Source organism: Tauraco erythrolophus, chromosome 1 (genome assembly GCF_009769465.1).
Source record: "Tauraco erythrolophus isolate bTauEry1 chromosome 1, bTauEry1.pri, whole genome shotgun sequence".
NCBI lineage: Eukaryota > Metazoa > Chordata > Aves > Musophagiformes > Musophagidae > Tauraco > Tauraco erythrolophus.
In genome coordinates, this window is record NC_141465.1 from 109,501,741 (window position 1) to 110,655,173 (window position 1,153,433).

At 38.9% G+C, this 1,153,433-nt stretch overlaps 4 protein-coding genes across 17 annotated transcripts; 3 read left to right on the top strand and 1 right to left on the bottom strand.

Annotated features, from left to right (window-relative positions):
* Nucleotides 1-1,718: 1,718 nt before the first annotated feature.
* CCDC169 (coiled-coil domain containing 169) lies at nt 1,719-32,027 on the top strand. The gene is made up of 8 exons (XM_086612754.1): nt 1,719-1,795; nt 8,039-8,121; nt 8,574-8,684; nt 8,782-8,822; nt 24,352-24,450; nt 24,655-24,708; nt 28,542-28,618; nt 31,925-32,027. The coding sequence occupies exons 1-8, from the start codon at nt 1,719-1,721 to the stop codon at nt 32,025-32,027; spliced, it is 645 nt and encodes a 214-aa protein (XP_086468880.1).
* A 51,440-nt stretch (nt 32,028-83,467) lies between these two features.
* On the top strand, nt 83,468-343,787 carry DCLK1 (doublecortin like kinase 1). 7 transcript variants are annotated; one of them, XM_086612776.1, is made up of 17 exons: nt 83,468-83,843; nt 95,209-95,555; nt 220,241-220,340; nt 264,400-264,516; nt 279,032-279,126; nt 296,734-296,818; nt 298,177-298,285; nt 303,205-303,262; nt 304,038-304,157; nt 309,970-310,116; nt 315,977-316,110; nt 316,796-316,873; nt 317,519-317,615; nt 320,605-320,685; nt 328,053-328,166; nt 334,092-334,165; nt 343,623-343,680. In XM_086612776.1, the coding sequence occupies exons 1-17, from the start codon at nt 83,468-83,470 to the stop codon at nt 343,678-343,680; spliced, it is 2,190 nt and encodes a 729-aa protein (XP_086468902.1). The 7 variants fall into 7 exon arrangements, with proteins under 7 accessions (XP_086468902.1, XP_086468893.1, XP_086468911.1 ...); XM_086612767.1 differs by lacking the exon at nt 334,092-334,165 and having other exon boundaries at nt 343,623-343,787; XM_086612785.1 differs by lacking the exons at nt 296,734-296,818; nt 298,177-298,285; nt 303,205-303,262; ... (7 more) ...; nt 334,092-334,165; nt 343,623-343,680 and adding exons at nt 267,887-267,895; nt 279,734-279,736; nt 285,136-285,192.
* An 81,924-nt stretch (nt 343,788-425,711) lies between these two features.
* On the bottom strand, nt 425,712-956,981 carry NBEA (neurobeachin). 8 transcript variants are annotated; one of them, XM_086612827.1, is made up of 60 exons: nt 956,691-956,981; nt 861,730-861,961; nt 855,306-855,406; nt 854,956-855,051; nt 851,046-851,167; nt 841,034-841,160; nt 832,717-832,836; nt 827,460-827,606; nt 820,084-820,281; nt 819,530-819,663; nt 807,194-807,302; nt 804,623-804,775; nt 803,713-803,881; nt 793,929-794,008; nt 793,226-793,288; nt 793,020-793,117; nt 791,070-791,162; nt 787,915-788,023; nt 785,841-785,922; nt 785,512-785,635; nt 784,995-785,187; nt 783,704-784,723; nt 778,594-778,811; nt 776,928-777,081; nt 769,541-769,564; nt 766,715-766,895; nt 765,473-765,603; nt 764,096-764,203; nt 761,050-761,218; nt 759,546-759,641; nt 745,479-745,917; nt 733,806-733,960; nt 729,516-729,642; nt 723,741-723,868; nt 703,749-703,810; nt 690,401-690,465; nt 676,631-676,739; nt 672,506-672,672; nt 629,841-629,965; nt 609,440-609,583; nt 594,400-594,536; nt 538,006-538,123; nt 537,029-537,131; nt 529,543-529,658; nt 518,152-518,264; nt 504,950-505,090; nt 498,036-498,155; nt 487,075-487,227; nt 477,652-477,819; nt 453,843-453,905; nt 453,422-453,511; nt 452,058-452,099; nt 451,736-451,928; nt 448,551-448,622; nt 446,259-446,414; nt 445,193-445,363; nt 434,893-434,994; nt 430,672-430,868; nt 429,796-429,947; nt 425,712-425,802 (listed from the first exon to the last, which is right to left on the bottom strand). In XM_086612827.1, exons 1-60 carry the CDS (start codon nt 956,979-956,981, stop codon nt 425,712-425,714), a joined length of 8,961 nt encoding a protein of 2,986 aa, XP_086468953.1. The 8 variants fall into 8 exon arrangements, with proteins under 8 accessions (XP_086468953.1, XP_086468962.1, XP_086468977.1 ...); XM_086612836.1 differs by lacking the exon at nt 452,058-452,099 and adding an exon at nt 606,292-606,324; XM_086612851.1 differs by lacking the exon at nt 452,058-452,099 and having other exon boundaries at nt 769,556-769,564.
* MAB21L1 (mab-21 like 1) lies at nt 590,646-591,725 on the top strand. The gene has a single exon (XM_009985662.2). It carries the CDS (start codon nt 590,646-590,648, stop codon nt 591,723-591,725), a length of 1,080 nt encoding a protein of 359 aa, XP_009983964.2.
* Nucleotides 956,982-1,153,433: the final 196,452 nt, after the last annotated feature.

Sequence of the window (1,153,433 nt, forward strand, 5' to 3'; positions counted from 1 at the left end):
ACCTTAAAAAGGTAGCATTCAGTAAATCCTGAAGGCAAAATGAGCAGCTAAATTTAAATGTAGTTACAGTGCAGCACTCTTCTAAATTTGTTTCTTGATTAAAGTATTTCAGACAATTTTGAATTCAATTCACACCTCGAGTGATAATTCACTGATTAGATGATGGCATCAATTATAATTTGAGACTGTCAAAAATCACCTCCTGCCCTAATATGTATCAGGTAAGTGAATTAAAATGACTTTTTCTTCTTATGATCAAGCTTCTCACTCTCCATCCTATTGTTCTACCCCCAGACACTAGATCCTGCTGGATTAGTGACCCTGCTGTTGCAGTATCAGTAAGATGATAGATTGGCCCATTCTAGTGTCACAAACTACCATTTAGGATTAAAGTTCACAAAATTTCCAGGCCAACTTCGGATGGCAATGCTGATTCATGCTTCATCGAAGTAATGTATTAACATAACCCTGGTTTTAAATTTTGAAAGCAGTGGCTCTGTTAACACAACAAACTGGAGGGCTATTGCATTTGTCTTGCTGCTCATGCAACAGAATTACTTCAGAGCAACCAAGAAGCTACACCATTTGCTTTTTCATAGTATACCAGTAAAGCAAAATTACAGCCCATCTCCTTTCTGAGAAAGTGAACAGATGGTTTCTCTAGTGAGCACTAGGTCCCATGAAATGGTGAGTTCATCTACGAGCACACTAATCCCTCCCAGGTTCACCCTGGCCCTTGCATCAACTCTGGTGCTTTTCTGAGCAGCTGTTGAGCCATTTCAGTTCACTAACCAGTAGAAACTACAAGAATTTTCCCTGAGGAAAGCTTTCTAGGTTTCATGAGCTGTATTGGCTCATTGAAGATTTACACCAATGTCAGAGCTGGCACTGAAGCAGCCGGAGAAGGCAACAGGGACAGCCTGACAGAGGTGATGCCGCTCTTGGCAGCATTAAGCTGTTAAATTAATTCAACCCACTCTGTAAAGCTTTACCTTGACAAAGCCATGAACAGATCTGAAATTCCTTGTTTGAAAATGCAGCATCAAACATTTGTAAGGATGAATCGAGACCATTGCACAATCACTAAAATATCAGCCAGTATATATTGACTAATTATTGGCTCGATCAGTGATGATCAAGACCAATTACTCTAAGCTTTTCAGTCTTAAGTTAGGTTCTTGCAAACTAGTTCATGCTTAGCACAGATCACAATTAGCAAGCGTGCTAAAATTCAGGCTAGGCACTATTTTAAAGACCAGGCACTGCCATGCTGTGCCTGCTGTCACATGTGGGTCAAAGCATTTATTTAAAACTGTGCTACTTCCCCTCCATAAGAAGCATTAAAAAAACCCAACCAAACAAAAAAACCCCAAATCTGCCCATATTTGTGTTTCCCCAAGTCATGAAAAGCTGAGCACACCAACGGTGAAGACGCCGCCGGCTGCCAGGCGGCCGTTCGCGCCCGGCCCCCATCTTCCCGTCTCCGCTCCCCCTGGGCAGCAAGCGAGCCGCGGCGGCTGCGGAGACCGCGGTCGCCTGCCCCGAGGGGTGACCGGGCCGCGGGCCGGGACCACCGCCCGCCCCCGACCACGCCGCGACCGCGGCCGCTGCCGGGCGGGCGGCGCCGCGCCGCTCCCTCTGCCTTCCTGCGGGGAAGGAACTCGGAGCGTTACCCCGCGCAACGGGACGCGGACGCCGCGTCGGGGGCGGAAGGCGCCATGGGGGAACGCGGCGTCCGCCGGGCAGCAGACCCCGAGCGCCTAGCGCTGGAGCTGGGGCGGGAGAGGCGGGAGAAGTGAGTGCCCGGAGGGATACACGGCGCTGGCACCGCGGCCCACCACTGGCCGTGAGGGCGCTGCTGCCGCCTCCCTGCGGCAAAATGGCGGCTGCCGCCTCGGCCGGGTGCTGCGGCTGATGCGGCGGGTGGGGAGCGGCCGGGGGGGCTGTCCGGCTGCCAGGGGGTCCCGCAGCGCCGCTCGGCTGTGCGGGGGACACGGCGGGGAGTGGTGCGGCAGCGCGGGGCACAGGGCGTGGGGGGCAGTAGGAACAGGCGCCCGAGGGTCGGGGGCTGGCGCGAGAAGCCTGAAGAAGTAGGAGAAGTAATTTTAGCCCAAAGTGAGTCTGATACTGAACAGACGTGGACAATAGGACTGGGCGTCGTGGTTTGTTTAACCTCAGTAGGCAGCTAAGCACTGCAGGGCCGCTCCCTCACTCCCATCCCGGTGGCATGGGGGAGAGAACCAGAAGGGTAAAAGTGAGAAAATCTGTGGGTTGAGGTAAAGACAGTTTAATAAGGGGAAAAAAAGGTAAAAGGAAACAAGAAAAGCAAGTCATGCAAAAAAACCCCAGTTGGTCACCCCCGGCTGACCTATACCCATGCCCAGGCAACATCAGCCTCGGCAAACTCCACTCCCCCAGGTTTATTGCTGGAGATGACATTACATGGTACAGAATATCCCTTTGGTTAGTTGGGGTTGGCTGTCCCAGCTGTATCCCCTCCCAGCTTCTTGGGCACCCCCAGCTTGCTTGCTGGTGGGGTGGTGTGAGAAGCAGAAAAGGCCTTGGCTCTGTGTAAGCATGGTTCAGCAGTGACTAAAGCCCCAGTATGTTATCAACAGCGATTTCATCACAAATCCAAACACAGCACCATATAAGCTACTGTGAAGCAAACTTAACTGTATCCCAGCCAAAGCCAGTACACTGGGATTGGCAGCTATGTTGGGGTAAGAACAGAAAGACCTCATGTGGATGCATTCCTGTTGGGGAGAAGAATAATCAAATGGACAACGAGGTGCTCTTTAAACACGCTTCTTTCCATAGGGTTGAATAAAACTGAAAAGCTGGATTTCACAGTCCTCTACTATCACTAAATATCTCTGAAACCTACATGGAAGGTACCATATCTCTCTAGTGCAGTTTGCAGAGAAGATGAGCTACTGGTACTGCTACCAGTTAGTCCCGTTGCTTATGCAGCAGATGTTTCAGTGCTCTGACGATTATTGATGCTCATGCAGTGGTTAGGTCCTAGGTTGGTTTTGGGTTGTTTTTTTTTTTCCTAGTTTGCTCAGGAAGTTACACGTTTTTCCCTGTGTTAAAGAATATGATTGCCTTTTGCATATTAGTAAATTGAAAGTTAGAAAATGTCAGAAGCTCCTGTGGTGCCTTAAGTCAGACTCTTAATATTTACACTTACGTACCGTTTTCTAACATTCAGTTCATACTGATTTTTCCCCTGAACGATGTTTCTTTGAGTGTCTAGGCTGCAGATTCTTTTCAAACTAGTCCCACACTTGTGGACTTTATAAAATGTTTATTCACTAATGGAAAGGGGGAAGCCAATACTAACAGAGTCAAAATGGTTAGGCAGCTTCTGTGTTCAAAATGGCACAAAAAGGAGCTTGGACATGCTTGCACCAATGTTTAAGCAAATGTCCTTTTACTAGTGTGTCAACGTAAAACATTGTTCTCTGCATACACCAACTCATTTACCTGACACGCGATCCTAATATTACAGGTGTTCAGGTAAAACACAGAATGGTGTTGGCTTTATTTCACTGCTCTGATTTATTTCGTTTTAATTAATGAAGACATGGATTCTTTATGTACCTTAAATTCTTGCTAATATCCCTGAGAATCTTCTGCAAGACTGGGCCCAAAGCCTAGGACACATTGTGACGTGGTGACTTACTTACCAATGAAAGGCAAATATATATTTAATAAAAACCTTTATTGTGGTGGTGTGACAGTAAAAGACTTGCTCCTCCAGGTGGATTCTACAACTGTTTGCTGTGCATATCCTAAGTGTGCAAATAGACAATACCATTATTGCCTGTTTCACAGAAGTTGTTTATTCAACCTAGCTTAATGACCAGGGTTGTTAAACATCTACGCTAAACCAGTGGCATATGCAGTCAATGAAGCAGAAAGGCTCTTGGAAGGTGTGATTCATCTGACCTACTTTGGCTGGCTGTTTTAGCACAAGATGACTCACACCCCAGGAGGTCCCTGTTTCTCTCTCCATTGGGAATAAGCGAGCTGAGGATGACTGGCTTGAAGATAGATATCTGCATTCCTTCACAGCCGTCTCGCCCTTGTCGTCTTTTTACTGGCTTGTTGGATTATCGTGCCATTTAGGCAGTTTGCTAACAGCCCACCTACCACTCTCATTTAACACTCCTGGAGAAGAGATTTTTGCTTCAAAGAGTAAATTGAATCATCTGTGTCAGTAAGGGGTCTGTACCTAAAGTACCTGCTGGTTCTTAATGATTGTGGATGTAATACAGTGAAATCTTTCAAAGGCTTTAATGAAGGTCAGCTTAAATCTCACTCTGAATTACTGTAATTGAGATTCATTCCAGGTTTTGATTGGGAAACGTCATGGCAAATGTTTCTGAGAGAGAGAAGGCATATAATACAGCAGTATGCTTCTTAATAGACAAATAGGTCTTAAAGCCCTATATTTATGCATGTCAGCTACTTACTAGTGTTCATGGAGTTGTGTGTTAATTCAGCTTGTGAGATTCCTGCTTCTGTGCCTTTCCTGGCAAGGAAAGCTGCAGTATTTTCCCAGCACACTGCTGCCAGCAAGTGTCAGAAGTCTGTAGCTTTCGATGTTGTATATGCTCTTCCTTGTGGTGCCTTTTGCACGCGCAGTATTGCTTCTGCTTTGTTCATAGATTCCAAAGGCATCTATGTATTTCGTCTTCTACAGGAATCAGTAGAGGTGTTCCATGTTATAGAACCAATGCTCTAGAACTGGTGATTTGCCTTGAGCTGCTCCTGTAATGTTTCACTGGTTTCTGTCTCTACTATGGAAAATGGCTCCAGGCAGGCTTTTGCCTGGTACATGTACCAGATATCCAGATCTGGATAGCAAAACGTGCAGGAAAATGGCTTTCATCCTAAGTGGCTGTCACTTTCAAGTAAAAGAACACCTGTAAATTGTCTTAAAAAGAAACTCAGCAATTTTTTCTTTTGTCATTTCAATCACAGCCTTTTTATCTGAACTGCACTTTTTTCTTCTTCAGAAGAGGTTTCTTGTTATGTTTAGTATGCAAGGACATAGTTAAGTTCCCCTGATGACTTAAAATGTGGACTTCCAGGATTTATAGGCTTTCTTCTGTGATGACTATAAATTGCCCATTGACATGGAAAAGATTCAGAGGTCTTGAATATGTCTAATTATGTTTAACACGTGTGAGGTTGTAGGTAAAATCCCACCACAGTCCCTCTAAGTACAGACCACGTCTTTGTTTGGGCAGGCAGCTATACACAGCTGCATTAAATTCACAGTACATGACGTGACCGTCACTTCCTGTCACAATTAGAAATAACTCCAGAAGCACAAAATGCTCCAATACATTAAAAAGCTGAAGTAGTTACCAAGTTGGTCAAAGTGATTTATTTCTACATCTCTTCTCTGTCAGTGCAGGGACTGTAATTTACTGCGTATACACTGATGAAAATAGAGAGGTTCTACCCTGGCAGCTTTCTGGGTGCTATTGTAGTATTGAATGTTTAATAATAATTAGATTTTTTTAAAAACTGGCTTCAATTGCCAAATGAAAGTAAGACTTTCTGTCAGTGTAGCAATTACAGTCTGACACCTGACAATTTATCATTTCTGTATGCATTTTCATCAGGATAAAATAGAATTGGAAGTTGGCTGGCGGTTTTGCTGATGGCGCAGAAGGAATAATAAAATCTAATGTAAGGAATGTTGTATATAGTCTTGGAATTGTAACAAAAACTGAAAACACTTGTTTTAAAGAATTCAGTCTTCCTATGTTATCCCTATGCATCCATCCAAGTACCTAGTTAGGATTTGTTTGAAAAGGAAAACAATTTCATTTTGGTATAGCGCAGCTCTAGTTACAGCTTTGACTGTGCCTAATTTTCAGTGTTATTTCCTTCCAAAAATTCCGTTTTAACACTCACTGTTATCCTAATTTCCTCTTGTCCAAGCCCTAAGAGGTTGACAGAAATCTGCTTTACAGAAGCCTTATCTATTTGCATTGGAATGGTACCAACAATGTAGTAAGATTTGTCTTTCTTCTTCCTAGCCATCTGCCTCTCTCATTTGGAGTGGGAGCAAACAGGCAGCAGCAAGCAGAATTCCTTTGGTTTTCCTTCATCTAAGCATTTTGACTCATGTGCTTCAAGTCCGTCTTGTGCTGGAGCTTTCACCACACCCGTTTTGTCTCCAACAGGTTACCAGTACTTTCATTATTTCTTTGCCTATGTCGCCCCTCCGATTGAATGTCAGTAGGGACAAAAAGAGCAATGGAGCAAGCAGGGATTGGAAGACCCAGCTCTTCTGTGCCATTTGAGATGTCTGTCTTATTGTGCTCCGGTGTGTTTCTTGCACTGAAAACTTACTTGAATTGAGTTAAATCACTCTTCTTTACGTTTCTTTGCTATTTCAGCTCTTCAGCCCTCCTTATTGCAGGCATACCTCTTGTATTTCTTATGATCCGTTGGTTTGCTTCTGCTTCTGCAGCTTTCAGTTGAAATGTTTCAAGCCATGGAAAAGAAAGGTCACCAACTGAATGTGAGCATGAGGAGTGCAGCAGGTGATACATACCATTTCTTAGTGATCAGCTCTGTCATCAGAGCTTAGATTTCTCATAGGCTAATTATTTATTTCTTGAAGAGCACATCTCATTATGAACATGTTCATAGAATCATAGAATCATAGAATGGCATAGGCTGGAAGGGACCTCAGAGATCATCCAGTCCAACCTCCCTGTCATGGGCAGGGACGCCTCTCAACTAGACCAAGCCACTCTTTAAAAAACACACAACATCCAAAAGTAGGACAGCACAATGATTTTCTCTCTTGCAAGTTTTAATGAACTAGGCTAAGGTTTAAAAGACGTCTATTGTCATATTAGTATTGTAAAGCATATTCCAAAGGGCCTTATTTGCAGTGTTGCGTTCTCAGTTCTTTTGAAGTATTTCAATTTGGGCACTGAAAAATGGAGGCACCCAGGAACCATTGGTTGTTTTTCGAAATCTTGGCCTTCTAGACTTAACTTTAAAGGACAAAACTACAAACTGTTCTTGTGTTGTGGTGCGTTGCGTTTTGTTTGCACCTGTGCTGGTGTAGGCTGACTTCCTGAGGTCTCACAGGCAGGAGTGTTTCTCCATAGGCATCTCCAAAAAGAAGCAGGCTGTTGGCATAAGTATGGTCAATACTTCAGTTAACAGTAATTTCCTCATGGCGTGATTGAGATCATCTGATTCGTTGTAGCACACTAAACTGCTGTCTTGCCACTTACAAGGGTGAGAGTCATTCTGCACATCGTGTGATGCACACTGTCATCTATCAGTCCTCTGCTAGCTTCTGCTTCTGGTCATGCCTTCTAAGGCAGAAAGAGTCCAGTTTCCATGGTGCTTGTCAGCTGTCTGGCTACCCAGCTAGTATACAGGAGTCATCAGTGGCCAAAACATTTTTTCCCACAAAATTAAGTTTTAAGTGACTGAAAAAAATGGTGACTTTAGCGTCTGTAATTTTTGTAATACTCATCTTACTTTAATCACTGTCTTTCTTTTCTCGTATACTCGTAATACGTGGTATGCTCTGATTGTTACTGTTGTGGGTACAATTTAGTAAATGACTGTTAATCATTGAGCAGTGAATCAAAATGAAGAACTGATTCAGAATTTCAAATAACACATCTCAGGCATATTCTTGTTTCGAAAAGGTATTTCTCGGGCATCTTCCTTTAGATGAAAAATTAAGACCAGTGTCTCCTCTACATTTGTGTGATTCTGATGATCTGCTAGAGCGTTATTAAATTTTATGAAATGTCTGTCTTTTTTTTTTCATGGAATTAATTTTATTCACAAGGTAGAAATACTTCTGTTGTTTTTAAGACACTATAGTATCTATAGAGAAAAAATATAAAAAACCATGGCCAAGATGATGTAATTACATAGGAAAGATGCTTAATCTGAAAATATATTCTTTTTTTTCTTTATTATTTTAATAAGATAAATGCAATAGCCAATTTATTGACTTCTCTATATACTACAGGCAAATGCTTGAAATCTCAGTATTTGAACTGAGAAGCACGGTAACAGAGCTAGAAAAAAGACTTAGCAGTGTTGAAGATGAAGGTAAGTGAATTGCAACAGTCTCTTGCTAATTGATTAGGAAACACAGAAAATTAATTCCTTTGGATAGGCCCTACAGAGATAAACATTTTTGTTTAGAAATTTAAGTTTTCCCTTTTCAAACATGACTGTTACAGGTGTGGTGTTGCAAATGTGAAATTAAGAAATACTACATGCTGCATGTTAGCCTTTTTTGTTAATTATTAATGAAACTATGAATAACATGAATTTGTAGAGTTGGTTAATGTTCCGGCCACAGTAAGCCCAGTGAAAAATTTCCTTAATTTATATTTTCAAGCTCTTTTATATGCAAAAATTCTCATTATGAGGATTACTAACTGAAGACTTTCTCAGTCTCCAGAAAAAAGTGAGAACAGTTTGAAAAAATGCTAACTTTTACTTGAAATGGCATGGATTAATCTGGGAAACAGATTAACCCTGTATTTCTTTTTAAGGTAATGAATGGAAAACCAGATATGAGACACAAGTAGAATTGAACAAACAGCTAGAAAGGCAAATAATTATTCTTCAAGAGAAGATGGAGCTTATTCGTGGCAATCCAGCAGGTAGAAATGGGTGGGGTATTCATCACTGTTTTTCAATAGAATTATTGATTATAAGTTGAAATTATATCAATGGGCCAAATTTTCTGCTTATTTGTAGATAAATTGTCCATTGTTCGCACCTTTGATCAAATGCCTGTGGTGAGTTTATTTGGTTAACAAAAAATTGCAGTATAATTGAAGAACTTGTATAATCTTTGATTTTTCATCACAAAAATACCAGCAACCTGATCCAGAAACCAAAACAACCAGTCCTGCTTACTTTCTTACTTTTTTATTGTTTCAAATATGCAGTTGCTTGTAAATTTATTAAGTATAGAGTAAAATCGTTAAGTAGGAGGTACGTAAGACCTGCATGTTGGGAAGAATCATGTAGTGAAATTCTTGACTTGAGTGAAGGTTGTGTGATTGGACCTGCAGTAAGACATAGGACTGTCGTGGTTTAGCTCAACCGACAACTAACACCACCCAGCTGCTTGCTCACCCTCCCCTGGTGACTGGGGAGGACTTGGCCCAGGAAATCCATGTCTGTCTTGTACTGGGAAGCCCCGAACTGGACCCAGCACTTTGGATATGTCTCACTAAGGAGCAGAGACAGTTCATCTCCGTCAACTTGTTGGCAACGTTCTTCCTAATGGAGCCCAGGTGGCCACTGGCCTTCTTTGCAGCAAGAGTGCATTGCTGGCTTGTGGTCATTCAACAGGACCCCAAGGTTGTTCTTTGCCAAGCTCCTTCCCAGCCAGTCAGCCCCCAGTATACACTGGTGCCTGGGGTTATTTCTCCCCAGGGGCAGGACTTCGCATTTGCCCCTGTTGAACCGAACTTCATGTAATTCTTCTCTGCCTGTTTCTCAAGCCTGTTGAGGCCCCTCTGGTGCATCAGTCACTAGTTCCAGTTTTCTATCAACTGTGATAACACAGATGAATATTTACAGTTACATTTTTCATAATATAGTTACAGGAAAATTCCTCATTGTACCATAAATACATCATTTTTGCACACTGAAGGAAGTTTCTGGTTTAATTTTGAAAATTTTGAAAATTTGCACTTGTATTTCACCTGTATTTCAACAAAGCATAGAACATTTTCTGTGATCTCGAGGAGAAAATCGCAAGAGAAACCAGCAAATATTTTTACCATTTAGTCATCTAGAGTAGTAGAAGTGAAAACAATTTTAAATTTAGGACTGTTTTTTCCATAGTCTGTCATCTACTGGAATCTTTTATTTTGAGACCTTTTCTGCTTTTTACCCACTTTTAGAGACAAGGTAGATAAAGATGTGGTAATGTCTTGTAACATAAGCAGGAATAATGAACACTATGAGGCAGGGCTCTTTTATGATTTTTATTCCAGTTGCTTATGCTTACAGAAGTGTTTCCATCATCTTACTTTTTTGTGCTTCAGATTCTGAAGATTAATGGGAATTTACTGAGCCTAGAGGAGACTGCATGCCCTCTTAGTGGGAGTGATTATCTGTTGCAAGCAGGGTGTGAATAATGAACTGTTCTTTCTGATCTGATCCATGAATTTCAGATAGTAAACATTCTTGCCAGTTTTAGTACTGTCCTAGAGATCATGGTGTTTTCTAGGTTGACAGGATGGGTTTTTTTAAACAGTAAATTAAAATAGAACAAAATCCCATCCGACTTTCCTGTTTCACAGAGTTGATCTGAAAATACAACTGAGATTATATTTGAAGAAAAGTCTTGAAGGCAGAACATGGATGTCGAAAATTTACCATAGAGTCTTCTTCAGACAATGTTGTTCCTTTCGACTTGTAAAGCACAGACTGGCATGCGTGCTGACAGCATCAGAAGTGTTTATTTCCATCCAATTGCTAGTGCTCTCTTAACCAATCCACTTACACCTTGCCAGGCGCTCGAAGAGTCCTTACCAGTGAGATAATCTCCTTTGCCAGCAGCTGTGTTGCACCAATCCAGTATGTTTTTAATCCCTACTAAATACTGCCTTGCCTCCTCACGGATGAGCTGTGGTTCTGAGAGGTTTGATTACTTTTCCCACAAAGGAAAGAATGACAGCACAACTGAAAGATTCGTACTGCAAGAAGGAATCTAGAACTAGAGAGTTTGGATCATTCTAGATTTACTTAGTGACACCTAGGGAAGTCTGGAGCACATGTACCATGTGCAGTTTTAAGTATTTCCTCCAGCTTTCCAGCTTAGAATGAATACATTTTTCTGTTTGCTAGACAGATGAGAAAAAAAAGTGCTTAGGGATCTAGTGGAATATTTCCTTTTTCCTTGTTTTGATTTTCAGGAGATGGAAAAAGGGAAAGAACATGAATGTATTTTGTGGGCTTTGCTGTTTTGTGGGGTTTTTTTTGGTTTTTTTTTTCACTGAAGCTACTCTTTTCAATTTTAGGAGACAAAATACTGGTAAAAAAAATACACAGATCATTTTGTAGTGTTTAAGCATATAGATTTATCCAAATCCTTTTTATATTTTGAAGAGTTGTTCAGGGGAGTATGGGGGAATATTTAGCTTCTCCACAGATGAGAATGAAGAGCAGATGTGGTGAGTGGGTGTAGAAAAATGAGAGCTTTGCAGCCAGTCATCAATCTACATTTGCTCAAAGTAAAAATGCTGAGAGTGGGCATACATAAAATCGTGTACGTGTGTGTTAAATCAAAAGTACACTATGATATTCAGCTTTCAACTTCCAGTTGCATATGAAGCTCTGTGGAAAGATAGCAAAATGATTCTTCCAAGATGATACAATTCCTAGAATATGGCAATAATAGACAGTAGATTTTGTTTTGAGCAACGTATTTAGAAAATTAAATAGTATTTGAAGTCTTTTTAACCTGTGTTCCCAAGGAAGTTAGAATTATACAGTTAGAGTAATTAGAAGGACCTCTAATAATTCTTAACCTCCTAAGCAATTTCAGCTGTATTTAACAGAGGAGATATCTCAAAGATACTAAAGAGATTTATCTCACTCAGCTAGTCATTTAAGGTCCTACCATAGTCAATAAAAGGAGAAAAACATGTCCATAGAGTAATTCATCCCATTTAGAGATAGGTAGCATAAAATATTTTCTTGGTATCAAGCACTGTAGAGAATATAAAAAAAGATTAGTCATTAGGGACCCCAGCAGTCAGCAAGCTATAAAAACCTCAATGAAAGAGAAGGATACAAATGCAAATTCTGGAGTGATGAACAAGGAAGCACAGAGGATTTTCTGTGTTGATAAATTGCGATAATCGTTGCAGATGGCTTGCACTATTTTTGCTTTAGAATTAGAATTGTACTGATGAATGATTCCTTGCTATTAAAAACACCCCTAAACCATTTAAATATACAATTATCATTCTGAAGTCCTTATAGTGACTTGAGATAATCCTTTTTTTTTGTTTAAAAAAATCATGATGGTGTCACATGACAGTAAATGCAGAACGAGTACCTTGAACACAAAAATTTTTACAGCCAGGGTTCAGAAAATCATTTTTGTGTGCTGAGGATGGATTAAAAATAACCTAAACAGTGACAAGCACAAAGGAGTTCCAACAGTGTGAACTGTTCAGTCAGTAATTTTCTTTATGTCCCAATGAATAATACGAGTGTCATACAGTACTTCAGAAATAACTACTGAAGGAGTGCCTTCTCTCTAAAGTATAACATGATGTGAATTTTACTTGCCCCTCTTAAACACACTGCATTCGTTTGTTCAGATTTTTTCATTAAATGATTTTTGGTGAAATACATGCTTTCTGCTAAGCATAATTTCCTATATAAGCAGAAAGAAAATTATTCCTTTCTCTCTCACCATTTCTGCAAGAAAGAATCCCTAGATAGCAGCTTTAGTATGCAAATACTGAAAAGCATAGCGCAAAATCAGTTCAGCAGAGCACACTCCTGATAGCATTGCCTTAGCAACATTCTAGTTAAGATTAGCCAAGGAACCAAGGTTTCTGTGATAAATCACCGTTTTCTGGAATGTCCAGCACCACAGCTGAGAAAATTCTGACATTAAGGGCCAGATATTTGCTTTGCAAAGCTGCCTCTCTGAGAGCACAGCGACCACAGAACTGAGACCCTCACACAACCGCTTCAGGGTTTTTGCTGTCGGTTTTAAATGTGTGGCAGTGTCACACTGGAGAAGGCGTTGGCAACAGAACAGGAGGGGAATCTTGGTTTTATGAAAACACGGAATGAATTATTTGTATTTCAGTAGGTGTTGGTAACTGCCTATAGGGAACATCTGCACTTTATAATGGCACAGGAAATGTTGACAATTCTCCTAGCAAGTCGCTGGTATATGAACCTTGTTGCTTTTGCTGGATTGAGTCACCAGTAGCTCTATGGGAAGAAGAAATCTGGTATCCTATCTTTTTGTGAAACTTGGAAGTATTTTGGAGAAAGTTCTGTAGTCTGGTCTGACTGCCCTAAGCTGTTTCCTGCCTCTTCACAGCCTACCCCTTCCTACTCCTTTCATCTGACCTCGGACAAGTATTTTGGATGCCTCCAAGAAACATTTTTCATTTGCATTTTTTCCTTTCCTTGTCATGTTGGTATTAGCTGTTTCTCCTGGTGGCCTTGTACAAACCAGCAGACTATTTTACTCAAATCACTTTGTAGTATTCCCAGAGGCAAAGTACACCTTGTATTTCAAAGAAAACAATCAGGAAAAAATCTCACAGTCAAGGGACATTATTAGCTGGCTCTTCTCAAGAATTCCTTGGCAATTGACTGGGACACTGGGATATTTTCCAGAGAAAATGTACAAGGAAGCACTTTCCAGCCTTTTTCAGGCCTACCAGGAGAGATACTAAATGAGATGTTTCAGAGTCAGCAACAACTTGTTCTGTCATTCTGAAATGCAGCAATGGAGGTCTCTGTTTTAACTCCTTTCTCCCCGTGTCAGTAGATGACCTCTATGAGCAGTGCTGTGGAGACCACTGACGTGAGGATTTAGAGTAGCAGTGTCCCACACCTGTTACACTGAAAGAGCCTGAACTTTCCAACAAATTTCCAGGCTGATTTCTTTACCCTGGCCATTGCCAATGTCTGGTGTGAACAGGACACACTGCATTTAAACTGCAAGAGGATAGATTTAGGTTAGATACAAGGAAGAAATTTTTTACAATGAGTGTGGTGAGGCACTGGAACAGGTTGCCCAGGGAAGTTGTGGATGCCCCATCCCTGGAAGTGTTCAAGGCCAGGCTGGATGAGACTTTGAGTGATCTGATCTAGTGGAAAGTGTCTCTGCCTATGGCTGGGAAGTTGGAACTCGATGATGGAGCTGCTGGAGTGGGTCCAGAGGAGGGCCACAAAGATGATCCGAGGGCTGGAGCACCTCTCCTATGAAGACAGGCTGAGAGAGTTGGGGCTGTTCAGCCTGGAGAAGAGGAGGCTCCGGGATGATCTTATTGCAGCCTTCCAGTACTTAAAGGGGGCCTACAGGAAAGCTGGAGAGGGACTTTGTACAAGGGCATGTAGTGATAGGACAAGGGGCAATGGCTCTAAACTGAAAGAGGGGAGATTTAGATTAGATCTAAGGAAGAAATTCTTCACTTAGAGGGTGGTGAGGCACTGGAACAGGTTTCCCAGAGAAGTTGTAGATGCCCCATCCCTGTTAATGTTCAAGGCCAGGTTGGATGAGGCTTTGGGCAACCTGGTGTAGTGGAGGGTTTCCCTGCCCATGGCAGGGGGTTTGGAACTAGATGATCTTTAGGTCCCTTTCAACTCTAACCATTCTATGATTCTATGATTCTGTGATCTTTAAGGTCCCTTCCAACCCAAACCATTCTGTGATTGTACGTGGTTCAGCTCCCGGTTTGGTTTCGACTGTAGAGATGCTGCCAACCACGAGGGGGCGCGTGGCATTTAGGGAAGCGCAGGGAGCCTTCCCCCACCTGTGCGGAAGCCCTCCCGGGGTCCAGCGTGTATATCTCGAGGGCATGTTGTATGTAGAAATACGCTATGCTAAATAATTTTTATGTATCATTTTTTCAGTAATACAAGATTAGTGAGTTTATGGATATCGACTTGAAATCAAATTCCATTAGAGTAAAACTAAAGATGTAATATTGCTTTTTGCTCTTGATGAGTTGGAAATGATATGTTAAAAGATTCAGCTAAATCAGCTGATGAACATCAGCTCCTAGTGTTGGAGGGAAAGGAGTTTATTTTCTAAACAAAACTTTGTTTGATTTAAAATGTCAAGTAGAACGGATTGCAAAGGCTTCTTGTGTTGTCATGTTCTTTTTCTACATGACTGCCAGATGCATTGCTTCTGTTCTAAATCATGGAGAAAAGTTAAAGAAGATTAAAGCTGAAGAAAATCACCATAAGGATCAATAGTCTACATGAGCTGGGCTCTGATAAAAGCAAGTTGGAGCCCCTTGATGATGTCATGGAGATTGATAGAAATTGTCACCTCTGTTGCCACTGATAACAGAGCAAGGAAAAATCCAGAATGAAAGCAACTTGCGTGGGTGGCCTTAAAATTCAGCTGCAGTATCATTCTGTATAATTTCATTTTCTGGCAAGTGTTAAGCCAAATATGTAACTTCAGTCGAATGAAAAAGAAACTGTGTGAAAAAAAGAAGAACTGGAGAATTGGTGTTCCCTTTGTGCAACTCTGGGCTTTGGTCACTGCTAGACACAAGACTTAATGTATCACTGCTCTGAGAGTGAATCTTGCTAAGCCCTGCAAAATTCCATTACATAAAGAAAGTATTCATTTAAAATCTCAATGTGTCTTTTAGCTTGCCAGCTTGCTCAGAGTGGTTTGACATGGACGACTTATTGAAAACTAAGGATCTTAAATTCAGGTTAAATCCCTTAGTCAGCTTATGTCTCCTTTTCAGGAATACATTGTCCAGCTATTCAAGGCTTAGTAGAACCTGTAATGAACTTAAAAAAAAACATTTCAATATTCAGTTAAAACACTTCTAAAAAGCTTTTTCAGAATTTACCTTACTGGTTAATCTTGGAGTTTGGTTGGCATTTTCTCTTTCTGGAGTGCTGCAGAGCTGGGAGGCTCCTTCTGGTTCTCTTAAGCTGCCACTTGTCTTTGCTTTGTATTGAGGCTTTTCTGTGCTCCAAGAACTCTGCTGCAAGTCTGCGTTACTGTAGGCTTTCAACTCTGTCTTCTGTGAGCTTTTGCTTTTGTCTTGTTTTACTGTATTAAGCCCTAAGCTGATCATACAATTGTAAGCATCAAGAATTGGATCTGTTTCAGTGAGGTTTCTTTCTGCTTGCTTCCCACAGAATTCAGGAAAGGCAAATCCAGTCCTTAATGGTTTGGCTGAGCTCATATGCTGGTGTTTCTCACTTCTTGATTTGTATTGTTGTGCAGCAGCTAAAGACTTCAGATATATAAGGTCTCAGCTAGTTCTTCAATTACTGCCTTGAAAGTAGGGGTAGGAGGTAATTTATAACCAATCCTGCCTAAAGTGGGTCTCTAGAACCCGTTTGAGGTTTCATCATTTAAAGTTTTCTTGTGTCTGTTTCTGAAATTGCATTTTGTAGTGTTTGGGATTTGAACAGGTCTTTTAGTTGAGTAGGAACATAGAATCATAGAATCATAGAATGGTTAGGGCTGGAAGGGACCTTCAAAGGTCATCTAGTCCAACCCCCCTGCAAGGAACACGGATATCTCCAACTAGATCAGGTTGCTCAGGGCCTTGTCCAACCGGGCCTTGAACGTCTCCAGGGATGGAGCATCCACCACCTCTCTGGGCAACCTGTTCCAGTGTTCTACCACTCTCATAGTAAAAAATTTTTTCCTAATATCCAACCTGAACCTACCTCCCTCTATTTTAAAACCATTACCCCTTGTCCTATCATAACTGGCCCTCCTGAACAGCCTCTCCCCATCTTTCCTGTAGGCCCCCTTGAGGTACTGGAAGACCGCTATAAGGTCACCCCGGAGCCTCCTCTTCTCCAGGCTGAACAGCCCCAACTCTTTCAGCCTGTCCTCATAGGAAAGGTGCTCCAGCCCTCTTATCATCTTCGTGGCCCTCCTCTGGACCCTCTCCAACTGGTCCATGTCCTTCTTATGTTGGGGACTCCAGAACTGGACGCAGTACTCCAAGTGAGGTCTCACGAGGGCAGAGTAGAGGGGGAGAATCACCTCCCTCGACCTGCTGGCCACGCTCCTCTTGATGCAGCCCAGGACGCGGTTGGCCTTCTGGGCCGCAAGAGCACATTGCCGGCTCATATTGAGCTTCTCGTCCACCAGTACTCCCAAGTCCTTCTCCTCAGGGCTGCTCTCGATCCAATCACCACCCAGTCTGTATTTGTGCCTGGGATTGCCACGACCCAGATGTAGGACCTTGCATTTGGCCTGGTTAAACTTCATGAGGTTGGTACGGGCCCACCTCTCCAGCCTGTCAAGGTCCCTCTGGATGGCATCCCTCCCTTCCAGCGTGTCGACGGCACCACACAGCTTGGTGTCATCGGCGAACTTGCTGAGGGTGCACTCCATGCCACTGTCCACGTCACCGACAAAGATGTTGAAGAGGGCCGGGCCCAACACGGACCCCTGAGGGACGCCACTTGTGACCGGTCTCCACTTGGACATTGAGCCGTTGACCACTACTCTCTGAGTGCGGCCATTGAGCCAATTCCTTATCCACCGAGTGGTCCATCCATCAAACCCATGACTCTCTAATTTAGAGAGAAGAATGTCGTGCGGGACAGTGTCAAAAGCTTTGCACAAGTCCAGGTAGATGACATCCATTGGTCGACCCTTGTCCACCGATGCTGTCACCCCATCGTAAAAGGCCACCAAGTTGGTCAGGCACGATCTGCCTTTGGTGAAGCCATGTTGGCTGTCACCCACCACCTCCTTGCTCTCCATGTGCCTTAGCGTGGTTCCCAGGAGAATCTGCTCCATGACCTTGCCAGGCACAGAGGTGAGGCTGACCGGTCTGTAGTTGCCCGGGTCCTCCTTGTTCCCCTTTTTAAAAATGGGGGTTATGTTCCCTCTCTTCCAGTCATCGGGGACCTCGCCAGACCACCACGACTTCTCGAATACAATAGCCAGTGGCTTGGCAACTTCATCCGCCAGTTCCTCTATGTCTCTAGATTCCAGTAAGACCTTCAGTATTGCCATACTGAGCTCTACCTCATCAATTAGGTGTGTGGACCAAGGAATGGAATTCAGAAGGCTGAGTTAGCTGCCTAAGTTTCCTGGGTATTAACTGGAAGAAAGGCAGCCAGATTGAGATTCACAACAGAGCGTGTAATAGAGATGGAAAACCAATGGGAAGTTGATAAGAAAAACCCAAGAATTGTGTCTAAAGTCCTGCCTCCTTTCCAGAAGTAGGAATGACCTTGCAGCCTTTCTCACTTGTTCCTTCTCCATCCATGTTAATTTTGCATTTCTATTTGATTAATAGCCTGGCTTCAAAAATTATCTCAGCACTAGTTAAGTATGATGGCAAGGGCACTCTCAGGATCTGAGATGCTATGAACTCAAGCTCTTAGGATGGAAGAAGACTAAAATGTATCTCATCTAATTTCTTTGTGGGTTAACTATAAGGCTGTTAGATAGAAGAGGATTCTTTTTTCGTGTCATATGGGTGGAGAATGCTTTTCAGGTTGCATCCCGTTAGGGAGATGACTACCAGGAAGCTTTGCTTTGAGACTCCATAAAGGCTTTCAGCAGCAAACTAAGCAGCTTGCTTAAGCTTGTGCTTATGGACAACCACGATAGCAACAGCTCAGATGCCTACCTAAGTTATATGACAAAACCAGATGTGAAGAATGTAAGACATTGCATAGATTGCTTTTTTAGCATTAGGATGTTAAATTCTACCTGAAGTGCAACTTAAACTCAAGTCCCTTTAAGATTTTGTGCTTTGCTTCCCAATCTGTAAATTAGGAGTAATTCATAACTTACTTATTTCACAGAAGAATTGTAAGCATAGGTTTGTTACAAATTGTGAGGCACTCAAATACTATAGGGATGGTAACTGTATACTTTAGTCACATTCTCAACCTGTTTCTGTCTGCTTGCTCATCAGAAGCGGTGTAGTGCACCATTGGTTTGTTTGCAGTTGGATATCATCCTTGTTCCAGAGCTGAATGAATGCCCAGGCATCTGCACTGGACCAGCTGCATTGGCAGGAAAAAAACAGACAGTGCTTCTGAAAAGATTAAATAAAAAAAGATCTAAAAGTAGTCTACTTCGTAGGTGAAAGAACTCAAAGAAATTAGACGAGTACCATCACTGAGGGGATATCGAATTGCTCTGCTGTGACTAACAGCTGCAACACCAAGTCTTGCTGTCTTACCTAACACTGATGGACAATCTAGTGAGGAAATAAATAGTGGGCTGTGGATTTACATAGAACAAATCTGGAGAGCAGCACAAATTTCTGTATTTACTGTATTTAAGCTTACTGTGATGGTACAAAAGATGTTGTAGGTGATACAAAGCTTACTGTGATGGTACAAAAGATGTTGTAGGTGATACAAAATACACCATACAAAATATACTGTCACGTGGTTATAATCTTTAATGCGAAGTCAGATCAAGAAGGCAAAAAAAATTATTTTCCCAGCTTGACAGTGCTGAGGCCTTCTCTATCTGTCTTGTTTAATGGTGTACAGATGCTGATGTTGCAATGAAGCAGCACATGACCCTAGTGGAATTTAGCCAAATCTTCTCTTTAATCTGCAGCTTGCTTTTTCTCCTTGAATCGGCTAACGTTGACTGTATTGACTGTAAGAGCCTTCTGTATTAGGACAAATATTTCATCTGCATCCAAGGTACTTCTGCTTTAACTAGGAAATAACCAAAAAACCCCAATTCTTTTCATGTTTTCAGTGTGTCTGTTATAACAGATTAAAGTTAGTAACAGTTCGGTCATGTGCAAAATATTCTTGAAAGGTATAGTTCTTCTGGTTTTTGGTTTTTTTTTTTTTTTTGAACAGCGGGAGGGGTTATTCTCTCTTGGCAGTATGTTTAAAAAATACTGTGCCTTTTGCCATGCAGCTGCAAAATCTTGACTTTAATGGAAATCATTGCTAGGTAAATCTCAGTAACAGCCGGAAATGTTTCTGTCAAAAATAAAATTTGGAGCCAAGTAAGTAATGTGTTGTACAGAAGATTATGAAAAAGAATAAAAGATGCAACGATCTGCAGATACTAAAAAGGAGAAGATTGTCTGATATTTCAAACAGGCAGAGGTAGGAGGTAGATGTATGTTTGGTGGTTATCTGTTAGAAACTATTGGTAGGGCTATCACTTTGTACATCCAGAAAATAGAATGGCTTGATGATGTTATGGACCGAAGATGAAAATACTCTTATAAGAATGACATAATCTTTCATGTAATGACAAATGGCATTTTCAAGTTCACTCTGGAACAGACAAAAGAAGACTGTGCTAGGCTGGATTGCTGCCCATAAAAATGGAATCTGAACTGATCTGATGAAGGTACTGACCAAAAGATGGAAGACTCAGTTGTAACAATAAAATGAAGGTCACAGAATCACATAATTGTTGAGGCTGGAAGGGACCTCTGGAGGTCATCTAGTCCAGCCCCACTGCTCAAGTAGGGCCACCTAGAGCCAGTTGTCCAGGATCATGTCTAGATGTTTTTTTAATATCTCTAAGGAAGGAGACCCCACAACCTCCCTGGGCAACCTATTCCAGTGCTTGGTCACTCTCACAGTAAAAAAGTGTTTCCTGATGTTCAGAGGGAACCTCCTGTGTTTCAGCTTGTGCCCATTGCCTCATGTCCTGTCATGAGGGACCCTGGGCACCACTAAAAACAGCCTGGCTGCGTCTTCTTTGCACCCTCCCTCCAGGTAGTTAGATACATTAATAAGATCCCCCCTAGCCTGCTCTTCTCTAGGCTGAACGCTCCCAGCTCTTTCAGCCTTTCCTCATGTGAGAGATGCTTCAGTCTCTTAATCATGTTCATGGCACTTTGTTAGACTCTCTCCAGTATGTCCGTGTCTCTCTTGTATTGGGGAGCTGTCGTGATTTAACCCCAGCCAGCAACTAAGCACTACACAGCCGCTCTCTCTCCCCTCTGGAGGGATCGGGGAGAGAATAAGAAGGGTAAAAGTGAGAAAACTCATGGGTTGAGATAAAGACAGTTTAATACATAAAGCAAAAGCCCCGCGTGCAAGCAAAGCAAAACAAGGAAATCATTCGCTACTTCCCATCGGCAGACAGGTGTTCAGCCGTCTCCAGGAAAGCAGAGCTTCTTCACATGTAACAGCTACTTGAAAAAAAACAGCATCACCCCAAATGTCCCCCCTTCCTTCTTCTTCCCCAGCTTTATATGCTGAGCATGATGTCATATGGTATGGAATATCCCTTTGGTCAGTTGGAGTCAGCTGTCCCAGCTGTGTCCCCTCCCAACCTCTTGTGCACCCCCAGCCTGCTCGCTGGTGGGGTGATGTGAGCAGAAAAGGCCTTGACTCTGTGTAAGCACTGCTCAGCAATAACCAAAACATCCTTGTGTTATCAACACTGTTCTCAGCACAAATCCAAAACACAGCCCCATACTAGCTACCATGAAGAAAATTAACTGTATCGCAGCCAAAGCCAGCACAGGATCCCAGAACTGGACACAGCACTCCAGATGTCGACTCACCCTGAGCAGAGGGGAGAATCACCTCCCTTGACCTCCTGGCAATGCTTTGCCTAATGCAGCCCAGGATAACATTGGCCTTCTTTACAGCAAGGGCACATTGCTGGCTCATGGTCAACTTGGTGTCCACCACACTCGCAGGTCCCTTTCTGCCATGCTGCTTTCCAGCTGGATAGCCTCCAGCATGTATCAGTTCATGGGATTTTTACTCCCCAGGTGCAGGACTTTGCACTTCTTGTTCAACTTTATGAGGTTCCTGTCAGCCCATTTCTCCAGCCTGTTGAGGTCCCTCTGTATGGCAGCACAACCGTCTGGTGTATCAGCCACTCCTCCCAGTTTGGTGTCGTCTGTAACCTTCCTGATGGGATACTCTGCTCCATCATCTAGATCATTAATGAAGATGTTAAACAGGACTAGACTCAGTATTGATCACTTAAGGGTTAAATCCCAAATTAGATTCGGGATTTTCTTACCATTGGCAAGCATTCATAAACTCTCTGAGAAATAGACCATACATGGATACTGGCCTTCTGGATCTGAGGTTTGTATGATAAATAGGGAAAAATTTCCATGAAAAAAGAAGGGGAAAATATTTGGAGTTATGTTATCTTCCTTTCTGTGTTTACCAGGAAAATCAAACAAAATCAAACAAACAAAGCATTAAGGTCATAAGAAGAAATAACTGATTATTAAGGCAGTGGTCAAGTAGTCAGTACAGAAAGTGAAAGGTTTCAGCTATACTGACTAGGAAGATGTTTGAGTTAGAAATAAAAAGAAAAAAAAGTTCTGAAACAAAAACTTATTTTGCACATGAGTCCTAAGCAGACAAATGGAACAACCTGACTAGCCTGAAATTGATAATGAAAACATGATGGGATAACAAGTATTAAAGGTATGCACTTGGCAGGAAAGATCAAAACAGAAATAGATGTGGTATGTAGCAGATGTGGGAGACTTTTACATTAATGTTGTTTGTTCTTTCTTCATCATCTGTTTGGATTAATTCATCTTGAGGATAGATAAAAAAACAAATTTTAATCACAATAATATTGGGAAATAATATTGAAATATGTATTGAAACAATATGACTTACTTAAGTATTAGGATGCCAATATTTTCTACACCAATATTTTGATCTACATTTTACATGTAGATGTCTACCTCTTGGCTAGATCTTTAATTCCTACTACGGGCAGTGCAGGTCTCATTAATAGAGTCAGCTGAGTATAGAGAGTTGTAACTAGATTTGTCTAAGTAGGCATTTTCAGTGAAATAGTTGTGTAAACAAAGAGACTTGTAGATGTTTCAGTGCAGAGTAGCCCACTGCTGCTCTAGAAGAACATGTGTCTCCTGTAACACACGTGTTATATCTGCCACACGTGGACATCTTGGACACTCTAGGGCATCTCAGATGGCAACTGAGTTGAGCTCTTTAGCTGCTCAGCTGAATTAATCGCTGCGCATCATCGATGGTATTGACTATGACTCTTAGTAGGAGCTTAGTTCATATATGGACACTCAAATGTAGATATGCTCACCTCAAACTGAATTCCAAATGTAGATATAAATATAAAATTTGGATGGATGCATTTGGATATAATATTATTATGTGTCTTCCAGAAATTGTATCATACGTGATACTTGTAAACAATTACTAAAAACTAAGTGCTAGTAATAATGATGAGGCACAGATCTCAGTGGTCATGATAGTTAACACATTTTATCAGAAAATACTGGATAAAAAAGGAGGAAATGCAGTTTTAGATTTTGAAAATCTAGAAGAACATTGCAGAAAAGCCAGTCAAAAAAGATCAAGTGATGATGAATTCATTCGCTTTAAATTAAACATGTATATATTGCCTAGGTTTTCAGTAAAGGCAGGAACAATAAAATGCAGGATGAAGGAAGAAATAGCTGATGTCAGCAAGTGCTTAGAAGAGGAAATTACAATAACCAAATCCTAAGGAAAACTCAAGGAGCTGGGTAAGCTCAAATTGATGGAAATAGGTAATCCATACCTTAGGATTCTGGAAGAACTGGCTTGCTACATCACTGATCTGGTAGCAAGTGGTTTTAATAAAGCTGTGGATGATGACATTGTGTGAGTTGGAGAAAGGCAAATATTTTTTTTTTTCATATTAAGATAGAGAAAGAGAGAAATAATTGTTGCAAAACCAGACTGAAATATGTATTTATTAAAAGTGGCTCATGGTGGGAAAACCTGTTGACATTAAAATCATAGAATCATAGAATGGTTTAGGTTGAAAGGGACCTTGAAGATCGTCTAGTTCCAACCCCCCTGCCATGGGCAGGGACACCCTCCACTACAACAGGTTGCTCAAAACCTCATCCAACCTGGCCTCGAACACCTACAGGGATCGGCATTAAGACTGTCTCTACTGGATGGAGTGGATGAATTTATGAAAGGCATCATGAGAAGCAGTGTCCTGTGTTAGAAATGGAGAAGGACCTTCTTGGCTATGTGTTCTACTTCCAGTACATGGCAAGCAAAGAACTGGCCAGTGCCAGTAACCAAAAATGGACTCTATCACTGTTACTCTAGTTCATCTCAATTGCAGAGAAGGTGGATGGCTACACACCTAAGACAGACAGTCTCCCCACAAAATACTGCTTTCTAGTCAAGTTGTTATGAGTTACCTTTGACATCCCATGTACCTCTTCAGCCAGTCAAGCAGCTCTCTTTGCAAATGGATGTGCAGGTGAGATCTGAAATCCTCCTTCTACTAAAAAGGAGCCATCACAGTGAACTTTGGTTAGAAGTAAGGAGCGATTCTGGGTGGTCACCACAAGGTGACTTGGCTGACCTGTCAGGGAGTAGCAGTGTGGAAAACCGTATCCGTATCATTTTAACACAGTGGAAATGCGTAGTGCGTAACTGATAATTGCAGCATATGGTTAATTGCTTTTGTCTCTGCAGTGTGCCAGACAGAACCACGTGAACAAAAAGCACACGAGAGGCAAACAGAATGACAAACTTCATAATGCTTGAAGATTAAGGACTATGTTGATGATATCTGAATATGGAATGGAAATATTTGTAATTTGTTATTTGCTATAACCACAGGGTTCCTTAAAGGAGATTCTTAAACAACTAGAAGAAGAGAAGAAGAGTCTCCAGAATCAGCTAAAAGACTATGAACTTAGACTGGAACAAGAAGCAAAGGTTTGCAGTCACTGTGTGCCTCTAATCTATAAAAGCCGTTTTGTTGTCTGGCAAACAGACAATGTGTGTAGAGCATACAATAGAATAGTTCCACAAAATATGTCACTGGAAAAAAGCTCTGCTGTGTGTTTATTCCTTCCTGTATCATTCAACTTTTAAAATATTTTGCTTAATGGTAGCCTGTATCCCTTATTTTAACTGTAGGCTTACCACAAAGCTAATGATGAGCGGCGCATGTACCTCTCAGAGATCTTACAGGTAAGAAAGATATGTGACTCAATAACTTTAAAAAATCACTATGCTTTCTTAAAATAGCAACAGCATCCGCTAATGTCATTAGGTCAAAAAGTCTTTTATCGCTTCGTTCATCTACCAAATCTGTTATAAAAGCTGCTTTTTAAAGATTTTAAAAGCTAGAAATTGAAAGATTACTACAGTTTATTTATTTTTAAATACTTTTTTTAAAATATCAGTTGAAGTTTCCTTGTTCCCAGGGATAGTCAAAGTGCTCTTAACTGAGAAAACTGAAGCAATTTTCTGATGCTTGCCCATCCATCAGTTGCAAGACTGCTATGCTCCTTTAATGTTTCGGTTGAAAAGAACAGAACCAAGTTATTCGCAGTAGTGACATCCACCTTAAGTAGCAATTCCTCTTTTTTGTATTCCTCCTGTTTCTTTTAAAGACAAACTAGCCAGCCAACTCAGAATGACAATACAGCACATACTTCAGTTAAATTTATTAGATAAGGGATAAGATACCTTGTTTTGGTGAAATCAGAGATTAAATTTTATTGCTGCAAATTATGTAATACGTAAAAGTTGACACTACAAACTGGAGGAACCTGTAAAGGAACCTGTAAAGATTTCTAGTACTTCTTATTCTGAAAGAACTCTTAATTCCTGAATAATATAAAAGTAATAGCTTAGTGTCATACTCAAGAATGACTGTCACTGAATCCCTGTCATAGCTAACTGGGATGAAAGGCTGTAATTAGCAGTGTTTCCATGTGTTTGCGCAGTGGGCAACTGATTCTCTTGCATGGTTCATTGCTGCTTTGGGAAATCTGAAAGAATTGCTTAAACTAACTTTCCAGCATGAAACCAATAAAGAACTCAGAAAATGTCCATGATAACTGTGAATATCTTTGCATTAACAATGAAACTGGGAGCTGCTGGAGGAAGAAGGTAGGAAATAAAAGGTGATTTTATTGCTGAACATGCTAGCAAGAGGAGTCCCCATGTTCAGCTGCCTAGAAAAGCACTTAAACATGCATAAAGCATTATTTGAAGTGGGGGGTATATTCACTGGCATGTTGCTTAATTGAGGCATAAGGGACTAGGATTTTGCCACTGACGCTCAAGGTAGTTAGTGCATTATATTTTCAGTAATCAATTATTTGCCCTCATGATTTCAGGATCATATGTGAGCAAAATAACGATCTTCAGATTAATCTCCCTACCTTTAGTTTTCTGAATGTTAAACAGGCAATCTAAAGTAGTTGTAGAGGGATCCTCTGTAATTTACGGGGGGAGAAGCATGTTTAAGGCCCAAGCCATCACACCTGTTTTAAGTCGAGATGAAATGAATTTCCCAGGGACTTGTCTGTCTCTCTTCCTGAGCTATAAGCAGAGCCTAGGTGAGTAGTTTAGATTAGACATCTACCTTTTATGCTGTTAATCTGAACATGGCAGTCAACCTAATCATGGTTGACCCTTGGCTGCAAAAGAATCAGTGGCTCATCTGGTCCTTTCAGGTCCTGTTCTGCTGTGACTTTGATTTTATTGTTGCTTTTATATTCTTTTAAAATCTACATGTGTATGCCCTCCCTTTTAACAGTTCATTTTAACAATAGAGGCAGAAGTAAACTTACATTCAGTCCAGAGTCTTTCAGATGTATTTAAAATTTCACTGTTCTAGAGCCTGCACAGTAATGTTGGCAGCAGTTGAGTTAGAAGGATTCACCCATAGGCTAATATTTTCCATACATTTCAAAGTAAATATACTACAGGATATTGTTATCCTGTGACAATAATATATTCCAGTGACACTCTCTTAATTATAGAGAATGGAAATAATGTCATTTTAGGCCTTTTTTTCTTCATTATGCTGGTGCTTTTCTACAGCTCACAGTAAAAAAAAATACAGCGAAAGCTTTTACTGATACGCGTTAAAATATCTCAGATGTTTTGAGTTTTTTTCTGCTTTGTTTTGGATCCCTCCTGAAGCCTGCGGCAGAAGCAAAAGAGTTGCTTCTGAGCAGCCGTTTCTTTTATTTACCTTTTTTATTATCAAGTGCTTTTCTGTTTTTTTTACAAAATATATGTATCTTCTGAGTGCTTTTGTGTTTGTCTTGTCTGGATCCTTAGGATATAGTCAATTTTAAATGATAGTTTTAAAATAAATTAAAGATTTCACAAACTTGAGAACTCATGCTAGAGGCACCGATGGTTTATAGTGTATTCTTGTTTGCTTTTTTTGTTTTGTTTTCAATCTGAAAAAATGTTGGTTTGGGATTTGGACTCCACAGATCCCAAAGCACTTTCTGGTGGTATTCAGGAATCGGTTTGAGAAGCAGGCAAAGAAGAACGATAGCAGATGTTTGAAAGGGCCTTTCTTTCAGGCCAGATTTTTACCACAAACTTTTACTAGCATAGTAGAGACTGACTTGTGATTGGGATTTCTTTGCAGAAAAAGCCCACAATTATAAATAGATACAGCTGGAGAGCTGCTTGTGCAACAACAGCTCATTTTACTTTGGATAGGCCTAGAGTAAACTGTACCAGCAAAAACAATGCTATGGGTAATAATCATATATACTGGCACTCTATATTCATATAAACTGAAAAAACAGTGAAGGCAATCGTAGCATAGGTCTTGCCTCCTGTGTCAAAGAATCACATCTGCTCAGAAAGATGATAAATTATACTAGCCATCATCTTCGGTACCTGAGTTCCTTGAGGGCAAAAAATTTCTTGCCTTCAAGGAAGAAAATCTGTGCAGATCCTATTGCATTATGGAAAGACTCTGTTTTAGTTATAGCTGACTTTGGAATTCCTGACTTTTGGGTCAGGAATACTTGCCTAGTGCATTGCATACATGGAAGCCCAGTAGAAACCATTGTCTTATTAGCCCTGAGACATGCTGCTTTTCAGTACCGGAATTTTTTCTCGCAAATATAAGATGTTTTCACACATGCTATAAAATGTAATGTTGTAATGTAATGTAAGGTAATAATCCAAACCTTGAGCCTTGTCTAGGTAGCCCCAAAATCTAGCTCTAGGCTTTCAGAAAGATTTCACTGGCCTAGTGTAGCTGATACAGCATTTATCATGATTATCATATATTTCTTACATGTTCCTGATGGATCTGTTTAAAGGGGCTGAGAAAATTCCCTTCACTTACACTAGACACCCAAGTGTGCACAGCAGCCAGACAAGCCCTAGACTTTCTGCGTTTTCTGGTTTTCTGTCCATGCTGTCCCTCTGAGAAGTAGTTCTAGTAAAGGCAGCTGGATGAGCGAGCAAGTTCTGGGTGAGGAGAGAATCCTGTGAGCTAAGAAACAGGAGAATCAACTGATTTAATCCTGCTCAGATTCTGTTAAATGCAATTTCAAAGGTAACAACTGTTTTTTTTTTCACAATGTCGAGTAATGTACACTTCCAGAGTAGGCAGAGATTTCCATACTGTGTTAATTTTTTTAAAGTAGTTCCTATTCTTAATTAATAGTTTAATCATAAAAAAAAAGTACATGTAAGTCACTGTAATTTGTTTTGTTTCCCATTCAGGGAAGTATGTTATAACACTGATTCATGGAAAATGTGGAGTTATAGGCAGTATGACCAAAAATATGCTGATTGAAATTACATATTCTCTGATTGTCCAGCTTAATAAATAATGGTATTTTTGCACCACAAGGGATTTTGGCATGTGCTCAATTCCCCAAATCAACAAGACATCAGTATAAAATGTGCTTAAAGTACTTATGGCAGTAAGACCATACTGGGTCAAAATTTGCTTGGAAAAATTTTACTTCCTTAACTGTGATTTGGGTTAGAATGTAACTTGTTTTGTAAAAATTTGGCTATTGCAGACCTCAGCTATGCTTAAAATTACTGAAAGGCAAAAACCAGATGCTCTGACAGGCAAGAGAGAAAATCAGATACTGAGGTAAATTTTTTTTATCTTCCCTCTGTTTTCTGGTTTATTATTTTTTGCTAACAGTATGTTTTGAATATTGCAACTGTCTTTTTGTGGTAAATATCACTGAGCATAATCCTACTGACAAAGTATTAATCTTAAGATAATTTTTGATACTACTTTCTGATCAGTTTTATTTAGTAATAAGTATGCTGAAATATTGAAAAAATATATATTTAAGTGGCATTTTTGAAATCTTATAATACTTCTGATGTTCTTCCCTTTCAACCTGTGTTTAAAATGGATCATTTATTTCTATATTACTGCAGAGCTGGGAGCAACAAGTATACCCTTTAGTCCATTAAGAGTAATTAAATTAAATAATGCCTTGCTTGGTTCTTTTTAGCCAATAGAGATTTTAAGGCTTTTTGTGGATGATAATGTGAGTGATTTTAGATGACAACATACAAAGGCTTCAGTGTTTAACAGATTTCTGTTTAGTTATATGGAGTTGAAATTTAAATTTGAAAAGACCCCACCTTCTCTGAGCTATATAGAAATAAAATGAAATTCTGATGAAGCTTGTGAGAAAGCTTGAAATTAGAGGTTTGTTTTTTAATGGAACTAAAACATTGAGAGTGTAAAGTACGAAGAATATAAGGAATCACATCAAAAGTGTGTTGGACCCAGTATCTTGCCTCCAGTGACCATAAACAGATGCCTACAAAAGTGTGTAAGCAGATGTAGTATTTTATTTTGGAACTCTCCCAAATACTTTGTATTTGGAGACTTCCTGAGCTAGTATGGTTTCTGTGTATTTAGTATCTCACAGCAAATAATCTTCCATGAACCCACTTACCTATATCATTAAAATGAGCGTACATGATGCATATTGGAAACATCTGAAAATGTAATGAGTAAGTTATAAGCATGAAATTGTGTAGACGTATTTCTTTACCAGCTTTATCCTTTCATTCTGTGTAAGCATAGAATCACAGGATTTCATAAATTGGAAGAGTGGATCTTCATGCTCCAGGAGAACATATTAGTAGAATATGAATTACTGTAGTACAATATAAATTAAAATCTATAACTGAAGTCTCTTAATACAGAAAAAGCACTATATGAGTCTGAGGTACCCCATATATAGACAGTGTGTTGCTTCTGGCCCCAGTGATGTTTAACATAGCTCAGGTGGAAAAGGTCAGGAAGCTAGAACTAGGAGAATTCACTGTCTCTGCTTGAAGATTAAATAGCATCAGCCAGATATTAAGATTTGCTGAGAGTTAGCACTGATCTGCAATTATGTTGAAGTTTTTTCAACATTTATTTTAGTAGACCATTACTTACCCTGAAATTATATGACAGTGTGCTTCTGTAATTTTCTTTCTATCAAACAAAAGAAAATAAAGTGTAAACGAAAAAGTGTCCCGTAATTGCTGGTCTCAAAAGATGCATAGTGTAACAAAAGATCCCCTTTCAACACATTTTCCCTCAGAGGATTTTTTTTAAAACTTTTCAACGTCCCTTACGCATGGGAAAGGAATTGTTCATTTTTTAAATTGTCCTCAGTAGCAAAGGACCTAGTTGCAAAGCATGGACTTTTATAACAGTGACTTATAACTTTCAGGTCAAACTTTATTCTTATTTGGCAACATGGCGATAAGAATGGGGATTTGGCATAGTTTTTGTTTTAAGGAAATACTAGAATCTAAGTAAGAACCCTTTGATCATCACAAGGTTAACACAGCCATTGTTATATTATTCCTTTTAATTATATTTATAGCCTGAAGGTTGTTCGTTCATGCTGACATTAATGAGAAATAGTTTAATTCAAATAAGAGAAGACCTGCAAGATTGAAAATAAATGTTCTTGAGAATAATTTGAAAATTTTCTTTTCAGAGTTCTTATCTCACTTCTGTTGGACTTTCAGAAAACACCTGCCTTCATTGGATTTCAAGCTATACTAAGAAACTATGCTTAGTGTTTGTTTTAGCTATAGGTACAGGTATGGAAAGCCCAAACTGTGTATTAAAGCAACACTGAAACGTTTTTGAGTAGTAATTGTGAACACTACTCATTGATGCATTCAGTCTCCTGGCCATCCAAACATAGAAGCCAAGTTCAATAGAAGTCCTTTTTATGATATTTCACAAGGCAAGAAGAAGATAGACAAGCTGACGATTGTGAACAACACGGATGTCTTGATGACTCATGTCTCTGATGCAATCTGAGCAGCCAATTTAATGTCATTCTGAGCTCTGATTATTATACCGAGGCATATGGCAGGGCTTATTAGCTCAGTTTCCACAGTGCCCGGGTTGCAGCTGCCTGGCTTCTAAGTCCCTAAGTCCAGCTGGTTTTGAGTGGAAAGCGGTTTTGCTGCCTGCAGAATTCCACATAGATTACGCTGTCTGCTTGGTCCAGCTTTACAGTGATCTACAGATAAAATGGATTGGTTTTGAGTAATAAATTGGTTTGAATTTGAATAATCAATTGATTATTGAGCAAACTAGGGCCTTGGGTTCTGATCTTTGAAGCTCTGAGTAGAAGTAGCTCCATATCTCTATGGGGGCAGGTCTCCCTTCAAGACCATGACTATTTGTTAGATCTGGAACAAAGGATGTATCAGCCTCAAGAAGACTAGAGAGGCCCAAGGACAACTTTGTTGACTGTTTGCCCAGAAATTTGAAACATGCAGAGATCATGCCATCACAGCTCCTACCGCATAACAAAGTATTTCTCTGGCTATCATCATGAATATAATGATATTATGTTGTGATACCCCTGGAGATTTGTTTAGATTCCCACTGATTTCTCTTAGAAGATCAAGATGAAAACAGCTCTAGTAGATTTTGAGTAGTCGGTATATGTATCTATGATGAGCACCACTTCAGAAGTTTGCTGGCAGTGTCTCCTATGTAAGATCATGGGCTCAAGAGCATGAGTCTCCAGAGTGGAATACCTGCAAAGAAGTGTAACTACATCTACGTGAAGTGTTTTTCCATTTCCTAATGGGGATTATGTAACCAATGAAAATGTCTCCTTAGCCAGTTATCATTGTCTTAGTACAAATGTTTAGTATTCTGGTCATGTTCTTCAAAAGCCACAGGAAGCAGTCAGGAATCATGAGATGAGAATTGAGTTTGTATGCAGAATAATTAGGTGCTCTGCTAGCCTGCAAACCCAGGAATATGCTTTTTTTTTCCTCTCTCAGGTTTATTAATTCACAGTACTAATCAGTTATGCAAATATAAAAAGCATGCAGATTTCTAGCAGTTAAAGCCTACAAGGAATGTGACACTTGAGGACTAACTTCAGCCATTTTGTTTCAGAGGCAGATACAGTGTTCCAGGAAACCTGAAGATGGTTAATCCTCAAAAAGGACCGATTAAAAAGACTGTAGGAGTGAAGCAGCTTCCGAAACTAAAGCACTGATTTAATATTAATGCCAAGAACTTCCAATTGCTTTTTAAAAAATTTGATTTCACTGAAAGTTTCTAAATTGAATATGAATGTGTTTGTGCCTTATTATAACACCAAAGCCAAATTGGCCTGTTTTCTTGGCAGCCTTAATGTGAGCATTCCTCTGCCTAACGGAATTGTTCTTCTAGTCGCCATCTTTGTTCTGGTGATCTCCGACCCTTTCCATTCCATTCCCATGGTTCTTATCAGTGATTCTGAGTGCCAGGGAGTTGGAAGCCTTGGAGAACATTTAATGTCTTTATACAGTAGGTAGATCCTTGAACTCTTTGACTGCACAGCAACCATTGAAAACAAAAAAGGCTCTAACACTTTTGACTGCTCAGCCAAGAAGAAGAAAAAGGCAGACTGATGTAACCTGAAATACTATCTCACCACCTAAAACAGTAAATCTCAGATAAAATTCCATCCAAGGGCATCCCCATTCAGTACAGGCAGCAAAGAAAGTCTCTCAAGTAGTCTGATGTTGGTACAGCTGAACATGCCTTTCATTTGGCTTTTAAAAAGACCAACAGCATAGTTTACTAGCCAGTCTGATTTCTTACATGATACCATACAGTAGAGTTCCCTTACAGTATAAAGTCGTTTTATATTCATGAGCTTTCTTACTCTAGCAGAGAAGATAAAACACCTCCAAATCTAACGTTTTAAAAGCTGGCTTGCCACAGGTCCTGTGTTGACCACCGCTTTCTTTCTGCATGGTTTAGAAGCACAGCACCATTTCCAGCTACTTTAGGCACAAGTAAAGAGCAGAAACAAAAGAAAAATTGAGCAGCACTTATGAAGGATTTTTCAGAGCCTATCTTGTGGAGGGGTTGTTTCTTTTAAACACTATGTTTCCTGATACTGGTATGTTGCTATTTGAAATTTGAACTCACAGATGAACCTTTGTATCCACAGTCCGGGTTCCGTAAAAATCTCTATGCATTCTTCAGTGGCACTGATCGATGTATTTTTAGGGTCCAAAATAGCGCCAGTCTTTAAATTCATCTCTGCAAAGAAAGTAGAGCTACTTTGTGTTTTCATTCTTAAGCATGCAATTATTGTTTCAGTTTTATTACCTACATTTTAGTCACTAAATTTCAGAAGAATTTTTTTTTTTAAGTGGCAACAGGGAAAATGTTTTGGTAATGAAGCTTCAAGCCTCTGGGTTACATCTTAAAAGCTCTTGGCAGAGCAAATGTGATTGATTGGCTGCCCTTTATTGTTTTTAAGAGCATCCCTAGCTCTTTGCAGTATCTAATAAAGCTTTTTGCCTCTTTAAGAGCAGTACTGTCTTACTGGCAGTATTAAAGTGAGGCTGTAATTAAACTCATACAAAAAGATTGATGATGTCATTCTAAAATGCAGAGAAAGAAGATCTGCAGTATTGTACAGCATAGTAAGTATGGAAATCCCCCTTTTTTTTTCTTCTACATAGTATGAGGTTACAGATATGTCTAATGTTAACCATGATGCACCTGGTATCATTCTTCGATAAGCAGGGTGGTCTGCCTGGCCAGTTTCTTCCCCACAGTCACAGCTGAAAGCATAGCACAGCAGATTAGGTCAGCACTCTTCTGTTCCTGTTTTTCACATGGAAAATTTCCAAGTTTTGATTGTGTTGGCATTTGTCATTGTGGAGAAGGAGAGGGGGAAAAATCACCATAATGGTCCTATTGGCATAAAAGACAAGGGACATCTGCAGCGGTGAAGAATATCCAGTTCTTGGATTCACGCAGCAGACAGTTACTACTGCTTTCTCTGAGCCGAATGTTAGTCAAGGCTCTCAAGTCTAGTCCCTGTAGCACCTCAAAATAACTGGAAATATTGCACAAATATGGCAGAATGGCATTTATTCACAGCAGAAGACTTGGACACTTTCCTTATGGGTAGTCCTCACTGAGGACTTAAAAAGAGGCTTTTTTTTTGAAGCCTAAAAAGAGACATTTATGGGTACAGTTTGGTACAGTGACAAACGATAGGAGGAGCAGGCTATGTCCTACTTAGTCCCTGTTTCAGTTTGCCGGGAACAAGCTGAGGATTTCAAACTCAGGATTTCAAACTCAGTAGTATGATAATTAAGCCCTAAAACATGTGTTTGACCATTCTAATTGTGTGTCCAGCTGTAATATTTGCTGTGCAAAATGATTGTAGTTCTGTACTCTTACTCTTTAAATTACTGGGCCTTTCATTTTCCTCCTGCTTTTCTGAAAAGGGCACCCTGATGATTAAGTTTGATGACTCAAGTTTCTTTGCAACAGTAAAAAAGTAGTTTTTGGTTTCAAGAGCGTTGTGTTATTTCTTTGGACCTGAATAAAACCTTTACACTGCTAGATTTCCCAAACCATGTTAGAATTTCTTGTTTGGTTTGGTTTGGTGGGTTTGGATGGATGAGTGTTTTGAAATTCCTGGATTTATCTTCCATGCACTTTTCTCACTACTATTATGCTGTGCTGTGAAATGGGGTTTGTTTACACTTGCAGCAATGAACATTTACATGTCTTTACATAATATCTTCCGTATTAATATTTCAGTGCATTTAGGAGTAATTCTTCAAAGCACGGTATGTACTGTTATTCTCACTTTAGGCACAGAAGACTGAATCACAGAGCTAGGTTTATTTAAAGGAAAGATGGAAGCACAGTGTTGTCTGTTTTTTCCCCTGATTTCATGACAGAGTGATCTTTTTACCATTAGAAGGTAAATTCTATCTCCTCTAAAAATCTCTGTGCATCATATTCTAAACAGTGGACAAATCTAAAGACAAAAATGGGAAATTGAATTGCCGACAGTTGTGGTCAGTGAGTGAATGGAGTGAAACGTCAGAGGAAGATAGGATTAAAGCTGAAGGTTTGAATCTGGCCAAACTTCTTCCTGCAGCACAGAATGTAATTGGGATTCCAGATGCACTAGTTGTACTGTGTAAGTGCCTTTAATTGATGGACCAAGAAATTTGATATCCTAACTCTTGGGACTTCAGAGTATGCTTCCCTGACGTGGTTACTCATGTAACTCCACTATTTCAGATGAGTCATGATTTGAAAGTAACTATGACATTTTAAGTATTTACCCGTATTGTTGCTGGAAAATGTGAATTGAAAAACTCAAATGCTGGTAAGCAAACATTCTTATTTCCCAAAATACTTTTTTTTTTTTTAAGTCTCATGATTTAAGAGGGTATTGAGTCAAGATTTTTCTTTTTAATAAATCAATATAGCACCACTGTATTCCTCTATGACAGAATAAAATTAAAATGTTTACTGAATAGGCGTTGACTGTGTGGTTGATTATTATGTAATTATGCAGAGTAAACACAGACTCCAGAGAACCTGGGTGATCAGCTTCCTCATATTCAGGATACTATTAACAATAAGCAAGATATTTCGTTGCTTAAATATTTTGTTTAATGGGTTCTCCAGGTAAATAACTGACAAGGTGGTACAGTTCACAGCTTCCCTGATTCCTATGATATTCCATCTCCACTGGTAAAGATGAGATGCATAATTTAGTCTCAACACATTTCCAGAAGCAGAAGATGCTGTGCAGGCTGTTTTAGAAATGAGATGCAGACAAGTAGCAACCAAATAAATAAATAAATAAATAAATAAATAAATAAATAAATAAAATGAACCTTTATGTTATTAAGCTTGCAGTTGCTGCCAGACTGGTGTCAAACATAAACAGTGATAACGCTGGTTGGAAGCAGAAGTAAAGCATGTGGATGAAAATCACGGCTAATTGCAACAGATTTATTATTTTCCATGCAAGTGTCACCCTAATGGCAGACAGTTCTAGACCGCATAATGAGGCAGTATGACGTTTAACTTGGCCGGTCACTTTAACCCTCTCTTCCAAAGATAGAAACACTGAATGTAGTTCCTTTTAGGTTACAGCTTGGAATCCAGTTCTCCTGTACTTCACTAATCTGTCCCGTAAATTATTGACTAAGAACCACATAGAGCCCCAATGAGTCTCTCACATCTACAGGAGCAGCACGCGGATGGGACCAGGCTTTCCCTATGGTTCTGTGCGCAAACCGGTGAGACTCTCCACAGAAAGGGCTCAAACTGGGCTGTGCTGCCCTTTCAGTAAGAACCACCAACAGCTGAGCTACTGGATGGATTTAACTCCTGAATCTGTTCTGGGTGCTGCCTGTCACACAGGTGGCTTCCACCACAGTCGCTGTTCTCCATGTGTCATGCTTTGATATGTTTTGATTCTCCCTCATGAGAAAACTTGTGGAGTCTCGACAGTCTTTTTAAGAGGATGCTGCCACCTACACAGAACGTGCCATGGAACAGGCAAGAACTAGCTGGCTCAGCTGTTCCCTTGCCATTATTTTATAGAAATTTCCCATGGCGCTTGTGACTCTCTTTACCAAGCTCTCAGACATCCTTCCCGTGACCAGAGATGTTGGCACGTCACCTGATAGCAACGGGAACAGAGATGTATGCCTGGTGGAAGAAACACGGTAACAGGAGTTGCACTCTGTCCACCCACTGTATAGAGCTGAGGACTGAGAAGGATGGCAGTCTGCTCCCCATAGCATGGAATCGTTTTGAGCATCTCCCATTTTCCCTCTAGAAAGGCAGATCATTTGAGGGGGACTACCCCTGGCTGACGTTCTTTTGCCCATTATAACCAGGGACAAAACAGGGCTGAGAACACCATACTGGCTTGTTGCAGATGAGTCAGTGCACCTCACTAGGAGAGGCTAAACAGTGGCTTATGCTCGTGCCGGAGGTACTTGAGCAGTCCCTAACTCAGAGTTAGAGCTGGGCTTCCAGGTATAGGCAATGCAGTTTCTTCGAATTTTGCAGCTAGGAGTGATCTCTTGCTGCGGCCTGGCCCGTGCTTGAGGATTGCCGCTAATCCGTAAGGATTCCATATCAAAGACTTCCTTGGTGCTGTCTTCCCTGATGTAAGCGGCAGAGCTTCATTTCCAGGCTGGTAAAGGTTCTGCACTCTGGTTCCCACGTAACTTCCTCACCCCTCCGTTTGTTGCCTGGGAGAAGATAAGTCTACTTCACGAACCCATCTGTAAAGCGGGGAGAATAGTAGGTTTCTGGTGCTGAAAAGTGATACGAAGATAAATACACCAGCGCTGGAAGGAAGCCAACTGGTAAAATCATGATAGGCCTAAGTAAGCCTGACCTAAATCGAATGGGTTTTCTTTTGCCTTACAATGAAAATAGATAACATTGGTGCTGAAACTGAACAGCTGTGGCTGCTGCATCTTACTGAAAGAATTACCAGTAAAGATTCATGCCGGGGTATTTCCCAATGAACCCAGCTCAGCCGTGTCACCAGTTGCTGTGCAAATCCTGTAAAAAATGTCAGCCATGAAAAGAGAAGGACCCCTGTGAGGCGTGGCTGAGGACATGACTTGCTTCCCCACTCCTCTCTACTACAGGCACTTCCTCCTGCAGCTGTCTGATCCCTCTTCACAACCAGCATGTGTCTTGTGGGGCTGAGGAATGACGTGGTGTAACGGAGCAATGCAAGCTGCGGGGCTGAGGAGTCGCGCACAGCTGAAGGGTTATTTTGGGGGAAGGATGAACCAACAAGGGTGTGCCCCCTTGACCCGTCCTGTGCTGATTAGGAATAAGATACTGAGACATCTTAGAAAAAAGAGCAGAAGAGGAAAAGAAAGAAATACAAGGTTGAGAATCATCTGTCCCAGGCTTAAAAGTCATACGTCTAAGTTTGAGCTGATCACTGTATACTCCATGTGTAGTCAATGGAAAGAAATATATGCCTTCGGAGAGCAGTTCCTCTCAATCTAACAAAGATGCTTAAAATGGATCAGATGACACATCTACTGGATTTCTCTCCACTGGCTAGAAAGAGAATATGGGATGACAAATTCAGAATAACCTGTCTAACATGTAGCTAGGTAGGTTGAATCCTATTCTTGAAAACGTCTTTATTTTTCTTTCTCTGGTTAGAGAGAGTGACACCCCAGTAGAGAGTCTGAGCCAAGAAGAAATACTGAGCTGCAATTCGACTCTCCCTTGGGTTGGTCTTTCCCTTTTGCAGCAGCCCAGCACACAACAGAGGACTTGTTCTTTAAGCACCGTGTTTACAAGGCCCACGGATCTGTTCCCATTGTTGCATCAGCACTTACAAGGGCAAATTACCTTATTTTTTCCTTCCCTTTGAAGAGATTTGGCAAGCTCCATGCTCTTTTCAAAGCAAAGCAACAAGTTGCTGAATTATTCTAAAAAGCCTTCCCTAAAGCCTGTGGACCTCCAATATACAGGTGGGAAAATATAGCCCGTAGATCCATTTGCTTCGGACCTTAGAAGAAATCTGATGCAATTGTGACGGGAATCAACAGCCTAGAGATCAATACTTTTTTGTGTGTTCCTGTCTCTTAAAAAGCTGAGCGAGGACTTTACTAATGGCAAGTCAAACTATTGGCTGGGCAAAAGTGTTCTTGGGGGATTAAAATAGTTTGCAAGCCCTGCCAGGCCTGTGGTGGCTGACAACATAACTTCATTAGTGTAATACATTTCTAGGGCAAGGATAATTTGTCCAAATACACTTAAAATTTTTGGGTAAAATCATCTGTCTTGCTTTAGACTACCATCAGAAGTCATCTCTCAGGCTAAGTCTCTCACCAGCATCGAAACGGCGAGGATGGACGCTGCTCCTACACCACTGCAGCCGTCCTGGCTAAGAGGGATGTGAGAACCATGCTCTCCTTTGAGGAGAGGAGTGGGAGGCCATATGTCTGTGCTGTGTTTTCCGCTCTGGACATCTGCAGTGAAGCACAACTTACTGAGTTGTACTGTGCTGATGATGTGGTCATGACTTGGCTGATGTTTCTTAATTTGTATGAACACCTGTCCAGTGGCTGGTGTTTCTGAGTGCACCAGCAGACATGCTAAACTGGACAATTTTAGCATTCAATTAGAATTGAATTCCTAACAATCTGAATCAACAAAATTCTTGCTGGAGACCAAAGAAATGCCTCTTTCCAATCCAGTCAAAATTAGACGGCCAAAAGCTTGTTATTACAAAAACACACTCAAGTTCCTTGGCCAGATCAGTGGCTGGGCCATCCTGGGCTGTGCCTGACCCTGGTTCCTCTCACTGGTCCCGATCCTCAACCCTACTTGTGGGTAGATGCCCTGTCCTGGCCTCGGCTCTCCCCATCTCCAGGGAGGTGCCCAATGCCTGGGGCTGGGGCTGCCCCTGGTGCCCGTGGTTGCCCCGCTCCTGGCTGGGGCACTGGGACGAGCCCTGCCTGCCCTGTCCTGTCCTGTGCTGCCCTGCCTGCCCTGTCCTTCCTACCCTGCCCTGCCCTGCCTTGCCAGCCCAGGGATCCCCTGCAGGTCCCAGCCCTCCATAGCTGAGGTCACTGGCTTCTGCCAGTCCTGTCAGATTTGCATTTGTTGATGGCAATGACATAAATAACAACTCACCAAAATGCAGGAGTGATTTACTTTAAGCACTTTAGCACCTGCTGTTGCTCATTAAGGGATTACCATGCCCCAGATTGTTACTGGCAGTCCAGGGTTTACAGTTTTAGCACATGGCACGTGTGTACGAGTTACCTTACAGTGATGGGTTCATGCACTTTGTCCTGCCCCTGGCCTTTGGCTTAAGATCTCACACATAACTTGAAGCCACACATTTTGGAGGTGGGACGATTAGGAGAAAATTCAACAATTATAGCAACATGCATGCTTTTAATGTTAGATATCAGTGTTTGACAGTATCACACGATTCAGAACAGTAGGTGTCACGTTTTGAGGTCAAAAGACCAGTCTATCAGCTCCCAAGTCAGGCGAGACCCTTGGGTCCGACTCCCCCTGCCCTCTCTTGGCAGCTCAGTAGGTCGGAGGTGATTCGTCTGACTTATCGTGGGATCCGTCACTAATAGACAAACAGGAGGTAATTTGGCCAGTATACCAGCTCCCAAGTTAGGCGAGACCCTTGGGCCCGACTCCCCCTGCCTTCTCTTGGCAGCTCAGTGAGTCGGAGGGTGATTCGCCCACTTATTAGGGATCGTCACTAGTAATACTATGGGCCAACTCCTTATAATAATTCAAAAGTTTCCGGAAACATGTATATATATTTTATTTGTGACAGAATACAGGTTCGAGGATAGCCGGTGATAGTGACTGACTACAAAAACAACTTTAATTGAAATACTGCAGTGATAATATAAAACGATTACTGATCAGTGATAATATTAAATAGCTAGCAAGATGTTAGTAAGTAATTAAGTAAGTGCACATAACACAGAGTTCTTACCCAATAGGCGTCCCTATGGGGGGGAGAAGAGAGGTTCAGCCCGTCGACTGATCCCAGGCATTCCGATGGGGGGCTTCTCCCTAACATCCCCTTTGTTTGCCGCTATTTTATACCTTTTTTCATATCTTTTAGGTGGAGCTCGAGTGACTCTAGTCATACATAACTTTTATTAGGATTGGTGAAAATTTCTCTTGTGAGGGGTGTTCACGAATTAGGATTGGTGTAAATTGCTCGTTTGAGGGGTGGTCACAGCTCGGAGGCGGGTGGAGGTGTGACTTAGTAGCTGAAGGACACAATTTCGCCATCACTGCTGAGGCAGCGGTTGTGATTCACTTTCCTCAACGGCATTTTTATGGTTATCTTTACCAGGCGCCTCTCATCCCTGATAACAGGGATGAGCCGTGATACCTCCGTACCACTCTACTCCCCATTTCAAGGGTACTGCGTGGGCCTTGTTCGTTGTTTCTTGTCCCCGATAACAGGGATGAGCCATGATACCTTCGTATCACTCTACTCCCCATTTCAAGGATATTGAGGCCTTGTTTGTTCCTGAGAGCAGCAGCTGTGCTTCATGTCAGAGCTGCTCTAATATTAGCTGAATTCTGGGGAACAATATTCTCCCATTCCCCTCCAATTTCAGTCATTTTCCCACAGTAGGGCATTCTCCATTGTTGGCTTATTTCATCACTATGTGGACACCATTGCAATTAGCATTTCTTGGAAAGGCTAAGAAGGAGAGAGGTGGAAGAGATATCAATGTGTGTTAAAGTGAGATGTGAACCTGTGCTAAAGCAAGATGTGAACCTGTGCAAAAGCCTCTGCAGAGATCTGACACTTCACACTGTCCCTCTGGACTGGTGTTCAGTGGAGAGATTTATGGCAGTTTTCATGGCAGATATTCCAAAAACCTTGGCAAAAATACCTGTCTTGCTCCTCCTAGCAGTCTCCTCTGCCTACTTAATGGCTTTAATTGCTTGTTCTTGTGTCTCTGGTATCTGCAGCACACACTTTCTCACTGTAGCATTTCACAGTGCTGCAAACTTCCGTTCCTTCATCTTGTTTTATTAAAGTCAGTCACCTGCAAGTCTGAGCCATAGTAGAGTTCAATTATTATTTCCTGGCCTGGTAATTTCACAGCATCATCTGTTTCCTAATGCCGGAGCTGGCCGCAGTGGTGCCTGCTATACCCTTTTGAACTATCTGTCCTCTCTTCTCTTGCCATCAAAACTTTAACTGGAAATTACATGAAATGTACTGCTTAGGACAGCTCTGTGGACTGCTTGTCTGGTCTCAGGGAAATATCATTTAGAAGCAGTGCCCATGGCAGTTACGGAGGAGAAAATAAGGAATGGTCTGTGCTCAAAGATCCAGAAAATGGAAAAAAGAACATACTAACACTACAGAGGACAAACAGCACCCTGCTGCTTTCCCAGGAAAAGCTGCTCTGATGATGTGCAAAAAGACCACCCCACCAACAAGAACAAAAAAAAATCTCAAACCCAGAAACAAACTCCCTTCCAAAATCTAAATAATGCATTTATGCAATGAGAGACCAAACTGGTCCATATGAGCTTTGGCTTGAGTTATTTTGAGGGAAAGTTCAACTTTTCTATGAAAACATTGTAGAATCAAACTTCATATAAACTTAAATTTAGAACAAGCATTGGTACAAAGCAGAGACAGAGGAGGAAGGTTACTCTATAAAAGTCTTTGAAAGGTTTACTTAAGAAATACCTTTGAGGGACTATTTTGAATCTAAAACTGTGCTCAGGGGCAAGGAAGATACTTCGGCTACAGAAGAAAAAAGGCTTGCTGAGGGTATAATTTGTTTACTTGCAGAGATAAAGCTTAACAAGTTTAATGGGCTGTTAAATTCTCATATAAAGAAAAAAGAGAGAGAAATGTTCTAAAGTAAACCTGTGTTTTTGGCTTTCCTTTCGAGCTGTGGAGTGTAAGCATAGCTGAGGTACTTACCCAATATATCTCTGCAAAGACTGTCTAACAGTATTCAATGGATTCCTGGGCCCTTAAAAAGAGGATGAAACAAAAAATAATACAGAATGTGTTAAGGTTTATGTTAAGAGCCAGATTTTCAAAGAATTTTACAAAGTTAATTCAAAGAGGGTCCAAATTATACACAGCTTGAACGTTAGTCTCCAGAAAGGGAATCTGCCACTGATGGTCTCTGTACATTAAATGGAGAAAGTTAGAAATCGAAGGGTGAGATTTGCAGCGCTCAGATGCTGAATGGGGGCAAGCCTAAGCCAGCCAGCCAGTAGCCCAATTGTCAGAATGATGACCAGGAACAGTGGGGAGCTCCCATCAACTGCTTTATCTTACCCACACCAAGTATGGGAGCTATTTCTGGGGAGAGCTCCCATTTTGGTTACTGATGACTTCATGCAGCTTAACCAGAAAATTCTGTGCACTACGCCATTTCAGATCCCTCAAACAGGGAACAGTTTGGAACAGTTCAACCTTTTGATGGTTTCCTGTTATTTATGCTGTTTTCTACAGTATAGAAATAAATGCCTCACTGATGTCATTGCATATACACGGAAACATACATGTTTTCCACAGTCATCCGGAATTCATCAGTGTTTGACAAACAGAAAATGCTTTGCTGGACTGGTTAAATAAAATCGTTTTTTATTATTATTATTTTTTAAATAGCACTTTATGTTATGAAATATATGTGTGTACAAGAAGACTAAGAGTAATCATAACCAAGTGAAAAAGTCTCCTTAATAAGGAATGATGAAGAGATTTTGTGTAACCTTTTCACCCTCTCCCTGGCAAATCAACAGTTCTAGCATGTCTGCCTCTGGGAGCAATGCTCTTACCCAGTCAGTTCTTTCTCTTTGTTGTTGCCTGTGAAGCATGACTTTAAATATAACAGGTCAGTCTCCCTCTTCTGCTTTTTCACTGACCTTAAACACAGCTTATTTTAAAGAGCCTGAAGTTGTGATTTTGACAATTTTCACAAAGCACTGATATCAAAAGTCTTCTGTCTATGAGCTGATTAGTCAAGCTGGTGGCTCTCAGGAAGCTTCATTTTAGGCTTCTTCAGTGTGTGCAGAAATACCGTTAGATTTTCTCTCCAAGTATGACACTGTTATCAAATAAGCCCTTTCTTTTTGTATGCATCTCGTCCTGCGGTTTTAATCCAAGACTGTGGTGAAAGCATTAAAGGCAGCAATGTCATAGTTGAATGGTAAAGTTACTTTGAGGCACCTGGCTCCAAACTGGGTAGTGGCATCACAAACCTGAGAAATGCAGATGGTTTTTGAGAAAAGCTGCTTGAGTTTTCTGGTAGAAAAGGTAGGAAATTGAAGTCAGCCTAGATGACATATGGCATGTTTAGGATTGCAGCTTCCCTGGAATAAGGACACTATTTGCTATGGAAAAAAAATGAAAACACACTACCAAATATTGATGCTTATTGGTCTGATAGATGTATTTTACTTCAACAAAATAACCCCAAAACCAAATCTGTGGGAAATGCTCCATACCAAAGGTTTTTAATGTCTTTTAATGATTTGTATTCTATTTTCGAGTCTTGATTTTGCCTTTGAATGTCCAGATAGAAGGCACCATTTCAGCTGCTGAAAGTGGTGTTTTCAGCATGGAGAAATACAGGTATTGCATTCTGTGAGTACCTGTCGCTGTCACCATTACCAGTGTTCCCGGAGCCATAGGGTTTGGCGGGGAGCACACGTTCATTATGCGTGCCCACTTGGAGGAGATTTTGCACCGTATGAGAAAACTTGAGGCTAATGTATGACCAACCACAAAAATCTGCAATACCTGTAATTTTGTTCTCAGGTGACAGTTACCTAACTGAAAGAGGATTTTCTTGCTTTTGTAATATGAGGATTTTCTTCTTTTTGCTGTATCTGTACCTTTAGCTATCAGATACCTTCTTCAAGGGTGGTGGGTGGAAATTGCAGGCAAGCCGTACAGCTCCGTGGACAACATCCCGTTCATCTGAGCTGAGCTCTTGGGAAAACATTTTTGAAAGGAGAAGTGATTCAGCTAAGAATAGATGATTACTTTAAATTTGCTTTCTAAAGGCCATTAAGTAATCAAATAAGCTCCTTTGATTGGGAGGAAGGCTCAGCAAACCTACGTAGCACTGGGTCAGCATGTGTACTGGTGAACACAGCGGAGGGAGCTCCACATGGTTGAGTGGAAAGTTCCCAGTGATGGCCACACTTCGTTAACTTCAGGGTAAGGCACATCATCAGGTGAATATTGAACACTCCTTGTTTTGGGGTGCAGTACCTCTTGAGGTCATTCTGCAGGTCGTGATCTAGCCTAGATGGCTTGCTGCATCGGCAAGGCTCTGCAATACTATGAAGGTACTCACCTCTAAGGCTTCATTTTACTTAGATGATTCTGAATAGGCAATGATGTTATAATTAGGACACTCAGCTGGGCTGTAGGAGATGATGATACGGTGACTCAGTTTCTCACTTGCCTGTGGGATAACAACTGTTTCCTGTGGGTGTTGTAAGCACTGTAATTCTGTCATGTTCTAGAGGGGTCTCCATCTCAACATGACAGGCATCACCAGTGAAAACCTGCAGACGAGTCTATGCCTTCTAACTCAGAAAGATGAAACAAAAAAATTGAATGAATGGTGGAAATTGTGCATGCTTGCATTTTTTCTACAACAAAAAAGGGGATTATTTGAGTTTATTGGTTGCCCACCCAGCAAGATGTTATACTCAGATTTCTACAAGGACTACTTTTCTGTAGGCTGTTCAGGCCGTGGGCTGCTTCTGCAGCACAGCAGAGCCCTGAGCCTGTTCCTTTGTGACAGAAATTTCTACCAGTCTAGACCAAGTGAGTGAGAGAAACAGTGTCAAGTTAATCAGTATTCTTCATTCTGCCTTTCTGAAGACTAAACCTCCAATGGGTAAAACAGACCAGTCCACCTTTGCAAGCAAAAGGATGGCCACAAGTGGAAATCCATAGTGTTTTCTGCAGTGTGCCACAGGTGTAATTTTTGAATTAATGGCTTCAAAACCTGTCACGTTCTGCTTCAGAAATTGATGGAGGAAAGGGACCTTTTATCTTCCTTTTTTTTTACTGGCATGAGAACAGGACAAAATCTGCTGTTTTGTCCTAACTGAGATTGGTACAGAACATCTATTATGACTGAATCATTGCCAAACAGCTTTGAGTTAGAGAGACAAGCCTGAATGAAACTGTTGACTGTACTGGGAATATTTTCAGCTCCCTCCTCTTGACTGGCTCCCCTGCTCTGCCTTTCTCCATAGCTTTTCAAGGAAAAAATGGGGTATTTGGTTAAGATTTCAAATTTCATACAGGTAGATGCAGTGATGGAAACCTCTTCATATTGACTAATGTGAGACAAACATGAAAAATCAAAATACAGACACTGCATGTTAAAACTGATTGGGAGCAAACAGAAAGTGGTAATAATAATATGTAAAGTGACTTCACTTTTAAGTGGTTCTTCACTTGAAGAACTTTTAAAGTAAGAATTTATGCCTTATAGCTTAGCTGTAGCTGCTTTCAGTTTAAATTCTGCAGGCTTCTCATTCTATGCACAGAGATCCACCCACAAGAAACAGCTTGCAGACTCAGACCTTTAGCTGGAAGAGTTAGCTGACTTATGTCAATCAACTCGCCTGTATAGACTTTCCCTACCCTCTTCTTAAAATAGCAGTAGCTAGTTGAAAATTTATTTTCATGGGAGTGGGGAGGTGATAGGAATAATAAAATGAATTCATAAGCCTAGCTGTGCATCATGAAATACATATCTTGATTCTTATGTGTATTAGCCGTTCACGTACGGTGTGTGATTGCAGAGTTCACAGCAAATGCCATTCAAATGGATTTTGACATTTAAAGGTCAAGTAGCACCAGCATTCATTGAGAGAGCATCATAAAAAAAAATAAAAAAGGAAAAGTGAGCTTCAGAAAGAGAAATTAAGAGAATGATAGTGTGATAACTTGCCATTTTGCTTGCAAGTTGAAGATCAGTAGGGAAAGTTTGTCTTGCCTTTCACTATGAAATGCAGTTCTAAAAGTGGCATCTAAAGATAAGCCTTTTGCTGAAAAAAAGGCTACAGCACCTACCTGTTAGACATCAAATAGCTGAGGCACTTTGAAAAGCAGAGGAGGCAACAAAAATATTATATGATATAGCTCTGCTTTTGCTGCCTTCTGCTTCCGTCTGAAGAGCTGGCAAGTGAACTAACCTTGCCTATGGTCTGTGCTTTCCTCCATCTCTTCACTTCTGTTCTTTTCTTTGAAAATTATGATTTTTTTCATCAGACAGAAAACTGGTAGTTTTAGGAGAATGTGGTTATTAAGCAAGGAGAAATGACTGAGTTGTAAAGGGCCTTTTTTTCAGCTTAAAACTCACTGAGTTCTTCTGGCAGAGGGGACTGGATATGCACGCAGTGCTGCCATTTGCACAACATAAGGGAAAATGAAACATTTTTTTCTAAGCTCTTGTTGTTACAGCACTTTTATAATAGCCGTAGTCAGAGCAAAAACCTTCAAGAAGAAATGTAAACATTTTTCTAAATTTGCTCTGTTGCATAAGAACCGAAAGGTGAAACCAACTTCTCCCTCATTCCAGAACAAAAATAGACCAAAAGTACAAAGAGGAGATTAAACTTTTCTTGAAGTCCATTTGTGATGAACACAGAGGTGTCATTTCTCACCTTCATGCTCTCCATGTTTTTATGTCTGTAAGACACTATTTGACATCTACTTTTCCACACCATCCAGCTCACCTGAGAATCTGCCTTTGACACACATCGTTTAAATGAATCTTTAAGCTGGATTTTTAAAAGGCTGACATTCAGCTAGATGGGAAGAAAACCTGCATGACTGTAGTGATAGTACACACTCTTTCTCCCTTAACTTTTGGAAGGATGAAAGGAGAGGCCTGTCTTCTTTCAATGCATTTTCAAACTTCCAGTAATGAGTTAGCAGGAAACGTGTCCCCGCGAACAGAACACCATGACTGCCACTGCAGAGTTCCTTACAGAACTGCCATGTAAATCATGAAACTTTACCACGTGTGGGCAGGGAAAAGAGCCCCTTAAATGATTTCAAATAGGCAAGGCTTCTAGGAAAAAAAAGTAAAATCACGGTGAAAGGTCTCCAACTGTTAGATTATGATTTGTCACTGCACGCAGAATGAAGGATAAAGTATTTGCAAGCCCATAATTCATATGGCTGTTGTTTTTATGAAGTCTCTAAATGCTAGTTTTATAACACCATTATTTAATAATGAAAATAGTAAAAAGCAAACGCTACAGATGAATGTTTCAATGGTAGTGTCTGCTTTGTAGAAGACATAGAAGAGAAAGCAATGCATTTAAGTTGATTTAATGTGGAAAAAATTGCATCATGCTGAGTAGGAGAAAAAGCAGTAAAATTCAGGGAAGCAAAGTAAAAGAGAAGCAACAAGCAACTCTTCTAGAGGGTAAATGTCTACTTTTTTTTAAACAGTGGACTCACTTTGCTTTCTGATGCATCTCTTCAATTTTAAGAGTTATGCCTGTATGAATTAAAGAAAATATTACCAATATGTAATTAATCCAAATGTTGTAAAGTACAACTTCTATGAACATTAGTTTTCAAGGAACATAACAGTTTCGTCTATGAGCTCTTCCACTGTGGTGCAAAGCCAAGAGCACTTGAAGTGAAATGGGATTGTGTTCCTTGGGAAGAGCTTGTGCTGCTTTTCTCCTACCAGAAGAAACCAAGATTAATGCATTAAGCAACTACTGCAACACAGCTTGCTTTCAAGGCGAATATACATTCTTCTAATTATTTTAACTAAAGAACAAATTAAGTTATTATCATGAACAGATGTTTGATCTCCTGCAGTAAATAAAAGTGGAGAAATGATGTTCTATTAATTCTTCAGGCACTATCTGGTTATACAAGGTATATTCAAAATGGGATTTCTCAGGCATCCTGAAATCCTAGGGTGCTTTACAGTATTGTACACCCTGCCTAAAACTACTTTCCTTTGCTTAACTGATTTTTTTCCCCCCATATTCACATTGCAAAATCACTTCAAAGCAGTGAAAGGACTCTTAAAGAACATCTAATATCTGGATGTCCATCACCACCAGCCCATGTTACGGCACAGAGGTATTCCTGACAGATGTAGGTCCTTCAAGATCTCTGTCTCAGTCGTTCATCTTCACTGCTGAGTGTCAATACACCAGGTGTATGTAACATGCACAAGAAGAGGATCTTGACAAGTATATAACCTGTCCCTTGTCAGGAGTAGTTTTTCTTAGTGTCATAATAGCCTGGGTCATTGGTCTTCTGTGTGCTCTTTGTGTGGCTATACATGTTGTTACAAAGCAACAAGTATATGTCGACCTATCATAGATGGTCTCTGAGACCAAGTCCCTTGGCACCCTGCTATGAGTTACTTGGAAGTACTCCCGTGAGCAGCTCTGACAATTGTATATTTATGTGTGTGCAGTGCTTTGCTCTCTAGAAACTAGGGCCAGACTTCTGTCTCAGGATTATCTATCACCTTCTCTAACAAGATGGAACACGCTCTAGAATACGGCTCTCAGACATCTAGTAGAAACGACCGTGCAAAAGCCACCGAGAGAGATTTTTCACTCATCGAGCTGCCAAAGGCACTCGCTGTGTGCCAACAAGAGAGGCAGTGCAAGACTGCAGCAAATCAATACCCCAGTCAAAGAAATGTTGATAGCTTGCAATCATGAGACTCAAACCAGATTTGACTTAAGTGGTGTTTTCCTTTCCATCCAAGAATGAGCAGAAAGAATCTAGATGATCTTTAAGGTCTCTTCCAACCCAAACCATTCTATAATAAAATTCAAAGATGCTTTGAGCACTGGTCTGGGCTTTCAGTTGGGCCTGAGGATCCTGCTGAGAACCTTGGCAGGACTGATTTATAGGCAATGGATGGGTGTCTTTTTTTAATTTACATGGATGCCTATCTTCGCTTTCCCATCAGCTCAGCCAGCCAGCCTGCAGCTGAGCTCAGTGGGAATACGGAAACAGGAGTTAAGCAGTTGTAACTGAAAAGACCACAAGTTACTCTTTCCTCTGCTTGCAGGTGAGTGCAGGTTGCACTGATCCAGTTCTTTGTTCCAGAATTCCATTTCCCTCAATGACTGTCTTAATTTCAGCCCTCACCCCTCCATTTCACAGGCAGCTTTTAAAGCACACAGAAGTACAAAGCAGAATCTTCTTGTTTCTCCATATTTGTAAATTGAGCTTTACTAAGACAGAAGTTTTCAAGAGTGAAGGCACTCTGCAACTGCAGCATGACACAGTTGTCATGGATATGCCAAAATCTGACTGGTCAGGATTTTGTTTGTTTGTTTGTTTGAGAGGGTTTTTTTTGTTGTATTTTTTGGTTGGTTGGTTGGTTGGTTAGTTGGGTTTTTTTCTTTGTTGGTTTGTTTTTTTCTTTGCAATTGTAAGCAGAGATGCATCATACTCATCATGTGGGCTGAGGGAGATCAGTGTATGGTTCAGAATATGGAGAGAACATTATGTCATACTGGTGCAAAGTCTGCTCATCACTCAAAGGCAAACATCTTGCTGGTCTGAATCTAGTGATTCTCGACTCTTGCTAAGTTTCTGCAGCAATGTAAGCCAGTGAGAAGAAAGACTACTTGGGACAAGCGTCTGGAAAGAGTGAAGAAAAGGAAAAATGGGAAGAGAAAACTGTTTATGCATGTACAAGAAGAGTGGAGGAGTTCTGGGTTAACTATATTCATGTGCTGTCAAATTCCCAGCTGCCAGGCCACAGTGACCTGCACTATAAGCACTGAAAAAGACAAGTAACTATTCAGTATTTTGTTGTGCTATAGACTTTTCCTGACTAAATCCTGTTGCGTGAATTCATGTTTCAAATGTTACTTTGGAAATTCTAGAAATCTTAGAAAGTTAAAATATTTGTTGTTTGGCAATTTTTTTGAGGTTTTCCCATATTTTAGAAATAATCAGCTTATAAGAGACATGATCTGTCCTCAAATTAGGAGAACTGTCTTAAGATTCCCTGTCAAGACAAGAAAGAGAGACAGTTCCTCCTAGAAACTGATTCCGTTTTGAGGCAAATGCATTTTTCACTGAAATTTCTCTCTTACCTTTAACTACAGAGAAACTCAGTTGAGTGCCCGAAGTTAATGGTCATAAATCTGTGTAAGGATGTTGTGGGTTAGGCTGAATCCCACATACAGCTGCTCACTGTCCCTCCCCCACCCCCAGGAATGAGGGAGAGAATTAAAGGAGAAATGGGAAACCCATGGGTTGAGATAAGAACAATTTAATACAGATGATTTAATACACAGTGTAGATGCTCACCACCCCCTCGTATGTGAAGCCCATCTCGTCCCGAAGGCGCAATCCCGGACGAACGCGAGGCCCCGAAATAGAGAGGGGCAGAGAGAGAGAGAGAGTACTCCGAGAGTGGGAGTACTGGGAGAGAGAGAGAGAAAAAAAAGGCAACAGAGCAAAAGCGCAGTAAGCGCAAAAGAGCAAAAGCAGCAAAAGAGCCAAAGCGCAAAAGCCCTTCTTCCCGGCTGACCCTCACTTTTATACTGGGCATGACGCTGCATGATATGGAATACTAATTGGCCAGTTTGGCCCTCAATCTTAAGTTCCACCACAAATCACAAGGGGAATCATGTCCCCCTTGTCCCAACTATACTCCCCTCTTATCCCTCCATGCTTCTGCACTCCGGCACACTGAAAAGTCCTTGGAGTTTCACGTCCAACCACAAACATCAACTTGCTATCAGCATTCTTCTCAGAGCGAGCCTCTGAGTAAAACCAAAACATGGAGCTCTTCTAGCTGTTAAAAAGAAGAGCTAACACTGTCCCAGCTAAAACTAGGACAGGATCTGTGGAATGAAAGGATATGTGGAAGGCAAAAGATACAGGGAAAGCAAAGGCTGTGTAGCTACCTGGCCTGGAAGGACATTTGTTTTGGGGGAAATCTGGTTAATCGTTACTCAGCATGAAAAACAAGGGCAAGACACATAAGAATCATAGAAGGTTAGAGTTGGAAGGAACCTCAGAGATCATCTAGTTCCAACCCCCCTGCCTTGGACAGGGACACCCTCCACTACATCAGGTTGCTCAAAGCCTCATCCAACCTGGCATTGAACACTGCCAGGGATGAGGCATCTACAGCTTCTAAGGACGACATGTTCCAGTGCCTCACCACCCTCAGAGGGAAAAATTTCTTCCTTAGATCTAATTGAAATCTCCCCTCTTTCAGTTTAAAGCCATTGCCCCTTGTCCTATCACTACATGCCCTTGCAAAAAGTCCCTCTCCAGCTTTCTCGTAGGCCCCTTTAAGTACTGGAAGGCTGCAATAAGATCACCCTGGAGCCTTCTCTTCTCCAGGCTGAACAGCCCCAACTCTCTCAGCCTGTCTTCATAGCAGAGGTGCTCCAGCCCTCGGATCATCTTCATGACCCTCCTCTGGACTCGTTCCAGCAGCTCCATATCCTTGTGTTGGGGACTCCAGAGCTGAATGCAGGATTCCAGGTGGGGTCTCTCGAGAGCAGAGTAGAGGGGCAGAATCACCTCCCTCGACCTGCTGGCCATGCTTCTTTGGATGCAGTCCAGGACACAGTTGGCTTTCTGGGCTGCAAGCGCACATTGCTGGCTCATGTTGAGCTTCTTATCCACCAGCACTCCCAAGTCCTTTTCCTCAGGGCTGCTCTCAATCCATTCTCTGCCCAGCCTGTGCTTATGCTTGGGATTGCCTCGACCCACGTGCAGGACCTTGCACTTGACCTTGTTGAACTTCATGAGGTTCTCACAGTAATAAAGTAATAAAGAGGTAATAAAGAAGTAATAAAGAAGTAATAAACCTCACCCAGATACACGAACCATGAGGAATAGGAGGAAACAGAGACAATCCTGAAGACCAGAGCACTCAGATCACTGATGGATGGACCACTGCAGGAACCACTCAAGGCCTTGAGGAGGTTCCACCAGTGGAAGTGTGGAGTGGTAAGAAGTGATGGAGTGGTAAGAAGAGGTGGGGAACAGGTTTACCATGGGTTTCATGGGGAAGAGCAAATTTATTTGGGGATATCTGAGGGGACTGTGGGATTGTGTAAAACTGTTTATGGGACACTTGAAGGGAATTGCGGAAAAGTGTGAAACTTATTGTGAGATGTTTAGGGGAAGGGACAAAGGGAAGGAAAGGAGGGGCCGAGATGGATGTGGAAGGAACAACTATGTCAAAATGGAGAGGAGGGGTGGATAATAGGGGCCAGATATGTATAAATAAGTTGTTGGTCATATCCTTGTCTGGCCAAGACTTGCAGCTGATCAGTGCGTTCTGTCCTGTCCTCTTATTAAACCTATTCATAACTATTTTCCCAGCTGAGCGTGCTCTCTGTTCTGTTTTCATATGTGTGAGTGTGTGTGTGAGACATCAGGGAACTACGAGGCAGAACAGGGTGAGAGGTCTGGGAGCCAGTTACTGGAGAGACCATAGGTCTGGGGCCAGGCACCGGGAGCCCAGGGCAATCAGAGCTGGCTACTGGAGAGACCATAGGTCCAGGTTGGTGTTTTTGTGAGTGTGGGTGAGAGCTCTACTGGCAAACTTTGAGCCTGAGCCTAGTTAGCTGGCAGGTAAGAACAGGATCAGAGCATTTGTGTTGTTCATGTGTATGTGAGAGCTGTTTGTGGTGGGTGTGGGTGTGTGTGCGCAGCAGGGACACTGCTCGGCCTGGCTGCTTGCTGGCCCCGAGGTCGGGGACCACAGCAGCCTGGCTGCAGGGGACAGGGACTGGCACTCCTCAGTCCTGAAGTCCACCAGATTCAGCTTCCATCTAGCAACCACAGCCCAGATGTCTACAGGCAGGCAAGCCCCAGGAATGGACTCATATAACGCAAGGGTTCTTAGGAGAAGGTGAGGTAATGTTCTGCACAGGTTAGCCTGTCCCCACCAGAGTTGATGCCATGCTACAGTATGCACGGAATGGACTATGGCCGTACTTTCTAGAGTAGTGTAGAGTTTTCTCTGAATTATTTAACAACAGGAAATCAGTAGAAGTGAAACAATAAACAAAAGGTAACAAAAACACAGTCTCTGTCCTGAGGCTTGATCTAGGCACAAAAACATAAGCATTAGTAAAAGGTTACAAGATCATTTAATTCCACTTCTGGTGCTGCCAGCAATTCTTGGCATTTGAAAATGCCTCAGCAGTGTCTCTCAAGGACCTTACTTCTCCCTTTGCACTCCTCAGGGAATACCTCTTCTCACTAACCTTTAAAGGGTCTTACATCTTTACCCAGTTAATGTTTTGAAGCACTGTAGAACACTGTTTGAAATACACATGTGTATAAAGAAAGAGTTTATCAGGGTAAAGCAAGTTTTTCAATTTGCTAAATTAAATTCTTAAATATTATCATATAAATGTGTTACATTAAATGTCTGACTATCTGGGCAGGATAGAATATTATGGGTTTTATTTTACTCAGTTTATATATGGCATTAGCAACCTAAATATAAACTGTGAGCCAGATTTAAAAATGTATTGAATTTTCATTAAAGTAATGGCAACTATGTGCCTAAGTTAATCTTAAGTATAAATTACTATTCAGGTAACCTTTTTTTTCAGTTGAGGTTTATCTAAATTAAGAAGCTCAGGACTTATCTCTTGACATCTTTTAATGTACTGAGTGGGAATTAAGTGTGTGGGTTTCCATCACCTTGATTACCCTTGCCATCAGCAGGAGAAACTGTGCTGCAAGTAATAACAGCAATAATAAGATCATTTCCTTTTTTTTTTTTCTATCATTTCAGGCAGAGCACTGTCAGTTTGCAGAGGAGTAAAATTCATGCCAATGAAAAGATTAAAGGCTGTGTAGACTACCATCATTTGTGGTCCATGGAAAACTCGAAAGCAATATATTCTATTGGTGATATCAGCATAACTGGGATAAAAATATGAGTAACATCTTGTTTTCCTGAAATGGCTGTAGCTACTCATGCCTATAGGCAGTAAACAAAGCTATCACAAAGGAGAACAGACATCAGGCTCATAAGGAAGAATGCCTGCTTTCAGCATGAATATGCCTGATCTAAGAAGTTTCAAAAAATAATTGAGAAAATTTGTTCAGCCCTATATTTCCTCCCAAAATGAAATAACTTTACAGCTGCCATGTCAAAGCAAAATGGTGAGTCTGAAGCTAAACTAAAGAAATGTATCTGAGTTACTGGCCTTCTACTAGTTGAAAATACTTGTCTCATGGAGAGCACGAAGGGTTATTTATTAGACTCATCAGTTTCATTCAGACATTACTCAGTGGTGAGTAGAATGCAGCCCTGCAGGTTTGCAATGCTTCCAAGAACCTTCTGAAGGAAAATACCTTTTCATTGCTTTTCTTTTTATTTTTTTTTAAATCCATGAAAAATTCAGTTCATTTAGGATTGTATATAATTTGACTTAGGGATTTATAAGAATCTCAGGAACCTCACAAAGTTTAAAAAAAGCAAATGTAAACTTGAGCCTCTGGAATAGAAAAACCCCAAGCACCAACACAGGCTGGGAACAATAGCTGGAAAGCAGCTTTGCAGCAAAGGATGCAGGGGCTCTGTTGACCAAGAGCCCACAGTGCACCCCTGTGTCAAAGGAGGCCATCAGCCTCCTGAGCTGCATCAGCCTGCACGTCCAGGGAAGTAATTCTTATTAATTTGGCACTTCTGAGACTGTGTCTAGAGTACTGTGTCCATTTTTGGGCTCCATAGTACAAGAAGGACATGGACATGGTGGACTCGGAGAAAAGAGGAACCCTGTAGGATGGAATCCATCTCACTTTTCCTATCCTGAAAGTCAGTGTGGAATTCAGATGTCCACCATATCTTTGTATGAAGCTTACCTAGATCTCTTTATAGAAGGTTTTCTCGCTGTCAGGGTTTGGGCTTTTTGAAGGAAACCCAGGGCTCTACCCCGTTTAATTTATCTTGAAGAATTAATCACACTAAAAATGACACTCATCCTCAATGCACCAGCTCATACTGAAGTTCAGAATTTCTTGCCTTCGTCACTGCTTTGTGTCCTTTGCTTTGGCCCATTCATTGCATGCTGGCCATCTATTTACTGTCACAGAGTCCTCCTTCAGTTCTAACAGCTGTTGCCCTGTTTCTTCAATTAACTTCTATTCTGGACTTAGCTCTTCAGCTTCTCTAAATCAGGATAGTACCATTTGATTACAAAAGCCATGTGATTACAGCGAAGGCGGACTATCCAGGCTTTTTTCCTCCCTCTTCCTTTCACTGCTGAAGACTTTCACACGCTAGTTACATGTGCGAAGATTCTGACATTTCCATGAGCTAATCAGAATATGCATAAGGAGACTCAGAGGATTTTCTTCTCTTTACAAATGTTTAAGTGACACAGTCATGTTGGGGTGTTTGATTCTAGGGAATAGAAAAGAGTAGCTGAAACAGTAGTTTATTTCTCACACTCTGAAATGTTATAATAATTATTTTCTGTTTAAAAATAATCAAGAATTCCTGCTGTCATAGGGTGAAGTCAGTCGTTAATTATTTACATTTTCTTCTTTATTCAGCTATTCTTTCTACATAATTAAAAATTCCTTCCCATCCAACAAGAGGTCTGCATTCCAGCAGAGTTTGTCTCCTAGAGGGAAAGGATTTTTTTTGTTATTGCTGGTTTTTAGTCATCTCCTGCTGATATTCTGTTGTCCAGTCAAAACAGAATGAATTTGCAAGAGGCTTCCAGCAGCAGAAAAGTCTCTGAAGCTTTGCTGTAAATTAATGCATACAATGTACTGGACAACAATTGAGCTCACAGTACTGGAATATAAAATCATAGTAACAAGCCACTAATCAGTTCGAGACACTAAGTCCAACACTGATTTGAAACAATTTCATGTAGTTCTTGTGCGTTGTCGAAGTGAGAAGTGGATGTAATAAAGAGGCTAACACAATTAATTTATAAAAGTATATAAATGATGACACAGAAGTTTTAAATGAGTGATAAATATTTGGTCAGATTTCATTTTACTGTGGTGAAAGCCTTGTCTGTTTTCTCTGAGAATATTGTGGAATGCCTAAAAGCAATGACGTATTTAAAATGACTTAGTATCCAAATGAAGAATTTTTGAAAAAAATACGTTTCCTAATAGTTTAACTCCCTTGATTGCCTGTGGACTGCCAGTGCTGATGTGAGGAATCGGCAGTTTCACGCACAGGTAGATATGGATTCATCTAGAAGTCACTGAAATGTAATAGGAAAATAGTCTACAAATATGTACAGTGTTGTCACTACTGAAGTCTGTGGAAATCATCATGTAAATTGGAAGAGCACTGAAGACAATCTAGATTCTGGTTGGAATGCAGGATGGAAGGCTAATCTGAACATTACCTGCATTTTAAAATCAATTTAATTAAATTTCTCAACACAGTTGAATGAACAAACTTTTTTTTTTTTCTAGTATATAAATAAGGCAGTTTGGCAATAACAGTCAGAAACGTGATGTGGGAGTCTTATATATGCAGCATGCTTACGCATCTATCATGTTCCAAGGAATGTGGATCCAATACCATTTGGTAAATCTATCCCTTGTGACATTTTGATTGGTTTTTTTTTTTTGATCTTTTTTTGCTGCAATATTGTAGACCACAGTCAGAGATATCAAAATTTATTCTGATGTCTCCTACATGGAGTCTTTATCAGAAAAGAGAATTAGCAGGATGTTCTCAAAGAGCTGCTTCTGAATGGGTGGCCAATCTGAAATAGCGAAGAGGACATAATCTCTATTATCTTATGTATTATCGTGAGCCTTTTTATTCAAATGAAGTTTGTTGTCTAGTATATTCTGTATTATCTTTCTGTCTTTCTGCTTCACAAAGCTTTTTACATATTTCTCATTCTTTTTTTCTTGTGTGAAGAATATGCTGTACACAATCACTGCTGTGCTGGAAGTTCTTCTTAAAAATTAAGATTTTTGTACTTTGTGGCCAATTCAGACAACTAACTTGTTACACTAAATACTAATTTTAAATTGTTTTATACAACAAAAACATTTGGAATACACAAATGCTTTTCAAATATTAATTAGTTGTCAAATTACTTTTGTCAGTGTTAGACTGTAAGCTTGAAATTATATGTTACACAGCCAAACATGTTAAGGATATTAGACAAACACAACAGGCCAAATTCAGACAGATGACGCTCAACCAGGTTGTTGTGTATGGCTCAGTAAGCTTTTACTGTCTAATACTTAAAATATATTATCTAACAATGCTACTCTATTCATTTTTTTTGTGAATCTTCCTTTTCAAATGTGAAATTGTTCTTTTCTCTGTGGGCTCCACATTACCATAGATCTGAGTTATTGAGAGACAAAGCTAAGTTTTTTTAAGGATAACTACAGTATAGGAATGCATGTTAATTATTAAGAAATGTAGGGGATCTGCTAATCTAAATTACAGCCTATCTTTTATCCAAACCTGGTAGCAGCTACAAAAGAGCTTTTATCTTGGGCCACCTAATTTACTCCACTTTTTTTACAATGCTGGATTAATCCAAAATATTATTTTATTGGTGTTACATCTGGTCACAAGGTTGGAGATCAAATACTATCACATACAACTTAAATCCTCAGTACTCTACTTTATTCCTGAAGCATTCTCGATCCTGGAACTGTGCCTGAAACTGTTGAATAACCCAGTAAAGAAATCATTTAGTCTTTTTTTTTTTTTTTTTTTGGTTTTCATAGAATCATAGAATCATAGAATCGTTAGGGCTGGAAGGGACCTTCAAAGGCCATCTAGTCCAACCCCCCTGCAAGGAACAGGGATATCTCCAACTAGATCAGGTTGTTCAGGGCCTCATCCAACTGGGCCTTGAACGTCTCCAGGGATGGAGCATCCACCACCTCTCTGGGCAACCTGTTCCAGTGTTGTACAACTCTCATGGTAAAAAATTTTTTCCTAATATCCAACCTGAATCTACCTCCCTCTATTTTAAAACCATTACCCCTTGTCCTATCACAACTGGCCCTCCTGAACAGCCTCTCCCCATCTTTCTTGTAGGCCCCCTTGAGGTACTGGAAGACCGCTATAAGGTCACCCCGGAGCCTCCTCTTCTCCAGGCTGAACAGCCCCAGCTCTTTCAGCCTGTCCTCATAGGAAAGGTGCTCCAGCCCAGTTTTGTTTTGTTTGTTTTTTTTTTTTTTGCTATAGTGAAAGTCTAGCATTAACAAGCAACTCTAAATTATTTTTTAAATTATTCAAGCACAGCTTCATTTATCTGAGATTTAATCTATGGAAACTGCAATTTTCAAGCAGTTCATAATAGCACAGAAGTTCACAAGGCGCTACATAGCGTGTAAAAATCCCCCAGATTTCTTTAAATGTTGTTTTATATAAATATTGCTTAATCTAATGGAACTTATTTTAGAGCTCTACTGGAACAAATCAATTACCTACTGAAAGTTTTTCTGGTATCTAGCATACTAAATCCATCAATTTCAGTTTCTAAAATAGACCATATTTTATAGTGCTCTAATAGTTTCTGAAGATTTCTGGAGTAACTACAGCAGAACTTCCCTTTATAAAACAAATGATTTTTATTCTCTGGTGGGGTCTTCTGCTAAAATAGTCAATTTGATAATAAGAGCTTCTATAAGGAAATAAATTCTCAGTAACTTTGAAATTTGTAAACTAAATTTGCTCCGTAAGGACTCGATTCACCACAGATTTATCTAATTGGTAAAATATGAACAATTAGGACCAACTTTTAATAAGATTACAGTTCTTTTATGCCAGGAAACATTAATATTTAAATGCTCCTGACCCTGAAGGATTTTTTTTTTGTTTAACTTTTTTATTTCTTTTTTTTTTTATATACTGTGAAATAGAGTATCAAAGAACACAGTCATGTTTCTGCACCTGTGGTATGCAGTTAAAAGCATCTTGGTACTTTTTTTCTGTAATCTATTCTGTCTCTATGAGTTCCTTGACTATGCTGCTTGTTTTTTCACAGGTCACAATGTTTTTTCTTTAGTCAATTTTCTCCTCTCGTTGAGTATGTGGAGGAGAGCAAGAAATTCTGATCCCAGCAACCCCCTATGCAGCAGCATTTTAAACACCAAAGGCACCCAAAGCTGACTAACATCCTTTTTCTTTGCATGCGTGCAATGCTTTCACAGTGTATCCATGATGCCTTATGTCTCTGCCTTGTCTGATATCCGGTGTATCAGCCTTCACAAGGAGGTGTACCCCAGCATGTCTCATACCTAAAGCCTACAGAGGTCTAGAAACTTAGAATGAAATTCATTTCACCTAACTTTGCGACTAGTTCCCCACATGCATTTTATGGGAAGTGCAGATGCATGTCAGCTCTGGGACCCTCAACATAAAAAGGATATGGAGATGTTGGAGCAGGTCCAGAGGACGGCCACGAAGATGATCCAAGGGTTGGAGCACCTCTCCTATGAAGACAGGCTGAGAGAGTTGGGACTGTTCAGCCTGGAGAAGAAAAGGCTCCGGGGTCATCTTCTAGCCGCCTTCCAGTACTTAAAGGGGGCCTACAAGAAAGCTGGAGAGGGACTTTGTACAAGGGCATGTAGTGACAGAACAAGGGGCAATGGCTTTATGTCGGGGGAGTTCCTGGCTACTACAATAGAAAGCACCTGTGCCTTGTTAGGACAGGTGCTGTGAGTCACGTTGGTCAACCGGAAACCACGTGACTCATGGAGGTTTAAAGGTGGGGCACTCCCAGGAGGGAGTGGGGCAGTTCCCTCCTGGAGAGTGGAGTGATAGGAGCTCCTGGAGAGCAGCATCTTGAAGCTCTCTGTTGAAAGCCTTTAGTTGTGACAAGGACCTTTGGAGTGAGTCTGACAAAGCCTTCTGATATACGAGGAAGATCACAACAACCTTCTGGGTTGTGATCCCCGAAGATTGAGACACCAGTAGTCCGCAACAATTGGTGACCCCGACGTGATTCGTCGGAACAAGAACTACTGGAACTACAGAACGAAGCTTGAGAGCGGTAGGAGCTGCGGACTGACCAGTTCTGACTTAGACACCTGGAACAAGGTGAGCCACTGGGAGTGAACATGGGTCAGAATCTTGTAAAGGAAAGCCAGACCTTCACCTTTCTCAAATCTGCAGGAATGGCTGCGGGGCTCAGTATAAGTAATGAGGATTTATATTACCTACTCAACTGGGCAGCGGGACATGAAGATCTAGTCAACCTCACCTCTACCTTTAACCTAGAACTTTGGAAAAGGTTGGGGGATAAGTTACTCTATGAAGCTGTGGTTAAGCAAAAGGGCCGGACCGACCTGCTGCGTACATGGGAGGCCCTAGATAATATAATTCAAAAGGGGTCAGCAGAAGAGGAGGAAGAGGAATCAACAGATTATGTATCTGCAAGCGAGGGGTATGAAGGGAACAACGAACTATCTGAAGGAAGACTAACCCCAGACAGCGTGGACAGCGAGTTAGACGTATCCTCGCTGTTCACAGAGATCAATAAAGTTGTGGGGACTATGCAGGGACTCTACCCCACCCTGCAGGAAATAGTGGAGCGTCCCCCACCCTTTGCCCCAGCAACCCCCCCTTCCTCCTCAGGATGTGTTATGCCTACGGCTCTGCCATTTGAGCAATTGGCCCCACCCTTGGCAACTTCATATCCCGCGGTATCTGGTTATCCGGCCCAGGTACATTTGGCGCAGCCAGCACTAGTGCGCCAGGCCGTGACAATGCTCCAAGGAGTATCTCAGCAGCTAGCAGCTGTAGTGGAGATACTGCATCAGGCTATGACCCCCCCTGTAGCAAAAGAAATCTCCAAAACAAGTGACAGCCCAGCTGAGGAGTTACCACCGAGGGAAAAGTCACTAGAATCTGTCTGTTTATTAAATCCAAACCCCTTGGGAACCCCTACAGTGACAGTTCAACACCGTGACCCGGTCTGTTTTTGGAACGAAATAAAAATGAAAGCAATAGAGGCTGGGGATTGGGACTTGGCTCAAGTCTTGGGGCTGCCAGTCAATAACGAAAAATTATCCATGATGGAAATAGGGGAAAGGCCAAATGTATTCCCTGTGGAATTGACCCTCCCGGGTTCTAACCAGCCCAATCAATACCTGGGCTGGTCATGGAAAGTCGTACGAGACATACAAAAAGCGGTAGCACAGTATGGGCCAAACTCCCCAGCAGTAACACAATTATTACGATTACTAAACTTGGAAATATTGGTGCCGTATGACTTTCAACATCTAGCTCAGATTATGTTCCAGCCGGTACAACGCTCCATTTTTATGAGCACATGGAGGCAGTTGGCTGACCGTCAGGCACTACAAAATATACAGTTACCCCAAGGTGACCCATGTTATGCCGTAGGTGCAGATGTCCTGATGGGAACGGGTCAGGTATTTAGTAATCCGGCGGTACAGGCCCAATGGCATCCCCAAGTTCTTGGGCAAATCAAACAAATAGGAATGCAGGCCCTCATGCGGACCATAGAAATGGCGAAACCCCAAGCGAGGTATTCTACAATTAAACAAGGAATCAAGGAGCCTTTCTTACAATTTGTAGAAAGATTGCAAGGGGCTATAGAAAAACAAGTTTATGACGGCAATCTACGGGCCCTGTTGACAAAACAACTCGCAAGGGATAACGCCAACGCTGACTGCCGAAGAGCTATTGAAGTACTCCCAGGGGACCCCTCCCTAGAGGAGATGGTCATTGCATGTGCTAAGGTCGGGTCTGTGGAACATGAAATGACCACGCTAGCAACCACCTTGATGGCCTCAGATAATAAACTGAAGTGTTATAAGTGCGGGAGAATAGGTCATCTCGCAAAAAACTGCAAATCCAATGGCCGGCCGAGGAGCAGCAGAAAGAGAAAGTATGCACAGATGTCTTATACTCCAGGCAAGCCCTTTGCGGGAACACTGCAACAACCGCAAACTAATCCGGAAAAGACCCCTGAAGGAATGTTGCGGCAGCCGCAGATTAAGCAGCCAGAACAACCAGGGTGGATGTATCCAACCTCATCAGAACAGTGGATATATCCACCACCGACATGGTATGACAGGAAAACATAAGAATGACTCCCCCACGGTTTTGTTCCAAGGCATCTGACAAATGGCGATGAAAAATGGAACTGGAACATTGGAAAGCCCTAAAGGCTACCAGGTGTTTGTTTCTTTTTTTCAAAAAAAAGAAAGGGGGAATTGTCGGGGGAGTTCCTGGCTACTACAATAGAAAGCACCTGTGCCTTGTTAGGACAGGTGCTGTGAGTCACGTTGGTCAACCGGAAACCACGTGACTCATGGAGGTTTAAAGGTGGGGCACTCCCAGGAGGGAGTGGGGCAGTTCCCTCCTGGAGACTGGAGTGATAGGAGCCCCTGGAGAGCAGCATCTTGAAGCTCTCTGTTGAAAGCCTTTAGTTGTGACAAGGACCTTTGGAGTGAGTCTGACAAAGCCTTCTGATATACGAGGAAGATCACAACAACCTTCTGGGTTGTGATCCCCGAAGATTGAGACACCAGTAGTCCGCAACAGCTTTAAACTGAAAGAGGGTAGATTTTGCTTAGAGATAAGGAAGAAATTTTTTCCAATGAGAGTGGTGAAACACTGGAACAAGTTATCCAGAGGCGTTGTAGATGCCCCATCCGTGGAAGTGTTCAAGGCCAGATTGGATGAGGCTTTGAGCAACCTGGTGTAGTGGAAGGTGTCCCTGCTGGTGGCAGAGGGGTTGGAACTAGATGATGTTTTAAGGTCCCTTCAACCCAAATCATTCTGTGACTCTATGATTCTATACGAAAGGGTTCTGATGCTAGGGTACAAACAACTTTTTAAGCATCTTCTTAATATATAACTACTCTTCTTAGGTCTCTGGAGGATGTTTTCCTATAACTTTGAATGAAATCAAGGGAAGATCTCCCAACAACAAGCTCACACATTTTTGTGCTTCTTACATCTACTTCTATTAATAAATTATTTTTTTTACTTCTTAAACCAAGATAAAATATTTTCTCTTGTAATTACACAGTTGGTGAAGCTGAAACCAAGAAGCCATGTGCTGTTTAGGTGATGAATTCCAAACAACGTGACTGATGTTAAAAGAAAGATGCAGGAATTAATTTAGAACAAGACATTGAGTTTGATTTCTTTGAAACTGTATTTCTTGTTAAAAGTCAGTCTTAGCCTGTGATAACAGGAGATGGCAAAATAATTTTTAAAGGCATTTATTTTTAATATTAAATAGAGACTGTCAGAGACTGTTAGACAAAAAAGAATTTTATATGGCAGCAGTTCAATGTCTGAGGAAAAGCAATACGATTCATATTGTCACTTCACAGGTGACTTGTTTATATTTTTTGCGAGACCTATTAGACTCTCTGAGTGGTTAATGGGGAATTGCGTATTCATAAGCTATTCTCAAGGGGTACTTCATCACTGCCAAATGCCTTAGTCCCTCAATTGTCTTCTGGCTCTTGGCTCCCTGATCATCAGTACTGTATACATTAGTTCAGCAGTAGGCACTATTTTAGATTGAAACATTGAGTTTCCCACAAAATAAAATCTATGTACGGCTCTGAGGATAATTCAGTCCAAAAACCATTCTCCAAAGATGTATATATAAGCCTGCACGAGCTCTAACTTCTGCATTACATTCTTCCAACCCACTCTCAGTAGGCTTTGCAGCCTCAAGCAACTTTACATGTCTCCCCAAAAACACGTAATACATGCCTTCTGTTTCATGCTGTAAAAATATTGCTCTTGACAGGCTGAAACAAGACTGTCATATTTTTTCAGACAGTTTCAACTAGGCAATACAAGATATTAAAAAACAATTATCTCTAAGCACTCAGGACACCGTGCAGGTCCTTGAGGAGAAATCCCAGGGCTAGTGTGGATGCAGATAGCTTGTTTGAGCAGAGGAACTCCCGACATGGCCATGAGCCGTTCTCCATCATGTAGTGTGGGGCCAGGGCTCTCCCTGTAGTGCATGCATTTAGCAATGAAGGTACAGCCAAAGAAACTAAGCTTTACCAATTTTTCAGGCAGAGGATGGCAAAACTCACAGTTGTGTTAGTGGCAATAAACTACGAACAGCGGAATTTCCACCTTACCCTTCTGCACAAAATATGCATGCTTTGGTCCCACCCATATTTTGTGTAAGTCTTTTGTACCTTGCTGAGGTATCCCAACAGTCTAAATACCTAACTTTGGCATACACTTCTGCATATACATTACTAATGCAAATGGTTAGCTTCATTGAGTCATAGAATCATAGAATGGTTTGGGTTGGAAGGGACCTCAAAGATCATCTAGTTCCAACCCCCCTGCCATGGGCAGAGAAATCCTCCGCTACACCAGGTTGCCCAAAGCCTCATCCAACCTGGCCTTGAACGCTTCCAGGGATGGGGCATCTACAACTTCTCTGGGCAACCTGTTCCAGTGCCTCACCACCCTCAGAGGGAAGAAGTTCATCCTTATATCTATCTAAATCTGCCCTCTTTCAGTTTAAAGCCATTGCCCCTTGTCCTATTGCTACATACCCTTGTAAAAAGTCCCTCTCCATCAGTCTCAGGGATTAATCATGTTCTTAGGTGTTTTTGCACTGGGTCCCAAACTGAGTTAAGTAAGCGAGACAACTTCATATAGGTCTACTCCACCATGACCTCTAAATAAAAATATCTGCAGTCCAGTGACTTCAAAGACCATTAGTCAGCCTCTTGTGTACATTATACTAACTTATAACAAAATGGATAGCTTTTAGACCTGGGGAAAGTTTCCAGTCATAAACTACATTTTGTTATATCCATCCCCAGCTTTCATTCATATGTCAAAGATCAACTGTTCCTGCAGCCCTTGAAAGGATTAACAATTTTGCTACTGTTAGCAATGCACTGAATCAGGATGAGATTTTCTTTAATACAAATGTGTAAATCTAAGACGAACAGCTGAACACAGCTTTTCATCCTGCAAACTTGGCTATGCTTTAGTGAAGCTGAGTTCATTCATGAGAGCTTTTCTCACAGTTTTCAGCAGCACATGTAATCTTTCCTTAGGTAATTACACTTTACTTCTTCATTCCCTAACACTTTCTTAAAACTACTAGGCACGCACAGTATTTTGTGTTATTTCTAAACAAAGTAAAATTCCATGATTCTTACAGTTTAATTAAAAGAAGAGATTTAAGTGAGTGCTTAAGTGTTTTGATTTCTAGGGGCCTTAAGTATACACTTCAATTAGCATATACGTAAATACACAGTCTTTCCATCACTAGCTGAAGATGAAATATCAATATCTGTATTTACTGAGGAATTTACATCTTCAGTCTGATGATAACTTTTTTCTACTGCGGTCAAAATAAAACATGAAACATTAAACATGAACATAAAACATTAAACATAAAACATATCTCCTCACCTCTTTTTCAAAACCAATCTTAGAAAGAAAATATTCAGAAAAGTTATTTAGAAGATACTTCATAGCAATCTTTAATGTAAAGTGCAGAGAAATCCCTCTAGTCTTTGCAATTTCATAACCGAGGCCCGTAACAACAATCCTTTGCGGTGGAGTGGAGACTTTATTTCATTTCCTACTTAATTGTCATTTGGCCCTTGTGGGTAAAATGAGATAATATTTAGAGCCTGTCATCACTGTTCTTTATTTTATTGTGTGATGACCTGTGTCTGCAAAGAAGGCAGCAGATACCCTTTGAGCCTGCCATCAGGATACAGAGGAATCCCGCATTGACATATTCTACCTGGATGACAGAAGCAAAGGAGACAATTAGTCAATATCTGAGGACCACAGAGGCACAGCAGGGTCATGGACAAGCTGAAGGATTAAAGCTTTATGAGGATCCAGGGTGGTAACTAAGCTAAGAAGTTGCTGTCTGTCATTACTTGAGACAGACCTGGTATCATGATTCTGTATCAAGTCCTTTAACTCAGAACTGTGTCACCAGAAGGGTAAAGGGTTTGCCTTCTGCTGGTTGTGCCAAGACACAACTTTGTTCCCTCTGCTAAATCTTGGGCGTTTTGTCTCAACAGCGTTTCCAGAGCACTTAGTAGGGACAGACAGAGACAAATGTGCAGACAGACATATCCCCTTTTCCTGTTATCACACAGTACTAAGTTTGACAGGCTACTGGTCGGAATAACAGCTAAAGCCAGTTTCCAATCATTAGTATAATAGAACTGTTGACTTTGTAAATGCCTCAATAGTCTACACATAACCTAATAATTGCAACACTAAGAACTCCCTGATTACAGTCTAAACTCTGACTAAGAAGAAAAAGGATATCTTATAACCAGTGGCCCATTACATTCCCCCTCAGTTTTTAAGGATTATTTATACACCATTTGTACTACAGTCACAGGTAAAGGGCCACCACTGTACCTTCTCTCCACTGCACTCTACTGAATCATACCATAAACAGCAGTCTTTTCTTTAACAACGTTGAGACAGGAAGCGTATGCTTGCAAGTATTGCACAAATCACACCATGGCAAACATTTCCAAATGAAAACCTGAGAAACCAATGGGCTGTACCTCTCAAAGAGCAGGTATGTTATATATGTTATAGGTTTAACCCTGGCTCCCTACCTGCAGGTAGATTTATGATTGCTTGGGATAGGCTAAATTCCCTTTAAGAATGCTGCCACGTATTTATAATTTTTTAAAAAACAAGGCAATTCGATTTCCTACATTTTAGGTCATTCTTGTATCCAAGGAAAAAAAAAAGATGATACATAAGAAACTCATAAGAAAAAGAGGAAAGAGAGGAGGATATACAAGAGAATCTGTACAAACACTAAACAGTTAACCTCCCTTGTCTTATTCTGCAGTGTGTCTGATGTGTGTACATGGGTGTACATATATATCCTTTTATTTTCCTGTTTTTCTCTCGTTATCACTGATTCTCCCCAAAGTATGTCGTCTTCTATCTGGCTTGTAGGCAATGCCTTGTCTTTTGTCTTTATATAACCATTCTCCCCTTCAGTTTTCAACACAGCAGCCTGTTTCTTCCTCTCAACTCCCACGTGGCAATCACTTCTCTTTGCCATATAGATATGTAGTCCCTCAACTCTCAGCACATACATATATCTAATGTTTCTTAAACTTGGGAATACACCTGTTCTGCTTTTGTTCTACTGGCTTCTACTTGTGGGAAAATGCGCTGGGACTCCTTAGGTACCTAAGGGAGAGTAGCAAGTATTTTAAGCTATTTTGTCTTATAATAAAGTAATCAGATACATTATTTGTTTAGCACGTCATCACATAAACTTGCTCTACTTACAGTTTGGAAGACATACCACACCTTAACACCTTATTGTTTTAAGTTGGCACATTGTGAAATGTGAGTGGGACTGACCAAACACGGGCAGTAACTAGTGCTCTTTAAAACCTGTAATCACAATTTTCATTTTATCTTGCACATAGCTGTGAGAGCATATGGTGGCAGATACATATGAGAGCATATATTCCCACTGATAAGACCAGTGACTTTTTACATGCAGCATGCATTTTAAAGATCTATCTTTATCTTGTTTCCTCTTTTTCTTCATCCAGCTTTGGGCTTGTTTTATCTTTTCTCACCCAGCTTTGTAGCTCCTCTCTAGTTTGAGAATGAAAAAGTGTGAACATCACAAACTCTGCAGGGAGTTCAGGAAAATCTCTACTACAACAGTTTCCTGGAGTTTTCATGGCTTCTTACACAGACAGAACCACAGAAAAGATGTTCAATCTAGGGAAATTCTTCCAGCTTTGTACTATACAGTATGTAGCAGTGGGGAAGCTGAAGGACTCACTATGTATATCCAGCAGCAATGAAGCAATCACTGTTTAGTGAGAAAGGAGGAAAATGCATTTTTTATCCCAGATGCTCAAGTATTCATCTTACTATGGAGTTCAGCCTTAGTTTGTTTAGGGACACTTCAGCTCCCTTGCAAAATACAACTATCAACTTCTAACAGTATTATCTTATCTCATAAGCCTGCTAAAAGCACATACTTTGCTATAGATACATTTTTCAAAACTATTCACACAATGGAAAAGTAATTACTATGATGATTTTTGCTTTCTTTCTAATCCATCTTTGCCCTTTCCTTCCATTTCCGTCTTGCTCCCTCTATTCTTTTGCCAATGGAAAGGGGAGAAAACAGAAGACAACAATACTTATGGGTATCTCCTGGGTGAAGATATTCACTGTTTGCTGGGCTATTTCTGTATCCAGCATCATCAGGCATCAGATAAAATATGGGATCTCTGGAAACCACAGTCTAGGAATTACATCTTCGAGTAACTTGTAGGTAATAATAGGGTTATGCTCCCGCATTCTATCTGCCTGTAAATGTAACATAACTTCAGCAAGCAAGAGGACTGCATTGATTATTCTGTAGTCCTGCTTTCCTTCTGGAATATGAAGTAGCATAAGAAAACAATTTTCCTGCTAAATTATGGATGTTTGGGGAATATGCTGAGCTGCCCAAGGAACAGGCAGGCATTGCATAAATGAACGTGCCTGGTAGACACTTGCCAAGGCAGATGTTTTCTGCACTGGTTTTGCTTTGTTTTCTAAGGATACGAAACTCAGAAAGTTCAGTGAGGTTCAATTCAAAATTAGCTCCTCTAAAGTATGGAGCAAGTACTGGCAATCTGATCACCTACTTTTTGTTGTTGGAACTTTCAACGTGTTTTTGGCAGTGCTAAGGTGGAGACCATCCGTTCTCTCCCAGAGGCTCTTCAGACTCTCTCGATGATCACCGCCAGCCTGCTGCGCTTGGTGAGCAAGCCACATCCATCAGCTGCCCCCTGATCATTTACAGCCACTGGAAACTGTGATCAAATTAGACAAGAGGAGAGAGCTCAAGTAGGTTGAATTTCTTAAAATGTTATGAAATTAGACAGCTTGGGTTTTGGAACTAGATGATCTTTAAGGTCTCCTTCCAACCCAAACCATTCTATGATTCTATGAAAGAAAGGGTATTTGTGTCCATGCTGAGGAAAAGGTTAAGAAGCTCATTCACCATTGGATGTCAAATAATCAATATAGGCAAGATGTGCTACTGACTGAACTCCATTCGTTCTGCTGCTCTAGGAGCAATTTTTTCAGCATCTTTCTTAAGTGTGAGGGTACTTTCTGCATCTGATGATAAATTGTGTTTAATCGCTTTTACATTATCGGTGACTTTCACCTAAGTAAGTGATTATCACGGTATTGCACAATGGATTTATCAATTTTTCTACTTTTATTCCCTTTTGCAGGTTTGATACAGTGTTTTACTAAAAAAATACATCTAGGTTCTTTACTAAGAATGTGAATTTAAATAATCTCTGGCTGATACTTTTATTTTGCTTTTGAGGGATTTTATTTTTTGCACCTTTTGTTTCTCAAAGCATATTTAAATAGCTCAACTAACACAGGAAGCAGGTAAAAATGTCGTAATTCCTCAACACTGCTATCTATCTAGTTCTGTTGTGTACCAGCTTACATAATCCTCAAATCTAAGAGGTTAAAACTGGTACTAATACTCTTTGTAACATATGTAAGATATTTTAAATAGCAAACTAGTAATGCTAAAGGCCATTATACATATTTAAGTACTTAAGAATAAAGAAAAGGTTTTTATCCAAAAGAGAAGCTGACCAGTTTTACATCCGTTCAGTTTTCAGTAAAAGGCTTTAGACCACTGCCAGACAGTAGAGGAAAGTTATGCTAACTTTAAGAAGGAAGCTAGGACAGAGCAAATATTCACATATTAAATTAAAAGAATCATAGCTAAATCATCTGAAACTAATACATACACAGGATACTGAGGTTGCATATTTTTCTCTGCTATGTGCATGAAATAATAATTTATATTAAGTTACTTGCCATCTTAAAATGATTGAACCTCATGTTTTCTGCATGGTTTAGTACTTTCAAAGTGGGACAAGTAATTATCTCTTACATAATAAACCATCTGCATGGATATAATTAAACATTTGCTCAGTCATATTTGATATTAAACCAGAAAAAGAATGTGGTTAAATAGTATTTATCATGCAAAAGACGCCAAAATCAGCTGAAAATCCATCTATAGCATCCTGGTTAGTTGCTAAGCTTTTGAAGGGGTCTTCAATAGATCTCAAATGTGATGCTGCATAACTCAGGTTGACATGGTAACGTGCATAGTAAGGAAAATCTCAGCTTTATTAGCAACTTCATTTTAATTCCCTCCCTTTTTCATATGCTCCCCTCAGTTTCTGGAGTAAATGTATCTTAAGAGTCTCTGATTGTAACTCATAATTATTTGGCATAATTGAAATGGTATGCTAGTCTTTTATTTTGCAGGCAGCAGAATAGTAACAGGTCTATGAGATGAATCCCTAGCAGCATTTTTTAATGACCATGCTAAATTTAGTACTGTTCTGAGAGAGATTATGTGTATTGCTTGGTTAATGGGATGCTTGCTATATTAGGACTGATCTGGCAGCACTCTGCCAGAGGAAATAGGCAGAAAAGGAGAAATTTTCTCTACATACCTACTCTAACAAACCTATAAGCTGTTAGGGGTCAACGACCAGGGTCAGAGGCCCTGAAGACTCTTGCTGAGCAGACAAGACCAGAAGGGCCAAAGCTTGAGGAGACAGGCTGAAGGGATGACAGCAGGGTATAAAAGGACCTGTAAGACAGAGGCAAGAGTAAATCTGCAAGAACAAAATGGAGAGATAGTCAACACTTTGGGGATATTTGGATAGAACTGAGGCTTCACAGGTGACCATCACAAAATTGTAGGCCTTTAAGAAATATAAGCAGATTTTTAGATAGTTTTAAAAGAATTCTCTCTAAAAGCTTTGTTTCTTCTGCAAAGTAAATCGTACTTTAATGAGGATTCACATCTTGATACATTCCTTAATTATCATCTTCTGTGCATGAGAGTGCACTACAGATTGGTGTATGGTGTGGGATGTGTCTGGCACCTTATAGCATGTGATTGAGAGGAGGAAGGGAGGGAAGGAACTGCAGAGCTAGGATACCATCTGAGGAACATGACAGAGCAGGAAAGCAAAGTGCTATGCTGAATGAATGCATGAGATACAGACAGAGATAAAGAGGAGAGGCAGGATCTGTTTCACTGCGTGACACTTGGCAGATATACTGGATACAGAGTCTCAAAGGTACTCAAACTCATCCAACCTTTTGGGTAAGTCATGGATGAAATAGAGTACTTCAGCTCCAACACTGATTGATTGAGGGACAGGAGAACTGCAAGATTCCACAGAGGATAAATAAAGGCAGACTTGGAGTGACCAAAATAAAAACTTAGCTGAAGCTTTCCCTGCAGCCATTGCCTTGTTCACTCTTCAACCACCAGAATAACTTACCACTTAGAAAAGTGAGATGTTATCATCACACTAGACAGCAGTGTTATGGAGTGAGAAATAAGTGTTTGTCACCTGGGTTTACAGGGGAACCTTGATTTGCCATGGAAATACTGACATCACTGTGAGAGATCCCTGACAAAGGAAATCTAATCAAGGAATTAGAAATACTTGAAAAGAAACCTGACATATGAAATAACAGAAAAGATCTTCCCCTTCTCTGATAACTGTATAATTACCAAGATTGAAAAATGATTGAAAATAGTTTCCATGAGAGCTTCCGGGTCTATGGTAGCTCCACGTCTACTTACCGTCTGATTCTTTCCACAATGGCATTCCAGAGCATCAAAAAACCCAATCATTTTTTGAACTGACACAAATTTTTTGAACTGACTGGTTTTCTGTTGTTCAGATAATTCTAAATGTAATAACTCTGATAAAATGAAACTGAGCAAACAAACCAAGAATAGTTGTTTGGAGGCAGTTTCCCCTAGGCTTACACCATCCAAAAGGGAAGAAAGAAAAGAGAAATTTTAATACCACTATCTACTGCAATATCATCAGTTAATTGTTAAGCTTAAAAAATGCTGGTTTTCCACATGGATTTGCTTTACTGAAGCTTCACACACTTAAACCATGCATGATTTAAGGTTCTTTATTTTAAACCTATAAAGAAGTGTAATTCTGCAAAACAACCCTTCATAAATTTTCAAGGGATTTGTTACACTAAACTTTCCTATGCTAAAGCAAAATGAATTAGTTCTTCAAAACAGGAGACTCTGAATTCCACTTTCATGGCAAATTAGGTTTTGCTTTGTTACCATTTAAGAGCATGTGGATTAACTTACTTAATACTACTTTCCTTCCTGTCAACAATGGTTTGAATGTAATCTTCATATTTGTGTTTGAGTTCTTTCTGGCTATTAACAGTAACAGCCTCTTTTTATCAAAATTCATGTTTAAGACTATGTGTGAATGTATTTCAGGTTGACTGCATCTAAATTTTCAAAATGTAACCACATGGACAAGCAGAAAAAGAGATACCTGGTGAGGCAAAACTGCCAGCTACCTTATTCTCTTCTAGGCCTCATTAGTTTCCCTACAAAAATATAGTTACTGTATAGGTAACATCGGTCCTATTTTTTATGAAAGAACTGAGCTGACAATCCACAGAGTTTTAAAATTACAGAAAACATCTATCTACCCCAGCCCAGAGTTCTTGCCTTACATTTTCTAACGAATTAAGTCTAAATAGCCACTCTTAAAGATACTTAATCATTCCAGAACATTGTCATTTAGACTGGCTGAAGAGTTTTCAAGGTCAAGTTTTTGATGAACTTTGGGGCAGTCCTAGTTTGGTGCAGTAGAACTGCAGAGACCTAGAACTGACCAAAACGGTAGTGTGTTGGCCAGATTTCAGTTCTGTATTCAGGCTTCTAAAGTCTGAGTCCAGTTTTAGGCACTTAAGTTCTTTATTTGGAGGAAGGGGAGAAGACTGCCAGTTATGTTTTCTTGCCTTCTCCATTTACTAACTGTTTGGTTTATCTCAAAGAGAGTCTCTAAATTCCATTCTTTTTCCTTTGTGTACACTATTTTGGTTATCTGTGTGTCCCTGACACAATTTGTGATGACTGTGGGAATATCACACTTTGATCTGATTTTACCTTGAGCCATGTTACCACAAGAAAGTCACAGCAACTCTTACAGTGTCAGTGCTAATTAAAACAGTCTACTGCTCTATCAGACATAAAACTATTACTGCCCGTAGATTTACCTTCATTTTTCTTTAGCAGAAAGGTTTTTTAGGATTCATATCTGTAATCATTTTGTCTTTTACCTGATTAACCTTACGGAGTGCACAAACTTCAGGTGGCTAAGTGTATCTGAATTAGCATCAACAGAGACATTATTAAAAAGTATTTCTCTAGACCTTATATTTTCAATAATTTGGAGATAAATTATTTGCTACTCAGCACCTTAAAACAATACTTATTATTTATCTGTGCACTAATGCTATTAGACAGTCAGGTTGAAATCTTTAAGATCACCATGATAGTCTAGAGGTTGAATCTTTAAATTACTAAGAATTGGACTTCCAGCTGTAATGTAGACATTAATCTTCAATTAAATGTCATGAAATCAATTCTACTTGCTGTTGTGCTTAGCCACATGGTGGTTAAGCAAAAAGGACCTCCAGTAAAGGAGCTTTTTCAGGCCACATAAGCAGCAGATCAGGATCTCTCCATAGTACACAACCTGCACGAGGAGAGAAATGGCGGTCTAGTCAAAGCAACGCCTGGTGTCTTACACCCCTAACCTGCGAATGAACTGTAGGAGAGGATGGCATCCAAATGCTCACTCGGAAAAGATATATGCTGCCCAAAGGACCTGATTCTGGTTGCGACAGGACGTGTGGAACCCAGCAGATGCTGCTTGAGGAACTCATATGGCCAGTGCATCACAAAAAATGGCCTCTAGAAGGTGAAAAAGCTACTCTATATAGTCTAAATCTGAGACACCTCCCAAGTCCCTAAAGTCTTCCCACTGCACTTCTCCTCTTTGAATGACCTGAGATTTTCCCTGTTGTTTCCTGTTTACTGCCTGCACACATTCTTTAGTGATTTGGGACACACTGGCTGATTATTTTCCTGAGAATGAGGTAAGGTCTATCCCTCCCTTTCCTCACAAAAACCTGCCTCAGCTACTGTGACATTCCAACCCTCTTCTGACTGACAAGACACGCATGGCAGAAAATTATTTGGAGATTTACTTCAAAAGTGCTAATAGTTGGTGCAGAATTCCACCTTCTAAATTCTTTTAGGAAGCAGGCTCTTTTTAAAAATAATATTTGTAAAAATTGTGTCCCAAGCCTAGCCCTCTAAACTATTTTTAAAACACTGGTAAATGAAACTATCATACATGCCGTTCTTTGTTCAAAAAAACTGCATACGTTTGTGCATTTGTGTTGATAAAACATTCCAGCCCTCTCTCAAAACGAAAAAGATGCTCCTCAAATCCTCAGCTCAGAGCATGTGAATACTACTGAGACTGAGTCGAGGTTATTGTGAACATCCATGTTCTAAATTATTTAAAACGCTTCTGCCAAAGGTTAGCAGTCAGCAAAGAATATCAATTTACTTGAATTAGTTTGAACCAAAGACCAGCAAAAATTCAGATCCTGCACTTCAGAATTATTCTAATTCAGCTTCTTGGCAGTCTGGAAACGAGAAGATTATAGTAACAGTTTACTCAGATCTATATCTTACTATACTGCATGATGGTAGAGAATATTTTGGATATGGAGAGAGATGTTTCACGGGTAGGATTTGGCCTGCCACCCGGATAGTGAATTGATAATCCCAAGTGACAGGATTTTAGGTTCAGTTTGTTAACCAATACGGGCAAGCAAATCAAATCAGACAAACAGCTCTTTAAACATACCCCTAATAAAACCGGAAATAATAGTATCTGAAACATCTCAATAATATCTGAAAGAAAAGTAATTAAGAGACATAAGTCTGAAAAACCATGCTGGAGGTCTTCTGTTGACTTTGTTAAAATATCCATGGAGTATCAAAAAGTGAAATACCATAATTTTCCAATATAAAACGTGTTCACTTTACAATGGGACCTCTTTCCAGTGGGCAAACACGTAAAAATAACTTTAAGAATGCTTTATCCAACAACCAGTATGTAATCATATCTGCTGTATGCAAAGAGAGTTAAGTCCTGGTCTATAGTCAGCTTTTAAAAGGATGAATTTTTTTAAGAAATCAGTTATAAGAAAATAAAAAAGATAAACCAGAATCTCTAACTGTGAGTGATTTTACCAGATTCAAAAATCCATTTGTGCAGTTAGAGAGGATATTGTCTTTTTGTTAAAAATATCCTCACTGAAGAGAAATACAGCAGGACAGATTATATAGCAAAAACTTTTTATTTACGCATTATTGTAAGTCTGGCCAAGAGTAATATCAACAACAGACACTTGAGAAATCATCAGTGAGAAATTTTACAGCCAGAAATACTAAAGACAAAGAGGAATTGAAAAAAAAAAATCATTGTGAACAAAATTAATCCTAGCAAAATCATAGGTCTGTTATTAGAAGCAAACAGTTGAAATCGTCAATAACAACGCAGAATAGATTGAAGCATTCAGTGAATATTTCCGCATAATGCAGTCCCATCCCAGTCACGAATGCCATATGGTTTTGCTTAAGATAATATACAAATAATTTCTAAAACACTGCTAGTTTAATTCTAAAAAGAATTTACCACTGGGCTGCCTGAGCAATTAATGTTGCTATTTAAGACATTAAAGAATACTGAAGAAGTATTAAAAACCTGGATAAAGCCAGGTTTACATTTGGACAACATAAAAAATATGACCTTGATTATATAATTCTAGCTATGCTGGAATCAGTAGCAGGTAAAATAGCTGAAGGCCTGATACCTGCTGTAATCAATACAGGAAATGGTTGTGTAATTAGTGCCAATGAGCATGTCAGATTGGGTAGATCTCTGGGTGAGACTGCCGAATATGATTGATAAAGGTGACTGCATCGACATATGCGTCTGTAAAGCAACAGACATACAGTAGCACATCAATCTCATTAAGCGATTGGCGTTATACAAAATCAGCGTAACACATAATAATTAATTAAAAACTGGCTAAATGACAGATCTCCCAAAGTAACTATAAGCAGCTAATCATTATCCCTCGGGTAATTCTGGAGGAATTCGCAGATTTCTGTTCTTTTTCATAGGCGAGTTTTTCCCAAGGTGTTCCTGGTGCCCGGACCCCACTGCCCCACCCCACTCCCTGGCAGTGCCCAGCTGGCTGCTGCAGCTCCAGTTGCTCAGGTCCCTGCTGGGAGCTGGCACAGGCTGTCTGCTGAAACGGGCACATGCGACCGTGCTCGCACCAACTCCCTTGGCCTGGCCTGGCATCCTGAGAGCCGAGTGCCTCCCTGGCACACCCTTGACACTGCTGCCTGGGGGGATTGAGCCCTGCATTTTAGAAAACGCTGTCCTCTGCTACTACATACATTTATGAGTGATCTGAAGGAATATTTAACAGCATTAATAGCAAAGTTTGCAGACGACACAAAATGCATAAAGCACTAAATAATGCAAAGAAAAAACAGTTTTTTTCCGTAGGGAAATTGACATCCTTTAGTAAGCCAGGACCATTTGAACGTGCTTTTTGAGACAGCTGAATGCAAGGTCATTCAGCAGGAACAAAGAATGTAGGTCATGTTTAGAAGACTGGAGACTGTGTCCTGGAAAGCAGTGACTCTGAAAAGGATTTAGGGGTCACAGTGGTTAGCCAACTAAAGAGAAGCTCCCAGAACAATGTTCCAAGGCATTTGGTACAGCCTTCAGATACAGGAGTGTTGAGTAGTGACATAACTATATCCAATTCTACTGTACACTTTTGACTAAGGTGCTTAAAAATTAGAAATGTTCAGAAAAGCAAGTTGGAACACTGTTAAATCTGAAAAACCTGATTAACAATAAGAGAGATGAGCAGTCCAAGTTCTTTACCTTATCCAAAGGGGAATCAAGAAGTGACTGTATCGTGGTTTATAAGGATGTGTTACAGAGGGCTCAGGAAACACACAATATTCCAAAGTCTGTCCAAAAAGGAACGACAATTTTTTATTAGCAAAACAGTACACTCTTTCAACCGGGCAACTATATAACTCTTGAAACAATTTACACAATCTTTGTTTCTATTTAGAATTACATTGTTTTAATTTAGGTTGTGGACAAACACATGAAAAAGGTAAATCATTTTTTGAAGTGCTTTAAACAGCAAAGCACGCAAGCGTGCACCACAAAGGCAAACAAACTGTACGGTGTTGTGTTGTGTCTTCATGTTAACCACAAAACTGTAAGTGAACAAAATAACACATTTTGAAAGATACTTTCCTCTTAGGTTTATACTTTAGTATTGATTTATATTTTAATCTATTATTTTGAACTTTTTTTAGAAAACATGATCAGAGTGAAGATCTTTCTTGAACATCTGTGAAATATTTTGCATGCTTAGGCTAGACGTAAATAATACATGTCATAGAGATGTAAACACCAATGGGAGAAATAAATTATGTACATGAACACAGGGGACTATAGCTAAAGTAATGAGCTGAAACTTCCATTAACCTGATAGTCAGAAAAAATTCCTTATAACTGGATGAATTCAACTTCGAAGAGATGTCTCCTTTGGGAAGCAGAAGCTCTATTACCTGATATATTTAAAATGAACTGGACAAAACAGCTCTGGAGAATGTTGAAGAACAATCCTTCATCAGGACCATGATAGTCTTTTCCATCTCTAACCTTTGTGATCTCCTGTTTTTTCTTATCATTTAAGACTGCTATGACTATTTTATTTGATTGTTGACTTAGAAAAGAAGTGGTTTAAAAACCAGAATTTTATTACATGATTACCAGAATTCTTTTAAAATTAGCCTCTATTCTCCCATCAAGTATACCAACATTACCAATATCATTGTATCTGTTATGTCTAAACACAGACCAAGAGATTTTGAAAAACAATAGACTACAAAGCAGTATAGCTGGTGAAATATTCAATGTGGAGGAACTTGCACCTGACCTCAGCACCACATTGACCATAGGGGAAGAATTAAGTGTTGTAGAACAAGATCTACAAAAACTAAGCCAGGTGATAAGAGTGTGTTGAGGACAGAGTTGTGCTTTGAATTCTGAATCTCTTTGATGTTCAGGGATTTCAACGATATCACTCCTTCGAGCAGAGACTTTCCTGAAGGTTTTAGGTGCTCATTTCTCTTTCAAAAACTAAGGAAACAAGTGTAGCCAGAAGACTCCTGCCTCTGCTCTATACTTTAGTGATTAAAGAACTCCTCTGGGATGATGAAGACACAGCAACAATTAACTTTTCTCCTTCAGGGAATCTCCTGTCTCCTAAAAGCCTGCCTGTGGACTATTCTAAGGGAATAGGAGGGCTCCATCCGCTTCTTTTGAGCCTCTTACAATTTTTGTAGACTGAAGGCTTCGTTTGCCTTCAGACAGATTAAGCAGGAGCCTCTATTCTGATTAGAGGTCTGTCACTGGGAGAAGGGCATCCTGGGCTTAAGTCCTTGCTCCACTGATTGTTTCTGGATTTATGGATATAAAACACATAAATGGTCTGTAATATAGACACAGAAAGCCATCTTTTGTCCTTCTCAACTGAGTGCCATAACCATGAGGTTACAGACTAATTCCCTCTCTCTGATCTAATGCATTTTTAATTCTTTCAGAGTACGAAGTAGAGCAGCTTCAACAGAGGGGACAGACTGTGTTTTCTTCCCTTCCATGTCCCCCTGGAGCATGGGCTGTTTACCTGACAAGCAGAAGAGAGTTGAAGTCTTTGTTGCACAAAGGAAAGCAAACCAGGTCCTTCACATCAAGAATGTTTTACCCACTGTGATTTTTATATTAAAATGAAAAATAACCAAGCCTTTGAGGACAAAGCATCCATTACGGCTGAATGTTTGTGTGGAGGTTGACTTAGTAAACGTGTCCCAAGACCTGGGAGGCTCAGGTGTATAGAGGAACAAGTCAGTCAGATGAAGCCTGAGATGTCTTTGGGCAAATAAGTCTGGGAGATTTAAGCATAAAAACTGTAGCATCTATGGAGGTTAGTCACCTCCAAGGTCAACTGTAACTAAGTGAGTGGTGTGAGGCAGCCTGGCTCCGGTTTTGGTACCTGAATTCCATGTCGATCCCACCTTCAGCACCCAAGCCCTGCCACGGGGCTTTGGGGACTGGGTGGGCTTTCCCTACTTTGGGACCGGGTGACCTAATGGAAACACCCAGTGACACATTCGGTAAAAATACTTCTAAAGGCGTTTTTTTCGGACGTCGGTTCAGAGCCAGCACCTGCCCTCTGCCAGGCACGGCCCTGCCCGGTGCAGGCAGGCCCCGACCGGGTCCATCTCACCGCCCGGGGCTCTCCGGGGCGGCGGGAGGCGGCGGGCAGGCAGCGGCCCGCGGTGCGGCCAAAAGTTCCATCACGGGGAGCGCAACCGATCGTCCCAGCGAGGCTTCTCCTCCGCGCCCCCCCGCCTGGGGCCGACACGGGGCGCAGACGGACGGCGGGTGCGAGGGGTGCCCGCTGCCCTCCGGGAGCGCTGCCCAGGGCGGCTCCGGCGGCCGCCCCGCAGCGCCGAGGGAAGCGCCGGTCCGCAGAGGGAGATAGCGGGGGAAACGGCGGCGGCACCGCCCTCTGGAGGGAGCGCCAGGGAGAGGCTGGTGTGGAGAGCCGCATCTCAATGAGGGCCGGGCTAATGCAAATCACTGCGATCGGCAGCAGCAGAAGAAAGGCGAAGCAGCTGCAGCCCGCGCTCCCCAGCAGCGCGCTCCGGCCGGGGGAGGCGTAACAAAGGCAGCGGAGCCGCTTTCTGCGGCAGCTCCTGCGATTAGAGCCGGGTGGTCGCCGGGGGGGGAGGGGGGGAGCTGCCGCTCTCTGGCCGCTTCCTCTTTCGAGCCGCCGCCTTCCCTCCGCGCCGCGCCGCGCCGGCAGCTCCGCGGGAGAAGGTGCTCGCCGTGCTGCGGAGAGCAGGTAAAAGCGCGGGGGGCTGCGGCAGCGCGGGGCCTCTGGGGCGCGGCCGGCGGGCGCCCGCCGCGGCGCGGTGCACCTGTGCCCATTGTGTGGGGCGGCGGCCCCCGCCGAGCGCCGCGGCGCGTTCCCCGGGCCGCTCCGGCGGGTGCCGGTGCCGGTGCCAGCTGCGGGAGCGCGGGGGGCCCCGGCAGCCCCGGGCAGCGCGCTCGGTGCTTCCCCCCGTGCGCCCGCCGGCGGACGCACCTCGGTTTTGGCACCGTGAGGTTCGCGCTGCGCTACCCGCCCGCAGCGGGGCTGAGGTGCTCGGTGCCGCCTTCCACGGGGTGCTCGTGTTTCAAACACGGTTCCCCTACACCGGCAGAATAAACCCCCCTTTTTTTTTTTTTTTTTTTTTTTTTTTTTCGCGAAGCCGCCGCCGCATGTATCTACGCTTTCCCCCCCTCCAGTGACTTAGGAGTCAGGCTGCTGTTGAGTCTCTGAATGGTCTTCGCTGGGTCCCAGTCACATCGCTGCACGATGCATTTTTTTTTTTTTTAATCAGCATGTATGATTATTTTATGTAATCGCTCACCCACACCTGCATTATAAATAATTCTTTAACGGACGTATAGGGTGTGAAGTGTTGGGCATGGTGGTTTTCCAGGGGTGTGTCCTTTCCTTTTTCTATATCTGTATGTATATCAGTATATGTTTATGCACACATAGAAACATCTGATCAGATCAAATTGTTTAGGATTTCTTTGTCTGCTCTGACCTTGTGGTTTGAATATGCTTTTCTGTAAATAGCAGGACTGTGGTGTTGAAGGGGAGCTCTATTTCTGTTTTAAAGGGCGTAATTGGGAATTACAGCCATTATTGATTAAAGCATAAGTGTGCAGAAGAAAGGACAGTGACTCGCACTTCTTCCTCCCTCCATCCAAAACTAGTAGAGCTGAAAGTGTCTTTAAAAAGTATATCTTCATGTGAACTTGTTTTTCCTTTTTTTCTTTTGTGTGTGTGTGTGTTTGAGATGGTTTGAGCAAATGAAACAGCAGACCTAAGAAAAATCCATTTTTCTTGGCACAGGCATTGCTTTTGAGATACAGTTGCTGAATTGCGAGTTCTGAGGTTTTTTAAATCTGCATAACAGGTTCTCATTGGAATTATAAATTAAGTAAACCAACGGACATAATATTTTTAACATGGAAGCGCTGGTGGTATAATCTTGATCCTAAACTGTGGCCACTAAGTGATATTTTCTATGTAACCTATAGAGAAGTGTCAGTGAAATGCTGCAGCAAATGTTCTTGTTCTTTTCACTGAAGTGGGATGTGTGTTTGTATGTATACTGAGGAGGAAAAACATAGATTAATCTTTTTCTTTTATGTGTATATATACATATATACATGCATATATACTGCACCATAGGTATGTTGGATGCCTTTAAAGTATTTACAAATATAAATCTTGCATATATACATAAGCACATGATCCTGTGCCAATGTAACAAAATAAATTGTGAGCTGTAACCAAAGCAGGGTAGATAATTTCCACCAAGGCTCCGCACTGGCAGTGCTTGGCCTTAGGTGCTTGTTCTGGTCAAGCATGTGAACTGCTCTGAGAAGTTGCTGAGCCCATCCCCTACAGCTTTGCAGCATCAGGGGCCAGCTGTATAACCATTGGTTTAATGCAACTTAACTTCTGTAAGCTAAAGAGCATCCATAAGTCTTTCTGTATTTTCTCCTACTGTTTTACAGTTGGTCTGAATATATGTATTTTTTATTTTTTTTTTAATGGTTGCACAATTATGAGTGGTTGAAACAAAGCTTGTGCTTGCTGTTTTTTTTTTTCTTTCTATTGGAAATCAATGAGAGAGACCACTTCTAAATTAGGTCTGTGTATCTGTGCTATAAATAAACTTACTGTGCTTTGCTGTTTTGCAGACAACTGCAAATCTGGATGGCTCCTAAATTAAAATAAATGTATTTTGAACCTAATGGGTTTTGATCATTCTAAATTATTTTTTTTGATATTTTTATTTCTTTTATTTGTGAGGATTAATGTGCAATTTGTAGTATTTAGTCTCATGTTGGTCATGAAAAGGAATGGAAGTATCTACCTCCTTGATTTCATTTCAGAACACATGAACTTCCATTTATGTGAGCTATATTAAACAACTGGGATCATTTTGTGCAGAGCTGACAAGTTTTTGTCACTGTCAAACATGGGAGACACCAATTGCTAATTTGCCCATTGGCACTGAGTTTATCACTCCTTCCGTGGTAGTTTTGTAGGCAAAGAAGCTGTCAGCCTTAGTCAATTTGAATAATAGACCTAGGATATTAATAATACGTCCTGCAAATGTTACAGAGCACTAAAGCAGCTTGCTCACTTAAAAATACTAGTTTCCTATCTCACTCTAGTCTTTTTTTTTTTTTAAATTTCACGACATTTGAGCACTTCTGTTGGTTCAGAGTATGCAAAGTATTTGCGCAAGGACAACTGAAGTATGTTATTACAAAGCTTAGTCTGTAGGGAAACCAGTGGTTGGAACAGGCAAGGGCTTTTGAACACTGGGTTGACCCACTACGTGGTAGTCCTGATTCTCATCATCAACCTGCGACATCTGTTTCTCTGAGAAGTTCTTAATTGCTTACTTGTTGACAACTAGTTGCCCTTCTGAAATGGCACCTCTTGAGATCATAGTTGGAACAGTTTAGTGGGGATGAACAGGCTAGAAGGCAGACTGGACTCAAATAGCACCTGAATATAACATGAGAAAAAGTAGAAAGTTGATGCGTTTGTGCATTTTTTTTCCAGTAGCTCAACCTTGTCACCTCATTTTCAGAGTTCCTACTGAATTTGAACAAACACTTTTTAATGTCTGCATATTCCTAGGAGTTGGTTTCATAAGTGGCATTTCTATGGTATGTAAAAGCCTAACGTATAAACTAGGTTTTATGGCATGGCAAGAGATAACTCTCTGTAAACGTGCTCTCATTTAACACTGTACAATGAACATGTGAATGTAGCATAGTTTCATTCAAACATTTTTCCCAACCTGGAAAGTAGTCTTCTAAGTGCCATGTATGGAACATGAAGTCTCCAAGTGAACTCCCTTAAAGTGTGTAAGTTTCTTAAACTTTTTCTCTTCTCTTGTACATCCCTTAGGTTGAACTTCAAGATGTCCTTTGGGAGAGATATGGAGCTGGAGCATTTTGATGAGCGTGATAAAGCGCAACGATATGGCAGAGGGTCCCGGGTAAATGGTTTGCCCAGCCCTACCCACAGTGCCCACTGCAGCTTTTACCGAACCCGTACTCTACAGACCCTGAGTTCTGAGAAAAAAGCCAAGAAAGTCCGTTTCTATCGTAATGGAGACCGGTATTTCAAAGGGATTGTATATGCCATCTCCCCTGACCGGTTTAGATCCTTTGAAGCTCTTCTGGCTGATCTGACCCGAACTCTGTCTGACAATGTGAATCTGCCCCAGGGAGTGAGAACAATCTACACGATTGATGGTTCCAAGAAGATTTCCTCCTTGGACCAGCTAGTAGAAGGTCAGCAGTAAGATTTGGAGATGTAAAGTTATGTATGAGTCAGTGTTTGTTTGCCTAATCTGTTAAGTCTTCTGCAAATAAGTAGTAGTATTGTTTTTCTTATTGATAAAGAAAGGATGTTCAATTCACTAGAACTGTATCTTAAATTGTGTCATGAAATGTTGTTGCCTTGCTACTTATTTCCCTCTTGTTTAAAGTATCTGTCCTTTCCCCTTCTGTTAACCTAGTTTTGATAGTTCTAGATCTTGGAGATAGCATCTGCTGCTTCTTTTGAACTTGCATATTGAAAAATGCCAATGAGAGTCTAGTCAGTTAAACTTGACAAGGTCCATAGTGCTGATGGAACCTACATGAAATTCAGTCTGATGGATTTTTTTTTTTTTTTAAAAGTCTATCTGTACCTAGTGAAGAGCTCCAACTCTTCCCTACTAGTAAATACGCCTTAAGTAAAATACTCTCCTCTCACGAAGTGGCATAAATGTAGATAACCTGTTAAAAGAATAATGTTGTAGCCATAGTTCAGCTGGGGTAGATGGTAAATGTTTATCCTGATAGCATTTCCATTTTCCTCTTCCCCAGTCCATTGTCATCCTAACGTTGTTTTTAAATAAGGCTGATGTACCTGCAATATAAAGCATTACCAGTGATTTGGTTAGAACTGACGGGTTTTGGTCACTGTCAAACATTGGAGATGCTAGTTGCTAATTTGCCCATCAACACAGAATTTATCACTCCTTCAGTGATAAACTGTAAAGTTTAAATGCAAGTGCTTGACTGTGTTCAAAGAAAATAAAGGTGGAACAATTTTTTCCTTGTGCTTTCATCCTGTCACTGGCTCCACTGGGGCAAACCTGTAAAGCACGGACCTATAGCCACTGGGAAGGCAATTTAGAGTTGTAACAGATTGTAATTTCTTTATGATTTTCATTTTTAGCACTGGGTGAGAGAACTTGCAGTATCAGGATGTAATGAGAGGATCAGAAGGCGGCTAATGTGGGGAGAGAAGAAGAAAAGGGTAATGCCAAATAAAGTTCCTGAAAGAGGAGCGCATCTTTGCATAGCCAGTGTTCAGCCACCATTGAGTTGTCTACTTTAGATATCATAGCAGAGGAAAGCTTTTTAAGGAGAAGGTTTGAGAAGAGGATATTCTTGATAATCCTCCTTGCATATAAAGGATGGTAGGAGACAACATGGAGATGCTCAAAAAGAAAATTGAAGTGATGGGATTGTCTGTGTAAGTAAAGGTTTTTGGGGTTAGAACTATAAGTTTAATGAAATGGAAAGGAAACTGGACTTAAGATCAATGTTATGAATTCCAGGGCAGAGTTAGAACTGTATTTGTCAGGACAGTATTTAATTGCTGGAGAAAATCAATTTCTGAGAGGAAAGGCCAATGTTAATCAACATCTGTTTAAAAGCAGTGTTTGTGCATTTCTTCTCAGTAGCAGTGTAAATAATTGTGCTTGTTTGATTGGTATGCTCATCAAAGAGCAAGTATCATTGATGTTAGTGTTGATGTGCAGAGTCTTGTGCTGTTAGTAAGAACCAACTTTTGAAAAGAAAGAAGCAAATGCAGAAATAAATTCAGCAACCTCTGAGATTGGTTTGTTTTGGCATCCTAGAGAAGAAAAATACTAGTTATAAATCAGTCAGTCAAAATGAATGACAGTACAAGAGCATAAGTTATTTTAAAGGGCTTTGGGATTTCTTTTCATTCTATGGGACTTTATTACCTTTTCGATGGATACATCCTCCCTTCCTGTGCATACTTCAAGTTGGACAGTCTTATTGTGCCTTTAGCACTGTGGGATTTACAGAAGTTAGCCTTTGTGTGCAAGTCGAGAGCTACATCCTTGTTGCACCTGATAGGGGGCTTCTGTCTATTTGTATAAAACTGCAAGATGGGTTATTTTTTTTTTTCTGTTCACATATTATTAAGCTCAGTGATGGTTTTTATGTAAGCCCCTTCCACTCTTTCCTGTACAAATTTATTAGAGTTTGGCTAGTCTAGTACAGCTTTAATTAGCTTGAAGCTGTGCTTTGTGTTTAAATAGCTGGAAAATCACTTGATTTTTGCCTCTTGCCAAATGACATTTTTGCTCAAACTATTGAAATACGAAGTAGTGCTTTTGTCATGGTGAGATTATTCCCTTACTGTATGAATTAATTTCATGAGTCTGTTACAAATTTAAATGATTTTTTTTTCTTTTTTTTTCTTCTTCCTTTTTTTTTGGTGGGCATTGATTTTGGTCATTGCATTGTAAGGTAAATGTGCAAGGCCTTGGTTTGGTGTTGTTTTTTTGACCTTATGACTATGAGGAAGTTACTGTACTCTTACCTTCCCATACGGTACGTGAAGACAGAGAAGCAACTAGCTCCTGGGGGAAATAAGACAGCAGCTACTGTCTTTCATCCCAGAGCTAAATATATAGAACTGCATGAAAGATAGTCCCAAAGGAACAAAGATTGTAAAGGAGCTGTTTTGCTTCAGTAATATTTAGATCTGTCCTGCATACAATTCGGAGCTGGCTTGGGTGTATGCTGATGCTATAGGTTATTTTGAGGTGCATGGACACATCTTCCCTTTATTTGAAACTAATGACTTCCCTGGGGTGTGGGGTTTTGTGGGTGTTGGTTTTTTTTTTTTTGTTTGTTTGTTTGTTTCTTTAAAGACTTAAGGCGTATGAGATTTGTTGGAATTTGATAAGGAGAAATATATACTATTGTAAGAAGTTTCCTGTACTCTGTACCTTCTCTTTTCCTGTCACCTTAGATGAAGGAAAGAATGCAATGGATTCGGGTTACCTTCTCTGTGTCAGACTTGATGTTCAGGACCCTCTTACCTTTAATGAATGGTTTCCAAATGTGACATGACTTTATTCCCTAGGTATGACGTGTAATCAAAGCATGTAGAAACAACAAAGATGAAGTTGCTCTTAAGGCTAAATTGTCTAGCTGGAAACAAAGTCTCGAGAGTACTAAATGCCTTTTGCTTTTCCAACAGTGTACTATCTTTAAAGCTGAAGGTAGAAGTGGACTACCATTGAACATTGTAACAAGAACAGTGATAGATTGGAATGAGCAGAATAACTCTGAAAGGGTGTTGTTTACAGTTTTTATTCCTGGGGTCCTGCTGTGTGGAACAAAGAGCACAGAATCAATCCATAGCCAAAACTGCATCCCTTTCTCATTAATTCTTATTATAATATTGCCTCAGAGTCTTGGGTATGAACCAGAATCAATTGTTTCAGGTTTCCACAATACCTACCACAAAAGATGAACCCTGCAGCACAGAACTGGCAGTCAAAGACAAACCAAAAAACCCCAAACCACAAGATAGATGAGAGAGTACTCAGAAACAATGTCACATGCCAATACTGGGTGCACTGCCAAACTATTTTAAAGGTTTGTATGCATGTGTGCATGTTTGGTGTAGGCACAACAGCAAAAACAGTGTTAAGGAATAATCTGAAAAAGAAAAATTATTATCTATCAGGGATTATCTTGGAGTGGCAATCCTTGTTGAAGAAGCAGTTTGAAAGAGCACAGATATAATCATTTTAAAATCTGGTAGTGGCTGTAACTGGCTCATAACTCTTGGGAGATGTGAACCTCACTGCAGTGGCAGGAGAGATGATGGGTCACATGAGGACTGGGGGAAGGCTCTTGCGAGTGGAGGAGACCAATTTGTGTTCGATGCAGCAGAGAAGCTGTGGAAGGTTCAAAAGGCACTGTCTCCTTGCTGAAGTGATGGGCTGTAACCAAGTTCCTGCCTTTTTTTTTTTTTTTCTATGTGGGTTTTGCTAATCCCACTGTAACCTCATTCCTCTTATTTCAACTTTTGCCTCTCCTACCTGCTACTATGGCTTCTTCCTTGACTCTGCCACTTGCTCCAACAGTGCTGGTGAGAAGCCCATCCAAGCCAGACTGTAGGAATTGATTGACATGGTCTCTGATGCACTCTGGAGCTAATGTTTTTTCTTCTAAGTCGTGCCTACCTCAGCAGCTGGGAATTGATGGGCTGGAAAGATTCATATGCATATGTAATATGCTACCAAAATAATAATAGTAAAGTATCTGTTTAAATGTTTGTAGAGCTGAATCTATGTGGACATTTGTTTATAGGATTGAATTTACACTGGCTATTTACCATGGACTTGATCCAGGGCTATCAAAGTTAGTGAAACTTGGACTGGATCCCGTGGCAGAAATGCCTGCAATCCTTATATTGTTTAATAAACAAACAGCTGAATAATCCTGTTGCATAACATTGTGGAGGGTTGTTCTGGCACTGTTTATTTGGTTATTTTATTTCCTGATTTTTGAGAAGATTAATCCATTCGCCAGTTGATTCATTATGTCTTCCTTAACATCCACTTGAAAGGTTCCATGGTTTCTTATTCTGGATGCTTTCCAGTTATTTTTTTTTAAGTGCGTACAATGCCTGTCTTGCTTTGTGGAAATTTGGAGGGGCAGAGGGGAAGGAAGTATGTCTTTATTTTTTCACTTGGCTCTTGATGAGGGAAAACGAGAATATTTAGTCTGATCTGAGCAGAAAGAGTGATGTGTGAAAAAAGTCTTTTAAAAGTTCTGAGGAGATGTGATTTAAAGTTTCTGGTGCATCTGTTTGCTAGTGAACGTGGGTAGGTCAAATTTATTTCCTGTAGACGCTCTCTCCCTTTTGCACTGTTGCATTTTTTTTCAGACACTGCAGAAAGACAAGGCAGCAGTAATGTAGTTTAAGTAGGTTATTGCTCTATTAACTAACACGTTTGGGAGCTATCAAGTAGTAACTTATTTGGTTCAGGTCATCTTCTTTTTGCAATCTGCTCTGCGTGGTGAGGGACAGTCAGAATTCTTTGTCCTTTCCCCTGAGAGATTGCTCTTCTGCCATTTGCATGTACAAAAGCAAAGGGTGGAGGTGAAGAAGGGCAGGTGTGCCTGTTGCATGGGGTGCCGGGGGTGCCAGTCCCTTCCCCATTCTCTCAACCTGTTTATTGCACCGTCTGTTGGGGAAACGGACCGCGATGAATGACTGCTCGCCAGGATGCTTCACCACCAAAGTGTGTAATTACTGCAGTTTCTTCATCTCTGGTGGGCTCGTAAATTAACTTTTTCCTTGAACGTACTCTCTTACGAGAAATCAACACTATTTTCAATAAATTGGCAGTCCTGCTGCCTCACAAAGAGGGGTTATTTGTTCCCTCTGCTTGCACGATTCAAACACATCCTCTGTTCCTTCTCCAGGGTGTTCACCTAAGACCAGCTGGCTTCTTCATGAAGCCGTTTTAAGCCAAGTCACCTTTAGAACAGAACAGCAACGCAAATAATCCTTTTTAAGAGATAATGCCTTGATCATTCTTATAGTGAGAACATCAGCAAGCTGAAGGAAGGAAACTGACTGCTAATACCAATATGCCAAAGAGGGAATCAAACACTTGCATCAGGAAAGCTCCAGTACTTACTGGCAGTGATTCAATGTCTCGTTTGCAGCCACTTTGTATGCAGATATCATTTTGTAAATTATATTTTTGTAATACATGAAGCATGTAATGAAATTCTGTCGTGACCTGTAAGAACTATCCTTCAGTATTACATGGCTCTAGTGATTCACCTGCATTGAATTTTAACAGATGAGTAACTGCTAGTAGTAGGTTTTTGTTTTTCTCTCTTTTTTTCCTTTTCTTTCCTTTTCTTTTTTTTTTTGTGTTAGCATAAATCATGTTTTAGAATCTGTCCTTCTACATGATTAGCTTTCTGATTAGCTTCTCAATACTAAGATTCATTTTAATTTTTCCACATGGAATTTCCTGAAGTGTTGAGCACTGCACGACTTAAATTGTAGGATTACTGGTTCAAAACTGGCAAACAAGCGTTATGTATCTTTTTTTTTTGAAGGGTTAAGGTGGTGCATGTTTCATTTGCACTGCTGCTATGAAGAGGCAGGAGGGCTGTCAGGAAAGGAATGCTTTCTAATGTTTAGTGACAACTATTTTCCTAGATGTCAAATGTCCCAGAACAGCTGTGTCCCCCCCTTTCTTTTTGTAATGGTTATTGATACTGTAATCAAGAGTCAAAACTTCATTAGTGACAGCTGACTGTGCTGTGAAATGCTCATTCCTCTCTTGGGGAGCTGCAGTCTAATAGACACTTTAAGTGGGCTGTCTTTTCTGTGCTTTTATTTAATCCAGCATCTCCAAAGATTCCTCCTTCAGCATGTGTTTTGTTACAAATCTAGTGTTTGGAGATTGTCACTTTCTTACTCCGGCTCTCAGTTAGTCAAAGCTGATGTTTGTGGGCTGTATTTGTGCTTAGGCCTGACCCTGAGTAAGAGCTGATGGTGCCCAGTGAGGTTACCCCGGAGGTGTATTTTCCTGGTGCTCTGGAACTGGAGAAACCAACTTGCTGCTGGTATTGCTTACCTGCAGATCACAGCTTCTGTCTCCCCTCAGGTTCGAGTCACAAGGGTGAAGCAGTCATAGCCAAAGGTTACTAAAAATAAAAAGGGAAAAAAGGACAATTGTGCCACCACCTGATAGTTTTGGTGAGGAAGCGATTAAGGCAGAAGGTGGATTTATTGGACTAGTAAGTCATGCCCCTTTTCAAACTTCTTTGCAGTCTTCTCTCCGGAAGGTAACTGTAAAAGAAGAGAGAATGAAAATCTGGGTGAAAGCTTTTTATCCTTTCCTTTGAGATTTCCTCTGTATATGAACACCACGGGCACTACAGGATTAGCCTAGACATAGAAATTTTTGGCTGCTGTCAGGGTGGGTCCCACGTTCAGGAAACTTAACCTTGTATTTGAGTTTCTAGTGTTTCGAGTAGTTAAATTTGCTGGATGTCACCATAAAACAAGAGTTTACTGATCTTAAGATCAGATAAAAGATACTTCTAGGGCATAGGGATTTTGTCCATTTTAGTTTTTATTCTTACAGGCCTGGCCCTTGGAATCACTGCGAATGAGAACTGCAGTCCCTGGTTAACATCCCTGAAGGTTCCTAAGCCCCAGCACTTCACTTGAAGTATCAACAGTCTTAAATAGCAGCATTATGGGAGAGATGTCTGTATTTCTGTTTTCCTATATGAAATACCTCTTACTAAAGATATTTCATCTTAGAAGGCCTTGGATACTCTACCTCCAAGATACTCTGTAGCTAAATATGAGCCTTTCAAGGGAAAAAAAGTATATCTTGGTGCAAATATTTTATTGATGTAATATAGTACTGTTGGAAATGAAGAAAGGGAAAACAGTCTGATGTTAAATCAATCCCATAGCTTCAGTGATTGTATTGTTTTTTTTATGGTAATTTACACAAAATTAGTTTTGTAATGAAGGGCTGACTTGTGCTGTTAAACACTATGAGGAACCCAGCTGACCTTTAAGTATGGCTGATATTAAAAATCATGTGGAATGCTGTTCTTTCAAGAAGGGGAACCAAAATAGTTCTGAATAAATCGAATGTAAATGTTCTGGGTACAACATGTGCGGCCATTTGTTTATACACCTACCCTTTGAGAAGTGAGTTTTAATAAGAAGACTTGTTTTTGAAGAAATAATCATTATTTAATTCAAATAAACTGAACAATTTCACTAGCACCGAACCTGAAAATCTGATTTTTACTCTCTGCTCCCCGCCTCTCCCCTCCCACCCCCCCCCAAAAAAAAAAAATGTTGCTGATGGATTTTAAGTCTTACGGCAAACACAAGTGGAGACAAGCATAAATTTAGTTTAAAAACTTCTAAAATAGCCTTCTGCAAAGTATTTGCATATTTATTGTATTGAGTGCAGTCCTATTCATAGTAGGATCTTTTTTATTTTTTTTCCTTACAAAACACTATTACTGTTTTTTAAAACTTGTTAATTTTATGGATATGGTGTCGTGGGTGCATTCTGACCTTGCAGTAATTGAGTAGCTAGCGCTAGAAATATTGTACAGGGACATGAATAAAAGAGAATATGTACTGTTTGATCACTCTTGTATCGTTACTGTGGCTAAGCATTTCTGTTCTTATATTACCATATATCTCTATATCTCCCTCAATCTCCCTCATATATATAGAATGGATAAAAAAGAAGAGCTTACCTTTGTCTCTTGTAAGGTTGGTGTAAAAATTCCATCTCAGATTCCTTTCTTAACACTTTAGATGTTACTGCAAAGTGCATAATAACTTGAATTTACATCATGACTAGTAAGTATTGGAATGTCTTAAATCATCTCCCACTCTCTTTTTTATTCTGCTTTAAAAGAATACCTTTTTTTTAAAAAAAAAAAAGAAGGAAAACCAAAAATCTTTTTATGATTCTTACTTGATCTTATGCTGTCATTGCATTTACAGAATCATAGAATCATTTAGGTTGGAGAAGACCCTTAAGATCATCAAGTCCAACTGTAAACCTAACACTGCCAAGTCCCCCACTAAACCAACCTGTCTGATATGTAGTCTGCATCCATCCTGCCCCCATGGACCCTTTAAAAGTGTGTAGTAGAGCTGATTTTCAGAAGACATAGAACACTCTAATTTACTCTTTAATTTACTTTAGTTTGAGGTCGACCGTGTCTCTGATCAGTCCCATGGCTTTCTGGGCCATTTGTTCTGTATCCGCTGCTGTCTTTAGTCTCCTACACAGAAGGTGAGTCCTTCCAGTGCAGGAGTTTGAGTTGTTCTCTACATCTGTGCAACCCTCAGCACAGGAATGTCATGGCCAGGGGAATTCTAGGAAATATCATCTCATTAGTAAATGAATATATAACTTTGCATACATTTAGAAACAATTTGTAAGCAGTTAAGTTTGTAAGTGAAATCAGAAAAAATAGCACTATTTAGGTTGGAAGAGGCCCTGAAGATCATCAAGTCCAACTGTTAACCCAGCACTGCCAAGTCCACCACTAAACCATGTCCCTAAGCACCACATCTACATGTCTTTCAAATACCTCCAGGGGTGATGACAACCACTTCCCTGGGCAGCCTGTTCCAATGCTTGATAACCCTTCCGGTGAAGAAATTTTTCCCAATATCCAGTTTAAACCTGCCGTGGTGCAACTTGAGGCCATGTCATCTTCTCCTGTTGCTTGTTACTTGGGAGAAGAGACCAACACCCATCTTTCTACAACGTCTTTTCAGGTAGTTGTAGAGAGCAATAAGGTCTCCTCTCAGCCTCTTTTTCTCTAGACTAAACAATCTCAGTTCCCTCAGCTGTTCCTCATAAGACTTGTGCTCCAGACCCTTCACCAGCTTCCTTGCCCTTCTTTGGACATGTCCCAGCACATCAGTGTTTTTCTTGTAGTGAGGGACCCAAAACTGAACACAGTATTCGAGGTGCAGCCTCACCGGTGCCAAGTACAGAGGGTTGATCCCTTCCCTAGTGTTGCTGGCTGCATTATTTCTGATACAAGCCAGGATGCCATTGGCCTTCTTGTCCACCTGGGCTCACCGCTGGCTCATGTTCAAACAGCTGTCGACCAACACCCCCAGGTCCTTTTCCTCTGGGAAGCTCTCTAGCCACTCTTCCCCAAGGCTGTAGCATTGCATGCGGTTGTTGTGACCCAAGTGCAGGACCGGCACTTGGCCTTGTTGAACCTCATGCAACTGGCCTCGGCCCATTGATCCAGCCTGTCCAGATCGCTCTGTAGAGCCTTCCTACCCTCAAGCAGATCAACACTCCCACCCAACTTGATGTCATCTGTTGTTACCTTTTCTGCTCAGTGGTCCATCTCCACATGTTGCTCTGACTTCTTTGTCTTCTTTAGGAGTCCTTCCACTGCCTTGCTGATAGTCATTGTACAGTGTGTTACTATCTCACCTTTGGAGCATCATTGCAAAAGACTTGAACCTCTGTTGCACCCCGGGCCTCATGTCCCAGTGGATCCCCCACTCATTTCTAACTGTGGTGACTCTGCGTATCTGCCAGCATTCCTTGTGTGCTGTATTGTCTGTGGGACTGAGTGCCCTGAAAGCTTAAAATTTGTGTCCAGAATTAAAATTTAAATACCTCTTTTTCTTTTAATAATGGAACTATGGGTCCTCTTTCCTTAGAGTAGGGATCATTAGGAAAATCTTTGGCTCTTATGTGCTTTTTTGCACAGGAGGTACATCACTGAGATTTCTTCTGGTTTTGTTTTAAAACCTTGGGCTAAACTGCTAACATGAAGACCTCTATGCTGTTAGCATATGCTCAGGTACCGAACCCAGAAGAATTAAAACATCTCAGATGTTTTTGTAGTACTGTTCAGGATAGGATTTTGCATTATTTGTAAGGGATTTTAACTGCAGGCTGCCAGAAGGTGTGGTCTTGCTGGATCTGGTATTGTTTTCTTTGATGTTTTGTTGTTTTTTTTTTCATCCAGAGGATGATCTACATCAGCTTGTTGTTGCAAAATTAGTATTCTTTGTTATGTTCGACCAGATCCCTGAGTTGATCCAACTCACCCAGTGCAACTGGCAGTGCAGTCATCCAGTCGGGCTCAAGGGAGAGGTTGGGAGCACTCAAGCAGGTGCCCCCTTCACAGCAGCCTGCAGCTGCACTGGATTAAGGTGTTAATCAACAGGGATGTGCTGATGTTTTCTGGCTGTCTTCTAGTTCCCCAGGAATTGTGTGGGTGTGGTATTTGTGAAAATATTTTATTGTAGATAAGGCTCCAATAGAAATATCAGCTATAGTCCACTATTTTTTTTTTTAAGTATGGTAAATTTGTTGTGAGGAGAACTCTGTAATTGCTACTCTTTGCCTTCCTGTCCCCTCTGTATTATATATTGGATCAGTAGAATAATACAGTGAGATTTCTTGCCTATACATGTCCTGGGTTTATACTACTTAAAACTTTAAATAATCAAATGTTAACAAATCTCCTATGACACTTTCATCCACCTTTTATAGAAAGTTATTTGTAACCTATAGTTTTTGATAATGTTTCATATTATTTCCTCTGAAGTGTTTGGGACCTGCTGTTTTGTTAGGAGTGGGCTATTCAAGCATGAAGGCTGGGGACTACTGTGATAATGTGCTGGGGCTGGGCAGCTGATTAGATATGAACACTACTTACTGACAGCAGCAATCCCCACTGCAGATGGTGTTTTGTGAAAAGAAAACTGCTGCTTTTGCGGATTTTGTAACAGCGTTTTCTGAATGGTTAGCTGACGAGTGATCTTTAAAAGATATGTTATAGCATCTGAGAAGGGAAGAGATCAATACTTTATGTAGATCTTTTACTGTAGATAAATAGTGATAAGAAAAATGCTTAATAACTTGAGAAGGATTTGGTTTGGTATTTTTCTGTTGTTGGTTGGTTTTTGGGTTTGTTTGTTTTTTTTCCCCTGCCACCCCATCCAATCTGACTTGCTGGTCTGGTGCTTTTGTTTCTGCAGGGGAAAGTTATGTATGTGGTTCCATAGAACCCTTCAAGAAACTGGAGTACACGAAGAATGTAAACCCAAACTGGTCAGTGAATGTTAAGACAACTTCTACTTCTCGTTCAGTGCCGTCTCTTGCCACTGCTAAAGGAGGTACTCCAGATGCAAAGGAGAATAAGGATTTCATTAGGCCTAAACTAGTCACTATCATCAGGAGCGGAGTGAAACCACGGAAAGCAGTCCGGATTCTGCTCAACAAGAAGACAGCACATTCATTTGAACAAGTTCTTACTGATATAACCGATGCCATCAAGCTGGATTCAGGGGTGGTTAAACGCTTATACACACTAGATGGAAAACAGGTAAGAATTTTCATGATGATCATTCTCAATGTGAAGAAAATAAAATGTTCCAAACAGAAACGAATAGTGCATTAGTAAAAAATTTCTTTTTCTCTAGAACATAGAACCAGGCCTTCCACTGCTTGTAGTGTACCTAAGATCTATGAGCAGTTCGGGAACCTATTATAAAGCATTGCTTGGCCTCAGTGATGATCTTGCCATTTATGATAAATAATAGCTCTAAATCTGTCAGTCGAAAGCGTGATGCGGTTTTGGCTTTGCATGCCGGAAACGTAGGATGAAGGATGTAATTTTAAAGAAGCTCATTCTGTTAACTTGTTTCAGCTTTTTCTCGCAGCAGTTTTATGAGTCATTGTACTTGCCTTTCCATAAACTGTAAGAACAAACAGTGAGGACGCATTACACCATGATAAATGCAGGCCCACTGCTGTCCAGAGTGACCAAAAGATGAAAATTACTGCAACTAGAATGGACTATGAAGAACGTGCAAGCTTAGAAAATGAGTGAGCTTTTTCTCTTTTGCAGGAAAACAGGAAGGGTTATGTGTGGTGCCCACATTTATTGAGGAGTCTCTTACAGATTACATGTTGTTTCTTTTATGAAATACGTTCAAGCAGTGTCTCTTTTTTGCTGACATTAAACTGCAGAAGGGTGAGATTTTTGGGAGGCTTTTTATTGAACTTGGGGATGGAGGGACAAGAAAAAAATATTACGGAGTAATCCTACTTCTTTTTTGTCTTTCACTTTATTTGTAATTTATCTATGGACATGTATTAATTATAGCAAAACTGGAGAAGCTGTTGACCTGGTGAAGGGCAAGACTAATTTCAGCCATGACCTGAATTGATTTAGAGCAATGGTGACTCTAGAGAAATAAGGCAGATTCTTGCATTTACAGATCTAACTCATTAAACTGAAAAAACGATAGAGGTATAAAATGTGGATAGAAAGATGAGTGAGCAGTCTCCCTGAGAATCCAGAAGCTGCTAGAGACCAAATTTTTTCTGCTGTAATATAGCTGTGTTTTACAGATTCTAGGCCCAATGACTCACAGATACACAGCTATCAGGAAATGCTGCAAATATGCTCGATACAGGTAAATACTCAGTCAACTAGATCTGGTGGTGATCCTAACATATCTGCAGTTGCTGGGGTTAATATGCAGGCATAGCTCTGGAAACAGCTACAGCAATACCCTCTGATCTCAGAGAGGGCTGGTTAATGGACAAGCTGCTTATTCAGAGCACTGGTTCAAATCGAGGCCAAGTATGGCTTGACCAGAAGTCCCTTCCATCTGGTGTTTTGTATCAGTAACCCCTGACACCAGCAGTTCAGTTCCTGATGACTGCATATGTGCCTGTAATGATCCCATTACTGTGACTTCCTTGGGAACTTTGACCTGGAGCAAAAATGTGGATGTGAAGTTCTTTTTGCCTGTAGCAAAGGTAAAGTATGTGTCTAGGGAAACTCTCAGCTCCTGTCCTTCTTGCCTTACCTCATGCTCCAGACAGCATTAAGGCTAGTAAATTTGAGGAAGGAGTCAGGATTTTAAAGCTGCAGAAGTGAGTGGTGGTCTCTGCTGTGACCTTGGCAGAAGATACTCTGACTATTCCAGTTCCTGCAAACCCTTTCAATAAAAAATGATACATACTGTTTTGTATTGTATATGTAAATAAACTTGTGGTTTAGCTATCAAGAAGTGCAGCCTGGAAGGATGTCAATGTGGCCTCTTGTCTCCTGGATATTGTGCTCACTTCTATTTTTATTTTTTTAAATTCCAAACTCCCCTTTAATGGTTGCTCTTAAAATGAAAAAATACCTTTACACCTGTTTTAGAGTTCTAATTGCTAGAAGTGAATAGAACTATCCTACTACTGGAGGAAAGGGAAGACTAGGCTTTCCTGGTCCTGATGTTATCAAAATTCAGTTGTCAAGTCATGGGATTTGAGATGAGCCTAAATCAGTGCTGTGCTGTACTGGGACACTTGTTACCTACCTTGTAGCCTGAAAGCCTTGTATCTAAAGGCTCTCCCAGGGGACTGGTGTCCACATATGTTCACTCCTTCCCATTCTAGCTGTTCATTTGAAATTGCATAGCTGGTTGCCTAAGGCTACTGATAAGGGCAGGATTTGGGGGAAGGTGTGTGTGTCCCCTGCCAGTGTAACAGAGACTTTGCTCGCTGCGTGTACAAAGCAGCTTTGCTGACAGAAAGGGAAATGAATGCTCCCGCGCTCAGCAGGAGCAGCCTGTTGCTCACCCCTGCGTGGGGAAGTCATTGATTTCCTGTGCTGCTAGGCGATTGCTGCTCCATTTTTCTCTGCCAAAAGCCTGATCTCCCAGATGGCGTTGGGGGCATGATGATGGATTTCTTTATTACTGAACTCAAGCTGCGAATGATTACTGGGAGGAAATCCATGGTAAATCCAAAATTTTTCCAGCAGCGTTAATAGTTGGGAACTTCTACTGTGACTCCTGTTGGAGCTTGGAAGGTTCTGGAAAGCCTGTGTTCAGTGGTTAAATCTAACAAATCTGTGATTAAGTCTTTCATCACTAACTTAAAAAAGCGGTAAAATCTTAAAGCTCTGAGCCAAGAGAAAGTAATTTACTGTAAGGATAAGAGAAGAAAGCTCTCCTAGGATTATTCCTTGGGAATGTAACTTGGAAGAAAGTCTATTCTGTACAGTCATCTGTTGTGAGTTATTTTATGAGGCCAACACTGGAATTGCCCATCCATGGCAAAAATTGACATGAGTCCCATGTATCGTTAGTGCAGATGGGCAATGAGGTATGTATGCTGTTGTTGGGTACTATCATTAGATGCCTCAGGCTAATCAAAAGAGAGTAGTAGGAGTCAGAGTCTTAACTGGGCATCCGGGTTAGGTGGTTGTCCCATACTGACACTACACATTGAGGAAATGAGCTTAATTAAGTTTGTTAAGCAGGTCCAACAGCCTGGTTAGTTGGGATGTTTTCATTGGTATCTCTAAAAGACATTAATAAATACTGTGCTCAGTTAAAAGGAATTTAAATGGTGGCCTATAAAATTTGATGACAATGTAAATGGCTTGTCTTGAGGAGACAGGTAGGGCTTGGACAGTTAGTATCTGAGGAAAGTTACGATTACTAGGAAGAAAGCTCTTCCATGATGTCCAGTTACTTCCCCCATCCCAAGAATTCCCTCTTAGTTTCGGAAAATTCAGTAATTTTTGGTACCCTTGATGCTTTGTAGGTGATCCTGAGAACTCCAAGGAGCTTGATCGAGTAGGTGTGTTATAGTAGCCCTTTCCATTTTTTTAATGCTGGAATAGCAGAAGAAATGGAGGGAAACAAACCCCAAGAAAACAAACCCCAACAAAATTAACTGTTCTTGTCTCATTGGGTCAGTGCCAGTTCAGGGACTGAAACTTGATATTTTCCAGTATTGGGTAGATGTTTACTTTGGATTTCATGCATTTTAATTACATTCTCTTAAAAGGTATTTCTTCTTGTACAAACAGGGTGTCTAGTGGATTATTTGCATTTCCTTATAACTCATGTCAGTATAACTTGTGTCAGAATCTGTATTTGGCCTTCAAGGTTTCTGAAACTTTAAAATATAATTTGATTTGCACAAAAAGGGGCACAACATAGAACTGCAATCTGATTGTAGAATCATAGACTCATAGAATGGTTAGGGTTGGAAGGGACCTCAAAGATCATCTAGTTCCAACCCCCCTGCCATGGGCAGGGACACCTTCCACTACAACAGGTTGCTCAGAGCCTCATTCAACCTGACCTTGAACACTTCCAGGGATGGGGCATCCACAACTTCCCTAGGCAACCTGTTCCAGTACCTCACCACCCTCACAGTGAAGAATTTCTTCCTTATATCTAATCGAAATCTCCCCTCTTTCAGTTTAAAGCCATTGCCCCTTGTCTTATTACTATATACCCTTGTAAAAAGTCCCTCTCCAGCTTTCCTGTAGGCCCCCTTTAAGGCTGCAATAAGATCATTCTGGAGCCTTCTCTTCTCCAGGCTGAACAGCCCCAACTCTCTCAGCCTGTCACGAGCCATTGGTGGCCTGCATTTAGCACACTCTTGCAGTTCCATTATTAATGATTCCTCAAAGCAGGATAGGTTTCATACCATGTCTAGAATAGTATATGCGTATTTTTATGGATATACTCATTTTTTCGTCTGGTACAAGGACCTGGTGCTGTTTGTATTCTGGAGGAAGAGATAGAATCACTTCTCTGTAAGATACTGATGGTTTTGAAGAAGATGGTGGGACTCTCAGAGGCGTTTAACAGTCTTAGGAGCTCAGGCCAAAATTAAAACCTATCCAGGTAGAGGTCTTGAAGTGTTTTCCTTGCCAGATTTGCTTTGTAAGGAAAATAAAACCAGAATGAGTAGGTTTAATGGCTGCCTGTAGGAATTCAGATCACGAGGGCATGCACTTACTGTGAGTATTACTCATATATTTGTAGATTAAAAGGTTGTTTAAGTGCATCAAAAGATATTGCTAGTATTGACCCTTAATATTCTCAGGTACTTGTGTAGAGAAAAAATGCTTTCTCATAGCTAAAATATGTCTTGCTTTACTGTAGCTACACCATTTCAGTTTGGATTTTAACCTTACCTTAGCAGAAGGTGTAATTTTTAATTCGATGTGCATTAGAATATGATTTTTGTAAAAGGCAGCGTGTGGACACACAATGCAAACATCAAGGGTGCAAGCTTCCTGTGGAGACAGAGTCTGGTTACTGTGTTGCAAGCTCAGTTCTCTAATTTCTGTGCACTGATTCACTTCTAGAATAACACCAAAAACTAAAATGGGAGAATACTAATGAAGGTCACATATAACAGCAAACAGTTGTCAAGCAGTGCCATTTTTAAAAGTGTTATGGTGTGTGTGTTTGTACAAGGTATTTACAACTGCATGTTTAGACAAAGACTAAAGTTTGGACAAAAGTGCTTTATCGCCTTGTAAGTCCTCCATTTGCTTTTGGAAGGACAAACATCTGGTTTATAATGGGACCTACTTGTTTGAACAGGTGGTTTGTTTAGCTTAACTAGATGCAATCATGCAAATTATTTTCCAGTTTATGCCTTATACTGTGGATTTGACTCCAGACAGCTAAGTGGTCAGTGGTAGAGATACCAGAATAAAAGTCACTATCTGATTTTTTTTTTAATATATTGTTTCGAATCAAATAACCTTTACAAATGTGAAATACAGCTACTGTTACTTAAAGACATAACCTTACAGAAGTGTGTGTGAGAGGCGAAGAGTGGAATGGGAGTGAGTCCCTCAATAACCTTGCTATAAGCCATTAAAATAGCTCGTAAAAAATTGTGGCTACAAGGAAGGAGAACATCACAGTCCTGGAAAGCTTCTTCTCTGACTGTGTATGGCTTTGATTTCTATTGGAATCCCATTCTAAAGGTGGTATCTTATGATAAAAACTCCCTTTCCTGTGGATTGCTCTCTATGAAGGCACCTAATATCTTCATTTTTAGTAAAGAATTAATACTACTGTTTTAAGAAAGCACTCTCTCAAGAAAAAGAAAGCACCTATTTGTTCCTACACCTAAACCGAACATGTGCTTTTTTTATTGTTTTATGCTTAAGAAGTGGAAAACATTTGATAACAATGTCTGTGTTCTACAGTAAATTCTTGGCCAAATCTACCTTTTTGTAAGATGGATTAAAGATCTCAAATGTCTTTCTCTAGACCTGGATTGTCCTTGGTACAGAAAAGCCTCCATAAAGCAAGGTAGGTATCATTCATGAAAAGTCATTCTCTACTTAGCATTTGTGTAGAGTATGTTATACAGCAATCGAGACAAAATTAATGTTAAATAAAATAAGATTTATGTGCAGCAAGTGACTCATTCTGTGTATGCTCTGTAATTTTGATTCACAACAGTGTTTGTAATCAGTTCCATTCTTAATACAGAAGGCACGTTTAATTTTAAGGGTGACTGGTTGTGCATGTTCTTTTTATTTGTTCTTCAGTTGTAGTTACAATGCACTTGAGAGCCACGCAACTTAAAATTATTCCTAGTTTGAAAAATGTGGACAGTAAGTGCTCTTTTGTCTTCTGTATGACCTCTCTTGAGTGCAGTAATTTTAACTTCTCTGGTTTTTGAAAGCTTCAGAGCTGCCTGCCAGCCAGAGGCACACAGAGGAGGTGTTGATTGACCAGAGAACCATGGTGAATTCTCTGTGACGTGTAGCTGTGCAGATACTAATTGGGAGCAAACATTAAGTAAGATGACTTCTGCAGATCACACAAGCATTTTAACAGGGAAGCAACAGCTAGGGAAACTTGTGCTTATGTTTTTGAGGTGGTACTTTAATATTTCACTACCACCTGGGGACCTGAAGCCAATTGTGCTTACGCTGTACAAGATATTCCTTCCTCAAGGGCTTCTAATGCGGAGGCTAGATGGCCTTACCCCTCAGAAAATACCTGTGCTGCTTAATTTTAGGCATAAGGTTTAGGGCCCTGTCTGGGAGATGCTGACAGACCACCATGTTATGTAGCTGTGAGAAACACTTTTCAAGAACAAAGAGCATCTCTCTAGCTTTTAATGCATCTCCCTTTCCCTCTTTCTTGCCTGCAGTATATTTAATCAAAAACCCTTCTTTCTCTGGAAGATGTATCGTTTCTGGCTTTGGTGTTTTGAAACTGATTTTGAGGAAGGACTTAAAAAAAGAGGATTTTTCTCAATACTGGGGAAAAGGCCCCTTCGTGAAGACATGATAGATAGAAAAAAAAAAAAATCAGTGACTGAAAATCTCAGCAGGTGGTGATGGGCTCTGGGGTCTTGGAAGATTCTTACGATTCCTATTGAGAGAAGTGGACTACCATTACAAATTATACTGTACTTTAATAAGAAAAGCATCAAAATCTGGTTCAAAATAATTCAAAGACATGCTAGGGTAGACAGTTAGCTGGCAGTTGATGTTTTCCTGGTATTAGAGGATAGCTGTGATTGGTCCTTGAACCCTTGTGACTCTGGATAGGCTGTTTTGATGTCACGTTATGACATTGACTAACAGTTTTTATTGTTACTCAAATAAAGTCTTCTGTAAAGGAACGAACAGAAGCCCATTCCTAATTGAAAGCAGTATGTTTGTTTGTTCATTTGTCTAGGGTCAGTTCCTATAAAGCTGAGACTGACTACTGTGTTACTCAGTCTCTAAAAGCTCTCTCACAATAAGAGTTTCCAGGGTTGCTAACTGGCATCCCTTAGGAACTGTAGGCTGACTGTGAAAATTAAGAAGATGCCATCTTTTGCGACCTTTGGATTGACTTTCATGCTGTGCAAAAGAAAAGCTGTTATTAATTGAATAAGACTGAAAACTTGCGTATCTGCTTCAGTATATTTTAAATATCACATAAGTTGATCTTACTGTCTTATAAGGATATACAGCTACTCATGAGAGAGTTTATGTACTATCAGAAGACTTTTTTAAGGAAGAGTAATTTCTAATTCTTCAAAGGTTGAGTATTGTGCTTTGTAAGTGTGAGGAAGGGTGCCTCAGTGGGAAGGAGGTGATGTGGTCGTTCAAAACTATCAGCTACTAGAATAAGTGTCCTTTTCCTCTGCATCTGAACTTTGCTTCATTGCTTTAAATGTACTATAGAACTGTCATGGTTTGATGTGGAGGGGGGGGTGGTTCTGATGGCAGGAGAGGGATTTTGCTCCCTGCGACCTCCCCGGTTTTGGATCCGGGTTAGGCTTAGTTCTGGCCACCGGATCAGACTGCCATCCCCCTCGGGGTTGAGCCAATAGGGCGCCTCTGCGAATTGCCCTATTTAAGTCAGGACAAGGGAACCGGAAAAGGTGCTTCGCCCAGGATCGACCAGAGAAGGGAGGAGGGCACTGCCCCCGCTCCCTGGCTCCCGGCCGGGCGGCTGCCTGCGTCGGGCCGGCGCTGCCCACGGAGGATGGCGGCGGCGGAGCCAGCTGGGGAACTCGGGGGCACCCCACTCCCGGGGTGCCCACTGGGCTGAGTTCACCTGGAGAGGACTGAGATCTGAGAGAAACAGCTGCATCGACAGCAGGTCAGTGAGGATGGAGCGGGAGGAGGTGTGCCAGAGCCGAGTTTCCCCTGCGGCTGATGGTGAGATAGCAGGCTGCCCCCCTGCAACCAGGACGGCCTCGGTGGAGCAGCGACCCACTCGCAGCCCGTGGGGAGAAGATGCCTGAGCCTGAGGATGGTCGTGTTGGGGGCACGGCAAGGCAGAAAGGCATCTGGAGTCTTCGTGACGACCCACGCCGGAGCGAGTGGCTACAGCTCCCTAAGTACCCGAGACTGTGGTAAAGCCCACACCGGAGCAATCTGTGGGGAAGGATTGTTTCCAGTGGGCTGGACTCACGTTGGAGAAATTTGTGGATTTTTCCTCGTGGGTAGGGGATCCATTGGAGCAGGGGAAAAGGGTGTAAGGACTCCTTCTCCTTTAAGAAAGAAGCAGCAGTAACAGCACGGAATGAACTGACCTGCACTCCCCCAGTCCCTGCCCCCTGTGCTGCTGGGGGGAGGAGGTAGAGCCGGGAGGAAAAGGAAGGTGGGGGGGGGGAAGGTGTCGGTTTTAAGATCTGGTTTTGTTTCTTTCTGTCCTCTCAAGTAATCGGTTTTTATTTCCCTTTGTCCTTCTAAGTAATCATTAATAAACTGTTTTGCTTTGAGAAAAGCGCTGCCTGTTTTGCCCAGGACCATGGTTGGTGGGTGCTCCCTCTGTTCTTGCCTCAACCCTCAGTCCTTTTGGTTTTTTTTTCTCTCCTCTCTACTTTATTGGAGAAGGAGAGACTGTGTGAGTTTTAGTTGCTGGATCAGCCTAAAACCACGACAAGAACTAAGAAGAGCTTCTCATTCAGTTAAGTTCTGCTTTGTTGATTGCTGACTTCTTGTGGAGGGGAGAGGAAGAGCAAATGGAAACATCCCCAGCTGTATGGTCTTGGTGTTGATGGTTTTGGGTGTGGTTTTTGCTTATTTGTTTGGTGGAAGAGGACTTGGAAAAGTGCTTGCAGATTTCTCTGATGATGCCGTATGACTGTTTTGTGGAGATAGCCGTGAGATTACTGGTCATCACTGAAAAGAGTTTCCACTGCTCAGTAACACACAGTCCTCAGGACCAGATAGGTTCTCTGTCAACAGCTGAAATATTTTTATGATGCTTTCAGATAGTAGTCATCCTGAGCTTTCTCTGTTCTGCTCCCCCATCCTGGTAAGACACGATATTTCATGACTTTCACTGAATGAGTGAAGCTCAACAGTTTGAAGGCTTTACAGTGTGTATTGTCAAACTGTCGTGTTCACTGGCATGATTTTATGTTTACTCTCTGAAGCTGTTATTGTTAGCAATATTTATTTTAATTGGCATTAAGTAAGTGTGGTGTGTGTATTTCCTTTCTGTGAAGTGGTAAGATGTAGTAAGACTGATACAAAGAGTAATGAATCTTAGGTTTGCTGGGTTGTTTCTTTTCCTTCTAAAACTAGTTGTTACAAGAGGATTAAGAATTTCCAGCCATTTAGCAGAATTCTAAGCATCATTAAAAGAAAAAACATCTTCCTCTCATAGTATTTTGCACATGTGTGTGTTTCCCAATACATTAAATTATACTGTTCATAGGAAAAATTCTTACTACTGTATGCAACTTATTAGAATTTCAATATTTTCTTCTTAATGTAAGCACTTTAGTATAATTCTATCCGTGGATTGGTGGGCCTTGAATCTTTGCAACACAGGGAAAATTCTGGCAATCTCTCTTTTGAAAAAGTTGGATTAATAAACTGAAGACTGATAACTCTTTTTAATCAAACTCAAGTTTGATTAAAAGTAAAAACAACTACCTGAGACGTAGTGCAAGTATGCCCTTGATTACTTATTTCTTTCCATTACATTTCTCTTCAAGACGTTTTAGCCAATCTGTTGTGTAGAAGAAAGTTCTTCCTTGAAAAATGAATATTGAGAGAGCAAACTACCTAAACATTCTGTAACTAGATATGTTTCTCTGTGAAACCTAATCCTTTCATTTTTGTCTACCTGTTTATAGGAACAACAGTTTTTGAAACACCACAAAAAGTAATTGATACTGGCAAAATAGTCCTAAAATTACTGATGGTGCAGGAAATGGTAGTGACAGCCCCATTTCGTACCTTGTTTTTCTAATTAAGCTTTTATGAACCCAGTTTCTTTTCTGAAACTGCAATCAGCTGTGAAGCATCTTAACTTATTTTCAATACTTGCCATCTTTTAAAGCCATGCACTTTGCTGTCTCTTGCAATGAGTAGCAAGAAACACAAGTGTCTTTTGATATTCTACCTATTTGGTCTAGAATTGCCTCTTGTGGTTCTTTTTCTGTAGAAAGTGAGTCTAGGGCAATGACATACTTCTCAGGTGCTCATCAGGTTAATCAAGATGAATCTAGGTCTCTACTGCTAGAAGCATTCTTTCTTAAGTGAACCCTACTGTGTATAGAAGTTGGAGATGCAATTCTGTTTCCTTACTCTGTGTGACTGAGGATTTTGGCTGTAAATTTCAGTAAAAGTGGGACTGAAACTTAGAGGATGTTCAGGGACAACAATATTAAGTACTACTAAATCAGTGATACACAATATATTCTGCCTCTTTACCCTTCCATCCCTCTTTAAGCTTGAAACTAATTTGTTCAATCCTGTAGGAAGTATTGACTTAATCTCTTCTGAATCTGTGTCCCCACTACTGCGTGCCAATTCATGGGGGCAGAATGTCCAGACTCAATCAGATTTAGGAACTAATACAATTACCAGTAGGTTAAAATATTTCCATTGTACTGAATGAAGACGGTAGTGCTCTGAAAACGGCTTAGACTTTTATATAAATAAATCAAGCTCTTTTGAGACTGTTTTCCCGGTGTCACTGATTAGCGATATGTGACAAGATGTATATCACGTCGTTTATTCTTAAATTTTATTAAGTACTTTCTGTTATGTTTTCTCTTAAAAACCTTTTTAAGTAGGTCAGACCACCTGCTACAAGGAGGTGTGTTTGCTTGAGAAGGCTGCTGAGGAGGGAATCAAGCTTCTTCCATAGGACTGAATTCTTGAAGTCATAGATAGAAGAGCAAAGAAGTCTTTGGGGACTTGAAGCATGCAGGGCAGGGTATGGTACTTTATACATAGATAAAAATCAGAACAGATGGTGTGAAATTATCAGAAATAAGAGAGTTTAAGTTTAGAAGGCAAGACAGAAGATTGTAGTATGCTTCTGCTGGAACCAGCAAAGCATTCTAGGGTTTTGAATTCAGAGTTGGATATTACTGAAAATAAAACTCATATTAAGTAGTTAAGGCTGATGGCCTCTCCCAAATCGGTTGTTTTGGTGGATTTGGTTTTCCATTAAATGTTGGATCTCAGAAACTTTTTTTTTTTTTTTAAATAAAACTCCTCTGAGCTTTAATAGCTTAACACTGTAAGAGACATTTACTCATTGAGTGAATGGACAGTGAAATCTCAGTTTGAATTGCTTTTCATTATCTTTTTGGCTTGGTTTAAGCAATGATTTTCTCAAAGCTGCCAGACACTAGGGGAAGATTGGGGGCGTCTTGTAGAATAGCCACGGTAGAGTGCCTTTGATTAAAACATTGCCTGAAATGCACATGCTGACTTTTAAAATAGAAGAATGTTTGCTATTTAAAATACTTTCACCTGCCTTTCCTTGCAGCCAGGTTATATGTCTGTTTTGCATTAATTTGAATTGCAAACTGCAGCAGCTGCTATATAGCATGCATCTAAAAGCTAAACCTTTGACACTCTCTTTATTCTAGTTGTCCCTGAAATATCCTATGTCTCATGTTCCCTTTCTTGGTTTCTTATCTGCCTCTGAATCATGTGTCTGTTTCTGAAGGCCTAGGAGACTCCTTCATTTTCTTTTGAGTTTTTAACTACTCTTGTGTATTTCAGGATTATCTCCTTTTTTGATTTCTAGTCGCAACTCCTGTTCATTTAAAATCTAGCAAATTCTGACAAATGACGCTTCCTGTGGAGTTTGTTCTGTGTGTGAAATGGTCTCCTGAGCACAACATCTAGATTCTATAGTCCAGTCTTTTGTTCTGTTTGTATATCTTGTATGCTTATAGTGAAGATTTCTTTAACCTTCTGCTGTTTCTCCATGTATGAAATCTGTGTTTGCCTCTTACGCCCACACAAAATCTGAGTTAAAGCTAATGCAGTATATGGAGTGTTTAAGTGGCATACGTACATGCTTCTTGAGAGGAAATAACTTTGAGAAGGAGATGAGTGTAACATGCATGCGTTGTGGGAATTTATCCTGGCACACTAGGCACTGATAATGAGAAACTCTGTGTTCACGTGAGAAGAAACTCATGCATGCCATAATTCTGTCTTGGTGCTTGAGAATAAAAGTTTAAAAATATAGAAGCTCATGATCATGAAAAAGTCCACGTATGACAATGTCGATTCTGTTTTCTGTGAAAAAGAAGGCTACAGACTTTAAGAGGAGAAAAATGGATATTTGGATGTTTCGGTTTCTAAACCAGAACACATCTGTTCTGGGGCAGATAGAGGAGCGTTGCAAATACTCTGGAGGCATCTGTTTAAATAGAGTGTGATCTTGATGAATTGGGAACACGGACTGCAATCAGTGTAAAATTTAATAAGGCAAATATGAAGCAGTTAATGTAGGAAAGAATAATCAAATGGCCTATCAGAAATAGAGGAACAGAAACCAGATGAGAGTGCAGTCAGCATGATATGTGAAGGTTTTTAACGCAAGAAGTGTTGAACGTTTCTTTTCTATGAGATGGTGGAAAAACATATGTATATAGGAGAATATGACATAAAAGTAAGAAGTGTTTAGTGGATGTGCAGTTGATTAGGATCTTTGTGAAAGCAGTTGCTGATATTTGTTTTTTTCATCAGGTATAGGCAAACTAAAATTTGTGTACCTTATGTAAAGACAATTGGACTAATATTAGCATTGATTGCTCTCAGTGTGGTGAGCAGAGGTTGAGAGAGACATAGTATGTAAAGGGATGAAATAGGAAGAACAGAACTATTCTATCTGGCTGAGAATCAGGAACATTGATACTTGAACATTTCACCTTTTTTTTGGTTAAATTTAGTAACAAATAAACTAGAGATGAACATTCAGTATGGACATGCCAAGCCAATAGATAAAGTCTGTCTGGGGCTCCAGTTCTATAATGCAAGACTGAAAGAAAATAAAACCTTTTATCATAGAGTCATAGAATCATAGAATGGTTAGGGCTGGAAGGGACCTTCAAAGGTCATCTAGTCCAACCCCCCTGCAAGGAACAGGGATATCTCCAACTAGATCAGGTTGCTCAGGGCCTCGTCCAACCTGGCCTTGAACATCTCCAGGGATGGAGCATCCACAACCTCTCTGGGCAACCTGTTCCAGTGTTCTACAACTCTCATGGTAAAAAATTTTTTCCTAATATCCAACCTGAATCTACCTCCCTCTATTTTAAAACCATTACCCCTTGTCCTATCACAACAGGCCCTCCTGAACAGCCTCTCCCCATCTTTCCTGTAGGCCCCCTTGAGGTACTGGAAGACCGCTATAAGGTCACCCCGGAGCCTCCTCTTCTCCAGGCTGAACAGCCCCAACTCTTTCAGCCTGTCCTCATAGGAAAGGTGCTCCAGCCCTCTTATCATCTTCGTGGCCCTCCTCTGGACCCTCTCCAACTGGTCCATGTCCTTCTTGTGTTGGGGGCTCCAGAACTGGATGCAGTACTCCAGGTGAGGTCTCACGAGGGCAGAGTAGAGGGGAAGAATCACCTCCCTCGACCTGCTGGCCACGCTCCTCTTGATGCAGCCCAGGACGCGGTTGGCCTTCTGGGCTGCAAGAGCACATGTAGTTGTGTATAAGTACTACAGCAGTTAATAAAATGTCAGAAGTTTTCAGTTAAAGTATTTGTCAAAATGAATACATTTACCCAATAACTTTTGTTTTTGACAAAAGCTATTCAGTTGAATGTTTTTTTTAATCAGACAATTTCATTTAGAGATGAGCAAAAAATAATGCAGTGAAGCTAAAATTCATTTTAAAACATTTACTAAATTTTAAATGTGGGACTGAAGGAGCAAATGAGTATAGATCTGTAGGAGTCATTATAGATTAATAGTATTTGTAGGAATAACATCTTCCTAAAAAATGCTTTCAACCAAAATTGTATTGCCACTTTATTTAAATCTGGTTTAAGCAGCAGTATTTAAATGTGGGGTCCTGGTATATAGCATGTTGTGTTTTATACTTTGTTTGTGGGGGGAGGGAGGTGATGAGAACAAAAGGGTGAGACTTTCCTTTCCTCTGGCACGTCTTCAATGACAGTGTAGGAGGAGTAGCTTTTAAATGTGGCATCCCTGTAAAAAAACAAACCCTTCTATCTGCAGATGGAGGAGGGCTGTCCTAGAAAAGAAAATTAAGCTCTGGTTTCTCTTGTGCTGAGTCCAAGTGAATGCCAGTCATCTTTCACAGCATACAGTAGGAACTGCTCTCTTAAATGTTACAGAAGGAGGAGGAGAGGAACAACTGAATGTCACATTGTACCTCTGTGGGAAGAGGAAAGCTTTGACAGTGCTTCTTTTACAGGCAAATAATCAGAAGGATCACTGAAATAAGAGGCAGATGCTCTGAAAAATGACCTATATTGTGGCTATACTGGTTGAAGCTCTTCACCACTGCCTCCAGTTCCTCCCCTGGGTAGGGGAGGTTTCTCCCTTGCCTTTAGTATCAAACTGTGGCATCTTGTCCTGCTGCAGCATTGGAACAGGAACGTTACGTTGTTGGGTAGTTGTTAAGCTTAACATTTTTTTTTTTTTTTTAAGCAGCCTGTCATGACTTAATGTCATTCTAAAATCCTGAAATGACAGGCAGCCTTAGAGCTCCAAATTTTATCTCCCAAAAGAATCTAGGTATAGTGTGGGGGAAGTTCTTATATCCCAAATCAATGGTAGTCTGTCTGTACAGTGAGTGTTTCCATTCTTTAGGAACAAAGCTTCACTGAAAACGTGTACTAACTTTCCTTAGCTTTTATTCTGTATTATTTTAGATTACTCCCTGGAAATAAGTCTTTAAACTTTGTACAAAAAACTCCAAGCAGATCAGAAAAGGTGAGAAGTCATTTTCATCATGTCAAGTAGAGCTAGAACAGTTGTCTGATGTGCGGTGGGTGTGTGCTGCATTAGAAAGAATAAAGACGCTACTTCTGCCTGCAGTCTTAATCAAAGTTAGGCAGAAAATGCTGGATAGCAGTTAAATGGGAGGCTTATGCAAAATAAGACTGAGACATTTTGCCTTCAGTAAGGTGTACATAATTCCTTTTTAAATTAGTAGTTAATCACTTAGAGATGTAGAGAAGGAGAGGATGATTATTTAGCAGTGGACATGAAAAATGAGCATGAGTCTGGATAATCTGCCCTCCATGAGGGAGATACAGACTGAAGTTGAGGGGACAATATAAAGTTGTCATTGATGTTAGTAGACTGGAACGGTGAGGCTAAACACAGCACAGAAGAAACAGCAAGGAGAGAGGAGTTAGTGGAATGCAGCGCAGAGCTACTGGAGAGACATGAAAAGATCACTTAGACCCTTTACACAGGAGCCTGTGTTACATGTAGGTCAGGAAAAGGAACTGATTTACAATCCTGTGAAACTCTTACGGGAGCCCTGGGAGTAGAAGTGTTATCAGTAGGCACTGCAGAGGGAGAAACAGCTGTCTCCTGGCAAATTCCAAATAATGCATCCCAAAGAAGGAAGAGAAGGACCCTAGAAGGGTAGATGCTCCTCCATTTCCAAAAATGTAACAAGTAATTTAGAGAGTCTTCTGCCATCTACACAAGCTACGATGTACCCAAGTATTTATGTTAGATTTTTAGCAAGTCTGAAAAAATTTTGATTGCAGACGTATCTCAAGAGTTAGTTTGGTAACATTGTAGCTGAAGCTAAGTAAGGACTTTCCAAATAAAAATTTTAGCAGACAAAAGACTTAGTAGCCTTAGTAGCCTGACTTTGTTTTGTCTTGTTAGTGAAACCATAATTTGGGGGTTTCTTCCCTTTAGGTAAGAAATACTTTTCTTTATGACTTAAAAGTCTTCTGTAGGCTTCATGTTCTCAAACTTCCTTTCTCAGAAAAGATTTAAGTGCAGTGAATAATACCATTCTGAGTCAACTGGCTAATTCTAACAAGTTTCAAGTATTGTGACACATCCTGCAATGGAATAATAAACTAAATTAACCTGGGTTTTTTTTGGTACTGCTCTCATTCATAAAATATCATACCCTGTGAAAACTCTCTTCAGACATCTTATTTCATTCACTTCTAAATTGTATGGAGGAGAACCATCAGCTACTTACTAACATTGCAAAACAGCTGGGCAAACTATACTCTTCCTAGTTTTTTCCCTTCCTGTGTAGGGAAGATGGTGTGTGGGAAGGAGTGGGGAGGCAAAGGGGATCTTGGCTTGGGGGTGTTTTTTCCTTCCCCCAGTAAGCATAAAGTGATTTTCTGAGTGAGGATATGATCAATCTACATCAAAAAGAGAAGATTTTTTTTTTGTTTCTTTCTTTTATGACCCTGCATAATTCAGGTTTCATTCCTTCTAGAGATGCCTGCAGAAATCTTTGCTACTCAGTAATTTGCCCATCTGGGAAGGGCAGATTGGAGCTCTTTTATGTGCCTGTGTGTATACACCCGCAATCCAGCACTCACATTGCTTCTCTTGAGAACAAATAAGGAGTTATAATATTTTTTTTAATATTTTATAATATAGTCCTTGCTTGGACTAGTCCTTAACTTTTCATATATGGGATAGCGTATACAGCTGTCTTTGGAGAAGAGAACATTACTAGAAAGTTTGGAGTGGTTCTTTGCTTATCTTGCTCCATCACCTATAAATGCAAGCAATCTGCCACTTGCTTAAAAATATTTGTTAAAATCTTTTCAAGCTGTGGAAAAAATTCTCACCAACAGAGTCATTATTTTAACGCTGCTGCTGATCTTGAGCGCTATTGAAGTGTGTTGCTTTCATATAAAAATGTGAAAGTCCTTACTTTCAGAGGTACTGGGGAAATGTTTGTTATTGCTTATGTTTCAGAATGACAAAGGATCCTTAATCCAATGGATGTTTTAGGATGAGGAATGAAGGAACTGTTAAGATAAGCAGTAAACTGTGTATTCTTGATTTAACATATATTACGACAGCTACCTTGTTCCAAAAGGTTAATAGTTTGATAAGAAATTGGAGTTCTAAACCTTTCTGTGGATAAACTGAATTCGTGTAGGCATCGAAGAATGGATTTGTCACTCACCGTTTTCAAAGTACAATGCTGTCAGATATCCAGGTGAAGTTTTATTGACTTTTTTGATTTTATTGATTGATTTTTGATTTATTAAGTCAAGAAGACTAAAGACCAGACTATATATTCAGCAGAAGAGAATTAGGACTGCCTAGTGCAGACTGTATCTTAACCTACCTCTTTGAAGAGTGGGAACATGCAACAATGTGAAACAACAGCTGAGATGCTAATAAAGACTTCTTACACTTCGGGACACAGTCTGTAAAGAGAAAAGAATTTGTGCCACCCACCTGTTTTGGCTGTTTGCTAAGGTGAAAGTGCCTCTTACTCTTCTAAGGCATCTGAACAGCCAAATAGTTGAAGTATAAAACCACTTCTGAGATAGCTGGATAAGTTTCTTACATTTCTGTTGAGTGAATTTAATCTGCAGTCACAGATCTTCTGCTGTTTGGTGTCGAGGTAAAAGAACTTAAATTCCTTGTGTCTTGTTTTTATATTCCTGGGTTTCTCTAAGGCTAAGTCAAAAGTTACTGTACCTCTGTTAAAGCTCCATAATAGTGAGATCTCCACAGGCAGTTTGGTACACCAACCCTTCAAGCTATAGAGGTTAAATTTTAACCTCTACTTACTTTTAAAACTCTCTGCAGAAGCTGTATGCAGTAGTATTTGTTAGGTTGTTAGAGTGAGTCTGTCTGTGGTGGGAAATCGGCAACATGTTGGTGTGTAACGCAATGCACTGGAGAAACTTCTTACAAGCACCCTATAGCTCAGAAATTGTTTCACTATTGCATTAAAATTAATGGACTCTGTGCAGAATTTGTTTGTTTACATAGCAGGTAAGATATTAAACTAAGGGAACTCAGGGAATTGTTCAGTTGGGATGCATGTTTTTTTTTCCTTTTATAATTCACAATAACTGATTGATGTGCAGTGTTTCTGCAGAGCAGCTGCTTTCCTTTAGCTCTGCTGGGTTTTACACACCTGACAATCTGAGTGATAATCACCAGTGAGAATACTGGTTTTCACAGTTCATTGAATAGCTGAAGGTGAGTACAGTTGTATGACTGATTTCTTTGAGTTGTCAAAAGTTTCCAGAGGAGACTGGGAATTCTGTCCTTGCATTTTCTTTTAAAGTTGCTGATGTGTTCAGTTCCAGTCTAGTTTCCCATGGAAATAAAGTGTCTGGACTATTTATTTCAATCCTTGCCTAATAAATTTTGAACCTATTAGTCTGCTGAGGTCAGATCTGAAAGAGCAATAGTAATTTTGAAGCAGTTCCACTGACTTTATGGAACTTTACGGCTAAGTAAAACAGGCTTGAGTTGATGCCCTTGGTGCTGCAAGTGGGCCTTGCCCCATGTGGAAGTGAAGCACTCAGGACTCTTCTCACTGATACCATGTTGGGCAGAAGCCAGCTGGTCACATAGCACAGAGCACTGACCAGTCAGCCAGTAAACAAATAGTTATTGCCTAACTCTGACTCTGTGGAGGTGTCATGGTGAATTGGAGAGCACTGAGGTTAACATGGCAGGAGGAGAATCCAGCCTGTGTCCCTTGGTGGGAACCTTCCATCAGTGAGTCTGTCTGAGCAAATGTACTTTGGCTCTCTTCATCTCTGTTTCTCTCAAGTATATCATGCTGAGGAGTCAAGCTGCCTGGCTAGGCAGCTGAACCTACTAGCTTTCTCTTTGAAGGGAGGATTTGTTTTTAGATTGGTTTCCTTTCCTGGGAAATGCAGCATGTGGTGAGGTTTTTTTTTCTCCCTCCTTGTTCACTGATAAAGATGTATGCCTTGAGCGTGCTTTCCACAAATGCACATATTCAAAATGTAAATGTGGTTAAAATGCATTCAGGAGATGATTGTCTCTGGCATCTCTCTAATCACTAAAGAAGATAAAACATTTCTATTAATAAATATTTATTAATGAAAAAGAAACTTGAATATACATTCTTTAACTCAAGTGAGCTACAGTGCACACAATTGTTCCACCTCTTTGCTATGTGAACACTTGCTTTATCCAGCTTGCAAATGTTCCAGGCGCACACCCCTAGACAATTTCTCTGTGCCTCTTACCCTCAGCCCTTCTCTTCACTGAAAGAGAAAAAAACACTGGCTGAAATGGGAAGCATTCCTCTTCAACCGCAGTATAAATCTTCAGGTGTATTTGCCAGCTTGAACTGAAGGGAGAAGGGGGGTACTTGCTGCTGATGCAATGAAACATTAGCTTTCTGTAAACCAGGCTTTACAGAAATAATGAAAATTACAGTTAGTAATTTAGTTTTGTTTTGTTTTTTTTTTTTTTTTTTTTACAATGAGAATGCTGTAGGAAGTAATACAGAACATAGCCACCCTCTTTAGGGTTGCCTTTACAGTCGCTTTGTTTCAGAATTTTTATAAATTAGTCTTTCCTGTTTCCGTGGCAACTCAGTTGTCTGCATGGGTTGCCAAGGAACAGCTTCTGCCGCACAAAGGACAGGGACACTGCTACAGAGTGATTTCATTCTTGGCACTAATAGGCAGTGGAAGCATAAGCTTGATATTCGATGGAGTATGGCCTCCATATTGAATGTTAGCAGGAACTTTATTTTTTTTAAGTGTAATTCTGGTGTTAGCTTCTCTTTGTAATTCAGCCATCACAAACCTCCCGTTACACGCAACTACAGGACTACTGTGGAAAGGTGTAATAGTTGCATAGACATAAAATACTGGAAAATGCATGTTTTCGGGGCAGCTTAACCAAGTATACAATAAATTGTGCTACACTGTGGTTAAAAAAAGTGTTTTTACAGTGTGAGATAAGAAAGTCTCAATTCTGTGACTTGCAGAGAGCAATTAGATGTTTTCATTCTACATATCCCAACACAGATAGGATTAAAAGTAAGCACTATTAGGATCACTGTTGGACACATGGCTCCCTAGGCTCTCTGGAATTCTAAAAGAATTTTTGTATTTGACCTCTGGTAAAACTACAATCTGGATTTCCATCTGATCTTTCTTTTAAGAAGCACAAACTGACACCTGTCATCAGTTCGTCAGTTGTCTAAAATGAATGCAGATAGAAGGAGCATATTGTGAGTCATGATTCTGTGTTAGTGTAAAATTTTATTTTTGAGGCTGCCTTGCAGCCGTCAGCTTTACGGCTGTGAATTTCTGAGTGCGTGGTCTCAAAGTAGCTAAGGAATTCATTTGGAATTTGTTACAACATAATGTACGTATTTTCAAAGGAGGATATTAATATGCTTTTTGGTTTTATAAATGGTGATCAGGACAAAATATTGTACATCGCACGTAGACATACTAATAAATCCACTTTTGTGAAAGTAGAAGAGTGAGAGAATTGGACTCTTCCTCAGAGGCTGGTGTAGACACAGAAATAGGATCTTTTGATCTTAGTATAGAGTATGTAGCTCAGATTTAGTCTACCTCCTCTCATTGATTGCCTAATGAAGTGCCATTACTATACAGTGTTACATGAGTGCTACTCATCAGTGTTTTTTAAATCAATTAGTATTTGGAATAGCTGCAAGGAGGGTGAAGTGAGTACTGTATAATACAGAGTAGTTCGTTATATGCAGAAATGCAGATGCTCCTGTGAAAGAGAAAAGCTATTGCATAGTACTGTCTGCCCACAGGTGTGTAAGAAAAGAGGCCAAGAATAGTTCTTTTCTCCTGTAGCTAAAATACCAGAAGGAGTTTGCAATTCCAATGCAGCTGACAGAGTACAAGGAGAAGCTGAGTGATGAGAAATTTGATAGTATCTCTAGTTCTATGGCTTAGGCAAAAAGCTACATTACCTGGAGCCACCTTGCTTTCGTAGGCACTGAGCAGGGTATAACCTCTTAAGGTAAGTGTGTCCAAAAAGCACTGTTATTACTGTTCAGTTTTTGGACACTTTTTAAAGCCCTTTGTCACCCAGTACTAGCCCTGCTTAAGTGAACTGGCATGCCTGCAGGCTAACTCACAGGAGTTCTTTTGAACTTGATTTAGCTTGGTTTAGAAATGCTTTGGCCTTGGAAAACTGGAGTTCAGTCTCTGAAGCGAGCCAGTGCCTCTGCATGGTATTCCCAGCTTGATGGATTACTGAGTGAAATGCAGTTTCATCTCTGCCTGTTGTTATCACCTTTATTACTGAATTTATTTTTGTATTTATATTGTAAGTGGAGAAGTGCTCAAACCTTTCCTGTGTTGTTGTAATAAAAATAATATGTTGTTTCATAGTGAGGACGTTTGTAAGGAAAGCTATAGCACAGTCTGCACAGATAAACCTGCTGGAAATCAGTGTGAGCAGTAACTTGATTTACATTGATGATTGAAAAGCTAGAGGCCAGATTTCAAACATTGTATTGCACCTTAAGCAAAGCAATTATATTTTGCAAGTTAGGAATAAAGCAGTGAGTATGGTGGTGGTATTTCGTAGTGCAAAACAGAGGCCCTTCGACCCCTTTTTGCTCCTAGTTAGCTGTAATCTGAAAGCTTTGAACAGAGAAGATAGAACATACTGGAAAATAAAGGAATGAGTTACCTATCTTTTAATGAATGCCATAAATAGCAGCCTATCCTTTGTACTTGTTCTCTCTTTCAGATGCTGTATTCCATGATACAAGCCCTGCAATATTCTTTAAAAACCATTTAGAGATTATTAAATGGGGAACATTGAATTCTCTTTCTGTATAATGCACTTAAAATAATTTGCAGTTGCCCAAATAGCTTTACAAGTCACTCGAGGCATGATTTACTTAAAAATTATAAGAATCAATTAGATACTAAAACATACTTAATGTTAAAGCTATAGCACAGACTGATAAAAGCCATCCAACTAGATTAAGTATTTGACCTAAACTTGTCCTTTTGAACCAGATGCAGGGCAGCACTCAGGCTTTAGCCTGGGTAGATACTCTGAACTGTACCAATGTTCTAATCTCTGACCGAATAGGTTGGTTGCAGGGTCTCTGGTCACAGTTTAAATATTTATTAAATAAAAATGTTTTTCATACGTACCATTTACAAGGGAGAAAAGGACATTGCAATGTAACTGAGCACTACTTCCTCAGTTATTAATAGACCTTTATTTAAATGAGATCAGTCATCCAGATTGTATAGAACTTGGCCAAACTGTTTTTTTTTTCCTCCTCTTATATAACAGACTTTAAAATCCTGATTTGATACAGCAAATCCACACAAATATTTTATGCAAAGTGAATGTCCTGTATTCCATCTCTCTCTATTGCCTACCCTGCCAAAATCAAATGAACTGTCAAATGCAGGGTTTCTTACTTTTGCTAACTCCGTAACGGCCAAAAAGAATGTATTCTAGAAGAGGGCTTGAGTAGGGGAACTCTTTATGGACAGTTTGGTGCAGCTTTGGTGAGATGGCGTTGCCCAATAACTTGCTTACATTGCCTGGTGTGCTCACATCGGCAGGGCTTGCTTCCCAGCTTGGCTGTGGCTCTGCAGCTGTCAGCACAAAAGCTGCATGAGCCAGCCCTATCCTGCACGCTCTTCCAGGCCTTGATACTATTTAAAGGAGTTTTCTTTCTTTGATCCTGGGTTGGAGAGCGTTTGTGTTTACCAGTCCATGTTACTAGTAATTCAGTCTCCGAGGAAGGAGGTGAATGATGGCTTTAAGGTGTTTGTGCTGCCTAATGTAGCTTTCAGTCACCCCAGTCTGAGCTAAAAACCAGCCTCTTTTTATATTGCCTCCAAAGTATCCAGAAAGAGACATTAAATTTAAACATGACTATTTCACAGCGCATCTTAAAATTCACATAACTAAAGCTTAGCTGCAGTCTGTGCCATGTGTTGGAGCTGGACTGTGAGAAAATTCTGTAAGCGTACTAATACTGCCGTAAGAAAGGGATTCAGCTGGCCAAGTAAATAACTTCTAGAAATCTCTTCCAATAGATTTCCTTGCAAGGGTAATTCAGAAGAATGTTATCACAGAATTGAGACTTTTCTGAAACATCATTAAAACTCAGTGGGTGACTGGAATTTCTGTTTAGTAAGTTGTCAGTAGTTACTGTCTAAATAGTGATCTAAGTAATATGCCATTGAAAGAAAATTACTTTAATGCTATATTGCTATTGATTTTATAAAGATATTGACACCAGCTGTGTGATATGGAGGAGTCTATGCACTTAATAGGTTGTTGACCTTTTTTAGCTTTTAATGATTAGTGAAATCAGGCTTTGTGTTAGAGAAAGCAAGGATGGAATATTGGGTTTTATCCTGTTTTGTTTCGCTCCTGAAAAGGGACTCTCCGCTTGGGGCTGAGGTTCTACATCCATTCTTTAGTCATTAGTCATTGTCTGACTCCAGAGCAGCTCTGCTTTTCAGGAAAACTGTTTTGTTTGTTCCTTTTTTTTTTTTTTTTTTTTTTCTTCTCCTCAGACTACTGTTGGAGCGAGTCCAGAGGAGGGCCATGAGATGATCTGAGGGCTGGAGCACCTCTCCTGTGAAGACAGGCTGAGAGAGTTGGGGCTGTTCAGCCTGGAGAAGAGAAGGCTCCGGAGTGATCTTATAGCAGCTTTCCAATACTTAAAGGGGACCTACAGGAAAGCTGGAGAGGAACTTTTTACAAGGGCATATAGTGATAAGACAAAGGGCAACGGCTTTAAACTGAAAGAGGGTAGATTTCGATTAGATATAAGGAAGAAATTCTTCCCTCTGAGGGTGGTGAGGCACTGGAACAGGTTCCCTAGAGAAGTTGTGGATGCTCCGTTCCTGGAAGCGTTCAAGGCCAGGTTGGATGAGGTGTTGAGCAACCTGGTGTAGTGGAGGATTTCCCTGCCCATGGCAGGGGGGTTGGAACTAGATGATCTTTGAGGTCCCTTCCAACCCAAACCATTCTATGATTCTATGATGCTTCTTCAAAAATTAGGTAAGCTTTGGTGGCAAAATGCATGGCTTCTGTGTTTCTGCATGAGTTGCTGAAAGTCTCATGAACCATCCTTAGATTTTATTTTTTAAATATTTTTTTTCTTTGTGAGAGTCTGTTCTGTGTGCTACCTTGTTATTTAAAGCTCTGCAAAGTTGTGTCGAACTTCTTTAGATATTCTGTACAGAAGGACTTTCTATAAGCTCCTTAAAACTAGCCTGCCCAATGAATGCATATAGGTAAATGTTAGTCTTGCTGATTTTAAGTGTCACGTAGTTACATTGATTTTCCTTTGCCTGTTGCTCATTTTCCTGCCATTTTAAACAACATCTGAAAGTTTGGTTGCATTAAGCTAAATTTCTTATTCAGATTGACAGAGACAATTTGTGGTAAAGTGGGATGCCCTTGACAAGCTAAGGAACAGGAAGACATAAATTTTTTTCCTTACTATAAACTTGTGCAATTTTTGCCTTGAGGGCTTTTTTTTTTCCTGTGTACTTTGTGAGGCCTTAATGGCTTTGACTCATTAGTGACACAAGCTACATCTAATATTAGTGACCTTTGAAATATAGGAGAATATACTTCCCAGTGTTCAAAGTCATCTTAAAGGGATCATAGATTCATAGAATGGTTTGGGTTGGAAGGGACCTTAAAGATCATCTAGTTCCAACCCCCCTGCCATGGGCAGGGACACCTTCCACTACACCAGGTTGCTTAAAGCCTGATCCAGCCTGGCCTTGAACACTTCCAGGAATGGGGCATCCACAACTTCTTGGGACAACCTCTTCCAGTGTTTTACCACCTTCACTGTAAAAAATTTCTTCCTTATATCTAGTCGAAATCTACCTTCTTTCAGTTTAAAGTCATTGCCCCTTGTCTTATCACTATATGCCCTTGTAAAAAGCCCCTCTCCAGCTTTCCTGTAGGCTCCCTTTAAGTACTGGAAGGCTGCAATAAGATCACTCCAGAGCATCTCTTCTGCAGGCTGAACAGCCTCAACTCTCTCAGCCTGTCTCCATAGCAGAGGTGCTCCAGCCCTCGGATCGTCTTTGTAGCCCTCCTCTGGACCTGCACCAGCAGCTCCATGTCCTTCTTGCACTGGGGACTCCAGAGCTGAACGTGGTATTCCAGGTGGGGTCTCACGAGAGAAGAGTAGAGGGGCAGAATCACCTCCCTCAACCTGCTGGCTATGCTTCTTGGGATGCAGCCCAGGATAGAGTTGGCTTTCTGGGCTGCAAGTGCACATTGCCGGCTCATGTTGAGCTTCTCATCAACCAGCACTCCGAAATCCTTTTCCTCAGGGCTGCTCTCAATCCATTCTTTGCCCTGGCCTGTACTTGTGCTTGGGATTGCCCCGACCCATGTGCAGGACCTTACACTTGGCCTTGTTGAACTTCATGAGGTTCTCACAGGCCCAGCTCTCCAGCCTGTCAAGGTCCCTCTGGATGGCATCCCTTCCCTCCAGTGTGTCCACTGCATCACGCAGGTTGGTGTTGTCAGCAAACTTGCTGAGGATGCACTTGATCCCACTGTCCATGTCACCAACAAAGATGTTAAATAGCACCAGCCCCACTACTGACCCTTGAGGAACACCACTTGTCACTTGTCTCCACTTGGGCATTGAGCTGTTGACAGCGACTCTTTGAGTGTGACCATCCAGCCAATTCCTTATCCACCAAGTGGTCCATCCATCAAATCCATATCTCTCATGTGGGACAATGTCAAATGCTTAGCACAAGTCCAGGTAGATGACATCTGTTGCTCCTCCCGTATCGAGCAATGCTGTAACTCCATTATAGAAGGCCATAGAAGGATTAAATCTAGTTTAGCTCAACTTCCAGGGTTTATTAAAGCATATGTGTGGGGAAAAGCTCCAGGGCAGGGTATCATACAGCTGGATGTATGTTCCAAGCTGGAACTTCTAGAGTGCCCACAAACCTGCTGCTTTGGCTGATGGAGCAGCAGATGATATTGATAGTTTTCTTGCCCTCTTTGAAAGCAAGCAAAGAAGGGTTGCAGAAATTGCAAGACTTCAGAGATATTTGCTTTCTTTTGAACATGCATAGTCTTGGCTGTATTTTCACTGCAGTGGCAAGAGCCCATCCTGTGATTTGAAAGTGAAATTAAATTTACTGATCACAGCTGTTTTCAAGGGGAAATCTTGCATGAAATGCGTGTTTCAGGCAAAATGCTCCTTTTATCATTCATCTTTGTTTCTTAAGTTGATGGATTTTTTTTTTTTTTTAACTATGGTTTTAAATTTGAGGAGGAAGCCAGCCTGGTACACTGTAGCTCAGGTTGCTGAAGTGCAGCAGCAGCAGGATAGTCCCAGGGGCTGTGCTGAGCAGTCTTCATAGGTGCAGCTGAAAGAGCTGAAGCCAGCTGCAGGGGCTTCTGGAGCAGGATGAGTTTCTGATTCTGTTCACCATCAGCAAATGGCAGCTTTGGAAGGGTGACATTGGCTCAGGCCAGACGCCCAGTGTCAGAGGGCAGTGAACAGGACGTTCTGAACAAGCTGAATGTCCATTGGCAAAGGTGTCTGCCACTGCCCCTGGTGCTCAGGGTAGTCATCCTTAGAGATGTGGTTTTTTTTGTATAGCTTCAGTAAGCTCAACTACATAGGTTATGTGTATATCTTTAGAGTTTGAATTGGATTTTATTTATTTAGTTGGTTTACAGTTTCTTGGTTGCTGATATTAGAAAGGGGGAGCATTATAATCTCTTGCTTTGTGTATTGAACGTTAGTCATCATGTTTCTACATGAGACTGATCAGTTTTTTTACCTAGGGAAGATCTCTTTACAATAACTCAGCCTTGATTTGCCTTTGATCTATGTAGCGACACATAATGCTTCTCTTGATGGTTTTCTCGTGATTGCTGTACAATATTTTGAGAATTCTTCTGCTGTGAATCATTATTTGGCAGGTACTGGAGAACTGCAGGATCTAGCTGAAAACTGACAACTTCTCCACATCCTGCTGATCTTGGCAGTATTGCAGAACAGTGGTGGTCTCTTGTAGTTATGACTTTTGAGTCTTGTGTCATACGTTAGATGAGCTTTTAATCTTGGGTTTGGGCTTATTGTCAGAAAAAGTATTTGGATTGAATAAAGTGTCTGCGCACTGTATTAACGTATGTCTCTTGTTATAATGGTCCCTCAGGTACAATTCCAGGACAAGAAGCTGTTTATGTTAGCATAGCTGCTTTCTCAGCATTCAAACTAGGGACTATATCAATCTCTTTATTCCAAGCACTTGAAAATGAAAGACCGAATGATCACAATCAGCTTACAAACTGGTATGCTTATTTCAAAAATAATAAAAAAAGAAACTTCCACTTCCTTCTCCTGCCACCCCCTGCCTTTTTCTTTCCCCACCAGATGCTCTTCCAGACTTTCAGATGGGGATAGTTAACAGTTCTCTGGTACTGCGCACTGTATGCTGAAATCTAGATTGAACAAGTATTGCATAATTGCCTGAAACCAGAAGCGGGTGCTTTAGGGAAATTACAAAATATTGCATGATTCCTGATTAAAATTGTGCATTGACATTTGGGAGGAGTTAGATTCCCCAAAGTCCAAGTCAGGATTATGATATGGAAAGCAAAGCATCCTGCCTGTGCAGTGCAAAGATGAAAACCATATGTAATTCTGCAGTGCCTTGAAATAATAGTGAGAACATGTGAGACTGCAGTAGAGTTTAAAATGTGTGTAAGTAAACACGATGCATTCTTCCCTCTCCTGCTGGTAGATTACCCCTTGATGCAATGTCACTTGTTAAAGCAATTTTCAATTTTATGAAGCTTCTTTGTCCTTCAGCCCAAGTAATTATTTTCTGTTGACTTTATTTCCAAGCTTATCGCTTGTTCCCAGGACGTCTCTAAATTTTTCTTCTAGAGCAAGAAAGTTAATTTCCAGTCAGAAACAAACTATTGGAGATTCCAGAGGTCTTTGAAACAGTAACTTTAGGATACCCCAGAAGCAAACGCTAGTCAGGCGATACAGCGTTTGCAAACAGATTTGGTGGCAAATGCAGGAGACATCAAACCTTCTAGTTAGTGGCCCATAAGCTAATGGTTAGGCTTCTTTGTTGAGCAGCAGAGTGGAATTTGTGAGACTCCTGCAGCTACTTTTCAGAAACATCTCTATGCTCTTGGCAAGGTTTTTAAAGGTGTTTATGTGTACTTAGCTGCCTGCAACTAGTATTCATCTGAAAGCCTTATTAGATGCTTAACAGCATCGTTATCCACCGAAATACCTTTTAAACTTTTCATCTTTTTCAGAAGGATCACAGACTTTGCTGGGATGGGTCTTTTAAACTTAGCTCTAATTCTCCGGTTTCTCAGCCTGTGCTAAGACATGTAATGTCAGGTAGAAAGTACGTATAAGCAAAACCAGACACAGTTTTGGGAACTACGTGTTGTTGTTTTTTGTTTTTTTTTTCCCAAGATGTACTTCACAGAGAAGCTTGGGCAAGTATGTGATCTGCAAGTCTCAAAAGAAACTGTCAAATAGTTATTTCAGTGAGCTGTATAAAGGCTCCCCTTCCCTTTTGAAACTCAGAATGATTTTTAAGATGCTTATGTTCAGTGTCAGAGAGAGATGGGAATTTTTTATTACTAGCTCAAGCGAGTGTGATATAATTAACATGTTTTGTCCAGATCAAATCTCCAGAGCTTTGCTGTCGACAGAGCAGCATCCTAGAAAGCAGTTTCCTGTTTGGCTGCGATTCTGTTAGCAGTGCTGCCAAAAGATGCAGTTGTGTTTCCCCTTTTCTCTTCTGTGCCAGTGCCAGGACTCGGAGGTGGCTGACTGGGATCCCAAAAGCACTAATCCCAGTATGAACTGGGGGATGGGTAGAAAGTCCCACAGCTGGCCAGAGGCGGAGGGAAGGGTAGGATGTGACTAGTCATATGACAGCAGCACTGACATGCGCTGGCTGCAGTTGGTGTTGAAACCACATCCTAGCAGATAGCTGCTGGAATATATTTATGTTCATTTCAGAAGTCTGTAATGTGGTCAAATTCAAGAGGGTTTTCACAAGAATTTATAAAGACATGAACTTGGCTGTAGCTTCCTAAGTAAGTGACGAATCTGTGCTCCAGGTTGATGCAAACGCAGACCCACTGTCAGTGAAGGAAAAGTTGATATGTGAACTATTACAGGAGCTTGACCTTTACAAATCAAAGGCCCAGACAATATCCACCTGAAGATGTTAAGAGAGCTGGTTGATGTTGTTGCAAAGCTGCTCTCCATAATCTTTGAGAAGTCAGGAGGTGTCCCAGAAGACTGGAAGAAGGCTAATGTCACCTTCATCTACAACAAGGACTTAAAGGAGGATCCGGGAAACTAGAGGCCCATCAGTCTTACTTCAGTCCCTGGGAAAGTTATGGAACAAATACTCCTGAGGACTATCACAAGTCAAATGAAGCACATGATTGGGAAAAGCCAGCATGGATTCACCAACAGCAAATTGTGCTTGACAAACCTGATCGCCTTCTATGACAAAGTAACTGTTGTGATTTCACCCCAGCTGGCAACTAAGCACCTCTTAGTGAGCCTCTTGCTCACTCCTCCCTGGTGAGATAGGGGAGAGAATCAGAAGAGTAAAAATGAGAAAACTCATGAGTTGAGATAAAGACAGTTTAACAGGTAAAGTAAAAGCCACACACACAAGCAAAGAAAACCAAGGAATTAATTCACTGCTTCCCATCAGCAGGCAGGTGTTCAGCCATCTCCAGGAAAGCAGGGCTTCATCATGTGTGATGATTACTTGGGAAGACAAAATGCCATAACTCTGAATGTCTCCCACTTCCTCCTTCTTTATGCTGAATGTGACTTCATACCGTATGGAATATCCATTCAGTCAGTTGAGTTCAGCAGTCCTAGCTCTTTCCCTTCCCAACTTCTTGTGCACCCTCAGCCTACTCGCTGGTGGAGTGGTGTGAGAAGCAGAAAAGGCCTTGACTCTGTGTAAGCACTGCTCAACAGTAACTAAAACATCTCTGGATTATCAACACTGTTCTCAGTACAAATCCAAAACACAGCCCTATAGTAGCTACTATGAAGAAAGTTAACTCTGTCTCAGCCAAAACCAGCGCAGTAACCTGCTCGGTTAATGTGGGGTGAGCGATGAAGATTGTCTACCTGGATTTCTCCAAGATTTTTGATTAGGTTTCCCACAGCCTCTTCTTAGAGAAACTGATGCGTTGTGGTCTAAATGAGTGGTCTGTGCAGTGGATGGGGGACTGGCTGTGACAGGCCATACCTAGAGGGTGGTGATAAATAGCTCCTTTTCAAACAGGCAACCTGTCACAGGTGGGGTCCCCAGAGATTGATATTGGGCCTAACACTGTTTAATATCTTTATAAGTGATCTGAGTGATGGGATCAAGTGTACCCTGATGAAGTTTGCTGCTAATACCAAACTGAGTGAGCAAGTGTACACTTCAGAGGGGAAAGCCACCCTGCAGGAAGACCTGGATAGGCTGGAAGAGTGGGCTAACAAGAACCTTATGAAGTTCAACAAGGACAAGTGTAAGGTCTTGTGCCTGGGAAAACATAATCCAGGAGTGCAGCATAGGTTCAGATCTACCTGGCTGGGAAGCAGCTCTGTGGAAAGGGACCTAGGGATCCTGGTGGACAACAAGCTAAATATGCGTGAACACTGTGCTGCTGCAGCAAAGAAAGCGCAACAGAATGCTGAGTTGCATCAAGAAGGGCACCACCAGCAGAGACAAAGGAGTCATTATCTCACTCTACTTAGTGTTTGTCAGGCCATACCTGTAATACTGTGTTCAGTTTTGATCCTTGTTATACAAAGAAGACGTGGACAGGCTGGAGAGGGTCCAGAGAAGGGCCACAAAGATGATCAAAGGACTGGGAAGCCTGACATATGAGGAAAGGGTGAGAGAGCTGAGTTTGTTCAGCCTTGAGAAAAGAAGGCTTAGGGGAGACCTTATCACCATGTTTCGGTGTTTAAAGAGTGGCTACAAAGAAGATGGAGACTCCCTTTTGACAAGGAATCACATGGAAAAGATGAGGGGTAATGGGTACAAGTTACTCCTGGGGACATTCTGATTAGACACAGAGGAAAATTGTTCACAATGAGAATCATCAGCCATTGGAATGATCTCCCCAGGGAAGTGGTGAATTCCCCAACATTGGACACTTTAAAGATTCAGCTGGACAGAGTGCTGGGTCATCTTGGCTAGACTGGGCTTTTGCCAAGAAGGGTTGGACCAGATGATCCTTGAGTTCCCTTCCAACCTGGTATTCTATGATTCCGTTATTCAGATTATGGAATTATAAGAACTTCTCATTGAAAGTAGTGTTCAAAGATTTTTAAGATGAAGAAATCTCTTCATGTCAGAGCTGTAGTTAATGAGGCTTCCCATGTCAGGGTGATGTGAGACTGCTACATGGCATGGAAAGTTTTATTCCAGGTATATCATACCTTGCCAAATTTTGGAGAAGAACATTTTCATTTTTAGGAGTGGGTTAATATCATCGTTCCATATAAAAAGGAGAAACCAAGGCGGGGGAAAAGGCAGGGGGAAGGACAGGGTTCTGGTCAGAACATAGTATTAATTGATCTCTTAGCCTTGATAGTGCATCACATACCACTTCTGAGCTCACCTCCATGTGTGGAGGGTGAGCAGACTTTGTGTGCTGGGAGAGAGACATGCCTCCAACTCCATTCCCTTCAACTGCAAATTCTGAGAGGGGAGTTCCCATGTGACTGGTAATGCTCAGGATACAGTGAAGTCATGCGGGTTTTGCCTTTTATATAAAAGTTCCTTGTTTTCTTTTCATCAGTCTTCAAAAATTCTTAGCTTATTCATCTGTTTGCCACTTTGTGCCTCAGGGGACAGGACTTCAATTTAGAGATACTGTTTACATGACCAAAACAAGTAAAGGTTATTCAGCAACCTCTTTTTGTTAACTGAGTGCCCCTTTCAGCTTCTGAAATGAAGATGATGTGTGAGGTGAAGCATTGTAATGGAGTAGCCAGTAACATTCTTTTTAGAAGATGATGTTTTAGTGGCAGGAATATTACTCGAAGATGAGCATAGTTGTGATCCCGTGTCTAGATAATGCAGTGTTCAAGTGATGAACAAGGAGGAAATCTCTTTTATGGCTTCACAGAAATCCCGTGTGGAAAGTTCTTAAATCGTGTGCATTTAATGGTGCTTAAAGCTCAGGGAGCTTGCAGCCTGTTGGAGTAATTCTTTTTGCTTAGACAGCAAAACGAGTGGCTGCCTTGGGCCACAGAGCTGGCGGATGGCAAGATTGGTGGGGTATGCTTCGAGTCACGAGTTACTGTAGGCATACACTGATAGGACTTCACATGAGCAGTTCCTTTCGTTGTTAACTTTTTATCTTACTTGATCACCCCGACTTGCTGCAACACACGGGATTTTAAGGCCATATAAAACCCATTTCTCTGTTGCTGATGTAGGGTACTGAAAAATGCATTGTGTGTTGCCTTTTGGGGTAAAACCATCTCGATCCAATATAATCACAAGAGTTAATTACAAAATACTTTAAAAGTTATAGCCTTTTGTCCCCTGAGGAGAAAGATAGTATCTGCCAGGATCATTTTCATTTAGATGTTTTGGTCTTCCCAGGGGTAAAAAAGTCTATTTGGTCTTCTTGTTTTGTTTTTAAACTTAAAATGTTCTGAAGAGCTGGGTTTCATGGCTCTGTGCGGGATGTTTAGCTTTGAAGTCAGGAGTAATGGCTGGTTTTATGATTGTTTTAAAAATGCAAAATAATAACAATCATGAACTCCTTCACTTTTCAGTTTTATGAAAACAAATATTTTAAGTAAATTTTACTTTTTTCTGTTTTGAAAGTAAGAAAAGACAAAGTAAAAGGGAAAGCTAGTTTTCTGTGGTTGATGAACTTGGACTGTAACAGAAAAACCACTGACTTTGGCCTCTTCAGGGATCTCCTCGCTAGAGTACAATGGGATGAGGCCCTGGAGGGAAGAGGGGCCCAAGAAAGCTGGATAATATTCAAGGATCACCTCCTCCAAGCTCAGGAGCGGTGCATCCCAACAAAGAGAAAGTCAGGTAGGAACACCAGGAGGCCCGCATGGATGAACAAGGAGCTCCTGGACCAACTCGGGCACAAAAAGAAGGCCTATAGGGTGTGGAAGCAAGGACAGGTAGCCTGGGAAGAATACAGAGCGATTGTCCGAGCAACCAGAGATCAGGTTAGGAAAGCTAAAGCCCTGATAAAGCTAAATCTGGCCAGGGACATCAAGGGCAACAAGAAAAACTTCTATAGATGTGTCAGTGATAAAAAGAGATCTAGGGAAGATGTAGGCCCTCTCCGGAAGGAAACAGGGGACCTGGCTACCCGGGATATGAAGAAGGCTGAGGTTCTCAATGATTTTTTTGCCTCAGTCTTCACTGGCAAGAGCTCCAGCGGCACAGCCCAAATCACGGAAGGCAAAGGCCTGTATTTATGCTTGGGATTGCCCCGACCCACGTGCAGGACGTTGCACTTGGCCTTGTTGAACTTCATGAGGTTCACATGGGCCCACCTCTCCAGCCTGTCAAGGTCTCTCTGGATGGCATCCCTTCCCTCCAGTGTGTCCACCGCACCACGCAGCTTGGTGTTGTCAGCAAACTTGCTGAGGGTGCACTCGATCCCACTGTCCATGTTGCTGACAAAGGTATTAAAATAGCACTGGCCCCAATACTGACCCGTGCGGAACACCACTCATCACTGGTTTCCACTTGGACACGAAGCCATTGACCACAACTAGACCATCCAGCCAATTCCTTATCCACTGAATGTTCCATCCATCAAATCCATGTCTCTCCAATTTAGAGACAAGGATGTCGTGTGGGACAGTATCAAATTCTTTGGACAAGTCCAGGTAGACAATGTCAGTTGCTCTTCCCCTATCCATCAATGCTGTAACCTCATCATAGAAGGCCACCAAATTAGTCAGGCAGGATTTGCCCTTAGTGAAGCCATGTTGGCTGTCACCAATCACCTCCTTATTTTCCATGTGCCTTTGCATAGTCGCCAGGAGGATCTGCTCCATGATCTTGCTGGGCACAGAGGTGAGACTGACTGGCCTGTAGTTCCCTGGGTTTTGCTTTTTTCCCCTTTTGAAGAATGGGGGCTATGTTTCCCCTTTTCCAGTCGGTGAGAACTTCACTGGACTGCCATTACTTCTCAAATGGCATGCTGCTGACAAGCATGAGTTCACCATGGTTTTGGTATTACAAAATCCCCATGTTTCCTTCCTTCAGCTTATTTATTACTTTTGAAAAGGTTTTGCTGTTTCTAATGCTGCTTGTGGCCCAAAACTTGCTTTACCAGGTATTTTGTTGTCTTTGAAACTCAAGACAAAAAATTAAACATGTTTTCCTGTATGAGTGAGCAGGACTAGTTAAAGCAGAACCAGAGAATGAAATGACTGGAGCACCTCTATGAGTCTCATCAGTGAAGGGTAAGGTACATTAACAACGACTGCATGTGTCTGCAGGTACCATATATGATAGTCAGAAAAAGTTCTTTCAAGATAGGAGCTCTTAACTACCATTTTTCAGTACACTCATTTTTCAACAAAATTTTTCTAAGGAGTTCAGAAAAAATATTGTATCAGAGCCCAAATGATGGGGCTCTAATTAGCTATTGTGTTTTCTTCCTGTTACAGATTTTTATCTCCTTCTGGAGTGCATTGTATTTGGAGTATGTTTGGAGTCTGTTTGTACTGGAGAAGTTAAGTTTTTGGGATGTGGACTGTGACTTGCTCCAAAACTGAAATGTGAATGGAGACACAATCAAGAGAGCATGATCTCATGTTGTTTTTTGTTTACTAGGTTATGATGTTTTCTAAACAAAGAAAATTCCCATTTGATTTCAGTTAATAATCCTCTTTGAGTAGAGAACTGAATCAATCGAGAATCATCAGTTACTTAGATGTATAGCAGAGCTGAGTAAATCTTTAGGTAATTTTTTGAACTGGTACTTTGTTAATGCTTTGTGCCAATCTGCTGTTGTGGAAAAACACTTTTGAGCAGAAACTCCTGGGGTGAAGGGCAGTGGCACAGCTGTGACAGGCCAGCTCGGGCGGGAATGGCAGTTCTTGGGCTATCTGCTCTGCCTGTATACCAGCTGGCAGAAGGCTGGTGCATCTGCTCATCCCATTAGCAGCTGCCCTTCTGGGTCAAGAGCTTTTTAATATAGAACTACAGTGCATGCAGCCTTCGTGTAGAGTTACCTGAGCTAGCAAACCATAGGGGTTTCTGCTTCTTGCTGTTTGTATGTGTGGCATTGAAACGTAAAGGGGAAAAAAAAGAGCTGAAACTAGATCCCATGCTGCTCTTCTAATTCTTAAGTAAGACGTGCTAGTCCTATGAATGTAGAGTGATTTTGCTGTTTCCACTTGCTGCATTTCTGTAGCACTGAGACATAGCCCTTAGCAAATCACTCAGGACGTCATAATATGGCTGTGTTGTAATATCACCAGTTGGTACTCTGAAACCTCAGCTGTACCTAAAGTGTCTGCAAAAATACAGAAAACGATCTCTGTTGAAGTTGAAGCGAAGTGTTCTTTTTAGAGCTGTAAAAGTGAAGGCATTGGGGATTGGGTCCTGTCTTTGTACTTTGGCGTTTAATTGATGTTCTTTTGGTACAGCTGCACACCTAGCTGAAGGAGACTAACTCCTGCAGTCCTGGGCAAGAGAGAGAGGACTGTTCAGAGCAAGAATTAACCAAAGTGCTGTTAATCTTCCTGACTTTTAGAATAGAATTTACAATCTTGTTTTGGATTTTGAAGTTTTCTAAATCAGAAAGGGTAAAATTAAAGTGACAGTGAATAGTATTGTCTACTGTATCAGAAGGTGGAGAGAAAGGATCCTCTGAATTAGAGAGGACAGAAGAAGCTTATGTACAAAGCAAGTGCTGCAGTGGAAGAGAGTGTGTGTGGTTTTGACAAACAGATGAGAGAAAAGGATCAGTTAATAATGAAACAATGAACTGAAGAAATAGTTGAAACAATGCAGGAGTTGAGAGAAACTTTCTCAAAGATTGATACCAGTGAACAAAAGTCACAGCTGTGTGTGATATTTGGCTGAGGTAAGAAGTGAAAAGGAGCAAAAGGCAGGATCTAGATAGTGTTGGATCTTTAAGGTAAGAGTATGGTGCTGGATCAAGCTCAGTATCTGTTGGATGACTGAATTTCTAGAAGGATGCTGGAGAAGACAATGCACCGCTGCCCTCTTCTATAGAATAAGATTACTTTCTTGCTGATGCTTGACAGGATCTAGCTGTCTGGAAGCACCCACCTTCACCCAGGAAAGGGATATTTCTGTTTTGATTGAGGGTCATTTTCCCCTCTCATGACTAGACTTATCTTTTTCTGTTTCAAAGATAACCTAAGTTCAGCCTACAATCAGGAACACGCTCTCTCTGGTGAGAACTATCTCATTGAAGAGGGACAGCTCCTACACTGTCTTGCCACACACCTTAGCAATGATCATTGGAGCTATTTCAAAGGAAAAGTTCCTTCATAATCATCCTTCATAAGAAAAGGCTGTTGAAACTCCTGTTCTGTTTGGATTCCCCTTATTTCTAAACTCCCTGACAAAGTTCTACGTAATACCAGATTTTTAACTTGATTTGTTAATTCCTAGAGTACTCTAGAGCATAGGGTGGTGTCTAGACATTGTTGACTTAAAAGCAGCAAACTCCCCGATAAGATTCTGAATATATGCTTCTTTGTGGTATTTGACTTGTTTTGCTTATTAAGGTGAAGTTACTGATTTGGGGGAGAGTATCACAGTGCTAGTGGGGGTAGCAAGTTAATTCACTTAAATTTCTATTTTGTTTCCTCTTTCTAAACAGGGAACTTAAGATTATTTAATTCTGCCATGGATATTACCCTATGTTTTCATACATACATTTTTTGTGCTTGATTCTTTATAATGGTTAATGGCCTGGAATTTTTATGAAGCTATGTATGTATTTATTCAGCAAGGAGATCATTAAGAACTTAAATTCAGCTCCCAGGATCTGTAGGCTGAGGACTGACATATGCCAGAAGCCTAAGGAGAATGGAAACAGAAGCTAAGGCAGCCCAGCCATGAATGGGAAAGGAAGGAGACCATGCACAGCTGTGGGCCTTCATCTTCGGGTGAGATTAATTTGCCTCACTTCAGATGTTTGTAGCTTAGTCTCCTCTGTTTAAGCTAATTGTCTAGACTATTGTAATAGCCGGTGAAAAGACACAGGTGTTTCTAAGGCATGACTCATGATCTTCTGTAAGATGAGATGAACTGGACTTGCAAAAGAGGATTGTTTCTTTGTGAAATGGAGCTTGAGGAAAACAGAGAACGCATAGACGTCTGCATCATGGAAAGCCACAGTGAGGGCAGAACATCACCATGGCACTGGAGGACATGCCTGGTACTGGATGCTGCTAGAAGCAAAAGGAAGAGAAGAGGCTGGGACTCTTGGCTATCTGGGGATCCACCCCAAAACCAATGGCATAGTAGAGCTCTCAGAGGAGCATAGCTTATCTGAGAAACTGTTGGTTTCTGGTTTTTGAGAGTGTTTTTTTTTTTTAATCCCATTTGGATATGAGGGAGTTATATAACAACCATGTCAGCACACCCACAGCAGCAGAGTGGTGACACAGTTACAGGGTGAGAAGAGCAAACTGAGGATGCGGTTTGCCCAGGAATTTTAAACAAAATGGGCTGTTCGGGGGTGTTTAATTGCAGTGTTGGCAGCTCTAATTTTTCTGTCCTTAATTTGATGGTAGTCATTGTCTGTCTTAAAAATGTTGCTTCAGAACTCTTGCAGCTTTGTGTGAGAATCTGTATTGCTTTTTTTTCTTCTAAGCTGGCTATCCGTCTACAAAAGCAAGATATTATGCTTCAGAAGAAATTACAGAAATGTGATCCACAGCATTTTATCCACATACCATTTTTTCTTAACCATTGAAGATCTTCCATTTGCTTTTTACGTTAGGAAGTTTGGGGCCGCTTTTGTAGATTTTGGGCACATTGATTTGACAGTGTTATAAGAAATTTTTGATTTAATTACTTAGGCAGAAGTAATCTGAATAGTTTATTTTTTTGCCATGTATAGGGTACCGTTTTGACAGACTTTTGAGCAGACGACTCAAACCCAAGTATAACAGAAGAGAGTACAGATTGGGGATGGCTTGCATTTTTTTGGTACCATAAAAAAAACTGAAAAAGTTTTATCTTTCAATGGAAGAATAACAGCTAGTAGAGTGGAAGTGTAGGTTATTTCAGAGTTTCAGTTTTTATTCACTGTGACTGTATGTATCTCAAAAGAGTAATTGGCAAGAGAATTAGATTTTCTGGTAGTTTTTCTGGCCTATGAACATCTAATTACATTTGCTAACCTCCAGTAAAAAACAATTGTCAGAACAGAGGACATGTTGATGTAATTATTTTCACTGTTTATCTTGTGATAGGAAATGCGTACAGACAGATCAATATAACAATCCCTATTAAATGTTTCTGTTCTGTTAGACTTGGGCTAATGCAAATGCTCTTCTGAAATTATTCTGCTGATAGTTTTGGAAGTTTCACTGGTTGTAGTGAAAGAGCTAAAAGTAGGGAGGGGAGATCTGCTAAGAGCTAAATTATGCTCCATTTTTGCCTGGTGAGTATCAGAGAAGGTACTCTGGTAACCCAGCCTTTCTGGAGAAAGCTTTCCTTCAAATAGTTCTGAGTGTCTGTCAGGCCTCAGATACTCTAGAGGGTAAAAAGAGATTTCATAGATTTCTAGGTTGGAAAAGACCTTAGAGATCATCGAGTCCGACCATCCCTTATCCCCATTAAACCATATCGCTAAGTAGATCATCCACCCTATTCTTAAACACATCCAGGGATGGGGACTCAACCACCTCCCTGGGCAGCCTATTCCAGTGGCTGAAAACCCTTTCAGAGAAGAAATACTTCCTAACATCCAACCTGAATCTCCCCTGACTAAGCTTATACCCATTTCCTCTTGTTCTGTCACCCAACACTAATGTAAAGAGCCCTTCCCCCACCTCCCCACCATCCCTTCTCAAGTATTTGTAGGCTGTAATCAGGTCTCCCCTCAGCCTCCTCTTCTCCAGGCTAAACAGCCCCAACTCCCTCAGCCGCTCCTCATAAGTTTTATTTTCCAGCCCCTTGACCAGTTTAGTTGCCCTTCTTTGGACTCGCTCCAGGAGCTCAATATCTCTCTTAAAGCGAGGGGCCCGAAACTGGACACAATATTCCAGGTGCGGCCTCACCAGTGCCGAGTAAAGTGTTGTTAAGCTGATAATTCTTGCTTTCAGCTTTATTAGGGAATGATATCCATGGACCATAAAATTGTGTCTTCTTTGTCCTTCTGAAAGTCTGTTAAGTGTTTATTGACATTTCTTTCCTAATGATTCCTGACACTTTATTTCCTATTTTAACTGCTTGCTGAGCAGGGGGCTGATATTTTCATGCAGCTGTCTATCATAGCTACCAAGATCTCACTGCTAACAGGTGATAGTTACTCAACCTCACAATTTTCTTTCTGAAGTTAGGATTCTTTTTCCTATGTGCATTATTTGTGATTTAGCTACACTGAATGTTACCTGCCATTTTATTGTCTGTTCAGACCTTTTTCATAAAGTCTTTGTTTTCTGAAGTTTGCCTTTTCATTTATTATCTTCAGTAACTTGGTATCTTTGGTGGATGTTGTCAGTGCACTCCTCACCACTCTATCTGTAGCAGGAAGGCTGTATGTCTTATATGTTTCAGCACAGATCCCTCCAGAACTCTGCTGGTGACGGCAAGAATTGGAAACATGAGTAGCAGTAAGTGGTCAATCTTTCAATCATTCACCTGTGCAAGAAGAACCTTTGCTCTCTTGCATACTTATCATCCTTAAAAGCCTTAATGAAGTCTTTCGAAATTTGAAGGAGGACTGTATTAGCCTTCTCCACTGGCTGGTGGATAGAACTCCAGTAGGCTTGTAAGTCAGGTCATCTCATTACAAGAGTCATGCTGACTCTTCCCAACTGGATCATATTTATCCAGATATCTCCTAATTCTGTTCTTCATTGCAGTTTTTGTTAGTATGTACAGCACGGATCTCAGGCTTAAGGTCTTGCCTGCAGTCTCTTAAAAGTCTGTCAATTTTGCCACCACACAGTCCTGTACTACCAAGATACTTTTAATTGAGAGGTTACTACTGTTGTGTTAGTAATTCACCAATTTCATGCTTGAGTTCCTTTAGAATTCCTGGGTTGAGTGCCCTCTGGTCCTGGTGACTTGTTAAGGTTTGTCTTGTTGGTTCCTGCTGTATCTGCTCGTACAGTCAGTGCAATTTCAAACACATTCTTGGAGTCTTCTATAAAGAGAGGGGTCCAAGTAGGGGAATCCTGAGAAATAGCGTTGCCATATTGTAGCAATAATGTGGCAGAATTCAGTGAGACTTTATAGGAGTGAAAAATGATTTTATTTTAGTACAAAACTGGTTTCATTCCACACTCTCACACCTGTGTACTTACAAGCACCAAGATACTTCTGTCCACACAGTTTAGCATTGAGGCACCAAGATGTGGGTATCCAAGTTGTTGGTCCAGGATTCCTTGCAGTGATGTGAAAGACAAGGGACTGCAGCTGTTGAGTTCTCATTGAAACTTCTGGATCCTTAGTTTGTCTGGCATGTGGTTAGTCTCCATCTGATTGGTGGTTAGTCTTTCCATCCTTTCTCTCCTCTGCATCATTACAAGTTAGTTGCAGTCCCTTATTTTAGACTTCTTTTCCTGATTTGCGTATCTTGAAATACTACATGTAAATGTGCTGCAGTCTTTCTGGCGTGCTAATCTAGGTGCCATTAACCAATGCCGCTCTTATATTCCCTCTTCTGCTGTTTTTCCTGGTGTTTCTGTGCTCAAATGTTACCATTTATTCTCCATTCATGTGAGTTAATATTTCTATCACAGTTCTTTCGAGAGGCTCCCCAGCGTCTTGTCCTGTTACCATCACTGCAGTGAATCTGTTTGGTGTATTCTCTGTAATGCCTTTATCTTCCGAATGTTCCTGTACTACTCTGATCATGAGTTGCCTCCCAGAGTTTCTGGTAGGCTTCCTGTTCCTGATGTGCTTGAAGAAAGATTTATCATGAGTCTCTGCTAGTTGTTCATCAGATTTTTTGTTTTGACTCTCTTGCTGTGCTTTTACATTTAATTTGCCAGAGTTTATGATCTGTTGAGCTATTTTTTTCTATTTGGGCTTGACTTCAGCTTTTTTGAGGGTAAGATCACTGCTACACTATTGTTCTAACCATTCTGGTTTCCTTTCTTCCTTTTTCAGGTTTTAATTAATAGGAAATATGTACCGGCCTTGTCTTTCTGGTCTTATCACCATTAATAATCTCCACAGTGCCTGCAAAGATTTAAATTCTTTATCTGGCTCTTTTGGATTCTCTTAACAAGAATTCCTTACTTCTCATGCTTGCAGTCTCTGAAGCTGTGTGTGACTGTAGGTTTATTTTTCACCTCCACTGCTCCTGCTGGGAAGCTATTGCATGCAGGATTTTTCAAAATCTTGTAGCTGAAAAGTCACTCTATATTTAGGACCAAATCAAGGGTTGCATTTTCTTTTGTGGGCTTCCTACCCAGCTGCTCTGTGAAACAGTCACTGATTTAATGCAAGAAAAATGTCACATCCTGATATGATGGGATGCTTGTGATCTACATTGAAAGGAAGGAAGCTGAAGTGTCCCATAAAAATACTCCACTTTCATCATATCACAGTAAGTGTTGCTGTTCTGATTAGGTGGTAGTAATGACCAAATACTTTCCTCTTTCAGCCTGGAATCCAGTCCATGAGGACACTGCTTTAATTGTGGAAACGATAGGTTTAAATATTTGAAATAAGAGGAACTGAACATACTTGTAAATCAAAGTTGTACTTTATTTAGCATCATCATAGAATGGTTTGGGTCAGAAAGGACCTTTAAAGATCCTCTAGTCCAACGTCCCTGCCATGGACATGGACGTCTTTCACTAGGTCAGGTTGCTCAAAGCCCCATCCAACCTGACTTTGAACACTTCCAGGGATGGGGCACCCACAGCTTTTCTGGGCAACCTGTTCCAGTGTCTTATCACTCTCATTATAAAAATTTTCTTCCTTGTGTCCAGTCTAAACCTATCCTCTTTCAGTTTAAAGCTGCTTCTCCCCGTTCTATCACTACAGGCCCTAGTAAAAAGTCTCTGTCTTTTTTATTAGTCCCCTTTCAGTATTGAAAGGCCGCAATAAGGTCTTCCTGGAGTCTTCTCTTCTCCAGGCTGAAAAGCCCCAACCCTCTCAGCCTATCTTCATAGGAGAAGTGTTCCAGCCCTCTAACCATTTTTGTGGCCATCCTGTGGACTCACTGTAACAGATCATGTCTTTCTTGTGCTGGGGACCCCAGAGCTGAATACAGTACTCCACCTGGGGTCTCACGAGAGCAGAGGGGCAGAATCCCCTTCCTCAACCTGCTGGCCACTGAAGTCAAGTAAAAGGAATCATTTTTATGACTGAAGTGCTGACTAAGTACGTTTTACTTAAGGAAAAACAAGGACAGTGAAGAGGAGAAATTCTTCCTCAGTGTATTAAAGACGCCTTTACTTAATCCACTAGGTAGTGTTGAAAGCCTCTGAAGGTATAATGAAGAATAAAAAGGGGTGCTAGTTCTCTTTAGATTCCTCAAGTAGGCTATTTCTCATCCATGTGTCTTCCCAAGTACAGGGCATAGTATTCAGGGGAACTACTCTGGCAACTTCCAGAACATAGTATTGTAACATGCGCAGTCTAGCAAAATTTCAGCACTTCTTTTGATGAATAGTGCTGAAAGCAACTCATGATGAATGTCTTCTGTATTTGCTTCTGACTAAAAGGAAGGAACGGGTGGAAGAGGGTGGTGAATTGGATGAAAGTGGCTGTTAAGCAATGGCCTGGAAAGCATACTTCAGAAAATCAAAGAATTTGTCGAAGTCTGAGGACAGAAGATTTAGTGGTTTCTTACAAACATGCTGTAAGGGCACAAGTACAAGCTGTTTCTTTGGGAAGAATAGATAGCCATAATTGCCACTGCATAATTACAAGTTATTCATTAGTCTGAAACTGAAGGAGCCATGCAAAAAGGGGGTCCTAGGTCAGCTTTTGAACATGTCATTTAAAAGAACAGTACTCATGTGTAGAGACGTTATTAGAAGGGCTTGGTACAAAACAAGACAGAGCTGGCAAAGATGCAGCAGGAAAACATTCTGTAAATATATTAGTAGCAATACTAAAGATCACTTAACAAAGATCTTGTCTGTTAGGCAGAAAGGCTAGAAAGTTACCAACAGATGTTGCTAAAGAGGTTGTTAGCACCATTTTTACTCTACTGATCAGGATTAACCAAGCGGACAGGCACTGGGGCTAAGATGTCGGAACACAGCCTAGTATACATGCACGGATGCTAAAGGTCGGGTTCCTTTCCTAAATACTCTTGTGGATAGAAAGTTTAGGCAAATGAGTTGATGCTGTTAGGGACCTTACTTGAGGATGAACAGAAGATAACTGAAATTCTAGAAAACTTAGTGCCTGTTTCTAAAGGGAAGAGGGGGTGGAAGTATAGAACAGAACTACAGGCCAGGCAGATTAATTCCTGGAAAAGGACTGAAAGGAACATTTTATAAGCATTTGAAAGAAAGTGAGATGGTAAGCAACAATCACCATAGATTTGTCAAAGACAAGTCATTTCGAATCAGTTTGTCTTCCTTCTGTGACAGAGCAACATGCCTGGTGGATATGGGAGAAGTAGATTTGATATATCTTGACTGTAGGAAAGCTTTCAACACTTTCCTAGCGCTTCTATGAACAGGGTGTAAAAATACTATCTAGTTGAAGCTTTGTACAAAGTAGACTTAGAACCAAATTCAGTGTTTGATTATGCTTGTTTGTTTTTAGCTGCAGAGAAATTCCCAGTTTTTGCAGTAACCTGTCCCAAGTCTGCTACTAGATAGTATTAATGCTCTGAACAACAAGAACTTTTAATTAAGATTGGTCCTGCAAATTGTATCAGAGATGGAAGCTATGTTAGAGAACAGATTTAAAATTGAAGGTTTCTTTTTTTGACATCGTAAAAGCTAAGTGCATAGGTGGGAAGAATAATCAAATACCACGTGGGAATTAGTTGATAGCTAAGCAAGTGTGAATAAAAGAATTTTGAGGTTGTATTTGATTCCAGCTGAACAATAACTGGGAATGACATCTTGTTGGAAAACATTGCCATTGGCTGTATAAGCAGGCTGGTTATTTGCAGCACTGGTCTGGCTCAAAAACTATCGAGTAAGGAGTGAAATGAGTTGTGCCCTGCATAGTGCATCAGATTTCAGAGAAAATGTTTGACTGGTTGGAGACAAGCCAAGAGCTTGGCTTGCAAGAGCACCAAGAATCAGCTCTAGAAAACATCCATGACATGGCCCATGGCTGTGTCAGTCTGTGTCTGCAGTTCTTGTTCATGTTACTGAACTCCCTATGATAGTGTTGACTGTGAGTTACAGTAAATCTTGTATATAATCATGGTTTTTGTTTGTCCTTTCCATGTAATCTTCATAAAACCACATTAAAAAGGGGGGGGGAAAGTCCTTATTCTGAAAAGGTCTTTACTGAGATTGCAAATCTAGTACTTAAAAATTCAGAAAGGCTGTTTCTCATGCACATAAGTGTGTTCAGTCTCCATGTGTGACCACAGGCTGTCTTTTAGTTAGGCACTTGCATATCATTTTCCTCGTATAGGTTTCTTGTCTCATTTACTGCATGTCATGAGTGCACACAAAACCAGCAAATGTGTGAGGTTATCCTTATCATGCTTGCTATTGCCAATGCTTGGTTTGGTGCAGTCCAGTCTTTTGAAGGTTTGGTATTTTTTTAACTCAAGTGGTTATACTTGTATAGGATGCATCATGGATCACTTCTGTCAGCTTACTGCAAGGCAGTAAAATGAGTTTGAGTGGTTTAATATCCAACTGTTTATGTTCTCATTGTGTGGTTTTACTATCAGAAGATACTTAAGGAACTATTGCTTTAATATAGTCAAGAAGATGGAATTACCTGTATTTTATTGCTTGTCATAGTTTTCCATGATAGCTGGTGGTATATATATCAGTTAAGCTATCTCAATGGCCATATTAAAACCAGAATGTTCACCACTTGCAGAAGACAAATTTACTGTGGTAGCTTTTGTTCTTCCTATCCACGTCATAAATAATATCTCATTACTGTGGTGTAAGGAAATTCATTTAGTTATACACTATGCTGATAAAAAGATGATTACAGTGATGTATGTGAACTCGTAGGTGAGCAAGGCCTTGTTCTGATCTTTCTTCAGCTAATGTAACTCCAGTGTAACTGGAAAGAAGTCTTGGTCTGTATTTTGTATATAGAAATGGATAACATTTGTAAGAGGCACTTACACTGTGTGCGCAAGGGTGGGGGCCATATATTTTTGGAAGATGACTTCCTTGAACTACATGTTTTGAACTCTCTGTTTCAGTCTGAATCCCTGCGGAAGAGAGAATTTTCTGTTATCTTGTAAGTGAATGATTTATACTTGCACTGTGCCGTTCAGCCTAGGGAATCTTAAAGTGCCTAAAGAAATGCAGAGTATCAGACTTGCAGATTACCATGAAAGCATACTAGTCTGAATGAAAATTGAGAATAACTGCTTTGTAGTGCAGAGCTCTGCTGGATGGCCATATTTTTAAAAAAAAATACCAAAATACTAGCAAATCTGTTTCCTCTTTTACCCCTTATATGTCAGCCAGTTTCAAACAGGAGCTGTGCAGTGAGAGGATGTAATTGCTTGTCAGAAGGGATAGATGAGTTTAGGGAATACCTTCCCTGTGAAACCTTTGTTAAGTAACTTAAAGATTTCTGACTGTTAAACTGAAATCCCCAATTTCAGCCATCTTCTGTATGAAATCCACAGACCGAAAAGCTCAGAAGTGGCGGTGGTCACAGCCGTGCATGTCTTCTCTCCAATATTTCTCTCTAAGCTTCCAGGGGCTTGTACTAATGAAAGCTCCTGGCGTGTCTGCAATGCAGTCTGGAGTGTGACTGCAGCTCCTTAGGTACACTGAGCTAGCTGTAAGCCATACTGACCTAGCATTAAGCCAAGTGGAGGCTGTGCTCTAGCCACAACAGCACAGATTTAAACCACTCCTTGCAGCAACCTCTGCTTTTCTTCCTTCCTAGTAAACTGCCTCTGGTGCGGGGGACTGGAGGCAGCGAATAGGTTTGGACCCCTATCTTAGCAATGGGAATAGAGTGAGGATGCAATGGAGAAACTCCCACACAGTCTCTGTTGGCAAAAAGAATTAGAAATTCTTGTATATTAAAGTTTCCTTTCATTCCTCTTCTCCCTAAACTTATCTCTCCGCAAACATGCTTAAACTTTCTAATGGCTAAATACTGAGCTTCATTTATTCACGCAGATTGTGCATGAAGGCATTTAAAATGAGCCTGTCAGCTGAGCAGCCTCTGATAAAAAGAACTGTGGCTGTTCTTGTAGAGTAGCTTCGTAGATGGTCCTGCAATAAACATCAGCTGAACAGAAGAGGATAGCGTTTGAGTCAATTATGTTGCTTGATTTTGTCAGCTGGCATATGGTATTTGTGGTCCTTAAATTGGTTTAAAACATAGATCTCCTGCTGTGCTGATAGCTAAATCAGATTATTCAATGATCTGGCTTTTCCTGTAAGATACCAGAATTAAACAAGGCAGCATATTTATTACGACATGCACCAGCACCGCATCAGTGCATCCTTTAATGAGGAATTTGTGAAACCAGCTTTGTGGGATTAGAGTGCTGGAGGTGAGGCTTGGCTGTTCCAATGTGCCTGGCATTTACAAGGAGGTAATAAAAGATGTCTTACGTGCTACCCTAGATTTTACTGCAGCTTCACTCTGAAGCAATAGCAAATATCTGCTTACCAGCTACCGAAGAACAACTTAGTAATCCTTATGCAATATTAGACACGAAACTATGGGCTGCAACATTTGAATTCCCTGCAGTGTTCATAAAGAAAATGATGACTAAGTTCAGCTCTGGTCTCAAAAATTTGCAGATAGACATGGAAAACACGGCACATTTGCAATTCAGAACTTGCTTCAGATTCTTTTTCCTCTATATTATGTTGTGTTTCTCCAGTTATAAATTCATTGAAACTTTGTCTTTTTCTCATGTGTGGTAGATATTTAGGTGGTATCCATCATCCTCTACACCTTAGAGATGAGGGATACAACAGAAGTTTAGCTGCATAGATCGAAACTTTACAATGAATGGTCGGTCTCATGATTTGCTGAACAGTCTTAACCCATTCAAGACAAAAGTAGTAAATCTCAAATGTGGGAAGTAAAAGGATTTAACCAAAGAAAATCCTGTTTTCCAAATCAGCTATTGATTATGCCCATTCACAATATTTAGTTGATAGTTTAAATTCTTTTAGTGTTAGGGGAGAGCTGCGTGGCATTCTTCCCACTTGGTAAACCTAATGCATATCCACAATGGTTTTGGAGACGTTGGACTTACAGGTCTTGACAGGGCATGTGTATTGCATTTGTACAGAAGAATGATGAGTCTCTGCTTGCATGGGATTAAATGCTCATTCACAGTACTGTTGTTTTGTGCATGTATGACAGCTTCGGTATTGCTGGGGAGCAGTGCAGGTGTAGGTACCCAGTGGCATTACAGGCTTGAGGGATTGCAAGAAGGCTTCAGGTTAAGCTGCTGCAGCAGCTGCCAGGGCAATGAATCCAGCCTTTGCCCTAAAGACCCTTTTCTAACACTTGCAAGTTTCCCTGAGGAATTGAAGCTGTCTGGAACATAACCAAATGAATTCTCCTGGGCGCCCAGATCCAGCTTCTGTACTGTAGGCTGAACAGAATAGAGTCCATGTGATTCTTCCAGACTGTTTCTGTGTAATATCTAAAGCTTGTAGTGCTGTGAGCAGAAAGATTTGCAAATGCTAGTTGCACAAAAGTATAAACGAGATAGAGGAAGCTGATAGTAATGTTGATTTTAGTGTAAAATATCTGTGTATGCTCTGTGTGCCTGATAACTTCTGACTATTTTTGCTGTTTTGTGAGAATTTTTTTCAGGCTTGGCCTTGGTTGATGATCATCAGCACTGGAGCTCTATATCAGTTATGTGCTCAAGCTAAAACACTATGGCATTTGTTCCCTTTTGCAGTGCCTCTAACTTGTTTAAAAGTAATCCAGGAAGCAATTGGTTCTTCTCAAGGTTTGTACCGTGCTTCTGTGTGTGTTAGCACCAAGAAGTTATGACTGAATCTCTTCTTTTGATTCTGTAGTTCAGAGACAGACATGAAATTTTATTTCTTCAGTGTGTGCATAACTGCAAGCTAATTCTTACTTTTATTAAAGAATGGGATCTGAAAAGCGCATCTGATGTTGATTGTAGCTCTCTTTCTTATCAGATACTTCAAAAACTTGATTCCCTCTTCTAATACGAATAAAACGTTTTCCATAGTTGGTCATACCAGTTAGGGGACTTGCCCTGTGCTGGACTCATTGTCAGAGGGGAAGGTGTAGGAAATAACTTCCCTCCCAAATGTAGTTCTCAAAACCCCAAAAATACTCTGCACCTCACCTTCTAGAGTTTCTGGATAGGAGAGGAGAAAATCCAATAATGCAGTGGTTGGGACATTTGCTAGAGGTGCAGGTTTCTCAGGGTGAAGTCTGCTGTAGTTGACTGACACCAGTAATGGCTGTGCCACATCCCTGTTAGGAACTCACCACAGAGTACTTGTTTTCTCTGTTGAAACTCTCCCACTGCGTTGCTCAGATCTCAGCTCCAAGCGCCTTGCCTCTGCAAGGAGCGTGTTCTCTAGATAAGCAAGTGCTTCACCCAGCAGGTGCAGACGCGTTGTGTCCAAGCCCAGTGGGCAGCTCGAGTTAATAAGCCCTGCTGGATTGCTGCTGGCTCTGGCATGAAGCATGGTGCGGAGAGATGAAAAAAAACTGAAAAATGAGACTCTGCAAAAATACATTGAGACTCTTGGCGGAGGATTTTGTAGTCTAATCTGATATCTATTAACTGAAACTGTTTCATTTTAAATGAACAGGAAAATCGATGATCACCAAGGCTCCTTTCCTGGTTGGGAGTTTGTTAATGTGCAGACTGTTACTGAAAGGGAACCTAAACAGAATCAAAGTGGGTACTTTTCACTTGCATCCATGTGTGATTCCCAGGTGCATGCAGGATTTGGCCTATGAACGTAACTCCTTAATTCCAAGTGTTTGACAGCGATTAAAATATTTGGAACAAGGGAGGAAGGTTAGCAAACACTCTGTACCTTCAAAACACATCAGGCTGAAGAACTGTGAACTAGCTAATCTGTAATGTGTTAAGTCTTTTTAAGTCTTGTATAAATACGACAATAAACTTATTTCATAATTTTCCCTGGTTGTATCTGTGTTTGCGTGTATATTTTTTTCTCCTGAAAACATTGTATTACAGGAAATGGAAATGCTATTCCTGAAATTGCTGTTACAATCTCAATAAATATAAAGACCTTCTGATAATCACAAGTAAAAACAAAAGGAGAAATTTAATAACAAAAGAAGACTTGCTGATAGAAGGAATAGCATATATTCCTGTACTGTGATTACAAAGAAGAAAGCAAATTTGTGTGGCTTTAAGTCAGCCTCGGAGCCAAACACCATCCATTTACATTTATAAATGCTGTATATCAGATGCAACGCATCCAAATGTCTGCTTTCCCATTTCTTTTCTTTGCCATTCTGTAGAAGTAAGATCCAATTTTCAAAGGACAAATGTTTTTTTCCTGAAAATCAGCAAAAGGGTCTTAGTTACTCTGACATCTGTTCGAGGTACTTGAATCTATCCCCATACTGTTCACTGTGGCTGGTAACATACTCAAGTTATTCACAGTGCAATGGTGCATTTGCACAGATATCATACGTTGAGGACTTGTGGATATGGTTTAGGAACACGGTTTAGGGACCCTGACAGTGCAGGGTGAATGGTTGGACTCGATGATCTTGAGAGTCTCTTCCAACCAAATGATTCTATGATTCTATGATTAACTGGGCAATGCTCTAATAATGTAATGCAATTGCCATTCCCAGAGTGGCATGTTATGCTCCATAGGGTTGGCATTTTTCATACATTGATGATGTTACAAACAATCGACCAAACTAAATAAATAAGCTAAATTAGTTTAATGTTTGTTTCTTCAATTCAGATCTTATTAAAAGGTCTTATTTCTTTGGCTGATATCAAAACATTTACAAGTTAATTTTGTTTCTGTGCCAGAGTTTGTTTTCAATGGCTCAGACATGGATATGTTTTTCCTGGGAACAGCTTGTAATTCCTTATCGCTTTCCCACTTTTCTGGCTGAAATATTTCAGTTAAATTTTTCAAATAGACTTTCCAGATGTGGGCTGGAGAGCATGATGTGCCCAGCCTGCAATTGCTATCCTTTCTGGCCCTGATTTTTCAGCATTTGCAACGTCTTATCAATTTAAAGGAATGAGAACCTCAGAAGAACAAGGTCTGTGTGTCTTGTCTGGGAACACCAGAAGTGACATTTGCAACAAGCTTTTTGTGGTCTAGGATAAAAAGTGGTTAAGGAGAAAGAGTGGAAAAATTAATATGTAATCCTCTCTCAGAAAAATCCTTGCAGTCTAGGGGGGTGTTGATGGTTGTTGGAGCAGGTTATGGAAGTTCAGTTTTCTTGGTGGAAAAAAAGACTGGTGGCCAACCCCCAGCACTGCAGAGGTGCTGTTTGTGCTTCTCAATAACCTTCCTACTCCTCTGAACCTTCTGAGATTTCACAGGCGCTTAGCATACAAAGTATCTTGGACCAAACCCACCTTCTGAATGCTGTTTCTTTTGAAACCATTCAAGGCTAAGTGTTGGCCAAAGTTCTACCAGAGTCACCTGTTCCCTTATTAAATAAGCCAAGAGGAGGCCCTGTGGGGAGCCAGGCCTCTCACATGGGTGTTGGGAGTGGGGCGTTTTGCATGGTTCACTCTGGTTTGGGGGATAGGAATACAAGTGTCAAGTTTTTCTTTCCAGGCAGCTTAATATATCCTCTCAGCAGCTGTTCATATTAGTGTAGTCTTCATTTTCAGACACATCTTTGATTGCTTGTGTCATAACAGAAACAAAACCTAAACCACCCAGAATATCTTAATTTACTCTGGAAGACTTCTGCTGTGGTTCATGCTTTCCACACTTGCTATCTAAACTACAGTAAAACCACACTTTAACTGTTTTTCCAGTTGTTGAAGGAGGCTTCCTGCTTTCATTTAATAATATTGTGTTGAGTACTTCTTCTTTGTGTTTGCTTGTAGGAGTCTTAATGAACTAATTTTCAGGATAGTCTGAGTTGACAGGACTCCTTTTAATTCCCTAGAGCAGTGTGTTAAATATTCAGATTTCCTGATTGCTTTCATTATGCTGGCTTTAGTGATTGTACAGAATTATTCTAATATTCCTGATATGAGGAAGTAAAATTGCACAAAAGCAAAGCAAGTGACTGGGTGATACAGTAGGAAACAGACATCTTTTGTGGAAATTATCTTACTGCAGCCAACGTTGCCATTAAACTAATATGTGCCTCTAGTCTTGACGGTTCTATGCATTCAGATATGCTTAGGCAGCAATGAGTGCCTAAACATCACTTCATTAAAAGTGGGAGTCAAAAGGCCAAAGCCAGCCTTCAAAAGAGCATGGATTTGGGATGAATTCATCAGGAAGCAGGGTATTTTGAAAACTATATTTCCTCTGCTGTAGATACTATTGTGCTGCAATTATTAAAAAGAAATACGTATTGATATTACCTTCTTGGATTCAAAGTACCTCAGAAAAAAAATTAAGAAATACTGATATTTTTATATGACATTTATATGACAAAAATACAGATATTTTTGTCCTGCTTTTGATGCTTTCATTTTCAAGGATATGTTAGCATACTATGTTTTGTGTAATGTAGTGAATGTTTTAGAGAAGAGAGAAATTGCTCTGACTTTTGAGGTAGGACTGCAGCATTTTAGCTGCTTGTCTACGCATCTGCCTTTTGGCCATAGCATTTAGCTTAAAATAGTCTGTCACAGGGGTGAAATGAGTTATCATGTCTGATTATCTGTCCCATTCTCTCTCATTTCCATGTGTGTCAACATGCCAAACTTGCTAGTCACTGTGAAGTTGTTCTGCATGACTTTATTGTGATAACTTCAATTTTCTTTCCCTTCTTTCTCATATTCTCAGTGTTTGCTTGCTAGGTCATGCATTTTAAGCATCAGTCCCACCAGCACTGAGACTGAACTGCTCAAGGAAGCAGCAATTAATTTTTTGTATGAATTACTCATCTGAAAGAGTTTAATATTGAGAGGACTTGACTTGTAAGTTGTAGACTCTTTGGCTTCAGATCCTAAGTCAAAATGGCCCAATGCGATTCAGTCCTTGGTTTCCTCAATTTCTGAGTCAGTTCTGAAAATGTGCATTAGAAGACTATGGTAATACTTCCTCTGGCCTTTTATTTTGTAGCTATTATGTGCACTGCTAATCATGTAAAAAAACAGTATAGTAATAAAAAAGAAATACGGTAGGAGATCTCAATTTTATCAAGGAAAAATTTGTATTGTGTCATAGTGTGTCTATTTTGTGATACATGAAAGTTGTTACTTGCTACATTTATGTAATTTATTGTTGACAAACTTTTGCTTATCTGCTGATAGGGAGGGAACTCACCAAGACAGTATAGGTGTCAAAAAGAAATCTTTTATGGGGTTCATAAAGCTCAAGTTGCTACCCCCATTTCATAAATTTACCTTGAGTGTGTTAGCCAGGAAGGGTGAGTTCTGCCCTTGGAATAAAACACAACAGTATTCTGGGTTGTTATCAGATTTTGACTTCCTAGATGATCCTAATCAGCTTGAGATACAATTGATTAAACATAGCATACAGACACATTTATGCTCTTTCCTCCCTGAAACAACTTCATCTGGAGTTATCAGTTTTGCCTTGGAAGTCAGTGGCTTTTGTCTAGGAAAACAGAAGCTTTATCTAATCTCAGCTTCAGGAGTAGATTTTAGCTCACCATGTTTGGTTTCTCCAAACTGCGAATCTGCAAGTCCTTCCCACGCCCAGATCTGCACTCGCAGATATGTGAAAATCAAAGGGCATAATCTGGTAGAAATTCTGCTGTCATTATAGCATACAGAAGATGATGACAGTTTTGGCTGAAGTACGTTTTTCTAACAGGCAGCAACTGGCTTTTAGTATTAAAAGTAAGCCTGTGAATAAAATTCAAGCTATTCACAATGTGTTATCACAAGAGTATTTTTCAGCAACATTTGTCTTTTAGGCACTGGCTGGAGTGATTCATTGCTAATGATAAACATTTTGCCTCTATTGCCGAATCCATTGTTTTAATTCTAAAAGTGAATCAATGAGAACAGAGCTTTCTATTTACAGCTTGCCCAGCTCAGGTTAATGAGCCAAAACAAAAATATACACGGTATTGGCTGTGAAATAATAGGTCATTTGCTTTGAACAGAAAGCACTCTTCTCGGAAGCAAGGGAGTTGTTAGGGCTAATCAGATACTTTTTTCGTTATAGAAAAGTCTTCATATAATTTTAAGTCTCAGAGACAGGTATATACTAATTCAGGAATGAAATGAAAAACAGACACAAGCTATGTATTTTGGAGGACAGTGTATGCTCCATACTCTGTCCTTATTTGCCTCATTAAAAAAAAAAAAAAAAAAAAAAGAAGAGTCTTATACTGTTGTCCTTTTGCTTTCCAATGCCTGCTAGTTTTAGGAAACGAGAACAATAGTATCTTCCTTGGGTTACAATTCTGAATCTCTTACTCTGACCATCCGAACATGTTGCATAACATTGCTTTTTTGGTTTGTGGTGGGGTTTTTTGTGTGTGGTTGGTTTTTTTTTAGTTGGTTGGGTGATCCTTCACCAGTCACTTTTGAGACACTGTGTTTCAAACTGCTTGCAGCTGGCTTTGGATGTCCCATCGTTGAAAGTGTTCAAGGTCAGGATGGAACTTTGAGCAACCTGATCTAGTGAAAGATGTCCCTGCCCATGGCAGGGAGGGCTGGACTAGATGATCTTTAAAGGTCCTTTCCAACCCAATACATTCTATGACTTATTTGAAATATATAGCACCCATCCATTCGTGGCAGTTTGTGTGAACTTGTCATCTCAGTTTAACATTCAGTACTTCTGTTACTACAGAAGTTTTTCAAAATGATCTTAGGTTGACCTTCTTTCTTAGGGGACATTATAGACCATTACTTCTGTTTGCCAGTACTTTCCCATTTAGATACACATGAAGCATTTTAACAGGAGTTGCCGTCTTTTCCCTGATACCTCTGCTCAAAGGGCATTATCTATAGCTTTGTGCTCTCCTTGAGGCTGCCCTCTTCATGGGGTTAGGGAGTTGAAACTAAAAGTGAGAAAAGCAAATGCATGCTGAATAATTCTGCACACAACAAATACGTCAGCAACTGTATTTCTCCTACGTCTTGGTCCAAGTAAGGCAGTTTATGCAGAGAAGTTTGTTCTCCATTATGGCTATTACCACAGTGAAGAGCTAGTCTCTGCTGGAGGTTGCATTGCGAAACAGGGGGAGGGAAGGAGAAAGACATAGGAAGAGGGGAGTATGTGTGTGGAGTTACTGTTACATTTCTGGGTCATGTATCTAAGTGACTACACCTGAAATATCAGTGATTAGCTTACATTAAACTTTGGAGGAAAAAAGTTCATGTCAGTACCTCCAAAAAGGTCTTGTAGTAAGTTGTGTTACCTTGCCATTAGTAAGACTGGAGAGAATTATTCACTTTCTCCTCATTCATCTTTTTCAGACTTCAGCCAGGAAATGAACTGCAAACATGATTTTCACGTCGGCAGCAGTTTTTAAAATAGCTGCCTTTTCCATCGTCTTTTGATTTTAAAAGAAATCAGTCTTTGAGATGTCTTAGATGCTTTTTTTGTAAAAAAAAATTAAAAAAAAAAAATATTCAGCATTATAAATAGTGCTCCAGTATGAGTCAATGCTTTGGTATCTGCCTTTTATCAGATCCTTACCTTGCTTGGAGAAAAGCAAAACTGAATTTACTGTGTTGTGGATGCCAAATGTTGCAGACTTGGTACCAAGGGCGGAGCACTTCCAGGTGAATTTTTAGCAGCCCCATATAATAACAAAAGAGTTTTTAACTGAAAGTTAATTTCAAGGACTGCTTAATAGAGTTATATGAAAATGAAGAGATGAAGGTGTCTCATGGGATCCTTACCAATAAGCTTCTCGTGGTGGTGTGAGCTGTGCAGTCGATAAGAGGCAGAGGACTGTAAGGGCAGGGGGACTTCTGGAGTGAACGTACGACGTAATTACGTAATGTAATCTGTGATGCTACTGGTTTTCTCTTTGTGGTTTTATGGATGAGTCGTCAGTTGCAAGCGTAAAAATCAGATGCTTGCCTTTAAAAAAAAAGCTCCTGGTCTTCAGTTTTTCAATCTAGTTCTATCCCAGCACAGATGATTTGCATTTCTGTGCATGACCAAAGCACCACAGGCATACCGAACTGTAAATTAGTAACAAAAGCACAACATGGTTATAGTAACTGACATTTAGATTTTCCTTGCTCTTGAGGACACTAATATCTGGGCTAGAAAATCATGGTCCTTCGTGTTAGCTGGCTTTCTAATGATCTGTGTTGTGCTTTGCAAAGTGAAACAGCTTCATTATGGGTTTAAGTGCTGCTGCCCAGAACAGTTTGGCTGGATATTTAGAGCACTTTCCTGAGGAAAGGGAAATATTTCCTTTAACCGTTAGAATATTGCTTGTCTACTGCCTTTGATGATTATAAAGAAGTACTCTTGTTTCTTTTCCCTATTGCAAGGCTTTGCTTGTGGATGAATGCTTTGAGTGAAGCATTGAAGATTGACAGAGGTGGTATTTAAGGTACATCCCTCCTTCCCCCCCAGTTCTTCATGTTTCCTGTTAATTGCTCAGATACTTCATTGAGTGCTTTTAGTCATTTCAGACCCTGTTCCTGAGAGATCTGTTGAAGTACTGTAGAGACATCACATAGAGACTTCCAACTCTTTCCACTCTGGAAGATAAGTGCCTCATTAGTCTTGGCCAAGGTTTTGCTTTTCTTGAGTACACCTGAGGTTATTTCTGTATTCACAATTTTTGCCTGCCTGCTAGGAGCTTTCTTCTTGCGTGCAGTTTTCACTCCCCTCACCACATCAATAATTCTTTGTTTCCTTTACCCCTAAACGTGTAATCACCAAAAAATCACTGAAGTCAAACCTGGCTGGTTCTGAGATATTAGAAGCCCAGCACAGGTCTTGGAAATACTGAAAGGATAGTATTTTTGTGACTTGTCCATGAAGTGCTTATGTATCCAGCAACATACAAGTTTATAGTTCCTACCTGCCAGTTCAATATCTGGAAAAAATAAATTGTTGCAACTAGGCAGTGTACACTTGGAAGTGTATTTCTGTTCGTAAAAGTTAGAAGTATTTTTGCTACATTGTAATTACACTATTATATTTTGGATCTTAGAATCATAGAATCATGGAATGGTTAGGGCTGGAAGGGACCTTCAAAGGTCATCTAGTCCAACCCCCCTGCAAGGAACAGGGACATCTCCAACTAGATCAGGTTGCTCAGGGCCTCATCCAACCTGGCCTTGAACGTCTCCAGGGATGGAGCATCCACCACCTCTCTGGGCAACCTGTTCCAGTGTTCTACAACTCTCATGGTAAAAATTTTTTTCCTAATATCCAATCTGAGTCTACTTCCCTCTATTTTAAAACCATTACCCCTTGTCCTATCACAACAGGCCCTCCTGAACAGCCTCTCCCCATCTTTCTTGTAGGCCCCCTTGAGGTACTGGAAGACCGCTATAAGGTCACCCCGGAGCCTCCTCTTCTCCAGGCTGAACAGCCCCAACTCTTTCAGCCTGTCCTCATAGGAAAGGTGCTCCAGCCCTCTTATCATCTTCGTGGCCCTCCTCTGGACCCTCTCCAACTGGTCCATGTCCTTCTTATGTTGGGGGCTCCAGAACTGGACGCAGTACTCCAGGTGAGGTCTCACGAGGGCAGAGTAGAGGGGGAGAGTCACCTCCCTCGACCTGCTGGCCATGATCCTCTTGATGCAGCCCAGGATGCGATTGGCTTTCTGGGCCAATCTTGATCTCCTCCATGGAAATTTTCAGCAAAGATTTATACTGGAAGTATACGAACCATCCCAAAGTTGAGACATATCTAATATATTGCTCTGGTTTTCCATTTAAGGAAGATGTGTCATAATAACAAATGAATACCACAAAAATGTTAGATTTTCTCTGTTCCTCTGAGTATGCCTGACCTTTATTTGGTGCATACTTTTGTAATTGTGCAGCATTGAAATAATGTATTTTGGGTTTTGTATTCCATGTTAGTAATATCAAATAATCACGATATTAAAGTAAAGGGGGGAGGGGGGGGGAATAAGTTGGAGGTAATTAACTGCCATTTACGTTTGTGACCCTTATGAAACTACTCCTGCTTTCACAGTTTGCAGTGCTTTATTTCCTCTTGTGGAAACTCTTGCTGTTTGCAGAAAGTAGGAGCTGGAAACCTGGAAAAGCTGATTATATCCCACAAATTCATCCAGTACCATCTAACCAGCTCTGATCCAACACCTACGTACCTATGTCATCTTTTCTTCCCAGGAAAAAAATTGCTACTGCAGTTGAGTGCTGCTCAATTCTTCTGCTGCACTTTGGAGCTCTGAAGCTGAGTGCAGAGTGCGAGCTGCATTCTTTCCCTTCTCAGACATACCGTGTGGAGGAACATAACATCACAAGATACTTACCTTCTGTCCTGAAAAAATAAAAAGAAAGGGGAGACATATCCACTCACATTTCAGAAGTTAGTTCTAAATGTTTCTTTTTTTCACCTTCTGTAACCAAAAAGTTCCTCTTCCCTTTAGAGGAGGGAAGAACTATGCCTACTTCTCAACTCTGATTTTCTGCTGTAGGGTCAGAAGTGGTGAAGTTGGTTGGTCAGTCAGTGGGAGGATTTTATTGGCAAGAACTTAAATCATGTATTTGGTCTGGAGCTTCTCACATTACTACGGGACTAGGTCCACTGGGACCTGAAATGGCAGCACCCATAAGGGACTGCAGCACTGCTCATTCCTGAGTATTTACATGAACTCACGAAGATGTTGCCTGGAAACATACTGTCATTTTATTCTGTAGACATACTGTCAAAGACACACAGTTTATCTACTTCCATCGAGGACTATGCTGTAGAAATATGGCAGTTCTTGCAATAATGAGTCATCTGAAAAGCTGACCAGGAATGAGATGAAGCTTGCTGCTGATTGCCAGCCAGCTGTCGGCTCACTGAGCCTCGAGCAAGGATGAGCAAGGTGGGTCCCAGGGTGTAAGCACGCTGCATGCCCAGACAGACCTTGGTCATGGGGTGGCATCAAGTAAAACTTTTTGGTGTCATTTCTAATTTCCCAGCTCTTATTCTGGATCTTTCTGCTTCGTACCTGTCCAGAACTTTGAGGGCTAGAGTAAATATTTAAATAAAATTAAGGTACTCTTAATTTCTGAGACTGGTACTTTTGAATACAAGTAGTCTCTAGTACCAGCTTATATTGTTTTACCTGCTGTAAGGAGTGGTGCAAAGCTGGAATACTCATCACACAGTTGTTATTCCAGCTGAAGGACAGTCTAACAACCGTGTCATAACTTGCACGCTGTTTGTTGCAGTCAATATATTGTATGCTGTCTGCTTAAACATAGGTTGCATGATCTGCAGTCCCTAAACAAACCTTGTGCCTGTGCAGATCAGAGGTGTGTGAGGCTGATTAGCAAATTGGACTCTCTCTATATTTCTACTTCTGAGCTTAAACAGTCCAACAATTTGTCCTGAATTTCTCACCAAGTGAGTGTATTTTAAAATGCATCCCCAATCTTGTAACCTTCCTTTCTGTGTCATTGGAAGCATTTCTTTTTCCAAAGCCCAGGTCCATTAGTCAGTTTGCCTAGCAGGTCATGAAGAGCCATTATTACTTTAAAACTTCGTTGCCTTTTCACTGAGAAGTCATATGTCATTGTCAGTACTGTGCTTTATTGGGCCTGTGATCAGACATGAATGCAAATTTACTGGGACACTTAGCGAAGGGGTAAGAGAAGGTTTCAGTGTGGATAAAAGCAAGAAGTCAAACATTTATGAAGTTGCTCAATGACACTGTTTTCTCCTAAACTGGAGAGCTGTCGCTTTCTATATGTGAAATTTTTTAATGTGCAAAAGGCAGATGTGGGTATAAGGAGAGTGGGAAGACATTTTAAGATACTTTGATCAAAATCTAGCAGGCAGAGAATTCTTTCACAATTGATGTTTAATTTGTGTTTACTGGTAGATATATATTTGTGCATTAATTGAAACCAGATCTGAATGCAGCTATATAAATTTTCTGTATATTTGCAGAAATTAAATGTTTTGCTAAGGAAAAGAGCAACACAGATTGAAGTTTTGCTTGTCTCAGCCACCTGCTGTGCCTCATTTGAAAAGGCCAGGAGATAGCATAGCTTCACTGGTTGACAGTCTTTGAAGAGGTACTTCCATTTGAAGTCTCTAGTGGTTTGTTTGTTTGTTTGTTTTCTTTTGTTTGAAGGTAGGAGATAACACCAGTAGACTAATATTTTATGAACACATGAAAAAGTCAGTTAATGGGATTTTCTGGTTTGAGATTATTGTTTTACAAAAACCAGATATATCGGTATCCTACTTGTTCACTATAGGCTAGAGACTCAAGGATTAATGTACAAGAAACTTGAGATGCTGAATAGGATACAACGGTGTTGGCCTCACATGAATTACAAACAGGGACTATTTTCCTTATGTTCTAGCAAGCAAAGGGAGGTACAGAGGTAGAATAGAATAAAGGAAGGGGTGATTCATCTTACCTAACACTAACTGTCTAAAGTTCAGTGCCTAGTCTAAGCTAATTGTTTAGAGATAAGTAGATATTTCCACAGGGCAAATCGGTTCCTCTTGAAATACGCTGATACGACTGATGCAATGAATTACCCTTTCAGGTCTGTTGTCCTGCATTAACTATGCTCTGTCTTCAAATGACAAGCTAAACCCTTCCTTGACTTGCGTGATAAATTTAAAGTCACAGTCTTTTAACTTCTAAGCATTTTATTCTTTAAAAACGACCTTCACCATGCCCCCCTCAAACCCCAAAATACCCTGCCCCACCCTCTTCTGTAAGGTCTTACAAGCAGTGAAAATACTAAGAAAATCTTAAAATCTATGGTTCTATTGTTGTTTAAGCTCGGAGGAACTGGATGCTTAAAATGGCACGTTGGTCCTCTAGCAGTGTGTAGTCTGAGTCTTATTTCTATCTCTTTATTCGGTGATAGGATTTTTGTTTTGTTTAGGGGTAGGAGAGCTGGGGAGAGAGAGGACAAGGCATCTCCCTAGGCAGAGGTGAAATGCAATGCTGGCTCACTGCATGCTCTTAAGTCACTTTTTTAGTCACATTCTTTAGCTTCATCCAGAAGTCTTAGTCTCCCTATTTTTTCTCAAGGACAAAGATGAGTTTTCAGCCTACATCATGATGAGCTGCAAAACTGGCACAAAGACCTTGAGCAGTTTACCTGCTGTGGCAATACTTTCTCCATTTTCCTGATGCTAGAGAGGTTTCATAATTATCACCAAACCAAGCTCATGCATTAGTTGTCTACAAAACAGTATTTGTCATGAGCAAGGGTTTTCAGAGCCCACTAAGCCTGCAGACTGTTACCTGACCCTACCATCTCCTTTTCTTTGTAGGGTGCAAGTCTTGGGGTCTGTATAGCTGCCTTATCCAACTGCTTGAATAATTAATCTGCACCACCTGCATGGAAAAATGCAGTTATCTCCTAAGGTGCCATCTTATAGCAACCTCCCCAAGAGCGGCACCTTTCTGAGAAGATCTCATCCATACTGTGCACACAGTCAAGGTTGCAGATTATGAGTTCCCCAAACAAGTCTGCTGCTGCTGCTTTGCTTGTGGCAAAAGGTTATCCGGAGGCTAATACAAGGGTACCAGGAAATTGCTTCTTAAAGCTTGTCAACTCAGTATGAATAATTGCATGGAGAGCTTTGGGTTGGAAGGTCTGGAGGTAAATTTGATGATGCTGCTGCATCCCTTGAGGTAAAGCTCGCAGCCATGCTGGAGGCCAGGAAAGATAAAAGGAAGCTCGTACAGAATCAATTATCACGATACAGTCATCTCATATACACATACTTGTACATCTTGTACAATCATCATTGTACATCTTCATCACAGATCAAGTTCGTGTCACAGACTGACTTTAGTGATCTGAAAGTATTAAACAGGAAAAATGGGCAGGAGAATTGATTATTAATTATGACAATTATGCGTATTATTTTGACTGCTTATGTGGTGATAACAAGACTGTTTGGAACATGGTAGGAAATAAATAGTGAATTAAAATATAGAAATAATTTCAAGAGAGTATTTCTGAGATAGATTTGTGTAGTGAAGGAATAGGAATGAAGAGCTGTTTCCAAAGAGCAGTATTGAGGATTAAGGCAAGGGGCTCTGCTGGATGTCTGGGACATCCTGGGTCATCTAAGCCCTAAGAAAGGGGATGAGCTGGAAGCAAGCTCCAAGCATTATGTGCTTAACCTTTTTTCCTCTGCTTTTTAAGTGCTTTTGGGGAGAATGAACATGAGTTGATGTTCGTTTAATGAGTTGATTTAGAATGAAGTTGTCATTTTGAACTGTTTAATCAGTCACTGGTAGCAGCTAAGCAAGTATTACAGTTAAGCTTGTCATAGATTCCCTCAAGAACTGTAGAGGTGCAAGGTGGTACCTACAAAGATGTGAAGGCAGAAGAAATTGTCTTTGAGGAGGTTATTGGCAAGGCAGTTCTTATTAGAAGTATGACATCTAAACTATAGATTCACACATAATCCCCAGCAGCAGTAAGAAAAGAACATGGATGCATAATTCTGTGAACCCTCGTGGCATCCATGTTGCCACTGATGGTATCACAATATATGGGTTAATTTCTCCTAAGGTGAAATTTGTTTCTCCATCTTCCCCCTTGCCCTGCCTGCTGGGCTATGGGATATATTTGAAAGATGGACACAAGTGACTCTGCTCCTGAATTTAATGCAAGATCTCCTGAAACAGAAGAGACAAGGCAGTGTTTTATTTTTCTCTTTTTATTTTTGTGAAAAAAATGTCTTCTAGCAAAGATGACCTTGAGTGCTTTTGAAAATTCTTCTCTTACATGCTAATGTGGAATTCTGCGTCCCTTATTCAAATCTCAGTGTGTTTGATGTAGTACAGATAATTAAATATATGTAATATTGCAAGGATTTTACGTCAGTCAGCGGAATGGCTCTTCATAAGTTAATCTTGTATATCAGTGCCTGTATGTATCACATTGTCTACACATTGAAATAAACCACTATTTCATTAAATATGACTTCTTTGTCAGTATGATATTTTTCAAACAGTCATCTGAATGCATATTTTACTTTTTTTTATTGGTGAAAATTATGCAATTTCTAGAGTTGAATGAGAAAGACCATGAACCTGCCAAGTAATCTTTTTTTTCCTGTGTGCACAAATCATAAAGTTGTTCCCCTCAGCAGCTGCCATTTGGTTCATCTGTGTGTGTGCATCTTGAACAACAGTCTGCAATATTGAAATGTTTAAGTGAAGACTGTGGCTCTACCTTGCATGAATGGGGGATTTAAAACCCATCATCGTATGATTTTACTCCCTTCCAGGTATCAGAGTGCTGAATGACTAGCCATATCCAGGGCTGTGGTTGTTCTGTCCTAAATCCAACACCCCTCCTTCCAAAAAAAGCCACCCTGAAGCCCTATAAATACACAAATGGTGGAAGCTACCTTGTGCAGGGAGGAACCTTCTTGTTTTGCATGGACAAAGCATCTATTGACAGAATAGCAGCAGTTCCTGTAATACTGTAGAGACTGACAAACAGTGTAGTTGTTTAATGATGGGAACAATTCTGAAGCTGTTGGCTAACGTGTCTTCTGTCCTTATTACATTTTGAGCAGTTTAGTTTCCATGGCAACTGTTCATGTAGCATACAGATGTGCTTAAAGCTATGGGAAGACATTTCCCAATAAATCCTGAATTTAGTGACAAAACATAAAGGGCTAACTTCCATCCTTCTTTCCAACATCTGCAGAGAATCCAAGATTTCCTGTGAGCCAGCAGTGTGTCACATTAATACAGAGGATTACCAGAGGAGTGATTGGGATGAATATCTAAGTGAGGCACGGTATTTACTGATGGAAAAAATATACTTTTGATTAGATCTCTTTATTGGGAGGACTAGAAAGTGAACAATGAAGAGGTCATAACCTTTGGTTTTAAGGCATTGTTATGGTGAGGTTTTGTCTTGGTCTTGATTTTGTCTTCCTGTTGGAAAGAGAAGATGGGATTATTGTAGAGCAGCTATTGTAGAGCAGCACGTTGTGAACACAGTACACAGCGCCATGGAAGATGCAGAACTTGCTGATGGTGCTTTTGCCAGACCTGTATTTCTCATTCAAGTAGGTCAGCTTCTGAACTAACTGGGGCTGCTTCCTTGAGGGAGGAGAATAAGGCAAATAAGCATCCTCAAACTGTTGAGTTGATGCACTGTTACCATAATGGCTTTAGTTCAAAACTGCAATGAAATACAAAATAAGTACTATTTTCAGTGCCTTGTGAACCAAGAGTAGGACTTTGTCCATAACAGGGCACAGTAGTTGTCTATTAAAGAAAAAATGAGGGGAAATTGTCCATGGGTGCAGAGATCAAAAGATCAGAAAGATCTGTTGTGGTCACCTACCCTGATCTACCATGTAAAGCAGAACAAAGGGGTTTACTGTTCTCATTTTGACTCCCAGGCTTGTAGCTATATTTGAATACCATCCACTATAGCATAAACACTGATATTTAAAAAGTTCCCAGTGATTGAAAAATCCACCATAACCCTTGGTAGTTACTATAAGTGGCTTAGTATTTTCCTTTGTTGAGAAATGTGGTGCACATTTTGATCTGAATTTATCCGGCTCCAACTTCCAGTAATTTGCCTTATTTAGGTCTTTGTCGGCTAGACACAAATTCTTGGATAATTAAGTTTGTTTCATGTGTAGCTGCTTAGTCTGTAGTCCTTTTTACCTTCTCTTTGACAAGGTGAATTGCTAGTTCTCCTTGAATGTTGTAGTAAAGAAGTATGTTCTGATCCCTCAGTTGTTCTACTGGCCATTCTCTAAACTTTCCAACTTACTGCTGCTCTCCTAGAGCAGACAATGTTCCAGGAAGAGCTGTGTTAGCTCAGAACACAGAAATAGCATTTCCTCTACACCACTACTTGAGATACTGTTTTGTACATCCAAACGCTCTGTTTGCTGATTTTGATCTGAACATTACAGCAGGCACTAGTGTTTACCAGTTCACCTATCAGAGGTAGCATTCCTCATTTAAAGCAAGGATATCAAATTTGTTTAATGAGACCTGTTTTCCATAAATCTGTCTCAGTTGTCATTCATTATATTTTCTTCGTTTAATTGATTGAACCCCATGTCAGCTACTGTATTATTTTGCCAGAACCCAGTGTTTGATCAATATGACTTTTTAATTATCCAGATAACCCTGTTCAGCTCCCTTGAATGTTGGACTGGACCCTTTTCCCAATCTTTCTGTGCTTTGTATTGCTTCAGAGCATCTCACTCAGCCCCTTTTACAAGTCCTAAGTGTAAGGTATCCCTAAATGTACTGATTCAAAACCCATACTGGAGCAGTTGTCATTTAGCATCTTCCTTTGACAATAATGGCAGGGGCATTATTTTGTCCTATATGATGAAATATTTCAGCCTATATCCTGTTTTATACCACTTAGCTAGTTAACAGCTCACTTGAAAAAAAATTTCTGTTTTGCTTTCTTTCTGCATTGGCATTGGGAAGTGATCTCGTATAAATTCACTTTTTCATTCCTTCTTTATGATGTCGTCTGTGTTTCCATGCTGTGCCAGGCTACTAGATAGCAAACTGACTTATTTCTTAACCCTATTGTGCTACTAGTTTGTAAACCTGCTTGTCAGGAAATTCTTCTGTGGTTCTTGTAATGTTAGTTCTCATCCTTTCAAACCTTAATTGTCTTCTAGTTTATAGCTGCCAGCCAGTACTGCTTTTTGGTTACTGGCCAGCGGCATACTGAGCATAGAAGAGGAGGGAAAGCCTCCAGTCTGTCTCCAACAAAGCTATTTGCTACTCCCCAGCTCTGGATATCTCTCCACAATATTACTGACAAAGCTTTGCGGCTCTCATCCACTCCTCTGCTCAAGCCAAAAGAGACGAGAAACTGGTGACTATTCAGTCTCTGAGCATAGTGACCAGTAATCAATAAGAGTACAGAATCCCAGGGATGGTTTTGGTATCTATATTGTAATTGTACCAAATATATATTTGAGAAAACCAGTTACTAAAGAGATATTCCTCAAGGAAAACATTTCCCAGGTAACTGGAGGTATGCATAAACAAAATGGGATACTTGCTTTGCTTCCATCCAGTATAGGAGCACTTTCCTCTTCTGAACAGTTCCAAATTCCACAAGAATTCCTGTACATCAGGAATTATCAGACTGTGTTATTTTTGCTTCTGTCTAAAAACTTCACGAATGTATATAGGAAGATGTTTTTTAAATTTTTCTATATCAGTTTGTTACACAAATGTTTGCTAATGGAATGAAAACTGTATTTAAGAAGGTTCAGGAATATTAAGAAACCTGTTAGCAGTTGTACCGACTGCATCGTTTTACACTAATGAGAGGTAATATTTATGGAATTACTCCTTCTATTGAAGAGCTCATTGAGAAAAATAAATGGCTTTGGTTATGGTGGAATGTTTGCTTTCAAGAGGGATAGTTTTAGTGTTTTTCCTCAGAATATATTTGTACCATGCTGAGTGAAGTGTAAAGTAAAACCTAATTCCTAACTTTGGAAGAATTGTATGTCGGTTATGATTAAGTCTCACAAGAAATCCCAAAAGCTTGCATAATTGAAGAGGTAATGCTCAGAATATTAAGAGCAAGTAGAAGAGTGGTAAGGGAACTTCACGTCTCACCTGTCTTCTAATGCAATCAGTACTGAATACTGTGATAGATTCAAGTTAAAACTTGTAAAGTAGAAACAAGGCTTCCTAAATTATATGTTGAGATTGTTTGAAATGTTTAGAAAGTGATGAACTTCAAGAGTATTTCACTATCATGTTTCACTTTGCTGTGAAGATTACATGGCTATGTAAATTAATCTCTTGCCCCTGTTCATCTCCTCAACTTCTGTAAGCTGATGATTCAGGGTTGTTCAGTGGTGTCACTGGAACAATCTTGTTTACATATGTGGTACATATATGTACCCTGTGGTACATATGTTTTACAAAACCAAAGAGTCAATCCTTTTAAAATACATACTTTTCTGGATTTTCTTGAAAGAAATCTTAGTTTTGCTGCAAATGAGATGTGGACAATTTTAAGTTCAAGGAACAAGAAAAATGCTGTTGAAGAGGCGGAGAGTTTGCATTAAGTTGTTATTTTTGTGGTGATATTTTCCAAGACTCTTCCAGTTCATATTTGTGAAGAATTTTTCTACTGTAAATACAAGTAAGTACCCTTTGGAATGGATCACGACGGCCACTTGCAGACTCAAGCTTCAAGCCTGTAACTGATCACGAGGAATTTTTGTTCTGTGGGAGATTCTAGATGTCAGAATTTTGTGCTTAATTGGGAAAAAATATCAATCTCATTTGAGGATGGAGCACTTCAAAAACATTGGCATTGTTTTTGTTTAAAATATTGATGAAATGCCTGTGTTCTCACAAAACGTTTTAATTAAACCAAATCCTCATTTCCCAATGAGAAAAATTCCAATGTTTTTCGGTTTGTTTTACACAAACGCACAAAGCACTGAGTTAAAATCCACTTGTTACAGTAGGAATTAATTTTTGCATGCATGACAGAATTGGATTTTGGGTACTTAATGAGAATCTCTTTATCATGCATAAAAATTAAACCTTTCTGTTGCAAAGTGGTGGGCTTGCAAAACTGATATGACCAGGTTAGCGTTTTGCTATCTGTTTTGCATCTCTATCTTCAGTCCTTTATCAAACTGAACAAGATAACCCAGCCCCTTTGGTTGGGAATCTCACGCTGATGTCATGAGTTTTCCTGAAAACAAACACCAATGTGTTTTGTTAAGTCTTAAGCAAGTGGTGCTGAGGGACTAGGTCAGCAAAGCCCTGTTTGGAGCTGCATAAGTAGGCAGAGGAGTAGGTCACACCATTAGACTTTTGATGCAGCAAGGATACGGAGAGAGAAACGCAATCACTTGGTGTTGGTTTTGGAGCGTGTTTTTGCTGAAGGCACCACTTCAGCAGGCATCCTCAGCAGACGAATTCAGAGTTGTGCCTGCTATGTTTACAGACTAAAAAAATGCATTCTTTTTTTTCTTCTGGCTGTTAAAATTTGAGGCTGAACCCAGCCATCCTGAGAGCTGGGAGAGGCGCAGCGAGTTCGGCACATCCGTGTCCCTGTAGCCATACTGTCCCCTGAAGCACGGAGTGGTGTGCTCGGGTCTGGTTTGGCTCAGTGTTTGCACTGAAGTTGCTGCCTTGCATTCTAGCTGTAGGATCTCTTTGCTCTTTGCAGGGATCAGCAATACTCGGGTTTGATTATAATTGTGTTTACAAGGTAACAGTCAGCAACAGTTTTCTATTAGGTGAAGGGGAACTGTTCGGGAAGTTCAAAGCAGCTTTAGGCTTCAGTTTTTACTATTCCAATGAAAATGAAATTGAACAACTAGGATTTTATAACATGAATGCAAACCGTGCTACCGTTCTACTTTAGTATGTAACCATTGTAGCTAACCCAGTCTAGTCATGTTATCCAGTATAATAAAATCCATACCAGAACAGCTTCCTGAAAAAATTTTGCCAGGGAACAGTTTCAGTGCCAGGAGCGCACTATTTCTCCCAGCTGAAGAGTTATTCAAGTGGTGGGAGCCTCTGCTTCTGTTCATTGAAGCCCTTTCTGAAGGCAGAAATTTTTCATTATCCTACTCCTTTGTAGCTATTCAAAGATGTTTCTGCCTGCATATGTTTACCACATCTACTGGAAAAACCTAATACTTCCGAGCATCAAACAGCTACTTCCTGTGCTCTTCTCCAGGCCACAGAAGGAACAAGACTATGGAATTGGAACTGAAAATTGTCAGTGTTCAAGAACAATCTCCAGCAATGATTTGCCATTAAATGCAGATCAATTTACTTTATTATGATTGCAAACTGCTATTGAGGACATTCTTTAAACCTCCCTTGCCTGTGTAGTAAGAGGACCATATGGTGGCTTGTTTCCTGTGTAGTTACGAAGACTTGATAATTTTGTTTTCGAGCTACGTCTTAACACTTTAGTTTTGCAAACTTTCAAAAAAAAAAAAAAAGAAAAAGGCAAAAAAAAATAGACTAGACCACCCAGTGGACTAGTTTTTAATTAGACTAGGTTAAACAGATGTATTCAGAAATAAAAATGTACCTTTTGATGACAAAACAAGCATTTACTGGTGTATTATTCTAATTTTTTACATTAAAAGATGTTTATTTGCATGTTGATTTTGCTGTGTAATGATAAAATCCGTCTCTTCCACCTGCATGTATGTATCAGAGCTTGGGCTATGCAAAGGCTACACCACCTTTGCATTGTTTCACTGGAATTTTTTTTCCTTATCACCATGCTCTTTGATGAGTTAAACCTTCTCTGAAATTACTTTTCATATACGCATAGTGGTGGTAATTTATTTTTTTTTTTGTTATACTGCTCTTAAATCTTAGAAACAATGTGTCATATTGCAAGGTTTAGATTTTTGGAGTCTTGGAAAGAATACAAGACTATTGGGCAGTTTTTTAAAGGAAGGCATATGGAGTGATGGTGTGAAGTGCTATAAAAGAGAGTATTCTTCCACACTTGTATGCCAAGTAGCTGCTACTATTGATTTATTAATGTGTTGCTGTGATTCAGTGCTGTCTTTTGGAAAATCAAACTGTGGCTTAGAGGTGCTTCTAGAGATCTCCACAATTTAGCTTGTCAAAGGCTATAAGGCAGTTTTCTCTCGAAATCAAAACTAGTTATCTCTTTTCTTTGAAGACGTGTAGGATTTGAAGGGACTGGTATTCTGGGTTTAGACCAGAAGCAGAACGTTTCCTTAGGCAGGAATTTTGGAGATGTACAGGGCTGGGAACAGCACCCAGATTGGACACGTAGCTCTTCTTCTACCACACGAGTGGCAGTGCTTTGGACTGAGCCGAAATGCAGGCAGTGTGGCTGCAGAATAATCATAATTAGAAGCTCTTTGGAACAGAACTGCAGCTCTGTGTTAATCCTTCGCACTTCTTAATATTCTTGTCAGCTTCAGTGAACACTGCTGCAGATTAGCCCTGCTGCAGCTTTCTGCACTGGCAGCGTCTGCTTTTCGTGCTGGTATTCAGAGTCTTGCCTTGGTAAAAAACATAGGTCATTTGTGTATGTAGTGCTTAGAGAGACGTTATGGAAGGCCACCGTCTGCGAAAGTCTTACAGACCTCACATTTGATGGACTAGTTTAACAGATAGCCATCCAGCATACCTCAACACCAAAGGTGAGGATTTGGGGTTAATGGTGTTACCTAAGTTGATCAGTAGTCATTACTCCAATGTCTTTCATATGTAAATCCACTGCATTTCGTTTTCTGTTTAAAAGAAAAAAAAAACTGAAAAAAAAACCCTGTCACATTTTTATCATTGTTTTGTGAACTCAATGGATTAAGTTTTCCTAGGTATCATTTCTGGCATATAAGGTTGTCTTTTTAGACTTCAGATCTGCTGCAGTTGCAGCTGTGAAAGTGATGGGTATGGCTGCATCCTGAGTTACTCAGTGGATTGCAATAGTTGATCATTGCAATCAGAGTTGATCAGAGGGCTGGAGCACCTCTGCTATGAAGACAGGCTGAGACAGTTGGGGCTGTTCAGCCTGGAGAAGAGAAGGCTCCATAGTGATCGTATAGCAGCTTTCCAGTACCTAAAGGGGGCCTACAGGAAAGCTGGAGAGGGACTTTTTACAAGGGTGTGTAGTGATAGGACAAGGGGCAATGGCTTTAAACTGAAAGAGGGCAGATTTAGGTTAGATATAAGAAAGAAATTCTTTACATTGAGGGTGGTGAGGTACTGGAACAGGTTGCCCAGAGAAGTTGTGGATGCCTCATCCCTGGAGGTGTTCAAGGCCAGGTTGGATGAGGCTTTGGGCAAGCTGGTGTAGTGGAGGATTTCTCTGCCCATGGCAGGGGGGTTAGAACTAGATGATCTTTAAGGTCCCTTCCAACCCTAACCATTCTATGATTCTATGATTCTGTGATCATCAGCTGCCCTTGTGCATCAGTTTTGAGACAGTGCTGTGGTTTACAGCTTTGAACTCTTCCATTTCATTGTTCTGACTGGACAGCGTTAAGTAGGAAAGTCCTGGTAGACTGTTAGTTGTTCAAGTGTATGAAAAGTGTGGCGTCTGCTAAAACACCTTTTTTATTTTTACCTTGTCACATGATATCTGTTTGTATTAGTGGTCACTGTTGATTCCCCTAGAAAAAACATAATTTGAGATGACCAGAAATAATAGTATTTTTCAAGTATCCATGAGCTGGAGCTGACTAGTATACTTTGCAGCACTTTTTTGTAGGACTTCTTCCCAAGAGCTAAGCATTTTGAATTGATTTTGAAAGGTGCTATTAGAAGGTAATGACTAGTGGAAGTTCCAAGTAAAATGAAAGTTTCAGTTATTCAGGCTACTTGTAGGAGGCAAAGCTGTGGAGGAGGGATGGTTGTATTGGTAATTAGTATTTTTTGGAAGAATGTATAAAAATAGATAAAATGCTTTACAAAGGTACATACGGTGAATTTTGTAGCATTTGAGAGAAACATAGGCTGTACACACTGATGCTTTATGTAAATGTAAGCTTCAACTTTAATCCTGAAAATGCAGAGATTCTTACAAAATGATAGTGGGAGATACACAGCATTAGAGAGAAAAATAAATAGGATATGGAACTCAGAGTGGTTAAGACTAAGGGGAATCTTGCCTTAAAACTTCCCCAAATTGCTGGGAACCAGTGGCTGAGAGGGTCATTTGAGTAACATCCGAAGGACAAGACACACTTAATGAAAGATCAAAAAAAGAAGGAAGCTTAGGGGAGAGACAGAACGGGAAGGATTCTGTGCGGAGATGCTGACAAGTTTTAGGTAGAAGTGAGCAGGTAACAGGGGAACAAGGACACTGGAAGAAGGTCTTTAATATGCGTTTTTCTTTGAGATAATACAGTAAGCCAAGCTGAAGACCTTCACCTCTGTGATATTTCTGTGTGCAGAGGATTTGTCTCTGAGGTGGCAAGTTCTTAAGGAATGGATGTACAGCTAATGAAGGCTAAAACAGTTTAGTTTGGATTCCAGAAGTCAGAAGTTCAGACCAGGCCAAGATTAAATTAAAGCTAAGCCTGGAGTATTTTAAAGAGTTTTAGATTATGTGAGTTTGGATCATTAGGAGGAGGTTCTATACCAACAACTACGCTGAGGAAATAGATTATTTTCACTGTAGAGATGTTTCAATACCATCACCTTTGAACCTACAGTAAAGAATGGCAACAGGCAATGAAAAAAACCTTTCAAAATAAAATTATTGGCCTCTGTACTGTTTAAAAAAAGAAAATTAACCATTCCTGACTCCAGTCTGCCTTTATTTTAAAATCAGAGAACAGTTTAGGTTGGAAGGGACTTTTAAAGGTCATCTAGTCCAACCCTGCTGCCGTGAGCAGGAACACCTTCCACTAGATCAGGTTGCTCAGAGCCTCACCCAACCTGACCTTGAATGTTTCCAGGGATGGGGCATCTACCACCTCTCTGGGCAACCTGACCCAGTGTTTCACCGCCCTCATTTTAAAAAATTTCTTCCTTATATCTAGTCTAAATCTACCCTCTTTCAGTTTAAAACCATTATCCCTTGTCCTATCGCAATAGGCCCTTCTGAAAGTCTTTCTTCATCTTTCTTATAGATTCCCTTTAGGTACTGAAAGGCTGCAGTAATGTCTCCCTGGATTTTCTTTGTTTTCTCCCTGTTTTACAGTTTTCTTCAACAGAAATGTCATCCTCCACATCTTTTTGTAGGTCCTAGTGCTTTTGCAGGTTTTTTGAATGTACAATATGTTTCCAGGAAGGGATGACCCATCCTTCTCGGTGCTGTTAGCCAAATAAAAATTATTTTTATTGATTTTCTAAGACATTCCCAAAGTTTTTTATCAATGTGTAGCTTGTCTGCATTGGCCGCCTTCTTTATGAGATAAAGCTTGTTATTAATATTCCTCTGTCTATGCATGTCCTTGGATTGGTTTTGAGATAGATGATACCTTAGGTGGTTTCATCTGTTTTTTGACACATCCTGATGTTCTTTCTAGAAACACATGAAGAACATTTACTAAGCTATTGATGATTTCAGTTTACTGCTTCAAGCAGTGTTCGTTCGTGTTCTGTGGAGCACTGATGAAAAGTCAGTCTATGGCAAGGTGAGAACAGCTTCCTGGCTTTAATGAAATATAGCAGTATGAGTCCAGGTCTTGTTTTCAGTTTTCCTCATGCCATACAAGATCAAGAAACATTTCCTATAAAAAGTGTCTGCCTATAGAAAGTAGTGCTGTAGAGAAAGCACTGGACTGGACAAAATATGGGAAACTTCTCAGCACATACTTCCTTAACAAATCAGTTCATCTCTCTTTCTGTTTCCTAAGTGACATATTATTTATATAAAAAGTAAGCTGTACAGACCAGGGGCTGTCTGATATATTTCTATGAGAATTTAAAATACTGTCATAATATAAAAACAATTAATGAATTTTGGGTACAATGCTATTCTAGATTTGGGATTTTTTGCCTTTTCTTCTATATAGTCTTGTTGCCCTGATCTGACACGTGAAATGAATGTAAATTGTTATCAAGTAGTATTTAGGAATGTTATTGTCTGATCAGATTCCATTTTTATAAAGCATAATGGAGATAGATTATTTAGAACTACTTTTTATAGTGGTCAGCTTAAATCTTTACTGAAGTGCACAACCCTGAGTGCTTTTTTCAGGACTGTCCGGAGTGGGACAGAATATATTAGGGCTTCTGACCATGACTTACCTTCTCCCCTCTGCAACCTTCTCTGGAACAAATCTGGCCCTTCGTTTAGCATAGGATGGCTCTCCATCACTGTGCTCCTCTTAGGCTGGGTCAGGGGCTGCAGTGTTGCCCATGAAAATCTTCTGTAAGCAGAGTTGTGGGCTAAAACTGAAGTTATGAGAAAATAAAAACCTATTGTGAAGTGTAATTCCTGACTAAAACCCCTAGTTTTCTGTGTTAAATAGGTTCTGTTCTGGCATTCGGCTTTGAAATGTGTGGGTATCATAAGGACTTTCCTCATAGTTTGAATTGTACAGAGTTGATTGCACTGTTCCTGCTGAAGTATGACATCTGCAACTTGTATCTAAGGTTGTGCAGACGTTGTGATCAGTGCTCAAAGTATCAGTTCTGTTAAGGGTGTCTGTTAAAGCTGCTCTTGGCCATCACGCTTATGAGGTCTACAAACGTAAACTTTGGAAAAATTTTGTCTCTGTTCTTTCTGAAACCAAATAAAATCACAATTAAAAGCAGTCAGCTGATAGCTACTGTTGAATGTTATAGTCTGTAGAGTTAAAAAATTTATTCTAACTTTTCCTAGTATGTAAAAATCCAAAGTAAAACAGGCACTGAGATGTCACCATGACAGCTGACAGGTCGCACAGTCTCAGGTCACTCTCTTTGCTCAGGTCATTAGCGCTGTAATTAACACCTGTGTTTATAGGCTTTTCTCTTGCCTGAAGCTCTGATGTGCTCCGCTGTCACACTCAAATACATAGAATATATAAATCTAAATGTTAATGGAATTCAATAATTTTGTGAGCCCGTCTTTTGACTGCGGTGTTCTTCTGATGTTACTGGGTCTGTCTAGCTGAGTTACTGTGCCTTGTTCTGCTCAATGAAGAAGTTCAACACAAAATGTCACTTCTGCTTCCTACGTCTTTCCTTCCCCTGGAACTGAAATAAATGCTGCAGTATAATGTGTTTCATTTACATAAACACTGTTCTTCATCTGGTTAATTTTACTTCCCTTCTTGACTTCCTACTGATGTCTTCACCAGTTTCTGTCTCCAGGTAGAAGTATTTGTGACCTCCACTTTTTATCCATAAGGTCGTTAATTATGGCCTAACATCTAAGAAGCAGGAATGCAACTAGAATAATTGCTTGTCTGCATTATTGTGGAAAGGTCTTGAAATGTATGCCAACCTAATTTAAACGCGTAGCAAATAGGTTCTGTGTGCGATGTTGCAGACACACAATTACTTGGCATACTGCAGCAGCTTAGTGATATGATGTTGGAGCTTGGTTTAATTTCAACTAGAGCATTATTATCCTGGATCATGCTGATATGCCAATTGTCTTGCATTCCAAGTGACAGCAGCTGAATGCTTTTGAAATACAAGGACGATGCTCTAATGCGAAAGGATTTTTCTATGCAATTCTAGCACAAAGTAACTTGTAGATGTCAATAGGATGATGAGAGATGTACATTTAATTTCAGAGTTTTTTTAAACCACATTAAATCTACTTTTCATGTAAATTCCCTTAGGATCATACAGTGCATTTCAGCACAGGGACTTTTGGTAACCATCCAGAAATTCAAAATCAGGGTTCAGTGTTGCTACTGTTCTCTAAATTCTCATGGGGTAAAAAATATGTGTGGACCACCCTACTACTCATAAATATACCACTGTGTACCTGCCCAGGTCTATTAGCTGGGATGCAGGTGTCGAATATATTGATAGGTGTTTAGGAAAGAGTAACTTACATTCCAGGAATCAAAGGGAGATTAAACTATATGTTGACTGTGCAAAGTGTGGTGGCTACTTGCTCCATCTGTGCACTTCAGAAGAGTTGATCTGAATTTGGCATACCGTGTACACTGTGGCATCTTGCAGGATGTCACATTGCTTGTGGTGACTCAAAGACTAATCTTACTAGCAGTAGAATGGTCTTTATTTTCTGTTTTAAAAAAGTTGTTCTTACTGACTCCATATGAATTTTATTTATAATTACAGAACTTTACAAATTTGGAGATAAATACAAATAATGTGCTATTATGGTTTTTTTAGTTCATAACATGCTACATTTTGAAAATCGTCATTGGAATAAACCAGCAAGTAAAAAAAATGATAAGCAACAAAATAATAAATACTAATTTAAAAGTTAAAAGAAAACAGGTGACCTGTGAATCCACTGGATTAATCCAGGTGATGGCAGCAGTTTCAACTAGAATTAGGACTGGAGTAAAAGGAAGTGGAAAAAAATTTCCCATTAGTAAGATTTGGGAGGCAAAGCTGCATTGCTCACGTATTCTGAACGTAACAACTTGTAAGATGTCATAGGGCTGTTTTACAGACAGAAAGGATGATAAATTTGAGACACTTAAAATTGCTGTAGGAGTGAAAAAAATCAGGAGAATCTGTGAATCCTCTGTCTTTGTTTAGGAACACCTGCATTTCTGAAAGCACATACCTACTTTTGTTTTGGGTTTGGAATGTCAAGTGTTCCTAAGGATTGAAACATTTAAGGAGATAATTGGGGTATAGCGAGAAGGACATGAATCATAAACAAGGGAGGCAGAAATTGCCAACAAATAGAGAGAATGCCAGCATCATCATATGGAATTTTACTTGGACCAGCAATATCGTATGGAATTTTACTTGGTCAATTTAGGAATCCCAGTGTAGAACACAGGAAAAATGCTGTTGCTTAAAGCAGGAAAAGCATACTACCATATCAGTGAGTTTATATTCTTGGAGTGTTTCTCTTCTTTGAGCATTGATGGGAAAATGTAGTATTTTGGTGCTATTGAGTAAGGAAGAAGGATTTGCCTGCATTAAAGGACTGCCCTTCAGCAGGTTTTTTTTTTACAAGATTTTTGTGTTAGGTTTTACAGCTGAGTGAAGCCATTTCAGTAGGTAGTTGTTTCAGTTATGAAGGAATGGTCCTCCTGGATGTGCAAGTTCTGTCACAGAGACAATTAATATACTTCAGAATACACTTGGCAGAACTTCAGAATCAGTACTGACTTTTAATTTCTTTTTCACTTTTGCATCAGCTCTTGTAATGAGAGCGATATGAGTTGATAAACCTATATTTCTTTATGTAGCCTGCAGCTTTCAAAGCTGTAGCTGTTGTAAAGTTCATCACAGAACTGACCCAAGCATCTCTGGAAAGAGACTGTATCGTGAGGGTCATGGTTTCTCATGGGAGACATAGTTCATCCTGAGAGGCAAAGGTGCATGTGTAGGGCAGCTTTTTCAGCAAGACATGGCCAACAGAGGACATTGCTGTAGTGAGATCAGATGGCAACACGATACTGTGCCTCAAGACTGAAATACAAAAATGACTTTGAAGCCTTGTGCTGTAAGAAGTACATATTAAGGCCATCACGTATCTGAAGTGTTTCTTGGTAGGACAACCAGTTACCAGGGACAAAAGCTCTCAAGTACTTCAAACTGTGAAGGTAATTGGGTACTGCAGGTACAGACAGGGCATAAGTTGGCATTAAGTGTTGAAATGGTGGCCAGGGTGAAGCATGCTGGGAGGCTTCCTTGTCGCTCTAATAGTGATGCCTAGGACACTTGATACAACTCCCTTTTCCTCTTTTCCTGTTTCAAAACCAATAAATGTTTCTTTCATGCTGCTACTATTGTGAGTGACACATGAGCTTCCTCTTCATATGAGGACTGTAGCCTTTTCTTTCCACACAAAATGAGAACAATTCAAGTCTGTTCCCTGAGAAATCATCTCTACAAAACTCTGGGCAAACATGAAATGTGAGCTTCCTGTTGGCAGCAGATGCTTTGTTACTTGGGGCTTGTGCAGTTTCTTTCCAGTTTTGCCTCACAAGAAGACTTACTGCCTTCATTTTCACTAGTACACATACCCTTGACTAAGATAAAATGCCACTGTGTTGTTTTCTGATACCAAATCTGTGTACCTGGTATTATTTAAATAACCCTTATAAAATACTACCTCGGTGAGTCCTCTTTTTAATGAACCACTGAAGCACTATTAAGCTTTTCTGTCTGATTAAAAAAAAAAAAAGTAGATGAAAAAACAATGCATTTTTATTTCTTCTACAGCACATTTTACAAGCAATTCTAAATGGTGTTTACAAACATTGCACTACTGCTCCTTGATGCAACAGATTGTTAAGAGGATACAGTGATGTGTAGAGGATGGGTGGGGACAAGGAAGAGATCCTTTGAGAGTTTGGCAAGAGTAATTTCAGTGGACATCAAGAAGCAAAACTGAAAGTGGAGTAAGCATGAAGATGGGGATGGGAATTCCAAGACTGAACACAATAAGCAAATGCTTCCTGCCTTTGAACTTGGAAGAGGGCAGAAAATGGAGCAGTAGTTGCAGAGGCAAGAGAAACCAGGGCGTCAGATTTTATTTTCCTTCTCTTCTTTTGCTCTTTCTGGATTGCTCACTTCAGATCATGAAACCAAAATCTTCTGTTCTCATGAGGTTTCTCTTTGTCTTGCTCTCTGTCTAAACTCCTGCCTTTGACAGGAGTTTATCCATAATGGATCCATCTCAGAACCACCTGGCCTTGAAGCAGGTAGGCAGTGGTAGCTGGTCACCTCCATTTCCCTGTTCCTGCTTTCTCCAGTAGACCCCCCCAGCCTCCTCACTCTTTCTTTTCCATTAAACAGCTTGAGAACTTTCTCTATTTAACCTTTACCTTGGTTAATTTTTTTCTTCAGCAAAATGGCAATTCATTTGACTTTTGCACATTGTCCAATTTCTCTGTGACTATATCTGTCCTTTCTGATTGTCCTGATTCACCTTGTTATCCTCTATCACTCTTCTGCCTCTTATCCTGTTACTCAGCTTCTCTGTACCTTGAAGTCCAGCACTGTCAACTCGCTGCTGTTTTTAATTCTCATTCCAGTGGTTATCCTGTAAGGGCAATTTGTTTCATCTTTTTCCCATTTAAAACTCCTTGTTCAGTATTAATTAAAAAGTAATGTAATGCTCTGAGTCATATGACAGGCCTGGTTTTGGCTATAAAATTACTTTATCTGGATCTTTGTTATTTAGTAGATCTGAGCATTCTTTTTGATCCAAGGTGGTGGTAGAGCAATTCAGTTTTTAAACTTAAATGTGAGTGTGATTAAAGTGGCTATGTATAGATATAAGTGGTAGCAACTAGTTGTGGTATTCCAGCTAGATACGAAAAAAAAAAAAAAATCGAATGTTTCTGTGATAGTGTTTGAAATATACCATTACTCAGATACATGCCCTGTGCCAGCCATATTACTTGTAAGCAATAAATCAGCTTATCTTCAAACAAATTAAATCTGACAGCTGGCCTTTCATCACTGCCTATCAAATGAACATGTCAGACTGTTCAACTCATTAAGCTCCTGCTTAAGACAAAATCCAGTCTGGGTTTCATATGAAGCGAGGTCACGGTAGCCTTTTAGCATCCGTTCTTTAAGAAAGTTCCTAAGGGTTCTCCTCTTAGGAAGACAGATTTGAAATCTCCTTCCCACTCAACCCAAATCCTTTAACCCTGTGGAGAAATTTGTGGGGCTCTCAGAATACTTTGGTGGTAGTGACAACAGGGAAGTTCAAGCGCATGGCTTTGGAAAGATGTGTGTGTTCTTGCTGTTGTCCAGATACACAACTGTAGTATTATTATGCTATTTAAAGAAAAGTTGAAAATGAATTACTTTGGAAGCCAACCTCTGATTGCTGAACACAGAACAACTTAGACTGAAGTGTTCTAAGTTGCAGTACCTGTTACCTAGACACTGGGTAATAGCATATGTATCAATTGCCCCCTTTCTGTGGGCAAATGAATTTAGCTTCTGCAGATGTGAAGAGAAAGCAAAGAGCCCAAAAGAAAGTATTTCTAAGGAATGGTCTGGTTATAAAGATTTTTCAGCTGAACTGTGTTGCATGTGGGTCAAGCAGTATTGAATTTATTGTGCTAGGTTTTGGACAATACACAGTAAAGTCTCTTCCCAAACCATTTATAAACTAAACTGAAATGCAGACTGATGAGCTAAAGAAGTAGAGTGTAGACAGAGCTGCTGAGTCTTTTGCTATGCAAATAAGACTTTCAGAACTGAATCTTATCTCACTCTTCCCGGCACTGTTTTGTGGTCTTTATTTGACCCTTTTGCTTTCACTTGACTCGACCTTTATCACAGGCTTGAGATCTCATGTGTGAGAAGATGCCCAAGAGGTCTACAGGTAAATCTGGAGGATAAAAACATGTAGAATTTTAGCAGGCAAAGAGTAGACTTGAACACAATATAATACCGCTTTTATTCCTGGCAGAAGCCCTGTGTTAGCTCAAGTAAATACAATGTCATTGGTCCAAAAATAGAGGTAAGCAGAAATAAAAAAAAACAACAACAACACAACAACAACAAAAAGCCTGCCATTATTTGATATTTGGGAAGCTTGTTTCCTTGTCCAACATTTAAAAAGTCTTAAGTTATTTGGAAATTATAGCTCATAAATCAACAGGTTTAGGTTATTTTTTTTTGTTATGACTGTGCCATTTATTGTACATGAAATACCCAATATGAATTGCCTTTAAGTTTTTTTACCTCCTCCAAGTTCAGGTTTCTTTTCAAAGTTCATTTTTGTGGAGCTGTATGTGTCAGCCAAGAAACAACGATCTGAGTTATATTCAGATGGTTGTAGTAATAGTTGGATAAGTAAGGGAGCATCATGGAAAGAAAAGGTCTGAATGAAAAACCGAGGAACAGATGGTGGGAGTAAGATCAGATTCATAATTAAGTTCCAGAAGGTTCTGTGCTAAGACTTGTCGTGTTCATCTTGCTCATAAATATCTGGGAAGAGGGATCAGTGTTGCGTTGACAACGTGTTTCCTTTTGGGAAAGTCAATGCTAAAGCTTATGGCAAAGACTCGCCTGGATATCCCTTAATATTAAACAACTGGCCTGAAAGTAAGTAGAAACGTAACGTCTTGTCAGCAGGTGAAAAGTGATACACCTGACCAGGCATTCAATAATTTTTAAATCAGCTGTTTCTGTTAAGGAAAAAGATCTTGACGTTGAAATAGATTGTATTTTGAAAGCTTCAGCATCAGTACTCAGCAGTGGTCAAGGATGCAAATGAGATGTTAAAAGTAGTTTGGAGATAAAACAGCTGATGCTGCTGATGCCCACAGCACCATAGTGGCATGGCCACTTCTCATGTTGTGCATGCAGTCTTGCTTTTTGTCTGATGTACAGAGAAGAGTAGAGAATATGGAAAAAAGACCTGAAACTTTTTCCAAGACTAAAACTTTTTAGCATGGAGAGGAAAGCCAACAAAAGGGAAATGGAGTTGAGGTCCATACAATCATGAATAATGTAGGAAAGTTAAATAAGGAGCTACTGTTTGCTGTTTCTTATCACATGAAAGCACAAATATAATGAGCAATGTGTGATAGATGTCAAACAGAAATAGGAAATAGCTTTTACATTAAATTCCAAAGTCTATTGTAATTTCTCATAGAAAAACGTAAACCATTAAAAATGTTAGTAGATTCTAAACTCTCTGTACTGTTAATGCAGTGAGTTAAACTAACATGACAAGAGGACAGATAACTTTCATTCTGAGCTAGCACAATTGATCATGGTTTTCACTTCCTTCTTAGTTTCCATCTCAACTTTAAATTAAAATGCTTATGACCGTAATACGCAGATCTTACATGATGCTTGTTATTTAAGCTGAAGACATACTTGAAAAGTCCTGAAAGTTACAGTTGTATGTATTAGCAAGTGTGTGTGGGGAGGGTTAAAAGTCCATTTTGTATTTACAGATAAGGCTAGAAATTTTGTTTGAATGTAAAGCTACTTTCTTTCAGAGGCTGGACTCTTGCTCTAGGGTTACCAGTTTCAGAGTCAGCAAAATCAAATAGGTTTAGACTGATTCTTCAGTGATGATACCAGTCTCTCAGAGAGATTAGTATTTCTCAATAGCTTCACATGGCATTAGAAATATGTTTTTTAATTGAGTTTGGGTGTTCTGAGGGAAAAAAGAAAAGTTCCCACTCTTCTCACGTTGTTGCAGGCATGCTGGCTTAGAGGATGCTGCTGTCATTTACACACCCTGTGTGGCACAGAATGATGAATCAAAGCCCTTGGGTCTATTCTTTCCATTTCTTTTAAAGATGAGTTGTAAAAGGGGAACATGCAGGGGTATTTGAGAACGTAGTCCAAATGTAGAAATAGACTCTGGCTTTACAAACTATGCCAAGTGTACTGCGTTTATAATAGTCCTCTTAAGAAATGTAATCAATATTTTCTAAACCTGCTTGTTCTAAATCTTGTTCTAAATAGAAAAAATAGCTTCTGTACAAAAGGAAGAACATACTGCATCCTATCCTCTTTATATCCAAAAAGTTTGTATTGTTGAGAAGAATAAGAATGTAAAATCAATTTGTTTTTGAGAACTTGTGTCTGCTCTCCACGTGGAAGCTGAAGATCAGCAAACAAAAAGGTTGTCTTTGTTACAGATAACATGATCTTTATGGATGAGATGACCAAAAAACCCACAATAGACTGATTTAGAGGTAGACTTTTCTCTGCACAACAAAACTGAGAGTATCAAGAGATCGTATATAATGACTCAGAAAAGTGCCTAAGTAATTTTCGTCAATACAAGAATATACTCAAGCAGAACTCACAAATTTCTATCTAGGCTTTGGATTTCTGTGACTTTGCAAACATTCTTATCTGTGCTGGTTAAAAGATATGCCATAAATAAATTAGGTTTTGGCAGCATAAGAGCGAGAAGAATATTAGTTCTCCCAGAAGTGGGGAATTGTATTCAGTTTTTATGTGCATGCTATAGTAATGTGGGAGAGAGATACTTGAAAGGGCTCCAACGGGGTCAGTGGCCTGTTGAGTCAGTCTCCCTTTTCCAAGGCAGGACAAACTCTTGGCATATGTTTGTATAGAACTTCAACTCCCAAGGGATTCTGCAACTTTTCTATGGAATCTTTTTCAGTATTTTACTGTTCTTGCCATCAAAAAGTTTTTCCTAAAGATTAAACTAAATCTTACTTGCTTATAATTAAATTTTTTCCTGTCTTAGCAACATATCCCATGTTGTAGTCCTTTCTATATACAAATGCTTATGACCAAGTAATTTTTTTCCTCCAGACTAAACAACTCTAGTTTGCTCTTTTTTTTTTTTTTTTTTTTTTTTTGTATGTCATATTTTGTATGTTTTCCTGTGCTCTTTGTCTTTCTTGGACTCTATGGCATCACCTGTCACTGGGACTCTGTTGTCCATAACAATGAATCATTTGAAGGCTCCCTGGAATGCTTTTTGGTCTGAGCTAACTAGCACATTCCAACATTAGGGAAATGTTCGATCTGCTTGTATAGATGTCACCTGAGGGTCCAGAGTAGCACTGCAGAAATCTATAAAACATGATTTGCAAGGCACTTCTTACATATCATGGCTATCCTTGTTGCTCACAAATCTCATCAGCAATAACTTTATTGTATTTATTTTGGAGTCACTGACTGAAAAAAAGTACTGTTAAACATCATCAAGCCCAGTGCCAGTCCCTATGGGTCCCTGCTGGAAATGCTGCCTTTTCAAGGTGATTTCCCAGTTGCAGCTACTGTTTGAGAACTGTTATTCAGCCACCTTAATCCAGTTACTATGTGCTGTGCTGATATTGAGTAACACTAATTTTTGAAGCAGAATGTCATACAATAACAACTTGGATGTCTCATCTGAGTTTGTCTATTGCATCTATACAGTTACCTTTATCAATGAAATTGTTATTTTGTTGAAGAATAAAACCAGGTTTATTTGACAAGATAGATTTTCCACAGAATTGCATTGACCAACACTTACATTCTTATCTTCTAATTCTTTATTTCTCAAATGTATTACATTTATCAAGACTGGTGTCAGGCTAAGTAGAGTGTATCTGCCAGTCTTACCTGAAATGACCTTTTGTTATTGATACACTTTCAGTCTTTAAAAGATTCTTTAGCAGCCAAAGATTTATATATCAAAAAGATAGACTGTTTTTTAGCTAATCTTTTCTAGATTTTTGGATGATACTTACTTCCGATTTTAAAAGTTTTGCTTTTGTAGTAGATACATTCTGATAGTCTCTTCAGTTATCAAGGGGCTGGAGCACATTCTATCATGACTTCATGCAGTAAATTTTCTGGCACTTCCCAGCTGCAAGACAGACAAACCTTTTCTGCATCTTTGTTAACAACTTTGCAATCCTGATCCACAGGGAACCTGTACTACTGCTTTTGTTATTAATTTGCTTGAATGTTTTCAGTATCCTGAGTCCTTGGAGGTAAGAATTTTCCTTTTTTGTACTTCCTTACTGGTTTTCTGTTTTTCACAGCTTTTACCATGATACTATTTATTACTCTCTTTTCCATTTATGTGAGTTGATGAAAGATACCTTAAACTCCTTTTGTTTAACCATCAAATCAAGCCAAGCCATGGGTTTTGGACAACTAAATTCTAGTTGCGATACTTTTTTCCAATCCGTTATGCCTATAGTTACGGAAGAAATAAATATGTAGTCATTCCAAGCTGGGGAGCACCTTCTTTTGGAGCTGCGAGCGTGTGCTTATGCTTTCAGTTCAGACTCATTTCTGTTCCTCAGTAATTTTCAGATTGTGACTGTTCCATCAGAGGTAATGCTCTTATATTGCCAGTTTATTGTTCTTTATCCAGAAGACAAATTTAGTATTCAATAATTTGTTTTTTATTGGAAGATTATTGAGTAGAATGTTTTAAAAATAGATGCAGTGAAATGCTGTTGGTTTCACGAGAAGTCAGGCGTACATTTCCTATCTTGAAGTGTGAGAAACTGAAAGCTTAGTCACTGTGCAGTGCTGGAAAAGAGTGTTGTTCATTCTAGTGGAAGGGAAGAAGAAGAAAATGGCAATTGAGATAAAGTCTGATTTGGTACTGATCTCCAGGGAATAAATGTTTGGGTGGCTGGCGAGGCAGACGCACAAAGGGGCAAACGAGGTTGAGCTGCACTAAAATGTCAGATGTACCTAGAGAGGTCTTGAGTAAGAATGGCACTTTTTGGCATTTTAACTGCTCTTCTGGAAGGAATATTGCAGAGGGGAAAAAATGAGAATGAAAATGCTTTTCAATAACACTTTCATGCCTGCGTTTATGTTTACTACTCATATCTCATATTTTTTAATTTGCTTTTCTGTATGGAAGTATCATTTAAACAAATATTTTTAGTAGGGTTCATCAGAAGCTAGAATTAAGGATGCGATTAGATTACTTAATAAAACTGAACTTCTAGCTTCCCTGTGCTTGGAAATGTTTGTTGAATTGGAAAAAAGCATAGACCTCAGAACTAGGATGTATCATGAACACAGTGAAAAAAGAAGAGTGCAAAGAAAATTGACTAAACCTCTTTTAAGGTATAGATGATTGAGGCCCTCACAACAGACTTCTGCTTCTTAATTTAAAGTAGCACAGATACATAGGAAGTTCCTCTTGCCAGTGTATAAAATAGGCTTGCTTCTTGTATGTGAAAGCAGTCAGGCCTGTAACATCTATGTGTCTTCTTACCAAGCTGTTTATTGGCAGACTAAAGTGTGGAAAATCACGACTCTCTTCCTTAAGATGGTTGGATGACATGGTTACCTTGGAAAGTGGGAATTTTATGGCAGTGTTTCACAAGTCAAGCATTTGAAAACTAGCAAATAAGCTCCCTAATCCTCCAAAGGCCTGTGAAGGGGAAGAAGGAAGGAGGAGTCCTTCGGGAGCTGGAAGGGCACAACACAGGCTTCTGCTGTGGAGCCCTGGTCCCACGGGCCAGTTCTCAGTGCTGCTCTGTGAGTCTTTCCACATGAACTGTAATGGGATGTGTCTGTCCTTCACAGACACCAACTCAACACCTTCTAGGAATTGTGGAAGGACAGAGAATTACCAACATTTAAGTAGTTTAGCATGCCCTCACCCAGCAAAGCAATGTGTATTCTGCTGGAACAGTGGCTCACTGACAGCTACTGCAAATCCTCAGATGCTCCCTGCCTCTTTCAGACACACAGTAGTCATTGGGTATACTAAAATCAGCAAATTTATGTGTTTTGAATTTATCATTTTCCATATACATAATGATGTGTAGGAGATCTTATCTGGCTTTGTCTTCCATATCCTACTTTATTAACAGTATTGTGGTCACGGTGGAAAAAACCAACTATGCATGATCAGCAAAATTCTTCCAAATGCAGCTGCCTCCATCCCCATCCACAGTTTTCCCACTGCGTGAAGATTAAAATTGACACAAAGATTTCATTTTGCTCTTGTTTCTTTTAAAGGATACCTTCTGGAAAATACTATTTTGACATGCATGTAAGAGCCTTAGTGTTTGCGCTGCTGTCACAAGAGCACACAGTAGAGATTTCCACGCTAGTTTTAAATTAACAAACTAATATTGCAAGCAGTTTCTCTACAGCAGCACAAGACTCAATATGGACCACTCTATCTTGCCAGGCAGTGACTGTTTCCACAGGGGAGCACGTCCTTACTTGCCGCAGCAGACAGACAGTTGTGATTCTTTCTGCCATGGACTCCTAGCAATTCTTTTTTACCTTATTGTGGTATCACATCTGGCAGAGCTAAAGAAATAAAGAAGTTATTTTGAAGCAAAAGAGTGAGCATACAGAAATTAAAACAGCCCTAAGTTCACATTCAATCAGTTAAGATCCAAGTCTTATGCTTAATTGTATCAAAATAACATCACACTTCTCTATCAATGTATCAAGAAGTAGCTGGAAGCCTTACTGATAATGAAGCGGAAATGCATAAGAAATACCTACTGCATGTGCTCTATTTTGTTCTAGATTGTCTCTCTAGCTATTTTAAACCTCATTATGACTGGAAAATTACCTTGCATATCAGTATGCACTGCAAGACCTGAAAGGATTTGTGAATAGAAAATGGCAGTCAAGTTCCATCGCAATCAGCGATGGCTGTTTTTAGGCCAGCTGAGTACTACTTCTCAAAGGTTTTCTACGGTTAAAATGTGATTGCTATCAGTGTGATAGAAGCAGCTTGCCGAAAGAAGTGAAATTTCTTCTGATATTGCTTGAAAAAGGCTTAAAATGCTCCTGCGCTAGAAGTCTGAGCAGAATTTTGTGTCAGGTCATTAAACTCTGTCCAAGTATAACTTAGTGAAATGACCTCTTCTCTCACCATTTATATTACTTTCTAAAAGGAGCAAAATCTTCACAAGAAACAGAACTATTGCCCTGAATATCCATCTCTTTGGGAAGTGTTGGAATTTGATAATATCCCTAACATCCCTCTCTTTAGGAAGTACTTGGAGTTTGATAATGAACCTAGAGGCAGTATTTTCTGAATAGTTACCCCTTCTGTAAGAGATGAGTAGCGCTCTAGATGCTTTCCAGGCCTGAAGATCTTCTGAGGCACCTACTTGGTCTGAGAACTGCAACTCATTCCTACAAGGCAGAGGAAACTGCAGCATTTGTGTTTCTCTCCTGAAGCCTCCAGGTGCCTCATGCAGTCAAACAGTAACCGCATCTGGAAGGGCACGTTGGGAGGCTTGTTTTATAATCCAGCAATACAGGGAAAATGGAGACACTGTCAGAAGATCAAGACCCCAGAGAGGGCTAAGTGGCATTCACTTATGAGGTAGATTTCAGTGGAAGATGCTTGGCAATTAATTTTTCTGGTTTCTGATGTAGAGGAGGAGCAAAGACTGGAGCTGTGTAGAATTGAGAGTACTCATTATTAAAGCATTGGTTTTTAGATGGGTTGCATCCCATAGTAAGGAATTACCCTTTGAAGAGGGACTTCTGACAAATGCAGTCTCTTGATTGTGGTGGGTTCCTTAGCTAACAGCCGCCCCTCTCATTTCCAGAGACATGTTGCCTAGTCGTCACTACAAAACTAGTTTTTCTTTCCTTTACTCTGCAGGGATTTCTTTTTGCGAAGGTAACTTGAACTCAAAATGTGATTACCATGTCTCTTTGTCCTGTCAAGAGACTCCTATACGGATAAATTTTTGGAGGTTCCTCCATCAGCACACAAAAAGTGACACTTGCATTTCTCTCTTTAGGGGTGGAGGCTTATTGCACTGAATGGTTCCTGCACAGTTCTTGACAGATACAGTGCTCTATACATGGCACTGTCTATCAATGTCTCTTCACTTCTTCCAAGAAGCTACTGTATGAACTAGGTGAAGGTAACTCCTGTCTCTCACTGACTAGCCTCTAATCCCATGTCTTCATGGGTAGAGAAGGAACATTTCAGGTGGTGTCTCCTGCTCTCTGCAGTCAGTATTACATGAAATTCCTGTGCTCTCAGCTAGCAGCTTCCCTCTTTGTATTACATGTTTCCAGAGCAGCCATACAGCACTTGTCCAAGAAACAACATGATAAAGCCTGTGGCTTTCCACTTTATCTTTCTGGTGCAGGGGAATTGCCTACTACGCTGCAGAAACTGCTTCTGCCTTTGAGGTCACTTGATAATTTATTTGAAAGGACTTAAAACGTTCACTGCATTGGCCCCATCCAAGCAAAGAGCAAGCATTTATAATTTACTTCTTTAGACTCTCTTTTTTCATGATGGTTGCACTTACTTTACTATGAGACCAAAAGGTTCGGTCCTGCCACTCCGTCCTAGTCAGTGTTACAGTACTTTGATCTGGATTAGCCCGGTTGCAGTTCCAGCCGTGACTGTTTCTGATGGCTTGGTTCCTCTCACTGTCCTGTCTTTGTGATCTTGAAAATTTGGAATTGGTGGGATCTCATAAGGATGTGTCCTAGACATGCTAATGCAGTGAAGGAGCTGATGGCTTTTCCCACAGGCCAAAATGTTCAAGTGGTGCAAGTTTTGAAGCCACTGAGAAGTCCTAGGCTAGTTTAGGGCTTTATTTGAGCAAAGCAAAATGCTTTTTATATGCTACATTTCAGTTTTCAGTAAATTGTGAATTAGTAGAATAATCAACTCTATTATTATATGTATAACAATAGATATAAAAAATCCTTTTAAACTATTATATGTATTATTATATGTATAACTGTAGATACGATAAATTCTATTAATCTGTTATTAGTAGAATAATCAGTTTGTGGAATAATAATAAAAACTCAAGCTGTGGTGCAGGTAGTTGTGGTAATATAGAGGAAGTCTTAAGATACAGTTGCTACTCTCTCTCAAACACACATGAACATGTTTATATTATTCTTTCATCCCCCTGCCTTTGTCTCCGTATCATGGCTTACATCAGAATAATAGTCTGCAAAACTTACATAAGAAAGTGGAGTAGAACTGTCCTGTCACTTAGAAACTTTTGAAATGTTAGTAACATTCAAGAGAAAATAAGTAATTTCTTTAGTCTTTTAGTTGACTTCTTTAGTCAACCATAGGTCAGTCCTGACAGTAAGATCCAGGTGGGTAATCACTGGGAAAAGCTACCAAACCCAAAGTCCTCATCCAGAAAGATCTTGGATTTAGCATCCTTTTGTGCTTTTGAACAGCGGTCTTTCAGCCTTTATCCCTTTCTACTTCACTCCTTGACCTTATTGCTCCTGTCCTTTGCCCTATCCCAGTACTGCACCCCCCAGCACTGGGCTCCAGGCAGTTTTACAGATAAAAGCAATTCCTGATGTTTGCTTAGGTTAGTGATGCCGTTTTAACAACATCCCTTTATGAATCTATCTGAATGTTTTGCAGTGCAGAATGAATGTTGCTCACCAGCCTGGGCTGCGGCACCAGGGACGCTGTTGCATCCTCCGCAGCCAGGAGGAAATGGCCTGCCTCTTGTGGGCAGGATAGGTACCTTGAGTTGAGTAGTTAATTAGTAGTTCATTAGCTCAACTCAGTCCAGCTGGATAAGAATGATTGGTGCCATAATTCCCCCTTTTTGTTTTAGTATTTTTTGTTTTCACAAAGGCTTTAAGGGTGAGCAGAGATCCGGCCCATTCATCCAACTCCAGCACGCTTCCCTCCCGCGAATACCACGTCGGGGCTTGCGGCTTTACCTTCTTCTCCGAAGGACTCTCGCTCGAGCTCCCGGCTCCAGCTCTGGCTCCGGCTTTTTTGGCTCGGGCTCCTTTGCAGCCAGGGCTCTCGGCTCGGCGAGAGAGTCGGGGCTTCCCAGGGCTTTCCAGGGTCTCATCGATGTATCACGTCGGGGTCACCAGTTGTTGCTCACCAGCCTGGGCTGCAGCACCAGGGACACTGTTGCATCTTCCGCAGCCAGGAGGAAATGGCCTGCCTCTTGTAGGCAGGATAGGTACCTTGAGTTGAGTAGTTAATTAGTAGTTCATTAGCTCAACTCAGTCCAGCTGGATAAGAATGATTGGTGCCATAAATGAACTGGCAAATACATAGGGAAAAGAAAGACCGGAAACCTGGCCTATGTCACAGGCTCCTGTTTTCTCTGATGGTGGAAAAGTGGGAAGATGAGAGGAAGGGGACCTGTGTGCCACACATTTAAATGGCTGCAGGCAAGGCTGAAGCTCTGACAGTGCATGACAGTTGCTGGAAGGCAGCAGGCAGTAGGACAGCAGCTCTGCTTTGAGCTTGTGGACTGAGTGTGGTTCTCAAAGGGAGCTGAGAATCAGGTGGGGGGACAAGAGCTTGGTTTTGATGAAGGAAAAATGCTGTCTAAAGGAAATGAGATCATGGAAAGGGACTGAGGATTCTGCATGTTGGACTTAAATGTTTGAGCCTGATTGCTTATCAGGACACTGCAATCCTAAGATTAAAAAAAAAAAAAAGAAAAAAAGCATATTTCTTTCTCTTGTGATATGATTATCTTCAATTTGGTGATAAGGTGACTTTGCTTTGAATAAGTTAAGCTACTAGTTCTGCCCCTGTGCCTGTCTTCCTTCCTTCTACCCTGCAGTGTCAGAGATCAGCCTCGCGGACGGTAACTGTTTTCCTGCTGAGCTCTTCCAGTGTCAATGGGCATGGGCTGCTATACAAAACACAGGTTTGGCCATGGAGGGAGGAAGAGTTGGAAGGAAAATTTCCCGTCTCTGCATGACTCAGACCCTGTGGTGGACAGTGCACAGACTTCAGGGTTTTGTTGTAGCAAACAGGGAAAGAGATAATGCAAAGATTATTGGGCATTCATTGGGGCTGCAGCATGATGGGGAAAACTGAACTGCAAATGGCTGAAGGGCTAAGTGTTAAATCTAGACTTCTAGTGTAATTTGCATACGTGTTTGAACTATTTACCATGGGCTTCATCACTCATTCCTGTTCTTTGTGCTCCATCTTCAATCTCATCATCTGGCCATCCATGAGATACCATAGCCATCGTTCTCCTCATGCCAGGCAGCCAGAGCTTGAGTTCTGTTGCAGTACGGAAGCTGGCTGTGGTGTGTCAGCTGTCTTACAGGCATCCTACCTAACCGTGGCTTCTCAATTTTCCTTCCAATAGGCCTGGAAGGAGATTGGCATTTAAGTTATGCTGCTGCATTCAAAAAACATAATGCTGTCCAAGGTCCTTAGAGCATGTTGGAAAGGGATCCTTTTTTGAACTTTGTATGTATTGAGCTTTTTTTAATGAACAAAATTACCTGAATGGCTGTGTATTACATAGCCATTTTTTCTTCTCTTTACTGTGTGTGATGCTGAGTCTTACTGCTATTAATAGTTCATGTATAAATGCATTAATGTGTTAGAACGACTATTTGTTTAATACTCACAAAATCGCTTCAGAGACGTTGGCAGGCATTATCCCCGTTTTACAGAGGGAACAGAAACACAGAGGGATGAAATACAGTGTCTCGAATATCCTCTGATTGTGGATAGCCAGGGTGGTGTGTCTGTACCCTGGCTCCCGACTATGCAGCCCTTTTTAACAGCCTCTTTAGCAGCTCAGCTTCATTGTGTTCAGCAGCCTCAGCCGCGACTCCCCCCCCTCCTTCCCCTGCAGTCTCGTTTCCTTTAATACATACCTGCTAACTTTTCCAGCGAACGAAGAAAGGTCCTACAGACAATAGCTTTCTTCATTATCCTTCTCCAAAGGACGCTTGCTGAGGGGATGAGGTAGTGTATGACCATGTAATTAAAGACGGTGTATAATGTCCATTCCTCAGCAGGGGACTATGGGGAGCACAGCAGCCGCAGCCCCCGGCTCCCATTCTAGTGCTGCAGTAGCATCTGGTGGTTGGAGAGGCAATTGCACATGCAAAAATGGGGCTTTTCGTTTCTTGTGCCGTGAAGCTGGGAGGGACACATCCTCCCTAATGTTGCTTTGCACTTTCTGGCACTAGAAATTGCCTCGTGAAAGCAGTGCATGAGAAAAAGAGATTGTCCAATTCTGGTATGCTTCTACAAGATGCACATTTGAATAGTGCGCACCCACCTTGAAATCTGAGCAAATTGGAGTTTTCACTGGGAGAGAAATGAGGCTTTTCTTTGACCTTGGTGTAGTCCCTGCTGCAAAGGATGGAAGGGCTAAATCTTCTGTATAAAGCACTTGAGTCGTTTGAGTTTTCTCCTAGCTGGTAACAGAACCGTCTGAACAGCTGCTGCTGAAGATCTCCCTGCTGTTTTCTGGGACTGACACTGGTGTGAAAAATGTCAAATGGTTTAAGATCTCAACGTGATTGTCAAAGATGGTGATCTATAATACCATCTATACATAATGCAGCCAGCTTTATAGATTACATAAATTCTCCCTTCTGCAGAGAAGAAATTAGGAAAAGCAGGTTTCATGAGACAATAATAAGATCTCTTTCAGAAGAGAAATAATAATTTAAAATCAAAGCCATTCTTCCTTGCAGTGGTGCTTTGTCTGTTCTGATTACAGTTCATCATCAAGCAGGTTAGAAGCTGTAAAAGATTATATCTGTGTTCTGAAAATGACCGGTGATCTGTTTAGCTATAGAGCTTGGCTTCCAAGCTGACAAAACACTGTAGCCAAAAGCTGTGTGCTTGGCCCCACTTAATGCCTGGTGAATATGGACTGCGTGAGTGAGGGATTGTGATTACACCCACAGGAATGTCACAGGCTCTGAGCTTCCCTCCTCTGGCTCTCCATGGGGCTTCTCCCACCACAAGATGACAGGAGGGTTTCAAGTCTAGTCCTTCGAGAGGCTTCAGAACTAGTGGCTCTATAGATAGTCCCAACCTTCCCATCCTGTTGCAGCTTCTTCCATAACTTTCAGGTGAGAGATCCCTGAATCCTTTACTTGCTGGCAGGTTGTGGGGGATCACCCCTAGTACTCAGGCCAGGAAAGAAAGCAAAAAAGTAGTTGAGCTGCACTGACATGATCATTAGATTGGAATACTAGGGAAGAAATGCTGCAGTGTGATTCTCAAATGAGCATTTCCTGGTTTCAGTATATTTCTCCTGTTTTTATAAGTTGGGGAGGATCTTCACAAAGACATAGTTGAGTCTCTCCCATTTTTTCTGCCAAGCAGATGTTGGTAGAAGGCTTTGATTGCAATGGCCCGTAGTTTTGATACACTGCATACTGAGTTTTACTTCAGGCTGTGGCAGGATGACTTCTCAATGGTGTGACACAGCTGCTCTGGGCTGTCCTCTCTGCCTTGTTTGGGCCACATTGTATAGAGGCTTGCTGCTTTCTGTTACCCGTGCTTGGCTGAAGCAGAGGGAGTAAGTCTATTTCTGCCTCCACAAGGGGACTTCGACTCAAGTAAATAGGAGTTTCCATGCTTGAAATGCTGTTTTCTGCCCTAGGATCACAGTATTGTACAACTTAACAATAAAAACTGTGTTCTGTGGACTTTAATTATTTCCTAATAGGTAAAGGGATGTTAGTGCCAACTTTATTTTAAGATCATGTGTTCTTGCTTTAATATTACATCATTGTACAAAGGCCAAATAGTTTTCATTGATAAACTTTTTAGATGTTATTCTAGGTTTAAAGCAGAAGATGTAGGTTCTTCTTCAGTGCTCAAGAAAAATTAACTTCCTTCTCTGCATTATGCTTTTTACTGAACGCTCTCCAAACTCAGGACACTTTGTAAATGTATGAAAAAATATATCTGTACTGTAACACATTGATTAAACTGGAACAAATCACATGGTGACTCCTAGAAGGTCAGACTGAAATTGAGCTTGGAACAGAACCTAGACAAGTGCATTCCTAGGCCTAGGGGTTAAATCTATATGGCCCAAATGCTATAAGGGTATGAACCTTTATTCCCTGTTAGGACTCAGTGCATTAATTAGTCTGTTATGGCTGCTGATTAGTCCTTCCTGCATTTCAACTTCCAGTCCTGGACTTTTAGAACTGTGATTTTCAAACTTTGCTGTCACCTCAAAAATGACCAGTTATATAAACGTATAGCTTCTTGTTTTCCCATGGATATTGTCTAACCGTGCAGATTTTTTAATGCTGTAAGGTATTTGAAAAAGTAGTAAATAGATGATTATATTCATTAAATGAAATGGAAACTGCAGATTTCAAAGAGTCAAGTGTATTGTGCATGACAGCGTCTGACTGAAGGAGGCTGTCAGACAGCAAGGCTTTCTTCTGCACCAGGTGAAGCGGGGTGGCCGCAGTGACTTTTCAGCTGAAGGACCATGTGTGTTTGCTTATTAGTGGATTCAGACTGTCTCATGCTGTCTGCCTACACAGTTACTTCTCCATAACCAATTGAAAAAGGTAAAGGCTGTAGCAGGTAGGCACACAGGGGCAAGTTTATTTGAATATATAATATATAATATATAATCATATGATTCTATGAATGCATGTGAGAGCAAGCAAAGAGAAGTTATAGGTTAAACAAGGATTTGCAAATACAACACTTAATAACATCACATTGTCTTTCAAAAGGTCCAGCATGCTCTGCAGTGGGTTCACAGGAGTCATTTTAACTCCAGTAAATATCATCACCAAAAGTGTAAGTCTTTTGTGTGTTTATCTTAGGAAGTTACAAGAAGTACTACATCACATTGTATCTGGAACACCTTCTTCCATCCTAGGGTTTCTTGTTTTTCTTCTTAAGAGAAAAGAGAGTGTGTTTCACTCCACTGGTCATCCAGCTCGATGCTGGAATCCTGACCGTGCTGCAGTGAAAGGTTTCCATGGCTTTGTCTATCTGCCTGTTGCTTTTATTTTCTCAGAAAGTTACAATTTGTTCTTGTGAGTGAGAACATGCTGTTGTGGTTATTATAGATCTGTGCTCAGAGGCAAATGAAGAGCATGATGAAGAGAGAGCGCTTCCCGTTTCCTGCCAAATAAGAAAAGAGTTAGGTCTAAGAGACAAATCCATTTGCTGACAGCTCGTGTCTCAAACGTCTCACTTCAAATCTTAGGCAGCTCCAGACCTTAACTACTGTGAATTGCAATAATGGACAGATTCAATTGCAACTTCTACTTTGAGTTCAGAGTGGAAAAACTCCTTACGTTAAATGTGGTGAATCAAATACTCAGAGGTTGCAAAGGCTGAGCAGTGGTTTCCTCTTCTGCCCCTCTCCCCCATCCCTGTCTGCAACAAGAAGAAAAGACCCTGGCAAGTTAGTGTTTCTGCAGAAAAGGTCATTTAATAGACGTGCTACTCCATGTGAAACAACCTGCACAAGAAGAGCTCAGCACTTTGTCTAGACTGTCTGCATATTTCTTGACATGAATAAGAGTTGGCCTTTGTTGCTTGCTTCATCTCATCCTTATGTTATGCTTGAATAACACCTCATCTGTGAGATACGAAGAGACTTTATGGAGATGGCTGTTTGTGCAGTGGAGCGTGTGGTCATTTCAGCTTCATGGTAATCTGAGGAAGTAGGTAAGATAGTAGTAGTATGAAAATGGCATGTGGCTTTAGTGGAAACAATCAGCTGCTGTTCATTGTCCCCTTTCCACGTAACAAAGTAATCTCTGTTCATCATTTCTCATTAGCCTTCGACCTCTTGTCACACTGGTATTAAGCCTATTACGTGAATGCAATGTGTTCTGTAAACTCAGGTCAGTTCTTAATGGACAATAATTCAAATGATGAGACGCGTAATTGGTAATAACTTGCACTAATTGACATGCTTTTCCCAGGACAACTCCAGTGCTCCAGTGCAGGAGCATGGATGTTATTAACCAGGGCAAGTGTGAAGGACGTCCCACTTTTATATGTCCTGTTTTGTTTCTCTGGATCAGATGCGCGATAACTTTCATCCAGACAAAAAAATGTCTTTCAGGTCATGTACATATAAAAATCTGAAACCTCAAAACCAGCCAGAGAATTCCTGCCTACCTTAATTATATTAAATTTGAATGCTGATACAGGCAATGACAGATAATGAGCAGGCACTAAAAGTTAAGTGACACTGCACTGCGTGTGTCTGCCATGTCTTTCAAGCACTGGTCACAGACTCCTTCCTTCCAAGCAGGCTAATCTTAGGCCAGCATTTAAGAAAGAGTGTTTTATATTCTTTGAATTACCAGAAATTTGAAGCCCGCATATATGAAAGGGCAGAAGATAGAAAATTTCTTTCAGAAGGTGCTTCTTGTAGCAATAACAGTGCATTGACTTTTTTTTTTCCTCTTTCTAGCCCAGGATTTAAGGTTGAAAAAATGTCTTAAGATAATGGACTGCACTGATATTGTATGTTAATATAATTGGCTATCTTAAAACTGTACTGCCTTTGATTTATTTAAATAGAGAAGAATAAATATTTCTCTAAGTCAAGCAGACAAAGGCAGACATTTATTCTCACAGAGTGGAAAGCTCTCATGAGATTTAAAGTCTTTTTTAAAAAATAACTGCAACAACTGCGAAGATTTTTAGTTATGGGAAGACCAAAAATATTTTTCTTCTTCTCTTTCTTAAAGTCCCTCAAAACTGCTGACGACCATAAGTCACTTATCAGCCAATGATAAAAGAAAGACATTTTCTTAATAGAAATCAGATACTAGTTCTATGTTCAAGAACAGTGAAAAAGCATGAAAATTTACAGGTTTCTAATAAGCTATTGAGACAAATTTTTGATGATTTATGTTTGTACCTTTTCTTGAGTTTCTGAAAAGCATTTGGTGTTGTTCTTATGGTGTAAAACAAAGTTGAATGTTACCTACTGATTTTTCCTCCTGAAAGTCCCCTGCCTGCCTATTTAAAATGTGTCTTAATTCTCATACTTCACATAGGCATGGTATTAATTGAGGGGAAAATTTTTGTAGGCCTTTAGGACAGCTTTTAAGACCGTTATTTTAATCCCAGGGAGTTCTGTTCATTTTGTATGGTGGCAAATGCACTTTCTTCTAGACTACACGCACAGATCTTCGTCTGCTGTAATGCTCTGGGTTTCAGCCATTTCCTTACTGCAAATGAATAATGAATAAGCTGTGGTTTGAAAGCTAATGGTTCAAGATGAAATCAGAAGCTCATTGCAACATGGATGATATTCATTTGTCATCTCCATGGAAACATCTATTTGTCAAGACACTGCAGCTAAGACTGTAAAAAGAAAGTAAGCAGTTGTTGGAATGCAAGGCTTTCACCGAGAAGCAGATTCAGCAGACAAACGATAGGATTACACAGGAACGCAGCATCGTTTTTGAAACAGGATTTTTTTTTGAAGAATACATGAATCTTTACCCTCAAAGGATATGGATTTTGTTGTGTTTTGAAAAGGTGAAAAATACCAGTAAAATGAGGAACAGGAAGCATAGATATCCTGGGAGTTCTCATTCTCACCTCTTGTGGGCCGTGTGCCTGAGAGCACGTGGTAATTTTGAGAGCTACAGATTTGCACGGCCCTCTTGCATCCAAAGCGTGGCTGCATGGCCCCTGTGTATGATACACCATCTGTAAACTTAACTGGATTTAACAGTTAGTGCTGTTGAGCAACAGCAAGAATTTTCTATTAGTGAGGTAAATTTATGATAGAGCAAACGTATTTAAAAGTTTTCCTTAATTGAGTTTGGGTTAAATCCTTTATTTCTGTTAGTGGGAAATCAAGTGCAGTAGGTATCATTCCTCAGGACTGGGCTCCTTGTTTCTTCTCTCATACAGGTTATTCTTTTGTTGTTTAAATAGTTACAATAGTGCAACCCTCAATCCTGAAACACTGTTTAATATGCCATTCCATGAAAAGCCTGAGTTTTTTTGGTTTTACAGATGTAATGCAATAGCCTCAGTATTTTTTTTTCTTTCAGTACTCTTAAGACAGGTTTAACTGCGTGCCTGCAGGTAAGCTCAGAGAACATCAAAGACTTTTTTTCCAACTTTTGTGTATGGTGTATTTCAGCTTTTTGAAGCAGAGAAGAGCTTTCCCCAGCTGGTGCTGCTCCCTTCTAGGAATGCTGTGTGCCCTTCCTGGGGCAGGTGATGCAGGAGGGAAAACTGCCTTTTATCCCCCCTCCAGAGTTTAAGACTGGTGTTTCCATATCTGGATGAAATAGTTACCACTCCTCAGGGATAGTTCAGGTTCTGGGAGTGAGATTAATCAAGACAGGTAGTTTTGCAATTTGATGTCCAGGTGAGGAGTTTGTTTGTGGGGCATAGGCAAAACTGAGAGGGATTGGTGGTGGTGAGGACTGTCTCCTGTAAATTATGGACACACAATCTGTTCTGTTATTTATTTCTGTTCCACTTTTTTTTTTTTTTTTTTTGTGGAAGTGACTTACACTGAGGTTGGGGTTTTATTTTTTGCATTTTTAAAGGAATGAGCTATTTTGGAGCATGCTCATAGATCCCTGTCAGGGATTTTTGCTTCTAAACCTATATTAAGGGCTGCTTGTTATTCTTTAGAATTAGTTTCAAAAATCAGTTATGAACAAAAACCTGATCAGAAATTTTGACTTACTTTTGCAGAATACTTACCGGATATGTGGCCATTCAACAAATGATGTTTACGTTTACTTCCAGCGTGTTAGTGTTCCTCGTGACATAGGGAAGCATTTTTATGTTGGTACAAATGGTGCAATTTACTGGTTAAGCACAGTATGTATGACAGTATGTACACCAGAATTGATATCCCTGGCCTTGATGATGATGTTCTCCTGTAGTGCCTCTTGTCCCATGTTACTATAGAGATGGAAGATGCTTCAGCAGGACCTGATCATTAGCTCCAATTGTCAAACATGTAGCCTCTCCTGTTACTTCCCAAGGGCAGAATATTCTTTCACTTTCCAAGAGTCAAAAAACAGGAGATGAAGAGTAATCAGAGAGACAACAGGGTGGCAATAAGGCAATTGGAGCAGTGGATATTAATGGTGAAAAGAGTGAGAGGGAGAGAGTGATGACAGGAGAAAGTGAACTGAAGGAAAAAAATCACGGAATCACCGAACGGTTGAGGCTGGCAGGGACCTGTGGAGGTCATCTGGTCCAACCCCCTAATTCAAGCAGGGTCACCTAGAGCAGGCTGCCCAGAACTGTGTCCAGATGGCTTTTGAGTATCTCAGAGGCTGCTCAGCCTCCCTGGGCAACCTGTGCCGCTGCTCGGTCACCCTCACATGAAAATCTGTTTCCTGATGTTCAGAAAAAATGGGAGAAAGTGTGAAAAACAAATTTCACGCTAGGAGCACTAGCTTGGGTGATTGCTCACAGGCAAGCACAGCTTTAAGAAAAACTGACTGAAATGTCAGAAAGGGAGAAAGGCTTCCTCCTGGGTACAAACAATAGATTTTTCACCTTTAAAAAAAAACAAAAGTCACTGGTCTTGAAGTTCTGCAATGAGAGCTCCCTTGAGGATGTAGGAGAGTTCATTTATGATCCTACCCCCCCACTCCCCACCCCCCACCCCCTTTTATTTCTCAATTTATGTGCTTTTTTTTCCCCTTACCCTGCCTGGATATAAAGATGCCGAGTACGAAGCCGTAAGCGCTTTGCTAGAAAGTGTAAAACAATGTGAAAAAAAAAAAAAAAAAAAAGCCAAAGCCAGTGGATGCTCGACGCTCGCCGCAGAGGGTGGGCAGAGGAGCGGCGCCGGGGCTCGGCGGAGCCGCAGCTCCCCCGTGTGTGCGAGCGGGAGGCGGCAGCGGCGCCGGGCCGGGCCTGACCGGGCTGGGGGCTCCGCTCCGCGCCGCGCCGCGCCGGGCCGGACTGGGGGCTCCGCTCCTCTCCGCTCCGCTCCGCGCCGCGCCGGGCCGGACTGGGCCGGGCTGGGGGCTCCGCTCCTCTCCGCTCCGCTCCGGGCCGCGCCGGGCCGGGCCGGGCCGAGCATCCGCCGCCGTTCCTCTCCAGCCGCTCTCGTACGGCACGTCTGTGCGCCTGCATTTCCTGAGCGTGCTATCAACGGGCATCACTGCTTCCACAGAAATACTCACATTTAACAGCGCTAATTTTAATGTAAAAAATAAACTTACGTAAAATCAGGATATACCAAGCAAGTTTGGAGCTGCTGGAGCGGGTCCAGAGGAGGGCCACGAAGATGATCCGAGGGCTGGAGCACCTCTGCTATGAAGACAGGCTGAGAGAGTTGGGGCTGTTCAGCCTGGAGAAGAGAAGGCTCCGGGGTGATCTTATTGCAGCTTTCCAGTACCTAAAGGGGGCCTACAGGAAAGCCGAAGGGGGACTTTTTCCAACGGCATGTAGTGATAGGACAAGGGGCAATGGCTTTAAACTGAAAGAGGGCAGATTTAGATTAGATATAAGGAAGAAATTTTTCACTCAGAGGGTGGTGAGGCACTGGAACAGGTTGCCCAGAGAAGTTGTGGATGCCCCATCCCTGTAAATGTTCAAGGCGAGGTTGGATGAGGCTTTGGGCAACCTGGTGTAGTGGAAGGTGTCCCTGCCCGTGGCAGGGGGGTTGGAACTAAATGATCTTTGAGGTCCCTTCCAACCCTAACCATTCTATGATTCTATGAAGTTTGTCATATGTTGCGGAGCTCAAGTATGCAGAGTGTTCGAAGTCTGCACTGGATTATTAAAATTGAATGAAGATCTCTGGAGCCACTGCAGATCGACAAGGGACTATTCAGCGTCATTTAGGAGCTGTATCCATTTCTCTGAATATTCATGGCTGGTTAGGAGCAAAGGTGAGGCTGCTGCTTGCAGTCAGGTTGACAGTTCATTTTCAAGAGTGAATTCATTCTGAAGTGGCCGCTAATGAACTCAGTAAGGTAGGCAATTATCTTTGCACAGGAAATATTTTGAAAGATGCCCCAGATAGTAACTTGAAGCTTTATGTTATTCTGAGCCTTCGAGTTCGTTGAGTCTTTGTGCCCTTCCAAACAGTGGGTGTTTTTTCCCCTCTCGAATATTTTTCCAGCAACTTTTGAGTTACTTGAAAGAAATTAATACATTACTTGTGTGATCAAATTTCTATTTGCAGAAGCAAGTTCTAATGTAGTCTGGAGGATCTTTAGATATATCTTACGGATCTCTATTAGTGCTCTTTTATTTTCCGTTATTGTGTCTTTATTTTGTCCCTCTCCTGCACCGATTTGCAGTTTTGACACAGTCAGGGATGCCAAGTAAATGTATTTATGAAGGTTAACTAGTAAGGCTGGTTTTTGCTGAGTCTCTAAGGTACGCCTGTCAGCAGTGAGATACCTTTTGAAGGTAATTCAAAGCACTTTAGTTTTGCTCCTGCTCTGAACCACCTTTTTTAAAACGTGCCTCTTTCCATCAAAGAACTTTCTGTTCATAAAATTAACTCTTGTGAATACATTCCGTGCATAATAGCAGAAGAAAAGAAACACAATTTATTATAATTTAGTTTTAAAGTCATATTAATACCTACGCTGTGCCCAAATCGTATGTTACCAAGTAAAAAGACCTACAAAACACCTTTTTGATCCCTAACACTGGCCGTATATGGATGCATCACTGGTGGTGCTAAACTCTCTGTCTCCTACTGCAAGCTTATTCTGGGTCCTTGTAGGTTATTTCTATACCAAGTTACTTCCCTGAAGTAGACAAAAGGAATTTTGTATGCTTTCAGGATCATTTTTACTATAAGAAGGGAAAACATGCCCACAGCCTCTTGGCTTCTGCAGAAAAGGGTTATACTAAAGGCTAATCATCTTGAAGAAAAGGCAAAGTAACTACCTCTATAAAAATGCAGAGGGATGGAAAGAAGTATCCGATGATTGAAAGAGTTAACTTGATTTTCAGTGATAAGGAAAGCTCAAGTGAGGGTTGGCTGTTTGAGGTATTTTTGGCTGAATCTGTTGGCTGTTACAAATTTGCTAGAAAATTGTAATTATGTAGTTAATGCAAAACAAATGCATCTCATATACATTGCTGCCTAACACACATTGAGAAGAGTAACTATGCAGTGTCCTTGAACAGTTATGCACTTGGCAGCACTCTGCAAGCATGGTTGCGAAACTGATTTTTCTATGTTAATATTCCCTTTCTGTGTTCATATTCCCCTTTTCCAGGTTTTCCTTTAAGCAACAAAAAGACTTAAACTTGGGATTCCATTGTCAAGTTGTTACTGCAGCATCTCTTAAGAAAGAAAAGCAGCTCATATTTTTTCTGAAGCATTACCTGCGCTTACTGAAAGTAATTAACAACACTTCCAAACTAATGAAGCCAGTCTGAGTAATTGGAACCTTGCTGTTAATATAAGGGGGAGCGCTTATCCTTTGTCACGTGCCTAATGTTTGTGAATATCATTCAAGGACTCCTTGAAGAGTCCCATGACTAAGACTGGCTCATAATTGTTTCCGTATGCATCAGAGTGTGTCACCATCTGTGGGTGTGTAGTCGGTCCCTTCTTGCAGCTTTTGTCTGACTTGGTAGTTATTTTTTTCTTAATTCTGCGTAAATGACCCAGCTTTGACAGTTAGTGTGTCTGTAGCTCCGTCTTTGCTCTCAGGTGGTTAAGATATTTAGCTTTGCTTCTGAGCTGGCAACCCAGTTCTTTCAGTTTCTCCATTGCCAAAAAAAAACCCCACAACCCCCCCCCAAAAAAACCCAAAACCCAACAACAACAAAACCATATGCAAGCACCGGAGAGAGATTCAGACTGTGACACTTCACAGACATACCTAAACTTAGGACAGAGAACCAGTTTGGACAACACTTCATCTGTTGGGTTTTTTTCTTATAGGCCAGACATTTTCTGGTTCATTATGTTGTCCGTACAAATTGTATCCTAGGATCTTTACATCTGTTGATATTGATACATACAGGATGTGTAGAGAAACGTATGGATTTAAATCGGTTTCCTGAGTTGTTTTGAATGCCAACACTGAACTTGGGTGCAGTGTGGAGATCAGCTGTCCTCCTGGGGATCTGGCCCTTTGTGCTGCAGAAAAGCATCAGCGAGTGAAAAGGAAATTCAGACACACAGCAGGGCATTATCACAGGTGAAATTGCTTTTGGTGCAAATTTCCCTTCCCAACATGGTGCTGGTTTCTGTTATTCTGTCTTTCTTTCTTGAACATATCTGCACCGAGCAGCCTCCTGAATAGCAAATGCACTAAATTCTCCTACGTTTTGTGGCCTGACTTCTTTCATATCCCAAGCACGAATACAGACTGGGCAGAGAATGGATTGAGAGTGTTTTCTCAAATCTGGGGTTCATTTGCCTGGTGTGCAATGCAACAGTCCACGCACTGAGCCGAGATACTGCTTTATTACAAAGTTGTGCAAGTTTGGGTGCCTGTCCCAAGAAAGCACACACCTTCTAAAATTCAGTAAATATTTATACAGTATGTATTAGCATATTTGCATATTTGTTCTTCTCTTAAACAACTGGTTAATTTTCTCTCACTTTACATGTAAATTACTTCATGTGCTCAGTCCTTTTCCTCCACCCCTTTTTTTTGGGTCTGGGGTGTTTTTAGGGTAGGTGGTCCCTGACTTGATGGTCGCGATCTCTCCCTGCCGCAACTGCCTTTCCCCCATTTATTACTGTTTCTCGTTTACTTAATTTTCATGGTGTTCTTCCAAACTCATTAACTTTTCTCATAACAATGTTTTCCCTATCAGTCTTTGAAGTCCTTACGTTGGCTCCTTCTTTCATCATTAACAGCCAGATGTTTCGTACTCGCAAGGACATGTGTCCTCCTCGACATATTTTTCTAAGGCTCCTTCATTATCCTTCATTATCTATAAAGAAACAATGTCTAGTACATTTTTGCATCAAGCAACTTGTCAATTACACTTTTAACTCTTTCATGGCTAGACAACAAGAGCAGCCCGGAGGAGAGGGACTTGAGCATGTTGGTTGATGAGAAGCTGAACATGAGCTGGCAATGTGCGCTGGCAGCCCAGAAAGCCAACCGTATCCTGGGCTGTATCAAAAGAAGCGTGGCCAGCAGGTCGAGGAAGGTGATTCTGCCCCTCTACTCTGCTCTCGTGAGACCCCACCTGGAGTACTGCCTTCAGCTCTGGGATCTCCAACATAAGAAGGACATGGAGCTGTTGGAGCAGGTCCAGAGGAGGGCCACGAAGATGATCCAAGGGCTGGAGCACCTCTCCTATGAATACAGGCTGAGAGAGTTGAGGCTGTTCAGCCTGGAGAAGAGAAGGCTCCAGGGTGATCTTATAGCAGCTTTCCAGTACTTAAAGGGGGCCGACAGGAAAGCTGGAGAGGGACTTTTTACAAGGGCATGTAGTGATAAGACAAGGGATAATGACTTTAAATGGAAAGAGGGTAGATTTTGATTAGATCTAAGGAAGAAATTCTTCCCTCTGAGGGTGGTGAAACACTGAAACAGGTTGCCCAGAGGAGTTGTAGATGCCCAATCACTGGAGGTGTTCAAGGCCAGGTTGGATGAGGCTTTGGGCAACCTGGTGTAGTGGAAGATGTCCCTGCCCATGGCAGGGGGGTTGGAGCTGGATGAATCTTTAAGGTCCCTTCCAACCCAAACCATTCTATGAGTCTATGTTTCTTTATCGCATCATTTGTGAGACCTCACCTGGAGTATTGCGTCCAGTTCTGGAGCCCCCAGCATAAGAAGGACATGGACCAGTTGGAGAGGGTCCAGAGGAGGGCCACGAAGATGATAAGAGGGCTGGAGCACCTTTCCTATGAGGACAGGCTGAAAGAGCTGGGGCTGTTCAGCCTGGAGAAGAGGAGGCTCCGGGGTGACCTTATAGCGGTCTTCCAGTACCTCAAGGGGGCCTACAGGAAAGATGGGGAGAGGCTGTTCAGGAGGACCTGTTGTGATTAGGACAAGGGGTAATGGTTTTAAAATAGAGGGAGGTAGATTCAGATTGGATATTAGGAAAAAATTTTTTACCATGAGAGTTGTGGAACACTGGAACAGATTGCCCAGAGAGGTGGTGGATGCTCCATCCCTAGAGATGTTCAATGCCAGGTTGGACGAGGCCCTGAGCAACCTGATCTAGTTGGAGATATCCCTGTTCCTTGCAGGGGGGTTGGACTAGATGACCTTTGAAGGTCCCTTCCAGCCCTAACCATTCTATGATTCTATGATCATTTCCTAAAGGATGTAGGATCTCATAGAGAAAGGATTTTTAGATGAAGCCTATTAAGTTGGAGTTTACAATAGGTAGTAGATATAAGTTGAAAGACTGTAAAGTTGTGTAAGAAACAGTCAAAGTGCTGAATGGTTTTCCAGACTTTTGCCTCCAGTTCTACAAGTTATTTGAGGCTGCAGTGCCTCAGCACAGATTGCTTAATCTTTTTGATGTCATTTGTATTTTGAGTCAGTTCTTTTTCAAATGTTTGTTAAATTGCATATCATTTGAGCATCTGGCAAATATTTTTGATACAACTATTGCATGTAAGCAGTGCTGCACTGCCAGCAGAGATGTGCATCTGCATCAGGGTGTCAGTTTGACATATCTTATTATGTCAAAAAGACTCAAAACACTTCCAAATTCCTTTGGCACTTATTACATCTCCGCGTTTCCTCTAAGCTATGCTACAGCTTAAAATAAGTCACCCTAAAGGTGCACAGATGAGGATGAACTTACTAGTAATTAAGCGTGAATGCAACGCTCTTTGCTTGTGGAATCTATAAATACACAGCTGTCAGGTCAGTGATGAATGCGAGAGGGTTGTATGGCAGCCAAATATTTTCCTTTGCATTTTCTTAGGCAACAGTATGTTTTAATGATATTGGTATTGGTACAGGTATATTCTAATTATTTTAATCTCAAAATTAACAACTCTGTATATCTATTCTTAATAAAATTACCTCCTTTCACAGTTTGGAGCTGAAATTAAGATTACATTTTAAATATTAAAAAAAGTTTTCCTAGCAAAATAGAAGGGTTTAAAGGAATTGTGTCCTATGTCATTGTGCTAGAACTTTCTGATGTGCTTTAGAAAGCTCCTTTTCACCTCCCATTGATACATTAATTTATTCTGTGTTTTACTGGCCTGGATTTATTTGAAACTTTAACTGACTCTGTTGGTTTTGTTTAGCTACCTATCAGCAGGTTTCCTTTTAATTCTGAAATCTTTGAGTCGTCAGTTGTGACTTTCACTGCTTGTAAAATCTACTTTCCAAGCGTCAATCTTGAGTTTTTTTCTTGCTTTCATCCTGTGATGTTGGCTTTAGTACTGATGGTTCATGTCATATTAAAGGATTTGTATACTCTGCTCATTTTTTTGCTTACTGGATTTCTTAATGCCCCAGAACTTGCTGTACTGAAAGACTCACAGAATAAAGCAAAAGACTGTGTTCCAGTAAGAAACATTTGCATGAGAAAGCAATCTCCACGTTCAGCGTGCTTCAGAAATCTTAACAGTTGTAACCAGCCCACCTGCCTAGTGGAGACACTGTTCTGACTGAGGTGTCGCTTCCACAGAGCTGGGCTTAAAATTCCAGATTTTTGTGATTATAGCTTGGGTCTGCCCTTTCTTCATCCTTATGCTTTTGAACTCTTTCACGTTGTAAATTTTTGTAAGTTAAATTCTCTCTGCACGTTTCCTACCTTTTGCTGCTCTGTCCTAAGGAGCCAAAGCCCGGTAAGAACGGCTTTCCAGTTACGAGAATCACTCCATCAGAGTCCAGTTACAGATTACACAAATAGATCCTGTTTATGTTGCTTAGTAATTTTTCTGAAGGACACAGTCTCTGTTAATGGAAATATTTTGAATTTATAGCATTTACTAGTGAGATAAATTCTCTGATTAATTTCCCAAGAAATGCTCTTGGGGAAGTATATAATTTGAACAGTGGTTTTCCAAATAAATACTTATATATTCCTGTTAATGTTTATTTAACGTGTTCTCTATCCATCTTGGTAACATCTGTTGTAATAATAGAAACTATTGCCAAATAGTTTCAAGAGTGATTGTGATGAGATAGCATGCATCTGAATGTCTGTTTGGATTGGACATTAGATTTATTGTCTGTATTCTTCATTTAGAAGAAAGAGAATCTCTCAATTTTCACTTTTCTTGAGCATAAAGAGCTTTAATATTTGAATCATTCGATCTGGATATTGAAAGGATTACTATTATTGTTCAGCCCAACTGACCCTCAGGAATTTGAGGAAGGTGTTTAGCCGTTTGAGGTTTTGCATTTTCTGCTATTTTATTGCCCTTATTTTTACATGAAATGCTACATTATCAGCATACTTGTGTTGGTTTTGTACTGGTTCCAGCTGCAGTGTGCAATGACTTGTTGAAACCTTGACATCTGTTTTCCCTTTTCCTCCTTTTTTTTTAGAAGTCAACCATGTCGCTCTTTTTCAGCGTTGCATGCTGAGCCCCAACTTCGCGTGTGTATCTAGCCAAAAGGCATCATACATCTCTGTTATGTTCCAGACAGTATACGACAGAGTGCTGTCCTGCATGCTTTTTATTGATGATTATGCCTGAAAGAAGTGCAGTTTATAACGTTATCACCAGTCTGCCATTAGTCAGTAAGCTAACATGAAAATGGCTTGTCATGGACGTTAAGGTGATGCCTGCATTGTAGCACTGGGATTTTGGAATTAAAATGCTTTCAGAGAAGGAAAAATAAGCCTCCCATCTCTAAATGTGTTTGGGTAGCTGTATGTTATTGCACAGTCCATCTGCTACTTGAATCGCTGTTGAAATCCATTTCTGCTGCAGCCACCAGGCGTGATAGGTTCGGTTCAGATATTACTAAGTCTTACAAATTCCATGTTTCTGCCTGCTTCTGCAGTGCACGCTCCCTCTCTCACAAGAATGAGAAAGTCAGAAATATTCCCATATTTGACAAAGGCATACTGTGAAGCAGATTGTTCTGAATATAAAGACCAGTCCAAATGAAAGGAAACCTTTGTTTCTAGGGGGCTTCCCAGAAGCTGCCTGCTTGAATGCCACCAGGTAGGCCCAATGACATGGTAGTCTCTATCTTAGATGCTTTCATAATGGTGTGTAGACTATAACTTTGACCTTTTTGTGTATCAGTTAGTGATGAATATAATACAAATTCTGTTATAGAGGAATCTGCGGTATCTAAAGCAAAATTACAAATAGAAAATTTCTGCGGGAGATGAGTGAGGACACCTGACACGATCAATGTGATCAAACAAGTGAACCTTTATCTGCATACACTCAGCGTGCTTTATAGCTTTCTAAACAAGACTTGGCAATCTATGATTGGTTACAATACAAACAATAGCCCACCCCTGAGTATGATTGGTTGCATCCCGGAAGCAACGTCATCATGGTGTCGAATTCCCTTTCTGCATCCAGGCACGTGCTCCCAGGAAAGGTTGGATTGTTCACATGTCTGTTGATTCTCAGGTATCCTTCCACACATCTCCCTTCTTGTTTTTGAACAATCCAGACTTGTTTTACAACCCGTTCAATCATTTTCGTGAGCAAGTGTAACAGACAAATTATTAAGCATACAAGCAACCCCCACACCTGCAATATACCAAACAGCAAGAAACATAAAACCAGTTTACATATTAACATGAAATCTTATTATGAGTCTTTTGAACCATTTCTTGTCAGTAACCAGTATGTATCTGTGGGAAGAAGCCACATTCTAGTTTGCTTCGGGTATATATGGTTTTACCCACTTCGCCGGAACCCACAGTGGTCCGTTTCCTGTAAGTAAACACATATATCCTCTGCCTGTTACTTTTAATTCTACTGGTCCTTCCCACTTCCCTGTTTTTGAATCTTTATAGAGTCATCAGATGATGGCACACAGGCACGGAAAGGCACTAGTTGAGCAATTTTACTGCCCTTTGGAATAAAAACAGGTGGAGTTAACGTATATACCATGACCTTAATAATCCCTGTGTAGTCTGCATCAATAACTCCTGGTAATACAAAAATACCTTGACGTGATGTAGATGAGCGACCAATTAATAAGGCTGATAACCCTTCACCTAATGGTCCTTTTACATTTGTATCTATTACTACTACTTTGTCAGATACGAGCGTCGAATCTACTGTGGTTTCCACATCCACTCCGGCACTTCCTGTGGTGGCGGCACGGAGGGAACAAATTCCTGACTTGATACTGGTGTTGCTCCCTGATTTACTATCATCGCGCGCGGGGCTGGCGCACTCGGTTTCCAGTTTCCCTGCTTCCGGCACTCATTGGTATTATGATTATCCCTTTTGCAATTTTTGCACCATTTCTTGCTACTATATTGCTGCTGTTGTTGTGGCTGTTTACATTGATTTCTGTAATGGCCTGATTTCCCACAATTAAAGCATTTCTTTTGCTTAGCTCCTCCCCCTTTTTGTTCTAATAGAGGACGAACAGCACTATATACTGCAGCAGCAACTAAAGATGCAGGACCGGTGGTGCGTTCCATAACTTCTAACATATCTGCCACTTGGGCATCTCTAGGCAATGTGCTCAAGACCCTTTTTGCTTTATCATTGGCATTCTCAAATGCAAACATTTTAAAGACTTGTTCCTTCATTGTCTCGTCCAAATCAGGATGACTTCGAACAGCCTGATGTAAACGATCAATAAAGGAAGGAAAACTTTCCTGGGGGCCTTGTTTAGTATTTGCAAAAGAATATACTTTTCCTGGTTCTCTAATTGAAATCATTGCTTGATAAGCTAATTGTTGTGACAACTGCAATACTTCTCCCAGAAACCCTTGCTGTAATGCCGTATTTGAAAAAGGACCTTGACCCATCAGCATTTGTGCTTGAACGCCATATAGAGGATCTCCCTGCTGCCGAGGTCGTGCAGCTTCACGTTCACATAGTTGTTGCCAGGCCCTGGAAAACAAAAGCTGCTGAGAAGGGGACAAAAGAATATTAGCAACTTGTTGAGAATCATGTGGTATCAGCACATCTGCTGTGAAAATAAATTGCAACAGTTGTTGAGTATAACTGGATTGAAGCCCATATTGCGATACCGCAGAACGCGCCTTTTCTAAAATTTTCCAGTCAAAAGGTTCCCATTTTCTATTTCCCCCATGGTCTGTGATAATGGGAAAGGCAGATGGTAGAAAATTTCCTTCGATTAAGGCTTCACGAATAACTCCCTTCCATCTTCTGCTTCTTTCTTCTTCATCCGGTGGCGCAAAGGGTGGTGGTGCAGTCGGCACTGGCGGTGATAACGACGTAGCAAAAGGATTAGGTGTATTGTGGAGATTCTTCCTCTCGTTGGCATCTGTCGTTTTTAATTCCGATAATTTGTCCATAACTTGCTGCAAGACTTCTTCAGATAGTTCCTTTTTCTGTTGTTCTCCCAAAGAAATCGGTGCGGACAAAGGTTCCTCCACTGGGTGGAGCTCTCGGCGGGGTGGTGGGAGGTCAGGGTAGAGGCGGTACTTAGGCCGGCAGGACCGTCCGCCTGTTCCCCCGCCCCTTTGTAGTTCTTCCGCCTTCTCTTCCGAGTCCCCTTTTTCTGCCCACGTGCTGCCGCCATCTTGGCGCATGCTGTCGCCATTTTGGCTGCCGCCATTTCGGCGCAGTTCTAAGCACGTGGTCCCTGAATTCGCAGTTTCTACTTTGATAGCAGAAGGTAATGGTGGTGTTACAGGCACAGAAATTCGCGTAGAAAAGATAGAGGAAGTGTTTGGTAAAGAATCAATAGGAGAGGGGGTAAAGGGAGCAAAAGCAGCAGCAGCGACAGTTCGTTCGACTTCCATGGTATGCAACGTTTCTTTAATTAACTTCCACAGGGTAGCATATTTATTCGCCTCCTTCGCGCTCGCTCCCCCCGAACTGATATCATCCCATAGCTCTCTGCCTATGGCTTCCCACGTAGCGAGTTCAAAAACGACTCCTACTGAGGGGATTAATTCTTTGTTCCATGCCCACATTAACAGCCCTTTAAGAGCCGAGGATTCATATTTAAGTCCTCTCACAGAGAGCATGTGTTGGAGCAGATTTAGGACAGCCTCTTGTTGCTTATCCAACCCCATCTGTCTCCCCGACCGCTCACCTCTTCTAGGCGAGATTCCAGCGTCGATCCAGCGACTAAACAGGTGCACCTTTTTCCACTTAGTGACTGGGCAGGTCACTGCTCATTCCGCCGGGGCAGCGGATCATTCGGTCGGCCTTCCACCCTCTTCCTCGCCAAGTCTTGCAACTTTGCTGTGAGGAATCTGAGGGTCCCTGTTCGGGCGCCAATTGCGGGAGATGAGTGAGGACACCTGACACGATCAATGTGATCAAACAAGTGAACCTTTATCTGCATACACTCAGCGTGCTTTATAGCTTTCTAAACAAGACTTGGCAATCTATGATTGGTTACAATACAAACAATAGCCCACCCCTGAGTATGATTGGTTGCATCCCGGAAGCAACGTCATCATGGTGTCGAATTCCCTTTCTGCATCCAGGCACGTGCTCCCAGGAAAGGTTGGATTGTTCACATGTCTGTTGATTCTCAGGTATCCTTCCACAAATTTCCATCTGGATTTGCATCCAGACAACTAGTAAGTTTTATTCAGACTAGTTCCCAGATAAACGATATCTCCCACAGCCTCCAAGGGAAGACCCTGTGATCTCCTAGTGTCTCAAAAAACAATTGCAGCTTGCTGCCACAATTCCCAGCTGGGAAGGTAAAGAGCAGCATCTGGCCAGCCAAGCAGAGCAGGACCCAGCTTATAGCTTCCTGCTGAGCAGAACTTCACAAAAATAAGCAGACTTCTAGAAAAATATATAGTGGACTGTGGTGAAAAATTAAGTGCTTCTACTCTAAGAGTTAAGTAAGGGACTCATACTTGCCTTATAGCATGTGTTTGATAAATCTCTTAATTGAAAATAGAAATAACAGTATTGCACGCTTTCAGGTAAAATGATGGGAGTGCCTTTGGCTGAAAAACTGTATTGAATTCAAGAAGAAATTGCAATCGCAAGGCTTTACTGATCTGCAAGTATTTGGAAAAAGCAGATTTTGAGAAAAATTGATCATGTGCAGCCTGTTTTTGAGATTTATGAATAAAATCCAAGTTTGCAAGGTTTTGGGGAAAATGCATTAAAACTACTTCAGAAATAGCAAATACACTGATTGCCTTTTGAGGAAATGGGCTAATATAATGCATTTATTAAACACAGTGAGCATGACTGAGTACAATGTTCACTTTCATCTAGCACTAGAAGCTTACTCTCAAAAATATTTTTATCTGTACTTTAAAAAGACATTTCCTTCTAACCTCCAAACCTATAATTATAATTCCCAGAAATTGGCACCTGACTGCATTTTTCTTTTAAGTGAATTCATTTCACCTTGCTGGTCTCTGCCCCCTCATTTACCTGCTCCAAGTAACTAAAAGGATAGGATTAAATCATCAACTAAAGTCTGTCATGAAATGTGAACAATGGAAATTCATGATTGATTGGTCTTGCTTATTTTAGAAACCATACACACAGACATGAGAATCTAGTCCAGTGCTCTGCTGTAATTGTAAAAATAACAGATCTGTGGGTCTTAATTTCTGAAGATATGTGGTACGGTATTCTAAAATGTAATATTATCCCAACCAATGAAAAAAACCCACATTTTCACTTGTAACATGATTGATGACGGAAAAGCCACTCGAATTTTCTACTATGTGGCCTTCAAATTGTAGGTTTTTCGTTCATAAGACATTTTGTCATACAAAGGCCTGCTTCAGCCAACGAGCTCTCAAGTGTCACTGCTTTTTGAAGAACACATTGACAAGTGCTTAAGACGGTTTAAGAGACTGCTGTGAAGCCAGCCACTTTTATTCAAGTCCAGTTGCAGGAGTACAATGATTTGAATGGCAAATATGTAGAAGTAAACACCATCTTGACATAGAAGATATTAGCCATACTGGTGTAAGTGGATGAACAATCTTCCATAGGGTCCATCACTCATTAGATCATGGGCAATGTATTCTGTGCTGAATTTTTCTATTTCTGAGTATTTAACAGTAGAATTCAGTAATAATAATGAAATAAATAGCTCACAAGGGCATGGTACAGCATTTATTTTTTTTCAGTGAAGGACAACTTGTATAGCTGCATAAACTGTTTCCCTTGTACATACATGTTCTGAAATTCAGATACTTTTCAAAAGAAGTCCACAGAGTTGTGAGAAATAGTACCATATTTTTCCTGGTAATAACTTGTATTATGTTCCAGTTCTATTTACCTAGTCTTTGAAAATATTTCGGTACCTCTGACAAGGCTTTGCTCAAAGGCCTAAATGAAAAGAGATTTTATCTTGCTTAGCCATCACAAATTAGAGTAATGTTAATTTCCTGGTTCTTAAGATTGTGTGAGTACACTATTTACTCCTAAAATAGTTGCCACCTGTTCATACAAAAATACAGGAGGCCTGCTGGAGTCCGCACTTTGTGTGTTTGACCACTAAATGGTAGTGTTGTATTGCAGCTGAAACAGGAAAATACATGAATACGGCAGAGAAAAAAAATTAATCCAGCTGTAGTTGAACTCTGCTGTCAAAAACTCAACTGTTTTTCCATTGTCTCATTAATTATATCTCCAGCTGTTATTCAACTATTCTCTCAATGTTTGATTGTACTGAAAAAAACATCCTCTGTTTAACGATAATTTGTTTTAAGTGTGTGAGGAGTTTTTTTCCTTTCTGCCCCTTTACAAGCTTTGTTCTGCTGTTTGGATTGTCCATCACAAGCATGCTGATCTGTTGTGCTATTGCCGTGGGATTAACAGGAGTGTATTTTATGGTGACTGGCAGGATTCAGTTTCCTTTGATGCAAAATAAGGTTGTAGTTGACGTGGCCAAGTGATTTGTGATTTCAGAGAAATGTTTAGCAGACCTATGTGTTTGACTTCTGTAAGCAAGATTGTCTGGGCTCTGGGGCTGCAAAGTTATCTCCCTTTGAATTGTGGTGTAGGAATATCCACTGCGTGTTTGACAGGGAAAAACAATGTATGGAGATGCATTTGTGACAGATGGACATCCTGCTTTTTACTCCAGCTGGACTTCAGAACCTGAAGGTTTGCTTTCCTTTTTCTTTGCCAAAAACATTGCTTAGAAATTGCTGCAGTCCTTGAATTGCTCATAAGTGTGCCTTTCTGCTTACTTGCCTGAATAATCTAGCCAGTAATTCAGCTTTATCTTTTGCTTTATTAATAAAAATAAAAGATCTTAAATTTACTGAAAATTTTAATCTAAAATATAATGATAAATAATATTATGGATAATAATACAGTTATTTCTGAGATAACTCCTGCGGTGTTGGCTTTCCCTGGATGTGGGAATAGTTCTGACGTGCTGCAACATACAGATACGTGGCCAGCTGTTCCATTAGGTGTTCCTGAGCAGAGCTGCTGGGAGAAGAGAACATCCCTCTATCCTTTCTCAATACCAACACAAGAGGCAGTAGTAAGGCCTGATCTCACTTGCTCTGTCAACCTGTGGCAGACAGTAAAGGACATACAGCTGCTTTTGCCTTGCTTCATGCTGTAGCAGCCTTTTGTCCGCCAAGAAAACGCTATGGGCCACCTGTTGGACCACAAAACAATAGGATGTAGCTCTGATGTAGAACTTGGAGCAAACAACTGTCTTTTCGTTGACTCTATGAGGGGATTGGACCAAGCATTATGAGACTTGTGGGATACAAGTCGTTACTTGTTTGTTACTGTTTGTGATTTGCTAGGCACTCTACAGTAGTTTAAGGAGTAGCTGACACCACAAGGTACTTCCAGCCAGAACATAGGATCTACCTGACTAGAAATGCAAATTCTCATTTTGTAGGAAATGCCAAACACTAAAAATTTTGAAGCATCAAAACAATCAGAGTTAAAACTTATTATTCAGAATTTTTAAACTATTTTTAGTCCTGCGATGTTGCTTTGGAGTTGAGCAAGTTATGGAACCTTGAGTATCCAAATAAAGAAATACCAGTGTTCTTAGTGTGATGCTCTCCTTTATCAGTTCGTCTCATGTAATCCGAGTTAGCAAAATCTCTGCAGCACAAAAAACTTGGATTCTGACTAAATAATGGCATCTGTCAATAACTTGAGGAAGTGAAATGCCCAAAACAGAAGATAAGTTGGTTTGTGGATAACTCCAGACCTTCGTTGAGTCCATTTTGGCAACCAAATAAACATCAAATATAAAGATAAAAATGCATAAAACATGATGAAAAATGATTGCTTGCTGTGTAAACTGTACAGATCCAGGCTTCCCCTATCAGAGCAGTGTATGATAGTCACTCTCAAAACAGATATAGCAGAAATAAAAGAGGCTCTGAAGAAACTCTACTGAGAGGTGTGTTTTTCTGTAGATAGCACGAACCTGGATTCCATTTTGGTTTTGCAAGGGCAAAGCTCATGCTTCATCGATCTTCGACTGTTAGAGGGCTGGTTGAAGATAGTAAAGGTGTTCACCTCACATCTGATAACTGCAAGTATTTGAGACCCCTTTCATATAGAGAGTTAAGTGGGCAAAGTAGTATCCTAAATTTAGGATGTAAAGAAAAAGAGGAACACACTAAGATTATGGACTTGGGAAGCCACTAGAGTTTTATAGCTTATATAGTAGGCTCTGAAGTTGAAAATATAGAAGGTGTAGAGTTTCCTGATGACTGTAATCAAGGGCATAATACAGAATAAGAGGAAGGAGCCAAAGACTAAGCCACTCCAGAAATGAAAGAGTGGTTTGAAACTGCAAAGAAATGCATTGATTGCAGTCTTTGCAGGCAACAGAATAACTAAATATGGTACTATGAAAACCAGAAGGGAGATTTCCAGAGAAATTATGTGGCTCTGATAATACTATCCTTAGTGGAGTGATGGAGAGATTGTAAAGAGACTACTTAATGCCTGTGGTGCTCTTTAGAGGGTACTGAAGAGGAGGATGTGGGAGGAGAATTACATTGTGTTGCCAGAGTGTTGTAGCGAGGGCATAGAGGGAATGGAAAGAGTGTGCTCAAAGAATTCATATGTAGGGGAGAAAATGGAGTCTGGTAGAAGAGAAAATGGGAATTGCCTTGGACAAGATATGTTGCTGTGGAGTGGAATGTAAAGAGCCGAATTTAGAAGAGAGAACTAAAGTGAGAGGGCAACAGTAGTGTTTTAAGTTAGAGGTGGCTGCAAGAACAGGCATCAGTGCTGGAGACTTTCAGAAGTAAGAGGTGTAGAGGGAAATGAAATTTTAGTACACTGCGGAGTTTGAATAATAGAGTGAGAGGACAAAAGAAGCGATGAGCTAGTTAGAAAACTGGAGGGCAGCAAGTTTATATTTGATGCAGTAGATGCAAAAGTAGGCAAAAGGAAGAAATGCCCACTCTAGGCTTCATGATGCTGTCTCTGCATTTTCCTCTTTTCCATGTGAATGTGTGTTACCTTGCTCCACACTAGCTAGTCAGCGGAATTGTGTGTTGGTGCAACTGTCAAAGCAAGGTAACATTCAAGGAGGAGTCATTTTTGGGTGTGGATAGGAGCCACGCTCTGACTGCTCTTGTCCCGTCTGCAGTGAAGCAATTTTTGACAGGAGGAGTTTGAACTGGCCATGTTAGTGGTTCCCACAGATAAATCTTTCATGGAACTGAATATTAATGCTTCTCAGCATTGCATTCATGCATAAGCCCATGGATTCTCTATTGGGAAATATCGCCTGCGCTCCTCACATTCTGTAACAAAGCAGCATATTTACTAAATTAGTTTTACCCTAATAAATTGTTCAGGTCTCACCTAACATTTCAGGCCAAGATATAGTAGTTTCAGTGTTTTAGGATTGCCAAGTTTCTATTATCGTTATCTGAACTTTAGAGGATTAATTTGAAAGTTTTAAAAAGATTTTTCACAAATTAAACACGTTTTCCTTGTGTCCTTCTCAAGAAGAAGGTGATGGCACAATTGAAAAACCTGGCATCTTAATTTAGATTGATTTTCTTTTACACATGCCATCATTTAGTGCAACACACAAAGACAAAATGGAAAATATTAAGATTAGTGTATAAAACATAGTGTGGAAATGTCTTGTCCTTCTGAAAAGCCCTTACTGACCAAGACAGAAACACATATTTTAACTGAGGAAAAGAGATATTTCATTCCTAGTGATTTATTTGCCAAGTCTTAGCCTGGATAAAGATCCTAAAGGCTGAGCTGTGTATAGCACAGAATTAATGAATACACAGATTGTAGAAGTAGACTGGTGCTTCATCTTCAGCAATTAAAAAAGTAGAGCAACCTCTGTATTGACAGAGGGAACGAAATGAAGAGTGATCATCGGTCCTGAGCCAGTGCTGATCAATAGGCAGCTGAGGAGGAAGGGACCAAGCACGGCTCCCTGGGCCCGAGGGTGCTGCTTTGCTTTCTGTCCACTCCTGTAGGGCATCAGGAGACCAAGCTATTTCTGCTGAGTTTGAGTACAAAAATTCATATATTTATAACTGTGATGGTGTCTTGTATTCATCTAATTTGGGAACACACACATACCATTTCAGAGGCACTAATCTGCAATGTGGCCTCACATGCCGGTTGGTAAAGACAGCGTTGCCATGTAACTTCAGCCAGTTTGAACCTTTACAGTAACGTCTCCTCTTCATTTACAGAATCCCCTACGGTAACATCTCCTCTTCATTTACAGAGGGCACTCTTGTAATGAGAATCTCATGATAAAATGCTCTTCTTCACTGAAAAGCTCTCACAGCTTCATGATGCAGTTGTCACCATGGAGATTTCACTCCAACAGAAAAGAACAGATTCAGTGCCATTCAGCTTTGGAAATGTGTAGCAGAGCAGATACCTCCCAATGCCTTCAGCTAAACCACCACCTGAGGAGAGAACTTGGATCAAAAGCTGAGAGAGGAAGTACATATATGCTGATGATAAATTATATTTTTTTTAGATGACTGGATCTCAAGAAGTGGCATGTGTGTAACGACAGATAAATGTGAAAGGGCAGGAGTAGCAGCCTCAGAGCCTGAGCCAACAGGAAGAGAAGTAGACTTGCCTTAAACTTGAAGGAAATATTCAAATGTGCTGCTCTGTGAATTCTGTTGAGGTCTAATTCCTTTCCCTCAGAAAGGGTATTTCTAACTATTATCCCATAGTCCACACAGAATGGGGCCAGCTGGGCTTCCTCTAATTAAAAAAAAAAAAAAAAAGAAAAAAAGGCTTGATATTAAATTCATTTAGTATTTTTCTTTCCCCTTCCTGAAATCTTTACTGATATGTTTGGATTTCTTGTTTCACAATAATGAAAAGCTACTAAAGAGCAGCTACACCAATATGAAATGATTAATTTTTGGTTTTCCTGAAGCTGTGAAATCCTTCTAAATGTCTAACAGTTGGTTGTTTCACTGGTGTTTCTGCTAAGGGGATCTCTGCACAGTAAGGAACATACTACAAAACTGAAGAAAGCATTGGGAAAGTTAGTATGGGAAGCAGCCCTATATTGTCTGGGAGATAAATGTAGTAAAGGAGAAGGTCTCTTCTGTTCCTGTGATTCTGCTAGGATTACAAAGCTAAACAAGACTATGTTCATACCTATACAAACATCTTGTGAGGTCTCAGGAAAATCCATAGCTGTCACGAGACGTCTTACTGACTGCCAATGGTAGATGGAAGTGAAATCAGTTCAGGATCTAATCTGAGATACTCCTTCATGAAGCAATAGACAAAGAGTGGGGAAATGGATAAAGTAAGTACTGTACGGGTGGTGGTTGGTGGAAAATATAGTTTGGTTAAGGAGGAAAACAGAGGGAAAGCAGCAATAAAGATCAATTTATATCTTAAAACAAGGAGGGGCTTTGTTTTATTGGAAAAATCAGTCAGAGGAAAGAAAAGAAGGAAATAGAACAGAGGTATAGTGTGCTCCTGTGACATATGAAGAACTAAAGACACTTGCCTAGGAATTAAACGTTGAGGCTGAGTGAGCCACAAGTAGCAGGAAAATGAGAAACAGCTCTGTAATAAAACTGATAAAACTTGACACAAAATTAATGAATCAGAGTCCTAAAATCATGAGTCATTTAAACACTGAGGTTTTCCCAAGGGTAAAGTTTTTTTTTTTAATGTCTTTTTCACTCTCAGGGAAATGATACTCAAACTCAGCATGGGATTGTTTCAGGTTCAAAAAGGCTAGTTTAAAATAGGTTTAAAACTATCCAGCTGGCTGGCTATGGGATGAAGTCTGGAGGGCACTTGCCACTCACTCTCTGCCTGCCCCCTGCTTTGGGATACCTTTGGGATACTCTTTCCACACCAACCTCATTATCCTCCTCTGTCACCCTCTGTGTGCAGTCCTACCTTGCAGCTCTCTTCCTTCCTTTACACCGTATGTTTTCCTTTTGCCATCCTTCACTTATCTTTTTTTTTTTTTCAGAAAACCTCTATACCCACTTATCCTTTGAGTTCTCCTTATATCCTTCTGCATCTTTTTTGTTTTACTTTGTCCTCACTTTTCTTTCCAGCTCTCAACAGCCATGGAGCCTGAGGGCACCCCAGCTTGAAGTTTTCTCATTGCTCATCCAAAATAGCTTTCAGCTTTGAGCCTAATTAAGTTGTTGTTATTAAAAGACAAACACACAGAACACTTCCCTCCTCCTTTTCTATCCAAGAACCCAGCACTATGAAAACTGTAACAAAAACATGAATAGTAATCCTGGTGGTGATGCTGGCTATTCTTGAATGCAGAGGAAAATTTAAGTTTCTAATTCTTTTTAATTTTAAAATTTCAGAGTCAGTATCAACTTGTTATGTGGTCAACTTTAAAACAATAGGAAAATATTTGATTTGGTATGGTTGACATATGCAAAGAATTTTGTCCTGAGGGTTTTTTTATGTGTGTGTGTTTGTTTTAAAACATGAATTTAGAAAGGTCCCTGACCCCATTATAGCCAGAATACAGCAATTATAAAAGGTGATTTAATCTGTAGCTTTCATTTTATGCTTTTAGAGAAAGGATTGATTCAATCCCTTCTTCCCTCCCTCCCTTCTTCCCTCCCTCCCTCTTCTCCCTCTCCCTCTCTTCCCCTCTGCTTTTCCCTCTTTTTCCTCCTTTCCCCCTTCCGTCTCTCCCTGCCTCTGCACCTCCTCCACACCACTACTGACTGCTCCTTCTCTCTTGTGGTGAGAGAATAAAACCAGGTAATGGCTCTACAAGCTGCTGTTCTCACGCTGGGGTCATTGGTGCTCCAAAACGTAAAGCATAATTTCTCACATCTTTTGTAGATGTAAGAAAGCGAGTCTCCATAACAAAGTCACCAGCTTCAAAGAGGTGAATATTAAATGGTTCGCACCAGTTCAGGAAAGCAAAAGGCTCCACAATAATTTGACGGTTTCTTGTTGGTTCCAGGTATCGCTTGTTTAAAAAAAGAAAGAAAAGTGAAGGTAATTTCTGTGGTATGGTGCAAAGCCAGTCCTAAGGCTGGGCTGGAAGCCACATTTGCTTCTCTGCTCCCTGTTCTCCTTCTGGGGCAGTTCCGCTGAGCTGCTTTGTGCTCCCCCGGCGGCTGTGGGTGCCTGTCCCAGCTGGGTCCCCATGTCCCCTCTGGGCTTCCAGCAAAAGTGCCACACTAACTGCTGAGATATAAAGTTTGCTGACGACACCAAGTTGTGTGGTGTTGTGGACACGCTGGAGGAAAGAGATGCCATCCAGAGGGACCTTGACAGGCTAGAGAGGTGGGCCTGTGAGAATCTCATGAAGTTCAACAAGGCCAAGTGCAAGGTCCTGCACGTGGGTCGGGGCAGTCCCAAGCACAAGTGCAGGCTGGGCGGAGAATGGATTGAGAGCAGCCCTGAGGAAAAGAACTTGGGAGCGCTGGTGGATGAGAAGCTGAACATGAGCCGGCAATGTGCACTGGCAGCCTAGAAAGCCAACCGCATCCTGGGCTGCATCCAAAGAAGCGTAGCCAGCAGGTCGAGGGAAGTGATTCTGCCCCTCTACTCAGCTCTCGTGAGACCCCACCTGGAATACTGCATTCAGCTCTGGAGTCCCCAACACAAGAAGGACATGGAGCTGCTGTAACGAGTCCAGAGGAGGGCCACGAAGATGATCCGAGGGCTGGAGCACCTCTGCTATGAAGACAGACTGAGAGAGTTGGGGCTTTTGAGCCTGGAGAAGAGAAGGCTCTGGGGTGATCTTATAGCAGCTTTCCAGTACTTAAAGGGGGCCTACAGGAAAGCTGGGGAGGGACTTTTTACAAGGGCATGTAGTGATAAGACAAGGGGCAATGGATTTAAACTGAAAGAGGACAGATTTAGTTAAGGTATAAGGAAGAAATTTTTCACTCAGAGGGTGGTGAGGCACTGGAACAGGTTGCCCAGAGGAGTTGTAGATGCCCCATTCCTGGAAGTGTTGAAGGCCAGATTGGATGAGGCTTTGAGCAGCCTGATCTAGTAGAAGGTTTCCCTGCCTATGGCAGGGAAGTTGGAACTAGATGATCTTTGAGGTCCCTCGAACCCTAACCATTCAGTGAGTCTATGATTCTATGATTCTAATTCGGGGTTCTTCCTAGGCAAACACCTGTGTCTCTCACTGGAAGGGCATGTAGAATTCTTAAGTTGTGTACTAGGACAATGATTTGTAGGAGATCCAGGCTTCAGCCTGTACAAGTTGCTCACGTGAGTTTAGGCATGACAAATTCTTCTGCCTCTCCTCTGTTTTGCATTAGGTATGTACAGGTCAGCCAGTCTTTTTTATGTGACTTGCATATTGCCCAAAGCCTGTACAAGTGGTCCATTTTCTTTGCTGCTGCTTGTTGTCTTTCTCACTGCTGATGCAAAGGATTGTAATGTCTGAGACCCCCTGACCTCCGGTAATGTTACCGCTATTCATTCATTCGTTCCCCTACAGATTGAAAGAGAGACACCATTAACTTTAAATATCACCTCTTTACCAGGAATTTTTTTGTTTTGAAGTGTCCCATCATATTTAGTACCAGATGTGTGATAGAAAACATTTATTTTTTCAGTTTCTTTTTACTTCAGGTGTATGTTTGACTGTTCCTGCATAGACTTTGTTTTCTTCTCTGTGAGAAACATTCCAGTGGAATATGGAAGATAAAAACTTGTATGTGGAAAAGAAGATGGATTCTATGACTTGAAAACAACAAAAATGTGCAGGGAGGCTTTTGTAATTCAGTGGTTTAAAAATTGACCAATTTTAAAGCTGATCACGTGCAAGAGAGCACACTGGCCTCTTAAGCACTGGCACAGTCTGGTACGGGTGATACAAATCCTTGATCTTCTAAACCATAACGTTTGAGAAGCTGTGTTCTCCAGAAGTGAAAATGGATAATAAAAAGCAGATCTTGTTGCTTAGCTGACGACTGAGTGTGAATAGAAAGTGCTTGCAGATTTCTCTCTTAAGAAGCCTGGATGGGAGTGCTGTATATTTGTTAGTTATCTTCTGGAAAGGTATCTTCACTGTAACCTCTGAGGAGCGTGAGCTAGGGAGTGAAGCGGGCCAGGGATGCTGAGACAGAAAGGATGGAAAATGCAGATAGTAAAGGACATCTCAAGGCTTCCAATAAATAATATTAAAATATACTGGAGTCCTGGAGAGAAGATATTCTGGAGGAGGATGGGTTTTGAGGGAACTTAATGCTCTTGCTATGAGCTTTCTAGGAGCTAGAATTATAATTCCCAAATTAATAAAATCTCAGGAGGCAAGAAGTACTGTAAGAAGTGTATGTAGTTTTACCTACAGAATAGGAAACAGAGCATAGAGAAAAGAGGAAAGCATAGACCACTTTAAATTAGAAGTGTAAAGTTTAATAAAAACCAAGAATATCTAAGTACAAATTATTTTTCTGTTGTCCTGATCCTATTTTCTTTGTTATTTGCCTATAAATTGCACTGATTGAATCTGAAATGCTTTAAATATTGGCGTAGTTGAACCTGGTTAGGTGTAACTACCTCCATTTTAATGTCTTGTTTAGACTCAAATGAAAGCCTGTTGACTGGGCAGAGCCAAGCATTTTTTAGTTTTTAAAATCCATACTTTTTTTTTTATTCAAATAGGAATTTAATTTTCATTTGTGCTTGTTGTCAAGTAGCTCAACTTTGTGCCTAGGGTCACTTATTATTCATTCAGTTCTAATACTCTGCTTAGTACGAACACAAACGTAAAGGTTATAACTCCCCAGAAGTGTGGCAAACTTGGGAGGCAAACAGGAAATCACAGGATTTTTAATGTCATTCTGTAAATTAGTAGGTTTGTGCATGCTGTGGGAGAGGTGGCAGTTTGAGAGGAACTTGACTGAAGGGAAGAGATGTTGGATGCTTGGTGGGAGTATGAACTGGGAAGACAGGCAGGATATGTCTTGTGGACAAAAAGAATAAGATGGGAAATGAGTTTATGTAAAGGTTGCTGAGGCTGAGACTAATAGAACGTAAACTGAGTAGGAACATGGTATAAAGCTCCATCAAATATTTACATTTTTGGTGTTGGTGTTTAGGTACTGTGTGGTGTTACGATGACAATGTTGATAGCAATAAGGTTGTGGTGCACCTGAATTTAAAATTATCTGCATTGCTTAAGGAAAGGATAATTTTGGGAGTACTTTTGAGGGTTTTTTTGAGTTATTTTTTTCATCTAATTCTTCTTCTCTTGAGTTCCTCTTTTTTCAGCTGCTACTGCCCTACCTTTAATATAGTTTTAATGAAAAATCTTATTCTGCAAACACGTACCACTATTTTTCTTCCTCAATATTTTTCTAGCATAGAGACTCATAACAGTTGTCGATGCCAAAGCCTTCAGAAATGTTTCCAGGAAGCATGATATGAATTTTATAACCCCCAGACACCAGTCACTGCAGGTTGAGGGGTCCTTGTTTTTATGCCAAAATCTGGCAAAGTCTGTCTAATCTCATTAGCTAATTCTTTCGCTTGTGTTTTTGTAGGCTGTAAATGCTGACTTCCCCCCCGCTTCTTGCTTTTTATGAGGGGGGTGGTCTGGTTCAGCTGGACTGTTCTCAACTATTTTGTCAATTTTTAGAGATTATTTATGTGTTACTTTCCTGGCTGTGAGTTGCTGACTTGAAACTCTACTTGTGAAATTATCCCATTCAAACATTAGTGTACTATTTATTTACAAAGTATTATATAAAAATAAGCAAACACAGCCTTTTAAAATCTTCTTGTAAAAGTGAAGCAGAACAGAGCTTATAACATTGTTTACCAAGTGTGTTTGTTTTTTTAAAAGTAGTCTGATGCCTAATTTGTTTTTTAAATTTGTCAAAATTGGATCAGTAAGTCTAAAGTCAAGGTTTTGGATTTTTCTGTAAGAATGTTAGTAAAAAGAGTCACACAACTGGAAACGTTAAACTTTTAAGTAGTGCATTGTGAACTAAAAGCTGTTGTAAGGAGATCTCATGTATAGACATTAAACTGCACTAACGTAATCCAGACTATTCATATTTGGGATTATAAAGAGATTATTCTTTTACCCGGTACTGGAATCATTCCCAGCTCACCTGATTGTTCAGCCTGATGCCTTCGAAGAGACTTCAGATCGACTGTGCTGGTGCAGATGAAGGGTGTGTGATGGAGACTCAGTTCACCCATGAGAGTTTCATTCCCTGTACGGGAGATTGTGCTGAAATAACTACATTTAATTCTGCATACAAAGCTGTAACCTCGTTTCATGGGAGTCAAAGGATAGAAATGTGGGCTCAAAAGCAAATTAATTGTCCACTAACTACTGAATGGTACCTTGTGCGTAAACAAAAGGCATTTACCTCATACTCCATTGATGCATCACGTAATAAATGTGACAGTTATGGCTTTTTGTCTTATCTCTCTCTTCCTGCAGTGTCCATAAAAGCGTTTCTCACTTGTAACAGATGGTCAGAGCGCAGCTTTGAAATTTATCTGGAGGTGAAGCCCTGTTGATTCCATTAAAAGTGAAGAGTTTTCATGCAGATGGAGACAAGGAGGGATTTATTGTTCTTACAATTCTGATGATGACAGAATTCATACAATGCCTTCCTTTCCTTTTTGCTTGCAGGTGATGTGCCTTCAGGATTTCTTTGGCGATGATGACATTTTTATTGCATGTGGACCAGAAAAGTTCCGTTACCAGGATGATTTCTTGCTGGATGAAAGCGGTAAGAAGGTGTATTTTAAAAATACTTACAACCAGAGTTGAGGGCAGATTTCCATATCATGCTAATTAAGCCAAAACTGTATCACCTAAATTGATTTCAGAAAGACAATAAATGTTTTTATTCTTTAAATTCTGAAGGTAGCTGAAAGCAACATTAAAGCTACCAAGGGAAAAATATCTGCCTCTGCAGCATGAAACTTTATTTCAGCCTGAATTTCATATACTGTAGGAAATAGTAATGTGTTTGGTGGAACTCATTTTACAAGGTCTTTCTTAGCGTTTTGTCTGCATTTTCTCTGTGCAAATATTTTCTACTTCTTTATCACAATCTTTCAAACTCACAACTCTGACAATTGAGATTTAGATAATACTTCACAAGTAGCATGATAAAGGAAGATAGATACAATTCTGCATGGAAGATAAATATAATCAGCAAACACAGACAAAGTCATCTGAGAAAATTCAGGGAGTTCTCTGTTTTCTCAGAGACTGAGTAATACAATAATGTAATCAATGTACATAATCGTCTAAGGAAAATATATGTTTCATTTGCAAATACCTTTATTGTTACAAAGAATATTCCTAACTTAAGAATCACAGCAGTAAGAAAGAAATCTATAAGCTTTGTGCATTTGGGGAACAAAAAAAAAAAAAAAGAGCTACCACTTAAACTGAGTTTATGTTTGTGTAGAGCAAGACTCAGCAAAGGCTTTATTGCACCTGCACTCTCTCTCAGTCCAGGGTAATCCATTGTATCCATTGGTATCAACTCCTCTCATCTTTATTCAAAACATCCAAGGTCTCAAAGAACAACTGACTGAAAAATCAGTCAGAAAAGAATTTGTTACAGTAGTAACTACTTCATAGTCGTCATGTGCGTGCTTGCGTTTCACCACTTCATCACTGTTTTTGATGCAAATATACATTCAAAAAGAAAGATGACTAGATGACCTTTGAAGGTCCCTTCCAGAGCTAACCATTCTATGATTCTGTGATTCTATATGATTCTATGATGCAATTGTATTTCCCTGATTAACCTGTGAAACTGAAAGGCTTCTTGGTTTACCTGGATCCAGACAAATGCAGGGGAATGACATCAGGAGCAGACAGAAGTAAGTGCATGTTCTGCCTTCCTCTAGAAGACCTTATAATATGGAAATAAAAATCAAATAGTGCACCAGATTTACCCTTTGCATACCTGAAAGGTGACGCCGTCGCTGCCCGGTGTCTCCTCACTGTGAATCCCACAGCAGTTTTTCCAGCACTGACTCAGGGGGAAGTGCTGACAATAGATTTGTCTTAAATCCCTTTTTGAAGTACATAGCTCTTTCTGAGGGGTCCCATGTAAAAGTACAGACATACCCTGACTCTGCCTAGTCTTTGCTTGTCTGACACATCATCATCCGTTTGAGTAAGCACTATCTTTCTCTGGAACATTGGTGCTCAATTATGCTGAGCTGAGGAAAATAAAAGACAACTTAAAATCTGGGCTGAAAATACAACTTTAGCAACTTGTGGTGTTTGCTTGTCTACTAGGTAAAGATTCAGTGAAGATTAACTGTTTTCACTACAGGAGCAAAGAGCAGAAAATCAGACTTCAGGCTATGTCTCTAATTGCTTTGCGAAGTGTACATCAACTTTGCTCTCTGTTTTTGGTAAAGTTTGGTATCAGAAACCTCGTTTAGGCTGCATGCCATCGTTGACTGAGGTACCAACTGGTATGGATCTAGTCAGCCTTTTCTGAGGTAGAAGCAAGATTTGAAAAGAAAAGAAAAAAAATAAAAGAGCTTTTAGCTTGTTTTGCTTGGCAAATGAAGTTTGTGTGATCACACTGTGTGTCTGTGTGTTCCTCATAGTTAATCTAAGAATATTAAAATTATCAATAAGTGCTGTCCAACTGTGCAAGGCTTGAAAAACCTGTCTCTGCTTCCCTGAAAAGCAGCTTGAAGCAATACTGTGCGAGTCTCTGTCATTATGCCCCTCCACTGTTTCCCAGTTTTAGCTAGATGATGAGAGTAACTGTTAAGGTGTTGCCGCTTAAGGAGTAAAGAAAAGCAAAATTTGAAGGTGGAAAAGAAGAACAGAGGAAAAAATACTTAAACAATCAGGACTCTAGGCTTTTGAGAATTACTTATCAGGGAGGAAGAATGCCCTTGTTCTGTGGTCTGGGTTCAGAGCTCCTGATACCAGGCAAGCGAGAGACAAAGTTTCTGGGATCAGAAAACCAATCACCTATACTGGGATTTATTTTAGCTAACACTAGGTATCAGGAGAGTAGGTACCTGCCACTAAGCCAGACCCAGTATATTTCTTTCCTAGTAAATAAAACTATTGACAAGGTAGATGATAGATGTTTGATTGATTCAGATGGATGTTTAGACCAGTTCATGTGAATTATGCTCCAGAAATGTCTGGTTTGCTTTTGTAAAGGGATCTGTATGTCTGATGTAGCTGTTCTTATCTACATTGTATTTCTCTAAAGTTGCTGCAGAAACTTTTAGAGTGAGACTGATTCCACCCCATCAGAAAGGAAGGAAAAGTCTAAAGACTCATCATTCTGCTTTACTTCTAGTCATCTTTCTTTATCTTGCTTCAATGGCTTTCTCCTAGCACAGGATAACACCTTCTAAAAGCTATAAAATTAGAAATTTAGAAAAAACAGTCTAGAAGTCAGTGAATCAATCTTCTTGTCTAAATGTGGGATTAACATTCCCTGTTTCATTTCTGACATACTTGTCTAACATGTGGCTTTAACGCCTCTGATGAGGAGGAGTCTGTAACCTCCTGAGACATTCTGTGCCAGTGGTGAACTCTCCTCACTGTTTTTCAGCTTACTCCAGATTCCCTTACTATAAATGAAACCCGTTACTACTTTTCTTATCTACTGTGAACATAGGAAACAGATGATTCCTTTTCCTTTGAAAAAAATCTGTGTACTGCCATAAGACTGATCAATTTTCTTTTCTTTAGGCTGAACAATTAGTTCAGCCTTTCTTTGTTTTGACTTCAGGCTCAAACCTATCCTTGAAGGAGGGAGTGTGTTTCTTCTTTGTATCATCTCCTTTCTCTGTTTTATATCTTTCAGGAAGAAGCATTGCGTATCCTCTTGGCAGTCAGTTGAGAAAAGTCAGTTAATTAGGGATCCATCAAAGAGAGAAACAAGCAGTCAGAGTTTCTTCTCTCTTCCTTGATGTACAGATGGTTTTCATATTAAACACACTGTTTATTGCATGAACTACAAAATCAATAGGCACTACTCCCCTCATAATTCCTAGCAATCATCTCCATATCTGACCTAATCAGTAGATACAATAGTCACACACACTTCCATCAAGAGAACTGCAGATAGGACGTGAAGACGCATGGGAATGACCATAAAATTAAAAACTAAATACTCCTTGTTTGTCAAGCATCAGTGGTGATGCTATTTTCATAAAGTCTTTGTGAGAAATGTAAGCTTAAAAACATTACATTAATGAAGCACACATTATACTAGCTCACTTGTAAGAAGAAAAATTCCTCAGCATAGAATATGGCAGTGGATACTTCAGGCATTGTTAGCTTGCAGTTCTGGAAACTTTCCCAGAAATTGCAGGTTTTCTTTAACTTCTTTGTATCATCTCCTTTCTCAGTGGTGGTTCAGGTTTCAAAGAAGAGAAGAAGTCAGAGGATAGTTTTCTGTATCCCTCAGCTGTGTGTTGGCAGAGATTAGGGTTTAAGGGCCACGGTCACAAAAATATTTGCAGTCAGCTATTATTTAGGTGCCTAAATAGGATTTGGCAATGTAAATAACTCATGGGATTGGTGCTAAATAGGAACATCTCATTGGCTTATACGGGTATTTCTTTCTAAGCACTGTAAAATATGAGATTTTTTGAGGCTGGCAGTATAAAACTTAAATTTTTTAAAATTAAATTATTTTTTATGTTTAGTTAATGATGGCTGACTGCTTTGGAAGCTTAAGAGTTGCACAAACCTAAGTATGACAGACTTCATCACATCCTGAGACGCATCATGTAAAAAGGCTGCAATCTCGGCTGACCAAAGCCAGTGTCTGCCTCCAAGCAGAGCGTAACCAACATAGAATGTCTGGATGTGAAAACAACTGCAGAGTGCTTGTCAAGAGCACATATTACTGTTTTGGAAACAATGACGAGAATGTCTCTCTTCTAGGAGAAAATTAAGGCTGGAATCTTTGAAACTTAATTTCACTTTGACTTTGCTGGCTTGTGTTAGACTTCAGTTCAGCATCTCTGTGCCAGCAGTGTTACTGCTTCTTCTTGCCAGCAGCAGACAACTTGCCAGGAAAATCTGAGTCCTGTGGCGACTGCACACGTGCGTGTGTGCGTGGAGGCAAGCACACGCATCTGATTCAGTAACTGCAGCTAAGGTCAGGAGTATCATGTTTATCCCTGTTAATAACTGTCAGGTTTCTATAACCTCCGTTACTCTGTCCTTCCTAAAAGAGGGAGGAAGGGGAAATTGGTTATAGTCCTCATCTACCCTGATTTATAGGACAGAGACTGATGTGTTAAGCAGCTTTTGGCTGGACTTAGGAGTGGAGAGCATGCTGGCTGACTTACTTTGCCCTCATCAAAAACTCGTGCTTTGGCAATTGGAAAGTAATGGTGGGTTCTGGGGACTTTGAGATATAACTTTGCTTTCAACAGAGGCATAAATATAAAGTGTTCCAGTGCAGTGTGATATTTTCAAATGTCAACAACTGCTGGGCCTTGGAGACAGATATTCTGTGTACGAGGCAGAAGTAAATGAAGGCAGGAGGGACCAGTCCTCTAGCTGTGTGTATCGTTTAGACTAATGGTTCAGAAAGGGCAGAAGGAAAGATGTTTTTCCTGTGGATCTGCATCCAGTGCCCCCTTTATTTTCCTACTCGAAGACCTCCAGTTTCATCTCCACTCTCTCATCGTGCCTTAGACAATTGCACGCTACCCTCAGCTCCCTCCCGTTTGGCACGCTGCTGCTTGTCCTCGTTCCCGTCCTCACAGTAAGGACATTAACGGGGCTTCTCTTTTATCCAGCAGTGTGACATTTTCACAACTTTTCCCAATCTGATGGGAATATCCCTTCACGGAGACCACCTGTGTCCAGCCGCTCTGGAAGCATCCAGGCTTGGCCCCGGCTACGTGGAAGTACTCGGCCGTATGGTCGCATGCGAGTGACTCCCTTGTTTATGTTGTTAAACTCTTAAAAGGAGAAAGCTGATCTGCAGTTAAATAAAAAGAACAGGCTGTTGGTGTCATCATCAGGTGGCTGTTAATATGATATCGTGTGGCGTTCATGAAATAAAATCCGTAGTAATACTTGAGTCCAATGAGCTGTTCACATGAAAAATGCATTCACAAAACTTTGTTTTTTTTCTGTGCAGGATTTCTCTTTTAATATTTGTTTTTTTTATAGCTCTGTTCTTGACTACATAAGCCCATTTCTTTATCTGTTGTCTGCAAGCTATTTGCTTTGAATATTCTCTACTCTGTCTCACTGGTCTACTTATCTGAGACATTGCTTCTCACCTTTCTGCCTAAACATCTCCAGCAGTGAAAGTTTGGTCACTTAAATCATAAATCTTTGCTCCCCCTGGCTGGCAGATTTATAGACATGAATAAGGACATTAGAGCTTTCGAGAAGATTACATATGTACTTTTCAGTCCAGATTTACACTGAAGAGCCTCTCTCTTCTTTCCCTTTCCCCACCTCCTCACCATGCATGCATGCATGTATATTTGCATAGGTATCACTTTTCATCAATGTTGCTATGTAAAAGTTGCCTGTATGTATAACCAGGAAAAATCACGATCACCTGAAACTTATGAAACAGTCTGTCATTGAAACAAGCCAAACAGTAAGGCTGTAGTTGGTGCTAATTTACTCTGCTCATTGAACCAAATGTTCTTCAATATGTTTTTTACAGTATTTGCTTTCTCTGATGTCTGTTAAAAATAGCATAAATGAAACGCCATCCAATAAATTAGAACTGATGGAAATTCCCACTTCATTTGCATAAGGAGTTTTGAGTGTGCATATTCCTTCAACGTTTTTCCATGGTAAAGCTCAATTTGGGTCCAAAAATATCAAGCATTTCTCAATAATATGTGCATATTAATTAAACTGCAATAATAACTGTATAATATAAAACTTAAGCTTGTTTTAAATAAAAGAAAAATTGTTATTAAACATCATCAGTATTATTATCTTAATGTGCAGGAGGTTTTACTCATAACAAATAGTGTTAATATGTAGTTAATAACAGAGTAGACAGAAGACAGAACGTGTTTAAGGGTTTTGTATAGCTTGATGATTTTCCTTTTTCATTTTTTTTTTGTAAATTCTTGAACTCAATCTTGCCAGGGGAACAGTACTTAAAGGGGGCCTACAGGAAAGCTGGAGAGGGACTTTTTACAAGGGTATATAGTGATATGACAAGAGGTAATGGCTTTAAACTGAAAGAGGGGAGATTTAAATCGGATAGAAGGAAGAAATTTTTACTCTGAGGGTGGTGAGGCAGTGGAACAGGTTGCCTAGAGAAGTTATAAATGCCCCATCCCCGAAAGTGTTCAAGGCTGGGTTGGATGACGTGTTGAGCAACCTGCTATAGTGGAGGGTGTCCCTGCCTGTGGCAGGGGGATTGGATCTAGATGATATTTGAGATCCCTTCCAACCCTAACCATGCTATGATTCTATGATTTAGATTAATCAGATTGGTTCAGCAGAAAAGATTTTTCTTGCAACACTTTTTAAGCTAGTTTTCCAAACTGTGAACATTTCAGTTGTATATCCAAATGCAAAGAGTGCAATTCCAATTTTTATGACCAGTTTTATAAACAAACTTTTAGTTCTGGGGATGTTACACAGAAATTTGGTAGGCATAACACTTGAGTTCTTAATTTGACTGTCTCATATCTCTGCTTTCATGGAAGTTGCTTTGTTTTACAGCCTTTGAGCCTAGTCCACAGTTTGTATAATACTCTTTTCTAGACTACAGGTTGAGTTTTAAGCTTGTATGTTCAGTCTGTAACCTCAGAAAATGTAGTTCCAAAATATCATCTTCTTTTGAGCACTTTTTAGGAGAGACTTTGTCTTTTACTTTTTCAGTTCTTGTGATGATGAAAGCAGAGGATAGTAACTGTATATTATAACCGCGTCCACCGAGTCTGTGAAGTAGTTTGGTGGCACGCGTAGAGTTTAACATTAGAGGTGTTTAGTAATCATCTTTCCCATATGTTTACCTTTGTGCTTTTCCTTGTCTTATTAATTAGCCTGATAAAATAGAATGTACAGACTTGATTATCTTGGCAAGTATCACAGATCACAGAATGTTAGGGATTGGAGTATATTTGGTTTTGTACTTTTCACGATTTGCAGATTGTTTCCAGTGCTGGAAACTGTTAGATTCTAATCCATTTCTGAAAAGATGTACCCTACAGTCCTATTGCAGGAGATCCTTTGGGTGAGCAACATGGTCCCGTTTTCTCCAGTTATTACAGGTTTGTGTGAGACAACTTTGAGATGAGTAGGTCTTGTAGCGTCAGTGCTTCATTATTTGGTTTGAGAACCTGAACGAACTGTGCCGTATGCTGAATTGTATTAGGATGTGCCCTGGAGATCTACCTGTTTGTTGGGCAGTATGGTTGTATCAGAAAGATTTTGTATTGAGATTAGACTCTATACATCATCAATAAAATCGGACTGACTTGTTAAATTGGCCATTGTAATTTTCTACTTCTCATACTAGATACAGGCCTTATGCCTGGAGTTTTGTCATGTCTTAAGTGTGTGCACACTTTTTTAATGCCAGAGCTGTCCACAGATTCTCTTATACTGTCAAAATCTTTTGAAAAGAGAATAATTATGCAAAATCCAGAGTTCATTAGCTTTTAAAAGCAGAAACTTTCTGAAAGCATATGAGGAAACTGTTTTCATCCTTAATATTCATTAAAGGCCATTTTAAAAAGAAATCTTATCAAACACAAACCGCAGTGCAGCAGCTGGGAGAGAATCAAAACCAATCTGGATAATATTTCAAAGTGGTAAAATCAGAAACTGAGTACATCTGTGACAGGTATTCATATTTATATACTCATGCATATTTAGTGAGATGCTGTGTATACAGACACAAGTATATCGAATATAAAGGATTTTACTGTCCTTTCCTTACTACAAATACAGCTTGTAGAAAACCTCTGTATAATGGCTGTGTTGGTCTGCACTGCAAAACTGATGGCTCACAATACGTGCTGCAGTAGTGGTTCAGTGCTGTTATTTTCAAAATGCAACCTACAGAAATTTCCCATTGAAAAACTCCAAACATTGAAAACTCCCGAACTCCTACAGTTCAGGTTGCTTCTGTGAACAGTCACCTTCAAATAAACTTTTTTTTCATAGCACAGCTCCCTGTAGGAGAACTGGATGCTGATATTATGCATAAAGTTATCTAAGGCTGAGTAATCATTAGGAAGTCTCGTGTTGCCATGGAATTGAACACCCGTAGGTGGTAGGTCATGGAGCTCTGATTTGGATTCTTTTATTCTTCAGTCAGAACTTTTTTCAAATTTTGTTCTAGAGGACTTGTAACACTTGTTTTTTTTTTCTTTTGGGAGAAAATCTTCTAGGGAGTTAAAATTTATTGAAGCAAGAAGGGACTTAACCTGAGAACTCATTCTTTTATCCAAAGGACCTGGATCCAGGAAAGTTTTTGGAAGATTACAAATTATTCCTAATAGAGGAAAGTGGTTAGAAGAAAAAGACATTTAAATCACTTAAGTTTTCCTGTTGCTCTGGAATAGGAAAGAGAAATTTTTCACAGCTACTTAGAACTGTTAAGATTGTCTAGCAAAAATGGGAAGACAACTTACAGAATGAGTCAATTTCTGATGAAGGCACCATGTTTAGGAAGGAAGAAATCCTGCAGGAGAACAGATTTCATGAAGCTTTATAAAAATTATTTCTGTCTTTAACTTTATGTACTCTTTCTGTTTTGCAAGTACATGTTATATGTCTACAGAATAGGTAACTTGAGAAAATGGGATAGACTGATTTTTGCATAGCAGTTGCTGTACTGCAGGGCCGAAATATAGGATATATTGTTTTCTGCTTAAAAAAAATAAATTGAGGAACCATGGGGAATACACACCAGGGAGCCTAACTTTGGGATCAAATACATTGTTTGAAATTGTCATTAAAAATATAATTCTTAAATTCATATGTAAGCATTTAATGATGAGGACAAACCTGCATAAATAAAACAGGATTGATTTTTTTAAAATCACTTTGGGGAGGACCATTCTCCTGAGATTCTGCTGGGAGTCTACTGGGATCACAGTTCAGACTGGATGCAGACAGACAGCTGTGTAGTTTTTACCAGCGGGAGAAATACTAACATGTTGTGAGAAGCTTTAAATTTCCTAGATGCAGATTAGAGACAAAATGCTGCTAATGGTAACTAGGAACATTTATTCCATTTAGATTTAGTGCTGTTAATAATAATGATATTACAGAAGAGCTGTCTTAGAAAGAGCATTAGATATCATAAACATATGTTGATTTCGTTTATGTTGAATAGCAGATTAAAGAAAACCAAACCAGTCCAGCAATTAAGGTTGTTTTTTTTTTATATTAAGAGACAACACTTTGAAAAATCAAGATAATTAGACAGTGAAGTCCATTGGACTTCAGAGTTTGGGGACTTGAACATTGGAGGAAGTTTGGAATTTCAGCCAAAACACAACCCAAAAGCTGTCTTATGTTTGCATCTGTCCAAAATATATTGGTAAGGATCCAAACTCAAATGGCAGAAAATTGAAAACCTAAAAAGAATTGATCAGTAAAGAAGTCATAGAATCATAGAATGGTTAGGGCTGGAAGGGACCTTCAAAGGTCATCTAGTCCAACCCCCCTGCAACAAACAGGGATATCTCCAACTAGATCAGGTTGCTCAGGGCCTCATCCAACCTGGCCTTGAACGTCTCCAGGGATGGAGCATCCACCACCTCTCTGGGCAACCTGTTCCAATGTTCTACAACTCTCATGGTAAAAAATTTTTTCCTAATATCCAACCTGAATCTACCTCCCTCTATTTTAAAACCATTACCCCTTGTCCTATCACAACTGGCCCTCCTGAACAGCCTCTTCCCATCTTTCTTGTAGGCCCCCTTGAGGTACTGGAAGACCGCTATAAGGTCACCCCGGAGCCTCCTCTTCTCCAGGCTGAACAGTCTGGAGTCTGTATCAAAGTCTAGACATGAAAATGTTCACATAGTCACATTTCATAAAATTATGCTGACTTTGACCTTGCAAAAGGAATTAAATTAGATAACGGTTTTAGCCAGATGAGAAAATTAAAAAAAAAAAAACAAACCACCAAACAAACCACCACGAGCTGAAGTCATGATACCGTGTAGTAATGACAGATCTACTATTTCAATATTTTGGCCTATGCATTCAGAAAAAAGTGAAATATATAATGGGAGAAAAGCACCTTGTCTAATCAGATTATTTGGAGAAATTAAAATTACTGTCCCAGAGAAGAATGTAGAAGTTAAGCCAGTTGCAAAATGCATCGTGTTGTACGAGTAAGTCCTGTGACTGTTGAGGGAAAAATAAGTTTGTATATGCTATTAAGATAGTAATAGAATTTACTATTATGCACCTTCCTGTAAAGCAGAAGAAACAGGTTTTAGTAAAAGCTTGTCTGCCTTTCTTTACTGATCTGATTTCCCATACTCAATAAAAATAGACATTTTGAGTTTTCAGACAGGACATCAGCCTTACGAACAAACTCATCTGTAAACTTCAAAATACTCCTCTGAACAATCTCTGGAGTATGCTGTGATATACAGAATGAAAGATGCTTTCATGGACTATTTGCAGCCTGACATTCATTTTCAATGTGCAATTATTTAAACTTTTTCAGAAGGAAAAAAAAAAAGTCAGTGGGACTTTACACACCTCAATAAGTGTTCTAGTGTTAGCAGATGTTCTTAGTAAAGCCACGTTTTCCAGATATCCCACTGTTGCCAGGATGACTCAACCTGTTTACTTTAGTTTTATCTAAATAATTATAGCAAAATTTAATTGCCTGAACCAGATAGCATTCAAGGAGAACCCATTAATATTAGAGGCAAAAGCTGCCTAGGGATTTTTAAATTAGAGACAGTCCTGGAGTCCTTGAGATTTTTTAACTTAGGAAGGTACTTTCTGAATTTTCTGTTGATAGGTAAAGCAATGTTGCGGTAAGTCCACTGCAGCTGAAGGCAGTGGTGCAATTGTGGAGGTAGAAGAGGCGAAAAATGTGGGTGGGCTGGTAATCGTCTGTGCCTATAGATGGCAGGCGGATTTTGTTGCCCGCGCTGCATTACAGCTGAGTGTGCAAGGCAAGAGTGTCCGGGTTTGAATGTTGATTTAATGTCAGCATATACAAGTGTTTTGTTTTAGTAAGAGTGCTGCATTTAATTGTTTGGTGCATGAGGGTTTTGTCTGTAAAATTATACTGTTGAGGAGCTCCGTATTGGGGTAAGTTTGTCTGAATCTGCAGTTTTGCTTTTTTTCCTGTATCCGTTGGTATAATCCTTAGGCTCTGGTTGATTTGATATTTCTCCTGTATCGCAGCTCAATAATTTTTCTTATATGTATGAAAATTTGACAAAAACATTCAAATCATTAATATTTGAAACTGTGGGCATTCTTTTTGTTAAGGGCATGCCGAGTAATGTTGTTTTTTTTAAATAGCTATTAGAATACCAGGTGGTTTTATTTCTTCAGACGACATCACTTTACGGTTTTCTTCTTTAAAAATTGCTGCCTCATAACTGTCAATACTTTTATTACAGGCAGATTTGAGACACTGACTAGAAAAAAAAAAAACAGTCTGTAATATTCTGAATTCCTTGAGGTATGTTAAAGAACTTGATTTGCTGCAAGAAAGCCAGTGTGTGCCTGTTTAACTTTCTTAAAACCAAATCTACTGCAGTGGACACTTACATAACAGCTTGTGTTTAAATGGAACAAAACTATGGTTGTTATAATTCCTTCTCTATTTTTTTCAACAATGTTTTGAAAGTTTCATCTCCTTTTCCTACCCATTATAAGCAATCTACACCTACTTACATGTTCCTGCCAACCAAAACCAAATTCAGACCAGTTACACGGGTCTGAATTTGGAATAGTTGCATTCTTTAGGGAAGTGTGTGATTGGTGAATTGGACTAGATTTGGATACAGCTTTTCATAGTGAAGACAGAGGAATGATGTGAGAAGAGCCTGCAGCTTTTTTTCCCCCCTGTCATATAACACTCTGTTTTAAATGTATGGATGGATGATGTTTGGTAAAGGACAAGATCAGAGGAAAACCTGCAAGAAATGCAAAGTAAACATGCATGAGAGTTGTAGGACACTGGAACAGGTTGCCCAGAGAGGTGGTGGATGCTCCATCCCTGGAGACGTTCAAGGCCAGGTTGGATGAGGCCCTGAGCAACCTGATCGAGTTGGAGATGTCCCTGTTCCTTGCAGGGGGGTTGGACTAGATGACCTTTGAAGGTCCCTTCCAGCCCTAACCATTCTATGATTCTATGCAAGTAGTTTTATAGTAAGTATTGTAGGTAAATAGCAAGGTAGCACAGAATAGCCTGCTTTTTTGACAGGGTTCCAAGATACCTGTTATTCTTGCCACGGGCAAGTCTATAAGTAGCCTAAAAGCCTACACACTGATTGAGCTATACTAGGTACCAAAACCAACAACTTCCTGCTAGGCTAAAATAATCTACTTCTTACTGGCACTGGTCCACATTTTCCACCTCCAAAACCAGTGTCCTGATATTTTGCATGCAGGAATGTGAGAGTCATGAAACTGAAGAAGTAGGAAGCAAGAAGGAGTATGTGTCTACAGTCTAGTAAGTAAGGACATGCATTAGGGAGGAAAAGTGCTTCTATTCAGCTCCCTCCTACCTAGGAGAGTTTGCAGCATCTATATCCACCATCATTTATAGGCAAAAATACATAGACTTTAAACCTTAATTGTCTTCTCTTTAAGTTGGTGTCCTAATTGCAAGGTGGTGGACCAAGGCCTCATTGTGGGTGCTCTTGCTCGCTTGTGCTGTCCCCACTGACTGGCATAGCCAAACCCCATATCACTTTGTCACCGAGGTGAACCTCAATTTTGGGAACCTGCCTTGGGTCTGTGAATCTACTTCAAGAGTGAAGGAACCTTAAAATTTGGAAATGACAATCCAGCCTCAGGAGGTTTCATGTTTTCTCAAGTGGCATCCATAAACCAGAATGGAAGAAGTGTAGCTCCTTGATCACAACAATACTTTCGATTTTGTATTTATAGGTATCTTTGTTCTTATTGTCAATGAACTTTAACGTAGTCATTTCACATACATTAAGTAAACACTGATCTTCAGTTAGTATGATGCCTGGGTTTTTTAGTGATAGCATCTGAGCAACAAACAGAATTTAGAGTTACTTTTACTTTTAAACCTGTTTAAACGATTTCCCTTACGCTATGTAAAATAAATATTTTTCTCTTATGTTCTTAAAATTGTTTTTAGAGTTTCATAATCTACCCCTATATTTCTTGTTTTCTCTGTGTCAGGCTGCTTTGTTAGCAGTCCTTTGTGAGCCTATGTCAAATTTTAAGTAATTTCTATTGCAAAAAAAAAAAAAAGTGGAAAACTGTAATTTATAAATGACTTAAGAATGATCGTGTTTCGCATTACGTAATCGCATCTTGTCCAACAAGACTATCACTGCAGCAGTTATTTAACTGTTCCTACAACTCAGTGGGACGTGAACATTGCAAAGAAGGATTTCCTCATATAGATAGTCCAAAAATCTATTGCAGGTAATTTGAAGAAACTTGTGCCCAAGCATTGAGAGAAGAAAAAAAGAGTCAAAACCTAATACAAAAATGTGCTGTTATTCCTTTTCTACCTTACGGTATTTAAATATATACCTTATTCTTCATCCCCCCGCTTATGCCTAGAGTTTCGAGTCCAGGTCAGATTGAAAGATGTAGTTTGCGTTTACATTTCAGAACTTTTTGGGCACTGGTAGCATGTGACCTGACTAAAAGAGATACAGTTCTTGTTGCATTGCGCTTGTGTTCGGTAACTGGTCTGAAGAGTGCGGTAGCTTTGGAAGGAGCAGGGCCTTTGTCAGTTAATGTCAGGGTTGAGAGTTTCGTGATTGAAGAGTTGATGAATCGGCCGAGTCTTTACACAAGAACTGTGGTTACTCATGAGCTCTGGTGCTGAGACTTATCAGTTAGGGTGTCTCTGGGCTCCAGGACTGTGACAAAAAATTTTCAGTCATTTCAAGTGCCCCAAGGATTTGTGGAAAACATGCTTTTTTTGTCTTCATCCTTTTCCTGGGTCCTCTGTTAAGCATAGCCTTCTCAGCCTCAGAGTTTGGTTCTAGCTGAGGTCGAAGTGGTTAACTCACATTGCAGAAGTGATGCTGTAGTTTTCTAGGTAAAATAAGAGGTTCCTTCATACTATGTATTTCTGTCTTGTGTTAGAGATGAATTTAATTAATAGCTTTGTTATGGGATTTTGCATTCCTTGGATTTTTATTGTGTTGAGCTCTAATACAATTTGCATTGCATTGTGCTTTAACAGCTTTCATCTTTAATGAGGTAGGATATTGAGTATTTCCTCTTCTTACTTTTGTGATGTCATTATTTCCGACTCTGAATTTGATCCAGGTGCTTATTATGTATTTGGAACTTATAGATGACAAGCACTTATTGGTGGAGATACAGCTATGTGTAGCAGGAATTGCTTGTAGTAAAGAGGTGCAATAAGACTTCTCAGAGTTGTTTAAAAGTAACTGGAGGATATGGGTACAGTGCAAAATAGAAATCTTTGTGAGGTAAAGTGCATATTCATAAACATATTTTAGGATTTAAAGAGAAAGACAAATGCTTCTAGCCTGTGACTGTGCCAGATTAATTCTTTCAAGATCTAATACCTGAAATTACAGGATATGAAAGACCACAAGAGAGACTTTGCAGATTATCGTATTTGTCTCAGTCCCTTTCACACCATTCTTTAGGAATGAATTCTGAGTGCATTCATGATGCTGGAAATAGATATTGTTGAAATTGGGGACCTGAATAAGGAGGTTATATGGTTGTTATCAAAAAGAGAGAGGCATATATATTGTCAGTAATGGCAGCTGCTTCAGGGGATGTTCTTTACCAGCCTGTAAGCATCTCTCAGTTTCCGAGATAGAAGCTCCATGGATAGTTACTTGTTCAAATGACAGTGGTGGAATTGGATGTAAGTGAGGTTTCGCTTTTAAATCACATAAATAGTCTCTATTAAACTGCGGAGATTTTGTTAGCTTTGGGGCATTTCCACTTTGAGGAGGGCTTTGCCTGCTCAGTGTAGAGCAGCAGCCTTTTTCATCCAGCAAAACAGTTTGGAACATTTCGAAAAATGCTTACGTTCTCATAACTCCTGTCTCAAATTATTGGTGCTGTATACTGAAGACAACTTGTGTAGTTCTTGTTGCTGTCCCAGAATATTGACATAACTGTGTTTTTTTTCCCTTTATCATTGGAATGTATAAGGGGGATTCACCTTCTCCAAGCTCTTGAATGGATGGCAACTGAACAGCTTTCTGTGATGTATAGTAAATTTCAATATACGTATCTGGGTTTTCATATTAACTTTTCATATGGTCTTTATATATTTGAAGGGAACAATTAATCTCACTTTACAATAATATGTAAAATTGCTCAAGAAATAATAGAATAGAATAGAATAGTTCAGTTGGAAGGGTATGAACACTTCTGCTTTCATAAGAGGCCAGGCTTCTGAAACATGTTTTCTGCTTACGTGACAGCTTTGGAAAATAAGTCACTTGTGAACATAATTAGATAGAGAATGTCCATGATGAATAAGGTTATGTTAGCACGTTAACTATGATAGAGTTTTCCACATGAACAGTTTCTCTCCTCAACAGATCACAGGGACAACTTCTAAACATGCTTACCATGCTTATCACAGAATGAATACTTTCTGAATGAGATTAGAACATAATTCTCCTTTAAATGCCCTAGAATTCCCTCAAGAGTGCCTGCCTTTCTTCTGAAGAGCTCGTAATGTTATCTGCTCTTTCTCAAGTATTCCTAGATTTGGTGGCCAGTTTCTCACATATTTTCCAGAACTAACTTTCTCTCTCCTACCCCATATGTATGAAATAGCTTTCCTGGACTCATCCATAAGACTTCCGTTTCAAATCTTTCTTCAGTGATATGACTTCAGTGATATTACTTTCTTCTGTCGAACCTCATGATGCAGTTAGGTGGACAGGCAACTGAAAATATTTGGTGCTTAACATGAGGGGCAGGCCTTTTTCTCCTTTTTAAATAGCTTACATGAGTATTTCTCGAAACTATTGAAAGCTCCTCCCATGTCTTTATCACTGTTTTAGAAAATATTTCAAGATGCTCCATCGGCTTCACCATGTCCTTTTTAATGACAATGATATTTTAAAGTACCATTATTCATTGCCACCTGCAATGCGCAGGGATGTTCCTATTTCAGAGCTCTATATAAATTCAGATAAACACCAGCATTTGAATTATACACAGGCTTTTCCATGTCTGTAACTGCAGAAGGCTGACATGAAACTCTGGAAGATGACTTGAGTGATCTGTTCAGAGATTGTCCATCACATTCATCTCATGGGTTAGTCCTTCACTCCAAGTCTGGGGAAAGGACAATTTATGTGGTATACATGGGACATCTGAATGTATTTCTATATGATTCTGTCTAGCCATTTTAATACTTCTTTTCCTTACTCACAAATTCTTCAGGACAAAGATCACATATTTTTGTGTGTGTGGTTAGTGCCTCTTATATATGGGAACAATTTCAGTAAACCAGTAAACACCTGGACATATGTGTTTAACATTATTCTTGAGTATACTGTGATGAGATCTGACACAACAACTGTGCATGAATTGAGAATGGCAGAAGCGAGGGGAAAAAAGATCCTCATCCAAAAATATGATTTTTTAAACTTTGAGTGCATTCTTCCTACTGCAGCATACACTTGCTGCGCGTTTATCATTAGAAGTAGCGTTGCTGTCAGGCCTCTCACTCGGAGCGTGTTTAGATGCCACATATTCTGTACATTAGAAGTGCCTAACTAGGCAGAATATGTGACTGCCACCATTGCTACTGTAGTTGAAGCTGGCCTCATTTTCTGAAAAGTTGCCTGTGATCTGCAAACCCAGTAATGAAGAAAGAAAAAAGAAACGGAATGAAACAGTAATATACATCTCCTGGGTATTTCAAAGCCACAGAGCGCTAATTAAAATCTCAGACTTAAATATCCAATCCTTGGGGTATAAAACAGTGCATAGGTTAGCTAGAAAACAAAACTTCACAGATAAACAGTGGCAAAATAAAAATATAATTGTCTGGCGCCAGTTAACTTGGATGTTAGTAGAATTTTATTTGAATAAGTGTTGGTTTATATATCTGAAAACCTGTCATTTATTTTTAAAGCAGTTGCATGTATTATCTGTGTTGTTAGATACATGGGCTATAAGATGTCAAGAGATTATCCAATATGTGGTGCAACAATTACTGGAGTGCTTTATGCACAATGTTCAAACTGTGCCTTCTTAGAATCTAACTCATCACTCAAGGGAAGTGTCCCATCTTTGCTGGCTCACCTTGTTACAGGACAGAGGATGGTTCATATTGTGTAGAAATGCTAGTGAGAAGCCGTTAGATCTTGATGCTCAAGAAATTTCATGCTAATACTTTTTAGCCTGTCTTCTTTACCTTCAGAGTATCTCCAAATTAATCAATTAGTGCACTTGTTTTCCTCTACCCTCGTGTTGTAACCAGCTGAGTGGTAATGTGCGATATGTAATAGAGAAGGGCAGAAATAGAAATGATGTGTGGAAACAGCTAAAATTGGACTATAATAAGAGCAGATACACTATAAGGAAAGAACTAAAAATACCTTCTGGATAGACGTATGCGTGTGCGTATACACAAATGGGAACAAAACTTTAATGGCCAGTATACGGATTCTGTTGCTTAGGGATTTTGTTCTTTCAATAATCTCTTGATTTTCACTTCCCCTTTTCAGAAGGCTTTTTTTGGAAGTTTAGTTTTGTGAGGTTTTTTTAAGATCAGAAAAAAAATAATTTCTTTACTTTTGTTATTTAGTAAAATTGTACTATTTTTAAACATCTTTTTTTATATAAGCACATATAAAAATCCAAATAAAGGTTTCAACTATCAAAAAAAAAAAGGAAAAAAACTCTCCAAATCCAAAGCACTATGTAATAATACTGTGCAAATATTAAGCAAATCGGGCTTACAAATGTTAGGGAATTCACAAGTTATGGTTGCCTATCAAACTGTGTTTTACTTCATGATTATTTGTCTCCCTCAGTGCTTCAGCATGGCTATTTCCTCCTTTCTCTGCCATCACATACAGGACAGCATCAGGAGTACAAAACAGTGAGTCTCCAGTTCTCCTTTCCATGTCTGGAATAGCAGTAGCCTTTGGATACCAGGAAGGGAAATTGGAAAGAGCTTCTCCCCTGATAGCTCCAGATGGGAGATGCTCAGTGATGGTTGTACAACATGGCACACCTAACCATGCAGTCAGTTGGTAGAAGCTGTAGAGGAGATGGATCCTCCATGATGCAAGCAGGATCTTCAGAAGATATCTCTGTGAGGTTTGAAGACTTCTAAAGAACTCTTTTTAATCACATGAAAACACTTCTAGAGGTTTGTAGTTTGTGCAGACCTTTGCTTTTCTGTGTAGCTGTTTAAATCACAGAAAAACTAAACTTGGTCAGTGAGAAGTTTTATAGAATCAGGTGGTTTTGCATCTGTTGCAGTCCTTCTTTGTCTGATTTCTTTAACCTGACAAATAATAAACTTTCCCCTAACGATCTCTAGCTTTTGGGAATCAATTGAGTACTTATAAGTTGAGTAAATCAGCCTGAGGACAGACAGTAAACATGGAAGATTTCAATCCACAGTTAAAGTTTTCATGAAGTTTTATAAGCAACTGGTAAACAACATTTTATAATGGGAGGTATCAAGCCGCTTCACCTATAACATTGAATCGAATGTTCATTTGAAGTGAACTGTTGTGTTCCACTTAATGTGATCTCAATAATGTGTTTTGCAGTAGAAATGAGGACTCATGATGTGGTATAGACAACATTATACACGTGAGCTGTGAAGAAACAAAAATCCTTGGCTCCAAGTGTCTTACCTTTTAAATGTGGCAATGTGCTAAATATGAGTCACAGAACAGAATAATTTAGTGTTTCTTTGTGCATTTCTTGATATGCAATTCAGCAGAAATAGAAAATTTCAAAATTGCTATTTTATTTTAAAAATTCACCTTAAATAGTGCTACTAATTGCAGCAGCAAGGAAATAATTTTTCAGGAAATCTGTTAAGCATGGTGTCTGGAGAACGATACAGCTGTGCCATCATGCAATTATTAACCTAAGGATCTAAGTCCTCACAAAAGTCCTGTGCTCAGAGATGTCTGAACATCTCAATCATCAAAGCAAAAGTAAAAAAATTAAATAGAATTTACTGGACCTCTTTTATATCAAAGAATTTTATGAAAATGTTCAAAAAATTTCAATATATTATCAAGATCTAGGAGTATGAGCTGGTTTTGGTAAAAATAAACAAAAGAAATACCTATATTATTAAAATATTTCATCTTTTTTGACTTTGTGGAGGGAAAAATGTTTTAAGTTGCTCGATGTTTCAACTGTTGAAGAAAAGGTCATTTTAAAAGCAAGTTACATTGAGCTAAAAGCATTTGAAAGACGTAGAAATGAGAAGATAAGTTAGAGCTGTGCAGATCATGTTATTCAATCCGAGACCTGAAACAGAAGGCAATCCTGCCATTTAGTTTTAAGCCAATAGACATATTTGGACTGAAAAAAAAAGTTACATCTGGCCCTCTGCTGAACTTCTGGCTTTAGCACCCCTTCTCCTTGTAATGCCCATGTATATATTCCAACACGGCATGCATTTGAAACAACAAAAATTAGCTCCATGATGAAAGGAGTTTGTGTTTTCTAACACAATATGACTGCTAATGGTAGACTTCAGCGAATATCTGTGGCAACCCAACAGATTCAAAGTAACGTCAAAAGCAGTCAAAAAATGCCATAATAACAACAGTAGAAAACTTGATGCTTGCAGACTTCTTAACTTGTATGTGAAAATGTAAAAGACTAGTATCTCTCCTACACTGCGACTCCTTTGCCAGGACACCACTCTTCTGACAGCTGACACTTGTGGTCTCCCCCTCATGTGATCTTCTCAAATTCTCTATTTGTGGTCATTTCTTTGTTCTCCAGCTGCAGCCCCCATGTTGCTTGTGTTATTTCCAGTCCATCAAATTTGGTTTCTCAGGAGTTCTGAGATCCTGGCTGGATCACAACGCGTCTGCTGCATCCTTCTTCTCTTTGACCCTTTTCAGATTCGGCATTGTTTATCACACTTTCCACAGTAACATCTTCATCATTAACTCCTGTGATTTCCTCTCCTAGTTTCTCTTCCTGCCCTCTCACTGTTTCAGTGTATTATCACAAAAACAAACAAACCCCCCTCCTACTCCTAGGTAAAGGTGAGAGAGGTGATAGACAGAAAAAGCCTCAAGATGTGATAAGATGCTGGTAGACAATATTTTTGTTTCTGGCTGAGCAGTGCAGTTACAGATGCTCTTCAAAATTTTTACTGAGTCAAAGCTTCTGTGTCCTGGAAGTTTCTCAGGAATGCCATTTCTTAGATCCATGTCATTTTAAGATACTACTGATCTTTGAAGCAAAAATATCCCATGCCCCTTTTTTTCTCACAGACAAAAACTAATTTGTTGGAAATGTAAAAATGGAATTATGGGAATATCTATTTATGTTAATGGGAGAAACTCTATTATATCAAGGTCTTTCAATGTTTTCATTTTTCTTCTTACAATTCTTAAATTGGATTTGGCCTTTGTTAACTTTTGTGCTTTGACTTTGGTGATCTTACATGTTTGGAGTGATCACCAGGATTTCCTACTTATGCTGATAGTACTGTTTGTGATAGAAGCAAACTCACTGCCAAAAAAAGCAGAAACTTGATTGCAAGTTTTGAATATTTGATGAAGGTGGGTATTCATCATTCACTCATACCCCTTAAATAAGACTTATTTCCAAATTTCATTTTTCCTGTCCCATTCAGTGTAAAAAAAGAAAGAAACAAACCCATGTAATTAAAAACAACCCTAAAATATAATTGCAAAAATATATATAATGATTTATTTGAGAAAAGATGGGAAAAATAGGAAGTCTTGTTAGAAGGTTTGTGTACAGCCAGATACAATCCAAGAGGAACATCATCAGCTAGTACATATTGTCATAGTCTCTTCATGGTAACTCAACTGAGATATACAAGCTGAGAATGTGCACTGAAGTGTGCATATTAAACATCTGCTATTTAAAAAAAAATTCTAAAAATATTTGGAGAGTGAAATAAACTGTGAAAGGTCTGTTTTCTGTTGTTTTCTTTTTTAAGACATTTAGCCCTCTAGACCATGTATGTAAAGTTGAAAATATATCAAGGTCATTTAATTACGGAAACCATAAAACCTAAGATTTAAGATATGTTATTCAAAGAAGGATATCTATCTGCTAAACCAATTCAGTCAGTTTCTTTCAGGTACTCAGTATGATGTACAGGTAGAAAGTGATGGACATTCCAAAGAAATGAGGGAAACAGTTTTGTAAAAATGATGGAAAAAAATTGGTAGGACTGGATTGCTTCTTGGTTTGTTTTTATAGCATGCTTTGAGAATAAATTTTCTGTACTGATGCATATGTTAAAAGAATCCTTTGCTGCAGCCTCTCTGCAGTACTTCACAGAATTTGAGAATGAAATTCACAGCTCTGTTTTTCTTATAGATTTATTTTAATAAAGGTGCAAAATTAATAGATTTTTGATCAGATAAACTTGCAGAAAAATTACTCGGCTTAGGGAAGGTCAAGCTTCACTAGGATGAGTGCGGGAGATCTCATTACTGTGTGCAACATGGCTCTTCAGGTTATACAGCTGATAGTTTTCAAGGTGAGTCTCATAATGTGAAGCTAGGTCCTGCATCTGATAACAGCTTGAACTAATCGGTTAGTATTCTTTCTGTGTAAGATGAAAAAAGGGAAAACAGATAAGACTGTCACTTATCTCTTTTGTTGCTTAGTGGATTGTAAAATAAATCCAGATAAGTGAAGCATAAGGCTTTTGCTTTATGTAGGTGTTCTCCACTTCTCTAGTACCAATACAGTAAAATCACCACATATTTTCCCACCCCCTACGTACATAAAGAAAAAATAGCTTATGCCCAAGATGTAAAATTAATTTTGTGGAGATCAGCAGCACGCTGCTATGCTCAAATTCTACTGCTTCCATAGAGATTCGTTTTCTATTTCAAATTGCTAGGGGAGCCATAAAATATGTAGATACCTATGTATGTAGAAATCTTTTGTTGGATACAATTGTGTCCAGATATAGAAGATCTGCAGTTAACTTTGGGGACTGGATCTATGCAGATTTAAAAAAAAAAAAACAACAACAACAACAACAAAACCAACTAATGCTAACATTTAAAATTAATGCTGTAGAACTTTCCATATTATTTAAACTAACCTTCAGATTATAATGAAATTAATTACTCGTTTGCCATACTGATAAAAAGCAATGTGTTGTACTAAACCAAGGATGGATGTAGAGTTCTATTGGTCTGAAAAGCTTCCTCACCAAGCTGAACTGGAAGAACAATGCACAAAACAATGCAATCTCTTGTATAACTTTTCTAGGTTTTATTAGCTCCTTTACTCTCTCCATGGTACAACTTAGTAAAAGAAAATGTAGCATACACCCTCTTGAGATACATTAACGTGGAAGGTTGTGCAGAGATAGACAAAGATAACAGATCAGACCAAATTCTTTATATTCTTCTTTGGACTACAGTCCATCTACAAAAGACTTGCAGAAATTCTCCCATGGAAATGGGACGAGACGGAATGGCCTCAAGTTACACCAGGGGAAATTCAGGTTAGATATCAGGAAAAATTTCTTTACAGAGAGGGTTGTGAAGTGTTGGAACAGGCTGCCCAGGGAGGTGGTGGAGTCACCATCCCTGGAGGTGTTTAAAAACCGTGTGGATTTGGTGTTGAGCAATATGGTTTAGAGACCCTGACAGTGGAGGGTGAATGGTTGGACTCGATGATCTTGAAAGTCTCTTCTAACCAGATGATTCTATGATTCTATGAAAGGGAAAATTTCTTCCCAGGTTCATCCCTACCTGTTTAGGTGGTATTTTATTTCTACCTTTTCCCTCCAGTATAGGAGGTGCAGAGGAACCCAATGTTGCCATGACAGTTGACTCCTACGTACTTCACCAAGCCTCTGGTATCAGTGGCAGAACTTCACACATCAAGTGATACATTTAAATTTCTGTCCCCAAGAATCACAGTTCTCCATTTGACTCCTTGACTTTCTCCGGTCCTGGCTCCCATGCACTAACTTCTGTCTAAGTTAATGTTTCCTGTGAATTTTCCTCAGACAAAGAGTCCATTATTTAATCCAGTGCACCCAGATGTTCCAGGTGGACTCTGGGAGGGGGTGGAGGTGAAGAGGAAGTGAGAATCAGAAACAGTAAAACTTTCATAAATGGCTGTTCTGTTGTTGTGTCTTTTGAAAATGGAGTATGCGCTTGCTGTGTTCCATAAGCACATGCATTGCATTAGGTACAAGCCAACGCATTTCATTCAAGCACATCTAAACATCAGAGGGAAAACAGTGAGGAGTTATGGTTTGAGGGGAAAATTAAGGGGAAGAAAAAAGAGTTTTGCCTAGTTCAGTGAGTAATAACTTGCTTGGTAGGCATTTATAAGGTAATATTAAAAGAGCAAACAAATACGTAAGTGATCCAATTAGGAAACTGAGAAAATAACATGAATTAAAAAAAGAGGAACTTAAGAAGATGTATACAGCAACAGCTATAAAAGTGCCTGTTGAATTGCTCTTCATAATGAAGAACAGGGAGCACAGTATCTGATTTACACAAGATTTCTCTCAAGTTACAGAATGCAATAGTTATGCCAGGGTAAAACTGGGAATTATGCTGGTGTTTGCATTTGGCATGCTTTCCACAAAAGTTCTGAGCGGATGTTTGTTAATAGTTTGTCATTAGTGTATGTGTAACTCTTTCTCATAAAATTATTATGTTATACTCACCCACAATGAATTCAAATAAAATGTTTCAGTCAGTGTTTTTGTGTATGCTACCATATTAACAACAATTTGCAGGATGATAGGGATTGTTTCAGCTGTCTGATTGAATGTGGAAAGTCAGTGAGATCATAAATCATGGAACAAATTATCTTCTGTCTTAAAAGAGAGTGAAAACACTGCTGTTAGATTTATGTGAATGGACTTATGCTCTTGCACCTAGCTGTTCTGAAAGCAAATTAGTCAAACAGCTTTCCATACAGATGCATTTGGATTTTCAGATCAATAGTAACAACAGCATTTATACTTTTTAGGAGTCCTTCTTCGTTTTTTTTGTTGTCATATCACTTATTAAATAAATATATTGTTTTAAAACCCTTTAAATTCAATTTTTTTTTTTATTCTAAATTATTTGCTTGGCTGGTAGACTTTACAGTTCACATACACAAGCAGTTTCAGTAGCTTGAAAAGTACTCACACATCAGCTCAGCTGTAGCAATTGTCCATGTGCACATAATTTAATCTTCTTCTAGTGTAGGCTCAGCTAAGCCACGTTGCATTAACTCACTTTTACCATGCATATATGCAGATAATTGCTGTGACTCAGATGACACTCAGTAACTTGGTAAGCTGCAGTACCAGTAACCTGATCATCTGCTTGAGCCCTTTTTTTTTTATAATTACTGTTTTAAAACAGACCTAATGAAGTTTCTCATTTCTTTTGCTTTTTAAAAACACTATTTGTTTTCTGGTTGCGCATGGATCCTTTTTTTGTGTGTGCGATTGGATCAGCCAGGTTCTGCGTGTTAATTTGGGACCACAAAGTGAGAGTGGTTACAAAGACCTGTGTCCACAGCTGCAGCTCACACTGCTGTGAAAAGAGAAGTCAAAACTCCTTCTCTGTGAGAGACTTGGGGAGCGAGAGTGCTCATCAACGAGCTCAGCACAGACGAGCACTTTGGAGCCACAAAACAATCTCCTGCCCACATGGGAGTCTGCAGGAAAGGGTGGGAGGTTGACGGCTTTTTGGATCTGGCCCCATTTTGTCTTAATCTGCTCTGGCTCCTGATCTTTTCAAAGTCTCCCCATTGTGCGTGTGATTTCTGCTAAACACGCAGAGAAATTTTTAAGATCAAGACCATATGATATAGCAAGATTAATCTACCCTTTGGCCTTCACCTCTCCCTCCCGCTGGGGGAGAGGTTTGGTTCTGCTAATTTGTCATGTTACTTTTTTTTTTCTCCTGCCATCATTTTTTTTCCACCTCATGGTTCACCTAAATTGGGGATTTTGGCCCAAACACTCTCAGCATGTAATGAAGATAAATAGAATTCTTCATGTCCACTACATGAATTTTGAAGACATCATTGTTTATTTCACCCAGTTTTAATGTGAAGAATTTGTAACTCATTTGTAGAATATAAGTGATTTTTTCACTTTTATTATATATTGTGGCTGAGTGAATCCCTGTAGGTCTGTGAAGCAGATGTGTTAGTACAGCCGGTATAACAGCTTCATTCCTTCCCTCATCTGCAATGCAGTCAAGTTTCGAATTGTTATGATATGCAGTAATTAAATATGAATAAATAAAATATCACCAGATAATGAAGCTGCAGTCCCCTCTGTCATGTTAATCATTGATGAGGTGCCTGTGAGGAGGAACTGTGGCTGATGATGTCTTCTGCCTCAAAGTCTCTGATTAGTTTTGGGAGCATTAGTGTAAATTTTTCCGTCATCTTTGCATCAATAGCCAGAAAAATATCTTTTACCTCAATAAAATATATATGGATAGTTATATCCTGCTGCTTCATCAATCCATTCCTTTCATGTCTTCTGACACCTGAATAATAACCAGAAGTGAACCAATTTTGCAAATAACAATGATGTAGTTCAACTGCTGTTAGGTATCTATGTAATTTGCAAGCTTGTTAGAGTAGAGAGTTAGGTTTTGGGGAATAGATGCAGAGTATCTCTATTTATCTATTTCTGTTTTTAAAGTCGTATTCACCCCATAAAAATACTAATTTCTGTGAAGGAATGGAAGAAATAATGAACAAAATGAAAATCTTTGTTTGCATTTGTCTGTTTCAAAGTGGTCCAGATGTTAACCCAGGTATTTTAGGTCCTACACATCCTGCTCTACTGGAAATAAGGTATGAATTCAGTATTCATACTCTTCTGAAAAGTCCTCCTGTCCCCATAATTGCTTTCAACCCATCTAAAACATTACTTATGTATCTGTATCTACTACTTTTATATCTATCAATGTCTCAGGTTTATAATAATTTCAGACTCCAGAGACTTAATTTTGGACTCTATTGTTTGCCCTGTATTCCTCTCACTCGTGAGAGGGCCATAGAATATCTAGCTTATAAATTACAAGAAAGCTGTCATTTGGTTTCATCAGATGTGAATATTAGGGGATGGAGCTCCTATTCGAGCAGGAAGGCACTTTATGCGTCAGGTTGGCTGCTTTAAAAGGTGCTGCTTGATTGAAACTGTTCAGGGAGCTGGAATGCTACTGCTCTTCTTCAGCTGTTTCAGTTTGTCACTCAAGATGTATAGCTCAGTCCATCAGGTGTTCCTTGCTTCTGGCTTTAGGCTGTAACTGCTGCAGAAACACCATTGTCCATTTGCAGTCTGTAGTAATGGATTGAGACTGGACAATCAAAGTACTTGAAGGTTTGGTTTACTGTGTTCTCTTATGACTTATCATTGCATTTGCACTGGTTTATCTTTATAATACTTGTATCTTTTTCCAATGTTTCTTTATTGTTAAAACTACTTTTGCTTAAAGCAATGTGTCTGATACTCTGCTTTTGTATGAACTGCACCTTCTGTCAAATGAAGATAGCATGGAATATAATAATTAGGAAAGAAATTGGACTGGGACTGATTATTTTTCTTCAGTACCTTCACAGAATTCCTGTTAATACTAGAGATGCCCAAGTGAAATTTAAATAAACCCTCTCACACAATCAAGCAGTCTGTTGCAGCAGCATAGAAGTTAACATATGCTAATTTAACTTTCCGAGCTCCATTTTCATGTAGCTAGGTTTCTACCAGTACTCAAGTTAAATCTAGGATAGTACCTCCAGATCTCTACACTGCAGTCACAAAGTAAACATGCCTCATTAAAAAACTCCCATTTGTTCATAGCATTCTTTCAGCATAGGAAAACACGCCTGATCTACACAACAGAGTTTTGGCATCCGGAATTACCTTTTATCTCCATAGGTTTGCATGCAGGCACATGTAAATGTGGAGTAAGCAAACAAAGCCCAGCTTGTGGCACCTAAATAGAACCACATGCCGCAAACCTCAGCCAGCAATGCAGCTGCCAGCAAAGCTTCAGCATGCACGCATCCCAGGAGCAATGTCAGCAGCTGTGAGCCCAACAACATTTCTGGCAGTGATGTTTTCCAGTTTAGGCCTGGCCATGCTTTACATCTCTTGCCCATCTGTTTGTTTTGCATTGTGTTACATCATCTCGATTGCAATACTTAAACTATAAAATCATCGGGGGATCATGCAGAGGGGGAAGCTGCCTTGTGCAGGTTGCCTCAGGGAGAGCTTTCTGGTCATAAGAGTTGGTGTCAGAGAAAGTGCAGAGGCTTTTTTTGTGGGAGGAACAGACATATGGGAGGCTGGGACTGACACTGACAAAACCATGGGGAGGTTAGAAGCAAATTGGAAAGTTAAGGCAAGGATATTTTGTCTTCAATATTTCTACATTTCAGTTACGAAGCAGATTTGTGCTGTTCTTGAAGAGCTCCTTGGGTTCCAGGTACTGGTAGAATGGAAATAGGGAGTTGTAGGGACTGTATTTTATCATCGACATTGTTGCCTAATTCAGTACTTTGTGACTTTGAATAACGTTGCTGTTGTGAGAAAGAAGTTCATTTCTCCTAGAATGTCTAGAGGAAAATAGGAGTATGTCCTGTGGATAAATCTGTTTTTTAAGTTACTTTTGGGTTCAGCTGTGTTTAAAAATTCTATTTGTTTTTTGAAAATATTATTGTAAAAAAAAAAAGTATATTGGAATGACTTTTCACAGGAAATTAAGTGTCTTTTTGTGAATATTTATAGAAAATAAGTTAGTAAACATTGGCTTTGCATCAGGTCTTTACTGGTAGCTGTTCCTTATCTGTTCAGAAACAGCTTCTGAGTGTTGCATCCCTTCCAAGACTAGGAATACTCTTACTTTTAAATACTGAATAATCTCAAACTTCTAAATGCATGTTTTAGAGAAGTGAGACTTTAAATGAAGAACATATCTGAGAAAAATTGTGGGTGACTCACAAAGAATAGTGTGGCAGAACTTGTTAAATTAATTATTTTTTCATCTTTCATAGTTGCTACACGACTTCAGCTCAAAAGCAGCCTAGTGTTTTGCCAACCCATATGACATGCCTCTTCAAACACTTAGTAGAATTTAATCTCTATTTGAAAAAAAAATTAGCAATGGGTCTGGCTCCACATAATAATTTCTTTAAAATTAATGGAGGAGATACAGGGCTAGAGACATTTCTTGGACATCACCTTAGAAAACAAAAAAATAGATGGTTCAAATAATTAAAAAATGAGACACCCCTATGAGACATTCTTATGTACGACATTGTTAGGCTTAACATACTTTGTCAATCATAGTAATGGCTCTCATCTCATGGAATAAGGTCAGCTCTAACTGGAATTGTCTGTCAACTAAGCTTGTGCAACTCAGTAGTGAAATAATTTTACCAAAAAAAGACTCTAAAAACAATGATCCGTTGAAATGTTAGATACTGTCATAAATGATACCTGTAATTTTATAATGTAGAGCATAAAGCATTGCTTCCAATGATGGCCTAACTGAATGTGTATAAATATAGTTCCATTCATACATAGTTAGCATTCCTCCTGTCCCTCTTTGCCTACTCGCTGCTTGTTGATCATCATTTAAGCATCAGCTACGTATTAAGCTGTGATCCTTGCTTCAGATGTTTACAGTCCAGACTACTTCAGAGGATTGTGTGCGCTAATATGGTTTTGGTTGATTGGGGTTTATTTTGTGGAGGTTTTTATGGAAGCTTTTCCTGAACTGGGCTAGCATTTGTGAGTTTCTGGTTTGGTTTTTTTAGTTTTCGTTTTTCGTCTGGACATGCCTATATGTGGGCTTAAGAATAAAAGATGTGTTTCTAGAGCAGATTGAGTTGTGGAAGATGTAGGTAGAGCCATGCCTCCTTAAGCATCTCTAACATCACAAAATCAGTTTAGATCTGTCCAATTAGAGTAAGAAAGGATGTAATCCATGAAGTTGGTAAGGAATATCTTCTCTCAGTATTAAGTTCCATCATATAGTTGATTTGGAAGAAATTTACATACGTCTTAATGGTAGGAGAGAATGTTGGCCAACAAGATTCTGAATTGTCTGTAAAGGAGAAAGTTAGCATGTTTTAGGAGATACTCATTCTGCTAATACCCTACTGAGAGAAATTCTTAAAGCTAATCAGTCTGGCTCTTAAAGACAAATAAAAGATTTATATCTTAATAGTCACCCTACTCAGGAAATGATAATGATTTTAATTCATCCATTAAGCAAGCCCTTTTCCATTGCTAAAATGTTCTCGGACTTTCAGTCAGTTTTACATTAGAGTGCCTCTCTTCCTTTTACTTATATTTCAGCTAAATCCAGACAGAAGTGCTGACAGTGAAAAAAAAATTGAGTACCTTCTATGAGTCATCCCAGGAAGACTTAATCAAAAGAATCATAGAAGGGATCTGAGAGGTCCCAAGGGAGGACCTGCTATATACCTAAATGTCAATTGAGTTTACATGTTTCTGGCTAACCTGTCTGTGTGAAGTTGTAGTTAGGGAAATTCAACAAGACCTCTGCATGATCTATTCCAGTACTTCTTTATTCTTCCAGTCAAAAACACATTTCCTCATGTATGAATTAATCTACCTTTTAGAAACTTAAGATCACTCTTCTTTGTACTATTTGTGACACAACTAATACCAGGAACTTATTTTTTTCTTCTTTTTGGCAGTCTATTAAAGTATCAAAGGCTGGTATTTTGTCTCATCACTTCTTTTCTGAACTAAAGATCCCATTTATATTACTTACCCTTTATTGTTCATATTTCCCAGAGTTGTGATCTTCGTTGGTATTCTCTCAACCCCCTGAAAGTGAAAGCCTTGTTTCTAAGTGGGAAACACAAAAGTGGATTTGTTGTGTAAGCTAACACTGTAGTAGCCTTGAGGAGAAAAGATAATTCAGGTGTCCTCCACAGAGTGCTCCTGTTCATACCAGCAGGATGATGATTCCTTTTGCTGCAGTAGTTTGTTTCAGATGCAGACTCACTGCAAAACTTCTATCCCTCTTTGCAGAGCTGCTGTTTAGCATTTATGCAACTGATTCTTGTAGTGAGTGGGTTTCTGCCTTTTTTCTCTCGCTTACTCTTTCTTAGTTGTAGTACTTTGGACTTGTTGAGTGCTATCTGTTTTTTCTGATGACTTCTCCAGTTTTTAGGATTCTTCTAAATACCGTTTATGTTCTTCTACAATGCTTACAGCTTTACCTGGTGTCATCTCCAGATTTAAAATGTTTGCTCAGCTTATTAATAAAAATATTTACTAGTGCCTGAAACAAAACCCTGGTGAGCTCCTCGGCTCATTCTCTCCTAGTTGGACAGTAAACCATTGGTAACTACTCTGGTTTGGTTTTCCAATGCCCATCTTAAAAGCAGTTTCTGTAGACAGAATCATAGAATCATAGAATCGTTAGGGTTGGAAGGGACCTCAAAGATCATCTAGTTCCAACCCCCCTGCCATGGGCTTCATTCTGCTCCCCATCCCTGTCTTCTAGCTCAGGGGGCTTGGTACTCGAAGAACAACTGGCTTTGCTATTAAAGACTGAGGCAATGAAGGCATTGAATACTTCAGCCTTTTCCTCATCCTCTGTCATTATGTTTCCCCCCACATCGAATAAAGGATGGAGATTCTCCTTAGCCCTCCTTTTGTTGCTAATGTATTTATAGAAACATTTTTAATTATCTTTTATGGCAGTAGCCAGATGAAGTTCTACTTGGGCTTTGGCCCTTCTAATTTTCTCCCTGCATAACCTCACGACGTCCTTGTAGTCCTCCTGACTTGCCTGCCCCTTCTTCCAAAGGTCATAAATTCTCCTTTTTTTCCTGAGTTCCAGCCAAAGCTTTTTGTTCAGCCAGACCAGTCTTCTTCCCTGCTGGCTCATCTTTTGGCACATGGGGATGGCCTGCTCCTGTGCCTTGAAGATTTCCTTCTTGAAGAACGTCCAGCCTTCCTGGACTCCTTTGCCCTTCAGAACTACCTCCCAAGGGACTTTGTCAACCAGGCTCCTAAACAGACCAGAGTCTTACCTCTGGAAGTCCAAGATAGCAGTTCTGCTGACCTCCCTCCTTACTTTTTTGAAAATCGAAAACTCATCATTTTGTGGTTGCTGTGCCCAAGACAGCCTCCAGTCGTCACATCGCCCGCAAGTCTTTCTCTGTTCACAAGCAATAGGTCCAGTGGGACACCTTCCCTCGTTGGCTCACCAGCTGTGTCAGGAAGTTATCTTCACACACTCCAGGAACCTCCCAGACTGTTTTCTCTCCACTGCATTGTATTTCCAGCAGGCGTCTGGTAAGTTGAAGTCCCCAACGACAACAAGGACTAGCGACTGTGAGACTTCTCCCAGCTGCTTACAGAATATTTTGTCTGCCTCTTCATCCTGATAGGGTGGTCTATTAACAGACTCCCACCATGATATCTGCCTTGGTCTTCCTGCTGATTCTTACCCATAGACAGTCAACCGTATCATCACCATCATTAAGCTCTAGACAATGAGAACACTCCCTAACATACAGGGCTACCCCACCACCTCTCCTTGCTTGCCTATCCCTTCTGAAGAGTTTATAGCCATCTTTTGCAGCACTCCAGTTGTGTGAGTCATTCCTCTGTGTTTCCGTGATGGCAACTATATCATAGTTTTCCTGCTGCACAACGGCTTCCAGCTCCTCCTGTTTGTTGCGACGTGCATTGGTGTAGATGCACTTCAATTCTTCAGTTGGACTATTGATCCTGCCACCTTTTTAGGGGCAGAAGTCCTAATTCCTATGTGACCATTCTCAGGTGCTTCTATGTTTTTTTTTGTTGTTTTGTATTGTCACAGAATCACAGAATGGTTGAGGTTGGAAAGGGCCTCTGGAGGTCATCTGGTCTAACCCTGTGCTCAAGCAAGGCCCTGGCTTCCAGCTGCCCGGGATCATGTCTAGATGGCTTTTGAATATCCCCAAGGCTGGAGACTTCACCACCTTTCTGGGCAACCTGTGCCAGTGATCTGTCACTCTTACAATGAAAAAGTGTTTCCTGATGTTCAGAGGGAACCTTCTGTGTTTCAGTTTGTGCGCATTGCCTCTGGTCATGCTAAAAGTGAAAAGAGAGTATGGCTCTGTCTTCTTTATACCCTCCCTTTGGATAATTCTTTTTGAGAATCTCAAGTTAAGCTTTCTTGTGACTCCCAATTTTCTGCTTTATCCCAGTTTTAAAGATCAACACTTGTTTTGACTTTTCGTAGTCTCTTGGAACTTTACTATTCTTTCATAATTCTCAAAAAATAGTGTCTGGTAGCTCAGAGATTGTCTGAGGTGTGTCTCTAAATATTCTTCACATCTAACTAGTTTGAAAATGATGTCTAAGGACTCTATCTAACCTGTTCTGCCCTTGGTGCGTCTTGTCTTCTAATCCCACTGTTGCTAAAGTTGTGTTATCTGCCTAATTGCAGTTAGTCTTTTTAATGAAAAATGAAACAAACAAAAAAATTAAACAGTTGGCTTCTCATATTCATCTGTTTTTAATGGATAGTTTATATTTGTATATCCTTTTTTTGTACAAGACTCCTTACCGATCTAACCAATTTGCTGTGTAAGTGTCATGGGAATTTGGTTTGTGCGTAATGGCTGTGACTATAATCTTTATCCCAGTATAGTGTATTTTGTTTCTTTAAAGGAAAAAAAAAGCCTTTTAAAACTCAATACTGCACAATAAAATTGTTAGTCTGAGAAGTGCATTATAAATATGCAGATTTCCTTGAGAAAATACATCAAAGCAGAAATAAATAGGACATTCAGTTTAAATACATATTTTCTTCCTCACCAGAAATCAGTTACATAGAAAAATCTGTAACTTCAGGAGACCTGGTTAAAATGTGTTAAAAATTAGCTGTTTTGGATGGATGTTTCTCAGTAATGCCTTCAGCTGATGCTTTCCATGAGAATCAATGCTCTGCAAATAGAGACTTTTTACTTTTCTAACTGCAGAAAGGACTTGAGCTTGTAAACTTCCAAAAGAGTCATTTGAAATGGAAGACAGTTGAAAACAAGTGATACTCTTCAGACAGCAAATAGTAGTATCAAAACCCCAGAATTTGTTGGACTGCAACATTGTCACTTCTCTTAGGCTGGAATCAAAAAAAATAAAGATGGAGCGCCTGTGTACTTGATGCTTAGGATGATGTTAATATTTACCACATGGATTGGATAGGAGGTCTGTTTATTCTCAAAGTAAAGAACAAGATGATTTTTAATAGGTAATATGACAAATATTACCTCTTTGTGGTGAACAGGAAAGCAAGCCATTGATCTTGCTAAACATAAAAGTTAAGAACTGATGAATTTGTACCATCCTCTCATTTAATTTCCAGTTACATGAATAAACCAATGCCAAGAAAAATGCCATCCAAGTTGTGCAGATAAAGTAAGGCACTTTGGTGATGCATTTTTCTCCTGACTTCACTAGGGATATTCAAGAGATATCTGCTGTTACAGTATATGCCCAGTAAACAAGCTTTTGTCACGGAAAGCAGTAGGAAGCCATAAGCAAAGGCAGGATACATTTCTTTGTTTCATGCAGAATCATTCTGAGGCCATAAATAAAAATAATACAGTTGATTGCAGTAATCAGTTATGTCATCTTAACCAGTTCCAGTTAAAAGAAACTTTATGATATTTCGGTCAGTGCTGCTACTGTAGTAAAGCTGCAGAAGTAAGGGAAAGTAGGCAGAAGTAGCTTCTGATGACAGAGGCAAATTAATGAACGTTTATAACAGCATTGGAACAGCTTGGGTGTAGTATATTGAGTACACAATGAAAATATCTCTGGAAGTGAAGCAGAGTATGTGGCAAGGCACACAAGACATACATGTTAAAGATTACATGTGTGCTAGCAGTGTGTTTTAGCTAATGACAAAATTCCTATTTCAACTTTTTCTTCAAATATCTTTAAAATAACTTCTGATAATGCAATTTCAGTTTCAGAAATTAATATTTTTTACATGCAAATTCATTCACATGGATTCAGTATGAAATTTTTCAGATTCGTTTAGGCAAGCAGGTTTTGAAGAAGCCTTCTAATTTTGACTGCCTACAAATGCAGAGTTGGAAAATAATTAGAATTGTGCCTTGTCAGAGAAGCTGTTGCAGTGATGAAAAATGTTTTTAAACTACTTACTATCACTGCTGTGAGGTGGAATTTTTCATGATAGCAGATTCCTTCTCTGTTGAAAAGTAAAATTTAACATCACAGTGTTTCTATAGCCAAAATACACAAATGGAGGTTTGTGTGAGATGATTCCGACAAAAGGTTAGTGCTTGGAGAAAGCAGGAAGATAACATCTACTTGTGCACAGTAGGATCATGAAATACAGCAAAAATCTTGTGTTATTGTTTGTATTGAGTAAAAGAGCCCATTCCTATCCAATGATACTGCTTCTAAGCAGGAAATGTTCACCAGTACTCAAAATCTGTAGTTTATATCTGGTCATTTATGAGTAAGATTCATCTTTTCTAACTTACAGGTTCCTAAGATAGGTCACAGAAATTAACATATTCCGTTGACTGTAGAAGGACCATGGGGTGAATAGTTCATATGTATGAATCATATTTTTAACTACCTAGTACTAGATGAGTTCAATCCTGCAAAAAGTCTTTGAGTTATGTAGACAGGAGCATGCTTGAAGATAAAGTAGGAGGTGCTTGAAGCAACATTTTGATTTTGCATAAAATCTATTTACTTTTTAGATAAACTTTCTGGGCGACTTCACTGAATTTAGAAACAAATAAGCACTTTGAAAGTTATACTTTAGAGCAGAATGAGATATTAGTGATAATACATAAATTCACAAATACCTTCCTTGTTTCTAACTTACAAGGCAATTTTGGAGCAGTACCTACATCTGAAAGCATTCTTAGATTGAGTGAAGGTATTTAGATTCCTACGAGCTTGCAGGATTCTCCATTTTATTGATTTGCAATAAGGCATAGGTGACCTTAATTGTTCATATTTTACTGTACGTAGCTTTTGCCTTGTCAGTGAATACTTATCCCAGTTTTAGAATTGGAGAATGATTTTTCATGTAAAAGAAAATCTTTTTCCATATTTTATACCCCAGTCAAAGCATGATTCTTGGCAGAAAAAAAAAAAAAAAGATATTTAGGTATTTTATACCACAACTATTTGGCACACAGCTGAAATAGACAGTATTCCTAATCTTTATCATGCGTAAAGCACTGGTTACTGGTGAGAAATCAAATCAGAAGATTAGATGTCTAAAAAACCACACATTTACAGTGACAGATAGCTTAGTGTATGGGATAAAACTTTAGGATTTTATATTCTATGCATGCATCACTGTCCATCTGCATCAGGAAAGCATTGAACAGGAAGCAATACAGAACTAAATTGAAGTAGGCACAACTATGACGATAGAAGATTTGAAATTACTTAAAGCTCTGTGAAACACCCTCTATCCCTTTCATTTCTGGAAACTGTAAGACAGTTACCCTTTTGAACATGTTGTAATTACAAGTCATAGCTGCCACTGATTCATTGGTAGGGTTGGGTGAATTGCAGTGTATGTCAATGCCACTAGACAGGATGGTACCATTTCCCTTTTGCTGAAGAGGGTGAAACGTAGTTCTGCAAACAGAAGATTACTGGTTTTAACTGAAGGCATGAATGCAATGGAAAAGTAAAATCTTATTAGCTGCATTAAGACTTAGCAACATGGAACAAATTACTCTTAACATTAAAAACTAAAATCAGTACTTCATTTGAGATAATGATCTACTGATTGGCCTGAGGACACTGCTAGTGAGGCTAATGTCTTTAAGCAATGGTAAAAGGTACCAGCCTAAGGTACCATAAAGTGGCTTACCAGCAATCACAGACATCCTTGATCCTCTCTCCTTGCTTATCTGTAGGATGCAGCTGTTGCTGAAACCGAGTTAAATGTTCTGGTCTTAGAGAAAGAGATTGGCAGGGATATGGAAAAATAAATATCTATCTCCTACACACAGACCTCAAAAAAACAGCAAAACACAGCAAAGAGTGATATTTTAGCCCAGAAAGAACTCATGAAGGCCATACAGTCCACTTCTGAGTACCTGACAAGTAATTCTTTTTTGATCTCCTGATAATTTAGATAACTTTTCATGGTCTAATCTAGAAACACATTAAATTTGTTCATTTTACGACGCATTTATTGTGGATTAGTTACTCTCTGCTGCTTTCTTGCCATTGTAAAATCTAATGAACTTAGAAGCTAATGAAACATTTTGGAAATGGAACATCACAGAGTTGGAGATGGGAGACGTTATGATTCTGAGTGTTAGCATCCCTTAATTACCTCATACTTATATTTTATACATTTGACAACAGGAATAATCAAGAACTTATAAATAAATACGTTGGGGCTCCTCCTAGTTGTACCAGTTCCTACTGCTCATTGTCACCACCACGCAATCTCAGGAACTTCGTGTTCCTTAACTTGTCCCTGTGGTGTCTCAATGATGTCAAATTGTAGCCTTGGGATATTTCCTCTTTTTTTATCAGCCTTATTGTTGTTAATGTCCATTAAATGCCTCAGACCTCTCCGGTAATATTCCATGCTATAAAGGGACTGCAGTGTTACATTGTTAGTCTCGCTGCCAATAATCCGTACTTCTCTCTCCTACTTTGTAGTTCTGTCTGTAGTTATACAATAGAACATCTTATTGCAAGATGTTTTGGCTGGGAAAACATTATTTATCTGGTATTATGAGTTGGAAAGCAATAAAGACCTCAAAGTTGACCTTCTTTTGCTTCATGTTACCATGGGTGTCATTATTTTGTTCCTTTAATCTTAGTCACTCAACGGTGAGAGGAAGGACTGAGGCTTCATGATACATTTCTTTCCTCACAGAACATACTATAGAAACACCTGGTATTTCTTCTTGGCTGAGCATGCCCACATGAGTGAGAAAGGTTTTATAATTCTCCTCTGTCAGAAGTTCATATCTATTTCTAATACAGTTTTGACATCAAAAGAAAATCAGGAGAAAAAATGCTCTTCTGTTTCATGGCTTACCAAGGACCTGCTGTGTAGTTATCAGAATACTGTTGATGAGGAGGAGATATGTATTTATTTCATTATCAGTATAGATTCGGTTTGAAAATACAGGTTTAAAAACCAAACTTTTTTTTGTTTGTTTTTCCTTCCTCTTTATCTACAGATAGTTCTACAGCAAGAGGCAGATTATGTTAATGTTTTAGCAGAGACAAGCAGTGGTTGTGTGGTTGTGTGGTTTCTGAGTGGGGTTTTTGCCTGCAGTAAAATTCAGTTTTCCAAGCTGAATGTGAGAACTTGGAGAAAACGGAAGCTGAGATCTATTTGCAACAAGCAGCATGGTTACATTCTGGTTATGTCTGGAAATCCTTCTAGACTCTCTAGCTAGTATTGCCACAGTCTTTGAAGGCACGAGTCGTCTGACCCTGATGTGTGCAGCACTGAAGGCTTGCCCATATGCTTCTCTGCAGGCCATGCTGTAGCCAATGTCATTTATGATTAAACTTGTAAACCCTTAGGAAACATGGCACTTGACAAAATTTACCTTAGGGTTCACAGTGGTGTTCCAGCAGAGAGAATATATTCCCATTTGAACTGTGACCTTTTAAAGCTTCACGACCTGCTAATTATTTTTGAGAAGGAAAAGAATATTGTGCCGAAGGAGTTCATAACCAAGCTTAAAAGTGTTTGTACAAACAGTAAAATAGGAAGCAGAGAACGTTTCTGTCAGAGACAAAAGAGAAGAGAGAGTTGCCCTGAGAGAAAACGCTAACAGCATCCAGGGCTGTATAGAGTCAGTAGAGACAGGGAAGCATAGAGACAGAAGAGACAGGAAGCTCTACTCAACACATGTGAGGCCACATCTGGAATACTGTGTCCAGTTTCAAGTCCCCCAGTTCAAGGAAGACATCACTAAATTGTGATGAGGAGTTAGAGGGGGACCATCATGATGGTGGGAGGCTGGAGAACTTGCCCTATGAGGAGAGGCTTATGGAGCTGCATTTGTTTAGCCTGGAAAAAAAGGTGGCTTCAGGGGGACCTATCAGCACCCCCCAGAGCCAATGGGGCAGCCTCTCTTCTCCATCGAGAAGATGAAGTCAGCCTTCTCACAGTGATGCATAGTAGAAGAATGAGAGATGATAGGTGTAAATTGGAACAAGAGATTTTGACTGGATATAAAGAAAAATATTTTCATTGTGATGCCAGTCAGGTGCTGTAATGGGTTTGCCCAGGGAGGTGGTGCAGTCTCCATCCATGGGGATTTTCCAGAAACAACTGGACAAAGCCCTGAGAATCACAGAATATCAGATAGATTGAGGTTGGAAGGGACCTCTGTAGGTCATATGGTCAAACTACCCTGATCAAGCAAGGCCACCTAGAGCAGGTTGCCCAGGACTATGTTCAGATAGCTTTTGAATGTCTCCAAGGATGGAGATTTCACAGCCTTTCTGGGCAAGCTGTTCTAGCACTCAGACATCCTCACAGTAAAAAAGTTCAGACAGATCCTCCTGTGTTTCAGTTTATGCCATTTGCCTCTTGTCCTGTCACTGAACACTGTTGAAAAGAGCCTGGCTCTATCTTCTTTGCACCCTTCCTTAAGGTATTCATATATATTGAAAAGATTCCCCCCGAGTCTTCTCTTCTTTAGACTTAACAGTCCTAGCTCTCTCACCTTTTCCTCATATAAGAGATACTCTAGTCCGTTCATCACCCTTGAAACCTTTTATTGCACTCTCTCCAGTATGTACATGTCTCTCTTGTACTGGCAAGCCCAGAACTGGACACAGAGCACCAGGTGAGGCCCCACCAGTGCTGAGCAGAGGGAAGGATCACCTCTCTTGACATGCTGGTAACACTCTTCCTAAAGCAGTCCAGGATACCATTTGCCGTCTTTGCAGCAAGAGTATGTTGCTGGTCCATGGTCATCTTGCTGTCCACCAGGACCCCCAGGTCCTTTTCTGCAAAGCTACTTTTCAGCTGGGTAACGCCCAGCATATAATGGTGCCTGGAGTTGTTTCTCCCCAGGTGCAGGACTTCGAGCTTCTCCTTCTTGCACCTCACGAGGTTCCTGTCAGCCCATTTCTTCAGCGTGATGATGTTCCTCTGGATGGCAGCATGACCTTCTGGTGTATCAGCCACTCCTCCTAGTTCTATGTCATCAGCAAACTTACTGATGGTACGCTCTGCCCCATCATGTAGATCATTAATGAAGATGTCGAGCAGGATTAGCCCAAGTGTTTACTCCTGGGGTACACTGCTGGTTACTAGCCTCCAACTAGAATTCGTGCTACTGATCACCATCCTCTGGGCCCAGCCATTCATCCAGTTTTCAAACGACCTTGCTGTCTGGTCTTGAAGCCCATACATCAACAACTTGTCTATGAGGATCCTGTGGGAGATGATGTTGAAAGCCTCGGTGAAGTCCATGTAGACAATATCTGCTTCTCTCCCTTCATCTACCAAGCCAGTCCTTTCATTGCAAAAGATTATCAAATTGGTCAAACATGTCTTCCTCTTGGTGAATCCTTACTGCCTATTTCTGGTTATTTTCTTGTCCTTAATATGCCTTGAAATAATTTTCAGCATTCATTGTTCTGTCACCTTCCCAGGAATCAATGTGAGGCTGACCTGTCTGTAATTCCCTGGGTACTCCTTTCTGCCCTTTTTGAAGATGGGAGTGAGATTTGCTGGGTCTTCAGGCACCTATCCCAATCACCATGATCATTCAAAGATTATTGAGAGTGACTTCACAATGACATCAGCCAACTCCCTCAGCACTTCGAGGTTGCATCCCATCAGGTCCCATGGACCTATGTATGTCTACTTTGCTTAAGTGTTCTCTAATCTGATCCCCTTCCAGCAAGGGTAGATCCTCCATTCTCCAGATTTTCCCTCTGCTTCTAGGGTGTGGGATTCCTGAAGGCCAGTCTTGCTAGTAAAGACCAGGCAAAGGTGGTATTCAGTACTTCAGCCTTTTCCATGTTCCGTGTCACTGGGGCCCCTGCTTCATTCAGCAGTGGGTGCGCATTTTCCCTAGTCTTCCTTTTGTTCAGTATGTACATAAAGAAGTACTTCTTGTTACCTTTGACATACTTCACCAGATTCAATTCCAGTTGCGCTTTGGCTTTCCTGTGTCTCTGCATGCTCGAACTTGCTCTATATTCCTTCCAAGTTACCTGTCCCTGCTTCTATCTCTTGTATACTTCCTTCTTATGTTTGAGACTTGCCAGGAGCAACTTATTCATCCATGCAGACCTCTTGGCATTTTTGGCCAACTTCCTGCTTGTTGAGATGGACTGTTCTGGAGCTTTGAGGAGGTGATCTTTGAACGTTAATCAGCTTTCTTGGGTCCCTCTTCCCTCCAGAGGCTTATCCAATGAGACTCTTTCAAGCCTATCCCAGAGAGACCCAAGTTTGCTGTCTTGAAGACCAGGATTGTGGTCTTGCTTTTTGCCCTGTTACATCCTCTCACAATCCTGATCTCCACCATCTCATAGTCTTTGCAGCCAAGGCTGCCTTTGGCCTTCACTTCCACAATGAGCCCTTCCTCTTTTGTGAATGTGAGCGGAGCATCTCTCGTCACTGGTTTCTTTATCACTTGGATGAGGAAGTTGTCACTGATCCTCTCCAGGATCCTCCTGGTCTTTTTATGCCCTGCTGTGTTGTTCCTCAGGTTGGTTGAAGTGGACCAGGACTGTGAATGTGAGACTACTTCTAGCTTTGAGTAGGAAATTGGACTAGAGATCTTCTCCTCTCCAACCTAGATTATCCTATGATCCTCTGATAATTGTTCATTTCTCAAATTATCGTTTGAACATATGGTCATCTGTGTTTCTGCTGCAGTGGTGAGAGATTTAATGTTCAGCTAGCTGTAAGGAGTGACTTCCTCATAGGATAATATGCCACTAGTCTAGGGATACTCAAATAACAGGTCATGGTCTATATATAGCCCATCAGGACAATTTACAGACCGCTCCTAACATCACCCTTTCTAAGAAGACTGTCAGTAGTGAGGGGTTGTCACATGCTGTGGTGGGTGCAGCCAGCTTCCAGCCTCCCTCTTTCCCAGAAATGGTAGTACCCTTCTGTAACATGTGAGCAGGAGCATTTCTTGCTGGGAGAGGAGGAAGATGGTGACAAGATGCAGTCAGCCTTTGCAGTTAAGGTCATCCACACCTTCCTTGCCCATGTGAGACAAACCCTAGATGAATAAGAATAACCTTTTAATAAATATTTTCTTCTAATTTCTGAACATGTTGGGTGAAAATGATGCAAGGACTATCTTGATTATTGTCCTAGGCAGCACTGTATTGGTAGAATAGAAAGGTGACCTGGATGCGCATTTAGTTTACTTCTTTTTTCCTTTCATGTCACTTTCTGCCTGGTCCTTTCTAATACTATGAGGGGAAATGCACATTCAAATGCAAAATCGTGTCTCTAACCTCATTCTAACTCCGGGTGCTTATAAGGTATTCAGAGAACTTGAATAAGTATTAATATTTGTTATAAGATGAGAGTTAAGGTTTAGTGCATCACGTGAATTGCAAGAGAGTGGTGCAGATAGTTGTTTTCTCGACATACTGGAAACAGAAAGTCTTTTTACATAGTGAAGTATATTACTGAAAGTAGCTGGCTATTTTCTTCATGGACTTTCAAGTTTTTCTGCTAAGCAAATGACTATAGTCTAATCATTTTAGCTTGACTGGGTCTTTCTACGTTAGTCTTTTTTTCTGTTGACCATTAGAATATTCAGTTTGACATGTATAAACAGGTTCTGGAGCAGCAGTTTATGCCAATACATCAATGTAAGGTTCCTGCTGTAGTTACCTAGTGAAATCTAATTGAACACTTTCATCTGATTCCTCCTATTTTCAGTTGATAATTTCCTCTTACAACAGAGTAAATGTTTTTCTCCATTTCCACTCATTTTTCGGTGTAAAATGAGAATAGTCATCAATGAATCACGTAAGATGTCAACAGAAAGAAATTAGCTGCTATTGGGCATTAGGAAGGTGGGAGAGTTTGGAAAGAAAAGCTTTTTTGGGAAAACCAGGATATTTCTGTGGTCTCCTCTGCTCTCTGCTGTGCTGGATGTTCCCTCAGTAACTCATCAGTTCTTGCTTCCTTCAACAGCTTGACGAAAGGCAAACAGTTAGGGCAGCCAAGAGAAATACACTTCATGACATCATTCTCTGGTGGATATGTTTAAGTTAATTAGTTATGCTCAGTTTTATTTCTTTGTTCTCTAACCTATCTAAACTATGTTACAGGCTCCACTGATCATCTGTGAAAACTAAATAATGTGCAGGCTTGTACATGGTATTTTCTTTCTAAGGAAGAAAAATTCTTGTTTATTTCTCTTAACCTATGTTGAGGAACCTTAACCACTAATAGAAAATGAGGAACAGGTCAGATACAGAACTAAATGTTTATTGACGTATTTTTAAACTATACTGACATCGTCAGGTGAAGACAGTATAAACATTGCTGCATACTTCTGATTGTGTATTGGCTAAGAAGTGGAAATCCTTTTTTTTTTTTCCCCGACTGTATAATAAGTCTGGTGATTAATTTGGTATCCTTTATGAGTGCAAGGCATCAGTGTTATGCCCACTAAGTTCCTTCATCCTCAGGCCGAGAACCATTTTGCAGGCGTAATGCAAGAATGCCTACAGAGCTGTGTGGGTGTATATAAACTCTAACCTGAACATCTTGCAGTGTTCTTGAGTGGGAGAGTAATTTCGCCTCTTCATTGATTTTACTGATGTCTCTTATGAGCAAGTAGTGCCATTTCCCTCAACCTGTGATGAATTGCGTGTACTACACAATGTGGGCTGTTGCTCACCAGAGGATTAAGCAGGAGCAACAAACCTGCTTCACTTTCTTCAAACCTTTCATGAGTGACAGACACCTGCGTCATCTTGAATAGTCTTAACATTTTGATATATATAAGCAGCCTGCTGGTTCTTCTAGAGACAGCCTAGGTTGACAAAAATGCTTACATTGTGTTTGGATCAGTTTACAAAAACACCACTGCATTACTTGTGCTGAAATCTTCAAAAGCAAACAAATTTTATGTGTAGTCTCGGCATTGTTAAATTAAGCTTTCCTAAGTACCTGCAGTAACCATGGTATCAAAAAGTCTGGATTACTGCAGCAGTTCTTTAAAGTCTGGATTACTGCAGCAGTTCTTTGTCTGGGATGCAGTACATACTGTACTCGGGTTTTAATGAACCCATTTATACAGATTTTATATTTTCCCATAAAACTCCTCAAGATGAATGAAAACAAGTGTGGGCTAAATGTTTGTGCTTTTCAGCGCTCTTTCTGTTACAGGCTTTCTTAATTGCTAACTTCTGCAATTTCTTTGTCTTTTAGAATGTCGGGTGGTGAAATCCACTTCCTATACCAAAATAGCTTCGACTTCACGTAGGAGCACCACCAAGAGCCCTGGCCCATCTCGACGCAGCAAGTCTCCTGCTTCTACCAGCTCAGGTAAAGCAAGCAAGAAATCTTTCTTAACAACGGCAACCAATCTCTTTCAATACAATTGGCAACGTGCTTAAAATTCCACATTCCTGTGGAAAAACATTGTATGTATGAAACAGGTGATAGTAAAAACTCACTTGTTTTCTCAGTTGCATATGAGATGAAGTGTGTTCCTACTAGAAAATAATTTTTCAGTGTTTTATAAATCATACTCTGGAATTACCACAGTTCATTTTACTTTATTTTGTGCGTATGATTTTTCTGCCAATACCTGAAGACTGACAAAAAGAGGTATTATTTGTACTAGGAACTAAATAAAAACAAGGCAAAAAGTAGTTCAAGTTACGCAGTGTAGGACGTGTCTGCAAAAGGTTGATTTCACAGTCTTCAAGACATTGAAGATATTGAGGAAAGGAAGGCAGGGCAGAGTGCAATTACAGATGTGAATGTGAGGTGCAAAGGTAACTGAGAAAGAAATAAGTCGAAGTTGACCTAACAAGCCAGTAGTACAGGCTGGAGAAGACATAGCAAAAAGCTTTAAAACTTTCTGTCTGAAGGGCCTTGCTCTGGCTGCCTTTGCAGCTGCTCCCACTAAACAGTCTATGGCTAGTTCCCTTCTGCAGCTTTTTCCCAAGCAAAACAAATAAATAAACAAAAAAGTGCATTAGATAATTTGCCAGTATTAGTGCCTGAAAGTACAAATACTGCTTGGTGTGGGCCAGCTGAGTAGACCCAATCCGGCATTTGCAGCATGGCTTGTGAGTACAGATTGTGCAAGAGGCAAACTTTAGAGCTGTCTGAAAGCCACCTCACTCTTTCTGCCCTAAGTCTTCTGCCAACAGGGAAGCGAACGTCATACTTGGACCTGCATCCAGCACTGTAAGGTCTTTTTGGGGAGGTGGTGATCGGAATGGCCCAAGTGCTCCTAGCGGGTTTCAAACAGGGGAGGCATGGACCAGCTAGAACCGTATTTTTCACAAGAAGACTAAGCTGAGAAGAAAAGTATCTTTGCTCAGGAAAGGAGGAAAGGGGGAGAGACACAATGAGAGACAGAGGCGTAAACATGGGTAGCAGGGCTGGGAGGCAACATGCCTCCTACGCATCCTAAGCACAGCTGAAACAGAGAAGCCTGAGAAGAGTTAATGGGAAGAAGTACCCATTGTGAGGAACAAGTCCAGAGTAGCACTTTCTTAAACATATGTCAAGTAGGTTTCTTTGTAGCTAGGTGGAACAGAGTTAAAGTTTAGCAAAGGAGGCCCTGTTTTGTGTGTATTATGGACTCTGTTTTTTTCTAGTGAATATTCATCTGGGAGTACAGGTAATGGACCCTGAACTGTATGTGTTCATTTTTATGTGAAATAACTGTCCTGCTGGGCATCGCAAATGTTTCTGCCGTGGGACTAGCAACATTTTTGCCATGTTGACTATGTGATACCTTGTTGGTTTTGGTCCTGAGAGAAACAGTACTGTTTTACTTAAACATGCAGGAGAAGTGTAGGTGAGGAAATCTTAATTTCCTGCGGTTCAGTTTTACGGGGTCTGAGAAGATTACCATTACGTGTTCAATCACTGCAAAAGATCAGGAGACTATTTTACAGCTTGTGAAAAAGTAGAAATGTTTTCATTATGCAAACTACATCCTGGGGTGCATCAAACACAGCATAACCAGCTGGTCAAAGACATGATTGTCTCACTGTATTCAGTGTTGGTGCAGCCTCACCTGGAGTACTGTGTGCGGTTCTGGGCCTCACAATTTAAGAAGGTTGTGAAGGTCCTTCAATGTATCCAGAGAAGAGCAAGAAAGCTGGTGAAGGGCTGAAAGGAATGTCCTGTAAGGAGTAGCAAAGGACTCTGGATTTGTCTAGTTTGGAGAAAAGGAGACTGAGGGGAACCTCATTGCTCTCTACAGCTTCCTGAGGAGAGGAAGTGGAGAGTGAGGTGCTGATCTCTTCTGCCTGGGATCCAGTGATAGGACACATGGGAATGATTCAAAGCTGCGCTAGAAGAGGTTCAGACTAGACATTAGGAAACATTTGTCTACCGAGAGAGTGATCAAACACTGGAACAGGCTTCCTAGAGAGGAGGTTAACGCCCTATGCCTGTCAGTGTTTAAGAGGCATTAGGCAATGCCCTGAATAATTTGCTTAAACTTTAGGTCAGCCCTGAAGTGGCCAGGCAGTTGGACTAGATGATCATTGTAGGTCTCTTCCAACTGAAATAGTCTATTCTATTCTATTCTATTCTATTCTATTCTATTCTATTCTATTCTATTCTATTCTATTCTATTCTATTCTATTCTAAACTTGTTACAGCTTAAAAAGAGTAAACAATTGAAAATGTTTCTGTAGAAGTTAATTTTAGTGGGGATGATGAATCTGATTTGACTGTCTGTGCCTCTTGTGTTTGCTTCCTGCGAATAGTGAAGTAAAATTGTGTTGATATTACAGGAAGGCGATTTCTGACCTTATATACATGTGTATTTACATCAATGTTACTGTCATAAAAGGAAGCAATATTGTACTAAGTGGGCACTTACCCTCAAGAATGATTTTTAGATCATGTAAAACTAAAACCAATCAATGAATAGATTTTAAAAGTATGCAGTTTGTTATTAGAGATGGCATTTAAAAGACAATAAAAATAGAAACACTCTTAGATATTGTTAGACAAAAAGTTCTCCCATGAAATGCAGAAAATATGTACAGATTTCACTATTCTGCCATCCAGTAGGCCTAAAAATCCTGCCTATTTATTGAAATTATGTATCTGTGACAGCAGCAGAATAGAAAAACTACCATCTAGTGCACATATGAGCTGATAATTTTTTCCATGTTGTTTACATCTCAGTATTAGAGAATCTCCTAAATGACTAGTGTATAACTAGAAGTTATCCTTTTGTTGTGTATAGAGAAGTATTTTTTTTTATTCTATACTTTTAAACTGCTTTCAGTTCATCTTTAAATTACTGTTAGGGATTTCTCTTTCATTAGGGATGAAAATAACAAATACCTGAGAAAAATGGTAGATTCTTCGCTCAGGTCTAAGGTATTACATACACATTCCAAAAAGAAAGGTGTATCATTTTGTGAAGAGTTTTATCATAAAAGAAAGCTCAGAAAAGTAGGGATAAAGGGCAGGCAGAAAGCATAATTGACAGTGAACCCTCGAGAAAAAGTGAAGCAAGCTATACGGAGAAAAGCATGTTGCTAATTAGAAAGAATCTGATCCCTTTTGTTTGATTTTTGCTGCATTTTGAAAAGTCTGCATATTCTTGCCATGCAAAAGGATCAAATGCCTGCCTCGGTCATCAATTCATGCCCATGTCAAGATAATGCACGTGGATAACTACATGGGCCAAAAAAGGAAAGTTGCGTAGACAAAGATTGTGTTAAAAAAAATATAAATCTCAAAATTGGATATTAAAACTGATAAAATCCTAAAATGAAGGGATATCCTTGAGTTACCCTTAATTCTATCCTGTATGCATCTATAGTAAGGTATAGTCTTTAGTGTAAGTATTCAGCATTACTTTTCTTCTCATCCAGCATGGGATAGTTGGTTGGGATTCATCGTATTTAGAGTTAACGAAGGTACAGTCTTTGAGTAATTTCCTCATTGTTAGAGAAATAGATGTGTAAAGAGGCTAGGACTTGTTGACAGACTGCTTTGTTTTAAGCACTTAAATACCATCCTCAAGAATTGTTTCTTTGACACAGAATTTCAAGTGGTAAGTGAATTAAGCCAAGTTTTGGCTTGAACTAAGTGTTTATAAATGCAATGAAGTCCATGAGTCCCTTGTTCTAAGCAAATAGTGGTATGGGGTGATGAACTTTTCCAAATTCATTCCAATTGCTTTTGAAGTTGCCTACAGAAATCAAAGGGGTTATTTTGGGAGATTGGTTGGTTTGTTCCTTTTCTTTAATGTCTGTGTCTCAGTTTTGCATCTGTAAGTTTGGAGCAATACCATTTTACCAAAACCAGTGCTTTGAAGATAAATTCAGTAATCTTAACAAATGATTTTTAGAGAAAATTCTGCTTGAAGGCCCTTGCCCCTAATGCATAGAGCTTTCTCTTTCAGTCTCACCTTGTTGTGGTGGCCCCTGACTGCAGGCAGGAGCAGGCAAAGAACCTTGAGTCCCCTCTCCTTGATGACTCCCCAGCCACTGCTCCGAAGAACCATTTCCCTCATTGTCTCATCTGGTACTGAGGGCGAAGGGCTCTCAGTGACATTTCCAAGAGTCTTAGATAACTTTCAACCTTTGGAGGGGCCAGTCTCCCTCCATTGCCTGTAAAGACAGCATCCTTGGTGAGCCTGCCATAACAGCACCATGGGGCTTCACAGGTACATGGCCATGGGAGTAACAGCATGGGAACAACAGGACAAAAAATGCTGTCCCATAGGGTCTGGGAGACACTGCCATGGCAGATTTGGAAAGGGTCGAGGTGTGAGTGGAAAGCACTCTGTGGGGTTGCAGAGCGAGATCGGACCCTTAATGGAACCAGAGGCTACGCTAGTGCTTAGTGCCATGCAGGTTCAATTCTGTACTTTGGTTAATGAAGGGTAAGGAACTATGTGCCAGTCTGTAAGGTAATGGGAGGCACATACTCCTCACCCTTTCTTGAGCTATACAATCTGCAAGAAGCAAAAAAGCTGCATTGGCTTTTACACCGTTTCTTGACATATTTAAGAGGAGTGTATCCCTTTCCATAGGTGGTGTTCATTTTCTTTTTTTTTCTGAACAGGGCATATGCTTAATGTGCTTACATTTTCCTGGTACCCTCCCTGGCTCCTGAGAGCAGATTCATCCTATCTTTATATAAAAACATAGAATGCTTTTTCTTAAAAGAGTACATGCAAACAGAAGATCTGTGGTAAGGGCTGACTTCTCCATTATTACATGTTTTGTTCAGTTTTTTATTTACATCTGACAGTATTTCAAAACAGTAGCACAAGACAGAAGTCTCTCTGAGGGAGAATTGCTTTCAGATTTTTTACAAATGCATTCGAGGTATTGTCTGCTTTAAAATGCTTTCAGCCTAGAAAAGAGAAGCAGGGAATAAGGCAAAGAAGAAAAGCAGAGAAAGGTAGCGTGACCTCCCAGGAAGACAGAGGGCTGAAGTCTGGTTCCAAGTGCAATAGATAATCTTGCCTCTGTGTAATTTTCCTCATGTCTTCTTAAAGCCTGTAAAACACTTTGATGTGGGTTTTTTATTTTGCTGGCATCAAATATTATTTGGGAAAGAACATCATAAAGGAGACGTTGAATTTCAGTGAGACAGGGTATCAGCCCACTGCCAGTGACTGAAAATTATGAATGTCTGATGGCTATTCAGTAACTGTCGGCTTCTTTCCAGCTGCCAATTAACACCATTGGTGACAGCCTCAGCGCAGGTGAAGAGGTAACAGGTTTGAAGAAAGCAGCATTTACTTCTTCATTATCATTACTTTTAATCAACTCAAGAACAGCATGAAATGGCTGGAATTATTGTACCCTTGGTCTATTAGATTAATGAAAGATACTGCATTCGGATGAACTCTGGTTTAGCCTCTGAAATCTGGACTCTCATTTTCAGGACTTGCTCTCAACAAAAGTAACTACTTTCTATTTTTTTCAGTTTGAGCACTTCCTTCAAAATTATTTCCTTATCACTTCTCCTCCCCTTTGAGCTATCTCTTATTCCCCTCAAACTGTCACCCAAAATATTTCAGATGCTTGGAATCCTATTTGTAACAGTGATTCAGGTTTGGTGTGAAGAAGAGTTATTTAGGAGTTTTAGTTATTTAGTGCAACAAGCGTCTGTTTCAAGAGTAACTGGGTTGATACATATCTGTTCCAAATGACAGAGAGAACATATGTGAAGAATGAATAGAGGAGGTCGTATTACTAAGGGCTGTGTGTTTTTTCAAAAATTGCACCTGGGCAAAGAAATTGTGAAGCTGCATGTTAAACTAAAGCCTGATCAAAAGTGTAGATCTTCCCTAAAGAAAAGAAGTGGGTTTGGATATGGAAAATGGATCTCGCTGAAGGCTTCTCTAGAGCAGATGCTTGTGCTTTTCTCAGCTAGTTAGAAAAAAAAAAACAAAAAGGTAGACCTGTCCCTCTGCAAGAAGATGTGTTTTCATTTGGTTTGATAGTTCATCCCTAGGCCGTTATCCAGAAACAACCTTTCTTCAACCACCTGAATCAAGAAGGTCTTTTGGATCCCAAAGGAAGGAACGTGATGTATCATATTGTCTTTGGCGAGGTCACCTGTTTTTATTCACACTGTTATAGGTACTCAGCTGACAGATTTTGTAATAAATATGTTGAAGCAAAACTTTCCTGAGGCCAAGAGTACAAACCCATGGGAGTGATGGAGTCATCCTACAGACCTAGGGATTTCCAGATGATTTTTACTTTGATCCTGGCTTCCTTTTTATTTTTTATTTATGGTGTTTGTATTTGATACTAATCATTTAAAAAAATAAGTTTTATAATTTTATAGAGTTAGTAAGAGAAATAGATTTGGTTAGATTGAATAGTTTATCCCTCTTAAAGAATTATAAAGTTAAATGCCGAATGAAGAAACATCCTCAGAGTTGGTACTGCATTTGCATAGGCTGATTTGAGAATCCTAGTCTTTCCAATTAGGCAAATCAGTTCAAAAGAGATATTTTCATTAAATCTTACGTGCATGTAGATGTTCTCTAGATTAGGTACTATATGGAATTAGCAACTGTCGTGGTTTTTTTTTGGACTGAGGGTCGAGACAAGAACCGAGAGGGAGCACCCACCAAACATGGTCTCGGGCAAAACATGACTCAGGCTTTCTTAATAAAACAAAACAATTTATTAACAGTTACTAAACAAAGGACAAGAGAGGACGAAACCGGTTACTTGAGAGGAGAAAGAGAAAACAAGGCCCGATCTTAAAACAACACCTCCCCACCCCCTATTTTCCTTTCGTTCCTGGCTCTGCCTTCCCCCCAGCGGCGCAGGGAGACAAGGAATGGGGGAGTACAGGTCAGTTCATCCATGTTGTTCACTGCCGCTCCTTTCTTAAAGGAGGAGGAGTCTTTACACCATTTTTCCCTTGCTTCGGTGGATCCCCTACTCACAAAGAAAAGGTCCCCAAACTTTTCCAAAGTAAGTCCTGCCCGCAGGATTGCAATCCTCCCCATGGATCGCACCAGTTCGGGCTTTACCAGTCTCGGCCTCTTAGGGAGCTGCTGCCACTCGCGTCGGCGTGGGTCGTCCCACGGTCTCCAGATGCCTCCACGACCTCGTCGTGCATTCCATGCCCCATTATCAACAGTACCTGGTCGCGCATCCCCTGCTCCACGACCTCTCCTGGGCTCAGGCATCTCCTTCCCGACGTGGGTCTCTCCACGGGCCACGAGTGGGTCGCTGCTCCGCCGAGTACACCCTGGCTGCAGGGGGGCCGCCTGCCATCTCACACCGATTTGCAAGGGAAGCCTCAGCTCCAGTACACCTCCTCCTGCTCCATCTTTGCTGACCCGGTCGTTGTGGTTGTCTTCTCTTAGATATTAATCCTCTCTGGGGGAGCTCGGCCCGGCGGGCACCCCGGGAGTGGGGCGCTTACCGAGTCCCCCATGCGGCTCCCCGGCGCCATCTTGAGCACATGGCGCCGGCCCGGGGCCGAGCGGCCGCTCGGCCGGGAGCCGGGAGCGAGGGCCGCGCCCTCCTGCTCTCTCCTCGCTCCTGAGCAAAAAGCCCCTTTCCCGCCCCTTTGTCCCAACTTAAATAGGGCAATTCGCAGAGGCGCCGCCTTGGCTCAACCTCCCCCGGGGGGGATGGGACTCAGATCTGGTGGCACAGGGAGCAAATCCCCTCCCCTGCCACCAGAACACCCCCCCACACATCAAACTATCACATTCCACCCCTCGCCTCTGCGAATTCCCTATTTAGGCACAACTTCACTTAAAACATTGAACAAGAACACACATTTCACAAACAATCCACCCCTAGTCCCTTCACCAAACACAACAATCAAAGTTTCCCAAGGTCCCTCTGTTTTCACCACTCTGGAGTCCATGTTTTGCCCGTTACCTCTCCCAATCACTATTCCTATCTCGAATTCCTCAGCCCCACGTTGGGCGCCACAATTGTCGAGGTTTTTTTTTTGGACTGAGGGTCGAGACAAGAACCGAAAGGGAGCACCCACCAAACATGGTCTCGGGCAAAACATGACTCAGGCTTTCTTCATAAAAACAAAACAATTTATTAACAGTTACTAAACAAAAGACAAAAGGGAACGAAACCGGTTACTTGAGAGGAGAAAGAGAAAACAAGGCCCGATCTTAAAACAACACCTCCCCACCCCCTATTTTCCTTTCGTTCCTGGCTCTGCCTTCCCCCCAGCGGCGCAGGGAGACAGGGAATGGGGGAGTACAGGTCAGTTCATCCATGTTGTTCACTGCCGCTCCTTTCTTAAAGGAGGAGGAGTCTTTACACCATTTTTCCCTTGCTTCGGTGGATCCCCTACTCACAAAGAAAAAGTCCCCAAACTTTTCCAAAGTAAGTCCTGCCCGCAGGATTGCAATCCTCCCCATGGATCGCACCAGTTCGGGCTTTACCAGTCTCGGCCTCTTAGGGAGCTGCTGCCACTCGCGTCGGCGTGGGTCGTCCCACGGTCTCCAGATGCCTCCACGACCTCGTCGTGCATTCCATGCCCCATTATCAACAGTACCTGGTCGCGCATCCCCTGCTCCACGACCTCTCCTGGGCTCAGGCATCTCCTTCCCGACGTGGGTTTCTCCACAGGCCACGAGTGGGTCGCTGCTCCGCCGAGTACACCCTGGCTGCAGGGGGGCCGCCTGCCATCTCACACCGATTGCAAGGGAAGCCCCCCTTTGTCCCAACTTAAATAGGGCAATTCGCAGAGGCGCCGCCTTGGCTCAACCTCCCCCGGGGGGGATGGGACTCAGATCTGGTGGCACAGGGAGCAAATCCCCTCCCCTGCCACCAGAACACCCCCCCACACATCAAACTATCACAGCAACCAAGATCATAGATATCAGCTGTACTCTGATGAGGTGTGGAAAAAACACAAGAGGCACTTAACCTCCTTCTGAGGCGACGAAAAAAAATACTCATGGATTCCAGGGAATTGTATCTTCAAGGAATGCTCCTGTCCTCTGAGATCTTGGGCATGTCTACAATATCTACATGTCTGCAACACTTCTCTGCTTGATAGTATGGACATAGTAGACTTCAGGTTGTGGTAAAAGTGCCACCATAGTGTCCACTCCATGGAGATCAGTATGGGCTGAGTGGGTGTGGGGTTTACAGTCCCTGCTGAGCTCTACACCGCTTTGGTTACGTGTTGCAGCTACCTCAGGTACTGATGACTTACAGGGACTCAGATACTGCTTCTGAGATGGGAATGTAAACCTGACCTGAGGGTGATACCTTCTGCTGTCATTTCTAATCTGTTGATCTGTTGATGAGGTGAAAGCTCTGTATACTATCGTCTGTTAAGCCCTGTCTTTAATGGCAGAGATGTTCTTTTTGTATTTGCATAACTTCTTGACATAAACTCTAGCAAAGACTGAATGTAAAAAGGAGAGTTTAACACCAGCTAAAATGAATGCAGTACTGCTTTTTGGGGATTTTTCTCAACCAGTTGCACGCTAAGGTAGAATCTACAAAGCCTTGTCTTTACTGAGGAGTGGTAATGAGGGTGCTTGCTTAATGTGGTGCTCTGGACAAACTCTCCTTTGCGATAAAGACAAAGATGGCAAGATGTATACAGGTAGAATACAAAAGCAGAATGAACAAAAAGGCAAGGTGTGATTTGTTCCCTAATTACTTTGTAAGTACGTAAATCTTCTTGAAACAAAAGTGTTGTTTTGGAAAGGACAGTGACAAACTACAGGAGTAATTGAGGCAAGGTCAAGTAGTGATCTCACATCACTGTTTTCTAGCTAACGGTTGCTGAATATGACCTACACGTGGTGTTGTGTCTTCTGTCCTAGTCATGAATAAGTCGTGGCTGTGAAAGAGCCGGCACCGTTCCTTTCCCTTAGTCTTCTCTTTCCTCTTCACACACACTTTTGTGTTTGAAAAATCACTATTTTAAACACACAGAGTCATCTCAACATTTTTTATAGAGTACAAGATGCTAACACATTAACAGGAAATTTGATAGGAGCGTATGATTTGAATACAGAGCAACTTCTCAGACTGGCACTTGATACTTTAATTCAGCTTTTCTTACTTTTTATTACTTAGTAAAGAGATGCCCTATCAAAATGCACTTACTGGAATGCTATCAAAGTACTTTTTATTTACAGCATTTTCACTAGTTTATGAACATCTTCATATGAAAACCTATTTTGCCTTTATCTCAGTAGATGATAGCATCCAGCTTTAGTGTTCTATTTTGTGAGGTTTTCTACCTTCATGTGTGTGCCAGGTGCTGGAAAAACAAATCCAAAGACAAGTTCTTGCCCTGCTATGCATCGTCAGCAAGAGAGGACAGTAGGGAAAGGAGTTCACAGCTAAGAAGTCTTCTCAGAGTAGCCACAATAATTTTGTTATTTTTTTGCTTTTTAATACATATTTCACCTGTGAAATTTTGAATGGATAAATCTTTTTCATGAGACAATGGGAGGGCACTGTGCATTAAGCTGAAGTCTCTGATCCCTGCCATTTTATGTATAAAAAATGACAAGAAACCCCTTGCCTCACTCAATAACATGATTAATCACAAGAGTGATTTACCAATTTCATCTGTCTTTATCGACATCAGGGTTCCCTCTAGGAACATGTGCTGTATCAGTCAGTGAGCAATGAAGTGCAGATACTGGACAGGAATGCAGTTTCCAACCAGAATGCATTCCACCTGGAAATGGATTTTAGGGCAGTTTAGATTACATTCTGGTACTTATCAGAAAGGCATTATTATTAAATATTATAGATTTTACTCACATATTTGTTGCCATGTTATCTGTTCATGAGCTGCATATGTAAGAATGATGTGATTGTAAATCGGAGGGTCAGAATCAGCTCAATCTCTTCCTGCTACACAGCACCTGATATCAACTCTATTTGCAAATTCAGTATAATGACTCACAAGGAACAAAAGTCAGAGGTGGAATGGCCAGCAAGGTATAAATAAGAAGATAAAAAAGAAGGACCCCTGGAGTGGACTGGGGAATTATTAAGATTTACCATTTCTTCCCTGTTACGATGTCTGTCTTAAGCATTACATTAATAATATCAGTAGAAACAGTACTGTTTATCTCCAGGTATGCAGAGCATCTAGAAGACAGGCAACATGATGTACGCAGAGAGTTCATTCTTCCAGAACTTAAGGCCTAAGCAGACAAACGGTAGAGATTACATGACTGATATTGTGCGGATGCATATAGAGAGCTGGGAATAGAACCCACATCACCCAAGTCCCTGTTCAGGTTGACTCTAATGTAGACTCTGTATGGCCTTCAGTCATCAGAGTTTATTTAATGGAGTTCAGCACTAGGAATAAAATCCACCAAAACTGGTAGGTGGGGAGAATTTTGATGATTTTGCTTTATCTCCAGCATATCCTAAACCTCTAGGTGTGTGCGTTTGGATTCATCTTGCCTAACTTTAGAAGTCTACACTGCAGTGGATTTTCATAGTACATTGTTCATCAGGTCTGTTTCAGATGGTCGCTTGGGGATGATACAACTCATGTGATGACAGCAACTTTGTTAAAATAAGGTCTAGAAAACTGCTTCAGATGTAGAAGCCTACATAGTAGGTACCTAAAGACTGGTAAAAGGAATCTCATTTCCAGTGCTAATTGTTGTCTCTAGAGTTTCCTAAACAGCTTTTCATGGAGAGTCCTAGTATGCTCATAAAAATTCTGGTATGCATTTTAGTTAGTTAGCACCTTTATGTTTTGGATATGGGTAAGGAGGTGAGAAAACTCCACTTAAATCTCCTGAGGGCCTTGATCCATTAATTGTGCTCTTGATTTCACATATTACATGCAGCCAACACAAGCACAACTATCATGATTTTCCTTTTTCAAAAGTGCTGTTGGGGAGAGCATTGGAGCTTAGCTTAAACGTTTTGGATATTCTGGTGGTGGCAAGTGAGTAATTTAGGGTTTATAATACTTTGTTTTTTCATCTCAAATAGATACTCATCAACATGGTTTGTGTGAGGAATATATCAAGAGTCAAATACAGCATTGCATCTATTTGTCTGGTTTCACTTGGTAGCCTCAAGTCTTCATCTTCAAGACAGAATAATTGCAATAGTCGTTCTAAGAAAAACTGTTGTTGAAAGTTATGGAGAAGGAGTCGTTCTATTAGGAACAGGAACTGATGCCTAGTGCTACAAGGCTTATTAAAGTGTATCTGTCATCTTAAATTTTCTCATAATAATAAGACCCAAGAATAACTGCTTGATTTAAAGAGAAAGTAGAATACTTGTGTTGTTACTGAGCAGCCTTGAGGACTAGCTCCATGTGAATAGCAGTAGTTCAGTATTAGTTTCTAAATAATATCATATTTGTTTATAAGAAACCCTTTAAAACTTTAGAAGTTTGAAATTCCAAAAAGCTCATTTTTAGTGTCCTCGTGTTGCCCTTTTCCTAAATGGTTTCAGAAGTATTGATAATAAATTGGATTTTAGTCATTATTGGCCAGACCTATGGGGTGTTTTTGCTGAATACTGTATGAACGTCAGTGAATGTGTCCATATGCATGTGCTCTCCCCAACGCATTTAGTACAACAGTTGAATCAGTGCTGATACGTGCAAACCATTGTCCTCTGTACAAAGAGTATTTGAAGCCTAGATGAGTGGAACGGTTTTCTGGAAAAGCAGCCTATTTAAATGCAATTGATGTCTCTTGTTGTTCCTATGGTTATACAAATATATTGCACCTTTACCTTAAACAATGCTTTGCACAAAGTGATGTTGAAATCTGATCACGCATGGCACCTAAGCACTATTGACCATTATTTATCGTGTACTATAATGTGTTTTATTGATGTGAGTGGTGTGATAGATATACATGTTTCTTCTTTATAATACGCGGGCCCAGTATTAGCCAGTGAGAACAATGTATTATGTAAAAAGTAAGAAAAAACTATTAAAAATGCCTACTGTATTATCCAAAGGAATTAGCATTTGCTAGATTGCCAGTCAGCCAAGGCTTTACAAGAGTTATTGTCATTTTGATTTTCGGATGAGTCATTTGGTATATTGCCCCCAAAGGCACCTCATTATGATTCAGTGCACAGCATATAAAATTGCTTAGGCTTTCGGGGCTCCGTGGAAAGCGAGTGGGGGTTGCGGTGGCTCAGCGTTGTGAAGCAGCAGCATTATGCTTAATTGACACCTTTGATGTAGCCCTAAGACAGCACCTGCACCTCCCACTGCTGTTCTGAAGACGTCAGCCTTACGCAGAAAAGGCTTCTGCTTATGAATCCTGCATCGCATTCAGTTCACTCTGTGAGCAGTCCCAGCTATCCTTAACTGATCCCATTGCTTCTGAGTTTGACTACAGCTTGGCTTAGTACAGAGCAGGAATTCTGCTGCTTGCTATTATCAGGTTAAACAGTAAGATTTTGTCCATGTTAGAACTCATAGAAGGTAAGTCAAATGTCTTGTTAATATCCTAATATGTAAATATTCTCCTAAGATTCAGAATCTGGGAATCTGATTGTCGATTCTTTTTTTCCTGGTGCTGACAAATGTGGTCTGGGAATTTACAGCTGCCTGTTTAAGAATAATTGCATATATGTGTGATAGACGCTTTGTAGTGTTTCTATCAGTGCTTCAGCGTGAACATTATTGATAGCATCTTGTGTGATTACTTTGTAGTAGAATTCTGTCCTCTGCTGGTATTGTTTTGTTAATTTAATGGATAATGTCACATGCATGCAAAAGATGCTTCTAAAATGAGAGACACTGATATATATGAAGGAACTTACTTATTTGAGAAAGTGATGCTTTGCTGTAACTCAGACTTGAGGTGTTACGTCCAATTTATTCGTCCCTAGAAAGCCTTTCTAGGTTAAGTCTGAGGTGACGTTTGGGTCAGGTAGTATTGCAAAAATCTCTTCAAATGAATGACTGAGTAACAGCAAGCAGCTGATTTGTTCTTGCAAGCAATATTGCTTTTTATTTTTGGTGGATAGCACTTCAAGCCATAACTAAATGGAATGAAAAGGTTTACATATAAGAAGTGTCTGTTAAGGTTAACAAAGCACCTTCTCCCCATCACTTTCAAGCACAGGAACAATACATTTTAAGAAAAGTTGATTATGTTCTCTGCCATTGACTAAACAGTATTTCAGGTTTATTGATTATTTGCTTGCATTCTTCATAAAAATTGGCTTCATGAGCCAAAACTCTGAGGAAACTGTTCTTTTGTGAATTATGTTTAATGTTTAAAACATTAAGCAAAAGCAAATTGATCTGTTCAACAAAGAATGAAGAGAAATGTGTTGATTTAACTATTACTTTGCTTTTAATAATTCCTTGTATTTATTTTTTCAATTAATTGTCCTTTTAGTGAATGGAACCCCTGGTAGCCAGCTTTCTACTCCCCGCTCTGGGAAGTCTCCAAGCCCATCTCCCACCAGCCCAGGAAGCCTACGGAAACAGAGGGTAAGGAAATAAGGAAACTGATTTCTGAGCGTGGCTGGGGAGGATCCGGCATAGCCATTATCTGATAGCCTTCACCCCACTCATTCCTTGTGTGTAGAATCGTTGGGTGGAAGACCCTGGCTACAGTCCTTGTTGTGTTTGTACAACACTGAAGTGGAATACAACTGTTCTGTGTCTATCAAAATGCTAAGTGTGCTGGGAATTGGTTAATCCTTGAAGGGAAAAATAGGGATATCTTTCTCCTTTTTTACAAAACTTTTTTTTTTTTTTTTTTTTTTAGTTCCTTTTTCCAAACATTTCTCAACTGGAAGGAAATGTTCATGTTGTCAAAGACATTTTTTTCGTTCTTAATTTGCCATGGGCATTATGTCATTTGCAAAATCTACAAACAGCTTTGATTTTGAAGAAAGGTGAAAGAATGCACTGTGGAATTTAGCTGTGGATTAGCTGTGATATCATAGCCTTGTGCAGTGAAGATACTATCAGTATCAAGGCAGCATGAGACTTGTCAGTCACTTTGCTGGACCAGAGTTGTTAGTAGCTGTAGGCTACCACTAGTTATCATGTATAGAGGAATCTACAATGTACCTAAGTGTCCAGAATTAAGGTAGTACCTATATTACTGCTGTAAACTTCTGACAAAATATTACTCGTTCAACCCAAAAGGCTCCACATGCTGATTTAATTAATTGTATCAGTTCAAAAGCAATGGGACAGATGTCTATGTATCTTCTCTTCTGCTATTTTCTAAACTGTGATCAATTCTCAGTGAAAGCTTCCCTAAGGAAGTACTCTATATCTCAGACTTGTTTATAAACACAGTTTGAACACATGCTTTTTCTGCCTTTTTAGTTTTTAAATAAAGACATAGTTTGTGTCTCTCAAAGTAAGGGGATTATATATAAAATTGGCAGTGCTTCACTCTAGGGGCTGGTGCAGACCTGATTCCCCGAATATCCAGATCAGGAATAGCTATAGCATGGCACAACTGCCTTCTAGCCTGTCTACCCTTCTTCATGTCTGGTGGATACCAGGGAGCAGAGGAGTTGTGCATGCCCAAGTCTTACCTCAGACTGGGATACAGCCATGGGTTTCTGCTATGACTTGATTAGAGATACGGAAGCGGACTGTGATCTTGCAGGATAGAGATAGGCAGGGAGCAGCAGCTTGAAGCCTCAGGGTAGTGTCGTGGTTTTCATCATCTGGTATGTAGAGAGTAAAGATACAAGTTTCAGCTAGATAAGCTGGTACTAAAATCTTCTTGAATGCAATGTCTTCCATACCTGTTTGCTCTTACTCACAAAGCTTATTAATGAATCATTAATAAGTCACTGAAGAGGGAAGAAACAGTCTTCCACATGAATTATACATTGATGATGTTAGGGTGTCTGTTTAGATTGATTATATCAGTATACAGTGGATTTTCATTTGCTCTAAGGCTGTCTCTTTTTCTTGGTAACTTTCCTAAACTTTCTTCCCCACCACTGATGCTTCTCTCTCCACAGTGAAAAAATGTTATTCTGCTAACATTTGTGGATGGGTGAGTGGGAACCATGTGGTCGCACCATTAGACAGAAAGGGTGTTTGTCCACAAGATATCTGACTTTCAAATGTGAAGAGGAGACTGAATGGGCTGCTTCTTATCTGGGTTCTGTATGTGGAAGTGTAACAAGATCACTGAGTGGCAGTATTATGGATGCAAAGGGCTCTGGAGTGGTAACATAATCACATTGGCTAACTCTGTAGAAAATAAATATTGAAATAAACTACAGGAGAGATAAGATATTATTAAAGAGTTGAATTCTCTTCTCAGATGTTCATATCCAGTCCCCTTGACCTCAGTAGGGGACTTTTCATGCTCGTCTGACTTTATTTTAGACAGATATTTATTTTTCACCTGACAAAACATTGAATACATTCGTGTAAAAATTGATTGCAATCATGTAAAAATGCATTGCAATAATATTAATTAGGTTACAAAATCAACTGCTTAGAAGTTCAGGGATGGAAACTTTACACTTGCTCTGAGAATTTATTTCAGCTCCTTTCATGTTTAACTTACAAAGTGAACGAGATAGAATTTCAGTATAAAAACGTATGATTGAGTCGTTAAAGGTCATAATGTGTATTCCAGTGACTAAATTAATTCTATGTACAGTCATTAAACAGTACTTATTAAACGTAATTTTCTTGTTAGCAGTATAAATGATGTTCCGTTTTGTTTTAGTACCACCTTTTGTATGTTGCCATTTAAATTTTATTTAGAGGACAGGTAATTTTATGTATCGTGTTGTTGTAAACAAATTTGAACTGAAAGCAGTTTGCTTTGTCTTCAATGGCTTCAGCTACAGGGCTGACAAGCCAGCTGCAGGAGAAGGTTTATTCCCTAGAAGGTTGTTGAAGTGATGGTATCATGTGAGAGACCTACAGGAGAGAAGAGACTGTTTTCAGTGCCCTCCCTTGTCCCCAGTGTTGAGAGGTGAGGTATTCCTGCCTCGTGCTCAAAATAAGAGTCTTGGCTTCTAGAGCCATGGTCTACGGTTGAAGGTGCTGGCTGGCTTTCTGACTGGCCTGGGTTTCTCTCTTTACAAGGAGTTTGAGGGAGCTACTGCTTTAGAACTGAAATAAGATACTGGGTCCTGGGAGTGCCACCTCAGCCATGCCATTCGTTTTTTCTCTGCCCCTCTCTCTGTGCTATTAGAGTTAGAGGATTACCTCGTGCCATCAGGTACATGGGATGCCAGTAGTACTGGGTTTAGAAGGTCATAGGGAACTTCTAGCATAGAAGACTCTGGCATAGGGACTCTAGCATAGCCTGATTCCCCTTGATGTAACTAATCGATCAACTCTTCAGCATCACCATCTGAGTGCTATGAGGAAGTTGTAGGCTTGGTACCTCAAAATGCTGAGGCATCTGGGCAGGATACCAGTGTTTTTCCTGGGAAGTACAGGTGAGGGGAAGTCATGCTTTTGAATTCAGAGGCACAAAAGCAAGCTACTTCCACAAACTGAGATTTCTCCCTGTGAATAGTAATGCCGTGTAAAAATAGTAGAGATGGTAGATTTTTCCAAAGAAAATAGTCCTAACTATGGAGTGCATTAGGCAACTTAAAATAGGGATCAATCATCTTACTGACATTTAATCACTCAGCTTTTTAGAAAAAATAAATTCTAGCCTTTGATGGAAGGCTTTCCATAGATGTATATAAAGCCAAAAATGCTGCTGTGGTACATACTCATGAAAATAGCACTCTTGTAGCCATACAGATAAAATTTTATAACCTCAAAATCCAAAATATAAAAAGATAAAGTTTTATCCTTTCTCACTTCCATATGTATGTAGCTGAGTTGTTTCCAGAAATTCAGAAACCAGTGAAAGTTATATTTTTATAATATTGAGTGAAATTCAATCTATATTTGAGGAAAATGAGATTTGAAAGATTAATTTCATGGGTGTAATACAAGGACTTGAAAGTGAACTAGGAACTATTTATCAACTATCTGAGCTAACTATCAACCAGTTATCAGCTTCTGAGTATTTTAACTTGCAGGCTGTGTACTATAGTTATGCTTTCTTGTAGTTTAATTCTTTCTTTATATTTATTCTTAAACAGGAAGTTAAGATTCTTGGGTTTAAATTATTATGTACGTAATAGTGTATTTCCACAGAGGATTAAAACATCTGAAATTCAGGTTTATGGCAGTTGAAGTAGAGAGTTATTCTGTTACACATGTATATAGCTCCTACCACGAGTATGGTTAATGATGCAGACTCAGAAAAGGTGATATGACAGTCATAACAATAAATATGCATAATAGCAACCCCTATATTTTATTTAACTAACCTTTATAATAGTTTATGAGCTTACTTTCCCATTGTCTTGTAATCAGAGTCATTACTTCAATTAAGGTGGACACATTCTATACCCTATACGTGATTTTCTATTGCTTGCCAATATTTTGAATGTTTTTTCTACTTCCCTAGAGACTATAGCCTATATAATAATAAAAAAATAGATATAAAGTACCTCTTGACTAATCAGACAAACAAGTTGAATTCTATGTATAGAAAGATTTTTTGAGTTTTATGTGGCCAAGAAGTCTTACTTATTCAGCAAGTTTTGTCTTTTTATTAATCTATGCAAAATAATAAATAGATTCTCCTTGTATGTTTCAGAAGTACAGCTCTTTGCCTAATTATAGACCAGGAAAATTCTTGCGCAAAGGAAAGCTTTAAAAAAGTTTCAATTATTTCAAAGTATATGAAAAAGCAGAGAATATGATCCTGAAATCTTGTGCATAGTTTTACTTTGAAACAACTGTGGAGTTATTAAAATAAACACGAAGATATTCCCTAAATATTAAAAGTCAGTTCTTACAAATATCTTCTTTGTAAGTTATAAAGGCATATTTTTTACATTCAGAGGAGTGAGTAGTCACCTGGAAGATACTATTAAAAAGTTTGGGGTGTTTCCCTCCCTAGAAAATCAAAAGATTTTTTTTTTTTGTACTACGTATTAGAAATTCCCAAACTGTATATGCTCAAAAGAAATTTTAATAATTAACTAACTAGTTAGTAAGCAGAATGAGATGGTCTTGTCTGTTTAAAATTCTTCTTTTGTCTAGATTTTTCACAACAAAATAGAAATGTATCTGATTTTCCCTCTGCCAGTCTAACGTGTCTGCTACTGTATGTACACATGCCCATTGGCAGAATACCTGCAGAACAAGCATTCTAGGGAATGAAAAACCCCTTTAAGGGACTTAAATCCCCTTTATATCATGCCTGCAAGTAAAACATAAGCCTGCATAGATTATTGAGAACCTTGCAAATTTGAAACTTGTAAAGCATTCATTTTAGGTAGTCCTTGTTTTATACTATAGCTTTTAGATGTGTTTATTTCTTGTCTCAGTTATCTTCCTGTGGTTACCAAGCCAAACCAAGGTCAACCCTAATGCTGGCTCCACCAGCCTTCCTGTTCTCATGTGTTCTTGTATTTTGTCTTGTAGCTGTTTCGTTGTATTTCATAAGCATGTTTTGTACTTAAAGGATCCCCAGAAACAACTTAAAGGTGTCGGAGCTTGCCTATGAAGTGTGCTGGGCACCTGCCTACTCAGTGCCTTTCTAAACCATCAGTTATGCTTAATTCACCTTAAAAAGATAGTACTGTCCTCTACTGCTTCTCCTCACTGAACTTCCTCTTTCATTCAGTGCTATTGTGTGTCTTGGTGAGGATTGTTGTGCTGTGTAGGTTGGATAGGGCAATGTGTCATCCCCTAACACCTCTGGCATTTGAGGATTATCTGATCCGTCAGAGGATGCTCGGAGTGGGTGTTGAAAAACCGAAGTGGATCCGTACACTCAGACTCTCTCTCTGCTGTCATGAGCTGGTTGCTTGGCTACCATCAGAAAGAGCCGGTGATGGGGGGATTTTACACGCTGTCTTTTTGCACATACACACAGACTCAGGAAAACTGTGGGAAAGAGATACCATTGTCGGTACAATAAAGGTAACGACAATATTCGGTGTCAGCATTCTGGGGCTCAAATGTTGCTGGATCCGTGCTATATCACCAGTGGGTGGCAAGTTTTGATTACCTTATATAAGGTAAGCACTTACTTTCCTACTGCCGTGTGCGAAACAGCAAAAAGGGAAATACATTCCCTTTAAGATTAAATTCAGATTGCCAACTTTCCAAACAATTAGGAGACTCTCCAGAACAGACAAATATTGTTTTAATAGTGTTTAATAGGAAAGAATCAAAGAAAAAAATAATTGCCTTTTAGAATATGTTGTACATTGAAACAGCAGCTTTATTTACTAACCATCTATTTGTTTGATTGAAAAATAATTATATGACATTAAGCCAAAAATATGATTATATAGAATATGTGTATTTTATGTTAAACAGTATCTTCTGGTCCACAGTAACAAAAAGAATATAAGACAGTTGCAGTGCAACAAGTCAAACACAATAAACAAATCTATACTGCACTTCATCTTACAGGACCTGTATCGCCCACTCTCTTCGGATGATATGGATTCAGTAGGAGACTCAGTGTAAAAGAGAAAATGGAACAATGTTTATGGTTTGTGATTTGGTGAAGGTTTAACATTTTTAAAGAGAATAGCTGCTAATTTTCAGTAATAGTGAATCGCACAAAAGAGTTTTGCATATTTAATATTAAAAACATGGGGCCAAATTAATTCTAGTATGCGGGGGTATTTTTGGCTTCACCACTGCATTTTAATGCAAGAATTTGTACTGAATGAGCTATTGAATGTGTCCATCAAATACAAAACAGCACACTCTAAGAAACGAAGATTGGATAAGGTGAATATAACGCACAAATCCATAATGGGCACATTTATGAATAGCACTCTTTTTATAATCTAAGGTACTGATTATATGTTCTGTTTTTAACATAGGTAACTTTATTCATTTTGGTATGAGCAGTTAATGAATGCTTTGCTTTTACCAATGAATAGGTAAAATGCAGAAAGAAAAAAACTACCATATTAAACTGCTTGCACCACGCTGTCTAATCCTGACACGCACATTTGGAACACTCTAAGTTTAGTCTTTTTATCTAAATGAAAAGAAAAGGAAGAAATCCGGTACGGTCACAGAACGAAAAAGTAAATGCTTTCAAAGCAGCGTTCGGGTTTGCTTCGCTGCGTTACCATTTGATGACTGTAAACAGAAGGGTGTTCACAGGCAACATGAATGTTTTACCTGGCAAGAGCTGTTAATACTGATCGTCCGTGTGTTGCAAGTAAATATGGACAGATTTCTCAATGAGGAAACATGGGGGCCTGCTGGCTGGCAGTGTCATCTGACACATGTATGATGGCACCTTTTGGAAAAACGTATTTTGCCTGAGAAACCAGTGGTTATTTACACTTATGTTAAGGACAGGAACATTTTTTCATTATTTGCTGTAATAAGACATTTTATGCATTTGAAAATGAAAGCATGCAGAAATGGTGGCATTGTAAATCATCCTCCTATTGACCTAATTTCTCTGTTTTCGTAATTTCTAGAGGTGGTCATTTTGTACAGCATGAATATGCAAAACTCCTTTAGTGTTAAAGTAGGTCACGCATTATAACCAGTTGCTTAACAAATATCTACTAATTTTATTTGTTTTCTGCTGCTTTATTGTGATAATCTTAGTTGACTACTTTAATTTACGTAATAGCAATACTTCCCATCATATGTTGCATATTGCTTTAAAATGCATCTGTTTTAAAATTGTATTTAAGATTATAGTGTAGTGATCACACACTTTTACTACCTTATACCTTTTCTTTCAGTGTTTCAAATACTAATGATTTAAGAATTAGAAATTAGCGTCGTTCTGATCCTCAACAAAAATCTGTAGAGATATATTTTGGAGCTACTTAGTGATAATTTAATATATTTTGAAATCAGGAAAATTTACTTAATAGCAGAAAATGTTTAGCTGCCACACGCCAGCTTTTAAATGTAGTGAAATAATTCCTTTACGTTGATTTGTCTAAGGTAAGATTCAGCAGCTGGAAAATGTTGGCATGTGATATTATGGCTTCGCTGCATCAAAATCTTTTTCTTTATGGAGGATATTTGCAAAAAGAAGTAAAAAGGCAGCAGAATACAAAACTTACCTTCTCTGTTTTCAATGCTTGGTGCTTCAGTATCACCTGGAGAGCAAGTCATTGATCTGGCATTTTTGCTGAAGCAGTTAGGTCATTCCATTTTAAAATGCATGTTTGCCATTCCTGCTTCAGACTTCAGATCCAAAACTGTTCCCAGCAACGGGAACAGTTGCCCCCCCCCCCATACCCCGGTCCTACAGCTGTCCTGTTCTACTGAAGAAATTTGCAGCTGTGAAGTTACTTGCATTTTTGCCTGTTATGAGGGAATGTCTTTGTAAAATATATTACTTTATCCCAATAAATGAATATTATGTAAAGGGCATTGGGATCAGTTTCTAAAAATTCAGACAACTCCACCAGACTGAACAAAATACTTACTGACGTTTTGAAAATCGTTCTTTCCTGTAAAGAAAATAAATTCCAGGAATTTTATTTTTCTTTCCCTCTCCCATATAGGCTACTGCTGCTTAAGGCAGTTTATTAAGAATGTTTGTTCTGCACAGGGAGCACAGATTGCCAGCAAACCTGAATCCCACAGCTTTGCTTAGCTGTGGAAAAGAAAAATGGACCTTATATCAGTAATTGTTATCATAGCGAGTTCTCCATCAAGACTCTTTCAAAGAATATGCTAGTCCATAACATTTAATCATTTCAACATATGACTTGTATTAAGGGGCTATTCAGGGACAATATGTATCATTAGTATTTCATTTAAGGAATGAAAGTCCCTTAGAGATTGAAAGGTACACTGTTTATAGACTTTGAGATCCCTTTTGTGTGGAATGTAATTCCCATTATACATAAGCAGAAATGAAATGTTTCTTTTGAGCAAGACCAGAAGGTTTCAGTTTATGGGTGAAACTGAAATTGTTTCTTGATGCTGTAGTTCTGCTTGCAACAGCACAGGTTTTAGTTTGTCCCTAGATTTTATCGACTTCATTAAATAACAGAATAGCTTAAGCAACTTTATAGTGTTTGAACCTCTTATAGTTGTCTGTATGCTGCATTATTTGTGCCTACTCTAAGGTGATTATGATGTAGCTAAATAGTCTTGTATAGATTGTGAATGCTTTGCTTCCCTTTGAGCTTTGTAAATACTTGTGATTATTTCCCTAATGCTTTCTGCAACTTTCTGGGCTTTTTTTAATCTCTTTTCTTCTTCTTTTATGCAACAAACAGTTCACATGTGAAGCACAGAATGTGTATGTTTATATTTATATGCACATACACACACACACAAACATAAATGGCTTTGAAACCCATGCACAGTTTTGTCACATTAGTAGCTTTAAACAAATATGTGGGGAAAATGTATTAATAGGAGGATGTTCATCTGGTAGGATTCACTATAGCTCTGTTAAAGTCAGTGGAACTGCACCAACCTGTACGTACCGAGCAGCTCCCCCGAGGAAATCTCTACAATTTTAAGAGATGTCATGTACAAACAAGGGCTAAATTCTGCTCAGTTTTGAGTTAGTGGCAAAACCACGATTGACTTCAAGGTGCGAAGGATAGGACCATAGGCACAACATATACACAGACAAAACATTAATCAGAAGTTTGAAATGATATTATTTTGATGTGTTCAGACTTATGTCTACTCTTGAACTGAATTGTCATGCAATATTAGAAGTTCTTCTGCTGAAATCAGTAAAATCTTTAATGGTCATTATCCAATGTGAAAATCAGTTTTCAATTGTAAAATAATTCAGCGACAGCACATTATATTTAGTTGTTTTTCTCTTTAAATCATTTTCACAGGTCATATATGGCTGTAAAATGAATGTTCTGGGTCATTAATATTGTGGTTATAAATGTGTATTATAAGAAAGGATACATAATGTTAAACAGCCTTGAAGAACACCTGAGTTGAGATTGAAATAAATAACAGTGTTTGCTTTTACAGTTTCATACTTCACATTGTGACGTGAACTTCGCACAGTGCAGTATGTTGCAAAAAATGTCCTCCAACTCTAAATGTTAAAACGATTGAGCAGTGATACAGAAAAGAACCTCTAATCAACCCAAGTTTACCTTTCTGTCAAAAATAGTAGAGAAATGAGCAAACAGAAAATCTTTATGGTGCTGAATTCCCTCGCCACTTGGTGAATACTTAGATTAATGCGTTCTGTGCTTTTTCTTGTATCCAATTAATGGTATACAACCAAGCACGAGCTTGTTCTTTATTTAATCTTCACTTTCAGTTTATCCGTTAGTGACGGGATGAGAACTTGTAACTCTGAGCGATCAACAGAAAAACAGCCCGCTGTCGCGCACCAGCAGTAGCTTTACACGCAGAGCAAAGCGGGCGAGCGGCTGTCACGCTCTTTGCCCGGGGGTGTGCTGCCCCCCAGGAAAGCCCTCCGTTCCAAAAGCAGGGCTTGCCAAGCGGAGCGGAGGCAGTTCAGAGCCGCGTCTGCCATCGTTAACGCCTTTGGGCTGGCGCGGTTTGCCTCTTCCACCTCGCACCTGGTCTGGCAGGCTGGCCGAGTGCCCTGACTCCCCGCCGAAGGCCATGGGTATGTAGATACACGTGTAGTGTACGCACACGTTAGCGAAAGGGTTAAAAACACACGCGGTGCACACGCACATATCTGTATGCGTTTCAGTGTCTGTATTCGCGCATGACGGCTATATTCAAGTTTGCTTAAATTAACCCTCAGCGGTGAAGCATGAGAAGAGCTGTACTGTGTTCAGCGTGTACTTGTTGTCTGATGTTATATGAGGTAATTAGTCTGTGGTTTGCCCTGCAATACAGTGTTTTGGAATTTGGATTCTAGTGAAAGAGGAGCTAACGATGTTTGTGCTAAGGCCTCTTCATTTTGTTAGCTGCACTATGATATTGTAAATATTGGCACATTTACAGCATAAGTTTAAGATTTTACAAAGTTATGCATACAATTATTTTTTTTAAAGAAAAGTGCTTGGATATTGCTTTTTAAAATACACCATTTTTGTATTAATGTGATGCAGGAAACCAAAAAGAAAGCTGTTGATTTATCAACAAAAAAATGTAAAACTTGCGAAAATAAATGCCGATGAATGTTTTATTTCATATAATCACCTGAAGAAAATCACCTTCATTTTTGTGCCATTGTTTCATCATGCTGTGTTGTACTTGTGTTTCATATTTGACCATGTCATCCTGGTTGCAATTCGTTGTTTCGCTAGATTTAACGTTACTGTAGATTATTGTAAGCGATGTAATAAATATATTTAAAAAATACACGTTGTTCAGTGAGTTTATTTTGGAAATGTGATTAACAGGCTTTAAAAAGTACTTGCAGTTGGTATTGCTTGTTCATTTTGGATCAGCATTGTCCATCTAACAGTTCACTTAGAATAAGCATATGGGATTCATGCATCCTGATGGGTTGCTTTAAATAATAGATGCATTCAGTGCCTTTTTAAATAGTAAACTCTGGGCTCTAGTGTGTAGATGTAAAAGATCCTCCAAGGGAGAACTAGGTTTCTAGCGGATCTTTTGGAGGCAGTAAATATTCCTGCCTTGAATTGCTTATGGGTAAGTTCATCTGCACGCGATGGGATAGATTTGAAGTATGAAGTGGGAAATTAGTATCCAAAGCAAGGTATCAGCTCCCTGCTGACAACTCAGCTAGAGCAGACCTCTTAGACAAGTATTAGGAAAATATGCCTGTAAAAAGCTAAGTGTACTGAAACATACCCACGGTGTTTTAAAATTAGTACCTTGTTTTCCTGATATATCTTTCCACCCTTTAAAAATACATGTCTGTATCCTAGTTTTATTTTTCATTTGGCAGGGACGGGGGAAGAGAGATGTTACAATTTCTGACATGTCATCTGCCAATCTGATACTTCAGCTGGTGTTCAGACACTCTCCTAGAGGCATCTGTGGGCCTGATAAAAGTTCTAGTTTTGTAACCCTCTTTGTTGCTAGTAAATAGATCTGCCTAAAAAAAGACGTTAAGACATAGAAAGGAAACAGCACTAAAGAAATGAGGAAGAGTAGAAACAAAATAATTGAAGTTTCTGCCTCTACCAAGTAGCAGTTAAGAATACCAGGAGAGCTTTTAAAATGCAACTCAAATAGATTAAAAATGAAAGTGGTGATTGTGCTGTGCCCTTAATTAGGTGGAAGAAATAAGAACTTCCTTTGAGGGCCTTTCAGTTTTTGTTCTGTAGTTGAGTGGAAAATTTTAGCTGTGTGTAACTTTAGGAAGGAAAAAAAGGAAACCTTCACATTGCACTACTGCACATGTAACTTTTTCTGTTAACCACAGCATGGATACAGTAATGACAGGTCAACTTCCGATACCGTGAATCTGAAACGTACATTTTTTTAGATCATCAATCTTTTCTGGAGGATGCCAAAGGTTGAGTGAGCCTACAGTCTGAATTATGGCTCAGCTTCGGAAGCATCTGTTAGGAGAAAGCGGAGGTTAGATTAAAGTTTACTGTTAAATACTGTATAGGAAACTATGTTGGTCTTTCAGAATTGCCTTGTTACACAAATCAAATGAGTGTATAAGCAGTCGATGCCGTAGCTTAATAAGCAGATCCTAATAAAACGAAGGGCTTTACCTTGAAAATTTAACTTCAGTCTGTCAGCTCCATTTCCTTGCAAACTCTCCCGTTTCTCCCTCTATCCCTCAAAGAAGAAAACCAACACAAGTTACTGAATGACACACGCCGGACTATTGCTTGTGTCGTTTGAATTTATCTCTTCTCCAAGCTGTGTAAATCCTGAATTGTGTAAATAAGCAAAGTATCATTTCCCTGTGTAGGGCCTCTCTTAAGTCAAGCGTCTAACAAGACAGGGCAGGATGTAGAACTGTGGATAAGTAGCAGGTTTGCATACATTTTTTATTGCTCCTTTCCAGCTGAAGCAGCTTATAAATAAATTTGGATCGTATGTGTCAGTTTAGTGCAGTGTCCGAATTTGAAAAGAAAACAATTGCATCATTTCTCTTTCTGTACATTGAATTCCATTGGCTTCCATTCTTTCAGCGTGAAGATTGTAGATCTGAAGTTTCTCCACGAAGTAATTTTTTGCCAGCTCTGTACTGTTTACATGAAAACTTTTTTCCCGTCTCAGCTGGCTGGGCCAAAAAATGTAAGCGATTAAACAAAGTAAAATCAAAAACATTTTTCTCTGGACAGAGTTGGAAGAGGGAATTTTAGTGTAACCCCTTGCTTCTCTCTAAATTGAATGATAAAAAGCTGAGTTTGTCTTCTGAAAGGTTCCTCAAAATATATTATTTTACTGTTTTAAGCCAGCTGCCCTCTGCTTTACCTTTTGTTCTCTAGAGATGTACCATTTTGTTGTATTGACTTACTTATTTCTTGCTTAACACTGTTACGTATTACAGGAATTCGTTGAACCCTTCAAACTCCTTCAAAGCCAAGACCTACACTAGACTGTTGTCTTTATTTCACCATTAACTGTGTTGATCTTTAAGCTTAGGAATTACCCATGTCAGGAATTCATGATGGCTATCTTGCAAAGGTTATTTATAACCAGACTGAACACTAGTATGGGCTCCAAAAGAGGTGAGCGTGGTTGCTTAACTGTTTAGTTTTGGTTTTAATCCTATTTATCCTTGCTGAGTTGATCTTTATCATACGCATATTACTGACACGCAGAGCTTTTTCTCTATGTTTTTTTTATATTCTGTAAAATTCTTTGGAATCGGGAAAATCTTAGGAGGCATCATTTAAAGACATTAATAATTCCTTTATACTGAGCCTCCTTCCTGAATTTACACTTTCTTTGCTAATTTTAATCTTTGCTTCATTAAGCTCATTTCTAAAAGAGCAGAACTCTGCACAAGATTCAAACTTAGCGTTACACCTGTGTGCATTTCTGTTACTCACGTTTCATCCAGATGCTTCCCTCGTGCTAGGAAAATACAAAGGAATCTATTGTCGAGAGACCTTGTAGACTCCATATGCGTTAATAAAGGTTTTGAGAGGTTTGGAAAATATAATGCAGTGTTTGGGGTTTAAGATTCAGGAATCTGAATTGCATTAACAAATGCATACTTCCCAGTCATACTTGTTTAAGTTTCTTTTCGTAACTGCCGATACTGGTAGTCCAGAAGAATATTTCCTGCTCTTTAGTTGGAGTGGGATTTTAAGATTAATTTAGGACAAAGGTGAGTATGGGGAGAGATAAATTCCAGTAATAATTATTTTACTGCCCTTTTTTCATGGATTTAGCACAATTTCCACTGAGATAAAAACTATTTACAAAACAGTTGGTAAATAAATCTCCCAGTGAGCCGTGGATGAAACTCTATAGCGCTGATGTTTCCATTCACATCAATGAGATGTGTGGTGTGCTGGCCATCTGTTATATAAACCTGAGTAGGATCTGAAATCCTTGCACCAAAGACCTGATTTTTTTATGCCCTCGCTTTTATGGAGGTGTGACATAAAAATGGCCATGTGCTGGCAACTCGTGCAACTGGACCCCTTTAAATCTGTATAAAAGTGATGACATTTCAAGCACCTCAGCATCTCTTAAAATTAAAATAGCTAATTGCATTAAGGTCTGTGTTGAAGAGATTATACTCTTGCTTAGAGTTTGTTTTTCCCCCCTCTCCATCTGCAATATCCCTGATGGGGTCCACAGCTGTGAGAGCAACAGTGTGCACGACAGACTGCCTCACGATTGGCAAGCCAACTGGAAGGAACACCGAGACCCACAAGGATTGCTGGACCTGGAGGGCTTTCAGCTTGTGAGGACAACGAGCTAATTAATGTCTAAATAAACGGAATGTCCTTTTAGCTGAAGTAAAGATAAATACATAAATGCCTACGTGTTGTTCCAGAGGACTGAATAAAGATGAAAATATTTGTGTCGTGTTTGCCTAGTAACGTCTCTTTAATTGTGAAAGGGGGTCTGTCAGCAGACCTGGTGAATATATGCAAATGTACTGTTCCTAATTTCTTTTTTAATCTGTTGTTTTAATAGGAGGGGATCAGCAAAGGTAATAAAAAGTATGTGTTTTCTTCATATTAAAAAAAAATATTAAAAAATCTGAAGTTTAAAGTTTTGAAAATCCCAGTATGTATTTTTAGCAAATGTCCTCTTAGCTACTGCTTCCTTGTCACCGGCAAGCTCTGCTTCTGCTCACACACTGATGCTTCGCATGCAGGTCTCACTGAAGGAGCTGTATGCTTTGTTTGCAGACCTGTGGTACAGTATATGCTGCTAATGCATCACTTTAGTTCTTCAGTTATGAATATCATTTTAGTCTTCCCATCCTTCTGTAGTGTCACTAAGAAAAGTAGGGACATTTGAAAAATTGATCTCATATTGATGTTTTATTTCCTTTAAATTTTCTGTGGGCCAGGTTTTTTTCAGTTTGTTTAACTAAACCTAGGCTAAATACATATTTAGGGAACTATACTTGAGACAGGTATTTAGGAGTGAATTTAATGTCAGTCGTGTGTAGGCCAGTAAGGCTATTTGTATTTCACATGAAGCACTTGCTGAAGTGAGTTGCTGAAATGAGCCTTCGAAGGAGTCTAATTTTGGAAGGACTGAGCAGTCACAGTTCTCAGCTAAACCTCAGCTTAAGGGTCCTTGAGAAATAAGATTCCCAAACAGAAATTTGAGTCTCTCTAGGCACCCGTTCTGAGAAGATGTGGCCACTGAGCTAGGTCTCAATTTTCACATCTCCCATTCTCACGAATGAGAACGATGAGTGCAAGACTCTGTAAAGAGACTGTCAGACTGCTAAAGAAAGCTGCAGCGGTGCGTAGTCAGCAGTGCTTGACCGAACATCTGCCAAAAAGTGTAACCTTACTATTTAAAATGCAAAAAACTGAATAGAGTAGTTGTTTGATAATCTGCTGAAATCCTAGCACTAACCTTTTTGTGTTGTACCCCTTATACTTTGTAAAGATTCTTCCCTGGTTGCACATGTAACAAATAGTAAACATATTTAAATTGTAATTCCTTTAAGAAAATGCTGTGGAGTGGGAAAAGAATTAAGAAATTGGATGCCTGGTCCAGGAAAACAAACAGATACTGCAGAATGAGTAGAGAAAACATGTTTTTCTGCTTATTTTACAAGCAGGAGTGTAAAGGAAACAATTCTCTCATTACATGTGTATAAAAATAAGCTTTGAGAGTGACTTCTCCAGGCGTGAGAACTCCTAGCATTTTCCCGTTACTTTGATCTTCATCTGCTCATTTGTTCAAAAATGAACCAGAGGTAAGTTTTTACTGCAACATCCCGCAGAGTTTAGCACAGGAATAGCACACACATAAACTCATCCTAATCATGAAACAAGGGCAGCAATGTCCTAGTGAACTGCATAAGATCAGTCAATGCTTACTTCTCTTGTCAAGAGGCAGCAAAAGTAGTCCAAAAACTGATTAATGCAATTTTTAATTCTGGTCAAAGCTCTGAAGAAATGCTTGGATGGATGAAAAGAATGAGCTGGGCTTGATTAAAAGAAAAAAAAAAGGCAAAGAATCTCTTGGTAGACGGGATGTGCAAGCTCTCGGGATTATTTAGTAAAAAATAGGCCAAGTTCAGCCTTTGTCTAAATCATCTGACCTTAATCTATTGTGGGAGAAATTAAAAGTTGCTCTGTTCAAATGAACTCAGCATACTGGCCAGCTTTTAACTCTGCTGACTGCCTTCTCCCTGGCTCCGTACCCTGCAAAAATCCCAACTGCCGCAGCCTTAGTTATTCTTGCTCCAGTCATCAGCTGTGCTCGGCGGTGGCAGAGGAGAGAGATCATTCCAGAGAAGCTGTATGAAATTTGTAAAGTGGATTGGCACCCTGATTGTGAGCATCCAGATACCTTGCAAACACAACCTGCAGTTTTTGTAATATGTAGGTTGAAGGAGGTAATTAAATACTGCAGCACTTTGTAACCTTTCAGCACGCGAACTATGTGAACCGGAGAAAGTTTTAGTTTTGGAAATCCTCTGCATACTTCTCACTTACATTGCAACACGAGGACCTGAGGAAATGCTCAGTTTTGCTGTAAGTTTAAAGGGCCACTGTTACATTTGTAGCTTCTTCTGGTTTCCTTTGAAGATGGGAGAAACCTGAAGATACATTTGTATAATCCTTTTGCAGCACAGGATAAAAGTTTTGGGTGAAATCCAGTCCATCTCATATGTCTGTTTAGTTTCATCCATCTAGACGTGTGAGGAAGTGGTTTTCCTAACGTGCATGCCTAGAGTCCATACCTAACAGATAAACATTGTTAGATGCTTTGGAGGGCTTCCCTAGTGAGATCCTGCCTGCTATACTTTTGGCATCCAAGCTTGGGTGGCTACGAGTCACCTTCTAGAGACTATAGAGATACCATCCTCACCCCGCTAACTGTATAGGCAAAGGTAGACACTTGCTGTACAAGCACTTAAAACTGAGATACAGACTCATGCCTCAAGTGAGCTATACCCAATCAAATGCTTTTCCAAAAAAGTAAACATTATTCACCCTGACATTTTATTTTCTCCATACATTACCATAATGATTTCTCCTTTCTAGAACACAACTGGGGAGGGTTCCACCAGACAGGTTTGCAAAAGTGAGGAATTCTGCCCATAACAAAGCCAACTTCAGTCAAAACAGATGTTCATGCTTCTAGTGCCTGCTGGGTTGATGGTGTCGCTGAGAAAACAGTCTCCTGCCTGCAGAGGGCATACAGCTCCACAGTTTTCCCTGCCAACATGTGGGTGGAATAGGGAGAAACAAATGGACCATACATAAAAGCATTGCTGCACACGATGGATCAGGGATATCTCCATGTACACAGGGGTACCAAAAGTGTAATTGCAGTGGAAAAATTGGATGCTTCCCAAGCATCCGCATATCCCTCCATCAAAGTAAATTGGTACCTTACATAGGGAACATTGAAGCCTCTCTGGGACGTGTGTCCAGCAGGAACGTGCTGCGGGTGCTCATGCTCCTTAAAAATCATCTGTTTTCATTTGTGTCTCTCCATTTCCAGAGCTCCCAACACAGTGGCTCCTCTACCTCATTAGCATCCACCAAAGTCTGCAGCTCTATGGATGAAAATGATGGACCTGCAGAAGGTAACATTTGAAGGCTGACATTTCAAAGCAGTCAACGTAGTGATAACAGCAGCTGTGTAGGAAATGAGTCATTCTTCCTGCCGGAGAAGGTGGGAGCATTGCGGGCTGGATGACTATCCGTGAGGAGACTCATCAGTCTTAGCAAACCAGTTAGGTTCACTCCGGATCAGAGTTGATCTGGACATCCCTATTCAAAGGTGTTTTTCTTGCAGGATACTCGAGATATTAGTTCTGCAGGTGACGCAGTGCTAACTGGATTATTTCACTAATTTTTTTGTCTTGTCTGTCATGGTACTAAAGAACATACTGCAGTCCTGGGTCTTTACTTAGAAATGATTAGTCTCACCCCGTACTAAGGCTTTGAGCCAGTTGGCTACGGGATCGCATCTGCTCCGGTACTGCCAGTTCACACGCACACGTACGTAAGTGTGCGTGTTTGCTCTCGTCTGACCATAACTCTTCATCCTGCCTGTGAATTCAGGCAAACCCCAGCCTCTGTGTATCATAACATTCACTTAATACTGAACTGGAACAAAGGACAGATAAAGATACAGTTAAAAGCGCTGTCTTAAAGAGCGTAAACTCAAGTCACATTCCTGAGAGGCATTTTTTTTACATATGATATTTGTATAGTTTGTATCAGCTGCAGTTTACAGTCAGCTTTTAGAGGCATGTTAGGTATTTGTAACACATTATTTCAAATATGTTTAAAAATAACGATGCATGAATGAGCCCTAAAACACATGAAACGACAAACTTTTCTTATGCTTAGACGCTGTGTAATGCAATTTTACCTAAACATCTGGTGCCCAGGTTGCATGTGAGGTAGTATTATTGAGAACATTTGTTTAAAAACTAAATATTTAATATTGGGGGAGGGGGAGAACTAGCACTTAGCACATGAGGAGTTTTATGGATGTCTCAGTTTACAGGATGTAATAAAATAAGTGCTTGAGTGTTGGACTTCTTTGGTACATATATTTAATCATGCTGTGTCAAGGAGTTCCAGCCCTTTTTGGAGGCTGGTCTGCGCTTGTGCAGATCACAGAGGCCTTTTCATAATTAAAAAAATACAATTTTGGTTTTGTCCTGGGGGCATATTGCAGTGGGAATGGTAAACTATGTAACACTCGAATGGTGGTATGTTTGAGCCCCCAGAAGTCTTATTTTTCATTATTGTATCTGTGTGAAACCTGTTGAGTATATACAATGTCAGCAGCATGGTTTCACTGTACAGTAAGTGAGATACTGACTCTGAATGGTTTCCAGGTTCCTAAACCATAGACTTAAAATGCATGTTATGTGCAACATCTGTGCTTCCTTCACTAACAATAAAAATGTACTAATGATTCTTTCAGAAGTGTTGGAGGAAGGTTTCCAGGTTCCAGCATCGATAGCAGAGCGATATAAAGTTGGAAGGACTATAGGAGATGGAAATTTTGCTATTGTGAAGGAGTGTATAGAAAGGTGAGGAGGATAATATGCTTATTACTGTAAAAGCAATCATTAATGTCATGCTTTTTCTAGCACATGTCTTTATTTGTAGAATATAGGGCATGTGTAATAAGGTAATATCTCAATACCAGATGGAAAAACTAGACTAATGCTCTCTCATGTGAAAAAATGGAGTCCAAGGCACAATCTGTGAATTTAATTCTTTGTGGGTTTTGTTTGTTTTCTTTTTTTTCTACTGCGCTCCGCATGATTTTACTAGTTCTTTGTGTTAAATCTTTTTGCACTGAAATAACATCTTTTCTTGCAGTATATTCTTGCAACTCTCCCTTTACATTGGGTTGATGAAACATTTCACATGTAGGAGCATTCTGTAAAGATGTCAGAAAGTTTTGTCTGTGTGGTGCAATGGTGGTGGAAAGCACAAAGAGCTGAGTTTGGATCCATCTATTCTGCCATTTTACACTGAGGAGTAACCTCTTCAGTGTTTATCTTTAATAAACGGGATGTCTATCTCCTGCTTGCCTGCATTATGCCATTATATGAACTCTATCCAACTTTAGGAGCCTACACTGCAGACATCAAAATCTAACTTCTTCACTGGCCTTTACTATTAAAAGGGGAAAACAGTCACCCTTAAAGACTGATTTTAGACATCCGCTTCAGGTTAGAGAAGTCACAGAAGTCACCTGGAATGTCGGTGTTGCTGAGAGTGTCCAGGTTGACGAGCTCAGGTGTCGGTTTCTAAATTTAGTCAGGCAAATCATGAACCGTGTTTGAACTGGCTCTACCCAACATTAAGAGTGTAAAAGATAAGGAACAAAAGACAGAAATGCTCTGAGCAGAACTGCAGGTGCCTTTTGATGGTATTGTTAAAAATGAGAGAATATGGGGTAAAAAAGACGGAAGATACCTGTATGTGAAGTGATTGTAATATTGTTCATGTTAGATAGTAGCAATGCAGAGAAGGAAAAAAACACCCACCAGAGCTAGAGATGTCCAAAAGAAAGAACAATAGAGATCAAGATCTGATAACGAAATTCCATGAGTGAAGTTTTAAATCCCCTATTACCATGTCCTAGAGAAGAGACTCTTACAGAAGACTGTAACCTCACCTTTGGGCTCAAAGAAAGAAGTTTTGCTCTTTAGCCTGTAAGAATGTGATATTAACCCTAGAGAGTAAGTCAAGAATAGATGTCATGGCAGATGATGATAAATTAGCTTGGCTGGTTTTAAACTAGAGTCTCTTTGGAAGAAGACAGGTCCTGCTCTGCATCTGAAAGAGTCTGGCAAGTCAGAAACCGTGAAGACAGCTGTTGGGGAAAGGGAGAAGAGTGGATTTTGTGTCAGCTGACGGTGTGCTTGTGGGACTTGGCCAAAGCTCTTGTAAGGCCTTTAGAACTCTATCAGAGTGAGTTCATGGGGAAGCTGGTCATCCAGAGGGCGATAGTGATTCAGATCAAACCCCAGGGTCTGAACACTAAACTGGGGATTACGGAAACCTAAAGAAAGCAAAGCAAAACAATATAAAAACAAGAAAGCAATGTAAAACCCTATGGAGGGAGCATGACTGATGAAAAACATGAGTGAAAACATATAACTAAGACAAGAGAAAAAGACAGGCTAAAAGGAAAGTGAGTAATGACTGAGAGAAACAGATTACAAGGCAAAATAAATGAAGGTTGAGGTTTTGATACACTGTCATTCAGCTGAAAATGCCAGTTGTGCTGAGACAGTTGAATTGTGCTAGTGTGCATTTTACAACTCTTTCTCAAGCTGAGAGAAAAGATATGAACAAAATTAAATATAGGTCCCACCATACCTAAAAATAATACTGATTACAATGTCCTCAAGTGCTTAAATGAAAACTGTTTCCTGTCCTCTTGTCTATTGCCATGGTCCCAGAAGTATCCGATAACACAGTGTACCTAGTGAATATGAGCTCAAATAGCATGATTGCTCAGTTATTCCCAGATACATACTGTTACGGTCTCTGAGCCATACCATTCCATAGATCTCATGTATATCAGGGAGTTACTACTTTGGGAGAGCTTGAAAATTAAAGTAGAATTTAATTTTAAAGAGGAGGTCTGTTAGTTTCCACTCCTAAAGCAGTATACCCTTGCCATCATAAGCGCAGAAGGAGAAATTAAAGGCTCAGAGGGTAAATTAAAGCCAGTTCATGCAAAAACCCTTCAAAAACATTCTTCACAGTCTTTCTAGGCAGAAAACACCTCACTTCAAAGTCTGATACGTCCATCATTTGCAGAGCCAGAATTGATGGAGTGATAGTTGGGAAGAGGACTTTTCCGCTTCCTTCTGACGTACAATTCCTGTGTGCATGAGACTTCAAAGAAATAGTGCCATGAGGTGTTAAGCAAGTAGGAATGGCTCTCGTTACACATCTTCACTGATCACATGGATGCTTCTTCTCCGTAGCAGTGTGCAGGCCCGTGTGCACTGAGCAGCCACCCTGACAGTTCAAATGCGTTTGCAGACGTTTTCCTCTGACAACGAACTGCCCAAATAGAAACCAAAAACCATCTTCAAAATTTTCACGTGGAGACTTCTAAATCCCATTCTGTGCATCTGTGAACACACAGGCACACACAAGCACGCAAGTACATCTAATGCACACACAAAAATAATGAAGATAGATTTTTGTCTCCAGTGCAATGGAAATCTCCATGAACTTTGCAAAACGTTAAAACAGCCAGGGAGCTGCTACGAACCCCTGTTATGAACTAGAGTTCTAACTCCATGCCCTACATTAGTGCTATGGGTGCAGACTTTTATCCAGCTATAACATGTTTGCTATTTCGTGTGGCATCTTTTTATTGTTTGGGTTGAGTGATAGGTGAGAGGCCATACGCCCGTTTCACTGTGGGCTTCTGGCATGGCTGTGCATATTTTTTGGCGGGTGTGTAAGTTGCAGCGCTGCTGACAGCCTGTGATTCTACAGCTTTTTAGGGGAAAGGATTTGCATTATCTTAGCTTTAATTTTCTTTTTACCTAAACAAAGAGCAGTCAGAGTTGTCATCTGCTCGTTACATATCTGCTCCATCATATGCGCAATTTGTCCTGTGGTGTTTTTATATATGTTCATTTTTAACTTTCAGACACTTCCAAATTCTGACATTTCCTCACTAGCTCAGATTTCCCAGTGTTTTGGAGTACATGGAGTCTCCCATGGCCAACAAAAACCATCAATTTCCTTTCTCATGACAGAAAGGAAGCATTCCTAGGGCAACCATGCAGCTTGAAAGAGACACCTACTGGAAGAGGGCACATTTTGCTCAAGTTTGAACCTCAGATATCTCAATTTCTAATAAATATTCCTTCTACTACCTCCTCTTTCCATTCCCCAAAATAGTGTCTGTAGCTCTGCCTGTCACTGAACTGGAGCTGTAGCCACTGAACAGCAACAGCGGGAAGGGGCACCTTGCATAGAGCGCAGCCATTTATGGGGCATTAAACCCCTTTGTGGAGGAGTACAGATATGAGAAGTTTCTAATTTTTCTTTGCTTAAGCCTTGAACAACCATGCTGCACTTTTTTTCCAAGTCATAAACGTCATCATTCAGTGTGATTTCTTTGCACAGTCTTTTAATTGATGTCTTAATATATACTGTCTTTGCTCCCTGCTGTCTTTGGGAACTTGAGTTAATGTTTTGGGGTTTTTTGTCTTTTTACTGAAGTCCTCATTTTCCCTTAAATTAATACCTAGTGGTATATTGTTGCCAGAGGAGGTCTCCTCTTAAATATGGCAATGAAAATGCCCAGTCATTTCCCTAAAGCAGTGCTTTCAGTTTATGACTCACTTTACATGTCCTACTTGACAGACTGTGCACACTTTTAGGCACATTCATTTCTCTCTTTAACTTATTATATATCAATGTAATGTATCAATTTAACTATGTTTTGCTAAATGAAGAATGAAAAAAAATCACCCTATATGCTTGAGAGGTTATTTTTTCCTTCAGTTTTTTATCCAAACATATTCCTAAGGGCAATGTATTAGACTTTTGTAAACTCTTCAAATTTTTATTACAAAACAAAAGTGTTTCAGTAAGAGCATTTTATTATATTTTCTATTCTTTGGTTAACCTTATAGTGAACCTATAGCTTGTGAACAGAGCTTCTTGATATTGTCCTTGCAGCCATCTTTTGGTTTTCTAACTTGACTCAAGAAATAGAAGTTGATATCTTGAAATTGTCTATAAGCTTAGTTTTCTGTGTTAGCATTCTGTGTAATAAATATCTATGTATGTGGTAGTGATAAATATTATATGGTTTCCAAAACAAAAAGCTAAAAAGAAAAGTGTTCTTATCCTGAATTAATTATAATTTCTTACTGTCTCCAGAACCTTTCATATTCTGTCCCATAAACATCATATTTAACTCTGCTAGGTGTCATATACTTACTGAACAAATAAGACATTATTCCAAGGATTGACTTTTTTACCTTAGCAGTCGCAAGTGCTAAGATAAAATAAATGACTCTTCATTTTAAGTAAAAAAAAATATATATTTTCCATGGCGTGTATTTTTTTGTTTCCTAGAAAACAAATCTTTTTAGTTTTGAGAAGATTTGGATCTGTAAATACTATATCATATTTTTACATAAAACTGCAGAAGAAATAAAAAATACCACTCCGGAATCAAAAAAACAAGTGATTTTTTTTTTAAAAAAAAATCGAAATGTCTTCTTTTCTGAAAAAAAATGCTTAATACTTTTTTATTTGGCACACATATTCAATACATTTGGTTCAAGTTCATAATTCCAAACAGATCCAAGCTTCATTTCTTGACAAAACAAATACTTGAATAGAATTCTTGCCCAGACCTACTGTGCTCAAATGACAAATAGAAACTCGACTGAGAAAAATATTTAATGTGATTGAACACACAATTTTTTCTTTTCTTTTTCCTCAGATCAACTGGTAGAGAATATGCTCTGAAAATAATCAAAAAAAGTAAATGTAGAGGAAAAGTAAGTACAAAAAAATCAAATGAGACCAAAAGATTTTTTTTTTTCCCAAGAAACATTTTGTGAGAAATCACTTTGGGAAGCTGTCAATATTTGTCTTCTTCCTGGCAAGTATTAGAATCTTTTTGGTTGAAGCCTTTGCCTGCTCTCTGGAGACCGTTGGAGTATCAGTATAAAAGGCTGCAATGTGCCTTTCTAGATCTGTGTGTTGTTTCTCCAGTTGGTTGGTTGTGTGTGGCTACACTCACTCCTCTTGATCTTTACCCCTGTAATTATGTCCTCTAGCTTTCATAATCCCAGATGTTGTAGAAAAGAGGAAAATAATACCAATAATTATAACACCACCAGTCACTATGTCTAAACAGCATGCAAGGTTAATCAAATTGATGTCAGTTTTATAGTAAGTGAATTTCTGTTCGCTTTTGAAATCTATAACAAAAAGTTCACTGAGAAAATGCTATGATATTTTTAAGTGGAAAGACTCTGCACTAGAGTAAAAATTTTAGAAGCATCCGTATTTAGCTTTTCTCTGCATTAGAAACATGTCTTTTCCTACATTTCTTTTTCTCTGTTGTGTCCTCTGTTCCTTCAGTTATCACATTGATGTTGTTTTTAGATGGATTCCTTCCATATTACTGGAGGCAACATCCCTTACCTTTTTAAAAAACCCTGAAGAATCCATGCAGGTCCCAATTCTTTCTGCCTTTTCCATTGTGCAATGGAGGTGAAAGTTTTTCCCACCAACCCATAGTCATTAAAGATTTCTTTTGTGTGGCAGGAACACATGATCCAAAATGAGGTATCTATTTTAAGACGAGTCAAGCATCCTAATATTGTACTTCTCATTGAGGAGATGGACATGCCAACAGAGTTGTACCTTGTCATGGAACTTGTAAAGGTGAGTATTTCGGAGATAAGCTGCTTACTAAGAATTATTTCAACCGTATTCAGAAATTTCATTTGTACAAAAGCTTACTAAAAATCATAGAATCATGGAATAATTTAAAATTGAAAGGATCTCTAAAGGTAGTCTTGTCCAGCACTCTACTGAAAGATGTTTAACCCACTGACAGATATTTTTATAACTCTCAAATATTTCTAATATTTATCTAGCTTTCTGTAAGCCACACTCAGAAGTTCTCAATGGATAGTTCACCAGTTTCATTTGATCTGCAAAAGAATTTTCTTTAAAACTTTTTATCTCCAAAAAAAGGCATCTGCCTTAAGATGAATTGAAAATACACCTGGATCAAATAGCCGTAAAAGCTACCCTTCAAAATTCAATGTGCTTTGCTAAAATAGTTTAACTAGTTTTTATTAATTTATGTTACATTTAAACAATATTACCTGTCTTTTTTCTCTAGTGATTTATATTGACACATTATTAGGCTTACCTCCTTGATAATAATCTAAATTTAAGATGGAGGAGGGGGGAATGAAAGACAAAAACCTGCTATTTAAAGCAAGGTTCTATTCTGAAAAGTAAGATTGCAAATGCAGTGTTTTATATTTGAGACTCTATTTATTTCTTCTTAGCAACTATGGTGGAATTACATATTCAAACTGGATTATGAAATTCAGACCAGATCAGTTCTTGCCCTCATACTGTCAACAGAGCAGTGCATGAAATATGGATTTAGCTCTCAGTTCTGGTACTAATACATAAGTATGTCACTGTGCATAAAAGGTGGTAAAAATACATTTGAGTAAATTGCCTAAATTAGGACAGAAAACCACTGAGGGCATTTTGTCCTCCATACTTACTTAAACAGAATATACCTGTTTTTCACATTCACAAATGGAACTAGTGATTCTCCTTCCTTCCTCAACTATTCTGAGGGAAGGAGATCTTCCAGCAGCCCCCTCCATTTCTGTATCTTGATCAGCACGTTCTCGTAGGCAATCTATTGCACCTACACTTGGGAAATCCACAATTTTAAGTGATTAAGGATGAAGATTACAATAAAGCTGTCCAGCAGCAGCATTTGTGTACAGGTTGTATGTGCATGCTCAACACTTGGGAGCAAATCAGGCACTCTGAACCCTGGCACCTAGATCTCTTCCATTTCTCTTAAATTAAAAGTGTGGTCACCTTCAATAGGTATTCTCTATATCCACGGTTAGAAACAGGCACCACCAGAGGTGGTGAGAGAAAGCAATTTTGGCAAGCAGGATTGTTTGTTACCTGCTTTGCACTGGTTGTAAGTGGAGATTAGGGGATGCTCTTAATGTAGGCATCTTATTGAGATGTTAGATAGGATGATCCCATGTCCAAATGTTTCTAAAAGAACTTCTCAATCTCTGGACTGGAATAGGAGAGCAAGGAGAATGAAAAGTATTTTGTTTCATTCCATTATGCCCTGTGCTCTGTGGCGGCAGTGGTGACACCAAGCCATGTTCCCAGTACAGAGCTGGGAGACTGTCAAGTGTGGCCCATGAGTGGATAGCCACAGATTTTCTCTGTCCTTGTGGCAGGCTGGGATATCCTTGTTATCCATGAGAAACTCAAGTCGTGCCTTACAGCTTAGGAGATGGCAACATTGTCCTCTTAGGTTTGAGCCTGCCAGAAGCTCTGTTTGACTTGAGTGGTGCTATGGAGCTTATGGTGTTGCTAACTCTACTGTCCACGACCTCCAAGCTCTGAGGAGACATGCTGGTGACAAGGAGCTGACAGGGTACTAGGCATCCCCATTTTATCCTGATAGAGACCTTAAATCCAAAGAAAAAAACAAAATGCTATCACTCTTCCATGCCATGGATGTCTCTGTGTAACGAATCCCAGAATAATTTCCCTACTTTCTTCATAGTCATGGCCCTCTGTTGCACTTAGGAGTGCAATGTGAAATAGCACAGCTTCAGATCTGATGCTATTAGTCATCTAACAATATTTAATAATTATTCAATAATTACTGCTCTTTTCTATGATAAGTGAGCTCACTCTGAGATCCATGCTACTGTAGGTTTTTCCCAGTATCCATGAGAGCTTGTTCAAAGGTACCCCAATACTCTTGCAGAGCGTTGTAATCTAATGTAGCCACAGCTTCAGCCTGCATTGACAAATCCTTCATCCTGGCCCCATGAGGTGCACTAAGAAGTAAAAGCTGTGCCTTGTCTAGCATGCCAAGACGTAAGCACATAGCTGGTTTTATGGGTGCAACCTGCTGTGCTATTCATGCTTGAAAAATGTTCAAACTGTAGTCTCGGGTGGATTTTTAATCAAAGTCCTACTCAGCTAAATAAGAGAGGAGGGGACCAAAAAACTTGTACAAAATAACTAGCCAAAAAGATGTATATAATGAAAACCATCCATTATATTCACTTTCTGGAAAAATCTGTTTTTTTTCACTCTTACTTCTTTATTCCTCAAGATTGCTGCACATAACAAGGTATTTATGCTTTTAGTTATGCTATAGAAGGGCTTTATAGACCTCTCTGTAGTTCAGATATCCTAGAGAGCACTGGTTTAATGTTCTTTACTTTTATGTGGAATAATAGAAGAGATTTAGAAGAAATATCCCAATCCTGGGAAGTTAACTTTGTTTCTTTGAAACAAACATCTATTCTTTAATATTTAGTTGGGGAAAAAAAAAAAGCCTTGTTATACTCTATGGGCACCAAGGAAGGCATTTCTGGAAAGACATTAATTGTTAATTCACTGATTGCTGACTGTTACCATTTCATAGTGTGCACTGTTAGAATTGATTAACCATCTGTTATTGACTGACTTTTGAAGACCTGACTTTAAATCAAACTCAGAGACAGGAAAGAAATTCAAGGAGAAAAGGCTCGATGCTGCAGAGCACGGTTTCAGTTAATACCACCCTGCATTAATTGGCAGTAACATGTTTGACATAAGTGACTGCTGCAAATACTGCCCTCACCTCATGGCAGATAGGCCATTCACTGCTTTGTAAAGTGTAAGAAAAAGCACTTCATAAATACAAATATAAACACATTGCAAGTGGTGCTTGTAAAAGGAAGCAAGGACCCGGTTTCTGGCACGTTGCCTTTTTACACAGCGAAACAAAATTGTTATTCAAACCTAACAGGGGTTTGGCCGATTTAACAAGCAAGATTTATTGCAGAGTTTCCTTTACTGCTCCAGGATATGATTTCAATTTTGCAGAAGAAAAGAGAGATTATGTCATTTACATAACAAGGTAATAAATAAATAATTGGTTACTGTACTTCCGAGTATGCTTCCTCATGTGGACAGATGATAAAAACTGCATTCAGATGTTGCTGGTCCCATTTCCCTCCAGAAGAGGGGATTTAAGACTGAAATGTCATCCTGAACTCACCCCTTGTGCCTGAATAAATGATAGTGACCTGCTGCGTGAATCGGCCAAGCAGAACCTTGCAGGTTAAAGTGCTCTTTGGGGAAAGGGAAGTCTGAAAACAATTCTGCCTGATATAGCTGTCAGCTCTGTTAACCCTTTCCAGGATATCACCTCTCTTTTAACTGCAGAGAAATCCACGGACTAAATATATACTCTCTTTTTTTTTAGCAGGCTACCTGTACTGAGTAAAGTAGACTGCTTAAATGGAGAAAATTATCCTGCTTCAGATTGGCTTGACCATCCATTAATGTGCTCTGCAGCTTCTGTCTTTCTCTGAGTTTCGATTTCTCTTGCACGTGAACGTTTGTGCTTTTTCTTCTGACTCTAGGCCAAAATTTTCCCTTCTCTTTTTAAGGTTCAGCTTCTTTCCTTCTTGCCCCTCATATCTCAGCTCAGATGGTTTTCTTTGTTTGGAGGCAGATCCTTTGCTGATGTTATTGACACTTCTTCTGAGCATCTGGAACGTGTTAGATAAGACCAAAGATCTGCCTAATCCACTGCCTCATGTTAAAAAGCAGCTGGTACAGGGGCTTCGCAAGAAGGAGCTTAGGGAAGATAGATTATTTATCCCACATATTTTGCCACATGCTGATATCTAATACTTACGGATCAGATAGTGCCATGAAGTACATGGTATTGTACTTTTGCCAAATATTTGGCCTTTCTCTCTAATCCTCTATCTGGTTTAACTTGGCCTTTTATTCCTCCTTTTCCTTGACACTATGTATCTTGATGGATCTTGCTCAGTCACCAGCCAGAGCACAAGGTTTTGATGTGGTCCAGATTTGACGATGGTTGGCTGCGAGCAGTTTCCAAAGCTGGGGTTTTGCAGTGGGAATAAACCTGCCCTGGCAGACTTCAGCTGCACCTCAACAATGCAAAGTTTTAAATAGATCGTTTGGGCTTTTTTAACAGTAATATCTGTTTTCTCAGGTTTGAGTCTTTGGTGGTTGTCTTTTCCCACCTTTTTCTCTCTAGCTGTGATTCCTGGAAGAATTCCTTTTTTGTTTCTCCCCCCTCCTCCTTTCTCTTTGTGAAAACAGTGTTACTGTGGAGCTGAGCCTTAAAAAAACCCAGCAAATAACTTGAGGCTGTTGATAAAATCATGAGAATTGGCAAAGCTGAGACTCGTCTGTTGCCTTCAGAAAATACCTACTTTTTCTTTAAAATACAGTCTCCTGTGATATTTTTTTTCTTTATGTTTTGACTGCAGCAGGGATTTTTCGCATTGTTTTCGCAGAATTATCCTTTCCCTCCTCTTTTTTTTTTTTTTATTTTGTTTTGTTCATCTGTGGTTTTTTTATGGTGCTGCTTTGATTTTGGCCAAAAGGCCCAATACCTCTGAGGAGTATCTTTCGAAAGATGTTTGTTTTTAGCTCCACTCTGACAAGCTTCCTCCTTAATCTCTTCTTTAAACTTATTTTTTGGTCTTTCTCTAAGCACTTACACATTCATCTTCCCACTTGCCAGCTCAGCTCTGGAAATACAGTCCAAATGTCATAGCTGCCTCAAATTCTGGTCAAGATCATTTCAACTTTGAGGACTTCTACTAAATTTTCCTTCTTTTCTTCTTTATTTCTTTCTCTCTTGTTTTCTTGTTTTTCTTCCACTGACAGTAGGTTTTAGCTGAATTAGATGGCATGATGAGCTGGAAATGGCACAAGCTGCCATCTGTATTTGTAGCTGTGGTGAAATACTAGTGTTAATTCTTAAATGTCTTCCAGCATGATTGTCTGGCATATATGCTGGCAAGTTCTTCAGCATCAGCTGCAAGAAGTATTGCACTACCAAATACTTCATGTCTTGTGTAGAAAAAGTGGTTTCTAAAATCCACATTTTCAAAGTTTTATGAGATTGAAACAGACTTTTAAAATACGCTAGCAGTGATGACAGGTTGCAGTTTTGAGTTTTACTCAGAGATCCTTCATCTTTCTGGAGTTCAGTCGGGCTTTGGGCAAAAATTTGATGTCAGTCTGTTTGTGATTATAATAAAGAGCGGCAAGGGTTAGTATACGGCATCGTGACAGGCAAGTATGTAGGCATGCCAGAAATTTGCAACAGAGTCTCTAAACACACAGGTTGGCAAGTACTGGACGTGTTACAAAAGCAGCAGCAGGTGGGAATGGTTTGTAATAGAGATTGGCCTCTTGGCTGACCGACTAAGCCATGACAAATGGTTCTGAATTGCTGATGCGTCCAGCTGCCATTATGGGGGATGCCATCACAGTACCCATAGTTTATAGTTTCAAGGAAACTGTGCTGCTTCTCCCTCCTCCTCTCCCTCTATAAATGATGCTCCTTGATCATCCCTAAATTTTTGAGTCATTTCACAAGCAGTGTTGCTCATATGCCATGGTCATTTTTCTCCAGGGAGGAGATCTTTTTGATGCTATTACTTCCACCAACAAATATACAGAGCGGGATGCCAGTGGGATGCTTTACAATCTGGCCAGTGCCATCAAATATCTTCACAGCCTGAACATTGTCCACAGGGATATCAAGCCAGAGAATCTACTGGTAAGTGAAGATTCATCTTTTGGTATTGCTGATAACTTGGGAGTGTGTGGGTAAAGGTCTTGCATTTCTCCCTCCTGCACACCCGCCAAGTTTATTTCAGTTTTTTAAGTCATTGGTCTTTTAACTTAACCTTAGTGTTGTAAAGCTCTCCTAAGAATAACAGCTATCACAAAAAGAACAATAACATAAGCTGGTATGTCTAGACTGTTCCCCAGGACACAGAGGCAGAGTTGTTCCAACGATCACTAGAAGTGAGCTTTTAGTAAGCTGCAGTATAATTTCAAGCTTCTCATAAATACAAAGGTGTTCTGTCCTCAATAAACTATTCCATACTTCTGCAGCTGCCTCAGTAATTAGCAGCAGTTCAGTTTTACAAATGTGGTGGGTATAAATGTTGTGCCCTAATCATGTAGCATGTCAGTGCAGAGCCGGGAAGTGATTTCCATGTCCTTCCTTTCCCTGCTGCATCTCCCAAATAACCTTTGGCACTTTTTATTAGGCCCCTTTCCTAAATAGCCTAAATCTTTCTTTTCCTAACTGAATCTCTTTTAGCCATATCCAGTGAAGACAATGAAAAACATACCCTGACAATTAGTCCTGAGAATTTTGCACTCTTGAATGCAACAATAGTATTCCCCAACTGAGATAGTTTTATTTGTTCTGAGAAATTAATTTCTCCTGATTATTTTACTATTCTCTGAGTTTTCCCGAATTCGCTGACATGTTCCAGTATCGACATGTCTCAATTCTCCATGTATTCTGCAATCATAAAACAATGTTTTAGATAACCTAAAATATCAGTTCTCTCAGTTGTATGCTCTCTGCCATAACTTAATGCATTTAGTCTTTCTTGACACTGAAGAGCTTTTATGGGAAAGTTGACTCAAGTAGACCTTACTAAACTTCCAGAGAGTGGGATTTTTGTGGTTGAGGTTCATCTAGTGGCAGATGCCTTTACAGTTCTGGGTGAGGAAGTAGCCTGCCTGTCGTTTTCCAGAAACTGATAAAAACACGTTGGGTGTAAGTTTCACTAGACACTAACGACTGATACTCCTTTTCCCACCCTTGTGCTGGTTTTCATAGGTGGCTGCATGCAGAAGTTATAGCAATCAGGTGGCAGAATTCATTATTGCTTTGACTTGGAGCATGCAGGGGGTCTTGGTCTGGGGCAAGGCTTGTCCTGCTGCTGTCATGAAATGTCTCTAAATGCCTAAAGTCTGATGACAGTAGAGTGGGCTGAGGCCAATGGCATGAGCTTTAATAAGGCCAAGTGCAGAGTCCTTCACTTGGGGTATAAAAACCCCAAGCATCGCTATAGGCTCGGGGAAGAGTGGCTGGAGAGCTGCCTGGTGGAGAAGGACCTGGGGGTGTTGGTTGACTACCGGCTTGATATGAGCCAGCAGTGTGCCCAGGTGGCCAAAAAGGCCAATGGGATACTGGCGTGTATCAAGAATAGTGTAACCAGCAGGAACAGGGAAGTGATCCTGCCCCTGTACTCGGCACTGGTGAGGCCGCACCTGGAATATTGTGTCCAGTTTTGGGCCCCTCGCTTTAAGAGAGATATTGAGCTCTTGGAGCGGGTCCAAAGAAGGGCGACTAAACTGGTCAAGGGGCTGGAAAATAAAACTTATGAGGAGCGGCTGAGGGAGTTGGGGCTGTTTAGCCTGGAAAAGAGGAGGCTGAGGGGAGACCTGGTTACAGCCTGCAAATACTTGAGAAGGGATGGTGGGGAGGTAGGGGAAGGGCTCTTTACATTAGTGATGGGTGATAGGACAAGAGGAAATGGGTATAAGCTTGGTCAGGGGAGATTCAGGTTGGATGTTAGAAAGTATTTCTTCTCTGAAAGTGTTGTCAGCCACTGGAATAGGCTGCCCAGGGAGGTGGTTGAGTCCTCATCCCTGAATGTGTTTAAGAAAAGGGTGGATGAACTACTTAGGGACATGGTTTAATGGGGGATTAGGGATGGTTGGACTGGATGGTCTCTAAGGTCTTTTCCAACCTAGAAATCTATGAAAATCTATGAAGCTTTGTGAGGAAGAGAGAAAGGTAGGTAGGAAGTGGGGACAACAGGGAGAGAATTAGATTTACCAGCCGAGCCATCACTGGTAATTTCCCATTACCGGGAATGATCACACTGTTTTCATTGTAGTTGAATTGTTTGTGAGTGCTTTTTTCGGTGTCGTGTGTATGTAAAGGTCCTACGTTGCTATTGATACTGAGCAGTGAGGACGCAGCGCTTCACTTCTTGCAGCATCCTGACTCTCAAAAGCAAGCATTTTATTCACAAATTATATTAATTCTCTAAGGTTTATCAGGTCCTTGAAAGAATGCTGTTTTAGAAGAGTGCTTTGGAACCAGCTTAGGTTACCTGAATTCTGACCCTGTCTCTGACATTGACTGTCTGTGGCCTTAGTGTCTCTTGACCTTTCTACTTTTATCTTCTTTTATCCGTCAAATGAGATGGGGAGTTCCTTCTATCAAAAGATTGCAATTATGGTTATTTCTGTGTCATTTAGAAAGCACTTGCAAAATGCCATATGGATCTTAGCTTTTCTGTTGCTGAAGACCTTCTACTCGCCTTCTGTAGCCTGCCTTTTGCTGGCAGCTCTGTAACCCTTCACCTAAGTGGTCATGGCAGTATTTTTGCCTTGTTGTTCTTGTGCTGTTGCTTTCACACCGTTGCCATCACAGTCTTGCCCCTGCAAACCCCAATGGTGGTGTTACAGCAGGTTCTCCTGGCCACCAGTGTGAGAATCTGCCCTTTCCCCCCTACCCTTTTCCTATCACTGAGTTGTAGCTTTAGGTTTAGGCGAGCCTATAACAGACCTGTACAAAGCAGAGCAACTAACTGGGGGCAGCATCTGCCCCGACCAATGTATGCCCCAAGGCTAAAAGCCCCATTAGCAAGAAAAAACAACATGGAGAATGAGCAGGGCCTGACAAAAGCTATAGAGTTACTATAGGAAAAATACGGAGGTGAAGGGAAATGTTCTTCTCTGGAAGGGGTGCCCATAAGAAGATGCTCATCTGGAGCCTCCTCATTGTGTCACTTCCCATTTGGTCACTGGAAAGAGCTTTCCCTTCTCTCTTTCTCACCTTTGGTTTTTCCTTTTCCCCAAAAGTAACTTTCACCCTTAAAGTCGATTTGTGTGATCAGCTATAGACACTGCTGATAAATCTTCGTGTGTGTGAACCTGTCTCAAAGTCCTATGTACAACACTGGTTATTTCTATAAGTGCTCAAATATTCCGTATTATCTTCAAGGCACGCAAAACCCACTGAACAGTCAGCCGTCCAAGAGTTTAGGGTGTGCAGAATATCTGTGATTTTTTAGCATTTTTTTTGTTCTCTGGAGAGAGTCTTCCATATTTTAATTGGAACATTTTTCATAATTGCTGCCATTTAGCACGTTTATTTTGTCAAGTCATGGGATGTCTTTATAGCCATATAATAAACCCTAGAGAACAACTTCTCTGACTGTTGCCATCTGCGCTGATCACAAGAGCAGCTTAGAAAATACTGACAGTCTTTATAGTAATAGGATACATATGGTGGCACACAATTATGTGTGGCTGCATTCAATTAGTGTTGTACAATTACACAGTTTTATTGCTTAGTTAAAGCAGTGAAAGCACTACATAGTTGGTAATTTGCACTAATCCTCATTTCTTTAATTGCCCTTCAGTATTTAAATGTAGTGGAACATATATAGCATTTGTTCTGAATAACATGAGCATTAAATTATCATTCACATTCCTTGACTGGCAAGTAACATACCACAGCTTCACATTGGGCTTCTTTTATATGAGTTATAACAAGGTGAGAAAAAGTTACTTTCTTCAGTCCTCCAAGTCAACTGAAGTAGTTTTCCAAGGAGTGTAATTCCTGGAAAACGATAGGGCGAAATACTGGAAAATGCACAGTACCAAACTTTCTGCATTGGTAAATATTGCCAAACAAGCCTTTTCCATAATTAATTTCTGGGATATATGAGTCATACAAGGTGTAGTCTGTTGAAGGAGGGAACTTATGAATGTTCACTAGGTTAACATAACTCAGAGAGGGCTTTTTAAAAGATAACTTCACGGAATATAATATAAGATGCTAATTAGACTGGATTTAGCTCTTGGTGTCTAAGTACACACTTTACATTTTTCAGCAAGTGAATATTTAAAGCTCTAGTCTCTAGCCTTTAATTAAAACTGTTGTTGAAATTAGATTTATTACTGCCATTTCAGAGAGCACTTTCTTTAGTTTCAGGAACCAGATGTATTTAACAATCTGTGTTTTTAATAAAACCATAATTGCTTTTTTTTTCCAGTGTTTTTCTATAAGCCTATATTTTTTTTCTGGCTTAGTAGCAGAGAAATGTGAATCTATATCAAATTGCTGGTCCTCTTAAAGATCCAGTTGTATTATTAAAAATAACGTAATGAAAGGAGAAGAATTTTGCATATTCTGAATATCTGCTTGTGGTTCTATCTGCTGGTAGCAGAGATTCAGGACAGAGGAGGGTTTTCTCTCTAGACATGACTAACATTAACAGGAGAAACTGGAGAGGGCTGTATAATATAACTAATTATTATAAGCTATTGCAGATCTGTAGCAAACAGTGGTGAGAGACTTCAAGATTTCATTTTTGTACCAAGTGAAATGTTTAAGGGTCCATGGTAGAATATATTGTATTTTTTGTAAGAAAAAATCAAGATTTTTCTCTGCAAACAGTTGTAGATAAATGTGATTTCTGATGTAGAAGTAGCTGGTCAAGATGGGTATTAAGGATGGGTTTGGTTTTGATTATGAAATGTGATATCTTCTATTTTTGCACAGTGTTACTGCTAATTGTTGTCAGGATGTCACTATTGGTGAGCCAATATTTGGGTTTGATTTGGGTTGCAAAATAATCAAGTGATGCATATGTACTTTAAGAAGGCCTCGTGTAGACTGTTTCCATTTTTTAAGGTGCTCCTGTGGTAAACAGCACTAAATTGCATCATAAACAAATTTCAAAATGGGAAGCAAGAACCCAAACCAGCAGCTGTATTACAGAAAGACTCACAGTCTAGTCTTTAATTTAGATACATTTTAGTCTTTTTTACTTTAAACATTTTTGTTAAGTTTTCAGTGTTTGCAGGTTTGGGTTTGTTCTTTTGCACTGAGCCAGCTTTTAAAATTGGGTATTTTTTACTGATGTTTCTATCTTTTTTCTTGTGACTAAATCTCCCTTTGCACCCATAAAAAACTGTGAAAGATTGTGTTGTTGCTGTGAAAACCATGTTTTAAGACAGGATTTTCATGTATACTCATTAACAGCCCTTCCTATGTCCATTGATGGTGACACTGATTGCTGTTTAACAGCAGTCCAAGGAGAGGACAGTGTTTGTAGGTGAAATAGTCCAGCCAGATTTGCGTCTTTTGACTTCAATACATAGAGAAGAATCTGTCACAGTCACTGTTGTTTTATCTGAGAAGTTGAGACTCCTGTGCAGTCCTTTAAGCTCTGTACAAGTGGAATGAATAAACTCAAAACCCCTACATTATGAATTGCTATCAGTGGCGAGTTAACCTGGGAACGTCACTGCTGGAAGGTCACACCTTTGTTTCTGGGCTTTAGCTTCTAGCCAGTAGCATGTCCTTTGTTGGTCAGGTAGCGAGGTAAGTTTCCCAAACACCCTGAGTGCATTGAAGGGAAGTTGTCCAAATTGTCTATGAATTTTCAAAGCATGCAGAGAAGTATGTTGTAGGCAAGGAGGAGAAAAAAGACTGTAAATTAGAAGGAACATTTCAGGAAGTTAGTAAATTAAAAAGTTGTTACCTTGATGGTATTGTGTTAAACTTTTGAATTTTCCTCTTGATTTAGGTGTATGAACACCAAGATGGAAGCAAGTCCCTGAAGCTAGGAGACTTTGGCCTAGCAACAATTGTGGATGGACCTCTATATACAGTTTGTGGGACCCCAACCTATGTAGCTCCAGAAATCATTGCTGAAACTGGGTAAATCACTTCTAGCGATGACTCATTGATGTGTACACAGTGGAGCATGTTCTCACCAGTGTGCCAGACAGGAGTTCTTGCAATTAAGATTTTTATACTGCCTTTCCTTGGATATGATGCAGAATCATGGCTCATATAACAATGGAAGGGACCTCTGGAGGCTATCTTGTCCAAACCAGCTCAGAGCAGGGCCAACTTTGGAGTTATATCAGGTTCTTCTGCCAGTTGTTAGGCTCAAACTTCTCAGCTTAACTCCGGGTTAGTAACTAGCCATTTGCAGATACAGTAAAAGTAATTCTTAAGCTGTCCCCAGAGACTGCTAACTACTATTCACTTAATTTTATTTCGTCATCACACACTGTCCTCTTCTGATGATTTGTTCCATAGGGTAAATTCCTGCTGACTTGAGCAGCCTCTGTCTCAATTGTGGGCTTCATGTTGGCAGGCATCACTGTTTAACTCAAGAATATGGCACAACGTCTTCTGTGCACTCCTATGTTCTGATCTAATGCAAGATGTAAAAATGATTTGAAAACAGATTTAGGATAGATAGGTAAGACATAGAGAAAGTTCAGATGAGAATATGTAAGAAATTATTAATAATTCTCAAAATGTTTCCTCTGTTCTTGCACTGTAGTTCATAGGAGTCGTTGGATGTCTCTAACCATATCTCTCACACTTCTAGGTATGGCTTGAAGGTGGACATCTGGGCAGCGGGTGTGATTACTTACATCCTGCTCTGTGGTTTTCCTCCATTCCGTGGGTATGGACTGATCTATTCAACCATCCTTGTTCTGTGAATTGGTTCCTGTGCTGCTTTTGCATTAAGCACAGAGATTCCCCTTGGAAAAAGTTCTCTGCTCGTAGGATTTGGTTTTTCCTGTGCTCTGCATAGTAGTTTACACAAACCCCATAAATGTCTGTGATTTTACTGTAAAATCTCTGTCTCATGTTTGTTTATTTTAGTTTAAACTCCATTGCATTACAAAACAAGAGCCTCCATTACGGGTTCTGGGTGCCTTTGCCTGATGTATAAAATACACAGTGAAATAAGCATCTTCCTTCATGGACCAAATACAACATATTTTATGGTTGGTAAAAGGTAATAAAAATGTAAGCCACTTAGTAAGGACGTGTCAAACCTTTTCTCCCCCTCAAAGCAATTGCAATGTTGTTGACAATCCTAAAGCCAAACAGGTTACCTCAGAAAGGATGTACCAAATGCACTTTGGTTTATGATGTCACCATTCACACCCCTGGTTGCATGCTTGGGGGGAATCAATAGCTTCCAAAAGCATACTGAAAGATCGCCAATTAAAAGCGATTTCAAGAAGCCTGTTGAAACCAGCTCTGGAAATAATTTCTTTGTGGGTTTTGTTGTTGTTTTTGTTTGGTTTTTACATTACAGAAGTGGAGATGACCAAGAAGTGCTTTTTGATCAGATTTTGATGGGACAGGTGGATTTTCCATCTCCATATTGGGACAATGTTTCTGACTCCGCAAAGGTGGGTTTTATGGTTCATGATACTGTCTTCTCCAGTACTGTTCCCCATGCCAGTATCCAACGCATGTTGTTCTTTCACGATGCTGGATTTGACATGTCTCGTACATCTTCTGCTACACCTATGAATTCCTCTGCGTCACCAAATATGTCGCCGTTTAATCACTGCCTGTCTGTTAAGCTCTAGGTCATTCTGAAATGGACCTCGTCTCTGTATGATGTCTCACATAGCAGAGACACCAGCAGCCCTTACTGATAAAGAAAAATTTTAAGTAACTTTGCTTGACCTACTGTGGTGGGTTGTCCCTGGCTGGACGCCATTGTACCCACCAAAGCTGCTCTGTCACTCCTTCTCCACAGCTGGACAGGGAGAGAAAATATAACAAAATGCTCATGGGTCAAGATAAGGACTGGGAGATCACCCACCAGTTACTGTCATGGGCAAAACAGACTTGATATGGGGAAATTAATTTAATTTATTACCCATAAAATCAGAGTAGGATAAGAAATAAAACCAAATCTTAAAAACACCTTTCCCCTACCCCTCCCTTTTCCCCGGGCTCAACTTTACTCCCAATTTTTTCTTCCTCCTCCCCCTCCAATGACACAGAGGGACAAGGAATGGGGTTTGCAGCCAGTCTGTCGCACATCGTCTCTGCTGCTCCTCTTTCCCTACTCCAGTGTGAGGTCCCTCCCACAGGAGACAGTCCTTCATGAACTTCTCCAACATGCATCCTTCTTTATGAACTGCTCCAGCATGGATCCCTTCCACAGGATGCAGTCCTTCAGGAACAGACTGCTCAAGTGTGGATCCCCCACAGGGTCACAATTTCTGCTAGCAAACCTACTCCAGAGCGGGCTCCTCTGTCCATGGGTCCACAGGTCCTGTCAGGGACCCGCTCCAGCATGGGCTTCCCACAGGGTCACAGCCTCCATCTGGCATCCACCTGCTCCAGTGTGGGCTCCTCCATGGCCTGCAGTTGGATATCTGCTCCACCGTGGAGCTCCATAGGGTGCAGAGGGACAGCCTGCCTCACCATGGTCTACACCACGGGCTGCAAGGGAATCTCTGCTCTGGCTCCTGGAGCACCTCCTTCTCTCTGTGCACTGACCTTGGTGTCTGCAGAGTTGTTTCTCTCACATATTCTCACTCCTCTCTCTGGCTGCAATTGCTGCTTTTTTTTTTCCTCCTTAACTTTGTTATCACAGAGGTGCTAACCACCATCGCCGATGGGCTCAGCCTTGGCCTGCAATGGGTCTGCCTTGGAGCCAGCTGGCAGAGGCTCTATATGACATAGAGGAAGCTTCTAGCAGCTTCTCACAGAAGCCATCCTGTAGCCCCGCTGCTACCAAAACCTTGCCACGCAAACCCAATACACCTACACTTCGTAGCCTGAAAACTCCCTGGGACTGTGCTTTGTATGTACGTATGATGAGGACCAGGTACCAACCTGGAGCCTTTGAATATTATATAATAATATTAGAGAGAGGCAGTTTTCCCCATATTAATCCCATTGGATATGCCTGTTATTTCTTTCTGTCAAAGAACCAGGCTTCACATTGCCTGTAAATCCATATTGTTGTCAATGTGGTATGAAATACAGACTTGTTCTGGCTACCAGTTCATGGCCCGTAGCCTCTTGGCACATGGCGCAAAGGAGATAGAGCTCTAGGTGTGCTAAGGCAGATAGAATCCTTTTCAGGTACAGATCCTGATGGAGTTCATTATACTTTCAGAGCAGATCAAGTTTTTTAACTCTCATTAGTGCACTGGAGCAACAGTTTAACTCACAGATTTTCAAGGGATCTGGCATTCACTAAAATCGTGTGTATAAATGTATATATAGAGAGAGGTAATACATATATGTATGTAAAAAAAAAAAAAAAAGCCAAAACCATAAAACTATTCGTATGCTCATCCTCTAGGTAAGCACTTGATTTCTGCCAGTTTACTTCTGTAGAGTGTAGGGCAAATCTAGGCAAAACTGTCGTTCTGTTTGTTTCAGTGTGACAGTGTTTAATTAACTGAAAAAAAAAATAGGAAATTTGGAGGTGGATGCAAGTAATGAAAGTAGCGTTCTACGTTCTGAATCTCCATTCTTCGGAGAGTTACATCCTGCTTTTACAGATATGTGGAGGGTGATCAGGACTAGTGTTTTAGCCTGTTAGCTAATGAGATTAATGAATGAGATACAGTCACAGAGTTGGAAGAAGTCCTCTAAACCACGTCATTGTGTTGTAGCAGGCTTTATTTCATAGCGTCATTAATGAGAACTCTGCAACTCTTTTGCCATTGGCGTTCTCCTGTAAAACTCCTTCTTCTGAGTAGTTTGGTCTAAAATTTCTGTTTTAAAGCATCAACCTATTCATTTAACTTTTCCTTGTCACCAGGAATTATTAACTTTGGTCTTTAGTGATACCCCTTATTTGCTGTCATGCTGCCATCCTGTTTTCTGTGCACACCACTCACACTGGTGGAATTAGATATTTATTTATGTGCTAGTTGAAAACTAGGTAGTTGCAGAGGAAATCGGAGGATGAAAAATAATGGGTTTAAGTGTTTTTTTTAATATCTTCTATGTCATTTATACAAGAGCTTAAAGTAAAATTCTAGATTTACTGGCTTTTTTTCTACAGAGGAATTGTCTTTTTTTTCTTTTAATGGGAAGCTAAATAATTTCATGTGACCCTCTGTTTTGTACGTTATGCATTAAGTGCTTTTCTATTAAACAGTAGCTACAGAACTGTAACTCAGGACTGTCTTCCGGCTTTTCAAGGTACTGTTAGATACTGATTTAAAAGTTCAGCTTGAATTTTAGCAGTTCAGAGTTGTTGGGGTTTTTTTTAATAATCTTAATACATTTCTGGAGTTGGTAGTTCACTGTCTCTTTAAGCACTCTTACATAATCAGTTGAAGTGCACTTTACTGAATTAAATGTTGATTTGTTCTTTAAAAATGTGCTTTAAATTTGATCTAATATTCCATTTCTCAGGAGCTTATCACAATGATGCTTCAAGTAGATGTAGATCTGCGATTCTCAGCCTTGCAAGTTCTTGAGCATCCATGGGTTAATGTAAGTATTTTCAGGCTTGTAGATGCTGCTTGTAATTTGGCACATTTGAGCTCTTTTCTGTCAAGTCCTTTGTATGCCCTTTTGGAGCCAGCACATTCTAAAAATGCCACAGATTTAACTGGAAATAAGCTGGGTTACAGGCTGGTTTTGGTGTATCACACATACCTTGCAGTATTCGCTATTTTATGCATGCTCAGCTACATTTTCTCTGAAATATTTTGGGCCAGGTTTTCAACATATCTCAACCACACTTGACAAATTTATACCTCTAACAATCAGCTTGCAGGTTCAGTGACACATTTTGCTCTCCTAAAATCAGTTAGACTCAAAAATCTGACAGTCATGATTAAGAGCTATTGAAATATAGTCCATAGTGTTAAGCCTATTTGATCCAACATGAAACAGGGAAGCCTTTAGAATCATATTTAGCTTCTGACATTGAAATATATATATATTTATGTGCAGCCATATTCATTTAATCTGAGTTACCATGAAATAGCTATTTATGTATCCTGACTTATCTCTAAGTGACTGGACATTTGACATAAAAGTGGTAATCAGTGAGGTGGCATATGGATAAATCTCATAGAGAATAAAGAGATTTCTCTTTAATGAATTTTGAGACAAAGACACTACTTAATATTTGCTAATTATTTCAGACTATGTCTGAAATATTTTAATATGTCTTAAAATATTTGGATTACAAGAAAGACAAAATCTGCAGAAAATCCAGATTAAAATTCAGAAGAGAATGGAGAAAAGCAATACAGTTGAGACAAGCAGGAAAAAAAAAAAAAATTAAAGGAGGAAGAAATAATGTTTTATTTTGTTTCTTGCAAGTTTGGGGGTGTAGTCCTCCCTGGAATCCTATTTGGTCCCTCAGTTGCTATATCTAAAATATTTTTCTCACTAAAATACTATTCTAAAAATCAAAATGTACAGTAACTTCAAATGTTAATCTTTGAAAGTGTCCTCCATATAGCCCAGAATAATGATGATCAGTTAAGTGTTTAACAAGTATATGCTTTAGCCTTGGAGGCTCCCTTATTGCCTAAACCATTTTTTTTTTCCAGTTGTAAATGCTATTATCATGCAGAGCACAAAGAGTGCAAGGATCCAGGACAGTGACTGATGAAAATCTTTTCATTTTTAAGATGACATTCAAGCAGTTGAAATAGTAATTTTCCTTGGTGCCAGGTGCTGTCTTTGGACACAGCGTTCTGTCACAGTTTGTGATGACTTTTAGTGACTGAGAAGTCATGGGAGAAGGACGGGTGGGGATTTCTGGAGTGCTGCTGAGGAGGAGATGGAAGTGACTGATCAGAAGCTGTAGAGAGGTCAGGTCATCGGCGGCATCAGTCTGCACACTTGCTGAGGTTATTGGAACATCACTTGTTTACACCAAATAAGGATGTGGTCTCTAGTCTTCCTCTTTTCCTGAAAAGTATATTGGAACTGTTAATGCTCTCCCTGGACACCATATATATATTTTTCTTTTGCTTCAGCTACACCATGATGTATTTTAGGAAGCCATTTTAGCGAGGTGTATTAAGAAGAAGAGATGCAGCTCTTTGTCAGTAACGTGATGATGATGGTGTGTAGGTGACATGAGGGTCTGCTCCCTGCCCTCACTAGTGCCTGCTGATGGGGAGGGATGGGGAAAAGGGCTGGGGGCTAAAGTCTTTTAACACTCCAGTTCTCCACTAACCAAACCTGAGCTCTGGTTACTGAAGCATCCTGGAAAATTCCTGGATTTCTATGCAGTAAGTTAAAATGTGGAGCCTTTTGCCAAAGGATGCTGTAGATGCCAAGTATAAATGGATTCAAAAGAGAGTTTGATACATTTTTGGAGGATAAGCCCATTGATGCCTATTAAATATGGTGGTCTGGATACGACTCTCGGCTCACAAAATTCTTAAGTACTTGGTTGGCAGAAACTGAAGGATGTATCAGGGAAAGTTCAAGATCTGCTTGTCTTCGTTAAATGTACTGTTTCATGAAGAGTGAATATGATGCACTGCTGGAAAAAAAAGGCACTGTGTTCAGGTCACCTTTGGTCTAGTTCTGCTAGATTTCTCATAGTTTTATGCTGATTATAGTTCTTTGCAATGAAAATCTGTAGCAGTCCTGTCCATAAATAAGTGAAACAAATATTCCATGACAGTTCTGCAATTTCTTCTTTTCTGTCCAATTGCTGCTTTTAGCAAGTGAGCCAAATCAGTATTCTGTCTTCAGCAATATGCTAATGATAGTTCCTAACACAGATCAAAAGCTCTTTTGAATTCTCTTATGTATCCTCCATGTATTTTTTCTGGAAGGAGAAAGGCCAGCACTGGGACCAATTCAGGAAAGTGCTTGAGCACATTCCAAATGTCACTCCTATTTCAAGGCATCACACATGGAAGCGCTTAACATTAGGCATAAAATTAACTAGATGGCACTAAAATCCTAGTTCACTTCAGGAGAAATAAGAACACGGCTGAGTTGAAACAGGTGCTTAAATGCTTTCATGAAAAAAAGACACTTCCCTGAAGTGGGTCTGGGAAGTATGCAGTGGAGATCCCAGCAGGGCCAGCCTGCTTGTGTGCAGAGGCAGAATGTTACACTGCTGTCGGATCTGACCTCGCATCCCCGTGCCATCACCTGCTTGATCAGCTGCAAGTCTGTCACACAACCTCCCTGTACCTCATTTTCCCAGCATCAAGACAGGAAATTAATATACTCGTCCCTCTTTATAAAAGGCTTTGCAATCTATATGTAGGAATTACCTGAGCAATTGACTGCAACTTCCATAAAACTCCGTTTTCCTGAGAAGTGGTACATTTAGTTTGCACCTAACACTCCGTTTTCCCAGATAACCTGTTTAAATACTTTTCCATGGCATCAAATGCTGTACTTTACTTTCCTTTTTCTTGTTTCAGTTTTGAACCTATTCATGGAGTGATAAACTTGCAGCTAAAATCCTGGATAGGACAGCTGGCTTGAAAAGCAGGCATGAGTTTTCATCGACAATTTTAAGAAACGTTTTCTCTCTTTGATCAAACCTTTGATAGAAGTGTTGTAACTGCTTACACTGTATAAAACCATTTTGTAGATTGTAAATAACCATTCTACTTTATAGCTGCTTACTATGTGATTACTTGGTAAATTGCTGAGATTCCTGGAATATGCTTTGACAGTTTCAGTAGGAGCCAACCCTCATTTCAGTTTCAGTTTTTGCTGTAAAAATAGCTGAAATCCTCCTGGAAACTGCAAAACTTGTTATGGTCAGAGTCAGACCAGTAAAGGGGTTCCTATGTCAATAATACCCAGCTGTTTTCAATTCAGAAAAACAAAACCTGAAAAGACATTGGCTATGTGCCACTGCCGCAGATGGAGATCTTGAATTCTAAATGCAATTCAGCAGCAGTTCCTTGCCCCCTCCATTTAGTTTATTTGGATTTGTCTCTCCTATGCAGTACACTTAGACCTGGAAACAAATCCATTGGTTTATACTTCCCCTACAGGGACCCCAGCTCTTTCCTTTACCTGCTCAAATCATAGAACCATAGAATCATAGAATGGTTAGGGCTGGAAGGGACCTTCCAAGGTCATCTAGTCCAACCCCCCTGCAAATTCTTTGCAAAGCCAAATAATTCTAAAAGAGGCTGGAAGCTTGAGGTCTGTCATTTTAAACACTGATGATATTGATAACAGGACAAACCTACTCTCTTTTTGTTGTATAAGTAGTAAATATTTCCTAATACAGCATCGAGCAGTGAATGCTGAAAGAGATGGATTGCATTCTGTAAATCCTTCTCTGTTAAAATAATCGATATTAAATGTGATGTGTTGTTGCTGGAGGAGGAAGATAGCATACCAGCCTAAAAAGAATTAGGGAAACTGGAGCTTTTGCATATTTTCTTAACCATGTCTGCCTTGGACATTTGTGTGCAAATGAAACGAATAACCAAGCAGTAAATAGTAATAAGCTGAACATTTGTAAGGAATTTAATTTTAAATGACATTTTGTATTTGGCAGCTGAACTACTTTTGGTTACACCCCAGGACACTGTCCAAAGAAAAATTTCCATGTAATCCTTAGCAGAAACAGAATCCAAAAGCTTTTCCAGCACTCTATTTGCTCTAATTTTCTGTTGTTATTTGTATAATGACCTATTCATCTGATGCTTTTAGACCTGGAAAGTAAAGCTCTCTGACCAGCTTGTGAAAGGGGTCTGAGTACTTCAGGGTAGTAGGAGCCTGGGAATCCTGAACTTTGTTCCATCTTTTCAACACTTCTTTTTCCTTTGAATGGCAATATCTCCAGCCATAGAGAACAATGCAAATATGAAAACACTTTTTATTAATTACTGAAATGACACCAAGCCCCTCTTCCTCTTTTTTAAAAAAATTTTTTTTGATTTCTTGCAAATAGACCATGAAAGGTATTTTGTGGAGGCTGATTTAAAAAAAAAAAAAAAAATAAAGTATTTCAAGGAGTTTACATTGTCCAGGTGAAAACTCAAATTCTGGACCATCGTCTTCAAACTGTCAAAGGATTTTTACTGCTCAGCTTCTGAGACGTGCTCAGGAGAGCTCTTCTTTCAGAACATCAGCAGTCAACATTTCCTGAAGCTCTTGACCCTTTAAAGTTCCCAGAGTTGAGCACCAAAAATCACTGGTCATCTTTAAAAGATCTTGTCCTGACTGCTAAAGCTGAGATGAAATTCTGTGATCTTAACTCGCTGCAAGAATTAGTTCCTATAGCAAAAGGCTAAAATAGGGGAAAGGAACAGTTAACCTCTTCGAGGGCTGACATCCTTCCATTACAGCAAACAGATTAAATTCTTGTCAGCAATGTTAAGCCTGTTCTCCAATTCTACAACTTACCCTGCTGATTCTGATGAATTTGATGGAATTTGTTTCACTTCTTCCCTTTTTGAACTGCAGAGCAGCTTGTTTTGTACGTAGTTAAACAGCCGTCATCTTTCACCCTCAATATCTATCTGTTTTATTGTTGGCTGAAGTGATTCCAGGAGCCAGATAATATATATTATTAGCTTGTTTATGAAACATGATGGAATAAAAAAAAAGATAACTACTAAACATCAGGTATGACTAACAGTAGTAAGAAAATTTAATGACGATAGGGTAATTCCCGTATATCCCTATGCTGCATCTGAAATTTAGCTGGAAGAGATTTCATCAAAAAACTGGAGCCCAAACTATGTCTCTGGCGCGTTGCCACTGGAGCTGTGGATGTGGTGCTTCACCAATAAAACACTAACACAGTCTTGGTAACTATTGTCTTCTCCGTAATTTAGTCTTTTGACAAGACGACATGAACGTTTGGCAGGCTTTCATGTCAAGAAAGCCAGGAGAATGATTTTTCTTTTCCCCTCGCCTTTAGCGAAGAAGAGTTCACTTTACAGACTAGCCTTCTTCTGGGAAAGGCATGGTCAGCGGAAAGCAGGTTATTTTTAGGGGTCATATACCACCGAGCCAAGACTCCCCAGTGCTAAACAATGATCAGCTACTGGGTTGTATTGTTTTGTTTTGCGTTTTGCAGCTGTGTGCACTTGGCCGTATTTTACCAGCTGAGACATTTGGTTAAGGGGTGAGTGAGGGATCTCTAAACACAAACTCCTTAAGCTAAATAAATAACAAACCCTACCAACCTCCTTAAAATTCCCATATGCTCACTGGACTCATGATTTACTGCAGTGACTCTGTAACTCTTTAAGTGCACTCAGAATTACTGCAAAGCCAGAAAAAAAAAAAAGTGTCTATCGTCTCTCTGTATTCTGATCTGTCTCTTGTTTGCCTGTATTCTGCTAGGATTTTCCTTAAGTAGAATTTAAGAACTTTTTCCACTGTTGGTAGCTACACATACCGTGCCGTACCAGCTTGGGATGACTATTGTGGATGGTCAGTGACCTGATATCCTGCATATTCTGCCTATTCTGCAGTTTGTTGCCTATTCCACCTATTCTGCATATTATTGCCTGAAATCCTGCGTGTTCTGCTAGTGGGTAAGTCCCACTGAGCAGTGGCTTTCTGCACTTTTTTCAGGCATAAGGGTCTTATTTGCAATTTCTAAAAAATCTCCTTTCTTCTCTTGGGCTTGAATTCAACCCACTGACTTGTGCAAAATTGCAAACTCCCTTCTTTCTGCTATGGTTTCGCTTCAGCATCAAGGATGCCTGCGTGCCTAAGTGCAGATAGACAGGTTTGCTCTGCAAAGCGGGATGTCTTAGCTGGGAGGAGGCACCTCCCATCCCATCTGCACAGCTTCTGGCCTGGAGCTCGTGCACAGCCAGCTCGCTTGGTGGGTACGACAGCAAAACACGTGTCTGCCTCTGCTTGGCCATGCAGTTGTGTTCCTGCTTTTACCTCATGTTAGCTCAAGTTGAGAACGTGTGTCTTTTGGCAAGGAAGAAGAGGCCACTCAACTCTGGCTCCAGCTCTTCTCTGCTTTCCCAGGCAGTCTGTACCTCTGTCTGTCCTTTGTCCACAGCATCCAGGCTTGTGTGCCTTGGGACTGGGGGAAGGAATTGCAGTCCCATGTTATCAGTCAGTAGGAGATTAGATTTACAGAGGTGGCTTTGTTTAACTATGGTTTTAGTACGGTACAGTCATAGCCTGAGGGGAATGCCACAGCAAACCCTAAGCCCACGCCTGACCTGACCTGCAGACGTACACAATGATACATCCTGGTGTTGATGAGGTCTCACACTCACCTGTCCCCAAGGTCTCAGCTCCCATCTTGCCTGGGTTTCCTCACCATGGGACTCACTGAGCCATGGCTGGAACACTATAGTCACCCAACTCCATAGTCCCAAAGTTTGTAACCTTTACGATGAGACACGGACCTTATTTGTGTCTCTCAGGGCTTTTGGAGTTCATTTCCTGCATCCTACCAAAACAAGGCCTCTGTTTTCTGTAATTTCTGGGATGCTTTTTACTTTTGAGGTCATTATCTTCAAATTTACCTGATGAGTAAACAGAATCATACACAGGCCTACGCTTGTCAAGCTTTGAAATATTAATGGACCTGAAAATAACTGGGCGGTCGTAGTTAAGACATGGTAGAAAGAATAGTAAAGTATTTAACAATTATTATTAATTAACATTACCTAAAATTTGAGAGGAAAATATTGAGTAAAGAAGAGAGAGGCTGGTTCATGACATTATATGATGTTCATCTTATAAATACCTTAGATATAATGATGGAGATTATACCAATGGAGACAATGATTGACCCATATTTCATTACAAATTTTTTGTAAACTTTTCTATACTGACAGCTGCTATCAGAATCCCCTCGTGATTCCTTTATTTCACCTTTTTTCTCTGAAGCTTTATTTTGCTTTATTTCTCTGCAGGATGATGGCCTTCCAGAAAATGAACATCAGCTCTCAGTAGCTGGGAAGATAAAGAAGCATTTCAACACAGGCCCTAAACCGAACAGCACAGCAGCTGGAGTTTCTGTCATAGCAGTAAGCATCTGAAATACACAGCTGAAACACTTAAATATGTGCCCACAAGACAGTGTGTGTGTAGGACATGCCACCAGAAGAAACTGGAGAGGATTAATCTTTAGATAATTCTAGCATTTAATTAATATAAACGTAGACTGGTGTTCTGCACAATTTCTCCATTGATTCTCCTTGTGAGTCACGTTGTTGAACAGCCCTAGGAGATACAACTGTACATGCACTTCCACTTTTTACCAGAACATCAGTGGACCTAACTCCAGTGTAGATTCAACAATTTGAACTGTGGGATCATGACATTTTACTTGGCAGCAGAATCATCACATGGATTGAGGCCACACAGAGGCTGTAGCAGGACAGCAGCACTTTAAAATGGAAATTACTTCAAAATTGTAACAGAAAATCATAGAATCATAGAATCGTAGAATCATAGAATGGTTAGGGTTGGAAGGAACCTCAAAGATCATCTAGTTCCAACCCCCCTGCCATGGGCAGGGAAACCCTCCACTACACCAGGTTGCCCAAAGCCTCATCCAACCTGGCCTTGAACACTTCCAGGGATGGGGCATCTACAACTTCTCTGGGCAACCTGTTCCAGTGCCTCATCAACCTCTGACCTTATATCTAATCTAAATCTGCCCTCTTTCATTTTAAAGCCATTAAAATCTGTATGGCAGACTAAGTGTCTCTTCTCTGAGGACATCAAAGAGAGCTATGATGCGTCATTGCTACCTTCATAGTTGATACAAGTCTAGCCACTTCAGATTTAGCGGATCAGCAGCATTTTATTGTACTGCCGCATGCAAGCTGCTTCCCTTTAGGCAGAAGGACTTAATTGGGTAAAGACTTAATGGAGCTCCTTGCTGCCTTCTGTCACATTGCAATTCCAGTCCAGGCACCCCAGGTTAGAATGTGTCGGAGCTTCTGAAACCAAGCTTGACCAAACTTTTGAGCATGCTTTACTGAGGTTTCAATGGCATCCTCAGTGTAGCATACATCACAGACATTTGTATTTTTTCCCCAAAGATGAACATGTGTATTACATATACATGTGCTCAGAATATATTCAGTGTACTATGAGATTGTTCATACTAATGCCATTGAATAGTTACGTGCACATCCTTCACATTTTTGATACATCTGCCTGTGTTTGTAAGCTTTTCTTTATTACTCATGGTAATGTTAACGCTCCAAATAGTCACTAAAAATAAGTGACACGTTAAACGCAACCATTCCCATATCAGATTACTCAGTGTTCATTCCCAGCTTCCATAAATTGCAGGTGGTGTGACTGCACATGTACACCTTCTTGTACTGTTTCCACTTTCATGTTTCTCAGCTTAGCCCCTCCAGTGGTGACTTAAATCAGCACGAAGTAAACTCCGCTCAGCACATGCAATCTGGCTCACAGGTGTGAACTGTTTGTGCAGCAAAACGGATACTCTCTCAAAGTTACTTGGTATAAGTACTTAAAATTTCAAGCTGTGCCTCTCTCATATTTTTTCTTTACTCTTTCCAACCCTGAACGTCCTCAACATGGAAGCAAGTTGTTCCTCATGCTTTTCCTAGATTTTCTCAGTCATCAGCTAACATAGTCAGCATTTCTTTATTTTCATTTTTAAGCAATAATACTGCAGCAACTCTCCCACAACTAAAACATCACATACCCATTGCTCATCTGAAACGCAGGTATGTTCTATATAGACTAACTGAAACCGTGTTCCTTTCGAATGGACTGCCAGCACGCTTGTCCATGAGAATTACTGCTCAGATCCTCCATGCTAATGACTGCAAAGCTTAAAAGCCAGAAATGATGCCTCTGTCCTCATCCATCCCTCGCCTCCTTTATGTTTTTAGTTTCCCCACCCTCCTCTTCTTTTTCTTTGCCCCAGTTGCTCTGCCAAGGAATTGTTTACAGCAGTTTGACATTTGAGTAATGAAAAAGGCACTGTAGTGAATCTTTCCACTGCAAAACATTATATATCAGGAAAAAAAAAAAAAAGTGTATGTTTAATTATATTCTTAATGGCTTTTATTCATTTTTTAGTGTTTGGAAATTTAAAAGACTAATTTTAGGGGTCATCTCTGTGGGTGAACATCATACTCTGGCACAATTAATCCTGCAACTTGGCCTATGAAGTAGAAACGTTTAGAATATTTTTACATAATTCAGAAAGTGGTTTGATTCGTTTGTGTCAATTATTTTCTAAAAACTCGGAAGAGATGGGGAAGTATAGACCTCTTTAGTGTTTTGACAATGTTCCAGAAAGCTAGATAATTTCAATTTTAAGAATAAATTACCTTTATTTTCTACAAAACTAATTTAATAAGTAAAATAAAGCCAAAAGCAAACCAACAAAGCCTTTAATTGTTGTTTCTGCATTTGAAAGCATACTTAATATACATTTGACATGCATGTCATCAGAGTTTTACCTTTGAGAATCTTCCTTTAACAGTGCAATCTCAAATATCATAGAAGTAAATCTTATTAACAAAGACTGCTCTACATTTAGAATTTTGAAAGTATGTACAGATGCTGTAACATATTATTCAGCTCTAAAGATGGGCACTAAGTATATTTTCTACAAAAATACTGTTTTATTATGCCTGCCTGTATGTTTACTGTAACTTTTTGAGAGAGTGCTTGTGTATATATAATATATAGAGATTCCTTCTATATGTTATATAACACATCTGTGTCTGTTGTGTGTGAAAATGTGTTAATATGTGCATATATTTATATAGCTTACTTAATAGTATAAAAGATAAATATTAGCATTATTTGAGTTTTAGAACTCTGTTTGTGTACAGAGGTAGCTAATCTGTGGTATTTAGTTCTTAATTGGTCCTCACACTGATATGATGTTATATGCCTGTTGGTCATAAGAAGTAACACACCTCGAAGATCTCAAGTGTTATTTATCATATGCACCAATTAAAACTATAATATGAAAACTAAGTTCCTAAAGATGTGTTTGTGGTCAGCTTGACTGGCAGGAAGTTTGAAGCCACATATACTTTACATGCATCTATTGTGGCTACTGCTTCCTTCAGTGATGTCCAAATACGTTATATTGACTCCTTTGGTTCAGACTCACCTCTGCTTTGTTGATGTGGTAATCCTCAGTAAAAGTTGTCTCTGACCATTCAAGGCAGAGACATCCTACAAGTTCTCGTGCATGTGTCCAGACTTCAAGTTTTTCCACATTTGAAAGGATTTGTCAGTTTGGACAAACTACCATAATGAACAAAGTAGTTCCTTTGCTGATGTGGCAGAAGACAATTCCTCAAACAAAATTAACTGTACAGGCAAAGAGACTTTTCTGTTCGTACATTAATATATCATTAAAAGTTCTGCCAGCACAACTATGTCAGTTGGGGAAAAATTCCCTTAAACCAATATAGCTTTGCCAGCAAAATTTTAATTGGAAAGCTAGTTTTTAAAACAGCAAGAGGATTAACAAGTCCCTGAAAAACACTGCTTGTTGATGGGAGAGTATGTAGGAGAAAGATCTCTTTACTTGCCCTGTTCTTAAACTCTTGTCATAGGCATTGACTGTGGGTCTCTGCAGCAGACAGGGGTTGGGCTAGTGTCCCTCAGTCTGTTGGAGTGGCTGCATTACTGCTAAGCATGTGCCAAAATATTTGCAGGGTCAGGTTTCTTGTACAGCTTTCCGATAGAAACAGTGTTTTGTAGTTCCATGACAGCGTTCAGAGAAGATACTGCACTAAAAGCATAAATCCAAACTTTTACTGGTCTTTTTAAAATGTGAGAATACAATTTTTCCTTCAATTCCCCAAGGATGTCATCCCATTTTATTTTTTTTTTTTTTTTGCCACAAAGCAATACTCTGTGTCTGTACCCTCTGGGCTTTAGTGACCAAGAGCCAAAATCTTTTTTGAAGAATGCTTCTGCGATCCAGAGGTGTGCTGTAATTCCTTGTATGAACTGAGCATTGTTTAGTTTGTGGTCTTGTCTGACGTGTTAAAGCTTTGCCTGTACGTTGTCACTTTTGTGCTTGTATTTTTGCCATCGTTAAGACAGAGGAAAAGACTAATGGTAACTTTCTGTCAAGGTTGTATGAGGTCTCTGTCTTGGCAATGGGAGTAAACTCCAGCTGGAGGCTCACAGGAATTGAATAGGCCAGCAAAAGAGAAAAGTTGCTCAGAAAGGTGACGCAGCTCTCTGCCTCTGTCAGAGTCCTCTCTGGGCTGTGGACACCAGTGCGGGGCCACTGCCCACGTTCCAGCAAGAGGAAGGCAGCGGATGGGCCGTTGCCTTGTGTTCTGCCAGTTTTAAAATAAAATTACAAATTCCAAGTGGCATTTTTAGTGGTGGGATTTCTTGGGTGATGTGGAAGAGCAGCCAAGTTTAGTCTGTGAGTTTTGCTTGGCTTAAAGATGAGCCCGTGCCTCGGATGTCACTTCCCATCTATTGTCTGTGTTGTCCTGGGATCATCGTCCACAGTCGGGTTTCTCACTGCAGGATTTCCACACCGGCAAAATTTTTTCAACTCGAGTTAGGAAGCAACTTTCTCATTTTTCTCTGTATTACTTTCTAGCAATTCGATTTTAGGGCAAGATTTTTGATCTACTTTTTAAGAAAACATGCCTTTTGTGTATTTTATATGCAGCCTACAATGAAGCCAGTAGATGGCAATAGTAGACCAGTGTAGTTAAGCCAACAGAAAATTAGGTACAAGATTCTCATGGTTTTAAACAGGAAACGTCCTTTAAATTATTCTAAATAAGATGAAAGCGGCATTGTTTTAACAAAATGGAATAAATTATTAAATTCTACATTTGCAGGGGAGTCATCAAGAAAAATTTAAATTTGCAGTTAGCTCCTAGCTATCCTTGAAATGGTTGGTAACTAGAAACATGCTGAACCGCTTTTCTGAATTTAGAAGTAGAAACTGCCATCAGTATTGGAAATATATGCCATGCTCTTATTGAAGCACAAAACGGCCTTTTCTCTTCATAGGGCAAAATGTGAAAATTATCACAACTAACAATACTAAAGCGAGCAGAGTGTTTCCCTCAAGATATTTTCCCCTAAAATTTTATTTAACTCAGCTAAATGATGTCTCCACCGTCTGTTAGTGCAGCACAGAAGGATTAGAGAAAAGAATACATTTTCTTTGTTCCTATGCACATGATTCTGCTAATGATAAACCAAACTTTAAAGATCTATATTCCTTAAGTCATATCACGAGCACACCTTCCTGGACACAACATTAAGTTCATTTCCATTTTGACTTTAATTGGTGCAATTTTAAACCAAATAGTTTCATACTGTTATCTTTTTGAGCATGAGGTGTAAGCTGAAATGATAAACAATGTTATTCATGGCTCTGGGTAGTCTGACTCTCCAAGGTTAACGCATTTTTAGAAATGAATTACCATGATTGATGGGGTATCAAAACCTGATTCTTTTCATCTTTACACATTCCATGATTATGAAGCAGTCTAATTTAAGCCTTCTGTAGTCTGTCTAGCCTGCTCCTTGTGATGGTTGCACTGCATTTTTTTTTAAATTATTAAACCTCTCAGTTTAATTGTGAAAGATAATTTTCCATTACTGGTATGTGCAACTTAAAAGGGCACTTCTGCAACAAGATATTTGTCAGACTTTTAAATGAATGCATTATGCATTAAGTAACCTATTTCACAAACTCCACTTTAGTTTGAATAAATTGGCTTCTCATTTAGCAAGACCGAATCTAGAGTTAGTATCTTTTTCTTTTATTTCTTTGCCTTTTTTTCTCTTTCGTTTTCGTTGCCGGTACGTAGCTTTAGGATGTTAGATAAGTGCCTTCTGAAAGTGAAAACAGTAAATATGCACTAAATAAGGAACAGCTTGCTCTGGAGTCTGAATTCTTTAGCCTAATGTCGATCCACTGAGTTGCCCCGTTTCTCTCTGCTCAGCTGGACCACGGGTTTACCATCAAGAGATCAGGGTCTTTGGACTACTACCAACAACCAGGAATGTATTGGATAAGGTATGAGATGGTGCAGCGCCAACAGTCAGTGTTTCCATGGCAACGTGCTGGCAGTCTCCATTAACCAGTTCCTTCAGTGGATAAACATGCTTTTTGATTTGTTATCCGGTCCATATGCTGCTTTATCAGTTTCGTTTTAATCTTGATTGAGATGCCACACCCCCTCATTCCCTTTCTTCACCCATCCCTCACACCCACATCGCCAGCTTTCTCTTCATTGCACATGCTCAGTATCAATTTCCCCTATAGTTAAAAGGACAGTGTATATAGAAAATCTGCTTAGATATGCTGAAGTACGCACCTTCCCCCTCCCTATTGCTTGTTAAGGCATCTGCTTCCCCTGCGCTCCTGTTTTGAAACACACGGAGCAGCAACAGGCTCTCAGCATATATTTTCCTCTTTTTCCATGTGAGATGTGGAGCTATATACTGTCATTTTAAATCCACTAAACACAATCCTTACCTTAGATTGAACAATGCATTTACATAACGCGATCTGTAGAAACTCTCCCAAGTTCAATGAAATACAATGCATTGTATGTGCCGGTAAGCTTGTGTTTCTAACAATGCATTCTTTCTCTTTTCTTTTTAAAACCCTTCTGATACCTATTTATTTTGATTTGAGTTTTTTAAATATTGCATGAGTCTTTTGAATATATTTTTCTTCATTGTGTAACTGTGCCAGGGTTGTCGTTAGCTGGCTTAACCTGTATGATAAAATGGGACTCTGGGAGGGAGGGGATTATTCTGGAGTGGGGGAAAGGAGGGATCCAGGTCTGATATCGCCCACGCGAGGCCCGTGCACCTCCTCAATCCATCCAGAGCCCTGGAATTTCCATCAAGCAGTTATTTGCTGGCTTTTTTCCTTCATAATACTCACAAGACCTGCATTTTGATAGCTGGAGAAATTTTTATGTTTCTGGCGAAACCTGCGTTTTCTAATGCTGCAGTGGCTGAAGCCTTTAAGAACTCGTCTGTGAGGTATTTGGAAAACCCCAGCAAATTAACTGCCTTAACAAAACAGCAGAGATGGTCAGCAGAGATGGCAAGTGTTTCCAGTAAAGCAGAACTCCCACCCTGGATCATTTCACTGAGCGCGTGGATCAGGCTACAGCAGTTTCCATAAAACCGAGCAGTTCTCTGAGCGCACACTGAAGGATAAGTAGATTCTGATATAGATGTTCTGGGGAAAGAAAAAACCAAAAATAATCCTGCTTTTCAGGCAAGGAGTAGAAAAGTAGTTCCCATCCATCAGCTGAAGGCTGGCTAGCAAGAATTGAGAAACATTTTCCCTCCAAGTGCTAGAATGTGTAGCAGTACCTGTAATTGCAGCCTATAGCACTTGTGTTCATGGCTATAAACCTACCACAGCCTGCAAGGCCGTAGCAAAACCTGCTCGGTCTGTCTTGTCACTTGGCATCGCGCTTTGCGGATTCTAGCCCTGTGACACAGCCCAGAGACGGCAGCACAGCGTCTGTGCTCTTTGGTTTTGAAGAAGCAGGGAATGGGGCCTGAGTGCCCACCTTTAGCTGAGTGTGGGTTTGATAGTGTTAGAGTTTTTCTTTTCTGCTTTCGAAGGGAAGATGGCATTTTGTGTCAAGCAGGACTTTTGTCAAATAGTTGCAAATTTAATGCCTCCTCTCAGAAACTAGGGAAAGCTCACATAAGCTTTATTTATCCTCCTGGAGTCTAATTGCTATCCATGATTAGCTTACACTCCTTCTCTGCTTTGCTACTTTTAGTTTACATACAAAAAAAAAAAAAAAATCTGTCTTTCCTTTTGCTATACACAATGTTTGGATCTTTTAAAACCCCAGCTTCAGGGGAAGGAGACCACCAGAAACAGGAGCCTGGGATAAAAGTGAGCAGCTCCTCTCAGATTGGCCTTGACTCAGTTCAACTGCATAGCCCAGATTTTGAAACAAACCATATGCATTTTGAGGAGGTGGGGCGGAAGACTCTGATTCTGTAACTTGGTAAATAAATAAACGCTATTAAAAAAAAAAAAAAAAAAGGCCATTTGACTAAAGCACTAGTAATGGCTGCCATCAGCATACAAAATGACACATCCCTGAATAATGGGCTGGAGCAGATGGGCGATAATCTCTCTTATTCATACATAAACTGCTCTGTTTTCCAGCTGGGGGCAGTAACAACAATGTTTGTAATTAGTGCTTTCTAAACAGGGCACCTAGTGTGGAAAGGCAAATTGGGAGAGCAGGGCTCCTAGGCGGAGATGCTTAATTAGGAAATGCTGTAACAGGGGGTACCTCTGAACAAGCACTGCCCTGTGCTTGGTCCTCTTTCGTCTCAAAAAAACGAGCAACTGCTGTAGTGACCAACATTTTAGTCCAAATAAAATCATTTCGATGTAGCAAGTGTTTACTTTTTAGTAGCACAAATGCAAAGCATATGACAAGGTTCACCAATTCCCATCTACAAAACAGTTAATTTATCACAGACCCGTGAAAATTAACCTGAATTCACAAGTACAGCGAAAAACGAAAGCAGGTCCCAAGAAAAATGTAATGCTCCCTTTGTTAGTGTTAAAGTATTGGTTTCTTCTCCACTCCTTTGATCGTTTTTGTTCCTAGTTTCTAGCAATCTTCTGAAATATCTCTTTAAATGGCACTATTTCCTACTTCAATCCACCAGAAAACCTTTTCCTTTCTCTGCCTGGAATTCTTTCCTATTCGAAGTGCCTCAGAGTCCTAATTTTCTGAGCACTCATTCTGCATCCTGTTTTATTCCCTTTCAATAGGGCAATATGTGCAAAAGTGAAATGACTTTTTGAGATACTAAAATATAACAAACATTATGTACAGTAATAGTTGTTGTAGCAGATATGAGATATAATGCCTGGAAAAACTTTCTGCGTCCCTTGAATATGAGGAACAGTGAAAACAAAGGGGCCAAATCAGTAAAATCATTTGGACCCCAGACTCATACATGTTTTAAAAGCAGTCCACCTAATGCTGTCAGGACATCAGCCCTGCAATCATAAGTGCAGAAAAGGCCAAAACAATGTCAGTAGAGCATGGGACCTGGAGGTCTCAGTTAAACCCCCACCAAGTCGGTGCTGCCCCAAGCCTAGTGAAACCTTATTGTTCTTGATAGCCAGGAAAGCCAGCCTTGGTGCAAGTGGGTAGTGCCCATGGTGCAATCACATCTTCATTTGTCCCAAATGACGGTCAGCTCAAGTTGAAGACAACAAAGATCACCCATCTCTGAGCAGAGGTGCCATGTTTGGCATTTCTTTTTCTTTCTCCACAGTCAGCCCATTCTCTGATAGATCTCTTTGTAAAAGGGTTAAAGCCAATGCATTAACCTTTTATAATTTCCCTCCACTGGAACTTTAAAACAACAAAAAATCCAAACGGCACATGCATTGTCCTTCAGAAATATCATAACTGATAGATTTACTTACTTTCTTATAAGGAACTTTTCTTTAAGATGTACTTAACTGAGGCTTTTAACAGTTTATGTGACTCCAGTTTTTTGGCTTTCTTGTGACTAAGCCAGGATATTAAGAGTGAAAGTATTTCAAGCCTTCTCCTTAGCCCCAAGTGTTGCAGTGTAGGGTTCATAGCCTTCTTCAGCACCTTTACCTGTTCCTTCTAATGGCAGCACATTTTGAAGGCAATATTTTGCATAACTTACAAATGTTTTCTTCGACCCTGAATTCCCTTACCGGTTCTGGTTTATGTCCAAGTCTTAACATTATTTTAATCTGCTACTGACAGAATGGCCTGGATTTTCTGCCTTTTCTGAGCTGATTCAGAATATCAAGAGAGTACCAGAGTGGTTGTATCTAACATAAAATATTAGTACAAAATATTAGTATATGTAGTATTAAATATAAGATTACTATAAAATATTAGAATATGTTATTTTCTATATATCCACAGACAATATATAAAAACTAAAGGAGCAAAATAAAACCCAGGAAATGTATGGGAAAGCCATTAATTATCTTATCTATGTAATGACAATAGCAAGGAGATGAGTTACATGCTAAATGACATCCTCAATCCAGTTAATACTGAATTCATAAAATACTGGATTTTTAAAATGCAGTTCTCACTGTCATGGTTTAAAAAGTGTCTGAATAGCTCATTGGAAAGCCCATAGTTCCATCCTCTGTGTTTGGTTCCTAATTCCCATTACTTTGCATCTGTCCAGTTACTTACACTTGTCTCAAGTGGATACAATATACTTTCAAGTCAGAAGTTAGAGCCAGACGTCTTGACAACAGGACAAGGAAATTGGGAATCAGGCTTGCTATCTGTAAAGTGCCATTTTTAGTACCGTAAAACCCTTTGTAAACTGAATATTGGTAAAAGCAGGCAAACATCTAAACTCATTTAAAATCTCTTCTCCTGCTCTTTGACTAAGAAAACCACAACTGATTTACAAACTATAAATAAAATTCACCCATGCAAACAACTTGGCATTAAGGCTCTTCCATGTGTAATTGAAACCAGCTGAGGAATCGTGTCTCTAAAAAGGGGGGATGTCAAAGAATAAACAGAAACTTAAATATAGCAATATGAATTCAGCAGTTGTATGTGCAGAATACTTGTCTTTGTATTCACTCACCAATACAGTACAAAGCATACATCAAATTGATTTGGTTTTCTTTCTTTTTTACTTTCGTTTTAGCTAAATTTCATGCCAGAAGTTACATGGTGTGCTAAAGCACTGGCCTTTTGTATTTGGAGGTCTAGGTTCAAATCCACTCGATTAATTTGTCCTCTCGATGTGGTCATTTGCACGTCTCCAAATCACCGTGTAACTTGACTTAGTTATAGCTTGTGCCTGAAGGGCTAAAAATAACATGTGTCTTTCACTCCCGGACTGAGGTGCGTTGCTAAGTTTGAAGTACTCTCCAAAAAGTGTCTTGAATCATGAATCAAGCACACACACATATATATATATATATTTATTTTTTACATATATATATATATATATGTAATGTGAGAAATCCATGGAAAAAATAAAAAAAAGATCAGACTGAAGGGCTGCCTGGCTTGTGCCATGAGCATTGCTTGATGGACATTTTTACAGTTAGGAAACCTGCTGTTACATATTTCAACATATCGAGGTCACTAGCTGGAAGCTTAAAGAAATAAGATAAAATTGTCTAGATGTGAACATTTACATATGTGCTTACACATACATGTACATAAAAGAATACACTGGAAGAAAAATACCAGTGCTTCCATACACATGTCTGCATAAGTCCACACACTAACAAAGCATCATGAAAATTGCAAGCAAATTGCAAATATGTTCATGCAGAATGAAAGTGAGTGAAGGAAAGGGTTTCTTAGATTAATGCGTGAACAGCTGCATCCCCAGTTCAGTCTCCTGGCTGGTATGAATAATGAATGGGCTAAGAGGCAAAATGCACGGTAATGTTCTTTTATTAATGAAATGAATATATATCTATATTTGGTGGCCAGCAGTAAATTAAGACAAGTGAAAAGAAAAACAGTCACTGCCCGCATTTGTAAAATGCAGTTACTTCAATCCAATAATTACTGATCTGACAGAAAATATCATCCCACAGCTAAAATAAGGCACTTCCCACTGCAAATCCAGTGTCTGTATCAAAGCAAGTTGTAGTTTTTGAATGTCTGTTCATAAACACAGAGTTCAACGTTTTCCAAGATAAAAAATGAATTTGCATGGCTCAGGAGTCCTACAACATCAAGAGGTAGAAATCAGGATGACTATGCTCCCTATGGCAAAATCCTGGAAAAACGCTAACTGCACCTTAGTATATCGGTGACAGAAATGCTGATTTTAAAAATAATGCTCTGTTACTTCAAATTAATTGCATTTCCAAAAATGGCTTGTTAACCATTTGGTACGAGGTGTCAGGATTACTAAATGTTGATGCAAAATACATTAGTGCTTAATGAAGTGCTTCAGAGCCATCAGCACCAAACTATTAGAGGCAATCCACTTATCTGCTGCTGGATAAGAAGCTCTACATTTCCTCATATGGATTGTGGGAGGACAGCTGCGTATCTTAAATAAAAACGTTGTCCTTACATTTTAGTTGCCATTACTATCATAAAGTGCTCAAAGTTCTCACTCTCTCACCTCAAGCCGGCAAAAATAAAAGTCAAACTACGATAATGAAAATCTGGGTTTTGCAGCCCTGTGAAGCATAAGTGCACTTCAGATCCTCTTATTATTTATTGAAAGAGTAGCTTAAAGTAGAAATGCCCTGGAAATCCATAATGGACTGGTTCATGCACCGGTGAACCACTCGGCTGACTAGTAGATGAAATAATACATCTATTAAACGAAGGCAATGTGTATAAGAGGCCTTTGTTACAAAACCAGTAATAATAATGAAAAAGATGATTTTTTTCTAATATGCCCACATGCACAAGAGAGTATAGTAGGTAAAAATTGGACTTACAGAACACATGCAGTCAATACTCAAATATATCTTGCAATCTCCCCTGCATTCCAAAGCATTAATCTATTATATTTTGAGATTCTTTAGAGATAAAAAATAACTGTGACCTCATTAAATGAAAAATAGCATTTATGCAGAATACAGAGTGGCGATACCATAGGGCAGTGTATTAGACACTGGAAGTGCAAAGCGTCATCGTAATATTAGGCAGAGTAAGTCAGGTCTTGCAAGCTCTGTAGGGCTTGTAAGTGCTCTGCTGTGGCCAGAAGTGACCCATTTTGTGGTTCTGACATGTTAAATGCTAAATGTTAGAATATGACCTGTGTATTTTTGCTTTCACTAGATAAATACTCCCTTCTTTGCCTGTCTGTGATTTTATAGATTTGTATTTGATAAGCTCTTTGGGTGAGACAGGCTCTGAGTGCCTATCAGCCCAGGAGAGTAATCACAACAATGCCCCTGAGTCTACAAGCATGTCTTTACAAAGACCGATTAGATCAAATTCAGGGGAGACTTTGGATAAAAATGTAAAGAAAAACATAGTCTCCAAATATCTCAGGAAGTTTCTGAAAGGTTAGGAAGACAGAATATTTGGCCCTACAAAATACAGCATAAGGTGCTGGATTAGGTGAGATCATTAGGGGTTGTTTTCCTTAACATTTTTTATTATTGAGGCAGGAAGTGCCTTTGTGTATATTTAAACAGATACATTTAAATAAAAGCCTCCAAAGCTTCCCCAACAATAGTAGAAAACTAGTATCTTGGGGTTTATTTTTTAAAGACATCTTTAAGATGTCTTTATATTCAATTGTCTAACTAGTTTTGCAATTTTAGAATTTTATCCTTTAAAAAAGCAATATCCTGGACTAAATCTCAAAACTAAACTTTTATTGAAGTGTATTCTGTTCTGTGTAACTTATCTAACTTTAAATACTTTCAGTTTTTACATATATATTTACCATTCTCACACAGCAGGTTTTAAAAAAAAATTTTTAATTTAATATAAGTATTTTTATTTGTTTGACCAGAAATGTTTAACTTTTTCAGAGGAGAGTATCTATTACTACAGGATGATGTGATGTGGTTTAAACTTTAAATACATGCTTATTTCCTGTAAGCATGAAAAATCTTTTAAATGGAAATCTGTATTTTATAGAATGGTAATATATGCCATTCTTTTCAATTTTCACACAGAATTACATACTGTATGCAGTATATTCACTGTGTGTAAAAGAGCTAGGTATTCTTCTGTTTCACATTAAAAAATAATCAAAACCTGAATTGATTCAAGGCTAAGAAACATAGAAGGCATTGAAAATACTAATTAGAGCTCTTAACTAAAAGATTAGTGGTAAACAAAATTCTCAAGAGATAAGAAGTGTTGGATTTTGTAGCAATTATTATTTAAAATACAGAGATGAACTTAGCAAAGTTAATTACCCCTTTAAAGTAGTGCTGTGTAGGTTCTAGACACAAAAACAATAGTTCAGCAATTTAGCCTAACTAAATCCATTTGCTATAGTAGCTCTGTACTCTTGTCCATCTTTCTGTCTCTCCTACATCATTATTGAATGCTGATTGCATTATTTTAGAGCATGGATTGTTATAATGCTATTCCGCACCAGTATGATGGATTTAGTTTTCATTTTGTTCTCAAAAATATGTTAGCTATAAATACATCTCTGCTCTCCTCTGAGGCATAGACTGTAACTGGTAAATTTTCTAGAGAAATCAGTCATGTATATCTCAAGAGAAAACAATAAATTCTTTGAAGCAGAATAACCTTTGGGCTACATTCTTTTAAATGGGGATTTTCATACTAGGGACAAATTTTACAAGCCTTAGCAGTTAAACCTACTCAGTTCTCAAAGTCGTTTTACCTCCAGTGCCATGATCAGATATTTATTTGAATTTTGTACGTCATGTAACTAGCCACCTGCCTTTTCCAATTTTGCTTTTTCCAAAAAAACATGGGCCATGTTTTGAGAAGGCACCCCCGCTTCAGAAGGCAGTTAACTATGTGTCAAAGTGCTCTTGCTGAATCAAGGCCATCCTGTTGAACTTGTAATTTTACAGCGATTTCAGGGACTGGAGTCTAATACCTGTAATCAAGCAAATAGCGAAACCCAGTCCCATGCTTGAAATCATTAGTCAGACTTGGGCTGCCCTTACCTGGGTTGCAGTTTCACCTTGTAAACGTGCCAGAAAAGCAGAAGAAAGGATGTGGCAAGAAGTTGCAGCCATCTTATTAAGACTTGCATTGTCAAGAGTGGCAGAAACTGATCAAAAAATAATGCCCATCAAGTAAACATTCTTCTTTCGCATTCCTAGATACTCTAGATAGACCTAGATAAAATTAGCGGAGTATTTAATTCCATAGACGTTGGCTAACAGGAGGAGACAAGGGTAGTCAGGCTAAACAGGTCTTTCCGTCAGAGCTCTTCAGTGTTCTCCCTAAGAACATCCATTGAGCAGCATGAGGAGGTGTCAAAGAGCTGGGCTAGCTCCCTTCAGTGTTTGTTTTTCTCTCTTGTCTGACAACTTCATCACAATCCATCTTTGTTAGCCGATTGCACTGACTTGAACATGGGTGAGTGTGTATCAGCCTTCATTAGGTCAAATCAAAGACAAGCGTACATCTCTGCCTTGCCTGTAGAAACGGATTTATACTTTGAGAAAGGTGGGGGGAAGGTCAGTTGGTATTTGGCTTGAAATTTGAATCTATTAAAGGATGAAATTAATAGCATCCAGAAGTAGAACATATGGCATCCATATATATGGTACTGTATCTGCTTGATGATGTCACGCTACCTCTTAAGGTTTGGGAAATGCACTTTTTAAAGCATTTAGCTATGTTGTGGGCTAAACCTTTCAGACCTGACTGAGACAAAACAGGTTTAATTTGGTCTGAACATTTATTATCCCTGGTATTTGCAGGCCACATAAAAACTCATGGTTTTCATTAGCTTTGCATTTCACACACAGCCTAATTTCATTTATTCTTATTTTATGCCCCTGCCAGACCACCGCTCTTGATAAGGAGAGGCAGGTTTTCCGACGAAGACGCAACCAGGATGTGAGGGGACGTTATAAGGCACAGCAAGCTCCGCCTGAACTCAACTCCGAATCGGAAGACTATTCACCAAGTTCATCCGAGACTGTTCGCTCACCTAACTCACCCTTTTAATAAAACACTTTTACTCAAAAGTCTTGGCTTTAACCCTTTGAGACCCTGAAAATTCTTGAGACCTGTGTGAAGTGATTACAGCTGATCTATCCAGCAGTAAACGCTGGGATGGCGGAACACAAAGGGTGCTCACAGAATCTTTGTAAGAATAATTTCCTAATTGATTGAAATACTTGTTCTCTGTTTAGATTGCAACTTGCTGCTAATATGATCCTCAAAGGGTTAAGGCTATTTTGCTTTTTTATTTAAAGATAGAAGCAGTGAATGTTTTCATCAGTGAAGCTAGGAACTGCAGTATGTAATTTTAGCACATGTTAGCCCTCTGAGTAAACAATCAACTTAAATCTTGACAGTCCACATTAGGGCTTTATTCTGGCTTTTTTGCTTTTATACGCACATATCTTTTATAGTACCCTAAAGTTTCTTGCCTGTTTCTGACCAAAACAATATCAAACGCACTATTGCTTAAGGGTTACGAATATAGGCTTTAAAAATGAAAATAAAATTAAACAAACAGTATCTTCTACAGCAGCTCGTTCTAAACCTGCATCATACTTCCACAGGGAGTGACTGTTGTTGGAGGATATTATTCAGGCTAAATGGGAAATTCAGTTTAGGGCAGCCTCATGGTTTACAGAAGATGACATGATGATGGCCACAAAAGGTTGCTTCCGTATCGTTTGCTGCTAATGACAATGCAGAGTCTTGGGAAATGGCTGGAGGACACGTTCTGTCATGTAATGGTATGTAATGATCTAGTTGAGAAGTTCCTGGTTCCTTTGCCTCACATTCAGAAATGTACAGGCGTCCTCTCAGCATGACCTGATTGTTCCAGGAGAGTCACTTTTGAAGATTAACACTGATGAGAATTACCCTTAAAATAGCTAGAGTTTTTCTAAATCGGGGAAAATACAAGTCATTTAATACGACTGTAAACCCTAAACTGAATTAGCGGAAGTTTTGTCGTAGAATGGAGAAACTAGAAATACTGCACCACTTCTATTTGTGATATTTAATAAAATGGGCATTTACACAGTGTATACATACTTCTGGTTTGTTAAAACCTCAGCACTGCATCATAGCATTTTATTTAACCATTATCCTAAAGCAAAATTTCCACAGAAATATTGTGCTTTGTAGACTTTTGCTTCAGGTGTGATAATTTGAAAGAAAAAATCTATAAAATCACTTGGAATTTCACTCAAATGAAAAAGACAACTTCCAAAATTCTATTCTAAAATAAAAAGCAACATTATGAAATTTATGCTTTCTCTTGTTGCACATATAAAATGGAAGTTTTCTCATCTAAAGTTAAAATTTTCTCACAGTGTTTTTAAAAAGTCACATAAATGTGGTTTCCTCTCTCACCTTGCTCTTTTTCTCTCTTTATTTCTCTCTTTATCTTTCACACCGTACAGGTAAAAATATTAATATCCTGCCCCAAAAGATATGCAGACTTTTCTGATCTTGTTGGGAAGTATAAATAATTTTTAGAGAACAGTGCCATTTCCATTGTGAGTTGTGCTTGCTCATGGAACTGTCTTCATGAGCAGTTATGGCAGCAGATGTGTACCTGCAGCTTGTTGGAGCTAGTGTAATGCTTTTTTGCATTTCTGGTTGAAAGCATCAATTGACCCATATTTCAAGAAACGTTGAAATTGTCTTGTTTCTCCATCTTTTAAAATGCATCTTTCAATTGTCTCAGTCATGAAAATTTATATATTAAAAGCTCTGAAGATTTCAAATACAGCAATTTCATCTTGTGAGTCTTCACACAAGTCATACAAGTATTTCATACAGAATGCAGTTAATGTCACCCAGTGTTAATAATCCAGAAGTGAGACATTTAGTCAAAACTAGATCTCCAGACTTCCTTGGTTGTACAGAGGTGAGCATTTCCAGGTTTGATTCATCTCACTTGTCATGGGCACGCATTTAGGCAGGATTCAGGCTTTGATTCACCTATTGCTCTCACTCCATTGACTGTAGAAGAAACTGATGGTGACAGCTTACATCGGACACCAAACTTGAGGTCATTATTTTAGTAGAATGAATCTCACCCTAAGCCATCAGGAGGCTCTGATCTCTGAATGTATGTCCCTGGGCAGAAGGCCTGTGCATGGCCTCAGTTAGTCTGTTTGGAACCTGAGTAACTCAAGTGAAGAATAGGTGTCTTGTTGGAGAGCTCCACAAGAGATTAAAGGATAAAGGAATTGACATACAAAGTTCTCAGATTTTAAGGTTTCAGAAAGGCCTGCATCTGTAGAAGATCCTTGACCATGACCACCCAACCTAGAGTCACTGGGGAGAGCAGTTCCTTGGTAGATAAGACACAGCCACTACCATTGAGATGTTAAAGGCTATAGTTTGATCACATTTGGATAGCATAGGGATTGTTGTTTCATAAGACCAAACCCTCAGCCAAGGAAAATCCCCCGTCGCCACTTACCTACATCAATTTACAGTAGATCAAGATCTGGCACATGTTTTTCCTGCATTACCTTTCCCACATCGTATCACAGCCTTCCCTTCAGAAAAGATGCAGCTCAACCATGTAAATGCAAGACATACATTTGGTAATAAAAAAGTGTCCATTAATACCACATGCTCCTTGACTATTGGGAAAATCTGGCAGTCTGAAAGCAAAGGCTGACATTCATGCTTCTTAATTAGAGAGAAAAGTCAGGACAAAAAAAAAAAAAAATACGCTTCACCTTATGCATGAGAAATATTATTCAAAAACCCATTTGGGATTTTCCTATCACCTTCACTTTGGTTTGGAATACAGGGTTACCATTAAAAGAAGATGTTTGGCTCCTTCATCTTACACCATCTTGTACTACTTAAAATGCATGTAAAAATAATCCTAGATCCTGACATCCCTACTCATCCCCAACGTCTTATATGTTTTTGATCTTTGGTTCATGTTTTATGAACATAACTATACAAATATTTATTTTAAGTTATTTTTAGATCTGTAAGAAATTAGGTTTCAAATTGCTGATAGCCTCTTTTTAGGCTTCAAGGAAAGGTATCTGAATATTTAAACTGTTTTAAAAGTGGTTTCCATGATGGTTTTAAATATATCCATATCTATTTTTAAATATAACCATATATATATATATGTATGGTTTCATGGAAACGAAAATGATTCAGGCTTGTTTGGCAGAGACTGCCCCTTTTCTTGTCTAACCTGTGAATTCCTGGGGGTAAGTGAAGACAGAATATGTGGTCCTAAAAAATACTTGAAACACCAGTGAAAGACAGAAATCAAAGATAACAGACTATTTCTAATGTGGTAATCTGGGAGAGCACATAGCACACTGTGGTCATTTTACTGTAATACATACCAGTCCTCCTGACTTCTTTCTTCGTTTCCCTTTTGAATCATTGCATCGTATTGGTGCTAAACGTGACAACATTTGTTTTTAATGCTTATTACATGTACAAGGCCAACTTCCTCCCACCAAGCCTAGATAGTTAGCTGAGACGGATGGCAGTCGTGGTAGGCACCCTCTATCACCAAGGAGATGGAAAGAAGCACTTCAGAAGGGTGATTCAGGTCATCTAATATTTGGTCTCTGGAGATGCCTGTCGGTCTGATCTTAGAGTTAACAGAAGAGTAGAACAGGGACACTTCCAGCTTAATTCCTCTCAATTAAATGCAAGTAAGTGGGGATAACATGGACTCCAGCCTAAGTGCAATATTCTAGTGAACTTACGTGCAGTAAGCAAAATTTGAAGTGAAAATGTAGTACTGATAGGTGGTAGCACAGGATTAGTTAAATGGTACTGAGCTGGGCATTGTCTCATCTAGATGTATCCATCTAAGAGTTAAGTATCTAATCTAGGGCAATCATCTACGCTTCCCTTATAGTTGCTAGAGACTGGCTTCTCTAGTGGGTAATTAAAATTCTAGGATGGATGAATTGCTCACTAGATGAGGTGCCTAGCCCAAATATATTTAGAACATGATTTACTAAGTCATGACATATAACTTAATATTTCTGTAAGTTACAATTTTCATAGCATTAATGTACAAAAAATCCAGAATTCTATGGTTCTACTCAGAGGGTTAACAGAAGAGCACTAGGCATGCTGATTACATTGGTGTATCCAAACTGCTTTGCTTTTTTAGCCAGTGTTTGCTGATTTTTTCAGAAAAATCTTGAAAAATTTCAAGTTTGAAATAATTTAAGTGTTGTTGTTTAAGGAATTTCTATAACCAAATTAATCTTATTTTTAGCTTAACTTATCACAGGAATAATATGTATCATTGATGCAGTGTAAGTCTGTAGTTATCGATTTTATTAATTCCACAAGTGATTCCAGAAATCTCTCTTTTTTTTAAATACTTACTCTAGAGCTTACAATGGTGGCATAGGTGACTGAGACTGTCTTTCTTATTGGTAAACAAACAATATTGTAATTTCAAGAAAGTCCTAAGAATCAGCTTTTCAGTTTGGTAGTGTACTAGTTAGGGGAAAGCTATCTCATGACATGCATTGTGTAAATCATCTTTGTAGATGAAGATTGTTCATATTAATGAACACATTCTTTTTCCTTGACATTGTAGCAGAAACTGTTTACTTGTTAATGAACAACCAATACATTAATTTGCTTCAGACTGTTAGAGGGGAAAGTGAGATTCCAGTCATTGACAATGTTATTGCTTTACAGTAGCCCTCATCTAATTTAAATGTGGTGCATACTACAATAAGCAAAGCCAAACCTGTGAATAAACTCCTGAAAAAGCCTGGTGGGTCTTTATTCAGTTGGGTGCTCACATACAGTAGCGTGTGACAGCAGGAAGGCTTTCAAGAATTGTCGAAATGAAAGCGATATATCCACAAATAAGAGCTAAATTACAATCCTTTCCCTATGGGGCATATATGTTTGAAAAGAAAAAAAAAAAAAAAAAGAAAAGAAAAGAAAAATTGGCTCAGAGGTTTGCAGTCCTACCATATTACCACAGGGCAAGTACATTAAATCATTGTTATTTGCTAGCCTGGGATATATGTTAGAAAATGGCATCTTTTTTATTTAGTTTAGATTGTGGGCAGGGAGAGCTTTCCTAATATTATTGCAGTGCCTGCTAGTGCTGCCGTGGTTAAGGCTGTGTTAGTATTTCCATTATAAACTCTTAGTCTCAAAGGTTTTTAATTTGATCGTAAAAATTTGCTTCAGGCAGAAACTTGGCATACAATTTTTCACCTCAGAGTGATTCTTTTCCTAAAATATGAGGGAAATCAGCTTGACCTTTTCAACATTTATTTTCTAAGTGTACACAAACATTCACGCACACACACAAATGGGAGTGACTTCAACAAAAGCTGTTTTCTGCAGCTCATTTCAGATGTGTTACATTTTCAGACGTATCTCACAGGTCTTCACTACAAAGATGACAGCTCAGAACTTCTGGGCATTTTGAAAACCAGGGAGAAAACTCAGAAAAAAACTTGATCAAGAGCAAAAATGTTCCACATGTGGGAGAGTTTTATTTGGACGTGACAAGCATTTTAAGTTTGCATAGTAACGGGTATGTATATATGCCCTGCTGAGTGCTCGTGTAATTCCTAAGCCCGTCCGCTTAAGTCATTCCATGTAGCAAACGCTAAATGTGAATATTCTGAATTTCCCTGTAAGACTGAGAGAACAAGCAATTTCATCTTGTGTTTTGGAGTAGCACCATGGACAAAGCTGACATTACACCAGCCAAAAGGGTCCGCGAAGAGAAGAATCAAAGGAACATGTTTTCTCTTACGGGGAAAAAATTGTCTGAATAAGACAGGGTTGAAAGCTCACAATGAATAAGAGAGGCATTAAAAGCAGTTTAAAAAGCATAAGTCTGGAATCATTTGAAAACTATAAAAGTGCAAGGGAGCCACGCAGTGTAATGAATCCATGTGCGGAGCCAATCAGCTGCTAATCTGGAGCAAATTTACAGCTACAAACAGGCATAATTAATATACAAATCAAACACACCCAGCGGCAGATGGAATTGAAATCCTAGTTCTTTTAGCAAACATAACACAGACCTCTTCCTCATATATTTGCTAAATGAGACCGTGTGTAGCTGTTTGAAGTAGTGTTAGACACAAGCTAGCGGGGAAATTAGGTGTTTAAAAAATGACCGTAGATTTTTTTTTTTTTTAATACCAATTCTGCAGCGTGCTTCTACCTTAATGGGTCCTTTCTGGAAATGACAGCTTTCAAAAAGTGATATTTACACATTTTATACTTGTCTGCATATATAAGTGGATAGCCCATGCCAAACAGCTTCAGTAAGAACAGAGTTGCTGTATTGAGGCTTCATATTACCTGCAGTTTTCTGCAGCTGCGGCCAGAGGAAGTAACAAAACATCCACGAAATAAAAGAGTTCCTGGAATGACACACTTGTAGTGGTGATGTCTTCCTAATCCTTCTTAGTGATTTACTTCAGTCATGAACCATAAATCTCAGCCATTTCCAAAACTGTTCAGCCTTCCTAAGTAGGTGGGAAAGGGGCACTGGACAGAGTTGTGCCATTTCTTGGCATCCTCCTGCTTGGATACCCAGCACCTATGGAATGGTCTGCCTGCATGGCCAGCAATGCTGCACGTTTTGTCAAGCTGTGAGTAAAGATCAGGTTAGAAAAATCACTGTTTATGCTAAACAACAGAGCTGTAAAAAAGCATATAGGTAGAAAGTAGCCATTACAAATTTAGACTGGCATTTGGGTGATGGTTTCCGACTGACCAACCAATCAAACAGATTTCAGCCTTTTTTTTTTTCCAATAGAACCATTGGAACCAAGAAACTCCAGTTGACTTTCAAGTGGAACTTGATCTGTTGATGAGAAACTTTCTTCTTGAGGTGTTTCTGATATATCCTAGTATGCATTTCCTGTTGTAAGAAGACATTGGACTGAGAAACCCAGAAGATATCTTGGATTTCTATGTTCCTAACAGATTTTAAAGTTTGTGATGAGAGTTACTCATACATATCTAATTTTAAGCGTCTGGAGAAAAAAGCAGTGATCAAAAAGAAGCTTAGCTTACTCTCAGAAGAGCTGACATTACTACTATGCCTGTTACTGCTGCTGCTGCTCCTCCTCCTACTAGTATTCCTCCTCCTACTACTACTACTACCACCACCATTGCCATTCAGAGGTCATCACCTTTTTTACCTACATATCTTCATTAGGTGCCTGGAATGCTTCAATATCTTCTAATAAGACCAGAAGGGTTTTATATGAGTAACAGCACCTACGAATTTATTTTCTTTTCAAACAGAATGCCCACAGCTATTGAAACTGGGGTCTGTAATATGGTGAGAGTTTGAGAATTGCTAAGTGAGAAATTGATAAATGGAGAGAGAGGATTATTTGCGAGGTATAAATGCGGTGGATCATATGTCCAAGGGAATGCCTGCTGCTGTATCTTGCAAAGGAGAGCAAGAGATTTTTTTTTTTCAGCAAATCCAAGCACATTGGAAAAGGCGAACAAGCCCTTAAGATATAAACTTCTGACAATTTGGCATTCATTATGAATCTTAACTTGGTGTAGTCTTTGTGAAATTATTTTGGTGTAACAGGGAGTTAAAATTTAAGGTGGGTAACGTCAGATCTTGATGACTTTCGTCATTGATAGTTAAGGAGTGGGAGAAATCAAATTGACTGAGTGATGCTGAAGTCAAAACTAGTTCAGGAGAGCCATTTCTGGAGAGAGATGATGTGAAAAAAGGGAGAAGGAGGACTCTTGAGTAATTTCCAGAGTCCAATTTATCACTTGCCATTTGTGCTGATCTTTGGTGTCTTATCTGAGGCAAAAAGAAATTATTCACGATGGTCCAAGGTTAAAGACATATCCCCTATAACTTATTTTTTATTTTATTAAGGAATTAATAATCTTTTATGTTCTGCCTGAAAGAAAACTGTTAAAGGATTAGTTGAGTGTGAAATTAAATAGCACTTTTCTCATGCATACTAAAAAGCTACCTAAGGAAGTCGTGGCCTTTAAACAAGTTTTAAATTATTTCAATTTAAAAAAAAATTCATTTGTTTTGAAAAGTAAGAAATTTAGGAATTGTGATGTGGTTTGAGTGGCATAGATGAATCATTAATTTTCAAGGTTCTAATCAAATAGCTTCTAGATGATATGTATTGCTGCAAAAATCCAGAGGGAAGCCAAATGGCATTTTTCAAATCCTGCTATTTATGCTAATAAATGTAAATGAACAGGAATGAAATCTGATATTATCACCTTAACTTACGAGCTAAGTTTTTAAGTTGTTGCTTAATTTTATGTAAAATTTTTGCTCTAAAACGGTAATAAGAGAGTAGAAAAGGACAAATCACTTAATACTTCAGCTCTAGTCTCAACTTCTAATGAGCTCATGTTTCTTGAGCAGAGAAGCATTACAATATATTTCAATTCGGTCATCACATGCAAGCCACTAAGGAGTTACATCCAGCTGCATTCCTGAGAAGCTGTGCACAGGCTTTAAAAATTAGTCATGCAGCCACATTCTAGTTTTCCCACATAAACCTCTGCACCAGAGTGAGTCTTGGTGAGCATGATTATTTGAAAAAAAAAAAAAAGAAGCAGCAAGTATTCAAAAAATTCGCACTTCATGTGTTAATTTCCCAGCACAGGAGGTAAGTTTGGATAAACGTATGGAAATCAAATATAGTTGTGGACTGACAGCCTTTGTATCTGGTGCCCTTCAACACTATACATAGCAACTCTCATGAGAAATGCGAACACTGTTTACAGTGGAAGCCTGCCTAATCCCACTAATGACTGGAAGATTCATTGTAAATGGCTGGATTTTGGGAATTAGCAGGTGAATGAAGAAATACAATAACGGACCAGAGGATAATGCATCGCACAGTGTACTTTTTCATTTGTTCTGACAATTGATTTAGTTTTAATTTCATACTTCATACATTATCAGTAAATGTGCTGGAGTGTAAAAGCTACACATAAGGAGTCTGAGAAATATGAGATTCCACCGGGGCTCTCTGATTATTTTTGCTGAAAGGCAGAAAAAGCGCTATTTTTATCTATGTTGATAAAAGCATGTATTTTATCCTACTCTCATTTACAGGTTAATAGTTGCTATTTAACAGCTGGTTCATGGAACGACTCTTGATGCAGGAGATAGCTGCAAAACTAAAGACTAATATTCAGTCTCTCTAGAAGATGAATTTTTATATTTACAGAGATGATAAACTGACAACAGGGTTACAGGCATGTGGTACTTTCCCTTTCGGACTTTGTTTTCCCAAAGAGTGTGTCCTCCATCTTAGCAGTAGCACAAGTTTTTGGCATCCTAAAATGAAGGCTAGTGATCCATAAACACCATAAACCTCCATGAACCTTCACTGTCTTCAAACAAAACAGCCCCCTTCTTCCCTGCCCCCTTTCACACACCTCCAGCTCCTCCAGGCCACTCATTTTTTTCTCCTTCCTACACTCTCCTTCTCTTGTGCAATGCAAATGTTGTATATCTGTGTGGTAAAACAGATCAGGGAAACTGATCCAGGGGAATAAAAGAGTTCTACCCTGCATTAATTAGCTGGTTATGTTCATTGCTCCCATACACCAGCACGCAAGGGAAAAGGGTATGAATGTGACTGCTGCAGTGAGAAGATGGGACTACTTTCAACAGCAGTGGTGGCTCAAAGTATAAATGAGGGTAAGGGGTAATGTTCAAAAAGTGTGTATTGTGTCTCTTGGGATTGAGTTCTACACTGTTGTTCTTTATATCTGAAGCTTTCAAAATATTTTTAGTTTGAATAAACTGAAAGAGTGGGGTTATGTGAAAAAATAATACAGTAACAAAAGAAGAAATACTTGGAGGTGGTTGGGACACAATCATTTATGTTTAGACATCACATGCTCTCAGTAAAACTGGGACTACATGGAGAGTAGGTGTCATGTCTTGCCTTCAGAATGCCTATATGCTTTAGGTTTTTCCAATGCTTTCTAAAGGACAGTGATGGAAGACACACACAGACTCCATCTTGCAGTCACTTGCCTCAGGGTGATAAATGACATATAGCTTTATTATTTGTTGCCACTTAACCTTCAATATGGGAAAAAGCAGTTGCTGCAAACCTTAAGCTTAGATGCTGCCCTGTTTGTAGCTTTTTTTTTTTTTTTAATAGAATCATAGAATGGTTTGGGTTAGAAGGGATCTTGAAGATCATCTAGTTCCAACGCCCTGCCGTGGGCAGGGACACCTTCCACAGATCAGGTTGTTCAAAGCCTCATCCAACCTGGCTTTGAACACTCCCAGAGGTGAAGCATCCACAACTTCTCTGGGCAACCTGTTCCAGTGTTTCACCACCCTCAGAGGGAAGAATTTCTTCCTTATATCTAATCTAAATCTACTCTCTTTCAGTGCTGTGCTGGCTAGGCAGTGCGTTCCACTTGTCGTGGTGTAGGTAGAAAACTAAACCCTGGCCCACCGCATGCGTGGCACTGCTGGTCTCTGCCAGAAAACACCAGCAGCCGTGAGGGTCCTCTGCATTGTACGTATGGTCATCAGCAGCTTCCAGAAAGGTAAAAATTGACGATGCCTTAACTAACATTTAGTCTGGCTAAATGAAGGCCAGTGAAATCCTCTTTTTGAAAGATACTTGAAACAATGATAATCATGAAAGACACGCTTCTGCAAAGGGACTGAAAAATTAAGCTATCAGGGTGCTGGTTTGCTGCCTTGATACTGGCTGTGAGCACTTGCCAAGCATCAGGTAGCAGATGGGGACCCTGTGGGTGACTTGCAAATCAGTAGTAAATGGTCACAACCAAGTGTTCCCTGGAAGGCAAGTGGATTTGGGTTTTGGCTTTTGCTTTCGTTTTTCTAAACAGGAAAACTGTTCAAAACTCAAACTTGCCTCCTGTTGTTTCTGTTATGTTCAGGGAAATGGAACTTTGGAAGCATTACAAAAAAAAAAAAACGACAAAAAGAAAGATTAACAGCATTACATCAAGGAATTACCCAAATCTTTCTGTAATTCTCTTTGGGCAACAGGCAGATAACAAAGATGGGCTCTAGATGATGTCCAGCTGCCCATTCTGAAGTACAAACATATTGCATATCAAGCAGAGAAAACACCTGAATGGAAACCTTGTTAATTCACTATTTATGTCCATTCATGTAACATGGAGCTTGGTATTGTTATTTTAAGTGCAGTTATCACATAGCCAAACCTATGGTTCCACAATGTCCCAGGATGTCCTCCAAAATGATTTCTTTTTATACCAGCTCTAGTTAGGAGAAACAAAATACACAGATAGCAAATTTAATGAATGGCATTGCAATTAGAAAGTTAAACTTTTAGCACTGAGAGAAATGCTTATTATCAGAGGTTGCTGAATTTTTGATCAAAAACATGAATTTGCATGTATTTGTTTGAGCTGATACTGAACTTTGAAATATAGCAAGTTTAAATATGCAACATTGTAAAAAAAAAAAGATATCTCTGTTCCAAGGCTTCTCAAATCACCTGAATAGAGAGAAATCAATTTATTCTTTTCTGTTTGACGCCTGAAATGATAAATCCACTGACCCTGAAAATAGATCTCTTTTTATTCTTGGCCTCATCCATAATCCTCCTTTCTTAATAGCTGAAAAGAAAGTCATAATTAATATGCCACTAGAGACTTTTCATTATTTCTTCAGAATTACCTCTTAATTTACTAGATTAGCCTGATTAAGTAATGAATTTGTCAGTTCCAGTTTTTCCTTAAGAATATGAAATATCTCATTTTTGACCAGGCAACATTGAATTAAACTGCAACTGAGTAAGACATTTTGGCCTAAATATCTTTTGTTAAAAATTCTTTAAAACCATTTTCTTAATGCACACTTAATTAGTGAAGGCTGCAGAGCCCCATAGGCCCTCTCTACCCGCAGACTTTGCAGTTACAGAGCTGGAAGCAAAGCACGGTGGCCCAGCAAGTTGTTCCCCCTGCCCTGATTGCCACAACACAAAGCGAGGAAGGGTGTTGTAGGTCACAATCCTGCTGCTATGGCACAGCAATTTGGTTGTTTACTGAAATGCTGGGTTGAAGTGTCACTTAAGATGTACAATCACTACCCTGCAGAAGCGATCCATTCCATTGGCTGGAGGAGGAGAAGAAAATCCTGATTTTTTTTTTCCCAATATAGGTCAAATTTTCTGTGCATCAGTGAAGAACACCATCCTTCCTTCACCACTGCGTAGCAGAAATGTTGTTTCTGTGTTCATTTTTTAAGAACTGTTGACTTTTCCCTTTGATGTTTTTGTTATTACTGAGAAAACATCTGTGGGTCATCAATTATAGTATTTTCTTCCAATTGTCTGTAGCGGATCAGAAAGTGTCATCATCTTCTCTTTACATGTCAGGAGAAACTAGTTCCCTGCAGTCTTTCCCATTTCACCCAAATGGGTCAGTTAAATAGCTGACTCACTGACTGCACGTATTAATGTGCTCAGTAGCCTAATTTGTGTAAGATATGCAGTGGTTGCCATTAAAATGTCAACCTTTACCCCTTATAGCAGCTATACTTGAAAGGGAGACTTGTAGGTTCCTACCTGCAATTCGAGGTTGATAGTACCGTAATTGCCATAGGTGGAAATTGTCTGAGGCCATTGGAGAGGTTTAATGACCGGCTGTGTGCCTGTATGGAAAAGCAGACTGGCAGCCACTGGCTCGTTCTGCCCTGAGGCTGCTGGTAAAACCCTGAGAGAGGTTGAGAACTCAATCAGTCTTAGGAACTGGAGTGGGATGGAGACTGGTATACATATATATGTGTATATAAGATGATAGATGGAGAAAGCCAAACCACAAATAACCACGTGGCACTGAAATTCCTAGAGACCAGCAGTTCACAAATCAAGAGAACATACCCAGTGAAGAGTGATGAGCTGAAAAGGAGAGCGCAAAAACCTGACACGCCATGAACCAAGCAAAAGTTTCCAGACTGCAGGATTTCAGTGACTCATGGTCTAAAAGGTTTGGCGGTGCAGGAGGCGGGGAGGGCTGGCCAGCTGCTCTGGCTGCACAGCATTTCGTGCCGCACGAGTGTGCAGATGATGTAGCGATGGCGAAATGCAATGCTATAAGGGGAGAAGGGATCAGCTGGCTCAGGCAGACCATGCCAGTGTGGGGGCAGGAGTTGACTGTCCCAGCTCTTGGAGGACTAGACTTCATGTTTTCCGCTCGATTCCCAAACCTGTGGATTTTTCTTTTAGGCCAAATGAAGAGATGACAGCTGCTTTTGTTTTAACCTCCTGTCTGCAGCTCTGATGTTGTGTCTGTGCTATAGGGTTATGCTCTGCTCAGGGGAGACTTCACCGCAGCTGGCGCCGAGGAAGCCCTGAAACACATCAAAAGAATGAAGATTTTTAGAAGTAAAGCTCTAACGGTCTCCGGTGAGCACGTGCAACTATCGGTGTCCAGAAACTTTTCAACTTGCCCAAATCACAGGAGCAGCATGTGGCCTCTCTCTGACCCCCAGCATCAGCTTAGTGGACAATTTTATGTCTTTGCAACAGAGCACAGAGGTACTAGAGCTCTTCAAAGAAACAATGGGAAAACGAACTGTCAGTTTGAACAGTCAAGGCCTGTGTGATGCCCAAGATCTGGTTTATTTGTTAATTTTTAGCTTGTGTGAGGTGTTCTTTAGAGAGGTGGTGGTTTGTGCGGGAGGGGTGGCAGCCAGATCATCTGGGAGCAGCACAGGCTGCTCCACTGAGCCATGGAACCCACAGAAAGGGGGAAACTGCTGAAAATACCAAGGAACAGATGTGGTCTGATCTTGAGGGTGGTAGAGCATATGGAGAAACAAAATGGGCGGGGCAGAGTTTGCAACAACCAAAAAGCCATGGAGTTGGCTGAAGCAGAGGCTGAGAGAAAGGATCTGTCTGCAAGGATGTGATGGGCGGGGGGAGGTGCTTTAATAAATCCTTTTTATTTCTATTCTGTCAGGCATAATCACTCTGATCTTAAAACAAATTGGCTGGCCAAGCTTATGTTTGCATACAGCCTATCCAGGCAGTTTGAGGGCTCCTTCAGGGACCAATTTCTGAAAAGAGTAAGTTTTGGTTGGACCAGCTCAATGCTGCACCTGACTTGAGGCAGTGACATTCAGGGAGACCTTGGACCTCTTTAAATTTTGCTCATTTTCAAGCCCTTGTGCCCTGTCCACTCTCTGCCATCCCAGTGACTGGATGCTGCTACCTGGTTGGGGGAGAGGAGCAGGAGAGTGTTTCTTTGCTCTCCAATTTCTGAAATAAAAATGGAAATCATGGAAAACATAGAATCATAGAATCATAGAACAGTTTGGGTTGGAAGGGACCTCAAAGATCATCTAGTTCCAACCCCGCTGCCATGGGCAGGAACACCCTCCACTAAATCGGGTTACTCAAAGCCTCATCCAACCTGGCCTTGAACACTTCCAGAGATGGGGCAGCCACAACAAAGGGCAATCTGTTCCAGTGTTTCGCCACCCTCAGAGGGAAGAATTTCTTCCTTACATCTAATCTAAATCTACCCCTCTTTCAGCTTAAAGCCATTGCCCCTTGTCCTATCACTACACGTGCCCTTGTCAAAAGCCCCTCTGCAGCTTTCCTGTAGGCCCCCTTTAGGTACTGGAAGGCTGCTATAAGATCACCCCGGAGCCTTCTCTTCTCCAGGCTGAACAGCCCCAACTCTCTCAGCCTGTCTTCATAGAAGTGCTCCAGCCCTATGATCACCTTTGTGGCCCTCAGAAATCAGATGAAGACAAAGCTTTCAAGGCTCGTTCAGCCCAAGTTCTTTCAGCTGCAGCAAAGCACAAGGGGCAGAGGGGTGATGCATGCAGGTTAACATGTAAAGAGGACAAATTCAAAGTACTTTTGCAGAAAGTATTACAGTAGCAGGAGAACTAATGAGGAAAAAGGTAACAGATACGAGTAATGCAGAGAAAGCGTGACACAAAATCATGAGAATTGGTAGACAAACTGGCCACACATTTCAATGTGAAGGCATGAAAGGCAGCAAGTTCCACACTGCCTGCTGTGCCACGGTCCCTAACGCAGTTGATTCCTTGGGACACCAGGACTCCTCCAGTGATTGAGGTTACACTGCAAATGAGATAATTAAAAGTTCAGCTAGTCAGAAGATTGAATGGGATAGCCAGAATTCAAGCGTCGAACTCTTACTTTTCTACTTACTCAAGGTCCAAATGTGGAAGAAAAATCTCCCGTAGGACTTTCATTCAGTCTTATGTGTGCTGCCTTTCATATGTGTCTTAAATTACACATAAATGAGGCTCCTGTGCCTGAGCTGTCAATGTACCACTGCTTGCCTGCGTCTGTGGAGAAAAGTTCATTAGTTTGGGTGCCAGAACACCATTAAAATCTTACCTCTTTTCCTCTCTGCGTGTCTCACTGTCATCAGCCCGCTCCTCGCCCACTCCTCCCTTCACAACTTCTGAGTCTGTTGGCTGATTTCAACCAATTTGGAAAGAAAAGACAGAATTCTCAAAAATAATTAAGGCCATACAAATATTGTGAAAAATAGCAGCTCGTTAGCTGAGAGAAACCTAAATTAGTTGTCACCCCTTGTGCCAGAGAGAGAGGGATGGGAGCCAGCAGTACTCCTGCCCAAAGGAGTGGCTTGGTGGTCGTATCTGGCTGCCTTCTGCAAGGGCTGCTGGGCTGTGGTGGCACAAGGGATGGGTGAAGAGCTGCCTTGATACTACTTTGAGAAGCGGGCAGTAGGATGGACCTTAGGAGGCAGCTCTTGCAGCTTTGGTTTTACCTTTTCCCATTTGCAGCTTGAGGACTTGATGTCACTGCCCTGCAATATAGCTGAATGGCAGGAAAGCCCTGAGAGGAAACAACAGCTCACTCATCTTAGAATCATAGAATCATAGAATCATAGAATGGTTAGGGTTGGAAGGGACCTTAAAGATCATCTAGTTCCAACCTCCTGCCGTGGGTAGAGAAACCCTCCACTACACCAGGTTGCCCAAAGCCTCATCCAACCTGGCCTTGAACACTTCCAGGGATGGGGCAGCCACAACTTCTCTGGGCAACCTGTTCCCCTGCCTCACCACCCTCAATGTAAAAAATTTCTTCCTTGTATCTAATCGAAATCTCCCCTCTTTCAGTTTAAATCCATTGCCCCTTGTCCTATCACTACACGCCCTTAGAAAAAGTCCCTCTCCAGCTTTCTTGTAGGCCCCCTTTAAGTACTGGAAGGCTGCCATAAGATCATGCTGGAGCCTTCTCTTCTCCAGGCTGAACAGCCCCAACTCTCTCAGCCTGTCTTCGCAGCAGAGGTGCTCCAGCCCTCAAATCATCTTCGTGGCCTTCCTCTGGACTCTTTCCAGTAGCTCCATATCCTTCTTATGTTGAGGACTCCAGACCTGAACATAGTATTCTAGGTGGGGTCTCACAAGAGCTGAGTAGAGGGGCAGAATCACTTCCCTTGACCTGCTGGCCACACTTCTTTTGATACATCCCAGGATACGATTTGCTTTCTGGACTGGCAGCGCACATTGCTGGCTCATGTTGAGCTTCTCATCCACTAGCACTCCCAAGTCCTTTTCCTCAGGGCTGCTCTCCATCCATTCTCCGCCCAGCCTGTACTTGTGCTTGGGATTGCCCCGACCCATGTGCGGGACCTTGTACTTGGCCTTGTTGAACTTCATGAGGTTCTCACAGGCCCACTTCTCCAGCCTGTCAAGGTCCCTCTGGGTGGCATCCCTTCCCTCCGGCGTGTCCACAACACCACAAAACTTGGCGTCATCAGCAAAGTTGCTGAGGGTGCACTCAATCGCACTGTCCATGTCACCAACAAAGATGTTAAATAACACTGGTCCCAATACTAACCCCTGAGGAACACCACTCGTCACTGGCCTCCAGCTGGACATTGAATCGTTGACCACAACTCTTTGAGTGCGACCATCCAGCCAATTCCTTATCCATCGAGTGGTCCATCCATCAAATCCATGTCTTTCCAGTTTAGAGACAAGGATGTCGTGTGGGACAGTACCAAATGCTTTGGATAAGTCCAGGTAGACGATGTCAGGTGCTCTTCCCCTATCCATCAATGCCATAACCTCATCATAGAAGGCCACCAAATTAGTCAGGCAGGATTTGCCCTTAGTGAAGCCATGTTGGCTGTCACCAATCAGCTCCTTATTTTCTATGTACCTTAGCATAGTTGCCAGGAGGATCTGCTCCATGATCTTGCCGGGCACAGAGGTGAGACTGACTGGCCTGTGGTTCCCTGGGTCTTCTTTTTTCCCCTTTTTAAAAATGGGGGCTACATTTCCCCTTTTCCAATCATTGAGAACTTCACCAGATTGCCACAACTTCTGAAATATGATGGATAGTGGCTTAGCAACTTCATCTGCCAGTTCCCTCAGGACCCGTGGATGCACCTCTTCTGGTCCCATGGACTTATCCACCTTCAGGTTCTTTAAATGGTCTTGGACCTGATCTTCTCCTACAGTGGGCGGTTCTACATTCTCACAGTCCCTGCCTTTGCCTTCTGTGGCTTGGACTGTGCCGCTGGAGCTCTTGCCAGTGAAGACTGAGGCAAAGAAGTCATTGAGAACCTCAGCCTTCTCCATATCCCGGGTAACCAGGTCCCCCATTTCCTTCCGGAGAGGGCCTACATCTTCCCTAGATCTCTTTTTATCACTGACATACCTATAGAAGTTTTTCTTGTTGCCATTGATGTCCCTGGCCAGATTTAACTCTATCAGGGCTTTAGCTTTCCTAACCTGATCTCTGGTTGCTCAGACAATCGCTCTGTATTCTTCCCAGGCTACCTGTCCTTGCTTCCAACCCCTATAGACCTTCTTTTTGTGTCCAAGTTGGTCCAGGAGCTCCTTGTTCATCCATGCAGGCCTCCTGGAGTTCCTACCTGACTTTCTCTTTGTTGGGATGCAGCACTCCTGAGCTTGGAGGAGGTGATCTTTGAATATTAACCAGCTTTCTTGTGCCCCTCTTCCCTCCAGGACCTCGTCCCATTGTACTCTAGCAAGGAGATCCTTGAAGAGGCCAAAGTCTGCTTTCCTGAAATCCAGGGTAGTGAGCCTGCTATGCACCCTCCTTGCTTCTCTATGTATCTTGAATTCTACAATTTCATGATCGCTGCAGCCAAGGCTGTCCTTGAGCATCACTTTCCCCACCAGCCCTTCACTGTTAGTGAGAACAAGGTCCAGCAAAACACCTCTCCTCGTTGGTTCCTCTACCACTTGGAGAAGGAAGTTATCATCCATGCATTCCAGGAACCTCCTGGATTGCCTATGCCCTGCTGTGTTGTTCTTCCAACAGATATCAGGATGGTTGAAGTCCCCCATGAGGACCAGGGCTCGTGAATGTGAGGCAGCTCCTATCTGTCTGTAGAGGGCCTCATCCACCCAGCCCTCCTGGTCAGGCGGTCTATAGCAGACCCCTACTACTACATCCCCTGTCCCTGCTCTCCCTTTAATCCTAACCCATAAACTCTCCGTCAGGACCACATTCGTCCCCAGGTGCAGCTCCATGCATCTTCTTCTCCTCTTCCTCCTACCTCTACTTCATCCGTAATTTAAAGAGATGCTGTATCCTTCCACTTTTTCTGCAAGAAAGAGAAGTACCCTTTTGTCTTCCTTTTTTTTTTTTTTTTTGTCTTGATGCACTGAAATTAGAGGTGAAAATGGCTGCTCCCAGGCTTCCTGTCCTGGGTTGAATTGTATCATTTTGACATTTCTGGCATAAAACGTACTGTTCTGAAATTTTGTGACCATAAACATAGCTCTCATTGAAACAGAACTCTTCAATACTTGAGTCTTATGAATATTTTTGGAAAAAAACCATTTCCTGATTTCATAATTCTAATTTTTTTCTCAGAAGAAACACTGATTTTCCAACTAGTTTTCCTTAGAAGCTATTATTCAGCAAGAATAGAAATTCAGCAAGAAGAGAAAAAGATCATGGGGGGAGGAGGGGGTAACTCCCAGAAAACCCAACCTCTGAATATTTTACACATATTTAACATTATTCTTTTAAAAAAAATCCACACAGTCTGACTACACAAGTGGCAGTGCCTTGCAAGCCTGTGTGAACAGTTCCTTGGCTAATGCTCATCAATCTGAGGAAGGAAACCAGGCGACACACTGTGAAATGCTGACCCTGCTGCTTGTCCCCATGCCATATGGCAGCAGAAGCTGGCATTGTTCTTTGGCACTTAGACCAGAAAGCTCTTCTGCCCCAGCCCACTGCTGTTTACAGAAATAGTGCTTCAGCCCTGACCATTAGTGATGTGCATGTGTCAGATGACAACGCTGCAACCTGCAATAACCTTTTAAACCTGGGACACAGCACAAACACTCTAAGGACAAACACATTGCAGTGTTGAAGTAAAAAAGATTGAGTTTGATGTGGTTTAATTTACTGGAAGTGAGTAAAAGGAATTCCGCTCTGGTTTTTATAGGAGAAATTTGGCTGGAAAGAATCACAGCTCTGTCTAGTATGGGCCACTGGCTTTATCAGGGTGAATCCACCCCCTATAGAAATGTTATAAACCTCTCGAAGCTCTTTGGTTCCAGTGTTAAATTATTTGATAATTGTATCTATCTTGAACTATTTCCCTTGGCAGTCTAATCTTTAAACCAATAACTTTTTGAGTAGGATTTTTTTTCCTGTCATCCAGTTTAAATCTGATCTTCCTTAAATTTAAGTTTGTGTCTGTTTCCCTTGTCTCTGCTTTTCCTGCTGAGCCCTCAGGTTTATAGGCTGAGTCATTCCTACTTGAGGTTTCTTCCCATTCTTTGCTTTGTTTTGCTAACTTGAGCAGTATGTTTCTCTTTTGTTCTTCTAGAAGAACTTAAAATTTAAGAAACTCTTGTTATCCTCATCATTCATTTTCCCACTTCATCATCTATCTAAGGTGCCATGTAGTTAAATCCTTCTCCAGTGATCTCAGTTGATTTTATATGGGAAAATCAGTATTTAGGATGTGAATGATCCAGAGTTTCAAAAGCAAGTTATTGAATATTAATGACTCTGCTTTTTTATCTCCAGGGAGATAGACTGCCAATATCGATGTCTTTGAAATCCTTCCTGCCAGTAGGTTACCATCCACTTCAGCCTGACATTAATCATGTTAATTTGATGACTTTTAGTTTAAACGTTTGCTTGGGTTTTTTTGTTTGCATAGTGGATCTTTTCCCTCTCTTTGCCTCCTTCCTTTGTCTTTGATTACCCTTTTGATCAGCTGGTGGATTAATTAGACAACAATTGTTCCCCTGACTTTCAGCAAATCCTCCTTTTTGGAGGCACGGCCAATAGGTACATAACAGGGTCTTGGGACCATTTGAGTCTGTTCAGAGTTCTATAACTCGACATGTCTTGTACCTTTGTGTTCCTTTTTTTCTACCTTCTGTAAAGTGTGAATTGATCTACATGTTTAATCTGAAGCAGTGGATAAAAGCTGTTTTAGTCCTTAATCCAGTTTGAGCAAAGGATTGTCTTCCCTCACTAACGTTCTTTAACAAAAATAGACCTGCAATCCCTATCTTATGATGTCCTGCTGTGCGACAGGTCAGAGCAAGCACCCACTTCCATCTCAAAATTAAATGAGTGGGTCAACAAAATACAGCTTTGTTACAAAGGGAAGAAAAATAACAAAGTAGTCAAAACTTTCTGCTCAAAAGCAAGCAAATAATGAAAACAGTTCTTCTAAATCCATGACCACTTACAAACCTCAGAATATGGAGATTCATTTCCCCATTCTCATCTTCTTTTCTCAGATCCATGCACTCTACGGTACCTCATCTTTCTCTGTACAGATTCAGGACCAGTCACCCAAAATCCATTGCTGCCTCACTGTGGTTGATTGCAGTCTTCTCTGGGCAAACATTAGTAATGAATTATATACAGCCAATGTGCTACAAGCACACAGGTTTCTAAGTACAAAATGATGGAGAACGCAGGGTTCAGTGAAAGATGTATTCCTCATGGAGTCACACCAATAAGCTGCCAAAATAAGAGGGCAAGAGGTTGAGACTCTATTTAGCCACAGTCGTTTACTCACCAGTTAAGAGCAGCAGATGACTCCTATTGTAGTACTTTTCAAAATATTAGTGAAATTATTAATAGAACTACAAATACACAATAACTGATTCAATAAATTGCTAGTAAAACACAACAGCAGACTAGGGTTGCTCTAACATTGCTGTAGTTGGGAAGCAAACTTTATTCTGCTCATGAGGGTGAACAGCCTGTCTCTTCAGGCACAAAAAGAAGCATTTATGGGTGAAAGATGAAGCCAGTCTTTACCCTTTAGGACATTTAAAGGGCCCATTGGCTATAAAAGCTGAACTATCCATTCAAAAAGGAGGCATGGGCAAAGGCAGAAACTGACTGTCATCTCATCAGGAGGTAAAGAGCAAATGCTCTGAATAATGGAATAAGGGAACTTTCTCATGTTACCTTAGTATAAGCAGATTAAGCATATTTCTGTTTTTATTTTTTCTGCCTACATCTTTTATAAACGTGGCTCTGTCATCTGTTTTGAATATTATGAATAAATGCATGTTTGGTTTTTTTGCTTAGCCTGAGCTGAGGAAAGTGCAGTTGGCTCGTGCTCACGTTTCAGGTCACCTACCAGCGGCAGCGAGGTGTTCTTCTCCCCAGCCAGTGACAGAGCCAACCCCGGCCCTCAACAAACAATCCGTCTGTCCTGCACCTTGTCCTCTGCATCCAAGGGATCCAACAGATCAGGTCTATCTGAGCCACATGGGGAGCCAACACAGGGGTCATGAAAGGCAGAAATACCTTCCAGCTCCCCGTCAGTGAGGCAGAGGCTCTCTGCTATGCTGGAAGGTGTCAACAACATTCCTCTCGCACAGAGAGTGTTGCTCTGCGAAATGAAAGAATCAAGTTTTCTCCACCATATTCCTCTACTCTGCTCTCGTGAGACCCCACCTGCAGTATTGCATTCAGCTCTGGGGCCCCCAACATAAGAAGAACATGGAATTGTTGGAGCAGGTCCAGAGGAGGGCCACAAAAATGATCCGAGGGCTGAAGTGTCTCTCCTGTGAAGACAGGCTGAGAGAGTTGGGGCTATTCAGCCTGGAGAAGAGAAGGGAGACCTTCTAGCAGCCTTCCAGTACCTAAAGGGGGCCTACAAGAAAGCTGGAGAGGGTCTTTGTACAAGGGCATGTAGTGATAGGACAAGGGGCAATGGCTTTAAACTGAAAGAGGGTAGACTTAGACTAGATCTAAGGAAGAAATTCTTCCCTCTGAGGGTGGTGAAGCACTGGAACAGGTTGCCCAGAGAAGTTGTGACTGCCCCATCCCTGGAGGTGTTCAAGGCCAGGTTGGATGAGACTTTGAGCAACCTGGTGTAGTGGAGGGTGTCTCTGCCCATGGCAGGGGGGTTGGAACTAGATGATCTTTGAGGTCCCCTCCAACTCAAGCCATTCTATGATTCTGTGATAGTGAATTTATTAAATGGCTCAAAGCATAGCCATACTTTAACATCAGCCTGTGTGGGAGTGTAGAGCACCTGGCTAAGGGAGAAAAAAGACCCACAGGAGGCAGAGCATGAGGAATAAACACATGGTCCAGGCCTGCACCAAGCTGTGCTGCCTCACTACAGGGCGGTCAGACTTTGGTACAGCCTGAAGAAGCACTGAGCAGTTGCAGCTGCTGCTACATAAATTGTCATTCCGCGGATTTAACAAGGGGCCTCCATCCAAAGGCAGAGACATGTGACGATCCCTGGGGAAGCTCTGTGGCCCAGCAGTGAGGCAGGTCTGCTTGCTCCATGAGGCCAGTTCATGGAGGAACACAGATCAACAGTGAAAGAGGCACCACCTGTGTGTCTACATCAGAGCCCGTCACTCCAATCTGCATTTGTACTCAATGCAGAGAAACAGGCACTTACAAGATATGACTCTTCTCATCCTAAGGTCACATGAAAAATGTCGAACAAATCATTAGCTGTATGCCTTGTTCAGATGCAGGCATTTATGAGGCTAGGATTACTTGGGAATAATCTTTTTCTATTTCTCTGCTTCGGTCTACTATACCTTTTATCTTCCAAACTCCTCCGTGATGTTCCTGTAACAATTTTCAGTGGCAGAATTCCTCCATGTTTCTTGGCGTTAAGTGGTGTGGGCTCGGTGAACAATCACATGGAGCATGTTCAAACCACCAAGAGCTGAAAGCTTTGTTTCAGGATTAAAATAATTTTGCACCCTCAGATGCAATATGTTATATGTACAAATAACTAATATTGTTCAACGATTGGTGCTGATTATTTAGATACTAACAAGATTTCCTAAGCATTCAGTCAGTAAGTATTTGGAAAGTATGATGTGAGAAATTCACGTTTCAACCAAAGGTCTCCAGAACAAATGACCTTTCTCAAAGGTGTGGGTACTCATTTGCTCAACTCCTTTCACTGTGCCTCAACTCTGTTTCACCTTTGCTAGTGCATTTTAGGAAACCTAAAAAAAACCCCAAAAATGTAAACAAGAAGATGCCTCAATTCTGGAATTTCATTTGAGAGCTCCAGCAAGGAAGGGAGCACTGCAGGAGCGGCTAGGACCTGCCAGCTGCCTCAGCCTGGGACTTGTGTTGCAATGCAATGAAGCAGGGAGCTAACTGTGGGCACCTAAGTAGATCTGATCCCTTAACTAAAAGCAAGTTGTGTTTTTCTAGGACAGAAATGCAAAAAAAAACCCCAACAACGCTTTGGGAGCAGACACAGTGCACAATGTTGAGCAGTGGTATGAAGGGGAATGGGGGAAAACAGCATGTAGGACTATTCCTTTTCCTGATGTCTTTGAAACAAGGCAGGCACAAACCCAGGGAAGGACGCAGGAAGCAGTAGAGCTGTTTTGGGATCAGGGAACAGTAGAGGACAAGCAAGGCAATGAGAAAGACGTGCAGCAATGCCATGACACTACCTCTCACAGGTGGGACAGGCATGGCCACAATCTGGTTACAAAGGGCAAAGGAAATGCCACTTGAGTTCTTGGATCCGATCATGAAACCCCTTCTACTACTACTTCTGAGTGGGTAAAAGTAGGCACTAAAATCTTTGCGTGCAAATCTCTGACAGGAAACGTGTGCTGAATAAGCCCAGTGTAAGTTAAGACAATAACCATGGGCTAGCGAAATGACCAACAGTAGTTTTGTCTTTTTTAATCATATTGGTAGGGCTGATAAAGAATGTATCCTTCCTGTACAGATACTGCAGTAATTTCTAGCTCTCACGGCACTGTTACCGAAATGTGGAGTTACTTCCTATATATTTATGACTATTTCAATACTTTTTTAAACTTGTTCCTATATAATCTAGTTTCACTCCTAGCGGGTTATGACACGTTATGTCCTGGCCCTACGAAGAGAAATAATAGTATATCCTCTTCTATCAGTCCATTAGGTGGCACTTTTTTCTCCAGTAAAAGCAAGAAAAGAAATCATTAAATGAGAGCATTTGAAAGAGCCTTAGTGCATCGTATCAAAGCTGTACTTTTACATGCAAGATATATTTTCCTACCACAAGCACTCAAGTCAAAGGGTATTTCTGGTATAATCTTCAGAGAGTCACAAAGCCTACAGCTCTAAGGACACTGGGGCTGAAAAAGGCATGCCAAAGGGAACACAGCACTGCATCGATGTTATGGACTCCTCACCTTTCTAATCTGGGTCATCAATGGTTCCAGGGACCTCAGCCTCAGTCCCAAGCTACCATTAGGGTTAGGGTTAGGTTTAGGATACAGAGTGTCACAAAGCCTACAGCTCCTGGAACAATATGGCCCAAAAAGACATGCCAAGAGTAGCATGGCACTGGACCAGCGTTGTTCCCTCGACACCTTTCTAGTCTGGGTCACCCATGGTGCTGGGGACCTTAGCCTCAGCCCCAAGATCCTATTAGGCTTAGGATTAGGGTTAGGGTTCAGAGAGTCACACAGCCTACAATTATAGGCACACTATGCTGTAAAAGGCATGCCAAGGGGAGAATGACACTGCACCAACATTGCTGCCTGCACACCTTTCTAGTCTGGGCAACCCGTGGTGCTGGGGACCTCAACCTCAGCCTCAAGCTGCCATTAGGGTTAGGGTTCAGAGAGCCATTAATTCTACTGCTCTAGAGAACAATGGGGCTGGAAAAGCCATGCCAAGGGGATTGCAGGACAGCACTAACATTGCTTCCTCAACACCTTTCTAATCTGGGCCACTCATTATACTGGGACCAGAGCCTTAGCCCCAAACTGCCATTAGGGTCAGGATTAGTGTTAGTGTTCAAAGAGCTACAAAGCCCACAGCTCCAGGAACACTGGGGCTTTTTCCTGACAACTGTCATACAATAAATTTTAGGTATAGTTGGTGGAAATAACTGCAAAGTATTGCTTTAACCATCTTGGCTGATTCTTTGTCCTCTGCTGTATTGCATACTAAACCACTATTGCAGAGATTTGCTGGATCCAGAAACAATAATTAAAGCTGAGATCTGAAAAGGTTATTTTAGGAAGTTGGGATTCATGTCTCATGTCTCTGTAGATGTACCCAAGTTGCTAGTGTTTGTACAGTCAGTTTGAAGAGGCAACCAGATGAGTGAGTACTGTAAAGTGCTTTATTTGCCTCCCGAGTTGATGACGGTGGCAAGTTGTGGCTGGTGTTCAGTTATCTAAAGATGTTTTGTCAGACCTTTTTATTAGTGAATGCCTCTGAGAGACTGAAAAGCTTTTGAATGCTGAAGAGCAAGGTTTTATTCACGTCTGGGCTAGGGTAATTAACTGCCTTCCTAAGTAATAAAACTCTCAGTGATTGGGGTCAGACAAACAGAAATAACAAAGATGAGTGGATAACTCTCTGTTTTCCCCTGGGTCCTTTCCTCATGACTCGTTTTTAGTCTTCCCAGGGACTTTCTCCCTTGCTGCCAGCCCTGCCCAGTGATCTCTGGTCCCTAACAAAGCTCCTCCTGTCATCTTGGAAGTTGGACTCTGTCTGTCCCTTGCAGCACTTTGTCTCCATGCTTGAAGACAAGTAGACTCACCTGCTGGCTGTGGCTCCTCTCGTGCTGGCTGAAGCCTCAGGATGCTGACCTGCGGTGGTGGCGGCAACTTCTGCACTCCCTGAGGGTCCCACTTGGCTCAGTCTCCTTACAGGAGTATCAAGAAGTTGTGGACAAGATGGGAAAAGCTGCAAGTGCTGTCTGTCACACAAGGTAGCACCACTTTTAGAGTATAACTGAAACTTATTTGAAGAAAAGTAAAGAAATCATATTTTATAGTCACCTATTTCGTGCCTATTTTCATAATATCTACTGGGCATTGAGGGCAGAGACTATAAATGATGTAAACTTTAGAGAGTTACAAATAGTTTCAGGGAAAAGAAAGACCTCTGCACCTAATGTATAAAATTATGAAGGGAATAGTTGTTTTAGCTGATGTATTGTTTTTCGACAAGAATTGGATTATGGGCTGATCTGAATACTAAATTTGAGATATGAAGCTACTTGCTTCAGTTACTGAAATGTATTTTTAAGCTTTGAATGTGTGTGCCTCCTCATGACTGAGAAGCAAACCCAAGTACAGCTGGTCTAGTTTAAGGCTGAGGTTTCCAAAGGCATCATCTTCACAAAAATTCGTGAGTTTTTTGTTTCCTTCCTTTTTTTTTTTTATTTTTTACTTTTCTTTCTGTAAAGTAATTTTTCAGATTGGTTTGTGTCTATGCCCCCAAACTTAATGGAGAAGACTGAGTTTTATAGCACTTGCTAGGATTCTAGAAGATCTGGAAAAATGTAGATAAATGTTTCTTGGGATTTTTAAACCTTCATTCCTTAAAAACTGAAAAAAAAAAAACCAAACCGACTCAGACAAGTTCCATAAGGAAAATAAAGTTTCAGCAGCTTCCAGTGAACATGGGCTGACTTTTCTGAGACAACTATGGCTTATTGTTTTTTTGCGTGGAAATTGGAAAAAACTGTTTTTCGTGATGTCATGCTTCACACCTAGATTAACCACAACGGTTTTAGTTGACTGTAATTTAGTTTCTGGTTTGTTCAGTTCTGAAGCGCTATAAAAACAAAACACTATAAGGGACATGACCCCTGTAGAAAGGAAAACACAACAAGGTCTTGCACTAATAGCTGTAAAATACTACCGCTGAGTTCAACGTTGTTTTAACAAATTCCCTAAACTTTTCCAGTCTTTATTTATTAAAAAGCAAATAAAAATAATTCTTCTATTCATTGCACCTGCTGCTCCTTTGTGAGTAATGTATATATACTTATACATCTTATACATGTTTATATATTTCAAGACACACATATGTGCGTGTGCACACACACATATATTATGTATACATATATCATATATACGTATAATGTCTTTGTCTTTCTACTTGAGCAGATGATTTGCAAATCTCTTTGATTAAAACTTAAAGACTGGCTTTAGAAGGTCATGTCAGCTATTGATGATCCAGCCTACTTAGAAAAAATGGCCAGGAAAGGTATGAGCAGCACAGATTTGGAGATTGGAAACAAAATAGTTCATGTGTTTAATGGCTGTAAAGTGCCTTTAACTGAATTCACACTTTGAACAACTTACAGTCATAGAATCATGGAATCATAGAATGGTTAGGGTTGGAAGGGACCTCAAAGATCATCTAGTTTCAATCCCCCTGCAATGGGCAGGGAAACCCTCCACTACACCAAGTTGTTTAAAGCCTCATCCAACCTGGCCTTGAACACTTCCAGGGATGGGGCAGCCACAACTTCTTTGGGTAACCTGTTCCAGTGCCTCATCACCTTCAGAGTGAAAAATTTCTTCCTTAGATCTAATCTAAATCTACCCTCTTCCAGTTTAAAGCTATTGCCCTTCATCTTATCACTACAAACCCTTGTAAAAAGTCCCTCTCCAGCTTTCTTGTAGGCCCCCTTTAGGTACTGGAAAGCTGCTATAAGATCACTCACTCCAGAGCCTTCTCTTCTCCACGCTGAACAGCCCCAACTCTCTCAGCCTGTCTTCATAGCAGAGGTGTTCCAGCCCTCTGATCATCTGGATGATGATGATGATCATCATCATCGTCGGGGCCAGCCACGACCGACACAGCCTCCCAGATGGACCCCCGCTGGGTGCACGCTGCCACCCAGGTGAGCTGCAGGACCTGTCCTCCAAGTGTATTGGCTCAGGTCGCCACCGGGGAACTCACTTGTGGGAGCTGTGCCAGGGTGGAGGAACTCCTCCGCATGGTGACAGAGCTCAGAGAGGAGGTAAACAGGTTGAGGGCCATCAGGGAGTGCGAGAGGGAGATCGACCAATGGACCAGTACCCTGTGCTCCCTCCCGCAGACCCAACAGGCTACCACAGCTTCTCAGACTGAGGAGCCCCCACCCTCTCCCCGCCTGGCTGGGAAGAGGAATCCAGGTGGGAATGAGCAATGGCAGCAGGTCCCTGCCCAGCGCGGCAAGCCTGCCCCCTCTGCTCCCGCAACTAACTCCCAGGTTCCGTTACACAACAGATATGAAGCTCTGCAGGTGGAACTAACCCCCAGGGAGGATGACAATACACACACGCTAGTATCCTTCCCTAGGACCACACATATCATCAAGACATCCTCAGTTATGAAGAAAAGGCGGGTGATTGTTTTAGGAGACTCCTTTTTGAGGGGTGTGGAGGGCCAGATTTGTAGACCTGACCCTTTACATAGGGAGGTCTGCTCCCTTCCTGGGGCAACAATTAGGGACGTGATAAAAAAACTCCCATCTATAGCCAGGCCCACCGATTACTACCCTCTTCTTATTTTCCAAGTTGGTATGGATGACATTAGGAAAAGAAACGTCCGGACTATTAAGAAAGATCTCAGGGTTTTGGGAAGACTGTTGAAGGGATCGGGGGCCCAAGTAATATTCTCTTCTATCATACCAACTCTGGGACATGACACGGGATGGAAAACAAAGATCGAGGACTTAAATAATTGGCTACAAAAGTGGTGTGAGGAAAACAACCTAGGCTTCTTTAACCACGGGCTGACCTTAATGCCAGATCTTCTATCTAGGGATGGGGCGGGTTTGTCTCCACGGGGGAAAAGGCTGCTCGCTACAGAACTAGCTGGGATCATCAACAGGGCTTTAAACTAGATGTGAAGGGGTTGGGGGGTATTGTCAGACTTAGAGGATTAACAACCGAGGACAGCCCTCCATTGTCCGATGAAGGGAGTGTAGACAGGTGCCTTCGGCCTGCTGCCTCAGTGATAGTAGGGGGTGATATGTGTAGTCAGGAGCAACACACAAGTTGCCCAGAGGTAAAAGAGAATCCCAAAAATAACAGCTCAGGTAATAAAACTCCCCCCCCTAGGGGTGCAGTGGGGTCGAAAGCCCAACTTACGTGCTTCTATACGAACGCACGCAGTATGGGCAATAAACAAGAGGAACTGGAAGCTCTTGTTATCCGGGGAAACTATGATATAGTTGCCATCACTGAAACATGGTGGGATGACTCGTATAACTGGAGTGCTACCATGGATGGCTACAAACTCTTCAGGAGGGATAGGAGAGGTAGAAGGGGTGGTGGGGTTGCCCTGTATGTAAGGGAAGGTCTAAACTGTTTAGAGTTAAATGTTGGGGATGACCTAGTAGAATGTCTGTGGGTGAAAATCAAAGGGGGGCCTATGAAGGCGGATATTGTAGTGGGAATCTGCTACAGGCCACCCTGTCAGGACAGTGAAACTGATGAGCTATTCTTTAAACAACTGGGGGAAGTCTCGCGCTCACTAGCCCTTGTCCTTATGGGTGACTTTAACCTACCTGACGTTTGTTGGAAGTATAACATGGCAGTCAGGAAACAGTCTAGGCGGTTTCTGCAGAGTGTGGAGGACAACTTCCTATCGCAACTGGTCAGTGAACTGACTAGAGAAGGTGCTCCCCTAGACCTGCTGTTTGTGAACAGAGAAGGTCTTGTGGGAGATGTGAAGGTTGGAGGACGCCTGGGGCATAGTGACCACGAGATAATAGAATTCTCAATTCTAGGGAAAGTTAGAAGGGGGAACACTAAAACGGCCAAGCTGGACTTTGGGAGAGCTGACTTTGGGCTGTTTAGAAGTCTGATTAACAAAGTCCAATGGGAGATAGCTCTCAAGGGTAAGGGGGCGCAGGAGGGTTGGTTACTATTCAAAAAGGAAATTCTGGAGGCACAGGAGCGAGCTGTCCCTGTGTGCCGGAAGTCGAGCCGCCGGGGTAGAAAACCAGCTTGGATGACAAAGGAGATTTGGGAACATCTCAAAAGAAAAAGGGATGTCTATAAGTCTTGGAAGAATGGGCAGGCATCCAGGAATCAATACAGGGAGGAAGTTAGGACATGTAGGGAGATAATCAGGGGGGCAAAAGCCCAATTGGAACTTAGACTAGCCAGCTCTGTAAGGGACAACAAAAAGTCTTTCTATAAATATATTAATAACAAAAGGAGGGCTAAAGATCACCTCCAGCCCCTACTGGACTCAGGGGGTGCGTTAGTCACTAGGGATGAGGACAAGGCTGAGGTCCTTAATGTCTTCTTTGCCTCAGTTTTTAATAATAAGGTTAGTAGTTCCCAGGTGAGCTGGCCTTCGGTGTCTGAGAGCAGGGAGGGAGAGCAAATCGAAGCTCCTGTGATCCAAGAGGAACGGGTCAAGGAACTGCTCCTCCGGCTGGATGCCCACAAGTCTATGGGGCCTGATGGTATCCACCCGAGAGTCCTGAGAGAGCTGGCGGATGTCATTGCCAAACCCCTGTCCATTATCTTTGGACAGTCTTGGCTCACTGGGGAAGTTCCGCTGGCCTGGTGGCTGGCGGATGTTACCCCCATTTACAAAAAAGGGCGGAAGGAGGATCCGGGGAACTACAGGCCTGTCAGTTTGACCTCGGTGACGGGCAAAGTCATGGAACAGGTTATCTTGAGTGCTATTAGTGAGCACATACAGGTTAACCGGGTGATCAGGCCCAGTCAACATGGGTTTATGAAAGGCAGGTCTTGCCAATCAAACCTGATCACCTTCTATGACAGGGTGACCCGCCTAGTTGACGAGGGAAGGGCTGTGGATGTAGTTTTCCTGGACCTCAGTAAAGGCTTTGATACAGTTTCTCATAGTGTTCTGGTTGAGAAACTGATAACTGCTGGCCTGGATAGGCACACCCTCCTTTGGGTTAAAAACTGGCTGGACGGCCAGGCCCAAAGAGTGGTGGTAAATGGGGCTAAATCCGGCTGGAGGCCGGTCACCAGTGGGGTTCCCCAGGGCTCAGTGCTGGGTCCAGTTCTGTTTAACATCTTTATCAATGACCTGGATGAGGGGATTGAATGTACCCTCAGTAAATTTGCGGACGACACCAAGCTGGGAGGCTGTGTCGATCTGCTCGAGGGTAGGGAGGCCCTTCAGAGGGATTTGAACAGACTGTATCGTTGGGCTGAGGCCAATGGCATGAGCTTTAATAAGGCCAAGTGCAGAGTCCTTCACTTGGGGTATAAAAACCCCAAGCATCGCTATAGGCTCGGGGAAGAGTGGCTGGAGAGCTGCCTGGCGGAGAAGGACCTGGGGGTCTTGGTTGAATACCGGCTTGATATGAGCCAGCAGTGTGCCCAGGTGGCCAAAAAGGCCAATGGGATACTGGCGTGTATCAAGAATAGTGTGACCAGCAGGAGCAGGGAAGTGATCCTGCCCCTGTACTCGGCACTGGTGAGGCCGCACCTGGAATATTGTGTCCAGTTTTGGGCCCCTCGCTTTAAGAGAGATATTGAGCTCCAGGAGCGGGTCCAAAGAAGGGCGACTAAACTGGTCAAGGGGCTGGAAAATAAAACTTATGAAGAGAGGCTGAGGGAGTTGGGGCTGTTTAGCCTGGAGAAGAGGAGGCTGAGGGGAGACCTGATTATGGCCTATAAATACTTGAGAAAAGATGGTGGGGAGGTAGGGGAAGGACTCTTTACATTAGTGATGGGTGATAGAACAAGAGGAAATGGGCATAAGCTTAGACAGGGGAGATTCAGGTTGGATGTTAGGAAGTATTTCTTCTCTGAAAGGGTTGTCAGCCACTGGAATAGGCTGCCCAGGGAGGTGGTTGAGTCCCCATCCCTGGCTGTGTTTAAGAATAGGGTGGATGATCTATTTGAGGATATGGTTTAATGGGGATTAGGGATGGTTGGACTCAATGATCTCTAAGGTCTTTTCCAACCTAGAAATCTATGAATCTATGAATCTATGAATCTTCGTGGCCCTCCTCTGGACCTGCTCTCGCAGCTCCATGTCCTTCTTGTGCTGGGGACTCCAGAGCTGAATGCAGCACTCCAGGTGAGGTCTCACGAGAGCTGAGTAGAGGGGCAGAATCACCTCCCTCAACCTGCTGGCCACACTTCTTTGGATGTAACCCGGGATACAGTTGGCTTTCTGGGCTGCCAGCGCACATTGCTGGCTCATGTTGAGCTTCTCATCCACTAGCACTCCCAAGTCCTTTTCCTCAGGGCTGCTCTCAATCCATTCTCCGCCCAGCCTGTATTTGTGCTTGGGATTGCCCGACCCATGTGCAGGACCTTGCTCTTGGCCTTGTTGAACTTCATGAGGTTCACACAGGCCCACCTCTCCAGCCTGTCAAGGTCCCTCTGGATGGCATCCCTTCCCTCCGGCGTGTCCACAACACCACACAACTTGGTGTCATCTGCAAACTTGCTGAGGGTGCACTTGATCCCACTGTCCATGTCACCAACAAAGATGTTAAATAGCACTGGCCCCACTACTGACCCCTGAGGAACACCACTCGTCATTGGCCTCCACGTGGATATTGAACCATTGACCACAACTCTTTGAGCATGACTATCCAGCCGATTCCTTATCCACCGAGTGGTCCATCCATCAAATCCATGTCTCTCCAGTTTAGCGACAAGGATGTCATGTGGGACAGTATCAAATGCTTTGGATAAGTCCAGGTAGACTATGTCAGTTGCTCTTCCCTTATTCATCAATGCTGTAACCTCATCATAGAAGGTCACCAAATTACTCAGGCAGGATTTGCCCTTAATGAAGCCATGTTGGCTGTCACCAATCACCTCCTTATTTTCCAGTCATCTACTTACCCTTTCCAGCCATCACTTGGGCTAGATATAGATCCACGATACATACAAACACAGAATAGAGAAGTGCTGAGTTCCATGTTCCAACTTTTCAAGTTTTCTGATAGCTTCCTCTCAAATACACATTGCTTTGTTATGACTCTGGTTGATGCTGACTTTTCATGAAAACTAGCTCTCTTGGTTCTAACTGAATTCTTTCTCAGAGGAGGATTTCAGTGGATGTATACCAAAAAATATGTATTCTTAATCAGCATATATTAAAGTGTAAATTAAATACTTAATGGTCTGTTCTGATGATGATATACATGCATAGTCCACTAAGACCGTGGAGCCTACTAGAAGGTAAAATTGATCTGAGGGGAAGCATCCATGTATCATATAGTAAACTATAATGTTGCCTGTGTTGGCTAAAAATTCCTCTGAAATAAATCTGAAATGAAACATTTTGGCTATTACCATAAAGTAGTGCACAGAAGCACCAACCAAGAAGCAAGACGTTGTTGCAGTAAATGTTAGAAAATCAAGCTCATGACTCAGTTCTGAAAAAGTAAGAGGTAACTGTAAAATGAACATTTTATTGTGTATTTAAGTAGAAGTCTTGGAGGAAGAGACAGTAGCTAAGAAGGAGCTGAGATTTCAGCTTACTATGCAAGAATTTCCTCACTATTTCTTTTTCTCACATACAACTTCTTCCACCCATTCTTTTCTTGCCCCATCCTCCTGTTACATTTGTCAAGACAAGGTTCTAGATTTAGAAGATCTGAACTTGGATGTCTTAATAGTTTTCCTTTTGTCTCATTTTGCTGATGCAGTGCTCTTTAAGAGAAAATAAGACAAGTCATTTTTACATTAGTCATTGATTTCATATGTATGGTTAGAGAGGCTAGAAGAATTGAGGTTAGATAGGTGAGAAGAGCAGAAAGTTTCACTGCATCAGGGCATAGAGAGTGGAAAATTATATCAGTTCCTACCTGCATGCGAGAGAAAGGAAATTCACTAGGCTGCTGGGAATAGAGGTAATTTGTAAGTAAGGTCTGGGGAAATAATTTGCAAATGGAGAAATTATCAATGTGTGTGTTTATGTGCATGCGTGTCAAGGCTCTGTATATATCCTGTTGGGATGGGTAGCTAAAGGTTTAATTCTGAAAATTTATTTTGTTCTCAAATTTTCTGAAGACTTGTTTTGATTATAGTGGGGACTGCATCATTTATTGTATAAGAGTGATGCTGTAGAGTAATTGACAAGTGTAAGGGGGATTGAGTGAAGGCTGCCTCAATTTTCCTTATTTTTGCTACTTGACTTTGCAAGCTTAGACTATTTTAATATAGCTTTTGCTTAGTTTTATCTATGTTTGAATCTGTTTAAAGGCATGATAAAAACACAATGTTACGGTGCCCAGCACATCTCTGTTTTCCATTTCAGTCAGTAAGTTAAACAGCAGTTCCTGTCTCTTCTAGCTAATATCAGAAAAGGCAGTAATGTTTTAGGAAACTTGGAGATCAGATGAAGAATTCTCTCTTGCCAAAACACCTGGCTTTGATGGAGTCCCAGCAGGCTTATGTAAAGATTTTTCACAGTTGCTTTTCCATCTGATAGGCAATAAGTTCAGTAACTGTAGAGAAAGTGGCTGCTTGCCATGCAAGAATTTAGCATTTAAGCTAAATCTAATAAATGCCTAGAATGTGATGCTTATTTCCTGATTTCACTAAGTAATGTAGATGTAAAGATTTTTATCGAGGATATTGGCCACTAGTCTTCAAGACACTATCAGAAAATCAATTCACCAAGACAAGATGGGTTGTGTTCACCCCAGACATGTGTTGTGTAATGTCAGACACTTAATTAATATACCCCAGGTCTCCTGTAGATTTAATCTCCTCTCCGTCTGTGTCTCATCTCCACTGATGCTGAAGAAATATTTGACAGTGAATTTCTATTTATAACTTCATACTTCTTTTCAGTTCCAGAGCCATGTTTTGTTACCTGCAGGGTTTGTAACCTTCTGAGTCTATAAGCAAGGATCAAGTGATTGTATCCAAGACCAGTCTGTCTTTAGATAACCACATTGCATAATCTCTTCCCTGGCTTTTTCTTGTAAAATTTGCCTCAACAGTTAAAACAACTAACATTAGATTGAGGGTTATGGTGTCTTCATTTACTTTTTTTTTTTTTTAACAACAACAACAACAACAATATTATCTGTTGCTCATTCTATACATCAAAAGTCTAATATAGAGAAAATTTAAAACATTTAATTGCTTATCAGGCAGTAGAGGTGTGGAGCAGCTGACATACCCCACAGATCATTTTTCTGTATGTTTAAAAATGTCATAAAGTCATTTATGCACAGCCCTCAAGAGTATCTGGTTCTTAAATGAAGTTTTAATTAGTCATACGCCTTGCTGAATTTGAAATTATCTCAGGAAAGACACCTGGGTACTATTATGGGAACATAATTATGACTTCTACTCAATGTAAAAAAACAGTAAAAAACCCCAACCTCAGCAATATTTTAGAAAAGGAACAATGATAATTCTGGAGGTATTATAGAGTCATCTACATAGATCAGTAGTTATTTCAGAATGGAAATAGTACTATATAATATGTTTAATTCTGGTTATCTCATGAGAAAGGGATGTATTCATGACAAGCATTTAGAAACAGGAAAACAGTTAAGTCATACCCTGATCTATTTTCTTTAGAACAGAAGAGAGAGAAAAGAGTCATAATAAAAATGTACTAATAACTAACTTATAAACACAAGGTGAACAAGCACTATATTCACACTTATTCTCAGAATACAGAAATAGAGTATGTTCAGTGAAACTGGAAGAGGGTACATATTAAATGGACATGAAAAAGTGTGTCCTCTTGCTGCACAATCTACAGCTATTCTACAAGGTAAGAAATACTTGGAAAACCTGCAACAACTTTGTAAATAGAGTTTACAAAAGAGTAGGAAGCTTTTAAAGAAATATCTGAAGTTCTCTAGGGAATAATTTTAATAAAGGTTTGAAGGCATAATATTTCTATATGCTTCAAAACATGAGCCAATTTTCAAATGGTTGTAGGTAGAAATAAATGTCAGCAGTAAGTTAGGCCATGACTGGTTCCCAGAACGTTTCTTCTGTATTTCTTGTCTGATATGGCCCTATCATTGACACAATCTGCAGATTAATTTCCTTATAATCCTATCAAGCCCAGCTTGTCTTGAGAAAACCAATGGAAACTCAGTGAGTCAAGGAATTTGGTAAAATCATAGAGTCACACAATTGACTCCAGTGTTACAGAGTTTACTAGGATTCTACAAGAATTGACTATAAAAATGTAAATGTTATACTTACTGCACAAGAATTTACTACAAATAATATCTGAAACTGTAGAAAAGGCATCCTATAGGTATTAAGTGGTGTTATCAAACATGTACTCATTATATATTATCTTTACACAATTTCTTCTTTCCAAATCACACAAAAGTACTCTGTGATTGGTTCTTTCCACATTGTCATGAGATGACAGTTCAGTGTTACCTAGCTCGGAATTATTTTGTTCAGAGGATACCTTCCTATCCTTTCTACACTGTTTATTTAATCTTGTTTTCATTTACCTAAAAAGGAAAGATTGCAAGCTGATTAAGCCACTTGGCACATCATAATTAGAGAACAGGGCTCACTGCTGCTGGATCTGCTGTAGCTGTAAAACAGAAGTACAGAATACAGCTGCCTATTAATTGGAAATCCTTGCAGGAAGTACTCTACACCTGTTCTCTGTAGCATTAACTACTTTCCAAATTGTTTATAGCAGTATTATAAGGAATTGTATTTGATGCTGTAAACCCCTTGGAAACCAAAAATTCTGGTTGTTTAGGGGACTGTTTTTTCTACCTGTCTGATTTCAGTATAGTTGCAACTCATTTTGCATGAGAAGTGATTGTTGGTGCATGAGAGTTTCTGACGAGGATTCTTTGATCTCAGACTTTTATCCCACCTTTTAATCTCATTGTGTCTTAGTTTGTTTACTTTGTTGGCTTGACAGTAGAATTTGCATGTTTCTCCATATTTTCCTGAGTCAGTGAGATCTAAACAATGTTACTGGTTCTGTTTGAACAAGCAGCACCCATACATGACATTCAAACCCGAACTATTGTATTAGCCAAAGACATTCCTTTGTAAGATGCTTACCAAACTAGCAGCTTTAGTGATGCATAATTAGTGCATCACATCGTTAGCCTTTGCAGACTGGTGGATTGAAGCAGTTTACTGAGAGCATAAGTAACTGATTATTTGATAACTAATTTCAGAGACTGTGAAATAGGAAGAGATTCATCGTGTAATTGCAGGAGTTAATTGAGGTGAGGAATGTACAAGGCCAACTTGCTTCTAATCAATAGAAGTTCTTCCAGGGAGGCATAATGGTTGTGAACATAAAGAAAAATGGGTAAAATTGAGGAAAATACTCACTAGGATTCTTAGTCATTCTTTATCTGAAACATTCTACCCCGATAAATGTTGAGGACAAACAAACTTTGAGACTATAAAAAGCCTTTGTGCCATATAAGTACAGGAAAGTTTTGCCTAAAATACAAAAATATTTCCAAGACAAGAAATCACAGGTACTTGTTAGTGTTTAGAAAACTGCATGAGTGACTGTGCACCATTAGGCAATGAGGAGTCAGCTGCAAAGGAGGCTTAGCTAAGAAGGAAGTCAAACAAATTTCCTGCATCTATGTTTTCCGTGGAAGGTGCTATTCAGAGGGCATTTCCTATGGGAAATCAGACATTGGCCTTAAGAGAGATTGTAGTCTCTCAGGAGGAAGTTATGAAGCAACTTGAGAAAGACAAATGCAGTGAATTACCAGAAGCAGATGGTATTAATCTGAGGAGTCTGAAAGAAATAAACTGTGAAATAGCGGAGATACTGATGAGGTCCTTCCATGTACGGTTATTGTTAGGGGGGGGCTTCAAAGTTATTTGACTCAATTAATTTGATTTTTTTTTGCCTCAGCAGGGGTGGGTTTGTTCTAGGATCTACTGCCTGGATGGGCTTCCTTGTAGTTTCTGGGTTGGGAGGATCACTAGGGTGCAGCATGTGAGGAAAGTTAATTCAGTTGGCTTTGACCAGGGCTACTGCTGCAGAGGCGAACCTTCAGTGCTTAAACTTACAGGCAGGCAAAGGAAATGGAGAAAAACTGATTCCCAAGTTAAGTCATGGGAAAAGATTTTCAGTGAACGGCTGTTTGCTGGTGTCAAGATGTCAGTAGTGAATAGGGAGTTGAATAAATCTGTAGAAGATATGCAGTATGGGAACTAAAAATTATAAAGAAATGGGAAATACTCTAAGCAGATTTGCATACGTATATGTGGGCTGAGAAACAAGATGTCAGATAAGGTAAAATCAAATAAGTGAGAGTTAAGAAGCAGATCCAATATAAATAACGTATCTCCTTTTAGAGCAATAGCTGGTGAATTCATAAAAGGGTCTGTGCAGGAAAAATGGAAAATGTCAGAGAAGGCTGGAAAATATATCTGTGGATAAGAAACTTGAATTGCAGCAACTTCTTGTGTGGAACACATTAGGTGAACAACACACAGTGCCATGCAGCAAATGAGAGTGAGAATTGGAAAGGCAAAGGTTTTATTCTGACAGCTATTCACACAGACGTTTTCTGTGAGCAGGAAAGCCATAGGAGTGAAAAGTCTCAGAAATTGTTATCACTGAATCATAAAAGTGGCAAGATAGTGATAAGCTTTGTATTTATAAATGACATCAATGTAGATGTTTTCTCTAAATGTTCAGCTGTGACATTAAAAGGAATGCTCCTTGTATAACTGCCATTTTGCTGTGCATGACTTCTGATTATATATTTTTAATGAGATATCATACTGAAAACAGGAAATGGGATTAGGTATCTGAAAGACTTTAAGATGTGTGGGATTTTCTTTTCAACATTAAGAGCAAGAACTAAGAAGAGAAAGGGATGTGGCTACTGAGGTGAAAATGGAATGGATCTGGGGGAAAGAAAAGAAAAAAGCAGAGTCCATGAGGACTGCATTCTTCTGAAGTGGATTTCTAATACGCATTTCCTAGGCAAGAGGTGCTCCAGTAGTAGATGGAGGAGGTGCTAAGACAGTGGGTTTCATGGAGTTTAGAATAGAATCTGCAGACAAGCCAAGTCATCTTCCAAACAAGATGTGGAAGGAGACAGTTAGCTAGGGAGAATTACATGTGGAAAAACATGGTTATGGGGAGAAGACAGAGTTAGCATAATGAAGAGAAATGAACTTAATGGATAGTTTTGCTGTTCAGAGGAATGACAGGGACAATGAGAAGAAGATAGGTGACAAAGAAAAAAGGGAAACCAGCCACTGCAGAAAAAGAAGATACAACAGCCTCCATAGTCTGAGACCGGAGTGTAAAGAACACCACAGATACTATTCAGGTAATTATGGCACTGAGAGAGATTATAAGACAGGATGACCTGAAGATAGACAAAATACTATTAGAGAAAAACATGAAATTTGCTTGAACATAAAACTAGAAGTTTTTATGAACCAAATGACAACTTGTTACTGTGAGATGCTATACCTGCACTAAATAGATGCAGAGAGCGAAAGGATGTCCTGTGGATGTACATGAAGCTGGAAAGGATTCTTGAAAAAAATCTATGGGTCAGCCTTCAAATGAGGGCAAATGGTATTTGCAAATTCTCACTGAAACAGAGGAAAGATAATTACCTGGGTTGGCAAAGTTACTCAAAGAAACAGAAACTCCCTTGATCCTCGGAAGACTTCTCCTGTTTGATAGAAAAGCAGTGTCAAAGTTTGGCAAAACTATGAAGACAGTATCCAGGTTTGAATTTTTAGAGAAGCTTTGTGATATTGACCATTGAGAGGTCATAGAGGGAAAATATTTTACATTCCTATGAACTTCCCTTAAATAACCATATTTCAGGCTTTTGAGACTCAGGCTAGCACAACTGATAGGGAGATCTCTAACCTTGGAAACAGAAAAGCAAACTCAGCAGACATTTTTATAGTCTCCATGCTTAGATTTAATATACACAAATATGAAAACCCAGCAAATGGAGAAAAAAATATAAAGAACTCCTGGCATCACAGGTGCAAGCAGATTTCAGCGGGATAAGAGAAACATGTTAGAATAGCTACATTGCTTAGGTCAGCTGTTGAAAAGTGCATACAGTTCGAAAAGACAGATGGAAAAGTGAAGTTAGAAGGGTAGATTGTATATGATGATATGGTAGATAATGACAATGTAACAAATGATAGCATGGACAAAGTCTGAATCAAAATTATTCCAGTCAAATATACTATCAAAAAGCGGTATTTGTTGGAGTGCTACTAAGACACTTTATCCTGTTAGTGGTCGAACAGTCTTCACTGCTTTTGATCAAACCCAGCAAAAATGGCACAAGATTATTTCTGTTTGCCTTGGCTTGCCTTCCCATTCCCGTTTTGTCCTAGAGTACTTTCCCCTCGGCTTTACTGTGAAGTTTCTTGCTACTTACTCCTTTGAGACCATTGGATAGCTTGCTGGCCGTAATGGTCTTGTTTTTGATGGAGTCTCTTGGCTGTGTGCTTGCAAGGTCTTTTTCTGACATTACTCAGTTTGTGAGCTTTGCAAAGCAGTCCTTTTTTGTATGCCACTTGGCACAGCAGGATGCTGCCCTCTAACTTTTAGGTATGAGGATCTCTGGATTGTTCAGAAATGCTCTCAACTTGTATAAAGTCATACACAAAATTCTAAATTGGGAGTTTCTGAACTCCATTCTTGCGTGCAGTCCAACAGCATACCATGAACCTGAGAGGGAAAGTCAAATAAAGTGCTGATAGATACTTCCTTGTGGCTTCAGAGATGATGTGTAACCAACAATGTGAACAGCTTAATTTTGCGAGTTCCTGAAACTTTTATCACAATGCTAGAGATGGTGAAACATGTGAAATGCTGCATCCTGTTTCTTTTAATAAGACTTTCTAAATCATTTTGGGTCATGTCCGTGCTATAAAGAGGCTTTCCTTCTTGAAATTGTACAACTGTTCACATACTTGGTCTGAATGATTTATCTGCTTTGTTCTATTATAGCTTAATTTTCCAAATACAGAACTATAAACCTGCATTTGTATGATGTCAGCATCTTCTGCAAGAGATTAATAAAATGCATCTGATTGGGTTTTGCTATAAATTTTTGCTTGATTAGTAGATTTAAAGCATCCTTTGACCCAACAGCTGTAAGGTCAGAGAAAGGAGGAAAATAGAGCCATACTTCTCTTACTCCGAGGGGACTGTAGACACAGACATGCTTAGTTCTTTAACTAATCCAACTGACTTATGGTCCCACCCTCAAGATGCACCACTTTTCTCCAGATACATGCTGTATCTGCAGAAAGAGGGAGGTCTAGTAATCACTAGAAGAATCTATGCAATAAGGGTACTTATTCCTCTGTGCAAACCCAGCTGCTCTTACTTTCTGTGCTTGCACTCTACCTGTGGGGAAGCACCAGCTCCACAGGTCATGAATCATCTTTTACTCCTTTGTATAGTGGTGAAGTTTGGTTGACTAGAAACTATTTCCAGGTTAGTCAAGTAAATTTGTGTACATGTTTTGTTGCAAGTGGCTGATACTGCTTAGGAATGGTAAAATTTTAATCTGAGCTGTAGTATCTGAAACCTGTAGATTTTTAGGTTAATCTGTGTGTCTGGCTACCTTATCTGGACGTTTTAATCAACTTCGAATGCAGATGTTAGGCTGGACTGTCTTTTGCCTGGTTATCATCAAGACGTTAACATAAAATGCAGAGGTCTGTTAGCAATACGAAATGCATCTCCTCCTGCAGCGAATGGGGGTATTTCCAGAAGGGATATTTTTATGTGGAAGTTAAAACTGCCTCTTCTACACCCAGCTCAGATAGAAATAATCAGTTTAATGCGAGTATGTACTGTCACGCGGTCAAGCATTAGGTGAGAGCGGATTTACACAGAGAAATCAAAAGGAAATGCAGGAGCCATCTCTTGCTGGATTCTGTGACAGTAAATGGCCACACAATGGAGGGCTGCCAGCTCTAATCTCCAATCTTTTCTCTGTTCTCAGAAAGTGCTCTTTTATTTCGTAGAACATTAGTTTCCAAGGTACTATTTTGCATCTTTTAAATATAGATTATTTTTTCCTTCATAACAAGAGACATATGTAAACAAAGAATCCATGTTCTAAGGAGCTCGAATGCCTTGGAGAATTTTATTTAGTGTCAAGATTTAGAAAGCCAAGTCTCCTACATTAGTTGTCAGAAAACAAGGTATTTGGATGGTTAAGATGGATATAAATCTCAAATCTACAGATACTTTGAGATATATGTGTGAGGAAGAATAGGGAGGTGCACTTTAAGTATATCAAAAGAAACGTAAAGAGGAAAAGAACAGCATGGAAAACTGCGGCTGCTGAGAAAATTTTTGACAGGGTATTTGGCTGAGAAGTAATCTCCCCAGGGAAAGGTCCTCTGAACAAACAAAACCAGGCCAGACAAAGGGCTATAAAAGTTCAGAATTACGTGCTGAGATACAATGGTGGTAGTTGCATTGGTTTTCTTGTTTGTTTTTCTCTCTTGCAGCTCCTGGAGTGGGATTTCCTGGTGAATATGAGTCGACTCTGGCAGGGCCAAGGACCCAGCATTGCAATCCATGTGCTACTGGCAGTGCTACTCACTCAGCAGCACCGAAGGGAGTGTGGGGACTGGAAGCCCGTGGGAGAATGGCAACACTTTCTTCCCGCTGCCGGATGGGGCTCCATGGTCCTGGCTGCAAGCAATGCCGACAGAGAGAAAAACCAGCATTGAGAAGGGAAGTGTGGGAGTGGAGATATTCACGGGACCCAACGCTAGCTGCAGAGACATGTCTCGGGAGCTCATAGGCAGCTCATTTGAAAGCTTCCCAGCCAGCTTTCTTTGGTGTGTCTGTCGCACAGCATTCAGGAAGCCTCTGTCCCACTCCTGTGGGAGCACCCAGGGGTGTCCTGGCAGCCCCGGCAAGTGGTGGTGGGACAGGCAGGTTGCTCGGGAGCCCTGCTCGCCTTGGGACAGGGCTTGGCTTTCAATCTGTATCAGAAGCATCTCCGGTCCCTGCCAGCAGCCCTGCACAGCACAGCTAGCAGCCACTCTCAGCAGTATCCTCAGCCCTTGCCAGATGTTTATTGCAGATGCTGGCAGCTGGCTTCGTGCCTGTCCTCCTCAGCCTGCCTCCAGCCAGCTGGGTGTGACAAGGACGGGAAGCTGGGAGAGGGTGGCTGGGAGCAGAGCAGTGGACGTGTCCCACACCGGGCAGAAATAAGAGTTTGGTCAGGGAGGTGGCAGAGGCAGCTTGAGCAGAGTCTGTGCAAAAACAATGGCAAAAACAATAGGAAAAAACAGGGCGAGAGTCATAGTATTGCAACAGATTTTGTTGTTTGGTTTTTTTTTTAATTGCTGGTGAGTAAAAATTTTTTTGTGTGCGTGGAGGAAAGAGCTGCAGGTCTATAAGACAGCTCCCTACAGAAGGGTCTGTGCATGGGGCTAATGTGGACACAGGGCTGTCTGCTGCTGCAACGCATTGTGCGCAGTAGGAATGGCAATAGGTCATGTCTTCCGAAAACAGTTTTGGAGAAGGAGATCTAATTTATGCACTTGGGTACTCTGATGCAGTGCTGCTCAGTGTGGTATCTGAGCTCATTTCAGACGTCTTCAGCTTCTGCGACCGAGACACTCACAAATAAAGCAAGATGAGTGGAAGTTGGGAAAGGTTTTCTAGGGAAGACTTTCCAATATTAGATTCTTCCACCCTGCCTCACATCTCACCCCACCCCCGTGCATTTTTGTAGAGTTTTCACTCTAAATCCAAACATGCACCAGAGAAAAGAAGCAATGAGATCTCAGGGTCAAAGGGTGAACTCTGCTTGTTGCAACATCTGTTCTTGCTTACCACAGGGAAGTTACATGGGTGTAAGGAAGAGAAATCAAAAGAAGTACTTAAAAAATGATCATGAAATTCTGGAGAAAATAATTTCTTATTCCTGTAAACTCTCCCCTCCCCCCTGGCCCTGCCCTTTTGGAAATCCTTAGTCACATTTTTGACTGAAGAGTAAGAAGTGGATTTGAGGAGACTGTGACTAAATGCAAATTGGCAAAAGAAGGAAAAAGAGATTTTAGCAAAAGAAGAATTCCCATTTTCAGCAGAAAAAAAATCAAACTTCCCTCTTCGGAGGACTTCATTAACACACCCAACTGAGGAGACATCATATGGTTTACGTAATGAGTTGCACCTTTATTAATACAGAAAGCGAAATAGATGCGACAGGCTCATTTTTTATGGCTCTAGGTGGAGTTAGGCCTGATACTGCCCTCTTTGATTTTTGTGATCAGCCTGTGCCGTGCCACCCAGCCTTCTGGACACTCTGCCCAGATGCTAGACAGTCATAACAGGGAAACCTTTGATACTAACATCACCAGCTTGTCCACTGACTACTGAATTTCAGAGTCCCTGAATTTCGACTAGTCTCACTGGTCTGTGAGACTAGTCGAAAAAACTGTGACCTTGTCTCTAGGAAAGCCAAGATTAATGAAGAGAGCAATTCAGCACAGTAGTCAGTGATTAGATGGCAAAATAGAGAGTTATCTGCAATGTGATTGCCAGGAGAAAATCCAGCAAACGGCTATCTGACATGACAGTCACTGTCAGGTGTCTTGACACTGAACACTTGCCTGTTATAAGGGCCGGTTAAAGGGGAGTATGCAGCTTCACAGTCCTTGTTCACAGGAAGAGATGCAAAATAAGATGGCTTTACCACACTTTCAGATATTAAAAAGCTGTGCTCTTCACCCAGAATTGAGTTGTTTTACCCACCTAAATTCATGTTGCATCCTCATTTTCCCTCATAGAGTCATACTTTGCCATTGACTTCATTGGGACTAGACTGACCAGTTCAAAGGTTTGTTTCCACTGCCAAACTTCTGCTTTACCTTTCAAGTGTACGGTCTTCACATGCAGACATGCGAGACACTTATCCCAAGTACTTGGTGTTTTAATTCAGACTGGCTGGCTCAGAGTAGTCTATGAGCTATGCTACAATAAGCAGAAGATTGGATTGATGGCGTTATACTTTCTGAGTTGGTCTGTCTGATCAGTCACCAGTGACAGAGCCAGTCTGAGCTGCCAAGGTACTCCATCAGCGAATTTTACTTTGTTTCTCTCTTGATCCTGTAGAAGTGGTGCAGAGCTATTTTTCTCTCTTGGTGCTTGGCTTGAGGTTTAATGCCTGTCTTTCAGACTGAAAAGAGTTTATGTGTCCTAAAGGCCATCTGTTTTCTTCAAGGTTTTGAACTGGTCCACTGTAAGATGTTCTATGTCTTCCCAGTACTACCTGACAACATACAGGTGATTTAGTGACAGTCCTTTAGTTGCGTCTGTGCTGTAGCCCTTCAGAGCACCACACATGATATATGCCTTTTATATAAGAGCTTCTTTCTGCTTTCCCCCACATCTTTAAGAGAAGTAGAGAGCTTGTGTCTTAGGAAAACACTGCATTATGCTGGGGACCAAGAGGTTGTAAATTGATGTTGTCTACCAATTGCTACCAATAATTCTGTGCTGCCACTAATATTTATTTTACTGAAATGCCTCTGACCCCCAGTTTACAAGCATTTTTTACCCATTTACAAGTTACATAATGCACAGGTTGTAAAAAAGAAATTTCTGGCAAGAGTGGGAATAAAATCTAGATTTTAGCATGGTCACATCCACTGTTCACTCAGTTTATTACAGTATTCCCCAGCCAGCCCTCTGCCTGTCCTGTCTGAATGCCAGCCTGTGCTAGCCTTTGAATTGTAGGACTTGGCTTTTCTGTATGCAAACATTATGATAAAAACATCCTGCCAGCACGGCCAGAAATAGCAACGGGCTGATTTCTTCAGTTCTGCCTCAAAAAAATCTGCATAGTCCATTAACAAAATATGGGCCATGTTTCCATTTAGTATGTTCCAAATAAAATCTGCTCCATTAGTTTCTCAGGAAGAGATCAGTAGCATGAATTTAATTCAAATAACACCAATGATGTGTGGGGAAAAATGCAAGTAGCAACAGTTGCGTATACAGTCACACAACTGAAAACTGCCCTTGTGTAACAGTAACAAATCCCTTCTCAAATGGTGTTTTCTGTGAAGTTTCATGACTATACGTCTCTGTTTAGGGGCTGCCCCAGAAGCTGTAGTCTGCAAGGAGGCCAAGCCGCTTGTCCTAAGCAGCCCCAGTAGTTGTTATAACTGGAGATGTTTCCACACAGGGAATAAAAGACTTAGACGGGTTCATAGAATCATAGAATATCTCAAGTTGGAAGGGACCCCTAAGGATCATCGAGTCCAACTCCCTGCTCCTTGCAGGACTGCATAAAACTAAACCATATGACTAAGAGCATCATCCAGACACTCCTTGAACTCTGACAGGCTTGGTGCCATGACCACTTCCCTGGAGAGCCTGTTCCAGTGACTGACCACCCTCTCAGTGAAGAACCTTTTCCTAGTGTCCAATCTGAACTTTACCTGAAGCAGCTTTGTTTCATTTCCTCATGACTTATCGCTAGTGACGAGAGACATAAGCACCCCCCTCTCTGCTCCCATCCTTGAGGAAGTTGTAGACTGTGATGAAGTCACCCCTCAAACTTATCTTCTCCAAGCTGAACAAACCAAGTGACCTCAGCTGCTCTTGGTAAGTCTTGCCCTTGAGACCTTTCACCATCTTGGTTGCCCTCCTCTGGACACACTCTAATAGTTTGATGTCCTTTTTATACTGGAGGCGCCCAAAGCTGTATGCAGTACTCTAGGTGGGGCTGCACTAGTGCAGTGTAGGGTGAGACATTCACCTCCCTCGACCAGCTAGCTACGCTGTGATTGGTGCACCCCAGGACACAGCTGGCCCTTTTGGCTGCCAAGTTTGCTTTGCCATTTTTCAAGATCGGTTTTGCTGCAGTGGACTAAGCAATTTTCAAACTGCAACTGTTTTTTTGTCTAGGTGCCCTGGAGTGAAAACAAGGTAGGAAACAAAAAACTCTTCACTGAAGAGTTGTTCCTGCATCCTCAAAACCCCAGGCTAAAGCGTGTGGGTGTAATTTCCATGGTGTAATACATTTTTAATTATCATGAGCCAATAGACATAACTAGGAACTAGTTATACATGTATGTGCAAACGCACACAGTCACAGGCACAAGCCACATCCCTAATGGTGCATTGTCACAGGGAGGAGAGGAAAAGGCACTGGGGAAGTCCATCTGTTTGTAATGCTGTAGGTGAGAAGGTGGGTTGTACCTGCTGCCATCATGGTCTTTGCAAGGCCTCTGTGCTCACATCTCGGCTGCCAACTTGTGGGTTTGACTGCTGAAACTCACAGGGCCTGAACACCAAGCTTTGCGTGTGCTGAGGTGGGGGGTGCAATATTTTCAATCATAGAACCATTAAGGCTGGAAAGGACCTCTAAGATTATCAAGTCCAACTCTCAACCCAATAACACCGTGCCTATTAAACCATGTTCTCTTCCTTACACTCCCAGGATGTCCATATCACAGGCGTCAGGGAGGGGTGTAGAGCATTTTGCTTTGGGCCATCTTCTCAGTGGCTATAACAATTTTTTTTTCTTTATGATTTTTTTTTCTCCTTCTTGAGAAACCGTCTATCTCCAGGTCTAATTTTCTCATGCTTGCATTGCCAAGTTAATCTCCATTTCAGAGTAGAGCACCATAAATCTTGTATTTTGACCGTATTGACAAAAGCAGGAAAGAGTTGGAGTATATGAAGCATCAGAGAGATCTAGTAATCTCTTTATTCTTAGGGATAAGAGTAAGCAATTGGATGAGCACACTGGATAATCTTTTTGGTTGATCTATTCATCTCTGTGTCTATTAGAATCGTAGAATCATAGAATGGTTAGAGTTGGGAGGGACCTCAAAGATCATCTAGTTCCAACCCCCCTGCCATGGGCAGGGAAACCCTCCACTACATCAGGTTGCCCCAAGCCTCATCCAACCTGGCCTTGAACACTTCCAGGGATGGGACATCTACAACTTCTGTGGGCAACCTGTTCCAGAGCCTCACCACCCTCAGAGGAAAGAATTTCTTCCTTATATCTAATCTAAAACTCCCCTCTTTCAGTTTAAATCCATTGCCCCTTGTCCTATCACTGCACACCCTTGGAAAAAGTCCCTCTCCAGCTTTCCTGTAGGCCCCCTTTAAGTACTGGAAGGCTGCTATAAGATCATGCTGGAGCCTTCTCTTCTCCAGGCTGAACAGCCCCAATTCTCTCAGCCTGTCTTCAGAGCAGAGGTGTTCCAGCCCTCGGATCATATTCGTGGCCCTCCTCTGGACCTGCTCCAGCAGCTTCATGTCCTTCTTGTGCTGGGGATTCCAGAGCTGAACACAGTATTCCAGGTGGAGTCTCACGAGAGCTGAGTAGAGGGGCAGAATCACCTCCCTCGACCTGCTGACCACACTCCTTTTGATGCAGCCCAGGATATGGTTGGCTTTCTGGGCTGCCAGTGCACATTGCCGGCTCATGTTGAGCTTCTCATCCACCAGCACTCCCAAGTCCTTTTCCTCAGGGCTGCTCTCCATCCAGCAGAGATCCCAGCCTGTACTTGTGCTTGGGATTGCCCGACCCATGTGCAGGACCTTGCACTTGACTTCGTTGAACTTCATGAGGTTCTCACAGGCCCACTTCTCCAGCCTGTCAAGGTCCCTCTGGGTGGCATCCCTTCCCTCCAGCATGTCCACAACACCACAAAGCTTGATGTCATCTGCAAACTCGCCGAGGGTGCACTCGATCCCACTGTCCATGTCACCAACAAAGGTGTTAAATAGCACTGGCCCCACTACTGACCCCTGAGGAACACCACTCGTCACTGGCCTCCACGTGGACATTGAACCGTTGACTGCAGCTCTTTCAGTGTGACCGTCCAGCCAATTTCTTAACCACCGAGTGGTCTATCCATCAAAACCATGTCTTTCCAGTTTAGAGACAAGGATGTCGTGTGGGACAGTATCAAATGCTTTGGATAAGTCCAGGTAGACGATGTCAGGTGCTCTTCCCCTATCCATTAATGCTGTAACCTCATCATAGAAGGCCACCAAATTAGTCAGGCAGGATTTGCCCTTAGTGAAGCCATGTTGGCTGTCACCAATCACCTTATTTTCTTTGTACCTTAGCATAGTTGCCAGGAGGATCTGCTCCATGATCTTGCCAGGCACAGAGGTGAGACTGACTGGCCTGTGGTTCCCTGGGTCTTCTTTTTTCCCCTTTTTAAAAATGGGGGCTATGTTTCCCCTTTTCTAGTCAGTGGGAACTTCATCAGATTGCCTTGACTTCTGAAATATGATGGATAGTGGCTTAGCAACTTCATCTGCCAGTTCCCTCAGGACCCACGGATGTACCTCCTCTAGTCCCATGGACTTGTCCACCTTCAGGTTCTTAAGATGGTATCGAACCTGATCTCTCCTACAGTGGGCGGTTCTACATTCTCACAGTCCCTGCCTTTGCCTTCTGTGGCTTGGGCTGTGCAGCTGGAACTCTTGCAAGTGAAGACTAAGGCAAAGAAGTCATTGAGAACCTCAGCCTTCTCCATATCCCGGGTAGCCAGGTCCCCCATTTCCTTCTGGAGAGGGCCTTCATTTTCCCTAGATCTCTATTTATCGCTGACATATCTATAGAAGTTTTGCTCTATTACAATCTCTTGTGTGAAAAAGGTTTGAGATGTGAAGAGAGATAATAAATATATTATATGGTTCGTTGCTGCTCATCATATGATTCCTTTAACTTAGATTAAGTAGTGCAGCTGTCCTTTCCCTGTCCTTTCCCTTTTCAAGTCCCCTGGTACTTGTGCTTATCCAGGTTGCACAATGGCTGAAGTATGTGACAAGGAGAAATGTATGATTATCAGTGCCTTACTCAATTAATGCAGGGTGAAACAGAATGGAGAGATGGCTATTTGGAATAAGTTGATATTTGCAACCTCTCTCACTTGCAATGTTTCTTTAATGTAAAATAGAGACAGCAAACTTTAGTTTTGGTATAGTAACTTTACTGATCTATCTCTGTTTGTAAAACCAGTCTGTTTATTTCTCAGTTCACGAAACTAATCTTGGGGTCAGTTTTTAAATTGCGAAGACCAATGTTTGAAACTTCAAAGTGCGTTCCTGTAAAAGTGGCTAAATATTAATTTTGCTACTGGTAAATGCATTCAGTTCAGTACTGAGCAAGTATGGACACACATCGATGCAGGACTCTGAGTTTCTTGGATCTTAAGGGCTTTATCCCACGGAGAGCTACTGAAAAAATGCCCCAGTCTGTTGCTAAATAGAAATTTGTGCTGGGAGGGCTTTTTAAAAAAGGCTTCAGGTGCTATAAATAAGAGTCAGCTTCCATTAGCTGAACACTGATTTGATTTCAGTAAAGTCTTAGTTCAACACAGTAGTATTTCCTATGCAGAAAACTGACAAAGTTGGAAAGTTTCATCAGCTATACATCAGCAGGATTTTCAGTATTTTCCAGCTACTTTTTAAACCAGTGATGTTCTATCTTGTGTGACCTTTTACTGTGAATAACAATCAAAAGTAAATTGTTAATGTGAAATGAAAGGACAAAAAGATAGTTGACAGTTGTTAGAGCCTGAGACACAGGACAGAAAAGGGTGTGATAGGTAAATATTTAAACAGAGGCTTTTGCATTGGATCAGCAGCAGAAGGTGAAATCCATGTATCACACCTTGCAGTGGCCACACAGACAAATAAATGTGCAGCCTGAGCTCTATGGGCTTCCTGCAAGACTTGGAGCCAGATCTGACCTGAAGCTGAAGGCTGGCACTGCTGCAGCAACTGCTGAGTGAGATCCAGCTTCACCTCAGGTGACAACTGCACAGAGAGCAGTACTGAGAAATGCACCAAAAGAACTATTGTAATATCATTCCTGTGGACATGGTCAGGCCTAATGCACTGATGTCACAAGAAATACCTGCTGGGTGGACTCCCTGAAGCAGCTGTGGGTGCTGTAGGTAAAAACCAAGAACCTCTTCAGGTGCAGTTTGAGGTCTGAGCTCCCCTGAGAACCACATGAGGAAATGTACTGACATAGGACTTGCATGTTGGTCTGAAGTTCATGTGAACTGTCACTTGCTCAAGCTGTAGTTCTGCCATCGTTTCCCTTAATCCTCTTTGTCACACCCTCGGAGTTCCTCACTGTGTTTCCTGAACACAGTTTTTGATAAAGTACATTTGTTTTGTCTCTCCAGTGCTGCTGCTATAAATCATAATTTTATTTCTATAAAAACAAATTAGTTCTCATTTCTTCTGTGTGCAACAAGACATTTCCCCATGGTCTCAAATTAAAGTTGGTTCCATTTTAGGCATTTTACTGTACTCCAACTCTCACAGGATGACGTATATTGAGATAATCTCCATATGTTTCAAGACTCAGGTAACACCTGAGTGCTCAAGGATTTGTCCCTTTCACTGAGGTGGCAACCAGAAAACAAGAGGCACTATTTTCAGTGGGCTTTCTACAGCCAGTGCCATGAGAGAGGAACTGTCTCAGCTCAGACCCAAAGGTCAGCCACCCACTGCCAGCCCTTTGCAGTGACCATTTGCAGATGCTGGTTATGGATATCATGTTCGCTGACCTGCCAGATATCGTTTACTCAAATTCTGCCAAAGTCTTGCTGATGTTGCTTGGTTCTCTGCTGAACAAATGTGCAGCTTTTAGTAGCGCTTGTCCTCATTAACAAAAGTGATACTGCCATAGGTTCAGCTGCTGTTTTCCAGCTCATCCTGCAGCTGGGTGAGCCAAAGGCATAGCATCCTTTGAGACTGACAGTTGCATGTGTTGTTCTGATCCTCTCCTGGTATATTCTGGGCCCGGTGTTTTCAACTCTTGGATCTCCAATATTGCTGATTATAAAATGTATGTGCTGCATCACTGCTGCACTGTTTCATCACTCCCAGTGTTGAATGCATCAGTCAGTCAAGCAAAAGTTGCTGGAATTTGAACCAAATTCATACCTCCTGGCATTTGGGGGATGAAGCCTTTATTTATGAGTACAGTTTCTATTCTTAGCAGCTATCTTTGTGCGTGCAGGGTAGCACATCACTGGAACCACTTTAGCAGTATGTCTATTGAATGATTCTGTCCTTTGAACGTTAGATCCTTGATGGCTTAAAAGTAAAGGGTAGGGCTTGGTTCTGGAGTGATGCTCTTGCCCCAGTGACAGGCATATCTTGTCCCTTTGCCTTGTCATAGCAAGGAGAGATATATATCTGTGTGGTGCCGTCGACACGCTGGAAGGGAGGGATGCCATCCAGAGGGACCTCGACAGGCTGGAGAGGTGGGCCCGTACCAACCTCATGAAGTTTAACCAGGCCAAGTGCAAGGTCCTACATCTGGGTCATGGCAATCCCAGGCACAAATACAGACTGGGCGGAGAATGGATCGTGAGCAGCCCTGAGGAGAAGGACTTGGGAGTACTGGTGAACGAGAAGCTCAATATGAGCCGGCAATGTGCTCTTGCGGCCCAGAAGGCCAACCGCATCCTGGGCTGCATCAAGAGGAGCGTGGCCAGCAGGTCGAGGGAGGTGATTCTCCCTCTCTACTCTGCCCTCGTGAGACCTCACTTGGAGTATTGCGTCCAGTTCTGGAGTCCCCAACATAAGAAGGACATGGACCAGTTGGAGAGGGTCCAGAGGAGGGCCACGAAGATGATAAGAGGGCTGGAGCACCTTTCCTATGAGGACAGGCTGAAAGAGTTGGGGCTGTTCAGCCTGGAGAAGAGGAGGCTCCGGGGTGACCTGATAGCGGTCTTCCAGTACCTCAAGGGGGCCTACAAGAAAGATGGGGAGAGGCTGTTCAGGAGGGCCAGTTGTGATAGGACAAGGGGTAATGGTTTTAAAATAGAGGGAGGTAGATTCAGGTTGGATATTAGGAAAAAATTTTTTACCATGAGAGTTGTAGAACACTGGAACAGGTTGCCCAGAGAGGTGGTGGATGCTCCATCCCTGGAGACGTTCAAGGCCCGGTTGGATGAGGCCCTGAGCAACCTGATCTAGTTGGAGATATCCCTGTTCCTTGCAGGGGGGTTGGACTAGATGACCTTTGAAGGTCCCTTCCAGCCCTAACGATTCTATGATTCTATGATATGAGGTAGGAAAGGGGGAAACATACTCTTTACCTGCACCTGATTAGAGATGTACCTGAGATAGACTTGTGATCCTTCAGGAGGAAGGAGAAGAACTCTTAAATCCCTTTGTGCCTTCCTGATTTCAGATTGGTGAGTGGAAGACCTTTGTTCTGCCAAACTGTTTACGCTACAGCAATGTCCCTAGCCCTTGGCCAGCTCAGTCTGTGCTACAGCCCCACCTTTTGAGAGAGCCCATGGGCAGGCACATGCACTGATCCTGCCTGGGGAAGTCAGACGATGAATTCCTCTTGCCTGACTCGTGATGTCCACAATGCAGACCTTATTCTTCTCCACTGACTAAATTAATGTTAAAATAATTAAATTCGGGTGAAGCCCACCTAGTCACTCCCTTTTGCACAGTGGTTGCACTGGGATAGGGTCCTTCTGGATGTATATGATGCTGTTATAATGTGTGGAGGCATGGACGCTATATGTTCTATGGTACATTCAGACATACCATGAAATTTGCTGATTACCAAATAGCACCAAGTCCCAGAATATAGTTAAAGATTGAAAGCAATTGTGTATAAACACATTTCTTCAAATATTCGTATAATGATGATTTGGAGATTGTTTTTTCACATACATAACCATCTAATTTGGAATAACTACATTTTCTTAAAATAAAAGCTAGCATCTCAGTGAAAGGCAGATATTTATAAAAAACTGATTACTTGTAGACTTAACACAAGCCACCTGCTCTAAATATTTCTCTTCTTGAAGGTTAATAAACAATAAAAAGTCGAAACAGAAACCCAGGTACAGAATTCATGCTTACTCTTTCTGGAAACGGAGAAATGACTTTGCTTTAGGAACCCACCATTCTGAGTTTTGATATAATGCTTGAAGGTTTCATGGGAGACTGGCAGAGGGGAAAATGGTGATGAAAGGTCCTGATTTTTAGAAGAAATCCAGAAAAAGCCTTGGACTGAAACAGTGTATCAATGAACTCCTTCTATGTTCTGAAAGATAGTGCATGGAGGATCAATAAACCAGTGCTTGTAATGCACTAATTCATCTAGTCTAAAACAGCTTTCAGAGCTTTTTGCTCACCAGAGAACAAAATATATAAGTATATATTATATACAGGTATATATCATATTTGTAGTGAACAGAGATATCCGTAAGGCAACCATTGTTCACGCTTTGTTTTAGAATCATAGAATCATTAGGTTGGAAAACACCTTTATGATCATCAAGCCCAACCGTAAGCCTAGCACTAACAAGTCCACCACCAATGTCCCTAAGCATCACGTCAACACGTCTTTTAAATACCTCCAAGGATGGTGACTCAATCACTTCCCTGGGCAGCCTGTTCCAATGCTTGACAGCCCTTTCAGTGAAGAAATTTTTCCCAATCGAATCTAAACCTCCCCTGGCACAACTTGAGGCTGTTTCCTCTTGTCCTATCATTTGTTACATGGGAGAAGACGTTGATGTCCACCTCACTACAACCTCCTTTCAGGTAGTTGTAGAGAGAGATAAGGTCTTCTCTGAGCTTCCTTTTCTCCAGACTGAACATCAGCAGTTCCCTCAGCTGCTCCTCATAAGACTTGTGCTCTAGACTCTTCCCTGGCTTTGTTGCTCAATGAACATTGCTCATTCTACTTGTCTGACATCCTTTCTCTTTTGAGAGCTTACAGGCTCACAGAGCAGCTCCACTGTGGTGTTGGTGAGAAGTTTCCACAACATCCCCATTAAAAAGCATGGAGTTGCCACCTCTCATTTTTGGTGAGGTAGAAACTTCACTTTTGCAAATCAGAAGCAGTGCAATATTTGCTTTGAGAACTGTGCTGCTGATCTTCCAACTGGCTGTTTCAGTGGCTTCAGAGTATGAAGCCCCAAATGATAAAATAATAAGTCTGAGACCATTCTGGACTTCTGCTACATGTAATAGGAAGGATCCCCTTTTGCTTATTCAAGAAATTTCCCTATGCAGAAAAAAATATTTTTACCATCATTTTAACTGTATGTGTTGGAAACAGTTGACATCTATTATATTACCTCTGTCATGTAGTGATTAGATCTGTGGTTGGTTCTATGACCAAATATTGAGATATAATGAACAACGTAATACGGAAAATATGTTTGACCCATTAAATAAAAGTAAGAATGGATCTCACAGTGTAAGTCTGGGCTCTGTATTTGCCTAGAGCAAACAAGCAGGAAAGGAAAAGCATTCATGTGGAATGTGGACAAAAATAATTCAACAAGAGTTACTGTATATACTGCAGAAAAGCGTTGGGGAAAGCAGAATAAATTCCTATTACAGGCAAGTCCCAAATGCTGTAACACTGAGGCATAAAATACAGAGAAGAAACAAAATAGTTTTGTTTAATAGCTTTGTGTTTATGCTAAGGAAATAAGTATGTCTTTCTACTGTCATAGTACATTCAATAGTTTTTAAAGCAGATACAGAGGCTGTTTCCACAGTCCTCTTTCAGGGATGGCAAAAATTCTTTGCAAATTAGCCAACTCTTTACTTCTTCTCATTACTCTTCTTTCCAGCAGAAGAGTATGGAAGTTATTTTTCAAGGTGAGGCAGACATCTATCTGTTTTCAGGTTCCACAAAGCGATTGTACTGGATTTTTAATAATTCCATATATTTCCTTTTATATCTCATATGTATAAGAATTTATATATATTTAATTTTTCTTATTATCAACGGGAAAAAATCAATATTAAGAAAATTATGTCTGTTTTATTCTTCACAGGTTAACAAAAACTGTATAAAATCCCTTTCGACCACACAGAATTTCTTTTAATTTTCGTTTTTGAGGAAATCATTTAGTTCATTGCAGTACCTTAATTATTTCATGTACACAAAGGAATTGGCTTATGGTCTAATATATGCTTTTGGTAGGGAAATAATAGAATTAACTAGAATTACTAAATTCCTTCTTTGAAGACTTACAGATGCTGCTTGCGGGAGATATTCTTTATTTTTGAGAGAAAGGAAATGTTTTTGACTGGAGTACTTTGTTATGGAAGCATTGCAGCTGCACTTTGGCAGTGTTTTTTGTGTACCTACTCCATGTTATAGACAACAAACTGAAAATACGTCTAGCTGATGCAACATGAGATCAGAATACTTCCAAAGGACACACAAGTGATACTTAACAAGATGTGTGCTTTGCATCACAGGCCACCGGAGTGAGTAAGCCAGCCATAGCTGACCACAGCATCTGCTATGCAAGCAGGAAAGGTGGTGGGCATCAAATCTTGTTTGAAATTTTATTTTCTTAATCTTGAAAACAGTGTACTCTCCTCTGTACACTTTTTCTTCTGTGTTTCTTTTCTCTGTGTTCTTCTACACGTAATTTTAAAGTGAAAACACATGGCTTACAGCCTAACTCTGTCCATTTACTCAGCTGTACCTATTTAATCAATTTAAATTGGAAGGAGAGTTTATCAACTTTCAAAAGCAAATCCAAGACCAGTGCAGAGTATTGTATAAATACAGGCCTAATTTAATTTTTACATCTTTTAAAAAAAATGTGTGGGAGAAAATTTTACAAATTACTTTTCTGCTTGGGAAAAAAAAATTAAAAAAGAAAGAATAGAGAATATGGTGGTTCTTTACTTGGCTTCTTCCTCGTCTAAGGTCACAACAAAATTAACAAGCCCTGAAACAAAACTGAGAGTTTAAATTAATGGCTTCTGGCAAACTGTCAACTGATATTAACTTTATCATTCAACACGATGTCAGGTTGAAAAGCTTCAGGATAGGGCATTTGAATGTTAGAATCCTGATTAACAGATTAAATGAATTCCATTTTATCTTTCAGCCCAGTACTGTGGACCAGGACACCTGACTTACTAATCTTCTCTGACTTTTGGGTAAGTATCACTGACTGCAGCTTGGACTCAGATCATCATAAGACAGATGAAGTCAGCATGGCAGATAGCTTAGCTGCTGTTTTCTAGCAACTGTTTTGTTATTTTGGCTGGCCACTTTAGATCTCATTAATGCTAATACTGGAATAGGCTCATGACACACAATCCTAATCTATGTTTCATGTGGCCTGAATTTTCTTGGAAGCAGAGGTTGTTAAATATTTATATTATGCTAGCATTTAGTGTCACTAAGCTCCGTGGGCCTGTCTCACTATGTTCTGTAAAAATATTTAGTTCACACAATCCTTTTCTTAAGGTGCTGCTATACTTTATCAATGTCAAAAAGCAGTATGCTCTCGAGCCCAGGCCAATGACTCGCTTGTTAGAATATGCCCATTCCCATTTTTAAATCTGAAAATTTTATAGTTTGCCAGCAAATATCAGCAAGTTTTGTTTATGATGTTGTTAAGTAGGTATTGTTTCATACCTAACATCACAATGAGGTTTGTATTTTTCCCAGGGATTTATTTTTATTTACACAATAGCCGCTTGCAAATTTGAGATTTCAGATGCACTTAGAATTCGGATGCACAGTTAAATTTGAGGCTTTCATGCAGACGTATGAATAACTGAGTGCAAAAAACCAAAAGACCATTTTCAGAATCAATTTTGATGTGTGCTTGGAACAGAAACTTGGAAATAATAACACATAGAAATGGTTAAAACAATTCTGAGATCCAAACACCTTTGTTTGCAAAACACCATTCTCAAATTTCCTTTCTTCTGGTAGGCAGCAATATTCCCAATAGTTTCATTTCTGTAAGGAATTACCACGTCATTGAGACAGTATCATTGTGGCAAGACATTGGAAGAAGAAATTCATCTTGCAATGAATCTTGGGATGAGATTCCTCATACCACCTTAAGCTGTCTCTATTTGAGTTAGTCGACCTGAACTCTCTTTATAGACAAAAGAGAGAAACAAGCATTTTAAAACAGCAGATCTCTATTTTAAGTGTTTGCTTTAGAACAAGAGGAATTGTGTTCTTGAAATTCTTATCTCCTTTATCAGTAAAGGGAACTGAGAACAATCAGCTGTACTATGGATGCCACAGTACATATGAGTTGTGCAAACTGAGTCACACCTGAGCACCTTTCATTTCTTGCCCCGTTGTCTGTTCCCCAGTATATTCTTCCCATTCACCTTCTCTTCCTTGACTGATTTGTTGGTGAAAACAGCAGAAGCTTGAAGCTGTTAAACACATATTTCCCACTATTCAGATTTGTCTCTTGCATGTCTGGCAAATGAGATCTGTATTTTCATCAATGACAAACTTGCTGGTTCTCCTGTTTCCTGTAGAGCTTCTCTTTCAGGAATGTGTGCCCGAAATGCTGTTGCTTTTTAAGGTTATTTTTCCCCTCCCTTTCCAAGGAGGGTAGTATGTGCCATGACAGTTCATTAACTCTGGTTATAAGGACTGTGGTTTAGCCCAGCTGGCAGCTCAGCTACCACGAGGCTGCTCGTTCACTCCTCTCCCTCAGTGAGGTGGAGGGGAGAAAAATGTAACAAAAGGACTGAGAGTCAGGATAAGAACAGGGAGGGATACCAACCATGGCCCCGGGCAAAACAGGCTCAGCTTGGGGACAAAACAGTTTAATGGTTAACAGTTCATTCAGAGAGGATAACAAGAAACAAAGCCAGATCTTGAAAAAAACACCTTCCGCCCGCTCCTCCCTTCTTCCCAGCTCTACCTCCTTCCCCAGAGGTGCAGAGGTACAGGGAATGGAGAGATTGCAGGACAGTTCATCACACATTGTTTCTGCCACTCCTTTCTTAAAAGAGGAAGACTCCTTATGCTCTTTTCCCCTGCCCCAATGGATCTCCTCACAGGATAGTCCACAGTCTTCTCCAACATAAGTCATTCCCGTAGGATGCAATCCTTACCCATCAGATTGCTCCAGTGCGGGCTTCTCCCCCACAAAGTCACGGTCATTCTCAGGGAGCTGCCACTTGCTTCAGCGTGGGGTTCTCCACGGGCTTCAGATGCCCCTCCGCCTCGTTGTCAGTCTCCAGCAGCTCACGGACACCATTCTCTACAACCTTGTTCAGGCACAGGCATCTCTGCTCCAGCGTGGGGCTCTCCAAGAGCCGTGGGCAGATCTCTGCTCCACCATTAATGTCCACAGATGGCAAGGGGGCCGCTGCCATCTCACCACGGGCTGCAGGGGAATCTCAGCTCTGGCACACCACCTCCTGCTCCATCTTCACTGACCTGATGTCTGCATGACTGTTTCTCTCAGGTCTCAGTCCTCCCTCCGCTGCAGCCGCACCGGCCCAATGAACCTCGGCAGTCCCGGCAGGATGAACTCTGCCCAGTGGGTGCCCCGGGAGTGGGGGGTTTTGGGGCTCTCCAAGCTGCACTGCTGTGGCCATCTCCAGTTGGGAAGCAGCAGCCCAGCACAGGCAGCTGCCTGCTGGGGATGCTGGGGAGGCCAGTCCCCCGCCTGACCTCTCTCTTCAGTGTAGGTTGAGCACTGGTTCACACTCCATTGTCCCCATCTTAAACAGTGCATTCGCAGAGGCACTTATTGGCTCTGCCCTGGCCAGAGGGGATGGGGAGGGTCTGACCCGGCCAGAGACCATTCCGACCAGTTTCGGAGCCAGGGAAGCTTTTCGTAGCTACTTACAGGGGCCATTTCCGCAGCCCCTCCTGTGCTACCAAAACCCCATCATGTAAACCCAGCACAGGATGCTTTCCGTATTCCCACGGACATGTGGTGCCAGCTTATCATATCACTTTGAAGGAGTTGTATTGTGCTCTTTTGATCTTTTGACCATTCTTCATTAAAATTCATTGTTATCCTTCCCTCAAGAAATGTATATTTCTCCTCAACCATGTTTCAGCCCTGTAAAACTCTAAAATGTATTTTAAACCCTTTTTGCCCATTCAGAAAAGCATTGAAAAACTGTACTTTTGCAACACTTCGTACCTACGAATGCCAGAGCCCTTCACAGTGATGACGAATACATGAGAAAAAAGGAAATATCATACTCAGAAGAGGGACAATACAGGAAAAGGTTTCATGAATTGCCAAAGCTCACACAGCAGCACCATGATGGTATATAGTACCCTCTGCATGATGCTTTTTTTTTTGGATGTCTACTCTTGTGCCTTAACCACAGTAGCCCTTAGGAGCACATTCTTCTCTCTTTTCTGAGAATTGATTTATCACTATAAGGATGGTTTATTATACAGTCTCATGCTGTAAATCTTTCCTGCTCTAATGGCTGATAGAAGTCTGGCACCGCAGTGAGTTCCTGCTCATTTACTCTCTGGATATCGGATATGCTGCTGATGTGAGAATGAGCTTCCTGGGAAGTCTCTCTTAACATAGAAATGTGAGAATCAAAGAACTTGATTCTGCTGGGATTTTTTCCCATTAATCAGGGTTCTGAATGGTTTCACAACCCTTTGCTTCCTTCATCTTCATTTTTATTGAATCGCAAGTTTTATAGGGAAGTGTTTTTTAAAATCAAAAAAATGGAAAACAGAGAACCAAGCAATAACTGTGAACTACTGCCTCAGTAGGACTGTTTGTTCAACACAGTCACACAGAGCCAGTCTGCTTTAAAAATATGTGCAGCTTCAGTTCTACTAAATATAATTTGTCTTAATGCAAGCAATAATCAACACTCTATATATCTGCAAGGGAAGGAGGAGGGCTGGGAAGGCAAGGGATCCCACACATCCTTTGAGATGCTTTCTGTAGTCTTATGAATTTATTTAGGCACTTGGAAGGAATATTTCATTCACTAGAGGAATTGCTTGCCAGTGCAAGAAAGGCTTAATTCATAAGCACTCTGATGTTGTAGAGTGCTTTACAGTCCTTACATTGAAGGTGCCCCCGTAGTGCAAAGTACTGTCAGCGTGGAGAAGTGACACGGTAATGTGAAGGATGACTCTTGGAGACAATGTCTGAATGGCAGTCATAAAAGCAGCAGCAGCTCATGTAACCATGCCTGAACTAGCTGCAAAAAGGTTGTTTCGGGGAAGGCTGGCCCCATGTCTACTCCGGTTTGAAAGCTGGGTAAGCACAAAGGAAAATGGCGATGGCTTTTCCCTCTCTGTTATTTGAAAAGACACTTGTGTAAAAAAAACCAACTGGTTCAAGTTTAGCTTCAGAAAAATGGAGATAAAACTGTTAGGATCCACAGAGTATCTTTCTACAATATGTCTGTTATGGGATAGCTATTCTCCACGGGTTTCTTGTAGATCTCTGCAATACAACTTGTTGCTAGATAACAACAGTCTTTGTGTCTGTTTGTGAGCGGCCCAGTGCTAACCAACCACAAACCTAAGCACAGGAACATGCGCATTTTCACATTTAATGGTTGCCATTCAGTCTATTCAGAGTGAAAGTCTCACCCTGGTAAAGCTCCAAGAGATCCAATTACAGCAGGTTGTCCATTGAGTAATGTGTTGATGTGAACATGCCACTCCTGGGCTGTTTTCTGTTCTCAGTCTTTTTTTTTTTTTAAATTAAGGTGGTATTTCAAAATGTTTATCCTGTGTTGGAAACACCCCTCTTTACCTTTCTCCCACAGCAGCTGCCTTCCCTGAATACAATGAAATTGGAAATGAACTCGAGGGGTGCGTGGGAGGCAGCCCCGTTCCCCTAAAGCTGGGAAGGGACTTCGGAAAAATTCCTGCAAGACACATTACGATGGACTTCATCGTTCAGAAGGAAACTATGTGGCTCTTGACCGTGCAAGATGACTCCTCTGCTAGCATCTTGCTTAACCAAGTAAGGTCCATGGTGGGAGGGAAGGATTTGTCTTTTGTTGCTATAGTAGAGGCGACCCCTCTGGCATCCATTCATTTCACAAGGGGAGAAAGGGGCTCTCTCTTCTCTGGGAGATCTTTTATGGGTGCTGAGTCTCCTGAGGGTGTTTTTTTTTTTTTGCTGAACACTTATCTCAAATAGCCTTCTTTTTCCCTGCTTCAGCTGAGCTCAGTGTGGTTTCTACTCTGCTCCTGCCTCAGCCCAGATGTACTGAACATCTTGGTAACATTAGGTTGCCCATAAAATAAAGGAATGGGAGAGTGTTGGGGGATGGCAACTCTGAGCTGAGAAGTGGTTAGGAGGAAGATTTTAGAGAGGCCAGCTCCCAAGTGGAAGGCTGCAGCCTTGGGAAGGGTCGAAGTACTTCTGGAGCAGAAAGGTTTGTGACCGATTTTCTCACAATGAGGGCTCCAAAAGAACTCAGTGAAACCCATGTGGAAATCCAAGGTCTTCATGAGGAGTCTGTTCTCTGTGTCCTCTATACATACATTGTTTTTTGTGGATGTCAGTTTGGAAAACAGGAGTAACTATCTTGAGACACCTCTCTAGGGCTCTTTAATCAGGTATATATATATTGTGGGTGGGGTATACACAACCCGAGATTCCTCTTCACTATCCTTTAATGCTCCTCTTCCATTTTGTGTCAGACTCACAGAAGCTTTCTGACACACTTCCCAGCCACAGACCCTGCTTTACCTTCCCAAAAGCTGAATTTTACCCTCTGTTATTCTAGGTTGGAGAAACCTGAAAGATTTGAATTAGCTTAACTCCTTTCCCTCATAGTTTACCCCTTCTGGGTAGTGTTGCAATTAAAGCAAGTAACTGCAGATTTCACTGAAGGAGCTCTGAAGCAGCTCTGGGTTTCTTCAGAGAGCACAGAGGGTAACACGGAGATAGAGGAAGCAGGGGCTCTACTACATCCTCACTCCTGACTGTTTGGTCTGTTTCCATTCAGGATTACTGGTCCCCTCTAATTATTTCATTTCTCCCGGTAAGAGCTTTCTAAGTCCAGGAGCTGGTTTTTAAGTCCCTTTAATTTTGACAGGTTCCTCAGGAACTTCTTTGCTCTAGAGGCCAGTCACTTAGCGCTGAAACGGGACTTCAGTTTCTCTACATCGACCTCCATTTTTTTAAAGGGTTTTACCAACATCTCCAGCTCTTTCTTCTGTCTTTGATTTTCATACACTAAGAAAGCCACCTCCTGGGTTATTTGAGTTGAGTTCACTGCCCTGGAATGGAAATACATCATAGAGTCTCCACTCTGTGATCATTAAAAACTCTCTTTGGGTTTTCCAGTCTAAATTAATTTACATAATGTTTGTACCTTTTGATTCTTCTGCTAGAATCATCCTTTATTTAAAAATAGTTCCTTTATATTTGTCCTCCTGGTCTACCTACAGCCTGTTAGACCTGGTAACTCTTCTCTGTACCTACCACATTTTGAATTGATTCCTCCTAAAAATGATTGACCAAGAAATTGTACCACACTTCTGATGAAATCTCATTGCGGTACAGTGCCTCACTCTGCTGGAAGCAGCACACACAGGAGGTTGATTCGAGACCGTGTTTCTCTCTTTTGCATGTACATCACATTGCATGAGAACAGGAAGATTAGGGCAGCTGGGACTTCTTGGGGCAGAAATTCAGTGTCTCTTGGGTGTCTCACCTGAAATGCCCCATCCTGGATGTGTTCCCCCTGCAGGCATGACAGGCTGGGCCCTGTACCAGGCAGCATGTGTCTAACCCCCCCGACAAAAGTACTATGGTCTTGTTTGACCATATCTTGACAGGGAGAGTCATGTTGCTGGTGGGGAAGCGATACATTTGAATTTGTCTGATCCACTTGTCATTGCTACTGAAACAGACTTTTTCCTGTCTAGTTTGTGCATCAAATAGGATTTAGAATGGAATTGTTATGAAGCTTAGCAGTGCTCAGGCAGAGGCATTTTTTGTGTGCTCAACAGCAGAAGTGTAAGCACCAGGAGGACTTCAGCAATGGAAACCCAGATGCTAAGAGAGCTGGTATCTAAAAGTTTGAGAATGGCAGTGGTAAGGGTGCACAACAGTATATAGCCATGGTTTGCCTTAAATATAACAGAAGCACTGAAGAATAAATCCATAGTCTAGTCATATCTGCTCTTGCGCATATTTGAAGTATGGCTTATCACGTGATAGCTTTTGTACAATCCCTCTGGCGTACGAGCCCCACTTCTTTCCACTGGAGTCACTGGAGCGCCGCTACCTATGGGGGTAATAGCAATGTGTTGTGTTTACCCAGTTGTGAGCAACAGACTTTGTTTTCTGCACAACTTTCCTTCATAACTGGTTTTGGTTTTTGTTAAGAAGGTAAAAAGTGTTCACATGTTTAAGGTTCTCCTTGTTTATTAAATAACTTTCAGAAATTTAAAGCCCACTGAATTTTAGAGAATTCATGTTACTTATAAAGGAAAAAAAAAGTGAATTGGCTTCGTATTTGAATGTAGATTAGTACAGGATTTACTGTGGATTACTAATTTCCCCTCAAGTTTATCCTTATTTCATGAACCATCAGGTCAGAACATGAAATAATGAACAGCCACAACGGAATTTACTTCCTGAAGAAAGCCATGTGTATTCGTGTGACGATCACAAAGTTACAGATTTTCATTTCTAGTATTGTAATTTGTGGGAGCCTTATTACCTGACCTGGACCATGGAGATGACACTTCCTTTGAAGGCATATTAGTAGTTTATTTCATTTTCTGCATCAGCTTAGACAAGCTTGTTGGTCACCATCACTGCTGGAAACGTGCATGCTTCCCAGTGTTCAGAGTTTCTATGTGCAAAGATATGTATAGCACGAAAATTATAAATGTAAAGATCAAAAGTCAGCAAGGGCATGTACAATTTCGCCTGTTTTTAGTGTTCCGTCCAAATGCTTGTTCAACAGTGTTTTTGTCCGTTCCCCTTGGTCTCCCTTCCCTTTTATGTTACATATGTATGTTGTGTGTGCCCTGCCCAATAGCACTGAAAATTGCTAGCTCTTGACAATTTGAGGGCAGACAGAGGGGGCATCTGTTGTATGTCGCGACTTTTTTTGATGCCTGGTGATAATGTTGATACAGATACTTTGATCTTTAAGCAGTTTGACTTCATGGAAGAGATTCTGACTGCGTAGATGTCTAAGTAACTTCCATCAGGTCATAAATCTAAGTAATTCTCAAACTCTCCTACTGTTTTTATGATTTCCTAAATTATACATTCTTAAGTATTTTTCAACTGCTCCACATTTCTGGCCAAGTCTTTGGAGATGGTGAAAACTGAGCCTTTAGTGTCCTGTTTCTATGGCAGGAAGAGCACAGAGAGCATTTTTAGGCCTGGGCAGATGAAGATGGTTTTCACTTGCTTTGTTCTTGAGCAGATGTTTGTCATACTTAGCATCCATTCTCCTTTTATGCCTTTATTAAAAACCTCCCCTCGACACAGCATAAATTTTTGCAGCCTACTGGAGCTCTCATTGATGTTACAAAGGTCTTTCCATGGCAGATTTGAATAAAGGACAGATATTTTAATATTTTTTTGGTAATAACTCCTGTGGTTTAGGAGAGGTTTTTTGTTACCACTGGAATGCAATAAAAGCCTCTTTTGATGAAGGGTGAACTCTTTCCATGCCTGTATGTGTGCAGGGGTACGTGAGCAGTACCCGCCCAGGAGTCAGATCCTGCTCAGTCTTCCTCAAACTGGTCTTGACACTTAAAAAACCGCTCTGAATTAAGAACTCCCTTACATCTAAGATCTGCACCTTACAGACATAACTCTGGTCTTCATTTCTCTGATAAAATCTCTATTTAAAAAGATGTTTCTTCCAGACTTCTCAGATTTCTGAAAAAGTGTGATTTGTAGAAGAAATTCTACTTTGCCAGTAATGTTCTGAGTAAGCAAAGGAGGCAGAGGAGGAGGGGGAGAAAGAGGACTTTCACATTGACCTCTCCTCCTCTTCTGAGCTCTGTGTTAGGCACTGACTACTGAGTCCCTCTGGTCTCATTCGGACCAAATATGAATTTTGGCCAGATTATCTTTGTAGAATGGCTCCATTTCATTGCATTGTATACCAGCAGGTTAAAATTGCTGAGGCATCTGTTGGAGCACAGTAACTATCACTGCCTTCCTTTTATCCAAATCCTGCGTGGCCAGCAATGGCACTTTGCAACCAGAGGGAAACAAAGAGCCATTACTTTCAGTGTGCACTCCTGATCAGGATATATATTGATAGTTTGTGCTAGGAAGAAGGGTTTATGAGTGCCTCTGGCAACTGGTGGTGTGAGCTGTGCACCTATAAATTCTAAGTTGGCAATATCAAACAAAAAACATTCTCTGGCTATAGCCTGAGGTAACAGGGAGTGGGAAAAGCCAAGCTGTACTACTAATCCATAACCACAGAAATGACCTCCATTCCAAAATAAACACTGCATAAAATTTTAAAAGCTGGCCAGCCCAATATATGTAATAAAATGTCAGCAGTATAATTCAAACCAACCTTAGAAATTGTGATATATTGCATTTGGTCATTTATACACTTTCGTATCGGCGTTAGCTAGGAACAAAGGTTGACAGCCATTTGGGAGCTCGTTCTGTCCAATGAACATTATTACCAAATCATTCTGCTCTGATGGTAATTCTTGCTAATTACCAGGCAGCAACTACACAATAACACAAATATAATATTTTCACAGGTTTTAGTTTCATTTAAAACCTCATAAAGAAACATTTGTGAATTTCAATATAGTTATTGTGGATTTCACAATGTTATAGCTGAGAGAAGACTCCAACCTTAGAGATTTGGCAGCAGTTGCATTTGAAAAGTGATAAACCCATTATATACTCAGTAGATATCCCCCCATCTGTTGACAAAATGAAATTATAGAAAATGTTAAACTGAAATCGAACGTTTTTAATAACTAGTTTTCTTTCCCCTCCCCCAACAATAAAATAAATTCAATGTAACAAATAAAATGTAAAATGCACAAAAGTTCACAGAAGACAATATTTACAGTTTCATGGGAGATTTTGAAATTTTCTCTGTGGAATTTCTCCAGGCATTTCAGGCAGGTGTTTGTGCTATCTGTAAGGCCCACTTGCTATAATGAATTTCATTTTGTGCGAATCTACTTAACTCACCCTGCTTAGTTAAATTATTTAACAAATTAATTCTGCTTTGTCTCTAACTGTTTGCTGCATCTGTGCTCCGTAGCTAAGAAACAGAAAACGGGATAGTGTTAGAGCTGTATGCTTTTTTAGCCAATCAAGTTTAAAAGGCAGATACAAGATACAGAAAATATATGTTATTTTCTGACTTCTCATTAGGGCGTGATGCTGTAGGTATTGTTTTTGTCTTTCAATGTGCCTCCTGTCTTTAGTTTAGATCAGAGACCTGTTGGAGCATGCTGAAGCTTCTCCTCTGTCCCTGTTTGTCTTCCTCTGCCCAGATGATGGGTCTGGCTGCAAACTCCAGTGACTGTGGATGCAGTACTGCCCTGTCTGCTAATTCCTTAGATTAATGTTTTGAATTGTCAGAAACTGTACAAGTTAGGGAGATATCTCTGGGTCCAGGCATGCTCCTCAAATACTGCTAGAAACACTGGGGAATTTTTTTGACTATTACTGGTATCTGTGAGACACTTCTTCATCTGATCCCTGGATCTTAGTCTGTCTGGTACACTTCTTATGGAAGTATGCTGAGCCCTTCTTTGAATACCTTCAAGCAGGGCACTTATTCCTGTGGCCCTGACCTTGTGGTTTAGATTTGCTGTATCCTGTGTAAGGAATTCTTTGTTGTGAGCAGGCTGCATTAAATCATGCTTAATTCAAATCAGGATACAGTAAAATGCAAATCCTTTTATTAATTTACAACATGCTAACACAAATCACAGTTACAGGTGCTTAGAAAGAAACACAGAGGAAAGAAATTCAGGCTGAAACTACAGCCACCAAGATCCAACCAGAAAAGTCCCTCTCCTTGAATTTGCCTGACTTGCAGTAGATGCTTCCTCGATGTATTTCTTTGTACGTAACCTGTGCCTCAGGCTGTGCTCCCCAGGGATGACCTGCTCTTGTCAGATTATGCCAGATTTTATAGCTCATCCTCCTCCTGGGGTTCTTTGTGTTCTTCCTCCTCCCATCTCCCACCTCTCTACACATTATCTCCTTTGACTTTATTCCAGGGATACCTACTCATAACACAACTCAGAGATGGGATGTTTGGACAGTATGGCTAAGCTTTAATCCATCTAAAGAACTGATCCAGCCAAGAATGAAGCCAGTGGGGAATAAAAAAGGAGGAGAAGGTTTCTCTTTACAGCCTGATCCACTTATTGACCCACTTTACCTGGCAGATGGGAGAAGAAGAAGCCATACCCACAAGGCAGGGAGAGTCCAAGTTTGGCTGGACCAAATGGAAAGGAGGGGCTGAATGGTCAACATTGGTCTGAAATGGCTTAACTTCTACAGATGTGAGATATTTACATCTGAGCCAGTCACCCCAGGGTGTGTTTGTTACCAGCAAAGAGAAATAGGTATATATTACCACAGGAAGATTTCTGTCATTAGGTATCCTAGATACTTAAGATGGGTATCTCAATAGTTTAAATGCCTCTCTCCACAAGTGCCTGTTTATGTCTTTCTGTTGACAGTAAAGGTATCCTGGGGTGACACATATGGATTTGGGTATCGGATCTTAGATGATTGAAGCATCTGGTGAAACAAATCCTAGGTTTAGTGGGTGCTTTTCCATGCTAAACATGGACTTGAAACCAATGGACTCGAAACCCATCTATTGGTAAATAGCTAAATGACACAAACGTATGTACGGGCTCCTTACTCGGCTTGTCTCAATGGGAATCAGTTCATTTGGGGACATACTAGACTAGAATTGGTAACCTTTGAGCCTCAGTCTTCAGGAGATGTTTTTGTTAGATGTTACACTTCAAATGCTAATGAATCACATATTTAGTTCAGGAGCTCACATTAGACTTTTGTTAGAAATTCAGACTTCAGCCTAGCTCTTCCCTGGAAGACACAGACAAATCTATGATAAATTAAGTGTCAAGTGTGATATACAGATAAATGTTGCCATGAAGTGTGTTTCTTTGGAATTTAACCAGGCCTGTAAACCAGTGTACCACTGTAGCCTAGACTTAGTAGTGGTAAAGTCAATTCAAAATGTCTTCCTGCTGTATCTAAATACCTGTCAGTCTTCTTTTGCATGACATCTGTATGATATAATTTTTTGAAATCTAAGACACAATTCTAAAATTTCAAAAATATTTTTGCACAACTAACTGGTAGGCAAGAGTAGTTTTATACTATAAATAGCACTGAGCTTAAGTGTCTTGTGTAATAAGTGTCTCTTTAGCCTCTGCATTCTCAATTACACATTGATTTTTAGTGTAGTGGATAGATAAGGAAAAGTGAACTTGTTAGTGAAATCAAGGAATGTATCTAGTCTTTCCTTAGTTCAGATATGGACTCTCTGAGAAACGTTTAGCCTAACATTACCAAGTGTCACTTCCTACTTATCAGCTGGAACCAGCGCGAAGGTGGGCTCTCCAGCTCTGCTTTGCGGTTACAGTGGCTGCTTTCTGAAGATAGAGAGTTCACTCAGGTGATGCACTCAGGGTGTTATGACAGCTGTATTCTTATTTTCTTCCCTGATTTCACAGCAGTCTCCCTAGATAAGGCTTTGAAAGACAGAGCTAATAGGGTGCTTGTCAGCAACATAGCTTTACCCGTTAAGAAGCTGAGGGCACTTGTGTTACTCAGGCGATGGTGGTGCTGCTCCCAGTTTCTTTCATCTGGATATTCCTGCTTCAGGGACCAACGTATTGAACAGCAACGTTTTGTATGATTTCTGCAGGGCAACTTGATTTCTGTGCTTTGAAAAGAAGACAATATGATGCTTTTAGCAAAGCTTTGGAAAGCTATGCCAGTGTGTGAGTTGTCCATTCTCATTATCGCATGGGAAAATGAGGTTGTTGAAGCATCTAATGCTTCCAGTTCCCTGTGTTTACTCTCTGTCTGATATCACCTAGTGCTGCTAAGCCCAGGTCCTGTTAGGACATCTAGCCTTCTCGGGAAATGTCTTTTGGAAATCAGAGGTATATAGACTATCTACCTACTGTCTGACAATCTTTCTGAGTAGTTTGTTGATAAAGTTGCTCCTCTTACTTGTCCAGTCCATCACAGCCACCAGCAGAAAACAATTTTAAAAAATTGTACAAAAAAACTCCATGAAAATTTTGCAGTATTTGATCACCCCTGCACTGTCGTGACATAACCAATAAGATTGTACAGGTTTTTCTCTAGGCAAATGCCTATCATGAGGGTAGACTTACTGATCTTATAACCTTTGAATGATCTTGACTCAAAAAAGTTGCTTAAGTACCATTGAAATGTATCTGTTTCATAACAATTTTTATACTATGTGCACCTCAGCAGCTGTAGGTGCATGGCTATTAAAAATAGAGGCTGTGATCTGAAGTATTTTCAATAGTACATGTGGCCTGCCAGATCTACAAGACTTTCTCAAATAGAAAAATGTTTTTAGTTGTTCTTAATTTTGTTTCTGAAGTTTGATTTACTTATTAGGTACAATTAGATACAGTCTCTCTAGTAATAGCTATTTTAACCAGTGTGACTTTGTTTCTGTTTTTCTGTATTATATATTATATAATTATAAATAAGATTGAACAAAATATATGTAAACAGAAAGACAGGCAGAATTTAAAATGAGCTTGAGGTTAAAACTTGCTTCACCAAAAACATGGTTTTGAGCTAAATTTGGCTATTGGAGTTGCTTGAACACCGTTGGGAAATACAGAACAGTGAGGATCCCATGTTTGACATACTTTGCACATATAGGTGTAGTTTGCACATACAGACTTAGGCTGAAGTCACAGAAGAATTCTAGACAGCACACGAATCGATAATGGTAAAGGGTAAAAAATAGTTGCTAATGAACTCTGAATTTTTGCCATTGTCACTCTAGTCCTCATTTAGCTGTTGTCTGTCCATGAATAGTGGATATTTCTATAACATCCTCCTTAAGTTCTATGGAGTCTTCTCAGAGTGACTTTAGATGTAAAAATATTTTTTATATTTAATTTTTTTTCATGCTTATAGGACATCCATTTTATTACAGAAAATAATGTTTACAACACTTATTATCACATTATGTTTATCTCATTATTTAACGTTGTATTAGAGGTACTTCAAAATCCAGGTTTTATATAAAGTCTCTTTCCTCCACACGTCAAAAGGCATTGAGATCAATATCAGACTGAAAAACTAAAGGTGAAGCATTCTCAAGTTCACTGAGAAGAAAGTGTTAAACAGAAGTGACCACAGTGCCTCTGAACCAGCCTTGCAAATGAGCAGTTTTACTTCAGGTTGCAAAGGGATGGTATGCATTTACTTATTAGTGTCTGTTGCTAATCTTGCGTTACCCTGGACAATCCCAGAACATATGCAAAAGATCTCCAGTCAGTATACATCACCACTGGGACTTAGGACAGTCATTAAACTTGAAGATATCTTATTTTTTGGAGTAACAATTCTTCTGTCTAAAATGTTGCAGTGACATTTATAAGATTGCCTTTTATAGCTTCATGGTTTTCTCCCCAGTCATTTATTTTCCAGTCAACCACTAAGTATGTTCCTGTGAGTCCTTTATTTTTTATTATAAGAGCTAGCTAGCTGCCTGTAAATCCATGAAAGCTGCTTTTTATTATTTATTGTTATATGTGGTTGAAAGGCCAGCCTGTACCATAATGTGCAAAACTGCTTTAGTCCAATAAGGGCACAGTCCAGCTCCAAATGAAGAGTTAGGTGGACTGTAGTTGTCCCACACCCACTCTGGCAGCCCCAGGAAGTGTCCAACACGCAAAGAATACACTTTTCAATATGAAATTTCTCCATCATATGCTCAAAATTACTGTTCTCTTCCTGCCTTGAGTGGGCGCATGGCTCCCTCGGAGCAAGGGTTTGAAGCCCCAGCTTCTCTTCCCCTACTTTCTCAGGCTGTTGTCTCGACACAGCTACAGGATTAATAACCAGATGCAAATGAAGGAGTAGAGAGGGTGTTAGTAAAGTTAGCTCAGGTGTTTTGACTCTAAACCATATTGCTGCCACCATCGCGCATGAGGGCCGCTGATGCCACGCGTAGGCGGGACGCAGCTGGTGCCTCTCACGCATCATCAACATAATCGCGTAATGAGTTCCGTCAGTGACACCCATCCAGCCCTGCCACCGTGCGGGGATTACGCCCTCTCACCGCCAGCCTAATCTGCGGCCCTGGGGAGAACAGGTGTAACTGAGCACCTCGTTCGACCCTGCGGCACTGTTATTATTGGCCATGTGGAAGGGGGTTCGACCTGATGCTTGAGACATGGAGCCCAGGAGTGAATCAGTAACCAGAATCCTCCTTGTTTTGACCTGGAAACTGAGTGTGTTTGGGACACAAGCATGAAATCTGTCCTTGTAACGTGTTTGTCAAGGTTTTCTGGACTTCCAGCCTGTCTGGTATAAATCTTTGTCTCTTCTCATCCAATATTTGTATATTCTTGCTTTTGGTTTATTAAAACAAGCAGTTGACTCTGCAAGTAATCCTTCCCCAGATTTTTTAAAAAAACACTTTTAGCACACTGTCACGATGAGGGACATCTCAGACAGATGAGACATCTTCAAGTTTGCTACCAGAAAGTAACTGCTCTGGAAGTCTCTATGCTCTAGATTGACAGGAATTGGTGTAATGAATCACGATCTCTGAGGAGGAGAAGGTGCTTTGGTTTGACTTTAGCAACTCTTGTTTTCTGTGTTGTATCAATAGAGTCCGTAAAAACAAAACATGGAGTGTCAGAAGACAGAGAAGGACCTGTGTAGCTGCATTGTCCCCTCAAGAACTGTCAAGTCATTTGGCGTTGTCCTGGTTGCCATCTCTGCCCCTTTCTGTAAGAACAGGTTTCTTTCCAACATTGTTTCCCCCCATCCCTGCAATTTATTTAGTTAAGGAAATTTAGTGAAAGGTTTAATTGAAACAAAGGCTTCTCTATGGAAGAAAACCCTATCTCGGCTAATATGCAGGAGGATCACTTTTTTTCTCTCCAAATGCCTTGTTTGAAAGTCTCACAACGGTTTCATGATTCAGTCAAGCTGAGTCTCATCCATTCACAAATTATCCACACCAGAGAAAGACGGTAGTGCGTCAACTCTGGGACAAAGTGGGTCTGTTCTCACCCACTGGCTGGTGTTATTCTGGTCCTCTGGAATGATGAGGAAACTGAGGACTTCTTGTAGGAAAACCTCTAGCCTAGGATGTAACACAAGGCAAAGAAATGACCTGCTGGACTGTAAAGGTAGCATTATATTGTTTTAGGAGTTCTTAATGAAAATATCATATTGATTTGAACATTACAAGTAGTTATCTGTCTCTCATTGAAAAATTATAAATGAAGTAGTAGAGACTACTTTATTTCCACATACTTGAGACTAAACATTCTGCTTGTGTAAGATGTCTTGTGTAAGGTGGTGCATTCTGTAACTTGCCTCAAAGAGTTTAAAGGGTCTGGATGAGATGCCTTTTGAATTATTGATTTTTGCTTTGGTGTTTTTTTTTTTGTTTGCTTGTTTGTTTTTGCTTTTTTTATTTTGTTTTGTTTTGTTTTTTATAAATTGATTAAAACACAAAAATCCTTGACAATATATTAAAAGGAAAAATCAATCAAATTATGACAAGCCTATCATCCTGATAGGATCCCATGGAAAATAGTAGTTAACAAGGAATTTACAGATGAGTTAAAATAATGAGATAATTTGCTATCACAATAATTTGTGAAAAGTAGACAGACTTGGTATAGTTTTGACGAGATTACAAATGTGTTAAAAGGAATAATGATTTAATGAAAGGCCTTTCACTAATATTGCATGACATTTTGATAAAGAAATAATAGTCACATCCACGTCAGTATCTCAAAACATAGTTTTTTCCAAGAGCCAGAATGCAGTTGTTTCTGTTGGAATCCTGCGGAAACTTTTTCCATTAGAAACCTCTTTCCACATGCTAAAAACAATGAAGGATACAGCAAGAGGACACTCTGATTGTCCCACATTTGCCCAAGCAGAATTCTATTTTTTAATTTTATATGTGAAAAACTGATTTGTTTTTGAAGTCATGAATTTCTCATTGATTTGAGATTTCAAGTGTTTTCTTTTGGAAAAGCCTTTCAGTGGGTTTACTTTGCAGTTATGTTAACGCTTGCTTAATGTTTCCCTGTTCTCTTAGCATTTTATCATTTGAAACAGTTTGTATTTGAGGGTTAATTTTTATGGAAAGTACAGAAATCTTTTCAGCTAAGTGTTGTGGAAAAGAACATTATTAAGGAGGAAGAGAAGGAGGACTTTTGCGGAAAATTATCTTAAAAGAAATTACTGCAAACTGATATCTGAAATGAAAAACAGTCTTCAACAAGGACTGGAGGTTTTATGCACTTATAAGTAGATCCACATTAAATGCCTAGAAATGGACATTTCCAGGAGTTGCAGTCCCGTAATGTGATTTTCTACAGGCCAGATATAGAAAGATAATAGATTCTTAAAACAAGATTTGAGTATAATTTAAGTAGTGGCAATATAAGTATAAGCGCTTTACCTTTCAAACCCTGGTTTGTGAATGGCTGTATCTGTTAATCTGGAAAGGTTCTTATGCCCATCCCTAGTCTATTCTAGGATTGTTAGTGGAGATGCCTTGTTTCTTTTTGCCTTAATACAAAAAATGGACTTGGGCTTAGGCTCCCAGTTTTTTCCTGAACCCAGATCTTGTTGGATTCCCTGACTAGAATTTCCACTGTTCCCTTCCTCCTGCATGGTACCATTTAACCTTGCCATTTAATGATTTCTTTGCTCTGTTTTGATCTGCTTTTTTGCTAGAAAGTTCCTTAAGTAGCAAAGATTTATCCATATTTGAGCTGCCTTGCACACACATGCATGCACGTATACTTGTGCTATGAGTAGCTCTGAAAGGCACAGTGGTTCCTTCCCTCCCCATGGCAAACACATGGTGACAAAATGGATCCCAGAAACCCTGAGACACTGGGAGAGAGCAGTTGAGCAGTAGGTTGAAAATGTCTGTATAAGCAACTTATCTTGAAGAAAAGTTGCAGGCAAGCAATCTTTTTTTTCCAAGTGTTTATCCTTACATACATTCAAAATCCATCCTTTCACGCTTCCCTCAATTAACAGATTGCACTTTGCAGAAAACCATAACCCTTGAGCTCTCTAGTTGTGTATGTGTTGCCTCATCACATTCATTATGGACTGACCTGGAACTCAGAAGGTATTCCTGACTAGTGTAATGGCCAGATCATCCGTCAATGATGAAAGATCAGCACCCCATGGGACACTAATCCCAGCCTACATGGAATGAGGTGTACGTGAGTACGTTATCTGTAGCTAGCTCTTGCACAGGATCCATATTCATTCAGTACGTCTGGAGCTTTATGTCCCAGTTGATCCTTCCTATCTGACATTTGTAAGTGCTGCAGTAGATGTCTGGCTAGCAGGCTTATCTCCCAAAAGATAACTTCTTACTATTGAGGGACTTATCAATTTGGGGCATAAGACTCTGCAATGAGGCTCTGACAACAGAGGAAGCTATAGCAATGGTGATGGTACCTTATTACCTCTTTCCAAGGTATCCAGTTTCATAGATCTGAAACTGGTGTCAACGTGCTTCATGGAGGAATGGCCAAGGAGGAGCCCTGACCACATACCTCTTGAGAGCTACAGAGCAAGCAGAAGCTCTTTCCAGTCAATATTGATGTTCCATCATGTCAAGGTATACATAAGGCAGCATGCAAGGGGAACGTGAGTCTGAGCATGCCAAAAAACACTGAAGTCTTAATGACCTGAGCACCTTTCATGTAAGTTATTGCAACAGCTGTAGTCAGTCATCCAAAAGCTGTAGTCTTAGGGTGTAGTGCTCAAGCAGGATAGAGAAATCTTGTGCATAAACTTGTGGCTGGGAGTTACTACTGAGTCCCAAGCCCCATCTGTCATGACTGTGTGATATGGTTGATAGGCTGATGACCATGGAACCCAAGGGACTCCTTGTAGGTGCCTTGGCTACATCTAGCAACTTGAGAAATGAAAAGTGGAGGCTTGGGCACTGTGCTGTGCTCATATGCACTGCGTAACTGCACACCCTTAGCCTATCAACCTCAACACCCTGCAGTGTGCATGGGCTCCGATGGGTTAAGGGCTGGTCCCAGGGAGTCTGATGACATGTCTTGAGGCCGTCATGCCACTTGCTTTGGGTCAGAGAAGGGCCCTGACCTGTGTTAATTACTAGGAGAATAATACTCCCACATGACTGCTGGTTCTGCTCAAATAGATAGTTGAAAGATAGGATACCCTTTTCATTTCAGGCTTTTACCTCCTGCAGGTCACACTGGGATAGCAAGGAGCTTGGAGGAGAGATTTGCATGGATCTTCTGGAGCCTCACATCTTGTGGTTTACTCTGAGTCTGCTTTAGTTCTCCCTGGCAGCTAGGGGGAGTGAGGGCATGTGATGGGTACCAGGAGGGACATGGTTGCAGGACAGTGAAAACCCAACTTCAAGCCTGCACTTCATGGCAAGTTAAAACTGGAGAGACAGAAGGGTTTAGCAGAGCAAAGGGAGAGGAAAGAGACATTGCAAGAGTGGAGCTGGGACAATCTGTTTGGATCTGTTTGAAAAAAAGGACCAGTGTTTTGCTGAAGAGGAAATCTGTCCCACTCTGACTTTTCTCCAAGCCTCTGGCTCCTGCACAGAGTCCTACTGCCTTCCTACTGAAGCAGCCTCTTATATTTTATTATTATTTGAAAAGATGTGCATGCAGGGACACTGACCACCAGGCACTAATGTATTTCCTGTTTGATAGCTATGTAATGTAAGGTATACATTAATTTGTGTACATGTATCTGAAGAGCCATGGGCCCTGGATTTATATGTATAACCATACAGCGAGACTGAAAGACTACATTCAATTGTTCTGCTGTCTTTTCTGGTGATCACTAGTTCTGTTACACAGTGAGGGAGACTATGTGCATCATGCTTAAATTTGCACAGCTATGGTACTAGGATTAGCTTTGCCACAGGGCTTGGTCATTGCAGCATCCTGCCAAGACTAAGTCTTTTCAAAGTATAAACAGACATGAAACTTTTAAGTCAAATCCACTGGTGCTGATAGCTTTTAGCTGTCTGTAATCTTCTGGCACCAGAGAAGATTTTTTTTTTCTTATCTAGTTTTGTACATAAAAGCACATTCTCCACTTCATGTAGGAACTCTAGGCTGAAGGGAGCTTGGCAATGTGTCACCCTTAGGCACACAGAGCCCTTATGCCAATCCTTTAATAAATAAAAAGCACTCCAGGCTCTGAATTTTGCACGTAGCTACTCATGTCAGTTACCCTGGTGCAAATGGGGTGCAATTGAGAGAGGACTTAATTCTAACCAATGATGCGGAGCTGTAGTGCTGCTCAGGCATGATGTCACCATAGACGGACCCATAAACCGAGTCAGCTGTTTGGCAGATTTTCATCTACGTAAATCCCTCTATAAACTAATTATATGGCCACAGCTTATAAATTTTACAAGAAAGCAATTTCCAGACTTGTTTTTCTTGTCAGTTGCAGATCTTGAAACTTAACTGTAGATGTTGCAAAACTAATCACCAGGGTTAGAGAGTCTATAAACTCTACTGTATTGCATAGACATATAAATTTCCAGTACTTCTTTTTTTCTTTAAATATCAGCTTAAGTTTTAGACCATTCATTTTTAGTGTTTGCAAGCAACACGCACACACACAAAAGCCTAAATAAAACCAGTTCACAATTAAACCCTTGGAAAATATGAGCATGAACTCCAGCTACAAGTCTCCAAATGAAATATTTATACGTGCTAGACGTCTATCAGGAGGTGGTTCTCTTGCTGTTATCAGAAGTCAGCGCTTCGCTTCCCGTGTCTGCTCCAAACGCTTTTATCCCTGGCAGCACAAGGCTTGCTTCAAACATCCTACTTGCTTGTCAGCAGGGTTGATGCACCATAGTACAACAAGCATTTGCCACAACTGTTATTTTTAGTTCTACAAGCACAATCCATGAGATTCTCTATCAACATTATCATTATTTATTCAGTAACCTGAGCCTAACTAGTCTTTCCTTTGGGTAAAACGCAGCACCCTTTCCTTTATCGTTGCTCTTGCAAAGAGAGCAGCATCCTCTTCAACAGTGGTAGGATCTGGATAAGGAATAAGCTTCATAGCTGTTTCATAATCCTCCTGGTGTGGCATTGGCTTATAGTTCAGTTATTAACCCAGGACTAACCAGCAGCAACACAGCCAATAACTGTACATTATTTTCATTGTAGGTATACTTAGTTGCACAATTGTATCCTTAATGCTGCATCTCCCTTAGCTCAGAGATTAGTCGCCTTTAACTGGTTTGCTCAAAGCTGCTTCATCTTCTATAGGCAGCTTCCAGCGACTCCCTGGCATTAGTAACTCTTATTTCTATAGAGAAAAAAGGAGAGTCAGCCCAGTTTTACTGTGTGACATAAATGGGACAGCTGAAGCTTTGGAAAAGTCTTGTGATATAAACTGGAGATCCATGTATGTTGTCTTTTTACATTAAGAGACCCTGCAACAGATAGGTGTATACTAATGTAATTAACACAAATCAACAAAAACAACAAAGGAATTTAAACATCCTACACAGCCATAACTTTTTTTTTCTTAAAAAATAGAAATTAAATAGAAAGTAAAAGGCAATAGTGGTGTTTCACCACAAAAACTATATCAAGCTGATCTATGTGACTACGTCAGCCTGTTAATATATCCTCCTTGTCCTATGCTTTTGTGGCAATTCCATTTTTATAACTTCAACCATAATGGAGACGGCATATTATTATTATTATTATTACTACTACTACTACTACTGCTACTACTACTACTACCACCACTACTACCACTACTACTATTATTATGGGTCTGACTTGTACTCCTACCTATGAATGCAATACAGTAGGATTTTTTTTTCTTTTTGTAACTCATGGCCAATTTCTCACACAAAGGTTCACTTGGGCAAATTTGTGACTAAATTATACTTCACATAATGCTGAGAGACTTCATGCAAACAACCGTATTAATTAAGATAACTGTAATAATCATTTTTGGGTTAACTGCAATGATGCATTTTTTAAAAATTGATTTGCTGAATGAAATATGAAATTAGGGTGATACCTGTATAATAATGGAATGGACGTTGCAATATAACAATAAACTGTTTCACATGCCACTATTCTCATAATAATCCTCTCATCTCCTCCCCTATCTCTCCTCCAGCCCCAAAACAGACAAGTTAGGTTATCCTCTTCAAATCTGATTGATATAAATAGATATCTACTAAAATGTATACTGTATTCAAATAAGATTCTCAAATATTGGCTTTAGTTAATTTTTATAATTGTTTAAAGAACAATCCTCCTAAATGGAAAGGCAATGAGTGGGTCAATAAATTGACGTGTTGGCTGTTATTCTGCTTTTTAGACAATCAGGATTCTCTAATTATGAGGAAAGTATTTTGCTTACCATTGCTACCTTAAATTAGATATCTGGCATTTAGATAACTATCATTCTCTACTTACTTGCTATAATCTTTGTAGGGACCTCAGCATTACCAACAGGCAACTTATCCCACTTGTTTTGTTTTGCTATGCAGGGAGTGTAGATATCTAACTTTCAATGCCCAAAATAAGATGGAATTAATTCCATCTTATCAGATGTTGAGAGATATCCAAAATGACTCTCATCAGATCTTTGCATTCTGCGAGGTCTGTTATACAAGATTATTGCCTGTTCACAGGATACTAAATATCCCTTAAAGGCTTTGATTTTTCACTTCTGCTGATCAAAATATCTTTAGTAGCTTCTCTCCATGTACTGGCAATGAAAAGAGTTGCAAAACACACTCTGTAACCTCTGTTTTATTTCCTGAGACTCCAGGAAATACAGCCACCCAGGCATGCGTAATTTTTGGCACATACACAGCATATAAGAGAAGATTTCTTAAAATAATTGTTTGTTCCTAAGGATAATGTGAATGTGTTCCTAATGATAATGTGAATGTTTTGACAAAAAGTTCACTGAAATGAAAAACAATCACTGAATTCTTTGCATATTTTATTTTTCTTTTTGATTTCCAACTCACACACATCTGGCATATTTTACATCTTTGCAATAAAACATGGTTACAATAGCTTAAGGAATTTATATATCCAAAATATTTCACCATGATCTCAAGATGAAATGAACTTGTCTTCCAGATGTTCAATAGTCTCCCAATTCTAAGCTACAAACTCAAGATATTGCTTACAGACGGGTGATGAATAACTTAATCATTACACTGATCCCCATGATTTCAGAATCATATAAATACAAACAACAATGAAGAAGGAAATTCAGTGCTAAACTTACTAATACAAGGTGGATAACAAATAAGTAATCACATCAATAAATAATGATATGTTTCTGGTGCAAAGTGCCAATACAAAGAATCCATTATCTTTTTAAATAAATGACTGCAAGTGAGTGTAAATTCTGAGAAAATTACATTCCTGTTACATGCCTCATAGCCCTACCGACACAATATGTACATCTATGACAATACAGTCACCAAATATACAAAGAAGAAACATGAATTAAAGTGTATATACCCCTGGGTGTGTAATTTGATCAGTACAATGTGCAGAAAATTATTCCGATAGTTATCATTACAGTATTGTAAAACATGAGGTGCCTTAGTCTGAGTGGCTTCAGGTGAGATTTTCAGAAGAATCGAAAAGAATAACCTCAGTCACCTTTACAATGAAGCTAAGGCTGTCAAATAAACCAAGCTGCTCAGAGGAAAAATAAGGGAAAAAATAACTAGGGGCTCTCTTGCCCAGGATTTGTATGCCAAATGTTAATAATCCGGAAGTATAGCACTTTGTCTGTACTGGGAGTCATGAAGCATTACAAAGCATTGAAGTGAACTTCCCTCTTTGCTCCCTTTCTGTCTAGTCTTTGAATTTAGAAGGGAGGAATTGAATTTCTATTGTATAAGGTATAAATATGGCAAATGATGGCTTTTTATCCAAATGCTTCATGAGCAGAACTCCACTTAAGAGGGGTAAAGTTTATATTCAAAAGGTGAAAAACGTGTTGGTGGAAATGTCAAAATTACTGTTTGCGCCCATATTCAACCCTTTAACACAAGCTGTACCCTTAGGCAGATCTCCAGTTTGATTTGTGTGAACGTACCTGTTCCTTCAAGACATCAGGTTTAAAGTACATGCAAGTTGTAACTCCACAATAAAATTAAGAAACGGTTTTGTTCTTTATACAAGGTTTTACTTTTACAAAAGTATCCCTTTAAAGTTAAGATGTGCATCTGATGTACAAAGTATCAAACGTATTTTTTTTATCTCAGCTTGAAAAGAGGCTGGAGATGGGATGCATGTTAGGTTCAAAGCCTAAACATTGAAACAACTGGACACAAGGTTCCCCAGAATTTTCAAAAGTCTCTTGTGGCGCATCCTACTACCTTTTCTCAATAAACAAAGATATATGAAATAATTACCAAAACATCTCCTAATTCATATAATTTACATGATACAAGCTTGCTTTTCAGCAGCTGGTGTCCAGTTGTGAAAAAACACACAAAGTAAAATGGTTGCTGACTACAATGTACAGCTATTGCTGGGTGTAATGGAATGTACAACGGAGGTCAATGCAGACGTGGTTTTCCACCAGAGACTACACCTTTCATTGCAGCACTTGTGCTCTCAGCTTTACCTGGGCTTTCATTTCTTCATTCTGCTTCAGTATCTGTTCTGATGTTCATAATGCCACCGGTTAAAATCTATATTAAAAGCTACGATGCTGCCAGAAGCCATGCCAGTAATCAGAGTTCTGAAAAAGATAGAAAAGATGGTCCTGTTAATCCTCTTTTACCTTCTCAAGTGATGGTTTACCATAAACAGTAAAAAAGCTAAAAGAATGCGGTGCTTTTTGCAACACTGTCTGAAGATTAAGCTCATGGGTAGGACTCAGTTTGTGATGGAGACGATGCATTTAGATGTCAACATAGGAGCCAAGTTTCCAGGTTCCCATTATGGTCAAAGGAGATCTAGAGATCCATTCAGTCGCCTTCAGACAGGTAAAAGCATCATGCCACTTGAGATGCTCTAGCATATCCTGCCTTGCCTCCAGCTGCCTCTCCAGAAGAGTGTGGGTCTTCACTAGGTCCTTTGCCATATGTTCCACCCCAGGTACATACCTCAGACATCCGAGGTCTCAAAGAGTAGGAACTGGCTATGGGTAGGCAACCGAATTAGGCCTTAAGCAGTACACTCAGTGCAGCCTGAGACCAGCTCTCTACAGGTCACTGGGCATGTGCTTCAGAGTGAGTTTAATTTTCCCCTAGACTCCCCAGGCTGTAGCAAGTAAATCAGCAAGGTTATTACAGGAGCTTATTCCTGTAGCTCACATGAAGATACCTATGCCAAAACACTTACATTCACCTATTTCAGTACCCAGATGCCTAATTTTTGGCATCTTGTGCCACTTGAGGTGCCCCAGGATGGCTGACACATCTACACTGTCTGGTAACTGGGACATAGGATCTGTGGTGCAGTCTGCACTTGAGGCTGCAGCTGGAATCACCTGAATAATATCCTAGGGCCTTCCAGACAGAATGAGACGCCTCTGCGAAGACTGATTCCTTAATCAAAAGTTGATCACACCTTGGTACTCCTGAAAAGCTTTGTATTGAAATGTAGCCCCATATTTACATTGTTCTGGTGGCAATAGTTGAGGTGATTTTCCATTCATCACATATCCTCACTTTTATCACATTTATCACTGGGAGGAGTGGCTGACACACCTGAAGGCTGTGCTGCCATTTGGAGAGACCTGGACAGGCTGGAGAGTTGGGCGGGAGAAATTTAATGAAATACAACAAGGGCAAGTGTAGAGTCTTGCATCTGGGTAAGAACAACCCCACGTACCAGTGCAAGTTGGGGACTGAACTGTTGGGGAACAGCACAGGGGAAAGGGACCTGGGAGTCCTGGTGGACAGCAGGTTGACCATGAGCCAGCAATGTGCCCTTGTGGCCAAGAAGGCCAATGGCATCCTGGGGTGTATTAGAAGGGGTGTGGTTAGTAGGTCGAGAGAGGTTCTCCTCCCCCTCTACTCCACCCTGGTGAGGCCACATCTGGAATATTGTGTCCAGTTCTGGGCCCCTCAGTTCAAGAAGGACAAGGAACTGCTTGAGAAAGTCCAGCGCAGGGCCACAAAGATGATTAAGGGAGTGGAGCATCTCCCTTATGAGGTAAGGCTGAGGGAGCTGGGTCTCTTTAGCCTGGAGAAGAGGAGACTGAGGGGGGACCTCATTAATGTTTATAAATATGTAAAGGGTGACTGTCATGAGGATGGAGCCAGGCTCTTCTCACTGGCATCCAATGCTAGGACAAGGGGAAATGGATATAAGCTGGAACACAGGAGGTTCCACTTAAACATGAGGAAAACTTCTTCCCAGTAAGGATAACAGAACACTGCAACAGGCTGCCCAGATAGGTTGTGGAGTCTCCTCCTCTGGAGATGTCCAAAACCTGCCTGGATGCGTTCTTGTGTGATCTGATCTAGGTGGTCCTGTTCCAGCAGGGGGACTGGACTAGATGATCCTTTGAGGTCCGTTCCAATCACATTCTGTGATCCTGTGATACAAAAGCCATTCTCTGCTTAATTACTTGTCTAAAGCTAAGCAGGTACTTAAAGCACTTTGCAAAGCTGGGGTTTCACAGCCTAGTATTACAGTCAGGGATAGAGAAAATAGACTACCTGAAATATTTTGCAGTGTAAATAAATCTCTTTGAACAGAGCACCGCACTATATGCATAAACAGGCAAGGCTCCAAAAGGAAACAGGCCTTTTCCTGTAAGTTAGTTTCAATAAGAGTAATTACAGACAAAACCTTGTTTCAAGTCATCTACTCATACACGAGTAAATTAGGCCTGTATTTTGTTTATGGGTATTTTTGTTGCTTTACAAAATAGGTACACAGCATAGGAATGCTGAAAAATGTAAGAAAAATAAACTTATATTAATGCTGTATGATTTTTCTAATATCTTACGACTTCTTTGCATCTCACGACCTTGTATATTAAGAAAAAATATAAGACTGATCCATGATGCAAACAGCAAATCTACTCATAATCCTGTATAAATGTAACATACAGGTTTACATTATAATCACATTACAATAGAAGATTGAGGGACCAGGTTCATACATCTTTTAAGTTTACAGTGTGCATTTTCGTGTCACAGCAGTGACTGCAAAAATCTAGGCTAGTACACTACATCTCCATTGCTCAAGAAGATCAAAGGAAAGGATCCGTTTCGCACAGCATTCTCCTGGAAAAACTGGCTGCTAACGGCTTGGACAAGCATACACTTCACTGCGTAAAAAACTGACTGGATGGTCGGGCCCCAAGAGTTGTTATCAATGGAGTTAAATCCAGTTGGCAGTTGGTCACAAGTGGTGTTCCTCAGTGCTCAGTACTGGGGTGAGTTCTGTTTAAAACCTTTATCAATGATCTGGACAAGGGGATCGAGTGCACACTCAGGAATTTTGCAGATGACGCCAAGCTGGGCAGGAGCGTTGATCTGCTTGAGGGTAGGAAGACTCTACAGAGCGATCTGGACAGGCTGGATCGATGGGCCGAGGACAATTCCATGAGGTTCAACAAGGCCAAGTGCCAGGTCCTGCACTTGGGTCACGACAACCCCATGCAACGCTACAGGCTTGGGGAAGAGTAGCTGGAAAGCTGCCCAGCAGAAAAGGACCTGGGGGGACTGGTTGACAGCTGGCTGAATATGAGCCAGCAGTGAGCCCAGGTGGCCAAGAAGTCCAACACTTCCCGGTTTGTATCAGCAATAGTGTGGCCAGCAGGACTAGGGAAGGAATCATCTCACTGTACTCGGCGCTGGTGAGGCTGCACCTCAAATACTGTGTTCAGTTTTGGGCCCCTCAAACAAGAAAGACATTGAGGTGTGGAGTGTCCAAAGAAGGGCAACGAAGCTGGTGAAGAGTCTAAAGCACAAGTCTTATGAGGAGTGGCTGAGGGAACTGGAGTTATTTAGCCTGGAGAAAAGAAAGCTCAGAGGAGACCTTATTGCTCTCTACAACTACCTGAAAGGACATTGTACTGAGGTGGGTGTCAGTCTCTTCTCCCAAGTAACAAGCAATAGGAGAAGAAGAAATGGCCTGAAGTTGTGCCAGGGGAGGTTTAGATTGGATATTAGGAAAACTTTCTTGACAGAAAGGGTTGTCAAGTATTGGAGCAGGCTGCCCAGGGAAGTGGCTGAGTCACCATCTCTGGAGCTATTTAAAAGAGGCATTGATGTGGTGCTTAGGGACATGGTTTAGTGGTGGACTTGGCAGTGTTAGGCTAATGGTGGGACTTGATGATCGTAAAGGTTTTTTCCAACCAAAATGATTCTATGACCACACTCACTCCTGGTGAATAGATCCACTGATAATATTACACATTATAGTCTGGATGCAATCCCAAGAAGTTCTCAAGCTCTACATAGCTGAAAATCAAAATGTACCACAAACTTTTTAAACTGCCTCACTTTATGATATAAGACCTCACTTTAATGTTAAGAACTTGCCCTATGAGACTCAAGGATCAGAAAAAATGCTGAGTCAGATAAATCAACAAGATAACAACTGAGGTAATGGTTTTGTACCATATCCTGTTAATGAGTGCATGCCATAAATTAATGTTCATGGAGATGTTAAATTGAAATGAAATTCATGTTCATGAAATTCAAGTTCATGGAGATGTATACTTTGTGCAACTGTAGTATTTACATACAAGTATTAATGATAAACTCACCTCTGATCATGAGACAGATCCATAGCTCTTATGCCAGCATCACAGCCAGGGTAAATATAGAGCTGCTTGAAGTCACAGGCCTGCCATACTTCCACTACACCATTGTCTCCCCCTGTCACCAAGTTCTGTCCATCACTGCTCAGGAGGATGGCCTTCAGAAGAAAAAGACAAAACCCAAGTACACAGTTAGCTTTTATGGATACGAGTCCATATTACAAAAATTTAATCAACTTATAATCATTTATTTTGCTCTACCCACTTTAAATTTGAAGAAAAATGCTCCCACTCCTCTTTCTCTCCAGTAAAAAACCACAAACCAACAAACTCTGGATTTCTACATTTTAAATAAAACAATTGTGTGGTTTTAAACATGATATATAACCAAAAAGCTCTTTAACTGAGTCTGCCAAGACTTGAGTTCATCACATAACATTCCGATGTTTGTCCTGCAACATTCGGTGCCATCACTAACACCTAAAGCAGAGCCGTGATCTGCATTCCTAATGCTGCTTCAAGTGCTAGTGACAGAGCAGAGCCCTGAAGGCATGAATTCATGTCTTGGCTAATAAATGAAGAATGGACTCTTTTCAGAGAATTTCATTTAAAGACGTATTTCCCATCAAAATTTAATTCCAAACAAAAATTCCAGGAATCGCATGGGATCATAAACAACTTATTCTTATTTATTCTGGAAAAGCTCAAGTGCACTTTTGCATTTGAAGATGAAGACAAGAGGATTTGTGTTTGCATATGACTTAATCAGGAGGCAGCAATTTTACATATGTGATTTCCTTTAAACCACACTGCAAATAGATTCAATTTATTTAAATAAACAAAGGCGAGACACAACAAATGTTTGTTTGCATTTAGAGTTACCCTGGTTGAATCATTGATCTCCATCTGAGCTAAGAGTTTGCCATTAATGCTGAAATTGCTGAACCGTCCTCGTTCATAGTAGATGATGCAGTGACCTTCACTAGATACTGAAATTAAGCGAGGATACAAGCAGTTTTCTGTTCCTTCCAGGGCTCTCAGCAAATCGCCAGTAATTGTGTGTACCAGACAAGGACCTTCTGTATATGAAAACATAATATATCATATATTTGCTGCTTATACGAATCATAGACTGTGCACAGAGGCAATGCCTAATACACATTTAGATCACATTACTCCTGCATAGATATAAGAAGATGTAATGCTTGCTTAAAGATTTTAAAATAGGCAATAGAAAAGGAAATATAAGAGCTAGCATGTTAAGAAAACAGATACAACATGCCTAAAAGTGGTAGTTTATTATTTACTTAAGCTGGCAGGAATTTTCATTGATCTATCTTCTAAAATATTCTTTCCTCTTTCCAAGCATTCAGAAGCCTCAGTCTTACTGCTTTCCTCCAACAACATGAACTCTCTTTAGCCTGCCCATTCACATTAAACAGATGGGGCCCTATGAGTGACTAGTAGGAGCAATTCCCAGAGGGCATATAATCGTATCACTGCATATTTCTCCTATAGACAATGGCAGTTCCTGTAGGTCCTCTCCCCCAGTGAATGTGCTATATGCAGATTCCAGTCCTGAATTGTTTTAACAATGGGTGTCATCTGACAGCCAACAGAGTTACTGTGATATCTGGATCATAAGAGCTTTTAGGAGACCACGTCATAACTGCATTTACTCCAGAGAGATTTTAATATGAGATTTTAATGTATTTTTATTACTGCTTATGACATAAAAAAACAGCTACAATATACATTTTAAGATGCAACACTAGGCTATCTTCATTTCAAGATCTACAAGAAAAGCTTTTTTGAAAGTGAGATCCATATTCCTACTAAGAAAAGGAGTCTCTTCTGTGAAAAATGTAATGAGTCACAGTAAATACTAAAGGTTTTCTTTATGAATCACAGGATACTCCTGGACAGCACAGTAATCTCTTCCTTATACAACTGGCTCACGACCCTGAAAGTAAATTCATACTGGCAGGCTTAGCCACCTCATGTTAAGCTCTCCTAACTTCTCTGAAAATCACACAGCAGCTGAGTTTGCCCAGGTAGGATGAATCGCAGCATCAGTGCATCTGCCTGTGCGGCCTCTGGTACAGGTTTTTATCTGTGTTTGCATAAAGCCTTATGCAGAGAGACTCCAAGCCTGACTGGGTCCATAGGATAAGACTGCAATGGAATTAACTCATTTTCTCAAATAGTCAAGCTTCAGCTTTGGAAATACTGAAGCGCCAAAATGTTCTAAGAAGTGATGCCTCCACCTTTAGAATAATTACCATGTTAGATTTTTCAAAAGAAAAGTGTAATACCTTCATATTTAAGCGCACTGACAAACTGCCACTACCTTGGCTCGCTGATCGGTCATGGACATGAAAAGGCACAAAGAAAATCTGATTTAGGATGCTACTGTAAAGACATGCAGACTGACGGCTCATTTTGGGGTTTGTTGGACAAGAATGTGCAAACATCAACCTGACGCACAGGATTTTTCTCAGAGGAGTCCTGTATGTGCTGTCTCCCTGCCTCAGCAGGTTCTCTGGTGTGCTGCATGTGTTATTGCAGTGGCACAGCCAGCTCCAGAGGGAGAGCCTTCCGCGGCGGAGCACGGGCAGCACTCAGGCAGGGAGGCAAAGCATTGCCAAGAAATGCAACCTAAGAAACTGGGAAGGGACTGGGAAGGACAGAAACTGAAGCAGCAGCTTTAAAACGGGCATCTGCTGGAAAACAGCAACAAAAAAGGGATTTTCTCTTTCCATTTACATATGGAACAGAGTTTGAAGAGGAAGAGCAGGAGAAGAGTAACTCAGGGGACAGACTGGGCTTCCATTTCTCTGGATCAATTACAAACATATTCTCGATTTGATGTAAAAGTCTTTCATCCTCCAGCAGCCTTTACCTCTAAAAATATAAAAGTTACCAAAGCATCACATACTTAATGAAGCAGACGAAAACTGAGTAGAGATTCCAGCTATTTTAATAAGAGGAAATTTGCAAAAAGATAGTCAGAAAGAGTACACTATCATGGCAGTAAGAGTATATAAAGCTGTCTTAAAAGATGAGAAATAGCAGAGTGCAAGAAAAAACTTCAGGTTCAGTGTCACTGTACATTTTTTTCATCCATGTCTTGACTTCACCTATGACTGTTATGCAGTAGGTCATTACAAGAGTTAATGACCCATTAGGCTTTTCTGTTAAAAATGTCTTTACTCAAAAGTTTCACACTCAGCTTTGAAAATAAATGTTGAGCTCTGAGGCAGCATGAAGAACGATAACCGAGGAGCTCAGCTGTGAGCAAAAGCAGGCAGAACAAGCATCACATCCTTCTTACCCTCAGAAGCAGCAAACCTAAAAAGGAGTTCAAGGATATCCACGGGGATGAATAAAGCAGGCATCACTGTAGATAGAGAAAGCAAGTAGCTGGATGTGGATGTAAAAGTAGAGTGGAAATGAGATAGAAAGAGATATAAGAAAGAAGAACCTTAAGGAAGACAAGGGTTTAACATCTTTGTTGGCCACGTGAACAGTGAGATTGAGTGCACTCTCAGCAAGTTTGCTGACGACACAAAGCTGTGTGGTGTAGTCGACATGCTGCAGGGAAAGGATGCCACCCAGAGGGACCTTGACAGGCTTGAGAGGTGGCCCTGTGAGAACCTCATGAAGTTCCACAAGGCCAAGTGCAAGGTCCTGCACATGGGTCAAGGCAATCCCAAGCACAAGTACAGGCTGGGCGGAGAATGGATTGAGAGCAGCCCTGAGGAAAAGGACTTAGGGTGTTGGTTGATGAGAAGCTCAACATGAGCCTGCAATGTGCACTGGCAGCCCAGAAAGTCAACTGTATCCTGGGCTGCATCCAAAGAAGCGTGGTCAGCAGGTCGAGGGAGATGATTCTGCCCCTTTACTCTGCTCTTGTGAGACCCCACCTGGAATAGTGCATTCAGCTCTGGAGTCCCCAGCACAAGAAGGACATAAAACAGGCTGGGCGGAGAATGGATTGGTTGATTCCCAACACAAGAAGGACATGGAGCTGCTGGAGCGAGTCCAGAAGAAGGCCACGAAGATGATCCGAGGGCTGGAGCTCCTCTCCTATGGCAGGGGGGCTGGAACTAGATGATCTTTGAGGTTCCTTCCAACACAAACCATTCTATGATTCTATGATTCTATGAAGATGATCTGAGGGCTGGAGCACCTCTCCTGTAAAGACAGGCTGAGAGAGTTGGGGCTGTTCAGCCTGGAGAAGAGAATGCTCCAGAGTGATCTTATTGCAGCCTTTCAATACCTAAAGGGGGCCTAGAAGAAAGCTGGAGAGGGACTTTTTACAAGGGTGTGTAGTGATAGGACAAGGGGCAATGGCTTTAAACTGGAAGAGGGTAGATTTAGATTAGATCTAAGGAAGAAGTCCTTCACTCAGAGGGTGGTGAGGCACTGGAACAGGTTGTCCAGAGAAGTTGTGGATGCCCCATCCCTGGAAGCGTTCAAAATCAGGCTGGATGAGGCTTTGAGCAACCGGATGTAGTGGAGGGTGTCCCTGCCCATGTTAGGGGGGTTGGAACTAGATGATCTTTAAGGTCCCTTCCAACCCAATCTCCTCATTATTTGGAATCCACTAAAAAAACAAATCTACTGGATGAAATGCTGTCCACAGATCCAAAACCAAGCAAATTGACCCTGCTTCCCTTGCCAAGGAGACTGAGGTCAGTCCTACAAACTGCCATTCAAATAAGATCAGGGTGGAGAACTTGGAGCTGACCTTCCCCTACATACAGGTCTCTATCAACAAGTTTCTTCAAAATCAGTAGATGCCACTACGAATTATCGTATAAATTTTTATCAGCTGCTCTTCCAGATCTGAGGGGAATGGTAGCACAGGCTGACGATTGGAAGGAATGATCAGCTTAATTTGTGTCTATATCTCGCAAGTCCAGATAGTATGTAACAACATTCAGAATAAACTGCTGCAGATTCCCCCCGAATTACAATACATCTTAGTAGAGGAGACTTTGGATAATTAAAATATATGTGGTTTGAGGGAAGACTAAGAAGTACGACTAAAAAAGGCTCTAAAAACATTAAGACTTAAATCATAAAAACATTACTGACCTTTAGCACCACTGATAACAAGTCCCAGCTCTGCACAGACTGACACGCAGACAACTTCATGGTCGTGACCAGTTAGAACAGCCCGAGGGGCTGGATAATCACCTGTTAAAAAAAAAAACAAACACAAGAAGAAAAACAAAAAAAGGAAACAACAGAGGAATGCCAAACCAGACCTGTTTTATCAACAAAAGAACTTTGCTGTAATTTGCCTTAAATCAATAAGTATCAAAGAGAGGAGCAGTGTGCTGAAATATCTCATATTTAGGTTTCTGAGCACCAGACATTCAGATATCATAAAGTTTCATAAGCACAGCTTCCCAATGCTTTAATTCATACATTAGCAAAAAGCAAATTTATTTAGTTTACAAATTATGGACTGTGTGCTATTTACAATACACAAATGATAACATTGCTGGTTTCTGACCTAAAAATACTGAAAATTATATTTTGGATAAAGAACATGAAGTTTAGTGATATTAAAAGCAGCTGTAATGTAAAGATCTGCTACTGAACATATATGTCTGCAGACTTTTACTAGGACCTAAAGAGTAGCATGAGTTGATGATGTTCCTATACTAATGATCATAATTTGTTTCAAGAAACTGGGGGTGGGAAAAGAAGAAAGGAGGAAGAGCACTGTACTAGAAAACTACTAATGTTCCATAGACATCATTGATTCAGACACACATTGAATACTTATAGATTAAAATTATACCTAAAAATGGTTATGATTATACACCATTTTATATATATCACTACAGACACCTATGCCATTTTTATCACATTTACTTTATTAAAGAGTAGGATAGAATACTCCCTAAATATTTATTTTTTATATTCAGGAGTGAAATGTATTTTATTTTGGGTTCAAACAAGTAGGCATTTATGGAGTGTTTATATGACAAATAGCAACATTTCTGCTGTTTCTAATAATAACAGATGCTGACATCTTAACAGTAAAACTCCTGTGTGCAGTAAGGAACTGTTCAGTATTAGATATTGCTTTACCAGGCAAAGAAAGTTAATCAGTAACAAAAAAATTAGCAACTTGCTAGATAACACAGATTTCATCTCATTATATTTACAAATGAAATATAGAAAATTAGGAAATTCCAGTGCACTGGAGCTCTACCAGTGTAGTTCAAATACTTTAAAAGGATAAAAGAAATGACCTAGGGAACTACAGATGAATTACTGTAACATTAATCCTATGCAAAATAACAAAATGGTTAATCCACAGTTCTGTCAACAAAGAATTAGAAGCAAAAATCTCATTAATGCCAGTCATCATGCTGTACTGGAATAGAAGTCTTGTCAAGGAAGCTTCTTATCTGTTTTTGACAGGATGACAGGTATAGTTGATAAATATGGCTATGTTAAAATGGCCTCCACGTATTTTTTTCAAGATATTTGTCTTAGTAATACAATGTTTTGATTTAAACCACTTTTATATGGAACTGACTGTAGACAACATAGATGACACAGAAGCTGGTTCAATGACAGATCTTAAAATTTTTTGTACATAGAAAGGTATCATCTACTGTGTGCTACATATTAGGATATTGGAAATCAGGGTGTCCAATTACAAGCTGGGAATTGATTCTTGATCGAATATTAACCAATTAACATTATCTACAGGATAATATAAAATTTTTGCTGATAAGATATAGTTGTATGTAAAGCTAATACAAAGATTTATGAGCCACTGTATAATGAAAAAATAAAGTAATTATTATAACATTCTCTGCATTGTCTAGTCACATAAAAAGGTAGCAAAATGTGTTTTATTTATTCAATTTATTTTTAATGCATCCAGGTGGAAGGTTGACGCTCCTGGAGAAGCACAAGCTCTGCTCACTGGAGAGGAGATTCTGTTCTGGAAGGCAGTGAGATAGAGAAGGATTTATGGAGCCAGAAAGGAAAACTCCCTCAACATTAACTTTCAATGCAATACACTTGAATAGCGACTAGAGTCGAGTTATACATTATAGACCAGAAAGATTAAAGTCTTGTGCCCAGATTTACTGGAATAAGCTTAAAAGAGTCACACAGCTGATAGAGAGAATAAGACAGGAGGCTGCATGGTGCTTAAAGTGTTTTCTCTCTTCACTGCACAGGCACCAAAGCAAAGACTTGACCACCGTAGCTGGGAGTCACAGGCATAAAAGATGTCAAACAGCCCAGAAATTTATCTTGCAGCTAATGGCACAGCGAGGTCTAATGGGTGAATGGCTGCACACATTTCAACCCTGCAATAAAATGCAGTTTCCTAACTGGAAAAACAGTTAAACCCTAAAACAAATTAGCAGGGAAACTACTGGAGAAGGTAAGCAATACAGCATGGGTTTCTGAAAGGTATGCTTTAGCAATGGAGGCTTGGATAGACTTTTGTGGGTCAATGAATGTAGTCTTTTTTATTGTAGACTCATCATATAAACTTTTTAATAAACTAGTGATATGACTATATGGGTATGAGACCTGGAAGGATGTTCCAGACCTTTCCTACTGTAAAGGAGAGAAGTATTTGGATTTTCAGTCTGAATTTATTCCTGTCTACCTTGTATCTCTTTGTTCTTGTGTCAGCACTGTCTTTCAGCTTCAGGTCTTCTCCATCTCTTGGGTTTTCCCCAGTCTTGTACTTAGAGAAGAAATCAGCCCTCTCAGCCTTTCCTTTTGACTCTATTAAACAAACCAAACTCTCACAAACTCCTTTGAAGTGATGGGCTTGTCATTTTTCAGTTATTAGAGTAACTGTCTGTGCCTGTCTACCTCCAAGGTCTTTCTTAAAAATTGAGTGGCCAGAACTGTATATAACAACAGTTCTTCAAATTTTAGGGTAAATCTGTAGTATTCTTGCCAAACCCTAATGTCTCCTGTCATCAAAATTGTAATAAGTCATCCATCTATTTTACTATCTTTCTGAACCATGGATTTATGGACTTTCATTTTGGACCCAATAGTATAGGGTGGGTCAATCTACCTGGTCATACCATGGCATTGTACAGACACATTAACTCTTTCCTATCTCTAATGAAAACAGCTGCCCCAATAAATCCTAGTTTCCTGATCTTTAATATAGCCTGCAAGAAAACAGTCTTTCTGGTCTGGAAACTGAAGAAGTGAACTGAAAAATGTGCTTTACTGCTAGGGAAGGATGGATGTTGGAAGAAACAGAGAAAGATGCTTTGTATATCTCATGGAAGATTTGTTACATTTTGAGATTTAGTTTTTTATAATTTCCCTATCAATGCTGCTGTTGAAAACCCATCTCCTTTTCAGGTTCAATTCTACTAAATTCAGAATTTCACACTTTTTTTTTTTTTTTCTCCTCTATGTCCTTCTAGAAGAAAGAGGAATTATGTTCAAGAGTCATCATAGCTTAAGATCTGATTACAGAGGTGTATACACTAGTGTCATCAGACTGCAAGGGTGAATGACTGAAATTATAAGATGGTGAGAAGTTTTTTAATGGAAAAGAAATAAAGTAATTTTCAAAAGGCCATTTTCCTCAGTGTTTCCCTGTAACATCATGAAATCGTAAAATGTCAGAATATGAAAAATGAGCACATCTAATTGACTTCTTAATTTGTAAAGGAAAATGCTTTTAAGAAACAACTTCCCTGAAACTTAGATCTTTGAGTCCTATTTTTCAGTAAATACAAATTAATAATGGAATATCATTATTGGGAGTAACAGTCCAACAGTAATTGAAAATGGGATTTTTCCCCTTAGGGCTCAAAGAAAAAAATTATTCAGTGATACATTCTACAGGAAAAGCTGTGGCATGGGGAAGAGAACCTCAGTCATATTACATTTTATTGCTAGGGACAGAAGTTGTGAACTCCAGGAATCATTCAAAATCTAGCAAAATATTCTGTCACTGTCACATCACTATTGATAGATGCAGCGAGAGGTCAAAGGCTGCAGCTCTGAGGGAATTGCAGGTGAAAATATCCTACCTATGAACTGAGATACCATCACTGTAAACTCCCTGTAATTTCCCCAAAGGAGCACCTTTGAACCGAATTACTAGAGGGCAGAAGGGAAAAAAAAAACCACCAATCTGTGCTGTATTTCCAAACTAGTAAGTTTTTCTACAAAGTCTAAAATAAAATACATCTTCCCTCTCTCTAAAAAATATAGTGCTTAACACTACTATAAGGTTATTGTGGAACAAACGGCGCTTTCATATGGTAAGTGAAAAAAAGAAGACAAAAAGAAAGAGAACAGACAGTGTTGCTATTTCTCTCATATTGTCCTTTTCCAGAAATTATACACTGATTGCTATGGGGACACATCTAAGAAGCTTCTGTATAAAGAAGCATAAGAGCACAAGGCAAATTCCAGCTTCCACTTCAACTCTGACTTTGATGGAAGCAAGTAAAAGACTATAGCTGAATTATTTGTTGAAAATAATTTCATTTACTATTTACTTTAATACTAGCACTTTTGAGGGCATACTCTTCATAAAAAAAAAATCTTAGAAAATACTATGGCTTCCATGGAAGTGAAAATGTAATAGCCTTCTTGAATTTTTACTTTAGAAAAAAACATTCTGGAGTTTGATGAAAAGATAAGGCTATAACCAATAAATAGAAATATTTCAAAATAGGAAATAGCCAACAACAATGTTCACAACATGAGAGAGCAATGGTTGTAAGAGAAAGATTGCTGACTGAAAAATATTCATGTATTCAAAATATTCTCACTTCTGGCAGAATTGATTTATTTGTTAAGGAATGTGAGAAGAATGGTATATATCTACAAAGTCCACTCACCCTGGTGAGATTTTTTTTTTCTGAAGAGTATCCCCTCAAAAGTGCTGATATTAAAGTAAATAGTAAAGTGAATTATTTTCAATAAATAATTCAGCTATAGACTTTTGGATATTTTGCAACTATCCAGACCCCAAAAGGAAAAATAGAGTGGAAGAGAGGAAAATAAGGATTTGCAATTTTTCTTTCTATTTCTCCCACTAAATTGCTTTGAGAACTTTGGCAAGTCTCTGATCGGCCCCATGCTGTACAGCTCCCATTGGGTATGCAGCAAATCACAGGCACAGGCATCTGTTGATAAAATGCTAGCTATAACTGCATTAGTTCAGGTGTGTTATTGGCTTATTTACCTTTGCTTAGCAGTCTTAGGAGAGATGTCTTTGGCTGCCAGAGTGGAGACAGTGCCAGTAAAAATTACACGCTGGTTTTCAGAGTTTCAACTCTGGCAGAGTAGTGCCAAGGTACTTTGTTTTTTAAATTAATATCTAAATTATATAAACATATAAGAATTGTAATAGCTCTTTACACATGCAAAGCAGATTGTACGTGTGCCAATGTGCTTGCACTGGCCTTTCAGACTGTCATCCAGTCCACTTGGTACAGAACACAGTGGTGCCTATTTTTAAACTGCTGCCCTTTCAAGGTTAAACTAGGGCGTGTTATAGAGTATTAAAACATGGAGGGATATAAAAGAACAAATGAATATTCTGAGTTCAGAGTAACTACTCTTTCAAGACACAAACTTGCAAAACATGCGATGTTCACAATTTTCAATTGTTTCAAAAATATGTTATCTAAAAGGAACAAATAAAAGTATACTTCATGACAGACTTAAAAAAATGTGCAGGTAAACTTGACAAAGATTCTTTATGGTAGCACTTACCCTCCCTTTCAGGTATGTACAGAATAGATTCACTAGGACAGGGTGAATTGTTAGCACTTCCGAGAATTATGTTATAATGCTTAGGGGTGATAGACACAATAATTTCCAATGGTCAGCACGGTTCCCACTAGAAAAAGCAGGGTTAACTCTCACATCTCTTGTGACCATCCTCTTGGAAGCTACAATAGGTAATGAGAAATGTCAAGTCCCAAGATCAATGAAATTTCAGGCTCTAGGGACAAAACAGGAATAGCATTGATCCTTTTAAAGAACACCAGTCAGAGGGTGAATGTAATATATTGCACAGAGAGGCTCAAGAGGATAAGCGGCCAAGTCCAACATACTTACCTGACAAAAAATTCAATCAGCTTTTAGCACAAGCTGCCTACCCTTCCTTTCTTTCATGCAGGAGTCTGATTCCAATTAAAGTGTGCAAATTAATTTTTATCACTTTCAAATTAGTTTCTGAATTTGTGTCTGTTTCAGATGAAAGCATCTGTCCCTCACTTTTCTGCAGTTCTATCATCCACTTCGGTATCTGTTCAAAGACTCGGAGATAATTCTCATTTTCAAAGTCACTTGTTTGAAAGAGACATTCAATAAAGCAATCATAAAATACAAAAATAAAACAGCTATAATGATACATGTTGGACTCCAGGGCATATCATGTAGTGTCTTTGCTCCTTTTTGTGATAATACAGTTGCCACGTGAGAAGAAATTTGTATACAAATTGGTGCTCAGCTAAAACAAATCCCTCTATATCATAAGAGAAAAAAAATCAAACCCCAGATTGTCAAACTCTATCACAATAATTTTTCTATTCAGTCTCTTAGAATAGCAAAGATTTACATTTGCCAGATCACTTCAAAGAATTAAAATAAGTAAACAATGTCCTTTGTATGTGCCATGTCTTCCTAAGATAAAACAGATTCCTTTCACTGTTCTCTCAGCTGCAGCAGATTTTTGTAATATGGTCATCAACTCAAAAAGGTGCAGATTCAGATTTCCTAATTCATTGGCTTGGAATTGCCCGACATATTGCTGTTGAAGGTATTCAGTTTTGGTTCCTGATTTCTTGATTTATCTCTATTTTTATCCAGTCATCATGTCACAGATGATCCATAAACAAGAACAGAGAAAAGAATTTTGTGTTCCACCAAAGCTGAGGTTCAGAGCAGGTCCCTCCCACATTAATTTATAGCCTGATAGTCAGCATGTGTTTGTGAATATGGGAACACAGGTTTGAACTCCCACAGTCTCTGGGGGCCAAGAACTTAAGTCTCGCACTTACTGCACAAACATTCTAACCAGAAGGTTTTTTGCAAGTTATTTTTGAAAGCTAATCCACGGAAAACATTGTATTTAAAATCTGGTAAAACTTCAGTCTTCTCACAGCAATTGTGAGAAGTGTCAAGACATTGTGACAAGTGCAAACTGAACCAGAAACTCCTTTTTAGTACTTACTGTAGAATAAAATTTATAACTTAATAAACACATTGATCAGAAAAATTACTTTTGAATTGTAAAATGAAGCTCACCATGCTCTCATAGATAAGTTTTCAGCTACTGAGCTGGAGCAGCCACCTGCAAGTCTTATTTAAGACACAGTTTTTCTTCATTCTCCTCTTTAAACCAGAGCTAGTCTGTATTTCCCACAAACACAGCTGAGGTCACCCTCTGAGCACATGCTCCACAGGTATTTCAGCAGAAATCTCTACACAAGTGTAACAGGTTAGCTTATTGGCATACCTGTTGTTTAGTAAAGATTTTATCTAACATACGAATTCTGGAATATGGAATTTTAGCAGAACTAGTAAGGAGTTTATTCTGACAATCTTTGGCCCCAGAGTATTTCACAATAAATGATTGTTATTGTTATGTTTTCTAATGAAATGGTATCTACATTTTTCTATGCAAATGTCAAACTACATAAACTGTTTAGGACGGGGGGCTTGCTTCCATCTCCTCCCCTCCATTTTCTGAAACAACTGAAGTTCCTTTTGGTAATTGGATGCACTGAAGCTGAAATCAATGATTAACTGTCTTTCAGCTTAAAAGATCATTATAAAGTCAAGCATCTAACCCAGATAATTACTATACCTGACATTTTTCTTTGAATTCTTCACCTTCTTACAGTCTGTGATATAAAATACCTTATCTGTGTCTCCAGATGACAGCTTTTAAAAAACTAATCCCCCTTTTTTTCTCTGAAAATATCATCTACATCTTTCCGCAAATTCATTCCAAAGATGTTAACTAATTGGATTTGACCTATAGTGAACATCTCACTTTCGTTTTTCCTACAAGGTAAATCCTAATCTTCTAACAGTAAGTCTAGAAGAGTAGATTAGGAAATATTTCTTTCCTACTTCAGCGGCTTAAACTATGTAAAACTTCAAATGTATTTTCATAAGGATTGTTGAGAACGTTTCACTCCTGAAAATTAGTATACAGGGAATCAGCCACACGACAAGCTATCATGTCTGCTTATGTTAGGGAACAGAATCTAGTATTCACCACTTCAGCAGAAAGATTTAGTAATTGTAGGTCCTTCAGGCATATAATCACTCATGTGACCTATCCTTACTGATGTATGTTCACGAAAAGTCAAAGTAGCTGTTAATAAGGATACGTTTATAACACTTGAAGTTCAGGTTATAGCACAGTACTAGTACATAATTAGCACATCTGTGTTAACTTTAATCCAATAAGTAGAGATAGCAATAACAGTGTTGACATCACTCTTCCTCAACATGTCTTCAACAGGAGTAGTAAGAAATCTGGTCAATATATTTGGAAGCTAGCACGGTGGATTTAGCTATCTAATCTTCCTAGGTGCTGCTACCTGTGCCTGCAAGATTACATTTGCCTGGACACAACTATCTGCAGCACAGTCTCCCATTAATCTGACTATAAGACCTTTTCTTCAGCAAAACAGTGCCTTATTCACATAGAGGTAGAGACAGAGAGCAAATCATACAACTGATTTTTGTTTTCGTTGACTTCTGTCAGCCAACTGATATCCTTTCTTTTCATAAAACTAAAGTTCTCCAAGGCAGACACTTCCAAAGGTACACAGCTGAGATGTTAAACCAGAAATTCCAAAAAGTACCGCCTTCTTGCTTTCAGATATGTTCACAATGACAAAAATGTATTGGAACTAAAATAAATATATCTGCAAGAGAAGTGGAGCTGTTTGTTTCAGCCAGTCGGGAGATGCTAATGGCAAGGTTGTCCAAGCCCTACATAATCAAAGTAAAGGAAAAGTCTTACATTTTTACTTCAACAAAAGGATCAAGCTCTTATTTTTTTCTGACTCTTGGCAAAGAAATTACTCATACTTGATATGAATCACACATATTCACAGGCATTCAAAGAAGCAAAATGGCATCAAGCTAAACAGAGTGTCCTGACTTGAAATTCCTTTTCAGACTGAATTTCTCCCTGAGAATTAAGTGCTAAAAAAACCCTGGAATATACCTAAAAAGTAGAGAAATTTGTTACAGGAACACAATTATTTACCCTCCCTCCTTCATTCTCTCTCTTTTATAAAAGCAAAAGAAAATCAGGTGAGAAAGTGAGGCTTTTATCTGTCTCCCCTTTGCTCTGCTTACAGACAAATGGAAGAAAATTAAAACATAATAAAAAATCTGCTGCCGCAAAATTAAGAAAATGTTTACTTTGTAACAAATAAAACACTTTTCTACCAGACATTCCATTGAAGAAATACTTTCACTCAGATGTCTGTAACTGACAGGTCTACAACTGCCTCCAGTTGAACCACAGACCAAAATTGATAGTGATGGATTCTTCTGTGTCTAAAGAGGCAATATCCTTGTGCTGAAAATAATCATCAGAACCTGAAGACTGCTTTAAATGAAATTGATTTATTGTTTTACAGAACAGCTATAGTATATAGATAAAAGTTGCTCTTTTCTTTGGCTGTGGGCACATTTCTGGCTTGGGTGAAGGGACCTTGTAAATTAGTAGCACACTTTAAATGCCCTCTCATATAAATTAATATTATTATTGTTGCTTCCCCTTCACTCTGCAAAGCACCGATAGTCTCCTGCAAATGAAATGTAAACTCTTACTGACATTTTATCTTTTTCTATTTTTATTCAGTCACATTGCTTCTCCAAAGGTTTACTTGCTATAGAAAGACCTTTCTCAAAGAAACTCATTTAATTCCATGGCATCTGAGACATTCCTTTTTTGAAAAGGCAAGCAGCTGATACAGCATGCTGTAGCACAAAAGGAGTAAGTTAAAATGCCAAAAAATATTTCTGGGGAAAGAAAAGTCAAAATATAGTGATATATGTCCTGTCACTTAAAGGCCATAACCATTTTGTTCTATGACATGATGATGACATGATGCTATAAGTGATACAGACAACTATGAATTTAAGAATTACTCCCATACTATTATCTGTTACCAAGCACAGACTGTTTAAACATTTTTTTTGGCTAGGACTCAGTGAATTGCTTAGTATGTGGTGCTCTTCTTATACCAACTTTCAACCTGTAAGTGAAGTAATCGATACATTTGGTAATATCTTCTGAAGCTGACAGAAGGAATGCTAAAAATGAATAGGTGCGAGAGAGGACCTCTCAGGAAGGTGTTTTTTACAGGATACTTACTGCTATTTGGATTGTCACCTATAATATGATGTCGGCCACTCCAGTACCAAAGCAGTAATGTAGCATCACGAGATCCAGACACGATGTAGCAATCACCACCAATATAGGACTCTGATCTGGCAAGGCAAGTCACGACATCCCAGTGGCCAAACACAATCTGAGTTAATTTTCCTGGTGGGAGTGCAAAGTGACACAAATTCAGGTGTCTTAAATACTTGCAGTATTTGGAAATCATTAACTAAATCATTAACAAATGTTCAGTTCAAATGTAATTTTTGCCTCATGTCCCTTAATTAGACTTCACTACACGCTACAACAAGATTAAAAATTCACAAAGATGAAACTTATTTTTTCCTCTTTTCATGTTCCCATTGAGGGCTGTGCTCTGTGTCAATCCATAGCCTGACCCTTATCTCTGAAAATCAAGTCAGTGCTGTAGTCACCGAATATTAAGTGGAGTTACTGCTCCTTCAGTATTTAAGCAATGGTGTTAGAAGACTATTTGTGAATTTCATGAATGATATGCATAAGACAGCACGTGAACTTTTCCATAATGGTGCTACACTATTATATTAAAAATGTATATTTGTTCTATATTAATGTCATACTAAGATTTACTTTGATATCATCTTCTTCTTTCTATTATTGCAATCAAGTTCTAGCAATACGCTGGATGATATTAGGCTAAACAATCAGACAAAGAAACAGAATATTGGTTCGTGGTACTAGGCTATGCAATCTACTTCCTTATTACACAAAATAAATAGAGACAGAAACAATACAGCCATGAAAATATTGTAACAAAAATTTTGGTTGATTCTTTTGATGTGATCAATTCCCTGTTTGTAACTATGGTTTTCAAAACCATACAAAATCGTATGCCTTTCTATTCCTTTCAAATAAAAAAAGCATCTTAAAACTATTATGCTCAAACAATACTTAAGGATTTTATAAACTGCCCTTTATAATTTATTGAGAGGTAAGCACAGACATTAGATATGGTAGTATTAGGACAACCATCCACTTTGTGACCTAAGAAGAAATAGTTAGTTGTATTAAGGGTCACCTGTTTCTGTAGAATAAACTCGAAAGCTTTTGTCCCAGAAACCACAGATAAGAATGTAGCGATTATCTGCTGTGACCACGAAGCAATGTGCATTTATCTGGATGCTCTGATCCACAAGGTCTGTGATCTGCCGTTTGTTCACACCAGAGTTATTGGCTGTAACGAAATGCAAAACACATTTTACAAGTAAGCCATTCCACCACCTTCCTGTCATCCACTTACAGGAGAAAATGAATACATTTAACTTTCAATGAACTGTGAATTTGTTGTTGAGTAAGCATTTTGAATATGAACATTTAGAGCTGTCTATATGGGTGTCAGAAATACAAAATTATTGTGAGATTTCTGGTTTCCCTTTGAATAAGACAAAAGATTTTACAGGAGGTGACAATTTTGTATAAGCTGCCTGATGCACTGCATAATACATGGTAATATTTTAAGTGCTGTGCTGAAGTGCTCTCCAAAACCAAATTGAACTATGGGAAACTGATGGAAGTCCATTCAAAAAGTCAGTGCTAACAATACTGCAGAAAGTCAATTCTTGCTGGTTGGTACCTATCCTACAGAAAATATCCCAGCTTATATTATGTGACCTTGACACCCTCCATACTTGCAGATGCTTAACCGGATCAAAGACATAAGGATTCAACCAATGAAGCTATTCAAATCTAATGTGTTTTTTTTCAACATTGTCTTATCACCTAGTCCTCAAGCAGGGAGCCAGGTCATGGGCAGTAATGTTAAAAGAGGCAATGCCACCTGGAAATTCCTCCAGACGGAGGGAAAAGTTATAGTTCACGCAGATTTCCCACCACTCCAACTGTCAAACGGAGCTGTTAGGAAGGACTGGGAGTAACCAGAAAATACGCTCTTCCTGTGACACAGCAGACAGGATATGGTAATACAATAAAGGTGTGTTCCCTCTCACCTAGTATTAACTTTCTAAAAGTTCAATATATAATCTAAGTTAATTATCCATGCTCCTTCTATACTCACTGGAGAGACATCGCTTCACATGGCAAGTCATCTCACGTTGTAATAGCTGTCCAAGTGCTAGACAACTCCAGAGGACGGCTTCTCTTTCTACAATAGCTATGGAGGGAATCTTGACAACTAACTTCAGCTAATTGAAGTTAGGAGAGATAAAACTCACTCTGAGAGACATGTTTCTCCTAATGTAGGAACACGACTTAATGCAGATAATATTCTGAATTTTCTTTTTTCCCTTTTTTGGGTTATTCTACTTAAATTGCTCACAATTGCATGAAATTATCTTAAATTTGCTTGTAAAAGGCAATACCATGTTTATATACATTTCAAGAACACATATTTATATTACCAGACCTTCTGTGTCCATCCACTGAAAGATAATGAATAACGAATTACTCAGATTTCCAGAACAAGTGGGCACAATAGTTGTGCCCTAGCTTTAGAGAGGAAAATCTGAAGAGAAAGCCATTGTCATTATATGAGCAAATGAAGCATACAGAATGAGAAAGCTAACTCTCCTGAGGTACTTGGATGTAAATCTTTCAACTGCAAATATTGACACAGACAAAAAAGGAACTTTTCATCTGGAGATGTTTAAAAATGCATTTTTTTCTCACCATTGCTGCAAAATTGCCTCTAAGAGCCTTCCCTATCCCTGGTTTCTGTCTCAAAAATATGCCTACTGCAAATAAATAAACAAACAAACACAAAGGAAATAGTTGCAATTGAAAAGAAATAATGACTGTTAGGAATACAGATGTCCTGCAATCTCTCTAACAGTTTTAGCAGATGTTATTTCTCAAAATACTCCATTTCTCAAATATTTTTGGATTTAAAAAATACGATCATGCATCAATTTAAAATCTAGTCATTTTTAATTTAGTAAAGCCACCTAAACAAATCCAAATCATAGATCGAATGAAAAGAAATGGATCTGTATCTGCACTGATATACGCAGTGCTGGCTGTAAGAAATGAAAATATGTGAACTCTACCAGACCCTCACATTTTATTTCAGTAATGCGACCTGATAAGAGAACAGAATTATAGATATGAGTTGACAATGTAACTGACTTAATTGGTTGTTTCTTAAATACCAATTGCTGGTGATGTTAATAACAAATAGCACTCATGTAATTCATTCAGTATCAATAGCTAATGCTTTTAGTTCTCCAGGACTGACAAGAATAAATATTTTCCTATCTTCCATGTTAAATGAAGCATAATATACAAATATAGCTTAATCAATAATTCTTGAAAATGCCATTTTCAAATATATCGCTACATTTTCATCTTGACGTACCAATCAATGGATCCATTTCGATCGGAAGATGATGGGCTTGATCCAAAGAATATCCTGGGGCTCCCCGAAGGCCTACACATGAAAGGAAGAATAAAGCACATAGGAATCTTATTGTCTACACTTTTATATGATTTTTGTAGGTTTAAAACTGCATTATTGGTTTATTTTATATATAAAAATTTAACTTCTTGCTATTACTCGTCCCATGTGTCTTTGAAGATTCCTTCCTCAATGCTACACAAATACGCATTTGTTATTTCTACAGTTATGTAATAGTAACTATAAATGTATGAGCACTAATTTCATCATGATTTCTGCAGCCACAAACATTCATTAAATAACTCCTTTAAAATAGTGTAACACAGAATTTTTTTTTTTAGATTTGAGCACTGGGTGGGATCTTATCATAGCACAGAAAAAAAAATAATTGGAATAAACATTGTTATGAGTTTCTTACATATGGAAATCTGTAAGTGAGAGAAACTTGGACCTTTTCATGGATTCATGTAGAATTTTTAGCAGGGAAATTGTGGGCTACAGTAAATTTGCTACGATTATTCCTATCAGTTCTATCCCAAGCAGTTCTTCAGCTGTTGAAATGTGCTTCAGGAGCCGCATATTTAGTGTTATCAGCTCTCATGCACTGATAGCATTGTTTTGGCTCTTCTGAGCACCTTCCCTAGCATATAAATCCCAACGGTCACTACTGAAAACACAATTTTTGCCAGGAACTGCCATGTTGCACAAGAATATCCTCCATAAGAGGAGATACAGAGTTCTGGAGAATAAACTCCATTTTCAATTTGGGACAGATCTTTACTGGTATTAACTTAGACTAATTTGCTCCTATTGTGAGATGGCTATGTAAATGCCTTTTGCTGTGTATGAACTCTAAAGCTCTACATACATCCCACAACAGTAATAGTGGTCTGTGTATACATTTCTGTAGATGAATCCATCTAGATACTAGAATCCATACTAGATTTGTGATTTATTAAAACAATATTATGGTAATAGTAGGAAATTGGCACCTTGTCCTGGATTAGTCTCTTGCAAAATAAAAGACATTGCCAGGCAGGATGTAAAAGTTGGACAAAATCATTAGAAGGAGTTTTGGTTCTCCAAATATTTTTGTTTTCCTGTCACTTTCTCTTATAATATATTTAGAAAGTATTCCTGTCTTTGAAATCTACACCAGAGCTTTTCAAATAACGTGAAATTTAGTTTGTGGTTGGTTCATGACAAGAATTCTGAATGTTTGCAATATGACTTATTTTTTACAAAAGTATATATGAAAAACTAAATTTAACAATCACATGAATTGTAAAGGCCAACACGACTTCTACTAAACTAGGTAACCTCGAATAACAGTTGTCAAGGAAGCCCTTGAAATCTAGGATACTGCAATATTAGTGACCTTGGCTCCTTCACAGTAAAGTATGGGTAGGAATTTTGGCTTTATCTCACTTGAAAGTCTGAATGAGAAAGGGGTACTACTAAATAAGACTCTTCAAATGGAGGAGACGTGGATAATGATAGGTACAGAGCACTTGGGAAGCATCCTTAAAAAATCCAGGGGAACTAATTAGAAATTAGCCAATGTTAACCAAAAGGGTATTAAACCAGGAGACAGTTTCTGTACCTCTGAATCATTTCTGACATTGAGGTCTTCCACTGAGGACGCTGTCACAAAATAAATGTTTTGGCTTTTTTTTTTTCCCTCTCTAAATTCTTCCCATTTGTTTTAAAGAAATGGGCAAAACATTTTTACATGTAATGCAGTTGCACCTGATGGTGATCATAAATGCATAGGTTTATGAAAGGCAATCAGATATCCTTTCTGTTTCTGTCATATTCTCTAAACTGCCACACAAAGTTTGTTTGCAAACAGAGAACAAGTACATTCCGAATACATGCAAAATTTAATATTCATGCTAAGATTATTTAAATGTTCAGAATAAAAGTAATATTAAACCTTATACTACTATTTAAGAATTCAGAGTGATATTAACTTTACTTGCTCTTACAGTTTCTCTAATGCATTCATATAATAGAATTCTTATTCATTCCTAAAATTAATCCTTGTAATACCAGTCTTTGGCCAGCCTTGTGCATAAAAGCTATTTCACCTGACTTGAATCATTCACTGAAGAGATGTTTACATTTAAGCCCGTGAAATTCCTAGGCAATCTAGAATTCCTTTATGTCTGCTGGAGGTAGACATCTAACCTAAATATCACAAATCCCTCTCCAGGAGGATCTAATTCTGCCCAGGAGTTTCTCCTGTGTGTAAAGAATGGAGGATTTTTTTTTTTTGCCTGGTCCCTACGAAGTTCCTGAGCCAGCCGGAGTCACATTCTCAAATACCAGGTACCTTCTTGTTTTTCCCAGGTGATAAGAAACCTTCAAAAGTTTCCAGATGCTGCAGCATAAGGGCTATCACAGCAGGAAGCTACCTTAGAAAATGAAACTTGTTTACTCCCAAGTGGATAAGTACCTCATATACCTCATGGTCCCACCACCTATTTAGCAATGCCTGGGACAACCTCAGCACCCACGTGTCCAGGTAAGGAGATACGACAGTCCTAGCAGCAATATGGAAAGATGAGTAGAGGGGCTGGAAGGAAACTTTGGGATGATGTTGTTGGATGGAATTTTGGGAGGGAATGAGGAAAATTCTCTTCATATATCTTCTCTCATATCTTCAAATAGTTCGGTGTCTGGCTGCTTAGGCTTGCTTAGGGTCCTACATTATCTAACAGTGACCCAGGGGAAGGCTTATGACAAGCTCCTGAACAGACCCGAAATCTCTCTCAAGCAGCAGACAGTGATGTACGCTGTCTAGCATGCCAGTATGTATTCCCGAAACCTGGGACGTATTAATATCGGCTATGTCAAGAACAGCAGAACTCTCCTGAAAAGCATTATATCAAAGGCTGATCCTGATGTAACCACAAATCGATTGGCTGCCATGGTGATGTGCTGCTGTTAGGGAGAGTGTTTCTAGGAATGACACCAGAGAAAACACAAGCTTTGATTATTTGACACAAACCAGAAAAAACAGTAAATTTTTGCGCACAGGCAGGTGAGTGAGATTAACCCACACCTAGCTAAATTGCACTCGAAATTAAAGCTGCACTGTTAAGGTTTTCAAATTCAAATGACACGTGCCCGTGTGAACCTACCTACTGTGTTGTGCCACCGATTGACGGCAAACAGCCTGCTGCAAGTGACGGTCACCACGGCAGGAATGGTCAGGTGGGGCAGCGTGTTGGCTGCCACGTGTGTGACAGGAGAATTTGATGGGAACTTCAGCACCATGATGACATCCTGCTGCATCTGATCTTTAAACATGAGGGGGCTCTGTGGAAGGAAACACTGTTGAGTAGAAAGGAGAAGAGAGCAGAAGAAAACAGAAGGGATAACACAATTAGTGAGGAGGTCTGAGGGAAAACGAGGTTAAAAAGAGCAGGCAAGCATGTGCACATACAGGGAAAACAACACTACCTGCGTGTTTACACTAGTGAGGGAGGAGAGCAAGATCAGAAGCTATTATTGGATCATTACACGAGGACAAGTAGAGAATAGGTGAGGTAAGGGTTATCATCACAGGGTGCAAAATGACTGTTAGCATTAATTAATACACAGTAAAATGTAAAATTATACAGCAGTTACTATTCATACAGAAGAGGTAGGAGTCAAATAAAAGAGTTAATCAATTAATACATCATAAATATAAATGCTATAAACTGCAACAGTTAAAAAAGAATTGTAAAATACTCAAAAACTTAGACATCTGATTTTTCTTAATGAATTTTTTCTATGAAATACAGCACTTCCAAACATAGATAATTTAATTCTATGTAAAGCATATGCTTATTAGAGAGTCTGTAAGTAACTATACACCTGTTTGATGATTCTACAAGTGATAACAATTTTTTTTACATGGCCAATAATGCTTTTATTAAGTACCGGTTTTAATGTTATTTCTTTTAAACCGCTGTTATAACAAATGGAATTATTTCTAGAAGTTCAAATAATCCTTTCTACTTATCACTTGAAATTATTATTAAAAATATATTATTCAAATCTTAAAAATATAAAATAAATATTATGTATATTTGACATCTACACATTACTTAAAATAACACTTCCAGATCAATTCTCACTTTTGCAGTGTACAACTAGATATAGTGATTTCCTTGTAGATAGATAAAAGGATTGAAACTACTGCACGTATTACTGACGATTTACAAAACTTAAAATATCTAGCTCTAAGCATTCAATCAAAGGCACTGAAGGGCACAGAGGTCTGTCTCGTTCAGTCAGTCTATTTCATATAATTCTCTGCAAGAAGCACAGAGAAGAATGTGTTGGGAATGGATTTTGGAGTTCAAATTGAAATTCGAAATATACATTGTATTCTCCTGGAGGAACAGGCGGGAGGATTCCAGTACAATTTGAACTCATATACTTCATTTTTGTCAAGCAAGTATTGTTCATAAATTAGCCCCTAACAATGCATCCTTTAAAACAAAACAACAAAACATGCTCACTCTAAGAAAAACCTGCAGTCATTCCCACTACTTCCAGAAATACAAATGTAAATATGCATTTATGAAGTGTATGTTTATGAAGATAGGGCCTTTTTGCAGAATATTAGACAGGAAAAGCCAAGACTATAGGAAGCTAAAGCTATTCAAGCCTCCGCTTTGCTCTTCTAGAGCACTGCGAGCCATTTCTGCCAGGAGAAAGTATGGCTGCATGGGCAACGGAGGGCATTAAAAGTGTTGCTTAAATGGGTACTTTATGACCTACAAAGGATCCTCAGGTTCAAGGGAATGCATTCCCAGCCAGCAGTTATGTCTCACCAGGTGCATGGCAGAGCTCCGAGGTGGATGGGGCTCAATGAGCAACTGCGATGGCGTCTGTCCAAAGTTCTGTATCTGCGCCTCCATGGCCTGCGGGCAAGGGAGAGGGACTGTCATGAGCAATACGCGTCAAGGAGAGAGGTCAACACACTGTGTGACAATGCAGGCATATCCCAAGTCAGCCATGAAAAAAGTCCAGAAAATTCACCCGGTGCTCTCCTCCCAGGCTGCAGACTCATCCAAGTGTTAGTATTTTGTAGACAAGCTTTGCTTCTCCTTTCAAGCATGCTTCAGTTAACCAACTAACCATTCTCATTGCCAGCAACTGGCGTTCTATGTGAAAATGTTAACCTGTGAGGACATGCAGTTCAGGTCTTGAGAGAGCTTGTTTTTTTTTTTTCACTAAAAAGAACATATATACCTTAATAAAGTCCTTTGTAAGGAGGAAAGTATGAGGATCTCTAATAAAATAAGCCTCTGGAATCTTAAATGGGGGGAAAGAAAAGCAAACTGAGAAACAAAATTCACATATAAAATATAGTAACAAAAAAAAAAGAATTACTATTTCAACAACAACATTAGTAATTTAAAACAAACAAAAAAAATGCCAGAAACAAATCTTGCCAGGCACATTCAAACTAATGCAACTTTCCAAGTTGCATACATTCACTGAGTATTCATTTCATGCCTAATTTTATTGCATTTTTTCATGGGCTTTCGGGCTTCACAGGTTTGAAATGAAAACTCAGCAATTTCAATGCATTCTTCAAGACTTAAATCTACTTTCAGAATAAATCTGGAGTAATTTCATAGGGAGTAGAATACAGCCCATATACTGAGATACTTCCACTGCTCAAACAGTTCATTCAAACAAAAATACATTTAAGATGTATTCTTAAAAACTTTGGCAAAAGATTGCTGTTTGTAAAAGCAATACTGTTAAAGAACACTCCTTATTTTTCAAATAGACAGGTACTATTTTATTTGACCTTGTAAAATTGAGAATAAGGCATTCACAGAAAACTAAACTGGCAGATTTCAAAATGCACTGTGCATTATGTACCTATATATACACTGTACCCTGCACTACTGACCCTTAATATTTCTTGCGAGCTTTATGAATTTTTCATTTGCTACCACACAAGAAACATGAAAAAACATCAAAAACATTACTATCTTGATAAATTACATTCTTTCTTTCAGACATAAACCGGTAAGAAACACAATAAATACTTCATGATACAGAAGAATTCTTTTAATCTACATATTTCATAATTCCTACAAGCCAATCTGTGTTTTCCTCAGCTTCACAGCATAGATGCAAGAACAGATGTTAGAGAGATATTTCCTAACAGGTCACTGATGTCTACCACTCCTGATGCCCTAGATTGACAGGTATATAACGGAATACCACAAACAAACATTTACTGAAAAAGAAACTTAGTGCAAAGTCCAGCCAAGCAGCTGAAGAACTTCCAATGGATTGTAGCCCTAGTGCATTTGATGCTGTAATTATCTCAGTACAGGTTATTTCTTGCTTATTGATTAATTCAGAGTGGACTTTAGTCTCTGTGGAACAGAGTGTTACTTGGGAACCGGTGAACAACTTGGGCTTTATTAACATAATTTAATAATGAATTAACTTAAAATCATAGAGTAATTTTATACAAAATCAATGCATTTGTGTGGGCATATGCATGTATGTGTGTACATGTCTATACAGCAGCTGTCAATATGTACCATACAAACAGTATCTCTTTACACACAGTGTAGATACCTTCACTTATGCAGACACTTTTTATATAGGAATATAAAATTCACTTCGGGTCAAATCAAAGGCAGTATTTTCTATTACATTTAGTACTCTATTACTGATTTGCCTAGTGAGGAAAAGGGAAGGGAATTATACTTGTTCTGAATTTCATTTTCAAAATTACAAAGACTAATATCAACAATATCGGCTACTGTGTGATATATGCTTCCAAGCAGATTTGTCAATAATACCCTTTTTTTCAAATAATTATCAAGGTTAATTTAATTTTAATTTTTGAAAGAATTCTGTGTTGAAATACAAGTGTGAATTGTATTTGGCAGAAACACAGAACAAAATCCAGATCTTCCTCTCCCACCCTTTATAGTGATCCTTTAAATGATACTTCTGTTCTCCTGCAGGCACAGTGAAATGAATTATTAAATTTTTTTCAGTGGAGCTCAATTCTAATTTACGCATTTACTTTCCTGTTGTCCAGTCTTGGCAAATTCTGATTGTTTGGCTGTAAAATCTGCACACATAGACTGTGCTGGCTTTGCCTCCCAGTTCAGGTAGATGTATGATAGTAACAGGGTAAAGGAAAGAGAAGCAGAATATGACAATAAACCAGCATGAATTTTTCAGATGATGAGAATGGACATTTAAAACATAATTGTCAAAAGCAACTGCTATTTTACAGCTGAAGACGCCCTGGTAAATACTCATTTACATAGTTTATGCACCCATAATTTCAGAACATTTAAGGTAATGCCAAGTCCTTTTGTAAGCAGAACAAACACAGAATCAAGACCTTGATATTCAGGGAATATTGAATATTTTTACTGGCTTGCCCTTACAAAGACAACCATCTCTCCCTCTCCCTGTGATTAGTAATGTTATCCTTTTCTTCCAAAAATATCATTTGTAAAACTGACAACTCTTGGAAGCGCTAAAGAAACTGAACAAGGTTTCTTTAAAAATACCCATAATATTCAACTACTGCACTGAGACTACGGTCTGCACAACACCACAGCTGTGCACAGCTACAACTGGTATTCCTCTCTAGAGTTCACAACACTTAAAAAGGACAGAAAAACCTTGTCAAAACTTACACAGAAGATAAACATAAGCATACAGAGATAAAGTGCCTGGCCCAAGGGTATTCCTAATGCCGCCTCGTATCAGATCACTTGACAGAAAATGAAAAGCAGGTACAGAACTGATCTGTGAATAATAATGTAATACATTGATTTGTTTACAAGAGAACTCTGTCTGTATCTGAAATTAATCTGAAAACCACTAAGTGTACACCACAGTTTTTCTTGATCTGTAAATCATCAAACTTCAGATTTATTTAATGGTGTTAAACATTTCATTCTAATTAATCAATTATTTTTTTCCCATCAGATCTTCAGTATTGTGTGCAAAGTGCTACACCAATCCCTGAGGCATACATTCTAGTCAATTTAATAAAATTTTAATAAAATTAAGTTTATTCTTATTTCACCTTCAAATGTCCTTTGTGTAGAAACAATATAAGCTTGGAACTCAGTGACTGCCAGATTTAATGCTTTTGGAACAACAAAATGGCAATTATATTAGCTTACACTCTCTTAATAAGGTGTTGCAGAAAAGCTATTTAGTGAGCTGATTTGAGATTCCCTACTGTTTTTAACACACATAAAATGAGATTTGTACTTCAGACACTTCAGGCAGTATCTGTTAAGATATGATCATGTATTGCAGAAAAATAAAATGGATCTTAGCCTATTATTTGGTAATCATAAGTCAGAACAAGGAAAGAAAATATATCTGCAAACTCATTGGCAATTCAAAGTTTAAAATGAGTTGATCTCGCACATCTTAATTCACGCAATCAAGCAAAACACAACTTCACAGCACTTAATATTGGCCATCTAACAATAACACGTAGAGATTCATGTTGTAGAGATTATGTTTACATATATTTTGGCAAGAAATCAATACATAAAATCATACAATCTTATGAATAACACTAATCTTAGTTAAAATAAGTGATATCCTAAATATATTTTGCTCAAAGGAAACAAAGTATTGAACTCCCATTTTTATGTTTAAAGGAAGACTATACATTCACAAGGATACTGGGATGCTCCCCTGAAACTTGGAGGATCAGTCCTTAGTGTCAGCTCTTGTGGAATGAAGGGTTCAATACTGCTTTATTCATTATGCAGCCTACCAAAGTATTGGGGTTTTATTTCTTAATTCTGGTTGAAAGAAACACAAATCTGCCATTAAAAAATTAAAGCAATCTGTTTTGTTAGGTATAAGAACTATTTTAGTGGTCAAAGGCAATGTTTCCAACAGCAAGCAGTGTAACCCAATAGGAGCAGAGCTTCAGAGCAAAACAGTTGGTCTTGAGGAACTCATGCTGAAACTGTGCCCACTGCAGGTTTTCCCACCAGGCTGGCTCCAGCATGGGCTGCAGACCTCCATCAGCTGAGCTCTGTTAGCTGTACCCTTGGAATACACTGCTTTTGTGGCTTAGAAGCCAGTTCACACACATCAAAACTACTCTGCAGTGTGGATGAAAGCAGGGCAAACAGGAATGATCTGCAGATTCATTTCAGAAGCACAGTTCTAATGCAAATGAAAATGCTAGAATTGACTCATCTGAAATACCACAAAAGTGAAGGTTTTGTTCGCGCTTTGTCATACCTTTGCAAAAAGGGTAAGGTATGAAGCAGTTTATTTTTAACACCCTTTTTCTCTAAAAAAGTTCTGTAGAAATGCAGGTAAAATCTGCATTAATAATGGTCCATCTTATTAGCAAACTCCCCTTTGCTGAGAGAGATGCCTGGTGGCTACATAACACAAGAAACGTAAAAGCGTGAGCGCTTATAATTTGAATTATGGAGAGAAAGAAAGAAATTCCTGAAACCGGACTGCACTGCAGACAGTAAGACACTGTTTTTATTCTTATGTGAAGTGGCCTTGTTTTAATCTTCACTGATTACACACATAATCAGTTAAACTTTCTAGAAGGTATTATCTGAGTTTCTCTATGGTTTTATTACTTTTTTATATATATTCAGTCTTTTTATTACCAATTCCCATAATCCTGGTGAGTTTTGCTCCTCCTGCGTACCACACGCAGGTTTTTCTGCAACCCATTTTCCCCTGTGCATGGGGACTGAGACCACTGAAGACCCCAAATTTGTAGGCATTTGAGAAACATGCACTGCAGCAACAGTCATCCAACTCTGCCTTTCCTGAAAGTTTATTTCATTTTTGCATCCAAGTGAACACAGGAATCTTTTATGTGCACTCTCCTGCCTATGCAGCCAACACGCTCAACAGCCCCCAAGCACCGTCTTCTTCAGAGCAAACACGATTGACAGCCCTTTGGTGGGTAGCTTGAAAATGTGATTGTTTTGTACAAGTGGTGTGAGATACTGCTTTGCTATTTGCATCTACAGCTGTTAAACACCATCAATATCTTCAGGACTTTTGATAAGTTAGGTTCAGAGTATTGATTTCCATTTTATTATTGTATGTTTGGAGGAAATAAGTGCTGTAGTTTAAACACAAGCAGTGACTCAACTATTCCAGAGACTTCAACACAGTCAGTTATTTAATCAGGGTGCTCAAGGGACTGAAAGATGGGCACAGAAATGGATTTTCTCCGCAGGTCACTACTTTATTAATTTAACAATGGAGAAGGGGCAACCTTAAGCTCCTTCCCCTCACGGGAGGTATCTCATTGGATCCAGTGTGCAATTAAATGGCTATCCAGCAGAAGACCAATAGCTCCAAGCTGACCTTCAGCCTCCTCCAAAGAGTTTTTCCACCCCTGAACTTCTTCCTCATTCCCCTGTGAAAGGAAATAGTGCTACGAAAGGAATGAGAACGTGAAAGGTAAGACCTCCCATTCTCTTTACAGGCATGAGTCACAGTGGTGACCTCATTTGTCTCAGGGAGCACTGCCTTTTAGCTTTCACATTTACCTCATTAAGCTACTAATTGTGATACTTAGTTCTTCTCTTCTTCACCTTTATAGCTCTCCCATTCTTGCCCTTGGTAGTCCAATATGCCTCTCACGAGGCAGGCATTTGGTTAATACACTGTAAATGGGAAATAAATTTAATACATCTCACAAAGAGACAGAGAAGGTAAAGCAAAAATACCATAAAGATAGCTATGCTGCCGCCAGGGCAGGTTTGGCTGAGATGAGAGTGTCCCTTACTCTTTCAGGCATACTCTCATGTACGAGGTTCCTGTATGCCTGAGCACAAATACTTCCTTTTCCTCTCTAGCAGCCCATTCCCCTGAAAATCATGGAAAACCTCCTTACACTGAAAAGGGTTGATATCAAGGAGCAAAATGCTCCTATCCCTTCCTAACAATACCAGCAGGAAAAAAAAAACAATTTTCTATAGTTCTTCTCTTTCTTGTAGCCTTCCAACTCTGCCTGGAACAAAGGAGTTTACCACTGATATAATGAAATTCTCCCATTAAATTACACTAAAAACTACCACAAACTCTGTTATGCTCTAAAGCAAATAGCTTTAACTCCCAATTCCTCTGACAAAGTCTATGTTGTTAGAGAGGCTCCTCAGGCCACGCTGCTCAGTTCACCATTTTCTTTTTATAGTTGGGATAATTTTTAAAACTGCAGGTTTTTCTCCCAGCCCATGGCAATTTTGTTGCCTTTTCCTTCCCTGCTGTTTTCCTGTATACAAGGCAGACAGGGAGCATCCCAATGCTATGCAAAACTCTAAACACAGGCTGGAACCGAAGAAAGTCATACATTTGTTTATAGTTTTGTTTACGATTGCATTCAAAATTATTTTATATTTTCCTCTTTCATAGAGAAGAGAAGAGAAGAGAAGAGAAGAGAAGAGAAGAGAAGAGAAGAGAAGAGAAGAGAAGAGAAGAGAAGAGAATATTTCAGTTGGAAGGGACTTACAATGATAATTTAGTCCAACTGCCTGACCAATTCAGGGCTGACCAAAAGTTAAAGCATGTTGTTAAGGGCATTGTCCAACCACCTTTTAAACACTGACTTGGGGCATAGATCACCACTCCAGGAAGCCTGTTCCAGTGTTTCACCACACTCTCAGGGAAGAAATGCTTCCTAATGTCCAGTCTAAATCTCCTCTAGTGCAGCTTTGAACCATTCCCATATGTTCTATCACTGGGAATGATACCAGGGAGAAGCGATCAGCATCTCCCTCTCCCCTTCCCCTCCTGAGGAAACTGTAGAGAGCAATGAGGTTGCCCCTCACGTAAAGAATTTTCTTATTCTCATTTCATGCCATTATTTTCTTTAGTTGAACTATTGTACTTCTTATATTCATTTTTGTAATCTTTCCTGTCTCATACAGATTGGTAACATTTGCTGGAACTCTTGTGCGCTCACTGATGTCATGCCAAATGAAATCACTGCTCTGTCACCATTCTCCCAAATCTGTGTTAAGTTTATGGAAGAAAATGTTGTCTTCTTTGATCATTAAGTTACTGAGTACAACACATTAGAAAATATTTTACTGCTAAGTTACTTTTGTGAGAGACATATAAGCATGATACAATAATTCATTAAATATGTAACTTCATGTCATAAATAGTTAAGGTTTTGAAACCTGGGCAATCAGGATTTTTTTATTTTTACATGACTGATAACTGCCCTGAAATAATTTTCCTATTGTTATTTAATGGACAACCTCAGAAACAAGGATCCCTTTTGATCTGACAAGCAATTTTATCTTTTCTGAAGACAGGCTCTCATTTCTTTTGAAACAAAATTTTTATTGTTGATTTTGGATGACAACTATTTAAGCTGAATGGCTGAAATAATTTCTTATTACCTAAACTCTACCTATATAAGGAAACACTTCCATATCCTCTTATTAGTCTGACATCAACACTTACAGTTACATTCAAAAGGCTACATGGACAAAAGCTCCATGTGATTTGTTGGATGAGAGGCCAATCTAGATGATATTTCCCATCTGGTATTTAGGTCTTAGGAACCAGCTTCTCTTTGACATCTGGGTTCTGCAATGCAAATTACTAAAATGTACACCTGCAACATAGAATTTCCCTATTGATACTACCCCTTTGTATTGCTCTTTTACGTGATGGTAATCAAAACATCATAACATGCAGAATTGCAGATGTGTCCTAGCTAGTCGTTGCAAACCAAACCAAACCAGTTCTGTTGCCTCAATGTGCCTCCTGATGTATAAATTCTGTTACTAAGAGAGAGTCCTTGCTCAGAACATCATCTTGTATTCCGGCCAAACTGTTTCTTTCTTTTTGAATTTGTGTTACCAGTTTCAAGTTCCAAGAAATTCAAGTTCTTGTTATTACCAAAACTCCTCTTGAAGCTATTTAGTTGTTTGTTTGTATGTTTGTTTGTTTGTTTAAAAAATCTACCATAATAGTCAGGTTTGTCTTACCTTTCACTTCTTGACACTCCTACTCAGGAGTTACTTTTAAGCCAAGCATTTCCTTTCCCCTCCCTTATGTCATCCTTCAACTAATTTATTTTTCTCTTTTGCATATGAAATACAAGCCAGGATGCTGAAATTTTAATTCACGTTTTTAGATCTTTGGGATGGAATTTTTCATTTTTTAAACAGCGCAAAATTATGACACAAACATTCTTTTCTGGAAAGGCTCCTAGGATTCCAAGTGCATTGTCTCCAATAATGAAAATGTTATTTCAAGGCTCTTCTAAAGCAGAGATAAATTTGTTACATTTTCTTGAGTAAGAAATAAAAAGTCTTCTGAATTTTTAAATGTAGCTTCTCTTGTGACTGGAACTACTACAGATTTTCAAAGTCTACAAAAGAGGAAGTGAAAGAATTAAAAAATTATATGAAAACTGTCATTAGCATCCCTTAGTTGGCAGTCACTAAAATTTACAGTCATTTAAAAAAACACTGCTGCTGTCTGGGATGCTACAATTGTTTCCACATGTGAAAAGCAGTGAGTAACAGCCAGAAAGCCTGAAGTTCCAGTTTTGCCAGGCTAAAAATTGCCAGTAGTATTTTTCAAAACACCATTAACTGCATTTAGAAACCTGGTAAATTTTACAAGTCAAAAGTACTTAAAATAAAGTCTTTTTTGTTTAGAAAAGTCTAACTGGATTATATTATACAATACCTCAATGAATTCACTAATAAAAAAAGAAGTCACAAAAGTCAAGACTAAAAAATCCCATAAAGCTCTGGGAAGGCTGCAAACATCATTTCTCTGCATTAACAACCATACCAAGAGGTCTCTGTTCCTATGGTAATTCCTTCACTGCTTCTGTACGGCTTCCAAGGACTGCCTTCCTAACCCTTTCCCTCCCTCCTCCTCTATGTCAAGAGGTCCAAATGTCCTTTCTGCCCTTTTCCCCTCTTTGTTGTTCCCCTGGCTTCTCATGCTCCCATTGCACCTTGGCCTCCCTCTCCCTCCATCAAGAAGACAGGAGTTGTGTAAATGCTCATCTTCCTGTGCAATTCCATTTCCTCTCCTTCATCCCTAATTTTTATTTCTTTTCTTCAGACATGAAGAGAAGCTGCTCACCCTGACCTGTTCAGTTACACACTACAGCATATGTAGGGCTTTATTCTAGGCAAAAATTGAAGGTACTTTTGGTTTTCCTATTATTCAAAAAGAATTTTTAAAAAATTTCAAACTCACATATCACTGATGTATCGTCATTTATACTAACCAGAACGCTGAGCTGAAAGTAGAAGCTCATTATTCTGTGGCCATGAAGGTAGTGGTATTATTATACTTTTATATTCCTACAATAATAAAGCTCCAGATGTTGTCCAGGAGTAGAAATGCTACAAAACAGAGAAGATACTTGTGAAAAACTTCTTTGTTACTTTTTTTCTCCATTGAGGCAGAAGAAAGAAGAAACTTCTACTGTTCTTTAAGATGTCCTGCGGAAAGAGACATGGAGCCATCTCAGACTGGACAGAACAGTAAAACTGAGCATCTCTGCCATTATTCCACAGCCTAGTCTGGAAAGCAGAAGCAGTCAACCTGGCCTCCACTCACAGCTCTCAACAGGCCAATGCATCAAGAGAAAAAGTAGTGGCATTTTTGATGAAACTGGGGGAGTGAATATTTCTGAAGGACTGCTAACTTTCAAGCTGGGTGACCAAATGGCTCGTGATGTTGCCATCCAGAGGGACCTTGACAGGCTGGAGAAATGGGCCTGTGAGAACCTCATGAAGTTCAACAAGGCCAAGTGCAAGGTCCTGCACGTGGGTCGGAGCAATCCCATGCACAAGTACAGGCTGGGCAGAGAATGGATTGAGAGCAGCCCTGAGGAAAAGGACTTGGGAGTGCTGGTGGATGAGAAGCTCAACATGAGCCGGCAATGTGCGCTGGCAGCACAGAAAGCCAACCGTATCCTGGGCTGTATCAAAAGGAGTGTGGCCAGCAGGTCGAGGGAAGTGATTCTGCCCCTCTACTCTGCTCTCGTGAGACCCCACCTGGAATACTGCGTTCAGCTCTGGAGTCCCCAGCACAAGAAGGACATAGAGCTACTGGAACGAGTCCAGAAGAGGGCCACGAATATGATCCAAGGGCTGGAGCACCTCTCCTATGAACACAGGCTGAGAAAGTTGGGGCTGTTCAGCCTGGAGAAGAGAAGGCTCTGGGGTGACCTTATAGCAGCTTTCCAGTACCTAAAGGGGGCCTACAGGAAAGCTGGAGAGGGACTTTTTACAAGGGCATGTAGTGATAGGACAAGGGGCAATGGATTTAAACGGAAAGAGGGCAGATTTAGGTTAGATATAAGAAAGAAATTTTTCACTCTGAGAGTGGTGAGGCAGTGGAACAGGTTGCCCAGAGAAGTTGTGGATGCCCCATCCCTGGCATTGTTCAAGGCCAGGTTGGATGAGGGTTTGGGCAACCTGGTGTAGTGGAGGGTTTCCCTGCCCATGGCAGGGGGGTTGAAACTGGATGATCTTTAAGGTCCCTTCCAACCCTGACCATTCTATGATTCTATGATTCTATTTCTGCTAGCAAACATCACGAAGATCACAAAAGCAGTAAAAGTCTAGCTTTCCTTGTACCTACACAGCTGCCAGAACAACTACAAAAAAAACCCTAACCAGGATAGGAATGAAATACAAGTACCCTAGACTTGTTAAGTGCTTTGGAGAGTAATTGGGAATGGAGCCAAGGAAGTAGCATTCAGCTACTTCCCATGGTTTTCAGGGAGGCTGCTGTCATCTGAAAAGTGCTCTGCCTCTTACACACAGCAAATTTTTACTCTATGCTGCTAGAAGGGAGAATTTGTTGGGAACCACATGAAGTTTAATACTATTTATTAGCTCCCCTTGCCTTTGGTTTTATTTAAGACACCATATATGTTTTTAATTGTCATTTTTAGGGGCACAGAGGCCTTTAAGCATAGGCATCCTATTCATAAAAATGCAACAGTAACATCAGCAGGAGGTTTAATTGAAACTTTGAAACTTCATCCACTCTTTTCTAATTATTTTTTTTTCTTCATGACTAAGAGCTTTAACGGTGCATGCTTACAGCTGGTTTTAACTATGCTTTTTATTTTAAAAGCTAAATTGTGAGCTTTAAAAATTCATGTTCAAACTTTTTAAAATCACCAATAAATATATGTAAAGTTTCTGCATAACAATTTTATTTTGAAAAACAAAAAATCTTATATTTCCCCACCTCTTTCATTATTTTTCTGTACATCAACTTAATTTATCCCCTTTTTAAGAAAAATGTCTCAGGTTATTGTCTTATTCTTCTTCCATTTCAATTGCATTTCCCTCCTCAATACCGTCCTATTTCTACCCTAGGAAATGCTCATATATTTGCACTATATTCTATATGTGCTACACATTTTTATACATTTTGTGTAACATTCTGAGAAAACTGGCAATACAAGAACTGAAAAAGGAAATGTGAATATTTAGGACAGCATTTAATTTCTGTGACTTGGTGTAAATTACATGCAGCTGGCTTTGGTAGCAGGAAGTATAGTAAACTATGAAACTAGATAGCAATCTATACATGGTAGGTGCTCAGGACATCTACTGACCACATATTTTCAACCTGTTACTTTAGTCTGCATAAACCAGCAAAGGACCAACCCCTCAGACAGAGGAGTTTAAACAATGAACTCCAAAGACCTAAACTAACTGTCTTGAAAAAATCCCACCCATAATGTAGCAATTTTAAAAACTAGTTTCTACATTAATCATTAATTTGTCAAAAATCAGAAACTTACAAAGACAATCCTGAATTAAAACAAAAAAGATGCAATGACTTATGATGGAAGTTAATGTAATCATAAGAGGCACAGACTAATGCAGTTACTGACAAAGCAGTTGGGTTCATGTTATGCTCACAGCTATCGTCACAACAGAACATAGCAGAATAAAAGATACAGATTAAAAAGTCCCAGTTGTTTCATTTGCCCATAGTGTACATTCTTCCTAACAATGCATTTTTACAGTGTTTATCCATTCTACTGTACTTGAAGAGCAGGTCTGTACTTGAAGAGCAGGTTCGGGAATATCTGAGGAACTTGAAGGTGCACAAGTCCATGGGACCTGATGAGATCCATCCGCGGGTCCTGAAGGAACTGGCGGATGAAGTTGCCAAGCCACTGGCTATTGTATTTGAGAAGTCGTGGCGGTCTGGCGAGGTCCCCGATGACTGGAAGAGAGGGAACATAACCCCCATTTTTAAAAAGGGGAACAAGGAGGACCCGGGCAACTACAGGCCGGTCAGCCTCACCTCTGTGCCTGGCAAGGTCATGGAGCAGATTCTCCTGGGAACCATGCTAAGGCACATGGAGAGCAAGGAGGTGGTGGGTGACAGCCAACATGGCTTCACCAAAGGCAGATCGTGCCTGACCAACTTGGTGGCCTTTTATGATGGGGTGACAGCATCGGTGGACAAGGGTCGACCAATGGATATCATCTACCTGGACTTGTGCAAAGCTTTTGACAGTGTCCCGCACGACATTCTTCTCTCTAAACTAGAGAGGCATGGGTTTGATGGATGGACCACTCGGTGGATAAGGAATTGGCTCAATGGCCACACTCAGAGAGTAGTGGTCAACGGCTCGATGTCCAAGTGGAGACCGGTCACGAGTGGCGTCCCTCAGGGGTCCGTGTTGGGCCCGGCCCTCTTCAACATCTTTGTTGGTGACGTGGACAGTGGCATGGAGTGCACCCTCAGCAAGTTCGCCGATGACACCAAGCTGTGTGATGCTGTCGACACGCTGGAAGGGAGGGATGCCATCCAGAGGGACCTCGACAGGCTGGAGAGGTGGGCCCATACCAACCTCATGAAGTTCAACCAGGCCAAATGCAAGGTCCTACATCTGGGTCGTGGCAATCCCAGGCACAAATACAGACTGGGCGGAGAATGGATCGAGAGCAGCCCTGAGGAGAAGGACTTGGGAGTACTGGTGGATGAGAAGCTCAATATGAGCCGGCAATGTGCTCTTGCGGCCCAGAAGGCCAACCGCGTCCTGGGCTGCATCAAGAGGAGCGTGGCCAGCAGGTCGAGAGAGGTGATTCTCCCCCTCTACTCTGCCCTCGTGAGACCTCACCTGGAGTACTGCGTCCAGTTCTGGAGCCCCCAACATAAGAAGGACATGGACCAGTTGGAGAGGGTCCAGAGGAGGGCCACGAAGATGATAAGAGGGCTGGAGCACCTTTCCTATGAGGACAGGCTGAAAGAGTTGGGGCTGTTCAGCCTGGAGAAGAGGAGGCTCCGGGGTGACCTTATAGCGGTCTTCGAGTACCTCAAGGGGGCCTACAGGAAAGATGGGGAGAGGCTGTTCAGGAGGACCAGTTGTGATAAGACAAGGGGTAATGGTTTTAAAATAGAGGGAGGTAGATTCAGATTGGATATTAGAAAAAAATTTTTTACCATGAGAGTTGTAGAACACTGGAACAGGTTGCCCAGAGAGGTGGTGGATGCTCCATCCCTGGAGACGTTCAAGGCCAGGTTGGATGAGGCCCTGAGCAACCTGATCTAGTTGGAGATATCCCTGTTCCTTGCAGGGGGGTTGGACTAGATGACCTTCGAAGGTCCCTTCCAGCCCTAACCATTCTATGATTCTATGATTCTACTTTGAAATGACCCATTTAATGAGGCTTCTACAATTTCTGTTACAAAATTTGTACAGTTAAATTATAGCCAATAGACCTTAGGAAACTTCAGCTGCCCTTAAGCCTTAACTTTCCTGTCTGAATTTGACCCTGTAACTGCTAGTTAATCTGGTCTCAGACAAAGTAATACCCCTATCTCAGTTGGCATGACCAACTTTCCATATTCCTGCCTTTCTGCTACTTGTCCCCTTTCACTCTGTTATTTTCTGTCAAGCTCTCGAAATCTTGTTCATAAATCAGTCTTCTCTGTCCTGTCATCACTAGGATGCTCTTCTCTGAACTCTCTCAAATCTTTCCGGTAAGCCAGCATAGAAAATAACACACCATGTTCATAAGGAAGTTCAGCCATAAGAGAAAGAGGGTCTATTAGTGACTGTTCATACCCCATGACAATATGGCCAGTAGTTGACAAGAATACAGATGATCATAAGCAGGTAGTCTTTTAAACTACTGGGATACTGATATCTTATGATGTAGAAGTGCATAGATGAAGGTAAAGAATAAAGTCTAGAGAATATCATTGTTGTGGAAAATAAACGTTACTAATAGCTAAAGTAACGAGTAATTTTTACTGCCAGAAGGATAACTTACACGTTTCAGAAAGCCATTACATGGAACATACACATCATATTTATTTCTACTTATTTTACAATTAAGAACATCCCCTGTAGGAAAACACAAAAAATGAGGAAAACAGGGAAGCAAACAACAGAACAGGCCTTCTGAAAGCTTGCAGTAATAAAAGAGGAAAGGGTACTTAATCATTAAAGAATGTATTTTAGCTGTGACTTTTTTCCTTCTGGTTTATTATTGAAATAAAACGTGATTGCTGAAGACATTTTCTAATGCTTGGAATGCAGAACAGATTCAGTAAACTGAAGTATGTACTATGCATATTTTCTTATTTTATAAATATAAAACTCTACAAAATTAAAACTGTGACTTCATTTTCTACTTCTGCAAAACTCATGAGTAAAATCTTTCCTCGCTGATGAAGTAAAATGCACTAAGTTAAGAATTGGTAGTATAACATCAGTGGTTTTCTTTTGCATCTGAACAGAAAGTAAATGCTGGCTTATCTCTTTGCTCTCAGTTTCATCTTTCTATCACAAATCCTCTTCCTTATTCCCATCCTGGGAAGGTGATCTGAGATTTCAAAGCACATACTCTTTACTACAAATTGTGGTTATCACAAGGCTCCAACCATCTGCCAGCCTTCAATTTATCCACTGCAGGACACAAGAACTATCTCAGATATCTCTGAGAACAAGCAAACCTTCAAAATGAAAAGCTGAAAAGAGACTGACAGGGAAGTAGAAGTAGGTAAAACATGCATACTGAAAAATGTCGCATATAGTATTCATGAAGCTTCAGTGTATATTAGAATTTCAGTTTTGGAAACAGGTTATACTGTTACATTTGAAATAAATGTTCTCAGTTATTTTCAGGGTTTAGCTTATAAAGAAATAATTCTGTTTGGATTATTTCCCAGAACGCATTCTTCAAAACTTCACTTTGTTCTTGACACAAATTGAAAACAATAATACAGATATACTGTACATAGACTTCAAAAAGGCATTAAAGAGGAACATTATCAATATGTTTAAAACATTTAGAAAGCTCAGCTTTGCATCTTTCTAAGTGAATGACTAGATACTTAGACTGAGTAATATCTGTTCCAATAAACTGCTGTGTGTGAAATGTTTTGAATAATAGTTAATTTATGCTGAGGTAATGACAGCGTAATATAACCGAAATCTGTGCTAATAGGAAAAAAGAAGCCCCTTCCAGCTATTTTTGTTACAATCAGCTGCGGTAATTTTCACCTCATCTCTCTCTTTCTCCATCTCTCTCACATAAAATATTACTTTAAGTGTATGTTGAAATGCTTGCTGCTAATTTTAAAAATCAATAATTGGTACCTGTCATCCATATGGAGAAAAACAAAATAACCAGACAACAAAGAAGAAATTTTCATGTACAAGACCTTTATTTTATGTATTTCTGCAATAAAAGAAAGCAATTGCAGCTAATGATGTTCTTTCTATATCAGCACAACACTAAATTCAGTTTGGGTAAGACTCCAGGATGTTCTGACAAAAATGCATATGAAATTTCTAACATAGATGAGAATTGGCCAAACGATGTATTCCAAATAATACTCAAAGCAGGTTGAGACATTTTCTGGGCTATGGGTTATTCACAAACTCACTCTAGTATTCCTTTGATGAATGAACTATCTGAAATATTTATCAAATAGGTTGGCTGAAGTCTGATCAGCTAAATAAGTTATTGGCATTTATTCTGTTTGAATGCTCTGTGTTTGGTTGGTGATGTATGTTGAGTGGCAGTGCTCTGTCTGGATGCTGAGCTTTTTAATCACAAGTACATTGAATAATAAACAAATCCCAGACCTTCTGGTATGCCATTTTGGACCCAGATCCACCTATACACCACAATTTGTTTTACTTCCAGGAACTGTGTGTTTTTTCAACTATGAAAAGACTCTGAATTCCCATAAACATGTAACAGCATGATCCAGGAATGGTCATGAACTCAGATCAGCACAGATTCACTAAAATACTGACTACCTGATCATCTCTATACATTCATTAACTGGAGATATCATGATCATTTGTTAATTTAACTATAATTGTTTTCAGCAATGGTAGAAGGATGTTTTTAATTTGGAATCCTACGGATCACGTTATGATCTCTGACTCCTTGTCACAAATGGCTCGTATTACTCATGGTAGGTGCTCCCAAAAAGTTATTTGGTTGTAAAATTAGATGCATAGTTAAAATGTTTCAGCTAGTCTGCAGTAAACGCCTCCCGAAAGCCCTTTACCCGGAACGAGACACAGGTGAAGAAGCACACATTAATTTAAAAATAAAAGCCTATATATTGGGCAATTACTGTGTGGTAACCGACCTCATGCAATTTACACTAATCCCTTATTGAATATTCTGATTTAAGATGTCTCTTCCTGTATTGAGTGTCTTCTGCAGGAACAATTACCTACAGAAATAAATATCTTATCCTTAAAAAATCCCTGTCTTTTTCTTCTTGACTTACAGAGAGCTAACAAAACAAAGGGACAGCAAGTAAAGACGCTTCCTTTCTCATTTACAGAAGAAGATACTGAGCTCTGAAACTCACTGGAAAGACATAAAAATGATGTCTGGGAGACACTCCCAGAGCGAAGCATAAACATCCATTTAGTTTTCTGTTGATAAACTCTTCATGCATACAGAACAGACTCACAGGCAAACAAAGATTCAAAAAATCAAGGTGTTTTTCCCCAAAACTGAGTATAAATTCAGGAAAAAAATCTCCTGTTTTATATGTCTGGGAAACACAGTATTTGGGAGTGAAGGAAATGTAGACTTCCTGACAAAAATCCACAGAACACAAGTACTCATTTCTCAGAGAAGAACCCTTAGCATTTAAGAAAATAATTTCCACTTTGATGACAGCTTTTACTCAAATAACTGTTCTTGCTATACAGATTCCTTCCATTAACTTCGAAAGAAGTGCATATTGATACTACTTGCCACTTCCTACTTATTTCACCACTATCTGTATCCATGCCTAAACAGGACTGCTCCTAAAAAGGAAGCAAAGACCATCCATCCCTTGTATGGAGGCAATTAAGCACAACCAAACACATAAGTGGCCTGTGCTGTGGATACAATTCAATCAAGCAGATCCATAGGGGTGGTTTTGATGTTCTTGTCACATCAAAGAAACAGTATCCAGAAGAAAAAGATCTAAGAAGTTAAAAATGAAATCCAAATAAATAAGAATAACTCCGAGTGAAAGCAAGAACAAGCACATGGTTGCAAGGAGCTGGTGTTACCTTGAAAGCATTATATAGGGCTATTAGAACAGCGTGTTATTCCTCGTACATTTGCCAGGTTCAGCCACCAGAGAAAGGCTAGCACTCCAGCTCCCTTTGTTAAAGATATATCTATCTTGCTGAGTCTTGACAGCCTTATCATGTCAGCCCTCTGTAGTAGCAAAGAGCGTTTCAGCAAGCAGGGAGAAAAAAAAAAAAAGAAAGAAGGAGAAAAAAAAAAAAAAGTGAAAACTGATGTGATCTACTCTGCTTCCTGTGGGCATATTTCACTATAGCAGATCCAGAGGGATGCTTTGTTATTCCTGTCAGATCAAAGAAAAAGATAACAGAAGAAAATATAAGAGGAAGAATAAAACCCAGAAATGAGGGTAACTGAAAAGCACTGTAAGACTACCACATCATTATGACTTTTCAAATTATTTAAATATGCTAAGTATCAAGTCACCACCAAAGAAATAAATATTGCATAGGCCATATGCTCTGTTAGCTGCCAGCAAAACTGTCCTACTAGGATGAGTTTATGGGCACAGTGACTGCCTGTCAAACAGTAGTAATTTTAATCATTTTTCAATTTGCTGTGTGAGTTGCGAGTATGCTCAGGTATTTTGACAGGTGGCTGCTCGGAACAAATATCTGAGCCCAGTAACTTCACACCGCCTTGCTTTCCTACTCGCCATTCCTGTCGGACTGGGGGGACGCAAGTGTTTGGTGAAGATGTCGAAGTGGCAGGAAAGTCATTGTACTGCACTGCCAAGCTCTATGTGCAACTCCCATGCAACACAAAGGATGACACAAAGTTTTCCTGAAGTCTAGCGCAAACCAGTAGCTGTGTAATAGGATGTTGCACTTGATTTTACAGAACATTTCTAATCACAAACAAGCCGAATGTCTAAAAAAAAAAGTAAATAGAGATCTGGCTATAATTTTAACCAAATACATAGAAAATCTGAAATATTATTTTTCTGAAAGGCTATATACTACATGTGCCTTCAGCACTACATGGGATTAATTTTTTATGCACTAACTGAACATGTCCACTTTATTTTTGTGTTTAATCTACAAGGTAGTACTGAAAATTATTTTCTAATGACCAATACAACTGTGCTGTTCCCTTTCAGCCACAAAGCTTTGTCTCATGCAGAAACAAGTTCCTAACTTGAAAAAAATACAACTCTATCAATTTCTGAGTGTCCAGATTTCCTGGTGTTTGGGAAAATGAGGCTTCTAAAATCTATAGAAATTCTGAGAGAAACCAGGAGATAAACCTGTATTTTCCTAAAAAAGGGAATGACTTTGAAGCACCTTAAATAAACCACACTTCTGATAATGTTCATTACACATTAGCATTCTCAGCATCAACTCCCTGAAGTCAGCCAAATCTGTCCCATGGAAAGGATTTGGATTATGATGTAAACTAACAGTAAAGACAATTCCAAATAACATCTAATGTCCAATATAACTACTGTTTACATATTAAAAAGAGATACAGGCTTTGTACGAGGGATGTTCTGTCATGTTTCTCCACAGGAGAAGACTGTCATGGTAAAGTTCATTATCAATTACTGCTTTACAAGAACAAGATGAGTTAAGCTGTCATAATTTTCTCAGCCAGAGATCCTGTGCTGTCAAAGAATGTCAATTTTTAATCTGACAAAAGGAAGAAAATTATCTGTTATTCTGACCTCTAATTTCTTGACATTTTAATGCTGTAATTGCTGTGGTTAGTGCTGCAACCATGATTTCACCTGTCAAGTAAGAATGAATCAATATCCTTAAGCTGTTCTTCAAGTTTTAGCTTTCACCTCACTGCTTTTACTTCAAAAAGGAAAAATTTCCCATTAGAATAAAAAAGGTTTCAATAAATAAATGAAACCCCCAAAAAAAAAAAATTGAAAGAATAAGTCAGAGCCTGAAAAATGTCTATTTTGCTACACATTTTTTTCTCCTCTTTATTTCAACATGAAAACAATTTTGCAATGCACAGAATAAGAGAGATTAGATTAATTAGATTAATTCATAGATTAATTAATTAATTAGATTAATTCAAATAAATTAGAATTGATAGAACTGGAGAATTTCTCGACTTCTAATCACAGAAGATCTAAACAAAAAAATTCAATTTTACACATTCTGTGGAACATTTAAGTGAGGACTTTCATTTTGCTCTCATCACTACTTAAAATACTTTACAGTGATTAATATTTTCGTGGTATCGGAAAATTACAAAGTTGTTTTAAAAATCAAGATCAGTATGTTAAATCAAATCAGTACATTCTACCATTCCAGTGCAGACCTTGATTTGCCAAAGAGTTATTACAGGGGCAGACATATGTGATTTCATAGACTTCAGTAATCTAAAATTTAATGCTATCCCAGCATTCCAGTTTCACTCATTGTGAATTTGCAAAATAGAAAGCAAAGAAAGCAAGCCAGGAGAGTCTTCTACTAAATAGGTCCAAACAGAACAAAAGCACAGCACAGCCATTTTTCCAGTGTTAAACAGTAGAGAGTTCTTAGCGGGAAGAGTTCTTCTCCCATGCATATGAGAAAGATGTAAGGAATGGCAGGCATGAGTTATCCCACCATGGGATATATTTTTGCTCCAACTAGAAGGCTACTGAAGTGACTCCTTTACCATTTGTATTGGGTTTGTGTGGCAAGGTTTTGGTAGCAGGGGTCTACAGGGATGGCTTCTGTGAGAAGCTGCTAGAAGCTTCCCCTATGTCCAATATGGCCAATGCCAATTGTCTTCCAGACAGACCCACCGCTGGCCAAAGCTGAGTCCATCAGCGATGGTGATGGCACCTCTGTGAAAACATTTTTGAGAAGGGGAAAAAAACTGTGCAACTGCAACTTCAGCTGGAGAGAGGAGTGTGCATATGTGAGACAAACAACTCTGCAGACACCAAGGTAGGTGAAGAAGGAGGAAGACGAGATGTTCCAGGTGCTGGAGCAGAGATTCCCCTGCAGCCCATGGTGAAGTCCATGGTGAGGCAGGCTGTCCCTCTGCAGCCCACGGAGGTCTGTGGTGGAGCAGATATTAACCTGCAGCCCATGGAGGATCCCACACCGGAGCAGGTGGATGCCTGAAGGAGGCTGTGACCCTATGGGAAGCCCACACTGGAGCAGGCTCCTGGCAGGACCTGTGGACCCATGGGCAGAGGAGCCTACACTGGAGCAGGATTGCTGACAGGAACTATGACCCCATGGAGGACCCACACTAGAGCAGTCTGTTTCAGAAGGACTGCACCCTGTGGAAGGGACCCATGAGGGAGCAGTTCCTTCCATGGGAAGGACTCACATTGGAGAAGTTTGTGGAGGACTGTCTTCCTGAGGAGGAAGGAGCAGCAGAAATGAGTGATGAACTGACCGCAATCCCCATTCCCCGTCCTCCTGTGCCACCAGAGGGGGAGGAGGCAGAGAATTCAGAAGTAAAGTTAAGCCCAGGAATAAGGGAGGAGTGGGAGGGAAGGTGTTTTAAGATTCGTTTTTATTTCTCATTATCCTACTCTGATTTGATTGGTAATAAATTAAATTAATTTTTCACCAAGTTGAGTCTGTTTTGCCTGTGACGGTAATTGGTGAGCGATCTCGCTGTCCTTATCTGAACCCATGAGCCTTTTGTTATATTTTTCCCTCCCCTGTCCAGCTGAGGAGTGGGAGTGACAGAGCAGCTTTGGTGGGCACCTGATGTCCAGTCAGGGCCAACCCACCACACTATTCTTCACAGAAAGGTAAGAACAACATATTCTTCAGTGGTTAAGTGAGGTGCTCAAGCAAAGGGTGAAGGTGAAAGGGCAAAGGTATAGCATGAACAGGTGATGGGGATCTGCCTTTTTAAATGATGTCTTTCCATCAGCTCAGACCTAAATGGGAGGGGTTTTTATCTGGAGCCTTATTTCACTGGACAGGTTCTACTGGGACGCAGCTCAATATGAAATTAGTTATGGTCACAGTTTGAGGAGGCTATAGTCATTTTTGAGCCCTTTGGTGTGATAACGGCTGCTGCCAATAAGGTTGCATTGATTGGCTTATTTTACAACCGTTTACCGCGAATATTCACTGTCTTCTGTGTGACAGAACAAATATGTTTCAGTTTATTTAGAAAATAAACATCAACAGCATTTGGATACTGAGAGATGACGTTTCCTGGATAACTAGAAAGCTCAATTAATTTTAAAATGCTGTGTTTCTAAGTTAATACGCCAGACACCACCTCTTGCCATTGTAAAACTTACTAAAAAATTGTTATCACTATTTTTAAAGGTGCTAGTGTTCCTATCCTTACATTTCTCTATTTATAAATGCTCTTCAGAGGCTTTTAAAAGATATTTTCCTTTTTATTTATTTTCTGGAATATCTAGTAAAAGTCAGAATAAAGTAAAAAAAAAAAAGCCAACAAAATAATGTATATAAAACATTCATAACAGAAAGATGACACCCAAATATCTTATCTACTAGATCATCAAGATGTCAAATGCTTTATTAGTGGCCACAGAATGTCTGCTAGTTTCAGAAATAGAGCTCAGGGAAACAGAAGAAGGTTCCGAAGCTGTCTATATTCACACGTGCGTTGTGATTTCTGATTAAAAATGGATGAAAAGTGGTTTTTAACCTTTTAATGACAACCCACAAATCACCAATGTCTGAGACCTCTTGGAGGAGAAAGCATACCATTTTTAAATGCATGCATGCAACTTTATGTATCTATATATAACAAAAATTAGGAGGATTCATTTTTCTGGACATGTTGCCTTCTCATTGCTAAAAACGAATTTTACTTACTAATCTAACTTGTGGCAGTGGAAATAAAGTTATGCTTTTAGAAGTTTACATGGCGTGAATAACCTAAGAAGAGGTTTATATGCTATTGACTGACAAGGCATGGGTTAGATGTACAAGTGAGTGAACAAAAACATCTCCATGAGTTTCTTGAAATTTCTGATGACAAGTTATGCGTGTAAGTAGAGCCACAGGAGAGCTGAAGAGTCTCATCATGTCATAAGATGTTAAATAAGGTGCACAGACAGACAGATAGACCTCAATCCTACAAGCTGCCCTCTGGGAGTAGACCCTTAAAGTCAAGACATAGGAGTCTGCCCATGCAAATCAGGACCTTAAGCCATGCAAATCCCTTGTATTCACAGTGCTTGACACCTGTTTTATACTTTAACAAACATTGCTCCTTCATTTCTCCAGTTTTATACCTTACTGACTCTTCTTGTGCTCAAAGTTTTAAATCCAGAAAACAATTATGTAGATGCTAACATGAAATATTTGAGGCAGTGGGATCAATGAAATTCTGGCCTTTCTTAAAACAAAGCAAATATTAACTGTTTACAAAATACAGGCTTTGCAGTGCATGGTGTGAAAATCCAGCTCTAGCAATCTAGGAGTCTGAATGGTTTTTTAGTTCTGCTCCTCAAAAAGCACCAAATGTAACAAGATGTGACAACACACTACTAAAAAACAACATGTCAAACCCCAATATTTAGCTGAAAAGGAATGCTTTCTTTTTCCTCCTGAAATCTGTAGAATTCTGTCTCCAAGATTGGAAAACAAACAAACAAACAAAAACCCATTGCCTGGCAATGTATAAATTATTCCTGTTTTGCATACAGCAGATGGCAGCTATCTGGGGGAATGGAAGATAGTGTGTACAGCTTCATCACAGCAGTACTCATCTAGCAGCTGTTGCTTCTTCACACTTTTCACCAAATTTCAATTGTTATAGCCAGCAAATGGATGATATTAGGAAATCATCATTCAAATTAATAATCTTACTAAAACCAAATATAGCCACTGGAAGGAAACAAGTATCAGGACAGCTAGTACAAACGGGTTTTCTTAAATTTACTGATAAATTTGAAAGGCTCACTTGTGTATATTCACACATATATATCTTTCACACATACACATATATAAATGTAAACACTTGTATGCACAACAAATAGCGAACATTTTCTTTTTTGGTAACAGTTTCATTATACTTTATGAGAGCCACACAAAAGTAATCTGAATAATTGTCACTGTCCATCTAGCAAACATATTCTTTTTCAGATACATATTCTCACCAACATTATCTGACTGAAAAGGTTAGATTTTCTTCCCTATGACCATAATGCAGTTTTTTCTTTCAGCTTTTCAGTCCTACTAAGTGAACTTAATAAAAGTAAGTTATAAAAAGTAGAAGAATATACATTACAGAATATATATATGTAATATATATTACATTATAATTTACCATATCATAACTGACCACTAAATATATTAGTCACCTTAAGTAAACGAGATGCTTTCGATCATCTGTTTTATTGCTAGTTTATTAATACTTGCTTCTGAAGTCACCTAGGGCCTAAGTTCTGAATCAAGTCACACACAACAATTTTCTCCAGCAGTGAAAGATGGAAAAAGTACCATTTCTTGTGAGCAGACAGCAGTTTTTAGAAAGAAATGGCAGTAAACACCTACCTCCCTGAGGACAGGATCAGTGATACTGTCCAGGTTCACAGAGCCTTCATATGTTAGGTAGTGGAAAACGTTGAGTGCACGCACTGCTTCTGGTCCTCGTTGCTTGTAGCCAAATATAAGGTCAATCCACTGATGGAGTTGACATGATACAAACTCACTTTCCAGGGCCTGTGAGAGAAATTCAGAGTTAGGAAGTAAATTCCATCTCGTAATTTCATGCTTAAATTATATCCTACCTTCACCTATTAACTGAGGAAACATAATAGGTATCATTACTTTTCCTGTTCAGGATTGTTTAATGTATTTGAAATCTCTCGAACATTAAAAACCAGAACAAATTATATTGGGAGAAGCACTAAAAAAGACATTCTTATTTCCTTCTGCTTAATACCCAGCTAATTTTCTTCTCAGGTACTAGGTTTTCTCCTAGCTAATTTTTGGGCTTGTCAAATAAGTAATTTGTCAAGAAAAACTGATGAAAATAGGAAAACAATTTCAAAAACTCAACCTTCCAACTCATTTTGCAACTAGTTCTAATTTGTCTTAAATCTAAAATGGAAATTTGAGGATTAAAAAGCTGTTTTGGCAAAATGAGGTTCTGAACTCTGTGTGTGAATTGTGACTTATTTCTGAAAGGAGAAAAGCATTTTTGCCATTCATTTTTGACTTTAGGTTGGTTCACCAAAAAAAATACAGGCCACGACTAGCTAGTTTAAAAATAAGTTCAAGGATTACTATTCCTTTGCTCAGCATATGGAAATAGATTAATTTTAGATGGAGGAAATAATAGTATTACTGTTATGCCTGATCCAACCAATATGCCTTTATCAGACATGATTGACATCCTTAGTAGATACTAATGCCTGAACCGGAGCTTTTGAGAGCTGAAGGCATTATACAGTTTCTATTTATCCCTCTGCCAGACTACCTGTCTTAGTTTCCCACGAGCCTGTACTTGGATACACAAATTGTTCCCCTATAAAGACTCATCATGGATTTAAGACGGCATCCTGGCACACTCGTTCCTTCTTTCTTAATGCCACCTTCAGAGAAGGACTGGGATAAACAGGAACTGATTCATGGTCCATTGCCGAAGTTTTTATACGTGTCCTTGCTAAACTACTAAACTCACCTAAACTACATCACAGTCCTGCTTTTGTACAGTATCATCTCCCTAGTTCCCTTCTATTAGAACAGTTCTCAGATCTGGGAACTAACTCCCGATTAGTTTGTTAGAAAAAAAAAAAATACAGGATCACAGAAGGGTTGAGGTTGGAAGGGACGTCTGGAGATCATCTGGTCCAACCCTCCTGCTTGAGCCAGGCCACCTAGAGCAGGTTGCCCTGGACCATACCCAGCTGGCTTTTGAACATCTCCAAGGACAGAGACTCCACAATCTCTCTTGGCAACCTGTGCCAGCGCACAGTTAGCCTCACATTAAAAAAGTGTTTCCTGATTTTCAGAGGGAACCTCCTGTGTGTCAGTTTGTGCCCATTGCCTCTGGTCCTGTCACTGGGCACCACTGAAAAGAGTCTGGCTAGCTCACAAAAAAAAACACCACCTAGCCTTAATACAATTTATTATGTAAACATCTATGTCAAGCTTACCACTACTCACTGCATACAGGCAGGGCTTGCAGCAACCATCTATATTACACTATCCAATATATTTCATTCTCAAAGATGGTGGCTTAAATGCTCAATTTTTAATGTTCCTTTGTATGTAATATAACTTGAAATAGAATGTATAGCCTGTTGTCTTTCCAGCATCCATCTCGGACCAAGTTACAGTGAGCAGTCTAACTGTTCCTTTCCTCCTCCGAACTATGCATATTTATAAGTTTCTTTTGCATTTGTACCTATTACGTATTTATTTTGAAGTAATTAACAAAAAAAAAAATTAGGCATTTGCTTTGGTCAAAAATAGCATCGCTATTTCTAGAATACGGACAGTATGTCAGGAAGACGGCAAAACTTTTGGCTATTTAAAGGTGGGACAGTAAATTTAAAAAAATAAATGCTTGGGTCAAATGAGCATATTTCACCCATTATCTCCTCTAACAGCCTCTCCCTGGTGTCAGAGGAGTTGAATGCCTATGTTATGTTTCCCTGAGGCAGTTTCTACTTGCATGACCAGACCTTACTCAACAGCTTGTCATTCCAGAGGTCTTACTGACCCTGGCAGGTCTGAAGAACTTCTATTTCACATGGGTGAATGGTTCTTTAATAACTTTTTAAATAAACGAGCTACTTTTTAACAGCAGCAAGTCATGTCTTCTGTCTCCTATTCTTTAAGCAGATCTATTGTACTATGTTTATAGGTCTAATGGTTCTTTAAAGGTCTGTATGGTGAAATGCAACACAAGACCTGGGGAAATCTGTAAGGAGTGAGTTTAATTATTTTGAACTATAAATTGAAGAACTCCACAGAAATTTGGAAGTCAGAAGAATTGCTGTCAGGGATGCGAGGATGTTGGTGGTGGGAAGGAGACTAACAGCAATGTGCCTGTCAGGTGCTGTGATGGAAGACCAGTGTGGTGGAGGATTGTTGGGCAGAGACTAGAGTGGAAGGTGGACAGAGGAGCCAGAGTTGTGAAGGACAGTGGCTCTGCATGGGCCTTAGCACCACACAGCCTCCAGATGCAGGCTGTGATGGGTGCTGTGTGATGTTCACGTCCTCCTCATTGAGGTGCCATGTGGGGTATGGCGCTGGGCACGAACAACAGGCAGGGTGCACTCAAGCACAGGCCATCAAAAGGCTGTAAAGTCCTACCTGGCCCTTGGTAGGGACAAAGCTCCTGATCTGTGCTTTAAAATCTGGATTTGCTTCAGTCAGGAGAAACCTTCTGATATCAGGTTTGCCCTGATTTGCTGGTGTTTCTCCCAAGTACTTCTGCAACACTACTCATACAATACTTGCAGAACCCTCTCCCCAATTTGTTCTAATGCAGAGGCTGCTCCCACTCCATGTAAGTGCCTCCTGAAAATTTATGAGCTGTTCACTGTCAGCAGTACATCGTCTGGTTTCTCAAGAATATGCAATGCTCAGTAGGGAACAGGGTGAAGGAATTTTCTGTGTAAAAAATAATTTGTATGTACAGTAGGAAAAACATACAGAAAAAGATAACAATAATATCCTTAAAATAGGCTGGTGATGGCCCTAAAGAGCAGCATTTTTCAAGAACATTTGGGCTTTAAAGCATTTTGGCGGCTTTAATTTTTTAAGCATATTTTCAATATGAAATATAAGGAACAATTTTTTTTAGAAAAGCAATAATAATTATGACTTATATAATTATATAATATTATTGACAGTTTTTAAAGATTTGTACTGTTAAATGGAAATTACTTAATATCCAGCTTGTTTTTTATTATAATTAAAATGTACAGAAAACAGAGTTTTATTCAGGCACTCTCAAACAGAACTTGCTTGAACCACTGTTGTCAGTGATTCATTTTCAAATAGCAGCATTCCAGTCAGTATTTTTTCATGGGTTTTGTTTCGAGGAAGGAGTCTCTCATGTTACTGTTTTCAATGGAGCAACTTTTATTGCTAACAGGTATATCACAAGCATCATTATGCATCTAGTGCACACATTTTGCAGTAAAAGTACTGCATTTTTTGTGTGTTTGCAGGCAAGTGTATGCAAGCATGTTCCACAGACTGAAAATCTGACCTGTAGCTGTTGTAAAATATAACTAGGTATTAGTAAGTTTATGTTATGTATAAACTAAATAAAGTTAATATAAGCCAAGTTACTGCTTAGTGAGATCAATCACCATAGTTCTTTTCAGGCCTTTGTGCAGTATGAATGTTGCATTCTTTCCTCTCTGCTCATCCTAATTTGATGTTAAAATTATTTTTACAGAGATTCCAGTAGGAGGCATTGGTTTTTGTTTTAAGGCACACTATGTGCTGTGTAAAGTATTGGGTGTTCTGGATTTATAAAATACGCTATTCCAACCTCTTTCTAACACAATATTAAGTGTTACCCAGGTATTTTGTGTCACCAGAGAAGAAGAAAGCTCTGATGTCGCCCCTTGCCTGGACCACAGCTGCACCCGCCCCTCCTGTTTCTGCAATTTCTGCCTTGCTTCCCTCCCCTCCAAAGCTATATGCTGTCTCTCCAAGAACTCCTGCCACAGTATCTTGCTATTAACTTATATTCAGTAGATTTAAAAATATTTTCTTAAAACTACTCTGAGACACTTTGGTTTTGTAGATCTGCTCAATAACAGATCTTCAGTTGTTTCAGCCTGCGAGCTGGGTTTTTCTTCTCTCTCCTTACATCTGTGCTCCTCTGCTGCCACTGAATATATAGATTCTCTCTGTCTAATACTTCTCAGCCTCATTTACCATTTCTTGTACTGACTATCAGAGCAAAATCTTTGACTCTTGCCATAAAATAAAACAGGCAATGCTGATATCTGAAATTAGTTAACGTTTGTTTAAAAAAAGTAATATTATAATAAAAGAGACAAGGAAGTGCTTTGTACAGATTTGGGTTATTCAGGGATGTCTGCACAGAAATCAATCCTTTCCAAGAGCATCTTCAAGATGCAAATAAGATTCTTCAGTGCTATAGAAAGTTGAAAAAAAAAAACCACACTACCGTTTCCAAATTAGATTGAAAGATCGAAAACCCTGTAAGTTGAATGAGTTTTAATTGCATTAAGAACAAACCTTGGCAATACACAAAATAAAATCACAGCTACTACTGAGGAAGCAATATCAAATCTTATCTATTGCTTATCTAGAAAAAAGAAATGCCAAGCACTACTGAACGGTGAGGAGAAAAGATAAATCTTCCAGATCCTCATAGCACAGAGATTTCATAATAGATGTTTCAAATGACTATTCAAGAAGCTTTTTAATTATGAAATACTATGCATGCTTCTGAATAGCCAGGGAAGTGTACAAAAATGTAACTGGCAGCAGAAGAGTGCAAATAAATCATTCTGAAGACAGAAAGAAAATTCAATCTTAGCAACAGTTATGTAATAGGAACAAAATATGTATAACAAAACCAGGACACATTAGTTTCTAAAAAATATAAATTCTAGTGAATGCATTTTACTCAACACTGCAATTTGTAATTTAGTATGTGCATAAGCCATAATGAAAATATAATTATAATTAACTTTGAATTACACAATCTTGTATCTTTTGTTTCAAAGCTAAAGAATGCTTAATATAAAAGCTCTGCTTCAGTGTTCCACAGTGGTGTTCCCTGCCTTGATTTAACATGCTTGACTTACTGACTGAATCTGTTCTATTTCTGGCTCTCAGGACTGCTCTACGTCTGTGGGGATTGAGAGGCTGAGTAGGACTACAGATGCACATCTGTGGAAGGTTTTATGCGTGGGCTTTTTTTCCTGGTAAACTGGGAGATTATGATTGATGAGCCCAGCATTAGGGTAATGTTATCAGGGACACTTTCTGCCTCTGTCCTCTGTGCCATCACCGAGGTCAGACCATAATCATGTTAGCATTGAACATAGTGCTTTATTAATGTTTCATGAGTAACTCCGTAGTAATCAGTCTAGCTTTGTACGGATAAATAAAACTGCTACAACAATCCCTGATGTACACACTGAGCACTTTAGAAGCTACAGTAATAGGTCTTAAAAGAAACTTGACTGAATGTCTTTTTCGGTCTTTATAAAAAGTCTAATTTTCACAAGTTAAAAGAAATCTCTTTTGATGGAAAACCATTTTCATTCCATTTCTGTGTTTAGTTAGAAGTGTTAAACACTCAGCTGAACAATCAAATCAAACAACACCAAAACCCTGTCTGCCATTTATTAATTTGCACAGAATTTTAGTGAAGTTTGTTAACCAATTAGTTAGATTATGTTGATTGATGTCATTGTACCCCTGTGATGTTTTCTTGACTGCTCTCTTCTTGCTTTGGTAAGTCTCAGGATGAAATGCTGAAATTCTTGCTGTTATTTAAAGAAAATGTTTACATTCATAAATGTGCAAGTAGGCTGTATGTAAGAATTTGTATTTACTCCCACATAAAATTACACATTATGCATGTTTGCATCAAGCAAAAAATATGTATGAACAGAAGAAATTATTGTCAGCTAGGGAAAAAAAAAAAGATTCCACTGTACATTATGCAGTATCACATAGGATCCTTTCCACTGAAATGAAATGACTTCCACTGATTTCACTAGACAAGGGAACAGGATAATACTTAGTTGAAATACTCATCAATTTTCTGTGGATTTCCTGTAAACATGTTCTCTACTTGCTTTGCTAAGTTGCTGTAGAAATTCCAGCCTTGCACAAGCTTGCTGTGTTTTACACGTCAGCACCACACCCAGGCTATTTTTTTTTTCTTGAGATAGATTCTTGTATAACAGCCAAAGCTTGGCCTGGGGATGACCTAACTGAATAATACATCTGCTGGCCGGTTCAAAACATGGAATCAGACATTAGGTAGGGAATTTCAAACTTTCCAATCCCTTTATATCTGTTCCTTACTTTGACCAGTCTAGTTCTAGTGACCAAAAACCAAGCGTACCAGCAGTTTGTTGTATGTGCTAAGAAAGCCCTACTTAAGAAAGTTTTTCTGAAAAATTATTACACATTCAAATTATTGCACTTTCAAAATGTAATTCCATTAATTCTTACTATACCTACTATCTGCATTTTAGTGAAAGGGATCATCCTTCTTTAGCTACTTGCTACTTTTATAAAGCTTATTATAAAAATTATGCATATGTCCTGCTCTTTAAACATCGCAAGTTATTCACTTTGTTTCTATCCTCTGAACTCCATCCAAATGTGAATACTTCTTCTGTCATCTAGTAACCCCAAAGTGAATCCAATATTCCAGGTGCAGTCTCGAAAGGACTATAGACAGGTACAACTATTTACATCCTCTATGATACAATGATTCTCCACAGATGGCACCGAAATACCCTTATTTTTGGTGAATATATTATAGAGTTATATGTAATCTAATTGCTGCTCATCGTCACCCTTGCCTCGCTTCTGCTCTATTTCTAGTACTATTTTTATTCCTAGACTTCTGCATCTATTGAATATTTTTCATTCTTTCCTCCCAAGGTGATTTCCAGTGTATTTTCTGCATCTAATTCCAATAAATCTATGCCTCTTTCTCCTGTTTTCTAGGCAATTCTCAACTTTATTATCATGAACTTCATCAGATTGCTCTCTTGAAGACAGCAGGTATCTGTGTAGAACTGAATTTTAACTACCGACCATGCTCTTGCAAAAAGTAGATGCTGAGATGAATAAAGGCCATGCAGAAACTGCCTCCAGGCACAACTGTACAGTAACAGGATGATGCTCACATCTGTGGGGACAGGGGTGGAAGACCGTATGGGAAGGGTATGATACATAAGTAAGATGATTTCTGATTTTAAAAATCTGCGAAGTACTCCACAAGTTGAAGCCTGTAATTCTAATACTATTCTAATCTTAACATCGATTTTCTGTCTGTGGCAGTCTGAGCATACTTACACACATATGGTATCAGTCATTAGTGCTATTACAGCTTAAAGTATTTCCAGTGTTTAACTACCAGCCTTGATTGCAAGAATAGTCCTGAAGGGGCATAAACGCTATACTCTAAATCCATGTAAGCAGATGTTTTCTTCAACAGCCATAAATATCCCAGTACAAAACTTTTCAGTAGAGAGCTCCCATGTTATTTTCTAAAAAGCAGAAATTGCACCAGAGAAATCAAATAAACTAAAGCTAAAGCTTTTCTTGAAGTGATCTCATATCACATAGTGCCTTTTATCCTCCTACTAATGATTCCATCTTTGTGAAAAGGAAAGATGGAGAAACATGATTTAGGATCCAAGAAGGAACATTCTTTATAAGATCTGCCAAAGGGAGTCATTAATAAGCATCTCTCATTATATTCCCCAATAGGTGGCAGCTTGTTTATCCTTTTTCACTAAGGTATCACACATCTGTTCTTTGACAAATGTCAAAACTAAACCTCTTGGTCAACTTTAGTGTGCTTACTTCCAGGCCCAGTTCAGGTTTAGCCACAACCACAATCCAAAAAAAAGGGCTCTGTGCAGTGACATGGGCACTCCAGAGTCACATACTCTGTGATTGCGCATCCCATACTTGAGAATGCTAATGGAGGGTAGTCATACTTTGAGTCCACCTCCTTCTTTGCTAGTAAAATTGCACTTACATTTATTGCCACCAGCTGTGACGATTACTTGGTTTTAGAAAGAATATTACAATATATGCAACTATAAGAGAAACCAGTCAAGAAAAAGAAAATGTTGGTCAGCTTCTTCCTGCCACCGAAGGACTACTCCCTGGAACACGCTTCTCATGTTTTGTGTAGTGCATTTCATATGTCTCAAGTGATGAGGTTGTCATTTTTTTAGAAGACAGCTCTACATATGTCAAATCATTTACTCTTCTAAATGGAGGACACTTCTAAATCATATACATCTAGGAATAGGTTTGTTTTTATAATAATCTTATATTCTTTTGAAAAATGCCTATTTTTTCTATCAACTCCTGAAGAACAATTTTCTTTAAATAAACAGTTCTTGAAATTAAATTGCCAAACAGATTAGAAGAAAAACAATGCTGCTAGACTTAGAATGGTACCACAAAAGCACTATAGGGAATAATGTTCAAGCTGAACAGTTCTGCAACTGTATGGAAACCCATAGCTTATTGAAACTATAGTCCTGACTGTATAAGTAAGGCAAGCAATATGCATTTTAAGGAAGATCCATTTCCAAAATAAAACCATAAATTGAACTATTGCTGGCCTGAATATCAGAATGTACTTTGTTTTTCCTAGAAATGACTAGAAGCATACTGACATATTAACTCTATCATTAATAAAATAATTATCTATCAAATTAAAGCAAAAATATACAACATAGATAAATGGGTTTCATGCTTAAATTCTGAAGACTTCATGGTGATTTACAACAGAGCAGTTCTGTTGCAAAATTTCTTCAGAGAATGTAGTTGTTGGCTTATGTTCACATTTCTAAACTTCCAGTTCATCAGAGATGAACTGGAAGTGCATAGCTTCAGTTGAGAAAGGAATACAATATATCTTGCATGATACCAGCATTTTATAATAACCTTTCATTTTTTTTATGTAGAAGGTGGAGAGGAGGAACAGACACAAATTTTTCAGGCTATCCTGTGTTGATCAGCTCGTGCCCATCTGATGCTTTCTCATAAGAGAGTAAATAACTGAATTTCATTTTCCATGACGGCACATGGAAGGAAAACCCATTGTAAAATAAAGGGTTATGTCAAGCAAGACACAATGCAAATTCTCCTTCACATTTTATTTCTATAAAACTAGTTCTAAAGAGCTGAAAAATAGCATCAAGTTAGTTTGTTAAAACACAGAACTCCTTACTTAGGCTAAACTAAAATGCAGCTTACCATCCTGTTGATACGGACAAAGTCTTCAGGCTTCTTAGCCCATGGTGGGAGATCAACATCATTCACAACAACTTCATCTTCTCTGATTCCTAGATTATAGCCATTACTGTTGACAAACATCTCTGGTAGGTAGTAAAACTCTGGAATTAACTCCTAGCAAGGAGAAAACACACAATGAGACTTTACATTTATAAAGAGATGCTAAATGGTGCTGTCAGAATCAGGCTCTGTTGTAGAGCACATTAAAGCATCCTGTTTCTGTGCACTTGTTTGAGAAATTTTATCATCTGTTTGCATGTACTTACAGTCAAACATATTTTTCACAGTGAAATAGTCAATCTTCATCTTTCCCATACCTGTTTTTATGAAAAGCATAACTTTGGAAAAACAGTGTATATGAATAAAGGAGACCTATTCAGAATAACAGGTACAAGAAACTGTTTGCCAAGCCTTCAATACTGTAAATATGTCAGATTTTTTAATCACTATTTAACTAAGCTACTTAAAAGAGGGGAAAAAGATGATGACATAACACTGTCTTGATTTTACTTTCTCTATATTTTTTAAATGCATAAGAAAAGGTGGCAATTTGTTTACGTATATAAGGAAAAAGAATTCAAAGTGAATGAATTTTCCTAATGTAAGAAAAATACAATAATACATGGAGAGAAAAATGTCAGTACAACAAATGTCCTTAAACCAGAAACACATGATTTTTAAACTGACAGATCAATAACGGAGTAGCGAAGATCATCTGCAGTGTATTAATACATTATAGATAAGTTACAATGTGAAGTTTTTCCCAATTTCCAGGATAGTAAAATAGAAATGCATTTTGACATAATAAATATCACCATTTGTTGCTGTCTATTATTTTAGCAGTAAATATTGAACTGCCATAACAAAAAAGCTTTAAAGCCTGCTATCTCTTTTCTAATATCCAGATATGGATTAAATTCACTAAACTACATTGTTAAAAGCATTATGGCATTCAGTTGTGTAACATGATCAAAACTGATGACACAGCACCTGAAACCTGAGTCTCTTTGTGGTCCTTTCAAAGGCTTGCAGACATGTGAAGCATAAAAAAAAAGTCACTGCAGACACAAACTTATCTAATTAAATCTGACCGGCAACTCCATAGAGAATAGAGCAGTTAAAGCATAGATGATCCTTTCAAATTTATCCGTTAAAAAAAAAAAAATATATATAATATTTACGTTACATTTTTAAGTATGCTTAGGGAGGCAATCTACTTGCTTCTTTACATCATTTTTAATATACTACAAACAGCCTGAATTCAGATTAGACTAAAATGCAATGCCAATCAATATCCAACCAGTGCAAAACACTAACCAAGTGAGACATGCCTGAGCTTGAATAGCTCATTATGAAATAAGCTGTAATTTCAAAAAGCCCAAAAAAAAAAAAAAATATTACATGCAGTAAATAACAAAACAGCAGCTATATCAAAGCCAAACTAAAAGCAATCATGAATATCCTATAAGGTTAAGAGAAAAAAGATTATTTTACTGACAATCTTTAGTTTGATTATATACCTCTAATTTACTCAGAGTATTTCTAAAAGCAAACTTCCTCCCTTTCCCCTAAACAGGATTAACTCTCAGGTTGCCGAGGATGCCCTTTGGTTTTCTCTAATGAAGTCCAAAGAAGAATGAACGATCCTCACAGCTGGAGAAAACTAGACACTAATCTTGCCACAACTCAACATGTGTTACCACACAAATCACTGACAAACTAAGACTATTGCCTTATAGAAAGGAAAAATTCATAAGAACCTCAGAATGATTAAATTATTCAGTCAAAATTAAGTTAAAAGTCCAAATTCAAATGAAATAGAATTTATTAAACAAAAAAAGTAGGCAAAGTTATTTCTATTTTGTATAAAAGCCTTGAAACGCATACTGGTTTTTAATTATTACCATTTTTTGTGCAATATCATTGCATACTAACCTGTCATGTCAAATAGCAAGCATGTTTTTCATTCCATCAAAGATATATAAATGCTTACATTTCCTTTTTTCAGTTTTAAATGTCTGAGGATCTAATTGTGAACTTTTACATCTAACATATCTAAAAGATTTCTATTGCACAGAGACACATCTAGTGTTTAACTGAATTCTACTAACCTTCTGGCTTCAGAGGCATCTTGAAACAAAGAGATCTAAGTCACTGTATACTTTTAATGGTATTTCCATTTAGTAATTCTATCTTTGTTGCTATTTGCTTTCAGTATAATTTAATGTTCCCTTGTCTGGTATAGCAGAAAACATAAATAGAAATAGAATAAATAGAAAGCATGTGATTAACTTTCTTTGTAAGATTTATTGTGCTGTATATGTTTAGTTTGACCTGTCTTTTTCCTGTGCTCTGGAAGCTAACCAGTGCCAGACTTTTAAATCCTCTTCAAATAACACTCTCTCTAGAACCCTAATCATTTCACTTACACATCTCCTGGTAATTTTTTTTTTTCATATAAAAATACTAAACATAGTATTTCAAAAAATATAATAAACCCACTGTATTAAAGTCTCAGCATTCTCTTCAGTGCTATTTTTAGTGCAGTCTACAATTTTCTTTGCTTATTTGAATACCATTTAGCATGAACTAAATCTTTCCTTGAGATATGAACAATGTCTCATGTGATCTTTCCCAGATACTTACATATTTCCCATACTTTGCATTAACCATTCAGTTTTCTTTGGTAGCATTTGATATTCCTCTGGAAATTTTGCTATCTCCACTACTGACTACACTAAGAAACCATGACACTTAAAAATAGCTCAGGTAAATCCATCCCCTTCTCAGTTTTAGGGAACGAATGAAGATATACTAAAACACATAGCTGTTGTGAAAACTTGAGGCATCCCGTAAGTATAAACTTGCTAACATTTGGAAAAATCTTCAAAATGTGCATTTAGCTACTTAGAAGCATAGAAAATACAGCTAATCTAGAGAAATGTGATAGAAAGGTTTGGTTTTATGTGTCCACTGTTTATTCTGCTGTGAAAAAATGAAGAAGCTGTCTCTTCCACCTCATGCCAATGGCAGGCACCTGGTGAGGATGGAAAGGTAAATATTCCCTTCCCCAGGGTCCCTGAGCATGCTTCGAGATGGAGGAGGAAAAGTACAAGCTGGGAGAAGCAGAGAGAGCAAGGACTAACAAGGACAGAGCAGGCAGCAACGACAGAGCCCGGGAGGTTGCTGGGAAAATGCAGGAGCAGACAGGAGTGAACCTCGTCAGAGACAGCAAGATGACAACTGGGACCCAGAGAGAATTGCTTCAACCAAAAAAGCCACTGTAAGTTGTAAGAATGAACACAAGAGTGAAGGAAAGGATAACACTAGCAAGGGATAGACTTATTTTCAAAACCTATTTACATTTTTCTCCACCAGTGTTTGAGTTTTCTTTGTTTCATGAGTGGGTTCATGCCAGTTCATACTCTAATAAAGGACACAACTAGAGAGAAAGACAGTTCTTCTGGTGCATTTCCTGTGAAGGACAGGGAACAGACACCTCAAATATATAACAGTTTTAGGGTCACATTTGAAGAGGTGACCTTGCCTGTTCCTCCATTCCAGAAGAGGTTCAGCTATACCTACTATCTTTCCTGTCAGATATTTGTCCACCCTGTTGTCTCAGAAATTGAGTGACAGCACCCCCACAATCCTTCCATCATCTGACTTCAGTATCCTTCAACTGATGAAGTTTTACCTAACACCTGCCCTGAATCACTCGTTACACAATCTAAGCCCATTTTCCTTTGTCCTAGCTATCAAGATACAGAGAACAGACTACTGTTTTCTCTTTGCATAGCTTATTACATATTTGGAAAGCATTATCTTACCAGCTTTACAGCTTTTCAGCTCCTAAAAGTCCATATGAAGGACAACAATTTTATCTTCTGTATTGCTACATTGCTTAAATTTTGGTTACAGATGTGTAAAACATTCTTTTAATATCCCCAAACTAGTGAGTAGAATTACTCCTAAACAGTACATAACTTAATTTACTCCTATATATACTTTGGTCTTATTATACTTTGTCACATGTTCATCTCACAGAAGCCAAAATAAATGTTTTTATCAACCTCTGTGGTCTTTAGATCAGAGATTAAGATTGCATACTTTTCTGACAGGATCTGCTATTTTTCATTTATTTTTATGCACAGCGTAATTTGCCATATAACATAGCTTCTTACAAATCACCATTTTGTACTTTAGAAGGGTCATTGTTAAATTCACACTGAAGATAGGGACAAGAAGTCTCAGAAATTAGCAGGGGGAAAAATGTCTCTCAGGGATGGTATTTACACCAGGTGATAGGATACAGAGGACCTTCTATCTCAATCTGCTTTCCACTTGACAGACAGAATAGTTGGTAAGTGGATCCTTAAAATTCTTATTGCACCTTCAGTGGCACTAGTGGTAAAAGGTCAATGCAAAGCCATAGGTCTATGCATAGGAGCGCTTGTTTGAAGCTACCGTGATTTTGAGAAGTTTATGTTTCAAGGTATAAATGTTCACGAAAGACAAATCTCAAAATATTATTGTCCTACGCTGCAAACATTGAGTCAGCCACTGTAAATCAAGTCGTGACAGAAAACATCAAAAATAACAACATAAAAAAGCTTCCCCAGAATTTACATCAGTTTGCAGACAAAAAAACAAGGGAATGCAAAGAAAAAAGACACAGAAGACCAAAATTTTTAAAAAGTCTGGTATTTTTAAAATATTCAAAGAACAATTAAGCAATCTAGATGCATATTGTTATTGTATGCCATTCAGCTGATATATAATTTTTTCATTAACTGATACCATTCAGTAAATTTTATTGCCTTCTTTGCTCTTACCAAAACATATCAAAGGTTCTAAATAAATCTTTCCAACTACATAACCTGTCATGGGTAATTTCTTACCACAATAAATATCTAGAGTTCAAAGAGTTAATAAAAATAGGGATTCTAGTGATCTAAATCCATTTGCCGTAATTTCTGTCTAGTTGTCCTTGACATTTCACAAGCTGGTAACCTCCTCTGCTCCCCTTTCATTCACACTTCTAATAAGACAGGTTAGCTTTCTATCATTTAATAGTCAGCTACCTTTCAAACTGCCCGAGAAGCTTGGCTCTTCTCAGATGAAGAACGATGCAGTAAAGCTACTGAGGGGTGTAAAAAAAAAAGTAAAATGAATATTGTAACAGACATTTCTTGTCTGTAAATGTGATCTCTAGTTGATTTTAATAGCTATACTAAAACCCCAAGGTATAGTTAACAGTATTATATGCCTTGTGTCTTCATATAAGAAAACATCCCCACATGCATTTTCTAATTTACAAGCCTGTGACAAATCCAAGCTGCTGAGAAATCAAACTTTGAAAATATGTCTTGGGGTGATAAAGGACCACTATTAACACTATCATAATTGTACACCACTTGCATAAAATCTGACGTTTCTGTTTAATATGTTTTGCTAAGGGTATACCATTTTATGGCCTATCAATGAAATCAAATCCAATCCAGACGTTTTCACTTTTCTAATATAATTCACTTCAAAGTTTTAAAGCTGCCATTTCTTTTTCTTTCTTTCTCTTCCTCCCAAAAGGTTGATCCCCTGGCATCCATTAATTCCACAAGAGCATAGTACTGGGTCCACGGGTCAGCCATGAGTACCTCCATTAACTGTGTTAATTCACACTAAGGCACCTTAATGACATTTTGTCAGAGCTACCTTTCTAACTTCTAAACACACTATTCCAAAAGTAATATAACAAGTTTGAGAGGCATTAGGAAAGATTAGTGCCTGAACAGGCAGCTCTGGGGAAGTCAATGCTACCGAAAACTGGAGGGGAGAGGGGGAGGTGGAAAGGAAAAAATGTGAAAGCTGACTGGCCAAGTTATGGTCATTTCCGGGTGACTTGCTTCCTCAAAGGTCACTCCGCGAACGTTCATTCTTCCTCCAGCTTGTACTGATTATCTCGAGAGAAGGTCGATGTTGATAAAGGGAGACACAATAAAATAAACTGTTATCCAGGTTCTCCCTTGTGTGTTACCACGCTAACATAGCACATATCGTATTAATTCTGTTTCATCCACTGTAGGTGAAGAGGTTTCTTGGAAAATGAACCAAAACATCCCAAATGTACGGAATAAAACTGTCTAAGTAAATCTTTAATCATCCATTGAGCAATAATCTATCATACGCTACATTTATCAAAGGTGGTGCACCTTTTGCCACCATTTAAGATGTAGCAATTACGGCTTGTTTTTCAGACTCATCAAACCACTGCCACAGCCCTATTTTCATTAGCTCAATGTGAAACAATTTAGTTCCAGAGGAGAGTACACATACACAAAGGGAGAGAGGGAAGGAGGGGAAAGGGAGAGAGAGAATGACAGAGAAGACACATGCCTGTGAGAAAAGGAGATTGACCCACAGAATTGCAGCTTCCTAAAGAGATATGCGTTCTTGTGCAAATGTCAGGTATTTGGTTTTTAAATTTTAATGCAGAATTTCTTAAAAGTAGTTTGGATGTTTCTTTTAAAACTGCACTGAGGCTGCAAAGGAACACTGTTGTGGGAAGTGTCTACATTGCTTAAAAATCTCAACTTACTAGTTAAAACTGACCTATTTCAGAAGCGACTTAAGCACTTAAGAATAAAGCACCTCATAGTCCTCTTTCTGCAACAACAACTGACGAAAAAAAATCATAATACAGATATTGATTTAAAAAAAAAAAGATTTTTTGATTAGACCTTGCTAATAAAGAATTAAGGCAATTCATATGATTATTTAATTTGGTACTTGAAAGCAGTGGCCATCTTGCAACACTTAGCATTGAAAAATGTCAGATTAATTCATTACACACACTGGTTTTAAATTATTTCATAACCTGTGCCACAGTAATTAATGAGATTAGTGAGATCAGAGATTAAATGTACTTAAAGCAGCTCAGATGAATTTCAAATATATGATAAGGAATACATGAATAATGAACGCTTGCCATTCTTAACAGTTTTGAAAGTTTGCTGCTTTGATGGACAATCTGTATTCCACACAACTAATATTCACTATAAAGACTCAAAAAATCTTTAGGGTGGGAAAACAATTTACAGCGTGTATATCCTGTGAGAATCCGCACTGCCAAAGACTTTCATTTATAACTGCGTGTGCAGCCAGAAGAAGCTACACAAATATGCAGGACACTTCGACAGAGAACATGCTTTAAGATTTTGTACTCACATGCAACCTCTATACATCTTCTCTTTTGCACACTACTTTCTCACAGGACTGCTAGATAAATATTAGAAGTTGTCAGACAGCTGAACATGAACATGAATTTTTGGGTGTTTCACACTCTCAGAGCTGAAGGTCTATTGTTGTGCACGTCAGCGGTTGCTGCTCTTAGGAGAGTGGGCAAAACGGGTGGAGATTTTGAGGGAGTCTTTTGGTGGTTCCCCAAACCTCACTGCTTTTCCAGTCCCTGAAAACTTGATTAAAATGCTTGAAAAGCCTGTAAGGCATTCCAAGCAGCAGCACAACTAATCTGAAAAAATGAGGCATTTGTAGTATTAATAATAGTTCAGTTTCCCATCCTTCTGCAGAATGAACTCCGAGGCCTCAGGGAAAAGTTGGCCCTGATGTCATGGCATTGAGAAATGCAGTTCATTAAGATCTTAAGCAACAAACAACAGCAACAATTAGCTGCTTTACTCATTCTTGATTTATCGCTAAGAAACACAGTCTCTACAAATGGAAAGGGCCTAAAGGGTCAACTAGCGCATCCTCTTGCCAATTCATGACTGTCCCTGATGCTTTTCCAGTGCTTTGCCAGGCTGTGTTTCTAAGAAGCTTGAGAAATAAGGGTTTTACTACTTCCCCTTGTGAGGATATTCAGATTCAGAGAATACTCAATTCCACTGTAACTTTTCACACTCTGTTAGTTAAGTAAGGATTTTTGAACTCTGATCCCTTTCCTCTGAGGTTTACCTCTTTGTTCTCTGACAAACAATTCTTCTCCCTTTCATATGTTTGCATATTTTATAGAATTTAAGATCCCATGTCTTCACTTTTAGACATTAATTATCCCACATATACATACATTTTTCTTCCTGTATCCAACTCCTTAAACACATCTTCTGCTATTCTTATGGCTCCCTCCAGTTTGGGTATATACTTCCACTAGCTAGTTCCCACAAAACAAAGAGCTAAGAATTTGCTTTATCCAGCACAAATACGTACTACAAACTGAACCAGATAAAACCAAAAACTTGTCTTCTCTAAGAACATAAATGCTCTGAAACAAACAAATGACTAATCAGACTATTTCAGGTGCAATTTAGACGCAACGAGATATTCCAGTTGTTATAACGTTACGGATATAGCTTCGGTCTCACTATATTCTTTCTGCCATCCTGCTGACCTTCAAGTTTTCTTGTTAAACTGAACACAAAACAGCAGTGCATTGACATATATTGCTTACGCTACAGAGATGTATTTCAGTAGACTTATTCCAGTAGTGGCTTTGTATCAATACATAACAAATTTATTTGATGGTGCAATACATTGAATGCTGGTATTAAATAAATTTTAAAATCTCTCATTTCTACCGTTTTTTTTTACTTTTTCGTTTTTAGTTAAATAGCTTATGAACTTTTGCTATTTGCTTTAACATCCCTTATAACTTAGCTTATTTTTGAATCTGCTTTTGTTTAGCCATTTTTCTCTTAAGCTGAATCAACTCATAATAAATCAATTCAAGGTTAATTTCTAAACCCACCTTCCCTGTATCTTCATTAATTAACAAAACCATATTTTAAACAGCTTCTTTAATCCCTAAAGTACCCCTGAACAGATAGGTCAGGGATTATCTGGAGAAAACATTTATTGGCTAACATACCTCATCTGTGCCTCCCATATTAGATTTTCTGTAATGACTTAGCTCCAAGTAGTATTTCTCTTTCTAATGGCATAACAGAAATGTATATATATATCTAATTCTGACTCTGGGGCTCTACGGCAGACTCCCAAATGTATTCTAGAGTACATTATTTTACAATATTTCCCCAATGCAACTCTGACCCTTAATCGTTACTATTTTATCCAAGTTACTTCTAATGCCTTTCTTCAAATTCAGGAACATTAAAGTACCTAGCTACTCCACATCTTCACCTTTTGCCTTCCTTTTCTGAAGGCAAGTACCTAGTTTTGAACATCTTTTTAGCACTTGTTTTATTTTAATAACTTGGATTTTTTCAACACAAGTACATTTTGTAATGCAACTGTTAGCCCTCCATAATTCCTGCATTCTTGCATTAGCTCACAGCAGCAGTTTAAATTATCCCACCTGGTTCACAAGACTCCTCATATTTTCATATAAACATTTCAGTTCTTTGTTTTACTGATAACTCACTCGGTTGCTAGTTTAGAAAGAATGCTTTCACTAATTACATGTATTAGTTGAATACCATCCTTCTGTCCATCCACAGATATTCCTTTATCTTTTGAAATGCCTTCATGTATTTAGCTGCCCTCCTCCTAAAGCTAGACAAGAAGATTATAGTCACTTCCAACTGTCTTCCCTTATTCCTCAGTTTAAGGCTCTTATCTTTTGTTTCAGTTCCACTCCTAGGAGGCCATTTTCCCAGATATTCTGGTGGAATATCAGGAAAACTAGATATCATTGAAAGGGAAAAATAAAAACATCAGCACTTTGCATTTGAGAAATGCCTCCATTTGAAATACAGTAGATATTAACTTGAATTCCTTCCAAGTTCTGAAATTTCCTTTGTTCTTCTTACAAAGGTAATGGTGATAGTACTTAAAATACTACTGACTTCCAGAGGAGCATAAATAAACATGAAATGGATTGTAAGAGGTTTAGGTTAATTTCTTTTGTTTAAAAAGCATTTTCTTCCACATGTTAAGATGGCAATACATTTTACAATTCATTATTCTAACTAGTAACTGAATAATAACAACATGGTTTGTCCACATACACTTCTGAGACTGCTGGAATATTTATGCAAACAAGAGCTCTTGAACAAAAGTAAATCAATAAATTTATATCTTCTTCCATTGTCAAGTTAAGAACAAAATATGATGGAAATGTAACCTTGACTTTAGCATTTCCTAGTATGAGTGGTAGTATCAAAATAGAACAGAGACGTATTCACTTTAAAATAAAGTTTTTCAAAAAAGAGCAATTAATGGTATACTGCAGCCTTTGCCTACCTTATTACTAGAAAATGAGAATCAAGAAAGGATTATATTATTCAAAATATTATTAGATTTGGTGGTTTTTTTTCTGATAAGGTACTATGTATATGAACAATAACCCTTTGTATTTGACAATAGGTAAGGAATAACAACAGTAAAATCACCCTGCTCTCGGGCTGTTTCTGTATATCGTGTAGAAGTTGTTTTAATCTAATGCGTATTGTTGCATAATATCCCCAGGCAGAGTCAAGTAAAAGCTAAAGCTGTACAGAAAAGCCAACATTTTAAATGGGTCTTGTCATTAATGCTTTATTAATTGCCCCAGGCAATGCAAACCCAGAGCTAGGCAAGCTATAACAATATGACACTTTAAGGTCAAATCCAATTCCTGCTGTGTTTTATGGAGTGGGCCAAATATTGAGTTAACAGCAGGAAAGAACAATTTATTGGGCTTTTCTCCATCTCCTGATTATCTGATCTAAATTAGATCAGTTAGGTTGTTTTTCTCTAAAAACAAAACACCTTTTGTCCACTTAACTTCAAAGAATCTTTGATTGTTTCTGTTAGAACAATAATCTTTAGTAACATCTACCTTTTATTTAAACTATACCTAGTGTACTGAATATAAATATATGAAATATAAACCCCTCTTTGTCCCTACATAAAACGAAATACCATAAATGAAAATGCACATTTATCTATTTATTTGATGTATATGTTACCTTCACATCTGAGGTATCTCTTTGGCTGTTCCTCCAAGACCTTGCTACTGAAGAGAAAGTTCGATCTGGGTGGTCAAATTTGCCATCATTTGCATTTAGAAAGAATGTTGTAAAGGGCTCCTGTAGTTAATGAAATAAAGACGGATTAAGATAACAGCAGAAGGAACCATGCAGCAGGCTTCTAACGAAATCCAAATTATGTCTGCAGATCAAAATACTTCACAGAGGCTCAATTAAAGAAAAATATGGTTCGATCTATGTATAGGTATCTGTACTGAGTATCTTAGTCCATTTATTAGTACTAACACATTTTGCAGAAACAAATTTTGAGTTCTGGCAGGAAAGAGTATTTTACGTGTTCACTCTTCCACAAAATTAATTACCTATCAGTGGCAGACCTATGTAGCTTAGTTCCAGTTCATGATGGTTGTCTACTTCACTCCAACCATCATAAACACCCTTTGTGTTATTTATATTACTGTGCTTTGCTTACCTCTTGTAAGATGGCATGTCAAAATAAAATCTTTAAAAGTCGCCTACCTGGATTCTCCTTTTGTTTTTATTTAATTTAAAAGACCTCAGGAGGTTCCATTTTGCCTCATGGTGGGTACATGGCTGTATGGTCATTATGAGGCTGACTATGGTTACAGGATTTGTAGCTTTAGCATTACTTTGGGGCAGAGGTACAGAGTTTTTACTTTTGTCTGAAAACACACTCCCAGTACTTACTAAACGGATACAGCTATTAACTTTTGGGCAGGAAGAGCTCGAGTCTGGAGAATACGTTTTTACATCACCACATTCCACTGCAGGGAAGGAGTTAACAGGGGACCAAATCTTTAATTTGACAGCAGAATCCGAATACTGAGACCATTGCCAACTCCCTGGTTTTCCAGCACCACTCCATTAGCTCTCTGATTCAATTAATATTTGGCAATATATCCACATGGATGGAAACTACTTCTTCCTCTTTGCCAAAGTCTGATGGGGAATGTTCAAAAAGTGTCCCTTTTGTTAAATTCACACCCAAATTTATTTCCTTGCATGTCCAGATCATTTGGAAATTTTGTTAATACAGCCAGTTATAATTCTTATTAACAATATTACCCATCTGATATTTTCATTTTATTCCATAGAGCCTCTGCTTCCTTTTCTGAAATTTTTGAACAAAGCAGGGAAGTCCTCCATTAATAAAGAAATTTTGAGGGAATTACATCACATTATATACATTGTGTTTAAATTACCCAAGATTAAAGAGGACTGAAGTAATTAATTTTCTGTAGCATTTAAGAGCAATTAAAAAATACATACAAAAACCATGGATGCAAAGGTAGTGAAAGAATCCAAAAAGAGGAGGAAAATAAAAAAGGGAATTCAGACTTCCAAAAACTATTTTTTCCTCTAATCTTTACCCCACGTCTTCCCAATTCATCTTTTCTATCCTACACAACAGTCAACACAGACTACTTTCTTTCAAAGACAAGAAAAACTCTAAATTTCTGTCTCTAAAGAAGGAATGGGATATCTCTCTTATTGTCATCATAGTATGTCGGTACCTTTGAAGTAGCTTAAGGGAATTGTTTATATTTGAACAAAGATTTTTTCGTTCTTGTTTTTTTAGCCAGGGACAGCATCTTAACTTTCAGTGTATATCAGTGCATATATGGAATCGTTTTCATTTTAATAATGCAAGACATTCTACTGCTAATTGAATGGTGGAATTTTTTTCCAAGTCTTTTTTTCTCTTAAAACATTGGGGATTTATACTAAAAAGACAAATTCAAAAGAATAGGTAACAATCTAAGGAATATATGTTCATCAGTGCATTTATTCCCATCAGAGAATCCTAGTATATGTTAAATAATTCACTAAAAATAATTAAATTAAATAAAAAATAATCACAATATCAGTTCTTTTTGGAGGACCTTAACTCCCACTGCACAGTGACTTCGTTTGCACTTGTGAATATTGAAAAAGTGTGTGGTATGTGAGGAAGAGGTTTATGATTTGAATAGAATATTAAAATTTAACAGTAGTTCAACCTGGTGAGCAGCATAAAAGTATGAATCGTAATACTGAAAGAAAATAAATTAAGTTTTTATAGGTCTAGATTTTGCAGTGCTTCATATAAATGAAAAAGCATACAATTCCGACTCAGAGGTAGCATACTGAAGACAATATATACAGAAATTGGATTATATTAATTTAGCCAAAAATTCTATTAATATTATAATTTTAACATTAAAACGTACATTAAATTCTTTTGACATTGGAATTATTTTGGTTTTAACTAAATTCTCACCCTGCAATTCTCTGTATAAATTTGCAATAGCAATTTTTGCAAATTATGCTATTTTTCTAGCTTACTCCTACCAAAAAATGTATATGTCATTGACCTGAGCACAAATAATTGTGTCTTCTACCAACCCCAACCTATCACTTTTTTTCTTTATAAGACGTGTAATTTGTTGTGAATATCATTGTGCAGCAGACTGTGGGTCACTGCTGAGGATCTGAAATCAGAAGCAGTTGATGGATTAAAAAAAAGGAGAAAGCAGAAAAATGACGTAATTACAATAAATTATGTAAAAATATTAATCCAAAGTTCCATGACAACATTACTTTAAGCATCTGAGACAAATATACAAAAGCAATAAAAATCATAATCAAGGATTAAACTTTTAATAGCTGAGCACTACGGGGTGCTCTATTATGCTATCCTGCTATGATCTGTTGTGCCTATCTTTTTGGATTTTTAATCCTTAGCAGAAATTCAGAGCTTTCATTTGCTTTATCTCAGACCTCTCACATAATTTTAAGGAAATTTTTATCCTCTGAAAAGTCAAGTGCTTATATTATATAAATACAATTCATATCTTTATTCAGTATACTCATTTAAATACTGTTATTGTATAGTACCGATTACTGTCATTTCATGTAAAGATTTTGTTACTGTGAAAGCTATAAAGCTGCACAATGTTTTCATTATAACCTCATCTCCCTTGTTCCTAATATTCTGAATAAAATTCACACTTTGCTCACTGCCAAGAAGAAGAGAAATTCGTGAGGTACTTGATTACAATGAATACAAGTGCCCGGCAAGATCATGGAGCAGATCCTCCTGGCGACTATGCTAAGGCACATAGAAAATAAGGAGGTGATTGGTGACAGCCAACATGGCTTAACTAAGGACAAATCCTGCCTGACTAATCGACCTTCTATGATGAGGTTACAGCCCTGATGAATAAGGGAAGAGCAACTGACATAGTCTACCTGGACTTGTCCAAAGCATTTGATACTGTCCCACACGACATCCTTGTAATGCCTGTAATGCACAATGGTTTAGTCTAATAAAACATGTACAGGTTAATTAAGAATTATAATTTCAATTCAGATATCAATGTGTGCATGCACACATGTATGCATGTGCGCAGGGGGTCTGTACAGAAAAAGGGTGTGCCCATTATTATCCTTTGGGAGAGTTTCAGAGTCAGCTATATAACCCTCAAAAGTGACTGTAAACAATCTGATATATAGTCTGGTGAGGCTGAACCATTGCTAATTCTGAAACTGCCTTCATTGTTCTACTAGTGTTCTTAAACACTGGAATGTGTAAGAATGGAGCACACCTAGACTTGTAAAATCAGCGGATAGAAAACCCAAACAGAAGCATTGCAGATGTACTAGTAGCACATAGCTTCAGTTAAGGATTATGCTCTATTCTATTAAGCATAATGAAAGGCAGAGGAAGAACAAAAATTAATTGTAAAATTATTATAGTTTCTGTAATTAGCAGTAGTTTCAACATTTCATATGCTAAGCCATTGTCATATTTTTCGAAACATAATGAAACAGGTCAATTTTAAAGACAGATTTTTACTGGACACTCTTAGCACACAAGAGAACTCCAGAGAAAATCGTACTATCAGTGAAAAATTTATTAATGACAAAACAGAGGCAGAGATTGATGATAATAAAATCAACTAAACAGGACAGAACTGAGACTAAGGCATAAAGTGCCTTTTATAAAAGTAGTCCGATACATCAGAAAAAGGAAAGCAACAAAGGGAAATATAAGCAGTAGGGAGCAGATTATCACAGAATTGACTCAGAAATATGATATTATAAACAATGTTTTGAAGAGAACTGACAGGATCCAGATTGCATCTCTCAAAGTCAAAAAGCAAGATTCAAAAAAATTTTAAGTTTTTGTGACAATTACATAACTCTATTCATACATAGTTCAGAGTGGCTGAAACTACTTTTCCTACTACAACTACTGTTTCCTCTAATACAAAAGTCTAGGCTTGTAGTTTCTCCCTTGGATCCCCATTACTCCATATAGTTTTGGTTTGCTTCTCCCTCATTCCAAGTATATTTTTTGTCATAGCTTTTTGTTTGCTTGCTTGTTTACTTTCTCTCCATTTCTCTCTTTTTTTCTTTCCCTTGTCTTTTATTCTTTGGTCTACAGAGTCTTCTCACATGACTACTTTCTATTCCTCTCTTTCACTCTGTTTGTTGTCACTTTCTACCAAAATCTCTACTATAACATATCTCTTCCCACGAGTCTTCTCCAATCTCTTAAAATATTGAAAGCATTTTTCTGTCTGAATCTCTGCATCTCTTACTGTCACCTTCTTCTCCCTGGACTAGACTAATTTACCTTTTATAAAATGTTCTTACAGACTTCTTCAGAAATACAAACCAAAACACTAGCTCAAAAAATTCATGAGCAAGAAATCTTGCTTTAACTTCTAGAAATCTGACTTAGCCTTATCTATCAACTTCACTGGCATAATCTTCTCCCTTAGGATTTTTCATTCTTTATTTTGTAGCCAAAAATATCTCTCTAAGGATCGATATGACTTTATAATATCCATGGAGGGACTTTTCACAAGGGAATGTAGTGATGAGACACGGGGTAATAGCTTTAAACTGAAAGAGGGTAGATTTTGATTAGATCTAAGGAATAAATTCTTCACTCTGAGGGTGGTGAGGCACTGGAACAGGTTGTCCAGAGAAGTTGTGGATGCCTCATCCCTGGAAGTGTTCGAGGCCAGGCTGGATGAAGCTTTGAGCAACCTGATCTAGCGGAAGGTGTCCCTGCCCATGACAGAGGGGTTGGAACCAGATGATCTTTCAGACTCCTTCCAATTCAAACCATTCTATGATTCTATGATAGCTATAATCTTTTACTGTCTCTATACAAACTTACTATCAAATCTTTGTTTTGGGTTTCCATACGCAGCCCTATTTGACCTCATCACGTTTTTTCTTTTCCTTTCCTGAGGTTTAAACTTTCCCCACATCTATCTCCCTCTCGCTTCTGTTGCTTCTACTGATTGCTTTTCTTTGCTGGTCACTCCTATTAAAATAATCTTCAAAATACCTATCTAGGTGTGCCCCCATATTTAAATTCTGTCTTTGTTGTTTTCACCTTCTTGCCATCAGCAATCTCTTCCCTCGAGTGCGCTGCTTTTCCTTTTCTTTTCTGCTTGCTGTTCTCACATGTATTGTTTGCTCTATCATAACTTGTCAGGTCTATATTGCAAGGCCATCAAGGCAGAGACCTTGCTCTCTCACTCTTCTAGGGCAGAAGACAAAAAGCAAGAACACCTACAGTGTTACATAAACAAAAGTAGTAAAAATGACACAGCATTAACCTAATACAGGAAATGAATACTCCTTGGTGTGTTGTACATTCAGCCTGTAAGGAGACGTTCAGCCCTAAGAATTTGCCAACTAGCAAGAGGGGATCTTTTGTTGAATAGCAGCCAAAATTAATAGATAAACATGCAAATAAAACCACTGGTTTTAATATACTTTAAGGCAACAAAGAAGCACATGTGAACCATAAAATGTATTCACAGTACATGAATAATTTAGCAACATATAAAAGGAGGACAGTGATCACCCCATATAGGAGTGTAATCAACATTTAGTTTCCCACAGGTTAAGACAGTATATCTTGAACTCATAGATACATTAATTCTTCCTTTCTGAGCAGAAAAACAGGACATATCTAAGGGAAGCTGAGATGAGTGAAAACTCAGATCTCTAGCTTTGTGCGGCTCTGCTTTGCTTGGTTGTGTACAAAACATGCTTAGAATACATCTTATGCGACAGATTTTTATTGGCAAGGTGTAGTTTAAGTTCAGTGATTACACAGTGACTCAATTTTTCATTAATTCAGGTTTCTCTGTGAAACCTCAAGTCTCTCATCAGCACTCCTTTTTCTGTAATACATTGTGTTAACACATAAACTGAATTCAGATTCATTCTATCTTTGAAGTTTGGTCCCCTTTCCTAGATTTGATTTTGAGGATTAAATTCAAGTATGAGGTTTCCAGAACTAAAATAGCAGTTTGAAGTTAGAATCTACATCTTTACATTCCTGAAAACTACAAGTTATTAATTCATTGAGAAGCATAGTTCATTTGCATAAAATATTACTCCATACTGCTTTAATATAAAATTGGTTCTATAATTCCCTTCTCAATCCGACACAGTTTAATGTGCTTTTTATGAAAGGTTTTTCTTTAACGTTGTATATACATGTCCCTAGCTGAATATAATAAAGGAATATATGAGCAGTATCTGCTTTCCACATTGTCTAGAGACTTTTTTTTTAGATGGGTTTACTTTTAGATGGATTTTCTTCATCGTATGTGTCCTTATACCACCTCAATTTTGTGTCTAAATATATTTCAGATTGTTTGGGTAGGAAAGACCCCCTGATCACTACAAATTAGTATACATGGTACACAGAGAACTTCTGAGATTTTAAGGTAGAGAAGAGCAATGAGATTTTGATAGAAAGGTACTTTCATTGCAAAAATCAACATAGTGGTAAGTGACAGAAGAGATGCTGTAAATAAAGATATTAATGAAAACCAGGATCCAGAAATACTTACAATACGAACAAGCCAAGCCAATGTAGAAGTAGATGTAGAGTAGTGGGTGTTGTAATGGTAAGGTGGAGTCTGATCATCTTCCCATGTCTCATACCGTTCTGCATAGAAGACTGCTCTCTTTGGGTTCAAAGCACCAATAGGCTGCAAAGGGATAAGAGGTCAAATATATTATCAGCTGAAGAGCAGCATGGCTGATATGTCATAGGTTAATTCTGCATTAAGATTCACTATATAGGGGACTCTGCAACCAAACTCATTCCATACTGTAGTAATCCCTTCAGATTGCTGTAATCTTAGAATTTCTTTTCAAAGGTTTTGTGTACTAAAAGTCTTATGACTTTCCTTACTTTAATTGATAAATATAACTGACTGATCCACATCTGCAAACTTTCAAAACCTTCTTGAAGTATAAGTTGTTTCCCAATTAATTCAGTAACGTTGTTCTGGAAATAGACTTCTAAAACTGCACTTTAAATGCATTGAGGCCAAACTAATATTTCTGTTGCTGTCATTCACCATAATCACACAGCTAATGAAAACTGACTTTTGCTCACACAGGACACTTTGTAATGCACAGTTCATGATGAAAAGATTTCACGCAGAACTGCTGATGGTGTCTGGTGATCCTAAGCAGAAATACTTAAAACCCGTGTGTAGTCCTGCAGGACTGGATCTACTTTCTGACTGAACAGAGCCAGGTTTTACTGAGCAAAACAAACCAGCTTCATACTTAAAAACAATAGAATTTGGAAATTATTCACAAATTAAAACTCCATTCTAACCATGCTTAACAGACAATCAATACAAATCAGGTAAAAACCAAAAGAAATGTAAGACAGTATTAGGAACTGTTGGTTTTGATGTGTCTACTTAGCGGATACATGCTTCTCTATGATTTTTAACCCATTTTATATCTTAATTTTTTTGCAAAATATATTTGTTATTGTGTGATACAAAAGTCATTGGTATAAAGAAAATACAACAGCAAGTTGATAAAATGTTGAAAAATATAAGTGATCTTAAATCTATTTTTCTAGATGCGATAGCAGTAGTGTATTTACTACTTATCTGCAAAAAAATGTCAGATTTTAGTTTTTGTAGTAAAATCAACTAAACACACAGAGTTCAATAATTAGAGGAGAGTACACTTCCACACCAAATAATTATATAAACTTATTCTAATTTTAAATGATTACTTGATTTGTATTCATCAAAAATTAAGAGTTAGAATTGATATTATTAAGGGAATTATAACTTGAAAACAAACATATACTCAAGGACCTTGATCCTTTTCAAAATGCTAACAGGCATTCTGGCATTTCATTCCACAACGCAATTTTTCTACTGAGTTAAAATCCAGTTATCTGGAATGGAAATACTAGTATAAGGTCAAATCAGTTTATCACTATACTACATATGCAACTGAACAATTTTAAAGCTACAACTATTTTATTCTTTCAGCGCTGTTATGTTTTTTGAGATGGCTGTTAAAAAGGCTGACATAGAACATGCTGTTTTCCAATTTTATGTATTAGAGTTTCTTTTTAAATAGCAGTGTTTGATGAAGACTTACATTTTAAAATGTCCTGATTTCAGTATTTTTCATACGAAACTCTCTGGATGCTTAATACTTTGCTGTGTCATGGAGGTGTTAAAAGCTTTCTCATACATGTAAAGTGTATGAGTAATCCCTAAGGATCAATGTTATCTGATGTAGATTGCACTGCAAAACCTCACAAAACATTCTTGGAAGAGAAGCATGAGCCATTCCCTAACACTTTCCAGGCTTGTTTCTCAACTACTGGAAAAAGAAAAAATAAATATCTGCATTTTTGTTATGCTTGGTTTCGGTTCGCATCCCGCCACTGTCAGGAAACAAGCTGGCATTATTATAGACTATAAGTTGCCAATATATAAAAATGGTTGTTCAATCACTTTCTTGAAGAAGTAACTTATTAAAAGACATTCTTACCCTATTAGATTGACAAACTGTGCAGATATATGTGCACTTTGCTAAATTATATCAAGGGGACTGCGCAGGACCTGTCGATATCAGCCTCATCAAGGTACTGTGCATTCACTTCTCTGGAAGAACACATTCTAGTCCCCAACTGCACATTTCAAAAGCTAAAGCAGTAATTCACACTCTAGTCTGTCAACAGGAAACATTCACCCCCTCTGAGAAAGAAACACAAAATGGCAGAAAAATTGGCGAGATTGTATTTTATAATGGGAAAACACCCTGAGAACATCTCTTCTCTCCACTGTGAAGGTGCATCTTACCCTACACTGCAGCGAATTCTGAGGCTATGGAAGGCAAAGGCGTCATCTGTCACAATATTATTGTACATATATGTTTGAAGGCACAGTAGAGAAGAGATATGATGATTAATGCAAGACTGAAAATCAAAACTCCAGGCCTTTCAAAATATATTTGAAGCTGATCAGATGTCTTTCATCAAATAAGCTATGTGTTTTCATTCTTCACTGTAAATTTATTACAGTAACAAGAACTGTGAGGAATAACTGATGCTCAAAAATAATTACAAGGTATTTTATTTTCTAGACTAGCAAAATTTTAATGATGGTTTAAACCATAGCTTTAAATAACTCTTAAAAAAATAATTTATTTATATTGTTGTATTTAATGAAAAAGGTACTTTCTCTCAAGAACTTGACAATAATTTTCCAAAGTCACATAAAACATGCAAAAACACCATCATGTTTTCTAGGTTCTTCAGGGGGGAAGTGTTATTTCAATTTAAAAGATAAAAGATATAAGGTTGTAAGATAGTGCATTCCCATTTTCATGTAAAAATGCCTGCACAAGTATCTAAAATAATCTACTTTCAGAAGACACATGTTCAATTTATTAAATGATAAATCTAAAAAGCTGTATTCTGAAGATTACCTTCATCCTCATCAATATTCTTTTCAGAGTCAGAATCCATTTTTCTTTCAATTACTTTAGGATTCATTTGAAGAAAAATGCTGAAATGCACAAAATATCTGCTGAATAAAATGGACTTTTTAAGTGAAATATCATGAGAGTCATCTCTTTTCCTGCATGGTATGGAAATTTTCATGTGAAAATCTCTGGGAAGAATCTTTTCTGGGAATTACCCTTCCTTAACCCAGACAGGAGGAAAGAAAGAAAAAGAAACGAGAGTGAGGTAGAGTTGGTCTTCAGCTAGAAAGTCTCACCTCGACTTCTCTGGCCAGATCCTAGATTGGATTAACTAATGATCTGAATGGTAGCCTGGGATTCAGGAGACACAGGTTCATTTCTGTCATTCAACAAAGATTTCTACTGTTCCTGGGTAAATTGCTTAGGTGTGACTATAGCTTGCAATACAAAGACGTGCTAGAAATCCCTGAGCTAACTCTGGAGGGGCTGATGTGCAAACACAGCACCATTCACACAGAGATGACAACTGGAATCTCTGAAGTAGTGGAGCTGTGAAGCACTGCACAGGGAGGAGAGCTGGGAGCTGCACCAATGCTCACACAGCTCTGCAGCTTCTGGTTCAGTGTTACATCAGTGGTCATCTGATCCCCCTTTCCTCCTTTTCTGTGCAGTAATGGGAGACCCTATGTGAACCACTTCTTTGCACATTAATGGAAAAGACATAAATGTCCCCTGATGTAGGAAACTTTGTATATTGAAAATGCTAACAAAAAGTGCTCAAATAGCTCATATTTTTTTGTGTAATTTAAAAACTTGCTGATTAACCACAAGTAGATCAGGTTGTGTGTACCAAATGAAAGTAAAAACTTCTGTAAATAAAATAGCATGGAGTAAATTCAAAGAGGTCTGCCCTCGGCTTCCTTAGTGTTATTTTAATGTCCATGTGGCAAAATCTTGTTACCAAAAGAAATGGTAACTGTTCATCCTTCAGTAAAGACATGCTTTTTCCGTAAAGATTTTAAATCTCAGTTGTATAAACCAGCAACTAACCCAGTTTTACTCTAATCAGGCATGTGTCCTGCTAGATGATGAATTCTACAGTAACGGTAGTCTCTCACATTTCTTGTGAAACGAGCAGCATATATGGAGTTCTGGTCACTTTTCCACAGCATTAGAGTGCTATTCTCAGTCCAGAAAGTCAACTACTATGGTTTTAATTTGATACCATGGCTATAAAATGGAGATAAATTTTATTTATGGATCTATCCCTGTATCTTCACGTAATGGAAGAAAATAATTTTATTTCCTTTTCAAGGAGATTCTGCTGCTGTGCAAGCTAGTTAAAGCGACTTGCACAAACAATATGAAGGCAAAGCTCAATCCATGTACTATGTCTCAGTCCAGTACCTTAACCGTAAGACTAGTATGGAAACTGAATTTGAGTCACACAAATTGTTCTGAACATTAAATAAAAAATTCTTTGTAGAATGTTTATAAAATGCTTTTTCCAAACATACCATTTGTCTTTTTATTAAAAAAAAAGCCCTCTGTAAAGACTCACATAAATTAGCATTAACTTTTCACAAAATGTTTTTGTAAGATATCCTTTCCTCCAACCAAGCAAAACAATTCACTCTATGACAATGCCTACTCAGCCATTTCACTTCTGATGTACTAAAAGCTGCTGTTTGAGTTTATTTTATGTGTCTTTTTGCCTTTAAAAATAACATAAGTATTTACTTTAACATTAAAAACATACTGCTATTCATGTCATTCTTTTTTATCTGGCTAATCTCTTTAGACATCTGGCCTTTGAACCAGTGTATTGTCAATACATCTAGTGTTTATATCCACTGGACATGTTATGTTAGCTCATGCAATATTTACTGTTTTGCTAGCTATCTTCATAGAACTACTTTCTCTCATGAGAGCAGAACTGAATGTAGCATCCTATTTATCTGGCCACTGAAATATTCTGCTTATCTTGACTCTAATTCATGCAGCAGCTACCTTATCTGTTTATCTCTCTTTTTTTGTAATGTACTGCACAAAATTGTAGCTGGATACAAAAGAAATCCTGAGTGTGACTTTATTTGGCTCTGGCTGAATACAGACTGAGATTCTCCTGACTGCTTGCTTTTTTATCAAAAAAAATCACCAAAAAACAACCTTTAAGCAGGACATCTTAGGACGGTCCTTTAAATTTTAAAATAAATTCTTATTTTATCCAAATTTTTAAACGTTTTTTCTTCAGCATATCAATATCAACATTATCATAGAATCATAGAATCATAGAATCGTTAGGGCTGGAAGGGACCTTCAAAGGTCATCTAGTCCAACCCCCCTGCAAGGAACAGGGATATCTCCAACTAGATCAGGTTGCTCAGGGCCTCATCCAACCGGGCCTTGAACGTCTCCAGGGATGGAGCATCCACCACGTCTCTGGGCAACCTGTTCCAGTGTTCTACAACTCTCATGGTAAAAATTTTTTTCCTAATATCCAATCTGAATCTACCTCCCTCTATTTTAAAACCATTACCCCTTGTCCTATCACAACAGGCCCTCCTGAACAGCCTCTCCCCATCTTTCTTGTAGGCCCCCTTGAGGTACTGGAAGACCGCTATAAGGTCACCTCGGAGCCTCCTCTTCTCCAGGCTGAACAGCCCCAACTCTTTCAGCCTGTCCTCATAGGAAAGGTGCTCCAGCCCTCTTATCATCTTCGTGGCCCTCCTCTGGACCCTCTCCAACTGGTCCATGTCCTTCTTATGTTGGGGGCTCCAGAACTGGACGCAGTACTCCAGGTGAGGTCTCACGAGGGCAGAGTAGAGGGGGAGAATCACCTCCCTCGACCTGCTGGCCACGCTCCTCTTGATGCAGCCCAGGACGCGGTTGGCCTTCTGGGCCGCAAGAGCACATTGCCGGCTCATATTGAGCTTCTCGTCCACCAGAGAAGCTCGTTCCACCACTTATCAAACATAAGAGTTCTGGCAGATTCAAAGTACCAGAGTTTCATTCAGTAAATGAACTTTTTATTTAAGAAATAAAAATGTTTAATTATGTGGCTTAAACCAAATGAGAATCAAACTTGTTTTTCCTCTGATGGTAGAGTTCTGTGTGGTAAAGAAAGAAGTTTAAGTTACAGAAACCGATTTCATTTTTTCCAGACAGAGTAGCTCTTGCTAAGTCCATAAACTCTGTTCCACGGCATACACATTTTTGGAAGTATTAAGTGTGGTTTGCCTTGAAATAGTCACACTTTGATGCGCTCATTTGCATTATTACATTTAGAAGCCTTGGGGCTTTACCACTTCCTTTTTTTTTGCAATGGCACAGTAATAAGGAAAAGTGGTTATGCTTATCACCACCCGTCAGTCAAACACCTTCTATATTAACAAAATATAATTTTTCCACTCAATGAATGGGCGTGTGATGTCTCATACACATGTCAATATTACTATTACTTTGCCTGGTGAAGAAATCATTTTATTTAACAGGATGTATGACTGGAAGTAAATGAGGAGAAATTCCCATTTACACTTTAATAAGCAGGGACAATGCAGCACGTCAAACCCATGCATTCACTATAATTTAGGAGTAAAAGTAATACAGTTTTGCACAAACAAACCATATCACGTTTTAAGTGTGTTGAAACACCAAAAAACTTAGTGTACAGTAAGGGCTGCACATACTTTTCCTGTAATAATGTTTAATACCACACATACTCTTCCAAAGGAAATCCCAATAAAGAAGAAAATAAGCAGATCACCTGGTGGTTTGATAGTGAAAAGATAATCTATGTATCTATGACAGCCTCTTTCATTAGCTTTTCATTCTGTCAAACAACAAATATAACCTTTAACCTTGTATATGTAATGAATAAAACTTGAGCCTACACTGTCTAATCAAATGAGAGGTCCAATATATCCTACTGCTACGGCACCTTCCATGCCCATGGGCCCTGGTTTTAAATCTCAAATTATATGTAAAAGAAAAAAAAAAACCAAACAACTTGATAGGCAAATTTCCAAACACTTCAAACAAACAGGGCAGAGGAATTTCCAGACTATATTTAAATATAATTGTTCTGCAAGAACAAGCAACATTTGGATGTAAAACTACCATAACAAGGAGTGTTACATAAAACCAGAATAAAATGCAATGGAAGGAAAGCACAAGTTATGTGCTCAAGACAGCTTTGCAGAAATGTAAATATTTAAGTTTGATCCAAATGCAAAAGGCATGTGTTTTACTCTGTCACTGACACCATAAGCAAACCAAACACATCCAATTTCATTTCCACAAAACAAATGAATTACATTTGTAGTGTATGTTACTTAGGACTTGTGATATGACAAAGGCAGCGTATCATATTTCATACAGAAAGCCTAAGAATCAAAGGTTAAAAAATCTCAAAAGGAGTACAGTCAATTATCATAATTGACAGTGGAGCTTCATATGAACTTTGTTTGATAACACGTAAATTAATTATTTTAAAAGAAGTCAGATTTAGAATCTATATTTAACTACCAAAATTATTTTAAATCAAGAAAACAAATCATGATAGGTGGTTTTACTTTTAATTTTGTTGCTTTTGTGGGCTTTTATCACATATGTAATAGTGTTAGAATTCTAAATCATTTCAAAAGATTGTTTGAGGGGTATTAATTACTAAATATTAAGGACAGAGGCTTTGTGAAACTTAAGAAGGGCAAACTTGCAGGAAGACAGAAGGTCAGGAACTGACAAAGGAGATTTTATCCATCAACAGCTTAGCTGGAGGTTCTGGTTTGCCATCAAATCTGCAGGAACATTTCTCCATTGCAGGGTAAAATCTGACAGAAGGAAGTAGCTCCTCACGGAAAGGACACTGTGTGTGCCTGCCCCAGAGGTCTGACTGAGGCTTGATGGTACACCCCAGTTCAATAATGTGAACAATAAATCACTAATTCCTGCCTTTAAGCACTAGGCTACTCAGGATTCACCTCCCTAACAAGGAAAGAAGGGGCTTACTTAAAGACACGGGACAATATTGAAAATGAAAACAGAATTGCCAAGGAAATACTTCAGATTCATTCTGATTTTGAAGATTTTTACTGATAATGCACAAATTGAAACAGGATGCAAATAAGGCATAACAGCCCAAGTGCACAAAGGCAGGCCTTAACTGGCCACTGTCTTTTACAAAAAATCATTAATCTATTTTTCCTTTTAAAATCATTGTGAAACGAAACCTGTCAGATGTTATTATCATAAACACTGGCAAATTTTGACAATTACAACCCTTTTTTTCTGAGGGATCCCACAACAGTCTACAGATTGTACATGTGTTTTCTCACACATCCCAGGGATAAATGCAGCTCAGATCTCACCAGAAAAAAGCAAAGATCATTCATCTTAACTAGTTCTGTGCAGGCTTATTTTTTTGATGGTCAAAACCCTAGTTTTTCCAGAGCAAACCACTGGCAGCTTTCGAGTAAGAGAATGCAGTTATCAAATCGAGTAAGAAAACTTCCTCAGGCAAAATACTGCTGTGCACATTGCACGGATTCTTGAAGAAACATAAATAACCAGGGACTTGATTTCACATTTCCTTTCAAGGGAGAGAACTACTAGGAGTGTAGTGATACTTAATAAGCTATACAAGCAGTAATTCCATAATGAGTCTTTACTAACTCATGAGGAAAACCTATCTGTTCAGCTATCACACTACTTCCTGTAGCAATTACATACTTTAATAGTCTGCCATAAAAATTTGGATTCAACCAAAACTAAGTACCTAATGAAGGACTCATGAGACATTGTCTAATCTTGTTGCAGTTCACCACACACAGTGCTATTAATACTAGAAAGAAGTGAGTTTGAGAGATTTTGAAAAGTGTAAGCATCTCAATGAAAGGTTTATCACTACAAACAATTCTAAACCAGAAATATGTTTATACACGCTAGGGAACAAGCCAGTGCAAGATGATCACTGGTCTTTATTTAACTCATGTTTCTGAATTTTCTTTTATTGTTCCTGGCACACATTACAATGGTGTTACAGAACTGAAAAACATGTTTCTGAAACATACTTATAATATTGTGAAAGGTCAGAAGTTTCATATAAGTAGAGTCTCAGCCAATTTCTTTACATTTGAGGCATACTGTGAATGTAGTTTAATTTCTACTTTTATTTACTTATTTATTTATCAAAAAAAAAGAGAAAGGAAACTTAGGTGTCTCATCTGCTATCACGCAATCAAGTCCAACTCAAATTATTTTGGAAGTCTCATAGAAGTAGGCTTCCAGGAACAGTTACAATACATCGGGACATATTGCAAGCACACTCTTTCCAAAAGCGATATGAGACTGGGAGATACCCAGGGTGGGACCTCTCCATTGCTTCCCAGGCTGTGTGCTTGCAGGAAGAGGAGGAAGGAAAAACAGAATTAAAGGAAGAAGCCCCAGAAACTCTCATCCCTGACCAGTAGCAGAAGAGATACCAGGGTCTGCAGCACAGGGCTGCAGAAAAGGCCTTGGGCAGCATTTTCTCCTCTCCAGCCTCATTCCTTAAGTCAGTGAGTGACAGCCTCCCACACTTTTGAGCCTCACTCAACCTGTATGAGCAACTTCTCCTTCCTGGCTGAGGAACTGTGTGCAAGAAAATTGTCACGCCCAGGCAACAGAAACCTAATGCTGGGGATGTTGCAGGGCTACCCACCTTCACTGGTAAGAAAGTATATACACTTTTTTAGTTGATAGGAACCAGGGAAGATACTTCCATATATCAGTTTTAAACCCTGCTTCTTTGTCTTTATTCTACATGGCCAAACATAGAGCGCCTCCATATGCTTCTGCTATGCTTGGCCAGGACACATCTCTCCAGTCTGCTGACATAATCAGAGTACCAGAGCTGGGTATGGATGACAGTCTGGTGCTATTAGGGAAACAAATACTAGGAACTGTATTATTATAAAGCACTAACTGCCTAAGTCCAGTCAGAGGACAAAAACCACAAATAATGATAGGGACCAGATGCTCCAGGGTCTGAGATACAAAACACTTGTTTACTGAATAATTATTAAACCAAAAGGAGCTACTGCTATTATTTTATTTTTCTAGTCACTGCAAAACAAAATAAAAATTAGTCCAAGCTTTTTATTTCCAAAGGATTATCTTTCATAAACTAAGCGAGATAATTAGTGAGATCAAGTGGTGTGATGCACTCACGATGCATAAGTCGGAGGGCGCAGAGGAGTTGCAGGTTTGGAACCAGATCAGTCAGGGTCATGGAAGTAGCATAGAATCATAGAATTTCATAGAATCATAGAATTTTCTAGGTTGGAAAAGACCTTAGAGATCATCCAGTCCAACCGTCTCTAATCCCCCATTAAACCATCTCCCTAAGCAGTACATCCACCCTTTTCTTAAACATATCCAGGGATGGGGACTCAACCACCTCCCTGGGCAGCCTATTCCAGGGGCTGACAACCCTTTCAGAAAAGAAATTCTTTCTAACATCTAACCTGAACCTCCCCTGACTAAGCTTATACCCATTTCCTCTTGTTCTATCACCCATCATTATGTAAAGAGCCCTTCCCCCACCTCCCCACCATCCCTTCTCAAATATTTATAGGCCATAATCAGGTCTCTTCTCAGCCTCCTCTTCTCCAGGCTAAACAGCCCCAACTCCCTTAGCCGCTCCCCATAAGTTTTATTTTCCAGCCCCTTGACCAGTTTAGTCGCCCTTCTTTGGACTCACTCCAGGAGCTCAATATCTCTCTTAAAGCGAGGGACCCAAAACTGGACACAATATTCCAGGTGCGGCCTCACCAGTGCCGAGTACAGGGGCAGGATCACTTCCCTGCTCCTGCTGGTCACACTATTCTTGATACACGCCAGTATCTCATTGGCCTTTTTGGCCACCTGGGCACACTGCTGGCTCATATCAAGCCGGTAGTCAACCAAGACCCCCAGGTCCTTCTCCGCCACTCTTCTCTCCAGCCACTCTCCAGCCACTCTTCCCCGAGCCTATAGCGATGCTTGGGGTTTTTATACCCCAAGTGAAGGACTCTGCACTTGGCCTTATTAAAGCTCATGCCATTGGCCTCAGCCCAACGATCCAGTCTGTTCAAATCCCTCTGAAGGGCCTCCCTACCCTCGAGCAGATCGACACAGCCTCCCAGCTTGGTGTCGTCCGCAAATTTACTGAGGGTACATTCAATCCCCTCATCCAGGTCATTGATAAAGATGTTAAACAGAACCGGACCCAGCACTGAGCCCTGGGGAACCGCACTGGTGACTGGCCTCCAGATGGATTTAGCCCCATTTACCACCACTCTTTGGGCCCGGCCATCCAGCCAGTTTTTAACCCAAAGGAAGGTGTGCCTATCCAGGCCAGCAGTTATCAGTTTCTCAACCAGAACACTATGAGAAACTGTATCAAAGGCTTTTCTAAGGTCAAGGAAAACTACATCCACAGCCCTTCCCTCGTCAACCAGGCGCGTCACCCCATCATAGAAGGTGATCAGGTTTGATTGGCAAGACCTGCCTTTCATAAACCCATGTTGACTGGGCCTGATCACCCGGTTAACCTGTATGTGCTCATTAATAGCACTCAAGATAACCTGTTCCATGACTTTGCCCATCACCGAGGTCAGACTGACAGGCCTGTAGTTCCCCGGATCCTCCTTCTGCCCTTTTTTGTAAATGGGGGTAACATCCGCCAGCCTCCAGTCCAGCGGAACTTCCCCAGTGAGCCAAGACTGCCCAGAGATAATGGACAGGGGTTTGGCAATGACATCCGCCAGCTCTCTCAGGACCCTCCGGTGGATACCATCAGGCCCCATAGACTTGTGGGCATCCAGCTGGCAAAGCAGATTCTTGACCCGTTCCTCTTGGATCACAGGAGCTTTGATCTGCTCTCCCTCCCTGCCCTCAGACACCATAGGCCAGCTCACCTTGGAACTACTAACCTTATTATTAAAGACTGAGGCAAAGAAGGCATTAAGGACCTCAGCCTTGTCCTCATCCCTAGTGACTAATGTACCCCCTGTGTCCAGTAGGGGCTGGAGGTAATCTTTAGCCCTCCTTTTGTTATTAATGTATTTATAGAAGGACTTTTTGTTGTCCTTTATGGAGCAGGCTAGTCTAAGTTCCAGTTGGGCTTTTTCCCCCCTGATTATCTCCCTACATGCCCTAACTTCCTCCCTGTATTCCTCCCTGGATGCTTGCCCATTCTTCCAAAACTTATAGACATCCCTTTTTCTTTTGAGGTGTTCCCAAATCTCCTTGGTCATCCAAGATGGTTTTCTAGCCCGGCGACTCGATTTCCGACACACAGGGACAGCTCACTCCTGTGCATCCAGAATTTCCTTTTTGAGGAGTAACCAGCCTTCCTGCGCTCCTTTACCCTTGAGAGCTGTCTCCCACTCTACTCTATCAACCAGACTTCTAAACAGTCCAAAGTCTGCTCTCCCAAAGTCCAGTTCGGCCGTTTTAGTGCTCCCCCTCCTAACTTCCCCTAGAATAGAGAATTCTATTATCTCGTGGTCACTATGCCCCAGGCGTCCTCCAACTGTCACATCTCCCACAAGACCTTCTCTGTTCACAAACAGTAGGTCTAGGGGAGCACCTTCTCTAGTCGGTTCACTGACCAGTTGCGGTAGGAAGTTGTCCTCCACACACTCCAGGAATCGCCTAGGCTGTTTTCTAACTGCCATGTTATACTTCCAACAGACATCAGGTAGGTTAAAGTCACCCACAAGAACAAGGGCTAGTGAGCGCGAGACTTCCCCCAGTTGTTTAAAAAATAGTTCGTTAGCCTCACCCTCCTGATAAGGTGGCCTGTAGCAGATTCCCACTACAATATCTGCCTTCATAGGCTCCCCTTTGACTTTTACCCACAGACACTCCACCAAGTCATCCCCAACATTAAACTCTAAGCATTCTAGACCTTCCCTTACATAAAGAGCAACCCCGCCACCTCTCCTACCTCTCCTATCCCTCCTGAAGAGCTTGTAGCCATCCATGGTAGCACTTCAATCATACGAGTCATCCCACCATGTTTCTGTGATGGCAACTATGTCATAGCTTCCCCGGTTAACAAGGGCTTCCAGTTCCTCTTGTTTATTGCCCATACCACATAATGTAGAGATTCAGTATAAAATGATTCTAAAATAGAAAAGTCTATTTCAGACTTTTCTGACTTTAAGATAAAGACCTAACTTAACAAGACTATAAATATAAAGCAAACTCTCTTTGGGCTGGCTGACAAAAGGGCTGGCTGACTGTCTTTAACAGAATTGAAGCATACCTTTGAAAGATCCCTGAAGTTGCCTGGAAGGGTCAGGTCTAACTCTTCAGATTCATAGTTCGTTAAAACCCATGGAAATACAGGGTATTGGTTCAGGTCATTGTATGTTCGTCCTATTAAGAAAGAAAATTTTTAAGAATTAGAAAATAATGCCCACTTCTCCAGCTGAAAAACAATCTGGTGATTACTTTTGTTGCATCACGTTCCCAGTTTCCACCACTTGACAGAATCAGGTATAAATCTTACATACAAAAGTAGCCATTTAGATGCACTTACCATGAATCAGAAGTCAACTCAGAAATAAGCATAATACAAAGAGCACACTATCTTTCAAGATCAACTAAAACAATAACATTCTTTTTTATTTCCATGAAGCTATTTTCATAGCATGAATGTTGAAATTTAAAACCACTAGACTACTATTTTCCTAGCAACTGTACGCAGTATCTAGCTGGCAAAGATTAAACAAGACTCCAAACAGCAAAGGGCTAAATTTGAGGTTTGCAAATCTAGGTCTATCCTAGATAGACCATATTAATCTATTATTCCCCATGGCTCTTCTTCACTGAAGAAGTGGTGAGATTTCACTGCAATAGTGGAATCAAAGCGGAGGAGGACATGTTTGTTTTAACACTATTTCGTAACCACTTTGAAAATTAAAAAACATTTTCTCCCCACTAAAAGACAGAGCTGACTGCCTCAGGCCCCTCTCTCCAAACATAATGAAAGAAACACTGCTACCATTCCAGCAGCTCAAATGTGCAAAAGCCACTTTAGATACAGTTTCAAAAGGACAATCTGCAACTGAAGTGAACTGAAAATTATGAATTCATCACCAGGAAAAGTGTGTTTGGGAAAGGCTGTTATTTCTGTATCAGCTGGTATTTAGTAGTATCTAACATTTCAGTGATAAAGACAAATGAAGTCGCTTAGTACAGAACCATCCACCATATTGATTTACTGAGAACCACACAATATGCAACATGAGCCTTAAAAAACAAAATCAGGTCATAAATATATGTGTGTGTGTGTGTGTGTGTGTATTTATATAATATAATTAGCAGACTGAAATAACCCAGGTTAACAATTCCCAGTTCTGCGGCAGATTTACAGCCCTGTCTCACTAACTGCTTCCTTCCAGATTCTGGACAGATTCCTGGGGTACAAAACCCAGCACAGGAAAACACAAGCTTCCTTGTTCTGAGTAGCATTTGCAATTCTCCACAAAAATCAGCTCTGCTTTAATGAAATCTGAAACTTTCACTGCTCTACAAACACCTTATTTTTTCAATATGAGTTGATGAACACGAAGCATGTTTCTATTTGGTACATAGTTTCACCAAAACCAGGAAAAGTACATATTGTTAACAACTGTGTGTCCTCACTTGTGCATTTTGAACACATAGATGTTCAACAAGAATGCCAAAAAACCCTGAGGTGCAAATACAACTTTGTTAAAAATGTAATACCAGCACCGTGTGCCACACACAAATGAAGATGGATAGAAGCAAAAACACTTCTTCTTTTATATCAACAATGAATGGATGCAAAACCAGTCTTGGACAGAAGGAGAATGCATCAAACAATTAAATCAAGAAATACACCAGAATTCATCCATGTGAGGGAGGAAAAAGAAAGGTACTGTCCGGCAGAATATTAATTGGTTTAGGGTTTTTTGAGGGCTCTCTATGTCTTGAGAAGTAAGACAACTCTGCCTTATTTTCCACATCCATCAAATCAGAATTTTATTTTCCTCTTTGGCAAGGGATTAATTACATACGATTTGCAGTTTCTTGAGATTGTCAAATTTAAGGTTTGATAAAATATGGCCTTTATAAAACTACACCTTTGTACAAAAAATGTTTTTCTGACCATCAGAATCTTCAATTAACTTAACAGAAGACTGTGCAAAAGCTTCCACAAAAGAAAGAAATTTGTGGCTACGTAAACAGTAGACTAAAAGAAATCTGAGATTCAGGAAGAGACTGACTGAGAGGACTGTAGTCTACTACAAAGTATATGCAAAAATCATGATTCTTCTGAATCAAAAGTTTTATGGAAAAGAGCTCACAGTAATAAAGACTTTCAATGGAAAACACTTTATAGAAACATATGGAAAGGTGAGAAGATCCTTTGACAAAATTTTGAAAGGAAACTTAGGGCTATCCAAAATGAATTTTATTTCAAAATTGAGATTTTTCATATTGAGATTTTATTTAATTTTTATATTAATTTCATCCATTTAATTTCAAGTTCAATATTCAGTCAACCAGATTTTGACTTTTTGTTCCTATTCCACACTGGAAAATCATAAATATGTGAATGGAGAAAGAAAAAAGCAGCCCTGAGCCAAGCTGCAGTACATGAGTTCTCCTTTGCTGTATGGTTTTGACAGGTTACTTATAATATGGACAAATTATCATGTGGAATTAGGTCCATGTCAGGACACTGCAGTAACTCTTGTGTGCATTTTTTTACCCCACATCAAGAAATAATTTGAAGCAGCTTATCTCTCAGCTTAGGTAAGATAAGTTACAAACAACGGAGCCTTCATGGTTATGCATTTGATAAACGTAGCCATTGTCTTGGGAAAAAATAAACAAAATATTTACTTATCTCCTACTTCAGTATTTGTAACATGTTTTATTTATGAAGAGATTAACTACTAAGAACAGCTATTAAGTTGTCTAGTAAAAAAGTTAGATTTATTTTTCTCAATTCAACAATTTTCTTTCTAATGTCAACAAATAAAAATGACTTCAGAAGACAAACCATAATTTAAATTGTGAAAGGAGACCAAGCCTACATGATGAAATAAGACCACACATCCATGCTTATGTGAGTGGGGGACAGTGATCTAGACCTATAATGGGATTACAAACCTCTAATTCTAAACATGCATAAATGTTAGTTGTTTAACTTTATTAGAGATGCTTTCTCGATCAGTTCTGGCTTCACAATAATTATTTTCAGAGTAAAGTCAGCAGACGAATATATTTAGCCACCTCAATTGTCTGGCGCTTCCAGCAAGAATTATTTAGTTCATTCTTTAACGAAATAAATATAAAACATAAATCTTTACCACTATTAGTAGTCCCTATACCTTTTCAGAAGCTTCAGATTTTCCCCCAAGTAGGCTTACAGAGATTAATATTAAAGGCTGAATATTAAATATAGCAAGCCTGTGACACTAATCTACTTGAACAATAAAACTGAGGCATAGTAAATGAGATCTCAGAAATACTGGATATGTTTCTTCATTAAAAAAAACTTTTTAATTAAACCATCCAATTTAATGTTTTTATATGGCACTTTAGTTTTGAAGGTAAAGTGAGCTAGAGACAGCTGACAAAGAAATTATAACTGCAATTCCTTGGTGAAAATGTTAATGACAGCAAAATATTGTTTAATTAGATGATTGCAGCATCTGGATTAACACTCTTTAAGAGCGATGTTCCTGTGCTTGTCTGCTTCTTCACACTTTACAGACATTTTGTCATCTCTAGGTCATTAGGAAAGAATTTTTAATGATTTTTCTAGAAGCAAGTAGTTCGAGTTACATCTAATTAGATGACAATAATAAGCCCAACACATGCAGTAGCTAAATATATACATAATTAACCAGTGAGGGCTTGTACATCACAGAGTAAAAAAGTGGAAAATGCTAAACAGGCAAAAAAAAAGAGGGAGGGGGAAGAAGTTTGTCTGAATTTATTACCTGACTGAAGATGTCATTTTTTTCCACAAACCTTTAAAAATAATCCCTTTCCACTACAAGAAATTACTTACAAAAATTACGGATATAATTACTCTCCACTTCTTTTAAAAGCTGTGGCAGCTAGGATTTAAAAGAATTAAAATTCCCATAAATACAAATGCAAACACACATTTAATATATTGCAATTTGCAAAGAAAAAAAACAGCAGAAATCAGTTAAATACTGAGAAATAGATTTGAAAACTAGACTAAAACAGTGGGCAATGCAACTATATGACAAAATGACTTCTTGTTCCCACTCCTCTTGATTCCTTTAGCTGTGGTGGGATTACTTTTAAGTACTTTTTTCGATAATCTTGTAACTGAGAACAGTAAAAATTACTTGTTCTCTATATCACCCAGAGGGTTCAGTTGACATACATGCTGATCACATGCAATATGGCCTTTTTCTATGTGCCTGAAGAAAGGACAATTAGTATAATCATAGCTGCTTCCAAGCCTTCAAAGCTAAAAGATCCCTGAGAAGGCAATAGGTAGGAGGAGGGGGAAGGTGGCCAGGAAGGATTATGTCTGCACCACCAGGACAAAAACCAGGGGCACAGAGAGTATAACACTGAGACTGATTGATAAGTAGCAGAGTGCAGTGTTTACCTTTGGGAAAAAATACCAGAGCTGTAAACATGATGAAATATGCTTGAGTCAGAAAAGAGGGCAAGAAAGAGGTGAAGACCTTGGAAACAGAATAGGGAAGCGAGAAAATAGTTGGTTAGAGGGCCAGAGAAACAGGTTGAAACAAGACTTTAGAGGGTTTTGAAAATGGAGAAAGATTTTGAATTGAAATTGCAATGAGCCATCAGGCCAGCACAAATGATTACAATCACATATCCTTGGAAGGAAATGATCTAGAAAAAGAGAGCTATGATAGCTAAGTAGAGAGTTATTAAGTCATGAGTACAGATTACAACAGAAACAGCTACGCTAAAAATGAAGCTGGGCAATATTTCAGAGGTGGTAACAGGGTGATGTAAAGATTTTTTTAAAAGAGTCATAGAAAGATGGATTTTTTCCAAGGGGACTCTTCAGTATTTCAAACATTGATTAAGAGCTTATAGAATAGCCAGAGGCCATGCTTGTCAGGACAGACATATTGGCAAACCAGAGAGAGATTTAAGGAGAGATTTGTATATTTATTTCAGTGGTTCTGTTCTACAGAGAGCAACCAGTCTGTGTAATTAACAGTATTAACAAGCAGGCAAAGGACTTCTTGCGGGAAAGGATGCAGTTGCATGTCACAAATGAAAGAAATGCGTTGATGTCAGAAGCCTCACTTCTGAATGTCTCTCTTCCAAGGCTGCTCTTCCTTAAATAATTTCAGAAAAGGATCACAAGAAAATATGAGCGATTTCTTACTGTTTTGTGAAGGGCTAGATGTTAATTAAGCACCACTGTAAGAATAAAGGAAGCTACAAAGAATGGACAAAAAGTGCACTAAACCACTGTCTTAGTGAACCTCTATTTGGAAAAGAAGGAAAAAACAACAAAGGGACCTACGTATCACTCACTCACCAGAAGATAATCTACATTTCTTAAGTGTGAAACTTCCACATTTCTTAAGTGACTATGCTAAGGCTCAGATACGCTGAATAAGCCAGTAGGAGCTAAACGGCAACATGAATAAAAAAATTTTGGTGCACGTATTTCTCAATGGCTAAAATCAATTATATTGTTAGAAAAGAAGATGCTGCTTAAAAAGTCACAGTCTAACACTCTTATAATCCTATAATTATACAGTTACATATAGTTATATAAATAGGGGACTATATATAATATATAGCATTATAATATATCACATACATTATTATAATACTGAGCCCAGGGCTCAGTACTGGGGCGAGTTCTGTTTAACATCTCTATCAGTGATCTGGACAAGGGGATTGAGTGCACCCTCAGTAAGTTTGCAGACAACACCAAGTTGGGTGGGAGTGTTGGTCTGCTTGAGGGCAGGAAGGCTCTACAGAGCGATCTGGACAGCATGGATTGATGGGCCAAGGACAATTCCATGAGGTTCAACAAGGCCAAGTGTTGGGTCCTGCACTCGGGTCACAACAACCTCATGCAACACCACAGGCTTGGGAAAGAGAGGCTGGAAAGCAGCCCAGCAGAAAAGGACCTGGGGGTGTTGGTTGACAGTAGGATGAATATGAGCCAGAAGTGTGCCCAGGTGGCCAAGAAGACCAACAGCTTCCTGGCCTTTATCAGAATAGATGAGGTCACACCTCGAATACTGTGTTCAGTTTCGGGCCCCTCACTACAAGAAAGACACTGAGGTGCTGGAGAGTGTCCAAAGAAGGACAACGAAGCTGGTGAAGGGTCTAGAGCAGAAGTCCTATGAGGAGTGGCTGAGGGAACTGGGGTTGTTTAGCCTGGAGAAAAGGAGGCTGAAGGGGAGACCTTATTGCTCTCCACAGTTCTCTGAAAGGAGGTTATAGAGAAATCAGTGTCGGTCTTTCCTCCCAAATAACAAGCAATTGGACAAGAGGAAATGGCCTCAAGTTGTTCCAGAGGAGATTTAGATTGGATATTAGGAAAAACTCCTTCACTGAAAGGGTTGTCAACTGTTGAAACAGGCTGCCCAGAGAAGTGGTTGAGTTACCATCCCTGGAGGTTTTTAAAAGATGTGTAGATGTGGTGCTTAGAGACATAGTTTAGTGGAGACTTGGCAGTGCTAGCTTAGCAGTTGGACTTGATGATCTTCAAGGTCTCTTCCAACCGAAATGATTCTACGATTCTACAAAAACTAGGCCATTGCTGCTACATGAACAATTACTAGCAAAGAATTTGTATCTTTTAAGGAGATTTGTCTTATAGGATCTCATTGCAAAATGGTACAATTAAAAATGTATTTGGAAATTGGATTTCCAAAGGAGAAAAAAAAGAAAATATATATCGTCTTTACTTGGCAAAGGAGATCATGAATGTATTCAATACACTATCTTTGTGTACCAAATAGAAAATCCTGTATTTTTTTCTGACTTCTGAGAGTCCTGTCTACAGCACATATAAGAATTTGCTTCTATTTAACACAAGTGTATCTGGACAGTTATCAGTGCAAGTCATCAAAACAAAGGCAACATGTAGTAAAAGGTACTTTGCTTCCAGTACTGTATTTCTGGTAGACATATTCATATTTTAGTGCTTCATCAGAAAAAGTCTACCTGTTGTAAAGGAAATATTTTGGAGAAATACTTTTCAACGGAAGATTTACAGAAATAGAGGCACGGCTGTAAAAGCATTGGTGTCATTCAGGTTGCCTCATAGCTCTCAACTCCGCAATTTTCCAGATCTCAGGCCCTGGCAGTATAGTGCAATGCAATGGTGGAGCCAGGAAACATCTTGTTGATGTAACAATTTCTAGGTTTTCTAACACATATTTATGTTTTGAAGCTTCCTCCACTGCCATTGGACATGGAGCTCACATGCACTCCATTGTGGGTGGGTTTCTGGCTTGCCAGGAACTTTATCATGAGATTCTTTGCAATATCCCCACACTCTTCATGAGTTTTTGGAAGTCAGCTTCCTAGTTGAAGTACAGACTTCATTAGAACTACAAAATCAGGTTGATCTTCCAAAAAATAACTTTAAGGGATTTTTGCTTCAGTCAAAAAGTTGGATAATTTTAGGGTTTGTTCCAAACTGGAATAAAAATTTGTTGTCATGTGTAGAATTGCCTGTTGGGTTTTAGTCAGTTTAATTCTCTTATTTTGTTTTCAGAAGAGGTTTTTTGAGTGTGTGTCATTGGCAGAGAGCTCAGCTATCAAGGGTAAACTTTATTCTAATTTTAAAAAAATTGCCACAAATTTCCATGAGAGTGCATCAGTTATAATGATGTTAGCAACTAAAATCTATTTATCTATGTTCATAGAAACTACGAATCCTCAAAGTCTTCAAAAAATTTAAGCAGAAACAGAAAGCACATAATACAGCAATGCAACCATGCTTTCTTACAAGCTCTTTGAATTGAAGGCCATTCTAACATGCAATAGTGTCGTGGTTTAGCCCAGTCTGCAACCAAGCACCACTTAGTTGCTCGCTCACTTTTCCCCACAGTGGCACAAGGGGACGGGGAATGGGGGTTGTGGTCAGTTTGTCACACATTTTTTCTGCCACTCCTTCCTCTTCAGAGGGAAGACATCTCACACTCTTCCCCTGTTCCAATGCAGGATCCCTCCTATGGGAGACAGTTCTTCATGAACTCCAATGTGAGTCCATCCCACAGGGTGCAGTCCTTCAGCAACACATTGCTCCAGTGTGGGCTTCCCACAGAGTCATGGTTTCTTCGGGTGCAGCTACCTGCTCTGGTGTGGGGTCCTTCATGGCTGTAGGTCTTCACAGACTGCTCCACCATTAAGCTCCAGCTCCAGTGTGGGTTTCCCATGGAGTCACGATCTGCTTTGGGCACAGTCACTTGCTCTGGCATAGACTGCTCCACCATTAACCTCTACAGGCTGCAGGAGGGACAGCCTGCCATCTCACCATGGGCTGCAGGGGAATCTCTGCTCCAGCACACCTCCTCTCCCTCCTTCTTCACTGACCTTGATGTCTGCACAGTTGTTTCTCTCACATCCCGCTCTATCCACTGCAGCCACTCCAGTCCCGACTGGACCAATGAATTCTGGCAGTCCCAGTTGAACAAGTTCCCCACAGTGGGTGCTCCAGGAGCGAGGAGCTTCAGAGCACTCCAAGTGGCTCCAAGCCATGGCCACCCCCAACACCCGCCAGGCTGGGGGAGGGAGGTGGGTATCCCAGTGCAGACAACTGCCTCCACCTTCCCCCTATATCTCAGCAGCAGGTTCCACGTGGCATAGGTTTCTTTGTCCCTTCTTAAATATGTTATTCACAGAGGCACTGATTCGCTCAGCCCTGGCCAGAGGTGGTCCGATTCGGCCAGAAGCAGGTCCAACTTGGAGCTGAGGAAGCTTCTAGCAGCTTCTTAGAGCAGCTATCCCTGCAGCCCTTCCCCCGCTACCAAAACCCTGCCACACAAACCCAATACAAATAGTCATAGTTGATGTCAGCAGGACCCTTCATTTCACTAATCCTACAGGAACACTATCAGATGTGATAGCACTCCTGGTGACCGGGAAAGTGCCCAAGAATCTCAGCTGCTTTTAGACATCCTTCCAAAATCTTTTATGAGATCGTACAGTGATACTTTCTTCCCAACCTAAAACGATGACTGTTACCTTTCTTGAAAAATGAAAACAGAACAGAAAATATATAGATTGGTAAGGACTCATTAGCGAAAGCCAAGCAACGCAGATGGGTTAAGCTGAATTTCTTCTAGTGACTCAAATTTACTTCCCTTTCTTTCAGTAACAGGAATTTGAATTTGATCATGCACTGCTGAAAGACTTCATAAGATGGCAGGTAACGCTGTGAAAATGAGTAAGTGAGTTTATACAATTAACAACAACAAGATTACATGAACAAATGAGATTTACCACTATGAGACTGATATCAAAAATCTGCCAGAAATTAAGTGTTTTGAGTCTGAGAGAGACACTACTAAGGTACTGACAAAGCTGCTGTAAGCTTTTCCAAATACAATACAAGCTCATAGACAAAAAAAAAAAAAAAAAAAGGAGTCAGTAATCTTCTAAACCTTGGGCATAGCAGGTGGTACCTGGAATACAAATGCCAGGCCATTCTGTTGTAAGGCATTTAACAAATGACACTAGATGACATTAAGATAAACTTGCGTCATGCAGCCATCCAGGTGTTTGGCTATAAAGCCTGCCTAGCAGTACTAGTATCAAAAAATACGTCAAAAAATATTTTTCTTGAGACCTCTGAGATACTCTGAAGGAATGTCTTCAGGCTGAAGCTTGTTTACTGATGGATACTTTCATGTAAGTGTCACTGCAATTCCTAATTGACTTCAGACATAATGATGTCTTCCAGGTTTGGATGCTTTGGTGATGTATTTAAAAATAAATGACCTCGGAGTTTTAAACTGATTAAAAATGAAAAGTAATTTATCAAAAATTGGCTCAGCTCTTGTCTACTCTCATTTAAAGAGTTTAGACACAGTGCTTACAGAAGACATGAATACATAAAAACGAAATTACAAGTGAAGGACAGCTCTGTCCATAATGTATTGGACAAGGACTGAAGGGACCTAGGCTAACTTCACAGCTCTCCGGTACACCCTCCAAGTTCAGGTGAGGCACTCAGGGAGCCTGTGAGGCTCTGACTGCATTTCCGCACCACCAGAAGGGCAGCGGATGTGCAAGAGACGTGGAGTGGTTGGAGGCAGGCCAGTGTCCACCAGCAGGATAGCAGCATTCTTGTGGCACTGCTCCAGAGGTAATAAACGCTCAGCAGGACTCCTTCCTTCAGCAGAGATCTGCGGGACTGTGGCTATAATACTTGGGAACCAAGCTGGTGAGCCTGCATTGGGCTGCACCATATGGACTTTCCAGCCCAGGTCTCCAGTAGCTTCAGGGACTGTTTTCTGCTTCACTGCACAAGGTAAACATGCCCTCAGATTTCCAACTGTTCAGCGGTAGCACTTCTGTAACACACTGGGATAATTTGATGACACATTTATTAACGTCCGTAAGACTGGATGCACCAAAGATGACTACCATATAAGCGCAGAGGCAAAAGCCTAAAGATTCAAAGCAAGTTTGACAGCTCCTGAATTCTGCCACCGCCCTACTGGGAAGAACACAGTGACTGTCCTCAGACTGGTCAGCGTAACAGGTGCTACCTTTGAGTTTACACTTACACTTGTCTTATGTCCGGCCTAAGGATAACCTCAAGCATAAAAGTCAGGACCAAGTAAAGACAAGAGTTGTAACACTGGAGTACAAAGTGATGCCTGGTGGAATTTAATTTGGATTTCAAATTAAAGCTCACTGGACTGAAATGTCTGAGGAAGGCTCTCCGCAGGCAGGTTCATAACCAGCATGTGTGCTACAGGCAGGAATTGTAATAGTAGACAACCTCCTGGAAATCTTCGTATATGGTGTAGAAAACTGCTGCTTTTTACATTTAAAATTACCACAGGAGTTAACACATCGAAAAGGAAAAGGTGAAAGGAATAATGCCATTGTGAATGTTTAATTAATAACAATTACCAGAAAAGCTCTTCTTTTGCCAATAACGAATGGATGTCTACAGCAGTTATTTCTCATTTTAAATACCTAATCTGATAATATATTTCAGCTCAAAGAACTAAACGAGAAAAGATGCTGTAATCTAATCATACCACAATCCAGGTGACATCTGTACTAGGCAGAATACTGTTGTTATTCTGCTGTCTAGTTGCTGTTGTTGAGAATGATGAAGTAGCGAAATTACATTTTCCCATTATTATATCCAGACACTCTCTGGCAATGGTTTGTTGACTCTAATAAAGCTTCAGACAAAGCTGTCAGCAGAGGAAATGGCAGAAGGAGAGCAAGGAACAGCCTCCGCAACAATACATGAATCTAAAGTCTCAGTGATAGGTTGTGCATTTTCTGATAAAATATAGTGTATGTGTTTCAGAATCTATCATAAAGCTGCAGCTGAATTCTAGAAGGATAAATGTATTCTATCAAGTCATGGTGCTTAAGACTTCGACAAACATAAACATATTATGAAGGATTAAAGAGTCAGAGGCCTTACCTGCTATAGTGTTGAGGAACATCAAGTATTCAAAGTTAGATATCTCTCGTCTCTGCCAGCGCTGAGTCATGTTGGAGGATTTATAAAGCTGTCGGGGAGTGGCCAGGGAGATTCTCCTAGGAAATACATTTAAAGAATGATTTCTTTTAAGAGACTCATTAAATGTTAAGAAGTAGGGCAACATTAGTGTGATTCATTTCAGATTCTCTCAGAGGATTTTTTATTTCATTTAATGAAGTCAAGAAGACCCTATTACCCTTATTTGAGAAATGAGTAAAATTAAGATCTGTATTTTATTTTACCAGTACTACAGCATTGTAACCATTCAGAATAATATATGTTGTGTTTTATTTTATTCTGAGTCTGGTTAAAAGACTGGAAGTAAAAGAAACTGCAGACCTCCTGGTGCCTGGCTTGGACAGCAGAAATAAAAGAGGAACAACATTCCTCTGTTTCAAAAGGATACATTGAGATGAGTTCATTAAAGTGAGTGAGTGATAGATTAAAGTGCAATATATTTCTAGCACATGGGTTGAAGATATTTATTTCACAATTTGTGCACCTCCTCCATGGTCAGCTACCCATGATCCCTTCCTATATCCCAGTAAGCTTCAAGATTTCTATTTATAGCCTGGTTTCTGAAAGAAACAAGGTTTATTCAGTTATCTGCTTACATGTCCATCTGCCTGTCTCTCCATAATAACTTCTGAATTACATTTCACTCAAATTTGGAAGATGAGTGGAAGCCTCTAACATACTTAATTTCCACACATTTTCTAAAAATTACATGACTGGATAAGGGAGAAAAAAACAACCTACTGTACCAAGGAAGAGAAAAGTAGAAAACTTCAGCTCTTCTATATTCTATTTGACAGCATCACAATAACCAAATACCGCGCACCAAGTTCTAAATTACCCATAGTATATATTGTCACTGGTAGGTAAAATATAGAGGACTAGATTCAGTCTAGACTACTGCATCAAAGAAAAAAAATCTTCAACAAGCAGAAACAGCCTCCCTGCTCACAACTCATTTCTAAAGAAAACGGTCCTTGCTGAAAAGAAAATACAAGGAAAATCTTTGAAAGAAGGAAAAAATCATCTCGTCAGATAGATTTTTTTTAAAGAAACTTAAATCTTATAACTGGATCAAAACAGAGAAAATGTTATATCTGATGAAAAAAAAAAAAAAGAGGATCTCTCATGTGTAGCCTATTTCTGAATTTAAAGTATATATCTAGCATTTATTCAGCTTGTCAAGAGTAAACAGGGACATCCAAAACTTCAGCTTTCAGTTGCACACCAAACACACTAAGTGTATTATTTCTAGACTCTGAATGCTGAATATTTTCATAGAATCATAAAATGGTTTGGGTTGTAAGGGGCCTTAAAGATCATCTAGTTCCAAACCTGCTGCCATGGGCAGGGACACCCTCCACTACACCAGGTTGCTCAAAGCCTCATTCAATCTGGTCTTGAACACTTCCAGGGATGGGGCATCCACAGCTTCTCTGGGCAACCTGTTCCAGTGCCTCACCACCCTCATTGTAAAAAATTTCTTTCTTATACCTAACAGAAATCTGCCTTCTTTCAGTTTAAAGCCATTGCCCCTTGTCCTATCACTACACGCCCTTGTAAAAAGTCCCTCTCCAGCTTTCCTGTAGGTCCCCTTTAAGTACTGGAAGGCTGCTATAAGGTCTCGCTGGAGCTTTCTCGTCTCCAGACTGAACAGCCCCAACTCTCTCAGCCTGTCTTCATAGGAGAGGTGCTCCAGCCCTCAGATCATCTTTGTAGCCCTCCTCTGAACCCGCTCCAACAGCTCCATGTCCTTCCTGTGTTGGGGACCCCAGAGCTGAATACAGTACTGCAGGTGAGGTCTCACGAGATCAGAGTAGCAAAGTCATATACAGGGTGTCAAACTAAGCAGCGATTACAAAAATGTGGACCATCTATTTCTAAAGATATATGTAGACACTCCTGCACCTGTGCTAAACTCTATTTCTAGAGAAAGCATGAGTATTGACATGCAATTGGCGCGTACAGTTATCACAAGTATGTGTCTGAATTGTCAATGTGTAGGTTGTCAATGTCTGCCATACTTAAGCTTACGAATTGGGCATACAAAAACAACCATGCAAGTATAGGTACACTTTATTCTTTTTTTTTAATCTCTGTATTTACCCAAAATAGCAGTACATAAGGTCTTGCCAGCTTGGCTAGCCTTATTTTACAGCAGACTCTAGGATGCCAATGGTCAATACACTTTACTAGTACACAGGACACATTATAAAATTATTTAAAATTGCTTCTATTACCCTTCTTCTGAACAATTTATCTAAAAAATTACCTGAATATAATCATACTTTATATAGGATTTTATAGGATAACAATTACTTTTACAGTGGAACTCTCAAAGGTGTATTGTTCCCAGTAAAATATGACTAACACTACACACAAATTAATAAATTCAGAAATTAAAAGTACTAAAGAGATCATTACATTTACAAAGCTTTTCTGTCAGAGACCGTCTGTTCCTCCCACAACAAAACAACATTTATGCATCAGTACAGCTTAGTAGCTGATTTTAGACTTTACCCACAATCTCCCAAGGAGTCTCAAAAATCTGCCAAGTGCTAGACTTCACATTTGAATGCCTGATTTGAGCGAACTCTACACAAAACCAAAATATACTTAAGAAGCTCCTTATTTACTCTGTATCTACGGTGTCCAAAAGATTCAGTTATTTCAGCATAGACTGGAAAAAATTATGCACAATAAATTGGTTTCACACTTGCTTGTTTCAGTTAACACAGGAAGACCCACTGTTTTGTGTTTTGATACATCCACACAACTTTGATCAAACCATTTCTCTCGTTCAATATGCCATCACCAATATGAAGATGCACAATTAAATGTGCTTCCTTTGCTTTTAGAGAACCATGAAATACCTACTCAAAATGGAAACTGCAGAAGACCCTCTGATATACAAGGATATGATTCAATTTTTTCAGTTTTATATGTTTAAATATGTTTAGAAAACACTCCATGGTATTTTGTTGAGGGAAGGGATGTTATATATCCTGTATGTGGAGCATTACCCGCCTCCTTTCAAAATCACTTTTAATTTAGTTAGCTACAATCCAATCTCATACAGAGAATCTTTAAGTATCTTGTCAAAAATGTAGCACCTGCATGATGTTTTGTGTTGTGTTGCTCCTGTTCAGAAAAAAAAAAAAGGCTTGCAAAAGTCACTGGCTTTTGACAAGAGACTCATCAATATTCATCTTTAATCAAAGCTCTAAAAGGGGTTTTATGCTTTGTTGACACCAAATTTTAGTTTTCCTGCCCCTTTCCCTTCCCAAAATCAAACCTCTGCAACCAGCTATACTGAGATCTGGAAATCTATCACCAAGCTACTGATATGGCAGGGCTGAGCTGATGTTGAATATAGTTACGGTATCAGCCAAAGTATGTTTTCTTTCAGCAAAAACTTCATCATTTGTATTTCTTAGCCTTAATATCTGGAGCCATTGTTTAATATAATGCATTAATAGCCCACAGAATTTCAGTGGAAGGTGCTAGCACGTGTTAAGTTGTGAAGTACGATACTGCATCTTTTACCAATTCTTTGATCTCTGTATGCTTACAAAACTGTCCAGCAGCTCACAGTAGGTTTCTATGCTGTGATGTTACTCTCAATAAAAATTCACCAGTAAATTACACCTGAGGTGTTAGAACCCTAAAAAGTGGTCTGCTAATAGTGTAAAAATGTGGATATTACTCTACCTACATAGAATCATATAGAGCTGTAGAAATAAGTTAAATAAAAGGCACAGCACTGTCTGCCCAGCTGTATCATATGGCAAGGTCATAAGGAAACTACAATCAATGCAACATGTTTCAGACACAGTGAAAATACACTCACGAAAGACAGATGAATTTGATTAACAAATCAGACCAAACTCTTCAACATGTGACTAATTTTACGGACGTAATTACTTCTTTGCAACATTAAGCACAGGCTTGAATGCTTTGTTGAACCAAAGCATTAGACAGGCTGTTGGGAAAGGTAGCAAAGAGGCAAAATGAATACTGGCTCAGAACTGCAGGTCTGCAAGTCTTGGAAAGAGACACTAGTTCACCTGCTTCCAATCCTTCGTGCCATTAGAAGATCATAAATGTTGCTTTTTCCTTCTACTTCCTTCCACCTTTCTTAATCGTAAGATTTCTCCATAAAAACAGAAATGCACTTACAGTCCATGTGCTGCATTAAAAGTAATTTACTCCTTCAGAATGTTTCCATTGTTAATGCAATTCTTTACGATAATGTAATTAACTTCAGATGAAACATTTATCAGAGTAGCGTCAGAGAGGAAATATTACTTACAAAAATAAAACTAAAGAACTTAAGCAAAACAACTTGAAAGATCTACTTTTGTCAAAATATTTTAATCTGGAAAATTGGTCATAAAAAAGGGATAAAATTTTACTCAGCATTGCAGTTCCTTTCAGTTACTCAGCGTAATTTCTCCTTATGTTAGTAATACAAATAAGCATAATTTTAAAAACTTAGCACTCCAGAGCCAATGTATTCATAGGAAGGGAAACTATATTCTATCATTAACAAAATATTAACTACAGAGCAGTTATAGAGCCAGATTTTCCCTCAGTTACTCCACTGCAATCCTACTGAAGACAAATAAGGGTATGTAGGAAGAAAACCCTCCTTTGGGTTAAAAACTGGCTGGACGGCCGGGCCCAAAGAGTGGTGGTAAATGGGGCTAAATCCGGCTGGAGGCCGGTCACCAGTGGGGTTCCCCAGGGCTCAGTGCTGGGTCCAGTTCTGTTTAACATCTTTATCAATGACCTGGATGAGGGGATTGAATGTACCCTCAGTAAATTTGCGGACGACACCAAGCTGGGAGGCTGTGTCGATGTGCTCGAGGGTAGGGAGGCCCTTCAGAGGGATTTGAACAGACTGGATCGTTGGGCTGAGGCCAATGGCATGAGCTTTAATAAGGCCAAGTGCAGAGTCCTTCACTTGGGGTATAAAAACCCCAAGCATCGCTATAGGCTCGGGGAAGAGTGGCTGGAGAGCTGCCTGGCGGAGAAGGACCTGGGGGTCTTGGTTGACTACCGGCTTGATATGAGCCAGCAGTGTGCCCAGGTGGCCAAAAAGGCCAATGGGATACTGGCGTGTATCAAGAATAGTGTGATCAGCAGGAGCAGGGAAGTGATCCTGCCCCTGTACTCGGCACTGGTGAGGCCGCACCTGGAATATTGTGTCCAGTTTTGGGCCCCTCGCTTTAAGAGAGATATTGAGCTCCTGGAGCGAGTCCAAAGAAGGGCGACTAAACTGGTCAAGGGGCTGGAAAATAAAACTTATGAAGAGAGGCTGAGGGAGTTGGGGCTGTTTAGCCTGGAGAAGAGGAGGCTGAGGGGAGACCTGATTACGGCCTATAAATACTTGAGAAAAGATGGTGGGGAGGTAGGGGAAGGACTCTTTACATTAGTGATGGGTGATAGAACAAGAGGAAATGGGCATAAGCTTAGTCAGGGGAGATTCAGGTTGGATGTTAGGAAGTATTTCTTCTCTGAAAGGGTTGTCAGCCACTGGAATAGGCTGCCCAGGGAGGTGGTTGAGTCCCCATCCCTGGCTGTGTTTAAGAATAGGGTGGATGATCTACTTGAGGATATGGTTTAATGGGGATTAGGGATGGTTGGACTCGATGATCTCTAAGGTCTTTTCCAACCTAGAAATCTATGAATCTATGAATCTATGAAAAAAGGGAAAAAACATGATTACAGGGTCTTTATTGTGCATAAATCATACCATGATTACACAAAAACAAGAAAGAAAAACTTCACTACCATATGCCAGAGTTATTCTGAAGGCTAGCAAGCTCATTTTCTATTCAAATTGAACTTTAATCAAAAAACTATGGAAATCACTGTATATTATAGCTGAAACTTTTCTAAATAATTATATATCAAAACTTTTTCAGACAATTATTCACTGAATAATGCACAAAGGATATGAATTTCAAAAGTAAAAAATGTCACTGTACATATGAAATTCTGATTGAGAAATTTGCATTTTGTTTGTTCTAGAACATGTGGCCATTTTTATTTCAGAAAGGAATACTATTACTTTCCATTTAGAGACAGCAATTCCTTTAATTTGAGTATTTGGAAGAGCAATTCAAATATTAACAAGATACACCTTCCAAAGAAATGCCCCAACTTTCCCTTGATCTCAGTGAAAACTTGAGAACTTTGGCAGTTTGCCTAAGAACTTCAGCACATTCTGGAGATGAAGCCTTAGGCATCATGAGACTCTTGAGCTCATGACAGGGTATGATGTTCTCCAGTTCTACAAATGCTTAGACAATTCAGAGTATTTCTACATTCTGCATTGGGATAAAACAAGGACAATAGGAAGCTTTAGTTTGTAGGAAAAGACTTAAAAAGAAGAAAAACACATCTCAGACATTACAGTGATGATTAAGTCATTGGCTTTTGGCCAAGTCATGCCAAATGGAGATCTGAACCCAAAGCACCAGATTTTGTGAATTTCCTGCTGTTTCCTCACTCCCTTATATTTATTTATTCTTCTTTCATTTTGACCATAAATTAATCCTTAATCTAAATATTTTTCAGCAAACTTCTGCTGATATACCCTCAAAAACAATTTTAGGTCTGAACAACTATTTCTAAACAAAAAAACAAAATTGAGGCTGGAAATTTCCCCCCCCCAATTCAGTGAAATACACATGAAGATCATTTCACCCAACATTGAAATATGAATACTTTTATAGTATAGGATCTGACAATTCTTAGCCTTATTTCTGACCATAGGCTGATTTGGTATTGATATTGACAATATAATAAAAACTGTACTTATCCACAGTATGTAAAAATCTCTAAAAATGAGCCTTAGTTAGTCTTTTCCCAAATACATATCCACCATAATTTTGGAAACAGAAGAAGAATGCATTACACTAATGAAGGGAAGAAATTTGGAAATTGCAGAATAGTCACTATACTGATAAGCAATGAAGTAAAACCCACACACATTCATATGAACGGCAAAAGAGAAGATGTACATAAAAAAATAATTTTAATTCAGCAAGTTTAGTTCCATGTCCTGCACAACAATCTCAGCAACGATGAATGTTCACCTATACATTTATAAAACCTGACTGAAAAATAGACTTTGAAGAGATAAGGTACAAGTTTTTTTTCCTGTCCTTCACTGGAAGGTACTTATTTCCTGTAATGATTTAAAAAAAAAATCTAATTTACAGTATTCTTACTTTCATTCCATAATAACAGGCCATAGAGTAAGTAAAGGTAATTGTTTCTCACGCTAACTTTAAGAGAAAATCTAGAGTTTTATGACAGGTATAATGTTTTAGTATCAACATGCTTAAAATATCATTTGTATGATATAATAAACACAAAGTATACAAACTATTTTAATTACCTGGCTTGTGGCAAACCATAGCTGGTTCCTACTCCAACACGTGGTAAGCTGTACACAACTTTTTTCACTGTTGCTTGATCAGGAAAATTAAACATAACAGAAGCTAAAGGAAGAAGAGAAAACATCGACTAGTAAACCGTATGCAGAAGTCTGTTTTTCCACCTGCATACACTTTTAAAATGCTCTTTGTTTTTTATCTGGAAAGAGAAGTCAGTTCCACTTGTATCCTCCTGGGGATCCAAGTTAGAACACAAACTCCTGGCAAACTTCATACCTACGTCTCATTAGCTGGTTAACATTTTGGAACTAACTCTCCCATTTTGCTGAAGACCTGAGTGAGGTATACTTCAGAAGAACCACGGCTTATCATTAACCTGTATAACCTCTTATCAGGCTGGGAAGCTCTTCAGCAGTTGACTTGGCTTTCAGTCTTCTGACTGGTGCATTAAAACACAAAGGACCAGAAATTGTTTAATTTTCTCTCCAGTTGAAATCATAACTTACATCAGAGCTCCTCAGGGCAAAAGACTACTGACACACCTCACCAACCACTCGACTCTGATTCAGAGTAGCACATACAGAAAACTCAGTGGTTGATCTGGTCCTTTTTACTTTAACTCATTTCACAATTAGAAAAGCAAATATTCTTTAGGTATTTCATTAAAATATTTACAGAAAATGGAGGAGAGGGGTGAGACCATAGAAAACGCAAATTTCCTATCAAACATTTGAAGAATTTACAAATTGTAATGATTTGTTTTTATAAATAAATCTCACTGCTGCACAGAAAGCAGTGAGGTTGATTTATGTGATTGATTTTAACACGCAATGCAATGAATACATGCAAGAGTAAGCATTACTGAACACAGACATAAGCACTTTATCAAAGGAAGCACAGTTTAAATTCTAAGATTAATAAATAACACACAAAATAACTACTAGCGCATTTTTATGCAATAAAATAAACAATGACATACTTCTGTTTGCCATAAACACTTCCAGAGCTGTGTTCTGGAGAAGATAACGTCTTGAAAAAACAGCCCGAATCTCACTGAACATCCATTTTCCATGAAGACCTTCTGTATAGGCGAGGACCTTTAAAGAAAGTCCAGGTGACAGTTATTAGCAGGAGTTTTCCAACAAAATATTGCATAAGAACACAGTAAATTTTACCCATCAAGGACATACAGTTAATCGTATCTCTTTAACACTTAAAAAACGTGAGTTAAAACATGAACTTGAATATTTTTAAAAAATGCAATGTAGTATAGCTCTTAAAAGAATATCACTAAGTACCATAACCTGATACTCCTAAGATCTATTTCTTATGAGTCATAAGTCATCAACTTATTTTCCTAAAAAAAAAAAACAAACAAACTCCACAAGCAAGCACAGGATAATGAACACAGTTGCAATTATACTTAGCTGTTTTCTTCCAACAACGTACATGAAAATTGTCAGTTATTTATCGGATATCAGATTTACTTCTGAGGCTATCTTGTGCAAAGTACAACCAAAATAGTATAACTTGCTATTCACATCCATTTCAGGGTCATAAATTAGAACTCCCTCTGTTCCGTTAACAAATACAGAAATTAACCAGAACACTATGTCGACACAATAATTTTTCTAAAGTTAAATACATCTAATATTCAAAAATACGAACAAAATTTAACAATTTGTATTTTTGCATTTTAAAATTAATGTGAAGATGTTTTAAAATAAAATATTTTAAAATTAGCACTGTTTTTCCAATTGGTCAGTTTCTCAGTTGAAGGTATTGGTCTAAGACTAGATATTAATACCTAAACAATCTTTTTCTTTCTTCTTTCACTGTTCTGGATGTTCATGAAAACAGACAAAAAAAAAGACATCATCTGATTAGGTGTCAGCTTTATTAACTTATCCATGAATTACCATTCCAGCAATATCATGCATTGTAGAACAACCCTTTTTCCTATCCATTTCATCAGCTGGAAGGCTGACTCCAGTCCTCCACCTCTGCTCAGCTGGGCTCTGCCCATAGCTGAGACCCTGACACTTCATACTACGAGTCAGTTGTTTGGGATGGGGACCGTCCCCTCACTACACCCAACTGCTTTTCCCAGGCTCTGTAGACTGTGCCTTCCCTTAGACTGCAGTTACTAAGAGAGTTGCAGCCTCCGTGAAACAACAAAACACAATGAACATCTTCAATAAAGGGAAATGCAAAAAGGAGATTTTGGACTGGAGAGACAGGATTTCTCTGTTCTCCATTAGGTACGTAGAAACTGTTGGTATATGTTGTGGTTTTACCCGATCAGCAACCAAACACCACGCAGCTGCTCACTCACCCTCTCCAGCCCCTGGGGAATGGCGGAGAAAATTGGAGGGGTAAAGGCAAGGAGACTCATGATTTGAGATGAGAATAATTTAATAATTAAAATAAAATAAAATATAAAATAATAATATGTTTATAATAATAATAGTAATAATTATAGTAATAGAATATACCAAAAAAAGTGAAGCACAGTGCAATTGCCCACCACCTGCTGATCAATGCCCAGGTCATCCCTGGCTAGTGATCCTAGAGGAGAGAAATCCCAAAACCACAATCCCGGGAAAGAAAGAGATCAAGATTCCCATTCAACCCTCACCTATATACTGAGCATGACATTGCATGATATGGAATATGTCATTGGCAAATCTAGGCCTAACTCCAAATCCTAAACCAGATTGTGGGTTCGTTGCTCCAGTACGTTTCCCCCCAGCTTCTTGTGCACCTGCATACTAGCAAAGCATGGGAAGTTGAAAAGTCCTTGATTTCTTAGCAACTAAAGACATCAGTATGTTATCAACACTCTTCTCATACCAAATCCCATACTAAATCCAAACCACAGAGCTGTTCTAGCTACTAAGAAGAAAACTAACACTACCCCAGCCGAAAACAGGACAGTAGACCAGCTTGCAGTGCTTTACTCGCTCAGTTGAGGTCCTTGCTCTCTGCAATCATGACCTCCCCCAACTTCTGAATAGGGAAATGTTAGGGAGACCATATGTTGCTGCTGTCAAGGATCCTTCATGCTTGAGGTAACAGAAATTGTATTCCTTCAGTTTTTTCAATGATGTAGCTTCAAGCTAGTATCATGCCTTCACATATGAAAAAGCTAATTTAAGTTTGCACACTTGGTGTTAAAAGAGCTTCGTGGGTTTTTGTTAAATTGTTCTCCATAACTCTTTTTCTCATAACCATGATGAGTGTATTTCAGAGATGATGGTAACAAGAGCAACAATACAAACGTGCTTCAGCACACTGAACAGCGTATAAATGTTAGTTCTGCCCTTGATGGAACCTGGACAGAGGAACACTTTGAGTCTCCTGCACTGCCTACATAAGAAGAAGTTACAGACAAAACTTAAGAGCAATGCTGTGGCTGATGGCACTGTTCCACTCACCTCAGCTCTCCACGCTAAACAAACATAGCCTTGAAGAAGGGAAAGGGCCTGATTTCTTTGGAGGTCCCCTAGATACAAGCAGGAGACTATATGCTCCCTCTATTCAGTCACAGGTCAGCTGTGGAATTACTACCTCGTATGCTAAATTCTTGCAATGGTTAAAAATCTGCACCTTATTTTTACTTTGAACTCTGTTGATTTCAGCTTCTAGGCACTAGATCTTGTGACACCTTTGCCTGTGAGATTAAAGAGTCTTCTAGTATCAGATAACTTTTCCTTGTGTCAGTCATTACAGACTATGATCCAGTTACTGCTTAGCTTTCTCTTTATAAGCTAAATAAACCAAATTTTCCTTCAGTTTTCATTGACATCAGATGCTAGGATACAGCTGGTATCGTGTATGTGAAATTCACATAGAATCACAGAATCATAGAATGGTTAGGGCTGGAAGGGACCTTCAAAGGCCATCTAGTCCAACCCCCCTGCAAGGAACAGGGATATCTCCAACTAGACCAGGTTGCTCAGGGTCTCATCCAACCTGGCCTTGAATGTCTCCAGGGATGGAGCATCCACCACCTCTCTGGGCAACCTGTTCCAGTGTTCTACAACTCTCATGGTAAAAATTTTTTTTCTAATATCCAATCTGAATCTACCTCCCTCTATTTTAAAACCATTACCCCTTGTCCTATCACAACTGGCCCTCCTGAACAGCCTCTCCCCATCTTTCTTGTAGGCCCCCTTGAGGTACTGGAAGACCGCTATAAGGTCACCCCGGAGCCTCCTCTTCTCCAGGCTGAACAGCCCCAACTCCTTCAGCCTGTCCTCATAGGAAAGGTGCTCCAGCCCTCTTATCATCTTCGTGGCCCTCCTCTGGACCCTCTCCAACTGGTCCATGTCCTTCTTATGTTGGGGACTCCAGAACTGGACGCAATACTCCAAGTGAGGTCTCACGAGGGCAGAGTAGAGGGGGAGAATCACCTCCCTCGACCTGCTGGCCACGCTCCTCTTGATGCAGCCCAGGATGCGGTTGGCCTTCTGGGCCGCAAGAGCACATTGCCGGCTCATATTGAGCTTCCCGTCCACCAGTACTCCCAAGTCCTTCTCCTCAGGGCTGCTCTCGATCCATTCACCACCCAGTCTGTATTTGTGCCTGGGATTGCCACGATGGTTAAGAACAATGACTGTGAAGATTTCAGCACCCTCCTTTGAATGTATTCTACTGCTATTCGATACATAATTTTTGTAAATACACAGATTCTTAAGATACAGAGAGGAAATAGGAAGGAAAGCACTCAATTTAAAAAGCTAAAAGATGAGAACACTGTTCCAGAGAGAGAAGTTTGAAATGTATATATGTAACCAGATCTACAGCAGCCAGCAGATTTGCCAAAGAATTAGTTCCTTGACAAAGCACCATGCTTCAGGAAATCACTTTTTGTTTCAAAAATGTTTGTAGTCGTTCTTTTCTAAAGAAAAATGTTTAATGCTGAGTATATCCTATGTATTAACATTTCAGATGATCCACAGAAATACATTTACAATGTCTTGATATATATCACAGCTTAGGTGTTATAGATCAACACCAAAAGCACATTGTATACCGACCATGCACTGGTTGCTTTTTTCTTCTTCCTCTTTTTACTCAAATATAAAGCAATTGTAACTTCACAGAGGTACGTTCACCTTGCTATGAAATGAATGACTTAAAATACCACTCCTGCAAAGCAGTAGAAAGGATAGGAAATCAGAGGAAAGGAAGGAGTCCATAATTCAATTACTGTCCTCAATTACACTCTTCTTAACTGTCTATTAGTCCTACAAATATCAGATTATCATGTCGATATCGAATCATCTCAATTATTTCAGTATTTCTGTTGTATTGTTTCCTGTTCAAGATATACTACCCATTTTTGTTTTCCTCCATCACATTCATCTAACACTATTTTCAAGTGATGCATTAAACCTTCCGTTATTAGGTATCTACAGTTTACAGCAGAAACTACTGACATTGGTGCAGGATTCTTTCTTGTTGTTGTTACAAGAGCCAAAAGTAATTTCATTTTTCTGAATTCGAATCCTTTAAAAGGTTTATACCTTTTTTTTTCTTCCAAGATGATTTTTAGCATTTCACTTTCTCATACCACATGAATGAAGGCCTGGCTATTTTACACTTTTTACCAACTGCATGTATTGTATATTTCATTATTCATAAAAACATGGAAATAACCACTTCATTCACCAAAAGACACTGAAATTATGTTATCTAGTTATTGGAAGCCAAAATTACCATGTGCTCTATCCGACATTTTGTTGTTGTTTATATTTAAAGTCAATACTCATTATTTTGATAGCTTTATGAGCTTTTTCTCCTAAAAACAGTCATGAAGACTTTTTCCTCTAGGTATGTCACAATGGTCGAAACTTTATGACTAAGTACAGAATTCTAGATATACCTCAAATAAGCTGTTTTTAATAAAATAAAAAACAACCAGTCAATGAACAATGTCTACATTTGAACTGAGCACACTTTTAATTTTTAATATCAGCTGCAATTCTTTAGTTTAAAGTACATTTCTCCTTGAAAAACTCTTTCACTTAGAAATATAGGTATGTTCTAAAGATAGTAATGGGTCCATTGGCCAGATGATAGACCAAGAATAAAAATTTGCTAGGATGCATTGCAGTAAGATGAACCTGCCACCCTAATGGGCGAATGAGAAGTCTCTACGTCTCAGGGTTCTGTAATATGGAAAAACATCTATTGGTGACACTTAGATTAGATTAGTAAAGCAGCTTGAGATGTTTGGATGGAAAGCTCTGCAGAAGAGAAGCAGAACCATTACTGAAGTGCTTTCCCACTTGGCTCAAATATGAAGGCTCCATTATTTTAATTTTATTTCTGATATAATCAAGATCTCTCCTTTTTTTCAGTTATGAGTCAAGACATTTTTAATCATAAACCTACTTCGGTAATATTCAATTATTGATAATGCATTAATTGATAATTAACAGCTGGAATTTTGAAGTATCGCATTAAGCAGAAGACCAGAAATATTAGTTTTCATTCTGCTAGAATCCCTGATAGATTATCTTTCGTATCGAGGCTTATTTTTGCTGCTTTATGCCATTTTTTGGTATCTCACAGCACCAGACACAGCATGCAAAAGGATATTCTGGCTCTTTTGATTATTGTTTCTGGAACTGAAATAATCACAAAATCAGGTGCTATAAAGAAGAAAGCAGCCTGTATAAGTCCTGTCTATTCTCAGTTGCTAACTTTATAGTAAGAACAGTCACTTCTCCAGCCTGTTGCAAAGAATTGCTGCTTATTGCTCAATATTTCCTTTTTTAAAACTAGCCTGTGAGGGTGACTCATTAATGCCTATGTATGTGAATTCAATCTACTGGTTTCAATGGGAATTCATAATTTGTCTTCTGTAAACAGATTTCTGTTTCTGGGAATTTTAATTTTAACCTGATTCCTCAATGAAAGTATCAATTGATACTTGTAACATTTGTCAAGCTTTGTTTATACCTAGCGCAAAATGCATATATCCAACTTTGTTGTTGTGTTTTGTGGTTTTGGGGTTTTTTTTTTATTTTCAAAGCACTTATTCCCTAATTTCCTTCATTATTTTTTACCTTTTGTACTAATAATGTCAAACAACAAGAGCAGTAAGGGACATGGTTGCCTTGTACTTATGTATAGTAGAACTGATTCATTTTTTGCTGCATTTCCACAGATACATTCCAAAGTTCCTATAAATTATTTTTTTTCAAAGTCTGAAAATGATGGAATAAAACAGGCATTTCTTGAAATTAAATGTTTTCTTTTCCTTTATCAATTACCAGAAGGGCTTCCAAGAATACTGTATTTTTCATACCAAAGATACTTTTTCATTTTATAAAGACAGTTTTATCCAGTGCTATGTGTAGCTACTACTACCTTTAACTTGGATATCACTATTTTCATTATAACATTAAAGAAAAGAGCTCTGGCATATCCTTAGTTTAGACATCAAAATCCCATCTATCTGTTAGATGGCTCTGTCATCCAGGAACATGAGGTATTGTCTTTGTCATGTGGTACTTATTTCATTTTCTTTTTCATCTAGGGACACAAGAAACTTCTATAAATTTATCCTTTTCTGTCCTTCTAAGTTTACCCCTCCTACTTCTTCAACTTTAGTCTTTTACATTTCAAAAAGTATTCGCTCTGTATTTGAATGGATTTGTCTTGACTGAGTAAGGTCTAGTGGGATGCTGTTGTGTCCTGGTAGACCAACTCAAAGCAAACATTCATCTTTTTATTTGATTCAAAGGCTTGGAGACATGTGCTTAAAAGCACCATATTGTATATGCACAATCAGCCCCTCCAGCAGTCCAATAGCACTAATCATTTTTTCAGATTTCTCTATTTTCCAGTGGTTTAAGTGTTCTGAACTATGTGTCCAGTGCTGCAATTTTCACCAAATTAGCATGTCTTCCTCAACACTGGCAATTGGTAGCTACAACTATCTCATTCATGCACTAACTATATACTATACCTTTTTTGTCTTTTAACTAAGCTTGCAAAGTTGTGTTTCTTCCAATACAAAATCAGCCCTTGTCATCCTCATATACAGTGGCCCTTTAGTTTGAACAGGATTTTTGTTTTTATTTCATTCTTCATTCATTATCACCAACTTTTGGAAGTCAGATTACCTGCAAGAGCCAACTACGAGTCCCAACTATGAGTCCCCTCATGTGTCTCAACATTGAACAAAAGACAGGAAGAAGAAATTTTGCATTTCAGTTGCACTGCAGTCTCTATACCTATGTTATCAAAATGAACAAAAGTAAATAGCCTTGGTGTTCCAAGTTTCCAGGTCAGGAGCTTGCACACAGTTTCTCATGACAGACTTTTCTGTGAATGCAGTTACCAAGGAGAGAAGAGAAACTCTCTGAAGCTTCCTCGTCCATCCTTGTCAAATGAATATTTAATATCCCCTAAGGTTGAGAAGTGTTTTTTACAATGGAATTCTGTTGCAAACTTTTAAAAAAAGATATATTTTTGTTAGTCTGACAGTACTCTCCTGAAAAACAATCAAACACAGTTGTGATGGACATAAACTATTCAAAAGATTCTGCTTGACTCTTTTGCCTCTCTATTGTCTGGTGGAAACTGTATGTCCTGCTTTCTGTATAAGTGAGTGAAGAGATCCATAACAAAAAAGTTAAAATCTAACTTTGTGGTCACCTCATCTTTTTTGCAGACCAATAAGCAGGAAAGGAGTGTAGGCAGGTGCCTTCGGCCTGCTGCCTCAGTGATACTAGGGGGTGATATGTGTAGTCAAGAGCAACACACAAGTTGCCTAGAGGTTAAAGAGAATCCCAAAAATAACAGCTCAGGTAATAAAACTTCCCCCCCTAGGGGTGCTGTGGGGTCGAAAGCCCAACTTACGTGCTTCTATACGAACGCACGCAGTATGGGCAATAAACAAGAGGAACTGGAAGCTCTTGCTATCCGGGGAAACTACGACATAGTTGCCATCACTGAAACATGGTGGGATGACTCGTATAACTGGAGTGCTACCATGGATGGCTACAAGCTCTTCAGGAGGGATAGGAGAGGTAGAAGGGGTGGTGGGGTTGCCCTGTATGTAAGGGAAGATCTAAACTGTTTAGAGTTAAATGTTGGGGATGACCTAGTAGAATGTCTGTGGGTGAAAATCAAAGAGGGGCCTATGAAGGCGGATATTGTAGTGGGTATCTGCTACAGGCCACCCTATCAGGACAGTGAGACTGATGAGCTATTCTTTAAACAACTGGGGGAAGTCTCGCGCTCACTAGCCCTTGTCCTTATGGGTGACTTTAACCTGCCTGATGTCTGTTGGAAGTATAACATGGCAGTCAGGAAACAGTCTAGGCGGTTCCTGCAGAGTGTGGAGGACAACTTCCTCTCACAACTGGTTAGTGAACCGACTAGAGAAGGAGCTCCCCTAGACCTGCTGTTTGTGAACAGAGAAGGTCTTGTGGGAGATGTGAAGGTTGGAGGACGCCTGGGGCTTAGTGACCACGAGATAATAGAATTCTCCATTCTAGGGGAAGTTAGGAGGGGGAACACTAAAACGGCCAAGCTGGACTTTGGGAGAGCTGACTTTGGGCTGTTTAGAAGTCTGGTTAACAAAGTCCAATGGGAGACAGCTCTCAAGGGTAAGGGGGCGCAGGAGGGATGGTTACTATTCAAAAAGGAAATTCTGGAGGCACAGGAGCGAGCTGTCCCTGTGTGCCGGAAGTCGAGCCGCCGGGGTAGAAAACCAGCTTGGATAACAAAGGAGATTTGGGAACATCTCAAAAGAAAAAGGGATGTCTACAAGTCTTGGAAGAATGGGCAGGCATCCAGGAATCAATACAGGGAGGAAGTTAGGGCATGTAGGGAGATAATCAGGGAGGCAAAAGCCCAATTGGAACTTAGACTAGCCTGCTCCGTAAGGGACAACAAAAAGTCTTTCTATAAATATATTAATAACAAAAGGAGGGCTAAAGATCACCTCCAGCCCCTACTGGACTCAGGGGGTACGTTAGTCACTAGGGATGAAGACAAGGCTGAGGTCCTTAATGCCTTCTTTGCCTCAGTCTTTAATAATAAGGTCAGCAGTTCCCAGGTGAGCTGGCCTTCGGTGTCTGAGTGCAGGGAGGGAGAGCAGATCGAAGCTCCTGTGATCCAAGAGGAACGGGTCAAGGATCTGCTCCTTCGGCTGGATGCCCACAAGTCTATGGGGCCTGATGGTATCCACCCGAGAGTCCTGAGAGAGCTGGCGGATGTCATTGCCAAACCCCTGTCCATTATCTTTGGGCAGTCTTGGCTCACTGGGGAAGTTCCGCTGGACTGGAGGCTGGCGGATGTTACCCCCATTTACAAAAAAGGGCGGAAGGAGGATCCGGGGAACTACAGGCCTGTCAGTCTGACCTCGGTGACGGGCAAAGTCATGGAACAGGTTATCTTGAGTGCTATTAATGAGCACATACAGGTTAACCGGGTGATCAGGCCCAGTCAACATGGGTTTATGAAAGGCAGGTCTTGCCAATCAAACCTGATCACCTTCTATGACAGGGTGACCCGCCTAGTTGACGAGGGAAGGGCTGTGGATGTAGTTTTCCTGGACCTCAGTAAAGCCTTTGATACAGTTTCTCATAGTGTTCTGGTGGAGAAACTGGTAACTGCTGGCCTGGATAGGTACACCCTCCTTTGGGTTAAAAACTGGCTGGATGGCCGGGCCCAAAGAGTGGTGGTAAATGGGGCTAAATCCGGCTGGAGGCCAGTCACCAGTGGGGTTCCCCAGGGCTCAGTGCTGGGTCCAGTTCTGTTTAACATCTTTATCAATGACCTGGATGAGGGGATTGAATGTACCCTCAGTAAATTTGCAGACGACACCAAGCTGGGAGGCTGTGTCGATGTGCTCGAGGGTAGGGAGGCCCTTCAGAGGGATTTGAACAGACTGGATCGTTGGGCTGAGGCCAATGGCATGAGCTTTAATAAGGCCAAGTGCAGAGTCCTTCACTTGGGGTATAAAAACCCCAAGCATCGCTATAGGCTCGGGGAAGAGTGGCTGGAGAGCTGCCTGGCGGAGAAGGACCTGGGGGTGTTGGTTGACTACCGGCTTGATATGAGCCAGCAGTGTGCCCAGGTGGCCAAAAAGGCCAATGGGATACTGGCGTGTATCAAGAATAGTGTGACCAGCAGGAGCAGGGAAGTGATCCTGCCCCTGTACTCGGCACTGGTGAGGCCGCACCTGGAATATTGTGTCCAGTTTTGGGCCCCTCGCTTTAAGAGAGATATTGAGCTCCTGGAGCGAGTCCAAAGAAGGGCAACTAAACTGGTCAAGGGGCTGGAAAATAAAACTTATGAAGAGAGGCTGAGGGAGTTGGGGCTGTTTAGCCTGGAGAAGAGGAGGCTGAGGGGAGACCTGATTACGGCCTATAAATACTTGAGAAAAGATGGTGGGGAGGTAGGGGAAGGGCTCTTTACATTAGTGATGGGTGATAGAACAAGAGGAAATGGGCATAAGCTTAGTCAGGGGAGATTCAGGTTGGATGTTAGGAAGTATTTCTTCTCTGAAAGGGTTGTCAGCCACTGGAATAAGCTGCCCAGGGAGGTGGTTGAGTCCCCATCCCTGGATGTGTTTAAGAATAGGGTGGATGAGCTACTTGAGGATATGGTTTAATGGGGATTAGGGATGGTTGGACTCGATGATCTCTAAGGTCTTTTCCAACCTAGAAATCTATGAATCTATGAATCTATGAAAGAAAAAAAAAAAAAGATGCCAAGGAATGGAAGAAAAAAGAAAATATCATTGTGGGAAATGCCACTATTTATAGTTCTATTTGAAATAGCAAGCAATAGTATGCTTCAGTCACAAAGCAGCAGTTGATTTCATATTTACCATTTCATAACAGCCTAGTAACCATAAAATCTATGAAAGTTATCTGGTACATTCCCTACATTAATGTCTTATGGGATGTTTCCAAATTTGCAACCTCTGCACTTAAAAGAAGATGTCTGCCAATAAAACATGGAGTACTTCACAAAAACAAATCACAGTGAATAGATACTTAATCAAAGAGCTGTCCATCGCCAGCTACAGAAGTGTGTTATGCACCTGATCCAGGTACACAACAGGGTAGCATCACACAATAGTTTAGCACCTTTGTATGCTGTTAGAGGTTAGAAACACATGAAAACAACTACTGAAAATCACTCTCTCCTGTCAGGGATTTGGATTTCCCTTTTTCAAGAGTTTGCTAGCATCACGATTTGCTTCGAGGAAAATGTGAAATTCCAAATGCAGATCTTCTCATGTTAAAAAAAAAAAAAGGCTCCTATGCATGTACAGCAAACTTTCTTCTCCAGAACTATCTAACACGGAGCTCACTACAAGTACGTGGCAGACTGAATGATTGCTTCATGTATTCTAAATACAGACTCTTAGAGTTTACGAAATACCGTATTGAGTAAGCATTATATAATTTCAAAAGGTTTGATGAAGTACTGAATATGATCAACTTCCAGATTTAGCAGGAAAAATATGCATACACTGTAACAAGGGATATATCATGTCAAGATATGTAAATGTAAAAGAAAACATATTTATTAAGACATTTCAAAATCAGTTACGTTCAAATAATGAAACACCTTGTATTTTGCTTTTCTGAAATGGGAAACAGAATGTAAATAGACAGGAAGACAGGAAAGACAATTCAAATTAATTTAATATCCTAGTGTTTCATTGACTTCTTATTATTTTCTTTTTTTGTATATACTTAAGCCACTTTAAGAACATCCTTCTTGTCTCAGTTCCCATAGTCACATAAGAGTAAACACTTCTAAAATTGCACTAAAACACCATGTTATCATTTTTGTTTTGCACTCTTTGGTCTAGTAAAACGTTCTCAATTTCTCTTTGCATTAAAGTCTCCTTTCCCCTTCTTTATTACATGCTTCTGTGTAAAACGTTTCTTTATTTTTAAGCCTTAAAAGCTTTCCTCCCAGTAGCTCTTGTGATGCTATGCTCTGCAGGATGAGCTGAGTATTATGTGCCATTATAATTTCTCCATTCACATAAGTTTTAAAAATCTTTTTTTGAACTTTTTATTAAAATAAATATTGGCACTCTTTCTTCATTTTTCTCTTCATCTTCAGGGACCTAAAAAATGCAGATATTATTTTTGTGGCTTTAGGCTTTACTTCCTTGCCAAATTTTCTCAGCTTATACTTCTCCCAGCGTTTTTTTAAGCTTTCAAGAGGCCTCTTTTCTTGAAACATGAGGTTCTGTTCACCCCAACCTTTTCTAAATTTGATTTCTCTGGTCAGCATACTGCTTCAGCATCCGTTAAAACAATGCCCACTCAGCTGACAGTAACTGACGCTCTTATTCCCACATTCATTTTCAGTCATCTCAAAAATTATTTGAAGTTGGCTCATTTTCAGGCCATTTTTCTCTTTTCATTGGTAAAATGGTTTTGCATGTTATGATTTTGTGTTTGAGGAAAGTAATGGAAAGGATATGGGGATTTCTTCAGAAGCAGCCGCAGAAAGGCTATCACAGTTAAGAAAACCCCTGCTCCTAGATATAGAAACACTGTTGCTAAATGTTAACATCCAGATCAAAATAATCCAAAGAGAGTTAACTTAGGTATTTTAAATGCATTATTTCTAACTCTGCTTTTGTGAAACACCAATGCATAGTTTCACACACAATGATAAGTGCTACTGACATGGGAAAATATTATCTTTGCAGAAACAGAGTTCTGAATAATAATTATTTTTATCATTCATTTCATGGGCATTACACATCTGTGTGCATTTGCATGGTTTCCTTCCTATGGAACATGCAAACAGATTGTCAATTTGGGCAACTCCTGAAATGCCGGCAACAGACTGAAATTCTTGGGAAGAATAGCACCAGGAAGAGGTAGCAGATTTAGACATTACTGCCTTAGAAAAGGTAGGCAGAGGCTTTTCTTAGGCTTTCCTTCCAAACTAAATTCCAACAATTACTATTTTAAGCAGAAGTTTCAACTGATTTAAAGATTCTAAAGGGGAGAATAAAGTTGATGGTGCCAGCTGGGGCAACAGCGCATGTGGAGAAGCAGAAGACAAATATATTCTAGTGTCATAGAAAAATATTAGAGCATAGCCCAATTCAAAACACAGAAGTTGATGAAAAAAATATTGAGGCAAAATCCAAAGCAGAGAAGCTCAATTAATTCTAGTTAGTAACAGGACTGAAGCAGATTATGCCTGTTACCTCACAAGGTTTAAGATGATTTTGTGTTGACTTTGGCAACAACGGGATGTCAGACTCAAATCTACTGAGAAATCTTAACAGAACTGCTGTTTCCGTTCTCACTCTACATCTCGTGCTTAAAGATTAATCCAAACAGGCGAGTGGTGCTCTCAGTACTTACACTCAAACTGCTCTGAGCAATTCTGCCTTGGCACAACATTCAGTGAAACGCAATCAAATTTTTTCAATTAGAGCTGCGCAAATTACATTTTCAGTTGAGTGGACAAGCCAAAAAAGACATAATATTGATATGATCTGAGCAAAAACATAGAACTTTTTTTTCAGGATTAAAAATGGAGAGCTTGTTTTTCTGTCAACTGATTCAGTCTGGACGTTTTTAGCAAAACTAAAACAATGGAAAGAAAGGATAATATTCACAAATATTCACAAATCCAGAGAGAAGACAGTGTTGATAAATGCTTGTAACTTGAAACCAAAGCTGGACATTTATTCATTAAATAGTTACTTGATGGAAAACTATGATTCTATTAAACTTGAAATATTGGTGGATTTGATGGAATTTGTGAGAGTTTTAGCTGAGAAAAATTGTGGGACTAAATTCAAACACCAGCACAAAACCAAACAAGTTCTCTGTTGCCTAAAGCGAGAAGTTGGGACAGGCACTCAGATTCAGTTTCCTTCTGTCTCAAAGGTATGTGAAACCAAATGACACCCTTCCCCAACAGTGCTGTCTGCTCCACCTCACCATGGTGCTCCCAATGAGAAGCTCACAGCCAGATGGATGCTCCATACTGGTCCAGGATGGACAGTGCATGAGTTAGCTGCCTCAGCTGTATGCTGTCCCAAGGAATGGCAGTGGCAAGTAGCTCCCGGCAAGCTCCTACACACATACAACTGATTAGGGACTAGAAAGAGAAGCTCCCGGACTCCTGCCATGTTTCTGCAGAGATCTCAAAGCAAGCATTGCTCACTGGTCATAATTTGTCAACATACAAGGCAACCTACTCCCTTCAAACACAGGAAATAAGTGAAACAATCCCCCGGTTTCCAGGCAAGTGTGCTGAACATCCAGTTATCAGAAATGACTAGAAGAAACTCATGTTCTTCTGTGTTCTAAAATTGTGTCTTCAGTGTTTACTTCATTCTCATGTTCTAAAATTGTGTCTTCAGTGTTTACTTCATCCTCATGTGTATTAGTTTTTCCCTTGCACTAAGGATAAGTGACTCAGTCAAGTTTTAGGACTCAGTAAAAGCAAAAAGACATACGAATAGCTTGAAGAATAAAGAACGTATGGTATCCACAAGTATGTGGGTCTTTTTTTTTTCAGAATTTGCATACCAATATATTTATTCAAAAGTGCAATGCAATAAAAAATGCCTAAAGACTCAATATACCATGATGCAAATCCTTAACATTATAATAACTGAAGGCACTGTAATTGTTCTTAAGTGTAAATACTGAGTTTTGTTAAACATTACCCATTTCCCATCAAATGACAGGTAGAAAGATAGGTTTATGTCCTTCTTTTTATAGACGTGAACTTAATGTTATACAGAAGATATGTGCAAGCATCTTAGATTTTAACAGCTTCACAGACTTATTCAGTGCAGAATGCTGTTAACTTTGCTGTTAACTTCATATATAAAAGCTGTTTCACTAATCATGATATTAGGGAATATAACTGGAGTAATTTCTACTGCTGGAATTTTATCAATAAACTTAAAATGTATTAAATGTATTTGTATAAGCAAAAAGTAATAAAAACTTAAATGTATTTGTATAAGCAAAAAGTAATATATGGATTTATAAACTGATAATATATTATACATCTACAACATCCTCACGATCCCCAAACTTTCTGTATTATAGTTTGTAACAGACAAACATAATCCTCAAGAAATTCAAAATTCTACAGCTGCCACAGGCTCAGCTGTGCCTAAAAGTGTTGGATCTGGAGCACTAGTGACTCCTGGAAGTCAGTTTTCTTGGTGTTGAAACTTAGAGCAGATTCAGCACTACTCCACGTTAACTTCTAATGCCCTCACATTATGTCAACTTCTAATGCTCTCAAAAGAACAATTAGACTGCTTGTGAATTATGGTGAACATACATTAGAATATCTTCATCTTTCTAACATATCACCACACCAACAGATTCTTTAATAACCCACTTAAGTTGAGCTGAAGATGACTTTCTTTGGCACTGCTGGAAAAGATGAGAAATTATAGCACTGGGAAAAACCTAATCTGGAGCTTCAATAGCAACCAAAATTCTACTATACTTTTTATTATTATATATGGAACATTATCTCATGTTACTAAGTCTGCAAGGAAAGAATAGCAATGTTTCTTCTGAGAATTTTAATGTGGAGTGCTTGCAAACTGCCTGCTGTAACTAAATAATCATTTAATTAGTTTGCATTTCATTACACTTATTTTGCTTTAATATTACAGAAAAAGTACCTATGCATTCTACCCTTGCTTTAAGGAACATTTTTTTAACCATATACAGTAATTAAGCACTGAAAAATGAACCCGTGCAAAATATAAAACCTGCAGAAATTAACATGTTTCAAATATAAACTGAATCTAGAAACTCCATAAATTATTTTTATATTTATTTCAATAACTGGAGCCACATTTAGCCACATTTTTTAGTATATGCATTCTGTATATTCTATGTGTACTTTCACAGTTAACTATCAGCTTGTTTAATTTGAACAATGCAAAGGTCAAAATGATTGATAAGTACAACTTTTTTGGGGAGATCCAATCCTATATAAAAAATTATCATGAAAGCTAGGAGGAATATTAAGAGTCTACTCAGCTGGCTACCAAAAATGGATTCCAGGGCACACATATAGTCTTCTGATGTCTGCAATAGCTAGAGGAAGAAGTGCTATAGCAGATTTAATACACAGTTCCCTCCTCTTTGGATTTCTAGCCAACTGGAATGCAAACCTGCATGCCATAAATTTGGGCATACTCACAGGCTTTCCTGTGGTGAACTCTAGGTTCCCAGTATGAAATTACTGCAACACCTGTCAGCATGTAGAGATACTTTGTGTGAATGTGCCTCTGGTTTTATCCACTACAAGCTGCTCCACCACAGAAGGTATTTAGATTTTATGGACTTCTGGGTACTAAGTGACTATGAAAAAGTATGCCAATCCCAGTTGAAGAGAGTTCCCTCATATAGCCTCAATTAATTTATTCTTAACATTCATTTAATTAAAAAAAAATAATGAAATTGAATTTACCTCAAGCTTTACAAAGAGATTTTATTTTTTTTAATAGATTACAACAGCAACTATTCAAGTTCTCCTATTAATCTAGATTCTTACCTTCCTTTTACATAACAGGCTAATTGCTATAGTAGACAATAAACCCTATTAACTTGTATAGACAGATTACTGCCTGTACTGTGATTGGTGATTGGTTCCATTTCTACTGCCATTAAGTCTGGATTTGATGCATATCACATTCGTTCTAAAGAATACAAACATCCTATGTAATAGTCTTATCTTTGACAGACTCAGTTTTGCAAGATGCATCTTTTCTTTGCAGCTGAGTATCCCAACTACTATTTGGAGTAGAAGCTAAGGGTACTGAGCATCCAGAAAGAGAGCTCAGCATCTTGCAAATTTGCCTTTCTTTCATTGAAAGACAAGAAAGTCAGATGTAAAGAGAAAAAAATTAGAAAAAAAAAAAAAGAGAAAATTAAAATACAGGAAAATTAATCATGTTAAAATGTGTCTTGGCTCTATAACATGCAATGCTGTCCAATGTATATTGAAAGATTGGAAAATACACAGTGATTCTCAGTTTTGGTTTATAATTATAAAGTTTTTCAAATTTAGATGTTTTTTGTATGTATACACATTTGTGAGAGAAAAGGAAAATGGTACAAAAAGATCATATAATTTAATTAAATGAAGCAATCATAAGAGATTTTAACCCAACAGTTCGAAAGTTTACAGTCACCTTCTAATATCCTCATTGTGCAAAAACAGAGATAAGTTTGCTACTGTTATTGTAATTTATATGACTATTTTTGGTTATTATGTACAAAACAAACAAAAAAAACAGCCAGTGGACACATAGCTATAGAAAGAACTTAGTTTTGTCAGTAAGAGCCTACAATTAAATATTTGCTCTTCTTCATTTACTTTAAAGGGAATTAATGATGAGAACAAGCTAAAATAAGTCTCCACTCAACTTTTTAGCACAAGGACTGGTTACTTTTAGAGCAGTCTTAGAGAAAAAATCCAACACATGCCATTTGACTGTTGCAAACTAATCCTCACTCTGCTTCTATTTCTTTCTATGAACGGCAAAACAAGGTCCAATAGACAGCTCCAGATGCGTCTCAGGTCCAGTACATGCTTTTCAAACTTAATCAAGGGAATATAGAAATGTACATAAAAAGATGAAAGTCTCTATGCCTTTATACGTATTGCAAAAAAAAAAAAAAAGCAAAAAGCTGGGAAAAAGAAGTGAGATGTTTCATAGGGGAAGGTTAAGTCTGATGCTAATGCTTATTTAAAATGGTGACAGTCTGGAGTAGTGAAGCCTTGCTGGGCTGCTTTAATTTCTCCCTGGAATAGCTCTCTCCCAACCTTCGGCAGCACATCAAAGTCTCTGGAGCTCAATTAAAATTGGATTATATTGAAATGCTCTATCTATGGAACTGTGTGCTCACTAACACTTTTCTTTCAGTAATACTCCAGATGACAGTTGCCCATCCCAATTTAAACAGTTGTCATAGAGACCATGAACTAAAGCAGCAGTAACTAGCAATACAAAGGAAAGGTAAGTGGTAGGATTTCTGTGAATGAAGGGCTTGGTTTCCAGCTGCAGTGATTACACTGCAAGCAGCTAAACGCAGAAAACATAAAAGGCTGTAATGCTTTCTGCACTCCTAAGCAAAGGAGCAAAGTAAGTGAAATAGTAAACATTTTCCTTTTTTTCCCAGTAGCTAAAGAAATGTTCTACACAGCAGCATGTTGTAGCTACCTAAAATATCTGTAATCAAGTGACACAGCCACCAGTTTGTAATTAAAGGAGTCAATGGGTACTTCATTATTGCAATAGAAAAAATAAGGTTTTAAGTGTTTTTTTCTTTTAAAAAATATTTTATAAGAGATTCTTTAATTCTATACAATGTGCAAATCCTTTGTCTTTATGATAAAAATCTAAAGCAAAGATCTCATACAAATCTGTAGGAAACTCAGAGTTTGAACCCATTTAGTTAACGTTGTGACATTCAACGTCCCTAATACTTTCAAATGGCTTTATTAGTGGTTTAAACTGTTTTATAATCTATAATCATCTAGATTTTTGATTTAGTGCATCAAAGCCTGACAATACCAGCGGAAAAGTCTGGCAGCTTCCAAAAAACCCAAAATAACATAAACAGCTTACGTTCCTGGCAGCACCAGACAGCGATGTATTTAACAACATAGATTGCTAGTAATGATAGTATTTTCTCATGTAGATGGCATGTTTCTGGCACTATAAAACTCTTAACCTTTCTTGTAATTGGCTTATTGAGAGTCCCAAGGTTGTTTTTTGTGCCATTGGGCTGATCACCATGGAAATGAACACTTATTGCTGTTTCACTGTAGAGCTCTATTTTCCTTCCGAGCCCTCCGCAAGCATCCTCCCGGCTCTCCTGGGAAGAAGGCGTTAGGGTTTTGAAGCGGCAACAAGGCAGAGTGCAAAGAGCGCAGGCCAAAGGGGAGGAAAACAAAAATGTGTCAGAAAATCTAAAAACCGCACAGATCAGAATTTGTCAAAACAAGGCTTTGGTTTAAACCAACAAGAAGGGCCTCTACAGCTTGGGTCTTGACAAAGCGTGGCCTTTTTTTTTTTTCACTTTATTATATTTTTTTTATTATTATTTTTAGCCCAGCTGTAGAAAACACCATCTAATGAACCTGTCTGGGGCTGCTGTCCCCGTCTTGTCAGGCACGTCAGGAGATGACACGCGCTGGGGACAGTCACAGACAGCCCTGCCAGCTGGAGAGTTCAGCCCCAATCTAATCACACCACCAGAAAATAACTTTCACGCTTGCAGCCTGACAGGATGGGCTCAAAGAAAAGGGAAAAAAAAAAAAAAGGAGAAAAAAAAATTAGGATGGAAACAATGCTTTTTGTTTCAATTACATACCTTTCTTGGAGGGGGAGGGGGGAACAAAAACATTTTTAAAAGCTACTAGCACTACATGCTGGTTTCCATTAGTGGAACTATTTCTGTCTTTCCTTTAACAAAAAGAAGGACAATGGAAATATTAACGCCAGCAGTTACAGAATAAGTGAAAATGAGACTATTTGAGTACCTGTATATGCTTTTGCTGCATTTACTGCTACGTATATGCAATCTTTTCCTACATAGATATAAAAATAAAGCTAAACTTACAAAAATGTATGACTAATGGTATGTGGCTTTGTTATTTCAAAGATGCTGAGTTCATTGAATATTATATTTCTTCATAGCCATTACTCCAGGGTTTGTATTATCATCTGGGCAAAAACTGCCAAAGTACTAATGGTGGGGCTGTTTGTTCTCCTGAAATGGAAATGAATATCCATACCTAAGAATAAAAATTGAAAAGAAGAAGCCTTAGAGCCTACAGCCTCAAAGTAGGTGGTTCTTTGCTATTTACACACAGGCTATGAATAAACAAAAAGGAAAATCTTGGGCATGTGTCTTCAAAGGGGCTATACTGAAAAGGCAGTTGTATACTGGTAGGCATCTTGTCTTTTTCATTCAAAAATTGCCAACACAGATCTCTGCTCCAGAAATTTGATAATCAAAAATTGCTAACATAGATCTCTGCTCCAGAAATCTAATTATTAGTAAATCCACAGAGAGGCTGAAAAATTATTATTAAAAAAAAAAAAACAAACAACAAACCAAAAAAGCAGTTCCCCCAACAAGCATCAAAACAAATTATCAGGCCTAGACACAAACAAAATTACTTAAAAATACACATTGAGCTAAAATAAAAGTGCACGGTCTTAACTAAGTGTATCCTATCTACTCCTGAATGAAAATTAAAGTATATTTATTTTCTAGTGTATGTATCTTAATATGTACATCTCAGTATATCATTTGCATGATTTGGAAGGTAACTGGGATGGAAAATTACTGGTTCATGTAGTACTTAGTAATTATTTTAGGAAGAAATTATGAATGGGTGTAGGTCCACCTAATCTCTATAAAATAATAAAAAATGAAGATTTGTCACTGCATCCTGCCATTCATTCATTCTCTGCTGACATTATAGATGTCAGAAAGTCTGTTTAAAAGCTTGCTATCTCTATTCATCTTTGTTTCTGGCATGAAATAGAGACTATAATAATCTTGTCAAGTCCACATTTAGACACTAATTCATGACCCTCTGCTACAATTTAGAGAAAATTCATACATAACTCTTTTAAAACAAACTATGACCCCAGATGGAAGGGTAATATCTAGATTCAGCTGCCAAATATACGTTGACTAAAGCCACCCACCCTGATGTTTTTGTATGGATGAGATGGTCCAAACAAGCAAGATGTCTTTTTTTTTTTTGTAACCTGAAGACTAATCGGATTCTTTTTTCCATTTTGAGATATTAGGTATTCAATTAAGCATCATCTTACTTTCTTGGCAAGAGAGAAGGAATCATCACTTTCACAATTTAAATACTATGGCTAGAGCTGCAAAAAAGAAAGAAGTTGAGACTGAATGCAGCACCCACCGCCAATGCCAGCATGAAGTGGTGTGCCTTCACCATCCAGCAAAGGCTAAAGCTCCCCGGCAGGGACTCAGCCTGCAAAACTCACGCAGGAGGATACATAGTAGAGCTGACCATTATTCAAAAACCATCTGTAGACTGGCGAGGACAAACTCAAACAGAAGTGAGTTACTGCATACATAGAAATGGAAACATCTGTGAGCAGTCTAGATACAGATTCACTTCTGCAAGGAACTTAAAACACAAATGTAAATATACTTCAATCTACAATCCACAATCCCCTACCATCTTTGAAATATGAAAAATGGGAGAGTGGAGGCAAGTACTGTCACACAACCTGCGAGTATTTTGAAGCACAAGCTACCTAGATTTTAAAAATCCTTTAGAGAGCAGGAGATAAGAAGCTTCTTGGGTTGTTTTTTTTTTCTTAGGGGTTTTTAGAGATTTCATTTTGATTAATTTGATAAAGACAATGGAGAAAAAGATGCTTATTATCAGAGAAACAAAGGTATGCCATACTGGTAATGATGAGAGTGCTGTCCAGCTCTGCCTGTTGAAGGCATAGATTGACATGATGAAGAGCAATGATACTGATAAGATTTCCTCTCTCCTACACCTGGTATTTTCATATGGCTAGCTACAGATTGATGCAATGTCTTATCTTTATTCATATACACAGGAATTACCACCAAAGAAATGTAGTCAACTCCTGTTGATTTAAGATGAGAAAACATCATCTAATATCACACATCAGTTAGGCCACGAAGTGGTACAGAATAGTGAACCCATCTGAAATGCCAGGAATTTCTGCTAGACAGAATGTAATAATTAAAATCATAATTTTCTCTGAACGTCAGCATTACCACCAATGCTAATAATTAAAGGTACTGCATAAATTTAAAAGTCTCCAACTATAAAAAAAAAAACAACTATGTTCCATTTAAAAACAGTGGTAAAAATAAATAAAAAAACCCCAACCCACTGATTTGAAACAGCATAGATTTTTTTCTCATAGACAGTATCTTCAAAACCATGATGTACTATTTTATCATTAGCTTATACACTGCTGCTTTATGGTGGTATTATTTAATTTATTTCATTCATGTTGAAGCGGACAGCTCTGGCCTCTTGACCCCAATTTTCACTTAAAGAAACAAATTTCTTTTTTGCAAACTAACTCAATTTTTCTCCTGTCAACCTTTAGCCTCACTTTAAAATATTAACCTTTTTCCTATCACGATAAGCATCCAACTTTCTTCTATCCAAATTTAATGTTAATCACCACATCTTATTGTAATGTTATATTCACTCATAGCTACCTCTGTCAAGCACACAAAAGTAATTTAAATCTATACATCCTCTTGGAATGTAGGAGCACTTGAGCATTTTTGTACATACCAAAACCACACAATTTCCTTTAAAAAGCATTATTTCTTTGAGTATTTGCATTTTTTCCATTTTGTACTCTAACACGTTAGCTAAAAGATGTTTCTCCTTTGAAAGAAGAACAGGAAACTGAGACAAGGCTGAGGATACATTTCCAAACCAGAAAGCAATGCAAGATTACCACAATCACTTGCCTGCCTTTTCTGCCAAAAATCATTAGGCAAAATGAAGATATAGCAGACATATAGGGGAGAGGAAGCCTCAACTGGAGGGAGTTTTTTCCTGCATTTATTTTGATGCTATCCCACTAAATTAATTGAATGAGCTGTATCAGTGTTGCTGACAGAAGAATCCATTTTATATAAATTACTATAAATAATTTAAAACTTTAAACACCACAGTAAATACATAAGAGAAGTTTTTACATCATCTGTCTAGAAGAAGCATATAAATAAGATACATTAGCTATTATAAATATTAATGCTGATTTTGGACTTGTTTGCAAAAATGTTGAGTGCTGAAAGCTGTTATCTTTGTTCCAAAGCTGTTATCTTTGGAAGTTTGAAGTAGAAGCTGAAGTTACTTCAGAGTCCAAATGGTTTTACATGCAGGTCCACACTATCAGGAACCTACAGAATGACCTTACTTGCTCTTCCCATGGAAGAGTGTTTCACCCATAAGGAACTGCTGAGAAGAAACACCTATTTGCTTCAGGAGGAGGACGAGATGTGCACATTTCTGCTTCCTGGTATTAACCACTTATCCTTAAGAGACCATGGTATCATTCATTTAAAAGATTGTAAAACATAAACAAAACAAGGACATAATAATTTGTGAAATACTTTAGTGAAAGAAAAAAGTGACCCTCTCTTCGGCCACTCCAATCTTCCAATGCAACTGTACAATATTGTTGTGAGTCTCTTGCATCATTATGTTGTAGCATATTTACCATGGAGAATAGGTAGTCAAGCTGTATTTAAAAAAAAAAATCTAGTGAGAGTATTATTCTTGGCAGAGCTTTTTAAAAATCAGTTGGTTGCTGTTGGAACAGCTTTCTCTATCAGCAGGGAAACTTTGGGTATTTTTAATATTTATGAAAAAAACATAAAATTTTTACAATGGAAAATGTCAACTACTTCTATAAAAACCCAAACACTTGAAACGCTTTTCGTCATTTTATAGTGAAATGAAAAAACAAATATGACTTTTCAAACTTGTTATTAAAAACCTAGAATATGGGAAGATTTGGTCTGGTCCTGTTGGGACCTTTATTTATGACACTGAGAAAAATAGTCCTAAAGAGATTCCAATTTTTTTTAAGCTTACACCAAATAACACCAGGAAGTAACATTTTCCTACCTCAATATAGACAAACTAAACAGATCCCAACCGAAGAGTCAAACAACCCAAGACCTATTTTACATGAAAACATGACTTCATGTAAAGAAGAAAACCTGCTTATGGATAATTGCTGTCCCAGAGGCATTGGGCTCTGACAAGAATGAGCTTGTTTGTCCACTAGAGGGCAAGGAGGTGGGAAATTAAAATATTCAACTGAAATATCACATATTTCAACAAATATTTGAAGTAAAACTCCTGATAGTATAAACAATAACATAATAGAACACAAATAAAGTTAGCTGGAACCTGTATTCATTAACTATCTGAGTTTTCCTCCAAGATAAATGACCCTGTTCAGATGAGGATGGCAGTACTTTATGCCTCTGGAATCCACTCATGTCTAAGGATTTTCATGGATACTAAACTGCAAAAGGTTTGACCAGAATTGCAGAGCTTTTTTATTTTAGTATGACTGGGCCTTATCTAAACCCCACTGAAATCATTCCAGGTATTTCCACTGATTTCAGTAGCTTTGGATTGAAAGAAACGTTGATTGGAGAAACATCACAAAACAGCGTGAGGAGCAGCACTAAGCACAATGAAAGGGAGAGAGAAAGAAAGTGAATATATCACCCAATTCAAATGGTTAGATGATAAAAGAAAGAGAGGGGGCATTGGATAGACAAAATACAACCATAATATCCTAATCTTTTACAGTATCATTGCATTCTGTAAATACATGCTGAAAGGTGGTGAAGCCGTGCAACAAAGGCATCACCGTGTCTTGTCAGGACGTCTCTCTGATTCCCTGGGCAAGAAAACTCTTCAGTTGTTCTTAGTATGAACACATCAGTTCGGATACTTGTTCAAAACTTTCTGTAAAGCCAGTTTTGCAGAGTTGATGTGTTCCACCTTACTTAGTTCAGGTCGTGTATGAATAGTTTGGGTGTAACAGAATAAGATTTCTTTTATAATAATGAGTCACACAAACTCAGCTGAGAATCTCATTGTCAGGCTGGATTCTTTCCTGGTGGCACATAATCACCAGTAACCCTAAGCCACCTGAGGCGTACGCTGCATATTGACATTGCAAAAGTGAGGTGTACAGCGTTTTCCGTAGACTGTTAGGTCAAACAGTAGAGAAAAAATGCAAACTTGTTTTTGTTTGTGTTTCACCTGCGAAGCTAAATACATTTCTTGGTGGTTTGGGCTAAAGACAGAGTCATGAAAAATTCCACTGTGCTCTCTCGAGCATGACTATTCACAGTAAAATGAAATCTCTGGAGGCAAAACGCTTTCCTCCCTACCTCCTTCCTCTTTCCAATACACAGGCTCAATAAAGTCAAACAAATACTACACTGAGCAGTGATGGAATGAGAACACAGTTAGATTCTCACTTTCTCCATGCTTCTTGGTCAGTTCTGCAGGGGTTTATTGCAAGTCATTACACTGCTGAAAACTGGAACAGAATAGGCCAACGTAGGGAAAAAGTAGGACCAAGGGACTGACTAACTTCTCTCCCTCGGGACAAGTGAGATGGGTGTTAGGTCCAGAATCTTTCCATCCTCTCATAGAGCCAAAAATTTACCATGTGTTCTGGGAAAAGATTTTGGTGATGTTAAGCAATCTAACCAATAGCACCGTGGTCAAATTGCTACAATATGTCCACATGATTTTTGACTTAAATTTAAATATAAATGAGATACAAGACCAACATGAATCTCTCCAGTCTGATATCTTTTCCAATCTAAATTTGCTTTAACAATAACTGCTTTGAACATAAATATCAATATTCACAAGAGTTATCTGATCATTGCTATTATCTATTGATAATTTTTTGTTGATAATGGCCATGATTCTAAACTTTTAAACACAATAACTGTACTTTTTACTATGAAGAAGTAAAATCCCCAAAAAGGAACATGATCTGAACTATCAAGCACAGAAATGTGTTCTGCCTGTAGGATGACCCAGTTTCTAAGTTACATTGTTCAAGCAGGTTTTTATGATAGATACTGTGATAGATCTAAGCACGAGATCCTGTAGACTACTAAGAAAACCTTTGTAATGAACCTGAACAGAGCCCTCTGGTCCTGTGAGGCTCCTCACAGCATCAATTGATTCCTGGGCAGCACAGCATTCACTCTGCTGAAACAACCTTCTCATATTCTTGTGCTAATATATCAAAGCATCGTACTGAACACAATTGCCATCTACTCTTTTCACACATATTTATCAATGATCAATAAGCCTACTGTAATAAAGTGCAGCCCCCTCCCAACCTAACCCAGCTCCTGACTCCCTTCTGTCCTTCAGTGCTCCTCTCTGTTTCTCTTGCTATTATGCATAAGGTAGCAGAAAAAATCCTTCTCCTCCGGTGCCTCAGTTTGAGACTGCCAGTGAGAGAGCTGGTGTGGTTGCCTTAGCTATTCTTTCTGAAATCCTCTATATGCCCTTTACTGCATATGAGTAGTTCAGTTTAAGAAATACACAACTTTTTGAAATGAATCGAAATTTTCACTACTAGAAATAACAATCAATTGAGGCATATTCCCCATTTTTTTTCTTAGCAAACTGCAGCTTTTCATCTGTCTCCCTTACAGTATTCAAGTTCCTAGAAAACCTCCTTTTTTTTTTCTGCCTACAGAGAGCAGCTGAGAAATGAATTTCCTTCCTTTTCTTTTGGTGTCAAAACTTTGGAATAATTTTTATCAGTTAAAAAAATCAAATGAAAACAGGACTCTGTTTACTTCATCAGAACCCCTCCTGATCAGAAATAAACATAGAAAAGAAAATAAAGGAAGCTGAATACTTTTTTAACTCTTAGGAGGCTTAAAACTCAGAATCCATTCTCTCAATACAAATATTTTTATGTTCTTAATTATCCAGGTCCCTGACATTCCTTTTGAAATTAAAATGTACACAGAGAAAACACCATTATCAGGGAAAAACATTCTATATCTTTACAGTATTTAAATAACTTTTAATATACCAAGATTTTTTAAAGCACATGAAATATTTTTTAAATTATATTCTGCAGTAAAATCAGCTGCTGCTTGGAGAATGTACGGAAGATAAGGATGGTAATTGAAATTATTGACCGAGTGATAACTCTCTGAGTAAGCAGAACTTGACTTCGAGAGGAATTATACTTGAGTTAACACTGCAGGATTGGTCTGCACAATTGCCAAATGACTTCCTGCTTCTTCATCTTGTACATTAAACCCCAGTAAAATCTGGATACCTTGACATAATTTGATGTTGCCACTAATGTTACAGGACACTCTAGTTTGCCTTTGTGTTCGGCAGAAGCCCTTCTGCTGACATCCATTATGTACAGCCCGCTCACATTTGCAACTGTGTAATGCAAACAATGAGTAGGGAACGACCTGTTCAGTTCCACACCATCCACAAACAAAACTGCCGACTTTGGAAGCACAATTAAAGACAGTAGCTTCGATAAAAAAAGAACACTCCACCAGTTTACTGTTCTGACCACAGGAAGACTCCATGAGTAATAGCCGTTGTGTGTTCATGGAAACAGGGAGGTGACTAAAAAGTGCCCTGTCAGTTTTCGGCTCTGTCTTGCCAGCTGCATTAAAATGCAGCCCTGAGCAATTTTTTTTTTGTTTTTTTTTTTTTGTCTGGAATTTCAGGAGCAGGGAGTACAAAAGAGCTGATGAGCAATGAATGCTTCACCCTTCCTCAATTAATCTTGTCTCTCTACCTTTGCTTTTGCTTTCCCTCTACATGAAGGTAATAATGACACCCTCATCCATTATCCTTTTATCCCTGTTATTCTCGTGAAATTGCTTAATAATATGTTACAGATTCGTCTTCACTCACATAATTCTTCCTGTCATTTGCAGTATATCATCCTGCAAACATACAGCCCACTTTCACTGGCCGTTCTTTGAAGATTATTGTCAGTGACATCTTCAGGATGCGTTTGGAATCTGGAGCATCATTTCCGTTGCGATGGGGAATTACACTGACTTATCTGTCATTGCCAAAAGCACAACAAGCAATTCAGTGTTAATGCAGAGGTAACACAGGTTTTTATCATGCCGCCAGAACAAGAGCTCTTGTAAATTTATGCTAATATGGCCCTTTTATAGTTTAATAACCTCCTCCCCTATTGGAAAAAGGGGCACATGCACATGCACGAGCACACACACACCCACACACACACGCACCCACACACGCTCGTAGTTTAATAATCTGTGTCACAGTGTGGTAGGTAATTTGTAGCTGATCCTCTTGTAACTATTTATTTCAAATCTTTTTATGAATGCTAATCTTATATAGTACAGCGGATCTCCAGTTTTGTTAGATACATAGAAATCGTAAGAAGCAACTGAACAGCTTCTATTTCTAACAGTAGATATCAACCATAAATAGTTCCCACGACAGGAATTCTCTATTTCTCAGCAAAATAAGAACGGATCAGTTTTTTGATTGGAGGGGTTTTTTTCTTCCTTCCTTCCTTCCTTCCTTCCTTCCTTCCTTCCTTCCTTCCTTCCTTCCTTCCTTCCTATCTTCCTTTCTTTCTTTCTTTCTTTCTTTCTTTCTTTCTTTCTTTCTTTCTTTCTTTCTTTCTTTCTTTCTTTCTTTCTTTCTCTTTCTTTTCTTTTCTTTTCTGTAAGACTATGGCTGCTGATTCCATTTGCTTTCCTCATCAAGAAATCCGCAGTACTACAAACGAGCCCTTCTCCCTGATCCAGGGTGGCATTCCAGAGGGACCCTGGCGATCCTGCCTGCATGCCAAATCTGACAACACATGACAAGCCGGTCGGCGTGCAGTAATTTGACTAATTATACTGGATTAGAGCATATTAATGCAAGCTGTTTTCTCCAGAGTTAATGACCTGCTGACTGGGTTCTGTAAGGCCCCACTAGGTCTACAGACAGCTAAAACACAAAACCCTGCTTTCTAAGCCCTCGTCATTTCGCATCAGCAAATGAGTATATCAAACTACTGAGCAGCAAAATTCAAGCGACATTTTGTGTGCTACAAACCCATGCAGCTTTCCCTAACTTTCCACCTCAAGGGTTTCTTTGATATAAAATTAAAATCTACTTTTTTTTTTAATTTATTTATTTCCTTCTTGCAATACGGAGAATCCAGAAACTGAAGAAGAGAGTTTTTTTTCTAGATTTTTCCCCAGGTTTTTGTTAATGAGCACAGGGGAGAGAAATATAACTTAAAGTCACTATAATGTTGCTGCCTTGTGATTTCATTGTTATGTTAAGATTATACGCTTTCCCTCAAATAATTCAGTATTATAAACAACTTTATGAAGCGATGTTCTGAAATTAAATGTGTTTTTCAGGAGGTTATACTGCTTAAGATAATTATTTTGAGGTCGATTTTTTTGCCTACTTTTTTGTAGCTGAAAAATTTTTTCATTAAGAGATTGGTTCTTCACTGAAAATATTTTAAGTGAATGAAAAGTATTTTCCAAACCTGAACTGGATTGTTTAAGAACAATTTCATTTTAAACTTTGGTTTGTTTCAAATACAGATTGTTAAGAACACAATAATTTTAGCAAATATTAAACAATTGGGCTGAAATTAAAGTTCTTTCCCCCCAAAGAGCCACAGATAACCTTTAGCAAGATGACGAAGGCTTTGCATGTAGCTGTGTGTATACAATGTAGGTTCTCATATTCTGAAATATAGAAACGCATTTTCCATTTAATGATTTTAATGCATATATAACTGAATTATCTTACTATTCGAACACTTAAATCATCCATTAAGGATTCTAAAATAAATTCACATGTGGACCTCTTCATTCACACAGGCTTGTGTGTTCTTATTTAGAGCTTGGAATATTTCAATACTCCAATGAATATCGAAAATATGCTCATTTAGCATAAGACAGCAGTTACTTCTTTTCCTTCTTTCTCTAATGTCATTTTTTTAAACACATGTGTTACTTTCTGGAATAACTAGAAATATAAAATCAAACTCCTGCTACATTTTTCTTGAAATACACATGAAAGCAGGCAACTGAACTGCGTCTCAGACACATTGAGCATGGATTTCCAATATAAATGTATCACTGATGCAAAATATGATAAACAAATTTATTGCAGGGAAAAAGTTTGAGTTTCTGTTAGCACTATACTATTTCATCCATTATAATTCTGCATGTACACTTGTATCTTACATCTCATAAAGGGTTAATTACATACTTCCAGTACGTAAGTTATACACAGCGAATCAAGTACCACGGAAATTAATTATGCTTTGTATTTTGTATGCCAGAAGAAAATTAGGCTATTTGTGACCTGTGCTTGCAGAAAGCTTTCTTTCCTTTCAGTGAGTAAAACAAGTGGGTCTGAGGAACATTAGAAGTGCTGTAAAAAGTCCTAGAGGACTAGCTCAATCAGGAAATTGGCAATGGGCTAGGGAACTTGACTCTAATTTACTAGACTATATACAATAATTGAAACAAATCCTGGTCTTGCCTTTAATTGTCCTAAGACCTCTGCTTTGCCATTATCCCGAAGAGTCTGAAAGTTATCACCCTCAGATTGCCGTTCAATAACTTAGGGAAAACGAGATGTCCCCTGCGACCTGAAAGGCAGGTAGCAAACATTCACAGCAAAAAGGCACCACCGCCCTGGCATTCTTGTTGGCACTCTCAGCAGAGAACTGGAGAAGTGAATGAGTATGAAGGCTAGTAAGCTGTCACCCCTAAGGGGGATCCTTCAGGTCATGGGTGAAGCATATCAGGAGGGCAGTGTGGGAAAGGCAGAACTGTTGTTGCTCATGCATAAATAAAGGACTTTGGTCTTCAGGGCTGTCAATCCAGCATCTTTCAAGAGAACTAAATTCATTATACACAAAAAGTGCAGATAGCCCTTCTAAAAGGAATAAAGCTGGCATCTGATCCTCCTCTGGATAACTATGTAATCAATTTTATATCGAAGTTGCTTTGACAGTAAAACTAGCTTTAGTAAATGGTTTTGTATGTTAGAAGCAAAAAGGAAAACCAAAAAACACTAAACCAGACAAGCTATATGGCGACTTGGTTACAATAAGAATCCAAATAACTTCGTGTTTTAATATAGACAGACATTATGTTTTACACTAACACATAACCAGAAGAAAATATAAATTTTAAAATAAGGAAAATGTCTAACACTAAATAGTAGTGAAAATGTACACACCAATACAGGAAATCTCAAAGTTTAGATCAGCAGCCTTTAGAGCTTCATTGCTTTTAAGAAATTATGCAGTATAGACTTACTGTAAATGAGAAGAAATATTTAATTCCTGACATTATGTGAGTTTTGAATCTGTTTATCTAAAATTCCAACCTTTGTAGCTGACAGAAATTTTTAGGCTTTACTTGAACAGCCTGATTACCATTCACACCTTCAAATCTCTGTGACACTGGCATGAAATGGTGACTGGGTGATCTCCCAGAAACTTACTCGATGCATAAAATCATGCTGTTGTCTTTCCTCTTATGGCGATATAAATCCTGGTAGAGAGAGCAGAAGGTTTGCGACACTAAGGTCTACTCTGATAACTTCCCAAGAGCTTAAAGGTTGTACCTAGTTTACATACAATTGTCCATATGTATATTTGTAAAACACCTTACTGTAATACAAAAATGAAAGTTCTTTTCCATCATTGTGTTTTCTTGTAGATAAATAGGAACTAATGACTGGTCATGTTCACCGATTGTAAGCACACTTTTCCTTCAACCTGCAAATTGTGGCATTGTAGCTGTGAAATGTGTTCTTTTTTCTTGGATACCATCTACACTCCAAAGCACATAAAGTGAAAAAAACACTATAATAAAAGGATCTAGCAGGAAGGCAAATGGGACTTTTACTCAGCATAGGAAGGTGTCCACTAGTTCCACTGTGAAGAAATAATAAAGCACTTTTCAGCCTATCGATTGCAAAATACCAGACTATAAAATATTTTTTATGGTACCCATGTGATTCTTCAATTCAGTTTGCTACAGTTTGGTAAAGAGCATCTCTCCAGGCTGCAGGATACTAAAATTATAAAATTAAATACCTTCCTGAAGGCAGCCAGGTTAAAAAAAATAAACTGGTATGTGTTGAATATATACACATAACGGTCAGTCAGGAAGACAGCATACTACAAATCAGTGATGGAAGTTTTCTTTAATATAAAAATATCTGTTGATACCCTATTTTACCTGGGCATGGTAAACAGTACCTGGAATAAATGTTTCTATAGTCAAGTGTCTGGGTTCTCTTTGGACTAGAGAAACTGAGTAATAAAGAACCAAAATCTGTGACATTCTGAATCTTGTATTATTTTGATTCTCTTGGATATCTGGAGCTCAGAACATGTTCGAATAGGCTTATAGCATACAATTTACATTCACTTCACTGATTTGTGATACTAATTTATGCAAAATTGGACTAACAAAACAAAACAAACTACATCCCCACACATACACGCCATTTATTACTATTTTAACTCTCTTGCTCCAGAGCTAGACAGTGCTTTTGAGGAAAAAAAAATCACCACAGGAGACATACATTATGAAAAGAATTGGATAGTCAAGATTTTTATTTCACTAGTCACTGTCCATACTCCAAGCCAAACAGAAAATACATTACCATTTTGATTAAGAAGTTGACAGTACAAGTTTTAAATTATTTCTTGTTACTTCCATCAGACACATCATATTAATATTTCACTGAGAGTTGAGCATTTTAAAAGTGTAATTATTTATGGGTGTCCAAAGCCCTAAAGCCAGCTATTCCTGTCTAAATGTAAACAAAGATCTGATTGACTACAAACATAGACTACATTAAACTTAATCACCATTTATTATGCATAGTTTACTGTTGAAGCTAAATTCTCATCAAATGAGATTCAAGAGACAGGTCAAAACTTTTTTTTTTTTTTTTTAAATTACATTTAAAGTGACATTTCCTAAAATTTAAATTCAATGAACAATAATATATGTAGAGTTTTTGATCTGGCTTAAGTATTATCTAATAATGATGGTACTAAATAAAAATCACTAGAAAGCTATAGCATCTGCAAGACAACAAAAAAAGGCTTACAGCAGAGACTCCATGAAACATTTAGCTGGTATTTTCCACACACTGATCCAGTGAAAAAGGGTAAGCTGTAAAAATGTGCTTCTGAGAGTTTCAAACCATATTGTACAGAAGTCACATCAAATTAATACTGAGGACCATTTAGAGCTTTTATTCTGAAAAGCTTTTGAAAAGGGATTAAACTATGAAAACTCACATGATACTAAAGTACCTATTAATGGGTTTAGGGGGGGGAGGAACAATGAAAGTGTTATTTTTAGATAAATCGTTACTTTGTATGTAGCAGCACAAAGCATTTGCTAAAGAGACACTGCAACAGTTCTCCAGCAATATCCCACACATCTAAACACTGATTAGCAGGAGAATTTTTCTGGTCGTTAAGAACAATCTTACATAGAAAAAAGGGTCTTATGGTTTTCTCTTTAATTTTCAGCAATTTCTATAAATAATTCATTAGGAAAATGTAGTCGTAGTCAAAAATTGCGCAAGTAAAACCGGCACCGTTTTTAGAAGATTACTGGTTATTGTAGAAAATACGACTGCATGTTTGTAGTCTTCCATACGCATATCTGATTATCGAGAGCCTGCTAACAAACTACTTGTATAAAAAAAAGTTCATGCTGTACAATACACTGAACACGCAGAGAAATTATGTTTTCAAAAAATAACAGGAAACAGCATGAGTAGTGAGAACGAGGGACGGGGGTAGTTGTCATCTCATCAAAAATAATGAATGCTCAAGAGATTTCTAACTTCATCTCTTCCCAGTCATTTGTCCGATAACAATAGGCTACCAGGAGAGAAAAGACTAGGCGCAGAGCGCGATCTTCTTCCTCGGCTCCAGCTAGCACCTGTAACCTCCAAACAACTACGTACCAGCTGAAATCCACATGACGACAGCCCCAAAAGACAACTGGAAATGTTGTTCCTAGCCTGCTGTGCCTCCATTCAGCGGCGGGATGCACCACATGGTGGATGACAGCTTTGTGTCTGCCCCATCTCGCAGCCTCCCCTCCTCCCTCGACACACAGTCGCGCACACACAAAACAGTCTTATGGCTAATGATGCAAACATGAAGTGTAAAGTCTCCTTAATTTGACCCTTGTTAAACTCCTAATTGGATTGAGGCAGTCTCGGAGTGGAAAGCAACCCTGGATTATTCAAGAAAGCTTTTACAAAATGAAGACCAAATTACAAAAGGCTTCCGCTCTGGCTGCAGGACACCACAAAGAACAGGCAGTGAATTGCAGCTGTCACTTAAGTTAAAAATCTAATCAATTGCCTTTTTTTTAAACAGGTAACTTTTTGAACAGTTTCTTCATTGTGATACTCTTCAGAGTGCGCTTGACCCAAATTTAATAAGCTGCTATTAAAGCAGACGAGCAGCTGTAGAGCAAACACTGTAGAATGATACCGTGCATTCAGGCTCTTAATGATTTTAAAATGACTACAACCATTGCTTCATTCAAGAGGAACAAAGCTCAGGGCTCTTTGCTCAACAATGTCTTAACACAAACTGTCTGAACAGACAGCATTCATTTGTCCTTCATGAACCCAAAAGGTCAGCTGCATTGCTGAGAACATCTCAACAGTTTAATTGTGTTTCTCCTGTAGGAAGACTGAGAGGAGAAACTTGGGGATTCCATGTATATGAAAACTAGCCTTTTTTTTTTTTTTTTCTTCCAAGGAAATATACAGCTTAAGTACAGAGACAAGGGGTGCATGATATGCAGACAGGTGTAAAACATGAAGTAATTATAGAAGCTCAAATTAGTTCCTAGGCCTGAGGCAAAAAAGAGAACAGTGCCTTGACAAAAGGGAATAGCAAATAAGGATCGCAAACAAAAAATGGCTTGAATGTGTAAATTAGCAAGAAAAATGAGACAGAAAAGCAGCTTTACTCTACTATTATTCACCACATGAGAACAGAGCAGCTGAACATGATCAAGAGGGCTTTGGAGGAGAGAGGCAGGCATCAACACCGAAACGAAGCCAAAGAGTGGCAGCTCCGCACTTTCTAGTCAGTCACTCATTATGTGGTGAAGTGCTCTTGAGAAGTGCCTCTTATACTTGACCTATCATATTACTTCTTCTGTAAACACATAATCCCTGCTTGTTAGGTGGTGTCAACACTAGCATTCATTCACTGTGGTAGTCCTTTTGTGTATAGACACTTTAGAAGTGCTGCCAAAACCAAAGAATTGACACCATAATAAAACAATTTGAATTTCAACCAGGTAAACAGATCCTATGTGCTTCTGTAAAACGTACTGCGCGAAGCATTACATTCAGATACCCTTATTTGAGACAAAGCTGCTTTCTTACCACAAAACTATTTTCTTTGCATGTCTTTTTAGCCAGATTAACAACTGCCTAATGATTAACGTTAATAAACGAATGAGGTTTAATAACGGGAATTACGGTCACTGCCATTTGTTTGCTTCATGTATATAAAGAAAAAGATTTCGCATATTTTTACTACTAGTCAGCTAAGCAGAAGACTCCAAACAAAACAAAACAACTTGTGGTCACACAAAACTCACGACCTCCTACATGCAAAATATTGTTACCACGAAGGTCACACAAAAGCCATAAAACATGTCAGCTTTTACGTCAGAATTTGATCCACTCATCCAGATATTTTACACTTCAACCTTTGTGGGGACTTATGTCTGATTATTATAATTAGATATTTAGACCTTCCACCCAAAGATTATACTTTTTGCTGTTAAAGGCACAAATTCATACTTAAGAACACTTTTTTTAACCAATTCAGAAGTATAAATAATTGATTCTGTGCTTCTGCGTTAACAGAGGTATTCTAGACAGGATATCACCTGAAGATTTGTGAAGTGCTCTGAGCTGCACTTTTGCAGCTTACGTGACTAAAACGATGAATCATTCTTTCATTCAACACTCGACAAAATATGAGTGAACTTCCTGATGTATCACTGAGTACCAGTGAAACACAACACTAGAATGGTAGTATTGGGCTAAAACGGCACTTTTAAAAATGAGTCCACAAAGAAGCACAAAAGGAAGACTCACATACGTATCACCCCACCTCTTGAAGCTGAAGAGCCATGTTAGCACTGGGTACATCAAAAGGAGCAAGAAAGTAACACTACAGACCCGATATTGCAACAAGGTGACATGACGTATTACTGCAGCCCTGTCTAAAAAATAACATATTATCATGTTACACCAATGTCATCATCCTCCTGCCCGAGACTGCCAAGATTTTTTTGTTGGGTTTTCTTGGGCAGGAAATCGCACGTACGTTCCTATCCACACGTAAATTTTGCAGCTGAATGTTTTGTATTCATTCATTGAACTGTGCATTTCTGGGAAACCTTGACAACACTAGTGTTTGGCTCAGTTAACTCACTTGCCTACCATTGGGTCTTCAACTCATCCACCTGTGAGCAGGGACAGGGAAATATTCCTACCTATACTGGCAACTGCATCTCATCCAAACACCTCTGATAGAATTCTCAGCAGCCTCAACCAACAAACTCACATCAAAGGGAAATCTAATTCTCACATCTTCTACCTTTGCCTTTCAACAGTTGCTTCTCCCCGTCCTAACCCTTAGACAGAACTTCTTCCCTACATCATTGTGCTTTTAGAAATTCTGTTTTATACTGGCTTTTAAAAAAATCAGATATATAACCTTCCCACATAATATAGAAGCAAGCATTATTTATTACAATCTTTTTACCTTTTCCACTATCTCTTCTATTTTTTTTCACAATTTCTTGCATTTGCCAAAATTAGACTGTAAAATGAGGCCAGAATCACACAATTTTTATTTCTCTAAGGCAACACGGAAATGTATGTCACTCTATAAATATTAATAAACAAGACCAATAACAAATAATGTAGGCTCGCAAGTTTCACGTTTAGTAACACTAATTTAAGAACATACAGTACCTTGCAATACAAGCATGTTCAGCAGTTTGTGCATTCAAAAAGGTCTCGTTAAGTCCTACTCATTAGGACTGAATTTAGAAGGTAAAGAAATACCAGCCAAGGTGCCAATATAATTATTTACACTTTTAAAGACAAGCCATGAACTTCATTATACGTGTTCTCTCTCAACTTCTGGAATCTCTCTGTTGTCTCCTTCTCAAACATATCCTGTTTTCCATCCCAATAAAGCTTTCTCTTACTGTATAGACTGCATAAGCCTCTGGACAAGTTAACCTCTAGGTCAGTGAAGGATGCTGAAAAGGCTGCTGTTTTCACTGTCTGGGGCTCTGAGAGCAGCTCTTGGGGAACAACCTTACTGGCTTTCACAAAGCAATGACTTCTGCCCACAAATGCAGCAGCTATACTGATGCTGGCTCAGTTCAAGCACAGTCAAGTGTAAGCCTGGGAAATGTTGGCACTTTCCAGCATGATTCACAATGTCAGAGTCACCAAGTGGGCCAACCATGCTTAGGTGTCCTAGTAGAAATTCCTTAAAGTTGGGATTTCTGTTTACTGTGGTATTTATCTTTATATGAAGAAAACACTACATTTTTTCACTCTAATTCAAACTTCTTTAAGCAAAGAAGTACTTCTTCCTTCATAATTTGTTCTCTGATTTCCCCCTTTGGTTATTTATACTGTTTTTTTTTGTCCCTTCCCTTCAACAAAATAAATTTTACTTGAATTTTCCAAATGAATTTTTCCTGAAAATTTTTAATGTCATCCATTTAAAATTCATTCACTTTATCTTTTCGCCCTGATCTTCAGCCCATCCAGTCACTTTTTTCCTAACCCAAGTATAGCAAATTCTCTGGTTGTCTTATTGTTTGTGATTTATTGCTCCTATTCCACAAAGCTGTATAAACTTAACTAAATTGATATTAAAATTTTGGGTTTATTTGAATTGCTATCGTTTTGCCTGCACAACTGATCATCACATACAGGACCACAGGGTCAGTGTGAGGCTGGAGTTCAAATTCCTTATGCATTCAACAAACTCAAACATGCCAGCATTTGCTTTACAAGCAGTCCGACATGTCCACTGCTTGACTGATCGGCACATATGGAATACAGTAAACACTCTTCTGTCAACGCTTTTTCAGAATTTCCAGAAAACAGACTATCCAGCTAGGCAGCCTGGCCCCACAAAGCTGGGAGACTACCAGGGAAAATGGAAGGGCGTGGCTTACCAGCAGAAAGGAAAATCTGCTGCTAACACTGGTAAGCTTAACAAGTAAGAATTTACTGCCCAAAAAGTGATCCAGCTTCTGGGTTCCAATTTCTGCTAAACAGTTATCATCATAGGTAGTAATGAGTACTATTTTACTACTGTTTTCTAGATACTCTTATGAAAAATTATTTTCACGTACCCATAACTGATAAGCATCTCCTATGCACTAGCACTAGCACGGCATATCATAAATAATTTTCTAGGTTCAAGATGGCTTAAATAATCATCCCTATCACAAATTTCATGCAAAGCAGCAAAGGAATGGAAGGAAATGAATAAAATGAAAGCAGCTTACAGAAGAAAGGAAAGTAGCACAGAGGATGAAACTACAGCTGCAGTTCCTGGCTTTTGGAAGGCCACACTCTGCTCCGACACAAACTCTCGCAGAGGCCAACTAAAATGAGACATGAGTTCATGCAACGAAAGTTTGGTCAGCGCAGAAGAATGACATGTAAGTTTCACTGACCCAACTACATCTGATGTAATTAGTGTCATCGTTTTAGCTAGTGCTTGATTTGGACCATTAATCGTAAATATTTTACGAAATGTTTAAAATTATATAGAACAGATGTACTCTGACTAAACATGAGTAGATTACTCAGCAAACAAAACTACACCTGACAACTGCAATATTTTAATAGCACAAAAACATAATTCCATCTAACTATTCTTTAAAGGTGTGACAATCTTTCTCCAAGGAAAACAACTGCTCATTTTTAGACATTTTCTAATATACCAGTCATTGTAGTTTGTCACGGTCGTTAAACACAGAACAAACAAAAAAACAGAAAACCTTACAAAATCTGCAAAATTCTGGTTTTCATCTGTGAGTTATATGCTATCTAAGGATATCAATGATAAGTATGTGTTGTCAATTTAGCAAACCTCTTGGAATATCTGCCATGGTAAGCAGTTAACACGTGCATTATCCCAAAAGTCAAAGCCTATCACAATTGTATCATCAGTGAACCCAAACCCAGGTCAGATTTCATATTGCCATAAATCATTGTGCTCAGAACACGCTTTTCTATATGGAAGAAATCCAGAACAAAGCATAAAGTCAAACATCCTTACTGCTACAGTTCAAAACCAAATTCTATTTATTTAAAACAACTCAAGTGTAACTGGTACATTATGATACAATGGTTCTCAGCAAACCAGTCAGTTTTTAAATTGTATGTTTCTCCACACACATTATATACAAGTGTATTCACACCCATTACACACAAACAGATTTCCTCCAACACTCTTACCTACTAATGGTTAACATCTCGGGTATATAACACTGCGAACTCTTACTAGAACATGCTCCATGCAAATTCAGGAGCAAGAATGAAGTCACTGCCAGACCTTCTGTCCACTTCTATCTTCATGGTTATGAAGATAAAAATTAAGTTGAAATTTTGTTTTGTTTCATTTTCTTTCCCAGTGAAAGTACTGATTTTGAAAAATGCTGTTGATACTATAAACGTCACTACTGGGACAGGTTAGGCCTCAGGCAAACTTCAGGTCTGCTGGTGACCACATCCTCTTGCTTAACATCCTAGCTCAGGAGTGTCATCTTACACGATTCACTTCTGTGAACTAGTGATACCTTGTCACCCATCATGCTGCTAAGGTTGTCTTGAACACATCCTAGGTTGTTTTCACAAAAACAGACAAAAATAATAATTCATTCTGGGTCAAACTATTCTTCTACTCATGCAGCTAGTAGGAAGGATGTGAACTGTATTTTCTAAGCATTTGTTTTCCAACCTTACATGATGTTTTTTATGAAATGTGTACCAAATAAGTATTTATCTCTCTTCTCCCATTCTTACAACCAATACTATATCTTTTAACCTCTCTTTTTTCTGTGAAGGAAATTTTTTGTTAAGCACTGAAAAATAGATGCAAAAGTCTTTCAAATCTGGATACAGAGTTCGAGGGTGAAGATGGGAGAAGCTGAAATAACTGAAGACAGATATAATTGAAGACTATTATTACTGACCACTGATGCTGAGATACTTGTAAGAACATCCAGCCTGCTTGGATATCTGTGAATTTGGTAGATGAAGTGACAAACCCTGCAGCTTCTGTGCGCCTCATTACTTCATGACTTCAGAGGTACATTAGCGTCTTGGAAAAAAGATTTTTAAAACCATCCTGACAAACAAATGTAGGAGTACTTCCTGCATAGAGGATGAGTCCCACTAATGTCAGTGGATTTACTTGCCTGAGAGACTGGTAAGTCAAGACAAATTACAGTGAGAATGGTACATCTAAGGTTAAATAAAGGTTGACACCCTGGGCTTCAGTAATGATTTTTTTTGTTGCTTTCTGAAAACTGCAAAGCTACAAGGTATTTCCTTCCCAACTTTTAAATCCGTCTTTCCACAATTCATCATCAGTTATCAGAACTCAAATTGCATAACAAAATCTGCTTTACTAAAAGGTACAAAGGCAACCTAACCTTAACTTTTGGGGTTCAGAGGAGCTCAGAGCTATTTAATAGGAGTACATCTAAGTGGGTTACTGCAAGTCTGGGAAGAGTAAACAACTAAGCAAGTGCCATACTAAAGTCAATACCCCTAAAGTTACAGATCCCATTTCTAATTTCAGTTTATCCCTATATTTTCAAACAGATGTACCCAGCCAATATCTTTGTAATTAGTCTGTGGTACACTGAACCGCAAATTTTCTCAGATGGACTCAATACCACATGCTCCCATACATGTCCAAAGTGGAAGGCACAATGTAACCATTTTACAGAACTCTCAGGAATCAGACAGGAGCAGAATAAATCACTCTGCGAACAAGCTGTGTACCAGGCTTCATTAGTTATAATTACCCCCAAAATATGCTCAGCAGAATGCACACGTGTCATCTGGGAGTGACACACAATAGAGTGGGCAACTTATAAACTCCTCCAAGCACAGAAAGAGTCCATAAAACAACTGGCTTGTGCATTTGGATTCATGTGATAACACCTCCTATTGCATAAGCCACCAGATGACACAGATGGGGCAAATCCAAACAAGGAACATTTCTTTTGTATAGGCATTGGACTTCATTTGATGCCTATTCAACCAACAAGCTGAGAAAGCTGAGTATGAAACACTAGATCTTTGTCTTTTTTATTTCCCAGATCGTGCTACACTTGCTTGAAATAATGAAACGCATAGTTTTAAATACTTTGAATATCATGACTTAAAGAAAAAACATAGCAAAACAAAACAAAAAACAGGATGATAAATTTAACACACTTATGCACAGGCAAAAACACTCTTCCCCAAACTTTAAAAGGAAACTTTTCTAACATTCTATTAAACAGCATCTCCCTTTCATACATCCTATTACCGAAAGAGGTTAAGTACTGACTGAAGCTTTTTGAGAATGCACATATCAGCAATTAAATCTATTATTTTCTGGAGAAAAAGAATATTAATTAACATTATGTTCATGGATCAGATTACCTTTCCTTTAATGATTACTACAGAATCAACCATGTTACAATTATTGCAACATTGATGTCATCTTAACTTTGCTCTGTAAACTTGCTCATTTTTTTCTGCCTCCTGTACTTTCTGCCAATCATAATAACTATTTTCTGTCTAGGACATTCCAATCTCATACCAAATGCACATTTTCCCCCTCTTTTTCTTGTTATTTACTTCCTTGCATCCATATACCACAGTGTTCCTGGTCTTCTCATTAAATGCCTTTCCATGTCTTTTCTGTTGTTTTTTATTATTGCCCACTGCTATGGAGATTTGATCATATGAAAATATTGGAGGTAAGTACTTGTTTATTGTAACAAGCCTATGCTTTACTCAGAAGGAAACTGTTATTCATATACAGTTCACTGTACAGACTGAATTAACAATGAATATAATGTGCAAATTAAACAAGCTCATATATGTCAGTATTTTAATATAAACACTGAAATATATATTGTTTGGATGTTACACGTGCAGGCTAGTGCTTGTGTACACATATTGATATGAATGCCCATGTGTCTATTTACTTCTATATTCAAGTATATAAACGCATACAAATAGACCTGCATAAAAATACAGACACATCTGTGTGTACAGGCTCAAAAAGCACCCTGCACCTTTAGACAGCATATACAGTGCTTACACTGCATTACGTTTCTGACATGCTGTTAAGGAACCATGGAATATCCTCACATCTGTTAGCTACTTCCAAGACGACCTAGAAAGTAACTCCAAAATTCTGACTGAAGAAAATACTTAAATTAGTAACTTAACATTAACCACATGACACTGAGCTCTGTGAAAGAGAGCTCTGTGAACTCATGCCCACGAAGTAAATACCCAGTTTTGATACAGTGGACCTTAAATGATGTTCATAGATTTAGAGTGGTAGCATGAACTGTCATGAAGAACTGAGTATATCCACAATATGTAAGATCAATTAAGGTCTATTATAAATAGCCTCAGTTAACCTGTGATCTGTCACATCTGTGCATCAGTAACACCACGTGGATGTAAGCAAGGACAGAATTTGGCCCGCTTGGCCCCATTTCTGTGTAGTGCAACCGAGAGGTCAGCTTCAGTATTCATGCATTCAGCGCACTCCATACAGTGCTCACAGGCATAGTGGCAGCATTCTCCTATTTTTAAAACATCAGAGAAGGAGGAACAATTTGTGAATACGAGCTCCTATGGCATTATTTGAAGTCACTGCCTTCTTCTTTTCTTTTATTTTCTCTTTTCTTTTTTTTTTCTGTTTTAAAGAAACAGATATTGAAAGTATCCCAGCTAATAATTTCATTCTGACACTTGAGTTTAAAAGGTTAAGTTACTATCTGAAGAAAGGTAATCTGGCTGCCTTTCATAGCAGCCTGCAAGCTCTGCAATCTGCATAGAGAGGGGCATTTGTCATCATTAGCTGAGCAGTGACAGCTGGCACCTAGGGTGTCCCAGATTCAAGAAGTGGCAAAGGCACTCTTTTACCTTAAGTTGCCATTAAGTATAGCATGCTTCATACGGAGCAATATTTTCGTTTTGTTATACAGCACGAAATAACAGCAGTGAATGCATCTGTGTTTTCTTCCGGCATGCAGAATGGGCTGATATACAATTAGCAGTTGCCTTTAGACAACAAGACACCAGGTTTATTATATGAGCAAACATCCAATTCATGTCGCTTGAAAATAACTACAATTGGCTCAAAACTAGGGCAGTATATTTTCCTTCAAAGATATTTCAAAAAGATTGATTTGTAGATTTTATTTATGGACATGACAAATAGTGAATAAAACACAGTTTTTTTCTAGAGGTACAGTATTGTCACTTCAAGCCAGGAAAGCCTAATTACTTAAAACAGACAGATTATTAGATATAGGGGGGAAAAAAGAGTCCTAAACTGGCATACGACCTAATGCTGTACATTAATGCTTTGAAAGAATACCTGATGGAGCACTATTTTAACAGCAGCATTAGAAACTTAAAGTATACTCTTAGAGTGTATTTAAAAGTTATTTTTGCTGCTTTTTTTTCCCAAAACAGTTCCATGAGATTTTGCAAATGCATTCATATTTAAGAGTGTATTTAATAAACGGAATGTGTAAAAGTCTGTGAAAGAAGTCATTTTCATACTATCATCAATTATTCAATCTATGAAAGACTGAAGAAATGGTTTATAAACATTAAAAGACCCTGATTTGGTTAGTTTTATAGAAAGAAAATACAAAGCTAAAAACTAATATGCCTTGACATTAAAAATGAACAGACAGATTTTTTTTAAAAAAAAAAGGAAGAAAAAACCTTTCTCCACAGTCTCTCAAATTTGGAAACATAATCCATAATGCTAGATTTTGCATTATTATGTAAACTAGTTTTTCACAAATAAAACTAATTTTTGTGTTAATGTAAAATCTATGCAAATACATGCAGTCATTTATCAGGGAAGCTGACAAGCATTCCATATTGGAGAGGGAAAATGAAACTGCCTCAAGAATAGAGGCAATTAATTATTTCTGTATTTTCTCTTCCTCTGTCTTGAGGCACAAAAGTTATCCATCCAGTTAAAACAGCAAATGAAATAAAGAGATTTTTTTTTATTTAAACACATATGGCTTTTGCCTGCAATACTGATCACCACAAGGTCTACAGATGCCCGTGGCTAAATTGTACACTGGCAGATGCACACAAGGGAAAACTGTGTTAATGCAAGCGTGGTGAACAAAACAAATGAAGAACTGAATTTCAGGGGGTGGGGGAGAGAGGACTTCTTTTACCCCATCAAGATACGCAGTTTGACTACCAGGAGTGGATTAGGTTACTAATACGTTTAACCTGAAAAGTTTTCCCTCACCCTCTATGTCAAAAATCTGAATAGTACATGTAGAAGAAAACATCCATGCAGATCCACACAATTTTGTAACGCACAGATCATAAATAATGGGTTTGCCAAGATAAATCGTGATATTATTTCACCTTTACAATTAAGGACTAATAATACATAATGAATGTATTCACAGAATATAATGAGAAAACTGTTGTCCAGCATACTTGCTGTCATTTTTTACCTACTTAAAGAAGCAATCTCTTGAAGTGTAGCTGAAAATTGCAAGTATTATGGCACAACTCAGCACACGATATCCTCTTGTGTGCTTCAGTGTTACTACGAGTTCTGTGCTTGCTAATTTTTCCTTTTTATAAAGTTATTTTTAAAAATTGAAGCCAAAATTAGCCAGTTCATTCCCAGAAACAATTTGCAGAAGAAAACAAGAAATGGAGATTGTAAAACACTCACTGAAAATAACATAGAATCATATTGACTGCAACAACTTCTCTCTTAATAGACCTGTACATACTGCAGAACTTTAAAATTACCACTGTAATGACCAAATAAAAAATAGCAAATATATTTACAATCCGGTTTTAACATGTCAAAAATGTATTGACGTGTATCTTGATTACGTCACACAACACAAATCCACTCCATTAAAACCGGTGTTGACTAAAAAAAAAAATTTTTTTTTTTTTTCCTGGAGTTTCCTTTAATTTTACAAAATAATTCTTCTGTAGCAACTGAAACCGTAAATGAAGAAGATTCAGAAACATGAAACAATAATGAGATCTCCTTTGCCTCATCTAAAACTAAGGAGACTTAAGAGAGAACATTGTCACTACCCTAACAGATACACCATAATTTTTTTGCTTCTTCTCAATGGCACTAATGTATTATAAACTATAACATGCCCAAATGGCAAAATCTATTTCTACTATTAAGAAAAATTGATAGTAATATTCCTTTAAGATAAACAGATACTTCCATAAGCAGCTAGTATTTCTCTTTCAACAACTGTATTGGAGATTCATGAAATTACAAGACTACATGTTACTCCCTTAGTCTCTCTCATTTCAATGACACTATGTCGCAAGGGACCCAGTTCTGTACATTCTGTCCTAGAGCTGGGCTGAAAAAATGGTAGGGAAAAGTAGGAAGGACGTAGGTGATGCAGGTTAAATTTTCAAACCCAAGTAAGAAGAGAACTAGAGTGATTTGCTGCTCTTAATAAAAGATTCTATCCTCCCCTAGATAAAATATTATGCTCTACAATGACAACGTTACGCCAGTTAAGAAAAAAATGTTCAGAGTGGTGGTAGGAAAACAAATACATTTTAAAGGCCAAAGATCTAAGCATAAAGTTTTTCCTGAGGAGATCTCTTCCCTTCTTCCTTAAATAATAAATCAGTTGACATGTTTATATTACAGTTATAGCTAGGATATTTTTAGGAACAATGAATAAGTGTTTTTAGCAAGTAGGTTGCTTATATTTAAGACTGTTAAAAGATTCTGTACCTTTTGGGAGTTATAGAAATAGTCCTGAATACGTGAAAGCACATCAAAAATACAGTTTTGAGATTCTGAAAACATAATCTTTCACTCGTTCCTCCGAATAACCTCACCCTGCTCGTAAAGGCTTTAGATTAGGGAAAGCATTTTTGTGGGAGCATCTTGTTAAATATGGACAAAATGGCACTGTCCTTTCTCAGGAAGCTAATTCAACGCTATTGCTAAAACAGAATGAAATTAATAGGGAAGTTCTGGTTGACAGAAGAGTAGATGTTTGGGCCGAAAATCTGCTTCCTCATCAATGCACTATTTGATACTGTATTTTCAAGACACACTGAATTTCATACTGTTCATAAGTTAACCTCTAAGTGTTCTCCCACTTTGGCCCTGATCCTGCAAATAACTGCCGGGGCACTTCACTGTGAGCCTAAAGAAGCCCCTGATCTCACCAGAACCAGCTGAATGTTTGACTAACCATGTGTGCATTGGCAGGACCAGGGCCTCCATAAGGTTCAATGAAACATATTAATCACTCATGACCAACTCACTCAACTCCTCCCTTCACTGCTATTTGGAAAGAAAATATCGGAAAGCTATACACTACACTAAAAAATAGAAGTCTGCATTGAAATATTTTAGGCATGTCTTTTTATAGCTAAATTGAGATAAAGTGAGTTACACAGGTAATTTACCATACCCATGGCATTGAAAGAGGAGAGGACAAATTTCTTTTTGAGTTTGAGAGACTTAACATGCCCTAACCACTGGCAGCATGAAAATTAGCAATAAACACATACCATGACAAAATGTATATGAAAAGATGGTGCTTACTTACAGCTTTATATAGGCTAGTGTTCAAAGATGGTAAGCAACACGTTTTCTGCTGATTTCAACAGCTCTAGCAGCTACCTACAAGATGATGTAGTTTAGCTTGCTAGTCGATATGAAACCAGCTTACAGAAAAACACCAGTCACAAAAATAACTATGTTCAAGACATACTACCCTCCCATTTCAAATTGGCTGACAAAATGTTGGGTTACTCACAAAACATAGCATGAACGAGCTGAGTGATGCCATAATTTATATAATGATGCATTTCAAATGCTCCGACACTTCAGTTTTGACTTACATTTTCTAACACTCTAGTCCTCTCTCAGACAAGGTGTTCCAGGGCTAGAAGTTGCCAAGGGGGAAGGTTAGTTTAGACATGAAGTCTTCGGAAGCTGCTCATCCAACACATATGGCTTTATTCTCAAGGTCAACGTTGAATATTTTCAGTCATTTAATCATATACAGCATGAGAGAGTAATGAGAGTTCTGCAGTGTTGGATGACCCACTGCAGATGTAGTAGATTAAAAGGTGCTAATCCCCACTGATTCCACACTCCTCTTGCAGCTCAGCAGAAAAGAGCATTCTCCAAGCAGGAGATCTTTAAAAAAACCCACAGCGTTGGACTGCTTAAATAAAATGCTGTACTTTAAGGAATGTCTGGCTTTGGAGAAGCTGATGGAGAAGTCAACCAAATGAATAATTCAATGCATTTTTTTTTCTCCTGCTTGAATGTTTCTGCAGTTCTAGCTAGAATTACAGTTTTGCAAGCTCTATGTTTACTTTTGAGATGTAACATTTTAAAGAAAACAAATCAATTACTCTGGGATTTTTTCCCTAACAGATTGCAGATTAGAAGAATTTAAAGCATTAACAGTTCATTCGTAAGACCTAGGATGACCAAGTCCAACAGCAATGCAAACTCTTTTCATGTTTGGGTTTTGAGTGTTTTTAACGGGAAGAGAATACATACATGTGTTAAGTCTAGCAGCATTGAAAGCTAATTGTGTACTGTAAAAAGGAGCTATATCACATTTTTTCAAGAAAGCAAAAAGCATTTGAAGAAAAATGTAGATAACGACAGAAAAGTGCTACATATCTAATTATAAGAAATTCATGCCCAAAAATTTAAGTAATGAAGTGTATATGAAGTTCATTAGTGTACATGAAGTTCATTAAAATTGCACTTTTGCAAACACTACAGCGACTTACATTTAAACTTAACTTTTCATTTGTTCTTAAATTTGAAAGTGTAGTCAAAAAGTAAACTACAAATAAGAATACAGAAAATTGCAGGTACCATCAACTTCTATCACAAAAAAAAAAAAAGATGATGCCTATTTTATATAATGTGACACTTAAAGCAAACGCAGCACAAATATCTGTCTTTAGTTTTCCTACTTGAAAAAAAGTAAATTTATTGCTGTTGGCAGGATGATATGGATGAAATAACCAGGATGAATTGAGGGGGGAAGGGAAGAAAGAAGAGCCAAGAAATCAGATACGTTCAATGAGCCTTCAAACTCACTTCAGCAGTAGGGATAAATAATTTAATCAACTCAGCTTCATTTTTTTTCCTAGCTCCCTAGCGCAATAGGTAGATATTAAAAAATAAAACTTTAAAATTCATGAGCAGTTGTGTGTGGAAGAACTATCACTATATAATAAGAAATATAAAGTGGTATCAATGCAAACACTTTGCGTATATATGGATTGGCATGTGCATTTTAACTTACGCTTTTCACCATATGAAAAGGAATCATTGGTGAAATTTATATATGGCAACTTTCCTTTTTTTTTTTTTTTTTTTCAAATTACATTTTGGGGGCATGGGCGAGTACCTGCAGTCAAAAATTTTCAAGACCATTTGGCTTTTTGGCTAACATGAGCACTACATGACAAGGCACTGTAGTTTGAAAGATTTGAAATAACAAGCAGAGTTCAACAAATGCTGCCATGGTACCCCCTAATTAGGGGAAAATATCTAGAAAACAGTAATTTGGTAAAAGTCACCAATATCATATGGTACCATTATCATGACAAATGATCAATCATCATTTTAATGAGGTGATTTTAATCTCAATTTTCCAGAACAACTCAATACATATAAAAATAAAACTCAGTGATGAAAAGGTGTTCCTTCCTTTCATAATTTATAAAAGACATATTAATCACTACAAAGAAAAACTAAGTGCAGTGGTCAGAAGCTTCGAAAATATGCATATTCTATATCATATATAGTCAGACAGATAATCATTTTTGGAATCTAAACCAAACCACCGACTTCCTGCCATGTTAAACGATCGGGTCATCTTAGCAGTGACATTTCAGTGGTTGACTGGTGTCAGTGATGCCTAAATCCACAAGTTTTCAAACTACCAAATGTTTAGTGCGTGTGTGTGAAATGAAATGATGTAGTGAAGTTAAGAGCAACCTTTAGTGCTAAACATCACCCAGTCAAGGCTAAGGCTAGTATTTCCTATATCCACCGAGATACAACAAATAAGGATAACCTGCATTACTTCATATCATAGGTTAATCTTAGAATTATATATTGAAAGCTCTGCTTTAGGACATAAGACGTAATTTTTATTTAAATTAATTTTGCGATATTATGAAAATTAAGACTATTGACAGCTTAAAGGTACCACCTATCACCTTTTGCCTTTAGAAACTGGATTTACTGAGCTAAAACCGACGGGGCGAAAATGAACAAACCCTCGCCCGAAACATTTCCGTCTTTAGCGCGTAGTTCTGATGCAGCTGAAGCGACGAGGAGCTGCTCTGGGGCCGGTGAGCCCCCTCCCCAGGAAAGGGCTGTTCCCCTTGGCGGAGACGGGAGGCAGGGACAACCTTTTGTCCGCCCGCTTTAACTTTCGTTTTTTACACGGCTCTGGTATGTAACCTCGCGGCGAAGGAGCTCTTTCTTATTTAAATCGCAAAGAAGCCACCTCCGGTGAGGCCGGGTCGGAGGTTTCGCGCCGGCCGGCTCCGGGGCCGAGCGGCCGCCGCCGGCCACGCCGCCGCGCCGGGGCGGGGACCAGGACCAGCACCGCCGCCGGCCTTCCCCCGCCCCAGGCGGTCCCCGGGACCCGCCCGCCGGAGTTGGACCCAACTTCGCCGCTTTTCCTTCCGCCGCACGGCCGTGCCCTGCTCCGGCCAACGCCGCACCCGCGTCTGAGGGCAGGGCGCGACCGGCATCACCCCCGGCCCCGAGGGGCGGGCGGGAGCGGGGGCGGGAGGGTCGTCCCGGGCCCCATCCGCGGGGGCAGCGGGGCGGGATGTGCCGGGCCGCCGAGGTGCCTCCCCCTCCCCGCCTGCCGACGGGGCTCGCAGCGGTGCCGCCGAGCCGGCTGCTCGGCGCGTCCGCAGCCCGCGGAAGGGGGGAGAGGGCCGGCCTCAGCCCCCGCCCCGACCCCCGCCGCCGCCGCGACCCCCGCCGCCGCCGCCGCGGCAGGTTCCCCGCGCACCCGGGGGCTGCCGCCGGTAACAGCAGCGGGGGACGGCGGCGGCGGGGAGGGGCCCGCCTGTCCCCTCGGACCCAGCCAGGACCCCCGTACGTGCCTGCTCGGGGGAGGCAGAGGCGAACCGGCACCCGGGAGCCCGCAGCGGAGCGGGAAGCGGCAGCCCCGGGCGGCGACGGCGGCAGCGGACGGCGGCTGCGCTCCTCCGGGGCGGTTCGAGAGGCGCCGGGACCGGGCGCGCTGTGCCGCCGCCACCGGACTCGCCGCGGCTGGGGGGAACCACGAGTGTCCCGCCCGGCGCCTGGCCGGGAAATTACCCGGAGGAGGGAGAAAAGCCGGGAGGAAACTGGCTCCTCTTCGCCCGAAACAGCCAGAAAGCGGCCGCCCCTCCGCCGCCGGCCAGGGGGCTGCGGCCGAGAAGAGGAAAACCTTTTTCGGAACGACCCGTCACCTGCAGGTTTTCAGCGAGGCGCGCCAAGACAGCCCTAGCCCTGTTTTCCTAATGGGCAGAAAATGATTCCCGCATCTCCTTCCTCCTAGGAAGCGGCACGGGGAGCTCCCTTATACACGCCAGACCGAGCGAGCCGAGCGCAAAGTCAGAAATTCTCCGCTATCTGCAATAAAGTTGGTCGCATTAATACGTTGAATAAATGTCGTGAACTGTTCTTTGCGTTGACTTCTCCTTAGCGATGGATATGCCCGCGGCAGTTACTTTAAGAATTAGTAATCGGGCACTGGATTAAAGATTCCAAGCGATTAAAAGCTTTTCTGGTTTTGTGGTTGTTTGTATTTTTTTTTTCTTTAAAAGAAAAAATAATTTAGGGTTCTCTCGAAGTGAAGCTCCATAAATGCTGCAAAGCAGAAGAGTTTGCCACTCCAGCTTATTTGCAAATAAAGGTCCCGATTACTAACACTTAAGGTACCGGAGGAGAAATTTACTAATTACACATCACACACACGAACCCCTAAAGTGTCGGATGAGTAGCGTGCCAGTATGTTTACAGTCGCCAGCATCCCTTCGTGCGCACGTTTACTAAAGGCTCGGCTAGCAGAGCTCGCTATACGATAAACCGGCCAGGTCTGAAATTCCTTGATACTTATAGTGCGCCTGGAAAAGCAGCTGAACATCCAGTCTTCGCAGCATACTGGAGCGCTAGACGGCATATAAAAACGAAGCTAAGAATTGGCAAATGAGATTTACCGTTCATATCTGCTGCTTGATTTCTGGAGGGAACGTGAAAAGGACCTGACAGATACGTTTAGCGATTGATTCTCCCTTCATAAGGTACAAACACAAAAAGCAAGGCACAGACAATGCCGAAATGCATTAAACCCCAAAATCGATTAGAGCCCGTCAGAAGGTCTTTTAAACCAGTACAAATCGCGGGCTTTTGCGTCATATTTTATTCCGAAGAACGCTAAATTTGCCGTGAATCTGCTGCCTTGTTCGCCGGCCGGTTCACGTGAGAAACAAAACAAAACAAAACAAAACAACTTCTCGCTTGCAGTTACAGACAACTATCAGGAGGAAAGGGCAGCGTGACGTGACGCCAACTGTGAGTTAATGAATTTACGCCTCCGCTGCCGCAAGAGCGAGCCCGGTCGGTAGCTCCCCGGTTGATGGATGCCCATTAATACACCTGCATTCCCGGCCCGGCCGTGGGGCGGCACGCAGGGATTCAGTGCGGAGAGGCACAGTTTTGCCAAGTCCTTTCCAAACGTCAAGTTACACGCAAAGGAGAGCGATTTCTCTTGATTTCCGAGCGTACAGATGAGCAGGGTGGGTTTTCTGCCAGTAACCTTGTACCTTTCTATACGTGCCTCTGTGTGCGCGTGTGTGTGTGCCTGTGTATACGTATCTATCTCCTAGAGAGGGATTAATTAGCCGGGTTTGAGCTGAAAGAGGCTGCAGTGACGAGCCCAGTGGCGATTGGCCGCCCGCCTGCCTGGCCCTGCCTTTATAATTTCCACACGAGTGCATCTGGGCTCTTATACAAACCAACAGCCAGCTTCTTCTGACATATACACACACACACACGGCACTTTTTTCCACCATCTGATTAACCACCCTGCGCACACACGGTGATTACTACGGGAAAACATAAATAAATAGGAAGAGGTTTTATTATTCTGACTACTGGAAGCCTCGCTGGGTCTCAGTGCAACTTTTGTTTTGTTGTTTTTATTTTTTTTTCTTGCTGCTTGGGGAAGGTGCAGCTCTCAATGCTTTCCTCTCACTCACGGACCCTTTAAAAAAAGGGGGAGGAAAAATATCGCCCCCTCCAGTCCCCCGCCCGCTCCCACCTCCCCCCCCCCCCCCCCCCGCCCCCGCCACACACACTTCAAGACGGCTGATCTAAAAAAGCAGGAAGAGAGCATCTGAGGAGCAGCAGCCCCAGCGCATTTTGAAAAACATTTGTTACATTTCAGAGTGCGGCAGCCTGTTTCTCCTCTGAAGTTGGCTCCAGCCTTAGCAGCCGCATTGGATCCCACAGCCTATTGCGAGACTCCGGTATACAACCCGGATCTCTGCCCCAACATGATCGCGGCCCAGGCCAAGCTGGTGTATCATCTGAATAAATACTACAACGAGAAATGCCAAGCCAGGAAAGCTGCCATCGCCAAAACGATCCGAGAAGTCTGCAAAGTGGTGTCGGACGTGCTGAAGGAGGTGGAGGTGCAGGAGCCTCGCTTCATCAGTTCCTTGAACGAGATGGACAATCGCTACGAGGGGCTGGAAGTCATCTCTCCCACGGAGTTTGAAGTCGTGCTGTATCTGAACCAAATGGGGGTTTTCAACTTCGTGGACGACGGCTCCTTGCCGGGCTGCGCTGTGTTAAAGTTAAGCGACGGGCGCAAGCGGAGCATGTCCCTCTGGGTGGAGTTCATCACGGCGTCTGGCTACCTCTCCGCTCGCAAAATCCGGTCCAGATTTCAGACTCTGGTGGCTCAAGCCGTGGATAAGTGCAGTTACAGAGACGTGGTAAAGATGGTGGCGGACACCAGCGAAGTGAAGCTGAGAATCAGGGATAGGTACGTCGTGCAGATCACTCCGGCGTTCAAATGCACGGGGATCTGGCCGCGGAGTGCTGCCCACTGGCCGCTTCCCCACATCCCCTGGCCGGGACCCAACAGGGTGGCGGAGGTCAAGGCGGAAGGCTTCAACCTCCTGTCCAAGGAGTGCCACTCTCTGGCCGGCAAGCAGAGCTCGGCCGAGAGCGATGCCTGGGTGCTGCAGTTCGCGGAAGCCGAGAACAGACTGCAGATGGGCGGCTGCAGGAAGAAATGTCTCTCCATCCTCAAAACCTTACGGGACCGTCACCTGGAGCTGCCGGGCCAGCCCCTGAATAATTACCACATGAAAACTCTGGTTTCCTACGAATGCGAAAAGCATCCCCGCGAATCGGACTGGGACGAGTCGTGCCTGGGGGACCGGCTCAACGGGATTTTACTGCAGCTCATCTCCTGCCTCCAGTGCAGGAGGTGCCCGCACTACTTCTTGCCCAACTTAGACCTCTTTCAGGGCAAACCTCACTCGGCCCTGGAAAACGCGGCCAAACAAACGTGGCGACTGGCTAGGGAAATACTTACCAACCCGAAAAGTTTGGAGAAACTTTAGGGGGTGACTATAAAACCCTCCCGACCGATAAATCTGCTTATTTCCTGATGAAGTTTAAGCTGCCTGTTCGAAAAGTCAAATGTTTCCACTTGACAATGCAAATAATATTCTCTTTTAAAAAGGAATATAGCTTAGGCTCTTCACAAAGAAAAGCAAATAAGAACAGCAAGTATCGTTCCTCTTATCCTCCTCACAGTCTTGCAGTTCCCCGAGGGAAAAAGAAAAAAAAAAAAGAAAGAAAGAAAAAAAATGTTACCCGGAAAGCAAAATTGGCCGTAATTTAACATGATTGTGACCATTCTGCCTAGAAACGGTACCAACGGATTATAACAAACCCCAGTATTTTTATGTAAACCCTCTGTGAGTAAAAGCTATTTGGATATGCCACCTGAACAAACCCTAATGTACCTTTTAATTTGTATCAAATATTGTGATCTCACATTGTCTTTGAAATTGTGGATGTTGGTGTTTTGTGATTTGGTGAACAGAAGTTAAATTGCCATTTTGGATACTTCAAGGACATTTTCTGCTAAAGAGAAGATACCATTTAAAAAGGTAGATTTTATCATGGTACTTTTGTTAATTGTCTTTTGAAGTGTCTGAACTTAACAAGTTTACATTTTTCGTTTCATATATATTGCTTGTTCTATTTCTAACATTCCATAAATATACTTGAAATGTTATTTAAATATATTCAAAGAAATTTGGATTCTGCTTATATAATAACGCTTGAATATTGGAATTATATATTTGAAAATGCACTTGAAATACACTGGATAATTACCTTTTGTGATTTAGATTTTAATTTCTGTTGCTGACTTATTTAATTACAAGCTAATAAATGAAGTAAAATGCACATGGGTAAGCGTTTCAATACCGGATCAAGTTTTCTACTTCAGAAGCCAGAGGCAGCTATGTTTTGTGAATTTTGCCTTTCTGTTGATAGTTGCTTAAATCCTGTAAAGCAGAAAACTTAAGGGCAGCCGCCTGATTTTGCATTTTGAATAGTTTTGTAGAACAGGGAAACATTGGTGGTAAAAACACTTTGGAATTTAGCTCCAGATGATCGTCAGCAACTGTCAGACACCGATGCAGTTATTAATGCAGTAACACTTTTTCGGCTGTCAGAAAAGAAACCCATTTTCGAAAGGTTTACTATACTGACTTGTTTCTGCTCGGTTTTGAACAAAGCTGAGGAAACACAACATATCCCTGAAGCAGTCAGTGTACTGAGAAGGAGTGAGCCTGATAAAACTAGCATTTTGGCGCAAGCAGTAATAAAGAAGAAAATAAAATTTATAGGTGAAAGGTTCAAGCCGGCACCAATAAAGTGAACAACAACATTACTTCTGACCTACAAATCCGTGATGAATGTGATAAGATCGCCAGTTTGCACCCCCAGAAATCAAGCCCCTGCGCTCCCGGGGCATTCAGAGGGAATAACATGTGCGTGCCTACAAAACTGCAAAGCGATCCAAAATTGCCTACTCGTACTGCAACGCCTGGTCCTTCTCAGTACGCATTTCTTTAAAGCGGCTTTAAGAGCAAAAGGCGAAATAACAAGGCGGATTTTGTTTAGTACCCTAACAGTCAACAAGTGCTGAAAGAGGCCGATCGCCTGAGTAACACCCACTAGCAACTATTTCCAGTGGGTGCGCATTAACGAAACCGTTATACCCAGCGGCTGTGACAGAACCTCTTCTTTTGCCAGCACTCCGAAGAAAGTTCCGAGTTTGAGAAACTATTCGCCAAAGAGAAATCACCTTATTACAAACATACTCAGACGAGGTCGCTAGCATTTTTCTTGGAAATTATTTATGATATTTCTGCAGAAAAAAAAAAAAAAAACCTAACCCACCACCATTTTCTCTCTTCTAACATTTTCCAGCGCAATAACAAAGAAATAAAGCAACAGTGATAAGAATAAAAAGATATGCAGCCGAGAGGAGCGCCCTGTAACACACGTCTCTTCCGTATGCCCCCTCCTTCCCTCGCTGGCAGCCCCCTGCTCCGTTCCCGCAGGGAAGAAGCCACGCAAAGGTTTCCGCTCAAGTCACGCACCCCTGCTCTGTTGCGGCTGGGATGGAGGTTTTCGCGGAGGGGGGGGGGGAGGGGGGAGGCGGCGCTGGGGAATTGGTAGTAGTAAAGGACTTCAGAAAAAAACCCCAGAGCTTTCTCAGGAATCGAGCCTTCGGTACATGCCTATTTCCTTCCTTTTTTTTTTTTTTTTTTTCCTCCAGAAAACAAGCATTAACTCGCATTTCAGCAGAGCGTTTACTTAAATGCGCCGTGTTTTCTTATATGGAAACTAACGTTCTTGAAATAACGGGAATCTCCGATATCCTCGGAAGGGGTAAAACCATCCGCTGTGCCTCGGAAAGGCTGCGGGCTGAGACTGCTGCTCCCTCCAGGGATTTCAGAGCAATTGGCTTAACTACTAAATCTGACCACGTTCATACAAAGGCACAGAGCGAAAGGCTCTTGGAAAACGCGCACGCTGCCGTAATAGAGGATTTAACATCATTAATACATTGCGCTTTTTTTTTTTTTTTTTTTTTTTGACAAAACGCAGCGAGAGGCGGCAGACGGGAGCGGAGTTTGGAGGGAGGGGGCGGCCCCGGCGCACGTTTGCCGGGACCGGGACCGGAGCCGCCCGCCCGCCCTCCGCACTCACCTTGGGGTCGATCTTCTTGAAGGCCGGGTCATCCTCGTCCACCTCGAAGTAGATTTCCGTGGTGGTAATGGAGAGCGTCCCCTTGGCCACCACCACGGGGGCGATGAGCTGTGCCGGCGTGCTGAGCACCACGGGGCCTGCAAGGCAAGGGCAGCGGCGTCAGGTTGGAGGCGCCCGGCCGGCCCATCCCCGGTGGCCCTTCCCCTTCCCTCCGCCAAGCGAGCGCCCGGCGAGCCCCCTAATAAACTCTGTTTGTAAACCGCCGTGTTTATTCCCCTCCTGCCCGCGGCCAGAGCTTTGAACTCCGCCGTCAGGACAGAAGCGGGTTTGTGAGCTCCCGGGTTGCGAGATAAATCAGCCAGCAGCGAAATTCAGAGGGGTTAGAGTGAAAAATAGCTGCCTCTTAGAAGTAGGTCCCTTCTCTTTTCATGCCCTTTTGCTCCTCGTTAACGCTATCGCTCTTTATGTGCGATAGCGGCGACTCGTTCACACAGACACAGCTTCGACCTGGCAGCGAGGGGTCCCCGCGGCGGCCGGGCCGGGCCGGGCCGGCGGCTGAGCATCCCGCATCCCGCAGCCCCTGCCCGCCACACCGGCCCTGCGAAGCCTGGGGGCATTATTTTTTAACTCTGGGTCCAGACTTCAACTCTGAAAGCATCGCGAAAGATGGTGTTTCTTTTCTTTTCTTTTTCTTTTTTTTTTACCTACTTGAACACCACGCGCACCCAAAGGCGACCATCGTTAAATACATTTACGGCAAGATCATTTTTATTTCAACTTGCTGTCACTTAATGCTTTCAAAATTACTGTAGCAACATTTCGCTCAAATATATTCCTTAACGAGTCGCTTGCACGGGCACTGAAAAGATGGAATGGGGAAAACCTCTTATAAAAGTCAGCCTTCTCCGCACAAATTGTTAGGTTTTAATTCAGGAAAAAAACTTCTACTTTAACGCAAAAAAGAACAGGGGATCACTTTTTCACCATCTTATCTTCAACGCGGATGCAATCTACTGTTAAAGCTGCCAGTGTCGGTGTTTAGGAAGCTCACTTGCTCTAATGAAAAGATTAAATATGAAACACTCTTCTCGATTTAAGCACCAAAGCGTGCAGGGTAAGTTGTACGCACAGATATAAACACGCGCATCCACACGCATGCACAAACACACATCGGACACACACATAATAAAAGCCTCGGGACTGGGAAACTGGGTGCAACGTCTGACTGGCGCACCTTCCAGAAACTCGCAAACTGATCAACCTCAGCGAACGCTAAAAAGGGTTCGGTTGTTTTACGCCGTTAACATCTCCTCTGCAGTACGGAAGACCTTGCTCAGATGGCAGGGAGTGCTTCCAGCTGCCGTCCCCAGACAGTCGCCTCCCTGGGGACGAAGGCAGCGCCCGGGCCGAGGCGAGCGAGCCCCGGGCCGCCGTTCCCATCGAGGCTCCCAGGCACCGGTGCGACCCTTCCTCCGCTCCCAGCACCGCACGCACGCTTTGCCACCAGCTCTCGCAAGCAACGCTTCAAATTACTCACTTAGCCCAAATTAGCCCTGTACCGGTGCATCTAACTGTCATGCTGTTAATGTTTTACTTTAGCGTAACACCCGATTTGAGACCGTATTGCACAATGTTTTGTCATTTGCGCTGCAAAATAAATCCAGAGGAAGGCACGGATTACTGCGTGTACAAGGGGAAGCTCAAACGCAGTTTCAGTGACAGCTTTCAGCAGCCCAGTGTGGCAGGCTGGATAATATTGATACAAACTCTATTTTCTTTCATTTTATTGTTTTCCATCTCCTAATAAACCGGGGTAGCCTCTTGACCCGAGTCAGCTGATCGGAATCACATGCGCCGGGCTTGCTGTGCTGCTCTCCCCGTCTCGCCTCCATCTTCTCTCCCTCCCTTCGCGGTGAGAAAGGAGCCGAGCGGAGCCGAGCCGGGGAAGCCCGGCTGCAGGCTCCAAAGGGCAGCGTGATCGATCCGAAACGCCGCTTTAAAGCCTCATCAATCTTCATCTAGGTTGCTCAAGTAATTACGCCCGATTCTCTTGTACGATTACAAGTGGATTTGGGTTTCTATTCCCCAGGCCCCCTTTCTTTGTGTTTACAGAAGGGGGGTCTGGGCAGACAGCGGCTCCCTGCCCTGCAGAAGCACTTGCCCTCTCAAACAGAGCGTCCCAGCCCTCCCCTCGCCCTTCCTCGCAGCGCGGCCGGGGGCCGCCGCCTGGCCCGGCGCACGGTGATGGGCTCCCGGGCCTTTGTGCGGGAAGAAAAGCTTCTTCGGAAGGCGCGTCCTGGAAACGACCCGATATTCTATCATTTTAAGGAGGCGTTTTGTGAGCTTTGCTGAATCCCAGAAGGAAGACCATCAATTTAATCCAATTACCTCTTTTCCCTGGTGTTGTGTGGCTAAAATAAAAATAAAGCCACCGCTATTTGATGGTCAAAAGGCCAAAACCTATAATCTGACATCCAGGAGAAGACAATAGGTGCACCCCGGTTAGCGGGTGTGTTAGCGAAAAGCACTCACGGACTGGAGGAGGGGGCAGAGCTGCAAAAGCTGGGGGTGGATGTGGAGGAGAAAGGGGACATTCACTTCTCAGTCCGCTGCTGAATGAAGGGGAAACGGAGGATTTCTGGCTTCCTCCTCCTCCTCCCGAGAAAAGGCTCCGAGCTCCCAGACCGCTACCTTGGCATCTGCCCTGTGTTCTGCTCAAATGACACCCTAGATTTGTTGCAATGTAAACATGTCAGAGGTATTAAAACGCGACAAGGAATAAGCGTTATTGTACTTTCCAGAGGAGAAAACATTTGTTTAGTGGGTTTGGTGTGTTTTGTTTTATTTTATTTTCCTTTTTCTTTACTCTTTTGATTTAAAAAAAAAAAAAAAAAAGAAGAAAAAAGCATAATAAACAGTGGTCAAATTTGAGATTTCGGGGGAGAGGGTGTTCAAACTAAGTTAAAAAAATCCTTGCGGAGTTGTTGTTTCCCCCCCCCCCCCCCTCCTGAAAGCACAAAATGAAAAAAATACTTGGTATTAACAGTGTCATTTTTACACTTGTCCTTTGGAAATCTCCAATTACAACTTCCAATTCCATAGCATGTTTAAGGAGCACTGAGTCTTTTTGTTGTAGCCTTCAGGGAGCAAGCCAGCCACTGAGAGAATACGAAATTAATCCACTACAGCTATAGAGAGAGAGGATTATGTTTTAATCCCCTTTGGGAGAGTCTCTGGATTTTAAGGATCCGATATTAAAATGTTTACATAGAGCATAATCAAAATACTGCAGATTTTCCATATGGCATGGAGCTATCGGGAAGCTCTGGGTCCGCTTCCCAAACCCAACTGGTAATCTAATGAAACAAAAGCCGGGCACACCTGAGCCAAGAGCCGCGGGACGGGCTCATTCGCATGCGGGAAAGATAACGAGCTGCGGCTACCAGCCTCGCCCCGGCCCCTCGGCGATGGCGAGCTGAGCTTTTGCAGGGGATGTAAATATTCATTCCCAGCGCGGCTGTAGCCACCGAGGACTGGAAGAGCAGCGGGCTCTGCCCGCGCTCGGGGCTGAGCTGCCGGGGGCACCGGCGCACCGGGATGCCGCCGGGCGCTCCCCGCGCAGACCGGGAGCCGCCGGCAACAACGAGGGCACTTCCCTTCCAGCTCCGGGGGAAAAGGCAACCTGTGGCCGCTCCGCTTCGCCAAAGAGCTTGGCGTTCGCGGGGAGGACACGCGTCTATAGCGCTTGTCAGCTCCCGGGGCTCCAAGCCGCAGCATCTCTTGTTAAGGATCGTTTCGTTGCCCCTTCTCAACCCCTCTGAAGCGGTCGGGGCAGCCCATGGCAGGGAGGCAGCGACCTGACAAAGAAGTTCTGGCCTTAAAACCAGACCAGGAATCACTTCAGATCCACCCGTCTTGTGATCTGTTCAAATGGAGAATTTTCCGCTTTGCCTGATCCCTGTGGTCGGCACATGTGATTTACATTTCTAAAATAAACGCTACCGCGCACATACATTTCAAAAATAATATTTCCTTTCCAAAAGTAAATGATTGTGGGATTAGAAGGTCCCAGTGAATAAAAGAAGAATGTAATCTCTCTCCTCCCCTCCGCTAATTTTTGTTAAACAGCGACTTCGGTTCTTGTATTTAGCTCTTGTGTTTCTCAAGTTCAAGTGAAGAAGGTCAATGCAAATGAAAAGTTTTATCCGGTGGACGAGTTTGCAATCTGCTAAAGCAACACCAGTAAAACTACACCTCTTAAGGGAAGCTCCAAGAGAGTGGTATTTTGAACTTGTTATTTCAAACATTTTCATTTCATAAACTGTCATTTTTAACTGGAAGAGCTAAAGATGTGTTACATTTATGAGCCTGAAAATTGCACCGGAGGTATATTTGCTAAGATGATTTGGTATAATTACTCCTAAGTAGCATAAGATATATGCTTTTATATGCTGAATTATGAAAACAAGCAATCTACCTGCTGCAGACTTAGCAGTCTAACTTTTAAAATAGTATTTTGGTGATTACTTATAGATGAAAAAATACCAGCTGGGACAAACCCTTTGAAAGCATGACCAATCAGCTAGACTAATTTAATTTTACAATCTATGGATAATTATTCTGAAAAAAATGTGGTGAATATTGTTACGTTTCATTTTTAGCCGATGCTGTTTTAAAAGAAAAAACATCAATGTTTTTTCATATACTGTTTCACGTAGAAAATACAAAACAGATTAGCTGAAATGAAGACATTTACTATGTAAAATAGTTTGCATAAACTACAACTTGTAATTTTATATGATACTTGAACAAGAATTTTAAATATTGAGAATAATTATTAAAAATCACTCACAAGGTGTCTGAAATAAGACAACTTAAATTCTCTCGGCACTTTAACTCTAAAGCCAAGTGTATCTGACACTGACTTGCATGCAAAATGACTACAAATCCTTACACTTGAAAAAATTTATACATAACGCACACTCACACACAAAACCCCTTCAGTTTCTTGTAATACAAATCGTATAGCATACAAGCAGAAACAAGTATAGGCACCAGAAGCCTTTGGGAAAAGGTCTGTAGTCAGAAAAATACTTCAACCAATTAACATCATTAATACAATGCATGCACTGTCATGTAAATAGCAAGTAAACAACATAAGATTCCTAAAAAACATTTCACAGAATATAGCCTTTTTTTGTTCCCATCGTTGTCATAAATCTGATCCAAACTACCTTTCAAAAAGACTTCTGCAGTAAATATATTGAACTTACATGAGGATGGTTGCCCCCAATTTGTTCTCCACTATAGCAGATACAGGGAGTAACTCCATCACGCCAAGGCTTTTATAAGAATGCATACATACAGCTCCCTTTATGTATGACTTTCAACAGTTTCAATAAAAAGAATAATTTGCACAACTTTTTGATTGCAAAAACTAGAATATAAGTCTAAATATGACTATAATCGTGGTTTTATTTCGCCCCTCACTGAACAATAACCCCAATTCCTTTCTCCTGTTTTCAGAGATATCCAAGCTTACTTGGTTGGCTTTTTACTCTTGTACAATCATATGTTTCATATTGTGAGGGAGGGATTGATTTTTATTGTTTGTTTAAATTTCATTGCCAGTGTGGATAGGCCCTGATATCCAAAATCTTCCCCACTTTTCCCCCCTTTCCTCCATAAAGCATGTAACACTACTACTAACATCAAAGATCAACTTCAATGGTCTTTTTTCAACAATAACTAAACAATTACAGCAACTCAATTCTCTTAAGTGGTGCCATAACAGCAATGAAAAGTATTTGATTAAAAAGAAAATGTAAATAAAAACAATCTTACCTATTACAACTGTAAATAAAACAGTAAGAAATACATATTTTGATGAGATTGTGAAAATAGTTAAAGATAGTGTTGCTTAAAAAAAAAAAAAGTAATTTTCTCTCAAACACACACATACTTTCCATACATTTCAATTAAGTGACCTATGCACCTCCACAGGTAAATTATTATTTGAATTCTATACCTTCCTGGTCACATCAAAAGAAAAATATAAAATAGTACTTCTTCCTGAGGGAAAATGTGTTTCACAATACTCCTAGGAATAAGTACCTCTTTATATTGTTCAAAGTGTGATAGAAAGCAATCACTTAATAGAATGGTTACAGAATATGCAGAGACAAACTCAATATCGTCACCAAAGACAATCTTACTAGGTATCTTCTCAATGAAGGTCCCAAGGAACAATTAGCTGTGTGTCTAACAGCTTAAAGCAACTCAGAAAATCAACTTTTGCCCCCTTTTGCAGGTAAAGTCTGATTTGCTCTGTGGCGTACATGAGAACCTCTGAACCTCAAGCCACTCAAGCTCTGAGTGGCTTACATGGGTTTAATATTGTTCCAGGACATATTTGAGCGTCAACCTGCCAGATGATCACGTATTAATAATAATCAAGACTCTCCTTAATTATTTACAGCTGGCCAGAAATGTAAATGTTTGGGATAGGGACCTCACTACTGCAATGCATACATTTGCCATTCCAAAATTACATTCATACAGTGTGCTCTGCCTGAAGCTATACCTTGGAAGGACTGAGTAATTTAAACTGGTTTAGAAACTAAGAAGTTGACTGTTAAGCAGTGCATCCAGATGTGAGTATACTATGCTAATGCACTATGACCTGCGCTAGCTTCCTCCTCATTTTCAGGTAAAATTTAGGGGACTTCTTTTCAACCTAGAAAACCTTAAGTGATGCTGAACATGCCCACATAAGTGACAGTTCCTCTCTCTGAGAGAGCCACTATAGCTGTCTATTTAATCAAAAAGTAGCAGAAAAAACACACCTTAGAAAAGCATATTTAACGTTGGAAAGAGAAAGGAGAAAGCAGAGGTAGCATCCTGCTATAGTAGTACACCACTGAAACAGGAGCTTATTGTAGTGAGTCAGGAACACGAGGGATCAAATCCCAGTTGCAAGTCTGAGTGAACCAGACTTGACAGGTATCTTATACAGTCCAGCTTGTGTACCTTGTCATGCCAATAGAGCTCAATTGATTAGAAATGAAATGAAAGATGTGAGCCCTCAGCTTTCATTTCTTCTAGTTTCCGTTCTGGAAAAGCTCTTTAGGATAAACTGTCAGCCTTATACTTCTTGAGACTGTAGTGCAGGGAAGTATCATAGGAAGTATAAGATTGCTTGTGATATTTTGAAGTTCAGTTATTTGGTTAGCTACTCCTATATGTGTGTGGGAAGAAAGAAAGAAGTTGTTTAATTAGCATGAAACTTGCTGGGTATATTTGGAAGACTCATCTAAGATGCAATAGTTGTAACTTCAAAATTTTCTGAAAATACGAGTATCTCTAAACACCACCACCAGAACAAATAAAGAATGTTTTCTAGTGTAACTGTGTCTACTGGTTGATTGCGTGTTTTGCTTTCCCACAGTTAGGGAACTTCTGAAGACTCTCCCACAAAGATTCTCTGGTAAAAGGAGAAACTGATGCGGCAGGCTCTGTCATGTAGGGTTTTTCCTTAACAATGTGATTTCATTGCAGGAATTTTATTGCTTCCGAAATCCTTACTCCTGTGTTAAAGTTTGTTCAAAATGGTTTCTAGGTTCAGAAGTTACAAAGATAGAGGCTGACAGAGGATGCTCATATAAACCTTGTTTCTTTAGAAAACCAAGCTAAAAGCGCTTGTGTAACAGGCTACCAGTGAGGACTGCCCAAATGCACTGGCTGAGGATGCATCGTCTGATTTTGGCCAATGAAACCAAGATTAACCAAACTGTCATCTTGATTGATTGCTTAGCTTGCTTCTGTAACATCAGTGCCAAAACGACAACAAAAAAGAAAAAAACCTGTCCATTGATCAGGGAAAGTTCTGGATACATTTCTACCACTAATCTACATAGGTCGGTCGCTATAGGGTCTTGTGAAGGTTTTGGAGAACAGGGGGTTTCATAGGAAAATCAGTTGCATAGAGAAGATGAAATAAGATGTAGAACTGTGGAGTCTGACTCTACACCTAGGCCTGTATTTCTGCAGTCTCTCTCCTCTATACCAGATAGCTCATCACCTTGGTCTTTAATCAGCTAACCAGCCCCATCCAGGATGTGGTACTCTGGGACAAGGGAGAAGAAATAGACCTGTGCACTCAGCAACTGGGCACTCGTGGGCTCTGTTGCAGTCAAACTCTGCAGCCTGAGAAGTTTCAAATAAAAAGACTTTTGCAAGTTAGAGGGGAAAAAAAGAAACTTAAATAGACGGGTATGAGTGGACCGTAAGAACACAGGAAGCACTTTCAGAGCCTTCTGTAAATACAAAACAACGAAGTTTGAATTGATTTAATTTTCAAGCTTGGAAAGCAGGAAATGTGGCTGCCATTTTAAAAGTCGAAGATGCTGAGACTTAGAATGGGGTGTAATAAGGTATAAAGGGAAGAGCTCTTCAAAGCTGTGTTAGGAGCACTATCATATGTGACTGACAACCACCTTATAAAATATTAAGCTGTTTTGGATAGTAATGTGGAAAAAATGATTAGAACAAACACTGAGATATCTAAAAATAGTATGTTATAGAAACTGTTTGTTTGTTTTCCCTGTGAAAGCCAACTACATATCAAAATTATTACTGTTTTCAGTTTATGCCTGAATCTATACTCTAAATTAAACTCATACAAGTATGTTTTTCTTTTTTATACTTAGACTTGAGGATCAAAATCTGAATATATAATGAGCAGAAACTATGGAAATCTGCTGAATTAAATTTCCATGTTTGGAAGTAGAAGGTTTGTGTGGTTATGCGTCTACCATAAAAAGGGAAAAAACATCATTCTTCTTCCACATTCCTATCCCTCCCACAAATAAGCAACTCCCCCAACGAAATTCCTATCTTGAATGCAAATTTGTAGGAAAAACGGAGTTTGAGAGGAGAATACTACTCAGGAGTGCACACTGAATTTAGTGAACAGTTTCTATTGAGAAGCTTGAAAAACTAGAAGAAATATTAAGACTTTTTTTTTTGTTGTCTTCTAATGAAACTTTGATATTTGGTATTTAACTGACAAATCTGTGTGTGTACATATACATATACACTTTCTTAAAGAAAAAAACATAAAACATGGAAAAGATTAAGGTACCTTAGCCATCTCCAGACAGAGAGGAAAAAGAGAGTGAGGCAAAGAGAGTGCAAGAGAGAGGAGAGGTAGAGAAGATGGGGAAAAAAAGAAAGTGAGTAACTACCACCTCTGACTCTGGAAGCCACAGAGGTGCAAGCCGTTGGAGGCTGAGAGAGAATTATTAGGAAACATCACTGCATACTTCTTACAGCCTTTCCTGGGCTTCTGTGGTTGCTGCTTTCTGACCCCTGGAACCCCCGAGGCCATCAGCCACTGGTCTATGGATGGCAACTGCTGTAGTAGAAGATGGGCACGCGACGGGCAGCAGGGCTCTCCCTGCCTCGCAGGAGAGGACACACCAGGGAGGGAGGAGAGGAGCTGGAGAGGGAGGATGAGATCACTCTGGGAATCACTGTCATGCTTTGCTCTCTAGGAGTTGAGAGGGATGAAGATGATTCCTCTCCTCCAAGACCTCCTGAGTACACTGTGGTCACTGCTGGAGGCAATATAATGTGCCATTTGGTCCTTTCTTTTAACCCATTACTCTTGTAGCAGATAATGTAACAAAACTTTCTCTGATTGGCCCCAAACTAATGATCTTTTTTTATGCCTGCAAAACTGAATAATTTGAAAATCCGCCTTCTCAGTAGAGGCTCATGCTATTGTTCTTCTCTTTAATTAAGAACATCTACTGTCTGTCTAATTCCATAAACAAAAACAATAGAAATGATCTTACATACCTTAAAATAATTTTGAGATGACAACAGAAGAAAAAACAAAAAAATATGCCCTTCCATTACTCCTTATGAATAGGTAAGAAAAAGTTGCAAACAGCTTTGCTTACCAGAGATTGTCTACACTTGTCAATTTTTGTAAAGAAAATTCAGTGTCAGATTTTGGCCATAAGAAATATTACTGTAACTAAATATGTATATGTATGAATATTAAATGCATATTTATATATAAAGATGAGTCAATTGTATTTAAGTTTTCCATTCCAAATACTTATTTTCTGAGCTTTTTGTGGCTTTAGATGCAGTTCCTTGGTGTGTTAGTGTTTTTATTACTGCATCTGGCCCTATCTAAGGCCTCAACATAATTTCAGAAATGTAAATGAGTCCTTTGTTAGAAACTGGAATAAAAAATTTCCCTAAGGGTTAAACGATTTACTTTTTTTTTTTAGGTACTGCTATACAATTTTAACTGTAACTCTATGTAGCAGAACTTTTGGCACTATTCCAATTTCCTCTAATGACAGAGTCAAATATTTTTTCTGTTGGAAATTGCTCAAAATCGTGATGATTTCTGTTAGCTTGTCTGAAATGAGACAAAAGGCTTATTTTGCATAGGCCACAAAACAGATGTTGATAATGTTTGGTTACCACCAGTCTTGTCTGGACTTCAAACAGATGACCTGGAAGTGAAAGGTCTTATATCTCATTAATAATAATACAAGCTGTCAAATCCTCATGACCCAGTGCGTTCCTTAGCACAGGGCAGTAAGTCAATACACTTAGCACACCACCAAGAAGTCTGGATAGAGGGCTTATCACGTTTAGTCCTCAAAACAATGTGGCCTAGCTACTCACGCTGACTTGGATCGAAAATCAGCTCTTGTTTAGCTGTACTACTTTCTAGAAATATTTCTATATTAAAGTTCAGCATTGCTAAAAGTTAGGGCAATGCTGGGATGCTCTGTCTCACTCAGACCTTCCTGGCACATTTGCATGTGGGGGGTTTCCTGCCACCTAGAGACAGATGTCCAAGAAGAAGGGAAGATTCTGTAGCCAAGGTTAAGATACGTTAAAACTAAGATGCATTAAAGGCAGTTAATGGCTGTCCTTGGGTTAATTTGCATGAGTTGCTCAATTTCCTTCTACAATGGAGTGAATAATATGTATTTATTCTTGCAAAACTGTTGTGAGGCTGTAATTCACCACAGCTTATAAGGAAGCCAGATTCTGAGTTGACTGAGCCCATGCAAATAACCAGAGAGATGCCTGCCTAAGCCTTTTGCATTCCCCAAATAACCCAAAGCCTTATATCCTCCTATATTTATTTCTTTTTTTTTTCTTTCTAGAAATTACTGTAGAGAGTAGCAAAAGAGTTCATCAGGGATACTTTGCTTGGCTGGGGCCTATTTGCTGTTGCCACCATGCATATGACAAAACAGATGAAATGTGCTCCAGTTACAAAACACGTATCTTTCAAAAATGTCATTAAGGCTAAATTCTGCTCTCGGATGAGCACAAACAATTTTCAGGGAGTCAACTGCAATTTCACAACAGCGAAGAGAATGTATTACTAAAATGTAAAATTCATAAAACCTTAGTGGTTCAACATTTATTCTGTATTTTGTTTGGTTTTATTTCTTTTAATGACCTATTTTAGTGCAAGATCAGTGCTTTAAACAAATCAAGTTTGGTGAAAGAATATTAATTATCTATTAAAACATATTCCCCTTTGCGAATGCCAGCTTGTGATATTAGAATACATTCACGCATTTTTCACTCTGAAAAAATCACTTACTAAGCAGAAAGACAAACTGTTAGCAAATTTGCATTCTCAGGCTCTTAAGAGAAAAGGTAAGTAATTAAGAGCCCACCTGCAGCATTAGAAAATTGAAAAGGAAAAGAAAAGGAGAAGAGTTAGTAATATCAACTCACTACAGTGGATTTGATTTTATTGCCTACGGATTCACAATGTGTTAGAGAACTGTTAAAATTGACTGGGCTATCTCAATCATTAGTTCTAACAGAGATGTGACTTGCCTCTTGAAGTGAACAGTCTGGGAAGAAAAGGAGCTAAAACTGAAACAGAAAAATGTAAAATATTTTAATATATAAATGCTAAACCAAGAACAACACCTTTTGATAACTCATACTGTAAGACAGTTAAAATACTGTTTTAGCTAGAACTTAGAAGTCATAGAATCATAGAATCATAATGCTAAGACCATAACAACATGGAATCTGATTTTTATATTTTATTAAAATGCTACTTAATATAATGAAATCTGACCGACGGCCTTGCAACATATGGAATACTAGGATTATATAATAAAAATATTCAGACTATAATTATCTAAAAATTCTCCATTCCATATGTAATTTATCAAAGTGAACTTTACATTGATTTGTGCCACATGGTTGATGAAAAACTATAAAGAGCCTCTGGAACAAAAGGTATGTACAGATAACTTCGTACGAACAGTCTCAATCTGTTTCCAACTTTCTTTTTTTTTTTTAGTTTTAACTTCACAAATCAAAATATTGCAATATTTATATTCTCTTGGTTAAAAGTATTCTAAAACATAAAGCCTCATCTTTTAAAAAGGTACCTTGTTTTCACGGAAAAAATGTTAAATTGTTTTAGTTAAATGTGGACAATCTTAAATCAATTTAAATCTGTTTTATAATGATTTTGTTTAATTCTTATCCCTTACTGAGACAATCCAAATCATTGTAAATCAGGTTTAAATTGATTTAAACTTTAAAGTTAAATTGGAGGCATATCTGAATATAGAAATACCTATGTATCATTCCACTTTGAACGGTAACTAGATATAAATGATGCTGTGATATACCATAACTTGGCATATCTCAAAGATTCCAGATCACATACGCTGAATCTATGCAACTCTTTAAAATTAGGCAAGAAGGGACAGTGTGGCTTTATTGCCATCAAAGGTTGTTCTAACCTTTTTAGGCGTAAACCCCAGCCTCTTTGCCTGCTGTTTTTCTTGATTTCAGTTACTGGACTCAAGTTTCAGAGTCACATTGCATATACTGAAAACTGTGGAAAACAGTGGCATCGCTTTATGCAAAATCATGCAGGGAAACACAGGGTATGGAGGGATTCAATTTTTTTCTTCACTGATTGGTAAAATTTACAGAAGACACATATGATACCTTGTGTGACTACTAACTCTCAAAATCATTTCATCTCCAAAAATAAGCAAGAGTCAAGAAGCAAAGGCTGCAGCTAATCTCATAGCAAAATGAGGTAGTGGAACGTGGGTTCTTTTTGAGAAGTTCGGTTTTTGGTACACATATAGCACCATTACCACACCATCTCACTACACTTGGAAACACCCTGCTTGCCCTGTTAGTGTTGATGGGGAACACAAAGGCTCATTTCCGACACTGTTAGGATAAGCTTCCTGTCATTATTTCAAAAGTTAATTTGCTTCGATTTCTACAGTTTCTATTTTTCTAACACTGACAATATCTCTGACTTTCTACAAACTGTAAAGGGAAAGGAATAGAATTACTGTGCCATGTCCTCAAGGAGCAGGAGATGTTATGTATGTAGTGATCTCTAGTGAAAAAGTACATTGCACAGAAATACTTAAGGACACATTGAAATATCAGGTTTTTGCAGAGGGATGTAGCTTTAAGGATTCTATTACATCAGTGTGTTTGCATGAAATGGCAGGGTTGGGCTATATATAAGAAGTTCATATCTGACTGTGAGATTCTCCAGACTGGGAAAGAATTTTTCATGTTCACTTTGCAGTTCTAATCAATATTTCAGTGTAATTGCATATTGGATCCTTTAAACTATAGCTACTGTATGAACATTTAGTCAGAAGCACTGCTCTCAGATATAAGAACTTAGCCAAAGCAGCATCCAGTGTTCCTCTAAAGGAGAAAGGGACATCGATCAAATTATCCCACTAATGGTCCTGCTTGTCTTACTATTTTATTGACTCAAGACAACAGTGTCTCAGCAATAGTTAGCTGCAGATTGAGGAAGCAAGCAGATGGACATATTAACTGTGATAATCATATACTGAAGGCTGTTCCCAAAGAAAGGCATTTACTTCCCCTCTCTGCTCTGCTCTGTTTTCAAAGCATGAGACTAACTTTCATGTAGGCACTTTTTGCTTGTGTTTGTTTGTTTTCTTTTGTTTTGTTTTAACCATCTGTTTATGATCTCGTCTTTGCCACAAATTTTTACTTTGTCATCAGAAGAATGTGCAGGAGCAAAGTTAGCTATTTTAGAAATTCAATGATGCAGAAAAAACTTCCTGAGACACCACAAAACTTCCCCTTAGCAGAGTAATTTAATAAAGGTATTTTAAAAATATAAAAATTCCATACTGCATTTCACAGTTTTTGCATTTTTATCTCATCTGAGAGGAGAGTATATTTTCAACTTTCAACATGTCTTTCCTTCCAGACTATGTCCCCTGGAAAGGTAGGATTGCAGACAGAACTGTAACAGAACCTGCTAGAAGATGGATAAAACTGACACCTCACCGCATACCTTCACATAAGGAGAAAGGACCAGAAGGGATCTTTCGCGTAGGCTTCTATGAAGGATTCATTCCCAGCTTGTTTGCTAACTAATGGAGTTCATAGCTTGGTTACAGTTTCACTCCTTCTTAGACCCTGCTTACAACAGGCAACTTTTTCCCTCGCTATAACAGATGGGTTGAGATACTGCAGATCCCCCTTAACTGCATCAGCGAGAGAAGTGGGTGGCAGCAGGAGCGCAGGTGCCTCTCCACAAGCTGCGTGGCACTTGGGATCAGGTCGTGAATGCCACAATCGCACTCTGACTCACAAAACCCTGGGTTACGGAATTAGTCCGTATTTCCACTTTAACCATAAAAAAGAGGTGTTCCCATAGTGGTTTTACAGAATTTTCAACAAGTCATAGGCAGCAATAAAAGCACTTGAGCTATTGCTATTTCTCGCATCTCTGCTGAAAGACCGGGCAATGGGCACATGCTTTGCAATCGATTCCCTTAGTTCATGGAAGTAGGACATCATATTAAATCTGGAACACAAATAATCTGTAGTGTACTTATATACATAGCTGTCAATATTAAGACACTAGCAACAAAGGTTAAGGACAATTTTAGAAGAGCCTTTTGGCTTATATCTTATTTGTAATGAAAAATATAATTACCTGCAAGGTTGTCAATCTCTTTCTCTTGGAGCAGGCTAACAGCATCATCGTCTCCTTCCAGCATAAGCTCAGTTTCTGCATTCTGATTTACCACAGCTTGACTGCGGAAAGTTTTCTTTGACTTCACTACATCCTCTTCGGTGCCTAAAAAAAAGTTACAAATGTCGTGAATTTAGTTAAATAAAATTTTAAATATAAAACAACCACAGTCAAGTAGTAAAAAAAGAGAGTATAAATCATCTTTATTGAAAAAGAGTGGGAAAATTTTCAAAAACTTTATCAAGGTTTACAAAATATGCAGCCAGAATATATCTAGAATAAAATATAAACTGTTTCACAAAGACTCTTCTGCTTTTAATAATCGCTATTTGCTTCCATTAGCTTTCCACCTGCAAGAAATTCAGCAGGAGTTTCTCTTGGGTTCCTGGTGTCCTGACTCCGAGTGACCTCTGAAAGTTCAAACCACCTACTCTACATAAAGGAGTTGCGTTTGGGAATTCAAAATCCGTCATGATTTTCGTCGTAGAAATCGAAGGGACAGGATGGTGAAATAGGAGACCGGTTATTTCAATATAGAGTAACAACAAGGTATGTAGAGATTCAGAAAAGACTAAAAAAGGGAAGCACGGTGAGGGAACTTTGATGTGTGTCTGTGTATGTGTTTTTAAGGAGCACAATAAAAATATTGGTATATGGACATGTGTCAATTATATCAAAGGACTTCACAGGAATGTCTTACCCTCTCTTCTTGCCTAAAACTGGCTTTTTCTATTCAGGCTGATGGTTCCTTCTGGCAGGAGACAGACCATCTTACATTTTGGGAAGGTCCTACTAGTTCTTGCCAGAGCTTATTCACATGATGTAAGAAATGAATTATAGTGTGGTCAAATGATAGTAGCTTTTGTATCACAAATCCCTTTCATGTACTGTTGTGACATCTGCACAGTTATTTCTTTCTTAGATGGGGAGAGGTCAGTTTTGTTTGCAGTACTAGAGACTCATGGTAGCCTCAGGAGAGGAAGCTTTCTGTTTTTTTCCTATACAGAAAACCCTGCATCTTCACATTGGACTGTACAAGATATGGGCATCTCCAGTTCTGCCAACCACGAAATAAAACTCAAACCTAATATCTCCTTTTTGTATGATATTTTGGGGATCTGCTTACTACTAAGATACAGAACAATGAATGAAATCTGATCAAAACCAAGCATGTGTGGATTTTGTTTATCTTCCTCAATGCCTGAACTTCAAATGATGAATACTATTATGGCAGGTGTAAAATCGTGAGGTAAAGCCCAGTATAAGACTCATAGCCTCATATTAATACAGGACAACTAAGGGAATATAGTAAGCAGACAGGTTAGTGAAGATAGATGCATGGAATGGAACTGATGTGTCAGGCAGTTTTGTTATTACAAACAGTGGGGAAGGTGTTATGATTTTATCTCCTACTCTTATGTGAGGCTTTTAATTAGTTTGTGCACAGGAGAGTCACACCATATAAATAAAAATGCTAGAGGCATATTTTTCTGCTAGTGGTTTACTCTGTTTGAAGATCACTGTTAGCATGCCACTTGATATATGACTCTATCACAGGCTGAGGAAACCTTATGCTTTACATTGCCTAATACTAACCTTTTGTATACTACTGCTATTATCTCAATTGCTATTTCTCAAACTACTGAGCAACTAAGGACAAACAAGTAAGCAAATCCCCATTTTTTTTTTCACCAAGCCCCAAATTAAGGACAGCATCTCTAATCTTCTTATTTGTTGCTCTCTCCATTAGGACCATACTGATACTGATAGTGATTACAACAATAGCGATGCTGATATGTACTATACACTGTGTTTTGCTGTGTTCAGTTATTAGGCTGTGATCACTACCTCACTTGCACAGGTTACTACTTAGTTACAACTAAGGGTAATTATTCACCCAAGTTAAAATTGAATCAAGTAACTAATGGTTGGAAAAGTTTTCATTATTATGTCCAAGCTTTTGTGTTTTGTGTTTTGTTTTGGTTTGGTTTGTTTTTCGTTTGTTTGTTTGGGTTGGTTTGGTTTTCCTTCCTAATTCACAAAAAGGAGCAAGAACGGTAGGAGTTCGGAAAAACACAAAGGAGTAATGTGCTGTAACATTCCTTCAGTTTTATTACATCAGAATTGTCCTGAGTATTTAACTGCTAAATCAGGACCTTGTTACACTTACATTTACTACAAGAGAGTTTAGCATCATTTGACACAAGTAATAGCTCCTGTTGTGAAGCATTTGACACTAAAGGAGACCTGGCCTGAGATGAACTAACATGGTGGAGAAAGGAAGCATGAAAATACTGTTTTCTTTCCTTTCAGTAGTTCAAGTGAGTGTTACAAAAGTTTCTGAGCTTTATAAAATGTGATAATCTTAAAATGAATAACTTCAGAAGCACCAATCTGGAGTAATCATAGAGTCAACCATTTCTGTAGGAATTGATTCGATTAGTGACAGTTCTCTAAAATTATTTATGCGTGAAGATATATTTTTAAAATTACAAGGAAAAAAGTTCTAAGCCCCAAATTATGACTAACACTTAAAATGCATCAGAAGAACCTGAAATCTAGTGTATTTTAAATCCCTTGTGATGAGGGTTCCAGTTACCAGATTACAGAATTATTGCTATACACTGATGTAAGAAACGTGGTAGAGTAGAAGGCATTAAATTAGTTTGGCAAATTTGGAGCTTAGCAACAAGATAAATGTTTCTAAAATCCATTCTGGTGTATAATATTAAACATACATTTATCTAAAAGAAATACAGTAAATGGCACTTCTTTGTCTTGATGGAAAAAAGCTCTGGTTTGGCTGTTGTTTAAATTTATCACTTTGTTGAGTGCACCTCAGTTTTGCTATACTGAGGTGTACATTTATCTAAATGAAAGTGTACGAGACCCAGAGTTGCCCTTCAATCACTATATCCTTTATGAATTAGAGTTCCATTTATCAAAATTACAGCAAGAAGAGTAAGGTCTCACAGGGCTGTCTCATTACAAGGCTTGTAAACACTGTCCTTACAAAGAAATGGTTTAACACCTAACAAATCAAAAACTGATTGGGAATAGAATTTATTTGAGATCATCTATCTTTGGAAGACGTGCTGTACTGAGTGCACTTCGTGGCCTTTCTACCCATTCATCAAGAAATTAACAAGCGAATACCACAGACCACCAGATCTCCTTGGATCCTGAAATGTGAAATATGTTCAAAACAGATCTGTCACAGATGTTCTATTTTTACATTTCAAGACAACTTCAAAAAGGTTTTAAAAGAAGAGAACCTCTTCAAATAAGAGTAAAAAGAAAAACAACTTGTCTCTTTAAAATCAGACAACAAACTGAATAAAAAATTATATGACATAATACTATGTCTAGTATTGTTAACAATGATATAAAAAGGAGAGATGAATAAATGAATAATTGATATTTCAGCATGTTTGAAAAAACTCAGAACCCAAATTATTTTTTCAAAGCCCCCGCAAAATTACTATGAAATGAAATTAATTTTCATATATTTCATTTGAAACTTTTTTTGGGGGGACAAGGACTTTGTATTTTAAAAACACAATATGGAATTGCACTAATGTCAGTTCCTAAGTCTAATTACAAAATGTTTCAAACACATTAAAATAGGAAAAACAGCAAAAAAAAGAAACTAGATATAATTTCAAGAAAGCAAGATTTTGAGATTGGGGTGCATGGAACTGAAACTGGCAGATGCTATCAGTTCCGGTCCTTATCAAGCTCCTTCTTAAGGGATATTTTTCTAGACTGGGATTTGGAAAGAGGCCTTGAAATAAGCAGCTAGGTATTTCTTAAAACTACATTTTGCAAAGAAGTTAAAGGAAATAAGTCACTCAGCTAATATTGAAGTCCAGCCGAAGTTGGTGCCTTAATTTCTTGAAACTTGAAGGCTCTGTCTTAAAGATATTTCAAGGGAATGTATATATAAGGCTATATAAGCCATTTAAAAAAAACATAAATCCATCTTTTGTTACACTTGTTATTATCCTGATAGTTTTTTTAAATATGCATATTAAAAATTGGCTTTCTACAGTAGCTTCAAGATAACTGAAAAGAGCCCATCTTTAAAAGAAATTAAAGAAACCAACCAGCACTCCTCTACAAAACCCCAGCTTCCATTAAAAGGTGTGTATTTTATGTCTGAAAGGTTATACAAGCTGCACAGTAAACTTGTACAGTATTGCCAAAAATCTAGTAATCTCTTTTCCAGTCATATTAGTTTTTCTTAAACAGAAAGTATTAAGCAGACAAAATCCTCCATATCAACCCCCCAAAAAAAACCCCAAGTAATTTCCCAAGAACAGGAGAATTTGATGTTATTTTGCAGCTGCAGCCTCTAGAAGTATTTAAGACGGGCAATATTTAAAGAATTTTTTTGGGGGGAGTTATTGTAACAGTTGAATTTTTACCTCTCTATTTTCAGTTAAATTAATAAATTCCTTGCTAGGTTCTGTAGGTCACAACAGGTTCTAGGGATGCAATCGAAATTTCAAAGTTACTGCAAATTTCCAAACCCACAAAATTGACCCTAAATAAAACTTTAAAATTAGTGACACAAACATAACATCCTGTTGATTACATTAATGTTTACGTACACTTACTTTATTCGAAACAGGATTAATTACAATCATTTAGTTGAACACAGGAAGGGAGTTTTCAGTTCTCTCTTTACTTCTACCCATTTACTACATATTCAAATATAGTGCTCTAAATTTTTCTCTTTGTATTTAGTATAAAGTGAGATAAAAAGATATCTAATTTTAAGAAAAGTTTGCTTCGTCATATTGTAACCAACAAAAGGAGACTACTGCTTCTTATAAAGTTGTTTCCATAGTTTACTTCAACGAATTACCGATAAGGCAATTTATGCAGTGAGCACTCTTTGATCTTTGAAGAGAGATGGCAGAATGGAAAGTTAACCTCATTTTAATGTTACCTAAATATACTGACAGGAAATTCTAATGTTTCCAAACATCTGGAAATCTGCTTCATGGGATGGTGTTCTTCTTTTCTATACGAAAGCTTTTTCATATATTGTCTTTTACAGTTTTATGTGGCTTCTAAAGGAGCGTTTTGACATAAGTAAAGTCTGTTCTCTTTACAGTAAAATGCTGCATTTAATTAAAAACTCTCTTTTATAGCAGCCAAAGTACAGTTTTTGTGAAGCTTGGTTCTCCTCAGAAACTTTTAAGGGTAAAGTTGCTTTTCTGCTTACAGATCACTGGTATGTACTGCTCTGTAGAATGCTGCTTTTGTTGCCCAATTTTAATCACTTAGGTAGTTTTTAGTATTTTATTAAAGAAAGCAATTCAGAATTAGTTCCTCACAAGACGCTACCTGATAGGTCATGATGTGAATCATGAAATTATACCACAGATAAAATGTAATTTATGAACTGAGTTTGAAAGAGCTAAGCTTTCTCATGGAAGAGATTTTTCTGTTTATGTTACAAACTGTAATTTCTACAGGAATAATCAAGCTTATGTGTGCACAGAATTGAAATGCAACACTTTTATCTACCTTTTTTGTTCATTCAACATTTTTAATAGTTGAAAATACTTTTAAAAAAGTTTCACGAGATAGTCTTCCTGCTTTATGTATTCTAACAGTTTAAACCCCTGCTTTCATTGCTAATCTTTACTAACTTGATTAGGCACCGGGACCCTCGCAGCGGTCACAGTTATGGAGAGCAGCTGCTTGGGAGTCTGTAAACTGACCTTGACAAAACCCAGTGAGGTTAAATCATCGACATGGTGACCACTCCACCCCAGCCTAATATCTTTCTGCATGACTACAGAGCCAGCCCTCCTAGAACTCCGTTCACTTCATGGGAAATGTGCACCAGGTATCCCTGGGTCTGCTCAAGAGACTGGCCTTCTGGCTTTGAGTAGCAGACTGGTGCTGGCATATCATGATGAACTGTCTCCACCTGTGTCTGCTAGGGTCCTTATTTAAATTGTAATGTGTTTTGGGAACTGGCAGCTTTGACTGGCATATAATTTAGTTTCCCCAGAGAATCAGAGAAGTAACTGTTATTAAGGGAAGGCTGGTTTTAATAGATTTAATAAAAGCCAGAGGAATCCAAATCATATTTTCATTATTAAGGATATTTGAAGAAATGAGGGAGAAAAACTACGAAAATTCCATAGAAATTAAAAATTGCATACATTTGTATTGGAAATTACTTCTACCAAAAGTAAAACCAAATCACATTTTTGTTTTCTACAATAGATAAATACCTGAAAACTTAATCATAGACATTCTACACATTTTTCTCTAATTTTCATAGCTAATATCTGACCAAAATGATCTTATGGTTTTTTATGTTTCTTTATGTCTTTATGTTTCTTTATTATTTTTTTAATGCGATGCATTTGTAAATAATTACTCTACTGTTGTATATGTTTTCCTCTTAAAAATTCTCAGATGTTTTGCATTGTAAAAATGAGACTGACACAAACCATGCCAATGAGGAGACTGAGAATATGGGCAAGGCCAAACTGAACATGTTTCTCAGATGAGGTTGACGGCTTTTAAACAATAAATACTTGTAGTTAAAGTCAAAGTGTTGTATATTAATATAAAAGGTCCTACATAAATTAAAAAAAAAAAAAAAAATTACCAGGTTGGGCACTTGTTATTTTTTTAGTTTACAGATAGGAAAACTGAGATTCAGAGTGGTTATGAAATTAATTTTTAGAAGTTGTCAATATTATCATTATATTTATTTGAGATTTCAGGTGTTCTGAGCATATGAGAAAGGATGCAGCACTGATTCAGCACTGACCATAAACAGGTAGCGGGTGACAGTCGGATATGCCCAGACCAGCGAATGCTACAAGGCATTTCAAGCTCCTGAAGGGCAGTCTTCCTTCTGACTGGAACCAGAAGAAGCCCTTGTAATGGGAACTTAAGGCAGTCAAATGTTTATATTTGGATTAAGATGTAGTTTGCCACTGTAACTTGTACAACAGGAATGGATTCATATTTCATGACTGATGACCTTTACAAATCCCTGTCAGTTTGAAATGCAGCCTCTCGGTGTATACTGTAGTTTGATAAACTGCAGAAAGAAACAAAATTCTCTGATATGCTGTGGATCACTTAAACAGGCAAAGATGATACACAAGAAAAATAATTAAGAGTAATAAAATTTTCCCCACTGTGTTTCCAGCCATTTTACAGAAGTACAGTAATAGCTGAGAGGAAAAATAACTACATCACACCAACAGTTATTGCTCAGTGGAAAGGACATCAAGGACACTTGCAAGTAAGAGAATTGGATCAATATTAACGCGATTTTCATTTCATGCTTCCCCAACTCCAGTAAGCTGACAATATACTCTGATTATGTGAACTGCCTCTGAGTAACATAGAAAAGGTTATTAGAGCAAGAGGTGGAAATGGAATGCACTTTTTATATTGACAGGTCTGCTAATAGAGTGTACTGATTTTCAAAGCCATGCAATGCATTTTCACAATTTGGTTTTGACAGCAAAAAAGAATTTCATTTATCCTTAATTCAAAATATTCTCATGTAAGCAAAGGTTTCTTAAGACAGGCCACTGAAGAGGGTAATCAAACTATTTCAATAGAAAAATGTAATTAATAAGGTAAGAAGAAAAAGTGATTGAATTTAAATATGTATGACATGATAATGAAATAATGAAATAAATCTGCTAAACGAGGCATTCTATGCTTTTGAAACGGCATCTGATAAACTGTATTTAAGATAACATATGAATGAAAAAATATGTGATGTCTTAACATTCAGGTCTGGATTATGTCTGGAAAGTTTTAGATTAGTTCTGAGTTTGAAATACCTAACCCAAGCACATATTCTCCAGGAAAAGCCGTGTCCTGGCTCTATCTGCTTGTGTAGCCTAAAGACAGCACCAAAGTTGTTAGACTTCTGGAGAGGCACACTCCATACTGAGGAATTGTGCTCACATGCTAGCCTCAATTTTGCTTCCTGCTCACAAAAAATTCTAACTGAATAGGCTAATAATGATAAAGACTTGGGAAGAAATGAAATGCTCTTTGGAAATACAAACACTTGGTGTATGCTAGCAGCCCAATGGTAATGCAGTGGTATATGGGAAACATAACCATACCTTGGTATGTGAGAAACATGATCATACCTTCTGCATTGGAATATTCGACATCAACATTTCTAACCCTTACCTAGTATTTGAAAATTAGAGCCTCCAAACCGTAAGACTGGTCCAAATATCAATGTTTTTAAAAACAAAGATATTATCTATAGTATTGTGATCTGTCTTCTAATTTTTGAATTCTCCCTCTCTGTGGCCAAAGCATGAGTGATTATGTCTTTGCTAGAAGGCAATTTTGCCCCTCTCCTCTTAAGCTTTTGCTATCAGATCCAAACGAGATCAGCTCTTCGGAAACAGCCACTGTACAGACACATAACAGGACAGCTAAAAAATTCATTCTTTAGTGCCAGGAATGAAGATGTAGGAAGTAAGTTAAAAATTATTTTATAGTAGCTATTGTACTTCCAGTAGTTAGGTAACTATTTTAATTTTTATTGAGACTACTTATTTCCAGAAGAAAGCCTCAATAGCTCATGATTAGTGCTTTGAGAGACCCATTTGCCAACATGTTTGAAATGATTTTTGCTTTCTGGAATGGTAATCTTCTCAAATGAAATTCTGCTCTTTTGAGATATACTGAAGGAACATCTTATGCAATCTTTAGACAGGCAAAATCTCCTATACATGGTATAATGCCTCCTGTAACTGTTTCTTAAAAGGATTGTCCTCATTATATAAAAATAATAAATTTGTCAATATAATAATGTCATTAGAACATCTAGATTTACTCTCCATTACATTGTCTTTTACTGTGTGATTCCAACTGGTTCAGTGTGCTGCACTGTGTGAAATCTGTACAGATTTCATTTCGTCCTCACATAGATCACCACATTTTTAGAACTGGCATACATCATTTTCACTTCAGCAGCAACAGTAACTGGTGGGAGGAACTGTTTCTATTTCTGTGTAGATCAATGCCTATATTAGCATCAGACAAAGGGCAGCATCACAGGATACACACCTTTGTGAGGCAGCAGTGTGGCCCTAACACTGGGATATTGTGTTTAACACTTCGTGCTACTAAGGGACTATGCTCTAGCAGCAAGAGACAGCACTTCTGTTTGGGCCAGGTTGCTGTAAATACATAAGCTTCCAGTTCCTGAACCTAAACCGCAATTATTTATCAAATTAAAATCAAAGCTTTGCTATTTGCTTGATTTGGGACAGAATTTTACTCTGTGTTTTCTTTATTTTTGTGGGTTTTATTTTTTTTACTTTTTTTTTAATGATAGCTGCAGTTATAAAACATCTTTGTTTCATGCAGTCTAGCAGATGAAAAGTAAAACAGTTGTGTACACAAGATATCACTAAGATAAAGCAGATTCTGAGGGTATATTATTAAAATAGCTCAATGACATAACTGACAAGCTTTTCATTAATCTGTCTCTGAAATAGGTGAATGGTAATCACCGTCCCAGGTAGAAAGCCTGTGTTTGTATTATGGAGAGTTAACTCACAGAAATCTTAACAGCAATCGGCTGTAAAAGAAAAAGGAGAGCAGTATTTTACTTCACTTTCCATTAAGCTGCTGCCTGAGGTCTGTGATGGTTTTAATTCTGCTTCGCAAAGATTGCAAGACAGCCAGAACCTTCCACACAACTGCAGGGATACTTGCAAAATTTCTACATTTATGTTAAATTTACAAGCACTAGTAACACTATTTTCCATTTAGACTCGAGCTGAGATGCTACTTAGACATCAGGATCAGCTTTTTGAAGGGCACAGGATTGAATGACTTGTGCTATATGGCAAAAGAGACACCAGTAAAACACTCTTCAAGCATCATGCATAGTTCTTTTAGTTGGGAAAGTATATCTGTTGTAGACGACGTTCAGGGCTTTACACGAACACGCTGGGAGATATACCCTTTAGGCATACAATAAGGATAAGAAAAAAGTCATGTCATGATGTAGCATATATGATATGAAAACCAAAATTAAATATGTAACTGGAAACATGCATAATATGCCGGCTGGCAGAATTCTTAAGAAGGTGTCTTCCTTGTCATGCTGGTTAGTGGTATATTTGAGAACTTTTCCATAAAACGTATTTGACTTTTAAGACGGTACTTTCACTAGGTGTTTCTGCATCCTTGCCTGTATCTTGCACAATGCTGAAACTCATGAAATCTTCCTTTTTTTTTCACTACACTGGTACTTTTCATGTGTGTTTCAAAGCTAACACTATAAAATGAGTAACACATAAAATAAGTGGTATTGAACAACTGACTGTACTTGTAGGGATATGGAATAGCCAGTGCACATACACATATGCCTTTGTTTCTTGTGTACAAATCTTACTATTTACATAAAATAATTTTAATGTGATATAACAGATTTTCTGTGATAAATGTAAAGTAGTGCAATGTAAAAAGAGGAGTAAAAATACTCAGCTATATTAAAACATATATTGCCTCTGAAAATTAATTCCTTTATTTTGGTAATACATACATACTGATACCGTTTTCTTTGTGAAAGACAAGGAATCACCTCTATCATAGAGATTCCTGCAATCTACCTCTATCGACGTAAGCAATCTTTATCTTGCAAGTAGCTCAGAGGCTCTCAGAAACCTAAGCCCATTGCCTGAAAGCCTGTCATGCCTCCTACTGGCTGTCAGAAAGAGTGGGAGAGCAAAGTCTTTTTAAACCTATACTATGATCTCCTAATTCCAGGCTGCAATGCTTGCAGCACTGCTGAAATAACGGCCCTCCATTGCAGCCATGTGCTTGGCAGGCTGGCCTTGTCAGACTTTCAGAAAACACCTTCCTCTGCACAGGCAGAAGTGGAACTTCACCTTGCATTTTCAGACCCATTTGGTCCAGCTTTGGCTTCTTTGTCAGTTACTGGTGTTATTAAACATCTTTTTCCCTCAACGAATCATACGTATTTTCACTTATTTATATACAAAGTAGAGATTGGAGTCTTGCAGTCAAGAAGACATTAGGAGTAAGAAGAGTGGAGAAAATTTAAAAAGGGTATATTTTGTGCTTTTAACTGTAGCTAAAAACGATTTAAATTGCTGTTACTCCTTAATATGGAGTCTTAAAGCATAGAAAATAGGAGGTATGAAAAGCACGTGGTAAAACCTGAGTCCCAAGAGCTATATTCACCCAGCTGTGAAAGCTGTCCTGAAGGACTATTATTAGACTTTCACTGACAGAATGTTCTTCCAAAATGTTTCTATGAGATGCACTGAATGTACACAGGTCAAGAACTTCTATTTCTTTGCCAATTAGTGACAGAACTGAATTAAGAGAACAAATACACTCTTCACATGGGTTTGAAAACATTTCACATCATAGTAATTTACTGGGTTTGGTAAGTAAGTGACTTTCATCTGGCAGAACAGATCTCATATTCTTTTCACATGAAATACAATGGAGGAAGGGAGAAAAATGCAAGTAGAATTCTATGACTGGCAATGGTTGCGATTTTTAGGTCTTAATAATAGTTTTGCAAGCCAATTTGATTACTTCAAGAACATTCCAGAGTCATACGCTTTCAGACGAAGAAGTGAGAAACAGAAAGTAGTTATGTCAACTGCTGGTAAAAAGCCAGGAAGTTCTGCAGTAAAATCTATTAGCTTAGACTTATAATAGCACCTAAAATCCAGGTCATGCCAGATAACATGAAAATCTCAGTGGAAAGGCATTTGAAACCCAATACAGAGGTTTTGAGGGAAAAAAAAAAAAATTCATATCCTATTTGGATCTGTGAAAAGCTTGAATTAGAGTCAAGATAGAGATTCTGACATCTGAGATTTGAGGAAATCAGAAAAAATTGACTATTTCAAGAATCTGTACTTAAAACTTGTTATAAAGTGCTATGAAAATTCCTGTGCTAGAAATAGCATATAACAGGGAGTAGATATTTAAGAGATAGCAAAAGGCCATTAGGATGCAATCACAACTCTTTTATGTTATCTAGTCAGTCAGTGGAAGCTCAGACACTGAGAGTTCAATACAATTCAGCATACAAATGTTCAGTACTCTACCTAAGCAAATTCCATTACAGTTTACACCTTGAAGGTGTCTTTAATTACATTACAGTGAAGGTTATAAGGATCATCATAACAGTAGATATATTTATTGAGAATATATTTATGATTTGAGAGGAGGCTAAGAAGTGCTAGAAAGAAGATCAAGTTAAATCTAGTATTTCAGATTTAATTATTCTCACAATTAGGATTTTGCTTTGCAAATTATTCTAGTAACACCTAATGTAAGCTCTTATTCCTCGACTTTCTTTAAACAAATTTAATTTTCATCTGTATCTGACAATTACCATGTAAAATATTAAGGGGACAGAATTATCATGTCATATTATCCCTATAACCCTATGAGGATGAAATATTTGGAATTTCATTTGGAGAAGCAGTGGATGGCACTGTTGGGCTATGATCATAAGGCTGTAGATGCAAATCTTAAATTGTTATGCTTAAAAAAATACACAGATTTTCGTGACTTCTTCAGGCACACAATTTGAATGTAAACTCATTCATAGTACATTGGAGATTTCACAATCAGATGTGGAAGTCAGTTCATACACCAAAAGGACATGTAATAGGAGTGTTTTAGGTGCTCCAAGTGAAGCAGAAAGGTTTATGTGCTTGTCTTACATGGCAGCATGATCACATTTAGACTAAAGAACAAAAAGAGGACTTACTTGATGGCACGTGGGAGCACTGTTAAGGATTAATTTAATGACCACATACATATTGTTAAAATGCTCACCACTGAACATCAAGTAACATACATGTTTCACATTGCTGACAAACTCAGTTTCAGTAATAAATATTATACTGTCCATGAGAAAATTGATATTAGAAGTGTTCTATGACACTCCACAGCTCTTCAACATCTTCATTAATGATATGGATGATGGGGCAGAGTGTACCCTCAGCAAGTTTGCACCACATGAAACTGGGAGGAGTGGCTGATATGCCAGAGGGTTGTGCTGTCATCCAGAGGGACCTCAGCAGGCTGGAGAAATGGGCTGACATCAACAAGTTCAACAAGGGGAACTGAAAAATCCTGTGCCTGGGGAGGAACAACCCCAGGCACCAGTATATGCTGGGGGCCACCCAGCTGGAAAGCAGCTCTGCAAAAAAGGAACTGGGAGTGCTGGTGGACACCAAGTTGAACACGAGCCAGCAATGTGCCTCTCCTGCGAAGGTTAATGGTATCCTGGGTTGCATTAGGCAAAGCATTTCCAGCAGGTTGAAGGATCCTTCCCCTCTACTCAGCACTGGTGAGGTCACACCTGGATTGCTGTGTCCAGTTCTGGGCTCCCCCGTATAAGAGAGATATGGGCATACTGGAGTCTAATGAACAGCCATGGAGATGATTAAGGGACTGAAGCATCTCTCATATGAGGAAAGGCTGAGAGAGCTGTGACTGTTCAGCCTAGAGAAGAGAAGGCTCGAGGGGAATCTTATCAACGTACATAAGTATCTGAAGGGAGGCTGCAAAGAGGATGGAGCCAGGCTCCTTTCAGTGACAGGACAAGAAGCAATGGACTGAAACAGAGGAGGTTGCCTCTGAACATGAGGAAACACTTTTTGACTCTGATGGTGACTGACAACTGTCACATGTTGCCCAAGCAGGCTGTAGAGTCTCCATCCTCAGAGATTTTCAAAAGCTGTCTGAAGATGGTCCTCAGCAACCTGCTTTAGGTCACCTTGCTTGAGCAGGTCCCTTCCAATCTCAGTCATTTTGTAATTCTGTGACACAGAAACCTGCATTTCCTCAAAAAGTTTCATGAAGCAGCTTGTTGTTGAGGATTGCATTTCTAGGATCAATCAAATGTTTCTACTCTGTTTTGGTTTTAAGTCCATGAGAAGTTGTATAAGAAGATCAGTCTCGATCATTGAGATATAAGTGATCTAGGGTTTTAAAAACACTACTGAAAACTAAGTTCTGTCAATCATTTACTTTAAGCTCTGGCTCCATTATAAGAATCACAGAACCCTTGGGGCTGGAAGGCACCTCCAGAGATTGTCTAGTCCAACGCTCGGTCCAAAGCAGAATCAGTTAAAGTAGGCTGCCCAAGACGTTGACAAGCTGGATTTTCAGTATTTCCAAGGATCGAGACTACACAACTTCTCTGGACAACCTGTTTCATTGTTTGATTAACATTACAGTAAAAAAAAGTTTTTACTTGTGTTTAAATAGAATGTTCTGTATTTCAGTTTGTGCTTGTTGTCTTTTGTCCTACCACTGGGCATCACTGAGAAGAGTCTGACACCATCTTCTCCATTCTCTCCTGACAGGTATTTATACACAACTATATTTCCCCCTTGAGCCTTCTCCCCACCTGGGCTAAAAAAAGAGTATCTAAAGAATACCTGAATAAGTTTAGAAGTAAAAGTAAACATAAAAGAAGCCTACAAAAAGATCTACAAACTCAACCCCGACAGTAAGCTGTTCGTATAGATATAGTATAGAAAGCAATATTTCATAGTCAAAATTGAAAGCATAATTTGTCTTTAATCTCTTACGTGGCACATATAGAACGCTCTTACTGCAGATACACCTAGAAAGTAACTGGTTTTTATACATCTAGTAGGCCTCCTACCAAAACTCTGATAAGTGATGATCTAGTAACAGTTGTCTTCAATTTGCTTTCAGGTTTGCATTAGTTACTGAAAAAGTACTGCTTTCTTACAGATAGTTCTAAAACTAGTGTTGTTGAAACTGTTATGGAAATATGGTAGGCATTTTTGATAAGTATGGACAAAAGATAGGGTGAAGATCATGAAGTCTGAGAACTTTATGAAGCTGAGAGAAAGTAAATTAATGTTTTTAGATATATACAATTTACACAGTAACTTTAACAGATAATCTTGAATTTAATGTAAACAATGGTGGTATTTTCACCAACAAAAGACATCTCTAGGTTGTTATCAATGTCATTAGTGTCAACAACCTAATATATCAAAGAGTAGAACTCAAAATGGAGCATATCTGAAAATGAAGACTAGCTGTTGGATGGGCATTCAGACTTCCTAGAATAAGGCATTTGACTTTACAGCAAAGCTTCTGAACAGAGATGACAAAATTGAGCATCTCCAGTTCATGGGACAATTTGATTTCTACAAATGTTTTATCACCTGAAAACATCAAGGTAAGTTTGTAAAACTCTGACTTAGTGGTCTCTCAAAATCTGAAACTTCCTTTGGGGTTCGTAGGACACTCAGAATCCCTATTCTGAAGACAATCTCTGGTTTGAGTATGGATTCCCATGGATTTCAGACTTCTGGTTTCATAGCAGGGAACCCACACAGCCTCTCTTTTAAGGTAGCTCTTGCTTGAAGCTAAATGTTCTGGGAATGCAAGTCCTTCAGGAGCCTGAGGGAATCCTGCCTGCAATTCTTTGAAAGTCTTCCAAAGCCCACCTGTTTTCATGAAAGTAGATTTCAGATTTGAATATTTCAGATTTCAAAACCTGATGCTTCTTAATTCTGTTTGTATAATGAAATCGTATTTCTGATCATGAGGACACACAGCATTTGCTGAAGCTTAGAGCACTAATGACCAGTCCCAGAAGGAGTCATGTAGAGTCTGCTTCAGCTAGAACCACTCTTGAAATAAGGTTTCTAATTAGAGGTCTCAATACATAATGGAATGAGTAACTCAAAATATGCAAGTTCTAAAGCAATTGCCATACTGGACATTTAAGATATATCTGTAGCTTTGTTTCAAAACCTGAATGTATTATGTATTACATATTGCATTATGAAGGCTTTTTAAAATATTCTTTTTTCCTTTTTCCCCTTTTTTCTTTCTTTTTTTTCCTTTCTTTCTTTGTTTCTTTTTCATTCTAAGCATTCAGGATCTGTCATGATAATTGGCTTAACAGGACAAATATTCTTGAGCAGAGACACTAGAAATATTTGACCAGTTTACATATATATGTTTAGAACATGGCACTGAGTTATTCATGTCTGTTTCCTTCAGTGAAGTTTAGAAAATGCGGCCTTTCTTGGACCCCCTCTATGTTCAAATGGTTTGTGGACCATAATCTTTAAAGACTGAAGGACCAAAGCTTAATAAATTAACAATTTTGCTCATAGGATGACCTTTGTGGAGCAGTATTCTGTCTTACTGGCAGGATGGTACAGTAGTATCTCCTCTATACTAATCTCTAATGACTGTAAACTGTTAAGGTGATTAACTGAAAGAGACAGTTCTTTCACCACATGTATAGAATCACTGTGAATTGGGTCATATCTGCATATTTCATGCATTTATTGGTAGTAAAATTCGGGGGAGTTTATAATCTTTTATACAATCTTTTTTTTTTTCTTCCTCTCTTTTCAGTCTACAATTTTATCGAATACATTGAAACTCCATCTAAACTTAAAATAAGAACTATTTAAAATCCTCAACACTATTAAATTAAAACTCTACTATAACTTTCCAGGCAGTTCAAAATCCCATTATAGCTTGCACTTTGGTACTGCAGTAAGTGGTATCCCTTCAGCTTCACAAAAAGGAGAAATGAATCTGTATTTCTGTTCAAGTAAGTGTTTAACTAAAACAAAAGGCCACAGCAGATAACAACACTGAAATAATTATGCTTGAACTTTAAATCCAGATATGACAGTCATTTTAACAGATGACAAACAAATATAATGCCTCATATAAAAAAACTTAGAAATGGAGGAAACTAATTCAAAGAGAAAAATTTTCCAGTTCATCTCCTGTAAATGCTGCTATGAATCTGACATACCTACAGTCTCAAAGGACAGCTAAGTATATAGCCATAGAAACAAGCCATAATTTTTCACACAGTTGTATATAGTCATAGAAATATACTATAATTTCTCCTTGCCATATTTTTTACTTGCCAAATACTTCGAACATATAAATATATGTGTATATATACACACACACATACAGGTATGTATGCATGTTGTATTTTATCAAAACTAAACATCTGAACATGGTTTAGTTTTATCAAAACTAAACATCACAATGGCTGGTGACAGACTGCAGTTAAATAGAAGCTTCACCCAGAAATTTTTTGAGAGAGGATTATTTCCCAGTAGTAGATAATATATAATGTTTCCCACAGGAAGTAGTCTTTTATCAGCTAAAATTAACAATTATTTTTTTTTTTAGTTCTTCAAGATAGAATTTAATATTTGTTGTTACTTCTCTAAAAGAAACATATAGATCACAGACATAGTGTTAATTTCCAAGACTCTTCTATTCCTTGATCACTGCAAGTATTATATAATTACAGTATCCATACATACAACATCAACTCTGATTTAATACTAGAGTAGCTGTAGAGCACTTTTTTATTTATCAAGGTCATATCTTGATGGCTGCACAAGCTTAGATAAATCAGGTGTTAAGCAAGCACATCTCCAAGGAATCTGGAAATTCTCTCATCTGCAATCCTCAGCATATCTTATTATTTACTGCCAAAGAAATGACTGATTAATTTTGTCATCTTTGCTCTGTGATTTTTGCTCAGCTGAAACTGCCTGCCCTCTTCTGCAATGCCTGATCAGACCTATTTAAGTTGATGCCTTTGATCGTAGACACTGAAGAGCTTGCTGACTTAGGCTTTGACTAAACATTCCTCCACTGCAATATTTATGCACAATATCCTAAATGATAACTGACAGTCAATGTAGATAACAAAAACTTGTAAGATGTTTCCACTATTTTACTGATGCTCAAAATAGCTTTACTCATGCTAGAGGTATCAGTCAAGATGAAAAATTGCTATTAATACAACAACAGCCCAACAAATTTTGCTTTGATGAATAGTTTATTTCTCACAAACAAAGCATCTGAGGTCAGGAAAAAATCTGTTACTGGAAAACTATGCAGTATGATTTTTTTAAAATGCTTTAAATTCTTTCTGTACTGTGATATCATGCTTAGTTTTGGAAGCTAGGGGCATTTTACTATCAAACTGTTCCAAACAAAATTATCAAAATAAAGCTAATTAAAAAAAATACAATAAAAGTTAAGCCCTATGGAAAAAAAAATCTGCCTCCAGCTCTTTATTAATCACATTCCAACGCCAGAGGCTAAAAGTACATCAAACTGCACCAAATCCTTTTCACATGACAACCTCATAAATTATTCAACTCATTAGTAACACCAAGAGGCATAAAAATAACATCAGTGTTAAGGATGTTTTCTTACAGAGAAAGGTCAGCTAAAAGTTTCAGTATTAAAATCCAAAGGCTTAAAGCCTCTGGAAAGTAAGTACATCTAGATAGAATCCATGAATTATAACTTCAACTCATGCTGTTTTAAAATACCATATGTTAATTTTAATATATATGTGAGAAGTTAGAATTATTCATTTTAATTCTGCAAACAGGATAACTTCAGTCTACTATGATTTTTATGCAGCCACTAAGTTTGATGCGTACCACATCTAAACACACCTGAGCTTTAATTCTCATGTATGTTGAATGTGCTAACAGGTGAGTAGCATGAAATTATACAGAAACAATCCAATATGAAACTATAACTACTTCAGTTTTCCTGTTTCTTCTGGTTGTAGTTTTGTATTGCAGGCTCGCTCTACTACCAGGCAGCTGTCACCTGCACTAAAATACTAGAACACAGAAACTACATAAATGTAGGCAATCTTTGCAACATGCTGAAATGGTTTAAGTGCAACTTGTATTATAATTCTCATAAAAAACCCCAAAACTATTTCCAGCATCCTCTGAGTACAATCTCATCCCAAAGGTACAACATTCCTGCAATAAAGGTATGAAACAAAGTCCATGTAAGTAAATGGAAAGCTCCTGTTATTTTAAAAATAGGATAATATCAAGGCTTAAAACTTTGTAATACTTTATGAATCAGATTTCTTCCTGTTTTATTGCTAGTTTAAAATAAAAAATTAAAAATATTAATAAATAAGAATATTTTTAAGGGTTCTTATGTCTGTATAACACATAAAGTCCACAGTTTCAATGATTATTTGCCTTAAAAAAGCAACACAGTAATTAGCACAGTTTTGCATCTGCCTCTCATAAGATCTCCATTTTGATGTTTTGGAAGAATGGGGAGAAAATAACCCTTTGTCAAATATGCAATACTATATACTACTGGGGAAAATGTTCTCCTTAACCCAAATTATGAGCAGTTTATGACCTGAAGTCCTGTACATGATAGCCTTCATGTTTAAATAAATATTAAATTACACTAGCTAGTATAACTGCACACACAGATATTCATTTTACTTCTAACCTTGTCTGAATCCCAGCTATTCGCCTCAACAACCTGCAACATTGAATGTGAAGGTCAAACTCTCAGTTTTATATCTATCATATTCAGAACTTCTGGCAATGTTAGCCTTTGGCTGCACATCAGCTGAAAGGTTCAACTTGCTTTGTGCAAAATTATTTCCAGTTTTTACTCCTAAATGCTAAATAATCCCAGATAAAAGAAAAAAATAAGACAGAAAACCATCCTAGTAGTCTTAAAAAAAATCCTGTCTTTGATATGTTAGGGAGGTATCCCAGCTTAAACCTGAGAAATAAATTTGCTTTAGACTTTTAGAGTACTCAGGTTCAGTCTGCTGTACAGAAGTCACTAAACATATGAAAATTTAGATGCTATAAGAGTATTTGTAAGCATGTTCCTCTTCCCTCTTTTATATTCCAGCTACCTCTCCATGAAAACCAGACATCATCTAATCCTTAAATTCCTTGACTGAAGCTCCTGTGTAGTCAGTTCACTATTCAAATCACAAGTGTCCTTAAAATAAATGTTTTAAAAAAACTGTTACGTATTTCATGATTTGCAGGAAAAAAATACTTTTGGCTGAGATTATGCATGCCAGGATGAAACTTCTGATAGTTTTTTGAAAGAGTTAATTCCTCATTCACGAAAGGTCTCCAATAGAACTATTACGACACATTAGTTTGATGGCCTAACAGTTTCATTCTGTCAGTCCGGAGAGACAAGTTCAGTTACTTTTACCAGTGTCTCAAAATTAGCGTCTGGGAATGCTAGAGAGGTATAATGTGAATCCCTTGGGGATCAGAGAATTTAACAGCCCACAAGCTCAAGTCTTCTGGTTCATTAAAGTGTAAGAATTGAAAGAATTCCTTTTCTAAGAATACGTTGTCCTAAGAATTCTCATCACTGTCCTTAGAAAAGAAAGGATACTACTCTCAGGGGTTCACAGACATCAAGAAAACATCACAAGCTATATTTTTAAGCAGCAGTTAGTACTGACCATATTCCACAGCAGCTTTTAGGAGAGCATCAGAATGAGTAGACCCAAAAGCATTGCGAACAAATCGCCTCCGCCGGCGCAAATCGTCTTCCCAGTAATCCAAGCGCCAGAAGTCATGCAGTTGGCTATGAAATAAAAAACACACACATCAGCACCTACCACAGCTTGAACTTTATTTACATACGTTATAGGATAATTTCACTGCTGCTTTTCTATTTCAGGAGTACAATCTTGTAAAAACATATATTACTAAAACTTACAATATTCTAACATTTCTTTACATGCATGTATATATAATAAACCTCAGCACTTCCTGTCTCAAAATGTTTCGCCTGCTGCTAAAAACATTAATCACACCGAGCCCATTAACAAATGCAGCATCAAATTACAAGTATTAATGGCACAGCTTGCTTTCTTTTACAGTGTTTTTAACAAGGCTTGTAAATCATAGAATGGACCTCAGTGCAAATAGTTTGCAATTTAATGACTATGGTCCCTTAGCAGACTGAACTTAGAAGTATAAAATATTGCCCACTTGAATTTTGTGGAACTATGATTAAACTAATGTGCTGAAATATTCATTGAAATAATTCCCCACTGCCCCTAGCAACCTGAGAAAATTGCGATTTTATTCATTATTAATAACACTGAATTAGAGCAGCAAAAAAATTCCACCATGTGGTAATTGTCTTGGTAAATTATTATTCCAGCACTAACAGAGTACTGGGATGATTTTATAGCTTCCAGCTAATACAAGCCATTAACAACCATGGCCATCTTTGCATTACATTGCCTTTTTACATTCAAAAGCAATATTCAAGTTCTGTAGAATGATATAAACCATTGTTAATCCATATTCGAGTCAAAACATACACATATATAATCGTCTGGTATTCAACTTTGGCTCTGAAGAAACGACCAGCTCCACTTTCAGGCAACTTCTTGACCTTATCCACACAAGTATCTCCCACATCATTTTTATAAGTATGCCGTGGGATATTTGGGCAAAGCTGTATTTTAAGCCAACATTTTAAAAACTTTTTGGATCACTATCAAATACTCAAAATGTTTGCGGATGTGTCCTTATCATCAAACTTGTAATTGAACACGCTACAGACTTAAAATGATTCCACAGATCATGACCTTGTAGACCATAACTAGGGAACTAAGACTTTAAACCAGTCATTTTCAATACATCTGCAGAATTCTGGAGGTGTGTGGACAAAAGGCAGATAGAAAAAAAAAAAAAAGTTGTTGTTTTCAACTCGAGAGTATGGGCTACATCTCTGCTGGATTTTTCTAGGTGTTAGTTCAGTCACTTTTTTTCTATGTTGCATTCGCTTTAAGAAGGTGTGCACTGGTAGCCATTTCCAGAGGAAATGTAGAAATATGCTAACGTAGAACAGACTTTTTAATTTTTTTACAGTCCATTTAACTACTTTTTTCATGCTTGCATGAGTTTTTATCCAACTTTACTAAACCGCTGTCATGAGACCTGGCTCAGTTCTGGAGGGCAGAGCACCAAGGGGAGTGGATGTAGCAGCACACCTTCTAGCCATTTACAAATTTTTAGAAGCAGCATACCATTATTTTCAATCAATGTTGTGTTTTTTTTTTTTTTTTTTCATTCTGAAAGAAATTTTCACTATGAGCTTGAGACTGCATGAAGGTCCTCATTGCTGCCTTGCAGAATGGGTATTTTACTTATTTACAAGCAGTGAGAAGGCAACTTCAGGAGCTCAGTGGGAGCTGCTTCCTCACCTAGAGCAGTTCAGAGCATCTTGCGTAAAGGTGAGGCAGTGACTCTGAGCTCCCATGGTGGGAAGATGCAGCATTAATGGCCTGGCCTGCATGCTATGAGACAGAAATATCTTGCTATTTTGAGTGCCAATTATCTTTTGCTAAATAAAATAGCCTACTTTGGTTTTGTACTATGAGACGGTTTTTGCTTACAGGTGTCATGTTAGCTTGAAGTATCAGTCCATCATTTCTTCTCCTACACTGAGCACTGAATAATTTTATTGCAACTGTTAAATCCCCTTGACCCTCATGTGATATGAATGGAAAAATGGGCAGAAAATTGCCCCATGCTTTAAAAGACAAAGTTTAAAGACTCATGTCATACTCCTAGTCTATGTTTTAAACTGATGATATCAAAGATAATTCTAAAAGCTTTTTATCATAGTCATTTTTTTTAAAGGAAATAAACTTTCTCTTTTTACCTCCATCTAAGAGTAAGTCATGACGAAAAAGGAGTAAAGATATTGATGAAAGCTCTTTTAAACACAGGAGTTCTCTGAAATGGTATTTGTCTCCATAACAATAATAAAGACTGTTAGGTTGATAAGATTGATACAACTAGGACATGGAACTGCTGAAGCAAGTCCAGAGGAGGGCCACGAAGATGATCTGAGAGCTGGAGCACCTCTCCTATGAAGACAGGCTGAGAGAGTTGGGGCTGTTCAGCCTGGAGAAGAGAAGGCTCCAGGATGAGCTTATTGCAGCTTTCCAGTACTTAAAGGGGGCCTACAGGAAAGCTGGAGAGGGACTTTTTACAAGGGCATGTAGTGATAGGACAAGGGGCAATGGATTTAAACTGAAAGAGGGGAGATTTAGATTGGATATACGAAAACATCTTTTCACTCTGAGGGTGGTGAGGCACTGGAACAGGTTGCCCAGAGAAGTTGTAGATGCCCCATCCCTGGAAGTGTTCAAGGCCAGGCTGGATGAGGCTTTGAGCAACCTGGTGTGGTGGAAGGTTTCCCTGCCCATGGCAGGGGGGTTGGAACTAGATGATCTTTGAGGTCCCTTCCAACCCTAACCATTCTATGATTCTATGATTCTATGACTACGTAAGAATTAAAAACTTTTTATGATATCAAGAAATATTCAAGGAATTAAAAAATTACATTTTTAATTTGTTCTGTGTTTATTCTGGTAATCTATTAATTTCATTAATCGGTCTGAAGAATACCATATATTTTCAGCTGAAAGTAAAATAGATTTTAAAGTCACTATTTTAACAAAGTGTTAAGTAAAGAAGTGACGCAGTTGTCAGAGGATAAAGTCTATTTTTGGGATCCAAAAAAGGGTTACAAGTTCACAGGAGATCAAAGTGTGAAATACATAAGAATGGTGCAAAATAAAAATTTTGAAATAATAGAACACAAACATTCTTCCTAATTGCAAATTATATGGCTTTTTAAAACACAACCAAAGTTTCTTCCCAGAATTTTCTAGAGGAATCTATCCTACAATGTTACGATATACTTCTAGACACTGGAAGATGGTATTTTAACCCTAAAGAAAAGGTTTCTGAATCTTAACCAGTTACTCTCGATTTACCCTTGACTCTTTAAGCAACATCTTTAATACAAAGACAAGATATTTTCTTCTACCCTATTGTTTAGCAAGAAAGCAGATGCCTGAAAAGCTGATTGAAAGTTTTGAATAGTTGAGTTTCATCACTTGCATTATAGACAGATAAATTGTGGGATTTTCCTAAAAAGTCATATTATTAAATTTTTAGATTGGACTAAAAATAGTAGTAAGTAGATGACTGAGGCCACAAGCTCCAGCCTAAAACTAAGAATTTAACCTGCTTTAAAAGTCCAGAGATATGGACTGAATCAGTATTAAGTTGTCTAGCCCCTAGATTACAGTACTTTAGAAATGCTTATATTCTAATCCTGTGGATGTTATTCAGGCTTTAAGATTTTTTCAGGAATTTAGGTAGCTGTTAGGTAGCTCTAAATGATGGCTGTAAACCAAGCAGACGTACACTTTCTAATGCCGTACTGGGCACAAGTCAGTCCTAGAAGAGAGCGTGTCTGCAAGTTGTCCACATATCTTCCTGCTACAACCTGTTTTTCCTAGAAGTGACTTGACTAAATCAAGTCACTTTAGTAATTTATTTCTGCAACCAGTACAATATTTCAATAAGCTTTACTTTTCCTAATAATGGATTTTATTAATAATCCTTATTTCCACAGCCAACTAGATTACATGTAATTTCTCATTCCTCCATATTTTATATCAGTTAAGTGACATTTTGAATCAGGCTTGTTTGAATGAAAAAGTCCACATTAAACATATTGTAATGAATTTTTTTTTAACAACTGAAAGTTCATAGCATCATTCATGAGCTACTCCTACATACTTCAAAAAAGAAATATATCTGTACCATTTCAACTGAACAGTTATTTAAAATGCACCCTAAAACACAAGACTCGAAGAAGACAGCACTGTGAGTTTAATTGTCAATATAATTTCCTTACAAACTGCAATATAATCCAATATAAACCTTTATCATCCTTACTATAATGAAGGCTGGTACGAAACTAGTGATATTACAATGTTACTAACAATGAAAAATTTTATTTGGAGTGGTCTGCATCTTGAAAACTTAATCCCAAATTTCAGATGTGCAGTATTTCATGCAGTTAATTCAGACATAGAATGTACATGTTTTAATGGAACAAGGCTTATTTTACTACAGTTATTGAAGGATTACACATTCCATTTCACTGTCATCACTGGTGCCTGCTTAGCAGCTCTCTGTATACCTTCTCCTACCTTCAACAGTATTTTATCTTGTTAAAGGCCAGGATGGGATGGAAAGGTGAAGTGGTTTTATGCTACCCCAGATTGCCAACGTGGACTTTGATAAGTTAGAGCAAACAGCTTCAAAGTGTCCCAAGGGCACGTTGCTCTAAAACTCAGAACTTCCCAGAATTCTGTGCAATACTCTTTTCTACCATATCATACACACCTTCCATATATTTGGAGACAAATATTATTGAGACGGACTGAAGTATTTAAGGTAGCCCAATCCATTACCCTCTTGGAGGAGAAACTGTGCAGCTCTCTGCCACCAGAACAATTTAGAGGAATATGAAGCCAGCCTGAACACAAAGTCCTCCTTACCTTTTCACATCTCTGTAGCTTTTTAAAGACAACTTTTGAAAATATTTTCTATTAACTTCTTCAGCCATAGCTCCAAAGCAATGTATGGGAAGGGTTTTTTCTTTTACTTATGAATATTAGCTGTCCAAAACAGCAAGCCTTTGTCCACCCTGTGGGCAGTCAGCATCTATGATAGCAGCTCCACGGCTGTGAAACCCGGTCCCCGTTCATGTACAAATGCCATTTGCTTTATGTCACCTACAGCTACCGCAACTAGAGGCAAACACAAACAGTGGAGAGTAGCAGCGCACATGTCCATAAAAGATGCTCAGACTGCAGCCCAAAGGATGGGCTGCCAGATGGAAGAGATTAAGTTTGAATATATTAGTGAAGAGGAACAAGCCTGCAGGCATGGGGGAAGGGGAAAAAGTTGTCTGGAAAAAGAGGTGGGTCACAGAATTGGAAGGATGTCAGAGGATCCATAGTCTTTGTAATACTGGGAAACTGCATAGAAAAGGCAAGGAATTGATGATCTATAATTTCAAGAATTAGTCCCGTTTGTTCTGTAACACATTTTAAAAAGGAAAAACAATTCTTTACACAGTGCGGAATTAAGACTATGTTTTGAGAAACGAGAAGAAATATAAAAGTATAAAGCATTTGCCTAGGGTAAAGAAGAACAGAAAATCTGTAACATAAAAAAAAAAGTAAGTAAAAGAAAACTTGACATACAAAAAATACAAATTATAATTTATGCAATATTTATTACCGTTAAAAAGTACAAGCCAAAATATAAACCAATTTGCCAGAAGATCTAAGTAGTAAGTCTTCTGTAACAATGAAAGAGCAAATACTGTTCAGAAATGGTATAGTAACAGATACTATTCTGACTGTGCTTGAAACAGAACCAGTGACTGCTCGTTTTATCAAGATCGTGAGACAGACACATCCCACATTATAATGGCTAAAAGAAAACAAAGCCTTGTTTGTGCATGAAGAGAAACATATATCAGAAGCCTTAATTAACATAACTAGTACAGTTACTCTACACAGAAAAGATTTTTTTGTTATAAAAATTACAGAGCTCCAAAGAGCGTGCTAGATAATCCCAGAAATAAATCCAGAAATACTGAAAATCAATAATACTAAATAAATAATACCAATAATACTAAAAACTGAAAGCACCAACACAGGGAATGAAGATGTCAATGAACCCGAAAAATATCTAATGCAATGAAATTTTAAAAGATGGTAAAAATATTATAAATAGGAGTTAAAAAAATTCTTTAGGCATTCTTATAAACAGCAACATTTTTTTTTTCTCTTAAGTACACATGCACAAGAATTATTATTGCTAAACATCAGGAGTGTATTTGGCAGAGTTTCAGGGTAGAAGGGAAAAAGTCTCTGAAAAAGAGATTACCATTTAGATAGAAGGATGCTAAACAGTCAAAGAAACTTAGGCAATATTTAATATTTTAAAAGTTTTTCTATTAGTATGATGTTGAGTGACTCAATTCTTGCATGAGAAGTTTCATAGTGTTATTTTTGGAAGAAGCTGGGCAGATGCATCCTAGGGAAGTCACATGGATAATATATGGACTGCTGGAAGCAGGGCTACAAGGCTTAGGATATCAGTACAGTATGATGAAGTTATGTTCACAAACTGGTGAGGTGACATAACAGCAGGAAGACAGGTCACGAAGAACATAAGAAGCTGGTGGAGAGGGCACTGGCAATACATATTGGGGGATGGTGATGAAGGTGAGGTTGTGGCAGTGGGCCAAAAAGGGATGCCCAGGCTGTTGGTTAGGGACAGCATTTCCTGGGGGATGGCTGAATGAATGGTCAGTCACCACCAACTTTTCTCCACTTTATCTTGAATTTGTAATCAGTGCAACAAACTAGTGTGGGCAGAAATGAGAGAGAAAGCAAGGGAGATCCCTGTGAATTTGGTTAAGCAGTTAGTGTCCCGGTCACTGACTGCTGGAGGAAGTGGTGTAGACAGCACAGCAGTCCAGCTAGATGACTTCCATCCCAGCAGCATGGCTAGAAGGCATGCCAGCACTGCTGTAATCAGAAGTGTCATGAGAGATGAGAGGTATTTTTCTACCTCCTGTGTAAGGGCTGCCAAAATGTGAAAAATTAAAATGAGAAGACACATGAGACTGGAATGACTGATGAAATTTGAGGAGAAATGCAGACAAAGTCAGAGCCCTAAAAATGAAAAAGAATTTGATAGGAAAGTCTAGAGTAAGGCAGTGAGGAATTAAAAAAGAAAAGTAATAAGGTCTAACCAATAGAAAATATTCATTGGAATAATTTTCCTGGAGCAGGAGTGAAACAGAAGGACAGATTAAAAGGTTTCTTCTGGCAATATTTTTCCATTATACTGGGAAATGGGAAACCATAAAGACAACAGATTGGGAGGCAAAGAAATTGAAAAGACTAGATGAAAGGTTTGAAATGTAATTATTGATTGGTGAAGAAAAAGCAACACTGAACTGGAAAAAATGGAGATGTAGTAAGTTTGTAAGGAACAGAGATGTGAGAAGAAAACCAATGACTACAGAAACTGGTGGAATAGAAATAACTGTGAAAGTGGATGGGAAGAGAAAGAAATCCATGTGAATAATTATGAATGGATAAATACTGGGTTGCCAAGAATATCTGCTAGGTAATGCATAATATTTTAAGACTTGTGAATTTGAGCTACTTATGTTTAAGGCAGTGAACTCCAGAAATCTGTGAAGTTTAGGGCTGATCTGTGGGGTTCTATGATTACTTTATGAACAGAAAAAGGGAAAAAAATGGTTCATTTTAATACAGTTGATAATATGTGCAGCACAAGTTACCAGCAAATTACAAACTAGTTGACCCACAGGTTTCTCTGTGGAGATCAGAGAATGGTAAAAGCTTTTAAAATATGAAAGAATGTTTCAAAGTTGTTTACACTTGTGAAGGATGAATGCATGTCATAACCTGCAAAGAGATCAGTATTAGTGTGCTGCAGCTTTGCAAGGTTTGTGTGGAGGGGAAGGGTTTTCATGTGGAGTTTGAAACAAGGGTGAAATAGCGCATGGAAGAACTCAAAGTAACAGAAAATACTACCACTGATCATCAGGAAGGGAGAAGAGGAGTCGCCTTTGACAAGCAAAAAGAAAACTGCCAACACAGTTTCTCTCCTATTATCATGTTACTAATGGTCTTGCATTAATAATGAAGGACAAAGCTGAGAGGAACAGAGAATTGGCTAGAAACAAAGAGAGAGCAAAAACTACCAGAAGACGACTAAGGATTAAAGAACCACCAAATTCCTGGAAAAGAATTTTCCAAGATTTGTTTTAAAGTGTAGCATCAAAAGAGGGAAGTGATTTATGTGGCTTTTATTATCTTTGTAAGGTACTGGAAAAAAAGTACATTTAATACATGCTCCTAAGGAAACCCTCCAATTCCTGAAACTTTTATGACTTAATTTTGGTGAAAAAATTGAGGACACTGAAGTTCAAAAGATGAAAAATAGAATGGGAAGCTGAAAACAGATATCTCTCCAGATGCATTAATCATCAGTTAGTTGAGACATCAGAAAAGAGAGTAATGCCAGTAGATGTGAAAGGGAGGCTGTAGCCATAGAGATATTCCTTTTAGCTATGGTAGTACCTGAAACACAAACTTCTAAGGCAGTTAATTCCCACATTATATTATATGGTTTGATAACTTGCTCCCGAACATCAGGAACATTTATACAAAATGCAGACAATTTGTAAAGGGATTAGGGATACATAGAATCTGAAGGAACAAACCGATAATCAACACACATATGGAGAAAGACTAACAATTATCCTGATTGTCCAGATTTTTCACAAAGCTTAGATCCAGAATGAGATGTTCATTCTGGAATGCCTGCTATATTATTAAACAGTAGTAAACTTATACCAAGAAGAAGTAGTTTTAGAGAAGTAAGACTAACTATGCATAAAGCTATATGGAAAAAAACATAAGAAAAAAGTCATGTACTACTTGAAAAATTAGCAATGGAAATGACAATAACTCAAATGTCTACAAAGTGAAACTAAAGGTGAGTAGAATTTTTTAAATTATCAAATTGATTTAACATAAAACATAAATTTAAAGCATTGTGAGATAACTTTGGCAAATCTATCCAAACACTAATGTGCAATAGTAGGACACTACATGTAGTACAGCTAAATGAAACAATACGATTTCCTGAAGTTTTATACTAAGTTTGTTTTAGTTAATCCAGTGACATTGAATGAACAGCTGAGGCAACATAAAAAGTGGATAAACAAATTGTCAGTGTTTGACTCACCAGAATCACAATGAGTTTTTTTAGTAACAAAATATCAGTAACAACAGAAAGCAACTCCACCAAATTCTAATAAACTAATAAATTGCAGCTCTAGAAACACTAAAATGCAATAAATGCTAAGGTTACTAAAATTAAGACATAGAGTAACACTATCTTCGAAAAAAAGGAAAAGAATGTTGTAGGAACAATACTTTGTTTTAATTCCGATTTCTAGTTGGGAACCTTTCTTCTATTTCAGAATGTGTTGTCATCACTCCAAACAAAACTCCCAAAACCCAAAAAGCCTTTTTAAAGTTTCAAATAAATGAAAATTTGCGTAAAATTAACTTTTGGAAAATGCTTTGAAAGAATATACAGCATTTCAGTAGGTTTTTATTTTTAATGTATTTTTTGTTATGTCATGCTATCTAAACACAGTGACATATTTAGTAAGATTTCATAAGTGCTACCATGACACCACAGTACGACAAACTCCAAAATGGAATGAATGATGTATTAAGGCTGCCTCTCTCTTTCTTATCTGACTGCAAAAAGAGACAGACAGAATGGCTTAGACTAGAAGTATCATTGCAGATTACTAAAATTAAGTAAAATATATTTCATGCTAAGCATGCAGCTTTTCTTATTCAAAATGTAGAAATATCTCAGTTTCACTGACAAAAATTGAACTATCTAGCAAATGAACTTTTAATTTCAAGAAAACAACCCTTATTTATTTTACATTTTGATATTACGGCTGCTATAAGACGACACTGGAAATAGGTCTCATGACATCAGCTTATGCACTCCTACTGTGAAGAAATATAACATGAAAATAAAATTTCAAAATGAAAAATTTTGAAGACTTTTATTGATTTAAAAAAATAAAAGGGAAAATATCAAAAATTTTATATTAACAGTATAAACAGCAATTTATACTGTTACAATTTTTCACCAAATGATTTAACCAAATACTCTTTTCTGATTTAAAAAAGTTTTAAATCAAAATTTCCATTCAACTCTTCTGTTTGTACAAGTATACCACCTGCTGGTAGCAGTATTATTTTGCTTCTTAAGCATCTTGTGCGTCAAATTAAAAGAAGGATAAAAGTGGGTGCCCTCTGAACACAACAAACAGGAGCCCTCAAAAAATGGTATAACTTCTTGGCAAAATTGTCTGGAAAGTATTTTTCAATTTTACAGCTATAATCCAGAAGTAACCAGATAAACATTTCAGAAAATAACTTGTTTATCTTAATTTTAACAAATCAAAATGCCAGTTTAATAAACTAAATGGATAATGTTTTAGGATAACTATTAATTTTGCCATAAAGGTGCTGTTTTTTGAACAAGGTTAACTTTAATAGATAAAGTTCTTACGATACTACCTAAGGTATTTACAGAATTAAAGCTCTTTTTAAAAAATCGAGTATTCAATGTAGTTTATCTCTTGGATCTTCAAACATTAAATACTCTTCCAGCAACAATTGCATAGACAGCATTTGTCTGATAATGCAGCTCGCTACTTCTTTTCAGTATTTCAGCCATAAATATCAAAGTGCATTTGAGTCAGAAGCATGGCAACTCAGATCTGCCTTGGAAAGGGGAACTGGTTGCAGAAGACCCACATAAACTGGTGCTATGACCAATGGAAAGTAAGAGAATTCTCTCATGCTCTCTTGTAGCTATGCTTTGCCTCTGGTTTAGGGTATTATCTGACTCCCTTCTTCCACAGAAATTAATTATAAAAGCCCCAAATCTAACTACTCAAAACCCAGCCTTTGCCCATGTAACTGTTTTTTTTCTGGTTTGGGTTTTTTTTTTTTTTTTCTTTTTAGTGTTATTTGCTTGGTTCAGGTGTAGTACTGAAAAGGGAAGACAGAGAGAACGATTTATTCAAATCTCACAGGGACACCCCTCTCCTTTGCCTTCTGCATGAGTGCTATCTTCTCTACGTATGTAAACGATAGGATATTTTGCTCCTGAGTGAAATGAACATCACTAGATTCTTTAGGTACCATTTTCTACCTTTTCTGAAAAGAAAAGAAACAATCCACTTTCCCTTTGAATTCTGAATGGCAATAATACCATTGCATTAAGAAACTCAGATAAGGAAATCTGGAGGTTGGGGTCCCTCCTCAGCTTGTTGGAAATGTCACTCTCATACTGTCCACATCAGGACATCACAGAAGTTCTGTGATTTTGCAGATATTATGATGAAGCAGGCACCTTTTTCAAGAAAAATAATCTGCTCTGTATTTCAAGATTGTTATCTATCATATTAAATATATAACTAGGTACAACAGGGTCCTAGCTTCTCAAAAAAGTCTAGGCTTTTGTGACTTATCTGCAATTTCAGAAGAGTTAAACACTAGCTAAAAGTTGCTTCACTTAGGGTTACCGTGCTTGAACAACTGAAAAAACAATCCCAAGTTTTCAAAGTGGGCATCCAAAGTAAGAGAGCTGGTCAAAGTTCTCGAAAACTTTTGTGCCTCATTGGCTTACTTAAAGGTCAAACGCTAAAGGCTCAGACTTGTGAGCAGAGATAACATGTGACCGCTGATGAGGATGCTATCCCAACTGTCTCCGTACCAGGTGCACAGATTAAGGCATCTGAATTGCTTCTGAAAGAACTACTGAGGAAGCTACTGAGCATACAAACTATAGTCCAGTTTCAAGGCACACTATCAACGACTTGTCAAAAAATCTAGAGCTGTACTTTTAGCATAAACAGCAGGATTGAGGTAGACAGCTAGGACTCATTATCTCATTAGTTTATCCTGTATGTAAGTCACAGCTCGAAGGCTATGGTACCCAGGAAAAGAAATTTTGTCTCTCAAACTCTTTAATTAGAAGGAAAAAAAAACGTTTTATCTAAATATTTTTAAAGTATTATTCTAAAACTGACACACAGCCTTTCTTTTTTTTTTTTTTAAATACTATTTCTTAAAAGCCCATAATGAATTACTGTTTCAAACATTTATAAATTATTCAGGCTGCAACTGTTTAAAGACAGCTAACTTATAAACCTGGCATTGAGATGAAATAATTAGCTTTCTTGAGGCCTATCAACGAACAGCAATAGTAATCAAAATCTAATAAATAAATAATAAAGTTTTACCTAGGCAATTATTTTAATTTCCATCATGCAGAGCAGTTTATTAAAACACAACTCTAATAATACACTATTTTAACAGAGTGATTATTTTTGCAGAATGGTATTTCAAGCTTGATATTTGGAAATCTTTGAATTCAAAATTTATAGAAGTCTGAAGTTTTACACTTTCTGAAAGATTTTCCAGGACAGATTTCTTTTTTTCCTAAGTATCATCTGGAAGTACAGTGTAAGTTCAGACAAAGTACGCATCTAGCTCTAAACTTAACATTGTTCTTAAGAATTGAAACAAAGACATCCTGGCCCAATTATGTGGATACATCTTGACTGGTGTATAAACTTATTCGTATCCACAAATGCAACTTATATTGATGAAATAAACATATTTTTAACAGAGACCATGTTTACAATACTATCAAATACTGAAGTAATCTTAACTTTGAATTTTTTTCTTCCTGGGAATTTTTGTAAGAGCTAAGAAGCCAGCTTGGCAAGTAAATCAAAACTGTTCTATTTATACTTTATTTCTGACAGTCCAAAGGTTCTTTAGAAGTATAGAAACAATCTTCTATAAAACATCCCAAAATATATCAGCATGACCTAATGATTTATTTTTGGCTCTGCAAAACTCATGGCAGAAGAAGCAGACATGACATTAAAAAAAAAAAAAAAAAAAAAGACAACACAGAATTAGAACTTCTCTGTCTTGGAAAAAAAAAAATCTCTATTTTCGTGAGTTTTGAGAAACAAACAGCATAGGCTTTAAAGAATTTTTGCATACGAAGTATTTGACAATTCATTATTCTAAATACACTTGTTAATATTTTCTTCCCTTCTAGCTACTTAATGTTAAGCAATTCTGTGTGACAATTATGAGACACAGCTGACTTTTTCTTTGTCTGTAGCACAAATCTGCAACATGACCACATTTATCTTCTGCATTTTCCAAGTACTTTCATAGTTCAGTTGATATTGTATATTATGATTTCCTATAAGGATATGCTTTACAAATATAATATAGAATGTATATTTGGCTGTATATTCTTACCTAAATGAATATTACATTAAAGAATAATCAGTAGCAGTAGTTCAATAAATTCACACAAAACCTTACCACTTTTCTGTGTAGAATCACCATGAGGAATTACAATCCTTTTTAATTAAGCTGATTTCATCCTTTCTATGTTCATTCCAAGGATTTTTTAAAGACTTTATTGCCATGGCTTGCATGGAAGATGAGAAATGAGAACAACAGTTCAAACCCAACTATTCTTACACCTGAAAGGAAAGCTTACTGACTGGATTAGTACTGAGGTAGAAAACTGATGAGGGAAGGAACCATAGATCTGGGAACAGAAGGATGCAGGAGCGAGCTGTCCCTGTGTGCCAGAAATCGAGCCACCAGGGTAGAAAACCAGCTTGGATGACAAAGGAGATTTGGGAACACCTCAAAAGAAAAAAGGAAGTCTATAAGTCTTGGAAGAATGGGCAGGCGTCCAGGGAGGAATACAGGGAGGAAGTTAGGGCACGTAGGGAGATAATCGGGGGGAAAAAGCCCAACTGGAACTTAGACTAGCCTGCTCTTTAAAGGACAACAAAAAGTCCTTCTATAAATACATTAATAACAAAAGGAGGGCTAAAGATCACCTCCAGCCCCTATTGGACACAAGGGGTACGTTAGTCACTAGGGATGAGAACAAGGCTGAGGTCCTTAATGCCTTCTTTGCCTCAGTCTTTAATAATAAGGTCAGCAGTTCCCAGGTGAGCTGGCCTATGGTGTCTGAGGGCAGGGAGGGAGAGCAGATCGAAGCTTCTGTGATCCAAGAGGAACGGGTCAAGGATCTGCTCCTTCGGCTGGATGCCCACAAGTCTATGGGGCCTGATGGTATCCACCCGAGAGTCCTGAGAGAGCTGGCGGATGTCATTGCCAAACCCCTGTCCATTATCTTTGGGCAGTCTTGGCTCACTGGGGAAGTTCCGCTGGACTGGAGGCTGGCGGATGTTACCCCCATTTACAAAAAAGGGCAGAAGGAGGATCCGGGGAACTACAGGTCAGTCAGTCTGACCTCGGTGACGGGCAAAGTCATGGAACAGGTTATCCTGAGTGCTATTAATGAGCACATACAGGTTAACCGGGTGATCAGGCCCAGTCAACATGGGTTTATGAAAGGCAGGTCTTGCCAATCAAACCTGATCACCTTCTATGATGGGGTGACCCGCCTGGTTGACGAGGGAAGGGCTGTGGATGTAGTTTTCCTTGACCTCTGTAAAGCCTTTGATACAGTTTCTCATAGTGTTCTGGTTTTGAAACTGGTAACTGCTGGCCTGGATAGGCACACCCTCCTTTGGGTTAAAAACTGGCTGGATGGCCGGGCCCAAAGAGTGGTGGTAAATGGGGCTAAATCCAGCTAGAGGCTGGTCACCAGTAGGGTTCCCCAGGGCTCAGTGCTGGGTCCGGCTGAGGGAGTTGGGGCTGTTTAGCCTGGAGAAGAGGAGGCTGAGGGGAGACCTGATTACAGCCTACAATACTTGAGAAGGGATGGTGGGGAGGTAGGGAAAGGGCTCTCTACATTAGTGATGGGTGATAGAACGAGAGGAAATGGGTATAAGCTTAGTCAGGGGAGGTACAGGTTGGATGTTAGAAAGTATTTCTTCTCTGAAAGGGTTGTCAGTCACTGGAATAGGCTGCCCAGGGAGGTTGGTGAGTCCCCATTCCTGAATGTGTTTAAGAAAAGGGTGGATGAACTACTTAGGGATATGGTTTCATGGGGGATTAGGGACGGTTGGACTGGATGATCTCTAAGGTCTTTTCCAACCTAGAAATCTATGAATCTATGAATCTATGTGCTGCTCTCCCTTCAGAGCATGGAGAGTCAAATTTCCTGATCGAAGAGAGCAAAAATCAAAAACTTCACATGACTGTGAAATACAAGCTATGACTCGAGAAGCGACAACATTCTAGGAGTATTTCAAAAGTGGGAGAAAGTGAGACAAAATGGAGCTGGATTCAATCTGCACCTGGGTTTGAAGGCAATTTAGTGATGATATTTTTGGCTCACTTTCTCCAAGCTGTGAATCTGGATCATCCAGAACATTTTCTGTGAAAGCTCTGTGTAACAGAGACCCTGGGAAAGAGTTCTTCTTGAAGTGCTGAAAAGTCGTATGTGGCTTAAGAGCCATGGAGCAGGTCATACCAGCCTCAGAGGTTCTCCAGTTTCTAATGACCAACTTGGCGGGAAAACACGGTCTGCTCTTTCCCTTCACCAACTTCATTCTCTTGGAACCTCTTGCTTCATTTAGCTGCTCCAGATCTCCTCCATGTAGCTCAATAGAAAGTACGTTTGAAGATGCTGTGAGGTTGACTGTCACCTTGTTTCTGGAAGCTGCTTTTTCTACAGGGACCAAATTGCCTATGACCTGGTAGAATTTATTTTCCTTTCTTGCAATCTTGGAGGCACAGTTCAATTACTGGGAAGTTAATACTAGCAATTAACAGTTGTAATTTACTGGAAGATTAAGGTTGTCAAATTATGCCAAATGATAGCTGAGTTGAGTTCCTTTTATCTAACTTAAGATGTCAACATTATTGACACTTAACTAATCAACCCAGGCCCATTTCATAGACAATGGGGAGAACTAGTTGCACCTTGGGAAAAGTTGGGTGATAGGAATCCTACTGCTGTTGTCTCACGTAACAAATGTCTCAACAGCAGAGAAAGTAAAAACCTGGGGTTCTCACAAAGGAATCTGGCATCTAAGACTTGTATTGAATTGTCAAGGGAAGGATCAGGTCAGAAATTTCACATGACTGAGTGAAATCCAAGAGGAAGGATAGAGAAAATGAGAATTATAAGCTATATGGATCCTGTTAAATTACAGAATTGGAGAAAGTGGTCGATTGACTTGTCCCAGTCTTATATTACTACAAGTAAAAGATACACAGAGGTGTCTTTTCATCACCTGATTGACCAGCAGAGAATTCTGAAATACAAAATCGACAAAAATGACAGAAATCATCTCCTCTGTGTAAATTAAAAAAAAATTCAAAGATCCTCTTTTAAAGAAGAGGCTTATGATTTTATTGCTATAAAACCGCAACAGAGAATCAGAGGGCCAGCATTCAAAATCCCTGGATTCAGACTGGAAACAAAATTCTTTTGAACTGATGCAAAACAATGAACATAAAATCATATGAACATAATGAAATCAATGAACATAAAATCATGGACCAGTTGGAGAGGGTCCAGAGGAGGGCCACGAAGATGATAAGAGGGCTGGAGCACCTTTCCTATGAGGACAGGCTGAAGGAGTTGGGGCTGTTCAGCCTGGAGAAGAGGAGGCTCCGGGGTGACCTTATAGCGGTCTTCCAGTACCTCAAGGGGGCCTACAAGAAAGATGGGGAGAGGCTGTTCAGGAGGGCCTGTGGTGATAGGACAAGGGGTAATGGTTTTAAAATAGAGGGAGGTAGATTCAGGTTGGATATTAGGAAAAAATTTTTTACTATGAGAGTTGTAGAACACTGGAACAGGTTACCCAGAGAGGTGGTGGATGCTCCATCCCTGGAGACGTTCAAGGCCCGGTTGGATGAGGCCCTGAGCAACCTGATCTAGTTGGAGATATCCCTGTTCCTTGCAGGGGGGTTGGACTAGATGACCTTTGAAGGTCCCTTCCAGCCCTAACGATTCTATGATTCTATGATTCTATATACATTCAGGAAACAAAAAAGATATAAATTCCAACGAAGGGGAAGCTGACACTCAAAAATCAGACTATGTTATTAAAACAATTGAGAAAGCCTAAGAGTTAAAATCAGAATACTCTATATTATGCATAATATGATATTAAAAAATCAACAACATTATTTCAGAGAGTCTGAATCTGTGGTGTAGCATTTTTAAAGAAAAAATCTAATTTAGGTCCAATTCTAAAAAGAAGTATGCATTTGTTCAAGTATAAGCCTATAAGATACCCCATTAAAGTCAACATCATTTTCAAAATGAGACATGTTGCAGGACATATTTTAGGGGCTTAATTCCACCACAATTTGAAAAAATGCTTTAAGCTACTGGTAGAATATCAATATATTTTTTACACTACAGTTTTGAACACTGGTAGGTAAAGATATACAGAAATTGCTATTATTACATACACATAGGAATTTAGTTCAAGTTATTTTGTTAACTTTTTTTTCTGCTTTCTAAAACATCTCTTTTTTTTTTTTTTAAGAAGCAAACAACCAAACCAAAAAGCCAAACTACTGAAAAGCTTCCAACATGCCTAGTAAGAAATAGATTGAATTGACAGCAGTGTGAAAAGCTGCTAAACCACTCTGAAAGATTATTAATCTTTTGTACAGAAAAGGAATGTAGATTCTATTCTCATCTCATGCTTTATAGAACTTTTCATTTAATAAGTAACTCTAATACAGTTCTAGAATAGCTTTTGTCTAGTATCTCATGCTTTATTTAAGAAACCAAAGCAACATGGGACTAGGTGGGTGAATATACATGTCAGGCCTGTACTCTATATGGCTTAACAGCTGTGTTATTTTTTTCCTAATGGTTAATCGAACTAGCATAAGGCTCCTTGTCCTATCAGCAGAAGACCAAATAGTTCAGTTCTTTCCTCTACACTGTTTTGCTGATGGAAATTTATAAACAACTGCAGTATGTCTATTACAGTAGTGATTTGGTGACCAGCGAGACGGCAGTATGATTCAGAGCTTATACCCTATCAGTAATTGGATCACTTACCAAAATTTCTTTACTTGATAGAGAGTCTTGTTGATGCTGTCTGACCAGCCTTTGGTCAGCAGCAGGACTGTCAGTCCTCACACAACGAAGACCCCTTTGCTGATAAATCACAAATATCTGCACAGCCTTCAGCATGGTTTACATGGTAGAAAAGAAACACACTAAAAATCCCACACTCGAGGAAACACAAAGTTCAGAACTGACTCTCAGTAATATACCCTTCTCAGACGCTAATTTGCTAGAGTTTTATCAGTCACCAGTTAACAGTCACAAAGGCATAGACTCAGTCATTTCTTTCCTTAGGGCTTATTCTGCCATCACGGAAATAGCTGACAGCATGGAACTGTTTGGAGTCTGCCTTTAGAGCAGACAGGTTCACAAGAAACACTGAAAACTCAAACAGAGTAGAAGGAGAATACAGGAAATATTATGGAGGATTGTTGGATGAGCTGTTAATAGCTCGTTTATTTATAATACTTGGTGTTTTCACTACAAATGTTTATAAAAACTGTTTAGTGAACATCTCCAAAACCTTGATTTGCCTGCAGCAGGCCTTTGAAATTAAGTAGGAAGAAAGCAATCAGATTAGAGCACTGCTTTTTCTGGTATTAAATGCTTTTCTGGCATGAGACATGAATTTTTGAAAAAAATCTGTGTTCTACTTCTGTTCCCTAGGACAATGTCGGCAGCATAGGAAACTAACAAAATAAAATGAGCATATTACAGTCATAATGCTCCTATGACCCTAGAGCAGCAGTAGACCCAGCACTAGGACTGTATGGAAGTTTTTACAAAGATGAAGAGGAACTACTTCTTACTCCGGGAGGTTTCTAGTCCTTAGATTAATTTTTTGCCCAAGACTCCCTCTATGTCATTCAGTGCTCAAGGTGTATGCACTAGGGTAAGAATGATGGTCGCTCTACTTAATTTTCAAGTTAAGTTTGCAAGCAAAGTATTTTTAATTTTCACATTGCATACCAAAAATAGAGAAACCACTATTCAGCACTGTGAAATACACCTATGCTTCAACTTCACCAATGTACAAAAGCACCAGAATGCAATTCATTGTACTGCGTTATGCTTGCAGTCTTCTGGAGATACTCTGAAAGCCTGCGACAGCAAATCAAAATGATTTTTTTCAGGCTTTGTCCACAAAGTGTTTCTCAAACACATGCATCAATAATAATTTGTGCCTAGACTGTTACAGCTGATTCTATCTGAAAGTAAATACAACTATACAAGAAAAGCTATGGTGGACACAACATGCTTCCCCCATGAATCACCAAAGTTTTGTGGGACGGAACATTATTAGCCTTTTCTGATGAAGCTATCTCATTTTACATTAGTAAAATGTTAATCAGTATGGGAAATGAAAGGACTACAACTGTATGGCTCAGGCCCAGGCTCATCTCTTACCACATTGCTTCAATTCAGAATCCAAGTTTTTACTATTTTTCCCCCTTTGAAAATATTGAGTCAGTGTAGACGTGTGGATTTGGTTGAAGAAGCTTTAGTCATTCCTGGTTAGCTTCCTAATGGCAATAAAGCTACAACCTGGCACATTGCAGATGGGGGAGGGTGCGTGGGGAATGAGAAAGAAGCAAGTACATGTGTATGTCATTCTCTTCTCTCTGGCTATTATATAAAGTAAAATAACTCCAGCTGGAAAGATTAACAGAGACCTACTCCAGAATAAGCTACAGCCTGCTAGGAGAGCCTCCCAGAAGGTGGACAAGGCCATTTCAGACCTCCCTAGCTAAAGAACAGAGCCATACTGATAGGAATATGACAATGACCTTTAATATTATGAATGGCAGCAAGATGGCGAATAGGCAAAAAGGACTCACTATTTCTTGTAAGAAAAGACATAGGGAGAACATACAGTTATTAAGTAACAAGTTCAAAACAAACAAAAGTGCACTTTGTGTGAATTTCTCATGCAACATACTCAAAGTGTGGAACTCCATGCTATGCCATATCGTGGACTGCACAAGATTACATGAGATCTTAAAGGTTTTAGATATTTCCTTTCATAGAGAAAAAAACCACCAAAATAACACCAAGAGTTGTTAAACTCAAGGATATCACCTCTGGCTCAGGAAGTCCCTGAGCTACAATTTGCTGAAAGCTAGGAGGATATGCTGGGGGAGTATCACAATAAAGTCACCTAAGGAAATACTACCCTCCTCCCTTGGCCTCCTCTGCTGGCACCCAACAGATACTGAAGTAGCAGACTTGTAATCTGATTCTTTTAGTTTGCTGTTATATCATTTTCCACTGCTATTTTGGGGCTGATTCCCCAGTGCCATCCAAATAGCTTCATGTCAGCTAAGTTTCAGTCAATTAACTTTCAGGTTAACAGCAGTACTAGGTAATTCATACCATTGCTCAGCTAACGAGCATAGGACAGTGTGTTCTCAGCAGGAGGACTTAGGCTCTGTAATTCCTCTTTAGAAGAAGAATGTAAATTTGGTCCAAACCTTTGAAGGTGTTCATACGAAGGATAAGACATACTTACATGTACTGTGAAATTCATTTGTCTTGAAATATAAACTAATCTCTAGGATAAAAACCCCTAAGTTTATAAGCTTTTAATTTTTTAAAATGTCATCTAGTACCTACATTCACTGTCAGGTCACAAACAGTAATCTTTAACATGTGAATAAGATGATTGATTTATAATCTTAGCATTTGTTCTTTTGGAGTAAATGCAGTAAATACAACTGTAAACTGTTAAGTAAGATAAATTAATATAAATATGAAAGAAATTCATGAAGCTTCATCAATATTAGGGCATTCTGCTAACATAGAAATCACCCTAGCTGCACTTCAACTGATGAAATACAGAATTTGCAATTTCTTTTATATATTATTTTTAAGCAACCATACTTTTTTGTTGCCATTTTTTAAAAAGGGGGTATTAATAAAATCACAAAGAGGCTGTGTACAACAGTTCACATTTTATGACACGTATAGTTCAAGATCATTTATGGAAGGAATGTCTTTAACAACCAAACTGCACAGAGTTAGACTGAAATGAAACTGTTATAAATAAAATCTATTCAAAATTTGAAAAAAGTGAGCAACTTCCTTAGTTTGCAACTGAAAGCTGTAAAACTAAAAGAAACATGAAGTTAAACAAAAGAAAAAAAATCAGTATGCTTAGGGCAGCAGTTGATCTATTTAAAAAACACTTTATCTGTTCTCTTTTCCTTTGCAAAATCCAATAAACTGCCATTATATTCCTTTTAAATGGTTCCATTACAAGGATTCTATAACAACAGACTAATCTCTTGATAATTATAATAAATGCCTGTAATCAAAGCAGGAACCATTTAAAATAAGGAGAAAGGCTGTTTTCCATCAAACTCATTGTAGTTCCGTGACCTTTGGAGCATTAAGCTACATCATATGCTGCCACCTCTAACTGCAACATAGCTTTCCTACCAACCTTGCTCAAATAAAAATAAAAAGGATGAGAGATCAATAGCAATGTGGATTGACACATGGTAAGAGTTCTTACTTTCCAGCTCTGAGCCTTGTAGAACATAAAAACCTCAATTCGCAAGATTCCAAAAGCTCAAAGCCGGCAGGATTCAGGCAGCAGCTCTTTGACGGGCTTTGATACGTAGCGCTTCCCTTCAGGAGGGAACAGGGGAAGGAGCAGACGGGTATTTTAAAAAGTTGTGCTATGGCAATGTGAGCTGTGTATCACTGCTAACGCTTAAGGTATTACTTTTCAGAAAGACAGGACCTTTTATCACAAGATTTGATATTGTATTCACATGAACAAACAATGATTTCCAGAGATCATTTAAGAAACTGAAGGCTGATAAAATTACGGGAAATGACTATATATGATCAGAATGGCTTTCATCTGCATTTTGTTAGACCCAGCATTGATTTCACTTTTCAGCTGTGAACAGCAAGAGGCCAGCTGTGGCCAAGGGAGAGAGCAAGCAATGAACCAGGGTCACAATAGAGGCCGAGTTGTCAGAAAATTTAACACTTTTAATGACTAAATCTCAGCAAAAAATCTTCGAGTTACAACCATTTGAAAATTATATCCAGCGGGTCCCACAAACTGTCAGAGAACAGAAGATTTAATTTATGACAAAGTAAAACCTTTGAACTCTAGTTATGTGAATAAACAGCATTATAAGGGGAAAACAAACAAAGCAAGGAAAATATAAAATACATTGCCTTCAAGGCAGAAACAACTACATTTTACTTCGTATTCCCAGATGTGTTAAAGGGAAATTTATGACAGCATACTGAAAAGCAAGATTCCCATTGTGAAACCCTTCACATTTATTTAACTAAGCACAATCATTGAAAATGACCTTTATCCAAACCCTTCACAGCTGTCTTAAAATGATCTAAAACTATTGCCAGATTTTCTTTAACTAACATTACTTAACAAAAAGTCATTACCCCAGGGCCATATTACACTACTGGCAAGTAAACACAAATCCATTTTCAACAACATACTACGAAGTTTTAATGAAATATTGATAACAAATTGAAAACTCCCCATTAAAAAGGTGCCAAACAATACAAATCATCACAGATTTCTATTCTAGCAATAAATACAACTTCCTTATTTCTGATAACATATTTGTCACCTATTAGACGTACATGCAAACATAAAAATGGCTAACACTTAAAAAAATCCCTTACATTTAAAACTGTTACTAAATGAGGTGTCAAAATTATTATAAATGAAGCTGTTCTAGCAGCGTATTGTGAAAAGATACCCTCATCTGTTCTCAAAAGACAGCACATCCAGAGTGTACATTACTCTATAAAATTAAAGGGCTACTGATAATAAATTCATACAGCAGTTTTCATTGTGGTGCTCTAATAATTTACCAGTACGTTAATAATGTTTGATTCCAAGCCTTAAAAAGCAGTGTGTCAAAACAATGAACACCTTAATATTTCTCCTTTTCCTACATAAACACTAAACATAAAGATTAAGAGATTGCCGCAAGAGCTGGACTCCTGTGGGTCTAGGTCGACCGACAGGGGCTGGGGGACAAAAAAATAATAATCGTACTTGTGGATTCAGAACAGAACAGTTCAGTTTTTAAAATAATAGTATAGAGCCACAATTAAAGTGGGTGCATACTGTGGGGAGGAGGAAATGGACTTTATTAAAGGGCTGGTTAGTTCAGTAAATCATGGCTTTCAGATAAAGATGATTATGGTGGTTCCTTGGTGTGAGAGGGAGGTTCATTTCACCACCAAGTAATTATGCTGACCCAGAGTGTTACCATTTATCATGGCTGAAAGATGACACTCACTGTTAGCCAAGGGAAACTGCTAGTCAACTGCTTCCATCTAGATCAATACACTCCACATTTTTCTACAGCCAAAAGTAATTATACAACAGCAAACTTCACAATCAATACCTGCTCGAGCTAACTTATATTCTGCTGCACAGACATGAAGGTATGGCACTGTCAACTGTCACTGAAAACTACTGCATTTGACCCAGGTTAAAGGGTTTACCCCCTTTATTGTTATATAACGGATTTTGCTATCTATTTTCTGAGTAGAAGCAAATGTATCCTCTTTTCTCTGTTATTAAAAAAAAACGAGTAATCACGTGGGTTTTCAGGATGTGTTGCAACCTGCCGCTGAAACTGATGTTATCATTTCATAAAGTCTCACTTAACACAAAATAAAAAAGAAAATCAGTCAATTAAAGAAAAATCAATCTTCCTAACTACTGAAAGCTAAAATAGTTTCTGGAGCATTAGTTTCCAAAAGGCGCAGTTGAAGACCTGACCTTTGTGAACTCCAGAGATCAGAAAAGAGAGAAACATATATATCTGAAGTATTAAATCAATGTCCTTTTCAGTATTAAACATATATTCACGTTTGTTTCCACAGAGGTGCACATATACAACTACCAGCAAGCCAGCTAGTAGACAAAATTAGGCTTTAAGAGTTTAGATTTTGTTTCAAAATATATCTAAATGTCAGTTTTGACAACTGCTTTCAAAAAGGCAGAGCTTAGTCTTATAAACCAATCTAACACATCAAGCAAGGTTAGAGGGCATAAAAAAATCACTACTTCAGTAAAAAAAAAAAAAATTTGACATCCAATTTTCAAGTTGATTTATCAGTGGAAAGCTAAAATTGATAGTTTGCCATTACTGGGTAGCAGCCTGTCTAAGAAAGCTGTTACAAAGCCTTTCATTTTGATTTAGCCACATGGATCAATACAAACCTATACTGTTTCAATTTTACAAATATTGATTTTCTGATATAACCTCTGTGGGAGAACATTCATCACCTGCCATACTAAAAAATCTGGAAATTTATTTTGCAAACTTTGATTTTCAACAAAATATAGTGTTTTTTCTTCTTCTGTCTTCACTTCTGAGTGAAGTGAAATTTTTTTTTTCCAGATAACAGCTAATCACTGTTAAAATGATATTTTGAGTAATATATTTTTGTCTTTTCATTTCAGAGTCTGACTTACATTGTTAATCCTTTAACTGGATTCATACCAAGGAAGATCATGAAACTTCCCTTTATTTTTTGATCAAGTATCTTGAGATTCTTTTCAGTTTTCACAAATAGGAGGACAAACTAGAACTTCAAATGAAAATATTCAGTTATAGTGAATATTAAATTGTTACACTAAGTTGCTCTCCAAACCTAGAACCACTTAATGCTTCAAGGAGGAGGATTTTTTTTTCCAGATATCAAAGAAAAACTAATTCTTAAAGTAGAAACAGCTATTTTTATAAAACAAAAATCTTTATCCTATATTTACACAACAATACTATTTATACAAGCGCATTGGGTTTTATCTACCTTAGGCTTTTCTAATCTGCTTTTTGTGATATCTAGGAGCTCTGTTATTCCTCAGCATTCAAAACATACTACGTTTTCATATGTTATTTTGCTCATATGTAATTATTGATTTGTATGACAGTCCATTCAAACATAAAAATATTGAATTCATTTTAAAAATTGTGTATTTTTGTAAGACAATTTTTAATTGTACAGCTTTTCTTGTTCCAAATTATTTCATCAGTCCCTAGTATCTTATTCCATTAAAAAAAATCATTTACAAGTTTGAAACAATGACTTTTTTCACCTCCTTTCCCATTCCCAAAAAGCCCCTTTATGGGCTGCTTTAACAGGACCACAAACATTTCTGAGTGCCACATTGCTCTAGACTATCCAGTAGGGCATCAATACAGAAATACACCCTGGATAAACATATAAAAAATTTTTCTCAGCAGCATATGAGAAATAAATGAGAAAAATCATAATCCTATGCTGGAAGAATACAGTCTAGGGATGAAATTCAACCAACACCCAGGAGAGTTCAGATTAGTAAGTACATGCTAAGAACATAACACAATACAATTCAGATTAGTGATCACTAAACAAGACTGAAAAATTCCTAAATGATAAAGTTAGACACTAAGTAAGTGAAATTCCTGAAATAAAAGCAATATTTTCATAATGGTAAGAATATAATAAATCTGAAGCTTTATTGTAAATGTAATGTCATGAAACTAGGGTAAAATTTTTTTTGTAGACTTAGGGCTCAGTATGAATAGTCTGTCTATTTATAGAATACAGAATGTTATTTCTAGTGTTTGGACACTAACTGCGTCCAGTTCTGGAGTCCCCAACATAAGAAGGACATGGACCAGTTGGAGAGGGTCCAGAGGAGGGCCACGAAGATGATAAGAGGGCTGGAGCACCTTTCCTATGAGGACAGGGTTGGGGCTGTTCAGCCTGGAGAAGAGGAGGCTCCGGGGTGACCTTATAGCGGTCTTCCAGTACCTCAAGGGGGCCTACAAGAAAGATGGGGAGAGGCTGTTCAGGAGGGCCTGTGGTGATAGGACAAGGGGTAATGGTTTTAAAACAGAGGGAGGTAGATTCAGATTGGATATTAGGAAAAAATTTTTTACCATGAGAGTTGTAGAACACTGGAACAGGTTGCCCAGAGAGGTGGTGGATGCTCCATCCCTGGAGACGTTCAAGGCCAGGTGGGACGAGGCCCTGAGCAACCTGATCTAGTTGGAGATATCCCTGTTCCTTGCAGGGGGGTTGGACTAGATGACCTTTGAAGGTCCCTTCCAGCCCTAACCATTCTATGATTCTATGATTCTATGATTCATCTTCCTATGTGTACCTGAAATCAAATAATGCCAACATCAATATATCTGAATTTGTTACAAAAAAAAAGTGTCACAAATATTCTGTAAGATAGAGAATTGGGAGAGAAAACCACAGAAAAGAAACAAAACAATTTAACTGAATACAGAAGTAAGGACTTGCTAGCAAAATCAGATGTGCCATTTCATTCTGTTCCAAGAAATGCCAGAAATAGCTCTTAAGTACAATGGCAATGGTTACATGCAGTTAGAAAGGACTCTATACAAGCTATCACACAAACTCATCCTGTTATTCAGATGCTGATGCTGATTAAGATGCTGACAATTTTAACCATTAAAACAGTGAACAGTGAATCTGAGGCACAGTAAAAACTCACTGAAGAACTACACGACTAAAGTATGTTTAAAAATAAAGCAAACCAGAACATTAAAAACCTTTCTCTTAAAATGAGGTATTAATTAAGCACTATTTTTACGGCTTTTTTTTTCATCAACAGATCTCAAATCACTCTGTTAGCAAAGTACCATAATTCACATATTACAGATGGGGAAACCAAGGCGGATAGATAAAGACTGAAATGATTTATTCAGTGTTGAGGTGTCACCTCACTGGCACCACTGAGATTACAACTTCATTATTTAGGGCACAAAGTGACTGCTTTCATAGCTGAAGAAAGAATCTTGCTGTCCCATATAAACTGTACAGTGAATTCTAGAGGTGAGAGAGGGTGGAATGGATGGTATCTCTTGGTCAGAAGTGCTATGAATTGCTGCTCTGATTTATTAATGGCACTTACTAAATCCATTGTTCTCATAAATATGTGTATTTTCAACAAAGATTTAAAAACTATATGAAATTTGAATAACCATAATTCCAATCTTCCTGTATTATTCAGTTTAAAAAAATCCAGAATGATGAAAATATAATTATGTTTATTATGTAACAAAAATTTATCTCAGTGCAAAATAACATTTAATAATTTCTGAAAAATAATTTCCTCCCTAACAGGACTGTTTCGTTTCACTTTTTTTTTTAGGGGAAAAAAAAGGTCTGTTGTGGTTTCTAGTTTGTTTTCTTGAGTTATTTTTTTGTTTTGTTTTTTACTGAATGAAGAAAGCAAGAAAAAAAAATCCAGAAGCAAAATATCTTGTTGACACTTGGGCTGCCATCATATAATCATAGTAGCAAATAACTAAAATGACAGCATTTGTAGTGAATACATTTAAAGACTCTTTCTTCTATTGAGGCTTCTCTGTATCTAACTATTCAGAACAAGAAGAGAATGACCTTCTGAAAAGTAATGATGGTGATTATCCATATAATGGTTGTAACATGCAAATATACAGCAGCCATGTAAAGGAACAAAAATCAGATAGCAACTTCACAGTGCTTAAGGGCTTCATATTTTACAGCACCAGCATTAATGGAAAAGTTAATGTAGCATTGAATAACAGTGAGTTGCTCAGCTGCTGCTACTGCTGCAGAACATTTAGATCATGGAAATAACACACCATTTTTTCCCTCCTATTGCTTTCTTGACCCACAGAAACAACTCTCACTCACCACCAAAATTATATGCAAAATATTCCTGCATTACTCAGTTGCTTAAGAAATATAAGCAAGTATATAATTTGTAAGACCAAAAATGCAAATAAATAATTAAACCACAAGACTCAAAATAATTAAGCAACAATGCTGAAGAAAATCTCAGAAACTATTCTCTGTGACTTAACTCGTGCAAACACATGCATGAGCACAATCACTTAATGCAGTACACAAAACGAAACAGCATTTTGCAGTATTTTATCTCTTAATTGCTGATCTTAATACATGAAATATCCAGATAAACTATGTATGTTAAATTCTCCAGTTTTCCATATACTAGAGAGTAAAACCTACTGAGTACAGTAGTACTGTACAGTCAGTACAGTGTCATTTAAAAACTTTTCATTGATCCAAGTCTACAGGAAAGTTTCAGAAGGTAGGCAACACCTAGATACTGTAAACAGAGGAACATAATTGGCTCTAAATTGAATTGAACAACAATTGTGTTTAGGGAGAAATCTAAGGAAGGGGCTGCAGACCCTACAACTACAAATCCTGTACACCATGTTCCCCCTTTATAACTGGCTGGTTTAGAAAAGAAAGAAATAGAAAAGAAAATAAATTACTTTCTTTTTAAAAAAGAAAAATAAAGAAAGTTGTTATGTAAATATAGAGTAAATGTTGGAATATACCAGCAATCTTTCTCTCCTTTATAAATTCAGGTAATGACTCTAAGAGTTTTGCTTCTTCTTGATGTGAACTGTAAAATGTGATGACACACCAGAGTTTAGAACTTCCATCAAGGAAACTAGTCCTTCCTGAAATTCATGAAAATCATTCCAGCTCATAAAGGAATTCAAATTTTAATGTTTTTGCACTGATGTTAGACTAGTAAAACTTTTTGATTTTGTTGCTGATTGCCTTTTTTTGCCATCAGAAGGAAAACTATGTGAAGAGTGGTGAGCATGGTTTTGAAAAGGGAGAAGATTCACCTGCTTCTTTTCTGCTCTCAAAATAACCAAAAAGGTGCTACTAATTTGAAATTCAGGCAGCTCAGAAAGTAAGACAATTGCTTGACTGATACTTTATAGTTTCACTGTTGATGCCAGACATGAGAATAAAAGTTGGGGAGGAAGGACCTTTCCTTTCAGATCTTTCCAAATTTGGTTGTCTGCCAGATCTAAGGTTTTAGAACTCAAAGGTTTTAGATAATGACTCTTCAGTCACACCTACAGCTGTTTCTCAGTCAGATAGCTTTTGTCAGGTCTTATGGAAATCTTCCTCTCCCTATTCAACTGCTCCAGGTGTCCAAGTGACTGCAGTTTCTGGAACCAATATCATCATTCAGTTATATGTATGCCAATTATATAATTCACTGACCTTTATGCTTCTCTAATGTCTGTGATGATATTAGCTATGAATTTCTAATAGGGTTGAAAAAATACCAGCAGAAGATATGTGTCTTGCCTTTATAACTGGTAATATCAACCGGTACGGAGAGAAAAACAACAAAAACTTCTGAGTATTAGAGCCAATGGAGGATCTAAGAAGCCAGAAGCCAAAAAACTATTTTCTAAAAGCTACCTCTAAACCTGCTTGTGATTTAGCATCTTAGAAATGTTTTGGAAACCATGAAAGACAACAGGAATCTGTAGAAGTTTTCTCGTCAGGGAATGTCCATTCTGGCCTTTTAATTTTTACAGCAGAGATTTTTTCTAAGGAATGTATGTCTTTTAGAAAAAAGTAGCATTACAACTTTACTGCAAGGATTGTGAAAAGTTGAATTTAACAAAAGAAGGGGAAAAATAAAAATATTTTCTTAATCCTAATACTAAAGAACAAGAATTTAGAAGTAATTTTTTTTTTTTGGTGTACACAAATTGAGAATTTATTGATTACTTTTAAAGAAGTGGAATCATAGAATCATAGAACCATAGAATGGTTTGGGTTGGAAGGGATCTTAAAGATCATCTAGTTCCAGCCTCCCTGCCATGGGCAGAGACACCCTCCACTATATCAGGTTGCTCAAAGCCTCATCCAACCTGGCCTTGAACACTTATCCTCTGAACAAATATTGCATTGAAAGAGCCACCATTAGTAATTTGTCACTGTGTCAGTGAAATAAAGGAGCTATTCTAGTACTTTCAGAATAGGACATTCCTAAGAAAAAGTCTCTGTTCAAAATTTAGTGGTGTCCAGCAGAATCTTTTGAGCTTCCCTGCAGAGTTGGCAATAACACCTTTTTATAGCTGAGCTAAAGACTATCAAATGATCCAGCTATACAGGGAAGACCAAAGTCAGAACTCAACATATGACCTGTAGATTTAACTTCTGCAACACACGCATTAGAAATAATGATGCATGTGGCCTCCACTGGATGTCCATTCGGAAAGAAACATGTCTGTTTTCTTTCCAGAGAATAGAATACATTCATCACCAAACAGGAGCAGCAACATACACAGTATCATTAGTCCAAAAAACAAGTAGAAATCTAAGTCTGAGTATATCTGATATGCTAAAAGATCATTTACAATAACGGAAAAACATAATTTGTATGTAAAAAGTAGTTTAGTTGTTTTTAAAGACAATTGGTAATATTCCTCTAACACTACTGAATTGTAAATAAATTCCAATCTGTCTCTTGCACAAATTTTAATACTTTGGTTTTATTTCATCAGGCCTCAAACATTCATAACATCTTCTTTGTTAAAATTTAACAGACAGTGTAGTTTTCATTGAGGCCATTATCAGATAAATTGGTGGCCATTCCCACAAATTTCCAATCACAATTTTTCTACATTTGTAATTCCAAGACTGTTAAAAATGAACAGTAATGTATACTTGCGGAATAATTAAACAGTTTGTCTGTCTGGGTCCTCTAAGAGTATACAGAGATTTTCATTAACTCTTCATGATTATCTCAAATGGAAAGACTATTATGAAAGAAATTTTTTTTTCTTATTCAACTTGCCTGGCATTTTGCCAAATAATGTGTGGGGGTTTTTTTATTATTATTTTATTTTCTCTCATGCTTCTCAGTGGTACTTAATTGAGGTTAAATCAGAAAGGATAGCAGATTCCATTTTTTTCTGGTGGATACATATCACATCCTGTTCCTGCTCCTGGCTGCTCTTCTTTCCTGACCAGCTTCACTCCATTAATTTTCATAGATTTTTAGCCCAACAGTTCAGTATGAAACTCTACGACTGAAAATACTGTCTGAAGTTCACTAAATAAATTTCCTCTACTATTAAGCTGTCATCAACTTTGAAAACATCACTTTTTATTCAAGAAAGCACAGGAGGTTGGGGCACTATTCAGTGTAAAAGACTACTGTGTGTCTGAAAATAATGCATTGTTAGCTAATAGAAATCGGAAACATGAATGTCTATAAATTAAAAAAATTTCAAAAGGAACATTTTTTAAATAATATCAAAACAACACTTCCACACACCATGAGGCAAATATATCATGCTTTACTTTCCTACATGTTTTCACATAAAACAAGAAATATTATGCATAAAAATTAAGGCCCTCTTATGGCAAAGCATCCCAAAGGCTTTAGTAGTATTTCTAAATTAGGTCTAAGAGATGTCAAATTTAGCTTCCTCTTTATGTATGTTTTTATTGCTTCCTACCATTAGTGCAGCCATAACTTCTAGTAAATCATCAAAAGAAATTTCTTACATATTAATCTTTCCTAAATTCAGATTGTGACTGTAACAAAACAAAAAAAATTCCCATTCAATAAATATAATTTGCTATCAGGAGAGTAGAGAAAAAAATAATGGGAAACTGAAAAATAGGTAAACAAATTTTAAGAAATAAATTAATTTTAATTTTAGTCTATTGGCATTGTGTATACAGAATATTTTTTAAAACAATGGTTAACATTCTCAAATTGAAGAGCAGAAGTACATGTGGCTTATGCATTTTTTTGTGGATTTTCTAATAATCTAGACAACTGGATAGTTTGCTACATTGTTGGGTTTTAAAATGGCTCAGCGCTATTGAATGTTTAAGAAAAATTTATGGCATAAGGCAGTATATTCCTGAAGCTGAAACAATCATTAGACTCTGATGTTCATCTATTTTATTGAACTACCCGCAGGGAGCTTTATGGGCATACTATCATGTCAAGGTCACAGGATTAAGTGAGCAGTGATGACAGTAAACAAGCCTTTTCTGTATATTCTAAAGGGTCTTACTGAGTTACTTAAAATGCCATAAACATAAATAGTCTCCTATCTCTACAACACATCCATGACAGATGACTTCAAAATATAACACTCTTGAGCAATGGAGCTTTACAACCGGACCAACAGCCTATATTATTGACAACAGATATCAATATGCTGGGGAGCACAACTATTGGGAGAAGCTTGCAGTCTGTCATGGTCAGATATTTTACGTCTGTAAGCGTACAAGAAATATATCTACATATACATCAAACTTCTATGTGAACAGATACTACTATTGAAAAAACCCAGAGCTTACAGGTTAAGAAAATACATGGTTATATAGAAAAATAAATATTATAATAACAAACATATCAAATCTTACTACACGCCAAGTAAAAACAGATAATAAAACCAAACCTACACAATACTTTCAATATTATCTTGAATGATTTAATTACTCTTTAGAAGTATACTGTGCATTACCATATTTATTAATTAATGAAGAAAGCAGTGTAATCAAGCAGAGAAACCTCTTTCAAGTCATGTGAAGTCTATGACAGACATGGCGTTCCTGAATCAGTCAAAATAAACCTGTGTAAACTTATTTCTTTACTCTTTTAAAAAATAAAAATCAATCAAAAAAACCCCAGCAGTGATCAATTGAAAGAGAATCAACTGAAAAGGAATATTTTTCAGAAATCAGAAAAGTGAATTGTGTAAAGATGATCTTCATAGTTTAACATCTGTGAACATACAGGCTGTGCTGACAAAATGCATACTGAAACACCAAACCCAAGGAACGCTCCTGCCAAACTATATTAAGTAAGAAGGAAGGGACAAGGCTCTGGTTGCAGGCCTCTGTGTCCAACAAACCACGTTTCTCCTGTATATCTGACAACCAGACCTCTCATGCGGTGCTTGGGAGCAACAGTTGCATACCCACTTGCTTGTCACTCCCCTTGTCACGCAAGATACGACTCTAAGTAGATTAGAAATTACTGCAGAGAGAGCGAGAAGAGATAAAGTGAAAGAGGCACAAGCACAGAGTATTTCTGGTTAATGGTAAAGGTATAAGAACAGAACAGACACTGCTGAGAGATCTTTGATTCCCTCAAACATGGGACTACGAACCGAAACAAAAACTGCTATGTAAAGATAAAATATTTTCTCTAGCATCAGATGACCTGTATGATTGATGCATGGACTTAAAGTTCTAAACTAGTTTGAAGGAGGATGATGTTGTATTACAGGGAAGCAAAAATCGGGGGAAAAATAAATCACTCTGAAGGTTATTTTTTTTTTTTTTTCATGAGGGAAGAGAAAAAAACAACAAACTGAGGAGACAAGAAAAATGGATCAGTCTATCACATATCTTAGCTGATTATACACTGCTAGCAGGAAAATGACAAATACAGGAACTAAGAAGTAGTAAGAAGTCTTAGTATCCAGAAGACAAAACTTAGGCTGGCATCATAGAAGCTTGCCAAAACAAATCAGTATTTGTTCCTGTGAAAAGCAAGAAAGTAGTACTTTTTGTATAGCACATAATAGTTTCCTTCCTCTGAAGTTCAGAAATAGGCATGAAACATACTTATTGAAAGTGTGGACAACGTCTAAAGGAAAAAAAGTTAGTATTGCACTTTGAGATATAACAGAAAAATCTCTACCATCGTGTCTGAAAGAGGATGGATGCAAGAGATGTTTAGAACACCTAAAACTAAATAACTAACTGAATAAAGATCAAACTTGGTGGTAAAGGGCTCGTTCATTGAAACAATAAATCTTAAAAAAAATATAAAAAGTATAAAAAGAAAAAAATTATAAAAAGATATGTTTTGTATACATGTGTATGCTAGGTTGAAAATCAGCTTAAGTCAATTTGATGTTGACTAGTTCAAGGTTTTTTGTAGAATATCTAAGAGGAAATATATCTAGAGTGAAAATAGTTACTGAAACAGAGCTCATGTTTCCAAGGAAAGACCTTAAAGCTACAGAATAGCCAAGTTGAAATCTCCTAAACTTAGCAAATTGGTAGATAACCTCTCCTTAAAATAAACCTTCCACAATTTCTAAAACCAAAATTACTTATACAACACCAAACAATTCTGATGTTGAAGGAAGATAAAATACTAAAATACCAATGTGGTTGTAGTCAAGAGCTCTTCAATAAATTCACATAATCATAAAGAAAATGTAGCAAGTAAAAAAAAAAAGGAGGAGGAGAGGGCAATCCCCGATCACTTAGCAGCTCTCTGAAAGTTTATGGGAGATAGGTGTGATTCCAGATGACTGGAAAAGGATGCGATGTGGTCTTAAAAGGGGAAAAACACACTAAATGCATTATAAACTAATGTTTTCCATTGATACATGCAAAGATATTAGAAGAATTTATCGATCACTAATTAATATAAAACAAAATAATGTGGGTTTATTACGAACAAGTAATTTCCTTTACACATTTGCAATTTATTTGTTTATTAATCTATAGCTCAATCGAAATAGTGAGCTTTTGACACAAGAGTATGTACTGTTCACATAGACTATGAGAAAACCGTAAAAATATAATAAAGGAATATATGAATGGTTAAAATCTGGATTTTTTTTTATAACAAGTATTAAAGTTTTGTGACTAGATTTGGAATATTTTCAAGTGAGAGACTGTATGGGTTGTTTCCTGAATTCTGCTGTATTAAACATTTTATTACCAACTTTGATGAAGAATCAGAGAAAATCCACAATAAAACTTGAGGTGACAATGAGCTGTGAGAATTGTAAGAATAGCACAGGAGAATAATAATTCAAAATTACCTTAAAAATCTGTAAGATGAAAGAGAGACACAAGTCTTAAAAATAATTAAAAGCACAGATACAAAACAGCAAGTGATTGTCAATTAGTAGAAGGGAGTAAGAGTCTGCAGCCTGGTTCTGGGAAGTACTGAGCTTACAATCTCATTTTAGGATGCATTAGTAAAGCTATAGCATGAGACAACTCTAGACGTGCATTGCTGAGGGCTCACCTGCAATCAAGTGCCCAGATTGCAGCACCTCTTTCTAAGGAAGATGTAGACAAACTGCAAGGAATCTGAAGCAAGATATCAACATTATACAAGATATAGATAGTTTATTCAGAAAGGAAGACTGAAAAAAATGCGTTTGTCTAGTCTAAAGTCAACAGCCTGAAAGGAGAGTATCAGCTTCCAAAGACTTTGAGATGGGCTAGGTTTAAAACCAGGTATAATTAATGTAACTTGTAGCAAAGAAAATGATCCTGTAATGTACATTCAAAATCAAATATAAAGCTATCAAAGACATAGAACAGGTTTTCTAAGGTGTTTGTAGAATTTCACTCTTCTCCTCTCAGAGAAAGGGGGATGCAAAGCATGTGATAGTGATGCATCAGACTACACCTGTCTCAGTGGCTGAGGATGATTTAATCTCCAGTTCTTTTCCAGACCCTACTCTGAACGTCTCAAAGTATTTTACAAATATATGGTTAGACTTAAATATATTTCAAATTAGAAAGTACAAGACACATTGAGGTTTCGAGAGGAGGGGAATCAAAATGGCTCCACTGGGTTTTCAATTCTGGTTAAACTTTGCCTTTCTGATGTTTCCAACAAAAATGTCTCAGAAGTCTGTCAAACACTACAGATATTTCTCTTTGAAGAAATCTAATCTCCTTTGAAAGAGTCTGAGTGAGTATTAGATGGACCTATCATGTCTGCTTGCACTATGTTTCTGTTTCTTAACTTACTTCACTTACAGTTGAAGACAGGTTACAGTGCTAGATGGACCTGGTCTGAACCCATATGGTTGTCCTTGTGACTGGTGTCCTAGAAGCTGAATGGCTGCCTGTGTACAATAGCTCTACAGCTAGACTTAAGAAGGAGCAGAAGTCTCTCGTGCTTTGTTAAGGTTGGCCTTCCTCTTAATATATGTATACTTCAAAATTCCCTTGTTACTGTTACAATAAAAATATATAGTAAGTTAGCTGTATGCAATTTGGATATATATTCTGATTGCTGTTCCAGTTAAAGACTCTATTGACATCTAAAGATCTATTGTTTCTAAAGCCTAAAGAAAAACAACATTGCCACACTTTCCTCTTTGTGTTTGCCATGAAGCAAAAGGGGAAAAACAAGTTTTAGGCAGAAACAGAGAACATATTGAAGAGAAATGAAAAAAACAGAGTAAAGAAGAACAAATAATTCTCTTATTGCAGAAGTAATAATGTGAAAGGAAATGCAGAAGTCTTCCTTCCTTAATATGAAATACAATGTATTGTAATTCCTAGAGATAAACAAGTCTTTCTGTAGAGTTGAACAAGACTTCTCTGAATACCAGGCATTTCCCAACATTGGAAAATATCACCTCTTCCCAAAGAAACTATTTTCTTCAGAGGTTTCTTCCAGTCGTTAGAAAAAACCCATAGTGAACAGCACCACAGTTCAAAACCACTGAGTAACCTCGCACAAGTACAGAACTGAATAAATCTCACGTAAGCAAACTGCGCACTCACTCGTACAGCCCATCTCCGGTTACACAATGCTGCTTTCTTGGCAGGTATCTCTATGCTGCAAATAGCATCCTACATATAACTTCCTATTATTAGAAAATGATACAGAATACTTCTATCCCCCTTTTCCATTGGGCTCATCAAATGCCACCGCACCATTAGCAAGAGCTCCTTCAAATAGTATCTGCCTTCCATTACAGTGGTAATCAATCAGGTAGGCAGGAAGGAAGAGGGTACGCAATGGGTGGAGGATGTAATACAATGGGTGCAGAGCAGCAGGAGAAGCACAAAGTTGAAAGCATAGTAAGAAAAGTAAAAAGGAGATTGAAATAGTAAAATACTATGAAAGAGTGATCAGTTTAGAAAAATAATCTCACTCACATTTATGTTTAAAATCTGCTACAGAAGCATGACTAATAGTGGACCTAAAACGTGAATATTGCAGACACATTTGCTGATCTTAAGGTTTCTCAAGTAGTGTAGTTAAACAAAACCAATAGAAGACAGAGAAGCATTTTCTTAATGTTTTGTTGTAATGAAATAATCTCAGAACTAAATATTTGGAACTTGTAATTGAGATAGCTAATGAATGAGCTAAAAAGTGTGCAGGTTCCATAAGAGCAATCTGGAAGGATCTATTCTGCAAAAAAGAGATTCCACCAATTCCAGAAACATACAAAAATCATAATTCTTACAGAGTATGTGGAAAAATGCAGAACCTTAACAGGCCCTCTAAGAATAGACATGTCAAACATACTGCTGGATCCAGTAGACAGGATCTGGTCCTACATCTTTTCCACTGTTCTAAAGCTCCCTTTGTAATTTATGTCTTGCAGTTAAAATGAGCCAGAAATGAATGAATAGCTAAACCAGATGAAGCTGATTTGCAGTGGGGAACAGAACAGGTTCTGTGTCTCTCTGAAGTTCCTAAGACACCAGCTAGCATAGCGATGGAGTCAGAGCATGCCAAAGGTTGGCTGTAAGGGAAACTCCTTCTTACTGAATTCCTGTGTTCTGGTCTCCCTCACTGTAAACTGGAAACATTTGGTTTAGAAGTAATGTCATTCCAGAATCGGCTTATTCAACTGCCAAGCCCCATAGGCTCAGAAAAGGGGAGTTCTCCTCTTTCCACTCTCCCCTGTGGCCCCCAGCAGAACCTAATCTCTGCAGAAGCACATGCTGTAGTGAGAGGCAGAACTATCTGTTTGGCAAGAAACTTTTTATTTCCAGCCTGTCTCCCCAGACGAATTTGGTCTTCACCACAGAATGAGTTTGACAGCTCTGCCCTCCACCATGAATGATTAATTTGTTATGGGTGTCTAGTTTAACCAAAGATGGATTTGAACAGAAAAAAAGCCCTTGTATACTTGCTATTTGGTAAAGCTGCTTTAATGTAGGTGGAACCTCCTTCATCAAATCATGGAAAGCAAGAGAACCAAGTCTCATTTTTAAATGTCATTTTTCTCATTATAGTAATCCTCCTGTGTATATCAAAACTGATCATGTGAAAATATCTATGACAAGCATTTCATATTTAGATTTAGAACACAAGCTGGAAGTCAGAGCTCTTTGTATTGCCCTAGATTGCCTTAAATCTATAGAAACTGTAAGGTAGAGCTATATACACAGTGTCCTTGAATAAAAGTTTCTGAAAAGTTACGATATCTGATTAAACCAAGACGCTGAAATAAGAGAATGCTCCAGATAAACATGGTAACACATTATGGCCTAAAACACAGGCATACATATGGCTGATAAGGAATTTGAACTGAGTGTACAGACAGGTTTCACTAAATTTTTTTTCTTTTTTTTTTTTTTTTTTAAGAAAGATGCGTATGGGGAGAGAAGCAGATGGGGAGGAAGAGAAGCACCATATGAAGCTGACAGAGAAGACAGAAGGAAGCATATGTTGTGACATGAAGACTATAACCCTGAAAAAACTAAGGGTAAGTGCTGGCTTAAAGAAGCTTTGAACGCTAAGCTATGAAACACTGATTCTTCCTGAGTTCAAGGAAATAGCATGTTACATATTCACTCTGAATAAGTGGCAATGCATCAAAGAAATAACCAAATCATCAATTTCTCATCCAAATAGGAAAAACATGCAGAATTGTAGTTTTGATATAACACTGAAATTAAAAAAGGGAAAAACAGTATGTTTAGGGTAAGCTATTACGAAGATACCGAAAAGTGTCAAATTTCCAAAATGAGGAAAACAGAATTATTTTGGTTTAAGGGCACAAACAGGATTTATAATAAAATAACGAGATTTATTTTGAAATCCATTATTCTTTGTCTGAGATATGTAGGAGAAAATAAGATGATTCAATAATTTCCTTTTGTTTTAGAGGAGTTGATGCTCATACCTGCAAGAAATCGAGCAAAAGAACCCTGGTTTCAACTTTAAGAGGTGAAGGGAAAATATTTGTGAAGGGGGAAAGAAGTTAACATTAATAAGCAATACATAATAAAGTTTTTTTCAAAACAAGGAGATGAAAGAGTGAACAGGTTCTCAGACCAATTCAAACTGTACTGATTGATTATTGTATGGACAGGGATAGCTTGTACAATGTTACTGTGTTGGTAGGCATTCATTGAATTGCATATAATTAATTTCTCCTTCATAAATGAATAGCTAATTAAGAAGGTAATTGAAATGCAAGTCACCTATGATATTATGTTATTTCTAATTCAACTATCTTTATGTAACTATAATCTAACTTGGAATTTTCATATGGTATTTCATTGACTCACACCATTCAACTTCATTCTTGTTTCTTCAGACATTTTGAGAAGAGTTTATGATATTTAAAATTCGTAATTTAAAAATACGATAGAATTTCACTCATCAGACCTCTCGTTTTTCCTTCCACTGCTAAGTTTCCATGTTTCTTAATAGTCTCTTTGTTTCTCTAAGGAACAAAGAGTAAACTTTGTGGCACCTAGAGATTAAGCACAGTAAATGCTGCTTGCTGCTTTCTGCAAAAACCGTGTACGCAGATGGAAAAGCTGGGGAAGCTTACAAGCTCATTGTGTTGAACAGCAAACATAACAAAAAAATTTTGCTACAGCTGGGTCACAGTTCATAAAATGAGACCTTAATATTTTATAACGCGAGCATTTATGTTAAAGAACAGAAAAATTGTTCTTTACCTTGAAGAGACCACAAAACCACACATACATGTACTATATGCTACAATTACCAGTAAATCAGTAGCTGCAGATTATGTATGTGATAGAGAACTGAAGCTTTTAAGAATTACACCTATCGTCCCCCAATAGTTTCTTACCTATCTTATCCATTCTGGGTGTCAAAGGCATGGCTATTGCCCAAGTATTTATCATGCAGAGGCAGTTGCCTGTTTCTTCCCCTGCCCCTCCTGGGTCTGAGAACAATCTCCCTAATTCACCATTTCAAGGAACGATCTCCAGTGCAAGAGATGGACAGGGGACTCACAGTGTGCCTTCACAACTAAGAACACTCTCCCCAACAGAAATAATGGAGTCACTACACAGGTCTAGAGGGCTGGAGTGTCAAAGTATTGTTTTTTTTAAAGTAGTTCTGTATTTCAGTCAGCAAGTACAATTTTAGAACTCATCTCAATTTCCATCATAGAAAGAGTAGTTCCTCCAGAACTACTTAATTAACAACAGGTTTTGCCTTCTGTGCCTAAGCAGTTTAATGAGACCCCTCTCAACTGTCCACACTTGAAGCCTTTTACATCTGCCCAGTGAGAAGCAGTGACCTTGGTCCTTAACAAGGCTCAGAGGGTCTCCTGTTGGGCACCTCCCCCTACCTGCTGCCATCCCGGGCCTTTCCATTCACAGCCCACCAAGTCTCATGACAGAAGGTGCACTTGTGTGGTGGGTCACGCAGCTGCCACGACACAAGTGGTGAGACCTGCAGTGCAAAGCCATTTGCCTCCTGATCGGCTCCTGCAAATGGGGAACCCCACCCAGAGACCTCCTGCTGCCGCCGTGTCCCCCCTTTTCCAGGGTAAGCAGCTAAAATACAACCCAGCCAACAGCTGCACCCAACGCAGCGAGCACTGAAATGCAAAAGCAGCACTGCAAGTAATTGAGAAGCAGGCGCATCAGGAACGTGGCATGACAGGAATAAAGAGTTTCTTTTGCTTGATGTAAGAAATCTGATAGGTTTGTCACAGATGTCAAGCTGCTTCATGGCCCATCAAAAACTATCATGGACTGAAGACCAACAAAAGCTGCAGCAGTGGTCTGTTGCCATTTAGTATGCCATCAACAATCCAGGAGAGGAAAGTTATCTGGCCCAAAGAAGAGATGATCTCCTGAAAAAGTTAGTTACCAGGAACCGACTTAAACCTGCAGAGTGTCTGCAGCCATTCATGAACCTGAGCAATAACATTACTCAAAAATTCAAAGCCACTAAAAAGACTGAAAATTTCACCTATTTTCATCAGGCTCAAGTCTCTAGATATACAGCTTTAAGTCTGAACTAGAGATGACATGAGTGTTCAGTATGGATTAAGGCTGCTTTGAATTAACCATACCACAATCTTCTACATGTCATTTTTGTAATTTCCACCAGAATGTCTCTGGTGTTAGACTACAGAATTTCCATAAGACTGAATTTCTACACTTTCTATCACCTTAAAAAATAAATACATCTCCATCATTATCAAGGAAATAGTGATTTCTTTGGAAGATATTAGGATATAACGATGATTAACATGAAAAATGACACTTTTTAAACACTGTATAACTGCAAGAACCAACTAGACTGAATGACAAAAAAGAATGAACAGGGTATGTGGTATTTATTAAACATTGTTACTGATATGTCAAATTAATTACTTTACGACTTTTCTGATAAGCTTAAGCTCTAGCTATGTATTCAAGCTACATTCAAATACATTTTTTTGAAAGGCAATATTTATCTAGATAAAAGGTTTTGTACTAGTCTATCAGTCTCAACCAGGCCTTTACTGAAAAATTTCAGAGCTGAAATGGAACTTTCTGATCTGCTCTGCCTGACTCAGAGCACACTTAAATAGAATTTAAGTAGAAAATTAAACTATAAAAATTTGGATATTTGGAAGCAGAATTTCCTTGATTTGTCTTGTTTGAGCTGTTCCACTCTGAATAAATAATCAAATATTTGTGGCTAAAATGCAAAAAGGAGAGACTTGGCAGTCTCCAGTTTTGCAGACAGGGCACTCATATGGCAGACGCAAGTTCAAGACCTTGCTTTGAACAAAGGAAAGGGGCAATTTAAGCTCAAGTCTTCCACATGAGGGTCAGCACCTTAGCCACTGGCTACTGTTGCGATTCATTAGAGCAAGGCTCTGTTTTTTTGCATGATATATGAAAACGTTTAATTTCACCCCTATGTTGAACAGAATTAACTTTTAAAAACAGTATTCAACACAGCTCTGATTAAAACCTCAAATACTACATTATCATTTGCGTACAGTAAGAATTACATATTTTGGATCATGCTTTTTTTATTTTATTATTTTTTAACAGGAGTGCCTGTAGAACTGAGCTGCACTTTGGTTATGTTCAGCTTTGCCCATGTTACACTTAAGTGTTTGGCTTTAAGCATAAAGAGTTTGACTGTGCATGGCTGCCACTGACTACTGTTTTGTTGTAGGAGAGTTAAGATTTACCAGTGGGTCTTACCAGTTCATCACTTGCACAGAAAAATCTATAAACAGAAGAAAGCATTAGACAGCAACTCAAGTGACCTGGTTCTGCTGGTTATTCTAACACTGACTTACTCTATAATGCTAGACAAGTTGTTTTGACTGTCTCTTCTTTACTTCAGTCTTCCTCTGTCAATGTCTACATGGAGACCTCTACATCTCTTAATATCTCATTCAGAACACTTCACTCAGATTCTAATACTGGTAGGAGCCTCAAAACCTACTGATATACTAACAGTAAAATCCTATTATAATCAATAAATACTCATTACAATTTATTTAAAATACAGTAAAACAATATGTTTGTAGCTTATAAAGGAGCTTTATCTGTGAATCTTTAGCAAAGAGGATTTCTCAAGAACCAGTTGAAGAAAAGACTAACACAGAAATTATATTTTAGCAATACTAGCTCCTAATACATTCATATGTCAGTTACAAAATGCCTGCTTTTCTAGCTCTGAAAGTAACATTTAAAACCCATACATTTTACATTCGCAGCTTACCTGTGAGAAACAGCTCCCCAAGCACCATGCTTATTTGTTAGTATGTTGAGTATCTTCTGTTTCAGCTGATTGGCTGTAACATGATCTCGATGCTTAGCAGCACTGATAAGATGATCACACATCTTCTCCTCCTCTCTTCTGTCAGCAGCATACTGAGCACACTGCGACTAGGAATGAAAGCACATCTACTTCATAAAAGATAGGCTATTTAGAATCACTTTAAAATTATTAACTACTAAAACTCTTTAAACATGACAAAAACTCGTCAAAATACTTTTAAGAGGAATAGAACACACCATTCCATTCAAATGGTTCTACTACTATATATTATCCATGAAAAAGAATTTTTGTTAGAGCATGTAAATATTGAAATATCAAGGGCAAAGAAAACAGAATTGCCATTATAAACATTTAGCTATACACCTCTGTGTGTATATGTGTGACCACAGATATACCTTAAAAGTTGGTCTTTATTTGTAAAAGTTACTTATGTTCTCAGGTATTAAATACAGGTATACATATATACATAATATGCAGGAAAAAATTATGTACACTGGTTTTGTTTTTTTAATTGTAACAAAACTTACAATTAAAAAACATTTGATATTTTTATTATTATGAATGCTAAAGAGAAATTTCTTTCACTATGAAACTGAGTAGATCTTCTATTTCATATCACAACATGAAAAATTTCACTTCTAAATACCACTATTTCACTTCAAATACCACTTCTAAAACACCCTAATAGTTTCGCTCATCTTTTAAACTGAAAAACTAGTGTTTCATCATGTTCCCTTTAAGAGATGACTACCTCCAAAATAGGTATGATGACTACCATTAAGAGATGTTCCCTTTAAGAGATGACTACCTCCAATCCTCTCCAGTGTTCTGAGAGTTGTAGAACACTGGAACAGGTTGCCCAGAGAGGTGGTGGATGCTCCATCCCTGGAGACGTTCAAGGCCCGGTTGGACGAGGCCCTGAGCAACCTGATCTAGTTGGAGATATCCCTGTTCCTTGCAGGGGGGTTGAACTAGATGACCTTTGAAGGTCCCTTCCAGCCCTAACCATTCTATGATTCTATGAAATGCTGTGATTATTGACCTTCATTCAAATTTGTTTCTAAAACTGTCAAAAGTCTATAATGCATTTCAGTTTTGATAAAACTTTTTTTTTAATGTATGATAAGCACAATACAATTTTTCCATTTCTTTTCTCAAAATCATGTTAAGTTCAAATTCAATTTCTCCTCCTGGTAAAGATACTTTCAAAATGTCTAAACAAAGCAAATATAGCCATACTCAATAAAATAAATCCATTGTAAGTATCATTTTCTAGGTATAAATTACAAAGGCCAGATCATTCTCAAAACAGCTAATTTTAAAATCACCTTTTAAGAGACATTTTCTCACGCACTAATTTGTGCACCCTTTCAGAACGCTTACCCAACACTCAATGCTGAACACAATGCTGAATAGAATCCTATTTTCTAATATTCAAAAGAGCAATAAAAATTAAGTTAACGTCATACTAAATTGTAGTTTATTCTTCATATTTCTGCACACTACCTTTTTCCTACAGAGCACATTAGCATTCAGTGAGTTTTTAATAGTGGTCTTTCCACTGTGTTACAGCCATTATTTCAAGTAATCTATCTGGAAAAGAACAATCGTTACACTAATTCATAAAGGGTTAATTCATTTTTCAATTTATCTTCTTGTACAGGGAAGCACCAATTAGTACAATGATCTGCCTTAGTAATGAGGTTAATATTTCACCAGCTCATTGGACAGTAAAATTAAATTTTCATTTTTCTTCCTGAACAATTACAAAGGTTAACAAAATGAAAGTTAACTGTGAAGCACCCATTCTGGGAGGACTTTCCCTGGCCCTGACTGCAACTGGAGCCACAGGATAAAATTTAGCTGCTGGTCCATGGCCTCCCCACTACGCAGGCAACATGGTAACTTGGTGCAGCTTGGGCCAAAGCATTTCATCCACAATGATTCAATTAAAGTTTAAAAGGTAAAAACAAAATAGCCACTCACTTTTCTGGCTGAGAGCAATGATTAACATGTACTAAAACCCAGAACATACACAAATACAGCTTATTAAAACAAAATGACAGATTTACAATTATGCAACAGAAAACTTCCAGAAATCTCTTTGTCCTTCCTACTTTCAAGTAGGATGAATAATAAAATGTTCAGCTATATACCTACTATTATTAAAGACAATATATAAAACATTCTTTCAGACTTTAACCATCACCTTATTTAAGTACATCTGAGTTTCATATTTAACGAAGGTTACATTTCATAATTTTCTTTTATGACTTGCAGATTTTATCTTACTTATCTAAAACATGTAGCTGAGATTTTTCATGTGACAAATACAACAAAAACTTTCATCTATTAAAAATGTGTTGGTTTCTTTACCAGACAATAAGACTCACTTAAGGCTATTCCTTTAGGGAATTTAGCTAATATTCTAAATCCTATTTGCTAACAGAAGCTGAAAGTTAATTGAATATTCTCATTTTGTCTAGAGTTCTGACAGATCTTATACCTCAATGTATTCTTCAAAGAGCAGATAACTCAATCTTCTGTTGTCATCTTAGGTTACTGCATGATGCTCTGATAAATATCAAATGTTATTTATTGTTGAGGCAATATGAAACTTCACTCTGACACACACTTAATTGTAAATGCGATTTTATCTAAGTTCAAAATATCCAGTATATGCTTGGTAATAAAGTTGTTGCAATCCCATATGACAAGTGTCTGCTGTCTGTTCTGACAAAATGAAGTAAAGGTTATGTGTATTCAAAATGACAACAGATATCTCTGTGTCTCACACTTTTCAGCTAGGTCAAGGAGCACAAGAACTAGTACATCAAAGCGCACATTTAAGAGAGCTGTTTCAAGGAGATAAAAACCTAATCAAAACTAAGATTACTGGATCCTATTTCTAGCCACCAGATGCTTGTTGACTTTTTCTGACTGATGAACAAATTGATATAGCTATTTATTATCATCAATACCAAGTCAGTCTATCTTAATCCTAATGTTAGGTCACTTGACCATTAAAAAACGTGGAAATGTATGTTTGTGTGTATATACTTACACAAACATAAACGTATGCAAGCACAGACAGATTTTGAAATAACAGAAAACAGTGATGCAGAAATGTATAAAACACCATAAAAATGCAAAACCTTATTTGATGAGATTACATCAAAAATGAATTTTTAACTTTACTCCATCACTTTTGCATTAAAAGTTTTTGAATGGGAACAAAATTAATCCTGAAGAAATAATCAAAAACCTGTTAAAACGAACATAAGTTTCTAAAATAGCTTTTTTGTACGTTTGCACCGTTATCAAGCAATGTAATTTAAATTGTATACTGCAACACTCATTGAAAAGCAACCAAATATTGACTCCTTTTAGGAGTAAGAATTATGGACATTAAAGAGTTATGGGATCCAGCTGCTGCGTTACTTCTTCCAATACTTCGAAAGAAGAGACATTTTAAACACAGTCTTGCTGTCAATAGTTAATGATTCCTAACTAGCAGGAAAGATATGCAATATCATATTTCAATTTATAAATTATAGGAAGTAAATGTTCAAAGTGCTCCAAAATGCACTAACAAATCTTCTAACAAAATTACCTTAAAATATTAATTATGTTTAACAAAATATTTCTATTTCTTATTTTACATGAAGTGCCTTGAGTGTATTAATTGCTTTTCTTTCTTTATAAACTCATATATACTGTTGATAAAATCCAACAAAAATAATTACTAATGCAATTTGCATGACAGTCTGCAATAAATCAGAAAAGTTCTTTGTGAAGCTAGAGGGTCTGCCATATCATTTTAGACATTCTGATTAAGGGATTTCTTCAAGCTGTAAATGTTTTAATGAATTTCAGTGAGGAGATGAGAAATTAAACCCATTCCTGGTGTTTGACATTTACTAAAGCTTTTAAAAACTAGTTTTGGAATGCCTTCAATTTAAATTTCTTTCTTGAAAGAAAAAAGTCTTTATTGTATGGAGTTACAGTCTAGGTGACAACTGAGTGAAAACAGAGAAGCAGAAATGCACCAACTCTCAGGCTTACCTCAAACTCAGCATGCTTGTGGACATCTTCAGCTCTTTGTCGGTTCAAAATAAATTCTGCTTCATTTGCAACACGCACTATATGGTCTTTCATTGCGTGACATAATAATCTAAAATAAGAAAAATCAAAATCAACCTTTGTATTTGATGTGCTTCGAATAAGTTATTTCAGCAGATTTACTTAAAATGGAAAAAAATAAAATTAATGAAACTATTGTAATGCAATTGCCAAATCAGTTGACACGACAAATTTAATTTTAACCAAAATTTTCAGCATTTGTGAAAGCACAATCAAATCATGTTATATGGGAAAAGCTTGCTATTTATTATTGAAGGGAAAAGATCTTTATGGAAGTATTATATTCCTACTATGTTTTTAACAGTAGTCTCAATATGAATATGAATACTATACTATAACTAAAAAGTCTAAACAAGTGCCTAAACTCTTATTGATACCATTATACCACTAAATATAAAAATTCCAATTTCAGAGTCTTAAAAATCCTTGAGATTACTGAAGATTTAAAATTCTATTGAAAATGCAAAATAATATAAACATCTCTTATACATTTTTCAAACACTGGAATTAACAGTGTATCATGTTTCCAAGTTTTCATGGCATCAGAACTAGAGAAACATTACTTAAAAAGAAGGAAAAAATAGATTAAGATTGGACCACTGAATACCATGAGATGTATAACAAAATTGCAGCATAAACAACACTATGTTCTTCATAACACTGGTATCTTATCGGGAAAGAAGAATGGAAGCAATTGCTTTCTCACCCCTACAGCCCATATCTAAGCTTGCCTGTTCTATTCAAAGTAGCCTTGCTCTCCTTATCAGCAGGGAGGAAATATCTTTCAGGATGCAAAGATCTGACAGGTCTGTTTAGGATCAGGAAGAACTGTTTCTCTTTGTGTCAAACTGGCACATGATCTGGGATTTTCCCTCTTGCAGCATCAGGGAAACACACTTAATTTCAGAGATTCTTATATTAAGAATCTGAAACTTTTAGCAAATTCCATCCCAAGGCTGATGTCTGGTGCTTAGAAACACCACAAAAGAAAGCCATGATTACCAGACATTAAAGCCATGATTACTAGACCTTACGTCTATAAGAAGAAAGATCTGAGCTCTATTCTTGCCTCTTTTGGTGTGTTGTACCATCTGTGAAAGAAGAAAATCACTTACACTGAGCTAATGCTTAATATGGGTGTATGGCATGGGAAGACATAAATGTTGGGGCCTCTGTTTGGAGATAATGACAACAAGCTTGGATCGAGGTTTCACAGTGGATATTCAAGCTTTTAATAAGTCTTTCTATTATATCTAACCCTTTACTATTCTTGAAAGCAAAACAGTTTTGACAAACTATAAGCTGAAAGACTGAAGTTGCCTCCATTGTAGTCTTCAAAATTTAGCTTTATTTTTTAATCTACTCTGCTGGAAGACATGCATTAGTATTTTACTACTGTTAAGTGTTCAGATTTTTATTGTTGAGAGGTAGTGCAGAACTGCCATCAGATGTGGATTAGGAGTGAGCACTCATGACTTTAACAAGCGTCTCTAAAACAAGAAAATACTAGAAGTGAGTGTTTAGTATCTCCAACCAAATTTTGCATTACAGGTCTTCCTGAAGTTTTCCATATGACATTAATGACCTGGAACCAAATAGCTAGGATTTCAAAACTGAACACACAGATTTTAAGTGTCTACTGTCTATACATCATTTCCTAAATGAATAAACTATTGAATACATGGAACACAGTGCAAATTCCCTATCGAATCCTGCTGTGGTCCAGGCAGCATTTCTAGTTCTAAATGAATTTAGGTGAAATCTATTCAATAGGTCTCTTAGATGCTCTCTACCACCAAGAATTTTGTGAGAAAAGATGGTGACTAACTTCAATGCACTGGGTTTATTTTTTGTGACATCTGGGTACAGTTTTTATACCTCAAAAACCAATCTAAGCTGCCTCTGTTCACGAGCAATGATAAATACATATCATCTTCATATTAGTTGTATTTATCTGCATTAAGAAGTGTTCACATTCTCTGTGCCCATTTATGCACTAAAATACCTACAAGGCACTTCAAATGGATTCCCAGAGAATGCTAATTTCCACAAGTTATAAATAAATCTCTTGCCGATACCCAGGCAAAAGATATTAAAAAAGAAAATAAAATGATCTGTTGACACCAGTCTCTGTCTGCTTTACAGAAAATGAAAACTTTTATAGGCGTGCAGCAGATGATTCAAATCAGCTGGCTGAAACTGCTGGTGACCACAGCTGTACCTCCCACCCCACTAATGGACCTTTCTGCTCCAGAGGCTGAGAGACCTGATGCATTTGGGAACAACTTCGGAGTTGCTGCAGCTTTTGGTCAGCACATCAGGCAAACTAAGCCAGACTTCAGGTAACCTCGAAACGCCACAGGTCTTCAGAGTCCAAAGACAAGGAGACAAGAAATAAGAAAAGGCGACTAAACTGGTCAAGGGGCTGGAAAATAAAACTTATGAGGAGAGGCTGAGGGAGTTGGGGCTGTTTAGCCTGGAGAAGAGGAGGCTGAGGGGAGACCTGATTACGGCCTATAAATACTTGAGAAAAGATGGTGGGGAGGTGGGGGAAGGACTCTTTACATTAGTGATGGGTGATAGAACAAGAGGAAATGGGCATAAGCTTAGTCAGGGGAGATTCAGGTTGGATGTTAGGAAGTATTTCTTCTCTGAAAGGGTTGTCAGCCACTGGAATAGGCTGCCCAGGGAGGTGGTTGAGTCCCCATCCCTGGATGTGCTTAAGAATAGGGTGGATGATCTACTTGAGGATATGGTTTAATAGGGATTAGGGATGGTTGGACTCGATGATCTCTAAGGTCTTTTCCAACCTAGAAATCTATGAAATCTATGAAATCAATGAAATCAATGAAATCTATGAAAGAGGAGACCAGGGAACATGCCTGAGCGATGGGTCCTGACTGCCTCCAGCACTCAAATCATCAGCTTGGCCTCCACTCATTTTTTGGCTGACAAACTTCTATCTGGAAAATGTATAGGCGTGGTCCAATGGACAGTTTACTGAAGACACATCGATGAGGCTGAATCAAGTTAAAGTCTCTCCAATGCTACCCAAGGAAGTTCTGCAGGTGTTTTCATGCCTACCCCGGCACACATAGAACACAGCATCTAGGGGTAGCCCTCATGTTTTTCCAAACAATCTGAACTAAACAGACAAAATAGCAATGATATCTTAAGGTGAAACAGGAACTGTACAGGCTTCAGGGAAGAGCTGGACTAAATGCTATGAAGGATGAATGAAGACACTCTGCTCTAGAAGGTGCTAACCTTAACCAGTATGAACCTAGGCCAGTCCAGGCTATTTCGTTGTACTTAAAATTACAGACATACCTTCTCTCTTCCTTTCTGTTTCTGGTAAAAAAATCTTATCTATAGAATATCTCCGTATTCTTTCAACTGTGTCTAGCCAGTTGTTTCATGCACTCTCATATCTCTATCACTGATTGCAATTTCTTCAAGAAAAAGATGAAAAACTGTTTGTATGGTGGCAGCACATTGGGATTATGACAAAAGTGAGGCCGCAACCTATCAAGACTATATAATCATTAAATAATATTGTATCTAAGTGTGCTAATAAGGGTTGTACTGTGATTCACTTACCTTAGGTGCTTGTGTGCACCTAAGACAGAACTTCAAAGACTAGGTAAACTATGCTTTTGCATGTAGAATACCATTAAGAATTACACTAGTCTTAAAATCCCTTGCCAGAAAGACAGACTTTTAAAGAAGAGAAGGGTTAAAATCTAGACCACCATTTAGAAATCTTGCATGCCTCCAAAAGAAGCCTTGGCCTGGATGTTTTGATGTGTAAGTGCAAGAATGTAGGGCAGAAAACAGAAGTATAATAAGTTAAGGCAGTTAAACGTGCCAGCTTTGAAAAGAAAGGCAGTTACTACAAGGTCAGGGAAGTAATGCCTTATGGAGGATTTTGCAAAGGAACTTTGCTAATGTGCTTGCTGTACTTGTTCAAGGAAACTCGTTATTTTCTGAAATTTAAAAACACTACTTAAAAACATTTTTTGATATTGATTTTTACTTCTAATGGAAGTTATCCTGTATTCTTAAACTATATTTCTACTAAGCAGAAGATGGAAAAAGTGCGATTATTGTCTTATCTGGATTGATTCATGGCCAGCTAACTCTGACTGAATCTCAAAATCATATAAACACAGCACAACTCAGCATACTGTCCTAACTGCATTACACCTGATGAACATGCATGGTAATGTCGTCATCCTTGGAATACTTTCTAATTTATCTAAATCCTTACTAACTCAATCACATGCATTGCATAAGATTTTTTTTTTTTTTAACAAAAAAGAAATCTCATGCTTTTCAGGCATGAGAAAAAGTGCTTACAACTATATTTTGGATTCTCATAGAAAAAACAATAGAAATTATTCAGAAAAGATTCCAAACCAGGAAAAATCTCACACTTAGTAGTATCAAAGGCTGCCAATATATCATGCACTGCAAATAGGAGAAAAGAATAAGAACCTCTAGGTCAGCAAATATGCTTCTTCAGTGCAACATGCAGCTATTCCCCACCTGGAATACTGTGTTCAGCTCTGGAGTCCCCAACACAAGAAGGACATGGAGCTACTGGAACGAGTCCAGAGAAGGGCCATAAAGATGATCAGAGGGCTGGAGCACCTCTCCTATGAAGACAGGCTGAGAGAGTTGGGGCTGTTCAGCCTGCAGAAGAGAAGGCTCTGGGGTGATCTTATAGCAGCTTTCCAGTACCTAAAGGGGGCCTACAGGAAAGCTGGAGAGGGACTTTTTACAAGGGTATGTAGTGATAGGACAAGGGGCAATGGATTTAAACTGAAAGAGGGCAGATTTAGGTTAGATATAAGAAAGAAATTCTTTACATTGAGGGTGGTGAGGTACTGGAACAGGTTGCCCAGAGAAGTTGTGGATGCCCCATCCCTGGAGGTGTTCAAGGCCAGGTTGGATGAGGCTTTGGGCAACCTGGTTTAGTGGAGGATTTCCCTGCCCATGGCAGGGGGGTTGGAACTAGATGATCTTTGAGGTCCCTTCCAACCCTAACCATTCTATGATTCTATGATTCTATGTCATACAAAATCTTTGATAAGATATTTTTTTTTTGTTTTAAAAAGGCATTTTCATGAAATTTAGCTCACTAAATGTGTCTTCCGTTTATGAAAATGTGATTGAGTTGCTTGCCTCCAGCATAGCTTTGGAAGGTCCTCTGAAGGTTAAAACCCTTTTACTTTCCAATTCAAATGTATTCTTCTGCAGTCTTTACTGTTTCATTTTATGCAAATGTTAACCTTAGGTTTACACAACTCTTCTTCCTTCTCTTGACCTTCTGATATTCCATCTACCCCTATTTTACTAAGCTAAGTAAATCAGCTGTCTGACTTCTCTTGTATGGCAAAACGGTTAGTAGAAGAGGTTGCCTTTTAGGTTTTTACTAATTTCATACCTTGATTTTACCTCTTCTGCAAGTGCACAGACAAAACTGTCAGCAGTACTCTAGACAAGTTCTAGTCACTATTTACGTAGTAACATTAATGCTGTCTTATTTCAGTGGACATGCCTTTTCTGATGCAAGTCTAGAATTTTGTTTTCCTTTTTCTAAGCCCTTATTCTGTGGTTTTGCATTAGAAAATTTCAGTGATAGAGATACCTCCTCAGACATTTCTAAACGACAAACAAACAGTCAGTAGCATATATTCTCAAGAACGTTAACTCCACATGCTGTTATATTATAAAATATTTACATAACATATTACATTGTATAATATTTATATTAATGCAGGTTTGAAACCCACTCAACATATCCTGATTGATATTTTAGTTATCTGCCAAACTACGCTTCCCATCCACAGATTTTTACAGAGCACTTCCTTTTGGGGAAAAGTCTATTCTCTGCATCTTTCCCAAACCATCATGTATTGGAGTGGCCAATCCAAGTAAGAAGGAGTTTGAGGCACAGAATGCATATATACTTACTAAACAGAGGGAAGATATTTTTTTTCCCTTTTTAAAAAAAAAATTAAAAACTTTTATGAAAAATTGAGGTAAAAACTAGAATTAAGATGTGATGGTACTTTAAAATAAGCAAGGTGAGGTTTAAGTATCTGTAGGAATAAGGGTAAATGGCAGACTCTCTTTTGCCTAAAAATCAAAGAGTCTCAGACTTAAGAGTGAGAGCAGACTAGGTGAGAGTATGTCTCAGGACATGCTGATTCATAAACATGAGTTATTTGCAAATGTTTAGGAGTAAGTAACAAGTTATTTTAAATCCATGTAGTCTGCTTTCCTGAATTCTGTCCTCAGCAAGGTTACTTTGGAAGTCCAGAGTGCTTACAGGTTAAAGGAAGTTGTGAAAAAGTACGTGTAATCAATCAGAAGCCCCCACTTTTCAGATACCAGGATTTAAAAAGGCTGGATTGTGGAGTTCCACATTTCAAGAAGGTATAGGTTAATAGCCAGACTCTGGGAGATTTTTTTTTTTCAGAGTTTCAGAAACAGAGAGGGTGATAAGACTATATCCAAACTGTCTTGGAAAAATGTAAAAACCATAAAATGTTTACACAATGTATTTAGATGTGGATTGGGATAGGCTGTGACAAACAGTGCTAACTGTACATCTATCAGAATTGAAGGATGAAAACTTGTATCTCACTAACTAATCTAAACCGACTTTCTATTCTCCAGTCAGTTCTTCCTAATAATCTCACAGAGAGAGAGAGAGAGAGCTCGTAGCTATTATTCTGCTAGATAAAACGATTGTGCTTATGTTATCCAATCTTTCTTTCATTTTGAGGTAAACTAAAAAAGCAGATCATTCCCAAGCAGCAATTTTCAAAACAGATTACAAAATGAACATTTGTTATAATTTAGCTAAGGTCTTGCTTCCTCTACTCATTCCTGAAGTTCTGCCAACTCACATGTCCAGGGAAACAGATGTTTCTCTGACTTACTTTCATCAGATGCCCATAGCTTAATTTTTCCAAGAAGCAGCCTGGAAATATGCCACTTTTTCACCAAACACAGTTGTTTTGACAATTATTACTCTTAATGGCATTCATAAGAAATGAAACCCATTGTTGCACTTGGTATCTATAATAGGATTCATAAACTGGTCTATTTGAAGAGTTTGAAGTTCTACAAGATGCCGTACTGCTATAAATACTTTTAAAGTAAATTCTTATAAACTTTAGAAGGTAATGTCTAACACAGGGGTCTGATTTCTAGCAATAGGGCAATCATGAACAATTTACTAGAGAAAAGTTTGAAACTACAGCATGCAAAGATGGGCTTCTGGACTACAGCATGAGCACACTGGCAAGATAAACTTCATGGAGGGTAACTATTAATGTTTCAGAAATGCCACAGAAGCTACAACAGACTCAGAGAAACTCAGAGTGGACTACGAAGAATCTATTTCACTCCTCATAAAGATTTTCTATTTTGCATAAGAATTTTCTAAATCAAGATGAATCAGTCTCTGAAATAGCGTCCATCCAGTAAACATCCACGACCAGCAGTTACAACTGAAATGGCCTGCATTTCAGAATCACCCTCAGCTTTGAGATATGACTGGATCAGGCAAGGTTAGAAGTTGAGAGGATGCCTCAAAACCTCAATCAGATCTAAGAACTCCAGCTGTACTAACCCTACAAATAAATAGATGGTTACCATAACAAAGTATGCTTTGTCTAACACAAAGTGACTATTAATCTGGAAGTAGAGCAAGCACAGTTCTAGTAAATAGCACGAGATTATAAAAAAGCACATCTAACAGGGAGCTCAAGCTCATGCCTCGGCTGGAGCAGAAATACAGATATTCAGTTCCCAGTTTCACAGAAGCATCTTTGACAGGAATCTTCTACTGATGGAAGATGACATTTAGGATAAATTTCCATAAAACAGCCACTCACAGTTGATAAAGGATTCGTCCAATCAAAAGTTACAATTGGTGAGGACCACAATACAGCAACAGAATTTGGTTACATCTGTCAAAGACAGAATAATCAAACACCTTTGTTCTTATTTATGTATTGTCTCTGAGTACTACTGCTTCCCTAGTGCTATTTTCTGCCTGGATTTGCATATATTGGATTTTGCACATGAGTCTGGAATCCTTTGCAAGCTGTTCCGGTAGCCCTCAGCTACATAATATCCATGATGTCTGAAGACCAAGTATCTTGCTTTCCTGGAAGATTCAGGTGAGCTTCCCATTCTGATCTCAAGGTTCCTGTGATCAAGATCATTGTCAAGACAGAAACAAGGAACAGCATTCTTTCTCCATCCTTCTTGGACTCAATTACTAAATGAGTTTTTCAAGGGGTATCTAGGATCCAACTATAAATGCGCATCATAAATCAAATATGGCAAATGGCACCATAGATATACCTTTTAACACAGGGCCTTAACATTTAAGTATTGTGGACAGTGAATAATGACTATGAGGTCATTCACCACAAACCAAACATATCAGAACTGCCAAACTGCAACAGAGGATGTCCAAAAGAAAATTTGCTGCAGTTACCCAACAATCCTAGTTGAGGTAACATGGAAAGAATGTAAGTCTTTATTAGCCTCCTTTCAGGATTTAATCAGCAATTCATCTAAATTTAAACAAACACAAATTTCCAGTCTCTTTAAACATTCTGCTACTCTTTCCAGGAAACAAGTGAAAACTCTCAACAAAACAGGGTTTAAATGAATAAGGTCTCCTGTGAATTTTGAGGTCCAGGTAGGTGGATATGCAAAAGTATATATTTTCATGGCTAAAGGCAGAAAGCAGACTTAGGTACAGAGATGAAATTGCAGAAACAAAGCTTACAATTATAAATCAGAGATGAAATATAGTCTCATGTTTCCTCAAATTTATATTATGATCAGACTACTTCTGCTATTTTAAATGAGGAAATTCTGTTTTAAAATAAAGGAAGTTATTTTAAATGAAAGGACAAGGTCATCTCTTTAAAGAGGTGATTGTTGTGAAAACATGAAGAAGGAAGGAAACAGAAGTTGAGGACAGTAATCCAATTCTGAAAGACTAATAGATAATGACCTGTAACATTCATCTCTTATGGAGGATAGACCCCTGAGATACTCTACTTGTCAAAAGCATCAAGGTAGAGTACGACTAATTAACCACAATCCTTGGAGTCCCACTATGTACCCAGTTTTCTACCTATTTAGTTGTCTATCCATTCACAATGTAGCATTCTAACTCTGATACATGAGTGTTGTGGGACACAGTGTGGAAACCCTGCCAATGTCAAGGTAAATGTTGTTCACTCTCCCCATGTCCACAGATCTAGTTGTTCTATCATAGAAGGCAAACAGGTTGGTTAGAGATCATTTAGCTTTTGTAAATCCGTGTTGGCTGTTCTCAGTTACCTTCTCCTTCACACAGAAACGTGTTCCAAAGGGACTTGCTCCATGATTTTCCAAAGGACAGAAGAAAAGGCGACCAGCTTATAGTTCTCTGGCTTTTCTGGACTATTTTGAAGATGAGCGCAACATTTGTCCTTCTCCAAGTATCTGCAACCAGCCTCAATTTCCTTGACCTTTCAGACATAACAGTGATCAGCCTTGCAAGGACTTTCACTACCATCGGATGTAACCCTGTCAGGTATTATGGACTTGTATGGGACAAGTCGTCTCAAGGAATCCTTGACTTAATCCTCGTCCACTGCAGGTAGTTCTCTTCCTTGAACACTTTCACTAAGAGAGAGGCTTGAGAAACCTTGGTGAAGACTGAGGCAAATAAGGCATTGAGCACCTCAGTCTTATCTGTCATTAAATCATCCGTCCCCTTCAACAACAAGCCATCTTTTCCTTAGTCAGCCTTTTGTTAGTAATGAACTGGTAGAAGCTCTTGTTGCCCTTGATATCTCTTCCAAGTCTCATTTCCAGTTGAGCGTTGGCCTTCCTCACAACATTCCTCACATGCTCAAGCAATGTTTCTAAATTCCTCCTTTCTAGCCTGCTTCTGCTAACATCTCCTGTGTACTCTCTTTTTGCACGAGAGCTCTACTATAATTTCCTTGGTTAGTCAAACCAGTCTCTTTATACATCTACTGTTTTGGCTGTTCTTGCACTTGGATGATGCTGTACTTAAAGGCCTGCCACCTTTCCAGAGCTCCCTTGACCTCCAATCTGCCTCCTATGGGATCCTACCTATCAGTTTCCTGAATAAGATAAAATCTGCACTCATGAAGTCTGCTACTCCCCATCCTCACTTCCCTCAGGATCTTGAACTCCACTGTTTCATGGTAACTACAGCCAAAGACACCATTAATTACCACAACCAAAACCAATTCTTGCTTGCTAGTTTATAGCACATCCAGCTGTGTGTCACTCTTAGTTGGTTCATCCTGTCTCAAGAAGTCATCCCCAGCACACTCCAGGAATCTTGAGTGCATGCATCCCACCTTGTTGCACTTCCAGAGGATGTCAGGAAGGTTAAAGATCCCCATGAGAACTAGGGTTTTTGATCCAGATACTTCCTCAAACTGTTTAAAGAATGCGTCTTCCTTTCCCTCACCCTGAATGGGTGGTCTGTAACAAACTTTCACCACGATGTCACCCTTACTGGACTCTCTTCTCATCCTGTCCTGCAAGTTATTAACCACACTGTCATCCATCCCATTGAAGAGTTCTGAGCTGCTCCTTCACAGAGAAAGCAACACTCCCTTCCTTGCTTTCTCTGCCTATCTTTCCCAAGGAACTTTTATTTGTTTATTGCTGCACTTCTGTCATGCAGTGCAGGCTGTCCCACCAAATCTCATTCACTCCAGTGATGTCACAGTTTCGTGACTGAATGCGGAGTAATTTCTGCTGCCAGTTTCCCAAGCTATATGCATTTGTGCACATATTTACTTGAGGTGGGTGCTCCTATCTTATCTCTTGTTCTTGTCACCCTGCATCCTTTCCTTTTGAACTCATCCATCACCACCACTTAAATGTGGGTTGTAATCTCCCTCCCACATCACTCCTAAAGAACTCTTCATATTCCCTTTTACAGCCAACATTGCAGATGCATCCAGCTCCGAAATTAAGAAGCCTACTTAAGTGTATACTCTAATGTAAATCTCAAATCCTAATTAAGCCACTATCAGTGAAGCTCTTGACATGTGTGATACCCTTAACATCACATATTCATAGCATGAGACTGATTAAAAAGAAGCATAAAGATCATAACCAGGACGTCTCTAAATCTTTCAGGTATAATATAGACAGTGTTATTCTACACTTACAAATTAAATATCTTTGCATAAGTTTTCCTTGAAAGTATTAATTTAAATCTATAGTCAGATACTCTTGTTATAGTAAAAACTGTTATAACAGTCCCTATTTTTAGAAAGCTGTATCAGTGTTTGTACACCGAATTCTGCAAAAATGTGTCATTCAGACCTACCTAACAAAACATTGTATAAAACAAGAAAAAAACCAGAAACAAACACAGTAAATCAACTAATTTAAAATGAAAACGCAATTTATTAAAGCGACAGGAAGATAGATGTTATATTTTTCCAACTACAATCAAACTGAAATACTTTGTTTCAGAGCATTTCTAATAAAGTCAAAGATCAGTAAGGCACTCAAATTATTTAAAGCAGAAACAACAAAAGTTAGGTACTCAGAAAATCACCTTACATCATCCATATATTAAAACAGATAGACACCTAACTGAAGATATTAAAAACTATGATCCTCTGCATCATATCTAAACCTTTTCCTTCACGCGGAAAGAAAAATTTTTCTCAAAACTGTTGATTTATTACCCAGGTCTCTCAAAATATTACGCAAAAAGTCCTTCAAAATATTCTTAGTCTTCATTTTGCTTTTAATAATTTAAAATTCAATCATTATTGCACAGTGATTATATGCAATTTTACATCCCATTAACCCTGCTTTGTTTTAATTATAAAGATCCTTTGTTAGATTCCTTTAAATGATCCAGTTTATAATTTCAGGTTATCCTAGGGAGCACTTTAATTCGGCTGCACATTCATCAACTGTTTATGTCCTGTTAATTGTTGACAACTGCACAATTGCATTCTCCAGCTATGATTGATGAATTGCATTCACAAGTTTAGCTATTAAGCAGAATAAATATTTATAACAGTTTCCAGTTAAAGGATTGTTATCTTTATACCCAAAAGGGTAAATTAAAAATGGATGGGCTGATTGCAAAGAAGTAATGCACACGCACTTGGTCTGAAACACTTTTCTGAAAAAAAGTACATGGAGGAACATGTGTCTAAGGGCAGTTTGACAGACATTCCTTTGATTGGATTTCAGCAGCAGTTCTTAAACGCTACTTCATTTTGTAAAGTTATTGTTAAAGGGGAGTAGAGGGTCCACTGATATCTTAATACCTGAATGCTAAAAATATGCAGATGTAGAATTTGTTCAGAATGAGCATTTTATCAATAGTCAGCATGCAATAATATCTGAATCCACTTACTTGGATGAGAAAATAAAATCAAAATCTCATCAAAATGAGATTCTATATTACATTCCGAGAACATAAGCTTACTATAATTACTCGACCTATTACCATGTAATATTTATTGTACAATGTGCAATATATGACCTACTCAGGTTAGCCCTATTATGGTACAAATTCATATTGCTGCTTCTTAGCAAGAAGGATTTCCAATGAAAGGACTACATTTCCGACTGTTATATTGCAGTGTAACTTTTTCTGCATTCAGAGAATTTACACCAATCAAAAATTTGGTATAAAGCTACATGCTCCTGTTTTCCAGATACTAATGTTCCTACATTCCTATCTCTGATGTTTTCTAGTCTTCCTTTTAAATGAACGCATGATTTAACCACTGAAATATCAGCCAGACAAAAAATATCCTAGAATAAACAAAAGATTTGATACTTCACTATTGGTCTTGACATACTATTGGTGAAAAAAAGAAACAATACATAAAATGACAAAAATATCTTCAATAGGCATATTGCTTTTTTTTTTTTTTTTCAACTGCACATATCAAGACATCCAGATTCAAATGGATTTAATGTACTGGCCAATACAAGTCACACACATTACACAAGTAGCTCCATTTGTCTTTGACATTCCCCTACCAGGAAGGCCAAAGAGTTCCCCTTTGCTGCCCAGCTTGCTGCCTGGAAATACTGACAAACATTGCACAGAATAAAAGATATAAACAGACACAGCATTAGTATTACTTGAGGATTGATAATAAAATTTGCAAAAGCAAGGCAGCTCTTATAATGTCCTGTGTATTTTACAGGACTTAAATTGGTCCAGAAATTCTAGATAAAATAATTCCTCATGAACCGATAGTATAGAGGAGTGTATCTGTACACTGAATGCTGTGCTTCTAAAACAGATGGAGCAGCAGATGGGTTTACAGATTGGGCTCCCTGGTCTGTCTGGGTAAAACAACCTTGCTGCTCTGGAAAATGGTGGTTCAATTCTCAAATCAACCCAAACCTACATACAGTTCATGGGAGCTCTATTTTCTTCTGTCAATAAACAATATTTTCAGAATTTACATTTTCAAATTAAATATTTACTATATAAAGTATCTATACAATAAATCTTTTAATTAAAATGGCCTTTTCACAATCTTTTTGGAACAGATGGTGAGGAAGTATTATCACCCAATGGAATAAATACAGAATGACTACTTGTTCAAAAGCTTTAAAATTCATTACCTTCCTTCATTGATGAGCTCAATAAATGCAAGTCCTGCATTCTTCTGAATAGAATTCTGCCATTCCTAAGAAAGTAAAATATAACATGATCAAAATCCAAGGATTTTAAACCACATTTCTTAAGCTGACCCTGATGACTTCCTAAGGAGCTTGAATTTAGGTTGAACTTCATAATTCAATGTTGGTGGGATTTTTTGGTATTTCAAAGAAGAATGACCTGATCATTTTAAAACTTTAATTCACTCAGATTTTCAAATAAATTTTAGGTTGTCATGTTATCAGTTTCACCCTTTAGAAAGCTTTACTTTCCTTGTCTAGAAAACATGAAAACACATCTTGTTTCTCCAAATCATGCAGTTGCCCAAACAACCTATTAAGTGCAACAAAGTACGGCAGCAGTAGCTTCTTCATTTTGCTTCACTGTTACACCTTGTACATTTTATCACACAGGATACGCAATAATCTGTGTATTATCCATCTCTCTCTGAGTTCAATCTTTGTTTCTTCCTCATTTTAAGTGAAAGCTAAACCAGTTGCTAATAACCAACTGAGTTTTTAAAATTCTTTTACTATTAACATGGATTTCCAAGATAAAATTTTGAAACCAGTTTAAACCACTTAATAGATAATAAAAGATAACAAGTTTTACTTGGTATACCACTAAGTTAAAGTGAAAATTTTCAATGCATTACAAACAGCTTTTTGCCATACAACCCACTGCCTCTATCACATCAACAGACTTTTCATGCTTGAGATGAAAAAAGGTCAAGATATCTCTCTAGCAAGTAAAGATTACTTTCTTTTGGGATAATTCCTTCAAACTATTCTTTAAGAGTAATAAACATATCCTTTTCATCATACAAAAAAACATATCAAAGTACATTAATGGATTACAGTTCAGAGAGAAATTTTATAGTCTGAGACTTCATATTATAAACAAAAACAGGTAGACAGAGTTACAGTTACAGAACTATTCTGCTTTACATTTTCTTTTCTCCACTACCAAAAAATTAGGCAGAAATCTGCAATGCTCGTTTCCTGATATGGGCAAAAAAGATAGCTTTGCTCAGAGTAGGAAATTTTCTCAAAGCATAGTTGTGACTATACCATAACAAAGTGCAGTTGTGTCACTAATCAGCAAGGTGCTCCTTACTGATCTTATAAAAATTCACAGATTTTACCAAGTCATGCATCTTAAAAAAAAGCCCAACAACAATAATCAGGTACTCATGATAGGTTTTATAAGAGGCAAGCTACTAAAATATTCAAATAAAGAACATACTCTTAACCTATTACTGAGCAGGGAAGTCCTGATTAGGGAAGATGGAGTATCAGCACTAAAGCCTCTAGCTTGTGAGCTAGAAAACCATTGTGACAGGTCCTTTTTTTCAGTGCTGTTAATTTTTTTCTTTTCCAAATCCAGTAACTGAAGCAAGCCTAATGATCTAATTTTTTGAAGCAATTAAATCACCTTGGTATAGTACAAAGCCACTCTGAGAAACTAAGAAGGAAAGGATTCATTTGCCTAAGCACAGGCACCTAGTGCCATTTTAAGAAAAAATAGTCCGGGTTAGAGATAGTATTTGAAGTGTAGCTTTTTTTTTTTTTTTAATCAGAGCCTTTTACTGTACACTACAAAAATCCCTATTAGTATTTTCTTTTGAGATGCTTTTCTGCATCACAGCTACTATAATTCTAAGTCAGATGTTGAAAAGAGAGAAGATAACAAAAAAAAAAAAAAAAAGGCTTCCTAAAAGGCTTCATAGGAAAGCTAGAAGAAGGCATGCTAACTAAATTTTTAAAGAGAGACAGAGAGTTTAGCTGCATCTGCAAAAGACTGAGATATTGCAAATCTCTTGTCAGACCTTCCTGCTCAGTGCTAATGTCTCAAATACTGCAGGACATCCAAAATGGCTAACTAACTGGATTTTAGGTAAGGTATCTTAAGGTACCTAAAAACCAACTTGGTATTTATGTGGAAGCAAACAAATTTCTTCTTATATCTCCATAGGTGGAAAACGTCATCGATTTATCCAAAGTAATTATTCATGATAAAAATGTGTGAAACCTGCCCAGCTATCTACCAAAAACTATTGGAAAAGATAATGATGCAGAACTAGAAAGAAACCAGGATTAATGGTTCATGCATCGCTTCACTATGAACTCACTACTCCAAAGTTCACTACAAACTCCCAACCCTCCGTTAATCCACAAATAAGGGAATAATTTATACTGTCATAATTTCCTCTCAGTTTTAGGCATAATTTAACTTAACAGATTCATGATCCTGAGAGGCAACTGTACTTGCAAAGAGGTATCTGGTTTTCTTTCTTTTTTTTAGTTTCTTTTTAAAAGACCCAAACAATAAACTGAAATACTTAGAAATGCCAACATTACAGTTGCCTTGGCATTGGCTATTCAGATCACTGCATGCACTTTAAAAACTGGATTAATATGTGGAGTTACATGCTCAAAGAATGTGCAGCGATTTTGTTTACATTATCTTATATTCCATAGAAAATCTTTCTCACCCTCAAGATGCAAGAAGCAGAAAGACAAACACCAAATGTAATGGATACAGGGATGGTGGCTGGAAAATTTATGCTATAGGCAAGTAGAATCATAGCAGAGACACCTGGTTATTAGCAGCTAAGTGCTTGAATGATAACTACACTACATCTCAGTTGGTCTTGGTGTAGTTCATATCCTGAATCTTCTGGGCCTTAACACAAGAGCTGGGAGACTTTTCTGTGCCTCAAAAATGCTGATGCCAATTACATGCTGAAGTAACAGAAGACTTCAACAAAATTGTGTACCAGAGAATTTCTTCTATACAAGAAGGATGCGTTGATCTATTTAATTATTAATTTTATTCATGTTGAAAGAAATAAAAAAATTGTCCTCATACACAATAACTAAATATTATAACTTTAGACATTCAGTTCAATTACTGTTCACTATGGCTATGTTCTAAGTATTTTATATTATGCAAACTTCTATTGAAGACATCACAAATGTACTGAATGATTAGGATACTGGTAATTGTCACTCCCTTGCCCCCACCTAACTAGTCCTCTTCCTCTATTCTATCATTGCTTGAAAAGCCTCACTGCATCCAGAAAGCATCAGTACATGTTTCGTGACGGAAGATACAGACTGAATCCTATTATGAAACTGTCCATGCAGAGGAGGACAGGAGATGAATTAAACTGGGATGACAGTAAAAGGCTAAAACTTCTAAATAATCAACCATAACACAGCACAGATATAACTTGAAATTCAGGGTGGTTTTTTTTTCTTTCAAATCATGACATACATTTTCTTACTTTCTGATATTCTTATTTTTTTTACTTTTGAGTGTATTTTCCTAGTCTTATTTCCTTAGAATTCTCCAATCTCCAGTACATTAAAAAAAAAAAAAGAGTCTAGACAGTATTAACATATTTAGTAATGTGTTAAACTCATACCAGAAAATTTGCACTGGTGAAAAATAATAGTGAAGGAGCAAGAAAGGAACAACTAGGCTTAGCATGCTAAGAACTATTTTTAGTTTATATTATACTTCTTTACAAATCAATCTTTGCTTACAATAATTTTTAAGTTTTTATTCATGATGATTCGAAAATTTCTTTAAAAATATCTTGTGATAGTATTAAAAAATAAATAATAAATCCAACATAATATCTTTATAAACAAAAATAATAGTGAATCTCAGTTTTTGTAATACACATGAGAGCTCTCACTCTTCTGCAAAGTCTAAAATTGTTTCACAAATTACGAGTTTCTCAACAAACTGCTGTTACTGAATGAACAGATAACTGGTGTAGTCATCACCCTACAATTCTCCTTCCACTACAGGTGTCACTGTCTCAATCAGCTATAGTTTCTTTGGAAATCTCTCTTCTTCACATCTTAAACTAATCTGAGGATTTTTTTTTCTTTTTGTCATATTGAATATTTATTGAATTTTCTAGTCTAAGGTATTAATGACTCCGTTGATACCCCTATTCTGTGATCAATGTATTTTAATCATAACTTCTTGAGACAGACGAAATTCTATTATACTGATTCTCTGCTTTCTGGACCCTCAGATATGTTTGGAGAAAAGTCTTGTACAGAGCTGAACAGGTGCTACCTTTTATCAGGATAAGGAAGGGTAAATTTTATAAAAATGTGTTTGCAATTCACAACATGCATGTAATTTAGCTTGGGTTTGAACTCCATGTTGTGAAGTTACCTTCTAAAGTCACCAGTAACTTGCGTTACTCTACTTAAGAGGAAAGATTGAAGGAAATGTTTCTTTATGGCAGAAAATCAAAACCCAACTGATTTCACAATAAAGCCTCATAAATTTTTTGATCAGATTGCTCATAAATTTTCAAGAAGATTATACAGTTTTTAAGATCATAGGACTGTCCCTACCATTCCTAGAATAATTGAGTTAAAGATATTGGAGTCTTAAAATGTTCTGTTACTGTTTGGAATGAAAATCAGATCTAAGAACTCCAATTTTAGTGCCTCTATCCTTCTCTCACATTCACATGTATACTGCTGATAGATTACAAATAAAATGTATATTTGGTCTACTCTTTCAAGTAAATTTGGGATCAATTTTAGGATTTTATGACAGGTCACCCATTTTAAAAGCAACTATTTCCCACAATAAGGGAGTTGCAGAATGACTGGTGACATCCTTCTGGAAGACAAATCTGCAAATATTGAAACACACCAGGCTTCTGGCCAAATCAAAGAAAGGAAAATGTGAAACTTTCACATTATTTATGTGAATACGACTTTAAATATGCAGCAAAGGTAATAGTAAGTTTTGGATTTCCCTTTCACAAGACTAAAGCCTCACTTTTCCCTTCTTTTGTTGACTTGGAGTAATATGTTAATTTTTCGCTTTCTTGGAAACACACAGAGCCATTGCCCTTCTGATCATCTGTGGTAATTGCCCAATTTATCTTGGAAATGAATTCATGCATTCCCAAAGAAACATTTCATTGGTATCTTAGAATATAAAAAAAATAAATATCCACAATTGCAAAAACATTTACATTATCCAAACAACACTATGAAAATGGCCAAATTTCTTTATATGATACAATATTAACTTTAATCACTTTCTTCAATGTAGAAATTCTGCATATATTCTAATGCAGAAAGAAGATATGTGCTAGAAGATACACACATCTCCATAACTTCTAGAGCTTCCTTCCTGACTGGAAAAATAGTTCTTCATCTAACAGACCCTAAAATTATTATTAACAACATGTGTTGCTATGTATGGCTACTAATCCTAAAAGCCATTCCACTTTTACTCAATCAGTCTTTGATATTAGAGGTGGATAACTAATTTGAAGTCTTCTAAAACACACCATTAAAGAGAAGACTTTTTGATGAAGAGAAAACTCCTCCTCACATTGTCTCCATTATACATATAATGAAACGCCCCCAAACTATGGTATATTTATTAATAATAATGGTTGCCAAAAAAAGAGATTTTGCACCCTTTCTCAGCCCTTTAAGCAATACCAGCTGACTCTTTCTGACTTTCTCAGTGTTTTCCTCTGATCTAAGATCCTTCTCAATTGTATGCAACTTAATGAAGCTATGCAACTTGCCAGATTAGGATATGGGGAAAGTAATTCTCAGTTTTCTGATCCTGGCCATTTTGCCATGAATCTAGCAGAGGTTCACCGATGTGTAATAAATGTAGTCTTTGACATTTCTGCACAAAAATACTCTGACAAGGACAGGCAAGAGGATCAGAAGTTTCATGATGACTCTGTTGTAAGACATTGAAGAAGAGATTCTTCTTATTACTAAAGACAAAACACAGAAGTAGTTTTCTGAGTGTACAGGGATACTGAAAGGACATCTCACAGAATAATCAAGGAAGTAAAATTGCCCAACAAGTAGGAAAGAATACACTGAAGGCTTCCATTTGAAAGTTATGTTATCAGAAGCAGATGGTCAAGAGACGAAGACTGAGATTGGGCTGGAAAGCGTTTCACACATGGACAAGGAATTAATGCAAGAAAACTCTCTGACACCCGTTTAGCATAAAAAAACCAAAGAGATAATGCACAGTGACCATCTTTTGGAAAACTTCCAGAACTCTAAAAAGCAAGTGAAAAACACTGGGGGGTGGGGAGGGGCAGGACAGGATGGTACCAACAAGCCCTCCACAACAAACCATTTAATTTCTAGTGCAAAATAATATAAAAGAAAAAGCTTTCTACTTCCCGTGTAACTTGCACTGGAGTTCATATTTGGTTTTGGAAATTACACTAAGTGTGTATATCAATCTATTTGTGTATAGGCCATGTTCTGGATTATAAAAAGCCCCAAATCAACACCAGAACATAAGTATATGTTTAAGCTGTACTATACTTGATAATGGATAAGGACACAGCAGAAATGTTTCTCTCTTGCTAGACGTTTTTATAGACCAAATAGGATGACACTGTTAGAGAAACTACTCACTTCACCTACAAAGACTTTATTTAATGAACTTAAATTTAAGTCTGTGATAAAAAGTGAAGCTACAAACCCTCAATTTGCAGCTACATGACTGACACTTTTATACACCCTTGTAGTGTTTAGTCCAGTGTATGACAATCTGTGGGATTTTTTTGGTTGTAACTTATTTCTTTCCCATGCAATGCCCAAATTTATTTATTTTTTCTTGACTGCCACAGGGGCAGTCTTTCTTTCCTACAGCCTCAGCTATCCTCCCTGCCACTTGCCATGATCAGTAGTATAATCAGTTAAAAATTACTATTTTATCCAGAGCTACTTTTTATTTTCCTGCGACTGATTCTACCATTGCTTGTATTGGTGAAAGGGAGCTAGCAGGAATACGGAGCTAGGCATGGAGAAGATACAATACCTCTGCCAGTGCGATCTGGGCCAGAGAGAAGCCGAAGCTGAACATTAAAACTGCAGCCTAACAGTATGATTATATTAGATGCAGAGATCTGAATTTACAGCTTGTGGCCATGAAAACACCAGTGGTGTTTTCTCTCTTCTCCTTTGTTCTCCCAGATTTCCAATCCTGAATTGTTCTCTTTGATTAGGTCTGGTGGTTTTTGAACTAGGGTCTCAGCCAGCTTAACCCACTAAACCAGGAAACAAATGTCTGAACAGTTTTCAGATGTGTTTGCGTCTTATGAATATCAGAACTGGTACAATATCAGAACTGGTACAAAAGTGGTGTTAGCAGAGAAGAACCTGCAGGACAGAAGCAGTGTAGCAGATCCAGAGCTTTTTTAGGATGTTTTCAAGATATTCTGGAAAAATTAATTATTGAAATAACATGTTTCTGTACGTTTGCATGTATGTTTCTATATATCCTTCTCTTCTACATCAAATTTTAGTTCAGACTTTTGCAGTAATATGATATGCCGCATTGTCTCCTCCTAGTTGTATTGGTACAAATACAGGGACAGTAGATAATCAGGGCAAATGGGAAAATATGGCCAAAGGTAAAACATCCAACTTATTTAATAATTAGGAAAAAAAGATTTAAAAATTACACCTCTATAAAAATTTGCATTGATTTCATTCAACCAACATTAATTTCACCATTGAAGTGATATTAGACTTAATTTCCTAAGCAGATTAAATTCCAGGTTCATGGTTCTTTAGATTTAAGAGAAGTCGTCACTATTTAACTTCTCTTCAGCCTTCCTATCACCACAGCTGGTGTCAAAAAGACAAATAGCAAACGCTTCTGTTAGTGTACTACTATCACAATTACTCTGAAAGACCTACCACTTACCAAACAAAAATTAAGGAGTATGAGAACTCGAGGAATATCTTTGGAGGGAATAAATAAGGACCAATAAGCCTAATTAAACTTGAACCTAATACTGGCAACAGGAGTAAACACATGCAAAAATATTATAAATAAATCTATAATGACAATCTAAAGGTTTCTAATAAGGCATAATATTAAAATGTAAAACAGACAGACAAATAGTGTAGTACAGAAATAAAGCTACCTGTCTTAAGATGGAGCCTGGTAAGATAGCTGTGAGGGTGATGCTTGATAAGAAGGCACAGCTGGAGAATTCCTACTTAAACTTTTCTAGAAAGCTTTCAGTAGAGTATGTTTTGTATCAAGAAGCATGGATTGTGTTTCTATTACATGAATCCCACATTTCAGGGCTTCTTCTGATCAGCTGTACCAGAAAAGGTTCTGGTACAGAACCAGAAAAGGGACCTGCTGGGACCAGAAAAGGATTTATTTTTTTGCTTGGTTTCTGTGTTGGGCAGCTGCCAGTTTAAGAAGCCAAAGAGCTGTCCCACACTTTGAGGTAAAATGCACATTTCATGTGCTAGTGCGTACTGAAACCCTTCAGTGCCTGGCTGACAGGTCTTCCTATATCTCAGAGCTAAACCTATCACCAAATTTACTCAGTGTGAATTTCCTTCGAATTTGCACTGGCAAGGCACATTGTTTGTGGGGGTGGGTTTGCTTGCTTGCTTGTTTGTGTTTCCACCTCTCATTGGAGTGGGATTAATTTCTTGATACTGTCTAAATTTTTTTCTTGCCACTTAGGACAACAGGCAATTCACTCATTCACTTTCCCCTCTCCCACCTCCCCATTTTGCCACTTTATAGTTTTGATTGCTATAGTATATATTATAGCATACAACTACTGTGTTTTACATGTGTCAAACTACTGGAAAGTGTTTTATGGATTGTGCTCCACGGGAGCAGATCCTTCACAGATCTTTTTTGATTAAGTATGTACTGAATGGCACCCTGTAATATGGACAGATAGACTGGATTCAGCCCAAGCAGCTTCTAAGTTTCCAGATTAATAAATAGAATGATGTGGACAGACACAACTCACTTATGCGGCTCACACTGTTAACCAATGTTTAAAGGCTTAGCAGAAGCTCAGTTTACCCATTATTTATATACTGGAGTTTGTCAAGTTAAGGATATATTCTTGGTATTGTTTGCTTTATTTAAGGCACTTTAAATTCTATAATTTTTCATTAAACACTTTACAGAATCTACTTAGAGCTCAATTATAAGACGAACCATGTGTTACCATTTATTTGAGAATCTCCTAACAGGTTTTAATTGCCAATTTTAAGTAATGCATTTCTTGGTTGTGTGTATCCTTTTCCTCACTCTTCATGCAGTTTTTCTAATAATAAAAGCCTATTTACAAGGGATAGCATCTAAAAGAAATCTTTTTTCTCAACATAGTGATTAAGAAGCTGATTATTTTCTTTCTAGTTTTGATATTTCCTTTGGAGGCTCCTGAATTACAATCTTGATCAAACTTCCAACATGGGGGAAGGGGAATTCAACAGAATGAATGATGTATTGAAAAATACAAAATTCTGAGATTTGTCAGATATTCTGCAAGCATTCTACAATCACAAGTGATACAGCATTTTTTCCCTAGAGTAACCATTTACCCATTATAATAGTTGTACTTTTAAAGAGGTCAAGTAGTAAAACGTTTTAAATACTAAGCCAGTATTTTCTGTTTAAGAAAATAAATTTCCCCTGTTAATAGATAAGATACAGAAAAATACAAGTGTCATGAGATAAAACTCCTTTGGGATAACATCATTCAGTTTCTGCAGAAGCTATATCCTCAAAGAGAAAAATCTGCAAAAGGTCTGGAAGTAATTAGAAACTATTGTAGTGTTTTGGCTAGGGGAAAAAAAAAAAGAAAGAATAAGAAAAACGTAATTGAAATCTAAATCTAATGCAAGAAGGAACTACACTGCAAAAATTAATGTATTTTTTTTAAAAAAATTGTATGGTTTATTGAAGAAATCTGCCATTCCAACAGCAACTCAGCTGTGACATGCTCAACTAGGCTGAGGGAAAAAAGACCAGCTAATCAAGCACAGATCTTGTCAAACATAACACATCTTCATCCGTTTTACGTTAAACCAGAGTAAATCCAAATGAAAATGCATGTTCTATGAAAAGTGAAAATAATTCTGTGTTTACTATCAATGATCTAGAAAAAACATATTTCAAGTACCTGGACATATGCTTTTGGTTTATGTAAGAAACAGAGAGCCTTTGAATTAACCTACATTTTAATCTAATGAAATAGGTGACACTAGGAAAAAATAAAATGCTGCAGAGAAGCAAGTTACAGTACAAGAGACATTATGAACATACAAAGAGTAGAACATTTTGCTCTTCCTCAAACCAACAAATGATGCCCTATCCCTACAAGAGTTCCTTTAAAACTTAAAATGTATTTTTCACAGAAACTTCAAATTCCTTTGGGGCAAAGGCTTGATTGCATGTCCCTCAGAGTCTAAAAGGCTGACCATATGAACTGAATTATCCATGACATGTACCTTCAGACATTTGTAATGTGATATTTCATGTAAATTTAGACCATACCTTGGACGAGAGCCGCTGGCAATGTTGATTTTATTCAGGAGCTCAGATAAGAAAAAAAATTCTGACATCCTTGCTAATCTGTAGTCGTTAACATGGAATTTCCAACATAAAGAGCATAAAAGCATCTAATTTGCTGTAGCAAATGAAAGGAAAACAAACTTCGCATTTCCCTTTCCTTTTCAATGTCTGAAGTTACTCTTTTCTGTGCAAACAAAATTGTACTTTTCAGAGGTTTTTAATATCATCATTTGTCTTTTGAATGACACATTTCAAACTTCCCCACATAATCTGTAACATGTCATTCAATTTGAATATGAAAGATTTATCCATGTTAGGAAGAAAAGTCCTAGCTACATTAGGATTATTAAAAATCACAGTACTTTATATAGCCTTTCCAGTTCATATTGCTGAATTTATCATATGGGAAAGCTCAGGTAGCATTATCTGGATTTTTTTTAGAGATGAGTTAACCTCATACGCTGCAGACAACATCTCCTAAAATCCTCATTCCAAGTTCTGTTAGCTATAGGCTGGATTATATTTGTCTGTCTGCCATTCTCTTCTAGTCATTTTATGTATCAGTTGTTTTATAGCATTTACCTCATGTTTTCTTTTGACAAATAGTCTTAAAATGTAAAGAGAAAAAAATGACTAATTTTCTTCCTACAGATGAATAGAACTACAGACCTGACTGTTTAGGACACCTACAGGATTAAATATAATATTCTGTGCAGATGCAATTTACAGAAGCACTACTTTTGGAGTTAGGAAGGTGAGGGGAGGAGAATGCAGTTTGCATCACTACAGCCCTCTGTTGACCAACTCCTGTAGAAACATTTAACATCACTCCAACAAACATTACAGCATTAGCATCTGAAGTACTTAAATAATGAATGGACATCAGGACACAAAGTCTTCCTTATTTAGAAGATAAGGAAGTATCCTTGAAGTATCAGGTGGCGTTTAAAAACTAAAAGCTTGCAATTTCCCCAAGTCATTGGGCAGATGGAAAATAGCTCTCCCAAGCAAACATGGAAAAAAATGAATAAATGATCAAAATTTGAAAATGATTATGCTCTTCCCATTATTTCAGGTATAAAATGAAGCTTATTTTAAAAACAGTCAAATATTTTGAAATAAGAAATAACGTATAATAGTCATAATAATAACAAATTGATTTAGCTGCATTTGTTACATAGCTTTACTGGGATGTCTACAGAAAAAGCACTTCAGAAAGAGCTTAAATTTCTCTCTCTTCCTTTCAATCAATATTTGAGGCAAAGTTTCATCTCTAGGGCCCTTAATGGCAGGAATTCCTGGAGCCAGCAAATGAGTAATGTTAAACCTATGATTAGATGATGAGGCCATCAAAGACACTAGACTCTAATGCTACATTCCACTTTATTCCTGAGAACTGCAGTAAAACCAAAGGCTAGAGAAGAAAGGACTGTAAGTTATTCCTTCCCTCAAAAAAGGTTTCAAAAGCTGCTAAAAAAAAAGGAAAAAAAAAAAAAGTTGCATGACATGAACATGAGGCTCAAAAGCCTTAATGGATCTTTTGGAATTTTCCTGGAACCCAGGACTTTACCATTAGGTAACAAATTTTTCAAGTGCCCCGCTGGAGAAGGTTTGAAGTTCAAACTCCACTGAGGATTCCTGCCAGGGATGTATTTTTCTTTTACTTTTCCCTAACCAATATCCACCCTGGCTAAAAGAAGGGGGCAAAAAAAAAAAAAAGGAAGAGGGAAAAAAAAAAAAGGAAAACAAGATTTAATGATTTCCTTATGACACAAGCTTGAAGAAACGCAACCTATGGACTGGCAAACAGCAGGTAAGTTGGAATCCCCTCTCCCAAAATCAGTTGTAAATGTTAATTATTTTCAATAGATTTCTCAAAAGTAGATTTTCATTTCAATTACCCCTAGAAACTCATTTATTTTCACTACATCTTTTGTGCATGTTCTCAGTCTGCAGGAGTGAATGCTCAAGTAAAACTACAAAGAAGTAATTTTCCTTGGTAATAATATATCAAGTTAAACTGGACATTTTATATACTAACTTGGTTTGAGTTTACCTGGTACTATAAATCTGTGGAGAACTTGGTAAATGAAACACTGTTAATAAGTCTTTAGAGGAATGTAAAAACTTGTGAAGTTATTTGGATCTGTTAGGCCACTATATTTTTCTACTATTTTACAAAATGAGCAAAGTTCTGAAATGTTTGTTGGTAACTTATTACTGGCAGTTTAAAGTAAAAGGCTATATAGACGAATTTAGCCAATAACACTTCTGAGAAAACAAATAAAATAAAAATGGAGATGTAAATAATCCAAACAGTATGAGGAATTATTTTAGTTTTGAGTATTTCACTTGTGAAAGCAATTCAAAACATTAATTGATTCAGAATTCTGAGAAACCCATTACACTGTATGCTAAGAAAAAAAAATAACCGCAGCATTTTTAAAATAGAAATGCTCTGCTTCTACCAGCTCCTGAGGACTACCTAAGCCATGTTCCTCTGCTTTATATATTCTGATAGCTGTATGAAATATGCAGTAAGTTATTTCATGTATACCAGAAGTAATAAAGTCATCAAAAAGAAAGGTTTTAAAATATTACTAACACAAAGACAAATTTTAACATAAAATTATGAAAGCAGTATCCTATATATGTATTCCAAATAAGAACTGGCTTGAGAGTTATGTACATCTATACACTTTTAAAAACAAATGCAAAATATGTTGCATACCCTATGAATACAGTGACAGTATGGAACGTATTTAAAAAAATAAATGTCCAACTGATATGCTACTAGGAGAGATTAATTTAAATTTTCTTATACTGAAATGAAAGAATGAAACAAACAGCAAGATACAATTCTTAGAGTGGCAGTAATCAAACAATATGCAAAGAAACTAACACAAGTAAAAGCAGAGAATGTCTTACCTGTGAACAAAGCAGCATAACAAGTTCAACCACTGAAGTACTCGACTTCATACAAACCAGACCTGCAATGAATAGTCAAAAATAAATTCAAAAGATTGGTGATACCTAGTTATTATAGGTCCATAGTTTCAGAAATTCCATAAAATATCTGTGCTGTATATTTTTATCACTCAAATTCTCTGAAACAAGTTTAAAGCACATATATCTCATTCAAACATACTTAGATGTTCAGAAAGCTTCAAAGCATCACCTGTAATAATCTATAACAGTATGTTTTTTAATGAAGTCTTTTTAGCATTTAGCTCATCTCACTATAAATAAATACCTATCTATATAATCCAAAGCAATTTAATGTATGAAAAACATAAGAAAACAATATTTGAAAACTAAATCCTGTGAATTCTTAAGAATAACAAATTATTAACAGGTAGAGAACAAGGTCTCTGCTTAGAAATTATTTTAATTTTCATCTGGTAATTGATTTTCCTGTAATTGAAAGCTTGAATATTAATGAAAGAGACATTAATGTGAAATCTTATTTTTATTAAAAACATAACCCATAATTTGCAGTCTGTGTTTCTTAAAACAAATTTGGAATTATACAGTGTAATTGTTACTCATTGTTTTGTACTTAATCTGAATAATTAATACCTAACAATATTGCCACTATTGAAAATACTTCTTTGCAGCTTTGGAAATACAAATTTACTTTCTGAGAGAAGGATATATGTAAGTATTTAAAAGATGCACTCTAAAGAGGCAAAGAGGAGATCACACTTCTACTTTTAACTATATATGGTAGCTTCTGTTAACTATACATGGTAGTTATCTAAAATCATATACGCAACACATTGATACGTTGGTTTAGGGCAGGGAAACATTTTGTGTTGTAAAACCGATAAACACACAAATACAAACTTGCAACTAAGGACTAAATAGGAAGCTGAAAAGCAAACTGATGTGCTTCAAGTAGGTTTCTACAAACAGCAATTAGAGACAAAAAGCACTCCTACACAATAGCACATATATTTATTGCGGGTGGTGGATAAATACCCTTTTGTGCCCATTTTGCTAACAACCCCATCCTTATTGTATGGTAACACAGAACAAGCTGTAAGAAGCTACTGGGCTTCCATTCTATCAGATATATGAGCAGACAGTTAACTAATGAAATAAGAGGCAGATGTGCAAAGCTCATTTAGGGAGACAATTGCTGTAATTGATCAGCTATTCTCATGCTCAAGTGCTAGAGGACCAGAAAGATTAATGGGATACTTATCACCTGCAGGCTACCTCCACTGTTTGAAAGCTGACAAAGAAAATCCAAACAGAAGACTGAACTCTACAGTTAAGCCAGTGCAGGTAGCCCAGATATATCAAATATTTTATCATAGAATGATAAATGATATTTAGAATGATATTTATCATAGAATGTTCTCTGGTTTATTATGAATCTACATCATATTCTGTAAAACTAAAAAAAAAAATATATATTTTTTCTGTCACACTCACTTATCTTCTTTCAAAATCAGACCTCATGTATTAAAACATGAGCGAGTCAAAATACTGCTCTTAAAAGACTACAGCATGGGAATATGTTGCTATACATGTCGTTGTACATGTCTTCACCTTCTGATTTTACATCAAAGAACAAATGTCTCCATCATACACAGTTATATGTAGGGAAAAAATAAACCAATTAAATTGTATGACAAATGTTTATGCATCAGCATTAATTTCTTCGTATCTTCACCAGGTTTCTGAAAAGAACAGAAAACTCCATGCAAAATATACACTTTAAATAGAAGCACATAATGAATATGTCCTGGCTTTATTCATTAAATTAGAAGTTTTTAACTTTCAAAGACAGTTGGTGATACTTATGCCACCTGTGTAGCTGCAAACAAAATAAAGTTTGGAACATGGATCAAAATAAACATGTCTGAACCAGCACGAGGCTAGGATAAGCACTCACAATTATCATCCAGATAACAATGATGAGTCTTACTGACACAAATGCTGTATATATGAGAAAGCAGGACTCTCTTTTTGAAGGAAGTGATAATTACCTTAGTGCAAAATTTTCTGTTTACAATAAAAAGAATTTTTATATACTATCTTTTTTAAAAGTCTGCTGATTCTATGGGCTTGAGTAAAATGATCATCCAACCTAAAACTGACGTCTTTTTTCTATTTGTATGGATATCACTTGATAACTTTTTTCATATCGTATCTAATCAACTGCAAGATTGGATGTAGCATTCTAGCATTGGAAAGAAGAATCAAACTGATTTTAGTAAAATTAAGAAAAAGAAAGAGGAGGATACAGAATTGACACCTGGTTAGCACATCAACCCATTAGTTGTAACCAACTCTGTAATTGCCTGCTGATGAAACAACAATTGGTAACAGCCATTAACACCTCTCATAACCAGAGTATTCAAAACTTGACATTTTAAGAGGCTGGTTTTCAGATCAAAAAGGAAAAAATAACTATCTTAGAGACTGTAGCATGTTTCACATGTGAAAATAGAGAGGGAGGTGAAAATGAGGAGAAGGACTTGGGAGTACTGGTGGACGAGAAGCTCAATATGAGCCGGCAATGTGCTCTTGCGGCCCAGAAGGCCAACCGCGTCCTGGGCTGCATCAAGAGGAGCGTGGCCAGCAGGTCGAAGGAGGTGATTCTCCCCCTCTACTCTGCCCTTGTGAGACCTCACTTGGAGTATTGTGTCCAGTTCTGGAGTCCCCAACATAAGAAGGACATGGACCAGTTGGAGAGGGTCCAGAGGAGGGCCACGAAGATGATAAGAGGGCTGGAGCACCTTTCCTATGAGGACAGGCTGAAAGAGTTGGGGCTGTTCAGCCTGGAGGAGGCTCCGGGGTGACCTGATAGCGGTCTTCCAGTACCTCAAGGGGGCCTACAAGAAAGATGGGGAGAGGCTGTTCAGGAGGGCCAGTTGTGATAGGACAAGGGGTAACGGTTTTAAAATAGAGGGAGGTAGGTTCAGGTTGGATATTAGGAAAAAATTTTTTACCATGAGAGTGGTAGAACACTGGAACAGGTTGCCCAGAGAGGTGGTGGATGCTCCATCCCTGGAGACGTTCAAGGCCAGGTTGGACGAGGCCCTGAGCAACCTGATCTAGTTGGAGATATCCCTGTTCCTTGCAGGGGGGTTGGACTAGATGACCTTTGAAGGTCCCTTCCAGCCCTAACCATTCTATGATTCTATGATTCTATGAGGTAGGAAAGTCTCATAAAAGAAGCTCATGGTGTCAAAGATGGATGTAAGGAATATTCTTTGCAGAGAGCTCAGTCTATGCCAGAAATTAAGTGAGCAGCACTGGTTATAAATAAGCAAAACCATGAGTAGTCGTAACAGAAAATGGGAATTCCATGCATCTTAATGGGCAGGAAGATGGAAACTGAAACAGAAATACTTCCTATTCACGTTTAACTATTCATACCACACGTTCCTTGAAGTAAAACAGAATACAGAAATGCAAAACATTCATAGCAGGGCCACCATTTCACATTATAAGTTTCTTGCTTATCAGCCTCCTACTCCCACTTCAGGGACTCCTTCCACTCAAATCATATGAAGGAAAGTGTGTGCCCTCCATTATATGCTCCATTTCCTCCTTCCTAGATGTCAAGGGCTCTATTTTTGTGTCCCTTGTGCTTCCCCCCATTTTCACTTACTCCTGATTAAGCAGAAAGATTTGAAATAAATAAAGATGTTTTTTTCCTGTTACACAAAACACAATTAATCTTCAGATTTTACTGTCAGAGCTGTTGTGAAGTCAATAGTAGAGGATGATAAAAACAGATCAGACCTAATGGAGGACAGATCCATTTCTGCCTATTAGGAAAAACTGCCAGAACGCAGCCTCTGGTTTATGAAGATCCCACATAATCAAAAGCTATAGGAGAAGTTAAGGAAGAATCATCATCTCTGTCTTGCTGAACTTATCCTACATAGACCAGAAAAAAAGATCATTCTAACAATATTTTGGTTTTTAAATTTGTGTGATCCTCTGCTCCAGGAAGTCCAGCTTGTGTGAATTGCCTCACTGCTTTTGGCTTGGTCCAGACACTAAAATAGTTTCCTTCAGCAGATAGTATATATTCTAACAGACAAAAAAAAATAAAGACACAAGCAAATCTTCTGCTCCCATTTTACAGACAGAAGAAAAGGCATAAACTGGTTGATGTATTTTCACAAAATCAAAACCAGAATTTGTAGCATGAATCGAAATAAAGATCAATTTCCTAAGCCCCAAATGCACTGACAACTGCATTTATTCTTCCTCTTTATAGTTTTGCAGGATTTCACAGAGATTTTTAGAATGTGCTAAATTTTATTAGTTTTAACTAAATGAGAAACAAAAATGATAACAAGCTTTGAGAACTAATGGCTTCTCAGATTGAGGAGAGCACACAGATGTATTTTCAGTTCTCTTTCCCCCTATTTAACTCCAACGAGAAAAAGTATTCGCAATTCAAACTAAAACTGTTGCCTGCATTCTTCAGCTGCAGATAAGTTCTTCCTATACCATCTGTATCAAATGCCATTAAGGAAGCTAATGCAATTACTAAAATACAAGTGGATATTTCCTGCATACAGCAAGGTTAAAAAGGTCATTGATTAACCCAATGGAGTATGTGTTTTTTATATTTGCTGTTCTTAGTACTTTTCTTCATGGTCTGCTCTCAGTCCATTAAATATAGCCATCAAAATTCAGCAGTGTGATGGCAACAATGACCACATATATGGATGCAAAAACTGGGAGCACCAAGTGCATGACCTTAGCTAATCTGGAATAAATGATGTATGCCTGGCAATTATCTCAAAATGCTCTGGTTTACTTGACTTCTTTTTCAATGTTCTTCTGTTGGCCCAAAGATATGCTAATTATTTCTTTTCACTATGACTTATTAATGTCTAAAAAAAGATTAATTTCAACTATCCTATTTTAGTCATGCCTGTGGCATTAATGAAGTCATGGGTTCAAAACCTCGAAATCACCATGCTGAACTAGTCAGTGTGAATTTCTATTTTGAAGAAATCTAACATAGGCTGATAAAATCAATTTAAAAAAAAATATCTTTATGAAATAAGATCATGGTTTTGAACTTCTTTTTATTATTATTAATACAATGTGTGTATGAGCCTAACCGAATACCACCACAATTTCATCTGGTCTTTATCAAGGTTTGCCTGCATTTTCTTTCAACGATTTTGCTTTGTGTCAACTTAAAACCTTATTGGAGCTGGAATCAATTCTAGTATTAGCAAAAACAAAAGTTAAATGTTTTTATACCTTATGCTGAACTTAGAAAAAAAAAAAAGATGCAATTAACCGTACTTTAGAGCCTGCAGAAATCTTACATTCAATTATAGTTTCTACTTATCTGAAAGTCTCGGGTATGGCTAAATAAAAGGCTTGAGAAAGTTTAATCCATTTAACCCAGTTCAAGTTTAACTTGGCCTTTCTTACTCCTGTACAGCACATCATCAAAACTACAGGAAGTTTGTATAGAAAAAAATGCTTATGACAAAATAAAGACATGCTATTGTATGCATTATTTTATAAACATATGAAAAGTGTATAAAATGTACTTAGAAATTAGCATAGGGTCTAAAACTAGACAAAAAAATCAGAAAATACGGAATTCTCGTAAGGTCAGCTATTTTCTATTTTCTACTGATATAGTCTTTCATGTACTTTAAACAAAACTATATTGTTTGAAATTGTTCTCTATAACTACTGGTGACTCATACCATGGTAACTCTTCCCATAATCCACACTGATTTCTGTGCCAAGACACAGAGTAGGAATTTTCCACCGGTAATAGCCACTCACAAATTGTATCTCCATTTTTGACAGACCATTTTTTTATACTCTGTTCAACACTTGTTAGGAATGGCATGACCAATTTTCAAGCACGGCTCATGCTGGTGACAGAAACTAAAGCATGTTTTGGCTCTGAGAGTACTAGGAAAAAAGTGATGGTGATAGTTTAGTTGGAAATGCAAGCTTTCCTTCAAGTTTATTTGTTCTTGCAAAATGACTTCTGCCAGCATAATCTTATGCCAAAAGTTTTCTTGAAATATTTTGCTAAATCCAACTTAGAATCAAAGAAATAAACTTAGGATTTATTTTTGACCATTAATTAAAATTACTTGGATAGTTTAAATCTACATTATTCCCTCTTTCCCATATGCTGTCATTCAGAGAAGTCTAGATTAAAATTGATGGTTTTAACCAATGATCAAGTTGCTGGTGAGTTCACTGCAGAACTAAAAAGAGATAGTACGGAGGGAAAATTAAAGATAGATGAAAAGTTTGAAAGTAAATGCTAAGTATGTAAAACTATTAACTGAAATGACAGATGTTCTTATTCTAAGCAAAGCAATTATTAGGAAAAAAATAAGCAAAATGTGTATTAAACAGAATGTAATGTTTTGAAGATTACACTCAAAGTTGTTTTTAGAACCATACATATGTGACATATTTTGTAGACATTTAAATTACACTAATGGTCTTAATTTATGAAACGCAAAGGCTGGCAAATATTCAGGAATTGCATAAAGTCTGCAGATGGAAATCACAGCCATGTTGCAAAATAATTACAACTCCACTTTTACTAGATGAAACGAAACGCTATTCCAAAGAACGTATACTCACAAAAAAAACCCAAAACAAGTCAGGGTTATGGATTTAACAATTCCCTTCAGCAACCTTGACTGGCAGAATACCAACTCTAGGGACCAGGAAGGATGGCTGTATAAGTACTCCAGACCATCCTTTTTAGGGGTAGATCTCCTTTACAGAGCAAAAGAATGACACAGAAAAACATGATGAAGATGAATTTGATTCAGTGCTTTTGTAGTTGATCAAGACAGCTATACTTGTAAGATTTTTTTGTTATGGTGAAAGAACACTGCACAACACACATAATATTCTTTATATCTGATGCTCGAAAATCTAGGTAAAAAATCATACAGGTTATCAAATAAAACAGCTTTAAAATATTATTAGAAATCTTTAGAGCTCCTATCTTCAGACAAACACATCAAATAAACACTGAGAGGCCAACACAAAAAATAGATTTTAATCTGTTCAAACACAACTCAAACAGTTTGGCCCTTTTAGTCAAATTTGTAAAATAAAACTGATCTTAATACTAGGATAAGATTTAAAAGATAAGAATGCTGTGTAACAGTTTCTTGAATCATTTTACTGAAGTAAGAAAACCTATACGTCTTTAGTAACCACTACAGTTACTAAAAAGGAAACTAAATGAGGACTATAAAACATCCATATGGAATCACAGAATGGCAAAAACCCTTGAGAGCATACCCACAGAGAGGGGATTTATTACAATGTATATATGATTTACTTTTTAAAATTACAGACTTTCGTACTGTGATCTCATGAGCTGTAATGATATTGACAAAACTGATGCTGGTGCCATATTACTCTGAAGAGTCTAGCCCTATACTAACGTATGGAATTTTTGTCAATTTTCCATTAGTGTTAAAGGGATGCACAAACTCTCATCCATCAGATGAGAAGGAGATCACTTAATCTATAAAATAAAATCCACTACCACTGTTTAGTTTAATATCTCACAGAAGATTTTTAAAACTGATCCAGTTTTTCATTTCGCACCTGTGGTAATTTTTTCTTTGGCCAACGGTTCATTAGGATTTACTCAATATATGCATTTGTGTTTCTCTGTGCTTCTCTTAAAACAATATCTCTTTGGATGGAACTCTTCAAATATCTGTTATGATGTAGTGAACTAATATGCTTACCTAATTGACATATCAGGACAGATATAAAATTTATATCAATCTATCATGTAACAATTAAGAATTTGTTCTAATTAGCATTAATAACAAAAATATTGTTTTCATATAAAAGAATACAACACAAATATTAATTATAAGAAAATAATTCCCTGTTAAATTTAAGTGAAGCAGGTTTTCTTTGGAACAATATGATACTTATTACATGTTAGAATTTACTTTCGAAATGAAACATATTTACTTCTCTTCTAAAGTCCCCTTCTAGACAATGGGTCAAAACAGGCAAATCAGAGATCACATTGCACTGCAGCTGATCAAATTAAATCATCTTTAATCTTGAAAACGTTTATAAAATTGAACTATTGCTTTTCTGCTGAAATCTACTTTAGTTTCAGCTAGACTTGAGTAACGTATAAAGATTTTATTTCGGTGGAAGCCTGGAAGAATTACAAAATAAACTACATGTAGACAGAGGTTCTGGAAAATCCAAACCTCTTATTTATCTAGAAAGAATCTCAATGAAAACCATTTCAACTTTTTTCCAAACACCCAAGAGTCCACTGTGAAAATTAAAATATAACCTTGAAAGTCTTCTGATTTTCCTCTTTATCTTATGATATTACTCAAATAAATGGCTCAAAGTTGTGCCTAAATTTCTGCCACAGCTGCTGCCCTGGATATTTTATTGCAATGGATGGAGTAAGAAAAAAAAATAATGGAAAAGACCATTTAAAAATTATTTTTACATGCAAAAAGTTAAAAAGATTTTTCAAGTTTTGTCATGTGATATTTTCTCAAGATGGCATTCCTTTCCTAATTAAGTTGTTATTTTTGTGATGAAATTTGTAGAAAAATTACTAAAGGAAAACAACAAATACCAAAGGAAGTTGCCACATATTCAGTACATACAGGGAAAAAAAATATTCTGACACTTTATGTTCTACTGATCCCTCACGATTTTCTTATTTAAATGAAGAAACATCTACCCATCCTTCCTCTTTTTCTTCAGTCCTTCACTTTCTCTCAAATCTGTGTTACAGGAAATATATTTTGGAATAATTACCTCAACAATGAATTATTTTGAAACAAATATACAAACAGGAATTAGAATATTAATTTCACTCACTAACACAAGAAAATGTTTATACTTTATACCTTCACTACATCTATGATGCTTTCTCTTCATCTCAAGAACCTTTTCCAATTCTTTCTAAAGCTGTCAAAAGTGACATCCTGGGCAAGATGGATCATAAGTATGATCCCAAATGACAATCTCTAGAATATCATGCTTTCCCTGAAAATGCAACAAGGAATATAATTGAAATGCATTTCTCAATGTTATTTTTTCCTTAGGTATGAGGTTTTATTTTTCTTCTGAAATTTATTCACTTTTCCTTAGCTTCAGTCTAAAACTTATTCCTATTTGATGCCCTATTTTCTGTGCTTATTTATTCTTTTTGTTTGTTTGTTTCTCTCCTCTTTTTTTGAACACAGGAATTGCCTTTTGTTTCCTTCTTTCTACTACTACCTTCTAGTTCTGTTATATTCTTTCCTATTATTAGAGGGAATGTTCTCATCATGGCATGACACAACTGAAACGTGTGTATGGTGAATGACAAAAAAGAAGGAGAGGAAAAGGATAGGCTGCACAGCACTAAAACCACTTATTCTTTATTGGTCCTCCTTCCTTTTCTCTTTGGCAACCTTCAGACAATACTGAGAGATCAGTGAGTGAACCAGTTCAGCTACAAAACAGAAGTATTAACAAAACCTCACAGAACTCATGCAGCTTCCTAAACTTCTAAGGCCAAGATGACCGTTACTTTAACTAGGTGCGATCTCCTGAGTATCATAACCCAGCAGTTAATTTTTGTATCTAGTTGAGCAAACCGTTGGTGAACTAATATTTTCTTTAGATGGTAATTGATAATTGTTTGCTGAGAATTTGATAACAAGGAAAAAAAAAATCTCCATTTCCACGCTGAACTTTGCTGACCTTAGTTGGCAGCCATCAGATCTGCTCCTATCCTGAAGCCCTACTGACAAATGGTAATCATTCTAAAACAGTGTCTCTCAAAACACAGAACCGTACCACAGTCATAGATCTCTTGAAATAACTTGCATTTCTTGTGTTTCAGTTTTCTTTATTTACTTGACAGTAACATTGTTATGGGCTCTCCCTAGACCTGCTTTGACATCACTTTGCCATCTTAATTTGACATATCATAACTGTCTCTGTTGTCTGACAAGTTCTTTGAGCATGAGGGTTTCCCATTGCAATAACATCTCCACAGACAACATCACTATTAGTATGAAAAGATTGGATCATAAAATTCCACACACCAACAGACAAAAATAAGACATGATATAAGACAATATATGTTTAATAGGCTTGGTTTTTTGGGGAGGAGGTAAATTTTAACATAAAGTTAGACTGAATACAGTAAAGATATATACTCTTAGTCCTTGCAAAAACAATCCCAGGTCTGTAGGGACTCTGTTAACATCTAGATAAATCAAGCTTGATGGTTCATTGATGTTTATGCTATTGTTAACTTTTTTAATATCAAAAACAAAGGGCTCTGCAAATAGATATATTTTTAAGATTCAAGGATAGTAGGGTCTCAAGGTAATCTATTCAAGAGATTTTGTGGAATATTCTTTGTTTATGCCTTGAAGGCATGGAAACAAGCACATCCATATCCAATAGGATGAACTGTAGAAGTGCCTTTAAATCATCTGGACATGTAAGGAAGTTTTGTTAAACTTGGTCGCTGATTAAAAGGTTTCAGTCTGGGTCATAAGAGCAGGCGATAAGTAGACACAGAGTTAAGGAATATAGAATAAGAAATTGCGACCAGCCCTAATTAGTTTTGTAAAGAACCTGGACATATTGCTCAGGCTAAATGGAAAAGGATTATTAGACTACGCCTCATGAGAAATACATCTTTCAGGGCAAAATCTGATACAGAGATGTTATTTGCACCTTATAGTTTATCAGAGTTAGGTAATTCTCTGGAAAATACTGCTGGGATAATAAAGTAGATTGATACCACTTTTAAGTCTCTAGAGGACAAACGGTGGGGCAAATACCAGCCTAACTGTTTCAAGTCCAAAATCAGGCAGAGTCCCCTGCTGAGTTCTGAATGATGAATTAAGTGGAACAAGAACCAGAGAACCTCTGCCTGTGGGGAGCTTCAGTCACAGCATGAACATCCTGTAGATACTGAATACCTTTTTGGCATACCACCTCGTTTTTCTTTGGACCTGGACAGTAGAGGAAGAAAATAATAAGGGAGAAAAAGGTGGTTGTTCTAAAAAAAATAATTGTACAACTTAGTCCAGTGTTACCATGCGGCACTGCTGTATACCTGATATGATGAGTCCACCTACAGGCTATGTTACAGTAGTGCCTGTATGTGTTAAGAAGTTTCTCAAGAGTCTTTTAACAACTATTTCTTTGAAATAAAATTAAAGAGATCTCTTGCTACTCTTTTTGTAGTAGGAGGTAAACTTTTTTTTTTAAAAAAAAAAAAGAGAAAAAAAGAAAATTGTTTTCTGTGAAAGCTGAAAGTTAGAACAAGAAGAAAGACAGAGGGACATATGACCTGGACAGTATGAGGACAAAGAAGGAGTGTGAAGTCATAAGGAAGGGTATTCTAGTATTCTAGAGTTTTAAGGCAAAAAGACCAGTCCTTTCCAGGCCTTATGGCTTGCAACTGGAATACAGGCTACTAGCTTGAAAAGCAAACTTATGACAAAGTGTCCAATACTGCTGAAGGTAAGCGGGACCTGAGGACCACAAACAACTTTTCTCACTCTTTAATGAGTGTAGTATTTTATACATTTTTTCACATGCTTTTAAAGAACAGTAATTGTTTTTTTTTTTCGTTTCTAGTAATATAATTGTTATACTAACACTTTCAACAGTAATTTAGTAACTTCAAACATCTAGGGGCTTCTGTATTTTCATGGATAACTTTCAGAGCTCCTTGTTAGCAAACTTGACTACATTATACTGTTACTAGCTTTTGTTTTCCTGAGGGTATGTATTTATATTTTTTACTGCTGCACTTTCTTAACCCCTTCTCTTGAATATTTGCAGATGATTCTAAACTTTACAATTAGTCTCATGTTTTCAGTCATTTTTGTCCATCAACAAAGCAACAGAACCACCTCAATTTCTGCCTAATGCAAACAACAAACATTTTGGATTGTAAAGATGTCTTGATTATTAGTTAATGTAACAATGATAATATAATCAAGGACATATAATTTGAGTGCCAACAACAATTTCTACCCTTAAGTTACACTGGGACCACACAAGCCAAAGACAAAGGAGAGGGCATGAGCAGTTAACCTCTGTTACGTAGTCTAATACATCTTAGTAAGTGCCCAATTCATTAGACAGGGATAGAGCGGCTTATATCTGTAATTAATTATTGGCAGGTTTACCTTCAAAAAGGTGCCAGATGCTATGCATTTCCTAGTTGCTATCTGGATCTCTGATCTATATGTTTCCTGCCATGTTAAACATCTGTTCAGAACATACTTCTGCACACAGGAACTTAAGTTACTCAAGAGTTAAATCTTCAAAATCAAATTAATGTGTATCGTTGTCACGTTCTGGAGTTTGTAATGATACTCCTTTAAAGGCATCATAAAGGAATATTGTATGAAAGAAAAATGTCTTGTAACTGCTGTGGGGCTCATCATATTTGAAAGATTTCACTGTGGATAAATATCAGAGACTTCTGCTGTGGCACCTGCTCTTCAGTTCCTCCTGAATGCCAGTATTGGGGTTTGTCTTGTCACTAGTAGCACATTCTGAAAAACAGTGTGCAAGTTGCAAACCTTTGAACCTTGACTCTGCTGAAGTACGTGTAAATAAATAGGCAGATTTGAATATCCATTTAACCTTTCATCATTTCTTTGTTCCTACCATATGGAATTCTGGAAAACTGATGGCGTTTTCTGTCTCCATGTGTATCTGACTCATCAACGTTTTTTAGTAAGAAACACTTTCGGTCCCGAGGTGTTTGCAGAAACATGAGCATACTGTGGAGCCTTTCAGTAAGAGCTAATCATAGATAAAAATTTCTTACAATGAATTTCTTACATGCCTATAAATAGCAGTTTGAAATTCATTAACATTTTTTTTTCCTGTTTATGAAGGGATTACAATTCATTCTTCTATGCAGATAGAATTTCAATCATCAGCAGCATTTTAAGTTATATCCATTGGAGGATTTCAAGGGTTTTCATGCCCTGTTTCAAAACTACCTACTGTTTTCTTTTTAATATTCACCTTGAATTCTAACAAAGATCCTCTGATATTTAACAGGGTTGAGCTCCTACTGCACCCTCTCTCAGTCCTGCTTTATCAATTGCTTTCCTGTTCCCTACGCTGCAATATCCATAGTGTTGTATCAACACAGTATATTACACAGCTGCAAATGAACCAGATGAGTTTTTTTTTTAGTTTCTTTTCAGTTTTCCATTTATTCACCACAAGATGATGGTATAAACCAAATGATAGTGCAGACCAAGTATTGAAATTGATTAAGAAATACACGTGTAACTACTGTCACAGCCAAGACATTATAGAGTATCTTTTCTTTAAACAGATACTTATATCCATTAATATTGTGTAAAAATAGCATCTTTTAAGCATCCTTTGTTAAACTGGCTGAAACTGGTCAACACATTGAAAAGGTATCAAGGGAGTAAAAGGCTGATCCTCCTCATCCAATGTGATTGCATAAGTCTCATATCAGCAAGAAATCACATTAAAGTATATGTATGGCTGTGCATTCATAGACTTCCAAGGGCTTTCTGAAATCTGAGGACCAAACTATGGCTGGCATGAGCCTTATATGAGGCTTGTCTGAATAGATAAACTTCATTATTTAGAGAAAGGAGAAAATGCCTCATACTGAAATGAGCTTCAAGGTAATGATTAAAGAAGTTCTTAAATAAAAAATAAAAATCAGGTTTTATATTTTTATATATATCAACACAAATAAAAAATCAGAAGAAAGGGTTATTTCATACAGTGACTTGAATCCTGACCGTCTTTGATGCCTCAAGGGAAGACGATATATTCTTGACCACATCTGCAGCTGAGATGTGGTCAACAGCAGGACAAGGAAAAAACACTTTTTGTACTGATCCCTGCAGGTGGCTAGGTGACACTGAAGTACATCTGTCTATGACCATGTGAACAAATGCAGTGATAGCGATGTTACAGCAAATTAAGGTTAATGCAGACTATCATTCCTTGCAGGGTATGACACAGAGGAAATGGGGATTCACAGGCTCCAAAGACATAAAGAAGCTCCAAAACCAGTCAGCAAATACATGATGACATTTTTCCACCTGAGAAGGTAGATTGAAGACTATGTTTATAAAGAATGTTTACAACAGTTGTAAAGAATACAATTAACATCGATCTCAATTCTTGATGGTAAGCCCTAGTAAAGTTTTCCAATGTTATTTACCCTCATTAGGCATTCTATTGGTAGAAAAGCCAAGACATCCTAGCTTCTTTTTATCTCTTCTCTTCAGTACATTGAACAAATCAAGCTCCTTACATTGTACATCTGGAGTACATAGAGTTTATCCATGTAGTTGGATAGATGAAGTAGTTGGAGTAGATGGAGTTTATCTCCCATCCATCAATCACTCTTGTGCCATGCTCTTTTGTTCCCTCTGCAGTGTGTGTGTATCATTCTTGAAGTACTGACTATAGAATCAGATGGTAGGAGTTTTACTGCAGTTGTGCACAGAAATGAAATCACCTCCTCATTTATTCTTCCTCGGCATCCGCGTATTGGACAAGTCTTCATTGCCTCAGCACTGAGGTAAGAGAGCCCAGAGTACGCTAAGTATTATAAAAATCCCTACATTCTTTGAGTAGGTTCATCCCTCAACTCCTACCCTCTAGCTATATTCTGTACTCTTTGTTTCTAGACATTGGACTCAGCATTTGGCTCTGCTGAAATTTGGCTTTTTCTTGAGTTTTGGTTATTCCACAGAATAATTCAACATATCTCTACAGTGGAATGCCTTTGTTTCTCATTTTGTATACTTCTGTCTAAGAAGTTCGCTTTGCCAGGAACAATTCTGCACCATAATTGAGACTGTTAATAAAAATATCAAAGTAGATCAACAAGTGGCTCATAGAAATGTCAGCACTAAGAACAGCATCAGTTTTACTTAGAATCATAGAATCATAGAAGGGTTTGGGTTGGAAAGGCCCTCAAAGATCATCTAGTTCCAACCCCCCTGCCATGGACAGGGAAACCCTCCACTACACCAGGTTGCCCAAAGCCTCATCCAACCTGGCCTTGAACATCTCCAGGGATGGGGCATCTACAACTTCTCTGGGCAACCTGTTCCAGTGCCTCACCACCCTCAATGTAAAAATTTTTTTCCTCATGTGCTGTTAATTCCACTTATGCAAATTTTAAAATCATAACACTGTTTTTTTTTATCCTCTTTCTTTCTTACTTGCTAGTATTTATTCATTTATTCATCTTTTTCAGAACGTTGGCTGCATGCTGTGCTACAGACTGGTAAGCAATTACCAGAAGCCTGATTAGTTGAAAGAAAATATGCCTGTACACAAAACCAAAAATATTTTGGATATGGCAGAGTGAGATAAAAGGATGAGAGAACAATACAAACAGGAAAATAAAGTTCTGCAAGAGCACACAATCTCAGTGCTTTATAGCATCTGTCTTCCTGAGCACAAAAATAATACAAAGGTTCCGAAAAGTTTCTAAGAGAAAGCAAAGAGCCATGTTAAGCATCAAAAAGTACTTTTTTTCCAGAAATTCTAAGAGATTTCCAGACTTCTACAGTATCTCAGCAAAATGGTTACCTTGTTGTTCCTAACACAAATCTAGGTATTATTCGATGAAATCGGAAACGAATTGTGTCAGCATTGGTAGATGCCACAGTGATGCCACACTTGTGGTCTTTAAGAGTTTTTAAAGTAGCATCATTTAGCACCCAAGTTCTATCTATGGTTTCCAAAGGAATGTTTTGGGCATTTTTTCAATTGTTTCAAGAAGCCTCCTGTCAAATGCCATACCAAACTAGTCCATCATCACTTCTACTGAATATTTTCATAGGGCCATGTGGTGAGTTAATAAGGAAAAACAGATTCTGCTCCTATCAGCACGAACTAGTTCTCTGTTTCACCCGATTTGAATTGTGTGTGTTTCAGAAACATATCAAATGTACGCCAAAGAATTTGTATGAGGTCTTTAGGAAAAGGGCTATCTGGCTGACCTTCTACCCAGGTAATGAGATCGGAAAATGAAAAGCATTGGTAACATTTGCTTGATATCCCACTAAAGAAAAGGGAAAGCAATGTATGTGACTATGTTTCAATCTTGGACCTATTGTAACAGTTCAAGACACTCCATGAATAGCTGTAGTGAAAATACTTTTACCCATCTGTGCTTGACAAAAAGAGGATATAACTCTTCTTTCGGATACAGATCAGATTACACTTGCCTCTAACATTTTCACATAAAAGCTAGAACGTTGCAACGCACTTTACATGGAGGGAATTTGCAGACCATATGGAAACTAGAGTTAGTGAAAACATATCTGTGCAAGTGCTAAATGGAACTCCACAATGAACATTGCTAAGCTTAAATATGTGACCTACACATATTGCATGTTTGTTTCCAATTAGATTCTATATGGACAATTTTAACCTTTGCAACTTCTGTTCTCTGAGGCATTGAAAGAACCTCAGTTGATGAACCGCAGTAGTGTTGGGCTCGTTTTGGTATGCTCTGTTTGAAACTGTTTGCATTTGATTGCAAATCAATTCCTTTTAACCTATCATGGAGGATACTTATTCTGAGAAGTTGAAATATTTTGAGTACAGTAAGATACCTTTGAAGAAAAAACTGGCTGTGGAAAAGGGGCAAAAAAGGGTACTATTTCAGTAAGTAAACAGACAGAGTTTTACCAATAAATATGTTCAGCAATGTCAGATTACTACTTGATAGACTTCCTCTGTTACCAGTCACATTTTGGAATTTATCTGAACAAACGTGAAAAATTAACGATTTTGAGTATGAATACTCCAAGTTTTCAGTTCAGACTGACTAGATGATTGCAGCCAGTTCATTTCAACTCCATTAAGAGTTAAAAAGCCACTGCCTAGATGTTAAATGTAATTTTCTCAAAGAATAAATCAGCCAGTCTTCCATGGGACAGAATGACAATACAAGCTGAAGGAAAATGAGGTGGCACGGTATAACTGCAAGATTTTTCCCTGAAAGTTTGAGGCAGCTCAACTACTACAAAAAAGTTGAAATCATAACTAAGTTGTACGCACATTTCCAAATATATACGAACAATATCTATATCAAAGCATCAGATATTATGGAAAATTTGCCTAAGTAACCTGTTTTGGAAGTATTAAAATGAAGTTTTTTCTCTTCCCTTTTCCTTCGTGCTCTCTCTTCCATATGCAAACCTCAGCTACAAAACTGTGGATATTCTTACCAAATCTGAAATGATTTAGTAATTCTTACACACACACATGCACATGAGCGCTAAAGAAAGCTTCAGAAAAAAAAGCACGTCATCGAGGATGCCTGAAGGTATTCAGATCTTAGCAAAATCGGATAGGGTAAAGTCTTTATACCATATGAAGATTTTGAAAGACAGCAAGAAGGGGAAGATATTTTTATATTTCAAGCTTCAATAATCAGAAGACAAGGATATGCTTTATAGAATGCAACAGATACTTTTATGGTGATCAATTGGAGAAACAGACAACACCTCCAGACTTGATTAAATAAAGTTTATTTGCTCCTTTTGAATTGTTATAACTAAAACCTTTATACATAAAGCTACAAATTAAACTATTCCATATAAAACTGTCAAGCTAATTACTGCTTGCCAGTAAAAATCAAGTTTAAATTACCAAAGCCCCACAGGAATTCTGTGTACTCACATATCTTGAATCACGCCACTAATCTCCTCTGTTTTGCAGAGTCATTACATGGAGAGCACTTTCAAGCACTTCAAGGACCACCATTGGATTTCAGTAAACAATGACAGGAAATTTATCAAAGTAAATCAGGTAATGGACTAGGAGAGAATTTAGAATTCTCTTTTAAAGAGAATTTAACTAGGCAAGGATTCGGTTTAGTTGAGATCAAGGGTCTCATACAGGCAATGAAGAAAGAAAAGATGAGAAGTACACAAGGACTATAAAAGCAGCTGAGTTCTCTGTTAAAAAGAAATAAAGCCTTACAATTTCAGAGGGAACAAACAGAAATTCAAGGCCTGAGGCATGCAGTGTAAATATCTAAGCTACGTTTGGATTTTTTTCTTTACAGATTGCTATTTCAATATCTTGGGAAGAAAGGATCAGTTCTTAGAAACCAGATGAGATAGTGAAGAGAAGGTTAGACTTAACATTAAGGAGACGCGATGGGAAGGACAGCAGTTATTTTGGAACTCGGTGTTTGGTTCATAAACAGTGATTCCTGAGACTGCATTGGATGGCTGAGTCATAGATGGGACAAAATTTGGAATAGTAGCGCAAGTGGGTATAGAAACAATGCTACAGCCAACAAAACCATGTCTCTGCCTGGGCAGGCAATGAGATAAACTCAGTCAGGAAGTTCCTATGGCGTCCAGCTTTTCATTCTTTGTCATATACTGTGAACTGTTGGAGCCTCATTCACACCATGAATCCGACCAAAAGAACAAGTCAGAACAACATAGATGAAGATTTTTTTTAATCTATAGAAGAGCTTAGGTGAAACCAAGACAATTTTATATGTATTGTACAAAAAATATAGTGCAATTAATCAATTGTCAAATGGAAAAGTATAAAATTGCTACAAAATTTGCAATCATCAACTTCAATGAACTAAGAGATTTAAGAATGGAATGCACCAACTATCTTACAGCCATCTCAATGTTCTCAATGAGCATCTCGGACCATTAACTTCAGGTGTCAAGTGAGAACTGCAACTTATTCATAGCTATACAATAAACAGCATAAAACCCCTGGAACTTGCGAGAATTCTTAAGCTACTACACCATTCCTTGGTATTATTAAACAATAATCAGACAAAAAAAGGAAAAGACTATTTAGAAGATTTCAGTTACGAGGTGAAAATATTTCTAGTACTAAGAATAAAAGAGGGCCAAAGTTGTGGGGAGTTACTGAGACCATAGAAAGACTGTACACTAATATTTAGAGAAAACAGACATATAATAGAAGGCATTTTGGAATCTGAAAACAAAGCTGTACTTTTTCTGCGTAGACCTTCACATATTATAAGCTTTGTCTTAATGAGATTTTTCACAGAATCACAGAATTATAGAATTGTTTAGGTTGGAAAAGACCTTTAAGAACAATTCTGGAAGGAAAAAGGAGTGAATATTTTCCTCTGGATATATGATGTGGGATCAGTGCATATTCATGCAAATTCCCCCATCGCTATTTTAACTGCATTAACACTGATACATTACTTTCTGCATGAGCTTGCTGTATTTGCATTTTCTGCCTAATTTCTGCATTATTTACTGCCTCCCTTATGAGGATTCATTATTTTCCCAAAATTTTATAACTATGAAGTAGTAAAGACAATGCATAAAAACCTTATAAAAATCCTTGAAAGTGTTCAAAAAATCATCACTTTTTATTCCCCTCTAAGGACAACTCTTTATCTACACATGTGATTCCAGCTGACCCGCCTGAGCAAATAACATCCTGACCAAATCTAGATGCATTTATCAATAATGTTGGAGCACAGTCTTCAATTTACTTTCTTTCACAGGAATTGATTACACTTTTAAATTATACTTTTCACTAGTTTCTCAAAGTCAGGCTGAAAGACTTATAGTAATATAATTATTCTGAGGAGGAAAAAGCAAAATATAGAGAGGTTTCTGCATGCCAAGATGACAAAAAGTATGTTGGGCTTGCATAAAAGGGCTACAAAATCTATCACTTCAAAATTCTTTAAATGAAGTTAAATGCAAGGAATTGAAATCACAACACATTAATAACTGATTCATTTATTTATCAAAAATAGTTATATAAGGTCTTGTGAAAATGAAACATTGTTCATGTCAAATGACTAATAGCTACAATAATACAATTTTATAACAGAAACAGTACCTTCAATCAACAGCTCTTGTCCATGACTGCCCAACAATGTTCGGGACAGGAAAGGGGCAAAGTCAACAAAAATTTCTCGCAGGAGAGGGGCCACCTTTTCTAAAGCTCTTTCAAGCTTTGCAGTGATACTGTGGAAAAACAGAGACCATGTTTGAAAGAACACTTAACAATAGAAGTTAAATTATGTCAAAACATATTTACTTTTAGAAGTTGCTGTAAGCTTCTTTAGAAAAGAGGATGATCATAATTTGATTAAACTTTACAGTGTTTAAATGGCTTTAAGTAAATGCAAATGTCATGTCAGAGTCAGCAGTGTGGCAGCCTCATAAATTCTACAGCATTTACAGAAAAGTCCAAAACAAGTACAACTTTTTTTCTCATTTTCAAATACAAGAAGAAGAATGTCAGATATTCAAGTGTAAGCGTATTTCATCTCTCCCAGCTTATATACATCTCATCATTTTATACAGATTTGAAAGCTTGAAAAGAGAAATTTTTCTTCACCCAAGGCAATCACAAGTAACTTGCTTTTTTGTTCAAGTTTTCAGATAACAACATCTGGCACTGCAATGCTAGACAAGGGAGCACATGAGGAAGCGTTCCAGTACAGGTATCAAGAAAATCAATATTCTTTTCTTCAACCTTGAGGTAACACGATCCCAGGTAAATCACTATAAATGCCTTTGCATTTATACTTCTCTGCCTGCTGAGTCTTTACATTCTTTCAAGCATGGAGCGTTCCTTAACTTCTGCTCGTACAATGAGGAGAAGTGTTGGGACTTCTGTTTGGTTTTTAAATACCATAAATAATTCTTTCAAGCATGGAGCGTTCCTTAACTTCTGCTCGTACAATGAGGAGAAGTGTTGGGACTTCTGTTTGGTTTTTAAATACCATAAATAATTCTTTTCTCTGAGGATACAAACCTCACAAAAATACAAATATAAGTATAAAAATCAGCAATGTGCTAGAGATTATACTCCTTAAAAGTCCTTCTTTTCTTTTAAAACGTGACAGGGAATAACACTTATGCCTTCTGAAACGCTTATGCCAAGATCAAAAACCTGCTGTGTTATCTCAAAGTGAACTATTACTTAAAAATAGAACTGAAATTACGTACATATTCTGGTCTACCAAGAATTGTTGCTGTTCTTTTTCAGACTGCTGGTGGCTGAAGGGGTTTTCTTTGTGCTTGAATTACAGCACCAAAATGTTATTGGCATTTCACAATTATAAGAAGAAGATACATTCATTGACAGAATCGAAGAGGATGAACATTGACATTTAAATTTTATACTATATCTAGTATCTATAAACAATAAATAAATGTGGACTTTTTAATTCAGATCACACGAGGACCCCGATGTTTAAAAAGAAAGCTGACATTATAAGCACCCTGGAAGTTTTCCTTTATTAGCTTAAAATTGTTTTACTGAATTCCTATAGCTTATTTTCTTTCAGTGTGCTGCTTTCCTATTTCAAATTCACGTATTGATTCTAAAGAAGTGATTCGTATCATCAGCTTTTGTTTGGCATGATTAAACTAAAGCCTCTACTGAATATACTTGAAACACATGCGACAAGCTTAGAGTTTTTAATCTGCAACATGAATCTACGCCAAGCTTTTGCTGCTAGAGATAAAAAGCCTACTAGATTAATCCTGACTTCTCAAAACCATATTTTAAAATATGATTTCACTGTAAATTGGTTTAAAGGGTCTAGTTATAGAGTATATTTAACTCTGAAAACTTTATGTACAATTGAAAAATTTTGTTTCAAAAGTTCTTAAATTCAGATTAATTTTTGTTCAATAATCAAGTAATATGGGAGGTGCGGATGTGCTATTAATCAACACCTTGCATGAGCTATTAATAAACACCTTGTTATCAAACGGATAGCTGATGGATCTTGTATATTATGGATCTATTCATAGGATATTGGGAACAGTATTTTGTGAACATGTAAGATCAAAGTTTAGCACTGTTTAAAAATGCATATCAAATGTCAGAAATTTATATTTAAATAGAGAAAAAAAGAAAAAACCTCTTTTTTCCTTCATATAAATCCCTGGTGCATTTGCATATTGAAAACTGACAGGAGTTAAGTTCCTTCAGTTGCAACAAGAACAAGTAAAATTACGAAAAAAAAATACAGAGAGACTCCAAAAATGTTTCAGCGAAGGAGGTGGTCAATCTACTGCCTTTGCGGTGCACACACACACAGAGAAGCAAAAAGGAGAAAGACTCATCTCATTCTACAGCTGTTTCTAACATCTATTATACCTTATAACACATCCTGCAATCATTAAGGAACTCCATGTGGAGATTAAAACTCCATGTGGAGGTTAGGAAAGCTAAAGCCCTGATAGAGTTAAATCTGGCCAGGGACATCAAGGGCAACAAGAAAAACTTCGATTGATATGTCAGTGATAAAAAGGGATCTAGGGAAAATGTAAGCCCTCTCTGGGAGGAAACAGGGGACCTGGCTACCCGGAATATGGAGAAGGCTGAGGTTCTCAATGAGTTCTTTGCCTCAGTCTTCACTGGCAAGAGCTCCAGCGGCACAGCCCAAGTCATAGAAGGCAGAAGGAGAAGATAAGATCTCAGACCATCTAAAGAACCTGTCCATGGGATCTGATGAGGTGCATCTGCGGGTCCTGAGGGAACTGGCAGATGAAGTTGCTAAGCCACTATCCATCATATTTGAGAAGTCATGGCAGTCTGATGAAGTTCCCACTGACTGGAAAAGGGGAAATATAGCCCCCATTTTTAAAAAGGGAAAAAAAAGAAGACCTTGGGAACTACAGGCCAGTCAGTCTCACCTCTGTGCCTGGCAAGATCATGGAGCAGATCCTCCTGGTGACTATGCTAAGGCACATAGAAAATAAGGAGGTGATTGGTGACAGCCAACATGGTTTCATGAATGGCAAATCCTGCCTGACTAATTTGGTGGCCTTCTATGATGAGGTTACAGCATTGATGGATAGGGGAAGAGCAACTGACGTTGCTACCTGGACTTGTCCAAAGCATTTGACTTGTGCAAAGCTTTTGACACTGTCCCGCACGACGTTCTTCTGTCTAAACTAGAGAGGCATGGGTTTGATGGATGGACCACTCGGTGGATAAGGAATTGGCTCAATGGCCGCACTCAGAGAGTGGTGGTCAACGGCTCGATGTCCAAGTGGAGACCGGTCACGAGTGGCGTCCCTCAGGGGTCCGTGTTGGGCCCGGCCCTCTTCAACATCTTTGTCGGTGACATGGACAGTGGCATGGAGTACACCCTCAGCAAGTTCGCTGATGACACCAAGCTGTGTGGTGCCGTCGACACGCTGGAAGGGAGGGATGCCATCCAGAGGGACCTCAACAGGCTGGAGAGGTGGGCCCGTGCCAACCTCATGAAGTTCATCCAGGCCAAGTGCAAGGTCCTACATCTGGGTTGTGGCAATCCCAGGCACAAATACAGACTGGGCGGAGAATGGATCGAGAACAGCCAACCGCAGCCAACTGTTTGGAGATCTAGTCCAACCCCCCTGCAAGGAACAGGGATATCTCCAACTAGAACAGGTTGCTCAGGGCCTCGTCCAACCTGGCCTTGAATGTCTCCAGGGATGGAGCATCCACCACCTCTCTGGGCAACCTGTTCCAGTGTTCTACAACTCTCATGGTAAAAAATTTTTTCCTAATATCCAACCTGAATCTACCTCCCTCTATTTTAAAACCATTACCCCTTGTCCTATCACAACAGGCCCTCCTGAACAGCCTCTCCCCATCTTTCCTGTAGGCCCCCTTGAGGTACTGGAAGACCGCTATAAGGTCACCCCGGAGCCTCCTCTTCTCCAGGCTGAACAGCCCCAACTCTTTCAGCCTGTCCTCATAGGAAAGGTGCTCCAGCCCTCTTATCATCTTCGTGGCCCTCCTCTGGACCCTCTCCAGCTGGTCCATGTCCTTCTTGTGTTGGGGGCTCCAGAACTGGACGCAATACTCCAAGTGAGGTCTCACAAGGGCAGAGTAGAGGGGGAGAATCACCTCTCTCGACCTGCTGGCCACGCTCCTCTTGATGCAGCCCAAGATGCGGTTGGCTTTCTGGGCCGCAAGAGCACATTGCCGGCTCATATTGAGCTCCTCGTCCACCAGTACTCCCAAGTCCTTCTCCTCAGGGCTGCTCTCGATCCATTCTCCGCCCAGTCTGTATTTGTGCCTGGGATTGCCATGACCCAGATGTAGGACCTTGCACTTGGCCTGGTTGAACTTCATGAGGTTGGCACAGGCCCACCTCTCCAGCCTGTCGAGGTCCCTCTGGATGGCATCCCTCCCTTCCAGCGTGTCGACGGCACCACACAGCTTGGTGTCATCAGCGAACTTGCTGAGGATGCACTCCATGCCACTGTCCACATCACCGACAAAGATGTTGAAGAGGGACGGGCCCAACACGGACCCCTGAGGGACGCCACTCGTGACCGGTCTCCACTTGGACATCAAGCCGTTGACCACCACTCTCTGAGTGCGGCTACTGAGCCAATTCCTTATCCACCGAGTGGTCCATCCATCAAACCCATGCCTCTCTAGTTTAGACAGAAGAATGTCATGCGGGACAGTGTCAAAAGCTTTGCACAAGTCCAGGTAGATGATGTGTAGTGGAAGGCGTCCCTGCCCATGGCAGGGGGGTTGGAACTAGATGATCTTTGAGGTCCCTTCCAACCCTAACCATTCTATGATTCTATGAAATAATGCCATCTAAATGGTCATTCTCTCCTTGATCTTTTGCACCTTTTTTGGGGTGGAGCCAACAGCCCTAATGCATTCAGCCTGGGCCCACACCCATTGCTGTGATTCCACCTGCAGCACTCACCTGACATTTCAGATAGAAGCAGTAAAATAAGGCATTTTTTGCATTGTGTGTTAAATCACTGAAGCACCAATACTTTTATTTACAGGTTACCTAGGGTCCTTGATTTAAGTTTATTTCCTTTTTAGTTCATTAAAGAATGAAATTCTCTTGTTCCTCAGCTTGTAAGCTCATGAGTTGCTGTTGCCCCTCCAATCTTCTTAGAATCATACCTTGAAGTGGCCAGCCAACTAAGGGACACTTGGAACTCCCTACTATAGCCTGTGTCAGCTTTTTAGGGCAGACAGGTGTGCACCTTTAAAGCATCAAAAATTCGTCTTTGAAGTGTGTTGCAGCACAACTGAATACCTTTACAAATTAATAACCTATTGTACAAAGATATTTTCTGGGAATTTCAGAGGGCATTTTCCTGGCTGCCAGTCAGTGTAAGAGGGGTAGCAGCTATCCCATGGCAAGTGTGTCTTGCAACACCCACTCAGATGTGGTGCACTGTTTAGTTAGCTGCATAAATACATTACTGGTTTCATCCTCTCCAGTTTAAATAGGGCTTTTGTTTGCTCAGAAGAGGTTGTGTGTCTCTTTCCACTTACTAGTGCTCCGTTGCCAAGCTGTGCTTGCGTTCCAATTCTTACTATGGTTATTAAGCAATGCAAAAAGCCAGTCAACTAAAAAATTACTTCTACTGAAGTTTTAGTGCCTGGCATCATTCTTAGAAGTTAGACTTTTCAGTGAAGTGTTATTTTAGTACATACATTTTTAGTACTGAAAAAGCATATAAATACATATTGTACTACATTAAGAACTACGATAATGCATATTACATGAGCTAAATTACATATATGTATACATACTTCTTTTTATACTATTTGTATGTATGAAGTTGTTGTGGGAGGAGAAATTATAATTAATATTAAAAGATAGAACTTGTGTACCTCATGTTTTCAGCTGAATCCTCTGGCATTGGAGCAACAGTTTGGACAGCTGGGAGATTTTTGCTGGTAGCACCATTCACAAAGCTGGATGACGAAGAGGAAGAAGAAGATCCTGAGTCTACTGCACCTGTCCCCCAAAAAATACAGGTCTTAATTCAGTCTGAAGAAACATAACTTTTAGAGACTTCTAATATAGTCCTTGTCTTATTCATCTACTTTTAAGTAAGGAAATTATGTTATTTATTCTAAAGCAATTAAAGCCATTCCATAAGATTATCATATAAATTGATACCTTATTTTGCTAGTATAATAATAATAAGCTTAAAAAGCTATTGAAAATCAGGCAAAAGAAATCCTTACCTCATTTTCATTATTCCCAAATTATATTCCAAAGATGAAAACATTTTTACATCATCCTGTAAAGCAAGATCTTTCTAAAATAAAGGTATATTTAAGATGAGCTTGAGTGGAGAATAGAAGTTTAACTACTTTTTAAAATATATATATGCACACACTTCTTGGCTGCCCTGTTGCAACTACCGGCAGAAAATAAAACGCAAATTAGAAAATGACAGAGAAGATAGAAAATGTATATTCCTTCAGGAAATAACAGGGGAAACTAGTGTCTGAGGAGTATTAAGACTCTAATTTTACTTTTTTTGTTTCCTTCCTTGAGTCAAAGAGAATTTTAAGATCTCAAAAGAAGGGAGGGCAGTGGGAGTATCATTTCAATGGGTTCTGAACAGCTGCCCAGAGAAAAGACGCAGACAGAGCATACATTTATACTTTATGTGATCTGGGTCAGAGCTAAGGGCTAAACTTAGACTCTAAATGCCAATCTATCTATCATGTTTGCTGAAACGGCGCTGTGAGTTCAGCCTCTCCGAAGCAAACCAGCAAAGGCTCAGAGCGGCCACGAACAGCAGTGAGAGTGCCATGATAAATGCCGTCCCTGTTCTGCCGCACGGTCCTTGTGCAACACGTCACTGCAAGAGAGGCAGCAACGGACGGTCTTGCAGTCAGAGTCCAAAGCCTAAGGGACAAGGGACTGCAATGCTACCAGAGATGAGGATGACAGGCAAGATTAATCCAAGTTAGCAATGAGGGGTGGAGAACCCCAGTTTAGAGATCAACGGCATTATTCCACCAATTTTTTAAAATGATAACTAGTAACTCCTGGCTGCTGGTCAGTTTTAGCACTCGATATATCACTGTCCTTTGCATTATAGAGGTATATATTATTTTTCAGTTTCCTGCAAAGCTCTACAAAACACTTATGGTTTCTCAACTGCTTAAGCAGCTAGATGACAGTGAAGTAGAGGTCAAATGCTGGTGGTAACGTTGAAAAATTCTCTGGCAGCAGGGGTGACTATTTTTTTTTTAATTTGCCTTTAAATAATTTTTACTGATAAAAGAGTTAAGGTAAAGATCAGAATTTTGACTGGCTTATTTAAGAAAATTTACATTCAAAACAGTATCAAAATGCAGCAGGATTTGCTGGGCTTTCTGACACTAGAGTAGCTGGTGAGACTCAGAATTTAGACTAGGAACTGATTTAATCTGCTGTTTTAATAATGCAAGTGGGAGAAGGATTGTGGCTTAACACCGTGCGTTCGGATTTGGACTAAATACAAATTCTAAATGTACCCAAACACACTGAGAAGGAAACACAAAAATATAAGGTAGGCTGTATATCCCAACCTAGGAATCACAGTAACTTAGCTGGGAATAGGGTAGCTTAAAAAAAAATTAAGGCTTCATATATATGTGTATATGAGTGTGTGTGTGCACGCACATATTTATATTCTTTACATATTTATATTATTTTTGTATTTATACCTAAATATTTATGTTATTTACATATTTATATTCATATATACATAAGCAACACGCATTTTTATTGCTTCTTCCCTTTTCCTTCCAAAGTCAAATTTTCTTCATTAAGAAGGTTGTCTAAAACCACGGTTGCTAAGTTGCTTAACCAGCTAGGCTCCCAGAAGAGAAGGTCAAACAGCCCTAGAACTACTGGATTAACACAGAAGTGAGAATCAGGATATGAACTACAGAAATTCAATCTAAAACCTATAAAAACAGTTTCTTATATAAAGAGACGAAGGAAGAAAACCTGTCTCCCAAAAGACACATTTAAAGCACTAAAAGGACTTCAGTAACATACATCTCATTACATTGTGACAGTGACATTGACTACGACAGTGATGGCAGATGGAATGTAAACATCGACTGCAATCCATGAATAACTAAAAAAACCACCTTTTGCACAAGTCCTGTACAGAATATACCTCAAAGATAAAACTGTATTTCTAGAGTATCTGTGACATACTGTAAAAACAACTGTAAATAGGTTTGGGGGGACATCTAGTGTTTCTAAAATATTGTATACTGTTTCTTTTTCACCATAGTAAAAAAAAAAAAAAATTGCTCTTCAATGAAATTCTTTGAAATCATTAATAACATAGATAATTTCACAGACTACAAGTATATAAACCAGAAAGTATCTGGATATTTCACGTATATCTCTCAAAAACTGACATACATAATCACTGTTTTAACTACCGTAGGCATAGCTTAATTATAAATGCAAAATGAGCATTTTAATCTAATAGGTATTTATATGTTTTCAATGTGATACTACTATTTTTCCTGTCATTAATGTGTTTAGCATTTCTAAAATGTTATATAAAATTCAACTCTTTAAAAAAGGTTGGAGGGGAAGGACTTTTCAAACTATTTCTTAAGAGAATTCATCAATAAAGCTCATTCAGATGAATTCAGGCATAAAAGGCTTTACCAAATAATATCACTAAAGAAGTTCAGTACACGTATAGTTCTAATTAAATCCAATATTCGCTAAAATTCCATTGAATAAGTACTTTTCCTTTAATCAAGCTAATCCATAGACTTGAGAACAAAAACAGTTGCATTAAAAAAAAAAAAAGAGGCTATAAGATCTACCAAAAAAAAGCAGCCTTTAATCCACAGTGAAGGTACCATGGTATCTGCAATACTGTCCTATACTAAGAACAGTATCAGGGAAATGACTGATTTTTAAATGCAATTACTTACAAAGAAGAGCTACTACATTCCAGCCAAAACAGTTCAGGTCTTTAATCAGTGAGAAGACTGAAAAGCTTACACTATTCAGTATCATTTGGAAAACAAGGTTTCCAATGTAGGATATTTTTTGCATGGCATAAGAGTACCTAAAAGGAAATCCGTTCAAGATTAAAAGAAGTGGCTACAGAAATGGAACTGTTCATAGAAGTGGTAACGTTATTCAGAGCATTCATTCCTCCCATCTGCCTCAGGATAATCAGATTTTTTTTTTTTTTTTCCTTAGAAAAATCAAAGTTCTATTACCAGGTATTAAAGGTAATCTGTAAAAGGAAAGAAAAAAAAAATGAGTGTGTCTTCATATTATGCCATGAAGCAGAAGGATGCCAAAAGCTTTCCCCTCCATTTTCTGCAACCCCAGGGAGATTTTCACTTTCTCAACCCTTGACTGAAATTGTGATATTCTTGAAGAGCGCTCTTCAATTGCTTTTGTTTAGTTTAGAAAGAAAACAGACCATAACCAGATATTTCAAAGGGGTTTAAGTAAACATCAGTTGCTCTCAGTGAGGATTCATTTCTGAATGGAAACCACAGTCTCCATGGTCAACAGGCTCCTTCACAATAGACAATCCCATCATTACTATGATAAATAATTAAAAAAGAAGGTCTTGTCCTCCTTCCATAGGTCATAATAAGCAGCTACTGATAAGACATAACAACAGTTAAATTAGGTAGCTTCTTACTAAAAAATCTTCCGAAAATCATAACATAATTTTAATTGACAAATAGTAATTGTCCAAAATATTAACTCTCCACAATCTACAATATATTTATTGAACAGTGAGTTGTCTTTACTTTCTTTGATGCATAAGGAGGGATTAATTGGTATATATCATATAAGCATCCTCTACTGCAGAGCACTGGAGAAGTTAGCTGATTTGAATTCTCAACTATGCTTATAAAACACTATTAAGGCTATTTATTTACTTATTTAAGGCTGTTTCAAGTCGAATGTGCACTATCAAAGATTATAAACACACACCAAGAGAAAACACTGGCTCTAACAAAGGCCAAGATTTAATCTTTCTAAGGTTTTATTTTCGAAGTACAAAAATAGTAACAAAAAAGATGATTAAAAAACAAAACACCACTAAAAGTAACAAAACAAAAAAACAAATAAGAAAAAATGAGGGTCACAAAAATATTTAAGGACAATACCTGTTGTATTAATCATACTTTTTGGTGTAGCTCCTGTTGCAGCAAATATATTAGGTGTACTACCCGGTGGCAGTCCGCTCCCAGCTGTGGCAGCTCCAACTGTGGTAACGGCCAGACTTCCCGGAGGAGGTTTCTTTACTGGTACAACCACGCTCCTGTGGAAAAAGACATGACATTACTAAAACTGCACAATGGAGTCAGAAGAGTTTCTGCTTATAATGGGTTATGCTGCGTTATAACGCTGATGCTGAGGAACACATAATAATGTCAATTTTCTTCACCTTTCTGAAATAGGGTAAGACTACACTAGCGGACCCTAAAACCATACTGCTATCCTTTGTCTGCAGCTTCCTGCAGAAACTTAATTTGTTTCTCAGTGCCCACAAAATGGAAAGATTCCACCACTTCAGTGGCGTTCACAACATATCAGTGTCACCTGTGTTCTAGATTTGCAAAGAAAATGTTAAGCATTGGAAGCGACGCCAGCATAGCAGCAGCTGATATGCATGTAGTCTTAACGAGTATGTTAATTTGTTGATCTTACCGAAGTTACTTAGGATGACAGGTTTTTTTTGCCACTCATCTGAACATTTGAATGCAGTACTTGATTCTTCAGTACCATGCACATACTGGTCTTGCAAATATAGTTGACTAACAAACATAATTTTGCCCTCAGCCTTCCGGAAAACTTTAATACTCATTTAAATCAATAGCACATGAAGTAAATTGAACACGTAAAATGCAAGAAAGTAAACATTTGCTTTCACAATATTGATGTCGTGTCCATTTAAAAATAAGGTTTAAAAAGCAGTCTTGAGAATTTGAAGCTTTTAAGAAGAGAACAGGGCTTTCATACAAAAAAATCTGACATAATATCAGACATATATAGACAATACTGCATTCAAACAAACACATTCTCACCAAATCTTAAAACATTCTTTTTTTTTTCAAATCTCAAAACTAAAAGACTTGCTGTACATGTTAAAAGGGAAGAAGGAAAATATTACAGAGATATTTAATTAAAATTTTTTCAACACTACATAGCTGTCAGGGCAGACAACTATGTTTACATTTTTCCATTTAATATTTATCGATAAAAAGTAGCTCCTAAAAAGTCTGTTTCAGTAGAAATCTTGAGTGAAAAACAAACCTGAAACAAATTGTATTTATAAATGTTAAAAAACATAATTTCATCATCATACACGTTTTCTAGTTAAGCAGACAAACTTTTATTTAAAATTAATTATTGTGATCAAATAAAATGTGATCAAAAGAAAATGCAACTATTTAGGGTAATAAGGCCACATTGTGCTCTAGAAGTTCCTTTGGTAATTATTTTGTTACACTTCTGTGCACATATGATGGCAGATGATGGATCAAAAGATGCAGAACAACTTTTTACAGTAATGTAGTTTGTTTATGCATCCTGAGTCTCCCCAGATTTTAAAGACTAGTGATGCAAATTGTATTGATCATGCCATTACGAGAATTATATACAAGGGTTATTTTTTGTGATCTCTTCTTATATGATGATAGCGTACAGAAAGATTCATAAGCAATTTTTTTCCACTCTTTTTAGAGGGGTAACAGTGCAGGCTGATGTCTCTGCATTCTGAACAGCAGTTTTATCACCGCCCTGAAGCAGGTATTACTAGAATGTGAATTTTAGACGTATTGATGGTTCTCTGTCTACTTCCATTTACATTAGAAGAAGATGAGCTTGGACATGCAATAGGTATTGATTAAAATATGTGACCTTAAAATAATTGCTTTTGTCTGTAGTTAATAATCTCTTACAATCTTTGCTGATATGAAGTGTTTACATAGCAGTGGCAACAGGTGAATAAAGCCAGGTCTACGCGTGTTAGATTAATCTGCTTCGTAATGCCATGAAATTTCCTAAAATTAGCTCCTATCCAGACACAAAAATCTCAGCTCAATTAATGCTTCAAGCAAATACTTGAGTTCTGGGTGTTTAGGAAAACTGAGTAAGTACTCAAGAGCAGAGTCCCTGTAGTGCCATAGAAACAACCATAGAAACACAAGAAGAAATTAGGGCTTGTATCTTAAGGCAGAGCATCTCCCAATTATATTAATTTCATAGGGAAACTACTATCACTACCTACAGCATCTTTGTAGAGAACTGCAATATAAAGGCTAAGATTGGTTTGAATGAAGAATGAATGAGAATGTTTGGGTGCTGAGGCACAAGAAGGAAAAACACAGCAGGAAAAGGCACTTTAGACTGGCTTATGCTGATGTCATATAGATTATCAGGTTATCAAGACCACAGGCATGTGTAGCTTCACAAGATAACCATACCTTGGAGACAAAAACAGTGAACAGTGATGACTCAAAGAGGTGTGGAAGGACAAAGAGACTGCTGACAGCTCCATAAGGGTAAAAAATGCATATCCAAAGCCTGAAAATAGTTGCCAACCTATGAAGAACCCAGGAGATGTAAGGAAGACTTGATAGCTGGCATCTCATGCTCTCCATGTCTTTGCAGCAGATCCTGGACCTATCATCTAGTGCTTGCAAACATGAGACAGAGTGTGAGTGAGTGAGATCTGTTTTGTTTTCAGTTTTATGTAAAATAATTTTTCCCTCCTATAAGGTCTTCCATTGGTATCTGCTAAACTGTTGACACAATTGCTGCAAAAGTACTTCCTAGTTTCCTGCTACTTTTCCAAAGATGATCAAGCTAAATTCAAGGTCTTCCTCTTTATCTTCAGATATCTCAGTGGTCTGTTTCAGAGTATCCAAAAGATCATCTTACTTTCCATAGCAAAGACATATCTGTCAACTTCACTCCTCAGACATAACGTACTGTCCTCCTATAAAGGCAAAGGCTCTTTTCTTAAGAGCGTAGTTTAAGACTGAAAAATCAGCTCCCATAGGAAGAAAGGACAATCCTGCCCGGATCTCACAAATACTAATGCTCTACATATATCAGGACATTAAGATAGGTCAGGTGTTATTAATTTACAATTTATCAAGCAACATCAAGAGAAACCTCTCTACCATAAGAATAGGCCAAATCAGTGAGACGTTGTCATCCCAGACTAAAAAAAAAGCAGCTTTCTGACATGTCATACATGGTGACCTTGTCAAAATGTCTCATCCCTACTGATGAAACAAAATACAGAGAGTGAATACAGAATGACATCCAGATGAAGGAAACTGAAAAACGATACGAGCAACACAACAGAGTGGTCAAAAATGTGCAAAACAATCAGCGGAACAGCTGAACAAGAAAGGTGAAAGAGGATGACTGACTGCTCTCAAGTAAAAAAACCCTTTTAATGAATCATTCAGATATTTCTTTCATGCAGGAAGAGAAATCTATAGACTAGAAGAAAACTTTATATACACTTCCATCATTTCATTTTAGGCCTTGTTTTATACAATGTATTTCAGACTTCTTAAATGTTCCAAACAGGTTCACATTTCTCTGAATCATGTCATCATGTTCTGAAATGATCCCCAATGATTTAGTTAAGGAAGGCTCAGTAGCAACTGGCTGTAGCACTTGACTTTATTTCTCTGTTCATTGGGTGTTTTACAATTATAAAAAGAACTGTGACTACTAAGCGCTATTCTGTTGCTCTATGAGCATCCTTTTCAAATTGTAAACCTAAGCCTGAAGTCATCATAATTCACATCATGTTTAAGATAAATGTTATTGGTTCAATCTGTACACCACTTGTGCATTGCTCTTTCATTCAATAACCTCAGCAAATGGCTACAGGATTCTTCTGGGTTTTAGCAATTCGCATGAAATAACTAGATAGAAAATAATACCATTCATGTGTTGAACTACAATAAGAAAAAATGGAAATTAAAAATACCACTTTCTCAAATTAACTTTCCTTAAAAATTTAGCTACCCAGTGCTGGTGACAGATAAAACAGGTTATGCAGCACTACGTTTTCTCTCTCTTTCTCTGCGGTCTACATTGTGTATCTCTTCTCCATTTTAAAACCTAAAGGCCTTCGAAGCTAATCACTCTGGTCCATCAAGAGGTAAGAGACAAGCCTCCAATACTGGATGTCTTGTGCTACCTATCTGAGCAGCAGTAATTAAATTAGAATGACTTTACACTCTTCTGGGATATATGAAGCATCCTGAAGTCGAATTAATATTCTTACTCCTCCCTTTCTCACCCACAGCAGCAGAAAGCATAAAGATTTTCAAGAAGTGTTCTTCAAACAGCAGTACAGACTTCAGGCAAATTTTTTACACAAGTACACTGTGTCAAATAGCAACTTCTGCCAGACATTTCAGAAGAAATCACAACAGAAAATGGAGGACAATTTGTCTGCTATATTACACGTCACCTTGTTCCTCAGTTAAATTAACTGAATTTCTGAAAAGAAAGGTTAGTATTTCTTCTCTGAAAGACATTCATATTCTCCACACCTATGTACATATCCAGTCCTTTTTCTTTCTGATTTCAGTCCCAGATTGTGATTTGAGACTGTAACAAGTGATTGTTAGTATGTACTAACAACATATTTTGAATCCTAGACAACCTTCTGTCAGGCTGACTGTATTAAGATAAGATTCGTCTGAAATCAAGGAGGAAAAACGTAACTCAGACTCAACAGTCATGGAGAAGAAAAACTGGATTAAAAAAATGTGAGGAATACTTAAGAGATATGCAAGGCTCACAGAAGTATATGATCTTTGAGACATATGCAAATGAAACCTTAATGCTGAATGGCCAGTTATTATGGATTCTTTCAATCATTTGACACCTTACACTCATCAAAACATCCAAATCTTAAAGTGCAAAGAATGCTCCTAATCTACTAAACACAAATTGCTCTTTCTAAATAGAAGAAAGTGAATTATCTCAGGTGTGATTTTAGGACAAAGACATGAAGATCATCAACCTTAGCTGTCAGATAAAGCAGGAGACTGAGCATTTACCCTAACGAAATTCTCCGACATTAGTACCTCCTTTGCATTCAGGGACACCTTCCACTAGACCAGGTTGCTCAAAGCCTGGAACGTGGCCTGGAACACTTCCAGGGATGAGGCATCCACAGCTTCCCCGGGCAACCTGTTTGAGTGCCTCAACACCCTCAGAGGGAAGAATTTCTTCCTTATATCCAATCTAAATCTCCTCTCTTTCAGTTTAAAGCCACTACCCCTTAGCCTATCACTACATGCCCTTGTAAAAAGTCCCTTTCCAGCTTTCTTGTAGGCCCACTTTAGGTACTGGAAGGCTGCTTGAAGGTCTCCCCGGAGCCTTCTCTTCTCCAGGCTGAACAACCCCAACTCTCTCAGCCTGTCTTCATAGGAGTGGTGCTCCAGCCCTCTGATCATCTTCTGGAAATTTAATGAGTTTGAAGAATATGAATAGAGCATAATTAAAAATGTCATGTATTAAATGCCAGAAACATCATCAAATAAAGAAAAAAACATAAAGAAACAATCAGTATGAGGTATAGACTGGGGATGGGTGAGAAACCTAATCCTATATCTATGATGCAAAAAAAATCCAAGAAATTAAGAGTTAAAAAGCAGCAGTCCTGTAAAAGTCAATACAGTTTTCACAGAGGCCTATTGGGGTAAAAAACGAAGACAAAATTCCAGTATAATTTTCAGCTATATATCCAGTGAATCATGTCAGAGAGTAGACGGATGTTGGTTTCTCCTGATAAAACATACATAAAACTTCAGTTGAGTTACAGCTACAGCTCCATGCATATGAATGTGAAAAGATGCACATTATACAGGTTATAAGAAGAGTTTTGAAAGAGCTACCTGTACACAGACTGCTGAATGAGGGACAAGTGTAATGTGATTACAGCTTGATGAAAAAAATTGAGGGTTAATATAACCAACTTTGGTTAGCTTTAACTTGACCCTATTAATAAATTTAGGATGAATTTGTTCCAAACGAACAGCTGAGGTAGAGGTGCGCTTCCACCTTGTCCGCCATTTTATTTAGTAAATGAGTGATGAAGATACTCTCTAAGAATATAGACAATGCAACTTCAGCTCCTTTCTCTGTTTTATAGGATCTGAAATCATACCTCCCATTCTCTGGAGTGTATTTTTACTGCTGCCTTAGAAAAGATATCCTAGAGAGAGGAGCTCTCAAGTCTTTTCTTTGGAGCACAATCTCTACTGCACAAAGATCAGGAAAATCAGGAAAATTATTGAGAGTGAACAGGAATTCCAGATGAGTCACTTAAATTCCCACATTACTGATTAGTTTTTCATTCATATGTTCACAAACTACTGTGATACCCAAAGTAAAAGGCAATGCAGTGACCAAGTACAGACAGTGCTTGTAACTGCCCCTTCTTCATTCACAGTAAAGGTGCCCTGTTTTCTCCAATTATTTTTCATTATGAACTTTAAGAAGTAATCTTTTCTGTTGAGAGAAGACTAAAACATGTTTATTCATAACTCATTTTTCTTAAATTTTCAGGAAAATCAAATCTATTTTTTCAGCAATCACCTTTTGGAGAATCTAACAGGAATATAACCTCCTAATTTAGCTATTTTATTTAAATGAGTGAGCAAAGCAATCATCTCCCAAAGGTGGGCAATAATACAATAGATAAATATTGAACCTCTCTATTTGAACCTTCAGTGCATCTTCTCTCACAGTTCCTGTCGTTTTCCTGTTCTGTTGGTCAGTATTTAAAAAAAAAAAAAAAAGGAAAAGAAAAGAAAAAAAATTCATTCTAGTAAAACACATAGATACTTTGAGTAGTCCTTCTAAATACAGCCTACATACATAAAACATACTAAACATAGTTTTTGAAGATCTTCTCTCTCTCTGTAGTAACTGGCAGGATGTGTATCTGTCCTGATTGGATTTCACAAGATGTCCACCTTTTCTAGCATATAAATATCTTTAAAACTGGCCCCAAGGACCTTCTATGAGAAAAAAATAAAAACAAAACCAAGACTAAAATACTTCAAAACTGTGTCCTTCAAAATATTCCTAAATATGCTTGTAAGGACTTCACTGAACCTGTAAACTATGCAAGCCCATAGTATTCCAATTTATGAAGTCATAATGGATTAAAAGGGAATAAGGTATTTAATAGCAGCAAAACAACCTGATCTTCTCATTTCCAGGAACTCAAGATTTTCTGCTTACGCAAGCATGCTTCCTATTTAAACAATTCTGCTAAGTACAGAAAATTGTATGTAAATTGCCTCACTTTGAAAAAATAATAAATGAGACACAAAACCAGGAGCACTCTCAATTTCAATAATAGCGCCCCTCTAAAAACTCTCTACTAGGAAAAAGTAGAGCGGAACAAATATAAGCTGCAGAATGCAGTACTGGGTACAATCACAAACAAATTCACAAACGTTAATGGTCTAGGTTGCGTCTAGTGGGACAAATGCAAATTGACTAAAAAACAGAAACAAGAAATCCCCAAACCCTAACAATCAATAACGGGGCCTGATTTTTGTCAGACAAAAGATGAGGAAGCGAAAAGGAATTATTGGTGAGTTATGCTCCATTAGTTGCAAATCTAGGTGAAATAACCCTTTGTATTTGCTTCAAAAAATGTCATCCTGGATGCCATTTTCAAGGAATTCAGTCTGACGTTAAAAGACATGTCATAACTTTGAGGATCTGGTTTCCAGAGTCACAGAAATCTGTTTATATAGCTCATAATGTAATTACAGCTACCTTAAGACAGATGAGGCAGAAGGCAGCAATATATTGAAAACTAATTGAAAAATGCAGTTGTCCAGAAGCACTTGTGGGGAAGAGGTCTCTGAAAAGCTGCTCAAAGCTTCAGAGTTTGAAGTGAAATTTTTGATGTTGTCACTCTCAATCTATTGAAGAGCTGACAGACAATCAAACCCGTCTGGCTGGCTGGCAGCTCATTTTGCTGGCAGGTGGCAAACAATTAGACACACCAATTTGTGCCTCCTGATGACATTAAAGCATGAAACTAAGTTGTATGCAGGGCCTAGTGATTTGTGTGAAAGCATTTCAAAAATAATACTCTTTGCCGTGGCAACTCATTTCAGACTGCCACCTCCCATTACGGCTTTGAGCGGTGAAGACGACAGACTTGAGTTACGTGCGGCGCGAGGCCGCTTCTGTTCAATCCGTCACCGGCGCCCCCCGAGACCTCAATCCCCTCCTTTCATCAATATCACCTCATCATTTACATTCGATAGTACTTGAACCGCCGCATACATTAACTACACACCAGTCCTATTTGACAAAACGCGTTGGGCACATTTTCTGCTCTGAGATTTCATTTATAACTGCATCAATTCTAAAGAAGAATACACCGCAGCCTATTACACAATGACTCTTACGAACATATTAGCGATGTGCAATTAAAAGAAGACGCAGAGCAAAACGCACCACACTAAATGATACAACAGAACTCTTAACGGCGATTCTATTTACAGGAGCTTGCTTTGTACGGCATTCACCTGCGTGTAAGGTCAGTCGTTATAGTTAAACAGATATCTTTGAAACAACAAAGAAACTGTTATTTTTCTGCTAATTACTTATTACCTCAACTCTTCTTTTACAAGGCACTCAGGCATCCAATCGCAAAAATGAGATACGAAAAGTCTAGCCTCACAAGGTCTAAGAAAATCTTTCGATTAAAGTGAAAAATACATTTCCCTAATCCTGATTTCCTTATATAGAATCACTGTGTATATTTTATAAAAACTGAAACAAATAAAACCTGACAAAGCAATACACTCCATTGCCCATGATTCTCCCTAGAGAGAATAGCCACATTGCTCAGTGAAGTACCAAAAGCTGTATAAACTACAGCAACAGAAGATCCGACAGAAATATAATCCACAGGCATAGTATTAGCTTTTAAAAAATATGTAGTGAATATCATTTAATTGTTAGTTTATATTAGTAAATACAATTATATTTACATAAGCAAGCATAGAAAAACAATCCAACTGTAATTTTTTTCAGTTTTTCGAAGATAATCAGGATATTATAGGCAAGAGAAAAATCCATAAACCATCACAAACTAAAATCCATGTTGCTTTCTTAATATTGCAATTAATTCTAATGTCATTTCAATACACTAGTCAAAGTTTGTCCCTCCTAACCTTTGTTTCACCCCTCCCCCATCAAAAGTCAGGCTGTCAGTCTGCACCTCTGTTGTAATCTGAAAAAGAAAAGTGCCACCACCACCCATCTTCTGCCTCCAAAGATTGCCACACTGGTCAGATAAGTACATTGAAAATATCATCATTCAGTAATGCAGCCACGAGGTGCAACCAATCAGCTGAGGTCCCGTGGGCTACGAATATCAGCAGTTTTAGCGGGATGCTCATAGTTCAATAACACTCGTTTCAATTTTGGTAAGAATTCAACACTTCCTGATCTGCTGGAACCTGCCTGAACCTGCCAATTTTGGTTGTATTAAAAAGCATGACCTACCTCACTCACCAAAATCAGACAGCAGGATGGTCTATTGAGGAGATCAAAATATCCCAACAAAATTGAAACAAACAGGCCTTCTTTTGCCTAAAATTCAATCATTCCCACTTTTTTTTTTTTTTTCTGAAGAAGTAAACAATGCCAGGGTACCAATGACATGGTATAACACAGGCTACCAAGTTACAAACATAGTTGTGCACTTTGTACAGTAAATTGTAGCAACACAACTTGGTCAGCAGAGTAACAGGACCGGGAAAAAACAAACCATTAAACTCTCTAGGCTCCTAAGCAAACTTATTAAGTATGAAATGCCCACCAAAATCCGTAAGCTCTACACACAAAGCACCTCTCAAATAATTCCATAATTCTGTATTAGGAACTACTACTAATGACGTCCAAAATGTACAAGCAGTCACATTGTTGCAAATGTTGCAAAAGAATCAAATGGAGGGGCTCACACTAAATACAGGTTGTGGCCAACCTACTGCAGCCCATTAGCGATATTTAATGCTTTCTTACAAAGCTATAATTTAGAAATGTGGAATAAAGCTCATCTCTTCTATGACATTGATTTTAAGTTCCCTGTAACAATGCCAAATACATCTCATGAGGTGGTATGCTCCATTTTAATATAGGTGTCTAGCGTTTTGTGAATTAATAATAACCTCCTGAACAAAGTATTTTTCTTAATTGACCAAGGTAGAAATTCAGCCACATAGGTTCAACTAAAGTAACCTTTTGGTGGTTATGGTTAGGTGCTATTAATTCTACATGCAGCACAAATTTATGTACTGCTTAATGTACAGGAATGCATCTGGAATATGAGTTCTTCACAGAAGATAAGGAAAAAATTCCTAATTGTATACGAAAAAAAATATTTTTAATTGACAATGAAACCACTCTAAAATAGACTGCAGACTGATGAACAAAAAAATCCTCTGAATTACATAGTTGCTAAAAGAGCTTTCTCTGAAACAGCCTTAAAACCTAAAATATTTTTAGAAAGAGATACAATCATTGCTTTTAAAGCAAATTTCTGTCTTCCTATCTCGATCCCATCTTCTTTTTACAACACATGCTACTTGGTTGTTTATTGAATTATTTCAGAAAATCAGCCTCACTACTAATATATATGTACAGACATAAAGGCATTAGCTTTTCTATGGAATTAATAATGAAATAGTGCTTCTTCACTTTTATTCTAGAATTCTCATATATCTTCTTGCACTTTACTGTTTGCATTATGCTGAACACATTGTACATTGTTTTTCTTAAGTCTTTAATGAAGGCATTTCTGTCATTTGTGCAGTTTTTCTATTTTTTAGCCATTTTCTTGTTTTTTCTTTCTTCCAGAATTTTAGTTCTTGTACCTGCATGATGAACTAATATATTTCTACAAGTTTGTTTAAAGCTTTGAGACATTATCATGTATTTGAGTAGTCTTGATTCCTTTTTTTTTTTTAGTTTTTTAAAAACTATTTTTTATAACATTTAATGAAGAAACTGCAGGAATCTTGTCACACTGGAAAATGTAATCACATCAACAGGCATAAGAGTTAGCTCTTTGCCCAGGTTAAGACTGAGCCCACAATGGAACAGGTTACCCTTCTTCTGGAAGGATGTTGTTGATTGCACAACTTATCACAACTTCTATGTTCAGGATAACTGAGACGAATCGGACATTTAAAAGAAAAGTATATTCACAAGTAGCTTGGAACATACAGCCTAAAAAGGAAACAAAAGACTCCTTGTGGAAATGTTCAGCAGTTTATTTTTAAACATTAACTTTTGAGCATATTTGCTTTATAAAGACCTAAAAGGAAACTGGTTTCCACCATAACCATGCAAACAATTTGCCATGGTTGAAGCATTTCAGTAACAGAAAACAGTGCAATGATGGCTCCAATTAGGATTTAAACCTTTGAAAGAATATTCGACTTAATTTCTGCAGAGTCAGACTGTTCTACATCAGCAGATATTTTATTGCAAAAATATTTCTTTAGAACAGGATGGTTTTCCAAGTATCTCATAGAGTTTTATTCACTGCTGATAGAGGAAAAAAAGGTGAGTTACTTTTGTCTACACTGTACAGTCTATTTTGATAACACAGAAAAGGAGAAGTCATGCAGCTGGTTTTTAATACAGTCTAATACAAACAAACAGAAGTATAACCATGCTTAAAAAAATAATCTTTCAAACTTCTGAATTACACCAATATAATAATAATAATAATGAATCCAGCCATATACCTGTCAAATGAGTGAAACTGCATGGGAAGAATTGCTTGAGCTTCTCTCTTCAGTGCAGGATCTGGGTAAGGAATTGGATCCGGACCACATTCTGCAATTTCAACAGGGGCTGCCACAAGACTTTTCAGTATTTCCTTGACATTGATGCCTTTACTTTGGCTGATACTGGATATCGATGATGCAGGTTTCAAGATTTCACTGGGGCTTTCCGTTAAGCTCTCCTGAGATTTCTTCACTTCCGAAGACAAAGTAGACAACAGCTCACTCATAGCATCAGGGCCAGTGCTGGTCTCCAAGTCTGTCCCATTCAAAATACTGGGCATCTGTTCATCTCCAATTCCAGAATCTGTATGAGGAATAGAGCTTTCCAGCTGAATATCTTCAACTGGTGTGGGTGTTTCTTTATCTTTGATATTTTCTGGAAATACAGTTGGTGTGTCTGCAGTGAAATAAAGATTATGAACAATATTTATAATTTAGTTTGAATGGTTTTTCCCCAAAAAATATCACAATGAGATTTTACAAGACAGAAATGTACATGTTAGAAAGCCCACAAATCTTGGGGGCCTTAAAAACTCATTCTACATACAAAACATGTTCTTTCCAACAGCCTTTGGCATATATAAAGGCTTGGAAGAGGAAACCCAAAGTTGCGTTATGCAAGCTCAGTGACATTTATAAATTAAACCCCACTACTCACACAGTAACCAAATAGCAAAATATTGCCAGCAAATCACCATTAAAAATTATAACCTGTCAACTGCATATCTGTATGATCTGTGAAACTACTGGAAGAGAAAAATGCAATCACTCATGCTTTTGGATCACTAGAAAATGTAGTCATTTTATTGTTGTCAGCAAATATTAAGCTTGTATTCAAAAGCAAATTGCTAGACCTTTTGTTTGCTTTGTCTTTTGTTTAAAATGTGTATTATACACATTTTTACACATGTACCATTACAATGAATACAAATTTATTTATACAAGAATATAAAAGGAAAGCATTATTGTTGATTCTTTAGATAACTCTCTTCCACATAAAAGGTAGAATCCTGTCATTCTTTCTGGCAAATGCTAAGAACAAAATAAACACAGCTGTACAGAGACGGGCAAGTGAAATCTGTTGAGTTTGGAACATTTCCAGATTGAAACGGACTCTACAACATCTTGTAACCGAGAAAAGCATACCTCTATTAATTACTCCAGTGAAACAGCACAACAACTTCATTAAAAAAGAGTAATTTGCTATGCTTAGTGGAAAGTTAGCTAGAGTTGTGAATAATTTCCATATTCTTCTTTTGTTTACGTTTTTGGAAGCAACAGACTGTGGCTATTTCTAATGACAACAAGCTTGTACTCAAACTGATTTTTAAAATTATTTTCAAACTACCTTATTTTCATTGGATCACTTGTCTTGATTATAAAATTCAGTTGCCTTATGTATGAATTAGGAATACTTTTTTTTTTTTGAAATGGTTCTGATACAACAGTAAGTTTAGATATTACAGAAAATATTTTACAACATACTTTGATGAAGCTCTGCCCTTCTGATTAATCCAAATAAAACGTCCTTCAACAATATAACTTTAATAGCAATCACATATCTTATTACCAAATGTTTGTTACAGTCAGTTTACCACATGGTTACAAGTGCATGTGTATGCATGCTCACATAAAAAATTCTGCATGAAATTATTTATGTTTGAACTAATGGTAGTGTAAAACTCTATGTCTACAAGTATTAACAAACAGATATAGATAGAAGAGGCTTTTAAAAATGCAAAGCAGAATGACCCACTATAAGGAGTATTGTTTTCTTCTTTTAACAGTCATAAGATTCCATTTATTATGTAAATGAAAAGAGGACACTGAAAAAAGAAGATGGTTCACTACACAATGAAGTTAGAGTACACCTAACCTCAATCTTCATTAAGGTCAACAATGTTGAACACAAAACTAAAGACAGTAAATCTAATGGAAACGCAGTTGTAGAAATTCAAATACCCTAACTAAACCAGAAGAAAGACTTTAATGTATTAAAATCATGTGAATGAATTGACTTTCAAGCCAATTTTGAAAGAAACAGTCTATGAAATTACTGGTCTAGCAAGTACTTTTGCCAAAGAGGTAAGTGGAGATAGCAACATACGACTGGAGAATAGCACACACGGTTTTTCTTTTTAAGAACTTGGAAAAAATTTTCTGGACAACTACAAGCCTTCAACAGCAAGCAAAATTTCAGGATTTATTTTGGAGTAAAGAATAGCAATGGAATGGAACAAGACAGATTACAAAATGGCTTTGCTAAAAGAGCTTTAAAAATATTTATTGCTCAAATAAAATAAGGGCCAATGTAGTGAAATTCAGTAAAGCTTGGTTTGTCACAACAGATACCAATTTAGTCAGGAGAACGTGGAAAGTGATAGAAGGTGAGAAAAGAAACTGGCTAAGAAAAAACTTCAGACTGAGGAAAACCGCTATGGGAGCTATCTCTTTTTATAAAGAGATTTTAATAAAGATTTCAGGTGAAAAAGTAAAAACGTTTCGGTGAAATTTCCTGATGACAAAGTTACAAGATACAATCAATGCACAGAAAGACGATTATAAGAAGGTATTATGACAGAACTCCAAATTACATTTAATAGCTAAAAGCTATGCATCCAGTGACTAACACAGAGATTCCCTTTGTAACTGGATTTATCAACTGGAAATGACTGAAGAGAAGGACTTGGATATATCAGTCACTGGGTAATTATTCAGTTACCAATAAGCACTGCTATGGAAAAGGGAAATGTGATTCCAAACTTTTCTGAAGAAATTGCTCCTGCAAGAGTTAAGTATTAATGGCATCAGAGAAGGCATTGATTGAGTTTATTATGGAATACTGTGCACCCCGTTTTAGTTAAGGAAGATGAAAGTGCCACTATGGAGATCCATCGTGATCGACTGTTACAGAAAAAAAGAATTTGGCAGGTATAGTCTGGCCAAAATAATACTGAGAGGGTGTACAATAACTATTACACATATATTTTCAAGACACAAACTCCAGAAAAAGGATTTAAGCTAAATGGAAGAGTTGGCATGAGAAAAACTGAGAGCAAACTCATTAGGAATACATTTAAACTGAGAAGCGACAGCCAGCACTGTGGAATTCAGATTCTGGAAGAGCCTTCCAGTTAGAGTAGCAAATTCAAAAATCAGAACTATTTCAAGACTCTATAAATAGGACTGCACTTAATTACTCAGCAGATGCCTTGTAATCCTTTCTTCCCAAATGAGAATAAAACGCTGAGAGGATTGCACCATTTGAAGTTAAAAATGGAAGGAAAATTAAATTTGTGAATATAGAATTTAGATATGACATACTATGCAATACATAACACTAATTAAAATGATTTAAGAAAAAAAATCAAAATAAGTTATTCTATATACAGCTAAGTATGGATACTTGATAGCCACAGAAATCAGACTTGCATCATTACTTTTCTTACTGTGTAACCAGTACCTAACATGAATAGGTTGCACTGAGCAATTTCTGATTCTATCTGATTTCTCACTATGAAAACCCGTCTCTAAAAACTACCTAAATGAAATACATTAACTCTCATTTTTAAAATATCAAGCAAGCTAAATGAATATGGGTTTAAAAAGGTCCAATTTACTTTTGTAAAGGAAAATAAACTCAGAACAGATAAAATTGCCTAATAATTGCTTCTCAAATAAGAATACTAGCAAATTACTATTCCTGAAATTCAGACAAATATTTCTGAAAAGATGTTGGAGAGGGACTTTTTACAAGAGCATGTAGTGGTAAGGGGCAATGGGTTTAAACTGAAAAAGGGGTAGATTTAGATTACATCTAAGGAAGAAATTTTTCACTCTGAGAGTGGTGAAGCACTGGAACAGGTTGCCCAGAGAAGTTGTGGATGCCTCATCCCTGGAAATGTTCAAGGCCAGGTTGGATGAGGTTTTGAGCAACCTGGTGTAGTGGAGGGTGTCCCTGCCCGTGGCAGGGGGGTTGGAACTAGATGATCTTTGAGGTCCCTTCCAACCCTAACCATTCTATGATTCTATGTATTATAAGACCTTCTAGATCATCATTAGTAGTAGTACTATCTTAGGTAAATCATAAACTCCTGAACATGGGTCACAAAACCCAACCAATTTTTTAGTTACAACACTGCATATCCACGTTTTATTCTAAGTTCGTTTATACAGTGTCATAGGACTTCAGTAGCCTTCAGAATTCAGGAATAAAGAATTAGTACAGAATATTGATTCCTAATGTTATTTACTAAAAATCTTAAACCAGTAATGTGTATGCTTTTATAAAAATGCAAAATACTTAAAACAACTTAGCAAAATGAATAAATAAACATGAACAGAAGCAAAAATATAACTGATTGCATCTGTCTATGTTATAACATTGTGACAGTAAGCCTGTAAATTTTCAGCAAACCTCATCAGTTTTCTGCAGCACAAGGCCATGTCAGTAGATAAAGCAGAAACATTACTAGATCTAGCGATCTTAACCCTGTCAGAAATAGGCAGTTGGAAGCCAGATGCCTCCTTCTTACTGTTTTTCATTTTAACTAATGAGTTCATCTACTACATTATAGGAAAAATATGGGCTTAAGTTAACTAAATGACATATTCTATGGCTAGTGACCTCATCTGTCACACTCTTTCTCTAAAATATCTTGTTTGCTTGTGATTTATGAAGTGTGTTGTAATTGTTTTAACCTATTGAGTTACCTAAATAGTTCTGGCACTACTTCCAAATGCCCAAAAATTAAAAAAAAACCCAAAACCATGTTTATTACCTAAATAATAAGACATTTCATGACTGTGGTAAACATATACATTTTTGCCTTAATAAAAAAAATACAACACAAAATATTCTGATTTAATATTTATTTAATTTAAAAAAAGGCAAAATTGTGTGTCTATTCCTATGTTTGTTTTGTTTTCTTTTCCATTTAATTAAGTCCTGTTATTAGACAAAAATCGGCTGAAAAATTTCAGAAGTAAAAACGGATGAAAATTATTACTTTTAACTGTTAATTATATGGCTGAAAAAGAGAGTTTTCTTCTCATGAAGAAATTTATTTGAAAGTTGGACTGTCCCAATCATTTTCAAATTTCTGCAGCAAACGACATAGCAAATATTTGGTAATGGAAGGTTTGGGGCAATCTTGATCTAGGAGTTGCTGCCACCTTTCAGCCTGCACGTGCACTGGAAAATGTATAAGTTGTTTTCAGTACAGCTACCTTAAGGTATTGCTAATAACCTTATTAGCTGCCTTTTATAGACCCCTTTATAGTATGCTACAAACTTTCAAGGAGAGTACACCACAGGCTAAAAATGCTTTGAAACCAGCCAGGTAGTGATGTTATAGTTTCCTCCATAGGTGGCAGAGTCAACTAATTAATTAATTCCTATGCTCTAGGCTAGAAGTTCTTCCTTGCAACTTTAATCTACTAGTTTTCACATATCAGAAGCAGCACAATTAAACTGCAATGAGAAACTAAGTATGAGGACAGAATCAAAGAGTAATAACAGGATGGAGTAATTGAAAGGAATAACCAAGAATGGAATTGCAATGGAAATGTACTCAGAGGCTGAGGCACAAGAGTGAGAAGAATCACCCTATAAGAAACACTATGATGCCAAGCTGCTCTCTATCTAGTCAAGACCTAACAGGCAAATCTGGTCATGCCTCACTAATGGAGTTCATGGGGGTCTGTTATTTCTGAGGCAAGGCTATCTGAGAAACACTGACTTCTATTCTGCAGAACTAATTTGCTGTTAACAAATATTTTTAAAACAAGTTTCCTTGTTAATTGAAGTAGAAAAATGTGAGAAAAAAGAGCCTGATTTAGGATTATTATTTGTCATTCTTGCACTATCAGGCTTCCATCTCGGAAGACGTTTGATACATGTAGTCTGCATCTGTTATTTAGCCAAATAGTTTATCTAGGTTTCTGAAATTCCTGCCAGACAAAAAGCTAGCCCTTTGCTTCTGCAAGGATAGCAATGCAACAGTGCAGCTCAGTTGTCTGTCTAACAGTGTGCCAGTAAATCATATATGTGAAGAGGTGGAGTAGACCACATGCTATGGAAGCATCTTGCTGGGAAGAGTGAAAGCCACAAACAGGGATACCCCATGGCTCCGACACGAAGGGCTGAGGGGAGCACAGCCAAAAATTGGTAGACCAGAGAAGGTCAGATATGAAAGACTCTGGGGTAGCTTGGCAACAGGAAGGGTGCAGATCTTGAGAAGATTTAAGACAATGAGTTGGTAGTTTCCGTTTCACCAGAGTGGATTTGTGAGGACGAAGAATGTACCTCTGGACCAGGAAAAATAAAGAGGCTCTGGAATGGGCGAGAAATGGAGCAGGAGAGACTAAGGGTGGGGAAATCATGGTTGGGAAGTGATGGAAGAGTCCACATGGCAGAGGACAGAGTTATCATCAGCCACTTTTCACAGCTGGACACCTGTAAGTGTATGCCTTCTCTTTTTGCTCACTGGAAATTGCTTCTATTTGCTCACATTCCTCAAAAATTTTATCATTTGTTTCTTTTCCCACAATCACTCCTGGACTCAGGCACACAGGGCGGCTCCTTCTACCTTGACTAAAGAAAGAGTATTAATAGAGCCACTTATGACAGACACAACTCTTGATCTGTTTAGGCAATGTCTTTAATCAAGGTCTTAATTCTTCCTTAGTAATCAAACATCTTTCCCTCCGTGCTTGATAGATAAGACATCTGTAGACCAGTTAGATTGATTACCTGGTTGTCAAACTAAATGCCAGCAGTCCCAAAACAATGCATTACCAAAGCATTAACTAAAAAAGACTTAAGATAAAATAAATTTAAGAAAATGAAAAGCTGTATTAAAGAAATGTCAACTTCAGAGCATAAAACCAGCTGTTTATATTTGAAACAACAAACAAATTAGGAACAATACGGTAATACGTGTTTTTTCTAGCTGAATTTCCCTAGTTTCTGTCAGTTTCTTCTTTTTTTTTAATTTTTAATTTTTGTCTTGTGTAAACTCAAAAAACACATAATTGAAAAACAGATTCATTGGCAGTAATCTATGATAATATCTGTATTTCTGACCCACTCTGAGAAAGGTGATGTTTTTGTGATTAGACATTTCTTGCAAAAGTAATAAAAAAAAAAATCTGTCATCTAGGTTACATCACCCTGCCACAAAAGTTAATGGTGAAGCAGAGTATGTTCCATAGATATGATGAAACTTACACTAAAAATGTTTTACATTAGGCACTACTTTGAAAAATCAAAGAACTTCTAAACATCTGAAATTTGTACAAATGAAAATAATTATTAATGTTACTTTACAAAAAAAAAAGCCATTACAGTTGCTTCATGTATACATAATGATTGATAAATTAAAAATTAAATCTATGTGCAAATCTATCTTCTGATGCCTTAAGTAGTTGATGTAGGGCAATAAATATTAGATCAACATGTATTTATTACTGTCTCATGATCTTCAAATGTAAGTACTCTCAGAGTCAGTTGAATAGGCAGCATATATTTCATCAGGAAAGAAACATAATTTTCAGCAGAAGGCAGAAATTCAGTCGAATCTGATTTTTATGATTCTCATGATTAACATCCATATCCCTTACAATATTTCACTCAGTTTCTAAAACGTATGTTCAAATAGATTTTGAGGAAGATGGAGACATGAATTAGTCTTTAGTCCACTTTGCATAGTTAAGACTTCTACCCTTTTGCAAAATATTTAGCTTAAAAATAGGCTGGAAATCTCTATGCTACTACAATAGGAATACAAACAACAGTCTAGCAATGTACAATACTCAGAGTACTGTACATCTATGAGATGAGAAAAACTTGATGACTTACTTCCCTTCAAATAAAAAAGCTATTTCTGCAAATTTTTAGTATAGTTTGTTCTGTCAAGAAAAGAAATCAATAGCTTTCAGTCCATTCACAGCACATACTTTTAAGAAACCCGTTCGTTTACAGTTCCTTGGGAAAAACACAGACAGCAATACCAAGGGAGTTGAAAAGCCAATCCATTTTCGATAAAATGTTGTGATAAGCTACATACTGACTTTCTTCCCACAATATGTTATAAAGTGAACTGTACTGTTGCAAAGCTTTCATTTCCAAAACACTACTGAACAATGCGAAGTGGAAATGTCAGTTTTTGACTGAAAATATTTTTTCACTATTTGGTTAACATTAATTGACTTCTCAGTAATTAAAAGATTGTAGGCTAAAGTGTAAAAAAAAAGATTATTCAGACTTTTCCACTTCTGGAGATGTGGAAGCACTGTTGAATGAAATAGTATTCCAATAAACCTTTAAGGTAAGCAAGACAGCGTCAATAACAACCAGAAATGAGAAAACACATCTGAAGTGATCCTGACCACCATAGCTAAAACTACTTCAAAGTCATAGCTGTAATTTAAAGAGGTTACTTGGTTTTACATAGTAAGGCTGATTAGCTACTATTAACAGAAGACACCAGGCTCCTCTATTTCTCCTGCGTCTTATTCCAATGACAAGATAGCTCAGCACTCAAAATACGTACAGATTACTCTCTACCTGGTAAGAGAAAGGGCTCCTCTCAATTTTTCAGTCTTGACTTCCACACCTTCCAGACATAACAGAGATCTTTTCATACCAATTTTGGGAAAATATCCCTATCTTACCAGAGAAATCAATCGAGAACAAACATTATTTTCTGAACTATTCCAATTGCTGCCATTCCAGAAATACAAATCTCAGCATTCTATGTTCAGTTCACAAGGGTAGCTCTTTCTAACCAAAGGGACAAAAATGTCTTGATTAATACAATTTTGTCTTAAAATGGCTGTGGGAACTGAGAAGTTCCACTTTCAGAATGTGCCATTAAGTCAGATGCCTTATAAGTGTCTTAATAACCCTCCTACAAAGACCTGAACCTCCTCTGACATTAAGATCAATTTCACGTATTTGCTTGCAGATTAAAACATAAGTTTGTCTGCCTTTCATGCGAAATAGCGTTGCTCACTGGGACTATCTTCATCCTACTGAATTTGAAAGGAAGCTTTTCAAATTATTTGAAATTATCCCTCAGCACTATGAGTAAAGATTAAGCTCTAAATGCAACACAACCAGGATTTCTCACACAAGATCTTTGTGGAAGATGTTGCTAAAGACCAAAGGCAAAGAATTTTATGAAGGGGTTTGCTGGTACTTCAGACTACAAGGAATAACCTCCTTGGAGGATCTCGAGGCAAAAAAGACTCAAGATCGAGACTTGAATAGTTATGAAACAAAAGGACAAAACTGAAAACCCACTCAACCATACAATAAAATCACTATTCAAAACCAGCTTACAACAGAGCAAGGTGCAGATTAGTGCCATTGCACGCTGTTAGGTCGGAAGAGAAGAAATAAGGGCCTACTGGAGGGACAATGATATGTATCACTCAGATTTATTAGATTCCAAGTACAACAGGAAAATGCCTGCCAGTCATTAGGTTGGGGACATTATGTAATTGTTTAGATGGATATAAAGTTCCTATTTTCAAACCATACACATGTAGTACTCAATGAAGAACATGTATCTATGAACATGTATGTCGAGGGAAGTGATTCTGTCCCTCTACTCTGCTCTCGTGAGACCTCATCTGGACATGGCTGCTCCCATGGGGTTGTTGGGGTTGTTCAGCCTGAAGAAGAGAAGACTCCAGGGAGACCTTTGAGCAGCCTTCTAGTACCCTACAAGAAAGCTGGAGAGGGACTTTTTACAAGGGCATGTAGTGACAGGACAAGGGGCAAAGGCTTTAAAATGAAAGAAGGTAGATTTTGATTAGATCTAAGGAAGAATTTTTTCCCTCTGAGGGTGGTGAGGCACTGGAACAGGTTGCCCAGAGAAGTTGTGGATGCTCCATCCCTGGAAGTGTTCAAGGCCAGGTTGGAAGAGGCTTTGGGCAACCTGGTGTAGTGGAGGGTTTCCCTGTCCATGGCAGGGGGGTTGGAACTAGATGATCTTTAAGGTCAACCTTAAACCATTCTATGATTCTATGTAACAAATTATAGCTATCTATGGGATGGGGATACTACTAAGGTGCATAATGTCATTAGACTAGAGATCTCTAGAGCAGGCCAGATGAATTGTATCCTCAATGTGCCCTAAGTTCTCTCCACCTATTATGAAGGGAGTCTAGGATGACTAGCTCAGACATTGATTCACTACTGATATTTTCCAGACAGTAGAACTCACATATGACTGATGATTTCAAGATAAAAACTGAAAATCTAGTACAGAGCTTTTGGTCATACTACCCACTGTCACAGAGATAGTGAGACTGTTGCTATCATCTTTGACTAGTCAGGTGAAAACAATTCTCTTCTGTAAGACATTTTTGATGCTATTCCCATCTTTTCTACACTTCCATATTTTAATTATGTTGAAGAACTTCTCTTCATCACAGTCAGTTGAAATAAGTCTTGGTTTAAAGTCTTCATTTTTAAATCTTCACAAATGCAGAGAAACTGAGCCATTCCACATTCCCAAAGTCTACCTCATTCTAATTCTTTGGTATTGTGAACAGAATGAAGCAAGTCTGCCAACATTTACTTTTGCAGTACTGTGTTCCTCAGACAATCCTTCAGATTAAAGAGAATAGTTCTGATCTGCTATTTTTCTCGAGACCATGATAATAAATTACTTCAAAGAGTAACACTATATATGGTCTAAATTGAAGAGAGGGAGCTTTCTTTTCATTTTACAAGTTCTGCTTTGCCTGACTAAGCACAGACTATTTTAGAAGAACTGCAGCCCCTTTAAAGTTACCAGAAACTAGTAGGAGAAACCCAAGCACTTGTAACAAACATATGACAGGGAGTAAATAGACAAAGCAATTCACATTTTTCTCCTCCCCATGGATCATCTTATAAAGAAAAATAAATACAGAAGTACAGAACATTATAAAGAAATAAACATTTTTATTGTTAAATGGTAGTCATGGACAGTACTGGTTTATTTTTTCCTTCTTGGGTGTGTACTTTCTCTTCTAAGCATCATAAGACAATGTTTAGTTTGTGAACAATATTTGGCTAAAAGTAAAAAAACATTAAATCCTTATTTTACCACGTACATTTGTAAGTAAAGACAGAACATACTTCCCTGCTAAGCATATTTTGAAGTCTTTTATGTCAATATTAAGATTTATTCATATATAATATCATTAATAAACTAGGTAAAAGTCAGCATTTTATATGATGAGAACCCAAAAGTTTCATATCAAGCACAAAGATGTTTAAAATTCCTGTAACTCACACTTGACACCAGCTGTAGTTACTCATAAGAAGCATACACCAGTCACATATTAAATGTGCCTGAAAAAAACAGGATCTCACTGAGCCTTAAATATATTTTAACTAAAGATATTGCCGTATATGGGGAAAAAAAAAGAAGCATCACTAAGGAAAAAAATCAGTATCTTACTTAAATATTGGTAATATACCTACTTCCGTCTTATCCTTCCCCCCACGTTTCCTGATCAGATAATTAGATTCCATCTACTAAAAATTGATTTCTTTTAAGCAGCCAATCCCTTTCCCTTAATTCACAGAGATCGGTCCCGAAGAAGTCTTTTACAATTCTAACAATAATGATACAATTTGCTGTACTGAATCGAACTGACAATAAATACTTTACATCCATTTAGTGTCATGAGGAATGAGTAGAATATGGATGCTTTACTTCCGTGTAACAACTGAATCTTTATCCACTTTTTAGTAAATAGGATTTTGATTCAAAAATATGTATTTACTTTTAAATGCTACATTAAACCACTTTCTAATATGTTAAAATATCTTAAAATTTAAAATAATATTCAAATATTACATGCTTGCTGCTGACGTCTGATAGCATGTCAGATCACCAAAAAGGAAACCAATTGGCTTGTCGACTGGAACGAAAGATTCTTGAAATGACAAAATAGGTTTTGACTTTTAGCCTTTTCCAACAGTCTTGGCAATTTTTTTTCATTTCACTTCCTGCTAATGTTCAAAACAGGAACTGGGTTTAGAATACAAAAAGCAGAATATTTTTTCTCCTTTAACGGATCAAGCAGTTAGGTATGAGGCTGAGACCTCACAGAGTTCAAACCTTGAAGGATGTGATGATATCAACAAATAAAATAACTAGCTACAGACTTTTCCCTTTTTGAATAATTTGTTTCTAAAGCCAAAACACTTTTCTTTTGTCTCCTGCTCAAACTTTTACTACAGCTGTATTGAACTATTTTAAAAACAAAACAAAACTATATTTTATTTGAATTCAAGGTAAAACAAGTACTATAGACAATAGCATAGAAGACACAATTATTGAAATATGCTTTATCTGAAATATTTTGGTGATTTTGTATGGTTGCCTCCATCCCTTCTGAAACTTTTTTCTGCTTTCATTATATGTATTTTGTTTATATACTATATAAACTACTTGTTTTTCCCCTCCTTTTGCCACTCATTATATCAAAAGTCAAACTTCATACTAATAACAATATAATCTCATCTATGTTGCATAATTTATTTTTATTGTATTAAATGTAATAAAAATTAAAATGTCTTTAAATAACTCTTGTTTTGAGGCAGTCTAATCACAATTTTCAAGTAAAGGTGGTTAAAAATAAAATATCCAATGCCTGATACACAGAAACATGCTCTAAATAAATAAATAAAAAAGATGAGAAAGCAATATTTAATGAAATTTTAGGGGTTTATTCTGTAATACCACAAAGTGCTGTTGTACTCTTCTGAACTAAGAGCAAATGATTTTTTTTTATTAAAGATGAGTTAAATAATACAAATGAAGCTATGTCACAAGAAAGAATATCACATAGCGAATTGAATGATCCAAAATATTTTTTTTCCTTTAGATAGCAGACAACAGTCTCATTAATCAAAATCATAAACCCTTGCTTACAAGTTGTTAGAATTTCAAGTGATTTATAATACACATACATGCACACATCAAAGTTTAAGAAAAGCCACAGTATCATAGTGATAGTTGAAGTTGATGGAATGAGTATTTTAACATAATGCTCCCAGAACAGTGTATGAAAAATATAAGCTGCATTATTACTAAAGTAGGCAGCTAACTATTTCTGTTCTTTATAAAAAGGATGCAATTTTAAATCTCTCAGGCTTTTAATGAATTAATCTTTTTACCCATTGAGATTTTTCAAAATTATGCCAGCAACATTTTCATCAGATAAAATTTTTTAACCTATTTTACATTTCTGAATTCGCAACACAGTGCATGCAAATAAATGGGGAAATGTACATGCAAACGTGGCTAAAGTTACACTCGGGTAACCCTCTCTTTTTCAAGTAATGACATCTGAAAAACATATTCCCTACATTTTATAGTATCTATTCAAACAAACAAACAAATAAAACAAATCAGGCCCAAAACATATAATAGTTGCTCTGGTCACAAAAGCGGTTTCCTTCAAGTAAAGCACAGCACAGCACATTAACTAACAGGCATAAAATAATTCACAGTACATACAATATCAGAGCTTTACATACCATCAAGAAGGCAAGAAAAAAAGCGAGAAAGGAAGGAAAAAGAACAGGAAAAGATATGGGGAAAGGGTATAGTACAAAAGTACTACATACTTTATGTGCTTTGCAATATCTTAAAATAGGCCTGATTTTATTTTTATGGATCTAATACTGTAGCAAAATGACCACAAACCAAAAGCATTTTAAATTTTCTACATCCATTCCCTTTTTCTGGCTGTTTTTTTTTGTTTTGCTTTTTTTTTTTTTAAATTTTATTTCATAATAAGTAAAGGTAATAAACGGTAGTAAAAGTGGGAAAGAGATTTCCTAGAGAAATATAGGCAGGAAGTTAAAGTTTTAAAGGTATCAGCAGGTCTGATCTCCATGTAACCTGAGGCGTATACTTATTTATCAACAATTACATCACAGTTAGTTCTTGAATTACATTACATTAAATAAGAACACCCAAACAGGTTAGGAGATGATGTTAATATTACCTTTGTAAAATGAGTGGGCAAAGCTCTGCTCAGGAATTAACTTGGCAAGGAATCCATGGTTCAAACTTGGGTGAGGGATAGATGGTATGACCACAACTGTGGAGAAAATCATGGAATCAAATGTGAGCCAGCTAGAATTCATGTGTGGCCTGGTCCACTGTGGATCCATGACAGATATCCTATCTCATTGAAACATGCAAATATGGTATTATCAACAAAAAAAGGCATTTCTAAAGGAAGGAAACAAGTTCTGTGTCAAGAGATAGGAAACAGCATATCTATTATTTGGGCACTTCAAGAGCAACATTCATGGGCAAAAAGAGACACAGATAGATATAGATATATATACACACACACACAGGCAAGACAATTATGGGTAAAATAGTTGACTGAAACTGGCAGTTTCTTAGTGCAGAACTATAACATGTAACCAGGAAGGAACGAAAAAATTATGATTTCTCATAATTGACTACATTCATGTAGTATATTTAAAATAGAAAGCCTACAAGCACATAGACTTTAAAAATTATGTATAAGTAGTAAATTAAAACATAATGATGAATCAGAAAATAATGACTAATTGTAAATGACACAAATTGGAAGATAAATCCTATGAATAATGAAACTTAGCAACTCCATAAATTAAGAAAGTAATTAAAAATCAATACAAGAAGAAAAAAATACATAAAAAGCTTCATGGACAAATTCAGTTACTGTTTTCAGCTCTTTTAACATAGAAGGTAGAGTAGTAATCAATCCAATCAGAATGGAAAAATCTTACTGAACTGACAGTATAAAATATTTGAAACAAAGTGGGGTGAAGTTTGGAACCCTAATTTCTGACAAGTTCTGACAGCTAACAGATTCCCTCCCTCTCAGGCTGAAGAAGACATGCTAGTAAAAAACACTACCACTAATAAAAATCACAAACAGTTCAGTCAAACAAGGCAATGGAAATGCTTCCTTTTTATTATACTGTTTCCATAGGCTTTTAAATGCAGTCACCAATAGAGCAGGACTCCAAGAAAGTACTCAGTCCTCCACCACTACCCTTGCAAAAACCTCCTCATTCAAACACAAGGAGTTCACATGGGCAAACAGCTGTGTTTGCTCTTTTTACATTTCATGGTATAGAGTTAGAGATATCTGATCTTCCTAACAAATAACAGATTCAGGAAGTTGTGCTGATCAACTGTCTTTACAGCTTTAACTCCATCAGGCACTCTGTTTCTTTACAATTATATTCAAAATAAAGAAACAAAAGCATAAAAAAATCAATATGTACATGAAAATTAGTTACATCCTATAAGGAAATACACAGAATAACTGAAATCTGCCAATCTATGTTAAAGAACCAAATGATTTTAGAAGAAGAAAGTAGGAAGTAAATTCCTATTTGGATTTTAAACTATTCACTAAAAATACTTTGTAGTAAAATCAACACAGTTCTAAAAAATACCTGCATATCAAAATGAAAAATAATGTTTGAAGAAAACAAATGTACCTGTACTTGTTGGTGAATTTATTTCTTGTCTGATATTTCTACCTGCCTGGCTCCCAGACCTTGCAGTTTCTCGTTGTGGTTCTAGTATATCACGGTACTTGGAGACCATCAGAACAGAAATAAAGTAGACTACCGCCAAAGCTAAGAATTGTGCCTGTTTGCTGTCGTCCTGTGTTTAAGAAAAAGGAACAGATCTATAATACCGCACATTTCCATAGAATTTTCACACAAGATCATCACAAGGCTTTATAAATAATACCTTTCTGAAACGTTACATCTGTTAACATAGTAGTAAATGGATTATGCAGAAGATTTAATGGATTTTCAGTGGAGTACTATGCACACAGCATGTATTAAGTACCGAATCTTAAAGGTGATTTTGCGACTACACAAATCTCTGGGACTACAGAGTCAATAGGCTTTTCAGTCTAGTGGCCTGATTGTGGTCTGTGAGTGCTTTCAAGGCTTCTCAACTGACAACTGACTTTTGCAGCCCCAAGGATGAGACCCTGAATGTTCCCTAACGCTGAGGGAAAACTAAGCTCATTGATGCATTTCTAGCTAACGCTGGAGGCATAAGCAGGCGTAACAGCTTCTGGTATCATGTAAAAGCAAGAGGGATACAATCTTTGGTTTTCTTCCAGCAATAAATCCCAGCTCGTACGTTCTGATTTCTTCTTCAACAAGATTACCAGCAGCAAGCCTAGTTTTCCGGGGGTCTGATTTAAGTAAATGCCAGGACCACAACAACTTTGCTGTGGTCCTTTTCCTCCTACCCCACAGAGTCTGCTGTTCTATGGCAACTACCACGTATGTCTTCAATATCACTCTGATTGAGCCTAAGTTAGAATCATAGAATGGTTTGGATTGGAAGAGACCTTAAAGATCATCTAGTTCCAACCTCCCTGCCACAAGCAGGGACACCTTCCCCTAGATTAGGTTGCCCAAAGTCTCATCCAACCTGGCCTTGAAAACTTGCAGGGATGAGACATCTGCAACTTCTTTGGGCATCCTGTTCCAGTGCCTCATCACCCTCAGAGGGAAGAATTTCTTCCTTATATCTAATCTAAATCTATCCTCTTTCAGTTTAAACCCATTGCCCTTTGTCCTATCTCTACATGCCCTTGCAGAAGTCCCTCTCCAGCTTTCTTGTAGGCCCTCTTTAGATACTGGAAGGCCGCTAGAAGGTCTCCCTGGAGCCTTCTCTTCTCGAGGCTGGAACACCCCAACTCTCTCAGCCTGTCTTCATAGGAGAGGTGCTCCAGCCCCCTGGATTGGCTTCATGGCCCTCCTCTGGACTCGCTCCAACAGCTCTATGTCCTTATGTTGGGGACTCCAGGGCTGAATGCAGTATTCCAGGTGGGGTCTCAATGAGAGCAGAGTAGAGGGGCAGAATCACCTCCCTCAACCTGCGGGCCACGCTTCTTTGGAAGCTTTCTGAGCTGCCAGCACATATTGTGTTTCTCATCAATTAACACCAGCAAGTCCCTCTCCTCAGGGCTGCTCTCAACCCTTTCTCTGCCCAGCCTGTGCTTGAACATTTGCGCAGGATCTCGCACTTGGCCTTGTTGAACTTTATGATGTTCGCACAGGCCCTTCTCTCAAGCCTATCTAGGTCTCTGTGGACGGCATCCCTTCCGTCCAGCGTGTCAACCACACCACACAGCTTGGTGTCATCAGTAAACTTGCTGAGGGTGCATTCAATCCCACTGTCCATGTTGCCGACAAAGATGTTAAACAGCATCAGTCCCAATATTGACTCCTGAGGAACATCACTTGTGACTGGCCTCTACTTGGATATCGAGTCGTTGACTACAACTCTTTTGAGTGCAACCATCCAACCAATGCCTTACCCATCGAGTGGTGCATTTGTCAGCTCCATGTTTTTCTAATTTAGAGACAAGGATGGCATGCAAGACAGTGTCAGATGGTCTTCCTGTATCCACCAATGTCGTAATGCTGTCATAGAAAGCCACCAAATTTGACAGGCCCTATTTGCTCTATTGTAGTATTTCAGTTGAAAGTTGCTATATTTCAATTGAAATGTCTTTTATTATTATTATTATGTGTAAAACTCAACACAGCAGAATTAAGACTTCAGCCTCTATCTAATCCTATAGAGGTTTCACCTTGTCTCAATTCTGTAAGTGTGCATTTTCTATTACAAATCCAGTGCTTGCTTTCCATATTTTCTGAATGTTATTTAATTTACTTGCATATATTTGCAATCCCTAAAATAATTAGAAATGCTCCTATTAAGTTACTTCATAGAAATGTCAGAAACAATATTTTCCCTATTCCTTTCTCCCCTACTTGAGAAAAGTGTAGGTGACAGAAGATCACCAGCCAAATTCAGCCTTGCCCTTTCAAGATGATGAGGTCATCCTGACAGATAATTTTTTCTGTGTCAAGTTCTACTTTCTTCTTTTTAAAGCTCTTTCTAACTTCAGTCTTCACTTTGATCCACTAAAACTCAAGTAGGACAAGTTTAAACATAACGTTTCTATTTGCATGTATATAATAATAATTCCTATTGTAGTACTTCCAAAAACAAGCATGTTGTGGTGCAGTTGTATGATAAAAACAGTTGCAGACAAATCTGAAGAGCATTTTTGTATATATTTATATACAGCATACATAAAACTGACAGTAAAAACTGTCTTTATAAATCTATTTGCTGCAGTACCACAACACATATTCTTCCTTCTACCTTCCTTCTTCCTTGTACAAATAGCTGGACACCTTTAGTAATACAGTTTTAATCAACATAGGTCATAGCTGATTTATTCTGGCTCTGATTATTTGGCTAATATAAGATCAAGTTTTACTGTTAAACGTAGTCACTTACCAAGCTAAAACAGTTTACCATTACGTTTTTAAAGTGCAGAAAGTAGCTGACAGTTACAAAGCCACAAACAGATGGTTTGCAGATAATATACAAAGTGCAACACATGAAGGACATTTTTAATTCTGGTACAATCAAAATCTCTTTCAAAGTATAAATGATGATTTTGCAGAAAAAAGAATGACGGCACATATTACTCACCACATCACGAAAAACAACTGCTCGTAGACGATTAATATCAACATCCTGGAGAAGCCTATCAGGATCTTTTATAGGAGAAAGATTGCCAGGGACATTTTCAAGGGGAGCCTAAAAATAAAAAGTAGTGAGATTTTTTTTCCTCCCCCAAATATCAAAAAACATTTCTGTTAGAACTGTAATTTGATACTTTTTTTAGATATTGCATCAATCTTAAATGCTTTTGTACTACCAATAAACTTTCAACATATTACTCAGACAAAAGTTCTAGAAATAATGTTTTGAATTATTGTCTTAACACTAACTATTTAGATACAAATTGTTACATCTTATCAGTATCTTAAAAAAACTGTATCTCATCCAAGAGTTAAGATAATAACTTGCACACGAAAGGTTATTTCGGGTCACAGTTGTTTCATAGCAGTGCAATAAATTATTTCTAATACGTATGTTAAATTTAAAAACAAGGAGACGTTTTCAGAAATCAGTTTATGTTCATTTTACTGAGAATTATTACAGAGTACTTACAGAATAACTGCAATTACTACAAAAGCATAAAGTAGTACGAGTCCTTTAAAAATGATAATATATTACAAATGATGTCTAAACATCTAAAGGTCTCCTCATACTGATTTGTTTTGCATTGGATGTGATAACATTGAAAAATGTAATGTTTTTGTGAGATTTAATGAAATAGTATTGTGAAAGGAGCTGAGTTTGTAAATGCTATCTGAAAAACTATTTAGAGAAGAAAACTCATTGAATTTGGTAGTAGAAATAAAATAAAAAAAAAAAAAGAATCCTTTATGTCATAGAAGGTGGTGTATTTTAGTCATGGGCTGTGCTAAATTCTTTGAGATTTTGCTTTTAGGATTCCTAAAGACTTAAAGCTGTAAATACCTTAAAAAAAAAAAAAAAAAAAAGAAAGAACAAAGAGATGAACAATGAATTAATGAAACTGGAAAAAGAAAGCTATAATTGAATATTAAACAAGTTTCATTCCTAAAATCAGATAGAAGTTAACAGGCTCAGATGTTCCACCAACAAAGATGTGATTGCAGGATTTCATCAAAACTGCAAGTGCCCTGGCAGATGAAAAAAAGCTGTGCAGGTATTTATGACAGATGTGAGTCAGAGGACTTGCTCTTTGAAGCCAACCAAGCAAGAGCAAAAAAGCTGTTTAAAATTGCTCCAGTCATACTATTGCATTAATGTTTTCTTGTTTCAAATAACCCACGCACACACTTTTACTTTAAGCAGTTAACAGGAAAAACCTAAGTTCTTGCCAAATATTTAAGAAGGCAGGTACAAATATTCTCTGATCCTATAAAGCAGTGGTATAGACTTGTCATTGCTGTTGGTAAGTGAAGACTGGGTTACCTTGGTTGCTGCTGCTGCAGTTACACCCTGAAGAACATCTTGAGTTTTACTGCTGATTAACGATGTCTTGTTCACTCTCTCTCTCTGCCTTTGCCGACATTCTAGGCAGTTTCTCACAGCCACACAACAAACTAAAAAGAAGTTATGAAAATACTGCAAATTATAATATTTTCTCATTATTATATTCAGAACATCAATAAGCAGCCTGCACATCTAGTTTGATACGTTGATAACCAAGTCCAAATAGTAAGTGCAACACAGTTCTCACGTTAGACCCTGTTAGTACTAAGAAAGTGTTATGGTGACTTATTAATTTCATTCTCTAGTTGAACAACTAAATGTTTTCTATAACTGCTATATCACTATAAAATTTGAAAATTATTAGTCCTTGAACTGGAGCTCTCGGATGTTATTGATTGGTTATCAACACTTAAAATCTGAAAGTACTTCTGTACAGCTAGAATAGAAAAAACAGTAAGCGGTAATTTAGAATTTGATGAAAATTGATCACTGATCATAAACTACAAGTTTTATACCAGGAGCAGTATCAATGACCTAATAAGTGGTATGAATAATAACAAGACAAAATCTGAGTACAAAAATTATTTATCATTTGAGAGATGAAAAAGTATTTGGGACATAACATTAGCAAAAGAGCATCATGCCAGATGATGGTCAAAATTTAATGTTCACAAGAGTAAAGTGATACAGTTTGCATAGAATAGTTTGAATTATTCATAAATTTTTAAATTTCCTAAATTAATGGTAACAGCATATAGCAAAGAGTAAATAGTGAAGAGAGGTGTCAGACTGTTGCAACGTATATTAAGGTCTACAGACTCTGCACATGCATCTCATGCTTTTAATCTTACATAGTCTATAAGTAGTCTTCCAAATGCAAAGACTTGGATAAGGAAACCTGCAACATGCAGGCAGCAAAGTAGTTTTAAGAAAAAAAAAAATTTTCTTCATTTACTTACGTATATTTAATATTTTTACTCCCCCAAAATACATACAACTTGAAATACATAAGAAAGAACAATTTCAGACATGCCATTTTAACTTATTCCTGTGCCTAACTTGAATCAACCTTAAAACTGTATCAAATCAAAAATAAACGGGATTTTTCTTTTATCACATCACAGTCAGTAAAAGTCTTTGCCTACATGTATCACTATTTGATCCATCTGTAGCTCATTGATCTGTAAGCAATTATTTAATACATACTGTCTGCTGACTTACCAAGCCTTAGGCACTGTCGCATTAGACCTCCAGAAGACATGTTTTTTTCAGCTTCAATCTCACTAAAATTTAGAGAGCTGGCAAATACTAATACATCGACCATTGCCATCAGACGGCTGAGAAAAGTTACCGCTGTCTCTGCTGACATTCCTTGTGTCACTTCAATATTTTCCAATTCAGTCTTTAAAAGGAGATAATTGAATTAAACAGTTTGAACACAACTTAAAGACAGCACACACACACACAAATCTAAATTGCTATGCTTAATGACGAATACATTTAAAAGTTACTTAAAAATCTCCTACTATTACCATCAACATAAACTGAGTGAAATTCAAAGTAAGACAGCATGAGGAGTAAGAAAATTATTTACTTTTACATGCTGTAATAGAAGTGAAAAAGTCTAAAATAAATGAGAAAGTTATTTGCAATTACATAAAGACAAAGTGTGGCCAGATAGTAAAACAATGCGTGGTATATAAAGGTGCAACATACTCTTACATGGTTGCATAGGCTAAGCAAACTGGCAGGTAATAGATACAAGTAATTACTGTCTGTATAGCTTTTATGTTCCTTTAGACAATTAAGTAAAAGTGAGGAGAGGAGTGGGATAAACAGTTTTGCCCTGTTTCCACAAATGGATTCTTTCTAGGAATACTTATACCATATAGGAACCTGATGGAGACCAATTCTCCCGAAGATCAGAAGAGAGTATGTTCACTCCCTCATGACAGTAACAGAGGGGAAGTAAAAACGTGACGCTATATGGTGCGAAGCTCACATTTCCCTGAGAATGGGCATTTCTTTCCTAATGTAGTGTTGGACCCTCCTTAATGGGAGTCCACAGAAAAATGCTGAATGAGGTCAATATTTCTGAAATCTGAAAGGGAGTCAGGTTTTTCTCCAAAAACCCACTTAGTTGTCCAGAGGCATGTTTTCAAATACATTCAGGTGTCTAACAGTGCAGCTAAGCAAGGAAACAGTTTAATTAAAAAAAAAAAAAAAAAAAATCAGTATCTGTTCAAACACCTGGCAAAACTGAAAACAGGATTTAGTACTTGACTGTGTCCACATTTATATGTCTAAATACTATTTTTAAAATTGTTTACAAATGGCTGATTCTCATTGATTGTCAACAAGACTTCAGATCACAGGGCTATTCTGACACAGAGTTTGGTCCCTTTGAAAAGTATTACTTTTGTTATATTTCTTTATTTTTATTCATTTGTTTAGAAGTATCTATAAAAAAAAAAATCAAAACATTTTATTCTGTTAAGGCCATTTCTTTCCAAAGAAAAAGGAATATAGAAAAAAAAAATCTTTTATTTCCATACTTCTAAAAAAATTAGTATCTTCACTCATTAATCACTTTTTAGAATACTGTACATCCCAAACTATAAAACTACAAACTGTGCCAAACAGTATTAAGGAAACAACTGTTTTGAAAGATGAAGGATATAATGTGGCATGTGTCACCACAATGATAGATATCAGTTAATTTAATTTATCTTAAGGATGTAACACGTCAGTTACGTGAGTGATTTGGGAAGGGCTGTCATCTGTCTGATCCTCCCAATAATATCAGAAAAATGGTAAAATGACAACTCTCAGAAGAAGAGAGTTGCCATTGATGTCCCTGGCCAGATTTAATTCTATCAGGGCTTTAGCTTTCCTAACCTGATTTCTGGTTGCTCGGACAATTGCTCTGTATTCTTCCCAGGCTATCTGTCCTTGTTTTCACCCTCTGTATGCCTTCTTTTTGTGCCTGAGTTGGTCCAGGAGCTCCTTGTTCATCCATGCAGGCCTTCTGGTGTTCCTACCTGACTTTCTCTTTGTTGGGATGCACGGCTCCTGAGCTTGGAGGAGGTGATCCTTGAATATTAACCAGCTTTCTTGGGCCCCTCTTCCCTCCAGGGCTTCATCCCATTGTAGTCTACCAAGGAGATCCCTGAAGAGGCTAAAGTCTGCTCTCCTGAAATCCAGCATAGTGAGCTTGCTGTGCACCCTCCTTTCTTCCCTAAGAATCTTGAATTCCACCATTTCTGATCACTGCAGCCAAGGCTGTCCTTGAGCGTCAACATTCCCCACCAGACCTTCTTTGTTGACTAATCTTCGACTATATTGCATCAGTCATAGTCCTAAACCTTCTCAGAATATCTATCGATTTATTGGTTTTGCAAGTTATGTAATAAATTCATTTTATATAACACTTTAGGGTATTTTACCAAGATTTTTGCAAACTGTGAATTAAAAGAAACAAACTCTTTTTACAAATCTCCCTAAAATTCTGCTGAATGGAAGAAAAAAAAAACCACTGACAGTTTTTTACAGCAAAACTTACCATCAGTTCTACCTGTTAAATACAGCACATAGATATTTTAATAACATTTAAAATAAGCTCCACTGTTGATCAAGCTGCCTTCAGGGATTAGCAATATTTTAGATAGCTGTAGCTCAAAAATTCTTTAAAAAGTGAACTGATCACCATTTCATGACTATTCAGCCTACTTTAAGAATAGTAATAAGACTCCCATACAATGAACATGTTCAGGGCCTAGAGAGCTTTTCTATTGATAACCACATTCATAACTTCAATTAGCTCATGGATCTGTTCACGTTCAGTCCAGTAGTCAAGAGTAAACATCATACTTGACAATGTATTAAGTTACTCAAGGGAAATACGTTAGGAAATGCTAATGACTACACCGAATATATTCCTATTCACATCCTATTATATGATACAGGAAAATAATAATAATAAAAAAGCCAAAATATTAAATGATCAAAAATAAGGTATTTTTGAAAATGCAAAAAACTGAAACTTACAGCAGCAATACTAACCTTAGAACCCTGGACATGCAACAGACAAAACAGACAACAGATCACAACAATAAAAGAAAAAGAAAATTATTTAAGTTAACTAAAAATCAATGTAAAATTGAAGCAAATTAGTATCTTGGAATTATATATTTGTTTAATTTATAATTGGAACAGTAAAACATTTCAGCTCAGCATGAACATTTGAAAATAAAGACGTCTAAGAGATAGCTATGCACAAGGAAAACTGTAAATCTTGTATTATTATGGAGTTCATGTAAACACTGATTCTTCCAAACCAATGTACATATTTTATATAGTATGCAGAGCAATTTTATGAAGCAATGCAAACCAAAGTAATGTTTTCACTGATTATATAGAAATAAAATGAGCATTTTACAAGCCATTCAACTGAAATGTAATAAAGTAGTTAATCCTTGTATGAGGAGGCAAATATGTTTAAAATGCTCTGACAAAACAAATATAAATCACGAAAAGCAAACTGGTTCTTCATGCATAATGCTCCTTCTTTTGAAGCAACACAAGATAGCTCATTATATATATTACATTTGGGTGTGACTTCTTCAATCTAAACCAACATCATACTGGATATTTGAGTACTATTGAAACACAGAAAAAAAGGTAAAGATTCACTAAGCCTTGGGACTGAGTCAGTCTTCAAATTCCAATGTTCATAATTAAACAGGTGTGTTAAACTTTTATGGTTTAGTTCTAGGCAGAAGTACTTTCCCTCTTACCACAATGGGTTGGTTATGTTTTAAAAAGAGAAAGAAACTGAATTTTCAAGAGTGTCAGTGAAAAAACCTAAACTAATAGAAAGCAAAACAAGCTGAAACAAACTGCTTGCTTTTCTTTTGAAACAGAAAATACCATGTTCAACCAGTTTTTAAAAGTGCGTTCTTCTTTTGCAGCTGGATGCACCTCAAGACTTAACCTGTGGCTGTTATCTCTCGATTACTAGCTGACAATTTCACATCAGTGTGCCACTGCTGATTCTCTGAATGTGTGTTATAGATCACACAGCACCTGTGGCATCACATGAGTCATGAACATGATAATGCTAACACTATATATGGGACATACAGAGAAATATCTCATCTTGTCACACCTGCTACCCTTGTAGTAAGCAATGATTACTTCAAATTCCTAGCTTGTACACAAAGAGTTTTATCTGGCAACCAGTTGCTATTAACAGAAAGCATCCTCTGCAAACCTTTTTCCTTACAGCTCCCCAAATATGCTTTTTTCATACTTTTACACAATCTTAAAAACCTTCCTTATAGCTGTAATTAAAAAAAGCCTCAAAGATCTCTCCCACAGAAAGAAAAAAAAAGAAAATCAATATTTTATATTTTATTACCTATATTACCTATAATATTGGCAGAGTTATCTAATTTCCCCAATTTAATAAGCAAGACATTAGGATCAACAGTGGAACACACTCCATCTTACACTGTAAAACAACAAAACTGATTCTATTTTTTTGTTAGTATTTGGTTCAATTTCAAATTGTTTCATATATACAATTGACAACCCTTTAAAAGCACCAGCATCTGAAGCAAGTCCTTGTGCAGACCCTGAGACAGAGGTGGTATAGAACTGAAATCAAGGGAAATACTAAAACATGTGAGAATAGATTACTGTGAATTACAGTACTTTCCCCTGTATTCCATACAAATGTATAATATTCACTGTGCTCTTGAGTCACTCACAGATTTGTGAGTGGTTGTTTTCACAGATCATGGATTTTTTGTTTTGTTCTTCGTATTCATATTTAAGAGCTTCTGTTCACAGCACTATTCAGATCATTCTAGTCTGGACTAAAAAAACAAGAGAGGCAAAAGGCAGATTTCTATCACAAGAATTCATTTGTGAGGAAATTCCATAATTAAGACTGCCTGTTCTACAGCAGACAAGGGATCATGGAGTAATCTTCCACTCTGCCCTGAAGAATTGCTATTTCACTGCAAATCCTAACTACGCAAAGGAGAAAGTCTTTTTGAAATGGGAAATTCCCCAAACATTCATTTTTTTAAAAAACGTGTGATAGTACTGCTTTTTCAGCAAGGAAAGGAACACAACACAGAATTTGCTGCACAAAAGAAAAAAAACCTGCATTTCCTCCAATATTCTGAAAGTCATTTTGCTAAATTTATCTTCTGGTTCTTTTCTGCATATAGCCTTAATTAATTCAAGCATCTCATATTCAGCATCTATTCTACTAATGAGAAATAGGTGAAATGCCTTTAAAAAAATCAGAGGCAATGGGACTCATGTAATAACAATGAACTCTGTAACAGATTGCTAAGAAGAGAGTTTTGTAATAGACATTTAAGACAATCATTGATGTTGATTTTTGACAAGACGATGTTACATCATGGATCAACAGTCATTGCAGCTGATGGACTCCACGGGAATCTGGCTCACCAGCCACTAGATGTCTACATCAGAGACAGCTGAATCATTCACTTCTATTGAGTAGATCTCCATTGGCTAGAAATCCAGTCCACATGAAGTACTTCAAGTGGATACCTAAATTTACCCTAATCTCTTCCTGAAGTCCGTCCTGCTTCATCATCCTGAAGTAAAAGTGTGGAACGACCTTTACTGTCCGTTCTAGAGCCTTTTTACTCTCAAATTTCATTATTCCAGAACAAAGAGTAAATTAATTTTTAGAAGTAGATGTAAATACGTGTCCCGTGCCACAAATACAATGTACTAGGAGGACATAAGTAAGAACTACTACTTTAAAATTTCAATGCAGGCCCAAAAGGCCTTCAGTGAGAGTATTTGAGAGTCTCCATTCATGAAAGTGAAAAACGAAGAAATGAAGAAAAATACTTGTTGATAAACTAAATATATGTATTCTACAGGATCTACAAAATGTGAGGGTTTTGACAAAAAACTTTTAGAAAACCCGTTTTAGAAAAGCTCCACAGAACAGAGAAATGGACGATTGGAGTCTTCAAAAGACAGACAAACTACTCAAGATGAAGACTATGGATCAAAAAGGCACACCAGGAGATATGACTCGAGTCTCCAAAGTGATAAACGATATGGAGATGAATAAAGATGTGATTAACTACTACTTTCACAGCATAAACAGTAAAGCACATAGTGACTTTCCACTGTGGTGTTCCTCAGGGGCCGGTATTGGGACCTGTGCTGTTAAACATCTTTGTTGGTGACATGGACAGTGGGATCGAGTGCACTCTCAACAAGTTTGCTAACATCAAACTGTGTGGTGTGGTCAACATGCTGGAGGGGAGGGATGCCATCCAGAGGGACCTTGACAGCCTTCAGAGGTATTCCTGCACGAACCTCACAAAGTCCAAGGCCAAGTGCAAGGTCCTGCACGTCGGTGAGGACAATCCAAAGCACAAGTACAGGCTGAGCAGAGAATACATTTGAGAGCAGCCTGGAGGAGAAGGACTTGGGGCTGTTGGTTGATGAGAAGCTCAACATGAGCCGACAACGTGCGCTGGCAGCCCAGAAAGCCAACCGTATCCTGGGCTGCATCCAAAGAAGGTGAGCCAGCAGGTCGAGGGAGGTGATTCTGCCCCTCTACTCTACTCTACTCTCGTGAGACCCCACCTGGAATACTGCGTTCAGCTCTGGAGTCCCCAACACAAGAAGGACATGGACCTCTTGGAGCAAGTCCAGAGGAGGGCCACAAAGAGGATCAGAAGGCTGGAGCACCTCTGCTCTGAAGACAGGCTGAGAGAGTTGGGGCTGTTCAGCCTAGAGAAGAGAAGGCTCCGGGGAGACTCTCTAGCAGCCTTCCAGTATCTGAAGGGGACCTACAAGAAAGCTGGAGAGGGACTTTTGGCAATGGTGTGTAGTGACAGGATAAGGGGCAATGGATTTAAACAGAAAGAGAGCAGATTTAGACTAGATTTAAGGAAGAAATTCTTCCCTCTGAGGGTAGTGAAGCACTGAAACAGGTTGCCCCGGGAAGGTGTGGATGCCCCATCCCTGGAATTGATCAAGGCCAGGTTGGATGAGGTTTTTGGGCAACTTGATCTAACGGAAGGTGTCCCTGCCCCTGGCAGGGGGTCTGGAACTAGATGATCTTTAAGGTTCCTTCCAAACCAAACCATTCTATGATTCTATGACTTTATACATTTAAGCAAGCTGAAAAAAACAAAGACAAGAAGTGCTTCAAAGGTCATATAATTACTTTGTCAGACTCAATGACATAGGATATTATGAAGGTTAAAAGGGTAGTAGCTTCAAAAAAGATTAGATAAAACCTAGAAGGATAAATTCCTCAGTAGTTAAACACGACAGCGGAGACACCTTACTATCTGTTAAAATCCTAAATGCTGAAATGAAGTATCATCAGAGCAATCAATACGCTTGCTCAGATTTCTCCATTTTGATGTAAGCTGCAGTCATCACTGGAGGCAGAATGCTAAACCAGTTGGGCCCTTGGGCTGACCCAGTAAAGCAGCTTATGTAACACGTGAACGGCTTGCTTTCGTAAGAGTAGCGCAGTATTGCTTGACCGGACTTCTAATACCCTGCCCAGTCTAAATTACAGAATCACAAAATCACACAGAATCACAGAATGGTTAAGGCTGGAAGGGATTCATGAGATGCAACACAGAATTTGGACTGTATATCTTGTGGAAAAAAAACATTCATTAATGTAATTAACTACAAAACAGCAGGTTCCATTTGAAAACCAAGAAACACTTCTTCACTGTGAGGGTAACTGAGCACTGGCACAGGTTGCCCAGGGAGGTGGTGGAGTCTCTATCGTTGGAGATACTCAAAAGTCATTTGAACACAGTACTGGGCAACTGGCTCTAGGTGGACCTGCTTTAGCAGAATGGTTGGACCAGATGACCTCCAGAGGTTCCTTTCCAGCCTCAACCATCCTGCAATTCTGCGATTCTTTGAATTGGTGAAGGAGAAAGCATATTGGCTCTTTCCTCCCTTGAGAGTTACTCTGGCAGAAAGTATCACAAAAAGCCTGCCATAGGTGGTTTTATGCAGTGGAGACATCATATAAATCTTCCAGTTTCAGACCTCTTTTCCAATTAGCAGTTCTTGGAAGAAGGAGAGTGAGACAGTCTTTTGTAACTAATTGTAAGCACTGGACTCCTTTGCCCTTTCAAGCCTGAGAAGAAATATATTCCTAAACAGCAATTCACTTTCTCCACAGCAGTTCAGGATGCAAAAGTATCAGAAGTCTGAGAATCAGTATGAAACTTCTTTTCATTCATCGTATGATGGATATTCAGACAGTGATCTGATGCACAACAGGGCACCTGGTCCTTTCATAACTGCGATCCAGAACAATATTGAGGGAGAGCATCTTCTCTAAGAAGGAGGGAGGATGTGCGGGGCTCTTCGTATCTGTCACAATGACGAATAAATTCACCTGCCTGCTAATGTTTATGGACAAGCAATGATGGAACAGGAATGGAATTGAACGGGAAGGAAGATGCTCTTTGCTAGGTGGAAGTGATTGTGAAATCATCGCCTAGATGAATATTTCCAGGTGAAATCAATTTGTAATTTTATCAATTACTTATCCTCACCCTCCCTGGGAGGGAGGATAAGTACATCTGGGACAAAAGTACATCCCTCCCTGTACATCTGGGACAAAAGTAATCACTCGGGTTTTTTTTTAATTTCATAGAGTAGGATTAATTCAGTTTGAAGTCAGATACTGATCTTTTTGTGAATTAGTTTATTTCACAGCTGGCAAAATTGAGTATTTAAGTAACATACACAGTCCCCATGTAGTGGAGAAGTGCATGCATAATACACAAATTTGAAAATGCAGTCTTTTGTATCAATGCATGAAAATCACTGCTATTTTAGAAAGGCAGTGTCAACATACAATATTTTAACAACTGGATGTGTAATTTAGAAAGCCGTATCAGCTATCTATCTATACACACACGTTTATTATCTAGAATGAAGGGAAATGGTGAACTGCAAAATTATTATTCTATAGAATGGCTCTGCACTGTCATAAACCAGGATAGGAGCGAAAAAACACCAAGACCATTCAATGAAATCGCAGCTTAAGTAATGCTATGTCTGTTCTATATTTTGATATAAAAGAAGGCAAAGAAAACATCCTCATTTTCAAATAATGTCCAAAAGGTTTGTTTTGAAAACATATCCCAATGTCCTTTTATCTAAAGACTGATAGTACAGCCTACATCTCAAGATGGCTTGGTGTGCACTCTCTCATACTGGTCAATATTTACAGTGAACCTTGATGTCACTCTTGTGACTACAGACTACTGAAGTCTTTCCTGTGAGTCTTGCACTTTTGCTTATAGCAAATATTTTCCCAATTAACACAGTGAAAACAGTAAAGACACAGCATTTAACCATTAATTGCTCGGCTGAAAGTCATACTAACGTTTAGCCAATTGTTAGTTCATACATTCATACCTTTCAAATAAAATCGTGTAAAATATGTTTTTTTACTAGCTAACTAGAAGTAATAGTAGAGCCAAATAAAATAATCTCAGTTGCTGAATAGCTAGAACAAGGAATTGAGCTTTTACTGCCATGCTACATTTGTAGTCTCCAGTGTCTAATAGCCACATCACTTCAGAGGAGCCTCTTCCAAGCCTTCTCGGCCTCACTTTCTTGCCTTTCAAAGACCAATACTAACTGCAGATGCTCCCAGGATGTTCAAGACAAAACATTTAGTATGAAAGAAATAGTTACAGATATTATATGCACTGAGATGAGATCACATTCAAATACTGTAATTACTCTTGATAATAATGCAACATTTCCAAAATATTTCTCCCTTTTCATGAAGCATTCTATTAGGCGACTGCCTGCCTAAACTGTGATCACCTAAGAAATTACAGCTTACTAAGAACATCATAATGGATAAAAATATCAGCCTATTTCAGAATAAGTGTTTTTTTTTTTAAAAAAAGGAAATTAAGATCAAGATCTTTTGAAGGAAGAAGTAAACAGAATAGTCGAGATGACTTCTGGTATCATTTGGCATGCAAACAAATGGTGGCCATGCAAAGCAAATCTATGAATATCAGTGACTGGCCATCATAAAGTATGTAATTTTGTTACAGTAATCATGATTTGTAACCGTGATCCTAATGGTCTTCACTTTCAAATGAAATATTAAATATCTATGAAATATTATTATTACTTAGTACTACTCCTGTAATAAAATTAGCATTTCAAATGCAAAATATTATAAACACTCTGAATATCAAGGTTGAACACTTTTAATTATAAATTTAAATTTTTTGAAGGAATTAGCAGAGAGGCAAAAGGAGTCCCTAAAGAAGAAAAGTCAGCTGCAAACTGGTTTGTGTTAGTAAAACCAATTTCTAATATGACCACTAGGTGGAAATATTGTACTTACAGTTGGGGATGTGGCTGCTGACAGCAATGGTAAAATTCCTCCACAAGCAATAATAATATTGTCTACCATCTGGGAAATGAGATGTATTGTGTTGTGTACAAAAATAATATTTTCATTGCTATTGACAAAGTCCATCACAGACTTTGTGGAGTGACTGCAAGAACAGAAGAAAGGATGGATTAAAAACAAACAGTTAAAATAAAAGTTTTGATAAATTTGTTCTTTGCAATCAGACCGTGAATATCTCTTTAATATGAAGGAAAAATCTTGTCTACAAAACTTTGCATGTAAATTGTCTAAAAAATACAAACAGGACTAGTCTAATCAACAAATTGCTATCTATTTTCATACTAGGATGAGTTTCAGATGCCCATTGAGAAAAATGGCTTGTGACCTTTTATTCCCATCAACCTGTACTTCACTTCACAAGCAGTTCTGCTGAAAGCAGTGAGGTTATTTCTTCAGCCTAAAAGTCATTATTTAATATTAAGAGTTCACCATACTGTACCAATGCCATTTGAAGCACCCTTGATAACACCTAATGATAACATCTGCTGGTGTTTTAAAGGAGAAACTTGATAATATGGTGATATCTTCATCTAATATTAACTTTATTAACTAGTATTAAATTTATCATTACCAATACCTTTGCAAGCCACATGTGCTAATAAGATTAGCTGCAATCTCAGCAACTCCTAATTAGTGAGAATTGTCCCATGAAACAGTCACTCCCCAAAAATAGAAAACAGTGTGTGAAAATATTGAGGAATACTTAGTCTACAAGTATATTCTTTTCCCAAAATGACATTGTTGCCAGTCAGCAAACAAAAATTAAAGGCTTCAATTGAAAATACACAAACTGAGCTTTGATCTCCAAGCATTACCTAAACACAAAGTACAAATCCCCTCCATCTATTGGAAAAAAAAAAAAATCAAAATTGTCTGTTTCCTAGTGACTATCACAGAACTTCACCAAGCTGGAAATTAAATGCAATGCAATATAAATTGGTCTTTGGATAGAACTATGTTCAACTTTTCTGAAAATGAACTATTCTATCCTGGAAATTAGATTAAACAGTGTCTATTATATCTAAGGGCTCTGATAACAATAAGTTATTGAATATCTCTGTTGAAGTGTACAAAAAACCTAGGAAATGTCATTGCTGTCATAAAATATAACATAACCACCGAACTAACTACAATCAGGAGCTGGCATGCAGAAAAAAAATTGCCAACTAGAAAGAGTGATTCCTTAGAAAATGTTACAGGAAAGAGTTTTTATTTTTAAGGTTTGGAGGTAGAGAAGCTCTCTCTTAACTGATCAATTGAAAAAAATGGCCATTAGCAGACGCACAAGTCTTCCTCGTGTCTGAAACAGAAACAGCAGATTCTAACGCTAAACATAAACTGAAAGGGCAGCTCAGTTTAGTTAGGGATGTATGAGTTATACAATTTCTCAAGAAAATGGAAATTGTTATCTATGAAATAGAGCTGTTACAGGCTGGGGCAGGGTGAAAAGAAAAGATACAAGACACAGAAGGGCACTTCAGCTAACGCCAACTCTTTCCCTTCCCACGACCCCAGTAACATGCCCTCTACAACATATATAATTTTTCCTTGTTGACAGAAATACAAAACAGGTATTAAAGAAGAAACAACCACCTACCTTCTCCAAACATGTACATCAGTTTCTAGTGCAAAAAGCAAGTCTGTCAGGAGCCGCTGGTGCATGGGAGACCATTTAAACTCTGGAATACGAAACATAGTTGTGCGTGGACCTGGACTAAACTGTCGTCGCTGCTCTTCCGTCATCGGCATTCCTCGAAATCCCAAGTCAACACGTAAATCCCGGTCTTGCTGGGTGACAGATCTACCCTGTACTGCCTACATCAACAAGAAGTTCAAAAATCATGTTAAGTTTTTGCAATGTGTTTTTGAAAGGATTGCAGAATTTGAGAAAGGATAAGCTAAAACTGGACTCGAGCACAAACTATAGGAGACATTGATATTCCAAGGCAGGCGTATCCTTCAGTAAAGGACCTGCTCCAATTCAAATCAATCAATAGTGATGGGCTATAGCTGGCTTTCCTTTCAGCTATTCACCAATGTTCTACACTCAGGTTCTTCACTTGATGTATTACAGAAAAGACCAAATGCAGCACGTACAGGGTCAGTTGTGATAAGACTGTGTATAGGAAAAAACTATTATTTATTCTGATCACGCATTTTTTTTTAAATATTTGACTCAAGACATGGACAAACTACAGGGATGGCTTCAAGGAACGAGTGTACTTACTTTTAGACAGTTGTTCATTTTCCAAAACCAATTTATTTATTTGGTCTTTTTTAGCAGCATCATTAGAGAATCAAATCTAGTATCTCAAATCTCAGTTTGCCAATTTTGTTACGCTTTGTTAATTGGCTAACACTTTTATGGATTCTCAGGACATTCTTTAGGTTCTCCCAACAGGTGATGGATGTGAATTTCATTCCCTTTTAATACCTACATAGTCATAACCGTTTCCACTTGGTGATTAAAGACAAAAGTAAAAGATACACATAGAGGATATGATGGGGAATACTGGGATGGAAAAAGTAGTAAAGTACAATTTGACCAAATCTGAGGCAAATATTCATAACAACAAAATTATTCATAATATGCAACATCTCAGAAAGGAAGAAATACGAAGTTGGATCCTTGAAATTATTTTAAACTGACTTTAGATTACATTTAAACTGAAAAAAAAAAGAGAAAATGTGCTTGCTTTGCTCACATATTCATCTCCTGATCTCAGCATACTGTTTTAAATCTGGACATTTAAGAGCAAACAGACACTTATGAAATATTTGTACTAGCAATGTAGAAATGGAAACAGCATTGGATTTGAGCTGGAAAGCTTCTTAGATCTTTAGTCTCATTTTGATCTTCCATAGCCAGTATTTCAAGAGAAGAGCATTTTTCTTTTGTCCAATTTGACCTACCAGTATCAAAATTATTACTGTTGCTTTCATTTCCTAAGTTGTTCTTCAAATTATCTTTTATAAATATCTATATTTATATCTTTTATAAAATATCTATAAGTATTTTCTTGTTTTCTTGGACTTATCTTAGATTTGAACTCTTTGAAAGAATCTTCTGCAGTGGGTTTTCAATTCTATTTTCAGTTTTTCATAATTGACATCAAAGCTAGTTTTATACTTTTCAATATTTGATTGACTATTGATAAAGGCATTAACTCTTCTTAGAAGTAAGCAGGAGTTCCCATCTCTACTTTGATGTACAATTTGATGCTTCCTTTCAGTCTATCTGAAAAAAAGACAGCTTACTTCTTACTGATAAGGTGGAGAGCTGATTGCAGATCTATTTTTTTGAGAATTTGAGGTTAGTAACCCCATTCATATACCACTTGTTCCCTTTTGGGTACAACTATAGGCAGTTGTCATGTCAGCAGCAGTTATAACCGTACCATAACAGGATAGCTTTTATCTAGCCAATAATATTGTGTTTGCAAGAATCAGCTTTGATGTGCTTTGCATAAACCACTATGAAACCCAACTATCTACACTTGAGTGGCCAGTCTTTAAGTCACTTCGTTTGTTTTCAGTGGTTTCAAAGAGATCAAATCTAACGTGGCATTTCCTACACATGCTGCAATCAAAACTCCAACCTCTATCTCCCCGGTAGATATGCTAATTTTATAATTTCTCTTTACTTCATGAAAATTATAATCCTTGATTTATGTTTTATTTAATATACATTTCTATCCTTTTTTATTACTGGTAACTTCATTTAAAAAGAAAAGATTTAACTATGAATCATAGAATAGTTTAGGTTGGAAGGCACCCTAAAGATGATCCAGTTCCAATCCCCTGCCATGGGCAGGGACACCTTCCAATAAATCAGGTTGCTCAAAGCCTCATCCAGCCTGGCCTGGAAAGTTTACAATTCATGAGGTATTCCAAAACACCCAAAGAAAAGATTGGAAGGTAACAACAATTCTGCTGGTTGCACAGTTGATACTTCTTGAAAAGAAAATTATTTAAAAGAGACACTAATGGCTACAGACTTCAATCAATTCATTGCAGTTTAGCACTGACTTTAGTGAGAATTACTGTAATTTAAGTAGTATATGGAGAATCAAGGGAGTTAAACAACTTGTAGAGTCAGACTCTTGAAGAGTACACAGTTTGTAGATAATTTGTAGATCCAAATGATCTGTTAAGAGTTTTGTGAGTAGCTTAGTGTAAAACATTTGGAAAATCTTTTGTTTCTCCTATCTTAGATGATGTGATAAAAGTTTATTAAAATTTACGTATCATTTTAATCCTAGTAAATAATTACAGGATTGGAGAATTTACATTTTTATAATTCAACTGTTAGAGGTGAAATTCATCAAGGAAAGAGGTTAAAGAACAGAAAGTCTCAAAGTCACACCAATAGGATTTTCTACAGTAGCTAGATTATCTTTTTCATTAAAGATTTATCTTACAAATTCACTATGTTTATGGGTGCATATACATGTACATGACAAATGAATACTAGCATTTCACTTGTCTTTTACAACAAAAATCCACATTTCAATATAAAAAATGACTGCTCCTTTTTCATGTTATCCTCCATTCCTTCCCATTTATCAGTTTCCATAGTATTAACAGTCTTAAATTTAAGACTTAAAATAAGGTGTTTTGAAACTGATAGCAATAGATACACAAATCCTATCGAGAGCTTGCAGGGCCTGTTCTTTATTACACAGAATGCTTTTAAATATAAGGATCTCTCCACGATGGTTGATAGTCTGTCACTGACGTTACGAGGGTTTTCACAGTTTTGAAAAATGCTTACAAGAGAACCCCAAACTTCTTATAATATCTGTCTGGAGAATGCAAGAGCTCAATCTGCTTTTCTCTTTAAAACAGAGGTTCTTAGTATAGAGGAGAGACTTAGAAGAGAGTATTATTTGTCTGTGTCAGAACCCACTGGTATGAGTAACTGGGTTTTAATTTATTTTTTTTTTAAAGAAAAGTAACTTTTTTGGAAACCACAGACTGTTTAAATAAATTAAAATGTCAATTCACTGGAGTTTTTCTGAAAGTACTGTCTCCCTGAAGAAGAAAGTGGGCAGGCTTTTATCAGATGTGCTCTTTTATCAGATGACACGCACTTTGAGTGTACTTCAGTTTGTATCTGAAAGTCTTTCTTCTGATGATTTGGTACACACTGCAGAGCACTAGACAGAGCACTTTTTGCAATTTTTGTTTGGCTCTTCTGCCATAGTTTCAGGAATTCTGCTTGACTTTAAAATCCTAGAAGATAAATACTGGTGTACATACTGAACATACAGTCATCTAGTAAAATCTGGAAGTTAGTCAATTCCTGATAACAACCTTAAAAACGATCTTTGATTATGTGCTACAGTCTCTGAACAATGTAAGTGAGGAAATGAATTCTGTGCTTTAAAAGTTCAAAGTGATCCCATATTTTGCTGTGTGTAAAGAGTACAAATTCTTTCACAGAATAGACTTTTGCCATGGCCATCCCATTTTCAGAATGCTATGGCTCTCACAAACCCACTAATTTTTCAGAATTCTTCACAAAGAGACCTAGACAAGAAAGGACTTCACAGAAGAAAGTAGATACTCCTTCTTTTATTAATTATCTCTGGTCTGGAAATCAAATCACAGAATCACAGAATGTTAGGGATTGGAAGGGACCTCGAAGGATCATCTAGTCCAATCCCTCTGCCTGAACAGGACCACCTAGATCAGATCACACAAGAACATGTCCAGGCAAGTTTTGAACATCTCCAGAGAAGGAGACTCCACAACCTCTCTGGGCAGCCTGTTCCAGTGTTCTGTTACCCTTACTGGGAAGAAGTTCTTCCTCATGTTTAAGCGGAACCTCCTATGTTCCAGCTTATATCCATTTCCCCTTGTCCTATCATTGGATGCCACTGAGAAGAGCCTGGTTCCATCCTCACGACAGTCACCCTTTACATATTTATAAACATTAATGAGGTCCCCCCTCAGTCTCCTCTTCTCCAGGCTAAAGAGACCCAGCTCCCTCAGCCTTTCCTCATAAGGGAGATGCTCCACTCCCTTAATCATCTTTGTGGCCCTGCGCTGGACTCTCTCAAGCAGTTCCTTGTCCTTTTTGAACTGAGGGGCCCAGAACTGGACACAATATTCCAGATGCGGCCTCACAAGGGCAGAGTAGAGAGGGAGGAGAACAAATCACAGTTTTTCTTCTATTATCCCTAAACTATTACTTTTCTTTTGTTAGGATCAAATATGGAGATTATTTATGCCAGTATTCCTGTACAGGCAAAAAGACAGTAGGCTCAAGTGCTATCAGACTACACTCTGAGAAAGGTACAGCAAGAGTAAAGAACACTTTAGTGTATATTTCATAGTAAAATATAGATATTACTAATCTTAACACATACTATCAAGACAGTCTAAAGCAGAATTTTAAGAGTATCGGTTAATCTGTTCACAAGAGCTAAGGACAATGGATGAGAGACTCTCTTAGCTAAGTTTTTTTTTAAACTGAAGCATCCACAATTGCAATATATATTTTCTATACAGACATGAAAGACTCCACAATCCTTACATGTTATGGCATTTTCAAAGCAAGTAGGCTTGGAGGATGGACACCTTTCATATAATTAAAAAAATACACTTCAAACATCTCTCAGATCTCATACTATTAATTTATCCAGCAGCAATGAACAGTGATTACATCAGACACGTACATGGCTACCGCACTTGAAACTTACCTGGGTTGTCGTAGTTGTCTGGATCTTCCGTATCTCCTTTCCTGCTTCCTTACCATCATCAGATCTTTCTGTATCTGATATTATACTTCCTGCATCAACACTAGGTACAGTTTTGGTACCAGAAGACTCTGTCTCAAGAGTTGTGGCAGTCATTTCAGCATATTCTAATCCTTTAGATGATGAAGCCAACTCCCTCTCAGAAATGCTACTCATTCCATCTGAAGTTGTGTGAATCTTGAATTCCTTGTCCTCTATTATACTTGAAGCACACGTAATATCTACACTACCTGTCATATGTGCAAGCAATCCCAAATCATCATTTACACCAAGATGCATCTGTGTTTCTTGCACATTTGCAATAGAAATGTGATTACTTGAAAGTTCAGGTAGAAGTTTCTCCTCTTGACTAGGTATTTTATCAAAGAGAAATGAGGTACTGTTAGTAGAAGGTTCATCTTTCTCATCAGCCAGAGTTATTAATGGACCATTATCTTTTTCCTCGTTCTTCTTAATAATACCCACACTTCCATGAACATTGTTTTGGAGCTTCTCAACAGCAGCGCTATATACATTATCTAGAAGGGATTCGACTTCTACAAGTGCACCATTTTCTCCAGTTACCAGTGTCTCTGGTGATAAATCCATATCATCAAGTTTTACTTCTGTAGCTTCTACCTTTTCAGCTTTTATATCAACCAAAAGGTCATGAACTTCTACATGCACTCCTCCTCCTGGTCTCTCAGCACTTCCAAGCACATCATCTGACACTTTTGTAGCCATAAGCAAGTCCCTCGTATCTGTACTGACAGGGTAATCCGTTTCACTTTCTGGACTTTGACTTTGCGAAAGGTCTTCTATCTCTCGAATTTCCATTCCACCTTTTGCTCCTGTTGTCTGAGAGGAAAGACCTGAGATAGTGCTCACGTTCCCCTTCTTGCCCTTTTTTATGTTTTCTTCCTCCTGCCTTTGATACTCTTCATACATTTTTGCTAGGTACTCCTTGTGAGCCTCATATGTGACCTTACAAAGAAAAAAACAGATTATGTGGATGAATATATGCTACATGAACCTGGACAAAAGCTAACAAGAATCTTAACAACATGTTACACGCAGATTACAAATCGTTTCACATCAAAGGACCCACAACGATGACAAAAAATGGCCACCTTGACATGTATGGAGATAGCCACCAGATGGCACTAAATCACTTTACAACTTCTCTCATTCTCTTGCTAGTCCCTTTGGGGTAGCTGCCAGTATTAAAAAAAAACATCCACGAGCCATTTCTTACCTTGGAATGAGCTATAGAAAGAGTATCCACCCACACTCTCCAGCCTCCCCATTCATATTTTATTGCATGATACAAGAGAATACGGAAAATGTTGTAAACCATCTCAGTGATCTTCTGCTCTTCAGAGTTCTTAGGGTTGATGTATCCCAGAGAAAACATCCAGTCCTGCCACACTGAACACTGAAGTAAACATCTAAAGTGAAATAATTAGGTCAAAATATATCCAAACAAAGCTTCTTTATTTTAACATTATGATGGTTAAAATAGGAGGAAAATCTCTGAATATCAATCCCATGGTAGGAAGAAACAAAAATACTTCAGGATGAGCAAAAATTTGAAGCATATTCTAACCAGAAGAATCCAATATTAGTTGCTGAACTAAGAAAAGTTAGTGCAGACCTATTCCATTTATTTTTTATATATTCCACATAATATACAGAATAAAACTACACAGAGTATAACAGATTGCTATTACCCGCAAGCCAAGGACAAGAGAATATTTTTTGTAGGGACATACCTTCTGTTTTCACGGCTATTACTAAAGAGTTTTATCATATCAGATAAGAACAAACGTCGAACTTCCATCAGCTCTGCACTTGGTGTGGAGTTTTTTAACAGCGTTGCCACCACCTTAAGAATCACTTTGAAAGAATAAATTAGTTACGTAACATATTTTAACAACATTAAAAAAAAAGGTGCTGAGAGCAACTAATGTGAGTAGTAACTGAAACTCATATATATTTGCAATTCAATAATGAATTGTTCTCACTTCCTGAACCATTTCAAAAAACTTCCACAATGACTAGGCAATATACTTATCATAAAAACACAATATATTGTCCTTACTTGGATTCTGAATTTTCACTGTAGAATCTGGCTCTGGATGTGGTTTATGAACAACTTGAGTGCATACTTGTTCAGTCAAAATCTAAAACAGAGAATATTAATTTCATTTTACCATATTTAATTTAATGCCATAGCATTTCTTTGTTTATTTTTAAATTTTTTAAGAAGAACATTTACCATGGCCACATGAAATATTTTGGTAAAATATTTTTATTCTTGAAGAATGGAAATGAGCAATTCCTCTATGTGAGGAGCAAGATTTCCATGGACGTACCACGACTGGCTAACAAATTTTTCAGTTAGCTAACTAAATATACAATAATGGTGTTTTAAAGATATTCCGTTCATATTCTTTATAGTGTTATACATTCACAGATCAAAAATTCTTTCATGAGTACCACGCATCAAAAGCTATTCTCATATATTCCATCCATAACCAAACTAAGTATTTCTTAAAAGTGGGTTTGGTTTTCCCCAGCTAGGACAGAGGAACAGTCACAGACAGCGTTCCATAGGAATAATTTTGGGACTTCACACAATGGGCCAGACAGATCATTCTCCTGTTTCTTGCATTGTACCTGACAAACTAAATAGTCTGTATTGAGGCAACACCACAGACTTTTCACAATGGGATACCTGTCACTCGTTCTATGCATGCAACTTTATCTTTAAGAACAAGTTAAAAATTTAATAATAATAATGTGGGTCTCCCAATGAGTACATTCAAGCAAGTGTATTTCAAAATACAATCATTTCACTAGTAATTCTTATTTCTTTTAAAGCAGAGCTGTAGCTCATCCATTAATCAACAATCAAACTAATGTCAGTTGTAAACATGTATCTTCTAATGGGTCTTTACATATTGGCATTTAAAACAGAATGCAAATATTTGCTTAGCTTTTTATGAGAGCACATGGAAAATATCTGCACCAGTTCCTTGGCAAATCTGTTGTATTTCTGACACTTCACTCCTTTTTCTCCTCCTCCGGATGTTTTTTCAAATGTAAATGGCTGTGGATACTGGACTCCATATGGATTTTAATTTTGTCACTGTTATGTATTTTCTGAACATATCAATCACAGAAGCTCTCAGAAATCTGCATGCAGGGACATCTAGACTGTGAGACCCAAGTGGTCAAACCACACAGGGTAAGCTTAGATATGTGCAATATGAAAAAAAATTGATGTCTGAGTAAGTTGCTGGCAAATAGATAATGTTCAGGTTTTTACAATCATAGGAGAATGTTTTCTACGTTACTCAGATTCAGAGTCCTAAATATTAAGCACTCTTTTTGTCTTCCATGTCTTTTCGAGAACCAATAGGGGAAAAAAAAGAAAATCTTTCTAGTGCATAAGATCCTCAGAAATTGCAATAGGTTGAATTCTAAGTCACCATTTTAAAAATAATTAAAGACTGGACATGATCTTTATGCCTTTGCAAGTATGAGGACATGGGTTTTGACCAACTTGATGTTGACAATATTTTGCTTTAACAAATTTCCTCATCATCAAAACCAAAGTTTCTACAAGAGCCTAGTAGAATAGCTGAAAGCTTCAAGGTCATATTCACTCACCTCAAGCAGTATTTGTTACATAAAAGTAGCTGTGTTCAGTTATTATTTTGGCATACTCTCAGCATTAGCAGTTGAAAAAGAAAAATAGGACTTCTCAAAATTTTGTAAACTTGAAAGGAATGGCACAAAAATAAAAAGAAAAGGAAAAACAAAAACAGGCCTCTCTTTGGCCCCAGTACTTTCCATTCCAATGGAAACAAACTCCTCCAAACCATGGAGGACTACAAGCAATTCAGGTCTTAAATAGCAGGATCTTCTCCATCACCCTTTGTAATGTCCTAAGTGAAAAACTTTGTAGGGACAATGTAAAAATTCTGACACTGTTAATAAAAATATGCAAAGCATGGTGAAATACATTCTGAACTAATAAATCTTGTCTTAAAATTTCTATCTAAAATTGTCTCAAAAGTCTTGAGAACTAAAGCATAGAGTCACAACAATATAATTAAGTCATAACTTCTACAACAGAGATGACAATCTCTGTGTTTAATAATTTGTACCTCATAAAGCGTGTTATACGTTGTAACGGTGACCGTATTTGTGTGCAGCATTAACCTTTCTCCAAGAAGAGTGAAAAGACTGTGAGTATGCATGATTTCAACCTTTCGCCTGTAAGAGAAAATGAAAATATTAGGAAAACGCCACACTTTGAGCATTTCAGGTAAATGCAAAAAACCCCAAATCTAAATATTTTTATGTTGTATTAATAAATTCTGAAGCTGTTTATTCTGTAAATATTATGAATTAAATGTCATTTAAGATCTTTCCCAGTATGAACACAATTATAGTAATACACAAAGGTTCTCAAAAAGCAATGCGGCATTTGGGATGGGCTTTTGTATAAAGCGAATGACACACCATTCTCGCCCCCATGATTTTCACAGTGGAAAAAGAAAAAAGGATCCCTTTGTATCTTACTCGGGCTGAGAGCGTTCAAGATGTTGACAGGTTGGTTAAAATGTGACCCCTGCAGAACATAACTTTTGTTGCTCTCTCAGGGTCTCAGGACAATCTAGCCTCAGATCTTCCAGAATAAATACTAACACATACGGATTTGTCAGTACTGCTATTCTCTTTATATAGCATTCTCCCATGAAGCCAAAATAATTAAATCCTGGAATAACATACGTTTCAATGCAAAGGAAATACAATCCTGGAAAGTTATGAAATTCCAAGTGATCGAGGTGAATTTTATAACTAGGATCAAGAACTACTCAAAAAGTGGAGAAGAAAGCAGCTCACATAAATGAATTCCATCTGTCCCAAACCACTATTTTTTTTATAATTGGATATAATAATTAAAGAGTAAATCACATCATTAAATTTATCTACTTCTGTAGTAAATATGAAATAAAAAACATTATTCAACATAATCAATAATCTGTTAAAGCAGCAGAAAAATATAAAATAAAACTCTGTACAGTTTCCATAAAATTTTATGCATTTATAAGTTAAGAAACTCCTTTTTCATGATTACTTGTGATAATAACACAAGTTTAAATTATATAGACTCATTCCAGAACTTTTGAAATGAATACATTATAATTTTCAGATAACTACAAAAGAGAGAGACAACAACTTAGAGTGTACTCTTCTGTGCATAGAAGAGAGTTCATGAGTTTTTATGAGAAAAACTAGAAGTATGCAACATTGTGAGCTATGATGTAGCACGTGAAAGTGAAAATTAGTTTAAATGTGCAGATCAAAACCAAAAGTAAATAACAGAGCATGATTTCAGCAGTGGCATAGAAAGAATCAAGGATGGCAGAGAAGGAAAAGAACAGGATTTTGCACACTTGTTAAGGTTAGACAAAGTAGTCTATCATCACAGATCACATATGCTCTTACCTAACACATTACTGGTCACTTCTAAGAATCAGTTACCTCCACTCTATAGCTAAATCTATGATGAATACATATGAACTAAAGCAATGGTAACTGGTTTAGTACCTGCGCACTTGTTATTAATAAGGTACTGGTTCAGATTTCATAAATCACATTGTAACAGTTCTTTATGCAATTCTGCTTTATTTAAGTGCTTTATAGTTTTATGTAGCTTATAATTTTATAATTGCTTAGAATTTCCTGTAGTTGACTACAATTTTCTAAAATCATGCATATGCAAACATACGTATGTGCACAAATAGGCACATCTCACAAGCGCTAGCTGTAAGATATGAAAATGGGGGGGGGCATTTTACACAAAATGTGAACATTTACAGATGTTCGGAGGTCTGAAAAATAAAAAAAAACCTTAAAGTTACATAGAATATTCAAGTGGATTTCAATGACTTCAATTACATAAAAGATAAAGTTATTTAATTTTGTGCTAAGTATTTACTTTCACTCAACAATGGAAACTACACTGATACATCCATACTTAGAGGTAGATGCTAAGGATCAGGAAATGAAATTTCAGCTTCTGAAAAATCTCACTTTTCTTTTTCTGTAATGTTCCACTGACAGAGTTTGCTACACAATTTACTGGATAAGCAATAAATACTTTAAATAAATGTACTTATTTGGGCACAACCAGGCTTCTGCACAAGCCAAACTTGCATCTGATGTATCTTACTTAATCCAACTCCTATCAACGTGAATGATTTTTAGTAAGTAATGTTTGAAGAGCCCTTGGAGATTCTTGAGTGGACTATCAATTTGCTTTATTAATTCCCAGAACACTGTTTGGCTTGCTGGATCCCAAAAGAAAAATGCCATTTGGGAGCATATTCTTAGCTAACTGTCTTTCAATTATACAGTCATACTTTATTGATCTTACTGAGAAAAGCATGTCTAGCAATACAGCACTCTGGCTGGACTCCGAGCTCCTTTCTCTTTTAAGGAGGTTTTACATGATGAAGTCTCCTGTGAAGCACACAGTTAATTTTCATACTGCACAGTCTCCCACTGGAATATTGTTGTGGGTAGCCCCAGCAGACAGTTAAGCATCAACGTAGTCTGGGAAAAGTGCACAGCAGCAGATTATACAGCCATGTACGCTTTTTAATTCTTTCTTAACACCAAAATATGGAAGATGAGACTAAGTATGTGCATTTCGTGACACTAGTACTTTTTCAATGTGAATATTTCTTGCTGCCACATTTTATAGGTGATTATTTCTTGCACAGAGGTATGTCCTTACCTTCTTTTTTTATCATCATTTACTTACTTTGTTGGCTTTTCCTTCCGAAACTTTCCCATGTGAATAACATATTCTTCTATTTCATTTTTCCCATCATTTTAAAGCTATTTTTAAAAGTACTGCCCTGAAACTTTATTGCAGTGACACTGAAAATTCCCGCAACCAACTTTTGATGACACTCATATATTTCCTACTATCCTAAGCTGAGTATGCAACAAACATTTATAAGATGTATTTTTAAAAAACGTTTTTCAGTCGTTTTAAGACTTGAATTTCAGCATATCATATATTTGGCAGACAATCACTTATGTTTTCAAACGTCATACTAGCAACATGTTAACTGGAAAATTAATTTTATCCTAATGTATAAAGGTGAAAATTATTAATCAGAAAAACTAACAATTTTAATTTAAGTAATTTCTATAGTTTGTTAAAGAATACACAGTAATCATGACAAAAGATAAGAAGAACCGTGAACTTACACCACTGTAGCAATTTTAAAACTACACTTACTTATGACCCAAGTGTTTAAGAAAATATCCAAGGACCTTCAAAGCTTGCACCCATATACTTTCACTTTTGGAAGCCAATAATTTATAAATTACTCTAAAAAAGAAAAAAGAAATTCAAAAAGTTTTTTCAGTTTATTACTAAACATCACATATGTAGATTGCATTTCACTGAACAGGAATATTTCTTAATAAATAAAACTATTAAAAAAAGCAATTTACACAAAATGGAAGGATATACTGAAAACACCAAGCACAGTTTAAGAGTTTGATTATTAATTCTTTAGGTTAAGAGACTTGGTGTCTTTTGGTTCAGTTCAATGTTTAATAACACAAAGTGACAACTTCTTCTCATACTTCTACCCTGGAACAATCAGGCAAAAGACAGTTTGAGCAGTTGAAGCTTAAGACAAGAGAAGCAGACTGGAGCACATAAGGTCACATCTTGGAGTTTCTTGGAGTACCTGGAGGCTACTGAAAATCTTTAATTCTTAAAAACCCTATTCGATATCCTTTCTACACAGGATAGGGTACCTGCATTTAATCATAAAATGTTTATACTGAGATCTCATCCCATATACACCTATGAAGTCGCACCACTATTGCATCAAAATTTGAAGCAGAAAAAAAACACACTCTGTTTTTAAATCCTTGATTAAAAAGGCCTCACAATTTAACTAATTTAATTTAGTTAAATTTTAACTTAGTTAATGAATATGATTGGTTTAAGCACAAATTCTACAGTCTTTCAAAAAGGAAACCAGTCTTGTTTTGAAGACACCAAGAGACAGGAAACATTATCCTTCCCTAGACTATTCTTCAACAAATTTTTAAATTTGTATTTTAGTTTCCCATTTGAATTAGCTGAGCTTCAGCTTTTAGCCATTCTTTTTAGTCTTTCTCCATTAAAGAGCACTTTAGCAGACAATATCTTCCTCTTTTGAAAGGACTTGCACCATTATCAAATGAACTCTGAGGCTTTTGCGATCTGATAACCTTAAATGTTTTAATTCTATGCAATTCTCATTTTTTCAACATAGACTTTTAAACACAGAGACTGCACTGATCAAACAGTTCTGATATTGGTACCACAAATGTTACACAAAGATGTCTTCAATTCTCTAAATCAGTCTTACCCTTCTTCAAAAAGGAATAGGATTCTGTCTGAATACAGACAACTATAGGCAGAAAACAAAGTCCTAACTGTGAGCACAATGAGTCTTCTCTTCAACTAGCATTGTCATTCAAATAGTTTTAAATACAAAGATCTTAGTAATTTGGCAAAACAAAGCTTGAATTTAGCAGATAGCAGATTTTTTTTCCCCCTCCTCTGTTTTACAAGCTCCTTGCATTTTCCAAAGTATTTTCAGAATGGCACAAAATAAAATTATATAGCAAATATTAAATTATTAATATGGAAATTATTAATCTCTGAAAAAAATGCATTACCAAATTAGGCATAAGATAACAACAAAAATACTGTTTTTCTGGGAATTATCAGTTATTAATTTTACTGTCAAACTGATAAACATATGAATTCCACAGATATCTTTTTCATCTTTTCAGAGAGAATTTGAGAGGTTAGGGCATGATTTCTCTTGTTTTCTCCTTCTTCCCTCTAGATCATGTTAAATATCTGAAGAAAGAATATTCAAAATTATTCTGAGATAGGTACTTGGCATTTTGATGCACCTTTTTAATTACACATTCTATTTGAGATTGAGAAGCAAGTACAACAGTACATTTACCTCCAAATATCATAATGATAAACTTAAGCAGAAAATTTTTCCTCCAAGCTATCAAAACCACTCTGTTTTTGACAAAAAATATAGCCTAAGTTAAAAATTGTAGATTGAAAGATCAGGAAGTGTAACATTTATGTGAAAAAGAAGCAATCTGGAGAGTGATGATACCAGAACTACTTGTAAGATATTTTCTCACTTCGCTGTCTTACCGTATCCCATTTCTCTGATCAAAGGCAGGTATCATGGATGCTGGATGTTCGGACATTAGTGCCACTAGCAGCTGCAGCACATCATGAATATTTTCATCCTGCATGACAAGCATCAATGTTATTCTACAAACTAACCTCAACAAGAGGCTACTCATAGAGCTGGTAAAATTGGTTACAGTGAGAGACAGATAATTACAGAAATGTACCTCATGCATTGTTAATAAGTAATTTAATATACTTTGCAGTTCATCTTCTTTCACTCCTCGATCCTAAAAAAAAAAAAAAAAAGGAAGGGCGTTATTCAGAGAAAATACATTCAAGTCTGGCGCAAGAAAAACTTGGACCAAGCCACTAAATTCTACAATTTTTTTTTCTATTTAAACTCAAAACATTAAATTCTGTCTTTCATTCCATTGCTTTTCCTTCTCACATTGACAATTCAAAACAGCATGAAGTCAGCCTTCCATTCCTGCTAGAATGGATTCTTCTAGTGTGGGCCCTCAGATCCTATAAACTATTACTGCCACTTCTCCCATCCCTGACATTGAACAGAAAAATAGGAGGAATAAGACAGGCCAGAAAATAGTGGTTTTCAGTCTAATCTCAAATGACAGACTATACCTCCAAGACTAGCATTCTGCTACAACAGAGAGAAAGAGTCCTAGTTCTGTAGTGTCATATACTATTTCTGCAAGTACATTTAATAAAATATATATGCCATAGTTTGGTGAGGTTAATAAGAAATATTGTACAGATTTACTACCTTTATGTTGATCAGAAGTATGTGCACGAACACTAAAATTAATCAGAAACATACTTGACAGGTATTACATATTTTCAACTATGAAAGATCCTATTATATGTATATAATAGATCTCAATGTTTTCCATCTGCAATAGACTGCTTTACCTTCAATATAAGTTGTTTCAAAAACAGCAGCATAAATGCCCTTAGTGATATAATTTCTTTCTGTGAGGGCCGAGGACCATCTGGAAGAAGTAAAATATACCACTTAAAAATATAAACTGATTCCTTGAACTACAGCTTCTTAAGGAAATCACAGTTCCTAAAACAGATTTAGTATTCTGTTCATTATATAAAAGTTCATATTTGCAAATGACACGATTTATAACCCTTAAGAATCACACAACACTAATATACATAAGCTTAAGTGATGTTTCATTTTGAAAAAAAATCCATATATATATATATATATGTCGGGTATTTAAAAACAAACAAACAAACAAAACCACAGGAAGATGAAAGGTAGTAATCAGGCCTACTCTCACACAACTAAACTAAGGTATATGTTCTGTAGGTGTCTTCATATGAGTCAGGAGTTTCAAATCCCCATATAAGCAACAACTCTCTCTGTTGACTAGATCTACTCAACTACTCAATGTCAGTGCCCAGTTCGGGACAAAAATTATTAGTTCTATGGATTACATTGAGTTGAATTCCACTGAAGACAATCGGAGTTTAAACACCTAGTACAAGCTACACTGTGGACATGTAAACTTAAAAGGGTCTGAATACAAAGTTGAATCTCACCTAAAATATGTAATAACAACTTGCAATAACTAAGCCAATATGGTAAATATTATCTGAATGAAATACAACAGAGAAAGGATTCATAGAATCATAGAATGGTTAGGGCTGGAAGGGACCTTCAAAGATCATCTAGTCCAACCCCCCTGCAAGGAACAGGGATATCTCCAACTAGATCAGGTTGCTCAGAGCCTCGTCCAACCTGGCCTTGAACGTCTCCAGGGATGGAGCATCCACCACCTCTCTGGGCAACCTGTTCCAGTGTTCTACAACTCTCATAGTAAAAAATTTTTTCCTAATATCCAACCTGAATCTACCTCCCTCTATTTTAAAACCATTACCCCTTGTCCTATCACAACTGGCCCTCCTGAACAGCCTCTCCCCATCTTTCTTGTAGGCCCCCTTGAGGTACTGGAAGACCGCTATAAGGTCACCCCGGAGCCTCCTCTTCTCCAGGCTGAACAGCCCCAACTCTTTCAGCCTGTCCTCATAGGAAAGGTGCTCCAGCCCTCTTATCATCTTCGTGGCCCTCCTCTGGACCCTCTCCAACTGGTCCCTGTCCTTCTTATGTTGGGGGCTCCAGAACTGGATGCAATACTCCAGGTGAGGTCTCACGAGGGCAGAGTAGAGGGGGAGAATCACCTCCCTCGACCTGCTGGCCACGCTCCTCTAATGATTAATGAAACATTGGTGGTGGCCACTACCTGTAGCAGAAACTGATGCTATTTAACCAAGAGAAACTACCATCTGAAGAAAAAGTTACATTTAAACCAGAAAAAAAACCCAAATCTGTAATCTATAATGCTTTAAGCAATTGTGCTTGAGGAAGTACATTAGGAAAGCAGAAGTACCTAACAAATTGAGTAAGAAACAGAACTTGAACAACTTTATTCACTTGAACCTTGCTTTATTCTACTTACCATTCTCCCTTTCATAAATAGTTAAGATTGAACTGGAAATTTCTTTGTTAAGTTTCTACTTTTCAAATAATGGGTGTCATAGACAGCCTTAAATTTTGCACAGTGAAAATAAATGCAGCCTAATTTACTTTTTCTTCAACCATTTCATCTTATGCTGATAAACACATATCAAAGCTTAGTACACTCAGTATCTCAGTATTATTTCCAATCCAGATGAATGCAACATTTTAACGAAGATTTTTTTTTGTAGTCTCTGGTGTCGCTGCTGTACACACAGTAATTCAACTTTGCAACAAGGACAAACCTGAAGGTAAGTTATATTTGTTTGACTAGCAGAAATAAAAAGAGTTTTCTTCCCTGTTTAGAGAGCAGATCTGGGTACTTGTCAAAAAGAAGCAAATAAATCTCAACCTCCTCTCATCATATGCAAAAACAGAAAGGATATTGTTGTAAAAAAATCTATCATATACGCTTTGAAGATATAGGAACAGTTCTATAGCCATACATTCTAAGGGCACCATGAAACATCTATTTCTCATTGTAGAAACAGGAGTCAGTTGGATTTTTTAGTACTAGCTGCAACTACATTAAAAATTGCATGTGTTTTTATGGCAATGGCATGCTTCTAGCCAACAGCTATTTTTTTCCCTAATTCAAATGCAGATTCAACTCTAAGCACATCACAGAAATCTGTTTATTCGCATACTCTCATCCCTCCTACACCTTACTGGGATTCAATATTGGATAATAAGTCAAAATCAGGTCTGAAAACTGAGGCATTTTGTCTTTTCTGGAAGACTGTAATTATGGAAACAGAAAACTAAAGCAATGGGGAGCTTTGCAAAGGATTTCAGTAAAACAAATTTTAAGGAAGGATTGCAAAGAAGATACCTCAAATTAACTGGGAACCTATTCAAAGATACCAGAGTTTCATACTTCTTATTCACATACCCACTAGTTTCTCTGGAGATGTGCAGGAACCTTGAAAATGGTTCTTCAACATGCAAAAGATACAAAAGGAGCTGTTGCTTGCAAGTTATTTGCTAAGCAGGCAAAATGATATTTTTTCTTTCAGTCCTCCAATAATATTTTTCCCTTGTATTTTGGTTGTGTCTTGAAGCTTCACTGCATTAGAATCAGAAAAGGAGACAGTCTCTGCCCAAAAGATTTTATTAGTTTGAAAAATTAAAAGACGACTGGCAGGGAAAAATAAGAGAGGCTGGAGAAATTGGAGGCTATGTAATCAGTAAACAGGTACAACCAGTGGAAGAAAGCACTGCAGCAATAGCAATGCAACAGTCAGCTGATACAGACTGATTGGAATTAAACTGGGAAGTTGTAAAGCTACATGAAACAGTTTTGCCACTATAATTGTTACGTCATGACACTTTTTGTCTTCATTACTAGTTGAAGATTTATTTAAAAAAAAAAAATCATTGACCAAACAATGGTATAATTTATGCTATAATTAAAAAAATATACATTATACATACATATACCGATGTAAAGAGAGACAAGTGGATCTTGTTTTTCAGCTCAAACATTGAAAAGTAGTTTTCTTTACTATTAATCTTTGTGCCCATCACTGGATATAGACAATTCACAGGCTGAGAGAGTTAGGGCTGTTCAGCCTGGAGAAGAGAAGGCTCTGGGGTGATCTTATAGCAGCCTTCCAGTACTTAAAGGGGGCCTACAGGAAAGCTGGAGAGGGACTTTTTCCAAGGGCATGTAGTGATAGGACAAGGGGCAATGGATTTAAACTGAAAGAGGGGAGATTTAGATTAGATATAAGGAAAAAATTCTTCCCTCTGAGGGTGGTGAGGCACTGGAAAAGGTTGCCCAGAGAAGTTGTAGATGCCCCATCCCTGGAAGTGTTTGAGACCAGGCTGGACGAGGCTTTGGGCAATGTGGTGTAGTGGAGGGTTTCCCTGCCCATGGCAGAGGGGTTGGAACGAGATGATCTTTGAGGTCCCTTCCAACACTAACCATTCTATGATTCTATGATTCTATAATTCAGTGTCATCATCACTCAGAAACTGATAAATAGCACTGCTAAAGATTAAATCCCAACCAAATCAACAACAAAGATAATCCTCTTAAGATCTCATACAGCAACCATAAGTCCTTAACACAAAATAGCAACATTCTTGTTAATTGGCAGAGAGAGAGGATGCCTCCCTTATCCCACACCAGGATGAGTCACTAAATCATTTCCTGCTTTTAGATTCTTTTTGTATGTATTTATTGCAGATAGCACATGATTTGCATCAGATTTTTTTAAATATACACCCATAATGAGAGTTAGCCAGCTTTATCCAGACAAAAATCAATGAAAAAAATTTATCCAATTCATCCCTGCAGTACAGAGCAATTATAGGAGCATAAACCAGAACTAATTTAGAGGGAATAAGTAAATATATTCACAGGGTAAAGTAAAATCAGTAATGCTGTAGAAAACTGATTGGGAGCTTTGAATAACAAAAATAATGATTCCTAATCCTGTCTTTGGAAAGAAAGGGTTGTGTTATCAGTTCTACCAGCAATCAAACACAACATTCTTCCATCTGGCTTTTTTATGTGTAAAACAATGATTTTTCTACTCCTTAAATTAATAAAACACGATACAGATAGCAGAATCTGATCTCCACACATGCATAGATAACATCACGTTATCTAGATCGCAGAAGGACCTACTTTATTTCTTACTGTTGCAAAGCTAATAAGAACCGAGTTTGACTCTAACTCAGCCATTGAAATAACTCTGTGCAACTTTTTCTATCCACAAAAAGAAATAACTAAATTATTTTTTTTTATTATTTTTCTGTTATTGCCTTCATTTTATGTTTTCTGATTACTGCACTATTGTTAGTCCATCAGTATTTTCAGAGAATACCATGCAGTTAGTAAGTAATTCCAATGAAGGTTTTTCAAGGCATAAATACCCTGGTGGGCTCTAAGAAGTTCTCTCTTAAATTTTCAGAAATTGTACGTCAATTAATTCAGCAAAACAGAGATTATTTAAGTGCATAAATGTTTTATTTTTATTTTAAAAGTTTAATAAAGATTATTAATTAATAAATTATAATAAATAATAAACAATTAGTAGACTTCCAAAGATGAAAATAAGAGTGCGTTTAAATTTTTCTTTGTCGATATTAAAAATATGCAAGTTTTGCTCCTTCTGAAAGACAACGACAGCTTGTGGGTTTTTTTTTAATTATCAGCCTAGTACATATTTTGAAAAGATGAGACATCGAAGAAGAACGAAGACTGGTAACATAGCACTACGACGTCTTTGGCAGCTTGAAGTGTTATCATTGAAATGCACCACCTACCATAGCAAGATAAAGAGTTAAATCTCTTCTCACTTACCCTCTTATTCATTCTCAAAATCCACAAAAGGAAATAATTATAGAAAAGTAGTAAAATAATTTAATATCATTTTTACTCAATTGCCTGCTTCACTGTATCTTTAGATGCTGCAACTGTTGGGTAACCATATGATCTTCTCCCACCTTCACATCTTACGCTGTATGATTTAACAAAATGCTAAAGGCATGCACGTGGCAAATAAAGAGAATAGCTACAACCATAGTTCAAGTGTAAAATGCAAAATACAATAAAGCTCAGGGATTCTTTCCTGTGGAAATTGGTTTGACTTTTTCTGTTCTTCCTGACATGTGAATTATTTCATAAGTTTACTTTTAACACGTTCTTAGTAAAACACAAGTCACTTTTGTCCTGCCACCTATTTATAACTGCTAATTGAAGAAAACCACAAACACAACACAAAAAGAGAAAGCAAAACTCATAATTTTAAACAGAAAACTTGCCAACACTATGTAGATCTATATCTAAAATGTAAAACCTACTAAGATTAATTACCAAGCAAGCTGATAAGCATACATTTTGAAAAAGTGTTTCTAACACTGCAGAAGGAAACAAAATAATATAAATTTAGTATACTGAAGAAATAAACGTTTGAAACAATAATGAAAGAGAAGATACAAAACCAAATTTGAAACAAATATTTGAACCTTTTAAATCATCTAAAACATTTACACCTCCTATTTTATAAGCTGAATAAATAAGCTGAATAAGCAGAAGCAAAAGGGAAACTTTCATTTTTAAGAAAACAGTGTTAGCCTAATGGGAAGCTTCAATATCGAGCTACTATGGCTTTAAACAATGTAACTGAACTGTCAGCACAGAAAACTCATCCACTTTGTGCTTTATTAAGACAGGCAAAGGCAATAAAATCCTGAGGCAGAGTAACAGTCTGAAAGCAATAGTAAATCAAACTACTAATATTAAAAAATGTTTCAGTATCTCTGCATAAAAAATGATATGCCTAGAAGACAAGAAAGCATCACACTACTAAAATGTCTGCATGAATAAGCTCAGTTTCTAATGCGACAGCAAATTATTTGAAGGCACTATAACACATTCATTGAAATTTTGGATATTAGCAAGATTTCCATTAAAGTCTTCTTCAGATCTGAAAAGGCTGATGTTAAGTAACCTTGGAGTTTCAGTTGTTTCTGATAAGGGAATATCATATGCAAGAAAATCTATGATTTTCTTGTATTATGACATTTTTCTGTTTCTTACAGTAAAATTACTGCTCACAGACAATGAGTCCTGTTCTTTCATTTTGAAATATCAAATGTCACTTAAAATTCAGCAGCTCTAAGATTCATATAATTGTATTTTTACAGCGTAAGTTTCTTACTTTTACAAACTTTCTTTTTCACATTATTCTACATTTTAACAAATTATAAACTTGCCACATACATGCGGCAGTAGTGGTTGTATGTAGGCTAATAAAAATCAACACAAAACCAAAATCCTAGAAAAGTTAACTTTTTTGAAATATTAGGATTGGTGAAATTATGAGATGATGAAAATAGAGGTGGAAAGAAAAAACATTAACCATATTAACTACAGCTACTTTTACTATTCTATGAGCCTCATCAGCCAGACCTGCATATCATATTGGCAGATTGCACTTAATGTTACAAGAGCAAGCAACTGGTGAAGAAAAGTGATGTAATATCCAGGTGATGAAACATTTTGAAAAGTTTTCAGGAATTTTATAAATTGAAAATAATTAATGTGAATTTGAAAAAAAAACCAAACCTAATATGAAATTAAATTCAGCAATCCACCACCTCAGCAATTATTACATTTCCACAGTCATTTGCTTGCAAATAAACACAGTCATTACAGCTGTATTAGTCAGAAGCAGAGGCTACTTGTGAAATAATAGAAAAAAAAGTCCTAGTGCTGATTGGCATGGAGAAAATTCCATAGCTATGCTCGATTTGCACATCCATTGCTGTCACTGGTCTTCCTCCCTGACAAGCCGACATTCGTCAACTCAACACAAGGAAACCATTTTTACAGACAGGAAAGAGAGTACCTCAAAATACTTTCTTATAGATGTATCAATTACATGGGACTTTGTGCAGTCTAAGCAACAGAGATGAAAGAAGAGGATAAGGAACAAGGAAGAAAGCTGAGATTAACATTTAGAAAAGGCAAGTTTAACTATCAATCTAATTAAAGAAAAAAAAGGAAAATTGAGGTGTAATGCATAGTAATACGTATTTTGAAAATGAGCATGGCCTCAGTTTATCAAATGCCTTCCCAACTACTGTGTGAAGGCATTATTAATTGTGGTTTTTATTGTCATACTGCTACACCAAACAACCAGTAATTCGCACTATCTGATTACCTTTCATGGACCTACCTGGTTGCCTTTCTGAGAAAACCAGAATATTGTCTGGAATTGACAGAAATACAAAGAGAATGTACTATACCCTTAAAACAGGTAAGAACGAAAGAAAAGATAGGGAAGTAAAACAGCCATATGTATGCTAATTTAGAGTTAATTGATTCATTTCTTATTCTTAATTTTGGGTCCTCGTGTACCCCATGCCTTCTGTTCAGATTTTGATGAATACATTATATATTTTTTTCTAGCTATTCAACTGGCATTACACATACAAATACTCAAAAAATACAGATAACTGCAGAGAGGCAGATCTGGGCAAGATAAAAAGCAAGCCATACCCCCTACAGAAAGAAATGTCACACTTTCCCCAAAAGAGCAAGCCTAGCCAGAGGGAGTCTGCAATACGCAATATATTTTCAAAGTGTTGTTAGGTACTAGCATCATGACACAGAAGAAAAGGGATTCTTTATTTAAGGAAAAAAAACCCACAAAAAAACCCCAAACTTACAGTCTCAAACCTATTGAGCAATTTTCCAAATCTCTAGGAGTAAATATGTTTGACACTTGGAAACTTTACCTCCCAACAGCTGGTCACTCAACAGTCATAAATACAATGTACATATTAGAAGCTGATCAGCTGAATTTTTAATATCCTAATTTCTCATGGAGCTCAGGTATGGTTCGCTTGTCTGATAGTAAAACTGTACGTATGCAGCATAACAGTGAAACCCTCAACAGAGTAGAGTTCTGAAAGCAGGAAGCTGGATAAAGTCAGTTCCAGGGTAGGACTCAGCTCAACCTAATTTCAGACATCTGCAGTGTAGTTGACAACACGTGAGACCAGCTTCTAACCTTCCACGGAAGTCAATGGAGATATAATCAACATAGCAAATGGGGTCTAGAAAGCAACTGCCTTTCAAACTAAATAGTTCTCAAGGCTCTGTTGAATAGGGGTAGGACACAGCTTCCCAGAACACACTTACTAGTATGATTTGACATGCCATAAGGTATCAAAAATATCTACACAGAACAAGCAGATTTGACACAGGATGCACAAGATACCTGCATCCTTCTGAAAGGCAGGTGGGATGCCACAAAGAGACTAAAAAGATCATAGAAATTCATATTCAGGCAACTGACTCCTGCATTCCACTATCTATAAGGAGCAGACATCTAGCTCAGATGGAGACACTTTCATTGTAGGTACCAAAAAAGAACTTAATTCCATTTTCGCAGAGGGAATCCAGAATCAGTGTAAGTGGAAAATCTATTTTATCACTGGCAAAAATTTCACACTAATTAAGTAACCACTGCAGTTAATTTTCATAATCTGGTATTACAAACTTTTCATTCAAATGAACAGACAACAGAAACATAGTGTGCTTTTGTTAGGTAATTTAAAAAGAAAAATTAATTATTGTATGAAGAATAGCATTCGTCTAATATTATACTATAAGAGAACTATAAATGAGGTCTCAGCTCCAACAGCAGCTCTTTCTGTGATTCTCAACAAATTACAACTTCACTGTCTATTAGGATACCTAATCTAGGATAAGAATTATTCCTACTATTTTCATTTATTAAAAAAAAAAAATTGAAGAAAAATCTTTTGCATACAGCTCACTTACAAATTAAGAATTATCCAATAACTTATATGTCATATATGTCACATTCTTAAATATGTGGATATGTGACAGCGCTAAAACATCCCCCAAGTATTCAATTTCTCAGCATGACAGTAATAGTTACAGAATAAAGATAATTAATAAGTTCTCCTATATCAATTAATTTTTAAGAGACTTTGAGCCAAATCCTCCCTGCTTTACACAAGTAGTCAGCTAAATGTAATGACATTACAGCTGGAGTGTATAGGATTAGAATGATTTGATGCTCTGGTTAATACACATCTGTTACACGCAGCGTTTAGCCTGTGTGTATTATTGTATTTTGTTGTTGCTGCCATTCAATGCTTCCTGAGCTAAGCTCATGACTATAGGCAAAGTTAAATCAATCTCTATTTTATAAAGCCAGAGAAAAAAATGTTGTTAAACTGGAAACAGCTTCAGAGATCTCAGCAGTGAGAACTGGAAGTTTCTACTCTGTTTTCAGTCACCTTCCACTACCAGTCATTCAAACCCCACAAAGCTTTCTGTAGCATATGAAATACAGTTAACATTCCTTTCTGTTACAGAACAAGAAAAATCAGTGATGTTAATATGTTTCCTGAAGTATGCCCACATAAGTATATGCTATGCAAACGAAGACTAGAGTTGGAATATTCTGGGAATACATACAAACATAAGGAATTATGTTATTATTAGAGGTGTATGACACACCAAAATACTTGCATAGTCCTGCCATTGACCACTGGTACTCATTATTGCATTACCTCCTTGTCTACAGATCCGAGAAACTTCCACACAATTTACATCATGAATCTTCCTATATAAGAAATGCTTATATTTTCTTTCTCACACATTGTACTTACCTAATCCTTTAGGAGTAATGCCACTGCTATCAGCAGGATTAACCACCCAGTAGTAGTATTTCAGTGTGTGCATTAACTGCAGCACTGTCCCTACTCTGCGTATAGTGTTATAGATCGTAGCAGTTCCAATGAATTCAGCTGACAAGTAGGTGTATAAAGACAGTTGCACCTGAAGAATGAAATAGTTATCCACATTAATGCAAGTTATATATTAATAACATATTTGTTGGGTTTTTAGGATTTACTTTAGATATGATATAAAACCCTAAAAAATAATAAAACAACTTTACTTAGAGTAAGGACTGAACTGACATCTGGAATGACCTCCAGAGTCCCTTCCAATCTAAATTTTCTATGATTCTATGATGTATGTCACAATAAAGATACTGGTTTGTTTTCTGTTTTGGCTTTTTATACTAAAAGTACATGTTATCAGATTTCAGGATCATGTCACTTTTCACTTTGGTCCACATTCCTTAACTGTGATTATTTAGGAAAACAATGAATTCATTATCACCAGAGACGAACAATAACTTTTTATAGTTTTTATCAAATCAAAATACATAATTTAAATTAAAAGTTTACATGAATGTGTAAAAAAAAAGATATCTTACCTTTTACTTACAACTAAAAATACATACTTTTTAACTTAATCTTTAGGAAAACAATGTAACACAGCCACTGACTGGGTTTCTGGAAACAGCCTTTTGATATAATTAGCCAGAACCTTAGGCAAGAATATAAGTGCTATTGCAAACTTAGAAAAGACATTGGAGAATACAGTTAAGCAGGGTATAGACTTCATGATCTAAAAATTCTTTGTTATTATCATGTTTTAAAATAAATTAAAAACTATGGTCTAAAATAATACTTGTAGGAGAGTCATTACATCATTCAAGTGTACGATTACCTTTGCAGGGGTATGTATCCAGATAGCAGGATTAAAAAGGATGTGATCACATAATTGCTTCAGTAGAGGTGCCCCGTGAGACAATCCATCCAAATATTTCGCAAATGATAAAAATTGTTCCAGAACTGCTCTGGTTATATGAACTCTAGATGACTGGAGAAAATAAGAAAGAACAAAGATAAAGAAAAACTTTCTTCCTTAATATACTTAGAGCAGAAATATGAAGTGATATTTTCACCAGGTTCATCTTTACTAAATACATGCAACCTCGTATGTTTTTACGTCATTGAACATGAAAGGAAGGTAAGAAAAAATATGAGTAACATATTTTCTAATAATATGAATGGTCTTTCTAATGTCTTAAACAGGTTAAAAATACTCATCAATAACTGAGGTTAAATACTTTGTTTGTTTGTTTTATTATAATGCAGTAAGGCTTCTACATTTTACAGCACAGTTCTCTTGAGAGCTTCATCTGACGTCCCTACCTCTTCTTCAGTTAATTATGTGTCTTACTGAAATTTGGGTTCTTAGTATGTAAACACACATTAGTGGTAGACTTGCTTTTGTTTCTTAAACTTAAACAGGTATTTGAAGGATTTGGGTACAAGGTTTCCTCAAATTTCAAGAGAGTCTTTCAGTTTCATAGCACATGCTATAAAATCACTGTTGAGACCTGCTCCTCTGCAGTAACATGGCATGCGGACTTTGACAAACTTCTTTATACACTAAGTTTACAACAGGAGCTGATAGGAAAAACCACTAAACATCCTTCCCCTTGCCTTCCCTAAAAAATGTTCCAATTACTTTTAATGCTGTAAGTACAGTCTGGAAACAGGCATATTTGTTATTTTTAGAAGTTAAGTCCATTTGTCAGCAATACAAGTTCAGCCTGGATGCTGAGTTTCCTTTGGCTTGTGCATCACAATTCACAATAGTCTGCAACTAATAAGGATAAAAATGTTATTTCAAAGTTCAAATAGTTAAAAAAAAAAGTTTTCTGTCCTCTCTGAAGTATTTGATCACATGCAAATGAACAACAGGTAATTTACAATTAATAAAATTGAGCCTAGCTAGGAAAAAAAAGGGTTTTTTACTGCCATGTGTCCCAACTGAATATAAGCATATACTGAAAGAATATAATACATTCTTTTGAAAAAAGTGCAGCTAAGGAGAATATAGCATAAAACTCCCCCGAAAACGGCATATGCTGTAAGAATTATGTTGTGACAGAAATCAATCAAAATCCTTTAAATGTTCACACTCCCTGAGTTTAATGATTGTAGCAAGTGTCAATTAGAATAGTACACAAACTTTTTTTTTAATTTCACATACAACATTCTAAATTGATGTATTCAATGTGTGTTAAACATAGCACTCTATTCAAGAGAAAGTGACTCCATGAGGTCTCACTAGGCTGCCTGTATATAACTTAGAGAAGGAGAGCTGACAGTTTTGTAAATTAATTCTGGTTGTGTCACAAGAAAATCTACCATTCAAAAAAAAAAAAAACCACCTTAGACTAGTTCTTCGACATTCTAAATCACACTTAGCACAGAAAACAGAGAAGCATATGAGCATAGAAAATAATCTGCTTTTAGGTATTACTTCAGTGAAAGTAAAGTCTTTCTACTATAAGAATGCATTTCCCTAGCTGAAAATAACACAGGAAGCAGAATGGGAGAAATTATTCATCATTCTTCTTCAAAAATCAGTACATTTTTACAGGTGAGATTATCGTTATTTAATTTGACCATCAGACAACATGAAGCTCTGGTCATAACTTCTCAAACGATTGTTACACTGACTGCATGCTAATGAAAAATGAAAAATGCAGTAGCAGACATTCAAGAATGTCAGAGCCATGAGATTCAATTATAAGAGTATTACTATATTTGTGCAGTATCTTTTCAGATTATTACATCACAGTAGCAGGGTTTTGTGAGGGCTTTGGGCCAGGAGGCAGATAATGTTCCTCAGACAAGCATCCTAACTGAACTTCAGTTTAGTGATAACTGCTCACCATGTCTGAAAACAAGCAAGTAAAGGGAATGCTGTTTGCAACTCTTTCTTTCAGACATGAAATTATTTTACATTTTTTCTTCTTCAAAACACAGAACAACTATTTCAACAATTTCAGAACTGAGCCGCAGAGAATTAACTGGATTTTTATTAACATATACACAAAAAGAAATTTAAACCTAAATTATGACGTGTCTGTGATATGCTTGTACGAACTGGGAAAAAGAGAACTCTCCTAAACGAGAGTTTGGGGGACAGGGAGTGAAGAAACTCAAATTAAAATACATTAAAGTGTTTCACAAACAGATCTAAAGTAAAAGTATGAATTAGACAAACAGGATCAACTCCAGAAAATTGATTCTTTGAATATTGATATATAAGAGGACAAGGAAGACAAAAAGATTCTTGTAGGCAACTTGTAAGTATTACAAATCAAAAATATATCACAAATATATTTTGTTTCACCAGTCCTTTGAGGTAAATAAATGAAGATACCACAATGACAGTAGAAATAACAAGAACAAAGGTAAAAAATGTCTCCAAACATACCTTTTCAAGGAGGTAGCCAATGACTAGAAAGCCTTTTCCACCAAGCATTTGTTCTTGCATGGCTACTGAACTCTTAAGAAGCTCCACCAAGAAAGCCAATAAGGTAGCACTGCATGTAGAGAACAAGCATTTTTTCAGATTATAAATGTAGAAAAATCGATCTGTTACATTCTCAATATTCACTAGCTATTAAGGGAACAGAAACAGGCTTAAAGTGGTGAACAATTTCTTGACAGAATACAAATCTTACTTTTTCTGTTGACAAAATTCTCCAATGATTGTTCACATATTACAACAGTAGGAGTGGGAGTTTGTATTCAAATAGTAGTGGAAAAATCATTTTATCAGCTCTCCTGATTTGACCAGGATCATCCCAGGTTTTAAACATCCAGTCCTGCAGCTTCCAGTTGTAGACAAAGATTTTGCAGTTGGAAGATGCAGGAGATGATGAGTTGGATCCAGCTGACAGTGCTGGAACGATGCAGGCAGGGGCTATGTCAAACATTTTACCATCCAGACTAACTGTGCTAAACAGTAAAATTTATGGCCAAGAAGTATATAATCATTCCATGCTTTCAGTCCCTATAGTCACTACTACCACCAAAATGAGGCATAAAATGGCTGAACATGCATGCGGGCAACAACACCCGCCACAAACCACAGCGGAACAAGAGCAGGGTGGAGAGTTTCCTTCCTATTTTCTCCAGACCAAACATGAGAATATCTAGGCCTGATAAAATAAAGTCTGAGAATCACTTTCATCCAGTTAGAAAAGCAGAGAGAGACTCCAGAGGCCACAAGAAAATCACCCAGCAGCCCATCCCAGCATCATCTGTGAGGTGTTCAGAAAGCACAGGGAGGGAAAAAATGTGTTCAGAAAAGGTTACTGTTTAGAAATAAAAGAGATATGAAAGACTTCAGGAGACAGGCTTGGCATGAAAGTGAAACTATGTTATGAAAACCAACAGAGGAAATATATGACAGATCAATGCATGGCGGGAGAAAAATCACAATTGGCTCTTGAGTGTATTTTTGATTCCCTCTCACCACCCATTTGTTGCTGAAAAACCTAGAGGAAAGGGATAAAGAAAAAAACCCATCTATGCTAGAAAGGAAACATTTAATATTATTTTTCAAATATCTCAAAAAGGCAGATGACGGAATGCATTGTACGGCATACACAGTGCATACATAAAGTTATTTTTCCTTTACTGAAACCAAAATAAGTGTAACAGTTCCTAACTGTACAGACAAAAATATGCAACCATGAAGGTTCTCACACAGGTGGTGGGCATAGGTAAGGGCAAGGGTGAAAAATGTGGCTTTTGCAGCTATGAAAAAGTGAATTACAGGAAATGTCCAACCTGCATTTTATAAATTTCAACTTTACTTACAGTATCTGGTCAGTTAATGTTCGCTTGCTCTCCAAATACAATTTTTCACTTTGAAATAAATGTTGAGATTGGTTAATCCATGCCAGCACCAAAAAATAAACAATGACTTGAGGAAAACAAGATTTATTCTATTTGGTGAGCAAGGCTGCCACGCAAAAAGTACACAGTGCAGGTAAAGTACATGCTGTGAACATGAAACAGTGCCTTGTCTTGTTTCATTGTCGAATGGTCACAATAATCAGTCTAAAATCACATACAGAATGCTCCACAGAGTGTCAGCAGTAAAAGAACACAGATAATATCCATTTACAGAACTCCAAAGCTTTTATCAAAACAGCCTATCAAGTTGTCACATCAATTTCAAACCACATTATATGCATCAATTTTTTCTTACCCCGACTGAAAGTTTCTATTGTATTTATAATCTAAAATAAGATACTTACCATTTTTACTACATGACAATCCACAAGAAACTCATGTAAAGTGTTGAAGATTTATATTCAGAAACTTTTTTTTTAATTGAATAGAAAAGAAAGAAAATTCTATCTAGATAGTGCTTACTATCACCCTTTACAAGTAACCTCATGATTTAGAAGGACAACCCATTATGCATAAAGTTAAGAAACAGCTTACATCTTTGCAGGATTAGAATGGAAATTACAATAATAAATACTATTAATATTATATTGAAAAGTCAAAAAAATTCTTAAAATTGATTTAAAAGATTGTTGTACAATGAACACAGCACCAGACTTAAGTTTAAAAGGTTCTGCTTCCACTTCTGTAAGTGATTTATCAAAAGTCCTTTTCTTTATGTTGCAGTTTATTTGTCCACTGTATGAACTTAGATGAAAACTCATAGGTTGGATTTATTCTTATCTTGTATTAATTCAATTCATACACAATCGTTAGAAATTCTGATAGGACTCCAAATACAAGTTATAAGACACACTGACACCCTAACAACAGAGATTTTTCTGTTTTCTTCTTTTTAAGTACACATAAAACACACCAGTCAACTCAGAAATAATCAGTGGCCAGATAATATTTAACCATGCCACAGACACAGAAACATACAAGCTGGTTCTATGCAAGAAAGATTGAATCAACAAAGTTTATTAATTCAGATAGAATTATAGAGCCCAATATATAGAATTACAGAGCCCAAATATAACTTTTTAGATATTAACCATCTTTATATGGGGTATGGCTGAGCTGATTAATCCTGCCTGTCTACACTAGCTCTGCAAAGAGCTAGGTCAGCTGTCACTGCAAAGTGATGCCAATGTTTCTAGTTCCAGGAAAATGTATTAATTCAGCCAATACTTTTGTGAATGAGCTATGCCTCTTTCCAAGTCCAAAATGGCTTTTAACATCTATTGCAACAGACACATAAAGACACAAGTCAGCTCTGCAGAGTCAGCTCAGGTTTGCAAGCAGTAACTCTAGCTTCTGATTCTTCTGCATTATCCAAGATTGCCACCATAAATAATAGAGCTGACTATAGTATATAATAATTCAAATCTTAGGATAGCACACGTGAATGCATCATTACACTTTACACCTTCAAGCATATAAAAAATTCCAAGCACCAGAAAAAAGCAGTAGTTAAGGAGAACCATAGAAGCCCCATAGAAGCAAAATGAAGTTTGAGGTGAATTCTCTAAGGGACAATGTTATTGATGAAAATTAGCACCTTAATTAAATATAACTAGTAGTTTGTCCACATAATTATGCAGGAAATGAATGTTCTGCATAATATTTTAACTGATAGAAGAACTGTAAGAATAAAATGGAAATGTTCTTAAATTCTCACTGCATGTACAGTACTGAAGCTATTACTATCTGAAGATGATGATCAGAGACAATTAGAAAACAGTACATGCTTAGTCTGATTTTTTTTCCAGAAATCTTGCTTACACTTGTTTCAGATGAAACTTCTTTTTTTGGAGGAGGAAAGGAGGGAATGAAACTGCACTAAATAACAGCTGTTGCACAAAACACTGCTTTTACATGTTATGTTATCTATCTTATATATTTTATGCTAGAGAGCATTCATTCTACCTGAAAAGACCCAACAGATAACAATTCTCAAATAAGCTTTCCCAGCCTCTTCAAAACTTCTCTTTCCCTACATGTTCAGACTGACCTCAAGCAAACACTTAAACGTGTGTGTGTATATGTATATATATATATAAAAAAATCCATATTGACACAATGGATCTTTTCTTCTCAGTATTGCATTTAGTCTTCTAAAGAACTGACTGCCTCATTTAGAAGATTGTACCCAGAACTTTTAACATATTTCTAAAGATGGTCAATTTATGTAGTTGTCTTGGCAGCTGAAAATGAATTAAACCTGAAGATTTTAAATGTAAAAATTATCAGCAGAACCAGGTTGCCAAAATTACGCTTTTAAAAGGTTGCTGTTGACATACTGGAAATAATACTGATTAGAAGACTGTCTTCTAAGATGAAAAATTTTCAAACAGAATTTAACAAACTTACCAGTAACTAAAATGCATCGGATTGCTGCTGGGCTCACATTAAACTTGCAAAATTCTGTGCACTGCCACACAAAATTTCTCTCCATTCTTGCCTATTTTCAACTCTCCTAGATACAAAGGCAAATATAAAGGATACTTCAGCCCATTCCTACATCTCCTCTACACCACACTCTGCCTAGAACAGATCAGTTTGTCTGCAGTGCAGCTAAGATACAGATACACAATGAAAGTATATATGCCAACCAACACTAAATCAGACAGAACTATGATTATGATTTCTAGAGAAAATTATTTCATTTCAGGATGAAATTTTTTCAGCAGTTTTCCATTTTCTGCTAAGAAGCAGAAAAAAACAAAAAGGTTACAGATTAAAAAAATGAAGATGATGTATTTCCAATGGTTATGATACTGCCTTTTTCTATAATTAGCATATAGTAGAGACATTAAGTCTCTGGAATACTGCTACGTTAAAAACTGAAGATTAATTATATTGTTACGGTATTGCCGATTTTCCCCTCAAACATACATGTTCCTGGTAAAGACAAAAAAAAAAATCCCAGAAGCATAGAACTAGTGTTCACAGCATGCACTGTCTGACTGGAAGGTGTCCCTAAAGATGCTTTCATCTCTCTACAAATTTATTGTATTTGTGAAGTCGTTCTTATGGCGTCCAGCGAAGTTACAAATACTACCTAGCTTATTTCACTCATCCAAATATATAGATATAATTAACTACTATGTTTCAATAGTTCATCATTATGTTTCAACATTACAATCTTTCAAGGTCACAATCTTCAGCCAACAGCCATGCAATGTTACTCCTTAAATAAAAAGTATACTACATTAATTCACAAAAACAACGGCTTCTATAGACAACAATCTTTAAAATTCTGAAACATGACACTTCCTTTTTCATTAAAAATAAGAATAATAAAAAAAATTAATAAATACTTCATTTTCACTGCCCATTTATATCTGTGAGAATTTTAAAGAACCTTTTCATATTACATGTAAAAGAAGCTCACAGTGGAAATCCCAGGGTTATGAAGTCTATGCTGTGACAACTCTTGAGCAAGAGCGAGCCTTCTTTGTCAAACTGACTGGTAGTTCCCGCTAAGCAATTATTACTGTTTTGTGGAGGTAAAATACAGGACAATTTAGATAAACTATTCTTATGAAATGAGTTTCTATGACTTCACTCATGAATGAAGCATCCTGTTAGGAACATCGGTCCTATATTCAAATGAACTCAGATGACAAAGGCTTTGGAGGAATAAAGAAAAACCCTAGAAGTCAGGAATTTGCACCACTAGGACAAAAGTGAAATTTGTCTCAGGGGTTTTGTTTTCTGAGAAATCACTACATAGATCAATTTCTCTCGTCTACTCTTTCCCATGATAATTTTCTCAGAAAAATTTACATTAATTACTTTAAGTTTTTTCTGGGATTGTGCATTACGAAATTATCTGGATTGTGTAATACGAAAGGCACCTTTAATTAAAGTAGGTGTGCAGCTATAAAAATCTAAGTAGCTATAAAAATCTAAGTATGTTGATTAATAACAGATGATTTAACTTGAAGAGGCTATGTAAAAGAGGTCGATGCAGATATTTGTTCTGCCTGATTATCTTTGGGAAGGATCCTTTATAAACTATTTCCATTTGTATTTCCAGCTTCTCCAAAACAAGACAAAAGGATTATATTATTAACTCCATCACAGGCTACTAGTATGATAACTATTAAAAATTAATCTTAGCATAAACAGATAAAGTGGTATTAAGGAAAATCATACACCAACAACTAATGTTTTGGTTTTACACACAAAAAAAATCCTAAGGTACCTGTTCTTTCACTTCAATTCAAAATGCAATACTGGCTGTATGGAGATAAATAACAACAACAACAATAATAATAATAATAATAACAACAATTATTATTATTATCCTTTGTTCACTGGCTGCCATGACATTTCATTGTTAGGAAATAGCATCTTGCAGAAAAAGTCGAATAAGTTTGGCTGATTCATTAAGTACTTTGTTACTTCATCAGAATATTTACTAAATGTTTCAAAGCTTGGACTTGGAAATCCTCAGGGAGAAGCATTAGCAATATATTAGCAATATATTCTGATGAAAAGAAGATATGAGATGATCTCCACTTCCTTACTTTCTTCCTTCAGGGAGAAAACCAAAGCACAAAGGGTAAGCATGGATTTCAGAAACTGTTTTGACTGCACTTATTATACAGTTTGGGAATACAAAAAGCGATTTTCATCAAGGTATATTCACAGCTAAAGCATGAAATCAAACACTTCTGCATGTTTTAACACAGTCAATTACTCATATTAATTCATTCACATTTATGCAGTCATGGCCACTAAATCCTGTGTGCTGCAAAGCCAAGAAGGTTTCCCCAAACCATGCTGGAGGTAAGAAACTCAGAGCAGAAGAGAAGCAGACAGATGGTGAAGATGGAGAGGAAGTTCCCATGAACTACAGCTTCAGCAGCTCTCTGAAATGCTTCCTTAGCTTCCAGTTTAACCGCTTTTTTTCTTTCATAGAATGGTTAGGGTTGGAAGAGACCTTAAATATCTAGTTCCAACCCCTCTGCCATGGGCAGGGACACCCTCCACTACACCAGGTTGTCCAAACCCTCATCCAACCTGGCCTTGAACACTTCCAGGGATGGGGCATCCACAACTTCTCTGGGCAACCTTTTCCAGTGCCTCACCACACTCGATGTAAAAAATTTGTTCCTTATATCTAATCTAAATCTGCCCTCTTTCAGTTTAAAGCCATTGTCCCTTGTCCTATCACTACACGCCCTTGGAAAAAGTCCCTCTTCAGCTTTCTTGCAGGCCTCCTTTAAGTACTGGAAGGCTGCTATCAGATCACCCCGGAGCCTTCTCTTCTCCAGGCTGAACAGCCCCAACTCTCTCAGCCTGTCTTCAGAGCAGAGGTGCTCCAGCCCTCGGATCATCTTCGTGGCCCTCCTCTGGACTTGCTCCAGCAGCTCCATGTCCTTCTTGTGTTGACGACTCCAGAGCTGAATGCAGTATTCCAGGTGGGGTCTCACAAGAGCTGAGTAGAGGGGCAGAATCACCTCCCTTGACCTGCTGGCCATGCTTCTTTGGATACAACCCAGGATATGGTTGGCTTTCTGGGCTGCCAGCGCACATTGCCGGCTCATGTCGAGCTTCTCATCCACCAGCACTCCCAAGTCCTTTTCCTCAGGGCTGCTCTCAATCCATTCTCCGCCCAGCCTGTACTTGTGCTTGGGATTGCCCTGACCCAAGTGCAGGACCTTGGCCTTGTTGAACTTCATGAGGTTCTCCCAGGCCCACCTCTCCAGCCTGTCAAGGTCCCTCTGGATGGTATCCCTAAGGATGAGACCTTAGATCTCCATCAGATGCACAAAGGTAAATGCAAGGACCTCAGAAAGGATGACTTGTGTACCCACCGTCAAGTTTAAATACTTGGGCCAGCTGGGGCAAACAAGAAAACTCTTGAGACATAGTAGGAAGACAGGTTAGGTAGGCAGGATACTACTACCTGGCATTCATCATCGTTGCTATCATGATCTTAAAGTTAAATCAAATCAACTAATGACATTATTAATTAAGAGTTATTGGAAACTCACAGATTTTTCATATTAAACTAATAAAAAAACCAAGACATCACATTTTATTTCCTATCAAGCTGTGCTATTTCCTATCTGTGGAAACTGATACAAAAACTGTGTATTTACTATTAAACTGTTCATCTATCTGAAAGCAGATGCAGCAAGTACTAGTCACGTACTGGAACCTAAAAAGTCACCAATTGAATACAAACAGTACTAAAAAAATGAGTACAAGGTCCTAATTGATCAAAGAAAAACACAGAAAACATTTACAAGAAAAGATGAAGAATATGAGTTGAAATATTAATGTTTTCACCCCCCACCCCCTCAATGATTCTGTTTCACTAATTTGCTCACAATAGGTGGGCAATACACTCTGTATCTGGAATATCTATATTAAAGAGTCAAATTAACGACTAATAAAACTGAGAAGATGCCTATTTTTTTTTTTCTACAAGTTTGGGAGGGGATATGTATCACCTTAAGAAATTTAAAGTGGGCCTAAGCACTGCGTTTATTTAGTATGTTAAACAGTAAAAGTATTTTTGACTTTCATGATCTAGTGCATGCGATCTAGCAAATCCAGTTAATAAGTTGTAGAATAATATAAAAGAATTTTGAAATGATTTAACCTATTTAAGCAAACAGCTGTAGCTCCTTCTACTTTCAAATATTTTCCCGATATGGTACAGTCCAAAACAACAACGTCTTCTGAATTAACACTTTTTTTTAATTCTGTGATGGAACTGGGTCAGAACCAAAGACTGCACACCTCAATATGTTGTCAGAATCAGCCTGTATGTCAGTGCTCAGCAGACTCAAATTTATTCAAAAGCATATACAAGAGACCACAAGTGAATTATTACATAAACACCTTATTTTCTATTCTAACCAGAGTACTGAAAAGCAGGATGAAAAGTAGCAGTCTTGACATTCAAGTTGATGGACCACTCTTCTGAATAGCAGGTGCATCACCTAATCTAAGAAAACATACTTAAGATATGAACTATTTCCGTTCTTTTAATTTCAGTGTATGACAGCATAAGAGTCTATACAGTGCTTCAAAAGCAGAATTGTAGGTTATTTCAATACTTCATCTCACAGAAGATGTAGGTAAGGCACATAGGCATACACACATTAGAGGAATAAAGGACATTCACGAATAATAGCATTAAACCACAAAGCTGCTATATTCACATTGCCCTGCTTTATAATTTAAAATTTTATGTACAAGGAATCTACTCATTTAGAAAAGATTAAAATTGCAAGTGGATTAAGACAATGAAAAAGCAAGGTGTTCCCTCATAGTCCTGTTAACAAACTCCAAAAGTTAAAAAAAACACCAAAAACAAATAATGAAGAACCTTGAACTAATTAAACAGATTTTTATATGCGTAGGAGAGGAGGAGATAAGAAGCGTTCAGAAAAGCAGTCTGGAAACCTAGGAAATTTACATTGGGGTATCAAACTATTGATACTTCCCACCTCCCAGGAATGCATTAGGACAAAAGGCTACACAGCTATTCAAGGAGCGACTTCTGAGTCCCCCCAGTTGGCCACCAGAAAGAAATAAATTATGCAGCCATAATAAGCCTTTACAAACATAATGGTCTACTGTCATCAAGCATCATCTGTATCTTTTTTTTTTTGGCAAAACAGCATAAAGATTATCCGTTTATAAAAATAAATAGATTGCAATGGCTGATTGCGAACTACTTTTCAGAAAGAAGTGGTGCAGACTTCAGTTGCTGTTGTAGATATATTTTCATAGGTAAGACAGGTATAAACAAGTATCAGATACAGTTCAAAACCCACATTTCAGACGGGAAAAAATAAGGAGAGAATAGTCAAAAAAAAAAAAAGGGGGAAAGAAGGAAAGGACTCAGTAAGCATAGTTCTTCCCTTATTCCACTCCACAAATTAATCTTAAACGTATTTCATGTTTAGCTCCCTTTCCCCATTATTTCCTTTCTTTTCTCCCAGAAATATTTTATTCCTTTATTTGCCTATTTGTTCACATAAAATATTATTTTTCTCAATATCTACATCCTATTAAATTAAATGTAAGAAAATAATGCACATACACCAAAACCATGGTAATTCAACATTTAAGTTACATCTTAATGTTTATAAATATAGAAAGGGTGACTGTCATGAGGATGGAGCCAGGCTCTTCTCAGTAGCATCCAATGACAGGACAAGGGGAAATCGATATAAGCTGGAACACAGGAGGTTCCGCTTAAACATGAGGAAGAACTTCTTCCCAGTAAGGGTAACAGAACACTGGAACAGGCTGCCCAGAGAGGTTGTGGAGTCTCCTTCTCTGGAGATGTTCAAAACCTGCCTGGACATGTACTTGTGTGATCTGATCTAGGTGGTCCTGCTCTGGCAGAGGGACTGGACTAGATGATCCTTCGAGGTCCCTTCCAATCCCTAACATTCTGTGATCTCATCAAGCAGCCATTTGCTCAAAAGTCTTATTAATATGTTCTTGAGTTAGGATCACATCTTGTTGTATTATGCATTTGTACAATCATATAGTGTAACAAATTACAGATCTCTTTTTAGAATATAATCTAATTATAGAAGACGTATTGATTTTTTCAAGAACAACTTTTTTTCCTACTTACAGTTCAACTAACTCCAGAAATGTTCTGTACATTTTAAATTGAACTTTATCAATGTTCTCACTCACTGGAAAGACCACACACTTGTGAAGAATCTTTATCTTGACTTATAAAACTTACATTATATTAGCTCTCCATTTTTAAACAGAGCTAGTTATTCCTTTATCATTTATTACAGACTCAGCTCATTAATGAACTTAACATATGTTTTATTCATATGTATGGGCTCTTGCACACATAATCTTCCTTAAATTGGAATACAGCATTTTTGCCTACTGCTGTGCCAGTAAACAAGAACATATCGGGATTTTTTTCCCCCAAATTTAATTCAAACCAAATGTTTGGGGTTTTTTTCCCAATTCCTCTTACTTCACAATAGTTCCATGTAAAGTACGTATTGGAAAACAGACTACAAAATTAAATATCCCATATGAACCAATAGAAAACCATCTTTTCTGTCTTTAACACTGAATAAAATAATTTGCACCACTGTACTGATGGGAAGTAGAATTCTTTATTTTTAAGACTGTGGTGTTACTTCCAACATTGCACTACAATATAATTGTGAAATACATTAACTTTTCACACTACAGAAGAAATAAAAACCAGCAGCCATCTTAGCTACATATATTCAAATTATCAAAGGGGAAAACAAATGACTGACAAAACTTCAACAAATTGAATAATTTCTTAAATTAGATTGAAACAAGTTATCTTTCATGAAAAATTGTACCAATGTATCACTTTCAGTTCAATTTGTAAAATTGTAAGCAATTTTAGTATTATTTAATTATTTTTCATTTAACTGATTTATTATCGAACTACCTAATGGAATAGGAAATATCTAGAATAATTAATAGTGGAGTATTCTAAGCAGGAAAACAAGTCACGTACTCTGAATTATGCATTTATTTTATAAATTTATTCAAATACAAGATTCAGGTTATGCTGCCCCTAAACACCTGCCCCGTTTTCTACCAGGTTTTGGTTACATACCATCCTACAGTGAAACACTGTACCAGTTCTACAGCATTATCTTTTCAGTTTCGTGACCTCCAGAGCTTTAGGCCACATATTTTGTTCTGACAGGTTTAGACATCTTGTATTGCCACTACAATAGAAGCCTGCCCTGACAAGCAGGTGGCAAGAGATCTTCTTTGCAAAAATTACTACAGTTGAGCTAGCTTTGAACAAGTCAGTGTGGGTATCACAGAATCATAGAATGGTTTAGGTTGGAACAGACCTTAAAGATCATCTAGTTCCAATCCCCCTAACACAGGCAGGGACACCTTCCACTACACCAGGTTGCTCAAAGCCTCATCCATCCTGGCGTTGAACAACTCTAGGGATGGGGCATCCACAACTTCTCTAGACTATCTGTTCCAGTGCCTAACCACCCTCAGAGGGAAGAACTTCCTCCTTAAATGTAATCTAAATCTATCCTCTTTCAGTTTAAAGCCATTGCTCCTTGTCTTATCACTACATACCCTTGTCAAAAGTCCCTCTCCAGCTTTCTTGTAGATCCCTTATAGTTACTGGAAGGCTGCTAGAAGGTCTCCCCATACTGACAGACTCCTAAGTGGTCCTTTGCAGGCTGTACACAGAAGCATTCACCTAACTTCTGCGCAGGCTTTTCAACCTAGGGGTTACTTCCACAGCATCAGAGCAGAGGCTTCATGTGTCCCTGTTTAAAACACCCTTGGGGTGTTCCCAGGCACTGTTGCAATTGTAATATGGCCACAACGTAAGTGAACACAGCTCTGACTTTCTGACCATGTATTAATAAGCAAGGAGATATCTTTCGTTAATTTTGAATATTATTAAATACAAATTCAAATGACACTGGCTTTGTGAAAGTAAACAACACTGTCAAGTAAAAGCACATTGGTTTCTTTTAGAAGTTGCAAGAACTGTCACAAAACTATCCTTGAAGAAACTAGAGTTAATTTGAATTAATTATTTAATCCAATCAATTTCATGCCAGTTTCATCTGGAATCTCATGAGATTAATATAATTAACACACCTCTCCAGTAAACTACTTTAAAAAAAAAAATGTTATTTTCAAAGAAACAAGGGTAAAATTTAAGTCACAGCATTTGCAAAAGAAAACAAATCAAATATTCTGAAAACAAAAATGGAAATATTCTTAGCTTAATTTATTTTTATCTTGCTTGAAAGCAGCTTACCAAACTGTTGTTTCCACTTGACTGTCATGCAGCTGTCGGTTGTCTAACTGGGCAAAGAGAGGAAAAAGAACTTGGATCCCTCCTATGGAATGAATTGCGCTGTGAATGGAGTGGGTTACGATAGCTTTCACGTCCTAAATCAATAAAATAAATAAATAAAAGGAAAAACCTCAGTTAATCTCAAACTGGAAGGACAGTTACAAACATAACTTGGGAACACTGTAACACTAAATTGAGTGCAAAAGAAATCAGACTTGGTTTATTTTCATTACTTATGTTTCAATTATAATTGCTATACTTGCAACTTGCTAAACTGAAAATTTTCAGTATCGTGGCAAACTACGCCTTATGTTATGAAGTATATCTTTCTTAATGAAGAAATATTTTTTTCTCTAGAAAGTGAGCAGAGGAGTAACAGTTCAAGTGACAGATATATCAAGAACTGAAATAATACAAAATAGCAATCTCTTTGTACACAGCACGCAAAATCCTCTTATTACCCAAATGATGTTGAGGTAACAGTAATCACAGAACATTAATTTAGTAGCACAAACCTGAAGCATAAGAGCATGGGGGGAGTGTACAAAAATTGAAGGATTTTCCTTTGGTGAGGATTCAAGGCATAGCTGAGCATCAGTAGCCTTCGCATTATAAGTAAAAGCAATGCTACTTGCAAGTTTCCCATCATAGAGCACTTGTTTATGGTGCTCAGCCAGATGAATGTCACTCTCAGATTTAAATTTGAACGTGCTCTGAAAAAAAAAAAAAGACAACACAAGTTTTACAAAGTAAATATTTTAGACAAAACCCTTGCCACAAAATGTGCATAAAATACATTGGACTTGAGAAGAAATACAGAAAGTGTTAAATTTTGTTTCAATTTTCCAGTAGTTTAATGCTACTGAACAATGAGACAATTTTTTTTATTTACTCTACTCCACATCAACATGTCAATATAATATTTGGTATTTTATGTAGCATTATTTTTTTCTCCTTTCAGCATCAGTGTTAACAAGTTTCAGAAGTAACTATCTGAAAGAAATATGTCACACCAAACAGCTATAAATATGTTAAAATAAAAAAAATGAGCATACAACACACTAAAAATAAAGAACAAATTAAATGCCTTGTATTTTAGTTTATATAAACTCACTCAGAATATTGAATCCTAAATCATTTTGATTAAAGGAATAGTTGTTGTTAAACAACATTAACAGTCAGGAGTACCTATAAACAAGTTGTTTACACTAAAAAAAAATTCAAATAAAGTTATAAATGCCATATTTTAAATGAATGATTCTCAGACTCAACGCTTTTACAAAGGAAAACCAAGAATTTCTATTAGTCTTAAACATAACATGATTCATATGTGATTTAAGACTAGGTTTTCTGGCAACACTGACAAACCAATCAAGCACAAGAAGAAAGATTTCTGCCCTTCTGCAAAGCGTTGTCAGATTGACTTGGCACATAACTACTTCTGCATGTAACAATCATTTGACAGTCGCAAAAAGACAAGTCACAGTAACTCACAGTGCTGTACTGACACAAGTAAAGTAAATTCGTTAGAAATGACCATCATTTAATTAATGCAATATATATATAATATCTTCTAAAATCTTTACTCAGTTTAAAATAATTTATTGCTGAGGTTAAGTATGAATAATTTTGGTTTTTTTACTGCATATAGCCATCACAATTCTCTTTATCCCTTTGGTCCTACCAGATCTTTCCCTCTCTTCCCCAACACAGTAAGAAATCCTGTATCATGAAAATATTGAAAGTACTGTCACTAGGGTTTTGGTTATCCAGGCTAGAAGAATGAAGCCAGACAACTTATAGACTATCAGCTTCTCTTTCCAAACAAATTATATGTTCCTAACGATTACGTAAACCTGTAAAACCCATCCAGCTTTTGCAGAGCTCTCAAGGCTGCTGGAAACTCTGACAAAATTCTCTTGCTTACAGCCAAATGATGGGAAAGTGCATCTGCTCAAGCAATGGACACATGGCAATATAAGGTCTTGTGACAAGCATCCATTTGTATGTGGGTTGTGAGACTGATGTAGACTGAATAGACTGGGCACCTGACCGCAGCTGCTGGAGAACCCTTGAAGCAGGTCTGTCAGTCAGCCCTGTCCCATGCTTGGTGATGTCAAGCAGGAGGGAGGCAGCCATGCCATGCTGTAAATGTATGAGATGTAGGTACCATAACAGAGAATGCATGTAGGAAGGGCAAAAGGAAGTGAATGGGAAGTCAGTGGTTTAATCTACATTTGTCAAAGGATAATGTTTTCTTTGGCTGCATTAGAAGGAGTGTTTACAGCAGGCTGAGGGAGGTGATCCTTCCCCTCTGCTTGGCACTTGTGAGGCCACACCTGGAGTTCTGGGTTTCCCAGGAGAAGAACACCAGGGACTTACTGAAGAGAGTCCAATGAAGCGCCACTAAAATCATGAAGTGACTGGAGCATTTCTCCTATGAGGAAAGGCTGAGAGAGCTGAGACTGTTCAGTTTGCAGAAAAGAAGCCTCAGGGGAGATTTTACCAATATGTATAAATATCTGAAGGGAAGGTACAAAGAAAAAGGAGCCAGGCTCTTCACAGTGGTACCCAGTGACAGGACCAGAGTCAATGGGCAAAAACTGTACCACAGGAGGTTCCCTCTAAACATCAGGAAACACTTTTTCACTGTTAGAATTACTGAGCACTGGCACAGGTTGCCCAGAGAGGTTGTGGAGTCTCCATCATCAGAGATATTCAAAAGCTGACTGGACACAATCCTGGGCAACAGAGTCTTGGTGGCTCTGCTTGAGCAGGGGGTTTGGACATGATGACCTCGAGAAGTCCCTTTCAACAACCTCAACAAGTCTGTGATACTGTGATCTGCATTTGGGTTAAGAGTCCATTTTTTAGAGAAACTCCCAGATATCCCCATTTACTGCTCTGTTCATACTGAGAAGCTGTTCAGAACCAAAGAGACTTCCTTTTGGCTGAAACTGATGTGTTCTGCAACTGGTAGTAGTCATTTAGCCCAAAGGATCAGACTACAACCTATGTGAAGTAAAACCCCCAAATACACACACTGTGGGTATTCGGTCCTCAGCACCAAACATTTTAATAGGAAAATGTGTTCCTATTGTGCAACACTACTTACTCATTCTTTTAGGTTTCTACTTCAGTATTATGTTTAGAGCTTGAGAGTTGGCTCTCTGTTGATATGGCTGGCTACATCTTACCTGTCAGGAAATGACTGCTACAGATTACTGATTTGTCCTGAGAAAGGTGATGATGTATTTCTCTCCAGAGGGCATTTTTAACTATAGAGATAAATCTCTGTGTACTTTCTGCAGAGGCAGAAACAATTTAGTGATTTCATTGATTTCTGAAGATACCTGCATTCTGCTTGTATTATATTTTGATGTTTTATCACATGAAAACACTTCTTACTCAGAAAATTTTTCATGCCTCTAAGTTTTGTCAGATCCTAAAGCTCAGAATGTTTTATCTCTATACAGTTTTTCATAACTTTGCCATTTTAAATATGCTAAAGTGCTTCAACACAGAATTTGCATCATTTCGTTACCATGGAATTTTGCAACTTTTAAAATTTCACAAGTTAAAATAAAATCAGTTTGATAAAACAAATTTTGACATTTTTCTACCTCCTAGTTTTCAGTGTTTACTATGTCTCAAGACTTTATCAGAGATCAGTGTTTGAAAGTCAAGCACAAATAAGTTATGAATCAATATAATACTGTTTCACATTCTTTGGAGAAAAACAACAATTAAAGGGACTTTCTACCATCAAAGCCTAACAGAAGTGATCATAAATTGGAAATGCTAATCTCCCACCCAAAAGATTATCATAACAGAACGGAAAGAGAGGCTACAAATTCTAATATATGGTACTACTTTATTACTAACATTGATCTAGAGAAAGAGAAAAAGAGAAAAGAAATTCAGTAGTAGGGACTTGGGAAAATACAGCCACAGGAGGATAGCAGAGGCTGTCAGGTGTATAAGGTCAAATTGCAAATCATTAGTTACTGGTCACTGAAGGAACTTATTTGAGATCTGGTACAACTGGTGTGAAGGCACAAAGGCAGCAAAAAAAAAGCCTTACATTTAACATATTCAATACATGGTAAAAATATATACAAGATCCACAAAGAAGGTATAAAGGATAGTTGCTGCTCCTACAGGAATAGGAGAGGGAGCAGAGCGAGCTGAGAATTACTCCAGCACTGTCTTCTCCAGTAAAAGCAGCTGTGCTTGATCAGGACCACTACTTAAACAATATCAGCTTTGCCTCTCCTTTAGCCGCGAGTGCCGCTTTTTGACTTACCATTCACCTCTCTTTGCTCTTGTAGGTTCGGCGACCATACATAAAATATTATATTGTGCTTGGCTAAGCAAATTTGAATTTTCAAGAGTATTTTGTGTTTGCATAGGCGTGCATTAATGCATTTTTACTCCAATCTTTGTACATGACAAAAAGATTGATACTGCAGCACTGATCAAGAGCAAACTCAGACTCAGTAACATATGGAATAATCTGGTAACTCGTTTTGAAATGCATTTGGGAGGGTTACGAGGAGTAGTACAGACTTGACAGGGCTATTAGGAAAGGGCTTTGTTGAAACATCCCTTTACAAAGAGCACCGAACACTGCTATCAGATGCATCTCTTCCTCCCACATTACCTTCCTTGCCCCTCTATTCTGCGTTTATCAGCTGCTCAGGATCTCAGCTGAGACATGCTTCTCTCTCCTCTTTGCTGCCTGGGAACAACGATGGGTAGCAGAAAAAGCACAGTGAGAGCAAGGATGCTGCTCTCATTTCCTTTTTCTTTCATCAGTCTCTAGCAACTGAAAGTGTCAACATAGTAGGTGAAAGTCCTGTTCAGCAACTGCAAGACTCAAAGTGAGTGTTGCTTTATTACAGATAAAACCTGGGAATGCAAATATTGAATTCTACTATGTTTCTACTACATAGAATTTAAAATTTTGAGATACTTTATGGATGAATTTAGGAAAACTTAATGGGGAAGAAGCAACTCACACAGTTCTACTACCAGTGTATTTTCCTCTCTTCCCCTTTTAAAACTTTGATTACATGCCATTTCTACGCAATAGTTATTAAGTGTGGCAGCTTTTCAATATTGCTACTCACATAATCAACATAACATCTTTTGTTAAAAAAAAATAGGCCTTTTGTTACAACTGAAAATTCAGTATTTCAAAGTAAAGTATCTATTTGCTTAATAAGAAAATTTTTATATTCAGGCATGCTCGTTACAACAGAATGCACTCAGAAGGACATACCAAGATCTGCCTTTCCCTGAACTTTGTCGCTTTGATGTGATTTGCAACACTAGATACCACATATATTCACAGATTTGTGCTTACCACACTGGAGCTCTGGTATGTTGGAAGAATATGCAGATTTTTCTGTATTCCAGACATCTTAATGGCAGTCATTGTAGACTAGGGACATTATGAATAATTGTGAGGGTAGCTGAATGATAGGCAAAATCATCATCTCTTGTCATGAATAAATGATGTAGAGCACTAACTAAGGGATGGTTATTTTCCCTAAAGAATCTGAATCCTGGGATACAGTGGACTAAAGTAAGAATTGTAAATCAAAGGAACTACTACAGACAGTCATAGGAAAGAAAACATCTGTATGAAAACATCCTCCAAAAACTCTCAAGTATTTTGAATAATCATCCTTTGGGAGAAAAGCTTTGGCACAACGGGAGTTCACAACGCATCCAGAATAGTTGCTCTTTTGGAAAAGTTGAGGTTGATTCTTCCAGTTGGTTAACAATATCAACAATTAGAATGAACAGGATATGTAGTGAACTGCTTAAGAACACTTTCTGAAAGGCCAGTTTGCATAAGCAAGTCAGGTAAGAGCAAGAATGGGATCTCTAATGTCCAGCAATTCGACCTTTGTGTCCATTGAGGCTCCCTTGGACTATGAAATACCACACCGAAGTGCTCTGAACTGATGGACCTTTGCACCCGCACAGAATCAGAAAGAATTTACAGAAATAAACTGAGATGTGAAAGAGGCAAGCTTTGAGTGAAAGCCATAACCAGCCCTGAGATGTCTAAATTACAGGACATGCTTCCTTTTTTTTGGCTGTGGGTAGACCTTGGGTTGGAAGAAGGGGAGAAAAAAAGGGTTCTGTTTTGTCTTATTTTTTGAAAATAAGGAAGTTAAAGAACAAAACTGTGTTATTTCTAAGGTCCTGCTCTAGGAACCAGCTCTTTTTAACTGCTACTAGTAAAACATACTTTCAGATTCTTAGACAAGGAAGGAAATTACTTTAGAGAGGAAGGAGGTGTTAACTGTGCTGGTAACATGATCTCAACCTAAAAAATTTGATATACCAAAGAAAAATACCCCCGAAGTATTAATTTTTATCTAACTGACATTTTATAAAAATCGTTAAGAAGCTACAGGAGTGAAGAAATGTAGTTCAAGGGAAACCTATGAATCAAGTAAGGTAATTTGACAACACTGCAATAAGGTTCGTGCAGTAACTACTGGAAACGTAGTTTAGCGTGAAAGCATGTATGCCTTATGAACTCCTTCAACACTCACAAAATATTACATAATAATTTTCACTTCTTGAAACAAATGAGAGCATTATTTCTATTTGGTATCACTTCAGTATGCTGCTGCAAATCCAGGAACCTAATAAATTCATAAAGATTTACTACATTTATTATTAAGAAGCATTAGGTTACATTACTTTCTTATGTATGACCAAAAAAACATTTGCAGAAATACTTGTTCAAACAAAATACAGTATTAAGTTTGGAATAAAGTACTCCTTGTTTGCACAGGTGATACACATCTCTTGACTGACTGAACATTTTTAGTTTCAAGGCAGGTTTTAACCATCAACCGTATGCAATAGACTTCCTCTTCTCCATATAACCTTGACATATATTTGGCTATTTACATTACATAAATACCATAAAAGATATTTTCAACTGTCACTGTCATTCAAGTGTTAGCTGTCATCAAATAATTTAAAACTATCATTTTCAGCACACCAAATTAATATTATTAGAATCTAAATGTTGATTTTTACTTGCTATTTTTTTATTTTAAAGTTCGAGGGTTTTTTAAGTTTTTATTTTCAGAGTATACGATTTATATGAAAAAAATGAAATTCTACTTCAGATTATACCACAAATTTCACAAATCAGAAAAATAAAATTTGGGAATAATTGATGGTAGAAATTCAATAGTGGTCAGCTGGGGTTAGATTTATTTTCAAGCCTTCTCCAGTAGGCACTTTCTGCAGACTTCTACAAAGTATCTGCGTTGTTTTTCTTCATGAAATAATACCTTACGCAGGCATTCCAAGACATAAGTGATTGTTCATGCTACAGATCCAAGTTTATGCATGCACCATTAGTTTGTCCAAACTATCCCCTAAAGGACACCGGCAAAACATGAGTAAAAAGCTCAACTTCCGCAGAACTGTTTGAAATCACGCATTTGAACAAAATTGGTTTATTATGCCTTGTTCAATGTTAATCTGCCTTAACTTAGTTTTTATACACAAACAGTAGAGAAGAAAGTTATTTCCCTGGTACTCAGTACACCAAACACAAAATTGCTCTAATCTGATTATGACCCAAAGTCATAAATACCACATAGAAACATGTTTCAGCTATGCTTTAAAGAGACAACTCACATCTTTCAAAAAGCTGGTGGAAATTAAGGTTAGTTAGGATACTTGAAGAAATATTCTTTTGCTGAAAATAAATCACATAGCTCTACATGATCCTAAGAGGAATATCTACATGCAAATATACCTTCCAAATATATCTATCAATTATTTTCTTTTTCCAGTTTTACGTTTTTTAAGTTCCATTATTACCTTGTATCCATTCCATTATTACCTTATATCCAGGTCCTAACTGATGTATTGCAAAAATCTGTGCTGGGTTGAGTGCTTCAGTGAACACATATACTGCTCCAAGCTGGCCACAGAACACTCTATTAGCATCAGCAGTCTCCGAAGAGCCAAGAAAACACTTATCATAGCTCTGTTTCAGAAAGAGGCAATGTTAATGAAGTTTAGTCATATAAACTATACAATGAAATAATATTCATGTACAGCTACTGAAGCCAAAAAATAAAGAGAGACTGTAATTAAGAAAATAGATCAATCATTCATTTCTTCGGTACCTGATTCCCCGTAGTGAACAACTTCATTTGGAATTTCGTAGCATTAATTGTTTTACAGATCAGTATTACAATGCTGTTAATGACTGGCCAATAGGTTTTGTTTATTATTACTTGTTCGATATACACAGAGAAAATCAGAACAGTATGTTCAAGTACCAAATAACCTTCCCTATTGCCTTCTAGGAAATATGAAAGCCTTGAAGCTCCTTGTAATTATAATCAGAACTCCCACTGCTAACACACGAGAACATGCGCTGAAATACACTCTTCTTTCACTGTTGTGCTAACAAAGCTAAACATCTCTAGTAGAAGAAAAAACAAATACGATTTTTTCCAGCGTGCAACTGGTGCATAGTCTTCCTCTATGACCACAGCCTATGATGATGTGGTTTGACTTTCAACTCCTCTTCTGTCTTCTTCCACAGCTATAAAAGTTGTTATTTTCCATTCCTCCTTCCAACAACTATCCTTCTGCATAAAGACCTTTTGCAGTTCTCCATCTATCTATTTCCTATATTTCAGATTTGAAGTAGTTTTTTGAGGGTTTGTTGTTGTGGGTTTTTTTCCCAATTTAAATTTATTTTGCAAGAATTAGGTTAAGTTCTTCTGGTGCCTCCAAGAAAAAAGGCTTTCAGATGAAAGAAAGTTTAGAACTTAACTGTCTAGAATAAAGATCTCGGGAACTGCAAAACAGGACACAGCATAAGAGGACAACAATAGGAAGCACAATGATCTTTGGTGAGGCTATTTTCTCAGCTTCCTTGAGTCACATGCACTTTACATAATGGAAACAAGGATCAGGCGTCACTTTGAGCTGAATCAAAAAACTAGTAGAATCTGCATTAGGAAGCCTGCTTTTTCATCTTGCTTGGCTGCTGAGTTTTACCCTAAGAAAAACTGTCAGTCTGGAGAATGGAATCAAATTGGAACGAGTCCAGAGGAGGGCCACGAAGATGATTCGAGGGCTGGAGCACCTCTGCTATGAAGACAGGCTGAGAGAGTTGGGGCTGTTCAGCCTGGAGAAGAGAAGGCTCCGGGGTGATCTGATAGCAGCCTTCCAGTATCTAAAGGGGGCCTACAGGAAAGCTGGAGAGGGACTTTTGACAAGGGCATGTAGTGATAGGACAAGGGGCAATGGCTTTAAACTGAAAGAGAGTAGATCTTGATTAGATATAAGGAAGAAATTTTTTACATTGAGGTGGTGAGGCAGTGGAACAGGTTTCCCAGAAAAGTTGCGGATGCCCCATCCCTGGCAGTGTTCAAGGCCAGGTTGGATGAGGCTTTGGGCAACCTGGTGTAGTGGAGGATTTCCCTGCCCATGGCAGGGGGGTTGGAACTAGATGATCTTTGAGGTCCCTTCCAACCCTAACCATTCTAGGATTCTATGATTCTATAAATATGGTGAACTGCTACAGCAACTGAGACTGTCTAAATATTTAGGAGGAAGTCAAAGATCTGGAGCTCAGCTTTGCAATGAGATGAGGTAAGAGGTATCCAGGATTTTATCTCTGATTTATCCTCCTTTTGACCAAATAACTCTTCTAATTTTTTTCCCTTGGAATTTCTAATTCTTTTAATATTTTTTTTTTTGACAAAAACAAAAAAACTGAAAAAGCTCCCACATTAAAATCGGTTCAAAAAGTCATAACTAAGATGCACGGTGCAAAAGATGGGCTACGAGACCACTCTGAGTACTTGTAAATGTAATGGTGAAACTACCTAACAATTTTCAGTCAGTTCATTAAAGTCTCGCTTAGCCGCGAAGGCTTTACTGACAACTGCGCCACTACAGTCAGAAAGCGTTAAGTCAATTCATGTTGAGCAATTGCCATTCTTCATGCTTATTTGAGGAATTTGTCTGATGTCTTCCTTTTTCCTAGTTTACACTTAGACGTTCTGAGACATATATTCCTGCCTATTTCAAGGGTATTTTCCTGGATTCTTCTACTTGTAATTAACTGTACAACAGTCATTGTAGCTCTCAAGGAATTTTTTAAATATAATTACATTCTAGGTCTGTTAACCTGTAGTAATTTCCAGTTCTGTCTTTTTTCAGTCTTACTAGATTACACTTTCTGTATTTCTGGTCTTTCATTCTGGATTAGGTGTTATAATTATTTTTGTTTGGAGGGAAAGGCTAATTCTTTATCTTCTGGTAATTTGTATTCACTTCTGTTCCGGAAAAAAAAAACTATGCTTAAAAGAAAAATAAATTCAACTCAGTCCCTTAATCTTAGACTCAACAATGTAAATTTAATAAATGTTTTATTAATCTAAAAAAATATTTAATCATAATGCATTTTGTTCAGTGGTAGCTTTGACACAGTGAAGAACTGAAAAATCTTGTCTTCATTATATTTAGTGTTTTAAACACTACATCTCAATTATCTTATAATGTTTTTGTATAAGACTGCACTTTTGTATGTAAGATGCACTTAGTCAACAATATGCAAATCCTGTCCTTTTCTCAGTTTATGCAAATCGTGTCCCTTTCTCAGTTCTCACTGTCTGTTTTCACAACCTGTAATGTTAAATCTATCAGTACAATCTATATGAGTAGTTATAGACAATATATGGCATAAAGAAAGAAGAATGTTTGGCTGACTTGCATAGTTTTTTCTTTTCCCTCAAAGCTATTATGGTAAGGTATTTTCTTGTCATCTTGCATAACACTGAAGTTACATCCAAGTGGAAGGCTATGAAGGTAGAAGTCAACAAATAAGCTGGATACTTGCTCAAGACTTTTCAAGGGAATACTTTTAACAATTCAATCTTTATAAGAAACAAGAAAGTTCCAATCCAGTTAAAACCAGAGCTTCTGGTCTTAGCTAATGTGTAATAGTGCTAAGGAGCCTGTGCATGCACTCTCCTATTTTCCTTTTAATGTCTTTTACACACTGTTGCATTCATACATCTTTCCTGAATTTCTCCTATTTTCTATTCTATTTCTTACTTTTGACATAACAGGTTTTTATTTAAAAACAGAGAGCTAATGATAACTATTGTCTTTCATAACTCGGTCTACTCTCTAGTAGACAAAGTCAAACCTTAGCAGAAACTTAAAAGACTTATATCGAAACATCTAAAGCTTGGCAAACCAATCCCATCTTAAGAAAAGATTGTACTTCTGTTACATGAGAAAGTGGAAAGGAATACTGTGAAGAAAATATGAATAGAAGGAGCAGGTCTTCCTGCTAAGTATTTACCATTAAGTATTACAGATCCCCACACCATATAACTAGTAACTCAGCCTGAATCCTCTGAGACCTCAACTGGCTTTTCAATCATCGCATTCTCAACTATCACAAAAATGTTTCTATTACCAAGGAGAAACTATGCTCTGCAAAAACTGAAAGGCTTGCCTTTTCTTACAAGTGGAAATGCTTTCAAGAAAACAAAGAATTATGATCAGCAGCTTCGGCGAGCAGAGTCCTCCTACTTTAATTAACATGTAATATTTAAACTCTCCCTTTCAAATCCAAGTCTGCCTCTAGAATTTAGCAAAAGGCAGTTAATTCCTTAAGTACAAAAAAGCTTCCTTATCCTACACAGGCAGTCAAAACCAACTCATAATTATATTATAAATAAATAACATAAATGCAGCAAGCTGGTGAATGAAGCACTCAAAGTCTAGCACAGCTAGCACAAGAGAGAATAATTTTGTCTGCCCTCCCCAACCAAAACTTTGTGCCAGAAAGAGTGTCTATTTTCTGCACCATTAGGTGTAGACTCTCAAAACTTCAAAAGTAGAAGATATGAAAAGAGATCACCAAAAAATATCTTGAAACCTATATAGATTTCATCAAAAGAATTTAAATGTGAAAAAATTGAAAATGGATGCATTTCCTGCAAGAACATAATGTTAATTTGAACTCAGTCCAATTAACAGATAGATACAGATGTATTTAAAGGTGTACATCCAATCTTCTCCAGGTCAGAATGACTGGTTTCTGCCTGGGAGACACGCAGATGCAAGATCTTTGCTGTGTCTTTGGTCTGAGCTGACTAATGCTATGCAACTGTATGTCTCTCAATATCTTTTAACTGGTTTGGATGGCCAATAAGGGAGGACATCTCTCTATAAAAGTTTACTACCCAAGAAAATTGCTCAGTATTTCAGGAACGAAATTTTGTACTACTGAATTTATACTTGCTAACAATACTAAGTAAATATTAATACCTTAATACTTAGCCCAGCATTTCTAATATTGGTCAACTGCCTATTTACTGAAGTAAATTCTAAGAATAAAAGGCAAAATATACCTGTTACTGGAAGACAGATCTAAGACTTCAGACTTCGCTTAATATTATAAATCTCTTGGCACTTCTCCATGCTTCTGTTTCCTATCTTTTACTTTTTGTCTCTCTGTCTATCTTGTTGTTTTAAAACTGTAAACTCTGCACAGAAGAAATGATCTCTTGCTATACTTAATATAGTGCTTAAAACAATATGTCTCTGATGATAGTTCAGGCTACTCAGTTCTACTGCAATTAAAAAACCTACTTAAAATAAGTACTTTCATATACATTGGCAGTATGCATAGTCATTTGGTAGAATGAAACAGTTCTTCTTAAAGACTTTTCTCAAGCTAAATCTGTAAAATCTGTAACTCTACCATATCTTCCTGTGGAAAAAGCTAAGTATTAATCCATTGTTATCAGTGTACTCTATACAGTATTAAAAATATTAGCTATAACAGTTTCTCCAAAGAAAATCTCTGAGAATTTCATTAAAATAGCTATGCAAAATACAGTCAAAAAAATCCCCAATATTCTAAAAAATATTAATATAGAAAATCAATGATATAACATTTTACATAACTAAGGAAGATAGATTAAAGGAGAAAGATAAAAAAAAAGTAGAAAATTTGCAAAGATCTAGAGAAAATAAATATAGTACTTTTTTTTCTTTTTTCAATTTGCTTTACAATGAAAAGATGTGAGAAAGGGAAAAAAATGAACTCTTACATCATTCGTGTTAACATGCCAGGCCATGTCACCATAGGATACCAGCTGACCATTCACGTAACATCGTATTTCACTGTTTCTCCATCGATTATAGATGTGTACAATGCTTATCATGTACCACTGGAAAGACATGGAAAATCAGTATAAAGTGACAGTTTTTGTGCTACAAAACATAAAGTTAATGAATGTCATTAAAAATAAGTGACCAGTATTGTAAAGTTATACAAACAGATGAATCCTTGCAAACTAGTAAAATTAAAAGTAAAGTCAGTGGAACTTCAAATCCAGACAGTAGAATCACGGCTAAATGTAATGATGTACCTGCTTGCATTCCTTTATGGGATTAGAGCCAATAATGTATACATACATACACTTCCATTCCTGAAAGCATAATTTAATTTAAAAACTCTATGCTGTAACACAAAACATAACTGAGTTCTAATGGGAAATCCAGTTCTTTGTGCACTTACCTTAACAAATTCATATCACATATCTCTGCCTTTTCCTCATAGCTCTCTGTCAGAAATTATTAAGTAAAAGGAAAAAATTCACAACAGCAAATTTTACAGCCCCATTTAAGATGCCATCTTGATTGCTTCATATGATTTTCTTCCTCTACTCTTTACCATTCCACAAATTTTTGGACAACTATCATATCATTAAAAAGGCATTATATAATCAAAGAGAGAAAGCATCACAGTAAAATGCTTCCAAGTACAACTATGGCAATCTTTCAAATAATCTGTTCAGCAGGAATCATTATGTCCATGATGAGTAAGTTCAGGAAGAAAACATTAAGTTTCCTTTAAGACCAAACCGTTAAACTCATCTAAGACTAGGAATGGAAATTTAACATTTAAGGTCTGCAAACCAACTCATACTTAACTATAATGGGTGTGTGTATTATTTCAAGATATATACAAACCAGATGAAAATTTACATACTGGAGAAAGTCCAGAAAGGGTCATGAAGATTATTAAGTGACTGAAGCCTCTGACACATGAGGAGAGACTCAGATATGGGTCTGTTTAGCCTGGAGAAGAGAAGGCTCAGGGGAATCTTATCCATCTGTATAAATACTTGATGAGCAGGGGATAAAGAAGATGGAGCCAGAGACTTCTCACTAGTATCCACTGACAGGTCAAGAGCCAATGGGCACGAATTGAAATACAGGAAACTCCATTTAAACACATGCAAGATGGGAAGTAAGCAATAAAAATGGTCAAACACTAACACAGGTTGCTCAGAGAAACTGTGGAGTCTCCTTGCTTAGAGATATTAAAAACCTGACTGGACTATATCCAGAGCAACCTGATCTAGGCATCTCTTCTTTGAACATGGGATGAGACTAGACTGTCTCAACATGTCCCTTTCCAATCTTATTGATTCTGTGAAAAAGTGTCCTGGTTTTAGCTGGGACAGAGTTAGCTCTTCTTTTTTAGCAGCTAGAAGAGCTCTGTGTTTTGGTTTTACTCAGAGGCTCACTCTGAGAAGAATGTTGATAGCAAGCTGATGTTCGTGGTTGGACGTGAGACTCCAAGGACTTTTCAGTGTGCTGGAGTGCAGAAGCACGGCGGGATAAGGGGGGAGCATAGCCAGGACAAGGGGGACACGATTCCCCTTGTGATTTGTGTTGGAACTTAAGATTGAGGGCCAAACTGGCCAATTAGCATTCCATATCATGCAGCGTCATGCCCAGTATAAAGGTGAGGGTCAGCCGGGAAGAAGGGCTTTTGCGCTTTGGCTCTTTCGCTGCTTTTGCTCTTTTGCGCTTGCTGCGCTGTTGCTCTGTTGCCTTTTTTTCCCCTCTCTCTCCCAGCACTCCCACTCTCGGAGTACTCTCTCTCTCTCTGCCCCTCTCTATTTCGGGGCCTCGCATTCGTCCGGGATTGCAGCTTCGGGACAAGACAGGCTGCGGATAAGAGGGGGTGGTGAGCACCTACACTGTATTAAATCATCTGTATTAAATTGTTCTTATCTCAACCCACGGGTTTCCCGTTTATCCTTTAATTCTCTCCCTCATTCCTGGCGGTGGGGGAGGGTGAGCGACCGGCTGTGTGGGGTTCGGTTGCTGGAGTGGCCCAATCCACGACAAAAAGTCAGGTCATCTGCCTTGAAAACATCATTTCATATTTTAATAATTTGGAATAGTAATTTACAATTTACTTGTCTTCCCTTTCTTGGTATCTGTTTCAATTACTATATTTTGCTTTTTATGTTCAGAAAGAGAACAAAGCAGAGAACTTCTGCAACCCTCAGGGCATTATTTAAAAAAGTCATTTGGCGACTCTTGCTGAGCAGGGGTAAGTGGATACAGAGCCTCCTAATATAAAAATCTGCTTCTCTGTATCAGAGAAAATAAAGGTAAAAAGTTTTCACATGTAGATTTTGAAATCAGACAGATCACAGAATTATAAATAAAAAGAGCAAGCAGCAAAATATATTTTGACAATAATCATTGCAGTAGTCTTTGAATTGAACTGTATTCTGTTAGATATTAGAATACACATATTTTTCCACTTCTGTTTCCAGGTCTTTAAAAATATATTTTAAATTTCCTACCCTTCAAACCTACAGTTAACAGAAGGAGGAAAAAATACCCTACTAATCATACAACAGTACGTAAAAGTATCTCACTTCTTGCATATCCAAGTAAATAGATTTATTGGCCAGTCTAATTATTTTATTTTTTAAAGCAACAACGAACAAGTATTTTTTGTAGGCCACTATCCCTCCTCCCCAAAACAATCAAACAAACCAACCCACAATTCAGTAAGAAAATGTTGGTCCCCATTTTGCAGGCAGATTCTATTTCAGAAAGGAACACCCACCATAAATTCAACAAAATATTCCTAACTCAAAGTATAGAAGCTGAACTGGTGACTATCCTAATCAGAAACTAAGTGCAAACCGTATGACTAGAGCTCTGCTTCCATCAACACTTCTTTTTCAAAGTTTCTACACCACCTAACATAAATCTCTTACAAGAAAAATTCCCTTATCCTCTTTCCTTCAAAAGTTATTTTTCCAATAACCTCCACTAAGTGATGATGATGTTAATACTTTCATCGCAACAGCAGGCGTTCTTTGCGAAAGCACTATTCAAAGTTGTACCTTTTATAATATTTACTCATTTTTCCAGTTCTGATATTTTTGTAGAAATCAGAAACCAGCTCACAACTATATGCCCCAAGTTTTATCATCTATACGTGATTTTTCTTTTACAGTGCTTTAAGAGCATTTCAGACAATGTACCACTTTGTAAGACTATCCCCTTGTGTAGCTCAGCTTCACAGATGACTCATTCATTTGGAAATAAACAGTACATTACTTTTGTTGAAACAAAGGCTGTCCACAGAGCCCATAAGGAACTAAAATGAGCAATGCTGTCTTCGGAGAGCTTTGGTGTCCATGTCAAACTTCAGAAAAATTATATAATCTACTTTTTATAATCCTTTTTTTTTTTCCCCATGTTAACCACCATTCCTGCACATGCACCTTCTTTTAGTCCAAGCCCCCATTCTTCTATGCAACTTTTTTGAATCATTAGCATTGCCGCTATGTCAGAGCACTACCTATGTCTGTTACTCTGACCCACAAGGCAAGCTGTACAAAAAAGATTGAGCTTTGCTTTATTTGAATACACATGCACACACAGAGGTACATGCATGTTATCTATCCCATGCTTGTTACCATAACTAATCCAGTTCAAAAATGCTCTTATGCTTCCGGCACTTGCATTAACTAAATTTACATTTTAAATTGTAAATTCTTTTTAGCCAGGGAAGTATTCAAGTATTAAAAAACGTTTATTTACTGTGTCCTATTTGTCACTGGTATCAATCTACATAAAATGAGTAACGTAGGTTTTCAAAGCTAGTTCCTAAAATAGAGGATGACAAACTCTCCCCTGAGTTAAGTCCATAATACATTCTCATCAACAATAAAGGTCTTCCTGAGATTCCTGCTTGCTCACTTGATTCATACCCTTCCATCCCTGAACTTTAACAAATATAAATTCTCTTATCGTATGATAGCGTAATTTCCTTTAAGGCTATCAGAGGAGTATAATGCCTAAAGTTCTTGGGTAATCCACACAGCATGTATCAACTGGCTCAGAAATGTGTTCTTATTCACAGTAAGAATCATTTAAATAATTCAACAGAAGAGGAGAAGACTTCCAGTGCAATATTGCATAGCTTTGTCCCCAACATGTTTATCTACATGTTTTCTAACACATTATTTCCATTGTTCTAGCTTCTACTCCATTTTGATGGTTAAGAAATCAGGCATGATAACATATAATTCTAAATATCAGTAAAGCTTTTTTTTTTTTTAAAATTTGTATCATTTTCCATCACCCCTTTGTTTGACAAAATAGATTATATACCTCAATTAAAAATTTGGTAAATTTCATATTCAAATTTCTTTGGAACTTGGGGTCCTGGCAACTAATTACTAATTATATTGATTTCTATATCTCTTCTACAGACATTTCAAATTGAGACACTTCCTCTGACTCATTCCTATTGACTCATCTTGTAGCAAACAATGATGTAATTAATTCATTTAGCTTTTTTGTTATGACACTACATTCTTCAAAGGCTCCTATTAAGCTTTGGTCATCTAACTTTCCCTATGGACCGGAAAAAAAAAAAAGAATTGTCTTATCATTTTACATATAATTTGCTGTAACTTTTACTTTTCTAAGTATTTTTCATTTTGATACAACTTCCACTTTCTGAACACCTTCTTTTTACCTACAACGGTCCCTACTTTCCTATTTATCCGTGCTCAGGTACACCGTGAGGAGTTTTTAAACTTTCTTTTGGATTTTTTGGAACTAATGGAATATACATTCTTAGCCTTTTGTATCTTTGAATTTAAGCAATATCTCCAGCACTATCAGACACTTCCATCTTTCAACAGCTCTTTTTTTGTTGTTTTTTTAAGAAGTGATGGCAGTTTTTTACAGTTCCTTTAAAAATAAAAATAGAAAATCCTGCATATCCAAGCATATTCTGCATTTTCAAGATAAAGTCAAGCAAAAATCAACGTCTGAGTTCTTTAAAAGTTTCAAAATTAAATAAATCCAAATGCTTCTGGTATTTACAAGTTTGAACCCTCGTCCCAGTAAGATGTCACTCAGTTTATAGCAATGTAATGTAAGTTTCTTTATATTAGTATGCTTTCTGATCTTCCCCAGTTCATCACAGATGCTATAACCATCTTTATCATGTGGCTAACAATTTAATCTGAATAGTATGGGATTTTCCACTTAGTTATTGATTTTCAGGGCACAGAAACCCTGTTATTTATTGTTACAATAAACTCATTTATCTGGTTAGGTTAAGTCTTTAATATAGGACATCACTCCTCTATTGGCAAGACCTGTACCACTGTCACTTGTAACCGTACAATTTGAAATGAGTGCCCACTGATGGTCAAGTCAATAAAGGTTCTGATATTTCTAATATGTTAATAATCTCATTTCAAATACACATTCCGGTTTCTCTTTTATTTTTTTAGATATGTAGAAGCAAGCATATATGTAAGTCTCATAATTTCCTATTACCTATGTCTCATTTATGTGAATGTTCTTTGCTGATTTTGTACAGGCATTTTGTTGATTTCTCTCCTATTCTGTACCTGAGGACATGGGTTTCAGGACTTTACTACTACGCAATGAAACAAACCAAATTGTATAATCTCATACACAATTTTTCTTTAACTTTTAGTTGAAAAAGTCCCTTTTTTTCTCCTTTTAATTTTCAGTCAGTAATACAATTTTCTTTTAAGTTTATCCTACAGTCTCCTTTCCTTTATAATGTTCTCCAATATGCACCAAGACTATGCCTCTCTGCTAGAACAAGAGCTTCCTTAGGTAGTACTCAAATTCACTTCAGATAACAGCCCACTGCTGAGTAAGTCATATTCCTACTCCATAGCACAGTACAGTCAGACAGATGAGGCATCACACTCAAGTATTTCCAAAATGTGGAAATTATTTCAGTCTATACTACAACTAGTAAAGGTGTTCAGGATTAGAAACACACAAAAAAAGCTGTTTGCTCTCGACTACAGTGCTTTCGTGTTCATACTTACATTTAGATTGATGCTGAGGCTGGAATTACTGAGGGTTATTAATACACAAAAAATTTAACTTTGCAGTCCCAAAAAGGAGTATAGACATATTAAACGCAACACTGTGAAAGCTGGTTTAGCTCTCTTGTTTATACTACACCCACGTTTTCTATTTGGGGATATTATGACCAAATTTCTCCACGTATTTTCATAAATACTTGTTTTCATAACGTTGTTACCACTTAACACATTTTAAAGTTATAAATTAAGATTATATATTATTCTGTCAATGGTGTCATATGACATAGTTAACAGCAGGAAGATCTTCACATGAGCATAGTATCTTTCTGATCTGCCTACATAAAGCTTTTGACCAGGTGTCTTGAATATATAATTTTACTGAGTTTCAATGAAAATTTTTAAAAAACATGATTGAAAAGTTTAATGAGGATGATATTTCTGGCAAAAGCCATTGCTGAAATGTCTACGTCTGGAAGCAAATGACTAGAAAATAGTATATCTGATGACAAAAATCACACTTCTCAAGTTAGCATTTGGACAGTAAACTGCTTTGTAAATGGATACACATTTTTTGAATATGTATCTACACATTCAATGTTTGCACAGTCGAACCGATGTAATACCTAAATAACAAAGAAGAAAATCAATCTACATGCTAAACAGGATATGTTTTGACTTGTTAGAGCCAGGAATTGTATTTGACAAGTTCTTTCCTCCATTATGCGTTATGTATCTTCTCACATACATGTATGCACAAGTTATTAATGGAAGAAATATGAAACCACTTGCAAATATATTCTAGAAGATTATTTCAAATTCTTTTAAAATTTGACATACAACCCAAAATGTATGAAGCACAATCTTTAAGTAATATAGAACCGGCTTGGAAGTTATATTTGGACATACTTCAGCAGATCAGCAGACTATGATTTGAAACTGATATTCATATAATGAGACATACATGTACTAGTGTTTTAGAGTCAGCTTTTTAAGTACAACAGCAAGAGCTAAAATTTTCCAGGGATGGCATGAAGGAAACTAGTCATTCGCAATAAAAATTATAAAAATAATATCATGCTAAAATACAAAAGATTGCTTCTTCATAAACAAGTAAAGAAATGATACACTAGCTCCCAAAACCTAGTTATCAATAACATAATCCAAAAGTTAACAATTCCATTTGTTCCTAGGTTGAGTGTTTTATCAGTAGCATCAGACACACTACTTTAAAAAAAATTGAACTGCCATCTAAACTCTTTTCTGGCTATATAATTAAATAAAAATCGCAAAACAGAGTGGATTCATTTCAATACACTCAGCAGATATGAGTTTATAAGGCTTTATACATCCCTCAGTAATATCCTAGAAAAAGACATTACTATGTTTTAAAAACCCACAAATGATCTCAAAGCTACATCACAGAATTAGAATCAGTGATTTTCAATCACAAATACATACGAAGAAAAACAGTAGAACATAAAGCTCATGAGTGAACAATGGCATTCCCTCCCTAAGAGATTGGTTTCTCAAAACAAAACGAGCACTGAAATTCAATATACAAATTCTAAGGCCATAAAACCAGAAACGAGCTCACAGCAAAATATATACAAGGCTGTTATCAATGACAAACACATAATGCTCACCGTACAGAAAAGTCAATGCTTCAGTCAACTAACTGAAATATTGAAGCCAGCACAATCATTGTTCTCCCAGGACTACTAGGCACACAGTAAAAATGAACACTAATATGATCTAGAGAAATAATCAAGATTTACTTTGAAAAATGAGAAATTCCAAAACATCACTGACATAGAAGAAAGTTCAGAGCCTTATATCTCCCAGCAACAGATACGGAAACTCTAGCATTGCCAGCAAAATTGTTACGGCCATTGGCACCAAAGCCACCAAGTACAGGATGTTCAGAAATAGAATGGCAACCTTTTAAAACGAAAATACAACCATTTTACAAATACTGAAAATCCTTCTCTATTTGAAGCTAATTAAGCAGTATTTTAACAACAAGTTTACTTTATAGAAGTGTTACTTTATAAACTATTACCTTTTCTCTTGAATTGATTCTGGTTTTAAATGACATAAAACTTCGCATGACCATCAGAGCAGTTACTTATAAATAAGAAATTATAGATTATTTGTCACATTTTTTTGTCACATTTTCAATGTTATTCTTAATTGTGAATACCACTTTGCTTACCTTGCGAGGCTGAAAATCATATTTCACACAGTGCTGGAAACCTTTGCCTTTTGACTTCAATGATGTAACGATTAAGCAGTTGCCAACAAAATGAGCAGAATACCCAACACCTTTGCTAGTGCGGAAACTGAAAAGAAAGAATAATTAATTACATTGGAAAAAAGGGAATTATTGTCTGATAAAACAATGTCCAAATACCGCTTCGAATTGCCATGAAAAAGAAAAGAAATCAGTATGTGGAATGGTGAACTTGATTTCCTTTATATCCTTCCTCCACACCATTTCTTTGAGGAGAGCTACTAACCTCCATCACTAACCTCATTCCAGGCTACATTCTAAAATCAGTACTTTTATTTTTCCTTAACAAAAATCCAAGATGGTAAATATTGTAGCTGTCAGCTTTTGCCCTTAGTTTCCTAATTCATCATCATTTAAAATAACGCATCTGATTTAAGTTGTAAAGAAAAATCCATCACAGAACAAATGCGAAATGCCTTGCAAATTTATGGGCTTGGGAGAACAATGCAGCTCATATGACATACCAGTTTGGATTCAAGGTAATTACTACACACGAGAATTATTTCTTTTTCAAGACTTATGATTTAGTTAGGCTAACGATCCTGGAAGCTTTAAGCATCTGAGTTGTGGATTTATTTTCATTTGTCAAATTGATAAAGGACTGCAATTTTAACAAAGTAAGTTTAGTAAGGGTTTCCAGCTTTCCTGTGACAAATATCATAAAGACAGATAATGCAGAAAGCTCATACTTTTCTCTACTTATATTTGAAAGCAAAAGCATTGTAAAGAGAAATTCAGGACTTCTTAAAAGACATTTTGCAAAGGCAGCTGGTGGAAATTCATGAATGACATTACACAGAGCATTTTTAAAAAGGTAAATCCATTTCTACAGCTATGTCACATTCTGTTCTGAAAAGCTAAGTACAATAACACGAAGTCTGCTATCATTACTCTGCAGTACACTTTATACATCTTTTAGTCTATTTTTTTTTTAAACTCATTACCAATGATGTTATTAAAAATAACCAATGGCTGAAATACAAGATCCAAATGGTGAACTTCATCCATAAATTCTGAAATTAAGTTTTTCAAGTATAAGAAAAAAAGATATGACTAATTTTGAACATTGTGTATACTCCTGTAGCCCACTAACACTTTCTCATTTCCTTAATGTAGGTAACTTATAAAATAATTTTGTATTTTTAAAATAATGATGTTTTAAATGGTTTCATTGCTGTAACATTTTCTTCAAACAGTTTTACTAGGTTTTTCATAGTAACATTAAGAGGTGAAAGACACATGTAAATATTAAGATCAGATTTCATCTTACTTAATAGCTGCTGAAATTCTACATATTTCATCTACCCTACTATACAAATACAATCTTGATTTTAATATGCAGGAAAAATTGCACAGTTATAGACCTAATTCTTGGTTAAATATGTATGTGGACATTAAAGAAAGAAAGAATCAGATTTTCCTCTTTCTTCACTGTCAAAAATATAGCTGATAAACCACTTCTGGAAAAAAAGTACCTTACAAAATATGTGGTGTTACTAGGCTCTGAGGTAGCTAGAGCTTAGATGTTCTGCTCCTACAAAGGAATTTTTAAAGCAGGTTAAAAAGAGACATTCAAATTCTCAAATTCTAGAAAGACACTTTTTTTATAATTAATTAGAATGCTTCTACTAAATGTGAAAAACAGAGCAATCAGTCTAAACAGAACAGAAGTAATAACATCTTTATCTGACTTCACTTCAACGGGTCATTGTACAGAGGTCCTCACTTCCAGTTTTGATTTGCAGCATGATCTTTGGTCATCAAGGCAGTTCTGTGGGCCTTGAGGCATTGCTTGGTTTGCTCTTTCTGTTTACCACCTTCCTAAGGTGCTTCAGAAGCTTTATCTTCTCAAATTCAGGCTACAGTTTCCCCATTCTTCTATCTGCCTCTATACATGGTACACAATTCTCTCTTCGCTCAAGCTGCTGCACTGGAAAGGAACATTATTCCCTGCCATAGCCCTTTGTACAGGCTTCCACACAACCCTCCTTGCAAAAAAAAGGGCACTCTATTAAAAAACCTAAAAAATCCTTTCTCAATAAACCTAAGATATAATCTAAGAATGAAGAGAAAAATTACATACTGTCCATCACCACTGACCTCAACAGTGAAGACAATTTATAATACTGCCATTCTCCTAAATCTTTTGAAGACTATTTTTAACACGGATCATTTCAATGACTTGGCTTCCACAATGATCGCATAGGCAGCTATACCTCACAACAAAAGGAACGGTGAACAGCCTCATGGGAGAACATTACTCATATACATACATAACCTGCGTTACCATATACACAAACAACCTGCATGACCATAGTACTGAGTTTTGCACAATAACATGAAGGTTAAAAACCGTAAAATACAGCTTTTACAATAAGAATAACTGAATGTGTTATGGGCTAGTTTGAGACTTTGATTTACCTCCTTGGGACTTTATGGCATTCAAAGAACTTTTCACCAGATAGTTGCATCTCTCACAATGCCAAATTTGTTTCTCAGCAACATAAGTCATCTCTACAAGTTAAAATGGTTTGGCGAACAGAATCCTATTCTGAAGGATAGTGAAAAAAATAAACGTTCTGACATACAGTGTAGTATTATTTGGTAGGGATGTAGAGATGCCAAATAAAATGTTTTGGGTTTTGGGTTTTGTTTTTTGTTTTTTAATTACCAAGAGCAAATCATTGTAAATATGATCACCTTTTAACCTGATAAAATATTATCAAAATTGTGTAAAATGCATCCCACTACTTTGAACAGGAGTTAGTAAGCATTTTGTTATACACTGAGAACACTCTAAAAAAAACCACAACAGAACAGAATGGCTCTTGAAGGAATGTCTACACCTTTAAAATTTTTCCCTTTCCTGACCCTCTCCCATTACTGGGTTGACTTTATCACCATTATAGTCAAACTGGACTGTTTCTAAAATTTTAAATATTGAATTGTCCTTATACATGTAACTTCCTGGAGCTTCGCGTATGAAGACAAGAAAGCAATGAAATAACGAAAAAATAGGTCATTTATTTGCAACTCTTAATCTTGGAATAGAATGAATGATTTTCTAAACAGGAAGCTTAGCCAAGATTTTACTTTTCTTTTGCCCTAACAAACTAGCATTCTAATACAACAGCAGTTGAGAAACTGAGAACTCAACTATGTTCCTTGTTTACCTCAGCATTATAATAAACAGATTATGTCAATCTTCACATTTTATTTCTTGCCAAAGGTAAAGTAGGCTAGGACTGGTCTCTAGGATACTGCACAGAAATTCTCTTACCAGTTACCGACACATGCAGAACTTGACACATCCAAAGAAGAAATGCACAGAGTCAAGAGCAGTACTGTCAACACCCATATGGTTTTATAAGCCTTTATCTGTCTCTCATAGCAGCTGGTTTACAATTTCACTACAGACCGTTCATAAAACCTTTACAGTCATGTTTCATTTCAGTCAGTTTCTCAAAGCAGCTACTGGATGTTATTACACTCCAATAGCAGGCAAGCATTCTTCCATCCACTGGTGAAACTGTTTAGTGATTCCAGTTTCTTTAGTTTAGGGTTTTACAAGCAATTTAGCACATGATCACAGTACTTAGATTGAGAAGATATTAATTCATTCTTTCCTCAAGGGGGAAAAAAAAAAAAAAGGTTTCCTGTCTACTGACTTTGGAATTCCATAATGTGTCTTTGCAACTATTCTGCATTATCTCTATTGTTACTAGCTCTAGAGATGGATTAAATAGTCTAGACAACTTGCTTTGTGGGGTTTTTTGTTTTTTCTTCTTGTCCCTACATCATTAAATAAAAAATTTAGAATGCTCTTTTAGAAGTTTCAGCCATTCTTCCATTAAATAGTTATGGAAGTACTTGGATGTTTTAAGGAAAAAAAGCAACAATTATGACAACCCAGCCTCAGTTCACCCTCTAATTCTTTTACAGAGCCCCATATATAATATGAAACAAAGTATGTCTTAAAAAAAATAATAAAAAAACACAAAACCAAACAATCTTAATATCTGGATGGATTTTATCTAATTCCAAGTCTTACTTTGAAGTAATGTCACCCCATTTCCTTTTTTAGCAGAAACAAGTATAGAGATTTAGAAGCTGGAGACTTGCCAGTTGAGTGTGCTTAAGGTTAGCCCTAAATTCCTAAATTTGCACTGTTTTTATTACAAAGAATCTACATCTCATTTTTGAGGAAACATTTCCAACAATCTGTTAAACTGTGATTATTATTATACTATGTCTTACCATAATTGGCGATAGTTAAAGTGACCATAGTATTGTGCGTCTAAAAGTTTGAATTTTCCTATTTGGCTGTCTACCCACTGGATCTCAGATTAAGCAATCCACATCAGATTTTGCATAAATTCTGAAAACAGAGGTCAACAGCATCTTAATTTCATCTTTTTTTTTTCTTGGAAGATTTCATTATAAAATATGTTTTCCAGAGTATAGTTCACTCCAGAGCATTCTCTGAATAGCACCAATTTTTATCATGAGCTCTTAAAAGAACTAACAATTCTTAACTGAAAATGGTATTCCAGTAATGGTTTTGCCAAGATTTCAGGAAGTGATCACGTCACCTTTTCTCTCTTTTCTGTTCAGAATATCTTTGAAAAAATCATATTAGCTGTTTCAACTAGAGCAATGAAAAAGCAGTTTAGGGTCAGTTGGTTACCTACAATAACCCTTAACATCCTTCTGTAATTACTGCTTTTGAATACATAATACTAATTCTCTAAGCATGGCACCTATTATTCACTGCTACATATATATCACATTGGTTTGCTTATCATAGAATCATAGACTGGTTAGGGTTGGAAGGGATCTCAAAGATCATCTAGTTCCAATCCCCCTGCCATGGGCAGGGACAACCTCCACTACACCAGGTTGCCCAAAGCCTCATCCAATCTGGCCTTGAACACTTCAAGGGATGGGGCATCTACAACTTCTCTGGGCAACCTGTTCCACTGCCTCACCACACACAATGTAAAAAATTTCTGGGCTTTCTGGGCTGCCAGTGCTCACTGCCGGCTCATGTTGAGCTTCTCATCCACCAGCACTCCCAAGTCCTTTTCCTCCGGGCTGCTCTCAATCCATTCTCCACCCAGCCTGTACTTGTGCTTGGGATTGCCCCGACCCACGTGTAGGACCTTGCACTTGGCCTTTTTGAACTTCATTGTGTTCTCACAGGCCCACCTCTCCAGCCTGTCAAGGTCCCTCTGGAACTAAAATTTGTGCTATAGAAATCTTACCATTTGAACATGACTGCTCTGCAACAAACATTTTTCCTTACTGCTATTTATCATCTATGCAAATGTCAAAGACTTTTAATTTTCTTCCAGGATTGTACCAGTGATTTTGTAATTGGTAAGAAAGTTACAATACTGTTCCAATACACAAGTATTAATAGACTGTCACTTAGCAGCTGCCCAACATAACCCTCAGAGACAATTAAATTTTTTTTTTTTTTTTAAAGAAAAAAAATTGGCTTACAGTTCTTGAAGCAGCTCTTATTATTTAGCTAATTACAGAACAGTACAAGTTTTCCCTCACATCCTGCAAAAGCAAAAGCATTTCTTTGTTTGCCTTCTCCATTTTTAAGCATTAGTTTTCACATCATGGTCAAGCTGATGTAACAGGTCTCTCCCCCAAGAAAGGCCTCTGGCCACTTTTTTCTGCACTCACTGGATCATATCTAAGAATGTGATTGGGAATAATCAGCATGGATTTACAAACTGGAAATCATGCTCAGTCAAGCTGATAGCCTTCTACGATGAGACGATTAGCTTGGAGGATGGAGAGGAAAGCTGTAGATGTTTATCCTGACTTTCTAGCAAGACCTTTCAACATTGTAATAACCTCAGTGACAAACTACTAAAGAACGATCCATCTAAATGGATGGTGAGGTGATCTGAAAACTAACTGAACTGATGGGCTAAAAGCATGGTCATTAGTGGCATGAGTCCAATCGGACTGTTGGAGTACCGCAGAGGTCAATACTGGGTCCAGTCCTGTTCAGCTTCCTCATTAATAACCTGAATGGTGAGACAGAGTGCACCTTCAGCAAGCTTACTGATGATACAAAATTGGAAGGAGTGGCAGATACACCAGATAAGTGTGGAGCCATTCAGAGGGACCACAGTGGGTTGGAGAAACAGGCCAACAAGAATCTCATGAAGATCAACAAAGAAAGGGAAATACAAAGTCCTGCCCCTGAGGAGGAACTGCCCCAAGTATATGCTGGGTACTGACCAGCTGGAAATCAGCTTTACAGAAAGGTGGTCTGAGTGGACAGTAAGTTGACCATGAGTCAGTAATTCACCCTTGCGGCAAAGGTAGCCAATGGTATCCTGGGCTGCATTAGGAAAAACATTGCCAGCAGGTTGACACAGGTGATCCTTCCCCTGTCCTTAACACCATAGAGACCACATCTGGAGTATTGTGTCCAGTTCTGAGCTGCACAGAAAGACATGAGCATACCCAGCAGAGTCCAGCAAAGGGCCACAAAGATGACTGAATGATCAAATCCTCTGACACATGAGAAGAGGGCTGAGATATGGGGCTGTTTAGCCTGGAGAAGAGGTGTATAAATACCTGATGGGTGAGGAGTAAAAAAGACTGAGCCAGAGACTTCCCAGTGATATTCACTGAAAGGATAAGACACAATGGGCACAAATTGAAATTGATAAACTTTTTCAATATGAGTGTGGTCAAAGACTGGTACAGGTTTCCCGGTGAGGTTACGAGGTCTCCATTTGTGAAGATATTCAAAAACCTGACTGGAGAAGGTCCTGAGGAATCTATTCTAGCTGATGTTGCTTTCAGAACCCCTGCTTCAAATCAGAGTCCTCTTTGAAGTTGTGCATGCTACTAAGTTATGGCTTTTAAAACAAAGATTGTTTAAAAGACAGAGGACTTCTAAGAAGAAACTATGAAGAAAGAGTTAATTTATAAGACACATTTTCACCTAGTTAAACAGAAAAAGATATTATATGCCCAAAATGCCCATTGAAAACAAATCTTTGCTTTAGTATGTCCCTCTTAGTGGTGGATGTGCATGACAATCTTTCCTGTGGCAAAGTCTAAAATCTGCATAAAGAAGTTCAGATGGATGACTTAGTTTGAATATTCTTCCTGGTTTTAACTGGTAATTATGGCTTGGTTTAAGTCACTATATAAAAATGACAAGTATTTGCATTGTTCCTAATTTTCTTCTGAGGCTGGCATATTCAGTTTCTCTTACGTGAATTACATGCACTTTGCATTTACACAGACTCAACTTTGGCATTTGATTTCTGTAAGACTGACTTCTTCCTGTGGCTCATATGAAGCACTTGCAAAGTTCCACCTTGTTAGTAACAGTTTTATTGCCCATCCTTGATAAATACTGTCCTTTTACATATATTCCACAACATGTAACAAAGTGGAACAGCGAGGATACGGCCAAGGACTACTTGAAGAGCCTGTGCATGCAGCAGAATACCTATCTTTACTAGAGAGGTTATCTTTTAAGCGCTACAATCAAAGAGCTGAAACTCCATATGTTTTGGGGCTATATTCTCTCCCCAAGTTTCCAAACTGCAATAACAAAATATAGAAGACATTATTTTGGTATGTTTTGCGTTATGATAGCAGAAAACCCATGAAATCAAACAGAAGCACACATCAACCATGGGGGAAGATAAACTTGTAGAAAAAAAAAATGTTTTCTTACTCTGCTAGACTCTTTATCCTAATCAATCTAATAAGTAGATATTATACTAAGTTACTTATTATAGGCGAATTATACTTTCAATGGAAATTTTTAACCAAATATGGAAATGTTATGGTTGTAGCTAATAAGAAGTATGTTAATAAAAAATATTCTTTAGAGTATAACGTTAAGGTGAGACCTAGAATTCTTCTCAAGGAAGAAATCAGGGTTTTTTTAATAACTCAAAGAGCAGCTTTGTGTGGTTTATTTGTTGACGTTTTAAAACAAACATTCTAATCAAGAAAAAATCTGTTCATTAAAGGCAGATATCTTTAGTAAGCATTAAGTATGTATACATGGCAATTATTCTAAGCTATATCACTTCTTTGTAGCAAAGTGAATATAGGCCATGTTTTTGAAGAAAAGATCTAAATCAGTATACCTAAAAATAGAATCAGAAGTTAATTCCCACTGACATAGGCATATATGAAGTATACATAACTATTAAGGCAAGTGTACCACACAGAGGATTTAAAACTACTTCAGTGCAAAAAATACGCTAAAAAGCATGCTCAAAACCCTTGGAATTTAGTAAGAGTCATCATATCATAATGAACATCAGAACTACATCATGGCAAAAAATACGTATACAAATAATAAAATATCTGAAGTTATTCTAACCTAATGCCATTGATGCTTCTGCATTATATTCGAATCAGAGGGAACCATATTCATCACTCAGGCTAAAGGTCTTTCTAGACTACCAACCCTAAGAAAAGCACCACGTATCACAGGCTGTGCAACTTTGCAGTATGCTTTGGCTGTTCTGAGGCAGTAACAAGTTCTCAAACCAAACATACCACCTAAGGTTGCCAATTCTGAAACATAAATTCTGGCTGAGAAACAAATGATCATGTTAAATTCCTGTATACATGTTCAGTCCTATGATTGAATTTATTATTGTTCTTGGCAGACTGAAAAATAAATAAAATATAGACTAATAAACATAGTTACAGCCAACAGCTTGAAAAAATCTCCATGGTAAAATAACCATAGCATTTAGCAGAAAATGGACACATGGAAACATTTTACCCTAGATGGTAATTTAGAGAATATGTATTAACTTTTTTTCTTCAGAATAAACCTGAACTATTTTTAATCATTCTGTAAAACATACAAAGTATTTTGGTTTTCTGAGGAAATGCCCAGTAAGATTTGTAGGTATTGATAGTACAAGTACCTTCCTACGACCACATCTACTGGTCTTCTCCTCACCTGACTACTAAAAACTTCTGCTCTTTTGACTACCTGGAACGACTACATACCGAGAAATGTTACTTTTGGTTACTTCCCTCCTTGTGCTACTCCTGTATTCCTGAGCTGATAAAACTTAACAGATCTTGCTTATGTCCAATCCTTATCCGTCTGCGCAGTTGATATACAGCTTTTAAGGATATGAGAAAAAGTAAGCATAACAAATAGCAAATAAATAAAGAATGAAGAAGTGGTGAAGAAAATATCAGCATATCCTGACAGAACAGAAGGTTCTTTATTTTCCTCATTCCTCTTTCCTTCAGTTAAGACAACTATACTTGAGCAGATATATGATTAATTTCTGCAGTGAAAAAGCTTTTTTTTCATGACTGACCAATAGAATAAACAGTTTTAATTTTATACAAATATCAGGCTTTATTAAGGATGTAATTATTTCTATTTTTATCACAACGGCAAACCTGAGTAAACTAAAATGGTCTCTCCTGCAATTAATCTATTAGGAAATACAGCTTTCCTTTTGGGGAACAGGTGATCAATGAGCCATATCTATATGCACAGACCTACTTTCTATTACCTCTAGCTAATGTGCAAACAGTGCGCTCTGCGTACAACGGATTTATTTTATAGCTGAGAATCTTAAACACCAAAGAGAAAATACAAGATTCTCAGCTTACAGCTCTAAGAAATAAAATATTTTAAAATCGCTCAAGAAACCACCACATTGAATTTTATTGTTTATCTACAAGGCACAATGTCTTGCATCCATGGATTTATAAATTGCAAAGCAAAAATGACAGATTACTTTTTAAGAGTTTGTATACGGTAAGCAGCCACTAAAATCTGCAGGTATTCGGGGGGGTGAAAAAGCATGTCAGAAACTAAAAACTATAAAAAAGACTAACAATTGTTATGAAGCCAGACAAAACCATAACTGCAGCATTACAAGTTACTTACCAATAGAGATAGGGTTTATCCTTATCTACGTTGATATTGTTTAGTGGATCCATACGAAACCAGGTGTTAAGGGTAAACCCATTTTGATAAGGCCACTTAGCAATAGGAGGCAATGCAATTGCCTGGGCAGAAAAAAAAAAAGGAAAAAACAACAAGTAAGTATGGTTAAGCAAGAAGTATTGCTAAAGGTAATGCCTTTCTAAAATCCTGTCATTCTAGATCTTTGGATCTGATCTAACTTCTAAATATTAATGAATATAAAAAACCACTTCAACTAGTGCTTTTGAAAAAATGCATTAGTTTTCCATCTATTTTAAACTACTTTAATTTTTTAACTACATAAATTCTACCGATAGAAGACATGAAATTAAATTTCTGAATGGGGAATATTAAGAGAAAAAAAGGGAAAAATTACCTCTGCAGAAATGAAACTGTAAATTCAGCTTTCATTAAGTATTCATAACATCAATAGTCTTAAACATTAAGATCAAATTAACCTCAACAGACAGTGCAATAGAGATTGACTGTTAAAACTACAGTATAAAAAAAAAGGTTGTTCTCTGAGATTTAACAGCACTATGAGTTTTTTTCTTACAAATAGTAAAGTAAGAGACTGCAAATCTTACCCCCATTCTCAGTTAAATAAATTAATAGTAAGGCATGGCCTGGGAAGAAATTTGATTTTTCAATATTTTGTTTTCTTGGCTGAGACTAATGAAGAGGCTTCAGAGAACTCTAGCCCTGGGCAAAGCCCTGAACACCTGATCTAACTTTGAAGTTAGGCACACTTTAGGGACGAAATCTGACAAGCTGAACTTCAGAAGTCACTTACTAAATAAGTTTTTTCTGTGACACCACTAAAACATAAAACATTTTTTCCCCTCAGTTGATAACTATACAGAAAATGAAGTATTTAAAAAATTTAAGAAATTAAATGTTTGCAATAATTCAGAGATTACTTTAGTAGGCACTCATTACAATAAATTATTTTTCCCTCCATCAGACAAAATACAGAACATCTTTCTCAAAAGTAGTTAAGGAATAATAGCCTTTACTACTACCTGCAAGAAGTTGTATATGAATACAAAGCAGAAGAAAATAACTTTCTAAATAACTATAACATGTTATTTCTAAGTGTATTTAATTGATATTTTTCAGCTTCACTAAGATAATATAAGCTTCAACTTCAGTTTAAAATAACAAAGGCTAATTTATTAGCCCTTGCACTGACAGTATTGTGTTCTTATCAAAACTACCACTGATACTGGCAGCACTGGCAGAGGTTTCACAGAGAGTTAGTGAAGTCTCCATCCTTGGAAACGCTCAAAAACCACTCGAACATGGTCCTGGGCAGCCTGCTCTAGGTGGTCCTGCTTCAGCACAAAGGTGGTGGCCAAGATGACCTCCAGAGGTCCCTTCCAATGTCACCCTTTCTGTGATTCTGTGTGATACTTAGTGGTCACAGTTGGAAATACTTTTTCAGGAGTGCTCAAATCTTGTACTGTCCTGATTCATACAGAAGACTACAAAGAATTGTAGCAAACTCTTTTATTGCTTAAAATGAGAACGGATATGAGTCTTTTGGCAATAGCATCACAATAGCCACACTAAAATTCTATGCCAATACAGTCAAGTATGCGGAAAGATGGTACATAGTGGGGCTGACTTTTCATTATTTTTATATGCAAGATAATTGCTGAAAGAATTTTAAGAGCAGATACATAGGTATTTAAGAACACTAAGGAACTCACAGTAAATTTTATAATTAGATACTGCAATGTGCTCAGATTATGCTAGTATTTGACTAGACAAAAGAACTAACACCAATTCTGTTGCTAGTCTGGTACCAACTGCTCAGTACAAAACATTTCAAGGAACTGCTTTGGGATATCACTCCTGCCTCCTGAGAGGGAGTTCCCTGCCTGAAATAGGAAAATTCTTGCTTGATGACAAACAGGAACAACACCTGGGAATACTAACATCATCACAAGTTGTCCTAATGGAGTGACTAATGTGCTACTTATACAGACTGGCAGAGATGTAACACGGTACAGGAAAGAGGCCATCAGTCGGGATGGTGAAGTAGACCTCACCAGCAGACTGATCCAGCAGACTGTTAGCTCTTTCATACTATCACTAAAGTCTTGGTCATACAAGGAGCATGCACCTCACTTTTAAAAGAGCCAATCTGATATTTATCATGCTAGGTAAACATTATGTTGTTTCTCTGTCTAATGTCCTCACTGTGCATCACACCTAAAAACTCGAACTCAGTGCTAGTAAACTAGGTCCTATCCATTCTCCTTCTTCTTATGAAGTGCTTCGTTATTTGAGTAATTTTACAATTAATTGCCCTTGGTCCTCCTCAGAGGAAAGCTCCTCTCCAGAACTTCATAGTGTAATCCAACATGCACTACTCAAGAAATGTAAATTTGAAACTCTTATTTCTTGACTTATAGGTGCACAGTCAATGATGAGTGGTTTGTGAAACAAGATCCTAACCAAGAAAAGATAAATGCCTATTGTCCACTTCAATCAAGAAACTTTATGCCCCTGTATAACTGTCAGTACTGCAAACTTAATTTTAACTATGATTTCCAATAACTGATGCATCTCTTTGGACAGGGAGGAATATTTGACATTCTTCCCCTGCAAAGCTTTTTTTGAAGCTCTAATACAAAACTAAATTTAAGAAAGACATTTCATCAGGGTTTGCCTCTGAAGCCCAGAAACGTCAAAGCAGTTTGTGTCATTGCAAACATTCATATTCTGCAACAGCTGTCTTGCTGCTGCATGTACTGCTAGGAGAGGTTAACTGTGGTTTTAATTTAGCAGTAGCAAACGAAACTCTCTCTTTCAAAACTCAGTAATTAATTCCTCACACAATCTGCCCCATGCATTTTGCTGACGCATCTGTTTGTGCAGCTGAATATCAAACAAGACCAGGGAAGTGATCTAGCCAAAAATAACCCAGGTGAAAAATAGTGATTTTCAGTCAGTTTATTTCCTTGATGCAATCTACCACACCAACAGCTGTATTCACAAAGAACAGGAGGAGGTGGCTTATGCTTGAAGAGAAATATCAGTGCTTTTGAGGTAATACAAGTAGAACGGCCCAAGAGCTGATCCTACACCCTTCATGCACTGGCATGAAAAGACAGGGATCCCAGGATTATTTCTCCAAATACTACCAGGAGCATATACTATTCCACACCAGAATGGAACTGAACCTCAAATCTGGATTTCTCATTTTTCAGCGTTTGTATTTACTGCCTTAATAATCGTATTTATAAATCTATCTACAAAATTTGAATTTATTTTTAGGTTTTACATGCATTGAATTTACATGATTGAATGAATTTACATGTCATTGAATGGAATAGAGAATATCTGTTTGAGAAGGTTTAGAAAGGAATACAATTTTATCATCATAAGTTATCTCAAAAAGTAAAGCCAAAAGCAGACTGCATTGAAATCACTGCCTGAGGGAAAGGAAACAGCTGATGGAGTTCAGACAAAAAGAAAAAGATACAATAAAATTTGTGACTAAGGTATCACTATAAACTGTGATAACACACACAAGCTCATACCTATATTTTCCTTAAGCCTCTGCTTTATATATCAACTACAGTATTCAAAGAAAATAATAGTTTTTTTTAAATTTTCAGTTTCACTTCTATGATCATTTCCCCAGACAAATATCTGCTCTTTGATGTTCCATCCTCACAAGTGCAACTTCTCAACACTACAACTACCTTGGAAACCTATGGAAGGCAGGGTCTATGCTACTCAAGCACGTACTTCCCCTCTTGTTTCCTTTTCAAGAATTTCAGAAGCCAAATCTAAGGAAACGTAAATGAGGAGAAATTTATTTGTTTTTCATGTTGTAGTATTTTGGTTGAAAACTTACTGCAGCACTACAGCCTGGGAAGTTGAAAAAGGTATCAGGCCCATGTCTCTGTGGCATCTGATTAAGGACTGATAATAGTTTAACTGCATGTCTTGGCTGCGAAAACAAGAAAATTGCACAAAAGTTAATACAACCATTTTTGTACTCTCTAGGCTACAATGGAAACTGGACGGTTTTCAAACAACACAGCAAATTAACTCCAAAGTAGTTAGCAAAAATACTTCATAAACATATGTTCAATCAACATGAAAAAAAAAAACAATTCTAGTTTATATGTCCCAGGAGACAATTTATGTTAACTTCAGGCTCTAATGGAATGACACTTAATGCTTTATCTGATCACAGCTTACCCAGATTCCATTTTCGCCTCGAAGCATGCTGAACAAAAGCTTCAACTCTTTGACAGTGATGCTGTAGCTGGCAAGAACCCCCAACATATCAACTAGAAGATCTTCAAAGGAAAATAAAGTTATTCTGAACTCTGAATTTCACTGTTTTGACAAAAAAGCTGAAAAAGTTAATACCTTTAAGAGTAAGTGTATTCACAAATTCTAAAAATCAAACTTAGTTGCCTTAAATATTTTACAAAGAATTTAATATTCTCATTGTTTTAGTCATCTCAAAAATAAATTTACATATGCAGTTTAGATTTTGTGTCACACTTTGAACAAAGTATCTATTAAATTTGTGAAGACTTAATTCTTCTCATTTCATAACATTCATCATAAATTGTGAACTTCTTGCTCGTTCCTTTCTGTCATACAATTTTGGGATAAGGGTTTATTCATATCTCTGATGTTAGTATTTTTCAAAAATTTCTGACCTAAAAGATGCTTGACATTATTCTTTAACTTAAGCACAGCACATTATACTGAGAATTTGTATGGTTCCCACAGTTTTGCTACAGTGATAATGCTTCCAATTTTTACCAGAATGAAAGGCCTGGAAAAACAAACAAAAAAAAAACCCACCAAAAAACCTCAAAAAAATCACAGTGAGAAAACAATAAAAGACCACAAGAAAAGAAGTGATCAAAATCACTAACAAATTTATGTAATACAGCTTTCATTAAAACATCTCAAACCTCATAAACTTTTAAAGTAATAGCATTATATAACTTGCATTTCAGAGAATATCGGTTTAAAATTACTGCTTGTGCTTGCACCTTGATTTTAATTTCATTTTAAGGATTGTGGGATATGGACTTGCTTTATACTCCACAACTTCTTCTGGAATAAAATGCACTACTAAGAATTAAGACTTCTTCTAAGAGAAGGAAAAACATTTTGCTTATCTTCACAGATGTGGCATAAGAAATTTAATTCAGAGATCAAGCGGTGAAGTAAAGAGTTTCCAAAACAAAAAAGCTATGACACAATAGAATCAGTATTAATGAACTTCTTCAATCTGTTCAACAAACAGAAAATATTCCCCATAGAACTTATAGAAGACATGAATAAGCTTATATCTTATTTGCAGGACTATATGCTTTCCTCATTCATTAGTGAAAGGATGACTCTTACAGGTGCTGACAAAGAGTAGTCTCAAAAAGGATTCCATCATTTTAAAGGACATTTTGCATTGATATTTTGTTTTAAAACAAATTTTCTCTCTGCAAATCCCTAGGTACATGTTTTTGAGTGAAACTATCAATATCTGTTGAACTTGTTCCACCATGAAACCAACATTTGGTCCTCAGTAAGCAAATGGCATGTGTGAAGAATGAAATATCATTTACAGGAGGCATAGCAAGCTCTTCAGTGAGTGAAACTGTATGTCAGGAAAGGCAAAAGAAAAACACTGTAACTTGCAGTCATTTTCACCATAAGATCTGAATATATTCCTGATGTTCAAGTATAGACTCTTTTTTTTTTCCTCCTTTCTTTAAAAGAAGAGTTTATTTAATTTTCTCTTTAAAATTAGTGCCACATTATATTTGTGACAGAATTTCTTAAGCAAAATAAAGCCAAGAAAACTAAAACTCCTTGGCTTTTATGATGGTAAATTCTGTGACTCAACTCCTTCTCTAGTACCTGCAAGCATCTGCCCCCTTCACTATACAGTCTACAGCCTGCAAGGTCAAGCTGACAGTGATTGCACATATTGTACGTGATCAGAAATTGAGAACAATAAGACACTGAAAACTCAGAAAGGGAAATCAGCACAAGTGAATACTAATCTTTGGCTGAGAATTTCCTTATTTTTATTTTATAGTCTTAGCTTGCTTTTTAGATCAAGCGACTTCAAATTTTGCTTCCTTTACAGGGAAAAAGTGTTGTGTAGAAGGAAAGTTGTTTGGTGAAAATCAGAACATCATTAAAAAAAAATTTTAACATAGTCAACGAAAGCGTAAATTAATACAGTCAAACACAGAAATGACTGGCAGGTTTTTAAAATTACTGAACATGTGCTGCATTCTTTCATTGTTATAGCCCTGTACTACCTTACGGCACAAAAATTTTCTTATTTCTACTGAACATGTTGATAACCCAGAGGCATTAGAAATACATATTTATAAATAATGAATAAAGTATTGATGGAGAGAAACAAATATAAGCTCCCTAACAGTGTAATGCTGGGTAAAACAAAGACCTGAAAGACTGAAGTCCAGTAGGTAACAAAGCATAGAACATCTGTGGAAGTCAAAGCACTTAATGATCATTCAAATTATTGCTGTAAACACCTCTAAAGAAGGTTTGTTTCTCGTTTCAATATAAGAAGACTTAAAAAGAACTATAGTATTACACAACTTTATTCATACTTATTAGAAATCTTATCTAAAAGAGTCAGTCCACATCTGGTTTATAAATCCTAATAATCCACTCATTTATAAATGGACAAAGGTCAGAAAACATACTACGATTGGATTTTTTTAATGTTTACTTCATTTTTTTCCTATTAAATAAGATCACATATATAACTAGCATCTATGATCTCATTTCAGAAACAAGGTCGTATAAAATAATACTTAGTCCAGAAGGAGAAAACAGGCACCGTTTCTCATTTTTAATGCATTCCTAAAATGCAGTGAATACAACAGATTTTACATTTGTCAATGGCACCTTCTGATTACTTTCATACTAAGCAGTTTATGTATGATCTATAAATTAATCAGAAACCTTAAACAAACGCTTAATTCAATCATTCAATATGAAAATACAATGGTAAAAGAGCCTGCCTGTCTTTCAAGTAACAATGAGAATATATCAAAATGACTGGTATGGCATTAACTTTAGGAGACATATTAAACAGCATTAGAAACGCAGCTTCAGGAAAACTATCCTCATGCCTCCTTAACCTTTTAATAACAGACAGTTAGGAAATTGTGGATTTTAACTCTCTTGGTGAAGTAAATTAATTTCTATAGGTTGATAATAGAGAACGTGATAATTTTGCAGTTTTTCTTATGGAACCAGTCAAAAGAGAAATGCTTGTTAACAGCCTATTAATGACAGAGCAGTCAAAAATTAACATTTTTGCTTAAAAACTAGGAACCGTTTCAGTGCTTAAGAATTCGGTTCCAGCAATTTTAGAACAACCACCTACAGCACCACAACAGAACTGCAGGAAATAAAATTGGGCTCAAGGGAGACATATTCACTCTACAAGTTCAGACTACTTTCTCATCCACCATTCAGACTTCTCTGAAGGTACTACAGACACACTATAACAAAGAGTCTCTCAGAGCAGATGATCTGCTTCCCTGCTCATCACCTGGAAATAGGGAACTGTAAAAAGTGAATCCCTCAAGGAAAAAACTGTGCAACTGTTAAAAAAAGAAAAAGTGTCAATCGCCCATGTGAATATTTTGGTAATCTTTTCCCCTTGACCATTGATAAAATGGCTGACCATCCCCTATCTTAGTATAATAGATAATCACAGTACAAAGATGACTTCTGATAGGTGATGCTTCTGGAAAGCAAATTGGAATACAAGTGGCTACGATCCCATTTGGATTGCAATTGAGACTTTCAAGGTGATTAAGTTTGAGTCTGCAAAATCTCAAGAAGTGAGACACTTAAAGTGCTGAGAAGCCTCACGCATCTGTTAGCCTTCATCTAAGCAGACAGACAAGTTCTTCTTACTGCAAAAGATTGGGTACATATTTATTTGCTGTTGCCTTACTTTCATAAAACCAGAGAAGAGTGGCTTCAGACTTAGACTGGTCCTGAAAGCATGCTGTCAGAACATAAAACAGATATTATGCCTGTCTTGTCTGTTTAAACCTTATCTAGGTCTAATCACAGCATTTCACAAAGGAACAAGTGAGATGACCTAAAAACAAACAACCAACTCCCAAAACAAACAAATAAAAAGCCAGAAAACCTGTACCCTTTACAGATGATAAAAGCCAATTGCAAAACATTGGGCTGACAGAGTATTGGCAACTGTTTTGGGATGAAAGAGGCACTAACTTCCTAGGAGTAAACACTAACACAGCTCTTGTTCAAAACATTCTTCCTGAATGTTATAAATCATTTTGTCACAAAATTTCTTACTTTATTCTCTAGGTTTAGAAAGTTCGCAGAAATATTTGAGGCAAAGCAGTTCTACAGTCATCTGATGTCACTTATGACCTCAACATCTGCATAGCAGATTAGAGAACACAGATACTGCATTAGTCGTCACTGATTTTGTCACCAAGTGCCTACCATTGAACTGGCTATTACATGGCCATATCTATTACTTCTGACTTATTACCAACATTGTTGTCATTTATAGAAGGGTGATGAGAGGCTTGCAGACATAAAGAGATAAAAGCAAAATGATGAATTTGCTTGCTTCCATGTCTTTGTCAGAAAAATTCTGAAGAAATCCACCTTCTCATCTATTTACAGTGATCAGAGAAAAACTCTACAAAGCGTGATTCTGTTAAAACCCTCCTCATGATACACAGAAGACTATTCAGATAATTTGACACACATTACAGAGCTAAAATGCCATCAGAATTCCAATTTTCAGTTTTGATTTTAAATTAAATATGTGCGCTCTTTGTCCGTGTGAATATACAGGAGAGAAAGCTTAATGATCTTTTTTCTGCAGAAGGTCTCTTTCTGAAGCACTGTGTGACCACTCTCGGAAAGTTTAATGGGGTAGAGGCTCCATTAATTTTTTTATTAATGTACTAACCCTGGCTTATGCTAATAGTTGTAAATTCAGAGTGATTTTTCAACTCCCAAATGCTCCTGGAAGCCAGATCCTACACTCTTGATTTCTGACTTCTACAACTACGTAAGCATTTCTTAAACTTTCTCTCTAATGGAGACATCATTACAATTATATATGCCACATACAGAAGTACTATTTAGGGGATATGCTCAAATTGGACAAATTTTATTGGTATGATTGCTGTTGCAAGCACATTATTTCCATGATTGAAACTCTGAAAAACTTCAAGATAGAAATGTTTGTTTTCATCAACTGAAGTGTTCTATTTAATGTGGAATAAAACAATAACTCTGCCTTTATACTATTCTGCATTGTCTTGCAAAACAAAACATACTTGGTGAAAAACATTGGCTTGTGAAGCTATTGATCTTTATAATTCTGTTTGAATCCCACAGTAAAATATTTAGCATAACACTTCTGGCTGTAGCATTTACACACACGTTTCTAATTGACAAGGTGTTCACTAAGACTTGCTTTGAAATACAGAATGTAGCTTTTTCAAATACTTAATATTACAGACACCTTTATACCGCAAAAAAAGCCAAGGACAAAGCCATTCCTGAATAATACAGTTTTCACGCTGCTGTTATCCTCCTCTTGTTTCTGGTGTGAAATCCTTGCTGGTTTACTGTGCCACAAAGCCTATATATGTGTCAGGAATCAGATCATGAACTAAAATCTTAGAATTATGGAAGACAAACCTCTTCAATCTTTCAATAATGCCTCACAATTTAAGTATCTTACTATCAGCCCCAAAATACATAAAAATTAAGAACTGCTTTCACACTGAGTTGAAAGAAACTGCTTGGCTTAAGTTTCTCCCAAGAAAAATAAGGAGCAGATAAATACCAATCACACATAGCTCTCAGCTGCTGTATTTAAATGTAACGACCAAACCTGCTCCACTAATCAAGTATTTCAAGATTACATCTGTATCCTACTACTGAGAAGAATTAGTATGGAATAACATAAACTCCTCCAAAAGTACTCTGAAAACCATAGCTGTGCAACAACTTCATCACTTATTTTCAGTAAGCAAAGTATGCTATTTTTTTAATGCTGTAAAAAATTATAGGATGTGAAAAATCACAACCATAAAAACTGAAGAGATATTATAGGGAGCACAGCTATAAATTATGAAATTACCATTTAATATAATCCAAATGTCCAGCATTCAAAGCTATGAATAATTTCTGATATGCTGTCAGAGGTAGGCTATGTTTAAAGTGGATCATAGTAACAATTCTAACATCTTAATAATTAAGAACGGTTAATGCACTTAAAAACTAAAATATTACCTTGACAGTTAAGAAGTCCAACATGTACTGTTCTTAATCATGTTCAAAATTGCTTTTTTTGTCACTAACATTATCTTCTCAGATGAATTAACAGCTATTTTGATCAACGTTATCTACATATTTTTTAAAATAAGAATGAATTTTTTCATTTTTCTGAAATTGATAAAATAGTACTTCCGACTCAATAGCAAGCACTAATCAAAATATCGCATTAAGTAAAATCCAAGACATCCCAAACCCTTCCATAGTCACAAAACGTTGACAGTTTAAGAATGCAATAATCATTTTATCAGTTGGCAATTTATACCTGCAATCATGTCGTCCACAGTACTCATCTTCAGCAGTACCTGTTCAATTAAGCCAACTTCCGTGCTAGTCTGTAAATTACGGACACTTTTACGAAGAATTGCTGTGAACATACTCCAGATTTCTGCTTGGCACGTTACATCACAGTGCTCCAAAAGCTCTGACATGCACGTAATGCTCTCTGCATCCTGGATTATAAAGTTCATCTCTAGATCAAATTCACCACCAACCAGCTACAAAAGAAAACAAGAACAGCATTATAATGTGAAATACATAGTTTAGTGTCTTTCATACCTTCATTGTGACCACTGAATATTTTTTGCATTATGAGAGATGTTATTTTGATAGAGAAACTCACAGCTATGACCTGTAAGATGGCAAATTAACAATCATGCTATGCAAAACATAGCTTATACAAAATATAGCACAAATACCATAAAACATTACCTTCAATTTTATCACAGTGCTGAATACAACGCTTTCATAAAATAAAATCAAAACATATTTGAAATATTCCTTCCTATAAAGTAATTGAAATGGCAATCTGGCCCAGAGAGATGTAGTCCAGAAGCTGCAGAACCTGAAATGCTCAAAAGCAATTGAAGCTTTCCTACAGTTCTGTGAAGAAAAATTTGCCTACTCATAAATAAGAAGACATTGAAAGTAACTTAGCTATGTTTTCTCCCGATATAAGCCAACATTTGTCCTTACTTGCGTGTTTGCAAGACCTTACATCCCTTTCCTTTCTACTACCCAAATAGTCATGCAGTCACACTCAGAAAAAGAATCAGCGATCTGCTCTGGACCAAAGCAGACATGGAAAACTTAGCTTCAGTATATCACAGATCAGTTCATGGTGTGGCCAAGGAAACCTACTGCCGGTGCAAGGGAGAAACAGCACTGGGGGAGGAACAAGCACTCAGATGAAAATTGATTTAACAGCAGTAATGATGAAATCACAACCTGACTCCTGTCTACCCAGATACTTGCAAAATGCTACTCAATGTCCTGAAGTTCAATTAAACAGCACAACTACCAGGTACATTTTTGGAAGCAGGGAAAAAAAAAAAAAAAATTAGCAACAATTTGCCAAACTTAATATAATCAAGACTAAACATATCTTAAGGAGTGGAATTCACCAATTTCAATCAATCATTTGCGCAATTTAAAAAACATGAACTCAAAACACCTTACTGAACTGTATATGAAACTTGGTTAAAAAAAAAAAATCTCCTTTTAATGGCAGAAACATTTTTCAATTTTGAAGGAAACAAAGCCTGACTCTTATGCATCCTGCTTTATCCTAGTAACCTTGAAGAATTATGAAAGCACCAATGTTAATATTCAATAACTGCAAATATATTACCTTATTCAGAAAGGCAAAAGGACAGAATAAATTAATTCTCAAATAATTTTTAGATGCTCTTTTCTATTTGTTTCAGAAAGTTAGGTAATTAAAATTGCAATAATAAGTTTTAAATTAAAGATATTCAAATAATTTATCTCTTATAAGTGCATAATTTCAACAGTCACTTTTAATAGAAGACTTTCATAGCCTATTTAAAAGCAATTGGTAATTCCTTCAAATTAAACACTAAACAAGAAGCAAGCTGCAATACTATACAAAGGTTTTTTTGATGGTTAAACCCATCCAAATATTCAAAATCTTCTTTCAGACTCAATCTTCAGACAGAATTAACACAACTAAGCAAGGACTACCTTTGGCTTCTACCTTAATTCATAATTCTCATCCAATTACAAATTACTTTTTCTTTATCAATTAATTGCTAATAATCAATTTATGATTTCTTAACATAAAAGCTTCTAATATACTAAATATATAAACTGACTACATCCTTAGTTCTCCCGAGACATTTAATTATATTCAAATAAAACTATTATCCTAATTATGATTAAGATTTTAGTTTAGAACTTGTAACTGCACATCTTTCATTTGCATATTTGGTAAACACATAATATGTACTGAGGACAGGCAATAAAACCGTCAAAATTATTAGCACAGTATTTCTGTTATAATTTTTTTTTTTTTAATGGGGGAAAAAACCCACACTTTTCAAGAAACTCAGGTGGAGTTTCTATTTCTGAAAACAGCATTCACTGGTGCACACATCACCAGCAAACCAGGTGGTTGTTTTTTCAGATACTCTCCACCTGGATGAGCCTCTCTGAGATTATGTTGAAAACATACAAACGTAAAACAGGCACCTGTAGAAGACATTCAATTACACTCTCTTAGATGCTTATCCTAAGACGGAATGAAGCACCTTCTGGAAGTGTCTACTTTTTTCCATTTCTTTACATGCAGGAAATATAGGATAAGAAATCGTATTTGTGGAGTCTCTATCCTTGGATACATTCAAAAGCCATATGGACAAAGACCTGGACAATCAGCTCTGGTTGGCCCTGCTTGTGCAGGAGGGTTTCATGAGACAGCCTCCAGAGATCCCTTCCAACCTCAACAATTCTATGATATTTATATATACAACTTTCAGATACCTCATTTAGGCAAGATGAATCCCACCATTTGTTTTTGAAATCAGAGGGACCTAAAACATGGAAAAGACTAGTAATACCTTAGTTGGAATACACAGCTTCAATACAGAATCATAGAATCATAGAATCATCTGGTTGAAAGAGACCTTCAAGATCATTGAGTCCAACCATTCACCCTGCACTGTGAGGGTCCCTAAACCATGTACCTCAACACCAAATCCACACGGTTTTTAAACACCTCCAGGATGGGGACTCCACTGCCTCCCTGGGCAGCCTGTTCCAATACTTCACAACCCTCTCTGTAAAGACATTTTTCCTGATATCTAACCTAAATTTCCCCTGGCTTAACTTGAGGCCATTCCCTCTCGTCCTGTAATTCATAACATGGGAGAAGAAACCGACCCCCATCTCCCTACAACTTCCTTTCAGGTAATTGTAGAGAGTGACAAGGTCCTCCCTGAGCCTCCTCTTCTCCAGACTAAACAGTCCCAGCTCCCTCAGTCGCTCCTCATAGGACAAATTCTCTAAACTCTTCACTAGTTTCGTTGCTCAGTTTGTAGACTGATCCCCGTTCCCTCAAATACCATTAATTGTAAAATTCTTGCTAATGTAAAATAATAAACTAATATAGAATGGTTAAAACAGACTAAAATAATTCATACTGTATTTGCTATTAAATTAATGCTATTAAATTAATGTAAATTAATATACTAATATGTAACATTTAAAACAGACTGAAGTAGAGTCTGAAGTGATGAGATGTTTCAGTACTGTTACAATCAACCTGTATATCTAAAAGATCTCAGTGAATCTGCATCAAAAAATACACTGAATGCTAGTAAGATGTGGAGAATCTTCTACTGGATTATGGACTATCCAGCAGGTACTACAATTATTTCACCAGTCTATTTGGCTGCAAGACACTTATAGTCCATCAGAGTGACTCTTTATTTCACCAAAGAAAACATTACAATGTACCTGACTTGCCCTTAACTGCTATTTAAGCATATTTCAGCCACTAACAATGACTATAATTATCATTAAAATCAACTTCCTTAACAAAGAGAAATTAACAAACTAACTAAAGGTGACGGCAAAAATTTAAGAAACTAGGGGGAGGGTTACATTTTTCAAGTAGTCATTCTAAAAATCAACATATATCAAAAATATTAACAGTCATGATAAAAAGAAGTCTAAGATGACAAGGAAAATCCGAACAAAAATGAAGTGAGTATACAGAAATTAAATGACCATGGTTAAATTGTGATCAATAGGTACTACAAAGCAAGTACCTCTCCTGTAAAACATGACAAATAAAATATAATTCAGTCAAGACAAAAAGTAGAAAATTCACTATAAAAAGAGCATTCTCTAACAAGATTTGTACGCCTGCATCTCCCAAGCAAAAGACAGTAGTTAAAGAGGAATAACCAGTCAGTCTTCACAACAGAGAGGTTATCAGTGGGGAATCACAGGGATAATGAGTTCGTAACAAGCGTGGATACTAATGAAAGGATAAAGTTTGCTGAAGAGCCAAAAATCATTAAATGCAGTTAAAACCCACCAACTACTGAGAGTGGCAAAGATTTTTCTAATATCAAGTGGCTTGGCAACAAGATATGAGGAGTTCAAAGTTAGTAAATGCAAAGTAATACCACATTATTAGTTTTACTCATACGTACAAAATGACAGGCTCTCAACTCTGCTATTAGCCAAAAAAGAGACCTTGAAGTCCCTCTGGGTACTACTTTAAATAACCATGCCCCATTAAATACTGACAGTAGGCACTGTAAAAAATCGTAATGAACTTGCAACTATACAACTCGGGTACAATTCTGAACACAATACCACACACACAAAAGTTAAATCATACTGCCATAAAGTAACTTATTTTTAATCTAACACATGGAACAGTTCTGTAGTAAGACAAATTTCAGCTAGAGCGCAACATGAACACTAAGATAGAAATCCTTACAGATGCCTTTATACCATACCATAAATCAGAGCTCTTTCCATAACATACATCTCAAATACAATCTTTTTCTTCTGTCAAACCCTCGGTCTTAATTTGCATTCTTCAAGTGAACGTTCAATATTCAGTAAAGACCATGCTTTCACTGTGATTAAGTATCTTGAATTATTGCTTGTACTTTGTCGAGCTCATGTATCACTTTTTAACTTTCTGCATCTTTCAGAGCACAGCCGTAAGACATGAAGCAGCAAACTGATGTTCAGATCATGGTTCCAAGTCAGATGAATATGACCAACAAACATAATTCCTCCTGAAGAAGTACTGAACTGGCAGTTATAATCAAATTAGGCTATCTTCTCTATCCTGAGGTTGTTTACAATGACAGGTTGACATGCCTTGCAAATTGCTCCCAGAACCTATTTTAACCTATACCACCATCCTCAAAAGCAGCTGCACTACTCAGAACCTCCTTTCTTCTGAATGCTGTGGCCATTCCTCAGCAAGCTTTTGCCATTCATTATGCTATGCAATAAAAATGTTCCTCCTAAGCTACTGCATCTATGCAGAACTTAGGCTGGTCTTTTACATTCTTTTGAACTAGAAATGAAATGAAATACTCCCCAAAATAGAGAAGTTGCCTAAATATGTCTGATAGTACATTCAGATCAGTTCTCAAAATAGAGTAAAAGATGTGCTGCTGAACATCTAGAATTAAATTGTTTACTAGAATTCTTCAGAATCAGATTCTTCAAATCAAGTTCTGAAGAATGGATTGAAATGAAGAGAGAATAGAATAGAATAGAATAGAATAGAATAGAATAGAATAGAATAGAATAGTTACAGTTCGAAGGGCCTTACAGTGATCATCCAGTCCAACTGCCTAACCACTTCAGGGCTGACCAAAAATTATAGTATATTATTAAGGGCATTGTCCAAATGCCACTTAAATACTGACAGGCATGGGGCATTGACCTGTTCCAGTGTTTGACCATCCTCTCGGTAAAGAAATGCTTCCTAATGTCAAGCTGAACCTCCACTGATGCAGCTTTGAACCATTCTCACACGTCCTATCATCGGATACCAGGGAGAAGAGATCAGCACCTCTCTCTCCACTTGCCCTCCTCAAGAACCTGTAGAGAGCAATGAGGTCACTCCTCAGTCTTCTCTTCTACAATAACAGATGGCTTCTCAATTTGAAAATCCATTAAATGAACACAGAAAGAAAGATGGCAGTCAATCTTAGAAGAAATAAACAAATGGAACATCAGCATGATAATGCTACTGAATGGCAAAAAATTCAAAGAAAACAGAGGTCACAACTTATTCTAGGAAGATTTTATAAAATAAACTAAAACTGAAGACTTAAAGATTTTTCAACACAATTTCCTCTGTGACTAAAAAACAACCCAAATGACTTCCATGCATAAGGATCTTTAGCATATGAGATGCAAAAAGATACTTTAGAGGCATTTGGTATTATTTTGGTTAAAGGAAAAACATGAGTGCATTCTGCTAAGGAAAGAATGATAGTAATACAAATAAATAGCCACAACAATAAAATGTGAAAATCTGAAATACAGGGAGATGAAATAAAACATTTTTGTTTGTAATTACTTTCATGTTAAACAGATAGAGTATCAAAAATTTCTCAGATTAGTAGATTTTTCGCTATGTTCTGCACTTATACTTTGGAAGAAGTTTCATGGTACCTAAACTGGACATTTCTGTTTACTCTTAACATTTTCACATATTTCTCTCTACTCCTTGTCTGATTTGCAGTCTTAAGAACTACTAACTTGTACAACAAAAACTTACTTTTAATTGTTAAGAATACATTTTTCAGCAGAGTTTTGGTTTCTTCAAATGTCAACTTTATTACCAGGATACATAGAAGGATAAAAATGTATTATCTATAACCATCTACTAGTTTGCATCTTGTATTTAATCTGTAAACATTTTTGGGCAGGCAAAGACATTTTTTGAGTTTCATATTTATCCAGCATGAAGTGAAATTTAATGTACTTATCTACAACAAAACCAAAGCTCTCTATTGTAACTCATTTTTTACCTGTCTACATTAACAGGCTTGTATTTTATGTATTTGTCTTGATCAAAGAAAGTATATTAGAACTAATAAACTAAAGTCTTCAAACATGTAAATCTCTAAATTTGTTGTTCATTGCTGTCAAAGATGCACCTTTTTATAGTTTCCTTCAAGTTTGATTCCTATTTGCATTTATTTCAACAAAAATCAAGAATGTAAATCCTAGAATACCAGACAGACAGTACCATTGAAAACCTGAATTATTGCAATGGTATAATTACTACAACTCTAACAACATCCAGGTCAGATTTGCATCATGGCACTCCTTCCTAATTAACTACTGTCACACTTGCTCTAACTTTTCTAAAGCTGAGAATGAATGAAGATATATCACAGTCAACATGACAACCATTCTCATCTGTTTTGGACGAGGTAGTGAGATCCACTTTAGGTTAAAATATGTACATATACGATTAGAATAAAAAAATCTTGCCTTGCGAGTATAGGAGACAAGCAGTTTGGAAACAAAATTGTTAACTCTCTTCCTCTCCCTGATGCTGTTCATATATCTTTTTAGGCATTGCAAAACAGCTGACTTGGGATTTGATATAAATTTCCACGGGGAAAGATCTGGAAATAACCAGCTGGGATAGGAGTGAGAATGTCTTAAAATGTCAAATCAATTAGCTGTTTTTAAAAGAAAATTAGTAAACTTTTTACCCTTGATAACAAAGGCCATCACATAACATTCAAGAATAATTCTTGTTCAAACTGGAACATCTTTTGTATAAAACAACATTGAATTGAATTCATAGTCACCAGTAAGAGTTCAAAATACATGGAATAAGACTGCTACTGCTTCTTTTATAAAGATAAGGCTCCAATTCAAGCATTAAATCACAACAGTCTGACAAAAGCTGTGGCAGACCCAGGCAGAAAAAAAACAAGTTACTGTTTTCTGGTCATTAACTAAACCATTGAATTTCTGAACAATTAATTCATATTTTCAGGAAGATTCATCATCAGCTGCATGAATGAAGATTTCTTTAGGTAAAAGCATTTAGAATGCTAAATGAAATAAAAACTTTTCAGTGACCAATACGTGTACTTGTTAACCTAAATATATCAATATGACTACAGAGAAAAACACAAGCAACAAAAACTTAGTGGCTATTTTCCATAACTGGTAAATGTTTTAAAAAAAAAAAAAAGTGCTTAATTGTTGAATGGATCTCTTTAGAGATCTAAATTGCAGTCATCTGTATCTGGGGTAATTTTCAAAATTGTCTTTGCCATCAATGGAAAGTAAAAGGTGCTTCTGGGAAGCGATTAATCTCACTGGTTTTAGACGCAACATTAAGATGAAATAAATCGTTCCCTGGGAATGTAGTACTTTTCACCGACTATAAAAGGACAACTAGTTCAGACAGGCACATCTAAACTTATGTCAGATTAATCTTACCCAGTGTGCTCACAGTATGGTTTATAACCAAATGACATCACTAAAAAGACTGATTCTCATGTGAATCACTGCAACAGCACGTAATTCTTCACATTACTGTATCCTTTTTAAAAGAGCTTTTATTCATTTTAGCTTCAAAACCATTTTTATCTTGAATAATGTACTGTGCACACAGTGTGGGACTAAGGGAATGCTACCTAATAAGTTTATTGATAATTTCAAAGTATTCCAAGGAAAGAAAATAATTTAAATGTCCTTTATGCCTGCTGAGAAAATACAAATGAAGTAATACAATCAGCTTCACTTTTGGTACTTCCAAGCAGAAGCTTGTTATTACGCAAGCTTAAAAATATTTCAGTGAAAGATTTGCGTTTAATTTCTTATATTTTCTTTTGGAAGAGGAGGGCAGTGCTATAGGTTTGTGTACTGCCTCTGGCTGAGACGGAGTTAATTTTCTTTACGGCAGTCCATATGGTGCTGTGTTTTATGTTTGCTACTAAAACAGTGCTGACAACACACCAATGTTTTATCTACAGCTGAGCGGTGCTTACACAGTGCCAGGGCTGCCTGTTTCTCATCCTGCCCTCCCAGCGAGCAGGCTGGGAGAGAGCAACAGGTTGGGAGAGTACACAGCCAGGACAGCTGACCCCGACTGACCAAAGGGATATTCCACACCATCATGCTCAGCAAGAACACTGTGGGGTAGTCTTTCCAAACTAAGACTGGCTGGGCATCAGTCTGCCTGTGGGAGGTGGCAAGTGATTGCCTTTACATCACATTAAACTGCCTTTATCTCAACCGATGAGATTTTTCTTGGTTTTGCTCTTCTGATTCTCTCCCTCATTGCACTGGGGTGTGTGTGTGGGAGCAGGTAAGGTAGTGGGTGCTTATTTGCTGGCTGGGATCAAGCCACCATGGTTTAAAACTCTTGGCTTCTGTCCTCAAATTTACTTCACAGAGTAAGCATTCAGCAGAACTGCTCAATTCAGTAAAATCAAATGAATCTTGTATAAGCAATCTTAACAAAGTGCCAGAGGGAAAAACTGTAAATTACACAGTATCAAACGATAATCCGAGACAGCAAACTTTGCTTAAGAGTATGAGCCCCGCTAACCTTGAGCATGGCCTGCTGAGTTCTTTCAAAAATATCACACTTGTTTGTCTCAGAACATCAAAAACCCAAATTGGCTGAAGCCAACACTATAAAGCATGTTTATTCCCCATTTCAAACAAGCCTGCATGTTACACCACTACTATACAGGGAAAGCATTTTATGATGTCCTTCCATATTCTACAGTCATTTTCTATAAGTCAACAGTTTTGATAACACCTACAGTTTTTCCTCTTTTTTTAGATTTCAGATCTTTTTTCCAAGCATGAAGAGAAACATTAAAAATTTATTTGAAATGCTTGAAAGATAACGTACGTTGTGAAAGAACAAAGACTTTATAAGCAATGAAGATTAACTTCGTACTTACCAATGTCCTCCTGTTGTCATTGTTACCTGCCTCAGGACATTAGCTTTCTTGGGACATAAACCAGGAAGAGACAGTAAAAATTATTACGAGAACTGTCTACTTTCCTTTAAATTCTGGGAGGATAGCTCTAAACAGCATCGCTGGCACCAGCACTAAGATTTTCTACAAAGAAAGGACAAAGCCAGCAATTGTCAAACTGAAAATGCCTTTGTTGTAAATAAATTACGCATAGGTTTATTAGGCAGTATTGATGCTTTATTTAAAAAAATGCTATAGTTATCTAAACAATCATCCTGCAGTTTCATGTAGCAAATCTGACACAATGTAGCCCTAATACATTGCTTAAAGAAGGTGTGAACTTTCATCTTTGGAGGGTTTTCCAAAGAATACAAGCATGCGTTAGAACGTGCAACTATAGATAATAAACAGATATGAGGTTATTTGTCTCTCAAGACTCATTCAGTCCAGTCCTATGATTCCAGTACTCCCTAAGTCCCAGAAGAAATGTTTGCTCATTTGATAAGCCCTGCAAAATAGCAGTTGTCAATACTTAGCTAATGATAATGGTAATGCTTAAGTAATGGCAATGGTACCATTAAGTCACTTCAGCAAGCTGTCTCAAAGAAACACCCTTAAAGGAACTGTACCTAAGAAACAAAGCTTCCTTTGTATTTAAACTGAGTTACATGTGTCTTGAAATATTGTTCCAGACTCTCTTCATCAATTCTTAGTATCAAAATTATAAGCTGCTTTGATACAAGAAAAGGAAAAAAAAAAATCATTTTGTTGTGCTGCTCAGAAAACCTGTCCCCTGTTGAGTCTTGATTAGTGTCTGATTTTTTTATCATGACAATGTGTTGAAATTCTTTGTCTGAAGCTTTATGGTAAAAAAACCCAACAAACTGATGGATGGACATGACAGTCTATTATTTAGTTTAAAAAGAGCACAACGTCAAGGCATGGTTTGAACTATATGTTATAGAAGGAATGCTGTAGTACTGCAGTACATTAGAATTGTGGTAACGTATATAAGATGTAATTATCCAGGTCAGATTAGTTGAATTGTATTAACTTGCTCCTCTGATAATATAAATATCAAATAGAAATTCAATAAATAAAATACCAAAGATGTTTCAGTGAAAATAAAGTCATAGGACTACTCTTCTGAATGGGGCACAGATTTAAAAGTCAAATCAAGAGAAAAATATTGTCGAGGTATGTAGAGAACTCCTTAAAATTAGAATTATGGGTACACTGTCATATCATATTCTGCACACCAATATTAATGCTAGTGTGCAATTAAACTAAAGCTTCGAAAACAATGGTAGATCAACTGCAGTCAAGTACAGCTATGATTTACTGAGACAAGTATCAGTTACACTCAGATGCACTCCAAGTCTGTATAACTTACAGAGTTAACAGTTTGACTTAATAGTTTGCTAAGCAAAAATTCGAATTCTTCCTCTCCTCTGCTTTTTTAAACACACACTTGACAAAGCCAGACCTTTTCTAAGTATTGCCGAGGCTTACAGAGAAAAAAAAAAATACCAAAAATACAAATGAGGCGATCTGGCACAAAGTTGTTTAGCTGCTCTGTACCTAAATGTAAAGAATGCGTGATTTCAGGATAGGACAGAAATTAGTCCGATAAAGTTCAAATGTCTGCCCTCATAAAAGCTTCATTAGCACAAGTCCTTGAAAGAAAGAGTCCTACCTTAGAAGGAATGCCAGAGAAGAGTTTTAAAGTGTGACACAGGACAAATTTTACCTTCTTAGGAGAGCTGGAAGTGCAATCCAGTCACTTTTGACAAAAATGAAGGTCGATAAAGGCATTTTAGATACAAGTACCTAACCTAAAACACAAATTCAGAAGTCATCCCCCCGGCCTAGTGTTCCTGTGTCACCAGAAGGAGACTCTCTTCCCATTTATTATACAAACTTCCAACAGATCTTTTTGGGCCACAGCAGAACATGAGTTTTTAGTTCAAGATATTGAACCTGAATACTGAAATACTAAGAAACAGAACTTGCAGGTTTACTTTTAGTGAAGCAAAATCAAAACTATTCTGAAGCTTGGAACTAACAGCACCAACTTGTTTTCACTTTGTCTGGTTTAGTTCCTCATACATTCCTTCTGATCTAGACTTAATCAGAGATCAGTCTGTTAGATAAGGGGACCTTCTTACCTCAAAAAAGGGAACAGTTAATGACCATTTACTTTAATATGCAAAATCAAGTAGCTTAGGTTTGCCACATCTGTGAAAGGAAAAATTCAAAACTGATTTTTACATACTAATAAAGGATGCAATGCTTAAGAAGCATGAAACATGGCATTACTAAACAGATATTCCTACTTCATTTTCCGTATAATACTTCACAGCCCATTCTTGGCTCTCTTCTCTCACTTTCACAGACTTCACTTTAAGGTCAAGATATAGATAGATGCAAATACAGTATAAACTCATGACAGGTATAATAATCTTCTAATATCCATGCTTTAATAACCAGTTATATTTTAAAACAAGTTCTTTGGTGCTGATTTGAGGTTGTGCTTTTTGTTTGTTTGTTTGTTTTTGCTTTAACCTATCTTCTTTTATTTCCAAGCCCAAAGAGAAGCAACAGAAATTGAAATAACTGAGAGTTACCAAAGTCACAAACAAATGTACTCCGAGAAAATAAATGGCTTTTGCAACTACTTTTGTAGCTTCTAGCCTCTTCTGCTAATAAGACTGTGCACTTGAATCTCTGTAGCTTGCCAGGCAAACCTAATAGGTCACCAGCATCCCTTACTTATTTTTCAGCTATTTACCAATTTCTTTATGGTGGCTTTAAAAAACCAAACTTTTTCCATAGTCACAAGGTATACATACTTTTTTTAAAAAAAGTAGTTTGAATAATATATTGTCACTGTAAAGCAAACTTTGCAGAGGTTTAACACATCAGAGAACATCACCAAAAAAGCTGAAAGACTAAGAAACATTAAACTTTCAATAATTACACATTATTTTTAATCTAATTTGTATTGTACAACTAACGGTATCACACAGAATGTTTGTGCAGATAGCAGTGTATGTTTTTAAAAGAAAACAGCTGAAAAATCCTACAATGCATGCACTCTGCTTCCCCAACTTCACGTACAGAACTGAGCAGAATGTATTGCCTATAAATACTAACAGACAATTTTAGTCAGCAGAAGTCTCCAGTAAATTGAAACATTTAGGTTCTATTTTCACAGATAACAACATTTGTTATCATTTAAATTTACTTGTCAAAGCAATTTTTTTGTTTGTTTGTTAACTCACAGATGCATTCTGTGACTAGAATAAATTGCAACAATACAGTTAATGGAATTTTAGTCTTGGAAAATGGTGGATTTTATTTCAGAATAGTCTGTGGTATGGTTCCTAGGCACATCAAGGACACACGACTTGAAGATTATAAAAGAAAAATGTGATACAGGACGTTAATCATGAGGATTGGGGTGTATGTTGTACCTACACACTTTGGCTAAGATCATAAAAACAGCCACATACCATCAGGACAAAGATCTACCTAGCCCACTATCTTCTTCTAAACAGCCATCATATATCGACCCTTGGTCTATAAATCCAAAACAAACAGTCTACAGGTCCTCTTTCTGTCTCCTCCTTTCCTATGAGGTAATCAGAGAGGCAAAGCAGTTGCTCTCTGCTGGCACTGACTGCTTTTTCCTCACTGTTAAGGAGCCCTCTTGCATACTCCTCACATCAGCATCTCTTCTGCAAGCTCCTACTGGACAGAGAAGGGGCAGACTTGGTTTCACCCAGGGCTCACTCTTCTGCTCTGCATCTCCCGCGAACTTATACAGTATAACCTGTCATTCAGTTGCCTTTAGGGAGCCAATCTCTATCCAAGACACTCGAATAGGACTGAGACAGTGTTATGTCCTGTGTCCCTCCTGAGAGCCTATGGAGAAAAATATTTCCCTAATTACCCGTTCCATCATATTACATGAAATTCGGTTACCTAGGATATTCAGCAGATAACCAAGAAATAATCTGCTTTTTATTCTAAAGGATATGACTAGTTGAACATAAAGAAAAATAAGTTTAACTTAAGTAGCTTTCATATTGCAACCACACTTCTATAAGACAATCACTGTATGCAATTCACTTACCTTGCTAAATACAACTCACTATTAATCCAGCTTGCTTTGTTTTTATACCACTGCACTGACAGTAAGAAAAGGAATTACATTCCTCTCATTAAGATTAAGCTATTTCCTATTTTAAAATTCAATATCCATCTTTAAAGTGTCCCATCTCATGTCCGCCTATCTTTTAAATTTATTTTTAACTGAAACATTTTCCTCTTGTCACAAAACACTCTAAGACTCTGAAAAGCTTGAAAACTATAAATCATGGCTATGCAATATTTAAAAGCAGAATAATTCCAATGAATATAGTTATGACAGTGCCATTTTCCAAATGATACATACAGGTGTCAAAAGTATCCTGTTCATATTAATGATTAATAATACAGTGACAGCCTAGGAGAACCACAGTGCTGGGGATATACGATATCAAACAATACTGAAGTGAGAGGAGCATCATAGTGGTCTTATCCTCCACTTTATGTTGCTAAAAAGCAGGCACTTAATGGAAAGAACAAAGGAGTGTCCTTAATTCTCAACATCCTGCTGCTTGCTTCTATCAATAATTTTGAGATATCTAGTAATGTTTTGGTACCAATATTTTGAAACTTTCCAATGGCAATGGTCATCACCAGTTTGTGAAGCTCTACACTCAATTTCAACATGCCCACTTTCAATAATCTTCTATTTTTAATTAGATGCCAAAGGTATTAACAACTTTTTTATACATACAGCCTTTTTTTCCCAGAAGTTAACATGGGAGAAAACAACCCAGTGTTTAGGCACAGTGAAAAGCCCTAGTTCATTTCTGTACAATGACTCTCTACTGATTATAAAACAAATGTTGGACGTGTGATATAGTTCCATTTAATTCTCTATATGTGACATAACTAGGTAAAAGAGAGGTAACAGTAAACAAGAAAGTCTCAGTCAGCATTCCTTGTATTAAAAAGATACGTAGATTCCAGCAAATAGTAACAAAAAAATATAATCTATAATTGAGTTAAACTTATTAATGGAGCTTGAACAAAGGCTTTCTGTAGAGCCTACCTAATTCTTGAAATGACTGAAATGCCTGTTGATGATATTTTACAAACAAGCACAAAGTCAAATGTCTAAACAAGCATGGTTTCACCTCAAAGTTTACTTTATTCCCTTGGTAAGTGCATTTTGTCATATAAATTTTAATTTATAGCTAACAATACACTTCTAAATCTAATTAGCTAGTACAAAAAGCATTAATAATTTATCAGTAGATACAATAATTTGCAACACCATAATGTTGTTTAGTACATGATAAAATGCAGGAGGATACCATCACATTACACATACACATGAACTACAAAGTGTCAGGGTTAGGAAAATTAACAGCAAGATTCCATATCCATGGCCATATAATTCCTGAGGCTTTTCATTTGATAGCCTAAGTTTGTTAAATAATCACCATCATCTAAATTTTCAAGTAAACCCAGCCCATATATTTTTATTTTTTTTTAAATCAACAGACGTTATATTATTTGTTACATTTTTCTTGTCCTCAGAAGTGAGCAAGGTAATAAAGGACAGGAATAGTGCTTTAAGAAGCTCCCCTTCATTATAAAGGCAATTGCTGATACTTAGATTTGTAAGACTAAGATTTTTTTCAAACTAGATTTGTCAATGTTTGTCCTTTTTCCTTCTCTAAATAACTCTCAGAATAGCGTAAGATAATTGTTCTGGTTTATGACTAAAACCATAGGGTTTTAGCTGTCATTAATGATTTAAGACTTTTTTTGTGCAAGGACAAAACCTAAAACCTCAACCACTAAAGGAAGCACCACAGAGACCACCATGACAGTTGTTTTACAAAGTCAGAATTGCATCCTACTTGCATTTTTCTCTCTTTTTAATTTATTATTAAGTTCTTCATTCAATGAAATTGAAAGGCAGATAAGCATAAGCAACAATTTATCAGCGGTCAGAGAGTTCCCCTTATGTAAGAAGCTTGCTGGATTCATCTCTTAATTGTTCAGCTTTCCCAAACTGAACACCATTTTATGTGCAACTCCTTGCACTTTTCACCTTTTTAAGAGGCAAGGGCAACATAATTAGGGTTAGGTGCAATTACGTATGTACATTCAAGATAAGAGTGAAAATTTTGGTTTATTCTAATACTGTATGTGTGTTTCTTCTCTATTTTTGCTGCTTAGTATTATGACTTTAGTTTGTTACACAAAGTATCTCAGCACTTGCAAAATATACACCCACCTTTCTAAAGATGAAACCCCTAAGGAAATGAAACCAAATTGTTGCAGTAGGAAGCTCCTGTACAGAAAACAAGATTGTCTCAATATTGCACTAGTTCTCCCATTGCGTTTGCCTGGTGTTACTGTTTGAACTACTGATCAAGAATATAAAACTAGCAAAAAGATCTATCATCTAACCTATCAAAATGTCAAATATCTATAAAAAGTATAACAGGATAAGAATATACTGAATTTTCTCCATTATAGAGTCCCAGCCTCCAACTGCATGTGACATAGGAATTTCATGATCCAGAAATAAAGTCTTTGTTTCAACAAGCTGATGGATTTCCTTCCATTCATTTCACTGATTAGTTTCTGAGCTCTCATTTTTTTTTGATCCTTAACATCCTATAGTAATGTGTCCCACAGTTTCCTCATGATTTTTGTAAAAATATATTGTTACACATATGCTATAGGATTATTTGATTTCAGCCCTCTAGTTCTTGTATTTTGGAAAGCTAAGAACAAGTGTTTTCTATCGCATTCTCCCCTTTATTTACCTCTATCTCAAATATACTTGGTCATCTCTTTCCCAAGATGAACAGTCCTATTTTAAGTCACTCTTCACCAGAAATCCATATTTAATCACCTTTTTTATCCTTCACGCTTTTCCTAGTTCTAATACATTCTTTTGAGACTGGAAATTACTAGAACTTCATACAACATTCAAAATAGGGACACATCATTAATTTATACAGTTTTATAAAAATGCTTTGTTTTGCTCATCTTTTCCTTATTAATGTTTCCTTATATTTAATTTGCTTTTATGATTGCTACTAAGTGCCAAAATGTTTTTTCACAGAACTAATATAACTGTGAGGCCATTTGTAAGTGCATTTGTGAGAGAGCACAGTTAATACAGGTAGCAGACATGAAATAAAGTTAGAGCTTCCATTACTCTTTATGAGATAAGGAGGAAACAGACTTCTGAAAAACCGTTCAAAAACGCTAATTGCACCACATACTCATTGTTGAAAATACGTACACAGTACAAATTCAGGATGTAACATGAGCACCATACTTCTCTGTAAACACCACCAAACGTCTCCTTTCTCATTTATGATCCCCATCATAAACTATATACATAATCACTAAATACAGTTTTAAATGAAAGGATAATTCCACTAACAAAGAATTAAAAACCCTCTCCACTCCCAAATATCATCAAAAAAATCCAAACCCTAAACAGCACCACTCAGTCTCACCAACACATTATCCATTAGATGGTTTATGTAAAAAACACAAGAGAAGTGCTTACGAAAAACACCGTTAACAGGCAACATATCTTTTCAGCAAAATACTCCATCACATCTTGACATTTTGTCCATGTTTTGATATTATATTTATTCATCATTTACTTAACTAATGCAGGCTCAAGCTTGGAGGGAACAGTTAAGGATACACTCTTACAGTCTCTCCAAGACAGACCTAGATTTTGAAAACAATACTCCTATGGTCTGTTTCAGACACTCCATCTGCAAAACTAATTATACAGCTCCATCTGTACCAAGCATGGGTTTTAAGGCATAATGTAACTGGATAACACTGAGATCACATACTATTTCATTTGATTTCAAGATAACTACAACTGAAGTATCAATAATTACAAGGGTAGATGTTACACAATGGAGGAAAATCAAGTGTTCTTCATTGCATTAAAAGAGAAATTTCTTAGAGATATGTATGGTTATACCTTTAACGTTATGTTTAGCTTATATTTACCTAATATAATTTCAAATCACATAATCTATGGATCATGGTGCTCTTGGTTAAAATAATTTGCAGAAGTACTGTGGTAGGTTAAACCACGTGGAAACTAAATGCCTCACAGCCATTTACTCACACTCCTCCACCTCTGGGGAATAGAGAACAAAATTAAAAAGGGAAAAGGGAAAGAGACTTGTGGGTTGAGAAAAGAACAATTTAATAATACAATTTAATAATAATAGTAACAATAAAATAATAATGTATGATAATATATATAACGATAATCATATATACAAACAAGTGATGCACAGTGTAATTGCTCAACGCCCTGTGGCCAATGCCTGACTCGTCCTGGCAAGTGACCTCAAAACAGCTAAGTCCCGACACCGCAATCCCAGACCAGTGAGAGGCCCGAAAAAAGAGCAAGATAGAATGCTGAGACTCCAAGAGTCCAAGAGCCCCAGAGAGCCCTCCCAGAAGAGATCCCAACTTCCTGGTAAACCCTCATCCATATACTGAATGTGACACTGCATGATATGGAATACTCCATTGGCCAATTTGGCCCTTAATCCTAAATCTAAGTTCAAATCACGAGGGATTTTGTGGGCCCTTTATCCTGGCTATGCGTCCCCCAAGTCTGCTGTGCTCCTGCACAGTGGCAAGAACTCGGGAAGCTGAAAGGTCCATGATGCCACAGCACCAAATATAAACATCAATGTGCCATCAACATTCTTCTTGTAACGAATCCCACACTAAATGCAACAGAGCACTTCTAGGTACTAAGAAGAAAACTAACTCTGTCCCAGCCAAAACCAGGGCAAGCACAAAAATTTTTATGACATTTTTTTCTCAATACTTAAGATTTACCTGCACTCAGCAGAAGTAAATTCTTAACTTTTTAGTAAAAAGAAAAGGGTCTCTAAATAAAAGAAAAAAAAAAAAGAGGAAGGGGTGGAGGCTGTAAGAAAAGAGGGTTTTAATAGAATTAGAAACCACTTTTAATTACACTCCTTCTATGTAGCCATGTCTTATAATGACAGCTTTGGTTCCAAAATAATTACATTTTTCATTTAAAGTGATTATTTTTGGAGATGCCCAACATATTCCTCAATCACGTTTTAGAAAAGAAATTACAATACAAAGGATTTTAATATACTTTCTTTATTAAGAAGACAAAACCCCCATCATTCTATTCACCTAATTGAAGTGACAAAGTAAAAAAATCACATCAGCAGTAATTCACACAAGACACCAGTCAAACTTGATATTTGACTAGTTTTGCATAATCTTAAATGCACTTACACGTCTTTTGGTTTTGAGCGAAAACTATAAAATATTAAGCAATAACAAAAGTAAAGGACTTCTAAACAAGGCCTCCTCAAATCGCTGGATTAAGTTATTTTCCCTTCCCTTTCAACTTCTTACACAATTTAGAATGGGGAATAAAATATAAAATGGAACTGTAGCTACTGTTCACTCTTTACACATATTTATGTAATACCATAAACCCAGTAGAATCTATCAAAAGGACTTTTCAGATCACATTTTAAACATCCCAAATTGAATCCTGAATATGTGAAATGTCAAAAAAGCAACAGATACTTTGAGAAAAATAATCTGAAAGTATTATTTTTGCTATTCGTTATTTTTACCTTATGAAATTGATTGGCTTATATTAATGTATATTTATTATTAAATAATAATATATTTATCAATATACACATTATTTAATAATATAATGTATTTTTATTATCAGATAATAATTATTTAGGTTATTTACATTATTTATAACTAATTAATAAAATATAGTAATTCTAAGTGATGTTAAAATATTAAAAAACATTTTCAGATACCTATGTCAGTTCATCATGATTAACACTGAGAGTATGTCATGTCTGATAAAAACAGAATCAGTACTTGATTTAGGGGAAAACGCTAGTTACTCCAGGGGAAATGCAACAGTTATATAAATGGAAAAAGCATAGCTATATAAACAATCATAATCCATAAAAGCTCTTTCATAAGTGAGGTCTTCAGAAACCATTATCAGCTGGCAAAATAGAAAATGTATTCAGTTGCTCTTTCATCAAATGGATAATAACCAGAAATGAGTATGCCAAGTTAAATAATAATTCACCCCATGTGTAAATAGATGAGAACAACTTTGCAGGAATACAGTCAAGAAAATGACTATACAATCTTGATCAGAAGTTCAAGTGTTTCCCTTTCCAGTACTCTTCCCAACTTCTATTACATGGCAAATCTTATTACATTCTTGAGTTAATAAATGCAATAATCACAACTGTATTCTGTAAATGATCTATTTCAGTTTTTTCAGTTAATGAAACAACTAATTATTCTATTAGTTCTTCTTGGGATATTTCAATTTAACACATAGTGGAGGCTTATCTTCTCAAAAATTTCATATATAAATCCTATCCATAATAGAAGCTACAAAAGTACATGGAGGAGGAAAAAATACTTCTCCAACCATGTAATGGTACCAGAACTTTGAGCTCCAGTAGCCTGATTAAGTTGTTCTATTTTTTATAATTTACAAACAATGGATTGCTTTGTTCTGATTCTGAAGATCTAAGTAACTAACCAATCATTCTATGTTTCTGTATTTTCTGTACATTTCTCATTTGCCTAGGCATCAGGAAAATCCACAAAAGAAAACGTACTTATTCATAACTAGCTGAACAGAATTAAAGCAGAAGAAAAGTTGCAAAATCAAAATCTCACGGCTCTTAACAACTGGAAGAAAATTAGTAGCTCAATCGTAAAGTGAGTATCACTCCTAAAGAAAAAGAGGGTATGCTCGGAAAACAACTATTATTTTGTAACAGGGCTATTACATCTATTCAGAATCATAACGTTGAAAAATGTAAAAAATGTCCATTAGTTGAAAGAACCTGAATCTGTATTAATTTGTCTTCCAAGCAGTGCCAGTGAAACTTCTGGTGTCAAACTAAACCTTAACTTAACCTTAAGCAGCATATATCACTCTCTCTTCAGTTCCACATAATACTTGAAGGTTTGTTTCTGAACACTTCTCCCACAGAGTTTGTGGCAAAAAACATCCATTGAGATACTGTCGCACAACTTCCAAATGTCTCCTCTGTGTTGAAAAGTAATCTCTAGTACTGTAAACACTACTACTTTCAATACCAGTGACAATACTGATGCAAATTTATCTAGCTTAGACACTTACCCGTCTCTCTGTTGATGACTCAGATCGCCATTTTACTAACACACTCCGAGTTTGATTGACATGGAAGACTTTAAATTTGATTTTTCCCTCATTAATAAAGATGCTTTGTTTTACCAGTCTCCTTCCTAACCCGAAGTAAATCAAAGCTAAGTAGTTACTGCAACACAAGAGCAGCTTAACGCATGTAAAGGTCCCCCCACTGAGGTTATGGTAGCAGTGGCCACGGCGAAGGAGGCTGCGCGAGCCCGTAATCCAACTGCAAAAAAGCCCATGTGCTGACTCGGGGAGAAGTTAGGAGGTGGGAGAGAGGGATAATCACTCCCTGGTCTTGTTTCCCTCTGGTTTAAGGGCTATGTCAACCACTCTATACTAGCAGTACAAGAGAAGGTTTAATTAATTTAAATCACTAAAGATTGTAAAGATTTCAAAGGCTGATTTAAGATTATATTCCCTTGGGTGGAGTTTCTTTTGGGAGGTGTGGGGTTTTTGATATTTTTTTTTTTTTTTTTGGAGGGGGGAGAGTTTAAAGATCTGAGATTGCAGAATCATGGACTGAACACTATTAGATCCATCTTGCTCACCTGGTAGAAGAGAGAACAGGGAAGGGCAATAGCTTCCATCATTTTTACAGACTTGTACCAGAACAAACAGGCCCACACTGTGCACAGAACACACTTGACTAAAATTATCCACTTAAGGCACAAGCACTTTTAAAGCAGACTCCATACTGACAAACACTCAAGATCCCTTATTATGTGAAATGCTTTTAATAATAACATTTGCTCTAATTGTAGTTTGAATTTTAACAAACTTACTGTGTTGTCAAGCAACAAAAATCACATTAATTGCATTTTTAAGAAGTGACTTCAGAGTTACTCTGTTCAATACTAGGCAGGCTGTAGAGCCCACAATGTGACACACGAGACCATCATCATTCAGAATCGCTAAGGGGATACCTAGTGAAGAGGGCACTATGTGTGTTTATGCAGTATTGTTAGACAAAAGTGTAGCCATGCAGTGAAATCAAAGATGTGTTCCTATCTTCTTTATAAAGATAGTGTGTATCACAGAATGATAAAATAGTTTGGGTTGGAAGGAACCTTTAAAGATCATCTAGTCCAAGCCCTCTGCAATGAGCAGATCTTCAACTAGAGAAGAGCAGATCTTCACCTGAGGTTGCTCAGAGCCCCATCCAGCCTGACCTCAAATGATATTCAATTAGGAGGAGTTGTGAACTCACTTGATGGTAGAGAGGCCATACAGAGAGATCTGGATACACTAGAGAGCTGGGCAACCACCAACTATATGAAATTTAACAAGAGCAAGTGCTGGATTCTCCACCCGGGGCAGGGTAATCCTGGTTATACACACAAATCAGGGGATGAGAAGCTGAAGACCAGCCCTGCGGAAAGAGATCTGGGGGTTTGGGTTGATGGCAAGTTGAATATGGGTCAACAGTATGCCCTGGCAGTCAAAAGGGCCAACTGTGTCCTGGGATGCATCAAGTATAGCATAGCTAGCCAGTGGAGGGAGGTGATTGTCCCACTCTGCACTGCACTGGTGCAGTCCCACCTCCAGGACTGTGTGCAGTTTTGGGCGCCTCAATATAAGAAGCACATCAAACTGTTAATGTGTCCAGAGGAGGGTAATCAAGACGGAGAAAGGTCTCAAGGGCAAGACTTACGGGGAGCAGTTGAGGTCACTTAGTTTGTTCATCTTGGAGAAGAGGCGGCTGAGGGGTGACCTCATCACAGTCTACAACTTCCTCAAGGGAGGCAGCAGAGAGAGGGGTGGCAATCTCCTCTCTGGTGACCAGCAATGGGACATGAGGAAAAGAAATGAGTCTGCATCAGGGGAAGTTCAGATTAGACATTAGAAAAAGTTTCTTCACCAAGAGGGTGGTTGGTCACTGGAACAGGCTCCCCAAGGAAGTGGCCACAGCACCAAGCCTGTTAGTGTTCAGGCATGTCTGGATGACACTCTTAGTCATATGGTTTAGTTTTAGGTAGTCCTGCAAGGAGCAGAGACTTGGACTTGATGATCCTTACGGGCACCTTCCAACTCAAGATATTCTATGATAATTTGTGTCAAAGAAATGACTGAAGAATAATATGGGTTGCAGTCTAAATCTAGCTTACATTTTTGTGCATAAGAAAAAGGGTAAGTATTCATTAGGCATCTTCGTGCTTCCTTGACTCTCATCATCACAAGACACATCAAATTTCATCAGAAAGACATTGCAGAACGTTGTTGCACCACTCAGTTCTCACAAGACACAGGCTCACACAATATACTCTCACATGGCAAAGTAGTATGTTACTACCTCTGTCATCAAAACTCACCAGCTACCCCCTCTCTCTCTCTCTAGACCACACACCTTCCACTGCTTCTCTAGACAGATCTCTATTCATTATTTCTTTTTAAAATTTAAAATGGGATTTTCCATATCAAGTGCTTTACTCAACTTCTCATATTATTACAGATTTGCTGGAAGCTTCTCTCTATCTCCCTCTCACATACATTTTAGACACTCAGGGTACTTACACGTAAGAGAGCTGTTTAAGTCTTTTGACAGACTGAGCACTTAAACATACTCCTTATGTCACAGTAACTTTAAGGAGACTTTAAATTACCACAAGGAATCAATTCTGTAATATACATATTTTAAATGCTATTTATTCTTTTATGTAACACAGAAGTATTTACCTTTACATCAACAACAGTAACCAGAACCGCAAGACCACAATCATGAACTTCTAATAATGTTTAATAAAAAAAGATTAAAATGTCCCAAGTTAAAAGTTGCATAACGTGAAAATAATGAAAATATGATAGTCTTTAAAAAAGGCATTTTAAGATGTATGTATGTCATAGCAAAACTAGACTTAGCACTCACAATATGTGAAAAAAAAGGAATTGTGACAGAAGACATGGATGACCTAATGCCTTATGACGTTTTATAACAAAAGCCACCATGGTCAGATGCTTACTGTTTCATACACAAGCCATATAACACTGAATTGTCACAGATTATTTTTTCTTCTGTTTTAATTTGAAATTCCCAAATCTGGAAAAACCTAAAAAAAGGAAAGTAATTTCCATCTTTTCAAAGAGTACAAATCAGTAACAACATAGGCAGCTTCAAATTACAGAAAACAGAATATTCCACTTAGTTACTAAGTAAAGATATTAAGATTTCCTTACAGTAGCACTGTCTAAATATTAGCAGTCCTGCAACTAGTTGTGAAAGGCAGGATACAATCTGAAAAAAAATCTGAAAGTACACGTTCAAAATTGAAAATACTGGTAAATCTTTGTACGGTTCTGCTGGAAGTAGAAACTGTGTGAACTTCTCAGCTCTTTCCTAAACAGTGATTTACAACATGCAGAAATGAATTTAACTCTGGACATTATGCATGCTCCTCAAGTTCTTTCTTCAAATAGTTATTTTCAGAAGATGCCTAGAAATCATCACATTGAAAACGGGAACAAAGTCAACACTTGGTAACTGAAGACAACATACAAAAGGGACACATACAGCCAAGTTTGGGCACAGAAAAGATGCTAGGAAAGTCCCTGATAATTCTCCACACATGCTATCTCCTAGAAGACAGCTGTTTATGAAGTGATCATACTCCTGTGCTTCCCCTCTTACAGTACGCAAGCTCAACTTCTTGCAGCTCTCCTCAGGCTTTTGTAAATATTTGTCCTGCATACAGTGCATGTATTTAAATGTAGGTAAACCAAAAGTAAAAATCAAATTTATAGCAAAGTTTCAATACAGCGCCATGTTTCCAAAAAGAACAAAAAGCTATGATGAATACTGCAGTTAGTCAGATGAGCCTTCAATCAAGTAACAAGGTAATTGTGGTTGAGGACCACAAGAACAGACTGAAAGCAAATTGGCAAGGGACTGCCAAAGAGCTAAAACCTAGCTGATTACAAAAAAAATGTTACCATGCAATCTGGAGTATCAGTAAATGTCAGAAATTCAGTTTACACATACCCTTGTTCAGCAACACTTAGTATTTTATGTAATGTTGTGTAATTAACATACGAAAATACTACAGTTTCACAATTTTATTAAAAAGTCTACCCAAAAGTCTTCACAATAGGCCAGACAGGCAAATTTCTGCTTCGTGAACTTCAGAACATCTGTTTAACCAAATTTTATAAACCTGACTGCAAGGAAAGACTAACCTTTCCCTGCAGAAGCCTTTTTTAAAGCATAACAGACAGATTAGACAGACATTTCAAAGCCAGTTTTAACTAATTAACCGAACAAAAAAAAATTTAACAACAGAAAAAAAATGATGTCAGTATTGCTCTAACTCAAACCACAGGAGATGACACCCAGATGAAGGACAAGTAACTAGGGAAGTATTCAGAGTCTCCTCAAAATGTTTCATGTGCAGATAAAATTTTTTTACTCATACAGGCTTATTCATCTGATTCCTAATGATTTTGACTATTACTATAAGTAAAATATTTGATAAACACATGACAGTTTTAACTATCCTCTTCTCACTATTTGCTAAAGAAAGACAAAGTTCCTTCTACTACAAGAGCTTAGCGTAACACAGTCCAAACAAACAGTTAAAGCCAGAGACCCACTAGCTGGACTAACTGGATTCAAACAGCAAGGCAGGAACAGGGCCAGGGTTTGAGCTGAACATCAGGGAGTGGAAAAAGTCAAAGGATGCACCAAACACAAGTGCAAAGAAAAAGGATGGCTGGACGAAGGTCAGACAGCCAGGCACTTCAGCTACTATTCAGGGCACAGACTAAGGCAGGATTTGTTCTGCCTTACTCAGCTACAGAACAGGACTCTCAAAAACACTTTTCAAATGCCACAGCTGCTGAAGACCCAGGTGCCTCCCAAATCCATCTGTACCAGACTGACTGTAAACAAAGGAATACCAGATTGGCCAGATTAAATATTTAACAGTGACACAGCTGGAAAAAAATCAGCCACTACATAGTGGCCAGGATACGTACTCTGTAATGTTTCTTATCTCCTTTGAAATAATTGGTTAAACACCTGACATTAAACGTGCATTGCTTTTATTCTGCAAGCTATGAAGGATATGTCTGGGAGAGAGGTAATGAATAATTATATTGATCCATCTGTTATTTTCTCAGATTTCCTGAACTTTCTTTTTTATTTTTCACTGCTACTGTGTTTAATAATCTGATTACATATTCCAACATGGTGCATTACGGCTACCAGTCTAAGACTAAAACGGAAGAGGGAGAAAAAAAAAAAAAACATAAATTCCTTTTTGTTTTCTTCTGATACCCATAGCTGTGATACAAATTACCCACTTTCCTAAATAAAGATCAGAATCTGGTAATACGGAGCAATGCTTTCTTTTCAATACAGAAGATACACAGCAACCCTTGGGCCAGGGCAAGAAACTTATTCCCTAGGAAACAAGAGGTCCCATGAGAGAAGTAAATACTTTCCTGGTCCCTAGTGTCCACAAAACAACTGATGACATTTCAAACATTTGAAGTGACTTCCACAGCTGCAAACACATTTCAGTCACATATCTCCTTCTTACTTTGAAAAAGAACTAATAAAAACCTATCCTAAATCATCACCAGGCTCAGGATTTCAGTTTCAGGTTATACTATCCTGAAAGTTCAGAGACAAGGAGATTTGAAGTGCTAAACTCTCTTTAAATATTTTTAGTGATTAGTACTTTTTTTTTCCCCCAGGTTTTTTTTCCTTTTTTAACATGGGTTTGGGCAATAAACATGCTGTTTGAGGAAAAGTGCCTGGAAAGCTGCCTGATGGAAAAGGACCTGGAGATGTTGGTCAACAGCCGGCTGAATATGAGCCAGCGATGTGCCCAGGCAGCCAAGGTGGCCAACAGCATCCTGGCTCGTATCAGCAATAGTGCGGCCAGCAGCACTAGGGAAGGGATCGTCCCCCTCTACTCAGCACTGGTGAGGCTGCACATCGAATACTGTGTTCAGTTTTGGGCCCCTCACTACAAGAAAGACATTGAGGTGCTGGAGCGTGTCCAGAGAAGGGCTACAAAGCTGGTGAAGGGTCTGGAGCACAAGCCTTTTGAGGAATGGCTGAGGGAACTGAGGTTGTTTAGCCTGGAGAAAAGGAGGCTCGGGGGGACCTTATCGCTCTCTACAACTCCTGAAAGATGGTTGTGGCGAGGTGGGTGTTGTTCTCTTCTCCCAAGTAACAAGCAATAGGACAACAGGAAATGGCCTCGTTGCACCAGGGGAGGGTTAGATTGGATATTAGGAAAAAATTTCTTCACCAAAAAGGATTATCAGTCACTGGAACAGGCTGCCCATGGAAGTATTTGAATCACTATTCCTGGAGGTATTTAAAAGACGTGTAGAGGTGGTGCTTAAGGACATGGCTTAGTAGTGGACTTGGCAGTGTTAGATGTACAGTTGGACTCAATGATCTTATGGGTCTTTTCCAATCTAAACGGTTCTGTGATTCTACAATTTGAGATATCCCAGAGAGCTACAAAACAAACATAAAATAAATAAACAAACTCAAACATCCCTGCGTACACACACTCCAGTTACACAAGACGAAGCCAAAACTTTCAAAAGAGTGTAAGTATGCTTCCTAATGAACAGAGAAATATACTCCCCCAAACTCAAGCCTTCTGGGTGTCAGGACGTATCTCCTGTAGGTGAGAGACTGTGGGTGAAGTTCCTACTGCAGTATCTAAACAGACTAAGTGAAAAAGCACCTATCATTGATGAGAAGGCCTGAGGGGAGGGAGGAGCAGGGCAAGTGCCTGCTAAACACAGCTTCCACAAAACAAATACTCTCCTAAACTTTACTTTTGACCAGCTAAGATTTTTCTGACAATTTATTTAATTGAAATTGTCTTGACCAGATCAAGTGGAAAGTTCCCCAAAGCAGCCCTAACATTATGTTCTTAATCCCCACACTGCTTCAGAGCTATTTTCATGCTAGCTCCATGGAAACAAAGACATAATTGTTCATTCAAAAGGCTGCTAAAATTTCCATTACGAAATACTCTTATAAAAATCATTTACTTTGTGTTTTTATTATGAGAGGGAGAAGAGAAACTAGGTTATTTTCTGTATTTTACTGCAAGCTTCAGAGACTGGTGTACAGATTCAACAAATGCCATCGCTACAGTAAAAAAAATAATTCTGATGAAGCTTAGCAAACCTGGTAAAATTAAGAAGTCCAGTTATGGTTCATAACCTCTTTTAAGTTTCAGGGTTATTCGCTGCGTCAATCATCACACTGAGGAAACACTCAAATAAAAACATATATCTGATTTTACATTTAATTGATTTTATTTGATCATAAATTTGGTAATTAAATTATTAAACCATAAGCTAGCTTTACAGAATTGGCAGAAAGCATTAATATTTATGTATTTATTATGTAATGTTTGTAAGCAAAAGATATTAAAGCTTTCCTACTACCAAACCTTCATTTAAATTTAACTGATGCCCCTCCACATCAAGAGTACCCTTAAGAATGCCTTTTCTTCCTCTTTAGTCTTCCGCCTTGCAAGATGAAGATAATGTTCTTTTACCCCTTTACTTTGATCTATGCCCCTTTTCTCAAAGAACAGGTTTCTGACTAAAAGGACAGATGATTACAAAGACTATCCATTGTAAAAATAGTTTCCTCTGGTTCCTGCATACAAAAGAGGGAATATCATGGCATTTATCATACAAAATTGCTCACCATAGTCACGGTTTTATCAGATGGGAGGAAAACAAGAAAAAATACTTGATGTCACTGTATGATTCATAAATATCTCTAATCAAAGGAAATGTAAGGCCTCAAGTTCTACTACTCTATAACAAAGGCATTAAGAACAAAAACAGGGACGATGAGCAAAAGTTTACATCATCAGATGCACCAACCTAACAAAAATAATCAGTGGAATATAAGTTTTATTTCCACGTGAGAATTTGATCACAACCACATTCTGACCCTCCACTTACACAATGGTTACACTGTAACACTCAGAAAATCCCTATTCAAGTGGAGGTTTAGGTTAAGGACCTGGTGCCGAAATTAAATACAATTTTTGTCACCAAGTATCTGCTCTGGTCTGAATATCTTTGATAGTGTACTGCCAAAAGAGCAATGGGAAAAAATTTTTGCATCCCCCAAGTAACTTCTTTGAAAAGCTATAGTTTGCTCTTTTCTGGAAAGTATCTTAAAATGAAGCGGTTGTCAGAAAATACTTTTGCTTTTGTATTCAAATTCAAGCAAATTATAATGTCCTCCCAAAAGAAACATGAGCTTGCCTGTGGTTAGATTTACTAAAGACCATATAAAGGCATCCAAAATCTTCATTTAAAAATCTCTAGTAATAAGAGATGGATACTCTACTACTACTCCTGGGTAAATTCTTACAGTGGTTTTTCATTCTTTTGAAATTGTACAGCTCACTTTTAATTTGCCTGGTTACAGCTTGTGGCCACTTGTTCTTATGATGCTTCTTGTCACTAAATTAACAAGACTTTTATAACAGAAACTCGTATCACAAGGAAGTCCCTACACGCTTCAAATCAAGTCACCTCTCATCTCTTTTGATAAGTTCATTTAACTGAGCTTTACGTCCTTTCCTGCAAGATGTTCTCTCACAGACATAAAACAAATTACTTTGAAGGCTAGTAGACAGATGGGTGGGGGGCAGAAATGGAGAAGCTTTAGGCATGGCTGAGAATAAAAGAAAAAGAAAAAAAAGAAAAAAATGTATTATATATGTATTGTTACAGAGAAGCTTACATAAGCATACATTCTGAAGGATTTTATGCACAAATATTAAGACTATGGAGAGAAGAAAGTGAAAAAGAAAAGAGAAGTTGGAAGAAACCTAGCAGCTGTATATTTTTAGAATGTTATAATTCCATTAACAGCAAATAAAACATAAACAAATGCATACTGAAAAATTTGTTCTCCTAAGTAGCACTCATCTTCCAAGAAAACAAACATGAAAAAAACCCTCTCAATCACACTTTTTAGTTTTCTTATGAAAAACAATTGCACCCCAGAGTTCTTCATTCATCTTAGCCCAGCAAATACAAAGGCTTAACTCCATTTAACTTTGCAAAATTGATAATGACTCAAATATTTTCCTTCCACATTACCTTAACAAAGATACAAAGGAGAACCTATCTCCAGTCTCCTCCCCTTGCTCCTACTTAAAAATGTCCCTATCGTCTTCCTTCCTAATTCACCCTTCCTTCTTCTTCATATTATCCTCCCATTTTTTCATTAGTTACGAAAGTTCCTTTTGTTCTGGGAATACAGTCAAATAATAGTATTCAAGATTTGTTTATAAAACCAACTTGAATGTTTTAACTTTAATAATAATACTGAATACTAAAATAGCTTTCTTCTTGTATCCACTTGTTGAATTGAGAAGAATTTTTCTGAAGATGTACCAGAAGAATCACTGAAATTACTGTAATTACTGAACACATTTTTACTCTTCTATAAATAAGTTTACATTAGTCTAAATCGCACTTCTCATCTACAATGTCTCTTTCGAAGCAGTATAATTCTCAAGATTTACCACCAAAAAAATTATTAGAATTTTGAATGAAAATACAATACACGCCCTTCAGTCTGTCACTTAAAGTTATCCAGCCCAGCAATTTAGGATCTAAAGGAAGTGTTGCTGCTTTACAGGAATCTATTTTTCCTATACATTCACTACAAATTCTCCAAGTTATCTCTGTGATGCAAATGCTCCACTCTGCAAATGGTTACTTTCCTATGTGATCAGGAGTCAAAAAATATGCACTATATTCAGTAGATTTGTCACTGAGTTACGAAATAATTGCAAGATCTTGGTTTTATAGGCTGTTCATGCTTTTCCATTGGAGAAAGACCTCAACATATACAGTATCTCACTCTGCAGAGCCTCTTATAACATTTGGAACATACGAAGAGGATTGTTATCTTGAAAAGTAATGTGAATTTTGAGCAGATTTCTCCTTTTAAAAAGTAAATAGATATGCAAAAATTAAGAATGCTCCAAGATACAGCTCTATTCTCCAGTGGTTAAGGAAAACTTCATTTAGAAAATGGGACTGATTCTTCCCCATATAATTTGCATTTAAATATAATAGTGTTGATGAATTTATCATGTTACAGTCGGAGTATTTTATATAAACATCTAATTAGTAAGCTTAAAATACATAGTGTCTCCACAGAATGTGTGGACTAACACACTTATCCAAGCAAGAAACTGCTACAGCAGGGTTTTCATAGCTCTTAGCTTTGAACAGCAGCATACTCAGCTTTTAAGGTTGAAGCCTAAACTATCACAAAACTGACAACAGACAAAATAGACACAGACAAACAAAATACAATGAAGTATAGTAAACCTATACTATGCACTCAAAACAGAGACACTGCCAGTCCCAGGGATGCTATTATATTAATGAACATCACTTCTGCTACACTTGCTATTCTGACACTGTACATATTCTGCAACTATGTCTAGTTTTTGAGGTTTGTTTGTTAAAGTACTCCCACAAGTAGGACATAAATAATTTTACCACCATGCTACATTTTGAAACAAAAATATAGAGAGGTCATTCAATAATACAGCAGGAAAAAAAAAAAACAAAACAACAAACGCCTACAAAAATTCAAAAGTAATAAAACAACCCTTGTGCTCTGATGGAAGCCAAAATCTCCATACCTGGTATTAGCTTCAGAGGACTGGACCTCCCTCAGTGAGGCCCTTTAGGATGACACAAGCTGCAATGGCAAGAAAAGTAAAGTAGCTTAACCTGAAGAAAGGGTGTCTTACTTCACTCAGAAGCATCCTCTAGGAATTTGACCCTTCCCAGCATTAAGAAGGGTTAAGAATTACGGTGGCACCAAACAGCGCTCAATGGAACGTAGTCGGCACTGGCGCTCACAAGGGCTTTGGGTACAAAAGCGAAGTTGTGCAGGGGATCACAGAATCATAGAATGGTTAGGGTTGGAAGGGACCTCAAAGATCATCTAGTTCCAACCCCCCTGTCATGGGCAGGGACACGCTCCACTACACCAGGTTGCTCAAAGCCTCGTTCAACCTGGCCTTGAACACTTCCAGGGATGGGGCATCCATAACTTCATGCTGGAAGGAAGGAGCTTTCCAAGAGGTCATGAAGAATACCAGTGCGATACTTGACTTCTTATGACGCAAGTACAGAGCTTTTCTGAAGCTTAGCAAAATGAAGGTGCGTGCAAAGGTGACAGACAAAATCCTCCAACTTCTGACAGAACCTCCAAGCTAAAGCAACATATTTATCTGGCGAGTAGCTGGAGCCACACTTTGAAACTTCAATGAGTTCACGCTCAGTGTTTGTACAAGTACAGGCCTGAGACTTCTCTGTTTATTCATAGAATCATAGAATGGTTAGGGTTGGAAGGAGCCTCAAAGATCATCTAGTTCCAAACCCCATGCCATGGGCAGGGAAACCCTCCACTACACCACGTTGCTCAAAGCCTCATCCAACCTGGCCTTGAACACTTCCAGGGATGGGGCATCTACAACTTCTCTGGGCAACCTGTTCCAGTGCCTTACCACCCTCAGAATGAAGAATTTCTTCCTTATATCTAATCCAAATCTACCCTCCTTTAGTTTAAATCCATTGCCCCCTTGTCCTATCACTACATGCCCTTGTAAAAAGTCCATCTTCAGCTTTCCTGTAGGCCCCCTTTAGGTACTGGAAGGCTGCAATAAGATCACCCCGGAGCCTTCTCTTCTCCAGTCTGAACAATTCCTACCTTCCCAGGTTTTTGTAAGAAAACACTAGATCAGAACGTGCAACATGCAAGGACACCAAAGGCATTTGAACTTGTAACTATAAGGAAAAGTACATTAGTAATGGAGATAATTTCCTTTTTAAAATCTCAAAAGTCCATGAACTATTCTCGTAGTAACTGTAAATCTGTATGCAGTAACAGATTTGAAGGTGTGGTTGATTAATGGGATGATGACAGGAGGTAATCCCTCTATGCAAGCTGCTTCATTTGACTTCAGATACTTTTCTGCATTAGAGCTGTAACACTTTGAGGAGAAAGGAAATCAAATAACAGTTCAAACTGAGAATGCTATCTGAAACTAACGTACAAAATAAGGAAAAAAGGTAGAAAAAGTACTACGACAATTTACAGGAATGTATCCAGAGAACCAGACCTCAGAGAAATCTGGGTTTTTTTTGTCTTCATTATCTTATTATAGAGATTTCCATAATCCTGCCTAAAACTTTATTTTCACCATCACATAGCCATTTTATTTTATTTAGAGAAATGTCATAGCAAAGTAAATGATTTGCGCATTGAAAGACCGTTTAGATTGCTGATGGAGGAAACTGTTGGCAAAGTGGCTTAACTACTGAGCCTGGTTTCTTGGTTTTAAGAAATTCATGACTTAGTTTTAAGAGATAAAAAACAGTCTGTGCCATTATAATAACGAGTGCCTTATTTATGGAGTATTGGCTAGGAATTTGTAAATTACAGTATAGTCAAGTTGTACGCATTCCATATAGAACTGTAAAGCACAACTCAACATTGCATATCCAGATCCTAGATACTAAGTGACTTCAGTTGAAGGGCATAAGATTTGTTCTTTTAGCTTTTCCTCTATTTTCACCATAAAAGACTTAAAAATTCTCATGGTAAAGCATATAAAGTATAATACTCATGATCTCAGTTTATTCACTACCTTTTATCATGGCAATTCTCAAATCTGTGTTTGTAATTACTTCTTGCATTTCCACCTGCTTCCACTGTCAGCTGCCCTTACATTACACTTATTAAGCTTTAACAAAAGAGCTTCTAGTATCCCACAGGCCTTTGTGTCTCACTGCTCTGTGCCTGTTCCAAATGACCTTGCTGCAATGCAAGCAGAGGTACACAATGGTGCCTTTTGCCCAGGCCCAGCTGGCTTCCTTTTGACTCCCTTCTCTGTGCACACACAATGTTGAAAGAACAAAAAATTTTATGCCAAAACTTGACGGGTTTTCATATGTAAAAAAAACTTTTTACATAGAAACTGTCACGTATTACTAAACATACAAATATTTCCTTTGTATTAATTTTTAAAAGATCTGGAAAGAGAAACACTTCAAGAATGAAAGAATTTTTAATGTCAAATCATCAATTGTTTTGATTCTGCAATGAAAATATATTACTGTAGCTTTGTATTAGAAATTTTATTTACTAAATGTTTGCATTAAACAGATTTTGGAGTCAACTATAAGCATTTCATTTAACTTCAGTACACTTTGAATATTGAAAAAGTAATATTGTCTTTTTCAAGATTCAAAATATATTGGAAAAAGCTTTTGCTTAGCCTAATCTGTCGGTGAGGAATGACTCCAAACAAGAAACCAGGCATTTATTCAAAGAAATTAAAGAAAGAGAAGATAATTCCCTCAAGGAAGAACACAATTCATCATAAGGTACTTGAGATTTTTTCCTTTTCTTCTATAAAAAACCATCCATCTGGCAAACACGCACATAAAGTTTGTGAACCTATATTCTCATAGTAGAGTCTTAAGAAGTCCCTACACCAATAAAGTGATTGCTATTCCACACAAACCATGGAATAGGAGTGTAACTTTCACCAATCAGGACTGAATAGTCTGAGTCTTTTGACAAGTCTACACAGCAGCTGATAAGCATTTAGCTTGTCAAATACAAGAGGTTTGAGAAAAGCATATGGAGCTTATATTTCATTTTTAATATCAAAAAAAAAAAAAAAAGAATAACTGGAAAAGCCAAACTAAGCTCTGTACTTCACCAGCAAACTCTACAGGCAATTCAATGAGTGGGCAAGACCATTCAACCAAAGCGTGGCAATAGTGAGCAGTCCAGGCATCACTAGCTAACATATTTGTTTTCACGTTCTACCATGCATGAGCAGCCCCTTCTCATGTTTCTGGCATACCAGACAGCAGCAAAGCAATTTAGGCCTAAAGGTCTTTGGCTAGATTTAGTGACAAGTACCTGGAAGCTGTGTAAGAGAGAAAACAAAACAAAAAGCACTCCACCTATATTTTCTTGTTTTTAAGTTTAGTAATATTCAGCTATACCTAATGGAACAAATAAGAACAAAAATAAAGATTTGAAAGACTTGGAATGAATGAGGTTTACGCCATTTTTTAAGATAAGTAAGTGTGAAATCCCCTAGCATTCTGATGCAATTCCCTTAAGATATCTGATCTCAGTTAACATTAAAAAAAGAACCATTCAGAGCAATTGCCACATGTAAAAAAAGATTTGGAAAATGAAACACTAAACTTCTCACATCTTTATGGATCAAATACACTCACAATCTGTACAACTGTGTTCCAGAAACAAATATCTTTAAAATTAAGTAATAAAATTAAGTAATTCACAGAAATTTTACAGTTCCAGTTTGTGGATTTTATAAGACAGGTAAATTAAGACATAGCACCTAGAAATTCACTGGAGAGTATAAGTAAATAACAGACAACCTACTGTGCTACAAGTACTTACACCCATTGTAAGTCAGTAAAATAGTAAGCGCTACAGTCTCAGATTCCCTCAGCAACAACAAGGAATTATATCTGAAAATGAAGTGCCGAGAAAGGCAAACCTGAAAACAAGAAGTAGCGATACCAGAGCAACGGGCCAAAGCTAAGCAGAAATTAAAGAGCAAACAAAAAACAATTACCATTACTGAAAGCACTACAAAAAGAAGCCCCCCCAACTCCTCCTCAAAACACTTAAGAGTGTCAGTCATTTTGAGTCTACTTCCCAACACAGGTATTGAGGTCACAAGCCAGTACATCTTTGTCTACATAAGTCTGAGTTTACTGGTGGCGAAAATAAGACAAAAAGTCAAAAAAAAAAAAAATCACGTTATTAAAATTCCTATTAGACCACCCTTTCAGATAGGTACTGGTCAAAATATGCAAGTTTCTCTATTATTTCCTATAATGACTATAAAAAGGGTCCAACTGGAAGCTAAGGGCTTTATCACAAAACCTCCATGTAAATCAAATATATGCTGAGGTTTTTTTAGCTTGTTTTAAATTGCATGAGCACACAAAATTACTTTCTAATCTTAAAATATAACTTGGGCTAAAGGACAGATCACAAGTTGCGCTAGGAGGTGTTCTGCAGCCTAGGCATCAGCAGCATACTTTGAAAAGAAGTCAGTACTACCTATACAAGGCTGGGAAGAAGATAACATGGTAGTCTAAAAAACTAGAAAGGGCCAATAAGAATAAAGGTTCAATTTCATTAATGGCCATATGTCAGTCAGACAGTTCATGAGTAAGGAGGTTCATCATCGACTCATTTGTTATTAAACTAAGGAGTTTATATTCAAAGAGAAAAATCAAACTAAGCTCACTAAATGGATATAAAATGGTGTGAAATATGGTTAGAATAACTGGTACACATTTGGACTAAACAGTAAAGTTTGAAGAACGTATTTTAACATATCAGAGATGAGGTTATATGGCCATTGCAACTATGGCTATTACTCGGATTGCCCAGCTGGGTTGAACTGATTGAATTTCCTACTTAAGGTTTAGGCCCTGCCTACAAAAGGTGGGCCATTTCCTCCTGGCTGCGGGAGATGCAATGACATCCTTGGAGCTGCAGCCTGGGCTGGTGAGCAACAAGGTTACAATGGTGTCTTTGCATTTTGGTTAAGACAAAATAGAAAAAGCCAGCTAATGAAAATCATTTTAACAATGATAGAGAGCAAAAGAGAAAAATAATCTAAAAGAGAAAAAAGGAAATAAATACTTGAGTATAAATTGTCAAACAAGATAGGAGAACAAAGTACAAGGAGATAAGTTTTACTCTCTTGACAAGGAAAAACATGTGCCAAAAGAAAAAATAAAGTTATGAGCAGTAAAAGTGAAAAGGAGATCTATGATTCACCATAAATATAAAAGAAGCAACTTGGAAGAGATAAACACAAAACCCTGAACAAAATCTAGGCATACCAAAAAAAAAAAAAAAAAGAAGCTGTTTTAAAATGGGACTCTCAACCACAGTCAGCAGCAGATCTCTAATTCACTGCCTCACAAACCTGGATGGGCACAGCTTCCAGAACGGAAGAAATACTAGAAAGAACTTTGAGGTCTTGTAGGAATGCTAGGTGGAACTTCAGCACGGTTTAAACATGCTCTTAATTTAAATATCTACATGTCAACTGTCTACGTAAGCACTCATTCTTGACAGTAAAAAACGAGGCAATTCAGTAAGTGAAATCCAGAGAACTATTCTGCTAATCACATGTAGGTCTGTATTTTACTATGACACACACAGGTGTCCAAATGATGGCAGGGACAGCAGAAACAGCCAGACAGCTGGTCTTCACTGAAATTTTGCAACTTTTCACTGCCACAATATCACTTAAGGAGTTTAGTGAGAAAGTAAATTGTTCTTTTTCAAATCACCTGTTCAGGGTTTTTGAGGAGGCTGAGTTTATCAGAGTTTTTGGAGAGTGGCTGAGTTGTTTTCATATTTGTTTTAAAGCTACATCATCCCAGACTTATTTTAAAGCTTTTGACTTTGTAGTAGAATTAAACAGTACCCTCAATGACTTGGTTAAAGCAAGTTAGATTGCTCTGCTTCTTTTTCTTTAAAAAAGAAGCAAGGAAATCTAACGTATTTTAATTTCGAGTTGCTAAAAGTAACATGTTTACAAGTTAACCCTATTTTGCTAGTTTGTCATTAAAAATTCAAAGGCATATCACAGAATCACAAATTGGTAAGATTGGAAGTTAGAAGTCATCTCAGCCAAGGCCCCTGCTCAAGCAAGGCCACCTAGAACCTGTTCCCTAGGACCATGTCCAGACAGCTTCTGAATAGCACTAAGGTGAGAGATGGCACCAACTCTCTGGGTAACCTGTGCCAGTGCACAGTCACCCTCAGAATGAAAAAAGTGTTTACTGATGTTGAGGAGGAATGTCCTGTGTTTCAGTTTGTGCCCATTGCCTCTGGTCCTGTGACTGGACACCAACGAAGAGAGTTTGGCTCCATCTTCTTCACACCTTCCAATCAGGTATATATACATATTAATAAGATCTCTCCTCAGCCTTCTCTTCTCCAGACTACACAGTTGCAGCTCTCTCAGCCTTTCCTCACAGGACAGATACTCAAGTCCCTTCATGATTTTAGTGGCCCTTTGCTGGACTCTCTCAAATATGTCCAATTCTTGTACTGAGGAGTCCTGTACCAGACACAGAACTCAAGGCATGACCTCACCAGTGCTGAATAAAGGGGAAGGATCACCTCCCTCGACCTGCTGGCAATAATTTGTCTAATGCAGCCAAGGATAGCACTCACTTCCTCCTAGTTTGGTGTCATGCACAAACTTGCTGACGGTACACTTTGCCCCATCATCCAGAGCATTAATGAAGATGCTGAACAGGACTGGACCCAATACTGACCCCTGGGGTACACTGCTGGTCACTGGCCTTCAGCTAGACTTCGTGCCACTGATCACCACCCTCTGGGCCCAACCACTCAGCTAGGTTTCAAGTCACCTCGCTGTCTGCTCATCGAGCCTGTTTATCAACAGGTTTTCTATGACGATCTTAAGGGAGACAGTGTCAAAAGCCTCACTGAATTTCAGTTATAAACAACATCCACTGCTCTGCCTTCATCTACCAAGCTAGCGATTTCATCACAGAATGTTATCAGGTTGGTCAAGCCAGACTTCCCCTTGGTGAAGACACGCTGACTGCTCCTGATGATCTTCTTGTCCTTCATTTGACTGGAAATGGTTTCCAGGAATAGCTGCTCCATCATCTTCCCAGGGATCAAGGTGAGGCTGTAGAACCTTGGATCCTTCTTCATGCCATTCTTGAAGATAGGAGGCAAGGACGCCAACCATACTTGTTCAAGCTTTGTCTTGTTCACATAGAATCTGAGTACAAGACCCAAAGTCTGAAGTACATACATTAAAAAAATTAAAAATAAAACTTCAGAAAACTCTTGTGGTTGCAATACAAGGAATACCCACAAAACCAGTAATAAAAACAAAATGTATACTGCTCAAATGCAGTAGTTCCTGATACATTACAGATTCTAGTTGTCTTTTGCAAAACAATTCTGTGGAAATTCTTGTCATATGCTGGAGTAAATAGGTCCTAAACAAGAAATTTTCCAAAGTTATTAAAAATTAAGAAGGTTGGCAGTTACTTTGCTCACTATTTTTGGAGCAGCATAGAATCCCACTGGTTTTGTGCCTTTGTTTTACTACGGTGCAATATAAAGGAAGATGAACTCAGGCTAGTACAATTCTCTCTCTAAAGCTCTTCTAATTATATGAAATACTCCAACTATAACCTTTTATTGCTACATGTAAACAAAAACAATGCCAATACAAACACTCTACCTAATGCTGAATATTGCCCCTACTTCCAAACATGTACAAACGTGCCTGCAGTAATCTTCCCTATCCAGCCATTTAATCAGTTTTCAGGACTTCAAAAAAAATCAGAGATCATCTTGAGTTCCAAGATCACTTCTCTTCCAGATGTTGCACCTAATTACTTTAAAAGCTTGTATTTTCTCTCCAGCTTATTCCTCAACCCAAGTGGTAAATTACATTTACATAACTGTTAATGAGAGCAATCTTTACATGAAGTCCCTCTAAGAACAGGCATACTACAATAGTAACTTCATAGAAAACTACTTAGGATGAGGAGTAAAGGATAGAGGTAATATGACACAAAGATGTTCACAATGACTCAAATGAAGTCTTTAATAAAGACAGCCTCATGACCAATTTAAGACAGCCCAAGAATGCACTGTCACTGAAACAAGCGATCTTATCAGCTTCTTATCTCTACTCAAATTCCTATGCCCTTTCATGGTGGATGAGTTTTCTAGACGCTTTTGCTTCACCACATGACAGCAAAACTGTTGATGTGGACTGCAAGAACAAAGTCAGAAACATTTCTGAACAGCAGGAAAGCATCAGATTGACCTTAATTTACTGTGATATTTCACCATTTGTCAACATACACGCCAAAAAAAATGCCAAGAAAACTCTCCTTGTGATCAACATTTATTTTTAGTTTTATTTGGGTTTGATTTTTGTTACATTAGTATAAGCTCCAAGCATACTAACTCCTCTTACCAGATTTGGCTCATTTCTCAGTTTCGGTCAACTGACTGGAGTTCTACTTTTCTCTGCCATGACTTCTCCAGTGCCCATGCATACAACTTAAGTTATGTTATGACAGAGGTCAGCAGATGGCACTATTACACATTTTTTAATACTATGCTTTTTTTCTGGTAAATCTTTATTTAATAGAAACTTTTTCTGATTTGCAGCGTGTGCATGTGCACACAAAAGAGAAGATCAATTTCAGAAGAACAACTCTAGCATTGTGCTCATGTTCAGGCTGCAGTTTATGAAAAAATCTGCCCATATAGCATCTAATAATTACCTCTGTTTCAAGGTTACTGTGTTTTAAACACGAATTACTCTTGACATACACCAAACTCATACCACGTTTTCTCTCTAATAAGAAACAGATATGAAAGCCACAATAATTATTATCACAGTGAAAAAAGTCACACAAATTGCACTCCAGCATGGGATTTCCCTCTTCCTCTATAAAGTGGAATATGTAACAGACTCGGAAACTTGCAGAACACAAAAAGAAAGATAAATGTTACTGACATTCTCTTCTATTCCCCTTCCTTTCTATAAATTAACAGAGTAATTATCACATCATTGTTTACACTGGGATGATTTCAGCTTTTTCCCTAAATCAATTTCAAGAAAGTCCCTCCATCAAAAACCAATAAATTTACCCTGGGAAAGGTTTCTTTACCTCAAAGTAAAGCAGAAAGAGAAAAGACTGAAAAGATGCATGCTGAAAGTTTTAATTTTTTAAGAGTGAGACGCCAAGTACTTACGCTACCTTTTGCACATGTATCACTTTCTAGACGTTTACTTAGCTAAAACCTTACCTTCCAACTGCAAATTGACAGCATTTTTCTCTTTAGCTGTACATTTTATCCTTGTTTACTCTACGCCTTCTGAATGAATTCAGCTCTTCCATACTGCTAGTTTACTGGAAAAAACAGACATAATTTCTACTTAAGAAAAAGCCACTAACATTGCAAACTAATTTAATACTATGAAAACAGAGACACAGGAATGCATATTTTTTGCTATCAATGCAGCACATTTTCCTCCAACAAAGTCATAAATTACAGAGAAGGCGTTCACACAAAGTAGAACTTTGCAAACCTCACCAAACCAGAATTCTCTTCATGCTTGCTCACACAGCCCTCCCCTCCTTCACGCCTGTTCAGTCTTCTGTAATTCCCATGATGTTAGCTGGAGCAATCATCTGTCCCCTACATCTAAGTGACTCCAATACTTGAAAGGAAATTCAGAGTAGCAAAACGGATTAAGTTACTGCTTCAGAATTTGCTTCGATTCCAGAAGCAGTCAGAGGTCCAGGGTGGTTGGAATGACGCTGCTGCTGATGGTGATAGCACAGATTTCATGATGATACTGATCTTGAAGCTGATGGTAATGGTTAGAGCAACACCAGGACAAGAGGTGATTGTCAGTCAGTGGAGAACACAGCAAATTGCTGGGATGATATGGAGCAATCTACTTCTCTGGGCTGACTGTGCTGCTCTACTTTCCCTATCCTCTCAAGCTTTCATTCCTGCTCCAATTACTGAAGAGAAACTTGCAGAAGCTGTGCAGGAACTCATTCAAAGGATGCATCTTGCCAGGTTGAGCAGCACAATCTGCTTTTCCTCCACCTAGTTAGTGTTTTGTACCAGCGTGAGGAAGAAGTCCCTGGAATGGAATGAACACAGCCACCAAGTCCATACAGGTGTTTCTCTGTTCACACTTCACTTAAATGTTGTAATGACCTCACAAATTTAACCTGCCTTGCCTGTCAGAGTCACAGCACACAATTAAACCATCAACTTATATTTGCATGCCTCCATTGAACTGTTACTCATTTTACCTGAGCAGACCGGAACGAGATTCAGAACTATGACAGTATCAAAATCATAATCTTGGACTTCTAAACTCTTACTGAATCACCTCTATTGTTCACTACAGTGTACAATCATTTCCTTCAAAAACTCAACAAGAGAAAGTGACTTACTAAGGACAAAATTCAAATAAGTGTTTACAAGACTTACACAGACACCTTGTTAAGTATTTCTGGATGCCAGGAACTAAAAGTGAAATGATCAAATGCATTACGTGGTTTTGGAACTAAAACCATATATTACAGAATGTACTTCAAATTAAATATGTTACTTCATGTTTCAGTACAGTAAAATAAAATTTTATTTTACTATTATTTATTTATTTCATTACCTTATAAAAGATAATTTTATTTACTATTTTATTTTATTTATTTAATTTCCCTGTAAAAGATAATATAGCCATCTGTAATTTAAAAGGCAAATTTTCAACTTTGCACTTGAAATTCAAAGCAAAGACATTCCAAACATTTTCCTGAACTTTACATACTTTTCTGACTTCTGTATTAGTATAATGCCTAAAAATTTCCAATACCTTAAAATTAGAAGGACTCTACCTATAATCATCTAATGAAAATATTGCATTATTTTTTTCTAATAGGATAAGGCCTTCCAAGAGTGATATAAATCTTTCATTAAGTATTTACTTCAACGTTGGAATAAACTAATAGCATTCTCCTTTGGCCAAAATTTCTTTCAGTTTCAAATTCCTGAAAAACACACTTATAACAAAGTCTGTACCCATTATTTGAACTAGATTGTCCCTTTTGCTTAATTCAGAACAAAAGACAGAGATTAAAACATATTTATTACAAGAGTTTACTGAATTCCAGGAGCAACATAGAAGGAATAAATTTACTTATTTCACTTATAGTCTTCAGTAGTTTCTCTTCTTGGACTGATTAGTAGTTTCATAGTCACTTGCTTTCCCTTCATCTACCTAATCTAACCAATCCAAGACTTCAATTTAAGTCTTTAATAAACTATGATAGCTGAACTCCAAAACGAAGCTACAGCAGGGACAGCGTAGTCTAGAAAAAGTGGTCAAACTGCCAAGTTTAACTGCCTAGCGTGTCTATTGTAGTCAATGTAAGAAGACACCACGACTTTCAGGTTCAGCAAGATGCATCTAGAATCAATATTTCACACAGACCATTTAAAATATTTTGCATGCTCTTGAAGATTTTGTGGCTTGATGAAAACTATAATTTCTAGCTAACAACTATGACTTCTAGCTAACAACTATCATTTCTAGCTAATTAAATAGTCATTTGAAATGTGAATTCATGAAAACTCTTTGAAAGGAGGGGAAAAATACCATCTCAGAGCACAAGACAGGATGGAATTTTTCTGTTTATTACATTTGCTTTTGTAATTTTTTCATTTCATTAAGAAATTGGATTAAAAAATAAATTTTCATACCCAGATGCAGTATAAATCCTGAAGTGAGATGCTTATTTGGCACAAAACATGAAAGTTTGGGTCATCTCATGACAATCTAAAGAAACAAAAAGCCCAAAGCAACTTCACCAATAGTTGTTTTCAGCTGGTAGATCAAATGATGAAAAAATGATTCGGTCATTAATTCAAAAGTAAAGCATGATTTAAAATTACGTTTTTCTATTTTGTCTTCTTTAACTATATTTCTAATGTTGTAATACAGAACAGAATATTTTATTTTTCTAAAAGGAACTTTCGATGCTTTTATTCTTACTTTCAATACTGTTTATCACAGTAAGGGAAGTTTGACAGGTACAGCCCATACTGCTCCTCAGGAAGTTACAATTCCAAATGCTCCAGTGTTTGCTCTCCAAGCAAACAGAATTTGCCAACACAGATGCATTTTGGGTCAGGATACGATTTTTTTTCCCACCTAGTAGCAATGGTCAGTGTTAGGACTTCTAAACATGCAGTTACTAGAAATGTCCTTCCTGAGTTTCCTTCAGTAAGGAGGAAACAGTGCAAAGACACACAGCCCAAACTCCTAATTGACCAAGACTGAAGTCAGTGAATTTCCTGTTATTATCAAGTCAGTTAAAAAAAAAAAATCCCAAAATATCAAAGCAAAACTAATTGTTGAGTCATTTCTCTAAAGACTACAAAAATGCTACCTCTAATGCACTGCATATGGAGACGATTAGCACGATTTACCTCTTCCTACACAAGGTGCAGATTGTGCTTGATTAAAATGAGTGTACTTTATATATAGTTGGCTCTCCTTTTATTTCTGCTGAAAATGTGGAACATTGTTGGACTACATGGAAGTTTCTGTCCTGCAAGTCATGTATAGAGCCTCAGCACCTTGCTAGGTCTTCCTCCTTTTTCCGCTCTCCCCAGACACCTACTATCTGTCCTTGCAGTAAGAAAGAGGGCAACAGACAAAGCAGCAGCTTATACTTGCTTGCGACAACACGGATCTGTTTCTGAGAAGACCTACAGATGCTGTGCCCTGAAGGATCATTATCCAGACTTCCAGCAGAGTAAGATTGCCTGTATATAAAGCAGCACGGTAATTGCTGAAGTGACAGGCAAAAATCAACCAGCAAACACTAACAATTTTCTATTGTTCTTTCCTAGTACTTGTTGCAACAAAAGGCTCCTTTCTACGGTTCTAAATTAACTGCTTTTATTTACGTGCGTAACAAACTTTTTGCTTTATCAAAATAGTTACAGAAGGAACTCAAATCACCAAAACTGAATATATGAGCAAGATTATGCCTACATTTCGAGAGCCGGGCCTATATTTCAGACAAAAGAAGAGAATGTCACATACCTGTAAGTTATTCAAAACTAAACCAAGAAAATACTGCGTATCTGAGTGAGTTCAATTCCTTGCATCTAAAACATCAAGGAACAAATCTTTGAGAAATTTAGTGGTTTTTTTTTAAATAGGAAAAAAAAGTATTTAAATTTAAAATTACGTTTGAAATTATCACATAAGCTTGGATTGTAAGTAAATACATTGCAGTAATACTCTAATTTAAAGCAGTGCATCTGGAGTTCTAGAGAAAAATGTAACTACATAGACAAAAGCCACTGGTTAACTGTCAAGAGTCTTCCTGCTGAAGGCCTAAGCCACCCCTCCACAAAGAAGTTTCTTTTGTGAAGAGAAAAAATTTGGAAAATACTTAATTTTAGTTTATTATTGAAGTTTATTAGTATCTTCATCTATATCATTATCAGCTCATTCAAAATTCTGAAATGGGGTAAGATAATAAAAAAAAACTCCACTTCCCTTTTTAAACTATGAATATAAGTGAACAGGTGGATGTACCAGTTCTAATGTCATGAAGAACCAGAAAATCAGCCAACTAAGTCTCCAATCTCCTGTACTATTTCTGAGGCTCTTTTCAATGCAAAGCTCATTTTGAGGAACTGTTATCAGAACACCTAAAATCATATATATTTACCAACAAAAGCAGTTCTAAAATACTAGGCTTTGATGCTCACTGACAAAGAGGCAGCATCAGGCTTAGCCACGAGGCTTTATTTGGGGTCACATTAGCATATCTTAATGGCTACCAAGCCATTGAGCTTTCCTTTATGAAACATCATTGAAAGAGCACAAAATAGAACAAGTACTGACTGCCTAAACATAATTAAATTAATATGATTCTAATACTCTGAAAATCTACATTTATTCCTCTAATAAATTACTTGGATTCAAAATTATATTATGACCTAATTTTAGAAAAGAAGTCCTTATCAGACTCACAAAAGCTTGTGTCCCATCCTCCAAAAGTCTCCAGAAATAGTACTTTCAGCAAAGCATACCAAATCTCTAAATCATTATATTCAAATTGACTCTGATTTCTAACACAATTAAACAAGAATCTAGGTTTTTATTCCAAACCCATCAATATTTGAGGGGAAAAAAAAAAGACCTGACTATTAGAAACTCCTGTGGTTTCTGTCTAGGGCTGCAGTCAGCCTTAGTTCTGACAACTAATTTTAAGCACCGATTTGAATTTTAGTTGCAAGAAAAAGTGCTTACTGGCCTTTTCCAAATCTCATGTGAGAAAAGGAAAAAAAAAAAACTAAACAAGCTAAAGCCTTAAAAATCAGGCCCAGAAAACAACCATGAATTTTGATGCAAGTCTGACAAAGAGGCTTTACCAGTAGGAATACTGGAGAAGGTGAAGTTTGTTACATCTCTGACTTGTACACAACAGAAACAGTGATCTTTACTCCACAGACACTATTCAGCTGCTTCTTATTTCTGCACTCAATATTCTAAAAGGCTGAAGACAAACAAGTCATTTAAAGAGGGAAACTACATTTTAAAATATTTAAAATCAAAAATTATTCTTTCACTAGATGTAATTTTCCTGTTTTGGAAAACTGCTATAACAATCGTTCAAACTACAACTTCATTTGACCTAGAAATATTTGCTGTCTGTATTCTTTAAATGAAAAAGTTAATGTGAACTCTTCTTACTGAAAGCCATTTAAAGCATTTAACATAACTATTCCATTATCTGGAAGGAATCTATAGTCATTTCACAGCATATGTTTAAACAGGCAGGTTGTTGACAGAAAGAAAAAAAAAAAAAAAACACAAAACCAGACAAACAAAGAGCACAAAATGCATTCTGACAACTTAGGGGGCGGGAGAAAAGACACCACTTTGGATACTTGCAACAAGCAATAATTACTTGTACATTTTGTAGTATACAGACAGGAAAACTTTGACAAACCAAGACCTTAGCACCATCAATTTAATGTAATACAGCTTGTCTCAAAAAAAAAAAATATTACAAAACTTACTTCTTAACTTAATTTACTTTTTCCCCTGACGAAGCTGACTTTCCTGTCTATGGAAAAGGAGTGTGACTGCTTTCAACAAGGACATTCTTGACTCTTCTGGAAGAATTCCAGCTGCTTCACACCAAGATTACTCCATACCTGGTTCAATTTGTGTCCACTGTATATCCCACCATTGCTCTGAGAAAAGGCTGATCAGAAGCTTCTTCTCTTTTGAGGTCTTTGTGGCAACATCTTTTCAGTATGAAAGTGTGATTCACAAACTGAAGAGTATCCAGTCTGCCCCTTATAAGTCTGTAAGCTGCTGCAGACACAGAATCATAGAATCATAGAATGGTTAGGGTTGGAAGGGACCTCAAAGATCATCTAGTTCCAACCCCTCTGCCATGGGCAGGGAAACCCTCCACTACACCGGGTTGCCCAAAGCCTCATCCAACCTGGCCTTGAACACCTCCAGGGATGGGGCACTCACAATTTCTCTGGGCAACCTGTTCCAGTGCCTCACCACCCTCTGAGTGAAAAATTTCTTCCTTAGATCTAAATCTGCCTTCTTTCAGTTTATAGCCATTGCCCCTTGTCCTATCACTACATACACTTGTAAAAAGTCCCGTCCCTCTCCAGTTTCCCTGTAGGCCCCCTTTAGGTACTGGAAGGCTGCGATAAGATCACCCTGGAGCCTTCTCTTCTTCAGGCTGAACAGCCCCAACTCTCTCAGCCTGTCTTCATAGCTGAGGTGCTCCAGTCCTCTGACCATCTTTATGGCCCTCCTCTGGACTCGCTCCAGCAGCTCCATATCCTTCTTGTGCTGGGGACTCCAGAGCTGAATGCAGTATTCCAGGTGGGGTCTCACGAGAGCTGAGTAGAGGGGCAGAATTACCTCCCTCAACCTGCTGACCACGCTCGTTTGGATGCAGCCCAGGATACGGTTGGCTTTCTGGGCTGCCAGCACAGATTGTCGGCTCATGTTGAGCTTCTCATCAACCAGCACTCCCAAGTCCTTTTCCCCAGGGCTGCTCTCAATCCACTCTCTGCCCAGCCTGTACTTGTGCTTGGGATTGCCCCGACCCACGTGCAGGACCTTGCACTTGGCCTTGTTGAACTTCATGAGGTTCTCACAGGCCCACCTCTCCAGCCTGTCAAGGTCCCTTTGGATGGCACCCCTTCCCTCCAGCGTGTCCACAACATCACACAACTTGGTGCCATCTGCAAACTTGCTGAGGGTGCACTCGATCCCACTGTCCATATTGCCAACAAAGATGTTAAATAGCACTGGCCCCACTACTGACCCCTGAGGAACACCACTCATCACAGGCCTCCACGTGGACATTGAACCATTGACGACAACTCTTTCAGTGCGACCATCCAGCCAATTCCTTATCCACCAAGTGGTCCATCCATCAAATCCATGTCTCTTCGGTTTAGAGACAAGGATGTCGTGTGGGACAGTACCAAATGCTTTGGACAAGTCCAGGTAGACGACGTCAGTTGCTCTTCCCCATCCATCTATGCTGTAACCTCATCATAGATCACCAAATCAGTCAGGCAGGATTTGCCCTTAGTGAAGCCATGTTGGCTGTCATCAATCACCTCCTTATTTTCCATGTGCCTTAGCATAGTCGCCAGGAGGATCTGCTCCATGATCTTGCCGGGCACAGAAGTGAGACTGACTGGCCTGTAGTTCCCTGGGTCTTCTTTTTTCCCCTTTTTTAAGATGGGGGCTATATTTCCCCTTTTCCAGTCAGTGGGAACTTCACCAGATTGCCACAACTTCTGAAATATGATGGACACATCCTTTACGTGGACTGGAGTACATACAGCCTGTGGAGAAGAACCTTTGAATACATGCACATAGACATTTCCAAAGCAAATTCTAGAACTACTATTAAGTCAGAGCAAAGAAGATGTAAATATTTAAGATAAGAGATCAGAACAGAGCTTTCAAGCATGATTACCTTCAATAAATTTCCCTTCTCTTTCTACCATGACTGAAGCATTTTATTTTTCGAATAGTGTTATCAGCGGAGACTATTCTTCTTGATAGTTCTCAACAGAACATCCATGACAGAATGAACAACGTTCAAAGCATCTTTTAATATTGTGTGTCTTATGAAAAGATGTATCAGATCATTCAAGAACTCCAGGATCACAGAGATCTTAGATGTTATGCAAGATCCTTATGAAAACAGAAATGCTGGAACTGTAATGGAAAAGAGCTCTACTGTAACCAGACTGAAATTTCCATGGAGAAGAAATCTGCTAATAAGTATGTACTAGTTCCGTATACAAAATAGGGATTAACCTATTTTCCTGTATGTACCATCTGGATGCTAGGCAAATGAAAAAGTCTCTTTTCACCTGCTGCAAAATTTTAACAATTATATTGTGCTAAGATCTGTATTAGATTTGTTGAACTTCATACCGCTTGTATTAAAACTCACAGATATTCCTGCACGTTTCATATTCCCAGATACTACCCTGAATTCCCTGCTTTGCTCAAGAGGTAAGCATCACAAGAGTTAAAACTTTATAAAATACATTAATTGTTTTTATTGAAGAAATAAATACAAAGAGAAAATAATCAAGAAATGGACTATGCTAGCTTACAGCTTTTTTTTTTTTTTTAATATGTTCAGGTTTTAGCTAACATGAAACTTCATGAGATAAATGGCCCAAATCAAGATGCACATTTCAAAAGCCTAGGAAGTCTTACAACATCTTTAAAAATAATCACCAAAGACTTCTGCTAGTTTCATAGAATAATTTATGTTGATCTGAAAGTGTCAGCAAAGAATTTAAAAGCAGTACTCTATTTTAGCACATGCACTGCCACAAAAATAGCTGTTCTTTTGGGACTGTTTGATAGTTAGTGCTTCTTTGTCACCTCTCCTCCACATAAGACACACAAACCACCAAACTGCCTCTCTTTAAAAAAGAAAAGTTACCATGGATGAGCTTCACTGTCAATGAAGAAGAGCTGATATCCATAACAGACACGACACTTACCTCTGCTAAAACCTTTGAGGTGCACTAAAAGCCCATGTGAGCAATTACTACATCTTTTGTGCTGAATTTGGAATTCAAGAACTGTCCCAGCAGGACATAGACTTCAATTACTGTTCATTTTATATAACAAAACGAAAATGCAACTGGTACAGCAAAGTGGAGTCTCTCTGCTGGCCATGATTGGAAAGATCCTCTTTCAGAATCCCCTGAACTTTAAATATGTTATTCAGGTGGTAAACATCTTGTATGATCTCGCCAGTATTTGTACAAAAATAATCTCTTACAGCCAAAAGTCTATCACAGTTGACAAGTTTATGAAGCACGGAGTTGCTATCAGTTAAAGACCAGATTAAAACTGTTCTAAGCTGTTGTATTTGCCAGACTGCAATTGTGCTTATCACCTATGTTATGACACAAGAAGATCCTAGATGTGTCTCCTGAGCAGTGTTCATTAAAAGAAATTATGCCCCATCTTCATATCCTCATTAACTGACATAGTGTAACAAGTTAGAAATGATGAAATCCTTTAGTAAGCTAGCTACACATCCATCGAGGCACTGATAAATGCCCAGCTATAATGAATCAGGCACACGATCTGGATGAAAGATATGTAAATACCCATGCAGCTCCGGTACAGGAAACTGCAGTCCAACAAGACATGAACATCTGTCCAAAAGAGTAATTGAAAGGCCTAATCTTGGGAGAAGAAAAAAAAGCTTCACTGAGTACAACTTAACTGATAACTCTTTTGAGTCTTCTCTGGAAACAAGCAGTAATTGAGCACTAAGATGATAGAAAATACAGTCTACCTTGACCAGAGGCACTCTATATGCTTACAGATCAAATGCCTTCAGAGAAAGGAGGCAGAGGGAAAACAGTTCATCCATTGAACAGTACAGTGAAATGTGTTAAAAGAGTGCTTACCCCCTCCTCTCATAAAAGGAAAAACCATATTCAACTAGGAGAAAGACTCACATGGTAACAACTTTATTAATCATAGCATTTAACAACACTGCCTGGGAGTAGTCTGAAAACAGTCCTGGCAAATTACTGGATGCCTAGAATGAAATTATGGAAATTTGATCCCATGCTTTATTGTGTTTTCAGTAGAGATCCCAAAAGAAAAAGAAAGTAAGGAAGAAATGAGAGATTTAGCCAAGTAACAGCATCTACAAAAAAAAACCTGAGGAGGTGGTTCTTAAGTGAAAAATAGTACAGCTATGATGATATAAGCTCAAGAAGAGGGCAAATGTGAACCTCATGAGCACCTCCCCTACAAGGAAAGGCTGAGAGTGTTGGGGTTGTTCAGCCTGGAGAAGAGAAGGCTCTGAGAAGACCTTATCGCAGCCTTTCAGTACTTAAAGGGGGCTTATAAGAAAGCTGAAGAAGGACTTTTGACAAGGGCGTGTAGTGATAGGACAAGGGGCAACAGCATTAAACTGAAAGAGAGTGGATTTAGATTAGATTAAAGGAAGAAATTTTTTACAATAAGGGTGGTGAAACACTGGAAGACGTTGTCCAGAGGAGTTGTGGATGCCCCATCCCTGGCAGCGTTCAAGGCCAGGCTGGATGAGACTTTGAGCAACCTGATCTAGTGGAAGGTGTCCCTGCTCGTGGCGGAGTTGAAACTAGATGATCTTTGAGGTCCCTTCCAACCCAAACCATTCTATGACTCTATGAATAGCTACAAAAAAAGCACATACATGCACTGAACACAACCAAGATACTGAACAATATACATCAATATGTATATATAAATACTTTCATGGACAATTAGTCATGTACTACATGACATAATGTCATAAATATAACACACAACTACTTAAACACAGATGTAGTTACATAGTACTATGCAGTGGTACATAATGGAAGCCACGGCTAGTAAGCTTTAAATTCCAGCTGCTGAGCAATTAAGATTTACTGATATTACACCATGAGTTGTGTTACCCCACTGCTCACCATAATACTCAAATAGTCACTGGAGTGACTGTTCAGGTATCCATAATTTGAAATGTGACCTCTGGGACAGGATAGGACTACTTAATGAAAGTATTAGGAATTAACGCAAATTTTTCACCAATGGCATTCTTATATGAAGACTGTATCTGCCTTTTATTCAATCAGGATTATCAGTCTCCTGTAAAAATATCTACAGAAATTAGGATATAAATATGTCCTCTGTTTGTATGGCCCTACAAAATAACAAGGTGAAGTGATCCTTTGTTGAATCATTAGTTTTAGAATTCCACTTAGATTTTTTACTCTGAGGTGGGAAACCGCCTCATATTGTATCCACTTATGGTAAGAGTTTCTAAGTTGACTTAACTTTTACCGATGATAAAAGTTCAAATAGGAACAAAAAAAAAACCTTCAAGTGCTTTGTAACACTCATATATTTAATCTAACATTAACCAAGATATTCCCAGAGAACAGAAAACTTCATCATTCTTTTAGAACTAAACACTAAACTTTTTAGAACTAAATACTAAACAAATTCTAATTTTAGATACACACTATTTTGGGTGTATCAGGTAGTATTTTAAAATATTATGCTTTATCTAATATTGTCTTAAGTGATATACCAGATAAAGAAGTTATACAACAGTAGACAACAAATGACTATAATCCACAATTCAATAAAGTAAAAAGGTACCAAGATGAACTGAAACATTACCTAGAACAAATTTCTGGTCTGTTTAGCAGATTCAGTTCACTTTAACATACCGATTGTCTAGACATGAGGAGTTAAACTGCCTAATTTGGACTGTGTGCAAACAATGTCTTTTTTTATTTATTTTTTTTTAAATTAGCCAGATGTCTCAAGCAGCTCTTTAAAAAGCCAGGAAAAATACTATTTATGTGGTGTATTTCAAAGACCTCTCCACCAATAAATGAATCATTGTACAGTAGAATCTCAAGGGTGTCCCTGTGAGGTGTCCCTGCTCTGGTATGATTCGTCCATGGGTGGCATCCTCTCAGTGGTGTCTCTGCTCCAGCCACCCACAGGCCACAACTGCCTCAGGCATGTACACAGTCAAGGACAAAGAGTTATACATACACTAAAGGAAAAGCTTACTTTTGGCATATTTAGCAAAACTGTAATGCTTGCAAGAGATACAAGTCTCAAAATATTAGACCTACTTTAGATCTAAAAATGGTTTCATAAGTAGTGTGATTTCAAAGATGTTTTCAAGTTGTATATTATAAACTGTGCATGTATATACACACGCACTTTGTAAGAGGTACGTTTCAGAATTTGATGAAAGAGCAGATAAAATAGTCATTTTCTTTACTCAGTTCTTCACTGTAATTGTAAATGCTTCAGCCCAAAGAATGAGCAGTAAGCTTCTAAAATACTTTCAAGTAAACTTCTCTAAACAAATTTGGTAATCATAGAATCATTTAGGTTGAAAAAGATCCTTACAATCATCAAGGCCAGCCATAAACCTAGCACTGCCAAGTCCACCACTAAATCATGTCCTTAAGTACCACCTCTACACGTCTTTTAAATACCACCAGGGATAGTGACTCCACCACTTCCCTGGGCAGCCTCCTCCAATGCTTGACAACTTTTTAGATGAAGAAATTTTTCCTAATATCCAATCTAAACCTCCCCTGGTGCAACTTGAAGCCATTTCCTCTTGTCCTATCACTTGCTACTTGGGAGAAGAGACCAACACCAACCTCGCTACAACCTCCTTTCAAGTAGCTGTAGAGAGTGGTAAGGTCTCATCTGAGCCTCCTTTCTCCAGACTAAAAAATCCCAGTTCCCTCAGCTGTTTCTCATAAGACTTGTGCTCTAGACGCTTCACCAGCTTTGCTGCCCTTCTCTGGAGACGCTCCAGCACCTCAATGTCTGTCTTGTAGTGAGGGGCCCAAAACTGAACACAGTATTTCAGATGCAGCCTCACCAGTGCTGAGTACAGGGGAATGACTGCTTCCCTAGTGCTGCTGGCCACCCTATTTCTGATTCAAGCCAGGATGCTTTTGGCCTTCTTGGCCACCAGGGCAAACTCCTGGCTCATATTCAGCTGGCTGTTGACCAACACCCCCCAGGCCTTTTTCCGACAGGTAGCTTTCCAGTCAATCTTTCCCAAGCCTGTAGCATCATAACCCAAGTGCAGGACCCAACACTTATCCTTGCTGAATCTCATACAGCTGGCCCCAGCCCATCAATCCAGTCTGTCTAGATCTCTCTGTAGAGCCTTCCTTCCCTCAAGCAGATCAACACTCCCACCCTACTTAGTGCCATCTGCAAACTTCCCAAGAGTGCACTTGATCTCCTCGTCCAGATCGATAAAGATATTAAACAGAACTGGCCCCAATACTGAACCCTGGGGATCATCACTTGTGACCAATTGACAACTGGATTTAACTCCACCACAACTCTTTGGGCTCAGCTATTCAGCCAGTTTTTCACCCAGCAAAGAGTACACCTGTCCAAGCCACGAGCAAACAGTTTCTCCAAGAGAATGCTGTGGGAAGCAGTGTCAAAGGGTTTACTAAAGTCGAGGCAGACAACATCCACAGCCTTTCCTCCATCCACTAAGGGGGTCATCTTGTCATAGGAGATTAGGGTACTGAAGCAGGACCTGCCTTTCATAAACCCATGTTGACTGGGCTGATCGCATCTTTACATACCACATGATGGCATTCAAGATGATCTGCTCTGTAACCTTCCTGTCACTGAGGTCAGACTGACAGGACTGTAGCTCCTTGGATCCTCCTTCCAACTCTTCTTGTAGATGGGCATCACATTTGCTAACCTCCAGTCAACTGGGACCTCCCTGGTTAGAAAGCACTGCTGATAAATGTTTGAAAGTGGCTTGATGAGCACTTTTCCCAGCTCCCTCAGTACCCTTCGGTGGATTCCATCCAACTCCATAGACTCATATGGATCTAAGTGGTGCAGTAAGTCACTAACCGTTTCCCCTTGGATTACGGGGGCTTCATTCTGCTCCTCATCCCTGTTTTCCAGTTCAGGGGCTGGGTACTCCAAGAACAACTGGTCTTGCTATTAATGACTGAGGCAAAGAAGGTATTAAGTACCTCGGCCTTTTCCTCATCCTTTGTCACTATGTTTCTCCCGGCATCCAATAAAAGATGGAGATTCTCCTTAGCCCCTCTTTTCTTGTTAATGTATTTATAGAATACATCATGACAATTAAGTAAAATTAGTTTTGTCAGAAATGATCAGCAAGTACAAAAAGACATCTCTGCTTCAAAGTAAAATTTGGAAAGACATACAGACACATGAACTAGTGGAAATCTTTTTTATATTATTTAAATACCATGCTCACTTGTTGGGTTGTTTGGGGATGGCTTTTGAGGGGGGAGGGAGTTAATTTTCACATTGCAAGTTAATCAATTTTTATTCGCATTTTGTGAAAGCCAGATGTACTTGTTTTGGCTATGACAGAGTTCATTCTCTTCATAGTGGCTGGTATGGGACTATGTTTTGGATTTGTGACCAAAACACTGCTGATAACACACCAATATTCTAGCTATTGCTGAGCAGTGCTTGCACAGCCTCAAGGCCTTTTCTTCTTCTCACCCCACCCCACCATGAGCAGCCTGGGGGTGCACCAGAACTTGGGAAAGGACACAGCCAGGATAGCTGACCCCAACTGACCAAAGGGATATCCCAGATCACGTGACATCACACTGAGGAATAAAAGCTGCCAGAAAGGAGGAGGAAGACGAACACACATTCAGAGTTACAGCATTTGTCTTCCCAAGTAATTGTTAGGCATTATGAAGTCTTGTTTTCCTCGAAATGGCTAAACATCTGCCTGCCGATGGGAAATAGTCAATTAATTCCTTATTTTGTTATGCTTGCACACGCAGCTTTTGCTTTACCTATTAAACTGTATTTATCTCAACCCATGAGTTTTCCCACTTTTACCCCTCTGATTCTCTCCTCTACTCCAGAGGGGGAGTGAGCAAGCAGCGGTGTGGTGCTTAGCTGCTGTGCTGGTTTTATGTGATGGGGTTTTGGTAGCATAGGAGGGGTTGCAGAGATGACCCCTGTAAAAAGCTGCAAGAAGCTTCCTGGGCTCCAAAACCCACCAGACCAGCCTCAGGCCAGGTCGGACCCCCCATCCCCTCAGGCCAGGGTCCAGCCAGTCAGCACCTCCACGAATGCCCTACATAAGAAGGGGACAAAAGAGCCCAAACCAGGGCTGGACCTACAGCAAAGAGGGGGCTGGCCCCTTGCAGCCTCCGGGCTGAGCTGCTGCCACTTGCCTGGAGATGGTCACAGTGGCACAGCCTGGAGCGCTCCAAAGCACGCTGCTGCCGGAGCATCCACTGGGCGGAGCTCATCCTGCTAGCACTGCTGAGGTTCATCAGGCCAGTCAAGCCTGGTGCAGCTGCAGGCTGGTGCTGCTGAGATCTGAGAGAAATGGCTACGCAGACACCAAAGTCAGTGAAGACAGAGCGGGAGGAAGTGTGCTGGAGCTGAGATTCCCCTGCAGCCTATGGTGAGACAGCAGCAGCCCCCCTGCCACCCGTGGAGATTAACAGTGGAGCAGAGATCCACCTGCAGCCTGTGGAGAACCCCATGCTGGAGCAGAGATGCCTGTGTATAAGGGAGGTCATAGATTGTCTGGATGGGGAGGACTCCACACTTCTGGAAACTGACAACGAGGCAGAGATGAATTTGACGCCCATGGAGAACCCCACGTCAGAGCAGGTGGCTGCACCCTAAGAAGCCGTAACTTTGTGGGAAAAGCCCACGCTGGAGCAATCTGATAGGTACGGATTGCATCCTGCAAGAAGGACTCATGTTGGAGAAGTCTGTGGACTGTCCCATGAGGAGGGGATCCACTGGAGCAGGGGAAAAGAGTGTAACAAGTCCTCCTCCTTTAACAAAAGAGTGGCAGAAATAACGTGTGACAAACTGACCTGTAACCTCCCCATTCTCTGTCCCCCTGCACCACTAGGGAAGAAGGGAGGGGTGGGGGGAAGGTGGTTTTTAGATCTGGTTTTGGGCCATGGCTGGTGGGTGATCTCTCCCTGTTCTTATCCCAACCCTCAGGCCTTTTGTTACATTTTTCTCCTCTCCACCTGACTGTGGGGGAGGAGTGAGCGAGCGACTGACTTTGACCTCGTGGTGGCTGAGCTGCTAGCTGGGCTAAGCCATGACAGCTGCCTACCAGGGTAAACCCACAACAGACACTCCTGTTTCCAAAATCAAATTTCCCCAATGCAAACATGGTTTCTCTTCACTGGAAGGCTCTCACTACTCACTTTTAACATTTTGCAACAGAAGTACTACTTTTTTTGTAGATGAAGTGTGGTTTAGGTAAACCACAGGGCACTTTTCAATCAACTAGTCAAAATCTACAAGTCTGTATAAATTAATAATTTACAAATATTAAATGATTTTCAAACAACTGCAGCTTCTTCTTATGTTACAAAATTGGTCCCAGAAACTTAAAATCTTTCATTAATAGCCTACTTGCAAATTTCTTGGATTTGTTTTTTGACAAGACTGAAAGTTAACATAGGAGTTTGTCCCACAGGTGGTGGAAAGGATTGTGAAGGGTTTTCAGTCTAGGGTAAAGTCCCAAATGATTGAAAACAGGACAATTGAGGCTATACTTTAGCATTACTCCTAGCACCTCCTTGTGACAAAAAACTCATATATGAATATCCAGTAGTCTCTCGAATCCAGGTAATTAATGAATTCTAATCTAAGCAGATGATAACTTGCCCTTGTCTGGCTAAAAAACAGCAGAAGAGCATGTCAGGACACATTCTTCAGAGCCTAGAAGACAAATGCTATAAGCACATCATATCTGGCCTTCCACTTCCCATACTACTTTTTCACAACATTACAATTAAATTAAAAGATTTAGTATTTATCTTAATGATGTTCTATAGGTTTATTTTTAAAAAGCTTCCTACAATTTTGTATTTAAGGTTGCAGCTGACAATTTACTTTGAAGCATAAAAATGAAGTGTTTCCCTTATCATATTGCAGATAGATTTCTAAAGGAGTCAGTTATAGACCAACGAATGTCATCAGAACCAAGATCACCAAAAATCTTCCCAATTTTCACATCAAAGCATGCCACTGACAATCTTATTCAACCGTCAAACTGCTTCTTAGCAAGCTCAAAAGAACCCTAGTGTCGCACAGATTTGTCTCCTTGGAAAGCTAACAAGCCATGATGTAGAACAACTTCCTTCTTCAGTTCAGGGACAGCTACAGATAAGTTCCTCTAGTTCAGGTGCCCATTCAGGTCAATAATGTTTCATTAACCAGTTTGGTTATCCTGCTCCAATTTAAAACAGTTCAGAGAGAGCAGGGGAATAATATAAATAGGCCAGTTTATATAATCAGATAAGCCTTTAAATAAGTACACCTTCAAGCCTTACCTTCTGCTTCACAGTGAAGCTGGAAGCAAACCTTTATTTCTAGCAGATCACTGTAGCTTCCCTTCAGTTTCTTAAATCTGATACAAGGAGCTAAAAAAGTAAAGAAACACTAGGCATGCTGGAAGTGTAGTGCTGCAGTAGAAGAAGAGGATTAGCATGTTAACAGGAAAGCAAACAGAACCACTTCAAATCTACATATAACTGTATGATAAAAGGAATATCGTATGTAAGGTCAGATTGTCAGTGCCAGCAGGACAACGGGAGAACCGTACCTTAATACTACTGCCATAGGAAGAGAGGTACCAAAAATATTACTTCTCCCTTCCCTTTAACCTCTCCCTCATGAGAGGAATTTAATTAGAGTTTTAATTAGAGCCTGAGGCCAGTGTAAGAGTTTTCACACTGAAAAAGTTCATAAGAACTGCCATACTAGGTCAGACAAAAAAACATAAAGTAAATCAATCTACAAAAATACCTGTTTATTAACAATAGACATTAAAAGATATGATGGAAAATTATAAGGTTAGGTTAAGCATATACAGCACTTGATCTAACTTTCCCCTCTACAACCTCCAGTATTTTCTTCAGACTTCTTGAGTTAGTGGGGATATACTTGTACACGATAGCTTCTGATGTAAAAGCCCATAAGCAGGCTGTCTCTGAACTTAAATACAGATCATGCTGAAAAGCATTTTACTTTGTTTTGAATGCTTTCTGCTTGTTAGATTAATATCATAACTCCTAGTTAGAAGCAACGGCAAATCTGTTCAACTCTCCATATGATTATTTCAGCAGAACGGTACCCTACCGGCATGCTGTTCTGATCTTTTCCTCTATATTGTGTTCGTAACGATTCCTAAAACTTCCCTTTCAGTGACAGAGGTTTGAGCTAACATTTTCATTAATCTACTCCAATTGTCTGAGTGTAACAATCAACTTAAGGACTATAGGTCTATATGTAGAATTATATACATTAATACATATATTAATGTATATAATTATATATATACATACTTACTTACATTGAACCGAACTGCCATTTAATCAGTTGGATTTTTTTTTTACTTATCCTGAATTACCCTGTAGTGTCTGAAAACTTTGATGCCTCATTATTCATTCTTCTTCTAAATGATTTATGAACATATTAAGAGCACAGACCTCAGTTCAGATCCTTATGGGATTCCATTGGTGACCTCTCTTCAGTATGAAAACAGGGCACTTATTTTTTTCCTTTTCACTGCACATTTTAACCAGTTTTTACACACGTAAGAATCTCCCATTATATCATGGCAGCTCAAAGTCTTTTAAGAGCCTTTCATGAAAAATCTTGTGAAATACTTCAGATGGTATCAACTGCTCATGCACATAGTTTCCTTCAGAAAATGCTGATCATCAAAACATGTTAAACTTTTCCTATATTCACCTATATCCTCTCTAATTCTATTCTGAATTGTGATTTCTACATGCTTACCAGTACACATAGGAGTTCCTAGAACCAACAAATGGTTTGGGTTTGAAGGGACCTTAAAGATCATCTAGTTCCAACCCCTCTGCCAGCAGCAGGAATATTTTCTACTAGATAAGGTTGCTCAAAGCCTCATCTAACCTGGCCTTGAACATGTCCAGGTATAGGGCATCTACAACTTCTCCTGGCAACCTGTTCAGTGCTTCACCACCCTCAGAGTGAAGAATTTTTTCCGTAGATCTAACTGAAATCTACCCTTTCAGTTTAAAGCCATTGCCCCTTGTCCTGTCACTACATGTCCTTGCAAAAAGTCCCTCTCCAGCTTTCTGGTAGACCCCCTTTAAGTACTGGAAGGTTCACACAGGCCCACATTTCAAGCCTATCAACGTCTCTCTGGTTGTGCTGGCCTACATCTCCTCTGATCTCCTCAGAACAATTTTCATTATTATATACTATAATTCAATTTCTTCACACTTGAATTCCTTAGAAATGCTGGGTGAAGATGACTTGGGCTTATTACTTGCTTCTCCACATGACACGTGCAGTTCCAGCTAGGGTCAGCAGAGTGGGATCAAGCAGCTCAACAGCCAAATACTGAAGAAAAAAGTCGTGTGCTGCTGAACACACTGCTGACTCATATAGCAAGGAACGGTTGCTCTGCAAATCCCAGCAGATTCATGCAGTCCCACAGCCGGTGAGTCCTCAGTAAGACATACTCATCTTTAATGGAATCATCCTGAAATTGTAATAATACCGTGTATCTTCCATTTGGGAACAACAAAGACCTCATGATAACAGTTCAGGGTCAAGGAATTTCTTTATTTGTTTATTTTTAAGGTAATGGTTCAAATGAAGGGTTCTGCTCCGATTCCATTAGTCACCCTCTGGGAGAAAACGCACACGCCTTACACCTGTGACACTGCTGAGGGATTGCTGGAAGGCACGTACGCACTATGCGCCAAGCACTGCTCTGCAAGAGAGGAGAGCGACGTAAGAAACAGCTCCCTCAAAAGTCAGACAATGGCTACAGAATCAAATTTGGAATCTGGTCCACGATTTTATGTTTGCACACTTGCTTCCCAACAATTAAATTTCTTTCATACTGAAAACCGTTGTAGGACATGCTCTACTTTATTGAGCAAAATACAAAACCAGACACAAATCTCCCTAAATGAAACTACACATTCACTTTATAAAAATTAGATACAGTATACTAGGTTAATACACAGGCCAATGTGGGTTGGGAAAAAAAAAAATCCTTACATTCCCTCTTACTCTCTTTTCCCTAAGACACTCATTAAGTAACAGATGTTGCTCTTATTTATCAGCAAGTGGAAACAACAGACAGCAACGACTGTATCTGTAACTGGTTATCGTAGAGGGGGACATTACGAGCCCTGTTTGAAGTGCTTTCAATCTGATTTTGTGACATCATGCTGCATCGAGCAGACTGCAGACAACACTGAAACACCAGACTGTTGTTGAAGAATTACCAAGTCCTCGTATCAGAGTAGTTGGGTTTGTAATAACTTCATAAGGCTTTTTGAAGTTTTTATTTATTCAACCTCTGACTCAAAAAAGCCACCATTAAACCTCTTTACAGCAAGTATTTTATGTTCATCTCAGCCCAGAAGTAAGATCTTTAAATTAATTATGATTTAGATATTTATTTTAAAAATATTATTTAAGTATTTCTTATTATTATTTTAAAATTACTTTACATATTTTAACACTAAAGTGAAGAAAAAGGTATCAAAGAATCTGATACTTCTCAGGCTCCGAGTATCAGTCTCCTTGGACAGCAAGCTTCAGATTATGTACAGGCAAATGTGGTCACGTGCGCATACTAAAACATACATTTTGGTTTTAGGCACCTTTTAACAGCCTCAGTATTGAGTGCTTGAACACAGCTGGTTTCCTATATATAACTTTAATATAACTTCATTAACTGTAAACTGCAACACTCATGAATATATAAATCACACACTTTCCTAACATGAAATCTTTTAAGCAATTTTTCTTCGCTACTAGTCCAATAAGATACCTACCTCTGAATGCCAATAACCAGGCAAATCATACCATCCTACGTAAGTAAACTAAGTCTCAACAAGCTGTTTCAACTGCAGCTGACTTTTTCAGTTTCATACCAGTACAATAAGAATATTAATAACTATTTTCTCTCAGAGGAATATTTAGATGTAACTGAGATGTTATGAAGTATCATACTATAGTAATAAGAGTTTATAAAATAAAAAGACTGCATTTTCTCTTAACCTTTTTAAATTCAGGGAGCTATGAATATCCTATCTTTATGTTCATTACATTAAAGCTACAATAGTGATGCATAACTGCTTTGGTAAAATTCCCCCAGATTGCTTTCACTTACCTTTCTAATTTTTACACTATCCATACCTGTCTTGTCTTCTCAACAAAAATCAAACATTCCTTATTCACTTAGATTTTCATTGTCACTTTTATTACTTATCTCTTACCTAATTGGTAAGAAAAAAGTTACGGTAAAATAAAATCTGAAAAGAAAGGAAGGAACAAAGACAAAATAGTGTTCTTTCTCAATATGCTGAATATGTGTAAATAATCCACACAGCCTCCAACTATAGGTGGCTCACATTTCTAACAGAAAACCTTTAATAATCTTCTCAGTAAATTAAAATCGTTGTGCAAACACATTACTCCCAAGCAAATGTAATTTCACATTTAATTTACAGTCATTCATGTCCAGTGAAGAACGCAAATGTTTTTGTGGCTACCTTATCCTTAGAAGATAACTTTAGAAATGCAGACATCTGTTTTTTAATCAATCCTTAGCCTAATAACTGACACAGAGTAAGATTCTAGACATCGTGACTATTTTCCCTGGTCTTTCTTAATGATTTAAGCAGTCCTTGCTGCATTCTAGTAGTATCACCAACACAATGAGTAATTTTCTGCTGCAAAAATAAATTAACGTTTTAACTTTCAAGGTGCACAACACTTTATTTAAGCTACTGATGCACTCAGTCCAACATCCCGTTCAACAGTGGTCAGATTGAATTCTTTCTCATCTTAAATTTTTAAATTTACTAAGTATATGCGTAGAAGACCTAGCAGTAGAATATTTTTTTTTTCTTTAAGTAGAAAAAAGTTTCTTCAGCTGTCACTATGTAAATAAAGCCCTGGATCTCAACAGGCTGTAGTGGCAGGAGGTGGGCATGTGCTGTACTACAATGATAGATGGTTGTAGACAGATACAGAAAGATGATGGACAGAGTAGGACAGAAGAGTGATGTTGTAACAGAAATACAACGTGATCCAGTGTTACAAGCTCCTAATGCTCCACTTCTGTAACTGTGGTTGGACTTTGATCCTGGCCGACTGCTCCTTAAGAAAAGCCAAAGGCAATGCTTCCACCTTTGCAGACAGAGATAAGGTGTGCACCCTGAAGGTAGCACATAACCTTTTTGTTCCCCTACATTAAATTATCACAGAAACAGCAAAAGAAAGCAATCCCAACTCTGAAGATAATGCAGGCTTACTACACTCCAAGAAATTCAAAAAGACAGCCGTCTTTCCTTCTAAACTCTGTATGAGGAGGTGCATTGGCTTGATTGGTGAATACAATTCACAGACAAGTTGCAGAAGTTAATGCCACAGACTTTTTATCCTAGATAAGTGGGAATGTACAAAAACACCTGAAGAACTAACATCCTATTTTCATCCTTCTTGAAAGTGGTTCTTAGACTCCAGTCAAAGGCAGAAGTATTCTTTCGTAAGAGCCTCCAGAAATCTTTCTGAAATGGTCCAAAAGACACGGACAAGTAGGAAATTTTAAAATAAAATACTAGGTCAACAACTCCAATTTCTTAATTAGCAACTAACTGAACCTGTATAAACTACATGGGACTGTAGTTCACATAGCTTTTAGCATCCATGTTGAGCATAGCTTCGTAAAACACCTGCAACAAATGATAAGCATTTACACTACTACAGTTCAAAGTAAAAACACTGAGTTTCCACACACATACTTTTAGGGAATCAAATCCCTGGAGAAAAGGGCTTGCGTGTTAAAAACATTGGATTAGATAAATTAAAGATAAATTTGTGAAAGTCACAAAATTATCAGTTTTTAATTATGTGACTGAGGTTTTTAAAGGTATACAATTTCACTATATGAACAAAACACGTGTCATTTAAATTACTTATCTGTAGAAAAACCATTCCGAACCCTATTTTAGTCCTGCTGGATATGCAGAGGTAAACTCCAGCTAACCTCTAAAAAAGGCCATTGTTTGCAGGTCTTGAATTAGGAAAGCTTATTAAAAGAAATAAGATAACCATTAAAAGCATAAGCAATATTTTTCAAATCTACACAAATCAGCCAAAACACAAAATACTATTTTTTTTCTTTCAACTAGGTTGTTAGATGGGTAATTAAGTGGATAAGAGACTATCTATATAATATTTACATATTTCACAGGTCAAACTTACGAGAAAGTTGATACTGAGGTAAATGATGGTATTTCCAACAACATTAAATCCATCCTTTCAAATGACAAGATACAGTGAAGCAGACAAATCAATCCTGCTTTCTGAGGACCCCTCCATGTTTTACTTTGTCTTACTAAATCTAGCTACCGTAAATCACATGGGCTATGTGAAGAATAAAGAAATTTTGAAATAAAAAATTTAGTCATGCAAAGATCAACATATAACAATGTAATGCAGAAATTACATAAGATTAACACAGATCAGATTTCAATTACAACAAGCTATCTACTTCTGTTTAAATACTGTATTTCCTTGATTTTGGCCAATTTCACTTTTTATCGTATTACAGCTGTGAGTCTGGCGTGTGAACAGTGGAGCCAAACAGGCAAAGGTTCTCAGACAGGTTGCAATTAGCAGCCCATGCAGGGCTCCAGGAAGAAAGGAAAAGGTCGCTCCAGAACTGCAGTGAGCATTTGACACAGTGGAGAAAACAGGTGGACTAGAATCCGATAAGCAGCGTTCCAAAACCAAGGGCTTCCTCGGTCGCTATTGAAGACTATCCAACTATGGAAGAACTCACAGCACGATTCCAGTTTAAATGGCTCATTGATCTACACAAAGAAATGCAAGTAGCCTGGAAAACACCTTTGACAACTAACAGCATTCAACCCAGATTCCTCTTTAACTTATCAGAATCATATTACATAAAATGAAATTGCAAATGAGGATATGAATGCTAAGACCAGATTCTTGGACCAAACAAACTGTTAAATTTAGCATTTTTTCAGTCAAAATCATATAATGTTTAACTGTTCCTTCTTCATTTATCTGCATCCTTCCTCTTTCCTCCTCCTCCCACTCCTTAAATCTTAGGATTATCCTTGGTTTTATTCTTTGTTGTTCTTGTGGCTTATATCAATTCTCACACACCTTACATGTTTCCAAGAATATTAATCTTTCCTTTTGATGAGATGATGTCTCTTGAATCTTCTGTGTTCCAAATCCTTTCTTTACACTGTCACTCAAATGTCACCTTATTTCTTTGCTCTCTTTTTCCCTCTTCCACTAATTTCTGCCAAAATAGCTACATTTTCTTACCTATCAGTTGCTCATTCATTAATTCACACTTCGCACAATGCCTTTTTCCCCAAACTTTCAATATCAATGTTATTATCACATATTCTTGAATCAATAGACACATGAAGGCCTTTAAAATATTCATGCTAGTAGAAGAATTAGGCACATTATTCCTAACAATCCTTAAATTTGTCCAAGGCAAATCTCAGCCCTCTGATACCACAAGGTGCTTTCAAAGGACAAAGTCCAACAAGCACACACCTTATGGTGCCAAGAGAGTTTTGTGTCAGAAAATTAATCCATCTCAGAACTGGATTATTCACAGCATTGTCCTTTAACTACAGAGACTGAAGCTGTAGGTCAGACAACGGTTTCAGCAGTCACCTGGAGATACAGACATCTATCTTTTGCAAAGACAATTCCATGACTGAAAAATCATATACACCTGCTAACACAGCTAAAAACGTTTGAATGCAAACCCCTAACTTATCGTTTCCAACAACAAATAAATTAATATGCTGTAAAATATAGGGTATATAAACTTTCTTTTAGACTAAGTCTGCGTGTAATTACAGAGACATCTCATGTTACTTCAGGTAAAGAAACAAAGATATTCTCTACCCGTAAAATACTATTTTGGTTATGCTGAAGCAGGTCCATGAAGAAACAGTTATTCTTAAAGAGATGTCAGTAAGATAATGCTATTTGTCAGCATCTTTGCAAAAACATTTTTGCATCAGGAATTAGAATTCAGGAATTAAAAGGCAAGTCCCATGTTAAAGCAAGCAGAGATAGAAGTGTTACAACCCAAGATAAGCATTATGTTTTTAAAGGAGGCAAACTAGATAAGGGCTTATCCTATTTAATGAAAAGTGGGAGAATATTTTATCTCAACTAGTTACAAATAAGAATACAAAAGCTGTGCTCCAAAAAACAGGTTATAAGAGACGTACAGATTAAAAAAATAATAAAATCTTTAGAAGATGTGAAGTAGTTTTTCAGAGGTACCTGGGTGTCTAATTGATACTACAGGTATGTCTAAGTAATTTTGGAACACTGATTTCATTAATTTTTCAATTTCCTGATCAATATGTTGATAAACACTAAAATATTGAGCACATAACTATTAGATATTTTAAAACTTCATAAAAGAAATAAAATTTTAAAAACTCGCTAAAATGCTCTTTCATATACTTGAATGAAACCCAGTTGCCATCCAAATTCAGTTTGAGACATATCTCAGTCATCTAATATGGAAATCTATATTTTGGGTATGCATTTTGAAAATACTCATTGACTCAATCTTAAAGTGCCACTAGCTTACACAGAATGGAAGATAACTTTTTGATGATCAAGCAGAGGTAAATGGAGTTCATTAGAAGTAGGCACTGCTGATCTATCATTTTGAAGCTTGACTAAAATTGGGTAGAATCATTTCATTAAATCACTACACTGCAGGAAACAGCAAAGCAAAGGCCACATTAGCAGTCACCTTTAATAGCCACATTCATTGTAACTGATATGTGAAGAACCTTAAAGCAGAGTAAGACGTAGAAAAGATAGTGGGCATAGAGCACTGACTGTGAGCACAGGTTCTACACGTAGAGACAGACTGGTTCCAGCAAAAAGTAATGTTGCCCTCCAGTGTCAACACCATTTCTTTTAGGAACCATTCCTAATTAGTATCTCCATCAGTCTCCTTAGACATGCTCAATTATAACATCACTGAAGCAGAGAACAAAATATGAGCCTCAGGCTACGTGTTCAATGCAGAACAGACAAACAATTAGAGGCAAAGATTTTAAACTTCTTGTTGTTAAAAAAACACTTTTTTCATAAAACTCTCATAAAAATACATTGCTTGCCCTGCTTCTTTTTGGGTTTTGTTACCCAAAAGTCATTTTATAAAGCTTTACAAGTTACAGCGTTGACAACACCTTCTGTATGAATCCATTACTCAGATTCACATGTAGAAAATGGCATTTTTCTAAAAAATGCCAGAACAGATTATTACTTATATTTTTTTAGAGTGTTAGGACTTCTAAGGCTACTACCATAAAAGAACCTCACTTCCAATTGATAAAGCCTTCAGTCTGTAAGGAAGACTATCGCAGCTACTAAGTCTGGGCTTGAAATCTTATGGAAATAAATGGACAAGACTGTTCTTTGCCAAAACACAATGAAGCTTGCAATAAAAGCTTTATTATTTAAGTAAAGCCAGAATCACAAAAATGACTATGCCTGGGTCAGACAATACACCAAGAATAAAACCACTGATTTTAGTCAGGCAACTGTCCTGTAACCAAGAAAAGAGTACCTATGAGACAGATGCACAATGCAAAAACATGCACAGTGTCTAAAGAGGAAGAGTAAGAAACTTGACATTTCAGTAATTTTATTCTAAATGTGGCCCGAAATCATATATATTTATAGCTTTTCCATTAGAAACATAAAGATATATTTTATATCAACTATAACAAAATTGCTCAGCAAAAATCTTTACAGATAATGGTATAATAATTTGCACAGCCAATATAAAAATAGACTACTATAGAAAAGTCTGGATTAAAAAACCACAACCTGTTATATGCCAAATTCAAAGTTCAAATCCCAGATTTGAGTACGTCAGTACCACTAACTATACCACAAGAACAGAGATGATATTGACTGTGCAATAATGGATCTCAAATTAACTGAAAATTAATCACTAGGTGATTAGGAAAACATCCGCACTTCCAGATTTGAGAGATCTAATTTGGTTCCTAAATAAAGGGCTAATCTCTTGAGACAAGGGGAACAGAAAACAAGCTTTTCTAAGGTCAACTGAAAGACTAATTCAGGCATTTTCCCACCTCTCTAAGAGCCCTTCTCCATCTCTTCCCTGCCTTGAATGGCTATAAAATACATCTATAGAGACGAAAGCCTCAAACTTGGTAAGTATTAAACACTGTAATCACTGCCAGCTCTCCAACCTCATTTTATCCTCCCCTCCCAACACATTCACAGTCATCAGAGTCTCAGTAAAAGACCTGTCAGAGAATCCATGATGTACTGCTGGATATGCTTCCAACTACATAACTTCATGATCTTATAACAGGTGTACGACAACTCCAGTGAAAAAAAAAAAAAAGCTACTCCACAGAATCTTTAATTACTCATTCCACAGCCCTGCAGCAGAGCGCCTTGGTCACAGGACAAGAGATACCTCCTTATCATTCATAGGATGGTAGCTGGGGTTTTCGGTTTATTCTTTCATTTGATTTTGTTTAGGTTTTGCTGAAATACAGAAAAAGGTGGTATTTTACCATTGTGTCACATGGGAAGTGCCACCTAAATACATCTTCATATTGCATTTCATCACTTTCTTGTGAGTGTTGATCAGTTAATGCCTGTGTTAACACACTGCTTCATAGCAGAATTAGTCTCAAAGGTGTGAAGTAACACACTGAATTTTTACACCAATTCATAAAAGCAGGTTAGGCTATTACAAAAAACTAAACCAAAAAGACTGAAAAAAGTGTCCAAAATTAAGAGAATTAAACCAGAGAAGAGTTGTACAATAATCTGATCAGATCTATATGCAACTAAAGGCACTGAAAAACAGCGACAATTCAAGACTGGACTATTAATTCAAGACTGGACTGCATCCTGGGCTGCATCCAAAGAAGTGTGACTGGCAGGTCAAGGGAGGTGATTCTGCCACTCTACTCTGCTCTCATGAGATCCCACCTGGAATACTGCATTCAGCTCCGGAGTCCCCAGCACAAGGACATGTTGCTGCTGGAACGAGTCCAGAGGAGGGCCACGAAGATGATCCGAGGGCTGGAGCACCTCTGCTATGAAGACAGGCTGAGAGAGTTGGGGCTGTTCAGCCTGGAGAAGAGAAGGCTCCGGGGTGATCTTATAGCAGCCTTCCAGTACTTAATGGGGGCCTACAGGAAAGCTGGAGAGGGGCTTTTTACAAGGACGTGTAGTGATAGGACAAGGGGCAATGGATTTAAACTGAAAGAGGGTGGATTTAGATTAGGAAGAAATTCTTCATTCTGAGGGTAGTGAGGCACTGGAACAGGTTGCCCACAGGAGTTGTAGATGCCCCATCCCTGGAAGTGTTCAAGGCCAGGCTGGATGAGGCTTTGAGCAACCTGGTGTAGTGGAGGCTGTACCTGCCCATGGCAGGGGGCTTGGAACTAGATGATCTTTGAGGTCCCTTCCAACCCTAACCATTCTATGATTCTATGATTAAAACCAGACAATTCATCACACCTGGGCAACAAAAGCCCTATCTCTGCTTCATCAGTGCAATTTACGTTGCAAGAATCAGACAGTAAATTAAAGGAGTGGCTAAGAGAAACACTGAAGATTTAAGAAAACCAAACAACCTCCTTTTGAATTCTCTGCCAGGAGAAATATGGAAATATGGAAAAATAGCAGCACCCTGAGATACTGTTTGAAAAGACCAGAAATAACACACTAGTACCTCTGGTGCTCCCAAGTGTCTTTACAACAGAATCATAGAAAAGAACAGACAATCTGACATTTAAGGTATTTTAACATTTTAAGAATAAAAAATAAGCATGTTGTGAAGCACTAATTAAACACACCTGTGTAAGTCCTCATGCCCTCTACAAGGCAAGAGAGGAGTTTTATCCTACTTTCTAATAATGATGGCTATATAAACATCAGGGGGAAAAATATCCACTTAAACGAAAACTTTTGATAAATTACCAAAATTCAGTATGTCATCTGATAAACAATTTAATGGTAATAAATTTACACGTAGCTAAATCCAGTCAAGAATCAAGGTAGCACCACTACTAGATTCTGTGGATGTCACTGTAGCAACAATCTCAATGACCTGTAAGCAATCAATTTAATCCAAACCAGGCTTGTGTGAATCTTCAAATCAAATTTTAATAATGGCCTCCACAAATTTACCCAATATTGTCTTTCCACTGAAAAAAATGAATAGTCATAAAATTTAGTTCTAGTAAAATACTCTCATCCCTACATCATTATTGCAATTACTTGTGACAAAAAGATCTAATCAGTTATCAGCAGGGATGCAAGGCCTGGTAAGACAGAAGGAGCAAGTAAACAAAACAGATAAGGATTTGCTCCATGTATCACATACTTAAGCAGTGAGGGTAAAAAAAAAAAAAAAAAAAAAAAAACACACAAAAAACCACAAACAGTATGTTTTCAAAACTAGGGGAGTTAAAACTAAGGGATTATGACTTCAATCTGTTCCAGCAAGCTCACGAACAAGAAACCCAAAAAGCAAACAGTAGTTAAGACTGAAAGATATAATTCTAGAAAACACTTTTCACTCCAGTTAAGAACTGAAACATTGGTTTTAAAATATTTTTCAATTCACCATTTCTATTTTTTTCTGTTTAGATATGGAGTAGTTTCCTACAAGAAATAAGTAAATTCAGACTCTTCAGCTTGAAGAGGGTGTCTGAGGAAAAAATACGAGACACCTACAAAATCATGGGTGGTACAGTCAAAAATCAACAGCTCTTGAAATATAAGAGCTAAGGGGTATCACATTAAAGCGGGAGAAGGTAGGTTTAAAAATAAATACTACACCACCAGCTTTGTCATTCGTTCCCACAGGAATATATACTAAAACACATTTTACATATCTTCAAAAGCAGCAGAGAATTTCATTGGAGGGGGGTAAGAAGAAATGCACTGACCAATGCTCAGTACAAAGGTGGCACCTAAGAAGTTTCAGAGCCATGTTTTGCTAGTGGATAGACCAGCATTAGGAAAAGGCTTTGTTACATGCTTTCCCTGCTCTTGAACTCTTCCCTATGTACCCACTCTTGAAAAACAGTATACTGGGCTAGATGGGTCTTTGGTGCAACTTGGCATAAGTAGCGTGTTCTAAGCCAACATGTTTTAACGAAAACAATCAAAAGTTTCCTGTGAAAGGAGATGCTTGCAGTCCCAAAATAATAAAATAAAATCTCCAGCGAAGGCAGCACAATGAGAAACTCTGTTGTGAATTAACAGTTGTATTGCTAGACTTAGACCACTTACTTTCCCCAGAGCACACAGAAATTTTGTTTGGCCAAGGCAGCACCAATTTCCTACCATTTATTTTCTTGTGGTGGACTCTAAAACACAAATTTAAGTGCATACCAAAGCACACACTCACACACGAAACCAAACCTGACTTTAGACAGTTGTTTAACTCAGATAGCACTTACTGAGGAAGAATGCAGAAGACCATGCAAGTGAAGTTACTTACAAAAGGATGTGTTGAGTCTGGCTGAGATAGAGCTATTTTTCCCCACAGCAGCCCTCATAGTGCTCTGCTTTGTCTTTGTAGCTAGAAAGGTATTGATAGCACACGAGCGCTTCAGCTATTGCTGAGCAGTGCTCATACAGCATCAAGGCTGCCTCTCCAACATTCCCCCTCCCTCATCCCCGAAGGCCAGAAGGCTGGGGGTAGGCAAGACCTTGGGAAGGGACATAGCCAGGACAGATGACCCAAATTGTTCAAAGGAACATTCCATACCATATGACATCTGCTCAGCAACAAAAGTTAAGAGAAGGACGGGGTTGGCATTCGTTATTACGACGTTTGTCTTCGAGAGAAAATGCTACACATACTGAAACCCTACTTCCTAGGGAATTGCTGGACATTGCCTGCTGATGGGAAGTAGAGAACAAGTCTTTCATTTTCCTTTGCTTACATCTACCTTAACAGTGCTAACTGGGCAACAGGTTCTTCCTAGGTATCATCTCTGCTTAACCATCAGGTAGGAAATCGGGATTGGTAATTAGCGCATCTAAATGGATAAAATCTATAAAAACTGATGAGAAGAGAAAACTCAGAGTATGTTTATATTATCATTATAGTTCATGAGATCAGATAGGTGCTTTTGAAGCAAATTATCTAGATTTCTCCAGTTTGATTGTGGATGCTTCAGTTCACATCACAACATAATCTTGGAATGTACAAATTATATTTCAGATGGCTAAAATGAAGGATGCACTCCAGGAGTGCACACGAAAATCAACTTGGGGAAATCCAGATCTTCAAAAATAAAGTATGTTTCAGTTGCTAACAAGACCAGACTAAAATACTTTGAAGTAACTTCCTCTAAAATGCATATCATGTGGACATTGGGTCCTCTGCACCGTTTGTGTTGCTCTTCAGAATCCCTGGTACAGGCACTGATAGCTAATGTGGGATCTTTGCTCATTCTGATAGAGGTCATCTGAAAAACAAGACAACTATGTTCCAAAGAAGCACTCAAGGTCTACCCATAGCTAAGTATCATCAAAGATTTGTACGCTTCTGACCTACCCAGCCCTCTTCCACTAACACTACCACATCACTGGGTTACCAGTAGTTCATCTGCACTAGTCAAAGGACTAAGTTAATTCCTAGGTGACACTGATCTCAGTAAAACATCTCAGATCTTGTCATGTTAGAGGTTTCCTAGAATAAAAGATGAAGTTTCCAGTTTGGTATCCATAAGCTACCGGCAATCACATATATAGAAGAGCAACTTTTTGTTGTGTTTTTTTTTTTTATTTTTATTTTTAAATCTGTAAGACACAAACACATTAGGTGGGTCCACAAGAAATAACAATCCCTTGTGCAGTATCTTGTGAAATCACAACCAACTGGAACTATTTTTCAGAATCCGTGCAAAAAGTTATTGCAAAACTGCTCTGCCAAAAAAGCGTTGTTATTGGGTATTTTTTTATTGCACACAGCTTGACAGAAATTAAAAAGAAGCTCCAGGCAGAAACCTTTTGATGTCCAGTAAGGAGAATTCTCAAACTTCAAACAGAATCTATTTCCATGGCTTTGTATTAAGTCTTGACACAATAGAATACAATTTTGACATCTTCTAGACAAAGATGGCTGCAGCTTTCAAAACACATGGTAATTTAAACACCCTGGTTAGTCATGGTAAGGTTAATTTCCCCGAATCCAGAATATAGAGGAATGTCTCTGCCTGAGAGGCAGAGAACTAAACAGAAATAAACTAAGCTCATCTGAGAAGAAATTTAGTCTTGACTCTTCTTCAGAATGAGTGATCTGATTTTTTATTCTTACTGGAGAAAAAGCCAGCATAACAGTAACCTACCATTAAAGCTAACAGTTCTTCCAATGGAGACAGAAATTTTGTGAAAAGCTGAAACAACTTGGCAATGGATTGCCAAAGGCAGAACACATACCAATAACCCACTAACTGTCAAGTTCAGACTCCACAGAGGTACAAGCTACCTGACAAAATTAAGAAACTTACTATCCTAAACCATAATTACACACACACAGTGGTGATATCTTCAGGACAACTTCTACAAGAGATGGTTGGTTGTATTGAGCACAGCCTTTCTGCCTGTGTTTTAGGAAAAATGATAGTGTATTCTGAAAAATTAGAATCTGAAAATGATTCTCAGATTGATCAGCTTTTTACCCCCCCCCCCCCCCCCCCCCAAGTTGTAGAACAAGAGATTATAGCAGGGGAAAAAAAAAATAATTTTAGCTTCCGGCTTCACAATTCTTAAACCTAGCCTATCTTTCTTTTTAAAAGGATTCCTTGATGTCTCACTAGAAAGGACTGAAGTTTTAGAGCGTATCTTTCATACTGATAGTATAATTTAAATTTGGAATGGCATCACTCAGCTATATTTACCTTTCAGTAGATCTTGTTTTGTCAAAACCTGATCCAAACAGCTGAGCTTCTAAAGGGCCTCCCCTTCTCTGTTAGGAGTCTGACATTCAGTCACACTTTTAGGGACAGCATTATGTACATCCAGTTTCTACATGCATCCTAATACCAATTATTGTAGTTTCATCAGCAGTCAACTACTGAATATACCATTGCTGTCAAGTTGAAAAAACTCTGATGCAAAAACCTTACAGCAGCTCAGGAATTAGTGACTGCCATGCTACATAGTTACTATTAAAATAAACAAGTTATTCAAACAAAAATCTTTATCACAATGAAGACAAGAAGGCACTTCTTTTCTGCCGTCACCAACCACAAATCAAGGACCTAAACAGAAATCTTACAGGCTATGACTGCCAGTGCTAGATTCAGGCATCAAAATACGTCAAGAATAAAATAACAAACTAGTATTTTAAATCAAATAAATAAATCAATCACTTCTTTAATCAAACCTTAGTGTAATATAGGCACACATTTTTAGAGCAAGAATGTCTAACTCATCCAGAAAGGAGGAATATACCAAGTAATTTTGGAATACAGCTTTATAAATACTGAAATTGAGAAATTACTTAACGTTGAAGTTTTTTTTCCCCCCTCCATCTTTTCCTTCCCATAAACTATTTATTCAAGTTAAAGAAGGGGCCGTCATAGCTCCCTTTTAGTATTTATAACAAATATTTTAACTTGTTGATGAATTTAAGAGTTCCACAAGATGTTTAGTACCATATTTGAACATTTAACAACAATCTGAAATTCAGGTGTATTCTGAGTACTCAAGATACATGTTAACAGTACAAGAACTTACCCATCAGTACTGGTTCTTTGGCTAAGGAAATACTTAAAAGGGTTTAAAGGATGTCTTTTACGTTGATGACCAAGCAATTTGGAAGAGATTTTTCAGAAATGTATAAATCCCACTTTTCAAAGTTACTCTGGTTCCTAAATCTGCCCTCCTCAATAAAACTTAACTGCTGAGGAGCTCAAGTAACATTCTAAAAATGGTGCTTGGACTATGTTGATCACATAATTATTTCCTCCACCAATTACTTAACAGAAGATGATGACCTATGTAACATATCAGATTTCATGAAGAGGAAGGGAGAAGTAAAAAAGAAAAATAAATAAATCAATCTTAAATATAGAAGAGGCAACTAAAACTTATGGAAAAAAAATCATATACATTTATTTTTCCTTTAAAAATAAAAAGGTTGTATTTGCATCTGTGTTGCTGTATTAAGATGCATATTTACTTGATTTGTATAAATCTGCAAGTAAAACATTTTCTCCTTGATATATTAGATGCTATTTATACACAGTTAAAAATGCTCATTGAAAACATCCCTTTAAGCAAAATGTACTATAGCAGTTAAACTTCAGGACCACAAAGATTTTTTCATTAGAACATCTTTGTATAGTTACTCATATGCTTTCAAAACTCTCATTTTTCCTTCAAAAATATAAGGGCATCCAATGAAGTACATTTTTGATGTTCAGAAGTCATTAAAAGAGAAATCTATGAAGAAAGGTAGAAATACAATCCACCATGACAGGGCACAAATGAATTAATTTCTTTTAGTGGTGCTGCCTAAAATCCAGCATTCTCTTGTAAGCAAAAATTATACTACTAATCTAATTCTAGCCCTATAGAACTGTGTATCACAAATCAATCTGGAAATAAAACTTCTATACACCATGCCTGGAGCAGAGACTTGCTGACACCTCCTTAGTATCCCATTGTGCAAATTACCAGCTTTAATTTTTAGTTCAAAGTAAGTTATTTAAAAAGACTGGTATTCTAAGAAGTTCAAAAAGAATGACATGACTTCTAGTCAAGTGAGATTGTTTCATTATGTGTTTGTTGTTGGTTTTTTAGTTTCTCATTATTTTTTCCATAAGAATATGTATTTTAAAGAACTAAAAAAAAAAAAAACAACAGTAAAACCAAACAACAAAACCAATCCACAATTCTGAAACTGATTTTTCATTGTTCTTAATAAAAAATAGTTTAGTAAAGTTAATGTAAGCACATCAAGGACTTTTATGGAAATAAGCATTTTGCTAAAATACTCCAGCTAGACGAAATATTGCAAATACTGTGAATGTTGTTTGAAAAGTATTTTTTTATTTTAAGGAATGCAGAGCTGGAAATATATGCGTATTTTTCATTTTAAATCCATTTAAAAAAAAAAAACAAAACAGCAACAAAAAAAACCCAAACCAATTAGCTCCAAATCCTGTAAGAATAGGCACAGCTTTGATGTTCATGAAAATTTAAGTACAGGAAAATGTAATCTGTTTACTCAGGATAAAAGATGGTAGCCCTACTTTCTTTCAATAAATAACAATACTCACTTTGAAGAATGATTTAAAGTAAGAATTTTGAGAAAAATTACAATAATTTTAGCTACAGATAAACTGTAATAGTGAAACTATGGAAGTGGGAGAACATATGTAAATGTAATTGAATGGGCCTACAAAAGAGAAAAAAAAAACAGAGTGAAAGCTTGCATCAGATATTTGGTTTCTGTTTCCTTTGCTAACAATATCTAGCCCGTACTCCACAAATACAGTCATTTAAATCTATCTTCAATACTTGTTCTCCGCGACAATTCAATTTTTACTTAATTTGAAAGCAAAGCCATAACCCACTGTTTGACATCACTTATGACAAGGATTACAGTGAACTTCACTATTGCAGATCAAAAGGAGACTTTAAAAATGCAATCATATTTAAATATTGAAGATTAAAAAAAGTATTAAAAAAGTGAATCTTTAAGTACATTAATTCAAATTTCCATTCTAAAGAAAATGAAGTCCAACTAATTGGACAATGACAAAGAAATCATTAGCCAAAACACATCTAAAACAAGTAACAGTGTCTCACTAAACAGATATGTTCCTCTTTTTAACCAGTTCTATCTGCTTACTTAGAGCAGACATGTAGCTTTTTTAATTACTTTTTTACTGTAAACTACTCTGTAGAGCCCCTTTATCTTAAAGAAGCAAATTTTATTCACCTGCAAGTAATGCGTCACCAACCAAGAAAAGCCATGAGGCAGCTCTGGTGAGAACAAGAGGACCGTACAGGTCCAATAAAGCCATGGTTTTTTTATACAAGCAACCTTTAACCTTTTTGAAAGGAAACTAAACCCAAATCTTTTTATGTTTATGAACAAAAGAGGCACAGCATTAGGAAGGTATCAGATTTTCAGATCTCCATGTGTTCCATCATGCCCTCCCTCAAAGCTTACACTTCAGTATAAGCTTTTTCAGTTTTGACTACCACTAATAGGAGGCCTTCCATTCTAAATTGTTCTGTGAGTCATGATTTAACATTCTCTAATTGATCCAACGATGTTGGTTTTGCTTTTTTTCTAGTTTTAACCAATCTTCATAGCTCATCTGTAAAGCTTCAGAATTCTGTGATTCAAAGCTGGATAACAATATCTACATTAAGATTTTTTCATACTGCAGAAGTGCCACCAAATGCTTATATTTACATTTATAATTTACTGATGCTCACAAGGCATTCCATTTTCTCTCAGTTTTGCCATGAATTTTTAAACAAAAAAGTACGATCCAACCAAACAATGTGTGTGCAGTTCAATGGTAGTTTGCAATTAAATGTGCCAGACATCTGTGAAAGTCTTAACTGGCCCTGTGCAAGGAAAAAATGAACAGTTCTGCAATTTAAAAAGCACAAAAACCAAAACAATGTTAATCTCACCTACAAAAAGGAAATATTATGTAAATATCTGTGATATAACTACCAAATACAGATAAACACAATCAAATCTCTGCAGGTAGAACACTCAGCCCTCTAAGCTGGGAGACAGGGACAGGGAGCAGAATGAAACACCCGTAATCCTACAGGAAATGGTTAGTGAGCTGCTACACCACTTAGATATACAAGTCTGTGGGGCTGGATGGGATCCATCCAAGGGTACCAAGGGAGCTGGCGAACATGCTCACCAAGCCACTTTCAATTGTTTATCATCAGTTCTGGATAACCAGGGAGGTCCCAGTTGACTGGAGGTTAGCAAATAAGACCCCATCTAAAAGATGGGCCAGAAGGAGCAGGCGGGGAACTACGGGCCTGTCAGTCTGTCCTCAGTGCCAGGGAAGGTTATGGAGTAGATCAGCTTGAGTGCCATCACAGGGCACGTAAAAGCCAACGAGGTGATCAGGCCCAGTCAGCATGGCTTTATGAAAGGCAGGTCCTGCTTGACTAAACTGATGACCTGCTTAATGGATGGAGGAAAGGCTGTGGATGTTGTCTACCTAGACTTTAGTAAAGCCTTTGACACCTTTCCCACAACATTCTCTTGGAGAAGCTAGCTGCTCATGGCTTGGATTGGCGTATGCTTCACTGGGAAAAAAATGGCTGGATGGCTGAGCCCAATGAGTTGTGGTGGAGTTAAACCCAGTTGTTAGCTGGTCACAAGTGATGTTCCCTCTAGAGCTCAGTATTGGGGCCAGTTCTGTTTATAATATCTTTATCAATGATCTGGACAATGGCATCAAGCGCATCCTCAGGAAGTTTGCAGATGACACCAAGTTGGGCAGGAGCGTTGATCTGCTTGAGAGTAGGAAGGCTCTACAGAGGGATCTGGACAGGCTGGATCAGTGGGCTGAGGTCAATTGTATGAGGTTCAACAAGGATAAGTGTTGGATCCTGCAACTGGGTCACAACAACCCCATGCAACATTGCTACAGGCTTGGGGAAGAGTGGCTGGAAAGCTGCCTGTTGGAAAAGGACCTAGGGGTATCGGTCAATAGATGTCTGAATATGAGCCAGCAGTGTGCCCATGTGGCCAAGAAGGCCAACAGCATCCTGGCCCTCATCAGAAATAGTGTGGCCAGCAGGACTAGGGAAGCGATTGCCTCCCCGTACTCGGCACTGGTGAGGCCACACCTTGAATACTGTGTTCAGTTTTGGGCCCTTCACTACAAGAAAGACATTGAGGTGCTGGTGTGTGTCCAAAGAAGGACAACAAAGCTGATGAAGCGTCTAGAGCACAAGTCTTATGAGGAGCAGCTGAGGGAACTGGGGTTGTTTAGCCTGGAGAAAAAGCAGCTCAGGGGAGACCTCACCGCTCTCTACAACTATCTGAAAGGAGGTTGTAGCAAGGAGAGCATCAGTCTCTTCTCCCAAGGAGCAAGTGATAGAATGAGAGGATATGGCCTCAAGTTGCACCAGGAGAGATTTTAATTGGACATTAGGAAAAATTTCTTCACTGAAAGAGTTGTCAAGCACTGGAACAAGCTGCCCAGGGACATAGTAGAGTCACTATCCCTGGAGGTATTTAAAAGACATGTAGATGTGGTGCTTAAGGACATGGTTTAGTGGTGGACTTGGCAGTGCTAGGTTAACAGTTGGACCTGATGACCTTTAAGATCTTATCTAACCTAAACAATTCTGTGATTCTATTCTATGATATTGGTCTCTGACAGTCAATTGAAACAGAAATTACTATATGATGTGATAAGAAGGAAGGAGTTCAAACATGGCCCTGATCCTTTCTTCTACCAAAAAAAGCTAGAAAAACCTTCCAGTCTTCCAGTTAAAAAAAAACAAAAAGATCTCTTATAGTAACTTGTCCACAGCAGTATGATGCTTAACTAAAAGCTAGCTGGGTGCATTTTGAACATATCCAGAACTGACAAAAACTTACGAAGTTCCTGTTCATTTGTTTGTTACTTTTAAATTGTAACTTACTATTCAACTACCATAACAAAGAAATTACATTTTTCTCCTATACAAGAGAGTGTTAAATAGCAGTAGCTGTCCGATAGACTTGAAAAAGGAAACATTTAATTTCCTCTTTAATACTACACACTTAATTATAATATTCCAAGCCTGTTCAGTCAGGAACTTAGAAAGCACAGCGTAGCTATGAGATACAAATCCTGCAAGTTCTGAGCCTTCTGTGTGAAAGCTGGGCATGCATTTCCAGTGGATGTGTCACACAAGGGGCGTTAGTAGGAAATAATTCCTAGATGTATAAGTAAAAGCTATAGAGCATAAAACGTAAGCGCTTTCATCCATATCCATCCATTGAGGCAGAATGTGGGATTAGTGACAGAGAAAGTTTAATACAAGCTGTTTACTGGTAACACTGTCCTCTGAGAAGTCTCTAAATAGCTTCCTGTGTGTGAAGAGAGACATCAGCAATCTGCACGAGAGAACAAGCCGATTTCTCTGGCAAACAAGACTTTGCAGAGGCAGCAGTGGAGTTGCTGAAGAGCTGTGTGCCACTGTCAGTGCTTTTAACCAGTCAGAATCTACTGGGGTATCAGAAACAGCAACGCATCTATGCACAGCCAGTATGCGTAACTCAATGTTCGTCACTCAAAAGTATCAAGCGCAATTTTTTAATTATGCCTCACCACTGCAAATGTCTACACAATGAAGCAAGTCCACAGATGTCAAAAGCTGAAAACCAGCTGTTTGTTGAAACACAGAGAAATTAATAGTAATGTACATTGATCAATCTCTGCATAAAACTGTAATTCTGTTTACAAGTGTAAATGAAAATATTTAACCCACAGGTTTTCTGTAACTCCTTAAGAACTGTATTTCAAAATATTTCCATCATTTAAACAAAACCTACCTCTGTGTGGTGAGATGGCCTTGGCTGGACACCAGGTACCCACCAAAGCTGCTCTATCACTTGCTCTCCTCAGCTGGACAGCGGGAGGAAAACATGATGAAACACTCGTGGGTCAAGATAAGGACAGGGAGATCACTCACCAATTACCATCACAGGCAAAACAGACTCAACTTGGGGAAATCAATTTATTACCAATCAAACCAGAGTAGGACAATGAAAAATAACACCAAATCTTAAAACACACACCCTCACACCTCCCTTCTTTCCAGGCACAACTTCACTTTTAAGTTCTCTACCTCCTTCTCCCCAGCTGCACAAGGGAACGGGGAATGGAGGTTGGGGTCAGTTCATCACATGTTGTTTCTGCCGCTCTCTTCCTCCTCACACTCTTTCCCCACTCCAGTGTGGGGTCCCTCCTACGGGAGACACTTCTCCATGGACTTCTGCAATGTGAGTCCTTCCCAGGGGCCACAGTTCTTCAGGAACTGCTCCAGTGTGGGTCCTTTCCATGGGGTGCAGTCCTTCAGAAACAGACTGCTTAGCGTGGGTCCCCCACAGGGTCACTAGTCTTGCCAGCAATCTGCTCCACCGTGGGCTCCTCTCTCTCCACAGGTCCTGCCAGGAGCCTGCTCCCCTGTGGGCTTCCCACAGGGCCACAGCTTCCTTCCGGTGCATCCAGCTGCTCTGGCATGGGGTCCTCCATGGGCTGCAGGTGGATCTCTGCTCCACCATTTACCTCCTTGGGCTGCAGGGGGACAGCCTGCCTCACCATGGTCTTCCCATGGACTGCAGGGGAATCTCTGCTCTGTCACCTGGAGCACCTCCTCCCCTCCTTCACTGACCTTGGTGTCTGCAGAGTTGTTTCTCTCACATATTCCCACTCCTCTCTCCCACTGCAGTTGCTGTTGCAGAGTAGCTTCTTCCCCTTCTTAAACATATTATCACAGAGGCTCTACCACTGTTGCTGATGGGCTCAGCTTTGGCCAGCAGCGAGTCCATCCTGGAGCCGGCTGGCATTGGCTCTATTGGACACAGGGGAAGTTTCTAGCAGCTTCTTGCAGAAGCCATCTCTGTAGACTCCCTGCCACCGAGACCTTGCCACGCAAATCCAATACACTCTCTGAGACCAGGACTACATCACTCCAATCCCCCAAATCCCAACACTTCCAAAACCCAGCATTATCCCAGACATTGTCCCCACAAAGCATCATACTGTAGTTTTTTTCTGTGATATTTTAATCCCCCAAGATCAGTCTGATTAAAGTATTTTTCCTCTACAGCTTATTTTGATGCTTATAGCAACAAAAGAGTTCAGGCAAGTCTTTGTTTTCAGCCACAATACAAACCTATTGACCTAGAACAGTTACTCAACATACAAATACATGAGAGGAAAAAAAAAAAAAAGAAAAAATAATTAAAATTATTACTAGGGAAACTGAACACGGATTAATAAGCTGGAAGCTACTTCCCATATAGCAGTAACAAAATGTATTAACAATTACTGCTAAATGCTACTTTCCTCAATAACTCTCTTGGTCGCATTAATTTTTAATAATGCCTCAGTAGCCTTTCATTATAGTGTTTTAAAGATCTCATTTTGCTACACTAAGTATAGACTATTTAGTTGGATTTCAATTTTCTAAATAAATAGAAATGCCAAAGAGTTTTTCGTAAGTCAGGATTTGTTTTTAGACCACAAATAATCACCTCCTATCTCCCAGGAAATCTTTGAGATTTCTTAAAGGAATTTTAAATCAAAATTCACATTGGCTGCACTGTCAGCTGCAGCTTGTAGCACATCCTGCTCATACTATGAAGTATCTGGTCTCCTCAACAGCTTATGCTGTACATAAGGAAACTTTTAAACCCAAGATTTTTCAAAAACTAAAGCAGCAAAAACATATAGAGTCGGTTCAGATGTACTGTTTAAGCAAAAAACCCCAATCCTCATCCACAAACATGCCACACATCCTCAAAAGCCCTAGTACTTCTAAAGGGCTAGGGGGAAACACAGCACTTTAAGAGACAGTAATACAGAAAGACATAACATGACCATGGACAGAGTTCAGAAAACTGAATCCCTGCGTTAGCAGGCTGGCACCAGTTTAGTTCAGATTGCTTAACCAGCTTCCTTACCAAGGAAGCCTTAAAATCTACTGTAATTCCACAAGGAGCATATGAGAGAGGAATTTTGAAATAATAATTTAAACAAGGTGCTCCTAAGATTCCTCTGACCTCCAGAAAGGATTTAGATTGTATCAACACTTCAAGTATCTTATGGGTTTTTCTGCACATCTGGATAATATCAGGTTTTGGTACAAGACACATTTAGGATTGATCTCAGCCAGAAGAGAATACATTTTATGTGCTGCTCTCTTTTCAGGGTGACGTTTTGCCTAAAACAGAGCTCAGTTGACTTAAAGGAAGTTGAAAAGCCAGTTATAACATGACTAGTGCAGGAGAAGACCCCAATTACAAGTTATTTGCAGCTATTGTGACTTCAGAGGACAGGCTAGAAGCACAAACCAAAGCTGTAACAAATGATCCACGAGCTTAAATCTGGACTATAAAAAAAAAAAAAAAAAAAAAAGGTATTTTCTCTTTACTTTCCGAAACCTCTTAACTACTTTAAGAGAAGGATTTCTTACTTTAAAAATTCAACACTTAAAGCATTTGAAGGCAACATATGATTCTATGCTTCTATGTGGGCTTAGACTCTGGTATTAACAGATGGTGGTAATTCCCTCAGACACTTAAAAAAATTAATAAAACGTCATATAACCAGTCATTTCAAGGTCTCTGTAAATCCTGGTGGACACTGCATCACTGAGACATGATAACCTGTTGTATTCAGGGTTTTCCACTCCTACCGTTACAAGTTGTTTTAAATGTGAAGCTTCCTTTCAGCAGTATAAGTTCTTAATAGCTAAACTTCACCTAAAAAACAAACTTACTTTTTTTTTTGTGCTGACACTTTTAAGAAAAGACTGAACTGGAGAAGTATCAGCTTATATGGTTTTGCCTCATTCAGTTGAAACTACTGTGTCTCTCTCATCCCTCCTTTTGATTGTTGCTCATAGTTATACCAAAGGCTCTTAATACGTTTTACATGCACTTGCATTAGTTTGAGCTGCTGAGTTTCTGAAGAAGTCATAGCTGGCTTAGTAAAGTACACCTTCAAGTGGGAAAAAGCATTACAGACTTGAAAACTATTTTTTTAAATGAACCATGACATGCAACAAAGCAAGTAGATCCAAATTTGTTCTTAAATGGAATGTAATCACTTTGCTTTAAAAAAAAAAAAAACACGCATAAGCTTTTTTTACTGCAACTAATTTTCCCTTGTTATAAATACTACTTGTACTAGTAATCAGGAAAATCATCACGACTGTGAGAACTGGGAATAATCTGCTGATAGGTTTCAGGAAATACTTGTAACTTCAACTTCATTGAAGAACAGTCCATTTTAAAGACAGTATCAACTCCTCTTCAGTGAGCACTACCTTTAAAATGTCAAATGCTGTACTGTATCAACTGTCAAAGACTGACTCCCCCTCAGTGACTAAGCCTACACATTGTTCCAGTCACAATGTGTTTATTATTGTACTTTGTAAGTTACTTTGAATAAGAGAATTATTTTCTTTGCATGAAATATGAACTACGAAAATTTTGTTACACAATATCTTTGCTTAATATATTACAGTTTCTGAGTTAGATATAGTTACATGCATATAAAGTGCTAGAGAACATTTAACCTATAAATATTACACTATACTTATAGTCATGAATCTCTTCTTTTCAATAAACTCCATGCAGAACTTCAACAGCTTTGGCTATTGAATATTTGTATTTTTTCCCTTCTGTTATCAAGCGTTTGTAACTTTGAAGACTATGCTAATAGCATAATTATTAGCTATTATGAGCATAATAATTTCAATCCATGCTCATTCGCTGTATAAGGTAGTATTTATAGTATACGTTAAGAGCCACAAAGTTTCATTAACTCAGTATCAAGTCATTAACTTCATACATTTGCAGCAGAATATCAAACGTAGCTACATTTTATATTTCTGAAATTCAAGAAATAATGCTGACCTACAACAATAACCGTGATTTGCAGAACTCGGACGCTCTTGGGTTTGTGTGTTTCATCCAAGGCTATCTATTAACAAGCAGGCACAACAGATGAAAAGCAAACACTCACTGCTGTGGCTCACAGAGGGCTGTTTTCTTTCTTGGCTGCATGTGGTGCAAATTGTCCTTTGCTGGGTTAGGCGTAGCAATATTGACTGGATTATTTGTGGTAGATATTGCAGCTCATACTGTGAGATGAGGAAAAGGATTGCTATAATTAAAAGGCTTCCCAGACTCCACCTCCCACTTTTTGGAAAGGGAGCACTATTATCTGCACAAGGAGAATAAAGATCTAAATGTGCAAATGATTAAGGGATTGGAACATCTGACATACAAAGGCAGGCTGAAGAGAGCTGGGATTGTTTAGCCTTACGAAGAGAAGGTTTGAAGAGATCTTATAAACGTGTATGTGTATTGTAGTGGTGGGCAGGGAATAGAGACAAGGGAGGCAGACTCTTCTCAGTGGCACTCACTGACAGGACGAATGGCAACAGGCACAGCAAGCTCCACTAACACCTAAACAAAAACTTGGCAAAGGAGCCTCTATCCTTAGAAATATCTAAAACCTAGGCAGACAAGGCCCTGAGTAACTTGCTCTAGTTGACCCTGGTTTGAGCACAGATATTTGTTTAGAGACCTCCAGATGTCTCTTCCACCTTCAAGTGTTCTATCTTTGAAATTTCTGTGATTCTGCTAGTTTATGAAAGTGCTCTGACAATGGAGTTTCAGGATGATGTTTTAACGTTCATGCCGAAGAGAAGATGGAGAGGCATGATCATTAACATGATCTTAATGGGGGGGAGAGGGAGGGAAGTGCGTTGCATATGAGCCCAGGACAGTAAGTTGAAGTTTCTTTTCAGATGGATTCAATACATTTCAGCCTTGGATAGTAGATGCAACTAACAGACTCTTCTTGTAATTCTATTTCCGCATTCGCATAATGCTAATTCACATAGTGATATCAAAAAAGATATCAAAAGATATCATAGCGATATCAAAAAAGATATCAAAAGATGCAATGGAGGCTGCAACATTTCCATGAGGAAAAGAGTGGATAAGAAAGCCTTTCAAATCACCTAAAAGCTGTATAAAATAAAACAAACAGAAAACAGAAGACTTCTGCAGGTCGTTTGAAGGTATACATGCCATAGCCGAAGATAGAGAAGAAAAAGCAAAGAGAAGGGTTTTGGAAACCCAGAGACTAAAACATGAGGCAGGGGCTCCACAAATCTCTTTAGAGAAAAAGAATTAGAAGAATGAAGTAGCTCCCACCTCTTCAGCATCTTGCTTGGCAGACCTTACTCAGTCAAATGTAGTTTTACACAAACACTTCTTTAAGTTTCAGCTCTCCAGCGCATAAAAATTAACAGCCAAATAGCCATCAGTCACAGATATGACTCACAAATACCACACACCTTGCCATTTACCAAACCAGATAATGTATTCCATTGACGTAACAGAAGGAAAAGAGGGGGTGCTGATATTAATTTTTTTACAACTTTATGTCATGAAGCTTCTTTCTCACGGAGGAACATGTTGAGGCAAACTATCCTATTGGACATGTAAACACAGTTTGCAATGATGGCTTTTGTTGGAGCTCTCAATCTCAAAAGAGAAAAACAAAAGCCACCAGCCATGAAAGTATAACATCACTTAGTGAGGTTCCTTACCTCCTTCCTCTTTCCATAACTTAACATATCCACAATGAAACTTTGAAATCCCTTGAAAAGTTTCATTTATTAAAATAAAAATTATGACTTGAAGAAGGAGGAAGCTGCTTTCTTCCTACAAAATTGGCTTTTTCTTCTCATGTCAGGTAACAGCTCTTGCCCCATTCTCTCAACATTCCAACTCCCACAATTACACAGCTGCAGCTAACGCCTTTCTGCAAAGATGCTGAATCCCCAAGTCCATTCCCCAGACCACTGGGAAGCACATTCTCCCTGCATAACATCCTCAGATATACTAGTTCAAACTCTGCTTTTGAAGACCTTCTTTCACATGCGTAGTGCTTTAACCTTTCCCAATCTTTAGGTACTTTCGCTCACATTATGGAGAAATTATGCAATTGGAGCTGACAGAACTCTGTAGCTACATTGTGATGTATATGTCCTATTGGGAGGGGCAGACGCCTTTCCCGTTCTGCTAGCTACAAAACAAATTCAACTTTAAGCAAGAATGCTCTTCTGATTTCAAAGTAATCTTTTCTGGTTTTTGTTTGGTTGTTTTGGGTTTTTTTTTTAGCTGAAGGTTCTTAACACTCAAAGTGACACAGGCAGATTTTTAGCTCACAGTGAAATCAAGAAATATTTTTTGGATGCAGAGAGTTACACAAAGTATTGCTAAAGAATAAGAGTAAACTCTGATCAGTCAAGCATGAGCAATCCAAGACAGGGGTTAGCTTCAGTCAGTTCATTACTAGCTTGAAAGTGTATTTATGGTTACTAGTCTATAGTTATCAAAGCATATCTTATTGTTTTCTATAATTCTGCAGTAGGAAAGAGTCTTTGTTTCAATAGGTTTGTACAGGCTCCTTTGTGAATCAAAGGACACATTGTTTCCAAATTCATATTTGTGTTTATAAGCATTCAAAACATTTTCTTTTTACAAAAGAGAAAAAAATGAATAAAAAAAACACGATAGTGGCTCTTAAAGCAGGCAACCAACCAAAAGCCAATAAAAGTTACAAAATTTCATGTAATTGAGTATTTGTCACAGCATATGAAGATTTAAAAGGAAAAAAAAAGTGAGACCATGTAAAACTGATTAAAATGTCATATTGCTGGTACTGGAGTTAGTTTAGAAGGCTCTACTAAGAGAATGATTATTTCCATCCTTCTGTCTACACTGTCCCAGTACTACAAAAGCCATCAGGTACCAAAAAGCACAATATGAATAACGATTTCTCTTGTAAGTGAATATCTTGCCCTATCTCACTTTCAGCTAATTCAAAAACATAATACCTATTCTGCATACTTACAAAAGGCTTCCAACTGTAAACAAAAGGGCAGTGAAAGAAACATCATTTTCCAAATATAGAAGTCAAGCATTTGCAAGCTGCTGAACAGCATAAGCGGTATTCACATTTTATGCAAGCCTATAGTGAATCGTTATGTTGGAACAATTTCACTGATGCAACCCAGTTTTAAATTAAAGCAGGGTAGTCACATTACCGGGTTGCATTAATATAAATGAATCTACATCACTGGTATATATCTTAGTAACAACAAATCTACTTAGACTTACTTATTTACTGACGATTATGATTTTTTACGTATTTCAAAAGTAGAACAAACTCTAAACCACAAAAATTACCAGAATACAAATTGTAGCAGAGAGTCAGTAGGTTGGTCAGAAGTTGAAGTACTTCTCTACTGGAAATAACAAATAAATCTTCCTCTTGGAGATTAACAATCTTCCTAAATTGGAAGTTATGAAACTATAGTTCAAATAGCTGAAATCTGTCAGAATCCCATAGTTGAAACAAGTACTTCGATCATTAAGGAAGCAATATGTTGATTCTCCACAAATAATCCTCTTTTTTTTTTTTAATTGTTCACTATCATTATGCTGAATATCATAGCTGAATACTGTATCCTTCACAGTATATCCAAGCCAAACCCTTTCAAGACAGAAGCAGGAGGTAGATCAACAAATTCAAAACTGATGTTTCAAAAGTTCTGCTGCCTCTGACTATAAAAGGAAGTTCTAAATTTGATTCAGAGTTAAAGAAAGCATAAGGGTTCTGTCTATGCAGGAATTAATAAAACTCCACAATGGGGTATTTCTGAAAATATGAATGGTCATTAAGAATCAAATTTCACCACAAAATAAATGGAACTTCATTAACATAAGCACACACTACTACACACTAACCCTTTGGCTACCAGGCATATACAAGATATCAACTAAGGAGGTAGCTGCAATGATACTGTTCTGTGTAAAGTACTACGAAATGCTGTAGTAACATGAGAGCATTTCAAATAGCAGATTTACCAAGACAGAATAAGATACAAAACAAAAAAGTGCAATACCAAGTAATGAACAGGTAAGATTAAGAGACTGATTTAAAATAGCTTGGATAGCTTATTAAGTTGATCTAGCTGTGTTAATACTTTTCATAGTATTTATCAGGACATAAAAGTCTCAGTTTTACTACTAATCCAACCACAGATTTCATTCCACTTTGACTAAATTCAGTACAACGTGAAAGGGGAACAAATGCTTCAGTAGCAATTCAGAGATGATTATGCAGTTTTTGAGTATTGCTTTTCATTGCTTTTTTTTAAACTATGTAAGATAGATAGTGATTCATACATTTGAAAAGTATGAGTGGAGACACTGAAGAGCATTAACACGGAAGACAAAACTGCACCACAGCCTCCTAGATGTCAACCTTGTGAACGTAATGAGCCATGTCCCTTGACTTCTACCCCTTTGAGTACTCATTTGAAAGCCAAAGGGCCAGGGAGGGGACAGTGAGGGAAAACACAGTCGGGAGAGTAAGATTAGTGTATAACTGAGTACACAGCTAAATGCTTCGTTTTGCAGAACACATGGTTTAAATGGGGAATCAGGTCACAATTTTGTAAAAATAGCATCTCGATAGAGAAAGGTGCTAACCTTCTGCTTGATGCAAAGGGAGAGAACACAGGTAGAGTCTCAGGTGGGAGCAGGGGAAAAGGCCAAACATTGGAGGTGTTTTATTAATACCAGTCTCAGAACTTTATTACTTCAGTGTGACAAAAATAATAAAAAAGCCTTTAGGTATTCACCTCCCTTACAATCCATGAACTGAATCCTGTAAAGACAAGTAAGATGTAAAGCTAAGAAGAAAATAGCTGTTCAGAGTCAAGCAGTAGGGGATCCTGGATTATGTTCACACATAATATGTAATATGCTCATAATGACAGATTTTTAAAAGTTATTGCCTATAGAAATGTATCAGTCTATCATACCAGAACCACAGCAGATTCCAAGCCACCTCCTGAGGTATCACTAGTGCTTCATAACTGATACAAAGATTGAAAAAACTTCCCACCCACCACTGTTAAAGATTAGATAAAAAAGCCAAAAGCAATCAGTTATACTAAGAGATTAAGTGAACATTCAGTCATTCAAAGATGTAACCAAAACTAAGTTTTCCATCAAAGTATTAGATAGTGACAACAGCTACAGTACTCTTAAGTAGCTGCCCATGGAATGTTATTTTACCAACTCTCACACTGGATACTGCTCTTTTCATATAGCTCTAGTACCTTCTATAGCAGCTTCCAGACATAGCTTAGTATGGAGATAATAAGAGCAGGATAAAAAGGAAACAGTGGGACAGACAGTAACTTGGAAAAGGACCGCCACCTCCAGTTCAGAATTACCTAAACCAAAACTCACACATACACCAAAAAAAAACACACAAACCCACAAAAAAAAAACCACACCAAAAAAACCCCACAAATTCCCCCAAAATTCACTTTTTGAGTAATACTATCACCAGATAATTATACTACAAAAATAGGAAGGCTTCAAACAAGAAAACGCAGTAAGATTCTCAAGCCCACAAAGCTAGTTCTACAAGAAAAAACAGAAGTCCTATGACGGAGGCTACAGCTCACAAGCCCCACGCTTCCTCAGAGTACAGCAGCATCCAGTGAACAAACGTGATGCTTCCTCGCCACACGTGGAACTGTGCCACAGGACGTTTCAGCAACTGAAACTGCAAACGGATTCAAAGAACTCAAATATCAAAAGCCAGCTTTAGCTCAATCAGACCCTCAACCAATGTGTGAAAAAAAGGAGTACCAAAGGAAAAAAGAAAAGAAAGAAAATAAAATCTTTCTCGCATATGCCCCGTATCCCTTTACATTTTTCCTCATGACCACTACTACAGAGAGCCTGTAGGGAGAGAAGGATCTCTCACATAATCCAACCCGTTTGCACTGAAGCTGGAAATGCCGTTCCTGCAAGTACACAATGTGAGAGAGTACCAAAAAATGGTTTACCTCTTGTGATGGGTGACTAACACTGAAGTAGGATGGAAAAGCCAAGAAGATGAGAAGAGCTAGGCAGAAGCGTGGGCTGTAGTCAACAAGAACAGTAAGAGACTTTTTGAACTATGCCTGGTGTTTGACCTACTTCTTATAAGCACTCTCTAGCCTGACAAAACACATATAAAAGCTTTCCAGATTGCACAAGAACCCTGGTCAGCTACACCTGCATCAGATCAAAATCTGTTCAAATGTGCACCACATCATCTGTTCAAGATGCATAGGCAAAACAAGCCGCACGTGGAGGCACCAGTCACAACTTCTTAGTATCAGTCAGCTTCCTGTTCACCTTTCTGATTTCATGTTGTCGTAGAATCAGCACTACGAAACTCAAAATCAAAAATCCTAGGAAATTCAAACTGGAAGAGACAAAGCTTTCTAAAAGCTTAGAACAATGCAATTCACGTCGTCATATATGATGAAAGCTGGCCAGACAAGAGACCGTTCAAGATTACACTGAAGGAAAAATTCTCAAGACCATTAAACCACTGGAAAAGCAGAGAATCAAGGAAACAAGCCAGTTAAAATAATGAAAGGAAAGGTCATTCGAGATATGTCATAGACACACTAATTAAAGCCATGTGTGGAAATGTTGAACTAGGAAATAAGTGAAACAAAAACACACCTGAAGTAGAAGAATACAGATGGACAGCCTGATCCGCTTCCACCTTAATATCATATTTGCTGGAGCACATGATGCAGAACTTTATTTTAAACATCAGTCTACCACACATCATAAGCACAAAAGGGTATCAAGAAGCAAAGGAACGAAGGAGAATAACAACAAGCACATCTATCATAGCAATTACAACATCCTTGACAGCACTCTAAGAAAACTAATAGAGCTGTTCAAAGGGGAAAGGCCTCCTCATAAACAGGAGCACAAAACTGATGCCAAAATACCCCCAAAGAGAAATCACTAAGAGCAACTGGAGAATTACGTTGTTTGCAAGGAAAGCTTTTTCCAGTTTGGTGCTTTGCAGTGCACAAGGGTCAGTGAACACACATCTCAGAGCATGCTGAACCTGAGAATTCATATTAAACACACGGATTGATCAAAATCAGCACCATCACAGAAGAATGTATGAAGTACGAAGAGAAGTTCTCTCCTACTTCCAGAAACGTAAAAGGAATACAATATTTTATAAAATCATTCTAGAAAAGCCTTCAGCTCACAGACTCTTAGCATCTTCTGACCTTCATAGTGTTAAGACTAGGGTTTTTTTTTAAGGACAACTGTAAGTAGTTCATAGGCATTGGCATATAAAGGGCTGAACTCTGTCTCCATTATGTCTTCCACTGTAATGTTAAACAATGAAAAATATTACAAGCAATACTGGAAACTTCACCAAGCTATACTCCATTAAACAAATTCACCAATATAAGAGAAATTTGAACACCAAGTTCAGAGGAAAAGAAGTGTCACTAAGAAAAAGAAAATCATCCAGGGAAACAACTAATAACATAAACAGCATAGGCATGCCCAAGAACAAAATAGTGTCTGAGCTGAAAGTCAACGGCTAAAATCTGGCAAACCGGAAAATACAACAACATACTAAACACCGAAGATTTTCAGCACTGCATAAAAAGCACTTCACCATGTCACAGATACAATGAATCACCGTGCCCACCAACATCAGAATGTATCATGTGAAGTAAGTCTGAAATGCAGAGATCACAGTGTGGGGCCACCAAAACAAACATTTAAAGGTAAAAATTGTCCAAGAGAAACCCTAAAAAGAAAAATTAACAGGAAAGAAGAGCAACCATCTCCATGACAAGGGCAAGCCAAACCAAAGTTTTGTCTCAGACATTTGCTGCTGGTTCCACGCAGATGCAGGAAGAATGAATAGACTTCATTAAGCTTTACACAGAGGAGGAGTAATCTCAGATAAGAAAATAAAAAAAGTATCTCAATCTAACTTCTGATTCTCTCCAATAATAAAAGAAGCAGCAGCTATGCAAAATTCTGATACTTAAAAGATATTACCAAATGCCTTATAGATACCAAACATGGTATAGTATAGGTTATACTTCTCTCAGAGACTTAACATATCAACTGAGATCAGCTCTTTAAGCACTGTCCACTCGTTATCACACTTCCATCAAAAGTCATTCCAAAAGAGTAAAGATAAAAGCTGAAGGAAAAGTAAAACAACAAAAAAAAACAAATCAAGTTCTCTCCATGCCCACTCACTCCTCAAAGAATGCTTCTAAAATGCAAAGCTGCATTTTAAGTTGCTATTAAAATCCTTAATACAGAATCAGGTAACGTCTAGTAGTTCAGGGATATGCCATCAGCTTTCCTTTGTATCTGCCATATTCACTATGTTTGTTTCACATATGAGTAAATTTTCAAAATACACAAGCAGAAGTTTGAGACATTCACTGCCCTGAGAAGAAAAAGATTAGCAGAGACAATATAACCTCTCGCTGCTGTGGGAATACTGACTATTATATATTAGAGTCCATCTGTTAAGTAATGACTGATCCAGAATGCATCGCTACTGCAGCAGACTCCCAAGCAGTTTCACATTCATACACGTCTCTCGATGCCGAGAGCACTGTTAAACACTCCTGCGTTTATTTTAAAATATAAGCATAGTTTTCAGCTATAGGAACTAATTAGTAGGTAGATTTTACAGGCAAGCACTGTAACAAGAGCTATATGTCCTCCACACAAATACCAAAACACATTCTAACCTCCTCCCCTCAAAGACAAGCCAATGTTAGTCCAGTTGCTGATGCATTAACAGCCAGAATTAAAATAAGCTTAAATATCAGTAAGAAGAATGAAAGGAGAGAGAAAACCAGGAAATGATTAAACATCTTTGTATCTTTCATGATCTATACGAAGCTAGTTAATAAAATAACTGTAGGTTTTTCCCTTATTTCAAGTGCTACTTTTAAAGGAATAGGTAATAATCCAATAAAGTTATGATGACTTCTACCACACTTGTACAAAAAAAAAAAAAAAAATTTACAAATCACATCTCAGTTAAGTGTCAAACAGCTTGTAGAGAGGAGTAGGAAATATACCAGATTACTGTTTTGACATATTCACAGAACTATTAGGGCTTTAACTCTCTGTGTTCAGATAAGCCATAAATATTAAAATGATCTGACCAAACCATGTCTTTCCCTGCATGCTGCAGCTTTCCCATTCAGTCTGTGCTAGGTCAAATGCAAATAACTGTCAAATGGAAGAATGCATCCTTCTAAAGTGTTTGAAACAAAATATATTCTTTACATGACTGTGTAAAATGAGTGGACGTTAGAAGCATTAAACTCATTTGAAACAAAGGCAGTTTCAATTAATTGCCATTCAGTTTTGAGCAGTCATTTTTCTATCCTATTTTATATGCAAAAACTGAGGATATTTCATCTGCTGAACTGCTCCAAAAGCTTTGCTGCAGCAAATCTTGCATTCAGGAGCAGCACTAAATTGCACATAATTGAAAGTGATTCATTTTTAGATCCACTCGTTTGGCTTCTGTAGGTTCCTCAGGCTTTGGTGTAGGTAGCGCAAAAACATTAAGTCATACAGTCCTGCAGTAACTCTTTCACTCCACGAAGTGAGCAGATGACTAAGGAGCTACATTTTAGCATCTTCTCCTTGTTTCGAGCTATTTACCAGCGTACGATAGTGTTTTTCCATGCACAGACCTTAAACAAAATTAGCAACAGCACTTACTTTGCAGACAAGAGCGTGTTTTGGAAAGCGTGGCAGATTATTAAAACATGAGCAACCCAATACAATACTGCAATACAACTAACTCTTTATTACAGATTATTAAAGCGTATTAAATCCTTGCAAAAATCTCCCTCCTCCCTCTTCCTCTACAGAAAATACTCAACTAGCTCTGAGCTAACAGGGTTAAACCCTTCACATGTTTCAGCCACTAAGAAAAGATACCAGCTCAGGCTGCTTTTTTTAATCTTTTTCAATTAAAAATAGATACTACATTCACACCACTCTTCTTCCAGTGAGGAAGCCACCAGGTTACAGGGCAGCATCCAGGACCTGAAATTTAATTTCCTTATTTTTCACATTCTGAATGGCACACACTCCACTTCTGCGGGAAGCAGCCGGGGGGGGGGGGGGGGGGTGGCACTGGGAAGGGGAAGAGTGGCCTGTCTGTACTAGGTAGGGTCCTGCGTGGAGTTTAGGGAGCGCTGAGGGGGCTTCTGTCACACGCACGGCGAGGAGACGAGCCGGTCGCGGTACCACGGAGGAGAGAAAGGAACGAGAGGAGTTTGGGAAGGAAAGATGGTTGGAGAAGGGCCGTACATGTAGGAGGGACACGGGGGCAGGGAAAATGAAGGTCCCTTTCGGGTTGCAGAGGGGCGGGGGGGAGCCGGGAGCAGCCCCGGGAGGAGGTGGGCTGCGCGGGCTGGTGCCCAGGGGCCCTCTGCCCGCCGGGGCGTCACCGGGGCGGGGTGCCCAGCCGCTTACCAGGTTCAGCACCGTCTCCACGATGTCCCGGTTGCTGACCTCTCCGACCTGGATGAGTCCGATGAGGACGGCGAATTTCATCCGGATATTGCGGATCGGCACTGACGGGTTAATCATCCCCGCGGGGAGCACCACGGACCCGGAGCCCGACGCCCTCAGCTCCCCCATCACCGCGACGCTGCTGCCGCTGCTGCTGCTGCCACCGCCTCCGCCGCCTCCACCGCCGGCCCCGACGGAGATGAGTCCCGCGGGCTGCGGGTCCGGCCCCGACATCGGCTTCTCGCTCGCCATTTACCCCCCGCCGTTACCAGCACCTGCCGCCGCCGCCGTCTCCCCGCCCGGCCGGGCCGAGCCGCGCATCCACCGCAGTCGCACCCGGCGGGGCCGCAGGGAGCCGGCCCGAGGCGCAAGCACCGTCCCAGGAGCCGCTCCCCCGCTCCGCTATAATGAGGGATTATTATGGGCGCCGATGCCCCGTTAGCCGAAGGCTGCGCCCGGTCGGGGCCGCCTCCTCGCCGCGGGGCAGGAGGAGAAGGCGCCGCCGAACGCGGCGCGGCCCGGCGGAGGCGAGCGGCGCGCGGAGCTGACGGCAGCGCGAGCGATTGCCGCCGCCGCTGTTGTTGTGGAGCCGAAAACGCCGCCGCTCACGCCGCCATGTTGCCGCCCCCTGCCTGCGGTAGCCGCGAGGGCGCCTGCGCCGAGCCCGCCGGGGGGAGTGGCCGGGCCGGGCCCCCCCGGCTGGCGGGGAGACAGGTGAGCAGGTGCGCGGCGGCCGCGCTGCTACCGCCGCCGCCGCGGCGTGAGGGGCCGCGCTGAGGCGCGCAGCCGCCGCCGCGGTGCCCACCGGCTCCGAGGAGGTTGCGCAACGCCGCCCGAAGCGACAGGGTGGTGCCCGCCCGCTTCGGCGAGGGGCCGATCACCCGGCCAGCAGCCCGGCCTCGCCCCGCCGCCCCCGGGCGCCCCCTGCGGCAGGGGCGGACCGCTGCGCCCTTCCTCCCCCACCCCGGGCTGTCCGCCGGGCGGCGGGATGGCGGTGCCGCCGCGGCGACGGTCCGCGCCCCTTGCCAGCCGCAGGCCTCCGCCGCGGGGGGATGCCCCCTCCTCGCCTGCCCCGGGACCCTGCTGGCGAGGGTCGCCCCTCGGCCGCCCGGGCAGTGCCCTGCTGGGCTCCTCGGCCGGCTCGCACGCCTTCGAGCCTCTGTGATCTCTGCCGCGCCTTCCCCGCTCTGGTCCCATGCTGTTGTGCGAGGAGAAATGTCTGGATAGGGACCTTTTGTTTGATTTTTTTTTTTTTTTTTTTCGGGAAAGGTAGCAATTTCAGTCTTAGCAAGCGGTCAGGTTTGAGGGAGAGTGTCCAGAGTTGTAGCAGGACTCCCGAGCTTCGGTCCCCCGGGGCATGGGGAGGGGCAGGGGAAGCCCTGGAGTCTGCCAGCTTGAGAGCTCGCGTTGTGGTGTGTGTTCAAGGAGAGGGACGTTTTCCCCGCGGTCTTATTAATACTTCCACTCCTGGTTCCTGCTGGTGGTGTTAGATACAGAGATGTCCAGTCGACAGCAGTTTTCCTGAGCCCCTTGGTTTCACTGATGCCTCATGGCAATGAGCATTTTTCCAAGCCTCTCCAGTATGATTTCAGGGAAAGAGAAGTACCTCTGATGTTTTGAGGAGGCTCAAATTATTCTAATGGTTGTTTGAATAAAGTTGTATACATTTGCTCTACATGTGCTGGAGATAATTGATCCCTGTTCAAAAACATATTCTGTCTTTGCTTCATAGTGACTGTCATTGCAAAGCTCAATTTTACGACAAATCTTGTCCCCTGGTCTCAGAATACCATTTGTGCTGTGTCTTCTGTAACCACAAGTTTAGGAATTTGACTGGATTGCCGGTCCTCCTTATATCCAGCTTTAGAAAATAAACTGCATAAACACAGTGAATCAGCAGGACTGGGTCACTATATCCTCCAGGATTACAGCAGCTGGTTTAAGCTCCACCAAGAGAAGAAAGAGAAGACCTCAGCTCTCTACTATGAGGTGCGTTAGCCCTACGTAATTGTAAATACAGCGTGTTACATTTACTCGATTGCAAGGTCCATAGGCACTTGACAGTATGCATAGCCCAGATGCATAGACATGACTAAATGTCGTGGTTTTAGGCTGATCCAGCAACTAAAACTCACACAGTCTCTCCTTCTCCAGTAAAGTAGAGAGGAGAGAAAAAAAAACCAAAGGGACTGAGGGTTGAGACAAGAACAGAGGGAGCACCCACCAACCATGGTCCTGGGCAAAACAGGCAGAGCTTTTCTCAAAGCAAAACAGTTTATTAATGATTACTTAGAAGGACAAAGGGAAACAAAAACCGATTACTTGAGAGGACAGAAAGAAACAAAACCAGATCTTAAAACCGACACCTTCTCCCCCCCCCCCCCGCCTTCCTTTTCCTCCCGGCTCTACCTCCTCCCCCCAGCAGCACAGGGGGCAGGGACTGGGGGAGTGCAGGTCAGTTCATTCCGTGCTGTTACTGCTGCTTCTTTCTTAAAGGAGAAGGAGTCCTTACACCCTTTTCCCCTGCTCCAATGGATCCCCTACCCATGAGGAAAAATCCACAAACTTCTCCAGCGTGAGTCCAGCCCACTGGAAACAATCCTTCCCTACAGATTGCTCCGGTGTGGGCTTTACCACAGTCTCGGGTACTTAGGGAGCTGTAGCCACTCGCTCCGGCGTGGGTCGTCACGCAGACTCCAGATGCCGCTCTGCCTTGTCGTGCACCCCAACACGACCATCCTCAGGCTCAGGCATCTTCTCCCCACGGGCTGCGAGTGGGTCTCTGCTCCACTGAGGCCGTCCTGGTTGCAGGGGGCCGCCTGCTATCTCACCATCAGCCGCAGGGGAAACTCAGCTCTGGCACACCTCCTCCCGCTCCATCCTCACTGACCTGCTGTCGATGTGGCTGTTTCTCTCAGATCTCAGTCCTCTCCAGGTGAACTCAGCCCAGTGGGCACCCCGGGAGTGGGGTGCCCCCGAGTTCCCCAGCTGGCTCTGCCGCCGCCATTCTCCGTGGGCGGCGGCGGCCCGACGCAGGCAGCTGCCCGGCCGGGAGCCAGGGAGCGGGGGCAGTGCCCTCCTCCCTTCTCTCCTCGCTCCTGGGCAAAGCACCTTTTCCAGTTCTCTTGTCCTGACTTAAATAGGGCAATTTGCAGAGGCGCCCTATTGGCTCAACCCCAAGGGGGATGGCAGTCTGATCTGGTGGCCAGAACTAAGCCTAACCCGGTTCCAAAACCAGGGAGGTCGCAGGGAGCAAAACCCCTCTCCTGCCACCAGAACCACCCCCCCCCCCCACATCAAACCATGACACTAAAACAGCGTTTAAGTGGGAATCACAGAACCACCATTATTTCAGAAAGCTGCAAAAGATGTGGAGAAAACCCAAAAGATTGGTTATGGGAGATAAGAAAGCACAAAGTTTTCTTGGAAGGAAATTCCTTTACAATTTGCCACCATTCACGAGCAACTTTGTATGACTCAGAGTAAAGGTGTACTTTATTTTCATATACTTGCAGAGGTGCCAAAGCTCCGGTTCGCACCAGCGCCATAGCAGAACTAGTGAAACTGAATTCATATGCACTTGACTGCTTTACTACAGAGTCAGCCTGTCTTAGTTTAACCCCTGAAGAGGGGTGTTCCAGAGAGGTAACCTGGCAGACTTTTGACTAGTGGATGAGACGGTGAATTCTGGGCACAATAACTTCTGGCTAGTTCGTAGTGATGAGCTGATGGAGTAGTGTGGCTCAAATTGCTCTTGCTATCTCTGTCCTTGGCTGAAGTAAGTAAGTCCCGTTCCAGAAGCTTTTAAAAAGATTCTCCAGAAAAACCTTGGCAAAAATCCTTAACTTGAAAATGTCAGTGAAAGAGTTTATCACTTGTTTTACTTTGCCCTATTTCCCATAAAAACAAGCGAAGAAAAAAAAAAAGACAACGCAAAAGGTAAAACTTTTTACTATGCAGGAATGTTAAATTACTGTTCCAGTCTACAAACCAGTCAACTATGCAAATGTTTAAGTTAAGCTGCCCAAAACTGTTCATCTTGATTTCAAAAAGAAATATCTCGTATTATGTGATCCTATCCTTAATGATCGTATCTGGCAACCAGGTAACCTTTTAGAGTTTGGAGGTCCTCAAGTTTCTGTAAACTTCAGTTATTTAATTATGTAAATATTTTTGAAACTTCAAGAATAGTTTGTTTGTAGTTTTTTGTGGTGTTTTTTTTTTTTTTCCAAAAGTGAAACCTAAACCTAGAAGTCTGTAACATTCATTAAACATTGTAACACTCCTAACAGCTAACACCTGACAATTCTCCCCTTTGTTTTTCTCCTATCCACGTGTTTGGTGAGGCATGAGTATAGTTGCCTGGAAGTTTCATGCTGGCTGGCAAGTTGACCAATTTTCTTGTTCTGATTCATCAGGTGGCTGTTGCCTGATAAATTGGTAAGGAACTAAATTATAATTGCTTTTCTACTGTTAAGCATATTAATTTATATCTCTATCCACTTGTCAACTTTTACAAATCTCAAAATAACTTTGTAACTTTGAGATCCATTGTTAAATTTGCTTAAAATTTGTCAATAACTTGTTATTCATCTTTGTGATAGGGCAGGTGGACGAATAGCACAACCACATAAACTTCCTTTCTCTAGAAAAGTGGGATAACAAAATATGATTTGGTATCTGTTTTATTATCCATTCTATGCTTCATACTACCCTTCACAGAAAACTCCGTGATTTATACATGTACCCACATGGCAGAGTAATTCTTGACTACAGCTGTTTCATATACAGCTATCCATGCGTTCCTCCGTATTGAGTTTTTGATAAAGTTGCAATTGTGAGTTTCTTTAAAAGTTGTATTTGTGAAATCCTTCATTATCTAATTTCCAGTTTAGGACTTGAACTGGCGGACTGTCATTTCCTCTGTTGAAACTAGTAATATACCATACGTACCATAGGAAAAAAAGTTCTCATTAAAAGATGAATTCCCAACAGTATGTTTAATAGGAGAGACTTCCTTTAGATCTTAAACTCATATTTGGTTTTATGAATACATTTTTACAAAATCATATTCTCTTTATTTTTATAAGCTTGAACATTGCTAAGAGGTAGCTGTCTTCTCTAATCAACAGTGTTTGTTTTTGATAAGCAAACTTTCATTGAGGTGAGCCATTCATCAACTTATGTGAGCATTATTGTAGCAGTGGCATTCTAAAAAGAACAACAAATCCGTAACACTAATCTCAGGCCTGTAGTAATTGCAGTTCTGGTGTTTATTTGCTTCCATTCTAACACCTCATCAGATTGAAAGCTAAAATAAGAGTACATACACTAGAAATGCTAGAGAACAAGATTCTTTTTTTTCTTTAAAAATGTTTGTCTCATCCTCTTGATATTGACGTGTTTAGTACAAAGACTGAATTTATCAGTGACAACTTCATTCATGAGGTGGCTAGTTGGATCCCAAGGTGTTCTGCATTAGCAAATCTTGATATTGGCATAATTATAATCATTTTCAGTTCAGCTTGCAAGATCTGTCATTGACACAGGCCCAGACTAGGTGTGGCAGGAGACAGTATGTGTGGAAGGATGCTGTGCACTCCTTTACCCTTCACAAAGGCAAGACTGATGCCAGGATCTGATTTCATCCCTTTCTGTACCTTTCACAACTCTTCCTCCGCACCAAAATGAGAGAATGCAATACTTTTGCTCCCAGGCCATACCGTTGCTTCACCTGTAATAGATGACAGTAGGTTTCTTTCATGATATTCTTTACATTTTCTCAGCCTCCATTCTCCATAAATGCTAGAAGATGGTCTCAAATATAATTCAAAAAAAAAACCAAAACACCAAAGAAAAAGACATAGAATCACAGAATGGTTAGGGTTGGAAGGGACCTCAAAGATCATCTAGTTCCAACCCACCTGCCATGGGCAGGGAAACCCTCCACTACACCAGGTTACTCAAAGCCTCATCTGACCTGGCCTTGAACACTTCCAGGGATGGGGCATCCACAACTTCTCTGGGCAACCTGTTCCACTGCCTCACCACCCTCAGAGTGAAAAATTTCTTCCTTATATCTAACCTAAATCTGCCCTCTTTCAGTTTAAAGCCATTGCCCCTTGTCCTATCACTACACACCCTTCTAAAAAGTCCCTCTCCAGCTTTCCTGTAGGCCCCCTTTAGGTACTGGAAGGCTGCTGTAAGATCATCCTGGAGCCTTCTCTTCTCCAGGCTGAACAGCCCCAAGTCTCTCTGTTTGTCTTCATAGCAGAGGTGATCCAGCCCTCTCCTGTGTATCCACGTTCCTAGGCTTGCGACGAACAAACAGATGGGGGAGAAAGTAAAAGTAACAAATTATTGTTTAAAGTTTTAGCTCAATTTTTATTTCGGTTACAGAATAAATTATAGCAATACTAATTTAATTTTTAGGTAAAAGATTATGTAGTCATTCAACAGAAAACACTTGAAAAAACATGTTTTAGAAGATAAACTTGGCTACAAACAATGGATCTTAAGTTCACTTAAGTGAATAGGGACTGTTTTGTACAGACATATATTTACACTAAATTCTAAAAAAAGTGGTTTAGATTTTTTTTAATAGTGAAATGTTGTATGTCAAGACTGAAGCGTATTTGAAAGAGTTAGAGAATTTTCATTTGTTTGCCACAGTGACATCAAAATACTGCTTGCTTTACCATGTCCGTGTGAGGACTCCTGTTGTGTTTAATTAGACTATTCTCATGAGTAAGGATAATGTGATTTGTTCCTGTGCCAGGCCCAGGAAGTGTTATTAGCCCCTTTCACTTGAAAACCAAGATTTCTTATAAGTTTAAAATAAAAAGCTAGAAAATACAATCCAAAAGGCCATCACAGCGTCTAAACTTACCCTGCTGTGCATACGTATTGCCCCACATAGTTACATTCACTGGTTTTAAACCTCCACATGATAGGGTGCATTAAAACAGAAGTAAAAAACATGAAGTTAGAATTTTCTTGCTAATCTAACTGTAAATGATGTCTACCTGCTTTTTCTATAATTCCTTTCCTTTAGTCTTGAAAGAGAAAAAACAGGAAAAAAAATCCTTGCATGTACTTCCAGAGGAAAAACTTATACATACGTAAATATATGTTTGTATAGTTCCAGTATACAAACACTATAGAAGGCTTTCCAAGTGAGATTATAACCATTTCAGTCTCAGTGAAGCAGATGAAGTTAGTATGACTTCACTAAGTTATTTTGATATTTATTTCAATGTGTTATCCAAATAAACCACTTGTCATTTTGAGAAAGATGTAATTAATATCTATATGAAATTTATATTATTCAAAATTAAATTTCTCTCTGCTTTTTACACTCTAAGCAGTAAAAATAAAATAGACATTATGTTTACACTTAGGGTTGTAAATACTGCTGGGAAGAATTCATTAAATGTAAGCTTTTAGAGTAAAAAGAGGTGATAGTCTGAGAAATAGTTAAACAGTAACCAGATCCACTTAAAATATAACTCTTACTTTTAAATGAAAATATGTATTCATCTTTTTTTTTCTTAATTGCTTTCATTATGATATAATCATAGTAGAAGATGAATAGATGTAAATAGCAAGATTCATGATATTACAGGAAACATAAAGCACATTTTTTTATGATAATGAATATCTCTTACGTTCTTGGCTTTGAAAGGGTTTATTCCGTGATTGATTCACAAATCTTGGTTTAAGACTATGAGTTTGAGCTGCTTAATCAATTCATCCATTTTATACTCATCTTTTTTTATTTTTTACAAACTTAACCATGAGAGCCTTTTCACTACTGAAATGAATACAATTTTTAATGTTGAAGTTAATATTAGGTGAATTATTACGAAGGTCAGTTATTAATATTGACCTCTTTGTTGGTTCTCTCCATAACTGATTTTTCATTTAATTGTTATTGATATCTTATCTCCTTGATTTGTAGATGCTTTTGTCTACATTGTTGGCTCTTGCACAATGGGAATTTGGTAACCTGAGGACTCATAAAGATCTATTTTCTAGACAACAGTAAGGATCTTAAGAAAAATCATCTTAATCTCTCTACCTATATTCCCTACTCTTTGTTAAGCACTCTATTTGCATACAGTGTGCCAAGCTGCCAGGTGACTTTAAGAATTATCTTCTGACGTTCATCACAATGTGCCCAATTCACAAAGAAATCAGTCCGTACTGCCATTGTTAGTCCAAGATGCTTTTTACAACTAGATTTCCATGTGCTGTTTTTAGCAAAAAATATTTTTTCTTTTAAGTTCCAAACTCTAATTAGGGCTAAGAGCATGTAGCTCTTACAAAATTAATTCAGGTGTCTTAAAATGATGCAACAAGCATGCATTGTTTTGAGTTCCATATGTATGAGATAAATTATTGTTACTTCTGACATTTTTCTTTTAATGTGTTTCTAGATAATAACTTGTGATGGAAATTAACTTTTGGTGGAAACGTTCTCTGCAACAATACGACAAAATGATCATCGCTATTATACATGTCTATTTGTTGAAGAAAAAGACCTAATTCATTGGCGAATTATGTTTATTTTATATGCTTCTCCGTGTTTATACTTCAGCTACTTGGAACCAAATAAATGCTTAAACAGAAAGGATGCTACAGAAGTCACACACCTTTGTCTGTATACTGCTGTATGACCAAAAACAGGAGACAAAAAGGATCACAAGCTCTCAGATCTCATTACAAGCATTTTCTCAAACAGATACTGTTAAATTATAACTTTAAGGACTTCATGATACACCAAATAAGGAATTTATGATACACCAAGGAATAGAGATCAATGGAAGGTTGAAAATTTATAGGCTAGTTTATGTCAACAAACTATATGTGTTTGATGGCCTAATTTTATTATCAGGGAACACTGAACAGTTTACTAACAATGCCATTGATATTATCAACAAGAACCTACAGTAACTATAAGTATTATTTTACATTATTTCCCACTCCACTCAGCTCTCATTTTCCTACTCTACTCAGTGTTTGTCGGGCTGCACGTGGAATACCGTGTCCAGTTCTGGTCTTCACAATTCAAGAAATATGTGGACAGACTGGAGAGGGTCCAAAGGAGGGCCACAAAGCTGATCAAAGGGCTGGAGAACTTGCCCCATGAGGAAAGGCTGAAGGAGTTAGGTCTTCTCTCCATGGAGAAAAGAAGGCTCAGGAGGGACCTCATCACAGTGTTGCACTAATTAAAGGGCAGCTACAAAGAGGATGAAGACTCTCTTCACAAGGAGCCGTATGGAGAAGACAAGGGGCAGTAGGTACAGTTACACTGGTAGAGTCGACATAAAAAAGAAATTTTTTACAGTGAGAACAATCATTCATTGTCCGCAGGGATGTGCTAGAGTCCCCATCACTGGAGATTTTCGAGATAGAATTGGGCAGGATGCTAGGTAATCTAGGCTCTTTTTCCCATGAAATGTTGGACCAGATGATCTTTGGAGGTCCCTTCCAACCTGGGCTGTTCTGTGATTCAATGATTCTAGGTTTATAGTCTTAAATTATATATTTAGCTATTATATTTGTAACAGTAGAAATAGTTTTTAAAAAAACCTCCAAACGCCCAGTAAGCATATGCATTATATTCCTGCAAAGCAACTGACTTCAGAGAAGTCTTACGAGTGAAAGTAAGTGGAGAATTTATCCAAGGGAATTGTTTAGTTGCTTGCTTGCACTAAAATGAAAATAATGTGTTATTCAAGATAGTTCTTTTGTTTTCTGACATCACTACAAAAAAAAATTACCTATCATCTAGAAAAGAAACGGCTATGATACACTTTTCGTCAAGTTTCTAGTATTATTTATTTTTCCTTCCTTTAGGATTACCTTCTGGGATATTTTATCGATATTGGCTTAATCATTTCAATCTATGACTGTAAAAAAAGTGTTGTGGCAGGGAAAATGATGTATTTCTGGATGCTTACAGTTGCCCCAAGAAAGTAAGTCAAAATTACCTTGTCATCAGAATTCCAATAGGGTTTATGTTTAAGATAATGATCTTGAGTTAATTGTTCTACTTTTTTTCCTGAAGCAGTGCTTAAAACTGGACTGGCTGCTACAGTTGAGGCTTTACAGTACTATGCAGAGTGGAAAGATTATTTCACGTCTTGCAGCCTACACCTTTTAAAGAAAAAATGCCAGTGTTGTTTGCTTTTATTGCTGCAACATGACATTGTTGACTCTTATTCAGCTTGTGATCCTCTGTTGCCCCTGGATCCTGTTCTGCAGAAGTACAAACAAGCTGGATGAGCCACATCCTGTATTTGTGCAATTTAGTATGCCTTCTAAAAGTAATGCCTCACACTTGTGTCTGTTCAATAACATCCTGTTTTTCTTAGACCATTCCTACAGTTTGTCAGGATCATTTTGAATTCTAATCTTGTCCTCCAATGTACACACAATTGCTTCCAGCCTGGTGTTGTTTGCAGATTTAATAAGCACACACTCTGTACCATCACTCAGATCATTAAAGACATTATTATATAGTATCAAACCTTGGTCACCCCGGCAGAAGCACACATGGCACCATTTTCCATGTGGACAGTGAGCTATTGATACCTACTCTTCATGCTAATGAACAGTATATGTAGGTTCATTGTAACCTTATAATAAAAGTTACATACAGATGATGTATATTGCTTTAAAAATATGTTCTAAGGCATTCCTTAAAAGCTGAGCTGACAATGAGATGCATGGCAAAGTAATTTAGGCTGGCAGGATCCTTGAAAGGTGACCTAGTCTAATTCTCCCTTCTCTGACCCTCCCAACCCTCAACACTATGAGCCCTTAAGCAGGGTCAACTTTGAAGTTAGATCCAACATTGAACTTGGATTGCTGAGGAACCTTGTCCAGTCAAGTTTTTAATATCTCCATAGTTGAGGATTTTACAGCCTCTCTGGAAATCTCCTTCCAATATTTGACCATACTCATGATGACTTTTTTCACTTGTACTTAAAAGGAATTTGTGCTCCTGCAATATTCGTTCATTGCCTGTCATATTTTCACTGTCCATATCCAAGAAGTCTGGCTCCATCTTCTATTTCCACCCACTGAATGGTTGAAGACAGCGGTTAGCTTTCACTCAGCCGCCTTTTATTCAAAATAAACAAGCCCAGTGCTCTCAGCCTCTCCGTGTATGTCATGTGCTCTCTTTCTCTGACCATCTTGATGGTCTCCACTGGACTTGCTCTGCCAGTTTGTCAATGTCTTTCTTATACTGGGGAGACCCAAACTTGACACATTTCTCCAAATGCAGTCTTGCAAGTGCCAGCTAGACAAGAATAAGCACTTCAACTAACCTGCTGGCTATGTTCTTATTAATGCAACTTGATTTGCATTTAAGCTTGCATTGCTGCAGAAGTACTCTGCTTATTCATGCTTATCTTCTTGTCCTTTAGGTAACCCGAGGTGCTTTTCTACAGATCTGCTTTCTAGATAGTCAGCCTGTGCCATTACAATATTCTGTTCCAGATGCAGGATTTTACATTTGCCTTTGCTGAATTTCATAAGACTTTGTCAGGTTCCTGAGCACATTTCCCGCTTCTACTAGTTTAGTTGGCTGAGTTAAGGAGTGTAGCTGGCTTAGTTCAAGCTCCTTCACCGGTAAGAGCTGTTGCGAAGCAAGACAGAAGTAAGGGCATGCCCCTCCGTTCCCTAGGGAACTACTTTTAAGCCCAGTCTGTAATGCCAGCTTCTGCCTGTACTACATTGCAGTTCTGTAGTATCTCCATTTGCCCCTGATCTTGTGCCTTCTTGATACTGACCCTGGCCCAGACCCTCTGCTTGGACTTCAGACCTACCTATCATGGCATCGGACCTGCCTTGTCACTGCAGACTTCTTAGGTGATCACTGGATTGGAGCTGGACCTGTTGGCTGTGTCCAGACCTGATCCTCACCTGGATTTACTGACTCAACACTCTGGATCCTTGTTAGTGAGGTCTGCCCCTGTCCACCTTGCTGCCACTCTTGGCTCACAGTTAATTTTCCCTTGCATGGCAGCCAGTCCCTGCTACTCCCTGGCAGATTCCTGCCAGCCTTTTTCTCTCCCTGTTGAGGTCCCTCCAAATGGCAGCCCAGCCTTCTACCTTATCAACTGTTCCTTTCAGCAATGTCATTCACAAAACAGTGCACTCAATCCCATTATTCTTTTCTTTATTAAAGACGTTAAACAGTATCAGTGTGAGGGTTCTGAGAGCATCCTCCCTCCTGGAGAGCTGGCTCCCTGGGCTCAGGGCAAACTTAGAGATAGCACAGCTGAGAGCAATCCCTTGTTTATTGGTGGCCTTGGACAGAGTGTTCCCAGACAGCTCTGCAGGAAGGCCTCAGCAAAGGCTGACTTCTTTCTCTTGAGAGCTGCTTTAAGTTGGAGCTCAACTATTTGGCCCCCAGCTGAGCTACAGCTCCCACTGCATTGCAGCCATGCCTGGTCATGGGCCCTGCTGATCCAGACTTGAACTCTGACCTGTGGACTGATTTCCTGGCTTGACCTCGGACGTGCCTCGCCACTACAGACTTGCCTTGTAATCACTAGATAGTGTCTGACACTGGTTACGACAACTAGACCTCACTTGCCTCATTCAGGTACTGTGGGACTGGGTCCTTGCTGCCAAGACCCCTGTCCTGCTGCCCATGTTGTTGCACCCAGCTCCTGGCTTCCCATCCCTTGTGGAGTAGTGGGCTTCCACTGCTCCCTTACGATCAGCCCAAGTATCCACTGTTGAGGATTGCCACTAATAATCAGCTGCCAGGTGAGCTTTATGCTGCTGAGCACTGTCAGCTCTGCATGCACTATGATGCAATCTACCCGTCCAGCACTTCTGTCTTCTATCTTGTCCTGGTTTTGGCTGGGATAGAATTAGTTTTCTTCTTAGTAGCTAGAATAGTTTTAGAGTTAGTATGGGATTTGATATGAGAAGAATGTTGGTAACGGACTGATATTTATAGTTGTTGCTAAGACATCAAGGACTTTTCAACTTCCCATGTTTTGCCAGTGTGCAGGTGGACAAGAAGCTGAGAGGGAGCATAGCCAGAGCAACGGACCCACAGCTCCTAGCTTAGGATTTGTGTGTAGATTTAGGATTCAGGTCCAAATTGGCCAATGGAATAATCCATATCATGCAATTCATGCTCAGTATATAGATGAGGGTTTGCCGGAGAACTCGCTCTCTTCAGATCTCTCTTTGGATCATTCTTTGAGGCTCTTGCTCTTCCGGGACTGTAGTTTCAGGACCTTTCTGTTTTGGGATCTCTAGCCAGGACTGGTGTTGGTCAGCAGGTGGTGAGCAATTGCACTGTGCATCACTTTTTTGTATATATTTTGATAATTATTTCTTTTGATTTTATTTAATTTCTATTATTAAATTGTTCTTATCTCGACCGACTAGTCTCCTTCCCTTTTCATCTTTGATTCACTCCCCCATTCCCCAGGGGCAGGGGCGGGTGAGCGAGTGGCTGCGTGGCGTTTGGTTGCCGGCCAGGTTAAACTGCGACAATCTACGAAGATACTATGGGAGATCATGTTGAAAGCTTTGCTAAAGCCAAAGTAAACAGCATTCACTTTTCTCCCCTTACCCACAGATCCTGCCAAGTAATTAAAGAAGGCAATCAGGTTGGTCAGGCATGTCTGTCTTTGATAAATCCACGCTGACTTCCTAATCATGTTCATCTCCTTCATGTGCTGGAAAATGATTTCCAGGAGGACTTGCTCCACAATTTTCCTGGGGACTGGCGTGAGGCTTATTGTTCCTACAGTCCTCTTTCTCAACCTTCTTCAAGATGATTGACACTTGTGTTTTCCAGTCATGAGGAACTTCCCTTGATTACCATGACCTTTCAAAGATGATAGCAAGTAGCCCTGCAATGACATTGGCCAACTCCCTCAGCAGTACTGGATGCTTGTGTATGTCCAGCTTGCTTATGTTCTCATCAGCTCACTCTTCCTCTACCATGGGTAGCACTTGACTCCCCCAGACTCTGCCACTAGGCACAGGGACCTGGGAGGGACCAGGGACTGGTGGCAGACCTTTGCAGTAAAGACTGAGGCAAAGCAACCACTAAGTACTTCAGTCTTTTCCATATCCTTCGTCACTAGTTCCTCAACTTATTCAGCAACAGGTCCACATTTTTCTTACTCTTCCTTTTGTTTTGCTTGTAAAAGCTCTTGTGACCTTTCAGGTCCTTTGCCAATTTGAATCCCAACTTTTGCTTTCTGAATTTCTTCCCTATGCATTCAAGCAGCATCTCTGTAGTCTTCCTGGGTAGCTTGTCCCTACTTCCACCTTCTGTAGTCTTTCTGTTTTGCATTTGAAATCAATCAGGAGGTCCCTGTTAAGTCAGACTGGCCTTCTGCTATATCTGCTTAAGTTCCAGTATGCCAGGATGGAGCCATTCTTGCATTTTGAGGAAGATGTCCTTGAAGATCAATCAACTTTTCCAGTCTCCTTTGCTCTTCAGGGCAGCCTCTGATGAGATCCTGCCAAGCAAATCCCTGAATGAGCCAAAATCTGCTTTATTATGCTTCCTGCCTTCATTGATTCTCTCAGAATCTTAAATTCTCACAATCACATGGTTACTGCAGCCAAGGTTTCCATTGATATTCATATCACTAACCATTTTTTTCCTTACTTGTGAGTAGAATACCTGGTAGATTACCTTTGTAGTTAATCTAATGCATCACCTGTGTAAAAAGACTGTACTCAATGGACTTTAGAAAACTGGACTTCTTACACATCATCATGCCACCCTTCCAACAGATATTGGAGTGGTTAAGACTCTGCCATGAGAACTTGGACCTGCTATCAGGAGGCTTCTTTCTGTTCTTTAAAGAAAACATTGTTCACCTCCTATTCTTGTTGAGGCAGTCTGTAATAGATGCTTACCACTGCCTCCCTATGTTGACTTCCCTTGTGATCCTGTTACATGAGCTTTGACTTGTCTGTTACCTTTTCCACAGCAGAGCTCTGTGCATTCAGAACTCTTCTCTGTGTAGTAGAGAGCCCCTCTTCCTTGCCTCCCAACCCATGGTTCCTAAATAGTCTGTATCCATCAATTGCAGTGCTCCAGCCATGTGAGCTATCTCACTACACTTCTATGAATCCCTTGACAATGTTGATGCTCACAAGGATGACAGACATAATGGTCTGAGGGCTGGGCGAGCCTTGACAATCTTTTTGCAACATTTAGGATCCAAGCCCTTGGAAACAAACCTCCAAATATGGCAAGCCCGATCAGCTGCTTCGTGCCTCTGCCACCTGCAGAAAGCAGTCTCTAACCACTGAAGCCTCTTAACACCTCTTAGTGTCCCCTTTTCTATATATCGATCAGCTGCATCCCCTGATGGAAGTTGTTTTTCTTGCTCTGTTTCAACGGTCCCCCAGTTGCACATTTGCATTAATAGAAAGAGCCTTCTTTCTGTTGGTGGAAATCACAAGTATTCCCAACCACTATGCACTCAAATAGAGCTTCTGGATGACCTCTGACAAGTCTCCATGAAGACCTTGTAGATTTTCTCCCAGTCACTCCCTCCAACACTGTGTAGTCTGTTCATCTTCCTTGGCATCTCATCTGGTGGCTCAATGATTTGAGCACACCTTATACAGATGTGGACACCATCACTTACAGCTGAGCCTTGGAGAAAAGCAGCAGGCACTCTCTGCAGCCTGAGACCTGAATGGTCAAGTCCTCTTTCAGGAGCTCCATCTCGTTTTTTTGTGCCAGGAGCAGTCAGCTTGGCTGCTGCTGCAGAGCGTGTATTGTGATATGCCAATGTCATCATTGTGTTGACTCTTGCAATGCTGTGCAGCCTCAGAAAGAGATCAACTCCTTTGTTTTTCCCTCTGGTGTGAAGTGCTTCATTGACTGCAGAGGTCTTGTTTTTTATACCATTTGTGGATTTCTTGTCAGAGGCACTCCCTAGGAGCTGGTTAAATAAGAAGCTTGGCACAAACCTGTTTCCCTCCCACACACACTAGGTTACCTGCCTGGCAGACAACTTCTAATATTGTTTTTTGGCTGCTGGCCATAGTACATTCACCATGTGAATACTAAGCTTTTTGTAAACTACTCCTACATATGGGTGAAGAAAAAAAAGCCAAAACACCACAAGATTTGGTTGGGTTTACATTTGTCCATAAAACAGATGCATTAGAGGAAGAAGTTTTGAAAACTTCTTCGGCAGATACATCTCCAGCTAAAGTTCTTGAAAGGATTTGGTCTGTACTTTTCAGTCTTTAGTCAGTCTCCCTAGGACCGCAGTAAAGAGGACAGAGAGAGAAAGGGGGTGGGAGGTTGGTAAGGTAGACTGAGCTTCACTGAAGCTATTTGCATACTTCTATAATGTGACAAATTTGTCTTCACTTTCACAGTTATATACAATTTTCTTGATAAAAATACACATTTTTCAGCAAACTTTTTATAGATGTACAGTTTTTTTGTATGGGAGTCCATGAATAACGTTTATCTACCAAGATACCCAGGGAACTAGGGAAGTCCCCAGGAAAACCATACCTTCCAAAATGTGTCTCATAAGGGCTGTAAAAGTTATTGCAAGATATTCTAATGTATCATTCGAAAATTAGTAGGTGATCAAGCAATTACACTGTCATAATATGTAAGCACAAGGGAGCAGTTGTTATTGCACAGGAAAATGTAACTTTGGCATTTCTAGGCTGTAGGATTGTCCTTTCTACAGCTTTTTTTTTTTTTTTTTTTAATGTTTCTTGAGTAAATGGAAGGTAGCTTTTAAGAATACATTAATATAATTTATTCTACATAGAACTTCATCAACTTCAATTTTTCTAAAATTATTTTTCTTCTTACACTGAAATAACTTCAATCTATTTCTGTTTGTACTAATAGGATGCAGTATAGCATCGGGCTAATAACTAAGTTGCAATGTTTGAACAGTGCTAATGTTATATTTGATCAGAACTGTGAGTCTCACAGTGCCTTGTACACATTGCACCTCAGAGGTCTGCATGTTTAAAAAAAGGACTCATCAAGACTCAAAGCTTTGACTCATTTTCCCAGATAGCTGTTGCGTTTTTATTAACCTTCTCACAGTTCAATTACTTGCAGTTCCAGACCGTGGATAGACACATCAATGCCGTCTTTAATTTCTTTATATATAGCTTGTAAGGTATTTGGGTTTGATGTAGGTGTGAGGGAAACAAGACAGTCTTTACTTCAGCTTTTAACTTCAGTGTTCAGTATAGATAAAGGTTACATAAATAATTTTTCCTTTCATGGAGTTTTTCTTCACTGTTTAACAGAAGAGCCCAACAGATCTTACTATAGTGTCGTATTTCCACTTTTATTTCTTTTTTAAGCTTTAAAGATTATTCCTATTTTCCCTAATGATGACAGCTTTCTTTGCACATAACACTACCTGTGGGAGCTGTTATCACCACAACTGGGCTGTCTAACCTGTGTCTTTATATTTTAAGGAAAATTATAAGTTAGATATCTTACATTATACCTCTTTTTTTTCCCTGATTTTTTCATTACTTGTGATTAAGATGCCTCAAAAGTTTAGGTAGTCTCTGTGCACTACTTACTACAGAGAATCGTGTTTGCTTATATTCTGGATAGGCTCATTCGGAGCTATTCTTAGCCTCCTGAAATCAAGTTTTAGCAAGCTCAGCCTGAGAATTCTTTCTTTTTGAACATAGTTAGATGTTTGTGAATGGTTTGCACTATTGATTGAACTTCCATTCCTGCATCTAAAAGCAAAAATAGAGTCATTACCTTATAAGCTTCTGGATAAATGTTTCTTTAGCAAAACTGATAAAATCCCATTCTGACTTGCTGGTGATGTGAGACACTCTGATAAGCATTTTACACTTACTGCCTGTTTGCTCTGTTTTCTGCTCTCAGACCAGTGCCCTCCCAGAATATAATTTTGTTTCAGCATCCATTTTCATTTTCAGCACAAGTACTGCATGGTGGGACAGATGCCTTTATCTAGTCTTGAGTAGTCGCAGGAATGGTCTGATTGACCAGCTCCACTGACAGATTTTGTGTTGTTCTCTGACTGCTATTGAGTCTAGTGATTACAGCAGTGTAGTTTGGATTATTTGTGGGCTCTGTATCTCTGTAGAGAAAAGAAAATTGCCTAACAAAGCCTGCCTGGGAAGATCTAAATGAGGCACTTCTCTTTCTCTGTTTGTTTTTTTTTTTTTTGAGGCGACTACCCCGTATATAATATATAATTGCCTCCAGAGGTGGCAAGCGTTCTCATATCCTGTGTGCAGAACAGCCTAAAACTGACTGATATGAAACGATGACTAAAAGAGTGTATTTGAATAAGAACTTAAATCTGGGCTGCATAGTAAGCATCTCCGTTCACCATGAAGTTCTCTTCAGCAGCTCTGGGGCTCTGCCTTCCTTGGGAGCTTCCTTCTCTTTGAACTGGAAAGTCAAGCTCATCTATTTTCTGCATTCCCATCAATTTTGCACTTCTTACTGCACAAAGGTCCAGCAGAAAGGATAAACATTGTCCTACTACCTTATCATTCCTGCATGGCAGCTAGGACAGTATCTTTGCAACTGGAAACCAAGGGTTCAAAACTGCTCAGATTAAGAGATTTACATATTGTTAAATAGATTATTAGGAGAAAACTGAGTAGTGCCAGCACAACTGTCTGCAGAGAATATAAAAAGCAATTTCCACTGTATCCTCTTTGGCCTCTGATGTAAAATGAACTCAATCTTACCTGTTAGTGATGGGTGCAGTCTTCAGTGTATCATCTCATAGACTGGACTTGTTCAGGTGTTTAGATGGTGTTAACTTGTGTGTTATATAGATCTATAAGCTTCAATTTGAGGTTTAGATGCACAGCAGCTGAAGCGGAAATGTTGACCTCAGAGCCAGAAAATGGTCCTTGGGTCATTTTATGTAACAGTGTGTAAAATAGATACACTTGATAAAGACAGTATCAATAACCCTTGTTCCCTAAAAAGATATCATCACAGTTTAAAGTATTCATAAGTTCCATGGTGTAGGAACTTGACAAATTCAAAAGTCCCAGCTACTGACAGATAATCCAAACATTTCAGCTTTTAAAAAAATCTTTCTTCAAAAATAATTTTTAAGATATGATTTTGCAACATGAATTCAGGATTTCCATGTTCTCTTTTAATCCTTTGGATAGGTTCTCTGCTCTCCAACTCTCCCATCTTTATACTGTAGCATAAAACCGGTTTATACAGCCTGTGGTATGGATACTCTCTACCATTAGGCAGAGCACCACCTTTCATTCAGTAGCTGGTCAAGGTCTATTTATCAACATTGATTAAAGGACTAAAATTTCTGCTTGTACTTCTCAGGCTACATGCTGAGTTCCTGGTTTAATAGATCCTCAGTACCTGTTTCGTTCGTCACTTTTCCTTGAAGATTGCTTGCCTTGTGGCTTAGCTCCTGAAAGTAAAGTAATTCCTGAACTCTTACTGGCTTGTCCTAGATGAGTTTCCACTAAAGCATTGAGTTTAAATTCTCCACTGCAGCTGGTTTACCCTCAAATTAATGTATCCCTTCCTCAGTTTCTTTTCTTAGACTTCCTCCTCAAGCTAAAGCGCAGCTTTGCATCCTGGATATTTTTATACTGATTTTCTTCTTCCTGGAGGGGTCTGGATTGAATCCACAATTACATTTCCACTGAAACTGTTTTTGAAATTTTTGGAATAGTGGGTACCTTCAAAGAGTCTGAGTGGGTTTCAAATGGTAAATATACATACCACATTTTAATAATGAAGAAAATCTTAAAATGTGTGATAACTTGTATGGACTGAATTTACATAATCTCTGCTGCAATCTTTCTAAAAACTATGATTGAAATTTGTAACTACAATATAGTGTTCAATCTGTAGTTTGAGACCATGTTGTGCTATTGTATACTACTTTACTTAAATATAGGATTTGATAGATAACTATTTCTGTTGATACTACAGTAAGCGGCTTGTTCATCGCCACAAATAAAACACTGCTTGCAACTCAAAATTTCTACTGTATTAAAGAAGGAAGAATCCTTATTCATATTGTTGTAACTTCTCAAACCTGTGTTCTATCTCAACAAATTTGGAGTCCTAACAATGAAGTGTCTTTATTACTGAGTAAAATGGGAAGCTGATAAAGTTGCCGTGCCTCTTATTAGTTTATTAGAAAGGAATTGTATTTCTCGTGCCGGGGATATAGATGCACAAAGAGAGTAGAATCTTTGTAAACCGCGCATCTTGCAGAGACAGTTACTGCAAGGTGAGCAATTATTTGCCTTTTCAAACATGACTAGGCATATCTAAATAGATATTATTCTCTGCATAGCTATCAGAAAAAAATTTAAGAACAGATTTTCAAGTATTGCCTACTTTTTAGTCACAATTATTCATGATAGTGCTTTAGGTGATTTACTTGTCTAGGCAAAACAAAATTGAGGAAAGAACTTAAAGAAAAACATTTTAAAAAATCACTTAAATGCAAAAATTTCCACCAGACCATGCAGAATTCTTCATTGCCATCAAAGGGCTGAAAATTCTTCCTGGAATAAAAATTACGGTGTTCATTTTCAGTTTCTGTTTTGTTTGTATGTATTTATTCGTAGAATCATAGAATAGTTTAGGTTGGAAGAGACCTTGAAGTTCATTGAGTTCAACCGTTTACCTAGCACTGCCAAGTCCACCACTAAACCATGTCTCTAAGCACCACATCTACACATCTTTTAAACACCTACAGGGATGGTGACTCCACCACTTCCCTGCGCAAAGTCGTCCAGTGCTTGACAACTCTTTCAGTGAAGAAATTTTTCCTAATAGCCCATCTAAACCTCCTCTGCTGCAACTTGAAGCCATTTCCTCTTGTCCTATCGCTTGTCACTTGGGAGAAGAGACCAACATCCACCCCGCTACAACCTCCTTTCAGGTAGTTGTAAAGAGCAGTGAGATCTTGCCTGAGCTTCTTTTTCTCCAGGCTAAACAACCCCAATTCCCTCAGCTGCTCCTCATAAGAATTTTGCTCTAGATGCTTCATCAGCTTTGCTGTCCTTCTTTGGACACGCTCCAGCACCACAGTGTCTTTTTTATAGTGAGAGGCCCAAAAATGAACACAGTATTTGAGGTGCAGCCTCACCAGTGCTGAGTACAGGGAGACAATCACTTCCTTAGTCCTGATGGCTACACTATTTCTGATAAAGGTCCAGATACTACTGGCGTTCCTGGACACCTGGGCACACTGCTGGCTCATATTTAACCATTTATCGACCTATACTCCCAGGTCCTTTTCTGCTTGACAGCTTTCCAGTCACTCTTCCTCAGTCCTGTAGTATTGCATGGGATTGTTGTGATCCAAGTGCAGGAGCCGGCACTTATCCTTGTTTGACCTCATGCAGCTAGCCTCAGCCCAGGGATCCAGTCTGTCCAGATCCCTCTGTAGAGCCTTTCTACCCTCAAGCAGATCAACACTCCCTCCCGACTTCGTGTCACCTGCAAACTTCCTGAAGGCACACTCAATACCCTCATCTAGATCATTGATAAAAATATTAAACAGAAGTGACCCCAGTAGCGAGCCCTGGGGAACACCACTTGTGACCAGCTGCCAATTGGATTTAACTCCATTCACCACAAATCTTTGGGCCTGGACATCCAGCCAGTTTTTTACCCAGTGAAGCATACACCCATCTAAGCCATAAACAGCCAATTTCTCCAGGAGAACGCTGTGGGAAAAGGTGTCAAAGGCTTTACTGAAGTCTAGGCAGGCAATATCCACAGCCTTTCCCCCATCCACTAAGTTGGGTCACCTTGTCATAGAAGGAGAACAGGTTAGTCAAGCAGAACCTGCCTTTCATAAAGCCATGCTGACTGAGCCTGATCATCTGGTTATCCTTTACGTGCTGTATGATGGCACTCAAGATGATCTGCTCCATAGCCTTCCCCAGCACTGAGGTTGAACTGACAGGCCTGTAGTTCCCCATATCCTCCTTCCGGCCTTTCTTGTAGATGAGCATCACGTTTGCTAACTTCCAGTCAACTGGGGTCTCCCTGGTTAGTTGAGACTGTGGATAAATGATGGAAAGTGGCTTGGTGAACACTTCCACCAGCTCCCTCAGTGCACTTGAGTGGATCCTATCCAGCCACATAGACTTGTGTGCGTCTAAGTGGTGTAGCAGATCAGTAACCATTTCCCCTTGGATTATAGGATTTCATTCTGTTTCCTGTCCCTATCTTCCAGTTCATGGAGCTGGGTACCTGAAGATCTTCTGGTCTTACTATTAAAGACTGAGGCAAAGAAGGCATGAAGTACCTCAGCCTTTTCCTCATCCTTTGTCACTATGTTTCCCCCCACATTTGATAAAGGATGGAGATCCTTGTTGAGCACAACCTTTTGTTGCTAATGTATATGAAGAAACATTTTAAATTGTCTTTTATGGCAGTAGCCAGATGAAGTTCTAGTTGGGCTTTGGCCTTCTTCCCACAACATCCTTGTAGTCCTCCTGAGTTGCCTGCCCTTCTTTCAAAGGTCATAAACTCTCTTTTTTCCTGAATTCCAGCCAAAGCCCTCTGTTCAGCCAGGCTGGTCTTCTTCCCTGCCAGCTCATCTTTTGGCATATGGGGATGGACAGCTCCTGAGCCTTTAGGATTTCCTTCTTGAAGAATGTCCAGCCTTCCTGGACTCCTTTGCCCTTCAGGACTGTCTCCCAAAGGAATCTGTCAACCAGGCTCCTAAATGGACCAAAGTCTGTTCTCCAGAGCTCCAAGATCACAGTTTTGCTGACCCCCCTCATTCCTGTGAATTTGTATTTTTTTTTAGATTTATGACTCTAGCTTACCACGTAATGCAAATGTTAATGTATTTTGCACAAATGAGTACCATTACATGGCTTTTACATACATTGCAACAAAGAAATTTTATATTCCTTATTGATGCTTGTTTTTTTGTAAAAAGAATCATAATATGATTCTGGACCACTGAAATTGTGCATGTGTCTCTACAATGTTTTACTGCCAGTGTTACTGTTATTACTAAACTCACCCTTTATTTTCTCTTGTTTTCAGTTTCTATATTGTCTGATTATAATATTTGTCTTTGACTAGATTTTAGGATAGCCAGGAAAACTTGACTTTCCCTTGTTTGAATAAACTAGGTGCAATAGGACCTTGATTCAAATTACGATTCCTTAGCACTACTAAATAACTGGTACTAGTTTTCAAACATGCATTTTTAGTCAAATTATAAAACAAATTATGCACTGGTACAATGAGACAAGTAATTGTATGTGCAAACAGAATTTCTCATGTTATTGCAGAAGCCTGCTGTTGAAGTACCACCCTTAATGAATTCAGAAGAAAACGGGAGGAGGAAAGACTTGCTTATGTGACTGAGAATTTCTGTTATATTATCACTGTTGTTTTCTTATACTAAGATGGAAAGTATGGAGGAAAATTAAAACAGATGAGCCTTTATGTTTAGATTTTGTGTTGGCAATTGTGCTATAAAAGCATATGTACAGCCTAGTCCTAATAGAAACTAGGTGGTGATGCTGTGCAACTTGTCACCTAAATTTTTTTATTTATTGCTAATAGTGATACTGTAATGCTTTGTAATATAAGAGATTAATGCATGTATTAGGTTAATACAAACCTTGACATGTTTTCTTCTGTAATCTATCTTTAAAAATCAAATGAAGTCTGATAAAAATGTCAAAAGGCTATCTCTGTGTTCCTTCACCTCCCTCAAGTTTAACGTTCTTTCATTAAGAATCAGATTCTTAATTCATGTAAGTCCTCATTTCAATGGGACGCCACTGAAGTCAATGTCATAACATGTATTGCTATGGATATGAATGTGCCCCAAGTGTTTTTCTACAGTAATCTGATAATACTAGTGTAATTAGGTGTTAAAGAATCTTGAGGTGTCTTCAGTGTAAACATTAAACATTTATCACCTGCTGATTTAATTTATGAGAAAAAATATATTCCAAGACAGTGCCTTGAACTTAGGTAGCACACTGACATAAAAAAGAACAGTGGGATTGAAAAGTCATTAACATTTCTCTGAGTGACACTAGAGTGGAAATTCTCAGGCCAGATCATTCATAACAATAGGAAGATAATTCCATCATCAACAACTGCAGCACCAGGAGCAGCACAACAACCTTTTTTCCCCTCTTCACTTTGCAAACCCCAGTAATCTATATTGCTTCCTTTTCAGTGTCAATACTATTGTGATGATTTTTAGCAAAGTGGAAAATCCAGAGGTAACACTGGCTGCTTTCTTTTCATCTGGTACTATACTAAATAAGTAATGAATGCGTTTATTTATTGAATTATTAAGATACTTCAGCATGTCTAGCAGAGTGTAAATGTTTTAGAGACAAAACTGGTAAGTTAAACTTGGACACTAAACTGGGAATTGCTTATACAGAAAACTCAAAATACTCAAAATATTTATTTATGAACATTTTTTTTTTTTAAACACTTTGTTATTTCTTCCACCAGGAATAAATATTAATTTCCTCCAAACTAAGCCTGAAATATTAGATTTAGAATAAAATTTGTTGAAATGAATGATATATTTCCCTCAAAGTGAAAACAGAAAAACAAGGAAATGAGTTAAGCCAACATTCACATCCAAAAATATGAACCTTCAAATATTAACCCATAACTATGTATTTGGTGCATACTTGGAAATGCTCATATCCTTGGTTCCAGCTCCCTGAGTCTATATTAGAAAATAACTTACCATTAGTTATAATAAAGCTCTCACAACTTCATTATCTACAGATATGTCATGGTTTAAGCTGGCTGGCCACTAAACACTACACAGCCACTTGCTTAACCTCCCCACCCCCAGTGAGTGGGGAAGACAGTGAAAGGAGAAAAGAGAAGGAGACTCATGGGTTGAGATAAGAATAATTTAATACTACTAATAATAATATAGCATGAAAAGTAATAACGATATAAATAATAAAAAGATACTAAAATATGATAATATATAAAAATGATAATAATATATACAAACAAAGGATGCACAGTGTAATTGCTCACCACCCGCTGACCAATGCCCCGCCCATCCCAGCAAGTGATCCAGAAACAGAGAGGTCCTGAAATTGCAGTCCTGGAAGAGCAAGACCCTCAAAGAAAGATCCAAAAAAGGGAGAGAGCTTCCTGGCCAACCCTGATGTATATACTTAGCATGACATGGCATGATATGGAATATTCTGTTGGTCAATTTGGGCTTCAATCCCAAACCTAAACTCAAGTTGTAAGCTACGGGTTGTGAGGCCTTTGCTCCAGCTGTGCTCCCTCCCAGCTTCTTATGCTCCTGCGCACTGACAAAACATGGGAAGCTAAAAAGTCCTTGATTTCCTTAGCAACAACTGAAAACATCAGTATGTTATCAACATTCTTCTCATACCAAATCCCATGCTAAATCCAAAACACAGAGCTATTCTAGCTGCTCAGAAAAAAATTAGCTCTATCCAGGCTGAAACCAGGACAACATAACACACAAAGAAATAACAGAAAACGTTGGAGATAGGTCTTTTACATTAAAGATAGACCTTCAGATATCTCACACATACAAACTTCTAGGGTTACCTTCTGCACACATAAGAGATGAGATCTGCCTAGTCCGGCTTTAGATATCTAAATCTTACTCAGCAAGGATGCAGTCCGACAAGCAAGACTGACAGTGCTGGCTGAAATATGTCCTAGATTCACTGTATGCTTTTCTGTCCACGCTGTTCACTGAATTACACTAAGGCATCTGTTTGTGGGTCAGTTATGATTGATGTTAAGCTGAAACTACTGTTGAAATTGACATTCATCAAATGATGGTTCATCTCAAAGGTAGTCACCCCATGCTGCTTCTGTAGTCTACAGGAACACCCAGGAGACTATTTGTTGGCTTTGGTTTAGAGTAATAATATGACTTATTCTTTTCAGGTGTCTGTTTCTACAAGTTGTAAAAATGGCCAAGGGTACTGGAGTTTAGCTAAGTAGCTTATTCTGTGACAGTTTAGTCTAAGTCAGAGGTGGGTGTTTCTGGCTTTTCTTTGCACCCCTAACTGCACCTTCCTTCCTTTTTCTTCTGCTTTTCTGATCCTGTGATGAGATGGTTTAAACTATCATGACTACACTTATATACGGTTAAGCTTCGGATGCCTGAATAAGATTAGATCACTCTCAGTATATGTTTCTAAGACAAAACTTGTTGAAGAATTCCACCTTTAGTACAAAATCAGATGTATTCTTGTGATAATGAATGAGTGATGTAAGAAGTTGCCTCACTTCAATTTCCAGTTATTGTGTGTGCAGTTGGGAAAATTTAATTGCTAGTGTCTTGGTCTGCAGTTGTGCCTTTGTGCCTAAGGACAGAGTTTAAGGAGGAGAGGAAATAACAGTGGTGGAAAAGAATTCAGTCAGGCTTCTCTTGAGAAATCTTGATCCATCAAAGTACATGCGACAAAACAGGATGTCTCCAAGGATGCAGAGGGTGGTAGCTGCATCATCTCTGCATGTTCATAAAGAATGAGGCAGGGAGGTTCCTGATAGCTGGTAAAAAAGCAAATGGCCTGTCCTCAAAAATAGCAAGACGCACAATCCAGAGAACTTTAGACTAGTTCCTGAAAAAATCATGAAGCAAGTCTGCTTGAAAGCCGCTTCTGGATGCATGGAGAAAAAATGAAATAATTCAGAAAAGTCAGCAGGGACTTGCTGTGGGTAAATCCCTGAGCAACTTGTTCTGAATTCAGTGTTGACTCTGTTTTGAGCAGATGGTTGGACTTGAGACCTCCCAGGGTCACTTCCAGCCTGAATGATTCTTTGTCTCAATGACAGTGACTGTATTTCATCTGAGGAGGGTGTTGAACGGGAATGATAACTTGCAGCTGAGGAATTGCAAGTCTTTACACTATCTGATCCTATTTGCATGAATAAGATGAGGAAGCACTTTAAAAATTCAGGAGACTTAACATGTACAGTAATTTTGTCTTAGTTTGATATTTATAAAGCTTTAAGTAATGTCAGTTTACTGAGTGGTTTCCAAGAAATACTTTTTTATATTCATATTTTAGGAAGAGAACCCAGTGAAAAATTACACTTCATACTGACCAATTTCTGTGTGCTTTTGTTCGACTGTTTTTAAGCTACTTCAAAGCAGTTTGCAAAACTTCCAGAATAAATTAGCTACAGGAATAACATTTACTAAGAATAAGTCAAAGGTCAAAAATTTTGAAAGATTATGCTACAATTACGTAGTAGTTTTTGTTAACAACAATTATACTGTATTTGCTGTGCTTACACTATGTAATTTTGTTCTTCTTCCCCTCTGAATTCATTTTCAGAAGAGAAAATTTAGCTCAGATCAGATAAGATATCAGAACAGCTATTTATGGAATAGTTTTACAATCTTCGCATTCTAGTTCAGACCTTGTTAACAGTTTTCTGAGCCGGTGAAAATTAAATTTAAAAAAATGCAGAGGTCATCTTAAGGGCTTTCCTATGCTTCTATGTCCAAAAGCTGGCTAGTTAAGAAATTAAATCTGTATTTTGGTAACTGTAAGTGAAAATCATCAAAATTGCGAATAGAGCCTGGCTCCATCTTCTTTACAACCTCCCTTTAGGCATTTATATACCTTAATAAGATCCCCTCTGAGCCTCCTCTTGCCTGAGTTGAACAGTCTCAGCTCTTTCAGCCTTTCTTCATGTATTAGTTGCTTCAGTCCCTTAGTCATCTTTGTGGCCTCTTGCTGGACTCTTTTCAGTACGTCCATATCTCTCTCATACTGGAGAGCCCAGAACTCACAGTACTACAGGGTCAGCTTCACCAGTGCTGAGTAGAGGGGAAGCATCTCCTCCCTTGACCTGCTGACAGCACGTCCCAGTGCAGCCCAGGATACCAATCACCTTCTTGGCAGCAAGGGCACATTGCTGGCTCATATCCAACCCCCAGGCTCTTTTCTGGAAAGCTGCTTTCCAGCCAGGTGGCCCCCAGTGTACACTGGTGACAAAGGTGCTGGACTTTGCACTCCTCCTTGTTGAACATCGAGGTTCCTGTCAGTCTGTTTCTCCAGCCTACTGGTGTCTCTCTGGATGGCAGCACAACCCTCTGGTGTATCAGCCACTCGTCCCAGTTTGGTGTCATCTGCAGACATGCTGAAGGTGCATTCTGCCCCATCATCCAGATCATTAATGACATTGTCAAGGATCCTTAGATGCCTTGGGATGAGTTACTTTGCTCACTGCAGATATCTGTTTCTGTCCATTAGCTTTGGAGAACATCTGTGGTTACTAGCTCTGCCTTAGTTAATTAGCTTGGTTGCTAACAAATTACTCTTATCTGAAGCAAACAATCTGGATTTTAGAGAGGTACAGCATTCTGATCTCTCAATGGCTGCACGAGTTCAACAACTCTGTATAGTCAGGTTAAGAGCTCTATGGCTAATAACGTGAGATTGTTTCCTATAGCACCTATCACATACTTCCTAGTACCATTTGGAATTACTCACAATGAAACCTGCACCGCCCTTTAAAATGGACTATTCATGGTTTTGTTGTTCTTACCGTTCAGTCATATTCATTTTATATACCTTTCCTGTTTCACCAAGTCAGAATCATAGAATCATAGAATCATAGAATCGTTAGGGCTGGAAGGGTCATCTAGTCCAACCCCCCTGCAAGGAACAGGGATATCTCCAACTAGATCAGGTTGCTCAGGGCCTCATCCAACCGGGCCTTGAACGTCTCCAGGGATGGAGCATCCACCACCTCTCTGGGCAACCTGTTCCAGTGTTCTACAACTCTCATGGTAAAAAATTTTTTCCTAATATCCAACCTGAATCTACCTCCCTCTATTTTAAAACCATTACCCCTTGTCCTATCACAACAGGCCCTCCTGAACAGCCTCTCCCCATCTTTCTTGTAGGCCCCCTTGAGGTACTGGAAGACCGCTATAAGGTCACCCCGGAGCCTCCTCTTCTCCAGGCTGAACAGCCCCAACTCTTTCAGCCTGTCCTCATAGGAAATCTTTTGGAATAACTTCAGCTATTCCCTGTATTTACACTTTTTGGCATTTTCTGAATGCCGTTACATTTTCACTTCTTCAATACTTGCAGAAAAAGTCATCTTTCATCAAAATGTTATCATACCATCTTCTTAATTTGTTTTTCACTTATGAAGTCTCACAGTTTTATTAAAATCTCTGTAGTGTTGAGAATAGTATGAATTGTCTAGATGATGTCATGGCAGTGCCAAATGAAAAGAAAGCTCATGCTTCTTTTTGTATATGATGTCTATATTCAGTGTCAAGGACCATTGCTAATGCCAGGTTAAGGTTTTATGGTCTTACTCCCTTCCACAACATTGCAATATCAAAACATCAGATAATCATAATAAAATATAGAGTTAATATACTGGCAAATGCAAATTTAATTTTTTACTTGCATTCAATGCCAAAAATATCTACGGTACTTGAATTTTGTGTTTTTTTGCAGGTAATAAAGGGAATTGGGGGAATACCATAAACAAAGCCTAAGACTAGTGTTTTGATGCGGCAATATATGAATGCTCAACTATGGAGTCAGAATTGACTTATCTTTTCTACAGTTATACGAAACACCACCAGAAAAAAACCTATAGCTTTGTTAAATTTAACGACATGTGCATCTTTTCTCAAAGGAGGACCTCTAATACCCCTATTTCATTTGTCCACTGTACACTTTGCTCACTGATCTCACTAAAGTCATTTGGGCCAGAAAACTGCCAGGTGCTACAAGGTATGTGCTACAAAATTGCTAGAAGGTATAAGACTCAGACAAGGATTAATTGCAGCTAACTTCAGGGACTTCACTGAGTTATCTAGACTAGAAGCAGAATGTCCATACAGTCATCTATAATCTGCACAGAGTGAAATTTCTACTATAATTCTGGGTCACCCTTTGCAGATACCTCTTTTTGTAGACTACAGAGGCATTTCAAGATCATTGCACTCAACCACACATTTAGAATTCCATCTGAAAATCCAAAGACAAGTCAGATGAATCCAGATCTTACTGCTACAAGTCATAGACTGGATCATAGAGGAGCAAGAAAGACAACTATGTTAACACGTTTGGTATTGATTTTCCAGGAGGACAAGAGAAATATTAATTTTTTTAAAAATAAGATTAATTAAGAGCAACCTGACCTAGTGGAAGGTGCCCTTGTCCATGGCAGGGAATCTGGAACTCAATGATCTTTAAAGTCCCTTCCAATCCAAATCATTCTATGATTCTGTGATTCTAAAGCTGTTACATTTATATACATTTGCTGTACTATTGTGGACAGTTAAACATTCTGTAAAATAGTTTCATAGGCTACATCTACATAATGTCTCTTATTTCTAATAATGGAACAAAAGTAAAAGTCACAGTATAAAATAAATGGAGGGTGGACTTTCTGTGAAGGCATGGAGACAAATCACAGGTTCAAATTATCATAATGTTAACAGTTAAATGTTATGTTGGTTAAACTAACTTTAAATGCGTAATAGATGATCTTCAGTTTATTGTTTCAACTGTCTTTTGTAGTATGCTGTCTCCCTCCTTCTCTACTACGATATCCAGTTAGTCTTCTTACTGCCTGGTTAATCCACTGACAAATATGCGGATGATCCCAACATTCTGTAGCCTTCTGGTACCAGCTACATGTCAGAGACAGAAGTTTATTAGAATGTTGCATGCATCTTTTGCTATGTGTGCTATTCAAGCTTACCTAGTTTACCCATAACATTTCCCCCCATGCAGCTCCTGCTCTAACCTGACTCTTATTAACTAATTTCTATTTTCTCCAGACACATTGTTCCTCACACACATTGCTAGATGATATGTGTATTAATCTTGTAGTTCCAAGTTTTCAGAATTAAAATTGCTACTTTTCTCACTTTATTTACCCAAGTCAGATAGGATGCTCTCAGAAGCAAGTGAGCAAAGACATATTGATAGTGACAGGACCTGCCAGGGTCCAGCATCCATTTGGGACCTGGATACCAAGTCTTGGAAACCACTGTTCCGAAGAATAAATAGCCCCTCGCAGCCATACTAGTACTCATATGAGAGAAAAATGGGCTTAGATCCTGTAATCCAAGTTTACTCAGGGTATAAAAACAGGCTTAAGCTCTAAGATTTTGACATAAACCTAGAAGGTCTGAAGAAATTCAATATTTTGTCATACAGAAGGGCAGCGTGCACTTACTTCCTATCGAGTAGCAACATATTCACCTGTGAGAGACAGTGTCTGTTCTCTTTACTGATTGATCGTGGTTAGTTTGTTATTTTATTTTAAGAAATTAGTGGGTCAGGTAGTGTGCTTTGGAGGGAGATTATGCCTTTCCTGAAGAGCAATTGAACACTCTCAGATAACAAAGGTTGGAGAGTGCTCAGTGTTGCAAGGAGAAGAGGGGAAGGAGGGAGCCACAGTGAGAAGTTCCAGACCAGGCAGTTCAGTAACAAAGAATGATGTGAAGAGCAGAACAATAGATGCATGTCCTGCCTCACAGAACCAGTGGCATAGATTTAAGGGTGACGCTTTGAGTCTACAAGTTCCTGTGATAATTAACCATCTGCAGTCTTTCTTACTTGCTTTGCCATGCCTATGAAGTCCTACGTTTTTGACACACATAGGTTTATTCTAAGAGCTAAAGAATTAATCTAGAGAGTTGATCTTTTAAGGATATTTTCCTTTTTATTTTTCTGAATTATGGTTGAGATATAGTCGAAGATAAGTGTAGGTATGTAGAATTTATCCACCTGTCCTTTGAGAATTACAGTTTACTCTAATGCATCAAAAAAGTTAAGCTTGCCCACCATTTATTTGCACAACATTACTGCCAAAGAGGATGTAGATGCCCTGAATGACAGATCAGTTAGAGTTAGTCGTTGCTTACTTGTTCCTGATAATCAAGAAAAACTGGTTTCTGTGGAGCAGCATGCTAAAATTGAAAAACAATTGGAAAATTAATCTTACTTCATTTTCTGACTATATGCTTTATTGACATAAGTTATGACACATGGGATCTTTTTTCCTCTCAAAATAAATTTACAAAAAAACCACCAACGTACCCTGTTCATAGCTTCTTAAGATACCTGGTAGGTCCACATATCACAAATTTTGTCAAATGCATAAACCTGATGAACTGAAGCATGCAATGTATAGGGTTGTCTTTGTTGGTGACTCACTAGCAAGGAATAGCCTTGAACAGCCCAGCATTCCCTGGGGACTTCAGAGTCCCCCCCTCTTCATCTACCACCATCCACTGAAGAGCCAGAAGAACTGAAGAGAGTATATTTAGCTAAAGGAGGCTTCATCCGCATACTTGATCATGTTCCTTTTTTTTTCTCTTAAAAATAGCAAAAACAATTAGATTTTTTTTTTTTTAAGCTGATGTGAATACAATAATGTTATCTGAACGAACGTAGGCTGGTAAATTTTGTCCATTATGTTCTGGTTAGAGGTCATCTGCACATGGCAGGGGGGCTTTCAAGAGGGCTCAGAGGTTTTGTCTGTCTGACAAGAGAAGGAGTGTCCAAGATTTACTCTCCCTGCCAAGAATTCTGTGACCATGTGTATTGTGGATCCCTCCTGCAAAGAGCAGGATGACAGCAGAGGCTCCTTATTTAGGAGTGTGACAGCAGAGGTGTCAGCACAACAAACATGAGTAGTGAAAACAATTCAAATTAAAAAAAAAAAAAAGGCCTGCAATATTTATTCTTCAGTGAGATTTCATCTGTGATGAAAATAGCATTGATAACACACTAATGTTTTAGCTATTCCTGAGCAGTGCTTACACAGAGTCAGAATCATTTAGGTTGAAACAGACTGTTAAGATCATTGAGTCCAACTGTAAACCTAACACTGCCAAGTCCACCACTAAACCATGTCCCTAAGCACCGCATCTACATGTTTGATGCACCCCAGGATATGGTTTGCCCTCTTGGCTGCCAGGGCATGCTGCTGACTCATACTGAGCCTGCTGTTGACCAGCACCCCCAGACCCCATTATGCAGGGCTGCTCTCCAGCCACTCGTCTCCCAATTTATATTTGTGCATGGCATTACTCCACCTCAGGTGCAGAGTCTGGCATATGTTCTTTTTAAATTTCATGCCATTGATTATTGCTCAATGCTCCAATTTATTCAGATCCCTCTGCAAGACCTCTTGTCCCTTGAGAGACTCAGGAGCACCTCTAAGTTTAGTATCATCAGGAAACTTGCTAATGACGCATTCAACTCCTATATCCAGATCATTTTGATAAAAGTATTGAACCGAACCAGCCCTAGAATTGAACTCTGAGGTACATCACAGGTGACCAGTTGCCAGCCAGATGTAGCCCCATTCACTACAGCTCTTTTGAGCCCTGCCCTTCAGCCAGTTCTTCACCCAGCACACCATGTACCTGCTCATCTCACAGTTGGACAACTTGTCCAGAAGGATATTGTAAAGGACAGTATTGAAAGACTAAAATCCAGGAAAATCTGCATCTACTGCTTCCTTTCATCCACAAGGCAGGTGCCCTTATAGTAGAAGGATATAAAATTATTTAAACAGGACTTTCATGGTTTAGCTCAGCTGGCAGTTAAGCTACCACGAGGTCGCTCGCTCTCTTGTTCCTCTCCCTCAGTGAGGTGGAGAGGAGCAAAATGTAATGAAAGGCCTGAAGGTTGGGATAAAAACAGGGAGGGATCACCCACCAGCCATGGCCCCAGGCAAAACAGACTCAGTAGGGGGACAAATCAATTTAATTCATTAATGGCTCATTCAGAGAGGATAACAAGAAAAAAAGCCAGATCTCAAAATCACCTTCTTCCCGCCCCTCCCTTCTTCCCAGCTCTATCTCCTCCCCGAGTGGTGCAGGGGGACAGGATATGGGGGTGTTACAAGTCAGTTCATCACACGTTGTTTCCACCACTCCTTTCTTAAAGCAGGAGGACTCCTTATACACTTTTCCCCTGCCCCAATGGATTTCCTCCTCACAGAACAGTCCACAGACTTCTCCAACATGAGTCCTTCCAGCAGGATGCAATCCTTACCCCTCACATTGCTCCAGCGTGGGCTTTTTCCCCACAGAGCCACAGCTTCTTAGGGAGCTGCCACCTGCTTTGGCGTGAGGTTCTCCATGGGCTTCAGATGCCCCGCCGTGTCGTTGTCAGCTCCAGCAGCTCACAGAGACCATTCTTTGCTACCTCCTTCAGGCACAGGCATCTCTGCTCTAGCGTGGGGTTCTCCATGGGCTGCAGAGGGGTCTCTGCTCCACCGTTAACCTCCACAGATGGCAGAGGGGCAGCTGCCATCTCATCATGGGCTGCAGGGGAATCTCAGCCTCAGCACAACTCCTCCTGTTCCATCTTCACTGACCTGGTGTCTGCATGGCCATTTCTCTCAGGTCTCAGTCCTCTCCATGAACCTCAGCATTCCTTGCAAGTCGAACACCTCCCAGAGTGTGTCTTGTGAATGGGATGCTTCAGAGCTCTCCAAGCCGCGCTGTTGCAACCATCTCCAGTCAGGTAACAGCAGCCCAGCATGGGCAGCTGGCTGACTGGGAGGCCGGGGGACCAGCCCCCTGCCTCCTCTCTCTTCAGTGTAGGTCCAGCCTCTGTTTGGGCTCCTTTGTCCTCCTCTTAAATAGGGCATTTGCAGTGGTGCTGATTGACTCAGCCCTGGCCTGAGGGGATGGGGAGGGTCTCACCTGAACAGAGTTCAGTCCAACCAATTTTGGAGCTATGAGAGCTTTTTCACAGCTACTTACAGGGGCCATTTCCGCAGCCCCTCCCAAGAACACAGGGACTTTGCATTTGTGAACCCATGCTTACCATGCCTGATGATTGCACTGTACTTTAAATGTCTTTCAATAGCACCCAGTATGATCTTCTCCATAGTTTTTGCAGGCACTGAGGTTAGACTAACATGTCTGTAGATTCCTGGGTCTTCCCTGATACCCTTCTTGTAAATTGAAACAATGTTTGCTAGTTTTCATTCAGCAGGGACCTGGAATTTCAAAAAACATTAAGAATTTCTTTATGTGTATCTGTTAGGTGCCTCAAATATGACCTTGGATTCATATTGGAATCCTTAAAGGTAAAGTGAACTTCTCTAGAATACCCATTTCAGTCTCATCCTGCCTGATAGTAATGTCAATGGAGACAACAAATGATGTGGACTACATCAGAAATCAACTACAGTCCACTAAGAAACTAACCAAAACTAAAGAACTTCAGAACCATTTTCAGATATATAGTAGCTAATGTTTCCAAACTTTAGATATCTACACATTTGCTCTTTTAGAAGACAAGCGTCGAGCCAACAAACACTAGTTACAAGAAAAAACCTTTTATTCATTTTAACTCCAGAATCATATCTGTGGTGTTCTCTCATTTCTTTATGACTTTTCAAGAACAATGTCAGTAAATTAGTTAGACAATTCCCTTTAGAATATTTTAGGTTAAATGCTATTTGTAGTTTCTTTAGAAATACTTAGATAACCCTTGTGCTCCTTGATTAGGTAGTCACAGCAGCCTGAGCAGAAGAGAATCTGGCTTCTGTCAATACTTTCAGTACAAAGCAATATGCTGGTGAATATAGCCATTACACATTCCAGCATGTTCTTACCTGTATTTTATAAACAACTGTATTTAAAGAAGCTTCATTACTTCCTAATTATACTTACTTCCCGCCTTTTTCCCTCATTAAAACTGAGTAGTCAGCACCTCAGCAATTATATCATCATCACTAATTTTCTTCCTCTTCATTTATTAATTAGACTCTTTCACTCTAGTTTTTTTTTTCTATGCCTATAAAAGTCATTCTCATTCCTTTTATTTCTTTTGACTAATAATATTTTTGTTAATAATTCTTTGTTTCTCATCAGTATAACAGTCGGAAATTATAAGGCTTAAATCTGCTTGATTTTGTACGAACAGAAATCAGGAGTCAATTGAAAAGACTGACGCAGAACAATTTTTGTCCAAACTTTCACCAAAGCAAATCTGCTTTAATCCTGGATACTGCTAGTGCCTTGTCCTGCATGACCTCTTTGGCTTTCAAGAGACATTCAAGAAGCAAAGTGATTCTAGAATACTGGTCAGGAAGGACCCAATATTCAGCTGATTCTGACAGATTTATTAAATGTTGTGTCATGACTGAGGAAGGCAAAAGACTTCCGTGCCTCTGTTACAATGACCAGAAAGATCTCTGTCAGCAGATTTGCTCTGGCTCGCATATAGCCTTCGTGGCAGGGTGCCCAAAGCATCCTAGGTATATTTTCTAGATGCAAATGAATTAAGTCTGTGAATCTGTGTTTGAAATGATCTTACGTGCACAAATACAAGGAGTACACCCAAAGCCATGTTATTTCCATGCTAGGTGTTGTACAGAAGTAATAAAATCACTGTCATAAAATATTGATATAATAGAGTATGTATAGTGTAGTAATCTTCAGAAACCTCAGTGAAGATGAGGATGCCAGAGTAGCAGGTACTCATCAAAACACAAATCGTCATACAGTTGCTAATCCTTAAAAACCGTTCACATTCAGACAAATAGAAACCCCAAATATTTTTCACGTGAATCTTTTATGTAACATTTTATACGAAAATGTACTCCATGTATCCCTTGATTGTTTTCTTCCCTTTACTTCCGAGGTCTTTCCAGCAAATCTTTTTCCAGACCTTCCCACTGGTCTCCTGTTGCATTCTGCTACATAACTTTCCTGCTGATCACGAGGTTATTTCCTCCTCTAGTTCTCTTTCTGCTCACATGCTTTCTGTGTGTTTCTTCATTCTTCCTCAGTCTCACCTGATATTTTCTAACAGTTTCCACAGACCTTATCACTGTTTCATCAATTCCTTTTTCAAACAAATGCTGCTTTGCATATGTCTTCATATCTCTGAAATATTCTCCTAACTCCTCCCTCTGATTACAGTACGCAGTTATGCAGGGCTCCTCCAAGCCATTCCCGCTCTTTAAAATAAAGTGATTCTCCATAGCACTATTCTGCTTCCTTCAAAGACCCTTTCTTCTGGGGCTGCTGTCTCAGCAGATCATGTATTTGCTCTGCTCTCATTCACTGTCATTACACTGGACCCTCTTAGTAATATAATGTTCCCTCATCAGTTCCTGGTTTTCCCATGTCTCCCAAGTGCCTTCTAAATAGGAAATGGGTATGTGCTTCAGAGTTCATGCAAAGTTCAATTTTGGTATTATCAATAGCAAGGCTGCTTTCCCGTCCAAAATCTCCAATGAGCAGCCTTTTTCCTTTCAGTCTTTTCTTACCCTTTCCTATTTGGACACTCAAAGTGTTCATCTTTGCCACTGCATTGAGGACTGAAGTTAAATGTTTCACTTGGACTCCTCCTTCTGATGACACATAGCTCTTTTTGTTGAACCTATAGCCTTTTCTTGCATCAACAGCTAATCTTGAAAGCCTTCTAGGTAAAAGGAGAAAGACTGCACCAGGCAACAGCATTTTCTGGGCTTAGATTTATTTCCTAATCTGCCAAATCACATGCATTTCACGTCTCTAGCAGCCCCGCTGGAATGCTAGGCATTCATAAGGGCTGCTGACATTACTCAATAGTTCTTCCTTTCCTTTAGCGTCCTCTTTTCATCCAGTCATGTGTTTTTTCTGCCTTGTCTTTCACCCTTCTTACACTCAGCAACTATGGGGAAGTGCCACGCGGATGAAGAGCAATGACAGAGAAAAAGAAAGAACACTAGTGTCTCCAAAACCAGGGCTCTGCCTTTCACTCCGGTTATATAGGCAACCCAGCTCTTGAAAACAAACACACTAGCCAGTCTCATACACTCATGCCAACACCCTACAGCAGTTGCAGATGTCCTACTGCCACTCGTATTGCTCAAGCCTGCCTGATGCAGGGTCCTTCCATAAACCAGTCACTATTCTTCTGGCCTGTACCGCTCTACTGCAACTAACTCAGCTTCCCTCGCGCTTCCTTCCCCAATTATTCTTTCAGTCTCTTGCATGATCCAGACTCATCCTTATACATTCCTCCTCTTTTCTTCAAAGTTGAAAGTGTGAAGGCCATAGTAGCATTTATTTTTCTGGAATGTGTAGATTTTGTGAGCTTAAATCGCCGCTCTTATCATTTGCCTTGACTGTAAGAGCAGGTAATTAATAATCATTTTTGAGGAAGGGCAGAAGTGGAACTGCAAAGATCAGCAATTCTACATATTCTCTCTTTTCATCCATATTTTCTAATTTTCCTTCCTCCCTCCCCGCTGCCTCCCATATTTCACCCCACAGATTCTGGTAATGTCTACTGTGGAAATACTTATTACAAAGACATTACTGCATCTCTGCCTCTATTACTTGTGTGGAAGATGAGTCATTGTACAAACATGATAAGATTAGCATCCCGTCCTCTCCTGGCCTACACTGTGAAAGTCAATATGGTGGCCATTATCCAGATTATGTGAATTGTGCTGGAGAAAATAACAATCAGTCTTCTGCCGGCACACTATGTATTGCAGGTTTATTACAGTGATCCTTTCTCCTGAATGTCATAATATGACACTTTGCTTTAGTAATTTTTGCAAAGAAAGTGCAAGATTAATAACATGATGCTGTTATCCTATACTACTGCACCTGTATTCTCAAGTTTGTTTTATTTAAAAGTTTGTTTTATTTTATATTTTATATAAATAAAGAGAAAATATTCATTCTTAATTCAAATTCAAATGGACAACACTAAGAAACTGAAAGCTGCCTGTTTGTACACGTGTTCCTGTTATTTACCAAAGTGGATCTTCATTGACACTACTCATGTCAGCAAATCTGAAAAAAACCCAACCCTTGCCTGGGAATAAGGAATTCTTAGACGGTTTCTTTTTTTTTTTTTAGAGATAGAAGGACACCTTATTGTTTATCATAGTAATATATTTTTCTGATATATTGATGATACATTTTGCTGTTAAAATCAGTCTGAATTTCTGGAGAGAATTATTTCTGAGGGAAAAGATCAGCTCTCAACTTTTCTCAAATACTCCCCTGCATTTACATCGAAGAGGGATGTTAGGATGTCATTCTGAGCTGCTTGTTCACTGTGACTGTTTTTTTCTGAGTTCTTACTTTCCACTATATAGTCCTCATTCCACAACTTTGTCAAACATGTTTTTCCTTATATGGATATTCTTTATTAAGTGATATTAATAAGGCCTTCCACCATTTACAAATCTTATTTGTAAATCATAATCTGAAAATTCTGTTTCCAATATTATGTGATATATTCCCATTCATTTCCAAAAGCACAGAAATGGTACCTTACATTTAGTAATGACTAAACAGGCTGAAGTGTATTCTGAATGGAACCTCAGTTTCTCAGTTTAAGGAGTTAAGCAGCAGCATCAGCTTAAAAACTTTTTACATCCTGCATGCCTATTTGTTCCCATTCCATGAAGCAGCATGCTGCTCTTTTCATTGTGTCAACTGTATCAAGGAATTAATATAGGGTTAAGATTACTCAATGCATTTTATAAACTCAGAGCCATGAGTAAAGTTGGGAGCAAGAACTTCTTAAGCTGACCTTCCTACCAAACCCACTGTGTTGTGGATTTGTGGCTGCAGCCAGTTCCTACTTCATTTGGCATATGAATTATTAATACTTCCTAATTTTAAAGAAAAAACCTAACATGTCATGCATATTTAAATTGCTTTCCAGCAGATGTGGTACCATCACATAAACTACATCCATGGATAACAAATAGCAACCCTTTTAATTTCACAGAAGTTCCAGAGAAATCCTTTATGCCTAAAAGGCTTGTTCTAGGTTGTGAGACATATTAATAAATCAGCTTGTGTAAATTTGGACTGATAATGCATTATCAACCGTGTGAATATGTTAAGGATTTTTACTTTAAATATAATACTTTTCATGAATGCTAGAAAACATTTCTTTTCTTCACTATAAAGCACAGGAAAATACCTATTTTGAAGGGTTAATAGGGAAAAGGGAAGGCTAAATAACAAAACTATGCATTTCTATGGCATTTCATGTTCCCTATAATGTGTTAATGGTTTCCTAGTAACAAAGATAAAGTATTACTAGGTATTTTAAATGGGATAGAATACTGCCTACTGTAATTAGCAACTATTCAGCTTCTGAGAAAATTGAGACCATGAATGCCTACTTCATTTGTCTGCACTTGATTACTGAAGTATACCACATAATTTAGAGTTGTCTTTTATTATATCTGCATCTCAAATCTTAAATGAGATATATTCAAACAATCTGAAAAGCAAAGCTGGTACGGATAACCTCAGTAAATGGAAGTACCCTCTTTTCCTTACGCTATCACAAAATTTTTGGTATAAGGTATTTTAAGATACACTATATATAATATATGTAAGGTTATATCAGGTTTAAAGTATTTTAACCTAGTTGAAATATGTCAAATGAAGTGTAACATGCAAGTGAATTCTTAAGTTTTCTTCCATTTAAAAGCAAGCTAGGGACTTGCAAGCAACAGAATCTCATTCTGGGATTTTTTATATCAATTTAATTTTTGACTTCAGTAAAGATACACTTTATTGAGAGTAGAAATTCTACTGTTACCTCTGGTAGAATGATGTCAATATGAACATTTTATGTTTTACAGCATTATATTACTTCAGTTTGAGAAAAAAATATTTCTAGATATGAAACAAGAGCACAAGGAAAATTCTGCCTTTGGACTTTTAAGAGTAATGTCCTCTCCTTCCACTGATGAAAGGTATTATAGGCTGTGATCTCCTTCCTTGAAAATAGTTTACTACAAAATGCATCTGCATTTTCATCAATTTTACCTTTGTGTTCATAGCCAACAGATCACAAAGATTTATTCATACTCTGGATACTCCGTAATATGTCCTGCTCTTGTAACAAGCTCATAGTTAAAATGCTGCAGACCATTAATTTATCATTAACAATCTAGTGTCCATATGTCAAAGCACAGCTTTGACACAGTGACTACAGTAAAAGAGATTCCCGGAATTCAAGACAATATCCTATTGCTCTTTACTCCCTTGGATATGCTTCTAATTTATTTTTTCTACTACTGTTTGCACAGATTTTATGACATATTCATTTATAGTACCAATATATCTACAAGGAAGAAGTAGAAACTTGTTATTTGAAAATCCCGTAAGTTCTCAACACTGGCACTGTATCAAAGGCTAGTCAGTTTGAAAATACATTTTTATTCATGATAAAATAGAAGATCAGGGTAGATGATACAGACACATTAACATATGACTGATGAGGATATCTGAGACAGCAAAAGGCATTGTCTGCCTATGCTTTGCTTTCATGCTTTGTCTAGACTCAAAGTCCCATGCAGTAGACTCAAACAGACTACTACTGACTGTATCTGAATGATAAAACCCCATGACATTATAATTACATTTTTGTGATATCCATGAGAGGCATTTGCCAATGATGTGCCATATAAGGAAAGCTTGGAATCAGGTTTTTTAAGCCAACTGTTTCATATTTTGCTATGTGACTATGTAAAGAATGACAGACTGTATTACCATGATAAACCTTGTGTAAATAGAGAAAAAAAGGAAGCGAACTGCACTTTTTAATGCACCAAGTTTTCAGTGAAATATGAGACTGAAGGGATGGTAATTATCTGTGGAGGAGTTCAGTTCAGTTAATGAAACCAAATGACTTTTGCCCTGTGCTTATTTGCTATCTTACTGTTCAGAAAGGTACAATTTTCACATCGAATAATTTGATTACTCTACTGCAGAGGTGTTTGTTGTTGGTTGTTTTTTTTATGGGGAGGGGGTTGAGTGTTTTTTTTCCTAATAAATGCAGTGCTTTTGTTTGTATATGCAGCACAATCTGCTATTTATATGCATGTGGACTTACTTTTCTGCCTAAGAAGTTCTCTATTAATTTTTCAGTGGTATACCAAAACACTATCCCCCTGTGGTGGACTGTTTAGACAGAGTAGGATGTACTCCATTTTCGTGTGTGAACACCATTTTAATCGTAAGATTTCAGTGACTGAATGTTTGCATTTTGTCCTCTGTCTTGTTTCGAATCTCCAAACCTGCATTTATACAACAGTAGGCTAAGAGTATTCTCAAGCAACAAATGCTATCAAAAGGTTGTGTGATCATTAATTTAAAGGATTGAAATTACTCAAATGCTCACACTCTTTGGCAAGTTATGCCCTAGATTGTGGAAGGAAGTCACCTTGGGGTGGAAGGCTGGAACTCCACTGAAGGAGCATTTCAACTCTTTAGGTTGAACAGCTGATGAATACTTCAGTATCATTGCAGTTGGATCCACTGAAGACCTCCCCAGAACGCACCATGACTACCACATAGCTTCCATGCTCCAAATACACAATATAGAATCATAGAATCATGGAATGGTTAGGGTTGGAAGGGACCTCAAAGATCATCTAGTTCCAACCCCCCTGCCATGGGCAGAGAAATCCTCCACTACACCAGGTTGCCCAAAGCCTCATCCAACCTGGCCTTGAACACTTCCAGGGATGAGGCATCCACAACTTCTCTGGGCAACCTGTTCCAGTGCCTCATCACCCTCTGAGTGAAAAATTTCTTCCTTATATCTAATCTAAATCTACCTTCTTTCAGTTTAAAGCCATTGCCCCTTGTCCTATCACTACACGCCCTTTTAAAAAGTCCCTCTCCAGCTTTCCTGTAGGCCCCCTTTAAGTATGAAAAGGCTGCAATAAGATCACCCTGGAGCCTTCTCTTCTCCAGGCTCAACAGCCCCAACTCACTCAGCCTGTCTTCATAGCAGAGGTGCTCCAGCCCTTGGATCATCTTCGTGGCCCTCCTCTGGACCCACTCCAGCAGCTCCGTGTCCTTCTTGTGTTGGGGACTCCAGAGCTGAACACAGTATTCCAGGTGGGGTCTCAAGAGACCAGAGTAGAGGGGCAGAATCACTTCCCTCAACCTGCTGGCCATGCTCCTTTTGATACAGCCCAGGATACAGTTGGCTTTCTGGGCTGCCAGCGCACATTGCCGGCTCATGTTGAGCTTCTCATCCACCAGCACTCCCAAGTCCTTTTCCTCAGGGCTGCTCTCAATCCATTCTTCGCCCAGCCTGTACTTGTGCTTGGGATTGCCCCGACCCACGTGCAGGACCTTGCACTTGGCCTTGTTGAACTTCATGAGGTTCTCCCAGGCCCATCTCTCCAGCCTGTCAAGGTCCCTCTGGATGGCACCTGAGTTGTACCGTGCTGGCAGACTAGTACTCTGCAGAAGGCCCATCTAAGCCTGAGAACTTCAGAAGTTCCTTTAAGTCTTAGCAAGCAATCCCACTTTCTACACAATATCTGCAAATTTTTTTAAGAAGATAGTTGCATCACATTTTGGAAAGTGTAGGCCAAGGCTGGATTGGAAATCTTATCAAGGCACTGCTGGGTTCACCTTCTCCTTTGTATACCACAAGGGAGAGTATAACACGATTCATAGATTCATAGATTCATAGATTTCTAGGTTGGAAAAGACCTTAGAGATCATTGAGTCCAACCATCCCTAATCCCCATTAAACCATATCCCTAAGCAGTTCATCCACCCTATTCTTAAACACATCCAGGGATGGGGACTCAACCACCTCCCTGGGCAGCCTATTCCAGTGGCTGACAACCCTGTCAGAGAAGAAATACTTCCTAACATCCAACCTGAATCTCCCCTGACTAAGCTTATACCCATTTCCTCTTGTTCTATCACCCATCACTAATGTAAAGAGCCCTTCCCCTACCTTCCCACCATCTTTTCTTACAGCGCAGTTAACAGAATAAACATGAAAAGATGGATTTTCATTTCACTGAATTTAGCCTTCTGAAAGTTAGCTATCCCTTGAAGATAATAAAGTATATCTCATATATTTATTGGAAAGAGATGTGAAAAAGAGAGGACAATTGAGCCTACCTTAAGAAAAGTGTCAAAGACAGGTATGAGCTACATCCCAGAGGTGTCTGCCTCTTTCTAGTAAGACAGAGGGAGCCAGTGATTAGTTTAGTTGGCCAAGTGAGAGGAGAATAATCTATTTAGGACTCATTTGCACAAAAGTTATGCCCCCTAATCAAGGACGGTCTATAGACGTGAAGCATTTGTATTCTTCCTGATGGATCAGAGAAAATAATTTGCTGATTGGAAATATGCAAGTGCATGGTGCAACAAAATGAAGGGTTTATGTTTACAATGAAACAGGAAAGTTTCTGAGTTGGCCAAAAAATACAAGCCGCTAGACAGACCTCTAACCAGTATATGAAGTTTAAGGGAGGGGTCCCCCAAAAAATCTCAGTGATTTTTAGTGGGGGCATGATTTCATAAGATTACAGTCTCATTGGACGGAACATGTTTCATTTAATGGTAAGAGAGCAATCTGCCCTTTGGTCAAAGTGCTCCAGTATGTTACAGAAAAAAACATATACTATAATTTCTGAAATAATTTTGCTTTTATTCTTTCATGCTTTTCTCTTCTTTGATGTATAAAAAGTTACTTGTGCAAAAGTAGAGGTTTTATTTTTGTTCCTAAATAGCAGAATATGAGTGATGACAACTGAATGTAAAACAGTGCAGCTCAAGAAAGGTGGAGTGAGATCTGGCTGAGAAGCAGAAACAAATCAGAAGTCATTTATGGAGTTAGGAAAGGTATTCATTTTATTTGAAGGGTAGAATAATTTTGGAGGAAATCTCCAAGGCACTGAGCAGTCTATTTATGTGACTACTATTGAAAAGAAGTACCAATACAGAAAACAGGTATTCTGTGATGTTTGAAAAAGTGATATTTTTGCAGAATGCTTTCTATAGACTAAGAAAGAATGAGGATTAGGACCTAATAAAGTTGCAGTGTGTAGGAAATGAGTTCGTATTACAAAAACGAACTCATATTTGCACTGGGTTTTGAAAATCAAAACACTATAAATTGTAATTGATGGATATAGTTATTTATTTAGATACTTTTAGTGCTTGAGGTTAATAGATATTTGTCTCCACTCCGTCAACTAGTACTTGCTTTTAAAGACAAATCGTAGTTACAGGGCCAGATAGCTCTTATTCAGTAATAAATGAGAAGACAGTGAAAGACTTAAATAGCATGCCTATAGATTGCTTCCATTTCTCAGGATGCTCCAGTGTAGAAGCTTTTCTTCCTTTAGGAAGTCTCTAACATGAAAATATGACTGAATATAATGCATATCTCCCAAGCGTGTCAGTCCTCCAAAGTACTGACTAGCATCTATTAATTAAATGGTTTTGATTGACTACTATGAATCATCATCTCCTAAGGGTAAGCTTGATATACTGAGATTAAACTTTTCCTAATGATTGTGTGAAGAGCAATAAGGAGTATCTGGACAAGATTTATTCTTTGTTTACAAAGTCTTAGAATAATCTAGTGACGAAACCGCACTCAAAAGTCTATTTCAAGTTCTACATATAGTCTAATGCATGAAAGTACTCAGAAAGAACACAAGACTCGTATGGATATTCATGCTATATACTGTATGAAGATGTCCATGTATTGTGACAACTTACGATTGAGTCATTTGATGAGTAGAAAAACATTCTAACAGAGGTAGATAAAAAGCATTTTTCATAATCTGAAATGCTGGAAAAAATGTTCTTTTCATCATTCAGTAGCTCATCCTATTTTAAAAATATCACTCAAGTAAGGGAGATGAGCCTGTAAAGATTTTAAACTATTTTGTTGTAAACAAAAAAAGATGAAAGTGTGGAGTGGGGATTTCACTTTGACATCAACAGTGTATATTTTTCAATAATCAAATTAATGGTTCTTTTTGCATATAAGAGAGCTATTAGAACAAATCTCCGTTTGTATGTCCAAAAGGAGTACTCAGTGTTTGAGTCAGAGTGTGCAGGAGTATATATCACAGTTTTCTCCCAGTCTCCAGATATTAAAAGCCTGCTGTGCTTAGTGCCGTGAAGGTTTAGCAAAGCAATCCTATCCATCTTCTCACTTGGGGGAGCTCATTTTAAGCATTTTCCAAATCCACGTATTCGAGTCATTCCTCCCTCAAGGCAAATAAGACTCTTAATTCCCATCTTTTTCCAAGAAGGGGAAGCAAGGTGCCACAGTCTTCATGGTAGGAGTCAGTTTCTGATTTTTTTTTTCCTGTTTCCAGTCAGCTTTTATAATTGCTCCTTAAACTAACTAGGCTTCACAGATGTGATGTCTCTTCTCAGTGGGTGACCCTTTTATCCCTTTCTAGTCATGGTGGGGAGCCTATGAAATCGCAGCAGGCATTACATACAATTCTACTTCTGAAAGTGGTAGCAATATGGGGAACTGTATATAAACTTGCGCATAATATTCTTGATTTCTGAATTAAAAGAACTTTAATTCCTTGCAGGAAATTCTAAAGCTTTATGTGATATTAAAATTGCTCCTTACTTTATGCCTGGTGAGGAGAAGCAAAGATCCTGAAGACATGAAAACAAGATCTGAACGAGATCTCAGGAGTCTCTTTCAACATGTCCCAGCTTTAACAAACTCATAAATTATAGAAATTTTTCAGACGTACATCTTAAAGAGTAACACTTATGAACATTTATGTTAAGATTACTTTTTTTTCTGTAAGCATTCATGTGCAGCTTTGTCATCAAATTAGATTAGGATATTAATTTAAACTTACCTACATTCAAATTTATCTACATTCAACACTCCATTCATAAGTGTATTCATATTCATCAGAGTGGATTAATACAAAAAATACTCTCTTCCTACTATATAATATTGACTGTAATGATTGTTGGTCAAAGTTGCCTCTACACTGACAGAATTAAAATAAGAGTATAACATGGATCTTCTTTGCCACCTTCAATCTACTCAGCACTGAAATGTCTGAAGAGGTATAGGTTAGTGTAGCAGCTTCAAAACAGCTGGAGATGACTTGGAAATAGTATCAAAGAATTTTTTATAACACTGATTGTGCATTGCATGTCCCGCCATGAAAAAATGTATAACCAGTGTCACTTGTCTTGATTTTCACTGAAACAGAGCTACTTTTTAGTAGCTAGAAAGGCTCTGTGTTTGGATTTAGTATGGGATTCGTTACGGGAAGAATATTGCTAGTACACTGATGTTTATAGTTGGTACAGAGACCTCAAGGACTTTTCTGCTTCCCATGTTCTTGCCAGTGTGCAGGAGCACAGCAGGCTGGGGGGAGCATGTCTGGGACAAAGGGTCCACAACTCCTCTTATGATTTGCACTTAGATTTAGGATTGAGGGCCAAATTGGGCATTGGAGTATTCCATATCATGCAGCGTCATGCCTGGGATATAGATGAGAGTTGACCAGGGAACTCTTGCACTTCCAAAGGCTCCTGCTCTCTTCGGAGGGCTCACTTTCAGACTCTCAGTCTCTCAGAATTCCATCTCTCATTCAGTTTTGTGCTTCTTGCTTGTCCAGGATTGCAATGTCAGGATTTACCTGTTTTGAGATCGCTTGCTGGGATGGGACAGATGTTGGTCACCAGATGGTGAGCAATTATACTGTGCATCACTTGTTTGTATATCATAGAATCATAGACTCATAGAATGGTTAGGGTTGGAAGGGACCTCAAAGATCATCTAGTTCCAACCCCCCTGCCATGGGCAGGGAAATCCTCCACTATACCAGGCTCCATTATCCACTACTCCTCTTGGCCACTTCTTCCAGTGCTTCACCACCTTCAAAGTAAAAAATTTCTTCTTTATATCTAATCAAGATCTACTCTCTTTCAGTTTAAAGCCATTGTCCCTTATCCTACCACTACATGTCCTTGGAAAAAGTCCCTCTCCAGCTTTCCTGTAGGCCCCCCTTAAGTACTGGAAGGCTGCTATAAGATCTCCCTGGAGCCTTCTCTTCTCCAGGCTGAACAGCCCCAACTCTCTCAGCCTGTCTTCATAGGAGAGGTGCTCCAGCCCTTGGATCATCTTCGTGGCCCTCCTCTGGACTTGCTCCAGCAGCTCCGTGTCCTTCTTGTGTTGGGGACTCCAGAGCCAGGGGCAGTACTGCAGGCGGGGTCTCACGAGAGCTGAGTAGAAGAGCAGAATCACCTCCCTCAACCTGCTGGCCACACTTCTTTTGATGCAGCCCAGGACACAGTTGGCTTTCTGGGCTGCAAGCTCACGTCGCTGGCTCATGTTGAGCCTCTCATCCACCAGCACCCTCAAGTCCTTTTCCTCTGGGCTGCTCTCAATCCATTCTCCACCCAGCCTGTACTTGTGCTTGAGATTGTCCTGACCCACGTGCAGGACCTTGCACTTGGCCTTGTTGAATTTCATGAGGTTCTCCCAGGCCCACCTCAGAGTGGCACATCAGAGTAATGCACATTTTTTGGTGCTGCAGTTGCTTTTGGCAATTTGTGATATGCTTTCCTTCTAGCCAGAAACAGCTGCCTTCGATATAACACTGAAGAATGAGTGTTAATGAACATCAAAAATTATTTATCTATAAGAAATTGGTGATCTGTGTAGTTGAAGGGCAATTAATGTCCATTAAGATTTCCACTCTTAGGAAGGCCTTAGAAGACTGACTTGGTACATAAAGGGGTTTATAAGAATCTGAACTTTTCTCCAATAATGCCATGAGATGTCCACAGGAAAAAAATGTCATTATTTCCAACAGGCTAAAATTTGGATTAATGCCAGAAATGTGTGCCTAGGAAATAGTTTTGTTAAAAGAGTTAATGATAAGTATAGATGCAAACTGCAACTATAGGCAAAAAATACATGTGAGTCCTTGCTGTTGCTCAAAGACACAATGTGTAATTAAGAAAACTGTTCACCATACAAGGGTCCTATATGGTAAATATATCTGTAGCTTTACCTAATCCAGTAAAACTTGCAATAATCTTTCTTCAGTGGTATGAATTCAGCAAACAGGATTTAAGAAAAGTTGAACTGGAACCAAGTAATGGATGGCTATGAAAAAAAACCCTGTACATTTTAAAGACAAAAATGACTGTGTTTCCTTGATGTTATTTTCTCATATTGCACTTATCTGTGTACTCGGAGTTTTTAGTAACATAATTTAGAGTCTTTTGCTCAGGCATGAAATACCTGATTAATTGGATGAATAAAGGCATGAATAAAAATTCACCTCTTACCTCACAGCAAAGGACAAACAAAATGTAATTTTCCTGTTTTGAACATTGAATGAGTTAGATTGTTTTAAAGGTAGCAGTCAGCTTGTGCTAGTCACAAACTGATATGACAGACATCTTTCATATGTTAACAACAGGGAAATCCAAGTTTAGATGCTAGTTGCAGAAATGCCTTGAATTCAAGTTCTGGGATGTAGAGCACTTGTCAGAGAAATTTATACTGGATCTTAACATGATGTGATTTGTTTAAGATTCAATATCCAACTCTTTGGCAAATTTTCTCCTTTCCCTGCAATAACAATTTTCCTTGGTATTTGAAGGATGGTAGTAGGGAAAAAAAATAAAATTTTGGAAAAGGAGTAAAGAAAATAGCATAGATAGATAGCAACACGAAAAGCATGTGAGCGGTGTCAGATACATAGCTTTGTGTCCTCAGCTGTTACAACTGTAACAATATACCAGGGAATGCAACCATTAGGTCTAAAATAGAGATGGCTACTGGTGTACACCGCAGAAATCCGTCTCCTATAAAACGGCTGACAAGCATACTAGCGAATCTATGCTAGTGGACACATGATCAAAATCAAACATCTAGTCTTGATATCAGCCCAGCTCAGAAACTCTTTTTCCCATTATTACTCTGATGGGAAAAAAGAGCTACTATTCACAGGAGTGCACCTCCTGCTTGTGCCTGCAGAGTAGTAGATCCTGCCACTGTGGTGATCATACAAGGATGACCTGGCCACCTTCAGGGCAAGATATAAGACACATTTTTGTTATATTTCATATCAAATGCATATTTTTTCATGTGTCAGAGGCCTCCTTGAAAGAGAAAGGAAAACCACGGGAGAATCAACTAGGTCAGAAAAGGGAAGGCAAGCAGTTCATAGCACAGATTACCTATTTACACTGCGTCAGTACTGAAGACACACTTGTTTTACAGCAGCTAGTGTTGAAGATGGCTTAACGACATTAGAAATAAAGGTGTATTATATCCAACTTTTCTTCTAGTTAAGTCACTTGTTTTTATTATGCTGACAACAGTATTTTACCTAATATTCTTAAATGGGGAAGAATACAGTGTTAGTATAGCTATTTCTGGGAAATAAAGAATATTCTATAAGGTAGAATAAGACATTTTAAAAAAATATAAGCAATTGGTTTAAGAAATCACATTCACATGCAAATACAGTTTGATCTTAAAATTTTATGGATTCATAACTGTCAACATACTGCAGTTGATGTTAGTTTTTCTTAGATCCCGGAAAGCCTATACATGTTTCACAAGAAAATTTTTAATACTGTCTTTTATAGACCAGGTTTTCAATTGACTGACAGAGGTGACTACGCAGAAAATACTCATTAATTGTTACTCTACCAGTCTGAAGAACTTTCAGTGTCAAGAAAATTATTAACACTAGGAGTTCCTCTTTCTGTTGGTAAACAATTCAGAGCTACAGCCAGCAATGACTGGAGGAACAAGTTTTATACATACACATACATAGTATGTGCAAACATATGTATACACTGATGTAGTGGCTTAGCCCAGCAGTCACCTAAATGCCACATAGCCACTGACTCACCCTCCCCCACCCCTGAGGAATGAGGAAGAGAATGAAAGGGGAAAAGGGAAGGAGAACCATGGGTTGAGATAAGAAAAGTTGTATAATAATAATATAAAATTAAAAGTAATAATGATAGAAACAATAACAATATACATACATGCAAAATGATAATAATATATTCAAACTTCTATAGATATGTCAATGATAAAAAGAGATCTAGGGAAAATGTAGGCCCTCTCCAGAAGGAAACAGGGACCTGGCTACCCAGGATATGGAAAAGGCTGAGTTTCTCAATGACTCCTTTCCCTCAGTCTTCACTGGCAAGAGCTCCAGCTACACAGCCCAAGTCACAGAAAGCAAAGGCAGGGACTGGGAGAATGAAGAACCACCCACTGTAGGAGAAGATCAGGTTCGAGACCATCTAAAGAACCTGAAAGTGAAAAAGTCCATGGGACCTGATGAGGTGCACCCACGGGTCCTGAGGGAACTGACAGATGAAGTTGCTAAGCCACTATCCATCATATTTGAGAAGAAGTCATGGCAGTCTGGTGAAGTTCCCACTGACTGGAAAAGGGGAAATATAGCCCCCATCTTTAAAAAGGGGAAAAAAGAAGACCCAGGGAACTACAGGCCAGTCAGTCTCACCTCTGTGCCCGGCAAGATCATGGAGCAGATCCTCCTGGCGACTATGCTAAGGCACATAGAAAATAAGGAGGTGATGGGTGACAGCCAACATGGCTTCACTAAGGGCAAATCCTGCCTGACTAATTTGGTGGCCTTCTATGATGAGGTTACAGCACTGATGGATAAGGAGGTGTCCTAGCTTTAGCTAGGTGTCCTAGCTTTAGCTAGGACAGAGTTTTTTTTTTAACAGCTAGAAGAGCTCCGTGTTTTGGTTTTACTCAGAGGCTCACTCTGAGAAGAACGCTGATAGCAAGCTGCCAAGGACTTTTCAGTGTGCCGGAGTGCAGAAACACGGCAGGATAAGGGGGGAGCATAGTTGGGACAAGGGGGACACGATTCCCCTTGTGATTTGTGGTGGAACTTAAGACTGAGGGCCAAACTGGCCAATCAGTATTCCATATCATGCAGCGTCATGCCCAGTATAAAAGTGAGGGTCAGCCGGGAAGAAGGGCTTTTGCGCTTTGACTCTTTTGCTCTTTTGCGCTTGCTGCGCTGTTGCTCTACTGTTTTTCTTTCTCTCTCTCTCTCTCTGCCCCTCTCTATTTCGGGGCCTCGCGTTCGTCTGGGATTGCAGCTTTGGGACGAGACGGGCTTCGCATACGAGGGGGTGGTGAGAACATACACTGTATTAAATCATCTGTATTAAATCATTCGTATCTCAACCCACGGGTTTCCCCTTTATCCTTTAATTCTCTCCCTCATTCCTGGGGGTGGGGGAGGGGGAGTGACGGGCTGTGTGTGGGGGGGAAGTTTTCAACCTAACCCACGACAGGAGGGAAAGAGCAACTGACATCATCTATCTGGACTTATCCAAAGCATTTGATACTGTCCCACACGACATCCTTGTCTCTAATCTGGAGAGACATGGTTTTGATGGATGGATCACTTGATGGATAAGGAATTGTCTGGATGGTCACACTCAAAGAGTTACGGTCTACGGTTCAATGTCCAAGTGGAGGCCAGAGACGAGTGGTGTTCCTCAGGGGTCAGTAGTGGGGCCAGTGCTATTTAACATCTTTGTTGGTGACATGGACAGTGGGATCGAGTGCACCCTCAGCAAGTTTGCAGATGACACCAAGTTGTGTGGTGTTGTGGACACGCTGGAGGGAAGGGATGCCATCCAGAGGGACCTTGACAGGCTGGAGAGGTGGGCCTGTGAGAACCTCATGAAGTTCAACAAGGCCAAGTGCAAGGTCCTGCACGTGGGTCAGGGCAATCCCAAGCACAAGTACAGGCTGGGCAGAGAATGGATTGAGAGCAGCTCTGAGGAAAAGGACTCGGGAGTGCTGGTGGATGAGAAGTTCAACATGAGCCAGCAGTGTGCACTGGCAGCCCAGAAAGCCAACTGTATCCTGGGCTGCATCAAAAGAAGCATGATCAGCAGGTCGAGGGAGGTAATTCTGCCCCTCTACTCAGCTCTTGTGAGACCCCACCTGGAATACTGCATTCAGCTCTGGAGTCCCCAACACAAGAAGGACATGGAGCTGCTGGAGCAAGTCCAGAGGAGGGCCACAAAGATGATCCAAGGGCTGGAACACCTCCGCTATGAAGACAGGCTGAGAGAGTTGGGGCTGTTGAGCCTGGAGAAGAGAAGGCTCCAGGGAGATCTTATAGCAGCCTTCCAGTACTTAAGGGGGCCTACAGGAAAGCTGGGGAGGGACTTTTTCCAAGGGCATGTAGTGATAGGACAAGGGACAATGGCTTTAAACTGAAAGAGGGTAGATTTAGATGAGATATAAGAAAAAAATTTTTCACTCCCAGGGGGGTGAGGCACTGGACCATGTTGCCCAGAGAAGCTGTGGATGCCCCATCCCTGGAAGTGTTCAAGGCCAGGTTGGATGAGGCTTTGAGCAACTTGATCTAGTGGAAGGTGTCCCTGCCCATGGCAGGGGGGTTTGGAACTAGATGATCTTTGAGGTCTCTTCCAACCTAAACCATTCTATGATTCTAGTGCCACATGACAGAGTGGCTGAATGTCTTCCTGGTAAATGAAATGGCAAGACCAACACAAACAGTGTGGTGGGACTGTATTCGGCTCTCAGTTTAGGATGAGAACTGTCCACATAAATTTCTGCTGGAGGACGACATGTTCATGAAATTCTGTCAGATCTGGTGTTAATTATGCAGGAGATTGGCTGACAATATTTTAACAGAGACTTAGAGGGTGATATGCAGATTGACCATCCATATTGTTACAGGTGGGCTGGGCATTGTTTCGAGGTTGTGTACAGTGGTGGCTGAAGTGTGTAACATCATAATGCTGCACTCCGGGGCTGTGGTGAATGTGCCTGTTTCCGAAAAAAAATGAAATCTTTTGTCGGCATTGGTGTCATTGCCAGACCGTCATTTCTCCTGGGAAGCATAGCGAAGAAAGCATTACTGCTACATCTGGAAGCATGGTCTTGATGAGTGACTGTGGCAGTTTGTGGATGTATATATAGAGGCACATCGTAGGCAGAAACTGAGGCGGGTAGAAGCACTAATGGTACAGCACAACATCACCTGCCTTGACAAACCACTGGCTCCAGCCTTCGGGCAGCAGGACAGGATGCTGTGTATCTACTGCCTCGCTGCATCCTTACAGTGCTAATCCCCAGCAGGTCTAAGGGGATGTTCCGTTGTGACACATCTGCCTAGGACAGTCCGTTGAGTAGGTATTCAAATCCACTGATGATTTGTTATGTGCATCACCCTCTCTTTTTAACTTAATAAACCACTACCAGTCTTGCTTCTTTTTTCACAGTCTTTGATATCTTTCACACTTAATTCTCAGTAAAATAATTATTTTTATTTAGAGAGGGAAGGGATGATAAAACAATGGTGACCTGGCTGAAGGGGAGAACCAAGTATTCTATTTTGAGGGAAAAGACACTCAGTTTATAATTTCGTTGCAGTTTACTTTCTTTTTTTTATCACAGCCTTCAGTTGCTTATTCTGTTTCTGCTGGTGATAGTGATAACATTTCTAAGACAACTTCTTCTTGGGAGTATCAGTACACAGCAATTCATGGATAAAACCACAGCTTTACTGCTGACTGGCATGACATAACTGTGAGAGGCAAAGGTATGAATTTAGAAAGAAAACCAGCTGGTTTTCAAATACTTCAGCTGAACACCTTTGTTTTAGAGGAATTGGCCCATGCTGCAAGTAAGAAGAATGTATCATAACATTTTTATGAATTTTATTAAAAGGGCTACCTAATCTAGAATTAAACATACACATCACTGATTAAAGCTACTATCACTGTCCAAGATTAATTAACAATGGACTAATGCAAGGATTAAATCAAGATAAAGATTAAAATTGCACCAATAAATCAATGGTATCAAATCATCAAGCCACTAAATTAATACAACTACTTAAATTTAATCATGAGGTTGGAATAAGAGAGGTGGATTTTTTCATTAGTTCTGCCTTAGTAGCTGAAGGAGAAGTTGTTTCTTTTCTAGACTTTTTCTAATCTTAACTATTGCTCCTGTTTGAAAATGAGTGCTGATCAGTTGGTGAAATTTTATGAAGGAAAATTTAAAAAGACAGGCAGAAAAATTGTTCTTACTGGTTTTACTGAAGTATAGAGGCTAAAGTGACTCTTTTACCATTCACCATTTCTAGTTAAAGCTCAGAGCTGCTAAAGTAGTCCTTTTACTTCTTCTGCTCTATTTCTTCCATACATAAAAATAGAAAATTTGGGAAACTTAAAATTCAGTGGATGCTTCTGAATGCAATAGCTGCTTGGGTTTTTTTTTGAGAAGGCAGTCAGTAGTGATAGATTTCACAGTTTGAGCTTTCTGAATTCTGTAGGTAGTCTTTTCTGTCCATACGTTTGCACTAGCATGTAAAAGTCCTGTGCACACACAGAGTGCAAACGATAACTCCCTCAAAATAAAGCAAGTGACTTCTTGATTTTCCTGGTCTTTCTGCTTTATGTGGTTATTTATTACAACCAACCTTCCATGCAGTGACAGACTAAATATAGCAAATTACTGCATTTTTCACTCCTTCTTCCTTCGGACATCTTACGAAGATAAGAAAGGAGAACCTCTCTACTACGTGGTCTTAACCTTTATAGAAACATGTTCTACATTATCTGAGGTATTTTCTATGTGACTTTGAGACTAAGTAGATGATTCCTGTATTTTAGATGTGGTCTGGACCAAGTCCCACACAGGGAGCAATCTTTGGGCTTTAAGTCAATTTAAGTTCCACTCAAGAATTACCAGTAACGGACAAAATCCATTATCAGAACACTGTAATAAGATGTGTGAAACTTGTACTGCAAAAATTGGTACCAATCTTCTATCTAATCTACGAACTGTGGTCCTGTTCTTGACAGCTATAGGAATTACTGATAACTTGCCAACATCTAGTTAAATATGATTCAAGGACCTAGTTACTTCCTTGCATCAGGCAATAAAATAATGGAAGTCGTTATGTGGCTTCATTCATGACAAAAATATATGCATTTCTCTGATCGTTTTTAGCCTAGCTGTGCACAGCTATGTTTGTATCTCTGTACAGTGATCTTCCATTTTCTGTAGAGCAAACTTTTCCTCAGCAGTGTTCAAATATGGACTTCTCTGTCTGAGGTAGCAATATAACTGTCAAGCTACTGCCAGCTTGCCAGTCCTATGGTGAACTATATAATAGAGTTTTCTATTGTAGGGATGTAAATCAGCGGCAGATGTGAAAAACCTATGAGTAAAACATAACAATATGATAGAACTTTGTAGTAACATGCTGGTTTCCTCAGTTCTCTACTGTCAGTTCAGGTCTCCGTGGCTTAAGAGCTGCATAAACCTTGCAAACAAGAAAGAGCCATTGATTTGAACGAATTCAGGCATCAACTGAGGGAGTAGAATTGTATCTCTGCAGGGTACTCATTCTTTTTTTGTTGTCTCTGAATTGCCATGATGTGCACAGAATAAGATTGGCCTCTCACAATGCCCACCTCCACTGGCAAAATCCTGCATGTTGCACATTATGAAGTGGTGCAAGGCAGGGAATGAAGATGGAGATGGGCAGCAGGCTGAGGAATGATGTGCAGTTACTCCATTTGTACATCCAGAAACTGTGTCCTCTCCTGCCTGTAAGCTCTGGACATGGCTCACTGCCCAAGACCATTTAATTGCATGGGCTAGGATATGAACTGCCAACTGCCATGCTTGGCACACAAAACCAGCAATTTTGAGCTTACTGTAAAAGAACTGAAATGGTATGTGCTTGCTTTCAGAGATGATGTTGAAAGCTTGGGTTAAAATGTAGCTGACGTTCTCTGCATACTGTGAAAATATAGAACCAGATTTTCAAACATTTAATACTGACAGCTATGGAAAAAAATCTTCTACATATGTCCTTCAGCACAAACAGAAAATGAAGGAAAAAAGACCATATAAACATATAAGCATTTTCGTGCTCATAGGAAACCATTCTTGCCATTAAAGAATTAGCGACAGCAGTTTTCTAGGAACTCTTGCAAAAATTTCTTCTGAAGACCAAAACCAATAGTGTTTAACAAATGGATTTACTATATTAAGCTGCATCTGGTCCCTGGATTCCCTTGATGTAGTGACCCCAACGCTTGTGCTATGAATGATTCTGGTAGGACTGGGAAATCACCAAGGAATTAAAGTAAATGGTCTACTCAAGGACATAGACATAGACACACACAGATGCCCAGATACAAATACATAGACTCTTTAAAAAATGAAAATTTCTTCAACAACTTTCAGATTTCTCTGGTTCACTTACAGAAAACAATTGCCAATAAATATTGGCGAGTAGGAATCTTACACTAAGCTGACTTCACAGAATCACGGAATGTTAGGGATTGGAAGGGACCTCAAAGGATCATCTAGTCCAGTCCCCAAGAGCATAGAATCATAGAATGATCATGGTCATAGCATGACCAAATAAACATCATATATAAGTTTTATGATATGATGGCATTTTAACTGTAGTGTGGGTCCTCTTTCCATAGCTATCCAGAGTAAGAGACATTTTGAAAGGCACTGCAGCTTCTTCTCTTCCCATTCAATAGATTTCCTTCCCAGACTGCCAATATTTCATTAATTTTTCTCTAAATGAATGAAGATGCTGAGTATTTTATCTCTTTGCTTCAAAATGCTATATTGATTTTTTATGCTGTCATTTTGAAGACTAAATGAAACGCACTGTATTTGCCAAATTTCTAATGGTGCTTTCCTTTCATGAGGAAGTGACATATGTTTAAATCTTTCTATTGATGCTTAGAGAGTATGTTGAGTTTGACTAAAAGTTCAGAACCAAACGGTAAAACAGGCTATAATTTAACCTGAAAAAAACTACTTCTCAATTTTGGATTTTGGTGAGAAATGTGGAATTCAGGCCTTTTCCCTTCGTATCAAGAAAGTTGTAGTGGTTTGTTTGTGTTGAACCACATATAATGGTTCACTTCTGACTTGTATTTCCATTTGATAGAGTCAATTTTTGAAACACTTTATCCTTTATGTATTTATTTTGTTTTTATAAAGTGCTTCCAGTCAGGACATACTTTACAAAAAACAGCTTGTAATGTCTACAAATATTTCAATCAATCAGTGCTCAAATAATTTGTTTTAAAGTAAAATAAACTTGAAATAAAATGGAAAAACTAATTTCAAATTTAGAAATTAGGACACAGGTAAGAGCAAGTGATTACACTCTAGATTAAGTAGAAAGACACCCAAGTGAAAAGGAATACTCTAAATTACTTTCATCATTAAAAGGCTCACTGACGAAGTCATTAATGATTTTGGTTAAATACGCATCCCATTTTTTACTCATCTGGGGTTCTGTTCTGCACATGTGGATATGTGGACTGGAAAAAACCCTGCTGGAACTTTACAAGAAATAATGGCTGTGCCGTCACTGCCCCAGGGCAGACCCAAGCCCAAATTAATTAATATTAATTAAGTAGTTATTAATTATGGTATTGGCTGTAGTGTAGTTATTATTAGTGGCAACTTAATTATGTTAGCAGTAGTAGGAAGAGGCTATACAGCTGGCATTCTTGGAGGAAACCTTGCAGTGAGGATGTCGGGTGGAACAAATGATTTGGCTCCTTTCTCAAAGGGAAGCCAGGACCTTTTCTAGGAGTGTTTTCCCGTGCCAAGCCACAAGGGCAGATGGAGTTCGCAGGCAGCCTGAACTTGCACTAAATTTGGGCTATTTAAAAGAACAGTTTGGACGCTTGAGACTGGCTTTTGAAGAGAGTATGGAAGAAGTACAACGTGATTGTTGCTGAGGTAAAATTCCTGCCCACATCTCCTCCAGCAATACGGTGGAACAGTCCAGTCAAGCCTTCAGAAGATTTAGGTGCTATGACAAAATCCAGTCTTAATATTAAATGGCAGGGATTTTTGAGCTGTGTCATAGCTGTCAGAGTTCGTGGTTCTGTTGAGTATCTCTTTCTGTCAAAATCACATATCTTTTACTATTTTGGAGTTATTGCTTTTGTTCACTTGTGTCTATAAACTGCAGTTCTGAGTTTAAGGGATAAACCCTTGAAAGAAGATATTCTCCCCTCATCTATAATGCATATCCTTAAAATGTCACAAAGTGAGCCTCTGAGGATGCATAGATTCATGTCTATCTATGTTGCTTTTACCAAAGAAACTCAGCTAATTCCAACAAATTTCTCAAAATTGTTTGCTTAAGCAAAGCACACTGCTATCCATAATGGACTTACTGAGATCATTCATTGAATGTTGATTCCCTACAAAATACTTTTCTTGTTTCGTATTTTAAATTACACTAAAGTGATGGACACAGTTGTAAACTCCGTAAATTACTAAAACTTATTAAAATTATAAAAATGGTTAAAAGTACTGAAAAACAAACCCTGTGTTCTCAGACTGCTGTTCCCGCTTGAAGAATCACATCATTAAAAATTAACAGTTTGAGCTGCATGCCTTGGCACATCCCTACTTGTTCATCTACAATGTAATGAAGTTGTTTACTGTGAAGAAGAAAAGAAAAATATTGCATACAGGAAGATCAGTAGTGCAGGCATGGGAGGTCTAACGATTATCTTCTTTCTTCAGCAAATCTTCATAGGAGGGGTTCCAGTGACACTGTAAAAGAAGACAGGGATTAAAGCAAAACAAATATGTTCACAGAAGCAAAATTAAAAACTTCTGTAGCGTGCAATTACTGAGTACTTCAGAGAGCCATATGTCTGCCAGATCTTTTGGGATTAAAAAATAAAGAGAAAAATGAAATCATTGAAGACATTGTCACTGGATGATTTGCATCATGTCTGGTGCATGTTTTATCATCATAATGTAGCGGAGGAATCCCTATTTCTCTGATAAAAGGAGCAACGCTAAATGATTTAGTTAAAGATTTCCAGGGTGACGTTGCTAAATTGTTTGTGAGAAGTCAACCCTGATAGAAGCATGTTCAGTTTTATCATAGAACTTAAGGACTTTGCTTATATGAAGATGAAAGTGCAATTCGCTGGTACTGAAGATGCCAACATTTTCAGACTGGAGTTGCGGCAAGTTTGACGCATTTGTTGTGTTTCCCAGCTGTACCTCTGCTATCAGTGGAAAGGATATTTCTTGGAAATGGTTCTCATAGACCTGGATCTGATTGCAAAGTGAAGGGCTGGGATGCCTTTGCCTGTGAACCTGTGTAAGGATGACCCTCAAGTGTAAGCCAGTACAAAGAGAAGAGAGTAAGGAAAAAGCCAAGTAGCTTTACCTGCTCTACAGTTGTTAGCAGAGAAGGTTTGAGCTGTAGAGTAAGAACATATTTCATACCTGCCTACTCACTCTGGCTGGAGCTAGAGGCGTATATTATAGACATGACACTGGGAAGAAATGTGTTTTCTTCTCACTCGTGCTGTCTCCACCCTTCTCCTAGCGAAAAGACTTGTGCCTCAGCTGCCACCAGGCCAGATCATTTTGTGAGTCCTGAGCTAACTCAACTGAAATGAAACCCTTTATCCGGTTGTCATGGACAAAAGAGTCTCAGCTCAAGGAATTTAATTTGATTTTATTTATTGCCAATTAACATAAGCTTTCAGTTACTGATTCAGGTCCTGAGAAACAAATATGACAAACTTTAAACAAACACTTAGGGACAACACCTTTCCTCCTTCTGTGTCTCCTCTGGTGTGTCCTCACGTGTGTCCTTACACATCTCCTCCTGTCCCTCATAGATACCACCCTTTCTAAAACCTGCCTGAGCCTGGGCACTGTGGACTTCTCTGACTGGTTGAAGTTTTGGTGGGTGGTGGGTCGGTGCTCTCAGTTGCAGGAATCGGCTGTGACCATGATGGGGAAGAAATTCTAATTTTCGTTCAGAAATCTTGTTTCACAGAATCACGGAATCACAGAATGTTAGGGATTGGAAGGGACCTCAAAGGATCATCTAGTCCAATCCCCCAATGATTTCCATCCCCAATGATTTTCCATGCTGTGACATGTTCCCAGATGTTCTTCTTAAAGCCTCACAGTATCTTTGTTCTTCTAATTTTCAACCAGTAATTTTCTGGTTTCGTTTTTGGTGCTTGTGGAGCATCAAAGACTGGCCCAGCCGTCGCCCAGCTGTAGCCACAGCGGAGGAGAGCAGTTCAACTGACAAAGCACGATTCTTCATGTAACAAACCTCTAAAAAGTTTGGGTTTGCATATATTAAACAGATTGCAGAAAATACTATACTTCTCCTGGTCTTTTCAATGTTGAGGTGTTTTATCTCAAAACTGAGTTTATGGGGAATGCATATATGGATTGGCTATATTGTAGCAACAGTAGCTCTTCTGTTTCTTTATCCTTCAGAGCTGTTAATCAGTCATGCCTTTGGGAGGACATGAGGGGGACTAGTTGTCAGTTGATCCCAAGGCATGTATTAAATTAATACAAGTACTTGGATGATCCTTTTTGCACAATTTCACAATCCTGGATGCATTTTCCCATAGAGTTTCTGGATATAAGGCTCTAAGTAAGTTATCTGTAATTCTACAGGAAAGAGAGTGTATCTACACTTTGCAGCCAAAGCTCAAGCACCAATATATCTACAAAAAGCTGTGATCAGGGTAAGCAACATACGTAACATGCAAAAAACATTCCCAGAATCTTGCCTGTGACTGAAGATGTAAAGAACTATGGGATGCTGAGTCTATTCCAGGTATTAATGAAACGCAGTGCACTCTTCTTTCGTAGAAGTTCTTGAACGTGAATTGGAGAATACTTGAAGAGAAAGTATGTTTTTACAAGAAAAAAGGGACATGAATCATCCTTAGTTTGAGCATCTGAAAATTAGAAAATCTGCACAACTTAGATAGATACCTTTTATTTTCAGTGGAGAAAAAAAATTATATTGTCCTGTGATCAGAGTCCTACAAAGGGCACACTAGTCCTTATCTGAGAGTGCCTATTTTCCTCTCTTGGTCATAAAGTATTCTACATGGATTACATCTCACTTTCAGATATCTTAAGTTAGACAATATGGCTTCCACTCAACAGGTCCTCTCCTAAAAGTTTTGTAGAATATAGCTGGTGGAAGGAAAACAGGATTTTATGCTTTAATTACACTACTAGATATATCTTGTGTGGATATCTAATTTTACTCTATTTAATGCTTTTTGAGGCTTTTCCTTCCTTAATTTTATTTTGAAATTGTATTATAGATTCATATTTTAAACTGATTTAAGACATATATTACTCATTTACAACTTTACTGCAAAATGAAGTTTACGTTCTCTATAAACATCAAACACAAATCAATGAAATAGATAGTAGCTCTATGTTAAGACTTCATGCTCTGAAAAATCATGAAATGTACATATTTTACAAAAACTCTGTATTACGAACACTTTCTTTGAATTTCCCGTTACAACTGTTCATGATAACCTGTGTCATGTTGAAAGTATCTATCTGGCTTGTGTACTAGAGAAATACACTGCAATATTCTTCTGGTCAATTACAAAGTCCATCAAAGATAGTAATATGTCCAATATTTTGCTTGCTGTTCTGTATGTCTATAAGAAACTACAGGCAAACGTCAAGTTCTTAGTCATCTATGTAGCCGTAGAAATAATACAACATCAATTAATCTTGGAAGTGGAGTTAAAATTGGCAATTTTATTTTTCTGCGCAGTCATTAAATATTTAATATTTCCTCTTGTCCTTCAGGGAATAAATTTAAGAAAAATTACTTCCTCTCTAAATGGTCTCACTTCTACCAAGTGCCCCAAGTAAGCCTTTCCTATGATAGATTATGCTTGTTTCCACGCAGCTACTACCTGCTTTGTTTGGAGACCGCAGTTAGGCTTGTCCGAATGTTTTTGCCTCCTTGCCTGCTAGATAAGAACTCTTTGTAAGAAATTTTAAAATAGCCCATTTGCAGCCAAGGTCTTAGGTGTATGTCAAAACACTGAGAGTGGTATATTATTTATAAGAAATATTTAAACTGAAGTATTTGCAGTTATTTTCTTAAATTGTTTTAGGTACAAGGGAAAACAAGGAATCAAAAATGAATGGGGAAACCAGAAAAAGACCTTTAGCATTAGAGTGTTTTCCACCTATTAAGATACATAAACAATTCACATTTCAATGTGTATTTAACCTAATGAACAGATAGCGAGTATCCTTCAAAATATTATATTTATTTTATAATTCCTTTATAGGTCTGCTTTTGAGTAAGACTAATTATTTTTTTACTAAATGCTAGAACAGTGAATAATTAAAAAATATTCAGTAAAATTTCAAACATTTGTGAATATTTTTTTATTATTATTTTTATTATTTTATATTTTCATCAGCTTTTCTGTGATTGGAGAATTAAATTCATGCTGTGTTCATGTGAAAATTCACATAAAAAATTCTGTCGTCAAGATAAACTTAATTTCACATCAGAAAATGTTTTGATATTGTTCCTTCAGGTAAAGAATATATCATCCAATAACCTGAATGAAATATTACAGGGAAATATAAAGGTAGAATATTAAAACTCAAAGTCTCAGAATTATAGTCCCAGTCTCTAAATATTCCACGAGAGAAATTTATTTTCCTAAAAATTAAAACAAGTATAAATGGCAACCCCTTTGGTGTGTGGAAACTTGTAGGTGTCCTTTCAGCAAATGGTGGTGAGCTCTGAGTTAGTCACTTGTTCAAAGATGGTCTGGAGACGAGGGAATTGGTGCTCAAAAACAGACTTCACACCATCTGTCAAGATGACAGTGGTATTGAAAAATTTGTCTCAATAGAATACTCCCATCAGAGGGAGACCTTCTACTGCATTAGGTATCTATACCAGACAAAAAAAACAGGAGGGAAACACCTTTTCTCCTGGTTCAACTTCCTGCCAAGAACGAAACATCCAGAGCTCCAGAGAGTCTTTTTTTTTCCTGTGAAGGCCTTACTGCCACATTAGGAGCTGTAATGTGAGACTCAAGGAAACTTAGACACAGGGAATTTAGGATCCATGGCATTAGAAAACAGATTAGTAAAGGTTCAAAGAGTTCAGGGATACCAGGAGTATCAGATCCACAGACAATTTGGTCTGTTAGGTTGTGATCTTAAGATGGGTAGGATTGCTGCCCTTGCCAAAATTGCTATTCTCACATATTTATTCTATGGAGAGAACAGAGCACACTTCCCAGACGACCCCCAGACAACAAGGACAGAACCACTAATGCACATACAAAGGAAAAAAGAAAGAATAAGCAGAGGTTTCATGTGAGTTTTTTTTCAGAGCATTCGCTGCCTTTGAAAATTCCTGACTAAATATGTTCTTTCTGAAAGGTGTTTTTGTACCAAAATAGAATGCATTATCCAGTCAGTCTCCATGGTAACTTTGTTTCTTATTAAATGGAAGAGCAAAAAAGCCTAATTAACTCATATGACCTCTTATTTGTTAAAGTGTTCGACTATACCTTTAGTGACTGTGCTGTATATCGAAAGATGCCATTTCCCTTTGGCTGTTTTTCTTTTTTAAGCATTACAAGTTCTTCATGTTAAATTTAGATCGTCATGTGCAAACAGCAAATGGTATACAAAGGGGGAGAATGATGCCTCTTTGCCTCTTGAAGCTTCTCTTAACTTTCAGACATAAAGCAGCTTTACCTTTTTGCCGCAGGAATATTCATTATGCTCCTCATGCTCTTCAAAAAATCCTAAATGATAGGCTTCCAACAATTATGTCTGGTGCTAGTCAAGTGTAATCCCTTAGACAATTAGCTTAACCCCTTCACCTAGAGAAATAGACTAAAATGAATAGCTTTATACAAACCTTTCAAAAGCATACTAGAGCAACAACAGTAAAAAGTGAAGATAAAATAATATAAGGAAATTTCCGAAGGAAAAAGAGCAAGAAGAATCTATGGGTATGCTTGTAATTCACACTGTGGCCTCTTTACAGTTGTCTGAAATGTAGTAGTCTTAAGAAAGGCATCCACTGTATTTGTACATTTACACAACATTGGAAAATACTATGGGTGCAGAATAATGGCATCAATATTTTAAAAAACTGCAAATATTCATAAAAGATTTTCTATTTCTACAGATTTTAGTGTATAACTGAAAGAAAAAAAAATCCATTTTCTGAATTTTCCACAGATAGGTTGAATGTTTACGAGCCTGTGCCCAGATCTTCCTGACCCTCCAGGGAGAAGTGCTTAAAAGTCCAACACTGCTGCAAATAGCGTCTGGGGTGGGCATTCCTGACACAGCTAAAAGGTTTTACAGAGGGCTTCAGTAGTAAAGCTGCTATATAGCCCTTGGCCATGCTTAGCCCAGTCTTGACTGGGGAAAGCATTATCAGTGAGGAGGAGGGGAGGAAGAGGAAGACCCTCAGGCTTTCAAACTAAGGGTACCTCAAGTGAGTTACTCAAATTACAGACATATACATGAATGCCTTCTCTCACCATAGGCATCGAGGAAACTGTTCACTGTTTGCTAGAGACCTGTTACGAACCCAGCAAGGACCGACAGCTGGCAGAATGATGTTCATCCAGGGCATGATGCTAAACCTCACCCTGTTGGGATGCAAACTTGGCAGGTGGTTGCAGAAGAGCGCTTGTGCATCACCTGGAGTAGATTTCCCATGGCTCCTCTGTCCTCACCACAATCCAAGTCTCACCTCATCTGTGCATCTGGGAGGCGTTACAGCAGCAGTGGTGTGTAACTGGTTCTTGGTCATTAGAAGAAACTCTTTTTCTCAGAGAATAGTGTGTTCCTGTTCTTTGCTTTCCTTTAAATAACCTGCTGCAGTTGGTATTTAATCTACGTATTTAGTATGAAGGGGCACTGAGGGATTCCTGGTGACTTTAGTAAATAAAGATATTTGAAATGGAGAAGAGGAGGCTGAGGGGAGACCTGATTACGGCCTACCCAATACTTGAGAAGGGATGGTGGGGAGGTGGGGGAAGGGCTCTTTACATTAGTGATGGGTGATAGGAAAAGAGGAAATGGGTATAAGCTTAGTCAGGGGAGATTCAGGTTGGATGTTAGGAAGTATTTCTTCTCTGAAAGGGTTGTCAGCCACTGGAATAGGATGCCCAGGGAGGTGGTTGAGTCCCCATCCTTGGATGTGTTTAAGAAAAGGGTGGATGAACTAGTTAGGGATATGGTTTAATGAGAGATTAGGGACGGTTGGACTGGATGATCTCTAAGGTCTTTTCCAACCTCGAAAATCTATGAAAATGTATGAAGTCTATGAAATGTCACTTGTTCTGTCACAGCACTTGGCCTAATTGAAGCTGGCTCAAGTAAAAAACAGGTCCAGGAAAAAGTGCTTTAGAGCCATTGATTATAAGTAACGCACAGTGTTCTCAAGCCTCTCCTTACGTATTACAGGAGGGTTTTTTTCACTAGCCATACTGGCTCCAGAAGGCAGCTCTTCTTTATATATATGCGCTTTGTACGTTCATTTATGCTTCCAAATGGCATAGTGCTCTTAGATGTAGACTCTTTTTTTATGGTTTCCCCTTTTCATTAGCCTATTTGCAGCCTTAGGGTTTATTTACAACAAATAGAAAAAACTGTTTTCACAGTTAATATGTGTTGGTTCTTTTGACATGATGTCATCTGGGATTAGGTAGACCATGCCCCAAGTACCATGTCTTAGACTTCATCTTTGGAAAAAGGGGCCAGTCACATAGGCTAAGGCAGGCTGGTAGCTTTTTGCAGAAAAGAGAGCACTCCCAAGCCATAGACTGGGAAGGAAACAGAGTCGGAGTATAGAGTATAGCACTGAGACTTGGCCACTTGGCAAAAGGAGCCAGGGAGAAGCAGAAATGGTTGGAAAATGATTAGAATATATGTGTGGTTAAATGTAAGCCTTGGGATAGGCAGGTGGAAGGAGAAGCTGCCTGTATTACTTTGCAGTGGGTTCTGGTCAGAGCTCAAGACAACACAAATAAATGTATTTTCAAATAACAAGTATTTGACTGACTGGCGGGGCTGAGAAATTTGCCATGGTTCAATCCGGCAGTTACGGCATTCTTATGACAACAGAGAAATGATGGGACATGGAGAAAAACGTACAGAAGTTCCTCTGAAGCCTTGAGAAGGGAGTTAGTAAGGATAGAAAAGGTCTCTAGAAGAGTCTAGGCAAAGGCTGACTGGTGTCAGTATTAAAGGCTATAGTGGTGTGTAAACGCAAACGATGTGAACATGGGCTAAGACTACAGTACTGAAAGTGTTTGCTCCAGAATACAATGCTTAGCCCCTGATATAGGGTGGCTGTACTATCACAGGACAATGTGACAATTTTCCACTCTATGTTAAAGTGACAGCTTCCACACTGCAAAGGTTTGACCTTTTTGTCATACTCTGTGGTCATACAACAGAATAACACTTTCTTCTGTGAATTTTTTAGTTTCAAGTATTTGTAATAATTTGAGGGCTGCATTTCAGGCTATCATACGTAGCTGCTGATTTATATCATGAAACTGAGGTTGTGTTGCACAACCTGGGGCATGGCATGGCAACAGGAATACAGCTGTGCGGAGATTTTTGGTGGTGCACAAGAGAGAGGGTTTTGGAGATGTACTTGGAATGATAGGCGATAGATCTGGCGCATTCTCATAATTGCTGTTTTTTGATAGCCATCACTCACCAGAACCATGCCAAGGTTTTGCTTTAGAGGAAACTAGTCCCAGAAATAAACCAACACCTGAGCAATCAGGGGACCAGGACTGAGAGTGAGCTGGTAACTCATGAACCTTCCAGTCTCCCAGATACAAAAAATCCTGTCAAATTCATTGAGAAAGATAGAGAATATAAATAAATAGGAATTTTATTGGGAGAAAGCACAATTTAGAGCACAGCAGCACACGATACCAACTTCAAGCTTATACAGGCTTCACTGATGGCTTTGAGTATTTGCAAGAGGCACTTGACAGACACCCAGCAGGGAAAGAGGCTGAGACTGAATATTCCCAGTGTGTTTGGGACCATCACAAGTTGCATCATCAGAGCCAGGGTAAGTTCTGTGCTTTTGATCATCCCAATTCTGAAGAATAGCATGGTCTCACCTGATTATAATGTGATGCACTGGCACTGTGATGTTCCAGCAGATTTGCTCTTTCTGTTACTGTCTCCTAAACTTGTGATCATAGCTTGTGCCAGGGTGCTGCACAGCAGGATCGGTGTGGATGCTGAGGCACTGTGGGATGCAGGTCCCTTACAGAGGAAGGCATGTGGGATTAAAAATCATATGAACTGAAGACAAACTTACGTATGACCCAGGGTCTGGAACGACCTTGCCGAAAGTACCACAAGGTCCTACAGGATAATTGGTATTCCCAAAGATATTCCGCACATAACATGCAGTGTGAAGATAGCTGGCAAGGCAGGTAGGCACTACATGAGCCTGAAATCAGTGAGGAAGATCAGGCTCGACCTTCCTCACTGGCATGTCTTTTGAGAACAATCTAACAGAAGATAGTACAGATAGAGGGCTGGAAAGCACTTTCCCATGGGATTATAGAGTCTGCTGTTCATTATCCATGCTGGGGACACACCTGACACCAAACTGACCAGAATCAAAGAATTATTGTCACTGGCCTTTTAGTATGTGTGAAATGTTGCTGCCATATGCAATACAGCAGTAGCTCAGAAAAATATGTGGAGAATCATTGGCACACTGCTTGAGATATATGACTTGGTTGCTGTATATTTAATGAGCTTAGACCAGCAGCTTGGAGCAAAATGGTGAAGAGAGATTTAGCACCACAGGATGCGGAAAAGGCATTGAGCATCTAGCTTTTTCCAGGACAGTTCTCCTATCCCTTGCGGAGGATCCGGATAGGAATCCACCCTCCCTAAACAACCATCCTCAGAAAATCCGTCACTGCAGCTGTCACAGGACCTGGTCACTTACTATTCCACAAGCCCTGCTCAGGCTCCAGCTATCTGACAGCACTGCTGTTTCAGAGTTTCTTCATTCTAAATGCCATCCAGAGAGGCATGAGGACAAACCAAATGTCACATCAGACATTGAAGAAGTACATTGAACATAGCATCAGCATTATAAAACTGTGGTTTTCTACAGCTCAGTGCAATTTTTGGTACTGGCAATATGGCAGAGAAGATGCCTGAAAGAGCAGGACATAGGGAAATATTTACCACCTGCAGTGGTGAGAACCATCCTGAGTTTCAGTGGGCCAAAGAAGGAACGGGAAGGTTAGTAAGGAACTGAATTAACACCCCACATATATTATATGACAGAGGCCAAATACAACTGATTTCTGCCATTGGGAGAAAAGGCTTGTTTAGTAAGCGCCACCAGTTTGAGAAACCCTTTGAGCACTAGAGCATTCACTTCCTTCCACAGTGTTGTGTATAGTTCTTGGAAAATCTGTACAACTCCTTTGCCTTTCTGCCCTAATCCATTCTGTATCCATTTTAAATGGTAAATACAGAACAAAATTCAGATCAGGCATGTCTTTATGAAAGGGTGATGTTGCAATAAATGTTCCTGTAATAGCATTTTATAATGTTACAATAGTTTTTCTCTCTTTTTGTTTGTTTGTTTTTGTTTTGTTTTGCTTTTTAATAATAAAAGTGTCTATGTACTGTCTGTGCAAGATAGTAAATAATTCTGTCAACAGTAAACGCTCCAGTATTTCAGAGCAATATAGTTTAAAAGATGGATTAGGAAGACAATTTTAGTCTGGTGTCCAACAATCTCTTCCTGGTATATCTCAGGTTTTTTGCTGATCTTTGTTACCTCCTCCATGCCACTCCAGGTACCATGAATTGGAAGGGAACTCCCGAGTCATCAGCTTCAGCAGGTTCATCTCCTGTTATGCATCAATTAACCTTTTTCTAGAACTGAGAGATTGAAAAAAATTGAAGATATTCTCCCTCATGCCTCTACACAACCTGTTCAGCACTTCACTCTGCTGTTTGGAAATAATCTAATCTGCAGTAAATGTATTCATGGTCCATTCATACCTATGCCAAAGTGGCTCTTTTGCATAAATAGATCTTGTTCTTGCTCAGCTTGAGATATCATAGAGAGCAATGATGCCCCTGCTCATCTTTCTCCCTACTTGTCTGTGCAAGCCACGCTTCTCAGCCTCAGCTAAGAACAGTCTGGTTAATGTTCCCCAAGTTTAGCTTATCTGAATTCATCTCCGAGAGCAGAGGCAACAAGAAGTGTATGATCTACTCAATGGGATCTCCAGAGGACCATACTGTTCCTGCTTTTCACTCTCTGTAGGAAGGGATACACTCTAAAGTTGTATTTCTCACAGTCTCATCATACTGGTGGACATATTTCCTGTGTGTCATACTCTTCCCTGAAATTCATCTGCAGTTTCCAAGTATAAACTCCCAGTTTACAAATAAATTCTTGGAGCTGTCTCTGTCTACACAGCTCTGCTTCTTGTACTATTAACCTACTGTTCCTTGGTTCCTCTTTAGTCTTCGTGGTCATTTGGTTTTCCTACACTATTTTCCAACCTTGGTCTATATAGCTAACTTCAAACTTCAGCTCACCAGCAAATTAGTATACCCTGCTTTTTTTCATCATTATCTTTCTTTTTGTCTGGAAAGTGTTCCTGAGAGCTAACTATTTTTTAGCCTCAACCTTCTATTTTTATGCATGATGGTCAGATTCTCTGTTACTTTTCTACAATTGGTTTCAGTTTAATGTCTGAGTATTCTTACTGATTTCATCTAATAATTTCCAGAGTAAGATACTACTGGAAGAAGGCACAGACACCTTTTTTTGGGTAGAAAAAAGACAGAGGATTTATCATGTGTGTAAATGTTAGACGCTGATCTGAATTCATTTAACCTGAGGCCTCTAATGATAATGTAGTTGAAATAATTTTAATTATTATAATTCTTACAGGATACAGTTGAATATTTTTTCCTTTAAAATCCGTGGCTTGTTAAATGAACTAAACCAGGCATCTTAAAACAAAATGACACTGAAAATGAATATGCCATCCATTATAAGGAGATGCAGCATAGATTATATTCACATTTTTTTGACATTGTGCTATAAATCAGGGACAAATTCCAAAATACATCACCTGATTATGTGCTTCGTGATTGGCAAAGTTTGCACAGTCTCTTTTGGCTTAGTCGGGAGGAAGGAGTGTAGCACCTTTGAGAACACTTGAAAAGAAAGAGTGTAGCACCCATCATTTTCAGGGCAGACACTTCTGTCTTTTGTTTACTTCCCAGGCTTTGCCATCAGAGCAACCCTTTGTTCTGGCTGTTGTTTTAACTTGTGCGTTCCTGTACGATGCAGGTGTCTGTAAGCTGCTTGTCGTCTTTTCCTGAGCCTTCAGCCCAGTGCGAGCTGGCTGTTCCTTGGGGGCCAGGAATGGAGGGGCATACCCTGGGCAGCAGGGCACCCTGCACCTGAGCAGAGGAGGACGGTGGTGGTAACCAGTTCAGTCAACTGTCCAGTGAGCGCCAGGCAAGTCCTAGCATCAGACAGGCCTGGGCTCAAGTCTGGAGGTCAGACTGTGGGATCTAGATCAGCAGGTACGTGGGAAGGCTCCGGGATGGCCATAGCAGCGCTGCTGTGTGGCTCTGGCAGTGCCTCGGGGTGTGAGCCTCAGCTTAAAACCAGCCTCTGGGCAAGGAGGTGGGTTCCTTGCCAGGGTGTCTTAGCAGACTTCTTCAGGGGAAGCCTCCTCTGAGGCTTTTTAGCAGATCTTTGGCCAACGGCTCTCTTCAAGGCCAGGGACCTGCGCCGTTATCTAAGTTGGCTCTAAGCCCAGGCAGACACATCCCCAGGAGCAGGGCGATGTGCTCAGGGGTCTGATATTCAGTATCACTGTGTATATAGACTATCACAGGGGAAATTATATTGTTCAGCATGAAAAGTGCCCCCAGATGGCAAATAAACCAGTGATACTGTGATGTTATTCACTGAAATTAGTTGAATGTGATTGCTGTCTGGCATTGAGGCTAAGTAGATTAATTGGTTCCTGACCAGCTACTCTCCTTTTTGAGAGGGGCCCAAAGGAAAAATTGCCAATAGAAATGTTGCAGTTTAGCTACCAGCAAACTTCGGATGTTTAATTACCTCCCGTAATTTTTTGAGGATGCATTTCCTAGGTTTGCAATAACATGAGCATCTTAATGCTAACTTAGGTCTTGTGGTTCCAGGATTTTTCCAAATGTCAGATAACAGCAAAGGAGGTGAAGGTAGACTGATGTGATAAATTGAAGAGAATTGCTAAAAGCGCCACAGTTTACCACAAATAAAACAATGAGGAGGCCAAAATAGAAACAGAGAAATGCTCTTACCTTTTCTCAGTTTTCTGCTATGAAAGGAAGTTATTTGGTAAACAGCGGTGAACTGAGACAGGGGTTGGAACTGTAAGCAAGGAACTGCCTCTGGCTTTTTCTTTCCTGCTGTTTTGAGAGAAAAAGGACTTAGTCTCCACTGTTTATAAATAGACAGGACAGCATCAAAGGTATCTGGCTCCACCCATTCTTCCTACTAACAGAAATAAGCTGCAGAACCCTGAATGTTGGGTAAATGCTGGGATCGACAGGGGCAGCAACTTTTATGCCTCCTGCTTTGGTAGATGCTTACACTACTGAGAAATTTTTCCATGTACTGTACTTGAAATAAATGTAACTATTTTAAGTCAAAGAACATTTGATCATCCAACATTCTCCACCTCACTGCTGCTTATGTTTAGGCTTGGATTATTTTGTACAAGAAAAAACAATTCTTTTAAAACACTCCTCCAGTCTTCTTTAAATATTTGCATTCCCAGGAAGGTGGAATGACTCGGTGAAAACTGTCAAAGGCATATGTATGAGCTCAAGTACATTTTATTTTTACAAATGAAGACTCCTCACAAACATTTAGGAGGAAGAAATATGACTGTAGAAATATTTAAATGACATAATCACAAATTAACATATTAATGTGCGATTAGAACTGGCAAAAAAAAAAGTAAATATTTTCCCCACTACTAGGCAGGTCAAAAGCAAAATCTTTTGAATAGAAATCGAATCACTCTGATGCAAGCATAAAAAGGACTGACATAAACTTGTGAAAAAATATGACAATTTTTATAAAAAGTACAGGAAGATTCCTAAAATACTGAACCTTTGGATGATTCCTATCAGATAGATATTGGTATTTGTATCAGTATTTTTATTGACAGATAATAAACTAAATTAAATGCTGTATGAAGTACACTTGATTCCTATGAGAAATATATTTTGACCATGCTGTATTGTCTCTATTTTCTCTTGCTTGGCTGCATCACATCCGTTTTTAGGCTTCAGTAGTTACTCTGAACAAGTTGCTAAGTGTCCCTTGTTAGTTGTCTGGAGTCAGCATCTCTGGAGAGCATTTCTGCTCACCATCTTTCCTTTCTTACTCTTTGATCTAATTTGGCTGGCATCTGGATTGGCTACCTGGGTGGTAGTGACTCAAATTTTGAATCACTACACAAACTTCAGCTAAGCAAATAAAGTACCAGGGATTATCCTACTTCTCACTTACTGGCTGGCCAAATGCGTGGTTTTGGTGAAATCTATCGTATTGTGGGTATTAGGATATATCTTGCTTTCCATATATTTAGTAAGATCTTTTTCTTCACCTTCACAAGTATTAGTCTGAAGTACATGCATTAAGAGGAAAATACACCCTTGTCTTGCTCAAGCTTCAGTTTGGTCTATATTGAAAAGTAATTGGTCTTTAAATATAAAATTCCTGTTTCTGCAGCATTGTTTTTCTTGTTTAGAGGAAGAAAGTAAGATATACTTGTTCTGTAATTGGACTCTTTTTCTAGTATTTATTTCTCCGAGAGGCTTTTGTTTTCCTTGACTTCTTGTTCTGTTCTCAAATGTGTATGATAATCGCACTTTGCTCTCCTACTGCTACTGTTTGCAAGTGGCTGCAGCTCTAAGTAGCTAACCTGCTGAGGCATAGTTTATTTAATATCTGAAGCTGTCTTAGGGACCAGACGTTCATACAGAACACAAACAATTATCAATGGGCAAGTCAATCTGGACAAAATAATGACTTTGCCAAACCTTCAGCAGATGAGAAAGAGTATTAGGAGATTTCTATGTACAGCAAATAGTAATCATCAAAAGTGTGTCCAGGCTTTGTGTAAACTTGGAAAATTTTAAAACAGATTATTCTGATTGCTCAGTAGTTTTTTTTGATTAGGTTTTTCATAAAACAGGGTAATAGACATAAGCAAATCTTGAACATTTTTATTCTTTGGAGACAGGCTTTTTCATAACATGAGAAGAAAAAATAAGAAGAGGGAATAAGCATCCAGCACCTGAAATGTCTGACTTCAGTTTCAATTGGCAGCCCAGATCTGGGAATATTTGAAAAGTTTTGTATCCAGTTTAGACCACCATTATTGCTCATTTTGAACACTAGAACCTGTCTTGTCCTCAGGGTCCCTCTTTTTTGTTAGGTACTCTTTGACAATTGCCTCAACTAAGGAAGCAGATGGGGAGAGCTCAAACAGTCTAGCTTCCCGTCTGGGTTAAATCATATTTCCAGATAAAGTCAGGGCAGAAATGTCTGTACATGAGCTCATGAAATTAAAGAATGCATTTGCTAATAAAGCATTTTTTGCAATGTTTGATTCCAGTGAACATTTTGTCCCATTGCACTACTGAGATCAGAATTGCCTATTTCTCAACATTTCAAAACCTGTAAATGAAGCTCCAATTATCATCAGATCAATTTAAAAGTAATGATGCTTTAAAGATTTCATTCCTTTATTTGTTGCCTGATTGCTAAACTGTCAAGATAAATTTGAACATGTATTCAAACTTTTCTCCATATCCATGAAGCATAAAAGCTTTCCATTTTCTAAATGAAAGCCTGGATTTCAGTGTTCAGATGACTTCAGGAGGCATGGCTATAAGAAAAACCTTATAAAGAAATACAGAGGCACAGACAGCAGTGATCCTCTACAATTCCACTTCCAGAGACACTATTTGCCCTACAGCTGTCACAAACTGAATAAAAGAAAGTGAAAGAAAGTAAAATAGAAGCTTTTCTTTCTAAATGAGAAACTGAGGCACGCAGAGGTAAAAGCTCCCATCCGTTAACGCATTTAGGCATAGTTAATTTGAGAATTTCAACTCCACTAAACAAAACATGTACGAGCTTGATTTTAGTTATGTTCTTAAACCCCATTGACTTCACTAAGAGTCCTCAGGAACTTGTATTTATGCCCATTACAGCTTTTCTCTGAACTGGAACCTATCTCTCAGATTCAGGTCACCTAACTTTAGGCACCTGGCTGAAGTCCTGCCATGGACTTTTTTCATTGCTTAGCAGAAAGGGTTAACATGTTAGATGTGTCTGTGCAAAATACTTGCAGTGATGTATGATATATGCAGTCCGTGGTCACATATGGATTTTTTGATCGTTTAGAGATGTTGTTCCAACAGCTTAACCATAAGACTCTCTTTTTCTACACTATTTCTAGACATGACTGATTCAATGAGCTGAGGAGGCAGCAGCATTTTTCAGTGCAAAATACGTGAGGGGAACCGCGCTGAAAGGAGAGGCTGGTAAAGGGAAGCCAACATGTACAGTCTCAGATGATGCAAGCACAGGACTAAAGCCTTTTAAGGAGGATGCCCTAGGACACCCTGCAAATTCTGATTTGAACTATGTAAATCAGCATGGAGCACTGGCATAGTACTGGAAATACAACATGTTTCTGCATATCTAGCTGTAGATTCAGAAACACTATATCAAGGAATGATGACATCTTGTCAGACAAAGTAGTCCTCTACTGCTATAAATGCATTAAATAGACTGAGAATTTTTGAGTGAACCTGAAACTGCTAGCAAGTACTCATCCTCCAAAATATACCAAGCTCCTGTTAAGATCTCTCACATCTGAGGGACTAGTAGTATCAGAATCTCCAGAAACCCTCCAATGGTGCTCAGTTATCGTCTGAATATTATTTTAGTTTATGTGTTTATTAGGCACATCATGTGAACACATGTATTTTTAATTAAAATTTCTCACTTTTTTCTTTTTTTTTTATGTCAGTAAATATTCAAAGAGAAAACACTGCCTGTTAAAATGTGTGCAAATGTCTGTGTTTGTAAGACTGCACATAATGCAGGAAAAAAGTTTTTGTAAGATTGCACATAATGCAGGAAAAAAGTTTTAAACTGGAGTAATCTATAATCTGATACTGACTTTCAAAATAATATATTGAATAATTCATGTTTTTTCTGATTTCTTAAAAAATAGATTTAACAAGCACTTAAGACTGCATGAGATTCTGGAGTTTTAAAAACCTTATGATTTAACATCACTACCAAGGATTCTTAGACCATACCTCTGTGAGCTAGAAAAATGCACAAGGTCAAGATGCATCATCTTTACACCACTGTGGAATGTGCTAGCTTAAAAAAATAAAAGGAAGAATTCAACATATTGTAAAGATGAGACAGAAATATGATAAGGATAATGGAATCATGGTAAAATAGCAAGCATGACTGGATTTTTTTTTTTTTTAGAAGGTATATATTATTCAGAGAAAAAAAAGAGAAATAAATATTAAGCTACTGACTTAGCTCTGGATATTAATGATGTCATAGATGATTATATAGTAGGAAATGACTGTGTAGACAAAACAGAATCTCCTTAAGTAAAAAATTGCTTTGAGGAAGACTTGTAAAAAATATTTTAAAGATTAGAGGTGTTATATGGTATCCAAGGACTGGTTGTGAACAAGAACGAGAAGATTTTAACTTCTCCCATATAAACTGGAGATCAGAGAGAATGAAAGTGAATTATATGATCAAGGTATTTTTAGAAATGTTGGCTCATTATTCACATAAATACTTCAAGAGTAAGAAATGGTGATAAAACTGGATTTTTAAAGCATATAAGAATGTCATATGAAGACCAATTTTAGAATACAATCTTGGACTGAAAAATAAAATCTTGACCTGGCTCTATGTAATTTTATGTATGAGTAAAACTAGTTTTTTTGTCTGAGATTCTCAGTCTCAAAGTAGCAAGCTTTAAAGATTTAAATGGTACTGTACAGAGTCTCTAATATGCTGATGGTTTGGAATTTCCTTAAACTGAAGTTGCAAAAGATCTTCAGAATTTGCATCTCAAGTAAAGAAGAAACCTGCAAGTGAGGGTTCTAGTTCTAACAGGCTCCACTGCCACCTCTGAAAAGGCAGGAGAAATAATCAGAAGTGGAAAAAGAGACTGAACAAGACAGCAAACAACTTAAAGCTCAGGCAGGAGACAATTGAGACTTGACTCAGGTCAAACTAGGTTAAGTTTTACATTTGAAGTTAAAATAAACAGAATTTTTTTTTTAAGTTGTTTAAATGAAAAGAAGAGCACAATACAAGTTCCTGAAAGGTTGATAGTAGAATCTAGTCTTTTATGTTATTACTTTTACCATGGCAAATGCTTAGGTTATTCTTGGAAGGATGATGTTGAGGGAAGTGGACCTCTTGTCTGACCTAGAATATTTTTTGCTATGTTTCTAAGATGGGAAATGAGGAGGAAAGTCCTATACAGTAAGCATGGTATTGAGGTTAAATAAGATTTAGCTGTTCCATCCTACCACCTTCCCCAGATGCTTCAGTTAAATAAGTACTACGATATTGACTGAGGAAGTGAAGGCAGAGCAAATTATGGGCATGTGTTCAAAAAAAAAAGAAATTGCCTCAAGCAGAGTAGAAGCCTCACTCATGAAATGCATTGTGCTCCCATCAGACACTCACTATCCCAGAATCTGGGAAAAATTACATAAAGTGATTGTCCACAAGAGCAAACTGTTGTCCTTGATGACTGAGGAGTTCCCTCCCAGCCTCATGTTTCTAAGCTAAAAGCTAAAAGTCAATACAGGTCTTAGGACCATGATAGTCAGATGCCCATTCAAGGGATTTCTTTCAAACCAGTAAAGTTTCAGAATGGGAAAAAACAACAGCAGTAACCCTTTCTGACACTGCGAACTGCCTTACTAATTTGTTGTAATTAATTGCAAGGAGCTGCCATCCAATGCAGTCAAATCCCCCGAGAGCCCCTGGCTGCAGAGGGCTGCCCTGCCTCTCACTCTAAAACACAGACCAGGACCTCAGCCATGATAAATCACCATAAAGTATCCTCAAAGACCATGTATTAACCAACACGTTGGTGGGGGATCTACCACAGTAGCCATTGTTGTGGAAGTTTATGTTCTAAAAGAAAGACTTAGGTTTATCTCAAATCATTGCAATTTATTTTTTAGCCTAATCTAGCCATCTGAGCTCCTTCTGTGCCTGCTAAAAGATATGTACCTTGTCCTGAGACAGGTATCCAAGATGGGTGGGATAAATTGTATTCTGTAGATATTTGTCCCGGTCTGTCAGCTATTTAGAGTCTTGATGTTCAAGATGTCTAACTTTCAGATTGTTAATACTAGGTGAAATGGAAGGCACATCCTGAAGGTTATTTACAAAGATTTACTGTAAGTAAGGGAGGCTAAGCTTTATATGCTCCCTCAAGAGTCGGGGCATCAGTTGCTGTAGAGGATAAGAGAGTGCAGGATCCCAACTTTAGCCCCTGTTAGTAGCTTATTTTTGGTGACATTAATCTGTGGCTACTTGACCACCAGCACTGCATCCCACTTCACTTGTCAGGAGTGGAAAATGCTGGCTAAAGTAGATCCGTCAGCCTTTTTGTCTTTTCACAATGCTTTTGCTCCAATATATTTAACTCAGGAAAAAAAAAAAAAGTTTCTCAGAAGACAGAGAGGACAGGGTGCTTTCTAAGAGAAGGGGAGCTGAGAGCCAAGACTCATAGCAGTTCACAGTCAGGGCAGAATCTTGCCAGCTGGGGCTGTCCCACCACCCCCAGCCAGGGAGCAGGGCAGCTGGGGGCAGCCCAGGGCATCGGGTACCTCCCTGGCAATGAGGATAGGACATCCTGTGCCAGGATGTCAGCCCATGAGCTGGGACCTCAATCCATGAGACTTGTGGTCAGGCAGACAGGCAAGATGCAATGCAGCACCAGTGGGGACACATGGAAAGAGTGTCCCTGTAAAGGAGCTCTAAGAGCTCTGAGGTTGGGGAGCATAGTTTGGTGGAGGTGTCTCACAAACCTCTTCTTATCAGCGAGCTGGCCTTGTTAGGGATTTAAATATGATCTTCAATTCCCTGCTCACAATGAAAAAATGTCTAAAGTGCCTAACAATTGAAAAATGCTTGCTAATTCAGTAAATATAGCAAGCTTCTTTTCCATTTTAGAGGAGAAGACTCCTTTATGCACTTGGAGTAAAGGTGCTCTCCCCTGCTCTACAAGAAAGAGCGCTGTGTTTCTCCAGATGTAAATGTGTTTAATTCATGGTCTGGTAGCAGTGTTGACGTTAAGAGCTTTTACAAAATTATGAATGGTTATCATTATTTGCCATGGGGATAGTATTCCCCTAGTTTTCCAGTTCTCAAAAGTAATTGGATTATTTAGTTTTAAACTTTAAAAAACCAAATTACTATGTAACAGTAAAGCCACCTGAAAAATCTGGTAGACAATAGCTTCTGGTAGTTGTTAATGACAGAAATTAGGCAGTTTGGATGGAAACCTACAGAGCAGCAACTAGCGTTACAGTCCCACTTGTTCAATAATTGCAACATTGTTCTCCAGATGATTCAGCAGTGAACAAATCACAGCCATACACCTGTATTAGCATATTCTTTTTCATCTAATCAATTCACTGTTTTCCTGCTGTGTGCAACGTTTGTCCCCTATCAGAGGTGTTGGGAGACGGCTCCCTTTCCTGGAGCACACTAACTGTTCTGTAGCATGAAATAAAGATGAAGTTGTCGGGTTGGACAGAGGTCTGAGAAACCTGATCTAGTCGAAGATGTCCCAGCTCATTGCAGAGGAGTTGGACTTGATGACCTTTAGAAGTCCTTTCCAACCCACACTATTCTATGATTCTAAGATTCTAAATTTTACCTGGAAACTGTCCTAATTTTGAGGACATCCCAAATGCAGCTTGCTAAACTGCTTTCAATATTACAGCTAAATATTTGTCCAAGTATAATTAACCCCTCTTCAAACACTGTCCTTTGCATTTTTTATGAAAAGAAACATTACAGGCTTTCTATATCTGTCATAAAGGAGCAGAAGTAGCACATTCCCAACATTTTCCATTAACTGATCTTCTTGGAGATTATCACAAACTGCCTAAGAGCAGTTTAACTGCACTGAACCCCATAATCCTATGTGCATTATGAATTCTTAGATTAACTTTAGATTGGGCTTACAGCAGTTGGTACTGAAGAACTATATGTGGGGTACTGTGTACTGGATTGATCTTTGGGTTATTTAATCTTGCATTAAGATGCTGAGCTGTGGTTTAAACTTTCTTTACTCAGGAGGAGCATCTTGAGGTAATTGAACAGGTAGCAGTGTCAAGGGTAGAGCCATAGGGTCCTGAGCTTAAGCTGGGGTACTTTTTTGAAAACTTGTAATGTAGATGTAGCTACAGAGCCTTCTTTGAAGACTTTCATTCATATCCTACAAAGCTTCTTCATCTTTTTAACCTTTTCCGTAGCTCTTTAACAGACAGAGACTCATCAGTCTTAGTTTTCTATTTTTTTTTAATGATAAAAAGAGATATCATAGCTAAGTTAGGAATTTGATAAAGAAACTGAGATTTCAGATAAAAGATATTTTCCAAATATTCCGATTTGTTATGTGATGTAAGCTGTAAAAGCAAGAGAATATTTTCATATCCTGTTTTGAGAGATAGAGGAAATTGAGCAGCTGATGAATAGAAATATATTAGGTCGACTCATGGTTTTCCTTTCTTAATATAGCTATTCAATTAGCATGTCCCTCATTTTAATTAGTTTTTTACCAACTGCTATTTTTTATTCATGTGAGCTGCTACAAATTTTAAATTGGTTTTATTAAAGGAAATACACCTCTGCTGCCACAGTGATCAGCATTATTTTTTGTTTTCCTCATACAATTCTTTGCGTTTGAATTTTCTTCTTGACAAAGAAATGAGGTTTAGAGCTAAAGACATCTGGCAAGGCTTCCTCATTGATTTAAAACGCTGAATTAGATTTCTAGTTCTGGCTTACGTTGAGGCTAACTCTGTTCTGCAGTGTTTTGCAGGTACCTGGCACCGTCTCAGGGATGAGAAAATGGTGATAATTCCAAAGAAGATCCTGGGATTCTCAGTGTGTCAGAAGCTCTGAGACCCTCCAACAGGTGCCAGACAGAAAACAGGAGGAGCAACACGTTTCTCCTAACATTCTCCACAGCTGACTCTTTGTTTGTCTCTTTCCTTTCCATTTGTTGACATTTTGTTCTGACTCAATTGTTGCAACGTCAGAAATTGAAGAAGATTTTACTCTTGTTAACTTGTTGAGGGTTCCTGTCTCCAGTGAGTGAATAAAATAGTGAAGAGCTTTTATATAGTTGGTCAAAAAGAGTTAGGTTAAAAAGAGTTTAAAAATGATTAAGTCACTTGAGTTTGCAGTTATTGTAGAACTCAAATGGCTAGTTAGCGAGGTGCAGCTAATGAACATGATGTAAAAGTTGTATGTAATTTGTAGGATTGTGGAACTGAGAAAACACACTCAGATACCTTACCAGAAATTGTTTCAAGCCTCGGTGCTTGTTCATTTCAACATGCAGCACTGTACTGGAACTAATCCAATAAAAACTCTGAGAGTTCACCTTCATCCTCCTTTTCTCTCAAGGATTTCTTTTTTGGCAGAATCTACTGTGTTGACACTCTGTTTTGCCACAGTTGTTCCCTTCATTCAGATCCTTTGCTAAATTAGAAAGTGTTTCTCCTTCAGAACTGCAAAAATATTTGTAGTTTAAATTCCACCCAGACCCTCTGCTTGAAAACACCTTGTTTCACTGGTGTTTACCATGCAGTACTCAACCTTCAGTTTTTCACTTACATTAGGGGACTACTCTGGGTTTATTCCACCTTCTAATTGTGTGCACCTTGGGGAGACCCACTCTGCAGAAGCCAGCTGTCTTAGTAGCACATTTGACTCTCTTCATGTGTCACAAAAAAGTCCCTCTGCATGCATGGCACAGGCTGACTTAAAGGACTGAAAAACTTGCTTTTCTCCCCAGCATTAATCTGTGTCTGTTTTTTTCCTGTTACATTGCAGAAACCCCTGCTGATAAAATCCCCTGGGTAGATTGTGGAGTCCAGATCTGGGTCGTCCAGGGAGACAGAGTTTTTTTCAGCAGTATCTTTAGAGACATTGCTGAGCAATCCCAATCCTGTTGAGAAGGAAGGAAGGGAAAGGAAAAGTCTCCCCACTGAGACTTTCAGGATAAATATTAGAGAAGGAAGGAAGCTTTTAGATTCTTCAGGAACTGTAGTAGTATTTCCAGGGCAGATATGTTCTTCCTTCCTTCCTTCCTTCCCTCCTTCCTTCCTTCCTTCCTTCCTTCCTTCCTTCCTTCCTTCCTTCCTTCCTTCCTTCCTTCCTTCCTTCCTTCCTTCCTTCCTTCCTTCCTTCCTTCCTTCCTTCCTTCCTTCCTTCCTCCCTCTTTCCTTCTTCCCTCTTTCCTTCCTTCTTTTGTTCCTCCTTCCTTCCTTCCTTCCTTCTTTTCTCTCTTTCTATCTTCCCCTCTCTCTTTCTCTTTTCCTCTATCTCTCTTGCTTTCTCTTTCTTTCCTTCTTTCCTTCTTTCCTCCTTTCCTTCTTTAACTTAAAATGGAACAATGTAAAGGTAAAAAACCCCAGAAATTAAATAACTGAGGGGACAGGAAGCCAGCGAGTGCAAAAGGACAATATGGTTCAAGGTGATTAACTGTGTATTCCCAGGTAAAGGAGAGGACAGAAAGTGGCAAAATAAAATAGTAAATGATGAGGGATAATCTCAAAAAACAAATTCCCAGCTAAACAGAGCACTGAAAAATAAAATTTTTGTGTAGAAATTATTAAAAAACTAAGAAATAAGAAGAGGAAAACTGGAATGTCTTGTTTTAAACTAGCATATTGATCTATAAGTATGCAAAAAACTCAATGGGACAAAGATAATTAGAGGGACAGTAAGAAAAAACTATACAGGAAATACAGTATAGACTGTAATGTAATTGATACTATATCTTAAGGAAACAGTCAAATCAAATAAATAAGCTCAGTGTCTTGGGTAACATTGAAACCTCATGAGCTGTTTGAAATTTCCATTCTAAACAGGAAACATCTAGTAATATCCAACTAGGACGACAATGATTTTTGTGACCTGCTTAGAGCAATCATCAAAGCAAAAGGCCAAGAAACAGAAGAGTAACAAAGACAGTTTGGCTATGCTCCTGTTGAAAGGACACACGTCGCAACAGGGGATGATGCTGAGACTAAATTTTTAGATATGACTGGCAGCTCTATAGAGCAACTAGGCAGGGAGCATCTAGGAAGAGATGCAACTTGTGGCTTGCTCCTGAGCAGCACGCAAATTTTTTACTAAAATCTCTTCTTAGAGTACTTAGATCCAGTATTTTTACAGCCATAGCAAGTTCCCTGACCACCAATTTGGTACCATAGTATTTAATGTAAAGAAGACAACATAAACATAAGGAAATCTTATTTCTTGTTAAAAAGAAGAAACAGGGGAAAAGCACAAGGTAAAATGTTTTTACATGACATACAAAATGCATTAAATAGTTAGATAACATATAAAATGTTCAGAGATAACGCATATTACTTATGAAGAGAGTTTTGTTAACAAAACAAGATTTTGTTAACAAAAACAATCACAGACTATATGGATTTCCTTTGTCAAGTCCTCACCAAGCACTGTCACAGAAATAATTCACATAAATTAAGAGGGAATAGTTAAATATAGAAAACCAGGGCAGTAATAAAACATTAGTTTTCCGAGTTCAGGAAGGTCCTGAGCTACCATTCCCCACTGGAAATGGAGATCCCCACTGCAACTGTACAATATATTCAGAGATGATCTGGATACAAAAGAAAATAGTGAGATCACAGTTTGCTCCGAGAAGACCTTCTATCAGCCTTCCAGTACCTAAAGGGGGCCTACAAGAAAGCTGGAGAGGGACTTTTTCCAAGAGCATATAGTTCCTGGAATGCGTGGATGACAACTTCCTCCTGCAGGTGATAGAGGAGCCGACAAGGAGGGGTGCCATGCTCGACCTTGTGCTCACCAACAGAGAGGGACTGGTGGGCGATGTGACACTTAAGGATAGCCTTGGCTGCAGTGACCACGACACGGTGGAGTTCAAGATCCATGGGGCAGCAAGGAAACTATACAGCAAGCTCTGTGCCCTAGACTTCAGGAAGGCGGACTTCGGCCTCTTCAAGGACCTGATGGGCAAAGTGCCATGGGAGGCGGCCCTGGAGGGACGAGGGGCCCAGGAAAGTTGGTCCACATTCAAGGAGCACCTCCTCCAAGCTCAGCAGAGGTGCATCCCGATGAAGAACAAGTCGGGCAAAAAGACTAGGAAGCCCGCGTGGATGAGCAAGGAGCTCCTGGACCAACTGAAAATGAAGAGGTTAGCCTATAGAGGGTGGAAGCGGAGACAGATAGCCTGGGAGGAATACAGAGAAGCTGTACGAATGACCAGGGATCAAGTGAGGAAGGCTAAAGCCCTGAAGGAATTAAATTTGGCAAGGGATATAAAAAGCAATAAGAAAAGCTTCTATAGGTATGTAGGGGACAAAAGGAAGTCCAAGGAGAACGTAGGCCCCCTCCGGAAGGATACTGGTGCTCTGGTTACCCGGGACATAGAGAAGGCTGAGTTACTCAATGACTTTTTCGCCTCAGTTTTCACTGATAAAGCCTCTTGTCTTACTGCCCAAGCTGTGGAAAGAACTAGCAGGGACTGTGAGGATGAACCACCGCCCACTGTACTTGAAGAGCAGGTTCGGGAATATCTGAGGAACTTGAAGGTGCACAAGTCCATGGGACCTGATGCGATCCATCCGCGGGTCCTGAAGGAACTGGCGGATGAAGTTGCCAAGCCACTGGCTATTGTATTTGAGAAGTCGTGGCGGTCTGGCGAGGTCCCCGATGACTGGAAGAGAGGGAACATAACCCCCATTTTTAAAAAGGGGAACAAGGAGGACCCGGGCAACTACAGGCCGGTCAGCCTCACCTCTGTGCCTGGCAAGGTCATGGAGCAGATTCTCCTGGGAACCATGCTAAGGCACATTGAGAGCAAGGAGGTGGTGGGTGACAGCCAACATGGCTTCACCAAAGGCAGATCGTGCCTGACCAACTTGGTGGCCTTTTATGATGGGGTGACAGCATCGGTGGACAAGGGTCGACCAATGGATATCATCTACCTGGACTTGTGCAAAGCTTTTGACACTGTCCCGCACGACATTCTTCTCTCTAAACTAGCGAGGCATGGGTTTGATGGATGGACCACTCGGTGGATAAGGAATTGGCTCAATGGCCGCACTCAGAGAGTAGTGGTCAACGGCTCAATGTCCAAGTGGAGACCGGTCACGAGTGGCGTCCCTCAGGGGTCCGTGTTGGGCCCGGCCCTCTTCAACATCTTTGTCGGTGACGTGGACAGTGGCATGGAGTGCACCCTCAGCAAGTTCGCCGATGACACCAAGCTGTGTGGTGCTGTCGACACACTGGAAGGGAGGGATGCCATCCAGAGGGACCTCGACAGGCTGGAGAGGTGGGCCCGTACCAACCTCTTGAAGTTCAACCAGGCCAAATGCAAGGTCCTACATCTGGGTCGTGGCAATCCCAGGCACAAATACAGACTGGGCGGAGAATGGATCGAGAGCAGCCCTGAGGAGAAGGACTTGGGAGTACTGGTGGACGAGAAGCTCAATATGAGCCGGCAATGTGCTCTTGCGGCCCAGAAGGCCAACCGCGTCCTGGGCTGCATCAAGAGGAGTGTGGCCAGCAGGTCGAGAGAGGTAATTCTTCCCCTCTATTCTGCCCTCGTGAGACCTCACCTGGAGTACTGCGTCCAGTTCTGGAGTCCCCAACATAAGAAGGACATGGACCAGTTGGAGAGGGTCCAGAGGAGGGCCACGAAGATGATAAGAGGGCTGGAGCACCTTTCCTATGAGGACAGGCTGAAAGAGTTGGGGCTGTTCAGCCTGGAGAAGAGGAGGCTCCGGGGTGACCTTATAGCGGTCTTCCAGTACCTCAAGGGGGCCTACAGGAAAGATGGGGAGAGGCTGTTCAGGAGGACCAGTTGTGATAGGACAAGGGGTAATGGTTTTAAAATAGAGGGAGGTAGATTCAGATTGGATATTAGAAAAAAATTTTTTACCATGAGAGTTGTAGAACACTGGAACAGGTTGCCCAGAGAGGTGGTGGATGCTCCATCCCTGGAGATGTTCAAGGCCAGGTTGGATGAGGCCCTGAGCAACCTGATCTAGTTAGAGATATCCCTGTTTGTTGCAGGGGGGTTGGACTAGATGACCTTTGAAGGTCCCTTCCAGCCCTAACCATTCTATGATTCTATGATTCTATGATAGGACAAGGGATAATGGTTTTAAACTGAAAGAGGGGAGATTTAGATTAGATATAAGGAAGAAATTCTTCCCTCTGAGGATAGTGAGGCACTGGAACAGGTTGCCCAGAGAAGTTGTGGCTGCCCCATCCCTGGAAGTGTTCAAGGCCAAGCTGGATGAGGTTTTGAGCATCCCGGTCTAGCAAAAGGCACCTCTGCCCACGGCAGAGGGATTGGAACTAGATGATGTCTGAGGTCCCTTCCAACCCAAACCATACTATCATTGTACAATTTTATAATTCTGTGATTCACTGATACATGCTAACTGAATAGCTGTATTAAAAAAGGAAAAGCATGAGTCGACCTAATGCATTGCTATTCATCAGCTGCTCAATTTCCTCTGTCTCTCAAAACACAGTATGGAAATATTCTCTTGCTTTTACAGCTTACGTTCCATCACTTGATGTCAAATCCAGGGAATAGGTCTTGGCCTGTTACATTCACAATTACAGATGTGGCCTAGGCTTGCTCTGGGAATTATTGAGCTGCGTGAACTTGACTTGCACAATATAGTCTTGGTGCATCTGCAGACTTTTAAGATCTGCCTCCAACAAAATTTTTTCATTGAATTTTCATTTTGGGGACATAATAAAAAATGCTGGTTTACATTTACATTATTCTGATGTTTTCCTAAAGGCTTTTAGTGGAAAGAAATGACAGAGAGGAAGAGAGAGGGGACAAACATCCTAGAACTTCTGTCCTGATGGAAAATGGGGAAAGAACTCTATGAAGTGAAAATTAATTCCTTCACATAGATTCCTTATTGTCACACAAAAGAGGAAGAAATCAGCTCCTCTGTGAGCATGTCCTCGTTCTGGCTAAGTTCTAGTCCTTGCAGTAGGAACTTGCCGAAATAAGAAACTCAGGATTTACCTGTAAGTATTGGATATAGTTAAATTCAAAAGTCAACATGGGTTTATTCACTATGTTTCAGTTTTCAAGCTATATGCTCAAAATGTTAAAGCAATTTTCTCCAGGTTTTATAGTAGTGCTAGTTTCCATGTCACATTTTCCATCTGAGACTAATTATCCTGAATAGTTTAGACTCTTTGCTTTACCTTTTAAAATTTTAAGAGAAACTCTGGTCTAGTGTGTATTTCTGAGATTTAGGCAGGATAAAGCATTTTTCTGCAGCCATTGTCTAAATTTCCTATGAATTCACATTTTCTTTTCTGCCTTGTACCTTGTACCTTGTACCTGGATGATGATGCAAGCTCATCCATTTTTTAAACTATATGTGAAATTGTTATTGTGTTCAATATGATAAATAAAATATCATCATTTTTGAAAATAAAATTCATACAGTTACTGCTCTGATATTTGTTTTTCCGTTGATTTAGTTGTAAACATGCAGTAATTGAGCACATACGTAGAAAATGGAAGCACAATGACAGCTTGCACAAAATAATGCAGAAGAAATTTGCATCAGACATGTTCCTGAAGTAATTTTGGAAATATTTTTTCTATATACCGTTTTAAATATTGTTTCCTACAACACTTAAGTAATTGAAACAAAGATAAGAACAATAACATGCACTCCACCAAAGAAAGATGGTCAGATGATGTAAACGCATAGGGTGAACTGTTTGCAAAAAGTGCATAACATATTTCACCTCAGAAGCTATTCTAGAATCTAAAAAAAGCATCAATTACTAAAAAAATCACAGTTATTTTGTGAGTACATTGAAAACAGAAGGGCTGTACTAATGATTTGAAGAGGTTTATCAATGCTATTTTTCCCCAATGTCTCTTAAATTCATGTTAATATTTTTTCTAAGACCATACTACTATTTCATATTAAATACTGTCGATAGTTTATTGAGGAAACCATTCAGTAACAGATGTATTAACTAAGGTCTTAGATTTGTACTCAGCACCCTTTGCTTTTCTTTATTTGACACCAATACAAGAGGACGGTGATTTGCTGTAAGAAGCTAGTGGCTAAATAATTTTTTTCCATTTGTTGACCCCAAACAATTCCACTGCTGGGCTGCAAAAGCTAAAGTAAATAAAACCACATGATCCCATTCAGAAACCTAAGCCCTTCATACATGCTGGCAAGACTTCAGTGGAGCCGTAGCTGTGTAACTGGCAGTAGACACTGGTTTGCAGTGCTCTTGTTCTGTCTGCCCTTTTAGTTGAGTGAACGCGCACAAATGTCAAAAGAAATAAAACTGAGGCCGCTTTTAACAGTGATTATGTTGTCTCATACCCTTTGCATTGCACAGCACAAAGTACCTCTCATTATTTACCTTTCTTAGAATAATATTCTTTCCCATTTAAAATTTGCATTTAAAGAGCAAATGGCCCTTTGAAACATTCCTCCATCCCCAGTGTGTCATGTCTGTGACCGAAGTTTGCATATTCCACATTTAATCCTGATCCCAGAAAAAAAAAACATTTGATCAGTAAAAGAGAAGGTAAAACCCTATAGCCCTCTTCATACCCATGAGCTATACCAGATAACCGCAGCGATTTGTTCTTCCTGTCTCATGCGTTTGTGTCACCCTGCCGAGGCAGTCAGGGGACTTAGCACAGCAAGCTTTTAAATCCTGACTAAAAATACCAAGCTCTGGTATTTGGTTAGAAGCTTACATGCCTCTGATATCTGTTTGGACATCTTACATATCATGATTCCTTTTATGAAAAGTAAATCAGCTTTTAATGTTGTGGGAAAAGCCTCTTGCCCGGAGGCCATGGCCCCCATCTCTGTCTGAGTTGCTGGATCTCCGTCTTAAGATCTCCTGTCCTAAAAGTGTCCAATGCTGCTGAACCTGGATGCCATTTCTCCATTCAGTTGCAAGAGGTGATACATTTCCCTGAAAAAAGATGTGACTGAAACACTAACACATACATACAGATTAAACCAATGTAATTTACTTAGACTCTATGACCAACAAGGACACAAGTGATGATTCAAAGTGCCATGTGATCAATGGATACCAAGTTTGTGTGTCTGTGTTGATTATTTGAAATTATTATTCCTTACGTGATACCATGCTGTTTCGTTTACATCAACCTGAGTGACATACTGCTAGAAGATGTAATTAAATATGAGAGTGACCACATCATGGCTACTTTGCAGAAAACTCTATTAAACTTTGATGCTCTGGATAGCCTAATAGATATACTAATAACTGTCACAGCTATTAATGGGAGGTTCTGAGTATCTTGTCTAGGACTGAGGTCATTGGCTTACATTCAGTTTGCTTTTCGTTTGTGCCAATAACTCTATTTCAGTTTGCACATCTACTAAGGGATAAAGTTACTGATCCAGTTTCTGCTGAAGTAATTGGAAATCTTTTCATCAGCTTCAGTAGGAGTTAAATCAGATCAAAAATGAAGACCAGTAATAGACTAGGACAATATTCCATTCTTGAATTAACATTGTTTAGTTAGATGTGCTATTAACATATTTCTTTCATCTCTCCTGTAGACTTGTCGTGGTTTTAGGCTGATCCAGCAACTAAAACTCACACAGTCTCTCCTTCTCCAGTAAAGTAGAGAGGAGAGAAAAAAAAAAAAAAAACAAAGGGACTGAGGGTTGAGACAAGAACAGAGGGAGCACCCACCAACCATGGTCCTGGGCAAAACAGACAGGGCTTTTCTCAAAGCAAAACAGTTTGTTAATGATTACTTAGAAGGACAAAGGGAAACAAAAACTGATTACTCGAGAGGACAGAAAGAAACAAAACCAGATCTTAAAACCGACACCTTCCTCTCCCCTTTCCTTTTCCTCCCGGCTCTACCTCCTCCCCCCAGCAGCACAGGGGGCAGGGACTGGGGGAGTGCAGGTCAGTTCATTCCGTGCTGTTACTGCTGCTTCTTTCTTAAAGGAGAAGGAGTCCTTACACCCTTTTCCCCTGCTCCAATGGATCCCCTACCCATGAGGAAAAATCCACAAACTTCTCCAGTGTGGGTCCAGCCCACTGGAAACAATCCTTCCCCACAGATTGCTCCGGTGTGGGCTTTACCACAGTCTCGGGTACTTAGGGAGCTGTAGCCACTCGCTCCGGCGTGGGTCGTCACGCAGACTCCAGACGCCTCTCTGCCTTGTCGTGCACCCCAACACGACCATCCTCAGGCTCAGGCATCTTCTCCCCACGGGCTGCGAGTGGGTCTCTGCTCCACCGAGGCCGTCCTGGTTGCAGGGGGCCGCCTGCTATCTCACCATCAGCCGCAGGGGAAACTCGGCTCCGGCACACCTCCTCCCGCTCCATCCTCACTGACCTGCTGTCGATGCGGCTGTTTCTCTCAGATCTCAGTCCTCTCCAGGTGAACTCAGCCCAGTGGGCACCCCGGGAATGGGGTGCCCCCGAGTTCCCCAGCTGGCTCCGCCGCCGCCATTCTCCGTGGGCGGCGCCGGCCCGACGCAGGCAGCTGCCCGGCCGGGAGCCAAGGAGCGGGGGCAGTGCCCTCCTCCCTTCTCTCCTCGCTCCTGGGCGAAGCACCTTTTCCAGTTCCTTTGTCCTGACTTAAATAGGGCAATTTGCAGAGGCGCCCTATTGGCTCAACCCCAAGGGGGATGGCAGTCTGATCTGGTGGCTAGAACTAAGCCTAACCCAGTTCCAAAACCGGGGAGGTCACAGGGACCAAAACCCCTCTCCTGCCACCAGAACTACCCCCCCCCCTCCACATCAAACCATGACAAGACTGCTTCCTTCTATTAGAAGATTTAGGCTCTGATACATAGATTTGTTGTTACGTAAACCATTCCGAGGTAATTCAAAGATATTTTATGAGAAAAACTTGAGATGCTGTTTGAGATTTTAATTTTTATTATTCATACACTAATTCCTATAACAAAGCATCATGACATCTTCATTGTTCATATATCTTGTATAACTGTACAAATATTTCAAAGATTAAGAGTACAGCTATATCAACTAAATGAGTTATTACAATGTCTGCTATTAAAGAAAAATGGTTTTTAAAAAGTGAACGGTTATGTGGTTTTGAAATTTCGCTATCTCATTTCTTTAAGATGTTTACTGTAGAATAACTGTGGGCCCCCAACACAAGAAGGACATGGATCTGCCGGAGGGATTTCAGAGGAGGGCTACAAAGATGATCCGAGGGCTGGAACACCTCTCCTCTGAAGACAGACTGAGAGAGTTGGGGTTATTCTGCTTACAGAAGAGATCACAGTTGGCTCCAGAGAGACCTTCTAGCAGCCTTCCAGTACTTAAAGGGGGCCTACAAGAAAGCTGGAGAGGGACTTTTGACAAGGGCATGTAGTGATAGGACAAGGGGCAATGACTTTAAACTGAAAGAGTGTAGATTCAGATTAGATCTAGGGAAGAAATTCTTCACTCTGAGGATGGTGAAGTGCTGGAACAGGTTGCCTAGAGAAGATGTGGCTGCCTCATCCCTGGAAATATTAAAGGCCAGGTTGTATGATGCTTTGAACAACCTGGTGTATTGGAAAGTGTCCCTGCCTATGGCAGGGATTTTGAAACTAGATGATCTTGAAGGTTCTTTCCAATCCATGCCATTTCATGATTCTATGATTCTAACATTAGTTTGCTTCTCGTTCTTGAGACATTTGGCAGTACTAAAATGTTGGCTCAGTTCTGCTGTACAAAAGTCAACAAACTATTTCCGTGTAAGTATGTATGTAATCTGTGTTGTTATCAAATATCACAGTTTTATCATGATTGATGTTATTGCAATAAATAAATGAACAACCCTTGGATCTTTGTTTTAATGAATTACTGGGGTTTTTTTTGTGAATTAGCACTTCCTAATCTTTGTTCTAAAATACAGTTTTCTGACTAGATCAATATCACATCCCTGTGGTAATTAATCATAAAGCAGAATGTATCCCTTAAAGGAGAAATATAATCCTTTTATATCCACCAGAAAATACACTCTCTGGTACAGGATTTGGAGTCTGGCCAAGCTGCACATGGTGCGAGGGGAATTGTTTGTTAGGGATGATAAGACACTCTTCTTAGAGCTTCTTAATACATACATGTAGGACAGAGCTTAGAATGCCTGGATTTCCTAGTGCAAATTTCTGTTTATTCAAATGTTCATTTTAAGAAAATAATTACCTTGAATTCAAATACTTTTTTTCTAAGCTGTCAATATCACTAAAATCTTCTGGTTTATTTGTTTTTACTTTGAAATACACACATACGTATTTGCTTAACCTTGACTTTAACTAGCAACTTTAAAAAGTTTATTTTTCTGCCAGCAACATATTGAGTTTGAAAATGTCCATAGGGTAATAGAAAATGTATAGTGGTGATAAGCAGTAATTTCACAGTTAACTGATCATGATGTTACAAGATGCAGTGCACCCTCCTAATCTTTCCTTACTCTTTCTCTTTCTTTTTTTTTTAGCAGTCTAATTAGTATTGCCTGGTAGTTTTAAACAAACTAATGAACCGAAGAAATAAAAGACGTGGCAGTGAAAGTGCCTGGTCCAGATTTCCAGCTGTGGTCAGGTACTCAGTATTCTTGTGAGGATAAGTGGATGTACTCTTCTGAACTGGATCTAACACATCTCCAGCACCTTACATGTCAGGTCTTGAGATGCAGAGTGATCATCTTCCATACTCTCAGAGAAATTTAAGGTAAAATGTTTTATTTCACTGTTGTAATTTCCTAGGACTATACACACTGACAGTTACCATAGCTCAGCTGAGGAGAGGTTACTTGTTACGCTGCTGTAACATTAGCTTTTGCATTCATCTGTATGTATCTAAAATCTCAGAAAGAACTGAACAGAGTCTTCACATGTCTGGATTCCTTGCCAGGAAAAAAAAAAAAGATATTTTCATTTCTGAGAGCAAATTGCTCAGTGCTTGATGAAATTCTGAATGTACTGCTTTCTTTTTAAATCTTAGGCCAGCAAGATGATGTCTTTGAACATAAGACTTGGGGAAGGATGCCTTAGGAAAAGCCAGGTAAAGTTTGACTCCAAATGACTGAAATGAGTATGTATCTCTATTTAATTTATTAAGCTTTAAATCACACCGTAATTCAAAAGGCTGGGGAATTATTATATTACTTTTCCTATAATGAGGGAAAATACGGCCAAAAAAGCTTAGAGCAGGTCATATAGCTATGTCCACCTATACACAGACCAGGTCTTTCTAGCCTATGTACAGCTGAACTTTCTCCAAACTGTCCACTGAACTTTTTAAATTAGTTTTGCACAGACCTTCATATTGCTATGCTCTCAGTTCAGCACAGAAGTGCAAACCCCAATCTTTACCTGATTAGTTTTATAGCACAAGGATTTCCTTAACAGAGCTGATTCTTGCTACTTTGATTCAAAACTACAGTATCTTTCTTTCTGGGTGGGTTTTGATTAGTTCCATTGGTTTTAATTTCATAAGCATGTCAAACTTTTCAGTATCTGTTTTAGGAACACAAGCCATTTATAAAGATATAATCCCATTGTGAAAGCACCTTGCATTTTACACAAAACCAGCATGATCTTAACTATACACTCCCATTAATATTTCCTCTGTGCTTATAATAAAGCAAATGAAATTGAACTAATTGATTATAGTAAAGGGGATGAATTTTAAAGCTCAAGAATAAATAAGTCAGAGATACCAGCACTGTCTCAAATGAGCTTTGCCTGATCTGTGGTGGTCTTGGGATGGAAAGTCCCTTCTCTGACTAAGTTCACAACCTGGGCCCAAATTTTCCTCTGATGAGCTCATTGAGACGGCTACCAAAATACTCATACTCTCCACACATTAAACAAAGAAAAGAATCTGTTTTCAGTCCCCAAAGGGCTTTTTGAAACAGTTTTATTCTTTAGTAAATTGTTGCAAACTGTTTAATTTCATTCCCATTCAGTAAGACGCCATGAAACAGCTGGACTGTTCTGCAATTAACTCTCTTTATTACACCGTGCAGGTTACATTAATCAGGAATATAAACATTTTTGAAGACTTATTCTGTTCTCACTGATTATATCTCTATTTGGACCGGTGCATGAAAGAGCAAAATCTACCTAGAACTCGCAGGATAAGATGCATTGTCCAGTTCTGACAGTCAGGTAGCCCAGATGTTATTTCTCTTGCATTAATAATGAAGAAGGTTTTAACTCAAATATGAATGGGATGGACCTAAAATTTGAGATAGGATTCATTTGTCCTAAGATAGACATCTAGAAGTTATACAGGAGGCCTGATCTGTCTACCTTAGGTTGCCTTTCCAATTAGTGGAGAGAAACAGGCGCCCACTAAGAGAGACTCAATTTCCCTTAGATAAGTGTCTAAAGCAGATTGAACGACCTGCCTATTGGGGTTGCCTATTTGCCTCTACTTGTTGCGAAGGGTAACTATCTCAGACAACTGACTTGAACACATGGTGAGCAATCAGGATAATGGAATGTGCATGTCTCATGACATTTTAGATGCTGTAGGATAACCAAGATGTCCATATGGATATGACTGATATGGCACAACATTTTTGCATATTGGCCTTCTGAAATTCATTTTAAAAAGTATACTTTAATGCTTCACTGAGTTTTGAAGAGAGTCTGGAATGAGGTTAGAGGCCAGACTGATACGCAGATTTTGGAGGCCTATTCAAATTCAACAATGGTGGATACGAGGAATCAGCTTGGCTAAATTTGGCTTAGGGAAGCAAGCAGACATCATGACTATAGAGTCACCACTCATTCTCTCTTTTCCTTGAGTTGCTGTCTTCTGTGTGAGTACAGAAAAGATTGATAAATTCATCTTACTGGCATTTATAACAGAGGGAGATGGAGAATGTGTCAGGATGGAAGAAGCATCAGCATCCTTGGTGCTGGTGAACCAGTAAAAGGGAAAGTTACATATGGTCGCTGCCCACCACGAAGGAGCTGAGGAAGGCTATTGTTCCTGCCTAACGAGGGGACAACTGCTGTAGTCTACAGCTCCTTGGACGGGATTTGAGGTACTTCATCTTATCAGGGAGTCATGGTGGCCACTCGGAGGAGGAAAAATGTGCTTTCAGCACCCACTCGAAGGGATGTGGGTGTTCAGGTCACAGGCTGTGAGGAATGTCACAGCTTATCCTTGGTAGCTGGGAGCAACCCTGAGGATGGCTGCGTGAGGTGCGAGCAGGTTGATGACCTGCTAAGCCGGGTGGCGCAGCTCCAGGATGAAGTGATGGAGCTCAGGGAGGAGGTGAGCAGGTTAAGAATAATTAGGGAAAGCGAGAGGGAAATTGACAGCTGCCATAATCTGGTTGTGGCAGAGCAGAAAGAAGTGGAGAGGGTAAAGGGGATCAGGGAATGCGAGGAATTAGGGGACAAGGAGCAATGGCACAAGGTCCCTGCTCGGCGTGGCAAGCGCAATGGAATAGCAATTCCCTTGCCCCCCCAGGTGTCCTATGCAACAGGTACAGTGCTCTGCAAGGGGAACTAGATGACAGGGAGGGTGATGGCTGTCCCTGCTTGGAGGTGTCTCCAAAGCCGGATCAGACTGCCATCGGTACTAAAACCTCATCAAAAGAAGAAAACATAGACAAGGGCCCACGCAGAGGGTTGCCTAAGGGGAGTCAGTCTGCCTCACGACTTCTGACCGCCCCTGTTAAAAGAAAAAGGAGGGTAATTGTCATAGGTGATTCCCTTCTGAAGGGAACAGAGGGGCCAATATGTCGACCAGACCCAACCCACAGGGAAGTCTGCTGCCTCCCTGGGGCCCGCGTCAGGGACGTCACTAGGAAACTCCCTAGTCTGCTATGGCCCTCTGATTATTATCCATTACTGGTAATGCAAGTTGGTAGTGATGAGCTAACAGAGAGAAGTCCAAAGGCCATCAAAAGGGACTTTAGGGCATTGGGGCGATTGGTCGAAGGGTCAGGAGCCCAGGTAGTGTTTTCTTCAATCCCTTTAGTGGCAGGAAAGAACATAGAGAGGAACAGAAAATCAGATTTGATTAACAGATGGCTCAGAGGCTGGTGCCACCGACGGAAATTTGGTTTCTTTGATCATGGGGAGGCTTTCCCTGAACCAGGTCTGATGGTACCGGATGGAACATGCCTTTCTCAGAGGGGAACCAGGGTCTTAGCTCAAAAGCTAGCAGGGCTCATTGGCAGGGCTTTAAACTAGATTTGAAGGGGGAGGGGGGGAATATCAAGAATGATAAAGATATGCTGGAAGTACCCGTAGAACAGAAGAAGGGAATTCCAGCCGCTCCAGCCAAGAAGTCAGATTCATACCGCTGTCAGCATGGCACCAGTGCCAGCACTGAGGGTCCAGAGGCTGGGGAAGGATCGCAGGTATGTTCAAACGAACTTACACTGCCGTCCAAGAGAACCCCTGTCGCTCCAGCCAGCGAGTCGGCTTTGTCGGAGGCCCAGCTGAAGTGTATGTACACCAACGCACGCAGCATGGGAAATAAACAGGATGAGCTGGAGATGCGTGCACATGAGCAGGGCTACGACCTTATTGGCATCACGGAGATGTGGTGGGACGACTCCTATGACTGGAGTGTCAACATGGAGGGGTATAAGCTTTTTAGAAAGGACAGGAAGGGGAGACGAGGAGGGGGTGTCGCTCTCTATGTCAGCAACCGGCTGGAATGCGTGGAGCTTCGCCTGGGGTCGGAGGAGGAGCTGACAGAGAGCTTATGGGTCAAGATTAGAGGACGGAGACGGATAGGGGATGTTACGGTAGGGGTCTGTTACAGGCCACCTGGCCAGGAGGACAGAGCAGATGAGGCGCTTTATAGCCAGATAGGAGCAGCCTCGCGGTCACAAGCCCTGGTCCTCATGGGGGACTTCAACCACCCTGACATCTGTTGGAGAGACAATACAGCAGGGCACAGGCAGTCCAGGAGGTTCCTGGAATGCGTGGATGACAACTTCCTCCTGCAGATGATAGAGGAGCCGACAAGGAGGGGTGCCATGCTCGACCTTGTGCTCACCAACAGGGAGGGACTGGTGGGTGAGGTGAAACTTAAGGACAGCCTTGGCTGCAGTGACCACGACACGGTGGAGTTCAAGATCCATGGGGCAGCAAGGAAACCACTCAGCAAGCTCTGTACCCTAGACTTTAAGAAGGCAGACTTCGGCCTCTTCAAGGACCTGATGGGCAAAGTGCCATGGGAGGCGGCCCTGGAGGGACGAGGGGCCCAGGAAAGTTGGTCCACATTCAAGGAGCACCTCCTCCAAGCTCAGCAGAGGTGCATCCCGACGAAGAACAAGTCGGGCAAAAAGGCCAGGAGGCCTGCGTGGATGAGCAAGGAGCTCCTGGACCAACTGAAAATGAAGAGGTTAGCCTACAGAGGGTGGAAGCGGAGACAGATAGCCTGGGAGGAATACAGAGAAGCTGTGCGAGTGACCAGGGATCAGGTGAGGAAGGCTAAAGCCCTGAAGGAATTGAATTTGGCAAGGGATATAAAAAGCAATAAGAAATGCTTCTATAGGTATGTAGGGGACAAAAGGAAGTCCAAGGAGAATGTAGGCCCCCTCCGGAAGGATACTGGTGCTCTGGTCACCCGCGACATAGAGAAGGCTGAGGTACTCAATGAATTTTTTGCCTCAGTCTTCACTGATAAAACCTCTTGTCTTACCACCCAAGCTGTGGAAAGAACTAGCAGGGACTGTGAGGATGAACCACCGCCCACTGTACTTGAAGAGCAGGTTCGGGAACATCTGAGGAACTTGAAGGTGCACAAGTCCATGGGACCTGATGAGATCCATCCGCGGGTCCTGAAGGAACTGGCGGATGAAGTTGCCAAGCCACTGGCCATTGTATTTGAGAAGTCGTGGCGGTCTGGCGAGGTCCCCGATGACTGGAAGAGAGGGAACATAACCCCCATTTTTAAAAAGGGGAACAAGGAGGACCCGGGCAACTACAGGCCGGTCAGCCTCACCTCTGTGCCTGGCAAGGTCATGGAGCAGATTCTCCTGGGAACCATGCTAAGGCACATCGAGAGCAAGGAGGTGGTGGGTGACAGTCAACATGGCTTCACCAAAGGCAGATCGTGCCTGACCAACTTGGTGGCCTTTTACGATGGGGTGACAACATCGGTGGACAAGGGTCGACCAACGGATGTCATCTACCTGGACTTGTGCAAAGCTTTTGACACTGTCCCGCACGACATTCTTCTCTCTAAACTAGAGAGGCATGGGTTTGATGGATGGACCACTCGGTGGATAAGGAATTGGCTCAATGGCCGTACTCAGAGAGTAGTGGTCAACGGCTCAATGTCCATGTGGAGACCGGTCACGAGTGGCGTCCCTCAGGGGTCCGTGTTGGGCCCGGCCCTCTTCAACATCTTTGTCGGTGACGTGGACAGTGGCATGGAGTGCACCCTCAGCAAGTTCGCCGATGACACCAAGCTGTGTGGTGCCGTCGACACGCTGGAAGGGAGGGATGCCATCCAGAGGGACCTCGACAGGCTGGAGAGGTGGGCCCGTACCAACCTCATGAAGTTTAACCAGGCCAAGTGCAAGGTCCTACATCTGGGTCATGGCAATCCCAGGCACAAATACAGACTGGGTGGTGAATGGATCGTGAGCAGCCCTGAGGAGAAGGACTTGGGAGTACTGGTGGACGAGAAGCTCAATATGAGCCGGCAATGTGCTCTTGCGGCCCAGAAGGCCAACCGCATCCTGGGCTGCATCAAGAGGAGCGTGGCCAGCAGGTCAAGGGGGGTGATTCTCCCCCTCTACTCTGCCCTCGTGAGACCTCACCTGGCTGAAAGAGTTGGGGCTGTTCAGCCTGGAGAAGAGGAGGCTCCGGGGTGACCTTATAGCGGTCTTCCAGTACCTCAAGGGGGCCTACAAGAAAGATGGGGAGAGGCTGTTCAGGAGGGCCAGTTGTGATAGGACAAGGGGTAATGGTTTTAAAATAGAGGGAGGTAGATTCAGGTTGGATATTAGGAAAAAATTTTTTACTATGAGAGTTGTAGAACACTGGAACAGGTTACCCAGAGAGGTGGTGGATGCTCCATCCCTGGAGACGTTCAAGGCCCGGTTGGATGAGGCCCTGAGCAACCTGATCTAGTTGGAGATATCCCTGTTCCTTGCAGGGGGGTTGGACTAGATGACCTTTGAAGGTCCCTTCCAGCCCTAACGATTCTATGATTCTATGATTCTATGATATAATAAGATTTCTTCTGAAGTCATGAACTACTCAAAACCAAAAAAAAAAATAATGTTGAAGGGTGATATTATATCTTTAAGGGACTAGGAGTAATAAGTAATATTAACAACTGCTTTTCAGTTATCTTTCTGAGAAATTGTGCTTTTCCTGCTCTTACCATTGTTAGTCACGGCACTTAGACTGGTTAGAGCCTCATGGTATTATTCCTGGACTTCAGGTGGAATAGAAAAGCCCTATTTCCTGGGAAAATAGTCCTGACTATCACAAACCAATCTAGTTAAGAAAATGCTGTTATTGAGGGGCAGCTAAAAACAGACTGAGGCCAAACGACCAGTGGCCTGAGCCTTCTTCTCCTGTGTATATCAGACTAAAATTAATGCAAAAGGTCATCAAATAAGAATAATATTTTACTGCTAATATTATTCATGCTGCATGGCTATTAAGTCAAACACAAGGTAGAGAATAGCACTATTTATCAAACAGGAACAGACAGTTGGGACCGTATCTAGAAAAGGACTTAGGTGCATACAGGTTACATAGCACAATGGTTTATGTGGTAGGGCTTGCTCGTGGAACAGTCAGGTCTGTGCTAGATTGCTATTTGCCTCATGGGGAGACTTTTATACCTTGGAATGGGAAACCAAAATAACGTCTTACTGCATATTCTGACATGGAGTAATGTCTGTGCATCAAGGATCAATACAGTGCATGTGTGACATTTAGGAAGTGCTCAGTAAGCCAAATTTTTCCAGGCAGCCTCATGCTTATTGCACATCTCCAGAATATCCATGATGCATGAGCTGTAAACCTAACATCTTCAAAAAGCATTGGATCTAATCTTTTGTGCACCATCCCAGAGTGCACGCCGACATTTTCAGCTGCTCTGGCACTTCCTACTGAGCACACGCACTTTCATTGCTGGAGGGCTGTACTGTTCCTGGAGACCAGGAGCAGCACACCACTGGACATCTGGAACAAACATCAGTTTCTTGAACCACTCATGAGTGAGATTCCTGGATTGCAAAAGAGGTTGTGTCTAAGAAAATATTCATATATATCTTAGCCCTTCGCCTAGAGTTAGCTGGGGATTACTAGGCTGCTGAGAGTTCATTTCAGAAATTCAAGGCTCAAAAAGAAAAGGCAGAAGAAAACTATTGAGTCCTCATCTAGGAAACAGAGTGTTCACCCAGGAAGTGTATGGGATGGGCACAAACTGTTTCAAGACATTACAAGTACGATTTTTTTTCTCTGTCCAAATAAGTCTGCAGTTCCCAGGCAAATAACTGTCCTTTTTCCATCTGACTATATTTGTTCTCTCTGTTTCTAATTATAGAAATGTTGATTTAGTTTTCTCCAGATGATGTTGTAACTTCAACAGGAGAGGAAGAGGATTCCAGCACTCAGTCTGTGCTGTAAGTGTCTTCCTAGGTCAGAAGGGATGAGGGACAGAGGTTTAAATTCTTCAAGGTGGCAAGGGAGCAGGAAGTGGCTCCCATCTCAAGCCAATCAAGCGTGCAGGAGATGTTAGAAGCAATCAGTGGCCAAGATGCTCAGGTGGCACTTGAACACACCTTAAAAGAAGAGAGCAGTGTTAGTTACACAACCAACAGAGAGCGTCTCTCAGAGGAGGTCCCAAAGGCAGACATGTCCTCATTGTGAACCCCTCACTGTGAGGACCAGAAAGCTGAATTGCAGGTGGTTGGGCCAAGGCAGTCGCATGGCGTCTTCTGCTCAGGAGTCTTCTGCTCAGAATTCTTCTGCTTTTGAGCCCAGGTCCACACTTCCTCCTAGTGTGATCTTATGATCCCAAGTCTCAGGGGAAACATTTTGTTTTCTCCTGCCCTGCATCCTGTTTAGCCTCCTCGGATGTTACTCCGTCCAACCGCACTCTCTCCTGCTCCTCAACTCATGCCCTTTCCTAGTGATTAGTTGAAGGTGGCTCCTTATTGAATTTTTTTGGACCCCTTCTTAAGCTTATGCCTCTGAGTCTTTGATATTGGGATGGTGTCCAGATGCTTGAAAGTTAGTCATTGGAGCACTTAACTAGCAAGCGATCAGGCAGCTTCACAATATCTATTTATAGGTATCTACTGGTAATGAATGATGCACGTGATGTTTCAGGCGGGAATAATTCTGCAGAGTAGTGCCTGCAGAGCAGGCTGTTAGAAATCAAGTAGAAAATATGTCTAAAATTGGGTGGAGGTTTAAAGATTGTAAAGTAAGATTATGTCTGATCAAAATGCTGGTTTAGATGCTTCAGCTCTGCTATGGTTATAGCCCACAATGAAGGACTTACCAGTCTTATGGGATGCGCCTACCATGGATTAAGTGGTGATAATGTAAATGCTTATGACTGCATGTAAGTTGCTCTTAGCAAATAACAGCGGGTTTATTTTCCGTATATGGGCATTCAAGTACTTTAAAACACTTAAGTTAATTTGATTTAAAATGAGTGGAGCTAGAGATAAAATTTGCTACTGTTACTCTATGAAAAAGCCTTTCAGATCTTAGAATCATAGAATGGTAGAATGGTTTGGGTTGGAAGGGACATTCAAGATCATCTAGTTCCAAACTCCCTGCCAGGGGCAGGGTACCTTCCACTAGATCAGGTTGTCCAAAGCCTCATCCAGCCTGGCCTTGAACACTTCCAGGGATGGGACATCCACAACTTCTCTGGACAACATGTTCCAGTGCCTCACCACCCTCAGAGTGAAGAATTTCTTCCTTAGATCTAATCTGAGTCTACCCTCTTTCAGTTTAGATCCATTTCCCCTTGTCCTATCACTACACGCCCTTGCAAAAAAGTCCCTCTCCAGCTTTCTTGTAGGCCCCCTTTAGGTACTGGAAGGCTGCTAGAAGGTCTTTGTGGAGCCTTCTCTTCTCCAGGTTGAACAACCTCACCTCTCTCAGCCTGTCTTCATAGGACCTTTTATACAATAGAGTTCAATAAGGCACCTAAAATAAATCAACAAACCTGACCAATTTATTATTGGTTTATCTTTAGGATAGTGGTATGCTCTGCTCTGCTCCATAGCTGATTGGTTTTCTTTTAAATGAATGCATTTATCTCTCAGATGAAGTTTCCCTAATATTCCCTAGACTCCCTTTAAACTCAGTGGAGAGACACAGATGCCCAGGAGGGTGATTAATTTCTTCCTAAAATAATTTTCCAAGATTTGTGAAATTAATATCTCTATGGAGGTGTCACTTTCTTTTCATGACTATGGAGAAAATCCTGATAATTAACAGAGGCTACACATCTAGCTTTTAGGTGACTCAAGTTAGGTGAAACTAAACTTGCCCTATGTCTTATTCCTTTTTCTCTTTATTAATCCTTTCCTTTTTCATTTCACCTCATTTCACCTCCACTGTTCTTGCTGAGTCTATTCTGCCTTCATCTTATATCTCATTAGTTTCCTGTATTCCATATGCTTTAAATCTATTTTAAATCAATAGGAACTGAGGGCACACAGCACCTTGCAAAGTTAGCCTGAAGTCAATGAAATTGACTGTATGAGTCAATCTAGGCACAAGCAACAGTGCTTGTCAGAGAAGGTTCCTTACCCATTTGCCCAATTCAAACAAACAAGCAAATGCAGATCAGCATCTTATCAGGACTGACTTTATATTTGAAACTGGTAATATTTACATGTCTCATTTGTCTCATGAAAACACGTTGTTTTACAAGAAGATTATCTTTCACTGTTTCTTGAATGTCGAATAAAAAGATGCAAACTAAAAGAAGAAAAGAAAAATTATTAAAAAAACAAAGGTTGCAGAGTTTAGACCAAATGTGTAATCTAACAGCCACTATAGTTCTTATGTTAATCAGCCTTTCCCTGCTTCTTCAGCAGAAGGGAAGAAAAAGATAAAGGGCAGAACAATTTCCTCTACTTAGTATGTTTGTATCTATAGAAAAGGTCCTTTTCCCCTTGTTCTTCTTGGTGTTAGAAAGATGTCACTATGATGTTAGATTGTTAGGTCTGTGCATCTTAAAATGACCTTTTTGCTGTTGGTTATGGTTAGCACAGTCACCAGGTACCCTGCCATGGTCCATTCAGTACAGAGAGCAATTACTTAGCTCTTTTCTTTGCCTCTACTCACAATATAACATCCAGTCACTGAAGTTGAATATGTATCTTTGCATCTCACAGGGTATCACAGCAGGCTGTTGCTTGTTGCAGCTGATAAAGATTCCTTTTGTTATATCATATACAAGTGGCTCGTCCTTTACTAGTGTGTGGAGTTAACAGGATTCCTGTTGATCTAAGCTTGGTCATCAAACACCCTGGCAGGAAATTGACAGCACTATCTTTTGGATGCCCTGGAGTGGCTGGCTAACAATGAGGTACTGTGATCTTACATCTTACTTTTATTGAGAAGATGCTGTCATTTTTCATGTTCACCCTAAACATTATGTCAGTCCTTAAGGCCTGAATGGTATCAGATGTTAAATGAAGAACAGCTTTCTTGGGTGTAGACAGAAAATGCTGAGTAGTACTCAACCTTTGAAGAGGCAGTTAATACCTTTCCACTATGTTTAAAGTGCCAGTTATTCCAAAGTCATTAAAACTGTTCTGGCTTGTTCCCTAACATGTCTGTAATAGAGAAACATACAGCAAGAAGAAAATGAAAAAACCTCTTTACCATTTCTACAGCCAGAAAAAGAAAGTCCATACTGTCAGCCAATCAAGTAACCCATCCATTTATGAGTAACCTGTGCCCATTGTTCAGGCTAAGTTCAGGCTAATCATGGATACAGGAGAAACCCTCAGGTGTTGAGGGCAATAAACTCTTTGCTAACAAAAATGTGATGAGAAAAACATTTCTCCAGTATTGGGTCCTAATTAAACAAAAACCTAAGACTTAATCTTTAGATTTTAAAACTCTTGAAAGGATTAGGCCAGAGAATCTCAGATGATGTTTTCTCATAGCCTCAATTCTTGAAGAGCAGGGGAAAGTATGGGAAGAATCCATCAACAGAGTTTTGTAGAAAAGCTTCCCGGATGACACAAAAAGGCCTTTTAAATTCTGTAATAAATATACATAGTATAAAAACTTCATAAATGCACAGTTATGCTGAAAAATCTGTTAAACCTGATATTTTTGCAGCATGCCTTTCAATACAAGGAGTTTTATCAAAAGGAAAAATAAATCCCCTTTTTAGTAGTCATTCATGCTACATTATATAGATCACAATGGAGTTTGGCCTCACTTGTCAAAACAATCAAGACAGATAGTGAAAAGCTTGATCAAAAATTGGGGAAACTCTGTAAATGTGCAAACAGAGTCAGAGGAAAAAAGAAAAAGAGACTACCATAACAGCTGTCATGGGGAAATAGTGATTGATATTTTGTGCAATGGAACACCAACCTCACACTAAGTAATAAGTACTCAGTCATCATCCCACTAATTACTCAAACTTCATTAGAAAGAACACCATGGCCACAATTAAATATTGTATATTACCCCTCATTCTAATTACATAGCCTTTTTAGCTGCATTATAAAAGCAATACATTATTTAATTATTTTCATTTAAGGTATTTTAAAACAATATTTAAAACCTCATCCAACCCCCTGGGGATTTTAACAAATCATTAAAACTACTATTCATGTGTACACAGCAATGCTCTAACCGCATAAAGCTGGCATCCATTTCAACTTCATTTATAAAAATCAAATTTGAAAACCCACTGACTTAAAAGGTCCTGACTCTGACTGCCAGAGCTTTAATGGGGTTTCACAGATGTAAGACAGCCTTAATTATATCCCTAAAGTGTAAAAATGTATCAGCAGCAAATCCTAGCCTCTTCTCTCAAGAGTTTTCAGAAAAAGCATCTTCCTCAGAGATCTCCACCGGGACATCTTGCAGGTGCTGTTCTGATCACTAAGACTTCCTCTGGGGAAGGCAGAGTGCACAGGTCTGAAAGGCCTCGTTGCTACAGATATAGGTCTAAGAATATTTTGTTATCTGCTAAATGTAAAAGATGCTGATGAGACAGACAAGCGAGAGGTAGATGCAGCTGATTTTGTTGTGGCTCATTCCTCTAAAGCGCTTGGAAACATAGTGGTGCTGGTGATGCCTGAGAGCACACCAAGGTATTCCCATGCTGCCCAACCCACCATGATGAATGGGTTCATAATCACAGAATAGAGATAAGCATTATGGATTGAGAGGTCCAAATGCCTAAGGCTAGAAGGCAAAAAATGTGATGGCCCATCAGCTTCCTTTTTGTTTCCGATGGAGCTGGAGATTCAGGGAAAGCTGCTAATATGAGCATGTCTTATCTGAGTAAAAAGGATACAGAAGGACTTTAATTTTGGAGAGTTTTTGGCAAATTTCACTGGAGTTTTAACTTGACAGGCAACATTTTTTCAGCTATCCCAAAACCTGTGGTCTTCAGATAATGCAAGAAGACTACCTATCTTGATATTTAGTGATGGCAAGGATAGTGTAAAAGAAGTAGACTGTGTATTTAATCAAATAAAGGTTATTTAATAGTGTCATCTTTTTTAGACTACTTGCTTTCATTAGCTGTGACCATATGGAGCTCACAGATGGTGAATAAAACAGTGACGTCCTGTTCAAATGCAAAGAGGGTAAGAACAGTAAATAAATTGCTGGCAAGATCAAGATGAATGATGCATATGATATATATGATATATGTCAAAGAGGACTCAAAATGTCATGTAACACTTGAGTCTGGAATGGTTTTCAGTCTGAACATCAGGAGCTGTTAGACTGACATGGGAAAATAAGCTTGGAGATCAATCTTAGGGAAGGGAGAATAACCATTTATATCCTTGAAAATGTGAGAATGAAGGCTTCTTTCCACTCATCAGCTGTTTCCACTTTGGTCCTTCCATGTTGGATTTCCTCTTTTCTCCCCTCCCTGAGGATACTGTCAGGGTCACCTTCTCTTTCTCTGACCCTTTCATCTCTTGCAAGGAAGGATTTTGCTTTGCATTCAATATAGCATCTAGCTGGACAAGGAGACTTTTTGTGAGCAGCATGATCCATTGTTTCTATCTAAACCCAGAGGTACAAAAAAGGATTTGTCTGTATGCTGTTGCCTATTCCACCAATGTTCCATAAGTTAACCAGAAAGAGCAGGATTTGAGGACCATGAAGCCAAAGTGCAAATCTTACTGACTAAACTTGAATGAGTAGTTACTCTTGTTTCCAAAGTTTTACCAAAACCCGCTTATTAAGGTCTATTACCTGGTGCATATGAAGTTGTTGAATATGGTTGTGGCAAACAAAGACAGCATGTTACGATGCTCTGGTGACGAGCTGAAATGCCACGGGCAGTGAACATTTTCAGCACACAACTTCCACCAGTTGAAAAGTATTTCTGCTGTTCACCATCTCCACATCGAGACCACTGATCTTCATTTCTTCTAATGTGAAAACAAGCAGGGGGGCTCAAGGCATAATTATTTATAGGCATTGGTGGTTTAAATTCACTGATTTCATTTGGACAGGAGTAGAGAATAAGCAGCTCCACAGCGCAGGTACCAGTTCCCCTGGGGAGGTGGCAGCAAACAGCATTACTTCTGCAAGAACCCAGCTCCTACTGCCTTGCACCCAAAACGTGTATCTGAATATCCAAACCAGCTGACAGTCAGAAGGCTCACTGCACCAGCCACTGAGCTCAACAAGCAGTATAAACACCCCCTATATCAGGTAAACATCTAACTGCCTAATGGTGATGCTTATAGAGAAGAAGAGTTTACACATAGGCCTTATACAAAGAACATGGAATATTAGAGGAACTGATGCTGTCTCAGAACCCTGAGGAGATACCAGGTATTTTGGGAAGCTAACAGAGATGAAGTTATTCTTGCTCAGAGCTCAGTTACATCTATTTTCCTCTTTTAACTCAAGCATCTCCAGCTTAGCCTATCTTGAAGCAAACTAGGTGGGTCTAGATGTGAGAGTGTGTTGTTTGTTCCTTTAATTCTCACTGATGCTTGGATTAGCTCATTTTGGTTTATATTTAGAATTTTAACATTTTGAAAAAGAAGTTTCAAGAATGTTATTCATCTCCATTTGCCAATTGCATAACAATAATCCTTGGTCATTGTTTGGATGTTTTTTTTTCTAATTCTAGGGTAAGAATGAAAGATTGAAAACCTTCATTGTAAGCAGGCAAGGATACCGAAGCCTAACACTTTAAAGGATGCACCAGCAAAACAGACAAAAGACTAGGGAACAATTCTGGATCTGTAGGAACATGAAAAAAGTTATTAACTGGTTTTATGCTGACTTGTCTGTATTAATCCATTGTAGGATTAGTTTTCTGTTTTACATAGATAGTCTTTCTGAAACAGAGATTGTATTCTCATTCTCATTTTCTCTTTGTGCAGCGCTGTGCACTCTCAAAATACTGGGCTGATATGCCCATAGACACTCTAATAATATATGCAATAACAGGAATGATGCTTCAAACTTTAGAATTCATTCTGATAGGAACGTTGGGTGAACAAAATTAGTAAAAGTATGAAAACTGTAGGAATGCAGATGTGCTATATTTGACTAAAGTTTAATAGTAATTTCTGCTTATTTTGTCAGACAAGCAAAAGATTCATGTTTTCTAAGAAACAGTTAAAAGCAAGCAGGACTTAGCCAAGGGGATCAAAACTGTGAGATGCCAAGAATGTTTCTTCTCACCATAGCCCACTAATTCTTTTGAAGCTGGCATTATGCAAAACTTCCTTGGCATTCTTTAAGATATTCAGTGTTCAAATTAATTCTCCATTCAAAAACATGAGCATTCACAATGGTGGGATACATTAACATTGGGCCATTTGATACTACTCACTAAAAAACTGGGTACGGTCTAAATTAAGAAAGATCATCTATAGAAAGAACATATACAAAGAGATGTGGCATTTAGCAATTACAGGCCAAATCAAGAATAGGATTTAGGCAGATTGTAAATCCAAAGTTCAAAATTGCAACCTGAAATCCTCCCGCTCATTAACTGCTTTACACCGAAGGTCTCTAAATGCCAGTAGCTCTCCACTTCAAACCTGAAAACTGCCTAAGGTGTCCTTTCTATGTACAGATCTATCTGGTCCTAATAGTTAGATTCCTCATTCTTTGTAATCCCTCTTGGGATCTAGAAGCTTGTCAGAGGCACATAGTGTGGGCGTACCAGTGGATGTACTGGCAGCCTCTATAGCATCCTGACAAAAATATAATAGCTTATTTCTTGTAATTTTAGTTTTCTAGTACCCTAGTGGTACTAGAAGCTTCCCACCACATGTGAAACATCAGTTCAACTATCTTTTATGCTGACAAATCCAACCCCAAACTTCTTTCCCCTGAAGAATGTGTCCAAAGAACCAAGCGAAAGGCTACATCGTGACATCTTCTACTTAACCACTTACTGTTCTGTCAAAGTGTAGAAAGAATGTAGCATTCATGGATGTAGAGAAATTAAGCGACAAAGAGAGTGTAGCTTGGTGATTATGATGTTTTGAAGCTGCGAGTTCTAGGAAGACTTCAGCTGACACTATTAAAGGGGATTATCACATACTGTCGTGGTCACACTGACTACCATCAGCTTCAAGCTCCATGTTGGTAGATGGCAACCTAGCTCATATCTTCAGGTGCATAACGACTTTGTAGTAGAAACACAGGCTTCTGGTTTTTGCAGAAGTAATATAAGTGGAAGGAATCCAGCATGGTGAATTTAGAGTCAGGACACAGACTTAAGGCATCGAATTGAGTCAAATTTCATAGCAGTTAATAGCTCATAACTCAGCCTACTGAAGGCTGCTGCCAATCATTTCCCTTCCACATCCCTTTGAGAAACCAAACCAGCTGTTCGCCAACACTGACAAACTTTAGCATCCATTAATTTCCCCCTCAATGGTCTGAAATCCACCTGCCCTGTCTTGATCAGTGAAGACATATGAATTCCACCTCCAGTCTATTTGGCATATAAATGGTCTCAAATATGACAGACTGAAGATTTCAAAAAGTTTTATTCTTGAGTTCTTAAAGATGGCTTTTGTTGTGATTTTTCTGCTCTTTCCTGCTAAGCTCATGTACAAGATAAGCTCTGTTTTTTAACTGCACCAGCACTCACTTGCTACTCCACAAGTTGTCAAATGCTGTAAGATCAGGAGTAGGGTGCCTACCCTGCAGTGCAAAAGACAATAAGAACTCACGTTCTAGTGATAGCTAGAAAATTGCTAGGTGCCCTCTCCATTACTACTTTTTTGCCCTCATTGGTAGTGTACTGACAAAATTTTCTGGGCTAGGGCTAATTGTTGTTTGTATGTCCAAATTTTGCTCTCTGAATACAGCTTTTGAAGGGGGCATGCAATACAACCCGAAGAACGTGGTTGTACAGTAATTTAAGAGAGTCATCCATACTTGGTTCTTCCATCTCCTATCTCCTCTGATCTTCCTGTAAATTCATGTAAATTTTAATCTAGCTTGCTTGGTTCTTAAATGCTAATGTTCTTTAATGCTAAATTCTAACTGCTTTGGAATTTAAATGCTCCTTTTTTTAAAAAAAAAAAAAAAAAGAAATTTTAAAAATTGAAGAACTTGCATCTTCTTGAAGAGGATGGATCTACAGACCAGATCCTTAAGTCACCAGAAGTTAATAAATTAAACCAACTAAGTATAGAGACTCAGCTCTGTTAAATGGCTGAAGTTAATTTTGGAAGTTAGACCTAGTCTTTAATCTTACAGTACTTGCAATCATAATTGTCAATGTACATATGGATCTTGTTTCTAGGTGCATGACTCTTATCACGATTAGCTTCCTACTTTTAAATATTTATGGTTTAAGTGTTGGTCAATTTTTGGATGTAATTCTTTGCTTGAATTCTGGTTCATCCATTTGACTAAGAAATTTCACAGGGAAATTAATGCAGAAAAACTAGTTTTAAAAGGCCACAGTGCCACTTAATTGTGAAAGCAATTCCAGGTTATTGTGACACTTGTAACTGTGTTGCACATTCAGTCTCTGTGACACCAAAGAACTATTCGTACTTTACTTCTTTTCTAATAATGCCTCTATCAATGTAATTCTGTTCAGATGAAGTGTTTTACCTTCCTTTCCAAAACTCTTGAAGTATTCCTTAAAGTAACTATTTTTCAAACATATTTACAGGAGTTAACAACACTTTTGGGGGAAATTTAGTGTGCTAGTTCTCTAGTGGTACTTCACTTCACCAGCACTTGTGAAAAAACCCCACAAACAACCTTTTGTAATCCTTCAGAGCTCTGCTGTTATTTATTAGCCCACATTATTTTTTTTATTTAGATGCACTCTCAAACACAAGTAAGAGCCAACCTTCTGATTATTCTGTGGACACTTAAACGTAGACCTGTAGTTCACAGCTAAGTACATTGACTTAAATGAGTCTTATGCAGAAATTCTTAGAAATAACTCCTGATCTCTGACTCTTCACAAATTTCCTACCTCAGAAATCTCTCAGGCCATGTCTTGTCTCAGCTCCTCCTTCTCAGAGTGATCTGGGAACACTTTCATATATGAAAGAGCATCTTCTCTGCAGGCTTAATCAACAACCATTGAAGCTAATGGAGAGAGCTCCCGTTGATTTGAGTAGAAATTGGTTTGAAACCTTTAATCGGGTATATATCTTAATCAGAACAAAAAGCTGTTCTGTGAGGTCTCTTGATTGAGCAGATATTATTGTACTTAAATGAATTGCCCTTGGCTAGTTTACTCCAATACTACTTCTTTTTTTCTCAGTTAAGCACCACACAATGAAATATAAATCAATCCTGATCAAGAGAGTTCACTGATGTCTGAGTTTTAATTAGAATCTTTTTTTGTCAAAAGGCCGATGCATCTTTTCTAACAAGGCATATAAAAAACAGCTTCCAACAGTCCCCAGGAAAGACTTTTCATGTTGAGATTAGTTTTAGAAAGATTTATGCCTCTTACTTTTTCATCAGTCCTACATGACCGCTACCAACGTAATAATCAGAATTTTGGTTAATAAAGACAATCAGGAGAAATTCACCTTCTTGAAACTATTTGAAGTCATCATCAGGTGTGACGACTAGTTAGAAATTCAAGAACAAAATCAAAAGCAGTAATTGATTAGAAACATTGAAAAATAACAATAATGCACTCTGAAGTGAATCTATTATCAGGCTTCTTGAGCGAAAATATGTGATTTCAGCCTCTGAATCCTTTTTAGCCTGTAACATGATCTTTAGTGCATAGATTTTGCAGCACACCTGGGGAAAAAGTAGAAATATATTGTTCTCGAAAGGTAGCCATATTCTATGTTGACTTTGGAAAGATCTTCTGCAGCTGTGTTGCAAGACAGCCTGTGTACCGGTGCTAACATGAGGGAGTAGAAGATGTTCTCTGTTGATGGCTACAGCTCTTTCCCAGTAGGCAGAGGACATGTCTGTCAGAGTTTCTGAGTTTGACATCTATTCATTTCTGAAGTGAGGGGTCTAATATTAGCACTGTATAGCATAGTGGGTGTCAGTGACAGCACCCTTTTTTCATGTGTGGTGTATTTGTCTTCGCATTTTTTTTAATAAGTGAGCCACCAGCACTCACGAGGAAAAAGCAGGGGCGTGAGCTGAGGAGGAGGTTTTGGACAGTGAGTACCACACGCATCACATAAGTGCCTAGTTCAGTCTGGCGAGAGATACATCAGGTTCCCACCCTGAAGTGCCTACTTGTCTCTGAGCTGCAAGGAAATGTTGGGGTCCAGTTCCCTCAGAATGGGTAAATAAAGAAACAGGGAAGGATGGGTGAGAAAGTAATATACTCACAAGATAGGAGGTCAAATACTTATGTATGTCTTGATGGATGCCTTGAGGATAAGAGTTTTCCTTTTCACCTCCCAAGGTCTGTGACACTAGATGCAGTAAGGATTCCTGCTCCCCAGAAATTAGCTGATGAAAATATCATTAAGGGTGTTCTGTTTTTTCTTTCCAAAAGTGCATGGGATTCTTGACAAAGGGCCGACCTACTGAGAGAGTCTGAAAACCAGGGAAGCTAAGAAAAACCACTTGAAGTGTCCTCAGGCTTAAGACAGAGCTTGCAAGTAGATAGAACGGCCAGCTACAGTGAGGAAATGTCATGCTACTTGGGAAAACATCACCAGAAAATCAGTGGCGCAGAAATCTTAATCCCAGGGGCTGCTCTGTTTGCCCTTCTCAGGAGCCCTTAGTGTCTGCAAAACAAGTCTCTCGCTGAATAACTGCACCAAGAAAACCCATGAACACCAAGGGACTTCTGCTGTCTTGTTTTCTGCCAGGCCTCCACTACCACGCTCACCAGAATGAAGTGTTATAGTGCAAAGCTTCAGATGTTCTTAGTTCACATGTAGTGGCAGTTGTACTAGACAGACCCAATCAATATGCTATTTCACTATTAGCTATTTATAAAGGAGCTTCTCCAACTTTCTTATCAGTTTTACTATATGCTTTAGTTGAGGAATTTTACTGATTTCTCACATTATATGTACATATATATGCACTGCATATGTGCGATCCTTTATGGGTTATTATGTACATAGATGTACTCTGTGGATTAAAGAATAAATTTGACCCCTGCAATCCTATTTCCTAAATGTTTTTCGTCTAGTTCGGGTTATATCCCAACAGTCACATACGGGCTTTGCTCAGAGCAGGTGTCAGCAGCTGTTGTGCATTGCACAACCAGTTGCACCAAATCTGGAGATGAGACTGCACTGTGCTAAAGCCATGCTAGAAGCTGCTAGAAACTTCCCCCGTATCTGATAGAGACAATGCCAGGGAGCTCCAAGATGGACCCATCACTAGCCAAGTCCGGGCCCATCAGCAATGATGATAGCGCCTCTGGGATAACATATTTAAGAAGGGAAATAAAAACCTATGCCACTGCAATTGCAACCAGATAAAGGAGAAAGAATATGTGAGAGAAACAACTCTGCAGCTACCAAGGTCAGAGAAGAAGAAGGAGAAGGAGGTGCTCCAGGAGCCAGAGCAGAGATTCCCCTGCAGCCCATGGTGAAGACCAAGGTGAGGCAGGCTGTCCTCTTGCAGCCCATGAAGGTCCGTGGTGGAGCAGATATCCATCTGCAGCCCATGGAGGATCCTACACTGGAGCAGGTGGATGCTCAAAGGAGGCTGTGAACCCCCTGGGAAGACCACTCTAGAGCAGGCTTCTGGCAGGACCTGTGGACCCATGGACAGAGGAACCCACACTGGAGCAGGGTTGCAGGCAGGAACTGTGACCCCACAGAGGATCCATGCTGGAGCAGTCTGTTCCTGAAGGACTGCACCCCGTGGGAGGGATCCATGCTGGAGCAGTTCATGAAGGACTGTCTCCTGGGAGAAGGACCCCACACTAGAGCAGGGGAAGGGTGTGAGGAGTCCTTCCCCTGAGGAGAAAGGAGTGGCAGAAACAACATGCGATGAACTGACCGCAAGGCCCATTCCCCATCCTTGTGTGCTGCTCAGGGGGAGGAGATAGAGAAAATTAGGAGTAAAGTTAAGCCTGGGAAGAAGAGAATGGCTGAGGGAAGATGTTTTTAAAAACATCTTGGTTTTATTTGGTTTGTTTTTTTATTTGATTTGGTTTGATTTGGTTTTATTTCTTGTTTTACTACTCTGATTTGATTGGTAATAAATTCAACTAATTTCCCCATATCAAGTCAGTTCTGCCTGTGACGGTAACTGGTGAGAGATCTCCCCATCCTTATCTCAACCCACGAGCCTTTCACTATATTTTCTGTCCCCAAAGGGACAGCTGAGGAAAGTGAGTGACAGCAGCTTTGGTGGACACCGGTGTGTATGCATCCATCTGCATAGACACGTCCATGTAAACACAGTGGGTAGTTGCAAAGTTTGAAATGGAAAATGGATTTAACAGTGTGGGTACATCCTGTATATTTCCCTGTAGGGTTTGTTTGGGCAGCAGGAGTGAAGGCGATGGGGAATGTGTGGTTGTTTCCCTCAGCTGGAGGCTCCATGGCCTCATCGTGTCAGAGAGCTCCTGTAAGACATGTTTCTCGCTTAAGGCCAGACCTTGGCTTTGCCCGGGGCCGTTGCTTTAGAGGTGGAAGATATTATAGTATGTGAGTTAATAGGGAGGAAAAAAGGCAAATTAATAATGAAGTAGACTGAATTTTAACAGCACTTCTGCTCTGTTCCTCTCCCAGAGGATTAAAAAGATGGTACTGAGACGGTTTGTTAAACAAATCTGTTCAGCTCCTGACCTTCACTGCTGCTGAACAATTTTCTTCTGCTGTAACCATCTCTCTCATTTGCAGAGAGATAAATAAAAAGTGTGTGCGGTAAGTTACAAAACAGGGTGCGTTGTTTGAAGGAGACACGTGCACTTTGTGACACTCACAGCTGACCTTGAAGCACATGATACAGGACAAACGTAGCTGCAGGGAAGCTTACAGCTATTCCTGCCTCAGTCACTGTCGGGGTGAGTCGTGCTGGAATGCCTTCCAAGGCACTGTTTGGCTTGAAATAGCTTCACATTTATAGAGTCACTTTGAATTTTCCTCTTTTCGTTTCAGACTTTGGTTGATTTTCCAAAGTGTAGCGCTGTATTAAAAGGATTTTCTGCCTGCCTTCTCCTCTGCTTTATCCCCCCACCCCTCCTCACCAGCTATTCTCTTTTCCTCTTCCATTCCGGGCTCTGGGTCGTTGCAGTACCAGTATATACTCTTTAAAACAGCTAGCAGCTGGCTCAGCCAAGCTCTGATCTTTTCCATTATTTGAATGTTTAAAGTCACTATCAGCCTTAACAGAATGGTAGGGGAGGAGGTTATCTTTTGGCCCTTTTGTGTAGCCTAAGATAATAAATTCAAAACCTGTAGATAGCAGCTCCCATGCAGGATTACACAAATAACAAAAAGGCCTGGGAATTCTAAATGAATCCTCAAACAAGTCAAAACGTGGATGTGAAGGAAAACGTTTGATGACACCTCAGCCTTTGCCACATTTTTTTTCTCTAGAAATAAGTTTTTTTCTGAATTAACTTTAAAACCAATTCAGTGTAAACATTGAGGGTAAATATATAGATTTTCAGGAGCCCCAAATGAGAACGATTTTAGTATAAATGTTACAATCATTTCAAAATCACAATAATCAAGAATAAATGTTCTATTGGACAGGAAAAGGGATGTACCCATCCCTGCAACGCCATTAACACAACCTGGTAGTCTTTGTGTCTCTATTCCTGGCCATAGGAGGCAGAAACACCCGAGTCTCCATCTTGGGATGACTGTGTCCCGTTTTCCAAGCTCCTTCTGTTACAAGGAATGCATGTGTGTGTTCTAGTCAATCATAATTCATTAACACTTATAAAACCACCTACACATATTTTTGCTAAATTCACAATATTGAATCTTTATGACTTGCAACTTTTCCATAGTCTGTTTCCATAGCTCTGGGATCTCCAACGCAAGAAGGACGTGGAGCTCTTGGAGTGGGTCCAGATGAGGGCCACAAAAATGATCCGAGGGCTGGGCACCTCTCCTATGAAGACAGGCTGAGAGAGTTGGCATTATTCAGCCTGGAGAAGAGAAGGCTCCGGCGTGATCTTATAGCAGCCTTCTAGCACCTAAAGGGGGCCTACAAGAAAGCTGGAGAGGGACTTTTTGCAAGGGTATATAGTGATGAGACACTTTTTAGTGAGTAAAATAAAACGGCAATGGGATAAAACTCAGAAGATCCTTTCACAATTAAAAACTATGGTGAAAACAAGAATTACAAGGAGAGTGTTAAAATCCAGTTGTATTATTGGGCTTTAGAGAGTTAAATATTTTAGTCTAGACATAAATAGCCTAATAAACCTTTTCAAAGTGAATACTTTTACCACTCCAGTAGACATTTTAAAATTAGTCTTTTTTTTTTTTTACATCTCTAAGCACTTTTTCAACAACTAAATCCCTGCTACATCAATCTGTGATCTTCTTCATTATTTAAATAAAATGGACACCTGATCAAATCCTGAAGCGGCATCTTTGATGGCTCTTTCGTCAGCTTGCAAAGACATATGTTACTTGTCGCTGCTGTGGGGACAGTACGGGGAGGATATCAGTGGCAGAGGATGTTGATATTGACCCAAATTTGAGCAATTGTGTTGCTAGCTAAAGATTGAATCTTAGTAGTCTCAAAGGGAATCAAATATACCAGAATAAATCAGTGAAATTCTGGTGTCTGAGGTACATATGAAATGGAAGTGAATTGATTGATTGTAGCATTAGCATGTTTTAATTAACTGAATGTACAGATTATATATATATATATGTATATATATAGTAGCTGAACTCAATGATCATGATGACTCTCTTCCAACTTGAGATATTCTACCATTCTGTGATTCTATGATGAGTATTTTTCATTACATGCTGCCCAGTATTAGTGACTTTAATGAAACAAGGTCTTCTATTGTATTATTGACTGGTGTGCGCTTCTAGACTTTTAGCTGAAATTTTTTTGTACTTAAATAACAGCCTAGTATATTAAGATTTTGCAGTAAATTTAGTTTATGTTAGTCAATTAATACTGTTGCTAGGGACCACCGATAACAGTTTTGAGGTATAATTTGCTTAAGCGTGTTTAAATCGTTTTGCAGCAGGCTTGGAACAGTTTGAATTACATTCATGATGTTTCAAGTATGGTAGTTTTAATGGACTTGCACTTTACTGATTTTTGAATAACGTCCAAGAATGCTTTGGATTATTGCCTCTTTTTTTTTTTTTTTCACTGAAAAATCCATAAAACTTAAAAATGGTGGAAGACATGACAATGATGGTGACACATCAGCATTTCTTGTTTCCTTGCTATTTTCTGATGGTCTTTTCAAGTGTAAAACTTCATTCTTTTCTCAGTCTTTTGCCTCCTCCTTCCTGCCCTAGACTGGTTTTACTTCCACATTTAAAGTTCTTTTTCACTTGGGAAAAAAATCCATACAGGAAACCTTTCCCTCTTCCTTACCCAAACTTTTCTTCACTTACTTTGTACATCGAATTTTTTATATAGAAATTAGTAAATACGTATGTGTAAATTGGAGAGGAAAGACGAATAACGAGCTAACCTTTGATTAACATAAGAAATTAAAATACTTAATTTTTTTCCGGTGACATCATGTATTATGGAAAGTGTGAATACAGAGATGCATCTTTGAAAGAAACAGCTTAAGCATCAATGAAGTTACATCAAATTGCTTAGGTACCAGCCTTGTAGTCTCAGAGTAATATCTCAGTTCTTTAATTAAAGCGAAATGCTATATATCTTTAGGGCTTGTTTTAAAGGCCTCTGAAGATTGGAAAAATATCTTTTGCTTTCACGGACTTCAGACTGTCTTAGTGCCCAGCTTTTCATATAGAATCCCACCATGAACGTCAGCGCAACTCTGCCGCAGATTTGCCAGTGGACTCGAACTTCATAAAACAGTGTCAAATGAGAGAAACTAAAATTAAGAATCAGGAAAAAAGGATGCATGAATAGTAGAAAGATAACTGAATTATACTTTCTCCAGACAGCTTCAATACTGCAATATTATATGAGTTTTCTGTAAGACAGCTTCTAGGTGGATAGATATTTTTTTAAAAGATGGAACTTGAGACAAACCAAAAATATTAGGAACCCGCAGTCTCAAGATGCTGCAATATTCACTAATATTAAATCCTACATAGAAAACCTATTACTGATTCTTACTAAAGCAATTTTTTTTATTGTCAAGGTTGCACATTAAAGATATTATATCATAGAATTGTAGAATCACAGAATGATTTGGGTTAGAAGGGACCTTGAAGACCATCTTGTTCCACACCCCTGCTATGGGCAGGGACATCTTCCACTAGATCAGGTCACTCAAAGCCTCATCCAACCTGACCTTGAACACTTCCAGGGATGGGGCATTGACAACTCCTCTGGGCAATCTATTCCAGTGCCACACCATCCTCAGAGTGAAGAACTTTTTCCTTAGATCTAATCTGAATCTACTCTCTTTCAGTTTAAACCCTTTGTCCTATCATTACATGCACTTGTAAAAAGTCCCTCTCCAGATTTCCTGTAGGCCCCCCTTAAGTACTGGAAGGCAACTAGAATGTCTCCCTGGAGCCTTCTCTTCTCCAGGCTGAACAGCCCCAACTCTCTCAGCCTGTCTTCATAGGAGAGGTGCTCCAGCCTTCGGATCATCTTCGTGGCCCTCCTCTGGATCTGCTCTAACATCTCCATGTCCTTTTTATGCTGAGGGCCCCAGAGCTGGACACAATAATCCAGGTGAGGTTCCACGAGAGCAGAGTAGAGGGGCAGAATTACCTCCCTCGACCTGCTGGCCACACTTTATCCGAGGATATGGTTGACTTTCTGGGCTGCAAGCACACATTGCCAGCTCACGTCGAGCTTCTAATCAACCAGCATCCCTATGTCCTTCTCCTCAGGGCTGCTCTCAATCCGTTCTCCACCCAGCCTGTACTTGTGCTTGGAATTGCCCTGACCCGTGTGCAGAATCTTGCACTTGGCCTTCTTTAACTGCATGAGATTTGCACAGGCTCACCTCTCCAGCCTGTCAAAGTCCCTCTGAATGACATCCCTTCCCTCCAGCACGTCGACCACACCACACAGCTTGGTGTCATCAGCAAACTTGCTGAAGGTACACTCGATCCCACTCTCTGTGTCGCCGACAAAGATGTTTGTCATGGTTTGATGTAGGGCAGGGTGGGGGTTCTGGTGGCAGGAGAGGGGCTTTGCTCCCTGTGACCTCCCTGGTTTTGGAACCGGGTTAGACTTGGTCCTGGCCACCAGATCGGACTCCCATCCCCCTCGGGGTTGAGCCAATCAGCGCCTCTGCGAATTGCCATATTTAAGCTGGAACAAAGGAACCGGAAAAGGTGCTTCGCCCAGGAGGGAGGAGAGAAGGGAGGAGGGCACTGCCCCCACTCCCTGGCTCCCGGCTGGGCGGCTGTCTGCGTTGCGCCGGTGCCACCTACTGAGAAAGGTGGCGGCGAAGACGGCTGGGGAATGCGGGGGCACCCCACTCCCGGGGTGCCCACTGGGCTGAGTTCACCCGGAGAAGACTGAGATCTGAGAGAAACAGCTGCATTGACACCAGGTCAGTGAGGATGGAGCGGGAGGAGGTGTGCCGGAGCCGAGTTTCCCCTGCGGCTGATGGTGAGATAGCAGGCGGCCCCCTGCAACCAGGACGGCCTCGGTGGAGCAGAGACCTGTGATAGTTTGATGGGGGGGTGTTCTGGTGGCAGGGGAGGGGATTTGCTCCCTGTGCCACCAGATCTGAGTCCCATCCCCCCCCGGGGGAGGTTGAGCCAAATTGGCACCTCTGCGAATTGCCCTATTTAAGTTGAGACAAAGGGGCGGGAAAGGGCTTTTTGCTCAGGAGCGAGGAGAGAGCAGGAGGGCGCTGCCCTCGCTCCCGGCTCCTGGCCAGGCGACTGCCCGGGCCCGGGCTGGCGCCATGTGCTCAAGATGGCGCCGGGGGAGCCGCATGGGGGGGCTCGGGAAGCGCCTCGCTCCCGGGGTGCCTGCCGGGCCAAGCTCCTCTAGGGGGGATTAAGATCTAAGAGAAAACAACCACAACGACCGGGTCAGCCAAGATGGAGCAGGAGGAGGTGTACTGGAGCTGAGGTTTCCCTTGCAATCGGTGCGAAGATGGCAGGCAGCCCCCCTGCAGCCAGGGTGTACTCGGCGGAGCAGAGACCCACTCGTGGCCCGTGGAGAAACCCATGTTGGGGAAGAGATGCCTGAGCCCAGGAGAGGTCATGGAGCAGGGGATGCGCGACCAGGTACTGTTAATAATGGGCATGGAATGCACGACGAGGTCGTGGAGGCATCTGGAGTCCGTGGGACGACCCACGCCGACGCGAGTGGCAGCAGCTCCCTAAGAGGCCGAGACTGGTAAAGCCTGAACTGGTACAATCCATGGGGAAGGATTGCAATCCTGCGGGCAGGACTCATGTTGGAAAAGTTTGGGGACTTTTTTTCTTCATGAGTAGGGGATCCACCGAAGCAAGGGAAAAATGGTGTAAGGACTCCTCCTCCTTTAAGAAAGGAGCGGTAGTTAACAACATGGATGAACTGACCTGCACTCCCCATTCCCTGTCCCCCTGCGCCGCCGGGGGGGAGGTTGAGCCAGGAACGAAAGGAAACGGGGTGGGGAGGTGTTGTTTTAAGACCTGGCCTTGTTTTCTCTTTTCTCCTCTCAAGTAACCAGTTTTGTTCTCTTGTGTCTCCTGTTTAGTAACTGTTAATAAATTGTTTTGTTCTAAGAAGAAAGCCTGAGTCATGTTTTGCCCGGGACCATGGTTGGTGGGTGCTCCCTCTCGGTTCTTGTCTCAACCCTCAGTCCAAAAACCACGACAAGACCCACTCGCAGCCCGTAGAGAGAGGATGCCTGAGCCTGAGGACGGTCGTGTTGGGACGCACGACAACGCAGAGAGGCATCTGGAATCTGTGTGATGACCCATGCTGGAGCGAGTGGCTACAACTCCCTAAGAATCCGAGACTGTGGTAAAGCCCACACTGGGGCAATCCAATAGGGAAGGATTGCTTCCTGTGGGCTGGACTCATGCTGGAGAAGTTTGTGGATTTTTCCTCGTGAGTAGGGGATCCACTGGAGCAGGGGAAAAGGGTGTAAGGACTCCTCCTCCTTGAAGAAAGAAGCAGCAGTAACAGCACGGAATGAACTGACCTGCACTCCCCCAGTCCCTGCCCCCTGTGCTGCTGGGGGGAGGAGGCAGAACCAGGAGGAAAAGGAAAGTGGGGGTGGGGGGGAAGGAAGGTGTCCGTTTTAAGATCTGGCTTTGTTTCTTTTTATCCTCTCAAGTAACCGGTTTTGTTTCCCTTTGTCCTTTTAAGTAACGGTCAATAAATTGTTTTGCTTTAAGAAAGCCAAGTCTGTTTTGCCCGGGACCATGGTTGGTGGGTGCTCCCTCTGTTCTTGTCTCAACCCTCAATCCCTTTATTATATTTTTCTCCTCTCCACTTTATTGGAGAAGGAGAGACTGTGTGAATTTTAATTGTTGGATCGGCCTAAAACCACGACAATGTTAAATAGCACCATCCCCAATACTGACTCCTGAGGAATGCCACTTGTCACTGGTCTCCACTTGGACATTGAGTCATTGACCACAATTCTTTGAGTGCGACCATCCAGTCAATTCCTTATCCACTGAGTGGTCCATCCGTTAAATCTATGTCTCTTCAAGACAAGGATGTCGTGTGGGACAGTGTCAAATACTTAGACAAGTCCAGACAGATGACATCCGTTGTCGTTCTTTTATCCACTAACACTGTAACTCTGTCATAGAAGGTCACCAAATTAGTTGGCAGGATTTGCCCTTAATGAAGCCATTTTGGCTGTCACCAATCACCTCCTTATTTTCTATGTGCCTTAGCATAGTCGCCAGGAGGATCTGCTCCATGATCTTGCTGGGCACAGAGGTGAGACTGACTGGCCTGTAGTTCCCTGGGTCTTCTTTTTTTCCCTTTTTAAAGATGGGGGCTATGTTTCCCCTTTTCCAGTCAGTGGGAACTTCACCAGACTTCCATGACTTATCAAACAGGATGGATAGTGGCTTGGCATCTTCATTTGCCGGTTCTCTCAGGTCCCGCAGATGCATCTCACCAAGCCCCATGGACTCATGCACCTTCAGGTTTCTTAGATGGTCTCCAATCTGATCTTCTCCTACAATGTGTGGTTCTACATTCTCCCAGTCCCTGCCTTTGCCGTCTCTGACTTGGGCAATGAGACTAGAGCATTTACCAGTGAAGACTGAGGCAAAAAAGTCATTGCTACCTCAGTCTTCTCCATATCCCAGGTATCCAGGTCCCCCATTTCCTTCCAGAGAGGACCCGCATTTTTCCTAGTTCTTTTTTTATCACTGATATACCTATAGAAGTTTTTCTTGTTGCCCTTGATGTCCCTGGCCACATTTAATTCCATAAGGACTTTAGCTTTCCTAACCTGATCCCTGGCTACTTGAAAAATTTCTCTGTATTCTTTTCAGGCTACCTGTCCTTGCTTCCACCCTCTGTAGGCTGCCCTTTGTCCAGGACCTCCTTGTTTATCTATGCAAGTCTCCTGGCGTTTTTCCCAGACTTCCTCTTTATTGAGACATATCACTTCTGAGCTTGGAGGTGGTGATCCTTGAATATTAACCAGCTTTCCTGGACTTCTCTTCCTTCCAGGGCTTGAACCCATGGTACTCTATCAAGCAGATCCCTGAAGAGGCCAAAGCCTGCTCTCCTGAAATCCAGAGTAGTGAGCTTACTAAGCACCCTCCTTGCTATCCTAAGGATCTTGAACGCCACCATTTCATGGGCACTGCAGCCAAGGCTGCCTTTGAGCTTCACGTTCCTCGCCAGACTGTCCTTGTTGATGAGAACAAGGTCCAGCAAATCACCTCTCCTCATTGGTTCCTCTATCACTTGGAGAAGGAAGTTATCATCAATACTTTCCAGAAACCTCCTGGATTGCCTATGCCCTGCTGTGTTGTCCCTCCAACAGATACGAGGCTGATTGAAGTGCCCCATGAGGACCAGGGCTCATGAATGTGTCACGGTTTGATGTGGGGGGGGAGGTCCAGGTGGCAGAAGCTGCCCATCAGACTGGACTCCCATCCCCCTCAGGGCTTGAGCCAATCAGCGCCTCTGCGAATTGCCCTATTTACATCGAACAAAGGAACTGGAAAGGTGTGCCTTTGCCCAGGAGCAAGGAGAAGGGAGGGGGGCACGGCCCCGCTCCCGGTCCCCGGCTGGGCCGGCGACACCCTCTGAGGATGGCGGCTGCGGAGCTGCTTGGGGAACTCGGGGAGAGTCCCGCTCCCGGGATGCCTACCGGGCCGAGTTCACCCAGAAAAGACTGAGATCTGAGAGAAATGGCCACACAGATCATCCAGGTCAGTGAAGATGGAACGGGACAACATGTGCCACAGCTGAGGCCCCTCTTGCAAGCTGCCCCTTTGCAACTAGTCCTCGGTGGAGCAAGCAGAGACCCACTCACAGACCGTGGAAGATCCACGTCGAGAAGAGATGCCAGAGCCTGAGTACGGTACGCATCTAGAGTCCGTGGGATGACCCCCGTCGATGGGGAGGTGTTTCGTTCAAGGAGATGCCTGAGCCTGAGACTATTGTGAATTACGGGCACAGGTCAAGGCGCATTTACGCATCTACGCATTTACACATTCAAAGTCCGCATGGGAGGCACATTTACGTATTTAAAGTCTGTATGGAGACGCATTTAAGGTCTATATGACGACCCACGCAAGAGCGAGTGGCAACAACTCCTTAAGAGTCCGAGACTGTGGTGAAGCCCGCACTGGAGCAATCCGATGGGGTAAGGATTGCCTCCCAGTGGGTAGGACCTCACGTTTTCCCTATGAGTAGGGGATCCACTGGAGCAAGGGACAATGGTGTAAGGACTCCTTCTCCTTTAAGAGAAGTGGCAGTAACAACATGGAATGCACTGACCTGCACTCCCCCATTCCCTGCCCCCTGCGCCACTATGGGGAGGAGGTAGAGTCGGGAGGAAAAGGCAAAGGGGGGGGGAGTGGTGTTGTTTTTAAGACCTGGCCTTGTTTTCTTGTTATCCTCTCAAGTAACAGTTTTTGTGTGCTTTTCTCTTTGTAGGTAGCTGTCAATAAACTGCTTTGCTTTAAGGAAACAGCCTCTTTTGCCCGGGACCGTGGTTGGTGGGTGCTCCTCTGTTCCTGTCTCGACCCTCAGCTATTATATTTTTCTCCTCTCCACTTTACTGGAGTGGGAGAGCTGCGTGGGGTTTAGTTGCTAGATTGGCCTAACCCATGACAGAATGCAAGGCTGTTCTTGTCTGTCTATAGAGGGCTTCATCCACCTGACTTTCCTGGTCAGGTGGCCTGTGACGGACCCCCACTATAATGTCACTTGTCCCTGCCCTCCCTTTAATCCTGATCCATAAACTCTCTCTCCATCCCCAGGTAGAGCTCCGTGCACTCCAGCTGGTCTTTGACATAGAGGGTAACACCTCCTTCTCATCTCCCCTGCCTGTCCTTCCTAAAGAGCCTGTATCCTTCCATTTCGACACTTCAGTCATAGGATCCATCCCACCATATGAAAATAAAAAATCCATACTAGCTAGGTATTTTCAAACTGAATTCTGAAGTAAGGTCTCTGAAGCATTTTCTAAGATTTCTAACTCTTTATTAGATAATAGTCTGAATTTATCTGGGTTGTGAAAAAACAGGGGCTAATTACCAAAGGTCACATTAAAGGTTACTGTGAAAAATAATGTATTTAAGCCCCATGTCTGATGTCTAGTATTTTTTGCTAGCAAAAGCTTGATGCTTCTCCATGAGAAATGAAAACAATCTGAAGTTTTAGAAGTAACAAGAAATCCCTTGCTCACAATACAAGACTTTTATCTTGGATTTGTCTGTGAAATGAGTCATGAGAACTTTAGGATCAGGCAACTTGTTTCCTGTAAGTCTTTTAGTGTAGGTAAAAAACCCCAAACAAATAAAACGCAAAAAATCCAAACCCACAGCAAAAAGCAGCGGTCAATTCTCTTTCAAGATTTCTAAAGGATCTTCAAGCCATTACAAGTTAAAAAATAGCCTGACTGAGAAAAGATCCATTTCATACTGCATTTATTTTGTTTCCCACAGACAAAGTTCTGCAAGCAACACGTTAAATATTTCATGATAGCAGATGCAAGATGTGGTATTCAGCTAGTTTTATCCTCGGTAATCCGAGGGGAAAAAGGTCCATTCTGTTTTTACCTAGGGCAGAGACGGAACATGCAATTGCTATAGTGCTTACAGAGCTTCCATATCCTGCATTACGATCTAACTTAAATGAAATTACCCTATGTTTTGTCTTCTGAACTTCAAATTAATCTAGCAGCAGCACTGTGGGTTTTAAAAAAAAAAAAAGACAAGAAACAGCCCCTGGCTTGAGATCTCCTGAAGTGTTTTGAGGACCTTGGGTAAAATCTGACTCTACTGAAGTTAGTAACTTTATTGATTGCAAAACAGGGCACACTTTTATCTTCAGTGTCTTCACCTCTGTATAATAACAAGACTTGCCAGTGAAGGAGGGAGAATGTATCAAAACCATTTAAAGTGAAGAAGCTTGGTCTTTCTCCTGCTGACGGGACCTTACTGTTATCTTCTCTTTTAACTGAATGTGGACTTTCACTCTGTAGCAGTTCCTTTACATTTATTGGCATACCTGTGATCATTTTTAGCATTTAGCATTACTCTGCCGCTGTCATGCTGTAGTAACCTTCATTCTAGATACTGAAACTGATACCCTATTCCTCATTTCTGAGTACAATCTCTGCCTTTTCTTTCCATTTTTAGGATATCTAGAATGATCTCTGTCGTCCCTTTATCACTTACTACCTATGACTCTGTAGTTAGCAGAAGGGAGGGGAATTCTTTCTCATAGTGACTGTGCTTCACATTGCTCTGTTCTAACCATGGTAATATATATAAAGTAATATATATACCTCTAAGAAAGTATAGTATGTGTTTGATAGGTGGCTGATGAGGCTGTTACTCCATTAAGGACTTCTGACAGCAAGATACAAAGTTCTACCAGTGTAATACATTTGGAATATTTCACTTAGCTTGAGCTATTATAGATTTTTCACTGACATCCAGAAGCCTGGCAGCTTTATTTTGAGAGCTATTTACAGTTCCCAAAGTGTAAAAGAGACTGTTTGATTGTATACTTTGATAACATTTCCTTATTATGTATTCCTTGAAATTGCTTTTCTGTTATGACATGCTAAGGAGTAATAAGAATGTAAGTATCATTTTTATATTGCATTTTTCCAATGATTTTGGTATAACCAATTTGTGCTGACATAAATATTGGATTAATAATAATAAGTATATGACGTTTCACAGTGTTATATTACTCTGTGTATAAAAAGATCCTATGCCCTCCCAATTCAAAATAATTCAGGTTCTCTGGCTTTTGTTGTCAAGTGATTCTCCAGAGCTTTATCAGATAACATCGCTTTTTTTGACTTAAATCTTTCCCATTCTCCTCTTTCCGTAACTTTTGCCAGTTAGTGAAGCTTGAACCCTCTATGACAGAGGTTCCGTCCCTCCTGTGTCAGCTGGGCATTCAGCAAGCTGAATGGGATATCCACCATTTTCCAGGAGTTCTGGGAGCAGGACGAAAGGCTTTCTTCTCTATTGCATGTGCCTTTACCAGGACCGATGCACAGCTTGTTTCTATGCCAGAGGGTGGCTTTTTCAGCTCCTTTTGTAGGTATTATCAACAATATTTAATGAAGTAGTTGTTTGAGTAATAATGACTTAGTTGATATGACTAGCAGCACATGCAGAAGAGAAAATACTGATTTTTCGAAGATGAAAATACTTTCTATTAAATAATGTTGAACAATATCTCACCTGGCTTTCGTGTCATGTCTTACAAAAGATGGTAAAGATGCCTCACACGTTCCTTTTTAACATCATTTTCAGTTGCCCGTTCCTGTGACAATATGTAGTGGTTAAGGCTGATTTTCTTATGCATCGTCTCTCACTCAATTTTGAAGTGTCAACAAAGGCAGATTAGACATTGTAGTAAAACTGAAGAGCTTAATTTATCTGTCTTTTTTTCAACATGTTACCTGACAGTTTCATTTGGTGTTGAGTGGTTCTGCTACTGTGAGAAACATTGAAACATCATTCCTTATTCACCATTTCTGCATCATTTCAAAACTATATATTTAAGTCTACTCTTTTATGTTGATGGTTTTATGTTATGTTCCTTTCCAATTTTTAATATTATGTCCTGCCTCAACCTTCTCTTTTCCACTTTGGACAGTCCTGTTCTATATTCCATGACACCTATTTCAGCCATGTGGTTATTCAAATTTCTTTTATTTGAAATGTTTCTAGTTCTCCTGTCTTATAGAAGGGATTACCACCTGTTGATTTGTACATTTTTGTTTCAATCAGAAATTCTCGATGACTCCAAGTCATTAGAGTCATTGATGATAACTAGCACCTGTCGGTCTAAAATGTCTGAATAGAGCTACTTTCTCCCAGTGTTTGTTACTTTGCACTAATGCCATCTAAGCCAGGACATTAGTGTGGCAGGACAGCAGCTGTGAGTCTGGGTAGCAACTCCAGACTTTATCAAGTTTGGCTGTGCAAAGCTCAAAGTAAACGTTCAGGAACTGGAAAATCAGAGACACAGAAGACCACATCTCTTCAGACATCCTGTCTCTCTCAGCAGATTCCATCATCTGTGTTCTGCAGAGATCCCAGCACGGGTGGAGAAGATTCAAAGGAATATCACCCTGTGAAAGGCCTGAAAACACAAAGTTAACCTACATGTTGAAGTGGTTGATATCCACTGTGTGGCTCTGGAGTGGGGTTGCTCTCAGAGTAGAATGATAGATAGGGTGGGCTGCATTCTGCATAGAGGACTTCCTAATTAAGAAGAGATAAAGAGAATAAAAACCCAACAAAAACCACAAACCACAACCAGACAATGTAAGGCAGGTACTAAGCAGAGTGCTGAGTGGGTTTGAAGGTCCTACAGAGTGCACACAAGAAACCCATATTTGTTATCTGCACAGAGAGAAATCCAAACAGGTTGGGCACAATACACTTTGTTTGTTATGTTAGCCTCCAGGATCTTCTGGCAATGTATCTATAGATCACAACTCACAGAAGCTTTGAAGCATGAACTAGCTCTCCATTCTCCATTGTCACCTGCATGCAAGTTAGCTTGCTGATAGGTCTGTAGAAAATATTTAAGTGCTCCAGTGGGCAGCAGCTATGTAGGTACTATTGAGTGATGCTGCTGATTTTGTTGTGGGAACATGAGCAGCTCCCATTCAGCCATCTGAAAAACAGACATGGAAAACACAGCATGAATGAATGATTGAAATTATTTTATGTCCCTTGAGCACCACCTCACAGGTAAGAGCGTTTCTGCTCCCTGTTTCATGTAGGCTGTACTGTTTTATGTAAACATTGGACTATGTGGGTATCATAGACTTCGCTGCTAAGTCTAATGTATCTGTGGGAACACTGTGATTCACAGGAAAGATGGGTGGTACTCTTTCTAATTTGAATAGTTGTGTGAGCCCATAGGCACGACAAGCTGCGCACCTTGTCTGTGGACTCTTCTTTCATTTTGGCAAGGAATTAAGTCTGCATCCAGCAATGACATCTGTCATACTCATTGCATCCAGCAATGAGTCTGTCAGCACTGCATCCTGTGCTGACTGCAGGTGATACTGAGTAGTGGTGACAATGGTGGTAATGGATAGCCTTGCTCTTCCAAAGCGGTTATCCAAGATTCTCACTTTGTCCACTTCCACAGTGTCTTGTCACCCATTTCTTGACCAGGCAATTCAATGTTCTCTTGTGACAGTAACCTCCATTGCCAGGAGGAACCATGCTATTGAATTAGAAACGAAATCATTTCTTCACAGCTCAAGACAGTGGCCCTGCACATAGAAAGGTTTTTCAGTCCATTGCAGTTAATGTCATGATCGTTGAGGTCCCTTCCAACCCTAACCATTCTATGATTCTAGGTTTCCAGCCTGATATGGTCCCACCACAGTGTGCTTCTAAACTAGAGGTGTTGCAGAGTGGATACATCCTGACAACAACCCTGCAAAGACATTGTGTTCCAGCTGGATTGTGTTCCATGCTTCAGAGTATTAAACAGCTCCAAGATAAGAGTATTCAGGGCTGCTGGTCAGGTAGAAAGCTGAGAACTGTCACCATCTGTAAAATGATGAGCTGCAAGACAAAGAGGCTAAAGTTCTCACTCAGGTGCCCTGCGTACCGTTCTCTTTTTCCTCCCATGCTTTCCATTCTTTGCTTCCACTGCATTCCATGGTTAGAAAAAAGAGCCATAAAAATACCAAAGTCCTGTGCTGTTGATAGAGAGCAACGTGCTTCACATGGGGAGCAGGGAAGACAGTAAGTAAGCTGGAGGGCGGATGTTGCAGGGCTGGTACAAAGGTACTATTAAGGCTGCAGTGTGAACGCAGCTGGGTGTACTGACACTCACCCAGTGCGAATCCAACTGGTAAAATCTCAGCACTCACCCACAACAGCAATGCTAATGCAGATACAGCGACTTTCCTGGGAGCTGGATCGGACTCGTGCTTTGTTTAAGTGTAAACTGAAGCTTTTAAAAATAGGAACAGATACTGTTTTAATAGTGTAAATAAGTAATGGAGTGGATCAGTTAACAGAAATACTATCCGTATAAACAGTAGGAGAACAAATTAAGGCACTTAGCTTTGCTGCAAATTAAACCACAGCTTTTCTTATGTGCATAAAATTAAATGTGTGCACAAGCTGCTGCTGAAAGACTGGACGGTGACAATTAAATCTATCCCTATATTGTATTTTCAGGTGCAATTCAGTACAACTGAACCACTGAGCAGGACTTCTTGGACTCCATTAACCTGTCAGCAAGGGATCAGAGAGTCATCTGTGTAAATTGCTGTAAGTCAGTGGCAGTGGCGGTCAGGCCTCAAGAATGTAACTGAGATTTAAATACTATCTATGATAACAGTGTCCATGGTTTTGTGTAGGCTGTCTGCAGGGGAGGAGGCTAATAGGCCTCCAGGCTAATAAGAGATTTTTTTTTGTCTTTGCCTGAACAACATAATCATTCTTCAAGCCTCATGTTTATTGAAATGCAGGTCAAAATGAAGCAAACAGTAAAAAGCACAAAATATGACTCACTAGGGTTAGAAGGCAATAGAAGCTGACTTTTGTTAAAAAACCCTGAAAAATAAAAGCAAATGTAAGAATAACTCAGAGCATCATTAGGTAATGACTGAGATAACGTTACATAGTGTCCTCTCAGCTCTTGCTTTTTGTATAAGGCTGCTGTGCGCTTCAGCCTGAAGGCAGAAGAAGCGGCTTTCATTCACCCCTCCTACACTGTGCGGCTCTGTCAAAGGACAGCCCTTGGAAGTAATCATTATAATGACAAAACAAAAGATTTAAAAAAAAAAAAAAAAAAGAAAAGCAGCCATTAACAACTTATTTGAGTTGATATTTTTGCTGCTTTCATTTAAGTGTTGCCTCCTTTATGACAAATATAAAAATTCTAGAACAAAAAAAAATGCTTTAAAGTGCAAGTTTTAACCAAACAATTTTTTTTTTTTTTGACTGAATTCTTTCTTCACTTGCTGGAAAATTGAATTCAATCGGTGTAAATGTCTAGGATGAAAAAGCACAGCTCATACTCATTCTACAATTCTGATTATCTAACACCTACGTTTAATAAATATACACTTTATTTAATGGCAGACTTGGTTTAAAAAAAATGTTTACTTTGAATTCAGGCAATGAAAATTGCCTTGTTTTATTAGAATAAAAGGGAAGGGTTTTTCAACAATCAGATTTTCTTAAAAATGTAAAAGCTTTCTGTATTTTTCATGCAACTAAGGAGTGATAACTGTACACTTAAGATACCTTCTAATATATATTTATTATCTTCTTATATTTAAAATGTGCTTTAAGCCTTAAGATTTTGGGTCTTATAAAATGTTTCCTGGAAAAATGTTGGTTCGGAGTACAGGTATATTAAGCCGTTTGGACCAATTTTTAATACTCCCTTGAATTAGCCAGAGGGTAGAATAAACTACTACTTAACATGAGAAAGAGGGTAAGAATTTATCTTCCACTGGAGATTTGTCCACATATATCCCAATTCACAGCCAGGCTTTCCAAGGTTTTCACCGTAACTAAAGCCTCAATTTCGCAATTTGTATTCAGTAAAGCTCTTGACCATGCATTAGGTTTTAAATGCTTGCTTAACAGCTTCTAACACCAATGGAACCTAAATGTTTGTACAAGAACTTTTGTGGACAGGGTTGTACCTAATCACTTGTTTTGAAACTTTACAGAACAAAGACTCAAATCCCAGTAACTGGCATAATTTTTGCTTATACTGTTCTCAGCAGCTTCATCTGATTTCAGTTATTTTATCTCCCTTTAAGCATGCTGTGCTGGGTTTATGTGACAGGGTTTTGACAGAAGGGGATAGGCTACAGGGATAGCCTTTATAAGAAGCTGCTAAAAGCTTCTCTGGCTCCAAGTCGAACCCGCCTCTGGCCAGGGCTGACCCAATCAGCACCTCTGTGAACAATATATTTAAGAAGGGACAAAGAAACCTGCACCAGACAGGACCTACAGCTGAGAGAGTGGAGAAAGGAGCAGGCGGCTGACTGCGCTGCAGCAGTCTGATGGGAAAGGACTGCAGTCCACAGGAAGGACTTACATTGGAGAAGTTCATGGAGAACTGTCTCCTGCATTGGAGCAGGAGTAGAGTGTGAGGAGTCCTCTCGCTTAAGGAAGGAGTAGCAAAACTACCGTGTGATGAACTGACCTGCAACTCCCATTCCCCATCCCCCTGCATTGCTGTTGGGGAGGAGGTAGAGCTGGGAAGAAAGGAAGGGAGGAGGAAGGTGTTTTTAGGATCTGGCTTTGTTTCTCATTATCCTCTCTGATGTGACTGGTAATGAACTAAATTGACATTTTTCCCCAAGTCAAGTCTTTTTTGCCCATGACCATAGTTGGTGGGTGATCCCTCCCTCTCCCTGCTTTGACCCTCGAACCTTTTGTTATATTTTTCTTCTCTCCATCTCACTATGGGGGAGGAATGAGCGAGCAGCTACATGGTGTTTAGTTGCTGGCTGGGCCTAAACCATGATCTGCACATACATATATGTTGATAATAAAATATTAAAGTACATCCAATATGGAGAATGATGGTATAGTTGTCCAGTTCCCATGACCCCAGCAACATGTTCCTGATTTAGATCACTTTAAATCACCTGAGCTGTGGACAAAGTTTCTTTATTCCCACAAAAGTCCTTCTGAGCCAGGTGTAGCACTCTGTAGGTGCCTTTTATCACACTCAACTCTGTCTAACACAGTTCTGAAGGTCCATTTTTCTTGAAGACTGTTTCAAGGCAATGCTGATCATGCCTCTAGAAGGAGGTCGGTGCATCAGGTATGTTGTGTCCTCTCCATCTGTCTAACAGTGTGCAGTGGCTTCACCAACCCCCTTGGGAGATGCTCCACTGAGCACCAGAAGGGTCTACTCAGAGCCTCTGCTACCTAAAGAAGCCCTTCATCCCTGATGTCTCTGACTTAGCTCAACTTTGACAAAAGTAGCTTGGGCAAATTTATAATCTTCAGAGTTCCTCTGAGTTTAACCTTTCTCTTTACCTCCTTGCCATGTATGTGAGGTTTTGGCTCATATATATGGCTGTACTGGACCAGTACAGCTGAGCTGAAACTCTGCACAGCTTCTAAAACTCATATTTATCTATCTGGATGGTTTTCTTAGAAAAATCACAGTCCATAGGAAAGCTAACAAAAGTTGTTATCCTAGTATATTGGTATGATTTGCTTACCTAATGTTCTTGTACTTACATTTCACTTCTTCAGAAAAGTTGTGATAAGGGACAGATTTTTTATTTCATGTGGAAGGTCTCACATTTGAACAGAAAAATAAATTTAGATTCTCTTTCCTCTTTACCTGCACTATAATTACTGGATTAATTTATAAACACGTTTATCTTCCTCTTATTTTGCTTTAAAGATATTTTGATTTACCTATAGTTCTTTCTTATGATTAACATTAGCTCTGCTGAAAAAAAGATTCCCTTTATAAAAAGGGAAAAATTTTAGCAAAATTTTACATTCTGCACCTCTTGTGGAGGTGAATAGAGATTTAATTCTAGATGGGTGAAGAGGAAGTTGTGTTAATTTAATATTAAGTTTAATTTACATGACAATGCTGCAGGACCTCAGATTACCATGTGCTTGACAAAGAAGAGAAAGAGTGTCTTCTGCTTCAAAGACCTTATAATTTAAGCTAAGAGTGTCAGCAGTCACCTCCTGTCCTGTCCAACAGATGACTAGAGACTGGGGCAATTCTTTAATTTCCTGTGCTGGAAGAGAGTTTTAGCAGCAAAGAGTTTTAAGTTCACCAAGGATTAAAAACAAAGCAAAGATGTTAGAGAGTAAATTCAACCATCTAGACCTTTAAGTTTTCCTACCAAAGATTACTCTTGAATTTGTATTTGCAGAATATAATGGAACTTCGCACAAACGAGGCATCTGAGTTACAGCACCTACGTTGCTGAGAAAATCTTAGGTGTCCTGCTATGTACTACATGAACTATATCTCTGTGTCAACTTTGTCAAATACTTCCACTGATTTATTTATTCATTAATTCATTCTTTCCTCTGTTTGAGGCTTTGAACAACCTGATTCAGGGGAAGGTGTCCCTGCCTATGGCAAGGGAGTTGGAAGTAAATGATCTTTAAGGTTCTTTCCAACCCAAACCATTCTATGATTCTATGATTCTTTCAAGAGATAATTCCACGTGGCGAGTAGTGACAGTCTGAGAGGCAAAATGACTGAGGTCTTCCCTTTTCCCCTGTAAGAGGTATGATGCAATGAGTAGATGAGTTTCCACTGTTCAGCTTTTGTGCTTCATGTCAGATCTATGAAGCCAGGTACTCGAGGTCAGAGGTCTGCTTCCACGTAGGCAGATGTAATACCATTGATTTCATATCCTCAGCCACACTGGCATCTTGGTTCTGAGAATACCAGTGCTAACTTTGGTTAGATGAGTTGTCAGCTGAGATGTGGACAGCCATTTTCAGGAAGCCGATTCGATATTATTCATCTTATGAAGGCAATTGAACTCAAATAGGGACTTTCAGGCATTTTGAGATAAGCTGGATTTGAACTAGTGAGTAGGAAACAGACAGGCTGAAAATCTCTGTCAAGGACATTGCCTGCCAGGGAGAGGCAGAGGCCGACGGCTCTGCAGGGGAAGGGGAGCTGGGAGCTGAGATTCACAGCAAGGCGAGCAGAGGCAATACTGTCACTGTTCAGGGCTGTCCCACCTCACCTGAGCCAGAAGCACAGAGCAGGTCTGTGACAGCAACCAGTATCAGGCACAGACCAATGTTCATCCAGCAAATCCACAGTGATGAGGCAAGTCCAAGGTGAAGTTGGAAAGTCAATGCAGATGTTCAGGATCAGAGTCAAGATCAGGGAGGCGCAAGATAGGGCACAGCCATGGCTGCAAAACAGTCAAAGTCCAGGTCAGGTGGGAACCAAGCACAAGAGCTTCAGCTCCAAAGCAGCTCCCAAGAGAAGGAGAGAGAGACCCCTCTGAGGGTTTTCCAGCTCTTACTACACAGCAGTTCTCATCAGTGATCTGTCCTTGAGCATGGCCATCTAATCTCCTAGAAGGGGGAGACAGTGCTCCAGACCCTGAACATACCCATCATCTTCTGTCCCAGTGCTGCAGGATCCTGAATGAATGGACTGGGAGTGGTCCTGAGCTCCTGAATGCAAATGAACATCCTTGCTTTGTACTGACTCCACGCTGGGGCAAGACCTGGGTGTGCTTCAGCCCCTTTCTTTCATGCCTGGGCTCTTGCTGAGTAGGCATCAGCACAGCGGTTGCAAATGAACCATGATGCACTGATAACGAGATGACTAGATGTCAGCTAGGTTTTCTTTTTTTCTTCAGTGAATCTTACATTTGACCAAAAAAAAAAAAAAAAAAAAAGGAGGGAAAAAAAATCAATGTTGGAACAGTTGCAATCATGTGATAAATTTTTGCTATGTGATTTGCTAAGTTTTGGTCACAGTGAAAATGGCCAGGGTTTGAACTCAGGCACTTGTGCCCTTCTCATCTGCTCACTTCCTGGCTCTGTTTGGAGTTCTTCAAGCAACTCTGAAGGAGAAGTTGCTATAGTGGGAAATACTGAAGGCACTATGGATGTGGGTTGACTGGTGCCACCTGGCCTTGTAGCTACACAGTGGTCCAGTGGTCCATATTCTCTTTTGTTTCTGAGTATGGATGTTGTCAGAGAGACAGTGAAATGTTCTGACATCTCATCCTTCACATGTTCCCAGACTCATTCTGGCTGTTCTGGATTCCTGCTCACCTCACCAGAGTGGACTTCTGCCTTTAAAAGGTTTGCACTGCTTAGCCATGTGCACCCATTTGGCTGTCCCTCAAAAGAGTGCCTACGGATGCAGATGCCCGTTTCATTCATTTTACGGCTCCTCCCGGGAATGTACTTTTTCTTATTCTCTCACTCAGACTGAGTGAGTATCTAAGCATTCCTAACTAAGGAAGGTGTCAGCAGGATGGCTTTCAGACACCCCAAAGCAGAATACATTGGGCAGTATGATGGGAACTGTGAGAGGTGAGCAGACTTGTTGACGTCAAGAATGAACTATCCAGACACTTCCTCCTTCTTCCTGCCCGCCTATCCCTTGTTTTACTCTAGTCCCTCTGTCTTTTTTTTTTTTCTGTCAAACTCGTGAGAATCAATTATTCTAAGCTAAATTTAATATTTTTTGTTTTCTTGCTTTTATTTTGGTGAGAGCATTTTTTCAATGTTTTGGTTTGGCAGTCAAATGGAAAATGTAATTATTCTTATATCCTTAATCCTTATGGCTTTGTTGCACATATAGGACTGTGAATGAGTAAGGTAGCCAGGAGACAAAAAACTAATAATGTGAAGTATCCAGTATGTTTTACATGTACTGTTCTTTTGGAAGCAAAATTCATCCGGCCAGTGGAGGAAATTTAGTTCAATTTACTAAACTTGTTTTTCCTTGAATAATGCAATTTTATCTCTGAGGGAAGAAGAAAAAAATCTCAGAATACTGAGTCTGAAATAGGAGATTGTAGAGGTAAAACATTTTGTAGAATACATGCTCAAAGACTAGAAGGCCAGAGGGAGCCATTAACATCTCATATTCTGACTTTTCATGTAGCTTGGGCAAAATTGTCCCTTCTTGTATTATTGTGAATTTGAGTGAAAAACCCAAAAATATATCTTTTAGTGAAAAAAGCCAGTTGAAGTTTAAACTTTTCCAGCTATTTGGATTTTATCACAGGCTTAAGCAGTTAAAAATTTGTAGCTTGTCTGTGAGCCAGTGTCTTTCGTTCTTGTTTTCTTCCCCACATAGATTCTCATAACCGATTTATCCATCCTTGAACCTTCTCTTTGATAAGCAAAATAGAGTTATAAAGTAGGGCTTCCAACCCTTCAATCTTTGTCATGACTCTTCCCTGAACTCTAATTTTTCAACAATCTGCTGAATACCTACAGGAGGAAACATTTTCCTGTCACATAAGAAAACATAATTTTCCATCCTCATACTGGAAATTTCCTTTGTTTATTTATCCTGGGATTGTTTTAGCCCTTTGGACAGTATCAGACTATGTTTTTATATTCAGATTGCTCGGTGTGATCCTCAAACTCTTTTTAGACTGCTATCTAGGTTACACTCCCCCACCTATAACCTACATTTTGTATTCTTGGATATGAGTTTATATTTATACCTCTTGCTTTGCATTTTGCCAGCCTGAGCACTTTACACCATTCTCTTTACCAGTGGCAGAGCCTATTTATCCTTAACACTGTGATCTGTAAATCTTATCTTCAATGATGTTATGTTTCCTTCCAGGTCACTGAGAATAGTGTTACACACCCCGGAATGAAACCTTGCTCCCTAGAGGGACCCTGAGAAGCACACACACTCAAAGATCATTCATTTACAGTTATCTTTCAAGATCTATCAACTGTCTAGTTTGTAATCCATTTACCATGTGAAGTTTTTCTGTTGTTCTAGCTTCTTGATCAAAATGTATAACATCGAGTCAAATATTTTCCTCTCTGCTGATGTTAGATTGATGCTGTTATCTCTATTGACCAGACTTCTTTATTATAAAGAGATACTAATTTAGATGAACAAGCTCTAGTTTTCATGAAGTCAACTGGCAGGCATTAATAAAATTAACTTCCCATGGCAGTGCAGTGAGGATACTCCATAACAGAGGGAACATCTTAATCTCTCCATACATTTTCAGCCACCTGAAGAAGAAGTTGCTGTACCTGAACTTCCCTTATGAGGGAGCAAGGGTGTGAAAGAGCCTTACCTGTCCAGCTGGAAGATGGCAGAGGGGCTGCCCTGTGTCGGTGGGAGCAGACTCCCACATTCCCGAATCCCTGCTTTCCAATGGGCAACAGACCCAATGATAGAGAGATATTGAATCTACCAGTCCTGTTACAACTTTTCTGACTTTTTCCTGCTTTCACTGCCTTTAAAGCAGCCAATGCAATGGGAGTGTCTGAGATAAAAGCTAGTGATAAGAGAGATATAAGTCTCATGCCTGTGTAGCTCAGGTTCCTTCTGTCTTCCCTTACTCACCCAAAGCACATGAATACTGCTGCATCTGACAACGGCAGCAAAACTGCTCCTTTGTCAGTGATAGACATCGTCAACCTAAAGGCTTGAGGTACAGGGGATGGCTAACAAGTAAAGGAAAAGGATTAAGCTATTATTAAGAGCCCAGAATCTGATCTGTAGTATTAATGCATCTGCTTCAATAGATAGACCAAAAGATGTTTTTTGCCTGTGTAGAGACTGTGAGATAACCGTAATTTAAATATGCAACCCAGGTGCCTTAAGCAGCATGAGTCACAGACTGAATGAGCAGAACTTTTTTTGACCTTGTGGGAAAATGACTGAAATTGGAGGGGAATGGGAGAATATTGTTCCCCAGAATTCAGCTAATATTAGAGCAGCTCTGACATGAGGCACAGCTGCTGCTCCCAGGAACAAACAAGGCCTCAATATCCTTGAAATGGGGAGTAGAGTGGTACGAAGGTATCACGGCTCATCCCTGTTATCAGGGATGAGAGGCGCCTGGTAAAGATAACCATAAAAATGCCATTGAGGGAAGTGAATCACAACCGCTGTCTCAGCAGTGATGGCGAAATTGTGTCCTTCAGCTACTAAGTCACACCTCCGCCCGCCTCTGAGCTGCGACCACCCCTCAAACGAGCAATTTACACCAATCCTAATTTGTGAACACCCCTCACGAGAGAAATTTACACCAATCCTAATAAAAGTTATGTATGACTAGAGTCACTCGAGCTCCACCTAAAAGATATGAAAAAAGTATAAAATAGCAGCAAACAAAGGGGATGTTAGGGAGAAGCCCCCCATCGGAACGTCTGGGATCAGTCGACGGGCTGAATCTCTCTTCTCCCCCCGCATAGGGACGCCTATTGGGTAAGAACTCTGTGTTATGTGCACTTACTTAATTACTTACTAACATCTTGCTAGCTATTTAGTATTATCACTGATCAGTAATTGTTTTATATTATCACTGCAGTATTTCAATTAAAGTTGTTTTTGTAGTCAGTCACTATCACCGGCTATCCTCGAACCTGTATTCTGTCACAAATAAAATATATATGCATGTTTCCGGAAACTTTTGAATTATTATAAGGAGTTGGCCCATAGTACTACTAGTGACGATCCCTTAATAAGTGGGCGAATCACCCTCCGACCTACTGAGCTGCCAAGAGAGGGCAGGGGGAGTCGGACCCAAGGGTCTCGTCTAACTTGGGAGCTGGTATACTGGCCAAATTACCTCCTGTTTGTCTATTAGTGACGGATCCCACGATAAGTCAGACGAATCACCCTCCGACCTACTGAGCTGCCAAGAGAAGGCAGGGGGAGTCGGACCCAAGGGTGTCGCCTGACTTGGAAGCTGATAGACTGGTCTTTTGACCTCAAAACGTGACAGAACTTGAGGACTGCAGAATTCGGTTCTGGACTGCTATTCCATCTTTATTAAAGGCTCATTCTTGTATCTTGCTGTGTATCCTGGTTCAAAAACTGAAATGTTGCGGGACCAGTTTAAATGCAAGCACATAAGTAGTGCCAGTACTGTCTGTGGGACTTTATCTGTCATCCACGCATGAGTGGTTGGTTGGAGCAGAGGGAAAATGTTCAGCTTCTTGTAAGATCAAGTACTATGACAGCACGTGGCTCCCAGTGAATTGTAAGTTTAATCGCTCTGCAAAATATTTCTCTTTTTGTACCAATTTCAGGACAGCTATTGATTTCACATCTTTCAAAAGCTTTTCCTGCTGCAATTATGACTGTACTACCTTGTTCATCTGAACATAACATGAAATAGATATCTGCCAGAACAAGCATAAGTAGATATAAGAGATCCTTATTACTTTGTCAATTAATTCCCAGGTATTATTATGTCGAATGTGTATTCTGTTATAAATATCTTACAGTGCAATGACTTGCCAGTGTTTGATTAGCCACATAATATTTTATTGGTTAAAAAATTGATTGTACGTGTGGGCACACTACACGCTGTTTGTTACTTGCCTACAAGTGATTGTTCCTCAGGAAGTGAACACGCTGTGCTCATTTTTCTTCCTCAGTAATCTCTTCCCTTTGAGATCTCCAGCACTGTAATCCCTTCCTTTCTACGTTCTATGGATTAAGTCTCCTTTTCCAGCATGACAGACTTTAAATAACTTAATGACTAGGTGTCTGCAAAATCCCTTGCCTATATTATAAATAACAATACATAGTTGTCAGTGAACACTGAAAATGTACATCAGCATTATACTTGCTGTTTATAATATCAGAAAAAACCCACAATTGAATTACAGCCTTATGTTCAGCCATGGACCATGAAATTAGTGGGTAATAGCAATGTACTGAAACTCATGACCTTTAAAAGGATCAAGACTAGAAGTGATCAAAAATGTCTTTTTTATAAAACTGCCCTTCACATGCAGCCTGCGTCATTGCTGCATCACATAGAAGTGAAACAGGTGAAAAGTCGAATCTACATTTGATGTCGGCTGGTTATTAGCTAGTGTAAGGACTCTACATCTGGTCTTTAAACAGTAAATAGCAACACAAAAAAACAGCCGGGTAATCTCCTATTAAAATTTTTCATTTTTTATGGTGACTTTTATGTGTATCTTACTGACTCTTACTGCTATGTCATTTTGATAGAGCACCTGCAGAGAGGGGTGAGGACTAAATCAGATTAGTTCAGAGAGTGTAAATCTCAGATAACGAGTGACCTCCAGGGCAGTGCTCCAGACTTACATAAGGACAACCGCCTGTAATAAAGTTCTCCTCCTTGTGTCATGCACCACCCTGAGCCCTCACAGGTTCATCCATGGCACTGCTTGGCTGCGCAGCAGCCCAGCTGCTGGGGTGGAGCCACAAGGTCCCCACCAACGTGAAAGCCCTAAGTACCAAGGGATGGGAAGCCACGGCCAAACCCACCGCTGAGCAAGGCTGGCCGGCAGTCAGATGTGAGGCATATGCAGCCTATGGGCCAGCGGTCACTCAAGAAACACTGTGAGCATTTTATATTTCACTCCCATGTATTAAAACAGAAAACGATGAGATCCTGGTCTGAAAGGAGCAGGACTAGCGGCTCTCTTTCACTCTGATTTCACAGCGCAGCCCCCTGCTGACAGAGGGAAGCCTTCACTGATGGTGATGAAGAGTTCAAGTGACTTCTTGCTGGGGCTAGGCACCTGTCTGTTAGATATCAGGTGAGTGTCCAGGCTGAGGCCACTTTAACTTCAGCTCCAGCCTTGCTTTACTGCTAGAAGTATTCCCCAGTAATCATAGAATCATAGAATCATAAAATGGTTAGAGTTGGAAGGGACCTCAAAGATCATCTAGTTCCAACCCCCCTGCCATGGGCAGGGACACCTCCCACTACATCAGGTTTCCCAAAGCCTCATCCAACCTGGCCTTGAACACTTCCAGGGATGGGGCATATACAACCTCTCTGGGCAACCTGTTCCAGTGCCTCACCACCCTCAGAGTGAAAAATTTCTTCCTTGTATCTAATCTAAATCTGCCCTCTTTCAGTTTAAAGCCATTACCCCTTGTCTTATCACTACACACCCTTGTAAAAAGTCCCTCTCCAGCTTTTCTGTAGGCCCCCTTTAAGTACTGGAAGGCTGCAATAATGCCCTATTAGTCACATGAATAAGAAGAAACCAACTGGAATCTATACGCAGCTTGCTTGTCTTTGATCAGCACATCCCATTAGAATCCAGCATGAGTTTTATTACTCTCCCTTATCCTTTGGAACTTGGTTCATTTTCTTAATTTTACATTGGCCTAATTTACAGTACCTGAGGCCATTGTCATCCTTTCTGTATACATAGTAGGCAGTATCTAATGAGTTGCTATGAAATCCCTTCCTCTTTTTATCTCTGGAACCTCTGTTAGTAACTTTAAACAAGCACTATTCATCCCTAGAGCAGGTCTGATCTCTCTCTATTGGGTTTTGTTTTGGATGTTTTTGTAGATCACAGTTCTCCGGAGCTTAATTTTGTAGCTATTATTTTTCATAAAAACTCATACCTAAAAAAAAGTGTAGACAGGGCTTTACTTTAACCTGCTAACAGGAATAAATCAAACAACATCAGTCCTAAACATTAGCGAGAATAAAATATTTAATTGATTCTAAAATATCTCCAAAGTCTGCTGGGTGCATGTTTTCACCAAACCTGACGTACACAAAAAATGTAAAATGAAAGGACTGGTGAAGGAGGGCTAAATTGATGAAACCATAAAATTAAAAGTCCACAAATCTAAGCCAAAATCCTGAACACATCTAAAGAGGACAGAATTGAAATTCAAAGGTTAAAAATAATATTACGGTATTTGACACTTCTATTGTTCTTTTAACTGTGGCTCCAAAAGCACTTTCTGAATAGTGATTCTTGATGTCTTGAAGAATTTTTCTTCCTGTGTTAAGCCCAAGTAAACCGAGACACTGAGAAGTGATTTGTCCAAGTTCAAACACTGAGTGACAGATAAAAGAAGGAACTCTACAGGCTGAAATCCTCCACTCCATCTGGCTGGGATGGAGTTAATTTGCTTAACAGGAGCCCATAGGGTGCTTTGATTTGGAATCTGATTAAAAGTGTTAACACACTGGTGTTTTGGCTATTGCTGAGCAGCACCTGTGTAGCATCAAGGCCTCTTTTTCCCACTTTGTCCCTGTGAGTAGGCTGAGGGTGGGCTAGAAACTGGGATGAGGTACAGCCAGGACAGCTGACCTGAACTGACCAAAAGGGTATTCCATACCGTACGATGTTCTGCTCATCAATAAAAGCTCAGGGAAAGGAGGAGGAAGGGGGACTTTCATCATTATGGCGTGGTTCTTCCCAAGAAACCATTACACATGACGAAGCCTTGCTTTTGTGGAAGTGACTGGACCTCTGCCTGCTGATGAGAAATAGTGAATAAATTCTTTATTTGCTTCGCTTGTGTGGGCAGCTTTTTCTTTCCCTGTTAGACTTTAATCTTAATCCACGAATCTTCTTGCCTTCATTTTCTCCTCATCCCGCAGGAGAGACGACTGAGTGAGCAGCTGTGCGGGTGTTTGGCTGTTGGCCAGGGACAACCCACCACAAATTCTCAGGACTAGTGTGTGTATTCAGTGCTTGAACAAGTTCTTCTGCTCCCAGAGGTAGACTCAAAGACCCAACCAACCTGTAGTCAGCACCTGGGACTTCAGGCTTTAAGAAAAGCACATTTTCAAAGAATTTTGGATGAAGAGAAAGCCAATGTTTGCTAAATAAATAATGAAACAGTTTAAAATCTTAGGTGAAATAAATTTATTAATATCAACTAAGTGGAACAGTCAAGCCATCAAACTGCAGCATGCTCTAATCTAAGTCTCATGATCTGGTAAAAGATTTCAGCAGAGGAACTTTATTTAGCATAACAAAGTGTTCCCTGGACCGCCGATCAGATAGTATGATATAGGTATGATTCATGCACTTGGAATAAAGTGGTATTTTCCCTGTTTTTTCAAAGTACAGATGAATAACAAGAAAAAAATCTATAACGAAGCAGTGTTACTCATAAACTCACAATAATACTGAAGTAAAAAAAAAAACAACCTGTCAGCCCTACTACTTTTTCAAGAAAAAGGCAGAATAAGTATGTTTGGCATTAACTGCTTCCTTAAAATTCATCTCATTTTTCCAAGACATGGGAGAATATGCATAATTCAGTTTTAGATTAGAATGTTACAGGGACATTTCCAGCCTAATAAAAGCAAACAAGCCAAAACAGTCCGCTTTGAAAATGTTCCAATTTTATCATTATGGATTTCTGTAACTGAAGGAGACTCAAAATATTATATTCAGCTTACTTTCTTCATGTTTTTAAGAGCATTTTTTGGTTTAATTATTTTCCGTGTCTGAATATATCTTTCAAAATTCAGTGTAGAGTTAATAGATGGAACAAAGAATATCAATCAATTCCCCTCTTCCCCTCAAATTTTATTGCAACAATAAAATCCATAAATATGGCAGGAGGACTGTCAGGTGGAGGAAAAATTTCATTTTAAGTATTTTTGATTCACTATGTTCCAGGCTGACAGTGCTTGTACCTGGTTATTGTCATTAGACAGAAATAGTTATCATCTTAAGACAATTTATGTGAAAACAACTTGCATTTAAAATATTGAAGCACTTTTTAAACAAAAAACTCATTATAAAGAATTGCATCACGTATTACATTAAGATTTAATGTATAGAATGGCTAATAAACTATAAAAGTAATAAAAAGTTACTATGAAGGTAATGATAAAAGTAACCTATACCATTTATGAACAGATCCTCAGATGATCAAGTGGTATTTGGGCATCATGAGTTTGTTTCTGTATCAATATTTGCATACCTCTGTACATGTACACAAAATTAAAGGAAATTTTACAAGGAGAAAAGGTAAATCAAGCTAAATAAGTGTTCTCTTCCTCTGTATGCCCTTTGACTTTGTGAAACAGTTGGGTTTTTCTCATTTTTTCAGAAGCACCTTTGATACTCACTTCTCTTGCCATTCCATTGTGTCTGATACACATGTTGTCACACTGACCTGAAAATGGCGTGGACAGCAGTTTGTGCTGCCCTTTTTATCCCATGATTTTTGTCCTCACCAAAGCAAAATACTCTTCCTATGATTTTATGATTCCTAACTCCTAGCACCATCCCTGGGGATTGAGAAAACTTTCCAAATCCCAGTAACCACTGTGGCTGCATCCAGAAATGGCAGCAAAGTGGCAAGTCCTGCACATAGTGCATGGGGAAGAGTATGTGCTAAAGAGGAACACCCAGAAGCATTAGCATGAGGACTTAGACACAGGAGCAGCTATAAACTATCAAGAAAGAAATGCAGAAAGGAGGGCTGCAGGCTAAGCCCTTCTTGACACAGTTGGTCAGGAGCCTTATAGTGCACTTCTGGGAAGGTTTTCCCTCTGCTTGAGATTTATAGCCCTGTAGTCTCAGCCTTGTTCGACACATGGGTCAGTCTCATCCTCCTGGGAGGTGGATTTTAAGCATGAGGTTTTTTAAAAAACTGAATTTTGAACTTGAGTATCTGAGTCCTTTTGTAGTTGTAGGATAGGGAGGGGGCCAACATGTTTGGAATGAGGAATACCTTTGCCAAAATTATAGCTGACCATAGTAAAGCAATGCGTTTGTCCTAGGTTATGATGTAAGATGTGCCCAAAAGTAGGTATCCTATCACCATCTTCACGAGCTGTTGAAACCAGGTGGGGCAATGTTTCCCTTGCCTCCTCCTCCCAGACTGTCTTCTGTTAATGGGCCATCAATGCCTTGCCCATGACTCGTGGATCACTCCCTCCAGGAGCCATCTCTGTTTGATGGGCAATCAAGGATCTGCGGCCAGACTCCCAGAACAACATCGGCCCCATGTGAGATGCTCCAGCTGGGAGGGGAGGGGAGCCTCGCGACTGCACCCGCGCGAGGGAAAAGCGGCGGCGGTCGGGCGGTCTCTTGCAGTCACCGGAGGAGACTTCTGGCTGCTGCTGGACTAGTTGGGACAGAGCAGCCACTCGAGGTTTGCTGCGTGCCTTCCTCCCAGACCTGGAAGGCGTGGGCCGGCTGGCGTTGACACCCCAGAGGAGCGGTTTTTTTCCTTCTCCGCCGGGTTCCCGGAGGAAGACCGGGCCATCTGCGGCACCGCCGGCCCTTCGGAGGAGGCCCACGCCCTTCGGCAGGATCGCTGCTTCTGCGGAGCCACGTCTGCCGTTGCAGGAGGACTGCAGCCACCATTCGATCGGACTGCTGCCAGCACCCTGACCAGCAGGGTGTCAGGTCGTATTCTGACTCTGTCAGTGGGGTTTTTTTTCTTTTTGGTGTACTATTGCATTTGGGTGGTTATTGTCGTCGTTGTTGTTGTTGTTGTTGTTATTGTTGTTTTCCCTTCTCTTTAATCTTCCTAGTAAAGAACTGTTATTCCTACTCCCATATCTTTGCTTGAGAGCCCCTTAATTTCAAAATTTTAGTAATTTGGAGGGAGGGGGTTTACATTTTCCATTTCGAGGGAGGCTCCTGCCTTCCTTAGCAGACCTCTGTCTTTTTTTTTTTTCAAACCGAGACAGCGTTATACAGCAGTTGCAGCTTAGGAAGTGGAAGGAACCTTAGCAGAGCTAAGGAAGCACTTCTCTCTTCTGGTGCAAGACTAGCAAGGGTCAAGATTTTTGTAGTCATGTGATAATGAATGAAATAACAGTGGGGAAGGTGGAGCAACCCATGCAGTATGCAGAGACTTTTCTCAGGTGACTGCATCACTCGCCTATATAATTTGGATATCTTTGGGGACATATAGTAAGGAAAGCCTGATTCTTCACCAACTTTAAGAATTTTACTGTTAGGGAAAATCCAGTGACTTTGACTGAAGAAAATGAGAGGATAATTGTGTTCAGGGTCCCTGCTTTGAAGACTTAACAATCTAATTTTGGACTGGGGCAAAAAACCAAAACAAAACCCAATTAGGAAGGAAAGGAAGACAAAGTCCCTCAGGTTGTGTTCATGCCTCTACTAGATCTGGTGAGTGTCTTTAAATAGAAGCTCTAAATCACCAGTATATGAACATCATGAAAGATAGGAAGAAAGACACTTGCTTTTATTATATGCCACTAGAGCACAAATATCTAATTTTTACATCAATACCATAGCTAATTTTCTGCTCATGTGTGATAAAATTGCAAAGCTGACATTATCGGAGACATCTGCAAAAACATCTGTGATTTAAGCTCTTCTGTTTTTACCAAACTAAAGAGTTCATTTTTGTGGTTAGGTGACTGTGCACACCACCTTCTCTCAGCACCTAGATCACTCTTCCAGACCTCGCAGAAGGGTACATGCAAGATCTCCTGCACCTCACGTCTTAGCAGCTGCCACTCTGATGATTATGTCTCTAATTGCACCATGGCTTTCCGCTGTTTGTACTGCTCTACTGAGCTGCACTTGGAAATGGATATTAAGGTAAAACCTCTTCTTGCCTTTAATCTCACTTCATGTACTGGCTAAGGTAAAGCCTCGTGCATTGCACAGACAATATAGAAATTGCAAGGAGAAAATTAATTCAGTTTCTGCCTTTTAGAGCTTGCTCACTTACTTGTAATCGCAGAGGAAATTTTTCGTTTTCAGATTCAGTTCTCTCACTTTAGCTCAAAGCCTTTACAATTTCATTCCTGGGTGTGACATTAAAGTTTAATCTTTGAGAATGTTGAAATGCATTTCCTGCAAAACATTAAGGGCATAATGCAGGAAACAGATTCTGAAACAATAGACAGCTGGTGGAGTTTTGTGATTTCAGTTGTGTTTGCCTTTAGTGTCAATAGAGTGAGCTTGCTTTGCTTTGCTTTGTTTTGTTTTCTTCTATTCTTCAATAGCAACATTCTAGCACTTCAAAGGCGATAGAGTTCTTGCTGTAAACCTTACCATGTATCAAGTCCATCTTTTGGAAGACAAGCAAGCGAGGGCCAACAGTAATAACTATCGTAGCAAAAGACCTTTCCCTTTGTCCTGTGTATCGTACTCATGAGTGGTTTTTTTTTTACAGCTGAAGCTGCTAGTGTACTTTATCCAGAGCTTTGCACGTTCTACAATATTTCTTATAGTAATGAAAAAGGAATCTGCTGAACCAAAGAAAAAATTAAATCCTATCAAAAGGTTGGCATTTCACTAGCAGATTTCTCAGCTGGCTGAATGCTCATGCTCTGGTATGTACACATTGAAACTCATTTCTATTTGCATCTGATATTTTTTTCTCATATAATACATTTCACAGGATACATTATTTCTTTGCGTCTCTCTCTCCCCCTCCAAACCAGAGGCTTCAAATTGTTGGAAGAGCTTGGGTGAGGGAGGGAGTGTGGGGAAGGAAGTAGGGTTAACATTGATTTGAACGTTCATGTTTAAACCTAGATTTTAGTATTTAAATAGAGTCAAAATATTCCAATGTTCAATTATTTATTTGTGAGATTAGGACAGCTCTGAATTTGTTCTATGTACTTTTTATAGTATGATGCTGTCAGCTTCCAGAGATAGGATTTTATTTATCCCGGGACACACAGAGGCTTCAAGACTGATTACTGTCTTTCCATTAATATAGATAAGTCCTAGATTCTTTCCTAGCTCAAATGGGACACTTTTTTTTTCCCCATTAAAATGGAAAATGGAAAATTTCTCTCCTGTAAAATGCAGACAGAAAGAGAGAAGTATCTGCAAAGCGCAGTTCTACCTATGTTATATCTGAATGGTCCTTTTGAGGTGCCTCTCTGTCACCACAGACCACTGAGAGTGCTGGAGGTAGCAATCCTCTACTTTATGTGCTCAGTGAGCCGCAGATGTTTTTTCTGCAGAGTATGTACATTCAGGAGAACTACAATATCAGTCTAACATACAGGTCCATTGAACTGTTTCATACTATGAGTCTTTCAGATTTGCTCAGAAGACCAGATAGGTCATAGATATTCCTACAAACAGAGGTGTTTCACACTCCGTAGTAGCTATGGAAGGCGAAGGAGGTCACTAAAGCTGGATGATCGCTCACAGAAGATATACCAGGCATGTATGGCAGTGGCAATGAATGCTTAACATCCTCGATCCCCAAAAGGTTGTGAATGACACGTGCGGTTAAGTGCTTCAGGGGAAACATTACAGATTTGGGAATGGAAACAAACTGATTAGGTGGGTTAAGGTTTTTAAGAGGCTTACAGTATGTTTCTACATATGGTATCAGCTGTGGCTTGGCCATTGTCCTAAACACATAGACGTACTGCTGTGGAATAGACAAGGAACCAGACCAGCTCCAAAGGTTTTGCTCTTATATCCCTCTCCTATGGCTGTACAACCAAATAAAGTGAGAGGACAAGATCCAGGTAATCCTTCGGTGCCTGAAATAAAAACTACATGAACACAAGGCACTTAAATTCTGGAGAGTAATCCAAAAATACCTGCTTAGCCTCATTAGGCACCTAATATGCCATTAGTACTGAAGCTTTCCATCAAACAAAAAGTGGTATTTATAAGACCAAATGTTGATCTATGCCTTTGTCATTAATGGGATGAATGAGCACTTCTGGAAAATGTTTCTTTTCGTTCTTATCTATATTTCTAAGATAGGTGAGATAAATCACCTATCAGAGAAAGGCTTATGTCATTGATTAAAAAGGCAATGTAGGATAACCAGTCCAGATATATTGATTTACATTGGAGACATCCAAAATGTAAGGTGAGACAAACCCTGCCTAAGGTGTCTAGAAACCAGTCCAGTACATGTCTAACACAGTTACTATTTTTCTAGAGTAGCTGAGCCAAGTATGCTTTTCCCATTTACACCAACTAAATGCCAGATTCTGCACCTGGGACAGAGTAACACCAGTCACAGGCATAAATTGGGAGAGGAGTGGCTGGAGAGCAGCCCTGCAGAACAGGATCTGGGGGTGCTGGTCGACAGCAGGCTCAGTATGAGTCAGCAGCGTGCCCTGGCAGCCAAGAGGGCAAACCGCATCCTCGGGTGTATCAAACATGTACATGCGGTGCTTAAGGACATGGTTTAGTGGTGGACTTGACAGTGTTAGGTTTACAGTTGGACTCAATGATTTTAAAGTTTTTTTCCAATCTAAATGATTCTATGATTCTATGATTCTAAACACGGCATAGCCAGACAGTCAAAAGAGGTGATTATTCCGTTGTATTCAGCATTAGTGAGGATTCGCCTGGCGTACTCTGTGTGGTTCTGGGCCTCACAATTTAAGAAGGATGTGAAGGTACTCAAATGTTTCCAGAAGAGGACTATCAAGCTAGTGAAAAGACTGGAAGAAATGTCTTATGAGGAGTGGTGAAGGACTTTGAGCTTGTCTAGTTTAGAGAAAAGGAGACTGAGGGGAGACCTCATTGCTCTCTACAGCTTCCTGAGGAGTTGAAGTGGAGAGGGAGGTGCTGAGCTCTTCTCCCTGGAATCCAATGATAGTATGTGTGGGAATGTCTCAAAGCTGTGCCAGGAGAGGTTTAGACCGGACATTAGGAAACATTTCTTTATTGAGAGGGTGGTAAAACACTGGAACAGATTCCTGGAGAGGTGTTCAACGCCCCAAGCCTGTCAGTGTTTAAGTGACATTTGGACAATGCCCTTAATAATTTGCTTTAACTTTCAATCAGCCCTGAAGTGGTCAGGCAGTTTGACTAGATGACCATTGTAGGTCCCTTCCAACTGAAAATATTCTAGTCTAGTCTAATCTATTCTGTTCTGTTCTGTTTCGTTCAATTCAATTTCATTCCAATCCATTTTAATTGTGTGGGAGCCACAAATTAGGCAACCTTGTACAAAAGTCTTCCAAAGAGGCTAGTTTTGTAGCTTTGCCCAGACTTTCCATCCAGACAACCTCACTAAAGGTGCTGTCATTTGGCCACTTCTTTGTGCATTTAGTACCCAGCAGCTTCAAATGTGTTAAAGGTTTCAAGCACTTCATATAGGTATAGCACATCCAATGAAAAATCATAGAATCATAGAATGGTCAGGGTTGGAAGGGACCTCAAAGATCATCTAGTTCCAACCCCCCTGCCATGTTGCTGTTCTTTAGTTAAATAGGAGACTGCATATAATTGGATGAAGAACTATTCAAAAGACATTTAAAATGTAACTGAAGCACTATACCAGCGAGCTTAATTTCAAAGTATTCAAATCCTCAAAAAAAAAAACCCCAAAAACAAAAACAATAAAGTGAAAACCAGGAATGACAGTTGTGAGTCTGATTTACACCATTCAAGGGTTTGAGCTAATTAAAATCAACCTACCAGAGTTTTGGATGAACTGATGAGGTTTGAAATACTCCTGGGTTTCTAAAGTGAAGTATCATCAGAAAATTGCGATAATGATATATAAGTATTCTTCCATATCTGGAAACTCTGAATGAAACTACTTTACTGATGACAATCTGAAAGAGACTGAATCCCTCTGCTTCAGATTTTGAAAGCTGGATATGAATTAATAAAAATAAATCCTGGATAAAGAAATTGTTTCAAACAGAAGACTAACAGCACTTTTCAAATTTCCCTTGGAGAGCATTGCTGTAATGGATTCTGCATCTGTTTTTTAAAGATGACTGTACATTTTTTAGGGTCCCAGAAGCTCAAGGTAATCTGAAATGTGTGGTGACAATTGCTCAGAAGCATCCATTTCTGAAACCCTTCTGAATTGGCACATGTATCATCCAGATTTTACTTACACCTATAAATTTCATAAAAGTCAAATTGCTTCCCTAGCAGAAGATTGAACTGTCTTATGCATCAAAGCAGACCAAAAAAGCCCAGCAAAGGCTAATGAACAAAGAATATCTGAAAGTAGACATCAACCTCTTCACACCTAGGCTACCTTTTGCTCCCCAGTCAGTAAGGCTGCACCTTCAGTTACCTGCAGGTCCAAGCCCAACACCAACTTCAGACTCACCTACAGCATGCTTGATGTGCTACGTGGGACATGTCAACAGCTGCCAAATACAGCTGTCACCTTGCCACAGGCCAAGGTCTCATTTATACAAGGAGAACTGTGTGCTGGGCTGAATCTGTTATAGTCGAGTAGTCTGGAAGATATCCACAGCTTTGCTTTTTTGGAGTGCATTTGTCCATCCTATACCAGATGCTTCTTTGGAGAGGTTTGAAGCTGAGGCTACTAGAAGCTCAGCACTGTGTATCCATAGTGTCTTTTCCAGCAGCCTGAATTCGGCCCAGTTTGAATTTTGCCTAAAACCCCCCACCGCTCTGCAGATGGCTTTGCCAGGGCCCTTCCAGGAGACAACATGAGTCTTTCTTGTCTGCCTGTCATTGTCCTTGCGAATGGACAGAAGGCCTTGATGGCGATTACAGGGAGTTGGATGTGGTAAATTGGCTCAGGATTAAACTTTAACCACAGAGCTCACATGAAATTGTCTCCAGAAACGCCAGTCGGGCAATGCCACAACCTGAGCTAAGAACCCTCTGAGAGGTGAGCAGTGTCAGAACATATCTAATATGGCTTTGAGCCCACACGCAGTGGGCTATGGGGCAGAATGTTCTTCATCCTACTCCAAGCCAGTCTCTTATGCTCCAAGAACAGTGTACCCTGCTTCAGGGTCACTTGAAAACAAGCATACTGACATTTGAGAGGACCTGAAAACTGTTTCTAATCTGAGAACCTTTATACATTATGAGATGACTCCTGCCTCTGCTGAAGTTCACTATAACCTTTGGAAAGGGACGTTTTATGAAGGTAGGTAGTGATAGGACAAGGGGCAATGGCTGTAGACTAAAAGAGGGCAGATTTAGATTGGATATAAGAAAGAAATTCTTCCCTTTGAGGGTAGTGAGGAACTGGAACAGGTTGCCCAGAGAAGTTGTGGATGCCTCATCCCTGGCAGTGTTCAAGGCCGGGTTGGATGAGGCTTTGGGCAACCTGGTGGAGGGTTTCCCTGTCCATGGCAGGGGGTTGGAACTAGATGATCTTTGAGGTTCCTTCCAATCCTAACCATTCTATGATTCTATGATTCTCGGTTCCAACCAAGCTAAAGTTAACCCTTTCCTGGCTGTAAGATTAATGTGCTGTTCAGAACGATTTGTGAATGTTATAGTGCCTGAACTTCTGGAGTATAATAATGAAGTTATGACCTGCTCTGAAGCTGCAGCAGTTCGTGCTCCACCGTTACTTCAGTAATATCGGACTTGGCAGGAGGACCGGAGTCCTCTTCCGAATTGTCCCAAGTTGTGACTGCTCTGCATCCAGGGAGACCTGAACTTACTTTGCCTGTGATAGTCTCAGAATCAGAAGTACTGAGGAGAGGGGTAAACACACTGATTTCCTAGTTGTGAGGCAGGTAATGTCAAGGTGTGGTATTTGCCTGGGCTGATCAGCCTTCCCAAGAGCCAAAGATTGTCTCAGGCACAATGCTGGGCTAATAATGCACTGTGTGGACTTACCGCAAACATCTCCAGTAGCTCAGGGAGCCATGTGCTGTCTTTCATTAAATAGTAGAGGCGTGCTTCAATACAAAAGCAATTCGTAATAAATTCACCACCTTCTGGTACATGATCAAAGCCTTCAGTCCACTGTTTTGGGATCTAGTGACATCTTCTTTAGAGCTCAGACCTGAAAACCTGTCCTGCAGTAGATGGTTGAGGTCTTTTTGTTTGTCTTGTTTTCTCAACATTTAAAGTTCATCTGTTGTTAGCCCTGTGCTACTGTCCACCTTCAATGCAAAATTTTAATCAAGACAGATCAGAAGACAGCAGAGAAGTAAAAACCACCTCTGCAAGCAAAACGTATTTTTCAGCTGGTGATAGACATGTTGAGAGTGTCTCTGGTTTCAAACATCATTCACAAGGTGTAGGTGGACACCCTTAACTTCCTGGTGAGCTGCTGCAGTGATCGCTTGGGACAGCAAGGAGCTGTTGGCTGGAGATGCAATGTGCCACTGGCCACAGCACCCAGCAGTTGAGAGAATGTCTCATTCTTTACAATCTGTGCTGAAATTTAACACTCCGATTTAACCAGCTTTAGCTGTTTGGTTAAATCTGTGATAGCACCCTATAAGCAGCTGAGCAGATCTCCATGCCTCCCTGTTTCACTTATAAGCATCTCTTCTGGTTTTTTGTTTACTTGTCCTAATAGCAGAGATTCACCGCAGTGGTAACTTCCTACTCCATCTTCTCATTAACCGCTCCCACGAAACACCACAGCACCTAAGAGTTCCCTGCTGAACTGGAAATTACTGCCACTCCTCTCTTTCAGCAATTACAGGCTTTTTTAAAAAGCCTGAAAACTGGTCACAGCTGCTGTGGGGGATTCCAACACTGTTTGTAAAGGTCCATCACACCTTTCCACCTCTAACCACCTCCAGCTCCTGGGACAGGCAGCTTTTACGTGCCTTGAGTTCTTCTCTCTGTGTGTCAAAAACACTTCAAAGGCTCGGAACTGCTCTTTTAGAGCATGCTTTGTGTCAAATTCACATACAGTTTACATTGTTGAAACCACTTGTACTACGTTTATGATGAAACATAGAGTTTGCCAGAGGAAAAAAAACTGTCAGTGTATCTCGCATATTAGTTGCAGCAACGCCACGTGCACACACACACTCAGGAGTATCCTTACCTGCAGTGCGAACAGGCAAGATCTGACCCAGTGGTCTCCATGCCTCCTGTCTGCCTGTGCACCGGTACCATCTGGCTGGTGGAAGACTGTGAGTTATCTCATAATAAAGGCCCTAAAATATCTGTTGCAAAGGGAGATGAGACCAACCGGCATCACGTATTTGTAGTTTATGTTACTTGCAAGGGTGGTGTTGCTGCAGAGAGACAGATCTTGGAAAAATGCAGAGGGATTCAGGCCACTTCTAGCAGAGCAGTCTAATTAACATCAGCTGATAAATTATATCATAGATGTAACCAAGGCCTCAGCAGTGGCTAGGGATGAGAGCTCTGTGCCAGGGCATCGGTGGGGAGCAAATAAACACATAATCCTGCTGCTGTTGCCCCAGAGACCAGTTGTAAAGGCCATGATTGCATTTTTCCCTTCCTTGCCCCATCCTGCCATGCAGCAGGCAGTGGAGTCCATGAGGTAAAGGACTGACATATACAGATGGATGGACGCCAGAGAGCAGTGATGGTGAGTGTCAGGAGTGGAGGTTGCCACGTGCGTGCATTTCAGCTCTGGCCTTGGCTGTTCTCCCCACTTGTATGTAACCAATATCTTGCATGTAAGTAGGACTTCCATCACTTCTGAAATCCTTATACTCTACTGGTAATCCATATATTTTTCTTATATCCATATTTATTTTCATATTTTCTTCTAGTTCTATACCTATTTCTTCAGACAGGTTCCCACTGACAGCTTTTGCTGCAGTATTATCTGTGTAGTAAACAGGTGGGTTTAACTCTCGGGTCCTTTACATCAGTAACTGAAATACTGGTATCTTCACTTTATTTGGGAAACTGAACTGAGCTCCAAAGTTTTTGTTTTCAAAGAATATTATGTTTGTCTGTTTGTTTAGTTTTGAAATAGGCTGTCTCCAGCAGAGGAGAGAGCAGCGGAACTTCACGAAGATCCTGGAGAAGTTTGTATTTAAACCTCAATTTTTAGAAGGGTCATTGCAAAACTACCACCAAGAGAGGAAAGATCCTTTTCTTTCTTGTAAAAATTTGTAAATTAAAACGTATTATAGTCTACCTGGGTGGAGTCCAATAACCAGACTCTTCTGGAAACTATGTCTAGTCCCTATTTATTGTTTACAAAATGTTTATGTTGTTTCTGTGTTTTTCTCTACAATGAGTAAAACCTGGTAAGCAGAAAAGCTGTGACTTAGATTAAATCCCAGTGACATTATAAATATTATAAACCTCTTGAACCTTCCGACATGAGAACGTCTAGTTTGAATGATGCTTTCACAGGTATGATGTACACAGATTTAACAGGATCAGTCAACAGCATTTGTGACAATAAAATGAGCACATAGCTGTCTCAGCAGTGAGGACCTCTGGCAACATCATGTACAAAGAATATAAATTCAGACCTGACAATGCAGCACCTGTCTACAGGAGAGAAAGAAATGTGAAAGGTGTCATGGGTAGGTAACAATGAGTAGCAAATATCTGAGGGGCTCAAATTGTTAACGCATTTCAACACTTCACTTTATTTTTCTGTTTTCAAATTGACTGGAATTTTGTTAACGACCAGTCCAAAGATCTCCAAGCTGGCTGCCCTCATCAGGCTAGGTTTTGCAGATAATTTCCTTTAAAGCTCTAAAATAAAACTCTGACAGCTGTTTTGTCGCCCTGAAGAAAATCTGCATCCAGTTTGTAATCTTTGTCATGGCTGTACTGGGAGAAAGGAGCACATTCTCTCCTCTGCTCTCAGTTTACCATGGTGGATCAGGGAAGTGCAAAGAAGGAAGATGCTTGTTTGACATGCAGAGAGACCAAGCATCAGGCTTGCAGTTGGGAGGGATGCATAACTGGAGAGGAGGCACTTGGGCAGACACTGAAACTTAAGACTTTCCATCCCCAGGAGAAGACCATTGTTCTGTGAGTGAGACTACCAGTCTAGTACGGAGACTAGGTTTGGTATTTGCAGGAGAAATCTCAGGCTGTCTGGTCATGTTAACAGAGATTAAAAAATGAGTAACTGAGAATGAGACTGATTTGGTGAGGTGACTATTTGGAGGTGAAGAAAAATACTAAAAAATCCGGAGACTAAAAGTGGTCAGAATTGAGAAAAAGTGGAGCATAAAGTGTGTGCCCATGAGTAGCTCAGTGTCTCTGAGCTCTGAAGTGTAACCCCAGCTACCGAAGGAACACCATTCCTCTCTTCAGCATCTGCCTATAGTGGCCCAGACAGCCATACTTCAGGTTAATACAGAAGACTTCAATTTACTACTGCTAGCTGTCACTCCACAAATACAAGGGGACATTTCCCCCATGAAGATTCATATTTCCTCATTTGTGAGTGAAAGATGTGTGGTGCCTGCTGCTGGACTCATGAATTTGGAAACTCGCATGTTTATGAAACCAGCTCCTAGAGCAGGGCCAAGACCAGGGGATGGGAGGAAGAAGAGAAGCATTATGTTTTTTACAAAGTCTTTAAGAAATGTAAGACCATGACAAGTTGAATCTTTCCCTTCCTTTTTAGTTCAGAACATAGAATTTCAGAAACAAACTCACCATTGAAGATGAATAGAGGCCTGGTTCTTCTTAACTCTTCTACTGCCTTCTCTGTCATAAGCAAACATAACATCTTTGGCTCAAGAAACCTGTCAGCTACAGGCTTCAGTGTGTTTGATCAGTATCACAACATACTTGCCTTGTTCGTGTGCATCAACATCTCCTATTGCTCACTGCTGGAGACTGGATCCTAGGCCAGATCCTAGGCTGAGCTTCTTTAGCCCTTCTAGCATCATTAAACTTTAAAATTTTTAAACTGAAATCTGTCATCCTTTCATTTTTAGTTATTAAAGAAGATAATTGAAGTGCATTTGGAGAAATAAGACTGCACAAACTACACAGCAGAAAAGGAAAAACACATTGGTCAAGGCAGTACAGCAGACATATTTTTCTACCTGCAGCACTAGTTAAAAAGCAAGGCAACTATCATATGTTTTGCATTATAATTGGAACTATAGCTCTTGAAAGCACTGATTATGCCATGTTTCTATAGTGCCAAACCCTTGGTTAGCTAGAATGCTAGCAGCATCGTTCCCTGCAGCAGTTCTTTCTTTGCAGTATTATCTTTTAGGAAATAGAGTTTCTTGCTTAATTTTACCCAAGTTAATAGATACAGACTAATTTTGAGAAAAGCAGACTAAGGTAATGAATTAGAAAAACAAAAAACCTCACTTTATTTTGGAGATAATCTTGAACTTGAAGCAAGCCATTGCGTTAGCATAATCAGCTTTTTTCTAATCAGTGCTTTTACCCAGCTGAGTACTTGAAGACCAAGACTGGACTTAAGATCTCCACTTTGTTTTTCCTCCTTGCAGACCTACATGTTCTTATACTCCTGGCTGTATGCCCAACTTAAACAGGAAGGAAGAGAGTTCCCAAAGTATTAATTATGTTTTTCTCCCAGGAGAAAACAACTCTGAATTTAATGTTGCCTCCTTTGAAAGAAACAGGCCTAGAAGTTGTATGTCTCATTTCTTGAGCAAGTTTATTACTCACTAAGCTCTAATGTAGGGGAAATCTGAATTAGGTAGGAATGAGACAGGGCTTAAGTAGCCCACGCTGCATTAGGTGGCATGGGATCATGCTCACAGTGTCAAAAGACAGTGAGGAGGTGGAAGCCCAGGGACCCTTAGACCGAATCTGTAGTTGTTTGTGCATGAAATTACCACAATGCATTCCCACTCTGATTCACAAAGAAGAAAACTTGAGGTCAGGAGGGAGTTCAAAACTGTAAATCCCAGGGTGGAATTAATCTGAAGAAACACAGATGCCTACACCTGAGTTCCTCTGTTTAGTTGCTTTTTTAAAGTGATGAGGGAAACAGGTACTAAGGCACTACTTTTCTTAATGATAGATGTATAAAGGAAATCAAGAGAATTGTGCCTGAAATTTGCAGGTTTTCTCTGTTTGTAAAAGGCATAAGGATGACAAACTCAAGTGTAAGCTAAGATGGAATGAATCCAACCTGATGTCCCACAGGCATTGGTTCCGCTCCCCTGAGATAAATGTAACAGGCAATGGAGGAGAAAGAGCTACCAATTTACGTTTTCCTTGGCATTTTCTACTGACTCCTTGAGGTATCATAATCCTTCTGTATCCATAGTCTGCTTTTTCACACTTTAAAAAAAGATCTAATCTATTGGGTATGAATCATGAGAATAATCAACCTCATGAAAATGATCACAGTGATCTCCTTTATAGTGCATTCAGAGAACGTACAGTGTAAATCCCAGTACTCCTTGGGGTCTGACACCAGTTCCATGTGCAGTGCAATTGCTTCCAGATAACCTAGCTCATCACTTAAGAGTGTAGTGTAATTTAAATGAAGTACATCTTTTACTCTTACGATGAATTAGCCATATTGATCTTCCCAAAGGGGACACTTCAGCAGGTATGTATCACGAGTTGTGATGTAACTGATAACTTTTCTAATTGTACAGCCTGAAATAGGTTGATAAAATACTAGATTTATAGATATTGTTGCTTTGTGCCCAGCTCTCCCATCTATAATTTCCATCTGGTGTGCAGAAAGGAAATTTGTTTTCCTCTAAATATGTCAGGCTGCTAAATGTATGTACTTATGATCTTGAACATAAAAGGCACATTTAACGTCAGTAAAATGAACAATGTACCATCAATCCTTTGTGTGAGAGCAATCTAACCAAAAGCTTTTGTTCTACTGAAATCGATCTAGGTCCTTTTGGGAGAGGGACTTTTGCATTTAGTTTAGTTTGCCCTGGGTTTCCTAGTATATTTGCAGTGTCGTATCGACCATGGCTATTACCGCATGAAAAGTACCAGGTTTCAGTCCTAAAGGATGCTAATTAGAAAATCATAGAATCACAGAATCATAGAATGGTTTGAGATGGGGAAGGGTCTTTCAAAATCATCTAGTTTCAACCCCTCTGCCATGGGCAGGGACATCTTCCACTGGATCAAGTTGCTCAAAACCTCATCCAATGTGGCCTTGAACACTTCCAGGGATGGGGCATCCACAACTTCTTGGGGAAACCAAACCAATTATGAGAACTACTATGGTTTATATATTAGAATCAGTCCAGGGGGCAGGACTGGAATTCAGATCTAGTGGACATTTTAAATCTTGACTCTCTTGAGGCCACTGGTGAAACTGGCTGGTTTCTGTAGGGCCAGAACTGCAGGCAGGGATTTGCGCTTGGTTCTTTATTGGGATAACAAAACTGGGAGCAGAAGTAGGATTATAAAGCATTGCTCTGGGCTCCTGGAATAGTTCAAACACAGGGACTGGAAGGGAACTTCTTCTAGGAGTCATGCCTCAAATGGTGGAATGGTGCTTTGAAGATCATTCTGACCATGCAAATCTCATTTTCCTTGGCAGTCAGGAAACAGTAATGCCAAATACTCCTAACAAAAGCAGCAAAATACTCTCATACATGCCTTGAAGTCATTATTTTTTCATTTACATCTTGGAACTACAGAAAAGAGCAGGCCTTACTGCTTAATATTTTATTTCATATTCATCGGTTTACAGTAGAGCATCTCTCATACAAGGAAAAACTATTAAGGGTATATTAGCTACAATTAAGTACTAGTAATTCACGGAAGAATAGGTAAAAAACATAACTGCACAACACAGAAAGTAAGGAGTAGGGAACACTCAGTTACATTTTTCACTATCAGGGTAGTTCAAAAGTCCCGGGGCTGCAGTAGGAGCATCTCCTTTCTTCCTCACTCTGAAGAACTGGGATAAAAGGAAGGGAGGGCAATGCTCGGCTCTTACTCTTTCAGGACAGGCTTGGATCAGATGACACCTCCCAGCCTGCCTAAACCAGAACCAAGGAGGGCATTTCATAACACTTAGCTTGCTCTTCACTAGATCCACTTTGTAAAACTGACTCCTGGGTCAGAGTTGCTCCTTGCTCAGAGGGTACCTGAGTTTTTACTGTATCAAATGTACACGTCTGGCAAGGCATGCTTGCAATAGGTTTCACCCCTTTCTGATCTCTGTCCTGTTTTAATGATGCAGCTGGAATTGCAGCTCTGCCTTATAGCTGGGTGACCTGAGCTGGGACATGTCAAGGCACAGACAGAGAGTAGTTAGGGATTAAGGGAAAATAGCAGAAGGGTACCATCAACATCTAATATTATCAGTGACACAAAACACCACCTCTAGCCTCCTTCCCTACCTGAAATAGATTGCAAAAGCTACAGGTTGACTCCAGCAAGAGATGAGCTAAAACTCCATGTCTGCAGTTGGGAATACGAGGAAAACACGTCTGTGAGCATATTCCTGGGCCACTGTCTCCAGCCCTCTCTTGTCACAAGTAATTCAGATGCACTGGATGACTCCGTCCTCTGAGTGGTTGGGAGCCATTTGAAGTTATACGCTTCCCATTCTTCCCCATTAGCCTTGCTGGGAGGATCTTTCAGGTCATCACTGGGACAGCAAGTAGAATTTTTTTTTCCAATATCTAAATTTAATTTATTCTTTGGGCAGTCTGTGTCTTTTTGTGCATGTAAGAGCATTACCTTCAGATTAAATAACTCTACTTTCTCTGGTGTATTAATAAAAATCAATTGTGTCACCTCTCTGTCACCTTTGTTTTGTTAAACTATCTGAGCATTAAATTTTCACACAAAATATGCTCTCTACTCCTCTGATCACCATAATAGCTCTTCTCTGCACCTGCTTCAGGCTGAATTCATCTTTCTTGAACCTGTCTATGAGGATTTCAAGGGTTAGATCTACAAAGAGGCTTGGGGACTTCCAGGTACTTTATACTAGGAATGGAATTCACAGTGCTGAATTTGGCATCAAAACTCTTTCTGTGCTGGATGGGAAAGGTTGAACGCCCAAGGATGAGTACAAGGAATAATGGGATATATAAGCATACCAAGAAGAATTGTCAAAAAGGGAAAAATATGATATTTTATCTATTGTATATGATTTAGAGTCCTACTTGTACTCTGAATAAGTGAATTATTTGCTACCTCTTTCCTGATTTAATAAACATTTCTGCTAATCTTACTATGAAAGAATTTGAGGAACAAGTTTGTACTCACTTTAACATCCCAGACTTTCCTAGATTGAAGACTTTGAAGCAACAGCCTGTTGGTGAAGAACATTGCTGACTGTAGACGTCATATAACTTTATACTTTTGCCAGTCATCTATATTGTTTTGACTGGCACCAGAGAAGAAAGGACACTTCTGTGGCACACTTCATCTTCAATAGATAATGAAAGTGACTATTTATCTATCTGTGTTAACTGCAAGAGACAAACACTGATATCTTCATTTCAGCAGTCAGAAGGTGTGAGGTGAAACCCAGCCAGCGTAAGTCTTTGGCAATAAGGCCCATACCAAGAAAGACACTGAGCACTGGTGTGGAAGTCTCCTGGTTTATAAGAAGGAACTTTGCTGTCTGACACTTGTAGAAGACAGCTTTAATAGTCCTGCTGTATATCTCACTGCTGGTGCACGCTGTCAACAATTGTATTTAATTCCACTTTGCTTTATCACAAATTGAAGACACACATAATGCTAATTTATGCATAGTAAAAAAAAAAAAAAAAAAGTCATTAAAAACCAAATCGGAACAGTCTATTGACTGATTCAATGATGGGTTGCTGTTTACTTCCAGGAAGCTCTTAAAGGCACTATTCCCATATGTGCATTATAAAAAAACCAACCACATGGAAGATGACTGGGAGACTAAACTAAACATTTGATCGTCTCCAGTTCTGTTTCTTAGGAATTTTGACCCACATGGTTGGCTGATGTCCCCAGGAACTAGAAATCATCATCTCTTTGGGATTTTTTGCCAGACTGCAGAGGAGTCAGAACCTTCCTCCACTTCTTTCTCCAGATGTGCTAGCCACAAAAAGCAGTGGCATTTAACTTCAGATGTTGCTGAGGTTTTGATGAAAAAAAGAAAACTCCCAAAATGCTTTACTTCTGTATTGTTCTCACTATTACCTGGCACCTTTGTCCTTCTCTCTCTCTCTCAGGGACCATCTTTATGTCTTCAGACCAGGTAGATGAGGGTGAACTGTGGTGAAGAGCTCTCTAGTCTGCTGAGTTGTGATCCTGCAAAACTAGCTTGGCTCAGCCTAGACTCCAATGTCAGTTCTCCAGCTGAGGCAATGGAAAAGAGTACAGACATCACCTTGATGGAACAAGGGGTAATGGTTTTAGATGGAAAGAGTGTAGATTTAGATTGGACATAAGAAAAAAATTGTTTACGATGAGAGTGGTGAGACACTGGAACAGGTTGCTCAGAGAAGCTGTCGATGCCCCATGCACGCATACAATGCGTGCATGGGGCATCGCATACGTGCACGCATACATGCACGCATACTCCTTTCACAATGACAGCACCAGCTTTTCACAAAATATTTGAACTTTTTACTAAAAATACAGTAGGAACTCATAGTTCACTTTAATCAATTGTTATCCCAAAATGATTGCAATTCTGTATTTCCATTTACAATTTAATTTTTTTCCAGGCTAAACGCAAATACAACTCCGTGTTCTTCTTGTGGACAAATATTTCTGTACAGTTTATCCCAGATAAGATCTCACCTAAGCTTTTGCAATTATGTCAGTGCATCCCTGTGGATTGGTTTGTAGGTCTGTTGGAAATTCAACTGAATTTACAGATTTCATTTAAGTATAAATGTCTACCCATAAAAAGCATCTTAGAGAACCTGTCAAGAGTTCAACTGCCTCTCTAAACTGCACAAAATGCTCAATGTTCCAAATACAGAAAGCGTAAGAAACTGATAAATGTTTTCCCTCTCCTTTTTCTGAGATAGGCAGCCAAGTCATTATCTGGAGCACTGCAACAGGGGCCGCTATCAGCCAGGACTGTCATGTTGTAACCGATGTTTCATTTTACTCATCTTTGAGCGACAAGAGCACAAGTCTGCTGCAGGGAAGAGAAAAAAAAATCTCCCACTTTTCCTCTCCAGCACAGGCTGCTCCATGTAAAGCTCCACATCCAGGACAGATATAAACTCAAAGTTTATTACTCCTCTCTTGGAACAAATGCATAAGCAGAGGGAATGTGACCTAACCCTTTCAAGCCTTTCTTGTGCATCCAGAACAAGGGAGGAATTGTCATGCTATGAGATCCAGGGATTTCTTGGTAACCCTCCTGTAGCAGTGCAAGAAGCACAGTTCAACTAAAACCATTATTATAACTATTCAACTCAGTTGTTTTTTAAGGAGTGTGTCTGGGAACTAGTATTTTCTATTGAGAATCAAACTCTCAGTTCATATGTAAGTAATTTTCTGCCATAAAATCAAGCGGGTGTTTTTTCTCTTTGTTAGTTTTTAATTCCTAACAGCAGCATGACTTAGATGTTCTGTTTCTCAGACTGAGACTAGATGCATTTAGCCATAGCTTTTGCAAGCAGAGGACAGCCAGCAAGCATACTGCCACTGGAGACCACTCAGCAGAAATGCAGACTCAGATCATGATTTGTTTTAGGGAACAGAAAGACCTATTATTCTACAGAAGGGGAAAAATTCTCTCTCTTACATGAAGTTATTCCTTTTAGGAATAGCTTTAGGAGTCTATAGTTCATGAAAATCCTGGAGGAAGGAAAAAAAGTTAATAAAAACACACAGTATCATCACTACGAAGTGGTAAAAAGTGGTGTTAAAAATTTCCTAACAACACAGTGTTTTAACGTATATTCATAGAACACATGAAGCAAGAATATTCAGTGCAAAAGCAGACTCTTTGTTTTTCACAAGTACATCTCTATGGCTTTTCTGCTGCACAGTATCACTTATGTTAGTGGTGTAGCTATATAAAGTTCCAGTCTTGTATGGGGCTCTACATAACAGTTTCAGGAATTCTGAAGTTTAGCAGCATTTTAGGAAAGAAAAACAGCCTTAGAACAGTATTTCTAACAGAGTCATAGATTACTTTATTTCCATATGTTCAGAATAATTCTTTAATATTTCCTCCAAATAACTCTTGGAGAGCAAATTGCTCAACTCCTTTTGCAGGGATGGTATTCTGCAGTGGCAGAATGGAATTAAAGCAAGAAAGTTTGTAGGGAAAGGAAACAGCTGATATAAGACCAACAGACATCGCTGGTAAAAAACCTACACACAGGGTTTTGGCCACACAACCTTTCTTCAGGTGTGAAATCTGAAAGAATTTCAGCTCCTCAAACTTTTCTTTCCTAGTGTATTGTAAAAATAAATAAAGTAGATTAGAACATGGGAAAAGAGAAAACATAGGTCCTACCACATCACCTTGAGATTCAAACAGAATCATAGAATAAAGTATTAATACTATTAGAACAGAATATTAGAATTGGATATAGACTACATATTCCATAGACTAGAATATTAGAATATTAGAATAGAAATGAGGCCCTGAGCAACCTGATCTAGTTGGAGATATCCCTGTTCCTTGCAGGGGGGGTTGGACTAGATGACCTTTGAAGGTCCCTTCCAGCCCTAACCATTCTATGATTCTATGATTCTATGAAATAAAAACAGTGTACCAAATTCCGCTGATTTGTCACGGTTTAACTCCAACTGAATCTAAGCACCATGTAGCTGCTCGCTCACTCCCCCACCACAATGGGATTGGTAAGAGAAAAAAAAACCTAGCAGATTGAGACAAAGACAGTTTAGTAGGACAGACAGATAATAGCAACAAGGATAATAAAAGAAGATACAAACCAAAAGATGCACAATACAGTTGCTTACCACTCACTGACCAATGGCCAGCCTATTCCTGAGCAGCGATCACGCTGCCCCCAGCCAACTCCCTCAGCTTATACACCAAGCATGATGTTATATGGTATCGAATATCCCATTGGCAGGTTTGGGTCAGCTGTCCTGGCTATATGTTCCCTCCATCTTCTTGCACACCTGGTAGATCATGGGAAGCTGAAAGTCGTTAACTGCTTAGCAACTACTAAAAATATCAGTGTAGTATCAGTGTTGTTATCATACTAAATCCAAAAACATAGCACGATACCAACTACTCTGAAGAAAATTTACTCTATCCCAGCTGAAACCAAGACATGATTATATGTAAAAACTTTGACATACTACTTACTATAAGTAGTATACTTAAAAGCATCTAAGTACACTATATAGATATGTATATGAGCATCTGTACATCAAAATTAGTTATTAGCTTACTAATTATTTAAGTTACTAATTAATGAGTAATTTTAGCTTACCAAATATATGTTATTGGTTTATTTTTTCTTCTCCAACACAGTGTGGCTAGAAGCCTGTAACATTCGTTATTCTACTGAAATTTTATTTTTTCAGAAGTAAACTGGAAACAAATATTTTCCTCAGATTCATACAGACAATCCAAAACTCTTGATTCAACAACGACCAGAAAGGATTTCAGAATGTTAACAAGCTCAATACTTCAGGTTTCATTTGAAAAGGCTGTTTTTTTAGAAAACATCCAAGGCGAATTAGAGCACTAAATAGGCACAAATGGGAAGAGATAGGAAAACTGCCAAAACAAGAGAAAAGTAATCAAACTTGTTATTATAGTTGGTTTTCAGGGATCAAGCTGGTTGACTTTCAATTATCACCTCCTCCAAGCTCCAGAGTGGTCATTCTGATATGCAGGAAGTCAAGCAGATGCAGCAGGAGATCTGCATTGATGAGCAAGGAGCTTTGGACAATACTCTGAAGTAACAAGGAAACACAAGATGTGGACACCCAAGAGGAGTAGAGAGACACTGTCTAAGTGTGCAGTAATGAGGTCGAGAAAGTCAAAGTCCATGTGGAGTTGAATCTGGTAAGAGATACGCAGGGCAATAAGAAGAGTTTCGTCAAGTGTATCAGCAGCAAGAGAAAGGCTAGGGAAAATGTGAGCCTGCTGTGAAATGGGAGGAGGGAGCTGGCAACAGAGGATATGGGGAAAGCTGAGACACTCAGTACCTTCTCCACCTCAGTCTTTACTGGTAAGACCTGCCTTCAGAAAACCCAGGCTCAGGAGACTAGGAGGAAAGTCTGGAGCAAGAACGGCTTAACCTTGGTGGGGGAGGCTGAGGTTAGGGAACTTTCAAACATACTGGATGTACATAGAGTCTTTGGGATCTGATGAGAGGCAGCCACAAGTTCAGAGGGAGGTGGTAGACACTACTGAAAGGCCATTGATCATCTTTGAAAGGCCACAGTGACTGGCAGAGTTTCCAGAGGACTGGAAGAATGTAAACGCCACTGTTCTCTTTGAGAAGGGCAAGAAAGGGAACTCGAGGCTGGCCAGTCTCACCTCAATCTCTAGAAAGGTAATGGAGCAAATCATTCTGAAAGCCATTTCTAAACACATGAAAAAGAAGAAGGTGATTGGGAGAAGTCAACATGGATTTACAAAGGTAGAATGACTAATCAATTTGATAGCTTCTGGGATAAGAAAACTGTCTTGGTGGATATGGGAAAAGAAGTGGATATTTTTACCTTGACTTTAGTAAGGCTTTTTATTCTGTTTCCCATAACATCCTCATAGAAAAGCTAATGAAGCGTGTCCCGATTTTCCCTGAGGCAGTTAGTTTTTCTTTTTGGCAGCTAGAAGAGCTCTGTGTTTTGGTTTTAATCTGGAATTTATTACAAGAAGAATGTTGATAGTGCACTGATGTTTATAGTTGGTACCGAGACATTATGGACCTTTCACTTGCCAGTGTGCAGGAGCACAACAGGCTGGGGTGAGGAGCGGAGCTGAGACAAAAGTTTCACAACTCGCCTTATGATTTGATCTTAGACCTAGGATTGAGGGCCAAATGGGCCAATGAAATGTTCCGCACCATACAATGTCATGCCCAGTATATAATGGAGGGTTGACCAGGAAGAAGAGCTCTTGCTTTTCCAGAAACTCTCTTCCCAGGGCTCTCTCAGACTCTCAGAGTGCTATTTCTTTCTTATTCTTTTTTTGGGCCTATCGCTCATCTGGGACTGTGATGTCAGGACTTAGCTGTTTCGGAATTGTTTGCGGGACAGACATTGGTCATCGGGTGGTGAGCAATCACACTGTACATTATACTTACTTGTATATATTATTATCATTATACAGATATTTTTTCACATATTATGATTATCATTATTACTTTTAATTGTTGTTCTTATTATTGTTCTTATCTCAATCCATGAGTCTCCTTCCCTTTTTCCTGTTCCTCAGGGGTGGAAGAGGGTGAGCGAGTGGCTGCGTGGGGTTTGGTTGCCGACTGAGCTAAACCATGACAAAGTGAATGTAAGCGAACAGTGAGATGGTCTGAAATCTGGCTGAACTGCTGGGCTCAGAGGATTGTGATCAGCTGCACAAAGTCCAGGTGGAGGCCAGTCACTAGTGGAGGATCCCAAGGATTGATACTAGGTGCAGTACAGTTTAAAAAATTTATTATTGATTTGGAAAGATGAGACAGAGGGCACCCTCAGCAAGTTTGTGAAGGATGCAAAACTGAGCGGAGCGGCTAATATACCAGAGGGATGTGCTGCCCTTTAGAGAGGCCTCAGTAGTCTGGAGAAATGGGCCAACAGGAATCTCTTCAAGTTCAGCAAAGAGAAATGCCAAGTCCTGACCTACATGTGAAGGAATAACCCCGTGCACACTGATTGCTTAGTAGCTGGAGAACAGGTCTACAGAAAAGGATCTGTGGGACCCTGATGGACCAAAACGCAATGATCCATTGCAGCGAAGGCCAACAGCCTCTCAGGCTGCATTAGGAAGAGCATCGCCAGCTGGTCGAGGGAGGTGATCCCTCCCCTCTTCTCAGCACTGGTGAAGGCACATCTGCAGTGCTGTGTCCAGTTCTGGACTCCATAGAACATGAGAGAAATGGAGTTACTAGAAGGCGTGCAGTGAAGGGCCACTAAGATGATTAAGGGACTGGAGCATCTAACATACAAGGAAAGGCTAATGTGCACATTCATAGTTCATATGTTGTTTTCAGACAGTCTAAGATACATTTAAGCTGCAATAATTGTTATTAACTAAAAAGAAAAGAGAATAGATAGAGTATAAACATTCGCTGCTTGTTCCTCCCTACTTCTGGGTGAAGGGAATATTTCATTTTAAGTACAATATCTTTTTCAAATTTCAGTTAATATATCCAGCTATGAGTGAGGATTTTGTTTTTCCCTGCATATGTCACCTTGTGCCCAGGTTGCAGTCGATATCTTACAGAACAGAAACATCCAAATGAAGTACGTAATACTAGTTGTTCGTATCATGAAATGCTGTGTAGTCTTTGTTGAATCAAAACAGTTTAGGCTTTGTGTCTGAAACCTGAGGACACATATTCTTTTTCAACTTCTGGAAATATCATTGTCACAGGCCATGATCTAGAAATCCACAAAATCATCTGGCTTCTTGTTGAAGTAATGAATAATAACCTGAGCTTCAGTGGGCTTGTTCATGTGCTCAGGAGAGGCATATGTTTACATACACACTGAATCAAGTCTTCTGGTGGTGACAGAGTGGATCAAATAGATTTTTGAACCCATCAGCTACAACGCTACAGACAGGGATATTAACTATGCAAAGTGTCTTCGTCTCCCTTCCCACCTCATCTAGAGTCACACCATACAGCTTACCCAATGCTTCTGTCCCTTCCCTGTTCCTCCTTTGCTTCATGTAGTAATTATTTGCCTGCTATCATTCTTTAATACCACTACCATTATGCAGTATAATGCAGTTGCAGAATATTGATGGCGCCCTGAGTCGGCCCAGCAATTACTGTGGAAAGGCCCAGAAAGGCTACTGAACATTATAAAAGCATTAAAGTGTGAGCACTATGCGATAATGATGGAATTATCCTTATTCACTTCCTGCCGCTTTCTGAATGTCACACACAAATTGAATATTAGGTAATCATGTTCCTATCTGGTCATTTTCCACCTTTAGTCTCTATATCATGTCAGAAACAACAGTATCCTTTTACTGCAGTAGTTGCATGGGCTTGACTAACAAAAGCTTGCATAAAGAATTAAACATGTTAATACAGCAGAATATTTTTGCTGCTTACTTTTTTTCTTCGCTTTTTGATGAACTACATTTTTATTCACATTCTAGCTCATGAATTGGAAGAGAATTCAGATTCCGACTCAGTGTGATCATTGTTAGACAAGACTTTTTTTTCTTTTTTTTTTGATCACTTGTAATGAAGCAGTTGAAGTCAACAGAATATGAATTGCCCAGCACATAATTTTATTCACAGCAGAGTGAAGATAAGAACATAAGAACAGAATAAATGCCTGTCTGGGTCAGACCAGGGGTCCCTCCAGCTCACTGTTCTGTCTCCCCATTGGCAACAGGAGATGCTGTTTCAGCAGGGCACACAAGCCCCACAGTTTTCTGCTGTCCCTTCTCCTTGTACTCCCCACAACCCCACTGGTGTTTCAGAGATGCTGGAAAGTACACGTCTGTCTTCTCCCTTTGGTATCTGTTTATGGACCTGTTGTGCAGGAGTTGTGTAATACTTTTTCGAACCTGCTGATACGATCTGCATCCATGAACTCTTACGGCTGTAAATTGCAGAAGTTCACTACCCACTAGAGAGAAGTACTTTATTTTACGTGTTTTAAATCAAGCTCCTACAGGTTTAAAAACCTGTCTGTAATTCAAAGATTGCACAGTTTGGTGAATAACAGTTCTACATTATCTTGTCCACTGTTTTCATGGCTTTACAAACCTTAGTCATATCCTATCCAGCTTTCTCCTCTCCAAAGACTAAGACACCAACAATCTCTTCTTGGCCTTTTTAGTCTCTTCTTGTAAGTCCTGACCTTCTTGGTTTCTTTTCAAAAGGCAGATGTTGTTTTTAGTTGTTAGTTTTTCGTTGTTTCTACTGTATTTTCCTTGAGTTGGACTAGAAATACACGTATGTCCACATACTTCTCAAGATGTGGCTGTACTGTTTTTTTCATAGCAGTGAGATGTTGTTCTCAGTATTCTTCTTGATGAAATCTATTTGTTGGTCTTCTGGATGCTGCTGCACACTGAGATACTGTTTGAATGCACGTCTGTGCTCAGACCATGCTTTAGACATTTCATTACCTTTCAGTCTCATACCAACTGTCTCCAGTGCAGATGGACCAGTCAAACGATGTCCTGCATATCCACCGCATGGTCTCACAGGCACTTGTAGTGCCATCACATGGCTTATATCAGATATATGTCATTCACAGGAGCTTTCTTAGATGAGCTCCACCACAGACTACTGCAAAGGCAACCACAATTTTTTTGTGCCTAAGCTGGCCTTCCACTTGAGTAGCCCTTCTTGCAGTGGAGGCTGCTGTCAACTAAAAGCACAGGTACAGAGCTATTAAAAAGAAAAAAGTGACTGAGAGCTGTTCCCGTGAAAGCAGTGTATGTGTTGCTCTCCTCTCTTCCATCAAAGCTGAATACAGCCCAGTGGAGTAGGTCAACTGACCTCAAGGACGTAGCACAAATAAGAGAGGTATTGACCAGAGAACTGTAAATCCTGAATTCCTGAAATTAGAAAATGTGTTGACCATCTTTTTATTTTGTGCAAGTGTCACTGCAAGAACTTTTGAAACTAAAGCAATCCTCTTGCCAATCTCTACCCTTTAGAAAGGAGAACAGTTGGGTGAATTTGCGCACGGGTTGTTATTACCTTGTATCACGAGCTGAGCATCAATTGCTTCATTTGGTGTGTTTATCAACTGCTAGTATTTACCTCCTTTGCTTGTGTTTGAATAGGCTGTCAGAGTATTTTGGCAGTAATTTATCTGTTCAGGCAGCTGCTTCCTTTGTGTTGAGGTTTTTAGGGATATTTTTCTCCCTGGCTATGGTATTGTGGGTTGGATGCAGACCTGCCAACCTTGTACTATTTGTACTAAGAGAAAAATAAGTGGTGGCTTGAGGGAGAAATGGAGGTAATTTCAACAGACCTCAAGCACATTATTATTTCTGCATTTTATGGCTGTTACCGTTTCCTTTAGTCTACTTGTTATTCCAGCTGCTGATGTTTGTTCTACCTATTTGTGAAGCTCTGTCAACTTTCAAGGATAACAGCAGCATAGTTTTTTATAATTGTTCACTCTTTAATTATTAATTAATTACTTCTCAGGGTTTTCTTTACAACATTCTTTACAGATCTGCCTGATGTAAATGGATAATATGTAATAGGATAATATGCGTTGTTCTTTGAACAGCTTACTGGGATATACATTTCCTGATATATACTGTTGAAAATGGATGCATATAGCTATTTTTACATCTCATTCATCTGGAATAGGTGTGACAGGATGGCTGAATAGGTCATGACATGCTGAATACTACCAGAATTAGCTGGTTTGTTGTTCACATTACTTTCATAATCTGGGTTACTGTTGTCTTCCAGTTACTGTTGGTGTGAAACCTGCTAAAGCACAACAAACTGAGGACCAATGAGAAAAGATTTGGCCTCAGCATCACTGTTTATATATGGGCTGGCAAATTCTGTTCTTCTTGTCTGGTAGAAACCTTTTGATTTTGATTCATTCCAAGAACTAAGTAGAGAGAGGGGTGTAGTTTAAAAAAAAAAAAAAAGATTTCTCCTTAGATTTCACAGACATTTAAGCTAAAGTATTTGTTGTGATCTTGCATCAACTGGAAAGTGAAAGAAAAACAAGCTAAATTTATGTTAACCAGGAAGTTCTACCAAGAGAATCCCTTCATATTTAAAAAAAAAATCACCGTACAGGTGGCTCAGTATTGCATATCTAGCATTGGCAGGGTGAGATACCTGATGATTTTCTGAGATCACTTCCTATCTTATTTTCTATGATTTGCAAACCAAAATCTTTCATTTGAATGTTTAGAGAACACAACTAAACTGCAATTCTGTAAAACCTTCCTGCCTCAAATCAAATGCTCTCGGTTTTCCAACAGGATCTAGTCTTTACCTCCCAAAGGTTTAAAGATTCATACAACATCCAAGTGTATGTATGGAGTCTGCTCTTTCTCCGGAAGAAGAAATTATTAGAGCTTTTTTACATGGAATTATGAAAAAATTTGAGATTGTCTACTTCAGTCTGAATTCTGAAGGTGCAGGATATATTTGTTTTATCATCCAGAGATGACAGTAATGTTCAGGCAATGGTGCAGTGAGTTCATTTAACACAAATCTAACCATGAACCTGAAGGGACTGATTCATCTGCAAATGTTACAAACCAAACTGTAGCATTCAGTCTGCATTCAAAGCCCTCTGGAATTTCTAAAGCCATTGTTTTGAGAAAGTGAAACAAAACCAGAGTGTACAGACTGAGTAATGTCCATGGGAATACTGTTATCTATGCAATCTCTAATCTATATGCTGAGATGCACAACACTTCCATATGCCCCTGATGCAGTTCTGCAGTTCCACATAACTAGGGTTCAGGGCAATGGTAGTTTAGATGTGTCTCAAGTACTAATAAATCCCACTCTCTTAAAATCATATTTGCTCTTTCATCGCATAATACCAGGCTTTTTTTAAAAAGAGCCCAGAAGTAATTTGTCCACCGTCGAGAAGCTATGTGATGGAGCTGCAAGAGCAGGCATTTGTCTATAGTTATGTCAGACCTGGTGTGTCCAGCCATTGAAAGAAACACATGAATTGATGGACATAACGTGGTAATACAGATTTCCTCCATATTCTGTAAGTGTAACATGATTTAGGGCTCAAGAGTATGTTTGCAGCCTGGGATTTTCATAGAGGATAGATGCATCAAGTATCATATCTGCTTTATTAGGCAATACCAGCTGATGAATGGAAGAACCTATTTTGTGTTATCAAATCTTTAATGGCTTCTAAGTCTATTATCATCAACTGTAGCTGTCAAATCAGTCATTCAAACTCTTATAGTGTCACAAGCATAATAAATATTAACCAGCTTTTCAGAGCAATTTATATATGTTGTGCTCTTCAGCAGAATCTTTTTTGATATAGTCAGTAATGCATGGGCATTATGGGTAGAAATGTTGTGGTACTTGATAAAGATTAATGTGTTTGTTTATTATGTTGGAAATTATCTCCTCTTGAGCCCCTTTAACACTTTTGTCCTGAAAAATCACTTTTCAAGGCTCATCTGTAATGATGTAAAAGTTAGATCTTGGAGTCTAAGCATGTGACCCTGGGTTCCCCTTATGTAAGAAAACAGGCACTCAAGAGGGTGATCCTTAGGACGTATCTTTTAGGACAACTTTGCACAGCCTCTGTCACCATGCTAGGGACAGAACCCTAAACCAGGTGTTGCTGACTATCCGATGTCCACATCGCTGTCATCCTTCCATGAAAACTGTCCACATCCAAGTTTAGCCAGACCTTCTCCAGGCCTTTTGCGGTGCCTCATAAAATAACGGTCAGAGGGGTGGGATTCAGTTCAAAGTGGCCAAAATAATTAGGGAGATTGTTTCATCATGTGAAACTTGTTGAATATGCTTTGTGCAAAACAGGATGGCGTAGGATGGGTGGGCCACATAAGGGTACAAGACCTGCTGGGGTGTTGGTATGAGACTGCCTCGGGTACAGTGTGCCATACTACCTGTCTAGGCAGGATCGCCCTGCTAAAAGCATCCAGTGCTCGCCTCTGAGGGAGCTGGCTGGCCGGTCCTCAAAAGAAGGCATGTGGTCTGGACAGTCTGGATTTTAGGATCTGATAGTGAAACGAGCTGACAGTGTAGATACCAATCCTGGGATGAGTTGCGTCACTCCCAGAGATATCTATTTCTCCACTGACTGTAAAGACAGCCTAGGAAAGTTACACAGACTTTGACTTGTGATTTCCTAATCTAAAGCAGATGAATTTCTCCATAGACTCTAGAGAGACTCATTGGCTTTTGTCGCCTTAGGCTTATTTTGTAATGCTAAATAGGAAGGGGCCAGGTGGAGAAGCCTGTGGTGTGGGCTGGCTCAAGTCTATGCTGCTGAGGACAAGCAATCTTACAGCAGGACTCTCATGGAGAGAGCTAGCTGAAGCAGTCCAAATCAGAGACAGGAATTAAGCAGGGTGGATGGTCAGTGTTTGCCCCCACTCTTTCGTATAACCCTCTTTTATGCAGCAGTGTAAGCCTTCCTGTAACACCTTAATCCAGGCAGCATGTTGCAGCATGTGAGATCGTGACCCTTACAAGACACAGTAGTGGAAAATGCTTTCTTTGGAAATCCTAGGGAAAGAGGAGATGATGCTTTCCTCCCAGAAGAACCAGCTGGTTAGAACACTCTCACATGCAGTAGAGGATACTTATGTATCTGAAACACATCCAAACTCATGTCTGCTGGGAGTATGCCCTAACCACCAGTCTGTAGACTGCTCACAGGAAACTTGTAAGGAGGACTTTTCAACCTACTCTTGCAGGCTAGATCTTTCCTGAGGCAAAACAGGCAAATTAACTCAGTCTCTCACATACTGTCAAGCTATTTTATACAAATGTTCTCTCTGGCTGTTGTTGTCTGCTGTTAGTAGATTTGCAGTGCTGGCATTGTAATCTTGGTGGAAGCTTACCAGCTGTCTGGAAACTCCAGCGCTAATCTTGTCTCATAAAACAGAACAGTAGGTTCAGCTTGGTAGCAAAGTCATAACCTGGTTTTCTATCACCAAGGCATAGTAAAACAAAAATACTTTGTTTAGCAAGGTGTTAGGACACCTATGCCCACGACAAAGCTTTATCTTGTCTCCATGTCCAAAACATAAGTTGTATTGTTTCTGACTGTCCTTGATACACTGGTCAGAGTAACAGTTCAGACTGCTCCTACCTGCCAATCTGAATGTTCATGTTTCACCTTGATTCACCCTCTGTTCAGCGAATACACTTTTTTTTTTGCAGGGCTGTGCATGTTGTTCCACCCTTCCAACTGAGTTAGCACAATCTTGAATAGACAACTTGTCTATCAATCACAGCTGTCTCTGAGGACTGCTTTCAGTGGTGTTTTAGTGAAGCCGTTAGATGAGTATGCATACTGATCAGTCCTCCAGGAAGGCCTGCCCATTATCTCCTCTGCCTGTACAGTGATCTATATTTCATTTTAAAAGAAAGAAAAAGCAGGAATATGTGTTTGCAAGAGACACTCCTGGGTTGTTAAACCCCAGTGGAATAAACCACTTTCTCAGGATGTTGAGTGAAATTCACCCTTTCCTCACTTCCCCCTCTCCCCACGATCTTAAACAATTCAGAGTGATTGATTTTGGGAGTCTCAATCTGAGTCACTAATTCCTTTCTGTCATTATAAGAGGAATCTATTTACCTGAAGCAGAGTTTTAGACTTCGCAGTGGAAATCAGGTGCTTAAAAGTTAGGTCTTGCAGTGCTCCATAATGCAACACCAAAATCCTTTCATTTTGCTCAGGGCTTAAGTCATATGTTTTCCCAGCAATTTCATTCATATTGTGACCAATTTTGAATCCTCCAGTGTCAAAACAACAGAAACTTTCTGTATAAACTATGTGTGAGACAACCAGTTATGAGCAGAAGCTGGCTATTACCTTCTTACACATGATACCTTGGGATCCTTGCTCTCCAGCACCCAAATTATTTGTTTAGTTTGCTCCAGCTCTTCTGATACCTAGACAAGTGACTACACTATCGTGCATCAGTCACATCTTGCCATGGAGATGGAAGGGAGCTGGGATGCACATGGAGGTTAGGAAACTGAGAAGTACTTCCGGTGGTAGTAGTTGGCTGAATTGGCATGTGATGTTTCCCTCAAATGTTTCAATAAATACTGTAAATCCAGCATCTGAATGCTTTATGGTCTTGAACGTATTAGTCTATGTAATGCCTTGAGGAGTGGAGAATTGTTAAATATAATTGGAACAAGAGCTTTCCTGAGCATTTAATGATTTGCAAGTTTAGAAGCATAGAAATATAGTATATTCTACCTTAAGAAACTTTAAAAAGCAAGGTAGACGAAAATAGAAATGCCACTAAAGGATAATGTGACAAATAGTAAACCCAGACCACAGTGCCTACTCCTTTTTAAGCACAACTTTCAAACAATAAAACAGGCACCTAATTAAGGACCAGAATCTCTCTGTAGTGATGGATACGTTCAAACAACATGCCTCAAATTCTTCTTACATATATCTAACTGTATCAAATTCCTTTAAAAAATGTTATAATACACTCTTAGCATAGATTTGGATTCCATAAGTAAGATTCAGATTTAGCCCAGAGTTACCTGCTCTTGCTGAGGCAAGCGAATTCTATGGAGCCATGCAAAGGCAATTCACCTGAAGGCAGAATACATGCATGGTTGCTCCAGCCTACTTCACTCAGATCTTTTGTCAGCTTTAGGAATGCTAATGATTTTAATAAAGAAGGTTTGGCACAAACGATGAAAGATATCCTTTTCTTCACATATAGATGATTATTGGTGAATAGTGTGAGTCATATTAAGTCCACCACTTAGCACTTCCCTCTGCCAGGTTATATAAGTCAAGTGACAGCACAGGACCTGGCCGGTCTTTAAATATTGCATCAATGAATCCTGCCCTCAGCTACACAAGTAAACCAGATCTTAATCTCAGTTACACTGATGCACCTTTGGAATTTCTCCATTGACAGCATCGTGCTCTGGGTGAAGAGCAATGATTCTGTAAATGCTGAATCGGGTCTCATGGATTTTTTTTTTTTTTTTTTTAAGTGATAGCTCATCTGCTTAGCTATGTAATTAATTCTCTGAAGACTTTATCTTTGTAATCAAGGATATACTATATTACAGTCCAAGAAAGAGATAAGTAAGAATTTCAAAGGTCAATTATTGGCCAATACATGTTTCCAGATATAATACATACCAGGATAGCTTTATTGTCTCCTAGATGAAGAGAATTAACCTAGTAACCTCTAGATGGCTGACTTTTTAAAGCAAACCTTGCTGGTCTGTCACAAAACTACTTATGTGAAACACTGGAATATTTTCTGCGCAGAAGGTCCTGGTAAAATTGATTGCTCACTTTTCCCTTCACAGAAAATTAATGCTCAGGATCTCTGGGATTTCTAAATAGCTTAAAAAATCCGTGAATTTGTCGATGCAAATATTGGTAATATATGAATCTCCCTCTGTTTACTTCAAAAGGATCTCTAAAGGAAGGGAGGGAAGAGAAGGAAAGGGTTTACTCATGCTAGGCTGGATAGTCCAGCTCCTCTAACTTTGGTGAACAGGATGTACCTGTAGAAAAAAAAAAAAAACAAACAATGAAACAAATAAACAAACAAAACTCAGGGAAAAAAGGAAGGAAAAAAAATTTTTAAAATCTTCATTTTTTTTCATCCCAGACAAAAATAGAATTCTGTGCGACCATCTCTAAGTTTGCATAAATTAAAAGAGCTTTTAAGTTTGTCTCTAATTTACTGGTACTGTGGGAGCTTATAAGACTATGCCAGTACTATGCTGCATAAAGACACAGAACACTCAAAATCGTCTCCTGCACTGCTCAGAGCCAACCTCCGCTCTAACACACATAAAGCTCAAATCCTTTACACCTCTGTTCCTGAGGCTGCATTCTCAATCAAGCTGTATCTGGTGCCATTTTTCTCTAGATAAATTAACTTACATTGCCTAACCATTCTATGATTCTTCCAAGCTGGATGTTATTTTGCTATTTTCAGTCTCATTTTTGAATCTTATGTTTCTATGTCTTACATCATTATCTTTACTGGTATTAAGATGCAATTGAAATAACTCCTTTGAACATGAGATAGATGGTAAAAAGAAATCCTATATATCTTTATTATCTCCTGTGATGCACACAAATCATATAACATGCAAGAAAAAAGGAAAAACTCAAGGAAGATCTTCAGAGGATGGTAATTCCTACTGTCCTACATAATATGCTTCCTTTCTAACCTGTGGAGACTGTGATTCAGGAATAGTTATTAAGGCAGTTTCCTGTCACAAGAAGTGTTTTGTTCTACTGTCTTATCAAAACTTTCAGGTGGGGAACCAGAAATATCATCCCCAAAGGAGAATCTGTTAGGTGCTGTGATGGAGGCAATGGGATCTCTATTCAGAGTGTTCATATGCGAGAGGTCTAAGCACCAGAAGTGAAGAGTGGTTTTCTGGGGAACTTCAACCCTCTGTGTGTGTATGGGAGTATGAGTACATATAGCTCACACATGAACTTCAAGCCAGACCAGTGGTAAGAAGGATAACAGGTTTGAGGGTCCAGCTGCCAGACAGACACAGAGCTGGATACTGGAGAGCCCAGAGGTCTAAAAGCTGACCACTGGGGAGACATTTGGCCTGGACCAGACTGTGTGTGGTGGTAAGAGGAGGTCTAAGGATCAGTAAAGGGAGTGAGGCAGAGAACATTGGTGTTTGGCATGGTCAGGGGCTAGCAGCTGGGGGGAAATCCAGGGTCTGCTAGCAAGCTTGCCTCCTCATCAGCAGAAGAGGAGGAACTGGATGAGGCTGTCTATGTGGGCACTGTGTATTTCCTGTCAGTGTTGATCAACATGGCCAGTTATGTATTTGTATATGTGTGCGTGTATACCTAATGAGATTCATGTCCAGCCTCACTACTGGGTGGACCTGAGGCCATGAGTAGCTCACATCTATCAGTGTACTGGATTTGGCAATTCCTCATAAAACATTGGCACTCTCTTCAGATGAATGTGACATTGACCATCTCCACTAACACAGTAATCAAACTTTCTGTACAAACCAGATCCTGGCAACTCCACTATGTTCTGCTTCCATTCCTACAGGCTTACTGAAAACATAGACTTTGGCCACATTAAAACTGGACAGATCTCTGGGCTGCTAATGTATGATTATCCAGGTACTGATGTGGGTGTGGTTATCCCTTGCCAAACAGCATTCGGTACCAACACAAACACTACTGCAAATGGCCTTTGGATTTAGAGAGGAACAAAGCTGGTTTAATTTTTTATACAATACTATAGCTGCATTTTCAGTTAAATCCGCATTTTAAAACGTAGTGTTAAGATCTAAAACCAGGCAGGGTGGCAGATGCCAATGCTCTTTCCATCACAGCAAGACATGATATAATATCCTTTCTGGATTTACCTGCCCTTTCATTTGTCATTCAATGCTCCTGTTGCCATAGAAGACAAGGGAAGTTTTGCTTTCTAATTCGTCTGCAAAATTTGGAAACTGTCCAACAATGAACTGTCTAGAAATCTTTTCTTACTAGGAAGACATCATTTGTTCTTTGTTCCTTGTCTGAGAACTGTTTGTGTTGCTCTCCCGTCAGAATGGATGGGACAGGGTTTCAGGATTTGTGAGGGAGGAAATTATGCCTCTTTTTGAATAGCTCTAGAAAGAGGTGTTTTACCTGTAGCAGGAGGAGGATCACATCTAATCTGAACTGTTTCAGTGTTATCCTACAATTAACAGCTGAAATACTATTTCCTGTGTTCCAAAACTCCAGTTCTTTCAGTTTATTCAGTACAGATCCCGCTTTCTCACCATCTCCCAATGGGTCTGTCTTCGAGATGAGCATAACAAGTAAAAGCGCTTTCTGAGTTCTGTGTTGGCATCTGCTGTAATTAGTGAGTAGGAGGTGACCCTGTAACTTGTGAACAACAGCCGTGTCAATGGTCTGTTCAGAAAGGAAAGATGAAAAGAGTAAGGCAGGCAGTGGCTGGAGTTCTGTCTTATGCAATTCAAAGGCATTGATATAATACTTTCGCTGTACTGGGAAGTGAGAGGGTCAGATAGTGAGCTTGAGTGCTGAAGCCCATCAATGTCCACATTGCTTAACTATTACCATGATCTTTGCTCTCTTTTGGACTGTTGAGCTGAGCTCTTGCTCTCTTTTGGACTATTCAGCTGAGCTCTCATCAATTCCAATGTCACCAAAACAATGAGACTTATTTTCCTTTCACTCATTCCATCATTGCAAAACTACAGCAAATCCAATTATAAATTTTTTTCTTCTTCAGCTATCCAGATTCAGAAGGTCTTGGTTCTCCTGGATCAGAGTTAGCTGAAATGAGACAACCAACTGAGAATTCAAGAGTTTTGTTAACAAGGTCTTGATTTCTCTTGAACTGATCTCATCTTTAATTTAAGAAATTTCTACTTTCAATATTTTGGGGTTTTTTTTGACATATGCAAGCATTGACTTGCTCCACATTCTACGCAGTATAGATTGTTATGTAGCAGGAGACTCCTGTTTTCTGGTCATAATTGCTTGACAATTAGTCCTTAGAAGAATACAGTGTTCTCCTTAAAAGATTCACTGATGTTTGTGAACTACATTCTTTGTAATCATCTGAATTCATCTATATCTGGAAAGATTAAATGCAGAATGTTCTTTTAAAATCCTGGTGGGAATTTTATTTGCTAATGTCCATCAGGAATACTTTTTACAATTCTGAAGAAAAAAATAATATTGTCTGTAATGAAGAGCTGGCTTTGAAATATTCATTGTACATTCTGCAGTATTTTGATGGATTTGTACATCTGAAATGTCCTAATCATGTATTTACTACAAGTTTTCAGATTACATTTACGCTGATAAACATAAATCAACAGTACAGAATAGTAGAGCCTTGCCTCTACAAACATAGCAGCATTAATACTTCTTTCTTGTTGTCTTTATTCAGCGAGTTTGTATTAGAATTGTCTGCAGTAACGTGGAGTTCTTCATGTTCATTTAAGTGCTGAAACCCTTTCTGATATGTAAGGAAACTTAGGGTGGTTCAGCTTACTTTCGGTACTGAGTCTGTAAGGACACATGGGATGAACACATGAGTGTAGATTGCCTTGGAACAAACATGGTGTGGCTTAAGGTAATAAAAGCAAATTGAAGTCTTAGAGAAGAAAGATCTATATTAATGTAAAGAGGAAAAAGTTTGTGCTCTTCCTTACTAAATATGGTTCCTCATATTTAACATAACCACCAGGCCTCACATTCAGATGATTACCTAAGCTACAATGATGATTACCTAGGCAGCCAATGAGGATAATGAGAGCTTTTATGACATCATTCGTTTAACCTTTTTCAGACGTTTGCACTGAGTTGGAAATGGCTTTTGCCCTATGTGGCAAAAGGTTTATCTCCCAGAACCTAAAGGAATACACAGGAACAGCATCAGGCAGGGGAGCCCAAATAACCTAATCAGAGAAAATGAAGCACCCTGACCTGGTTCAGGCCAGGGCTGTCACGGGGCAGCCGTCAGCCCAGTGGTCCAGAGATGACACCAAACAGTGAGTCAACAAGAAATGCTCTCTCGATCACCTTACAGACTGAGAGGTGTTACTGTCTACAGGGATCTGGGACGTGTTATGGGGTGCAAGGGAAAAACGTCTTGGAATTGTACAAGACTTGGTACGGGGTGTTCAGAGGAAGGACAAAAGGTGAGGAAAAGGGAGGGATCAAAGTGATTTGGGGAGATACTAGAGTGGGAAAATTGAATGACTAAGCGAATAAAAGGTGTGGGTCATGTCTAAACAGTTGCTGACCAGAACGCTTGCCCTGCCACATGTACAATCTTGTCTGATCACCACTGTGCCTCCTATTTTCTCATTTAACTCAATTTCTAACTACTTTTCTGGGCAAGGGGTCTCTGTGTGCATGTGTGTGTACGGAGGTCTGAGTACCAGCAACTGGAGGGGGGACAACAAGTCATATATGGGAGTACACATGCCTGTGGAGTCAGCAATGGGGTGAAAACAGGGCACATACTTACGTGTGTGAGTGTGTGTAGCCACTAGTGAACATCAAAGTAGACTTGCCTGAGAGTAGAAGAGGATTGAAAGGCAGATACTGAGGCAGTCATAAGCTGAGTCAAAGGATACTGGAGGAACCAGAGGAGGTCCTGGCTTATGAAGACAGTAGGGTCTGGGTGTTGGCTGATGGAAACAAAATCATGCCATTGGTGCTGTTTGTGTTGTGTGAGCTATGTAGCTTCTGCCTCTCCTGATTTATGTGGCTTCCCATGGATCTAAGCATACATGTTGCGTGTATGCATGCCCATGTGCCTTGTTGGGAACACATGCTCAGCCTCACTACTGGCTGGACCTGGGGACACAGAGCTGCAACATCCTCACCTCTGTCAGAGTAGTGGATTCAGGAACTCCTAAGACCCTGAAAGTGCTGGTTCTGTCCACTGACCAGAGAAGATCTAACTAACTAGTCCACATTAGGTCACACATGTAACAAATGTGCACATGTGGTCAGAGAAGTCCCTTTCTGAAAACCCGGATATGTGAACAGCAAGTGCACAGTGATGCCTGTGTATTGAAGACAGTGCCCTTTGCTACCTCTCACATAGCCTAAAGGAGCAACTGCCTGAACAGTATAAAAGCATCCCCCAGTGTGCAAGCACACCTCTTCCCAAATCAGTGGCCCATCTGCATGGGCAGAGAGCGATGGGGGAGAGATTGCTGCATTGGTAACCCATAGGCTGGCCACGGAGGTTGTGTAATGTGCTCTTCTCAACTCCCATGAATAGAATTTTTGAATTTAAAGAAAAGTGAAGGCTTACAAAGGCTTCCAGGCTGAAGTGCCATTTCTATGTGCACAAACAATTCTCACCCAGTGCGACGTACGCGTACTTTTGTATGCAAAATGCCGTGAAAAATTAACAAGGGCAGAATATGTGCAGTCCCTGGGATCCCGTCCAGCATGTGTGCTCTATTATTTCCATAAGCCAAAACACATTACCTTTCTGATCTTTGCCTTACTGATTTTGCTCTAGGCTGTTAACTCTCAAGTCCCCTGAATATCAGAAAATTCTGGTCATTATATCACACAAATGGAACCCATTTATTTCTAAAAGCCTGGGGCTGGAGGCTGAGCTACATCACAGTGAATTTATAATACTCCTCTGAAGTTAAGGTCTGAATCTGGTTTAAATTAATGTAAATGGAATTAGAATCTATTGCATAGGTTTCTGTTTACCGAATGTGTTATCTTCACATCATTTTTTGATTAATTCCTTTTTACCAGATATGTGATGAACCAATAATTAGAGTACAAAAAGATCGTGTAAAGATTACTGATTGCCAGCTGATCACGCAGAAACATTCCTATTACAATCAGCAGGAAAAAATATTCTACTATGTAACTCATAAAGAATACCTTTGCTTACAGGGGAAGCGAAAGTATTTCAAAATGGGAATTCTCTGGGAGTTCTTGGAGAAGTGCTCTATATTGCAAGTAAACAATTTATAATATATATTTTCCTTCTTGAACACTAAGTATCTGTCATATAATGGAAAACCTTGTGGCAAAATTAACTTGTATCCTGACCTTTTGCTTTTACTTTTTTCTCTTCAGCTTGACCTACTCACAGCCTCAGGATCACTATATGAATATACATAGTTCTTAAAATCCTTTGACATTACAGACCTGTTCTCTAAATAATATTTTTTACATTAATAACTCATGGATATACAGGCCTGTCTAGACCTTTGCCTTGCAAATCAAAAAATCAATTAAAAACACACACTGTAAAAAAACCCCACCAAATTTAATGGCATTTAAAATGTTTTCTAGTTACAGAATAGTTAAGGGAAAAGAAAAAAGTTTGTCTGCTGAGAATATTAGCAACGCTGAACAGAAAAAAGCAGATGATGACTAGAAAGGACTTATTATTATGCACTCTGTTGTATGAATTCGAAAGAGTGGGTATGCAGAAAGTATGTATATTTAAAAACTGGCACTGCCTTGGATCTTTGTATTGTTCTGTCTGATCATCTGCTTTAGCCAAGGCACAGTCACCTCTTTGTCTTACTCAGAAAAATTCCTCCTCCATATTAAGCATGGGATATTCTTCAGGGCATCAGGAAATGTTACATACACAAAGAACAACGTACACTCAAATGCTTTATATGTTCATGGAAATTAGCAGCTACCACACTGGATTTGCTTACATAGAAACTGTAGCCTTCTCTTTAGCTTAATTCATTCCCCTCTGCCCTGCTCTTTGTTTTACTTTCAAACACAAAGGTCATGCCAAACGATATTCTTTAATTGTCAATAATTTGGGTTTTGCTGCTGGTAGAGGACATGGCCATTTTTTGCATATATCAATACGTTGTACAAATATTACATGCGGTGCTTGATGTTCCTTCTACAGTTTCTTCAAGGCAGCAGGAGGTGAAGCCCATTTTTTGGCTTTTCTGACATTCTCTGAGTGATAGTGCATGACCAATAACCCAGGGAAGCAAAGAAACAGAAAGCAGTCCTGTAATGTGAATATGCAGACAGCTAATGATGCTGCAAGCCATATATTGTCCAGATGTTTTTACACCTCAGAAGCCTATTACTTAAATTTTTCTGGACATAAGCAGGCAATTTCTGAAAGCTAATTGGTATACAAATACACGTTGCCCATATGATTTCATTAACCTTGTCACAAGAAAATTGAGACAGAAAATATCTGTTTAGGCAAATACAGTTCAATTTAAATCTTATTTGCTGATACCTATGGGAATTATGAAAGTGAAGGGCAACAAAGACATAATGAAACGCCCAAGTAATTGGTGGCATCAAAGAAAAACTTTCTGGAACCTTCAAATTGGTTTCAGATGCATGTCCAGCTCTGCAAGTGTTTCATAGCTCATTCTCAAGAGAGAATGTCAAGCTTTTGGACTCATAGATAAATAACATGACAGAACCTAACCTCTGCTTCTGAAATATTCTGCCCTTTCATTAAAAGGAAACTCCTGAAGGTGGAGCAGAGTACAGGAAGAGAGATAAATGGGAGATGAAGGAAGATGTCATGTGAAGAAAAAGAAGAATCAAATTTCTTTATTTGGGTTTAGGATGTATCATGCTGCATATTTCTCATTAGTTGTGGTTCAAACAGCTTGCTACCATTTTGTAGTGATGGAAACATTTTTCTTTTAATAACAAAATTAAAAGCGGAAGAAAGCAAAAGAGTATATATGATCAGCTGGGTAGATGACCTTATTTTCCTGATTCCTTTCTTTTCTTACTCTTCTTTCTAGTTCATTAAAGTTCAAGGACTACAGGTAAAAGAAGCTGGTCAGTAATTGTGGTTCACTTATTTTCTTTCTTTAGCAAGCAAGGTGGGATCAGGAGTTAAATTAGAGAGCTTTCTGTTCCCATCTGCTCTGCAACTGGAGTCTCATCCAAGAAGAAATAGAAGGGAGACAAGTGTTGTGCCAGGGATAGTTCAGATGGATATCAACAGGATGTTTGTAGCCTGTTGTGGTTTATGCTTATTTAATATACTGAATTAAATGTCTGTCTACAACAGACCTCCCAAGATATGAGTGTTTCCTTTTCTAAATGTGCAATACATCACAACTCTTGTGAGATATCTGCATCTCTGGAAGTGCAGGGAGATGTATGAGTGTGTTTGAACACACTGGACAGAAAGACACAATCAGTAGTCAGGAAAACCAAAAGGAAATCAGGAAGGTTGTTGAGGAAGTCTATATTTAGCTGTGAGGGTCTAATCTCTTAAGGCTCCTTCTGTAACCAAGGGAAAGGGTTCTCCCAAGGACAATTCAGAGCGGGAGACTAACTCAAGAAGCTTTGAGCAGCATCCTGGGGCAGCCCCAGGCAGTCACTAAGGGGAAGTCAGAGAAGAGCTGCCTCCTGTGGCTGATTTTCCTTGGGGGACCCAGCTCATTCACGTGTGGGCAGGTTCCTATCCCTCTGCTGCAATAAAAGTGTATCAGAGATTAAAGTGCTGCACATTATAATTTTCTCTGTCAGTAGAACTGTAATCTATTTATCACTTCTTCCAATATAACTTAATTTGTTAACTTAAAATACAGCCTTTGAACATGATTACGTGTTAATTTTACCATATAATCCATGAAGTTTGGATAATTAAATGTACTCTTCAACCTTCCTCTATGCCTTGTTTCGAATGATGACTGTGATTTATTTTTAATTCCTTTTCTAGGAGTAATCCCCTCATGTTTTGAATTATCAGTACCCACAAATGTTGTTTCTACTTGCATGAAGACTAAGTTCAAACTAATACAGTTCTCTTTCCTTTTCTGTCTGAAACATGAAATTCTCAAATTTCTTTTATTCATTTTCAAATTGTTCAGGGTTTGTGTTTGTTTTTTTTTTTTTTCCCCTGTATTATAATAAATCAGAAAGAAGGCTGCATTCAACCAGAATACAGACTGCTGAGATGGTAACAGAGACAGTGACAGATTGTGAGTTGCATTTTGGCCACGTGTCCCAACTTGTCAAAGGTATGCCTGTTGAACTGTGCTCCTGACAGCAGCCTTGGCCTGGAGAGGTGAGAAATCACCAACTTGGTAATGGGACACTTCAGATTTGATTAGTTCTGCAGTGTTAGTGCTTGATTATGCCCATTTCTGGCGTGCTGAGCAAAAGAAATCATCATTTCCCTTCGCCTGAGCTGTCTGGGCTGTTTGTTGGTGGCCCCTGTTGTCAGCTGCTGTTTCCTCAGAGCCATGCATGAAATCATTCCCATCAAAATGAGGACACTCAGCAAAAACGAAGTATTTGAACTGCCCACCTCATTCAGATGGAAATGAGTCAGGAGGGCCTCATGCTCGCAAGGTACCACCAGATCTGAGTGAGCTGTAGTCTCCAGGGGTAAGGTGGTGGTGAGGACTGCTGGTAATTTCTTCAGCCAGCAAGGAAGAAGCATGATTCTTGTTGATTCTACGTCTGTGTACAAGCAAGCCCATGCAGGTGCCTGCAAGAGCCGTAGAAGAAGATCACACTTAAGAAAGAAATCGTGTTTCAGTTTCTAGGTTGACTGCGTTGTACTTATCTCCAGAGGATGCCAGGAAAAGGGTTGGAATTTCACTGTGCACCCTTGGGTCTAGATCTAAAAAATCTATTTAGACCCAAATTGCTTCAAAAGATGGGATCCATCACCTGTGTCCACTTGCAGCAGGCAGGCAGTAGCAGGGTATAAGGTATGTGCTTTCTTGTAAGCCGGCTGGAACATCTAGTACATCTAATAGTACTATTATTTGGATTAAGGTGGGGAGTTTTTCAATTTTCCTATAAAACTATAAGCTGAATAGCTTTCTTATCCTGTAGAAATGGGGCTATCATTTCTAAGCTTCAAGCAATCTGGACTCGCATATCCTCTTCTTGTTACTGGAGTCTCCTTAATTTATGGGGTGTGACTTGGAGCATATTTAGGCTTGTGAGTCAACTCCTGTCAGACATGGAAGAACATGTAGAAAACGCTATTAAAGAGACTTAATCTTCTGATTAGCCACACTCCCTGACTAAAAAAATCCAAACCAACAACCACTCCCACCCGCTGCCCCACAAAATCGTGTTTGAGTAATTGTCTGGACTCATAATACACTGAATTATTTTCATCATTTCAATTTGATGGAATAAACTTGCAGTGTGTTTTGACGGTTATTACTACAAAGGATGAGCAAGCAAATGTACATCGAAAGAAGGACATTTCTAAGCTAAGACTTAGTGTAAAATTATGCTTATCTTATCTTTAGCTTATTTAGCTTATCTTTAACTACAATTTTGCCAAGTAAATTAAAAGAGAGTAAAATTAAGAACAACTGATATTGAACAATTAGTGAAAGTTTTACATTTTAAATTGCCATCTTCATAAAAATTCTTGCAGTACTGGCAATCAAACTGAAAAATGAATTGGTAGCAGTGACAGATACATTTATTATTAGCATGATCTTGTGAAAAAGATGTGAAGAATCATCTTCTTTTCATCTACCCATAGCAAATATTGTAGGTAGCACAATGAGGCAATGGCCTAAAGGCCAGACCTTCTGATAATCTCTACATGGACATTTAGGATTTGTGGGATTCTGAAGTACTGCTGGGCAGTCCACAGAGACCCTGTCTAATCTGAAGGTTTTCTTCTTTTATTTAAAGGGCTTTTTGTGTAAACATTCTCTCAAGAGCTCCTAGGTGTTGCGGGGATAAGCATTACAATGCCAGGGACCCTTGTGGGTACTGCATATACCTGAGGCAAAACTTTAGACAGCTGCATTTTAATTATTGCTCAGCTTTTGCCTCGCCTCTGTGGACAGCTGAAGTAATTGATTGATCCCTGTTGGATCTGCAAGGTCCAGGGTATCTCCTGCTCTGCTTCTGGCTATGAACATTTGTACGCGGGCATGAGTGGGCAGGCATGTAACATTGACCAAAGCCTCAGTAGGATCCAGAAACTCAGGTGGGTGCTGCCATGCTCCATAGAAACCAGGTGCTGTGAGTGCTCTGGGCAGGCCAAGCACACAGCAGACATCACAGCCTCTACTGCTAGGATCATCGCTGGCTTTTTATCGGGTACAAAGTGCCAAAACAGTCCTGGGAGCAAAGAAAATAAACTGGTGTTTACATGTCCTAAGAGAGTGCCATAACAAGCTGGTTACAGACTCATGGCTGGCCTCTCCTGTTCTTTTCTGGTTCATAAACACCGAGGTTTTGGCTGTACAATCAGCCATAACAGGAGGACCAAGAGTATCTCTACAGAGCTTGCCCTGAGCTGGAGGTGACAGTAATCTAAGAGAAGCAGGGTCAGATTGTGAACTTGCATATCCGAGGAAAGTGTGCTAACCACAAGGGTGTGATGCGAAGGGTGAAAGCCGTCAGCCCAGGTGTACTGTCCTCCCTGTTTGCATTTTGAAAAGAAATGAGTGAGACATAAAAAAATTGTCATGCCAGGGTGGAGCTACATAAACTTCCACAACCAATTAATAAAATTAATCACTGAACATGCACTGTGGAACTGATACTACTATAAATTTGACAGTTATTTTTTTTTTAAAGGAACAGATTTAAGTATTTTTTTGTGATTCATCTAAAGATCTATGATTGTGCTAAGACAAGAAACAATGTGATTTGTTTCTGTATCACATAAGTCAGAATGTCCTTATCCCTCTATCTACTGTATCCACTTTGGGAGTCAAGGTTATATTCCCAACCTTAGACTTTCAAACTTAATTCAAGGACTGGTGCAGCCACATAATGGGGCAGAGGAGTTTTATAGCTGATGCACAGTAAGAGGCAGATCAGTCAGAGAAAATGATCTAATTATTTCTTTTTACCAAAAAAGTTACGAAAATAAGTCTCCAGTTGTCACAGCTCTGAAAAAACTCACTCATGACTCATTCAATCCAGACATGACTATGCAAGCTGGTTGAAAGCAAGAAGAATAACTGTGAGATTTGAACTTCCCCATTCATCTCAGCAAGGTTTTACTCAACTGCTTCTTGATCATTCAAATTTTGGTGTGAACAATTATTCTGTTTCCCAGGCTAATAAACAAATAATAAACAGAGGGCAGTAGATGTTGGGGGGGAAGATACTGTTCCTTACAGCCAAGACTGAGAGCTCACGGTAACAACACCTGTCATAAACGACAAAAGTCAGATTTAAACACAGTAGGTCCAAACAGTATAACAGTATATACACCCATAACTTAAACAGCTACCCATCATATGCCATGAGCTATACCCAGTATGATTCCCCTTCTCCTCACAGAGAAATTTGATTTCCATGTTTCTAAGTTGAAACACCTGCTTGCATAAAGTTCAAAATCTGAAGATGTATACTGACCAGCAACATCATTGCCTTAGTAATTTCACATCGCTCATTCAGTCACTAATGGTCACAGTTTCCTGGACTTGCTGCATGCTCTGATCTTACACAGCAGAAAGTTCAGGATTGATCCTTGACCCTGCCATGGCCTTCCAGTGCCGGATTGAACAAACCACTTATTTTCTCTGTGATTCAATTCTACTTAGGAAAAAATCCCCTTATGAAAAATGAAGATAATATTATTTCCATGATTTGCAAGCCATATTGAGGCTAAATGAAAGAATGGTAGCACATACAGTAATAAAATATGAAGGAAATTGCTTAGTTTAAGGATACTGGGACTAATATCACTTTTTGATTAAGGGAGAACTTACAGCAAAAATATATAATGCAATTTTACCTCTAAGAATTTATGAATTTCTTGCTTCAAACAAGACTTAATGGATTTCTGTGAGATAAAACATCACTAATCCCAATTAAATCTTCACAATTGCTACTGATCCTAGGCAAGCACTGTAAAACCTTAGTTTTATAAAATGTATTTCTCTCAAAAGCCATTATTTTGTGAGAAACATCTGAAAACTGTGTTTTGTTTCTGGCAGAAAAATACATTAGTAAAATCTCATTTTGAGTGAACTGCATGCTTCGCATATTCGAAGAGAAGAAATGCTGGTGTGTGAAGTGCTTTGTGATGAAGAAAGCCAAAAGTAAATATCAATTCTAACCAGTCTGCCAATTCTGAATCTCTTGTTTAAATTTAGGAGGTTTTATAATAAATACACATGATACAAACATATATAATGAATATCTAAATATACATTTAGCCTAGAGATGTGACAAGTTTTCATTGTTAGGTCATTCTAAAAATTGATTCAAGCGACTATTAGTCAGTCACCATCTATGAATTCGGTAAGCTCAAGAGACTGGTTGTCGAGAATGATTAGGTTAGTGCACTAACAGGCACAGAGAAATGGAATACTGAATCATACCAGCTTTTCTTCTTGCACTTTGTCTCTAGTAGTGATCAGGGATTTTATAGTAAAATTTAGCAAACAGTTAATACCATAGTCTCCTCCTCAAAAAGTTTGTAATATCTCTCCTAGTTAACATTAACTGGATGTCTCATCCTCTATCAAATACATAGTATGCATTTTTTACATCTATATATAGCAAGGGTGCTTTGTTTCAACTGTCACTATTCTTCTAGTTTATAGAATCATAGAATCATAGAATCATAGAATGGTTAGGGCTGGAAGGGACCTTCAAAGGTCATCTAGTCCAAGCCCCCTGCAAGGAACAGGGATATCTCCAACTAGATCAGGTTGCTCAGGGCCTCATCCAACCGGGCCTTGAACGTCTCCAGGGATGGAGCATCCACCACCTCTCTGGGCAACCTGTTCCAGTGTTCTACAACTCTCATGGTAAAAAATTTTTTCCTAATATCCAATCTGAATCTACCTCCCTCTATTTTAAAACCATTACCCCTTGTCCTATCACAACTGGCCCTCCTGAACAGCCTCTCCCCATCTTTCTTGTAGGCCCCCTTGAGGTACTGGAAGACCGCTATAAGGTCACCCCGGAGCCTCCTCTTCTCCAGGCTGAACAGCCCCAACTCTTTCAGCCTGTCCTCATAGGAAAGGTGCTCCAGCCCTCTTATCATCTTCGTGGCCCTCCTCTGGACCCTCTCCAACTGGTCCATGTCCTTCTTATGTCGGGGGCTCCAGAACTGGACGCAGTACTCCAGGTGAGGTCTCACGAGGGCAGAGTAGAGGGGGAGAATCACCTCCCTCGACCTGCTGGCCACACTCCTCTTGACGCAGCCCAAGATGCGGTTGGCCTTCTGGGCCGCAAGAGCACATTGCCGGCTCATATTGAGCTTCTCGTCCACCAGTACTCCCAAGTCCTTCTCCTCAGGGCTGCTCTCGATCCATTCACCACCCAGTCTGCATTTGTGCCTGGGATTGCCACGACCCAGATGTAGGACCTTGCATTTGGCCTGGTTGAACTTCATGAGGTTGACACGGGCTTGTCAAAAAAAGTCATTGAGTACCTCAGCTTTCTCTATGTCCCGGGTAACCAGAGCACCAGTATCCTTCTGGAGGGGGCCTACATTCTCCTTGGACTTCCTTTTGTCCCCTACATACCTATAGAAGCTTTTCTTATTGCTTTTTATATCCCTTGCCAAATTCAATTCCTTCAGGGCTTTAGCCTTCCTCACCTGATCCCTGGTCACTCGTACAGCTTCTCTGTATTCCTCCCAGGCTATCTGTCTCCGCTTCCACCCTCTATAGGCTATCCTCTTCATTTTCAGTTGGTCCAGGATATTATATTCACTTCTATTTTTTGTTTTCAGTTTTACTAAATATCAAATATGGTGATATTATGGAAATAGATTTCTTATATAAATACATTAACTATACAATGTATTGTTTATTTATTTTTATCTTCTTGAAACTAAATTTATTTTTGCATTCAATTCAGGTAAATCTTACAGCTCCCTTAGCTTCTTTATCAGGCTTAATTTCTACCAAGTTCTGTCTTGGTAGGAATGTCCAGGCTAGATCGCCTATTTACTGTGTTGTTCTTGATAGTACTTTAACACCCAGATTCCAGCTAACATCTCCTAATCTGGTTCTATTTATGAAGGTCATTTGTTATGTACTTCTTCAGACACAATTGTGTCATAGCAGGTATTGTTGTTTGTCTTCTATAGCTTTTAGTATAAATAAATAGCTCATTTGCAATTTTTTTAAAAGTAAATTATACTATCAGATCATAGAATTTTCTGGAGAATCAGGCAAATATTCAGATAAAATATGTAGTATTTGTTCCGCTGTTTGTCAATAGGTTGGCTAAATTTAGAATAACCTGGGGCCCTGGGCTGAGACAAATGAGAACAAGCATTCTTCCTGTATCCAGGGCTGAAAAATTAAGTCCAAAGAGGCTTTCTGCTACCTCACTGTCTCCTGATAGTTCCTAGATTTCACTCAGCCCAAAACCTTAGGAAGAAAGCTTTGCCAAAAGCATATAGTCATGTTTTTTCCTGGCTTTGCCTTTTTCTTACAGTAATTTGCAATAACCACATTCAGTCACACTCCCTCTTGTCTGGCTTCTTTTGCAATCCCAGCATGTGGGGATCTGTGTTGGGTATATTTTGTTCAAGGAGAGCATTAACTGTTTTCCTTCCAGCTATCAGTCATGTGAAGTGGGAGGATGGAAATCCTGGCGTGTTCGCCCAGGGGGTGTGCAGGAGCACGAGTGCTTCCCCTGCACTCAGGTGTGCACATCAAAGCATGGCACTGCTGTCAGACACAGCAGTGTCTGCCTCCCCCTTCCCAGCTCCTTGGGAGCACCCCGCCCCAGCCCGCTGGCTGCTGCATATCCTGAGAGCAAATCCTGCTCCCATCCAGGCTGTGCCTGGGCCTCTGGCAGTGAAGCAGTCAAGCCAAGGTGTCCTCCACAGACCTGCCAGCTCTCCCACTCGCAAGAACAGCTCCAGTAGTAAATAACCTTTTGCTAAGAGACAAGCAACAAAATTGCTGACATGGAGACCAGAGTCTTAATGGGATGATTTACCTGCTTAGGTTCAGTTTTGTTCTCTGTTTCTTGCTTGCCCACTGTCCTCTATGTGTCATGTCAAGTCCTTTTCTCACACTGCTTCCACGTCTCTTTGTATTTGTTTTTCACATGCACACTCCCTCTATATACTTCTTGACAATATAATCATGCTTGGCACCCCTCAGACAATTTAGTTCTCTACATGCCCTAATGAGCCTAGTCTAGATTTCGTATACAATCATCTGAGGAAAGCAAGAGATAATTTCTTCCCCTTTGGCTCAGTATTGACATTCACATCATTATTTTTATATTTCATTAGTCTATATTGTCCTTAGCATCTGGGCTCCATTGTATAAAATGTGATACAAATATAATCAGAAAGCATACAGGTCTCTATACTAAGTTATTTAGGGATAAACTGTGTAATAAAGGGAGCTTTATTGCTTTCACTTTACATATAGAGAGTGAAGAAAAGAATGGAAATATTCAGACATCTACAGATAATCAGCTTGTGGGTCTATCAAAAGTAACTCACAAGAAATTTGGGAATACCTGTTTTCTGAATATGACCTACTTCTCTGCCGAAACAGTGATCTCATCATACCTCTTGTATATCTCTTGCTCCACCTCCCCTGGGGTCAAGAATTTTTTTGATTTCCCTCTAGCCTCTGTGTGTAGAAATTGTCTGCACTGCTAGCACAATCAGCTGTAAATATTAATGGATACATAAACACATTCTCTGGAATGCTAACATTACTCTAATTCAGATGACTTCTGTTTTTCTGCGTCAACATGGAACAAGTAGATGCCATTTACAGAGACTATCAGCACAGGAAAGTGATAGCATGACTATAATAGTATTACAGCTCCTCCAACCAAAACTCTAAGTTTTGTCATTTGTCCAAATGATAGAGTTGCCATTCTTTTTGGAGCTAAACCCAGAAATATGACATAATTTTCCTTAACTTGCTTACCAGAATTCCAAACCCAAATATGACCTCAACCTTTGCAAAGGGTAGCTATGAGACAGTTAGCCTCAACTTGTTACCTGAAAAGCTGGTGGAACAAATTTCTAAACCTCTCAGATTGTAAGCACTTGAAGGATAATATGGTAATAAAACCAGGTCAATATGAACTTGTCAAGAGCAGTCACATCACTTTAGCCCACTCTAGTGGGGTAACAAGGCCTAGTGGATAGGGTAGAAATAGTAGACATGGTACATCTTGACTTTAGTAACGCTTGTCACACAGTCCCTGCAACACTTGCATATGCGAATTTGGAACACATGAAAATAGTGGGGTAGTTCCATAAAATTTGCCAATGATGGAAAGTTGAGATGTACAACACGCGCTTCAATGATCTGAAGCAGAATTAAGAAAGAACTCGATAAATTAGAGGACTAGTCTGAAATCAACATAATGAAATTTAATAAGGCCAAGTGAAAAGTTCTCTGGGAAGGGAACAAATATTAAATTCATAAATGCAAAATGAGAAAAAAACAGAGTAACTGGTTAGCTGGCAACACCGAAAGCAAGGCTCAGGGAGGTTCACAAGAAATGAGTCAGTGTTTGATATGCTGTCACAAAAGAGGCAAGTCTCATTCTGAAATCTCATTACATACAAGACTTATTGCTATTTAAATATTAACATGCAAGATGGTAGAGATTCAATGACAACATTGTGTCCCATTTTGAAAGCCATCATTAAAAAAGGTTATGGATAAACTGGAGGGAAACCGCAAGTGATACACAGATGTTATAAGTAATCTAAAAAATTAAAAGGAAAAGCTGAAGAAAATGTTCAGTTCAGAAAAGAGAAGACTGAGACGGGACAGTATAATCACATTAAGAGGTTTGAGGCTGTTGCAACAGTAATCAGCTGTTCTCGACGGCAGCGATCAACAAGACCAGGAAATTTGCCTAATTTTTAACAAGAGACATTTAAACTAGATATTACAAAAACTTCTTTGCTGTCAAGATACTTGAATACTGGATTTAATTATCTCTGAAGGTTATGGAATTCCTGGCACTGGAGATTTTGAAGAACAGATCCAGTTAGAGAAGTATCTGACAGCAGTAGTGCAGAAACTGTGTTTGACCTTGTTCTGGAGTTAGGGAATTAAGTCAATGACCTTCTGAGGTCTCCTTCTAGCTTTTTGTTTCAATGGAGTCCATGGTTTCTTTCACAGCTCAAAGAAACCCGCAAGTACTACTGGATATCTAGCTGTCATTTCATCAGTCAACCAAAAATTTAAAAAGATCAGCTACAGTCAGGAGAAATGTGCAGCCCATTTGCCAGTATCTATTATCTGTGTCACTGTTTTTTTATTTTAGATCAGTTTGCAGTATTTTCGAACTGCACATCCTGATTCCAAGTCCTTGATGCATAATCACCTGCATCTTTTAAGGACCACTGGTTCATTGATTTAAGCCTACTCCAATCTGTTCATGAAAAACTGGTCACTGCCTTGAATTGTTTCCCCAGTCACAGTAGTACAGTTTATTCAGATATAATTTAAAATGGCTATAGGAGCCATAATATATATTTTTAAATCCAATACCCTAGTATAAACATTTATCATCCATTCTCTCTCTCTCTCTACTGAAACGTGAACAAATAGCATTTGAACTTATGTTGAACTTCTGAACTCTCAGTTTTCAGGCGAGGTTGTACTTAGCTGACTACTGAAGACTGAACAATACTTTGTCATTCACTTTTGACGATTTTTGCGTAGGTCAGAATCATGTTTCTGGATATTTAGAATAATAATGACAGTGAGAATATTTCCTGAAGCTACTCACTTAAGTAGTCTTCCAGCTATGGCAGAAATGAAAATGGCTCTTCGAAGTCTCTCATCTGGAAAAAAAAATAAAAGAAAAATCTTGAAGAGGAAACAATGGCAGAGCATCAGTGATGGGAGAATATTGACTGCTCTCATTCGTAGAAGAGGCACTTGTCAAGTTGATGCAGAGCAAGCACTGAAGATATGTCCTTTGGGAATGGAGCATTAAATAAAGCTCAACTTTGAGTAACTAGAAATATCAAGGTACAGTCTGTTGATATGAATAAATGCCTTGCTGATTATGGAAATTTTAACAAATATACTGCATCGTAGATACAAGGTAATAATAATTTATGTTTGATATATGATTCCAGGGCATTAGAATTCATAGGCTATTGAAATCTTCCTTCAGATGTCCTTAAAAATACTTTACTTTCTAAAAATCTGAAATCTACTGTGTCCCTGAACTCTTATCTCAGAACCATTTAGACAATCACTGGGATAAATGAATGTATGAAATTTTACTGATATATTAAGAGGGTTATCCCTAACCAGTGTTACTCAACATTTTTATCCCATGCTTCACTTCAATCAGTAAGTAACATTCCCAATGCACTACAAGGCACTGCACTTCATCCCAGGATGAAGCTCCCACAAAATGTAGTTCTGCTTCTCTCATTTGCTTTATAACTTCAGGGATGAGATACAAAGCCTCAGGAAAAACAGGTCTGTTATTTCATACCTGCATATTGCAGAAGTATCTTTCTGCATATATCTTTTTGTATCTTCTCTGCAAGATATTATTTGCATTGTCTTACAGCCTGCAGTTAATGGCTTGTTTGTTAAAAGTTTGAGAATTCCTGCTTTAAAGAGGTTTTGTATTCATCTGGCTTGGTTAGCAGAAGCTGGGCCAGCTTAGGTTACTAGGCATCGTATTGAATGGGGGCACAAATCTACAATGATGTGCAATGCAGTGTGTGATTTATATTTCCCTACATGTATTCACAATTACTTAAATTCGAGTTTATACGAACTAAGAAAAATATAAAGGAATCATTGAGTAAGGAAGTTGGCCAGATGATTTTGCTGTTGTGCAA

What these genes read in the sequence shown, in the direction of transcription:
- CCDC169 (XM_086612754.1), top strand. Translation starts at nt 1,719, where the DNA reads ATGGGGGAACGCGGCGTCCGCCGGGCAGCAGACCCCGAGCGCCTAGCG. An exon ending in GGGCGGGAGAGGCGGGAGAA is followed by an intron (nt 1,796 to 8,038) that starts GTGAGTGCCCGG and finishes TATATACTACAG; the next exon opens with GCAAATGCTTGAAATCTCAG. An exon ending in TAGCAGTGTTGAAGATGAAG is followed by an intron (nt 8,122 to 8,573) that starts GTAAGTGAATTG and finishes TTTCTTTTTAAG; the next exon opens with GTAATGAATGGAAAACCAGA.
- DCLK1 (XM_086612767.1), top strand. Translation starts at nt 83,468, where the DNA reads ATGTCCTTTGGGAGAGATATGGAGCTGGAGCATTTTGATGAGCGTGAT. An exon ending in GAAGCCTACGGAAACAGAGG is followed by an intron (nt 279,127 to 296,733) that starts GTAAGGAAATAA and finishes CTCCATTTCCAG; the next exon opens with AGCTCCCAACACAGTGGCTC. An exon ending in AAAGTAAATGTAGAGGAAAA is followed by an intron (nt 303,263 to 304,037) that starts GTAAGTACAAAA and finishes TTTGTGTGGCAG; the next exon opens with GAACACATGATCCAAAATGA.
- MAB21L1 (XM_009985662.2), top strand. Translation starts at nt 590,646, where the DNA reads ATGATCGCGGCCCAGGCCAAGCTGGTGTATCATCTGAATAAATACTAC.
- NBEA (XM_086612827.1), bottom strand. Translation starts at nt 956,981, where the DNA reads ATGGCGAGCGAGAAGCCGATGTCGGGGCCGGACCCGCAGCCCGCGGGA. An exon ending in AGTGAAAATTCAGAATCCAA is followed by an intron (nt 785,636 to 785,840) that starts GTAAGGACAATA and finishes ATTCTTTCAAAG; the next exon opens with TGATTCTTAAGGTGGTGGCA. An exon ending in AAAAGCTGCTGTGGAATATG is followed by an intron (nt 609,584 to 629,840) that starts GTCAGTACTAAC and finishes ACTTTTTTTTAG; the next exon opens with GCACCGAAGAGGATGTAGTG.